General features: G+C 38.7%; 40 protein-coding genes, 6 long non-coding RNA genes and 3 pseudogenes across 157 annotated transcripts; 38 read left to right on the forward strand and 11 right to left on the reverse strand.

Annotated features, from left to right (window-relative positions):
• Positions 1–4,643: 4,643 nt before the first annotated feature.
• Positions 4,644–48,804, reverse strand: LOC122837646 (amyloid-beta A4 precursor protein-binding family B member 2). 4 transcript variants are annotated; one of them, XM_044128142.1, is made up of 15 exons: positions 48,455–48,804; positions 41,078–42,384; positions 40,243–40,448; positions 39,233–39,376; positions 39,041–39,126; positions 38,314–38,374; positions 36,523–36,669; positions 35,849–35,976; positions 15,456–15,461; positions 13,164–13,278; positions 10,097–10,172; positions 8,001–8,081; positions 7,771–7,886; positions 7,471–7,653; positions 4,644–6,416 (listed from the first exon to the last, which is right to left on the reverse strand). In XM_044128142.1, the coding sequence occupies exons 2-15, from the start codon at positions 42,351–42,353 to the stop codon at positions 6,240–6,242; spliced, it is 2,802 nt and encodes a 933-aa protein (XP_043984077.1). In that variant the 5' UTR covers positions 42,354–42,384; positions 48,455–48,804; the 3' UTR covers positions 4,644–6,239. The 4 variants fall into 4 exon arrangements, with proteins under 4 accessions (XP_043984077.1, XP_043984075.1, XP_043984076.1 ...); XM_044128140.1 differs by having other exon boundaries at positions 40,243–40,451; positions 48,455–48,803; XM_044128141.1 differs by lacking the exon at positions 48,455–48,804 and adding an exon at positions 48,281–48,363 and having other exon boundaries at positions 40,243–40,451.
• Positions 48,805–49,380: 576 nt separating this feature from the next.
• Positions 49,381–55,774, reverse strand: dele1 (DAP3 binding cell death enhancer 1). Of its 6 annotated transcripts, none has more exons than XM_044128147.1 (12): positions 55,547–55,774; positions 54,388–54,505; positions 53,850–53,946; positions 53,361–53,505; positions 53,008–53,181; positions 52,825–52,892; positions 52,630–52,720; positions 52,389–52,531; positions 51,590–51,748; positions 50,687–50,779; positions 50,220–50,346; positions 49,381–50,116 (listed from the first exon to the last, which is right to left on the reverse strand). In XM_044128147.1, exons 1-12 carry the CDS (start codon positions 55,575–55,577, stop codon positions 49,893–49,895), a joined length of 1,470 nt encoding a protein of 489 aa, XP_043984082.1. In that variant the 5' UTR covers positions 55,578–55,774; the 3' UTR covers positions 49,381–49,892. The 6 variants fall into 6 exon arrangements, with proteins under 6 accessions (XP_043984082.1, XP_043984080.1, XP_043984081.1 ...); XM_044128145.1 differs by having other exon boundaries at positions 50,220–50,376; XM_044128146.1 differs by having other exon boundaries at positions 53,008–53,184.
• A 2,886-nt stretch (positions 55,775–58,660) lies between these two features.
• Positions 58,661–73,076, forward strand: bicc2 (bicaudal C homolog 2). 3 transcript variants are annotated; one of them, XM_044128150.1, is made up of 19 exons: positions 58,679–58,959; positions 61,078–61,121; positions 61,403–61,472; positions 61,613–61,692; positions 62,586–62,747; positions 63,340–63,393; positions 63,587–63,802; positions 63,892–64,143; positions 64,266–64,397; positions 64,726–64,915; positions 65,752–65,885; positions 65,979–66,187; positions 66,861–66,966; positions 67,424–67,463; positions 69,385–69,548; positions 69,944–70,145; positions 70,214–70,377; positions 70,569–70,668; positions 70,748–73,076. In XM_044128150.1, exons 1-19 carry the CDS (start codon positions 58,719–58,721, stop codon positions 70,876–70,878), a joined length of 2,691 nt encoding a protein of 896 aa, XP_043984085.1. In that variant the 5' UTR covers positions 58,679–58,718; the 3' UTR covers positions 70,879–73,076. The 3 variants fall into 3 exon arrangements, with proteins under 3 accessions (XP_043984087.1, XP_043984085.1, XP_043984086.1); XM_044128151.1 differs by having other exon boundaries at positions 66,861–66,960; XM_044128152.1 differs by lacking the exon at positions 63,340–63,393 and having other exon boundaries at positions 58,661–58,959.
• A 2,650-nt stretch (positions 73,077–75,726) lies between these two features.
• On the reverse strand, positions 75,727–211,068 carry spock1 (SPARC (osteonectin), cwcv and kazal like domains proteoglycan 1). Of its 3 annotated transcripts, none has more exons than XM_044127140.1 (13): positions 210,758–211,068; positions 195,571–195,708; positions 130,735–130,743; positions 128,918–128,963; positions 118,072–118,146; positions 104,607–104,721; positions 100,612–100,744; positions 96,260–96,380; positions 82,161–82,280; positions 81,611–81,832; positions 80,442–80,504; positions 79,681–79,818; positions 75,727–77,121 (listed from the first exon to the last, which is right to left on the reverse strand). In XM_044127140.1, the coding sequence occupies exons 1-13, from the start codon at positions 210,860–210,862 to the stop codon at positions 76,925–76,927; spliced, it is 1,482 nt and encodes a 493-aa protein (XP_043983075.1). In that variant the 5' UTR covers positions 210,863–211,068; the 3' UTR covers positions 75,727–76,924. The 3 variants fall into 3 exon arrangements, with proteins under 3 accessions (XP_043983075.1, XP_043983076.1, XP_043983078.1); XM_044127141.1 differs by lacking the exon at positions 210,758–211,068 and adding an exon at positions 196,179–196,318; XM_044127143.1 differs by lacking the exon at positions 195,571–195,708 and having other exon boundaries at positions 210,758–211,067.
• Positions 211,069–211,779: 711 nt separating this feature from the next.
• LOC122837188 (calcium/calmodulin-dependent protein kinase type II subunit beta-like) lies at positions 211,780–218,393 on the reverse strand. The gene is made up of 10 exons (XM_044127355.1): positions 218,287–218,393; positions 216,747–216,878; positions 216,222–216,318; positions 215,232–215,335; positions 215,065–215,148; positions 214,796–214,857; positions 214,471–214,560; positions 213,917–213,971; positions 213,569–213,757; positions 211,780–213,237 (listed from the first exon to the last, which is right to left on the reverse strand). Exons 2-10 carry the CDS (start codon positions 216,867–216,869, stop codon positions 212,269–212,271), a joined length of 1,773 nt encoding a protein of 590 aa, XP_043983290.1. The 5' UTR covers positions 216,870–216,878; positions 218,287–218,393; the 3' UTR covers positions 211,780–212,268.
• Positions 218,394–307,138: 88,745 nt separating this feature from the next.
• On the forward strand, positions 307,139–310,525 carry LOC122836696 (annotated as a pseudogene).
• Positions 310,526–332,707: 22,182 nt separating this feature from the next.
• On the forward strand, positions 332,708–338,553 carry etf1a (eukaryotic translation termination factor 1a). Of its 3 annotated transcripts, none has more exons than XM_044126456.1 (11): positions 332,708–332,865; positions 333,243–333,353; positions 334,584–334,759; positions 335,747–335,886; positions 336,009–336,147; positions 336,300–336,490; positions 336,639–336,768; positions 336,867–337,040; positions 337,140–337,204; positions 337,287–337,434; positions 337,815–338,553. In XM_044126456.1, exons 2-11 carry the CDS (start codon positions 333,268–333,270, stop codon positions 337,895–337,897), a joined length of 1,332 nt encoding a protein of 443 aa, XP_043982391.1. In that variant the 5' UTR covers positions 332,708–332,865; positions 333,243–333,267; the 3' UTR covers positions 337,898–338,553. The 3 variants fall into 3 exon arrangements, with proteins under 3 accessions (XP_043982391.1, XP_043982394.1, XP_043982393.1); XM_044126459.1 differs by having other exon boundaries at positions 332,709–332,861; XM_044126458.1 differs by lacking the exon at positions 332,708–332,865 and adding an exon at positions 332,943–333,061.
• Positions 338,554–339,794: 1,241 nt separating this feature from the next.
• fbxw11a (F-box and WD repeat domain containing 11a) lies at positions 339,795–357,849 on the forward strand. Of its 3 annotated transcripts, none has more exons than XM_044126227.1 (13): positions 339,795–339,955; positions 345,217–345,285; positions 346,099–346,318; positions 346,610–346,796; positions 347,005–347,095; positions 348,075–348,212; positions 349,452–349,570; positions 353,144–353,393; positions 353,522–353,640; positions 354,543–354,653; positions 354,739–354,817; positions 355,181–355,345; positions 356,545–357,849. In XM_044126227.1, exons 1-12 carry the CDS (start codon positions 339,917–339,919, stop codon positions 355,340–355,342), a joined length of 1,584 nt encoding a protein of 527 aa, XP_043982162.1. In that variant the 5' UTR covers positions 339,795–339,916; the 3' UTR covers positions 355,343–355,345; positions 356,545–357,849. The 3 variants fall into 3 exon arrangements, with proteins under 3 accessions (XP_043982162.1, XP_043982163.1, XP_043982164.1); XM_044126228.1 differs by lacking the exon at positions 339,795–339,955 and adding an exon at positions 340,262–340,285; XM_044126229.1 differs by lacking the exon at positions 339,795–339,955 and adding an exon at positions 342,172–342,248.
• A 4,206-nt stretch (positions 357,850–362,055) lies between these two features.
• On the reverse strand, positions 362,056–397,375 carry fgf18a (fibroblast growth factor 18a). Of its 7 annotated transcripts, none has more exons than XM_044126236.1 (6): positions 397,311–397,375; positions 394,190–394,279; positions 367,423–367,462; positions 367,108–367,285; positions 363,774–363,880; positions 362,091–363,661 (listed from the first exon to the last, which is right to left on the reverse strand). In XM_044126236.1, the coding sequence occupies exons 3-6, from the start codon at positions 367,450–367,452 to the stop codon at positions 363,389–363,391; spliced, it is 588 nt and encodes a 195-aa protein (XP_043982171.1). In that variant the 5' UTR covers positions 367,453–367,462; positions 394,190–394,279; positions 397,311–397,375; the 3' UTR covers positions 362,091–363,388. The 7 variants fall into 7 exon arrangements, with proteins under 7 accessions (XP_043982166.1, XP_043982171.1, XP_043982168.1 ...); XM_044126233.1 differs by having other exon boundaries at positions 367,108–367,288; positions 397,311–397,361; XM_044126235.1 differs by lacking the exons at positions 394,190–394,279; positions 397,311–397,375 and adding exons at positions 387,516–387,605; positions 387,716–387,855.
• A 12,705-nt stretch (positions 397,376–410,080) lies between these two features.
• si:ch73-233f7.1 (uncharacterized protein LOC100537710 homolog) lies at positions 410,081–418,149 on the forward strand. 3 transcript variants are annotated; one of them, XM_044126238.1, is made up of 5 exons: positions 410,081–410,296; positions 411,668–414,259; positions 416,675–416,733; positions 416,890–417,017; positions 417,312–418,149. In XM_044126238.1, the coding sequence occupies exons 2-5, from the start codon at positions 411,737–411,739 to the stop codon at positions 417,662–417,664; spliced, it is 3,063 nt and encodes a 1,020-aa protein (XP_043982173.1). In that variant the 5' UTR covers positions 410,081–410,296; positions 411,668–411,736; the 3' UTR covers positions 417,665–418,149. The 3 variants fall into 3 exon arrangements, with proteins under 3 accessions (XP_043982173.1, XP_043982174.1, XP_043982172.1); XM_044126239.1 differs by lacking the exon at positions 410,081–410,296 and having other exon boundaries at positions 411,046–414,055; positions 414,146–414,259; XM_044126237.1 differs by lacking the exon at positions 410,081–410,296 and having other exon boundaries at positions 411,046–414,259.
• Positions 418,150–428,354: 10,205 nt separating this feature from the next.
• Positions 428,355–434,710, forward strand: LOC122836604 (protocadherin alpha-C2-like). The gene is made up of 2 exons (XM_044126242.1): positions 428,355–430,934; positions 434,696–434,710. Exons 1-2 carry the CDS (start codon positions 428,532–428,534, stop codon positions 434,708–434,710), a joined length of 2,418 nt encoding a protein of 805 aa, XP_043982177.1. The 5' UTR covers positions 428,355–428,531.
• Positions 434,711–435,862: 1,152 nt separating this feature from the next.
• On the forward strand, positions 435,863–444,575 carry LOC122836603 (protocadherin beta-16-like). The gene is made up of 2 exons (XM_044126241.1): positions 435,863–438,536; positions 441,951–444,575. The coding sequence occupies exons 1-2, from the start codon at positions 436,128–436,130 to the stop codon at positions 441,963–441,965; spliced, it is 2,424 nt and encodes an 807-aa protein (XP_043982176.1). The 5' UTR covers positions 435,863–436,127; the 3' UTR covers positions 441,966–444,575.
• On the forward strand, positions 439,215–453,559 carry LOC122836602 (protocadherin alpha-C2-like). Its single transcript, XM_044126240.1, has 3 exons — positions 439,215–441,296; positions 444,655–445,310; positions 452,747–453,559. The coding sequence occupies exons 1-3, from the start codon at positions 439,550–439,552 to the stop codon at positions 452,846–452,848; spliced, it is 2,505 nt and encodes an 834-aa protein (XP_043982175.1). The 5' UTR covers positions 439,215–439,549; the 3' UTR covers positions 452,849–453,559.
• Positions 448,420–456,964, forward strand: LOC122836605 (protocadherin alpha-C2-like). Its single transcript, XM_044126243.1, has 2 exons — positions 448,420–452,746; positions 455,363–456,964. The coding sequence occupies exons 1-2, from the start codon at positions 450,338–450,340 to the stop codon at positions 455,393–455,395; spliced, it is 2,442 nt and encodes an 813-aa protein (XP_043982178.1). The 5' UTR covers positions 448,420–450,337; the 3' UTR covers positions 455,396–456,964.
• Positions 456,965–461,104: 4,140 nt separating this feature from the next.
• Positions 461,105–650,266, forward strand: LOC122836606 (protocadherin alpha-C2-like). 31 transcript variants are annotated; one of them, XM_044126274.1, is made up of 5 exons: positions 604,755–604,937; positions 607,347–608,004; positions 637,420–637,484; positions 640,299–640,384; positions 647,175–650,266. In XM_044126274.1, exons 1-5 carry the CDS (start codon positions 604,894–604,896, stop codon positions 647,486–647,488), a joined length of 1,167 nt encoding a protein of 388 aa, XP_043982209.1. In that variant the 5' UTR covers positions 604,755–604,893; the 3' UTR covers positions 647,489–650,266. The 31 variants fall into 31 exon arrangements, with proteins under 31 accessions (XP_043982200.1, XP_043982198.1, XP_043982199.1 ...); XM_044126265.1 differs by lacking the exons at positions 604,755–604,937; positions 607,347–608,004 and adding an exon at positions 461,105–463,605; XM_044126263.1 differs by lacking the exons at positions 604,755–604,937; positions 607,347–608,004 and adding an exon at positions 477,850–480,226.
• Positions 466,213–469,745, forward strand: LOC122836623 (protocadherin beta-6-like). The gene is made up of 3 exons (XM_044126338.1): positions 466,213–466,260; positions 466,368–466,883; positions 469,521–469,745. The coding sequence occupies exons 1-3, from the start codon at positions 466,246–466,248 to the stop codon at positions 469,608–469,610; spliced, it is 621 nt and encodes a 206-aa protein (XP_043982273.1). The 5' UTR covers positions 466,213–466,245; the 3' UTR covers positions 469,611–469,745.
• Positions 470,957–473,401, forward strand: LOC122837023 (protocadherin alpha-8-like). Its single transcript, XM_044127077.1, has one exon. The coding sequence runs from the start codon at positions 470,987–470,989 to the stop codon at positions 473,399–473,401; it is 2,415 nt and encodes an 804-aa protein (XP_043983012.1). The 5' UTR covers positions 470,957–470,986.
• LOC122837416 (protocadherin gamma-A11-like) lies at positions 474,457–477,688 on the forward strand. The gene is made up of 2 exons (XM_044127771.1): positions 474,457–477,045; positions 477,666–477,688. Exons 1-2 carry the CDS (start codon positions 474,603–474,605, stop codon positions 477,686–477,688), a joined length of 2,466 nt encoding a protein of 821 aa, XP_043983706.1. The 5' UTR covers positions 474,457–474,602.
• On the forward strand, positions 495,416–504,188 carry LOC122837417 (protocadherin Fat 4-like). Its single transcript, XM_044127772.1, is given in 6 exon segments — positions 495,416–497,841; positions 499,040–499,216; positions 500,543–501,201; positions 501,874–502,775; positions 502,778–502,831; positions 502,834–504,188. Coding segments are annotated over 6 exon segments (5,496 nt in total). The 5' UTR covers positions 495,416–495,492.
• LOC122837419 (protocadherin alpha-10-like) lies at positions 569,664–572,616 on the forward strand. The gene has a single exon (XM_044127773.1). The coding sequence runs from the start codon at positions 570,190–570,192 to the stop codon at positions 572,614–572,616; it is 2,427 nt and encodes an 808-aa protein (XP_043983708.1). The 5' UTR covers positions 569,664–570,189.
• LOC122836629 lies at positions 620,533–623,454 on the reverse strand. Of its 2 annotated transcripts, XR_006371585.1 has the most exons (6): positions 622,812–623,454; positions 622,256–622,633; positions 621,936–622,117; positions 621,336–621,408; positions 621,118–621,223; positions 620,533–620,937 (listed from the first exon to the last, which is right to left on the reverse strand). It is a non-coding gene; the product is annotated as an uncharacterized LOC122836629 (long non-coding RNA). The 2 variants fall into 2 exon arrangements; XR_006371584.1 differs by lacking the exons at positions 622,256–622,633; positions 622,812–623,454 and having other exon boundaries at positions 621,336–621,531; positions 621,713–622,015.
• A 3,091-nt stretch (positions 650,267–653,357) lies between the features above and the next one.
• On the forward strand, positions 653,358–657,444 carry LOC122836630. Of its 4 annotated transcripts, none has more exons than XR_006371589.1 (6): positions 653,358–653,894; positions 654,117–654,338; positions 655,332–655,512; positions 655,907–656,025; positions 656,208–656,323; positions 656,646–657,444. It is a non-coding gene; the product is annotated as an uncharacterized LOC122836630 (long non-coding RNA). The 4 variants fall into 4 exon arrangements; XR_006371586.1 differs by having other exon boundaries at positions 654,144–654,338; positions 656,646–657,443; XR_006371588.1 differs by having other exon boundaries at positions 654,144–654,338; positions 656,234–656,323; positions 656,646–657,443.
• Positions 657,445–658,744: 1,300 nt separating this feature from the next.
• Positions 658,745–665,652, forward strand: LOC122837441 (protocadherin beta-16-like). Its single transcript, XM_044127795.1, has 3 exons — positions 658,745–661,179; positions 664,335–665,054; positions 665,524–665,652. Exons 1-3 carry the CDS (start codon positions 658,792–658,794, stop codon positions 665,650–665,652), a joined length of 3,237 nt encoding a protein of 1,078 aa, XP_043983730.1. The 5' UTR covers positions 658,745–658,791.
• An 841-nt stretch (positions 665,653–666,493) lies between these two features.
• LOC122836611 (protocadherin gamma-C5-like) lies at positions 666,494–915,994 on the forward strand. Of its 50 annotated transcripts, none has more exons than XM_044126293.1 (5): positions 666,494–668,986; positions 907,614–907,672; positions 908,579–908,632; positions 911,327–911,424; positions 913,385–915,994. In XM_044126293.1, the coding sequence occupies exons 1-5, from the start codon at positions 666,590–666,592 to the stop codon at positions 913,666–913,668; spliced, it is 2,892 nt and encodes a 963-aa protein (XP_043982228.1). In that variant the 5' UTR covers positions 666,494–666,589; the 3' UTR covers positions 913,669–915,994. The 50 variants fall into 50 exon arrangements, with proteins under 50 accessions (XP_043982228.1, XP_043982240.1, XP_043982254.1 ...); XM_044126305.1 differs by lacking the exon at positions 666,494–668,986 and adding an exon at positions 670,647–673,111; XM_044126298.1 differs by lacking the exon at positions 666,494–668,986 and adding an exon at positions 674,259–676,680.
• On the forward strand, positions 700,603–703,079 carry LOC122836622 (protocadherin gamma-A11-like). The gene is given in 3 exon segments (XM_044126337.1): positions 700,603–701,702; positions 701,704–701,736; positions 701,738–703,079. Coding segments are annotated over 3 exon segments (2,355 nt in total). The 5' UTR covers positions 700,603–700,722.
• Positions 706,020–708,482, forward strand: LOC122836621 (protocadherin gamma-A10-like). Its single transcript, XM_044126336.1, has one exon. It carries the CDS (start codon positions 706,113–706,115, stop codon positions 708,480–708,482), a length of 2,370 nt encoding a protein of 789 aa, XP_043982271.1. The 5' UTR covers positions 706,020–706,112.
• LOC122836615 (protocadherin gamma-A11-like) lies at positions 711,157–713,651 on the forward strand. Its single transcript, XM_044126329.1, has one exon. The coding sequence runs from the start codon at positions 711,171–711,173 to the stop codon at positions 713,649–713,651; it is 2,481 nt and encodes an 826-aa protein (XP_043982264.1). The 5' UTR covers positions 711,157–711,170.
• LOC122837420 lies at positions 731,379–733,741 on the forward strand (annotated as a pseudogene).
• LOC122836619 (protocadherin beta-16-like) lies at positions 735,833–738,303 on the forward strand. The gene has a single exon (XM_044126334.1). It carries the CDS (start codon positions 735,916–735,918, stop codon positions 738,301–738,303), a length of 2,388 nt encoding a protein of 795 aa, XP_043982269.1. The 5' UTR covers positions 735,833–735,915.
• LOC122836620 (protocadherin gamma-A6) lies at positions 740,085–744,501 on the forward strand. Its single transcript, XM_044126335.1, has one exon. The coding sequence runs from the start codon at positions 740,434–740,436 to the stop codon at positions 742,903–742,905; it is 2,472 nt and encodes an 823-aa protein (XP_043982270.1). The 5' UTR covers positions 740,085–740,433; the 3' UTR covers positions 742,906–744,501.
• LOC122837421 (protocadherin beta-16-like) lies at positions 751,381–755,386 on the forward strand. The gene is made up of 2 exons (XM_044127774.1): positions 751,381–753,932; positions 755,306–755,386. Exons 1-2 carry the CDS (start codon positions 751,509–751,511, stop codon positions 755,384–755,386), a joined length of 2,505 nt encoding a protein of 834 aa, XP_043983709.1. The 5' UTR covers positions 751,381–751,508.
• Positions 765,853–770,080, forward strand: LOC122836618 (protocadherin gamma-A11-like). Its single transcript, XM_044126333.1, has one exon. The coding sequence runs from the start codon at positions 765,913–765,915 to the stop codon at positions 768,364–768,366; it is 2,454 nt and encodes an 817-aa protein (XP_043982268.1). The 5' UTR covers positions 765,853–765,912; the 3' UTR covers positions 768,367–770,080.
• On the forward strand, positions 773,185–777,230 carry LOC122837422 (protocadherin beta-16-like). The gene is made up of 2 exons (XM_044127776.1): positions 773,185–775,773; positions 776,928–777,230. The coding sequence occupies exons 1-2, from the start codon at positions 773,362–773,364 to the stop codon at positions 777,228–777,230; spliced, it is 2,715 nt and encodes a 904-aa protein (XP_043983711.1). The 5' UTR covers positions 773,185–773,361.
• LOC122837423 (protocadherin gamma-A5-like) lies at positions 777,587–779,563 on the forward strand. Its single transcript, XM_044127777.1, has 2 exons — positions 777,587–779,067; positions 779,501–779,563. The coding sequence occupies exons 1-2, from the start codon at positions 777,700–777,702 to the stop codon at positions 779,561–779,563; spliced, it is 1,431 nt and encodes a 476-aa protein (XP_043983712.1). The 5' UTR covers positions 777,587–777,699.
• LOC122836626 lies at positions 783,693–786,506 on the forward strand. 3 transcript variants are annotated; one of them, XR_006371581.1, is made up of 6 exons: positions 783,694–783,765; positions 784,306–784,350; positions 784,448–784,635; positions 784,755–784,819; positions 785,314–785,498; positions 785,611–785,869. It is a non-coding gene; the product is annotated as an uncharacterized LOC122836626 (long non-coding RNA). The 3 variants fall into 3 exon arrangements; XR_006371580.1 differs by having other exon boundaries at positions 783,693–783,765; positions 784,448–784,819; XR_006371579.1 differs by lacking the exon at positions 784,755–784,819 and having other exon boundaries at positions 783,697–783,765; positions 785,611–786,506.
• Positions 789,956–790,784, reverse strand: LOC122836631. Its single transcript, XR_006371590.1, has 3 exons — positions 790,688–790,784; positions 790,100–790,144; positions 789,956–790,002 (listed from the first exon to the last, which is right to left on the reverse strand). It is a non-coding gene; the product is annotated as an uncharacterized LOC122836631 (long non-coding RNA).
• LOC122836627 lies at positions 795,929–797,726 on the forward strand. Its single transcript, XR_006371582.1, has 3 exons — positions 795,929–796,016; positions 796,566–796,610; positions 796,701–797,726. It is a non-coding gene; the product is annotated as an uncharacterized LOC122836627 (long non-coding RNA).
• Positions 800,129–802,938, reverse strand: LOC122836628. Its single transcript, XR_006371583.1, has 4 exons — positions 802,889–802,938; positions 802,291–802,335; positions 801,143–802,202; positions 800,129–801,030 (listed from the first exon to the last, which is right to left on the reverse strand). It is a non-coding gene; the product is annotated as an uncharacterized LOC122836628 (long non-coding RNA).
• Positions 803,927–807,391, forward strand: LOC122837424 (protocadherin gamma-A2-like). Its single transcript, XM_044127778.1, has 2 exons — positions 803,927–806,501; positions 807,383–807,391. Exons 1-2 carry the CDS (start codon positions 804,117–804,119, stop codon positions 807,389–807,391), a joined length of 2,394 nt encoding a protein of 797 aa, XP_043983713.1. The 5' UTR covers positions 803,927–804,116.
• LOC122837425 (protocadherin gamma-A9-like) lies at positions 830,630–832,967 on the forward strand. The gene has a single exon (XM_044127779.1). It carries the CDS (start codon positions 830,787–830,789, stop codon positions 832,965–832,967), a length of 2,181 nt encoding a protein of 726 aa, XP_043983714.1. The 5' UTR covers positions 830,630–830,786.
• On the forward strand, positions 874,196–876,953 carry pcdh1g22 (protocadherin 1 gamma 22). The gene has a single exon (XM_044126330.1). The coding sequence runs from the start codon at positions 874,476–874,478 to the stop codon at positions 876,951–876,953; it is 2,478 nt and encodes an 825-aa protein (XP_043982265.1). The 5' UTR covers positions 874,196–874,475.
• On the forward strand, positions 877,420–880,081 carry LOC122837426 (protocadherin gamma-C5-like). Its single transcript, XM_044127780.1, has one exon. The coding sequence runs from the start codon at positions 877,613–877,615 to the stop codon at positions 880,079–880,081; it is 2,469 nt and encodes an 822-aa protein (XP_043983715.1). The 5' UTR covers positions 877,420–877,612.
• On the forward strand, positions 880,803–883,450 carry LOC122836617 (protocadherin gamma-C5-like). Its single transcript, XM_044126331.1, has one exon. The coding sequence runs from the start codon at positions 880,988–880,990 to the stop codon at positions 883,448–883,450; it is 2,463 nt and encodes an 820-aa protein (XP_043982266.1). The 5' UTR covers positions 880,803–880,987.
• LOC122837427 (protocadherin gamma-C5-like) lies at positions 884,114–887,388 on the forward strand. The gene is made up of 2 exons (XM_044127781.1): positions 884,114–886,753; positions 887,321–887,388. The coding sequence occupies exons 1-2, from the start codon at positions 884,263–884,265 to the stop codon at positions 887,386–887,388; spliced, it is 2,559 nt and encodes an 852-aa protein (XP_043983716.1). The 5' UTR covers positions 884,114–884,262.
• LOC122837428 (protocadherin gamma-C5-like) lies at positions 887,419–890,060 on the forward strand. Its single transcript, XM_044127782.1, has one exon. It carries the CDS (start codon positions 887,574–887,576, stop codon positions 890,058–890,060), a length of 2,487 nt encoding a protein of 828 aa, XP_043983717.1. The 5' UTR covers positions 887,419–887,573.
• LOC122836624 lies at positions 890,710–893,163 on the forward strand (annotated as a pseudogene).
• Positions 915,995–929,674: 13,680 nt separating the features above from the next.
• LOC122836632 (protein diaphanous homolog 1) lies at positions 929,675–1,029,768 on the reverse strand. Of its 2 annotated transcripts, XM_044126340.1 has the most exons (28): positions 1,028,967–1,029,768; positions 1,009,281–1,009,307; positions 1,007,810–1,007,971; positions 1,007,230–1,007,331; positions 1,006,436–1,006,569; positions 1,005,236–1,005,319; positions 1,005,073–1,005,145; positions 1,004,368–1,004,507; positions 1,004,041–1,004,146; positions 1,003,753–1,003,863; positions 1,003,436–1,003,554; positions 1,002,200–1,002,316; positions 998,313–998,428; positions 995,913–995,977; positions 993,641–993,820; positions 990,736–991,308; positions 989,478–989,592; positions 989,335–989,343; positions 948,355–948,450; positions 948,168–948,262; positions 947,711–947,812; positions 946,896–947,135; positions 945,530–945,659; positions 945,087–945,211; positions 944,795–944,959; positions 944,309–944,441; positions 940,340–940,429; positions 929,675–931,473 (listed from the first exon to the last, which is right to left on the reverse strand). In XM_044126340.1, exons 1-28 carry the CDS (start codon positions 1,029,081–1,029,083, stop codon positions 931,289–931,291), a joined length of 3,711 nt encoding a protein of 1,236 aa, XP_043982275.1. In that variant the 5' UTR covers positions 1,029,084–1,029,768; the 3' UTR covers positions 929,675–931,288. The 2 variants fall into 2 exon arrangements, with proteins under 2 accessions (XP_043982275.1, XP_043982276.1); XM_044126341.1 differs by lacking the exon at positions 1,009,281–1,009,307.
• A 2,111-nt stretch (positions 1,029,769–1,031,879) lies between these two features.
• On the reverse strand, positions 1,031,880–1,034,023 carry LOC122836633 (small integral membrane protein 32-like). The gene is made up of 2 exons (XM_044126342.1): positions 1,033,400–1,034,023; positions 1,031,880–1,033,102 (listed from the first exon to the last, which is right to left on the reverse strand). Exon 2 carries the CDS (start codon positions 1,033,072–1,033,074, stop codon positions 1,032,727–1,032,729), a length of 348 nt encoding a protein of 115 aa, XP_043982277.1. The 5' UTR covers positions 1,033,075–1,033,102; positions 1,033,400–1,034,023; the 3' UTR covers positions 1,031,880–1,032,726.
• Positions 1,034,024–1,049,655: 15,632 nt separating this feature from the next.
• On the reverse strand, positions 1,049,656–1,111,113 carry trpc7b (transient receptor potential cation channel, subfamily C, member 7b). 2 transcript variants are annotated; one of them, XM_044126343.1, is made up of 12 exons: positions 1,110,495–1,111,113; positions 1,105,459–1,106,221; positions 1,097,018–1,097,200; positions 1,092,894–1,093,058; positions 1,085,956–1,086,172; positions 1,084,502–1,084,735; positions 1,081,851–1,082,115; positions 1,060,986–1,061,181; positions 1,060,396–1,060,617; positions 1,056,458–1,056,538; positions 1,055,478–1,055,553; positions 1,049,656–1,053,831 (listed from the first exon to the last, which is right to left on the reverse strand). In XM_044126343.1, exons 1-12 carry the CDS (start codon positions 1,110,980–1,110,982, stop codon positions 1,053,692–1,053,694), a joined length of 3,030 nt encoding a protein of 1,009 aa, XP_043982278.1. In that variant the 5' UTR covers positions 1,110,983–1,111,113; the 3' UTR covers positions 1,049,656–1,053,691. The 2 variants fall into 2 exon arrangements, with proteins under 2 accessions (XP_043982278.1, XP_043982279.1); XM_044126344.1 differs by lacking the exons at positions 1,049,656–1,053,831; positions 1,055,478–1,055,553; positions 1,056,458–1,056,538 and adding an exon at positions 1,060,714–1,060,762 and having other exon boundaries at positions 1,060,441–1,060,617.
• Positions 1,111,114–1,133,988: the final 22,875 nt, after the last annotated feature.

Below are 1,133,988 nucleotides of genomic sequence, written 5' to 3' on the forward strand. Positions count from 1 at the left end.
TGCCTGCTTCTCTTTGGCCATCCATCATGTTTTTATACCTCCGCAGATAGGAATGAAAAGATAATCAAACTGCAGCGAAGGTACCTCAAACAGGATTTTTTTTTTCCTATCCCCACCCCCAATAAACTCAGCTAATCAAAAGTTATGGTGGCACTCTGAAATGCACCATAAAAACGGCAATTAAATAAGTGTTTGAATGCCGCCCTGCTTATATCAGCTGTCAAAGCTGTGCGCAGTAAAGATCCTTATTAGCCTTCAATATAGTAACACCTGGAGGCAATGAAGTCATTCTAAATGATTTGTCTCTGGCTTCATTTTTAAGCAAGCAATAGGATTCTTTTAAATACAAAATTTGCAAAGTATTTAAAGGCCTTGAACTGTTTACACATCTTGTCCCATAAAAATCACAAACTTCAATGCGTTTTATTAACAGTTCATACAGTTAGGGTTTAAAGTGTAAAACCTAACTATGAGATGGAAGCAAATTGAAACATGGGATTCAAAATGTTCTGCAGTTAAAAATCTGAAAAGTGTGACACACTGGGATTCAAACCCAGCATCTTTTTCTTCTCTCTCAATAAGAGTATTACAAACTACTACTGTCATGAAGAGCGGTGAAGGTGGTGAGACATTTGCAGTGGACCCAGGTTGAAGTGAAGGATGAATGATAAATTTGATGATGTCAGAAATACAAAAGTCCAAAATCAAGGCAGCACAGATTGAGCAAGTAGACTAAGAGCTAAAAAACTGGTAGCAACTGGTCAACAAGAAACAGTAGACTTGACAAGACAGAATCAGACAACGAGACAGATTAGACAAGAACCCAACAAGGAACAAGGAACACAGTTGGGTTTAAATACACTGAGGGTTATCAGGGAACGAGACACAGCTGGGAACGAGACTCAATAAACCCAAAAATCTAAAATAAACACGCAGAAACAACCAAAACAACCAAGGCTCCAAAAGATTTGTGTTTGGGGTCGAGGTTCAGCTTCTAGAACAATGAGCACAAACATATAGTCAGATATTCAGTGAAAGAGATTAGATCAAATCAAATCACATTCACTGGGTAGCACGGTTCACTCAAAGTCCAGAAAAATTGGGCAAGACCTGAAAACAGATGTTCACAGATGCTCTGCAGTCAATCTCACTGAGATTAAGCTTTGTTGCAAAGAAGAATGGTGACAGATGTCAGTTTCTAGATGGGTATATCTGGTAGAGACCAAACTTAGCCAAATTAATGGCAATTGCAGCAAAAGATAATTTTGCAAAGTTACGTCTGAGGTGTCTGAATTCAGGTGCACTCATACTTTTCACTCTGCACTACTTTTCATCATCCCCTTTCCAGATCTCTCCAAAAGACAACTATGCTGCACTGCATTGATTTCCATTGCTATGCTTTATTTAGGGTGAGATTTCTAAATATAGATGCTGTTGCTCAAATGTCCTGGACCTAACCTTTCTTGACGCAGTAGTTACAAGGCGTGGGGCTCAGCTGAGGGGAGTGCAGTGGCAACCAGGTTTGGGTGACTGTGGACGGAAATAGGAAATTTAAAGGGAATGGCGTAGTTAGTTAGTGGAGATGAAGAGGAAGTGAGATTTACTGGGGCGAGGTGGATTAACGGGAGGCAAAGCTGAGTGTCTACTGAATAATTCAGCGCCCCCTGTCTGTACAAGTTAGCATCAATGAAACTCAGAGCTTCTCCACTGACGACTGCATAATAGAGCCACCTCTGAAACCAAGTCTAACTCGGTGCACAGCAACATATGTGTGGGAATATATGGATGCACTTTGTACTTCAGACAATCACCCACACACTTGTGTATACAACTTCTCCTATATCTTCTGTAAATGCTAGAAAGAAATTAGCATTAGAAAGTTTAAACAAGGACTCAAAGAGAAAAATACACACAAAACAAACTCATGCTTCATGTCCCCAAAGTGTACACTGCGCTTGTGAATAATTCAGGCAGTGAAGAGAGCAGTGGCTTGCAGTGTAAGCTGCTGCTGAGACAGCAGGTGACCCTGCATCCAGCAACAAGGACATAGTGGCTGTCTGCTCTCCTCTACAAACATTTGTAGCCTTCACATACCTACGGTTTTATAATGTCCAGAAAAATGCTGTTTATGTTTGACTCTAGAATCTTCTGGAAGTTTACTGGTGTTCTGGTTTTCCTGAATATACCACACATTTGATCTCTGTTTGCTATTTTCTTCTGAAGCACCTTGGTCACCTTGGGGAGTTAGTTACATACTATTCATATCCAATGGGTCTCAAAGGTACAGCTTATTTTTATTTTTCATTTGAACCTTACCTTGAGTAATAAATCCCTCTTCTTTTGGCCATCTTGGCTCCAATAGGGTCTCAGGATTTTCCGCATGAGGATGTTCTGAGATCTTTAGAGAGAGGAATATTCTTCACCACAAAATCAATACTGGAAGTAATACTCACACATAGGACATATTTTAGTAGAGACATTTGTTAAATATTTGGACAGTGCCAAGAAATTGCATCTTATTATTCTCTGACTGCTTCCAGCTCTCCTAAGATGTACCTTAAGTCAAGCTGGAAAGCTGACCCAGAGGTTATATTTGCTGAAAAATCTAGAAGACCGGGGGGGACTGGACACTAATTCAAATTCAGTTTTAAAACACCTGTTTGAGGTTGAACAGAAATGGATTGGTGGACAAGGCCAAGTCCTAGAACTCTCAGGGGGACGATGGTGCACGAATGCATATGCTCCAGTTATTTTAAAAACATAGAGAAGTACAATTCTCAATTGTTACTGGTACGTTTCACAACAAAGCAACATATCAGCACTACAGACATCAACTCATCCCTTTAAACTTTATTTATTTAAGTTTTTTTTATGTTAGATTATTCTTTTATTATTTACTCATCTAGTCAAGAACGTATCTTTTAAAGGAAATGCAGTCCCCCACCCTCTCATTCTCATTCTCATTCTGAGTTATTTTATGTCATTAACTTTTGGTATTACTGTCTTGATTTCAAAACAGTTCATATATTAATAATTGCATTTTATTTGTTAGTGCCTTTCAAGACACCCAAGGTCACTTTATTATATTATATTATATTATATTATATTATATTATATTATATTATATTATATTATATTATATTATATTATATTATATTATATTATATTATATTATATTATATTATATTATATTATATTATATTATACCCTTGGTTTCTGCTATGACTGCCTTCTGTTCACTCTGTACGTCTCCATGTTTGCATTTATTTTGTGATGTTTGAAAAAATAATCAAGTTAATGAAAGGTAAACATGCTTACAGGGCAGAATATTATTTCTTTCAGCAATTCTCATGAAAGAGTTTCACTGGGAATATAACAAGGTTATATTAGCTGGTTAATTAGTCAAATTTCCTCTCTGAGTAAATTCTGCAGCTGCCTGCATTACAGACACGAAGAAATGCTGCTGTGATCTTCTGCTTGGAGTGGAGTAGTGGAGTGTTTGTCTCTGTGCTTTAACAACAAAAACCTCTGGTCACTGCAACAGTAAAATACTGTGACTGAACAGTGCATGGACATTCCCATGCAGTTTATACGTGGGTATAATTGTTTGAAAAGATGAATGTGACATCTTAGTGCATCTTATCTTAATATCTTTGCAGGTTTAGTTTGTGATGGAATGATGTCACACAAGGAGAGAAGAATGTTGTGAAAAAATAGAGATGATTTCATCAGGACCCCACAAATTTCTGACCCTGTGCGCAGTCTGTGCGGGGTTGTGCTGACCCTGTGTGCGCTTTTACAAGTTTTTGTGTGTGTGTGGTTTCAGAGACTGACGGTGTGACAGGACAACCCCCAAGGCTCCCCGCTGTCTGATCGGGACATTTGCAGCGTTTCTCCTGAGCTTCGCTTTAGGATCACAGGAGGGTTAAAAAAAATCATGTTATGGATTCTTGGCTTTGACTAAACTTAGTAGTATTATTTCTCTCAACTTTCTCATACCCTCACTGTGATGCATTCTCGTCCCATGAATATTTAATAACCATTTACAGCAAAAAGGCTCACTAAGTAAGAGTATACTCTCACTGAGGGATTTTGATGTTGGGTATGGCAACTTTGAAGACTTTTCTCAATGTTTTTCTCAATGTCACTAAAGCAACAGAATTTACAACAACACCGTTTTTTCAGCCTACCCTTATGTATTGAAGTCCAGCTGATATTAGCTGTTTAATTAGCTGGGTTGTGTTTTCAGGTAGCCAGTCAGCACTTGGCTAAATTTAAGTCATCTTCCATCAAGCTGAAGGCACGAATGTTGTTTGCCAGTAACAACTTACGCAAAACTAGGACAAAACATAACACCAAATATTTAGGCAAACTCATCAGTTTTGGCAGATGTTTAAACTCTAACATCAAGATCAATTTGGAAATTATAAAGATGAATCAAAATCCCACACAGCATCAAATGTTTGCCCTCAAAAATGATTTCTGGAGTTAATAATATCAATCACTGTTTCAATTTCTTTGTGTGCCACATTCAGCATCTAGTGCTTATATTTACAAAGTGGGACATAGTGGATTTTATAATACAAACAAGGTGAAGAGCACATACAAATGACTTCACTGGTCAATCAAGACGCCGCTTGCTGTTTTCTTTTTGGAAATGCATTTATTGTCACAACAGATTACATTTACATGGTGTAGAGATGGGTGACAAACAGAAATGAAAGGGTTCACATCTCTATTGTATTTTGTGTGTTTTTTACTTAATAAAACTGCATTCACAGAGCACACACCGGGTGCAGGTGATGGCCCCTGGCCACAGGAGCACCGTATAAATTCTCTTCTTTTTTTTTTCTCTGCATATGTTTGTGGTTTTGTGGATTTGCATGTGCATTTTCATAATGAGCCTACAAGTAGAGGAACCTTTTTCTTTAGGTTTAGGAGAATAAAGGTCATTTTTTTCATGTATGGCACATATTCGATTTGTTTTTGTGCCATATAAAGAACGGCAAACACTTTGTGTGCTGTGGTGTTTTTTTGTTGTTTTTTATTTTGGACACAAATTCTTCACATCTACCAAAATAAAAGCCTGGATTTGGACTCGTACAATTTCCTGAGCAGTTTGTCAAGTTTAAACAGAAGCAGTTCAACATTCTTGAAATCTTAAAATCTTTTTTCTGTAATATATATATATAAAAAGAAATTACAATCTTAAGCCTTTAAATGCACTAAAAACTACTTTGTTTTCCTAACTCATCAATTCGAGAAGCTAAAGAAAAGAAATACAATCTTTAATTAGCATTTTTACACATGGCGGCTGTAGACTTTCAGGTGGGGGGCTGGATGCTCTGGTGCCAGTGTAAATCTATTCATGGACAATTAAGGATGTGTTATGCAGAAAGCATTTCTATTTTCTCTTTTTTGTGTGTATGTGTTCATACGTCTTCTCATCAATACTCTCACCAAACTCATATTTATCATTCCCCTTCAAGAAAACATGCAAAAAACAAACTGATCTTTAGTCCCGTCTTCTTTCACCAATCTCTCATCTCCCACTAGTATTTATCTACAAACTTTGTGCTTGAATTTCTTTCTTTCTGCATAAAGTCATTTACATCATTAATACAATCACTTCATTCTACATGAAATGCTTTTAGCTTTTTTGTCTGTTGGACACATTTTATACCATTTGGTGGGCAGCTGTGGGCTAATGAAGGGTTTGTTTGATCTTGGATCATTTTGTTGTTCTTATGTAAATCGATTGTGACAACAGCAAGACAACAACCTTTTTTTGTCCTTGAAGGCTTTACTGTTGCTCATCCAAGTCAACAAGTTCAGAATAGCACAGAGATGAAAAGAAAATTAATACCAATGAGTTCCTCCATAAGCAGTCTGAGAGTAGAAATGTGACTTTTTCTTTATTTTTTCCTCATCAGGGTCAAGTGAAAGTTTATGCAATCCATCAGGTGAAGATATCGACATCCAGGAAATTCTGCTTGACCGTCAAAGCTCGAACTGTTCAGTGACCGCTCCCGTCCCTTTACACACATAAACAGGACTAGTTTTTTTATTTTTTATTTTTTTTTTTAGAGGATCAGGCGCTTTCCTGCATCCGCCGTCGTAGTAAGTATACTGTATGTACATCATCTCTTCCAATGTCTGGTACTGATTGAGTGTTTTTGTGGTGGCTGTGAGAGTGGCATCCAGGCTCAGGTGGGGTGCAATGCAGTGAGTAGCGACGGTCATTGCTGGGGCAGTTCTGACGGCTGTTTCTTGGGTTTCAGAGTGTCTATGAGAGACTGGACGCTGCGTTTAACACTAGTGGTCACTCGGCGCGTTACTGAGTCTGAAGAGGGAGATGAGGAAGAGCCAGCACGCTGAGAGGGCGGCCGTGCCACCAGACACTTCTGGTACCGGAGCTGAGGGAGAGGAAAAAGAAGAGGAAGAGGGAGGGTGTGAGTAAGAGCATTTAATGAGTATTCAGCTGAAGACCTTATTTACTTTCTCCTCTGTGTTCTCTTAATTATTTCTCATGTGGTCTATCAGTAAAGAAGAACATTTCTGCCCCCCACGTTCAGCTTGTTTAAGGGAAAAGGCTCAGTCTTCTTCATGTTCAATTTTTCTGACTTTAAGGATCAGATTTTCTAGAAATAAGGTGTTTAAAAAAAAGCGGAGGAAATTTCAGACTGATCATGTGCACATATACTGAGGCTGAGAAAAGTGGTACCTGATTCACCACCTTAGTATTTTAAGAAACAGCACTAATTATTAAAAAAATGAGAAATTATTTCTCAAGATAATGAGATGATTCATGTGGTCACAACAAAACAGGTATGAGAACTTTACTTAATTCCAGATAACTGGATAATAAAGCTGTTAAGAATCTCACAAAAATGAGAGAAGGAAACTTAAAACAACCACAACAAAAGAAAAACAAGCTCACATTGTCACGATAGGGCGAGATAATTAAACTTGTCAAGTCAAATTTAGCTCAAGGTTGTGTTATCTCACTATACAAGAACTGAGATCCTGTTATATTAATACAAGATACCGTGTAAACTATACAAAGCAAATTTAAGGTTTTTTTTATCATGATAAAAGAAAGTTAAAAAAACTGATCTTATTAATATTATTATAACAAGGATGACAAAACTGTATTTATAATAAAACAAGCTTGAGGTCTTGCTCAAGATCGTGTTCGACATTTTGTTAACAAGCATTTTGTTTCTATTCTGCTTGTCTGTGGTTCACGTGACAAAGGGGAACTTTCATTGCTTTAAATGCTCAGAACACACTGATACTAAACTCCAAGCATTCTAAATATGCATGTAAATTAAAATTCAACATTTGTCATTTTTTTGTCAAAAATTCTGTATTAAATACAACATTTCAAAATTGGAGTCTGAAAAGGTCAGGAACTCTGACAGATGACAGAAGAATGCTGCAGGTCAAGCTTTTAGTTTCAGGACTTACCACACAAGCTGCCTGCACCGCCTCCGACACGCTGCCTGCATTTGGGTCACACCAGAAGACGTGACACTGGAAGTGCTGGTTCCCAGTGTCCATGATGAAGGCAAACGTATGCACGTCCCGTCCCACGCCCATGAAGGACAAAAACCGCACACGGCACTCCACCAACACCTCCTCCTCTTCCTCCTGTGCAGCCATCAAAGAGGAGAGTCAGAGCTCTAATCGGCCTCTCTTTTTAATTGATAAGCCTATTCTCATCTTTTATTTATTTTAAACCTCTGGTTAGTCACAAAAACCCCCTGCCTTCTCTTTGATGACAGCCACGGTGGTGTCCGCAATACTTAGTATGACAGGGATCCATTCTTCTTTGCCTGTGGATGACAGGAGGTTTTCTATGGCCCCGTTAATAATGTCCATACCTGGGGACAAAAACGCACGTTATCCTCAAAACACTAGACATCTACTAAAAACACAGTATTTTTATTTATTATTTTTTTTGATGAGAGGGGAATTCAGTGTGATTACAGCTTTACCTATTGGGCGAGACACATATGTCACACCAAGATAAAACACATGGAACTTCTGCACCAGTTCAGTCTTTGGCATGGGGAACTCTACAGAGAGAAAACACACATTCAGACATCCACAGCAAGTCTAATCAGAGGACAAGATCTGATTTTTCAAAAGAGGAGTGCACACACGATAATTGGCCTAAAGCTGAGAAATAAACAAACACTGAATATTTTAATATTTTGTTCTGCTGTTGACATGATTAGAACATAAAAAAAGATGGAGGAGCACACTGGATTTTGGAGGACTGACTGTGTGAAAGTCCTGCTGGTACCTGTTTATACTTTGGCCTGTGGGCAGAGACGACTGCATAACAAAATAAGTGATCAAAGCAACCATTTGCACTTCAATAAGCGTACAACGTTAAGATCTTTGACTCCCAGGCAGCAAATCGTGACACAATAGAGTGTTAGCTCAACAGGGCTGGGTTGATTTCTGCCACGGCAAAATGACAAACAATACGAGCACTGAAATAATCAAAAACTAACGAAAGGATGTGTAAAAAAAAATACAATCAATAAATAAAGAAGGATGTTAAAACTTAATACAAATTTTAGAATCATAAATGGCAAAGTTATTATCTGTAGAAAACAGATATTTGAACTGTTTGCTCAAAAAAAAACAAAAAAAACTTAGCGTAAACTAGCTTGGAAGATGGACTCCGTCCTAAGGAAGGTGCAAAATGGAGTTCGGAAGAATGAAATCATTTCTGGGATTTGATCATTGATATGTTTTATTGCTAGACTAACTATTGTTAGCTGCATAACCCTGGTTTTACAGCTTACAGTTTGTGGGTGACCTTGCTATTGAGATAGGGTCTTTGTTATAGCTGCTGAAAGCACTGACTTTGCTGCTGTTCTTAACCCATTTTGTAATTAATTTGGAAAAACCATTTGTGTCCAGGGTTTTATTTCCTGGCTGATTTCTTGAGCTTCAGTATTTCTGCAGAATGTTAATTTTTTATGATGACATCTACTTTAGTCTCCTCAACATGATGTTGTCGCCCTGGTACCATAACGTTACGACAGAGTACAGATTTTCAAGCTTCTTTTTCACATTATCGTCTGAGTTCACTACATTGTCTAATGGCATAATTTTCTATTCTACAATGCTATTCTGCCAAGAGGATGGAGCTCGTAAAGTTTGGTATTTACTGAGGTGTTATTTGTTAGGGTCTGAGAAAATAAGAACCAGTGCTTCAGAAGCAATAATCTGGTTCATCGGTTATGAGCTCAATATTGTTCACTGAATTTTAACAAATGGCAAATCTTTGAATTCAGGGATGTGCAGCTTTGAAGATGCAAGGGATCATTGGGTTATATTTGATCTTGGGGTCGGGGTGGGAGCTGTGGAGCACAAGGCATTTCCCTAAAGAAAGGGTTATTGGATTTTAATGAGGTTGACTGTCTCCATAAGTGAGCAGCTGATATGGTCCTTTTATATTCTGATTCGCTTTGTGGCTTGCCCTTAACACTCAGCTTACATGCACACCAGCTGAGGTTATCGCAGAGGATTAGTTGTGCTGGACCTTTTCCTCTTTTTTCCAATAATTACTTAGGACTGAGACAAACAAGCAGTGGGAATAAGCAAACAAGGTTATGAACAGAACTATCTATAGACAGCTGTCCTTTCTTTACACAATTCTTCTTTGCTACTCCTGAGACAATAGGAGCATCCTTTCCAAAAAATAAGAGCCTAGACATTTTGAAAAACTCTGTAATGGGAAAACAAAAGACTGTAGTGTGGAGATTTTCCATGGCTGACAAATGATATTTTTACACGAGAGAACTACAAAGAAAACGAAAAGAAAATTAATCTGCATGTGCTATGTTGAATTCCTTATGTTGTGGGGGTATAAATCTTTTCAAACGTTCACATTTAGGATTATCTCTTTCTTTAGGATTGATGACTATAGTTTAAAGCCTTTTGGATTGTAATAAGCAAGGGTAGACAAATAAAAGGCTATGAAACTAATTATTCTGGAAATGTTATCAAAGTATTCTCTGAAGTAATGGAAATGTGTGTGTGGGTGCGTGTGTGTGCGTGTGTGTGTGTTTACCTTGTAGGGGCACATCAGAGCCATTCTGGGAGGAGCTGCCAGCTGCAGCTTTAGCACTTTTTCTTTCAGCCATAATCTGAAAAGAAATGGATATGTGAAAAAGGCCATGAAGTGAAAACAGCAAACAAAACCAGAAGTAAACAAAAAGTGAAAGAAAGGCCAGGGGGAAATTATTAAAAATTTAAAACGGAAGAATATGATGACCAGAATATGAATTTGGGGCAAGAAAACTAAACTGGTTCCAGTAAGCTATTTAAAAGAAACATGTTCCAAGATAATAGGAACGGGGAAAACGTTCAGCAGATAACAAGAAGGCTAATGGAGAACCCCAAAGTTGCTTTGTTTCATCCTTAAGATCTACCAGGAAACCAAAAGACAGAACATGGACACACTCTTATGCCTACAGAATGTATTATGCAAGCTTTCAGTCACAGAACTCAACAAGCCAAAGTTATTTTTTTAAGACGAATCTGGCAATGAACATGCCAGGTTTAGAAAAGGTTGTCAGTCTTTCAGAAGTCTAAGAGGACATTCTCTAAAATAAACATATACACAACAATGTTGGTTTTAGAATAGAAACAGTCTTAATTTCCCACAACAGGAAAATTCTGATTTATAGTAATATTAGCCATCATAACCACTATTTGCTAATTTAAAATTCTAAAAGTGGTTTAAAACTTTTTATCATAGCTGAAGCGCGAAAATACAACAGAAATTTACATAAGGGTACTTAGATTGTTCAATTGTGCAAAAGTGCAACAAATTCAACAAATTTGACCAGAGTTTCCTATAAAGTTGGAGTTCTATTGATTACAAAGTATGTGCCTCTCTGATTTGTGTTTCATTAATCAGAAGTGTTGGTTTAAAGTTTAAGTATGGTACTTCAGTGCTTGCTGAGAATAAATGGTTTGAGTTATTTTCATGCTGACTACAAGAAAATATGTAAATATATCTGCTTCATTCATACAGATGAAATAGATACTGCCCTTTTTCAGTTTTTGAGGCCACAGATCTCTTTCTTGGAGATGTGTGCTCTTTAAAGAGAGTTGAATATTCTGCATGGCCTCTGCACCGAGCCAATGCGCTCTCTACAGACCCTTGATAAATTGCAGGCGTCATTAATCAAAGTCGACAGTCTGTCTGCAGCTCTGCTAACAGGGGAGCCTAAAAGACACACATTCACTCTAAAGCACAAAACGGAGCGCAGTTCAATGTGCTGCTCAGCCACGAAACTCAGTTCACTAAGTTTGTCCCCTGCAGTAAAGAGAAAATCACCAGTGTGTTTAAAATAGGTAGTTTGAGGCTCTGACTTGTGGTACCGTGTAATGCACAGAAATAAAGATACTTTCTTTGGTTTGGGATTAGAAATCTAAAAGCGTCTAAAAGAATGAAAAACTTTTTTGTTTCCCTAAATGGGTCATCATTTCTCTTAGGAAGAACATCTGTCATTCCACAAATTCATCCTTTACAAGGGCAGCGTTGGCCAGAGGATGGGCTAGTTTTCAGAGATACTCTTATGAAACCACACACTTTCACCCAATATAAACTACAATGTTTTCTTGGGTGAAATTTTGTCTTGGGCTAGGATGATTTGGATATCCATTGCTGGCTGTTTTCACACATAATATTGATGTGCAAGTCTTACAGAATCCCATTTCGGAGTTTGCTCATGTAAAAGGATCATCATTGCTTCACAGACTGAAGCAATGACTCGGAGAAGATTTTAATAACAGGCATTAGGATTAAGGTAGCATTCACAGCTTTCTGTTTGTGAGATGAGAAATTGGCCTTCATTCACGTGAGATTGCTCATACTGACGGCTTTTTAATAGTTGTGCATATTTGTAGGTTCTAAGCAAAAGCTGGAAAGGTTGTGGTACCATCATGGTTTGGTTGCACATTCTAAATGTTTTATGACTTACTTGTTTTTCAGATCAATGTAAAGGCAAAATGTCATTCTTGTTTCATTAAATGGAGCCGATAGCTGCTGCAGAGTCACACATGAAGGTGTCTCTAATAAGAAAGCCACATTTACTTTCTGAAGCATTTCTTTCTTTCTTTGAGAAACTGCAAAAGCAATATGCAAATTATTCACAAAATGGTTTTAGAATAAACTCGACTGCACACAATAGATCCAAGGTTATGTGGTGTTCCATACTAGAAGCAAATCTTAAGCACAAAACAGTAGTTGCAGTAAGTAAACACAGTAAGTAAACAGAGACAAGTTATCATCATGTTATTGAAGATGGTGCATTATCAAAGGTATCTTTGTGCTGGAGAACAGGAGAAAGTTTGTTTAACTCTTTCTTCTCATGAATGTATGTCCTAGAAAATTCTATTAAACTGGAATTGTGGCTTAGCTTTGCATTGGTAAGCTAAATAAACTTCTAGAGCTCTGATGTGCTGTGGATAAATCACAGAACAGATGCTTACCTATAAAGCAAAGCAAAAAAATAAATAAATCACCACAAACATTCCATGTTTGACCACATTCAAAGATGGTGGTGGAGGAGCGATTATTTGGGTTTACTTTGAACCCACAAGATCTTGGAACATTTCAGTCATGCACAACACTATTATCTGCTCTGTAGTAAAAATTAAGACAAATTTAATGCCATGTGTCCAAAAATCCAGAAAAAAATGCAACAGAAAGATGCTTTCAAGCACATCTAAACCTGAATGAGAGAAAAGAGAAGAAAGTGGTCTAATGGCTCAGATTATGCTGCAGTACAACGTTAGAAAAGCTGTGCAAAAACCAGTATGAAGATCTCAATTAAGTGAAACATAGTCTTAACATGTGGGGAAAAATTCCTCCATGACATGATAGATTCAATAAAAAGGTAATAAGTGGAAAAAGTTTTAAAGTAGCTGCACCTACAGTGCTTGTCCTGTCATTCATTTACTCTTATGTAAATGTGTAAGGTATGGCTACAGCATTTCTGAAAACCACCACCATGGAAACCTGTTCTCCCCTCAAAATAAAATGTGCTGATTCAAAAACGGATTACTCACTTCAGTGTGTGAGATAAACTAATCTCTGTGGATGCAGTCGCCGTAACGATCATTACCTTGGAGCAGATTTCGTGGAGACTTGTGGCGATGGCTGAAGCAGGAGTATCACATCGAAACACGTGGCACTTCAACACCCGTGTGTTTTTGTCTCTGGCCACATAGGCAAAATCCCTGAAGCATGGAAGACACAAGAACGATCACAGGTGAATTTTGAATGCAGATGTGACAGAAAATCATTATTGGGATCAATTTTCCAAATGCACCTTCACAGTGGGCCAGCCATTTCTTCAACAAAAGGCCAAGAAGAAAAATCTCTCTAATAAAGGTTGTTCAGTGATTAATATCAATAAGCTGGCCTTGCTTAGTAAATGACATTTAATCATGTTTTGATTAAATGTCTTGGAAGAAAATATCTGCTTTTCAATGGGCACAAAATAAACCAGCAATTTTGCTTCTCAACCAACAAATGCATTTTTCTTGCAAATGTGGCATCATTTCTGGAAACAGCTTTTTAAAAAATACAATTGTCAAGAATGATTGTTACAAAAATAATCAAATCAACCAAACCTAAATTCAATTACTTCTTGTTTATTTAATCTCTAAGGGGGGGAATAAGGATACTACATATTATTGTTTCATGCAACTTTTGTTGTAGGAAATTTGCGATTTTCGTTAGAAAATCCCTGAAAAGCTTGTTTCAGCCCTTTGAAGTAGTTTTTTTCTTTGAATTTAAGCATAAAGCAATTAAAAATAAGTTTTTTTTTTAAAAAAAAACAATTACAAAAGAAACCATGTTTCCGGATGTAGGCTTCTGGTTTACAAACCTCTTTTTCATCTATTATTCTTCCGTAGATTTCTCGATAAACTCTTATCCCCGTGATTACACGTGCATTGTTCTCATCTACGTGCTGTCATATTGCTGGCACGTTTTATTTTTTTCACCAGCAGTTCCACGCTGCGCGGTGACATTTGGTTTGACAGCGGAAGAAGGCGACTTATTCGAAAACATCAAAAGAGCTTGTCCTTGGATCGGTCTTCGGTTTTGATACAAGGACCTCCCCAAATATATCCCCCTGCATCTTTTTGGTTCATAAATACATTAGCAATAGTTTCACCCACTGACTTTAAGAAACAACAAATGCTGCTCCATTTTGCATCATAGAGAGTTTACGTCTCTTCTGGACATTTCTTGGTTGAGGTTTTGCTGTAATTGACACCACTGGTTATGGGAAAATCTTTCTTTGTTTGTGTCGTCTCATGGAGGCTTTCAAAGAAGTCAAACTTGCTTGATTTAAGACAGGCGTGATATTTAGTCTGTTTTTCTGGGATTTTCTAAACCAAAAATCACAGTTTCCATCATTCTGACAATATAAGCCCACGTGCAGGGGTGTACAAAGGTGTGAATGAGTGAGCCAAAGGAGACTGCATGCCAGGAGCATCGCAGCAGTGTCACATGGCTTAGAAAATTATTTTTTTTTAAAGTGATGAGACTTCAGGGAAGAAACTCCTCTGAGAAAGAAACTTTATGCTGAGAGTGGGTGGCAGATGAAAAACAGCAACACCTGGGAGGTGGGACACAAACATACACAGACAGAAGATGAAAGATACACACATTTCGTTCTCATTAACAGGTGAGACAAACTGCAAAACAACACAAAACAAACAACAACAACAAAAATAAAAAACCAGAAAGTGGATGTGCTGCCAGCTTCGGACGTAACTGACAATGAGTAATTAAGCAGGAGGGCATGAGGACATGAACGTGCCAACTGGATGACCGGGTCTCCAGATGCACACAAACATCTCCTTTCACACGCCAATGAAACCACGGACACAAACAGAAATATGGCAACTACAGCTGGCATTTATCACAGCAGGGCTCTTTGTGTTTATGAGTCCATTACCCAGCCTGTCTCCGCTGCTTAATTGTGTGCTCACACACTTTGGGTCGATAATGTTCTCTGCCTGTGGCCAGGAAGGAAAGTGATAGGACGCGTCCCTCCTTCAGGGACGTTTGAGGGGTGCGTTGTCGAAAGCAGTATGAGTGGCCTTGCCTCTGATGCCACAAATGATTATTTTATGACTCCTGTACCCCCTCTGAGGATTCACAAAGCAATGAAACAGCATGCAACTCTTAATATGCAGCAGACTTCTGCCAGTGTGACTTGCATGTGATTTAGCACCACCAGCAGCTTCTGTATTCCACATGACTTGGGGCAAAAGTAAAGACACTGTTTTAACTCCTAAAGTGACAAGCATAGTTCCACAGCTGGGTGGCAGCATCCATATAAAGATCATGAGAGGAGATACATAGGTCATGTCTTTAGTAAACCAATGAGAGATGTTACCTTTCTCTGTGTCCCAGGAAGCATGGGGAAGAAGCGGGGATTTGGGGCAAGAAAAGAGAAGGTAAAGAGTTAGAGAAACATTAATGCAGCATCCTGAGTCAGAAATCATCCTGTCAGTATCACTCAGCTCTAAATACTTTTTATTTCAGTGGATTGGTATTATTACTCAGACCACCTTTCCTGTGCAATGTGCCGTTATACCATACTGCTGCATAGATGCACACAAAATCAGCTTGTTTTAACTCAGCTTCCTCTCTTTTATCCACTCTGCTTTCAGTTTCTAATCGTCCCTCTGCGTTCATCCTCCCTTTGTGTCTCTCAATCCTCTGCACACCTTTTTCTTTTCAGAGCAGGAGAAGCTCCAGACAGAAAGGAGATCCAACACGAGATGATTGATATTAATGGCATAACGTGCCACAGTGCACCACGTCTTCTAGTCTGTGATAGTCTATTATCAGAAACGCAACAAAAGGTGTTATTCTACGGCAGAAACCTTTTCCAGGAACCACATAGGTTTTCTGGGGATTTTCTTTTTCAGAAAACAGCACCAGTAGTTCCTTAATACTACATAGTCACATAGTATTAAGGAACTTTCCTCAACTTTTTCCTCATGGCTGCCATTAAAACAACCTGAGGTTAACGCTGCATTAATTTCATTTCACATCCTGAACTCTGCTGTTGGGATTTCCATTAATCTGCATTCCCTAGTTATTGACACTAAAGCGGCAACTCTGCAGTGACTTATCTCACCATAAGCAGATGCAAATGAGATAAACACCATAGTTTTGCATCCCAGTGCCAAACAAAAAGCCCATGTTGCGTAGAGAAAGCAGGGCTAATTCTGACACATTCCTGCCTTTGATGATCCACTAGGTAAAGCTAATCTGTGGGTGTAGAAACAGCAGGCATGTTCTTTATAACAAGAATCCTATCTTTAGTGTCAAAAGTGCTGCATCAACAGGGAGTCCCCTGCAAACCCCCCCCCCCCCCCTCCAAAAAAAAAAAAACCTATGGAGACTACATTGGCATTTACAGCTCAAAATGTCCACACAAGTTTCTCTCTGTGAATAAACTTTGAATCAACATCGTGACAATCCATTCGGTTTAACATTCTGAGTCCATGTCTTGTTCACTCCCTGGTACTTTAGGTTAAATCGAATACAACTCTGAATACTTTAAATCCCATTTCCCATTTCCCTTAAGACATCCACATTTCTCCCTCTATAATGTGTTTGAAATTTCTTGTTCGTGAACAAACAACCACGTCAAATCCAGAGCAGCTCTCTGCCTGTCAAACAACCACAACTCAACCTTATTTGACTTTTGCAGCAAGACTGAGGCAATATAAAACTCACCTCAACATAAATCTTTTTGCACGTTTTCGCCAACACTCAGTTAGAAGTACGCTCACTTACCCTGGTCAGGCTTATTTTTACGTCCAAGTTACTAAGCCATCGTTCTGTGGCCTGAGGCCTGTGATCGCTCATTGAAAATGCCACTACAGCCAGCCAGAGTAATCCAACACAGTGAGGTGCTGATGAAGAGCAGCAGCAGGAAACAGTACTGACGTTTACAAGGTAACTGTGTGGAAATTCAGGAAAAATTGTACATGATGTCAAAAGTAACCCTGAAAGGTATTTATGTATAAAAAACAGATTTTAATTAATCTGATATATTAGATTTGAATAAATTTTTAGACCTGGTAAAGATCACTGAGACATTAAGACAGATTGAGGAACTCCACTTCCACCCACAGGAGTACGCTCTAATCCCAATGCTCTGTTTGCAAAACACTCTTTAAACTTGACACTCTGTTGCAAAACACTCTTTAAATTATATATATATATATATATATATATATATATATATATATATATATATATATATATATATATATATATATATATATATATATATATATATATATATATATATATATATATATATATATATATATATATATATATATATAAATAAAATGCATTTTAGCACCACAATACATTAAAGATCTGCTGTTGTTGTATCAACCTTCCAGACCTCTCAGGTCTTCTGGTTCTGGTTCTGCTCTGCATCCCCAGAACCAGAACCAAACGAGGAGAAGCAGCATTTAGCATCTATGCACCACAAATCTGGAACAAACTTCCAGAAAACTGTAAAACAGCTGAAACACTGACTTCCTTTAAATCTCAACTAAAAACCCATTTGTTTAGAGTTGTATTTGAAACCTAATCAATTGCAAATTTATTGACAGAATCTGACTTGATGTTGTGTTTTGATTGTTGATTCTATGTTGCATTGTGTTTTTGTGTTTGATTTGATGTAAAACACTTTGAAATGCCTTGCTGCTGAAATGTGCTATACAAATAAAATTTGATTGATTGATTTTATATATATATATATATATATATATATATATATATATATATATATATATATATATATATATATATATATATATATATATATATTATTATTATTATTACAAGTTATTTAAGTTATTTAATGGATATTCCTGAAGTTTGTGTATTTTCCCTCTAGGAACGAATGAAGGGACTGTCAGTCTCTCCGTCTGTCTGTCTGTCTAATAGTGAATCATTTTCCCCATAATAAAAATCCCTCCAGCAATGATTCGTATGCTCCTCACTGTTTCCCTCAAGTGCGCAGTCTTTGGGAACACTTAAAGGAATCATGAAGCTTGGTCTGCTTTCCTCCCTTAATTGCTTGTTTACGCTGTCTGCATAATTATTCCCCAGAACATTTCAATAAGCAAAAGGAAAGACGGAATCCCAGTTTCACAGCAATAACACAACATGATAAATGTATAACATAATATAATTACCTTTAAAACATTAAAGCAAAGAAATATTAAATCACTGCTGCTGATGAAATACCATAATATATTGAATGAACGATTGCTGAATTTAATAGAGGTTTATAGGTAAACATCCTTATTGAGCAGGATTTCATCCCAGTTTTGATTTTTGTAAACAAGGAGTCTAAAAATCTTATTTTATTTTTTTTTGCTATGGACCCATGTGCATTTTAAATGAAATAAACTAATAAAAGACAAAGAAATGACTGATTAGTTTTTTTTAATAGAAGTTAAAGGCAGAGTCCAGTGTATAATATAGTTGGCATATGGGAAAAACTGCTGGTTCAAAGTTTAGGAATACTGAAAAAAGTTCAAATTAGTAAATACCGTTCAATATATACATATGACAAATGCCAAAACATTCCTGATTCTCCTGAGGACTTGAATGATTGTGATTTGCTTTAAATATTTTTGGATATTATGAAGCTCTCTTGAAAGCTATGACCATCTTTTCAATGATCACTCCAAGGAATTGCCCATCCTTATATCTATGAGGGACCAATCTACCTCTATCCAAAAGGAAGAGAATGTTTGTTGGTTTAATTTGGCACTGTGTGGGTTTTAGAAACACAGTTCAACCCAACCTCAGCCTCAGAATGAATGACACACAGGCATCAGAGATGTCAAAGGAGATTTTGATTGGGAAAGTCTAGGGAGCTGAAACATACAATCTCAAGACAGGAGAGCGATAAAGACAGGAGGCCAGAAAACTAAAATGAAAAGGTGGGAGTGGAGGAGAGAGAAATGGAAACGAGATGCGAGACCCTCTGAGGCCTGGATGGTGTAGAAGAAGGGTGGAGAGAGAAAAACACCAGGCATGAGATGAAAGGTATGAAAGCACCAAAGCAGGGGGATGAGTTAAAGCAACACTCTCTACACACATGTGTCTATTTTTTTTTTTTTTTTCCCCTCTCTGTGCTCCACATATTTCCAGAGCTCAATAAAGGTTGACTTGACTCACTACTACCAATCTCTGTTTGATCCTGACGGCTGTGGGGCAGGCTCGCCCAGAGAGGATGCGCACGAGTCGATGATTAAATGAGGTCACGGCTGCAGATACGCGGGTTGAACAGGGCTTGTGAAAGTCGCACAGGGTTGTCAGCGCATACAGCTCTGACATCAGTCACCCACCACGATAGCACTGACAGCACCGTGTGTAGTAAAACTGTACAACTAAAGGAGAGGCTTGGCACTGCTTACTGAAACACTGAGTAGTCGTTGCTTCAGCTGTTTTAGATGGCTTAGATTCAGAGAGATTTATTTGATTTTGAATATTTGCACTGATTCAGTCAGCAGAAATTAGACTCTAAAGGTACGATACACTTAAGAAAAAAATCTAATACATATTTACAATTTCGTAGCATAAACAAACATTTTGAATAGCATGTTTAATACGTCTTTAAGTAGAATAGCCACAAGTTTTAAAATATTAGTGTAGCGATTAAAGAGGAATGTTATAACTTTTTAAACTTTTATGCTGATACATAAACTGAAACAAAATGTCGTCTGTTTCCCAGAAATATCTCTTTGAGCCTTCTCAAAATAAATTAATGTAACCTTAATAAGAGTAATATGTGGTGCTCTTTTTGACTACCCACCATAACTGTTTATATTTTGTATCCGAAAATATTTCCAAAGAACCAAGTGCTTTCTTCTTTGTGAGGATTTAGCTGGTTTCTAGCCAACTGACCAGCAGTGCTCAGCAATACTTGAAACCACCACATTATCCTGTGTGCCATCCAGTAAAGAGAAAAAAAAAATCCTGATCACTTTGGCACTTGCTTTGGTATTAAAATGGCTCTTAAAATGTAGGAATGATTTGGCAAAACTAGCAAAAATATGTATGTCAGAAATAAATTAATGTTATTGGTTAATCAAATTTTCTGTTTTTGAAGATCTGATTTTTTGCCGATGCAGTTTCTTGGTTTCCACGGTTCAAAATGATGTCAGCCCATCCAGTAACTACCATCTTGTCTGTCAAGCACTTTTTGTTTATTTTTCCCGACTTTGAGTCGCAGCAGGAATGACTGTGATAAAAGTTCTTTTTTTTAAATCTATATTTTCTTTAATTTGTAGTTTCTTTAAAAGGAAAAAAGTAAAAAAAAAAAAAGAAGAAGAAGAAAAAAACTGATTAATTAGAAATTCGACTTCATATAAAAAAGTACAAGATTTTATATTCAAGTCATATGGCCCAGCCCTAATGGTCAGTATTTAATATTGTAAGTTTGATGCTTGAATGTAAATTAATATTTGATGTGGTTTAGAGTTAAGATGAACTCTTGTGAAATTAAGTTTGGGAGCAGTGTCAGCAGCAGTAGATTTTCTGAGGTTTTTACACTTGCCTCACCCCAGTTAATAGCAGTTTTACTGTTTTCCAAATGAACTTGTTAATGATTTCAAATCATAGCCTTCAGGACTTTGGATTATCCAGAGTAGATGTTATGCGCCCATGCAGCATGTGAGAATGTTAATTTCAGTCATTGGAGACTTAACTTGGACGAGAGGCGAAAGACTTCAGACTTGACTCTCTGCTCCACTCCAAGAAAATGCTAAACCATCTCAGCCTCTAAATAATATTACCTGGTCTTTCATGTCAGCCCAAAATGTGCTCAATAATTTCAAACTTTTTTTAAAGGCAGCAGAAAAGATTATTGTGTCACTATTTGTAAAACTTTTTCTGAGGCATGGTTTTAAATATGTGGTGCTGAAATAATGCAAAAAAGCCCAAAACATAGTGGAAACAACACAAATTAATTTTTGTTTTCACTGCAGCAGCACTGGGATGCTTTGGTTTTTACTGGGGGGGAATAGTTACATGTAATTATTCTCCTTATTCCCCACCTGCTCCGACATCTTCCGTCTGCTCTGCAGCTTCCCGAATCACTCAGAAGAGACTGATGTCTCCTCCAAACCATCTGTCACTTACACACACACACACACACACACACACACCCATAGTATGTCTTTCTATCTTCACAAGGACTTTGCATCAACTTCCACTCATTTTTCATTCATTTCTAAATCCTAACCATGATCCTTACCCTAAACCTAACAATTATCAGTACATGCCTAACCCTAACCTAAACTCTATTAACACCTTATTCCTTACACATAAGCTAAAACCAGCACTACTTTTTATGGTGCCTGGGCTTTGGGCCCCATAAGGAGCAGTCGGTCCCCACAGCGCAGTATGTGTTAGGAAAATGGTCCTTACAAATGCAGCCAATACAAGGCCGCACACAAAAATGCTTCACACAGACTTTAATTATCAAGCTGCTTATCAGCTTGTCTGGGTAGCTTTGGTTAATATGCTAATGCATACACATATGCTAACTGGGCTGGCAAATGCTGATCTGAAATATCTGAGCAGGAAGCTCTGTGGTACTCTAGTCAGCAAAAAAGTAGACAGAAAAAGCAACAAGAACCAGGTGAGTGTATGTTATTGATTGTAGCTAAAGTGGCTATTACTGAGAGTATTAAGATTTTGTTGGCCTACGTCCAAACGTGGATCCAATCCAGATCCAATAGTGAAATGTGATGAACTTGCCACACTGAAACATTGGTGTTTTCCATAAATAATCTAAGAGAGAGGAAATTCCCTCTCATCATAAGGGATATTCACAATTCCATACTAATAATTTGATAATCTTCTCGATATATGAGTGCAACATATTTACGTAGTTGAGTTTCATTATCTGAATGTTTCACAAGTCATGAAACAGCACACTGGTGAATTAAAATTAACTATAAATATTGTTTGTGGTCAAACTGAAGCACAAGATTTAGAGTGTATTTTAAATGCAGGAACATTATCAGCCCTCTTTTCTCAATATTTAGTCCAATCAGTTGCCTACAGGAGTCCCCTAAATAGTGAACACACTTTTATAAATCCAGATGTTGTGTAAAAGCAATAGTGAGCAAACAGCATTATAAAGAACAATAACACAAATTTACCTGTCACCCAAACTGAACATTTTTATCGACCGGCAAAACATAATGTGTCGCAGAAAACCATCATTTTTCACAAAAGTGAAAAGTATGGTTTACAACATCTTATTGTGCGTGTATTTTTCTCCACCACGGAAAGTGGTCAGGTTAATCCTATAAGAAAATCAATTTAAGGTCAGAAAAATCAGACTAGAGCAAAGGTTCACCTCCCAATGTTACAACAACCGTAAAGACACAACCAGAGCTATAATAGATCATGGATTCAGAGCAGTGTTCACAAATTCCAGTCTTCTGGGGCTCGTGTACTGTAATGTTTGGAAGTGTCTCTGCTGAAAACACCCCAAAGAAATTATTAGGTAATTAGCAAGACTCTGTAGAATCTGATGACATGCTGAGGAGCTAATTGAGCTATTTTATTCTGCTGTATAGGACCAGTGATGCATATAAAAGTTGCAAGGCAGTCCCCCTCCAGGGCTATAGTTTGAAACCCTTGGTTTAGCCAAGGACATTCAATTTTTAGAGGAATTCAGCTAAAATCCAGACACAAATCAACTAGAGAATCTTTGGGTAGACTTCAACATCTGGCTAAGAAAGAGGTACTTTAAAAAGAAAATGTTCAAGCTCTAAATATACAAAGCTGACAGAGAAATGTGTTAATTGCAACTGAAGTACAACTGAGGAAATCATAAAAAAATCCAAATAAAATACATTGAATTTTGTTTGTAACATTAGTGATGTTGTGGAGCAAATTCAAAGGCTATAAATACATTTGAAACGAGTTCAAATAAAATTATACATACCGGACTAACCTATTTCCTAAAATGCAAACCACCCCTTTAATGGTAATAAGTCATAGTGACAAGTGGTTAAAGCTGAATCGTTCAGTTAATAAGCAATATTCAACAGCCTACTGTCCATAATGTGATAGCTGAGACCGACAAACCCTTCTGTGACCTGCTGAATTAGTCACTACCCACAACCATTAGCTCTAATGTATATTGTCTGTGCGTAATTACCTCTCTACGCCATAAATGTGTTTACAACACCAAGACGAGCAGCAAATTGAGCACCTGGGGGCCAGAGGAGGCCCCCACTATTACCCTGTGACACACATCTTCTTTCTCTCTGCTCTCACTCCAGGCGAACAGACAGACACAATCACACAAAATCACAATTATTGTCAAGAGCTGAGAGGAACCAGTATAAAAATGAAATGGATGCTTAAAACTAAAACGGTTGTTTATGGCATTTTAAACGGCACGCTGCTGTAGCTGTGTGATCTAAGCAAATAGCTGATGTTGTTTACAACAGCAGCCAGTTGGACTCAGTGTGATAGATCCTCAGCAGCTCTGCATCATTTGATTTACAAAACTGATGGGGAAAGGAGAAAAACAAAATAGTGTTTTATCGAAAGTGGGGGGGAAGAAAATAACATACACGGATACACACACACACACACAGTTTGTGACCCAATTCCAGGGATTCAATGTGGCACTAAGGCAACCAAGACAGGGAGGGGCAGCATGCAGAGGAAGCAGCCATGTGTCAACAATCCTTGCGTTTTATTACATATTTAATAGCAGGGATGGTTGGGTGGGAAAGCTGAAATGGCAGAGGAGTTTTAAAGTGAGAGATGTCGGGGGGGGCTGTGTAGGTGGGAGAAGGAGAGAGACGATGTCCTGCAGTTTTCTCTGCTCTTGATCATTTATACATCACACCACTCTGGAATATGTGATTTACGTTGTTAAGAGACTCGAATATTCTCTATTCACACAAAGCTTCAGTGAGATGTCATTTCAGATGGACGCCCCCATTCATGTTTCCTACTGATGTGTGTGTGTGTGTGTGTGGTGGGGTGTGGTGGGGTGCGTATGTGTGTGACAGCAGCAGAGAATGGAAGCATGCAAAAATCTGGAGTCAAGTTATTCCAAGCTTGGCTTATCGTGTAGTTTAGATCGTATGGTTCGCATGTAACCTAATTAGCTGTGTGTGCCATAAATCATGTTCCCTCCACATGTGAGATGCAGACGTGTTCGTGCTCTTCTGGTCCCCCGGCACGTTGAATCCCTTACCGTGTTGTTCACAGGCAGATTGCCTGGGAAATTTCTAAATGTTTTCCCTCATTGAGAGAAGTATGAAGCGAGCGTGTTTTTCAGTCAGCAGAGAGTTCTGCAGACTTTGCAGAGCAATTTGGGAAATTGTTTTAAATGTTAATATCACAACCAAATGAATTCCACTGGCCCAGATTTTCTGTGAGCAGAAATATGTCTGTATTTACTTATCATCCCTCAAATTTTACATAACAAGTGACCAGAATTGTTCGCAGATAGCTGACTGGAAGTTTTCTTATAGAAAATAGCAAATATTTAATATGCTAAATCTGCCATGAGCTGCATGTCTGAAACCTGTTCAGTGGCAAATGTACATCTGAGTAGTCATAACATTTTTCACACTGATACAAACTTCTGTTTATTTTATTGAGATTATGTCTGCTGCACCAACACAAAGTAGAGCATAATTGTTAAGAGGAGGAAAAATAACACAATATTTCTATTTTATTTTATTTATTTATTTACAGAAAAGTGTGGTTTGCATTATTATTCAGTAAACCTTACTATGATAACCTCTAAATCAGCGGTGACTCCAGGCCTCATGGGCTGGTGTCCTGCAACTTTTAGATGTATCCCTGGCACCACTCACCTGAATCAAATTGCTAAAATATCACCTCATGCATACAGATTGTCCTGATTTCTATTAACAACAGAATTATGTGACTCAGGCATGCTGAACTTTGAACAAAGCCAAAAGTTTCCGGCCACCCACCCTTGAAGACTAGAGTTTGACACACCGACTAGAAACAAAACTGTCTAACTTCAGGAGTCATCTAAACCTAAGGCAATATGTGGAGGAATGATTTGGGCCCACATGCAAAAGTTATGTGGAACTTTGCCTGAACACAGCTGTGTCTGTGGATGTTTCCAAACAGAGTGGTGGCAGGATCATGCTGTTGGGAATTTTTTTTACCTTTACAGGAACAGAGAAACTGGTCAGAGTTGCTCTGAGAGATGGAAAGTGGTTTTCTCACTTTCCATCTGAGAAAGTGAGACAACTTCCTGCTTGTGCAGACCCAAACCAATTGAGAATCTGTGACAAGTCTTGGAAATTGCTCTTCGCACAGATTCATCTTTCAGTCTGACTGAGTTCAAAAGGAGAAATGTGTTTCCACAAAATGCTTGATAGAAGGAGGAGGATTATAAATGCAAGGAACACATTTCAGATCTCTACTTATGTAAAAATTGCAATCTGTGTCATTTTCTTTCCAGTTCATAATTATGCACTACCTAATGTTGCTCTATCAAACACAATTGAGGGGAATAGATTTAGGCTGCTTATAATGTAAATAAAAAGTTGTAGAGGTTTTACAACCCCAAGGCCAAAGGTTGCATAGAATAAATTTTTAGCGAATTTTCCAAAAATGTGCATTACTTTTGTAGCAATGGAAATTTATTACAGAATTAGCCTGCACTAAGAGTCCTACTCCATTTATTTTATGTTCTATTTAAAAATAAAGTAGAAACACATACATAAAATACATGTTTAAAATAAATGTTGATTTTTACGGCACAAATTGGGCCAAGTTGATTCAGTTAATTCATAATTTTTACTTAATCAGCAGGAACAAGCAAACACCAGCACCCCCCTGCCCCCCCTCCAACTCTTCATTCTTCACCAGAAAACACAATGTACCCCCAACATATCACTAATTTATAAATATAAAAAAGAAACACATCATTCAGTCCTCCACTTTGAAATGTGATATAAAACACTACTTTTCACTGTCAAGCCAGTGAAGCATTTTGTGTGTTCTAGCCAGAATCCAGTGAATTATCAGACAAAAATCAGGGCAGTGCATGGCAGACAGGGTTAATTGACCTTCATTGGTGATTTTCATCTGAGCAACAAAAGAACCAACTCCCTAAATTTCACACTAAAAAGATGCCACTGTGAGCAGCTGCACAGGTCACAGACCTATTAAAGTGTACAAAAAACTTCCCTAACTTAAGTTATTCATGTGATAAAATATTCATTCACAGAGAGTACGTCAGTTGAATTTTAAACAGAGAAAGTGATTTTAAAAAACAACATACTTCTTTTATTATGTGTGCTGAATGTTTTCTTTTCAGTTTTAAGTTGTTGGAAAAGCAGATATTCCTGAAATGTTTACCATAAAAGAAAAACAAATGAGAATTTGACTGGCTGTTATCAAGTCAAATTCTGTCATGGACAATAAATAACAGAAAGATAAGCATGCAGCAGTAAAGTTTCTGCCTCTTTGTGTTGAAGCTCATTACTGTAAACATGCCAGATTAAGAAATGTTGAGAAGCTTTCAAACAGAAAAGCAAAATGCATGCTAACTCTATAGACGGATGTTTACAGGGAGTAACATTCACTGTGTTAATTGTGTCAATCTCGCTTAATAATGTAAAATGCTAAAGGCAGTTTAAAATCTCGACTCTGTTCTTGACATTTTTATTGTACCTTTTATGACACCACAGAAAAAATCTGTATAACAGTAAAGTTGTGCAACACCGACTGCTTTCCTCCTCTAATTAACAATTGTTCACAGCAGAAAAGTTGTCTACAGCTCCTTTATAGTCACAATATGTGAATTATTTAAAAATATAACAAATAGCGTTCAATTCTGGAGTTTTTTCCTCTCACATGAAAAAGTTGGGAACTGCTGTCATTTGGAATGCATCTTGTGATTTAGAACAAAAAAAAGCAACTTATAGTCTGTCTTGTAAATGATATGCTTTATTTCTTTTAGGTGGATTTTTCACATAATAGCAGATTATCATTGATGCAAAAGTTTACCGTGTAAATATCATCTTTAAGAACATCTTTGACTGGATACCAAACAAAAAATATATATCTCCAGCTATGCATCTTTAGTTGTATTTGACTATCTTCAAATGGGTGAATTATTCAACTGTTGAACTACATTGTAATTTTGTTACTGCATTTATAAAATAAATCAAATTTACTATCCTAAATGCATTTGTTTCTACTAGCTCCCCATAAAATGCAGTACAAGATAACTACGTAACTAAATGTTTGAAAGGATGCAACAGGGACACAATGACTGTCTACTGGTCCACCTGCATTCAGACACCAATGATCTGCAAACTGTTTCACAAATTTCTATGTGCCACAGCCACAGAGGATTTTATCAGGAAGAGATTTATTGGCGGACGGGGCTAAGGAGGGAATCTATAGGGAGAGCAGGAGGGGTAATCTTTCAGGAAGACAAGTATTACAGCAGGTGTGCCCCTAACAATGCTAATGTAAGGCAGCGAGCAGGAAGGCTGCAGAAAAACAAAGGAGTTTTGGAAGCATTTGAAATTCAGAAAGGATGTGGTGACATCTGACTCTGAGTGAGGCAGAAGGAGAGGCAGGGGACACAACCTGTACCGACCTGGTGACCGCTGATGAACATTTTGTATCTTGATAAGAGCAGCTAGGAAGCTGGAGTGATGAATTGTGGGTAAATGAAAGGAGCTGATGGGAAGGAGCGACTCAGATCGAAGCAGGAGCAGGGAGCAATGGCCATCAATCACTCTGACATCTATCAAATAGGTCTAGGTGTTGAGGCTTTGTCCCTGGGGGACCATCAGAAGGACATGTTGCATGTTAATTAGGGTTAGAAAGGCCTTGACATCAGCAAATAAAAGCTTGAGGAGCACAAACCCCCTCGCAAAAACTCACTTCATTGACATAGATATGAGGAGATTGCAAGAATGTGTTGCGATCTTAAAAATTCATAATACTGGAGGCGTGGTTGCCTCCTCTCCTCTCTTCTTTTCTCCTCTATATGCCACAGCTGTCCACCGAAGGTCAGCAGCTGTGGGGAATAAGTGAGAGCTGAAGGGAATAGGCAAGAGTCCCATTGCTGCCCGCTAATGAATATGAATGAAACGTGCAAGTAATGTGTATTTGTAGAAGTGCAGTGTTATGTGTTTGTTCACATGATTCATTAGTGGGCAGGGGCGAAGCTTAAAAAGCCAGATAGGCCAACATCAAGTCAATGCAAACAAAGAATTAATACATTTTTAAAATCCTTATAGGAGTTAAAAGCCCAGGATACAAATGGCAGCAGGTGCAGTTGTGTCTTGTAAATTACTCCAGACCAGCTATTTGTTCTTTCCATTTTTCCTATAAACTGAAGTTCTGCTAAAGCTGCAGTAGGTAACATTTACAAAAATATATTTTTAACAAATTTGCTAAAACCATCAGTATATCCTACAGTATAATATGAGACAGGTAATTTGTGAAAAATAAATTAAGCTCTTCTGGCTGCTCCCAGTGGTCCTACTGCTATTTGCAGAAATAAACCGCTCCTCCTTGCTCTGATTGGTCAGAAACAACCAATCAGAGCCAGGAGGGATGCTTTTGCACTGTCAACCAAGTTGAATAAGCATTCAGCAAAGAATTTGACAGAATGAACATCTAATATTATACTTGTATACAATTCTTCTTTTGTTTTTTTCAACAAAAATTTATGATTTTATTTGACAAGGCCAGGACTCATTTAGATTCCATCCCATGACGTTACAAGTTAATCGTCACAGAAAGTATTTAACAACACGCAAATGTATTCAGCTGTGCTGAGTAAAAAGTGTGTGTGAGATGGGGAAGTTTAGGGCAGTGTTGAGTTTAAACAACCAGAGAAGACCAAGCACTTTGAACCAGAATAATATAACGAACATTTTTAGCAGTAAACATAACATTTACCATATTTTAGTTCGTGAAGTTGAAGTTAACAACTCCTCTGAAAGTCATAAAACAACTAAGAAACCCTCGTATCAATTTCAGCAAACACTATTTTAAGAACCTTTTAGCTGCCATTTTTGTATCGGGTGGTTACTCCAATCTCAAAGACATCATGGAAACGCTATTTTATGAATCTTTAAACTGCTGTCAGATGTATATTAAGCATGTAATTACAAAGAAACGGTTTATTAATAAACTAGGACGACATAGTGTGCCACAAATATTCCCAAGTGCACACATGGAACATGTTCAGTGTTCCTTGTCAGAGATACTGTTGATGTGTAAATAAGGCAAAGTAAGAATAAAATAATGGTGTTGGTAAATGCTTTGTTAGCATGACTTTGTTATCTGTGCAAATAATCCTCAGCCTCTTTGTAAATAAACCCCCAAAAGAAACATGATGATGGTTAGAAGTTTGTTAAAATGTGTTCACGTGATGTTTTTGAGGTAGGAGTTGTTCTAAGGTGGTAGAAGTTCACTCTGGTCTTGGACCTACACAGACGAGCTGTAAGTGACAACCTCTAGGAGCGCTAAGACTAAATAATCTGGATATATATGCTTAGTAAATATAACATGAAATTGATCTACTACAGGAACATTACCGACAGCTCATTTTCAGAGACTCGCTTTCAAACATGCAGAAGCTTTCCTTTAAATAAAAAATGCATTGAAGATCCCCTGTCCAACACCACAGCAACACCATGCATGCAGGAAAATGCACACTTTCACCCACATTTTATACATCCTCACTGAAACACTATCAGGCTGCAAAATGAGATGCAAATGCCAAAAATAGTAGCACTCCCCAGCACACTAAAAAATAAGCCAAGTCTAATATCAAACAGCTCCGAAAAGCCATGACAAACACTTTGAAAAGCCCCCGCAGCAAATCCAGCCTATTTAATCTTGTCTTTTCCAATCCTGCCTCCTCTTACTTGGTCTCTCTCCCATATTTCTGACTCCCTGGGTATCTTGGTCTTGCCTCAGCAGCTGCAAACCTGCAGCTGAGCGCCAGAAATCACTGTACCTGATGGCTGAATGAACTAAGAGAATGAGTGGGATAGAGAAAACACAGCAGGAGCATCTAAGGAGCAAATGAGTAACAAACATGTCAAGCACTTCCAAATCCCATGACATCCGTGAGAAAGAGTGGATGGAATCATCAGAGAGGAGAGAAGGAGTGATGGATAAGGAGAATTGAAGGATGACTGAACTACATGGAGTACTCACACTGGCGGACATCCTTGCCCAGATAGCGACAACTACTTTCCTGTCCTCATTAGCTCCACCAGCGCTTTGACACCGCTTCAGTCCCTTTGTCGTATCTCCCCCAGGGTAAATCTCTTCCTTATGCTTCTTCTCTTTTTCTTTCCTCCTTTTCCTCCCTTTTTTTTTGGTTGGTCCTTTGGGGTTCCCTTCCTTCGTTCTCCTCCCTTCCCCCTATTACTTCCCCTCCCTTTCCCTCAGATACACCTTTCCTCCCCCTTTTCCTGCTCCTTGATCCACGACTCTTACGGTCCGAAGAGTCTCCTGCGAAGTCCTGGTATGTCCAGGTCAGTGCAAGCAGGGAATAATCCCTCTGTCTCTTCTTCTCCCCCTCTCTCTCTCTCTCTGCAATGCACACTTTCTGTTCTGTTTGCCTTGAGTATCTATTCTTCTTTCCTCCTGTTTCTCCCTCTATAGCTTCACTGAAACTAGGAGGAAAGAAGAGAGAATGTGTCTCCCTTACTAAAGTGCAACAGCGGGAGAAACAAAGAGAGGCAGATGGGAGAAGAGGCAACGCTTCACAGCCAATGGCAAAAGAGGGGATGCTGACAAGAGCGCTGGAGACAAAGAATGAAAATAGCACAAGAGCATTACAGACAGAATGATGGGATTGTGAAGTGGGGTAAAACACATAGACATACCACACACACACACACATGCAAACACACACACACACACTGAGTGCTCCAAATATAGACCTATGACTTCATCAATTCAAACTCCCTTGCAGCTACACACACATGTATGCATATGCAAACACGTGCAAGTGCAACCAGGCGTGCACCGGTGAGACTTGCTGAGTGCTACAAATATGGCTTCATGACTTCATCGAGGTGCAAACCCCTCCTCCTCATCCCCCTGGCATTGCCCCGCCCTGGTCTAGAAGCGGCGGGACTCATTCATATTGAATCGAGATGCAGGAGAAACAGAGGGAATGCACTCAGGACCACACTGGGGATATTCTTCAGAGGGATGGATACAGGAGAAGACAAGATGACAGGAGAGATGAAGGATAGAGCAAAAAGGGAAGATTGTGCTTTGTCCTTGATTTAAAGCGCATTTTGGTTTCTACAATATCTGTTGATTACATTAACATATTTTTCAGCCTAAATGTCTTTGTAATTTTTCCATAAAAATCCTAAGAAGGATTTCTTTTGGTTTTGTCTGGCATCAAATCTTCAAATCAGTCTTGTTCTGTCCAATCATGTACAAGAAATATCAGCACACAGCATAAAATGTTAAAGTCAGTTTTAAGTGTTTGGGCCCAAAATTAGCAGTTAGATAAAACCTAAACAAAATTTTTTTTAAAGTGTCTATTCTTACAAAATGTTATTTGCTTTGTTTTCCAACTAAGCTTAATATATTTTTCCAGGTATTTTTTTTTTTTAATCTAAATGCACAGACAAAGCAATCAGTATTCCTTAATCAGAAATATGAATCATTTACTTCAGCCTGTGGCTACACAACTTAGCTAAGCCTATGTTCCAACCGCATTATTGTATATGACATTTTTAGGTTTTATGCTATTCTGTGTGTGGCTGGAAAAATAACAATGTACATGGACTCCAACGTATCATTCCTACACTGGTCCATGATGGAGGCAGAATCATGCTGTGGGGATGTGTTTCATAGTGGGACCAGAAAATGAGGTCAGATTAATGGGAAGATGGACGGTGTAAAATACCACGTAATCCTAAAAGTGCTTTTCTAGTCATGCCTACCATTAAAAGAGCTTTTCTTTGAGTCTTGTACATCCAGCTGCATTCACACATTCATATAATAACATGCAGACCAGCATGCAACTTGCAGTTCTGTACCTGACCTAAGAGATTTTAATACAATTCAGGAAAAGAACTTGGAATGAAACCCACAACTTTCAGATTCCAAGACACATCCAACTGATCCACTGCCTCTCCTATTTCTCTCTCTGGAAGGACAAAGCTAGCGGAGATATGTCTTGCGGGTGGTCTACAAAGTATTGACACAAGGGTTGGAAAAAAAAGACTTTTCAAATTTTTACTTGTAAAACTAGTGTGAAAACCATGTATCATTTCTCCTCCAGGCCACACAATTTTTTCTCTATTTTATACAATCCTGGTGAATCCAGAAAGGTTTTGGGGTGAAGAAATGTGAAAAAAGCTTTTTGGAGAATAAATACTTTTGTCAGGTACTGTCAGCTTCTCAGGAAGAACAAAACTTGATGGCAATGCCCTCTAGTGGCAGGTCTAAGCAAGTGAAACCTTTACTCAGGCACTGGACACAAAACATTCCATCATCTTTCTAACATGCCATACTGAAACACAAGCACACAAATACATTTCCAAAGCATTTCACAAAAACAAGCATATTGCATTTATCAATTATTACGGCCTCCATTTTGGAAGTGTGTGATTGGAGAACAAGACCTTAAAAGACAACTTTCTTCCTCTAACTCAGCTCTAAGAGAAAGATGTTTCTTTCCATGAGAATAGCATAACACTGGAACATACATCCAAGCACATTAACTCAGCGGGGAAATATGTTAAGGAAAAATAGGTTTTCACAAAATCACCAGTGGCGCAATTGTTATCATCCACAAAAGTCAATTTAAAAATAAATACAACTGTAGCATTTTAGCAATTTCAGATTTTTAATATGTATATGATCATTTAGAAGCACTCTGTCTAAAATAACATCACAGATGCACAATGACTCCCACTCCATCCATGAAGCTTTTGGTCAACTGGAGAACTCCCTCAGTGTCAGACTGCTGCGTCATAATAGCAAAAGGGAGCGTTACAGGAGATCCTTCCTCCCAGCAGCTGTAAAACTATAAAACCATCACTGCTCCCAACAAACACAAACTCAAAACTGTTGCTTTCATGTAGGGAATTTCCCTTTATAGTATAGCACAGTATAGTATGTATATCATTCTCAGTTCTGTTTTAATATTTTTTATTTTTGTATACATCTACATGCTTCGATTCCTTGTGACTTTGCTGCTGCTACACCTGAACTTCTGCTGGTTACGTCTATTCTATTCTATTCTATTCTATTCTATTCTATTCTATTCTATTCTATTCTATTCTATTCTATTCTAAAACCCATTGTGTATTTTAAGTCTCGAGCAAAGCAGAGAGACTGTGGGTTTTAAATTCCTGGTTGGAAGGGGAGGATAAAAAGAGCATTATTGTAACTTTATTAGAGATGACAGAGATCGCAGTGAGGAATCATGTCAAAGGAGGGAGCTGTCTCGGATTGACCCTCTCCTCCTCCTCCGGCTGCTACATGCTTTATCCATTACCACTGAGAGAGAGATTTTCTAAAAGTTTCTAAGTCCTCTGAGATGTTAGATGTTGGAGGGACTTTTCTGTCTTTCTTCTTCCCTCTTTATCTCCCTCACACATGAGCAGCTGAGACTGCAACAGCGTTCAGAAAGCAGAATAAGAAGATGAAGAGGAGAGAGAGAAGGATAAATGAAAGATGAAAAGCACACCGGTGCTTTAAAGATGAAGAAAAAATGCACAAAACAGATTGAAATAAGAGTACAGGTTTCAAACAGATAATGTTTTAATCACCTGATTTCTTTAAGATCAGACACTGCAACATCCACAGATTCTCTCTTCTCTAAGACCATTGAGTGGGCGATCTTTAAAGTGGCTTTACTCTCAGCTAAAAGACTTTCATTGGAGTTCTATACGTAGACAAGGGTGGTTTACATCCACACTGATGAGAACAACATGCAGTGCTGGGAAAAACTATTGTTCCTTTACAAATTGCCTCTGTTTTGCATCACATTTACATCTTTCAGATCAATAAGTAGATTTTAACATCCGACAGCTATGGCCTGAGTAACTTCACAGTGTTTTCAAATACTAATTTCATGTATTAAACAGAAAGAAAAGTTATCAAAGCCTCCTCCTTGATTGCATAAACAGTTATTGGACTGTTTAAGGTTACAAAACATAATCTCAATAAGATTTAAGACCAGACTTTGCCCATTTCACCCAGAACATTTTTTTTTCAGCCAGTTGGGAAGGTAAGCTACTGCTCCATGTAGACGATGACTCTCACTGTGGTGCGTTGAATTCTCAAATCTTTAGAAATTAGATGAGTCACCTCAATAAGAGGTGAGTCATCTGTCATTGAATTTTGTTTGATCAAACATCCCTGTTGCTTTTTTCCAATTTTTTAGCCTAATACATGTTGTCAGACTGCTTTTGTGTAAGTGCTTGATTCTGCAGGTCCGGTGGTAATTAGGTCTAGGTGTGTCCGTTGATATTAAAAAATGAATGTGATTATTTACAGCTCATGTATGATTTAACAAGGGAAGCTGTTGGGTTTTCACATTGACCTGGTTGATTTGGAAGCATCTTTCATAAATAAAATTCTCATTTTGTGTTAATTTAGCAAACATTTGTCCAATACAAAAACAGTAAAACATAAAAGATTTGTAAAATCTATTTGTTTATTTAAATGCTTTTAAATTAGTTAAATAAGTACTACATGTAGAAATATCATGTGTTGAGACATTTACTTAGAAGCGAGACCCTCCATCTCCCATTTGCAGCAATGCTAGCCTCAGCACACTGTCAACTCAATACTAAAAAGTTAAAACCATGGGACATTTGTAAATGACTGAGAGTCCCATGGGGTTCTTGCAGGAGAGCCAAAGGCTTGAAGAATAAGAATAATTATGGAGTTTTAAATGCAGTTTGTGCAAAGAAGGCCTGAATAATAATGAGGTGAATTCTGTTCTCCTGTGATCTTTTAAAACTCCTGATTCAGTTTCCGTCAGCAGAAATATCACACGCACGCCTATTAAATTTTAAGAATGCACTTTCAGCTTTGTTTGTTCGGAGATCCTCATGTGTTTGTATCTGTTCCTATTCACACCACCTTGATATTCAAAGCATAGCAGGTATATTGGAATTTATTACATGTTGGAGAATTAATGGACCAACATAATCATAAAGCTATCTGGGTTACCAGCAACAGCTAAACTGTGGAGTTTAGCTTTTTCTGGATTTTGTTCCAACATCTACAATTCTGTGGAGATGATTTTATTTTTGTTGTTGTTGTTCATCAACATGAAAGCAAAAACCTTATTTAAGCTTGTAAATGGGAATGTGTTCCACAGAGGTTGCTCACTATATGCAAAAAGGTATTTTTGATCATAAAATATGCACTAATTTATTTATTTGCAACATATAGACTTTGTTAGTAAACTGCAAAGCAACTGCTTGTTGATCCAGCTGCAGTCTGACAAATCCCACTGAATATTAGCCATTTTACCAACCGACTGTGGCACAGTATCTTTTCTGAAGGAGCAAAGCTGCTGAATTCAATGTCTAGGGATGGTAATTATAGTTAAATTGTTTATTAATTTCCTTTTTCCAGAAAAATCATGATACTACACCATACTGTACACAGATAGGCCAACAGAATCCTGAAAACGATTCCAATTAAATAAAAATCTGTGTCGTGTTTTCCTACCTGTCGTGATCTCGCCCGACGCCCCAGACACGGATGCTGCTGATCGGCTGAGAGTGGAGCAAACTGCGATCATCTGGGTCAACCAGAGTTAACATTCGATCTTGAAGCACCAACAGCATGCCTTTACCCTGGAATAATGCACACAGGGACACTTTCAACCTGCAGCACAAAGCTGATTACAGTTTCTCATTGATTGAAAAGTCTGCAGCGGTATTTACTCTCTCCATGTTTTCTGGAATAGTAAACATCTAGTTTTAAACCTTCAACTTGTAGAGGTTTCTGTGTGGAGTGGTCCACAGCAATGTTAGCCCTGTGATTGCAGCTACTTTATGTGTAGCTTTACTACATGATATGGTTGTTTTCATCGACAATCAGGATGGAGAAAATAATGCTACTTTCTGCCATTTAATATGATAAGCTCATATTTCTGAGAGTAATAACGATGTTCATTGAACGTCCATGACACAGTGACGTTGAACATGTTAAATTATTACTATTATCACTTTGTTAAGTGATGTGATGTTTTATTATTTTATTTATTCATGCTCAAAATAAGCCATTGCCTTTCTATTCATTGCCATCATTATCTGTAACTCTCCACTTTAAACGTTCATCTCCACTGTATACATGATCAAAAACGCTCGTTTAGGACAGATATTGGCTGACACACTGACCTCTCCCCAGACTCCAGCTGAGTCTCTGATATCCCTCCTGCAGTAGGACAGCTGTCTGATGCAGTGGTGGACAGCCACACTGCTCCTCCCCTCACAGAGGTCCTGCTCTGCCATCTCCACCCAGCCCAGAGAACGCACTGGAAATGACTGAGAGGAACACAACAACTTTTGTTCAGCTGATCTGTGCTCTTCCAAGTGTGATGTTTTTATTCATCTCTGGATGTGCAACATACAGATGTATCTAGAGAAGGATATTCACGTTTGAATAGGAGACAGTAATGTTGTTACACAAACAACAACAACAAAGAAAAAATAAATAAAGATACCCAATTCACATAAACTCAGATCTGATCCAAGCTGGGATATATTCAGCACATGCACACAATCTGATGTGGACAAATCATCTTAACTGGAGGTAATTGGATGAAGAAAAAAATATGAAATATAAAAAACACTGTGTTTGGCAGGATAACTGCCTGTCCAGAATCTATTTCAACCCTCTCTCGTTTTAAACTATTTCTCTTCAACTACCTCATCAAAAAGATTAGAATTAAACAATAAAATCAAGGTTAGTAAAAATAATAAGATAAATATAAAATTGGTAAAGATACAAAAAACTCATAGTATGAATAAGTCTTAATAGTCCTATCTGTTTGTATGCTGTTTGCTGGTTAAGTTAAAGTTCTTCCACAAGGGGGCGGCTAAAACAGTCAGGAATATAAAAATCTGATCATAACTGTTTTCTTAAAACTGACCACTAAGTGGCGCTGCAACACAAATAGAGAGAAAGAAAGGAAGCAACACTGATCTGGGTAACTTAATTTCAAACACACCCTGGTGATTTTCTCTCATTAAACAATAAGAAATATATTTTATCAAGATAAACATTTAAAACTTTATCATAGTTATTTGAATTTGAAATTTCGTGTTGCTTGCTAATAATAGTGTCCTTATAGTTTCACATAATTCACTGTTTTTCAGGCATTGCACTGCTGTAACTTACAGTGGAAACCCAATGCTTTACAGTTTTGAATCAAACAGTCTGGAACCTTTAATCTTCAAGCAGGTAATTCCTATTGATTTATTAACAGCTGATATCCACAAGAAAGCAACTAGTAAATAACAAGGTTAATGTCATCTGCTTGTGTTGTTACTTGTGTCACGTTCAAGATCTTTTTTTGAAAAATTTTAATCTGATGTCAGTGACATTTTTAGGACAAACCTGGTATTTTTGAAGCATCATCAAACGTGCTTTAGAATATATAGACGTTATTCACGTCATGTCCTGTAACAAATGGCCATACGCTGTATAACAACAATATAATCCGCATTAATTTCTTAAGTAAAATCCCACACTGTTTTTCATCATGTCAGACTTCAGAATGGTTTTTAAGGTCACATCATTTCTTACTCAAATAAGCCACATCCCAGAAACAGTGCCAAACTACTAGGTTTTGCACATTAGCATTTTTCCATTCACATTATACTCATCTTTGTGCCTGGTTACCAGCTTTCTCTGTTATATTTTTTCAGTTATATTGACTCAGATTCTAAGCAATTTATCCGACAGTTTATACCAAAGTGCTGATCCACCCCAGATGTTTACTTTCAAAATATTTTTGGGGTGCTTCTTCAATACAAAGCTTGCTAATGACCAAATTCTTAAATTGGGCGACAAACCTTTCAGCTGGAACGTTCATGTTAACAATAACCAATTATTCCACCAGGTTTGATGCCTTTTTGAAACATATACATTTCAGAAGATTTCTGGTTGGTATAATGCAAGCTTACCATTGCCTCTGGATCAGAGAATGTGCTGTTAAGGTCCACTGTCTCAAGCTGAGCTGGAGGGCTGCAGAAAATTAGGAGACATAAGTGATGTTCATGAGAAGATCAAACTTCTCCAAAGAAAACTGAGAAAATGTAAAGCTTTGGCTGTGATACACACATAGAGAGATAAAAAGAAAATGTAACATGTTGGTTGTGTGCATATAATGCCTTCAGATTTATTACAACTAAAAGATAAATCACTTTATGTCTTACACTGAGCTTCAGAGATTTCTTACCATCCAGTCACTGTGGTCATTGAAAACTTTCGCATAGTTTAATGTGGGTTTTTGTGCAGCTTTATTTATGACAGGTCAAGAGGTTTTCTTTAATTACTGGTCTGATTTTGGATATGAGCAAATTTCTTTAAGCAAAGGATCTTAAGAATCTTTTCTTATCCCTTAGTCACAGGCTTAAGTTATGTGTTTCCTTGTCTTTCCCATTCAATAGTTTTTGTTTTGCACTCCTTTAAAGTTGTAGTAAGCATCTTGTGAGATTGCAAAAAGCTAAATTTTATTTTAACATAAAATTGCCACTGAATAAATGTGCTCAATTAAAGGTTGCACTTTTTTCAGTGTAAGATTATGGTATTACAAGAAAAGCTTAATTTAGCTCAAGGCAATTACCATACATGTCTCTACCAGGAGTGCCAAAATGTTTGGAGGGTGCCGGTTATCTGCCCATGACTTACTTGAGTTTAAGAGAGGCATAGCGGAGTGTAGCTCCTTCAAACGCTTTAAGACTGGGATCTGGGTATACTGGATAGTCCTTCAGGTCCTGAAGAAGAAGGAGAAAATACAGGAGTTGTTGGGGGGTAAAAGATTGAGGTCTGACAGGTTAAAATCCAGCAAAAAACTAAGTTGAAATTGAAGGTTCGGCATACTTTTGATGTGGGAGTGGTAGTGCTGAATACTGGATTGGGAGAGAAGAGGCCTTTGGAGGGTGAGGAGGAGGAAGAGGACAGGGAGGAACCAGATGGAGAAGGAACCGGCTCCACTGAGCTATCAGATATCAAACTGCTCGGGCGCTGTAAACAAGAAAGAAAGGAAAAGATATAACAAAACACAAAGAAGTAATGTCTCAAAATAAACTGACATTTATCAAACAGCACCACCATCTTGAAGCTTCAACCAAAAGCACCTTGTGATATGCTACATAAATCTTGAAATATGTTTAAGTCCTTTTCTCTACATGTATAGGTTTGGGTTTCATTAACATTTCAGAAGAAAAAATTTGAAAAGTACCAAATTAGATCAAACTCAGGTTATATAACTTAATATTTTTGATATGGCTGAATATTCCCCTTCAGAATTTCTTACTAGGGAGCAGGATTCATAGTTTCATAGTTACAGCAAGACATTAAATACCCATCAAAACACCACCAAATCCATCTGTTTAATACTGTCCATTAATATTTTTGTTTTGCTTCAGATGCTACAGAATGAGCACCTCCCAAAAGTTTTGGTGAGTTGTGGATGTTTCTTAACTCATGATTTTCAAATGTCTTTAGTACAGTTCATGATGTTTTTCTATTTCAGATATTCTATCCTACTTCACACTGTCAGACAGGTTCTGTTTGAGTGTTTATTTGATTCTGCAGATATTGTTAAATTAAATTGATCTTTCCAAAAACTGTGTGTAAGCCAAGAATTACTTTTCACAAAACATTCTCCCTTTAACTACTGAAATCATCATTTAAACATTTCAATTTGTAATTTCTATGGTTATAGTTGCCTAAAATTAACATTTGTTAATGCTCAAGAGTTTGATGCTTAAGAGTTCAGGTGTCTCAACAAAAACTTAAGAAATGCATAGGGAAGCAAATACCTATTTATAGCACTGTGAATACACAAACACCTTACAATTCACAGCATGATGTCTTGCATCTCTTACCTCATTTGGTAGCATAAGAGAGTCTTGTGTTTCTTTTTGTGGGTCATGCTCAGAGTCTGGCACATTGCTAGAAGTAGTATCTTGGTTTCCAGAGGCAACGGGTCGGTCATACTGTGTAGTGCCAGTGGGAACATGCCAGAAATAGACTTCGGATGAGTCTGAGATCTCCCGCCAGCCTGGGGGCAGATCCCCTTCAGCCCATACATCTGCTAATGGATGACATAGATATGCAGTTACATATATTACACATGAGGATATCATCGAAACACACACAAAGGAACTACGCTAATAGATAAGCTCTATAAGGCCTTGTAATACAAGTATTCAGTCAATACAAAACATCACACATAGAAATAAGAATGCAGAGGATAAATGTCAGTCTGTGTTCAGTTTCTGTTGTCATGGCAAAGCCTGGGCTCATACCCTGTGGCAAGGCCCAGTAGTCAACAATCTGTCTTGCTTTCTCTCTGTTGGCTTTATGTTACTCTGTATACCCTTATATTAGCTAGCTAATGCTTTGACATACATGCTGGAAAATCCCCTCCCCTCCAATTCTTCTCTGCTTTTTCACGCCCTTCTCTCTGCAGCATCCTGTTCTCTACATCGTATTTCCTCTCTGCACCATGATGTTGCTCAAGGGGGCCTTTAAGCCTCCAACATTATTGCTGTGGTACCTTGCTTGGTTAAAGGGTGTCTTTGTAAAATTACAGATCTGTCAAATGGAGGTAGAAGGATATAGAGCAACGATGGTGCAATTGGGGTATGATTAAAGGAAGACAAAGAAATTCAAATTCTTGAAATAAAAAAATCAGATGAAAGGATAAACATATCAAACCTGTCTCTTTTGGACTCTGTGGAGAGGGTGACTCTTGAGACAGAGTGGTCCAGCTGGAATCTTCATCCTCTGATGATGTGTCAGGAGTCAAATCCATTTTCAGGCCCACTTTAGGAAGACCTGTCTCTAGTATCGGTTCCTGCAGGGGCGGAGATACCCAATTCTTGGTAGGGGTGTTTTTTTCAGCAGCTCTGGCTTGCTTAGGGGAAAATGGAGGGTATTGTTGCAAAAACTGGTTCTCGTTGTTGGGGTGCAATTCCACTTTGATCACCCGGGGCTGGGAGGTTCGAGGTGGCTTTGCAGGACTACGTGGACTAGCTTGCACTTGGGGACACAGCTCTTCTCGAATTGGTGCTGGGGCTTGATTCTGGAGGTGGTTGAGGTTGTCTGACACCCATTCTGGGCTGTTTGCAGAAGAGGAGGAGGTGGAGGAAAGAGGTGCTTCAACCACTACTGGCAATAGGGGCTGTCTTGGTGTTGGGGTGGGCTCCTCGTCCTCCTCATCTTCCTCCACGACAGACTCCACGTTATCCTTTTCCTCGTGACTGTTTTGCTTGCCATTGGTCTTCTCTTCCTTCTGACTTTCTCTTTCTTTGGCAGGGCTGTCCTGTTCTTTTTCTGATGCAGGCAGCTGCTTCTCCTCCTCCTCTTCCTCCCTCCCCTCTTTGTTTTCCCAACTGGGGTCCAGATCCCAGCATTTTCCGTGGTACTCCAAAAAGCTTTTGGTTCTTCTACGAAACGGAGGAAGCTGAGAGTTGTCTTTCCCAAACTCTAGCCAATCTGAAGAAGGATTATTGAAGAGATCATTGTGAATTTTCTCCACAGTATTTGCCCTGCTCAGCTGTAGCTGCTGGCTCTCAGCTCGCCTCTGCATGTTAGCTCCATTCTTGGCTAGTTTGGGATTAGTTGTGTTAAAGAAGGAGGAGGACGATGAAGAAGAGGAAGAGTACAGGGCAGAACTAGATGAGGACTTGGTTGGGAGTCCTCTTCCTCTGGTTACTGGTTGGTACTTGGAGGACAGAGAAAAGTTGTCACTTATCCCCATGGCACTCCGCACAGTGGTCATTGCGTACCTCTGACGACTCTTGGGCAAAGTGGCTGAGCTCCCGGTTTCAATCGACTCCTTGATCACGTCGCGACCAAGCAGCTGGTTGTAGGATGAGCGAAGACTCAGAGAAGTGGGAGGGGTGGCTGAGGGTGTACTGCGATTTGCCAGACCCCCAGTGGAGGGGGTGGAGCCAGAACGGGAGAGGGGTGGAGTTTGTACTGACATCATGTCAGACTAGAAATACACAGCAAGGATGGAACTGTTGGGAGATGGAGAGCAACAGAAAAAAAAAACTGTCAACAAAAACTTTCATACTAGATTAAGACTGTTTTAATAAGAAAATAGATAAATAAATCAAAATGTCATAACAGCAGGTCACAGCTGTCCCAAATTGTGATTGAAAATCGGCCACAACACCTCTTATTAGAGCATGTCTGATTATTAATTCAGTGTCTGATATCACATCTCATTGGCTGCAGCTTAAACAGGCTTCAAAAAGACACATCAAGACACTGCTAAGATTCTGCAGAGAAAGACGAAGAGCTCAGAAATACAGCATCAAAGTCACAACACTGAAATAGACTTGCATGATGCCCAGAATGACTCAGACACTCCATCCATTAAATCAGGACTCACTTTCAAAGGGGAAGCTGAGGAGTAAAGCCTGCCTGTGGGGAAGAGAGGTGTTAGGCAGCCCTTGCTAACTAGCTGTCTCTTTTATCTCTGGGTGGATCAGTTCTGCGCTGCAGACTAAAGACGGCTTGACAGCAACAAAGAGAGTGGTAGAATATTATTCCAATCAAAGGCATGACGCATACAAAATATGGGTTACATCACTTACTAACCTTCCTGTAACCCCTTTGGAAAAGCAGTCAGGTAAACATGTTTATACACGGAAACCAAACGAATAAACATCCTGCCACCTAATCACAAACAAACCCGGCTCAAACATCGCTGCAGTCATCACAACCGTTTTATCTTAAAGATATGGAAAACTCGAGCACAGCAGATTTTAAAGCATGACCTTATCATGGGAAACGGCCTGGGGGAGAATTTAAACGAGAGCAGAATATGTAGACGGTGCATTATGCTGCTGCGGGGCCTCTATCTGCTCCCGTCCTCCTGGGTGGTGGCTGTGTTGTTCCCCTGAGCCACACAACAACCTGTTAGTGCTGAATTTGTGTTCATCTGTGGGTTTGTGTCTCAAACACAATCAACAGGCTCAAGCTACCTGCACCAATGTCACAACAAAACCATTATTGTCATGCTAGATTAAATACCAATTCAGCCAACAGATCAGCTCTTGACTTTAGATGAAAACACATTTTGCAGTGCCATGCAAATGTATTTATATACCTTGAACTTTTTCACATTTGGTCACTTTACAACTTCAAACTTAACTGTTTTACTGATATACTGGTTTTCAAAATGTATTACAAATACAAGTCTGTAAATGATGTCAAGTAATTGTATTCAGTTGTATTTACTTCGATTTCTCTGAATACAACCTCGTTTTCACCAATTGCCTCCAGATGTCACTTGATTAATTAGTAGGGCCAATCTCTTTTTAATCTAAACTCACTATAAATCCAGTCTGTGCACGTCTCAGAGGTTTTTTAGAGATTATTAGAAACCAGACAGTATCTGGCCCTGGACAGGTCAAGGAGAGATTTAAAGCAAGTTCAGTCACAACAAAATCACCCAAGTTTTCAGCATCCCACAGAGTCAGGGGTCTTTGAAATTTACGGTGATGCATGTTTCAGATGCATCCCTGCTCTAACACAGAGAATAAATTGATAGAACTGACAGTTCAGCATGCCATCAGATTTGGCAAACGCCTGCTAATTAATTTCATTCAGGTACTTGTAAGAACAGGGATGCATCAAAAAGCCACAGGACAGTAGATCTCGAGGGCTACAGTTGGAGATCCCTGGTTAAGCCATCACCTGAAATAGAAAGAGTATGGCTAAATTGCAAACCTAAAAGGATATGGCAATGCATCAAATCTGAAAGCCAGATAAGAGGAGCATTAAAACAAGCTATCATCCCAAACACATGTATGTTGGACTGATAAAATCACAACTCCTCAGATTTCATAGAATCTGCACACAGAAGACTTTGAGGAGGCAGATAGGATTCTGTTTTCTGCTCTTGGTAAGAGAGGATATTCCAGATCTTTCTTGATGACATGCAGGAAGAACTTCCTTGAGTCCAGACCCCCCAATTCATCTCCCATGATCCCCCTGAGAACTACATTCTCTTCCTCGGCCGGACAGTTTCTTTACAATAGCAAACACAATTTTACTAAATTCCAATCTGAAACCTCTTTGCTCCTAAACTAGATAATAATTGTGGCTTACAAAAGGAACAAGAATCTGAGGGATGGACAAACAATGGGTCAAAGGTCAGGGTGGATTTTTTTTAAACAGCTGCACTGGGTACAAAGCAAATTTGTAATGTGCCCCAAATTTGTACCCAAATTTGGGGCACAATTTTGTACCCCAAATTAGACCATTTTCTGGAAACCACAAGTCTAAAAACTGCGTTTATCTGATCACCTGCAAAATTTGTCAAATTTATTTTGTGTAAAACCTTTAGGGTTTTGACTGAAAACCCAAGAGAGCCAGAATGGCATCTGTGTGGTACACCAAGATTAAAATCCTTTAGTTCAGCGTGTGATTAAATCCAGGTTTTCTATCATTTTATTAAGAGTCAGACTTGCATCCAGTCTGTCCATCTCCGGCTCCAATTTTCCCCCATTCGTGAACAAGATCCCGATATACTTTATCTCCTCCGTTTGGGGCAGGACACCCCACACCCCTGACCTGGAAAAGGCATTTACCCTTTCCGGCTCAAAACCCTCGGATTTGTAGGCACTGAACTTCATCCCGGCCGCCTCGCACTGCAAACTGTTCCACCGCAACTCAACCTAGCGTAAAAGTCTTTAGACTTTTTGGGGCAGCCGGAGCCCCCACAGAGAAGCAGTACAACTGGTAAAGTTTACGCAACAGTTACAGAAGATGTCAGTGCTTAGTTTAATAGTAAAGCCAATGATAACACAAGAAAGGATAAACTAAACAAACATATTGAGAGAAAAGGCTAAGAATGTAATAGAAGTAATTATTTGACTACAGAAATAAAAGTTAGCTTGACATCTTCATAAAGAGTCCAAGCTTTTACATGTACTTCAAAGGGTTCAAGAACAGCAGCTGATTTCATTTGGGCACACCTTTTCAGGCGTTTGGTGATTCTGGTATGGCCAGTGAAATAAAGCGAATGATGGCACAAGAAAAGACCAATCAATCAAAATGACTGAAAGAAAAGGCTAAGGATGTAGTAGAAGTAAATAAAGGAAACAAAAACAAAACAAAACAGCCGAAATAAGAAATAAATTGTACGCAGATCTACAAGAAGGTCAAAAGTTTTTTTCCATTTTGGTGGTGAGTTTCTTGGTCCTCGCTGAATGACTCTGACTCTTCCGAATCGATACTTCTGCTACATTCTCCATTAATTTCCTGATCATGGCTGCTCATTTCATCATCTGTTGTGTCTTCATACACCAGATAATATTTTCTATAGATATCTTTATTTCTATAGTTCACTACCATTAGCACAGTTGGTTCGATTCCACAATCCACCAGCGCCTCCTCTCAACCGGCTCGTCTACCAGTTTTCTTCCAATTAACGGAGTCGAAAGGCGGCTTGAAGAGGGGACAGCTCGCCGGGATGAAATGACAGCAAGATTGGTGTCTGAGCCGGTATTTTACTTTGGTTTGCGGATTTTGGAAGGGAGGAGTTAGCTGGAAGCAAACCGGTTAGCATAGCCAGGGATGTAAGCCAGGCTATGTAAAATCCTGGCCTGGCTTACAGGAAGTAACTGATTTTTTCCAGCTGTTGTCTGACTACTTGGCCTGTTGATTTACTGCTGATGTTCTGTGATGTTTTTCAGGGTTCATTCAACTCAGAGGAGCCGGAGAACGTCGTCAAAGAGGTACAAATAATTTATTTCCGTTAGTCTGCTTAGAAACACCCTCGGAAGCTTATTTAATAATTTTATCAGCTTTTTCATGCGATTTATGAGAATTCTTGAGTTCACATGTAAAAAATAGACACAGTGTTTGCGTCATGGCATCGAGAGCGTCCTGGGGGGAGACGACTACAGCCAGACTCATGTGAACAAATGGACGGGCGCCATCATGGAGCGCTGCCTCACGCAGCTCGTCAAGCTCAACAAGCCCTACAAATACATCTGTACGCAGCGGACCAGTCAAAGCCCGCAACACCCAGCCTCTGTTCTCACTGGCCATCGCTGCTTTCACAGATTGGTACAAATTTAGCTACAAAACTATGGTTGGGAAAACCCAGCATACCTTCACTCACAAATCAATATTCTCAACAATAACCATTCTCACTTTAATTAATAAATTTATCACTTAATTAAAAAACAGCCAACCTGGAGGAGCTGCAGAGATCTACTGTCAGGACAACTATTAGTTGTGCTCTTCACAAACCTGACTTTTAAAGAAGTGTGAGAAGTGAAAAGAAAGCCATAAGAAGGAGCTTACATGAAACATCCAACATGAAACAGTTGGTCTGGTAAGACAAGGATAATACTGAACTGTTACTACCTGCAGGAAAACTGACACCAGCCCCTCCCTGAACATAGTGTCTCCACAGTAAAACACATAATGCTGTGGAGGTGCTTTCTTTAAAAGGGTTAAGGAAACTGATCAATCTTAATGGGAAAATGGATTAATCCTGAAATAAAACATATTAGAGGGCACAAAAGACTGGATGCTGGGAATGAAGGTTCACGTTTTAGCAGAACAACAACCCCAAACATAAAGCCAGAGGTATGGAATGGTTTAGATCAAAGCATATTATTCAGTGAGAATGTGGAGACAAATCTAATACAGAATATGTGGCAGGTTATGAAAGTGAGTACAACAGAAAACAAGTTATTTCACAAAGAATGGACAAACATATCAGTCACCATTTGTGTAAAGTTTGTACAATAATAATTCATTATAATTAGAGACTGCAGGTTCTATAATTGGATATGCCAGAGGGCCTGACAACAAATGCATGCAAATATTTTTAGATTTTCTTTTTCATGTAAATTTGAAAATCTAATTTTCTTTCCACTTCACACTTACACAGTATTGTGTGATGGTTGGACACTTAAAAGCTCAGTAAATTATATTTAGGTTTTTAGTAGCAGCTTGACAAATTTCTAAAAGTTCTCAAGAGTTTTGGTAAAGTGACACTGTATACAGTAAATTCCGCAAACCCGACGCAAAATGTTAGTAAAAACTATTGTAGCTTCACATTGTTAGTGATCAGGTGGACAAACTGCATCATCGACACACAAACAGCAGCCTTTTCCGCCTGAAACCCTCCCCTCTCCGATGCAAGCAGTTCTCTCGTAGTTACGGGCTAAGTGGGGCAGAGACAGGATGCAGGGAGAGGAGGAGAAAGGAGGGTTATTACAGGGAGAAAGGGAGCAGAATGACACAGCAGTTCGCAGGACAGTGGGACACAGTCAACACAAAGAGGCTGTTGTGATTCCTGCAAAGTCGTCCTCAATAAATCTGCTGTGCATCATGTCAGGGGAAGTTATTCAGGAGAAGGAAAGATGTTAGAATCTCTGAACATCATCTCAGTCTGAGTTTAAATAAACTGTAACGTACATTTGAATTTGAGTTTATAAGGAAATCCCCCCACCTTTCTCACAAATGTACTTGAAAAGACAAAATGCAATATTTTTGACATACAATTTCTACCATCGTCTCCATAACCGTGGAGAAAAACATCAGAATCTTCTGTTGATTCCTAATCAATTTGCACACGAGAGTGTTTTAACCTGAAGATTTCATTAGCTAATTTCAAAAACAGATTTTCTGGATTAATCATAACACATTTAACAGGAAACCAGCTAGTTATGACGTGTCTACTCCCTCAACTGAGCTGCTCTGCTTCTGGGAACAGAAAAAAGAAAAAAGAAGTGCAACAGATGAAAGCACAAGCTGGGGAGAAATTGAACTTGCAAAAGTCGATGATGTCATGGGTGGAGTATTCCTGCGCCTGCTTTTCTTGCAGCCTCCGTAAACTCCTTCCTTAATAAACCAGGGACAGCCTGATCGAATCTCGCGTACCTAAAATGTCAGGAATTAAAAGTAGATGTGGTGTTGTAGCAAAATCTAGGGTCTAATTTTCAGGAGAGACGCAGCAGATCTTTCGCATCTCTTTTCTCTCTTCAGCCCCGTCACCACCGCCGCACTGGGAGGGGAGTGCATCCCAGTTAAGAGCATCTATTTACATCCACTCACCGCTTCGCTCAGCTGTCCGCGCCTCCCTTCCCTTCTCACGACGACGAGACACAAAGTAGTGGGCCGGTGTCAAGCGCTGCTTTTAAGTGTCAGTCCTGCCCGTAGCGTTGAGCCGGGCCGCCCGCATCACATCATCCCTCCTCCCTCACCAACCCCGCGGCTCGCTGCGCTGCTGGCGGCCGAGCTGTGCGCTCTCTCTCTGCGCCAGATGATCCCCGGAGCTGCGCGGCGTGGCGCTGTGGAGCCCTCTCCGTCTCTCTCTCAGCGCAGCCGGCCAATAGGAAGACGCTGGGAGCACGAAGCGGAGGGACTCAGCCGTAATAATAAATCTACCGGAGTTAGTTTGCAACTCAGGTAATGAAATCACACATCATCGGGCTGTTACATCACGCAGCATACTGAACACACACGGCTGCTCTTAAAGAGCCAGGCAAGAATTAAACTCTTCTTGTTCCAAGGCTCCAACACATTTTCGTTTTTAGATTGCCATTTAGTTTCCAAAATTGTCAGTGAACATTTTACAGCGAAGAAATATTTTTTTCAATTAATTTATAGAGGAATAGATGTATGATTTGACACTATAGAAACAGTATTGTAAAATAAAAGGTAGTTTACATTAATGTCAAATTGTGAGGCCTAGTTTGTTCATCCATCCATTGTCTTCTGGTACCCAGCGCCTGTGGTCATTGGGTGAGAGGCTGGGCAGGTCACTAGTCCATCACAGGAAAAACAAGCATGTACACTCACTCATAGCAAAAATAAAATTTAGATTAACTGTTTCAATTAATTAAAAGTAAAGTCATATTTTTGGATGGGTACTTTGGTGTGGGTACCAATTACCCAAAGAGAACCCTTGCATGCACAGAGACTATTTAAGTTTAATCAAATTAGAAATCAGAGACTTTCACAGAAAGTCTGAAACTGGATTTTTTTTTATTTTTAAAAAGTTTATTTTACTTAAAAATGTGCATTTCACAGAGTAAACATCCTCCTCAAAATTAACACTGGCACAGCTAGTTAGCAAGTTTGGCTGAGGGAACAATTCTGAAAGGGTTGCTTTACAATAAGACACATTAACCACAAAGGTTACGGGTTGAAATGTGACACTGATACAACACAGCGGAGATAAGCATTATTCCTGGTAATTGTAGTTCTTTTGAAGAGATTAATCTACTTGTGCGTTAGCGGAGAAACCCAACCAAAGGCAATCTGAAGGGCACATCAGAGAACAAATAAAGACATTCACAGCCTAAAAAAACTAGAGCTTTTTCATTGTCAGGTTGTTTTCTAACCATCTTTCAGACATAAACGAAACAAAAAAAACCCCACATATTCAGACCTCACAATATATAGACACAAAACACAGACCCTTTCAGAGATGCCACATTCAAACTGAAATACATTCCTCGTACATGTAGCTTTTTTTTTCTTATGCCACCTATCCTATTCCTACTGTCCACTGGCAAACTCTCCGTTCTGTGCCGGGCGGATGGAGGTGAACAGGTGTGGAGGATAGTGGCGGAGGTGCGCAGAGGCTGCCGGTGCTCCACGAGTGAGGGAGGAGACTGGACTGGGCATGATGGACCAGAGAAGAAAGCGGCTGGCGCCAGCTGTTGGCCACAGAGAAGCAGGGAGCTGATCGGATGGAGCGCATCGCTACATCTACGTCATCAAGTGTGAGAATTAATACATAAAAACAGCCATTAACAGCAATCATACATCAACAAGTAGCAATACACGTTTCCTATTGATCAGTTGAACCTACCCCCGTATGAATTATCATGAGGCGCCAGTAAGCTCTTTGCTTGCTTGTTTCCTGCTTGTGCGGCTCGCTTGTAAAAATCCACTGCCGTCTTTAAATTCTGCTGCACCTCGATGCCGCTTTCGTAACACTGACCCAACAAGAACAGAGCAGAGTTGTCCTGAGCACAAAAACAGAGTTTAAGTTTTATAAGTTTCATTTTGGTCCAGATTTCATGAGTTATTTGCATTGCAGCCACAATTTTAAATGAACCAACACAGTGAAATCCTGCAAGAGTAGTAATAATAGCGAAAGTAAAAGTACATAAACAAAGCTGTAGAAGAAAGTTGTACAAAATCCTAATAAAGTAACATGTCTGTAGTAAACTTTTCTAATGCAGCCTGGTTCAGATAATACACCAGGTTGGGGAGGGCAATGTCTCAGTAAAAGCGATAAACATATATGGTGGAATTATCTAGAAGGGGACTCACTCCACTCTCTGCTGCCATCTTCAGGTACTGAATGGATTTGCGCACATTTTTGGCAGGATGCTGAGAGTAAAAAGAGGCCAGGCAGATCTGAGCCTAAATAACAGAAAAGGAAAACGGTTGCGTTAAAGCACAGGTGTCAAACTCCAGTCCTGGAGGGGCACTGCCCTGTAACTTTTAGATGTGCCTCTGCTGCATGAATAGAATAGAATAAGTAGGTCATTAGTAAGGAAAACTGATCTACACAAGGAGGAGGTAATTAAGCCATTTCAGTGTGCCACAGTGTTTTGTACCTGTGGCACATTTAAAAACTGCAGGACATGTGGCCCTTGAGGACTGGAGTTTCACACCCCTGTGTTAAGGAGTTCTTGTCTTATTATGTTTATAGAATAATTAAGTCCGGACAAGCTGCCATCATAAAAAAAAAAAAAAATGTTTTTATTCTGTGATCCCAACATTTTTCTTAATTATTCAAACTTATGAGCATAATATGGTTAATTGCGATGTTTATAATTCTCTTAGTCAAGTTACATAACCAAAGATTTATAAACAAACAAAAAAAGAAATTCATGAAATTTGGGCTTTTTTTTAATGCTTTTAAGTTAATCATTTTTGTTTTTCACAACCAAAAGAAAAAGCAAAAATGATCCAACCTGCCACAATGGTGTGACCGAGCACACATTAAATCAACATAGAATAAAATGAATTAATTGTCTTAGTTATATTATCTACTGCTGTGCTGCTCCAAAAAAGGCACCATTTTAATGAAAACATTCAGTAAATCTAAAGGACAAGAGTATAAAGTAGGTTATTCATTAATTATTTAACAGTATTTCAATACTGTAGTTGCAAAGACTATCACAGAAAGAGTTTGAACTTTTAAAGAATCCCTGTCTTGATTTTTACCTTTGTGAGCCCGGCTGTAGCTGCTTCTTCCAGTAACTGAATGGCTGTGTTCACCTCCTCTGTACTCTGATGCCCCCTGCTGGCTAGCAACAGCTTTGCATAACGATACTGAGCTTGTTTATGGCCACTGATGGCCGCAAGCTTGTAGTAGTGAAGAGCCTTACAGAGAAAAGACAAACACTTAAAATATTAAAATCAGGTTCAAAAGGAATAATTCAATATAAAAATAAATACATTAATACACAGACGTACGTTCAGATTATATGTAATCAAAAATATTAATGTAAATATGATCTGTGTTGGGATAAGTGTCAACTGTAAAAAGAGAAACTAAGGGCTTAAACAAATGGGGGGGAGAAAAAAAATTTGTTAATAAAACCAAAAAAGGTGCACATGTGTAAGTAACCTTATTGAATTTTTTTTTAAAACAAAACCGTTTTTAAGGAATAGAAGAATGCCTAAGCATTAACATCCTTCACATTAATGAAACAAATTCATCTAATGTGATGTATATCAGAGATAAAAACTAACATTTTACTCAGTTCTAGAATATGCATCAGCTCTGACTGGACTCTATATTATAGATAACATGCACATTGACTCTGCAATAAATAAGTTTAGGATTTGACACAGAACATCTGGTATATTAATATTTTAAGAACTGCATTTCTGGTTTTTCTTATGGTCATCTATGACATAGGCATGATTTAATTGAGATTATAAACAATTATTTTTGATTTTTCGCTAATCTTACTGTGTCAAGATTAGCAAGTATCATAAAAATGAACAACGGACTTACCTTCGCCTTGTTCTTGCTGACTCCTCTGCCCTTCTCATAGCACACCCCAGTGTTAAACTGCGCCTTGTTGTAGCCGTGTTGAGCTGAAGCTAGAAAGCAGCAGAAAGCTTCCTCATAGTTTTCTCTCTTGGCACTTTCTAGACCTGATGCATACGCAGAGAAAGAGAAACAAATGGACAAAGGTTTCGACACATAAAGGTTTGGGTGATATTCTGAGCTGAATTTCTCAGTAAATCTTTACCAATGATGTTCAGGATTACAGGTACGCTGGTGTCCCCCACATTTCTAAGGTTGAGCGCTGCTTCTGTCAGTCTCTCATTATGTGACACTTCCTAAAAACATATACAAAGATAAAGATACAACAATAAAAATAAGATTTCAACTCGATTGGGTCTGGTTATGAATACTTGAATAGACAATCTTTCCAAAGTTTCACCTGGTCTCTGTTATCTGTGCGTTTTTGGTTGATCTCAGTCTGCAGGGGAGAACTCAAATGTGGTTCCTCTGTGTGTCAGAGACATAACGTGTTAAACTCCATCCTCATCAAATATTGTACTAAAACATCAAGAGCAAGAGTGGCATTATTTCACAGAATCTGACATTAAAGCACAGAACAAACCAGGTGTCAGTGGATCCTTGCCCAAGAGCTCCTCCTGGTGGTCGGAGAGGGAACTGTCAGTAGTCCCACTGCTGTTGCTGCTTTGAGATGGGGACTGATCTTGATTCTGTCTCTCTGGCACAGCCTGGAGACACAAGACATTTCTTCCTCTGGGCAGGACGTCACGTCTTGATACTGCTGACAACAAACAACACTGCTGTGTTGGAATACTGATCACACAAGGGTATAGGAAAAAGGGGTTACGGGATGGAGACTGTTAAACGTCTCATGAATTTTGGCAGTGATTTCAATGTTATAATATCAGAGTTTAGTTGGTGTGGGCGTACTACTACAATGATGCCAGAAAGACTCACAGATTTCCAGCAGGACGCGGTATCCGCATTTCTGCAGGGATGGGGGAGCTGTCAGGGTTCCAGCGCTGGGACTGGGCTCGCTGCCTGAAGAAAACCTGGAGTGGATCCTTCTGCAGATCTGCATAAACAGCACGGCCACCGCTCCCTGTGGAGAAAGCCACCATCACGAGAACATCTCCACTGTGTCTGTGCCAGGAAACCCTGGAAGTATTCCAGAAGTGGTCAGCATTGTGGCACTAAGCTCAGGGGTTTTCACTTCCTGGTTTTACGTTGTTTAGTGCGATTAAAATTAGTCCTCCGATTACTGATTTCTGTCAAAGAGAAAGCTAGACTTTCAGTGTGTACACGTTTTACATCTTTCTGATAAATTACCACAAGCCAATTACTACAAACTCAATACTGGAACATATATATATATATTTTTAAACACAAACATATCTTTGAGTCGTTATTGATATCTAAAGATATCAATCTTTGCCAAAAACCTACCCATCCCACAGCATCCAGGGCTGTGTAATTTGGAAGTTCAGCATGAAACTGAAACGTCTTTTCTTTCTTCCTCCTCTTTCCATCATCCTCCTGGGATCTGCATATTAACAGAAGAAAAAAACATATGATATTTATTTATTATATATTATATTTATTACATATATATTTATTATATTATATCTGTTTATTTTAACACAACATCTGGAATTTTCAGTTTGAGCAGCCTCAGTTTATTTCTGCTTTCTGTTAACGCTGCTTATACTGAAACACACACGCCAATGATGCTGGCTGACGCAAGCAGCTAAAAATGAATCTGCATCGATGCAACAGGCTAAAGAAACTGTAACAGACAGAGAAAAAAGCTGTATCTGAGGTTTAAATTCATCCAAACCTCATGAATGAAATAACTGTACCAACAGCTTTGGAGACAAAATAGAAATGTTTAAAATGCTGAGTTATTATTTTAAAACCAATAATCTTGTCGTCAAAGCATGGACGAAGTGAAAAACTGAAACAGAAGCAATGAAGGGGAAGGCACCTGTTGTCGAAGGAGTGTCGAGAAGTAGAGAGAGCAGCTGAGCCACTGATGACCTCGTCCTCCACATGGTAGTTCTGGGGGAGTCGTAAGGTACCGCTGCCATGGTAACGATGGAGTGCTGCATGGCGGCAGAGTGGGGAAAAAAAACAGCAAGAGTTACTCAGTTAATCTCAAATATCCAGGTTTTCATTTTATAGATAAACAGCGTATTAAATCCCCAAAGCTACAACATGCACTTTGTAGTCCTAAATAATAAAACTACGAAAAAAGCCGTTAAAGCTACAATCATGTAACTTGTTCAAAAATATGCATTTCTGTAAAATGAGCTGCTATTGCTATGTGCAGAAATGTATCACTCCTGGTAAAAGCAACGGAGCCAGCAGGAGTTTGAAAAATACTTAGACTGCTAAAATCCTGACAGAATCATCATACACTGCCAAAATATTCCTTAAAACATCATTTAGGATTTGTAAAACCCTAATCATGTTTGTGAAAGTGAAACAGCAAAATTTGCAACACATTTCAGCACCTGAATCACTTTAACTCCTGTTCAGTCACAACAAAATATAAACTTATCTCAATTGATTTTCTTCTACACTAACTATAGGCTTAAGATCAATTTTGTGTCAGTAGGATTTTTTGTCTTTTAGACAAAACTTGCTCTCCATAGCTGGTCTTCATGCATCTTTGTACACTTAGTGAATTTCCTTAAAATCTACAATATGTATTTATTTAATTTGAACGTCTACCCCTGATGTTTATTATCATCACCATCTTTTCCTAAACAGACCTTCAAACCAATGTTCCTCACTCTCTTGTGCTTACCCTGCTCAGTAGCTTTTTATGTTTTTCTCTTGATAAAAAACATTGTCTTGTTCTTGCTCAGACTCCGCCTCTTAAACTGGATGGAATTTAGGATGAAATTAGGCTAAAGTCCTGAAATTAGGATTAGGATGAAATTAGGCTAAAGCAGAAAGTGAGCTTCACTGAACAAAAATAAACCTTCAAGAGGATAGAAAGCAAGGCATGACTTGCTTTAATGCAAAATAGTGCACGTCAACGTTAAAAATGCTACATAGAAACCGTAATTAGAACGAATTTACCTCTAACTAGCTATCAAAAACTTTAATTTCTCTAGGGTCAATGACATTTCTCTCACCTCTTCCGATAAAACCTTGAACTCTCCACATCCCGGTTCGTCCTTTGGTGTAGCTTTAGCTACTGGTTTATTACCGAAAACACATGTTTAATGATAAAGAATCGCTTCTGAAGCGCTTATAGCGCTGCAGTCGCTGTTTATCCCTCTTTGTTTAGTGGTAAATTTAAAAAAAAAAAAAAGCTGTCACGAGATGTGTCGGAAGACTAGCAAACCGGAAGTACGGCAGGTGACGCAACTGAAAGTTTGCTTAGTGGTGCAATGCAGAATCATTGCACCACCTATTGGTAAATCGGGGAATTTCAGCGGGAAGGAAAGCTCATGAAAATGCAAGAAATAAAAAATAAAATAAATAAAACTTAGACATTTTTTACACGGTGCAAATTAGTCAGCAAAATTAGTTGTCAAAAAATAAAAAATAAAAAAAACTTGGCAAGAGAAGTGCCAAGAAAGACACAATATCCCTGAAAGCCCCGTTGTACAGCAAATTAACTACATCTGAAAGGCATATTTCTTAAAAAATAAAAAAAAAGCCCTGACACAACACTTGAGAGATTATTCCTCATTCTGTTAGGGTTAGGGTTCATCTACTGTTTGATAAAGTCTCTATGACGCTAAACCTCTTTGGAAATCATCTCTTTTGAAATATATTTGCTGAATTGAAGAAATGTTTTAAATACTCCCTATTTCTTCATTTGTTTTACTTATGAGGACCAGACAAATATAAAAATAACTTGCAAAATGAATCTAATGTTTGATAAGCATTTCAATATATTGTCTTCAAGCTAGATTAGAAGTAAACAGAAAAACCCACAAAAGTTAATAAATAGCATGTTTATTCATAGTTTTCACAAAAGCTATAGTTGTATACAGAAAACTGATAACTTACAAACACAACTCAAACAATGTTTTAAACCGTAGCCCTACTCCAATCCTTACAACCTGTAAAAATATGTGACATAAAAGTTGTCATTAGTCATGTCACAATGCTTTTTCATGGAATATTTTTTTAATATTTATAACCAAAATTAGAAAACAATCCTAAAGTAGGTTTATTGACATGAAATTAAGGATATCTTAGTCTGGAGATATCTTTTTTATGGTATTTAAAAGTGCATAGGTGATGTAACCACCACTATTCGAGTTCAGTCAAAAAAATTGTCCAAAATATTAAGAAAACTTTCAATTTCTATCTTATTATTTTGAAGAATTTAGTTAGAATATTTTTTGTTGTATGATGGATATTTGCAGCCCCAAATGTCCAATCCAAACTAACATGTAGATGGGAATATGCATTTTGATTCCCTTTTTTACAATGTTCCATCGTTATTGATAAAAATAGTAAGACCAGTCATCACTATCTCTAAAAGTCTGATTATGAATAAATTCCCACTGGCTTGCCAAAAGCATTAAACTTTTCTTCTGAATCTGCTGACTCACAGACCCTCAGGATGCAACGATGCTTATTTCGGAAGATTTTCTTTGCAGATAAAAAGATCAATGAAGTGGGGTATAATTAAAAAGATTCATTTCTGGATTTATTCATTTCAGGCTTGAGGCTCACCAGTTGTTTTTCTTTGCCCATCTGGGTGATTAAAAATGTGATGCAGTCTCCAACATCTTACTGGAACCGCAGAGTCTTCCAGTCAAATGGGCCTGAACAAAACAGGATGGCACAGAGGATGAGATATGCCCTTGTGATGTCAGGTCCAACTTGGAGTGACTCACTCCTTGCCCTGTTGCCATGGTGATACAATCATCAGGTCTTACACTTCCTCCTCGGGCGAATTGCCTGCAGTAGAATGTAATGTTAGCAGGGTCTCTGCACTGCCAGAAACTGTTTACTGGTCTGCCTGAGGCTATATTTGTCAAAGCAATATGGAAAACATCGGCCTGAGCTGAAAAGGGACTCCCACCAGAGCTGACTAATTGAGCAGTTTGTTTTTGCTCCTACTTCATGTTGTGTTTGACAGTTTTACAAATTTAAAACAGCAAAGGGACTCAAAAAGCACTAAGGCATTTCTGAAATCTTGTTTTGCTCTTATGCATTCCCAGTTCATCAGCACAGTCCTAACTTTGAACTCCTCTACTGTTTTCATCAAAGAAGCAACTTGACAAAGTATAGTAGAGAGCCACAACTTTTTCTCTGACATATTTGAAAGGTGCTCCAGGTGAAAATGCAAATGTCCCTTGTATTCCCTCCTGACTTCTTGCAGAATAATTTCACAGTTACAAGCACACTACAAAACTAAATTCCGTCTCACTACAACCATGCAGTTTTAACCATTTGCAGCAACAATAATGTCACACATATTCTGGGTAGTGTCTCTACTGGTGTGGTATATCTGAAAATTTTCACTGACCTTTTCAAAATTCTTCCAGTGGATTCAGATTTGATGGAGAGAGCATCTGAGAAAATCTACTTTTAAATCTTGACATTTTCCCAAAGTTTTGTTGCATTGCATTTTATCTTGGTTGTATGAGGCTTATTTTGAGAACTTCATCACATCCCTTTGCAATTATGTGCTGTTTATTGTAACATGATCAATAAACCCAGATTACCCCTTTATATAACTTTAAAGTTTACTTTGTGTTGTGTAGGTGAAATTCCGGGTTCCTTGTACAGTACACCTCTTTGCTTCTCTTCACTCAGATTTCTGACATATCCAGTTTTCTATTAAGAAGGGGAGGGATGCAGACAACAGCAGAGGGCCAGTGGTTAGCTGGATGAATGTTTTGCTAGCTGTGTGTACTGCTGTGAAGATGATTTTCATTATGTGTGTGATTGGCTCTGTGAGCTAGCACGTCAGTATACATTCAGATCCTCTGTAGGAGTGAACTTTGGGCTACTTTGGATTTAGCAAGAACTGAATGACTCTAGATTTCAGAAAAGATGTTGCTCAAGTAATTGAAGTAAGTTATTTAAAGCATCTTTGCAGTTAAAGCTATGGCAACAAATTATTCAATGTCTTAAACAGGCTGAAAGGGGTGAGGAAGACTTCAATCTTCCTACCAAATTTAGGGAAAGGAGGCGGGTGGTCAAAGAAAAGACAGTGGGAGGAGGGCTGATTCTGGCCTCTGCCCCCCTTTTTCTCTCACTTGGGCTGTCTCCTTGGTCACACACATGCACAAACACTGACAAGGGCTAAGTCCTGCTACGACTGCCACCAACATCATGGAGAAAAGCTCCCCTGTTCCTTTGGACATCACAGGGCCTCAGCAGCCCAAACTGGAAACTAGTTCAGAACTGGACTCAACAGCAGAGATTGACCCCAGAGAGCAAAAGGAGGATGAGGAAGAGGAGAAAGAAGTACAAAGCTTGACTGGAGAGGATGCAAAAAGGCAAAGCTTGGATCCAGAGTGGGTGGAGGAGAGGTTCAGGATTGACAGGAAGAAGCTTGAAACCATGCTGTATGGTGAGTGAGATAGCTTTCTTGGTTCTCTCATAATCTTTACATCTTCATGTTCTGCCTTAGAAGCAACAGATTGTTCCTTTTGATGCCTATCGCAGTCCTCCTCTGCATCAGCACTTGTTATCTACCTGAACCAGCGTCGCCGCCTCCAGCTGCTTGTTGTTGCCATCAGTAGCTGCCATGCATTAAACTCCAGTTGCTGTAGCTTTGTGATTTATGACCTGCGTTGGCTTATGAATTCAGAAGCCCCTTTTCACTTTTTATCCTTTCTGCCTGGGAAGTGGAGGCAACTGCTCCTGTTAGTTATCGCCTCTTGGCAGCTTTCTGACAAATGCCTCCCTCATGTCATTGTGGAAACTCTTTGACTTGCTCACAGCAGCCAGAGATTATGTTTGCTCATGATGGTGAGGCTCTTAAAACAATTCGACTCCAATAACTGTAGCTTGTTTGTAACGTGTTTGCAGCTTGGATGGTGTGTGTCTGTTTGAGCACTGGCCAGGCTATAAGGGATGTTTCTCATGCTTTTCTGTCACATTGCAATTCACCTTGAATTATAGTGTCTTCTTGCCACAGTCATTTTTTGCTTTCTAAAACTGGGGGGTGTTTACATCAGGACATGCCACTAATGTGATTTGCTGTCTAAAGCCTGATTTGTAGTTGTCTTCCTGATGTGCAACTTTCTCTCTCCACCTCACTCTGTTCTCTTCCCATTCCTCAGCTCTGGCCTGTGTAACCCATAGCGATGACAAGGCGAGGGAGGGGGAGTGTTTCTAAAGCTCCCCTTGAATCCTGTAAATGTCACCAAGGAGCGATGGCCTTTTAAACTTGGATATATTTCCAGCAACCTCTTGTTCCACTTGCTTGGCAAAGTTTCAACAATGTTGACTTTGTACACGTGTTATGTTCTAAAAAGTTCCCCTGTGAACAGAACAACAAAACATGGCAACCAATTCACCTTCTCATAAACTAGTTTGCAGTGTTATGTCCTCACTTTGCTCAGTTTAAGAAGAAACTGCAGTTTAAATTTTAAGTGTTTTCATTAACTCAATTTTGGAACTCATATAATGTAACTTTATTGCAGGCAGAGTAATATGTGTATGTTTAAATTGTCAATTTGAATGGTTTACAGGTACACAAAACCCCCAAATCAGTTCCTCAAAAAAACAGTAAGGCCAATGGAAAAAAAAAAAATACAGAAATGTTAAAACCATGCTATGATATATCACTGGACATGCTGCTTACTTGACTTATGTTTAACAGACAGGTCTAAACACCCTGCACAATGAGAGAAAGCTACAAAAATTAGCTGGAATCCAAGTTCATTACTGGAAAGTTAAGTGGAAGAAAGAGGGTGGTAGAATAAAAAAAGGTGAAAGACTTTAAAGCAAAAAAAAAATCTCAAGATATGCTCTGCTCTGAATTATTGAAAGAAATCAATTTAACAAGTATTTACAACACTCATCTGCATGCTGTCTTGTTAGGTTTGTCTTTCTGACTGAAAACATATGAAAAAGTCATCAAATTTAAATCCTTCTCAAAAAACAAAGCCGTTGACATATCACTCCAACTCTTATAATCTCTGACAAGCTTTTTTGCAAATGTCAACTGGTATTGGAATGGTTTATATTTGATGAGCTTTAATTATTTGAGGTTAGAAGGCCTCCTTACAATCACCCTAATCATCACTCATCCACAGACTCAAGCCAGAACTCTGGCTTAGCCACTCCAAAATTTTTATATTTCTAGAGAGCAGTAACAAAAACTGCCAGAGGTATGAAAAATGGTAGTTAGAGCTCAGCACAAACAACACAAAAAACTCATACCCTGATCAGCAGGCATCTGGGAGTGCTTTGCCCCAGGGCACATCAACATGCAGCGGGGAAGAAGCTGGAATAGAACCCCCAAGTTTCCAATTCCAGGATAAGTACTCTTCCCACTGAGTCACAGCAACTCAAAGTCTGGAGGCAAAATACACTATCATGAAGAAGCAAAACATTTTTTCCTTTTATGTTTCATTTCATTCACTCAATAATAAATTGAGAGATTTATTATTCCCTCAATTTTGAAAAGTATTTCTTAAAGAAATCCTATAAACTAAAAATGTTATCCGTGTCTTTTCAGCTCCAGAACAAGGAGGAGAGACAGGAGAAAAGTTTTTCGAGCGAGTGAGTCAATCTTCTTTGAAAGCTCTTTTATTACTAAGCCGATAAAAACACTCACCATCTCACAGATCACTGAAAATATCTAGTTTCAATATTTGCCCCAAACTCTGCATCTACGCTTTATATTTTTTTAATAGAGGCGATAATTGCACCCTTTCAAATGCAAATGTGCCTTTGTGTTCTCGGAATGGAGCAATCTTCTGTCTGCGTGACTGTGTGTAGGTGTGCTCCCTCATTACGCATACAATGAGTGTCTGCTTTGCTTCTCGTGTAATCTCTCACAGGTAATGAGAGAAACTAGCACTCAGGTGAAATGGCCATCCAAACTAAAGATTGGAGCCAAGTCAAAGAAAGGTGCCAAAGTCTTTATGCTCTATTCAAACAAGAGATTTCTTTTTCCTGTCATGCTCTTTACTCCTCCACTCTAATCACCGTTGCACTATTTTACTGCATTACATGCAAATGTGTGAGAACAGTTTGTGATTTCCAACTAGACCCTCACGTGAAGGTGGAAGGGAAGAGAACCGACGTTATGGCAGCCAAAAGGAAGATACTAGAAGTGCTGGAAACCAAGGTAACAGCTGTCAACAATGCAGAGATGAGGCACAACATTATGACCACTTGCCTTAAAGTGCTGTTTTGCAGCAAAACAGACAGCCATCACTCTTCAGAGGATAGACTTAACTAACTGTTGAAGGCGTGCTGTGGTGATTAATGGTGAAATACAGTAAAGACCAAAAGTACAGACTCTAATTGGATTCAATTAGAAGGTGTGTCCAAACTTTTGGTCTGTACTGTATATCAGATTGATTCAACATAATTACATACCAACATTTATTAAAGCACTAATATGCCCCACATTTAGGTAAATGGTACGTATCGAAATAAAATCTGCCTGGATAGAGTGCCCCAGGTTTTCAATACCCAAAGCATCAGAGTGAATTGTTCCCATATTCCCCTCTTGGTACCACATGTTTCCCAGGTAAAAGAGGTACATGCACCCAGTCATCCATGAGATGTAAAAGAAAATTTGATTTATTAGACTTGGCAGGCTTGCTTCATTGCCCCTTGATTTATTTTTATTGCTCATTTGATAATTTTGGGATCACAGCACAGCCTCCCTGACTGGTCTGCAGCCATGCAGCTCCGTCTGCAATAAACTGTGGTGCAGTGTGTATTTTGACACCTTTCAATCAGAAGGACCATTAACTTCTTCAGTAATTTTAGCTACAGCAGGTTCTCTGTTGGATCGACCAAATGGTTTTATTCGTTTGATGCTTAATATGTCCCACTCTAACAGGTGTCACAAGAAAGAGATAATCAGTGATATTTACTTAAATTATTGGTGATCGTAATGTTATGCGGGAGTGATGGCAAATGCATTAAAGTTTCTTTGTTTCAAAAGTGAAATTTTCTATCTTTCTGCTTCAAAGTGAGTATGTAGTCCCTGGATTGTGTGAATAACAGGTGAACAAGGTGACTCTGAAGATGGACGTGGCTTTCACAGAGCACTCCCATGTCATTGGAAAAGGAGGTGGGAACATAAAGAAGGTGATGGAAGTCACATGCTGCCACATCCACTTCCCCGACTCCAATCGTCACAACGCTGCAGGAGAGAAGAGCAATCAGGTTGAAAGACAGCATCTATTGTCCTGTTCAATAAGTTGGAATATAAATGGAAAGTTCATTTATTTCAGGCAACTCACTACACACATTATACAGATTAAGTACCCACGGACTGATGCTTTCAAACCTTTCCATATTTTAGTTGTGTTGTTTTTATGCTTAACATGTTTAATATTACTCTATTATTTTATATATATTATTAATTAATTAACTTTTTTAATACAAAAAAGCAGGCTTAATGAAAAGCATGTTGCTTAAGAGTTGAAATTTTCTAAAGGTACTTTTAATCTGACAAAAGGCTCATCAGAACAGATACTTTTACTGATTTATTGACAGTGCTAAGACCCTCCTCCTGGCTCTGATTGGTAGTTTCTGACTGAGCTTGTATTACTACAGATGACAGAAGAAAAACAGAAAAAAGGCAGAGAAGCTTGATTTTTTTCACCGATTGTCAGTCTTATGTTACACTGTCACGACATAGTGATAGTCTTAACATATATGTAAAAAACATGTTTTTATAATATAGCTAAATACCGCAGCTTTAAAGGTAACTAGAAATAAATTCAGTTTTGGCTGTCGGCCTTATTTTTTCCAGGTTTCTATTGCTGGCCCCATAGAAGGGGTGGAAGAAGCCAGGAGGAGGATAAGAGTGAGTAGTCAATCTGAGCTGGGACTTTATCTCAGCACTCACTTCTTTCCTGCTGTCAGATGCGTGGATCAATACTACAATCAATGGGATGACAAGAACAAATAATTCTGCCTATTTGTCCAAATGCCAACCTTTCACTGCAGTCTGTCTTGGGTTTACACTCAATTTTTCCTTTGACTTCATCACACTGTAGGACCTTCAGCCTCTCTCTCTGACCTTTGACCTGCCAGTCAGCCTGGCACCCCAGGCTCTGCCAGATGCAGGCTCCCCACTCATCCAACAGGTGGCGCAGACTTTGGGGGTCAGTGTGGGTTTCAGGGCTGTGCTGCCACTGCCTCAAGCCCAGACAGCCTTTTATGGAAGCTCCTGCACAGTTTGGGGACTGCAAGGCAACGCAGCTGCTGTCAAGGTTACTTTCACCAAGACCGCTCAAATATTTGACGAATCTTGTGTCTGTCCATGTTATAATTTTGGTGTATATATATTGTCGCCTGACAGAAGGCGACGTGCATCATGATGGAGCTCCTGCTTGGGTCAGAGGCCTCAGGGGCGATCGTGAGCAGCCAGCTGGATGTCACTGCTCAGCAGCATCTCTTCCTGCTGGGAGAAAATGGTGCAAACTTTCTAAGTGTTATGCACAAGACCCAGACCCAGATCATCCTGCCAGACCTTAGTGCCCCTCAGAGTCCCCCTTCATTGCTCATTCAGGGCAGCCCTGACGGAGTGTGTCTCGCTCGTCAACAGCTCATGGTACACATGCCTTTTGTTGTTTCAGTCGCACGTTGCTTCCGATTCTGCCACCAGAAAAGTCACAGATGTTTTTTGTGTTTTGCTTTTTCTATTTATTGTGAAATACATGCGGACACATCTAGGATTGCCTACCAGTGTGTTTGATGTTTGACATTCGGGAAGACGGGGAGGGAGGCCCTTCCAAACTGGCTCAGATGATGCAAAACCTCGGAGTCTTCATTAGCATCAAGCCCAAAGCGAAACAGACAAGCAAGGTCTGTGTCATCCAAATGAATATGCGCTATTTTCCATGAGACACCATTAAAAATAATAAAATGAAATAGCCTAATTCAGTTTTTTCGTTGGCTCTCAGCTCCATCTGTTTAAATCTTAATTCGGTCTAGGACAAGACTGTTTATTGTGCTCATTTCATAAGGGCTGTTTGACAAAAAGATATTTATTTGAAATTTCTTTCTTTCTTTTTTTTTGTAAAATCCCATCTGTTTAAATTCAGGTGTAAATTAATTCACCACATTAGATCCATCTGCTGCAGCGGGCAGAATACTGATGAGGGAAAAATCTGTGTTGATGTATATTTATCAGTCAGTGGTGGTGAAGGGTCTGGAAAGGAACATCTCCTGCATTTATGAAGCCCGGCGTCTGCTCCTGGGACTCGATTCCTCTGAGACTGCGAAGATAACTACAGTGAACCCTGACCTCATGTCACCTGGTGGCAGACTGGCAAACTACTGGCTCGACATGTTGCTGCAGCAGCTTGCTCTCTCTGAACAGGGTATGATAATGTGGATATGAGTGGATGTCCATCCATCTAAACTTAGCTTCAACCGTAAATTATTATAACTTCAGAAACCAGTGGGTTACTTACAGGCACAAAACAGGAAAAAAAAAGAAAAAAAAAGTGATGCCTTGAAGAAGTTTCTTATTGCTTATTTGCATTCCATTTTACTATTGCCTTGTAAAATGCAGTGGAAGAAAATATTGCAGTTCACCACAGCGGTGAGCTGCTGTGGTGACTCATACTGAATCCAAAATTGAAATTGGAGCTTCAGATTAGCTCTAATTTATAGGGCAGTTTTACAATTTCTAAGAGATTTTGACTGCATTTTGGTCATTTGGTGTTTCTGGCTGTAGGTGAGTTAGTGGGAAGATACAATCTGGCTTAGCCAGGTCATAATTCATGCAAAAACCACCACTGTTCAATCAAATAGGTCTGCAGAGCTAACTTATTTGATAGAAACAAAATATAACAACATTAAAATATGATACAGATTTAATAAAGAACTGAGACAACCAGTGAAAATGTGAATGACATGGCTGTGTTATCATGAACCATGGTTTCCAAAACTTGGATGAAAAAAGTTGAAATATACGAATGCATAAAAAGATACTCCAATATGACTATTGTGGATTAATAACCATAACTAAGCGTTAGCTAATGACTGAATGAATCCCATCCCAGGAAGTCTGAGGCTGAGTTAATTGAAGTTTTGCACCTGCAAACATGTCCATCTAGAACAGAAATCCCTCACTAAGGAATTCTTTGTGCAGTGGCACAGCTTGGCCACACTGAAATAATGCAATATGCATGTTTCTCACCTTCCTGATTAGGCTCTGCACCTGTTCAAACCACAGAGGTGCTGACTGGAACTAAATCCCACCTGTCAGCTCCACCAGGCCTCACTTCTCCAACAGACGAGGGAAGGACAGGACTGAAGGGAACAGACAGTTGGCAACTGGAAAAGGTGAGTCACTGTTGTGTTAAAAAGGCTTCAAGGTTGAAAATCGACCGAAAGATCTCTACAGAATACAAAATGTATTCTTAACCTTTCCTATAGATCCTTGAAAGTGAGAATCAGTCTGACCAATCTGAGGAGGAGAGCACTGAGGTTGTGAGGATGTCATCATCTGAGGTGTGGAAAGCAGGAAACAACAATATCAGCAGGGTGGGTCTGACTGGTAGGAGGGGGAGTCTCCAAGGTCCAGAAATCAGCAAAATACACAGCCAGGGCAGACGGCATTCCACAGGGCAGGCGCTGACATACAGGTGAGCCCTCAGCAGTAGTACACCAGCATCTGTTTCATTTATCCTCAGTGTTTTCATAACCAAGATTTAAAAAGTGGAACTCTAATTAGTATTAAACAAGTAATAAATTATAGATCATCTGGTCAACCTTGTGAAAATCAAGATGTTGTTTCCAGATGGACGATGATTCATCACTGAAAGGTTATATTTTACCGAGTGCAGCATGATTAACATAGGCACACATATATTAGGTCTGCTTTTCTTTAGTACAGGGGGGAGTTGAATGTTTTGGATGGTAGAGGGAGGAAAATACCGAACAGTACAGGTGGGAGAGGTTTACTTTATAGCTGAACCTTGACCCTTGACATTCATCTAGATGATCTGTGAAGGCCATCTACTTTGGCTTCACTAGATTTCATTTAGGGATTCCATAGTGAAGGTTGAAAAAAAAAAAACAGCCCAATACTTCTGAAAATTTTCTTTGCAAATTAACGAACAACCTTGTATCATCTTCCTTCCACTTCACAACTTTGTGTTGGTCAATCAGATGCTTTCAGGTTCCATAGCACTTGAACTTTTTGACAAAGCAGTATGAATGCCTGTGCAATACACACAAATTATCAACCATCAGATGTTCCGTGAATTTTCACTCGTGTCTGTGCATGTGTGTGTGTGTGTGTCCTGAACGTGTCAGGTTGGTGAACGCAGAGACAGAGCGAGGGTGGAGTGAGCGAAGGAACATCCTGAGGAGAGATGCTCCTCGGGCTCAAAATGTTCACGCTGACTCATCTAAGGTCGGGGTGAGAAAAAGCAGAAACTGCAGCCTTTTTTCAACATCAACAACTTATGAGTAACACTCTGTGGACCAACAATCAAATCTCCCTTAGCCCTGTGGCACAGAAGATGAAAGAGAAGAGACTTTTTATGCCTACAGACGTTGATGAAATAAACTGAAAAAAGCAGGAACATCTCAGCCACACTGCTATGCCGTTTGTTGGTTTTCACATTCTTGATCAGCTTGGAATTTGATTTGAGAATTGATTTTTGTGTTTGTTTCCTTCCCCTCCTGTTTGTCATCTCTCTCAAATGTTATAGTGCAGTAAGTTAACAAGTGTACCGCCACAGCAGCAGGAAGTTTCATGCCAGTGCTTATTTCTCCAGCAAATTAGGTTCCTGCTGTCTATCCTCAGCAAGCGAAGAGGAAAAATCAATTTCATGGATTATTTACCTTTTTTATTTGCCGTTTGTGCTTTGTAGGATTATGACTATGAGAAGAAGAAACTGATGGCAACAAGAGGTTAGTGCTTTCAAACTATTTTTGCTTTAATTTCTCAGAAATATTTTTGCAGCTAGACAGTTTTAGTATTTGCCGTTCAGTTAAAAAGATTGTGCAGGCGACATATTATTGCACAGGTGAGAGGGGGATTTCTGTGGAAAAGAGTTTTCGAGATTTTAAAATAAGGCAAAATTATTTGGAAATTTATAAGCAGCTCATATTAGCGATGAGCACAATTAGCGCAGGATATTTTGTAGTTTGATAGAAGAGTTACAATTAAAAGGTAACAGCAGAAGACTTGTCCATCCAACCTTATATATTTGAACCAGAAAATGGTGCCACACATTATGAATGAACACATCTTGTAAACAAGGCCTCGACACAGATGAGTAAGCTAACGCTAGCTCAAAGAAAGTCATAAATGTATTTGGATCATGTACCTTCCCAAGACAAAAATACCAAAAACAATGGCAAACTGTTTATGTGTTAATAATATTCAAAACATCAAGTGTTTTGTCCTCCATGAGCTAAAAGCTAGCACACAGTACTAGCATACGCAGAAGATACCATGCTACTGCTATCAAAACAGTGGCTAAGACATGATGTCAACACAACACACAATAAATTTGTGTCTAAAATAATTTTTTTTAATTTTTTTATTTTAGTGTTATTTGTAGCTCACCACACGCTGTCTGTCGTTTCCAAAGACAGAATTAGCCTCTCAATCAGATTAAAATCTTTCAAGAAGTTTGTTTTGGTAGGCCCTACTGGCTAGTTGCTGAAGCACTCATCCTTGAAGTGCTTCATGCAAGAGGGCTTTTTCATCTAATGTGGGTACAACTCCAAGAAAAATCAAATTTAATCAGGCACTTTGAAGAGGTTCTAATGATGGGTAGCACTGAATTACTCTTGTCTGCACTCCTGAGACTACAAGTACACAACAAAATATATTTAATGGCTAAATATGTGAATTTTGTGACATGTCTTATAATATAAACTCATTTTATGTGGTTTGATGTACAAATGTGGTTCTGAGGATTGTTTTGAATTAGGCAAAAAAAAAAAAAAAACAGTATTAGTTCATCTGAGAACATAATGGAAGTAACATACTGATATTTTAAATAGAGGGAGTGATTTCATAGAGGAAGCTCATTTCAGAATTGCTTACTGCCAGGACAACTGATACAGAGGATTTGTTTATAGGCTGCACAGTGCCAAAGTTATAATAGAGAAGTAGTTTCACTCCCATTTAATTCCCATGAGCTGGACACACAACACAGACACCACACACATGGACCCAATCATGCTTGCATATACACAATCATATTTACCAGTAAGGAGATACATTGCCTCATCCGTCATGCCGAATGAGAGATCCAGGCTCGTTCTGCAGCCAATTGGTACCAATTCCCTCTGTGTTGTTTTATAGGAATATGAATTAGCAGTTTGAATGGGCCATCTGCCTCACAGTCATTAGGAACATCCATGCTGGTGTATGAATGGGGCATTTAGTCACACTGATATGCGTGTGCACATACAAATACTGTTCCAACAGTTATAATCATGTTCATCTTTCACTTTGTGTGAAGTGATGATGCAATTTCTGAACCAGACTCAAATGTTGAGGAAACCCATTGTTTGTCACAGGCAATTTTGGTGAAAACTAACTGGGCTGAATTTAGGTAATTTTGAAAAGAATTAATTTTTTTATAGTAGATATTTATATTTATAATATTAATTAGTACTATTTCTCTACAGGACCACAGTTTTCTGCAAATGTTGCATTCAATTCTCCTCTTAACATTGCGATATCTTAAAATTCATCCTGTGATAAGCTACATCCAGAGACAAGCAGTAAATTAGCATAGATCTGCTTTGTTTTGTCTTTGACTTAGTGATCTTAATTTTCCCTCCTGCATTTTGTGTTGTGTTGGATTAACAGCCATGCAGAGGAAACCGGTAGTCACAGAGGTTCGGACACCCACAGACACCTGGAGTGGGCTCGGATTTTCCAAGTCTATGCCAGCTGAAGCTATCAAGGATCTCCGTAGCATCAGCCGACGCAGCTACAAACCTTACCTGAGTGCCAACACCAATCAGCAGCAGGTGCAAAAAGACATAGAAGCTAATTTTAAATGAATGCAAATATATCATCAAAAAGATGTACTGGCTAATGCTTATATTTGGGGTAATGCTGGTCATCACTGGATCTTAATTTTAGACCTTATCAACTAAGTCCCCATAAGCCCATATCATAAAACTTCTATAAGATCTGTAAGGCTGTTTAATAATTCGTCCACCACAGGTTGTAGAGTAAGACTAATACATGGCAAATCCATATCTTAATACTGGCAAAATGTGGCAAAAACTATACAGGCCTATGTCATAAAAATATCACCAAATGTTGTACGTACACTAGTCATGATAGTTTAGCTCATCATTCAGCTCATCATTCAGAAACAGGAGGCATGTCCCATTAATGTCAATATTTCTTTTCATAGTCTTGGGCTACTCAGAAGGGAAAAATGTGTCTTGGTAGCGACTCTGAGAACTGGAGGGACAGACGCGGATCCACATCTCAGATTGTCTCCTCGTCTTCCCCCTCCTCATCGTCTCCGTCCTCCCCCTCCACACCTCCACCTGGCTTCCCTTCCTTTTCTGTGTTTTCATCCTCACTGAACAGAAGCAGAAATGACAAGTCATGTAAGTTACACCTGCTTTTGAAGTCTGGCAAATTTTGCTGGCTCTTAAACTCCACTTTTGACATCCAGACGAAAACTCTGTTGGCGGATGTTTCTTCGAAGATGCGTACTCTGCGAGGAGGGAGTCAACCTGCATCCAGCGAAGCCCTTCCCCCCTTGTGACAGATGACTTATCTGAGCTGCTTAGCGAACTTGGGCTAATCAAATACATTGACCTGTTTGAACAACAGGAGGTAAGGCACATGCAGAGAGTTACAACGAGAATCGCATCTCACACTGAGCTCGTTAGCACTTTCATCACAGCTCGCTGGTTGAGAGGTAGTGCAGAGAGTGACATAGATGCGCACCCTCATTATTGACCTCTGGCCTAAACCATATGAATTTTCAATAAGCATCATGATCAAAGCTTCTGTTATTCACACAGATTGACTACCAGACATTTCTCACTCTGTCTGATGAGGACCTGAAAGAAATAGGGATCTCCACTTTTGGAGCCAGACGCAAGATGATATTAGCTATCTCAGGTAGGGAACTGCTGGAGCTGTCAGTTAACAGATGCTTCTCTTTGGTTCATTTCTGAGAAAGTTTTGTTTCCTCTTCCAGAACTGAATAAGAGCAAAACGAGTCTGTCGGATGCACAACCACTGAAGCCCGGCTACCTGGAAGGTGGCGCGAGTGGTAGACTTCCACGCATCTTGGATCTGGATGTTGCAGTTCAGAGTAACCGCTGGTGAGAGGAGACGGCAAGTGGATCCGAGCTTTTAAATACATCGCAATGCAGCCAGAGGAAAAAATGCTCTCCCTGCTGTTCATTTACAAGAAACCGAGAAGTGAGACGCATCCTGTACACATTACATCCAGTGGTTTATATCAAGAACCGTATTCCAAAGCTTTTTGTGTTTTTACGCGACTCAAAACAAAGAGGAATTCCCTACAAAAGCATGGACTTCACAAAGTCTCTGCCAATTTCACTGGGAGGCTTTTGTATGTTTTGAGGTGTTATTTTTACCCATTTTTGTATGCAGCTGCAAATTGATATTTCCAAAAGGAAATGATGTTAGTGATTAAGGTAATCCTGGAGTTAAAGCATATGGGTCAATGCAATGCATGTTTTACTGAAGCATATTCATACAAAAAGCTTTGTATATGAAAGGCAAAGTTTAGCTTCATTTATTTCTTTGGCATTCAGGTTAAATAATGAACGCTTTGATGGGGCTTAGAAGTGAAAGCATGCCACTAGAGGGCAGTGGTGTCCTGCTGTCTTAATGTCTGTGCTGTGTGAAAAATTATGGATTTGTTTTTCACATTAGTATCAGCTTTACAAGCCCAGGAGGATAAGGTGTTAATTTTAAAATGTACTTCAGCAACAACAAGAACAGGAAATAGGGGGGAAAAAATCTGAAACCTCAGCTACTCCAAGTTCAGCTGATTTAATTTTAATTTATCATTAGTTATTTATCAGCATACTATTGCACCCAAGTTTGCTTTGTCAAACTAGTGTAATTTGCAAATTTGATTACTTTTTCTTGGATTTTTATGGACCCTATGCTTGCAGGCACAAGGAGGTCTTGATCTGCTCAGATGCTTCACAGGCTGGCTGGTTCAGTGGCAGCCAAGCATGAAACACAGAGAGAGACTGACAGGAAGTGTTGGGCTGTGACAGATTAGGTAGAGATGATCCCTACTTATTACAATGTCTCTGCCAATTACATAGGCAGGCTTTAAAGCACCAACCCATAAATCTGATCCTTGGGCTCCAGAGAACTGCTGGATTTTTATCCTGCCGGATAGTTAATTGTGTTCCCCTGAGGTCGCAGGTCTAAATCAGTCGCTGATCGCACGGCTAGAATGAAAACTACCAAGGAAAAAATGAGCAGCGCTTTGAACCCCGACAAGTGAGCCACTTGGACATTTCACTTGAGAAGTGGCAATCTGGGAACTTGACAAGGCTGCATGGTGGAAATGCAAAGCATCGCCCTGAGCGGAAGAGTCACAGCTTCTTTTGGGTTTTACTCAGGTCAGGTTTGTTACTCAAAAAAACCCAAACATATTTTATATATTTTTTTAGGTTATGTGATCTTAAATGTGCCATAACTTTCACACGTTTTTGTCTACGTAAAGTTTTCTTAAAAGATCTAAAAGTTTGAAACATACTGAACTGTTATTGTACACACAATAATGTGTTCTGCATAACATAAAAAAAATTATATTATAAATGAAATATGTCCAATAAAGATGTAGATGCTCATTTAGGTGAAACAATAAAAGACGGCGTCCCAAAGGACCCAAATGTAGGACAACATTGGATGAGATTCATTAAACTGAAAAGAGTGGACTTCTCCTTAGCTACTAAAACAGTATTATCTATTCAAAACACTTTCTCTCACGGGATAATTAGACAAATCTGGTGCCACTTCAAGGGAAAGAGCAAAAGGTTGCGAGTCAGAGAATACCCCTCAGTTCATGCACTGGTCTTGAGAGAAGTTTTGAGCAGACCAACATCTGTACCATTTAGACGACTGCTCTCAGACGTAAGGAATGTTTTAGAGGTCTTAATGTGATTACTATTACATTATGGAATTTATCTAATGGTAATCAAGAGAAGAAAAAAATAGATTTTTTTTAGGCAAACTTTTGCTTTTTCATATAGAAAATCTGTCAGTGTGTTTGTTGCTGTGTTCTCTGAGAGCTTTAAGGAGAATGTAAAAGCTCGTTGATTAACCCCTTAAAGCCATAGAAACCATGGATGTGTGTTATATCTTCTTGTAAATTTCTGAATGACTTGTTGCGTTTCATGTACAATAACCAAACAGCTATGAACAAGAAAATGATGGTTGTAGGTTGGAGATGACCTTTGTGAGAATTAAAGGAGTTTATAGCTTTCCTCTCATATGTAAGTGCTGATGTTCATGAAACAACCTGACTGAAACCTTATGTCTCGACTTCTTTCTCTTCAAGGGACATATTGCCAACAAAGTTATCATATGAGCTCATATTCAAACTAAAGACTTCACAATCGTTGGTTTTGTTTGTCGTGGCTGAAGGAGACTGATATCCTTTTTTAGACTTCAACTGAATGCCTGACAACCTTGTTTGGATTTTTTAAATGTTACAAATATTTGAATATCAGACAGACGTAATTATAACTGGGCTATAACTGAGCTACAAGCCCATCATGATTAAGTGGAAATGTTTAAAAAAAAAGAAAAAGAATTCTAGGCGTTGACCTCCTTAAAGTGCAAATCTACTTAATAACAATAACAGAAGAAGACCAACTCCCATTAAAACTAACAACACTGTCAAAGTATCCCCCGTCTCCATAGGTTTTGGGATTGTTTGGAGGATCCACCCAGCAAGTGGGCCATGTGTGGACAATAACGAAGGAGCTAATAGAGAAATGAAACAGAGCAACGAAGCACCCTGAGGATAAAACATAACCACATATTCCCCTTACTGTGATGAAGATGGAACTCACTCCAGGAAAGTGAGGAGAGCAGGAAGAGAAAATAGAAACTGTAATAAGAGAGTGAGAATGAATGTGAGTGTGTGAACAGGAAGTGTGTGTGTGAACAGGAAGAATATGAACACTGCAACAGATGTGTTGCTGAAAAAAATTGGATACCAAATAATCAAAGAAGGTGATTATAGGAGTTGTCATCAAATTTCTTCTTGCTGTTAGAATTGTAACTCAAAGCAGCAATATGACTTCAGAATGTAGATTCCAGCAGCTCCAGGGTTTTTAATTAAAATAAAATTGTATGTTAAAAATGTCTGGACATAGGCGTACCGTGGTGGCGTAGGGGATAGCGCGACCCATGTTTGGAGGCCTTGAGTTCTCGATGAGGCTGTCGAAGGTTACAACTCCTGGACCCAACGATATTTGCCGCATGTCTTCTCCCCCCTCCTGTTAGTCTACTTTCATATAAGGGACACTAGAGCCCACAAAAGACCCACTGGAGGGGTCAAAAAAAATGTCTGGACATAAATCTACTTTTAAATGAAAGAAGAATAAAATGCTTGTCTAGATTAGGAAGGAGAGGGGCAAACTCCTTAGCAAGTGTTTGCTGCTAAGGAAATGTCCTCAAGTGCTGACTTGAGGACATTGCAACTTAGGTCAACAGTAAATTTACACAAACAGAAACAAAGATAGCTGCATTTTTTCATAATTTGAGAAACTAACCAAAAAATATAGCTGTAGCACTGGAAAATATGAATACAGCTCGAGACACTAATCTCCATTTCTGTTCTTGCAATTGTTTACCATCTGTTTATTGATTTTGGACGTGATGCAACCATTTACTAAAGTAAGTGACTGTGTTTAGTAGTTTTCAGTATGGACAAACTGTTAGCTCATGATCTAATAGAATAAACCTTTGTGCAGCCAGGTTTATGCCTGTGGATATTTAAGAGCAAGAAAGTCCCTACTGAATCAAATTCTCAACCCAAAGTGTGTGACTTTTGTGACACCCCTTGCAGGATCTATACCCAATAAAAAAAGCAACCTATGTATTTCTATGTGCATGGATTGCAAAAAATATGTTCTATGAAAAGTCTGATAAGTGTTGGTGAAAAACAAATAAATTGGCACATTACCAATATAAAAATGGCAAATGTCTAAAGAAATGTTTAAAGTGAGTTTTTTATGTAATTAGTTGAAAGCTATAAGGTCTGAATTTTTCTGCAGCCTCAGCAGCAAAAGTATCAGTATTTGGGAAAAAGCCTGACTTTAAATCTGGATCTACTTGTGTGGACTCTGAGATTTCCCAGTGGCTGCAGTGTTGTTCTTCGCTTCCTCCCAGAATCTCAAAAATTATACATTTTAATCTTTTTTTTTTTTTTTTTACTTTTTCATCACATGGTTAGTTTCACTATTTCCTTCAAGGATATAAGGAGTTCCAGCCAAACAGTTGACGACAATCTTAATTGGAAAGTTCTACCAAGCTGAAAAACAGACGGCTATATTCACGAAGTCTGGAGCCACAAGCAGAATAGGTAAGGTCACTCAGTTGACGCACCATTTATGCATCAACTATGTGAAGCAAATTACTGATTCAGTCTGGCAGTGTCTGCGGAGGACTGCTGACTCAGCCTTTCCCAGCCAAAAGATTCAGTTGTCCTTTTAGCCTCTGATTGTGGGTATGATGTTTTTTCAAAGTGCTGAGCATGGCTGTTTCAGTGCAGCGAGGTCAGCTGTCCCATTAGCCAACGACATTACAAAAACACTCATTAAGCCTCCATGTTCTTTTTAGTCGCTGCCGACTTTGTCATCCTCCTCTCACAAAGAGGCGCGTGATAAGAGTGTTTTATTTCGCTACCATTTATCTCTGGCTCTAAAAGGGGATGCTGCTTTCTCAAGGCTAGAAAAGGTCAGAGCTGATAGAGGGCTTTGATTGTTCAACTGCACTGAAATCCAGGCAATAGAAAAAGGAAAAGGGACAAGAAAGAGGAATTTGTGTGAATGTTTTTGTGGTTTTAATGTGAGCCGAGAGACGTGTTTTTAATTCACAATTTTCTTATGACTTTGGATGTAGCATCTAAGCCAACATGTTGGGGAAAAAAAGAGACAAGTGAACATTGACACGTAAGGTTCAAAAGACACTCAAGGTGTCACTTTACTTAAATTTTAAAATAAATAAAAGTTTACGCAGTTGATTTCAATTCACTGAACATATCCAATGTTGGGAGGCAGAGCAGGCTCTTGTCTCCGCTGGATGTCATATGTCCTCCCAGCTCAGGAGCAGCTACCTCATCCGGTGTCCATGCACAGTCGAAAGGCCTCAGCAGACCTACGGACCACTTAGCAAAATACGAGTAGGCCGAGGCATACAGATTTGCACTCCAGGCCCACTATCTCTCTTGCAATACAATTTCCTACCTCCTGAGATTGGGAGAAGAACTGAAAGGACACTAGACAGCATCAACATAGCAACAGCAACATATTGTAGCAGCCAAAATAGGCATCACTTTCAGTTTGAGATGCATAGAGCTGGACCTGGCCAGGTAAATCTCTCTTTTACAGGTACAAGATGAGAAACATGCAACAACAACAACAATACATCATTAATCTCATTGTTTCCTGGGCTCTCCGAACACATAAAAAAAAAAAAAAAAAAAAAAAATTACAATCCTTCAAAAATGAACAGAGGAGTGGAGCAGGTTGGTACTGGTGGGGCGTCTCGGAGCTTTAAACTGTGGCAGCAATTTGCGGGAAACACTGGAGGGAGCCCAGCGGTGGAACACAGAACACAAAAATGAGCCGCAAACAAACAACAGGGAAACGAATCCACAATCAAGCCTTCCTGCAGGAAACATATTTACATCCAATATATCAGCTAATGTGCCTGGGCTTACAGACTTACCAGAGACACTGATACTCACATCAATAGGAGAGAAAGAGGATGGGAACAGAGCAAAAGATAAAAAGTATCTATATTTGAAGGGTTTACAAATTGGAGGGCTTTTTTAGGAGGAGTAAAAGCCAGGATGTGGACGGAAATGGGCAAATTTCTAACAGGATCTTGATAGTTTTGTTTAAAATGTTTAAAACTCTGTTTTATTTAGCTGAGAAATGAGTGGAATTTAAGGAATAAAAAGTTTGAATGAGGTTCAGTGAAGAGGAGGATTGGGTAAAATGCAGGGATTACAGGAGCAGGTTCAGAGTCAAAAGATGGGCCGCTGCCAAGGTAGCCGGAGGAGGAGATGTTGGAATGGCTTCAGATCTGTGCTGAGTTAACAGAGTTTTCTGGTCAGCTGATGGCAAAGTAAAATGACGTAGTGGAGCTACCAGATATAACCAGTTTCATCATCTTTGTCCTCATCCTCGTCCTCGTCATCCTCGATAGTTCCCCGGGGGTGGATCCGGCCCCGCCTTTTCTTCTGCCTGCTACGTTCACTGTGTGATGGCTCCTCCTCCTGGTCATCGAGGAGAATGACAGCACCGCCGCTACCAAAGTCCCCCGATGTCTCTGGGTCCTCATCTGTGAATAGATTATCAATAATCAAAGACAAGTCCAAGTCAAGAACAACTACATGGTGGATTCAAAACGTAAGCCACATTTTATTTCTTTATATTTTGCTTACAAGAAGATCAGACTTGTAATATTTTAAAATAGTCTCGATCAATGGTTCCTCAGAGTTACGTAATGTATTTAAACGCTTTTCTTTGGACTGGCTTTTCATTCATTTTCCACTACTTGGTAAGCTGTAGACTAGCCAGATTTTCTAAAGAATATTTAAAAGTTTAATTATTTCATAAAGGGTGTCATATTTCAAGTATTTATTATTTATATTCATGTACTGTGCATACACTGCTTGGAGACAGAACTCACTAAATAAACCTTTAAAGTTGATTTTCTTTTAAGGTTGTCCTAGGTTATATCAAAACTTTCTGAGAAACTGAATTTTCTCTTCATTTGCTGTAAACTTAATAATCAAATTAACAAAATACAAACCCTTGAAATATATCGCTGATACACATCACTTTCTGGATTAAATTATATCAATAAATCTACTTTTCCACAATTTTATTACATACAGCAGTAGATCTTTGAAAAAAAAAAAGAAAAAAAAAAAAAAGCCTTGAGAACCACTGATCCAGAGCACAATAAATGTCTGGCAGAAGCAAAACATTAACTGAGAGACGACCCTGTAGTTCTGCACGGTATGGTATTTCCCACTGATGATCCAAAATTAAGTTCCTCACAGGTTGGGATGTACATCCGCACTCTCATCATTTCCACCTCATCATTTCTTGTATTTAAGCCAAATGAGTGGAGAGCTGTGAGACTTGCTGTATGCATGGGGGAATGGGAGAACTCCAAGCTGCAATAGCCTGAAGCCATTCAGGCTGAGTCTGATGAGCTTGTTACACCACAGACAAAAGGAGTTGTGTTGTCTGTTTTTGTCTATGTATGCATCTGTGACTGGATAAACACCTTATCAATATTGGAAGCTGCAATTACTGGCTTAGACTAGGCTGGGATTCGACTGAGCTGTAATCTGTGCTTCTGAGTCCACCGTTTGATTGGTAATCGCTATGTCTGCCTGAATTTTTGCTTGCTAATTATTCAGTCTTTTTTGTTTTCTTTTTACACAGTAAAATCACTCTGGAACTGATTTATGCCAAAATGTCGTTTTTTTTTTTTGTTTTGTTTTTTTAAACTGTTTTCTTTGAGTCTCAGCTGCTGGCATGCAAAGAGTGGTTTTAAAATGTAAAAACATTTTTCTATTTATATTTCAGTCTCATTACTCTCCTCCACAAAGTGGGACTCCGTTGCTGTTCCTAAATCACATTTCTAAGACTTTCTTTTTCACATTGTATCCCCTGTGAGTGACAAATATTTCTATTTGTCTTGCAAGATGAAAGCGGGAAAAGATATAAGAAGTAGATGAAATGGGACATCGCAGAAACTGTGAGAGTGGCTCTAGAGGAATGGCCGATATGATAACTGATGTCTAGATAGAGGTGAGAAATAAATACAGAGTGAGAGTCTAACAGAAAAAAGCAGCAAAGCAAACCTACAGTAGCTGCTTTCTATGTATTGTTTTACTTTGAGTCACATCGCAGTCTAGTCTCTATACTATAAAATGTAAAGTGTAGCATGACCTGCCTTTCTTTAAATATAAACTTATTCAACTGCTTTCCTCCGGGTCGAACTAAATATTCCCATACAGCAACAGAACGAAACAAAACAACATCTTTTCTACATGAGCTTGCTTAGGTGAAAAGTTCCTGCAAGATTATTTTTTTTGTTTTCCATCTGTACACACTCTGCAAACTTAGTCAACTTAAACCTTAACTTATAAAGAGGAATATTACATTTTTAATACCAGCAGCCTGCTTCTTTATGAAACTTCATACATCCCAAGTCCATTACCAGGAGATACCAGCAACACCTGCCTACATCAGAGCGACATTTCAAATGGAACAGCTGCTTGTGCCAAATTGTCCACTCCAATTTTCCAATCTGTACACTTGCAGAGATCCAGTCAGGTTTGTGTTAGGTGTGGGCACCCAGCACAAATTAAAGTAAATGCCTTCACTTCCTGTTCGGTTGTGACAGTTTTGGTGCTAAAATTGAACAAAACAAAATTAGAAGAGTTTCATTTTTTCAGACTTTCTTATTTTAGATATTAGAACTGAGAATTGCATCATAAAATTATTCAGCTTTGGCTTAATTACATGTTTAGATAAAGTGAAAATTTGTGTTGATTCTTAATAAAGAGAAAAATACAGAGATGATGCTTCTTATGTAACAAAGAACATTCTCCTGGAAATTTGGGATTATTGCAGAAAAAATTTAGTTGATTTTTGATCAATTTTGAGACATATTGGTATCTAAACATTAATATAGTTCAAATTAGTTTAATAATAGTCCAAAAGGAGAAGGAAAGACCGATCTTATGTTTCCACCTGAATTTGATCATCAACACAAAAATAAACAGAGATTTGGTCAGGAAGACCACCAATTCAATTCAGAAAGATTAATAGTGTGCATATGTTAATGTAATACATAGTTTAGTAGTAATGCTTTTACCGCAGTTAGGGTTGCCCTGTTTTCTGGATCCAGCAATCTCGTTGCCATATTTGTCCACACACCAACACTGGCCGGTGCTGCCATGACACTGGGTTGGTTTGTAGTAGCCCTCCTCAGTGCAGCGAGGAACATAGAAGCCTAGAAGCATTTAAAAAAGAAGAAAACAACAAGAAAAGGTAAAGAAACAAAAAAAAAAAACCAAAAGACAAATTGAAAAGAAGATAAAGTTAAGCGAAAGAGGAAAGAAAGGATTAAGAACATTAAGTTTGTGAGGATGGAACATGCTGTGCAATTTGATTGCTGCCAGGGAGAGGGTACGCATTTTCGTCCAGAAGTATGAACTAAAGTTCTTGTGTATTCACAGGGGGAGTTTAACAATCAATTACTCCTGTGAAGGTTGCAGGACAACAACCATACATCCTGCTAAAGTGGACACAGTCACTCTCAAAAACAGAACAAAAAACGCCTTCACACTCACACATTCATCCACACACACACACACCCGTTCTCTGTTACCTTCATTTGACCCAGTTGCAGCTTATTTTTCCAAGTCCTTTCACTGTGAGCAGGAACAATATAAAATCTACCCAATTTTAACAGTGGCATTTAAACAAAATGCTTGCTGACATGCTTTTAAAATCCATCACTGAGACTTTTTGAAATTTAAAAGATAGGGCTATGTTTGTTGTTCTAGTGCGTATGTGTGTGTTTTAATGAAGGACGTCAAAAGATGAATGTAGCTATCACTTTTTAACACTTACCTATGAGGCTCTTTCTTCGACTCTGATTCTGGATCCTGGTTTTCTCAGTCTGACAAGGAAGTCCTGCAGTGAGAGAGGATACAAGATGGCTTCATTAAATCAATTCACAACAGAACTGAAAACAGACCATCAGATGCAACGCACCTTCTTTGTCACTCCTTTTATTTTGTTTCTATGATTTTCCCAAACTTCCTATCCAGTTACTTTAGTCAAAGTAAGTGGCAGAGCCAGAAAACTTTCATAAAGGTGGCCAGGCTGGGACTGTTGCTCACTTGATGGTTTTTATTAAAAGACATAAAACAAAATGTACAGCATAAATTTTTTCTGAGGGTAACATTCAGTTGCCCTACTACCCAGGAACTAGTCTTAAACCCTGGAGCTGAAATATCTTCAGAGACTTTCTTATGTTCTGTTTAGGTTTAAATAGTCACATTTTCCAAATCCTCATATACACTTTCCTGTCTTCATCAGTTCCTGGGGGTGGTATGATGATGGCCAGGTCCTGCTACAGCAAACCAAGACACTTCAAGGTCTGTGCTTCACCGCTGGTTTGATTTTATTTTTCTGGAATGCTTCATTTGCCAGAGGTCTGGTGTCCAAATGCTTCAATTCTACATTAATCTTTCCAAACAACTAAAAAAAAAGTACTGCCTTTGTCTACATTCGATCTGGCAAAACGTCAGTCTGCTCTTTTTGTTTTTGTGGAAAGGTTTTCTCCTGGCATAAATCTCATAAAAGATATACGTGTTCCGCCTGCAGCAAGAGCTTGAATAAATGTGGAGGTGTACTCATTCATTCCTCACCAGGATTTCCATTTCTCCAAGGAAACAGAAGATAATGAGGAAACGTTGTAGTGCAGATGTGACACCTGGTGGAGTGGCGTTGTGTTTGAAATGGCCAGGAAAAGGGCAAGAATATAATAAAATTGTTTGTCTATTTCCTAAAAACTAAGTCTGCAAAAGCATCACGGTTCCCTTCTCGTTATAATGAGGTTTTTCCAAGTTGGGGGCAATATATCAACATTCTGGTTTGTAGTGAGTCTTACTGGTAGGAAGTTTTTTTTCTTAATGTTCAAGTAAACCTCTTCAGAGCAACTTAAGAGTCTTTTACTTTGATTTCTTTATGTGTGCGAGCTTTCAAGTCAACATGTTATCGCTTCCCTCATTTACCTTCAGGCTTCTGGAAACAGTAGCACCACTCGTTGTTGGACAGCTTGCCATCCTTAAAGGAGTCACAGGAGTTGAAGAGAGGCTTCATGCACAGCTCATACTTGTCTAAATAGATGGCATTCAGCTCCGATTGGTCCAGCAGCAGGTCAAAGTTCATGTCAAGCTTGTTGAACATCCAGCCCAGTGAGTCCTTGCAAATGGGTAATATGCTGGTGTCAAAATCTACAGGAGGAGGAAACAGAAGAATTAACTATTGGAAGTACAAAAACATGTCTGGATTATTTCTTTTTACAGCAGCAAAGCGAGATCTGAGCGAAAGCAAGCGTTGACAGTGACGGGGCTGAGATGTGTTGAGACATGCTGACATAACAGGGAACACAGCAGGGTCACTGTCAGCATCAACGTCATCTCTCGCGTGTTGAAGGGGCCTCTGTGTGCGTGTGTGTGTGTGTGTGTGTGTGTGTGTGTGTGCTTGTCAGAAATAGACGATACATTTAGGCACAAAGAGAGAGAGAAAAAAAATATCACAGAGGGGAAGGAAAGCGCTCACGTCCGGTGGTGGAGTCAAAACTGTCAGAGGATTTGAGGTCTCTGTTGGCATCGAGGTGTAAGACTCCAAACCAGTCCTTCAGTCTGGCAGCCAGACTGTGGAGCTCTGCGTCTGAGCAGCCTGCGCACAAAACGACATAAAAGCACCAAATAATGAGAAGGAATGCAGTCACTCTTGCTGCTGTTATCACTGCAGAAAATGACTTATCGTTACTCACTTCTTATCAGAGAATCACTTCATGAATGTTTTCCTTCTTTTGTTTATTCTCCCCGAGCAAACACAGAAGGCTGATAACACATACTAAGCTTCTGCTATCTCCTGACTGTTAAGACACACAAATTCGGTAACTATTTTGTTGTTTGCTCGTCTGCTTTTATTTCCACCCATTTGGAGTTCAACCCCTGATCAAATAAAGGATTTTATGGGAAACCCAGTAGAACACAGACATAACACGGATTTATTTGAAATTCGTTTCCTCTTGGCTCCAAAAAACAAAAATAAATGGCAATCTTTCAGTGGTGGTTGCATTTTTGTAGATAAATGCGCGTCTGTACATTTATCCTAGATCTCACTCCTCCGTGCCACCATAAAGAAAACTGTGGCAGCAGGGCCATGCATGTTGATGTTTCTGTTCATCATTCTACCCACACGGAGCACCAGCAGAACCATGTATTTAATGACATCTCTGATAACAAAATATAAACAAACAGGAAAAAAAAACCTGGTTCTTTCAGTTAGACTGACAAAGTCTGCCTACAAATCAAGCAGTCTGCCTTGTTTTTCCTTCTCTGTCTTCCTTCTCCTTATCCTGCTCGTGACTGACAGATTTTTTTCCGCCTCATTCTTTTTTTTCTTTTTAGAGCTTGATAGATGACTCCAAAGGGCAGACTCATTCTCCAGCTGGAACAGAGCCTGCCAGTCTAATCTCTGAAAATTTGTCATGCAGTACAGTGCAAAGGGGAAAGAGGGTCGGGATCTGAACTTTCTATAAAAACACTTGATACACACTGAAGGTTTCTTTTCATATGGATAGTTGTTGTCACTTGTTTTACAATTTAGAACATCTCTACAAGGCCCACCCGAGTTGATACTTTCTATTTTTTTTTTTTTTTTTTTTTGCTGCAATTACAGCTGCAAGTCTGTTGTGGTGTGCCTCTTCAGCTTTTCACAATTTGGGACTGAATGCTTTGACCATTGTCTTTGCAAGCAAGCTTAATGCAAATCCAATCTGGTCCTCTTAACTTTCTATAAAAAAAAAAAAAATCGAAAAAAAAATGCATTTTTTCCTCCTACTTTACAGTCACACAGTCCCTTGTATTGGTCTATCAACTAAATTTCCAATAATATGTATTAATGTTTATGGTTGAAATGTTATAATATGGAATACTGCTAAAATGTTTAGATGTATGAACACTTTTTTGCAAGACACCCTACATATGAGGTTCATACATACTGTTCACACACACAGACCAAAAGTACAGAGTCGTCATTATCTCCATAAAGACCCGAATAACAGTTTCTTGACAGAGGAGCAAAACGTCTTCAGAAGGACATCAAAGATAACTACAGCACACAAACATACCAAGGAACCATAAAAAAAAAAAAGTTACACTAAGAATTTTACTCATTATGTAAAGTTCTCTTCTTGTTGGGTCCTACTTCTCGTCCTATTTTTAAGTCGTGTCCTGCATATACACACATGGAGACACACACTGTATTTCTCAGTAATAGTTTGAGCCTCTGCACGACAGTTTCTATAAAACAGCGAATGCCCGAGGTAACAGACAGGAGCTGCATCAGAGGACAGATAACATTTATCTCCCGGGCGCTCAGAGTGACATTACCTCTGGAATTACAAGGTGGGCTCTCTGTGCATGTGCAAGTTTGAGTATTATAATCCTTCAAGAACATCCAGATAAAATTTCCTATTTCACAGTTTATGTCTTTATGTATCAATGCATTTACTTCCACACTATAGAGCAGAGGAAAAAACAGCAAACAAGAATTCAAAAAATAATTTCTAAAACTATACACATTTAAGGGTTTTTATTATTATTACTTTTTTTTTTTTTTTTTAATCTCCACATCATTACATCAAAACCAGTTTGTATTTCTAGTTCTTCCTTTTTAAGGTCTGCTAAATTTCCTCTGGTGAATGTTCCCATTTTATTTCCTACTTTTTATTTCATCAGTTCTGCAAGTTTCATTTATCACACCTGGTGCGTAACCTTATTTTTTTTGTACCTAGAAAACCACTTTGATAATTCTCACTCTTATGTTTCTCGTACCTTTATTACTTTGAGAGGTTTATTTCCCACTTCTCTTTAGACATCCCCAACTGAAGTGGGAACTTGAGAGTTTCTCCTTTTTTCCCTTTTAGTGTTTTGAGTAAATTCTCTTGGACTTCAGACTTTGTTCTCCAAGTGTCTGAATTTATTTATTTTTTTTCAGGGAGGTTTGACACTTCAGTCTGTTTTAGAAATAAGCTTTAAAAGCTCCCCTTTATTTGACGCTAAAAATATTTTTCTGTTAAAATCACTAATGCATCAAGAAAAGTTAATACATTTAATACTTTGTGCATCTTAATTTTTTACTTAAAAAATAATATATTTTCTTTTGGCTGCTCTTTTGTTTTAATTTAAGCCATTTCTCCAAGCCATCAGAAGCTTAAGTCTTTCCATCTTGCTTAGCAGTTTTATATTTGTTTTATATTTGATTCAAAGAGATATATAGTATGGAAAATAAGTTCCACAGCATTTTTTAAATAAATATGTTTCAAATGCTACCATCACTACGTAATTTATTAAACTGATGTTTCTCACAGTTATTTCAAGAGTTTCTTGGTTTTACCCATCACAGGAGGCTTCTTGTGCAATTCCTTGGTTATGATAAACCTTTCCATGGGACTAAACTGATTGATGCAAATAATTTTACATTATTTCTACCATTATTATGATTTCATTTCACAAAGGCATTCTCTGAAACGTGACTCTGAATCTAATGTGATGCAGGAAAGCATTGATCAGCTATGAACATGGAACATAAGCTGAACTGGTGTGAATTTCTGATCAGTTCACCATGGCAACCACCAGCAGCACCAGCAATGGCTGTGCTGGGGTAGATATCCAAAGGTGATGAAACAGTTGTAAAAGATTATACCCAGGTGAAGGAAAACATAATATTTTCTGATCTATATTTGTTTTTCTTTGTCATTTCTATCAGTTTAAGTGTTAATCCTCATAAATCTGCAACAAAGTGAGCAACCGAAGTAGAAGAAGAATAAAAATGTTATGGATTTCATCTGTCTCTTTTAGCTTCTTTTAGCTGCTTACATACATACGCTGCAGCTTACATAACCATGTTTATGCGTGTCCGCTGGCAGTCATACACAAACAGACCGAAACTGATTAGACTTTAGGGAGGGTACAGATTGCAGAAAAGAATAAAAAGCTAAACATGCGCTACAATCTTTGCTTCACTTGGTTTCATACAAAGAGTTTTTCTTTTTACACAGATAAACATGCTCACACCTGTACAGAGGAGTAAGCCTGTGTCTGCTTTCAGGAGAAGAAGGCACCTCCTGTTCTATCTAGATACTACTGACCTTAATGCACACCTGGCTGCTCTCACATACAGTACATACAGTGTTTGGAACGTAGCACATGACTTCAGAGGGAGGAACCTAGGTGAGCAAAGTGTGGCCCCAGCGCTGGACGGTTAACGTAACTCTGTATCTGTTCCATTTGTACGACATGTATGACTTGTAACATTTGATCATTTTTTGGCATTGAAGCCTGCTTTTATATATAATCAAATCTCATTATTTCTCAAGGTAATTTACATTCGGGGGTTCTGGTCGGGTCCTGAAACTGGTGAACGGACCTGGTGGAGCACAGAGACAAAAATCAATAAACTCCAACAGAAAGCAGCCAGAAATCTTTGCTTAAAGCTGCAGTCGTCAATTTTTAAAGTCGATCTTTGAAATATATGTTGATAACACTAAAAGCTCAAGTCCAAAAGTGGTTAGCATTGTTATATGTGTTCTTCTTTGTCTCTGCATTGACCCTCCTCTTTTCACTCAACGACCTCTATTTAATCAAGTTTGACCCAATGAGATCAAAATATCTCTTTAGTGGCAGCATACGAAAAACACTCAGTTGCAGCACATAGTCACAATAAACATAGACAAACAATAAAATATATAGGGATACACTCAAGTAAAATATTTCTGCAATTTGAGACTGGAGGTTGTAGACTCTGTTATACAACCGGCTGTTTAAAGTTTAAAAAGATGAAGATGACATGCTGTCAAGAATAGTCCTGTAAATGAAAATATACCAAAGGCCAAGCTGCCACACATGCAAGATGGGAATTTAATTTTAGTATATAAAAGACTGTGATGAGTTATGGCTCTATAATTTATAATAAACCTCAAAGTGTCATGATACATGATGTCCAGCATGTGAAAACACTGAGCAGAGGTATTCATGCATAACACAACACTATATACAATATTCAAAAGAAAAGCTGATGCCACCAATTTCTGTTTTGAGTTGAAGCTGTCAAAGTTGTACTTGAATTGTTAAAAAATGCATTCTGCATGTATACAAACACTTCTGTGGAAGTAGGTGAAAAGCAGCTGCCTCATTCAAAAAAGATATTTTGTGGACATTGCAGCTTTAAATCAGATATATATGGACTGATCTTCTATCCTCCTCTCTTATAATCTCACGAGTGAATGCATTCTCTTTTATGTCTACAAACTGGGATCCATAAGAAATGGAATGGGTTCAAGGGTTTTGCATCTTGCCAATCCATAAAATTCTGAACTATTTTGAGATGCTGAATCGGTTCCAGTTGCTTTTTATGCTGATAAACAGGTCAGACTGACAAACTACAGCAGCCAAAATTGCATCATCCCTAGTCACATCAATCATTTAAATATTAAACTTTGTGAAAGTTTTTTTTTTGCAGTACAGTATCCAGATTCTGTATCTCTACAGATATTTGCCTGCTTCAAATACACTATTCAAAGCACCATCAGGAGAAAGGCCTTGAATTTGTCAGCTGTGTTTTTGTCATGTAACTTTGTAATCAACAAAGTTTGGAATAGAAAAGACAGGGTTGCTCTATTCCAAATAGAAAAAGTGGGCGGCAATCACCTTGAGACTTCAGTTGTCTGATAAGATCAAAATGAAAGCTAGCGAGGGAGATCAGATGATAGGACGCAGAGATACAGGATGACACTTCTTAACAAGGTAACAGAGGAAGAAAGAAAAACGAACTGCAAAAGTCAGGTAGGAGATATGAAGAGGATAGAAGGTCAGATTCATTAAAAAGATACAAGGGTACGTCTGATTTTTTTTTTTCCGTGCCCGAAGCTATCAACCTCCCAGAGCAATCCCACAGGCAGTGAGTTAAGGTTAGTCCAGATAATGATCAGTAATAGACTCTGTGCTCGGCCTCAGAGACAGGTAGAGATAAATATGATAGGGACAGAGGAAAGTCCATTGAAGTTTCAACCTTTATAAGGATCCTGTTTTTCCACCTTTTTCACATCAGAACACATTGCCCATGCTGGTTAAGGATTCGTGCGACACCAATTAAATTGTTATTACCATCTAAGATAATAGATTAGTATTTGTCAAAGAAATATAAATTTATGATGTATGATATTTAGGAAAGAGAGAAGTCTGCTAAAAAAGTCTGTTTTATTCTTTTTGGCTTAAGCCTAAATGAACAGCAAAACACAAGAGAGAATTTTCAAAAGTGGAACAAAATCAGGTTACAGTTCACAGTTATACCTATAACTATCTGATGAACCCACTATCTCAGTTTCAGCCTCTTTAGCAACATTCATACGAGTTTGAACACGTCAGCACTGACAAGAAGCAGTCAAACATTTTCCTAAATAGATCCTAAGCAGGTTAACGTTCTTCATTCGTGGTTAGGAGGTGTTGGGTACAGTAGCGCCTGGTGATTGAGGCAAACGTCAGAAGAAGCAACTTACTATAATTTTACAAGTGAGAAAGCCTTTACTGTTTTGAATGTCTGCTTTGTGCAGAAGATGGCACTTGGCTCAGAACAACCTATATAGATTTTAAAGGCATTTCAGAGTGCATTATTAAGCAAGAGATAAGTTTGATGCATCAGTTTAAATTCATAAAGTTGCACAAGGGCAAGGTAAATTTATCTGGGCAATGATTGGTTCATACAGGAACTGCTTTGATCAACATTAGCTGGTAGTTGGAACATGATGAGGGAGACATATTGTAATGTTAGAGAAAGAACCTCTATGGTGCCTTCCTCTTGGATTCAGAGTTGTTAAGTTTTCTGTGGTTATGATCACATTCACAAAGATAGAAAAAAAATGCATCGTTGAGGCAGAAAACAGAAAATTGTTATTTACAATGCAATGAATTACCATTCATTTTCTCTCTGTATTTTAATGATCTGTGGTTTATGTTGCATGAAGGTTGCATAAAAAGTGTCTCAAACATTTCAATATAAAGTATTCAGTTTCCTACATTTTTTTCCAAGACAAAAGTTTTCTTTCTAAACTAAATATTTTGATTCTTGATTTAAAGTCAAGCATCCCAAGCCCTGAAAATGGTCCCCGGGCCAAAGTTTGGACATCCATGGTATAAAGTATCAGTGGCTCACCATTTAGGGGGGAATAAAAATTGTGACTAGTTAAGGTAGGAGTTGCAACGTTTCAATGTTTGCTTAATTTATATGTGATTTCTGATGAAACATTTATTCTCATTAACATTCAGTATCAGTTTTTGATGTGGGCAATGCAGCTCAGCCTTCAGGGTGGCATGGCAAAGAGGATGCAAAAAGCCTGAGGACGAAAATAGAAAGTCATCTGTCTTTTGAACCCCACCAAGTTTTCTACTGAGGATATGTACAGAGAATTAGGAATGGATACCCCAATATGTTGGGTAGAGTGTAAGAATATATTGGTACTCCAGCATCGTAATCAACGGCTAATGATGCAAATCTGATTTGCAGGTTCTAATTCAATTAAATTATAGGGCATGTTTGAGGGAGGCTGGCTTGCATTTGATCAGCTAATTATAAACCTAACACACTAATGTTGGCCAACGCTGAACTGCAATATTCTACAATAAACAGAGATTCTGTAAAACATAACTTTAGATCTATCAAATCTTTATTATGCCAAAAACATTTCCAAAACAAACAAGGCTCAATGGAATCATACTTGGTCTTCTTCTGGGGAGTGGGTGTGTGTGGATCACTCAGGGGAAATCATGCATGTAAGATAGGCTCACCCAGGGCATCACTCACACAGAAACCTACACTGTTAGTGTGGGATTAGGTTAAATGCGTTATTAGGTTGTGTAATAAGTAAGAGAAAAACAGTTTCTTAACCCTCTGATACATGACATGTTGACTATACAGTCTTCCATGAGTGGGTCTTTTTGAATCCGTGTTTAAATCAATGTGTTTTTATGCTATTTTTGTCATTTTGATTCAAAATAATGTTTAGTATGATACTTTCTGCTGTGTTTTATTTCACACAAGTGTTACTTCATGTTTGAAATATTTTCATTTTTCACTTTTTTAAGCATTTTCAGAAGAAATCGTAGAACACTTGTGATGATTTGTAGAACATTTTTAAAACAAAATGACAACAGCAATTTTACAACAGCGGTGGTGGAACAATGTCAGTGTCCATTATGTGTGTGTGGGTGTGTGTGTGTGAGCAGGGTGGTGGTGGGGGGGTGGATAGAAAGAGCACGTTTATTGAAACTAGATAGCTAATCAATGTCAAACCTTTTTGATTGAGTGGGTTGTATGTCCTTTGTTACGGCCTGTCTGTATTCTATTGTGCTGTGTGTATCATGCGTGTGAGTGTGTGTATGCATGTATGTGCATTCTTGCATTCATTCGTTCATTCATTCATTCATCTTCTTCCGTTAGCTGGGGTCAGGCTATGTTTGCTCTCCCCAGCCACTTGTTCCAGCTCCTCCAGGGGAATCCCGAAGGCGTTCCTAGGCTAGTTGAGAAACACAGTCCCTCCAGCGTGTCCTGGGTCTTCCTCTGTGCCTCCTCCCGGTGGGGCATGCCCAGACCACCTCACCAGAGAGGCAACCAGGAGGCTTCCTAATCAGATTCCCGAGCCATCTCAACTGGCTCCTCTCGATGTGAAGGAGCAGCGGCAAATGACTGAGCTTCTCTCTCTAGGGCAGAGCCCAGACCCCCTAAAAAGCTAGCACTAATTTCGGTCGATTGTATCCGTGACCGTGACCATAGCTTTTGGTCTATGATCATGACCCAAAGCTCATGATCATAGATGAGATTAGGAACTTAAACCGCTTTTTGGCTCAGCTCTCTCATCACCTCGACAGACTGGTACAGTGCCCGCTACACTGCAGACGCTGCGCCAATCTGTCTGTCAATCTCCCGCTCCACTTGGGGCAGGACATCCTCCCCGACCCGGAGAAGGCACTCTATTCTTTTTTAGCTAATTTATTTGTGCTCTTATTTATATATTTATATAATTTTTATTTTATTTATTGAGATAATAAAATAAAGAACCTTGAACACATTGATCAACGGGTTTTTCATGCCATTCAACACATTTTCTCATCCACGGTGTCAGGCACACACGCACACAAATAATACACATACACAGTTAAGAATAGGCAGTAATGTTAGCTAGCTTGGTTAGATAACTAGTGTTAACTAGCTTCAAAGTAACAAGAAAACTTCGAAGCTAACTTCAAAGAAGGCTAATAGGTTGATTTGTGACAATAACACTGTCACAGCACTGATGATCGACACACATACACATTTGTGAGGTAAAAATAAAGATAATACTTATATGTAAGAGTACTTGTTGTGTAAAATATTATTACTCTGGGGTGACACTTTGGACTCAATGTGTATGGTTCACAAAATAAGAGAAAAAGAAACAAAATTCCCATTAAATTCCATAGGAAATCAATGCGGGTCATTTTGGACCCACTTAAGGAAGAATGAGGTGGTAATATAAAAAACATGCTAGTTCTTAAAATTTGTAAAGGGTAAATAAAAAAAAAAATATTAACTGCATGATATCAGTAACATGTTTGTTGAGGAATACCTGGAATATGAAATGATGAAAACTTTACATTACAAAGATACTGCAAAAAGATGACCTCACCGGGTCCAAAAGGACCCGCTAATGCAAAACTAACTCAGAGAGCTTGTATCCAATGCTGAATAATTCTTTAATCTATTCATTATGAATATTATCAGGGGGGCTGCAGCAATAAGGAACTTAGCTATCTTTCCTCCACCCTGATTGATTTGTTTAATGTTAAAAAAACAGGATCGTTCTTGTAATTCATACTTTATTTAGGTCAATGAGCAACAATCCCCTATTATATTTTATCAGGATAATTAAAATATTTCTGCAGTGTTTTGTACTGAGCTTATCAAAATAGCAGAGTTACTCAAGTGTCTTATGGTTTTATAATTTGTTGTCGCCTCAGCAACAGCGACTAAAGAACTTCTAGTTTTACAAATAAAACCTTAACTGAGCACTGGAAATGAGATAAGTCACAAATCTCTGGTTAGCTTGGAAGTCAATATAATTAATTAATTTTTTCATCTTGTGAAAATTAAAGCTCAAAACACATGACGTTTTCAATGGATCTTGAAATAATATAAATATATTGTTTAAACCATCCATTTATTGTTTTTTATATAAAACAAACGGACAATTTTATTGTGCGTTCACAAAGAATTAAAATTTAGGTAAAATAATAATATTTTATAAAGAGCAAGTTATGAATAGGTGGTATTTACAGTTTCTTGGAAAGTTATTAAAAACATAAGACATTCATTAATTATGATGAAGTGTGTAAAAATAACTTTAAGCGCGCAATTAACTATTATAGCAAGCTTTTCATTTATTGTCTTGAAGGTAATGTCTCAGGGTCCTGAGTGGCGGTGCATGATGGGATGGGACGCATCACCACATGCTATCTATGACATTAAGAATTAGAAGTACAAATGGGCTAGCCATAACTGAAATCATTGTCATAGCATCATACTGGTGTGATAGGAACTTCTAGAGAATCATATTTCCTTTTTTTTTTTTTTTGCTAGAAATTTAGGAGTTTCTTCAATTTCCAATTTTGTAACACACCATTGCAAAATAATGACCTGCATTTGCATAGCTCCCTATTAAATCTGAGTACTTCAAAGACTACAATCAACAATTCACCCATTTATACACTGTTAGTGATGAGCTACATTGCAGCCACAGCTGACCAGGAGCAGACTGGCAGAAGGAAGGCTGATATTTAATTGCGGACAACATATCCTCTGACAAGGATGAAGTATGAATGAATGAGACGGCCAGAGCAGGAACCGGCAACCACTGTTAAACGATAAAGAAATAAGAGCACAAAACCAGAAAACGCTGACTTTTTAAGACACACCAAAACTGATGTGCAATGTCTCTTCACACTGGTAAGAACTCAAAAAATCTCTACACATTTGGCATGTGTTGCTAGAGCACAGGAAGTGTGGAGGCAGAAAAGAAGACAGCACAGTCTGTAATCGTGTGTTCTCCCGCTGGGGCCAAGAGGCAGACATTCCAGTAAAAAAAAAAATCTAATTTAGTTAGTGGATTTATTCCGTTCAGGCTCCTACAGGTCTCTTTGATTTTTCTTGCGATGCCTTTGCTTCACAGAAGCTGACACAAAATGAAATATTTGCACTTTAAAAATCTCACTGACCATAATCAGCACTGACATGGGACTTTCACCTGCTGAATCTCTGTGTGCCAACTTGAGTCAGTGTTTTACATGGAAAAGTGTTGATGTTCGCTGTGACAGCAGTGCTGCAGCCGGGGAGATGACAGATCAAATTACATCTCAGTGCCATGGTGACAATTCACTAACCTTTGCCGACAGCCACAAAAAGAAAACAGCTGAAGTGGATTTCAAACACACACATGCATGATTCATACATACATTCAGCTTACAAATATGGTGCAATATTTGACATTCATCAAAATTTTCAGCTTCAGGCACTATTTGGATTTTTCCAGTGCAAAACGGACAGGTTATGCTCTTAAGTAAATTGTTTGTCCATTTAATTGAAGAATGAATAGCAGCTTTATCAACTAGCCACAGAATGTGTTTTAAAAACCTTCTTTCTTTCCATGTTATGTATCAAGTACAGCAGACTCAATAATCACACACAATAATGTTAATTTAACACACAACTTTAAATGAAAAATATTATTTGAGTGTTCATAAGTAAAATACTACAACTAATATAGGCCTGGGTAGTATCCAGTTTTAATGCTGTGAACCTTCCTAAAATATACTTAGGATTCAGTATCACTACCTCTCTATAGACTTGTAATGCTGCTAAAGAACTGCATGTACTCTAGGGCATTTTAAGGTTTTCTGATTTTTTTGGAAATTTGTCATTTATAAGCTTCAAATGCCTCACTTCCATTGAGTGCTATGTCAAGGCTTGTTTTAGTGTGGTTTGGTACATCAATTTGTTTCTATTGTAAAAGGGACCCATGAAACATTCCTGGCCCTCCTTTAGTTGAAGGTCCATATGACAACAATATTTTATAATTGTAACAGCAATAATGTGTCTCCACTTATAAGGTTGAACTGAAGGGAAGATTTTTTTTTAATGGTTACAGTACAAAAAAAAACAAAACGTTAGTAATTTGTGCATGTTTTTTGTATTGTCTTTAAAACTCTTAGAAGGATTTTACCCCTCCCCTCCCCCAGCCTCCAGGTTGTGGTTACGGCCCTGCGTTTGGTGTTAGAGCTCCTCCAGCGGTTCCACAATTCAAATGGCTGCTGCACAGATTTGTGACACTTATAATGACATTTGGTTGCACAACTTTATGGACTCGTTCATTCGTGGCTGTTTTCACGTTTATTGCGCTGTTCATATTAGTCTCGATGTTTCCAATGTTCTGGATAGCTCAACGTAATTGACAGGTAATATATTAACTTGACATTAACAAAGACACAGCGGGACGGATCATCCGGGAAATTATGGACAGGGAGAGCCTGACTAAAACTAATTGGAGGTCAGACACATTCTGGGGTTTATGTCTGCTTATTTCCAAGCCCAAATGAGCAACTTCACGTTCAAAAACGAGCCCAAAAAGCGCAACCCGTGACTCATTAAATTTGCTAACAACTTTAAGAAAAAAAAAAGAAAGAAAAATGCTCACAGCCGCTTATAATAATCGGACTTGGGAACAGAAACTCAAAGTAGTTCCTGTTTTTCTACCAACAAAATGCGCATCTCCCTCCTCCCTCCATTGTTTACATCTCTGTCGCTGCTGATACTGGCGCATATAAACGGCGATCACTCGACAAGACGTGTAGAGGAAATAAAATTAAATTTCAAAAGAAAAATAGTAACGCACAGAAACACAAAATGATTTTGATAAGTAACTGTAGTCTGACTATTGGATATGAAATAGCAACTCGTTACTGAAAAAAGTGGTCCGACGTCAGTAACACGTTACTAAGTGTAACACGTTACAGTGTTGTCAACATTACTGACAATACTGCTGATATTTAGTACAGCCTACTGTGCAATTAATCTAAAACACAGCACTTTACCTTTAACATATTTTTGCCTTATGGTTTTATTTTTGCAGGATATAAATGTCCAGGAATAAACAGCACTGAACGAAATATGACAGGTAAAAGGTGTTTGATTTTAAAAATAGGTTTCTGACTCTGAATGTGCAGGTTTGATATTTGAGACTCTGCTGCAAATGTTCAAATCCAGCTGCAACCTGCAACTCAGTAAACCCAGAGGATTGATTGCACATATCACACCACCACAATCATTTAACTGTTTCCATGGGAATGCAATGTGATGCATAGAGAAATTTTTCTTCACTTACTGCTATCCTCATCTATTTACCATTTTGCCTTGTTGATCTAATGTGAAACTGAAAAATTTCTGCCACCTCCAAGTGTACAAACTTTCAAACCTGCTGTCTGGTAAATAGTTTGAAGACCGTCTGCTCTGAAATGTGTAGAAAGATTTAGCAAAATAAATAAATAAATAAAGGAACAGAATTTGAAACATAAATAAGAGTGTAATCAAGGGTTAAAGAGGTAAAAAAAAAGTAATTATTTGCTACGATTTATAAATAGACTTGTTTCTCCTGACAAAAACACTGTTTACCCCAATAACCATGCTCCCAGTAAACTGAACACATAATTATAGTTTAATCTGAGCAAAGACAGGTGGGAATTAATGTGACAGAAGTCAAGCAGGTGAAACACTTTTCTATAACAGCATCAATCCTAGTTCTCTCCATCATTCAGGCTTTAACTGGATGCAAGACAAAGTCAGTACTGCCCTTAATTAGGAGACAATTTCCGTTTGCATGAAAATGTGTGTGATGAACCTTGGCACCGACATCAACACCCCTAATCTGAGGCTGATTAGAATAGATCTGCATTGGAAGGCTGGGACAGACAGACACACAGACGGATGGATGGAGGGACAAACAGATATTTACAACAAATTCAGTAACACCACCTCCCCAACCTCCCTGCTCAAGATAAAGGAAGCCTGTAAAAATAACAATCCATCCTTTTCGGCGCTACTTTCTTTTAGATTGCATTTCTCCACCACAATCCCTCCATCCATCTGCCGAAATCCCATTTTCATGACAAACAATAAGACACACACACTCACTCCATCACCAATTCCTGCAGCTGTCACATAATGGGGGGTTGCGGGGGCTAGAGATGCGAGAGGGAGAAAATAACACAAGTAAAGGGAAGGATGACAGGGGAGGGGAAAGAAAAGGAAAACACTGGGAATCACCAATGAGTTCTCACAATGGTGAGTTTTTGGTCCTCAAAGTGACTTGGAAAAAGATAAATCTTCTTCAGTCATCCCTTTGTCTCTTTACCCTGATTTCCTACAACGTCCTCAATAATCTACAGGCTATGTTCAAAGCACTCATTAAATCACACGCAGAGACAAAAGACAGATAAGGAACTGCTTAACTGACCTACTTATTTCTCCAACTAGATGAAAGTCGGCCATGGATGCTCTGTACTTACCAGCCTTCTCTGTATTATGTGATGGTTTGCTGAACTCCTGACCAGGTAAGCAAGGGCACTGTCCATCACATTTAACTGAGATCGTCTTCCCAGACAAGCAGCTTTGAAACTCCAATTTGCACTGGAAGGACAACAAAAGAGTAAACATTTCTATTAATCCCAGAAGATTAAAGCAACCTTGTGATATAAAGACATCTGACTCAGCTACTGAACAAAAGTGATGGGAGACTCTAAACAATAATGTGACAGGAAAAATCTGTCTTTCCCAAGGGAATGTTCCCTGACGGAAGAACATTCAGTTATCCACCGTCCTACATCACTTTTTAACCACTTATGTGGCAGCTTTTTGTGCAATTAACAAAATTAGGGTACATATAAATAACAGTGTCAATATTTGGAGTAGTAAGGCTTCCAAACCAAAGAAGTTATTTGTGCTATTAAATGGCAGTATTTGCCATGGCTGTGATAAACGCATATAAGTTCTTTTAATGCAAATATAATTCTACTTGCTTTGAAATTTTCAAACTCTAGCCTTGCAAGCTAAACAATACCTTAAATGTAGCTTTAAAAAAAAAAAAGAAAAATCTAAAATGCAAAAATCTGTGATAAATAGATAATTTATTGAACATTTGTGAAGCAGATTTTAACTTTTTAGCATGTGAATATTTAATAATCCACCAGCATGTGAGAAGTTCCAAAAATCAATTTGAGGAAAATACATGAATAAATCTTTGAATGATTAGAATAAAATTCTGACACTGATAAAAATAAATACAATGGATTCTGGAGAGCTCTTACCAGGGAAAATTATTCACGACCACTCAACAAATCTGACTACAAGATAGCAAACACTTAAATGTCAAACTTTTGGAGTTGTGCTGATTACGGGGAATATTTGCTACATCAGGGAAAGTCATTTATCTTCGATGAACAGATGTGTCTATTAGTCAGCCATGTAGACGCACCCGCAGTCACAGAGATGCCCAGTGACATTTTATAATTTATGGCAGTACAAATCTAATGCAAAGAAAGAGGAAAAGATTGAGCACTTCTGAATGTAATTTAACAGTACAAATCTTATTTCAGGTAAGCGGAGGGAACGAAATTGTTTGGACATGTTGAAGAAAAAAAATCCAATTACAAGACCATTCCAAAAGGAATAATGAAAAATGAAATGAGTTATGTAAATTCTGTTTGCAAGATGATGACGAGGAGATCTTTAAGTGTGAGACCATGACTGTGCATGAACCTCCATGCACATATCACTCCTTGGCGTTATCCTGCGAGCACTCTCATTTCCAATGTTCTAATTTTAGATCCATCTTTTCCTCCCTGCCACCTCTTTGATATCACTGCTAATGTTGCTTAATGAAATTTGTTGACAAAGGAGCCGTGCTCTATTCTGCTTCCAACGTATTGAATTAGCTATTGGAGGAGGGAGACCGAGAAGCAGTGAGAAAGTCCTGGAAATGGATGACCTCCTCTAATCACTGTCAGCACACAGACAAGCCCCATGAATCTTTATGTTTGTCTTTCTCCACAGGTTAATGTGGTTTTGATGAAATAGTATTTTAACACCTAATGTGGTTGGAAAGAAAAAGAGAAAGAGAGAGAAGGGGAAAAAAATGAAGGGGATAGGCTAAAAGATGATTTAGGAGGGGGGAAGTAATGGATTTAACTGAATCCTCTCAGGAGATAAGAGCACCGTCCTCTTAATAGGATATAGAGTGTGCGTGAGAGTGTGTGGTTGTGACAAAGGATGCATGTAATGTAATAATAAAACATGAATAAGCTTGAGACCAGCAGCTCAATGGTGAACAGAGTTTAAGTTGGACCACAGGGACTCATCACTCCACCAGCCAGCTGAACCCTCCACCTGAAATTGCCGCAGAGAGCAGAGGGATTTCCCAGACCTCCTGCCTTTTGTTGCTTCTCTTGTTTCTCCTTTAGCACTTCTCCTCCTTCTACTGAACACACTCTTGGCTCTCAGACAGACAGGTCATTAAGGAGGTGTACTTCCTGCCTCTTTTCAAACACAGGCTGAGTCATTCTCTGGTGGTTTATACTTCTAGAATGACAAATGTGAAAAGGAAGTCAACTGGCATAAAAAAAAAAAAGGCAAAGTCAGTGTGAAGAGGAGACATGAGTGGTGTGGATAGGACATCCAGACTCCATGATGTCACATGTGTTTCAGTTTCTCAAAGAAGTGATATCACTGGCTTACTAAAGTAGAAATTAATTACAATTCAGATTATGTTTGCTACAGTTTGAATATGCTCATCTTTGTGAAGTAGGTGCACTTTTAAAACAAAGTGTTGCAAAGTCTATTTAAACCTGTACAGAGACTGAGAGAAATAGACACAGTGGTAAATAGCCAGAATGATAATCTGGACCAGCCACAGATAAACATAAATCCCAAATGAAATCAAGAGTTGACAAAGGACATCTAAAATCCTAAACCTCTGATCTGGAGGAGGGAATGAACACTAGACTGTTTGCGTAATAAATAAGCTAGGATCGGATCTAGTATGAGGGAGAAGCAGAAACAAGAGAAAGGAAGAGGTTGTGCATCAGCATAAATCACAATGCTATTGAAAGAGTAATTTATGCGCAATGCCAAGCAAAAATTATCTTTGTAGGCAGTTGCATTTAACTGCGGTACAATGCAAACATTTGTAGAAAATCATTTGTTTCTATGTTTATTTATTTAGATGCCTGGTGTTTGAGAAACAGATTTCATTGTACATTTAGCATCTCCTAAAAGCTGGAAAAAGAAAAATAAGAAATCTGCTGCCACGTAATATAATCTTTGAAAGAACAGAAAGAAATGTCCACAAAAACAGAACTCATCATCTCTTTCTCTGAAGAGTTCCTGAACTTGTTGTAAAGTTAATAAACCATACATCTTTTTTTAAAGTAATTTATATAATCTTTTATATTCATGTTGTACATTTTTACAATATTGCAACGGTCTAAATCCAGATGTCCTGAAATATTACTCATCATTGTACACAACACAAATGGGGAACACTCCCAGATAAAGAGTACACTGTAGGGCTAGACGTCTTTTTGACCTCTCTCAGTTTCTATACCTATTACCCACAACGTGCTATTTTGTGTCTTTCATTTGCTACCATGTTATTAAACCAGTTACATATCAGTTTAATTTCATTTATAGGTGTTTTTATGATTTACACAGTTAATTGATCATGGAAGTGTTCAAATGTCTCATTTAATTTAACTCAATCACATAAAACAAACAGCAGAACAATTTGAAGCAGATGACTGTCTGAATAAAACTACTGATGTGTAAAATGATGAAGGAGCAAAACGTACTGCACACTGCTCTGTCCTGAATCAAATGTGAGATATTTGTTTTTATTTATGGATGGTTTGAGATTATTTATGGAAACTCCGAGGCTTTGCTGCATCAATAAATTATAATTGCTATTTGCTTTGTAAAATAGATGGGCCAAAAGCTGAAAGTCTTCTTAAAGGAACAGAGAAATGATGCCATGTCTGTGTTTTAAAACAAAAAGTGTGGTTTATCCTTCAACACTATTAAGCATTTAGGCAAAGTCTGTGATTAGAACTACATGAATAACTGAGTAAAACTAAGACTAACACTACTCTGGCACTTTTCAAGCTCCAGCATGACTTTGATTTAGCCGTGTACAGCACTTCAGTGAAGTCTAATACTGCTCACTTGTATGGCTTCACTCCTTCCATCCAAATGACTGAATACAAGGACAATACGGAGACATAAAAGCTGATGTCAATAAGAATTTACGGAGTGTTACATCAAGGACAAAGCTTCTCTTTTATCTATACCCTTTATATTCAGTATTGGCTATCAGTCTTCACACTAATTCTGATCTTCCTCCTTTCACTGACTTCCTGACTCATCACAAAGGTTAATCTTTGACGTTTTTCCTGGATCATGAAATTGTGTGCCTGTTATGTTGTTCGCACAAGATTATGAGCTTTGAGTTAGCACTTGGAAATTAGAGTCAGGCAGTTTCATGAACTGTTAAAATATGACTTCTAGCAGATGAAAAGACTTCTTAAAATGGTCTTTGTCCTCAGTTACAGCATTTACCAGACTCACAGAGATTTTCTGTTAAAGCCAACAAAGTATGGAGAGATCTCAGACAATTGACAATGAACAAAAACAGGAATTAGATTTTGAAGCAGGTAAAGAGAAGGAGTTGGAAACAAGATGTTACAGAAAAGTCTGATTGCATTTACTTATCAGTAGCTTGATGGATTTTATGTAATTGCTTTGTGAAGAAATAGAACAAGAGAAAAATTGAGGGTAAAGTTCAACAAAAAAATATGAATTCCAAACTCACTTTAGAGGAATAGGTGTGTCCATCAGAGCCACATACAGGAGATGACTGGGATGCTGAGCAGAGTCTACACTTTCCCGCAGGTCCAGGTTCAACCCCATGCCTGTGGCCCACGCTGCCTTTCCTGGCTTTCACACTGCGGAGGAGAGAAACAGATAACGTATTTTAGAAGTTAATGAGTCTGAAAGTTTTTTTTATTTATTTATTTTTTTTTATAAAAGGTTACCAGAATGTACATGAAACATAGGACAAAAATATTACCATGCTAAATGCCAAGCACTTCAGAAAGGATACATTAAATATATATGTGTGTGCGTGTGTGTGTGTGAAAATAATTTAACAGCCAGAATGCTACAGCCATTTAAAGTTTTCAAACAGAATCACTTCTTTACAGAGAAAGTGTCTCTGGTTGTCGGGGTCAGATGAAGCAGATCCTGATTGGTCCAATGAGGCCTCTTCAACAACCACTATAATTATGTCTGATTCAAATCTGGTCGCAATTTTCTATCTAAGTGCTCTACTGAACACCCTGGTGCCTGATCCATCGAGCACGGCTGCAATGAGAGCCAAACAGACTTTTTCACAGACATATGAAAAGTGAAGATTAACCACTGCAGGAGGTGAAGATGGCTCAGTAATAAGATTATTGTTTTGAATAATCTGTGAAAATCTGGTGTAAGTTAATGACATGAATCTGTGTTTGGTAGATATTTGTGAGAATATGCTGAAAAACTGAGATAAATAATGTACAATGCTCAGTCTAAGTATTTGTAATCCCTGAACTTATTTATGTATTTTCTCAAGCAACAACAAAAAAACACAATGTGCTTTCTGTAAATGTAAAGTGCAAGAAAGAGAATACATGGTTTTACTTTTCTCTGATACGTCTATTTGTTTTATTTCAATTCTTCCCACTCCGTGAGTCCCTGCAGAAGAAAAGCATCCCCACAGCCTGATGCTGCTACCACCATGTTTCAGAGGCATGTGCAACATTGGTTTTTAACCACATGTAATATTTGTCTTGTCTCCATTGCGCCCTAAGTGACTCGCAGAAAACTGCAAATTTGGCTTCTTGTGGCTTCTTTGACTTAAGTGGAGTGCAAGACTAATAGTTGTCTCGTCATTAGGTTCTTCCACCTGAGCTGTGGATCTTTGTAGCTCCTGAAGAGTTGACTCAAGTTTTTTGGCTTCTTCCTTGATTGCTCAGAATCAATCAGTTTAGGTCCTTTACTCTGTTTTCACATGATGGATTGAACAGAGCTCTGTGAGCTATTCAAAGCTTAGGATATGGATTTATAACCTCGTTCCACTGTAAACTTCTCTACAATTTTATCCCTGTCCCATCTGGTGTGTTCCTTGGTTCCTTGGTCTGATGCCGTTTGTTCAATAATGTTTTCTATGGGAAGCATTTGAGCCCTTCACAGAACAGCTGTGAAATCTAAAGGCAGCTGGCTTGACTTTTTGTTTTTTAGCAAACACCGAAATAGAAGCACATCACACTTATACATATTTTATTTGTACAAAAAATGTGAAAAATGTGTGCAATTTTATATGCTGATGTGTCATCTTAAATGTACAGTTTGTATTTGTTATGTAATGACATAAGAAAATACTGAAAGACTGGAATTTTTTTTGCAAGACACTAAAAACAGTCCATGATTTAATTTTCTGATCTTCCTGGTTGTTAAACCGCACCTTGCTGATAATGTAAATGACTGTGATGTTAATTTTCTGTTTCTGTTGCAAAAATACTGTAAGCAAATCTGCCTTTTATGTTTGTGTTGACAGCTCCTCAGAAAAGACGAAAATTAATCTGTGCACGGATTTGGGTAGAATTACAAAAGTAAGCAGTGTATGTATGAATGCCTTCAAGCAGTGAATAACATCTAAATAAACATTACACCCGCCACCAGGGTGCAAACCCTCTGTATTGCACAATATCTGCAAATATTTGCAGAACCCAAGTTCAGATTTGTCTTCTGGGAGGACAATAAATATGTGTTATGCTAATTACTACAACTAATTTATCTCATGGAAAAAAATAATATATTTATACATCAAGATTCAGTGAACGATACTATTGGGAAAACACCAATTCCAGATGAATAATCTAACATATTAACCGCCAAATAGGACTTGTAATGAATGTAGCAGAAAGGAAAGGAGTAAGACCAAGATTCTTGGGAACTAATGACTTGGCAAAATCAATTACATTCAATACAGAGAGGGAGAGAAAAAAAATAAATGTGCTCCAATTTCTTTTTTGAGAAAATGCTTGTTGAACTGAGAAATTGAAAATCCTTAAAAATTAACAATGGTTGAAAACGCAAACAAATTGGGTGGTGATGGAGCAAACAGATAGTGTGATTAAAATTAATTGGTACTGTAAGAAGAATATGTATGCACGCATCCGTCAGTGGACTGCATGTGACTGTCAAAAGATTTTAGCACAAAACACAGCTGGATTTCACACTTTTGTGAAAAGACTGTAACCCAGATGTGTTTAAGATAATGAGCTTCAAGTTTTTGCAATACTTCTGAGCAATTTGTCTAACTCCAACTTTTTAGAATATGATGCATCTTCTTAACTAAATTTGCCTTACTTCTACACAAATATTTAATAAAATACAATAAAGAGATTTCATTATGTATGACCCTTTATATTTGGAAAATTTGGAAAGGAGAAGTATATGATCATCATAAATTCAAGTCAACCAAATTTGCTGTTGAAATCACCAAACATGTGACTTCTAAAGTTATATGTTGCACTGTACTTTGTGCAACATAAGATCCGGGCTCAATACAAATGTATGTCACACTTTTCAGATATTTTTTGAAGGATAATTTTGCACTCAATCAAAGATGGGAATGTAATTTCAAAACCTTTTAGGTGAAAACATAATTTTTTTTATACTTACATGGAATTGAAGACAGTCCTAGTCTTAAACAGATTCCTTTTGTTTTTGAATACAGTTACCGCAATAACTTCTGCATATCTTTGACCTCGACTCTTTCCTAGACAGAGACACTAAAGAAACAAAGTATGCATAGTCTCTGTGTTTGTCTACTTACCCAGCCATTCTCTGTTTAACTATTTTTCTTTCCAAGACCTGTCCACTAATGGAGCTGCATGCACAATAAACTATATACCATAGAAACGGGTCCTAGGCCAAGTTTTTTATTTTTTTTGAGTGTTGCTTTCTGCCCGAGATGGAAAATCCCCAGTCAGTCACAATATATGGTCCCTCACTTTATGCCTAGTCCAGCAGAACGAGTCTCATGTTGGTAAATTGGCATCACTCTTTTGAACCATCGTCACAAGCTCGCTCAGTGTGTGGGATTGCTGCATAGTCAGCTTGATGGTCTGTCCACTGTTGCCATGTGCTCTCTAAGGAGAAGAGATTGCTGCAAAATCAGTGACTGTAGGGAACCTACTGAGCTTCTTTGCATTGATATCAACTAAATTTACATTCAGACTGGACTGTGTGTCACTGAATCTATTCTTGCCACAGAGTTTAATATCATTGCCATGAATTTGATTATTTGATCTGATGTATAGTGGATTTCTGTGATTCTTAAACAGTTGCTCCTGATATGAATTAGAACCTTGCAAAGTGACAAAAAATTATGATTTTTTTTAATTTTTTTGTTTTGTGAATTGAGCCTATGAATATGAGGTGATGCCCTTGCCAAAATGTTGACCCAATTTTTCCACCTTGGGGCTATAATAAAGTCATTAAAAACAAAAACAAAACGAAGGTAAAACGAAGTGAAGGTAATTATTATTGTAAATTATATTCAGAAATGTTTATTCTGAAAACACTGGAAAGAAAAAATAAATAAAAGCTCCACAAATCTTTATTGTTCATCAAATCAACATCCAAACATCCAGTGTTCAGTGTTTATAGATAAAACAATTTTTATCATTTGCAGCTAAATGTTCTTAGTATTTTTCTTATGCTGTTTTATATTCACAATGTAGTCCGACTGACTCTTACCTGTGTGAAGGTTGCTTGTTATTAGTGCAGATGGCGGTCTGGAAGTCATGGCTGATGCACACTTTGTGAGGAGGACAGCGAACTCTCAAACACGAATCCTTGGTTGCATCAGGGCCTAACAAGGAACAGCACGGACAAAACTGAACCTCTGAGCTGCAAAAGTAAGTTTGCAAAAAAAAAACAAAAAAACAAAAAACAAAAGAAAATGCAGACCAGGAGGATCAGCACATTGTGGTTCTGGAGTTAAAATTTGATGCAGCGAAACATCAAACTGTTCTCCTGATTTTACAGCTCGTAGACTCTAACCTTCGACTAACTGAAGCAGGCAGAAAAATAATGAGTCAGAGGAAATGGCAAAGAAGAAAAACGATGAAAGGTATGAGGAAAACGCTCTGCTTTCTGTGTTGTGAGCTGCTTAATGAGGGCTATTTTCTCAGAGCGTTAATCTCATTCTGCAAATCAATCTCTAGTGTGACATAAAAGCCACAGCAGGCAAGAACGACTGGCTGGTGTTAAAGATAGCTGTCAAAAGATTAAAACAACTCACTGACTCTGAGAATTGTCTCCAACAGCAAAAATTCCCATACTTTTATTTGACTAAAAATAGATAAAATAAGGCAAAGGAGATGAAAAAATCAAGAGTAAAAGAAAATAAAACAAAAGAAAGTGCCCCAACATTTGCAGGTGAAATGACCACTACTGATCACAGTGATTTTATCAGGAATGTTTAACAGACATGTGTTACAGAAGTGCAAAGGCCTGAATAAAATGTCAATGCTGGTAAAATCAGATCAAAGACAAAGTGAGTTTTAAACTCTGTCCAGGGAGGGCAATCTGAAATGGCTCAATTATATAAAACGCCCAAGTTAAATGAGACCGAGTACAGAGTTTAAAGATCAAAGACCTGTGTTATGTACGAGTCATTACCATCTGGCTCCTAACATCAAGGAATGATACCTGCCTAGACTCCATTAGGGACCTAATGGGTTGTGTTTCAGCTGCTGCTGGTGTCGGATGTGAACATCACCTGGTTTCCAACCTGATCAAACAACCTGCTTATGTTTATTAGAGTCAGACTGGCTAGAAATACAGACTTGAGAGGATTTTGTGCCAATATTTGATCCTATGCTGTAATTTCCTCTCTCACCTTACAGATGACGCCTAGGTTGTCGACATGCTACATCTGAGGCTGCTTTTTTTTTTTTTCCCAACTGTGATGAAAAGGAACCATCAACCCAGTGAAAATGGTTAAGGGGAGACTTTTTTGTGTACATTGATCATAACTGAGCAACACATTTTCTCTCTCTTTACAGTCCACACAAACACGTAAAAGCACATCTGCAAGGCTGTTTGCTCTGTCATAATTCCTTGAAGCATAGAGAAGATAAGTCTGTGGTGCAGAGTGCTTCAATTGCTTGCTGATTTGGACCTGTCCTCACCTCCATCTGTCTAGCACTGGAGAAAACCCATCTCATTTCACTTAGCTGAAAAATGGCATTACTGCTGCGAGGGAATGAGAGCTGAAGACTACTAGGGGACAAAGTGAAAGCAAAAAGATTGAGGAAAAAAGATGAGGCTTGTATGTGGTTAGAGGGGAAGTGGAGGACAAGTCAGGATTACTACTCTCTAGCAAAACTAAAAAAAGAAGCAAAATGGTGCAAGCACTAAAGCAGATTCAGAGGTTTTGAATAGATTTGTTGAGTTTCAGCCGTCTTTTTAGGAATATTATACAAATTCATATTTAATCCAGTTGTTTTTTTTAATCCTGTATCATTGCAGTACAGACAAACAAAAACATAATAAAATGATCTAAACATGGTGTTGTGTCTGCAGATAAAACAACTTAGCAAATAACCTATTTCAAAACAAGATTTTTGTTAACTTACCTGTAACATGCTGTAAATAATTTGCTCTTTGTCCCCTAGTTCAATCTATTCTTTAAGTAATATTAGATTCTTCCAGCGTCTTGAACTTGAATGAAAAAAAAATCCACACCATCAATGTGTCTTGATATTTACGGTAAAATCTAAAACATGAGCAAATTATTAAATCGCTATACAATTTATCCCATTTGTTTATCATCCACAGATCTCACCCGCGGCGCCCCGCACAGCTAACACAGACTAGCGGCAGCAGCTCTGGGACACAAAGTCAAATTTCTTTTAAGTTATGCTTTCTACGCAGCATTTTAATAACAACTGAAGATTACCTGATTAAAATGGGACTTTGTGATTGAAAACACATAACACCCTCACCCCGCTTCATGACATACAAATGCATTTTGTATTAATTCGGCAAACTTTTCTCTGATGTTAACATTTATTTGGTGTTTTGACGTATTAAAGCGGGGCAAAACATAAACAGTTTTTTATATCCATTCTTGCTGGGTCCAGGTTACAATACAGCACAGTCAAGATTAGTTGATAATGTGATTTCAAAAGTGGTCCATCTAAGGAAGCCCAGTCATTTTCATTGACAGGTTAAGTTGGCTGCATTTCCTCTTTGTGAGCTAGCATGTGGCGACAGCAGCCATAGACTGACTCCTTTGCCAGAACCAGACTAAGTATGAGAGGTTATCTGCAGTGACCATAATCGATTAATTTTTGTGTTAATAGAACTTAACTTAAAAGACTGAGCTGAAGGTGAAATGAAATGTTTGAACATCCTTTAGAAGCTATAAAGATCAGTTAAAAAATTTTTTTCATGAAAACTCAAAGTGAAAGAAAATGTAAGGATGAGGCAGAGACAGCACAAGAAAAGAAGAAAGCAGAATAAAAGCATAGATAACTGGAGTCAGTAAGAAAAATTTGCATTAAAAGGCAAAGGAGCGCCAGAAAGGAGATAAATGAAACAGGAAACAGGAGTAAACAGCAGAGCCAATAAAGAAGGAAAGAGAAGGAGAGGAGGTGAATGTGAAAGGATGAGGAAGGCATCAAGGAGGCAGGGAGGAGAAGCAACCAACAGAGAGTTTTATCCATCTATTTAAAGCTTCAGTGAGCAGCACTGGTGGTTAAAGCAGTCGATCAATTGTAATGCAGAAGCACTGCAGCACATGCTGCCACCCCTCCTTCACTCTCCTTAATACGATTCTCTCATCTGCTGTCATTCCCCTCTCATCCTTCTAATCTAAAGCATCGCGTTTTTCTCATCTGCGTGATCAATTGATATGCGCAAGAAATCCGGCTTGTCTTGCTGCATAGAAATTTGCTTTCAAGTGACAAGGACAACTTTGTCTGTAAGCCTCACCTAAATTTTTTTACATTTTCATTGATTTGTGTAAAATCTTCATCTGCTACCCATCAAATTTGATTTGATAACAAGCAACACTAAAAAAAAAAAGCTTCACCATGCTTATTCCCTTCTCACTGATCAACACATGCATGTCTGGTTGACAAAGAAATCGCAATTGAGGCTGGTGTGTCCTTTTTCTTTAATTAGCCTTATCTGATAGGTTCATTTTAAGGACGATTAAGCATATCTGCAATAACAGTCAAACCATTTTCAGATCTGTTGCGTCTTTGATGTGCAAACATAAAGTGCTGTGATTGTGTTGTTGGATCTGAGAACAAATTAATAGATTTTTATTACATACAGGGATCCAAAATAATCAACAACTGATCCATTACTTTTATGAGTACGGTTATATCCGGTACTGCAGGTAGTATTTTCTTTTCCAGTAAACACAACTGCTGGAAACCTATAACTGCCTCTTGGTTCTTAAGATACAAGCACAGGCCAAAATACAATAAAAGTTGTTTGGTAGAACCTCTGCAACAACTATTTAAGTTAAAATATTTAAGAAGCCCCTTCAAAATGCAGCTGTAATCAAAAGCTACACAACTAATAAGAGGAAATAAAAACAAACAACTCATGTTCAAAATAGACAAAAATGTGTTTTTAAAAAAAGTTAATTAAAACAGAGCAAAATACTTTTCATTGCCACCTTTAATTCTTTGGATATGCATAAAATTTTCCAGTGTATAAAGGAGCAGATGAAATGGAAAGCTTTGCAGCCCAAGCAAATGCCCATATATGGCACAAACTAATCATTTTTTTAAAAAAAGGATAAAGAAATCTTCAACTAAGCACTCAAGAATAAAGTTGAACTCTTCAGACAGCAAAAAGTAGAAAAAAAATAGGGAAGTATGGTACTTAAAATTTGAGTTGAGTTCTCAGGTATTGGAGAAAAAGGATTACAGACAAAATTGTGGTTTTACTGCAACTACTCACAAGCAGCATATCAGTGCTACTTTTATTGTATTTATTCGTTTCACCTTTATTTACCAAGAAAAATGTGAATGTCTTTTCAAGGAAAGTCTTGAATAAGTTTGACAACATTGTTAAAATGCATTAAACTAAACCAAATCAGATTTATAATGCAAGTACAAGGGCCAACTTAAGAATGGCAGTTGAACTCTTAAGTTATATAAAACTTTAACTTAAGTGAACCTTGAAGATTATTTTATGACCAAGTGCAAAATAAGGGAACTAGTTGCCAAAAGATTCTGCAGACTCAAAAAAAGAAAAAAAAGAAAAAGGAAAAAAAAAAAGACATGAGCCACTATCACATTTTCCAAGTACCAAAAGTTAAGAGGAGAATAAAATGTGGAACAGTTGGAAGAGTGATGGGAAAATGGAGCTTTTTTCTCCAATACCGGCCTGACTGCCACAGCTTAGCAGAGGAGAAACCTCCAGTTTGACTTTCAAATTAAGAAAACTACACTTTATAGCTCATATAAAATACAATCAGGGGTGAGAGAATTTATGCATGCTCTTAAGTGCTACAGAAAGTATTTGTACAGAAGAGAAATGGCCTTTTTCACACGTGCCACCATCAATGCACCTTGTGCGTGCCAGATAGAGAAACCTGGCAGAGCCTTAGCTGAAGTTAACAAGAGCCAATGACACAAGCAGGTCATTAAAAAGGGGCCGACACATTCTTTACATGAATTTAAGCCGAATGAATTTAAAGAAATGGGTTTAGTTTGCTGAGCTTTTCAGTTTTCACATCAATGAGCCATGCTGTTATGACCTCCAGCCTACTGCTGAATAAGTGTTTGTTGTGCCTCTGAGAGCAGATTGATCCTAATGCTGTTTGGTTTGACTGCAACATGTCTGTTTCACTCTGGAGGGCTCGATAAATACCTCAAGTCTTTGTGATATTTTTGGTTCTCTCCTGTGGCAGTTTATATAGAGACCCAATCCTTCAGAGTATAGGAAGAACACATGTCCACTGTCGCCCCATGCTTGCTTAAGAGGCCGTGCTGTTGTAAAGTGACAAGTTAATGAAATCAGTTTTTTTAGACATGTTTTTACCAAGAGGAATTTTATGACCATCTCACTTTGACTCTATTGTTAGTAAATCACTATTAAATTAGTCTGTGCAGAGCTGGGTCTGGATCTGACTGAAGGATTGGAGATTAACTGAATCCTTCTGAGCTCTGTGATGAAGGGGTGACCTTTTAAAAGGGCAGTATTATGTCAAATTTACTTTTTTGAGTTTGACATCATGCTATGATTTTATTCTCAGATCAAAAATATATCTGGAGTGTTGCCTTGATGCCCATTGGACCAAGCTTTTGATCTTCCACCTCACAGAGCAGTCCTGTCCCACAACGCCCTCATTCAGCTCCTTCAGACTAGCCAGCAGCATGAAGTAAACACCTGGCGGAACTGAACATGTGCTGAGCTCATTATAAGAGCTACTCTGGTAAAAAGGTTGTGAAAGTGTTAGAGAAGGCATGTTGTGATGACGTCCTGAAGGCAGAGTTTCAGAAGGATACGTTTTTAGAGACAGAGGCCCAATTTCACCGTGTTAAAGTTGGAAGTAATTTTTTAAAAGTCATACTTGGTAGAAATATAGCATTTTTACAACAACGAAAAAGTAACAGTTACTTGATTATGATACGAGAATACTGCCCCTTCAAGGGTTCGCCCCACCTATTGCCTACTGAGCTCTGGGGTTAGGCACCCACCCTCAGGCAACCCAAGGATAAGAGAATTATAGAAAATTGATGGATAGATGAATTACATTTGTTTTGAACTGAATTACATAAACAGTAATTGTACATGATCTATATCAATTTGCTCTGCAAAGTGTCTTGATGACATTTTTGAATTGGAACTATATAAATAAACTATGTCGACCCGAAACATTTCAATGACTGTAACAAGATGAGCCCTGTTATCTCTCAGTGGTCATAATGTTAGAGTCTCAAATCGTACGCTGTCAAACTGCTCCCGCACGGCCAAACTACATGACTTTTGCAATTTGACTTTAAGATTCTGTTGCCTTTGCCACGGCATGTCGGATGTACTTTTCACTGTTGTAATAATATTTGCTTTGAACACTCTGCTGTTGCTGTCAACCCAGCTGCCATCTGGCCAGATTTCTTTTTATAATGCTGTGGGGGGAGATCAATATTCGTCTTGGTTGGTAGCTCATGCTTGGAGAAAACAGGAAACGCATAAAAGAAAATACATGTGCTGCCGACATCCAATGCTCTGCTGAGAAAAATAAGATTCATCTGACTGAACAAGAAGACCAAAGATAAAGTCTTCAAGCTAAAGCCCAGTTAAAGTATATGTGTAAATATGTAAGGTTTTAAAAATTTCCAAACATTATTATGTGATGGCATTTCATGCACGTCAGGTTTTTATTCAACATAAACTCTTTTATGCATGGATTATAATTGCTTCACTCTATATCTATATATTAAAAATGTACTTTTCACATGTTACAGTAAAAGCAAATCTCTAGAATAATATGCATTTAAATATGTATGTGACAAATAAATCATGACTTAGTACACGTGAAAACTATGTCATATAAAGAGATAATGAAAATATCACTGTTAAATGAATTAAGCTACATATTTCACAATATTGTTCAGTGTAATGAAAGTATAAACAGCTTGTCCTGTCCATACTCTCTGCATGTTTCTGTCCCATCCATCCATAATTTAGCTTTTTGCTCTTCACCTGTTAGACACCGAAGAATGTGTATTTTAACAATGAACCTTTTACAAGAACAATACTGTTTAAAGCATTCAGCAAAAATGAAATCACAATCAAACTCAAAAATATATTGTACTGACAGATTTAACTCCAATCTGTCAGTACAATTACAGCACACAAAATAAATCTCTTCCACACAAACTGAGGCCCCTTTTAAACTTTCAAATATAAGGTAATTTGAATTCTTTCTTTCTTGAGCTCTGGAAGGAAATCCTCAGCAACATCAGCTAATTCAGGCTTCAGCTATTCCTGCATGTGCCTCAAATCCAAAACCTCTATAATCAGCATATTCCTGTCAATCAGAGACACTTTCACCAGCATCAAACTGATTTGATATTTCCTCCAGTCACACTGTACTTCACCTTTACAATACAAAAAGAAATGTGATAATTATCTGCAAAAATATTGTTTTTGGTACAACAAATTATAAATTACAGTCAAAAAAAATTTTTTTTACTGCAAATACATTTACTGTGGTTGAATTAAATTGAACAGCACTATACCTAAATTGGTGAAAAAGTAACTTAAAGCGTAGCCAGTGGTGCATGATGCTCACTTCAATCAGCAGATTATTATTAATTGCAGTTTCTCCACAAAAAAACAAACAAAAAAACAATACTTAAATATTTTAACAAATGCATAATTTCGTAACTGCAAGTTAATGGTTTCTGTAGTTATTTTTTTTATCTGTTAAGTTGTCATACTGTGGAAATACTTGCAAGGTATTCCTGAGGTGTTGAGGATTTATGGTTGATTTCTGACAATTTGTGTTTGAAAAAATAATTTAGAGAATTTTTCCAATAGGGAAACCAGGAGTACGTCTCCAGAGGAGACAGTTTGAGTAATCAACAGTCTGACAATACCGTACTTTACAAGGATGACAAACACATGGAAATTTTTAAATATCTGAAGAAGACGTGACAATTTAAATGTGAAGACTGCTCAAAATAGTTCTGTGAAAAACAAAGGCTCAAAATATGTCCTGCTAAAATCTTCCTCGAAAAGAGTCCAAATTTACACATACAGTTTACACAGTTTTAAAGTCTGTCACACCGTTATTTACAGCATGGAGTGGCTTCTTCATGAGCCAATGTGCACATTATAAAAAAAAAAAATAAACATTTTAATTTTTATGACGAGGACCTGTTCTGGTTGTCTAATAGCTGTTCATATGTGCAAGTATACCTTCCCACACACACCCACATGCTTAAAAGGGTTAGTTCAGTGGCTATGGCAGAGACCTAATTTGAAAACCAAAAAAAAGGTATGGTACTAAATACAAGTTAATCCTATTTCTATCATTTATCATTTAGATAAATATGAAAGAGTGAGAAAAGTTGAGTGTGCAGGGTTGCAAACAGGAATGGATCTAGTATGAATTGCAGCAAGATTAGAACCAAAAGGTTTTCTGTATGCATTGGTTTTCAATGTGAAGCACATTAAAATGTCCTCAACAAAAAAGTTCCTGGCTAATGTCACCTAGCAGAGCAAATTTGCTACTTTCTGCACAATCTAACTGGTACAAGCTTTCCACATGTGTTCCTGGCAAATGAGCACATTATACTTGTGAGAAACAATGTACTTTCACAATTACAGCCAGAAGTCAATTAGCCCCCTAATTATTGTTTTCTTCTTTTTAACTTTTCTCTAGCCATGCTATCACTTAAAAAAGTAACAATATGATGGGGAATAACGTTCTCTCTGCTCTTCTATTCTGCACAGATACCAGGATGACACAAAGTAATTTGATACCAAAGATAGTCAGAGAGGTTAAAGAGCCAACAAGCCCTGTCAGAGTAGATATTGAGCTCAAATTAGTTGATGCCAAGCTGGAAACGGGTCTTATGTTCTGTGTTGACCCCACTGAACTATTGCTCTCCACTGTTCGCCCTCTGTGCTGTTTTTCTTAATGGCAACCAAACAAGTCAGAGATTAAATAAACAAAAGCTTTGACAACCATCCCCAAAGGACAAATTCTGAACTGTTATTAGAAAAATGAACTTTGCTTTCAGGCTCTGATAAACTAATTAAAAAGGTGTTTCTTCTTTTACCTGGGGGCTACTGAGGAAGCCCAGACGGAGGACAAGGCAGGCATAAGACAAACAGATCAAGAGGAGATTAAAATCCACTTCACTCCTCGATTTGTGAGTGCTCCTCAGGGTCTGGCTGTTTGGCCCAAGAATGGCACCAAGGCGAGGGATGTCAGAGACAAATGATGGAGGGATGAAAGCACAGACAGAGCCTCTGGGAGGATGCAGTGAAGAAAGAGATTCACCATCCAGAAAATTAATTATTGAAACCATCAGCAAATCATATTATTGTGGTTGTAACTGAGGAATGGGGAAGATAAACAGGCTGTTCCATTTTGAATGTCAGGGAAGAAACCACAGTGGCTTAGGGCAGAAAAATATCTGGAGGGAGACACTATTGACTCTCGGTTATAAGCAGAATATTCATCACTGCCACACAACCAATATGCACACACAGCTGCACATCCATGGTTTATTGTGTGAATTGCTGAAAGAGGAGCCTTTGTGGATCTCCTGCTTGCAGCGGACCAATTTTAATAGGACACCATGTCAGCAATAATCAAGAGGTCTTTGAAGACAGCTTCAAAGCAAAAGAGCAAAGATGCATTTAAGGACAACACGCCTGGCAGAGGACACTCGTTTTAGGTGCTCGTCGGTAATTGTCACGGTTTAAACAAAGGTAACCTGTGTTGCCTGAAGTGGGTTGGCAATTTCTGTCATCATAGTGAAGAAGAGAGTAAGTACAAATAAAACAGGAAATGCATGAAATAGGGTTGCCTAGGTAGAAACATATACACACACAGATAACAGCGGGGTAATGCAGACGGCAAGGTGGTCACAGCGTGTATGGGCAGAAAGTAGAAAGGGTTTAATTTTGAGACACATTGCTGCCAGCCAACCTGAACACTGAATAACATTATTTCTCCAGGAATGTGTTTCCCTTTCATTTGTTTCTGATAAGTTTAAGAGCTCAAAAAGAAATTTTGTTTGAGCAAAGGTAAATGTTTAAGTCTGGTGAGACTACGTTATCGCCCTCGAGTCACAAATGAATGCAAAGAAACTTCTGGCAACCACTTTTTAATGCAGAAGGTAAACAGTAGGGATATACTGGCTTTAGGAGACATGATGGAAACAGTGTTGAATAAAAAAAATAAAATAAATTAAATAAGTATGTCTTTGTCCAACACACACAAGTTTAACATTTTTCTGCTTCTAACAAAAATAATTAATGATTGCTCACATTGGGAAGCTTACAAAAATATATTTGAAAGCTATTCTTTTATCCTGTTATCATATAATTATTGGTATAAATATTTCTCAACTTTCCCTGCTTTTTTTAGAATCTTTTTTAATCAATTTTCTTTGCTTCCATTTGTCTTCTAATTAACTTTTAAACTGACCTTATATTAAAGTAGCTGAAAGAAGAGGAATAACGGCCATGTTATTTTTAACAGCGTGTTAACAGCCACAAGTAAAAAGGGGAGCTGCTGTACAACAAATGAAGGTTTTTCTTTTTAATTACCCTGAAAAATTTTCACCCTCTTCTCACACTCTTGCACAATGTCTGTCAAAATGCCCAAGGCCTTTTACTAACCACGCTTTGTCGCTTGGCAAACAATTTGTGTCGGTTCAACCTTTAGTCAGTTTCCAGGCGGGCTGCAGGCCACAAACATGAATCTTTAAAGCTCACAGATCTTGACTTTTGCCTCATCCTCCAGTGTAAGATATAATTAAAAGTTTTTACACTTTGTGGCAGTCATTAATTACGCATGTGTCCTTATGGATGTGTCAAACCCCACACCACATTTCTCTCCAATCTAAAAGTACATTAATGCAATTTTCATCTCATTTATACATGTTAAAGCAGTATTATACTGCAGGTTAAAAACTCAAAAAATGCATATTTCAGTTACAACAGTAGTGTTTGTAAGAACACATAGGGCATATGTAATTTAATATTGTCAGACAAAAAAAACTAAATTGTCAGACAAGTTGATAGATATGCTTCTCTTCTAGCCTTGCAATTATATTAAAACAAATCTTGAAAAACACAGGGCTGTGTGTGACAAATATGTCCTATCTGAAAAAAACTTTACGTGCAACAAATTATTGTGCTGATGTCCCAGGTGTCTGTTGATTTAAATTAGTTTTAATTTAGTGCATTATATGATATCCAACATATTTAAAGGCATCAGTGCTTAAGTTAATGTTTATTTCAAAGGCTTCAGTTTAGCAGGAGTGTATCCAAGACATTTATAAAGAGGGCTAAATGGGAACTATTTAGCCCTGTTGTTTGTGGAATGAACAAGTTGATTTTGAGATCAACTTTGAGAATAAGCTTCAATTAATTCTGATTAATTGAAGCCATTTTTTTAATAAGAAAGTTACTCATCAGGGAGTAATCTGACATGTCTGTCAAAACCTTACAGTACAAAGTCTTTTTCTTTATGCGTTTGTCTTTATTTAGATAAAGAAAGGCACTTAACACAGTTTTACATTACAATTTATAATAGTGAAAATGGCTGTTGTGTTATGTGTGGCAACCTGATGTAAGATGGTATGCCCATGTTGCCTGACCTTATATTAAGGCGACGCAAACATTGGGAATTTAACATAAAGCTGATAAACTTTGTTACCAGGATGGTTTTAATATACCTTCTAAATAACTGCTGTGAGTGGGTTTAGAGTTATTACCATTTATTTAGTAATTCAGTCTCTGTGAGTACTTCCAAATATGCAAAATTGTCTCCCAGTTGGTTGCTTGATGGAATACTAATAGGCTAATTAAACTTTATTAAAGAGGAGGAGAATCATTTCATCCTAGCACACTAAGACACAGATAATAACCCCACTTCTGCACATTGGCACTTACACAGATGTGGTCTCAAGCATAGCTTTTTAAAAATATGCCCTATGATCCTGTTGTATATTGCTAAGAGCATTGTTTCTTTCTTCAAAACGGATTTTAATACCTGCTCGAACACAATGCTTGTGCATTATTCAGTTTTTATTTTTAGGAGGCTTACGTGACAGACTCTACTTTACACATGTCAATTTAAACCACTGTTAAACAGTAAACAGAGGTAGTAAATTAATCATTGGTTAAAGTATGGTAAATTAGGAAATTACTATTATGAAATTATCTGGCAACAGAAACAAAATGTACAAACTGCCTCTCCAAAAAAAGTCATGCACTAAATTTAACAAAGCTAATAGGTGAGATCATTCCATGGGATAATCATTGTATGCATGATTATGTTTTATTTCACAACATTGATGTGTTCACCAATTTAATGTTGGTGGACACATCCTGCGGACATGAAAAAAATGACATTGTAAGGATGTCTAAGGATCGAAAGAGGCTGCTACGTCTGACAAATCATCAAAAACTGATTGGATAGAGGGGAGTCATCATCTTAGAGGTGGTGATATGATTGGAAGAAAAAATTGAATCAACAGCAGAACTCATAGCTACGTTCAGTCATGAAAGTAAGAGCATTTCCATACACACAATGAGAAGAGAGGTCAAAGGTTTGTACTGAACAATTGTACAACTGTTACAAAAATCACTGATGAGTGACTATAAGAGTAAAGTCTGCTGCAATTTGCAGAAGAGTATAATAATTGCATTAAAAGAAGTTGCTGATGAGTCCAAAGCGGAGGGCAGGTGACAGAACCATCATGCATGTTATCTACTTTATAAGTCTTCGAGGCCATGTTGTAATCTGAGATCAAAGTAGTGGGTTCTGGTTTGAGTTTTGTAACATTAAGCAAGCAAAGCTTTTTTTTTTTTTTTTTCAGGAGAGTTCTAAACTCTGGGGCGTCACTGAACAGAACAGCTTATTTCCTTTTAGCTTCTTCTCAGTATGGGAAACAATCAGCAGATCCTGATCATAGGACCTCATAAACCTGCTAGGAACAACTGGGTGCAGAAGCCCCCTAATACAGTGTGGTGTTTGTTTTTGACACAAAGTCAAAGAAATAATCTTAAATTGCACTCCAAAATAAACTGCAAGCAAGAGCAGTTGCATCACGTGTGGAAACTTGGGGTATTTTTTACAGAAGTCAGGCAGCAGCATTTTGAATGACTTACAATTGCTGTAGTGAGATTTTGCTAAGACCTGTGTAAAGTGTGTTGCAATAATCCAATCATGATGGAAGAAAAACATGAGTAATTATTTCCAGTTCAATATGTCTGATAATGAACTCTAGCTTGGGAGTATTTTTTTCATATGATAAAAACAAAAACGAACCAGAGACATGACGTATATCCAAAGTAGCATCCGTAGAATGCAAAATGGCATTGTACAGATATTAAATTCACATATACAGGTATTAGGTTTTTTATGTACAAGCTTTGGACAAAACAAAATGTAGGAATCCCCACAGAAGTTGAAAGGAATGTGGCCCAAACTCACCGTTCTGTCCAGTCTTTTTGGCAGAGTGGGTTTGAATTCCTTCCTCTCTGATTCTGCCAGGTTCAGCCACTCGCTCTTTACAAAACAGTAAATACAAGCAATTAGTTTAAGTTCTCCATGCATATCTCAATGTAATGTTGCAAACAATGTTTAAAATAGAAATGAAAACTAAAACCACTGAAATATTTGCATCAGACCCATGAACTAAAACAAACAACATTTGGTGCAGTCTCTCTTTAAAGTATAATACCCCTCTGCTGTCCTAGTATGTCTCTCATAAGCAAACAGTTGTCGGATTCAACACATTTCACTGAAAGCTTTAAAACATAAACCACTAGTTAAAACGTAAATGTAACTTTTATCAGCTGACAAGTTGCATGCTGCTCACAAAACACCCTAAAAGAGCCTGTGAAAGAGGCAGAGCTGATGACAGTGATCTCAATAATGACCCACTTTCTCAGATTTTCCAACAGGTTGCATCAGTGACAGTAATATTACAGAGAAGCCCAAAGATAGGTGTCAGGCTAAGTGGCTCAGAATATATCAGTGGCTTAAACAATGGTGAAATGAGCTGTTCCATTTGTAGACTGTAAGTTGCTATGCCTGTTAATAGCTGAAGACATTGTTTGAAAGAGTTATCCCACATAAAAAGCAATTGATCTAAAATTCAGAATTTTAAGAAAGTGAAGAAAAGCATCCAAAAAAAATTTTCCCACTAGGTTTTCTGGCATGCAACAAAGATACAACATTTTGGTAATCCTAACTAATCCAAAAAAAAATGAATAAATAAATAAAAAAATAAGGGAAATTTGCTGTGATTTAACTTCAGACAGAGGGAAAAAAAACATCATGTGTCTTTATTTGCTGCAAGTAAACTTCTGGTGTCAAGTGAATGCTAGTGCTGGAAAGAGACACAATTTTATGTTTTACCAGAAGTGTCTTGATTTAAAGGTGAATGGAAAATTGAAGGCCATAGAAAAGGCATGCTTCTGAAAAAAGATATATATATATTTTTTTTAACCAATCACATCACTTCATAGTATAGATTAAGTTCTCAGAAACATTCCTTAGAGATTTTAGTCTATATTGGCATAACAGCATGACGATACACATTGGTCAGCTGCACATCCAGTACAGAAGAGTCAACTGAAGAAATATCCTAATCCTACAGTTATCCCAAACAAAATGAAGTATCACACAAAGCAATGTGATCCTGTGTCTAACATGGGGCAAAAAAAGCCAAAAACTTCGTGGATAACTAGAAAATGATAAATTATGAGAACATTAGCCAGCAAACTAAACCAAAAACTATATAAAACAAAATAATCGTAAGCAAGAGGATTGAACATGTTAGCCAAGTCTTGAATATCAGATAGAGAGATGATGCACTGTGACAGGGACTAATCCACCGTCCTCACTTTCTCACTATTTCAAAATACTGCATAGGCATTAGCTAGTAGCTAGTAGGAGTCTTAGGAAAGAAATAGTCAGTAGGCTATGACATTAAGAGCCAGAAATGATTAGCTCTCTGAACTCATCCATCTACTGGTATTTATTAGCAAGAGTAGTCCTGACAATGGACTGAATAAAAAGAGCAGAAAAAAGTGTCTGTGAAGCAAAAAGTTCATCCAACTTTTGCCAATATGGCCTCCTTTCATTACCATCCACTCTTTTTTTCTCTCCTCCTCACCAGGCAGAACTCTTTTCTCCTCATTACTGGATGACTCTCTTATCTCTGAGTTACCCTCTCTAGAGGGAATCTTTCTCAAGTGCTCTCTGTGGGCTTTGTGTCTATATATCTTTATATCTCCCTCTGCCTTCCTCCCATGGGACACTCCTCTGATGCCACTGTCGCTTTCTCAAGCCTGCATTTAGCCCACGGGTTCTTGCTAGGATCGCAAACAACCAACGTGTGCTCGCCTACCTGCGAAGTTTATTTATCCTAATGTGCCATGATCATCAGAGTTTACATTGACTATGGAGAAGAAGATAAGATTCAACACATATACTTCTCTCATTTCTGAGATCTGTTGTTGGGTGTAAATCTCACAGAAAACAGCTTGTTCAGCACTGTTCACACACTGCAGTTTATTGATTTGACAGTTTATTTTGTCGTGCGCTTGCTTCGGACCTGTCTTTGTAAATTGAAGGTGCAGGACAGTAACAATTCACTGTGCTCACCGGGGTCCTGGGAGCCAACAGTTACCCTTTCCTGTCTCTTTGTTTAGCTGATATTCCTCGGTGAAGCATTCTCCTATTTCCCATTACTGCTCCTTGGATATTTAATGCCTTTCTTGATAACCCCGTATCAGTTTATTAGATAAACTAAATCTTTGATGGGGCATTTTTTTTCCTTTCCTCTCCAGGTATTATTTACAGCCTGTTCTGCAAGGGTCTGCATGCTTGAGTGGTTAATTAACTTCTGAATGTTGGATATCACTGTAGCAAGTACGCGTAGGTTTCAGAAGATAATCCTGTTTATGTGCTCAGACTCAACGTTGTAAGTACTCACCCCTCTGAAAAAGCAAGATAAGGCTGAGCTAAGGGTCACAGATATCGAGTCACTCTTTATGATGCGGCCAACGAGCCATTAAAATCAGAGCAGCAAACAATGTTTTAAAGAACGCCTGGAGAGAGACAGAGAGTTGTGAACCCTCACCACATTACTCCGAAATGAGATATTTATTTGCACACTATTTCAAGCAGACCTGAGGTGCTCAAGGCCTTTTTGGAGTCCTCGCTGTCTCTTTTCTTATCTTGCTAATTCTCCCAACTTCTAAAGGGGAGATCAAACATAGTTTTATGAGGTCGTATTAAGGAGGCGTTGACGAAGTCGGGAGAGATTAAAGATGGACCGATGAGAAATGTGAGCAGACAGAAGGCATATCTACTGAGAGAGGAGGGCTTAGTGAGCTGGAGAAAGAGCTGACGAAATACATAGAGCGACGACAAACGCTCTGGTGGGAAAACACAATGTCGAGTCTAATCAGGCTGATTGGCAATTTGGGAGCCGCAGATTTTCAAGGCTTTGTTTGCTGCTGGTGTGGCCAAACAAGAGCGAGTTGCAACCAAGTTTGATTTCTGCTGCCAAAATGGTTCCCATACCAACCACTTATTCATTGTGTAACCTGTTAAGACAAACACTGGGGCAAAACAGGGGTCAACATAACTTTTCAATTTTTGTTTACTCCCCCTCTCTGTCTGTATTGTGCCCATCGGTGTTGTGCCCTCTGCCTGTTTCTTGATGCCAGTTAGACTCTCCTGTGTCTTCTGGACTGGCTGTGATAATGTGGTCCTTGTAATCCTCACTTTGACTTTCCTCTCTCGATAATGCATTGAAATCACAAGCTCACAATTCTGCGGGGCATGGCCATTTACAAGAAGCCAGACCCAAATAGCTTGAATACAGTTTTAGTCATTGGTCTCGCTGATGGCATAGCTTTTATCTGCTTCCCCCTCTCCGCCTTGCTCGCCCAAAAGCCCTGCTCAGCACAGCTCTCAAAGCATCACTGACAGGAGAGAGCCGAACTAAACTATAAGTACTGAATAAAAAGTTTGACTTTGGAAGAAGGCTAAGCTGACCTGCAGGACATAAGGGATTTTAGTTTCAACTTGATGGATGTTGAAATGTAAATAACAGAAGAGGAGGAAATTGTTTATGTGTTGTAAAGAATCGCCTGTAGCATAATAAGCAGAGATAATTTTTTTCATTAAAAATTAAGAAAAGTTGTTTTTAAATACATCTAAAGTACCCAATGTCAATTCCTGGCAATATTTTCTCTGCAGTACTGAAAAATATAATTGACCATAACAGACATTTATGTGTGTCTTCTTAACTTGCTCATCCAAGTCTTTCTTGAGGGATGCTTATAAAAAACATGCATAGACATGAAGTGCTGAAATCGATTCTGACTGATGAATACCTGTGACAAAAATTGCATCATTTTGTTTGCCCAGATCAAACTATTTCAAGTTTGATCTGGACATAATGTCTGATTGGTCATAATGTTGTTGCTGTGCTTTTTAGTGGAAATGCACCCAGACAGCCATGTTGATATTTCTCTTCAACTATTCCGCGTCCAAAATCAGGTTTTTGTTTCAGCATCAGACATCGATACTTTTGAGGAGCATTTGTCTGAAGCACTGAGGAATTGTGGACATCTGTACCATTCTCCAATAAAAACTCCAATAAAAATAAGACTGGTGAATGGTTAACTCCTGGATAGAAACTGCAATGTCGCTGTTTATGGAGGAGGCAGTCTCCAGAAGAGTGTGGCGCTAGTTACATGACCGTTCTGTAAAAGCAAAAAGAGGTTGAAGGAGGGTATGGCGTGATGTATACTGAAGCGGGACGGGTGTCCCCCAGGTAGTCTGCACCGTTGTAAGAAAGGGTGTGTGCAAATACGAACCGTTCGCAACAATGTTGCTGCGCATTGACTGTTCGGCTTTGGCTGAATTCTGTCTTAAACTGCTGGATGAGAAAAATAGGCTACAAAAATTACTGTCACTATTCTGTTTCCCCAATTTTCAAGAGTGCAACAATAGCACTTTGTCGCCATAACAGAGGGTATAACAAACTGTGACATTGTCATCTTTAGCTGACATGAACTCAAACTGGGGCCTGTACTTCCAGCTCAATAACGCCCGTCTCTCCGTGTCCTGCATTGTTTAAGCTTGTGTCACTGCATGGGAGTACACATGAAACGTCACTACCTCAGATCCGAGAACAAAGTAACATCTTTTTCCCTGAAGACAAATATATTAGAGTAACGTGTTCCATACACTTATATACGCTTTGAACCACATGTGTGACAACTATGGGACTCGCAAGCCAGTAATTACACCGAAGGAAAATTAGATGCAATTGAATACGTAATTTATTATTTAAAAAACTGACGGGTAAAAATAAGATTGATTTTATAGTTAAGAGCTAATATTAAATTAACTAAAAACTACCACAGCTATCTATAAATTACGCTAATCCTTCATGATAGTTGTCTTCTGATCAGGGCTCATTTCTTATTTCTTACTAAAGACTCAAGGCAATGGCTAATTTTCAATTGCAGTTTACTCCTTTTGGAACTATATGGCTATTTCTTTTTGTCAAATTGGTCTCAGTTTGTTCATTATTTTTTTCTGCAGCGTCTTATTTATTTTGAGTCACTTTTAGCAGGGCAGTATTTATTTTCTCATGTTCTTAGATTTTATACAGAAACGCAAGATTTACTTCTATTCTGTTACATGATTCGTGACAGGCATCCTAAGAGACATCCGCTCTTTCATCCAGGTTAATTAAGAATGTATTATTAAGTAACTTATCTTTATGAGTTTGTCTCGCTGAGGGGAATATCATTGTCGCAAATGAGAATAGAGCTAGATGATTGTGCAAGCAGAAAGCTGAATGTAGAGAATTTGATAGCTAATAAGCCAACAAATGGAGCATAATGTGTAAGCTTGGTACAAGAGTCATATTAGTGTGTCTGTTCTGAGTGCTGCTGCTGAAAAGAGTGGAGATTTCAGACCTTTGTTTTCTTTGCAGTTTTTCAGTGACAGTCTTTTCAAAGGTGTTTTGGCCAAATTTGACACCCCTGTTTTATGAAAAGATATATATGTTTATACTCTAGTAAAGCTTATCAGCTCGACTATCCACAGAGTTGATCGTCCTACAAACATGGTTGCACCAGGAACAAACAGTCCAAGCAGTTGTTGCCATTCTTTTAAAGCAAAGGTGCCCAAAGTCGGTCCTCAAGGGCCGGCATCCCGCATGTTAAAGTCCTCTCCCAGGTGGTAGTGACAAAACCTTTTCAGCATGTCAATGTTCTTCTCAGGCCTTCTAAGGAGCCATCATTGGATCCAGGTGCATTAAACTACTTTCTACTGCCCTGCAGCATGTAGCTACTTGAATTGCTTTGTAAATGGAAGATGTTAATAATACAGTTAGCCACATTTTGCTAACCTTTCTGTTGATGTTAACTTTGACTTCCTAAAGAGAGATTACAAAAAATACTCAGACACTTTTTTTAAAAATGGGCAATAAGGCTTTTTACAAACAGTAATATTTACTTTTTGTTTACTTTTTATGTTTAATCCAGAGATTACTTTGCATTAAGCAATGATTTACAGCATCACTCAAAATGAGGCAAACACAAACACAGTTAGAACTAAAATAAGCCAATGCTTGCTTGGATACTTCAATAAATCTACCCATCTATGCAAAAATGCCGAACATGCATATTTATAAACACCATGCAGTTTATAAAGCATGGTGTTATAACTTGACCTTGATAACTTTTTAACAATATTATTTCAAATTAACACCGGATAATCACTGGTTAAGATGGACTTTGCAAATGCACTATTATGTAAAAAGAGCAAACAATGCCTGCAAGGTTCAATTTCACAGATGGTTTCAGTCCTCTTAAGATGTTAATGAGATATGGTTGATGAATCAGAGGAGTAACTGACAAAAGCACCAACACAATCATTAGCTAGATCCCAGATAATGGATTATTTTTTTTTTTTACACTAGCAGAGAAATTCAAGGTTTCCTTTTGTTTTTTCATTATATTGAGTTCATTTTAATTTTACTACAGTCTTACAAATAAACCTGTCACTCCGATTACTGTCTGAAAAATGTCTGAAAAACTAATTTACCAGAGCAGGAATTGATTGCTAGATATCAGGAAGTTTGTAATGCCATCAAATCTGTTTATATAACTAAGGAGAACAAATTAATTGCTTAGTGATTGATCCAGTGGACTGGAGTTTCATCATCAACTTTTCTGCAGTTGCTGATTAGTCTCCAAGGGCAACCATGGATTTATTAATCGAATTGAAATCAGCAGCTACTGATTAATGTCTGCATCTGTGGGCCGGAACGGACTTCAAATCAACATGTTATTGTCACACTTATCAATACAGTTTCAACACATCAAATTAGAAGAAATGTACAGAATAATATGGTACATTATATTGAAAAAACTTCCTTAAAATGTAACAGTTGTGAAGCAAGAGTACCATCATTGCTGGAAGCTGAACTCTTGCTTTTTAATGTTGTATCCTGACTAAAATAACCCAAAAGATATTTGGAGCTTAAAGAAAGAAAAAAAAGAGAAAAAAAACAGATGGCCAATTTTGGTAAAAGTATTCTGACATTATCTACATCACGAATCACTTTACATCCAAAATCCAAATGCATGTAGATTTTAAAAAGCTGGAGTGTGACGCCTACAGTACCACTTGACTGATAATGGAAACTATTGCAAAAGCTTGTCAGGACACCAGAAAATTCTCCCAGAGGGATTGTCTGGCTGATGTCTGTAACTTTTTCAATGTCTAATTGTTTTGCCATCCATTACTCGCAGCTGTGCCGTTTGTGTGGGAAGCAGCGACTGCAGTCATTCCAGTTTTGCAGCAGTCACATCGTAGCAGTGCAGCACAAACAGCAAAGCAAATGCAGGACTTAAAAAATGATTTTAGGCCTTATGTTATCATCTATATAATTGGCTCAGAGTTACGCATGGACAGGCTCATTAGATGGATGCACAGATGTCTCTGTCTCATCTCACTACATCCTGACAAATTGTCACAGTTACTCATGTGCATGTGAAGTATTTTATGCGTTGGGCTGCTTAAGGGCTGAGATGTTGCCTGTTACAGAACTTTCAAAAATAATTTCAAACAATCTCTGGAAATCATTGGAGCATTTAGAGTGATAGATTAAACTATCTAAAATGAAATTTCTCTAAGTAAATTTTTACAGTCTCCCCCAACTGTTAAGTGAAGATTAACGGGTTTTTGTTGAACAAAACTGCCTTGTGATCTGGCTGATATAATATGACTGAATTCTCTGAAATAATTATTTGGATCTCAGAGTGCTGCAGTATTTTTAAAAATCTTCAGTAGGTTAAGAAGCAAGGCAGAACATATAAGCACTAAAATGTATCAGAAGTTTGCGCTGCGCTGCTCAGTTGGTCAAGAGACAAAAAAATGTTGCTTGAACAAATTTGACATGATGTAAAGTAGATATAGTCAGCACTTTGTGTTGTCAATGGTTTGGAGTTATGCAGCTGAGAGACTTTTTTCCTTTATTTAATTGGCACTACATAATATCTAAGATAGTTTATTATATTGGATTTTGAAATTTTTGCAAACATTTCAAACAGTGCTTGTAGTAAAAGCACGTCTCAAAATACAATGAAATTATCATCAGCCTTGTGGATGGGTGCTGTCTTTAGCCTTTCCCCATTTTTTGCACCCACTTTGTCAGAGCCATCTTCTGCACATCATTTCATACCGACCACACAACAGCTTGTACATTTTGTACCAGCTTTGACAACCAACAACTCAACAAAGTAATTTTCTACTTTCTACTTGTAAATACTGTAGGAAGAAGTGCCTACATGCCTCTAATAAATAATGTTTACAAGCAAAAATCTTATTTCTAAAAATAATACAATTAAATTAAATAAAAAAGGAGATTTGGGCTGATTATTTCCATAGGTAATATTAACTAAAATTTGACATAAGTAGAATAAATGATGTGGAACTGTTTAAGTTGAAGCATCATTTGTTTATGACTATAACACAGAAAGGTGATGCGACAAAAATGGCGTGAAGAGGTGAATTACCCAAACTCTTTACAGAAACAGCAATTGAATGTTTCATACATTAATAAATCAATAAATAAAAACAAAAGAAATTATGCCAAATAATGTATCCTAAACAAAACGTAGGAAAAATTTTAATAAATATCTAGAACATTGCCTATAAAATATTAATGTAATACAGCATATGACCTCATTGGTGTAACAGATTCTATATAAATAACTAAAATACAGAAAACTAGAGACACATCCGCTAAGTTTTAACCATGACACTTTGCCCATTTTTATTCTTGTGGCTACTGATCTGGATTTAAATTGTACATTTTCCAAGTGTAAAAATGGGATAGTTCTGGCACTGGGGTTTGAATTAAATGAGAATGTACCATTGTTTTAATCAAGGTGATCATATTGGAAGTCGTTCAAGTCTTTTGTCAGACTGATGTCAGTACAATAATAGCGAATTTACTGTCATACTTGTGCCAGATTTCTGTCTCTGCAGTTAAAACCTAAATAAAACAGGCTGTGTTTTGTCTTTGCCTTAATGAAAAACAAAATAATGCCTCCAGTCACAAATATCTGAATAAGTAAATCTTTCAGCATCTAAATCTGACTTCCCACCTCTATGACTTTGGCACAAAGGCTTTATTCTTTTTCTCAGGTGTGTTTAGACCCCAGTTAGGAGGGTACGTGTTACCTTTTCCTTTCAGTCATCTCTAAGAGCAACATCGGATTTTGACGCACCGAGGCAAGGCTGTTCTCATTAGTCTCAGTATCCGTGAGGAGCTGGCCCAGATAAACCTGCTCAGCAAGTCTTTCCCTGAAGAGTTGCAGTTAGTGTGCTAGATATGCAAAAGCAAGCCAGCAAAGAACAGAACGAGCTCAGTGGTGGGAGGTTTTAAAGTCTGGAAGGCTGTTCAGAGAGCTGCAGTTCAATTAAAGCCTCCACAAACCACCAAACAGCGAGTGTGAAGATGAGATTGAGAGTTAGGGTGTGAGGGAGTTGATGTTTGTAATCACTGAGTTTAGATGAGAGTTACTGTGTATCCAAGAACATTACACACTTGAGAGCTTGGTATTTATTCTATACTCCAGTGGTTCCCAAAGTGTGGGGCACGCCCCCTGGGGGGAGCACAGTGCCACTGCAGGGGCGGCTCGGGAAGCGGTATGGATTAATGAAAAAAAAAAAAGCTACAGAAAAGTGTTTCACTGTAAAGATGGTTTGTAGTGTGTTTTGCTGCAACCTCAAGTGTGAAATAAACTTCAATGGAGTTTGAAAACAAAATATGTGCATAGGTTTATGTCTGGTTCAATGATCTGTGTGCCCTGTTGATTTTTTTCTTCTTTGGTCTGGTCCCCCCTATAGATTTTATTATGATCTATAAGGGGGATCACCAGTCTGTCGTTGTGTCCTTGGGAAAGATACTTCACCCGATTTGCCTGCTGGTGGTGGTCAGAGCTTGGTCAGACTGCCCCAGGGCAGCTGTGGCTACTATCTAATATCTTACCATCATCAGCATATGAATGTGTGAATAAATGAGTGAAGGACTAAAAATGTGTTCTTAGGTTTTAAAACCGTACTTGGTCTCCTCCATACATACTTCTTGCCACTGAGGACAAATAGGTCAATATTTGTTCTGACTGTAATATGCAGTTGATATTTGACTTGTTCATGTGGGCATTTGCAAGTTTCAGTCAAGGCTAAAGATGCAAATTTTGTAATTTTAACTTTTTTTTTGCAAAACATAAAAGGATTTTTTTTTTTTTACTTTTTTTGTCCGACTTCATTGTGGGATGGACAACTTCTTTGTTCATCACATTAAAACTGATGAACATAAACCAGATTTTAACTGTTTTCTGTTCTGACTAGATATTTAACTACTCCTCTTATCAGAGGTGGAAGAAATAATTTATTTTTTCCTTTTATTAAAGCTACAAGCATTCTCACAACAACTAGTATTTTGGAAAAGTAAAAGCAAACTTGAGCCTCGGTGAATCCAAAGGTGTTTCTTAATATAACAAATGTCCTTTCATCTCAGAGTGACAGGCTAGATCAAGTGACAGGTCAGCCTGGACCAGCCCAGGCTGGATGTTCTTACTGGGGGAAACAGTGATAATGTAGTACTATTTTCTGATTTATTGTATTACTTTAAGTTGTCTAATTGATGTATTTCTTGTTTTTATTTGTTGCACACTTTTAGCAAACAGAGTAAATTGCACATAAAGATTAAAGATTAACTTACCTTGGTCCAGAGACTTGGCAGGAGCCCAGCTTTTAAAGTAATCATCCTAAATGAAAACACAAGAAACCAAGCTGTAAAAATATTTTCAGGAATAAAGAATGTCACTGCACAAAACCCAATAGAAACAAGCATAAAACATAAGTGATTTAGTTGTTCTTTGAGAACAGAGATAACTTCAGTTTCATTTGTATCATTGTTGCATTAGTGCACATGTAAAGACTACAAATCAAATCAACTAAGTGAAAAAGAATCAGTAACTAACTTTTTTTAGTTAAGCGCAAGTGAAGACAGATTTTAAGTGTCATATGTGATACTGTTTGAGGAATTAGTTTAAGACAACCTGCTGGTGAAACAGATGTACATTTTAACATCTTGCAGTCCAAAAAGATTACAAAGCTTTTTAAATAGCTTTGAAATGTTATTAAAAATACCCCTTTTAAAGTGTCATGGTTTTAGACTTGGCTTTAAAAGCCTCTCTTATTTTATGGTCTCCAGTGACCTAGGGTTAATAAGGTCAACCTTTCTGATAAAGAAGTTCACAAAGTGGTTTTTTTTTTGTTTTTTTTTTTTAAAAGGAGGATGAGTGCACAGACACACAGACACACTCCTAGACTTGAAGTGGTGTCTGAAGTTCAAGTATTTCCCAGAGAGAACCATATGTTTATCAGCAGGAAGTCAGCCAGTGTCAGTGACACGACGTGATGGAGGCAGAGGAGCCTGCTGGGCCTCAAAGTGGGATCTCTATCTCCTTCATTATTGAATAAGAGAGACTGCGGTGGAGGGTAAGTTGGGGGTTGGTGTGATGAAATGGATGGCTGAGTCCAAAAGTCCAAAGACTGAAATAATAAATCCTGGTAAAAGCTGAAATAGAGCAAATGCTTACTTTATAAACAACAACTCTAAACACTCAACAAAAGGTTTCAGGCAGAAAATTTAAAATGCAATGAGATCCATAGCTGGGTCTTAACCGATATGTCTTGCTGTAAAAGTATGCAGAACAAGTCAAGATCCTAGTGAGAATATTTATAAGCTTCTATATATAATTTCTTAATGCAAAATATATTAAATGTAGCCAACATCACTGAAAACTGCTTTTACATAATCATCAAAAAGGAAAAGTTCACCTAGGATATTATGGCTACACAGTCTGGGTCAGTAATGGTATGCACACTAAGAGGATTAGCCAAATTTGCTAAACTCCTCAGTTAATTCCCGACAGTCTAAACAGTTTGTCTGAACTTCAGTTGCCCTTTACCACCTACAGTGAGCTGTAGGTGAAGTAGCCTTCTAAACGTTTTCCAAGGCTTTGAACTTTGTCACATCTTATCATCTTACAATTTAGAAACTCTGTGTTGGTGGGATTTTATGCTTATCTTAATATTCTGCTGGATTGTATTTCATTAGCAGGTCTGAATGCAAATGCATATAAAATTTTCAGATTTTTCTTTGTAAAAAAAAAAAAAAGGAAAAAAAAGTAGTTCTCTCTTTTCTTTTCATTTTGTGTAACGTTTTGCTCTTCGTCACATTAAATCTCAAAACAAAATGTTGAGTTCAGAGACTGCATGCTAATACTTCAAACTGTAGAAAGAATTAAATCTATAAAACCAGTGAAGCAAGAGTTTAATGTGCTTAGCAGTGCCAAGCAACTTCATATCAGGCATTAAATTTGATTTCAAGATATCAACTCTGCCTTGTATTTTAATCGGTATCTTTTCTCCAGCTCTTTGACTTTAGGCAAGTGTCAGACAAACCCTGCAATATCTGAAATTACTAAGTAAAACAAAAACAGCATTAAATTAAACAAAGACAATACTCACCTCTGCTTCCTTTAAATAATTGAAGAAGGCAGAGTAGAACAGAAGGGAAAGAGAAAAGAAAGAAAGGTTAGTAATCATGGTTCAGTACGGTATGCATCAGATCTATTACAAGCCAGTGTTACTCATTCTGAATACCGAGCTTAACCCCAAAGATCCATTTAATGCGAATTTGATTCAGAAGGTGGTAAAATACCAGAAGACTCAGACATTCACCCTCCTTACACTGCCAGCCTTATGAGGCGACCTTATTTGATGCGGCATGTAATTTAAGACACATTCGGGGCAAATTGTGCTGGTAGAGCAGCGGCTCAGCATAACATGAAAAAGAAGGGGAACAAAAGGAAGGAGACGAATCAAACTGGTTGAAGAATTTAGGCAGGAGTTTAAATGATATGTAATTGCGTTGTCTTTTTGATGCAAGATAAAAAGATAAACATCTGCTCATCTTCAGGACTAAGAATGCAACTATCCATCCCACATAAATGTACATAGAAATAATGTTTTTTGCTTAAATGCTAGCAAAATAAGGGAACATAAAAAAAATCTTGCACTACCAAAGTCACAACTTAATGCCCTCAGTGTCTTCTAGCAATGGAACTGAGCTGCATGCTGATATGACGTGCATGCACTCTGTCGGATTTGGACTGAATGTCAGCATCTAGACATGTGCATTTCCCACCCCCCGCCCCCCCCACAGCTGGGAAAGCAAAAACACTCTAGAAGAACTTAAACTATTCTGTTGCATCAAGGAAAACTTCTGAATAATGTCATAATGCACTGATCCGATCAGGTCAGGACATGACTGTTGACAGTAGTGTTACGCTACCGTGAGCACACAGGTATAAGGTTTAAATTCCAGATACAGCTCAACATACCTTACCCGTCTTCAAAAGTCAGGCGTGTCTGACATTAAACTTTGATTTTACGCCCGGCACCAGAGCTGGCCCAAGGCAACGAGAAATTCAAGTACATCTAAGTAAATTGTTCCATTAACATCGGTTTGTCAGATAAAAAGTATCTTTCAAGCACAACCTTTGAGCACTAAAACTTGCTTTTCATTAAATCCACAATGCTGTACAATTTTCTTTTCTTTTAGTAGTCTCATGTAATATTCTAATCTTAAATGTCATGTTTTCATTGATAGTTAAGTAAAGGCTTGAAAACATCATTATTTGTGGAATTAATGTCTATAATGTATTTCACTTAATGAACTGAGTTACTGAAATAAATAATATTCCAACTTATTGAGATGCCATTAGGTCAGCAGCATACTGTTAAATTTGATTCAAAGGCAAATTGAATGAAGTTTAGAATTCATTTAAAATATTAATTTTCAATTTATTTTGGTGATTTAAAAAAAACAAACAAATGTATTTTTTTTATATATATAATTACTGTTATGTAATTTGTTATTTCACCTAAATCTAGACAGTCTTTAGTTTTAATGTAGAGTTGCTACCATGACTGCTGCTTGTGTCTGATCTGAGGTCACATTTTATGCACCATCTAACTGTAAACTAATCAATGAATGAATTACTGCCCCTTCTTTCCCAAGTCTACACTGAAATATTCACACATGATGGTCAGACCAAATGAATAAGTGGAAATAATAATAATTATTGTCTTATCTAGTGAGCAAGTGTGTTTGTTGTCCTTCTGATGCCATTAAATCTCACTTTAGATGAATGTTGTCATATAGCTTGCCATATAAAACCTAAATCTGACCAGCAAAAAGCCTTTAACTTGTTTCCATTGAATTAAATGACACTATTAGTTTCAATACTTAAATTTTTGCCCATAAGACCTGCCAGTATCATTAAATATGACACTGTTTGCCCAACATAGCGATGTCAAATTTCTGCGCTAGCGTGGAGCTGTAAAGGTTACATGTGGTTCCTCATACATTAATGATGTGCATAACTGTGTGTCAAGGGTAAATTTGAGTTGGCATGGCTGTGGAATAGCAAACCAAAGTGTAGACATCCAGTCAGAAAATGGAGTGGCTCAGCTTGCCATTTAAAATGGCACTGAACTGAAAGTGAAAAAAATGTAGTCAGGGCAAAGAAGAGTGCAATATGCCTGCTATATATTTCACAAAATCCTATAACCTCCTAAAACCATGTCAGTGTGCAAGAAAACACACCTTTTTCCTTATTGTATTATTGTGAAAAATGTACAATTTCTTTTTCTTCAGCCTTGACATTTGTTAGTAAAAATGAGAACTTCCATATGGATAGGCATATTTGACCTTCCAGTTATTGATTTCCTGTCATGTTAGGAGCATGATCTTCCGTTTGTTTTCCACATTTGACCGTAAAAATATAAGTTTGAAATTATGACATTTGTGGTTTTGATTGTTGGCTATAAGAAATAGTTTAGGATTAGTGCATTTTGAATCATTTGTCCTTCATATGGTTGCAGTTGTTTTTTTGTTTTTTTTGCTGTCTTTAAAAAATGTTTAAAATATTGTAAAATTACTGATTATTAGATTGTTTTTATATTTGACTAATAGAAATGAACTTAAAACAAAAGTGTCCAACTCTGGACTGCGAAAATCAGGATCTGTTGTGTAAAAGGACAAAATGTGTGAAAGAGTGGCTTTGTTTGTTAAAAGCATGTTTCCCTGAAGGGCCCTTGAGGGTAGTGTGCAGTACTTCAAATTCCTCTTTGGTCTTGTGGACTAAGGGAAAAGTTTAACTGTCTATTTACCTCACTTTCTATTCTGTTACTGTACAACAGTGTTATACATACTGCTACTCATTCTCAGGGTAATTTTTATGCAAATAAAATTTAATAGAGTAAGCGAGATATTAATATGAATCTACATATTTCCTTTCCTATTAAAACTGTCGTTGTTTTTGCTATTCTTTACATTTTTCTTATTCACAGCTTGGTGATTCACAGGATTTTCAGAACACAGGTAGAAAACTCTGCCTCAATGACATATCTGACTCATATTCAATAGAACGAACACTCGCGGTGTCTTGTTCATTCATTAAACATCTAGACAGTCTGTAATTTGTGGTACCAGTTGCTATGTTAATTCTGACCTGGAGCTATTACGATGTTGCATTCACTTGCAGCGTCTAACCAAAGACCTTGTACTGTATACAAGCTACTGTTACTTGGGGATCACAGGGTTGCTGGTGATCCAATTACTATTCAGCTGAAGTAACAGGAATGACCTTTCCTCACAAAAGTCGCCTATTAATATTTCAATGTGCACATCTCTGAAGCATTAATACCCTGCTTAGCTCACTGCAACATTGTCCCAATGTCATTCAAACCTTTAAAAGAGATTACAAGGAGATAAAACTGTGACGTTATTATTATATAATTCTTGATAAAAGTGGAGCTGTTACCTTCAGCAGCAAGTGTCAAACTGATCAAAGCGTATTGGTTCAAAGCTAGGAATGCTCTGCTGGAGCAAAATACGTGAATGACTTGACAGATTATTTTAAGCATTTAATTAAAAATCACTTAAAATAGATTGAATCGGTCAGTGTAAATGGGATTCCTAATTTCTAAAACTCTACACTAGTTTATTCCGCAATGCCTTGCTTTAATTGGTGTTCAGTGCAAGTATGCTTTTCAGCAGTTCTGAGTTGGCACGGAAGCATTTTTATCAGGTTTTGAGTTTTAGCAACTACAGGATTTAGATTAAACTAGGTTGCAATGTTCAATCAATGAAAGGAAAAGAAGGAAAAAGCAGATAAGGAAATGGAAGTACCACATAGTAAACCCAATTTATGGTGTTAGACTTGCTGTTAAATGCAGGGGTCTCAAACTCCAGTCCTCAAGGGCTGGAGCTTTACTATATTGTGGCATTTTTGCATAGTTTGCGATATTAACAGATTTTTCTGTGTTGTGGCTGTGAACAAGAAACTCTGAAATTTCACTAAACTCCTGGCGATGTTCTGTGACAGGGGTCTTCAAAACCAGGCAGGTGTCCTGCAACCTTCAGGTGTGTCTTTGCTTCATCACTTGAGTCAAATACTAAACTGACTACCAGGATTCTGGAGGACTCAACTGCATGCTGAAGAGGATATAATTCAGTTCATGTTCAGAAATCTGGCCGTTGACATGCTCGCTCATTCATTAAACATCATCTGGCAGAAGATACGAGCCTCTCATATCAGCCCAATTGTGTTCAGACAAAGTAATAAAGAAGCAAAGAGCTGATTTCTCAAGTAAGTGAAAAACAATAATAAGAGTAAGAATGTATCAGTAAGGAAGCGAGTCCACACCAGAAAAGCATTCATAATCTAATTCACTACTTCTGGCTCAAACTATTTATTGCACTACATTAATAGCATTCCAGACTCGATTAAATCAGGCATGCATATTTCTGTGGAGCATGGGAGTGGTAAGTGGTACATATTAAATAGAAGTGTGTAAACAGGGAAAGAATATATTGAATGTGCTCTGAATTATGTAAACCTATTAATTTTCCCTTGAAATATGTGTTTTGTGCACAGGAATCACTAACACAGCATAAAGTAGTAATTGTATGTTACCTCCATTCTAATCTCTATGAAACAGATCTTTCTTTGCCAATATTATTGTACTCTTTGATTTTGTTTACAACAAATCAATTGCTACAACCTCTGGTTTCACTTTAAAATTATTTTATAACTTCTTGTAACTGCATTACAAACTTTGAGGCTTACAGATTTTAAAGTATGTAACTTAAGAAAAGGAGGATGGTCAGTGTAAACTGACTGTTAAAGCTGTACTGATATACCATTGCTTTTCAAAACAGTGCAGAGTTTTTAAAACATATTTCATTTCTATAAACACTATGTGCATGTGGTCATCAAGCATTCTGGGTCAGTCCTTTTTTCCTCTGTTTTAATTTAATAGTTATAAAATCTACTATGATAAAAGACCCTTAAGGAAGTTTGTGACAGGAAAACGGAGAGAAGGAACATCGATCCATAGGGGAACTAAAGCGGAACTGGCTTCAATCCAAACAGCTTCTCTCAGCAAAAAATAGCATTCATTGGATGTGTGGGTGTGTGTTTGTGTGCGTGCAGGCGTGAAGGTGTGTGTGTGCTCACAAGTGGGTAATTGTGAGCCTGTGCAAATACTGACATTAACATTACAAAAGGCATATCCAAGCCTGCAGTGCTGACCGTAGATGTCATAATAAGGGGATGAGGATGCAAATCTGGCCTCTCTGAGGAAACTAAACAGCATTAAAATTTTACTGTGTACTTTATACATTTTATTCATGACTCTGGAAGATAGGCGAGTTCCTTTCCTTCCTTATCTCCCCCCATAGTCTCTTAAACTACCCCTCTCCATCTATGTCTTCCCTTTCTCTCCTCTCGAACAATCTTTATGCCTCTCCTTAGGCTACATCGTCTGATCTGATCAGCAGCTGCTGAAGCTGATATATGAGCTTTGTGAGCAGGACATACAGTGGAGGAGAGAGTGGCTTCCAGGAATACACTGCCTCAGATTACTGTACTGTTAGGCATCAGAAGAAGTGAAGCATGCTAAACAGAAATGTGTGAACGCTTCCCTCACCCAATTCGCCGTCATGGTTTGGCTTTGATATTGATGTTTGGTTTGGAGGTTTAAACTTCCCCCTGTTGGTTTTATTGTGTTTGATTTTCAGGCAAACTGTTTGGACATCTCAGTGGCACATAGTTCTTAAGATAAACTTAAGATCCTAAATTTATCTTTGTCTAATTTAATTTTGACTAGTCATGAATATGCTCGAGATAATTTAAATTGTAATTACTTATATGTAACCCGTCAAATGACAAATCCGGTGATGTCATACGAGATATCTGGAAAGGAATTTTGACTCATCAAAATATAATTGAAGATATCTTGAATTATTATTCTTACTAAAGAATGCAAAGTTCAGATATCTCAAATGACCATTCTGGATAGTCAAAATGTAGTTGGGTCTAGTCTAGTCATTTTTTAGATATCTAGAAAGTAATTACAAACAGTCAGACGAAGCAGATTTTATGTTAAAAAGGCCTCCCATAAACGTAGCGGAGTGAAACGCTCTGCGATCTGGAGGTGGGCGGCATGTGAAGAGTCTCATTTAAACGAGTTGCTCTGAGATGGACCTCATGACGGGTAAAAGACGGGCATGTGGAGCTACAACAATGAGGAATTCAAACCAAAGCGTTCCAGTTTCACATTATATTGACAGCAATTGATTGATTTAAATGTGAAAATAAAATATTTAAAAATATACATACTTTCAAACACCATCATTTTATGCTTAATCTCTAGTTATGCATTTTACTGTCTATATTTTGAGGCAAAGGTATTTTACATTTTATTTATGTCTACACAGAAAAAGGTACAAGCAAATCGTTGATCCATTTGTAATTTATTTTCTAGGTCTTCATATTTTGTATTTCACAGATGAAAAGGATGTAAAATAGAATGACTAAGGACTTTCAAAAAAAAAAAAACAGAAATCAGGAATTATTATTATTTCTGTATGTTATTATTTGTTCTGTATGTTATGTAAAGATCTGGCAAATCAATGACAACAAGAACAGTCACGGTCAAGCAAGCCTCGCTAAACAGAAACTAACAATTTTCTTTCTGCTTACTTCCCCACTCATCTCCCAATGGCTCCATTTTTAAAACCCCCTTCATTCATCATTTTCTCCCCCTTCTCTCCACCAAACACGTCTCCGAGCAGCTCCAGAAACCCAAAATGTGGCTCAAAGCCAACATCATAAAATGTGCTTCCTCTTCAATCTGTCTTTTTTTCCTTCAAGTTAATGAGAGGGAAAATCTTCACTGGACAGTCTGTTAATCAAAATATTGTCCCATCTTTCACATCGTTTTCTCTTTCCGATAGGCGCTCCAAATGGTTTTCGTTCATTTATTTCCTGTCCAATTTTCTGTCAGGATATTGAACACAAAATCAAGCAATTAGAAAGACGAAAATTGATGAAGGGAGAAAAAAAAAAGTGTTAAGAAAAAGTACTTAGAACAGAGAAGAGAGGAAAAACTGAAGCTTTTGAAGAGACAAAAGAAGGAGAAAACTGAAAGCCTCCCGTGAAATTCTGAGAAACAAAAATCTATTTGAGTACTTTGGAAATCAACAGCTTTCAGCTGCTAATAACAGAACAAACCGAGTGACAAAGAGACTGAGCAGAAATGACAGGAGCAATTAGTGCAGAGAGAAAAAGAGTCCAGATAGTAAAATGACAGTTGTATTTCTATTCAAATGTCAAGTGATTTTGTTGCTTCGGGAATTGTGCAAGCCATAAAATAGAAATGATTGGGAAAATGAATAATCAACAGTGCTGTACATGAGTTTAGAGTTGTACAAGCCGGTTTATGAGAGAAACATAGAAAGGGGGACTTTCATCTGCCCCTTTCTTTTTAAGTGCTTAAAAAAATTATACCTTTTCGGACTTGCATTTAGAAATAATATGCTCTAAAACCTGTCATACTGAGTTGCAAAACGCTTTTCTTAAGCGTCCTCAAAAAGTAAAAATGCTTTGAGATGCATTCAAGGTCTCTGTTTAAGGGTAGAGATGAACGTCTGCCATTGGAGAAAAGTGACATGCAGTGAGTAGTAGTTCTCACGTTTGTTAGATCTTTCTCACTGTGGACTTGTTGACATTTCATAGCAAATAAAAAACAAGTATATTTGATTACGTCACTACTGCCGGTGACCTCATTCCATTGCATGCTGGCTCATTGTCTTGGCTTACTGGGACCAGTTAATCGTCCATGTGAGAAGCATTTTGATTGGGTAACAAGGGCACGTTTAGCCCTCACATTTAATCAAATCTGTGCAGCAACTTTCTGACAGAGAGGTAAAGTAAAACTTAGCATAGAAATTTCACATAATTTTTTTCTTATTATTTCTAGTTAGATTTTCAAATGTATAGAAGATAATTTTGCTTCCTTTTGGGCTGACCCAATTTCTATAATATGCTATGTGTAGTATCTTGCAAACCTCTGAAGACCTCAGAAGTTATCAGTGTATTTCTCAGAGAACTAACAGCGTCTTGAAGACCAAAAAGCACAAAAAACAGGTTAGGGGTAAGGTTTTAGAGAATTTGTATTGCTGGATTAGGTTGGAAAACAATATACCAAGTTTTGGACATCAACTTTGAACATCAGCCCATCATGGAAAGAGGATGATCCACCTCCAAACATGATGCTGGGACCAGATAAAACTGATCAGTGAAGCAGGAAATGGGCCCAAGGTAACTCTGGAGGAGCTGCAGTTTATGTAGGATTGCTGTCATGTCAGCATAAAAATTACAGTATAGGCCATAAACGAAGGTGGAGAAAAAAAGGTTTTGGCCTACATGCAAAATGCTATAAGTGGAGGAAGACAAACACTGCATATCATCCTAAAAAAACCACAAAAAAAACCACCATATGGTGATAATGATGCACTAACACACAGTGATGGCAGCATCATACTGTGGGGATATTTTTTTCTCCAGCAGGAACAAGGAAGATGGTCAAAGTTGATGGAATATAAATATGAAAATACTTTAAGAAAAGCTGCTAGAGCCTTCAAAAAAACTGCAGCAGAGGCCACACCTTCTACTTGGACAACAACCCTGAACGTACAGCCAGAATGACAACTGCATGGATCGAATCTAAAGATATTTCTTTCTTAGAATGGTTATGTCAGGGGTGTTATGTGGCTCAGCTGTAAAGCAGACACTCCATGCTGAAACTACAGTCCTCGAAGCAGCTGTCGTAAGTTCGATTTCCATGCCTAGACCAATTACTGCATGTCTTCCCGATCTCTCATTGCCCTAATGCCTGCTCAACTACTAATGAATAAAAGCCACTAGTGCCAATAAAGACCTTAAAAAAAGAACAGTTCTGTCAGTGCAGACTTGAAAAGAAAGTGTTCACAGACGCTTGCCATTCAATTTGATGGAGTTTCAGCTGTTTTGTACAGTAAAATTGGCAAAAATTTCAGTCTCTAGATGTAAAAATCCAGCTTAGAAAAACATTCTAGCTGTAATTGCTGATAAAAGGAAATTTGCAATGTATTTTCTCAAAGGAAGTTGAATAAAACACTTCGATTAAATCAAATAATTTTAAGGTTTTTACTTGGATGAAATATAGAAAATATTTTTCCCTTTTCCCTACATGCCACCACTATTCATTGATCATTCACAAAAAAATACCAATAAAATACTTTAAAGTCTTTGTGACAGAATGTACAAAAGTTCAAGTGGTACAAAATATTTTTTCAAAGCACCCATTGACAGACAAACATGACAGCTATATGTTATCATGCATGTACTTCTATCCCGTTTCCATGTATGCAATGTTACATTTCAAACTTTATCACAACTTAGAGGTACAACGAATATGTCATAGCTACTTGGTTGTACTTTGGAAAATACTGCCAGACAAAGAGTAAACAACCTGCACATTTTCTACTCGTCTCTCGATGGAAACATATTTATTTGCAGCCTCTCATCATGCTAAGTGTACACTTAATTTATCTTGCTAGTAGTAACAACATTGCTTCCTCTGTGATGATGCGACCAAGAAAGAAAGCTATGATTTAATAGTCCTAACAAGGTAGAAATAAAGACTTAATGACTTTAAAATAATCCAGCAGATTCCTGCTTTCATCAGTCATCTTTCACTCATGTCGCCTAATGTTCTCCATCGTCATTTCATTTTTCCACAGTCTCCATAATTTCTTAATTTCCACTCGCCATTTTGTTCTTTGGCTGTGTGAAGTAGCAATGAGCAGTCAGAATCTTATCTGGGCTAGATGCTAGTCAGAAGGTTGCCAGCAACTAAACGTCCCTATGAGATGTAATTCCTCACAGAAACAGAGCAAACAGAAGCAGTTTAGATGCTTAATAAATGTAACGCACAGTTACACCAGACCAACTGCAGACCAACAGCATTGAGAAAGTAAAAACGGATGATTGCAAAAGCAGAACAACTTGACTTTTTTGAGGCCAAACAGTTTGGGACACACTAACCTAAAACTGGTGGTTAAATAAGATGACTAGCAATAGAAAGTTTTAACCACTGTATGGTAGATCTATAACCTACTTATACAAAACAACTTTGATCGGTTAAAATGCAAGAGCAAATGTGAATTTGACTATTGCTCAATCAGTAGTATTTAGGTTTACTTTCTAACCAAAACATTTCTCTGATTATTTAAACTGAGATTGATGTAAATGCTGATCAACTGACTCACCAAAATGCAAGCAGTTTTAATATTTGCAAGTCAGAAAATACAGTCATTGTCTGGGAATTACAGATAGCCTGTTTAATTAACCAGCTAATAGCAGTCTGTTATATTTAAGGGCTCTATAAAGGGCAGAACTGCCAAAAGGAAGTGGTGAACTGTCAGGTATTTAAATGTATTCAGAGTTGGCAAAAAGGATAAACCCGCCCCTGAATAGATAACATTTTAAAAGCACAGCTTATCTACTTTGGGAAAATTTTGCATCTTGGTCTAAAAACCTTATGGTGTTGGATGCTTCAGGTTGCTGGGAATGACATCAGAAAGATAAAAAATCCTTGCTGAGTTTATTTCATTTTTCTCCAAGAAAGATTTTACCAGAAAAATATATTTGTTTTGGGTTTCACAATTGCAATTTATGTCTAGCTATATTCAGTCCTCTGTGTTTAGTTTCTCATTTACAGGGCCTGGCATAACAATGGTAATGAACTGCCATGAAGTAGAAATCAGATAATATCTCGTTGTGAAATATCTGAAATTTTTTATCTTTCTTTAGGATACAAAGGCACCACAAACTTATGATACAAACAGAAATCTTCTGTAAGTAGGAAAGAAATATAAATACTGTACATTCAAACTATATTTCTGAGTTATTATCGTGGCGTAATAAGTTATCTGACAATTTTGATTGTGTCGCTGTTATAGAATAGAAAAAGGGAAATTGCTTATTTGTTGAAAACTACTCTATCTTAGGTTATAAATACAAAGTTTGTAAAATATATATATACCTAAGAGTGATAAGTTCAAAATAACTAGATATAAACAAATAAATAAATAACAAGCAGTCACATGCAGTAGCATATTTTTTATTGGTAGCATTTCTTGCTGGATTCTTCCATTAGGCTCTTGCTTATGTCCTGTTCTTGTCGTGCCATGAGCTGTAGGTCTTTTTGCACACCTACCCACTTAATAGAGAATAAACTGCAATGATTAAGGTGAGGAGTTAGAGTACAATGTTAGGTGCTTGGAATAATGCACAAAAAATATGTTCAAATGCTGAAAAGCCAATAGAGATGCAAAGTAGATTATTAAACTTCCTCAACATATTACTAATTTTCCCTGATCCTGCCAAAATATCAGCCTACACGTGTTGAGATCTCAGTTCTCAGCATTGTAAGACTACATTTTAAAGACATTTCGATACATATGTTCTTGTTAGCCTCGTCTGTTTGCCAAGAATTGTGCATCCCCCATTATTGACACAGTAAACAGATAAACATATGACTTACTGAAACAGTGAAGGAGTCAGAACGAGTCAGGCTAAAGGGGAAAAAGGTGAGCCCACATGTCAGCTTCACACAGAGTGACAGAAAAATTGTGGCAGATGAAATCAAGGGCAAACTGAAGAAAACTGACAAGGAAAAAAAAAAAATTGCTTTGATTCTGACATCCTCGCCACGCACCTTGCTCGTGTTAGAAACAGTTTGCTGTCAGAGCTACATTTCTTAACTACATAAGCCTTTCAGCAGCTCCCAAGCGTATTGAGATCAGCGTAGATTCAACACTTTCGGAGATAACAGAACAGAGCAGTCAGTGTAATAAATACCAGATAAGACAACATGTCACTTGCTTAGCCTGACAAAGATACAGGTCTGCTTCCCTGCAGCTGTTTGTTTTTTGTCTGCAGCGCTTGACCGCATGTCACTTAGTGTGTGTCCTTGATTTTCTTATCAGTACAGAGGGCTTCACCCATTGTGTGTTCAGCCACAAGCGAGATGATGATAAACCCAGTCTGATGCCGCTGTCCGCTAACAGCCAGTCGTGCTTCTGTAACCTTTTCTTGGTGTGAAATACAAAGCTATTTCTTTAGTCCGTCTTTCAAGACCTCGCTGTGAACATTTTCACAGTTTCCCCTCTGACAGCTGTTGCTGCCACATCACTGCAGGAAGATGTGCATCCACAGAGTGGAAATTGTAAACTGTTAATAGCCCACCTGTTTTCATTGGGTTGTTTGTACCACAGCTAAACCTCTAATCCTGAATAATTTATGAGAAAGAGATGCAGAAGGTGATATCTTCAAGGAGCTGCAGAACTAGAAAAAAAAAAAAAAAAGCTTTTCTGGTTTGTGCTAGAAAAGCTAGCACAAACCAGTACAGTACAGTACACCTGGCAAAAATATTCACACCCTTTAAACTTTTTTTTATGTGTTGTAACATTACAATCACAAACGTTGGTGTTTTGTTGGAATCGTATGTGACAGACAGACAAAAAGTAGCGCAAAATCGCAAAGCAAAAGGAAAAAAGAAGTTTAAATCAGTGCTTTGCAATAAAACAATTTCACAACTTTTGACCATTTTAAAGAACACTGTTCAACACATCATTCCACCGTGGATAGCCTATGGCACACCTGCAAACCTATCAAGACATGGTTGTCCACCCAATGTCAGAAGCCAAACAAAAAGTTCAAGAGTTCAGATTTGCACTTTAGAAAACAGCAGCAGGATTTGACTTTCTGCCAATGTGTGTCGAGAAATACCTACACTACATAACACTCCAAACACACCATGGCGTGTGTCTGTACTCATGAACAACTTTTAATACAATACTAACTAAATTACTGTACAGAAAAATAGGATTAGAAGAACGCAGAAACACTTTTAGAAAAAACAGTGATGAGAAAATAAAAAAAAGTCTAATGAACAAAGCTAATAAACCACAGTCCACAGTCAGGGTTAATACCAATCCCACTGTGAAACCTGATGGTGGCAGCATCATGCTATGAAGATCTTCAACAAGGATAGGAAAGCTTGTCAGAGTTTTTTGCAAAATGAATGGGGCTAAATGCAGGGCAATGCTGAAAGAAAACTAGTTAGACGCTGCAACACACTTCAGAGTGGGGCGGAGGTTCACATGCAAGCAGGACAATGACCTTGACCACACAGGTCAATGTCAAACCTAAGATCAAAGAAAATTCATGTGATAGAAAAGCTTGATTAAAGTCCAGTGTTAATAAGCAATTGAGATCATATGGTGCTTGAAAACTGATGTTCCACATAAGAGCTACATTCAACTTTTGCAAACAAAACTGGGCAAACATTTTAGTGCAGAGATGTGCAAAGCTGGTAAAAACATCTGACAAAAGATGAAAAAGGGCTGCAACTGCAGAAAATGGTGAGTTAACACAATGTCTCTCTGACTTTCTCATGCAGATCCCTTCAGTACAAATGCCTGCCACATTTCTAACGTTTACCATCCACATAACAAATATGTACCATTTCTGTTCTGCTGTAAAACCCAACATACAGACCTTTTATTTCTCACTTCTTAGGCTACCGAGTAAAACAAAAAACTAACAGAAAGTAACTGCATTAATAAAGTTGCAGTTTAATCGTGCGCCTAGGAAAGCTTCTAAAAAGTAAAGACAAACAGATAAGAACAGAAAAAATGAAGAAAAAGCACTTCTTTATCTTGCAGAGAGTTAATTCTGAAATATATTATATATTCAATGCTTCATAGTTTCAACAGGGCTCAAACCATAACTAATACAATATGGGGAAATTACGTGAGGGACATGTAAGAGATTGATAGGTTTGCAGCTGTGATTTTTGGAGAGTCCTTGTTTCAAGCTCAGACACAGAATTCAAATATACTGATTTAAATTCATGCAGCTGACTTGATGTACAAAACTATTCAATCTTGTCTAAATACCATTGCATTTGACAGAATCCCTCAGCACCTGTCGGTATTCCACAGCGATACAGCAGCAGTGGCAGTGAGCCAAGAGTTAAGCCAATCATGCACAGGCTCTCTCTTATCTATCTGCTCCACTGGGAAAACAAGGCAGCAGCTCCGGCTGACGGAGAGATAAATGTCCTTTCTTTACTCTAAGTGCATTACTCTGCTCCGTATAATCCTTTCCTCCTGTTCCTCTTCCACCTCATTTCCCCACAGCAAGTTTGCAGAAGTTGCTCCTCCCTCAGCATCTCACAGTTGTCCTCAATTCGATGAGTCCTGTGCTCAGCATCTTCTTACTTTTTAAGCAGCTCCACCATTTGCCTTCCCTCTGCACAAACGCTGTGTGGCCCGTTTCTTTTTGAACAACAGAAAGAATGATGCAAAGTTCAAAAAGTTAGCCTATTAAAAGAAAGACCAGAGTGTGTGTTTTTGTGTTTGAGTTTGCACACCTGTCCTTAGGATTTAGTCAGTCAATTTGAGCTAAATATAATATGCATGAAAAATTCTGCACACTAACCTCTAAAGTGCAACCTGTTAATTTTTCTGCAGTGCATTTTTGTTAAGTTTGTACAGTAAGAGCTGACATGGTTTAATACAAACCATGTAAGAATATTTTCAACCCTGCAGCCACTGTGAAAAAAGTACATTATCTTTACTTTTTTAGAAATTTCATAGGTAAAAACAATAGCTATGTTCATATGGATATAAAGCAAAGGATTGTAGCCAGATACTGCTGATTAAATACATTTCTATAATTGATAATCACTGTAAAAGTAGGAATGGCTGCTCATGTGTTACATATGTTGTCTTTTAACACAATTTCAAAAAGTAAAGACAACATAAATGACCTTGCAGATGCAATATGTATGTCCATTTTGTTTTGAAGTTCAATATTCAACAGTGAGAAAAATTACTAAAGAGATTGAAACATGTAGATCAAATATCAACCCTTCCATGAGTGCACCAGTCGGCAAGTTCACCCTAAAGGTCAGACCTTGAAATGCTCAAAGGAATAGTAAAAAACCAAAGCCAGTTAAAAGCTCCACTGGCACTTTAAATGTTCAAGACCATACAAACAGCTTGTTCATGTGCTAAGAAAAAGCCTCAGATCAAGGCTCTTGTCTCAAAGAATATGGCAGCATGACTTAGGTTGACAAATCTGAATCTGAATAGCCAAGACGTTTTTGGAACAGATGAAACCAATTTCAAGAAGCTGCAGGGTGACAACTCTGGCTTGGCTGTGGCTACCAGACCAAGTTGTACTCCCATAGTTGAGTCAACAATGAACACCTTTCAATACCAAAATATTCTAGAGTCAATGAGATGACATTTGTCCAACAGGTAAAGCCTTACCAATAGAGAATCATGCACTGCAGCAAATCTACACTAGAACTGCTGAAAAAGAAAAGAAATCAGGTGCTGCAATGGGCCGGTCAAAGTTCAAACCTCGACCTGGGAGACGTGTTCTGGTAGTACTTTTTAAGATCTATGCATAAACAAAGAATACACGACACGTTGGACCGGGTCCTGCAAAAAACAGGACATTTCCTCACTTTCTAAAAATATCCCGGGATGCCCGGGACAGGACGTGAAATACGGACATGTCCCGGGAAATATGGACGTTTGGTCACCCTAACTTATTACATCATTTTACAGCCCAAAAAAGACCAGAAAATGTTTATTTCCCGATGCATAATATCCTATAATTAAAAGAGGATGTGTTTTACTTTTTTTCCCATTACTGTTAAAAATACATTTGGTAATACCTGAAGCTTGGCACACATATAACATTTATCTCTGCAGCTCAGTGCCTATTTGTGTTCAAACAAATGATGCTGCACAACCACATCCATTGCGCATAAAGAAGACTAAACTCTTAAGTGGCAATAAACACTTTTCTCTGTACTCATCATTATGAGGTAAATGTTGTTTGCACAGTGTAATGACAACAAAATAAGGACACATCAGCATTTAGATTGGATCCCTTGAGCTAACAATGTAATTTACTACAGTATGCAATTCCATCTGCCAGAGGGTGAGAAAAATCTCCCAGGAAAATGTGGGCTTCATTTACCACAAAAGAAAGAAGTTAGTACTTCTTGTTTTGCCAGCAGCAATCACTTTCCCCCTGAAAATAGCATAAGGCAGAGCTGCTGTGACACTAACTGCTGTAGAGTAGTTAAAAAGTTGTCTTTTCACTAAGCTGAATGTTGTTGAAATAATAATGTTCTCAAGAAACAGAAAACCAAAACATATCAAAAGTTAATTGAGGAAAAAATTATACCCCTCTGCCCATATAGTTCTTGTATTAAAATTATTACTTTAAAATTGAATTTTTAATTTCATAACTTATAAATCAACTAAACAGCTAGAAACAGCTGTTTGATATTTTTGATACAATTACCTGCAGTTACTGAAAAATAATTTAATAAGTAACATCTGGTTCCTGTCCAAATTGGATTTTTTTAAGCACATTTCAGTATTGAACTGTAATGTTTACTTAACAAATGTAAGCAAAGTGTCTTTGATTCATGGCCAAATTTCTCCCCGTGGTTTCTATAGCAAAAAGTAATTTACAATAATAAAGTATTCTCAGATTATTTTCAATTTTAAAAAAAACTTTGAAGAAATGCTCTATAAATTATTCTTTTGATAAGCCCAACCCATCCTATGTCTAGTAGGGATTTCCACAACACAAAATGCTGAGAGTCAACAATCCAACCTTAAGCTGCAGCCAGAAAATCTGCACAACAATCCAATTTTTCTTTGTTTCCATAACAGGGAAAGTCCAATAAACATGAAAAGGTCACAGCTTGTAAAAGAAAACAACTGAATTAGGCAAAAGTCATGGTCTGAGCCAGTGAAGCAACACAAAAATGGAAACAAAAATCTATGAGAAATCTTTATGAGTAGTTGATAGAAATATGTAAAATAAATGCATTTCTTGATATTTTTAGGAATATGTAAAAACAGAATATCCATACTGAAGTTGCTCCTAAATAGGACAGCAATAATTGGTACGGCACATCTGTTCCATTACTTTGCAATAGTACAACAGAAACCCTAATTACTGAATATCTATTCAGAGTTTGCAGTAAAGATTATAGAGACTCACACCAACTAACACACAAACTCTCAAATCTCTATGGCCCACATGAGCCAGGAGCTAATTTCACACTGCCTCATAGGAATCTAAAAGGCTTACTCAGGAACCGAAACAAAGTCTGTAAGGGAAACAAAGGAAACAGAGGGAAAGGTGCTGATGTAGAAAAATAAAAATGAGACTCAATTGAAAAGTTAAATGCTAAATGAAAACCTACACAGAACAAGAAGAGTGTAAGAGCAGTATGAACAGAGAGAAGGCAGATGAAGGCAAATGCAGATTTGGAAAAAAATCTTTTTTCTATATCAGTAAAAGCACTAGAAAAAAAATAGTAGAGATGAAGCGACAAACTCTTCAGTGGAAGGCCTGTTATTTTGAGGGTGAATGCTGTAAGGCACTGCACAATACAAGCTGTTAAAGCTTCCTTCCACTGTGCTTTTCTATATAAATAAATCTAGACTAAGACTAAGCAAGCAAAAAGCATAAATTAATTAGACACAATTTTAGAAAAAACAGCTTCTCTGTTTTGACCGTGGTCTTACTTTGTTTGGAAATCTGATGTCAAACACATACATGACTAATCTGGAAAACAAAGCACATACTGACTTCTTTAGGTCTTCTGTAACATCAAAGGTAAGAAGGTAAACAAATGACAATTTTTGATTAGTTTGTCCAGATTGAGTAGAATCTTTTTTTCATTTTTTGAATAGCAATTATTTATCATAAAGCCGTATTTGTAGAACGTGTTGTAGGCATAGAGCAATTTGCCAGGCTAAAAGTTGCTTGTTTCTATTTTAACTAGGTTTTTTATGCATGCTTGGAGGCACAGTTTACTGGTGGAGCGGAGACAATCCTGGAAGGTGGGTTTATAGATGATACATAGAACAGGACATGAAGTAGGGGGCACCCTTGATGGGATTCGTGCTCCTTACCTTTCACTCAAACTAGATGATTTGGAAGGTGCTCCTGCAGGTTCACCTGCATCTGCATTTAAATTAACCCCGACCATCAAGGTAGGTGTCAAGCTTAAAAGCAACAAAATAATCTATAATCATGCTTTTGGAGGTGAGCAAACTGTGAAATATATATGAACAAAAAATTGTGTGCGACACTCGCCCAGTGCTGGACTCTATGTTTGAGTTGAAGTTTGATGAAGTTTATATGCTCCCCGGGCCCAGTGGGCCGGTGCATTAGTGGGCCGGTGGTTTAGCCTGCTGTTGGGCTCGCATTGTAGTCACGCAGCACCCTGTTGTGTTTACGGTGCTACAATGCCCCATATCAAAGCAGCATACTAAGTGTAAACACTGATATTTTTCTGCCAAGCACACCAAACAAAGCATTCAACAAAAAGACACCGCCATTGTGCCATCTAAAACAATATAAAAAATAAGAATAACTCCATGCTTGCTTTATTTGTCTCCACCAAGTGCCACTGAACCCAAACCCTTTGTTTACATAATGGAAGAGGCATACCCAGGTAGCGGTTTTGTTTTACTCTAACCTGCATCAATCCCAACTCACTCTCTTTCGACAAACAAACATCAGGTCCCTAACAAGCCCACAAGGGGACTGGCTTCTCCAACCACGTAATCACTGTTCTGATTGGTTGAGGGCCGACTCTCTTCCGCCGGATTAATAGAAGAATCTAGTGCAATTATTGCTGTAGATTCTATCAGACCATCAGGGCTGTGTGACTGTAAAGAGAGCATTGTGTCACTCTTCAAAATGATTAAAGTCTGAAATGACACCAAGATGTTCTGAACTTTGATTCAAAAGAACAAAATAAGATTTAATAAGCTCTCCTGAGAAAAAGTTCCATTCAAGTTATTGTCTAGTAAAAACCCTCACCTTCAGAGGTCAGCATTAAATGCAAATTACATCCTTTCACATGTTCTTTTAGCAGATTCAGAACATGCACATTCAAAAATCATAATAGAAATTACACATTATATGTAACAATACCTGTAGTCACCGTCCAGATTTATTGCTTTGGGTGTTCAGTGTCAAACACATATTTTAAAGACTGACCTTCACTTTTACGTGGAGGGACAAAACAAACGGAGCAGAGTTTGTCACTGACAACATTACTCATCTGAGTGTTATACAGAAGCGCCATGAATATATTCTGTCACCTAGAATAAATATTTTCCATGCACAATAAACTCATGAATAGGTTTTGTTTAACAGTGTTCATTCATTTGTCAAATTCATATCAAAATATATATAAATCCCACTTTTCAGACAGGACACAAAGTCTACGAATAGCACTTCATGTGAAGCAGGTATGTTAAATTCTGATTCCTTGGCGTGTGTGGGGGGGGAGCCTCAGATAAGCACAGCACATTTATGTCCATCTCTAAAAGAAACTCAGAATTTAAACTTTTTTTCAAAAAACGTTTTATGTATGAACTGCGATGTGCATGCAACAGAACATTATGTGTACTGCAAGTTGGGCCATCTTTTGTGCTACTTAAGGGAATTAGATTTATCTAGAAGTGAACAGTATACTCCAAATGCACCAGATCTGCAGGACATAGAATAGTGAAAGATGGGTTTATCTGCAATTTGCAGTCTGAGTGCCAACCATTTATAAAATAGCACTGGCAGTTTGGCATCATTTCCACTATCTGCACAGAAATAGTCGGACAAATTGCTTCTGTGAAACAAGTCCCCGGATGTTAAATCCTGTTCAGTTTTACCTTGAACCACCAGTCCCATCCACCTTTCTCTTCATCCATCTTTCAGTGCATCAAATAAATTGTCAAGATTGCTTTTCTGGAAGTGGTGTTTATGTTTACACCTTGCAGAATAACCAGCACAGCTACTCCAACTTGCAGCTTTTTGACTGTGCCTGGTTTTTTTTTGTTGCTTTTTTTTCTTGAATGAGCGTTAAACTCAACCTCATTGAAAGTCCTAAAATGTGTGTTTGGTTATAAACATAATTAACCACAGAAATACTTCAAAGTTGCTTTGAAGTATTTTGCAAAAAAATTATTGTAATAAGACAATACAAGCCGATAAACGCTTGAGATGAGACACAAAATGAGTTTTAAGGCATATAATACGATGTGAAAAAATTAATCACAATATGATTCAATATCATAAATTAATCCACTTCCAACCTAAATTATTCATGTCCCTGGCAGATGTAAGAACAAATTTTGCATTTGTTCACTCAGAGTAATATTAACAGTTCAGAGACCACACATTTTAATATATCATGTAATGCATAATCATTTCATGCAATATATTTTGGCATACAGCACAATGCAAACATAATGCGATAAGATATGATCAGCAACTTGGAGATTTTAAACCGAAGAGATACCAAATATGACACCAACATTAAATTCTTAGGAAAAAACAGCAAATCCACAGAAATACGGCTGAAATACGGTTGTGCGAAATGAATGTGGTAACGTATGTGGTTTCTGGGATATTTCTTATATTCTATTCATGTGCTATTCATATATCCAAAGAGAAGATGTTTTTCAAACAGATGGTAGATTAAGAAGTAGTCCATGTGCTTCAGTCTGAAAATCCATGTTAAAGTCTGTATGTCTTTGATAGGAAATTTTATATCACTTTATATACAAAGATTGCAGACCTCCTAAGATAAGTTCAAGCTCTTAACCTTCTTTTTTCCGACTTGCAGCCTGAATCTAGCCACCTTTCATTCAGTGCTTCTGAAATGAAGCACTAGATGCTTCATTTGATTTTACACACATCACCTTCAGCTTCTCCAGCTGCTTCCGAGAAAATCTTCTTCCGTCATCTTTAATAGTCTATTGGTAAAGTTTCAGCGTTTCTAATTAGAATCCTTGGTTCTCACATTGTAATCACCAAAGTGCGTATAATTAGACTGAAAACATGACAGCCATGCCAAAAATGCAGGGAGATAGTAAGACTTAAACAAAAGTCTTATCCTCTGAGGAGCACTCCATGAATCTTAATAGTCATCTTTGCTTAAAGCTCTTAACAAAATCTCTCTGAATTGAGTGTGTGGAGCGCATAAAGAACTCCAACAGCCCTCACACACTTCTTCCGTCATGCTGTTCAAACAGTAATTCAGTAAGGGTGATGGAGGGTCTTAATAACGTTACCAGAAACCCTGGTGTAAATGCAGATTTGTTTTGGGTGTAACTCTCCGAGCCTGCACTCTTTAGTGAGGCCTTTTTGTGATTAGTGGGCTGCTCTGAATAATAATGGAGGTCTACGTCTTTCACTGAGACAGACAGCTGGTTTGCTATTCCGTACATGGTCTGAAAACTGCTGTGTAAAGCTGACAGGTGGGCTATCTGCAGAATCTTCATCAAACAAGGTCTATAAAGAATGCATAATGAGCTGCTGTCTGCTTTTCATCATTGTCGTTTAGAAACTTACATTATTCAGCAATATAAAAAAAATTTAAACAATTACAGTTATTTTCAAAACTCAGTCATTGTTATGACTTCTCATGTTTTTTTCTATTCATTTCTCGTTTCTTGCCAAGAATCTAACATGCTGCAATGCATCTACTCATGTCATCATTTTTCCTCTTACTTCTTCCCATCTTGTCCTAAGTGGTGATAAATGAGACATAAACTTCTGAAACTGGCAGTAACATTAAGCAGCATGTTCCCCTCTTTCCTGTACTTTTTCCTCCATAAATAAACTGCTGTGATAATAGCTCTTTACCCCCGTCTGTGTTTCTTTTGCTATAAACTGCTTTTCTGAGGGCACTTGGAGTTTTTGTCACCGTTTTCACAAAAGCGTCAGATTTGAAAGAAGGTGATGTTCCCTTTCATGGGACCCTTTTATTGGTTCTCTTTTTTTTTTGGAAAAAAAAGTCTTCTGCTCAGAACAATAAACTTAATGGCTAGCTGAAGTAGGACTGAAGTGAAAGGAGGGAAAATATTCAACTTGCTCCAACTAATGGCAGCCCGACCTGCTCTCAGATGAATTTAGCTAAATTATTTGACCACAGTGGGGCGCTCATACACTGTGCATAGACTGAATTTTCATCCACAGATGGTAAGTAAGGAAAGAATGAATGACGTCAGGACTTAAGCCATCCTGACACAGCAGAACTCTGAGTGAAAAGCAGCACACATACTTAGTATACAAGACAGAACTTGATGTTACACATAATGTCTTTATATTATTCATATTTAGACGAGCATAAACATGCTTACATATACCAACATATGTGGCTAAAAAAAATTAATTGTCCGTTTAACTGAGCAGCGATTTGCACTGTATTTCTGAAAATGCACATTTTACTTGAAGGTAAGTCATGATAAAGGAACATTTCCTTTATCCTTCATTGTAATAGTACCTTCAAATGTAAATTCACCAAGCAATGTGCCCTAATTCACGCCCAACGTTCCATGCGGTCTAATAATTAGAAACATAACTTATTTTCTCTTCTGGCTTATATAATACAATGGCCAAGATTAAAAAAAATAATTTAAATAAAAATAAATATTTTTAATGATATTAGATGATGACATAAGTTGGTTGAAAACATTACTTAACTAATTTTATTCAAAACATAAAACAGATGTGTGAGTTGAACCGTCACAGATGGGCAAATCATGCAGGATTTAACAAAGCCCTATCAAATCTCTTTGTGGCCTCAGAAAGGGCAAACAGAGGCTGAACTGATTTATCTTTTAGCACAATCACCAGGATATTCAGTGTTTAGAGGGTGCTTTCAATCACAACCTGTACAGAAAGTCATTTAGTAAAGAAAATAACTGGAAGATTATCTTTATTTCTTTTCCAAATGTGAACAACTTTATTACACAGTGTTCAGCATCAACAAATCCCCACTCAGTCTTGCTTCTGAAAGTTGTTTTTATGGAATTTTTAGGGAGACTAATGTAATGCAATATAACCAAATGATAGCAGCCGGTGTAACATCTGATCAACCTTTTGTTTTTTCATTATTTTAAACTAAGTCCAGTTCAGAAAAACAAAAACAGTAGAATGCTACTTTTTCATAATTTGTTAGGGGAACAACTGAATAAGGTACAATGTGTGCTATGAATCTTTTATCTAAAGAGTGTATAAGCAGGTAAAGCTTCCATTTGAACAGTACTTAAAATGATGCACCAATGACAAAGTAACAGTCAATAATAAATCTCATCAAAGACACAGTCATCATCCACAATTAGCGTCATAGTCATAAAGTTGACAGGGTGCTAATCAAAATGCTGATAGCAGTGTTAAAGTAATTGAAATGACTGCAAGGGTATTAATCTCTTGTAAAGATTGATCCATTCTTCTCAAATTCCATCCTTGTGAAAGTGAGGGGAGCAACAGAGGTGGTTTTACATTTCTCTGCTGTTGTGACTGCATATTTGCTATGATGTTTGTAACTGGGAATATGTGTGTCAGCACAGTTCAAGTAGTTGATAAGATAGGAGGAAGAAGGGATGTGTTCTGCATACTAAAGCAGACAGGGAACGTATTATCTCAGAGGAAAGACAGGTGAAGAGTTGAAAATGCAAAGTGAGGTTAAAGGCTGAAGTATTAGTTTTGTAAAGCTGTGCTTTTAAGTACACACCAGTGATTCTGATGCATTTTTTTACTCTTTCTAAAACAAAACACCACAAATATTCCTTAAGGGCATGATCATTTGGATCCAATGTTTCACATAAATATTGTAATTTAATGTATTTTCAACCAAGCACATAGCTCATCCTATAACTTTACATTTTTATGCCTGAATATTTTCTATAAATTATGTACCTCCCTACTTAGTATATGGAAGGAAGTTCATATACTGTACATGGAAATGCATCATTGCAAACTTTCACTCATCTCTTTTGAAGTCAAAACATTGTTGTCTATGTAAAATCTCTATTCTCTGTTCTTAATGTGAGAGATTTACTTCAGATTTCAATATACAAAGTTTTTAGTCATTGTGCATTCTACCTATCTTTGGCTTCAACACATGGATTTGGTCATCACTCGTGACTCTGAATGTATGTCAGTTAATATGAATGGGGAATTTCTCCACATTAATAGTGTACAAATCTATTTTTTTTTGCCTGATGATGTTTTAGCAGAGCTGAAACGTCATAGCCTCTCCTCCAAATTAGATGCTCATCGTCACAATAATATCACTTAGGCTTCGCAAGTAAAATCGGCCGGTAAAAAGCATCAACTGATTTTCTACTCAGCCCAAACCAGAGCCTGGCCACTTAGAACCACTGACTTTTTTTCCCCAATAAACTCAGCATACCAGAGATAACAGAAAAGAAAGAATTAGACTCAAAGTTAGCCGTTTTCTGCTCCTGTGAAGTTTTTTGAAAATAAAGCTAGCTAATAAAGCTAGAGGAAGTATAAGCATGGTAGGAGTTATTTAAAAGGAAACAAAGTTTTCTGCAATGCGTGAGACATGTACATGCTGCAGTTTGTGACAGTGAATGCTACACTGGTAAGATTGGTAAGATCATACTGGCTTGAAAAAATTTTGAAAATGTTCACATTGCAAAGGTACACTCAAAGTTTTTAGTCGAGGGTTTGTACACACTATAAAACCCACGTAGAATTGCTTTTAGAACTGCTTTTTTTTACTAATAAAAATATTTAAGGATAATTTAAAATCTCGTGTTGTCTTTGAAGTAGTAAAACCCAGCATTAGCAGCTGTTCACACAAGGTGAAACATCGCCTGCGCTCCAAATTAAGATCATAAATGGACACAGCAGGAGGGTTAAACAAAAAAATTACATACCTTCTACATTATATTTCTTAAGTGACAAAAATCTGTTAAACTGTGGTTTAACAGAAAGGTTAAATCTTTCCCAAAAAAAGTAATAGCTGAAAATTGGCCAAAGGTTTTGATTAATAATTTTCTGCTCACTTTTGACATTTGACCTTTTGACAGCAACTCCACCTCTCGAGCTGTACTGCCAAAACGCTGTACATCCATCACATTCATGTCTCAAATGTACAGGAAGCTATATTGTCTTAGTCAAAGATGGAAGTGTAAAACAAGATATATCATACCAAAATTAGTTAATGCAGACAAAATTACATACATATGAGTCTCTTGTTGAAAAATCTTGAACTTTTTTTTTTTCATTATTGTGTGGGAGACATTTGTTAGTAGACGAAAGGAACTTGTAGTTTACTTGTACAAAACATCTGAAAGGATAAGGAACACACTTAACTCACTGTACGACAATACATTAGGCTAAGTGTGGCTGCAGGTTAATGAAAACATCTTTGTCTTTCTCACCACCACCCAATAACAGACCCTTATCTTCATCCAGTAAAGCTTTCTTCTGTTTCACGCAGTCGCTGCACCTTGTGTCTCAAACAACTTCAATTAACCCCAAGAGACTCTAAATGGAATACTCCATCAAACACAATCCTCTCCTAAAAGCTAGTAAAACTCAATTGCTTTCATTAAGGCTTCAATAAGCCTGGAGTGCATCCAGACAGACCCAACAGTATCATTTGGCCAAGAATGGGTAATGTCTCCTGTAGTTAGGTGTACTGGGGCCGTCTTATATAACAACATTATTTCTGCAAAATCTGCTTATAACGTTGGGTACCAGTTGGATGTTTCATGTATTTTTACTGGTATTGACTCAAACTAGTACCACTGATGATTAGCAAACATGTTCTATGGTCTCATGAACTTTCTGGTTCAATTCGCCCATTGTCAAGTTGCTACCCTGATTCCATACCTACATGTAGCCATTTTGTCCTTTCATACTAGTACTTTCATTTTGTAACCACATACGTTACAGAGTACTTCTCCAATTGTAAAGTTGATCAAGTATTTTGATGAAATGAAAAGAGAAGTAGATTATAACCTCCAAGTAAAATCTGTATTCTGTCAAACAGAAATTTGTATCTTAAAAAATCTTGATGTGTAAAATCAAGTTTCCTCCAAATCATTTAATTCTAACCGCCCACGATAACAAGCTGCCTGCACAACAATGAAAATCACAATTTTCATCAAAAGTATCATTAATCACGTTTAAAATAAGTGGTAGAAGAAAAAAGTAAAATAATGAAACAATGAAACACCTGTTTTGATATCATAAAAAGATTGAGGTACTTAAATGTTTTCTTTTTTCTGTTAAAGTGAAAATATGTCCATTGTTACTTAAAGGTAAAACATCCCAAAGTGATGTCCACTGGTGCACAGTGCATGTATAATTAAAAGTACATTTAAATATAACTTTGAAGATTTTATATTCCACATTTCCATTGAATATTGTCCTTTTTTCATGTTTCATGTCTCATAAAAATATGAGGTCATGATGCCTGATTCTAAGAGATCCAAAATAATGGATGTGCTCTAGTCCTGTATTTTTCCTGTCAAAAAAAAAAAAGTGAAAAAAAAGTGAACAAATCAAAGTGCAGCTAACAGCGCACTTCCGACAAGGTCAGAGATCAAGGTAAACTTAAAAACACTGTCGTCAAATGGCTGGAGAGATAGGAAACCAGGGATTGAACGGGAGTGGGGCTGGCGGGGGTTGCTATGCCTGATCATAATTTCAAGGCTCCCTTATTCACCGTGGGAATTTCTATTTTCCATTTTTCTGTCTATCCATTTTGAATGAATGATTGAGGAAAAACAATTCATTTTTGGAATTGAAGGACTCCAAAGGACACGCGTTCAACACGCGCAACTTGCAGGCTCCAGTGAAAGAGCATGATTAAATCATTTTTTCATCAAGACCCAGGGCTCCCTAGTGACAGTCAGCCCAAGGTGGCTTCATCGCAGCAAGCAGCAGAACATTCACATGAATAAGAGACCTTAAATTGCGGCCCGACTACCTATTTAACAAATAAATACGATGAAGAATACAAAATCAAGAATCATTCAAATATGAGCAGCTCCAGATTTTTTTGTTAAAAAGATTCAAAACATTAGGGTGAGCAGCGCGATAATTCTGCATAAAGTTGTCGTTTTGAGATAAAAAAAAGAAAAAAAAAAAAAGAATTTCAATGATAGTTTGGCTCATCTTATGCTCATTGACAGTAATTGATCATTTCTGGGTCAGTTTAGTCAGAAAAAGAGTAAATTTTTAATATTTACTTGGTGTAGACGGACACACAGGCATCCATAATGTACATTCACCCCATAGGTCAGAATAAATGGGCAAGTTGTCATTTTAAAAATAAACTCTAAACGTTTGTAAATATACTTTCTCCAGTAAATGGGACAAATAGTTTAACTGCCTAATTCTCTTTGGCGCTCACTCCTATTGGTAAATTGAGCCAAAAGCGATTATAAATTGTAATTTTCAATCTGCAGCCTGACCAAACTAAACATGCTTACCTTAATAATTAGTGAGACAAGATCTAAAAAAAAAATGTAAAAAGTACATGCCCTCTAAATGTGCTCATTCCACAAAATAAAACCATTACAAGGAGCTTATACAGAACTAGAAGTAATTTCCACAGCATTTGAGAGGTAAAATAATTGGCCACATAGAAAACTCAAGGAAAATAACTGCCACTGCATGTGTTAATCACTTAATTAAACAAGTAATACAGATGGGTTTAATAATGCAGAAGTTAATGTAATTGTGGTTTCTCTGCCTCCAGGAGAAGTTTTTCCAATGACAGCCTGACCCGATCTCCCCCCCACCACCACCACCATCTACCCAACTCATTAGAAAACTGTCTTCTGCAATTAAATGAGCCAATGTGATTGGTCCATGTACTTATACTCCGACTACGTTTTTTCAGTGTTACTTTACTGAATCTTCCAAATTCTCACTGCTGTCAGAGCCAAGAAAGCACACCTGCTTCAGTTTAATATATTTAAAGTTAATTGACTTTATGTGAGTAGCAAAATAGTAACAAGGCAGCTGGTCGCTTCAAACACAAATTCAATATGTAGTCTTCAGAGTGACCTAACAGATTGGAAGGACAGTTTTGTGCTTCTATGTGCAATTGCATTACAGCAAATGTGAAAGAAAGAAAGTAAACATGAAATCCGAAATCACAGCTACCAGTTGACCAAATATGCTCAATCTATTGCAGTGTTAGTGATTAAAGTGTGTACAATCTGTTTCATTCAAGTGCAAATCAAAATAGTTTAGATTTATTACAAATGCAGTCAGATTCATTTCTGAAGAACCAGTTTATATAATCAGAAATCCTTATATTTGGGGTTAGATAGTGTGATTAACTAATGATTGGCAGGAAATACTGAAGAATATGATGCACACTCTGTGACTAAAAACTAATAAGACCTTTTCAAATATGTGTTTGTATTTTGCGACATGAGCATTATTAAAATTGCCCAGTAGTTATTATCAATAATGTGCCAGTGAAATTCCATCTAATAACTGTCTAGCCACTGCTAAAATAATGTGAGATATTTCTTATTACAGGTGCAATGTTACCTTATTCTTATTTTTTTATATACATATGTTCACACAGACTTAGGTGAAACAATAGAATTAACAACACTAAAGGCTTTATGACATGAGGGAGGGGTTCCTTTAGTTTACATGTCATGATTATCTGATCTTTGTTTTTTTAATGACTCTAATTTTTTCTGAAATACCAAATCAGTATTTCTTGTAAGCGAGAAGGTGGTAGCCTACACTTAGCCAGTTGACTGGCAGTGGACAAAAGGTGCTTTGCCAGCTTTTAGCTTCAAAGAGCTGGAGAAACCCTGATGACTATATAAATTATAAAGAATTGTATGACTGATTTTTTTTTTTTTTTTTGTAGTTTTCAAGCTGAACTTTTTAAGACATCGGTGTACCTTGACCATAACTGGAGCTTGTCTAACGCTGTGTTAGCATATCTTTGTTTGGTGAAATAAATTTAACTCAATATAATTAGCCCCTAATACAAAGGGTGCTTGTGCTTGTGATGCAATTATTTTTCAGTGGTTTACTTTGAATTAAGAAGGGTGAAGTTTTTGCACTGAAACCCTCTGTTGCTTCTACATTGCTTGTTTAGTAACATGTCAGGTTCATTGTAGTAGAAAAAAGGAACAATACCACGGTGAGAGATATTTTTAACGTAAGCACTATACAAAAAGTTTGTTTTGACTGTGTAACAGCTCTGAAATTTGGATCTGATTCCAAAGGTAGCTTATGCACTAATTATAAGGGCTAATTTAATTTTGAAAGGTAAATTAACTGCATTTTTAACATCCAGTCAAAAATCAGAACCAATTTGGTCAAACCTGAACAAGGATATTAGAATCCTCAAAACACTGCATTAGATTTATGAAGAAATTAATTGATCTATGAATACACAAAGTATTTCCAAGAGGTTTTTCAAGAGGTTTTGAAAACTACATTAAATTAACGAATAAAACCACATTATATCGACTTATCAACTCGTACTAAATTACTGATTGATATGATTGTTTTGTGAAATGCGTACTTCACTAAAACATTGATTCTTGGTTTTCTCAAAACATTTTGTTCTCTTGCGAAATTTATCATAAAGCTCTGTCTTCTGAATGTAAAGTTTAGATTTTGTTCAGTATTTTACCTTAATTTTAAAGTATACCACAAAGAACTTGTGTACTCAGAATGATCAAGAAAACTATAGTATATTTTCATTATAGGATGAAATTGAATTTGCCATTTAAATTATACACATACATTTACCCCGGCTGCCTGCAGAATAATAACAAAAATGTTGTTTCTTCATTATACATGTCTGGAAAATCTGCAATTATATTACAAAACAATGAAGCTTCAACTCATTAACTTTCAATAAAAGAAAAAGGTAAAATGAGACTTGTGGGGTTAGGTCAAATATTGGACAAGTTATATTAAACAATAATAATGAGAAAAAGCAAAGGCATGCATACTTGAAAAGGAAAATGACAGATAATTTATGAAAGTTTTAGAAAAGGGAAACCATTAAACAAAGCCCAGACTACAATGGCTCCTTTTTTCACTCCCCATCTCATTAATAGTTTATTAAACATTCATCACAAGCATGCTTTTGACTGGCATTTGGTTTGAAGCTTTTGATCAGTGCTGCTTATTTGTCTTCATGCACCAGGACTGATTTGTTGCAGTAATGACGTAGCGTTCTCTTCAGACGATGGGAATAACGGTTGTCATTGTCCAAACTTCAAAAAAGGATTCTCTCTGCAAAAATAATCACTTCACATCTTTCTTTTCTTTTCTCTCTTTATGTTGCTTTCATTTTTTGTGTTAGCCCGTGTTCTCATTTTCTAGGATACTTCCCATTTCTGGCATCCACCAAGCTGTTACATCCCTGCCAGCTTCTCAATTGTCACAATTTCTCTCAGTGCTTTCCCTACAGAGCTTACTGCTTCTTCCCCCTGACCTCTCAACTCACTTTTCATTTCTCTTATTTATGCTAGGCTGATGACGCTCTGTATGAGAGCGGAGATTAGCAATGTGTTTGTTTGTGTCTGTGACACCTGGACTCATTTCTCACACTAATGACCTGGCGCCTCATTAATGAATGACAGAAGTAATGCAGCTGTCACTTCCCAGAGCCATACTTTTTAGTTTAGTCACTCACTTCCTTGGTCTCCTTCCATATTCTCTCATCTGTGAATGTTGTCTGCAACTGTGATTTTATTTTTTATTGCATAATTTGTGGAGCTCCTTTTATTTTTAAACAAAAATGCTTCTGGCACAGAAACTTTCTCGTGTGATTTTGCATAATCAGTTACAGAGAACCTGTGGTGGTTAGAATGGGTCCGGATGTAGTCTGCTGTGGATTTTAAAGTGTGTTTACAATCATTCCCCTGTTGTCTAAGCAATCTTTTTTTCATCGGTTTTTATTGATGCTTTGAAATATTTGCAGTGAGATTTGGCAAGCAGTTCACAGAACACATTTCTCCCTCCATCATTGACATGTTCTATGTGTCACAGAGCACCATTTGCCTGAGGCAAAATCAATCCACGCCTCTTCATGTAACAATGGAAATATGTTTTTCTGAATGTTTTTGTACATTCATACAAAACCTCTGACATGGAATTTGGTGATGAGGATCGGAAAGAGGTACTGCTCTGGTGACTTTTCCAATAAAAGGTCATATTTTAAATGTGTGGCTGCAAAATAAAAAGGGCACTGCTGCTCTAGAGCTGGCTAAATTGTACCCAAATGAAAACCCACAACCATCCCACTCTACTCTTTAGAAAATAAGTGCCTTGACCCTCTAGACCTTAATTTGACCTCTAATATCCTGTCAGTAGCTACTCCTCAATAGGCTTAGTAATGGAGGAAGCAGTTAACAGAGGCCGCGAACAGCTTGTTTTTATCCTTCAGCCATAGTGGATGCTTTAGAGAGCACCCATTTTGTAAATGTTCAGAGTACCAGGCCTCCATTGTTGTTCATAGTTAGCACAAGTTTTGGATCAAAATAATATATAATTTTTCTTCAAATGTGCATCTTCCAGCCTTAGCCAACAGTAATTGTGAACAGTCTCTGCAACAACAAAAAACAGATTGTTGTCTTTGTTGTATCTGCAATTCATTTTGCTAGAATTGGAGAACCAACCTTGCAGGGATTAAACCAGGGGTGCCCAAATGCTGCGCTCAAGAGTCACAACCCTGATACTTTTAGATGCATCCCTGCTCCAATAATAATCATCCTACATCGTCTGTCAGTCGTCATGGAAACATGTAATTTATTAAAGCAAATATATTTAGTAAATACGGGGATGTATAAACCAAACTTGTCATACTCTAGCTTACTAAGAAAAACTATATATTTACGTCCAACAATATTTATTCTTTGAATCAAAAGCAGAATAAAATGAGGCTGAATTTACATAAACTTTTACTGCCAGTGAGGAATATTTGAAAATGTGGTTTGCACGGATTTGTTTGTTTATCAGCCATAGGCTATTGATATTTTTGAAAGTTCCATGGTACTATGTAGATTTTATTAAAGACAAATATAACAAAATTAAAACAAAGCAGTGAAGCTAAATGATCCTTTGAGTAAAAAAAATATATATATTTTTGCACTAACTTAAAAAAGACAAGTTTTTTTCTGATATATCCAAATCTAACATTAAGATTTCATACAACTTTAGCAAGAGAAAAGAATATGGATAAAATGCTTTGTATTGACAAAATACACTGAAATCAGATGGTATAAAGTATAACATTTTAAAAGTAGACCAAACAGGGGGCATTGCAAACATCAGATTCTTAATATCCTAATATTATCAGGATATTAGGAAGAACACAAAACTAGCCACAAGTGTATGTGACATCCTCTAAATTCCCTTAAATGCCACTGAAAAGATGAACTCATTGTGGGAGGATTAGACTTCTACAAAGAGAATATGGTCTGAAGTGGTTTCAATCTACATGACGCCCACCTTACACAACATAAAAATAAACAGATGAAAGGAGCACAAGCAGCTGATTACACTGTTGACTCAGCAGCGGAAGAAGTTGTCGCTAACATCAAACATAGGTTAATTAAAAATTCAAAAAGTGCCTTCATCTGCATATTAATTTTATGGCAAAAATGATTGAGGAAAAAATGCAGTTTATAGAAATCTCGTAGAAAGGAAGAAAAACAATTAAACCTTCTATTTAAAAGTCAGCATCCTCTGAAGCAATTATTATGCAAAGTCTCTTGCTTTATGTGGGTTAAGCATTTAAGATTTCTACAAAGGCACAAACATGATGCTCTGCTGTTCAGCTGGCCTGAAAATAGTGAACAAACAAATCAGTAAGGGGAGAGGCAGAGCACAAATACACATAATCCAGTGCAAATATGATGGAGGCTTTTAATTCAACATTATGAGCTTTTGCTTTCGCTGCCCAACAGCTGCTCAAAGGCCCTCATTTAATCATTGGTCAGGTCAAGTCCTATAATAATGAGCTCTGTTAGGTTTAGACATCATTTACACATAATTATTGGACAATGTTGGTTGTTAGTAATAAGGGAGAAATGTAGGTTTATTGAGCTACTAAAACACACTGTTCTAGAGAAAATGCCCTGGTACTACTAACCTTCATTTACGAACAGCTGAAAATATTTAGCTGTTTAAATCTAGACTAAAAACCCACTTGTTTAGAGCTGCTTTAGGACCATGATAAATAAAACATTAATAATCATTTTTGATATGCAACAATGGCACTTGAAAATGTAATGTTTAAATTGTTGACTGTGTTCTATGACTTTGTTTGTGTTTTTATCAATCAATCAATCAAATTTTATTTGTATAGCATATTTCAGCATCAAGGCATTTCAAAGTGCTTTACATCATATCAAACACAGAAACACAATGCAACATAGAATCAATAATCAAAACATGACAATGAGTCAAGTTCCATCAGTAAATTTGTAATTGATTACGTTTCAAATACAATCCTAAACCGGTTGGTTTTTAGTCGAGTTTGCATCCATAAAAGGTTTACTTGTTACACTCCTCCTGTGTTATATGGAACAAAATACCGATTGCTATTGTTATTCCGACTCACGCTCACAATCACGCACTTTAAAACGATGTAAACAGCCTTTCAAAGGGCTTCCAGCACCTATCACAGAATTTATGAAAGAGCACAAAGTGCTTTATGATGTGAAGCATTTTGAACTGCCTTGTTGCTGAAATGTGCCATACAAATAAACTTGACTGACTAATCAGCTGCCATTTCTGGACGTGCCATGTCATGCTCTCACATTAAAATCTGTTTTGTTAAAAAAGCCTTCAAATCATGATGCTGTTTTAGGAAGGTGATTTATTAAACGTGTTACTTAAAATTGCTTTTTGAAATACGAATCCATAAATCTACCCAAAATAACTGACAACAAACAGCAACACAACTTAACTATGTTTGGCGAGTTTTAACAGAAGTGGGTGTTACTAATTTGCTTTGGCATCAGACATAATAATGTTAACATATTTTGACATATTGATCTTCTATACATGCTGAAGCAAAATGGCAAAATTATACAGACGTTTTCTCTAGGTATTCAATTTGTAAAAGCCATATTTTACAAATCAACTTGTGACATCATGAGTTAATTTGTGATGTCAAAATTTTTACCATTATAAGGTGAAGAGGTAACGTTTAACAAAAGCTAATTTAAAATCATCACTAAATTTTGTTCAACAGAATAGTTTGGGGTTTAAATGGTTGGTGGGGGAAAAAATCATAAAAACCCAGAAATAAATGACTGAAGAGGATTTTTTCCATCATTCTTTATTCAGTTTTGGCTTAATCAAAACTATTGCTTTTGAACCGTTTCTGATTTCAAGCTGATTTCATAACATCTCAGACAATTGTATATATTAAAAGATGGGGGGGAAAAAATCATCTCTAAACTTTATCTCATTCCAAAATATTTTTCAGGTTTCTCTTACTCTTAAAAGGTATTGCTTTTCTTTTCCTATACATCTACTGTAGTGCTTTTCTCAGCAAAAAAATGTGGATACCAAACTGTCTTGGGCATAGGTTGCCAAACTATGTATTAATCATAGCAAGTCAGGTTTTTGTCCTGGCTACTCAAGTGTTCATATTTCATTGGAGTTTAATTCCATCTTCTTTCATAATTACCAAATCCATAGTGTAACCTGTTTTCTTTCAGTTCTTTTCCAGAGAACAGGTGCCATCCATTAGCGTGTAGGAGACACATTTCTAACAGCAACTATTCACTCAAAGTTCTGCCCTTTGTGATAACACCCAAATAGAAAAAAAAGATTGATGTTGAATTGAATTTCTTTAGCAACAAGTCATGTTTTGACACACCCAACCATTTTTTCCCATTTACACTGCAGTGAAACTGTAGATAATTTGTTGAAATGTATTAGTAGAATCTAACGACAGCACTTCTAGTTAAAAACAACAACACTCCTGTGTCTAAGTGCTTAAATTCCCATTACACTGAATTGTAGGTTCATTTGTGGAACATTTCTTACATACTTCTACATCTGGTATCAGTCACTAAAAACAGAAATCAAATTTTTTTTGTTTTTTTTTGTTTAGATTTTACTTAAGAGAATTAAAGAATTGGATTCAGGAGTGTATTTGTCTTTAAAACACTTGTCAGAATTTAATTTTTGGAGCTTAAAACCCAAATTTTAAAATCTAATGAGTGGAAATTTTCTTCAACTCCTGTTTTTACAGGAGACACCGACAAGGTCAGCAGCCACTTGGTTCTTGCACAATTGACAGATTACTTGTACATATAATTGTTTACATTTCATCTCTTTTGTTGTTGCTGTGCAAATTATGCTGCTTTTGTGTACCTTGTATGGAAGATCTTGAAATGCACTTGAAGAGAGAGAGTTGTCAGTAGGCGGATAAACACTGTCAGTGAGATCATGGCACCCCTCTCAGGGTTATCACACTTTGTGCATTCACATGGTGTTGTGGTGTTTGTGGAGCCACATCATCACCTACGTCCTGTCAGCTTGTTTTGCCTGTTTGAACTAACACTAAAGGACAAAACAGTTTTTGCCATTTATGGTGATATTAAGCTGCACTGAAATGAAATATACAAGGAAGCTCTGGGAGAGCAAAGGAGAGGAGCTAAGTCTTTGCTGTCACACAAGAGCCCAGAGGCCTGTGTTGTGGTAACTAAGGCTGTTTCTTCCTAAGACACATGATGCACAACCGCACAAAGTCAACAAGCCATGTTGCCAACAGCATAGCGCAAATCCCTCTAGTCACAATTAATGTAACCACAAACTAGTCAACATACACAACAACACAGTTTCACAAAGGCAGTAACCTAGTATATTTTTTGCCGTCACTGGCAGACAAGACACTGGCAGTTTCCAGTCCGGTCTCTCTCCAGTTGATTGGTACAACACTAAACTATATATTAGGATGTGAGTGATGTTTTTTAATAAACAGAAGCCGGCATTTTGTCATTCTTTGGCATGTTGAGCATCTCTGTAATACGATGGGACAATGCAACTCCAAAAAAAAAAAAAAAAAGTAAAAATAAATCTTCAATCATCCAGTCAACCAGTCACTTAATATGCCAGATAGAAAAAGAAAATATTCAAAATAGGAAATCCTACAAAAGCATAGAGCTGTCACTCCAGCAAAAGAAAAAGAGAGATGCATCATTTTTTGCTCCAATAACCATTTTTTCATGTTTGTACAACATATTAGCATCTTCACACAATTTATAGTTTATGTGTGGACAATATTATATTATGTTGCTACAATATACATATTTATCATGCTATAACAATTTTTTTTTTCATTTGTAATTTGTTGACCGAATGTGTAAATGATATTGTTAGCACAAAATGTTTCATTATTCAAACATGTACAATGCTATAAAGTTTTTAGATTACAGCATTATATAGATCTATTTTTATGGTGCGCAGCTAAGGGATGACAGGGAATTTTCCTCCCTCACACACCACTAACACCACGCATACACTGCTGAAGATACAGTCTTACACACACTCCAGAGTAAATGGTTTCTGTCCTACACAGCGCCCCATATATTTTTCTTTGGCAGAGATGGCAGATCCATGCATCCATAGAATTCATCTTGTTCACCATGTGTTACAGTCACAACTAACTGCGGTCCCTAAAGAACAACCTCACATGGAGGCAATGCAGGTCTTGTTCGGTCACAAAGGAACCAAATAAAAACATGAGAACAGACAGAATTTACTAAGGCGTACAGTGTCCTAACACATACACACACTCTCACACATTCAAATCTGTCACATTCAATGACATAAAGTACTTCCAGATGAAGTGATTCACAGAAACTCTCACCCACTCAGTCAGAGAAAAAAAGTGAGTGTTTGTGTTGACTTTTTCCACCTAAATGTCAGAGCTCTCACAACGACAGGCGGCAGTATTAAAGAGTTACACCACACGCAAGTAAAGGGTCATAAACTTTCTCATTTGAGGGCGTGTATATGAGAGAGCGTGTGCGGGAGTGCACAAGCATAGAAGAAAGCTAAGCAATTTACAGTGTTCATTATTTTAAATGCACTAATAGGACAGTGGTCCCCAACCTTCTTATTACCGCGGACCGGTCAAGACTTGGCAATTTTGCTGCTGCCCGGGAGGTAAGGGGGGAGAGGAAGCCTTTTAATTTTAATTTTTTTTCATTTTTTGCTTGATCTAAAATCGGGCATATTCAACATTGTCTTGGTCCGATTATCGCAGCCTGTGGGGTTTTCCCTGACTGAGAGCGACCACGCAGCCTGTTGAATGTGACGGGTAGCCAATCAGAATCCCAAACAGTTGACAAGGCGCAACTGAGAGTCCGGTGGACATCTGAGGTGATATGTGGAAATGTTTATTACTATATGTAAAGGTCATTTTTATATATGTTTATTATATATGGTTATGTTTGTTCAGTTAAAAATGTTAACTACGAAAAACATAACTCGCCTCCAAATCATAGTGCAACAAATAGAGCGGCTGCTCCCGCCGTCTTTTATCAAACGCCTTTTCTTTTAGTTACGTCTTTTATCGCTTAAAATTAGTCCACAAACTATCACTACTGCTACTACATCGTCATCCATGTTTGATTATTCTAAATTTACATATGGTATGTTGGGGGTTTTACTGGATTTTCTTCTGGAATCGGGATGTTCGTGAGTGGAATCGGTTCCTCCTGCCGTGTGGTTGGACACACGAACCGATCGAACCTGTTGGACTTTTATCAGCTCGTGTCTTGTGTGGTCACAGAGGTTTGGAAAATCGGCCATCAATCCTTAAATCGTGCCGTAGGTCTGTGAACCAGACCTAAAACTCACAAACTCTACTCGTCTCATCTCGTCTCGACCACTGCCCTAACGCTGTCTGACTCTTGTCGCTATGGTAACATTTACATATCCCTTCAAAATAGGATACAGATGCGCCACAAAAACTAACATTTTACTTACATGAAAATTTTAACGCACGATAACGACTAATGGGAAACCTGAGCTTGTTTCTCTGCAACGAGACGGTCACATCTGGGAGCTGTGCATAAGCAACCCGAAGTGTTGCTTATGCACGGGGTGCGAAGCAGTTTGAAGGCTTCATTGACTCATTAACGAGCCAGTCGCCGCATATCATGCAGAGCGGGCTTGGAATGTGGGAATCACCTACCGGGATAAATCCATTCTCCTGTCTCTCCTCTGGGCCTTTTCCCCTTCGCAAAGAAACTTTCCAAAGATATCTGATCTGTTTCTTACTCATTTTGCTGCTTGTGGGCTCAGTGTTGGCAAGCAAGACGTAACCGATAGAATCCGGTTAAAGGATTTTCAAAATAAAAGATCCTCCAGACTCAAATAATACATAAAACATAAATATTTAATTATTTCGTGAGCGGCCCAGTCCCAATTGGTCCACGGACCGGTACCGGTCCGCAGCCCGGGGATTGGGGACCATTGCTTAAGGAACGTTAACTATACCACTGAAAGTATACTTTCTGGTAGCTTGTAAAGGCACATATCTTACAACCTAAACAAAATAGTTTTAACCATACTGGCTGCCTGCTTCTTAAATTGCGCTCTTCCTATACTACATGATAAATAAATATGTCACATGAACAAACAGAGAATATTTTGTTGCAGATATTATTTGGCCCACTCAATAAAATTCTCTATGCAGCCTGTGACAAATATAAGCTTGTTTGTTTCTTCCAATCTTTCCAATAGCAGAGACCTTATATTATGTTTCAACTACAAAACAACTCGGCATATATAATACAAATTGATACAGACAGCGGCATTAGATGCAACAAAAGTGTCAGAAAATAAGGCTTTTCGTTATACCAACAAAAGGCTGGTATAACTTTTGTTATCGCGGTAATGTTAACTAAAATGTGCATCACGTAAAAAAAGCCTCGGTCCTCGTAAAAGTCAAAAAAAAAAAAGAGCAAAACACCTGCATATTTATTGAGTATTTTTTTTTTCTTGATATTATCATATCTCTGAATTTCAAGTGTCGCCCGAGTCTAGAATTTAAAGTTGCAATGGATTCTGGAAGCAACATTCTCATATAAAATGAGACAGTCCTTTAAAAGTAGATTAGTAATGCTGATAAATCTTTCCTGTTATGAGAGACTCACACATCACACTGTAACATAAACAAACTAGACATTAAAGTAATTTTGGAGAGTAACAATCTCTACTGACTAAATTCATTTTAAATGTAATTACTATTAAAGGAACACCATCTGTATCACCACATTGCTGAAGGTTACAAATTAAATGTCTTCCTTTGGACAACTTTCATATAAGACATAATAATACTCAATAATAACTAAATTGTTAGGAGACACTAAAAATTACCTTGAAAATTGATCACCAATACAGGTATCTGAAATAATTAGTGTCTTTGTAATTATATACTTAAAACTTGTTGATACCTGAATACATATTGCTCCGTTTTACTGTGCTATTAAGCAACTTGAAGTAATTAAATGTTGAGTGCAGTTAAAGAAACATCCGTATCAAAGTTTTGAAATTATTGCTAACATAAACAGGACGTCATAAGCCATTAGTAGCTGATAAACCTAGTGCATGCAGAAGAAGTGCATGCAGCGCATTCTTGATGGAGTTGCTTGTGTGCGGCTTTGTTCTTGAGACTTGAGTTCCATACAACAAGTCTGAGTCAGATAGGTAGTATTTAGAGTACAAGTCAAGTCAGAAGTCTTTGTTTCTGCAATCCAAGTCTAAGCCTGAAACTAACCTTCATCGCTACAAAGAGCATAGTAAGTTATTATTAATTATTATTATTACCATTATTTTTTTTTTTTTTTACCCCTCCAGGGGGTCTTTTGTGGACTCTAGTGTCCCTTGTAGGCTGACAGGAATGGCGGAAGGAGAGGGGCGAAGGCATGCGGCAAATATCAAACCCACGACGGCCGCATCGAGGACTCAAGGCCTCCAGTAAGTTATTATTTTAAGTTTTTTTGTTTTTGTTTTTTTTTTATTCAAGTGTAACTCATTTGACAACTTTTGCTATGATGCCATTAGTTTGTAGGGGCAGGTAGCTCTTCTCCATCCCTCTCTATTGCATTTTGTAATAGGCAAAAGACGAGGCATTGCTAAGCAGTAGATGCAAAGAGCAAAATTAGATTCACTCATGTTTCTGCAAAGCTTTTTGGCCATATGTAATATGAGAAATTAATAACTTGGACTACGGACCCGTATCTTCTTCTAACTCATGGCATAAATAGATTACACTATCTATGACAAGCCAAGTTGAGATCATGATTTGGCTTAACGGTCTATTATTCAGCTTCTAATGCAGTCTAATTTAAGGGCTCTGAGTAAATAAATCACATAATTGAAGCAGGACAAAAAAAAAGTGCCATTCACAGTGATACCGTGTCTGCCAGTATTAGAAGGAATGGATGAGTTTCATCTGTCCCTTCCAGATAAAAGAAGCTCACAGTGTTGATCAGCAACATCCCAGCTCTTTTTATTATCAAAAATCCACGACAGGGTCGATAGGAATGAGCCGAAGGCTTTTGTTCTTCAAGGTTAGGAATACACACACTCACACACGCAAACACACATGCAAGCACAGACAGAAAAGGGAGGCCTGCTTAAAGAGACAGGGTTTATCCCAGGTGGGCTGCAGGGTTTGTGGCTTATTAAAATGAAACTGCAGCCCAGAGGCTGAGTCAGCAAAGTTTAATTAAAGGTGTCAAACAGTTCTTGTGTCACTGTCCAACATGCATTTACATGCATGCATTTTCTTCCACAAACTCTCTCTCCCACTCTCTTTTTTTTGTGTGTCATCAACTGTAGTGTGACACCCACATAATCAATCTTTCCTGACTCATCCTAACATGTGACTGGCCATTTGGCCTCATTCTCATTCTTCCCATCACTTTCTGTCGGCTCTCCATCCCTTGGACTGCTGGTGTCAACACATACAAAATGTGCATGCGTCCCTACTGTGACACAAGGATAAGAGATGAACTGAGGAGTGACAGAGTGAAAGGGAAAAAACGAAAATGTGAATCCATCACTCTTTTTGTTATTACCTGGGTGGAGCTCCAGTCATCAGAAAGCATGCTTCGCTGGACAGTGTAGCTTTCATTTCAAATAAGCGTTCGACCCTGTCAGAAATTGTTACTGCATTGGGTGAGAATTAAATCATGGTTGCTGCTTTTATGCACATTTTGGCCACTTTCTTGTAACGTGGCTTTCCGTACCGAATGAAGAAGATAGGAACATTTTAAACTTGGACCTTGAAATGTGAAAAATTGGTGAAACAAAATGTCCATACAACAAAAACCACTATCAAGTAAAAGAGGTTGTATTTATTGTGAATGTATATGAACACTCGGAAAGTCCTTTGGTCCGCTTGTTTAATCCGAACCAATTGTGGAATTATTATATTTTCCTTGCTTGAGGTGGTTTGTTACCACATGCATTAGCATTTTGGAAGGGAATATAATGTGTAAACAAAGCCAGAAAGGTGACAATCATTGGTCCCACTGGGCAGAAATGACAACAACTGGATACAGCACAGAAGTCCTCATCATTTCTGTTGTGCACAATTGTTCTGTCATTACAACAGCAATAGCATTTGAATGTCAATAGCAGCTCATTCGATTCATATGATCATCCAATTTTGGAGTGGCGTCACCAAATGTGTTCTGCAAGCTGGATGAGACGAGACGCTCTGTGTGACCTGACCCACGACATACTGGCAGCAGCATCGCTAAGCAGAAAACAGCCGATTATTTCACTTTCAGAACATAGTAGCATTAGCAACACTAAAGGGCTCGCTTTTATTATGATGCCCTGTAAAGTCCAAATATAAGTTCAATATTTACTGTAATTAGTTTGGATGGAGGTCAGTTTGTGTTCACACCTGAAGCTAAAGACACCAGGGTTCATTTGGAAGCGGACCGAATCTACTTCAAAAACTGGGCCTCAGTCTGGATGTTTGGTCTGCAACAGATTTCAATTGAGTGTTCACACCTGCACAAATGGTCTGATGCAACACGGGAAATAAACTTTGATCCGTTCAATATGGACCAATTGTCTCAGATGTGAATACACCCAGTCTTGTATATTGAAGTTGAAATTTATTTTGCCTGTATTTAACCAAGAAACTCTCCAAAATGAAAAATCTAATATACAAGATGGACCAAATATATGTGCCAATAAACTTCTGTCTGAAGGGTATTGATTTATTCCCCCACTCACACCGTTTTGTATTTAGTTTGACATTTTTTTCAAATAAAAAAAAGAAAGTGACCCATCATTGAGAATTAAAAATGTATTTTTTCTTCTACAGAAGACCTAACATATCTAAAATAATTGTAATATTTTTTATGCACTTCAGCCAGCTTAAAAACACAGTATACATTTCGCTATTTTGCAAGACACCCCACAACTACTGTCATTTAAAATTATGCACTATGGAAATGTAACACCAATTATCTAGCAGCAGTAAGCAGATGTCAAATTCAGTCAAGCATGATGCTTATTACTGTAATCATGACTAATCAGAAGCTCTATAATGTTTTAAAGCTTTTCTTTGCATGACTGTGGTCTAGTGACCATATACAATTATCATATGGTCATTATATCATTATAGTGTGTTATCACAAGAACATTATCCAAAAATAACTAATTTCTAAACATGAGCAGTGGTGGGGTTTGTTTTTTTTTGCCTTTTTAACAAATAGAAAATTTTTTATGCCAAATCTTAATGACTCCCCTGGTTGCCCACGCTGCAACTCCATAACAAGTTTAACAAAATTCAGTCTGTTAATTTATTTGCCCTTTGCTAACAGACAGAAGAGCAGGTAGATAAAAAAAATAGATGAAACATAGACCAATGGTCTTATTTATCCTCCTGATGCACATTTATGTGTTTAATGTTTAAAACTGAAGAAAAAATATATACAAACTATCCAATTTGAAATGACAGCATATATAAGTCAAATCTGATGTAGTACTTTAGTCTAACTAACTTTGACGGTGTGGTAACAAATCCATGAATGTTTGCTTTCTTTCTGCAAGACATTTTATCTGAAAAATAGCACAAAAAACTACTGTTAGTAGCTAGCATAGTTTAAATTATTTCTTTGCGCATTTGAAAATGTATAACATTTCTTTTTAGCATATTTATATCCCTTGACCTTTTCTGTCATGACAACAAACATCAATGTTTTTAATTAGATTTTTTTTCCCTCCCTTTGTGACAGACCAACATAAAGCAGGACATAATTCTGAGGTAGACAAAAATAAATTATGAAATGACACATGGTGTCATTTTCCAAATAAGAATCTGAAAAAGTACAGTGTGCAAAAGTCAGTCTTTTTTATTTTACCTTCAATAAAATCCAATCATACCCATTTCCTTCAGAAGTCATCTAATTAGAAAATACAGCTCATCTGTGTGTAATTCAAACAGTAGAAAAACCGCTGTACTATGAAGGCTTCGGAAGTTTCTTTCTGAACATTAGTGAATAAGGTTTTCTTGGTTAAAAACATTTGAATGAAATGACTGGCTTATTAGCAAAGCCTCTGGAGAAATTGATTTCTTACTGTGGCGATAATTCAGTCATTAATTCTGCTGCGTTGGAGCAAGGACACATGTAAACCATGCAGAATACTCGCTCTTTAAGAGATGCCCACCTAGGCCTTGTCAGATGAAATAAAAATTTAGCTCTGTGCCCTACACACAAATGCTACAAGTGGTAGAGATTGAATACCCTAATAACATCTCTATCATAAAATAGCCCAGCAGCTGGATTATGTCCTGGGAATGCCATTATTTATCAGGGACAAGGTTGGTGGTCAGAGCTGGTGGGAAGATTAATGGAGCTAAAGACAGGCCGATATTTTAAAGAGCCTGCAAATAGTTAGAACTGGGCCAGACATTTACGGTACCTTTCAGTAGAGCCATAAACTTGCATAAAAATGTAAGCGGTGCTAGAATGTAGTGTTTTACATCAAAATATACATGTGTAGAATGACCTAGAGCTAAATATTAGGAACTCATTATATCAGCATCTACATTGGCATCCACTGATTTTTTTTTTTTTTTTTAAACATATCAGTACGAATCTGATCAATAAAATTGGGCCGATATTAACAACCCATATTTATATGCATCTTGTTGCTCTTTGCGTATGTGTATGCATACAAATGGCATTTGACAATTCATGTGGCAGTGATGCAGTGGGGGATTATGGGGTGTTAAAAGCAGAAAAGCAAGTTACATGGAGCGGTCACTCTTACAGTGTTGAAAGTGTTACATTACCAGTAAGTATTTATCATGACCGCAATATCCGACATCAAAATTAGTACATCTGTGCATCCCTACACAGTTTATTAAGCATCTCTGGCATAACTTGAAAACTGATGCTCACAGGCACAGTCCAACTGTTCTAGAATGAATCAGTATAAATTTAAACAAAATTGGTAAAGGCATTCACCCAAAAGGTTGGACTGGGAATTATTATGCACTACTTTGTATTAGAATGAAAGGGTGTTAATATTTTTGAAAAGCAGTGTATTACAATTTTATCTAATGTTAGGGTTGTAGACCAAATTATATGCTTCAAATGAGTGGTTGTTAAGTCTACCAGCCTACTGTGGCTGTTTTATTATTCCATTTTATGTAGCCATGATCCACTGAAAAAGAAAATTTAAAAAAAATTTAAAAAATAAAAAAAGAGCAGTGTCTTTTTCTCAGCCAGCTGCCCTTCATCACAAGTACACTCTCAGCTACATTTACATCACCACATGACATTTAAATTTTGGTTTCTCCTTCAACTCTCCATTTTGATAAGAAATGTACAGTAAATAAATTAATAAAATAACATATGAGGGATAAAAAAAAAAAAAAACACCATCTGGCCTAAATCTGGTTTGTCGTGTCTCTCTTGGTTTGAAAGTCAGCCTGAAACAGAACGTCCAGCCAGCTGTTTCACTGACAACGCTCTGACGTGATTGGAGAGAGTAGTCATATAGTGCCAAGGAGAACAGAACCAGATTCAGCAAAGAAAAATGAGAACTTCACTAAAAGTACCCATGTAATGCATATCATCATCAACATCCAGCTAAAAAAAAAACATTTTTACCCACTTGAACTTTTTTTTTTCCGACACGCAGCTCGGAGCATAGAACAACTCAACACCACACTCGACACCAGAATCACGCCAACACACAGGCTGAAAACAGTGTGGTGCTGACCAGGGTGCTGAAATATAATTCCTTCATTTTAGTTGTAAGTCACATACGGCAGCTGCAAAAACTAGAAGAAAAATGTCTTATCTGCTCCCGTAGAAAAAATAAAAACATATTTCCAGTAAAGTTAGCAGAACAGCTTTATGAGTAATAGTACATTTGTATTTAATCTGACAAGCACTGGATGAGTTCAGGTGAAGTTCAGCACAAATATTGCTGGTCTGAACAAGATGCACCCAACTGGCTTCAGAAACAAAGTTTTCTTACCGTACAACTGCAATGTTTTCATTCTGTTTCATGTGTGAAATGTCCCTTAATAACATAAAACAATTTTAGTAAAATTGTTCTTCCTTTCTCATCAACCTGTATCAGATCAAAAAATGATGAGTAAATTGCTTTCACTGTAAAAACATATCTGCCATATTGGTTCTCACCATGAGGTTTAGTTTCTTCCCATTGGTGTGGTGGAGAGAAATTCATATTTTTATGTGGTATTTTCTCAGAGTTCATCAGAAAAACACTTGTGGACAGAGAGTTAGAGAACGTTGTATATGCAATTTAACAAGACCAAAGTATTAAGAATATTTCAAACTAAACATATATATTACAAGTAGACTGCAAAAATATGTTTTACTCTTGTTAATGTTGCATATTTTACTGTTGTTGAACATGTTGTGAGAATACAGAAGTCAAGAGCAAATGCTAATGTTTGGTGGTACTATGCCATTGATTGGCATTCTCTGTAAACAGTGAATGTGGTGGGATCAATATTTTATCGTTCTACGTTGATCAAGCTATAGTTTTGCCAAACTCCAAGAAATGATGGCACATGCATTTTGGCTGAAACGAGTTAGAGTGTTTTAGGGCTGCATAGCTGAGTTTAAATCCTAGCCCAGGTTTTTCTGTGTGGAGGATGCATGTTCTCTCTGTGCATAGATTCTCTCTGGGTACACCGATTTCATTCTGCAGCCCACAAATGTTCATGTGAGCCACTCTAAACTTCCTTTAGGCATGAGTGTATATATGTGAATGGCCATCCTTTGTGTAAACATTCTCTGTGACACTGCAAGGGCAAAACAGGTCCAGGAAATTCATGAGTGGATGAGTTGTTTTAAATCAGGGATCTTCAAATCCAGCCTTTAAGAGCTGGAGTCCTCCTGAAGGACACAGCAGCAGAGTGAAAAGAGGGATGGATTGGTGGCCCGAACCAGCAATCCACCACTAACCTGTAATTCACCTCCTCAGCCACTGCTGCCCTATAACTAATCCAAAACCCTTGTGAAAACTTTTTCCAGATTTTACAAACTGCACCAAAGGGCAGATTCTATATACAAGCAAGTGCCCCACATTACCCAATTTCAAGTCAGCCTATTTACCACTTCCAGGCTTCAGAAACTTTGTATTCGATGTTCTAAAAAACAGGAATACATATTAATTCATATCTGCTGGAGTGGAACATTTACTGTAAGCGTAAGCAGCTAATTTAGCTTTTTTTCCAGGTGTTGATAAAAGCCTCATCGCCTATATAAAAGGTACGTGTTGAGATAGCTGTTTAATATGTTGTGTAAAAAATGACTTTAAAAAAATAACAGGTTGTTTTTCTGCAGACTACAAAGGGCTTCAGTAAAGAATATGAAAAGGCACTAAAAGCTACAAGCTGCACTTCTACCACATTACAGTGTCACACGGTCCCTCCCATCCATGGCTCTTCCCCTCACTCTGTCTCTCACTTTCCCCCCACCCCCCCACCCCCAGCATTGCATGAGGTGTAACAGCAGAGACCTTGTGAATTATTGAAGCAGACAAGACAATTGTCAAAATTGCATACACACACTCACACACGCAGACAGTAACCCTATCTGTGCCCTCAGGGAGGAAAAATGAGATAATGACCAATTCAATCTGACATGGTTTTAGGGGCCATAAACATGATAGCTATAGAAGAGAACAAGAGTACAGTAGAGGACTGATGGTGACACTGAGGAGGTGTGAAAAAATAGAGACGGTCTGATTTATCCTACATTGTGACAGTTGAGTTGGAAAGGCAATTTTAAAATGTGATTGGTGCAGGACTGCCCACTTTGTCAACATGACCTCTCCCGTTTTATACTAAAACAGCTTGCCTCCAAAAATATGCAGCCAAACAATGTATTTTCTGACTGACTGCCTTCATTTTAACTAACTAACTAACTAATGGCCATGATTACAGGAAACAAGTTGAGCCAGACAATCAGTCTCAGTGTGCCGCTTGTATATAAATCATAAGATACTGTACAGCTCATTATGCAGTACTGGGAAGAGAAAAATGTTGGTCCAGAGGGTGGTGACAACATACTGGAGGACACGGAAGGAATTAGAAATAGGAAACCTACTTTCCACTCACACAAAGTCTTCATGTCTTGCAATATCAAGATCTAGTTCACAAGCAGTCCTGCATTACGTCAACTAACTATTACAAGTTGATTCATGCGGTACTGGTATAACAGAATAGTTTGCAAACAGCAGAAAATTTACTTAGTCCCAAAGAACGAATAATTGGACAGAGCTCTGTGACCTTTTGACTTAATGTCCTGCACTGTCAAGTTTTGGGTTCACAGTCAAACAGCATTCATATCAATGTGGGACAGAGCAAAATACAAAAACCGTGCTCATATATTGATTGTGCAAATTAGGGCTGAAATGATTCAAGTACCTCGATTATTAAAATTCCTCGAGAAAAATTTATCTGCCTCGGTGCTTCGTTACATTATGCTTCCTTATGTAGCGCACCGTGTTCTGGCCAGATTATTATTTGTGGTGGGCAGCGCTCTTACTTCTGCCTATGAGTTGTTGTGAAGTGCTAGAAGCATGGTGTTGCATTGTGCGGCGTTTTGTTAGGGTTTGGGGGACAAATATGGATTGTTGAACTTTGCGGTGCGATGGTTGGACTAGGACAGCTCTTCTGCCGTCGGAATCGGGTCGTCACGGATCTGGAGCGAACGGTAGGAATGGAGGAAAGAGAAAGAGAGAGATCCGATTCCTTGAATAATCGTAAAAATATTCTATGGAGTACTTGATTACTAAAATGTTTTATACAACAGCCCTAGTGCAAAATGAAGTTAGTTAAGGATAAACTCTGGCTGGAAGTACATTCCCCACTCTCCCATCCACTCAGCAGGGGCTAAAAGGTCGAGGAGAGAAATCCTGACATCTGTTTCCCTGGTGAACTCCTCCATCTTATTTTGGAGGATTCAAAGGTGTTCCCAGGTCAGGAGTCCTTCCTGTGGGATCTGGGTCTATCTAAAAGACTCGGATCCCTAAAGGTCCTTGGGTCGCCTCTCAGTGGGACATGCCCAGAAAACCTACGAAGGGATTCATTCTAATCAAATGCAAACAACCTCAACTGACTACAATTAGAGCAACTCTTTGCTGAGTTTCCATCAGATGAGAGAACTGTATTCCTAATCTCTAAGGCAGAGCCTTGCCACCTTACGGAGGAAGCTCATTTCAGCTGAAATTACATACACATATTAATAAGTCATTTATCCCCAAGCCTATGCCTCTGCCCAGACAAGAATTTCTTTTTCTAAAACTTAAAAGTTTTATACTGTTTTTGCCCTTCATCCACACAGAAACTGTTTTTTTAGAGGATCCAAAACTTAGTGAAGTTACAAATTAGAATGTGTGTCCCGATTGGGCTCAATTTACAAATTAGAAGTACCATTTGAAAAGAACAAGATTAACATATTTTTAAGCCCATTCTTTATTTATTCATCCAATGTAATATTATAAGTGGAAAAGAATAATTTACAAAAACAAAAGACTTCAATCTGTCTGTAGTTATTCAATATACAGTAACATGTTTTTCTTTATAAATTAATTTATTAAATAAATGGGCAGTTCAATAGTACTCTTCTTGAATAAGTTTGTAAATTACAATACAATGTAAAAGACAGTTTGTTAAGTAAATGAGACAGGATGTTGAATTTCTAAATGAAAACAATATGAATTGCTTTTATTTCAATTAACTGAAAGGACCTTTGTTTGCAAGGATGCAAGTTTAACAGCAACACAGCGAAAGGTCTCTGCATGGTTGAGCCGAACTGTCAAAATAAGTTCTCATTGTCACGTAATTTTCTTCTCGGCCTCATGTGGTCCTTTACGTCTTGTCACAACACCCCCACCAATCCCACCACCCCCTCTGTCCATGCAAACTTCATGCGTGATTGGTCTGAATTTCATGGGTGTGTTTATTTATGTGCTGCTCAACTTCCATGAGTCGGTGTTCTGACCAACTGTGCAAGGTAGGACAGATTGTCAGTCGCCATGGATAGTCAGAACACCGGTTTTTCAGTCAGAGCAGATTTTGTGGAGCAATTGTTTGAGACTGTGAGAAAATATCTACTGAAATATTAAACTCTCTCTGCTCGGTTCGGGTTCGATACAGCGGGCAAACGTTTCACAAACATCTTGCATTTTTGGTTTTGTTTTAATGTGAAAAATAATCTTCTCCTCCAAATTTGTGAACTTGCAATACCCATTCTTCTCTGCTGTTGTAAATCACACATGGGAAAAAACCATGACAGCCAAGTGTAACTAGTGAACCGTGAAAGAAACCATGTGACTGTGTGTCAACAGTTCGTCTTTGGTCCCCCTATGCTGGGCCTTTTAGACGTTTAGGACAGGTTATTCTTATTTTGTTCAGGAATGACACAAAGTCAAAGCATTCTGTGTGAGAGATTTCCATATGGCCATTATTATGAAGATGAAGCTAAAATAAATAGTTTCTTAAATACCAAGTTCAGCCTTTTGGAGGAGAATAAGTAGATGCAAAGAGTCTTCTATCAGAACGTTTTACATAAAAAAAGCGTTATTAATGACCCTAAAGTTGAACACTTTAAATCTAAGTCAAGATTTAAAGACTTAACCCTCCTATTATGTTCGTTTCTGAGGTACAGCAATAATGTTTGTAGGTCAATTTGACCCGGGGAGTGTTTACTCATGCAACAGAGTCAGAAACCAAAAAATCCTCCAAAACATTTTTGTATCCGATTATTAACTCCTATACTAACCATTTCAATCAATATTTGTGCAATGATGTTTTTTTTATTTCTCAGAAATAAATTATCAATGACAACAACCTACTCATTTACTCATCTGGACATAAAAAATGGAATTGACATTTATTATGTTCACTGATAAAAACCTAGACACAAAAAAACAATTTCCTTGAAATTGATCTTTAGTAATTTTTTTTATATTACACTTTTTTTCCAATGGATGATCTTTAAAATTGAACTTGAGACACACATACTGTTCTGGGTCAAATTGATCCGCTGATTAAAATCAAGACAAATGAGTGACGCAGAGAGTATTTATGTTTTCCTTCACTTCTGCTGAGTTCCCACTCAGCGTGGGTGGAGTTTGTCCACAGGAAAAGAAAAGATTCCCATCAAAACTTGTATGAACACCTGCTTTCTCACAGTTTCCTAGTGAAGTAAAGAGAATAGTGAGAAAGTGGGCTTGCATATTGGCGTGTGCATGTATGCGTGTGGTTGCGTGTGGTGAAATACGGTTCATAGCTGCAAAGAAAAATATAGAATTGGACATTTTTCTTATCTTTTGTTGCACTTCAACTTGTCTGCCAGTAAAAAGTAGATGCAAGGGGGTTACAAATGTGTAAAATGAATACATTTTCAATTTCTATGTAGAGTGCACCTATTAAGACAAATATAAAAACTTTCATACAAAATAATAATTCCAACTTTTTAAAAACATTTTTTGAACCTTAAATGGGTCAATTTGACCCGCAACCTAACAGATCTTGACTTGAGAAGTCTTTGATTTTGCGACTTCTTGGAGACTCAAGACTTGAAACTTGAGTCTAAAACTATTTCTGAAACCTTGCTCTTTCAAGCATTATCTGGTGGACAGCCTCATAACGTATGATGGTTCAACTCTTTTGCCACGACAGACCGGAGAAGAACCAACTTTACTCCATCCTCAGATTATGCTAAACTGACTTCCCATGAGTTGCTGAGTAACCTTTAACACTAAGAACACTTGTAAAATAAAACAAATGAAATATTATTGTTTTCTCCATGTGACAACTTGTGATTCTTGTTTAGTTTTCTTGTCAGTTGTTTTATTCAAATGATTATAAGCAAAGTTGACGTTAAATTTCTGGACACAGTACTGGAGCCCCTGTGAGCACTTTAAACTGTAGTAGACTCTTGCTGAGAAAAGCCTTCTCGCCGCATCACACTGACAGTACCAAGAACCATTACTACCGAGAACTGATCATTTTAAGATACAACATTTCAAAATCAAGTGGATGAATTTGTGGCGTAGACGAAGATGTTTGTAATTTAGCTGCATGATCTCCATGTGGTGAGCAAAGGGGAGAAGAGATGCTACTTTAGAATAGTCGTTAAATAAGAAAAACTCTCAAAAGATCGAAAACCATCAAGATGGTTTTGTACTCCTCCAGTTCCAAGCAAGAACTGGAGTAGTACAAGTTGTGATGCACATTAAACAGATATTAAGCACTCAATGAATCAAAGAAAAAAAGACTTTATGCTCTGAACAAAGCAATGCTGACACCCTGAAAACAATGCCCTTGATAGGAAACAGACAAATACGAATGTTATGGCTCATCTCTACTCATGGATTCAGCCAATAAAACACATTAGAGGAAGACGAATAACACCCTGATACAGTATACGGAGATGTAGAGGCTGCCACACCAAGACGGAAAAAACTACACCATCTAATCAAATGCTTGATCCAGCACACAGCAGGGGTGGCAGCTTCATCAATATCAATGACAAAAAAAAAAGCACTCACCAACATCCACAGATGAAAAAATATATATCAGGACATGAATCATAACATACGACTAAACCATTCATAGTCTTACAGGAAAACAAAATGATAGAGGAAAACTACGGATGGTTTATATGTGGAATTATGCATAATTTTCTTCATTTGCAGAATATGAAGAGGTGTAAATCAGCTCATTACTTTGATTCATGAACACACACACACCCTCCCCCATAAAAAACAGCATGCCGCTGAAGTGTGAAGAATGAAAATACAGCAGTTTTATAGTGCCACTGCAGTAACAAGGAGATGTCTCCCTATCATTACTATACCATAGATTTAAACCAGAAATGACATGCAGTCAAAAATATGAAGTATGGTGCAAAAACAATAAAACTAAGATTTTGAAATAAATCACTCTTCAGAGCTGAAAATGCAGACTGAATAACAAATGGATAAAAAAAAAACTGTATTAACAAATATGATTTTGACGCTTTCAATTTAGTTTGTTATTTTACTTCCCTCTTTAATTATCATACCTAAGCTGCTCTTAAATGCCCGGTTTACTGCATAATTGGCCAGCAGAGACTGTATTATTCTTTAATGCTTCTTTACTCATACTTTATATCTAGTCATCATTGTAGCCTGTGAAAGATACTTTATTACTGAAATTACTTAAGTCAATCAGTTGTCTAAAAATGCCGTACAAGTTTGGGATTTTTTTCACTGCAATATGAGCATCTACATTTCTTTGCTTAATATTTTTAAAATTCCCACTTCAATATAAATAACATTGATCATGCCCATCACCTTATAATAATGCAAGTTTCGACATAAGCAAAATAAACATCAGTATACATCAGGATTTATCTTCTAAGAATTACAAAATCTTTTGATGCTATCTAATAGCTACAATCAACAAACACAGAAATCAGCACAGCAAGACCCTGGTTTAAACAATTATAATGAAAAAAGGTCATGTTAATTATCAGTATTGATCATTTTCATCTGGCAAATTCAAAAAGATTAAAGAAGTGTCTACACGGAGGATGAAGGATAAAATGTGAACCCTGATTTATTATGAATATTAGCTCTGCGTCTGCAGAGCATAAGCAGCAGCAGTGTTTTTATTTATCTCCCTCTTTATCACTTAGCGCAAGATCTCCAAACACAAAACCCACGGTGGCTTCACTGTCTTGCTAAGCAAAATATCTGACAGCATCTCTCAGATATGTTGCTCAGCAACATATCTAAGAGATATGTTGCTAAGCAGAAGAGCTTCATATCAGCACCCAGAAGGCTGACAGAAAGGTGATTCCTTCAGAGCAAGAATAAAACTTGGAGAGGCTGTCATGACAAAGTCAAGAGAGAAAACAGACACCGTTGTGTTCTACTAATGACGGATTGCGCAATTCTCACGTCCCTTCGGCCTTGTGCCTGTACATCTGCTCTGCTCATAGTATTGATGGGTTTCATATTAAAGTTCCTCTTCCTCTTGCACAGTTCCTGTTTTGCCATCAGTGACCCTGCTGTTTCCTTTCTCTCTGTTGTAAACTCCAACTCGCATGCACACGCACTCACATATACTTTACCAGACAACCTATTTGTCTCAGTTATAAGGGGCAGCAACCTTTATCTTCCCTGTGTCCAAATTGTCCTCTGCTACTTTTCAGTAACTGGCTTCTAAAATACTAACAAATTATATTGAAAGTCCAGTCTGGGTTACCTTTCCCTGTGCTTTTAGCAATCAATCTCTCCAAGACTTTTGGAGTAAATGAAAGCCTGAGTGTGTTTATGCATCAATACACAGAGTAACAAGTCAGCAAGTGAAGATGCGAATAAATCTACACACTTTAAATCACCGCTGTAACAATGGATTTTTATATTTTTTCAGTAGAATTTTTTTGAAAAAACAAGAAAAATTTTGATCTTGGAGCAAAATATTTCATCTTGAATTAGAACAATGACAGGAGAGAAAGGGGAGATGGCACAGTGTTTTAAAAAAAGAGAGGCGAGCCAAACAGCCATAAATGATGCATTTTTGGTGGGGAGATTCGCTGAAAGGAGGCTTTAAACGGGCGTCTAATAGTTGTGGGAGTGGGGTTCTCTGAGCCACACCCTGCCCTTCCCCCTCCCTACTGGGTAACAATGACTGAACAACAAAGCCAATCTCTGCACGTAGCACACCAGGGCAAAGAAAAAGATGCACTGAGGACAGCAATTTATTTTGGATGCACAGGGGGAGGCGTGCTTCCAGGTGTGAATGTGTGCACAGAAGGCCGAAGAGAGCTAAAAAAGAACATGCGTGCTCAGCAAAACCTTTTTCCTCCATGAATGAAATGGAAAGGTGGGGGCAAGAACACACAAAATAAGCAACCAGAGCAAGTTGGAAGTAAAAATAAAATGCCAGGTGCTTCCACTGCAGAACAACACCTGCTAACACGAATTCTCCTAAATGATCAGTGAGCCAATGCTGGTGTTTTGACTGGCAGCTCTGAAGAGGCTGTCATCTCAAAGTGCTGCTGATAAACGATGACAACATTTAATTCCCACCATGAGAGAGTTGAGACAGGCCACTCTAATACTCAACACTCAAGCTATTATTTGAGCATTTTTTTTTCCTACACGTCACCAGGTTCATCAACTAATGAATTGACAATCTGGTGCTTTGCAGGCATCCCGTGTCCTGCGCAAGTATGATTTAGTGCCTTTCTGTAACCTCGGCAGCACGCAGCAGGGCAAATGGGATTTCAGTCTGAAAACAGTGAGCGTAAGAGAGAGAGGGAAAGGACAGGCAAATTCTTTGAAGTCAAAACAAACAATGGATTTAGAAGTGTTAAAACTAATTTTCCACATCTTGACAAAAACAGTGAAGCTGCCAAAATGGCGATGACAGCAGTTTGTTTTGGTAAAAGGAGATCAGTGTTTGGACAAATCTTATAAGAAAAACTAACATTCTTTGTCACTTCAATCAATAAATAAATCAAATTTTATTTGTATAGCACATTTCAGCATCAAGGCATTTCAAAGTGCTTTACATCATATCAAACACAGAAACACAATGCAGCATAGAATCAACAATCAAAACACGACAATGAGTCAAGTTCCGTCAATAACTTTGTAATTGATTACGTTTCAAATACAATCCTAAACAGGTGGGTTTTCAGTCGCGTTTCCATCCATAAAAGGTTTAGTGGTTACACTCCTACTGTGTTATATGGAACGAAATACCTATAGGTATTTTTATTCCCACTCACACTCACACTCACTCAGTTTAAAATGATGTAAACAGCCTTTCAACGGGCTTCCGGCTCTTTCACAAGATTTCGCTCTGGGACTCAGTCGTCCCTCACGGATTTTTGTGCAATTCTGTGGTACCTGTTAGTGTCTTGAATTTACAGGGTAATTTACTTCTGTTAATATAAATAAAAAAAATAGTGCTATGTCCAACCATTGAGCAATACATTTGTTGAAAAGACTACACTGCGTCCCATGCAAACAGCGTAAAAATGCTGTTAAAATATCCACATAAGATGCATACAGGAGCCTAAAGGTGGTTTAAAAGATGTGAGTAGGGATTTCTTTGTCTAGTTACAAGTATTAGATTCCCACACCAATCAATATGTCTTTTTAAATGATTGGTGTCAAAGTTTACTGTCTTTGAATGAACTATGTGGCTGAAACTTCTGCTGTCATTTTATTTATTTATTTTTTTAAATCTGCCTTTTGTACTTTTCCCTAGGTGTTTGCTCCAAACAACAACTTTCACAGTGAAACTGTGCTAGTTGCTGCAGCACCCAATGTATTTGTGCTGGCTGTGGCAACATATCCACAGACAGCTGTTGGTACAGGAGAGCTTTTTCTGTAAAGGTATTTATAAAATGTTGCAATGTTTAAAACAAAACAGTAAATTCAAATTCAAGTAGCACAATGATTTCTGTGAGTTTTGTCTGCAGACAGTTAATTTGGAACATTATTTTGCAAGTCAAATTATCAACCAATATCAAAGCAAAAGGTAGATGGCTAAACAACAGAGAGCTGTGCATGTCTTATGTGATGCATTGTCAAAATTAGTGGTTTTCTTGACCTAGTAAGCAGCATTTTGAGGCTAAATTGGGACAGTATCTCTCTTATAAGAAATACAGAGACAGCTGCATTATATTGAAATATGATTTAAATCCAGTACAATGACAAATAGGCCTCAACTAATGTAGAGCATGTAATACTGATTAAATGTTGTGTATTATTCTCCACTATTTTTCTTAACTAAAAGACAAGAACTGGTCGACATAAAATAGTCATAAAAAGTTGTTCATGGATGTATAATGTTTGGAGAGCTCTTCCAGGCAAAATGTCCAATTCTTAACCCATTTTCTTCAGATTACAAAGTTAGATTTGTACCAAATAATAGAGGGTAAGTATTTTAACGGGGATACTTCAAAACATGTTATTTAATGTACAAACCTCAGTACTTTAATCCTTTATCTTTCATTGTCTTAACTTGCCTCTTAAAAAATCAATTCGTTAAATCAATGTAGACGGCAGCTAAAATTTCTAATCTAAGCTCTAATCGGGAAGGTTTTTATTCTAGTACACTACTGACAAGTATTGTTTATGTCAAAAAGCTAGAGGAATGATATTTGTGACAGAGAAAAGCAGTATGTCTGTGTTCAGTGTGCCGGTACTGTGTATGTTACAGCCTCTACTTTATGTAAATCAGCCCGGTTATTCTTATTCTCTGTGGCCTGAACTCTGTCACTAAATTTTGATTGGCTGCTTGAGTTTTCTTCTGTTTATTTTTTGCCATTTCTTCCCCACTGCTCCAGCTGTACTGTGCCTATTCAGATATTTTCTCTCCTGACCAGAAGACTTTGATGCAGCCAAACAGCACAGAGAAGCTGCAGGCTCACAACAAAGTTGACCCTGTCTGAAACAGAAGCGCAGATGAAGTCAGCGTCGCATACAAATGTGACTGTATTCTCCGCAGCTATTCTGTATTAACATAAAAGCGCCTGGAAAATTAAAATGGTAACTATCGCCTGAGCAAAATGACATATTGTTTTCATAAACAAGAACAGGAGATTAGGCAAATGTGGAACAAAGGTGCACAATCAAATCTGCAGGGTAAGAAACAGATTCTACTTTGTAAATAGAAGAAAAGATTAGGGATGTTTGTAGCTTACTGAAACACAATTTTGTTTAAGCTTTAACTTACAGTTAAACAACTGTTATACTTTTTGTTAGCTCAGCAAGAAGCTACAAAAAATAAAAAGAACTGTACCAAGCCTTTTCTATGAATCAGAAATAGGCTGCTTTAAAAGATACAGTTTAAGTATAAAGTTGCAAATAATAATAATAATAACAAAACCAGTTAATCCTTACAAAAAATATTTTAGAAAAGGCTTTTTACAATGTTACAACTTGCTTAGACGACTCTTTTGGGACATTGGAGAACAGCACATAAACCAGATTAGTCAAAAACAGATAATAAAACCCTTAAGCTACTACAATATAATGGCAGATGAGAGTAGACATTACCTAAGAAAAGTGAAGCAAATTCAATCAAGGCTTTAAAGAAACCTGCAACAGATGTGTGGTATACGAGGGCACTTCCATCCATCCATCTTCTTCCGCTTATCCGGGGTCGGGTCGCGGGGGTAGCAGCTTCAGAAGGGAGGCCCAGACTTCCCTCTCCCCAGCCACTTCCACCAGCTCCTCCGGAGGAATCCCAAGGCGTTCCCAGGCCAGCTGAGAGACATAGTCCCTCCAGCGTGTCCTGGGTCTTCCCCGGGGCCTCCTCCCGGTGGGACGTGCCCGGAACACCTCACCAGGGAGGCATCCATGAGGCATCCTGACCAGATGCCCGAGCCACCTCAACTGGCCCCTCTCGACGTGAAGGAGCAGCGGCTCTACTCTGAGTCCCTCCCGGATGACTGAGCTTCTCACCCTATCTCTAAGGGAGAGCCCAGCCACCCTGCGGAGAAAACCCATTTCGGCCGCTTGTATCCGCGATCTCGTTCTTTCCCACCCTCATCTTCTAGATGAGGGTAGGAACGTAGATCGACCGGTAAATCGAGAGCTTCGCTTTTGGGCTCAGATCTCTCTTCACCACGACGGACCGGTACAGCGCCCGCTTGACGGCAGACGCTGCACCAATCCACCTGTCGATCTCCCGCTCCCTTCTTCCCCCATTCGTGAACAAGATCCCGAGATACTTAAACTCCTCCACTTGGGGCAGGACACCCCCCCTGACCCGGAGAAGGCACTCTACCCTTTTCCGGCTCAAGACCATGGCCTCGGATTTGGAGGCACTGATTGCCATCCCCGCCGCTTCACACTCGGCTGCGAACTGCTCCAGCGAGAGCTGCAGATCACGTCCCGATGAAGCCAAAAGGACCACATCATCCGCAAAAAGCAGAGATGCAATCCTACGGCCACCAAAACGGATCCCCTCAACACCCTGGCTGTGCCTAGAAATTCTGTCCATAAAAGTAATGAACAGAATCGGTGACAAAGGGCAGCCCTGGCGGAGTCCAACTCTCACCGGAAACGAGCCCTTACTGCTGGCACGAGGACACTTTGTTTCATTATTTTTGGTAATATAGAACATTCATACAGGAGGTTCTTCTAATTAGACTGGAGCTTGATCGCAGGGTATTCTTGCTAGATCTTTACGCAAAGTGAAATCAAATTAAAAGAGCAAATAGGAAAATTGCACTTACCTGAGAATTTATGATTAAACCCTGTATCACGGGATGGTTTGAGGAACAAACTTCTTGCTTAACCCTGAACAAAAATCTCTGCTATTCTCAAAATCAGACATGATCTATTCCAGAAAGCATGGGGTTGTTTCATTATCTACAGGAAGGACAATGATTATTCAGTGAGTGATGCGACTGAAGAGTTGTTGGTGTACCCAGCTAGTTTCCTTTCTCACCGACTTTGTGACCTGATTATTTTTACACTCGTATCTTTGTTTTTCTATGGCGTGTAATGTGCGACTCCTTTTCCAATATTGTAGGTACCTGCACATTTGGACTATTTTTGTTCTGATATTCTTTCCCCTCCCACCCCTATTTCTGAAAAACTCAGACATATTTCTGAAAAAAAGATAAAGAAAAACTGGTGTGCTGATGAGACAATTTAAAAACATCTACTACAAACCTTTCCTGGACTAAAATTAGACAAAATAAAAATAGTTTATTCCGAGTGCATCCCATCCCTCCTCCTACACTTCGTAGTCCAGTGATTAGTACTCGACAAAAGGATTAATCAAATCCTACTTTTCTTAACTGAACTCTGACTCCAAGTCTTGGACAGGCTCCTCTGCCTGAGCATGGACACTCATGCATAATGCAAGAAGTAGCAAATGGCTATTCAGTGGGGATGCCGAGTGAAACATGGCAGGCAGGGGAGGGCAGCAAAGAGGAGGAGACACAGAAGGAGGTGCTGGGAAAAAAAGGGAGAGAGACAAAGAGGGGATGGCTGAGGGAGCACAGGGTCACAGCAAGAAAAAGACCAGGAGCATAACGGTAGAATACATACAAAAATACTAAGTTTATGACTCAAATAAATAAAAAAAAATTATAATAAGTGTAATGAAGGAAGGTGGCTTACAGGAAAAAAGAAATCTAAACTTTGATTTGCATGTTAGAGATAAAATAGTGGTGGAATTTTCTGTGATGTTTGTTATACCTTTATTATCCTACATAGCATAAAAGTAATTATTCTTATTACACCAACCAAGCCATAAACTTACTGTAATATGCAAGTTTTTCAACTCTAATTCAGCAGAGCACAAACCTCTTTTTAATATCGAGAGGACAACACAACAAACTAAAACATCTAAATGCTGCACCACAGAAATCTGTTTTGTTAACTTTGGAAAGATGGTGACAGCACCAAATTATTATTTTTTTCTTCCCTTACTAGTCATATTCTTTTTATAAATGCCCAAAGAAGTCAAGAAAACATTTTTTTACTTAAAATATTCACATCTTCTCAAGATGTGTGTGCAATCACTTCTACAATGCTCTATAGGAACTACACAAAATAACAAAAGAAAGCCGAATTATCAGTAGTGATTATTTATATTGCCATTGTCAGCTAGAACTACACAATCATGACAGATCTTATCACACTCCTGTCACATAGTGTAATGGAAGATTATCAGTTATGATTGATGAAGAACAAAATCACAAATTTCTCATGAGTTCTAATTTTCATTTGGGACATATGGGAATACAAAGTGAGCTTGTGAGTACGTCATGTCACAATCACTCTTCTTCTTCATTTGTTTGTTACTTGGTTAACAAATTTCCCAGCTTGTAAACTGAGGTCAACTTTGATTGGCATTGCCTTATTCTCTAATTCCCATCTACAATTCAGTTTATGTTGGGAGAGTGGATGGGTAGATCAAAACTACATAATCTGTGCAGAAGACAATATGATTACATCCTACCGTCTCCCCCCCCGCTCAAAGGTGTCCCGGTTTTCCCAAATGAGAATATGATCACCCTACCGTATTAGAGAAAACATCTAAGAAGAAGATTTAGACACCCAGTATTTTAGAACAATTTATGAACGTCTGCTGATTTACAACTAAACTGTTTAAACAGCTGTAAACAATTTTTATTCAAATGTGGAATCACTTCAAGATATGATATAATTCCTAAACTGTCACCATAAAATAACAGCAAATTGTATGAGATATTTAGGAAGGGGGAGCTAGAGATGAACTGGACATTGCTGAATTACAAGGGTTTATGTTTAGAGTAAAAGATATTCTGAGTCACCAAACTAAAAGGATGCTGACCAAGGGAGAAGTGTCTGGATAAATGCTTTACAGTCAAACAAATGTTGAGCTAGTTGGTCACATTTATAAAGAATTGTGTTTGGAGGCATCATGGTAAGCCTTCTTTAGCTTTCTTGTACAACAAATGGTTCTGTAATAAAATCACTCAGATATGGCACTCTACATACACTGTGAATACACGTTCATAAACCTCTAATGAGTTCTATAATATCTGTCTCATTTGGGCGTTTTCAAATGTGAAGCTAGCCTGGGTTGAAACTCACAGGATTCAGAGGGAAAGGATAAAACAATACAGTGCTTCTTATTAGTTTTGGTTTCAAGCATCACTGCTACTTAAGGAACTAGTCTTGGCTGAAGTTAAGTAAACTGTTCTGTCTCTGTGTACATCAGCACATCCTGTCCACTGTTAATCAGCACCAGTTCCACTGGGGTTTTTGCATTAAATCACCCAACCAGCTGGTCACACAGACAGTCCACATCCTTCAGCTAAGATGCCAGCAAACCCTGACTTGATTCAGTCAGGATAACACTGTGACTACCTCTCTTGGCAGCTGAGAGGCAGAACAGCAGCGGGGTGACTTCAGACCCAAATGTCATGCCAATCCTTTCAGAAAGAACAAAATGGCAAAAAAAAAAAAAGTCCAAGTCCCAGGTGTTTTATATTAAAAAAGGATTTCATACTGAGCTGCACAGTGGTGCAAGTGGTAGCATTGTGCATGTGCCCATCCATGCATGGCTTCTTTGCAGGTACTCCCATAATCCAAAATTATGACTGTTAGGTTAATTGGATTTTCTAAATTGCCCTAATGTGCAAGTCTGGTTGTTTGTCTTTTAAGTCTCTGTGTTGCCCTGCAATATGTTGCCAACCTGTCTAGAGTCTATCCTCCTTCGCAGATATGGACACTGGAGATAAGCACTAGTTCCCTCGTGACCCTGCATGGACAAGCAGGCATAGACAAAACATGGATGGACTTTTGAATTATTAATATATATATATTAATTTGGTGGTAGCAGTATCATCATGCTGTGTGGCTTTACTGCCAGAGGTGTTTGTGCATTGCACAGAAATGATGTGAAAATAAAGAAAGCCTACTTCAAAATTTTTTAACTACATCATCAGCTACAGGGTTAAACCGACATAAAAAAAAAATAAAATATCTAGAAAATCTGAACCTGGGTATATTTATGTACAGTTTATTCAATTAAGTCTACCAGTTCAATTTCATCTTGTAGAACTTCTACTGACTTGTAAAGATGCATGTAGAAATATTTAGTTTGTTTTTTACCGACACTCAAATTTACAGCAATCCCCCACCACATAGCCGATTTCTAAACAGTGCCATGGTTGAATGCCGCTGTACTTTGAGGCATATTCGTGCAAATTTAATTTGGGTGACAAAGAAGAGAGAAATGAGCATCTAAGTATGGAGGTAGAAAGGAGACACAGCAGAGCGAGCCACAGTCACTGTTGCAGGAGACAAATTGCAAACAGCAGGTTCCTCCATGCGATAGGTCAGACAACACACACTCGGACACAAACACACATAATCACCACAGCAGCTCCTGCATCTGTACGGCAGCAGAGCTTGAAATATTCAACATAAATGGCACCCCTATCTATTGCCATTCCTTTCCCCTCCTATTCCTGCTGACTCCCCTCCACTGTCTCCCATCCCCCACTGACAGTTTGCCATTAACAATTTCCATTTACACAGGAGACCCTAGAGGAGCATTAAGAGAAAGCAGAGGAGAAGCACACACACTAGGTAGTCGAGCTTTGGCTGAGAGCAGGCTGTCATGAATATCTTTCACATCACAGGTCCTGTGCTGGACCAAGATGGCCACCTCTAATAAGGCCAAAGTTACCCCTAGGACTGCTGAAATGTCTGGGGAACATGTTTGCAGGGAGACAAGGACATCATAAAGTTGAGAGTGTGGAATCACTTCTGTAGCTGTCAGCAGTGAAATAACTTGAGACTGGGCAGGTTTAGTACTGAAGATACACTCTCTGAAAAAAGGTTCAGAAGAGATTTGGAGGTAAATATTTCTTACTCCGGCTAGTCAGAGGAGAATCTTGTCCCAATTCTCCGAAGACACAAGTAAAAGCTCTGAGTGCTAGGATTTGTTCTCTGTTTATAAAATATTTAATGTAGTCTAAAAAGCACCCAAGACATGGTGCTCCTCAAGGACTTAGTTGAGTTGGAGATCATGCACTATCAAGGGAAAACAGTATCACATCAAGATAACTTAACAGAAACAATATTCCTTTTTAATATTTTAAATCCAATATTTCTTCAAAAAATATGGTAGCCAAGTCTGGTTTTTGTTTATAAAATGTTTTCTGTCTAAGGAAACCCAACGGATTGCAGCAGTCCTTCTTCCTGAATGAGCATGTGGTGAAAGTGGAATAAAACTTTTTTTTTTTTTTATAGTATCTAGAATGGTATGGGTTTGGTTGTGTTATGTTTAATTTGCACACTTACAGGATTCAGATCATTTGTTACCACTGAGAAAAAGACTATTTCTACATAATTTAAAGCACTTCATCTGATAGCAATCTGATCTGTGCAGTGCATCTGTGCTTATTCAGCACACAAATCCAATGATGCAACATCGTATAACCAGATGGAAAAAACACATTCTGCACTATTAATTCTTGCAGACTAAACCAGTTATCCACTAAACAAACAATTGGAAGAAGGAAAATACATCTATTGCTCTCTCTTCCAAACAAGACAGTAAAACTTTGCCTTAAAAAAAAAACAAAAAAAACGGGGAAATATGTGCTAATTCCAATTTGTCCTTGAGTTTTCTGAAAAAGAATATAGCTTTTTAAATTCAACTTCTACTTTGTTGAATGTTTAAAAAAGTAAATCACCCCAGGTTTACCTTTTATCACTAAAAACACAAACTTGACTTAACAGATCTAGAATGCGTTGCATTGCAGTGATAAACATATCCCATGTTTGACAGGATAACTATTAATTACTGACTCTTAATTTTGCCTGGCAGAAACTCATTACTGAATGAACACGATGGCAGTTTTTCATAGGCCATATAGGGAACAGATCAACCATGTTCAAAACGGTGCTCTGCTCAAATGAGACCATAAAAACAATTTGGCACACATGCAAAATATATGTAGAGAAAAACAAAACTGCTCATCACACTAACCACACCATCTCCATGGAGACGCAAAGTTGGCAGCATCAGGATGGCGCTAAATATTGGGCAATTATGGAAGAAAACCTTTTAGAGCAAGAGGAAAAAAAATGCTCTAACAGCTGGACCATTACAACCATACAACCAGAGCTACATTGCTTCATGTTAAAATATATCCAGGTGTTCAAATGGAACAGTCAAAGTCTAGACCTAAATTTATTGTACATTTGTGGCAATAAAAGAAAAGTATCTTCACAGGTGCTCTCCATCCCATATGATCGAGGTTGAGTTGTACTGCAAAGAATAACCAAAACTGTAGTTTTCTGAAAGAGCAAAGATGCTAGAGTTTCAAAGTATGCACAACTTTGTAACGGCCTGTCACACCAAACCCCAGAACAAAACACAAAAGTTTGTGCCTTTTACCACAATACATGTTTAAGGAAAAAAAAGAAACATTTAAAAGGGGATGAATATGTTCGAAAGGCAATGCAGGTTTTCTACTTCTTGTAAAATCCTTCAGTGTTTGTAAGTTAATGTTTTGTATGAGCCAAAGAAAGAATAAACGGATAACATGTCAGAATGCCAATACTGATTATGAAAATCAGGCAGCGGGGAAACAACTCAGTCATTCAGAGCGGAAGATAATCATTCCGCCATGTGCAGCCGAGTAATGCTGTTTGTCCAAAAGTCTGACCGGCTTTCAAGCAGGGTTCCAACCTGCTGAGTTTCTACAAGGTGGATTACGTCTGCTGGCAAGAGCTCAAGTACTCACTGGGTGTATCAAGGGCAACGTGTGCACAGACACAGACACACACGCAGATCCACGCATTAAAGGTAAACCCACACGCGCACATTTACGCACAATGGATCTAACTATATGCTCATTTAGGGGGGCAAGTTCGTTTTTTTGGTTTTTTGTTGGGTTTTTTTTTTTGCAGGGCAACTCACATCTCTGAATCTGTTCCAGGATCGATCCTTGTTGTACTGAGCCACGGTGCCCGGCCATTTCTCGTGACTGATAGCGTAGACCGCCGTTTCTGTGCTCAGCAAGAGAGTCACGGCAGGTAGCAGAAAGAAGAGCATCTTCTGTAAGCAGAGAGAGAAAGGAGGCTGACAGGGAAAGCTCATGCGGAGATTGCTGCAAAGTGTAGGCTATGGAGAGAAAAGTCTCATAAAGCACTTTAGAAGATAAAGAAATGTTACCGGGAGGCTCATGAAGAATTCCACATGCAATAATTACAAAAACTTCGCAGGAAAAAAATAACCACTGTTTATATTTGGGAGTAGTGTCATAATTGCTCAAACTGCTTATCCTTTGTCTAATCGGATTATAAACACAGAGTTGTCACCGCGACAGATGGGGCAAACAATTACCCCCCAGCGTCCACCACCCCCTTCTTTATTAAGCAATTAACGGCGTTAACACAATTACCACCCCCTCGCAGCTTTGTCCTGGCTTTTTTTTTTCTGCTTTCTCCATTAGTCTCAAACTGTTACATTTCATTTCACGTTTTTGATCAATTCTACCAGGTTCCAACAGCAAATCCTTTGCCTACCCGAGATAGTTATTCGGTGTCCAGTCTGGAATGAAAATAAGTCCAAGACGGCAGCGGGAACTCCTCCTGTAGCACCCGGCTGCTTGTGGGACTGACTGAGCTAGAAAAAAATAAAAGAGCGAAGCAGGGAGGACAACTGTGGGGACCGGGAGCTTTCTCCTCCTCCTCGGTCATCAGACACCGCCCCCTTTTTCTAGCTCTCTCTTTCTTTCGCTCTCTCTCCTCAGCCCTCACTGTGTCATTGATTTTCCGCTGGGGGATCTTTTCTACGCTCACACCAAAGCGAGGGCTGAATTTTGGAGTCATGTCAAAGCACTATTCTGCGTGTGCAAACACCAACACCGGTTTGGTTACGCGCATCTGCTGTACAATCTCACCTCGTGTGCTATGCCATAATGTACATAAAACAAAATAAGAGCTTTAATTGTACTGGTGCTCATGGGGGATGGATTTATCTGATGAGAGCACATTTTAGAAACAGGGCAAAGAACGCTGTTAAAAAGCTCATATTTTTAGTTGGCCTCCAGTTACATTTAGGCCAAATTACTGATGCTCCATTGTGAAAGGCAAAATCTTTCATATTTAATCAATGCTCATCACCCACTTTTGTCTTCTTTCATAATTGCACATTTCTAGTGAAGTTATTGCTCTAATGCTTGTGTCAATGTTTGGGGCAAATAAGAATAATGGAAACCACTCCTCTGTACTATATCTGTTCTGTTCTATTGATTTGTTTTGGGGGCAGGGGAGCAGTAACTCAGTGCAGTTCTATTTCCCCAAGTCTCACATGAAAGGTTTTTCTGTTTTAGCAGTTTTGGCTGCTGTCACTATTTTCTTTGCTGAAGCACACATGCTAGAAGTGGCCAGTAGCTATGGATGAATGTGGTTGATATAAGATACCAAAAGAAAACAATAAAAAAAAAAATTTGTTTGTTTTTTAAGTGTAATTTTCAATTAAAAACACATTTTCAATTATGTTTGGTTTTTATTTTCCTCTTCTCACCATTTTGATAGATGGTATTTTTTATGTAAGGGCTCTGTCCAACTATATATTTGTCTTATTTTGAATTATTTCATCTTAAGTTATGTTTTTCTATCCATCTGCTTCCGTAATATTGTACTAATCTTGTTTCTATGTTACCAATCACACCAAATCTGAACATAAACAGCTGTTGTTTCTGTCTGGATTTGCCACATTTGGCTTCTTCTGGGGCAGAATCATGATGCACATCTCACATAAATCACCTAAAAGTCAAATAAAATTCAACACAACTGTTCAGACTGCAGATTCTTTGACAACAATCAGATAGTAGCATGAATAGTGTCCTATTCAAAGTAAAAGTTGAACACTCTATAGAGTACTCCACTTGTGCAAAGTAAGAAATGGCTTTCTTACTTTGCTTAAGTGGAGTACTTAAGCAAAAAAAGAAAATACAGCTTTTTCTGGCTGTATGACATACAACAGCCCTAACTGCATTATTTCCATAAAGAACAAGATCAGCAAGATCTAGATGTAAGTAAATTCTTCTGTCTGTTTTCTTGTACTGTGAACTACAAGAAAGGACTAGAACGATTATGTGGTGGACTAAATGGAAAAAGTAGTTAAGAAGCTCAATGTGGAGAAATTGAAGTCCTGAAAGAGTTATACAGTATCTATTCATAGAGACACATTTTAGAATAAATGACATTCAAAAATTTACAAGACATCTAGATGTAAGTTTTAAAAGCTATTTCAATTATCGGCAAAATTTTATCTAGATCTTTCACTGATCAAGACTCAACCATGTACAAAATACCAAAGGTTGCATGTTTATTCAATCACAAATACAAAACTTGCAAAAGCAGCAAATAATTTGGTGTTAAAAATATAAGGTCTCTACTTGCAAAGACATGGTAGTTCAAAAGGATCTGTCATGTATTTTAGCCTATTGATAGTGATAGTGATTCAAGCATCCAAAGAAGGCCTTAGGATTATGTGTAACTCCGGGAGCTGATGCAATTGTTATTTTTTCTTTCTAACATTTTTAGTCAAATTTTACCACTCTTTTATTCCAGTTAAGGCCCACTTCACTCAGACATTTTTCTTTTTTTTTTTCTCTCTGGGGATAAAACAGAAGAGTAGCTTTAGGGTTAACCAATTTTAAATAAGAAGATAAAAACTTATGAAACAAGTGAAGGGGAGAAACCGCATCCTAGCAGTAAGTTTACAGCTTTAGATCCTTCACTCTAAAAGGGCAGATGGCAAAAGAAAAACAACAGAGGGCTAACAAAATGATGAAACAAGATTCAAGTTGAGTGTGTGGATGTGTGTAGGTGTGCCGTAGACAAGAAAACAGGAAGATGATTCTTGAACATGTGCAGAGGTTTGTGATGGACAGTGTCTTAATGAGTTTTATGTGTGTATCTTTCATATAAGTGGCTCCATCCATCTGTCTGAGAATGAAGTTTATAGATGACGCATGTCTGGTCTCCCCTGTTCTAGAGGCTGAGAGAATTCCAGCAAAACATAACATCTCTGTCACACAAAAATTTACATTTATAGTGCTCTTCGGGGCATTCATAAATCCAATTACCAAAGACGTTACACACAAGATGAAAAGAGAAAACTCAAAGAGCATGGAACACACCAGCAAATAGGATAACATGTAGAGAGATTTTTTTATATATATATAATGCTGCAGTTCAGAACATGGTCTAAAATCAGCATTCATTCATTATCTAAATAGTAATGAGACTATGTTTAGCATGTAAACATATTAAAATCCCATAGAAGAAGATAGATTCTTTCGGCAAGATCCCATCAGTTGGATTGTATTTATTTTTTTTATTTTTTCTGTGCTATTTTGGCTGCTACTATATGTAATCTTCAAAGTAAGGAGATGGCTGGATTTTGTTGTTGCTCAGCTTTATATCTGTGTAACACACTACAGGAAAAGCCCTAAGAACAGACCAGCTTTTTTTCCTGAAGGAATTTATCCGTTTCAACAAATCAGGGGAAAACCTCTATTTCTACTTGGATCATGGAATTACCCCTCATTATCTGAGTGAATCATAAAACACCCAAATAGACCCTATTTACCATAAACCCACACAATCAGAAAGATCACATACACTTTTAAGGAAGTTGACAAATAGAAGTGCTTTAAAGCTCAGATTTGAAACTCTGCAGACTTGAGTATCATCTCAGGACTACTCTTCATTGGTCATAACTCACCATGATGTCAAAATTAAATAAATAAAGAAAAGAAAAGAAAATGAAGTAAGATTGGCCTAAATTGTTTAATGCTATTTTTGGAGCCAAGTTGTAATGAAATTATAGCGCCATCCGAAGGACTAATAAGTTGGATCAGAGACAGTATTGCAATGATCTCAACAACTAAATAAAATAGTCATTTTACAAAAACCCTGTAATGTCATTTCATAAATGGTATCACATTTTTAATGCTGGAAAATAATCAAACTGTTGTGTTTTTTTTTCTTATTGTCTTTATTAAAATTTTAGACTACCCTGTGGTAATTTCTTTTCTTTTCAGACATTTTCACATTTCTGTCTGCAAGTCAAAAACATACAATCGAGAAAAAAGGTCATTAACCAAAGCAATTTTTAAATAGAGCTTTTGGGATCTTGACTGTCTTTATGTTTTGGAATTGGGCAGCAGAAATGTCCTATTTAATGTAATACAGCACACACTAGGGCAAAACTTTTCCCAGGAGCTGTCTATGATGCTGGAATTTGCCCCACTTTTTAAATTTGTAAAAAAAAAAAATCCAGTAAATCTAGAAGTGACTGAAACGTCTGTATACTTCCTCGTATTTCCCAAGGCAACTGCAGCCAAACAAGAAGAATCAACAAATCGCACTTAAAATTGCTGGAGGACAATTTTTGTTTGCTAAGGGTAAAAGAAAGCCACCCATTTCTTTTCACCATTTCACCTTTTAGCAGTAGTATAAACTCTGTGGAAATGGATGACAGGTTTAGGTGCTCAGCAAAAACACAAACGATAGAACAGATAAAATATCTTTGTTTAGCAGATTTAAAGGAACACTGTGTGCAGAGGAAAGCCTTCGATGGCGATCACCACTGCTGGAAAGTGTGGTGAAAACTGTTATTTGAAAATAGAATATGTATTATCCAAAATAATGAACCAAAGTCAACATATTCATCAGAAAAAATACATGTAGTGCTGTTAAAACACTGGAAATCCTATGGATGGGGAAAACTGTGGAGCACCATCAATCATATTGTTAAACCACACTGAGCAAGATGCAGAATTGGGACTTCCCAAAGACGTTATGTAACATATCTCACACAAAGTTCAACTTCAACATATTCATCACTGGCCGACACTGACAGATATAGAACATTCAAACACAACCTGAATGCAAACAAGAAGATGACAAAAGTAAAACAAAACCATAACAAACAGGAAACGTCGGCAACAATAAAAGTTTGTTCAATCTCAGATTGTCATTTTCTCACAAAGATGACAAAACACACAGCAAGGCAGACTGTTAGTCAGTGGTCAAGGACATGAAAACTAAGAGTGAATTTATATTGAACATAAAGAAGAAGTTTAGCTAATGATGCAGAATATAAGTACATCAGAAAATATCTGAACCTGTATTAACATTGCCTTCTAGTGGTGTGATGGGGGTTCAAATTTCCTTGAGTATTTGAGCTGATATTCCAGCAACCCAGACGACATGAGAGGAGAAGAGTTTGGTATTATGAACCAGCAATGACACAGAGAGGTTATCTTCTTACAGCAGCCCACTGTTTGAGAGGACTTAAAAGGAACGGAGGTACACTGCAATGCAGTACTGCACCGAAAAACCGGGGCCTCCCTCCTGGGTAGCACTGAAGAGGCAACACACAAGGTCACAAAGGTTTCTTGACTCAGGTAGTCAGGAGAGTGTTTGTCAGGAGGGAGTTACTTTGCTATAAAAGCAAAGTGTTATGGTCGAGTGCTGACTAATCTTGTCCTAATTTCATTTCTTTGTATTTGAGTCTCAAATGAATCAATTTGTGACATTCATGCTCAACTTTTGCTTTTGCTCTCCAAGATATTATTTGCATATCTGAAAAACTTGTTCTCCAGATAGCGGAAATAAAGAGTTTCAAAGGTATCTAAATTAATAACTGAGAGCCAGGAAACACAACAATCTCAATTGAACTACTGTTCATTGTTTTTCAAAGCAAACCATTATTTTAAAATGCATCCTTCTGAAATGCACTACCATTTATGTTCTCTGGAACTGCACCATATGGAAAACTGTCACAAAAACCATAGAACTGATTCTCTTTTCTTGGGAATTTTCTTTTTTTAAATAGAAATGCATAAGTTGGGTAAATGTGTGGGTCCTTACTGGGTGACAAAACAGAACATAGTAAATACCGTTCTCATGCAGACACTTTTTGCCAAAAGAGAATGACTCAACTAGAATTTAGAGTTTAAGAAAAAAGACAAAACCTAAGTCTAAGGCTACGACACTAATATCTATACAGCTGAACTGTCTTTTTTCTGTGCCTGAATGAAAACAACAAAATAGAACATTTGACTGCAAACACTGTCCATATTTTTAAACTTCCTTTCCATTCACCACATGAGAGGCATTAACTTGAAGTTTTATCAGTTTTATCAGAACAAACATATTGATGTGAGAAAACTAACTGTTGATGGACCGATACAGTTTGAGCACTGTGGTAAGCTCAGAATTATGTTTTGCTACTTTTAATGTAGTTAAATCTCCTGAGTAAAATAGAGACTTATTATGTGGAGAAAAGTGAGACTTGGACAACAGCTGCATGGCTCACGAATAAAACATATTGAACAGCTGTTTTTCAAAAGCAACTGTTTGGAAAAGTTGGAACATTAGACTACCATTGGAATGAAATTGCACATGTATAACCTGAAATATTCCCAGAATGAAAGCGTTTAAAAAGACAGTATTTACTGTAGACAACTACGGTAACATACAGGCTGACTGCAGTTGCCACAGATTACTTCATAATCCTTTTGCTTGATGCCACTTTGCTAAATTTCTGAGTTACTGCCCTCACACAACAGTTCTTGTGACTTCAATCACCTCACTGGATATCACGTTTGAAACACCCAGCCTGGTGCTCCAATCGTGAAATCGTCACCACTCACGAACTTTTTCCAGCATCCTTGGCGAACTCGATGAAGGTTTCCAGTTATGGATATCGAAAAGAATACATCTATGATGATATACGAGCTTCAACAAAGTTGAAAAGAAAAAGTTCCAAATACGTTATGTTTATATACCGTTTGCCTTTCAAGGACAATGTGCAACCTGTTCTGCATTTAAATTAGAAATATACTTAAGAACACAAGACTCAAAGAGAAAAATCTATGGTTTTTGAGCTTCTCTTTCAACTCTATTATATATTTCCCTTATAACAAAGAGCATAATATGTTTCAAAGGGCTTCCTTTTATGTAAAATCATACTGAGCAGATTTATCAAGAATAAAACTAATTTAAATAAAAATTAGAATGAAAGACTTCAGCTCAGTGAAATTCCTCAACAATCACTATAACACAAACAGTCAGAGCCAATGTATTATCACCTTGTTTTGTTTTGTTTTTTGTAGGGAGGAAAGGTATATTTTGAGATTTTCTCTTTTTGAACAAGTGTAAGCACACCCCAGTTCAACACTGAACTTTAAACTTGATATAGTTTTTTTCTACCCACAAGAGTTGGTAGAAATCTAGCAGCTGACCACAGCAGTGGGTCCACGGCTGCCTCAGAGTGGGAGGAAATAGATAACCCTTATCAAGTTTTTCTCCAAGGGAACTCACAGCCGTGAAAGCTAATTACACTCAGACTCCACAGAGAACAACTATAAAACTCACTGATCCACTACATGTTTTTATGTCTGAAAAGAGATGTAGGGCCATTTTGTTTTTAATCAGAGTTTCTTTAAACACATCCTCAAAAGAAATCCCTTCAAACATATTGCAATGCATTATCTACTAAGGCATTTCCAGTTAAATAAAATCTCCAAGAAGCATTAATTGCTGAACCCGTTCTTCCATAATCTCTCCAAAGTCTCATTGAAGGTGTTGACCCAGAGTTTTCTAGTTGTTGTTTTTATTTTTATTTTTTTCGTTATACTACTGTCTGGGTTTTCCTAAAGGCAGTTCAAAAGTTGAAAAACTAATTGTCATTTAGTTCTATTAAAATATTTCCAAAGACCTTAGAAAGACAGTTTGGTTTTGTTAAAAATATCTATAGTTCCTGAACATTGTCACATTTTGTCATCCCACAAATGTCAATATATGTTATTAGAATATCATCTTGATAGTTATGGTGCACATTTGTTTTTAGCTTTTCTGTTTCTCCACATTTGCAGGCTCATTCAAAGTGAATGGGAAATCGCTGACAATATGTTTTTTCTGACATAGATTCTCAATTGGACTTAGGTCAGATCTTTAACTAGGCCAATTTAACACATGACTGTGTTTTAATCTTAACCATTCCACTGTATTTCACAGTTAGGGAGGTTTGCTCAGAGTTTCGTTTTAGCTCTATTTAGTCCTATTTCTTCTCTCACCAGAGCAACAATCCTCCACATTTGCCTTGTCCCCAGTGATTTCAAACTGAAAATGGGACTTCTTATGGTTTATCCCGGACAATGGCATTCATCTTTTCACTCCTACATAGGTCAAATTTATGGAGTGTATGACTAATAGGTGTTCCATCAAAGATTTCTCCCACTTGAGGTGTGGATTTCCACAGCTCCTCCAGGAATACTAGGGGGCTTTTGTCTGCTGCTTTGATAAATGCCTTGGTACACACCAAACAATTCAGCTTTCTTAACAACTCAAATGCTGTTAGGTTTTATCTTGGTTAGCCTGACAAAAATTTTGCTTAAAAATTATGACTCTGTAGTTGAAGTCAGCAATGTGGTGACTTTGCTTAATTCCACTTAACTATGTGATCATGGGACTTCTCCTCCACTATGAAATAAATCAGAAATAACTTAATTCTAGCTGTTTCTAAGTATTAAGGTTAATTTTGATGATTACAAATTGTAATTTAACAGAATTGTGAATGGCATTTCAACAGATAAGACCAGCAACACTTGTAACAAAGAAATCATGCATATTTCTGCATAGTGAGCTATTCTTATTCAGTGTACTGGGTTAAGGCTGTTGAACTGAAACAACCCAGGGTTTTCTCCGTCAAATGTTGACCCAACGCTGTGTGAAAATTGTTACTATTCTTCACTCAGTCTTAAATGTGCGAGTTAATTATTGAATTGATGGTTTTCAAATAACTGTATAAACTCTGCTCCACAAACATGTTCTAGATTGATTTGTATTTAGATTTTTATGAATATAAACTTGCTTTCAATTTCATCCTTGAATTGTCTTCTGTGTTCATTGGGCTACATGATGCTGTTTGTTCACTAATGTTCTCATTATGCTGAAATTAAAATACACTTTGTGTTGTCATAGTTAGTGTTATTTAAAGTGAACCCAAAAGTGAGAAGGCAGAGGCAGCAGGTGATTTTGAAGACTTAATGAAAAATAATGAGAAAAGCAAACTTACAAAAATGCAGGAAGCCAAACTTGAACAAAAATAATCCATACCAAAAAGTCGTGAGGAGAATGAGAGGAAACCAGAGAAGTAACCAGTGAGTAGTGACTGAGAAAGAAGTGCTTAAATAGAGAGAGAGAAAAAATAAGAATAAACATAATAAACTAGAATCAATAAGAAAGGACTGAACTAATAAAGAAAAGAACAAGACTGATCCAACCAAATTAAGAAACAAGCACAAAACAATAACGAAACTAGAATCAAATCAAACTACAAGATCCTAATATTTTTCATAAATGAATGATTTCTAGAGGCTATTTGTGTACAACTTCTGATTTTACTATTATTTGGAACAATTATAATTTATGACTTATGTTGAGGATGACCAAGTGCAACAGGACAGAAGCAGAGGTGATGGAAATTATTTAGTAAATATCCAAACACATACTACAACACTAGAAAATACTGGAGACACAATAGGGCAGGGCAGGGATCGACTCCAGAATCCAGCAGTGAGTAATAACGCATACACACACACACATAATGCAAACATAGATGGAACCCATTATTGCTTTTGTCAGTTTCGAGTTATTTTTAGAGGAGTGCCAACTATTTTGTCTACTTGCATATTTCAGGAGAAAAAAAAAAATCTGAACTTCCTATACAATAAAAAAAAAATGCTAATAATCATCTAATGTTTTTGCAACCACTGTATACGACTTTGTGTTGCGTGTTCAGGTATTTAAATATTGTTTGCTTGTAAACCAGCTAAATGTTACCTAATTAATATCTAGAAGCGGTTACAGGGACTCCTTCAAACCTGTCTTATATTTGCGAGAACTTTCCAAAACTGTCTCTCGCACAGCTGAACAAATCAGTCATTCCTTCTGAATCCTGACTGCCAATTAAAAAGACTTTTCTCCCCTTCCTGTCAATCAGGCCGTTGCTCAGACAGCCAGTCAAAACAGCAATGATTTGACGTAAGATTGGAAGGGCATTTAATAAAAGCAAAGCACACAGTGTGTGTTTATTAATTTTAGCAAAATAAAAGTTCAATAATTATAGATATAAATTCTCTCTGACTTCAAACTGCAAAAGAGGGAGCATACATGAATAAATATCTCAATGTTATGCACTTTTATGAGAAGCAAAAGATGACAGGTCCTATTTAAAAAATATATTAATTGGCCAAAACAAGAACTCTATATATTTTATTTATTATTATTGTTATTATTTAAAAAGGCTATTTTTAGGCACTGGTATCTTTTATTGAACAGTACGTTCTTCACATGGTGTGCATGCTCCACTGAGCCACCTAGCACCCCGTGCCTAATTATTCTTAAAAACGAAAATATTTTGAGCCCAAGATAGAACATTGTTTCTTAAAGCCAGCATCCAAGACATCAGTTTTTGTCAACACACGCCTGTGCTTGTTTTGTCACACACATCTGAGCCTCAGGTCATCCATTAAGATGACCTCAGTGATTTGTCTTGTGTTAAAAATGTGTCAACCAGTTCAGGAATAAGATCAGCACATGCTCTAAAATGTGCGGAAAATTGGATGGAGCTAATCCAGTGCTCACTTTCTGGATATGTCACGTTTTCCCCTGTGAAGTCCTTGTCATCAGGAAAACAAGCCCAGGGGGGACATCAAGTGCCATGGTGTGTTCTCTTGTCATTTGGGTACAATTAAATTTAAACGGCGTATAAATAAACAGCCAACAGGGTAAACTGAAGAACTGTCACATTTTCTCACAGAATGACTCGTGACATGACAAAACAGCCAGGAATTGAAAGACAAAGTAAATAGAAAGGTATTGTTTGTCTTTTTTTGGGTGTATGTACAATAAGCTGTAATTCCTTAGCAGAGATGGATGGAGGATAATTCCATAAAACCCTTTTTTTTTTAGGAGTTATTTATATGGCCAAACATCTATCCTCAGTCGTCAATGACATGCTTTGATCGTCAGAAATGAATAATACCAAAATAGTTAGTGAAGAAACCTATTGGCCATGCACAAGAGGACAAATGTAAAATCTGAAGGTATTAAATCAAAGTCTCCTGGTTTGACCTAAAAAAAAAAGAAAAATAGAATATGATACAATTACCAATTTGTAAAATTATTGCCTATTATTTGGAGAGCAGTTTTCAAATACAACCTTTAACCAATTTTCCCTGAAGCATTTTAATACCTTGGTAGTTCTTTTCTCCTTTTTTGCTGACTATGAATAAAACTACAGATCCTTTAATTACAGAGTTGAGTTTTATTCTCACTCTCAATAACTTGCTTAAACTGGAGCTTGATGACTGTTGTTTCTATTGATTTCTGAGGGTTGAGTAGAGTTCCTCCCTGAGGCTACTTCGCGTTGTTTAAATTATAAATGAGATTTATCACTTGATTTCTGAAACACTGATTTCAGAAGTCAATACTTTCATTGATGCTGAAAGTCCCAGGTCATGAAGCTTCACTATCAGCTATTGGACAGGCAATGATAATTATAAGAAGACAAACATTACACTGAGAGAGAGGTCTAGACAAAGGAATAGGAGGGAAGCAACAACATCATGTAAAATCACATTTCGTAGAAGTTGCATGCTATATGTATGTGCATGTTATTGCATCTGTTTCCATGCTTACATGTTGTCTGTGTAGGTGTGTTTTCATGTATGTATGTGTAGAAGTGGAGGTAATGGTATTTTATAGAAGAGTTGGATTAAGAGTACACCCACCAAGCTCCAGTATCAAAGATACTGACAAAGAAAAATGCAGCGTGGGAGAAATGCTGACTCAATAGATTTTTATAACATTGTTGACTGGCAAAAACCTCAGCTAATGTTCAAGTTATCGGGAGATATTTACAGAGATTGATCTTTCCAAACTTGAAAGAATAAACTTTTTAGGTTACGGTTTTGCACAACCAAGATAGACAATCCAAGAGAGGAGAAAAAACATCAGACTAGGCGAGAGCTTAAGAGCCGATCTGTTATGCAAGATGACTATCCTGCGTGCTGGCCAGATTTGAAGAGAGTGATAAACTCTTCAGGGGGCACTGATTTCAATCTTCTGTATTTTCTTATCACACACAGCAAAATAAGTTTCTACACGTGAACAAACAAAAGCACAAAGTGTGAAATCTAATCCCTATCTCCTGTGGCCACCTGTAAAGATGCCTTTCTGTTGTCTTTGGCACTTTCTGAGGGGAAACAAATGATTCCCGAGTGAAGAAGGATGAGAGAATAGCTGAAAGAGAGGGAAACAAATGAAACACAGCCAAGGGTGGCATGTTGGAAGCTTATCAGTAGCTAGTAGCTTCAAAACAACACAAGGGACTCTGAACATACACAGAATGGTATAATAGTGAGGGAGTGGTAGTGAGTAAAACCAATGTTAAAATAAGGAAAAACAACTCTGTAGCTGGGATGGAGAACAGATAATCTAAAAACTTTGCCTGTATAAGTTTGTTTATACATTTTGTGGTTATGTGGATTGTGTTGTGCATTTTCAAGCATCTGTCATGACATTTTGTGTTGAAAAACAAACCTGAAACTCTCAAATTTTGTCCTGATATATATACTATTTTATATATCTCTAATGCTACCTCCTTATAAGCATTTCATTGGTTGTTGTTGCAATCAAGGGAGGCAATGGTAACTTTTTTTCATAAACTATAACATATATCAAAAAGCAGGCAAGCTATCATACCTTCTTTATTTCCCCCAGTCACGCTGTACTGACACTAATCTTCTCATTTCAGCCTGATTACATATAATTAGAAGCTGTTTAACACACATTACAAACATACTGTGTTGTCTGAGAGGCTGTGTTATGAATAATGTATTCTGCATCTCCGATTGTAAATCATAGCAACTCTTCACACTCAGGCTGCACATAGATCAGGCCTATATGCTAACAATTCATTATGATTTGAGCCACATTTGACGAGTTTGTCCATCATTACTGCTGTGACAAAATAATTGTTTAGTTGTGTATTTTTACACTGAATATTTGAAAAGTCAATCATAAACATCTATCTATCTATCTATCTATCTGGAGCATATATGTACTACATGCAAAATGCATATCTCAATGAACAACTAATGAATTAATGATAAATGTATCCAATTTAAATCTAAATCAATCTCAAAGTTTATGCTGCTGATATGCATAAACCATATTGTGAACAAACTTGAATCATAAGAAAAACACTCTCGATTAAAGTGGCACCTAAAATCAGGTTTGAAATCCATCCCATCTTTTCATGGACAGTAATCCAATTATCCGTTTATTCTGCAGAGCTTTCGAACCAAAAACCACTTAATTTCCTGATGAACAAAGATGCAGTGAATTAATCAAGTTAGTAAAATACTTTTACATATAGCTTTACAAGAATTAAATGACAACAAAATTAAATGAAAAAAAAAATAGATTAGTTTATCGCCAAATTATTTTGTGTTACATTTCTTGTCAGAGGAATTAAAAATAAAACTTATAGATCAGTGTTTGATGTGAAGAGGTACTTGTGGTGAATAATACAGCCCCCTGAACTAATGAAATGGGTAAAATGTGTTTGTGTGTATCTGTCTTTGTGCTCCTTCTATCTGTGTTCACACTTTCTGGCTCCTTAACATGCACATTTGTCTTTTTAACATTTTAACACTTCAATACGCATAAATACAACACATTCAAGCACTGGCGATACACCACTAACACTGACACACATGTTCCATTGTAGTTTTTGTTCATTTTATCTTAATAAATGTCTCCATTTTGTAACTTTACTCTTGCTATGGTCTCCTGCTTTTGTTATGACCGTCAGCCATTTGTAACACTGCACTAAGTATTACTTACCTCACTACAGCATTTATAATACTTTTAGATTATAATTTATGTTCATTATTCAGTGTCTGTTCTCCTAAACAGGAATTGAAAACCACAACTGTCAGTGCATATTAATCAGCAACATTAAGTAGAACAGTTGTGATGACTCAGGGGTGTTGGTTTATTAACCCAACAGATATTAAGATTTAGCTGCTAATTAATACAAACTTGACAATTTCATAGAAGTTGAAAGTAGTTTGTTTTTCATATTCCAGTTAAACATGCGGTGGTCATTTAACTGCTTTGCTCTTTTCACTGCAGCCTTGAGCCATTTAAACATGCAGCAGAAACCCTAAGACTTCATATTTAGAAAGTATGTAATATCTTATAAAGGTGTATTATTCTATATGGACTCTTGAGGTGCATTTGAACGAATGCGCCTTTGCACACAAGTGATGGTTAAGAAAAGCCAAATATGGAAAGCTGTTCATATGCTGCCTTCACTGCTATGAAGAGACAGAATTACTCCAGTTTCTTTGTCCCTCCAGACCAGTCTGTGCAATAGATTAATTAATTTGTGAATTTATTTGGATTATTTAACATGTTTACTTATTTAAGTTTATCTTAGAGTCCTTCCTTATACATGTTGCAGAGGCATATTGTAGGACATCGCCAATATATTTCAATAGTTTAAAAAAGTGTTTTATTGAAAAACTAAACTTAAAACAACTTTATAAAATGTCATCACAATCCGGGATGAGATTGTTCTCTATATTTTCAGTTAAAAATGACTCTTAAAAAGCTTCAACCATATCAGTTCAATTCAGGAAAAGATGGAACCTCTTAGATCTATTCCTGCAGCCGTGTTTATTGACTCCGTTGCACCACAGTACAGCTGAGATCCACTACATCAGGGGTGGGCAATCCTGGTCCTCGAGGGCCGGTCTCCTGCAACCTTCAGATGTATCTCTACTTCAACACACCTGAGTCAAATAATGATGTCATTAGCAGGACTCTGGAGAACCTGACTGCACTTGGGAGGTGATTCAGCTGTGTTGGATCAGGGAGACATCTAAGAGTTGCAGGACACCGGCCCTCGAGGATCAGGAGTGCCCACCCCTGCACTACATGCAGCTCTCAGTCATCAATGGGCTCCGTTGTGTCACTACCAGTAAACAAAAACAGGTGCTGACCTGAAGCAATGTCCATAGAGCTAGCCAATCTCCTCTTCGACCTACGAGGCCAAACCCTGCAGATGTCAGTGAAAAACAGAATTCACAGACGCTTGCGAGGTTCATCTCTGCTCTGCTGTTAACATGTTGTTTTCCATTGATTGTATGTTTTTTTTCTGCTGCAGGAACAGAATGGCAGATTATGCCGATCGGTCGTCTTCACCTGGCAATCAAACAAACTGTCCCTTCGTTGCTTCCGGCTGCTATATGTTCCCTTTCTCCTGCAGACTGAGTTCTCCACCTTTCAGGTGTTCAGCCAGCTTCACTAGCAGGTTTAGGAAACAGCTTATAGGACACTTCCCGGCACACCCACAACTCCACAGGTGACCGTCATCAAGTAACGTCAAGCAATTTGTCCAGGTCCAAATAACCATGGTGGATTAAAACTATGATGTTTTATCACGCATGCAGTAAAAATAAAATTTGAGTAAAAATTATGCACATGAAATTGAAACAGTTAAACAAACACATGCATAATCACACTATCAGAATAAACACAGTTAACAACAAATTTCCACTGTGTGAATGTTGACACGTTGCATGTACTCTGTGCGACAGAAAATTAATGCCCTAAAAAACAAAAATCTCCATCATGACACAGATGGGTAATGGGATACTATTTAAAGGGAAGCTGGCCACAGTAGATGGGAAGGTGTATGATGCAAAATCTTGTAAGAGAACCTGTAAAATTGAGAATCTGTATAAAAATATGAAAATTTACAGTCTGCATGGAATCTGAGTGGGGATTAACTTCTTGGCAAATGTAAATGTCAGGTTTAAATAAGCTCCAGCATGGTGCTTTTGATGTCATACATATCAGTTCAAAAAGGATAATGAGAGAAGGCAGTTCTGTCTGTAAGAAAACCACCAGTTGTACCACAGCTTGAGAATGTAAGACCACCCTGGAGAACATGCATGTACCTCGAGCCTTATGACAAATAATTATATGAAATTCCAAAAGCAACAGCACATAATACAAGGCATTTATACAGAATTTTTAGAATATGTTTATTTTCTTCAATATCATCCAGACAATGATTGTTGAACTATTAATAATCATCCTTGCACTCAAAAAATATATTTGTATTTTTTATATGCTACATATGTGTAAATATTTGATTAGAATCACGTTAGAATATTCACATTTTCAAACAAACATGCAAACAGTGATAATATTTGAAAACATGGTTTGTTAATAAAATTAAGATATGTTCAGAATCATTGATTAGAGTTTCTTTTGAAAGCTTGGGAGAATTCCAACATAAACTAGTAATACATGTAAAAGAAAATCTAAGGCATAAATTTCAATTCTCAGTAGTTTTAAAACTCAAAGGAGGATAAAATAATACTAATTAATTACTCATTATGGCATATTTCCTCATACCCAAATTTGATGTGTTGCTGTACAATAGAACAAATGTAAATCAAAACAAAAATATAATTGGCACAACGTTTTAAAGCTGTGATTTTGCTTACATCAATTCCATATTCTGCCATTCCAGATCATTATCTTCCTGAAACAAAGGGATAGATGAAATGATAGTGGCTAACTCACCCAGGACTTGCTCCAGGTTGTGTGCTGCCTCCCTGACTGATTTGACAAATTTCATGATCTCAGATTTGGTTTTAGTTGGTGGGGAAGACGCCTCCTCTGCCACACGGTCACTTTCACCGTTGTCAGACTCTTGCATCAGTGAGTTTGACAACAGTGTTGCCTGATCAGAGACTGACATTGAGTCTCCAGTTCCAGACTCGGAGGCAGAAGGAGGTTCAATTCGCCTCTCTGCTTCCCTGGCTTCCTTAATGTGCTGAATCTCTTTTGCATCCATAGCAATGAAGAAAATATCCACAGCTACGAACAAACCAGACAGCACACCTGTTGCCACTTCTGCCACACGCACTGCCCTTGATGTTTGTGCAGCAAGCTGGCCAATGTTAGCCACTCTAACCAAGCGAACCAGTTCAACAATGCCTCCAAGCCCTTTTCCAGCCCTAAGGCCAACCCTCCTCAGGTTTTCCTCTGTAAACGTGCTATCAGTGCTAGGTGCTTCTGGACACTGGCTGCTGATGGCCTGCAGACTACTGTTAATCTCCAAGAGCCACGTCACCACTGCACTAATTTTCTGTTCTATTTCTTTGATGATACTACGAACTGCTTTACGATCAGAAGACTGGTTGATCATATTTGTGATGTTTGAGGCACCAGCAGTGACCCCACCAACAGCTCCCACCCCGACACCAACTCCAGTGACAATAAGTGAGGCTCCTAAAGTGAAGGGTGCCAGAACAAGCCCCACTATGGATGTAATTCCTCCCACGGCTCCAATCACTCCTCCTGTCAGGCTGCCGATGGTAGTGCCTTCATGAACACGCTCCAGACCATCTGCCAGAGCTCTCAGCCTCTCCAGCTTCATCTGAAGATCCTCCACAGTTGTTTGGCACTAAAACAACGAATAAAAAACAAACACAGTTTCTGAAACCACACAAAAAGAAACCTTGTAGAAGCACACCTGAGATCAGAGCAACTTGCCGATGACGCTGCCCTCTATGCACTACCTTACGCCCCAGGCGTCTCTTTTCTAACACACCTGAATCAAATGGACTGCCTGTTTCCAGGCCTCAGCAGAGCCAGCTGAGAGAATTCAGCTATTTGATTCTGGTGTATAGATGCAGAGATGTTTCTGAACATGTTTCTGCACATTACTTCTTGAAGACTTTACGTGGGCACCTCTAGACTACACTGCAATAATTGGAAAAATGGAAACATCATACCTTGGTTCTAAGACATTTGATAATGATAGGGCGCTGCAGGATCTCACTGGCTGTTGGTCTTTGTTCAGGCTTTTTTTTCAGAAGGTCACTCAAGAGATCACAAAGCTCAAATGAGAAATGGCTTGGAAGAGGCAGGTAATCATCACTAATTATCTTAGGCATGAGCTTGATTGTCGTCTCTGCAAAGAACTGAAAAGCAAAAATTCAATACCGGGCAAGGTTTTATAACTTTTAACATATAAGCAAATTTTTTTCTAATATCATTTTGACCTGGTACCAATTGTATTTTGTATATTCTATATTCTGTAGACATTATCCACAAGTAAAAATAAAATAAAACCATTATACCGCTTTCTGTTTCGTGCAGAGCTCATACAGTATGCATCCCAGCGACCAGATGTCACTAAAAAAAAATACAGGACAAACATGAGAAAAAAATCTCAAAATATTTAATATCATGAATCTACTGTTGAGGTGACTACACATCTGACTTTGATCTTATAAAACATAAGTGAAGATTGTGTAATATGTTCTGTTTTTCCTCTGATTGGTTTATTAAAACAAAAAAGATATAATTATTTAACACAGCTTATTTATGTAGTCATATTCACATGGGATGCAGCCAATTTTACATCAATTATGCTTTCAATGGTAGATGAAAAAGATTTTCTTTTATGTTTTCAAGTTAACTCAAAGCTAAAAAAACAATTAAAAGAAAAAAAGAGTTGCTTTTTTCAGCTTTTCATATATTAACACATATTACCGATATCAAATGGGATTGCTGCACGATAGCTGTGGCTACAATGTAGTAGCGTATCATCACCAAGAACATTATGTAACTATTTGCAAACACCAAAACGTAACCTTAAACGAATATAATATTACTGTAAAAAAAAAAGTACCTTTTGGCATCATAAGTTCCCCCCGTGAAGACTTCAGGAGCCAGGTAATTTATTGTTGGATTTAAGTTTGTGGCAGACTGGCCTTTTGAGCTGTGAGAAAAAACATATAAAATATATAATTCACATTTTAAATTTCTTCTTTGAAAACAAGCTGACAAACATAACAAATTCGTATTTAGCAGTATAACATGTCATTAGTATTTTGTGACTCCTTAGAGGTAGTACAAACATGAACAGTAGGATGTTCAATGAAAACATTCAATGATTGCTACAGTAAAACCAGAGGTAGGTGTTGGCAGACTATAGATTCTGAGAATGATATTACCTTTCATGAATATTTCCAAATCCACCCAAACGCACCAATCCAAATTCTGACAACAGTATGTTCTATAGAAAACGGAAATAGTTGTCTATGAGAAATAGTCAAAGAAGGGTAAACATTTTAAGTATTTCAAAATATTATGTTGAATGTCTTGCCAATCCATGACAACATCATTATATTGAGAAGATAAGATAACTTGTGAGTTATTTTTCATGTTAAAATGCAAAATTAAAATGCAGCCTTTCCACTTGCTTGTGTAATATGTGCAGTACCTTTGGAATCAGATCTTTGTGAAGCAAACACGCCTCATGAATGACTTTGAGAGCCATACAGATCTCAACAATCCAGCTTACTACCTAGGTAACAGACAGCAAATAAAAAAGGCATACATTCCCCTCAGAATCTCAATAAAAGGTGTCTTAAGATGTATTTAATATACCTCACACTCTTGTGGCAACTCTTCTGGATTCTTTCCAACAACATCAGCAAGACTCCCACCCTGGCAATCCTTCATTATTATGTAGTAGATGTTTTGATTTTCATCTTAATGACATACACACACAAGTATTTTTAGTTTAGCTATTTTTCATTGTCAAGGATGCAACTTAATAGGTTTTTGTATAGCTTCTTTCCTTAAAATCTTGCTGGCTAATAGCAAGATGGGTTAGTTAGTGTCCAATAAGTGTTAAACTATGAAAAAGTCATATTCTGTTGTATTGTGAGCTCTGATTTGTAAAATGTTTGCAAAGAACCTTCCTTATATGGCAATCTTGTGTACAAGACTGCCATGTAAGGAAGTTCAAATGTGCACAAAATACACTGTGGAATTATATATTTTTAAAGAAAATAAAGTTGAAATAGCAAGAGCCTTGAAAGTTTAACAGAAAGTGATGCCATTCGCAAAGCTTGTTTTGAGTTATAGTTTTTTTTTTTTGTTTTTTTTAATAGGTCTGAGGCAGACAAAAAGCTTACAGAGCTCATGTAAATATACATTTTTGAATTTCATAGTGTCCTCTAAGAATTTACTATATCCATCCCTCCATGTACCCTCTTGTTCTTGCCGTGTCGCTGGTGCCAATCTCTTGCAGTCAGTTGGTGAGAGATGGGGTACACGCTGGACAGTTTGACAATTCATCACAAGAAAACACAGCGGCATACAGGACAAACAACCATGCAGACACACACAGCCATACCTAAGGGCAATGTAACGAGATTAACCAACCTAACAGTCATGTGTTTTGACTGTGTGACAAACCCGACGAACCCACAGAGAATCAACTCATGCCTATCGTTGAAAATTATTTCTTATAACCTTGAACCTATTTTCATCGGTGGCTGTGTTGTTACTTTTTTATATTTCAACATTTCTAACAAAAAAAATTGATATAATATTTATTAAAACATGGTTTAAACATGTAAAGCAAGATACCTTTAAAGGAGTTTCTTATATTTATAAGATGAGGGTGGTTTGTTTGCCGAAGAACGTCAATCTCTGACATCAGTGCAGCAAGAGCTTGTCTGGGAAGCTGCAAGGCAAAGCATGATTGCAAGATAGTGATTTGATCTAACAATATTCTCCATCCATCAAATAAAAATATATAGTCATATGAATTCCAACATGCATTTTGATGAAGCTTGTTGGTCAGATTAAAAGAAACTTTTGAAAATATCAAGCTTTAAGCATTTAATAAACATATGTTGCATTAATCCAACATTTGTTCTGATGTAATATTCTGGTCTTAAATGTTGTGTATTAGCAGAAAATCATAGTTAACAGACATAACGTCAACTGTTCAACCAAAGAAGAAGTGGAGTTTATTGCATCGACCATCAAGTGGCTTCTGAATGGTAAATTATGTTTCATCTGCAGCTTTGCAACTAAAACCCAGGGCAGAACCTTCCTTCCATCGAATGATTTATAACTTAATTAGTGTACATACGGTTGAAGTCTTACCTCTGACAGATGAATCATCTTTATAAAATATGTGTCGTCATCTTTTGTAGCAGTGATGTCACCTTCAGTTTCTTTTGATAACACGTAGCCTTCCTGTGCAAGTTTACTTTGTTCCTTTCCCATCTTTGTTAACTACCGGTGACAAAAGTTGAGAAAACAAGCAAGACATTTTACTGTTAAAAGGGAAGTGTCAGGATTTGGGGTTCTTTGAGTTGGCTTTGGGTTTTGTTACATTCTGGGTCCATTAGTTAATTTTCTTTGATTACATCAGTCATGTTCCGGTTTTACTTCGGTTAAGTCCTTTCTTAGATTTTCTAGTTTAGCATGTTTATTTTTTGTATCTAATTATTTCTTGTTTCTCCAGTTTAATTATGTTTCTTATGTCTATTTATTCTTTAGTGTCAGATTAATTTCCTAGAGTCTTGTGCACGCTCTGTGCTACTCATAAGCAAACACAGAAAGCCACTGGAAGGTTTCATCAGACCATACTGTCTTTGTTGTATTCTTATTTTACAGAACTGGATAGCGACCAAGAGGAGTTGTGTAGTTGTGACATAGAGACTTTGGTGTTCACCTGATAGCTTCATTTCACAAGACTGTTTGAGAAACTCAGTATCTTGAATGCTTTGTTGGGACACTTAGACTCTAAAAACAAAGAGCTGACGAAGCTAATACTTTGCTTTCCTTCTTTGTTTTCTTTGGGAGACACTGAAGCTATTTGGCCCACTTCAACAGAGAAACAGGAAAAACTGGAATCTGAAGTACGTGTCGAGTTACAGTTTTGCAGTACCTCCATCCCTCTTCTATGCTTCTATAAAAACTAAATCAAACTTTGGATATACATTTGTGAGTTTCCCATGTTTCTACTTTAGGTAGCAGTAGGGATGACATGAGGAAAGTTCAAATCTTTAAAGCAGTGTAGGTAGCCATATCTTTATTGGAGGGAGTGTAATGGCTCTTTAAAGGAGTCTATAAAGCTAGTTCCTGTATATTATCTCTCTCGCTCTGGTTCTCTCTTTCTGAAGCCACTTGACAATATAGGTAAAGTTTTTTTTTTGCCTAGTTTTTTTTTTTTTTTTGCATCTTTATTTTTACAGCATGTTGCACATACTTTTACAATCATCCACAGATTATTTTACCACTGAAATGAACCAAAACTCAGCTTACATTTCAACTATTTGTTTTGTTTAAATAAACTATCTGAGCATGTTAAACTTTGTCTGTAGTTTAAGTTGTGAAGTTATTAAGCAACTTCACCACTGAAGTTGTGTAATATGAGCACAACCTAAGTTTGCTTTGGCAGGTTCATGAGAACAGCGAAAATGTTCTCATGAAAGTTTACACTTTGAAGTTTACACTTTAAAAGTTTCCTCCTCCAACCAACCACTAAGACTCTCATTACTTGTGTTCTTGATCAGAATTACGATCAGCTGGATTTGATCAAACAAAACAAGATACAGACGTAGACTTTGTGATGCATAATTTGTAGTCACACCACCAATTTTTACCTTTCCATCAAACAGTTTTAGTTATTTCTTACCTGACGAACGTTACCCGCTGAGACTGAAAATGACTGTTGTAAATGCTCTTGTTTTCACTTTCTCTCTCGTTCTCTCTCTTGTTTGCTCGCTCTCTTTCTCTCTCTCATTGTGTTTGCAGCAGTTTTTATAATCACTTTCACTTTCTCTTTACCTCTACATCAGGGCTTTGCATATCTTTGCATGTTGTCTGCGTCAATATGTCTCTCGTTCATAAAAATTAGAGTTAGGGTTATTTGCATTAGTACAAGATTCTCCAAAGAGTGAGGTTGCCATTTTCTACTTTTTATTCATAAACATTTTAAACAATATGGAGCATACTTGGAAATAGTTGGAGAATGTGAGACTTATAAATAGCTCAAATAAAGCCATTGACTACTTTAAGGAAGTAAATCCTTTGTTAGATTGTATAGTTTGCCAAAGGAACACCACACCTGCATTAGGCATGTGTGTTCTGGAAATATGCTAAGATAAACAAACTGTTTAACTGGCTGACAGCAGCTGTCTGCAAAAGTTTACCACAAGCCAGTGGAAGCATCCAATCTTCTGTCAAAAAAAAAATAAATACATTATGGATGTTTGTAGATAGAAAACAAAAGATATAAAAATAAAAAAGAATGCTGCTTTAATTGATTTTTCAAATTTTGTTGATTATATAAATCCATAAGTAATTCATATATATCGTCTCTCCAGCAATTAATTTAAATAAATGTCATGATTTATACAGACAGCTTGCCAGGTATAATGAGCAAATGCATGACTTTATTCGAGGGTTTCGTACAAAAGCTCAGCCTATAAACGTGAGGTTGTGGCTCAGTGCTTCTAACAACGTAATTTAGTGGGAGTTTTTTCTGTTATGCAAATGCCAGGAAGCAAATCTCAGGTTAATGACTTTTTCTCAACCACCAAAATGTCTGTAGAAGAACACTTTCTTTCTTTCTTTCCTTTTTTTTCTGTCATAACAGGAGTCATTATATCAGGGTGACAGCCATTTTGTCATTATGACAAGCATCACACCAAGTAATGGAATGAGACGTGAAGGGAGAACAGCAATATTTGGCACAAATGTTTGCAAGTCAAACAGTATCAATCACATTCTGTTTCTCCTGTCTGTCCTTGCGTTGTTCGTTTTTTTTTTTTTGTTTTTTTTTTCACATAGCTGTAGCATCTCCCAGTGATAAATCCTAGTATGACATCAAACTCACAATAAAGAATCCAGAGTGGAAGCATAGACAACATTTCACCACTTATGATCAAGCAGTGTTAGCGTAAATGAAGTGAGCATGTTGGGATTAGTCCAAAATGGTTCTTCAGAACCAGCAAGCAATATGGAAGTGGTCAAGTTTATTTGCATCGCACATTTCTTCAACAAGGCAGTTCGAAGTGCAAACCAAAAAACAATGAACAAACAAACAAACAAGAAAAACACATTACATGATAGTGGTAAAATAATGCAAAGTTGAAATCATGTCTAGAATCATTGTATGTTCACTTATAAACAAAGGGGGTTTTAGCTTTGATTCAAACGAATCACTTCAGCACTTTTTCAGTATTCAGGAAGTTTTTTTCCAGATTAGAGGAACAGAAAAACTGAACGCTCTTCTCCATGTTTGGTTATGGTTTTTAAACTAACAGAAGTATTTTAAAGTCTTTCCTACAGTGAGCCCGTGTAAGAACTTTAGGATGATGGTGATGTGCTCTACTTTTCTAGTTTTCTTGAGAACACAAGCAGCATGGCACTGCCTCTGTTTGAGTTTCTAGGCAGACATTTGAGGGAACTGTTGCAGTAATCAAATAAATTTAAGATAATTGCAGGTAGAAAGTAAGACGTTATCCAAACTCAAAGAAAGAGAAAGCAACATATCATTTTGCAAGCGATGCATTTCTAAATTAATCAATACACTACACACATATGAGTAACGATGTGTTCGAAGGACTAAATGCAGTAGCACTTTTGGCTGTCAACTTTGCCTTGCGAAAATCTATGTCTACAAGTATTTTACTACAATGGCCTGCTGCCAAAGTGACAGAGGAGTTGAGGAAAATCAAAGACCACATCAATTTGAGTTTTCAGTGTGCTCTGAGTATCGACCCACTTCACCTTAACGGTCATGGTTTTATCTGAAAGACAAGGTTGCGTCCCTGAAAAGGACAGATTGATTGCAGGACTCAGTCAGATACAAATAAGCAACTGAACCAGGAAACAAGTATTACACAATAGAATAACAAAACATGATCACCCAGTCAAAAAAGGCCCACTGAATGATTAAGTAAAAGTAATTCATTCTTCCCCTTGCTGTGGGAATTTGGTTTAATCTTACAGCAAGAATAATAAAACAGATGTTCAATCTGTGGTATTATATCAGTCTTGGGACCTATAATATCAGCACTTCTGTTTCAAAAGTCAGTATGTGAAGTTGTATTTACATAAAGTTACTGATTGATTATGAGGCATGCAACCGGTTTAAGTGCATGCCAGTGCCTAAGACTGCAAGTGTGGGCTGATCAGAAAAGATCATTTTTCACAGATGAATTAAAAATCTAGTGAAACAGAGATACATTTTTGATCAACAAACTTTTGTTTGGATGAGCTTCCTTATCAAAAATATTTTAATAAGGAAGCTAGCAAATAAGAAAACTTTACAGAAAAGTTATACTCAAACAAATGGCAAAGAACAGTATGTATTTCCACTGGCAGTGATGCTAGCAAAACTGCTGAGCTAGAAATACAAGCAACAGTTGAAACTGAAATACCGCTTTAGGTTTTATGCACATAAGTCAAGAATGAAACTGCAGCATAGATATCCTCTCCAGAACTTTAAAGTGTAGCAGTTTAAAACTCCAAATTCCTTGCAGATGTAAGACAAATAGTTTTGGTTTCTCTAGTTTATAGATTTTTACCTGTGGCCATTACTAGGCAGAAATGTTTTGCTTAGAATCTGCTTCTTCCATGTGTTTTTTTTTGTGAATATTGGGTTTTAGTCAATATTTAGCCAAATTGAGGCTATACAAACATTTCTGCAGCAAGGCATATGCTGCCAGTGTTTGCTTAATGGGCCATCTGTCAAATGGTTATCCACTTCATTAACATTTGGCAAGGGTGTGAGTAAGAACAGCATATGTAGAAGTAGTGGGAACAATAATTGCTTTAATTAAACCTTGGCTTCCAAGAACAAAAGTCATAATCCTGCTTGCCTAGACTGAAAAAACTTATTTATTTTGGCTCAAAAGCCTGAAAAGTGATATTGCTTCATGAAGCTGAACTGTTTTACTGTACTTTCTATGAATTAAAGGACATTATAAAAGATAATTCATTTGTATTAAAATTTACAAAGAGAAAAGAGCTTGTTACATCTGTGCACTTCTACATTATTTGACTGAGATCTTTATTCACAGCAAGTTTAGTAACTTCAAAAAATATTAAAACAATAGAAAAAAATGATGCACGAAGAGAGTGATCGAACCTTTAGTTACTTAAGTTACTAATTAAGTTTAATATGAAAGAAATTAAGAAAAAATATACATGAATATTAACTGAGCTGTATAAATGCAGCATTCTGATAGCTCTATCTCTATAGACCTCTTATTTGCACTCAAAGCTGTTTTACCTGTTTTCTTATTTAAAGTCACTTGTATTCTCCAGTCATGATATTTGCCATATTTGCATACAACTGTGTGATCAGTGTTTTGAAAATCTGCCCGATTTCACAGAACCTTCCTGCTCTTGTGTGCTCACGGTATGTGAACCCAAATTCCTTGCCTTTTTTTCACCTGTAATGCCTTTGCATGTCATTTGTAAGAAAATACTCATTTGCCTATTTACACATTGTCCCATGTGGATTTTTTTTCAAACTCAAAATTGGATTTGTACACAAACTGAAGATGCTATTTCCCATAGATAGAGTTTTACTCTGTCTTAATGGTTTGTGGCATGAATTTGTTGCTCCCTATGATCGTGTTTTGCATCAGCAGAGCAAAATGTTACACTTTTAATGTCTAAGTAAATACCAGATTAATAATTTGGGGATGCAAACACTAATATATGTTCTTATGATGATCAAATGCAAAGCACTGTACAATTGCCATGCATATTAATTAGTGTGCAGACAGTGAAACAATGGCAAATTCCAGTAGATATGTATAGACGCACAGCCAGAGAGATATTTGAGATACCCAAACAGTAGACACACTCAATGTCTGAGACATAGATAGTTTCTGCTTTGCAGCAAATAAATAACTTCCCTAAAAGACTGTAATCAATGCATTCTGGGTATAAATACATCACACAGCTTGAAGTATACTGTAGATAGAATCTCCATGTTCTCCTTGTACTGGTGTATTTTTTCTTCAGAAGCCAACTCCTCAAGCTAAAAATGTTGGTACAAATTATAAGATACTGGTCTAACTAATAATAATAACATTATGACCATTGACAGGTAAAGTGGACAATATTTATAATCTTTATCATAGCATCTGTTTGTTCCAGACCAATGGAAGAAGGTGGCCTGTCCTGACAAATTGTGTTTCCTTTTGCACAAAATGGGTGTCTGAATGTGTGTGCATTGTTTTCATGGAAAAGAGATGGCACCAGGAGATTTTGGAGTTTCGGGGAGACTTGATGAAGATGAAGTTTGCCAGGTGCGCTGGCTCAAACTCAAAGACAAACATGTACATCAGAACAAGAAGAAGAGGACAAAAACTGGCAGTCAGTGGAGCAATCGTTCCCTGGGTCTGCCCCAATTCCTAGCTAGAGTTTGGAAGAAATGTAATAGTTGTTGTTACTGGCCATAGTTTAAAATACTATGTTTACCATTTTATAACAGAAATCAACTTCCAACATTATAATGGCTGAAATACCAGTTCCACACTAGTCTTTGCTGCTTTACTCTTGTTTTAAATTGCTCCCTTTACACTTTATTCCACCCAGTTTTCATTTTTTTCACAGCTCTTTCATCTGCTTCCTGTCTATCTTTTTATCAGCCTGTGAGGTCTTCGTTCTATACAACTGTGTCTGCTTAAATTGGTCATAATCTTCTTTGATCCCTCAAGGGTAGGTATTATGGTTTCTTGAACTTCTATATGTGAATGAATCTATATTTGTTTGTGTGTGGCTCAATAATATTGAGAAACATTTTGTTGTTTTATTTCACAAATGAATATTGAAATACCCGCCCTAGTTGTGCTTGCTCTGAGCAGAGTGCCGACTCAACAGAGAGTGGGGATTGTCACATCTAAAAAGTGGATGTGACTTCATTTACTTTGTGTCACAAGAATGAAGAACATTGAGCTCATGTTGCTGCTTCTCGTCGTCATACAAGTTACTGAGTTATGGCAGCAACTGGAAGATAGAGGGCAGCATGCTGAACGAAGAGTACAGGGCAAGATGACATGAATGGTAAGCTAATGCACCCACTCCTGAGGCCAATGAAAGAATCAGCAGCTTACTTCAAGTCGGCCAGGTTTGAACCCAGGACAGGAAAGGATGACACAGAATGGATCCTGCGGTACAAAAAGCTTTACCTGTCTGTCTTTATGTGTGTTTTGTTTTACAGAATTGTTTATCTTCTGTACATTTGTTCTCTTTTGCTTTTATGCTGTTTATCTCTTATGGGGCCATAGAAGTAGAGCAATAAACAATCTGCTTGTGTGTGCATCTATGGGTTGCTGACTCTGCTTCCTCAGGATTCTTTGAAAGATTATCTTGGACTTTGTGTCTGTGTGTATGTGCCTCTACGCAGCACACATTGCTTTGGTCATTTGAGAATAACTGTTGAAAGAAACTCTGAGACAACTACTTTAATTTAAACTTCTGAAACATCAGATAGAGACATAGACAAACACACACATGCACACAGTCAAATAAATCCTGGTTGTGCCTGACTTTTGAATCTCTTCATTAGTGAAAATCCAAAAGAGAAATCAAGGGTTCTGATTGGATTGCTGAATATTTTATTGGAATCCCCTCACCATGCAACAGGCGTGAGCCTCTAATTAAAGCTGTAAATCAAAATGCAATTTCTATGAACCTTTCTGTCCTTTCCCCTGAGTTCTGCACTTATGTTCTCCCTGTTTGATTCACGCCTTCTCTCAAAGAGCTTCCTTCAAAAATGCAATTATTTGGCAAGTGTAGTTCCTCACAATGAACAGCACTTATCCCAACTTTTTAAATCAATAACTAAGTTATCATAAAATTTCTCACATTCTTTGTAAGATTTTTTTTTTTTACTTATTAACAGTATATTCTTCTGCCAAAGTCTTGGTCTTGGAGCAAGTCAAAAGTGGACTGGTTTCAGTTTGATGACCTGAGAGGGATTTAAATAAGACAAAAACTTACAGATAGTCACTATATGCATATTGGAAGAGTGCATCATTTCTATTGAAACTGCTAAGGCACAAAGGTGTGATGTGATCTATAATCCTAGAATTTGCCGCCCCATGATGTTGCTCTAAATCTGGCAGCTGACAGTAATGTTACTTTACCATAAATATTCTAAGAAAAACACCTTCAAAACAAATTATAATGTGAAAAGACCAACTGACTTCACATTCAGTGCTGGAGTCTCCTTTAAAAGCCAGTCTCCTGTCTGGTTTGATCCCCCTCAGCAATACCTTATCTCAAGGCACTGGATAAGGTATTGATTATCCCAAGCGATGCCTTGGGAAAGGGTATTGCTTGAATTCTACCTAAAATTCTAGATGGAATTCTGTCTAGCATTCTATGAATTCTAGATGAGAATCCTGAATCATAGGTAGTTTTCTTTAACAGCTGCAGCAAATCTCACATTAGAAGTTATTTATTAGCTATTATAATTGTCTAAGGCTAGGTAGGCAGTATATGTCAGCAGTGCTGGACAAATCGCTTCAAATTTTCATTTTAAGGCAGTCTTGCAGAGAGTAGTGGGGATTGCCTTGTTGGTGTTTTCGCAATTTTTCAAAACAAAAAGTTCATTTGTGTGTTTGGGGGGAAAAGGGTGTTTTTCCCCTCCACCAACTCCCTTAAAAAGGAGTGTGTGGTGGGAGAGATGCAAATACTTCAGCCATCTTAAAATCAACTTTTCAAATCAGTGAATGCCTCAAAATCAGTAACAGATGGATGTGCACTGCAAGACAACAGACATCCATCTGTTGTAATTTGGAAACCAGCTGTAAAAAATTTACCCCATAGAAAGATGATTTGCCCCACCATAACAGCAGACTTTTTTTTTTTTAACCCTCACAGATTTCTGAAATCTGAAAACTTGATTTACACATGCAAAGTGTGTATTTCTGAACAAATACTCAAAATGAACTAGAACCCAAGGGGAAATGACTACCACAGATCTAAGAGCATATTTCTAAATCCACAAATAACAGACAACGTAGAAACAAAGGAATGAACCGATATGGCAACATGTTTATGTCGATATTCTGCAAAGAAATTATTTGCATGTAGACAGAAATTTTGATGGCTTTTCCTAACTAAATCAAATACTATAGCAAAAGATATATTCTGTCATATTATACATACAGTGCAAACAGATTATGTTGTGATTTTCCTTCCCTTTAACATGGACAAATATGTTTATACTTTGTGCATACTGGCAAAGGACTGTACTTGTGAAAAAGGACAAAAGGTTGCTTATCCTGATCCTTTAGAGGAGCAAGCAATATTGTTGTGCACACAAAGGTCTCTTACAGTCACATCATGCCATTTTAATATAGCAAATGATTTTGTATTACTAATGATTGGTGTTTTTCTACTGTGACAAACGTTGTTTGATAATGAGCTCTGAAGCTTCTGCATTGTTCAATGGTTTGTTTATCTAATCAGCACTGCACTGCAGCATTGAGAGGAACTATCAACGCTGCATCGTGTTTAACTGACAAAACCAGCTGGGTGCTCATGTTTAATCCTCAAATACTTTTGCTAATTGCATAGCAAATAAAAAAAAAAATAAAAAAAATAAGAGCATGAAACTCTACTCATAATTTTTCCCTTTTAAATTAGCTTCCATTTCCTGTCTTCTACTTGTATTTTTTTTTTCTATCTTCCTCTCTATAAACCCTTTCTCTTTTTTTCCCTCCTCTTTTATTTCAACCACTCACTGCAAGCTGATAGAGTGGCATTTGTTTCAAGTTCAAGGAAGCCACGTGATGGGACTGGCAACCTATCCAGGCAAAGTTTGCTAAATGTGTTAAACAATAAATTTAAAAAAAGTTTAAACATCCTCAATCCATGAACATAGTTTTTTTCCCCATAGATTTGGCAGGGTTTATGCAAATAGAATAAACTTTCACAGGTTTTGTTCTTTGGGGTAAATTATGATTTATCAGCATTTTCCCCCCTTCAAATCTTTCACATGCATGGCTTTACAACTAAAAAGGATCCTTTGTGTCTCCTCAAAATTTTAGGCCATTGACTCTAATTTAAAGGGATTTTTTAAAAATACTCTGCATTGCGATTGAATTTCTACTTCTATTGTTTTTATTCCCAAGTGGGGAAACCCTTCAAATTTTTATATTTTATAGTACACTAGCTGAATAACCTTTTTCATCCACTATAGAGTCTAATAGCATATTAGATCTTGAGGCCTCAAGAGCATATTTCAAAGACAGAGCTTTACGCTGAGAGCAAGCAAAAAACATACAAGGCATGAATGTCTGAACTGCTTAAAGACAGTAGAAGGTAACACACTGAGGCTTGCCAAATATGGAAAGTGTGGGCCTGTAGAGAAAACTGTGCTTATACATAGCTGCTGGTGTATGTTTACAGGGAGGAAAAAACAAATATGTAAAACTTTGTGTGTGCTATAAATAGCACAGAGCAGTTGAGTTTCTGTAGTTGCTTGTAGATTCTTTTTGACATTTAACTTTCAGGGTCAGGTACAGATCCGTATAATTGACCAGTTTAAAATGAGCTTGTGTCATCAGAGTTTCCTTAAGATCATTCTCACACTGGCAGTTTTAAAGGTGACTAGATCCTGATTATTACACTTCGGTACCAATTAGCATATATGAGATGGCAATAAAATCTATTTGAGAACTTTTTAATGGCTGTGCAAAAAAAGATCAGTGCTTCTGCCAAATTTCCTTTAAATTCTCAGGCTTGGATAATGTGTGTTAATGCATATTATTTTAATGCAAGCTATAAAGGAACCTTTTTTGTTTCCAAGGGACACAGGTTGAGCACAAAATGAGTTTCCAATAACAAAATTTTTACTACATTTAGGAGATATCAGATCATAGGTCAGTGATCATCCTCACTCATTAATGTAAGTATTTACTCACTTATACTCTTACTCTTTTCCCTTAAGATTTTGTGTGTGTCTTTTTGTGTGCGTGGGTGTGGGTGTGTGTGTGTGTGTGTCCTCTGGGCTGGTTGACAGTGAAGTGAACTGATAAGCAGGGTAGAGCCTTTTAGCCCATTTGGCCTGTAGGCTGAATGTCACTGCGGTTTTTGTGATTCCAGTCACAAACCACGTCTACAGTTGTCCTGTGAGCCGGTGAGATGTGGGGTGAAATCTCATCATGTGTCTTTTTGTTAGTTCATTAACCTCAATCTGTGCAGTTCAACCTTCTTTCTTATTATTGTCTGTTGTCATCGTGTCCTTTTTGCTCTTGCTGTGTGTTTGTGTTCAATCCTAATAGATTGCCAAAAGGACTTTTGTCATCTGGTGGGGAAATGAAGCATTCAGTCCCTTAATATGCATTTTAAAACCAGCTGTGGGGAGATTATTGTTCTTTATATCTGTACCTACTTTTTTGTTCTCATTTCCTGTCTTTGTGTAAAACTCCCAGCAGTCACAGCTGCTATATTTGTCTCTAACAAAATGGGGATTTTTATTGTTTCTATTATATACCTTTAAAATACATCAGTTCAGTCTTGAGGTTTCCTCTGATTTAATCTATTTGATTTAAGTGTGGGCATTATGACTTATGTAGCATGAGCAATTGTCATGTTTTAACATTGAATTTAAATACTATGTTTTGTTTTGGCAACATACAGACTGAGTGAAATTTAATCTGTTAAATGGCAAATGCCCTTTAGAAAGTCAGAAAAGTGCCAAGCCTGATTAAAATCTGTTCAAAAATGTTAGGAAATTGTGACAAAGTCATGTGACTTTACTGTAAAAAGTGTCATCACTCAAGACATTTGCCATATAACCAATTGCCAATTTAAATCAGCTTTTCATTGAAATTTTCTTAGATCACATTGGTATAGGTCTCTGCACATGAAAGATTTTTTTCTAACAGTTAGTAGATACTTAAAGTACAAATTAAATTCGGTGCAGTGCACTTTTTTTTGTAAGTCTGTATAAAATAAAAAAGTTAAAAATAACTGGGAAGGTTTTGTGTTGAAAACATCCAGTAAGCACAACTGAGCCAATCTTTCTATTCAATAAGTTAATTCTCTGATAAAGGATTTGAGCTGTTAGTTTTAGAAAGTGCTTTAATTATTTGTTCTCCGATTATATTGTTTCATCATCACATGGAATGCAGCCAGGATGTTACAAATGGTTAGTCGGCATTGTAGTCAGTAAAACAACAACAGAAAAGACGAATATCCCCCCAAAAGAAGTAAAGCTGAGGAATCTGTCACACTAAATTGCCTCCTGTGTCTTCTTCATAATCAGCTGGATCATAACTGCTGTGATGATGATGGTTCCTTTGTAATTACTCTGCTTACTCATAGCACACCTCCTCTGATTCACTGAATCAGCCGGGGAGCTGGCACAACGACCCTCATTCTGTCAATGATTAACCATGGAGTCCAGAGATATGAGCTTATCAAGACTGCACCTGTCCACCAAACAGTGAGCATTTCAATGACTGTGTATGTTTGGCAAAATTCAAGTAGTGTTACTCATGGCACAAACCTAAGCTGATGGAAATTGCAAATCCACAATGGGATATTTTAATAACTTAGAACATTGAGAAACATAAAAATAAGGTTACCACAACTACGATGACCACAGGGCTGCACCGGTTTCAATACCAATAATATTTTTTTTTCCAACTAGTCTTAATCTATGTGCTACCATCTTCAAGCAATTCTAGTCAACCCAAAAATAGAAGAAAAATAATAGATTCATTTTCTTTGGTCTATTTGATATTGTTTGCCATAACTCCTGCATTCAAAGGCAGGTACAGAGTGAGATAATTGTTCTGCTGGTGATTCCCACCCTTTTGTTTTGGGAACCAGTTTACTTTTTTTAACACCTAACGTCCAAGTTAAGTCACTGATTAGAACAATTTTGGCTTGAGGTCTCAGAGAAATGAGTTGGAGGCTGTTGCTGATGGGAAGGATCTCCTCGTTTCTTTCTTGGACTGGTTAACAACAGAACCCATTCTCTGTTCTCTTTGGCTTCATACAACTGGAGTTTGTTATCTGTGCTTTTCTGTGTTTAATTTGAGGATTTTTCTACTTCCCTATTTTTTTTTCTGGGTGTTATTATTTTCTTCTTTATTTTTATGCCTGATACATGAGATCTTAGATATTTCCTGTGAAGCACTCTTATGTAGTTTTCTTCTGTGAAATGCAGTGAAAACCTGATTCATAATAGCACCTCTTTAGCTCAATTGAAGGTCAACTACAAATCAGCAGGTCAACGATATCATTGCTGCCTGCAATTAACTAAAAATTGGCTAAAACTAGTGCATAGCGAGTATTTTCTGTAACAAGCGTTCAGGACAGTGATGCACATGAGCAATGGTTAGCAAACCTCAGCCCAGAATAATCTAAATTTATACTTTAAATAAATAAAACCGACCACTTAATCGGTCTCTCTTTGACCTTTCACTCCAATCGAATTTATTTTTTACCTTAGCAAAAAAAATTATAAATTAGTCAATCTAATCTTTTTTTTATTCCAGGAGTAGTTTTTGAATGTCTTGGCAGCATCACCTGTGATTTTGAATGAAACCCACACAGGTTCTCAACGTGTCAAAAAATGTCAACTTCAATGTAACGTGTAAATCAGAACAATAAAAGTAGAAATTCAACTTTTTTGTGTTTTTAAGTGATATTGAAGTTGGTTCAAGACAAGTGTAAAGTACGGTAATCTGGTACACATAATTATGGGATGATAAAAAGATAAAACATGTATAAACATATCATAAGATAGGGGTTAAAGTTAAGTAGGAGGTGCAAGGACAGATGAGATAATTAATGTCAAATAAAATGCAGACTGTCTGAAAACAATATGTTCATAAACAAGCTGAAGATCACTAACCCGTGCTGATTTCTTCACTGTGATCCTTAATCATGCAATGCAATGGATGTATAAACCGTGAGATATAGACTGTGCCTCTCACAGCTGATCGGATTAAAAATAACCCAACTGGGACAACAGGGGTTGAAATCTCAGGAGGACTCATTAGTTTTCTTCTCATTCAATGGGGTGAGAGACATTAAGAAAAAAAAAAAAAAAGATAAAACACCGTGGGATTTGACATTCTATTCTTTTGAGTGACTCCAGAGAATTATGAAAAAGTATTTGTTTGTTTTAATAGAAAAAAAAGTTAAAATATTTTCAAACTGTAAAAACGCTTAAAGCAATATTATAAATTGTATTCCAAATTTTATTGCAAAATGGATGTAGGCTACTCTTTGTACGATACACACTATATTCAGATGAAGAAAGTGAGCTTCTTGAGGTATATAAATTGTACCAATGCTAATCTTAGCATAACTCCTAAACTTCCACTTCAGTCCCGTCACTCAAATAATGTTATCCAATAAATTTAACATTAACACAACCCGCTATAGTTTTCTGTTTGTAAACATGACGGTAGGAGTTTTGGACGCGTAGCACCGACAGATAGACCGATCCATCCGTGCTACTGTAGAAAAATCTGACGAGGTAGCACAGATAGTCAGAACACCGTCATCCTGCATGTTTTAGTTCTCTCCCAGATTTAACGCACCTGGATCCAATGATGGCTCGTTAAAAAGCCTAAAGAAGACTGACATGCTGAAAAGGTTGTTACTACCACCAGGGAGAGAAGTAAAACATGCAGGATGGGCACCCTGCAGTAAAGTCAATATATATATTTATAGTTTTCTCCTCGTAGCACAGCAATCACTTATTAATAATCGCAAAAATAAACATTAAGCCTAAAACAGTACTGCTGCAACAGGCTGAATGTTCTGCTCTTTGTGTTTGAAATACTTCAGTGTTTTGTTTTTTTAGGGGCGTTGTTGTCAGTTGCTATGGCAACGAGTCTGCGCGTACTTAGACCAGTTTTGTGCCCTGACTCTGTCATGAATTGGTGTGGTGTGAGGCGAGGTAGACGCAGCAGACCCAGAAGAGATGTAGATGATGAGTTTAATCTTGACAATAATCCAGAAACACAGTCCAAAAACCTGGCAGCACGTAGGTTTATGCTCATAACAGGTAGCAACAGGAAAAATCAATGGACAAACTGACATACACAGAACTGACGCCAAAATGAGACGAGGACCCGACAAAGACACGGAGACACAGGTGACACTAAATACACATGAGGTAATCAGGGGACGAGACACAGCTGGGAACTAATCAAGGGGATAGACAGGACAATTAACTAGGCTCAGACACACAGGAAACTAGAAATAAATACTCAGAAAAACATGGAACCTGACAGACTCTTACTACCATTTAACCAAAACTCTCTCTCTCTGGTTGACCTGAATTCTCTATTTTCTCTTGCTGCTTGACTGAAATGTGTATTGTTCACTTAGTATATTTAGACATGTCTATTTAAATCAACTTACAAGTGAGAAATGGACTTTTGTAGAGTTAGTAATTTCCGTTTCACTAATGTGAACTAATGCACCTATTAAGACAAATAGGTGCATTATAAAAATACTTCCAACTACTTTTTAAAAAAAATTTTTACTTTAAAACGGGTCAATTTGACCCGCAACATAAACGGAAGGTTAAATGTGAATTCTGACTTACAGACATTTTACAAGCAAAAGATGTTGAAAGAACGGGGTTAGAAATCCTAATTTTAAGCTTTCTTTCATTTTCATTTAAAGTAAATATAAATGTTTAAATAAGACTTGAAGTTAAATGTGAAATGTGTTCACATCTGTTGTGTGTCTCAGACTTGAGCTTGTGAATATGTCGAAAATAAATCCTTCACTCTTTGATCAGTGTTAGTGGGTCTGCTGAGCTCTTGCTAATGATGGCTTGATGTTTACACAATGTTCAGTCAACAACAAACTGCATCTTTAACATTTTCTAACCGTAAAAATACACCAAAACTTTGAAGAAAGGATCAAACAAGTAAAAAAAAACAAAAAACAAGTTTCAGTCATAATGCCTATAGTTCTTCTTCTTACCTCTGGAGTCAGGAGGGAATCTGTTAGTTTTATGGTCACGTGTAAATACTTCAAGGTGATCAATTGAAAGGTGAAACAAACAGAGGTCCCAACACCAATATTTCCTGCCAAGCTTTGATGAAACAACACTGAGAATATGGTATAAGTTGTTACTTGCTGGTGCAGCTCTGAAACATTAATGTTAAACATGTTTCACATTACTTGGATCTTCTTTTGCCTTCTGTCTCCTTCTGTGCAACGTGGCTACTCCTCCCCCCCTGGGGCACAAGAAGAACAGAATGCTTGATTTGTTTGTAGTCCTCAGGTTTAAAGCAAACAAGGCCGTTGATTTACACACACCACCAATCTTACCATGAGCTTTTTCTTATGTCTGTACTTTAATTAAATTTCACTAAGCCACACAGAGAGCATCCTTTATTTTGCCTTTTTCATCCTCACCAAGTCAAAAAAAATTTTTTATTAGAATTAGCATTTTAATTCAGTTTCGTTTCCATCTTTCCAAATTGTACTTTTCTATAAACAAAATTATATGACCAGTGGGAGAAGAACTAATGGAGGAAAGCAGCTGGGACTCTGCATCATGTGTCGCAATGGGAGTGTGTCTTCCCTATAGCAGAAAGCTAAGATAACAGTGCTCTTGTACAAAACCTAATAAAATAAAGAAATTATGAGTTAAGAGTCTGTCTTGTTTTCATTTTATTTTTCAGCTAAAGTTTTTGTCTTCCCAGGTAAACATTATCCTGCTGTAATTTTATAAGTTCAGCATGTTATCAGTGAATTACTGTAGCACAGTTTGGATTGACCCCCACTCTTACCATTTGTCCATGTTTGAGCACTTGTGAAATGTTGACTGCGACAGACTGGCGACCTGTCCAGGGTGTACCCCGCCTCTCGCCCGGGACGCAGCTGGAGATAGGCACCAGCAACCCTCCCGACCCCATTAGGGAAGAAGGGTGTTCAGATAATGGATGGATGGATGGATGAAATGTTGATTATTGTGACAGTGACACCATCCCTATGAAATGCAAAGCTATGTGTGCAAACTTGTAGGTAGCTTCACCGTCCTCTCAGCAGCACATTGAATATTTAGCTCTCAGTCTATGAATTCAGATAAATCAGACAGCACCTGCCAAAGCCATAGACATGAATACTGGATGGAATCCAGATGAGCTCTTCGGCAGGAGACCTAACTCCATCTCTTATTAACTTTCTCCCCTCCACTTCCATCTCAACATATGTTCTCTCTTCTTCTCAACATCCTCTCTTGTCTGTCAGTCTGTGTTATGTCTCTGCTGTGTATTCATTTTTCTCCTTCTCTTTCTCCTCTAAGCTGTTTTCTCCTTCTATCATTCATTGTTATTCACGTAATTCCTCCTTATGTTTCACACACATCTACACTCAAGTGTGCTTCACAAAACTCTATTTTCTGATGAATAACAACTGTTAAATGGGGTCACAAGAGGAAGATCGGTGGCCAAGTTTCATATTTTTTAAATTTGGATTTACCAAAAGTGTTGAAGGTGCAGAAACAATCATCTTGAGTTAAGAGATCTGGTGAAGTTTTCTAGTCGTGTGGAAAAAAAGTACAACCTCTTTTAAGACATCAGTTCAGACATAATAAAATGCTCAAATATAGACGTGAAATAATTTAAAGATAACCTAAGGTATATAAAAACAGCATGCACAACATGATTTATGAAGCAAAGATGTGGCCAAATGTGTTGATCCATAAAGTTCTTCCTAAAAAGTCCTACATTCTGATAATCAATTATCTGACCCTTATTAACCCACTTAAATGATACAAAAGCAGAAAAGATAGTTAGTTTTTCCACAATACTTTCCAGTTTACCTTTCAACTTATTTAAAAAAAAAATCTTAACATGAAAAATGTATTTTTAAGACTACTTAATGACTACACTACCATCACAGAAGCAGTGTTGTTATATTTGAAAGTTACTGTGATGTAAACCTAATTTTGCACAAGTTATTTAAAAGTAAAGTTGTGGTCTAAATGTTTTAATGGAAAGGTGAATATTGCCGTTGAAATTGGTTTCTCATAAGAATTCATTTTAATTTGGAAATCCCCAGTTTGTGGTTCATCTCAGCCTACTTGATTCAAGGTTTGACTCAAGGTCTATTCATCCATCCCCTGGCTCTTCATTTGCCTTGTGCAGCATTTCAATGCCTTTCAAAATATTGTAGAGCATGCATAATGTTAAAAAAGGCAAGTATTTTAGACAGACTGAAGTAATAATTGTAGGAATTATATCATTCTTAAATTGCCATTTAAGAATAATTTAAGAAGTTAAAATGTTTTTATTTTTTCCTTTTTCTAGTTTTATATACTCTGGTGGGAATTCACAAAGCACAGGGATATTGTCTGTTCCTGTAAACATTTTTTTTATTTCTTTATTTGATTTAGAAAGCTCATTGCAGTAAATACAATCAGATACAAAAATGAACCTGAAGTCAAACAGAGTCAAGCAGTTTGTATATATTTTTACAATTATTTCACCACAAATCAGCAGATTGAATGACATTTTCCAGTTATTTTATTTCTATGAGAATTCAGTGTCCTGGCTCATAAATTTTTTCTTAAAACATCTGAATAGAGGAGCAACACCTGAATGCAAAGCAAATATCAGAAACCTGATTACATGAGACGTTTGAGTCTAATTCTTGGGACATTCCTGACTCATTTTTTGGACGTAAACCACAAAGAAGGTCATTATTTTATAATTTTGTCTCCTGTGCCAATATTATAACAAACAGTATTTTTCTCCCTGCAAGCTCTAGTCTTTGGGATAGTCATGCTATTTGTTCTGACTATAACTTACATGGATCTTTATAACTATGAGCAGTATTTCTACTGAGCACATACCAAATACATAATTTAAATGTAGGAACAATGTGTCTGGAAGGAGACATGTTTGGTGAAATTTTATTCAGGAGCATTTCTAGATTTGAATTAGAAGCCCAGGTTTGCACACAAGTCACATGTGCAACAGTTTTTGTGAATGTTTCTAATCGCAGCTAAGTTGCTTAAAAAAGAAAAAGACAGTTGATAACCTCTGGCAATTTAAAAGAATTACATTAAAGTGACTCCATGACATAATACATTCCACTGACTGCATTTTAAATTACAGACAGGACACTGTTTAATGAAAGTACTGCTGAAAATTTTTGTTTTAGTCACACATAAAAATGCTCTGAGAAATAGGCATGTTGATGCTCCTCACTGTGAGAAGAAAAAAATGTGCTAGCATGTGGTGCTCACAGAACTTTAGAAAAATATCATTCAATAAACAGTTACATTTAATATTAACTTATACTATGACTGCAGCTTCTTACTAACAATTATTCAGGAACAAAAGGACAGTCAATTCTTTTGTCTCTAAGGGTTATTAATTTTGTATGAGTTAGCACGATTGTTATATTAATTCTGCAGTTAGAGAAAAACCAAAATGAAAGACAGTCTTAAACATTCAAATATCACTGGAGGTCTAGTTTATAAAGATTAGACATAAAAATTCCAAGGATTTTAACAAATCCTGATATTTACGCTGGCAACACATTGTCATCTGCGAAAAAATGACCAGTAAATTAAAATACTTAGAATAGTCAGCCTACAATTTATCCTGGAAGTTGCATTTTTTTATATCATTTCTCTGATTTTTTCCATTTGTAATAATGAAGTACGTTGTGAGGTAATATGGAAACAATAATTCAACTAGGTTATGATAATCCCTAAAGTCCAAGCCCCTTCAAATCAGATCAGATTTTATAGAATTGCAAATGTATAATCATCACTTGTATAATTCGTTTACAGAACAAAAAGTATAAATTAACATTTAAAGAAGATGGATCAAGTAAGATTTTTTTTTTTTTAGCTTTGTGCAAATTCATGTGATTATTTACCATTTATTTACAAAAGTAAACTCAAATGCAGCACCTCATATATTTCCAAAGTGGATTTCTATATAATTTTTACCCCTTAATTAAGCATCCGATTTTATCCATGGAGAAAACTGATACAGAAGCCATAAATTAATTTTTCATCTGGTCTCCTTTGTTCCTTCAATCTGTCTCTCTTTATTCTCTCAGGTCGTGCATCACTGTTATATCGTAAAGTTTTTAATACAGACCTGTCATTCTTGCCGCTGTATGGAATGCAATCATCTGAAAGGATGGCTTTTCCCGTATCTATTCCATTTCCATCAGTGTGTGTCACTCGATAGTAAATTAGCCAATAAATGCCCCAAAGGAAAAGTTTAACCTTAATCAGTCTGAATGTTCACCGCATATGCTGTTATTAAAGAATATTCTCTCTGTTCCTTCTTGTCACTTTTCTTTTATTCTTTTTTTGTTCTGAATTCTATAAAGAGATTTCACATATTTACTGGCGTTTAGTTTGTGATACATACTGAAACATCTTTATGTTGGGAGGCAAAAGGGCGAACTACAGAGTAATTGGGCAGTTTTCATTTCAGATTTTAGAATGACTGACTCAAAAAACTAAAAAGGTCTTTAGTGTGTTTCCAGAGCTAATGACTTTGCATAAATGGTAATTCTTTTGCCTCAGTCAAATTGTAGACTGAGCTCTGATTTTATCAGACTTTAATGTCTTGGTGACATTGCACACTCCTCTTTCATGAAGGTTAATTAAGTCTTACACTGTCAGAGGGGAGTTAAATGAGACAGAGAGAAGCCCTGAGAAGCTAAAAGTTTAAAGGGACAGATAAAGATACAAAGGGAAGAAAGAGATGCAAAGTAAAGTTAATTTGGTTTGCCAATTTTGTTTCTGAAGTGAAAGAGTTGAAGCTTTGCGAATGTGTTTGAGGTAGAACTTTGTCTCTTTTTCCTGGTTCATTTATTTTTGACTCTTTTTTCAGGTGCTGCTCAGTCAAGCCTGATGTCCAGGTCACCGTATTTTTCTCCTTACCAGTTTTTCTGGGTCCCACTGTCCATCACGCTGTTACTGGCTTCCTCTTTCTTCACACACAGACACAGGGAAACAGGGAAGGTGCAGACAGGAAACAGACAGCATTTTTACTGATTCCCTTGTGGTGGCTGTCTCCACTTTGAAGTTTAGGCACACTACGTCTTCTTGAAATTTAGGACAAAAAACAGTGGTGTGCAGAAGACGAAGAAACAAAGCAATGCAGAAATAATGAGGGAAAAAAATGACAACAGTGAGAAAACAAAGAAAAACTTGGATGAACTGACTGAGTGTGACATTAACGATTGCAAATTAATCGTTAATGTCACAATGGACATGTATTTTAGGGCACGAAATACAATATTAAGCTGTGATTGTCACCACATTATTACAGTGTGTAATTGCAAAACGTCAAAAGACATCCTAAGAGCAATATTTGGAAAGCTATCAAATCTAAAGTGCCATGGGGGCTTTGGATGCAATCGATATATTCGGCCATTTGTGCAGTTTGGACTGTCATCGATAACCACACCTGGTTTAGATTTTACAAACTAAGATGCTTGTTGAAAAAGAATGCCACCATATCATCATACCTCGTTATCTTGCAGCCCTGTTGACAATAATTGGTTGCCGTTTTTAAATCCTTAGCCCAAAGGCTGGAGCTCAAACAAGCCTCGTCGCAGATTCAACTGGGAACAAAGAAAGAGAATATCAGCAGAGGAAGCGTCTCAGTGCAGGAGTTTTTCCCCTAGGTCCCAAGACAAGAAAGTACTTTATAACAGCATCAAAATACTAAATGTGTGTATTCAGAGGAGAGTAGATTTTTCTGAGATTTTAATCTGTTTTCTATGGCAACAGTGAAAGATCCCATAATGTCAGCAGCAAGTACATGATGACTGCAACCTCTCTTGACTTCGTTCAAACACTGACACAATTTACTGGGGATAATTGCTGCGTTCCAGTGAAACACCTCTGTGATTGTAATGACTGTAATTCACATAATTGTCTTATCAAGTATTTTGAAATTGCCGGCTTTTGTGAATCATAGCCTGACATGAAACCGACCAAAAGCAGCTGATGATAAAACAGAAGAACGTCTAATAACTTTATAATATTATCATATACAATAATGTTAAAGTATTGATACAATTTTCATTAAAAAAATGAAATCAAAATTGATTTAAATAGAAAATGATTTGCTTTTGCTTAGATTCTGCAATTGTGATGACCTTGAACAAACAGTAAACTATTATTAATTAATTTATTCAACAGCATGAATAAATTGAGGAAACATTCTTGAAGAATTGGTCTTTGTCCTGTTTCTGTTTGCTGTTTAATTACCTTTTCGCTCTACTTGTGTTTAGTTAATGGGAAAAGCAAAGTTGCCACTGTACCATGTTTGTTTCAGGTTGGGTAATTTATTAAATAGCCATTGCCTGAGTTACAAGAGCTTGCTACAGAGAGAGGACACTGCATTTAGCTCTAGTTTGCTCCCATTTCTGTTTGTTCTCTATGTGGTCCTGCTTTCTTTGTTCTCTGTCGTCTCCAATTCATCATGCAGGCTTCTTTTCTGGTTGTATACATTTTTGTGCTTTTAGCTTTTTCCCATCTTTTTCATTTTCTCAGTCACTTTGTCTTCTTCCTCAACACAGGCCGATGTAGGGAAACTGTGCGTTGCTTCTTAATGTTCTTGTACTTTTGTAAATTTTCTCACATACCCTTATGTTTTATTCAACATTTACATTTTTTCTACTTTTCTATGTAAAATTTTTCCTTAGCCACTTCCGTTTATTGCTTTGTTCTGCAATTTCTATCTAATCTTACCGCTGCACTCTCCTTATTTCTACCGCTCATTTAAAAGCATCTTCAGCAACATTTAAATTTTTATGCCAGTCTACATTGAGCTGAAATGAAATTCATTGTTTAAGATCAGATCTGATCTAAAATCTTCCATAAAAATTTCAGGGTGTTTTTATCTCGCAACACAGTTCTGTCAGTTTTGTAAAACCAAATACCTCTTCACATAACTCATCTGAAAAATCAACATAACATGACATGTAGATGTACCGTCTTACTCTTTGTCTCTCTTTCATTCATACTCATCTGCTGAAATGCAGCCCAGAAAAAAACAATATTACTCAATGTAATCCTATGTTTGTTTTTGAATATTTGTTTTCATCGTTTTGATTCTTTTTTCCAACCCTTGCTCTTCTAATACATTGGAACAGTTTGATAAAAGCAGCATGCAAAATGTAAGTGGAGAAGCTCCCAGTTGTGTGTGCCTGTTGAAAGCGATAAGGTGACACCCAGCTCAGAGGTCATTTTGTCATATCTTGCAGACGGCTCCATTTGCCCCATGGGCAGTCTAACCCGACATCTGGTGAACTTGCATTAGATCCTGCGGGGCCTTGCATCTGACACCACTCTTGTCAGCTGACCCTAGATCAGCAGAAGGATTTACATATTTTCAAAGAAATAAGAGGTACAGCTTTCCTTCCACAAGGTGATTTTATATCAAGTCTTAAAAGTTAAGGTAAGATTGTCATATATTATTACTATTGTTATATATAATATATATGGGAGGGAGAGGGGGTGCATGTGTGTAAAATCATGTGTGACAACAAAACTACCTTTTGGATTAAAAATAAGGGGAGGTCCTTCTTCACTTAAAACATTTTTTTCTTTTCGACTGGATTTACAGAATCCTAATCCAAGCATCATCAAAAATCCACCAAAGCCTAGCACACTGAGAGAAACCAAGCTTGCAGGAATACTAGTATTGAATTTTGACATTGAGAAACAGGAACCAACCTGTCAAGGGATTGGCAAGGAGAACAAGAGAATGAAGAAACTGAAGAAAGGAACTGAAGAAAACAGGAAGTAAATATGCAGTATTCTGGGTAGAGAGGAAAATATGTGAGAGGGAGCAGGAACTAAGATGCCGAATGAACTAATTAGAGCGTAGATGCCTGTAAAGTTTAGCAACAACTCCTCAGTTTTTAAGGTGTGGGAGAACAAATTTTATTTTTTATTCCCAGAGGAAATCAGATCATTGTCTGCAGTCAGAGAGAAATGCATTAAGTCGCTCTTATTATCCTTTTTGAAGCACTATTACATCAACCCAAAACATACAGTCAAAGCTACAGTGGAATAATTTAGCTCTTTCCATGTGTTACTGTGACCAACGCTGTTATATTAGAGGGCAGATCTGTGAGGTTATTATTCCTACCTTACTTCCTCTCAACCCTTGTAGAAAACTCTAAGAACTTGAATGCACATAATATAATCAAATTTCTAATAATTATTTAACTTTGAATCGATGTACAGACACTTGAAAGAGATTATTACATATCTGTGTGCTTGTAAGATCATTGGTATGTCCTTGTAACTTGAACAACAAACTAAAGGGGGGAAATCAGGCAGAGGCAAATAATGTTCAGACACAATCTGCCCGAGTCAGTCTGTTTGCTTTCATATGTGCAGCATATACTGAGAGGAAACGTCTTATACAGAGACAGATTACTTGTGGAGCGGATATCTTGAGATAAGAGAGACCACTTCATGATGAGAAAAATGTACTTTGAGATCGGACACAGTGAGAGGGTAAAAGAAATATAGAGAACAGGCTCAGAACAAGAAAAAAAGTAGAAGGGCATCTGGAAAATGAAATTTATTGTGTTGGGTGGCTTAGCAACAAACCGTGACCCTGTCACACTGAGGCAACACTATTTTGCTACCCACTTTTATTTTCTTTCTTTTCCCTTCTTTGTAGGTTTTGCACAGCCAGCAAGTCCTGCGGGCAAAAAGAAAAAAAAAAAAAAAGAAAAGCTAGAAGGAGAGATCCATCATTTCCTGCTAAAATGCTTTGATGGCTCGTAAATAACGCAGGTGGAAGAATTAGGAAATTAAATCACTTTCAGTTGTTAATGTCACTGCCTACAGACAGACATGAAATACACTGAGTGTTCGGCCGTTCTGCTTCTCTCCTGGGGCTCTGCCAGCACTTCACCATCTGATGGCCAGTCAATGTGTTATATGTATTTAGACAAGTGAGCCATGAAAAAATGAAAAACTCTACTCCGAACTTTACAAAATGTAAGTGCTGGTACATATTATTTTCTGCCCTTTACATCATGCTGTATTTGTTCTGAAATCGTATTAACATTTTCAACCGAACACATTTATTTGCATGACCTTTATTGGAGATTGCTTTGCATTTAGTGGAGAGTTCATGATTAAGTGAGAACAAGTAACTCCTTTAAAGATTTTGCTCTATGTAATTGTAGGTATTTAGATATCTATAATAAGACCTTTTTCACCTTGGATGCAGAGCCTGGCAAATTCCTCTTAACAGAAAGAAAGGTTTAGTTTTACAATAATGTCCCCAAACATCTATTTAAATATCCACAATTATGACGGCCTATGATGGCAAGATAAAATGATGCATGGTTTACAACTTTTAGTTATTTCTTGTATGAAATTAGCTCTAAAGATGTGAAGGTGACATGTTTGATCTTAACAATCAATCATGTTCTTCCGTAAGAGCAGTTCTTATTTTCGAAATGAGCAAATGAGTAAAGTAAAATCACCAAGCCTTGAGGATTTCACCTAAAACAGATGCAGCTGTGGCTAATGCTCAGACAGATCAAAGCCATGCCCTTCAGTAACATGGAGCCATTTGCAGATTTAGCTGCAAACCGAACCTAATTGTCTGTCATTACAGGCAAACAAGAAGCTGTAGCAAGGAACATTATGCAATGCTTAAGCAATCACTAAATGATTAATAACTGTAAAAGAGCATGGAGAAATTCACATCTGCGTTCATGCATCAAGTATGACATGATTTCTGCTGTGTCATATCGTACACATTAGTAGTTTTTCCGAGTCTAACCTCCTTTACCAAACAAGACTTGGGATTATTTATTCAATCAATAATGATGTCTCAGAAAGTATTCATCTCTTTAAAAAGCATATGAACCATTTTCTACATGGACTAGGGAGCCAACGGAGTCATGTGTTTGTTGTCAAAGAACAGACCACGATCTTTCTGAATGATTGATGAGTCATTATAGCTGCAGTATGTAAGCACAAATATGTAAAAAAAAATCAACATGATTTTTTTTACATATTTGCTAAAACTGTCACCATATCCTGACAGTATAATTTGAGAGAGATAATCTGTGAAAAAAAAATTCCGCTCTGAAGTCCTATTACCTACTGCAGAAATGTATATATATATAAATATATATATATCACTCCCAGTTAGAATAAACCAATCAGAGCTAGGAAGAATGTCTCAGCGTTGTCAATCACTGTTATGTATGCACTCCTCACACCCTCCCCTTTACTGTGCTATGGCTAGTTCCCCACAACAGAGTCTGCCATGAATGTGAAGGCTAGTTAGCATGGGCAGTGTTGACACTAGATAAACAGTTTTCCTATGACAACAAGTTACCTTTTGCATATTGAGCAGCACTTACATTAAATTGACTGACAACAAAAAGACCCTCATCATGGTTCTGATTAGTTGTTTCTGACTGAGCCGCGTATTTCTGTAGATGGCAGTAGGACCACAGGTAGAAGGCAGAGCAGCGCAATCTTTGTCACAGATTATTTCTCATGTTTTAAATTTCTAACATAGTAACAGTTTTAACAAATAATATAGCTTAAAAAAAATCAAGACTTGTTTACAAACTGGGCAAGTCACACAGTTTTCCAGAAATAAAGAAAGCAGAACAGTAATCATCACGTTTGATTATATATTTTTAGTTAAAATTAAAGGATTTAAATCTATATATTTTGATACAAACAAAATATTTACATTTTGTATATATCAAGTCACATATATATTAAATGTTCATTTAAATCACCTTTTCAGACAGCCAAAGAATACAACTTTTTGTACATCAGGTAAATCAATATTGAAGTTGCTGACAGGGCTACTTCCATGCTTTTTAATTGAATTTTTGGACCGTACAATGGTAAAACAAAAATCACTCTACGGTCCACACAATGACCGTACAACTTCATTGTTGAAACTTTCTCCTGAAAGTTGTTCAACTTGAAGAACGACCTTCCTTCTTTTTTACATCAAAAGGAAGTATTCTACATGCACAAAACATAATGTCACTTTTACAGCAGGATTCATATCCGAATAACACTTACATCATCATAAATGTCACATGCTGACAGAAACTGCATAACACTTTGCATGACAGATATCACTTTGACAGGATTTTGTGCCATAACATGTGATCTATGCTTTGTGACTTCAAAAACTAAAATAACAGCCCTTTAAATAGAAATGACTGAAAATCTGACTTATAATGAAAAGACCATCTGTAGTATATTTGTTGTCAACTTCAGTCTTACCATTCAAACTGTACCCTTCATCTTTGCAAAGCTTTGTGGCCAGTTCATAAGTAAGAGTTATATAAAATGATTTTCATTTAAGGTTGACATTCCTCTTAATACGGTGGAAATGCCTGGGTTTATTTGCAGTCTGCAACTTTCTCTACTGGCCAAGATAACCATAAAAACCTGCAGAAATATCAAATTAATTATACTTCACTAGGTTCATCGGATGCTTCGTACTTATGAAAATTAATAAAAGCTACAGCCAAACAACAAACAGGGAATTCCTAAACCTATTTGGCATGCAAAAACATTTTTTAGAGAAACCTCAAAAACTCCCCAAAGGACAAAGAGGGAATTATTTGTCTATCTAATATATTGTGTTCTTTGGCACTGAGCCCAGAATGAAAAAGTTGATTAGACAACACCAGCTGCCCTCTCCTGCATGCAACTTATTTCGTTTGGCCAAATGGTCTGGAATATACTTCTATTTGTTTACCTGCAGTGCCTTTGTTTCTCTGTGGATATTATGATTCAGTGGACAGATGAGATACAAATGGGATAAATTCAGGTCACCGCTGGCATTACATTCAGGCTGTGTGTGTGTGTGTGTGTGTGTGTGTTCATAAGTGCCTCATTTATGTGCCTAGTGGGGCAGTAAATTGATGACAAATACAAGTAACAGAATTTTGTTCTAAGACAAAACATCATAATTCATGAAATGGAAAGCTTACATGACTTGACATTAACATTACTTATGTTCCCCTCATTTAATTGGGGAGATTAGTGAGATTTTGGCATTTAGAGGAGAATAAATCACAAATTGCTCGTGAAAATAGTATGTTTTTCAAAACATAATTTTCACCGGCTCTGACTCTCCATGAGCAACATCAAGAAGCATGTAAACTAAATTATTTGATGTTGCTACAGTGACTGGGAAAGAAAGCATAATGGCAAAAGTGTAGGGAGGTAATGCTGTGTATTTCATACTGTTTAATTTTCTTGCTATTATGCAGCTTCTTTGAATGGGTTGCTGAGGTCACCCTCTACAAAGGGGTCAGAGAAGGGCAGCTTTTTAGCACTGATTGCAGGTTTTAGTAATAACACCTGAAACCTTCTAGCAGCATGTGTGGGAGTCAGAGAGTGGCATCTTTAAATATCACAACAATTAAAAGAAAAATGCATTCTCTCTCCACCCAGACAAGTATTTCACTTGATCCTTCTTTACAACCTCCATTTGCTGCCAGGATTATACTTCAGTAACCTTGATAAAACTTTCTAGTAGCAGACATAATTTTAAACCAGAACTAGACTATAGAAATATTGAGAAAGAACTATATTCTTTTAAACAAACATTGCAATTAGATTGATTAATGAAATGCGTTTCCAATTTCAGCTCTTTATTAAGCTTTTTAAAGAAGCAATACAGTTCATGTCCTTTGTAAAAGACATTGCTATACTATATCTTACTTACAATTAACATGGATAAAGAGGTAAGTGTACAACAAGCACTCTTTACAGTAACACCATTCAGGCCTAACAGTGTGACTATAATGCTTTGCAATCCTTGGCAAAAGGAAATGCAACGCAATGTAAAGTAGTATAATTCAGTGGAATCCAATACAATACAATTGAATCTTATTCCATTCAACAGAATGCAACATCTAACACTATACATGTACACTACGATTTTTAGGTGAATCAGAAAGAAAAGGGATTGTAAATAACTTACATAATATTCAGTCATGACTTAACTCCATTGTTACTGCACCCCAGAAAGTTAATCAATCATCAGCAAATCCCAAGAACCTTTTCATGTATGCAAACTAGATTTATTATCTTCAGATTAATCACTACAGGACAGATGTTTAGCTGTATTTTCAGGTGTAGTAAAGAGACAAATTGATTTGATTCATTCAACCTTCCTTAGCCTCTCTGTGGATCATCTCTTCACTGCAAAGTAAAGAAGTTATGAAATACTAAGTAGATGCCAAAGACAACATGCCAGAGGGTCAAAGGATTCATGCCATAGGGGGACAGGCTTGTTTGTGAATTTCCTGTTGAGGGTTACCAAGAGATTGTGAGAGTCTGCTGTGGTCTGTTGTTAATTAATGTACAGCGGAGCAGAGTGAATGTAAACACATCCTTGCTAAAAGCTGCAGAGTCTCACTGCTGATAGACCAATTATAGCCAGCAGACCTAAAAAGTAATTACTGGAGATCATTGAAACAGTTTAAAGTGTTTTTGAGCATGTGCTTGTATTCTTCTAAATTCTGATGCACCTTACAACCTATTATGAAACCCCGAAGAGGAATTGGATAGGAATCAAAACAAAAATTTGTACCTGATCAATGTAAGCGCACACACAAATATAGACTGTTCAACCAATGAACAATCATAATTTCAGAGATGAGACAGAAAGTCTCCGTAGTTAAAGAATTTACCAATATCTATGATGATTGAAACAACATTACATTACTCATACCAGAAAATGTTTTTTTTAATAAAACAAAAAATACTTTTAATACAGAATAAAGAAACTTTCCTTCCACTTTTCTCTGAATTATCACCACAGTGTTGGAAGAAGTTTAATTTCTCATTTTTGTTCCTCTGTCCTTAAATGCAGGGTAACCTCGAGTGCTGTAGTTTTCATCATAGAAATATCTAGCCCAGAGCCAATGATAAGTTCTATGAGCTTCAAAGTCTTTGCCTTAGGCTACATGGTTGTGTGCAAAGTTGTACAGTACATTGCCTTACACACATTCTAATAATGTTTTATTGAATTCTATTCTGAAAAACCAAAAAAATTAAGAATATTTAATTTATCATCAAATGTGATTTTTAAAATTTTTTACTGTTTTCTTTGGCTGTTTTCTCCATATAGCCTATCAAAGAAAAAACTTGAAGATGGATGTATATGTAAACCCAACAGTAGGAAGTAGACTATTACTTTCAGTAAATACAACCAACACAAACATGAAATCCTCCAACTGCAACAAACTGACACCACTCCATTTTTATTTACGTTTTGTGAAGAAGGAAGTTAAGCTCAATGTCATTCAGTTGCTCTGGGTGCAGCGCCCCCCACAGGCGAGAGGGTAAACAGCTTCTTCAAAGGGTTCAGTTTTTTTCACACAGTGCAGTGTGAAAGTGAACCACACCAGCTGGAACTGTAACAAATGTTATAATTTTGTTCCCCAATCAAACCAACTCCACCACGCCATCAGGTGTGAAAATACCCTTTATTTCATTTCTATATGAGGCTCATTCACCTGTCCCTTCTCCATTAATTCCGTCGTCACTACGTCATAAAAATTGTTCGCACTTGTCTCTAGCATTTCCACTGCTCATTATGGCAGATCAGAAAGACTAAATGAGTCTCACACACAATCATTAAATACATTCTTGAGGATGTGGAACATCAGCATTTGTAGTACATGTGTAAGCAAAAGTATATTGGAAATGTAAAAAGAGACAGAAATATCAATGCTTGCTTCATTCACAGTGTGTAACACAGCACCACCAGAGGTGAGACGAAGCACTGCAATGCCTCACCCCAGACTTCTTCCATATATTTGAACTGGCAATAAACACATCATATTATATAAATTCAGTGATTTTTGTATAAATTGTGACATTAAAAAAAATCCTGAAAACAGTGAAGTGGACAAGTTGATTTTCTCTTACAATTGTTGATATCTGTTTTACTTGTCATGATGACTCCCCTGACTGCATGTCACTGCAAATCAGCTATGACTTAAATAAATGTCAAGGGCACTGCTAATGCCAAGAGGCCAATACTAAGCAGGTGGAAAAGCAATGCAAGGCAGAGAGGCAATTTGGATGGAACCACTAAAATCTCTTGAGAGGTAGACCAGAGGCAGACACATAAAGCAAGAAATTAAATCAAAAGCAGAAGAGAGTGGTGAAACTGGAATCTATGATAATCCCTGACCTAACAACATCTGGTGCAGCCAGACACCTACGTGGTCATGATGCGCACATACTCTGTCATGATGCACACACCCGGACATCGCAGACCTCTAGCTCTGACTGGAAGACTGCCAGAGGGGCCGCCAGACTGGGCTGGATGAAACTGGTCCTGACCACTGTCTGTCCAGATCTTTGTCCCAAACTACAAAAATAAATAGAAATAAATAAAAAAATAAACACAACTGGATCACAAATGATTTATTCTGGAAAAAAAAGCATCATGGTACTTTTGAAGCTATAAGTCAGGAAATGAAGAAAACCCAAAACTAGACCAGGGCAGAAACATAGTGTGCCAGAGATGGGATGAGGAAATAGTAGGAAAGATGTTACAGGAAACAAGAGGAACCTTCATGGTGGTAAAACCACAGAGTGGAAAAGAGTAGAAAAAAAATCAGATGTGCTACTCATTGGGTCAGTGGAGAGGGGAGAGCTAAAAGTTTAACAACAAAAACAAAGGAAAAGACTGAAAAAGAAATGAATGTACCAGAATAAACACATATAAAAGATTTTTCTTAGGTTTTTTTTATCTATGCTTTGAGGTTTCAGTTGTCTTATAATCAATAGGCTGGTCAATGTCAGGTTTCTCAAATTAATAGCTTAATAAAGTTTTATCCTTTTTATTTTATGTTATCACTTGTGAGGAAAATCAAACATACATAAAAAAGTCTGCATGCTTAGTAAACATTTTGCTTTGTTCCAACCAACAATATTAATGTATTTTGATAGGATTTTATGTTTTAGTCAACCTCTTACCCATCCTCTAACAGTTTCGTTTTACTGACAGTTTCCAGTTTGTTCATTTTTCTATCTGCTCTGAGCTGCTGTCATGTCCCTGAGGAAAAATCTCCCCACGTTATGATGTTGCCACCACCGACAATGCTTATTAACTATTTTGGGATAAATGCCACCAACTTCCTGGTGGGATAATAAATTGCACTTTTATGGCTTTTTAATAATTGTAAGAAAAAATGCCTGTCAGATAAAACTTTTTTGACACTTGTTGCTTTTCAGTAAGAATGTCTAAATAAATAATGTGGTAGTTTATCTAAGTGAGTTCTGTTCCCTATTAGCTCTGAAATGTATCCATTAAATGACAAGCGCTATTACTCTGTCTAATTTATTCAGGCATTGAGCAATCAAGTGTTTAATTCAATTAAAGTAGATGAGCTATAATTCAGAGAAATTATTGTCAGATGGAGGTTCATGCTTTTATCATGCTTTAATCAAATATTGCATGGCTTAAGTTAGCAGTTACACACCAAAAGTGGTACAATTCAAAGGTTTGGCAAAAATTGTGAATGACAGTCACAGACAAAAGTTTTGAGAATAGTAATCTTTTGTTTCCAACAATCTTTACAGTTTCAGATTGTATGGCTGCAATTTCCATTGAGCCTGGGTTGACATAAAGAGTCATCTGATGAAATGCAATTAATTGAAAAGCTGATAATGAACTTAATCATGAAATCCTCATTTGCATAATGTCACAAAATGAGCTGTGATCATTAAAATGATTTTATTGTTAGATTAAGGTGTTAAGGACTGGACAGCTAATGTCTCTGTCATACTGATGACAATAAAGGAGCTGCTTATTGTTTTGGTTTTTTAAGGGAATGGCTCTTCCTCCTTCTTTTTTATTAGCCAAGGTTATCTTTTTCATCATGACTTTTTTTCTAATATGCTTCAAAGGAAATGACTGCTAATTGCATTCCACCTAAATTAGCCACCGAATGTCCAGCAAGTGCCAGGACCATCTCCAAAACGTGAATCAGCTCCGGAATCAGGCTGACTGCAGTGCAGAGCTGACTCAGAGATGGCAGCAAGCACATATGATTGTTTCCCGTTTCCACGCACACACTCAAGCAGTGACTTTTAAGTGCTTTTTTTTTATATTAAAAGGGGCTGCAAAGAAGTTCCTACTGTTCAGGAAAAAAGGAAAGGACAGATCAACATTCCATAATAAAGATGAGGGTTGAACTGCGGAAGACTGGAGTAATATTGTTTCTTCTTGTGGTGCTGTGTGGTGTAAAGGTAGAGCAGGTGTCCCCATATACAAAGAATATGGTCGTCAACCCAGCCATCCTTGGAAACCTAAGAAATTTGCTGCATGCCTGGCCATTTGTGACTGTTAATAAGGGCCTCTAGTGTTACCCCCAAAAAAATCTATATTGTTTTATCAATTAAAGCCCTCCTTTACACAGTCTAGTAAAAAAAACAATAGAGAAAAAGAAAGAGAAATGCTACTATGAATCCTCTTTCATGTCATTTATGTGTGACTGAAGCATGGCTTCAGTCACTATGTTGTTTAAAGTCACTGCTATGTTCAAAGAGTTGGACCAAAATATCCTCTGAGAAAAAAACAACTAACCAGAATAATTCTGGTGCTGAACAAAGCTTTTTTCCAGCACAGAGAAGAACTCTCTCCCATCGAGGGAGTGATGACTAAGAGAATCAAGGATCAAAATATGGATCCATGGAAAAGAGAGCCCCCAGATCTGAAGTACATCAGGAACCTGCTCTCTAATTTCAAACAGCGAGTGTAAAAAGACATAAAGGCCTCCAAACAGATAAATGCAGTAATGGGTGCTACATGTCAGAATTTGGCCCTGAAGCTGATATCGACTCAAGATGAAATGCAGACGTCTTGAAAATGAAATGTCATCGCTGTAAACATTAGCACCTCACATTTCTCTATTATTCATCTGGAGCACTAAAGGTTTTGTTTTTGTGCAACTAATTTGTTGTCATCTCTTGACATTCATGTTAGTTTTACAAATCATATGAAAATTGTAGTAGTTGAATACCTTTTTTAAACATCACCCTTATTACTCTGCTTCTGTTGTGCTGCTGCCTTATCTTGAAGTCTGAGACATAACAAATAACTGTGTTAGCCAGACCTTTATGGTTAACTCAGAGAAGTGTTTTTGTGTTTTTATTTTTTATTTATTAATTACCAAACAGGTCAAAGCTAAATCTAAAAACTTCCAACAAATACATTCTAATTAGATCATTTATATCCTCTGACAATTATGTAAATTTAAAAAGTCCACCTTCTCCCAAGGTGCATCAGGAAACAAATCAACCTAAAGTAGTTAAGATATTAGCAACACGTGTTAGCAACTAAATATGAAAAATTGTCCTGGGTGTCCCAGCAGGTTTTCTGGACCTCTTGCTTCAATGCACAAAAAATTATCCTGTTCTTGAACCTTATACTGCAGGTTCACTAAATATGCATCATAAGTAAATCAAAACTAAGTCCACATTCATTTTAGTCAAACTAGTGCTCACTTGCCACTTTACAAAACATGTAGAAATATGTATTTGCTGCATGGGCCTGCCGAGAATAAAGTCCCGATATGTATAACCCCTTTCCTTTGCAGCAAAGGAATACTAACAACGTGTTGCAGACAGATATTTTGCCTGAGGCCCAATGCACAAAGGCCAAAGAGGAGCGCAATTGAGTGCAGTTTCCTTGACTCTTGTAGGTCTGCTGAGCTCTTTCCTGATCTGGTTTTAGAGAAGTAAAAGGGTTTTGGATGAGTATTATTTTTTAGATAAGGGATTAACTGTGATTGAGCACTTTGCAATTAGCTCACTGAAAACATTACAGGTTTTGAAAACATGAAGAATATTTCACGTGGATTTTTATCTTTACTGTTTGCTTATTCAGTGAAATAGACTCCATCACTGTTGCATTGTTGACCTCCTGGTCACTTGACTTCTCATAAACAAGTTTATGTCTAATAAGCAGAATTGTTGTATTAGCCTCAGTCAACCTTTTCTGTACTTTTAAAAGCCAAGCTATTGTCATTTTTCTCTCCTTACCATTTGCTAAATTTCAACATCTTCCTATTATGTCTCCTTTTTCCTTGATTTCTTTCTTGTTTCTGTCTGTTATGTATCAAATGATGGCAGTATTTACTTAAGCAACGTCTTGGTACAAGTACCGGTAGAGACGCTCCTACTATTATGACAATCTTCTCATCACTAAAGAGATTGGGGTATGGTCCATTACTCCTGATCTCTCTTAAATGATCATTTTTGCTCATCTGTCTCTTGTATTCACCCTTCAGCAAAGTGAAGCTGCTGCAGACTGAACCCCAAGAAACTGTCATCTTTTACTTGCTTCTTGCTCAATTTTCTGTTCATGTACGGTAATGCTGAAACACTAGTCAAAAGTACTTTAATGGAAAGAGACAGATCCACCATTTCCTTTAAAAAAAAAAGAGTTTGGGCTGGCTTTGCAGAAATCTTTCTTTTTATGTTTCACATTATTTACAGCTCTTTCCTTAAATTCTTGAAAACCTGGGACTAATAAAAAAAGCATTTATGAAAATGTCAGTTTTGTTCCATAAGTCCTGTAACTTTATCAATAGATCTACTGTTTTAGTGAACATAGTAGCACCAGTGTAATCACTGAAGGAGGTCAAGATGCACCACTTGTCTAAAATGAAATTAAAAATAGCCTCTTGTGTGTGATGGGGCCATAAAACTATAATGCCTTTCAGCATTGCAATTTCTGGTCTCAATCATACCTGGCATTTGGAATATTAAATAATACAACAGCGGTAGATGATTTTTGTTGGCCACTGATGCCAAACAGCAAAACAATGTTCTGTACAGCAGACATTGGCACAATGTTCCTTCTATGCTTCTGTGTGCTACTGCTACAGAATTTCATAGCCTTGCCACCGTATATGGTTGCTATGGATAGTAGTGCGCTATTTTATGTCCTCCTCTGTAGCATTACTACAGCTTGCAAAGGTTTAGTTTGCATTTCAGCTTATTAAAATATCTGCTTAAATGGTTGCTCTTTGACAAACATCAATAAATTGTTAATAAGCCATTCATCAAGTTTTAAAGGAATGCTTGTGAGTTTTCTGGTTATTCTGGTATCCTGAAGCTGTTGGCTATGTTGATGTCCTACTGCCAGCTTCTGAGTACACAAAAAAGACAATGAAACAGTTAGTAAAGGTTTAGGTACTTTCTCAGTTCATGAAGAATTAGAACATGTTGACTACCTGCCAATCAGAGAGATGATAGAGTGGAGCAGTCTATAAATCACCTTTTACGCACAGCAGTTCTATGTTGTTGCTCCGATACATCAGTTTCATCTTCTTTCTTTTCTTTTAGCATCCTTGCTAAAGTTAGTATCACTGTTTGAAATTAAAAGGAAAATAAAATTCAAAGCAAAGTTATTGTGCTATTAAAAACCCAGAGATCTTAGAATATCAATCGCAACATCTCACATTCCTCAGCGTCAGTGTGAGCAAAAAGCAGTGAAAATAAACTAGCGACATATAAACCCCTAAAGAGTAGCAACTATCACCTGAACCTAGAGCTCAATGATCACACAATAAAGGCTTCTCGGGATATTTAGTCCATATTCCTTGCAGATGGAAATGAAAAGAGCAGAACTCTTCTACAAAAGCTACCAGCTGGAAAATGATTAATGCAAAGTAAGGAAACATTTACCTGGTCTGGAATTCAGATCACACTTCAAAATTTGTTTTAACTTGCTACCAATTTTTAAGATTCGCTGGACAAACAAAACTGTATCCAGGGATCTGCTTTCAGATAGCCTGTGCTATCAGAAAAGCAACTCAAGGATTTGTGCCTCTTTTCTTTGTAGTGTCAGTAAGATAAACTTTCACAGTTAAAACTTTAGCCACATGTAAAGTGCTCTGAATTTCAAACAGCATATTTTAAGGCTACTTAAAACTGTCTGTAACCTACTCACTCAGTGCATATATTTAGTAGCACTCTGTAATTTTTCCTTGACATAAAAGTATTATTGCTACTGCTACTGCCAAATTAACCTGACTGATAACTGTTGTTATAGCTATATTATGGCAAAATTATTCAAGCTCATTAGAATCAGTTTATTAATTGGCTGTGGTCTTTAAATTCTCTATAATATTTCCTTTTCTTCAAGACCAATCATTTTATCTCTGGAAATTGTGATATAAGCAGGATTGTGATTTCACTGCAAAAGAAAAAAAAAAATCTTCATATTATTTTGTATTACTTTGCCTCCTCTAGTAGACAGTAGACTTTATTAGTATTGTTTTAAAATGGTACTCATATTAGACTTCAGTTTGGGTAATAATGTTAATTTGAAACCTTGTTAAACTGAAATGCTTTGTGGAGCATCAATAATATTGTAAAACTAGATCTATGACAATAGATCTATTAAACCTTGTCAAGCACAACTATTCTTTATTGCATCAATAGATAGGATTTTGTCAATAACAGTCATGTTGCTATTTTACAGTCGGATGCTGTACAGTCGCTGAACTGACTGATACTGTACAGAACAGATCGTCCACATTTGTGATGAGAACGGGTGAATTGTGTCTCTAAGCAACTTCACTGATTGTTGTGTGATCACTCCAGCAGCCCTGGCTGTGGCTTACTTTGATGTTCCAGGACAATGGTGTTGTGACAGCACATGCTGACCTCATATCTGGGTCCCAGTCCCATTACGTGGATAACAGAATTACAGTTCAGGTTGCTGACTGTCGAAGGAGCTGGAGTCGGAGTCGACTTTCCTTTCATGAGGTCCTTTGAGATCTGTTGGGTCCCGGGGAAATTTATGTCGTTGGCTTAAAAATGTATATTATACTGGTGATTTTAACCTTAATGAAATGCTTGACGTTTGCAACCAGTATTCTGAAACACCTGACCTTGAGATGTGTAATCAGTAAGGATAAATTTTTTAAAATGTTTAATCAGTATTTTGTGATTAATTTTGTTATGTGTAATCTGTATGTTGTAATGATTAACTTTGTTGCGTGCGACCTGTGGTTAAAGAGCTGACCTTAGAGCACAGTGTAAGAATTCAGAAGGGGTGACGCCGGCAAAGGGTCTGGGGAGAAAGGGAAGTGAGCTGAACAGAAACAAAGACTGAGCAGATATTCAGCCTAAAAAAGAAACTGAGACCAGCGTGACAATGGAAGGAGGCAAACTTTGATGTGAGCGTGACCTTTGAGCAGACTCCGGTCAGGATGCTTAAAAGTCAGTCGCACAAAGAGAAAGGTGGTTTTTCCTTTCGTAAGGATCGCTCTGTCACCGAGACGGATCAACAACATCTTGGATCTACGCAGAGGGGGTCCTCTGATCTGTGGGTCTGCTGCAGAGCACCTGTATGTGAATGAGGAAATTCCCCACTAGCCAACCGTTGTAGCTTTGGATTAAGCCCCCTCTGGCATTCTAAGGCCCACGGGTCTCAGCTCTTCCCAGTAACAGAGTCCCCCTCTCTCCACCGGGACTGATCCTAGACCAACGGACCTTGATGGAGCTTGTAGTTCAGTTTTCCATCTCACAAATTGTTGAGATGTGTGTCACCCTATAGAGTTCTCCGATAGGCGTAATTAATCATAGTGTTCACCGATATAAGGCGTACCTCAGAAGAGTTTTTTGCTCATACAGTTGCAGAGAATATACAGTACCTTCTCTGTGACTTGAAAATAAAATGCTGCATGTAAGAAGGGTGCTAACATGAGAAGCGTGTTGTGGAGTCGTGAGGGGGCAACGGGGGGCTGAGTGGAAAATTTCCTGTTCTCGAAGCAGTGCCTCAATTGTTCAAAGTGGCAGGTTTTAGTCAGGTGATCATTTTTACATTCTTTACATTTTTTCCTTTGTTCTTAGTTTGATTAGTAAAACACAGATCTGTTGATATGATGGAATTAGATTAAAGAGAAGGTTATCAATGCAATATTCACATTTGGATTTAAACTGAAATCTTTCACTTCAGACTGTCAAAGTGACAATGGTGCTTATAATACCAGGATGTCATTCTTATGACGAAACTCTGAAGAGGTTTTTACTCATACTAACAGCAAATTTCATTACTGGGATAATTTTATGTCTGTTTACCCTCTTTCTGCTGTGCCAACACTTCAGACACAAGTGTCTGTTTATATAGAAAGATGAGCTTTACAAGCAGACTTTGACTTGCTAAACTGAAAAGTCTCAGAATCCTTCCGATGACTATTTCTTTCAAAGCTTCTGTTTTTCTTTTTTGTCTTTTTACCTGTGAATAATTTATAAAATGACTAATAAATAGGCATACTGACTTCTCATTTATTCTGCTCTTAACTGAACAAACTTTAGTTTTACCTTTCTTGTTTTTCACCAACCTAGTCTGACATTTAATTATAACTTCATCCCATAATTTTTTAAATACAAATAAAGTATAGAGGTCAATATTCTGCATGTCTTTTCTTCTGTATATTAATCTTCCAACTATTTTAAATTAATCTGAGATGAATAGATTTAAGGGAAGAAAGAACGTTATTTTGCTATACAAACTTATGCTCACTTTGTCTTATGAAGAACTTTGGCTTAGACTAATTTCTTGTTTCTTCTGCCCACATTGAGACATACAGAAATATGTACATACAGAACTATAGTTAAACTCTCTTGAAACATTTCACTTGGTCAATGGCACCTACTCTGCTGCCTGGATGGAGGGAAATAGATGGACAGGCTCATGAAGGGATATACTTCTTACCAGCAAATATCTTCAGGTATTAACCTTTAACTATATTTACTTTGTGGGAAAGAAAGCTTTACAGTTTTATCCGTTAAGTGAAAATCTCAGAGTCACTTGAGAGCGTCTTTTTTTTTTCCCTTTTTTTTTTTTGCTTAATACAGCAATAAAAGGCTGTAAGCTCCTTCTGCACTGGAAAAAAACAACAACTGTTTTATAGCACAAAATTGGTTTAAGGTTTTCCAGAAATAAGTGTAATTGCTGAGCTGAAATGCCTGTTTTTCAATAACCCATCTGTCAGTAGAGCTAATATGAACTAATTATACCATGAAAGTCTTTTTCTGCTTTTAAAATTAATTAGATTTTCAAACTGAAGCTCAAAAGGTGAATGGGCTTCTTCGTCAGCATGCTGCTGCTGCAGAAAAACTCCAAATTCACAAAGCAAAGTGAGCCACAGAAAGGGGTTTAATCCCCCGACTAAATTAAATTTGTCCTTGCAACATTGTCTGACAGGCTCACAGAGCTCACAGGAGAACAGATTACTCCCCTGCTCCCCTCGTCTTCGCCTCTCAGGTTTTTCTTCTCTCCTGTAGTAGGACCTCATTGAACTTACGTAACAACCATTTCTTTAAGCTGCTGCAGTGACATGTTGACTTGCTCTGCCAAGTGACCACAACTTACGGAGACTGACATAGACTGTCCCAGACTGGAAATTGAGGTAAAATATTAATGTTAATGCTTGTTTGTCCTGTGTGTCTTTGTTGACCTGTTACTATTTGGTGACAGAGCCAGGGTGTACCCTGCCTCTCGCCCATTAGCTGCTGGAGATAGTCAATTGCTTAGAGTGGTTGGTAAGGAAAGCACTATATTAGATTAGATTATTAGATTAGAGTAGAAATACTTTATTAATGTCCATGGGGAATTTTTCAACATTACAAATCTGGCACCTGAATAAACATTAATACAGACAGGATGGTAATCATCACATTTAAAAAGACAGATAAAATCACTTCCTAACATAAATTAAATCTGCTTACTCCCATTTGGAGAGATGCAGATTGAATGAGAAGTACTGGTATTCACAAGTTCATGGACTTCAAAAATCATGTCACTTTACATTCATAGAAGAAAAAGAATTTGGTATGCAATGATATCAGGAACCAGTTATCATATATGTACCGTCTGGTACATCGTCTTCACTCCTGAATTGTCTTTTACTCTCTTCTCTCTCTCTATTCTATTGTGCTTCCTCTGTTTAATCTGCCTCTTACAGATATCCTCTTATCGCCAGCAAAATATGCAACTCATCTTCGTTCTCACAGCGACTCGCTCTTACTGCCTTGCAGTCGCTTTAAAATAATGCCAGTGGTATCACCGATCGGGTTGAGTGATACTGCAAACACCTACAGCACTCTCGGTTCTGGAAGGGATGGAAACTAAAAAAAAAATTATAATAACATACCATTTTTTATTGGAATTTTTCCGTGTTTTTTATGAAAAAATAAAAGCTATGTTTCACCAAATTAATCAAAATGCCTGCTCCTTATGCCATGAAGTAAAAGCCATAATATGTTGATTGACACTGAAGGGGCACTGCCTCCTGCTAGATGAGAAACAGAAAACAATCTAAGGAACAGGAAAGGATTAAATGAACTGAATTATGGGTCCCTGTGGTTTGTATTTTGTGCCTGTCTGTACACCCAGTCTGTACTGCATGATAGTCTCTCCACTAGCTTAACAGGAGGAGGCATTCAATGGAAGTGTGTGCGTGTGTGCGTGTGTATTTAGGTGTTTGCGCATGTTTTGTGTGCTGAAAGGGAAAGAGAACGCTGCTGGTTTTCGTCTGTTGTTCCCTTGTAGTTTGAATCGATTTGAGCCATCAGAAATAAAAGCCTTAAAGAAAGGTGGAGACAGCTGGAAACAGTGAGACAGGAAGCAGAAAGAAGGAAAAACATGATTTCCAGTATAAACCAGATTTGTTGAACCTGTCAGCAGACTTTCCTGTGGGAAGCAAGCTGCTTACTGCTCTTAAGAGACCTTTGTGTGTCAGGAGACATATTCCTCACAGCTTTCATCATGTGTCTGATGACTTACACTAGACTAATTATGGACATAAGTCTGAGTCAAGGCATGTTTATAAATATGGCACCTTCCATACACAATTCAATCCAGAGGACATTAAAGTTTTAAATGAATTCAGTCACTCAAAAATGGGCAAGAAGAAGGCTGAGGCACTGGTCAGGAGGGAGAAAACAGGCCAGGTACATGAATAGATAAAGAGATATGAACCTTCAAAGGCTGTGACAAGAAGGACGACCAGTGATCCCACAGTGAGAGACAGCAGAAAAGCAGAGATACAGATGAGAGCAATGAGCTAATTAGAAGGAGCAGAGGAGCAACATGAAACATGGCAGGATCACATAAAACAGATGCTTCATGACAACAGAACTGACCAAACAGTGTTTGGTGTGCACTGCGTAGTTTTCAAATCAATGACAATGAGTAGTAGTATGAACTTATTGAAGTTTTACCATTTTATCATTATTAAAACCTAATACTTGTTGGCATCTGAGAAGACATAGAATAATCAACATCCTTATTGAATTCAATGCAGCAGTAAATATTACCATAACATCTTTTTCTTATAGCTCCCAAAAGATGTCTTGTGGATTACAGACTTTTCCCAATCCATTAGTCAATGTGAACGTATAAAATTTCTCAACTGTAAACCTTTTTGCTGAAACAACTCACGTTGGTGGGAGCATGTTTGCATGTATTTCTGCAGAAAACCCTTTTCTATGTTTTATAAGAGACTGCAGATAATCCTATTCAGTGCCCAAGTTTATCTTCATCTCTGACTGACTGGCATTCAAGAGACTTGGAGCACATAACACGTTTTGACATTGTCTTTGCTCGCTTCTCCCTCGCTGTCTGTCCAAATCCCATTGTAAACATGTGAATGTCTCTTCTGAGAGATTTTTCGCTGAATTCACAGGCACCTGTGTGCTGTCACCATGATGATTGTTTTCTGCTGGTTTACCTCTGGCTAAGTCATTATTGCATAAAATTCGAATGATTTTATTTTTAAAATATTCTTCAGTGCTTCAAAGCTCTGATGTAATAAAAACCGAAATAAACCTCCTGCCAGGATTTTTGTTAGAATTTCTTATTGTTCATATCAGCCTAAGTCTTCAAAATTATATAGTGCACTGAATGAATTTAGCTGGATGCATACATCACAGGCATTGAAGATCAAAGTAACAGTACCATATGTGTATACAATTATTTATTTCCCACATCCACCAGTGGGATGAGAAAATATCGCACAGAGTTGGTACCAAGAAAAAGAAACGCAGTTAGTGAGAAAAAGAAATCATGTTCAGATAGTCGAAGGAAAATGATGGGGCCTCACGATGCTAATATTTGCAAAAGAGCAGCATGTTACAAATCTTGTTCTGCCTGAGGAAAACTGATATACTGCAGTGAAGACAGATAATGCCTAGCTGTTGGCATTCTGCTCTGACTTTCTCTGTGCCAGAGCTGGGGAAATGAAGAACTTTGAAATGTTATCATTCCACTCAGGCCAAAAGCATTTTTATACACACACACACACGCACACGCATGCACGCACACTGAGACTAGCTTGTGGTTTAGGAGGAAGTGTCCATGTTCATTCATGTTCATTCAATGACAAAGTTATTATTGTTATTCCCAAGCCGGTCATTGCCTGGATTTCATCCCACAGCAGTTGATGAGGCTGACAAGCTATCATCAAAGATTCAGTTCACCCTGGTAAACATTTGGTTATGTTTCTCTGAGACATTTTGAAAGCAGCATCCTGGCTTGAAAAGCACTTTTTTTTTCCAACTTCAATTGTGGTTTCTCCTGCTCACAGCATAAAGTCAGATTATAAGGTATTCATTGTGTTCATCATCGAGACAGCCTGAGGACAGGAACTGTCTCTGTGCCAGCGGTTTCTTGCAAATAGTGCTGTGTCAACCTAAAGGTAAAAGTTTAAATAGTTTATGTCCAGGATGTTTGGGGTCTGCAGAGCCGGAAGCTGTTCCTTTCCAGAAGCTAGACCTGCACAAGTCCTGGATACAGGGAAGGTCAACCGTGAAGATCATCTCTGCAGACCTAATTGTTTGCTACAGTCTAGACCTGTCCTGTTTTATGGATGCTTCCTATGACACAATAATGGATGGACACATATAGAAGATGACCAGCAACTCCTTTTGCAGGCTGTAGTTCTTTTTTAGGCCCTGCAGTAGCACGGTTCTAAGGAACCGAAAGTGAACCACAGTAGACTCTACACAATCAAATAACTTTCAGTTATTATAAAAATGTTGTATATATCAACAAACTTGACTACACAATTTGACACCACGAAATTGAGCTCTGCCTCTTTAAAAAGCTCCTGCTGTTTTGGAGACTCCACCTTCAACATGTTGTCACAAAAGTGCTTCTGATCATGAGGTTTACTCACGTTTTTAGGCGTGATGGATTGACAACTAGTTCATATTATAATCTCAGCAGATGTGCAGATGGTTTATTTGCTAATTGCTGCTGCTGCTAGTCTGTTGAAGTTTTGTGGGGAAGATGTGGGGGAGGGCAGCTCAGCAGGAAACTACTGCTGCAAGGAGGAGCTTTGTGGAGATTAGCAGCGCTTTGTGAGAGCAAGCATTTAGGCGCCCCCAAATGGCTGCGATGGGACAAACATGCATGTATCAAGGTAACAGTATTGACAGGAATGTGGGTTGTGAGAGAGTGGGCAAACATGAATAGTCCAGGACTCTAAACTGTGATGGCCAGATAGAGGCTTTACCTCTACACCACCAAATATACTATATACACATTTTAAATACTATATAAATTAAATAATTAAGTTCAAATATAAGTAAAATACTTTAAAGGATTGTATTTTCTGTAAAATTTTTATGGAAGTTAGATAGCAGGAACCAGCAGGTTGAACAGGGTAACTGTGAACTTTAGCCAGCTGTCACTCCATTCACTTACGGCTAAAATTATGGCAAGCTGTTAAACATGCGGTGCTTCTGCATCCTCAAGCCTCCGGCTATTGAAGGAAAGCACAGATCAAGGACAGAAAATTGGAAAGATGGGAGAGGTAACTAAAACCCAGACATGTGTTACCGCCTGCAGCAGTTTGCAGGGGACGGAGGGCATATATAAACATTAAGGCCGGAGGGTTGACGTGTGTATAGGTCAGACCAATGAAAATGCAAACGGCACTAAAGTTTACTGACTAATGTTATTAAAAATAGCAGCGAGGTTAAAGAGAGTAAGGATATAAGTGTGATCCTAGCGGAAGGAGACTCAAGAAGAAAAAGAGGAAATGATAACTCAGACTCATGTAGGTTTTAGGATTAATTAATAGTTCTTAGTAATAGAAAAAATAAAAACCAGGAAATTTTAAAGTTCTGTCTTACTGATTACCTTATAGTAATACCATATATTATGATTTTATGCGTGATAACTGTTGCATAGCACCTATTCATGCTTTTCATCTGTACGTCCCTTCAAACAATTGAAATGCTTCCACCTCAGTGAGCAGGTGGGGTGAAACCCAAACACCTAATGTAGGCTCATATTGTGAAAGGACAAACATTATACACTAGTATGTCTCATTGCTTTTCACAAGCAGTGACATGTACATCCAACCAATCAATGAACTGTGTTGTGTGACGCCATTGGCTCCGCCCCAGCTGTGCCATACCATTGTAATACTGACCTACACCTGAAGGGGGCCGAGGAACGTTGTGGCACGGGTCTGTTGTATGGGAAACGGACGGACCGCACTGAGCTATGTTGTACCACTTGATCCTTGCAATTAGTTCTAAATTTTAGCTGTGTGGTTGTACCCTGTAGTTTTTTATTTGTTATAATAAAATTATATAAAACGTACTCTCTGAAGACAGTCAGGGAGTTTGCAAGATTCTGGGAAGATTTTATCTATTGGGAGTTATTAGATAAAACCTTTTTTTAGTTCACAACTTCAAAACACTTTGATCTCATTCACCAGTTTTGTCTCACTGTGTGTGGAGAAACAAACAGCAATATGTAAAAGTAATTGTGTAGCATCATCTCTACATAATCCGAACAAATTATGCTCAGAATGTAAAAATTGAAGCAAGCTACAGTAAGCTTCAGCTTTTGTGTTTGTGTAGAAGCATTTATGTAGTGTTTTCAAGGTCATGAATAGTTGAGGTAATAGAAACAATCAATCCCATTGGTGAAATGATCATTCTCCGATAAGACTGTAATGCTCAAAAATATTCAAATGCATGATTTAAAAAAAAAATATTTTTCAAAGCTGTACATTTTAGAAGCGAAACACATGCATAAAGACAGGCAGCAGGAAATAATCTCATATTTTAGCTTCTGAGTAATGAGCACATGAAAGCAGCAGCAGGAGCAGCAGCTGACTGCCAGAGATGACATAAAACTTTAATGAGGGTTGTTTGTATAAGAGTTGGTATCTGTGCCCTTAGCTGCACTTAGTGACCCGTTATGTAACTTACACTTTGATTTAGGATTCTGATCCAAAGAGGTTGTTTTTTTTTTTTTTCTGTCTTACTTGGTGTGGATGCTAACCATACAGCAGAGATGCCTCATCAGTACCAAAGTTTTGGACTATACAGCTTAAAATTGAATTAATCTAGGTGTTTTTGAAAGTTGTGTACCGATTGCTCGCATAAAGCCACTGTAAAATGCTATAGAGAGACAAAATATTGTAGAGTCTGAGTGCTGCAAGGTTTGCTGAAACTAGCAACCTTCATGTCAGATATCTAAATTACCCAAAGAGCGAATAGGAAATATTTCTGTTTAAACATTTTACTGTATCATATAGAATGTAAGTAAACTACTTTGATTGTGTATTAAAAAAATATTGAGGATCAAAAATGATTTTGCACATATGTAGCCACTGCAAATTAGAACAATCTAACACAGCTTGTGTGCTTGGAAACAGATATTTACTATCAATTTTACAAACTCTTACAAACTGGAGTTATTCTATGAATAGAAAACAAAAGCTGAAGGAAATGCCAATTTGGAAAATGTAATGAAAAGTTACTGTTGAGAAATAAATGAGGAAACCCACACATTTAAAACACAGTGTAAAGAAAGGTTTGTCCTCTTTGAACCTCAAACATTCGAAGTGGTGTGCTCCTCACCCTTGGTGGGAGAGTACCATGGTGAGATCAAAAGAGCTGTCTGAGGCCATTTAGAAGATTGTCACAGTTTATGAGTCAGGCATGGGATTAAACGAGGCATAAGGCGAACATGAAATCAAACCAGCCATTTCAATATATAGAAAAACAGTCTGTAAGTGCAACACATTTAAAACAACTGCATTATCCCACGGATTGGCCGCCAAAGCAAGTTCACCCTTGGAGAAGATTATACGGTGCACAAAGAAGTACTTAAAAACCTCTAAAGATTTATCATACAAGAGGTTCTTGCTACTGTTGAATTGGTTGAAAAGATTGCTCAAATATAACTTTAATGGGAGTTGTGCAAGGAGGAAACCTTTGCTTTCTCAGAAAAACATGAAGGCCAGATAAAAATTTGCCATAGAGAACACTTTTTCAATAATAGTCATTGAACAGAGGAGTTGAAAAATGAATGGTGAGGACACCAGACCAGAGGACATGCTTGGATTAAAGAAAACATAGAATTACAGAAAAGGATCAGAATTTGCCTTTAGGTGGCAGATTTTCCTAAAGTTGTTGCCAGTTATAGTACACATTTTAGTTTATATTTTGTTAAAGGAGTGAAACAACATTCACATTTGGTGATCTTTGGATCTGTTACATGGAGAAATATATTGATAAAGATGAGGCAGTCAAATGTAAAATATCAATAGAACAGCACTAAAAATCAACCAAAGTAAAATACCACTTAATAATTGCTCTCTGCTCACGGCTTTGCTCTGCTCCTACATAGGTTGGAAGGGAAACAAAAATGTGCACAAATGGAATTACTGAGGTCCAATTTGACATACCTTTTTGGGACTTAATTAGAGTCATTAATGATCATTAATGTTACATCAAAACACTGATCATTCATTTTTTGTTTTAAAAGCCGGTAAAATACCTACATTTCCTGTACTTTTTATTTTTCTCTATGAAGAAAGTCTTACTCAAACAAAAGGTATCTTAGAAACAGAGGGAAATGAAGTCCGGTCAAAAACATTTTTCATTGTGCTATTATTATTTTTAATACAGCAGTTCCTTTGAGACTACCTCTTATTTGATGAAGAAATGAAAGATGGCCAAGAAAGCTTAGCTGTCAAATACATGGAGTTTCCTATTTAATTAAGTTTTACTTTTAGCTCATAGTTTGAAAGGAGTCAGTGAGACAAGAATCATTCAACACATTTAAATGTAACCTTCTTCTTGTTATTCTCCCCCTCCTTAAGGTTAAAACATGACATTTCTTGTGTTCAAGAAGTTTAGTATCTAATTGGAACACCTGATTCAGTCAATGTCTAACAAATAAAATCAGTCCAAACAGCCCTGTTTTTACAATTTATTTTGAAGGTTTACCACTAAATTTTAACAAGTGGCTTCAGTAACAGCTATTTTCCATGATAAGACATAAACAACAAAAAATTGTGTGAGCAAATTTAGGGATTAGCTCACTTTGTTCCTCCTAGATGCAACTGATACCCCAAAAATTTAATAAGCGACATTAACAAACGTAAACTAGTCTTAGGCAACTACAGATACTTGGGTGGAAACATCCTGCGCCGATCCTACTGACTTCTCGCCTAATGTCTCTCTTTGCCTTCCGCCATTCACTGACCCCTTGTTGTCAGGGAGGTCATTTAAAAACAATAAGAATTATGTCAGAGATTACGATGAAGGAGTTGGGGGTGGGGGGGAGTTTTCTGACAATAGGGGATGTATTCACAGAAAGCAATGAGAGAATGGAGAAAGAGAAGGAAGCAAAATATGCAGCAAAGGTCTCAAGAGCAGGAATCAAACCTTGCATTGAAGACCAGCAGCTTCTGTAGACGTCCGGCACTCGGTAAACCAACGCACCATGCACCACCTCTGGTTTTCTCCACAAAACCTTATAGTAAAAGAAAGTCTTCCCAATTTGCACAATTTGGCAAAAAGATGTTTTCTTTTGCTGCTGTCTTCGCCGCAGTAGATGAGTAATTTCCACAACAATTTAACCTCTAATTTTGTTTTGATTAAAAAAAGCTGTACATTCCTGAGAAGCTTTAATTCTCTTTATCCATTGTTCATAAGTACAACATACTGTAGGATATTACATCATAAGATTATGGGAATATTACTTCCACAATCTAAAGCTTGGTAAACTTGTTTCATTGTCACAGTAAAGAAGCAATTAATTAGTATTTTTTGTTTTTATATTTTACTTAGAATTGCAAACTAAACAGTTAATCAAAAGAATATAAATGCTAATTTGCTACGTTTAATAGATTTCTTAATGCATGGAACAGTGTTAAAACTGTGTTGCAATTTGAACTTTTAGAACTGTTTGGAGACACTATTTGTTGTTTCTGATTTCAGTCTTTTCCTTCTTCCATAACTTTAATTTCTTCCTACAAGCTGTGTTGCACTGCTCCATTAAACACAGAAGTGCAGGTAGTACATTGCACCAAATGGGATGCCTCAGTACAACTTTCATTAAATTCTATGACTTTGTGGTTTAAACAAAAAAAAAAAAAAAAAAAAAGACGGGGGAAAATCCTCTAGTCGACCTTTGTTGAAACAGGTGAGCTGAATTATGAATGTGCCGGCAGACCAGCTCTCTGGTGGTGAAATACTGAAACTATTTTAAACATGCTCTAACTGCATCTCTTGGATAATAAGAACTTCCATTCTTCTGAATAATGAAATCTAGTTCAAGTAATGTAATGAATCATCACCAAGGGGAAGCTTTTAGAGTAATTTAGTCCATAATTTGTGGTGAGTCAAAGCTGGGGTTTTTTTTTATATTACAGAACTAAAAACAAGTCTGATGCATCAGGCTGGTGAAAAAGCACAAACTGTCCTTACTTCAAGAACTTTTCTTTTCAGACAGTCACCTTTTTTCCATCTTTGTATTGATGTTCAGAACAATTACTCTGTTACCTCTATTCAAGAACTGCTTGGAGATGAAGCTGAAGTACCCAAAGAAAATCCACACATGCACGGGCAGAACATAGAAGCTCCAAGCATAAAAGACGGTGATTTGAGAACTTCTCAATTTGTGTTATGAGTTTCATGACTCAATCATGAATTTTGCTCTTAAGAGGTTCCTCTTTATGCTTTGAGGCCTGTCCTGTAAATCTGGATAAATACATGTTAATTTCCTTTCTGAAATTTCAACTCAAAATCTCCGCAATTTGTTTGAAGCCTTCTTAGGTTTCACATAATATGCAGGACCACATTAATAATGTACAATATATCAGTTTAAAGCTCAGTGGTTCGAAATGGTAATTGTTGCTTTCAGAATCTTACAGAGGACGAGTTAGTGAACTACCGAACAGGATCTCTGTTAATGCAACAGATGCTCAATTTCATCTGGTGTTTCATAAAGTTGGCTGCAAACAACTTTGCCGTCAAGTTTTCTCCTGTTATACGTTATTTTGTTTTAAGTTTCATCCTGACTCTGATTTGGTGCCTGTCGTCTCTTTGTGGAAATGAACAGAAGGGATGTTATTGCTGAATAAGTGAGCCAGGTTTGATCCTCCACAAGCCGACACGTCCAACGTGTTGTGGTTTTTTTTCTTCCACCGTTTGGTCTCAAGGTTTTTCTGAAGGGTTTTCTTTTTCTGAGTATTCTTGCTGTGCTTTTCTGTCCTGGTGGAAATGTGTTTGATTACCCACTTTGTTAGTCAAGATGTGCTGGTATAGCACTTGTAAACAAAGGGACTGTTCTGCAAAGTCTGAGCTGATGCTGAATCTCAGTATAATTTCAAAGAACCGCAGATTCCCAAGATTTATGTGACGGTCTATTTTTATTTTTTTGTTTATTCGTAGACACACTGAACATACAGCCTTCTGATTTTTCCGTATTTTTTTTTTCTTACCTTCCATCTTTTCGTATCTAAATCTGTAAAGACTTATTGGCTCAACATGTCTCACATATATTGTATTTTAGATCCTTTGTGTTATTATTTTTACATTTCCTTTGATCTCTTTACCCTTGTTTGTTTCTTTGCTTCCTGCATTCTAATGTAAAGCACCTTCACCTCAGGACACAAAAACAACCAGCTAGTTAGCTTGAGATTTCTAAGTTGAGAATATGCAGACATACATAAGTACTTTTTAAAAGTCATATTGCTTACCCCTAGACCTCAATAAAAGCCTTGATCTGGTGTTTGTTTGCGTGTGTGTGGGGGCAGCAGATGTAAGCTCTGCATTTACACACACACACACACATATGTATGTTTTGTCAGACTGCCCCAGGGCAGCTGTGACTAAAAGTGTGAACGTGTGTGTAAATGGTAATGACTGATTTCATTGCAAAGCTTTTCTGAGGGTCCTAAAAATGGCTTTATAAATCTGATATCATTTCATTTCATTTTTAAACATTGTTGTTGTATTTACAATACAATTAACAACATCTTATGATGATCTTCAAATGAACAGTCAGAGTCACATTGGTATTTTGTCTCAGTTTGTTTTCCTTTGTTAAACTATCCTTTCTTTTTTACTCTGGCAATTCAAGAGTCTGCTTTTGCTAACTTACATATATGCCTAAGCTTCAATAAACTGCTTTATACAGTTTAATAATCTTCAAGTACATTTTATGTTTTTTATACAATACGGTGGTGCGACATGTTTTGTTGATGTTCTGTAGGTTTTGCTGCTTTTCTCCTGAGATATCTTTTTACCTTCCACATCAACCAGAGTGATTAGAAGAATTGATACGTTTTAAAGCTACGATAGATAATGCGATAGGTATACTTCAACCCTCTGTAACCCATCCTGACTTCCTAATGGAACAGAATCTTTTCATCCAAGCAAACCTTTTGTGCTAACAAAATGAAAATACACTTTGTCATCTTTAAAGTAATTTCTGAATGTGTTTGCGTTTGATGTGAATGAAAAGGGTTCCATGACACTGTGACGATGACATTGAAAACACTAAAGGGTTTTGCTCTTGTAACTGCTGAATACAGAGCACTTTATGACTGGTTGATAATGATGAAGAAGTAATTTATTTAGAAGTACACTAAAACTAGTGCAATCTTCTAAATACAAGCATCATGGTTTAAGCAAAAAAAGTAAAAAATAAAATAAAATTAGGCGGCTAATGGGATTTCCCAATTTGTGCCATGTAGACGTATTTACATAAACGTCAAATGTAATTGCAGTACAGAAGATAAGAAAAACGTAAGACACCATCAATGTAGATAATAAGCTATATAGGAGCAGGAGAGAAAAAAATTCTTTTGTTTTGTGGTTTATACTAGCTTTACAATGCTGCCTGTCAGATTGCCAAGGCTGTGTGGGTGAAAGTCTAAAAGAGAAAGCATGGCTCAGACTTCAACTTTCTCATGATGTTGTTCAACCTTTTCAGAAATTGTTTCAAATTGCGAGAAATAAACACTAAAATACAGAAGGGTATTGCTGTCATGAAGGAAAATACATTTTCGAGCGCTATCACATTATAGCGTGATAGTTATATTGTACAAATCTGATAATACATACAAATACGATAATATACTGCACAAATGTGATACTTATATTGTATAAAGGTGATAGTTACCTTGTATAAACATAATCATTTCTTATCCAGAAGGTGGCGGTAGTAAGCTTTTAGTGCAGGCATAAAGAAGGCTAGCACAGTAGCTAACAGGAGTTGGTCAAGTTTTCCTTCATGTTTGGAAAAGTTGTTTTTTTTCCCACTTCTTCCTGTGAGATCAGGGTCCTCACAGGAAGAATACTCTGCGTCACGAAGAAGCACCTGAAAACAGGAAAACAACGAAGGATTACTGAGTTGGATTCTCGGGAAAAGCACAGAGAAATATCTCAGGGGCCTCTGGGTACCATTACTGGCATAACACTCAGGCTAAGGAGAACCCGCTGCCCGCTTCTCTTATGCTGGCGATGATTATGCCAATTACACACCGATCCGCGGGAACCACCCTCCAACAGACCGCAACGTCATGGCTCCTCCTGGTGGAAAAAACTGCTCCCGACAAGACCAGACTCCAGCACCCAACAATTAGTCTGTGGATTTGAATAAGTTTCCTGCTGTTATCAAATAAACATTTGGATTTATTTATGCTCACGATGGGAATTAGTCTTCCTTGTTTGACTCTGATAGTCATGATAGTGTTTCTCATTTGCTCAGTAGTCAAAGCACACAATAAAAAAAAAAAATGGTTTAATGGTTCTGGTCAGGCTATTTTATTCCCTGCTTGTCTCTACAAAACCACAAAAGGAGAAGATGCGAATTGCTTAAAGAAACATATCTGGCAAACTTTCTGGGGAAAACTTTGTAAAAGAACAAAACTATTGGTGAAAATGAAAGACTAACTTCGTGACCATAACACATATTTCCTCAACCCTCCTGCAGTCCCAGCTTGACACTCGGGAAGAGTGAGGCAGATGTCATAAGGAAATGGTGGTGGTGTCCTCTCAGCTCCCGAAATCACAAAAAAATAAAAAGTAAAACAATTAAATCAACGTCTCCTGGGACTGTGGGAAAAGTCCACAAATGGGTTAAAAATATCATTTTTTGTGAGCTAAATAAGAAAAATGACTGGTCACTCCATAAAATGCCAACTCAAATATGTTCATGGGCATCCATTATTATACTAATTACAGAATTTCAAAAAATATTTCAAATACATGTACATTTACAAATGTGTGATACGTAGTGGCATGCAAAACTATCAGTCTAACCACAGTCTGTAACAAAATTGCCCCGCTTCCTGCAGCATAACCTTGAGCAACAACTCACACTTCCTGGTTGGACAATGCAGACCAGGTCATCCCTGTTACCCTCCATCTGACTGGACAGCTGTACAGGGGCTGGATTGACAGCTAGGGTTGCTGTTGCAGATGGATGAATTATTTACTTTCATAGCTCTTTTATTATTACCTTATTCTTTTTGTCAAGGTTGCTATTTTCTGGACTCAAGTTTAAAAGCGAATATGTGAGTTTGTCAGCTTGCAGAGAAAGAACAATGCATTTTGCATCACTTGCTTAGTTGGAATTTTTTCTGTGTAGTTTTCTGGTAATGTTTAATGTTGTATACAATTTTATTCCTTGATCAGCTGAAAAGTGGAAAAACCTTTTATTTCTAACATTTCTTTACTTCAGATCTATTGTATAAGTTATTCACTGAGTGACACAAATTCATCGTGTTGAGAACAAAACCGATCTTACTGATTGACATCTATCAATTGTTCAATGTAACTGATTCAAAATGTAAGTCAATAGTGAGAATACATCCATATAATTTTTCTGATGTAGACTGATGTGACAATCAACATCTTTCCACCCTGGTATCCAGTCTGCAGACCTCCCTGACCTCCACCAGATTTTCCCAGAGGGATACAGAGACTTGTCAAAGATAGCTGTGAAATTTAATCTCTCCCACCTCTCCAGGATCTGCCCCAGGGTGTCCTCCTGGTCAGACATGTTTTTTTTTTTTTCGGACCATCACCTAAGAGCCGCCCCAGAGGCACCTGAGGCAGATACTTCGCCTACCTTACCTCAGCCAAATGCCCCTCACTAAGAGGATTTTATTCATCCCTAGTGTTGAATTTGACAGATACAATAATAAAGCATGAAAGATACAAATGGAGAGAAAAAAGAAATGGTCATTTGAGAACTTGAAGGCTCAAAATGGTTAAAGTATTTAACATCTCTGCAACTTAGAATGATTGCAAGGAGTACCTCCAGACTCAAAGATGTCAATAATTCTTTTTTCATTGATTATCAAGAAGGGTATAAATTATTTTAGGAATGCCCTTTTTGGATAAAACGTAAATGAAACCAAATTAATTCTTATTGTTTTTAAATGACACCCCTTGCAAATTCTCTTTTTATTGTTCAGGAGATACATAGCTATGTGCTTTTCTATTAAACACAATCTTCTTGGTAGAATGAAAATAATTTATTAATCTAAATCTGCCAGTGTGGTATACACGGTAGCTATCAAATGTCTAAGGCAAAAATATCAGGACCTTCAGATGTAAAAATCATAAAACTGTAAGTTTATTTCAAAATTAGATCCATGTACAATGTAAAACCCGTCTTGTATAATTTAAATGATCTGTTATGAGAATTTAAAAAAATTTTAAAAAATCAATAAATTACTGTGTTGCATAACCGTGCATGGCCTTGATCGAACAATTTGTTAAAGCATTTTTTGATTCAGTTTGAGTGTTAAGTATTTTAAATGCTACGTTGTGACTTGACAAATTATTTGCCTGCTCTTCTTAGCAAACGTTCAGCATAACTATGAAGACATCTTTCGTTACTCCTTGAGTGACTCTGCAGGTTTTCCAATTATGGACTTTCCTTTTTGATCATAAACAAATTTTTCTGTTGATTCGGATGCTTGCTTGGACTTACTGTGACACTGAAAAATAAAATCTTTCTTCCTGTTTAGTTTTGATCCGTTTTGTATGGAGCCAGAAATAAGATATAAATAAGGTATTTCTAACTATTCACTTTATTAATTTTGATTGAACTTTGACGAAAATAACCTGTAGAGTGTAGAGTCTAAGGTTTCTTCATCTTACTCAAGGGCCTGGAGCATGATGATGCCATCACCAGTGTTGATCGCAGGTTCAGGTGGTGTCAGACGTCCAGAGGACGAGAAGGTGAAGCAACAATATTTGATTAATTTCTACTCTATTTTGGATAGATTAAATTAAAGGAAGAGCAGCAGATGTCAGCCAACAGGTGACCCATCAGCTCTCCAGTTCAGGAAACATCAAAAAAGCTCCTAAACCAACAACCCACCAGAACCAACACGGTAAAAAGCACAGTACAGCTGCAGGCGCTGCTGCCCTCCGATAAAATCTTGCAGGCATCTGCGCAGTTCTGAACTTTAATGGTAGGAAAGAGTTTTACACAAAAAGCAATTTATTTTAAAAGTTTTTATCATTTCCTTTTTTCAAACTATAAGTATAAACAAATGTTACTACTTCAATGTTAAAAGATTAAATTAAATAGTTTCTTTGCTCCCTAATGACAATGGCTATTTTTAGAACTCGCTCCAACTGACAAGGTCCCCTCGGCCCACCGGGGTCACAAACGCGGGCCCCGTGTTGGTGACCCTGTTTTACAGTGCAGACAGAGCCACGCTGGGCAGTGTGTTCAGAGGGAAATGCCATATAATTCTTGGTTCACAAAGAGAAATCCTTCTCACCGCACACTCAATGCTCCTCTTCAAGCACAACTACATGTTATACCTGCAGTTCACATGGAGCTGCACAGCAGAGCAACACGGTGGGTTTAATCTGGACTCCTACCTCCATGTAGGAGGTTAGGAGGCTTATAATGCACTGGGGGAAACCCTGTATGTATGTATCAACATCAGTGACTCCTGGATCTCTGGGCTTCTCATCCTTTCTCTAAGGAGCCCAGAGACCCCGCAGAGAACCCCCCCCTCCCCCCCCCCCCAGTATAACAAGGCAGTTCCCAGGAGGGGCACTCTCCAGTACCCCCTCCAAGGACGTAAAAAGGCTGGATAGACAGTCAGAACCCAACCCAAACCCGTAGGTAGGAGTCCAGATTAAACCTCCTACATGGAGGTAGAGGGAGAGGCTCCTCTTGTTCACCCCAACATACAGGCACCAAGATGGGGTTCAACAAGTCAGCCCACTCCTGCCCAGCGCCTCTCACAAGGGGCAACTCCAGGGTGGGAGAACATCCACCCCCTTTCAAGGAGACTGGCTCCAGAACCAGAACCATGCACTGCAGTGAGTCCGACTCTTTCTAGCCAGAACCCATCGGCTCTTTTCGGGCTCTGTGGGTTAAAGCCCGGCCACCAGGGGCTCCCCAATGTTAGGGACTACTGACAATATTTATCAGTAATAATTTACCATGGCAGCTATGGTTAATTGTTTTAATGTAATCAGAAGTTCTTAGTTCAGAGTTTTAAGTTTGATTCCCTTTTGGAGATTTTCTGTCTGATTCTAAATTTCCCACAAGTGACTGAGAGTCTGGATTGTTGCAGCTGCAGCTGAACAGCTGGACGAACTGTGAGATTTTTCTTATAATAAATAAAAAAAGATAAGTTATTGTGTTTTTTATCATCCAACCCTCTTTACTATTAACAAAATTGTGGAGAAATGAAAAAGTTCTTTTGTGCCAGAACATCTTGTATGTAGCACATCTTTGTGAGTCTGTGGGGGTCAAAGGGCAGCCAAAGCCTAAATCTTATTGGTCAGTTTGCTTTTTCTGTGAGCTAAAAATGATGAGTGAAGTTTTAATCTCCCGTAGTTCTAAGATCCCACCTGAGCTTTTTACAGTGCGCGGTTCTGGGGGTTTATTAGATTTTTTTGTGGTTTCGCGAACTTAAAGCTGACGGTTCATCTGTTGGCTGACACCAGCAGATGTCGAAAAAAAATGTCAGACAGATTGGAAGGTACAAAACTATCACTGCACCTGACCTGCAAGAGCACAACCAGCATCCAATGCGCATCATGTGAGCATTACACAAAACCAGCACAAACCTACACCATTAAATCAGCGCACACTTTTTTCTTTTTCTTTTTACACAAACGATGCTAAATATTAAAGACATGGAAGTGAAGCCGACCCGGTAGATCCACGGAAAGAGGAGGATGTAGATTCCAGGTTCAGGTGGTATCAGACGTCCAAAGGAGGAGGTGAAGCAACAATGTTTGATTAATTGGGGAAAGTTTCGACTAGATTAAATTGTTTAATCCAGGAAGAGCAGCAGATGTCAGTTAACAGGTGACCCATCAGCTCTCCAGTTCAGGAAACATCAAAGAAGCTCATAAACCGACGACCCACCAGAACCGCACAGGGTAAAAAGCTCCGCCAGGATCCAAACAACGCCCTTAGAACTACGGGAGGTTCAAACTCCTGTCATTCATTTTTAGCTTACAGAAAAATGAATTTATTTTATTTTATGAATTTATTTTCTTTTTTTTACTTCAAGGTAAATCTTAAGTTAGACAGAGTGTGTGCAGCCGTCTGCGCAGTTCTGAACTTTAACCATAGAAAAGAATTTTAGCCATAAAGCAATTTATTTTAAACCTCTTAATAATTTTCAAACTTTAAATGTAAACAAATGTTATTACTACAATGTAAAAAGATTAAATTAAATAATTTCTTTGGCAGCGCTCCCTAATGACAATGGCTATTTTTAGAACTTGCTCTGCAGACAAGGGCCTGCGGGCCCTGTGTTGGTGACCCCTGCACTATTGACTACTATTTAGCGAAGCTTAGGCAGTTCGCTAGCATTAGCCTGTTAGCTTAAATAAGCTATTAGCCATATTTCTGACTTACTAGCCATGTTTAGTTTGCTGAAAGGAGTAAGTGAAGTACAGACAACATGCTAGTGATGCCCCACATGCTACCGACAGCATTTTGCATATGAGCTAAAATTTTGGCTAATTTTAGCTCATATGCTCATTTTAACACGCTGAATGGCACAAGTCCATGTCAGTCGACGTTCTCGTAATTCTCCTCATACCGTCGATCGCGCTGCAGCTTTCTGTGGCGTCGATGCTAACTTTCAGCGTAGGAACGCCGGGTCCAGACCGACGGGCGCGCTTTGGTAGGCCCCGTTTAAATTTCTTCAGAAATTTTCTAGTTGTATCATTTAAGATACATTTAGTGGGTTTCATGTTGCTAGATATCCTAGAAACAGTGTATGCCCAAACTTATTTCAATCATTACTTGTATGTCTTGGCAGTTGATGTCATTGTCTAGATTTAAAAAAAGCATTCAGAAAAAATAACAATGTAGATGACAAACAAATATAACATTTTGAGTAAGAAAAAATGTATAAAACACTACGGAAGGGAGCTCAAAATATAAAGAACTGCTGCGTCAGTCAGAGTGAGAGCAGGCTGGTGATTTTCTCTCAGATAAGAGGATAACAGCAATAAAAACAAAGCACAGTGATAAAAACCCAACTGACAACAACAAGGTGGCAGGTTCATGGAGCTGATGCGAGGACAGCTACAGTTGTAACTGAAATCTTTAAACACAGTTTTGTCAAACAGAAAAAAGTTTCAGTTTTAACTAACTTTTCTGTCACAAAAATCCACAGTAGAGACAACCCTGTGCAGCACTAGTATACTCAGTCCTTGCTGCATTACCTTCTTTTCCTTCTTCTTTTTTCCATCCAGAGGGCATTAAAATAAATATGAAACTCAGTCATGTGCACTGAGTTAGTTCAATATTAAACTCACTGACCGCACAAACTCTCTGCAACTCCTTTCAGAGTTTCCATTAACATATCCAAGGCAGTCTGCTCACACCCATATAGCTCTAAAAACACCCTTAAATGGACTGAATGTGACCAAACTTGAACCACTCTGAGAGGTAGACAAAATCACTCTTATTTGCATTAGTTAGCCGTCTGAAAAGTAACCTGTCCTCAGATCCACTAAAGCAGTGTTTTTCAACCCTGGTCCTCAAGGCACATTGCCCTGCAGGTTTTAGGCATCATTCTGCTTCAATACATATGATTTCAATGGATGGCTAATTAACAGAGTTTTGCTGAATTGCAATCATCTGAGTGGGGTGTGTTGAAGGAAGGGAACATACAGGTCAGTGTGCCTTGAGGACCAGGGTTGGGACATATTGCCCTAAAAGATCCAACTGACCTGCTATACCTCCTCTAATGCGACAGGGTTGTCCCCTTTGTTTCCTGTTATATAAATAAATTCAGTAAATTACACTAGTAGAAATCAAGTAGTGTTTTCAGTTAATTTAACAATGAGGCTGACTGTTTTTGAGCTGATTGCCATAATCTGCAACGTCTCTAATAAATCATTTAGCAACAGTCAGCCTCCCTGTGGTGTGCCAGATGTTCCCTTACATTCACTCAGCACTCATGCTAGGTGCAATGTAAAGTTAATTTGATTAGCTGATTTATTTTTTATTTTTATTTTATCAAAGTAAACTATTATATTAGGTTACCTAAATTAAAAAAAAATTCTATAATAAAGTGGTCCTCAAATAAATTAGTTTTTTATGACATTTAAATGACTTTCCAAGTCTTTTTGTCTTTTTTTTAATAAAACTTTGAGACACCACACCCGCATTTTTCACTTATCTTTGATGTCCGCATTGCCTCAGTCAAACTTTTTGAGTGATCCATGAATAACCTTGTTCTGAGTTCAAAGTGAAGAAACTCCAGATATCCAAATCCAGGAAAAATATCTATCTCCATTAGCTTTCAAACAGGCACTTTAAAGTTTTGGGCCAAAGCTGACTGGTATTTATCGCTGTTCATAATTTTCTTCTCTTTGGTAAAATCCTCAGTTCCAAATGGAAAACAATCACTAGCACGATTCTACCATCATGTTTTCAGTGTCCGAATGAAGTTCTTTTGCTGATTGGTGGTTTTGTTTTTGGGCCAAACAGACTTCTGGAATGTTGCCCAAAAGTTCAAGTTTAGTTTCATCAGATGATAACACACTCTCCCTGGTAGTTTTGGGAGATGCTGGCCAGCATTGGAGAAAGATTGTTCATACCTATTCAATAGTTTCTGCTTTTCATTTATTTTGGACAAAATCCAGTTTAATTTCACTATCATCCTATATTTTCCCCAGTTATTTTGGCCCATTTCCATTAAGCCATGTTAAATACCTGATGCAGTGGGACTTTTTGTACACCTCTCACAGCTGATACCTTTATTTAAGGCCAGGTGCACATTTATGGAGCAAGATTATTTCACCATTTTGATTTTACTGCATTTTCTTCCTTTTGCAGCAATACATTGCATTTCCCCAAAAACCTGGCATTGTTAGGGAAATACAAACCTTTGAAAGCTATTGTATTGAATTTATTGTCAATTTTACATAAATATCAGCTAAGATAATAATAGGATTGTCGACAGCCCACTGTGCCATAATTTCATTGCATGTAAAGCAAGCAATATTAATCATATTCTTCAGATCAGACTTTATTGACAGGTGGAAACTAGAATGCTTAAAGTTGTTCACTTGTATTGGAAACAGTTCGGATGCCTGTTCATGCTAGGTTGGAAAGCAGCTTCCATTTTCATGACCTTTACCTTTTTGGATTCATACTTTAAAAGTACTTCTGAAATGGAATCAGTAATCAGACCTTTATCTAATGGAGTGTTTCCAAAAATAAAAATAAAGACATAAATGGTTTGTTTTCAACATAAGCTTTTATTTAAATTATTCAAACAGAATGTCTTCATGCTCACTGTATAACTCTTTGAAAAGACAATTTTATCCCAAAGGGTTGTTTTTTTTCCAATTCCTTCTGACAGATCGGTCCAAAACAGCCCATGTTGGATAGAAAACATTCCAACCAGGTCAAAAGTTGTTTTTAATACATAACTCTTTTTAGCTCGTAGCTGTGAACTCCTCTTAGAACAGTTCTGCTGGTGTTAAAATGTAAACCTTCTTCCCCCATAGGCAGTCGAAAATGTCTGTCCACAGCAATGGACCTCTTTGAGTTGATGGAAGAGATTGGAGCGATAGAATGAGGGCTACTGTTCTCTTTAGCTTTTCAATCCTGCAGAGATGTTCTTATCCTGATATGTACCTAACACTTTCCTGCCTCGCAGATTTACTGATAATTCTTTTCACCCCGTGGCTTCGTTTTCGCTCTGACACACACCATCGTGCTTGAAACCCTATTTAGACAGATGTGCACCCTCCTGGATAGCTCCAGGAAATTCAATTTACTGGAAGGCGGATTCAAGTAAAGTATTGAAAACATTTCAGACGAGACAGAATGGAAGCAGGTCGAACTGTATACAAAATGCATGAACATTTCCGTGAACTGTCCGCAATTAAAAAGAAATAAAGGTCGTATGTCAACTTCAATAGCTCTTCAAATTCCCCATCAGGAGTGAAGATATTTGCATCTCACTGGCTCAGATACATCTCCCGTATTTGCATTTTTTTTTTTTTATTCTTCATAGTAGCTCACCCATACATTTGAGACCGCAATCAGAAAATACGGCCAAGCGTATACATTTATGAGTTAATCCTCAATTTGATTTCACTTAATCTGCAAACCTTTCCTCTCACTCCTTCATCTCCCTCATTATCAGTAGCCATATAGCACTTAACGGGTTTAAATTGTTAAGCTCTGAACTCTAAGGAGACACAGGAAGAGGCCATTTGGGACTGGAAGGAAGCAAGGAAATAGGCAGAGAAAGCTGTTAGTTGTGTGTCTGTATGTGTGTGGTGTGGAAGGGGGGAGAGTGCACTGTACTGATAAGGATGGTAAAGCCTATTAGTCGTTGGCCTATAGCCTCAGTGTTTCTGCTGAATATAACTTTTTTTTACTCCCTGGTCAGCCATTGATTTGGGGCTCACAGGAATGCACTGGATATTTACTGTTTACTGCATTTGTTTAAAAAAAAATCAGTTAAAAACTTTTAATTTAAAAAGAAAAAGTATGAGGATTCTTGGGAATGTTTAAAGTCACATTTAAACGTTCTTTTTATGTTATTTTAGAGAGGTAAAATTGCAATGCACTTGTCAGTCAATGCTTTCAAGCTGATGAATGTAGTAGAAATATGTTTTGAGAAATAAGAGAGTTTGCTATGCAGGTCAGTTAAGTGTTATTTCAACCTATAAGCAAAACATCCAGACATATTAGCGATATCACTGGTCAAATTTGCTGAACTATCATTTCAGAGTGGTTCCCATTTGTTTTATTTAATATTTCTCACAAATAAGCTGGTTAGAAAACTACAAAAATGTTCAGTTTAATAAAGTATTTAAGTCCCTCGGACATTTTTACATTTGATCATGTTATAAAAATGTTGGCCATGTGTATTCAAATCCCCTCAGGTAGTTCCTTCCAATGAAATTACAGCTACAAGTCTCTTAGAGTTTTCTGAATTTTATGTTCACGTAGCTCCAGCTCAGTCAGATTGGATTAGCCTGCTCATTCAGTGCTGAGGTTGTAATCTGCCCACAGTTTTGGCGATACCAACAAAGGAAGTGACCTGAGCCATTGGGTCCATGTTGGCAATGCTTCCAAATACTGAATTAAGATCAACAGCCATCTTTTTTGGGACTTCTCTTTTTCATAGTGGAAGGTGATATTTTACATTGCAGAAACTTTCCGGTGAGCTTCATGGTATCAAACTAACTCATTACATGCATCACAGCAATCTGTTAGCAATTGAGTAACATCAAAAACTTTAATAGAGTCCACGCCTCTGGGAAGAAGTCATTTTTCAAAGCTGATTGCTCAGGTTAGGGTTAATAGTTGTTCTTTCTCTGTACAAAGCAAAGCTAGTTTTTACCAGGCTAAGATTGCAGTGAAGGAATCAGTAAACACCGGTTTGAAGCTTCACAACTGTCTCTCTGCAGCTCTTCCAGAACTAGCAAATTAGTTGTGCCTTCTTCCTTCACTGTGCTGTAAAGCACTTCATTATGGTGGTTTATTCCACAAAACACTTAGTAATTCAACTTAGTGATTGTTCCATGTTAAGTGCAACAGGCACTGTTGCAATACTAACTTAGGTTTTGTTGTTGGCAGTGTTTCACACCAGTGCTACTACAACTCACCCGTCTGGCTGCTGAACTTCAGACAACACAATTCTTTGTGTAAGTATAGATCCCTGTAAACCTTTTGCCATAAGCTTGCTGCTTTAAACTGACTGGCACTTCAGTTGACAGTGTGCTGAAGGTGTTTCTTTTATTCTTCTTTTTATTTTACATCACTCTAGCTTTCAGGATTCAGTGTGAGGCATATTTCTGAAATGGCTCCACGCCAGTAAGAGCTAGTTTCAGTCTTTATTCATGTAGCATTGCAAGGTAAAGGACAGGTTCAAACAGAAGGCATTTAGGTAGCACAATCAAAGAGCTGTTTTATATTGAAACAAAGCCACTGTTTCTGGAAATGTGGAGATTCCAGTAATTCAAATACAATTCTATATTTTATAACAGAATTGGAGGGATGGGCAGGACTATGATTTGTGCCAAACGTCTGCGAGGCTAATAATGTTCTGATTTGAAAAATCCTCACTATAGATGGTAACATTTTTTTTAGCCTTCTTTGAATCACCATTCATTTGTTTTGAACAACCCCTCCAACAGCACTACACAAACAGTATTATGGTTTTTTTAAAGTTCACAGAAAGAGTTGCAGTTTCAACTTAGTGTTTAAATAAAGGCTTTAGTAGCTTCATGTAATTTTATGCCATTATCTTACAACATAAAACACTGACAGTGAAAGGGACAAAAGACTCAGAAAGGGAATTAGGTTGTTAATAAAGAAATGAAAGCCTAAAGAATGGAAATGGAACATCGAACAAGCAGCTGGACTTCTGTTTATCTTCAAATTCAAAGGAAATATGACCTCATGCAGTTCTTTTCTTAATATATGAATGACTGATATGCTGCCCTGGCTGGGGACATGCTTTTATAGAAATACAGTCTGCTTTGTACATGTAATAACAATGACTGTTTGGCGAACCGCAAAATTATACATTCAAGGTTTTGCAATAAGACTATCACAAACTGTATGACAGTCTCCAAAATTACAGAAATGCTTGGTTACAGTATTTCCTGAAGACTCTCAACTACATTTTAATCTTCATACAATAATGGCAGCGCTTAAATTTATGTAAACTTTATTAAATATTAAGCTGTTAAACACTTCAAATAAATCCCTTGAAACTTATCTCATACTTGTCATATTCTACAAGTTATGTATTATCTGTTATTTGGTATATAGATAACACATTATCTATCTATCAATGTTTATTCTGTTTCCAGTGTTAGATTAGTTTCCTAATCCCTTGTGTTGTCATTTTATGTCAGCTTCCTTCCAATCATTTTCCCCTCTCAGCTGCATGAATTCAGGTAATTTGACTCACAAAGTCTTTGCACAATTAACCATTGCTTCTCAGTTTTCAGTCCTGTGGTCTTTATTTACTTCTTGCTGGTTGATCCTTGTTATTAGACTGCCAGGATTTCTGGCCCCTCTACCAGTCTTCTTTGTGAGTCCATCAAATCCTGTCATTTAATTTATTTAATAAAAAATAATCTGAACATCATTGTGGCTCTATCCTGTCTTCGTATGGATACCATTAACAGTAAAACACATCAGGCGGAAGATTATCAAGCCATAGGCTGAGAAGATGAGAGTACCTTTCACAAGTGGCCCCTCCAAATCAGAGAGGCACGCATCAACAAACAACAGCATCAAGTCTTGATGTTATGATATAACCCAATAATGCAGGGTTTCCCCATGAACACTTGCTAAGCCCAGAAGGAGAGAGCTCAGCACCCACTGTGTTCTTTGTATTAAAAATGTTAAAAGTTGAAAGGAAATTGTAAAGTATGACAAAGTAAATATGTGTCACTGAAGACATTATTGACAATACTTAAAGTGTAACTAATATCCCTGTGGATGCATAACCCCACTCAAACATTTATTTTTTAATTCCACTAAAGTGGGCAAAGGGCATGTTTTTCAACTCCTGATTTGCCCCTGTGGCAGAGTGTCTGAGTGAGAAGCTTTTATATTCAAATGCAACTGCTTCGGCACTATTCACCTTAAGGAGGCCAGCACTGAGACAGTTTTAGACAAAATACTGAACAAAACAAATTTTCTTAAAAGAAGAGGTTGAATTTGCATAGAAGCACATAAATAACTCTAATTTATTAGAGTTATTATAACCGATTTAGTTTATTAGCAAAATATAATTGACGTGTACATTGATGCAGTGTTCTACTATAAGACACCTCACAGAGATGCACAGCCACACACCAGCATCCAAACAGGGTCGTACAACACACCCTGTTTGATTGTATACAATTAAGATCCACACAGTCCTACTAATGACCTAATTATTTCATTTGCAGGGGTTGAAGCAGGAACACATCTAAAGGTTTCAGGGTCACAGGTCGACAGGGACTGCAGTTTGAGTTTGATTATAAGTTCAAGTGAAGCAGCAGAATCACATCCAACCTGCAGATCTTTTATAGCGGTTACAGCCATCAAACTGATGGCAGGATAAAGATTTGTGAGCCAAAACTATTTCTGATTCATTCCAAACATCCTACAGAGAACCTTACACGACTGAAGAGTAGAAAACACATCTGCATGGTTGCCTAATAGAAGAATATGGGATAAAACAAAGAAGGTTTAAAAATGAAGGTTCTAATTTTTGTTGAGTTGTTGTTTCCATAGTAACAGTTTCTGAAGATAGTTCAGCTGCTCAACTCAAATTGTTGTTTTTTTTTCTATTCTGTAGTGAAACGAAATTTCACTCAGTTCAGACCTCCCTTTGGGAAGGTTGTATTCTAGAAGGACTCATTAGTCTGTCAACAGATTTTTTTTACAAAGTCGGCGACAAAAGGAACAGCAGAGCTGCTGGCGAAGGTGGATGAAAAGAGTTTTTATGGTCTGCTATACAGGTAGCCGCATGCATCTAATCTATTGATGTTCTATTAATTTATTTGAAGTACAGATGCAAGAACAATATTTTCTCTTGACGAGATCTTATGTAAATTATTATGTTTTCCTTGATGAGGTAATTTAGATGTCCAAAGCAAGTAAAAAAAAATATGTGCATATATTTTTTCCCTCCAGGGGATCTTTTGTGGGCTCTAGTGTCCCTTATATGACAGTAGACTGACAGGAAAGAGGGAGAAGACTTGCGGCAAATGTCGTTGGGTCCGGGAATCGAACCCGCGACGGCCACGTCGAGGACTCAAGGCCTCCAAATGTGGGTCGCGCTATCCCCTACGCCACCACAGCATGCTCAATAATAATTTTTGAACAGTCTTCAGGTAGTCTAGATAACACATAATCAGTCAATAAAATGTATTTGTATAGCAAAATTTCAGCAACAGGGCAGTTCAAAGTGCTTTACATCAGAATAGCTTGGTTATCTTAGTTTTTGATCATAATTTGGCCATAATGGATTGTTTGTGGTACAAAAGACTTGATAAGAATGACGCTACTTGAGCAAATGAAGACCAACAAAATGGAAGAAATAGTGTATACTATGAAGTCAGTCTTTGATATCCTTACCTTAATTGGCATTCTATAAGTACTGAATATCAAAGTATAGACAAATACACATGATCAGTTTTTTGTAATCATGGTGCAAATTACACTTTAGCATTCAGTTGGCCATGAGGTGCAGCAAATTTGCTCCGTTTCTTCTGTTACGTTTCCTGATTATGTGTAATGTAAATTACTATCCTCTAATAGGTTATAAATCGTCTTCCTTTTCTGCTCTCTCACACACTTTTTCTATATCCATATAATATCTCACCCAATGCATTGTAACCCTCTGGCAGTGCAGTTTTATTTTCTGTGTGGCTAATTGATGGACTGCCGGCCTTATTTGCTGCATAAAGCGCGACCTCTTTTATGGAAGCTGGTGTTCTTTGAAAGCAGCCATAAAGCTGCATGGTGTGGAACCAGAATTAAATAATGTGAATCCTGGGAATGTGGATTGTAAGATTCAGTGACTTGTTTCTTAAATATCACAAAAATGATTAGAAAATTGTAGTCACATAAGCTGCAAGTTTTACTTTTTTAGGAACTATGTTTTCTGTATTTGTTAAATGCATCCAGTGGAGTGATACTCCCACTAAAATCATTCTTTGGTTTTTTTCTTGGGGTGTAGGTGTGTGTGTGTGTGTTGCAGAGGGAAGGAGAGGAGAGAAATAACACCATGCACCTGTTCCCACATGGCGTTGTGCCCATGCGTTTTTTTACCCATGCCCATCATTATATCAATAACAGTATTTTTCACAGAACTCTCCTCCCTACATTGTAGTAAATCAAGTCAAATGTGCAAAAAAGAAACCTTTTGTAACTTGATCTTTAAAAGCTCCAACTGTAGCACAAGTATACTATTAGTGTGCTTTTATCTTTTACCATTAATCATAGTTTGTCTTCTTAGACAGTTTTTTCTTCATTCCATTAACATATAATTTCTCTTCCTGCTTATCTTTCAATCTTTCCCTTTTTTAAAAGCATCTCACATTCTGTGCATGTTCCTTTTTCTTCTGTTTTCCAAACTGAGCTGTTTTTCCTCCACACCCAAATCCATTTCCATATCTCAGTCACATTCCTTTAGCCCAATGGATGGATCTGACCCTGTCTCAGTCCCTACCAACACAGCTCAGAGACAAAGGGAAGCAAGAGGAAAGTAGATGTTGACGTGCCAGCTAGGCCATGAATAAAATACACTTCTGTTTTCCTTCACAAATGATGCAGCTGCCAGTTGAGGAATGTATGAAATATGTGAGCTGAGTTTATCATATGCTGCACAGATTCTGAGATACATCCTGCTAAACTGTCTTCCATTTTGTCATGTATGTTGGCGTACTGAAAAATTCATTTTTTCCGAGGTACAGGTGTCAGCTATGATGTGCCTCTGTTCTGCGCAGTGTGTATGTGTTGGGATAAACCATGCAATTTTCTGCTTCATAGAGATGGTATACAATTCTTTGCCATGATGTGAAGGTGTTTTTGAATTTTCAGTCAATTTTTATGGTTGTTGTACCTTGAGCCATGAAGGACTAAGCTGCAGGGAATTATACAAGCACTATTAATCCTACAATGCGCTCCACTAGTTGTAGGAACAAGAGAAGGAATCTCACCCTGTGAACATGTGACATGTGAACAAGCCATCACCAACAGTGGAGGACCCCCCACTCTTTTTCTGCCTTGGAGGGGACTTTGCAGGCAGAAAAAGATACTGATGCTACCAAATAGCACCGAATCCAAAGTGATTTTAGACAACTGTTCATGTACCCGGTGTCTGTATTCTGGCTGAAGGAGTTAACCTTGACCCTGGTTTACTTAGCCCTCCCATGGTCTTAGCACGATGCTCAGAAAGAGCGCGGCAAATATCACAGTCGGACAGCAGGAAACCGCGGGATTGTCTCATCAGACCATCAGCTTCCAAATCCACTCACAAAAAAAGTTGTAAAAGCACACACGGGGTCAGTGCGACCCCACGTGTGCTTCAGTACCTGGACTCAAAGATTAAAAAAGTCATGAGGTCCAAATGATCCCTTCTCTTATAATCGTGGATGAGTTAAAATTCCATAGAAGGAATCTCTGAACCATATATTCCCCAGAAAAAGAGACCCAATCTCCATTTTTGACCCTGAACCGACATCGCTGCCATTCTTTCTATTGTGGGAATGCTTCTTTTCATTATACCAGAGACATCACGTGATTAAAAGACCAGTTGCTGACAGTGCCCTCTGGCATATCTATGAAGCAGGCCTACTTTGAGCACGTAACAGGTAAATGCATAGGACAGTCTGCAAGTCCACAACAGGGCCAAAACAGAAACAGAGCTGGCATGCTGCTAGCTTTTCTCAGAAAACAAGCCAAAGCAGGGAGAAATGTGTCACAAAGACAGATCAATAGATATGAAAATGACCTGGAATCCCTTTAAGAGTCATCATTTATGTTGGCATTGTGGTTTTTAGACAACATGGGGAAACTTGGAACACCTATGAAAAAACCCACCCAGCGTCACACACAATTTCTAAAAAAAAAAAAAACAAGCACAGCTAAAAACACTGCCATGGCACTATTGCTACAGGGATTTGTAGATTTTATAAAAATATAAAAATATTTCTACTCTGCATAAATGTATCCCTTACTCTCAGACTACAGTGTTTATATTTGAATGTGACAGTATGATTAACAACCCCTGTCAGAGACCTGATTTATGCAGCTGCACAGCACACAGTGAGTAACCTATTTAGTGGGAGTTACAGTTTACTGCCTCTTGGCTTCCTTAAGCAGTGTTCGTATGCATATGTATGTGTGAGAGTGTTACCATCATTATGTAGCTCTGAGGCAATGGGAGCTAGCAGTCATTAAAGTTTCAACAGAGCCACATCCAAATTTCTTCTGGATGTTTGGCACAGGAACAAAAACATATCTTAAACAGGCAAAAACCAAGAACATACTGGGATTTTAATGTTTCATATGCATGTAAATAATAATAATAACAATGAAATATGACTTAAAAAAAAGAGTAAACAAACAGATGTTTTGTATTCAAATGCGTATCATCTGTTAATCAAAAGAGACAGCACAATGTAGAATATTAAGAACAGAAAGATATTCAGCATTTAGATGGAAAATGTATAACAGAAACCTTAAAATAACATCTGAGCTGTGTAACATTTTTAAAGAGCATGTCACCGTATAGTCATTACAAAAGCTGTAGACTTACACATGCCAACAGCAACTAAAGGAAATGTCCACAAACAGATAGAGCTTTACGAATTTTAGTAGGGAGCATTCTGTTTATTTTATGGTATACCAGCAGCATTTTATTGCGAAGAAATATGGGCTTATATTTTAATTGTCGTATTTGCTGGTTTTTGCGCATTCCCTTTTTTATTTGTGTCCAAGCCTGTATCTCACAATAGCCAGATTAATTTCCAAGTTGGCAGTATAAAACTGTGTAAAGTGTCATATCTCATTAGAAGGACTTGGAATAGCTCAACGGAAATTTTAGATGGTTTTGGAACTGTAACATTAAGGAAAAACCTTTGCACCGTTATCCGGTCCATGCTTTGACACGTTTTCCTTGTTTCCCTTTCTCCGAGTTTGACATGAGTATTTCAGGTTTAGTGGTCGTCTTGTGTTGCGTTAATATGACCTAGGAATATCAATAGTAGGTACTATGACATTACTTCACCATCAGGCTGAAATTTAACTGTGAATGTACAGCTGGGCCTGTCATGTTGGCGAATCTGCACAACATGGGTTCTGGTGAACTCCATCAGAACAGTGGAGACAGCTGGTTGTTTGTGCATCGTTGAACACAAGCGGACATGTCTCTACAATTCAGCAGAAGGAGCCTAAGCTCTTTTATCCATCAAATTCTCCCACTAAATTATAGTTAATATTTAGGGATATATTTGTCATCACATATTACAGCTGCTAAGACACAAACACTTCATCTTTTGTAAGAGCATGTCCAATAAAATGTAGTATCTACACACATTTACAAATATTTTTATTAAAAACTCTAATGTGAAGCTGTGTAGATTGTAGGGTTAATTAAATATTCTCTTTGCCACACATCATAAATTATTCCAAAATCTATGCAGCTGTGCAAGCCAGGCAGTGTGAAATCAATTCATCTATACGATCAAATCCATCCTGTCATATCTGCAAATCAAATCTGCCTAATAACTCTACCATGAAGGCAGCAAATGGGCTTCTACAAAATGGCTTAGCCCTGTCTATTATGTGAGAGCTGAAAAATTCCTCCCTGGTGTCCAGGAAACATCCTGTCCAGCTGATGCAGCAGCTGCCGCAAGTATATAACAAATGCATGCTACCTGTGGAAACACTTGAAGAAAGTCACTTGAACCATCTGGTTCAGACAAATCAGTGGCATAACTCAGTGATTAAAGTTGTGTCCCTATGTGAACAAACCACCATATTGCAAAACTTCCTCCCATAATGGATTTTGTGCATTCTTTATAATGCAGGGCATCCTGGTGACAATTTAATTTCCACCTTCAGGATTCAGTGAATATAATTTAGTCTAGCTGGGCCATGCTAGATTGATGACAGAATATGCAAGTTAATTGTTAGTTTTTAAGATTTAATGTATTCTCTTTTCTCTGACAGGTACATTCAGAGTTTATCATCTGTGAATTAATTTCCATAACAATTACAGCTCAGCCTGTAAAAATATTAAAAGCTGCAAATGTGTGACTCACCTTAGTGTCTAGCTTTGGACGATTATCCGGCTCCTCTCACCATTGTAAGGCAACGCCAGATGCCAAATGCATCATTCATTTTGATAGTGCTCTAAATCCTGTCTGCAAGCTTTCAAAGTAGCGAGATGAAATAGATCCTCATAACTCTGTTACTTATACGTTCTGAAAGAGGAAATAGACAGGAGCAATAAAACGATGATAAGATCACAAAAGACAGTTTAGATTCTTTAAATCTCTCAAAGGATGTAAATGACATTGAGGTAACGATAAAAGAGACCGTGTTAATGCTTTTAAAGATGAGGACATGTAAATATTAATGAGGGTCTTACTAAAGAAAGGTCGCATCTCAGACATTAATAATGAAAGGTGGCATGGCTGCTGTGATCACAGCTGAGAAACCAGCAGCATTAAACTGCAGCAGTGATGATGATAGCGTCCTGTGATCAGATATGTGCGGCAAACAGATTCTGTGTTTGAAGATTAGTTAAATATATCATGTTTAGGGTTTTTTTAATTATTATTATTGCTTTCCAATATCTGCTTAATTTCCACATTGTTTTCAATTATTCATACTAGAGCTGTTATTTACTGCAGAAAACTGGTTAATGTCTGTTACAGAAACTAAACAAGTAATGAATTATAAAACATTCATCAAGTAAAGTAAAAAGAACCAACTTTGAAGAATGTCAAGCTACAACCAAATGCATCTCATTCAGCAGGTATGCTGGTCACGTGGATTAGTTTTCTTTTTCTGGAGAATAAACATGATGTGTTTAATCTTCATCCAAATCCAATACTGTTGGAAATGCAGCCTTCTCTGAAAGAAAGAAATTTAATCTATATTTCAGTGTATTTCAGAGTGAAAACTTCTAATACATGTGAATAAGTCTTTGGGAGAAAGCTATTATCAGAGTAGTATGCGCTCATCTAATATGAGAATTGTAACAGAGCACTGGAAATTTGAAAGAACCGTGAAACGTACTCAGTTAGAATTACATCCTGAGAACCATTATTTCTTATATTTTGAGAGCGATTCATTGTTTTTGCCAAAAAAAAAAAAAGTCCTTTCTTCCATACTGTTAATAACCCCATTCAGCAGTGGATCATAACAATATTACATGACATTGTACATTACAATTTTTAAAAGGGATCATAAAGATCCTTTGAAGGCACTAGAGTAAAAACAGCTTCATAATTTAAAATAAAAGAAGTGGAGATTTCATTGAGAATTCAAGCAGGTTCAAACGGTTCACTGATCATCACGTCACACCAGAGTCTTGTATGCACTTAGTTTAGCATGCAGGACTAACATCTTTTTCAGTCTTGAACAGATCTCAATGTCAGATCAACATTACTCTGGAAGTATATTATCCTGCTCTCATGGCCAATCACTTGTGGTCTGTAAGAATTTTGCCTTGTGACATTGCTTTCTCAAACAATTACACCTTATAACCTTAATGAAAACTTTAGAAAATAGCTATATGTACTATTGATATTGGGGCACATTTTCTCCATCACCTTCCAAATGTGAAACAACTGACGGGAAAACAGTTAAGATTTTGCCCCTTCTCCTTGCTCTTAGACAAAGAATCTGTTATTGAAAATATTATGCCTGAGCAAAGCCACTCCTATGGCATAATGCATCAAGATCCTAGGAGTGCATGATTAACAGGGGCACACGATGCATAACCCAGTGAAACACATGAAGAAAGGAGTCAGTGTCTTCTTCCTTCTGAGCTGTATCTCTCCCTCTCTGCACCACCTTCTTTTAGTCCATATAATTGGCCCTCAGAGTGTCTGGAATCACGTGGCACATCAAATAAGGCTATCAGGATTCTGCAGCCACAGTGTGTGCACCTCTGTGTCTGCTTGTGTATCCAGCAGAGCAGTGCAATCACCTTATTCCTAATAAATACGTTCCTTGGTTGACTTCAGTTTTCAGAATAAAAAGCAGGGGGGCTATAAAAATTTCTCACAAACATGAAAAATATGATTATTTATAACCCTCCTTCCATTCATACTTCATAGAAATAGAAAAGGGCTTGGGTGTGTCGAGGTTTCTGTTCAGTGGTTGCTGGAAAGCATCCTTTTCCTCAACAGGTTTCCCTTAAAGCATTAGTTTTTATTCTGTGAAATTACAGCAGTGGTTAACATGTTTTAATTATTAGAGTATTGCCCTGTGTGGTTTGCAATTGCAACATATTTCATAATCATTGTTAATCTGCATTAACTGTAAGACTGAATCACAAACTGTGAGCTAATTAATGATTTGATGTTTCCCACTCAAATCATTTTCCACTCCATCCAATGGATGCATCATATTTTCATAAAGAATGAAGTAATGTTTATCAGTATAAAAGGCTTGTTTCCATAACTGAGAGCAGCATGAGAGTTAATGGTTTAAAATTCTCTTTAAAGCCTCTTTCATCTGTGGATTATTTAATTAATAGTTTTTGTGTCATTTTTCATTTTAGTCAAGAAGTAAACAGCATTCAGATTTACCAAGAATATTTCAGACAGAAAAAAATGAGATACACCAAAGAATATCCAACAATCTTCTCTAGCAAGAAGATTTCCCTCAACTTTCTTTTGCAAGCATCATCACTTAAACTGAATTAATAAGAACTACATATTTATACAATAAAGTCTAATTTTTAAAGGCATCTCAAAGAATATGACAAATGTTTTTTTCAGAAATTTGAATGCTTTCAGGGGTTTCTGTCATTTCTTGTGATCTCATTGATATCAGATCAGGACTCACTGGGCCTGGTACCACCTGCTGCACAGCTTCTTGTTCTTCTTGCAGGAGAAGACAGCACTCCTGCTGTGGGAAAGGATTCAAATAACTGCATAGTATCTTAATATAAAAATTGCAGCAGATGTAAAAAATTTGTATTTTTGAGGCATTGGTTTATGTCTAAACACATTTTTTTATAAGTATTAAGGTACTTTCTGCTCTGCAAACCAGTGGTAATTTAATAACACAACCTATCTGTGCAAACAAAGAAATAAATAGTGTGTTTTAATCAACACAAGAGCTGGTTTCTCTAAATAACTTGTATGTCTTTAAGAACCGTCAAGAAATTGAATAGAGCCAAACTTAAACTATTCTTTTAGTGTTAACCTCATACTTTATGCCCTCCCTTCCTTTTTTGGAAGAGTTCATATTTGCTTTCTGTTTTGTGACAAAAGCAAAGAAAACTACAGAAGAGGATACATAAACAGTAAATTTGTTCACCTCTTTTACCCAGAGCAATTTTACAAGAGAATGTTAAAAATGTAATTGTACCAAACAGTTACAGTGGCATGGCTCTGAATAAAATGCAAGTGGAATATAGTATAATTGACTCATAAAATGTGCTGTTACAATTAGAAATCATGTATTTGTACTTCTGGGCTTTTTGTTCAGAACTAATGTTTATCATCTATGGAAATGTAAATGATGAAACATTGACATTTTATCACTTACTTTGTTATGATGAATTGTTGATGTGAATGCATGAAATTCCCAGAGCGACATGGTTATTGCTTCTGCAGCTTGCAAAATGAACACGGATATTTTGGATGCAAACACAGATAGCGTAAATGATCAAATAGAAGCTCGGAGAGCAGAATAACTATGATGCCCTCTGTTTTCAACTCCACACAAGAGCCTCTCTAGATACTTGGAGTGTAATCTGGACCATGAGATGTGCTTACGTTTACAACAAATCCTAAGGAGCACCTTTTATCTCCGCTTTGTGCAACTTAACCGTATAATGATCTATTATCATCGGAAGAAAAGTTGGTACATTAAGGTTGTATTGCTCCCTGGTGAGACATACAAAACTTTTTCAGGTAACTTTCTTAATTAATAGTTCAGCATAACAGCTGGGGCAACATGTGCAATGTTTCCCCTTCAGATGGATTATATAGATCCAAAAAATTAGTCAGTCATTTATGAAATCATCTCGCCTAATTAGCAATGAAATTAAAAAGGCTTTTGAAGAAAAAGAATAAAAATAAAATCACACTTTTTTTGCTTTTAAAAACTACAACCTGGCATGACTTTAAAAACTCTCACTCAAAAATTGTTAGACACAGCAAGAGATAAGAAGTCTAGGACAAAGAGATACCAAGTTTCTAAACTAGTCCTTCATGAACAGTAGCATAGAAGTCAAGGTGGCTTGGCTAAGGTAAAACAGGGGGAAAATTCAAACATTTACAGAGTGAAATAGGCAAAGAAAGAAGCTGGGTGAAAAGGTAACATTAAAGCTAGAAATTTCTGATAAGGCAGAACAGGGGACCGAATGAGCCATTGTGTCATATCTCAGTGGGGGAAAAGTTTGGGTTGTTCATTTTTTTTTTTTCCACAATTTTCACAACCAGCTGAGCCACTTTGATGAATTAGGGCGCCTTTAGCTGTGGGTAATGATTTGTATCCAGTGTGGGTGATGAAGCAGTTCCTCTGCTGAAGCATGTGCCTGCCAGCGTCTTTAAGAACAAAGCTCTGGTTTTGGATTTTGACATGAGAGTCTGTCAAAGTGCCTTCTGAGCTGGAAGCAAAAAGGAAAAGCGGCTGTTGCGCAACCAGCACTAGGGCTTACTCAACAGCTGCATGTTTGCATGCGAGCATGCTGAACAACTGATCCAAAGCACACATTGTTCATGTTGACCTCTTATCTTCAACTGCACTTCAAAGAAAACCAAACATAGAAATCAAATTTCAGAACCAGAGGTTAGGCTATATATTCGACAATCACAATGTAATAATAGAGAATCTGAGTGAGAACAAGAACACATCACCTAAGTTAAAAATTGGTCCAACATTTAAATCTGACGACATCTTTAACAGAAAAAAAAAGAGAAAGAATACAGCTGAAAAGCACTGAGTTTTTGGGTAAGCCAGACAAGAAACGTAACAAAGGCTGGATGTGTCAGGATCCATGTTTCTCTGTGTATTTATTTCTAGTTTTCTTGTGTGTCTGAGTCTCTGTGTTGTCCTGTCTCCCCGTGATTAGTTCCCAGGTGTGTCTCGTTCCCTGATTACCTCATGTGTATTTAATGTCACCTGTGTCTCCGTGTGTTTGTCGGATCCTCGTCTACGTCTATGTCTCGTCCCTCCGTCGTCCTGTTCCCTGTGATCTGGTTTATCATTAAAACTCCTCATTTAACCGTATCTGGGTCTGCTGCGTTTACCTCACCACCGCTTCCACCACACCCATCATGACAGAAGGATCCGACCAACACAAACGAGGTGAGGTCGCAAAATTTTTGGCCCAGCTGGACCGGGAGGTTTTTCGGGGGACTAGACTGGTCTTGGCACCCCCCGGATTCGGTCCCCTCCGTTACCTCCGCCAGGGAGGCAGGCGACCTGAGCCGCCGGTGGACCCGGCCCCTGGTCGCTTCCCGAAGTCTGCCCGGAAGAAGCGGCGTGAGCCGCCGGTAGATCCGGCCCCTCGTCGCCTTCTGGGAACACCACCTCCGCTGTTAGCCCGGCAACAGCGACGTGAGCCGCCGGTGGACCCGGCCCCTCGTCGCCTTCCGGGAACACCGCCTCCTCTTCCTGCCCCGAGAAAGCGACTTGAGCCGCCGGTGGACCCGGCCCCTGGTCGCTTCACGGAGCCATTACTTCCCCCGCAGCCGGCCCCGAGGCGGCTCGCCGCACTTCCCCCGCAGCCGGCCCCGAGGCGGCTCGCCGCCGCACCCAGCCGGCCCGGCGGCTCGCCGCGCACTTCCCCGCAGCGGCCCGGGCGGCTTCGCCGCCACTTCCCCGCAGCCGGCCCGGCGGCTCGCCGCGCCTTCCTCCGCCTTCGGCCCGGCCCGAGTCGGCTCGCCGCCTTCCTCCGCAGCGGCCCGAGTCGGCTCGCCGCCCTTCCTCCGCAGCGGCCCGAGTCGGCTCGCCGCCTTCCTCCGCAGCGGCCCGGTCTCGCCGCCCTTCCTCCGCAGCGGCCCGAGTCGGCTCGCCGCACTTCCTCCGCCCGGCCCGGCGGCTCGCCGCACTTCCTCCAGCCGGCCCGAAGGCTCGCCGCATTTCCCGCAGCGGCCCGGCGGCTCGCCGCCTTCCCCGCAGCGGCCCGGCGGCTCGCCGCTTCCCCGCAGCGGCCCGGCTATCGCCTCCCGCAGCCGGCCCGAAGCGCTCGCCACGCCGCTTCCTCCGCAGCGGCCCGGCGGCTCGCCGCCCCCTCCGCAGCGGCCCGAGCGGCTCGCCGACTTCCTCCGCAGCCGGCCCGGTCATTTCGCCCGCCTCCTCCGCCTTCGGCCCGAGTCGGCTCGCCCGCCTCCTCCGCAGCTGCCCGGCCCGAGTCGCGGCTCGCCGCACTTCCTCCGCAGCGGCCCGAGCGGCTGCCGCTTCCTCCGCAGCGGCCCCGAGGCGGCTCGCCGCACTTCCTCCGCAGCCGGCCCGGCGGCTTGCCAGTCCAGAGTTTCCCAGTGCCAGTCCAGAGTTTCCCAGTGCCAGTCCAGAGTTTCCCAGTGCCAGTCCAGAGTTTCCCAGTGCCAGTCCAGAGTTTCCCAGTGCCAGTCCAGAGTTTCCCAGTGCCAGTCCAGAGTTTCCCAGTGCCAGTCCAGAGTTTCCCAGTGCCAGTCCAGAGCCCCCTAGTGCCAGTCCAGAGCCCCCTAGTGCCAGTCCAGAGCCCCCTAGTGCCAGTCCAGAGCCCCTCTATGCTCCTCGTCGCCGCCCCCGTGGGGCCCCAGAGAATCCTCCTCGTCGCGGACGGCCGCCGGACCGCCTCCGTGGTTCCCGCCTCCTGCGCCGCGGACGGCCGCCGGACAGCCTCCGTGGTTCCCGCCTCCTGCGCCGCGGACGGCCGCCGGACAGCCTCCGTGGTTCCCGCCTCCTGCGCCGCGGACGGCCGCCGGACAGCCTCCGTGGTTCCCGCCTCCTGCGCCGCGGACGGCCGCCGGACAGCCTCCGTGGTTCCCGCTTCCGGCGCCGAGGTCGGCCCCCTGACCTCCTCCGTGGTTCCAGCCTTTCTGTGCTCCGCCCACCCATTTGGGTTTGTTTTGTTTTGGTTTTTTGGACTCTGGACCCTTGTGTCTCCGCCCAATTATTTTTGGGTTGTTTTTCGTTGTTTATAGACTCTGTGCCCCCCGTCCAGCTCCCCTCCGCCCACCCTCGTTGTATTTTCTGTTTTGGGCGTCTGGGAGCCGCCCGTTAAGGGGGGGGTACTGTCAGGATCCATGTTTCTCTGTGTATTTATTTCTAGTTTTCTTGTGTGTCTGAGTCTCTGTGTTGTCCTGTCTCCCCGTGATTAGTTCCCAGGTGTGTCTCGTTCCCTGATTACCTCGTGTATTTAATGTCACCTGTGTCTCCGTGTGTTTGTCGGATCCGCGTCTACGTCTATGTCTCGTCCCTCCGTCGTCCTGTTCCCTGTGATCTGGTTTATCATTAAAACTCCTCATTTAACCGTATCTGGGTCTGCTGCGTTTACCTCACCACCGCTTCCACCACACCCATTATGACAGGATGAAACATTATTTCTGTTCCTGATGCTCTCAAATTCCAACATCTTATGAATTAAATTGCGGAGTTGGGAGTAAACAATTGAATTCAAATTTAATTTATTTTAGAAACTCAAGAGCTCCTTGTCAGTGTGTGGTAAATTAGCTTATTTTCAATCTGGCGGTGTTTCAAATTCAGATTTTCCTGCAGATTCTCTGATTTTGTAAAGATAAGAATCCCTTGCATACAACTGAGCATCTCCTCAGAAAATGGAGTCATTAGCAGGACTCTGGGTAACTTGACTGAATACTGGGGAGGAAATTCAGCCATTTGATTCAGATATGTTGGACCAATGTTGCGGGACACCGATCCTCGAGGCCTGTATTTGGGAACCATTACTGTAGCTAATCAAACTTGATAAACAGAAATTAGCATTTAACGGTACCAGCTTAAAGCTTGTAAAATCGTTCCACTTTTCAGACAGTAAAACTGAACTCTTCTTGTATAAACTATATTTTGCTTAGTGCAAACTGTCATGAGTTGTGGTTGTATGATGGTGAGGTAGACACGGTGGACCCAGGTTGTAGAGTAAATGATGGTTTAATGAAGAAGTGTACTAAAATCCAGGCAGCACAGGTGAGCAGAGGCAAGGAGCTCAGACACTGGTAGCAACTGCTAGCACGACTTGAGACAATGACAACACAACAAGGTTCTGACAAAGAGCAGCGAACACAGGTGGGATTAAATACACAAGGGGGTAATCAAGGAACACGAGGCACAGCTGGGAGCAATCAAGGGCAGACAGGAACTAAATTGACACACAGAAAAACCAAATCCTCACACAAAGTTCCTTGCACAAGCTAAAAAAAAATGCAAAGCTCCAAAACTATACAATTGTAATATATATATATATATATTTAGAATCCATTACAAATTTTTCACATTTTGTAAAAAATATACCCATTTCAAAAAGGCTTGTAAGGCCATTAAAAGAAATGAGGGTTGAAGTACATTTAGTTACAGTAATGCCAAGCAATCAAGTAATGGGATTCGCTACATGTGATAGTCTACGATTGGCTTTTAACTTGGATTGTTCAAGTCAACATGCAATTTAAATTGATTCCTCTGCAGTTTTACATAAATCTTTGGAACAGCACCACAATCTGCAAATCTAAGGAAAATTTATGTTTTGTTCTTTTTGCTAATCCTTACTCATTTTGATATCATCATATACATACCTTAGTCATACAACAGTATCATATTGATTCTAAAAAATAAACTGATTCAGTAGACATGGATATTGAAGACATATTAAACTGAGGCTTGAATAGAGAGTGTGAATCATTTAGCTGAGAATAGTCCTCTAATCAGTATTTAACTTGAAACATTTGCTTGTAAAGCTAATTGAGAATGACAGATGATGGTGAAGCTAGCAGGCTTGCAGAGTGTAATTGGTGGCTAATTCTCAGTGATTTGTCTCATCTCAGTGGGACAGATCAGTGGTCTGGGAGGGGAGATAATCGGTTGAACAAATCACTCTAGTCTGATTCTACATTCTTGCTGAACTGGTGGACCCGATAAGCCATGCTGATCACAGAAGAAAGTAGAACAAAACAACTGCAAGCAGCACCATTGCCTTTTTAATTATACCCTGGGAAGAGCCATACATATATTATGTGCACAGAATATTCTTGTTTGATAAATGGTGCCTTCTCTTCACAGTGTAATCTTATGTAAACTGATGTAGTGTCTTCAAACTCTTTAAGTATTTGCGTTTTTTTACAGATCATCTGTTTCCTGTTATACTGTCATGACATGGTCACAGTTTTGATAAATATTTTAAAAAATAAATTTTTATAAGTTACCTACTGCGGACTTAATACATGAGTAAAGTTTACTTGCCAGCCTGAGCAAAACTGAGGTGTGGATCGAGTTGTGACAGGTCTATTAGAATGGGTAATATTCTGGAATAACTTAAAGGAAATTGGATGCACCTTTTTCTTGCTCTGCTTGCTGTAGTAAACCCTTTCAACCTTACACCTTGATACGGCTCATTTTTTTCCCCAGGTTTTGACAATAATCATAACATCTCTTAAAATACACCTTTTCATCACTCTGACAATAATAGCAAAACCTATGGTGAGTGTGCAGTGGCAAAAGAATTTTTTAAAATCTTTTTTTAAGGTGCAGAAACTGTTAGTACCATAATTTGTCATCTGACAAATGAGCTATTTCATTATCTTTTCAAATCATTTTATTTGCAAAGTGACATTGACAGATGAATTCTGGTATCCTCTCTCTCTAATTGGCAAAATTCTTTCTACCCTCTCATAATGGGGAGTTATTACTTTGAGTGGTGGGAGTAAATGATACCCATGTCTGAAAATGTAGACTGCAGTAATAATTTTATAATCATTATTATTATCCCTTCTTTTTAAAATTCTTACATCCTAGATCCAGTTGATATTGAAAAATGTATCCCACAACCCATGTGCAAGCAAAGCAAGTATTTTACAGTCAGAAACAATTTAGCCATTAGGAAGTTCACATTGGGATCATAAACTATTCACAAATGTCTGATTGCAGCTGCATTAAGTTAGCAGTATAAACAACGAAAAAAATAAACAAATAATTCAGCAAAAAATCAGAACTGAGCAATAAAACCTGCTGTGTGAAATTAACGATTGGGCAAGGAGTCAACAGAAACCCCTTAATGAGGAGGGGGGTTTGACCCTTTTGCTAGGTGTTGCACTGTCTTTTAGGGACTGTGATTAGTTCTTTTTCTACTTCTTCTGTAATGGCAGTTGGCAAACAACTTGATGGAGCATTACCATCATCAACTGGTGAGAAGTGTTGACCAAATGTCACGAAAAAAAAACTCATATGCTGCCATACAAATGACACCGTCTTAGAATATGGCCTGGTCTGAAATTAACCAATAGGGTCTAGTTTTGACTGGTTGATAGCCTGCACCAACAAAATTAAGTTCATTTTTTCATGGCATCAACATATTTGACATTTCATGTTATTTATACTGATGCAACTGATAATGCCAGTTGCGTCTCTCATCCCTCTATTAACTATAAATGACATAATTAATAAAAATACATCTGGGATTTTTTTTAGATTTGCTTAGTCTCAGTCTATAACATTCTTGGATAATTTCGTATTAACTACAAAGCATGTTCAGCTATGTGAACTACACTTGTTGCTCATGGACACTGAGTGAATATCAATACCACAACCTCAACCTCACAGATTATTATGATTACTTGCTTTCATGGAAGAGTGCTCTTAGAGAGATCGACATCTCTGTTGCTGAACAAATTAAGACCCAGACACAAGTGCTCAACCACATCACGCCTTCATACATTTGATCAGTAAGATAAAGTCTGCAGAGAAACCCTCTGACACAATGACGAGACCAAAGACAAAAGCGCAACGGCATTGAGAACAGCGGAGGCAGACTGCTCAAGGGAGATAAAGTCAATTAAATTCTTATCAACACAAAAGGATGCTATGCATTTGAAAGGGGCATTTGTGTCTGTTCATCTGTATTGAGTGTGGTCAAGGGGCAGGGAAAGAGTAAAAGCTAATGTAAATTGTAAGTGCTGCGCACCACGCAGCTCCAAGTCAATTGATCTCTGACCCCTTTGAATAAACAATAATGGCACTTTAAGGAGTCAAAAATACAGCACACAAACATCAGATATATGAGGAAAAATATAATGCATTGTTCCCCAGACATTAATAAGTGTTAGGTCTAAATTACCTAAACACAGATACAAAGAAGAGACAAGAGTAAGAATTTAGTTTTACCTGCAGGGAGAACAGAGGTGAAACCCAGTTAGAGATTTCGGCCTATGTTCTGAAGCTTCAACTGAGTCTTACCCTCCTTTTATTAGAATTGGGAACACCCTAGTTACAGACAGCGGGCAGCCCTGAAGGAGCAGAAAACAGCTGCACACTCCCATGAACACAACTCATTTATACCATCTTCAAAAGCGTATTTCATAAGGTAAGAATATAGATTTGCAGTTCCTCTGGGCAATCAATTCCAGAATGTCTCATTCATTGTATCCTCCTTTTCACTCCTCAGCAGGCCGCTTCCAGAGTTTCTGCAAACACTTCAAAACACTCAAAGCACATATGTAAATACAAAGGTAAATGAATGGATGGTAATATGAAATAAAGGTAAAGCAAATAAATGATAATAAAATCAAAATAAAATTCTTCCAACAATAAGCATAAGACAAATAGACGATTTCTTGAGATGTAGAAGCAGACTTCTAGTTGTGAAAAATTGTTTTTTCACAAATCGGAAATAAGCCCTGAAGGTAGGCGTCGTTATTGGAGAAGAAACAAAGCCTGCAGCTAGTGTGTCTTTAAAATCTCACTGCTGTGCTTTAATTAGCGTAAGGCTGAATAAAAGAATGATGTGGAGCTGAGGTAAACTGCAGCGATAAAAGGCATTAGATCAATATTTTACCTGAATGGCTACGCTTTTTTCTTTCTTTCTCTGATTAGAATTTTGTAAATCATGACAGATTATCTTGACAAACAACCCAAGAAGAAAGCTGGCATTTATTTATTTATTTTTCATTGTGGTTCAGTGGTAGAATAGTCATCTTGCAATCAGGAGGTCACAGAGGTTATTCCAACATCCTTCTGTCAAATGGTGATGTGCCCATGGGCAACGCATTTAATCCTCAAGACGCCTAACCATTTGCATATCGGTTTATGCCTCCAGGTGAATGTCCCTGTGAGGTCTCAGTGGTGCAGAATGAAGTGTAGACCCCAATTGACTGTGTCAACGGCCAACCTGTTTGTCTGGGAAGCAAAATACTTTACAGCTTTGGAATTTGTGAAGCATTGCTCCAGTGTCTTTTTATCTCTGGTGGAAAACATTATTAGTGATGCATGACATATTGGCATTGGCATATTGGCGGTTCAATAGGTAAAACTCAGCCAAAATATTTTAAATATTATTCAAAATTTCATGTGTTCTTATCATAGCTGACTGGGTGTGTGAAAACCATTTTCAGCCAAGTAAAACCACACTTATACACAAGGTCTCAGATCCACCAATACTTTCTTGCCTCTAGCATTTTATGTTTGGTAAACATACACTGCACAGCTCTAACCTATGTCATGTCATAAATCGTTTAAATGGTCAAAGCAACAGCATAAAGCATGACCGACAAGATGTTTTATAGAAGAACCCATATGGGCTTTGGCTTTAAATGTTTCCTTTTAGAAGTGCAGTGTGATCAAATGTTTTGAAATCCATATTTTAATTTAATTAATTATTTGAAATGCATCATTTATAAAACATTTATAAAACATTGCCACTGACCAGGCCGACTTGGCTGTAGTGAATTCATGCAATGACCTTCACTAAAAGCAAGCAAAATGATCAATGCAATACTCAAACATTTTGTTTAAAAAAAGTTTATATTATTGACTGAACTTCAGTCAATAAACTCTTAAATTAGAATAGCAACATTCAGATAAAATACCTAGTAAAAAGAAAAAATAAACTCATACTAAAAACTAAAGACTAATACAATTAAAAAAGAATAAAACTGCAACACTGATAAAAAAAAGTATATTATCATAGTTCAGCATTAATGTTTATTTTTCAGAAATCAGTGTATCTTATGAGGAATAGAGAATAAGACCAACTTATCTATAGCTAACAAAGAGCAAGAATTGGCGTGTTCATCTCACTAAAACATGCCTGGACGCCTGATTCTTTATGTTGCATTATCAACCATCATGGTGACAATTTGTATGAAGCCAAGAACAAGCAAGATGGTAACACAAAAACCAACATACATCTCACAAGATGGCAGAATGGCAGAATGGTGATGTCACACCCAGACTTAGCGGGTCATCACACATCAACAAAAAGAGTGTATGCAGCACTATTTAACAACCCCTGCAAGTCCTACAGCCACCTTTAGGTACCACTAATATAAATATTAATATCATATTAATATCTGTATGAACTCAGTAGTGTAATACAGGCAATTGCAATCAGGAGAATGTGAGCTGTTTAACAAACTGACCTAATGGTCGCTACTGTGTTAACATTAGCAGAACCTTAGCAAGCTAAAAACTTTCGCTTTAGTGGCAAGGATAAACACCTCGCATGTCTGTAAGGTTTATACAGGCATTTATTTATGGATGTGAGTGAGAGAAGAGGAAAATGAAACATGGCCAAAACACAATAGGAACATGTTACAAAAGAACAGTGGCTCTTTACCAGTCCTCAACTTTCCATAGCAGTGTAAAGCAGAATGAAGTAAAACAAAACATCAAGAAGTGAACAATACTTAAATTGTTTTATCCTAATTAATTAATTAATTGATTACTCTGTACTGGCGCAGCCTCCTATTGTGACGGGGTCAGCATGGGGCCAGAGTAGCATGGTAGATGCTCTTGGCTGGAGTGAGCAATTGCCAAGTCCTGGTATGCTAAGTCAGCGCACTGGCCAGTGGGCTCAATGCTGTCTTCTTCAGGGAATAGGGAAAAATCACAGAGACCAGGCCTCTTCCTATCCAAATTCTGTAAAACGAAGCTCAGCCAGCCAGTTTCAGATGGCTAGTCTAATTTTTGGCTACATCATCAGATACAAAAACAGCAGACTGTGCTTTACTTTGGGTACCAGGATTTTCTTTCAAGATGCAATCTTTCACTAACCTATTGAGGTCAAAATGTTCATACATGTATCCCCCCAATGTAGGCAGTGGAGAGCTGCAGGCAAAAATGAATAAAGCTGTTGTTGCGTGTAGAATTTTGTAGCACTATGACATCATGTGATTTGAACCTGACAAGATCTCATGGTGCTAGTACTTGTCTGAAGCACTGCAAGTTGTAGACAGAATTTACAAATGAACCCTACAAGTTCACATCTTTCTTCTTGACTTGTCCTGCTGTGGTCTGCAGTAACTCACAAAACATCAATAGATGAACTGTGGCAAGAAAAAGCTGGCCCACGAAAAAGAAGAAATAACCCTTTGCTTAAAATATAAAAATATGATACCAATATGCACTAAGACAGCCCAGAAGCTAGATTGTGCAAAAGATTTTTTGATTAAAAAGGAATTCCACTCTGAGAGGCAAACAAAGATTGTCTTGTGAATTCCATAAAACGAGTCTCTTACAGTCCTTGGCATTGTACATCTGTATGTGAAATTTACATTTTCTTTATTTCACTTTTGCTGGAGGCAGTTTAAGAGCGTATATTTATTTCCTTCAGCAGGAAGCTCTGCATGCTTTTAATGGTTCTGTGTTTAGACTAAAGGTCGTGTTTTTTACTGTCTGTTCAAAGTTTAATTCCACGCTTGAAGGAGCCTCTTTGAAGCGCCACCTGATCCCAGCCATTGTGGAGGACATTTATTGATAAAGGCCTTGCTTTAGATTTAGTCCAGTTGCCTTTAAAGCCAAGTAATTTATTGATTAGAGAGCCTTCATCTATCCATCCATTTTCTTACACCCTTGTCCCTAGTGGGGTTGGGAGGGATGCTGGTGCCTATCTCCAGCTAATGTTCCGGGCGAGAGGCAGGGTACACCCTGGACAGGTCAGCAATCTGTCGCAGGGCTGATTAGAGAGCCTATTTCTGAAAAAGTATTTTATAAGTTTCCTTACATAAATACTATGGTACATAGCAAATACACCTTTGCTATTCATGCCCCCTTTGGTATAGCATATGTTAAAAGAGTATGCATTGTGAAGCATGGCTGATCCAGAAATAGCTCTATTGTTTTCTGTATGAATGTCTTTTTCTTTTATTACAATATTGTCAACATTCTTCTCCTCATTGCCTTATTTAATATGTCACTGTAAAGGTGTAATGAATTTATAACAATCATGATATTTACTCATGTATAAATAACATATGACTTCACACGATTCATTCTTTTGAAGAAAGGGATTACCGGTAATTTAAAGATTTTAACCCCTTTAAATGTTTGAAAGACCGGATGTGGTATTCATTCTAAAGCTGTTTGCCATCTTAGAAAGCATGTCAGCATTTTAAAAAGCATTTGAATCCAGCTTCTTGGCTGTGAAACTCATTTTGTGTGTGTTTTACCCAACATTTGCTAATCTAATGCAAACTTATCATAGTTTGCATCTCGTTATATAATTTTCCCAGAGTACTGTCCAATCTGTTAGTGTAAACATGTTACTTTATTGTTAGAACATAGAGTATTAAGAGAAATATGTAGGTTTGTTTCGTTCGGCTGATCATAAATCAACTTGCAAATCCCGGTTATTTTCAAATTGCAACTGTTACATACAGCACAAGTGTAACGTCTATTATTGATTAAAATAAGGACTCGACACACAAATTGAATACATCATGCCTTTTTGAGCTCTATGGTCAGAACACTTGAGAGATGAATTTCCTCTATCATCTCTCCCCAAATCCGATTTAGTAACACGTGACCTGGAAGGGGATAAAACTGTCATTCTAGATGAGACTGCAGAGAATTAGGTAACTGCACTAAACATGCATACACTTGTTTTGTTATTGCTATTCTTTTGTGTTCCCATCAATTCAAGAGAAATGCTGCTTTGTTTCGATCGCCTGATTCTCTGAATTTGAAAATAAAATACATTTTCTGTTTGTTTGTCTGGTTGTTTTTGGTCATTTTTATTTTTTAAATAACATTGAGAGAAGTTCAACTGAAAATTGTAGATATGGTCCTCATGCTCTGAGTCTAATTAGAATTGAACCAGATATTAATAAATCCGATAGCTTTTAGGATAAATATAATATACAGTTAATTATTGAATATAATTATTGGATATAATTATTAACACAATATGTCAAGTAAGTAAATCAGGTGTGAGTGGGAAGGTAGGCGGATCCTGTTTTCTGTACAAATGCTGCCCTTTTCAGTGAAGATTGAGCAACAATATTCAACCTACTTTAGAATAGTGCGAAACACTTGGAAGGTGCATAATTCTTTTCGATTTTTTTTAATTGTTGGATTGAGCCTTTGTGGATGCACACCGTCTCTTGGTGATTTACAGGAAATTGACAAGTAAGTGCTTTATTATGTTTGAATTATTTAAAATTGTTTTTGAAGTCAAACAGAAGACGACAATGATTTTTTTTTTTTTTTTTTTTTTCAAAAATGTTGAAGCCTTGCATCATTTGTAATCACCAAGCCTCGTCTTCCATTTATATGCACAGGGACAGAAAGACAGAAAACATTATTATAATGGATTTCAATATTTTTTTGTCTTTAAGGCATCAAATGGCAGGTAAGAAAACAGGTGTTCAATGAGAAGTTGCTGCAGCAGCAGAAAGGTGTTGGTCAGAGGGTTGATGAAAGGGAAGAGCAGTTACCAAGCTGGTTTGGAAAGTAACAGTTTTTATTGCAACAAATAGGTTTTGTAAACACAAGCTTTATTTTTATACATGTTAATAGCAATGTAACATACAGCAAGTCAGCAAAAATGATCAATTTTGCAAATGAATAACATACATTTTCAGCTTTTTATGATTCTTGAGCTCCTTCCACAGACTCCCTATCAGATCCAAGTTGGATCTCTGGCTGAGCCACTCAAAAACATTCAGATCAATTCTAGTAAGAAGAAACATGCAAATACAACCAAAAGTAGGGATGCACAAAGATAAGATTTTGGGCAGATATTTGTATGATATAATATGGATCTATCTATGTATATTTCCCAACAAGATTATGCCAAAATTAAATTGCTAGTAATATGAATAATATTGGGCTCAACGGTATACATCTCAATACCTGAATAATAAAGCAATAAGTTAATAAGTTAATTAAGTAATAAGTTAATAAGCAATAAGTTAATTAATATCTATTTCCATATTTTTTCTTATTTCTGTTACTTGTAATAATGTATTTATTTAGATTTCTACTGTCATTTGAAAACATTATGAAGTCTATTTAATAAATAACTACGTCACATTATAATTTAATTTAAATGTAATAAAAAAATATTTATATGTTAGAATATATGAAGATCCAACTACTTTTGTTCTCTGACTATGCTTTTACCTATTACATCTTTGTTCAAAACCTCTCAAATTAATGCTTTGGCCACAATGAAGAGAAAAGAAGAGGCAGAAAATATACTGTATCAAAATGTTCGTTTGCTCAATATGTTTATTTAATGGGTGTGGTTTAACAGAATATTGGCAATGTTGAGGATTATTGGGTTAGTTTGTGAGCTAGACATGCTCTGGCATGAAATTTGTTGCCACAACAGAAGATTAGATAAAGCATAAACATACTTTATACAGTTAGGCCACCTCATCAATGCTGTTGAAATTTGGTAATTCATGACCGGTTTTACCAGGGGTATAAAGATCTTATGAAACAAAGGGCCATTGTATTAGTCAATAGGTGAGAACAGACACAAGTCATTTTGCCACCACATAAAAAACCAGAGTAAGTGAGGGGTAAACTCACAATAACAGAACTGCAGAAATGAGTGTTGAGTCTTCATAACGATATTATACACAGTACAACCATTTTTATTTGGAGTTTTTCTGTTCTTCCTTCACAAATAAAAATGAGTAGTGTGTGTTAAATTCCATCGAAGTACTTTCAGTTGATTATAAATTAGGGAATACATATTTATTGAAATTGTTTTTCCAATAAAATGTAAAAACTTTTTTCAAGGCTGATACTCCTTTTTGTTTCTTTTATCACCTTCTGGGAGATGTCTTTCACTGGGAGATGTTTCTCACCAAGAAATAAACTTCTTGGCTAAACAAAAGTATTTTTGCCAGGAGTATGAATATTTTGGTAATCTACCGAGTGTGGCCGGCCAGAAATCCAAAAGTATCTGGATTTATAGAATTCATTTGTTCTCAGATACAAAACACATTACGGATTACAACATATTCTTCTCATTATTATTAATTTAAAGTAGTTTTGATCATTTTAGGTTCTTAAGTCTGATTTTTATTAAGTTTTCTTCCACTTTCTTTTCCCTCCATTTGCCCTACATTTTTTAATCTTTGATTTCAGGCATGCTTTCCTGTTTGGGTTTGGCCTTTCTCCTCCTGAGCCTCCTCACTGTTCAGCCCCAGGTTCTCTCCTGTCGGGTTGGAGACCAACACGAGTGTGACGCTGCCCCCTTTGTACCAGGTCACAACTTGGTAGGGGAGGGCTTTGATATGGTCACAATGCAAAGGAAAGGAGCGTACGTGATTGACATGGAGACATACCTCAACCCTAATCGTACCTGTACACTCTGCTCCAATCGACTTCAAGACCACCAGCTTCAGAAAGTAATTTTAACGAGTAAAAGATGGATTTTGTATATTTCTTGTACAGTATATTACTATTATTGTCAATCCTTATTTTTATATTTTATTTCAACAGTAATAAATGTTTGTGTCAAGCGATATATCCAAAGTGGAACAATAAAGGCTGTTTCTCTTCTATTCTACATTTTTTTTACCTTAAATTTTTTCTTTCTTACCTTTATTTTCAGCTGCCTGTGTCTGCGTTAGACTGGCGTGCATTCAGCCAAACAAAAACCTATTCCTATGGTGGTTTCCACACTTCTGTTAGGTAAAGCATTTGGCCATATTTTTTTCCACAGGCACAGTTTTGATTTTATTAACATGGGAAGTACACCTTCTACCACTATAAATGTCTTACATTTAAATCTGTTGAATATCGTAAAAATAGAATCACAAATACACAACAGCACATGACATTACATTATAACCTATTTAGTTTATAACCTAAAATTAAAGACAAACACTGAGGTAGCCTGTTGAAATATTTTATACCAACACACTGGTGTCAAAGGAAATACATGGTTAAGTTAATACCACAGATCAGTTGGATCTACCAAGATCAATTTGCATGTCACCTAGTAATTGTTTTAAATTTTTTCCACAGCTCACTTGTTAACAATTACGTCTCAGAAGAAAGTCAGGGCTGGAAGGTCAGACACGTCATCTATTCTATACTGATAAGAAATTTGGGTTTTAGAATAAGGTTGATGGTCAAGCAGAGGTCAGGATTGTCATCTTGCACTTGATTTTCCTGTGCAAGTGTGTGTTCTCTCCTGGTACTCTCGCTTCCTCTCATGTTCCAAAAACGTGGCTGGTATGTGTGTGCCTAGAGGGTTGTTTGTTTTGTGTGTCTTTTTGTTGTCATGTGGTGGACTGGGGACTAGTTCAAAGTGTGTCTAACATCTCAATAGTTGCTTGCTGCAGATATAGCACCTGAAGTCATGTGCACTTTCGCTTTAACAGCTGCCCTCTGAAGTTATCAGGTTGATGTTGATATATTTTTTCCATAACCTAAAAACTTACAGCATCAATGTCTTGGAAGTTTTGATCTAGCACAATTGCAAGAATGTGACACCTTTTAGTACTAATTGTCTTTGCTAACATAACCTTTGTCAACACCAGGTTTGAACAGAAGTGAAGTCTTGGACTACAGCAGGCTGTGGCACAACAACATTGATGATTGGTGCTTTTAAGATTTGTGTGTGTGTGTGTGTGTGTGTGTGTGTGGGTGTGTGTGCGTGTGTGTGCGTGTGCGTGCGTGTGTGTGTGTGTTTGTGACATCAGATGGGGCTGGATGTAAGGAAATATGCATCTGCCAGACTCGATATTGTAGGAACTCAATCCACTCTGTATAAATTTGCTTCAAATGTGATGTGAGAGGACCGCTACACATTCAGCACACAAAAGAGGACGTTCAGCCATTACAGGTCCACTGAGAACACTGCTGCGTTATTCTACTGAATTTAAATATCAATCAAGTTTTATAAGGTTTATGTACATAGTTATTTGCTGGCTGTCTCTTTGTGCATAGTTACCGAGTGTCAACTGCACCACCCTTCAGCTCTGAATTCTTGAAAGATGTAGCCAGGCTTCCAAGACACTACAACTCCTCCACCTCTTCGCATTACAAGGACTTCTTACACACCTATGGCACTCACTACATTCATCAGGTTAAAAGACACATGTGCCAAATTCAGTTTGTTTATTCATAAATAAAAAATAAAAAATTTTAACAAAAAATAACAAACTTTGTTTTAGGTTCGTCTTGGGGGTTCTGTGGCAAGAGTGACAGCTGCAAGAACTTGTTTGTCCACACTGAATGGAATGTCTTCAAATGACGTATGGAAATCACACATCCTTTGCAAAAAATAATCACTGGCTTTCTTTAAAACCTTGCATACCTTTTTGACTTACAGGTTCATTCATGTGTCTCGACGGGTATTGAAGTTGGCTTGGGAAACTTTAAACTATCAAATGTTCCAAGTGCTTGCTCCAAGTTTCTGCAGAACCATGGCTTTTCCACCGTCTTCAGCTCTTACATCCACCATCACTATACAGTCATATCTGGAGGCAATGGATAGTCAGGGGAGTTTTCACTAACCCATAATGACTCCTTGGGTTTCAAAAACTGGCAGCATACTCTCAAGGATCACCCAGATGTTGTTTTCTCTTTCCTTCGACCAATCCATTTACTCGTCCCAACTAAAACCAAAAGAGTGGGAATAAAAGTTACTGCTACAAAATACTTAGAGGATAATGCCATGGAGAGCTCACGCAGAGAACCAGAATGTAAAGGGAACACCCCTAACTTGGCCAGGAACTGCTGTCCCCAGCAGGTCTTGAAGGGGACACTGAAGGTTACCAGCATCAGAGCCTGGGGTCTGAAAGGAGATTATGCTGGCACCACGGACAGGTTGGATAGTAACTGTCTAGAGATTTTTGCAAATATGCTATATAATCTTTTAAATCACTTACTCCTATTCTTCTTACAGCTATGTGAAGATGTCATTTGGTTCCACCTACTACAGAACTGATGTTATCAATTCAGATGATCCCTATTGGAACGTTTATTATAATTTCGGCAAGGTCAGTTAACATAGTCATCAAAAATCAGCTTATATTGCCCCAAATAACAATAGCCATTCTCTTCACTTAAGGTTTACGTCCAGTGATCATGATGTAGATGATACATCATTATTTATATATCATAATTATAGCCTAGACTCTACTCCTGTAGTCTTGTTATTCTGTGTTGTGTTGTCCTAGTGTACTGTTTTCGTCATGTCTTTTGAGTGTAGAGAGGTGTTTTACTGTCTCTCATGCAAATAAAACAACAGCTGAAAACTAATGTTTTTCATAAAGATGTGTTATAAATTGGGATTTTTTTATTTCTTCTTTTAATATTCACTCGTTAACTTTGAAGGATAATGACTTCTGTTTTCCATGCAGGTTTACACACAGCAGGTTTTGGCAGTTGAAATCTGGGATGAGGATCTGAGGTATGATGACCTTCTTGGATCTTGTGTGAGGTACCTAATTCAAGGAGCCAACAGTTTCACCTGTGCAGCCGAAAGCGGAAGATTTGAGGTCAAACACACTCTGACTTGTGACCCTTATCTGACTGGACAGAGATGCGGCCAATATAAGCCATCTCCTTAGTGACAAACCTATCAGGCAAGGGAAAGCTACATGATATTAATTTCTCATGTTTTTGAGTTTCTCTGAGAAATGTTTGATTGTTAAATAAAATATGATGCTTCGTCTCTTTTGGATCGTTAAAACTTCTGTTAACTGTTTATGGATTATATATGCTGGGATTTTCTTATGTATTCTGTCTGGGATTCTCTTTTCAACATGTCATGTAAAATATATCACACAATATTGAGTCAGGAAATTAAATGGCCACGTTGTAGCAACTGTTAGCAAATTTTAATTTTATTCTATTATGGAGAAGGTGAGTGTAACCAAATTTCAAAGTAAAAGGCTATTCAAATATGAGTTGTGCTCCTTCTTATTCCTTGTAATGTCTTTCACATAAACCTAAATAGAAAAAGTTAAGGTTTTAACTCCAAATGTTCGCTTTGAGTCCCATCATGCTGGCATAAAGCAGGCAGAGGAGACTGTCAGAAAAACAAGTTAAATTTATGTAAACAAAATCTACCAGGAGGGCTGCATAAATTACTCCGTTAAACTTTTCACTAGACAAAACGTAAAAAAAATTTAAGATTTTTCCCTTATAGCACAAACCTGAAAGCGCTATAACACTTGTAAGCAGAAAAAGAATTATAAAGTCTATTAGGATTTATGTTCCATCCATTTTCTGTTCACCCTTGTCCCTACTGGGGTCAGGAGGGTTGCTGGTGCCTCTCCAGCTACGTTCTGGGCGAGAGGCGGGGTTCACCCTGGACAGGTCGCCAGTCTGTCGCAGGGCAACACAGAGACATACAGAACACACAACCATTCATACACACACTCACACCTAGGGAGAATTTAGAGAGACCAATTAACCTGACAGTCATGTTTTTGGACTGTGGGAGGAAGCCGGAGAACCCGGAGAGAACCCGGAGCATGCACAGGGAGAACATGCAAACCCCATGCAGAAAGACCCCGGACCGGGAATCGAACCCAGGACCTTCTTGCTGCAAGGCAACAGCTCTACCAACTGCGCCACTGTGCAGCCCAGGGTTTTATGTTGATTTGTTTATTTATGTTTTTATATATTTTTTTATCTTTTTCATACATGCTTTACATTTGACACCTGTTATAATAGTCTAACTGCACAATAGATAGATATATTCAGCTACCTGGACAAATTAAACTATGTTCGTCAATCTGTGTCTTATTGTTTACTTCTATTTTGTTTACAAATAGGAGGTGAGAAGGTATGTAAAGGTCTGTAATTATGCTATGAATGTATTAAGCGTACAAAATAAGTTGGGAGGTAAATGAAAACTTAAATTAAAATGAAGCAATTTAAATTTAAAAGTTTAATTTAGTAATACAGAACAACAAAATAATTTGTTTGTCCAAACTTCCTCAAAGCTTCATGGGGAACCCCTGGTTTGGTATGGTTTTACCTTTACCAATTCCATACTTGGATTTATATTTTTACTAGTCTATGTGGTCAACATTTACAGTACACAGCTTAAGTACCGTAGATCTTAAGTCGGTCGCAGGCCACTTGCATATCCGATATGTATTGGATTCAAATGCGACCAAACGTTCAGGTCATGTCACTGATACTGGACAAATCTCGCTATTCTGCACCCTGTTACGTGCAAGTGGGACGTATAACAACACTATAACGAAGACTAAGTTGCAAATATGCTACTCCAGTCAGACAACAACTTCAAATATGTAAGCGATGCTCCACTGTTAGCCTCCATGTTTACTACTCAAACACTGAGCATTTCTTTTTATGGCGGTTGGCAGAATACTGAACACTGACGCTACTGCACCCTCTACTGCGTATGCGGGACACTTTTAGGTCCTTTGCCCATTCAGACTGCAGAACACATACGGATTGCATATGTGTGGCAGTGTGAACAGCCCCAGCAAAAAAAATGCAATTTGACAAAATATTGGAATTGGGTCATTTCAGTCTGCAGTGTGAAGGCAGCCTAAGGTATAATGGCAATATACCTTAAGTGGAACAGGAACATTTTTGTGTGATGAATGATCAGTAAGTAAGACTAAATCTCTCTTTTCACCAACTATAATTCAGTTTAAAAAAAAAGAAGAAAGAAAAAGCAGTGGGGCATGCCAGAGGTATGCACATCATGACACATTATCCAAGCTGGCTTAACTGTGAGGTTGGGTGAGGTTAGTGGGAGACAAGAAGCTGCTGAAAGCACAACACACATGAAGACAAAGAACTGTCCCTGCCTATGTGCTAGGCTAAAGAAACAAACCTTTAGTCAGAATCAGTCTGAGGACTCATCTTCGAAACAAATTTTAATGAGATAACCTAAGATGAGTTAAAAAAAAGCACATCCCCCAATGCAGAGAGCTGCAGTCAAAAGGGAAGAAACTTGTTATGCGTAGAATTTTGTAGCACTATGACATCATTCGATTTGAACCTGACAAGATCTCATGGTGCTCGTACTTGTTGTGAGAGACACTGCTGCAAGTTGCAAACAGAATTTACAAATAATGTTGGGACAAAGTTCACATCTTTCATCTTGACTTGTCCTGCTGAGTTTGTGATAACTCACATAAAACATCAATGGATGAACAGTGACAAGAAGCAGCCCCCCCCCCCCCCCCCCCTAAAATATATAGCCTCTTGTTTACTATAAAAATATGATACCAAGATGCACTAAAATAACCCAGAAGATAGATTGTGCAAAAGATTTATCCACTGGATAACTAGATAAAAGGAATCCCACGCTCTAAGGTAAAGCAAACAAATCTTGCCTTCTGAAATCCATAAAGTTAGTTGGCATTGTACATCTATATGTGCAATTTACCTCTTTCTTCATTTCCCTTTTGCTGGAGGCAGTTTAACAAGGTATATTTATTCCTTTTAGTAGTGCAGGAGTCTCTGCATGCCATGGTTCTGTATTTAGACTTAAGATTGGCTGTATTTCTTACTGTCTGTTCGAAGTTTAAGTCCACGCTTGAAGGAGCCTCTTTGAAGCACCACCTGATCCCAGCCTTTGCGGAGGAGATTTTATTGATAAAGATCTTGCTTTAGATTAATCCATTTGACTTTAAAACAGAATAATTTATCAATTAGAGGACACATTTCTGTAGAGCTATTTTAGAAGTTTACTTATATCAATACTGTACACAACAAATATACTTGTGCTCTTCATGTCCCCTTTGGTATAGGTCTTGTTAATACAGTATGTATTGTGCAGCATGGTAGGTTAAGGAATGGCTATAGTGTCTTTATTTTCCCTCGTTATAATATTAACAGTCTCCTCATTATTTTTCCTCACTTAAATATATTAGATTCAAATGTGAACTATTTTTTACAAATGTGATAATCATATATATAGCTAACAAGACTGCTTCTTCATATACAGCTTGAGCACCTTTTAAAGATTCCAGAAGGGACCATTTTGGATTGAAGGAAGGGAAGGGAAGTGTGCTGCGAACTTCAGAGTTTAATATTATAGATGTACATCTGAGCATAGAAATGTGTTTTTGTAGAAGTGATACATAATGTTTCTTAGATAAAGTATTTTATTGTTTAAGCTATTTTGTATAAGTTTGGTAGTGTGCATATATTATTTAACAGCAGGAGGAAGAAGGCTTAAAACTAAAAGGCTGTCACATAGTTTGATTGCTGCTGCTGAGATCCTGAGAACCTGGGGAACAGGGTTCTCAGCCCGTTTCTGTACCTGTTCAGTGTCGGTGAATAAACACTCAGTGGGTCTTCACCTTTTCTTTGCCTCAATTCTCCTGCTTAATCCAACCAGTCTCCCAAAATGGTGCGTCTGTGTGGACCAGGGTTAACGTTGGGGTCAGATTAAACAAATATTTTCAGTCTTTAACAAATTTTTTAAATGGTAATGGAAAAAGGCCATCTGTCACTTTGAAAGATTACAATTTACACGTGTCAGTGCAGACATTTTCAATTTTATGCCCACAGTATTGCAGAGGTATCTTAATTTTTTAAAAATCTTATCAGACCATCCTGTCTCACCTGGACAATTAACTCAATGGATCTCTCTATCTAGGCTTTGAGTAGTTATAGTCACGAGGCTTTGGAGTCCGTTTGGTTCAGAGGGAGTGCATGCTGCAGCATTTCCTCTTGCAGAAACGAGGGCTTTTCAGGATCAGAAAACCGCTTGTTTGGAGAGTCTTGCTGACTTTTGACCACTTCAATTAGAGAAATGTTGCATGATTTCAAAGCTCTGGCTGAAGAGGCAATTGTAATTCCAGGCTCCAGTGTGGCAGCTTTGAAAGCAACATCAAAACCTCAAGACATTTGAGACAAACGAGTGTGGAATTCAGGTCAATTCAGACCAGGAGAAAGAGGTGAGACTGTACTTTCAGGCCACACCAGGTGAACTATTCATATTTTACGTACAATCATTTATCTTAATTGTTTATATGTAGTTACTTGAATAAAGTCAATGGCTTTTGTACTGTAGAGAAAAAGTTACATCCAAACATCAGCTTTATGTGTGATAGGACGATATGGATTCTTTGCTCAGCTTATTTGGACTGAATATTCATTTCGCCAAATGAAAATTAAATGAATGATTATGTCATTATTATAATTTCAAATTTAGCAGGGAAAAGTAGATTATGACTGGAGTTTTTTGACGCTGTCGGACAAAACGTCAGACAACGGGAAAGTTTAGCTCAGCCTGTGGTGTGGATGCACAACCTAGATGACAAAAACCCTTTGCGGATACATCTAATCTAGTCCCCGAGGGCTTTATTCATTATTAGAAGTTGGATGAATGAAGAAGCTAAAAAAATGTAAAAAGTTTTAAGAAATTCACCAAATGATAGCTTGAGAATTAAAAAGTAAAGATATTGGCAGAAATACATATAACATGAGAAATAAAAATATTTTGACTTCATGCCGAGTGAAAAAATTATAGGCCACTTTCATCACTGTGACAAGACTCATTCTATGACAGTTTATTTTTATAATCTGATTACTGCTGACCTTGGTCCAGATTAGAGGAGGAAAGAGAATTTTATCCTAACCTCAATGGCTGATCTCATTTCTTTAAGAGTGAAAATTCAGCAAGAACTTTTCACACCCCAAATCTCTAGTTTTATAATTGATTTGCATATTTTTCTTAATGATGTGAAGCACTTTGAACTGCCTTATTGTTGAATTGTGCAATGCAAATAACCTGACTTGTCTAGAAAAACGTCAGGAGTGTGACGTTTTCCTTTTCTCATAAAAGCCTCTTTTGATGTATTATTAAAACTGAAGTGACAAAATAAGGTCAATCAGAAACTGAAAGTGAGGTTGTGTTTTCAAATACTGAAAAAATATGGTAAATCAGGTGAATTTTAGCTAAAACATGGAGAGCTTCATGTTTTTCATGGAATGTGCTACCATGTATGGAAATTTCAGGTCTGGTAGATTCAATCATAACAGAATGCAAAAGGTCTGCTTTTTAATGTCAGGACAAATACACCAAAAGTAATAAAAACATGAAAAATAACAGTTACTGCATTCCTAATCTTTTTGCTTACACTTGCATTTTGTAGAGCTGCACCAGAAAATTACATTTAATGGCTTTCCCTTTTCTGCTGCCATTTATTTTTGCTTATTGTCAGACTTTTTATTATATTCCTCCTTTCTTATAAACATAACAATAATGAATTTAATTGAATTTGGCTCTACCACCTTCCAATTGAAAACTCCTACATTACTGTTAGTAACTATTGTTTGACACTCGGTATAGTTACCAACTTTAGAAACAATAAGATGTCCACTATCAACATAGAACAGCTTCCTACTTAAATCACATACATGTCAAATATGGTTGTTTTTGTCTGTTTTGGGGAGAAATATTACATATGGAGAAAAGTATTCCACCAACAATGTCACCTGCTTTTAGATGCATAGGAGTTTGGTTTTCACATATTGCACAATAAGCTAACTACACAAACGGATAAACCAGCACAAACAGTTATGTAAAAAAAAAAGAAAAAAGAAAAATACTTCCATTGATTAAAAGTCTTTACAATTAAAGACCAAACAAAATTTCTCACCCACTATAAAAGTCTAGCTACAGTTAGGATAGGGGCTTGTATGATTCTTTGGTTTTCCAAGAATGCCTTGACCTGTGGAAGAGAGGGTCAAATGATGACCTGCATGTAAGTGCTGGCAGCCTGCATGTTTTCAAAGAAGTGCAGAGTGCCGAAATCCAGCCATTTCCTTTAGTTGTACTCTCTCATCTTTCATTATTTCTTTGTCAGCTGCTTCAACCGCCACATTCAATTGCCTTCTGAATGGTTCAATAGACCACCTATCAAACTGGCAATTTTTTCATTCTTATTCTTATCTTCAACAGTCATTTCAAGAGAAGCTCTGTACAACCTTGATGGATCACAGATAAATCAGACCCAGCAAATATGACAATGATTCACATATAGTCATGTTCAATAAATTAGAATGTGAGTCTCATTCATCACTGAAGTTCAAAGACTAGCAACAGTGTTCGGCTATGTAACTATTAATTGTTGGCAATAAGATCCATGTTGTGTATGTAAAATAACATTAAGAGCAAGTTAATTTGAAATTGCATTAAGTCTGCCTCCCTAAATCTGATAAGTGGTATTGTCTATCTATCTGATAAGTGGTATTGTCTATCTATCTGATAAGTGGTATTGTCTATCTATTAAAGATTTCTGCTTATGACAGAAGATGCTCAACTCAATGCAATAGACATGAGAAGCACTGAGTGGTTATACAATTAAATATTAGTTCAGTGATTAATTTGTATGTCTTTCCTTATTACTAATTACTTTAAATAGTTAACATGGTGACCTTTAGTCTTTAAAAACAGACTCCCCAAACCATCCAATTATTTAATAGAAATATTATGAACATTTTCAAATAGTTGTTTCCTCCAGACTCCTGTTGTTATTTTATCACTTCTTTCTGCCTCTAACAGCTAGCTATCCCCCATGTTCTACAGCCTGTCACCTACAAATAATCTGTGTTTGTATTGTGTGAAATGAGATCATTCTTACAGAGAGCTGCTTTGACCTCCGTCACCTTCACCTTCAGCCAGGTGCATCGCTTTACCAGAAGAGCATCATCTCCATGGAGGCTAAAGTGGAGAAAATTGGTAATGATTCCATTTGTCCTTTAATGAGCATTTCACAAGGATTCTCCGCATGGAGTATTGTGATAGCTTGGCCCACCTTCAAGCTAACAAACATAGCTGTCCTGCTTGTTTGTCCATGAAGATGATTAAAAACAGAATCTCACCTGGTCTGTACCACTATTTTTTTTTTTTTATTTCCATTGCATTGTATGTAAAAGAGAAAATAAATCATGTAATGAAGGGCAAAGCTGTATAAAAAGTAAACATTTCAGAAGCAATCAAGAGAAAATGATTTTCATAAAAGAGAAAAGAAAAACATTCAGTATTATAAAAGCAGTGTTATTCTGTTGTGTTTTAGAAATTCAGCTTTACTGTTATTAAAAAAATGTTGAATTAAGTTATGCTAAGTAATGACTAGCTATGAAACTAAATTTCAAATATTTCATTAAAAACAAGCTCCTTCTTTTTAAAATGTTTAAAACATTGTTTTAAACATTGTTTTGGTTGTGGTTGTGCTGCCATTGGATGCTTTTATTGTGTATTTTGTAGCAATAGATCCTTCTTTCAATTCTGCTCCAAGCAGGCTAATTCTTGGCATATTTCTGCCCCCTGGTGGTTATTTGTATTGAGAAGGCGATTGTTGCTTTATCACTGTTTTTCACTCTTTTACTGTCACAGAGATGCCAAAAAAGGGACATCTTCAGCCATAAACAAGGATTAAAGGATCTGCTCATAACTTTATTGTACATTTTGACTCATACTACTAAAATTTTTTAAATAAACTCAATAAGATAATTTGATTGCTCTGTTATCTTGTCGTCTTTCTTTTAAATAAATAAGGTATGTTGAAAATAACTGGGAAAGCTAATATTTCAAATCACAACCTCTCCCCTACTGAAAACAAAATTTTTTTTAAGCAAAATCTCTATTTCAAGGTGTTAGCTGTGTGTTGTATGCCAATCTGTGTAGAATTAAGTAGGATTTAGGCAAGACAAAGTGTTGAAAATGTGCATTTCTGTTTAAGATTTAATATCAAATATCTGTGGAGAACATTTTCTTGAAGGTTTTTTTTAGTGCCACTGCATTTATGCTATGTTATCTACAATAACCTTGACATGTCACCATCTTGTTTATGGGATACTCTTGAACAGTTTTTGTCCCTAATCCTCTCAGAAGGAATGTGTAATTGTAATTTTTAAGTAATTCAAGCTATGACTTACTCTGTTTTTCCTATTAAATGAGATTTATTCAGTTAAAAGACATCGTGAAACAGCGTGTTTTGCTCTCTGTTGTGCATTGGCTTTTTCCTGTGCTGAATAATAGCATGTCGTTGAAGATCTCCGTGTCTAATGGGATGTCTATACAGCTGCCTAATGGATGCATCTGTTTGCTGAGGATAAATGATTTTCTCGACATTTCTCCCCTCCCTTGCTTGTGCAGATTCAAATGGGAAACGTGTGTACATACTTTTTACTGGCATTCTTGTGCCTCTATGAAGGACTTAATGCCATGCAAATATGAAATTCTGCATGTTTAGAATAACAAAGGTAATAGATGTTTAATTTGAACAATTGTATCTACGAAGTCCTCAATGGAAAGCTAAGGACTATGGTCAAATTTAAGCGATTTAATGTTGCAAGTAAACACTGATAAACCTTTCGTTGGAATCTTTATGTTGCTCCTTAAGATAAAGAAATGTTTACTTAAAGATAGGTACCATCTATAGCTGCTATTATGTGGATTGAACCATTGCATTCTTCTTTTACTTGCTACATCTAGAGACATCAGCATTGAGCTTATTTAAATTTTGACATTTCTTTTATTTGTTTTGCTAAAACAACAAATACTTTTCATCTTCTTGGTCTGTAGGAGAGTTAGGGTTTATCCTCTATCCTTTAAGTCAACACTGTGCTCTCTGAGGTGACTAAATCCTTTCAGTCATTCTGTTTGAGTAAGAAATATTTTGTATTTCTTTTCTTTGTTTGTTGTCACTACCTATTGATCTCATCAAATAAATGCAGCATAAACAGAAGTGTGATGGAGACAGAGAAAAGGAAGATAGAGAGAGAGTAGAAGGTTATTCCTAACTATGAGCAGTTTTTTTTAATCTGAATTGTAGCCGAGATCAATAAAGTGTGTTTGATGAGAATAACACTGGCATCCTCTCTGACCATTTACTACAGCTTCCTACTGTGTACAACTAAAGCCCAGACACACACAAAGAGAGATCTTCAGACATCCTCTCGGCTCAGTCTATATATCGACAAAGTCTTTTTCACCCCCTCTAATCCCAGTGTGTCTTTGGCTCTCAATAATCAAATAGGTGATAGTGATAGTGAAACTTAAACTGAAATTCGTGAGATGAGGCTCACATCTAATTTTTTTTCTGTAGTTACTTGAAAGTGTAGCTACAAGTGCCGCAACAGTGAGCAAAATCTCCCTGAAGTTTGTGCAGATACAGTATTTTTCAGAGTTTTAGACATTTAAAACCCTTTAGGGTGTGTATTTTAACATCCTAATATAGCAGTATGTTGAAATTTATCTTTAATCGACATTCATCCAAATTTTAAACTATAGCTCAAATTATTATGACCATGCATATAAAGGATTTGTAAATATTTTTTGCAAAAATAAATGTTTGCTTGTTGCTGTTTTAGTTTGTATCCCAATTTCTCTTTCCTTTTTCTGTCCAACTGTTATTTCTCTTTTGCCTATATTAATCCTCCATCCAGCAGCACAAATCCAAAAACTGTAAAAACATGTGGATACTTTTTATAGCACTCACCAGAAAAAATTTGCAGAGGAATTCTGTTTCATTAAACTCTTAAAAGCTCTCCTGCATAGAAAACATTCTATTTTGGCCTTTCTGTGTTATCCAAAAAGTTAAAGTCTAAATAAAGAACCAGACATTCTTAAAAAGGAAGACAAAGACTCACACTCCCTCTAATGTTCAGCATCAAGACATAATGAAGAGAATATGCTCTCATCTGAAGTTTCACAGATGACAAGCATTGTTCCAGGGACCCTGCTGAAGCTGATCACTCAGAGGTCACAGTCCGCTGGGGGGCTTTGATCACCACTGGCATCACTGTGTCCTTACATGCCAAATTTTTGCTTTTTACTCTTGGTATATAGTTCATGTATAGTACATTCGTTCATTCTAAATTTTCTGTCACTTAGCAGAGCTACAACCCTACCACTCTATAGGCATAGGTGGGCATAGGTCCCAGTTTAGATTTTTTTTGTTTTGTTTTGTTCTTTTAACAATCGGATATTCTAAGTGAACTCCACTCAACACTGTTCTGATTTTATGATAGTTTCATATCCTTTTCAATAAAGGCTATAAAGGGGATTTCAATACCCTTATCTCAGTTATGGTCTCTCACCATAACTGAGAGACTGAACTAGCTGCTGCAGCTCCCTGTCTGTGTCATGTGTTTCACAATATACTGCGCAACACATTGACTTTAACCGATGTATCGGACTTGAACTTAACTTTGTTATTCTTGTTCTTCTCCATTGCTTTGCAACTTTCCACAGATGCTCACATTAAACATTTCACATAACCTGGACTGTAATTTTGTTATAGCTTTGCTAGCTTACTGATTTGCTCCTTGATTTGCGTTGTCATCTTCAATGATTGCTCTGTTGCAACAAAGTAGTAGACTTTTTCTTAAGTACAACACTAATGTGAACTAGTCCCATTCTTTCCTCCTGCCCAGTGTACATTCTCCTGGTGTTAAATTTGGGATGAAATCTATTTATTAACAATAAGTTGAGCAGAGTTAAAAGATTTCATTCCTACTTCTGCCACCACTGAAGTACTAAACATCATGTTGCAGAAGTAGAAATGCTCTTCTATACTTTTAGTTGAGCCATTTAGGTTTTGCCGTGGCTGACAGATTTGAGCTGACCTGAGCCCGTTGTGCTGTTGAGAGACACCTAATAGAACATTTTGTTTCAACAAATCTTGCTCCATTGTGTGCCTCGCTGGGTGCAAGGGTTTTTTTTCTGCTTCAGCTTTCTGATTCACTTCACAACAAAAGGACTTCCATCACATGCTGCACTGCTGTGCCTGTCCAAAGCAATTTGGGTCACACCATGTGAAACTGGCAAAAGGGTTATATAGACATCAATTTTGGATCAAACTGGAAAGCGTAAAAAAAAAGATTAGGGCAAAGACTGAAAGAGGAACTGGATGAAGAGTTAGAGGATGAGTGACAATGTGAACTAATTGCAGTAATCAAACAAAAACAGACTGTAAAAACAATATGGCAGGAGAATTAAAGACCACAAGCCGAGTGCAATCTTCATTTTCAGACAAATGGCTTCAGGTGAGCTGTAAAAAGTTAGTTCTTTCCTTGGTATACAAATGCAAGGCTTCATAATTATATTCATTGACATCTTGTTGACAAATCTCCACCGGAAATGTTGAAACGGCTGTCATTATGTTGCTTTTTCTGATAGCTTACTATAAGAACATCACATGTAGGCTGAGCACTACAAAATCCTGATATGTTCTTTAAAGCAAAGATTAGTTTAAATCCCTCATCCTCTCTGCTAGACCTCAACCAAAGAGTCATTGTGGATGGTGATGCAGTGGGCAGAAACGATCTGTGCTTCACTCAAAAACAAAACAAATAAAAAATACATGTACATTTTTGGAAATTACATGTCCATATTTCCTTATAATATTAGAAGCAACTGCATGCAGACAAGCCATTGTGGCTCTGAAACAGTTAGTCCTGTTTTTAATAAAACTGATGTTTGTCTCTCCATGGGAAAAAATGTTCTTTTAGGAGTACGGTATTAATTTGATAACTAGGTGGTCTCCATGGAAACCACACAGAAGTCTGTCTTTATACTAAAGCATCTTTTTTTGTTGTTCTGATTTCATAAAGGACATTTTTATTAATTTCTCATCAGAAAATTGCTTTTCCTACCGAACAAAAGGGCACCTTTCTGCTTTTAAGTTTGTGAGTCATCAAAAGAAGACTGCAAGGCTTAGAGATGTTCTGTCATTACCTTTAAAGTTATAATTTATGCATTTAGTTTCCTTCCTCATATTAATACTAAACATTAATGCTGGTTAGTTAATTTAAGAGATATATTGTGCAAAATCAACTTTGTGAACTTTATATAATGTAACATCATTCCCTCATGTCTTGCAACTACGTGATTGGCCGTCCACTGTTTGACTTTGACCTGACCATGCTGGGCCCTTCAGGCCCCGTTTACACAAAGCTGATTTTCAGTGAAACCATAATCGTTGCGATCCAGCTACTTATTTACATGTGTACCAGTAAATCTTACCAGTGATTGCAGACTCTCGGCAACTTTTGAAACCAGGTCTCAGAGAGAAACATTTTGTGAACACATGCGGAGAATGCACTGCTGTAGAGTTTGTTCCTAATGATGTTGGTGAGTTGCTGCAAACTGTGGCATTCAGAGACAGAGAGGAGATTAAACATTTGATCATTTCGCTGTCACAATTCCAAACCAATTGACAGAAGAACACGTCCGCCCGTATTATTTCATTTCAGGTTAGTCTCTGTTGCTGTTACTGAAATATGTCCTGAAGAATTTGCAGTGCAGCAGAGAACAAGGAGGAGGTTGTGAGCGGTGCATACACAAGCTTGATTGACAGCTAAAAACGTCTTGATAGAAAATTTAATTCCTGAGATTAGATTTAGACGTTGAATGTGCTTATTAAAAGGAAGCTACTGAAAATACTTGTCGTTTTAAGCATAGATGTGGTGACATACATTATTAGATATTGCATGCATCTGAGTTTACTGAGTTATGAAGCAAAACAAAAAAACTGTGCAGTCAGAGTTTAACAGTGTCACAACGTTGGGCTGTCCACAAAAGGTAATTACGTTTTTACAATGAAATGTATGCCTTGAGACAAAAAAACAGTTTTTGGAAAGTCATGGTAGTCTGTTCATTTTCTTGCCTTTACATTTTCTTTCCCTATTAATATGTTGATGTGTCCTTGGATTAGATACTGAACTACACATTGCCAGTGTGCTTTATCTACTCATTAGAGTTTGATGGCAAAACCTTGCTGCACACTGTTTCTCGTTGCCTGGGTGAGTCTTTAACTGTGATTTAAAAAAAAAAAAAAAAAAAAAAAAAAAAGTGCATTTTTCTGATTTGACTTTTTCTCTTAACCAGACCACCCCCTATTAATGCATAAACATTTTTATTGTTTTGGTCTTAATGCAAAGGTATTAAAACCTTATCAGTATTTGATTTTTGGTTGTTAATATCCATGCTAACCAACATATTTTTATAATTATGTAAAACACTCAAATGGTAAGTTATGAAAAGCAAAGAGTTCAAATAATGGTGAAAATATGTATGAGCTCAACACTTTCCTAAAAAGCAGCAAACTGACATTCTGTCAATAGTTTGTGAATCCTTACAGCGGCCGCAGTCAGGAACTCTTTACCTATAGATTTCTGACTTTCTGTTTTATTCTTGTACTGAACTCTTCCCATTTGGCTTTCTTGGCTGAGTAATAGCAAAATAGTAGCAAAAAAACAGAAATAAGGAAAACATACTTTGCTAATAGCATTCCTGTAGAAGACATTCATTTTAAAAACTGATTTTTTTAACAGCACAACTCATTTTAGACAACTATTTGATTTGATAGAGGAATATAATTAAGAAACAAGATCCTGTATCAAACTCATGACCTCGTCAACTCATTTGCAGAATTATCGCCGAGTTGCAATTAAGAAAGCAAATGCTACAACAGCAACAGCTTCTGTTCTTATCTGTGTTCATATCTTTATTTTGTTGACCAATATGTGATTCTGTTGTTGGAAGCTAGAAGCTACAGGGAAATTGTTGTGGAATTTTCTGATGTCTTTATGTCATAACAGAAAATTATCTACAGTTAAAAAGAGCTTACAAAAATCCTGCATATTTTTTGTCAGCTGATAATATTCATAATGATGTTATGGGTATTTTAAGCAAATAATGGAACAGACTCATTTGTGTTTCCACATGGTACTAACTAGTGATCATTCCCCTTATCCTCGTCCTCCAAAGCATCTTTGCTTCAGTAGGCACGCCTTTGTCTTCATTTTATTCACCATATTGAATCTATTGAACAGATAATGCCCTCTCTGTTGTCAATTTGATTAATGCAGCTCAAAGAAAATCAATTTTCCACCATATTTCTCCTCTGTTTCATCCACTCCTCCAGTCTTCCCTCCCATTTCATTCTATCTGTCAGGTTGTCATGGTAGTGGCTTCAATAAAATGATTTCAGACTGATTTAAAGTTGCACTGCCTGAGTGATGGCATGGATTATGCATCTACCGATAAGGTTGAGAAAAACTTGATTTTCTTGGGGAGAACAAACTAAGACCTTCCTTTCCGTGATGGACTGAGCTGAAAGCCAGGAGGAGGCACAGGAATTAATGGAAAGATAGGGCATGTTTTAGGTACAATTGCTTGAAGAAAATAGCAAAACAAGGTTACCAGACAATTTCAATGCAAATGGTAGATATAAGATATCTACTAAGAAAACGGAAAATGAAATTAGTTTGTTGTAAAAATAACTCAAAAATTTAAACGCCAAAATCTGCAACAATATATACAATATTCAACTAAATATTGAACTGCCTTCTCACTGAACCGTGCTATGCAAATAAACTTGACTTGCAAAATTGGAAAAACACATAAATTTGCAAACCAACGCATAAAGTTGCATAAGCGGCTCAAACTACTGTCTGACCATGCATGCAGTCATCGGGCTTTCTATGATTGTAAATCAGTCTCAAATATTTTTAGAGTAGCATGCAGACATTCAGTTCTTTAGCTTGTTTGGGATCCAGAAGGGCAGAAACCAATCATAGCAAACTCTGGTTCAGTTCAGAAAGGTCAACACAGATAATCTGATTGACGGCAGTGCCATGATTCTGAGGTATTTGGGTTTAGGATACAGTCTGTGTATTTAGATTGCTTACTAGTTTCCTACATTCCTTGTGTAATCTAGGGCCATTACTCCCATTTCCTCTGTTCAACTCTAGTTTCTTTAATTCGCTCACAGTTGCACCCAATTTTCTAATCCACAATTTGCTCTTGTTCATCAGTCAGCTCTCGAGTATATATATTTTCTAGTTAATCAGCTCCTGGTCAGAAATATATTTTTTTAGATATTAAAATCCTGATTCACATTGCCTACCGGTTACCACATACCACTGGTAATGCACCATTCAATTGTCTGCAAACCGCCAATAAACAAAGTAAGTTATAATCTGACAATTAGGTCTGAGTATTTTATTCAAAGATTTGACAATATCCTTTTAGGTCACCTTTTAAGATGGTGACCTAAATTAATAAGAAAGTAGAGTTGTACGGCTTTAAACCAGATTAGAACCAGACAGAAAATTTCAGCAAAACTGTTTTTAGCTCCACCTTATGATATATAGATATTAGATCACACAGGCAGCATAGCCACAGAGCAGTCGGAATGGTTGTGCTGACCTTTGTCTCTTGTGAGAAGAGGAAATAAATGGTCAAGAGACCTTGGAGTAATAAAATAAAGTGACTTGGTTTTATAAATCATGTTTTCTTCAACAATATGGGAGCCCCATCATTTATCTGGATTGCAGAAGGAGGCATTGAAGGGAAGCAGATCTTGGGACGCTTTGGTTTTGGGCCCTGTCAATCGTACTCATGTTACTTTGAACTTGGAGACTTTTGCCATTTTTGAAAATCCTTTTAGAGCAAATAAACTTATTTCAAAGTTGTTCTGGCATGGCTGGAGGAATTTGAAAAAAAAATTTAAAAAGCAGCTGTCATTTTTTTTTCTTGTCTTGATTTGTCTCAAATCAGACAAAGATTTATGTAACTGCCTTGTAAGAACTATTCATTCCATGACATACATACACAAATGAACAGAGCTGCTTCTAATATTTTGGTTTCTTATGTCTTGTGGAATCCATACTTCTATAAGTCATGCCAGCAGTGCAAGAAGACAAGATGTATTTAGCTGGTTAGTATTTATGCTGTCGCACATTAATGTAGGGGTTTTATGTTAATATCTTTCTCTATTTCTAGGATATGGATTGCTTTGGGGCAAACCCTGGGATTAAATTGTCATGTGATGTGTTTTTCATAATCTCAATATTGGACAAAGACTTGTACCACATTGTTTGCTCAAGCTGTTCAGCTTATCCTAAAATATAAATGTGCCTACTTTACACAAGCAGAAAAATGACATTAGGACTTTTAAAGTTCAAATCAAACTGCAAAACACATTAAACCCTCTGCTCCCTGAGGAATGACAGACAATTGGTTTACGCCCCGGGTCAGTCAGTGGTGTATGTGAGCCAGCTGGTAAATATTACCTTTGGGTTTAACCCCTTTCCAATGCATCATTAAGATTGACATCATGTCCTGGCTTCTAAATTGAGGTTACTGGTCTTAATCCACTGCTCCAATAAACTTCAAATAGCCTAAACTGTGCAAACTTGATGCATGCTTCACCCTATGCCTTAAAAGAACTAATTTATATTTATGACAACCTCGGCTCTCAATTCCTGATTAATCCACTTAATATTACAGGGCAGATCCTTAAATCTCCTTCTCCCTATGTGGGGAGCAGTAAGGGAGCCTGGGATGTGACAAGAATGTCAAACTCTGAGATTTGCAAATACACAAAAATACATCCCTTCTGCTTCCTCTGCTGTTGTCTCCTAAGTAAAAATTGACAAAGGAAATATGGATAGCAGCCAGACATCAACATTTGCACATGCTTGCTTCCATGCAAAACAACCTAAGAAGATTGGATTAAGTCATCAGCATGCCATTGAAATGCTGATGACTCTGATCCTCTGTTTTTGTTGGAAAGACCAAGAATGAAAGCTTGAGAGACAAGCACAGGCTGTGTCACAGATTAGCTAGTCAGCAGAGAGTAAGAGATACTTCATCCCTCTGAAGAGTTTTCTTTGGTCTATATGTTACTAGCAGCCCTGTAAAGTGGCAGATATTTTTTAATGGAAGAAAAGGCACTGAAGTCATAGAAACACATGCTTCAAGAAGTTTCTCTTCTTTTTCATTAAACACCTGATAGAATTGTGTCACTACTTCAGGTATTTGTGGTGTATCGACTTCTGACGATGACGTGCAAGACGGTGTCCTTGAATACTCCTGTGAATCCCTCCTCCCACCTAAATTTCTTTCTTTCTCCGCTCTACTCGGCTTAAGCAGATGGCCACAAAATGGAAATGGGGCCTCAATGAACCTGGTTGCATCTGTTCTGGGTCACTCTGCAGACACAGTAATTCTCTCACTCTCAAGCACATAGACACCTCAGACACTCGCATGAGGCTCCCTTCTTCGTTATGGATTGGCTTTCATGATACACACAGATGTGACACTGACTGCTATGCGCTCTTGTTACAAGCTGGGGAATAAAGGGTTTCCTGGCTCAGAGCACAGAGTGATGAACGTCCATCTTATCTATAAACTGAAGGCCAGAACAAAAAATTACAACAGTTAAATTAGGAATTAATTTTAGTGAATAAAATAGCTCATCAGGGAAAAATAAGCAGTGATCAATTTATCTGGTTTTCTGGTATTTATTTCTTTTTTTTTTTTTTTTTTATAATAAGGCCTCTGAGTGGTATTCTGAACAAATTTATTCTAAATAAGTTAATTCAAGTTTAAGGGGCATACATTTTCTTACAGATCTCCTTGCAGAAATACTCACACCTAAAACTTTTTCCCATTTTGTCCCATTACAACAACAATAACAGGTCAAAACGGAACCACAATAACAGCATCATGTTTCACACCGCGTTTAACATATTTTATTGCTATTTTGATGAAAGATCAATGTAAATATGTTGCATAATTGTGAAGTGAAAACATTTTTAATAGTCATTAATATTCAGGGAGAAAGTTGTGGAGACACTTAAAACATGACTGGGTTATTACACAATTTCTAAAGTTGAAAACACAGACATCTCCTCAGTTCATCACCAAAAAAACAGTCGTTTTGTTTTTTTGACAGGAAAAGGATAGTATTAATTAAAGAAATATGCAAGAGGCCCGTGTGCAACTCTCTGGGAGCTGGAGAGATCCACAGCTTAAAGTCTATTGATAGACCACCTGTTAGTTATGAACTCCACAAATAAGGGAGATGACATAGAAAACATAGAACATGTCAGACAAGACTGAAACTCAAATGACCTACTTGTAAAATGCTATAGAACAAAAGATAAGTTAACACAGTTCATAAACTTGAACACACCAAGCTAAAACACAGTAGTGGCAGCATCATGCTGTAGAATGCTAGTCTCTAAAATGGATAGAGAAGCTGGTCTGAGCTGATTTGAAGACGGATCAAGTTAATAGAGGGCAATCCACTGGAAAAAACGTGTCACTGCAAAAGTTTAAAACACTCGAGCAGAAATTCTCCTCAGCAGTCCAGAAACCATAAACATAGCCAGTATGATGAGGGAATGGTTTATCAAAGCATATTCATTTGTTGGAATGGCACAGTCAAGCCCAATCCAGCCTTCAATAAATGGCGTGCTAAAAATGTTTTTTCACAAACACTATTTACCCAATCTGATGGAGTTTTAGCTATTTTGCGAAGGTAAAGATAAAGAAGGATAAAGCAAGACAGAAAGAGAAAGAGAAGAATTGTCGAGCAAAAAAGTAAAAAAAAAAAAAAAAAAAAAAAGAATTAACTCCATGTCAACTTTCTCTGCATACCTATGCTCATGCGGACAATCAGATGAAGTGAGGAATAGCCCCGCTGCTCAGGGCAGGCCCCATTCACAGCAGAGTGAACACCATCCATTTCCAGCCGACAGATTGCTCTAGCACTGATGGTCGACAGATGGTGATGAATTGGCACTGATAAAAGTGCTAGAAATTTTCAGAGGGGGTGAGTTTCACAAACCGCTTCATCACATTTTCCCTACGATATAGTCTTCCTGGCAGTGCCAGAGCAATTCCCTAGCTCTGCTGCACCTCCCTCTAACCTTTCTATTCACCAGGGATTCATAATACTGCAGGGATCTTCTATGAGCCTGTTGCCCCATACTCAAACAGCTGTTTGTTATGATTGAAACAGTTCCAATACACTAAAGATATTGACTAATATACAGCATATGGCAACCTAACAATGCCTAACAAACGGTGTGCCAAACTTAGACGTGGAAACAAAAAAAGCCCCAGCTCTAAATGTTTTATTGAGTGTCGCAAAGAGACAGAAGCATCAAGAATGTTTATTTAATGACAGACACAGACTTAGCCATTCGTTTCCCCACTAACCAATGCTGTCATCTAGTGGTGTAAATCTGCTAAGGCCTTAACTTTCAATCACTGTAAAAAATAAATAAATAAATAAATAAAAACAAGCAAAAGAAAAAAAAACTGCAGGCTGCCTCAGTGCTGATGAAGATAAAATGAACACATAACTCCTCTCAGATTAAACACTGTTTTGTGTTTAGCAAACCAGACAAAATTATATTTAAATCAACAGTTGTAAAGGAATAACTAAATATTTACAACTTATTTCATTTTCTGTTCTATTTGGTAGATAATATTTCTGCTATTATATATATATATATATATATATATATATATATATATATATATATATATATATATATATATATATATATATATATATATATATATATATATATATGAAGCTGGAGAAAAGCTGGAATTTTCACTAGCTACTGAAAACTGACACCATGACATCCATTTAAAATGATATATAACGAGAAAGGTTAAAAAATTTAAAAAGCAGCATCTTGTCCCAATCTAAAGAAATTTGTGAAATGATGAGCCATCTGTCGGCCTTGAAAGGGCTATGAAGCCATTTCTGAGCAGATTCCTTTGAACTACAGCGAGATAGTCAATGTCAAGTAGGTTTCACAAAGAGAATGTAGAAAACTGGTGAATTGTCTCAGAAGAGGGCCACCAAAAAACAATCCTCCAAGATCGAATCAAGAAATAAGTTAGGAAGCCACAAAAGAACCCAAAAATAACATATACCACTAGGCCTCAATAATTGTTACTTAAAATTAACTCCATGGGAGATATTTAAGGCAAAAACCACTGCTGAATAAAAATAACCCAACAGGCCCATTCATTTAGAAAAACATAGTCGGTTGAATGGTCTGTGGCTCCTGTACTGCTTTAACCTACATCGCTAGCGGCCCAATTTTGGGTTCCGCAGAACTTCTGCCAACAAGATTATTCCAATCCAAACACATATTGCTCCACGTAATGGGCAAAAGCTCATCTAAATGACAGAAAAATATATATATATTTTCTACCTTAACAACACCCAGCTACAACACTAAGCAGCTAAATAAAGAAAGTAAATAGACGCTAAAGAGGCATATCCGGTAAAACACACAGCAGCAATAGTGCAACACGGTCCTAACAAACTACCTATCAGATTAAAATCAAAGCTATGCTCTTTCCACTAGCTTCCCCACTATGTGCAGAACTCACTGAACCAGCAGCCAAAGAAGACGAAAAACAAGGCTCATTTCACGAAGCCAAAAACATAATTTGAGTCCTACCTTTGCTGTTTCATTGTCATAAACCATGTTTGAATGAATATTTCCACTCAGGTCTTTAAATCCATTGTCCTTTTGTCACACCGATGTGATTCCTCGCTATTTTCAACTTTTCTGTCCCCTTGGATACCGTGGAGAAAACTCAGACGAACTTTCATTCACTTTAGTGCAGGTGAGCGTTTTCCTCATTAATACAAATGCCGTTTCCCTCACTGAGGTTGGTGAATAATGTTGCTATGCGATTGTGTATACTCCCACTGATTCTATTGGCTATTGAATGTGTCAATCATCCAAAACAACTCTAATGGGTTATAGATAAACTGCCCTGCAGTGTTTGATTTTCAGACGCTAACGTTGAATACTTCAATGACCAGAGTGCACAGGAGAGTACTTTTTAACAGTACTCTTATATTGTTTCAAAAACCATTGTTATTAATTTCAAGGGAGATTTATTGCAAGATGTAAGTTGGGGAATAAATAAATAAATACATTTTAAAAAAGAGAAAATTTTGTAGTTGCACGCATGGTGCCAAACTGTCCAAAAATTGAACATTTGGAATGTTCACCTAGACTTTTAACAATTTATTTCATTTTTTGGGAGGAAATTTGATACAGTAAATGCAGAGCCTGTGCTGTGGGTTGCTAGAGGATCTGGATGTCTGCATAGTTTCAAGGAAAATCCACATCACAAAACATATTCTATTAGAATTTTTTATTTCATTTTTGCTTTTTTCGTTGTGTGCCATATTTATTTGCTCTCACTCAGTAGTAGAAATGTTGATTTTTAGACCTCTAGAGTATTCTCTTGACTGTTAAATTCATTTTTATACCAGAACCATTCAAATACACCTTCCAGTTCCTGAGATATATTGAATTAATTTTGAGGTTGTCATTTTTGAGAACTCTCCAAAAATAGGCATAGAGATCAGGGATAACTTGTAGTAATTAATGGAAAAATCAATTCTGTTCTCTATTTTAAAAAATGTGAAGGAGAAATTGTGGGCATCAGTTAATGACCTAAGATTTAAGAGCATGTGAGTCAAGCAACAAGACAATAATCCAAAGCAAGGACTCAAAAAATAAATGAAGTATGGAATTAAATGCAATTAAGATATTGTGGCATGACCTAAAATAATACATTCCTTCTTAAAAAACATCCAACACATCAGCTCTGCAAGATGGGACAATATTCTTTAACAGAAAAGTAAAAATGACTACTTTATCACAACTACTTGAATGCAGTGGATGCCATCACTGGTACAGCCAAGTATGAGGTTCAGGTAGAAATTACATGGGATGACTGCTGGGGTTGCTTTTTTCCCTTAAGAGATTAAATCATTATGTAAAAACTATATTTTGTATCTAATCCGGTTCTCTTTGTAGATAATACAATTTATTGATGATCTGAAACTATTTGTGACACAAGCATAAACTTTCATAGTAGTAAACTTTCTATTTACTGTGAACTTTATTTAACTAAAGCCAGTTGAGAAATTGACCAAACAGATCTTAAACTGGATTGCCATCTTAAACGTGTATTCATATATTTGCTGCCATAATTGAATATTTTCTAGGCAGTCGAATTTACTATGCCTTTTTTGTGTGTTATTTAACATGACAAATTATGTTCTGTTATACTGCAGCTAAGATTCTGAATTATTTACATAAGCCCCTAGGGATCCTATTGATCGTTTTTATTTATTTAAGATGTTGCACACCCGCTCGAATATTATCCGAAGTACTACAAGTCCCATGAATTTTAGTTGAAGGTCTCCACCCATTTAGGGGGACGTCCTTAAATTGTATCCAATCGTATTTCAGTTTGGTTTAACTGACAGATCATTTAAGATATCTCATTGGTTTCTATGCGGTTTCCAGGAAGTGAACGCCATGATTCTAACCACCTCCCACATGTGAGCTCCTGTCGAAAGTACCACGCGCAGAGAAACCGGTTAGGAACGCAACGTCATTCTTCACACCACCGACTCGACGTAACGCAGCAGAACGAGAGCGGAGTGGAGCGGCGTTGTCCGAGGCAGGTAATATACCGGCATTTTTTCTATTCATAGTATCGATATATTAAAAGCGACCATATGGTCTCCATACGGTTTCCAGGGGAACGCGAAGAAAGTAGGTCGTATTAGATAAGAACGCTAGGGCCTGGTTAACTTTAGGCCTCGTATTCTCCGCGCACTGTGCTAACAGCGGCAGACCAAGCGGAGCCCTTCCCTCACGGTCAGCTCAACTGCCAATAGTGGTCATGTGATATAACGGTGAAAGACTAGCAGTTTGGTGCGGCACCCGGTGCAGTTAGTTATAGCAGACATATTCCCCTAACAAGGTCTTGTGTACTAGACAGATAGCTTACCGGATGACTCACTGCATATGTTTTCCTGTTATTTCAACGTCTTTTCAGGTGCTGAAGCTATTACAGCAGAAAGATGGCGGACGACCCCAGCGCGGCGGACAGAAACGTGGAGATATGGAAAATCAAGAAGCTGATCAAAAGTTTGGAAGCTGCCCGCGGGTAAGCGATTAATTTACCCTATGTGTCAATGTGATGCCCGCGGTCGTTGCGCCTCAGTTTTATGGCAACGAGTAACGGTGTGAATGTGTACTGCAGCAACAGCTGGACATCGAGTAAATGAGGCCGAATTTGGGAGTGGTTAGCATTGCTACGTTAGCTGCTATTTTGTTAGCTGGTTGCTAAGCGCTAACTACCGTCGCTATCAATGTGTCAAAGAGTTATAAACTTTGTGTTACAACGCGAGGATGTTTTCGCTTAAGCTGTATTTTGTCAGACTATTATTCTGATTTTTTTTATGTTTTCTGAAGGTAAAGTGTAGCAATGTGGAAGCAGCGATACTAGCTTTTTTTGCTAACACAGTCCGCTAGCAGACGTCATCTCTGGAAAGAGGCCGCTATGGGTGGCTTTAAATAAAAACGCAGTTTAATAGAAAGAAGGAATGCGTACCGAACAGTTTGGCTTCCAAGTGCACCCCAAGACACATTTTACAGCTTGAGACCCGGTTTGCTACACATGGCTCATATGACAGAGTTAAAAAAAAAATCCCCTAAAGATTCATTATGTTGGTCACCTCATGGCCAGCAGTCAGCTGAGTGTTACGCTGAAGAGTGACCTGCTTAGGACAGAAAGGTGAAAAACAATCTGCTCTGTACTTTTATTAAAGGACATGAGCGTTTTAAGTGTCTCTACTAATCAGGATTCACATCTGAAACGTGTGTCCTGTTACACTGTCTGTTCTGTGACAGCTTGTCATTTAGTGCTGTGCTCTGAGGCCCTCCATATCACACACAGTTGACCATTTGCCTACATTCATCCCGCCCTTGCTACCTGCCGCTGAGTGTTTGTGTCCGGTGTCAGGCTCTACCAGTGTGCTTTGTCTTCACAACAGGTCGTGAAAGGATACACATGCCATGCACAGTCGTTGCTTTCAAGGGCAGTGATTTAGTTGTGTGCAGATGAAAGACCATCTTTGTTGACCCATCACTTTAAAACCTTTTTTATTTGTGACGTTTAGTAAGGAACACTGTGTGTTTACACAATAATAAAGAAATAAAAATGGAGTTATGGGAGTAACAGAAGGTCATATAGAAGTTAATTAAATAAAATCTGGTATTAATTTACTATATTCATTATATTAGTATCACCAACAGTTGACCAGTAGATAATTGCATATTATATCATCTCTGACTTTTCTTAGGCACTAACTGTAAATCCTCATCTCTTATATAGCAATGGCACCAGCATGATCTCACTGATCATTCCCCCAAAGGACCAGATTTCCAGAGTAGCCAAGATGTTGGCTGATGAGTTTGGCACTGCTTCCAACATCAAGAGTCGAGTTAACAGACTCTCCGTACTCGGGGCCATCACCTCTGTACAGCAAAGACTAAAACTCTACAACAAGGGTACGTGTTAAAATAAATAAGTGTATTGGTGTGTTCAATATTAATATAGCAAAGGACTGTTTGGAGTGCAATAATTGTTACCTAACAATTGCCTTCTAAATGTTATTAACTGACAGTATACACCTTACTGTAATATTTAGCTGGTTGGGCAGAGTATCATGGCAGCAAATGCTCACATCACATACAGAGTATGTGAACTGCTAAAGGTCACAGAGAGATGTAAAGGCAAATGGGGAATGAAGGGAAGAAGACAATAGGCACATGTCATACCTAATATAGTGATCAAAATATTTATAGTTTTAAGAGTCACAAGATTTTTAAATATTGTACAGCCATTGTACTTTGATAAGAATAAGTGACAATGAAAAGTAATTTATAGTAACTCGACAGTCTGTTCCGCTGTAAATCTATCACTGCATGGAGTAAGAGTCTCACAAAAATAAATACTGCTTTAAAAATAAACTTTACCCATTAAGAAAAACTACTAGGCTACCACAGTTTTAGTAAACTGCTAAACAGTACACCTTTATTACATATGATCCTATTTTACAGTTTTAAAATGGCATTATTGCTGAGCTCATGAAACCAGAAATGGAAATGGTTCACATGCCAAAAGTAATAATCCCAGTCATACTCAGTCTTTGAGAATTACAAACACCATTAGTTTATCCTAATCAGTACACAAGGACAAATTCAGAAAAGTAATTTTCAAATGATAATACAAAGCATGCTTATGCCCACAAACTGTACATTACAAAAACATTAGATTGGAACTATATTTACACTAGTTGTGGAAAAACTATTTAACTGAAGTCATTTTCCAACTGAAAACGTTTTATTTTAGTAGTTTATTCTCTTTAAATACTGTATTATACAATAGTCAACTTCTAGCTACTCCCCCCTCTCCCCTTCCAAAAAAAAAAACATTGTGTATCATTATTGAAGCCTAACATGTATCTAACCTGTATGTCTGCCTTCTTTCGTCAGTGCCACCAAATGGTTTAGTTGTGTATTGTGGCACAATTGTGACAGAAGAAGGCAAGGAGAAGAAAGTCAATATCGACTTTGAGCCTTTTAAACCAATCAACACCTCTTTGTACCTCTGTGATAACAAATTCCACACCGAGGTGAGAGATTTCACTCAAATTCTTTCTTTCATATTCCTTCTGGAAATCATTTTTCATGTGTGAACGTGTTTATCTTTCACTTGTTCAACATTGTTACACATTTGTTACTTTGCTGTTCCCAGGCATTGACAGCCCTGCTCTCTGATGATAGCAAATTTGGCTTTATTGTGATCGACGGTAGCGGGGCACTGTTTGGCACACTGCAGGGCAACACCCGGGAGGTGTTGCACAAGTTCACTGTGGACCTACCCAAGAAACACGGTGCGGGAGCTCAATGATAACATGTTCTTTTTTTTCCCTCTCTCTTTTTAAAGGCAGGGTGGATCATTAAATAATAGCCTGTTCTGGTTTAATGTTGTTACTTTTGCTTTTACAGAGTTTCAAAATCTATATTTTTTATCACCCTCTTTCAGGTAGAGGAGGACAGTCTGCTCTGCGTTTTGCTCGTCTAAGAATGGAAAAGAGACATAACTACGTGAGGAAAGTTGCTGAGACTGCTGTCCAGCTCTTTGTGTCCAACGACAAAGTTAATGTGGCGGGAATGGTCTTGGCTGGCTCTGCAGATTTTAAGACTGAACTAAGTCAGTCTGACATGTTTGACCCTGTAAGTGTGTTTTTCTTCACACTTGTACAACTTATTACATTAAAAACTTAAAAGCCATATTTGTTTTTGTAGTTAAAAACAATCAGATTTCAATTCAGTCCAGAAAATAATTTAGATATTCAACACATTTCTATATATTTTACCACAGAGGTTACAGGCTAAGGTTTTGAAGCTGGTTGACATCTCATATGGAGGAGAAAACGGTTTCAACCAAGCTATCGAGCTGTCGGCAGAAGTCTTGTCTAATGTTAAGTTCATCCAGGAGAAGAAACTCATAGGTAGGATTTCTTTATTGTTTTGTTCTCATTTAGAGAAATAGGTAGCCATAATTTGTTTGATGGGGTTTTTTTTGTTTGTTTTTTTCTTCTTTCTGCAGGGCGGTACTTTGATGAGATCAGTCAGGATACAGGGAAGTACTGCTTTGGAGTGGAGGACACGCTGAAAGCCCTGGAAATGGGAGCAGTGGAGATCCTTATAGTGTATGAGAATTTGGACACTATGCGTTATGTTCTACGTGTGCATGGGGCAGAGAGCAACGGGGCAGAGAATGGTACATGAAATGTTATCCTTTAATGTACCTTTTAACTCCAGTGTAGCCATGTGATTTTTATTTCAATATAATTCTGATATTTATGTTGTCATTCATTAGATGAGAAGATTTTGTACTTGACACCTGAGCAAGAGAAAGACAAGTCACACTTTACAGACAAGGAGGTGAGCACTACATACATCTGGATTAAGTAAAACCTATTACACATGATGAAGCGTTTCCCTAACTCCTCTTTTTTTTTTTAAGACGGGGCAGGAACACGAGCTGATTGAGAGCATGCCACTGCTGGAGTGGTTTGCAAACAACTACAAGAAGTTTGGAGCAACGCTGGAAATTGTAACAGACAAAAGTCAGGAAGGGTCCCAATTTGTCAAGGGCTTTGGAGGCATCGGGGGTCAGTGTGCTGTTGTTTTTAGTAAAACTAAAGAAACTGGAATAGTACATTTGTGGCAAATAAACTTCACTTAAAAGGTCAAGAGATTGAGAAATACACAAAGCATCTTTGCAGCTGTAATAGTTTCCATATTTGATCAAATAAGATGGATGTTTTTTGGTATTTAGAAGAGCAATGCTTCAATACTGAGCACGAATACAAAAGCTCATGAAAATTAGACAACCAGGTATGCTACAAATTATAGGATAATATCTGGTTTTCTATGAATGGCTTTAGATACTAATTTGTTGAGTTATAGAAATCCTTCTTTATGGCGCAGTAATTCTGCCAAAAGTAATAAAGTTTTCTGAAAGTCACTCATTCACGTTTGTGTCATACAGGTATCTTGCGGTACAGGGTGGATTTCCAGGGCATGGAGTACCAAGGAGAGGACGACGAGTTCTTTGATTTGGATGACTACTAGGTAGTCTTGGACTGATATTGGGAGAAAAAAAAAAGAAAGGAATGAATGAAGAAATAAGGAAAGAAAAATGCCACCTCTCTTGCAGCAAGTGAGAGGGGCAACTGTGTTGACCATATATATGACAGACACACCTTCCGATTTACCTGTTGCATACACAAACTTGCAAAATACATCTGTACACGACAAAATGCATCACAGAGGCTGAAGAGGAGTGAGAGTTTCTTTCATCCAGAGAGGGAGAGAGCCCTTCCTGAAATAAATCCCTGCCTTAGAGTGCTGGTTCCTTCCCCTAGTTGGATTGGACTTGACTCACTTTGATTCTTTTTTTTTTTCTTTTTTTTGGCCCCATCTGCCCTCAGTTTTGAACAAACACAACAGCAAGTTCCCAGATTCCTTCTTGCTCCCTTAAATGGTCTGATGATGGACTTTGGACTCGCTCCTCAGATATAGAAAATATATATTTTCCTTTTTTGCCTACTCATCTTCCTATTCTCTTTCTCCCTCCCCTCTTTGCTTTCTCTCTCTCTCTTTTTTTGCATTTCATTTTTTTACTGGTAACTGCTGCTGTTGTATTTTATGAGAGTGGGGGATTTTTTTTACCTGGGTTTCTGTAGAGAAAGGGGGACAAAGTATTAAATTTGAACTGCTGAAAACCACTTCGACCTCCTTGTGCTCTGGTCTTGATCCTACGCCGTGTATGAATTGTTTTTGAAGATGCCACAACCCCTATTTTATTTCCCATGTGGTCTAAATGAAATGAAATGTACAAGACAGTTCTGTGTCAGTAAAATTTAAAAGATGCATGCTGAGTTTAACCTTGTGATCAGATGCAAGCTGGCTTTATACATTCAAACTTGCCTAAAAAAGTAACCTCAAATCTCTTCAACACGTTTCAATATCTATTTGGTATAAGTTGTTGAGATGCAAATTTACTTCACAAGTGTCCTTATCGGGTTCCATGGATTATGAAAATATGTACTGTTCTTGACTAAATTGACAATCTAAATATATCGATGTAATCATACAGATAAATGTTTAAATAGAGCTAAGTTTTGTGAAAAGACTGTAAGCTCCTTTTATTTGCTAAATAAGTGGCTATCAATAATTGGTTGTGAATACGTGGAGAGGTTAGTTGTTAAATTTTTTGTTATATATATATATGTATATAAACCTTAAGTTTTTAATACTCAGTGCATTTTGCATTTTGTCTAGGAAAAAAACTAATTACTTTCATTATCCCTGTGCATTGTTTTTTCCATTGGCTGAAATAACATATCTTAAAATATTACATTCAAAATTCTGAGACAATATCCCTAGAAAACGTTTAAGTGTGTTTAACATTTTGTTACATAATTTTTAGTGACTGCATTCTATCCAAGAGTATTATTAAATAATTAAGTACATTTTAAAAGAAAGCTGTTACATTTTCAAACTTTGTGCATTTTTAGTCCCATTTTCTTATATTTAGTGTTATCCGAATATAAGGAAATGCTTCATGCTGTCTTAAGTTACAACTTGAGGCATGCTGTAACTTAATGGAAAAGCAAAGAAACTTAAAACCTTTCCAAGTATTTGCAAACAATACTGAACACTGTGTATTATGTAAATTCTGACACAGCCCTCTAGTCACAACTGGTTTCAATGGCCAACATTCTGCATCATTTCATAGCAACGCTATGCGGATGATTGATTTTGCCTTGGTGTATCCCTCTTCAGGATAGCAACAGCATCTTCATCCATTTGCCTTTTTGTTTGGGGGAGTCACCGGGGAAAGCCTTAGTAGCGCAGTAAGCCAATCAATAAAAGCCGAAGCAGATAGGCCACACCTCCTTAGTCAAAATCCATCCAATCAGCGTGCTTCTTTATTAGATGGGCGTTCCCATCCCCCACCCACCCTTTTAACGCTGCCTTACTGAAGCTGTGTGGTTGCGCGAAGTGAATGACGTCTCTGAATTTGCGGGCCGCCGACGCAGGGCTGGGTTTCCATTTTCACAGCGACTTTCGGGGGGGTTCATCAACATGGAGCCGGAGATGGAAGACAAAACGGTGGAACTGATGGTAAGATCAAATCCAGTGTTAGCACACCATACATCCGACGAGGTAGCTGTCAGGCTTTTGTTTGGTAAAGGCGCCGAAGCTCGATTCGACGATAGGAGTGAACTGAAGCGGCTTGTCGAGAGAGGTGGAGGAGAAAGGAGGGGGACCAGAAATCAGAGAGGGAGGGCCTGAACATATCGGTACATTTCGCTACGAATGTTTAACACAGCGATGGTCAAACAAGAGCTTCGGACGGTCATTTAAAACATATTAAATGTGTGTTGTTTTGAGACGAGGTTATAACTAATGACGAAGTAGTAGGGCTTATAACTGGTCGTCGCCGGAAGACTGGTGAGAATTCTTGGTGTAGTGTTCACTGCGGTGACGCTGCGCCACTTTAACAGGGCCCTGTCTGATACTTATCTAGCTACCCGGCTAACACTGGCTAAGAGGCGACGAACCACGTCAATATACGCCTAACCCCTTTATACTATGTTGTTTATGGTCAGACTTCACACATTGTAGCATTTTTGGCGATCAACCAGATATACAAAAACACAACTACAGGTAGCGACTATCGTAACAAAATGCTCATCGTCTGTTTATATTTCTAAAGTGCGTAGAAGGAAGTGTACTGCCTTTTCATTCACATAGCTATCCCACTGTCAGCGAGCATTAGCACCTAGCTTCGGAGCTAGCGGGCTAAATATACCTCACGTTCTTCACATACATCTCCGTACTAAAAAGCGAATGTTTGTACCTATGGCAAGTATTAATTTAAACTATTGCCTTAATATCAGTTTTATTCGAAAAATATGATATTTAGGTAACCGTTAACGCATTTTTTATTAGCCTTCTCTGTGAGCTAGGTAGCTAGCCCATATTAGCTTAACAAATCTTAGCTAAGATTAACATTATAGCGGCAGTAGTTGGAGAAAACTGCATCAGCTTTTTTTATAATTCAAAAACACTTTTATTTTCTTAAACGTAAACATAAAATAATTAATATACAGTTATTTGGATAGATATTACACATTAGAAATACCGAACGACTCTCGGTTCCTCTTGTAATAAAATACAAACCTACCGCACATAGCCTAATATGTCAAGTTACATTGTTTTTTAATATATTCGAGAGCTGTTTTGTTACCTTATCCCAAAACAAAGAAGCTTTCCCGAGTTCAGAGAAGTATGATTTAGAAAATTACGTGTGAACTTGATTAATAGAAGTATTGTGTTCTTAATAGAAGTTTCTGTGGTCTCTTCACGTAATTGTGAAATTTCAAGAACACTGTGACAAGGTCTAATGCATAAAACTACAAATGGATTCAGGAACAAACTTACTAAACCTGCAGATGTAGTTGAAATTGCTTGTTTAAGTTCTTATTCACATCTGTTGTTTATAGACTTTGATTTTCCACTTCCTTATTTTCTTAAATGAGATATCAAGAAATTTACACATGGAACTGAAAAACTCTTTAGGTCAAGTGGACAGAAGATTTTAAGGCATGTCAGCAATTTTGAATCCTGCTTAGTTTGTGTCTTTGTGATTGGTTTGATTATTTTTATTTATTTATTTATTTGTCCTGGTGTTATCCACTAACCATTCATGAGTGGGGATGGCAGAACAGAGGGTTGGGTTTCTGTCACCATAAAAATGAAAATATTCTACAAATTAATCCCGTTGCCCCTCCCTCTCCTCTACCTATCTCCACTTTATTCATGTCTATTATTGCTTTGGTGTGTGTGTGCGTTTACCAGTCTGTACCTTTTGTGTGAATGAGTGTGTGTTCCTACGCTCACTGTGCCAAATGTGTGTGTAGCTCTAATACTGGTTTTTCCCTTCACTATCCCCCCACCTCTTCCCCTTTTTCTCTCCTCACCTTTGATGGTTAAACACTCGCCCTCTCTCAATTTCAAACCAAACCCTATTAATTTACCCATTAATTTTGTACTCTTGCACTGAAACCATAATTCACTTGTCCTGTTGTTCACCAACTCCACCACTTCACCCATCTGTCCACCCATTGACTTATCCATTCACTAAAATTATTTGGCTTCCTTCAATCAACTCTCCTCGTCATCCTTCCTCTTCTGTTTTCTTTACGACCCATCTCTGGTTTCCTGCTCTTTCTTTTCTCTTCCTCCCTCACCCTTTCCACTTCGTTCTCCTCTTCCCTTCCTCCCTTCCTCTCTCTCTTTCACACAGTGCTCTGTGCCTCGCTCTCTCTGGCTGGGCTGCTCCTCGGTGGCTGAGAGTTTGTGTGCACTCAGGTGCCTGCAGAGCATCCCCTCCACCCGGGCTCACAACCAGGTTCTGCCTCTCTCCTCTTAATTCTGCTACTCCCCCCTTTCTCCCTTCCTCCCTTGCCATCTCTTCATCCTTTCTGTTTTTACTTTGACCTCTCCACATGACTGCTCATGCCACCCTGGTCCAGACAGACAGCACCCACTCACAGTCCACATTACCATCCAACCTTCTCTTCTCCTTTTCCCCTGCTCAGCTTTTGGGTTCTTCTCTGGTCCCGTTCTCTTGCGCCTGCTAGTAGCCCAATTTTTGCCAAGAAACAAAGCTGCTTGTTATAAAACTAGATATTAGACAAGCTGAATATTCTCAAAATATTGAAGTACTTCAAAGGAAATCGAGAAAGTACTCCCATGGCTACCAGAGAATAACCTTGCATTGAGGAGTAATACTTTCTCTCCTACCTGGAGGTGTGAGGGTCAGGGGGTGGGGGGGGCTCCTTAAAGCTCTTAACAGGCTACATGCTTGCTTGCCTGCCTGGCGTAACCTGGTCAGTTTTTGATTTGTTCTTCCTCATCTTCTTCTGCTCTGCATGAACACCAACAAGACCATCCCAGCTGTGTCTCCTGTCTGCTTTGGTAAATGTTGAAGGGTTGCCGATTTTACAAAAAAAAAAAAAAATACCAGTTCAGGTTTTAAAACTTTATTTTTTATTTTTTATTTTTTATTTTTTTTTTTTAACACCAAGTTATAAAGATGCACCGAACAGAATTGTGACCAATTTCCAATATTTGGTTTTGTAAATATTTGTCAATATATTTTGGGTTCTCTATAAATAGGTATTAAAAACTGCTTTCACAACTTTATTTTCCTCTGCTTTCTGCTGTGAGCATTATTCGTATAGGGAATGTCACAATTTTTGAGTTTTAAAATCTTGTATTATCAGCTAGCTAAATATTTACCATACATTTAGGATTTTTTTTCCTCCCCTCCAGGGGGTCTTTTTGTGGGCTCTAGTGTCCCTTATATGAAAGTAGGCTGACAGGAAAGGGGGGAAGAGGAGGGGGGGAAGATATGCGGTAAATGTCGCTGGGTCCGGGAATTGAACCCGCATCGACGACGCAAGGCCTCCAAACGTGGGTCGCGCTATCCCCTACGCCACCACAGCACGCCCCATACTTTTAGAATTTATAAAAACAAACTAAGAGCACAAAAAGCTCAAAACCTTTGTTTCGTCCTGCTATAAGTTTCACTTTCCTGCATCTTGAATAAACCACAAGCATCTAGACGTCATCAAAGTGCAGTTTCCTTTTAAATGGCTTCTTACACCTTGTGTCCTTCCTCTCACTTCATTCTTTAGCACCTCTTCCCTCAGTACGTCATGTTCTGTATCAGTAGACGTAGAGTGTTTGCATCAGCATGACCCAGTTTTGTGATTTTATTAATCATTTTCAGTTTCTTATCTGCTGGTCTCTGGACAGGACCAATCAATCCAAAATTGCCCAGTTTTGCATAACAGACTGTTCTTGGGCCACAGAAGGGCCACATTATTTAACTGTTCCAGTGCTTATAAATCAGAATACTGATGATAACTTCTGTTTTGCCACAGTAGCACTAACTGTCATTTTATTACCACCTCATTGTTTTTTGCTTACTTTCCCCCCGCCCCAATCAAAGTCATTTTTGTGGTGTGGCTCTGACTCACCACAAGAATAGTAAATACAAAGAATAGTAATGATTCATTTGAAGGTAAAGCGTTTGTGTGTGTGTGTCATTTTTATTCCGATAAGAATGTGGCTGTTGAGCTGTATGTCATTTAGTTTTCGGTTCACTCTGTTCTGTTCAATGTTCTGCTAATTTCAAAGAACCAGCACGATCACGCCAGCGTTCGTTGAACATTTTACTACTACAGATGCAATTTTGACTGTTTTAGAAGGATAACCTAACCCAACATCAAGAGTTGGGAGCTTTGGACATACGCAAACCTGTAAGAAGCAATCTGTGACATGCTGCAAACACAAAGTTGATCAGTATTGTTTAAAAGTATGTCTTAATATCACAAAAGTTTGACTTTTTAATGTTTTTGTTTTCCCCCGCTGGTAGTTCCATAATATTCCATATAACCATCTTTCAAAAATATGTTTCAATGCCATTATTTGTAGTCACACTACTAAATGTCACTCTTTACATGCATTACCCATTTTAATAGTGGTTTCAGTTTTTAAGCTGTTTTTGCTTTGACAGTATGCACAATCAAATTTATGCCATAAAGGTTGGGATGAATTTGTCTGTACTTTTATATCGTCACTTCAACGTCATTGCTATAAATACTAATTATTGTAATAAAAGTTGAAGTGCCTAACGCCCATCCTTGCTCAGAATGCAGCTGGACCTTGTCATCATATAATTTATGATGAAAACAATTTTCTAAATTTGTGACTGTTGCTTAACAATCTGTGAAGTCCATGTGAGCTAAAACAATCTTGCATAATAAATATATATCTGAAAGGAGTTTCTCACTCTTCTGTCAGCAATGATTTGGTAAATAAACCATTTCCCATTGTAATTGATATAAGTGAATAATAACAATAATACATTTTGGCCAGAATCCCTGCTAGAAATTGTTAGAATCTTTCCTTTGTCCTACTTTCTTCTTTCTCTGCTGCCATGCCTGAGTTGGTGCCAATGAAATGCCCATAATTTTGCGATTTAATTTCCTGTCCAGACTACTTAGCCCACGTCACAGACAAGCAAACAGATTCCTTTTGTTTTAGACTCTTCGTTTGTTTCAGTATGTGTGTGTGTGTGTGTGTGTGTGTGTGTGTGTAGGCACGGCTGTTTGTTGCGTTCACTTATCTGAAATCTCAGCGGTAACCTGTCTGTCCTTGGCTGCATTTGTGACTCTACTTTTGCAAAACTCTGTCCACACTGCTGCCTTCCTAAACGCCTAAAGTTGCTTTTACATTCTATAATAAAGAGCTTCACTAAGCTTTGCCTTCTTTGTGTTTTTTGTCTCTCTTTTTTTTTTTTTCTACAGACCACGTCAGGGATGGAGTCACAGACCTTAGTGGACGACCTGTCGCCAAAGAAGACTACAATGGTGAAGGTGTGTCTGGAAATGACCTAATATGAATACTCAATTTTGGATGAAACATATCCTTTTTGTAAAACCCCAATATAAAAATTAATGTGTGGCACATATAGTTTTTTTGCTTTTTTTTATATAGTATGTTGATACTGTCAGGAATCATTAGCTTCTGTGGCAATTGCTTTTGAATTTAAGGAAAACACCAGCATTGGTGTCAAACACTTTGTGAGATTTTAGTTAAAGTTAACAGAAATGTTGTACTGTTGAAGAGTTTCAGACAAAAATTGCCGAAATATAATGCTCATAATGTTCTGCACAAGTACATCTCAAAGCCTCGGGGGTGATAGAAAAGTGCTATTCCTACCTGGGCCTAAAATTTGACCCCATTAATGCGTTTTTACTCTGCATGTTGTTTGACCTCCAGGGGTTAAAAGTTGGCCACAGGAAATGACTTGGAAAAGGTTCCTTTAGTCGAAACATTCCTTAGGTTAATTTTTGTAATTCTTGCAGGTGTTGAAATAAACTTCTAATTTTAAAAAGCAACTACACTTCCTAAATAAAGTTTATTGAGACTTGAAGAAACCTTGTGTCAACAGATGCAATGAAAATGGCATCAGGATCTTGGTATCATTAGATGGATAGGATTTACTCTGTTCCACTGATAACATCAAACTGTTTGAAACTGAAAACCAAAACCCAAGTTATCACTTATACCAGATTTATCTCCGTTTACATAAATTGTATCTAGTTGAACTCTTATGAAAATGCTATAAAGCTAAGCAGAACAAGCAGGGGACATTTCACTAATCAGCTTTTCCTATTGCTTTTCAGCTTACTAACGGTCCTTTAATAGGGTCTCGCAAGCGTCCATCAGAAGGGAACTATGAGAAGGAGAAGGAACACTGCATCGCCTTGTTTGACCAGTGGTCAGAGGCCGACCAAGTGGAGTTTGTCGAGCGGCTGATATCCCGTATGTGCCACTACCAGCACGGCCACATCAACTCCTACCTCAAACCCATGCTGCAGAGGGATTTCATCACTGCATTGCCAGGTACAAATGTGCAGTAATGTAACACGGTTACAACTTTTAATAAGCACGGTGTTCGCTGCCCTGTAAATTGAGTTTTAAATCATAGGAATTGAAAACTTTTGAAAGCTGTTTAACAGAAAATAACATTGTAAGTTTGTGCTGCAAAATTGCTCAATGCGTTTGCAGAACTGCTGGAAAAAAAAAAAGAAAGAAACAAAAACGCACCCATTGGCAAACGAAAATTGACTTGACAGAATTGTGTTAATTTGCTGCCTTGGCTTGTTCACGCTCACCTCTGTTCCCTCTCTCCAGCCCAAGGCTTGGATCACATTGCAGAGAACATCCTGTCTTTTCTGGATGCACGTTCGCTTTGTGCTGCAGAGCTGGTATGTAAAGAGTGGCAGAGGGTAATCTCTGAGGGTATGCTGTGGAAGAAGCTCATTGAGCGAATGGTCCGGACCGATCCGCTTTGGAAAGGCCTGTCTGAAAGACACCAGTGGTGAGGATAAAAGCAAAACCAGTTTTTATAGCAAAAAAGGTTGCTAGTTGTTAGTCTTGTATCTTCAGAGAAGTTGGATAAAATAAACATCAAGATTACTGTAATAGATTATTTATTCTTGTCTTCAGGTTGTTAAAGGTAAAATAAATTCTGCTAAAAACTGTATTTGCCTTTCTTATGTTGTATATTTTTTTTTGTCATACCCCAGGGAGAAATATTTGTTCAAGAACCGCACATCAGAAATCCCACCTAACTCCTACTATCACTCTCTTTATCCTAAGATCATTCAAGACATAGAGGTAAGGCATAGTTTAATTTATTATTTTAAAAGATTATTTATTAGTTTAGTTTTAATTTAAAATGGCAAAATGCCATTTCTTTTTGTGCTTATGACATCTTATCCACCCTCATTTAAAAAAAAAATGGCTGTTTTATATAAATGGTGTCCAGAGAAATAAAAAAAAAAAAAAAAATACACATTTAATTGTTAGTTTGAAATGTGCATAATTTACTTGCATTCATTTTTTTAATTTCTGTTTGGGGAGTTTATTGGAGTTATTTATTGTAATATCCCCATATCTTTGATTTAGGGTATTTAGATATAACCCTTTTTGTAACCATCTATGAGACTCTGTAGTAAGATCGCTCTGGCTCCTGATCTGTACTCGCTGCTCAGTTGAGTAATGGAGGCTCCCTACAAATATTTTTGTGGAGCTTGTGCAACTGTTATCTACAAGAAGTAAATTTTGTCTTGTAAGACTCCACCTTGGCTGGTGTGCGCGATGTGTTAAGAGCAATTCATGTTTCTTGCTCGTTTCACTTTGCTGGCAGAGCTTGGAGCCAAGAAAGACCAAATGTTCCAAGTTAAGTGCAGCGTAAATCAGAGGATCAAAAGTTGCGCACAACAGAATAAGTTATTAGTGTCAGAGAGGGCTTATTATTGAGCATAAATATTTTTTGCTCTCGTCAATTAGCAAAAAGTGGTTCTACTTATTTTTATTATCTGCCTTTCCTGTGATTGCTTATTCTGTGCGACTTTATCCACATATTTTAATATTGACGCTAAACTAAAATGAAGTGTGTTGCTATGATGGATTAACAAAATATTTACTTTTCCGCTGGTGGTATTGTTAAAAGCAACAGCAAGTTTCACATTTCAGGAATTCACTTTCTTGATACTTTAGTGATGGTACCTGTTTTTTTGTTTGTTTTTTTTTTGTTTTATTTTATGAATGCTTGTTTATTTTGTTATTCTTATCTTTGCTTTCCTCTTTGCAGACAATTGAGGCTAATTGGCGATGTGGCAGACACAACTTGCAAAGGATTCAGTGTCGCTCAGAAAACAGTAAAGGTGTTTACTGTCTCCAGTACGATGATGAGAAGATCATCAGTGGCCTTAGGGACAACTCCATCAAGGTATGTCAATTTGCAAAACTATCCCCTCACCTTTTTTTTTTTTTTTTAAACACATATTGATATGAATGCCACATAATTCAGATCACAAATTGAACCACAATTAAGTTGCTTAAGAGAAAAAAAAAAGGATTGTCCGCATATGCTTTTTCAAAGATGACATTAAGTTTAATACTTTGACTAATATTCATGTAGCCAAAATGTACAATACATTTTGTTTATTCTCCAATTTGCAGATTTTTCCTTGGAATGTAAGTTAATATTATTTGTACTCCCTGTTCAGTTGAGTAGTGAGTACAGTGGTCCCTAATCTCTAATTTCATTCATCTTTCTAATATATGGGAATTCTTTTAGAACTTTTTAAAAGAAAATCTAGTTCTATAATTGCTTTTAGAGGGGGTCTCAAGTATTCACAGCTTTTAACCATTCACAGGCAGCTGTGGTCTCTAATCTCTAATCTCATTCATCTTTCCAATATAAAGCCAATTGGTCAAAAATAGAGTAAATGTTTGTCCCTCAGTTGGGAAATTAAAGTGCATCAGCAGCTAAAGTTCAGCACCACACTTAACTTGTATAGTTTTACAGAGTAATTGTAGACTTCCCAACCTGTTTTCTTGAACCGAGACAGTTAAACACATTGTTGACCTGTTTCTGTCTGCCTCTCTGGTCCACATGGACACATTGAAGTAATTAACATTGATCCCAATGGCTTTGTTTGGTACCACCAGCAAAGGAGAACCAAATGCGTTGCCCGAAGCAGTGCAGCATTCTCAGCACAGTTGATTTAGTCAAGCCAGTGTTTATGTATTTAGAAATGAAATGTTGTTCTGGCGCAGACTAGCTTACATCCTTCTTCTTTGTGGTGCCTAGCTGAAACACCAGGTACTTAGACCAGGCACCAGTGAATTATGGGATAAAAGGATTCGGCTCTGGTGTGTTGTCCTGAGTCAAGAGACAGCAAGGGGTTAATGGTGGGAGGCGAGAAGCGACTCTTAAATTTTATGGAGGAGGCTGACACATGGCCATTGAAGACCCTGATGGCTCTGATTTGCATGCAGAGCAGCAGAGAAATGGAGCATAAACGGTGAAAGGACATGGCTGCAAGAACAGGCCATTCTTGGCGTGACCCAAATCTGCACTGTTTGCAAAACCACATATTCTTTCTCTTTCACAGTGTCCTTCCCTGCCAGGATCTCCCCTTCACACACTCATCTTCTTCATTCCCTTCCTTTTCTTTCGCAGATCTGGGATAAACAAACACTGGAATGTCTGAAGGTACTGACCGGCCACACAGGCTCAGTATTGTGTCTCCAGTATGATGAGAGAGTCATCGTCACTGGGTCTTCTGACTCGACTGTCAGGTATGACAAACTTATTACTGCAGCAAGAACAGCATGTGTTTTTGATTCTGATTAGAGAGTAAGCATTGGACTGAATGGCGTTGTCGCACTAAAACACACAGACTACGAACTGTAATATGAGCGGATAATGTAACTGAAGTACAATATCATTCATATATCGATACACAGATACACTTGCTTATGGTAAGTGAGAAAACACAGGTGAGTGTGTTGACAGTTGCTGCTTGAAGAATCGGTCGCTTTTCTTGTAGTCATGACAATCATTTTGAAAACGGCTTCTTTCATCTACAGGCAGTAACTCCACTGCAGCCACAACAAGGGAATTTAAGATAAATCAGTGGGAGTCTTTAAAATGTTTTCTTATTTCCTCAAATGCCAGTTAAATTTTGTTGCAGTTCATAAAAACTGTCCTTATTGCGCAGAATATTTTTGCCCTTTGTAGATATGTTCTTGTGCGAGTCGGTTGGTCAGGTTATCAGCTCAGGTAGCCAGCCTACATTCTGTTGCTTTCCAAAAACGCCACTTTTCAAACATTTAATTTCAAAAAAATGTTGCCGTAATAAAAAGATGTCTGACACTTATTTAGTTTGAATGACGCAAAGTTTCAAACACCAGAATTTGTCCTTTTGGAAAGACAAATAAGTGACAAAGGGTAAGAATAATTAGGAGTAAGCAGAAATGTGTGAGGAGGGAAATGCAGCAACTTTGCTCCAAAAAGCTGGAAACAAATTCTCTTTTCTCTAGAGGTTTTTTTTTTTTTTGGCATCTTATTGAGAGAACCTTTAGCGGCTTCAATTTGTAGATTTTCTTGGTGCTGTATAAAATGCTTTAAATACTGAAAACAAAACTTTGTCTGCTAGTTATTTGTATGTAGGTGAAGGTCTGTAAGAATTATGTATTTATGGTCATTTGGATTTTTATCTTTCTACTTTTCTTTGTGTTACAAATTTATAACTCATTTGCCTGAAAACTATTTAGTTTTTATTTCTCTAGGGTGTGTCTATTAACTTCGTGGACACACCCTATCACTTTTCTACACACTGATCCATCCTAATATTAGGACAATTGATTATCTAAAAATAACATCAACCTGGTGTTGCCACTAAGATTAGACATTTGTCACTGAACTGAACTTTTTGCTGAGTAATTATCCTCGCATGGCAGCAAGACTACAGATCCTCCATCTGCAAAAACCCCCACTGGTGCTTGGGAACTACAGAAGCCTGTTTGGTGTTCACTTTGCCTCCAAACTCAATAAATGCAACATCCTAATAGGATGAGACAGTGTCTGACACACTCGTCATAAAATGCTTTATACCTTTTTCCACAAAATTATTTTTAATTAGTCTCTTAACAGTGGAAGGTAACAAAAAAAATAAAGAAATAAGATTTGGGATCAATTACATTTAATAGGTATTTGTTTTTATATAGGTATTTAAACGTTACCTGCCAGTTTTGTTTTAAATTTATTTATTTTTGTAATTTTGCAATTAGATCATTTAGTTGACAAATCAGCTTTAAAATGTTTATTTTGGCAGTCCTTTATTTGCAAACCTATTTACTTTTTATGTTTCTTGTTTCCTGCTTCATAAACTTGTTGTGCTGCTTTAAACGACGTAATAGTTGATGACTAATGCTACAGCAGCGCACATCGCTGAGCTCAGGACTCTCCCACATGGCTGAATGAAGAGCATCCCGTCAGACATCAGGGAGCCCCCAGTGGCTGATGGGGTCAGGCTTTCACTGCATTAATGCAAAGCTGAAAAATATATTTTTTTCTAAACCCCATAGTGGTTAGACCTTATTCAACATTATTGCTTCTTATGCTTTGAATTCCTTTTAAATTGACTGATTTGCTCCCATCTTCTGGATCAAGAAAAACATATGATCATGGTCACTAAGCAACCCGTTCTGTCAAATACGCAATACCTCAGTGAATACTCAAACGTTTTTCATGCCCACTTTTGACGCCTGTTCTTGCAGCAAAGCTCAATATATAAATCAGATAAAGTAAGGTCAAAGTTCTGAACCCGCATTTTTTGCATTTCACTTGTTTCTCACCCGTTTTTATGACGACTTTTAACAATTGTATAGATGTACATCTGGGTACAATCCAAACCTATCTTCCAGGAAAATTATTAACAGACTGAAAGTCCACAGTGTGCCGAATGGTAAGCTGTTAGCTGTTTAGATGACTAGATGTTTGTGGTTGCTGGGAGTATGACAACATGACTAGATTTAAAGAGCAAATGCTGTTGAAAAGCCACAAATGGGAAATTTTTCTGCTGCGCTAGCAGAGGTGTCTTGCATGACAAATTTGCATAAAAATGATTCACTGAAGTCTTTCTACGGAGTCAAATGGAAAGTGTACTTAAATAAAAAAAATTAAAAAAAAAGCATTAACGTATAGCTTTTTTATGATGGTATAATTTTCCCCAAAAATTGGATGTATTAGGAAGCTGTTCATTTACTCCTAATTGTTAACACACAGCTTGGCAATAACCACATTTAGAAGGAACAGGATATGAATATTAAAGTTTACTCATTCAAAGCTGTTGCTAAAGATTTTTTGCATACGTTTCACTGCAGGTACTCAAAGGCTTGGTGTGGGTTTTTATGTTGACATATGCTTGGCTACTGCACACAGAAGCTCAATTTTAATTCTTGTTATTTCACACTTCAGCCGTGCCTGCTGGATAATATCCAAGGAAAATATGACCTCACTTCCTTAGCAACAGCTTGACGGCACTTTGTTTGGAGGTTTAGTTGTCAGGTTTTCCAATGTGTTTTGCATTTGATTCTCAGTGCCCAGCGGTGCAGTTTAGCAATAAGCAGCTGTGGGTTCACACATGCAAACTCTTTGCAGTTGTTTGGTATCGGCGCTTCTCTGCTTGGTAGGAACAGTAAACGGGTTTCTTTCACACACGCCTCCGTTTTTGTTTTTCTGTTTCATGTCTTCCCGTTTCATCGTTTCTTATCTTTTTTCCCAACCATCTTTCCTGCTGTCTCATTTTATTTTTCTTTCCTTCTCAGTCCTGCTCCCATTATTCTTATTTCTTCCCTCTTAAACTTTTTTGCATCTTTTCACTCTCATCTTCTTGCTTTCTGTCTTATCCTATTCCATTTAATCCTGTCATTTAGAGGTGCCCACTCATTTTCAGATTTTCAAATAAAATTAATAGGTCTTTAAAGGTATTTGGTTGTAATGTATTGCTGCTAACATTAGGTGGCAGTAATGTCGTTACCTCTTTTCTCTTGTGAAATAGGTCTGATTATAACCCCTGATTAATCTTACCAGTCGCCGTCACAGTGTCATTGTGTGTAATATAATCATTCAGTTTATTGTGTAAATGCAATATTTTTCAGGTTTTATTTCATGTACTGTGCAGTAAAGCTTTACATTCAGTAATAATGGACCAATGATGTGGCCTGATATTGATCTTACTTTTTTAATTTCTCCAGCTCAGGGAGAGTGGTGGGGTTTTCCATACTGTTAGAAAGATACAGATGTAGAAAATGTGGATTCTCTGTCTATTTACCATCTTCTGCCTGTCTCTCTGTACGTCTCTGCAGGGTTTGGGAAGTCACGACGGGTGAGGTACTGAACACGCTGATCCATCACAACGAGGCTGTTCTTCACCTGCGATTCGCAAACGGTCTCATGGTCACCTGCTCCAAGGACCGCTCGATTGCAGTGTGGGACATGGCCTCGCCTACTGACATCAGCCTGCGGCGCGTCCTTGTGGGACACCGTGCTGCTGTCAATGTCGTTGACTTCGATGATAAATATATTGTGTCCGCCTCAGGGGACCGCACCATCAAGGTGGGCTAATAAAATTAGTTATTTTGTCGTCTTAAAATCTTAAGTTTTGTTGACGCTTTCATTCAGTTTCAGTGCTTCCACGCTTTCATTACTGCTCATAAATGCAAAATGCTTTTTGTGCAACGTAGGTGTGGAGCACCAGCACCTGTGAGTTTGTGCGCACTCTAAATGGTCACAAGCGGGGTATTGCCTGTTTACAGTATAGAGATCGTCTGGTAGTCAGCGGCTCATCTGACAACACAATCCGGTATGTCTGGCGTTCCAGCACTGCTGTCTGAAATTGACTTATTTTGTTTGCAGGAGTTGTCAAATAGGGTAATGTGAGAAATCCTTTTGATCTGATTTACGGTATATAAAAAAAATATATATAAAAATCCTCAGAATTATGCCTTTTATAAGATTGTGACATACTTGATAATTTAAAATATTAGAGTACATTCACAAATGCACACTCGTTCATAAATTGGAAAAGGGCCATTTCACAGCTTTTTTTCTTCACCCTGTAGGCCTTGTTTAGTTTGTATTTTAAATAGCTGATTCAAAGGTAGCTTTTCTTAAAAATAATAGTAAAAACAGTTAATATCACAAACTGTGCTTTAAATAAACGATTTGTAGTTTTTGTAGAAAATACTGGTCCAGTTTTGAGTCAAAATTTATCAAATTGAAATGTAGCTGTCCTTTGTTGATCCAGCAGCCATTTACCACAATGCCGAACTGGAGACCAACTTTGGTGTTTTCACGTTTCCCAAATTTGTTGAATTTGAGGGAAATTTGATTCTGGAGAAGTATGAAGTTTGAAACAAGTTTCGGGGAATCCTGTAAAGATCATATGTAGGGAGCGATTAAAAAGACAAATGATCTAAATCAGAAAACGTCTTTTTAGAAAGTCCTAACATTTTAAATACAATGACAACTGAAGTGATTTAAGATCATATTTTTACTTCTACAGTTTGGGTATTGTTCTAATAAAGTTTGTATTAGTAGCAGATTGCCTGAGCATTCCAACCTGAAAACAGACAACATCAGAAGAGCAGCATAAAGCTATTATTTATTATTTTAATGATGAGCTGTGTTTTTATCTGTCATTCTTTCATGTCTGAGCCGTTTAATGGAAGCTGTTAAAGTTAATATCGGCTTCTCTTTCTGCAGGTTATGGGACATCGAGTGCGGGGCATGTTTGCGAGTGCTGGAAGGTCACGAGGAGTTGGTGCGCTGCATTCGCTTCGACAACAAAAGGATCGTCAGCGGAGCCTACGATGGGTGAGGTTTTATTGAGACTTTTTTTTTTTTTTTTTAGCTAAAACTAGAATTGTTTGCTGACATTTCTGACTTATTGTTTCTCCAGCAAAATAAAAGTGTGGGACCTGCAGGCAGCACTTGACCCACGAGCCCCTGCTAGCACATTATGTCTGCGCACTCTAGTGGTGAGCTGTTCCAATCAGTGTTTTTTGTTTTTCCTTAAGTTACTTTCTAAACTAATAACCTACTAAATGGAGCCAAAAGGCAAGTCTTTAAATGCATCTTTAACATAAGTTAAGTTTTATTTATTTATTTGGCATTGCTTTCTAAATGGTAGTTTGCACATGCCACCAAGCTAGGTTGTAATATCCCACTTTTAAGGACTTGTTTAAAATGATTTCATTTATTATGGTCACCCAGAAAAATGACTTTATGGTCTAATGTAAAACTTGTTTATATAAAAGTTGTAGAAGTAGAGAGAAAAAAACCAGAAATGTCCTCTCTGCTAGCTGTCACTCTAACGGTTCTTGCACCTTGTTTTTCTGCAGGAGCACTCTGGCCGTGTTTTCCGCCTGCAGTTCGATGAGTTTCAGATCATCAGCAGTTCTCACGACGACACCATTCTGATCTGGGATTTCCTGAACGTCTCACCTAATGGCCAGTCAGAGGGGCGATCTCCGTCCCGCACCTACACGTACATTTCTAGATAGCAGGTATCCTAAAAGCATCACTGTTCAATGTCCCGTCTCATGTCATTAGCTTACTGTGTCAATAAATTCGGTCATCATCAAAATCTGTTTCAGTTTTAAGAAAATCAAATGTTTTTCCTATATCCTTATTGCACACAAAGTGACAAATTAAACTAACTTAAATTAGTCAGTTTTGATATTGTTGCCAAAAATTTGACAAAAAAAAAATAAAAAATCCGTCGCCTTCCAGAAGGAGGATAAGCCAGAAAAAGTAATCACTAAAGAAGCTGACTATTCAGAGCAATATATTGTAAGAAAAGCAATGGGAATTTGATAGGAATGAATGACTGTGAAGGAATTGAAGCAACCTTTAGAGGATTGTGAAGCAAAGTCCATTCAAAAAGACTCCACCTACACCCAGATGTGTCCAGAACATGGGCTACGACTTGTACAAGCTTTGCGATAGGCCCATCTGGTCTGTTCACAGTGGTGTCACTATGGTTGACTAGATCACTGGTTTGAACGCTGGTGGCTTTAAGAGGAACATCAGATCCAGAAATGGAAATGAAATTACAGCCACTTTTAAAGCAACCTGGGTTTCACATAGCATTGACGCTGCAACCTTTTTCGCAAAACATTTCCGTCATAAACCCATGAAAACGAGCCGTCTCTGAGCTCCCTATAGCCATGCATTAATCACAAATGGATACATTCTTATTCCGCACATCTGTTATTTTTAAAATGCAAGCCAGCGTGACGGGATGCGTTGTTCAGCATTGAAGTCGACACTGAGCATAAAATCTGGGTTGAGAGTCTCTGCATCTCGGGGGGATGAACTCAGTGTAGTAATCCTGTTGTTGGCTGACCAGCGCTCCAAATTTAAATGTTATGTCTTACCTCCTTACTCTTGTCAGAAAGGATTTCTGCATCTTGTTGATGGTTGTAAATTTTGCTTTTGGCTGGTTTTACAAATCATACATCATCACCTCATCAGTCCATTGACCCGAGAAGGCAGCTTGCCCCTATAGAAGTCAACCAACTCCAGTTAAATTTTTTAAAAAACTGCATTTTTTGGGTTTTCAGTTGCTAAAAGCCTTATCGTCCCAATTAACGTTTAAATAAAGTTGTGTCTTTAATTTACTGACATTTTCAATGATATTCTCATTTCTCCTGATGCACTTCTGTGTTCACAAGCATCCCTTTATTTGTGCTTCTTCCCCTAGGTGGCGCAATGCATCTCACCCTTTATAGGAGGAAATCCAGGGCTGATTGGCTGATGGGTGCATCTGTTGCGAAAAGAAGCGCATCTTTTTTCTTTTTTTTTTTTCCTTCCTCCTTGTCATCTCTCTGTCCATCTCCCACTCAGCCCCCTCCTGCCCGTTCTGACAGACTCTTAAGCTTGTGCTCATTGCCTGCCAGTTCAGCAACGTACATACAGGCCAACACCAATGAGGATTCCCTACCGCAGAACCAACGCAACTCTCCCAAGAAGTTCATCTTCCGCTACTAATTTATGTTTTGTAAAGTACACTAATGACAGTATTAACGTCAACCTGGCAAAACCCCACAAGCTCTTTTTTTTTTTTCTTTTTTTCTTTTTTTTTTTTTTTTCTTTTTCTTTTTTGGGTCCCCTTGAAGCAAACTTAAAGCAGCTTCTGCTCCTCAGATTTTAACCCCTGCCAAAAACAGGTCTCCACAGATATGGAATTGCTTATAGATATATATTTATATATTACACAGACAAAAGCAGACACAGTGGCACAGTTGGACAGAAGATGACTGGAGCTGTGATACGGGAGACAGAGACTCTTTACTCGGCTCTTAAGCAAGAAGGGAAGGATGGGAGATCGAGGGACTGAAAGAGGGAGAAATGTTGGAGAAGGTTTCCCTGCGCCTTCTCACAGAATTATGCTCCTCCTCCTCGTCTCTCTCTCTCTCTTTCTCTCTGCGCCCCACTCTCCCCGTACCCCACCACTTAGCCTCCCTTTCACAGCCCCTCCCACGAGGTGCACGTTCGTTTGGAATAAGGGGGGGCACACGCACACTCTGAACGTGTGTGTTTTTGTGTATTTGGACTTGTGAAAATGGCAGAACAGAGCAGAAGCGTCAGACATGCATGTGAGGTTGCCTTGGATACAGCATCCTGGTACACCTCTGCTTTTTTTCCTCTTTAATTCTTACTTTCTTACTGTTTTTTATAACTGTTATTTTCTAACTTTATTTGAGTATTTTGGTTCTTAGTACAAAGAAAATCATACTAAGCATAGTTCTTTCTCCTGCCACTCTCTCCCTGCCCTTCTCCTCATTCTTTCTACCTACTCCCCCTCCCCACTGTTTTTCTGTCCTTCTCACGCCATCTTTCTCTCTCCCATCATCCTAAGTGCTTGCTTTGGTAACGAGAGAAGCTGGAATTCAAGAGCTCAAAATTTAGCTGTAAACGGAGTTGTCTTGTCAAAAATTGTGTTGTATATTAAAATGATTTTTTAAAGAAGAAAATGACCTTATTGTGAATAAAGTACTTGACAGTGGTGGAGTGTTGAGCCAACTGTAACCCTGAATGTCTGCGTGTTCTCACCTGTGTGCAAGTGTGTGTGCAAAGTGTGTGTTTGTGTTATGAGTGGATTTCACAGTCGTCCTTTCTCTCCATGTGACCTACTCAGAATTGTACCCAGTCAGGAATAGGCATTGGGAAAGACTTAACCTTAGTTAAAGTGTTGACATGGTGAAAACTGCTTCACAGTCCTTAACCTGCTGGTGGTTTTCATCGACTAGATTTCAAGGTTTAAGCGTAAACCTTGAAATCTTGTTTGGGAACCTCTGAGACTTTGCTTTTTGTGGATTACAATGTCCTGTTGTCTTCAAGCCATAACTTTTAATGTGCATTAGAGTGTACAACAGCCATTTTGAGCTTTAGCTCCGAAAAATCAGTATCTAAGGTTCTCAAACAGAAAAAGGTGCATTCCCTTTCCAGGTTGTTGGTTGGTCTTTGTCTCAATGGGGGAATTCAAGTGTCTTGACGTCTTGTCCATGGATAACGGTGGGATGGAGCCAAAGACTAATGGTGGTCTCGTCAACAGCAACACAGGCCAGACTGTTGTGGTCAAGAAAGCGGTACAGCAAAAAGCAAAACTACCAGTCTGTCGTCGTTCCAAACTTCACTTACGATCACATGGATTATGACTGGAAAGCTAAAGTCCCATACAAGTGACTGAAAGGAGCTGCATTCTAAAGGAGGCTGGACTTGACCTTTGAAGGAAGCTGTTTGAAGTCCTACACATCAAAGAAAAGACAGTTTGTGGAGGTAAATTTGTGTATCTGATCAGGATTGGTCCTGGACGCTTCCTTCTAAAGGTCTTCCAGGCACATTCCACTGGGAGCTTTGAAATTGTCCAGTATGAGCAGGGCAGGGCCACTGGGCAGAGGGATGTTTGCTTTTCCCTACTTGGATTAGTAACAGCAGCACAACCAGATCTCTGAAAGGCAGAAGTTGGATGGATGGAAGTTTTGCTTGAAAAACCCAAACAATCATGCATTTATAATAACTTTGTTCTGTTTCAGGCATTTTACCAAGTGGGAAACCTGGTTGCATCAGTTTGGTCTCAATTGAAACAAAATGTAATCTACAGCCCGGTTAGACTCACGAATGAATGGGAATCGTTTGTGTGCGTTTGCAAATCCTACGGCAAATGTTTTGTTTTTTTTCCACGTAAAAGAATATTTTCTGACTTTTACCACCAGATGGGAGTATTTACTCATTTTCCTGCTAGAGCACAACCTGTTTTTAAGGCTTTAACTCTGACAGTTGGGTGGCCAAGTTTGGACTCTAAACAACCTGTTACAGAGGATCACATACCACATCTTGTAAATGCTGTCAGTTTGAGAGATATATTTGAAATGCGGTACATTTTATGGCCGTCTGCATGTGCTTTAGCTTTTCTTCTTTCACAATACGTTAGCCCACTCGTTCAACGTGTCTTCTCCAGTCTAAAGAAGTGGCCTGCTGTGAGGGGATGGTCTCTACTGCTCCGCTTCGGTCAGTATAACTGAATGTTTAAGATTCAGAGTACAAGTTATGTGGGACACATTTGCACTTGGTGGAGCACTGTTAATATATGATGTGTGTATGTGTTGGATATGGGTGTGTGTGCTTCCTCTGGGTCTGTGGGATTTTGGCCCATAATTCCTGCAGCTCTCAGGTCACAGCTCCGTTCTCACGCACATATTTGGCATTCCTTCCCCGACATGATTACCATACACCTTCCACTCTGGGTTTGGCTACGCGGAATATTTCCATCATTCCCGAGTGGAACTGAAGCAACGTTCCAGAAATGAACAACTTACACCAGCAACACCTCCCCCCGGTCCCCCCCTTCTTTACTCCTTTACTCGCTCTTCTTTATTCCACACCCATTTTCTCTTCCACCTCACTGTCTCCTCCTTATACCAACCCCCCCTTCGGTGCAAGATTCCTGTTGCCTTGCAATAGGAATCCTCTGGTGCAACCTTTTTTCCCCCTGAGTCAGCTGTTTGTGTCTGCCGAAGTGATTGGGTCATTTGGCAGTGACATCTCCTCTGTGACCTCCTGCTAAGATCAGGAAGGAAGGGATGGAGGACAAGAGCAGGAGAGATGAGAGGGAAGAAAACGGCTAGAAAACTTCCACTACTCTTCATGGTCTTCTTTTTTGATAAATAAAGGTGAATTTTGGCAAACTCTGGCTGCTCTGAGAGTTTGATAAATGTTGGCATAATATTTTCAACAGCATTAAAAGTCCTAGCTGCTGTGCTTACTGGCAGAAACCATATCTTATGCTGTAGCTTTCAGCCGTTTGGACTTAATTTCCATTTAAAGGCAGCTTTAAGGACATGGTCGCTGTCAAATTTCTCAAAAGTGCTCCTTTTCAAGAAAAAAAGAATATTCCTGCTTCTTGGGTTTTGTCTACTACTGGCATTAAGAACTTTCATGAATCTATTGTGCAGTGATTCTCATTAGCAGGAACGAAGTAGAAAAATCAGGGTATATAAGACTTACTGCCATAACCACCATAATGTGGTTCTCCTCATAGATTCACTACCTTTATCACATGGATCTAATTGAAACAGAGAAAATCAAGATCAATATATTATTGGGTGGACTGTAGAAAATTTATATACTTGTAGTCAGATGTTCACATGCCCTCATTGACATAAATGTCCTATTTCTACTGGGATTTGATTTATACATTTAAATAGTGCTAATATATATTTTACATTATTCAATACAATGTATAGCCTTATATATATATTTAAATGTTTATACTGATTTTTTTCTTTCACACAAGCTCAAATATATACATTTACCCCAATAACATTTGGGTCCCTTGGCAAAGGTCTTGGGATAATTCTGGCCGAATATTTGACCATTCATCTTATAGGAAATGGCAGATGACCCGGCTTTTAAAAACAGTCCATAAATGTGTTCAAGTCCAATTCCAGAAGATTAATGCGAACATGCATAATCCATTCTGTGACGAGTTGTGTTGTTTGGTATCATTGTCCTACTGGAACACAAAGTTGTGTCTAATTTTCAGCTGTTTAGCTGTCGATCGGAGGTGATGTTGATGAATTTGGTGGTGATCGTTTTTAGTTACTCAACCTGCTTCATGTCACGCACAAGTACCCACAGAAGGGAAACAGATGATTTCCATGATACTACCACCACCATGCTTGACACTGGCTACATTGTTGTTGGGGGTTGGAAGCCTTGCATTGATTCCTCTAAACATACAGTGTCATCATCATGACCAAACAGCTCGATTTTCAACTTTTCTCCAGAAGGCAATTCACTGTAACTATGTGGGCAGCTGTTGATTTCAGTCATATTTGATTGTTTTGAATTTGGAGCAAGTACTTCTTTCTTGGCAGACCCGCTCAAAGTCTATGATGATGTAGAACTCTCTGTGGACAGTCAACTTGAGTTTCAGGACATTAAATTTCATTATAGCCCTGGTGGTTCCTGGGTTGTTTTGAATGGCCCAAGCAACTTCATCGAAACTCGGGGCAATGTTTGAGTTCAACTGCTTGGAAAACTGGACACAGCTGTCCAGACGATGAACCTAAACACTTCACAATTCCAGAATATTATGATTTTGGAATGGATAGAGTAGGAAGACCTTAGGCTTCTTGAACGGGCCTTCCCTCAACCATAAGAGGGCAATCAGCCAGCCAAAGTTGAGGCTACAAAAAGCATATTAGACATTTAACCATATTTTAGATTGGATATGTAAGTTCAATTGAGCCTGGGTGCAACTCTTGTTTTTAAAAATCACTAAAATTTCATCATTTTTACAACCTGGGAAAAAAACAAGTCAAATACATCACAAAAACCTCAAAATATACCATGAAGCCCACGATGAGAGAATTTAAACCAACAAGAATGGTAAAAATGAATGATGTTTACTATATTTTGCATTACACAACCATTTTTTTTTTGTGCCATTTTATATGTTTAATTTTAGAAGTTATGACTGGGAGGCTAGAAGAGGAAGAATTGTTTGGGTCAACGTCACCTCGCCCCCTTGCCCCTTCCTTAAAAAAAAAACAAAACTAGAAAAGCGACCACACCAACAATAAATTAATAAATGAAGCTAGACGATGGATGGCAACTTGGTTTAAAAAAAATGCTTGCAAATTATTTGTGTTGGCATGAAAAGATAAAGTGATAAAGCTGCTTGAAAGAAACTGGGAGACATTTGAAATGTTTCTGAAAGGTTTACTGAGTCAAGAAAGACTGCTGCACACAGAGCTGAAATAAATAAATGAAATAATTTTATCGTAATAATTATAGTAACCATCATAGTAAGATTGCTTATTTACGTTTCTGTCTTTCTTTAATATATAATATATATATTTATACTTTCAATAAATTGTTCCCTTTAATTTTTCTTCCCTTGTGTGTATGCATGAGACTTTGGATATCCCACTGAATGTCCTGGTAGCAGCACTCTGTATCCACGGTATCTCACAGGAGCATCATCCCCTGGGTCGTTTCTATAGCGATGCTATTAGAGAAGGCACACTCCCCACTGGGCTTAGCCAAGCACTCATCACCTTCTGCACCTTAAAGCTGTGGATGTAGTGTCCTCGGGGGGGAAAGCAAAGAAAGAGGAGGAATCATAAAGAAAGTCTCCAGTTCTCTTTGGTTGCAGTTGGTTTGGTCTGCAGTGAGTTGTTGGCAGAATTTGGTGCAGCTTGGTTTATTAAGTACGTTCCAGTTCTTAAAGCTTCGGTCCCTGCATCGAGATGTCCTGGGACAGCACGGTCCATTTCCAGAACCTCTTGTGATTTTTTATCTCCAAGCACTCATGCAATACACGTTTCCTCGTCAGCCTCTCAAGAACATGCATATATTCAGTGTCATTCACTCTAATATTTCTTCATTCATCCTTTATTTCCTGCTTTTCGCCCAACAGTCCCACAGGTTCCCACCAGTTTAGTAGTGAAACAGATAAGTGTGCCACATGTCAACAGTTCATTAAATGTCCTCTGGATCTGTGCGGATCACTATCTCTGTATCCTTTAGAACATTTTCATGTTCCAATTTTCCCTTTGTCATAGGCTAAGCACTCATTGTCTTGTTCAGCTAGACTTTCCCCAGCTAATCTTTCTCTGTATGGTCCAGTTACAATCCCACGCTTGACATAGTCCACCTGGACTCCAGACAAGATTATGGTTGGGATGTGGTTTATGTGGTTCTGGATTCAAGGCCTTTGTTGTGCCTTGGACTTCAACTGACCTTAAGGCTCTCTGTCACTCTTTCTGAGTTTCCAGCGTTACTGGAGATACAGTCCAGTCGGTCCAAGGGAACAAAAGGTTAGCGAAATTGTGACTAACCAGGTGCTATGAGTGTTGATTTAGGATTCTTAAAGCTGAACCCCATTAATGATTCATTGGGTTTCTGGTCAATATTTGCCCCATCAAAGGGATAGACGATCAGTCGAGTGCAACAGAAGAGATGACTGGGTTAGCCATTTGGAGGCTCAGGGTGAGGCTTGTGCTCCTCAAAACTGTGGGTGCTAGCGTCAGCCACTACTAGCGTGTCCCAGTGGTGCGGACCCTTTTGACCCGCTTGCTGATGGTAGTAAAGCGGAAGGGTGTGGTGAGGTCAGGCTGTTCCCCTGGCGGAAAGCGTTTCATAAAGTGTACGTCCTGCTGGTTGGGGAGCGTGTGGGGTCCCCGGCGAGGACGCCCTCTTTTTGTGAAGCCGACATACCAGCCCGTGTAGCGCGCAGACATCAGAGCTGTGTAATGGTTTTCCAGGACCTTTTCCACAAAGACGCAGTCAGCACTTCGGTTACTGGCCTTCTGAGAAAGAGCAGAAAAACCACAGGTATATACACAATGGCATAAAGTGAGACCTGTGAGGAAGTTTGGAGACATTGTTTTATGAACACATCTGAATAAGAAAACTCCTCACCTTTCCCACCAGCTTCCCGCGTCGATTCATGCAAAGGTAGAAGTTGGTTTCTTTGCCTCGGATTCTCACCTGGCTACCAAAGGTGTCTGCCTCCACTACAAGCTGGGCTTATTAAGGGACAAACAGAGAAACAGACAAACATTAGAGATGAATGTGTGTGGGGAAAAATACTGCATGAACCCCTTTGTTAATAAGTTATAGATTTCCAAAGTTTGTTCATTTTATCTGACAAATATGAGAAATCCAAAACTTTTGATCTCCTTTTGTTCAGGGCTTCCTGTCATCTATCACAATAGCAAAAATCTGAACTTAACTGACATCCAAAGTTAAAAAAGGTTCACACCCTAAAACAGAGTCTTATAACTGGAACATTTGTCTCATTACAACCGCAGACTGGAATGGTGTGTTAAGGGTGACATGTAGTGTTAATTTTCCGCCACCGATTAGGTTTTCCACATAGGTCAAATCTTTATCATGGGTTCATCTGGCCAGAGTACCCCCTTCGGTGTGTTTGCTGTATCCTCTTAAAATGAAAAACATTAATTAGGACTTCTAATGGCCTTTCAACAATGGCTTTCTTCTTGCCATTAATCCATAAGGACCAGATTGGTGGAGTTCACAACTAATAGTTGTCCTAACAACAGATTTTCTCACCTGAGCTGTGGATCTCTGCAGATTCTCAAGAGTCACTATGGACCTCATGGGCTTTTCTGATTAATGCTCTCATTATCTGGACTGTGATTTTAACATACATTCAGGTGAACTCTGTAAATGGTTTAGGTGACTTCTGACGTCCAGCACTTACCAGTACCCCTGATTTCAACTGGCATGTCCCTTTATAAATATTAATTTGCAAAACTTATGAAAATCCTTTATGCTTTTATTTACAAATATATGCTACTTTGCACTGCTCTATCTCGTAAAATCTCGCTGAAATATAAATTTTGTCTTCATGTAAAGACAGTCAAATGATCCAATCCAATTTTATTCATAAAGCACTTTGAAAACCACAGTATACCAAAGTGCTGTACAGAAAAACAAACCCAGAATAAAATACCAACAACGATCAAAAATACATAAAGCAGCCATGTGAGTAAAAGAATTAAGAATAATAAAAGATAACAGAATAAATAACAATACGTTCAACATCTCACATGGCGTCAATAGCCTGGACAAAAGATGAGTTTTAATCGGCTAACATTAAATTTAAACCAGTCAAAGCATTTTCTCTGGGTCACAGTAAGGAGATTCACAGCTCCTGTTACCTGTACAATAAATCTCAGGCAGATGTGAACGTCTCTGGCAGGACAGATGGCTATTAGAGCAGGTTGATCACACATACGGATGTGAGAACTCTGACTGCACATGAGCCTTGAGAAAAATAAAAAGATAACAGCCGGGAAAAAAGGCAGCCAAGGGGAGCCGAAGAACACTCAGTCTGAGATCCTGTTGTTTTAAGGCGTGTGCGTGTGCTCCGGTGCCCTTTGTGTTTTTGTGTGCAGGTGCACAATGTGTGTTCAACCTTCCAGGCAGCAGGCTGCTGCTTCCCTGACTACACACCTTTAGAGAGTGTTTGTGCCTGTTTAAAAATAAATCCTAAAATGCTTCCTACATGACCTTAGTCAACAAAGGGGTCAGCAGAAATCAATACCTCCCTCCCTCTTGCCCCCCCCCCCCCACCCCCATGTCTCTTCCCCCAACTGTCTTCTCATCTCCCTTCTGCTCTTACTCTTCATCTTTGTACTGTCATATACCTTTTTTCAGATTTATTCTCTGTGCCTGTAGCTCGGACGCAGAAATTACTGGTCTAATTGTTGGTTGGTTTTTAGTCATGTCATAATTTAAATGTTCATATAAAAACAGGTGCATCTCTGAATGTGTTGCGCCTGGGGCTAAACGGACAAATATCTGACCCGGAACTAATAGAAAGGATGTGCCAACATACAGAATTACGAAGCTTTATGGAAAGGCTTAATTGATTCTCTGCTGTTTAAGAATGGTTTAGCCATGATTACACATCTAGCAGGAGGGATGAAGGATGTTGGGGGATGGACGGAGAAAGTGTCAGACGATAGATGGAGGGAGGGAAAAGAAGCCTGCTGTTTAAAATCCAGAGGAGACAACAGGAAGGATGAAAAATCAATGGCTGGATCAATGAAAGAGATGAGTTTCTAACACTCGGTCCGATGCTCTATCTGAGCATCGATGCTAGGCTTCCTCCTTTATCTCAGACTTTTTTTCTTTCGTGACACCTTTTCTCTCTGTGTCTTCTCTCTTGTGAATCACTGAGTCTGCAGCCAGTCAATGTGGTCTTTGTGCTCCCAAGACAAGCTTCACTGCCCCTTTGTCAAAGCCGCGGAAGGCCTGTATGTGTGCTTTTATGTGCATCTCCAATGATGCGTGGGTCTGGTCAACTTTTAAGTCTTTGTTCTTCTTACAGTGACTCACTAAAGTGTGCACAGCCCTTGAACTTTTTCACTTTTTGTCACATTACAAACCAAACCCTCAATGTATTTTTATGAGATTTTATGTGGCAGATTAACACAAAGTAGTGCATGTTTGGAAAGTATCAGGAAAATTAAAATTTGGTAATATAAATCTGAATTATGTGTGGCATACATGTGCATTCACCCTCTTTCTTGAGTCGATACTTTGTAAAATCACCTTTTATTTAATATCAAATCTTTTGGGGAATGTCTCTGCCAGCTTGCACATCTGAAGAGTGATATTTTTGCAAGATAGATTGCATATGTTACATAAATAGGTTCTACTGCAATTTCCAAGCCTTTAGTATGACTGGACTAATCTGACATATGCTTTAATCTGAACCAGCTCTGGCTATTGTGGGAGATTCAATCTCTACCCTTGTCTATCTAAAGTCTCCTACAGCCTCCAACAAGTTTTTTGTTCGAAGGTTGTCTTGCGTTTAGCTTCCGGTTTTGAATGATGGACTCAACAGTGTTCTGTGAGTCGCTTAAATGTGATAACATTGTTTTATATTTGTAACTCTGCTTTAAAATTATATGTAGCCTGTCTGTCTTTATGTTGCTGTTTGTTCATTGTTCTACTATGGACCTCAGGATGAGGAAAAGAAAAGGAAACGGCAAGTCCACTTGTTTTTACATCAAAACTGATTTTTACTTGGTGGTGTTCTGTCAGTAAAAATGTGTAAAAAAAAAAAAAAAAGTAGGTTTCAACATAGCAAAATCTTCAAAAGGTGTGAATACTTTGCAAGGCAGTCTGCATGTGCAAATAGGACAAGAGCACATTTAGTAGTGAAGTAGTGAAGTACTACTACTCTGCTTTTCATTGTACGTTTGTGCTTGTGTCTTACCATATTTGTCTCCATCTTCTCCCTTGGCACTGATCCTGCGTCCCAACACCTGGACGTGCTTGCCGCTCGTACGGCTGTAGAGCTGGTAGACTCTGTGGTGTCTCCGACTCATGGTGTCTCGCACCTGCGTCTGGTTCTCCACATGCACACTGAAGTTGACTCCATCCACGCCAAGTACCTGCTGGAACACCCACAAGCACATCCGCAGTTTGGCAGAGGATTGTGAAGATGTTTGAAGAACTATGCATAAAATCAATATACAAAACGTCTTTCACGCTACACAATCGCTCCTTTGTGATGCATGCTGTCTCTCACCTGCAATGGATTGCACATCACCAGTAACATCTGGATACATCTGGAAAAAGTAGAAACAGTGAGTTAAGAAATGTAAAATCTTGGAAGATTAGGGCATTACACCATCATTTCCATTTCTTTCTTCCTCTGTTCTCTCTGTTCAACATCTCATTTCCTTCTCGGGTGATTACTCACACTCCTGGGCGTGAGACTGGCACGACGACTTGACATACGGACCGGCAGATGTCCAGGAATCGAAAGACAGACAACACCCACAGCAGTGTTTACGGTAACGCTACCAGCCTCCTGTCCGAGCCCACTTTCTGACCCATCTGTGACTTTTGCCCTTCCAAAAATCTGGCCTGCAAATGACCCGACTGGACCAACAACGACATGGCAAACATGCCGAGACGAGTAGAACACGTTTTTGGTTCGGACATCTAAGGAAACGGGTTGGCTCATTTGGCTGCTTGTGTATGTAGACAGCTGTGCTGGACTACAGGTGTTCATTCAGCTGTGATGTGGCTTTCGGGAGCGGTGGATTGTGGTTACATTTGGAGATGCTTGGAATATGTGCGAACAAGAGCTAAGACGTGGAAAAATGATTTATGGTGGCATGGTGCGAAAATTTTTTGTTTTGTCTACCTGAAGCCCATTAGTTATCCAACTAGTTAAAAGTTTTTTTAATTATTACAGGAGAAACAGCTGGTTATGCTTATAATTAAATTCTTCTCACTTTCTTGCCTAATTGACATGCAGACCTTGACCTTGAATGTATCGCATGTTATTTACAGCTTTTGTAAGGGAGTGATTGTGTTGCAAAATCTTCTTTGGCAGTCCTTGAGCAGCTCTGAATTAGTGGCTGAACACTTGATGGAGTTCAAAACTGAGTGTGTGGGCTGAAAAGCAATTCTATGAATTTTGTCTTTCCCCACCTCATCTTTTGCTATCTCTCTGCATGCTTCTTCTCTCTCTTTCTCTCTGGCTCGCAGTCCTCCCTGTTGCTCGCCGAGTTTATCTCTCCCTCTCCGTCATTTCTCTCCGCTCTACCTTTCTCCTATCATCCCCCCTGCCTCCAATCTTTCTTTATGTTTAGGGTTAGCAAGGGTGACTCCTCCACACTGTCATGGGTACGCGCACAGATGTGCAGATGTGTGCAGGGTGAATATGTGTATACAGGAGGGGCAGACAGCTGACAGCTGGGCCTAAGCAAAGACATGCTGAGAGAGGCAGATAGCAAAGAGAAGAGGAAAGGTAGGCCAAGAGGTACGCAGCGGCCCAGGCTGAGAGAAGGGCTGTGGAAGATAATGTGAGCGTAAATAGAGGAGAGATGAAGCTGAAAAGGGCTGATGGGAGAGTGGAGATAACATCTGAAAGAACAGGCAGATGTACTAACGTGAAGCTGGGGAGACGGGGTCAAAAAACACAGAGGTTACACATCTCAAAGCAAAGAGGAGAAAACCAAGCAAATTAACGGCGGAGGTGAAACCGCAAAGTGCAAGGCGAGACGAGAAGACAAAAGGGCAAATAGTGGAAGTGGAAGGGGTTCAACATGTGCTTAGTGTTGCGTAACATGTCTCTGTGTCCTGCCTCGTACAAATATACCATCATAGCCATCTTGATTCCCTCTATTTTTCTCTCTTCTGTCTCATAAGACTCCATAGCCGGTGTTGTTGGCTCACTCCAGGTCGTCCTAATAGACGCAGACATCCTGGGAAATGCAGCGGAGCATTGGCCCTCACTTTTTGCCTGTGCAGCCGAAAAAACCAGAGCGCCTGTGCATTGTGAGGACTCTCAGCTGTTAAAACACCACGGCTGCACCACTGCCGAGGACGCTGTAGGAAAAGTGCCTCTGCACTGGATTCCCCCGCTCCCACAAAAACCACAGACACTCCATATTATGCCAGCTACAGAGAGAAGGAGAAGGAGAGAGGAAAGAGAGAGATGGGATCAGCCGGCAGTGGGGGGAGGGATGAGAAAAATGAGAAAATAAGAGAGTGCAGAGTAAAAAATTCAAGAGGAATAAGGACAGAAAGAGGTAGGGGAGAAAGAGGGAAAGCCCAATGTGCCCGGGCCCACTGCCAAAACAAGCAGCCATCTGACATCATAAACCTACATCCCAGCAGATCAACCATATGGAGGCTGCGGTTAGGAGAGTAGGCCTCAGCACTGTAGACTGGGCACTAGCGTGGAGAAGAGTGGTTGACCTGTGGGACTCGGCACAGAGTGGCGGTTTCAGCCGTGTGTAGCAGTGGTTTACGTGGTACGCCAAAGTTGGAGCAGTGGGCTTCGGCAAAGTTCAAAAGTTTCAAATGTGCTGCAAGCAGACCCCGTTTTAGAGTTTTGCTTAGACCTGTGGGGAAATGAGTAGCACTCCAGGCTGATGACGCAGCAGAAGTTTGAGCAAGTCACAGAAATTAACAGGTTGTTCAAACCAAACTTAAAACTTGTGATCAAAACAGCATCTGGAGGATGAAAAGTGGCTGTGGTAATACCGGTAAGTGAGATGGAAATTAATAAAAAGATGATTGGGAGAGCAGCAGACTAAACACAGAGAGTGTCTCTTCGGATGCCGCCAGGGGCACCGTCATTCATCAGTTATTAATTTATACTTCTTTTAATCTTAGAAGGTATCAGTGGAAAAAAAAAAAAAAAAAGAAATTGTATGGGCAAGAAAAGAAGACAGATGTAGCCAGTTAGGTGAGAGGAAGGCACGGAGACACAAACAGCAGCACACACCCTGTCCAGGTTGTGTAAGGAATGAGAAGTATCTAAAGATGACTGCCATCTGGGAGACGAACAGCCGACACAAAGGAAGAAAAATAAACCCCCTGACTTTTGAGAAGGAACATCTCAAATGTGCACCCCTCCGCACTCTCCCTGGTTCTGCATCCTCCTTCCATATATTTGCTCTTGGCTCTATAATTTAGCTGTCCCACAAATAAAGCCAGTGTTTTTTTTTTTTTTTGTTTTTGTTTTTTTTTAATATAACTTTTAAAATATTCCAAACCGGGGGGAAAGCACACCTGTTGAACAAAAAGGAAAATTGATCCATTGTGAGCTTGGCCATCCCCAAAGTGAGGGCAGATGGTGATGAAGATGTTTATGGCAGGTTTTATGAGCAACAAGGCCCTGACTCTGACCCAATGGCCCTGAACTGTCAGCCAATCAAAACAGACCCTTGCACTCCTATGTCTTCTGTGGAGTAATGTAACCCCTTAGACATTACAGCCCTCATCTTCATCATCTTCATCTGTTGCCCTGACCCTCCCAAGACTTTTAACCAGAGCAATGGAATCCGAGCAAAGAAAATAGATGAAATGTGACTTACAAGACGGTCAACGTGGAAAGAAGGGACCACATTGCTTCCCCCCTCCACTATGGAACTTGGCCCAGAGACGGTCTCCTCGCTCGGTCTGAGCCAGTCCGACAGTCCGGAGATTCTCCCTTCACACTGTGAACCTGATGGATGCTGTCCAGAGTCAAAGAGTCAGTTGTCACTCTTGTTGGCATCGGCGGCAGCGGCGTGCTCCGGTCCTCCCGGTGTGGATGGCACAGACGAGACGGCGTGAGTGATGACCGCCGGGCAACCTTTAACAGCCGTCCTGACCGGTGGTGGGACAGATGGGCGGGGGCAGCAAATGGGCTGCGCGTTCCCGACAGAAAGCGGAACAGGTGAAAGCGCGTTCACGTGCTACAAATTGCCTGCACCGATCGACCTAGCTGACCCCCAGAAGCAGATGCGTAATCCAGTGCGTAAAAGTTTTCGGCGCTACAGGGGAAAAAAAAAAGCAAAAAAAAAAAAAAAAGCGGAAAAACCGAACTCGCTGAGATCCACAGACGGGAGTAGAGGCAGGTTTAATCCAAGCTGTGCGGGTTCTGGAGCTCTTGCAGGCGGGTTTCCTGGGCTGGCGGCTGGAGCAAACTGCGACCTGGATGATGGGGCTCTGCGGGCGCAGGATAATTCAACGCGATCTCGGTCATCTCTGCGCCTCCACGCAGCGGGTCTGGAGCTCAGGTAACACCCGCAAACGCTGTTCCAGGGAGACGTTGATAAGGTCCCGGAGCGGTCCAGCTCAGATGGAAGAATATGGGCAGTCCTGAATTAGGGGGGGTAATAGAAGGGAAAGAAAGATGATGGAGGAAGGAGGTGACTGGAGATGATGGGAGCAGCTGCGACTGGGTGGCAGAGTCAGCCACCCGCGACACGGCGAGGAAATGACATGCCGCACTTTGCACCTGATTTTTCCGGACTCTTCCCCCCCAACCCCCGCAGCTCTACTCAGCCGCTGGTTACCACTTGGCTGCAGCAGTCCCCTCTGCGCCCTCTCAACACAATACCTGCCAAAACACAGCACGATGACATCACCTTCAAAATGTTTGAAGAGGGGTGCAATACGATATTCTTATTTATTTATCTAAAAAAAAAAAAACGCAGAAAAGTTTAGGGCAGTTTCCCTGACAGTGTGTTGGGGGGGCGAAACACCAAAGTCTCTGCAGCGTTCCAAGAGAAAAGGGAACTCTGGGCTGCAAAAAGAAGCGGTGGAGTGAAACTCACCAGCTTGTGAAGAATAAAAGTTAAAGGCAGAAGGTGTTTACTCAGTCATGCTGACAGACCGACACCCCCAGAACAGAGCAAAACCTTACACTCCGCTGCTCTCCCATGTCTCTGCCTCCCTGTTTCATTCAGACACCAGAGGGGAAAAACGCGAGAGAACGCAAAAAGAATCCAGCCGTGCGCTTTTATCCACTTCACTGGTATTATGCAGATCCTTCTTCTTTTCAAAAATAAAAAGGTTTCTTTCCTTTCTCTCCCTCTCTGTTTTTTTTAATAGCTCTTCTTGAAGGGGGGCTGCACAGGAGAGGCGCGTCGGCAGGCACAGACCTCACTCCAAGAAAAACCAGAACAAGATTTTAACAGACGCTGATCAATCCTCCCTCCTTCCCGCCTCTCCTCCCTCCCTTCTCCCTCTCTATCTCTCCTTCTCTCTCACTCACATGCACACAAGCGCACACTTATTGGATCAAAATGGGATTAGTTGGTCGCTATGCGATGCTGACCAAACTTCCAATGCAAAAATATCAGTTTTAAGAAGAGTTGGCCTCAGCACGAAACGCATCTGCTAATAAAGGAGAGAAAGATTCACCATTTAGATGCAAACGAACTTTAAGATTTTGCTTTACTTCTGTGTCTGTGTGCTCGAGGTGATTTCTCAAACAAGCAAAATGCACTGGAAACAATGAGGATGATGTCATGGCTCTGAGAGTAATTCACGGCCCGAGAAAACAAAACAAAACAAACAAACAAAAACAATCAAATTGTGTTTCGGTATAAATCGATTCTGGAGTGAATTCAGCCACAGAGAAGCTATGGAAATGTTTCCCGGAAAAAAAATAAAAAAGATGTTCAGTCAGGTGAACATTTGCAATGAAACCTAGCGAAGTTCTTGGTTATCTCCTCTAAAGATAACCTCGCCCTCGCACCCTCGGTTTGGCCCCGGAATCAGGACTGAAAATGGAAAGTGCAGAGGCAGTGCGCCCCCCTTTCTCTCCTCTCTTTCTTTCTCTCTCTCTCACACAGACTCACGCACGCACGAACACACACCCACACACCCTTCAAGTGATGTATTTTGACTCCCCGTTTCATAACTTTTAAGTTAAACCTTAAGAGGATAAAATGAAAAGGAGAATGAAAGACAGTCGGGAGGGCGGTATGTAAGCACGGACACCGATCCAAAACGAACATTTCTCAGGGATTTCGGCAGCAACGCCCGCTCTGCGCTCCCAAAACTCCCTCTCACCGCCACACAACCGCAGACGGTCAGCCAAGCCAACACAGCACTCCTGCCATACCTTTCATTCACACACGCACACACTCACACACTTTTGCTCTCTATTATTTCCCTATGTGTTTGCGTTGTGAGTGAGTGTGAATGATAGAGGTGGGAGGATGTTGTCCCCCTGTATTAGCGACAGCTGTATCAGTACCAAGTCAAGGCTTTTTAACAATGTATTTTCAGTCAAATCGCACAACCATAACACAAACGCAGAAAGAGAGAGAGAGAGAGAGAGAAAGAGAGAGAGAGAGAGAGAGAGAGAGAGAGACTTCTGCAACTGGACAAAGTTGAGCAGGGCTCTGGGTAGGGGTGCTGTGGTTGAAAGCCTTTCCAGTCATGCATTATAGACAAGGCATTGGCCTTCTTTCATACTACTGGCTTTCTTCATCGTTGCACCTGTGTCCGAGTGCTGTTTTCTCTCTGTCTGCTCACCACAATGCTGCAAAGGGACATGAGTGTAAATGTTGTGGAGAGGGTTTTGAACCGCATTCTGGTGATGAGGTATGGGCCTGTCTGGTATTCCTAAGATGAAAAGGTTCATCACACTGGTTTATGGCATTGGTTTGACCAATATTCACTGGAAACTCTTTAGTTGCAAAACTGCTAGAAATATGTGGATTGTTTATTGTTTCTAAAAAAAACCCAAAAAACTGTGTTTAGTGATGATGAACATTTACACACGCACACCTTCACCTATTAATACCCACACATTGCCACTTTGTATGTTACATTGACTCTTTCTTGCATAATTGAAGAAACCTTGACTGCCCCTTGGCAGCCATTCGGGGGGTGCCTAAATGCTTGCTCTCACAAAGCGCCGCCTTTTTTCACAAAGTTCCTCCCTGGAGCAGCGGTTTCCACCTTTCCCACTCAGCTCCATTAGACTAGTGGTGGCAGCAGTTGCCAAACACCTGGTGGAAATGCACATCAGTAAACATCATAATGGAGGAGCATTCCTTTTAAGTCATGATTTTATCTACAGCATTTTTTAATAACAACTGAAGTTAGCATAGTCACTTGATTGTGCAATGATATTGCTCTATGTGCCTCTCCCCTCCCCGTTATTTTGTAGTGCACCCCATTTTCTACTTTCTATGCATCACTAGACGTCTTAGAACATACACATTGCTAAGATTGGACTGGACAACTCTCCATCCCCCCCTCATTGCAGAATGAGATTTGATGCTGATTTTACAGGGTGTCCATGCATAATGCAGATCTTCTGTTCCACCACATCCCAAAGGTGGCCTTTTGGATTGATTTTTGGTGATTGTGGAAGCCATTGGAGTACTGAGAACTCACAATGTCCATACGCCAGTCTGAAAGGGTTTGATTCTTGTGACATGGTACATTCTGCTGTTGAAAGTCGCTACTAGTAGTCGCAAAGCAGTTGACACAGACAGCAGCAGCAGCAGCACTGAGGTAGGTTGTGGTGTTAAGGCTCACCCAAGAAAATTGCCATTGCACCATTATACCACCCCCAGACTGAAATGTTAATAGAATAACCATGCCACATCAGTTTGAACTTCAGAAAATTATCTTCAACACTTGTAGATAATTGAATGCATTAAGTTGCTGCCATGTGATTGGCTGAATTGCTAGTTATGTTATGACTAGCAACATAACTGAGCAACAGAAGTACCCAATCAGTGTTGTTCTAATCCCAATTTACTTTTATAAAATCTGACAGATTTTTACCCCTAAATCAACAAACCTCTATATGACCTGCTGCCGGTGTAGACTATAGTGGAAACCACATGACAGACTAGAAAGGTACAAAATAGAGTGAACAAAATGAACATCACCTAATTACATTAAGGTACTTCTAGATGCTTTCCTTTTTAAATGCAGATTTGCTTCTAACCTATATAAAACTATCAATGCCTCTTGTTCTCTCTGTTTTTGCCAACACATCTCCCTCTCTTTCATTTATTTTCTGTCTGCTCTTTTGTCTTGTTAATCTGTCTTTCTTTCCAGATCTGCCCCCTCCCACACTCACACCCGTTCAGATTGAGCATATCGATTGCTCATGTCTTTTGCTCTGCAGCTCTTCCCTATTGATCCTCAGCAATAAGGCACACACCCACACATACCAGGCACAAACCTCCTTGCATTCACTGATCTACTCATTTCCATTTCTCCCAACACAGCCTTTCTTTCAAGTACCCTAACTTTGCCACACAATTAAATCATAAATTGTCTTACCTTGTGACCTCACATAAAGTGACAGGATACTGTAGATTATTTAGCATATGCCCCTAGTGTGTAGATCTATCTTGGCAGTGACAGACATCATGCCTTTGTGTTTCTTGCTAGAGTCATTGAAGTGAAAGAGACCCGTGTGTGTCTGTAGCAGTTAGCATCTCTCGTAGGCCTTTGCTGGGTTCTCTTTTTCTCTTTCTTCGTACTTCTTTCTGTTTGACTTAGCCTGCAGCCTTCTTCATCCTGGAAGCTGGGTCAATATTACCATTCTGTTTAGCAATTAACATCGATCAGTTCTTGTCAATATCGTCAGCACCCAGACAAAGACCCAGGGTGCACTGCGTGTTCGCACTCTTTCTCTATTAGAGCTCAACAAATCCCCAAACAGCACTCTCATTAAATGAGGGCATCATGGCCTGACCCAAAGGTCACCATGCGTGACTCTCTGTTCTGGGTGACTGGAGTACAACCTAATGCAGAGCCCGGAGTGTTCTGAACTGCGGGCCAGTTGTTGATTCGTTAATGCAGTTGTGCATGCAAGTGTGGAGGTGTGCGTAAGATGTCAAGTGCAGAAACAGCTTGGCTTGGATTTTTTTTCCATACACAAGCTGGCCAACAGATAACAATACACCCCTGCTGTTAACTCTGTGTTTCAAATGCTGAAAACTTTAAACAGTCTGAATGCAATCCATCATCCCGGGAACACACTGTTCAGATTTGGAGCTTTCAGATGTGTCAAGTGCAGTTGATTGTGTCCAATTAGGTTTGTGTATGAGGCGTGAGCCGTTTATGCTTGAATGGGCGGGTTGGCCTGTGGATATGCAAGATCTGTGGAGGGAAAATGAATCTTGTGGCTTTGATTAATACCTGCAGACATGGGCCCTAAACTTCTCATCAGATGTTGAGATGTCAGCCTAACATTGGTATCTGGAATAGATATCCACACTCCGTTAATCATGGGCCAAGTTTAAACTGTTTCCCAATGTGTAAATGTATGAGACACTTAATAAAGGCCCTTTGATGACAGAGGGGCCCATGCAAAGTTAAGGAATGTGTACAGTGTGCTTGGCTTTGAAATAAGAACCTGTTTGCCACTTGTTCGCGTCTGCAAGATGAGAGAATCGACAGCTGCAGTCAAGTGAGACCAGGAATTAATTAGCAGAGAGCAACAGTGAGCCTCGGCTGAGATGAATAGAAAAGCAAAATATTGTTTTTATTAGCGACAATGTTGGTGGTGCACAGCCTGCTCCCTTCTCTCTCCCTTTGCAAGATTAATCCAGCAAATATGAACGTTTGCTCGGCTTCATCCTGGAATCCGTTGCAGCTGTTGTCTCTATACATAGCCCAACTAAAGCACTGGAATAACTTTACTTTGACACTTTTAGGTTAGAGGATTTGATGCAGCTTTGGAAACAAGTCAGGGTAATTATTCAAGCAATCTCACTTGTGCCAAACTTTGGTCAATTGGAGAAGATAATGCCTACACAGTTGATCCCCTCAATCTACACCTGCCTTTTTAGCAGCAAACATTTCAAAACTGTTATTTATTTTGTGATTTAAGCCACTTATTGTCACTGTTGTGGGTGAGGTCTAATAAAATGCTCAATAATACCAAACATCTGCTCCTTTCATATAAACCAATGCTTAGAAAACATCCAATAATACATTAAATCCAGCGGCAACACTGTCTCATCCTTGCCTCTGGGCCATCTGGCAGGACTTGTTTGTTGGAAGCCTGGACATTTTGCATCGATGAAGCGGTATGCTAAAATCATAAAGACATCAACCTTGGAAGGCACCATCTTTGTGCACCTGGTTCATAAATTATTCTCTTCAAGAACTCATGACAGGACCTTGTGACCAGAGCCAACTATTCAAGAACATCCCTGCAGAGTTAAAGCAGACACAGACATGAATTTCATAAACAACAGGGACAGTCTGAGTAATATATTTGACATTTAGCTGTACAAAACTGAAGACAGATGCAACAACACTATGGCGCAAACACAGCTAAACCTGCATGATGTAGATTAAAAGCAGGCATGACGCTGCATGCTGCTTGACACTGATTGGTGGGAACCATTTGTGGAGCTCTGAGAGTGTGTATAAGTTAATTGCTTTTGACCAATGAGGTTGTACATAAATATGCAATGTTCGGCAAGTGGATGGATGTTTGTTTAATTATGGTCCTTGTGGTTGTGTGTGTTTGGTTGAGTGTGTGTCATGACCCTCAGTGACAGACTGTGTACAGCTGAGTGTGGGATTTGTGGCTCCAGCGTGAATGGTTGCTGCCTGGGTATATGCAGAGGCTTTGTCAACAGGGGTGTCTACCCAGTTAGGTTTTGTGTTTTGTGTGTATGTGAGACTGTTATCCTGTCACGTTCAATGGACTGTGATGTGAATTGCAGCTGTGGTTTGTGTTGGACGCTGGTCTGGCATGTTTGTTTTTTTTTTTTTCTTCTTGTTTCATGTTCAAGTGCTCCGCAATGGAATCCATGCGCATGGTAGCTTTCACTACTGTCATCCCCTCTGTTCATCTCTTCCACACTCCTGCCTTTTCACCTCCTCCTCCTTCTCCTCCTCCTCTCTACTGACTGCCCTCTCCTCTTCCATCTTCCTTTCTGCTCCACTTGGTGTTGCTTCTGCGCCCTCTCGCTGTGTCCGGTTCTCCCATTCACTTTTTTTTCCCTCTTCCTGCCCCTTTAGCCTTGCCACCGAGCAGAGGAGGAACTGTAATGTTTATGAAACCCTTTAATGTGCTATGTAATTACCCTGGCAACACCTCCCATCATTACTCATGCCAATAAAGCACCACAGAATTGACATGTCAGTGAAAAAGAGAGAAAAAGAAGAACGAAAGAGAGGAGCACTGCTTGGACTTTTCCATAGCTCTTCTCCTTTCTTTATTCATCTTTTTTCCCAGTTCTTCCGTCCAGATTTGTTCATGTATTTTGTTTTCCTCTTGTTATTTTACTTTTACACCTACCTTGTTTCACTTCATTTCCCTTTCTTTTGAGCTAAATAACTTCTGCCAGACTTCCAGGTGGTGATCAATTACTGAAAAGCTCTTTGGAATAGCCAAAGCATTCTTAAAAGTGCAGCTTTTTGGCTATTTTTGGAAGATTTCTCTGTTGGGAAAGAAGTAAATGAGCAAAAGGTACTGCAAATAATCAACAGAGACATAAATAACAATACAATGAACAAGCAAGCAGCTGCGAGCATTATTGCTCAATGGAGTTTCAGAAACAGAATTGTTTCTTCATAACATTCAACAGAAAGGTATATTGTAAATGCGACTTACAACAACTTAGATATTAGGCCTCTTGCTTTTTTCGTGTTGGCAATTATGCTCAAACCCCCAGCTTTGCGTGACTTACACAGTGATTGCAATGGCCTTGACTTAAGGCTTCGTCTCCTAATGCCCACCCTTATACACTCACAACTCCTTATTCTGTCTGTTCTGGCAACATCCTTATTTATAAGACAGATATTACAACAAATTAAACAGCAAAACAATGGGTGGGTGCCTGCCTGACGTCAGCCTGCATTTCATTAGCAATTGCTAGGCTAACGCGTTCCATATGGAGGAGCCTGCAGGGTAGCCCCCTGCTGCCCAGTCGCAGCCCAGCCCAGCCTAGCGTGGCCCATCTCGACTTCGTTGTCATGGCCTGCCCCCACCCTCGCTCTAAGTCAAGCCCCAGTTTGGTCCCCATCCAGGCCCCCACCATTATGTCATCTTTAATTTGGACTTGTCACACATCACCTGACACCTACCCCGTCATGCTGTAACCTTTTGTCCTGTTGAAGCAACAGAAAAAAACGCTGTACGGATGATTTTGGCCTCTTCTTTTCTCTCCCACTTTGCCTTTTGCTTCATTTTTTTTTCTCATTCTTCCTCTTTTCTTTTTCAATCTTCCCCCTCACCAATACAAACTTTTTTGGCTTCTCCTGCTCTCTCTCAGTTCAACCTGTGTAATCCCACCTGCCTTTCCCCTTCTGTCATTTAGAGTTAAATTTGATGTGCTTGGGGTCATGAAACAATGAAGACTAAAAGAAGATTCTGATGACACCTCTGCGCACTTAGCCAGAAATGATTTTTTTATTTTTTTTTCTGACAAATGACCTGAATGAGTTGAATGATAGTGAAAAATTGGATGTGACAGTGAGATGGGAAGCAACTCATTCTGGAGAGAGCTAAATTATGGTACATGACAGGACTCCGGAGTGAGACTAGTAAATTGGTCTGAGCAGTGGACCTCTGGATAGCAGCAGGTTGTGGCAATGTCTGTTGTGATCGAGACATAAAACGTGAGGGGCGAAGAAGAGGGGCACAGATGTAGAAAGAAATCCAAGGAGAAAGATTAGAGGAGACATACAGATAAGAAAAGATGAATGATTACTAGCAGGAGCATACGCTCAATATGTACTGAAACCAAGACATTTTTCAGGTGTCCGCTCTAATTTCAGACAAGTGCAGGTACTCGTGAGGCCTTGGTTTGTGTGCTTCAACTCTTCCAGTTTGTGTATTTGTATGGCCATGTATCTGAGGGTTGCTGTGCACACCCATATGACTCTCTGGGTTTCTGGTTGCCATCCCTCATCACTGCTTAGATCCCATGGGTTCCTGCTGTTGGCTCAGTCTCCTGGCCTGCTGTAAGCTTTGCATTTAGATCTATTCTATTCTTTTCTTTTGTTCAAACTATCAAAAAGACGTGTAAAATGCTTGCTATGTAATTGACCGCCCTGTTCATAACTGTTCTCCTTGATTTTAACTGAAAGGTTGAGTGTTCTACAAATGATTTGTGATGAATTGATTTGTAAAGCTATATCTCTTAAATCAAGTCACCGGAGTCATAGGTCCATATTGCTTAAGTAATCAAAACATTGAATGAATCACATCTAGACAGCTTCCAGAGAACCACTTATTTAAATTATTCTCTTTGGATCAATTTCTATATTTAGTTTGGTTGGTGACAAGTGACTTATTACGAAGAAATTATTTTAAATGACAACCAAAGCTGGCTGCTATTGGATAAAAGAGTGACAATGGGAAATAAAAAATGCTAATGAGCTTGGAGCTCAGACGAGATCCAGTCACAGGATTAGGAATGTATTGTTGCATATTTTGCTAATATGGGTCTGCAAACGATATATTCAACTCGAAAAAAAATTTGCCCGTCATTCGGACAGTAACTGCAGACAAAGATTTCAAGAAGAGTAGTAAAGGTGAGAGTGATGAATTGCATTCTTGTCATCCACAGATTGTGTAATCAGAACATGCTACTGGGAAATATTGTCTTTGTAGCCCAGATGTGGAACAGTTAACTTTTTTTGGTTTCGTCCCCGTAACCTAATAAATAACTCCACCATTGCTTGCTGGTACCCACTCTGCATGTGATGTAATAGACTTACCTGTTGTTAAGCAACAGACACAACAACCCAATGCATTTGTGCTAATATCTAAAGTTTTTAACTACAACCATATTTTTTTCCACTTCTAGCATTTTAACAGTTTGTCAACTGCTTCGTCAGAGAAAATTAAACATACTATTTGTTTTATACAAATGTTAGGGATCAGTGCAGGCATTATGCCCAACTGATTCTTGGCAGGGAAGCTCATGTTCTCGCTGTTCTGTGTGTAAACCTTTCGTCTGCGACTAACTGTGACCAAAAGAACTGTGAGAACGAATACACAGGCAGCGATGCTTAATGAATCTAAGCTTTCCAAGGATGGTTTGCAGCAACAGACTGGAGAGTACTTGCAAAGCATGTGAAGATAACATCAGGCCAATAGCTGAGTATGTGACAAGCTGTTTAAACTTTTGTGTGGACAGCCCAATCTTCACCAGAACATTTACTTCACCCAATACAAACTTTAGGTCATTAGTAAAATGAAAGAACTTGTGAACAAGTAAAACAAGCAATCAGGGAGGAAGACAGGGAATTAATGAGGATTGTGCAGAAATAACTTAAACTCAAGATAAGAAAACTCCAAAGAGAGCTTCAGCAAAACAATTTTAGACTTTTGTGGTCAAGGGTAAAATATTTCACAGGGTTCAAGTGAATGGACATTCAGATAGATGGAGGTCCAGACAGAGCCAATGTACTGAACACATTCTTCAGTAGGTTCATTTTAGGTGCAAGATCTGCATCCTCTGTTCCTCACCCCAGCCACACAAGTCTTCCACGCTCCCTGAATCTAAAGGGTCCGTGTCACATCTTCGGTTTCTTATTTTCATCTTAGTTATGTATCTTGGTGATGATCCACTGTTGGACACAACCATTACCTCCACCTTCTTCCTTCTGTGTCCCTTCAACCTCGTTATGTTCCACTGGAGAAGATCCCAGTGGTATGAAATCTAACATACCTTGTACCATCTGTCCTGACTACAGACTGTTGTTCTAACACCTGAGATTACTTATCGTCACAGACTGCATGCATTTGATTCAACAAATTCACTTTTGAAAGAGCAAAGCAGGCAGGACTAGAATGGCGCTTTATCAAGTCCAAGCCAGGCGGGTGAAGTGTCTTGGCCAAGGATGCAACAACTAAGACAGACGAGGCGAGGATGCGAATTGGCACCCACTACTGGGTGAAGTTCCACCACTGTCCAAGATCATGTTCGTTGAATTCTCAAGGAAGCCTGATCTACTATGTCAGAAACTCCAGAACACACTACAATGCCTACCTGTAAAACAGACACTAGTTTATGAGACTGAAGTTGTCTGTCTGACCAAGTAAATCAGCTGTACAGAAAAACCAGTGTGCTGTACTCCCAACATTTTCTATGATTATGTACACTTCAGATTTGATATGTGTGGGAAGTGTTTAATCCTAATCATTCTTCGTCATGTATAATGCTTTATGAGTACGTGTAGAAACTCTCATCTTTTCCAGTCTGAAGATTTTCCAAAACAATCAATTTCTCATTGCTAAAATTTTTTTCTTGTAAACAAGGTGTCTTCACTAGAAGTATCTACACGAAAACACTGAAAACATTGAAAAGAACAAACGTTCCTACAAATTCTAGCTATTAAACTGAACCTTATCAGTTTTGCATTAGCTATGGAAAACTGCAACCTAATGCAACCTAAACCCCATCTTTATTCACATAAATACCTGTAACCACATAAAGAAAGGGTTTAAGTTGACTGTTATGCTAGAGGGGCAGCTATGTGATAATCAGTGACATAAAATTGCCTATTAGTTACATATGGAAACCCAATTATGCCATTTTGAGGTATTTTCTGATTTGAACCTATTTCAGAAAAAAATATTTTCTAGGGGTACTTAAAACAATATTTCTGTTCAAATTCAAAATCAAGAAAGTACTACTAATGAAACATGTGTTTACTTACAAAATATTGCTTCCATGTGCACGGCATTGTCTATCCAGAGATAATCCAGTTTTTTCAACAGAACTATTTGAAGTGCAAATCTCAAATTTGCGAGGGCTTCTTGAATAAGATCAATCTGTCCTGTGGTTTCTCTATGTTTTGCAGATGAGTTCTTCCTCTGGCAGTTCTCTAACCGTATTAGTTTTACATGTTTTTCCTATCTGGTTCTCAATGTGTACAAAAAAGGTTTCTGTGTTCAAGAAGAGACGATGAAGTCTTTCGCCATCTCAGCTGAGCAGTGAAAGAGAAACAGAAACAGAACTACAGCTCTGTTTTTTCAACCAATAACTGTCACATTATACAAGCTATATTTTTACCAATCAGCTAAACAAATTACAAAGCTCCCACATCCAAAGTTGTGAGACTGGCTTATAAAATGACTGGTGCTGTGGTAAATGCCAAAGTGACAGGATAAGACACTTGTTTGGTGTGTAGTTGAAAAGTGAGCACAGTAACTACTTCTCATGGGTTTTTATTCTGTATGTGTATATTACGTACCTGCCTACAGGTCCTTGCTTCAAAATCAAGTTATTTGCTTGCCTTCTTTATTGAAATGGGCATAAATATGTGTTTTCAATGTGTAATTGTGTGCTCTTTGTGGGGTTGTTGGTGTTTTATGCTGGTTAGAAGTTTATGATCAGTATTTTCCGGCTTGCATGACTTAGCGTGTGAAAATCCATTCACACCCAAGATAAACACACACATACACACACGCACTCCTGTTAATGGTGTGGCTCTTGATGATATTCCATGTTGTGTCTTTTACTGTATGGTAGTCTTGGTAGCAATGTCGTGTGGGGAGAGTCAAGGCGGGTGTGTGTGTGTGTGTGTGTGTGTGTTACTGTCTGCATTTGTGAGTGCAGCTGCATGTCGGTGTGCATGGAATGAGTGTAAAAGACATCAGACACCACCGTTAATGGGCTTAATCAATGACAGATGAAATTCCTGTTGTTTTTCTCACCGCAGCACTGTCTGCTCCAATAGAAACACGGCACAGAATGTGCACTGAAACTCATGGGGATGACTGAGGTTGGAAATCTCACTTATGCTCTCAGCTACCATATACCTACACACTCACACACACCCACATGTGTATATATTCACAAACTCTGCGAGGTAAGGCTCCACAATGCTCTGAACCTGCTAGCATTTTGCTCTGCTGCAGAGTTTACGGCTTTCGTGAAATATGCATATCACAAATAAACTGTGCAAATGCTGTTAACCCACATGTCCCTATATTCACATACACACACATACACTTGCCAAAGTCCTCTCTGTGCTCCAGCTGGGGACCCAGCTGCAGTGATGTCATTGCTTGCTGCCACTTTGCTGATTGTGACTTTTATTGAAAGCAGAACACTTTGATTCAGCTTCAAGAGTAGTCACTCTGCACAAGCTCTAAAATAGATTGGATTCTGCGTGCCCCTATACACACAAGCACCATTGCTCATATCATCTGTGTATATATGTGCACAACAGGCATCGGGGTTGGACTGTAGGGGCCAAACCGCAGAAAGGCTGCATCCCTGCAGACTTGATTCTGTCAAAGTGAGGGATGAAAAAAAAGAAGTAGAGTGGAAGAGGTGGGAACACAGATTAACAGTTTGCTCTTAGAGATAAGAGAGACAAAGTTACGCAATGAGGAGACGTCTCCTTTTCCGCTCCAAGCGATCACCGAACACATTTTTTTGTCCCTTAAAAATGTAAGTTTATGGCAATAAGCATCCACACCAACCAGACTGAAAACCTATTTCACCTGTATATTCACAGCTTAAAGCCATTTAGTCTGAACATCCCCTCAAATATTAATATTTGATAAAAAAAACAAAAACAAAAAACATATTTTTTCAGTAAGAAGGTTCTGTAAATCTCCACAAGACCTGCAAAGATATGAGATGAGGCCTTAACAGCCACATTACGTTCCATCTGGAGTCGCCTTAGAGCGCCTCTTTTCTCCTGCTCACGTCTTTACTTCATGTCCTTACTGCCAGTGGCACAAAATTTAAGTTCTCAGCCCTCCATCAACTCCTCTACAAGGTATTTCTGCCCATTCATGTCCCCAGACCCCATTCGTTTTGCCTTTCTCTAAACCTTTTCACTGTGTCCCTTTCACCGTCCCCTTTTCTCTGCCCCCCAGCCTCAACCCTCCTCCTCCTCCTCTCCTCTGTCTTGTATATACTCGTCTGTTGGCATGTCCTCTGTCTTTCCAGCCTTTGAAGGCTTTTCAGGCTGCTAATAAAAGACAGGTCCCTACCACAACAAAAGGGCTCAGCGCTGCCTTTGAATAAACAGTTTATTTCGCTTTTATTTTTTTTTTCTCTCTCTCTCTCTCTCTCATCACACACCCAGACCCCCGTGCCTCACCCCTCTCCGCCCCCGTGTATGTTTTTTTCGCTCTTGGCTAAGGGGGAAATATGTGCACTTGCTATGTTTTTTTTCCATGCGATCACAATGCTCTGGAACAGATTAACAGAAGGCAGGGTAGGGATTGAGAGGGATGAAAAAGAGCAGGAGAGGCAGAAGTAGAAGAAAGCAGGTAACTGTGGCAACCTTGGCCCCGTCCGTCAGTTCGTCACTCAATCTGGCCGATTGTATCCTTGTGCTGACCCACGGCATGTTGCATTTCGGGACACACATGCTCACCTCCCATCTCAGCACCTTATCGCTCGTGTGCTGCTGTACACTCCTAAAAGCACCTGTAGTCTGTACGCTGAAGCAAACTCCCTAAACCACATTAGTCGCTGTGTACACTGGCAACACCTGGCTTTTCCCAGTAGGGTTCAAATAAACATCTTGTTGAAGAGAGACCTGTTTTGTTGGATAAACTGGAACAACCCAGCTTTGAATCCGAGCATAATCCACCACATCCAGAGAAATCACGTCAAAGCAAAGTTGACAATTTGTTCTGTTTACAAGTGTAGGAATATTTCTCTGGCTAGAAAGCACTTGTTAGGCCCATTTGAAAAGGCGTATTTTTCCCCCAGAATGTAAATAAGTTCTCAGTTTGTTGGATCTGGACCCGCTGTGGTCCCGCAAGCTGGAAAGACACTCCACTACTGAATGAAGCCCCGACAGCTGGGCCAGGAGCAGGCTGTGCAGGGCAGCATGATCGCTCCAGCAGACCTAGACAAACATAAATATGCTTCAAAATACTTGAAATTCTTAAGGTGAGCCTAAATTTGTCTTATCAGACACGGCTAAACATGGACGAAAATCAGCTGATAGATAATGCGAGCGAAGCATTTGAATTATGTGTTTTCAGGAGCTCGAGGTGAATTCCATCTCTCCCCTGCCTGCGTTTGTTTCCCTGCTTGTTCCAAGTCCAGAAATGGAGGCCCAAGTGAGACTGTAGCAAAACTGAACTCTGATCTGGACAAAACTACAACCCCGCTACTTCACACCCCTTTCACAGTGCCAGCTTGTTGCCTGTTTCAGGCTCGTCCTCTTGGCCTCCTCTGTTTATCACCTACCTTTGCCTTCCTACTCCCTGCTCTTTTTCACCCTCGGACTCCTTCTGTCTTATTTTTCACGGAACAGGCAGGCTGTGGTGCTGTAGCTCCAAAGCTCAAAGTAAACAAATTTTTCGGCCATTTTTCGGCCTCTTTCTCTTGGAAGAAGGATAACAGCTCGATGAGAATGTGTGTAAAGGTTTGTGTCAAGCATGTGTGTGAGCACATTTGTGTGCCAATGTGTACATAACTGTGTACGTATGTGTGTACAAAGCAGCAAACCACAGGCTTATTGGAGCTATTAAGAGAGCTGGCTGAGCGGCTCAGCATAGCAGCACCAGATGGGCAACTAGGAGTAGACTCCGAAAACACACACTTTATACATACATGTGCACTTTTACGCAGACACATGGTGCGTATTAATGCTGACAGAATGACAGAAGGAATATTAATACCTACAATGCACACATGTGCATAAACAGACTTTGAAATGTATGCAAACAAATTGATTGCACAAGCATGCACTTGCGCACAGCTGGCACGCTGTGCCTGCCACGCGCTCTGCCGCGAAGCTCCAAGTGAATGATGGACGGCGTGAGGGTGTGGAAGAACGACACAAAAGAGCATCCCTTCATCTCTGTCGTTCAGCTAATCCTTCTCTTCTGTCACCCATTACGTCACTCTATCTCTCGCCAACACCCTCCAAACCCTCATCCTGCTCTGTGCGTCAGTCTCTTAACCTTTGCCGTTAAAGCTTTTTTCCACAGAAATTCATCTTGGTTTCTCTTTCCCCTCCTTTGATTCTCAATTTTGAAACAAGAACATTTGGTTTATGTAACAAGCACGGCCACTGTGACTTGCAAACGTATTCATATCCCCATTGAACCAGCATGTGGTCCTTTTTGCATTTAATGAAGTGCAACCGCAAACCTTTTATTATATTTTACGAGGATTTTAAGTTGTGGTTCAATAAAGGAAAATGTTGCGGTCATTTACAACAGAAAAAAAAAAAAAACATCTGAAAGAATGGCAGATTCCTATATATTCACACAGTGGCAACATTATGCTATGGAGATGCATCCTTCAACAGGTACTTCTGTTAATCTTTACAGCTGTGTCCATCTTCACATAAACTAACATGTTTCTCTGTCCATACTAAAAAATAGAAATCACTCACTTGTTTCACATGATGGTGTGTTTAACCCCTAACCAGAATTGTGACATGTACCTGGGTCTCTGCGAAATAGTCAAGAAGCTGAGTGCAGAGACTTGTTGGACCGCTTTGTGGCATAGTGTGGAAACAATCCTCTCATCTTGACTGTAAACAAAACAAAGAAGATTATTGCATATTTCAGGAGAAACAAGGTTATGTCAAACACTATTTCCATCGTGGACGAAGAAGTGGAGGTGATATAGAAAAATAAATACCTCAGTATTCATCTGGACAAGAGACTGGACTGGAGACGCGACAGTAAAGATGTCCACGAGAAAGATCAGAGCAGACTGTACTTCTTAAAGAAGCGTAGGTCCTTCAAGGTTTGGAGCAAGACGATGCGTGTTTTCTACAAGTCTATCAAGAGTGATATCTCTTCTGCCGTCATCTGGAGGGGGTCAGTAGCATCAGAGCCAGAGACCTAAAAAGGTTCAAGAAGCTGATAAAGAAGGTTGGTTCTGTTCTAGGTTGTATTCGGTCATAAATGGTTTTCAACGTGGAACTCTCCCATGTAAGCTAATTTTGTGATTTACTGCTGACATTTTTAAGTACTACATCTTTTTAGCTCAAAGTCATATTTGTGGATTAACAAAAAAAAATGTCCACTAATTTCCAAACATTAAGCTGATTATTGTTAAACTGTCTGTCTGTGGTATTTTTTATTTCAATAAGAAATACTGTGTAGGATAACTAAACCTCTGCTGCAACAACAATAATAACTTTCTGATACCTAGCATGTGATCTCTTCCACTATGTATTCCTGCTGTGGTAATTTGTGCAGACTGTGGTTTGGCATTATGTTGATTAAATAAGCATGGCCTCACGTGGAAAAGATGGTGACATATGTTCCAACAAATTCTGTCTATATTGTTCAGTGTTCACAAATGTGCAGCTTAGTGAGCTGCCTTCTTACTTATTCTCTACGCACTAATCAATGCATCCTCATACCAACATAGACTCCTGCTTTTAAACTACTTGCAGGTGGTCCGTCTTTGTGCCAGACTATAGGATGATGTGTCCATGATGTAAGAATGCAGTTTTCAATTCTGATCCATGAAATCATTTTAAATTCAGCTCATCTGAAATGAATAACAAGTCCTGAGAACGTTGTAATTCTTGGACAATTTTATCATAGTCACATACTGTTGACTTGGTTTTGCTAATGCAATAAATAACTGCAATAACACATCAATCACTGATGTGAGAAAGTCAGATGAATGTATTGTTGATATTTACCTTTATTTTTTAAGAAATACTGAAAGAGAAAGAAGGCGTTCTCTTCCTGTGACTGAGAACACCATTTCAATCCTTTGAACATTTTCACATTGTGTTGCAGCTACAAACTTCAATGTATTTTATTGGAATTTTACGAGGTTTCCAAAGTGTTTTACAAATCAAAAGCAGAAAAGTGTGGTGTACAATTGTTCACAGCGACCCCCCCTCCCAGCTCCACTCTGAGTCAGTAATGTGCAGAGTGTGCAAACTCCACTTCTTCAGTGTTGTTGTGGGGAGATTCCAGGTGTGTCTCTGGTTTTACAGAACGTAATCAAGCAACTGAATTACATCCTCCTCATGCAATTATGACCGACAGAGGCTGGGACAGTCTGACAGAGGTGAGGCTACCATCTACCACCAGCAGACAAGGCGAGTGAAGAGTCTTGCCCAAGGACGCAACAACTGAGACAGACTGAGAGAACTCTTACCACCGTCGCTGTTATTTTAAAAACAATACTTCCGTAAGCCCTATGAAATCTGAGTTAATTTAATTCTATAGTCATGTTCAATAAACTGATATGTCCCAATGAATGCAGTTAGTCATATTGAAAGTATTATTTCAAAATAAAAAAACCTTTAAGCAGGCATAAAACATACTTTTCATTAAACCCACATTTTTGTTTTTAAAAGTTGTTGTTTTATTAGTCTGATGAAATTCCATCTTTTTAAATGTCGTTTCATTGCCTTTAAGTGGAAAATCAACATAATTAACAGAAATAAAGGTTTACAAACATCATACTGTGTGTAATATGATGTGTTTTGCTTAGTGATAAAATTCCTGTAACAAATGAACTTTTCAATGATATTTTAATTTCTTGAATGAGTCTGTAACAGCTTTTAATTTTTTCCCCCCAGAAATCACAACGCCCTGTGTTGAGTTTCTCATTTTCCTTGAAATGTTCCCTTTTCTCTCTCTCCCTGTTAGCCAGCAGGAATTTACTACTAACTGGAGTGTTACCCCAGCAGCTCTGCCATTTGTCATCCATCAGGCGCAGCAAAGTTATTGGAACGTTGCAGTTGTGCTTCTCGTGGCGTGGATGCGGCCGGCGGGCACGTTCTTGGGGTTGCAGTAAAACAAGCGTCTAATGACACCCCCTGTAACCACAGTAAAAGGGGGGCAGGGGTGCATGCATCACCAGTGCTAACCCAGGAAATGCCTTGGTTGGCCACAGGGTAATTGGGACTGTCCCATATAATTTGGGCAGTGAAGCAAGCAGGTTTGGCCAGAACTTCTGCACTTGTCTCTCCCTGGATGTTGGTCAACCGCACTGCACCATATAAATGATAAAAGGAACGGAAAGGCAAACTTTGAGATAAGCTTTGAGTTTGGAAATTTGGAAAAAAAAAAGTAGACAAAGAGTCTGATTTGAAATTAAAACTATGACTTGAAAGCAGAGGGAAATGTGGGATAGTGTACAGATTAGTAGTTTGTTCTCTTAGATTTGTACATATGTTCAAATGCCACAGCAAGAGTTGAGAAAGTGAAGACTGGCGCATATATGGTGGGCATTATTTTTCCCTCGGCAGGTTCTCCTATGCTGAGGCAGATGGAAAATAGGAAAGGGGAGCAGGGGGAAATTCAGCTTAGTCAGGTCTTCTGGTGTGGCAGTGTACTCATCACGGAGCGTGTGGATGTGTGTGTTTTCTCTTTCTGTCAGGTCCTCTTCACAAGCACCGCTCACTCTAAGTGAGGCAGACAGCTTGAAGACTAAAGAGTTCTTGTGATCGGGCCTGAAACCACAGGTGTGCGTTTGTGTGCAGACGTTTGTATCTGCTTTGGCCGTGCACAGTTTTGGTCTGTTTCTGCTTCGTTATAGGCAGCAGTTGGTCGAGCATCTTTGTGTTTTAATGGACGAGTACGAGGCAGGTTATGTGTTTCAGTGTGTGTGGGGAGCTGTTGCAGAGTGTGTTTCAGCTAAATCTCACTAAATACGTAACTCTGCACTGAAGTGTTTTTAATGTCTCTGTTCTGTGTTTTTGATGGCTGCTGTGTTATACCTGTCTGCCCCTACAGACTTTACTCGCATTAGTGGCATTAGACGGGCTTGTTCCGCATGTTGTCTGTCTGTGTGTGCTCTGTCTGCATCTGCTTTACGTGTGTTTGTGAGCTCGAGGAGGAAAAAAAAAAGTGTCTGCTTACAGCATAGGCTTGTGTGTGAGCATGCATATAGAAACGTGCAAGAATGTATGTGCGTATTTCAAGCTTTAGGGGTCATGGGCAGGTCTTCATCTCCTGCGACCAGACCAGACAACAAGGAGGGAAGTGCCTTGCTGTGGAGCAGACGGCAGCAGTGTGCTGTGTGGCTGTCTCTGATCTGGGACATGGCCTTGGGCGGCAACTAAATGAAAAACGAGACCGCATGGCGGTGGGGTGAAATGTTTGTAAATCGGACAACTGACTAAATCATGCTAAATACAAAAACACGCAGAGAGAATGCTTCTCAGCAGATCCCCAGCAGAAGAACAACCCCCTGAACTGCTTTTCCCTGCCTGGTTCTGGTCCCAGTCCAAAACTACTCTGCTCCGCACAAAAGCAAATCCTCCACCATTGGCCTCCCTTTATTTACCTTCGCTTTGTTTTTGCGATTTATCAGAATTAAGGGTTTTCAAGCTGAGTTTATGGTCACAATTGGATGCAGTTTTAATGTCAATAAACAACATATTTAGCAAGTGTTGTTGTTCTTCATCCTAGATTCTTGCGTAACGGTGATATGTCTAACAAAGCACAGATGCCGCATTCGCCTGAAAACATCTGCGTTACAGAGGGAGAAAGACGTGGAGACGGACGTTTTAAGAATGTCCCTAACGTTTGTTAGGCCATAAAAACACACAATTTCAGGCTCATTGAGCCATGGAAACACACTGACCTTTGCCTGAACAAAGCTGTCATGTAATGTGTGTCTTTGGGAAGTCGGGTGCTGTCTTCCTGACGTGTGACTCATAAGAGTAAAGAGAACAAACCCCCCCCCCAAAAAAACTACAAGAATAGGCTTTAGTGAAAACAAAAGGAGAACAAGGGTACAAGGTGTAAACTGTGATGAAACAGGAGATGAGGACAAAGAAAACGGAGAGGCAAGTCAAAATGGGGCGAGTCGGAAAGAGAATGTGAACGTTAACAGAGAGAATATGAGACGAACAAGACCCCAAATGGATTTTTAACCTTTTGTGCAGCAGCTGAAGTTAGGAGTTGTATAATTCAGGAAGGACTGTCTTTTGACTGTTTCCAGTACTTCTGCACCAGCAGCAGACAGTCCCACAACCTCTGCACTGCTTGGAAAGTCCAATCTGACTCATTAGCAAATGATGCTTGCAATGACTGGGAAAACTCTGCTTCTGTTTAAACACAACTGGAATGATGAAATGCAGTCTTTACTCAAATTGGCAGTGTGACTGAAAATCGCCAGTCGCGCATTTACTTTTATATTAGCACTGTGAAAGACTGGATATTTGTCCAGTATTTATTTTGCAATCTAGCAGGTGTCAGGTGGGATAAGTCAACATACCTCTACCCTGCATAGGGTCAAGTGGTTGTATATGGTCTATCCCAAGTAAGCATTGGGTGAGTGGCACGGTGCACCCTGGACAGCAAAGTAAAATGAAATGGTTTTGATCTGGTCTTCAAGGGCTACTGGGTGTGTCCCTGCTGCAACATAACTAATTCAAATGTTTACATTACCTCCTTAGTATGCCATCAAGTGCTATAGAAGCCTATCAATCACCCATTTATTTAAATGAGCCTTGTGGCAGAGCAGAAATACTTAAAATATTCAGCGAATCCTGCCTGAGAATCAAAGTTGGGGATTGTTAGAATGGTCTAGTCAAAGTCAAGCCATTAGCCCAACAGATGACCTGTGTCGCAAGAAAACTGATGTACATAAAAGACTGACAAGAAGATAGCCATTCCTGAAAGAAAACCGAAATATGTCCTGGTTTTGATTTGACATAACAAATGTGGAAGAATGTGCTCTGGTCCGATAAAGTAAAATTAAACTTGTTGGTGAGGAGGGAAACTGACATTGCATATCCTCCTGTGCACCATCACCAGGGTGTTTTAACATCGTGCTGGCGGGATGCTTTTCTTCAGCACAGACAGGGAAGCGAGCCAGAGTGTAAGGGAAGATGGATGGAGGTGGATTCAGGGTAAAACTGGAAGAAAACATGTCGAAAGCTGTAAAAGACTTACAGAAGGGGGCTAAAACAGAAAAAAAGGGAAAGTAACACTTAGCAAGACCTACAATGGGCTATTTTAGATCAAAGCATACAGTGCATTTACACTTCAGGAATCAGTTGGTTTTAGGTGTAGTTTCCACTGCTGGAACCAGGGCCAAATCAGACAAAAACAAGTAGAAACCTATCCAAAAATGAGCCAAGGCAGGGACTTTTCACATTCTGAACAAAAGGTTTTCTTGGTGCGGGGAGGATGCGTTACATTTCTCAATAGTTGAATTTTAATTTTAAACTTTAATGTTCAAACAGTAAGGTTTGAACATTTTACAGCGTTTTATTTTCTGCGATTCAGATTAAAGCGATTACCAATATCAGGATTTTTGATCATCCGCCAGTTTAAAGTCTGAATGGAGCAGCAGTGCTGCTGTAGAGAAGCATGTGTGTGTGTGTGTCCTGTAAGGCATGTATCATTCTGACTTTTCTGAGATGAATATGGTTTCAACTCAGGTTAGCAGTTAAACTATAATATTTAACTAGTTATCTGTTTTCCAGCCTTTTCAAGTTGCAGAATCAGGACAGTTAATTTAAGACCTATTGAACACACGGTGCCATAGTTTCACTTAGAACTTAGATTTTCACTTCTCTTTCTTGTTGCATTCCTTCATTCATTTACTTTCTCATTTGTATTTTTAAGAAAACTATAAGGTATAATAACAATGGGGAAAAGATGAAAAGGTTGTAAAGAAAGAATACATGAAATTCATCCACCCATCAATTCACCTCCTCTACTCATCTCCTTGTACTATTGTTCCTTCCTCCTGCTTCCTCGTTTTCTGTCCTTTCTTCTTCTTTCATCTCAAGCCAGACGAGACCAACTGTAGCCAATTAGCATTTTTCTCCCTCTCCTTTTCTCTTTCTTCCCCTTCCTTCCTCTGTTTTTGCCCTCTTTCCTCTCTGTTTGTTGTGTAAAATTGATTTAAGGGCGCTAGACAGATTTTGCACTGTTTAACTTCTCTCTCTTTTTCTCTTTCTTTTCTTCCTGAGCTCCCTCTTTTAGCTTAACATGAATAAACCTGCTGGCAATTAAACATTTATGGAACTGGCATGCCCCCATTTATCCCATCTCACTCCTGACTTTTTTTTTTTTCCTCTCCCCCGCCCTCTCTCCCTATCCATTCACCTCTAACCTGCTTTTATCTCGCGCTGTCACTCAGTCTTTCTTCTTCTACTTTCGGTCCAACACTCACATTGTCTCCGGTCTCCTCGCTTCCCAACACCTGCTGCGCAGGTCGCACAGTCCTCTGCTCCTCCTTGTCCCACCTCATCTCTCTCTGTCTCTGGGTGGAATGGAGGACTGATTAGTAAGAACACATTCAGATTTTCCTTCCACATGCTGTGCCAGTGAAACAGCCGTGTGCCTGCTGCATTCAAGACAGCTGTGCCAGGGAAGAAGTGGTGTTTGAGTTTCTGTGCGCATTTGGTGTGTTTATGTGGCAACAGCACGACAATATGATGCGGGGTTAAAAAGCAGCAGACCATGGTACAGTAAACCTTTGCTCACACGGCTTAAATGACAAGCTGTGCGACTCGTTGTGCAGCGTGTGTGGCAGCTGACTGGGTCTGTACGCATGTTTCGTGTTGCAGGGATGTTTACGGTGAAGAGGGTTTCCGTGATGCCTGCAAATAAATCACAGATCCTTGAGTACCACCAGTGGTTCATCAAGGTGCATGTACACGTATGTAATTTTGTTTAGGCTATGTCTTCTTAGTCGTGGGAACGGTAATTCTGTTCTTGCGGCCCAGATGTGTTGCACGGTGCTATGAAACCTGACCCACCCCCCCTCAACACCAACTAAAGCAGCCCCCTCTTCTCCCTTGTCCGCCAAACCCGCCCAGAACTCTGTGTTAAGACACATGTGGAAACAATTCAGTCAATGCCCTGAGCAGGGTAGCCCTCACACACACTCTCACACACACCCAGACGTATGCACACACTCCACTCCCATGCACACATAACATACACACTCATTCCTTGCTCGCCCTTTCACATATACCATGCGCAGCCACGCAAACGCCCCGACTCAACGACTCGAGCACATTGCTCTCCTCTGTCCTGCTGCTGAGGTGCTCATTGCTTAGTGTTTGACAGTCTGTTAACGCTGCTGTGATCCTAAACCCCTATCAGGTTTTCTACACTCAATCAATAGGTCGTGTGGATCCCCTGGATTTCACAGGGTTTAAGAAGGAAGAATGTGGGGGGCTAGGCCTTCAGCACAATATGTGCAGACTGTGAATTTAAGGATGTTGTAACATTGTAATGGTTCGCTTCCGACACAATGCCATTAAAAGGCTGTTGCTTGCCTTTTACCTAAATCCTTGATGCCGTTTAGGTTTCTCATTGAGACAACTCCTGAGTGTATTCACAAACACGTGTGATGTTAAAATGCAGATTTCGCATCTATACTCATAATAATGCACCTTAAAAATACAAAAGTGGATTTGTTTTTACTAGGGCTTTAACAAGCTCTTGATGGGAGTGATGTGATATTGAAACTTAAGTCTGTCTCCCAATGTGATAACTATTAGCTGTCGGCACGTAATTTGGCGAAGAAAGTACAAGCTCAAATTAGTTACAAAAGAAAACGCTGCTTTCAATACAATGCTGCAGATTTAACTGCTTGTATTTCCAACTTAACAAGTTAGATGGCTAACTAGAGGCACATGTTGTTAATTTAAGCTCCCATCTTCACTAAAAGGCAACACATGGATTGAGCTATGTGTGTGCTTAATGTTTGACACTCGATATTACCGCTGTAGACTTTTATTTTGAAGAAAAGAAGGAAGTTGCCGTTATTAAGTTGCCCTGTTGTGTTGACTGCAGTTACAAAAGCCCTGAAGATGCTTCCTCCTCTTAAATTGTTTATGTAGCAGCATTTTAGATTCTCTCTAGAGAAAAAAACCCCCGCAACAAATAAATTACAAACAATCTGTACGTTCTGTGAGAATAGGGCTCCTGCTCTTAATCATTTACTGGTTAAAAAATTACGTGCGGCTCTGCTTCATATTTGTGCTACACTAAATGACTCTTCTGAAGTTTTTTCGTGATTTTTCATCTGAACATAATATCAAATCAAACCTAAACTGGGTCATTTTACATAAATTTCACAAGTTGCTTTTAAATGCTTTGATTAGGATTTATACTAGGATATGACCAAGAGTGAGGAGAACAAATAAGAAGGTAGACAACTGGAAGGGAGCTGGGAAGAACATAGAAATTTATTTGTAAAACTTATGAAAATCATTCTACCATTTTCCTTACACTTCACAATTATGTGTGTTGGTTTATCACAAAGAATTTCAAAAAAAAAAAAAAGAATTACAGAGATATAAGCGGTTTAAATGTGGCAAAACACGAAGTTAAAAAGTTTAAATATCATGAGTCCTTTTTCAAGGCATTGCACATCCACTGTAATACACCATAAATCAATGTGTATTCACGTCAGACTGTTTCAGGGCAGCTGTGGCTACATTCCAGTAGCTTGCCACCATCAGTGTGGGAGTGTGTGTGAATGGGTGAATGACTTATAGTGTTAAGTACTTTAGGGTCCTCTGAACTTGATAAAGCTATGCAAGTATAGGTCATTTGCCATTTACCATATAGAACTGGCCTAGTAATAAAATTCAGCATGTAATCTGTTTGTGAATATGAGGCAATATATCACATAAGATGTGCAGATGCTCTCCAAACAGCCTGGCTGAGCTTCAGTCTTCATGTGTGAAACTAGGAAAGGCAAACCCCAAAAAGCTTGGAGTTATGATTGCTGTACGATGTAGTTTTTAAACAATACTGACTCAGAGGCTGAATACATTAGTAACCCACACTTTTCTAATTTAGATCTGAAAAGGGACACTAACACTATTTTAAAAAAATCAGTTTTTCCTCCTGAGCCACATAAAATTCTAGTAACATTGAGTGATGTGAGAAAATGTGGAAAAGATTGGTCCTGTTTTTCATTTAATAAAGGACAAAATGTTGTCTGGTTTCATTTAGAGCAAAATGAGCAATTCATTAGTATGCTATTAAATTGTTATTGCAAGGTCACAATTTATTTGGTTTATACTACTAGCTTAAAATGTTACGTTTTCTATTGGACTATTAGCCTTCACTAAAATGCTAATCAAGTGGCGTGAAAACAATTGTTTTAATGTTGAATGTAAAGAGTTTAAGGAATTAAAATAGAGTTCCAGAAGTTTCAGAAATAAGCATTGCAAAAAGAACTGTGGTCTTGGGCCTTATATTAAAAAGTCAGCAAAGAAAAGATGAACCAAAACATGGCAATGAAAAGTACATTTAGTGGCTTCACTTACCGCTGATCAGTATCCATAGCAACCCAGTCGCACCCTATAACCCAGTTCTTTCACCACAACTTCGGAATGTTCAGGGGGGAAAAAAGCAAGTAAGACAAACAAACAAAAGCACAAATAACATACGACCAACTTTGCCCAGCAAACATTTCATATTGCTGCACATATTCCTGACACTGCCACCAAGTGGCAGACCAAGCAACAACATGTGCATAAAGCCCAGTAACTCATGGGGATCTAATGGGCCTGGAGAATGCCTTAACAGTTTGAAAAATAAAAAAATATATATATAGCACAACTGAAAGCACCAACTCCAAGCAAAGTCAGTAATGACCAGGGAACAATGATTAATTTGTCCATTTTCCTTTAGCAAATGATCAAGCACACTTTAAAATATTATCAGAAAGTGTGAATGTGCTTGAGTGTGTGTGCAAGGTCAGGAAAGAGCACGGGCTGGGTTGTTTTTGATGTAGCCAAAGTGCAGAAACAAGCCCATTTTGGTAATTTAATATTTCACTCCCTTCACATCTGGAGCTCCATGTAAAAATGGAAAATAGAGGGGTGGGATATGAGACTGACATGGAGCGAGGGAGGAAGAAAGAGGAGAGAAAAAATACACCCTCTTCTCCACACATCCCGAGCTGTTCCTCCCTCCCCGTGCCTGCTCTATGACCACATAGCTTGTCCGCGCACATGCTTTTTTCACACTAATATCGAATGCATTCTTGCTGCATGGACATGTACTTCTTGTCTTTTTATTTTTTCTTCTTTCTTTCACTCCACCAGAGCTCTCTTGCACACACACACACGCACACACGCCCACACACACACACACACACACACACACACACGCCCACCACTCTGGAGTGACTGGTGTTGTAAGTTGGCGTGAGCGTTTAGGTGATCTGGGTGTGATTACTGCTTGGCTCTCCGACAGCTCTGATGATGACATTCAGCGCTTTGAGCTCCTCTGGCTTGGGCCTGCTCCAAACACAACCAGGGAGTACACACTCTACCTCTCAACCATCCATTTATGCAGCCCAGATAAACTGTAACACAAATGTTTTACTGAACCCGAAGCATGTTCGATTTTTATTAGGAAAAAAATATGACTTTTATTTTCTGTGCCTTCAAAGATTCTACTGTTTTCTTCCCCCCCTTTTTTTGAAACCTTTAAAGCTCGTGTTTAAGAGCAACCTGCTTCTCTATTCTTTAAACCTTTCCAATACCTCCGCCTCAGTCTGCGTCCCATTTATTCCAACTGTCTGCTTGCCTCATTTAAATGCCAAGCTCAGAGAGCAGCTGTGTGTTGGATCGTTGCTATCAAGACCAGAGTCAACATATGCACACACACCATTTCTCTCAGTGACGGGGCCGTGTGCCCAGATTGTGTTAATCCTTACTGTCCTCCACACATTTCTCTACACCCATCAACGTCAGCGCCGCTTTGATGAAGACACACACACACACACATATGTTTGATTCTCCATCATTATCATTGTTTCAGCTGGAGAGGAGTCAGCGCTTTGTTTGTAATTACAGGGGTTTGAAGTGAGAGGGAAGAATTTTCAAGAAGAGAGGAGTGGATGGAAAAGAGAAAGAGCAGGTCAGAAAAAACACACACACGCACACATACAGCAGTGTGTCTGCGACATATTAGTCACATTTTACCGTAATTGTTGTTAGACCCCATCCCACACTTGTAAAAAGAAGAAAAAAGAAGTACTCTGGGAATGTGCTCTGCAGTGGATGCCTTCCAAGGTTTTGTCTGGTGTGCTCAGCACAAAGGGCGAACGGAGCGCTGCGGCTGGCTGGTATGGCTTTGAAAACACTGGGGCTTTGGGAAAAAGCCTGTTGCGCTTCCTAAACCCAGAGCTTCAGATAGGATTGACCCCATCAAAGCAGAACTGACTGTATCATTTGTAGACGTACTAAACAGCTTTCAGCTAAAGTCTTTCAGTTTCCTTAAAATCTAAACGAATCCCTGAAAGCCAAACACAAAGACAATCTGAAACCAAGTCGACTTCCTCCCATCTGGAAATGTGTTGATAAGGCAACCTGAGGATCTAACAAAGAAAACCTAAATGATTTACGGTCCTAACCTTCTGAATTACCAACAGAACGAATAAAAGGATGAAAAACAGAACATTTTCTCAGAAGTATGGAGTAGAGATGTGTTCAAAAACAGCAGTGCGGAACGATGACAGGCACGTGGCACGCTGCAGCATCCACACAGCTTGCTGGGATCCCTCAGGGTTCATAAAACATAAGCCTCGTTAAAGCCAGCGCCCCCTCTGTGACAGGCAAGCCAAGTTCACAGTTCAGGGATAAGGGACATTTGAGTAAATCACAGAACAAGTGAAACTTACTGAAGTAAACAAAACTTCTTCTCACCAGCGACTCTGCAAGGACTTTTTCTACACTTCCTGAGCCGATCTACCTTCCTATCCTCTTTGATTCACTGTCTCTTGAAAGTTTTACACCTCGTCTGCCACCATTACAGCAAATCTTTCACTCATCTCTATCATCCGGCCAGGAAATGGATCGTGAGAAAACATTGCCCCTTATAGAAAAAGAATATGGCTGCCCAACATATGCAGAGCCCACTTGCACACATCCACAAATGCAGTTGGTCTCAAACTCTCAGGGCTTTGGGGAGGTGTGCGACCCATGTGCGTCCTCTCCTAACTCCCAGTGTTGCCCAACAGGGAGTGTTTGTGTGGTATCCCGGGGTAACTGGTAGAGAGGGTGGGGGGAGGCTGATGTTCGGAGGCAGGGCTACAGCCGCACGTTGAACTTGGGGTTTGTTTGCACTTTCATTGCTAAAATTGAGCATGCATGTGTCTGCAGAGGACGCAGGTGGGCTCATGCACAATGTCACTGAGCAAGCTATGTTTGCATATGGCTCTACGTGCATATGCGTATTTGAGCGTGCATGTGTGTGTCGTTTGTCTACAGACTAACTGTTACTGACATGCACAGACTGACTACCGGAGTCAAAAAGTTAAATGCACTCCATGCTCCTTTCTCTCCTCAGAGACTCTCTCTTTCTGCCTCCCTAACGTTCTCTCCTCCCATTTTTTATTTTCTATATTTTTCACCCTAACATACTTTTTTCTCTCTCCCTGACAATTTCTTTCTTTTGCTCCCTCCTCCTTCCATCTCTGATGATTTTAGCAGAGGTGTGACTCATTGGGCATTGAGCCACAATGTCAGGTAGTGAGGGGAGGGCGGGAATGAGGTTGAGAGAAAGAAAGAAAATGGGGAGAGATCTAGAAATGGGGGGAAGGCGAGTTGTTTTAGAAGCTGTGAGGTTCGCTGTGTGTGTCTGGAGGTATGATAGTCTGGAGATATGCAAAAAGAAATGAAATGTGCAAAAGGAACTAAGTGAGAGAGAATGAGGGAAACAAGGGAGTGGGAGGGGTATACAGTGAGCATAGGGAAAATAAAAAAGGAAGGGAAATGAATAATTTCTGCAAACAGTTTTCATCATTTTTTTTCTCTCCCTGCATGTTGTGTTGTTCATGTTTTGCCCATGTAGCACGGTTTACGAGCTGACCAATGTGTTTATGTGCAAATATTTTCCTCCATTCATGAGTTTTATGTTGCTAAATGCCAGAGTGTCATAACACAAGCCCACCTCCCAGTATTTGCTGGAGAAGTAGAAAGGTGGGTGAAGGAGGGATGTAGTTGGGAGAAGGTTGCAGACAATGAAACAAACTAGTAAGGGAAGAATGAGAGGATAAACGATTTTTCTTAAAAAGTTATTAATAAGATGCGCTTTGAAAAAGATTTCTGCAGGCACGATCATGTTCCTGCAGCTTGTCAGTCAGCTGTTGCTCCGTCCCCTAAGGCAGGGGCTCTCCACACTCATCTCACCCTGGCACTCGCCCACACACGCACGGACACACACACACACACAAACAACCACAAGCACACATACATGGTGTTGGCTGACATAATGGTCGGTCTGTGCACTTTCATGTGATGAGGCATTTACTTGGTGATATTGTTTAATTTTCCTCAAAGGTCAGATCACCCTGAGAACATGCTCACACGCTCACATACCCACAAACAAGATCTTTTGACCGCTGACTTCTGTTCTCAGTAGACACTGGCTTGGTTCCATCCATCACATCTCTGTTTCCCATTCCCTTCCTTCCTCGTGTTTTTCTCGACTACCTCCAATCTCAGATCATCTTGCTGACAATCAAGAGACCAATAATCGTCCGTGCAGGATCCAGTGTGAAAGCATTATCGCTGCTGGTTCGCGTCAGTGAATAACCAAACACTCTCATCATGTTTTTTTGTCAGGTTTCAGGTATGACCCGGTTCAACTCCCTGTGTCTGGTCTCAACACCGCCCTCTGCAGGTCATTTTTATTATTGAACAAATTCACTCACTGGTCCTTTTATTAGATACACTTTGCTATTATTATTAGAGTACCTTTTTGTTAATTTTGAACTGTCGCGGATCTTCCAACAAAGTGCAGCAGGAACTATTCCTAATAAATTTGGTCTGAAATGACATGAATCTTCCACTCCAACACATCCCAAAATGGATTTGGGTTCAGTTCTGGTGACTGTGGAGGCCACTGGAAAACAGTGAACTCATTTATCATATTCAAGGAAAAAGTTTGTAACTATATAATGGATAGTGTCTATTTGTGACACTGTCCAAATAGAAATAGCCATCATAATATCAGTGTTTTACAGAGGTTGATTGCACTTAGGTTGGTTACAGTGACTAGATGAGGCTCTGTTGGGACTAAAGGAATCAATCAATCAATCAATCAATCAATCAATCAATCAATCAATCAATCAATCAATCAATCAATCAATCAATCAATCAATCAATCAATCAATCAATCAATCAATCAATCAATCAATCAATCAATCAATCAATCAATCAATCAATCAAGTTCATTTATATTGCACATTTCACCAACAAGGCAGTTCAAAGTGCTTTACATCATAAAAACACAAAAATACAGAGCCATAGCAACACCAGACATTCCACTATTGAGAAAACCAGTCAACAGACGTTACACTTTCATGTGTGGCATCATCAAAATCATTGATACACATTAAATAAGTTGAGGAGCAGTTTGAAATTCAGCAAATTCTTTTGACCACTTCTAGATGCATAAATGGAATAGGTTGCTGGCTTGCAATTTGTTGATTTTCTATTTGTGAAAACAAGCAATTAAACCAGTATACCTAATAAAGTAGCCAGTGAGAGACTGTGAGCCCCCTGCCCCCAGAAAATAGGCATAAATAGAAAAGAGATGAATGTTTTTCTGTCTTAAGGGCAAATTGACAGATGGCATACAATCCAGAATTATGAATCTCTATGCAATAATAGTGAGCACATTTTTTTTTAAATCTTAGTTGATTAACCATTGTTTTCAAGTTAAAAGTACTTCCATTGGGTGGTGACATTTTAGTGTGGACACACACATTATGATTGATTGGAGGCTGTCCTGATTCATTGGGAGTTTTTCAGCGGCAGTGACAGAGGCATGGAGGAGATCAAAGTCATCCTGATAGATTGCTATCGCCACTCCCACCTGTTCCCTCTGGAATTTCCTCTCTTCCCAGCATGCATGCATGCGCGTGCACTACTGTTATGTCTACCATACTGTTTGTGTTTCTGCATGTGTGCCTGGGTTTGCATCTGCTACCATGTGGCTGTAGACCTAAATGCCAATGTGTCTGTATGTGTGTGTGTGTATAGTCTGAACACGTTTGCCACTTGCGGGAATTTTATAATCTGGAAGTGGAATATGTGCTCATGTCTGTTTCTGCCTAGCTCTGCTCCATCTCGCTCCTTTCTTTCTTTGTCTTTTTTTTCCATCTTTCATTCTTTGACAGCTCTAATAGGTTTTGGTGTACCACTGGTTGATACATGCCAGCCTTTCCCACTGCTTCTGTTTTCTCTAATTTGTATCTCTTCTCTCTTTGTTAGAAAAACAACGTCTCACCAACAGGCGGGTTCTCAGGAACGCGAGGAGACTCACACTGAGACAAGTGGGACACGGTCTATAGTCTCGGTAGGCATCTCAGGTTGCTGACATTTTTCCATTTTTGTGAATATAAGGTAATAATGATAATATTAGTGGGTGTGACAGAGCAAGGGCCCATTCACTGCCTCTGCCAGCTTCCTATAAATATCCCCCTTCTTCTGGGGAATCCGAGACTCAGCAGAGACCTTCAGTTTACACAGCTGAGGAGCATGTGGACAAAAACCTTCTTTCTGCCTCTTATTTTCCTCCCTCTTCTTCCCCCCATCCCAAACTATTCTTTTTTTTTTCCAATCACCTCACTGCTCGCTGTGCTAGTATCATCAACATTTATCTGCTGCCTTTCTTTGTCGTCCGTGTCTTATCTCCTCTCACCTGCCTTCCTCCCTCATGATTTCTTGCTCATATCTCTTTGTCTTGCATGACCTTGAAAACTCACCTCTTACTCCCTCATCTCTTCTTTTTTGAGTGTATCTCCTCTGATAGATTTTGTGGTGACACACACCGGACAAAGTTCAGCAGGTTATTATGGAAACTGAGGAGTGATGAGGTGAAGCTAATTGCAGGTGGAAGTCACCCTGCTTTTCATCACGTCTCTGTGTTTTGTTGTGTCCGCTCATTTCCCTTTGGCTTCTGTTCACCCCATCCTTCAGCCTATGTCTGTCTATCCATCGCTCTGTTTTTACTCTCTGAAAGACTCTCATGGATGCGCACAGGCTTAGCAAGAATGCTAAGATCATAGTATACAAACCTAAAAAGCTAAATTGCCTTGTAAAGTTATTTCTTTGAGGTTTTCTGCATTTGTGACGTGTCAACCATAAACATGGGTGCATTCTATTTTTTTTATCTGATAAAACTACACAATATAGTGAATAATTTTGAATTTGGGGGATAAAGATGAATTAGTTTCCAAACAAAAAAGCCAGTTATCCTCCGAACTCCCCTTGTTAGCACATATATACCTGTATGTGTTTTAATATCAATATAGAAGGAGCTGCTTTGCCAAATCTTTGTTAAACAATATTAGTGAACAAATAGCATCATGACCCACCAGGCAGGTCGGGAAAAGTTCAAAGAAGAATTAGGTTAGACAACAATACCCCAAGCTTTGAACATCTCATGAAGAACTGTTGGGTCCATCATTCAAAAACGTTGACAAGCCTGGCAAGAAGAGCATTAATCAGAAAAAAACAGCTGAAAGGCCCCTAGTAACTACAGAGCAACTGCAGTTAAGGTGGTAGACTCTATTCAGTGAATAATTTTCAGTCTTGTCCTCCATAAATATGCCAATTATGAATATGTGACAAGTAGAAAGCTTATGTGGATTATCATAAGCTGTCCAAGCTACAAGCCATGTGAGGGCTAAAGAAACCGAAGACCAAGGCCAAGACTAAACTCTGTGGCCTACATGCAAAGCACCATGTGTGGCAAACAAATACAGTCTAGTCAGAGTCTAGAACAAAATCCAACAAAAAGCTCTTCACATACTATCCATTTAATCTAACTGAACGTCTGCAGACAACAATTTTAGTTTATAGATATGGAGATCTGGTAGAAACATACTCCAAAAGCCTGACAGCTGCAACTGCACTGAAAGTTATATGGTTCTACAAAAATATTAGGTGGAGAATATTGTGAAGTGGATTTTTCTCTCCACAAATATGCACCACTATTTAAAAGCGCAACAAAGTCCGTGACTTTTTTGTTAAAATCAAGGTTTTTTCTTTTCTGGATAGTGTATACAAGTCTTAGTGTGTGAGAGAAGACAAGTTTGAAATCAATATTTTGTTACGCGTTTTGTTTGACTTTGGCTCCCCCTTGCGAATTTTCTTTGTCAGCATGAACATTTCTGAAATAATCCCCACACTGAACTGCAATCCCACCGCCTTTTTCACTTTTGAACTACTTTGTTGCTGAGATGTGCTATACAAATAAACATGACTTCACATAATATTTAGTCTTATGCAATATGTGTATAAAAATGCATTCATGGTATAATTAATTGACATAAAAAAAGCAAAACTATGAAAATAAAATTATTAAACTAAATGTTGCTACATAAAGATAAACAAAATGTCAACAAAAGCAATAAAAAAAAAGATGATTACAACACCCGTTGAAAGATATTATATTGAAATTTCTTTTCTGTGGACCTATAGTGTCCTGGAATGGTTGGGATGAAAGCTGAATTTTGCACTTATGATTTGATTTTCCATCCTTTGGACATTACACAGCATAATCGCCACTTATAGGATGAACCTATAAATCGGCCAGCAAATAAATTGGCTAGCAGAAACACTGGCCAGAAGATGAGTCGCCGATTTCCTTAATTCTGGGAGATTGCTGCTCAACTAATAATTAGCTACACATGATGCCGATCTTATCCACATATGTTATTTCGGCAAAAATCTAAAAATCAGCCACTGTCCTCTTTTGTTCTGGCGTGAGAGAGAGATTTGACTATGATGATGTCTGTGAAACGATAAAAGCTGATTCCTTTAATTCATAAGACCACTTCTAATATAGCGGGTGTATTGCAGCAACGGCCCAGGCTTTGTCAGGCTGTTTCTCTAAACTGCTCAAGTATCAATAGTGAATGTATCTGATTTCTTTACGTAACCAACGTTTATCTTATTACCGGTGCCCGCAATAGAAGAGGGGTCAATGGTAGCTGTGGGTTGGTAGCGGTGGTCTGGCGGCTCTTCCGCTAAACTGACACTTTAAGATTATGTAATACAACATTATAATTAACTTTAACTTGTCGCAACGAATATTTACAAGCCACCGTCTTCTTAATTCAGAGTCACTTGGAAATCCATGAAAACTTAAAAGCCTATTATATTTGGAAGACAACATTGCTCGTGGTATTGCTTTACTTGCTTCTGAAATAGACTGTCTTTCCTAGATGTCATGGTAACTCAAAGCGCAAGCAAGCAGGCCGCATTTCGCGCATGCGGATGTGACGTCACCGCTGCGGGCACAAAGAACCCATAAAGCATAGTGTGTTTTTTGTGTGTTTTTGTGTTTTTTGCAAATTTTAATCCTTTGTGAACCTATATAGCTTGATGCTTTGGTTGCAACCGAATTCTCCACGTTGGGACAATTAAAGATTTCATTTCTGTTCTAAGTGCTGTTGTGTGGTTATTATGTTATATTTTATATTTTTGGCATTGCTGATTTATTTTTTCTCAGTGATCACAGCTGTTAGTACTTGTGCATTTGATACATAGAAAATTTGTTTGGTTTAAACGTTTGTGTCTCTTTTGAATATAAAATCTATTCTCCAACGCCTTGTGTAATGGGATTGCCACTCACAAAATGGCGGAAACGTTGTCGTAACCAATCGCGTATTTATGGGGCAAAAATAAATCACTGCGGCAGTTATTCTTCTGCGTTTCACCAAGAAAGTGAGAGGAATTAAACAAATGCCCAGAAACAACACCAATAGCACTTCATAATATTTCCATTGATGTTGTACTTTATTATCATGTTGTGCGGGTTTAGTTTCCGGCGTCGGCGTAGCTCAGTGGTTACATCAAACATGAGGTTGTTCAAGTTTCTAACCAGCGGCCTAACAGCCGCGGGTTCGACCACGGGCGCTGTCCGATGTCTTTTTTTTATTTTTATTTTTTATATTGTTTATCTTAAGAGAAACGATAAACGATGGAAAAACGACATAATAATCCAGTTGTAAATGCAGGATTCCCCAAAACTATCTGGGTTCTTTCGCCGAAAAAAAAAAAAAAAAGACAAAAAAAAAAAGAAAAAGAAAAATGTGCTGAAAGAAACGGAAAAAAAAGCTTTAACTTTCTATGTTGTGAAAATTATTAAAATAGTCACCCACGATACTGAAAAGGACAAAGATATAAATGAAATTTATGAAAAAAAATGGAAAAGTACAATCTATAATCTCTGTTTGGGTTCCATGTGGGCTAGCCTGTAAATGACAAGGAAAAGTAAAAACTTCTCAAATTACAAACTAACTATTTAGAAGACATTTCTTTCTTTCTAGAATTACGATCTACAAGTCTTTTTAATAAGTAAATTCTCCATAAATAGCCGTTACACTGCGTAATGTCCAACAGGTGGCGCCATAAGTAAATGTAATGCTAAAGGCCTTAAAGTCACCAAACATGATCAGGTTAAATTTGACTCAATACCGTTTTAAATGTGATCAGTAAACATACTCATGCATTAATTTTGATTTCATTCAGCTGAATCAACTAATTTACCTGGGAGATGATTAATTAATATTTTAAGATGGGTAAATGAGCTGACCACATTCTTCATCAGATTTAGTTCAGGAACAATCTCAACATCCTCCTTTCCTGACCCCAGTCTAACAGACGTCCACCTCCTTTGACCCACAGCTGTCCTGTCAAACCTCAGATGTTTTGTCCTTGAATTATGGCAGAAAAATATAAATTCTCCCACAGCCAAGAGAAGAGGCAGCTGAAGAGACTCAGCAGAGCAAGCTGCTGCAGGTCCAGATGGTGTCAGCTCCAGAGTCCTTAAGGCCTGTGCAGAGCAGCTCTGTGGGATTCTGCAGCAACTCTTCAACCTTAGCTTGATTGAAGTGAAGGGTCTGTTGTGGAAGAATATCCTGTCTGGTTCTGCTACCAAAAAAACTCGCCCATCAGTCATCAATGACTCTAGACCTGTTGCCCTGACATCCCACACCATGAAGGTCCTGGAGAGACTCTTGTTGGCCCGCCAAACAAGCACACATCAGGACACTCTGGAAGTGTGGAGTTGAAGTTGAAGATGTCGTCATACACCTGCTTCAACAAACCCACTGGACGGTATTATACTGATAAATGTCCATTAGATGGCGCCATAGGATCGCGGATTAATAAAGGATTCGGGGTTTGTCATTGTTAAATATATTTTTTTATCTAGTCTAAACTGTTACACTGTTCAAAGTGTAACAAACAGGTAAGAAAACAATGGATGGATGGATGATGGAGATGTTAGGACAGAGGAAGTTTGTTAAACGCGGCAGTCACATTAACTAGAATTTTTGGTAGGATGAAGATAAAATTAAGCATTTGTTTTACAGAAGCCACTCCTGGTACGTCTGGTGTAAAAAATGGTGAGTATTTGTTAAAAAAAATAAAAAAAAATAAAAATAAATAAATAAATAAATAAATAAATAAATCTCATTCTCTTTGCTGAGTAGAGGTCTGGTATGCTGTGGAGCTGTACCCCATTAAAAGAAGCCAGCAATAACCCTGTTGAAGTGCTTTGCATCAAGGACTCGTTGAAATAACGTCACTCTTTATATTAAAAATCTGGTATATTCTAAACTGATGAATTGGTTGTTGGGCTGCACAGTGGCACAGTGGGTAGAACTGTTGCCTTGCAGCTAGGAAATCGAGATGCCTGGTTCTCTCACGGTTAGGTTAATCGAACTCTCTATATTCCCTTATAAGTGTGAGTTTGAACATGCATGGTTGTTCGTTACGTTTGTCCCCTCGGTGTCATGTGACCTGTGATAAGCACTAGCACCTTTCATGACCCTACAACAATAAACGTGTTAGATTATAGATGTATTAAACTTTACTAAGTATTATTATTATTATTATTATTATTATTATTATTATTATTATTATTATTATTATTATTATTATTATTATTATTATTATTATTATTATTATTATTATTATTATTATTATTATTATTACGTTAGAAAAATTCAACTTCATACACGTCTCCATTTCTGCACAGTCCCCAGTTGATGGCGCCATCGGATCACGAATGATTGTAATAAATCCGCTTGAATCGTCTATACGTCGTGGGCCGATGCAACACCACCAGCGATAAGTTGAAAACATTTTCTAAAATCCCAAACTTCTAGAGTATAAAAAAAATACAATTAAATCAAGCTTCTTGACACCATCTATTACCTTTCTTGATGCGTTGTTTCATCCTGTGACTCTCTACCGAGGCAGAAGTAACGGGTCACGGTCAGGTGGCTGTTGCGCATCAGCTCAGAGAAAGTAATGGGTCTCCTTTTGTCGGACAATGAGGTGAACCGGGCGATAGGGGCGGATGAGACCGGCTTAATGCTCCGTGTAATGCATGTTAATATCAGGCACCGAGGGGAGCACCGGACGAAGAGCTTTGGGATTATTTATCACAAAACATTTGTATTCTTCCGTTGGAGGACGCTTGATCCCGGATAGCTGTACACTAATCCTTCACTCCGTTAATTAAAAAGAAGTGGAAAGCAATGGAACTGGTGGTGGTGATTTTTCTCTCTCTCTCTCTCTTTTTTTTTCCAGAAATGTAATCATTTCTGGAGAAGCTTAACCATCTGTTTGAGGTTAAGTCTCCAAGCAGATTGTGTTTTCTGCTTATTTAAACCCAGGGATTTTTTTTTTTATTTCCTGAAGAGTGGGGGGTGTTGTATATCTGTGATTGTTGTTTGGGGAAGTGGGAGTAGCACTTTCTGCAACATTCTCTAAAGTAAGGACAGCACATGCGAGCAATGGTGAAAAGAAGTCAGACATCGATGATCTATTTATATTCCCGTAATTGTCCTGGTTGCTATTACGTAAAGCTCCGCAACAGATCTCAATTTGCTCTTGTGAAAGTAGAAATTTGGTTCGCTTAAGACGAAAAGAGCCCATCACTTCCTCCAATCGGGTCAAAGTGTAACAGGTGCATTTGATCAAATTCGACTAGGAAGGACAAAATGACAGTTTCCTGTTCTTTATTGACACAAATTTTCACTCACTAACAAGTGACTCGTCGTCCACAGTGCTGCTGTGGGGTCAAGGTAGTGCCGCAAGTCCCAGAAAGACACTTCCACATTTCACGCCACAGTTTTGCATTAGGATGCTACTCGTGTCTGTCTGGAGACGAACTTGGACTCACAAAGGCGTCATTTAATTCCTCCTCCCTCTCTATGTCGCCCTCTTTCTCTGCCGTTCAGCGGTTTTCTTGCAGGCCGGGATTAACACGGGTAAGATTAGATCCAAGCAAACATGTGCCTCGCTTCAGAGAGACTTTCTTGCTGACATAAACGATATGACGGTGCTTTCTTCCACCGGCGTTATTTATAATCTGATTTTAAGATTCCTCTGTTGGATTAGTCTGCATGTGAGCGTTTTGTCTCCCTCTTCAGAGGCTGTAAACCTTTGGGATATTTACTTGATCCTGGCTATAATACCTGATTAGAGACAAGTATGATTATGGCTTCATACCATAGCTTTTATGTTGATTGTGTTGATACATGTTCAGGTCTACTTAAGTGAATTAAAGTCGCGTAATTCGCATTTGCGTGGCTGTGCTGTCCAGTCAGGACCGTCCGTGTAATCATTTTAAGCCCAGGCACACTCATTTGAATGTTGATTAAAAATGAATATCCTGACCCATCAAAGATTCCTTTTGTAAAAGCCCATTTCGTGTGTGATGATTAATGAATGGGACTGTTTTGCAGTGTGGGCATTCATCTTCAAAGGCCTCTAATTAAAAAGCATTATGGAGTCCCGGGAGTCTGCTGGTAGCGACTAGTGGGCCTTTCGAGCAACGCAAAAGAAGGATGAAACACCTGTTATCTAAACAATACACTCAGTGAGTTTATTCTTTTTAAAAAAGCTACAACACTATCATGAGAAAACACTATTAAGTCATGTTGCCCATCACTGTCATCTTGCAGGACTCCCTGGACATCATTACAAATCCTGATCCGGTAAATGCAGCCTAGAAAGCGACCACTATCCGTTTCCTAATCCAAATCTGGCTTTGACGTCTGGACTCAAACATGCCCCCTTTCGTCTCTTTAATGGGTCAAAAAGGAGGATGTGAAAGGGTTAAACGTCTACCATAATTAGAGTCGCACTTATCGTCGACGTCCTCCAATACAGAGCAGCGCGGAGCAACGTCCACCCCCTCCATCTAGCTTTCTCTCCCTCCTTTTCTCTCTCAGTGTCATACGCACCGTCTCTCTCCCTCTCACTCTCTTCTCTCTCTGTCTTCTCTTTCTCTCTCTCTTTCTCTCTCTCTCCACACACACACACATATGAACACACACACGCCTGGAGACCCGCACACACGCGCGCGCCTTACCACCAGCTCCCCCGAGTGTCTAATACACTGGAAAATCAAAGCGCAAGCCTCCCCCCGTTCACACACCAGTGCTGCGCGTGGTGCACAGCACAGAGAGAGCCACCGTCTTTCTCCTTTCGCTTGCTGTTCTTTCATCTGCAGTTTCCCCACAAAGTTTTATACACTGATAGATGTTAGAAACTTTTCATCTTGCGACATACATATGTATTTTTTGTATCTGGACAAACTCTTTTAGGTTTATCTAATTTGATTTTAAACTTCGCAGCTTTAATGGTGACAGGCTTTAAGAGGTAAAGCATGTCTGGATAAGCTCATCTTTACGCACGCCGCGGACATGGAGCGTACACTCTGCAGAGGCTGCTGGGTTCCGGTGACTGGTCTGGTCATATGTCTGCTGCTGTGTGCGTGTGTGGTGGACCTGGTACTTGCACAGATTCGGTACTCCATCCCCGAGGAGCTGGATCACGGGGCATTTGTGGGCAACATCGCAGAAGACCTGGGTCTGGATGTGGCCAGGCTCTCAGCGCGAAGGTTTCGCATCGTCTCCGGCGCCAAGAAACAGTATTTAGAAGTGAACTTGGAGAATGGAATCCTCTTTGTTAACGAAAAGATAGACAGAGAGGAGCTGTGTGAAAGAAGCCCAAGCTGTTTTCTACACCTACAAGTTGTCATTGAAAACCCGTTAGAACTGTACAGAGTGGAAGTGGAGATTTTAGATGTCAACGACAACTCCCCCAGCTTCCCGTGGACTGAGTTCAATCTCGACATCACAGAGTCTGCTGCGCCCGGCTCACGCTTCCCTTTAGAGAGCGCACAGGACCAGGACGTGGGCACCAACTCTCTGCGCTCCTACCAGCTGAGCGCAAACCAGCACTTTGTGCTCAACATCCAGACGCGCAATGACGGCAGCAAGTTTGCCGAGCTGGTGCTGGATACGCCGCTTGACAGGGAGCAGCAAAAAAGGCACGAAATGGTTCTTACTGCTTTTGATGGAGGTTCACCTGAACGCTCTGGGACAGCGCTAATAACGATCACTGTGTTAGATGCCAACGATAACGTGCCTGTCTTTGACCGCTCGGTTTATAGGGCGAGCTTGGTGGAAAACGCACCCAGGGGAACGCTGGTGCTGAAGTTAAACGCCACAGACTTGGACGAAGGCTCGAATGGGGAAGTCACATACGCGTTTAGCGGGCACGCACCTCTTAAGGTGCGTGAATTGTTCAGCGTGGACCCCTATATGGGGGAGATACGTGTGAAGGGCGTTGTGGACTACGAGAAAGCCAGTGTGTATGAACTGTACGTTCAAGCAAAAGACAGAGGACCGTCGGCTGTGGCAGTACACAGTAAGGTACTGGTGGACATCCTGGATGTGAATGACAACGCCCCCGAAGTTATCCTCACATCAGTGTCCACACCTGTCCAGGAGGACGCGTCGCCTGGCACAGTAATAGCTGTGATCAGCGTCATGGACCGAGATTCGGGAGAGAACGGGAACGTGGACTGTCAGATTCCGAATAATGTCCCCTTTCAGCTCCACTCATCTTTTAAAAACTATTACACGCTGGTGACAAGCGAGCCGCTGGACAGAGAGACTGTGTCTGAGTTCAACATCACACTTACAGCCAGAGACTTGGGCTCCCCTTCACTCTCTACCAGGAGAACAATTCTAGTTCAAGTGTCTGACATAAACGACAACCCCCCGCGGTTCTCTCAACCTTCATACACAGTTTATGTGACCGAGAATAACGCCCCCGGCGCTTCCATTTGCTCTGTCTCTGCATTCGACCCAGATTCTAACCAGAACGCATATCTGTCTTATTCCATTCTGGAGGGTCAAATTCAGGGCATGCCCGTGTCCACTTATGTCTCCATCAACTCCGACAACGGCAACATATACGCACTGCGCTCTTTCGATTATGAGCAACTTCGAAACTTTCAGATTCTGGTACAGGCGCAGGACGCTGGCTTCCCCCCTCTCGCCAGCAATGTCACGGTCAACGTGTTTGTTCTGGACCAGAATGACAACGCGCCTGTCATTGTGTCCCCGCTGCCCAAGAACGGCTCTGTTGCCACGGAGGTGGTTCCGCGCTCTGTGGACGCGGGGTATTTGGTTACCAAAATCACAGCGTTAGACGCAGACGCAGGGCAAAACTCCCGGCTGTCTTACCAGGTTATTCAGGCGACTGATCCGGGCTTATTCAGCGTGGCTCTATATACGGGCGAAATCAGGACCATTCGCCGATTAGTGGAGGAAGACGCAACAAGACAAAGATTAGTAATATTGATCAAGGACAACGGACAGCCGCCGCTCTCTGCCACAGCCTCTATTGTCCTCACAGTTGTAGACAGCGTGCCTGAGTCGCTGTCAGATTTCGGAGATCTAACACTCAGCCCGAAACCCCCCTCAAACCTTGCCTTGTATCTCATCGTGTCACTCAGCACAATATCTTTAATATTCCTGGTGGCCATCATCGTGCTGGCTGCTGTTAAGTGCTACAAGGACCGGGAGACCCACAGCGGTTACAACCTGCCCCCCTTAGCCTGCTGCTGCTGCGGGGGGTTTCAGCCAGAGCCGCCCCCGGAGGTGTTCAAAAAATCAAACCTCAACTTGCAGATTTCATCCTCGTCCAAAGTACCCACGAACTGCATGGAGGTGAATGGAAATAGCAGTTTTTCTCAGTCATATTGTTATAAAGCCTGTCTGACCCCCGAATCAGCCAAAAGTGACTTTATGTTTCTGAAGCCGTGCAGCCCGAGCAGCACGCCGAGGAACAACGAGGCGAAGAACGCGGACAACTCGTGGAACGCGCACAGCCGGAGCGCATCTGTGAACAACGGAGCTACAACTCCGAACGAGGTGAGCACGACATCGGAGAAATAATACAGGAGTTTAAACTGTGCTTTGTTACTTCATTTTACTTCCTTCTCTGTAACAACGCGCCAGAGTGACATTTCATCTCTTGAAGGTCACATTACGCGTGCCACACAGGTGTGAAGTCAAACCTAAAAACCCCCAAAACAAAACAAAACCCAACAACAAAATGAAATGAAATAAAAATATTTTAAGTGATTTTGTTTTCACTGTGTCTTAGGATTTTTTTTTATTTTTATTTTATATTTTTAAGACGAGAGGCTAATTTATCTCAATTTTGAAATCCGTGGTAATGTTTCCCCTTCGCGGAATGAAATGACATGACGCGAAATTACATTTTAATTGACAAGTTAATGAAAGTGTGAAGCACCGTCTTGCGTGGAGCGTAAGCTGCGCACGGACCGTGACTTAGAATGAAGTGAGATGTCACTTACAGTACAGGAGAGGTGGGAGGGAAGGGGGCTCCGCTTTCAGTCTTAATAATAATAATTGTAGTGTTTTCTTATAATACATGAACTAAAAGGGAATCGATGTTACTTGTGCGAATAATCACTGGGTGTCTCTGCCAATAATTGTCAGGGAATGAGGCTGCACGCGCACCTGCTTCCAGCACCTGAATGTGAGCACAAATTCAAGGTTAAAGGCATTAGTTTGGTTACATGCAGTTATTGTTGGCTTTCCCTGATGCCTTCTCGCTCTCATGCTAACAATATGGGACATATAACCCCACTAACTATGCCTCAAGGGCAAAAGCAACAACCGGGCTGCACTATCAACAATGTAGCGTATTCGCAGAGGGGCGGGGGTGTCAATTATTGATGAGAAATGGCAAACAGGCGGTTTCGGAAAGACAGAGTAGGACATCGCAGAAGGGAAGGTGGGGGGGGTGGGGGGGGGGGGATGCAAGGAGAAGGGGATGGGAGGTGGAGGGGGTGGGGGAAGAAAGGGGTGCAAGGACATGGCCGGACTGAGACGTGGACTGCCTGTAGATCTGTCCGGTGTTGTCCTTTGTATGAGAGGGGGTGAGGAGGGAGGGAGATACGCCGATCGAGGGTGGGAGGAGAGAGAGGGGAAGGGTGTAATCGAAGAAGAGGGAGTGAAGGAGACAAGGAGAGAGGGCATTTACGGCAAAAGGATGTGTAGACCGGTGTTTTCTAATCCTAACAGACGGGGCATCAGAGCATAAACGTGTGCGTAATGCTGATTTTTGTCACCCTGATTTCCTGAAAAAAATAAATCCTTGAGGCACAAAGAGTCAGAGTGCTCGCACTAAACTCCACCAGGCAGAAGAGGGGAGGGGAGAAATGTCACTGGCACAAACACCTCTGGCCACGAGAGGGATTTTGAGGTCACGCTGATTGTTCCGCCCGCAGCTATGGACCTTCTGGAGAAAGTGCCCTTCCTCTCGCTAATTGGTTCCAGTAATTCACCCAGAGTCCCTGCTCGTGCGCTCAGACGAGTCCTACGTAAGGTCGTCGATGACAAAGGAATAAAAAAAAAAGAAAGAAAAAGACAACTCACAAAGAAACTACTTGAGCGTTGCATAAAGCGAATGCACAGGCGTACCTGAGTTGATGGATTGGAGGTGAAAAGGAAGATTAAATACACGTCCAAGCGTGGTAAGCAAACAGGACAGGTGGGGTGAGTGAACGTGCGCTCCAAACTGCGCCGTACGCGTGCAGAGTCGTGCACTTGATTCAGCGAGGGCGGCAAACTTTTCCAAGGCTCTCTGAGAGACTTTTAATTAAAAACCTTGCTCGAGGAGCATCAGAAAAATATTAATGAAAAACGATGCATAAAGTCCACAAAACAATGACGTGTGTAATTTTCTTAATTTTTTTTTTCCCGGGTACGCGTTCCTTTGAAGATTAAAATCATGTTTCGTTTCATCCCTGTAGGGTTCTAATTGGTTTTTATGCGTAGTTGGCGAGGAGACTATTTTGAATGCCGATTTTAATAATACGCTTACGTCGCACTCCCTCTGTTAACAACTTTAGATGGACTAATCAAGCGTTGAATGCATAATGTGAGCTCCAAGTCCGAAAAAGTCCCGAGGTTGCTTTCCGTTAGCTTCCAGTTTTCCGCTCCACAATAGAGGATAAAAGTGAAAGTTGGCCATTGCCGAGAGCGCCTAGGAAAAAAAAAAGGTGCGCTTTTCCATAGATCCACAAGGCGGCAGTCAGATTCCATGTGGAATAATCCACCATTTCAAGACAGACACAATAGAATGCTCCAGTCCTTTTTCAATGACCTCTATGATCTATGAGGGTGAAGTGGACGGAAGGCCTTCTTTTAGACGGGTTCTGATAAGGCTTGTGAAAATAGATGTTCTTCATGAAGCTGCAGAAATATATTTCAGTCAAATTTTGATGAAGTGCTGACATATCTTTGTCCTTGCAGCTGAAGCAGCCAAACACAGACTGGACTCTCACGAAGACCCAGAACTCTTCCATCAAAAGGTATCATTGTGACTTAAGTAGCTGGTATGCTAAACAATGTTGCATTTCCTTACATTCATTAAGTACATTTTCTGAATTGTAAATGTTTATAAAAAGAAAAAAAAACACCTTTTAAACCATTTTTAAAACTGTTGAATGAATGTGACTTTTTCATAGTTACAACTCTATCAATATGGATGGCACACTTATGCGTAAGGCAATGCATGCAGACCCAGAGAACTATGTCACTTCAATGGCACCTGGACAATACTGGACTTGGGGAACTCAAATGAAGGGCATGAAAGGTAAGATTTCAGATATGTTGGGAGTGAAGTGGCCTTTAATGAAACTGTATACTCTGCCAATTAAAGTTAATGACAGATTTCCCTGCTTTCTTGTCAAAGACACCATGTTGAGCATCATTTATGTTTAGTTTTATCGTGTAATAAAACTTTTTTCTCTTATATTGAGTTGTTTTTTTGGTAGAACTACGAAACCCAGATTTGCATGAGATTGGTATAAATGAATATAGTTGTGTCATAATAATGATAGTTTTTGCATAATAAGCAGTTGTTTCTTCTTGCTTGGTCTTTCTGCAGACTACAAAATGTCTCCATCAGCTAGTGGGATTCCTTCTCGGCCCTGGACTCCTCGATGCACGCCTCCTCCACAACAGCAGCAGCAGCAGCAGCAGCCATCGATTCCCTCACATCCGCACCCACATCCACATCCACATCCACATCCACATCCACACCCACACCCACCACCTGACTATCACCACAATGTGTACATTCCCGGAACTCCGTCAGGCTTCTGCACCCTGCGGCCAACAGCGCAGCGAAGTGAACTGGACGTCCACAATTCTTTCTCCACGTTTGGCAAGAAACGGCGTCTTCAGATGTCTCCGCAAGGGGAAGCCGCGGTGATAAATAATGATCTGTACAATGACTGACACTCCAACTGTTGACCTAATTGGCGAAGAAACTGAGAAAAATAAGTGCAACAATATTTTGCCGTTTTTAAATGGTATGAAAGCTAAGATGACGAGAAAACCACAGGTGAATATTAATATTTAATGGACATTCTCTTTTGGAGAAATCTCATGGCTCTTAATCTAACTTACCACTGCAACACTGTCAATGTGTCTACCTGTTATTATATTATCTTTACTACAGTTATTTTGATCGTAATTATTATTTAGACAATCAAAGTGCAGCTCAATTCCATTCAAAAAGCAAACGTAGATCACTATTTTGCACATCTATTTTTTTTCTTTTTTGTATCTTTATTTGCTAGCAAAGCTTGTGTAAATATGACAAATATTATGTAAATGTATATGCAAGCTGCACTAAGATGCAAGCTACTCTAACAAGGGGCTATTTCCCCCCACCCCACACATGTACTGTACACATTTATGAAATTAAAGTATTTTTTTCACTTTGTCTTTCCTCATTTTTAGGAAGCAAAAGTTCAACTCAAAACAAAACTTGCACAGATAAATCACTTAAGCGCAGGTCCCACAGATCGAATTTAATTAGCCTCAGTCAATTATTTTTGGGGTGAAAAAGTTCTGCAGCCGCTCCTACAAGGCTGGGAAGCTTTTCGCCCTGGTAAGCTGTTTTCTGCAGTGAGGAATAAACATGGTAAAATGCTAACATATGCTAATTGGAGCACTTGCATTTCCATTTGCCCGCAGAGAATACTGGGGTTCATTAACTGAACAAACAGAACCTTCTCCCTCGAAATATCACTTTAATTAAGACCACGAACACGAATACAAGTGTCAGGGGAAGCACAAGGATCAACTCCAAATGCCACACCTGAATAAAAAAAGCCACAGGGGCCTGTGGCTTCTTTTTCTCTCTCTCTGCCCTTTTGCGTTGTACTTGTCAGGGTATTAGCTCCCACCAGCAACAGATGAGAGTGGGCCAGTGGCCAGAAATGAGCAGTGAAATTAGGTCGCCCTGTGGCTCGGATTGAAAATAATTTTGTTAATAAGGAAACCAGTGTCCATAGAGAGCATGGGGGGAGCCTGCTAACCTTCTCTGCTGTAAGGTGATCCACTGGGACGTCTAAAGGGGAAGCCATATTTAGGTCAGCTCTATTTATTTTCAGAGGAGCAATGAGCGGTGCTGCACTTTTTTTAAACAGCAATTTGGGAGAGTTTTTCTTTTAACTTGTTGCAACTTTAAAGTTAGAAATGCATTGGAAAACATATTTTCTTGACTGAAATGGATGATTTCAGTCAAGAGTCTCAAATACCAAGATAAAAAATGATTACACACTCTTTGGTTATAAAGTTGTAATTAAGTGCAATACTCGAAGTAATAGTTATAAAGCATATCAAAGCATATACAGATCAAACAGAGGAAGCCTGTCGCACTTCTGAACAATCCTGGTCACTTGACCTGGGAGCTGTCCTTCTGCAGGTGCTGAAACGTCAGTGACATTTGTCCTCTCCTATCCAACTGCAATTTATGCATTCCTCCACCAGAGGGCGGATGAACACTGTGCTTAATGCCCACTCATATGGAGACATCCATTCTAAGAATTACATACAATTCATATTATATAAACTTAAAAATAAATTTATCCAAAACGCTCGGAAAACGTCTACATCTTAAATGTATGCGACTTATATCTTTTAGCTAAATATGTATAAAGTAACACATTTTAAAATGTAAATAGTATAAATGAAACTAAACTTAATTGGGCTTCATGGGGCTCACGTAGTTTCTCTCTTAGCTCAAAGGTAAGGACAATTGTTAATTTTTTTCCCATATCAGTATGACCTTTAAAATAAAATCAAGTTACATTTCTATATTTGTCACCTAAAGTAATGATGATAACAACAACCACAAAATCAATACAAAGCAAAGAATAATTACTGATACTGGCTGTTGTGGTGGCAGAGTTCATATTTTGGCTACTTTGTCAAGTTAAGTACTATTGGTTATCTCAGTGTAAAGGTGATTTATTCCACTATTGAGAAACATTGTGTGGTTTTAAAGTTTACAATTCAAATCAAATCATATTCAGATTAAAAATTAATACCATAGAATTATGTTTCTGAATGAAACAGATGATATTGTGAAAATGTAAACTCTACTTTTCAGCTGTTTTAGATTAAAGCAAAAATGTTTTCTAATCTTTAAGGACTTTCAGTTCATACAATTGTCTCTATGAACCTTAGTTATTTGCAACTACAAACCGCCTTGATTTATTATCATGACCTGATTCATTGTCATGACATTAAATGTAGTAAATATAGACTCTGTGAAAGAATTGTTTTGAGCTACAATGGAATCGTGTTATTCCAGCAGATGGCATCATTGAGTAAGAATCTTTTAGGAAAAGCCAGTGATGCAACATCAAAGAAGTGTAAAATCATGGCTCTGTTTTATAAAAGATACAGACCAATGATGTGCCAGGAAAGAGCAGGATTAAAACAAGATGAATTTGGATGCTAATCTAAAACTCTCATCTGTTTTACCATCACTTGTCATCACAATTGTTCTTTAGTCATTCCTACAGTTTGCATTCAAATCTAATAAACTTTGTCAAACAAGTAACAATAAAATCTTGGAAAAAAAAAAAAAAACTACAAACATTTGCTTCAGAAAGGAACCAAAATTAACGTGGCTATTTAATTGCAACCGTTAATATTAATCCGTATTAAGTCTCAAATACCAAGATTGTATTATATTCTTGAAGTAATATCAGCAGTCTACTGTCTGGTGCTAGTAGGGTATCACTTATTACAGAAAATTAAGCCTTAAAAGCCTGGAACTGATTAAAGTTGTTTAGGAAGGAAATACTGTGAGCAGTTTTGTACTTTACGGACCACTATGATGTGATTCATATACTTCATAAACAAATTATTACAGTGTTATGTGTTACTTAAAATCACATTTAGTAAGTAAATATTAAATGGGAATTCTAGAGACCTTATGGCAACCTGAAGGTGAACCCAAATAACCTGCTGTGAAGTAATTTTAGGGATTTAGTGGATTGTGTCTACAAGGAAAATGTTAATTACAGTTTGACTTTAGTAAAGCATTCTATTTTATGTGCTATGTGTCATTAAAAAAAAAAGTGTTGTAAATATATAATTAATGTTCAGGAACAGATTGGGCCAACAAAACTGGGTGATGAAACTTCAAGTTTAAAATATTTTTGATTCACAGCACAAGATGATTTAGCCCTACAGAAGAAAAAAAAAAAAAAATAGAAACACATTCATCACGTGGAAATGTTTCTGTTGTTTCGTCACCAAAACATTGGTGATAATATGGAAATAATTTGACCATCAAGGATTAACTGTATTGTGTTTGCACAATTTCAAGAATGCAAAACAAACAAATCAAAACATTTTACTTCAAGGCCAGGGTGATGGATGTAAGCTACAAATATAATTAATATGCAAGGATATTGTTAATACCCATTTATGTTTTCTTGTTATATTTTCATAGGAAGATGCGTTCCAAAAACCTTTTATAATCTTTTAAAGAGTGTTATAAACAATTTATAAACATCCCTGTACCTCTGTCAGCAATTTGGAAACTGAGGAATACTACATAAGCTCATTGTACACAAGTTATAACAAAATCCATTCATTTTTAGAATTCAAAATCAAAACATTTTAAACTAAATTCACATTCACTATGCTATCTTTTGTAAAGTTTAAGGAGAACCGTTCAAAACGCCACGTTCAAATTAACATATTGTCATGTCATATAATAACGTAATGCTTGCAGCCTGAAGGTTGATGTCCTTTTGTCCATCTCTTTGGTGAAATGAACTGCAATTAGGCTGGATTTTCTCTAAACCTACTGTCATTTGCCAAAATAAAATAAAATAAAATAAAATAAAATAAAATAAAATAAAATAAAATAAAATAAAATAAAATAAAATAAAATAAAATTGAGAGATGGATGAAGGAACAGACTTACAAGTGCTCCCCATTTTTTTTAAGTATTTCAAAGCGTAGTCATTTAGCGCAACAAACCGGGTACCTGCTGTATGCTAATAACAGTTCCCTTGTTCATTTTATACCACAGGAGTCATGGAGAATGGTGCATCAGGGGAAGATCACACACAAAACCACAAATGAGTCATTCTTCTAAAAACATACAGAAGATTTGGAAAATGATCCCTACAGTTTGAGGGGCGTTGGGCACATGGTGTCACTGTTGAACACTACAGCAAAAAAGCCGTCTTCTTTCTTGAAATCACGACACACCTTTTTGCACTGGATGTATCGAACACAGTGCTCTCTGGATGCTTTCATGATTTAACTAAGTCCGCATGCCCATTTTATCTTTTCCCCTTGTGTTTATGTGGAGATTTCTGCAAAACTTTAAAATCAACAAAGGAACAATAATTGATTTATTTTTTACGCCCTTTTGAAGGAAAGATGGCATATTGGGCCTCTGTCTTTGTCTTGGCTGCACTGTGGCCCGGCGCTTTGTCTGTGACACGGTACTCTATTGCCGAGGAGATGGAGAGGGGTTCCGTTGTGGCTAATCTTGCTGCGGATTTGGGACTTGAGCTTGGAGGTTTGGCACAACGAGAGGTAAAACTCGATATCTTCACAAACAAAAAATATCTAGACTTTAACAAAAAGACTGGGGAGCTTTACATCGTTGAAAGAATAGACAGAGAATATCTTTGCCCAGCGAAGCCAACATCTTGCTTTTTAAAGCTTGATTTCATCATCGAGACCCCACTACGCATCTTCAACATTGAGCTCGGAATAACAGATATAAATGATAACGCCCCACATTTTCGAAGAGACAGAGTAGAGCTAGACGTTTCAGAATCCGCCACGCCGGGGGAGAGATTCTCACTGCCCAACGCTGTAGATCCAGATGTTGGCATAAATACGATTAAAACATACAAACTTAGCACCAGTGACCATTTTACCATAGAAATTCAGACTGGCAGTGACGGAACTCAGTACGTAGATTTGGTATTAACGAAATCTTTAGACAGAGAGGAGAAAGCTGTGCATAAATTAATCCTGACCGCTGTGGACGGAGGAGTCCCTGTGCGTTCGGGTACTGCCAACATTATAGTAAGAGTACAAGACACAAACGATAACGCTCCTCAGTTTGACAAGCAGACGTACACAGTAAACATGGCAGAAAATACTCCGATTGGAACTCTGGTCGTTGATCTTAACGCTACTGATCTCGACGAGGGGAGTAATTCAGAGATTGTGTACGCATTCACTCTTTACACGTCGGAAAAAACGCAAGACGTCTTCACGCTGAATCCCAACACAGGAGAGATAACAGTTAAAGGAACCATAGATTATGAAGATATGAAATTTTACGAGATGCACATTGAAGCAAAAGATAAAGGAGCACAACCCCTGCTGGGGCAGTGTAAAATAGTGGTTCACGTGACAGATATGAACGATAATTTTCCTGAAATTACTGTGCAGTCTGTGAAAAACACAGTACCTGAAAATGTACCTGTAGGAACTGTTATCGCGCTGGTAGGCATAAGTGACCGAGATACAGGTGATAACGGAAAAATAAACATCTTCATACACGAGGCCATACCGTTTATTCTTAACAAATCATTAGACAGACCCACACATTATAACCTGATAGTATCTGAGCCATTAGATCGGGAAAAGGTATCTGAATACGACATAACACTAATTGCTAGAGATACAGGTACACCTCCCCTATCAGACAATGAAACAATAACCGTGCACCTGCTTGATGTTAATGATAACGCGCCACAATTTCCCCAGTCATTTTATACCATACGTGTCATGGAGAATAACGCACCTAGCTCCTTGCTCAGCTCACTCACTGCATTTGATCCTGACCTCCATGAAAACCAGTATCTAGTTTATTTCATCATAGAGAAGGAGATTGCCAACACCTCCATGTCTATGCTGTTCTCCATCAATCCAGAGAATGGGAATCTTTATGCACTAAAGACTTTTGACTATGAGATTGAGAAGGAGTTTCTTTTCCACATTGAGGCCAGAGACTCTGGTTCTCCTCCTCTCAGCAGTAATGTGACCGTCCACATCATCGTTGTTGACCAAAATGACAACGCTCCAGTTATTGTCTCTCCTTGGCGAGCTCATGGCTCAGTGGTGGAGGAGAAGATCCCCAGATCTACTGATAAAGGATCCCTGGTGGCTAAAGTGATCGCCTTAGACACAGACTCTGTGCACAACTCTCGGATTACCTACCAGTTTCTCCAGGTGACTGATGCTTCCTTGTTCAGCTTGGACCAATACAACGGAGAGATCAGGACTATGAGGATGTTCAGTTACAAAGACTCGCGCCACCACAGACTGGTTGTTGTTGCCAAGGACAACGGGGAGCCAGCTCTCTCTGCTACAGTCACCATCAAGCTGCTGACAGTGGAGACTGATGTTAAGGCGTACTCTGACATGACTGAGATGCCTCTGGAATACGACATCTTTTCAGACATCAACCTGTATCTGGTCATCGGTCTGGCCTCGGTGTCATTTCTCCTGCTCATCACCATCCTGGTCACCATCGTGCTGAAGTGTCAGAAACCCAAACCCAGCAAAAGTGCTCCTCCCAGCAGGAACAGTGTGATCAGTGAGAGGAACTCCACCATCGCAGACTCCACTCTGGTCTCCAACGATGCCTACTGGTACAGTCTGTTTCTAGCAGAGACCAGGAAAGGAAAGCTGGTGGTCAGACAGCCTGTGCCAAAGGGCTCCAGATACATCGTGTCCAGCATCCCGAGAGGGACGGGACTGTCAGAGACTAGTGACTCAGCTGCTTCTACTCTACAAGTGAGTATTGATATCACTTTTTCTTTAATGTGTATATCATTTCTGTACAGTTTAAATGTATTTTGTGAAATATTTTAGATATAATATATAGGTTACATTAAACCGTGATTTATACCGCATTCGTTTCTTTGGATCATCCAATTTATATTTTAAAACAGTAAACATCCATGGTTGAAAATTTACTTAAGAATCTTAGTGGCGCTGTTTGCCGGAAAATAATCCATTCCACATATGGTATGAGAGTGAGGCTCTGGCAGTGGGATGACGTACAAAGGAAGAAACGAGAGCTTCAAGCTGCTAAAACCCAACTCTATTTCAAAAACAGACTGCAGTTTACGGATCGTAATCAAAGAAAGATTAATTGAGCAATAATTGAGGAAGAATCTCAGCTCACTTTTTAACGTCATCATTTAAAACCCACGGAGGCGCATTTATTTCTTTAATCGCTCGCAATAAGGGAGGTGTCGTAACAATGGGACTACAGAAGAGGTACGTGCTTCTTGCCGTTCTTTGTTTTTTTGTTCATCATTCGTTGACTTCGGTCAGTCATTATTCTGTACCAGAAGAAATGAAAGCAGGATCGGTTATTGCCAACCTTGCAACAGACCTCAGCCTGGACGTCAAAACACTGAAGCAAAGGAAAATGCGAGTCGACATCATTGCAAATAAAAAATACCTAGATGTGAACAAAGAGACTGGCGAGCTGTACATCGTTGAGAAGATTGACAGGGAACAATTATGCAACACAAAATCGTCTTGTTTCCTCAAGCTCGAAGTGATATTGGATAATCCAGTAAGGATATTTAACATTGAAGTTGAAATCCTGGACATTAACGACAACGCCCCACGATTTCGAAGAGATGTCATACATTTGGACATATCGGAGGCAGCTCCAAAGGGAGAAAGGTTTTCTCTCAGTAATGCCGTAGATCCTGACGTCGGCTTGAATTCTGTTAAGACGTATCATTTAAGTAAAAGTGAATACTTCAACATAGAAGTTCAGCCGGGAAGAGACGGTTCAAAATTTGCAGACTTAATATTAAAAAAGACTTTAGACCGGGAGAAGCAGGCTGTTCATAATTTAATCCTCACAGCAGTAGATGACGGAACACCTACTCGATCAGGTACTGCCAGTGTTATCGTTCGGGTATTAGACACAAATGATAATGCACCTACATTCGAAAAGGCAATATACGATATAAAAATAACAGAAAATTCTCCAATTGGAAGTCTTGTTATTCGTCTAAATGCAACAGATTTAGACGAAGGATCAAATTCTGATATTTCATACTCATATAGTTTATACACATCAGAAAAAACACAAGAAACATTTAATCTGAATCCAACCACAGGCGAAATTACTGTGAAAGGTATGCTGAATTATGAAGATTTTAATATTTATGACATGGAAATCATAGCAACAGATAAAGGAGTTAACAGTTTATCAGGACAATGTACCATAAAAATCTTAGTTGAAGACATGAATGATAACCATCCTGAAATTTCGATTAAATCCTTTCAGAGTCCAGTCAGTGAGAACATAGAGTTAGACACAGTGATAGCTGTAGTTAGTGTCAGTGATAAAGACTCAGGTGATAATGGACAGGTTGATCTTCATATTCCAGAGAACATGCCTTTCAAACTGAGGGAGTCCTCTGATAACTATTATGAGTTAGTGGTGTCAGAGCCATTAGACAGAGAGAAGGTCCCAGAATATGAAATCACATTCACTGTCACAGACAGAGGGTCTCCTCCACTATCTGACAATGAAACTATGACTTTGGAGCTGCTGGATGTTAATGACAATGTTCCTCAGTTCTCCCAGTCATTTTATACCATACGTGTCATGGAGAATAACGCACCTAGCTCCTTGCTCAGCTCACTCACTGCATTTGATCCTGACCTCCATGAAAATCAGTATCTAGTTTATTTCATTATAGAGAAGGAGATTGCCAACACCTCCATGTCTATGCTGTTCTCCATCAATCCAGAGAACGGGAATCTTTACGCACTGAAAACGTTTGACTATGAGATTGAGAAGGAGTTTCTTTTCCACATTGAGGCCAGAGACTCTGGTTCTCCTCCTCTCAGCAGTAATGTGACCGTCCACATCATCGTTGTTGACCAAAATGACAACGCTCCAGTTATTGTCTCTCCTTGGCGAGCTCATGGCTCAGTGGTGGAGGAAAAGATCCCCAGATCTACTGATAAAGGATCCCTGGTGGCTAAAGTAATCGCCTTAGACACAGACTCTGTGCACAACTCTCGGATTACCTACCAGTTTCTCCAGGTGACTGATGCTTCCTTGTTCAGCTTGGACCAATACAACGGAGAGATCAGGACTATGAGGATGTTCAGTTACAAAGACTCACGCCACCACAGACTGGTTGTTGTTGCCAAGGACAACGGGGAGCCTGCTCTCTCTGCTACAGTCACCATCAAGCTGCTGACAGTGGAGACTGATGTTAAGGCCTACTCTGACATGACTGAGATGCCTCTGGAATACGACATCTTTTCAGACATCAACCTGTATCTGGTCATCGGTCTGGCCTCGGTGTCATTTCTCCTGCTCATCACCATCCTGGTCACCATCGTGCTGAAGTGTCAGAAACCCAAGCCCAGCAAAAGTGCTCCTCCCAGCAGGAACAGTGTGATCAGTGAGAGGAACTCCACCATCGCAGACTCCACTCTGGTCTCCAACGATGCCTACTGGTACAGTCTGTTTCTAGCAGAGACCAGGAAAGGAAAGCTGGTGGTCAGACAGCCTGTGCCAAAGGGCTCCAGATACATCGTGTCCAGCATCCCGAGAGGGACGGGACTGTCAGAGACTAGTGACTCAGCTGCTTCTACTCTACAGGTAGGATTGCAGACAATAATAATTCACTTTTATGTTCAGTTCATGGCATCCAGTGTATTTTTTCTGACATCATATATATTTTTTGACATTTACATAGTCATTCTACATAGCTATGAAAAGTTATTATTATTATATTGGTTTTGTAAATTATTAAACCGTCTCAGAACATATTAAAAAAACACATGACCACAAGCAAGTTAATGAAAGTGCGTTGAATACTCTAACTCAAAAGCATATTCTCACCTATTTAGTTTAAAATTTTATAAATATATTTAAGCTTTCCATTTATATGTAACAATTAATCTTTTTCAGGGATTTTTGAATTTAATCAGAAAATAAACATTAGTGGGACAACTTAGCTTGACTATTCTCCCTACATTTAAATTTGTTTTAAACACACTTTAAAAAATCCATTTAATTCAATATCCACACACACTGAATTTATTTATAGTTTCACAATCAGTCTGCAAAAATACGCTAAAAACTTTTCTGATGTGTGAGAGGAAAAACTTTAAGATGTCATAAAAAAAATGAATTTGTTTAATTTGTTAAAAACGTTCTGCTCTTGATTTAATTTAACGTTTGTCTGAACAACAACAACAACAACAACAACAACAACAACAACAACAACAACAACAACAATAATAATAATAATAATAATAATAATAATAATAATAATAATAATAATAATAATAATAATAATAATAATAATAATAATAATATTTTGTACAGAGAATACAACATTTCCTGTTTTTCGAATATCATACCACTGAAAATTAATAGAAATGATTTTTACATGAGAAAAGTAAAATATTTAGGACATTTTACTTTTCCAGTATGCAATGACATTATTTTAAGAAATAGTACAATTTTCACAAGTTTGGGTTTGATTACACCAGAATGGAGGCGCTGTTTTGTTTTTTTGAAATCCGGGTGCAAAACGTCATTATAAGAGGTCGCTGTTACCGGAACGTTTTCCTACAGACTGGACTGCTCCATGGTGCTGAAACACCATTACGTGAATGGCGTTCATATTAATTTTACTTACTTCCTTTTGGAATATCCATAAGACTTTTTGAATCGAAGCGTTGCGAAAATAAATCAAGCATCGCAGAAAAACGACAGCGACTTCATCATTTCAATGTTGATATTCTGAAGGTGACAATGGATCCCGCTTTAACAAAGAAATCATTGGAGAGGTCGGTGCTACTCGTGATTCTTTTTGCCGTGTTTTGTGAAATATCAAGCTCAGTGACTCATTATTCCATACCAGAGGAAATGAAAGAAGGATCAGTAGTCGCCAACCTCGCTACTGATCTTGGTCTGGACGTTAAAACATTGACAAAGAGAAAGATGCGCCTGGACATCATCACTAACAAGAAATATCTGGATGTGAACAAAGAGACTGGTGAGTTGTACATTGTCGAGAAGATCGACAGGGAGCACATTTGCTATACAAAATCTTCTTGTTATTTAAAACTGGAAATAACGCTGGAAAACCCATTGCGGATATTTAACATAGAGCTGGAAGTGTTAGATATGAATGACAACGCCCCGCAATTTCGAAGAGACGCCATTCATTTAGATATATCTGAAGCAACGCCGAAGGGAGAAAGGTTTTCTCTCAGTAATGCGGTTGATCAAGACGTTGGAACAAATTCACTCAAAACATATCATTTGAGTGAAAGTGAATATTTTAATATTGAGGTGCAAACAGGAAGAGACGGATCAAAATTCGCTGATTTGATCCTGAAAAAGACATTAGATCGTGAGAGGCAAGCACTTCATAACCTGATATTAACGGCGGTGGATGGAGGAACACCGGCTCGATCTGGTACTGTTAGCATTGTTGTTCATGTTTTAGATACAAACGACAATGCACCTGCATTTGATAAAGCAGCCTACAATGTCCACGTAATGGAAAATTCTCCAATTGGAAGTGTAATTATTCACCTCAATGCAACAGATTTGGATGAAGGATCAAATTCTGACATTTCATACTCATACAGTTTATACACATCAGAGAAAACACAAGAAACATTTAATCTGAATCCAACCACAGGTGAAATTACTGTAAAAGGAATGTTGAATTATGAAGATTTTAGGATTTATGACATGGAAGTCATAGCAACAGATAAAGGAGCAAATAGTTTATCAGGACAATGTACCATTAAGATTCTAGTCGACGACATGAATGATAACCACCCAGAAATATCAATTAAATCCTTTCAGAGTCCAGTCAGTGAGAACATAGAGTTAAACACAGTGATAGCTGTAGTTAGTGTCAGTGATAAAGACTCAGGTGATAATGGACAGGTTGATCTTCATATTCCAGAGAACATGCCTTTCAAACTGAGGGAGTCCTCTGATAACTATTATGAGTTAGTGGTGTCAGAGCCATTAGACAGAGAGAAGGTCCCAGAATATGAAATCACCTTCACTGTCACAGACAGAGGGTCTCCTCCTCTATCTGACAATGAAACTATGACTTTGGAGCTGCTGGATGTTAATGACAATGTTCCTCAGTTCTCCCAGTCATTTTATACCATACGTGTCATGGAGAATAACGCACCTAGCTCCTTGCTCAGCTCACTCACTGCATTTGATCCTGACCTCCATGAAAACCAGTATCTAGTTTATTTCATCATAGAGAAGGAGATTGCCAACACCTCCATGTCTATGCTGTTTTCCATCAATCCAGAGAACGGGAATCTTTATGCACTGAAAACTTTTGACTATGAGATTGAGAAGGAGTTTCTTTTCCACATTGAGGCCAGAGACTCTGGTTCTCCTCCTCTCAGCAGTAATGTGACCGTCCACATCATCGTTGTTGACCAAAATGACAACGCTCCAGTTATTGTCTCTCCTTGGCGAGCTCATGGCTCAGTGGTGGAGGAGAAGATCCCCAGATCTACTGATAAAGGATCCCTGGTGGCTAAAGTGATCGCCTTAGACACAGACTCTGTGCACAACTCTCGGATTACCTACCAGTTTCTCCAGGTGACTGATGCTTCCTTGTTCAGCTTGGACCAATACAACGGAGAGATCAGGACTATGAGGATGTTCAGTTACAAAGACTCACGCCACCACAGACTGGTTGTTGTTGCCAAGGACAACGGGGAGCCAGCTCTCTCTGCTACAGTCACCATCAAGCTGCTGACAGTGGAGACTGATGTTAAGGCCTACTCTGACATGACTGAGATGCCTCTGGAATACGACATCTTTTCAGACATCAACCTGTATCTGGTCATCGGTCTGGCCTCGGTGTCCTTTCTCCTGCTCATCACCATCCTGGTCACCATCGTGCTGAAGTGTCAGAAACCCAAACCCAGCAAAAGTGCTCCTCCCAGCAGGAACAGTGTGATCAGTGAGAGGAACTCCACCATCGCAGACTCCACTCTGGTCTCCAACGATGCCTACTGGTACAGTCTGTTTCTAGCAGAGACCAGGAAAGGAAAGCTGGTGGTCAGACAGCCTGTGCCAAAGGGCTCCAGATACATCGTGTCCAGCATCCCGAGAGGGACGGGACTGTCAGAGACTAGTGACTCAGCTGCTTCTACTCTGCAGGTAGGAACATAAGTGATATATATGCTTTCGGTTTTAAATCTACAACTGAACTATCATTCAGGTGTGGATTTTTTCTTAATAGTCATACAAACCATTTTTTCTGCTTGCCTACTAAAAACAGGAACTCACTTCTTCTAAAAAAATATTCAGTTGCTCCAAGATTTTACTTACTTTACAAACAATGCCATATGATTTATTTTTACACTAATATTTAAGTTTGTCGTATTTGATTTTGTTAATGTGCTTTTTCTTTGACAAAAAATTATAATTAAAACATAGTTCTGACATTATCCTCCCACATTTTCAGTGTTATTATATCTTTGACTTTTCCTCAATGATCTAACTGCTCAGCATAAATGTGCAACTTCTCTGAAAAAAATTACAGCTTTAGAAAATTAATAGTTTCATTTCTAGAAGATTTTGTTTATATTGTATCTAAAATATTCCTACCTAGGTTTTTTTGCTATGATTTAATTTTTTGAAAACGAGCATTTATTTTCTGAAGGTTAATATTGTGCTACTTTCTCTTTTTACGTGTTTTATAAAATAATATGCCACTTTAGCAAGACATAAAAGTGATTGTTTACCGCAAGACCGTAATGCCGTAATTCTTACTTTTATATCATTTCATTAATCAATATAATTATTGAACTATTGTGTTATCGACGAGTCACTTGCTGCTTAGCCCTTCGTTCCGTCAGCTCTTAAGCAAAAGAAATGTGTTTTGCAGTTATTAACTAATACATTTTATTTATGTACAACAAATATTTAAACCTCTATTTCCATAATCTAAATACAGCATATACATTTTGAACCGTTGCTTAACACTTTTTATTTTCATTTCAGATAATAGCAATTCGGAGCTTCTGAAACAAGGATATGAGACATGTCTAGTCGAAACAATTAAAAGTGGATATAAAATGACAAAATTCTGAAAATGAACAATATTAATTTCTCAAACACAATAGTTTAACGTATTATATTTTACTAACTTGCGTCTATATTTCTTAATTGATTAAGAAATAATCAATAAACCTAATTTATCTTATCTTATTGGGCTCGTAAATCACACATTTTATTTCTTATCTTAATGGTGGCGCTATTTTGCAGTTAAAATCAAAGCCTATAAACGTCATCGGGGGTGGTCCTTTATGAGTTCATCGTCATTGTGCAACGACTGTGGAACTCTGTGGTGCCAGAACGCTACTCTGAAAATGTAGTCACATTTGTTTGTGCATTTTGACGCAATCAAAATTTTACGGAAATATTCAGTTTATGGCTGTGTGGAACACCTTCATGATCACCGGAAACTTTTGTTTTATCATCTGAAGTGTGATAAATATAAAGCAAAAATGGCTCCTGTTGTAACAAAGACGTCATTGCGGAGGTACGTGGCGCTTTTTCTTCTTTTTTCCTCCGTTCGCAACGCATCAACCTCGGTAACTCATTATTCTATTTCCGAAGAGATGAAAGAAGGATCAGTTGTCGCTAACCTCGCTACAGATCTCGGACTGGACATTACAACGCTAACAAAGAGAATGATGCGAGTTGACATAATCGCGAACAAGAAATATCTGGATGTGAACAAAGAGACTGGTGAACTGTATGTTCTGGAAAAGATTGACAGAGAACATATTTGTACCACTAAGTCATCTTCCTCCTGTTACCTGCGACTGGAAGTCATATTGGACAACCCAGTGCGTATTTTTAACATCGAAGTAGAAATTTTGGACATGAATGACAACGCCCCACAATTTAGAAGAGACGTCATACATTTGGATATATCAGAAGCGACACAAAAAGGGGAGAGATTTTCTTTAAGCAATGCCGTTGATCGTGATGTTGGTACGAATTCACTGAAAACGTATCATCTGAGCGAAAGTGAATATTTCAGCATCGAGGTTCAGAGTGGAAGAGAAGGGTCAAAATTTGCAGATTTAATTTTGAAAAAAAACTTGGATCGTGAGAAGCAAGCTGTTCATAATCTAATACTTACAGCTGTAGATGGAGGAACACCTCCCAGATCTGGCACTGCTAGTGTTATTGTCCGTGTTTTGGACACCAATGACAATGCTCCCATGTTTGACAAGGCCAGTCTAACCGTTTCAATGCTAGAAAATTCTCCAATTGGAAGCCTTGTTATAAATCTTAATGCAACTGATTTAGATGAAGGATCAAATTCTGACATTTCATACTCATATAGTTTATACACATCAGAGAAAACACAAGAAACATTTAATTTGAATCCAATCACAGGGGAAATTACTATTAAAGGAATGTTGAATTATGAGGATTTTAATATTTATGACATGGAAGTCATAGCAACAGACAAAGGAGTCAACAGTTTATCAGGACAATGTACCATTAAGATCTTAGTCAAAGACATGAATGATAACCACCCAGAAATTTCTATTAAATCCTTTCAGAGTCCAGTCAGTGAGAACATAGAGTTAGACACAGTGATAGCTGTAGTTAGTGTCAGTGATAAAGACTCAGGTGATAATGGACAGGTTGATCTTCATATTCCAGAGAACATGCCTTTCAAACTGAGGGAGTCCTCTGATAACTATTATGAGTTAGTGGTGTCAGAGCCATTAGACAGAGAGAAGGTCCCAGAATATGAAATCACCTTCACTGTCACAGACAGAGGGTCTCCTCCTCTATCTGACAATGAAACTATGACTTTGGAGCTGCTGGATGTTAATGACAATGTTCCTCAGTTCTCCCAGTCATTTTATACCATACGTGTCATGGAGAATAACGCACTTAGCTTCTTGCTCAGCTCACTCACTGCATTTGATCCTGACCTCCATGAAAACCAGTATCTAGTTTATTTCATCATAGAGAAGGAGATTGCCAACACCTCCATGTCTATGCTGTTCTCCATCAATCCAGAGAACGGGAATCTTTATGCACTGAAAACTTTTGACTATGAGATTGAGAAGGAGTTTCTTTTCCACATTGAGGCCAGAGACTCTGGTTCTCCTCCTCTCAGCAGTAATGTGACCGTCCACATCATCGTTGTTGACCAAAATGACAACGCTCCAATTATTGTCTCTCCTTGGCGAGCTCATGGCTCAATGGTGGAGGAGAAGATCCCCAGATCTACTGATAAAGGATCCCTGGTTGCTAAAGTGATCGCCTTAGACACAGACTCTGTGCACAACTCTCGGATTACCTACCAGTTTCTCCAGGTGACTGATGCTTCCTTGTTCAGCTTGGACCAATACAACGGAGAGATCAGGACTATGAGGATGTTCAGTTACAAAGACTCGCGCCACCACAGACTGGTTGTTGTTGCCAAGGACAACGGGGAGCCAGCTCTCTCTGCTACAGTCACCATCAAGCTGCTGACAGTGGAGACTGATGTTAAGGCCTACTCTGACATGACTGAGATGCCTCTGGAATACGACATCTTTTCAGACATCAACCTGTATCTGGTCATCGGTCTGGCCTCGGTGTCATTTCTCCTGCTCATCACCATCCTGGTCACCATCGTGCTGAAGTGTCAGAAACCCAAACCCAGCAAAAGTGCTCCTCCCAGCAGGAACAGTGTGATCAGTGAGAGGAACTCCACCATCGCAGACTCCACTCTGGTCTCCAACGATGCCTACTGGTACAGTCTGTTTCTAGCAGAGACCAGGAAAGGAAAGCTGGTGGTCAGACAGCCTGTGCCAAAGGGCTCCAGATACATCGTGTCCAGCATCCCGAGAGGGACGGGACTGTCAGAGACTAGTGACTCAGCTGCTTCTACTCTGCAGGTAGGAATTTCATAATTTCTCAGGAAAATAAATTTATTTATATTGTTTGCCTTTCATGTTGAATTTGACTGCTTTATGGTTTTGTCCAAGATTAAATTGTTACACTGTATTCTATTATAACTTAGAAATCTATCCCTTCATAATCATACTTTTTTTTCATATAATAAAAATTGTAAAACACCATCTGTAAAAAAAAAAAAAAGTTTAGTCCCTATTATTCGGTCTCATTCACATTGTATTCTTTTTGTCTTGCAACTGTACCTTACATTTTGATTCACCATATGCCTTTCAAGAATTTAAAAGCATAAATAGAAAATCAGGAATTATTATTAATGGACTGTCACATCTTTAATGCAGCATTTTATAAAATATTTGAGAAATAAACCCATACTTGCATCCAAACCATATTTGATTCTCTTAATAATTATCACTTTGATTTTTGTCTCTACTTAGATAAAATGTTTTGCAAATTTTATTTACAAATTTCATCAGATGCATTGTTGCATTAACATATATATTTTTTTCTTTAGATGTTTACCAAGGATAAATAAAATTATCTTGATAAAATGGTATGGTACGTTAAATAAACAAACATTTTCAAATTATAATATAGCTCAATTTAAGTGATAATTTGGCATTATTAATATCATCAGCAAAAAAATTATATTACCCCTACTAGCAATAACAACATAGCAGGAGCTGAAATAATTTATGATTTTGTGTCTATCTAATATTAGTATTTCTTTTGGTGGGAAAACAATTAATATTTCACCAGGTAATGCTGTATGAATTTCATTTACACGTCTATGAAAGATTATCAGGATTCAATTGAAAGTTGTCCTAGAACTACCCAGCAACTTGACTAATGACTGGGAGACAAGTCCTTGCACTCATATACGTGAAATCAAAGTGGAATGTAAGATGGATGGATGGATGGAAGGTTGGATGAAAGCTATATGTAACATTATTTGACATAGCAGTTGAAAATGTCATTTAGATTTAACTTTTATGCAAGTAAAGTTGAGGATCTACGATATAAAGGAAATATAATCACAACATTTAAAGGATATTTTGAGGTAGACTTTGCCTCCGTTATGTTTTTATTAGATGAATAGTCATATTATCCTTTTCAACTTTCAATTTCAGTACATACTTTGGATCACTAAATGGTGGCGCTGTTTTCTTTCTTAAAGTTGGGCTTATGGACGTCATGCAGGAGGTCTCTTTTTGTCGGAGCGTGTTCATGTTCATGCTGAGACTGGACAGCTCCCTGGTGCTGAAACGTCGTTCAGTGAATTATGTTGCCTTTTTCCTGTATTTTGCCTGGATTTAAAACCTTTTAAAGGTTTCGGATTGATGGCAGAGGAGTATTTTCAGTGCCGCTGACAGCTTGACTTTCTCTTTTTGATTTCCCGTCATCCTGAATTTTACAATGAGTCCCGTTTTAACAAAGGGCTATATGCACAGGTACGTGCTGCTCTTTATTGTTTTCCTAATCGTTCGCAAAATATCAAGCGCAGTTACGCATTATACCTTGCCTGAAGAGATGAAAGAAGGAACAGTTGTGGCAAACCTCGCTACCGATCTCGGCCTCGACGTGACAACTCTGACAAAGAGAAAGATGCGCCTTGACATTATTGCTAACAAAAAATATTTGGATGTGAACAAAGAAACTGGCGAGCTGTATATTGTTGAGAAGATTGACAGGGAGCATATTTGCACAACTAAGTGGTCTTCCTCGTGTTATCTTAAACTTGAAATAACGCTGGAAAACCCATTACGGATATTCAACATAGAGATAGAAGTGTTAGATATGAACGACAACGCCCCGCATTTTCGAAGAGACGCCATTCATCTAGATATATCCGAAGCAACGCCGAAGGGAGAAAGGTTTTCACTCAGTAATGCGGTGGATCCTGATGTTGGAACAAATTCCGTGAAAACGTATTATTTAAGTGAAAGTGAATATTTTAACATCGAAATTCAAACAGGAAGAGATGGGTCAAAATTCGCTGATTTGATTCTAATAAAGACCTTAGATCGTGAAAAGAAGGAACATCATAATTTAATACTCACAGCCGTAGATGGAGGAACACCTGCGCGATCTGGGACGGTCAACATTTTCGTTCATGTTTTAGATACAAATGACAATGCACCTACATTTGACGAAGCAGCCTACAATGTCAAAGTAATGGAAAATTCTCCCATTGGAAGTCTTGTTATTGATTTAAATGCTTCGGATTTAGATGACGGATCAAATTCTGATATTTCATATTCGTATAGTTTGTACACGTCAGAGAAAACACAAGAAACATTTAATTTGAATCCAACCACAGGCGAAATTACTGTAAAAGGAATGTTGAATTATGAAGATTTTAGAATTTATGACATGGAAGTCATAGCAACAGATAAAGGAGCAAACAGTTTATCAGGACAATGTACCATAAAGATCTTAGTTGAAGACATGAATGATAACCATCCTGAAATTTCTATTAAATCCTTTCAGAGTCCAGTCAGTGAGAACATAGAGTTAGAGACAGTGATAGCTGTAGTTAGTGTCAGTGATAAAGACTCAGGCGATAATGGACAGGTTGATCTTCATATTCCAGAGAACATGCCTTTCAAACTGAGGGAGTCCTCTGATAACTATTATGAGTTAGTGGTGTCAGAGCCATTAGACAGAGAGAAGGTCCCCGAATATGAAATCACATTCACTGTCACAGACAGAGGGTCTCCTCCTCTATCTGACAATGAAACTATGACTTTGGAGCTGCTGGATGTTAATGACAATGTCCCTCAGTTCTCTCAGTCATTTTATACCATACGTGTCATGGAGAATAACGCACCTAGCTCCTTGCTCAGCTCACTCACTGCATTTGATCCTGACCTCCATGAAAACCAGTATCTAGTTTATTTCATCATAGAGAAGGAGATTGCCAACACCTCCATGTCTATGCTGTTCTCCATCAATCCAGAGAACGGGAATCTTTATGCACTGAAAACCTTTGACTATGAGATTGAGAAGGAGTTTCTTTTCCACATTGAGGCCAGAGACTCTGGTTCTCCTCCTCTCAGCAGTAATGTGACCGTCCACATCATTGTTGTTGACCAAAATGACAACGCTCCAGTTATTGTTTCTCCTTGGCGAGCTCATGGCTCAATGGTGGAGGAAAAGATCCCCAGATCTACTGATAAAGGATCCCTGGTGGCTAAAGTGATCGCCTTAGACACAGACTCTGTGCACAACTCTCGGATTACCTACCAGTTTCTCCAGGTGACTGATGCTTCCTTGTTCAGCTTGGACCAATACAACGGAGAGATCAGGACTATGAGGATGTTCAGTTACAAAGACTCGCGCCACCACAGACTGGTTGTTGTTGCCAAGGACAACGGGGAGCCTGCTCTCTCTGCTACAGTCACCATCAAGCTGCTGACAGTGGAGACTGATGTTAAGGCGTACTCTGACATGACTGAGATGCCTCTGGAATACGACATCTTTTCAGACATCAACCTGTATCTGGTCATCGGTCTGGCCTCGGTGTCATTTCTCCTGCTCATCACCATCCTGGTCACCATCGTGCTGAAGTGTCAGAAACCCAAACCCAGCAAAAGTGCTCCTCCCAGCAGGAACAGTGTGATCAGTGAGAGGAACTCCACCATCGCAGACTCCACTCTGGTCTCCAACGATGCCTACTGGTACAGTCTGTTTCTAGCAGAGACCAGGAAAGGAAAGCTGGTGGTCAGACAGCCTGTGCCAAAGGGCTCCAGATACATCGTGTCCAGCATCCCGAGAGGGACGGGACTGTCAGAGACTAGTGACTCAGCTGCTTCTACTCTGCAGGTAGGAATCCAGTAGATACGCGTCATTTTTTTTTTTTTTTGATACGTCTTGAACATTTATTTTTGCAACTTTTTCTATTTTGGTCGATTAAACTTTTTAATGCGTAGTAACTATCTGCATAGCGGAAAATTTAGCGAATGCCACAAATACTGAAATTATGCTCTTCTATCACTATATTCAATGAGTCTTCATGTGTATTTTTCGCTCATTAAGTAACATGTGTAATTCTATCCCTCTACCAGCACAGGTGAATGACGTCAATGAAATGATTTTTCACTCGTGTTATTGTCTCTTCCTCCCCCCAACAAACTGCTCTATGTCTATTTCTCCAGACGACATAGCGCGCAAACCGCTTGCCGTGAGATGGAAACGTTTTAATGACGTATGCTTACAAATAAAACAATTTTCTTCTTATTTATTTTTTATGATAAAATTTTTTTATGTAATATGAGCATAAATGCTCTCAAAATATTTTTTTATCAACCACTGTTGACGTACACCTCATAAGATTTTGCCTGTCAAGATTGGAGATAGGGTCTCATAATTTATCAAACGTTTTGTCTGTGAATATTTTGAAATGGTACAAATCTTAATGAGCAGTATTAGACCAAAGTCTATATGTTTGCGCGATGTACGAAAATAAAAAGAAGACAAAAACATTTTCCTCTACTGGAATACTCTACTGAAGATTGCACAACTTGGTCGTTGTTTTCTTTACTAAATTAAGTCACTTTTACTCATAACTTAAACATCGATGGAATTACGGAATCTTTCACAGCGAGGCGCTGTTTTCCAAGCTTGGTTACGTAAATTTGTGACATCACGATCGCCATCACTGTTTGCAATGAAGTGGTGAGAACAGAATAGACCAGCAGCCGCACATTTCCCAGATTTGATTACATTTGGATTTGAAGGTTCGCCAGTTTAAATACTTAACGGGGGATTCCAGTGTTTGTCAAAACTCCTTTTCAAGAAAATCAGTCCTCGAAAGAAAACAAAGATCAGTGGCAACCATGGAAGGTTTTATTTGCTGTCTAGATTGGAGAAGGTATGTTCTGACAATTTTTGTCTGCTTCGCTGCCTTTAAATCCGCGTTTGCAGTAACGCACTATTCTGTTCCGGAAGAACTGGAAGAAGGCTCCGTAGTCGCAAATCTCGCCGGAGATTTAGGACTAGATGTAAAGAAATTGATCGATCGAAAAATGCGCCTGGACACCATAGGAAGTCGGAAATATTTGGACGTGAACAAAGAAACAGGGGAGCTGTTCATTGTCGAGCGAATTGATAGAGAATCTCTTTGCCCCGCCAAGACGTCGTGTTATCTGAAAATGGAGGCTATAATTGAAAACCCCAAACGGATATTTTATATCGAGTTGGAGATAATGGACATTAATGATAACGCACCTCATTTCAGAAGAGACACAATAGATCTAGATATTTCAGAGGCAACACAGGCTGGTGAGCGGTTTTCTGTGAGCAACGCAGTTGATCCTGATGTGGGTTCTAATGCTCTCAAAACATATCATCTGAGCGAAAGTGATTTTTTTACGATAGAAATTCAGACTGGGAGAGATGGATCAAAATTTCCTGACTTGATTTTGAAAAAAAATATTGATCGAGAAGAGCAAGCGGTTCATAATTTAATACTCACAGCTGTAGACGGTGGCTTACCCTCTCGTTCTGGAACAGCCAGCATTATTGTCCATGTTTTAGATACAAATGACAACGCCCCAAAATTCAAACCAGAAAACTATGAAGTCAGCGTTTTAGAAAATTCTCCCATTGGAAGTAGGGTAATTCATCTTAATGCGACTGATGAGGACGACGGATTAAATTCAGAATTAATATATTCATATAGTTTGTACACATCAGAGAAAACGCAGGAAACATTTAAATTAAACCCAACAACAGGTGAAATAACAGTGAAAGGTGTATTGAATTATGAAGATCTTAGGATTTATGACATGGAAGTTATTGCAACTGATAAAGGAGTTAGTGCACTATCAGGACAATGTAAAATTAAAATTCTTGTGGAGGACATGAATGATAACCATCCACATATTTCAATTAAATCCTTTCAGAGTCCAGTCAGTGAGAACATAGAGTTAGACACAGTGATAGCTGTAGTTAGTGTCAGTGATAAAGACTCAGGTGATAATGGACAGGTTGATCTTCATATTCCAGAGAACATGCCTTTCAAACTGAGGGAGTCCTCTGATAACTATTATGAGTTAGTGGTGTCAGAGCCATTAGACAGAGAGAAGGTCCCAGAATATGAAATCACCTTCACTGTCACAGACAGAGGGTCTCCTCCTCTATCTGACAATGAAACTATGACTTTGGAGCTGCTGGATGTTAATGACAATGTTCCTCAGTTCTCCCAGTCATTTTATACCATACGTGTCATGGAGAATAACGCACCTAGCTCCTTGCTCAGCTCACTCACTGCATTTGACCCTGACCTCCATGAAAACCAGTATCTAGTTTATTTCATCATAGAGAAGGAGATTGCCAACACCTCCATGTCTATGCTGTTCTCCATCAATCCAGAGAATGGGAATCTTTATGCCCTGAAAACCTTTGACTATGAGATTGAGAAGGAGTTTCTTTTCCACATTGAGGCCAGAGACTCTGGTTCTCCTCCTCTCAGCAGTAATGTGACCGTCCACATCATTGTTGTTGACCAAAATGACAACGCTCCAGTTATTGTCTCTCCTTGGCGAGCTCATGGCTCAGTGGTGGAGGAGAAGATCCCCAGATCTACTGATAAAGGATCCCTGGTGGCTAAAGTGATCGCCTTAGACACAGACTCTGTGCACAACTCTCGGATTACCTACCAGTTTCTCCAGGTGACTGATGCTTCCTTGTTCAGCTTGGACCAATACAACGGAGAGATCAGGACTATGAGGATGTTCAGTTACAAAGACTCACGCCACCACAGACTGGTTGTTGTTGCCAAGGACAACGGGGAGCCTGCTCTCTCTGCTACAGTCACCATCAAGCTGCTGACAGTGGAGACTGATGTTACTCTGACATTACATGACTGAGATGCCTCTGGAATACGACATCTTTTCAGACATCAACCTGTATCTGGTCATCGGTCTGGCCTCGGTGTCATTTCTCCTGCTCATCACCATCCTGGTCACCATCGTGCTGAAGTGTCAGAAACCCAAACCCAGCAAAAGTGCTCCTCCCAGCAGGAACAGTGTGATCAGTGAGAGGAACTCCACCATCGCAGACTCCACTCTGGTCTCCAACGATGCCTACTGGTACAGTCTGTTTCTAGCAGAGACCAGGAAAGGAAAGCTGGTGGTCAGACAGCCTGTGCCAAAGGGCTCCAGATACATCGTGTCCAGCATCCCGAGAGGGACGGGACTGTCAGAGACTAGTGACTCAGCTGCTTCTACTCTGCAGGTAGGACAAATATAAGTGAAAATATTAAACTCAGATTGTTTTCAAAAACTTCAAAAATGTATTTCTAATTTCACATAGAAAGGAATTACCTTATAAGTAATTTTATAATAAAAACAAAATTGCATGAATAAATGCCCTATTAAAATAAAAATAAAAAAAATTACCAAGTTCAACATAGATATTACCTCGTTTATTATCAGATAACTATTAAATAACCCGTATCACTTACTTTGCACATCGTAGATCTTTATATACTGTGAAGGCTTTGTGTTTCTGTCCTGTGAGGTTCTCTTGTACATCTATAAATTATGCGTAAAACATTTTCTCTGATCATTTCTGTCGTCAATAAATTTAATGTTCTGTACAATGTCTTGAACTCCTGTTACACTACAAACGGACTCGGTCATAAAATAATAGAAAAACAAATAAAGAAAAAAAATCGAACCTACTTAAAAACCTAATTTGCGTCCTTGCAGCACCTCTTATTTACTTTATTTTTTGGGGGTTGTGTATTAAGCGAAAAATCGCCTAAATGTACAAACAAGACAGAAAAGAAAACGAATCACCCAAGGATGGATTTGTACGTCCATGAAAAAGTAACACGTCAGAATATAATAAAGGAAATATGAAAACTATAAATGAATCCTTGAACAGGTTGTAAAACATTTCGAAACATAATCGAAACTGAAAAAAATTTAAATCCATTTTAAAATGTTTTTCTTTCCGTCTCCTCCGTAACAACACAATTTTAAAATAAGCCGTTCATGTCGCTGCTCTCCAAGAAAAGAAAGCATTGGTGAAGTCATCGTTTTCACGACAGTTCGTTGGATGCCGTGAAGAATCATTCCTTTCTCGACTCTGCTATGAAAAGGAGTCGTTTATATAAAATCTCGCTTATATTTGGTACAAATACACCACCAAATATCAAGTATAGGGCTTTGAAGACGGATTAATGATAATGGCTCGCCAACATGTTTGTTTTGCGTGGAAGAGGTTTGTCGCAGCGTTCCTCTGTTTTTCTTCCATCCTGGACACGGTAAGCACGGTAACTCATTATTCCGTTCCGGAGGAAATGGATGAAGGGTCCGTTGTTGCGAATTTGGCAGCTGATTTGGGATTAGATATAAGAAGTCTGAGCAAAAGAAAAATGCGGGTGGACGTGGTGGGCAACAAGAAATATCTTGATATTAACAAAGACACCGGAGAGCTTTTTATTTTGGAAAGGATTGACAGGGAGTTTCTTTGTCCTCTCAAGACAACCACGTCCTGCTTCCTAAGAATAGACGCAACAATTGAAAACCCCGTGCGCATGTTTAATATAGAGGTTGAAATACTGGACATAAATGATAACGCTCCTCATTTTAGAAGAGGAACGATGCATTTGGACATCTCAGAGTCGAGCCCTGTTGGAGAGAGATTCTCCCTGAACAACGCTGCTGACCCGGATGTCGGAACGAATTCTGTAAAAAACTACCATCTGAGCGCCAGTGAAAATTTTGCTATTGAAATTCAGACCGGGAGGGACGGAACGAAGTTTGCTGATTTGGTTCTGAAAAAGGCTCTGGACAGAGAACAGCGGGCTGTTCATAATCTGATTCTGACCGCTGTGGACGGTGGGGTGCCCACGCGCACAGGTACAGCCAGCATTATTGTTCGCGTGCTTGATGTGAACGACAACGCCCCTTCATTTGACAAAGACCAGTATGTTGTGGATGTGATGGAGAACTCGCCCATTGGAAGCTTAGTGATCAAACTGAATGCTACTGATTTAGATGAAGGCTCCAACTCTGACATGACTTACGCATACAGTTTATACACATCAGAGAGAACCCAGATGATGTTTAACCTGAATCCAGAAAATGGTGAGATCAGAGTAAAGGAAATGATAAATTATGAAGATTTGAAAATGTATGAAATGGAGGTGATAGCCAGTGATAAAGGACCAACCTCCTTATCTGGACAGTGCAGAGTTACAATCCAGGTGACTGACATGAATGACAACCATCCTGAAATTTCCATAAAATCCTTTCAGAGTCCAGTAAAAGAGAATGTGGCCACAGACACAGTGATAGCTGTAGTTAGTGTCAGTGATAAAGACTCAGGTGATAATGGACAGGTTGATCTTAATATTCCAGAGAACATGCCTTTCAAACTGAGGGAGTCCTCTGATAACTATTATGAGTTAGTGGTGTCAGAGCCATTAGACAGAGAGAAGGTCCCAGAATATGAAATCACCTTCACTGTCACAGACAGAGGGTCTCCTCCTCTATCTGACAATGAAACTATGACTTTGGAGCTGCTGGATGTTAATGACAATGTTCCTCAGTTCTCCCAGTCATTTTATACCATACGTGTCATGGAGAATAACGCACCTAGCTCCTTGCTCAGCTCACTCACTGCATTTGATCCTGACCTCCATGAAAACCAGTATCTAGTTTATTTCATCATAGAGAAGGAGATTGCCAACACCTCCATGTCTATGCTGTTCTCCATCAATCCAGAGAACGGGAATCTTTATGCACTGAAAACGTTTGACTATGAGATTGAGAAGGAGTTTCTTTTCCACATTGAGGCCAGAGACTCTGGTTCTCCTCCTCTGAGCAGTAATGTGACCGTCCACATCATCGTTGTTGACCAAAACGCCCAGTTATTGTCTCTCCTTGGCGAGCTCATGGCTCAATGGTGGAGGAAAAGATCCCCAGATCTACTGATAAAGGATCCCTGGTGGCTAAAGTGATCGCCTTAGACACAGACTCTGTGCACAACTCTCGGATTACCTACCAGTTTCTCCAGGTGACTGATGCTTCCTTGTTCAGCTTGGACCAATACAACGGAGAGATCAGGACTATGAGGATGTTCAGTTACAAAGACTCGCGCCACCACAGACTGGTTGTTGTTGCCAAGGACAACGGGGAGCCTGCTCTCTCTGCTACAGTCACCATCAAGCTGCTGACAGTGGAGACTGATGTTAAGGCGTACTCTGACATGACTGAAATGCCTCTGGAATACGACATCTTTTCAGACATCAACCTGTATCTGGTCATCGGTCTGGCCTCGGTGTCATTTCTCCTACTCATCACCATCCTGGTCACCATCGTGCTGAAGTGTCAGAAACCCAAACCCAGCAAAAGTGCTCCTCCCAGCAGGAACAGTGTGATCAGTGAGAGGAACTCCACCATCGCAGACTCCACTCTGGTCTCCAACGATGCCTACTGGTACAGTCTGTTTCTAGCAGAGACCAGGAAAGGAAAGCTGGTGGTCAGACAGCCTGTGCCAAAGGGCTCCAGATACATCGTGTCCAGCATCCCGAGAGGGACGGGACTGTCAGAGACTAGTGACTCAGCTGCTTCTACTCTGCAGGTAGGGCGATCTTAAAGAAGACTTACAAACAGATTTTTATGTAATTTTTTAAAGGTCTTTATAATTTGATTGAATATATGAGATTATGCCTCATTTTTGATGCCAACAGTGAAGCATCAACATAAATTTTACATGATGAAAAGATTATATATCTTTTTTTATCTTCACAGAAAGATTGAAATAAAGTCAATTATAATTTAGGCAATGACCATTTTATTATGATTTCCAACATTAAATCTATATAAGGGCAATAAATCCAAATACCCAATGTTATTTTAAAACTTTATTGAGTTTATATTCTGATGAACAAAGTGAAATGTAATAATTTACAATTTATTCTAAAGGATGTTAAATATTTTGGTATGAATTAGAGGTAGCATTCCAAAATGTATAAAACCAACAAAAAAAAAAACAGTTTCAACAGTATAATTTCATTTATTTATTTATCTAAAAAAAGACATAAGACTTTATATAAAACATGCATCATGATGTTTCTTTCACATAAAGAAATGTAAATTTCTTTAAATATGCATTTTATTTCAAGCTTGGTGTAAAATTCTGAAAAATGTTCTTCAAGTTACAATTTAATATTTTTTCCATACAAAATGCTGTGAATATTGTTGTGATTATTATTTCATCTGCTGTTTAGCATGGACACTTCCACAGAAATATTTTTAACATCTATGCGTTTGTTTATCTTTTATACAGTCCTTTTGATAATAACATCTAAATATCCAAACTGGCCTAATCCGATCAAATGATAATTAACAATATTCTTTTTTTAAATTAATTTTCATGTAATGTGAAGTTTCATCTGTTTAATGGACTTCTCGTTAAATCACCTAGCGACATTAATATTCCTTCTTGTCATTTTATCTTGAGAAAATGTCTGTTTCTGTTGGTACCAAAATCTATTCTTTGTTCTATAAGTAATTTAGTTATTTTTTTTCCTACTGTGACTTAAAGCATAAGTTTCCACATGTTAATTCTGTCTTTTTCTTTTTCTTTTTTTTTTCTTTTTTTTTTTTTTTTTACATATAATTACAGAGTTTGTTTTGCAATTTTATTTAACAAGAAGTAGTTTTAAGGTAAAAATGAACTTTGATAATTAGATATTTTTAATGTCATATGTCAAATTAAAATTTAATAACTAAACTTGGTATATTAAATGGCAGTTAGGATAGTCTTTCTGAAAAAGATGGATGGATAGAAAGACTAGAGACCTCTCCCCTCTTGACATTTGTTGGATAATGGATGGATAAATTTGAACTATGCAGTATTCGTTTGTGTTTAATTAATGTTAATAAGAATCTGTTAAGTTCAGGAAAAAAATATTTATTACTTATGCCAGGTGACAACTAAATGGTTTATCATTCTAAAATTTTAGTATGAAAAATAAAATAAAATATTATCATTATAATACTCAGTGAAAGGGCAGAACTTTGTTCACATGTATAATTATGGGTGGTTCTAGACAGTGGTTAACGGGGGGCAGCACACCTGGTATAGCCCCTTTATTGAAGACTTAATATTAAACAAATGTCGGTAACACTTTAAAATTTATGTAGCTTTATGTTATTAAAGCTAAAGTTTATCAGTAATACTTTTATGACAAATTTATGTCAGATCAAGATTTCTTAGTTAATGACAAGTTGTCAAAACAAAGACATTTTGAATAATGTCAACTTTGTATTAAGTGTCATGATTTACTGAATGACACTTTATGACAACAGTCATAAATATTCATGAAGACGTACTCATGTTCATGACAGGTGTTATGTCATGTTTATGACAGTGTCATGACAGTCTTATTCACAACCCATCAAATAGAATGTTACCCAAATGTCTTAGGATAACATGAACTGGCACAGAAACTGTAACTAATTGAATCCTTTGAACAATTTAATTTTTACCTTCAAAGTTTTACTTCAACAATGATTTAAAAATTAAGGTTTTGCCCTTTTAGGATGTATTCACACCTGACACATTTGATCCACTTTAAACAGACAATAGTGTGTGTCTCTAATTGGAACTTTTGTGCAGGTGTGAAGACACTCAAGCGAACTCCGGTGCTGACCAAAATATTGGACTGATACTAAATTTTTGAGGTGGTGTCAGTCCACTTTCAAGACTCCGCTGGTGCATTTTGCTTGGTGAATGCAGATCAGCCTCGATCTGAACCAATTACAGGAAGTGGACGTCTTTTCAAACTTCATGAGCAACCGTTGCTGGGCACTATGGCAAAGATGAACTCTTCTGTGTTGCTAACGCTACTGCATGTACTAGTGGCACTGAAATTGTGCCTTTTTTGTTGTTTTCTTAGTGCTGTTGCTGCTGCCAACGTGTTGAGGGTAGGCCATGCAAAGCATCTCAGCTGGCAGCCCCCATTTGTTGACACAGTTCCAAAATTACAAACATCCCATTGCGAAACCTGCATTGAATGAGCTGCTTTGACACTGAAGATGATATTGCAGTTATAATAGCACAAATGTGCACTACAGGAATGTAGCAATCAGGACTTCCAAAGTTCTGTATTCTGTCCCGCCTCCATAATTTCTATCTAATGGGAGCAAAGATCTTTACCTGCTTTCCTTTGTTTACAAATTATAGTCTGCTTGGAAAAAAAGCACAATGTGAAAGCAGATAATAAAGTTCACTTTTGTTCCAGCCCAAACAAGCGGACCCAATGACTTTTCTGTGGATGTGCGGCATAATTTATTTGAATACACCCTTAGGTTCAGCCGTATTGAGATAGGATCACAGTTTTCACCTGCTGTATCTCCAGTCTGCAACCTGCAGCTCCAGAGCTACAAGTGGCTCTTTGACTGTGTGGCTCATTTCATATAGTAAACAATTAAATACTTTCCTGTTGCTTCTTTTATTCTCTTGTTTTATGCCTCAGGGGAGGACTCTCCTTATCCCTCTGGTATATTTGATTGAGAATATTCACCTCATACTCCAAAACTCTGAATCAAAATTTTATTGGAATCTGCAGATTGTACAGTATGTGATACCAGCTTAAGCGAGCAAGATACAAATGTTATCCACCATGATGCCAAAAAAACCGCTCCCCTGTCTTTACATGGCCTTATCTGGCTAAACCATAAAGTCTGTGTTGGTACAAATATCTGCTGCACTGACTGTAAATTGTAGTACAGAAACATATACAAGTCACAGATCTATGTGAACAAAGTTTCTGTTGCAATTCAGAATGCAAATAATTAAACTGTTTAAAAGCACAAATTTCCACTTCTAATAAGCTCAATTTGTCAGATGAGAACATAATGTAAGTTTTATTTCTGCTCAAATAAATAAAGTCCAGTATGTTTTTTCAACATATGAAAAATCTTATGGACATGTTTCTCTGACCATCAACTACATAATTAATTGTGAAGTGCCTTGTGACTGCAAAATAGCAAAAGTGATGGATTGTAATACATTTAATCGTATGTAGTTGGGAAATTAATCAACACCCTGGCAAGAATATAGGAAAAAAAACACAATAAGCTTAACAGAGAAGGAACACTGCCATATGGGACTTATTTAAAACAATTGACTAAAATCATATAAAGATTGCCAAATGCTCACTTAGTTTCAACACCCAGCTGATGCTGTTTACAGTCACAATAGAGCTAAGTTTATCCAAGAAGCGGGGGCCAACATGAATAACTTGATAAAGCATCACAAGATGAAAAAGAAGCATGAGCACAATAAACACTGTTTCACAAGTTTTGACCTGCTTTTGAAGTTTATAAATATTTTGAAAGAAAACTGGCTTCAAATAAATTTGTGCGCCGTATACCTTTAACATTCAGTGTCTTTAGTGCACAGCATCTACATTTCAAAGTTACGTCTAACTTTGAGATCATGTAGTTACATCACAATATTGCGTATTGACAATTTGGACTTTTACGTGGTAGGGTATGTTCTAACTTTTGTAATACTTTCTCTGTTTGATAGTTAGAACATGTGTACTAGTGAGCTGAATTATCAAAGCAGCTTTGGTATTCTTTTGGTTTTCTCAACTCTAAGTTAAACATACCTCATAGCTTGATTTCTTCAAACTATTTCTTATTTAATAAAATAGTATTTTTTCTTTGTGGCCTTAAACAAACTAGGCATCTTAAATGATGAGCTCTATCCTGCCAACAGCCATCACCATTTTCAATAACTCTTTGAAGAATCTAATTATGAGTTACGACTACATTTAATTTCCCTTTGGGATTAACAAAGTATTTTTGAATTTGAAATCAACCAAACCTTTACATTAAATTCAAGACATTTCAATTTAGGAATGCATAAAGGAGCTAAAGTAATACTTTTTTTGTGCTTAATCAAAAGTATTTTTTCATTTTTCTACACAAAAACATTTTTAGTTTAGTTTAATCATCATGCTTTGTTTTTCTCAGTTTTTTTTCAGTTTTGCTAGATGAGTTGATGAGTAGAAAGTTTGCTCTTTCCAACTGGTTTGGAAAGAGCAAACTTGACAACAGCCCTTCTTAAAGAAATTCCCTGTAACTACATAATTTTTTAAAAATATGTGATGCTGTTTTTTGCTTCTTTTGAGCAAGCCCATAAGAATTCATGAGTTTTTTTTTTTCCTTTCTAAACAACCACGTCTTCCAGAAGTGATGGAAAAAAAACTTTTATGAGGAATAATACGCATATAATGACCAATTAATGATGTATATTAGTATTATAAAAGTAGCATCCAAATAATTAGATAAAAGCATATTTGTTCCGCTTTATCAACTTTCGTTCGGTCCAGTTACTTCTAAATGAATATTAAAATGTTTGGAAATCTATTTTTTATTTTAATGAAGACTGTCTATGGTTTTTATTTCTCAGTACCAGATAACGAATTTTTGATGAAGTCACGTTATCGCGATATGTTGTTTGCGGAGGGGATGAGAGACGTTGTGCACAATCAGTGCGTCATTCCTGGGAGAGAACGCCTTTTGTAACGATTTGCGTTGTGTTTTGCGTTTTTAAGTAAAAGACCTGACCATCCGAACCGGCTCTTCACAATGGCAGAGCCTGTCAAACGGCTTTGCAGGACGGGGTATGTGTTCCTGTTTCTCTGTCTTTTTGCCACATGGAGTGTGGTGTTGTCAGTTACTCCTTATTCTGTACCTGAAGAAATGGAGGAGGGATCTGTCGTTGCTAATTTGGCAGCTGATTTGGGATTAGAAGTGAAGACGCTGAAGACGAGGAGGATGCGTGTGGATGTTGTAGCCAATAAAAAATATCTGGATATTAACAAAGACACGGGGGAGCTTTATATTTTGGAAAGGATTGATAGGGAGTTTTTGTGCCCATCGAAAACATCCTCGCACTGTATGCTTAAATTAGACGCAACAATTGAAAACCCTGTGCGCATGTTTAACATAGAGGTTGAAATAACAGATATAAATGATAACGCTCCTCATTTTAGAAGAGGAACGATGCATTTAGACATCTCAGAGTCGAGCCCTGTTGGAGAGAGATTCTCCCTGAACAACGCTGTTGACCCGGATGTGGGAACGAATTCTGTAAAAAACTACCATCTGAGCGCCAGTGAAAATTTTGCTATTGAAATTCAAACTGGAAGAGATGGATCGAAATTCGCTGATCTGATTTTGAAAAAGGCTCTGGACAGAGAACAGCGGGCTGTTCATAATCTGATTCTGACCGCTGTGGACGGTGGGGTGCCCACGCGCACAGGTACAGCCAGCATTATTGTTCGCGTGCTTGATGTGAACGACAACGCCCCTTCATTTGACAAAGACCAGTATGTTGTGGATGTGATGGAGAACTCGCCCATTGGAAGCTTAGTGATCAAACTGAATGCTACTGATTTAGATGAAGGCTCCAACTCTGACATGACTTACGCATACAGTTTATACACATCAGAGAGAACCCAGATGATGTTTAAACTGAATCCAGAAAATGGTGAGATCAGAGTAAAGGAAATGATAAATTATGAAGATTTGAAAATGTATGAAATGGAGGTGATAGTCAGTGATAAAGGACCAACCTCCTTATCTGGACAGTGTAGAGTTACAATCCAGGTGACTGACATGAATGACAACCATCCTGAAATTTCTATTAAATCCTTTCAGAGTCCAGTAAAAGAGAATGTGGCCACAGACACAGTGATAGCTGTAGTTAGTGTCAGTGATAAAGACTCAGGTGATAATGGACAGGTTGATCTTCATATTCCAGAGAACATGCCTTTCAAACTGAGGGAGTCCTCTGATAACTATTATGAGTTAGTGGTGTCAGAGCCATTAGACAGAGAGAAGGTCCCAGAATATGAAATCACCTTCACTGTCACAGACAGAGGGTCTCCTCCTCTATCTGACAATGAAACTATGACTTTGGAGCTGCTGGATGTTAATGACAATGTTCCTCAGTTCTCCCAGTCATTTTATACCATACGTGTCATGGAGAATAACGCACCTAGCTCCTTGCTCAGCTCACTCACTGCATTTGACCCTGACCTCCATGAAAACCAGTATCTAGTTTATTTCATCATAGAGAAGGAGATTGCCAACACCTCCATGTCTATGCTGTTCTCCATCAATCCAGAGAACGGGAATCTTTACGCACTGAAAACTTTTGACTATGAGATTGAGAAGGAGTTTCTTTTCCACATTGAGGCCAGAGACTCTGGTTCTCCTCCTCTGAGCAGTAATGTGACCGTCCACATCATCGTTGTTGACCAAAATGACAACGCTCCAGTTATTGTCTCTCCTTGGCGAGCTCATGGCTCAGTGGTGGAGGAAAAGATCCCCAGATCTACTGATAAAGGATCCCTGGTGGCTAAAGTGATCGCCTTAGACACAGACTCTGTGCACAACTCTCGGATTACCTACCAGTTTCTCCAGGTGACTGATGCTTCCTTGTTCAGCTTGGACCAATATAACGGAGAGATCAGGACTATGAGGATGTTCAGTTACAAAGACTCGCGCCACCACAGACTGGTTGTTGTTGCCAAGGACAACGGGGAGCCTGCTCTCTCTGCTACAGTCACCATCAAGCTGCTGACAGTGGAGACTGATGTTAAGGCGTACTCTGACATGACTGAGATGCCTCTGGAATACGACATCTTTTCAGACATCAACCTGTATCTGGTCATCGGTCTGGCCTCGGTGTCATTTCTCCTGCTCATCACCATCCTGGTCACCATCGTGCTGAAGTGTCAGAAACCCAAACCCAGCAAAAGTGCTCCTCCCAGCAGGAACAGTGTGATCAGTGAGAGGAACTCCACCATCGCAGACTCCACTCTGGTCTCCAACGATGCCTACTGGTACAGTCTGTTTCTAGCAGAGACCAGGAAAGGAAAGCTGGTGGTCAGACAGCCTGTGCCAAAGGGCTCCAGATACATCGTGTCCAGCATCCCGAGAGGAACGGGACTGTCAGAAACTAGTGACTCAGCTGCTTCTACTCTGCAGGTACAACTGACGGTTACAGTAAATTATTTTCCCTGGTGCATACTTTGGAACTTCTTTTCACTCTTTACTTTAGAACAGGTTTTAGTTCATGTTGTAAAATAATCCCTTGTACATATACAATTTCAGCAAATATATAAAAACACAATTTGTTCCTTCTTTACACTCTGCTGGTAGGATAATAGTAAAAAAGGTTCATATTATTGGATTGTAATGAGTCATATGAAATAATGATACCATGGATTGTTTTACCTTTTTCATTTTTAACAAACATATTTCTGCCAGATGAAATGCCACTGTTTAAATTTTATATTAAAACTGTGAATATCTGTCTGTCATGTTTGTCAACTTTAAAGATAGGCCTAAACTTCTAAAAGATTTAAATTTATAGCTATTTACTTTGTTAATGAAAAAGAAGACAAAACCTAATGCTTTAGTTTATTGAATGGATTCAGATTTTAAGAAACAACTATCTATATCCTTTATTAAGAATGGAAAATGCAAACACTAGCCTCTGTTGGAGAAGTTTTCATAAAACTTTTTTCCTAATAAACTGCTAAAAAATCAAAAAAAATCAAATGCTCATCATTTTAAAAAGAAATTATTGAAAATGTGATCCATATTTTTTATTTTTAAGATTTGTATCTGTATGGTAAGTATGTATTCATGTAGAAAGTGTCACTTTTACAACACTCTTTCCTGTAAGGCTCACAATTTTCTTTCCTCATTTCAAAAGAAACATTTTATTGATAAAACGTTTGCAATATTATTCATGCCAGACCTGATGATTGAATCCCTTTTTTTCTTTTCTCTCTGCTCTAAAGTACCCTAAATGAGGAAGGTCCACTCAGCAGCTGGAGGTACGCAGAGTTCAAGACCCGGAAATTGTTTTCATGGCTAAGTTAAAGTAGTTTTAGTGTTTTAACTGTTCCTTGTTTTTCCTTTTTTCAGTGGTTATGTTTTTCTTTATTGTGCCTTTTTAATTTCCTTTTACAATAATGTGCTTAAACTTTTCTATTACATATATGAAATAGCATGCAGTTTATCAGGTTCTCCCATGTCTTCAGACGTCTGGCTGATTAATTGTTCCTGATTTTTCAGGCTCATCTTTAAACAGTAAAATGCCAGCCATGCAGTTTACCTAGCATAGTTAAAATAACTTCCTCAACTTCTTTTCTGTTATTGAATATTTTTCTTAGATTTGGCAGCATGAGCCTGATTTACACTAACTGATTTGTTTTTGTGCTTTTGAAAAATCAAATATGGTGATTCAGGTAAAGAGTTTTGAAACCATTTCAATTTCCATGATTTTACTGTACATACATTGTTGATAATTAGTTTTCTATTTCAGTGAAATCAAACTTTCTTTTAATCTACTAAAATCATTTGTGAGTAATAGCTCTCCAGGATTTGCTGGGATGGTTCAGATTTACTCTTTGGAGCATCTGATTCAAAATAAAGACGTGACAAATTGGAAGACAACAGAAGGCACGACTGACGTAAATTCAACACAAATATCTACAGCAAAAATCAATTTTCTGAAAGTCATGTTTCAACAGGAAACTGGCGCCGTCAGTATTGTCTTCTTGGTGCTAAAATCCCATTTTATCTGTCAAACTGTTATTTTGTTATTTTTCTGTAGGTTCAGTTCAGAAAATGTGAGTAAAATTTGCCTTTGCAACAGATTGACAATGAACAAGTGCCCCAAAAAAATTAAAAATTTTTTTTGTTTTGTTTTGTTAAGTGACATGTATACAGTTGTTTCAGGCCTTCAATTTATGATTTTTATTTTTTATTTTTGGCCTATTTATTTCACAATTCAGATTCAGAAAGTTTAACACACAGGAAAATTTAACCCTCTAAAATTTCTTAGAAACAGGCAAAAGTGACAACACAGGAAATGAGCTGGTGCTCAAACAAAATCTTATACAGTTTTCCAGAAAGTCTATAAAACTTGGATTAAAACAGTTTCAAAGATTACAAGAAAGTCTTGCTATTTAAATACAAGGATTATTGAGACGACCGGCGTTTTGCCCATAGTTTCAATTGGTCAAAACATTGATCTGATTTTCAGACACTATCTCAAGTTTAATGTCATTTTTTTAAGTTTCTGCATCTTTAATCGAATCACCATGTTTTCAAATTGATGCTGTGCATGCGAATATTAATCTGTGTTCATGCCCCTTTCTGACCCATCACTAATATATTACAATTGTAACTTTTTATTTCACGTATTTGTACGGGGAATAGGACTTTACTCTTTCTGTCCTTTTCACAGGATGGCACGTCAAAGCATGACTGACACTGTCTCCTGTCTTAAATGTGACCTAATTCTTTGTGCAGCAGAGGTGCAAAGAGAAATCAGGCACTCGGTTCCCTAGCAACCGCTCTCCTTCATGTAATTTTTGAGCATGGTGTTCAGTGACAAATCTTTCACATGCACAATACACATTCAAAGATCCACCAACTTCTCTCCCGCTCACTCTGTCCTCTGCCTGAAGCCCCTGTCTTGAGCGAAGGAAGTCGGCTGCATGACATATTTCAGTCTGGCCAACCACAAGGCTTTTAGTGCTGTGGGTCCTTTTCCACAAACGTCTAATTCTGTTGTCTCGTTGGCAGGCCTCCACTACAAGCAGCAACAGCTCCAAGTAATCCCACTCCTTCAGCTGTGGATAGGATGTTCACCAACAGCAAAAGCCTGGTGGAAGAAAAGAGGAACTCCGTTTAGAGATTCACCCCCACGGATACGCCCTCCTTTTGTCTCGTTTCTGTTCCTTCCTCTGTGCAGTCGTCATGCAACTCAAATGAATCAGACCAGAAAACATGCCCTGCACTCTCCCGTCCTTTGAACACATAAAACGCCGGTCAACAACGCCATGGTGTCCATACCTATATGCATGAATAGGCTGCATGGCTTTAACTTATATTTAAAGTATTGTAAAGATGAGGTACTGAGAAATGTGCACTCTAAGTTTGTACAGAAGGCACAGCAAGTATTTCAAGAGAAGACATGGGAAGGTTGGAATGTCCTTAGAGACTTTTTACGTTTAGTAGAAAGAAGCACATGTTGGAATCTACAGTTGAATCCTTCATGCCCTGCCTTGCGCCATACAAACACTGATGTATAATATCAGAGGTAAAATACAGCACAACTAACTAAATGTTCAAAAAGCATAGAATAAAATTTTAAGTAATTAAATAGAATCAGCATTTTTGTAAATGTGTTTACTGTTAGCTAATTCATGTTTACTTGTGTTTTATAAGTTAGCCAGGCCTAAATATGTGAAAGTGCCAAGTCCATCATAAGCACAAATGAATAGAACTGAGGCCTTTCTTCAGCCATCATGCCTTTCAGTTGTTTTCTGCAAGAAACAATAGAGTAACGAGTATCAAATATGTTATTTTCTGCAATTACGACAGACATTCTTTTGTTGTTGTTGTTGTTTTAACAGAGATGGAACAATTATAATTCATGGGACCAGAGTCATGCGGTGCGATGTTTTGTTTTGTTACCTCAGTTTAGGATGAAGCAGTACAGTTGATTCACAAATGTAACATTTCTCATAACATACAGCTTACATGTCACCATGTTTGAAGGTTTTGGCTACTTGAACATTGTTAAATAAGTCTTGGGGTTTCAGTGAGTGAGCGACCTTGAGAAAACAGATTGATTTGTTATATAAACTGTATTTATACCAGGATTTACTTATTTGAGTTTGCAAGCAAAACTCTTTGAGTTAGCTTCATTTCAGTATATTCAGTGATGCAGCCCTTAACGTTGACTTTACAAAACTGGAACAGCAAATTGTACCTGTGGTTTTATTTTCACTCAATGAAAGCTGTGTTTATGTACTTTACAAAACTGTATGTGTCTCCTTAAGGAATTCAAACAAACATGCAACTAACATGAGAAAATAATCACATGCCTCTTTATTAATATGCCTTTTTTTATCATCAGTAAAGGATTTTTAAGCCTCTTTAATGTGAACAGAGTTATGTGCCATCATATTTAAGTCTGTGTATGCAGGAACACAACCATGTTGTCAAACTCTTTAGTACAGCTTGTGTTTCTATTTGGGTGTAATGTGTTGAATCAAAACATATATGGTAAATGCTTTTGTACAGTGTTACTTTCACGGTGCAACATGTAGACAGTGTGAGTTAATTGTGTACTGTAGTCTGTATGAATTACTAAAAATAAAATATAACAATGAAATTTCAGTCTCTTAAATATCACATTAAATGTAAAATATCTGAAAATTTCCATTGTTTTGAAATGTTTTCCTTAAGGTTACTCCACATTAAATGAGTGGAATTATGCTAGTAATTTTTAAATGTCAAATGAAAAAGATTTCATTGCTGAGTGCTTATTTCAGACTCTCCTGACAACTAGTTTACATAAATTCACTGCATAACCTTTTTTTTAATTTAACTTCAGTATTTATTGCTACTTAAAACAATCATGCCATAGAAATAGTAGCAGTCTTAAAGCAACAAGACAGTCCAAAGTATTTTACATGGCAAAAAAATATAATAAATAAAAAAAACATTAGAGGCAAAATATAGTAAGATGAAATCCACAACTAGAAATATTTAGAATTACTCTCTCACAATAAATCTGGCATTTTGTATTTGTAAAAATGTTGGCAACACATTCCTGTACTAAGGTATTTTTATGGCAATGTCTTTATTCGAAATATATTGTTTTGACTATTATGACATAATTATGATAAATAATATAAAATTCAATGCAAAACTAGATTACAAGCTGTGTTCAGTGTTCCACAATGATTGCTCTCACTTCATTTACTGACAGCCTCTCTGGAGATATGCTGTTTTATTAAAATAAAAATAAAAACTTGTTAGCTGTTTGTCAACAGACATGATGCTCTTAAAATGGCAAAATGACAATATTTTTCCTGAGTGAACTTGTCATTGCAAATTTTACTACGATGCTTTGCTAATTAGAGGCAGTGAATCTCAATATTTACCCACAGGTCAAAGGTAAAAGAAGTGAACCAAACATCAGTAACATGTCAAGGTTTTTCCAGTTTAAATATTTCTAATGAAGCCAGTGACAATTGAGCACGAGGGACAGGATGTGCAAAAAAGGACAGAAACCAAAGGAGCCAGCTGAAATATATTAATATGTAAATAGCAATGCTGCTGCTTTTATCAAGTTCAGCTGGTTTAACATTCACTGATGTATTCTAAAAATGTTTTTATTACGTACCAAACAGAGCAGAACGATTGGTTATAGTCCTATTTATTTTTATAAGACCATTGAAGCTGTAATCAAGAAGAGAAAAGAACACCAGCCACTGCCAGCTCCAGCTGCCTCTCATCAGACTTCTGACAAAGGACTCAGCATAATAATCAACAGAGTTGTCCAGAAAGCCAAGCAGGACTTACACAGAGCTGCAAAGGTCCTGGAGACAGCAGGTAAAGTTTTCACGTTAAAATAAAATGTGGAAACATTTTGTGTGTGGCCCTACTCCTCTTCTGTACCCCAACCCCAAGATTATAAAACTTTACAGTTTAAATATCTTATAAGAATTCACAGGTAAATATTTGAAATACATTTGGGGGATTAGAAATGTATCTCTTATGACTCTTTACGGTATTTCCTTTTGTTTCTTTAGTATTTAGAAATGGTGATAATCATCTGAAGAATAAATACATCGACGTTTGTTTGAATAAGAAAACCTCATTCAAGTTTTGTTAACAGACGCTTACAATACATAATTGTGTATCTATTTGATTAACAAAAGAGATAAGTACTTCTTAAGCATCACGAGTCATGTAAAAATATTTACCACCGTTTCTTTTTCTTAACTATACGGTACAATGAGCAAGTGTTTTTATTGTGTGCTCTCACATGACCTCACCTCCAAAGAGAGATGACATCATGCCAGAAGACACTTGAAACAGACACACTGAGTGAGACACAGACATTTACACAAACATACTGCTTTCAGGTCAGCTGAGGTCACTTACAGTCACTGCAGCAGAACTGATAACATTTCTTGCAGCATTTTAAGCACCTGTGAACTCCTAACTAAACCTTGGTAGGTTCGATTCAGCAATATTTGCAGAAAACCCTAACGAAGGTAAACTACATGTATTTATTAGCTTTAGTTTACAATTTATGATCAAGAGAGGTTAATTTAACAGTTCATAGCGTATGCATCTCTGCTCCATAGACAGATCAGCACATACAGCAATTCAGCAATGTGTAACAAAGCAGCGGAACAACCACCAGCTGGCACTAGTAGGCTAACACACTTACATTTCCACCACGTGTCTGTAAATGCTAAATTAGGCGTGTCATTTCAAAGGCAGGCAACCTTTTGTAGTATAGAGAAGAGAGAAAACTAATTTAAAAAAAAAAGTGTGAAAAAATTGTCTGCTTGTCTTTTTCTGTCTATGCAGAAACATACAAAATTTAACACTTTTTTCCTCCCCCTTTTTGCATATGTTTGTCCATACTGTAGAGTCTTTCATTCTTATTTTTTCAGTTTGTTTATTTATGTTTCAATTTACCTTTAACTTTCTGATGGTACACCTGAATTTCTCCACCGTGGTGGAATAAAAGACATCGTAATAATTATGTTTGTGTAAAAACCTGCTTGGATTTAGACGCCAGCAGAAATAACAGCGCCAGCATCCCTCCCCCTCCTTCTCTTTTCCCCTGCGTCAGCTTGTCTTTAGCACCACGGTCAGCGACCTGTCTAGAGGAGCTGCGTTGCCGTGGTAACGTGCCCCGTTTAGCTCCCTTTCTACATGCAATTTAGTATTCCTACATGTGCCCCACCCTCATTTGCACAGCGTCTATGCTGTTCTTTGACTTCAGATGAACAAAGGGTCTTCAACCACCGTTGTTGTCCTTTGAGTGTTAACTAAAATGGTGTGCTTTGATTCGAGCTGCTATCACTGCTGCAGCAAGAGTGAACAAAAATGGCGGCAGGAATGTGAGGACGTGGTGCAGAATGCTGCAGAGCCTGTGCGTGCGCACGCACTCTCGTGGTCCACATTCAGAATCATTAAGTAGCAAAAGGAGGTGGGAGGCATGCGAACAAAAAAAGAAATAAAAAAAAAAATATGGAGGTCACCTTGATCACTCTGCTGTAAGGACCAAGGTTGTGGTTTTCTCATCTGTCGGTATACATTATGTATTGTATATGCGCCAGAGAAGCTAAAAAAAGAAAAGAAAAAAAAAAGAGAGGAGAAAATTACAACAGGGCGGTGTTCACCATAGCTGCATTTCAAGTTTTAAACCACACGATGTCGTTGCTCACCTCAACAAAACATTGAGGATGGTGGGAGTGTGCGGAGCTAACTCCACTACAGACGGATAAATTGAGAATGCAAATATATTTCAAAAGATGTCAGTTAGATACGACATGGTATACATGTTTATATTATGTATAAACAGTTGCTGGAAGAAAAATAGGTATAGAATAGAGTATACACCTAAACTATTCGCAACTGAATTACTGGGTTCCGGAAATTTGGGCTAATTATCTATTAAAGTTATGAACTTTACCTCCTGACTTTTTTTAAAATTATTATTATTATTATTAAAGTTATTTTAAATTAGTTTTTAACTATGTGGATTATTTGTGGATTTTGTCTGCTTTGATTTACACTGGGTGGATTGTTCAACTAGTTTTCTGGCTCTTTTGAACCTAACGGGACCTGGCATGTAATTAGTCAAATCTACGACGGGAAAAAAGCCATCAGCAGGATTTCAGATGTTTGTTTGATGTACTAACGAAACAAATATTTGTGCATTGCATAATGCACAAATATTTGTGCATTATGAGATACGTTTATGTTTTATTTCTTTTTTTTTATTTTTATTTTTTATTGCGAGCCCAGTTTCTATCTTAATGTTTGTATATATTATTTGGTTCTCAGGGTGGTTGTACTGATTCAGGTGGAAGATTTAATAAATAACTGAAATAGCAGTTATTTATTACAGCAGGACGGCAATTTCAAGACCGTGCAAAAGGCAACAAGATAAAGACAAGAACCCGGAATATGTGTTTTTAACTTTATGTCAAAGTGGCACAAAACACTGAAAGTTCAGTTTAAAACAATTAATGTTCCAACACATTAAACATTTAAGTTAAAAAAAAGTGCATTTTTCTTTTTTTTTTTTTTTTTTTTTTTTGGCTCTCCTAATTTTGTTGGAATATACTATATTCTCAGCAAAATGTCAGGCTAAGCTGGAAGGAACCATCCCGCCTTCATGGACAGTAGGTGGAGCTGATGCACTTAATTTGAATGAGGTAGAAAATGGGCATCTTTCTTTTCATGTGTGCTCAGCAACAACCTTAAGAGACGGTTTGAAAGGACGGAATAAAGCACCTTCCCTCTTCTGCTAAAATAATTGTTTACTTGGGATTTATTGCTTTTTCTTTATTCAAAAGAAATTTATCACCAAGAAGGAATTTTGTTGAAGGATTTAGGGACATTCACTGAAAGACACATTTTCAGAAACAATGGAATTGACGGACATGAAAAAACAATGGATGGATGTATGGACTTCGTTTTGTCTGGCGCTGATCATTATGAAATTTGAAGGAATTTCATCTCAACTCCGATATTCTGTCCAGGAGGAATTAAAATCCGGGACCCCAGTAGGAAATGTAGCCAAAGATCTTGGTTTAGATCTAGGAAAACTGGCGGACAGAAACCTTCGCGTCGTATCAGCAACAAAGCAGGATCTATTTAAGGTAAATCCGAGAGATGGCGTTTTATTAATAAACCACAGAGTAGACAGAGAAGAGCTTTGTGCAAAAACCGTTCCGTGCGTAACAAATCTTAAAGCTGTTGTCGAAAATCCTCTTGAAATGCATCAGATCATGGTTGAGATTCTCGATGTAAATGACAACTCACCCAAATTTCCAGAGGAAAACTACACACTGGAAGTGTTGGAGTCCGCTATTGTTGGTTCTCGATTTCAGGTGGAAGGAGCACACGACTTGGATGTCGGGTTGAACTCCATAAATTCATATAAGCTGAACAATAATCAGTATTTTCGGCTGGATATGGACGCCTTTGGTGAGGAAGGAAAGGTTCCTTTTCTAGTACTTCAACGCTCTTTGGACAGAGAACATACTCCTCAACACTGGCTGCTATTAACAGCGACCGATGGAGGAAAACCAGCAAAATCAGGAACTATGAATATCACAGTCATATTATCGGATATTAATGATAACGCGCCGGTTTGTGATCAACAAAAATACACCGCGACAATAAAAGAGAACGCCCCTGTCGGGACGTTCCTCTTAACTATAAGTGCATCTGACTCAGATGAAGGTGAGAACGGTGAGGTCGAATATTCTCTGAGGAGTAAACATCGTGGGCCATCGTCCGAGCAGTTTGAGTTGAACAGCAAAACTGGAAAATTAACAGTGAAAGGACAACTGGATTACGAAGAAAAACAAATGTACGAGCTTAAAGTTCTGGCATCCGATAAAGGTTCTGTTTCTCTCTCCACGCAATGCAACGTGGTTATAAGAGTAGAAGACGTAAATGACAACCAACCAGAAATAGACATTACGTCCCTTTCCAGTCGTATCCCAGAGGATGCAGCACCTGGAACCGTGGTGGCGTTGATGGACGTGACAGATCGTGACTCAGGTGTGAACGGACAGGTGGTGTGCAGCTTGTCAGATTCTTTACCGTTTGATCTAAAGCCATCACCTGATGGGCAGTCGTACTCTTTAATTACAAAGGACTACTTAGATAAGGAAACTAGTCATATGTATAACATTACAATAACAGCGAAGGATTTAGGCAGCCCTTCTTTGGCATCGACTAAGCTGATACAGGTAGACGTGCTAGATGTAAATGATAACAGCCCTTTGTTCACTGACAGTCCTTATACTTTTTATGTGCCTGAAAATAACAAGGCTGGACTGTCTATTTTTTCTGTGACAGCCACTGATGCTGATGGAGGTGAAAATGCGGTAGTTACATATTTCCTTAACCGTAAGAGTACGGGTTCCTCTGTAACCTCCTTTTTAAATATAAATGAAGCCGATGGCACAATATCAGCTCTGAAAAGTTTTGACTTTGAAACTCTGAAAACCTTCCAGTTCCAAGTTGTCGCCACTGATTCTGGGACTCCGTCACTCAGCAGCAACGTCACAGTGAACGTGTTTATTCTGGATCAGAACGACAACGCTCCAGTCATCCTGTATCCACTCAGCTCCAATGGTTCTGCTGAAGGTGTGGAGGAGATTCCCCGTAATGTGAACGCAGGACACTTGGTGACTAAAGTCAGAGCCTATGACGCTGATATAGGATATAATGGCTGGTTGCTGTTTTCACTGCAGGAAGTTACTGACCACAGTCTGTTTGGTTTGGACCGCTACACTGGACAGATCAGAACACTTCGCTCATTCACAGAGACAGACGAGGCTGAACATAAACTGGTCATACTGGTCAAGGATAATGGCAACGTTTCACTCTCAGCAACAGCTACTGTGATTGTTAAACTGGTGGAACCAAAAGAGGCTTTTGCAGCTTCTGATGTTAAAAGTGCAGCGATGGATGATGACGATGATCATGTGACTTTTTACCTAATGATCACTTTGGGTGCAGTTTCAGTTTTATTTATCATCAGTATCATCGTGCTGATTGCAATGCAGTGCTCCAAATCCACAGAATATACTTCTAAATATCTCCAAGAGACTAATTATGATGGGACACTTTGTCACAGCATCCAGTACAGATCTGGAGACAAACGGTACATGTTGGTTGGACCCCGGATGAGTATTGGATCTACTATAGTACCTGGAAGTCATGCAAACACACTAGTGCTACCTGACAGGAGGAAGGCGTGTGAGGTAAGACATGATTTCTGTTTATGTTTTTCAGTCATTGAAGTAGAGAACAGTTTAAACCTGCTTCTGCCAATAGAATTAGAAGAGGTCGTCAACATTATTTTTGTTAATATTTCATTTTTTTCTGATGTTTAATTGAATGTTGTTTTCTTAAGTGTACTTTTAATTTCAGGTTATATTTTGCTGACTTGTTCTTGCGCTGTCCATGGTCCTCAAATTTCTGGTTTCGAAAAACTTGATTCGACATTTTCTTTGTCTCGGAAAGCAACACTCCACCGCATTTTCCTTACATATATAGTACAAAGGGGTATATGGAAGTACCATTGTTGGTATTTTGCGTGTAAATGAAGATTTTTTTTTCTCGTTCGGAGGGATGTGAAGCATGTAGTTTCAAAATTGATTCTGCCTTAGCTAAATTAATTTGATCAGAACATTTTAATATTTGCAATATGTTTAAATTTATCTTCTAAAATGCGAATGAATGAATGAGTTTAAAGTTTTTCGTAACATTGTTGCAAATCTCACTTGTTGAGTTATTGTTATTCCTTTCCACAAAGAGACCCGGGAGCTTTTGGTTTGGATTTAGATTGAATGTCCTTTGCGGATGCGAGTGGAAAAGTAAAAGAACAACCTGGTTTCATGTATTGTTTTTTCTTTGCCACTTGGTGTCAGTGTGGCCTTGACCATTCTTGTGCGCCTTGTTTTTAAAAAGCCTCTTCCTCGTTTGTGTCGATGTATTAAACAGAAGTGGTGTGCGGACGAAATGTTCATCGCAGGAGGGTTTCTGTTTAAAAACTGAAGATAGCAAGTCCTTTTCACGCAGAAATCTTTAAAACGACATTTAGAATGCTTTTGTAACAAGAAAGCCTCAATGGACATCGGATATCTGTGTTCATTCCTAAAGAAATATGTCACATATTCGTGTCGCAATGAGAGAAGGAAAACAAAGGCGCCGGCTGAGCTGTTGGTGGTGTGCTGGGATTTTTCTGCTGTGCTCTGTGGATGTGATCTTGGGTCAACTGAAGTACTCCGTTTCTGAGCATGTCAGTGTCGGATCCACGGTTGGGAATGTTGGGAAGGATTTGGGATTGGACCTCGGCACTTTGGCGAGCAGACGATTTCGCATTGTTTCTAACTCAAATCGCTCCCTGTTTGAATTAAATCAGAATAATGGAGTGTTGCACGTTGCGCAAAATCTGGATCGGGAAGAGCTCTGTGACGGAACAAAGGTTTGTTTGATAAACCTTAAAATTGTTGTCGAAAGCCCACTGGAAATACATTACGTTAGTGTAGAAATAATTGATATCAATGACCATTCACCGTCTTTTCCTGAACCCGAGCAGCGACTGGAGATAGCAGAGAACACTCCTCCAGGCACTCATTTCCAGATTCATGCAGCTAGAGATCCTGATTTTGGCTTACAATCAGTTCGACTGTATAGATTGGGTCAAAACGATTACTTCGATATTCAAGTTAAAGAAAGCGAGGAAGACAAAATACCATTTTTAGTGCTTAAAAAGCCTTTAGACCGAGAAGGCAAATCAGAGCATCATTTAGTATTAACGGCTCTGGACGGGGGCACACCATCACGATCTGGAAAACTTAATTTAACTATAACTGTATTAGATGCAAATGATAATCGTCCTGTGTTCAGTAACGATATTTACACTGTCTCTTTAAATGAAAACGCTCCACTAGGAACAATCGTAATCAAAGTAAATGCAACAGATTCAGACGAAGGCCTGAATGGTGAAATTGAGTACACCTTTGGAAAAACACAAAAGAAAAAGGTGTATGATATATTTGAGTTACATAGTATCACTGGTGAAATTCGAGTAAAAGGAAAAGTTGACTTTGAGGAAACAGAGATATACAGATTAGATTTGCAAGCTTCAGATAAAGGCCAACCGCCCTGGACAGGCGAAAGTCGAGTTGTGATAAAATTAAAAGACTTTAACGATAATAAACCTGAAATTGAAATAACATCATTGTCCAGCGAAATACCAGAGGATTCAAAACCTGGCACTGTTGTGTCGCTTATCAGTGTCCGAGACAGAGATTCGGGCATGAATGGAAAAGTTATTTGTAAAATATCGGATAATGTGCCATTTGATTTGACACCATCTGTTGAAGAGAACATGTACTCTCTAGTTACAAAGGGGCGTTTAGATCGTGAGGCTGAATCTTATTATGACATCACCATAACCGCTACTGACTGTGGGGAACCCAGACTTTCAGCAGCAAAGACTTTGCAAATTCATGTGTCAGATATTAATGACAACAGGCCAGTCTTCAGTCAGAATCCACTTGAAATCTATCTAGTAGAAAACAATGCACCAGGTGTGTCGGTCATTTCTATAACTGCATCAGATAAAGATGTGAACGAAAATGCAGCAATAACATACAACATTAGGAAAAGCGATGGGATTCGTGGTGATGTGGTTCATTTTTTTAACATCCATTCCGAAAACGGACAAATATCTGCATTGAAAAGTTTCGATTTTGAAAGTAGAAAAACTTTCCAGTTCCAAGTTGTCGCCACTGATTCTGGGACTCCGTCACTCAGCAGCAACGTCACAGTGAACGTGTTTATTCTGGATCAGAACGACAACGCTCCAGTCATCCTGTATCCACTCAGCTCCAATGGTTCTGCTGAAGGTGTGGAGGAGATTCCCCGTAATGTGAACGCAGGACACTTGGTGACTAAAGTCAGAGCCTATGACGCTGACATAGGATATAATGGCTGGTTACTGTTTTCACTACAGGAAGTTACTGACCACAGTCTGTTTGGTTTGGACCGCTACACTGGACAGATCAGAACACTTCGCTCATTCACAGAGACAGACGAGGCTGAACATAAACTGGTCATACTGGTTAAGGATAATGGCAACGTTTCACTCTCAGCAACAGCTACTGTGATTGTTAAACTGGTGGAACCAAAAGAGGCTTTTGCAGCTTCTGATGTTAAAAGTGCAGCAACGGAGAATGAGGATGATCATGTGACTTTTTACCTGATGATCACTTTGGGTGCAGTTTCAGTTCTATTTATCATCAGTATCATCGTGCTGATTGCAATGCAGTGCTCCAAATCTACAGACTATACTTCTAAATATCTGCAAGAGACTAATTATGATGGGACACTTTGTCACAGCATCCAGTACAGATCTGGAGACAAACGCTACATGTTAGTCGGACCCCGGATGAGTATTGGATCTACTATAGTACCTGGAAGTCATGCAAACACACTAGTACTGCCTGACAGGAGGAGAACATCTGAAGAGGTAAGGCAATTATTTTATTTTAACCTTTTTTATTTTATTTTTTAATTTTTAACGGATGTTTGCTTTTTGTCATCGTTGTAGCCAAGGTTTTCATATTTCCCTCCCGCACCAAATTCTTTTAGCTTGTACATTTGAAAGACCGTAGGATTTTCGAGAAATTGTTAGAATTTTTTCTATTATTTTTTTCTATTACTTTTAATGAACATCTTTTCCTCCTCTCTTAGAACTAATGTACAATAACCCATGTTTTGGTCTTTTTGAATGGGTTGAATGGAAAACAAATTTTTGTTGCGCTTTGTAGTGATTAACGAGTCTATTATCTTATTTTAGCGCGTGACCAAAAATATTTATATCACATCTCTTTATAACTTTGCTGATAGTTATAAACGTTAGCATAGATTATTATTATTGTTATTATTATTGGCAGTATTATTCTCATGTATTCAGAATGATTGCCTATCATTCTGAGTATATGAAAAGTATCACAAAGTTTTGCTCATTTTTTACTCATTAACTGTATAGTTTTATGAGATTATGTAGTTGACTTTAAAAAAAAAAACATTCCGTGCCAACGATTAGGACACGTAACCTAATAAATGTGCAATAAACAATAAAAACGTCTGAAACATATGGGCATAGACATACAATTGAATTAAATGAATGTCTGTAAACGATAAAAAAACATGCTTAGTGAAAACGATTAAATAAAGTTATATGTCACAAGCTTTCGTGATAAAGTGTCTTGTTATCGGTCCACAAGGTGTCAGTATCATATCAGCATAAATTGTGGTGTTATAGTGTTAGCCCTGCCCATCGCATAAAGGCTCTCTTTCAAGTGGACGCTTTCTTTAAATACATATATTTGCCATCTTAACCACTGCGTGGATCGGTCAGAATGGAGTCTATGCCAGCGTGATACTTGAACACCAAGGCATTTTTTCGTGTGTAATGAACTGTGATTGGATATTTTTCTTTTTTAATCGTGAAAGGTACGATGGGAGCAGGAGGACAAAGCCGGGGAATATGGTCTTGGTGGGTGGCTCTCGGTTTTTCTGTAATCCTCGGCTGCATGCAGCTAATTTCAGCACAGATAAAATACTCAATTCCAGAGCAAGCGAATGTGGGATCTGTTGTCGGGAATATTGCAAAGGATCTTGGTGTGGACATCTCTACGTTGGAGGAGAGACAGTTCCGTATTGTTTCAGGAGCCGATGATGTTCAGTTTAAAGTAAATCCAAACAATGGCGCTCTGTATGTGCATGAAACAATCGACAGAGAGAGACTCTGTGAGAGCATTTCCCCATGTATGATTAACCTGAAGATAGTAGCAGAAAATCCGATGGAAATACACTATGTTGGAGTTGAAATCACTGACGTAAATGACAATTCACCGATCTTTCAGGAGAAAGAAAAAATATTCGAAATTTATGAGTCAACTCCGCCAGGAAAACGTTTCCAGTTACCCACTGCTCAGGATCCTGATGTTGCGCTAAATACGGTGCGTGTTTACAAACTGACCCAAAACGAACATTTCAGTCTACAAATCAGAGAAAGAGGAGAGGATAAAATCCCATTTTTGGTTTTGCAAAAGTCTCTTGACCGAGAGAAAAACAACGAGCACAAACTGATTCTGACAGCGTTAGATGGTGGAAATCCTCCAAAATCCGGAAGCCTAAATGTTACAATAACTGTCCTCGATTCAAATGATAACCATCCAACATTCAGTCAAGAAGTTTACTCGGTGACAATTTCAGAAAATGTAAAAGTTGGTATGGGTGTCATTGCAGTTAATGCGACTGATCTGGATGAAGGTGTAAACGGAGAAATTGAATATATATTTGGTGGTGAACTTGACCCCAAAATATATGAAACCTTTAGTTTAGATAAAGTCACAGGTGAAATTAGCGTAAAAGGAGCAATTGACTTTGAAGAAGTTGATGTGTTTAAGTTAGATGTTCAGGCATCAGACAAAGGACATCCTCCAATGAGCAGTGACTGTCGGGTGATCATCAAACTCCTTGATGAAAATGACAACAGACCGGAAATTGAGGTCACATCTCTTTCCAAGCAGGTCCCTGAGAATTTAAAACCTGGTACCGTAGTTTCTTTAATCAGTGTTACAGACCAGGATTCAGGTTTAAACGGTAAAGTCATATGTAGCCTTTCTGACAACCTGCCGTTTGATCTAAAACCATCGTTTCAGGATAATATGTACTCTTTAGTTTTGAAACAACATTTGGATCGAGAGTCCGTTTCTCATTATGACATCACCATGACAGCTACGGACAGTGGTCAGCCTCCTCTGTCTACATTTAAAACTCTGAGTATTGATGTGTCAGATATAAATGATAATGCACCGGAGTTTTTATATAACCCTGTTGAACTGTATTTATCAGAAAACAACGTGCCGGGAAACGTAATATTTTCTGTTTCTGCTTCTGATAAAGATGAGGCTGAAAATGCGGCTATAAGTTATCATTTAGTCCGAGATGTGGGAACCCAGTCTAAAATTATTGCGTTTCTAAACGTTAATTCAGAAAATGGAGAAATAGCCGCACTTAAAAGTTTTGACTTTGAAACTCTAAAAACTTTCCAGTTCCAAGTTATCGCCACCGATTCTGGGACTCCGTCACTGAGCAGCAACGTCACAGTGAACGTGTTCATTCTGGATCAGAACGACAACGCTCCAGTCATCCTGTATCCACTCAGCTCCAATGGTTCTGCTGAAGGTGTGGAGGAGATTCCCCGTAATGTGAACGCAGGACACTTGGTGACTAAAGTCAGAGCCTATGACGCTGATATAGGATATAATGGCTGGTTGCTGTTTTCACTGCAGGAAGTTACTGACCACAGTCTGTTTGGTTTGGACCGCTACACTGGACAGATCAGAACACTTCGCTCATTCACAGAGACAGACGAGGCTGAACATAAACTGGTCATACTGGTCAAGGATAATGGCAACGTTTCACTCTCAGCAACAGCTACTGTGATTGTTAAAGTGGTGGAACCAAAAGAGGCTTTTGCAGCTTCTGATGTTAAAAGTCCAGCAAAGGATGATGACGATGATCATGTGACCTTTTACCTAATGATCACGTTGGGAGCTGTTTCAGTTCTATTTATCATCAGTATCATCGTGCTGATTGCAATGCAGTGCTCCAAATCTACAGACTATACTTCTAAATATCTGCAAGAGACTAATTATGATGGGACACTTTGTCACAGCATCCAGTACAGATCTGGAGACAAACGATACATGTTAGTTGGACCCAGAATGAGTATTGGATCTACTATAGTACCTGGAAGTCATGCAAACACACTAGTGCTGCCTGACAGAAGGAAAACATCTGAAGAGGTAGGCAATTTAAACCTGTTACTATTTAGATAAATATTTCATCTTGCTGCACAACCCCTACTTCCTATTTTATGCATGTAAAAATGATCTCTGAAAAGTTGGGGTATCTTCCAGGGTGCTGAAATCAAAGTACTTACTTTTCTATATCTAGATCTGATAACTGTCTCCTAACAATCCCTCTCCATATGTTTCCCTTATCAAAAGAAATCTATAAATAGTTTTTCTTTGTTTCGGCCCAAAACAAACTTTCTAAATTCACCTTTGCTTTTGAAAAATGCATTTCTACTATCATACCCTTGTACTAATGGGTGATGTGGTTTTAAGCATTTTGTTTGGCTATGTTCAGATTAGTGATCTGTTTAAATACGTTTTTATATGAATCATGAATTACACCTGGGACAAAACTGCTAGTTTGAAAAAAAAAAAAAATCCTACATATATACATTGTGATGGTAGTCCAGTGTGTTTTGTCATGTGAAGTAGTCCTACTTTTTTTTTTTTTATAAGACATAATACTACACTACATCCAACACACAATGAAATAACATTTTTGGTCAATGCATTTAAAATGATGCACTGGATAAACTCAGGGTGTCACTGCAGCATTGTGAAACACTGGCGTTCCTTCCTCTTGAAAGCTTTTGTTTAGCACGTAAAAGTCACACATCGGGTTCGTGGTTTGCTTTGTGCCTCTTTAACATGTTCAGTGGAGACATGAAGGTCTTATTTTTGCCATTTTATTATTGATGATATGTCTACAATTTGCGATAGGACGATGGGGATCTACAGACGTAGCCAAAGACGGAATTGTGGTTCGCTTTTGCTTCAAATATTTTTTTTGTTTTTTCTCGGAAAGCGGGCATTTGCTCAGATTCGATACGCAGTTCCAGAAGAGGTGAAAGAAGGATCAATTGTTGGAAATGTCGCCAAGGATCTTGGTCTTGATGTTTTATTGTTATCCAGCCGACGTTTTCGTGTCGTCACCGGATCAAATGAAGCATTGTTTGAGGTGAACCAGGACACCGGGGATCTTCTTGTTCATAAGAAAATCGACAGAGAGGATCTGTGTCAAGGGAGTGGTGCGTGCTTAATTGACCTAAAGATTTTAGTCGAAAACCCTTTGGAAATGCACTATGTGGTTGTGGAAATCGCTGATGTAAATGATCACTCGCCTAGCTTCCCTGAAAAAGAGCAAGAGTTTGAAATATTTGAGCAAACATTACCAGGGGCCAGATTTCAGCTGCACGCTGCTCGTGATCCTGATGCAGGATCCAACTCTGTTCGCAATTATGTGTTAACACCAAACGATCACTTTGAATTAGATATTCGTCAGAGTGATGATGATAAAATACCATTTTTGGTGCTGAAAAAATCCCTCGATAGAGAACAAAGAACGAGTCATTTGTTACATCTAACAGCGGTCGATGGTGGTAAACCTCGCAGATCAGGGAGTCTGAATATTTCTATAATTGTTCTTGACAGTAATGATAATCGTCCAAAATTTAGTCAGGAGACATACGAAATTGAAATACAGGAAAATGTTCCAATTGGCACGTTGTTGTATAAACTAAATGCGACGGATCCAGATGAAGGCGTAAACGGTGAAATTGAATACAGTCTCGGAAAAACACTTAAGAAAAACGTTTACGAAATTTTTGAACTTGATAAGAAAACAGGAGAAATAAAAATCAAGGGAATGCTGAACTACGAAGAGAATGACGTTTATAAACTGGATGTTGAGGCAACAGACAAAGGAACGCCTCCGTTAAAGGCTGTGTGTCGAGTAAATGTAAAGATAAAAGATATGAATGACAATCCGCCTGACATTGAAATCACCTCCGTGTCAAACACTGTGTCTGAGGACGCAAAGCCTGGTAGTGTGATAGCACTACTTAGTGTTACAGATAAAGATTCTGGTCAAAATGGAAAAACAACACTAAGCATATCCTCAGATGTGCCTTTCGAACTAAAGCCATCTTTTAAGGAAAACATTTATTCAGTGGTGACGAAAGGCATTTTAGATCGGGAAGAGGTGTCTGAATATGATATTATAATAATAGCGACGGACTGCGGCGACCCCCCACTGTCGCATATGAAAACAATAACAATACGGATATCTGATGTAAATGACAACAGTCCCATTTTCCTCCAAAATCCATTGCTATTTTATATTCCAGAAAATAAACCCGCTGGCATGTCAATATTTTCTGTCAGTGCCACAGACAAAGATGAGGATGGAAACGCGGATATTTCGTATAAAATAGCGAAAGAAGGAAGTAAAAAAGACATTTTGTCATTTATAAACATAAACGCTGAAAACGGACAAATATCGGCGCTAAAAAGTTTCGACTTTGAAACGCTAAAAACTTTCCAGTTCCAAGTTGTCGCCACTGATTCTGGGACTCCGTCACTCAGCAGCAACGTCACAGTGAACGTGTTCATTCTGGATCAGAACGACAACGCTCCAGTCATCCTGTATCCACTCAGCTCCAATGGTTCTGCTGAAGGAGTGGAGGAGATTCCCCGTAATGTGAACGCAGGACACTTGGTGACTAAAGTCAGAGCCTATGACTCTGATATAGGATATAATGGCTGGTTGCTATTTTCACTGCAGGAAGTTACTGACCACAGTCTGTTTGGTTTGGACCGCTACACTGGACAGATCAGAACACTTCGCTCATTCACAGAGACAGACGAGGCTGAACATAAACTGGTCATACTGGTCAAGGATAATGGCAACGTTTCACTCTCAGCAACAGCTACTGTGATTGTTAAACTGGTGGAACCAAAAGAGGCTTTTGCAGCTTCTGATGTTAAAAGTGCAGCGATAGATGATGACGATGATCATGTGACTTTTTACCTGATGATCACCTTGGGCGCAGTTTCAGTTTTATTTATCATCAGTATCATCGTGCTGATTGCAATGCAGTGCTCCAAATCTGCAGACTATACTTCTAAATATCTCCAAGAGACTAATTATGATGGGACACTTTGTCACAGCATCCAGTACAGATCTGGAGACAAACGCTACATGTTAGTTGGACCCAGAATGAGTATTGGATCTACTATAGTACCTGGAAGTCATGCAAACACGTTGGTGCTACCTGACAGGAGGAGAACATCTGAAGAGGTATTGTTTGTTTTAACTTCTAATATAAGATTGTGACAAAATCCAATCTAAACCATTATATTTAGAAATGTAAATGTGTCCACTGCTCTACATGCCCCAGTAGTTTCACATTGTTTTGATTTGAAAAATTGAAAACTCTTACTCTTGACAAATATTTTCAATTTTATTCAAATGAGATATATTATACCAAGATATGAGTATTTATTTTCCATAATACAATTTATCTACTTAACTAAACCATAGTGCGACCTAGAAAAATAAATGAACGGCAGTTCAAACTGTAAGTGGCTGTTTGATCATTCTTGACTGAAAAAAGATTAATTTATTTCAGCTACCAGGCATATGGTGTGGCTGGATTTCATTATGAATTTCATTTTCACTTTTAGTATGATATTAAGTCCCTCGGATGTCATTTAATTAATTTTTTTTATTTTACTTTTTGCTTTGCTTAATTTACATATTAGGTGTGTTTATTAAACAACTAAGATTATCTTAAGAGCCATTATATAATTCTTCACTTTAATGTTTTATTTTTGTTTATATTAATTTCGTTGCGTTTTGCTGTAGCAAAAAGTATTTCAAGTGTAGATTTCGATATTTAAAAATAGTGAGGAATAACTTCGAGGATATATGATACAAGATCTGTGTTTAGATCAGGTTAATATAATAAATTTATAACAAATTTCACTTTTCACCGAAATTCAGATATATTTTTTTTATTGTCATGAAATATGTATCCCGTGAACAATTTTTGCACACATTAGGATCACCAAATTAAACAAACCGCAAAACGTTTGCAGTTATTCAATTCAACTGAACTTCAAGCAGTTACAAACTGATAAGGCTTTCTGTGATTTCAAAAATGTTATTGTTATGGCTGTTCAGAATTCTGTTTCGTAAAACCTTGTTTATTTAAAGTGGAAACAGCGGTATGCGTCTATTTTATTTATTTTTTGTAGAAATATTGTAGTGTGCTTAGTCCACTAGGTGTCAGTGTCATCTCAGGATAAATTGATGAGTTATAGTTGGCCCTGCCCTTCACAAAGGTTTTCTCTTCACCAGAAAGGAGAGCTTACTGAAGGAGAAAACGTTGCTGCGTTGTATAAAATTGATATGACGTAAAGGCTTGTTACATTATAGTTCCAAAAAAATTGCGAACGTACAATGTGCTTGGAGAACCTGTGAGAAGAGTTTTTCTTTTTAAATTATTATTACTTACCATCCCTGAACTGGAAAGATGAGACAAAAAGGACAAAGCCGAGGATTACAGGGTTGTTGGGTTGCCGTCTGCGTATCTTTGATGCTGGGCTGCTTTCCGGGGGTTTCAGCCCAGATAAAATATTCAATTCCAGAGGAAGTAAAAGTGGGATCTGTCGTTGGAAATATCGCAAAGGATCTCGGGCTGGACATCAACACCCTGGGAGAAAGACGATTTCGAATTGTTTCGGGAATAAGAGACGGTCAGTTCGAAGTCAACCAGAACAATGGCGTATTGTATGTGCACCAGAATATTGACAGAGAAACTCTTTGTGAAAACATTTCGCCTTGTTTGATGAATTTAAAATTGGTAGCTGAGAATCCCATGGAAATACATTATGTTGCAATCGAGATTTCGGACATAAACGATAATACACCATCTTTTCAAGAGAATGAAAAGAAAATTGAAATTTCTGAGTCCACTCAGCCAGGCAGACGTTTCCAGTTACCAACTGCTCGCGATCCAGATGTTGCTGTTAACACTATACGTGTGTACAAATTAAGCCAGAATGAACACTTCGGTTTACAAATTCGAGACAGAGGAAATGACAAAGTACCACATTTAGTTTTGCAAAAACCTCTCGATAGAGAAAAACATAATGAACACAAATTGATTCTGACAGCATTAGATGGAGGGAATCCTCCAAGATCAGGAACTCTAAATGTCACAGTAACAGTCCTCGATTCTAACGATAATCATCCCGTCTTCACGCAGGAGGTATACTCAGTAATATTACCAGAAAACGTAAAACTGGACACGAGGGTAATTACTGTTAATGCTACTGATCAGGATATTGGTTTAAATGCAGAAGTTGAATATTTTCTCGGTGGTGAACATGACTCTCAAATACATGACATGTTTAGCTTAGACAAGGTCAGTGGTGAAATCAGAGTAAAAGGAGTCATAGATTTTGAAAAATATGAAGTTTATAAATTAGAAATACATGTAAATGACAAAGGAACACCTCCTTTGGGTGCGGATTGTACCGTCCTCATCAAAGTGCTGGACGAAAATGATAACAAACCTGAAATCGAGGTCACATCTCTTTCTAAGCAGGTTTCAGAAAGCTCCAGACCGGGCGCTGTGGTTTCCTTAATCAGTGTCACAGACCAGGATTCAGGTTTAAACGGTAAAGTCATATGTAGTCTTTCTGACAACCTGCCTTTTGATTTAAAACCATCGTTTCAGGATAATATGTACTCTTTAGTTTTAAAACAACATTTAGATCGAGAGTCAGTTTCTCACTATGACATCACCATAACAGCTACTGACAGTGGTCAGCCTCCTCTATCTACATTTAAAACTCTGAGCATTGACGTGTCAGATACAAATGATAACGCACCACAATTTTTATATAATCCAATTGAACTTTATCTGACAGAAAACAACGTTCCTGGGAACCCAATATATTCCGTCTCTGCTTCTGATAAAGATCTGGACGAAAATTCAGCTGTAAGTTATCATTTAGTTAGAGAAGAAGGAAGCCAATCAAAAATTATTGCATTTTTAAACGTTAACTCGGAAAATGGAGAAATATATGCGCTCAAAAGTTTCGACTTTGAAACTCTGAAAACTTTCCAGTTCCAAGTTGTCGCCACTGATTCTGGGACTCCGTCACTCAGCAGCAACGTCACAGTGAACGTGTTCATTCTGGATCAGAACGACAACGCTCCAGTCATCCTGTATCCACTCAGCTCCAATGGTTCTGCTGAAGGTGTGGAGGAGATTCCCCGTAATGTGAACGCAGGACACTTGGTGACTAAAGTCAGAGCCTATGACGCTGATATAGGATATAATGGCTGGTTGCTGTTTTCACTGCAGGAAGTTACTGACCACAGTCTGTTTGGTTTGGACCGCTACACTGGACAGATCAGAACACTTCGCTCATTCACAGAGACAGACGAGGCTGAACATAAACTGGTCATACTGGTGAAGGATAATGGCAACGTTTCACTCTCAGCAACAGCTACTGTGATTGTTAAACTGGTGGAACCAAAAGAGGCTTTTGCAGCTTCTGATGTTAAAAGTGCAGCAAAGGATGATGAGGGAAATGATGTGACTTTTTATTTGATGATCACTTTGGGCGGAGTTTCCATTCTATTTATCATCAGTATCATCGTGCTGATTGCAATGCAGTGCTCCAAATCTACAGAATATACTTCTAAATATCTGCAAGAGACTAATTATGATGGGACACTTTGTCACAGCATCCAGTACAGATCTGGAGACAAACGCTACATGTTAGTTGGACCCAGAATGAGTATTGGATCTACTATAGTACCTGGAAGTCATGCAAACACACTCATGCTGCCTGACAGAAGGAGAACATCTGAAGAGGTAAGAGTTAGAAAAGACGACTTTACATGCATGTCTCGCAAGTGTTTTACACTCTCCATATGTTTAAACCTTAACTCCAGTATGGGTGCTTACTTATGTTATGATAGTTGTTTTGTGTGTGATTTTACGAATTGCTTCAGAAAAAAAAATGTAGATTTTTTTTTGTCTCAATTCCTCAAGTTAAACCAATTTATTATTTATTTTATTCCTAATGTTCCTGACACGATAATAAGCACTGAGTCCCAATCGAACGGTCTTTTCAGCACTTCCGCCTGGTTTGCATTTTTCGTGCTTTTTTTTTTTTTACCAGCTTGTTCTTACGTGATATGCACAAATGAACAATAAAAAAGGTAATTAGTCCGAGTCCGACCGGTTTTAAAGCGTATTTTTAATTAAATAAATATAGAAAATTTCCACCTTATGAACGCTTGCCAATGTCTCTTGTCTAGCTAACGATGGTTTCGTTTCTTTTTCACTTTTAATTTGTTACATGCTGCTTGTCATCCTTCCCTTCGATAATTGCTTAACCCAATTAACTTTCCTGCTAAGGTTTTTTCTTTCTTTCTGGCCTGTTTGCGTGTGCGCGTGCGTGCGTGCGTGTGTGTGTGTTTATTTTAAAGAAGCTTTTTACAGCTTCGCTGGATTAATTTTTGCTTCCCGATTTGTGTAACAAGATATTGCATTTATTATTTCACCATTCCAAAGTACCCTCTAGGTGTCAGCAGTAGGCCTATTCTAAGAAACCAGACAAAGCTCGCTCCAGAGGTCTTTTGTTTCACCCGAAAGGAGGAGGGAAGGTATCAGATCTGGGTTTGCCTCTCGATTCCACTAGGCTTTGTATTTAACCATAAGAAGCTGTTGTGGTCAACTATATGTAATGCTGTAGCATATTGTTGTCTTGCTGGTGGATAATGGGAACCGGAACGCCGAATCAAATGAGGAATTACGTCTGGTGTGCTTTTCGTTTGACCATATTGCTGTTTGTTGGAAAGCGGGTTTTGGCAGAAACAAGATACTCTGTTGCAGAAGAAGTGAGGGATGGTACCGTTGTGGGTAATGTCGCAAAGGATCTCGGCCTCGAAATGTCCTCTCTGAAGTACCGTCGGCTCCGTGTGGTGTCTGAAAACGATCATGCATTTTTTGACGTAAACCAGGACAACGGGGACCTTTCTGTTGTACGGAAAATCGACCGAGAGGAGCTCTGTCGGGGAAGCGGCGCATGCTTACTGGAACTGAAGATCATCATAGAAAACCCTTTGGAAATACATTACGTTGTAGTCGAAATTAAGGATGTAAATGATCACTCCCCGGTCTTTCCAGAAAAGGAACAGATGTTTGAGATTGGTGAACAAACACTGCCCGGAAGACGATTTCAATTGCACTCTGCCCGTGATCCCGATTCTGGGTCTAACTCCATACGTACGTACATACTGACCTCAAATGAACATTTTGAAATAGACACTCGTGTGAGTGACGACGATAAAATACCGTTTCTGGTGCTAAAAAAGTCCCTAGACAGGGAGCAAAAAAGTCGTCATTTGCTGCATCTAACAGGAGTTGATGGAGGTAAACCTCCACGATCAGGGACGTTAAATATTTCAATTATTGTCCTCGACAGTAATGATAATCGTCCAAAATTTAGTATGGAAACCTATGAAGTTGAAATACAAGAAAACATTCCAGTTGGCACGTCAGTGTTAAGAATAAATGCAACCGATGCAGATGAAGGAGCTAATAGTCAAATTGAATACAATCTTGTAAAAACACTAAAGAAAAATGTCTATGATATTTTTGAACTGGACAAAATAACTGGACATATCAGCGTTAAAGGTGCTGTTGACTATGAAAACAATGACGTTTATAAACTGGATATTGAGGCATCAGATAAAGGAACGCCTCCATTAACAGGTGAGTGCAGAGTTATTGTAAAAATAAAAGATATGAACGATAATCCACCAGAAATTGATATTACATCTCTCTCAAACACGGTGTCTGAAGACTCAAAGCCTGGCACTGTGATTTCTCTGATTAGTGTGAAAGACAAAGATTCAGGTCTCAATGGAAAAATAATGACAAGTATTATATCAGACGTTCCCTTTGAACTGAAGCCTTCTTATAAGGAGAACACATATTCAATTGTAACAAAAGATTATTTGGATCGAGAAGAGATTAATCATTATAATATTACTATAAAAGCAACGGACTATGGTGACCCTCCATTATCAACTGTAAAAACACTCAGCCTACAAGTAACCGACGTAAATGACAACAATCCTCAATTCTCCCTAAATCCAATAAACATTTACCTGCCAGAAAACAATGTCCCTGGAGCTCTCATATTTGGTGTGAGCGCATCTGACAAAGACTTAAGTGATAATGCAGCTATTTCTTATCGCATTGCAAGAGACGGTCACCAGAACGGTGTTATATCCTTCCTAAGTATAAATTCAGAAAATGGAGAAATATCAGCACTTAAAAGTTTTGACTTTGAAACTCTAAAAACTTTCCAGTTCCAAGTTGTCGCCACTGATTCTGGGACTCCGTCACTCAGCAGCAACGTCACAGTGAACGTGTTCATTCTGGATCAGAACGACAACGCTCCAGTCATCCTGTATCCACTCAGCTCCAACGGTTCTGCTGAAGGTGTGGAGGAGATTCCCCGTAATGTGAACACAGGACACTTGGTGACTAAAGTCAGAGCCTATGACGCTGATATAGGATATAATGGCTGGTTGCTGTTTTCACTGCAGGAAGTTACTGACCACAGTCTGTTTGGTTTGGACCGCTACACTGGACAGATCAGAACACTTCGCTCATTCACAGAGACAGACGAGGCTGGACATAAACTGGTCATACTGGTCAAGGATAATGGCAACGTTTCACTCTCAGCAACAGCTACTGTGATTGTTAAACTGGTGGAACCAAAAGAGGCTTTTGCAGCTTCTGATGTTAAAAGTGCAGCAAAGGATGATGAGGGAAATGATGTGACTTTTTATTTGATGATCACGTTGGGCGCCGTTTCTGTTTTATTTATCATCAGTATCATCGTACTGATTGCAATGCAGTGCTCCAAATCTACAGACTATACTTCTAAATATCTCCAAGAGACTAATTATGATGGGACACTTTGTCACAGCATCCAGTACAGATCTGGAGACAAACGGTACATGTTGGTTGGACCCAGAATGAGTATTGGATCTACTATAGTACCTGGAAGTCATGCAAACACACTAGTGCTGCCTGACAGGAGGAGAACATCAGATGAGGTGAGACTAATTTAAAGTCTGAAATAATGTTGGCATGCTGTAATTTGCTTTTTGTAGATATTTAATAGCAAGAAAACATTGCTTTTTTTCTCTCTCTCTTTACATTTTTCATGTGTTTAGAAGAGATCACTTGCAATTTAAATTTTGTTGTGTTTTTTCAGTAGATGTATTAGGTTTTGACACAGTATAATTATTTCTTTTAGGATTTTTGTTTTATAGTGACATTGTAAGATCCAGATTAATTCCTTAAACTCAGAGTTCATCAACACTGGTCCTATGAGCCCACTGTTCTATGTGATTCAAATGTTTTCCTTCTCTTGCACTGCTAATTAAAATTATTGCATTACATAGCATGCCTTGAACTGCTCCACAATCTTGTTGATCACACTTTCATTTAAACCAGATGTGTAGCAACAGTGTAACACCAAACACATGCTGGACTTTGGACACTGGGGAGCAGGGTATCAAGCTCATTTCGCTGTCCATGGTCCTTCCTTGATGTGAAGCTTTTATGAAATACCAGTTCAAAGCAAACACATCACTTCTACCTAGTGATGCTTCTGTGAGGATAAGTTACTTTTGGTTTGAGATTTGCGCTGTTTGAGGTAAACCCGAACAACGGGATTTTATATGTTCACCAGAATATCGACCGAGAGCAGCTGTGTGACAGAAATATTGCATGCATAACTGATCTGAAAATTGTTGTCGAAAATCCACTTGAGGTCCACTATGTCTCTGTCGAAATAATAGATGCAAACGACCATGCGCCGACTTTTGCAGAAAAAGAAAAGATAATAGAAATAGCGGAACAGACAGCTACGGGAACCCGATTTCAATTGCCAGGCGCCCACGATCCAGATGTGGGAACAAATTCCATCCAGCGCTACAAACTGAGTCAAAATGACAATTTCCATTTGGAAATTCGAGACAGAGGTGAGGATAAAATCCCCTTCCTGGTTTTACAGAGGCAACTCGACAGAGAGCAGCGAACAAACCACAGCTTAATTTTAACCGCTATGGATGGAGGGACACCATCACAATCAGCACAACTCAACGTTACGGTGAAAGTTCTTGACACAAACGATAACAGACCTGTTTTTTCAAAAGAGGTTTATTCTTCTGTTTTGCAGGAAAATGTTGTTGTTGATACGGTTGTAATAAAAGTCGAAGCGACTGATCTAGACGAGGGACCTAACGCTGACATAGAGTATGCCTTTGGAACTGATATTAATTCAGACTTGCTAAAACTATTTAGTTTAAACACAAATACAGGAGAAATTCGAGTTAGCGGATTAATTGATTACGAGACGACTAATGTTTACAAATTAGACGTGCAAGCTTCTGACAAAGGCCAGCCACCAATGACCACTGACTGTAGAGTGATAATCAAGATCCAAGATGTTAATGACAATAAGCCTGAGATAGAAATTACATCTTTGTCCAGCCTGGTCCCTGAAGATTCAAAGCATGGCACCGTGATTGCTCTTATTAGTTTTACTGACAGGGATTCTGGTCCTAATGGCAAAGTCCTTTGTCGTCTGACAGATAACGTGCCTTTTGAATTAAAACCATCATATAAAGAAAATATGTACTCATTGGTCACCAAGGCCAATTTGGACAGAGAAACGTTATCATATTATAATATTTCAATAACAGCTACTGACTGCGGCGAACCATCTCTCTCCACAGTGAAAACGTTAATCATTCAGGTGTCGGATGTAAATGACAACGCTCCTGTGTTTTTACAAAACCCTCTTGAGATGTATTTAATGGAAAATAATGCTCCCGGTGAATCTATATTTTCCGTAAGCGCGCTAGATAATGACTTGAACGAAAATGCTGTCCTGTCCTATCGGTTGCTCAAAAGTGAAGGGGGTCACAGGGAAATAACATCATTTTTGAACATACATGCTGATACCGGGCAAATATCAGCAACGAAAAGTTTCGATTTTGAAACTCTGAAAACTTTCCAGTTCCAAGTTGTCGCCACTGATTCTGGGACTCCGTCACTCAGCAGCAACGTCACAGTGAACGTGTTCATTCTGGATCAGAACGACAACGCTCCAGTCATCCTGTATCCACTCAGCTCCAATGGTTCTGCTGAAGGTGTGGAGGAGATTCCCCGTAATGTGAACGCAGGACACTTGGTGACTAAAGTCAGAGCCTATGACGCTGATATAGGATATAATGGCTGGTTGCTGTTTTCACTGCAGGAAGTTACTGACCACAGTCTGTTTGGTTTGGACCGCTACACTGGACAGATCAGAACACTTCGCTCATTCACAGAGACAGACGAGGCTGAACATAAACTGGTCATACTGGTCAAGGATAATGGCAACGTTTCACTCTCAGCAACAGCTACTGTGATTATTAAACTGGTGGAACCAAAAGAGGCGTTTGCAGCTTCTGATGTTAAAAGTGCAGCAACGGAGAATGAGGAGGATAATGTGACTTTTTACCTGATGATCACTTTGGGCGCAGTTTCAGTTTTATTTATCATCAGTATCATCGTGCTGATTGCAATGCAGTGCTCCAAATCTGCAGACTATACTTCTAAATATCTCCAAGAACCTAATTATGATGGGACACTTTGTCACAGCATCCAGTACAGATCTGGAGACAAACGATACATGTTAGTTGGACCCAGAATGAGTATTGGATCTACTATAGTACCTGGAAGTCATGCAAACACACTCATGCTGCCTGACAGAAGGAGAACATCTGAAGAGGTAAGATTAGTAACTGCTTTTATCATTTTGCTATATTTTGTTATGGTTTTAAAAAAGAGAAACTGTTTTCCTTTGACACCGAATTTCTGATGAAAACCAAATATTTTCCTCCATAATTTCCTATTGTTGAAGGTTAGAAAGGTTTTTTAGTTTGCCAGTTTTTGTTTTGTTTTGTTTTGTTTTGTTTTGTTTTCAGCAAAATCCAAACAGGTAATTTCACGTGGTTGTCACCATGTTCTTTGTCGGTGCGGTCTTTGCTGTCCATGGTGCTGAAATCAAGCTGCTCTATAATGAGTGTTTTAAACAGCTTTCACCAGCTTTGCAATGCTACAAAAGTAGAGTGAACATACAGACAGTAACTGAATGCGTTTCGTGACTCAAGACACCCAAAGTCAGTTCTTTTAATACGACTTTATATGTACATAATAATTATACAAGACATGCTTGTTCTCACTGAAGTCCTCTGGGTGTCACTATCCGTTTGGAAAATCCTTAAGCAATCCTTCCCACCCCTTTAGAGCCTTTTCTCTTTTTTGTCTCAGTGTATCGCATCAGGACAATAAGCCACACCAGTCTGTAAAATGGGCTTTTGATTCTGAAAGTATGCTAAGCTTGATTTATTGCTACAGTCGTTTAATGAAGAGTCAACTGGGATTACACGTATTGCTGTATTAAAATGGACTTCTACAGGAAATCTCGGAGAAGGGATGGCTTCTGGCTCGCTTTTTATTTCGCTTTGCTCCTTTTATCAGAGAAAGAAGCTTCTGCTCAGATACGGTACTCGGTCCCAGAGGAGGTAAAAGACGGAACTGTTGTTGGCAATGTGGCGAAGGACCTCGGACTGGATATCAGCTTTTTAACTGAACGCCGATTTCGTGTTGTACCAGAACGTAAGGATCCTATTTTTGATGTAAACCAGAATAATGGGGCGCTGTACGTCATTAGCCATATTGACCGGGAGGAGCTCTGTAAAGACAGCGGTTCATGTATTGTAGAGCAAAAAATCCTGGTTGAGAATCCCTTGGAAATGCACTATGTCACTGTAGAAATTACTGATGTTAATGACCATTTTCCTAGTTTTCCTGAAAAACAGCAAACAATAGAAATAGCGGAACATACGCTTCCCGGAAGGAGATTTCAGCTACACAACGCTCACGATCCAGACGCCGGAATAAACTCAGTTCGTACATACACTTTAACAACAAATGAATATTTTGACATAAACATACGTCAAAGCGATACAGGAATGATTCCATTTTTGATCCTAAAGAAATCGTTAGACAGGGAACAAAAAAACAAACACGAATTAATGGTGACAGCTGTCGATGGAGGTAAACCTCCGAAGTCCGGGAAATTAAATATCAACATTGTTGTTTTGGACAACAATGATAACCGTCCAATATTCAGTCAGGAGATTTATCAATTGTCAATACAAGAAAATATTCCTCTCGGTACAACAGTGTTAAAAATGAATGCGACTGATGTCGATGAAGGAGTCAACGGGGAAATTGAGTACAACCTTGGAAAAACATTATTACGCAAAGTGTTTGATATTTTTGAATTGGACAAAGAAAAAGGAGAAATAGTCGTAAAGGGTTTAGTGGATTATGAAGAAAAAAATGTGTATGAACTGGATGTTGAGGCATCAGACAAGGGGACACCGCCATTAACGGGTGAGTGTCGATTGATATTGAAGATTTTAGACGTAAATGATAATCCACCCGAAATTCAAATCACTTCTCTGTCAAATACTGTATCTGAAGATGCAAAACGGGGTACAGTTATATCATTACTTAGTTTTTCCGATAAAGATTCCGGTATGAATGGAAAAATAATAGCAAATATAATGAATGATGTACCTTTTGAATTAAAGCCGTCTTATAAAGAAAACATATATTCAGTTGTTGTCAAAGATAATTTGGACAGAGAGGAAGTGTCAGATTATGACATCCAAATAAAAATCACTGACTGTGGTGACCCTCCATTATCTACTATTAAAAGCATAAAAATTCAAGTTTCGGACATAAATGACAACACTCCTCAGTTTTCCTATAACATATTACAAATTTACATAGCGGAAAATAACGTTGCAGGAAGTTCAATATATTCCGTTAGCGCAACAGACAATGATTTGAATGAAAACGCAGCCATTTCATACAGTATCCGTAGAGAAATAAATGAAAATAGTGCAGCATCCTTTTTAAACATCAACTCGGAAAATGGAGAAATAACAGCCCTAAAGAGTTTTGACTTTGAAACTCTGAAAACTTTCCAGTTCCAAGTTGTCGCCACCGATTCTGGGACTCCGTCACTGTGCAGCAACGTCACAGTGAACGTGTTCATTCTGGATCAGAACGACAACGCTCCAGTTATCCTGTATCCACTCAGCTCCAATGGTTCTGCTGAAGGTGTGGAGGAGATTCCCCGTAATGTGAACGCAGGACACTTGGTGACTAAAGTCAGAGCCTATGACGCTGATATAGGATATAATGGCTGGTTGCTGTTTTCACTGCAGGAAGTTACTGACCACAGTCTGTTTGGTTTGGACCGCTACACTGGACAGATCAGAACACTTCGCTCATTCACAGAGACAGACGAGGCTGAACATAAACTGGTCATACTGGTCAAGGATAATGGCAACGTTTCACTCTCAGCAACAGCTACTGTGATTGTTAAACTGGTGGAACCAAAAGAGGCTTTTGCAGCTTCTGATGTTAAAAGTGCAGCAACGGAGAATGAGGATGATCATGTGACTTTTTACCTAATGATCACTTTGGGTGCAGTTTCAGTTCTGTTTATCATCAGTATCATTGTGCTGATTGCAATGCAGTGCTCCAAATCTACAGACTATACTTCTAAATATCTGCAAGAGACTAATTATGATGGGACACTTTGTCACAGCATCCAGTACAGATCTGGAGACAAACGCTACATGTTAGTTGGACCCAGAATGAGTATTGGATCTACTATAGTACCTGGAAGTCATGCAAACACACTAGTGCTACCTGACAGGAGGAGAACATCTGAGGAGGTAAGTAATTTATTCTCTTTTCATTTGGATGCGTTTGGTGCATCCTATCGGACAGATTACCTACACTTGTAGAGATTTGTTAATCTGCCATAAAGATATATTGATATTTTCTTTGTGTGTGTGTGTGTGTGATTTGTTTTGTCACCAAGTACGGGAGTGGGAACTATTCTGTGTCAGCACAACCTGTCAAACAATTTCAAGTTGGATATCTTTGGGAATTTTTACTGAAACTGAAGGAGCAGCTAAACTTTAGTCTTGTGTTGTTTCATGTAGTCCTATTGATGTCCTTTAAACATTGGTAATATGCACAAATTACTGATTTAACGAATTTATAACTAACCTCGTAACCTTCATTTTTCCAGCATCTAAGCAATTTTTTTTTAATCGCTCACCTTTTCTGGCATAATCATGTCGCTCGTTTTTTTCTTCGTTCTTAACCGCACGTCGTTTACTATTATGTGCAACTAATAAGGGATTAGGATATACACTGTTAAATTTGCATGATTGTATTTATAGCGGACTAAATTAAATAGTATTCAATGCTTCCCTCTTGGTGTCACTACAACACAGCAAACCGCTAAGATTCAGGGTTCCTCCCACTAGTAAAATCTTTTGTTAGGTAGCTGTTAGCCGGAGATGTAGGCAACATAAGCGGAAGGGACGGGGGATATCATATCTGCATCGGATTTGGAAACTGGAACTGACACAGAAAAAAGAACAAAAGTGGACGCGTGAGGCTGGAAACAATGGCGAGAGTGTTTAGATCACCTAATCGTGGCTGGTTTGGTTTTTATTTCGCCGTACTGCTGATTGTCGCGGAACAAGTTCTGGCTGAACTGAGGTACTCCATCCCAGAGGAGGTAAACGAAGGAACCGCTGTGGGATATATTGCCAAAGATCTTGGTTTGGATAAAGCCTCATTGGTTGATCGTCGGTTTCGTGTTGTGCCTGGATCCAAGGAGGCATATTTCGAGGTGAATTCAGACAACGGCGCTTTACAGGTTCGTAGAAAAATTGACAGAGAGGAAATTTGTCACGGCAGTGGCGCATGCCTAATGGAGCTGAAGATTCTCGTTGAAAACCCCTTGGAGATGCACCATGTTGTTGTCGATATAGCAGATGTAAATGATCATTATCCCAGCTTTTCTGAAAGCGAACAAACGTTTGAAATAGGAGAACAGTCATCACTAGGAACAAGATTTCAGCTGGATGCGGCCCGTGATCCGGATGCTGGAATAAACTCCATCCGCACGTACACATTAACATCAAATGAGCATTTTGATATTGAGGTAATCCAGAGCGAGGAGGAGAAAGTGCCATATTTAGTATTAAAAAAATCCTTAGACAGAGAGCAAAAGAAAAAGCACGTGTTTGTTTTAACAGCGGCCGACGGAGGCAAACCTCCAAAATCGGCGACACTTAATATTTCTATTATTGTCCTTGATAGTAATGACAACCGCCCAGCATTCAATAAAGAGATTTATCAAATTGAAATTCAAGAAAATGCATTACTTGGCACAACTCTTACAACATTAAATGCAACAGATCCGGATGAAGGAACAAATGGGGAGATAGAGTACAGCCTTAGCAAAACACTGCCGCGTAAATCATATGAAGTATTCCGGTTAGATAGCGTGAGTGGAGAAATAACACTGGAAAATGCTCTAGATTTTGAGGATTCTGACACTTTTAAGCTAGATGTTCAAGCATCTGACAAAGGACAGCCTCCACTTATAGGGCGATGCAGAGTTATTATAAAGATAAAAGACGTGAATGATAACGCTCCGGAAATAGAGGTCACGTCACTTTCAGACACTGTCTCTGAAGACTCAAAGCCTGGTACAGTGATTTCACTTATTAGTGTAACGGATAAAGATTCAAGTGTCAACGGAAAGGTGATAGTGCAGATAGCCGGCAATGTGCCCTTTGAGCTAAAGCCTTCCTACAAGGAGAACATTTATTCGGTTGTCACCAAAGATGTTCTGGACAGAGAAAAGGAGCAACAATACGAAATAACAATAAGAGGAACGGATTGCGGCGAACCTCCATTATCTGCGGTTAAAGTTCTCAGAATTCAAATATCAGATGTGAATGATAACAGTCCACAATTCTCACAAAACCCGTTACAATTTTACCTGAAAGAGAACAACGTTGCTGGCGCTTCAATTTTCTCAGTAAGTGCAACAGATAACGATGTCAATAAAAACGCAGCTGTGGTATATAATATAGTCAGACAAAATGACGTAACGAGCTTCTTGAATGTCAATTCTGATACCGGGCAAATATCAGCTCTTAAAAGTTTCGACTTTGAAACTCTGAAAACCTTCCAGTTCCAAGTTGTCGCCACTGATTCTGGGACTCCGTCACTCAGCAGCAACGTCACAGTGAACGTGTTCATTCTGGATCAGAACGACAACGCTCCAGTCATCCTGTATCCACTCAGCTCCAACGGTTCTGCTGAAGGTGTGGAGGAGATTCCCCGTAATGTGAACGCAGGACACTTGGTGACTAAAGTCAGAGCCTATGACGCTGATATAGGATATAATGGCTGGTTGCTGTTTTCACTGCAGGAAGTTACTGACCACAGTCTGTTTGGTTTGGACCGCTACACTGGACAGATCAGAACACTTCGCTCATTCACAGAGACAGACGAGGCTGAACATAAACTGGTCATACTGGTCAAGGATAATGGCAACGTTTCACTCTCAGCAACAGCTACTGTGATTGTTAAACTGGTGGAACCAAAAGAGGCTTTTGCAGCTTCTGATGTTAAAAGTGCAACAACGGAGAATGAGGATGATCATGTGACTTTTTATTTGATGATCACTTTGGGTGCAGTTTCAGTTTTATTTATCATCAGTATCATCGTGCTGATTGCAATGCAGTGCTCCAAATCCACAGAATATACTTCTAAATATCTGCAAGAGACAAATTATGATGGGACACTTTGTCACAGCATCCAGTACAGATCTGGAGACAAACGGTACATGTTGGTTGGACCCAGAATGAGTATTGGATCTACTATAGTACCTGGAAGTCATGCAAACACACTAGTGCTGCCGGATAGGAGGAGAACATCTGAAGAGGTAGGCAATGTACTTTAATTTATTTACTTATTCGGGTTCCTGTTTTTTTTTTTTTTTTTTTTTTTTTTTTAACATAGTTATTGCTATTATATAGTTGATAATTAAATTTTTAGACAAAATATACTGTTTTATTTTTTTTTATTAATTTCGTCACAGTTTTTCTGCACAGGTTTAAACTGCCAAATATACCTTACGTTGCTAACAGAGCAAAACTGTCATAAGAAAATTTTTGAAGCAAGCAGTTTTAAAGCATATTTCAGGACATGACATTTGCCTGAATTTTTTTAATTATTATTATTTTAATCAACATTCAGTTTCATAATTTTTTTTAAACAGTCACGCCACATTGCACTTTCGTTGTGCATCGATGAAGGCAACGTAATCCACCAAAACTCCAATAACTTGTAAACGCAGATTTTTACCGTACTTTATTAATTTTTCACAGCCACACACGTTCTTCATAAGTTAGCATGCACGTTGCAAAAACAACTTAACATAAATTTCTTTCGTTCAGCGAATTGTCAAAATAGCGTCAGACTCTGTTCCTGGTACTGACGTAAACTGCTTCGTCAGAGAAAGAGGAACAAGATAAAATCTGAGAGACAGATCAGACAGAACATCAACGGATCGAACTAATTCAAGGCAATGGTAACGCTCACTCTGTAAAAGCTGCTATAATTATGAACCTGGTTTTGTTTGGTCTGCAGCAAAGGATGACGAGGTTAAATATGTAATTTTTTGTGACTGATGATCACTTAAATGTAAAATTGTTCTATAATCATTTTCTTCATCCTGTTTACAATGCATTTCCATATCTGCAGACTTCATTTGATTTTTCATCTTAAAGACTTTTCACTTTGCACCATACAGTATCTGACTTGGTTGTAATTGTTTTTTCACTTTAAAGTTTTATCAGATTGGATTTCTGATATTCACGGCCACGTAAAACGCGATTGACGTTTATTTTCCAATGGCAAGTTTCACTGTGTCTGGTTCGGCTGGAGCGTCACGTGACGCTCTGCTACTTTGTGTAATGGTTGTGAATATGGGCAGGAACTCGGGAGGGATGCGAGTTCGCAAAAGCTGTAGTCGATTCTCCGAGGATGTTTGCAGCTACATTCAGCAATGGAGAAAGTTGTAGTTTTGAAGAGCTCAAACGAACTAATTTTTATTATTATTATTTTTGTTTTATGGGAATGCCCTGCTGACCCAAACATAAAGAAAACAGTTCAGATTAGCCTATTATTTTGCTCCATATTAAATTCATAAGTACGCTCCGTCACACTGAGCAGTTCTGTGATATCAGACGGTATGTCCGGTGGTCCATTGTGGTGGTTGAGAAGTTGTTGTTTGGATTCTTCCGTGACCTGTATCACTGGTCAATCAATGAGTTGATTGAGTCAAGCAATATGTGGCTTGACCCGGCTTGTATTACCCCGGAGGTGAGAAGAAAACGGGCACGAGCGAAGCAGGATGTGCTAATAGCGCTTTAATCTGGCCGGGTGGACTGGATCAGAACACAGTTAAAGTCATGCCTTTTATTGATTGCTGACAGGTTCAGAAGTTTCATTTTTCATGTTTTCCACGTCCTTGAACTGTAGATATTCACAAGTAAATACAATCTGTGCGAGACATTTCAATGAGCAGTTGTAATTAATTTATTTTACATGTGTTAAGGACACTGCAATGCATCAAGGTGCATTTTCAAACAGAATCTAAAAATACGTTTTATGATTTTTTGCGATTTTGACTTTAACAATTGAAACAATCGTTAAAGTAAGCAAGTAGTGCACTGGTTGAGAAACGCAACTGTGTAATAAGAGACATTAGCTGTCTCTGGTGCTGAAATACATATTTGCAATGAGGTTAAAATGAAAGACGGTTTGCACTTCACAGATCTATTTTTTCCCCCTCATCGTTTTCTGAGAGATCGAAACTTAACTGCAATGCGTGCGTCGCTGGTATTGCAAGCTGAAGACATATTCCAAGTTATGCATTAAAAAAGGAAAACGAAAAAACATTTATCTTAAGGTAATGGGAAACTAATACATTATTGTCTTTATGCATTTACTAGATTAATTAGAATGTTTAATAGTTGTATTCATGCCTTGACTTTTGGAACTACATAACGCATGTCTTTCAGCAGCGTGTTACAGGAAACAAAGCTTCTTCAAATACTGGTCTGTAATGTCCACTTGGTGTCGTTGCTATACAACATTCCTGATTTAGACTGTCCCTAGACTGTCTTTCATCAAATCTTTTGTTTGTTGCTGCACAGCGGATGGTAGATCGGATGGAAGAAGCTAGCAAACCTAGCCCACAATCTGAATTAGAAAATTAATCCATGGACAAAAAGAGGAAAACGTAATATGCTGAGAAATAATGGCGACCTGGAGACGATCGAATGACCACAGTTGGCCTGTTTTTCTTTTACACCTTCTTCTGATTTTCGCGAAGCAAGCTGCGGCTGAACTGAGGTACTCCGTTCCAGAGGAGGTGAAGGAGGGAACCGTCGTTGGAAATATTGCCAAGGATCTTGGTCTGGAGAAAGCACATTTAACTGATCGGCGCCTGCGTCTTGTTTCGGGATCTGAAAATGTGCTTTTCAGTGTTAACACGAATAACGGCGCCTTACAGGTTCGTAGAAAAATTGACAGAGAGGAGATATGTCACGGTGGTGGTGTATGCTTAATGGAGCTAAAGATCATTGTTGAAAGCCCGCTAGAAATGCACCATGTTGTTGTGGAAGTTACAGATGTCAATGACCACTCCCCAAGGTTCCTAGATAAAGAGCAGCATTTTGAAATTGCCGAACATACTGCTGTCGAAACACGATTTCAGCTGCAAGCGGCCACTGACCCCGATATAGGCGGGAATTCAATCCGCACGTACACGTTATCATCAAATGATTATTTTGATATAGATGTAAGTCAAAGCGACGAAGACAAAATACCATTTTTAGTTCTAAAGAAACCTCTAGACAGGGAAAAAAGAAAGAAACTTCTGCTATCAGTTACAGCAATTGATGGAGGAAAACCTCCGAGATCAGCGACACTTAATGTTTCAGTCTCTGTGCTTGATAGCAACGATAACCGCCCGTCCTTCAGCCAGGATGTTTACCAAGTACAGATATATGAAAATGTATCAGTTGGCACTGTTGTTACAAGAGTTAATGCAACAGATCCAGACGAGGGAAATAACGGAGAAATTCAATACAGTTTTGCTAAGGCGTTACAACCAAAAATACATGAAACATTTGAAATAAACTCATTAACAGGGGAAATTAAATTAAAAGCACTTCTTGATTTTGAGGAATTTGAAATTTACAAAATTGACATTGAAGCATCAGACAAGGGAACGCCTCCTTTAACAGGGAGATGTAGAGTAGTTGTGAAGATAAAGGATGTAAACGATAACTCACCACGGATAGATGTCACATCTCTGTCAAATACTATATCAGAAGATTCAAAACCGGGAACAACGATTTCTCTTATCAGTGTAACAGATAAAGACTCTGATGTTAATGGAAAGATTATCTCACGTATACTTAATGATGTACCTTTTGAATTGAAGCCATCCTATAAGGAAAACATGTATTCACTTGTTACAAAAGAACATTTAGATAGAGAGAAGGTTTCTCTTTACGAAATATTAATACAAGCCAGTGATTGCGGTAATCCACCTTTAATTACGGTGAAAACACTCAGTATTCAGGTTTCTGATGTGAATGACAACAGTCCTCGTTTTGAGAAAAGCACATTGCAGTTTTATTTATCAGAAAATAATGCTGCTGGGGCAACAGTGTTTTCTGTAAGCGCGACAGACATTGATATGAACGAAAATTCCGCTATTTCTTATCATATTGTGAGAGAAGGGAGTCGAGATGATGTGACGGCATTTTTGAATATCAACTCAGAAAATGGACAAATAGCAGCGCTAAAGAGTTTTGACTTTGAGACTCTAAAATCTTTCCAGTTCCAAGTTGTCGCCACTGATTCTGGGACTCCGTCACTGAGCAGTAACGTCACAGTGAACGTGTTCATTCTGGATCAGAACGACAACGCTCCAGTCATCCTGTATCCACTCAGCTCCAATGGTTCTGCTGAAGGTGTGGAGGAGATTCCCCGTAATGTGAACGCAGGACACTTGGTGACTAAGGTCAGAGCCTATGACGCTGATATAGGATATAATGGCTGGTTGCTGTTTTCACTGCAGGAAGTTACTGACCACAGTCTGTTTGGTTTGGACCGCTACACTGGACAGATCAGAACACTTCGCTCATTCACAGAGACAGACGAGGCTGAACATAAACTGGTCATACTGGTCAAGGATAATGGCAACGTTTCACTCTCAGCAACAGCTACTGTGATTGTTAAACTGGTGGAACCAAAAGAGGCTTTTGCAGCTTCTGATGTTAAAAGTGCAGCAACGGAGAATGAGGAGGATAATATGACTTTTTACCTAATGATCACGTTGGGAGCTGTTTCTATTCTGTTTATCATCAGTATCATCGTACTGATTGCAATGCAGTGCTCCAAATCTACAGACTATACTTCTAAATATCTCCAAGAGACTAATTATGATGGGACACTTTGTCACAGCATCCAGTACAGATCTGGAGACAAACGATATATGTTGGTTGGACCCAGAATGAGTATTGGATCTACTATAGTACCTGGAAGTCATGCAAACACGTTGGTGCTGCCTGACAGGAGGAGAACATCTGAAGAGGTAAGAACATATCTACTCAGACATTGCAAGTTTGGAATGAAATGCTGTGTTTTTCTTTTTCTTCTTTTTTAATGATCTTTTCGGATGAGATCTAGAATATTTGAGAAGTTATCTCATTTTTGTTTCAATGCAATATAAAGCATTATGGGTCTGTTGCTGTTCCTTGGTATGGATTAAAAAAAAACCCTATTTGATTAAAGATCGAAAAAGTTATTTACATATCTGGAATACTTTCAATAGATCATTTTGTTTGTTCCTCACAAGGTCTCAGTATACTGATAGTAAAATGCTTTATACATTTTACTCTGGCTGTTTGGGATGCAGAAACCATCTTCTTCATTCAAGCTACGCATTTTGTTGATGATATCTGGAGAACTGAAAAGGGACCAGTTGATTTAGCTGATTCACTAAGATTGTTGTGTTGTTGATCATTGTGTTACAGCATACAGTTTAGATTTGCAGGCAAACTACATGTTAGTTGAACCCCAGATGAGCATGTAATGTACTATAGTATTGAAAAATCATGCAAATATACTGGTGCTACCTGAAAGGAAGTACAGCTGAAGTGGCAGCCTGTGCAATTAGAAACTTCAGCTTATTTCAGTTTTGACTCCTTTCACTTACCAACTTTTCCTGTTACTAATTCCCTCTGTATATTCATTGCAATAATAGATTGGGAAAAATAAAGTTTTAGACTTGGAATTTTTGCTCTTTATCTGAAGAGTCATTCATTTCCTTGTTCATTTCCTTTTTTACGCAGACCTCTGAACTCAGGCTTCTTTTTGCAATTATCATAATACTTGAGTGCTTTTTAAAACAATATTATTTAGCTTAAAGCATTTAAAAGACAGTTTATTTTTTAACATTTCCTAGAAATGTATTTAGATCTGAACATTGTTCAGTTATTTCTGGGTTGTGTTCTAAATACATACTCGTCACCTTACTTACATCTTGCTTGATGAAATCTGTCTAATTCCCCACAAAACGATTAAGTTAGTACAGTATTTATTTATTTATTTAGAAATGTGTAAACTTACATTTTGACGTACAGTCATATTTCCTTTCAGTTTCTAAATAATATAGCTAGTTTCAAGAAGGTTTAAACATTGTAATGCTTGAACAGAACATAATTAGGTTCACCCGGTAGAGTGTGGAAGTAGCATGATTAGCTGTCCGTGGTTCTGAATTCGATTGCCTTTCTGGAAAACAGTGTTGGAGAGCGAAAGAGTAGTGTACATAGATGTGGTTTGAGTAAAATATTTTACATAACACAATGAGTCCTCCATGTTTTTTGTGTTACCACTTCTTTAAAGTGCATAAGAAAGCTTTAAAGGTCACCTCTACACAAAAAAAATCACCCGCTATGATGTATGTTTGATGACTGATGTATTTCAGTCGTCACTTATTACTTCATTGTGTTTATTTAATGAAAGGAAAGAAAACAAAGCTGTTTTCGTTTGAAATCTCCATAGATACAATAAACCATGTTTGTCCACAAGGTGTCGTTGCAAAATAACCATATCAATGCAGAGATTCCCTTATTAGACCTAGTCTTTTGTTTGCTCTTCCATCACGCAGGGCACTTTTGATGAAAGAACGGGAGATTTAAGAATCCATTTCGGGATTTGATATAGAACATAGTAATTGTCACAAATGATACACCGGGAGCGCATGTGAGGCTAAATAACGATGGAAAACGGGAAACGATCGAGCGACTGCCGTTGGCATGTTTTTCTTTTACATCTTCTGCTGATTTCCACGAAGCAGGCTGCGGCTCAACTGAGGTACTCTGTTCCAGAAGAAGTGAAAGAGGGAACCGTAATTGGAAATATTGCGAAGGATCTTGGTCTGGAGAAATCACACTTAACTGATCGACGGCTACGGGTTGTTTCCGGATCCGAAAACACATTGTTTGATGTTAATTTGGATAACGGAGGATTACAGGTTCGTAGAAAATTTGACAGAGAGGAGCTCTGTCATGGTGAAGGCGCCTGCCTCGTGGAGCTCAAAATTATTGTGGAAAATCCCTTGGAGATGCACCACGTCGCTGTTGAAATTACGGATATCAATGATCACTCCCCAAATTTTACAAAAACAGAACAACAATTTCAAATTGCCGAACATACGGCCGTAGGCACACGATTTCAGCTGCCAATGGCTCGTGATCCCGATGCAGGAGTGAATTCAATACGATCATACTCGTTATCATCAAATGAATATTTTGATATAGATCTAAGTCAGAGCGATGAGGACAAAATACCATTTTTAGTGCTAAAGAAGCCTCTAGACAGAGAACAACATAAGAAACTTGTATTGTTTGTTACGGCAAAAGATGGAGGAAAACCTTCGAGATCAGCGACACTTAATGTTTCAGTCACTGTGCTTGATATCAATGATAACCGTCCATCATTCAGCCAGGACGTTTACCAAGTAGAGATATATGAAAATGCTACAGTAGGAACTATTGTTACAAGAGTTCATGCAACAGATCCAGATGAGGGAACAAACGGAGAAATTGAGTACAGCATAGCTAACACACTAGCACCGAAAATTTACAGCGTATTTGAATTGGAAAAGTTAACAGGTCAACTCAAATTAAAAGCACCTTTGGACTTTGAGGAATCTGAAATCTACAAAATTGACATTGAAGCATCAGACAATGGAACGCCTCCTTTAACAGGAAGGTGTAGAGTGGTTGTGAAGATAAAAGATGTAAACGATAACTCACCAAGGATAGATGTCACATCTCTGTCAAATACTATATCAGAAGATTCAAAACCGGGAACAACAATTTTTCTTATCAGTGTAACAGATAAAGACTCTGATGTTAATGGAAAGATTATCTCACGTATACTTAATGATGTACCTTTTGAATTGAAGACATCCTATAAGGAAAACATGTATTCACTTGTTACAAAAGAAAATTTAGATAGAGAGAAGGTTTCTCTTTACAAAATATTAATACAAGCCAGTGATTGCGGTAATCCACCTTTAATTACGGTGAAAACACTCAATATTCATGTTTCTGATGTGAATGACAACAGTCCTCGTTTTACGAAAAGTCCATTGCAGTTTTATTTATCAGAAAATAATGCTGCTGGGGCAAAAGTGTTTTCTGTAAGCGCGACAGACATTGATATGAACGAAAATTCAGCTATTTCTTATCATATTGTGAGAGAAGGGAGTCGAGATGATATGTCGGCATTTTTAAATATCAACTCAGAAAATGGACAAATAGCAGCGCTAAAGAGTTTTGACTTTGAAACTCTGAAAACTTTCGGGTTCAAAGTTGTCGCCACTGATTCTGGGACTCCGTCACTCAGCAGCAACGTCACAGTGAACGTGTTCATTCTGGATCAGAACGACAACGCTCCAGTCATCCTGTATCCACTCAGCTCCAATGGTTCTGCTGAAGGTGTGGAGGAGATTCCCCGTAATGTGAACGCAGGACACTTGGTGACTAAAGTCAGAGCCTATGACGCTGATATAGGATATAATGGCTGGTTACTGTTTTCACTGCAGGAAGTTACTGACCACAGTCTGTTTGGTTTGGATCGCTACACTGGACAGATCAGAACACTTCGCTCATTCACAGAGACAGACGAGGCTGAACATAAACTGGTCATACTGGTCAAGGATAATGGCAACGTTTCACTCTCAGCAACAGCTACTGTGATTGTTAAACTGGTGGAACCAAAAGAGGCTTTTGCAGCTTCTGACGTTAAAAGTGCAACAACGGAGAATCAGGAGGATAATGTGACTTTTTACCTGATGATCACTTTGGGCGCCGTTTCTGTTTTATTTATCATCAGTATCATCGTGCTGATTGCAATGCAGTGCTCCAAATCGACAGACTATACTTCTAAATATCTCCAAGAGACTAATTATGATGGGACACTTTGTCACAGCATCCAGTACAGATCTGGAGACAAACGATACATGTTGGTTGGACCCAGAATGAGTGTTGGATCTACTATAGTACCTGGAAGTCATGCAAACACACTAGTGCTGCCTGACAGGAGGAGAACATCTGAACAGGTAAGTGTTTTACTAGAAATCGTTGGTTCATGTCACTCTTCCCGCTCATGAAATATTCCCGCTGATATGTTCTTTCCCATTTCATTGCTGTTGTTTCTGTTGGTATCAGATAGCGTCAGACTTTGTGTTTTTTCGTCTTAATTGATCATTTGTAATAGCCCATTTGTTATTTTCTATATGCGTGGGTATCATAATTTGATTTCTTCCAGTCTTACCAACAGAACTTAGTCTGAGAGCTTTAGTGGGATGTCTTCAATTGCAGTCCTTGAAAAGGTTTTTTCTGTTTTTTTGTAAATAATTTCTTGCTTCCTTACATTTTTTAATTTTTTTAATTGATTCCTTTTCATTCGCCAGAATAAATCATTGTCTCCAAGATAACTTTCAACGTTTTTGTTGTTGTTTGTTTTTGGTTGCTGTTGTTGTTGTCACTGTTGTGTAAAAGCAACCTTTGGGGTACGTTCACATTTTCTTGTAGTTTCCACATAATCTGGTTTGCTTGCAGTAAGTTTGTAAACTGAAATAATTTTAAATGCTATGAACGCATTTGGGTGTAGTGAGCTGACTGCGGGATTTGGATAATTTGCTGTCCATGGTGCTGAATTCAATAGGCTCGCTGGAACAAAGACTGGCAGATAGGAGGCACATAGACATGGATGAGAGGAATATTTTACAGAACAAGCATTGAGTGAGCGATCTTTCATTATGTTATCAAGGAGCTAATTATATGCTTATCTGTGGTTAATGTAAAAGAACGATATTTGTGTCACAGCTATGCAAAGAGCTTGCCCGACATGATTTCTGTTTACTGACTGAACTAATGAAGAGTTGACTCATTGTCTAGAAATGCTGATTTTCTGAACGCACAGAAGACAGAGATTTGTCACTGAGCAATTTTCATAAAATAAAATAAACTATAGTGTCCACAAGGTGTCGTTGTAATACATCCAAACCGGCAGAGACGGTCCATTCTCAGACCAAGTCTTTTGTTTGCTGTTCCACCACACAGAGCATCTTTGATGAAAGAACGAGAGATGTAGTGTTTCATCTGGGAGTTTGATCAAGAAAAAAAAAATCATCGCCACAAATATTACACCTAGAGTGAATGTGAGGCTGAATGAGGATGGCAAACTGGAAACGATCGCGTGGCTATTTTTGGCGTGTTTTTCTTTTACACCTTCTCCTGATTTTCGTGAAGCAGACTGCGGCTGAACTGAGGTACTCTGTTCCGGAGGAGGTGAAAGAGGGAACCGTCATTGGAAATATTGCGAAGGATCTTGGTCTGGAGAAATCACATTTAACTGATCGGCGGCTACGAGTTGTTTCCGGGTCGGAAAACAGACTGTTCGACGTAAACATGGATAACGGTGCCTTGGAGGTTCGTAGAAAATTTGACAGAGAGGAGCTCTGTCACGGGGAAGGCCTATGCGTTACGGAGCTAAAAATTATTGTGGAAAATCCCTTGGAGATGCATTACGTCGCTATTGAAATTAAAGATGTGAATGATCACTCCCCAAATTTTACAAAAACGGAGCAACATATTGAAATAGCTGAGCATACTTCACTCGGAACACGATTTCAGCTTCAAGCGGCCCGTGATCCCGATGCAGGAGTGAATTCAATCCGCACATACAGCTTGTCATCAAATGATCATTTTGACATAGATCTAAGTCAGAGCGATGAGGACCAAATACCATTTTTAGTGCTAAAGAAGCCTCTAGACCGAGAACAAACTAAGAAACTTGTGTTGTTTGTTACAGCAATTGATGGAGGAAAACCTCCGAGATCAGCGACACTTAATGTTTCAGTAACTGTGCTTGATAGTAACGATAACCGTCCATCCTTCAACCAGGATGTTTACCAAGTACAGATATATGAAAATGCTTCAGTAGGAACTATTGTTACAAGAGTTCATGCAACAGATCCAGATGAGGGAAATAACGGAGAAATTGAGTACAATATTGCCAAAACATTGGCACCTAAAATTTACAGCATATTTGAATTGGAAAAGTTAACAGGTCAAATCAAATTAAAAGCAGCTTTGGACTTTGAGGAATCTGAAATCTACAAAATTGACATTGAAGCATCAGACAAGGGAACGCCTCCTTTAACAGGGAGGTGTAGAGTGGTTGTGAAGATAAAAGATGTGAACGATAACTCACCAAGGATAGATGTGACATCTCTGTCAAATACAATATCAGAAGATTCAAAACCGGGAACAACAATTTCTCTTATCAGTGTAGCAGATAAAGACTCTGGAGTTAATGGAAAGATTATCTCACGTATATTTAATGATGTATCTTTTGAATTGAAGCCATCCTATAAGGAAAACATGTATTCACTTGTTACAAAAGAACATTTAGATAGAGAGAAGGTTTCTCTTTACGAAATATTAATACAAGCCAGTGATTGTGGAAATCCACCTTTAATTACGTTGAAAACACTCAGTATTCATGTTTCTGATGTGAATGACAACAGTCCTCGTTTTGAGAAAAGCACATTGCAGTTTTATTTATCAGAAAATAATCCAGGGGAACAGTGTTTTCTGTAAGCGAGCGCGATGATGAACGAAAATGCAATATTTCTTATCAAATTGTGAGAGATAGAGCAGATCAAATACGGCATACATTTAAACATTAACTCAGAAAATGGACAAATAGCAGCGCTAAAGAGTTTTGACTTTGAAACGCTAAAAACTTTCCAGTTCCAAGTTGTCGCCACTGATTCTGGGACTCCGTCACTCAGCAGCAACGTCACAGTGAACGTGTTCATTCTGGATCAGAACGACAACGCTCCAGTCATCCTGTATCCACTCAGCTCCAATGGTTCTGCTGAAGGTGTGGAAGAGATTCCCCGTAATGTGAACGCAGGACACTTGGTGACTAAAGTCAGAGCATATGACGCTGATGTAGGATATAATGGCTGGTTACTGTTTTCACTGCAGGAAGTTACTGACCACAGTCTGTTTGGTTTGGACCGCTACACTGGACAGATCAGAACACTTCGCTCATTCACAGAGACAGACGAGGCTGAACATAAACTGGTCATACTGGTCAAGGATAATGGCAACGTTTCACTCTCAGCAACAGCTACTGTGATTGTTAAACTGGTGGAACCAAAAGAGGCTTTTGCAGCTGCTGATGTTAAAAGTGCAGCAACGGATGATGAAGGAAATGATGTGACTTTTTACCTGATGATCACTTTGGGCGCAGTTTCTGTTCTATTCATCATCAGTATCATCGTGCTGATTGCAATGCAGTGCTCCAAATCTACAGACTATACTTCTAAATATCTCCAAGAGACAAATTATGATGGGACACTTTGTCACAGCATCCAGTACAGATCTGGAGACAAACGATACATGTTAGTTGGACCCAGAATGAGTGTTGGATCTACTATAGTACCTGGGAGTCATGCAAACACACTAGTGCTGCCTGACAGGAGGAGAACATCTGAAGAGGTAAGAACATATCTGTTCATGCATTTCAAGTCTGAAAATATTTTTTTTCTTTTTTCCCCCTGTCATAAATTCTTTTAAGAACTTACAAACTGAAAATTATTTCAATTGTTCTTTTAATATAAATTTAATTTCAATTTAATGTAAAGCAGCATTCATCCGTTGCTTCCCTGGGTATTTATGCAACAAAATTATTAAAAATAAAGCAAATATTCTCTCATCAGCATATCCTTTAAGCAATTGATGATTTCATGTGCTTTTCACAAGGTGGCGGTATATTAACAATATAACGCCTGATACCGTCTCAGCGTCCTCCCTTGGATGTAGAAATTATTCTTTTCATTCGGGCAAGACATTTTGCTGAAGGTGTCCGGAGAACTGAAACGGGACCATTTTAGTTGTTTTGTGTCAAACATTACACATTCTACACTTATAAACATTCATTTTACGTGTGGTTTACATCATTTCAAGTAACGGCCTTTTTGTCCAATTCATGTTTTTCGTTATGGAACAAAGAAACAAATGCACGGCGGGCGACCGATAAATGGTTTGCTCTAATATATTTGCTTTCGATTCAGCAGCTCTTCGGCGCAGCTGAGATATACGATATCAGAGGAGCTCAAAGAGGGAAGTCTTGTTGGAAATCTAGCAAAGGATTTGGGAATAGACGCGACTGTGATGAAAAGAAGGGGATTCCGAATTATGTCCGGCTTGAATGAACCTCTTTTTACGGTAAATGAGAACGACGGGATCATGTATACAAGGCAGCAAATAGATCGGGAGCAAGTATGTAAAGATAATAATGCATGTTTGATCAATATCAAAACAGTTCTGGAAAATCCGCTGGAAATACATTATGTAACAGTTGAGATAGCAGATTTAAACGACCACTCTCCCAAATTTCCCGAGAACATACAGCGACTGGAGATCTCAGAATCCGCACTACCGGGAGCGCAGTACCAGTTACAGATGGCCCATGATCCAGATGGTGGTATTAACGCGGTCCAGCAGTACACAATCAGTCAGAATGATCATTTTCGGCTAGAAATTAAAGATCGCGGCAGAGATGGCAAAACACCAATATTGCAGTTACAGAAGCAGCTGGACAGAGAGGCCAAAGATTGTCATAAATTTGTGCTTAGAGCTATTGATGGCGGGACTCCACCAAAGACAGGCACAGCTGAAATATACATAGATGTCATTGATGTAAATGACAACATGCCAATATTCACCAAAGAGAAATATTCGGTGTCGTTGCAGGAAAACGCTCCAGTGGGCACAACAGTGATCCAAGTTAATGCAACAGATATGGATGCAGGACTTAATGGGGAAGTAGTTTATTCATTTGGCAGTGACGTTAAAGATCAAATTAAAGAGATATTTAGTATCGACTCAATCACAGGGGAGATCACTGTTAGAGGACATGTGGACTTCGAAGAGAAAGACAACTATGATATTGATATACAGGCCTCTGATAAAGGAAGCCATTAAAACGTGATAAAAAGTGTTATTATTAATTACAGAGATTAAATGACAACCTCCTGAGATTGAAGTGACGTCATTTTCAAGTGCAGTTTCAGAAGATTCCAGACCAGGAACGACAGTGGCACTTATTAGTATCACAGATTTAGATTCCGGTGTTAATGGAAAAATAACAAGCTACGTAGCTGATGACGAGCCATTTAAAATAACTCCATCGTTTCAAGATAACATGTTTGCCGTAGTCACAAAATCTGAGCTGGACAGAGAAAAAAAATGCGTCTACGATCTCATTATAATAGCTAAGGACGCAGGAACACCTGCATTAAAATCACAAAGGACAATACGTCTAAATATTTTAGACGCAAATGACAACAGTCCCGAGTTTTTGCAGAGCCCTTATGCGTGTTACGTGACAGAAAATAACTCACCAGGAGCCTCTGTGTTTTCGGTGCGAGCAGTAGACCGGGATGAAGGAGAAAATTCTCAAATTGCATATAGCTTTATGAGAACGACAGGTAACGAACACACTGTGACATCATTCCTAAACGTTAATTCTGAAACTGGGGACATAGTGGCGCTGAAAAGTTTCGACTTTGAAACTCTGAAAACTTTCCAGTTCCAAGTTGTCGCCACTGATTCTGGGACTCCGTCACTCAGCAGCAACGTCACAGTGAACGTGTTTATTCTGGATCAGAACGACAACGCTCCAGTCATCCTGTATCCACTCAGCTCCAATGGTTCTGCTGAAAGTGTGGAGGAGATTCCCCGTAATGTGAACGCAGGACACTTGGTGACTAAAGTCAGAGCCTATGACGCTGATATAGGATATAATGGCTGGTTGCTGTTTTCACTGCAGGAAGTTACTGACCACAGTCTGTTTGGTTTGGACCGCTACACTGGACAGATCAGAACACTTCGCTCATTCACAGAGACAGACGAGGCTGGACATAAACTGGTCATACTGGTCAAGGATAATGGCAACGTTTCACTCTCAGCAACAGCTACTGTGATTGTTAAACTGGTGGAACCAAAAGAGGCTTTTGCAGCTTCCGATGTTAAAAGTGCAGCAACGGAGAATGAGGAGGATAATGTGACTTTTTACCTAATGATCACTTTGGGCGCAGTTTCAGTTTTATTTATCATCAGTATCATCGTGCTGATTGCAATGCAGTGCTCCAAATCCACAGACTATACTTCTAAATATCTGCAAGAGCCTAATTATGATGGGACCCTTTGTCATAGCATCCAGTACAGATCTGGAGACAAACGATATATGTTGGTTGGACCAAGAATGAGTATTGGATCTACTATAGTACCTGGAAGTCATGCAAATACACTAGTGCTACCTGACAGGAGGAGAACATCTGAAGAGGTGAGATTACATTGTTGTGCAGGCGTTTTCCTTGGTTGAAACAATGTATCATTTGGTTTAATCCGTTACTCTTTAAATCACCTTCGTGTTTATTGTGATTCTATTTTGTGTCAGTGCGAGCTGTTTTGCTGATTTTTTTATGGGTTTCCTTTTTATGATGGAAAAATTAATTATCTGCTTTGCTGATATAGAATGACTGAAAATAATATATTAAAATGGAAAGTTTTAAAACGATCATGTTTTCTTAAGACTACGTCACAACAAATACAAATAAATTCTACTCTAGCCATTTGGACAAAAATAATTTGTGCTACTTTTCGTTGAACTGCAATTTTTTAGGCAATTATATGTTTGCGTTTTGGTGAATACATGTTTAGGTTGCTCATTTATAAACATTCATGGACATTCATTTGCAATTATGGTGTAAACAATGCAAGTTACTCTATAGCTTCCTTTATATTTTTATTTCCATTTATTTACTCTTTTGTGGTTCAGATTTCTTTTGCAAAGCCATGAAAATTGCTGTCCGTGGTGATGATGTATTTGTACAGCGAACTCCTTCACTGTTCTTTCAAAAGTTGTGCGGATGCCATGACGGTTGTTTAAAGACGTGCTGAAATTTTGGGATTCATTTCACTTTTCAGGCCAACAACATTTTAGCTCGTTTCATCAAATGTTTAGCATTTGGATACATTTCCCATTATTTCCCTGTAATTGAGTCACTGTAGTTTTGCTGAGGATCACTTGGTGTCAGTATAAGGACAAGTAACATGTTCTGCTTTTGTCATGATTTCCACTTGATCCATCCTCTTTCTCTCCTGAAGATAAGCATTTGCTTTATATGCGGGTTCGTATTTTGCATGAAAACTCTCTACCAGAGAACAGCTGCTTTTTCATCGTGTTGCGGGAATTGCATATTATTATATGAAAGTCGATGTTCGTAAAGGATTTCATAATATTTTAATTTTAGCAAATTTTCAACATGGAACAAAGGCGGCCTATAACACGGAGCGAGTGGATAAAATGGATCACATTCATGATGACTTTGTTTTCATTCTGGAGCAGCTCTGTAGCACAGTTTCGATATTCTATCTTCGAGGAAGTTAAGGAGGGAACAGTTGTTGGAAATATCACGAAGGATTTAGGTCTTGACAAGAGTACAATGAAACAGAGGGGCATCCGTATTGTTTACGGAGCGACAGAGCCTCTCTTTGGAGTAAATCAAAATGATGGCGTCTTGTATGTGGACCGAAAATTTGATCGAGAGGACATTTGCGATCGAAGCAAGGTTTGTGTGCTTGATTTAAAAACAGTGCTCCAAAACCCGCTGGAAATCCATCACGTCGCTGTGGAGATATTGGACGTAAATGATCATGCGCCAGTTTTCGCACATAATGAAAGCATGTTGGAAATTTCTGAATCTGCGCTGCCAGGCTCGAGATTTCAGTTGCAAGAGGCACGTGATGCTGATAGTGGCTTATTTTCTGTTCAGCAATATAAGCTGAGTCAGAATGGACATTTCCGTTTAGAGGTGAAAGATCGGGGTGAAGACCGTAAAACACCTAGTTTAGTTCTTGAAAAGCCTCTTGACAGAGAATCAGCTAGAAGTCATGTGTTACTTCTGACAGCATTAGATGGAGGTAAACCTCCAAAATCTGGTAATATGACAATAGTTGTTAATGTTTCAGATGTTAATGATAACCCGCCAGTTTTCAGTCAGGAAGCATACACTGTGTCAATTAAAGAAAACTCCCCTGTTGGGACGACCGTGATCCAAGTTAGCGCAACAGATTTAGATGAAGGTTCAAACGGAGAGGTTATGTATTCATTCGGAAATCACGTGGATGCACGGGTACGTGAACGTTTTAGCTTAAACCCAATAACTGGTGTCATTGTTGTGACTGGAGTGTTAGATTTTGAAGAATGTCGCAAATATGAAATTGATGTTCAAGCATCTGACAACGGCGCAGCCACACTAAAGACAGATAAAACAGTTGTAATTAATGTGGTTGACGTGAATGACAATGAACCAAAAATTGAAGTTACGTCATTTTCTCATGCGATACCAGAAGATTCAAAGCCAGGGACAACAGTGGCGCTCATTAGTGTAAAAGATGCTGATTCTGGTCTGAATGGAAAAGTTCTGTGTTACATAAACCAAGACCTTCCGTTTTTGCTAACTCCATCTTTACAAAACAACGTTTATTCTCTAGTAACTAAAACTATTTTGGACAGAGAAAAGGAAGCTCGATATAATGTTAGAATCATCGCGAAAGATGCAGGGGAAAAATCTTTATCATCAGAAAAGATTATACCAGTTCTTGTGTCTGACATAAATGACAACAAGCCCGAATTCCAAAAAGATCCGTATATTTTTTATATAACAGAAAATAACGCTCCAGGAGAGAAAATATTGTCAGTCTCAGCGCTTGATGATGACGAAGGTAGTAATGCACTTGTTTCATATTTAATCTTAAGAAATAAAGAAGGAACCAATATACCGACATCTTTTCTGAATGTTAATTCTGAAACTGGGGACATCGCGGCGCTGAAAAGTTTTGACTTTGAAACTCTAAAAACTTTCCAGTTCCAAGTTGTCGCCACTGATTCTGGGACTCCGTCACTCAGCAGCAACGTCACAGTGAACGTGTTCATTCTGGATCAGAACGACAACGCTCCAGTCATCCTGTATCCACTCAGCTCCAATGGTTCTGCTGAAGGTGTGGAGGAGATTCCCCGTAATGTGAACGCAGGACACTTGGTGACTAAAGTCAGAGCCTATGACTCTGATATAGGATATAATGGCTGGTTACTGTTTTCACTGCAGGAAGTTACTGACCACAGTCTGTTTGGTTTGGACCGCTACACTGGACAGATCAGAACACTTCGCTCATTCACAGAGACAGACGAGGCTGAACACAAACTGGTCATACTGGTCAAGGATAATGGCAACGTTTCACTCTCAGCAACAGCTACTGTGATTGTTAAACTGGTGGAGCCAAAAGAGGCTTTTGCAGCTTCTGATGTTAAAAGTGCAGCAAAGGATGATGATGATGATCATGTGACTTTTTACCTGATGATCACGTTGGGAGCTGTTTCAGTTTTATTTATCATCAGTATAATCGTGCTGATTGCTATGCAGTGCTCCAAATCCACTGACTATACTTCTAAATATCTCCAAGAGACTAATTATGATGGGACACTTTGTCACAGCATCCAGTACAGATCTGGAGACAAACGATACATGTTAGTTGGACCCAGAATGAGTATTGGATCTACTATAGTACCTGGAAGTCATGCAAACACACTAGTGCTGCCTGACAGGAGGAGAACATCTGAAGTGGTAAGTGTATGTGTACGTTCTTCCTGATGGCATTCATTTGATATCGGTGTTGTGGTTGAAATTCGATTAATCGGTATGCTATATGTATTTTAATACGTTTACTAACTTTGTCGCGGGTATTAAAGCTCCATGCTTAAAGGATCAACAGAATTTGAGTTATTTGTGGTCATTGCACATGTAGACAAGCACCTGATCCCAGATACTCAATATTGTTAAACAGTTTATTGTTTCCATAAAAGAGTTTTGGAATGTTATTCAGGTTTCTTTATCTGAGTGTCCTTATTCCTACATGTTTGGCAGCGACTATTAATTTCTGAGTTTATGGATACTGGTTCAGGAAGTTATAAACATTTTGTTTTTGTCATCTTGACATTTTACTATTTGCCGTCTGCTTCAAGCGATTTAAGGGAATCAATATAAAGATTCATTAATTCTATTAATACATGATGAAAATTGTGGTAATAAGTTTTAAGTGAGGTTGCTGGTGTGTCAAATTGTCTCTGTGATAATTTTCAGTTTCTATCCTGTTATGTGAAATATACATTTTTAATAAATGTTTTCCTATTATTTGTTATGGGGTTGCTATGGTCACTGTTGTCGCTTGGTGCTCTCTGTCACATTAAAAGGTTTTGTGGTGTGTTCCTCGGTTATCTTATAATAAAACAAGTCTCTTTTGAAAGGTTGGAATTGACACCGAATTTCAAACCTTTGTTGAATCTTTTAGGGAAGATGTCCTAAAGGTAATTTGTTTTGAATTGGAAAAATTTATGCTTTCTTCATTATTTATGTAGCAACTTTCGTGTTTCAAGTGTTTTTTCTCTCTCCATGTTTGGATTGTTATTTTGCAGGGTTTCGTCCAAGACGCTTGGTGTCAGTATAACAATCTATATCTCTGCGTGCTTGTATGGTTTAGACTACACCCATCCCTTTCCTATCCAGCTATTGCAGCCAGATCGTTATTTTGAATGCCGATGAATTTCACATTTTATCTGGCAGATATCTTTCAGAGTGGTGCTATTCTGAAAACGAATGCTTGGGAATAATTTAGTTTTAGCAAGTGAAGAGTTGGTTTTTTCCGGGGAGTTTATTTTTTTTTTTTTTTTTCCAATTATTTGTTCCCTTTCCCGTCATGGAACAAAGACGATCATCAACACGGAGAGGGCAGACAAAATGGACTTCAATAATAATGTTTTTTATGTCGTTTTGGAGCAGCTCTTCAGCGCAATTCCGTTATTCTGTCCTCGAAGAAGCTCCAGAGGATACAATTGTTGGAAACATAGGAAAGGATTTAGGTCTTGATAACAACATGCGGAAAGAAAGGGACATGCGTATCGTTTACGGATCGAAGGAGCCTCCTTTTATAGTCAAGCAAGACGATGGTGTCTTGTACGTGAACGGAAAAATTGACCGGGAGGAAATCTGCGAACGAAGAAAGGACTGCCTTGTTGACTTAAAACTGGTGCTTCAAAACCCGCTGGAAATTAATCATGTCATTGTGGAGATTCTGGATATTAATGACCATTCACCAATATTCCAGCAAAAAGAAAACATGTTGGAGGTTTCTGAATCTGCGATGCCAGGAGCAAAATTCCAGTTGCAAGCTGCGCGGGATGCTGATAGTGGCTTATTATCTGTTCAGCAATACAGGTTAAGTCAAAATAGACACTTTCGATTAGATGTGAAAGATCGGGGTGAAGACCGCAAAACGCCTAGTTTAGTTCTCGAAAAGCCTCTTGACAGAGAAACAGTTAAAAGTCACGTGTTACTTTTGACAGCATTAGATGGAGGCAAACCTCCACGATCTGGTAACATGACGATAGTTGTTAATGTTTCTGATGTTAATGATAATCCGCCAGTTTTTAGTCTGGAATCATACACTGTGTCTCTAAAAGAAAACTCCCCTGTTGGGATGACCGTGATCCAAGTTAGCGCCACAGATTTAGATGAGGGAACAAACGGTCGGGTTGAATATTCATTTGGAAACGACGTGGATGCACAGGTACGTGAACGTTTTAATATTAATCACGAGAATGGAGTCATTGTTGTATCAGGAAATATAGATTTCGAAGAATGTAGCAGATATGAAATTGATGTTCAGGCATCCGATAAAGGCACAGCAACGCTGAACACAGAAACAAGTGTGATAATCAATATTGTTGATTTAAATGACAACAAACCAGAGATTGAAGTGACGTCATTTTCTCAAGCACTCCCGGAAGACTCAAAGCCAGGGACAACAGTGGCGCTCATTAGTGTAAAAGATGCGGATTCTGGTCTGAACGGAAAAGTTCTGTGTTACATAAACTCAGGTTTTCCTTTCCTCTTAAGTCCTTCCTTAAAGAATAATATATATTCTTTAGTAACTAAAACTAGTCTAGACAGAGAACAGACATTTCAATACAACGTACTAATAGTTGCTAAGGATGCAGGAGAACCAAGCTTACATTCAGAAATAAATATTATAGTAGATATATCTGATGCAAATGACAATTTCCCCGAATTTTCTAAAAATCCATACGCATTTTATATTCTTGAGAATAACACTCCAGGGGAGAAAATTATTTCTGTAACAGCCTGCGATAAAGACAAAGGTAGTAATGCAATAATTTCATATCAAATTATGAAAGATAGAGAAGTATCAAATACGCAACTACATTCTTTAAATATTAATTCTGAAACAGGAGAGATCGTGGCACTGAAAAGTTTCGACTTTGAAACCCTGAAAACTTTCCAGTTCCAAGTTATCGCCACTGATTCTGGGACTCCGTCACTCAGCAGCAACGTCACAGTGAACGTGTTCATTCTGGATCAGAACGACAACGCTCCAGTCATCCTGTATCCACTCAGCTCCAACGGTTCTGCTGAAGGTGTGGAGGAGATTCCCCGTAATGTGAACGCAGGACACTTGGTGACTAAAGTCAGAGCCTATGACGCTGATATAGGATATAATGGCTGGTTGCTGTTTTCACTGCAGGAAGTTACTGACCACAGTCTGTTTGGTTTGGACCGCTACACTGGACAGATCAGAACACTTCGCTCATTCACAGAGACAGACGAGGCTGAACATAAACTGGTCATACTGGTCAAGGATAATGGCAACGTTTCACTCTCAGCAACAGCTACTGTGATTGTTAAACTGGTGGAACCAAAAGAGGCTTTTGCAGCTTCTGACGTTAAAAGTGCAGCAAAGGATGATGACGATGATCATGTGACTTTTTACCTGATGATCACTTTGGGTGCAGTTTCAGTTTTATTTATCATCAGTATCATCGTGCTGATTGCTATGCAGTGCTCCAAATCTACAGAATATACTTCTAAATATATCCAAGAGACAAATTATGATGGGACACTTTGTCACAGCATCCAGTACAGATCTGGAGACAAACGCTACATGTTAGTTGGACCGAGGATGAGTATTGGATCTACAATCGTACCTGGAAGTCATGCAAACACGTTAGTACTACCTGACAGAAGACGCACTTCTGAAGAGGTAAGATCAACAATTTAGCCTTGAAATCTTTTAAGTTGATATAACTTGCTCAGCATATATGGCTCATTTCTTTTTTTATTCTTCTCATATCGCTTTTTGTTGAATATAAAAAAAATAGGAAATGCATGCGCAAATAACTTTTGCACCCATCGACAGCTGGGATCCTACAATTTGATATTTTCTTAACTCACTATATTTTTAGTTTCATCAAAGGTAAAATGTCAATACCATGTTCAAAGTGTGTTTGCAATACTGATTTCTTATTACCAATAGCTACAAATTATAATTGCTTTGCCTTGAAGAAAACGTCCACGAATATCAAGAAATACATTATATATGTTTAGACGCTTGGTGTCAGTGATGGTCAGGGTATCTGCAGAGCTTGTATGACGTAACATCCAGAAACACATCCCTCATATTCAGCCGAAAGGAAACCTCTGCGTAAGATCGCGGCTTACAGCAAAGGTTGCTAAATATTTGGTAAACTTACACATTCTATACACTTATAAACATTCATTTATACGTTACAGCTTTCGGGACTCTTTTTGGATTTCAAGATACGGCCTTTTTTGTCCACACCTTCATCGTTTTTGTTATGGAACAAAGAATACGAAATGCACGGCGGGCGCGACATTGTTGGTTTGCTCTTATATTTGCTTTAACCGAATTATGGAGCGTGGCGTTTGCGCAGCTCAAATACTCTATTTTCGAGGAGGTTCAGAGTGGAACTTTTGTTGGGAACATTGCAAAGGATTTGGGACTGGATAAGGATGTACTGAAAAACAGAGGATATCGAATCGTGGCAGGTTCAACCGAAACCCCGTTTGAGGTAAATGAAAACGATGGTATCCTTTATCTCAAAAGCAAAATAGACAGAGAAGAGGTGTGCGAACGTATCAGCCCATGTCTAATCAACCTAAAAACCGTGCTGGAAAACCCACTCGAGATCCACTACGTGTCAGTGGAAATCCTGGATGTGAACGATCACTCGCCAGTTTTTCCGGAGAAAGAGAAGAAGCTTGAGATTTCAGAGTCGGCCCTTCCGGGGGCGAGGTTTCAGTTGCAGGCAGCGCGCGACCCCGATGTAGGCCAGTTCTCCATTCAGCAGTACAAACTCAGCCACAACGAACATTTCAGGATAGAAGTCAAAGATCGAGGCGAGGATCGTAAGGTGCCGTTTTTGGTTCTGCAGAAGCAGTTGGATAGAGAAATAGCTGCAAAACACAGACTGCGTCTGACAGCGATGGATGGAGGGAAACCAGCAAAGTCTGGAGATATAGACATTACTGTGGATGTTCTTGATGTTAATGACAATTCCCCGCTGTTCATAAAAGAAACTTATTCTGTTACCGTTGATGAAAATATCCCGATTGGAACTGTAATAATTCAAGTAAATGCAACAGATTTGGATCAGGGTGCCAACAGTGAGATTATATATTCTTTCGGTAATGAAATTGATTCCAAGTTAACGGAGCTTTTTAGTATAGATGATAACACGGGTGAAGTTAAAGTGACAGGTCAGCTGGATTTTGAGGAAAGCAAGTCTTATGAAATTGACATCCAGGCTTCTGATAAGGGACAAGTTCCACTTACAAGTGATAAAAGTGTTATGATAAGTGTTAGAGATGTAAATGACAATCCACCTGAGATAGAAGTGACGTCATTTTCGAGTTTGATCAGGGAAGATGCAAAGATAGGAACTACTGTAGCTCTTATTAGTGTAAATGATTTGGACTCTGGGATAAATGGTAAAGTGATTTGCACGATCAAAGAAGATGTCCCGTTTTCTTTGTCTCAGTCCTTGCAAGAAAACATGTATGCAGTTGTGACCAAGTCACGTTTGGATAGAGAAATGATGTCTCAGTATGACGTCACAATCAGTGCAAAGGACGCAGGTGAACCACCGTTTTTAAGTGAAAAGACGATGAAAGTCATCGTGTCTGATGTGAACGACAACTTACCTGAGTTTGTATTAAGCCCTTACACATTTTACATCACAGAGAATAACAACCCCGGGGCCTCCGTTTTTTCAGTAAAAGCGTATGACCAAGATGATGGTGATAATGCGCTTCTTTCGTACAATATTTTAAGAGAAAAAGGCAGTCATGACAGACTGACTTCTTTTCTGAACATAAACGCTGAAACTGGAAGCATTGTGGCGCTAAAGAGTTTCGACTTCGAAACTCTAAAAACTTTCCACTTCCAAGTTGTCGCCACTGATTCTGGGACTCCGTCACTGAGCAGCAACGTCACAGTGAACGTGTTCATTCTGGATCAGAACGACAACGCTCCAGTCATCCTGTATCCACTCAGCTCCAATGGTTCTGCTGAAGGTGTGGAGGAGATTCCCCGTAATGTGAACGCAGGACACTTGGTGACTAAAGTCAGAGCCTATGACGCTGATATAGGATATAATGGCTGGTTGCTGTTTTCACTGCAGGAAGTTACTGACCACAGTCTGTTTGGTTTGGACCGCTACACTGGACAGATCAGAACACTTCGCTCATTCACAGAGACAGACGAGGCTGAACATAAACTGGTCATACTGGTCAAGGATAATGGCAACGTTTCACTCTCAGCAACAGCTACTGTGATTGTTAAACTGGTGGAACCAAAAGAGGCTTTTGCAGCTTCTGATGTTAAAAGTGCAGCAAAGGATGATGATGATGAAAATTATGTGACCTTTTACCTCATGATCACTTTGGGTGCCGTTTCAGTTTTATTTATTATCAGTATCATCGTGCTGATTGCAATGCAGTGCTCCAAACCTACAGAATATACTTCTAAATATCTCCAAGAGACTAATTATGATGGGACACTTTGTCACAGCATCCAGTACAGATCTGGAGACAAACGGTACATGTTGGTTGGACCCAGAATGAGTGTTGGATCTACTATAGTACCTGGAAGTCATGCAAACACATTGGTGCTACCTGATAGGAGGAGAACATCTGAAGAGGTAAGGAACTTTCTCAAAGCCCTAATTGTGTCTGTGGAAATGTTTGCTAAATTAGTAAATCAAGTTATCAGACTCTGGTTAAACATTATGATTCCATTCTATATTTTATAGATTTTTTGAAGATTTTTTTGCCAAAATCTAGAAAACTATGGTTCCCTCATTTTTCAAATGCTTAATAAAAAATGCAACACGTTACTCAAATTAATTTTAGAGAAAGTGAATTGTCAGCTCTAAAGACTAACCTTTCCTCAAATGCAAAGAACCTGACACTTGCTATTTATGGCGCTGACACTGCTATATAACATTGATGCTGAAACATTAAATCCTAAGAATTCCTCCAGAATAAGCCTTGCTTATAATCTCACAGTTGTACTCAGGGAGCTAAGAAAACTTTTAAAAATACTACTTATTTTGTTGAGATACCAATAGCTTGACTGGATTTTTTTTTATGCTGCAAATAAAAATCCACAGGGAATATTAAGAGGAATCAGAATGAAAGTAAGATTTATCAGCTTATTAATCGCAGCCCTACAGTGTAATGTCAGAAACGGTTAACAGAAAACTAAATTAGTAAATTAGTCTGAACCACAAACTAAGACAAGACACAATGTACTGAATCTTTACCAAACTAGACAACATTATCTAAATTCCTATGGTGGTATATATATTCTTAGAGAATCTTAGAGTCTCTATCCTTGGTACTGAACTTTCTTGTCTAAGACCGTGGAATTAATAAGGTAGTTATTTATTGTTGTATTTGCCCGCAATAATATTAATAATAATAATAATAATAATAATAATAATAATAATAATAATAATAATAATAATAATAATAATAATAATAATAATAATAAAAACAATTATGGCCAATTATGTTGTTCAGACTGGACTTAGAATTATTCATCTTCAAGTGTCTCTCTGGAATTTCTCTGAACATGTTCTGGACTTGAACGTCTTTAAAATATTGTTTTAAAGGAACTGCAGTAAGTTTAAAGAACGCGTGGTGTCAGTGCGATGTAAAAAGTATACAACAGACGACTGGCTCTTCTTTCTCTTATGGTTCCACCTTTTATAGCATATCCCTCAGTTTGGCTGCTGCTTGGTTTTCGCTCCACAAAGGATCGTAAAATGATCGGATGTGTACGACTTTTACACGTAAAAGGCCACTGTCTTCCTGAACTCTAAGCGGTGCATTTTGTTGCAGCGGAAGAGTTTTGATCGTGTGGTTGTTGTGGATTACGACCTTTTGGTTGACCATGGGACAAAGGAAATGTGCGACAGGAAGAGCGCGGGGATATTTATTTGGAGGCTTCTGTGCAGTGCTTTTGTGGAAGTTAGCTGCAGCACAATTAAGATATTCGATCTCCGAGGGAATGAATGAAGGAACTGTGGTCGGAAATGTCGCAAAAGATCTGGGATTGGATAAAAGCACACTCGGTGACAGAAAGTATCGGGTTGTGTCTAGTGATGCTGATCCACTCTTTCGTGTAAATCAAGTCGATGGAAACCTTTATGTCAGCCGAATGATCGACAGAGAGATGGTGTGCTCAGACAGCGGTACGTGTTTAATAAATCTGAAAACGGTGCTTGAAAACCCGCTGGAAGTGCATTACGTCAGGGTTGAAGTGTTGGATATAAATGATCATTCTCCCAGCTTCCAAGACAACCAGACCACTATGGAGATTTACGAATCGGTGTTGCCCGGAACAAGATTTCAGCTCACAGCCGCAAAAGATCCAGACAGCGGCCAGTTCTCTGTGCAGCAGTATAGACTTAGCCAAAACGAACATTTTCGACTCGAAGTTAAGGATAAAAGAAACGACATTAAACTACCGATTTTGATTGTGCAAAAACCTCTAGACAGAGAAACAGCAAGGAACCATTCCCTGACACTCACGGCCGTGGATGGAGGTAAACCTCCTAAATCCGGTAATATGAATATTTTAATAAACGTTTTGGATGTAAACGACAATGTGCCCGTTTTCACAAAAGATGCTTATTCAGTGATGCTCAGTGAAAATTCACCAATAAAAACAACGGTTGTGCAGGTTAAAGCGACGGATTTAGACGAAGGTCCGAATGGAGAAGTAATTTACTCCTTTAGCAACAGTGTGAGCAAGAATATCTTAAATCTTTTTAATATCAATTCATTAACCGGTGAGATAACAGTGAAAGGTTTAATAGATTTTGAGGAAAAAGAGGAATATGACATAGAAGTTCGAGCATCTGATAAAGGCCTCCCCCCACTCACAGCTGAAAAAACTGTCGTCATAAAAATGATCGATATTAATGATAACGCTCCGGAGATTGAAGTTACTTCATTTTCAAGCTCAATTCCTGAAGATTCTCGACCAGGGACCACCGTTGCGCTCATCAGTGTGACTGATTTGGACTCGGCTCTTAATGGAAACGTTATTTGCACGATAAGTGAGGATATTGTTTTTGCTTTGTCAGCAACATTGCAAGATAATATGTTTTCAGTAGTAACCAAATCAAATCTGGACCGAGAGAAAACGTCGCGATACGACCTGACAATAACTGCAAAAGACGAAGGGAATCCTTCACTGTCATCTGAAAAAACAATCAGCGTTGTAGTGTCAGATGTGAATGACAACAGTCCAGAATTTTCACAAAATCCGTATTATTTTTATACGACTGAGGGAAACAAACCAGGTTCCTTGGTGTTTTCTGTAAAAGCTTTTGACAAAGATGAAAACGAGAATGCGCGTATATCGTACCACGTTAGTGTAGAGGGAAGCAAGGATAGCACATTAATTTCATTTTTAAGCATTAATTCTGAGACTGGAGAAATGGTGGCACTGAAAAGTTTCGACTTTGAAATTCTGAAAACTTTCCAGTTCCAAGTTGTCGCCACTGATTCTGGGACTCCGTCACTCAGCAGCAACGTCACAGTGAACGTGTTCATTCTGGATCAGAACGACAACGCTCCAGTCATCCTGTATCCACTCAGCTCCAATGGTTCTGCTGAAGGTGTGGAGGAGATTCCCCGTAATGTGAACGCAGGACACTTGGTGACTAAAGTCAGAGCCTATGACGCTGATATAGGATATAATGGCTGGTTGCTGTTTTCACTGCAGGAAGTTACTGACCACAGTCTGTTTGGTTTGGACCGCTACACTGGACAGATCAGAACACTTCGCTCATTCACAGAGACAGACGAGGCTGAACATAAACTGGTCATACTGGTCAAGGATAATGGCAACGTTTCACTCTCAGCAACAGCTACTGTGATTGTTAAACTGGTGGAACCAAAAGAGGCTTTTGCAGCTGCCGATGTTAAAAGTGCAGCAAAGGATGATGACGATGATCATGTGACTTTTTACCTGATGATCACTTTGGGTGCAGTTTCAGTTTTATTTATCATCAGTATCATCGTACTGATTGCAATGCAGTGCTCCAAATCCACAGAATATACTTCTAAATATCTCCAAGAGACTAATTATGATGGGACACTTTGTCACAGCATCCAGTACAGATCTGGAGACAAACGATACATGTTAGTTGGACCGAGGATGAGTATTGGATCTACTATAGTACCTGGAAGTCATGCAAACACACTAGTGCTGCCTGACAGGAGGAGAACATCTGAAGAGGTGAGATAAACATTGTTGTGCAAGTGTTTTCCTTGGTTAAAACAATGTATCATTTGGTTTAATCCGTTACTCTTTAAATCACCATTGTGTTTATTGTCATTCTATTATGTGTCAGTGCGTGCTGTTGTGTTGACTTTTTAGGGGATTCCTTTTTATGATGGAAAAAATTAATTATCTGCTTTGCTTATATAGAATGACTGAAAATAATATTTTAAAATTAAAATTTTTAAAACGATCATGTTTTCTTGAGACTACGTCACAACAAATTCAAATAAATTATATTCTAGCTATTTGGACACAAATAAGTTGTTTGAGCTACTTTTCGTTGTACTGCAATTTATTAAGCTATTATAGGTTTGCGTTTTAGTGAAAACATGTTTAGGTTGCTCATTTGTAAACATTAATGGGCATTCATTTGCAGTTATGGTGTAAACACAGCAAGTTACTATATTGCTTCATTTTTTATTTTTATTTCCATTGATTTACTTTTTTGTGGTTCAGATAAAATGATTTTATCTAAGAATTTCTATATGTGTTGTTACCGTCCTTGACTCAAATACATAGATTAGTCCACAATTAGTTGTTTTGTAGGCTTGATAAAAGACACCGGGAGAGGTTGGGGGAAATAATATTTACAGAATTGGAATAAAATTAAACTTAAACGGTAACAAAACCATCATACATATTTCTGCAGTAAAAAAAATGCGACGCGTGGTGTCAGTGCAACGCAACGCAAACCATCGAGTATCTTGTCCTTTTTTTTTTTTTCCTTTTTTTTGTTCAAATTCTTTATTAGTGTACGCCGTTCAGATGCCGCGGGATTTACCCTGCGCTTTGCTTTTTAAATGGGTTGAATTTTTGTAATGTTGGCATACATGGAGATACTGTATTGTCGGCTGCCAAGTCTCTGACTTTCAAATCAAGAAGATTTTTGTCCCTGTAAGGATATTACATTAATGCTCGAGTTTACTATGGAACAAAGGAGTCGCGTACCAAGAAGGCCGGGCCAGTATTTGGCTGGATGCATCGCTGCTATGCTTTTATTTAGTGGAGTTTCAGCCCAATTAAAATATTCAATCTCCGAGGAAGTAAATGAAGGAACTGTGGTCGGAAATATCGCAAAGGATCTGGAGTTGGATAAGAGCATCCTCAAAGACAGAAAGTATCGGATTGTTTCAAATGATGCGGAACCCTTCTTTCGTGTAAATCAAGACGACGGAGTCCTTTATGTCAGCCAAAAGATCGACAGAGAGAAGGTGTGCTCGCAAAGTAGCACGTGTTTATTAAACGTGAAAACGGTGCTGGAAAACCCACTGGAAGTGCATTACGTTGTGGTAGAGGTGCTGGATATAAATGACCACACTCCAGTCTTCCAAGAGAATGAGCTCAGGCTGGAAATTTCTGAATCCGTGTTTTCTGGAGCACGGTTTCAACTGAAAGCTGCTAAAGATCCAGATAGTGGTCGTTTCTCCGTGCAGCAGTATAAACTTAACCAAAACGATCAGTTTCGATTGGAAGTTAAGGATAAAGGCGATGATGGGAAAATACCCGTTTTGATCGTACAAAAACCTTTAGACAGAGAGACAGCAAAAAAACACTCCCTAGTACTCACAGCTATGGATGGAGATAAACCCCCAAAAACAGGTAGTATGAATATCCAAATACATATTTTGGATGTAAACGATAATGTTCCGGTTTTCTCCAGCGATGCTTATTCTGTGACGTTAAGAGAAAATTCCCCATTGGGAACAACAGTCGTCCAGGTCAACGCAACCGATTTAGATGACGGAACAAACGGAGAGGTGATTTATTCACTAGGCAAGAGCATGAATCAGCAAGCTTTAAATATTTTTGATATTAACCCGATAACTGGAGATATAACTGTAAAAGGTTTAATAGATTACGAAGAAAGAGATAAATATGAAATAGAAATTGAGGCATCTGATAAAGGAATTGCTCCACTTACTACTGAAAAAAGTGTTAATATAAAAATTATTGATCTGAATGATAACGCTCCTGAGATTGAGGTTACTTCATTTTCCAGCTCAATTCCAGAAGACACTCGACCTGGAACTACAGTCGCGCTGATCAGTGTAAATGATTTGGACTCTGGTGTTAATGGGAAAGTGATCTGCTCAATGAGCGAGGACATTCCATTTACTTTAGCACCAACTATTCAAGACACTATATTCTCCTTAGTTACCAAATACCCTCTGGACAGAGAGAAGCAATCGCATTATGACCTGACGATATTTGCAAAAGATGCAGGACAACCTCCGCTGTCATCTGAGAAAACAATCAGCGTTGTGGTGTCGGATGTGAATGATAACCGCCCAGAGTTTGTTTTGAGTCCATATACTTTTTATCTTAGTGAGGCTAATGAACCTGGGACGTCAGTATTTTCGGTTAAAGCTTTTGACCGTGATGAAAATGATAACGCAATTATTTCATACCAAGTAGGTAGAGGCGGAAAAGAGAATGACAAATTGACCTCATTTCTCAACATCAACTCTGAAACAGGCGAGATTGTGGCACTGAAAAGTTTCGATTTTGAAACTCTGAAAACTTTCCAGTTCCAAGTTGTCGCCACTGATTCTGGGACTCCGTCACTCAGCAGCAACGTCACAGTGAACGTGTTCATTCTGGATCAGAACGACAACGCTCCAGTCATTTTGCATCCACTCAGCTCCAACGGTTCTGCTGAAGGTGTGGAGGAGATTCCCCGTAATGTGAATGCAGGACACTTGGTGACTAAAGTCAGAGCCTATGACGCTGATATAGGATATAATGGCTGGTTGCTGTTTTCACTGCAGGAAGTTACTGACCACAGTCTGTTTGGTTTGGACCGCTACACTGGACAGATCAGAACACTTCGCTCATTCACAGAGACAGACGAGGCTGAACATAAACTGGTCATACTGGTCAAGGATAATGGCAACGTTTCACTCTCAGCAACAGCTACTGTGATTGTTAAACTGGTGGAACCAAAAGAAGCTTTTGCAGCTTCTGATGTTAAAAGTGCAGCAAAGGATGATGAGGGAAATGATGTGACTTTTTACCTCATGATTACTTTGGGAGGAGTTTCTATTCTGTTTATCATAAGTATAATCGTGCTGATTGCAATGCAGTGCTCCAAATCCACAGAATATACTTCTAAATATCTCCAAGAGACCAATTATGATGGGACGCTTTGTCACAGCATTCAGTACAGATCTGGAGACAAACGCTACATGTTAGTTGGACCCAGAATGAGTATTGGATCTACTATAGTACCTGGAAGTCATGCAAACACACTAGTGCTACCTGACAGGAGGAGAACATCTGAAGAGGTAAGGCAACAACCCAGATTTTTTAGAAGTTTTTTTTAAACCACTGGACAATATTTAACTTATTTTCTACATGTATGAATTCTCTCTACATCCAGCGTTTTTTAGCATTACATTATACAGTCACATGATTATTTTTGGCTTTATTATGAGTATTTAATAATATTTTCATATTTCTCTTTCTTTGCAAAAACAAACATAGAACTAGAAAAGCCCACATTTGCTTTACAAGAGGGATTTTAACCAAAACCTACAACAATAACAAATGTTTATAATAAACAATTAAAAAATAACTCTATTAAATGATAAATATACTATCTATGTGTCAAGTCATGTTGTATTTAAGCTTTGAACATAACTTTCTTTAGCAATTAGCTTTCTAAACATAAGAACAGTAACTATATGTTTACCAGCTTTACTGAACTCTGCTTTCTCAGTCTTTCACGTCTTAAAATCAAAGCAACCCGTGTGTTGCTGTCCATAGTGCTGAAAATTAGTTTCTGTCTCTTTCTTACTGTTTTGCTTAACATAATTAGCATTCAACACATTTCCTACTACTTGTATCACATTGTAAGGTGTTAGTCAAAAGAAGGATCTACAATGATTCGATATTTGATGGGAATATTGTGGCATATATTTATCTCAAGTACACGCTATGCAGCAAGGAACTGCTTCATTGTTATAGAGTTTCTGCAGCCTTGGAAACAAGACAGTCTTAGAGTGGGAGGAAAAAAATTAAATAGTTTCTTTTAATTTAAATAAATTTAATTTTCTCCCATGCAGCACCTGGCGCAACTCGAACAGCAAGTTAAAGGACAGTAAGAATAACAAGTCATTAGAATATGCAATATCTGCTGAGCGACTACAAAACCAAGAGAACAGACACATCCCACGGAGCAATGCATGCTGGTAAAAAATATGTGTAGTATCATACAATATGTTACAGTAACTGTTGATCAAGATCTTGGACATACCGACCAACAGTTCACATGATTATTATGTTCACAACAACTAAATAGGATGAGCTTTCAAATATGTATAAAACCATAATGAAGGATGCCATTTTCTCGATCTAAGATTTGCAGTGAGGCCAAATACAACAAATATTTTATCCAACTGATGAACTGTATTCAGGTTTTGTGCATCAAAATATTTGGTCGCATGGCGTCAGTACGGTATAGAAAATAACATGACGCTGTGGCCATTTCGTTGTGATCCCACCCCTTCAGATCATTCTCTCGTCGGTGTTCTGTCTTTTTGTTCTTGAACGTTTAGTGGGCAGACTCAGAGCAAAGTGTTTGCAAACAGAAAATAAACGGCACGTGTGCATCTAAAAAAAGTCGGAATTGTTTCCAAAAACAACGATTTTGCGTTTGTAATGGACTACTGATTACTTCTGAAATGGGGAAGGAACCAAAAATAATCGAGCGGCGGAAGGAGCAGGAATATTTTGTTGTACTGGTGCTTGCTCCGCTTTTTTGGAGCGTGGCCTCAGCGCAATTGCGTTATTCAATCTCCGAGGAGGTAAAAGGAGGAACTGTGGTCGGAAACATAGCAAAAGACCTGGGGATTGATAAAAACATACTGAAAGACAGAAAGTATCGGATTGTATCAAGTGACGTTGATCCGCTCTTTAACGTGAATCAAAACGATGGAATGCTTTACGTGAGCCGGACAATTGACAGAGAAGAGGTGTGTGCCCAGAGTAGCCGATGTGTAATGAATGTTAAGACTGTTCTAGAGAACCCGTTGGAGGTCCATTACGTGGAAGTGGAAATCCTGGATATAAATGATCATTCGCCTGTTTTTTTGGACAAAAACATTACATTGGAGATATCAGAGTCGGCTTTGCCCGGAGCTCGATTTCAGCTTAAACCGGCCCAAGATCCAGACAGCGGTCAGTTATCTGTGCAGCATTATAAACTGAGCCAAAACGATCATTTTAGATTAGAAATTAAGGACAAACGAAACGATATTAAAATACCAATATTGGTTGTTCAAAAACCTTTGGATAGAGAAACTGCACCGAGCCACAAGTTGATACTAACAGCTTTAGATGAAGGAAAACCTCCGAAATTCGGTAATATGAATATACTAATGCATGTGATTGATTTTAATGACAACGCACCTGTTTTCTCAGAGAAAGAGTATACTGCTGCACTGAATGAAAATGCTCCACTAGGGACAACTGTCATGAAGGTAAACGCAACTGATTTAGATCAGGGATCAAACGGAGAAGTATTTTATTCATTTAGCAACAGTGTGAGCCAAAAAATATTGAATCAATTTAATATTGATTCATTAACAGGTGCTATAACGGTTAAAGGTGTGATCGACTACGAGGATAAAGACGAATATGAAATAGAAATACAGGCATCTGATAAAGGTTTTGCTCCTCTAACAACAGAAAAAAGCGTGATCATCAAGATCATCGACATGAACGATAACGCACCTGAAATTGAAGTTACTTCGTTTTCGAGTTCACTTCCTGAAGATTCACAACCAGGGACAACTGTGGCTCTTATCAGTGTAAATGACTTAGACTCTGACCATAATGGAAAAATAATCTGCAGTCTACAGGAAGGTGTTCCCTTTAATTTATCGCCAGCATTAAAAGATAAGATGTTTTCTCTGGTTACTAGATCTTCTCTGGACAGAGAGGAAAAATCACATTATAATCTCATCATAACTGCAAAAGATGCAGGACAGCCTCCACTGTCATCGGTAAAGACGGTCAGTGTTGTGGTGTCAGATGTGAATGACAACAAACCAGAGTTTTTATTGAATCCATATACTTTCTATATAAATGAGAATAACAACGCAGGTTCTATGATGTTTTCTGTTAAAGCGGCGGACCGTGATGAAAATGAAAACGCGCGCATTTCTTATCACGTCGTCAGACATGAAATTGACGACAGCAAATTAACTTCGTTTCTTAATATAAATTCTGAAAATGGAGATATTACGGGGCTAAAAAGTTTCGATTTTGAAACGCTAAAAACTTTCCAGTTCCAAGTTGTCGCCACTGATTCTGGGACTCCGTCACTGAGCAGCAACGTCACAGTGAACGTGTTCATTCTGGATCAGAACGACAACGCTCCAGTCATCCTGTATCCACTCAGCTCCAATGGTTCTGCTGAAGGTGTGGAGGAGATTCCCCGAAATGTGAACGCAGGACACTTGGTGACTAAAGTCAGAGCCTATGACGCTGATATAGGATATAATGGCTGGTTGCTGTTTTCACTGCAGGAAGTTACTGACCACAGTCTGTTTGGTTTGGACCGCTACACTGGACAGATCAGAACACTTCGCTCATTCACAGAGACAGACGAGGCTGAACATAAACTGGTCATACTGGTCAAGGATAATGGCAACGTTTCACTCTCAGCAACAGCTACTGTGATTGTTAAACTGGTGGAACCAAAAGAGGCTTTTGCAGCTTCTGATGTTAAAAGTGCAGCAAAGGATGATGAGGAGGATAATGTGACCTTTTACCTGATGATCACTTTGGGTGCAGTTTCAGTTTTGTTTATCATCAGTATCATCGTGCTGATTGCAATGCAGTGCTCCAAATCTACAGACTATACTTCTAAATATCTCCAAGAGACTAATTATGATGGGACACTTTGTCACAGCATCCAGTACAGATCTGGAGACAAACGGTACATGTTGGTTGGACCCAGAATGAGCATAGGATCTACTATAGTACCTGGGAGTCATGCAAACACACTAGTGCTACCAGACAGGAGGAGAACATTGGATGAGGTAAGCCATGCACTTGTATACTTTGGCATATTTCGACTCTCACTGCTGCCTCTATTGTGATATCAACTGATTTAGTATCTATAGTCACCCCTATAATTATTTGATATCAAACAGTCTCATATATATTGCAGTGACTTTACGTTGTTTAATTTTTAAGGTTTCTTAGTGTGTTTTTGTTGTGTATGTTTGTTTTGAATAGGATCATTTATTGAGTTTCTAACAAAAGAATAATATTTAAATAAGAAAATTTTATAAGTTGCTTCAATATCAGCTGAACTGAAAAGTTTTTTGTATATTTTGCCGATTGTGGACATAGCATCAACTACTGTCCATAGTGCTGAACGAAAATTGCTTTGCTTGAAAAGAGCAAAGAGGACAAAGAGGATGGTAAATTAACAGCGACAAAAATAACATAAAGTGGTCATACTGGTAAAACACAATGGTAATGTTTCACTCCAGTTATGGTGCTGACACTTTGCTTTCTTCATTTTAATAACATTCCAGTTCATTTAATATCACTGCAGATTACATGTGCTGCCTTATTAAAATAATTGTTTAAATAAATTGCATACATTTTCAGAAATGCATTGGTGAAATTATTTTAAATGTCCTCAGAAGTTTTATATTTTATTAACTAGAATGGCGAAATGATGCACATTTCTTTAAACTAAAGCAATGGTGTATAAAAAAATTAACATTTGAACAAGCGAGCTTAAAGATTGTAGGGGGGAAAAATCCTGCGTTATTACAGAGGCCGCATGATGTCAGTATAACAGAACCAAAAAGCTTCGCGTTTTCTTTCACTGATTTTGTTTCAGCCCGTCAATCCCCCCATCATTCGGATATTACGACTACCGTTGTTCCCGGGCTTACTGCTGCCTTTTGTGGATTTTTCTTTACGCTTCATGTGAGAATATATGGATCTTGTCTTACCGACCACACCAAGGTCACTTCACTTATTTGAGTGATTTGCAGTGCTTTCTGGATTAACAATGGAACGAGGAAAATTCCTGGCGCAACTGGGGAAAGGACGCATAACCCGATTTGCGGTTGCTATGCTTTTACTAAGCGTAACATCTGCACAACTGAGGTATTCTATCTCTGAGGAAGTTGACGATGGGACTGCGGTTGGGAATTTAGTAAAAGATTTGGGGTTAGATAAAAGCACTCTGAAGAGCAGAAAGTATCGTGTTGTTTCCGGAGGCGCGGATCCCCTTTTCTACGTAAACGAAAGCGATGGCGTCCTTTATGTAACCCGAAGGATTGATAGAGAAGAGGTGTGCGCTCAGAGTAGCGCGTGTCTAATAAATGTTAAAACTGTGTTAGAGACCCCTCTTGAGGTACACAACATTGCGGTGGAGGTGCTGGACATAAATGACCACTCGCCCAATTTCTCTGAAGCAGAAAAAATCCTGGAGATTTCAGAGTCTGTGTTGCCTGGAGCACGATTTCAGCTTAAACCTGCGCGGGATCTAGATAGCGGTCAGTTTTCGATTCAGCAATATAAACTTAGCCAAGACGATCACTTTCGATTAGAAGTGAGAGATAAAGAAGATGATGGCAAAATACCAATATTGGTTTTGAAAAAGTCATTGGATAGAGAAACAGCGAGAAGCCACTCCTTACTGCTGACCGCGTTAGACGGGGGAAAGCCTCCAAAATCTGGGGATATGAAAATTAGAGTAAATGTTTTGGATGTAAATGATAACTCACCAATTTTCTCAATGGATGTTTACTCTGCTACTCTTATGGAAAATACTCCATTGGGAAGCACCGTTGTACAGGTAAATGCAACTGATTTGGATGACGGTCAGAATGGAGAGATAGTTTTTTCCTTTGGAAACAGTGTGAGTAGCAAAATATTCAGCATTTTTGATATAAACGAATCTACAGGGCAGATAACTGTGAAGGGACTTGTAGATTACGAACAAAAAGAAAAATATGAAATTGAAATTCAAGCATCTGATAAAGGTTTAGCTCCGCTAACTGCGGAAAAAAACGTGATAATTAAAATAATTGACGTAAACGATAATGCACCTCAAATTGAGATAACTTCATTTTCCAGTTCGATCCCTGAAGATGCTCGACCGGGAACAACAGTAGCTCTTATCAGTGTTAATGACTTGGACGCTGGTTTAAATGGAAAAGTGATCTGCTCAATCGGCGAGGATGCTCCATTTTCGTTATTGCCATCCATGCAACATAATATGTTTTCACTTGTAACTAAATCCCCTTTAGACAGAGAGAATACGTCACATTATGAGCTGACAATAACTGCAAAAGATTCGGGTCAGCCTTCATTATCATCGGTAAAGACAATCGACGTTGATGTGTCAGATGTGAATGACAACAAGCCAGAGTTTTTGCAGAGCCCGTACACATTCTATATCACTGAAGGTAACGAACCAGGAGCTAATTTCATTTCTATCAAAGCTTTTGACAGGGATGAAAGTAACAACGCGATTATTTCTTATCATATTTTGAGAGAGGCACACGAAGATAATAAGGTGGTATCTTTTCTCAACATAAATACTGAAACTGGAAGCATTGTGGCGCTGAGAAGTTTCGACTTCGAAACTTTTAAGACTTTCCAGTTCCAAGTTGTTGCAATGGATTCTGGGACTCCGTCACTGAGCAGCAACGTCACAGTGAACGTGTTCATTCTGGATCAGAACGACAACGCTCCAGTCATCCTGTATCCACTCAGCTCCAATGGTTCTGCTGAAGGTGTGGAGGAGATTCTCCGTAATGTGAACGCAGGACACTTGGTGACTAAAGTCAGAGCCTATGACGCTGATATAGGATATAATGGCTGGTTGCTGTTTTCACTGCAGGAAGTTACTGACCACAGTCTGTTTGGTTTGGACCGCTACACTGGACAGATCAGAACACTTCGCTCATTCACAGAGACAGACGAGGCTGAACATAAACTGGTCATACTGGTCAAGGATAATGGCAACGTTTCACTCTCAGCAACAGCTACTGTGATTGTTAAACTGGTGGAACCAAAAGAGGCTTTTGCAGCTTCTGATGTTAAAAGTGCTGCAAAGGATGACGAGGATGATCATGTGACCTTTTACTTGATGATCACTTTGGGTGCAGTTTCAGTTCTATTTATCATCAGTATCATCGTACTGATTGCAATGCAGTGCTCCAAATCCACAGACTATACTTCTAAATATCTCCAAGAGACTAATTATGATGGGACACTTTGTCACAGCATCCAGTACAGATCTGGAGACAAACGGTACATGTTGGTTGGACCCCGGATGAGCATAGGATCAACTATAGTGCCTGGAAGTCATGCAAACACACTAGTGCTACCTGACAGGAGGAGAACATCTGAAGAGGTAAGATTACATTTAGATACGTTTTGAAAAAACCCGTTAAGATGTCATTAATATTTGATTTTAAACGGGAGAAAATATAATTAAGTAAAATGTCAGGGTGGAAACGATAAGTTTACATCTTCACAGGTTGCTGATCTTGACATAACTACACATAAAACCAAAATGGTGAAACTTTATACCTTTCCGCTGGAACCCCTCTGTCCAGCTTAGCTTTTGATAAAGGAAACAATATCTCCATTACTTTCCGTTTTTTTTTAATTAATTTTTTTTTAGGTGGTGACAAAAACTTACTAAAGTGCAATTTTGCATATTTTCAAGAGACTGCCTATAATGACACTGTGTCGCAGCTCCGCGGCAAATTTATTTTTTATCGCTCTCCATGGTGCTGGTAGATTTCGCGGTTTTCCCCCGGGCATTGAAAACGGTCCAATTATCACTAGATTGTTCACAAATGAGTCATTGTAAACCATTTGTTGTTGTTGTTATTATTATTATTATTGTTCGTGTCTTTGTTATTGTTAAGGTGAATAAATAAACAAATCTGTATAGTCTGTAAAATGTTTTAAACTTGCAGTTATTGTAGTTAGCCACTGCATCGCTTGGTGTCAGTGTGCTTGTGTAATAACTGCTATATCTTTCGTCACTGCTTTGTAGTTCCACCTCTTTTACCTTCCCATCGCACTTACTACATGGACATAATCGCTTGGCTGTCTTTGTAAATATTACGTATGTTATTTGAGGGAGTGTGGACATTTTGGAACCTGGATTTTGTGTGTTACTTTCTGAGGACAAGATTGTTTCTTATGCGGACTGATATTGTTTGATTCCTGTTTTTTTCATGATGGAACAAAGAAGATTCCACGCAGCATGGACGAGGCGGCGTCTGATCGCGAGCGCGACCGCTTTGCTTTTCTTGAGTGTCACCTCTGCGCAAATGAGATATTCTATTTCTGAGGAGGTGAAGGAGGGAACTGTGATCGGAAACATAGCGAACGACCTTGGGTTGGATCAAACCACGCTAAAAGACAGGAAGTATCGGATTGCTACCAGCACGGTTGATCACCTCTTCCATCTTGATCCGAACGATGGCATCCTTTATTTGAGCCGAAAAATAGACAGAGAAGAGGTTTGTGAACATACCACTGCGTGTGAAATCAATCTAAAAACTGTCCTGGAAAATCCATTGGAGGTCCACTATGTTGGTGTTGAGGTGTTGGATGTTAATGACAATTCTCCCACTTTCCCGGAGAATGAGACGGTGGTGGAAATCTATGAGTCGGTTTTGCCTGGAGTGCGTATTCCATTGCAGCCTGCCCGCGATCCAGATGCCGGTATATTCTCTATTCAGCGTTATAAACTAAGCGCGAATGACTACTTTCGTTTAGAAGTTAAAGATACAGGAGACGATGGTAAAATCCCCGTCTTGATTGTTCAAAAGGCATTAGATAGAGAAACATCAGCAAGCCATACTTTGGTACTTACTGCTCTAGACGGAGGTAAACCTCCAAAATCTAGCGAATCTGATATTATAGTAAATGTTTTGGATGCAAATGACAACGTGCCGGTCTTTTCCAAAGATGTTTATTCGGTAATGCTTGAGGAAAATTGTCCACTGGGCACAACAGTTATTAAGATAAATGCGACAGATTTAGACAGCGAAAGGAACGGGGAAGTAGTATATACTTTCAGCAACAGTGTGAATCGTAAATTCTTTAAGCTTTTTGAAATTAATCCATCAACAGGTGAGATAACTGTTAGAGGTTTAATAGATTACGAGGAAAGGGATAGATATCAACTTGAAATTGAGGCATCAGATAAAGGTCTCCCTCCTCTTTCAGCTCAAAAAAGTATAACTATTAAAATAATGGACATGAACGATCATGCTCCTGAGATTGAGATTACTTCATTTTCCAGATCGATCCCCGAAAATTCCCCAGCAGGAACCACAGTCGCTCTGATCAGTGTAAATGACTTAGACTCGGGTCTTAATGGAAAGACTATCAGCACACTAAATGATGATATCCCTTTTATTTTATCGCCATCTTTACAAGATAAAATGTTTTCACTGGTAACCAAATCCCCCCTTGACAGAGAGAAACAATCACACTACGTGATAATAATAACATCGAAGGATGCGGGTCAACCACCACGTTCATGTGAAAAAGCAATAAGTGTTGCGGTATCAGATGTAAATGACAACTATCCAGAATTCTCAATGAGTCCATACAATTTTTATGTAACTGAAGGGAATAATCCGGGAGCCTATTTGTTTTCTGTAAACGCTTTTGACCGTGATGAAAATACTAATTCAATAGTGTCCTATGAAATTTTAAGAAAGGCAGGCCGAGATAGTACAGTTTCCTTTATAAATGTTAACTCAGAAACTGGGGACATTATGGCGATGAAAAGCTTAGACTTTGAAGCTCTGAAAACCTTCCAGTTCCAAGTTGTCGCCACTGATTCTGGGACTCCGTCACTCAGCAGCAACGTCACAGTGAATGTGTTCATTCTGGATCAGAACGACAACGCTCCAGTCATTTTGTATCCACTCAGCTCCAATGGTTCTGCTGAAGGTGTGGAGGAGATTCCCCGTAATGTGAACGCAGGACACTTGGTGACTAAAGTCAGAGCCTATGACGCTGATATAGGATATAATGGCTGGTTGCTGTTTTCACTGCAGGAAGTTACTGACCACAGTCTGTTTGGTTTGGACCGCTACACTGGACAGATCAGAACACTTCGCTCATTCACAGAGACAGACGAGGCTGAACACAAACTGGTCATACTGGTCAAGGATAATGGCAACGTTTCACTCTCAGCAACAGCTACTGTGATTGTTAAACTAGTGGAGCCAAAAGAGGCTTTTGCAGCTTCTGATGTTAAAAGTGCAGCGATGGATGATGACGATGATCATGTGACTTTTTACCTGATGATCACTTTGGGTGCAGTTTCTGTTTTATTTATCATCAGTATCATAGTGCTGATTGCAATGCAGTGCTCCAAATCCACAGACTATACTTCTAAATATCTCCAAGAGACTAATTATGATGGGACACTTTGTCACAGCATCCAGTACAGATCTGGAGACAAACGATACATGTTGGTTGGACCCAGAATGAGTATTGGATCTACTATAGTACCTGGAAGTCATGCAAACACACTAGTGCTACCTGACAGGAGGAGAACATCTGAAGAGGTAAGATTACATTGTGGTGGTGGTCACAGTGCACAGTAGTGTCTGTGCAGGGCAGCTGTGGCAAGAATGTTGTAACTCTCCAGCAGCAGCATGTGAGCGTGTACCTGAATTGGTGAATGACTGAATGTAGTTTAAAGTGTTTTGTAGTCTTTTGGGCAAGATAAAGTGCTGTAGAAGTACATTCCATTTACAGGCCATTTATATTTAGATATTGTCTGAAGATACCTTTATGATGTCATTAATGTTTGATTTTAAATCAGAGTTAAAAGAATTAAGTAATATGTCGAGGTGGAAGTGGTAGGTGAACATGTTTATATGACCAGCGCAGGTTACTGATATTGTTTTGACCACACACAAGACAAAAATGATGTGATACCATCCTGCTCTTGCAGCTCTATTTCGGCTTAGATTTTAGTAAAGTCAACAATATTTTCCTTACTCTCCAGATTTTCTTTGTTGTTGTGGTGATGACTAAAAAAAATGTCTGTGCATTTTGGGTTAGGCCTTTTCCTTTGTACATCTTGGTTGTTTTGTCTTTTTTTTAACCATTACTTTAAAATAACTTGCTTTTTTTATCGTCTGTGCAAGAAGCTAACCATTAATTTTCAAGCTTTCAGGTATAACAGATTATCTCATTGATTTCATACGCAGCGTACTTTTCTAATTTTCTGATATGTTTTTTCTACCTTTTAATTGTGATGTCGTTAATCTGAAAATTCTGATGTGGAGCCTTTTGATGCCCATGATGTTGAAATGTGGTGCACTCGTTGCTTCTCTCTGATAGAATGCAATTCATCCATCCATCCATTATCTGAACACCCTTCTTCCCTAATGGGGTCGGGAGGGTTGCTGGTGCCTATCTCCAGCTGCAACATCCGGCGAGATGTGTTCCACATCCCTGGACAGGTCGCCAGTCTACAACATGGTTCTAAATATTTGTAAGGCACTAACTTTAATGTGACACTGTGTCAAAACCTCCATTGCAAATCTGGAGAAAAACTTTGTTATTTAAAGAAAATATGGCATGTAAAATAGCACCTGGAAGTCATGCAAACAAACTAATACTATTAGAACACCTAAAGTTGAAAAAAGTTGCACAAAAATGAAACTATTGTTACATATAGTTGTAAATATTGATTTATAACTTAGTCTGTGTTGGATTGTTGGATAGATAATTGAATACATTAGTGACTTATTTTGAAATTTACCTTGCAACTTTTTGTTCTCCATCACCATTAAGAGTTTTGCATGTTTAACGACTGGAAATGTAAACTAAAATTGATATACCAGAATTATAACAGTTGCTCGCTTGGGGGCGCTGCTTGTGAAATTTCAACGCTCAGTGGAACGTCCATATTTTGGAGCTTTTGCCAGAGCTTCGGATTGAGCATTATGGCAATGATTGCTGATCCGCCAGCATCGGTTTCTTGATTACTATTATTTTGTTTCTCAAAATATATACATTACTCGTTTTTTTGTTTTGTTTTGTTTTTTTGTGTGTGTGTCTTCAAATGATTTTTATTATCTCATTCTAAAATTCGTGATGGCACGAAGATGCATTGCAGCGTTGGAGCACCTGCTCATTTTCATTGTTTCTCTGGATTTCACTTTTAATTTCACTTCGGCGCAGCTGCGATACTCACTACCAGAGGAACTGACGACGGGTGCTGTTGTTGGAAACATTGCGAAAGATTTGGGATTGGAGTCAACTGTTTTAATTGACAGAGGATTTCGCATCGTATCCGGATCAAAGGATTCACTTTTCCACCTCAGTGATAACGGAGTCCTTCACATCAGCCGAAAAATAGACCGAGAGGAGGTGTGCGACCAGACCGCTAGCTGTATTGTCAACATTAAGACAGTTCTGGAGAATCCATTAGAGGTACATTATGTCACCATCGAGGTTTTAGACGTGAACGATCACTCTCCCACCTTCCCAGAAAACGAGACGCATTTAGAAATATCGGAATCTGCTCTATCCGGGGCTCGGTTTCAATTGCAAGATGCACGGGATCTAGACAGCGGCTTGTTCTCTGTTCAACAGTACAAGCTCAGTCAAAATGATCATTTTCGTTTGGAGATTAAAGATAGAGGGCAAGACGGTAAAATTCCTGTTTTGTTCCTGCATAAACCACTGGACAGAGAAGTTGCCAAAAGTCATAGATTACTACTAACAGCTGTTGATGGAGGAAAGCCACCTAAATCAGGAACAATGGGAATTGTTATTAATGTTTTAGATGTAAATGACAACATGCCTGTATTTACCAGAGAGTCATATACTGTGGAGCTTAATGAAAATTCACCTGTAGGGACAACAGTCATACATGTAAATGCCACTGATAAAGATGAGGGTCTAAATGGGGAGGTAGTGTATTCATTTGGGAATAATGTAAACAACAAATTGCGTAAACTTTTTGAAATTGATGCCATTACAGGAGCCATTACTGTCAAAGGACTCTTAGATTTTGAAGTAAAGGATAGATATGAAATAGACATCAAAGCTTCTGATAAAGGACCAGCCCCCCTGTCAACAGAAAAAAGTGTCATCATAGCTGTTGTAGACTTAAATGATAATGCACCTGAAATAGAAGTGACATCCTTATCAAGTGCAATACCTGAAGACTCCAAACCCGGAAGAACAGTTGCATTGATCAGTGTGAGTGATAAGGATTCAGGTGTAAATGGGAAGGTCATATGTTCCATAATTGACAATGTACCATTCACATTAACACCTTCCTTACAAGAAAACATGTTTTCTATTGTTACCAAATCTCAACTCGACAGGGAACATAAGTCAAAATATGAAGTAACAATAATAGCAAAAGATGCTGGTGAACCAGCTTTGTCAGTTCAGAAGACAATAAGTGTAACAGTATCAGATGTAAATGACAACAGCCCCGAATTTTCAACAAGTCCATATAATTTTTATGTGACTGAGAACAATGTTGCTGGAGCCTCTTTGTTTTCCCTGGATGCTTTTGATTATGATGAGGGGGACAATGCTCATATATCATATAAAATACCAAGAAGTGGTGCTGCACATAAAACAGCAACAACCTTTCTCAACATAAACTCTGAAACTGGAACAATTGTGGCATTGAAAAGTTTTGACTTTGAAACTCTGAAAACCTTCCAATTCCAAGTTGTTGCCACTGATTCTGGGACTCCATCACTCAGCAGCAACGTCACAGTGAACGTGTTCATTCTGGATCAGAACGACAACGCTCCAGTCATCCTGTATCCACTCAGCTCCAATGGTTCTGCTGAAGGTGTGGAGGAGATTCCCCGTAATGTGAACGCAGGACACTTGGTGGCTAAAGTCAGAGCCTATGACGCTGATATAGGATATAATGGCTGGTTGCTGTTTTCACTGCAGGAAGTTACTGACCACAGTCTGTTTGGTTTGGACCGCTACACTGGACAGATCAGAACACTTCGCTCATTCACAGAGACAGACGAGGCTGAACATAAATTGGTCATACTGGTCAAGGATAATGGCAATGTTTCACTCTCAGCAACAGCTACTGTGATTGTTAAACTGGTGGAACCAAAAGAGGCTTTTGCAGCTTCTGATGTTAAAAGTGCAGCACAGGATGATGAGGGAAATGATGTGACTTTTTACCTGATGATCACTTTGGGTGCAGTTTCAGTTTTGTTTATCATCAGTATCATCATACTGATTGCAATGCAGTGCTCCAAATCCACAGACTATACTTCTAAATATCTCCAAGAGACTAATTATGATGGGACACTTTGTCACAGCATCCAGTACAGATCTGGAGACAAACGCTACATGTTAGTTGGACCCAGAATGAGTATTGGATCTACTATAGTACCTGGAAGTCATGCAAACACACTAGTGCTACCTGACAGAAGGAGAACAGAAGAGGTAAGAATTAATTATTATTGAAAACTATATCAATCTTGAAAAATGTGTTAATTTAACAGACTTAACCTATTAATACAGAATAGTTGGATAGAAATATTCAACACATAGAGGAACAAGAAGGTCTTGCGTTGATAAAGTAACTGCGATATGCGTTGTTTATATGTAAATTAATGACTTTGTCTCATTGTTTAAAGCAAATCCAAGTGGTGATGCTTTAAGGACCTCAACGCTTAATGCTTTGACCTGTGCATTCTTATTGCTTAAATTTTACTTTGAATGTCATTTGAGAAAATATATTCTTTCGCTAGTTACATGTCTTGCGCTGATATGTTGCTTGTGTTTTTTCCCAGTTGTACACCTATTTAAAAACAACACACAAAATACCAGTTTTATTTTGACTGTATGTTGAGTGCAAACAGTTGTTAAGTCTTCATGTTTTATCAGCCATATATTTTCTTAGTCTTCCTTTAATCTTCACCTATAAAATAATAAAATCAAAACATTGTTCAATTGATTATAGGATACAGGAATATATCACAATTTAACTTTACATTTAAATGAAGATCAATGTTGTTTTTGTTTGTTTTTTTTACACTTCTTTAAATCTTTTATCACTTTTCCTATATATCTTGGGATAAGACGGCTCTGACTGCCTAAGAGCAGCACTGGAAGTCAGGGATTTCTGATGCAGTCTCATGGATTCGGTGTGCAATGAATGGCTGAGACACAGAGGAGGTCAAAGCGAGCCTGAGGCGCGTGTGCAGTGAATCACAATGTGCAGCCAGTCAGGTGGGGTAGGCTTACTACGCCTCATCATGGGTCTTATAATGGTGCATGACTGAAAATGAAGTAATACATTCTAATGCCATATTTTATTTACTAAAAAATACAAAGAAGTCAAAGAGATGCATGTAAATGTATTTTTAAGGACACCAAACATAAAGTTCAGAATATACAATCCCTTTTGACTAATTAAAAACTAGGTCACTTGTGTAAATACTAGAATTTCAGGCTGCTTGCCTTATGAAGACTGAGCGTTGCCCATAGCAACACACTGGGAGATCCACCTCTTAGACTCTACTGGTTTCCACAAACTAGCCTGCACTCCTCGGTCTTAGCAACAGCAGCGGAAGAGGATGAATGAGGGAGGGAGATGCAGGGAGAGCCACTGCGTAGGGGGAGGGGAAATATGTAATGTATCTATTGACAAGAGACATTATTTAATAAACACACTGAAAAAAATTATTCTTTTATAAAACTGCCCTTGCAAAACAGGCAGCAGATGGTCCAGATTCTACAGCTAACATGAAGGCAGGAACAGATAAGCTTCTAATTAGTTATTGCATTATATGGAGATAATCCATTTTCTCCAAAAATTAGGTCAATATTTGATTTTATTCAATGCAACTGACAGAACAGTATGTATTTTGTGATATTTAATTTGCCTGCCATTAAAAGTGACAATTTTAAACTAACGATGTGCATGTGAGATGTCTTTGTGCTGGAGTACATGTAGAAGAAAACAAAGGATTAGTTCAGATTCAGAGTGAACCACGGTTTCATGAAGCAGAGAGCTTGAACGGACTTTCTGAGCAGTTCTTCTGCTCCTTTTCCCTGTCTGCTTAACAGCAGTAATTGCCCGTGTGCTTTTATGCATTTTTAATGCATCTCTGTGTCTGTGTGTGAAATGAAAAACTGTATCGTGTGTTCAAGTGCAGCCGGACTGCCAAGGTGTGCCTGAACAGCAGATGGCAAGGAAATATGTGAATGAATAAAAATACATAGTTTAAATCTTATGCACTGACATTATCAGACTAACTATGAGGTGACTGCATACCCCAAACCAGTTCTTAGCTGCTGCTGTGGTAGTTTGCTTGAATAATTGTGAGGGAGGAAAAAAAGACAATAAGTGGATGAATTAAAAATAGGTATTTCCTAATGAAAAATGAATGCCATAAAACAGTAAACAGGGTGCAGTATGTATGAGATTACTATACAGTTAGTTCTAAACATATTTTGATATGGCATGCCCCTTTCAGTGAGGGTGTGCCTGCTTGCACCAGTGCCTTTGTCTCTGTGCTTGGCTGGCTCAGCAGATCAGTGCAGCTGTGCTTGTTTGCTGTTAGACTGTTTTTTTTTTTGTTTTTTTTTCACAGAGTTGAGAGTCTTCATTTAGACGTTAGTCTTGCGTGAAAAGGTGAAACAGATTCAATACAAAAATAAAAAATAAAAAATGGGAAAAGAAGGAAGAAAAGCAGCATGATTAACAAACATGAGTGCAGCAGTGGCCTTAATTATAATTTGACCAAAAACCAATTTTAAGGCTAATTTTGTGGTCAAATTATCTATCAAAATTGCAACCTTGACATGATACACTGAGATACACCTTTCAGTTCTTGAGACTTGAGCAGTGGCGGCTCGTCCAGGACTCGCTGTCCTAACAGATGCGAGAGAGGGACAAAAAAATTAATCAAAATAAAAAAAAGATCTGCAAGAGTTGTTTAAGAATTGTATTATCAAAGCCAGTTTTCCTTAATATCATGTGTCAAAATGTCATTTGTATTGTATAGCAACAGAACATTTACACCTCAGTAAATTTCCCCCGACGGACTCCTGTCATTTCTCTTCTGCAGCTAAATAGCCAATGGTGTGGTTGCTAGTGAACTTTATATTCGTATAAATTAAAATGCAAACATTACCCGATCAGCATGGCCGAATTTAATATCTTTGTCTCCTCTGGACTTCGCCTCACCCGGACTATTTTGCGTTGCTATGTTGATGAAGGCGAACGCGGAAGTTGAGGGGAAGTTTAGACTATTCCCAACCTGCCATGACTATACACGGGATTTTAGATATCCGGTAAGTTACAGCGTCTGGTCTCTCAGCGTGTTTTATAAGTCACAGCAACACTGCTGCTCTGCTCTTTGCTGTTTTCTTCTTCTGCTCAGCTGCGGTCAGTTGTTCTGATAATCAGTTCTGAACATTGCTGTGATGGTTCTGTTGCTCTTGTTAGCGTAATGTAAATGCCGCCATGGATAAACGCTGCTAATATGTATGTTTGTTTGTGGGTTTTTTTTGAAAAATTGTTACCAATGATGAAGCTCCTGTTGCCACTTTTGAATTTATGCTCCTGTTGTCCATAATTATCTTAATTTTATGTTAAATCCTTCTTTGGGGCGGGAGGCTTTCAATGGAGTAGCTACTTGTTTTCAGAGCAGAGTTTGAGTTTGGTAAACATGTGCGTACAGGTGGAAGCACATTATAAATCTGACTTTTGACAACAAAATCCAGCTGTTGACTAAGAATGACGGGATAATTAACTTACAAAAGCAAGCTCTATGACTTATTAAGCAGCGAGCTGGTAAATGTGTCTGTTTTGCTGAGTCTGTCAACTATGTGAATTCATCCTGAAGCAAATAGCATCGTTGACCTATAAATTAAGCCTCCCTACACCTGTCATTATTTTGAGCTTGAAACAATAAAGGTTTACTAAAACTAAATCAAAGAAGAGTAAACATTTTATACTCAAATTTCTAGTGAAGAGTAAAGGAAGAAGGGAGATTGAGGAAAAATTAAAAGAAAAGAAACTACAAAAAATAGTGGGTTAAAAATATCCAATTTGCTCAATGTCTTTTTCTGTTCTGTAAGTATCAGCAGGAGATCCTTAATTCGCTCATAGTAAATAGGAGAAAAATATAAGAAGCATCACCAGGCTGCTAATCATGAGGGAGAGACAACAAAAAGAAACTTACCTGAAATACAGTTACGGTAGTTAGAGGTATGCGTCCAGGCAGTGATGATGTGAAATATAGTGTATTAAATCGTACCTGTCAAGCCAGTTTAAAAGTAACTGAGCATAAAAAAGTTTCATTGAGAAGAGGAGCACATTGCATCATTTTGCTGCAGCCAGTTCATGTACTGTTACTGAATAATATATGGCAATGAGAATAAAATGGGGGCAAGTTTAGTTATTTTAACCAAAAGTTTGAAGAAAATCAATTGTTTCTCCCTCTGTCTTTCATATTTCTGTGGTCGGCTTTATATAAAGAATACATACACCTGGATTTTTAGGAGTGCAGCATTATAAAGAAAATTATGTTTACTGTAAATTAGTCAATTATTTTATTTCGCCTCATGCGGGATATTTTGCGTCGCTATGTTGATTTCTCCAATGATTTCTCACATGTGCTCAGAAGGTTTTATTAAGAACCTCAAAATGTTTATTGTGATCTATGCAGATATTAGGGCAAGTTTATTTGTGGCTATATGTATGTGTTTGGAAAGTGGGCCTATCCAGGTAAATTTCCACAGCTGATATTTAGTCCCAGTCCTCGCCCGTGTAGAGATATTAAAGATTGTGTATTCTGACAAACTTTGCAAGTATAAAAGAACTAGTAGATAAAAACTACGTCCTTATCACTTTGAACAGTATTTTACCATTTAGACGATTAATGCATTTCACTTTAGAATTTCAGAATTTAAATTCTGAAATTGAATTTTGACATTCTTTCATTTACTTATTGCTTCATCTTGCTGCCTATAATTTAGATTTTACAGTTAGTATTTGTTTTTGAAAACCTTATGATGTTTATTACTATATCATGTATTTTTATACTTAGGTTTCTCTCCATTAGTAGTTCATCTTTTCTTAGCAGAAAAGATTACCCCTCCCTCCTCTTACTCTCAGTATACTTTTCTCCTATATTCATGCATAATCGTTAACTCATTCATCTACTTTCCTGTTGAACTTTGTCCATCTTTCTTCATTTTGTCCGCTTTCTCAATCTGTCGTATGTTTTTAGCATGATGCCTCATGCCTGTGGGGTTGCGGCTGTGAATGCAGATTGTGCTGTTGTGTGTCAGTAGGACAGCTTCTTTATTCTTTGCTGCAGCTTTGTATGAAGATGCTTGCCTCTCATATTGGGGTCAGCAGAAACGATGCTAATCTAATTTACACACACACAAATTGCTGTTGAAGCAAAAACAGTCAGGTTTACTCATCACACATGAAGAGTATTCTCGTAGACAAACATTTGTGATGTACAGCAGCTCATGGGACATACTCACAATCGTCTAATCCTCTGTAGTCAAAGTCACTTTTACAGAAGAAAAGTGACTAAAAACATACACAAAGGAGGCGACCAAGAGACGCAGCATGAACATCCTTGATGAAATGGCCTGTCATAAATTAATATAAAGGCACTGCAACTGAAGTCTACAAATGCTTAACATTATAGTACAGAAAAATTATATTAGCACTGCTGCAGCAAACCGACAGTCTTTGCAACAGTCTGAGCAATTCGTATACAATCGTGATACACACAGCTAAAACATTGGCCCTGGCTCTGATTGTTTTTTCTGACCAGGAGCAATGTACTTCTGTAGATGGAAGTAGGACCGTCAGAAGGATGCACAGGCTTGATTTATTTATTTTTTATTTTTCCCCACAGATTTTCTGTCTTGGATTGTACTGTCACAACATCCATCCATCCATTTTCTAACACCCTTGTCCCTAGTGAGGTCAGGAGGGGTGCTGGTGCCTATTTCCAGCTAATGTTCCGGGTGAGAGGCGGGGTTCACCCTGGACGGGTCTTGTCACAACAGAGTTTTAACAAATACGTCAAACATTTACTTTGTAAAAGTTTCCCATTGCAGCTTTAAGTCAGTTAAAATAGAGATCAGAGGTATATGTGTAAAAGAATGAGTCAATTTGCTCTTTTGTTTAATCGTTTAACTTCAGCCTAGCTATGCCTCAATTGGACAGCTTATTTTAGTCATCTTTCTGACAGTCTGCCCAAATATTATTTCCACCATAAAACACAAATCCTCTTCTTAACCACAGAGATAGGCAATTCTTTTCTGTCAGTGTAATTTGCAGAGGCCTTCTCTTTGAGTGAAACAGTCTGTTGTGATGTTGTTACCTTCTCTGTCTTTTTTGGGGAATTTTCTGTGGTTTTCTGTGACTGACAAGACACAGAACACTTGCAATATCTGTTACAAGTTTCCTTTATCTTAAATCAGGTTGTTGTATGATTAACATTATATCACCACACAGCAGTGAAGCTACTAAAATTCTTATAGGTACCAATGACTCTTCAGACAGCTGAAGTGCATCAAGATGACAGAAAATTTGAAAGAAAAAAAAACAAGTATTTATTAGAACCTGTCAAAGTAGGGCCGATTATTTTGTTTTGGGAAGACTGGGCCTTTAATCAATTTGGATCTACAACGAGTTCAGCTTTAGGCAGCTCAAAAGACAGAAGCACAAACAATAATATTAATAATAGTAGTAAGGCATAGGTGATTATAAAATTGAATCCTGCATCTGTATCTTTGCACTGATCCCAGGACAGCCTGCACTGTATTTCTGTCAGCTACTGTTGCTTCATACGCGCTTTAATCCGTTACCATCTGAGCAGCATGTCCTCGTCATTCACTTCCTCCCACTCAGGAAGACGTAGTCTCATGGATAACCTGCCCACTGTGTGCCCCACTTTTCCCTCACTTACTGAAATAGGACTGGCTCTGTTGTGACTGTGCATGGAAACGTGGTCATAGACACTAAGCGGGTGGATGGAGGAATTTTATTTTCCTCCAATGATTTTGTCTCAATTTCAATGGCTGACAGAAATGTAATGTAGTCATGAGCCTCATCGTTTTAATTTTGTTTCATAAAGGTTTTGTACATAACAAACGTATTATATTACTTTTCTTCAACTTATGTACAAAAACTTATTTAGTGAATTAAATTAACACTGATTACAAAGATGGATATTTTGATCTTTAAGGACTAGTCTTGTCTATTTTTATTCATCCTTTATCTGTTGTCATACTTTGTGATAACCATGAGAGTGTTTTCATATCTCCATAACAATTTCATCCTCTTTTGCTCACTAATCACTTATGATCAAATTGCAGCATTGTGTTTTGCCACATTTATGTCTCCAGAAAATGTAAGATGATCATCACTAACTTTGAATATTAATTTTACACTGTGTTGTCCCCATCCCAGACATTTATAAAGTGTTTTTGTATCTGTTAACCCTGAGCTATTTTCATATGTTTTTCTGTTAATGATTGCTCATGTTTTTATTAGCCTTATCACATTCCAGTGATTTGTTAGTGGTGAATTAGGAGGCAGCATTTTCCTTGTTGTCAGCACAAATACTGCTGCTGTGCAGCTGATGGGGAGTTTAGCACAGAAAGTGTGTATATTTTGTACACTTTTGATATAGAGTGGAAAGACACAATATAGACTTAAAACTTTCTTTACTTTAACATTATTTCACTCTAAATAGCCATTTTTTTACACCTCTTTTTCTAAGATTGTATTTTACAGACTGTAATCTTTTACTAGTTTCATGCAATATTTTTTTTTTTCTTCTGTTGCTTCATATTTAATAGGGTAGAAAAGAAGTGAGTGGGCCAGAATTTCATTGCAAGGAGCATTCACAGCTGTAGGGTTAGCTTCCTTGGCACAGCATGTTTTGATCTTGCTATTTGTCCTAGTACATGACGAAGAGCAGTTTGGAGCCATGTGTGGCCTTAAGATGAATTGGGCAAAGCCAGTAAACAGTATTTGGGTCATATCTAGTAATATACCTATATAAATAATTGTTATTTTGTGTGACTTTTTCTTCTCCCCTGGTTGGGTTAAATACGCTCAGTTTCCTTCCCGCTGTAATTGAGGAAATCCCTTTTTTAATATCGCCTTTCTTATTTTATGATCAGCTGACCTGGTGGCCTGAACTCTGTCCCTTTTCTGCTAGCAGCTTCTTCCTCTGTAAACAATAACCATGTAAAAGGCATTAGTAAATGCTGTGTTGGATTGTCATTTTAAATCTTTGCTGGATGATCAAAGCTTAAATTGGAAATCATAATGATGTTTTATCAATTTTTCTTTAAGAAATTATTATAGTAAAAATAGGATTTTGATTATCAAAATGCTTCACTGGTTTAGCTACTATATATATATATATATATCAGTCTCTCTGGTGTCTGATGTAATAACCAGTGCTTGATGGCTTATTTTTAATGCTAGTCACGGCAAGTTTTTTTTTTTTTTTTTTTTTTTTAAAGATGTATATTTTTTTTCTGAATCTACTGAGATTAGGACAGATGTGGGTCTGCAGAGCTGTTGTTTGGCATCAGAGCCCACACAGCCACAACATCTGCTGCTGTGCGCGGGACATCATGGCATGCCTGCGGGAATGAACTGACTTATGGGTCAAGGCAAGGCTACATACATGTCAGCCACATCCATTAAGGGCAAAGGCATAGGATCTCTGATTGATTGATGTTGAAAACCTAAATCCAGGTCCTCAAATCTAGATGGATGGAGTAAGGTATTGGTGTTTGATTGAAAAAGGGCTAAACGGGTGTGGGAAATCCAAAGTCGTGGGGTCAGACATTGGACGTAGCTCTGATAAGAGGATTGGCCTCTTCTAGCTCTGTCTACATACTGTTTGCTAAGGGGGGTAGGGAGGTGAGGGAAGGTAAATGGGCTAAACGGCTATAAATTCTGTCTGATTAGAACTGAATCTTATGTTTATTTCTGACTATAACTGGATGGGATCAGATGTTTACTGAGGAAGAGGACCAGTCTCAAGCTGCAGGGTTCTTCATCACCCTGTGGCTATTTCCCTCATCTGCTACTCCCACTATGCATCTTGGGTAATTGCTAAGTCTTGTGTTCAGCAAGTGCAGTCCTCTTTGCTATTCTTTTTTGACTTTCTCCGGTTGTGCTCGACTTGTGTTCTCAGAAACATAAAGCTGTTTAGCATAAGTTTATGTGTGGCTGCATATTATTTTAGAGCAGCTAAGACAGCATTTCTGTCACGCTGTTCAACATAAATTACCAACGAGTTCATGAAAAGTCTTGCTGATAGTTGTAAAATACTTTCCTTCAAAATTGTTCCTTTCTTTTATGTATACACAAAAACATTCCAGAGTATTCTTAGTCTAAACAAAATTATTATTATTTTTTATTTCAATGATTTATGTCTAATGACTAAGACATTTTCAGCCAACAGTTAGCAAAGAGTTGCTTTATTTGTCAACTCATAATCTTTAACTATGCATCAGGAATCTTATATATGTGTGTATACATATATATATATATATATATATATATATATATATATATATATATATATATATATATATGTGTGTGTGTGTGTGTATTAAAGTGTTTCTTCTGCCTGATTTTAGTCTTTAAAATATGAAAATTACATCATTTTTATAATTTTGTCTGATTAAATCTTTTTAAAATATTAATTCAGGTGTCATCATCAGTTACTCAGTACTTGGGTAGCTTTATCTCAAAATAACTTTCTTCTCTTACACAAATAATTTCTTGGATGTCTGATTTTTACTTTTACTTGAGTAAAAATATATGGAAGTAATAATACTCATAACAGGTTTTGTGTACTCTACCCACCTTTGAATATCTCATCGTACGTTTCACCTTGTGCATGTATAAAATTCAAGGACATGTTGTCTTGCGAGGGCATGTAGAGGCGGTGGTTGATCAGATGACATTGACAGATTGACAGAAGTAGAAATAAACAGATGAATTCATTAATGAATAAATCTACAGCATGATTTGCCTTCCTTTGATATTGAAATGAATAGATATTCATTTGAGTCTTTCTGGTCATCATTGTGAAGTCTGAACCTGTCGGTTGTCCTTTACAGTCCGTGAGTCATGCCATCCCACATGCAGCTTTGCCTTTTGTAAACTTGTTCTGCTGTATTTATTTTGAGCTGAGCCGTCTGTCCGAAAGATGAATCAGAAATGTGGGCATTTAGAGCTGGTTCTGTTATTGTGACATTGTTGTGGAGATTAGAGCCTACATTATGTCACATAGCTCTCATTTGTGACTTAATGTAAATGTAAATTCCTCTTCAGTGTTTCCCGTCATTTTATCCTGTAGGCTGAATGTATGAAGAAAACAGAGAGATGGGTGTGGAAGATGAGTGTTAATGCTGTCAGCTTGATTCAGATCCTGCTTTCTCCTCCTGCCATGTTTCTCTTTTTGCCTGTCTTTATTCTCATCACTACTCCAATTTCTCTACCACATCTGATTCTCTGCTTCACCTCTTGCTGGTCTCTCCTTTTAATTTGATACTTTCCTCAGTTTCTATCTTTGTCTCTGTTCTCCTTGTTCTCGTTTTTAAACAAAGAACCCTTATCTCAGATTTTTGCTATCCCTCCCCCCTCCTACACATGCTGACGTCCTTTGCTGTTTTTCTTTTACTTATGCCCCCTCCTGTTGCTTTTTGCAACTGCAGTTTTCATGGGAAATAGGGAATGATTCTACTTTGTCCTTTTTCCTCTCCTGTCCTTTTCTTGTTTTAAGTATTTTATTTATTTCTATTTTATTGCTAACCATTATTGAACTACCAAGCATTTCCTGCCTATAGTGTATTAGTGATTTACCATAATTGTTGTGCTTTGTAACACAAAAATTGTTCACTACTTAAAGATGTTTTTACTGAGGTAAAGATCAAAAGCAGGTATCCTAGAAATTAGTAAGAATAAAAGAGTATTTGGTGAAACAGTTACTGAGCTACTGAGTAACTGATCATAACATCCAAATTAATACTGTAAAGATTATGCAATCAAGAAAACTAAATTCAAAGATGTGTGCAAATTGTGCTGTTTTAAAGACTAAAGTGGAATAACTAAATACAACATTTTAAGCAGAAAAAGACTGTTTCAAATATTATTTCTCTTTGTTTAAAACTCATGAAACAAATGGCACAACAGATTCAACAAATTAAAAAGAGCATGAGAACAATAAACCGTAAAGCTCACTTTACCATAAACTGTTGGTCTGTGTCTACTTGCTTTGATTTGTGGTTCAAACTTGTTTGTTCTTCATTCAGTGAAGTTACTTGCAGTGAGTAGTGCACTAATTAAGAGTAGCGATACTTCGTAATAATATTGTTCTACTAAAAATAAAAATTATGGTGTAGTAAAACTTCTCCTCAAAGTATATTGTTTAAGCTCAAGTAAATGTAAATGTGTAAATGTAACCAGCTAGAGGAACAGACTATTCTCCATCTACCACTTCAAATGTCTTAGAAAATATATAGTTTATTAAATGTTTTATTGGAATTATGAATGAATTGTGAAATATGAAATTAATTATCTTTTTCATGGGTCAAGCTTGAGCCTCCTATTGTAATTAAAAAGAGCAGTCCAAAATATGTTTTGCATATGTCATAAAGCATCAGAGTCCTGTCTAAATGTGATACAAGTTATGAAAACAAGTGACAATAAAGGAGATTATTTTTGTCTGACTAAAGAATTTCAATGACTTACTTCAAGTAAAATTAAAACCTCTATTTTCAGTAAGATAGTTGCACTTTATAAAATTATTCGTCTGATTTGATGTAAGGACAGAAATGTGTGATTTTTTTTAAATTTATTTCTTACACATCAGTTTTTAATACTTAAAGTCCAAAAATCTTCATACCACTGGCAGATTTAGCAATTCAGCATTTGAATAGCAATGTTTTTAAGCATGTGGGATAAAACTAAATATTTATATTTCCTCTAAAAAAAATAAAAATACAATCTCATACAAACTGATTAAAATACATACAATTATGGTATATCACTAATACATAAAATAGATGTTTTTAGCAAAGCTTCACTGAGGCTGTTGCAGATAATTACCTCAGGTCATTTGTTTTTCTTCTATGTTCAAAACAGTATTTTACATTAATTCATCACTTCACACTGCCTTGTATCTTATACATCGTTTTAGTCATTGAAGTGCAGGCTGTAGTGGAGTAATTATTCCTTTCCTTAAGAGCATCTTGTACTTGTAGGGAATTTTAAATGCTTGATTTAGTTTGTTGCAGTGCCTGCAGTCGTTGCAACGTATCAATAACTCTCCCATCTACTGCCTAATGTCACTGGCTCAGTGCAAGAGGGTCACCTTTACTTTTCTTCTCTGACTATATGACTCCAATTTTTGATGTACTGAAAATATGAACAAAGTTTCTCAGCAAATCTAATTAACTCAAAAGATGTGCTGTGATGGATAATACATGGGGCAGAGCACAGTGTAAGGGACTGAACGTGGGTAAGATGGCTCAAGTTGACCCAGAAAGAAAAAAAAAAAAACTGGTAGGAAAGTAATTTGGAGTTTGATATGTTCATCAAAAGGTTTCTTAATTTCAATATTTTTCATAATTGCTCCTGAAACAGTTGTTTACAATAAGCAAGTTTGAATTCTGACTCAGCTTGTGTTTTATTGTTACTGAGAGTGTGTGAAAAAAGTTGTTACATTTGATTGAACACTATAATGTGCAGTAATGCAGTGTGGAACAGAAATAGCCATTCACACACAAATATATTTCTTCGGACCAAAATCCCAAACAGCAATAATTCAAGTTTAAGCTAGGCTGCACTTTCCTTTATGAAACTTGAGGCTGATGAAGCTGAGGTTAGTCTCGCATATATGTTTAGTTTTGAGGGTGATGAGAGTGGAAGGCGTTTACTATTTTTGGAAAGTGCCATCCAGAGCTCACACGATTGGTTGGCAAGTCATTATTTTATAAATAGTCGTCGTCATATCCTGTAGAAAGTAGAGCAACCTCACAAAATCATCCCAGCAGTTTCTAACATGAGACTCTCTGCAGACCAGCACACTCTTCTATTATTCATTCACTTCTTTTTTTCTCTAAGAAACAGGCCAGGGCCCTGGCCTGCACATGCAATGCTTTTCACATCTAGTACTGCCTAATGCATCTTCTGCTGCTTGATGAATGAGAATGTAAAAATATAACCTGCACGTTCTGCATGAATAATGCTTGTGCAGGAAACAAAAGTGCAGATAGAGGGTGTTTTGTAGTTTTACTGAAAAGACTTATACTGTATACTCAATAATCGCCCCACAATTTTTGCATGATCTGCAGTTAAAGATAAGATGTTCTCAATGTCGCTTCTTTTTTTATTTTGTTATTTCAACCAGAGGACGATTCTATTAAACAAGATGCATCCACATCTCCATTCGCCATCTAAAAGAGCTGACATTTAAATATCCGGAGCCACAGAAACGGCATTTCACTCTCAGGCTGCTGGTGAAGCTGTGATGCTGATGCCATTTATGAAGTGCATAAGAGTGCTAATCTGATAGAGCGTTTTATATTCACCCCTCTACTCTGCCATCAGGATGTCTGCACATGTGGAATCTCCTACGGAGGACAAAGAAGCGGGTGAAAAGGCTCCCCCTTGTGGCAAAAGGCACACATTTCTGTCACTTTTGTTTGTTTGCCTTCAATTATTTAGCGTGTCGCCGCTGTGAATGTTCCACTGTCATGACTGGAACTATTATTGACTATCTGTGTGACTATTGATCCATAAATAGCAAGTTCTGTCCCATTTTCCCAGAGTGTCTGACTCAAATACAAACATCCCCACTGAATGGTGAGCATTTTATTTATCAAATCTGGGATGTGCTTTACCAAAAGATTGATTTTTTTTTTCCTAATCCCACCAAATACAGCCTGTTGGCTTCAGGCACCATCTGAGAGATCAAGTAATAAAAACTGAAATACCCAATGGAAAAAATCGGGTATTTGTAAATTGTTAAATATCCATATTATGCAAAACTCTTTAATTACATAAGAGAAATGTATTAATTATAAGTCACTTGTGAGGACCAGGGATCAGCCAATAAATGTTTTGTTTTTGGTGTTGCTGCTCAGTGACATAAGGCAGGGTGTGGCAGAGGAGGATGCAGGGGGGGCTTGAACGAGACTGCATCTGCGTCACCATGAAAACAGGAGGGAGGATAGTGAATCAATTATGTGAGCGCACAGGGAGGGGTTGTTTCAGATGGACTCTGCCTTTAATGCTAGGCAGAGATTTTTGTCCAAGTAAAAGAGTCTATGAGAGTCACAATAATTCTGGATTTCCAATCAAATTTCCTGATATTTACACCTTATTTTTGCCCAATTTTTATTAGATTTGACTTCCGATGTGTGTTTTGTTGTTCATCTAATCCTGAGTTTGCCCTCTATCTTGTCCTTTATGTTGTTACTTCTGCCATCATTTTGTCTCCTGCAATCACACAAACAACTGTAGTTCAAAAAAATCATAATGAACACTAAGTGAATCTTGATAGTCTGATGCAAATCCTAATAATTAAACTCACTATGGCAATATATACTGACTTTTAACGGAAATTATAAATAGATTACTGTGTGCATTTCTGATCATTAACATACAGATGCGTTGTAACATTTTTTATTTTTTATTTTTTCCGTTCTCAAACGAAAACAGTGGGTAGTATTAAAATAGCACAGTGCTGGCTATTTAAAGCATCAGGTTTTCTATCTTTTTTTTAAAATACAAATGTTAGTGATGTGTAAAGGGCATCAAAATAATCATGTAGCAGGTGTCGCATATGTGTTGTTTTACAGTAGAGTAACTAATTAAATGATTTTCTTTTTAGGCAACGTTCCATTACTTTCCGATAGAGTGAACAATGTGCCCCACTGTGGCCCTCAGTGTGTGCGTGTGTGTATATGTGTAACTGGATTTTGGGCATGCTCCATATTGCCTTGTCCTGATTTTTCATTTTGTTCCGGCACATGTTTCCATAGACACGCCTCTGCCCTACTTACTCCAGAAATGAGAGGAGACGAGCACAGATTTGGAAATGAATGATTAAGTAGTAGTAGGATAAAACAGTATGGATGACTCAAATTTTAGATTTCTCTTAAACTCTTTCAGAAAATATATTGAAGACAAAAGAGGATAAAGCAAATATATAACTAGCCACATGGATTTTAACACTGTGTATGTTTGGTTAATAAAAAGTACATATACATGTCTCCCAATTCTTGCTTTATCTTTAATTTTCTATTACCTGCAATGTCTGCAAATTAATTTCTTCAGATCCTTCTTTATTCAGTAATAAAATGCTTTTCTTCTCATCACTTGAAACCTCCCCTGATTGCATTTTTAATGATAGAACTGTAAGGATAAACACTGCTGTGAAAAAAGTTCTTGTCACCTTGCAGATTTCTTCTGTTTTTGCTTTTATGTAAATTTACTTTAATGCTACAGATTATCAAACACATTTAAATAATAGACAAAGAAACCCCTCCTAATTGAACAATTCCCTTTTGAAATTATGATTTAATTTATTATGAAAAATAATGCTATCCAAACCAACCTGAGCCTATTTCGAAGAAACATCTGCCCCCTTATTAAATCATGACTAAATTGGCTTAACTTTTTGAAGAGCTCAGATTATTTTGACAGACGTACAGAATGAAGAAATAATTTAAACAGAACATGTCTGTCTGTCAGGCCAGAGGTTATGAATCTCAAAGTGTTTGATCTTAAGAAATTTAAGAACAGATGAGAAATGAGATCATAGCAGTCTGGACAGGAGTGCAAACCCATTTCTAAGTCTCTGGGTTTTCAGTTCACCACAGTGAGCAGAACCAACAACATGGAACAGGTGTGAGGAATTTAAGAAATTCAAGGAATTTAAATAAATAAATCAAGGCTATTTTATTAGCCTTTTATTAGAAGAAGATGTCTAAAAATAACTAACTGTGACTTAGACGGAAATAGTAGTAGGTAAAGCAGCACATTTAAACAGAAATTGTGATGCCCCCTTCTGTTGTAATGAGCCGTAACTGAAAATCACGTGATTGCTGGACAACTTCTGCAAGGCAACGCGGTGGTGCAGTGGGTGGGGGATGGCAGGATGCAAAGGTCAGGCTCTCTCAGGGTCTGCAGGGATGGGAACAAACCTATTTTTGCCACAGGGCTGTCACAGTAAATATGCTGCAGTAGTGTTACATTACCAATGTATTTTGCAACCCAGGGCTTATCTGCTTGTGAAAGTATACATATATATATATATATATATATATATATATATATATATATATATATATATATATATATATATATATATATATATATATATATATATATATATCTTTCTTCCATAAGTGTTACTATGATGCTATAAGATTTATTAATTGAAATAAAAGTTGTATTAAAGTACACAACAGAAAAAGTGTAAGTAGCTTCACAATCTTGTATGATGTTTTTTTCTTGTATCCTTATTGCTGTGAAAGATAAACTAACAGCTTTCTGCGTGAGTGTGGGTGTGTGAAAGTGTTCGGAGAAAAAAAAAACAAAACACACATCCAGGATGGAGTTGCTATGGAGATGAGAGAGCAGTGCACAAGAAGAGAGGAAGCAGAAAAGAGGGAGGACTGGCCTCAGAGCACATTCAGATGGCACCCTTCCCCCCCATCTACAGACGTCAGTGTGAACGATACAGTAGAGACGCCTGTGAAGTCCAGATTCACTCCCAATTGTGCACACAGCTGACAGATTTGCAAACAGCCATTGAGAAATCATCAGACAGAGGTGACTGAACACATTTAGCTACTAAATATGGTGGAAGCTGATCAATAATGCAGGGAAACGCCTGAACTGACTGACTGCCTTCGCCCCTGCAGCCCCCGCCCCTCTGTTACCACGCATCGCCCTCTTCCATCACATCCCTCCTGATGCTTCCGGAAGAGTGAAACATGTTTAAAGGAGCAGGCACAGACAATTATCATGCATAACTACCATGAATGAATTATTGAATATTTGTTTCTAAAATACAACTTATTCACTATTACTTATTAATTGTAGGATGTGAAGTATCAACAATGAATTAAATGAATTAGTAAATAAGCTATTAGGGAAAAATTACGTTCTTAAATGTGTATTTAAGAATAAAGTAAATCCATACAGTTTATTATAGTAAAGCATTTTATGTTGATTACTTTTCCATCCGGTGGATGTTTTCCCAGACGAGCTTTAACTAAGGAGGAAAAGGATCTGAAGGTTGAACAGGCACAAACCCCGTTTGATCTTGTATAAAGTAACTAATTTAAATGAAGTTGCATTAATAAATGTTCATTTTTTTTCAAGGTAGATTGTGCTGTAAGTTGTCTCCGAAAAAAAAGAGTTTAAAAGTTGTCAGACAAGCAAGCAAAAATGTTTTGTCAGTCACATTTTTAAATTACGCCTTGTCCTAACAGTGCTGAATATGTCTGGGTGTTCTTGTGTTGTGTTATTTTTATTAGAAAGGTAATCCAGGGACAAACTCTGTGAGAACCGTGCAGTGTAGTTGTTGTGACCTACAAACGCATGACTGACTGAAGTTCAAGAACAAGATGGACTTTTACATTTAACTTTGTGTTTGTTCAAACTTATCTAAATATTCAACCTATGTCTCTAACTCGAGTTTGTTACTTACAAATAATTGTCATGACACCTTTGGAAATTAAGCACATAAATCATAAAAGACTATTGTTTAAACTTGTTTTGAATGCATGACTTTGGCTGTAAGATGATTAGAAATTATTTCAAATCAAATAATATTTCCTTAGGAATGGAAATGGGACACGAGTTACTGAATCGGGCATCTAATCCCAGGATTACATACTGGAGAATCTGCATAAGCGCTTGACTGCTGTCTCTGTGGAGATGCGGGGAAAATGTGAAACATCCCAAAAATAATCCGAGCAAACTGTGGAGATAATTCACTAAAGCAATTAAGCGCCTAGTAAAAGATAATTGTTGCTGTGAATAGATTAAGAGAAGAAAAAAATAAATGTCTGTCTGAGGCAAAATGGGAAGAAGGTATGTTTCTTCATTTAAATGCCTTATTGAAAAACAAAATATAGTGATGATTAATGTGTAAAAAGGAAAACAATTGACCCATGACAGGACTCACTAGCGTAATAATAATAATAATAATAATAATAATAATAATAGTAAATACAAAAAGATGACTTTTCTAAGGTGAAATTGTACAAACAAACGAACAAAAAAAACTGTAAAAAAACACATTACTTCTTTACCATATAGTTACTTGAGCTGAACCTTGTGGTCGTAACACTGTTGTCAGATAGAGTAATAATAATAGAGTAATAATAGAGTAATAATAGATTACTCTATTATTGAAGAGTAATCAAATATTACTCTTCAATAATATTTGATTGAAGAGTAAACATTGTGTTGCCTGTAGTTCTACTATTTCTCCACCTGGCGTCGCTGATGATCCATCAAAGGCAGCTGTTAATTTTTGTATAGATTCAAGCCCCTCCTGTTTTCAGATGATCATGTTCTCATTCTTTGTTACACAGACATTGAAGAGACACTGGACATTTCTAACATTAAGCTCAATGCGGTTACTATCATCTATTATGTGTTAAACATCCGTTTTGATTTTGAATTCCTTCGCATCCTTCATTCATATTGGACAGAAATGGATTTTTCTTGTGGATGGAGCAATTTTGGGATCTATTTCTACCTCTTTTTACTCGGCTGCTGGCAAACGGTGACTGGGCAGCTCTCCTATTCCGTTCCAGAGGAGGTAATCCCAGGGACGCCGATTGGAAATATCGCCAAGGATTTAAACCTCAGCACACAACAGCTGGAAACTCGCATGTTTCAGATTGTTGCTGGATCGAAGAAAAAATTATTTGAGGTAAACCTCAAGACAGGTTTTCTTTATGTTAGTGAGAGGGTAGACAGAGAAGAGCTTTGCTCTGAGGAGCGCAGATGCTCACTTAAAGTAGAAGCTGTGATAAATAATCCGTTAAAGATTTATCATATTGACGTGGAAATTTTAGATGTAAATGACAATTCCCCGTCCTTTGACACCACTCTGCAGAATTTGTACATTGCAGAGAGCACATTACCGGGAGTCAAATTTGCATTATCTGAAGCGACAGATGCAGACATAGGAAAAAACGGGGTCAATACTTACAAATTAAGCCTGAATGGACATTTTTCTTTGGCTGTGCACAAAACAGGTGATAGTGTGTCTGCAGAGTTGGTGCTGCAGAAGGCATTAGACCGCGAAAAACAAGCTGTAATCTCCATGACGCTGACTGCATTAGACGGTGGGACTCCTCCTAAATCTGGCGCCTCGCAAATTGTCGTTAATGTGCTGGATATCAACGATAACATTCCCGTATTCAGCCAAGAACTGTATAAAACAAACATGACCGAAAATACACAGGTAGGAACAACGGTGATCGCGGTGAGCGCCACCGATGCTGACGACAGCCTGAACGGTGAGATTGTGTATTCGTTGAGAAGCAAAGATCAGAAACACATATTGGATATGTTTGTAATTGAACCACAAACTGGCATTATTAAGGTAAAGGGTAATATAGATTTTGAGGATAGAAAAGCATTTGAAATAAGAGTAGAGGCCAGTGATAAAGGACAGCCACCCATGTCTGCTCACAGCAAGGTGCTGGTAGAAGTGTTGGACCTAAATGACAACGCTCCTGAAATCACCGTCACTTCTTTGCATCGCTCTGTGAAAGAGGACGCAGCTGCGGGCGTCGTGGTTGCACTTGTTTCAGTTCTTGATAAAGATAGTGGAAAAAATGGTGACGTAGAGGTAGAAATTAAAAATTATGTACCATTTAAACTGGAAACAAACTACAAAAATTATTATTCGTTGTTAGTTGACGGGACACTCGATAGGGAGAAGGTCTCTAATTACAACATTACTGTAGTTGCTACCGATAAAGGTAAGCCGCAACTTTCAAGTACAACTATAGTTTCTATAATTGTTTCTGACGTAAATGATAACGCGCCTCTGTTTTCAGAGGATGTCATTAATGTGTCCCTGAGGGAAAACAGCGCAGTGGGAACCATACTCAAGAGAGTTACTGCGACTGATGCTGACTATGAGCAAAACAGTAAGATGACATATTCATTTTTACAAAGTGTCGGTAATATATTACCATTATCCACACTGGTCAATATTAATTCTGAGACAGGGGATATAATTAGCCTTCAGTCTTTTAACCATGAAGAGTTGAAAACATTTCAGTTTAAAGTTCAGGCTACAGATGCTGGTGTTCCTCCGCTCAGCAGTAACGTGACTGTTAATGTTTTAATCCTCGACGAAAATGATAATAATCCAACTATTTTAGCTCCTTATTCTGAGCTCGGCTCTGTTAACAGTGAGACCATCCCTTATTCTGCTGAAGCGGGATACTTTGTAGCAAAGATCAGGGCTGTGGACGCAGATTCTGGATACAACGCGCTACTTTCTTATCACCTGTCGGAGCCCAAAGGAAACAACCTGTTCAGGATCGGAACCAGCACCGGAGAAATCAGGACTAAAAGGAGAATGAGCGACAATGACCTGAAAACTCACCACTTGTTGGTGTTAGTTTCTGATAATGGAGAACCTTCTCTGTCAGCCACTGTTTCTATTGATGTGATGGTGGTTGAAAGCACAGCTGATGTCCAGACTCAGTTCAGACATGTTCCTATAAAGGAGGACAACTTCTCTGATTTGAACTTGTATCTACTGATCTCCATCGTGTCAGTGTCTGTGATCTTTCTGCTGAGTCTCATCAGTTTAATAGCTGTCAGATGCCACAGGACAGACAGTGATTTCAGCAGGTACAGCGCCCCCATGATCACCACCCACCCTGACGGGAGCTGGTCTTACTCTAAAGCTACTCAGCAGTATGACGTGTGTTTCAGCTCAGACACACTGAAGAGTGACGTAGTGGTTTTCCCCGCCCCGTTTCCACCTGTAGATGCTGAACTGATCAGTATTGACGGAGGAGACACTTTTACCAGAACTCAGACTTTACCAAACAAAGACAAGGTAAGATGTTTAAATTACTTAAAGTTCTTGCAAATGTAACTTCCAAAACTGAAAAGGAAACATGAAATTTAGAAAACAGTTATCTGTTCTTTTTTCTTTTTTTTTTTTCTTTTTTTTTTCTTTTTTTTTGTACGAGACAAGAAAAATACATTTGACTTTGAATATTTTGTTAAAACATTGCTGCGTGGGTCAAAATAACTATGTTGCTTTTAGATAGGATCCGATAGTTATTGAGACTTGTGTCATTGTCCATGGTGCTGAATTTATATGATAAGCGGAAAAAACAACGTACTTTGTCGTAAAGATCTACCAAAAATATTGGTTCATTTACTGTCATTGCGGATCATAAAGGATGGAAATAAGTTTTAATGGCATTTAGTGTGGGTTCTTATTACAGTTTATCCGGACCTTTTTATTCACAAAAGGGAAACTATTCTTAAACCTTCAAGTAGCTGGCTTATCTTTTTTTTTTCCTGTCATGAATGCAGTTATTTCAAACAGCCACATGGGGACATCCTAGACCGTCACATGATGTCTGTTGTTTGCTTTCTGGCCCCTCCCAAATTCATAGGAGGATATTTTCCTCAGTGCTTTGTTACAAAGAGTCGCAAAACAGGAGTAGACGGACACCCTTTTGCTCATTTCCCTTCCCAAAGCAGTTACTTTCTGTTTTGATACATCACGACGAACGTGAACTATCCAAAATATTAAATGGAGATTACAGTCCATACGGTCATTTACAGCTCTGGATAGCAATATGCCGATGGGACGGATATGCGGACCTAGTAGGATCTGTTTGCTCTTTGTCATTTTGGAATGCTGCTGGAAATTGGGATGTGGACAGCTGTCTTATTCTGTATCTGAGGAGGTAAATCCGGGTACTTCTGTGGGAAATCTCGCAAAAGATTTAAATCTTAACGTATTTGACTTGGAGGCACGCATGTTTCAGATTGTAAGCGGGTCGAAGAGAAAATATTTCGACATAAATCTGAAAACGGGCAGCCTTTACGTCACGGAAAGAATCGACCGAGAGGAGCTTTGTGTAAAAGCTGAGAAATGTGTCGTTAATGTAGAGGCTGTTGTCAACAGTCCGCTAAAACTGTATCGATTGGCGGTAAACATTATTGATATAAATGATAATGCGCCATATTTTTCTGAAACGCTGCAGTCTCTCAATATAGCAGAGAGTACAGCACCAGGAGGGAAATTTGGATTTGTGGGCGCATCAGACCTTGATGTCGGAAAGAACAGCGTTAGCACATACAAGCTCAGTCGAAATGATTATTTCTCCTTAGAGATCCACAAAGGCGAAGACGCTGTGTCGGCCGAGCTTGTGCTTCTGAAAGCTCTTGACCGAGAACAACAGCCGACCATCAAACTTACTGTGACTGCTGTGGATGGCGGAAATCCACCAAAGTCAGGAACAGCGAACATCGTTGTCACTGTTATAGATAGCAATGACAACTCTCCAGTTTTCAGTAGTTCTTTGTATAAGACAAGAGTATCTGAGAACGTATCAGTAGGTAGCACTGTTATAGTTTTGACTGCAGTAGATGTGGATGATGGGATAAATGCCGAAATAGAATATTCCTTAAGAACTAAAGGTCAAGATCGGGTTTTAGATCTTTTCCAGATTGACGCTAAAACAGGTGCACTTCTAGTCAAAGGAAATATTGACTACGAAGAAAGCCCTGCTTTTGAAATTCATGCCGAGGCAAGTGACAAAGGTTCCCCTCCATTGTCTGCTCATTGTAAAGTGCTGGTAGAAGTGGTGGACTTGAATGATAACGCTCCTGAAATCAGTGTGACGTCGCTGTTAAACACAGTGAAAGAGGACGCACAAGTAGGGACAGCTATTGCTCTTGTGTCCGTGGTGGATAAAGATAGAGGAAAGAACGGGGAAGTAAAAGCTGTTATTCTGAATGAAACACCATTTAAATTGGAAACAAACTACAAAAATTCTTACTCGTTAGTTGTGAATAGGCCCCTTGATAGAGAGATTGTTGCCGAATACAATATAACTATGGTGGCAACTGATGGGGGGACCCCATCGCTCTCCAGCACAAACACTGTTAATATTAAAGTATTTGATGTTAACGATAATCCACCACGATTCTCTGAACCACTAATAAATATTTACGTGAGAGAGAATAACCCAGTGGGGACAGTTATTAAAACTGTATCGGCAATTGATGCTGATCTTGATAATAATGGTAAGGTGAGCTACTCTCTTTTACAAACCAGCACTGATCCACTGAGTTCATCTAAACTTGTTAATATTAATTCAGAGACCGGATATATAATCAGTATGCAGTCTTTTAACTTTGAGGAGTTGAAAACGTTTCAATTTAAAGTTCAGGCTACAGATGCTGGTGTTCCTCCACTAAGCGGCAATGTGACTGTTAATGTTTTAATCCTGGATGAAAATGATAATAATCCAACTATTTTAGCTCCTTATTCTGAGCTCGGCTCTGTTAACAGTGAGACCATCCCTTATTCTGCTGAAGCGGGATACTTTGTAGCAAAGATCAGGGCTGTGGACGCAGATTCTGGATACAACGCGCTGCTTTCTTATCACCTGTCGGAGCCCAAAGGAAACAACCTGTTCAGGATCGGAACCAGCACCGGAGAAATCAGGACTAAGAGGAGAATGAGCGACAATGACCTGAAAACTCACCACTTGTTGGTGTTAGTTTCTGATAATGGAGAACCTTCTCTGTCAGCCACTGTTTCTATTGATGTGATGGTGGTTGAAAGCACAGCTGATGTCCAGACTCAGTTCAGACATGTTCCTATAAAGGAGGACAACTTCTCTGATTTGAACTTGTATCTACTGATCTCCATCGTGTCAGTGTCTGTGATCTTTCTGCTGAGTCTCATCAGTTTAATAGCTGTCAGATGCCACAGGACAGACAGTGATTTCAGCAGGTACAGCGCCCCCATGATCACCACCCACCCTGACGGGAGCTGGTCTTACTCTAAAGCTACTCAGCAGTATGACGTGTGTTTCAGCTCAGACACACTGAAGAGTGACGTAGTGGTTTTCCCCGCCCCGTTTCCACCTGTAGATGCTGAACTGATCAGTATTAACGGGAATGATACTTTTACCAGAACTCAGACTTTACCTACCAAAGAAAAGGTAAGAAGCTATTGATATTTTTTCACTGTTGGAAACAGAGATTTGTGTTTTAGGATTTTCCTTTTTTTGTTTTCTTTCATAAAGGGATTTAATCTGCTGATGCTGTTAACGTTGTAGGAGAACTGTGGTTTTCCTCACATTGGATGTTTGCTGATATTTAACATGAAGATTACGACTTTGTGTGTACTAAAATACCCGCAGTGTTTATTGTTTTATCCACAACTCACCGATGTTGAAAATTTGTGTCGTTGTCCATGGTGCTGAAATAAGATGTCCCCGTTTGTTGTGTTTCATTATGAGTGAGGGGATTGTTTTGCAATCACAGGATGAAGTTTATTTTTCCCTGCCAAATACAATTCAGGCAACCTATTAATTATTTATTGTTGGATTTGATCATTTTTAGGATGATAATTTTTGTGATATATTTTTTAAATTATTTTTTTATTGGTTTGCTTTCAGCCATGATTAATACATACTTTTAAGGTATTGATTGTCTTTTGATTTGTTTGATTTTAACCACAGACAGTTTGAAAATAAACGACTATAAATGATCCTCCTGAAATAATTTTGTCCTTTTAGTTAACAACTTTGTGTTATTACAATTTAATAGTGGGTCAAAATATTCAGGATTTTGTTGAATTTCTTACATAAAAACAATAACAATACTAACAGTAATAATTTTATTAGTAGTAACAGTAGCAGCAGTGGTTTTAGTTGTAGTTTGATATTTTGAGGTGAAATTAAACAAAAAATATATCTGTTTCTCGGAAGACGTGGTTTTAAAAGATGGTCAGTTTCATTTCGATGCATGCCCACGTGGTGGCACTGAAGACCACGGCATGTAGGGAGTTGCATTCATACGCGGTGTAAGACTCCTCCCAATCACAAGGGCTTATGATTTTTTTTTCTGTTCTTTGTTAGAGAGAGAAGCAGACCGTGAGCGAAGGAGAACATTAAGCCGACTGGAAACATGGTCAAGACTGGTTTTTGCTCCGTGTTTTTACGCCTACTGAAAGGTTTGCACTGGATTTGAATTTGTGCATGTCACGCTGGATCTAATCATGTATTTCTCAAGAAGAGCAAGCTCTCTTTGGAGTGGCGTTTCCGTCGTGCTGCTGTGTTGCAGCTGGGAAGTTGCGACCGCACAACTCTCGTATTCCATCTCAGAGGAGGTAAACCCCGGGACGTCAGTGGGAAATATCGCAAAAGATCTGAACATTAACGTGGCGGATTTAGAGGCTCGCATGTTCCAAATCGTTGATTCAGCAAAAAGGAAATATTTCGAACTCGATTTGAAAACAGGGATTCTGTTTGTGAATAAAAGGATAGACCGAGAGGAGCTTTGTGCAAAATCCGCAAAATGCACCGTGAGCATAGAAGCTGTGATAAGCAACCCGATGAAGCTTTACCGTGTAGAGGTAGCAATAAAAGATATTAATGACAACGCACCTGTTTTTTCTGAGCATTTTCAGTTGATTGATGTTCCTGAAAGCACTTTGCCTGGAGTCAGATTTAGTCTAATTGAAGCGTCAGACTTGGATGTAGGAAAAAACAGCGTTAACACGTACAAACTAGGAAGCAACGATTATTTTACGTTAGAAATTCACAAAGGAGCAGAAAGCGTGTCTGCTGAGCTGGTGCTGGATAAAACACTAGACCGCGAACGAGACTCCGTTTTAAAACTCATTCTGACTGCAGTAGATGGAGGAAACCCACCAAAGTCAGGAACCTCGGAAATTGTCGTCACGGTTTTAGATACCAATGACAACCACCCTATTTTTAGTAAGTCTCTGTATAAGATTCAAATTCCAGAAAATGCATCAACAGGAACAACAGTCGCCAATCTAAACGCAACAGATGCAGACGAGGGTTTAAATGGTGAGATAGAATACTCTTTGAGAAAGAAAGGACAGGATCGTGTTTTGGATTTATTTGATATTAACCGTAAAACAGGCGCGCTTCATGTGAAAGGTAATATCGACTATGAAGAAAACCCTGCCTTTGAGATTCACGCTCAGGCAAGTGACAAAGGTCAACCTCCGATGTCTGCTCACTGTAAAGTGCTGGTGGAAGTAGTAGACGTAAATGATAACGCTCCCGAGATCACCGTGACATCGTTGCAAAGCCAAGTGAAAGAGGACGCACAAGTAGGTACAGCTGTTGCTCTTGTGTCCGTGGTGGACAGAGACGGTGGAGAGAACGGGAAAGTAAAAGCTCTTATTGTAAATGAAACCCCGTTTAAATTGGAAACCAATTACAAAAATTATTACTCATTAGTAGTTAATGAAGCACTAAATAGAGAGACTCATGCTGAATACAACATAACTATAGTCGCAATCGATGGAGGATCTCCATCGCTCTCCAGCACAAACACTGTTAATGTCCAAGTATCTGATGTCAATGATAATCCACCACGATTCTCTGAACCACTGATAAATATTTACGTGAGAGAGAATAACCCAGTGGGGACAGTTATTAAAATTGTATCGGCACTTGATGCTGATCTTGATAACAATGGTAAGGTGAGCTACTCTCTTTTACAAACCAGCACTGATCCACTGAGTTCATCTAAACTTGTTAATATTAATTCAGAGACCGGAGATATAATCAGTATGCAGTCTTTTAACTTTGAGGAGTTAAAAACGTTTCAGTTTAAAGTTCAGGCTACAGATGCTGGTGTTCCTCCACTCAGCAGCAACGTGACTGTAAATGTTTTAATTTTGGATGAAAATGATAATAATCCAACTATTTTAGCTCCTTATTCTGAGCTCGGCTCTGTTAATAGTGAGACCATCCCTTATTCTGCTGAAGCGGGATACTTTGTAGCAAAGATCAGGGCTGTGGACGCAGATTCTGGATACAACGCGCTGCTTTCTTATCACCTGTCGGAGCCCAAAGGAAACAACCTGTTCAGGATCGGAACCAGCACCGGAGAAATCAGGACTAAGAGGAGAATGAGCGACAATGACCTGAAAACTCACCACTTGTTGGTGTTAGTTTCTGATAATGGAGAACCTTCTCTGTCAGCCACTGTTTCTATTGATGTGATGGTGGTTGAAAGCACAGTTGATGTCCAGACTCAGTTCAGACATGTTCCTATAAAGGAGGACAACTTCTCTGATTTGAACTTGTATCTACTGATCTCCATCGTGTCAGTGTCTGTGATCTTTCTGCTGAGTCTCATCAGTTTAATAGCTGTCAGATGCCACAGGACAGACAGTGATTTCAGCAGGTACAGCGCCCCCATGATCACCACCCACCCTGACGGGAGCTGGTCTTACTCTAAAGCTACTCAGCAGTATGACGTGTGTTTCAGCTCAGACACACTGAAGAGTGACGTAGTGGTTTTCCCCGCCCCCTTTCCCCCTGTAGATGCTGAACTGATCAGTATTAATGGATGTGATACTTTTACCAGAACTCAGACTTTACCAAACAAGGACAAGGTAAGACCTTTCTGATTTTTTACAGTTTTTGTGACATTTCACGTTCGTTATTGTTTACTCTGGAACATATCTATTTATAATTATTTTTTTCAGTACTTTGTCAGGAGCGTAATTCAAATCTTATTGACTACTAATATGTAACTATAACGCATTTTTCTAAGGTTTCAGAAGCATCTTGAGTATAAAAAACGTTTTGTGCTTAAGTGCAGAATATCAATACTTTTCCACATTTTTAAAAAACAAATAAGAGCTTTTTATGTATCCATTTATTTATAGGATGTATCCAAAACCAAGACCGAAATTTCAAATCTGGAAGGAGATTGTATAAGAAGTGCTATGGCTCGAAATTTGTCTTGTGGAATCACAACATTAGTCAGTAAATATATATCTGGTATGAATGTGATATCTTAGTAGTCATACTAAGGTTTTGGAAGGTAGATGCATTCATTCATTCATTGAAACATTTATTTAGTCAATTCTTTGAAGCAGAAGAGCTGGGTTTTGTGTTTACTACGACTTTTATAGTTGAAGTAATGCCAGTTTCTCTTGTAATTTTTTCTCGCTGTCCGTGGTGCTGAATGTGATTGTAGTGATACATGTATAAAGAAGACGTATCCTCATTAGCACCGTGTTGAATGAAAGACTTTGAATTCATTGAAGCTATTTATAATGAAGTCATATTGAAATTCATGTGCTTTCCTGAGACTTATTATTATTATGATATCAGTAATAATAATAAAAATTAATTTAATACGGAATTAGTAAACCAAATATAGATTACCTCGTCACATTTATTATGAAGCAACTTTCTTCCACCCGGGGGAAAAAAATTGTTATAATAATGATAATATAACTCCTAATAATATTAATAATAAAACAAAATAATATAAAATAAATATTAAAATATTTTTTAACTGCTCACAGAAATGGTATGAGACTAAAACATTGATATTTTTCAGTGTGAATAATTTAGGAAAAACACAAAATTCAGTTGTTGCCTCACTTTATGAACTATTTTCTGTTACTTCGGAAACGGTTAATCAGCGCGGAATCATTTCTGTTATTGGACAGAACGTGGTGATGCTCTGTATGTTTTGTAGTCAATACACTTCCTGCATGTGTCCACATGGGGACATTGTAGACCATCACATTTCGGACGGCTGTACTATATCTCGGGCTCCTCCCTTATCAGTACGTGTTTAAAAAAAACAAAACACAGAGACAAAGGAATACAGAGGAGAACGAGGAGCGGTGCTGCGACGTTTTTTCTTTCTATTGAAGATACGCCTCTGTAGTAACGACTATTTTTTTTGTAATTAATTACAAGTTTAATGTAAATATGCATAGACCAGATAAATCTGCGTGGATATATGTCGCCATCGTGCTGGTGGATTGTTACTTGGAAGCAGTTTTCGGTTTTCTCTCTTACTCCGTTTTCGAGGAAGTGGACCGTGGAAGCTTTGTTGGAAATATTGCCAAAGATCTTAGCATAAATGTACCGGAGCTGGAATCACGCATGTTTCAGATCGTGGCGGGATCGAAGAGGAAATATTTTGAGGTAAACCGAAGGACTGGCGTCCTGTACGTCAACGAGAGAATAGATCGGGAGGAACTCTGCGGCAGTGAAGATAAATGTTCACTTAATGTCGAAGGAGTTATTAATAACCCACTTAAAATCTACCGCTTTGAAATTACAGTCCTGGATGTGAATGATAATTCCCCGTCGTTTCCAAACACGCTGCTCTCAATGAATGTCAGTGAAAACACGGCGACGGGGGCAAAATTCCCAATGAATCCTGCTGAAGATTTAGACGTTGGTAAAAACGCTGTTAACGCATACAAGCTCAGTCAAAATAACTATTTTTCTCTGGTTACACAGAAAGGAGAAAGTGTCACTCCTGAAATCGTGTTACAGAAAGCCTTAGATAGAGAAAAACAAGCTGTGATTCAGCTAATATTAATTGCCTTTGACGGAGGAACACCAGCTAAGTCAGGCAGCATGATCATAACAGTGAATGTTTTGGACAACAATGACAACGCGCCAGTATTCGCGCAAAGTCTGTACAAAGCCAGAGTGTACGAAAACGCTGAAATAGGCACGTCGATAATAACCGTGAACGCAACTGATTTGGATGCGGGACTAAATGGAGAAGTTGTTTATTCTTTCAGTGGAATGGGTCGTGGGAAACAAACGAACGTGTTTGAAATAGATCAAATAACAGGAACAGTGACAAACAAAAAGAATGTGGACTTTGAAGAGAACAATGCCTTCGAGATTCGAGTGCAGGCCAGTGACAGCGGCACGTCACCTCTCACGTCACATGCTAAGTTACTGATTGAAGTTATAGATGTGAACGACAACGCTCCTGAAATTACAGTTACCTCCTTGTTAAATACAGTGAAAGAGGATGCAACCATCGGCACCGCAATTGCTCTTGTCTCGGTATTTGACAGAGACAGTGGTAAAAATGCTGTGGTTAATTGTGAAATTTCTAATGACGTCCCTTTCAAATTAGAGTCAAATTATAAGAATTATTATTCTTTAGTTGTGGGAGGACGTCTAGACAGAGAAAACGTGCCTAATTACAATATCAGCATCACTGCAAGAGATGAGGGCAGCCCACCACTCTGCAGCAACAGCCTGATTCTTGTACACGTGTCTGATGTAAATGATAACAAACCTATTTTTGCAGAAAACACAATTAACATATTTATGAAAGAAAACAATCCAACAGGAGAGGTTATTAAAAAAGTTTCCGCAGTTGATGCAGACACTGATGAAAATGGCCAGGTAAGCTACTCACTTTTAATTGACAATAGTAACCCGCTGCCACTCAGATCAATGATAAACATAAATTTAGAGACAGGAGAGATAATCTGTTTGCAGTCCTTCAATTATGAGGAATTAAAAATATTTCAGTTTAAAGTTCAGGCTGCAGACTCTGGTGTTCCTCCACTAAGCAGCAATTTAACTGTTAATGTTTTAATTCTGGATGAAAATGATAATAATCCAACTATTTTAGCTCCTTATTCTGAGCTCGGTTCTGTTAACAGTGAGACCATCCCTTATTCTGCTGAAGCGGGATACTTTGTAGCAAAGATCAGGGCTGTGGACGCAGATTCTGGATACAACGCGCTGCTTTCTTATCACCTGTCGGAGCCCAAAGGAAACAACCTGTTCAGGATCGGAACCAGCACCGGAGAAATCAGGACTAAGAGGAGAATGAGCGACAATGACCTGAAAACTCACCACTTGTTGGTGTTAGTTTCTGATAATGGAGAACCTTCTCTGTCAGCCACTGTTTCTATTGATGTGATGGTGGTTGAAAGCACAGCTGATGTCCAGACTCAGTTCAGACATGTTCCTATAAAGGAGGACAACTTCTCTGATTTGAACTTGTATCTACTGATCTCCATCGTGTCAGTGTCTGTGATCTTTCTGCTGAGTCTCATCAGTTTAATAGCTGTCAGATGCCACAGGACAGACAGTGATTTCAGCAGGTACAGCGCCCCCATGATCACCACCCACCCTGACGGGAGCTGGTCTTACTCTAAAGCTACTCAGCAGTATGACGTGTGTTTCAGCTCCGACACACTGAAGAGTGATGTAGTGGTTTTCCCCGCCCCGTTTCCACCTGTAGATGCTGAACTGATCAGTATTAACGGAAGTGATACTTTTACCAGAACTCAGACTTTACCAAGCAAAGAGAAGGTAAGATTTCAGCCATGTTGTCTTTTGGCGCTCTATGACCATGTTGTGTTGTTGATTGCTCTCAACTACACTTTAGTTGTATTCGACTTTTTTCAAGTTTTTTAGTATCAGTTTTCCCTTTTTTTGCTTAAGTGCTTCTTAAGTAAACTTTCTTAAATCGAATATGCACAGAGAAGTGTGAGGATTTCTTAAAAAACTTAAATAATAAAACAAAAATTATTATTCTTCAAACATTTTTTTTTTTCTTTTATGGTTCAAGATTTCTTTGTGCCAAAGTTTACTTTCTGAATGTGCTCATGCCAATAAGGTTCTAGTGTTGCTGATTGAGAGTTGTGTTCTGCTGCTGACCTCTGAAGCAAAACTGTGATTGGAGCTTTTCACTGCTGTTGTTCCAATTTACATATAGAACCATCCATGAAATCATATCTTTCTTAGTAGCCTATATATATATATATATATATATGTATATATATATATATATATATATATATATATATATATATAATGATATACTTTAATGATTTGTTTTTCTTTTTGCTTTATTGTGTAAAGAAGACAAAACGACAACAGGGGGCGCTGTCGATCTTTACATATTGAATACTGAAGTTCGTCCCGTTTAATACGTGATGATGTTTTCTTGGGCTTTGGCACAAAGCGACGAAGAAGCACAGAGGGGAGACTACGGCATATGAGCTACGCTGAGGACTGATTGAAAAGAAAGGGACACAGCTTTCGTTTTTGCTGGATCTGCAGTGAAGGATATATTCATTTTTATTTTTTTCTCCCGGTCGGATTATGAATTCAGTTCAAGAGATTCCCGTGTTGGCATTCACAATATTTATTCTCCTTGGCTGCGGGTGGATTTCGGTGTCCGGGCAGTTCTCTTACTCCATATCGGAAGAGGTAAATCCGGGAACCTCAGTGGGAAATATCGCCAAAGATCTAAACCTCGGTCTGCACGAGTTGGAAGCTCGTATGTTTCAAATTGTTAATGGAGCAAAGAAAAAACACTTCGAGGTAAATCTAAAGACGGGTGTTCTCTTTGTCAACGACAGAATCGACAGAGAGGAGCTCTGTGCAAAAGCAAAGAAGTGCACAGTGAGCGTCGAAGCTGTGATTAATTCTCCTTTGAAGCTTTATCGTTTGGAAATAAATATTATAGACGTTAATGACAATTTTCCATCTTTTACTAGTACTTCTCAAAATATTGAAATAGCAGAAAGCACACTGCCTGGGACTAAATTTCTAGTTTTGTCAGCTTATGATGCAGATGTAGGACAAAATGATATCAGTGCATATCAGCTGAGTACAAATGATCATTTCTCCTTATCAGTGAACAAAGGAGAGAAAGTGTCTGCTGAACTCATCCTACAAAAACCTTTAGACCGAGAGAAGCAGTCTGTTATTAGTCTGACGCTGACTGCTGTAGATGGAGGAACACCGGTAAAATCCGGAACATCACAGTTAGTAATACATGTCTTGGACAATAATGATAACGTACCAATGTTTGCTCAACCTTTATACAAATCAAGTATTACCGAAAATTCGCCACTTGGCACGTCGGTGATAACAGTCATAGCGACAGACAAAGATGAAGGGCCGAACGGAGCGATTTCCTACTCACTTGGCAGCGAAGACCAAGACCACATTTTAGACATCTTTGAAATTGATGAACGTTCAGGTTTAATAACTGTCAAAGGAAACATTGACTTTGAAGAGCACCCGGTTTTTGAAATACGCGTTCAGGCCAGTGACAGAGGGTCTCCTCCGATGACCTCACAGTGCAAGGTGCTGATGGAAGTAATCGATTTAAATGATAATGCTCCAGAAATATCTGTAACCACTCTCATTGACACCGTCAAAGAAGACACAAAACTGGGAACAGCTATTGCGCTTGTCTCGGTCGTAGATAAAGATGGGGGTAAGAACGGAGTAATTCACTGTAACGTTAAAAATAAAACTCCATTCAAGTTAGAAACAAATTATAAAAATTATTACTCTTTAGTGGTGGACAGCCAGCTGGACCGAGAGATTCATTCATATTACAATGTGACCATCATTGCTTCAGATGACGGAAAACCCATTATGACGAGCACAAAGGATTTTACCGTTTTTCTTTCCGATGTGAATGACAACTACCCACAATTTTCAGACTCTGTGTTCAATGTTTATTTAAAAGAGAACGCTCCGGTAGGAACTGTTTTGAAAAAAGTATCTGCATTAGACGCGGACATTGATCAGAATGCTCAAGTGAGTTTTTCAGTTGCTGAAAGTAATGGCAACATGCAGCTTTCGTCGATGGTAAATATTAATTCAGAGACTGGAGATATTATAAGCTTACAGTCGTTTAACTTCGAGGAGTTAAAAACGTTTCAGTTTAAAGTTCAGGCTACAGACTCTGGAGTTCCTCCGCTTAGCAGCAACGTGACTGTTAATGTTTTTATCTTGGATGAAAATGATAATAATCCAACTATTTTAGCTCCTTATTCTGAGCTCGGCTCTGTTAACAGTGAGACCATCCCTTATTCTGCTGAAGCGGGATACTTTGTAGCAAAGATCAGGGCTGTGGACGCAGATTCTGGATACAACGCGCTGCTTTCGTATCACCTGTCGGAGCCCAAAGGAAACAACCTGTTCAGGATCGGAACCAGCACCGGAGAAATCAGGACTAAGAGGAGAATGAGCGACAATGACCTGAAAACTCACCACTTGTTGGTGTTAGTTTCTGATAATGGAGAACCTTCTCTGTCAGCCAGTGTTTCTATTGATGTGATGGTGGTTGAAAGCACAGCTGATGTCCAGACTCAGTTCAGACATGTTCCTATAAAGGAGGACAACTTCTCTGATTTGAACTTGTATCTACTGATCTCCATCGTGTCAGTGTCTGTGATCTTTCTGCTGAGTCTCATCAGTTTAATAGCTGTCAGATGCCACAGGACAGACAGTGATTTCAGCAGGTACAGCGCCCCCATGATCACCACCCACCCTGACGGGAGCTGGTCTTACTCTAAAGCTACTCAGCAGTATGACGTGTGTTTCAGCTCAGACACACTGAAGAGTGACGTAGTGGTTTTCCCCGCCCCGTTTCCACCTGTAGATGCTGAACTGATCAGTATTAACGGGAGTGATACTTTTACCAGAACTCAGACTTTACCAAACAAGGACAAGGTAAGATCCGAGCTTAACTTTTATCTCAGCAGTTGTTTTTTTTTTTTGCTCACGATTGTGCGTGTTTTCCTCATTTCGACAAAATGTTGAATTTTGCTTAATACAAAAATGATCAGAGCTGCCATTTGAAATGCTATTTTTAATTAAAATTGCTTGTTCCGTAAAATGTATGGTTTAAACGTCCACACTCAGTCACTATTGCAAGTGTGTTCGGGGAACTGGCCAAGGTGCTGAATATCGGGATAGTCATTTGTCTCCGCACTGTACGTATTTGTATATGTACTCATACTATTGATATGAGTATATATTACTTAATTCCATGCTAAAAAAGAAGAAAAAAAAACAAAGTGTAGAACTCTCTAATATAATTTATAAAGAATTGCAAAAAATAAAAGTAAACAAATATAAATATAAAAAAATTGTATAATATGGATTTTCTTTCAGTTTGAGAATTTGAAAATCATATCTAACACTTTCTTTGCTTATTAGAGGCCCCCTTTGACAGAATCTCTTCCAAACATATACGATCGAAGAGAGAAGAAACATATCAAAGAACTCTTATGGATTCAGAAAAAAAGTTCTTCAGTAGGTTTGGAAAGACACATTATTTAAATAAATAATAATTTGTACCGCATGGTGTAAGGTTGAAATTAGACGTTTGCCACTGGGAGCAGGTTCGGCACTTGACCACACGGGGACATTGTAGACCGTCACATCTGAAATGCATTTCTGATTTTACGGAACTCCTCCCAGACTCGGATGACGTTTCTTCTACGTTTGAAACAAAGGGAAGAGAAGCTTAAAACAGACCAACGCTGCCGCAATCATTGGGTTTTTGTGAAGGTGTTTACATTATTTGTATTATTTATTTCTCGAAGAGGATTGCCTCAGTTACTCTGTATTTTCACAGAAGGATTTTGAATCTATGTTTTCCATGCATTTATGGCAACATGATTTTTCCGGGCAGGACCAGCTCTGTGTGGATATACTTCGTCTTTGTGCTGCTGCTTTGCTGCTGGGAAGCGGCTCTTGGACAGCTCTCTTACTCCGTATCAGAGGAGGTAAACCAAGGGACCGTGATCGGAAATATTGCCAAAGATCTCAACCTAAATGTTAAGGATCTGGACACTCGTATGTTCCAGATCGTTGCAGGATCGAAGAAAAAATATTTTGAGGTAAATCTAAAGACTGGTGCTCTTTGTGTCAATGAGAGAATAGATCGAGAGGAACTGTGCGGTGATGAAGCAAAATGCTCGATAAGTGTAGAAGCAGTTCTTAACAATCCTCTAAAATTGCACCGCATTGAAATTCTAATTTTAGACGTAAATGATAATTCTCCTAGTTTCCTTATTGGTCGTCAAATGATTAACATTAGTGAAAACACGGCAGCAGGAACTAAATTTCTGCTGCATCCCGCCCATGATGCGGACATTGGCAAAAATACAGTACAAACCTACAGACTTAGTCAGAATGAACACTTTTCTCTAGCAATGCAGAAAGGAGAGAGTGCGACGCCCGAACTGGTGATTCAGAAAGTGTTAGACAGAGAAAAGCTGTCTGCGATTCGGCTCATATTGACGGCTTTGGATGGAGGAACGCCTGCAAAATCAGGCTCCATGGTGGTCATCGTAAATGTGTTGGATATTAACGATAACGCCCCTGTTTTCAGTCAAACTCTGTACAAAGCCAGAGTGTATGAAAACGTAAAGCTCGGCACGCCAATTATACGTTTAAATGCGACCGATTTGGATGCAGGAAAAAATGGACACGTGACATATTCATTCAGTGAAGTAGGTCGTGGTAAACAGACTGAGCTCTTTGAAATTAATGAAGATACGGGAACAGTGACAAACAAAAAGAACATAGACTATGAAGAGACTAATGCTTTTGAGATTCGAGTTCAGGCCAGTGACGGTGCTTCCTCACCAATGACTTCAAATGCTAAATTACTTATTGAAGTACTAGATGTGAACGACAACGCTCCTGAAATTACAGTTACTTCCCTATTAAATACGGTGAAAGAAGATTCAGCCATTGGCACCGCGATTGCTCTTGTTTCTGCATTCGATAAAGACAGCAGTAAAAATGGAATGGTGAACTGTAAAATCTCAGACAACATCCCTTTTAAACTAGAGTCAAACTATAAGAATTACTATTCTTTAGTTGTGGATGGACCTCTGGACAGAGAACGAGAACCTTACTATAATATTTGCATCACAGCCACAGACGAAGGGCGCCCGCCTCTGTCAAGCACCAGCGTCATTATTGTCCACGTCTCTGATGTAAATGATAACAAACCTCATTTCACAGAAGACATTATAAACATCTTCATAAAAGAAAACAGTGCTACAGGAAAAGTTATTAAAAAAGTGTCGGCAGTGGATGCAGACATTGAACAAAATGGTCAAATTAGTTATTCAATTTTACATGATAACAGTATCTCGCTGCCCCTTAGTTCCTTGCTAAGTATTAACTCACAGACTGGAGATATAATCAGTCTGCAGTCTTTTAATTATGAGGAGCTGAAAACGTTTCGGTTTAGAGTTCAGGCTGCTGACGCCGGTGTTCCTCCACTCAGCAGCAACGTGACTGTTAATGTTTTAATCCTGGATGAAAATGATAATAATCCAACTATTTTAGCTCCTTATTCTGAGCTCGGCTCTGTTAACAGTGAGACCATCCCTTATTCTGCTGAAGCGGGATACTTTGTAGCAAAGATCAGGGCTGTGGACGCAGATTCTGGATACAACGCGCTGCTTTCTTATCACCTGTCGGAGCCCAAAGGAAATAACCTGTTCAGGATCGGAACCAGCACCGGAGAAATCAGGACTAAGAGGAGAATGAGCGACAACGACCTGAAAACTCACCACTTGTTGGTGTTAGTTTCTGATAATGGAGAACCTTCTCTGTCAGCCACTGTTTCTATTGATGTGATGGTGGTTGAAAGCACAGCTGATGTCCAGACTCAGTTCAGACATGTTCCTATAAAGGAGGACAACTTCTCTGATTTGAACTTGTATCTACTGATCTCCATCGTGTCAGTGTCTGTGATCTTTCTGCTGAGTCTCATCAGTTTAATAGCTGTCAGATGCCACAGGACAGACAGTGATTTCAGCAGGTACAGCGCCCCCATGATCACCACCCACCCTGACGGGAGCTGGTCTTACTCTAAAGCTACTCAGCAGTATGACGTGTGTTTCAGCTCAGACACACTGAAGAGTGACGTAGTGGTTTTTCCCGCCCCGTTTCCACCTGTAGACGCTGAACTGATCAGTATTAATGGATGTGATACTTTTACCAGAACTCAGACTTTACCAAACAAAGGCAAGATTAACATGATTATAGATTTCGCATATTTGAATGTTTGCACTTTGTAGGGTTTTTTGGAGTTGATTGTAATTTTCGCGGGTGTCCGCGTGGGGACATTGTAGACCATTACATCAGAATTTCCTCTCTATTTCCTCGGACTCCTCCCAGAGTTAGGTGGTGATGATAATGTTTCTCTGACGTTTGAAACAAAGAGAAGAGGGGCTGAATCACAACGACGAAAGGAGGATTTTTTTGGAGCTGATTCCTTTGAACAGATGATCTTTCTATTTTTTATGTATCAAAATCTTTTTTTATTTGTGTGTCCTTTCTTTTGTGGAAACATGATTTTTCCGGGGAGAACAACGTCTGTGTGGATATACTTCGTCTTTGTGCTGCTGCTCTGCTGCTGGGAAGCGACGTTAGGACAGCTCTCTTACTCCGTGTCAGAGGAGGTAAACCAAGGGACCGTGATCGCGAATATTGCCAAAGATCTCAACCTAAATGTCAAGGATTTAGAAACCCGTTTGTTCCAGATCGTTGCAGGATCGAACAAAAAATATTTTGAGGTAAATCTAAAGACCGGTTCCCTTTATGTCAATGAGAGAATAGATCGAGAGGAACTGTGCGGTGACGGAGAAAAATGTGCAACGAGTGTCGAAGCAGTTATTAACCATCCTCTGAAATTGTACCGCATGGACATTGCAATTTTAGACGTAAATGATAATTCACCCACGTTCACCAGCACGTCTCAGATGATCAACATTAGCGAAAGTACAGCAGCGGGCACTAAATTCCCGTTGCATTCGGCTCATGATGCAGATGTAGGAAAAAATTCATTGAGTTCCTACAGACTGAGTCAGAATGAACACTTCACTCTACTAACACAAAAAGGAGAAAGAATAACACCAGAACTCGTGCTTCAGAAAATATTAGATAGAGAAAAACGGTCTTTAATTCGGTTAATAGTGACGGCTGTTGATGGAGGAACACCAGCTAAATCAGGTAGTATGACAATAATCATAAATGTTTTGGACAGCAATGACAACCCTCCAGCTTTTAGTCAAACCCTATACAAAGCAAAGGTGTACGAGAATGTAAAATTAGGGACATTAATAATAAGACTAAATGCTACAGATTTAGATGCAGGACAAAATGCACAACTAATTTATTCATTCAGTGAAGTAAGTGGGAAAGAGACAGATCTCTTTGCTATAGATGAAAATACAGGGTACGTGTCAAATAAAAAGAATATAGACTTTGAAGAGGCTAATGCATTTGAACTTAGAGTACAGGTCAGTGATCAAGGTTCCTCACCTCTGACCTCGCATGCTAAATTGCTAATTGAAGTTTTAGATGTGAATGACAACGCTCCTGAAATTACGGTTACCTCCTTGTTAAATACAGTGAAAGAGGATGCAACCATCGGCACAGCAATTGCTCTTGTTTCAGTGCTTGATAAAGATAGCAGTAAAAATGCTATAGTGAATGTCAAAATTTCCAATAATGTTCCTTATAAACTAGAGTCAAACTATAGGAATTACTATTCTTTAGTTGTGGATGGACTGCTGGACAGAGAAAAGGTGCCACAATATGATATTAGCATCATAGCAGAAGATGAGGGCAGCCCACCTCTCTCCAGCACAACTGTGGTTCTTGTTCACGTCTCTGATGTAAATGATAACAGACCGAATTTCACACAAGACAATATAAACATCTTCATAAAAGAAAACAGTCCAACAGGAACAGTTATTAAAAAAGTGTCTGCAGTGGATGCAGACATTGATGAGAATGGCCAGGTTAGTTATTCCCTTTTACATGATAATAGTAACCAGCTGTCTATAAGATCAATGATAAACATCAACTCAGAGACAGGAGAAATAATCAACCTGCAGTCTTTTAACTATGAGGAGTTCAAAACATTTCAGTTTAAAGTTCAGGCCACAGATTCTGGTGTTCCTCCACTCAGCAATAATTTAACTGTTAATGTTTTAATCCTGGATGAAAATGATAATAATCCAACTATTTTAGCTCCTTATTCTGAGCTCGGCTCTGTTAACAGTGAGACCATCCCTTATTCTGCTGAAGCGGGATACTTTGTAGCAAAGATCAGGGCTGTGGACGCAGATTCTGGATACAATGCGTTACTTTCTTATCACCTGTCGGAGCCCAAAGGAAACAACCTGTTCAGGATCGGAACCAGCACCGGAGAAATCAGGACTAAGAGGAGAATGAGCGACAATGACCTGAAAACTCACCACTTGTTGGTGTTAGTTTCTGATAATGGAGAACCTTCTCTGTCAGCCACTGTTTCTATTGATGTGATGGTGGTTGAAAGCACAGCTGATGTCCAGACTCAGTTCAGACATGTTCCTATAAAGGAGGACAACTTCTCTGATTTGAACTTGTATCTACTGATCTCCATCGTGTCAGTGTCTGTGATCTTTCTGCTGAGTCTCATCAGTTTAATAGCTGTCAGATGCCACAGGACAGACAGTGATTTCAGCAGGTACAGCGCCCCCATGATCACCACCCACCCTGACGGGAGCTGGTCTTACTCTAAAGCTACTCAGCAGTATGACGTGTGTTTCAGCTCAGACACACTGAAGAGTGACGTAGTGGTTTTCCCCGCCCCGTTTCCACCTGTAGACGCTGAACTGATCAGTATTAATGGAGGAACACTTTTACCAGAACTCAGACTTTACCAAAACAGATAACGTGATAGACCGCCATTCTCTCCCTATCTTGGGTTTTTTCTTTATTTCAATACCTTGTTTTGTCTCTACGCTGATTCCGATCACGTTACATAGTGCCGATTGGACATCTGTTTTAACGTAAATTTAATTAAGATATTTTCTTCTCTATCTTCTTCTATTATTATATTTCTTTTTTTTGTCTGTTTGTTTGTGTTTTTGGGGGGTTGAGGGGGATGGGGATTATATTAGATGATATTAGGTAAATTATATATTTTTGACTTTATTATATCTATATCTGATGTATGCGGAAAATATTACATTATCTTTCTAAGTACATAAAATATTATATTAAATTAAAAAAAAATGTTGCTGGTAAAGAAGATTCCTCTATCAACGCATTTGAAAATAATCTCTAGTTTTGGTTTAAGCAGAGCAAAACCTGATCTTCCTTTGTTGGAGCTCTGCAACTTTTATTCAAAGTCCAAGTCAATATATATTTTTTTTATTAATATAAGGACTGACAATTTATTCCAGAAAAAAAAAATCGTAATGCAAGCTATGAGTTGCGGAGAATAAATTAAAATTCACTTTCTTTTTGTAAATAACGTACGTAACAGGTGATGGTGTTTAAATGTTAGTGCTGGCTGTAATTGTTGCTTTTGTCCAGGAGGGGACATTATAGACCGTCACATCTACATTTCCACTACGGCTTCTCAACTCCTCCCAGTTAAGCTCAAAGCTTGATGATATTCTATCGTTTTGAAACAAAGAGAGGAACAGGGTGAAGAATCAAGACGCATGAGCGATTTCTTCTTGAAAATACCACTATTTTTTTCTGTGGAACGGATCTTTCCGATGATGTTGTGACATAATCAAGAAAATTTTCGCGGTGGGGCTTTTCTTTTTCTATGAACTGGGGAAATGTATTTTAAGGCCAGATCGACATCTGTATGGATACTCCTCGTCTTTGTGCTGCTGGACTGTTATTGCGAAGCGGTTTCAGGACAGCTTTCATACTCTGTTTTTGAGGAGGTAAATCCGGGGACAGCTGTCGGAAATATTGCCAAAGATCTCAACCTCAATGTTCAGGACCTGGAATCTCGTATGTTCCAGATCGTTGCTGGAGCAAAGAGGAAATATTTTGAGGTAAATCTGAAGACGGGAGTCTTGTTTGTTAATGAGAGGATAGATCGGGAAAAGCTCTGCGGCGACGAGGCCAAATGTGCTGTTAATGTTGAAGTCATTATTAATAATCCATTGAAACTGTATCGCCTAGAGATAGCCATATTAGATGTCAATGATAATTCCCCGGATTTTGTTAGCAAGACGGTGGAGCTAAACGTCACTGAGAACACAGCAGTGGGCACGAAATTTCCTCTGCATCCAGCTCACGATGCAGACGTGGGCAAAAACACCATACACTCCTACAGGCTCAGTCAAAATGAGCATTTCTCTTTGGAAACACAGAAGGGAGAAAGTGAAACACCCGAACTGGTACTTCAGAAAGTTTTAGACCGAGAAAAGAAACATGTTATACGGCTCAGCCTAACTGCTGTCGACGGGGGAACACCAGCTAGATCTGGAACAATGGAATTGATAATAAATGTTTTAGATATTAATGATAACGCCCCAGAATTTAGTAAGACTCTGTATAAAGCCAGCGTGTATGAAAATGTCACTGTAGGTACGTCAATAATTACAATAACTGCTACAGATTTAGATGCGGGCGTGAATGGGCAGGTGTTGTACACTCTAAGTGCTATCGGAAGAGGAAAACTGAATGAGCTTTTTGCAATAGAAGGAAAATCTGGAACAGTCCGAAATATAAAAAATATTGATTTTGAAGAGAATAATGCTTTTGAGATTAGAGTGCAAGCTAGTGATAGGGCAATATTTCCTATGACCTCACATGCAAAGTTACTGATAGAAGTACTGGACGTAAATGACAATTCTCCTGAAATTACAGTGACATCCCTGTTAAATAGAGTGAGAGAGGATGCCTCCATTGGCACCGCAATAGCTTTTGTTTCAGTATTTGACAGGGACAGCGGTAAAAATGGCGTTGTTAATTGTAAAATTTCAAACACCGTCCCTTTTAAGTTAGAGTTAAATTATAAGAATTATTATTCACTAGTTGTTGATGGAGCTCTTGACAGAGAAAGAGCAGCTCACTATAATATCAGCATCAGAGCTACAGACGAAGGCAACCCATCTCTTTCCAGCATCAGCTTCATCCTTGTAAATGTCTCTGATGTAAATGATAATAACCCTTATTTCACAGAAAATGCCATACATGTCTTCATAAAAGAAAACAGTCCAACAGGGGCAGTTATTAAAAGAGTGTCAGCAATTGATGAAGACTCTGATCAAAATGGTCAAATAAGCTACTCACTTTTAGTTGACAATAATAACGCGTTGCCACTCAGATCAATGATCAACATCAACTCAGAAACAGGTGATATAATCAGTCTGCAGTCCTTTAATTATGAGGAGTTGAAAACATTTCAGTTTAAAATTCAAGCCACAGATTCTGGTGTTCCTCCACTCAGCAGCAACGTGACAGTTAACATTTTAATCCTGGATGAAAATGATAATAATCCAACTATTTTAGCTCCATATTCTGAGCTTGGCTCTGTTAACAGTGAGACCATCCCTTATTCTGCTGAAGCGGGATACTTTGTAGCAAAGATCAGGGCAGTGGACGCAGATTCTGGATACAATGCGCTGCTTTCTTATCACCTGTCAGAGCCCAAAGGAAACAACCTGTTTAGGATCGGAACCAGCACCGGAGAAATCAGGACTAAGAGGAGAATGAGCGACAACGACCTGAAAACTCACCACTTGTTGGTGTTAGTTTCTGATAATGGAGAACCTTCTCTGTCAGCCACTGTTTCTATTGATGTGATGGTGGTTGAAAGCACAGCTGATGTCCAGACTCAGTTCAGACATGTTCCTATAAAGGAGGACAACTTCTCTGATTTGAACTTGTATCTACTGATCTCCATCGTGTCAGTGTCTGTGATCTTTCTGCTGAGTCTCGTCAGTTTAATAGCTGTCAGATGCCACAGGACAGACAGTGATTTCAGCAGGTACAGCGCCCCCATGATCACCACCCACCCTGACGGGAGCTGGTCTTACTCTAAAGCTACTCAGCAGTATGACGTGTGTTTTAGCTCAGACACACTGAAGAGTGACGTAGTGGTTTTCCCCGCCCCTTTTCCACCTGTAGATGCTGAACTGATCAGTATTAATGGAGGAGACACTTTTACCAGAACTCAGACTTTACCAACCAAAGAAAAGGTAAGTATATTGTTAAATTATTTGTCACCCTCTAATTCAACATGTTTAATGTGCGTTCTGGCGTATGCATTTTTGCTATATAGCTGCAATCAATCCAACTGCATCACATTTGTCAGACCAGCTGATGCCATTTTTTCATTCTCAAAAAACATTTATGAAATAAGGGTTGTGAAGAAGTAAGATTTTTGTTTGTGTGTGTGAGTGTCTGTGTATAACATTAATTGACGAATGCATTTTACGCTCTCCATGGTTCTGAAACTACATTCATCAGCGGTCTCTTTTCCACGTCACCTAAAAAAGCATAAAACATATTTATTTTTGCATTGTTTTTTTATAGTATGTATAGAAATGTTGACTAGCAAAGTACACAAAGTGTATTTTTTTCAGTTTGTGTTATCCATCTGAGATGTCTAATCATTTAATTATGTCTTAATATTTGGTTTTTTGAATTTTCCAAATAGATTTGTATCCGAAATTTTAAATAAATAAATAAATAAATAAATAAATAAATAAATAAATAAATAAATAAATAAATAAATAAATAAATAAATAAATAAACTGTTGCATAGGTAAATACCGTTTCATGCTATTTGTTCTACAAATTTTGAAAGGTAGGTTTTTCCAGTAACGCTCCAGCAGAGGACAGTGCAGACCGTAGCATTTCTTTGGACTGATTCAGGACTCCTCCCAGATTCAGTGAACGATTCCTCTTTGCTCTATTACAAAGAGGTCTCGAGACAAAGGACGGTCGTCGTGTGTTGCGAACATGGTGACATTTCCATACGGAACAGTTGCTTTCTGATTCCTATCTTGTGCTTTTTTAAATACCATACTACAAGATGTTGTCCTGATTTGTCCGTACGCTTTGTCATATGTCTAGAATTATGCATCTATTGGATGGACCGAGCTCGATATGGATTTATTTCTTGCTCACGCTGCTGAGCTGTTATTCGGACGCTGTTTCTGGGCAGCTCACTTACACCGTCGCAGAGGAGTCAAGCATCGGGACTGTTTTGGGAAACATAGCCAAAGATCTGAATATTAATACCCACGAGTTGGAAACGCGGATGTTTCAGATTGTTGCTGGATCTAAGAAAAAATACTTCGAGGTAAATGTGAAGACTGGTGCTCTATATGTAAATGAAAGAATCGACCGAGAGCAGCTCTGTGGTGATGAGTCAAAATGTTCACTCAGAGTAGAAGCAGTCATAAATAACCCTTTGAAACTGCACCGTATTGAAGTTGTTGTTTTAGATGTTAATGATAACTCGCCATCATTTCCGAGCCCGTCGCAGACGATTAATATTACAGAAAGCACAGCAGCAGGAGCTAAATTCCTGCTAAAACGGGCTCACGATGCAGATGTAGGGAAGAACTCTGTCAATATATACAAGCTCAGTCAAAATGAGTATTTTTCTCTGAATACACATAAGGGGCAGAATATGATTGTCGAACTAGTCTTACAGAAAGTGCTAGATAGAGAAAAGCAGTCTGTAATACGACTCACGCTGACTGCCATTGATGGAGGAACGCCAGCTAAATCAGGAAGTATGACTATTGTAGTAAATGTGCTGGATGTTAATGATAATCACCCAGTTTTTAGTCAAACACTTTACAAAGCCAGTGTGTATGAGAACGTTAAGATCGGAACACCAATAATTACTTTGAATGCTACGGACTTGGATGCGGGACAGAATGGCCGAATATTGTATTCGCTGATTGAAATAGACCAAGGTAAACAAACGAGCTTATTTACTATTAACGAACAAAATGGCACAATAACGAACAAGAACAACATAGACTTTGAGGAGAACAACGCTTTTGAGATTCAAGTGCAAGCCAGTGATGGCGCAAACTCTCCACTCACTTCAAATGCAAAATTACTGATTGAAATTTTAGACGTGAATGACAACGCGCCTGAAATTACAGTGACCTCGCTTTTAAATACAGTGAGAGAAGATGCGTCCGTTGGTACCGCGATAGCTCTTGTTTCTGTTTATGATAAAGACAGCGGGAGAAATGGAATGGTTAACTGTAAAATATCCAATAATGTTCCTTTCAAATTAGAACCAAATTATAAGAATTACTACTCCTTAGTTGTCGATGGAGCGCTGGACAGAGAAACAACGGCTCATTATAATATTTGTATCAGTGTTAGAGATGAGGGGAGTCCACCTCTCTCCAGCACCAGTGTCATTCTTGTGCACGTATCTGATGTAAATGATAACAAACCCAGTTTCCCAGATGCCACTATTAATGTCTTCATAAAAGAAAACAGTCAAATAGGGGCAGTTATTAAAAGAGTGTCAGCAGTTGATGCAGACTCCGATCAAAATGGTCAAATAAGCTACTCACTTTTAATTGTCGATAGTAACTCGCTGCCACTCAGGTCAATGATCAACATCAACTCAGAAACAGGTGATATAATCAGTCTGCAGTCTTTTAATTACGAGGAGTTGAAAACATTTCAGTTTAAAGTTCAGGCTACAGATGCTGGTGTTCCTCCGCTCAGCAGTAACGTGACTGTTAACATTTTAATCCTCGACGAAAATGATAATAATCCAACTATTTTAATTCCTTATTCTGAGCTCGGCTCTGTTAACAGTGAGACCATCCCTTATTCTGCTGAAGCGGGATACTTTGTAGCAAAGATCAGGGCTGTGGACGCAGATTCTGGATACAACGCGCTGCTTTCTTATCACCTGTCGGAGCCCAAAGGAAACAACCTGTTTAGGATCGGAACCAGCACCGGAGAAATCAGGACTAAGAGGAGAATGAGCGACAACGACCTGAAAACTCACCACTTGTTGGTGTTAGTTTCTGATAATGGAGAACCTTCTCTGTCAGCCACTGTTTCTATTGATGTGATGGTGGTTGAAAGCACAGCTGATGTCCAGACTCAGTTCAGACATGTTCCTATAAAGGAGGACAACTTCTCTGATTTGAACTTGTATCTACTGATCTCCATCGTGTCAGTGTCTGTGATCTTTCTGCTGAGTCTCATCAGTTTAATAGCTGTCAGATGCCACAGGACAGACAGTGATTTCAGCAGGTACAGCGCCCCCATGATCACCACCCACCCTGACGGGAGCTGGTCTTACTCTAAAGCTACTCAGCAGTATGACGTGTGTTTCAGCTCAGACACAATGAAGAGTGACGTAGTGGTTTTTCCCGCCCCGTTCCCACCCGTGGACGCTGAACTGATCAGTATTAACGGGAATGATACTTTTACAAGAACTCAGACTTTACCTAATAAGGAAAAGGTAAGAATATAACATCGCCTTCCCCCACCCTTATGTACGTAACATCAATTCACATCTTCCCGTTTTTATTGCATGCTCTTTGGTTGTTCTTTTAAATTTATTTATTTAACGTAGCTGTATTTGGAAATTTCAGTTATTACAACTTTAGTGTTTGTATTCAAATCTCTTCAGGCGTGCGATGTTTCGTATTTAATACGTTTTACGAGCAAATGAAAATGTTGCTGTATAATTATATTTAGGATGGAAAACATTAGTTAGCAGCCTATTTATTGAATATATTTTTCTCGGTCAGGCTGATGAAAAGTTAAATATGAATTGTCAATAAACACTTCAAATCGTTGTTTTCTTTTATATTGTGGCTCAATTTACTGATGCATAATTACATTTGTATGATTTGAAGCATATTGGAATATGCTTATCTCTTTGCGCCATGCCAATGAATGTCATCTTGCGCCTAGCTAATTGCTGTGTTCACAATGGTGAATTATTGCTTGCGTACTCCTACGTTGTAAAACAAAATGTCACATTATAAACCCGGAAAATATTCATTTCGATTCATATACCTATATGAGTAAATGCATTTATAAACAAGTATTTCAACAGAGTTTTGTTGGTTTGATGCAGTTCCCCCAAACGTCCATGAGGCGACAGTCAAGACCGTAACACGGGGGTCGTTGATTTGAAAAGGAACCTCCCATGTTGAGAGCATCCATTTTTATCGGTACATTGTGAGGCTTAGACGCAGTGAAAGAGAGCAACATTTTCTGTTCGCGTCTGTAAAAATATTTTCTCTCCATATGAATCAAGGGTTTTGCTGTACGGATCTATGTTTTGTTATCGCTGGTCGGAACTATGGATCCTCTGAGAGGAGTGATCTCCTTTGGAATATGTCTGTTGTTTGTTTCCGTGGAGTATAACAGCGGAGCCGTTTCTGGGCAGCTTTCTTACTCTGTTCAGGAAGAGGTAAACCCCGGGACTTCAGTTGGCAATTTGGCGAAGGATCTCAACCTCAATGTGCAGGATTTGGAGTCGCGTATGTTCCAGACAGTTGCCGGATCAAAAACAAAGTATTTTGATGTCAATTTAAAGTCAGGATTTCTTTACGTCAGTGAGAGAATCGACAGAGAACTGCTTTGTGCGAAGGCGACAACATGCACCTTAAATGTAGAAGCTGTGATTAACAATCCACTCAAACTTTATCAGATTGAAGTCATTGTTCTAGATGTAAATGATAACGCGCCTGTTTTTAGTACGAAATCCCAAACTATCAACATAGCAGAGAACATTTTGCCAGGAACAACATTTCCTCTGTTGTCCGCATATGATGCTGATGTCGGGAAAAACGGTATAAGCACCTATAAACTAAAGCCTAGCGAGTATTTTTCTTTAAAACTACACAAAGGGGAGAGTGTGTCAGCTGAGTTAGTCCTTCAGAAATCCTTAGATCGTGAGAAACAGGAATTAATTAAACTTACGCTGACAGCAATAGACGGAGGGACACCAGTGAAATCAGGTACATCAGAAATTATTATTCGTGTCCTTGATATAAACGATAATATTCCCACTTTTATCAAAACACTGTATAAAACAAGCATTACAGAAAATGCACTCCTCGGAATGACCTTACTCGAGGTAGCTGCGACTGATGCCGACCAGGGATTGAACAAAGAAATTGTATATTCATTGAATTCAAACGATCAGGACCACGTTTTAGAAATATTTGAAATTGATAGCGAAACGGGGGAAATAGCAGTTAAAGGGAATATAGACTTTGAATTGAATCCATCTTTTGAGATACGTGTGCAGGCTGCGGACAAAGGCAATCCTCCGCTAACAGCTCAGTGTAAAGTCCTGGTGGAGGTGGTGGACGTAAATGACAATGAGCCTGACATCACTGTCACGTCACTGCTCCATAGTGTTAGAGAAGACGCTGAAATAGGCACTGCAGTTGCACTTGTCTCAGTTCTCGATAGAGACGGCGGCAAAAATGGTGAAGTAAAATGTGAGATTTCGAACAGCGTTCCCTTTAAATTAGAGACAAATTACAAAAATTATTATACTCTGGTTTTAAGTCACGCTCTAGATAGAGAATTAATTTCTCAGTATAACATTACAATTAAAGCTACAGATGAAGGGAGCCCTCCGCTGTCTAATACAAGTGTTGTTTCGATTCAAGTTTCCGATGTAAATGATAACGCGCCTCAGTTTCCCGAGGCTGTAATTAATATGTATGTGCAGGAAAATAGTCCAGTTGGGACGGTTTTAAAAGCAGTATATGCAGCTGATGCTGATGCTAGTGAAAACAACAAGGTGAGCTACTCCATAATCAGTAACAATAACTTTGTACCGCTGTCAACAATGATTGACGTCAACTCAGAAACAGGAAAAATAATAAGTCTGCAGACTTTTAATTATGAAGAGATGAAAGCATTTCAGTTTAAAGTTCAGGCTACAGACTCTGGTGTTCCTCCGCTCAGCAGCAACGTGACAGTTAATGTTTTTGTCCTGGATGAAAATGATAACAATCCAACTATTTTAGCTCCTTATTCTGAGCTCGGCTCTGTTAACAGTGAGACCATCCCTTATTCTGCTGAAGCGGGATACTTTGTAGCAAAGATCAGGGCTGTGGACGCAGATTCTGGATACAATGCGCTGCTTTCTTATCACCTTTCGGAGCCTAAAGGAAACAACCTGTTCAGGATCGGAACCAGCACCGGAGAAATCAGGACTAAGAGGAGAATGAGCGACAATGACCTGAAAACTCACCACTTGTTGGTGTTAGTTTCTGATAATGGAGAACCTTCTCTGTCAGCCACTGTTTCTATTGATGTGATGGTGGTTGAAAGCACAGCTGATGTCCAGACTCAGTTCAGACATGTTCCTATAAAGGAGGACAACTTCTCTGATTTGAACTTGTATCTACTGATCTCCATCGTGTCAGTGTCTGTGATCTTTCTGCTGAGTCTCATCAGTTTAATAGCTGTCAGATGCCACAGGACAGAAAGTGATTTCAGCAGGTACAGCGCCCCCGTGATCACCACCCACCCTGACGGGAGCTGGTCTTACTCTAAAGCTACTCAGCAGTATGACGTGTGTTTTAGCTCAGACACACTGAAGAGTGACGTAGTGGTTTTCCCCGCCCCGTTTCCACCTGTAGACGCTGAACTGATCAGTATTAACGGAGGAGACACTTTTACCAGAACTCAGACTTTACCAAACACAGAAAAGGTAAGATTTCGTTTAGAATTCAAGTTTTGTTGTTGTTACCAAAGTTGGTTGGATAATACTTAGTTCGATGAGGATCATGCAAGTCTTGCAAAAACAAAAACAGAAACGTCATGCCTGTGCGTTGTTACTGCTATTATTCCACTTTCCAAGACGCTGAATTTTTATTTTCAAATGTATGTGTTATTTGTGCTTATACATATTGTGTGTCAAATCAGCGGATGATGAAATGATAATTGTTCAGTTGTGCTTACCATATAATATTGTAAAGTAGGCCTACACACATAATTGTTATTAAAAAAATAATACAAACAAATCTTCAAGCGCATAATCCATACGAATGTGTTTACTCTGACACGGTTTCTCGTTGGCGAAAATTTGCTTGAAATTAAATTCTGACATCTTCTTATTTTTTGCATATAAAGTAAAAAAACAAAATTTGTGTTGTGTTTTGCCGTTAAATATTTATTTAACGGCATGTATTAAAATCGTCATGTAGTCACAATTTTAATAACTCTTTATAAAGATTGTTACACGCGTTCCGTCCCCTCTTCCTTTCTTTCTGTGTAAAGAGTAAAATAATTTAAGTAATTATGAACACATTTCGAAAACCTTTCCTGCATCGGAATGTAACATGTGACCTTTAGTAAAATATTTCGTTATTTTTATTCGAGTTAGTCTTTATTATTATTATTATTATTATTATTATTATTATTATTATTATTATTATTATTATTATTATTATTATTATTATTATTATTATTTCTGATGAGTGTGGTTTTGCGAGATCGCCACAAAGCGACGCTATAGACCGTAACACTGAAGTGGTAACGCTCCTCCTAGAGTAATAAGAGACTGGCTGCGATTTTCAGCACAAAGAGATTTGGGAACAGACGGGACAACAATATGGAATACATTTCAACAAAGCTTCAACAGGATTTCGCCTTGAATTTTGACTTTCTTTGAGGCAAATGAAATATACGCGAACCATCCCTTGATCTCTTTAAACGGAATTATGTTATCGACAAATTTCTGGAGATCTGCTTTTACATATTTTCTGCTGGGACTGCTGGGTTGTTACCAGAAAGCGGCGACGACACAGCTGTTTTATTCTGTTTCAGAGGAGGTAAAGCCAGGCACTAACATAGCAAATATTGCGAAGGACCTTAACTTGAATGTGCAGGATTTGGACTCCCGCTTATTTCAAATTGTTGCATCTAAAAGGAAATACTTCGAGGTAAATTTAAAGACCGGATTTTTGATCACTAATGAGAGGATAGACCGAGAGGAGCTGTGTGCAGATGAGTCCAAATGCATTGTTAGCTTGGAGGCTGTAATAAACAACCCACTGAAGTTGTACCGCGTGGAGATAGAAATTAAAGATATCAACGATCATTCCCCTACTTTTAATGCGAAATCACAACTATTGGATGTCGCAGAAAATACCTCGCCTGGGTTTAAATTAGCCTTGTCGGAAGCAAGCGACGCCGATGGAGGTAAAAATGGCGTTAGCGGCTACAAGCTCAGTCCAAATGAATACTTCAGTCTTGTCACACACAAAAGAGCAGAGAGCATATCTCCAGAGCTAGTGCTGCAAAAAATCTTAGATAGAGAGACAAAATCAAATATAAAACTCCTGTTAACTGCATTCGACGGGGGCTCTCCGGCAAATTCAGGTACATCAGAAATTGAAATAAATGTCTTGGATATAAACGATAACGCACCTATTTTTAGCAGTAGTCTTTACAAGATTAACGTGCTAGAAAACGTTGCATTTGGCACTGCAATCCTGACTTTAAATGCCACAGACGCCGATGACGGATCAAACAGTGAGATAGTGTTCTCTCTTCGCAATAAAGATCAAGATCATGTTCTTGATATTTTCGAAATAGACTCTGTAACGGGAGTCATTTCAGTGAAAGGTGAAATCGACTATGAAGAAAAGAAAGCTTTTGAGATCCGGGTGGAGGCAAGAGACAAAGGCCAGCCTCCCATGTCTGCTCACAGTAAAGTGCTGGTTGAAGTCATAGACGTTAATGATAATGCTCCTGAAATCACTGTGACGTCACTTACGAGTAGTGTCAAGGAAGACTCTGCCGTCGGTACGGCTATTGCTCTTGTTTCGATACAAGACAGAGATAGTGGTAAAAATGGCGAAGTTACCTGTAAGATTGTAAACACAGTTCCTTTCAAACTTGAGAAAAACTATAAAAACTATTACTCGTTGGTTGTTGATGGACATTTAGACAGAGAGGTGATTTCTCAGTACAATGTAATAATATTAGCTTCAGATGAGGGGCAGCCTTCTCTCTCAAACACCAGCGTTATTGCTGTTTTTGTCTCTGATGTAAATGACAATGCACCAGACTTCCGGGAACCTGTTATAAACATATATGTGAAGGAAAACAGTAAAGTTGGTACAATAATAAAAACAGTGACAGCAGTCGATGTTGACATCAACAAAAACGGTCAGGTGAGCTATTCGGTTCTGGAAACTAACAGTAAAGGACAGCTTTTCAGCCCAATGATTAGTATTAATTCTGAATCTGGGGATATAATGAGCCTACAGTCTTTTAATTATGAGGAAGTAAAAACATTTCAGTTTAAGGTTAAGGCCACAGATTCTGGTAATCCTCCACTTAGCAGCAATGTTACAGTAAACGTTTTAATCCTGGACGAGAATGATAATAATCCAACTATTTTAGCTCCTTATTCTGAGCTCGGCTCTGTTAACAGTGAGACCATCCCTTATTCTGCTGAAGCGGGATACTTTGTAGCAAAGATCAGGGCTGTGGACGCAGATTCTGGATATAACGCGCTGCTTTCTTATCACCTTTCGGAGCCTAAAGGAAACAACCTGTTCAGGATCGGAACCAGCACCGGAGAAATCAGGACTAAGAGGAGAATGAGCGACAATGACCTGAAAACTCACCACTTGTTGGTGTTAGTTTCTGATAATGGAGAACCTTCTCTGTCAGCCACTGTTTCTATTGATGTGATGGTGGTTGAAACCACCGCTGATGTCCAGACTCAGTTCAGACATGTTCCTATAAAGGAGGACAACTTCTCTGATTTGAACTTGTATCTACTGATCTCCATCGTGTCAGTGTCTGTGATCTTTCTGCTGAGTCTCGTCAGTTTAATAGCTGTCAGATGCCACAGGACAGACAGTGATTTCAGCAGGTACAGCGCCCCCATGATCACCACCCACCCTGACGGGAGCTGGTCTTACTCTAAAGCTACTCAGCAGTATGACGTGTGTTTCAGCTCAGACACACTGAAGAGTGACGTAGTGGTTTTCCCCGCCCCGTTTCCACCTGTAGATGCTGAACTGATCAGTATTAATGGAGGAGACACTTTCACCAGAACTCAGACTTTACCAAACAAAGATAAGGTAAGAAATGTACATGTGTTGAGTCAATAAAATTTTTTCTGAAAGGTAATGTGTTCAAAAAAAATAATAATAATAACATCGGCTACAAGATAAAACTGTACAGAATATTTTGGAGCTGTGGTTTGAGTATATCCTTTGATAAGGCAGTAGTGTAGATTTGCTCAACAAATCAATCATATTTCAATGATAATCACCGTTTCACCATAATGAAGACATTTTAAAGTCCTCCAAACCTGCACATTTACCCATTCTGCTTAGTTCTGTATATTTTTATTAATGTTTAAATTAGATGTTGGAGAAGTTTCAGGAAGCCTTTATTTAGCCTGAGTTTAAGAAACTCTTTAACAAAAGAAAATATAAACAACAAATATTTTTTATTTCCTTTTTTCTGTTATAAATCAAAGTAAATAATTGGCAGAAAGTCACTGGAATTCTGTCCATGCGCTGTCCGTGGTTCTGACCAATGTTTGCCACTTCGCTGTAGTCTGTGTTGAGAGTCAAGAGCTGTTCTTGGTGCTGATGCTGTAGTTCAACTTAATTCTCTATGTACCATTTGAACAGATATGTTTTTCTTTTTTGGTTTTGTTTTATCAGGAATATGTTTGCTTTTTAGCTTTTAAAATACCTAACACATCTTTATAAAAGGATTTCTATTCCAACAGAACATACTTTGCTGCGCACTTGCCCACTCAGATTTTTTTAATATATAACTTTGTTTTTCAAAATCTAATAATATTAGTTTGTTGCACAATTAAGTGATCACAAGATGTCGCAAGAGACCGCGCAAACAACAGCTGTTTAATATGCTGGAAACTCCTCCCTCTTTCAAGACAAAGCTGAAACGTCATCATCAGGGGCTGCTTTGTGATAACACCTCGCAGATGAGCGAGGCCCGTATCGAGTGAGGATCTTTTGCAAGAATGGATATATGGAAGGAAAAACATGCTTTTTAAGCACTAAAGTAGGTCGTGCAGGGCTTCTTCTGAAAAAGCGATGGCGGCTCGGACACGATGGGATAACTTGCGGAGCCTGATTTTTACCCTTTTTTGTCTCTTTGATCGGTCCGTGGCTCAGCTATCATATACCATTTCCGAAGAGGTGGACAAAGGCAGAGTGGTTGGAAACGTTGCGAAGGACTTAAACCTCAGTGTGCAACAACTCCAGAACACGGACCTCCAAATGACATCTGGGTATGGAAAACGGTATTTTGACATAAATCGCGAATCTGGAGTAATTTTCGTCTGCGAAAGGATAGACCGGGAGGAGCTTTGTCCGAATGTGGCGAAATGTATTTTAAACATCGAGGCCATATTGAGCAACCCTCGCAGCCTCCATCGAATTGAGGTATTGATCAATGATATTAATGACAACGCTCCCTTTTTTCTCGAGGAAGCGATTACAGTAGATATATCTGAAGCTTCTCATGTTGGGGAGAGACATCCACTCCCTGTGGCCCACGATGCGGATGTGGGAACTAATTCGGTGAAGACGTACAAGTTAAACACAAATGAATATTTCTCATTAGATATACAAAGCGCTGGTGACCAGAGTGTCTCTGCTGAATTAATATTGCAAAAAGCGTTAGATCGAGAAAAAGAGCCTGTGATCGAGCTGATTCTGACTGCAGTGGACGGCGGCAAACCCCCTAAAGCAGGAACTTTACAGATAAAAGTGAATGTTTTGGACGTAAACGACAATTCGCCCGTATTTAGTAAGAATCTTTACAAAATACAAGTGACTGAAAATGCAAATATGGGCTCAACTTTATTAACACTGAGTGCCACGGATTTAGATGAAGGTCTCAATGGTCAGATCGTTTATTCGTTTACAGAGGGGGCGCGTTTGAATCCTGAAGAAATATTTTCCCTTAATAACAATAGCGGAGAGATTATAGTTAAAGGCAACATTGATTATGAGGAACACCAGGCATTTGAAATTCGTGTTCAAGCACGAGATAAAGGAAGTCCGCGGCGTACTGCACACAGTAAAGTTTTAGTCGAATTGATTGATGTCAATGACAATGCTCCAGAAATATTGGTGTCATCTCTGATGAGCCCAATAAAGGAGGACGCTGAAATAGCCACGGCTGTTGCGATGGTAACGGTCACCGACAGAGATAGAGGCAAAAATGGTCAAATAAATTGTAAGATAAAAGGTTCTGTTCCATTTAAATTAAAATCTAATTATAAAAATTACTATTCTTTGTTGGTCGATGGACCACTCGACAGAGAAAATATTTCTAAATACAACATATCAATTGAAGCAACAGATGACGGATCACCTGAGCTTTCGACAACAGCTATAATTACGCTTGAGGTTTCTGATGTAAACGACAATCCTCCTCGATTCCCTGATTCTCTAATTAACGTGTTTGTAAAAGAGAACATCCAAACTGGAACAACAATTCATAGGCTATCTACATTTGATTCCGATTCAGATGAAAATGCTAAATCAACGTACAGTTTACTTAATCCTCCCAAAAATACGCAGATTAGTTCGATGATAACAGTTAACTCAAAAACAGGAGATATTGTAAATCTACAATCGTTTAACTACGAGGAGTTAAAATCGTTTCAGTTTAAAGTTAAGGCTACAGACTCTGGTGTTCCTCCACTCAGCAGCAACGTGACTGTTAATGTTTTAATCCTCGATGAAAATGATAATAATCCAACTATTTTAGCTCCTTATTCTGAGCTCGGCTCTGTTAACAGTGAGACCATCCCTTATTCTGCTGAAGCGGGATACTTTGTAGCAAAGATCAGGGCTGTGGACGCAGATTCTGGATACAACGCGCTGCTTTCTTATCACCTGTCGGAGCCCAAAGGAAACAACCTGTTCAGGATCGGAACCAGCACCGGAGAAATCAGGACTAAGAGGAGAATGAGCGACAATGACCTGAAAACTCACCACTTGTTGGTGTTAGTTTCTGATAATGGAGAACCTTCTCTGTCAGCCACTGTTTCTATTGATGTGATGGTGGTTGAAACCACAGCTGATGTCCAGACTCAGTTCAGACATGTTCCTATGAAGGAGGACAACTTCTCTGATTTGAACTTGTATCTACTGATCTCCATCGTGTCAGTGTCTGTGATCTTTCTGCTGAGTCTCATCAGTTTAATAGCTGTCAGATGCCACAGGACAGACAGTGATTTCAGCAGGTACAGCGCCCCCATGATCACCACCCACCCTGACGGGAGCTGGTCTTACTCTAAAGCTACTCAGCAGTATGACGTGTGTTTCAGCTCAGACACACTGAAGAGTGACGTAGTGGTTTTCCCCGCCCCGTTTCCACCTGTAGATGCTGAACTGATCAGTATTAATGGAGGAGACACTTTTACCAGAACTCAGACTTTACCAAGCAAAGAGAAGGTGAGTTATCTTCAAAACTATATTTCTTAAAAATGTTAAAAATCGATTTCCTTGCCGCAACATCCGTTGGAAGTCATATTTTTATGTGTCTGAACCCATGAAACGTATACTGGTTTTCTATTTGTGTTGTTAAGTTGACAAACATCGATGACAGATGTTCATCATCAGTCAATTTCCAATAAATTCGCTTTTAAATAAAAGTAAAATTTGACATAGTTTAAGTTTACCAGTGTTACTGGTTCGTTCGTGGTCCACCATCCATCCATCCATCCATCCATTATCTGAACACCCTTCTTCCCTAATGGGGTCGGGAGGGTTGCTGGTGCCTATCTCCAGCTGTGTCCCGGGCGAGAGGCGGGGTACACCCTGGACAGGTCGCCAGTCTGTCACAGGGCAACACAAAGACATACAAGACAAACAACACACTCACACACACACCTAGGGAGAATTTAGAGAAACCAATTAGGTTTCATGTTTTTGGACTGTGGGAGGAAGCCGGAGAACCCGGAGAGAACCCACGCATGCACAGGGAGAACATGCAAACCCCATGCAGAAAGATCCCCGGCCGGGAATCGAACCCAGGACCTTCTTGCTGCAAGGCAATAGCTCTACCAACTGCGCCACTGTGCAGCCCCCGTGGTCCACCAATCCCCTCAAATGGCGCTAGCCATGGTGCTGTAATACAATGTCGATGTGACTACTGGTTAAATTATACATAAATATAACTAGAAAGAGCCGTCTTAAATATTTATTATTATTATTATTATTATTATTATTATTATTATTATTATTATTATTATTATTATTATTATTATTATTATTATTATTATTGTTGTTATTTATACAAGTAGTCGTAGTATTTCTCGTTCGCCAGCTCGTCTATTGGCGCTTTTCTTTTAAAGCCGTCACTTTGTTTAAGACTTTTCACACTGTGTGGTTAAAGGTTATAATTATCATCTGATGTCAATATTACTTGGCTGACCGGAAGCTATATTTTCTTGATGTTTCTTCAGTAAAGAAAAAAAACAAACAAAAAAAACAACAATACCACTGAATGATTTTATCAGGGTTTTTTTTTATTTGTTTTGTTTCTTTTTATTTCATTATTTTCAATCTAGGAAAGTCTGTGTATCGGACACAAGATGTCACCCGAGACCATAGATTCCCTGATGCTCGCCTAATGGTTTGAAACTCCTCCTTTTACTTGCTGAAGTATGAGCCACTCAGTGGTTGGTGTTTGTTTGCACGTCGTCGCGGGGCAAGATGGTTTCGAGACTCGAAGATGTTGGACGTATTTTTTACTTTTTTGCCGTTTTATAGCTAAAGGAGCTTTGTTTGGATTGACCGCTTTGTACAATAATGAATCGGAAACTTAAAAAAGAATCCGAATGGATGCTGCTCGCCATTACTCTTTGTTTATTTGATTGGTCCTCCGCTCAGATTTCCTACTCGGTCTCCGAGGAGGCGGACAAAGGGACAGTGGTCGGGAATATTGCTAAGGATTTACACGTCAGCGCCCAGCAACTGGAGGAGCGAGGATTTCGAATTGTGTCTGGACACAGTAAGACGTATTTTGAAGCCAATTTAAAAACAGGAGTGTTATTTGTAAGCGACAGGATCGACCGCGAAGAGCTTTGTCCTAATACACCCAAGTGCCCCTTAAACATACAGGGAATCCTGAGCAATCCCATGAACATATATCGCATTGAAGTGAACATCCTGGATATTAATGATAACGCACCGGCATTCTCAGAGAAAATTCATGTGTTCAATATCTCTGAATCATCCTCGACGGGGGAAAGATATCCTCTCCCAGCAGCTCACGACGCAGATACTGACATAAATTCAGTCAAAACATTTAAACTGAGTCCAAACGAGTATTTTTCGATTGATGTCAGCAGCAGTCGCGACAGCGTGTCTGCTGAGTTGGTTCTGCAGAAAGCTTTAGACAGAGAGAAGCAACCCACAATGAAACTGACCCTGACTGCTGTGGACGGAGGAAAACCTTTGAAGTCTGGCAGCATGCAAATTCTCGTAAACGTGATAGACGCTAATGATAATTCACCTTTGTTCAGTAAATCGCTTTATAAAGTAAGTGTCAGCGAAAACACACCGGTGGGTACAACAATATTAAAATTAAATGCAACCGATTTAGACGAGGGTCCGCATGCACACATCACCTATTTTTTAATGGGAGGGGGGACGGTAGACTCTTCTAGAAAATTCAGTGTTATTCCGGAGAGCGGTGAGCTGATTGTCAAAGCTGATTTGGATTACGAGGAAAGTAATGTATATGAATTAAGAGTGCGCGCAACAGATCAAGGCGCATCCCCAAGGAGTGGGTACGCAAAGGTGTTGCTCGAGGTTGTTGATATTAATGACAATGCACCTGAAATCTCGATAACATCCATGATGAGTACTGTGCAGGAAGATGCAGCAATTGGAACAGTCGTTGCTTTGGTAACAGTGAGCGATAAAGACGGAGGATCAAATGGCCTCACTAGTTGTAAAATCCAAGACGCAGTCCCATTTAAATTAACGTCAAACTACAAAAACTATTATTCGTTGATAATTGACAGTCCTCTTGACAGAGAGACTGTATCCGTTCATAATTTGACTATTACTGCTGTAGATGAAGGTAGCCCAGCGCTCACTGGTACTGCTGTGGTCAGCGTGTGTATTTCTGACGTGAATGACAATGCACCTAGATTTCCAGAAGGTGATATCAACGTGTATCTGAAAGAAAACAGTAAAGTTGGAGAAATAATCACAAAGGTAACAGCACAGGATGCGGACGCCAGCGAAAATGCTAAAATTACGTATTCTTTAATTGATAAAAATCCTGCTAAAACACAACTTTCAACTATTTTACATATAAACAGAGAAACAGGTGAAATTAGTGCGCTGCAGTCTTTCAACTATGAGGAGTTGAACACATTGCAGTTTAAAATTCAGGCCACAGATTCTGGTAATCCTCCGCTCAGTAGCAACGTGACTGTTAATGTTTTAATCCTGGATGAAAATGATAATAATCCAACTATTTTAGCTCCTTATTCTGAGCTCGGCTCTGTTAACAGTGAGACCATCCCTTATTCTGCTGAAGCGGGATACTTTGTAGCAAAGATCAGGGCTGTGGACGCAGATTCTGGATACAACGCGCTGCTTTCGTATCACCTGTCGGAGCCCAAAGGAAACAACCTGTTCAGGATCGGAACCAGCACCGGAGAAATCAGGACTAAGAGGAGAATGAGCGACAATGACCTGAAAACTCACCACTTGTTGGTGTTAGTTTCTGATAATGGAGAACCTTCTCTGTCAGCCACTGTTTCTATTGATGTGATGGTGGTTGAAAGCACAGCTGATGTCCAGACTCAGTTCAGACATGTTCCTATAAAGGAGGACAACTTCTCTGATTTGAACTTGTATCTACTGATCTCCATCGTGTCAGTGTCTGTGATCTTTCTGCTGAGTCTCATCAGTTTAATAGCTGTCAGATGCCACAGGACAGACAGTGATTTCAGCAGGTACAGCGCCCCCATGATCACCACCCACCCTGACGGGAGCTGGTCTTACTCTAAAGCTACTCAGCAGTATGACGTGTGTTTCAGCTCAGACACACTGAAGAGTGACGTAGTGGTTTTCCCCGCCCCTTTTCCTCCCGTGGATGGTGAACTGATCAGTATTAATGGAGGAGACACTTTTACCAGAACTCAGACTTTACCAAGCAAAGATAAGGTATGTCATCAATGAGACTTCATGTTATGGTTTAGAACTAAATTATAGTAATTTTAAGAAGTGCTTGTTAATTTGCTGGGATCAAAAAGGAGAGCAAGTCTTTATGAATGTTATCAATTATACAGAAGATGTCATATTTATATATATTTTTTTACAAGCCTTTACAAAGAGTTCTTGTCATTGCTGAAGTCAAGCTGCCTGGTTGAACTTTATTTCTACAAACACATAAGAACATGTTTAAACTTTTGTGTGATTAGTTCAAGGAATATTATATATCTTCCTTGAGACACTACAGCATAATGTAGTGCATGCAGTTTGAAATTCAAATACTCTAGCTAATCTTAGGTACTTACTTGATCTAAAAATACAAACATTTACTGCTGCGAGATATAAACACTATAAAATGTAACAAAAATGTACTCAATTATTTACTTGTCTTACGTGCCACTATTATAACATTTTGTAATATTGTCCTAATGACTCATAATTAAACATTAGACATAAGCAACAATGACCATAAAATGATTGTACTCTCAATATGTTTTCTTTATTTAACAAGACTGCTCAGTTGAAAATTAAGAAAAACAAAATGCTAAGTCATGTCGGCGCTATCCATGGTACTGATGTCAGAGATACAGCATCTGAATACCTCCGGACTCCACTCCAGTTATCTTTGTTTCTTTAATGTATGTAAGAATACTAGATTAGATGGGTTATCACACTACTGTGCAACATGATCAAGATTATAACTTCATACATTTTATTTGGTCATCTCAAATAAAATGTCATGTTATAACATTTGTTTTGAAATTATCATTGTACTCTTCAAATTATTTTCATATTTGCATTTTTTATTGACATTTCTAAACTTCTGCATGAAGATTTTTTATATGTATATAGTTTTATTAATGCAATAAAACCACGAGTACGTGATATGTATTTCAGTTACAACGACTGTCTAGTTTGCTATTCTGATAAGTGTCTATATATTTTCTACCACATGATGTCACTCGAGACCATTAGTATGACTCAGATTATACGTCTATAACCCCTCCTTGGTTCATCCCGAAAAGAATAACCCGTCATCAGCTTTTGTAGCTTCCCATCATTCGGTCGTACGGCTTGGAAAGGAACACACTGTGTCCTGTAAATAGGATCTGCATATTTTTTATGAATATAAATGGTATAACCGTGTCTCCTTTGTTACCACATTAAGGATGTTTTGGGCAACACAACACGGACATCTTTGGATTTATTCTGCTGCGCTGCTTTCTCTTTGTGAGCTGTCCATATCCCAGCTATCGTATTCCGTTTCCGAGGAGTTGAACAAAGGGACTGTTGTGGGAAATGTCGCTAAGGATTTAAACCTGAACGTGCACGAGCTGAACACCAGGGATCTACGTGTTGTTTCTGGCTTCAGCAAGACATATTTTGACGTGAATTTAAAGACCGGGAACCTCTTTGTCACTGAGAGGATAGACAGAGAGGAGCTTTGTCCACACGCGGTAAAATGCTCTATGAAAATACAAGCTGCTTTAAGCAATCCAATGAATGTGCACCGTATCGAGATAAACATTCTTGACGTAAATGATAACTCACCTTTGTTTATCGAAAAAACACATGTATTAAATATCTCGGAGTCGTTATCACCAGGAGAGAGATATCCTCTCCCTGTAGCGGTGGATCCGGATATAGGAAGCAACGCGGTAAAAAGCTACAAGCTGAGTCAGAATGAACATTTCTCGCTTGATGTGCAGAGTGGTGGAGAGCATGGCGTTCTGGCCGAGTTGGTGCTGCAGAAAGCTTTGGACAGAGAAAAAGAATCAGCGATTAAACTTGTTTTTACTGCTGTAGATGGAGGCGTGCCACCCAGATCAGGGACATTGCAGCTGACAGTAAACGTCATAGATGTGAATGACAACAGTCCTGTGTTCAGTAAAACTCTGTACAAGGTGCAGATCAGAGAAAATGTTAGTCCCGGAACGTTTGTTCTCCAGTTAAATGCGACGGATTTGGACGAAGGTGTGAACAGCGACATTCAGTATTTCTTCATAAAAACGGGAAGTATTGATCCGTCTGGCCTGTTTGATTTAAACGCAGAAACAGGGAAAGTAACAGTGAAAGAAGGCCTAGATTATGAAGAAACACGTGCTTATGAAATCAGAGTTCAGGCAAAGGATCAAGGAGTCCCTCCTCGCAGTGCGCATGCCAAGTTATTAATAGAGGTTATTGATGTTAATGACAATTCTCCAGAAATATCTGTCACGTCCTTGATGACACCCGTAAGAGAGGATGCAGAGCAGGGGACGGTCGTTGCTTTCATTACGGTGAGTGACAAAGATGGCGGGAAAAATGGAATAACTAGATGCAGCGTAGCTGGATCGCTTCCCTTTAAGCTGAAGTCCAACTACAAAAATGACTATTCATTAGTAGTTGATGGACCGCTCGACAGAGAAAATATCTCTACATATGAAATCACCGTTACAGCTTCAGATGACGGAAGTCCATGTCTGTCTAGCATCAAAGTAATTTCTGTACAAGTTGCTGATGTTAATGATAACGCACCTCGTTTTACCGAACCCGTGATTCACGTTTTTGTCAAAGAAAACAGCCCAGTCGGTTCAAAACTTTGCACAATAAGTGCAATTGATACGGATGCGGATGACAATGCAAGAGTTACCTACAGACTTTCGAATGATTTTCAAAAGAGTATGCCAGTTTCTTCAGTATTAAGCATCAAATCAAACACTGGTGACGTAATAAGTCTGCAGTCTTTTAACTACGAGGAACTGAAAACGTTTAAGTTTCAAGTTCAGGCCACAGACTCTGGTGTTCCTCCGCTCAGCAGCAACGTTACTGTTAACATTTTAATTCTGGATGAAAATGATAACAATCCAACTATTTTAGCTCCTTATTCTGAGCTCGGATCTGTTAACAGTGAGACCATCCCTTATTCTGCTGAAGCGGGATACTTTGTAGCAAAGATCAGGGCTGTGGACGCAGATTCTGGATACAACGCGCTGCTTTCTTATCACCTGTCAGAGCCCAAAGGAAACAACCTGTTCAGGATCGGAACCAGCACCGGAGAAATCAGGACTAAGAGGAGAATGAGCGACAATGACCTGAAAACTCACCACTTGTTGGTGTTAGTTTCTGATAATGGAGAACCTTCTCTGTCAGCCACTGTTTCTATTGACGTGATGGTGGTTGAAAGCACAGCTGATGTCCAGACTCAGTTCAGACATGTTTCTAAAAAGGAGGACAACTTCTCTGATTTGAACTTGTATCTACTGATCTCCATCGTGTCAGTGTCTGTGATCTTTCTGCTGAGTCTCATCAGTTTAATAGCTGTCAGATGCCACAGGACAGACAGTGATTTCAGCAGGTACAGCGCCCCCATGATCACCACCCACCCTGACGGGAGCTGGTCTTACTCTAAAGCTACCCAGCAGTATGACGTGTGTTTCAGCTCAAACACACTGAAGAGTGACGTAGTGGTTTTCCCCGCCCCGTTTCCTCCTGTAGACGCTGAACTGATCAGTATTAATGGATGTGATACTTTTACCAGAACTCAGACTTTACCAAACACAGAAAAGGTAAGTTAATATTGGTCTGTAAGTACTTTGTGTAAAAGGAACTTACAGATAAATGTTGTATTTTATGGCTTACAGCACTATATATCAATAATCTATGAAACCTACGTGTAGTTTATTTGTCATTGTGAAAGTAAAGATATATATTTTTAGTGTTCAACGAAACGTATACATGATATTTACCTTGTCAAACACGCGCCCATCTAAGACTCTTTCCTCGTGCTGTAAATTCTTTTTTTGCTTTTTGATTGAAATAGTTCACTTCTTGCGTTTTTCTGTCCTTTAAGGATGAATTGTTGCTCAAATTGATATCATTAAATATTCTATCTTTGTTTGTTGCATTTACTATTAGTATGTTCACGCTACATTTTTTTTATTCATCTTGCTTGAATAACAGTAGACTGACATGAAAAAACTTCCGCTTGTCGCAAATAATTTAAGTGATTTTGCATAATGAAAGTGTCATTATTTTGTATGCTTAAAATTTTCTGCTCGTTTTTCATATTATATGGTCACAGCGCGTGGGGTCGCTGATGACCGTGTGTTTGGTGAGCTTGCTGGTTTTAGTCTCCTCCTTTCTTTTTATGCGTCACAGCAGACTATCTGTGCTTTGTTTGATCAGCAGAAACGATGGCTGAACACCCGGGAGTGGAATCACTTGCTTTGAACATATTTGCCGAACGAGTGGTGTCAGTGTAGAAACATTAAGGATATCGTGCATTTCTCTCGAATCAGCGATGAGCAGAAGAAGGAATAATGGGATCTTATTTTTCCTGGTCATGTTGTTTGCATCCGACTGGTCTGCTGCTCAGATATCCTACTCTATCACCGAGGAGGCGGACAAAGGAACTGTTGTCGGGAACCTCGCAAAGGATTTAAACGTCAACGTGCGAGACCTGCAAACCAGGAATCTAAATATTGTGTCGGGACACAGTAAGAAATACTTGGAAGCTAATTTTAAAACAGGAGAGCTTTATGTCAATGACAGGATAGATCGTGAAGAGCTTTGTCTGAACACTATTAAATGCACGTTAAATCTAGAGGCCATACTGAGTGATCCTGTAGTGCATAAACGCATCGAGGTGTTGATTAATGACGTGAACGACAACGCCCCTACTTTTGTGGAGAAATATTTCTCTGTCAATATTTCTGAATCTTCACCAGCGGGCGAGCGCTTCTTGCTGCCTTTGGCAGTCGATGCAGATTCAGGCAGCAATTCTGTAAAGACGTACAAGCTCAGTGTAAATGAATACTTTTCCCTCGACGTACAGAGCGGCGGAGAACACAGCGCATCTGCTGAATTAGTGCTGCTGAAAGCTTTAGACCGAGAGAAACAAGCAACTATTACACTGACACTCACTGCTATTGATGGCGGCAGAGCTCCAAAATCGGGAACTGTTCAAATAATTATTAATGTTTTAGATGTCAACGACAACACGCCCTATTTTATCAAAACACTTTATAAAGCTCGCGTTAATGAAAATGCCAAAGTGGGCACTAAAGTTATTCAGCTCAATGCCACTGATTTAGATGAAGGAAGCAATGGCAAAGTAGTTTACTCTTTTGTCAAACGTGCAAATTTTAATCCATCTGATATATTTTTGATAAATGATGAAACCGGAGATATCAGCCTTAAAGGTAAATTAGACCATGAAACACAGTCAGCCTACGAAATTCATGTTCAAGTCACAGACAAAGGTGCGTCACCTCGGAGATCCAATGGGAAGCTTTTGATTGAAGTAGTGGATGTAAACGATAATACCCCAGGAATTGTTGTAACATCACTGATGAACCCAGTTAAAGAAGATGCTAAAATAGGAAGCGTTGTCGCTTTGGTTACAGTAACGGATAAAGATGGAGGTAAAAACGGTCAAGCTCGATGTAAGCTTGTTGGTTCAACTCCTTTCAAGTTAAATGCTAATTATAAGAGTTATTACTCTTTAGTTGTAGATGGACCCCTTGATCGAGAAGCACATCCTTCTTACAATCTCACAATTATAGCTAATGATGACGGGGTTCCATCTCTGTCCAGCAGCACCGTTATCAATGTACAAATCTCTGATGTTAATGATAACGCGCCTCATTTCCTTGATTCTGTGATCAATATTTATGTGAAAGAAAACAGCCCAGTTGGAGCCAGTATTTTTAAAATAAGCGCAGTCGATCCTGATATAAATGAAAACGCGAAAGTAACTTATTCCGTAGATGCTGATAATAAAAATTTCCCCGTGACTTCGTTTATAAACATCAACTCAGATACTGGAGAAATTATTACTCTGCAGTCTTTTAATTCTGAACAATTGAAGACATTTCAGTTTAAAGTTAAGGCAATTGACTCGGGTGTTCCTCCACTAAGCAGAAATGTGACTGTGAATGTGTGCATTCTAGATGAAAATGATAACAATCCAACTATTTTAGCTCCTTATTCTGAGCTCGGCTCTGTTAACAGTGAGACCATCCCTTATTCTGCTGAAACGGGATACTTTGTAGCAAAGATCAGGGCTGTGGACGCAGATTCTGGATACAACGCGCTGCTTTCTTATCACCTGTCGGAGCCCAAAGGAAACAACCTGTTCAGGATCGGAACCAGCACCGGAGAAATCAGGACTAAGAGGAGAATGAGCGACAATGACCTGAAAACTCACCACTTGTTGGTGTTAGTTTCTGATAATGGAGAACCTTCTCTGTCAGCCACTGTTTCTATTGATGTGATGGTGGTTGAAACCACCGCTGATGTCCAGACTCAGTTCAGACATGTTCCTATAAAGGAGGACAACTTCTCTGATTTGAACTTGTATCTACTGATCTCCATCGTGTCAGTGTCTGTGATCTTTCTGCTGAGTCTCGTCAGTTTAATAGCTGTCAGATGCCACAGGACAGACAGTGATTTCGATGGGTTATCACACTACTGTGCAACATGATGATTTTCAGCTCAGACTTCATACATTTTATTTGGTCATCCACCTGTAAAATGTCAGTATTAACATTTGTTTTAAATGGTCATTTACTCACAAAATTAATTTGGTCATATTTGCAATTTTTTGTTGCATTTACAATTAGCATGTTCACGTTACATTTTTTTTTATTCATCTTGCTTGAATAACAGTAGGCTGACATGAAAAAAACGTCCACTTGTCGCAAATAATTTAAGTGATTTTGCATAATGAAAGTGTCATTATTTTGTATGCTTAAAATTATCTGCTCGTTTTTCATATTATATGGTCACAGCGCGTGGGGTCGCTGATGACCGTGTGTTTGGTGAGCTTGCTGGTTTTAGTCTCCTCCTTTATCTTTATGCGTCACAGCAGACTATGTGTGCTTTGTTTGATGAGCAGAAACGATGGCTAAACACCCGGGAGTGGAATCACTTGCTTTGAACATATTTGCCGAACGAGTGGTGTCAGTTCAGAAACATTAAGGATATCGTGCATTTCTCTCGAATCAGCGATGAGCAGAAGAAGGAATAATGGGATCTTATTTTTCCTGGTCATGTTGTTTGCATCCGACTGGTCTGCTGCTCAGATATCCTATTCTATCACCGAGGAGGCGGACAAAGGAACTGTTGTCGGGAACCTCGCAAAGGATTTGAACGTCAACGTCCGAGACCTGCAAACCAGGAATCTAAATATTGTGTCGGGACACAGTAAGAAATACTTGGAAGCTAATTTTAAAACAGGAGAGCTTCATGTAAATGACAGGATAGATCGTGAAGAGCTTTGTCTGAACACTATTAAATGCACGTTAAATTTAGAGGCCATACTGAGTGATCCTGTAGTGCATAAACGCATCGAGGTGTTGATTAATGACGTGAACGACAACGCGCCTGTCTTTGCGGAGGAATTATTTTCTCTCAATATTTATGAATCTTCACCAGCGGGTGAGCGCTTCCTGCTGCCTTTGGCAGTCGATGCAGATTCAGGCAGCAATTCTGTAAAGACGTACAAGCTAAGTGTAAATGAATACTTTTCCCTCGACGTACAGAGCGGCGGAGAACACAGCGTTTCTGCTGAATTACTGCTGCTGAAAGCTTTAGATCGAGAGAAACAAGCAACTATTAACCTAAAACTTACTGCTTTAGATGGAGGAAGGCCTCCACTATCTGGATCTGTTCAGATTATTATCCATATCATAGATGCCAATGATAACACGCCGTCTTTTAGCAGGACACTTTATAAAGCTCGCGTAACTGAGAATGCCCCGGTAGGATTTCAAATTATTCAACTCAATGCCACTGACTTAGATGAAGGGGAAAACGCAAAGAGAGTTTACTCTTTTGTCAAACGTGCAAACTTTAATCCATCTGATATATTTTTTATTAATGAAGAAACCGGGGATATCAGCGTGAAAAGTGAGTTAGATTATGAAGCACAGTCAAAATTTGAAATTCATGTTCAAGTCACAGACAAAGGTGCGTCACCTCGGAGATCCAATGGGAAGCTTTTGATCGAAGTAGTGGATGTAAACGATAATACCCCAGAAATTGTTGTAACGGCACTGATGAACCCAGTTAAAGAAGATGCTGAAATAGGAAGCGTTGTCGCTTTGGTTACAGTGACGGATAAAGATGGAGGTAAAAACGGTCAAGCTCGATGTAAGCTTGTTGGTTCAACTCCTTTTAAACTAAATTCTAATTATAAGAGTTATTACTCTTTAGTTGTAGATGGACCCCTTGATCGAGAAGCACATGCTACTTACAATCTCACAATTATAGCTAATGATGACGGAGTTCCATCTCTGTCCAGCACTACCGTTATCAATGTACAAATCTCTGATGTTAATGATAACGCGCCTCATTTCCTTGATTCTGTGATCAATATTTATGTGAAAGAAAACAGCCCAGTTGGAGCCAGTATTTTTACTATAAGCGCAGTCGATGCTGATAAGATTGAAAACGCGAGAGTAACTTATTATATAGAAGATGATAATAAAAATATCCCCGTGACTTCGTTTATAAACATCAACTCAGATAATGGAGAAATTATTACTCTGCAGTCTTTTAATTATGAAGAATTGAAAACATTCCAGTTTAAAGTTAAGGCTACAGATTGTGGTGTTCCTCCACTCAGCAGCAACGTGACTGTTAATGTGTGCATTCTGGATGAAAATGATAATAATCCAACTATTTTAGCTCCTTATTCTGAGCTCGGCTCTGTTAACAGTGAGACCATCCCTTATTCTGCTGAAGCGGGATACTTTGTAGCAAAGATCAGGGCTGTGGACGCAGATTCTGGATACAACGCGCTGCTTTCTTATCACCTGTCGGAGCCCAAAGGAAACAACCTGTTCAGGATCGGAACCAGCACCGGAGAAATCAGGACTAAGAGAAGAATGAGCGACAATGACCTGAAAACTCACCACTTGTTGGTGTTAGTTTCTGATAATGGAGAACCTTCTCTGTCAGCCACTGTTTCTATTGACGTGATGGTGGTTGAAAGCACAGCTGATGTCCAGACTCAGTTCAGACATGTTTCTAAAAAGGAGGACAACTTCTCTGATTTGAACTTGTATCTACTGATCTCCATCGTGTCAGTGTCTGTGATCTTTCTGCTGAGTCTCATCAGTTTAATAGCTGTCAGATGCCACAGGACAGACAGTGATTTCAGCAGGTACAGCGCCCCCATGATCACCACCCACCCTGACGGGAGCTGGTCTTACTCTAAAGCTACTCAGCAGTATGACGTGTGTTTCAGCTCAGACACACTGAAGAGTGACGTAGTGGTTTTCCCCGCCCCGTTTCCACCTGTAGATGCTGAACTGATCAGTATTAACGGAAATGATACTTTTACCAGAACTCAGACTTTACCAAACACAGAAAAGGTGAGTTAATATTGGTCACTGAGTCCCTTGTACAAAATTAATTTCTAGATAAATCGTGTATTTTATTGCGAATTCCTCTGTTTGTCTTACTCTATTAATTGTATTTTTTACAACTATTTGAAAAACAAGGAATGAATATTTCTATTATTACAATTAAACCGATAAATGTTTTGCCTTACAAAGCAGCGTTTAAAGCCGTTTCATACTGTGCTGGCCTTTTATCTATTTTTTATGTTTTAAAGTTGTTTGGGAATGATAGATCGTTTTCAAGGATGTCATTTAATTTATATGTTCATTAGCTGCATCTTTTCTGCAGTTTTTTGTTTTTTTCACCTTTTTGTCATGATGTAATATCCGTAACAATAAGCTTAATTGATTTGAGCTGTGTTAAAATTTCATACATTCATGCTTTGCACAAAATCTACTCCACTATGTTTTTTTTATCATTTTTTTATGTTTCTCAGAGTTTAGAGTTAAGGCGCGAGGGGTCGCTGACGACCACGAGATTTTGAAAGCACTTTATGTTTTGTCTCCTCCTTTATTTAATGCGTCACAGAAGACTTGGTGTGCTTTGTTTGAAGAGAAGGAATCATGGTTGAGAGTCGGGGAGTGGAATCATTTGTTTTGACAATTGTTCCGATCGAGTGGTGTCACTTCAGAAACGGTTAAGATATCGTGCATTTCTCTCGAATCAGCGATGAGCAGAAGAAGGAATAATGGGATCTTATTTTTCCTGGTCATGTTGTTTGCATCTGACTGGTCTGCTGCTCAGATATCCTACTCTATCACCGAGGAGGCGGACAAAGGAACTGTTGTCGGGAACCTCGCAAAGGATTTAAACGTCAACGTGCGAGACCTGCAAACCAGGAATCTAAATATTGTGTCGGGACACAGTAAGAAATACTTGGAAGCTAATTTTAAAACAGGAGAGCTTTATGTCAATGACAGGATAGATCGTGAAGAGCTTTGTCTGAACACTATTAAATGCACGTTAAATCTAGAGGCCATACTGAGTGATCCTGTAGTGCATAAACGCATCGAGGTGTTGATTAATGATGTGAACGACAACGCGCCTGCTTTTGCAGAAAAATCATTTTCTCTCAATATTTCTGAATCTTCACCAGCGGGCGAGCGCTTCTTGCTGCCTTTGGCAGTCGATGCAGATTCAGGCAGCAATTCTGTAAAGACGTACAAGCTCAGTGTAAATGAATACTTTTCCCTCGACGTACAGAGCGGCGGAGAACACAGCGCATCTGCTGAATTAGTGCTGCTGAAAGCTTTAGACCGAGAGAAACAAGCAACTATTACACTGACACTCACTGCTATAGATGGAGGCAGGCCTCCAAAAACTGGAACTCTGCAAATTATCGTTAATATTCTCGATGTGAACGATAACACGCCGTCTTTCAGCAAATCACTTTACAAAGCTAGCGTTTACGAAAATGCTCGAATCGCATCTAAAGTTATTCAGCTCAATGCCACTGATTTAGATGAAGGGGAAAACGGAAAAGTAGTTTACTCCTTCTTCAAACGTCCAAACTTTAACCCATCTGATATGTTTTTCATTAATGAAGATACCGGAGATATCAGCGTGAAAAGGGAACTCGATTATGAAACACAGTCAGCCTATGAAATACATGTGCAAGCAACAGACAGAAGTGCCTTACCTCGGAGATCAAATGCAAAACTTTTGATCGAAGTTGTTGATGTAAACGATAATACCCCAGAAATTGTTGTAACATCATTGATGAACCCAGTTAAAGAAGATGCAGAAATAGGAAGCGTTGTCGCTTTGGTTACAGTAACGGATAAAGATGGAGGTAAAAACGGTCAAACTCGATGTAAGCTTGTTGATTCAACTCCTTTTAAACTAAATTCTAATTATAAGAGTTATTACTCTTTAGTTGTAGATGGACCCCTTGATCGAGAAGCAGATGCTACTTACAATCTCACAATTGTAGCTAATGATGACGGAGTTCCATCTCTGTCCAGCACCACCGTTATTAACGTACAAATCTCTGATGTTAATGATAACGCGCCTCATTTCCTGGAATCTGTGATCAATATTTATGTGAAAGAAAACAGCCCAGTTGGAGCCAGTATTTTTACTATAAGCGCAGTCGATCCTGATATAAATGAAAACGCGAAAGTAACTTATTCTGTAGATGCTGACACTAAAAATTTCCCCGTGACTTCGTTTATAGACATCAACTCAGATAATGGAGAAATTATTACTCTGCAGTCTTTTAATTATGAAGAATTGAAAACATTCCAGTTTAAAGTTAAGGCTACAGATTCTGGTGTTCCTCCACTAAGCAGCAACGTGACTGTTAATGTGTGCATTCTGGATGAAAATGACAATAATCCAACTATTTTAGCTCCTTATTCTGAGCTTGGCTCTGTTAATAGTGAGACCATCCCTTATTCTGCTGAAGCGGGATACTTTGTAGCAAAGATCAGGGCTGTGGACGCAGATTCTGGATACAATGCACTGCTTTCTTATCACCTGTCGGAGCCCAAAGGAAACAACCTGTTCAGGATCGGAACCAGCACCGGAGAAATCAGGACTAAGAGGAGAATGAGCGACAATGACCTGAAAACTCATCACTTGTTGGTGTTAGTTTCTGATAATGGAGAACCTTCTCTGTCAGCCACTGTTTCTATTGATGTGATGGTGGTTGAAAGCACAGCTGATGTCCAGACTCAGTTCAGACATGTTCCTATGAAGGAGGACAACTTCTCTGATTTGAACTTGTATCTATTGATCTCCATCGTGTCAGTGTCTGTGATCTTTCTGCTGAGTCTCATCAGTTTAATAGCTGTCAGATGCCACAGGACAGACAGTGATTTCAGCAGGTACAGCGCCCCCATGATCACCACCCACCCTGACGGGAGCTGGTCTTACTCTAAAGCTACTCAGCAGTATGACGTGTGTTTCAGCTCAGACACACTGAAGAGTGACGTAGTGGTTTTCCCCGCCCCGTTTCCACCTGTAGATGCTGAACTGATCAGTATCAACGGGTGTGATACTTTTACCAGAACTCAGACTTTACCAAATACAGATAAGGTAAGGAAGGCTGAAATAGCATTTGTTTAAAACTCGTAAAAATGTCTATATGATAGTTTTTTTTTTGTTTGTTTGTTTTTAAATGTTGTGGTATTCACTCTTTTTGGCCAAACCTCCTTAAAATATTATATCATTATTTAACCGTTATTTTTTTCATATCCCAAATATATTTTGGCAGTACTGCTGATCATAGCTTGTCTGTTTTTGTACTTGTTTTTTTCCGTGGATGTCTTTATTTGCGAGATTATGTCAACCTTTATTTTTGCTGACTATATTTTTCGATTGCTATATAGTCTTTTAGATGGCTAAGCTAATGAATCTTGGATGTTATTTTATCTGTTGTAACCTAAAAGTAGTTGCTAATTGTCAATTTTGTATCTAAGGACTGCAAACAAGATCAGATTGAAGTTGTCTAGCAGCGGACTCTGTCCACGGTCCTGATTTGTGGATCTTGTTTTTCGGAGTTGTGGTGACTGGTGTGGTCATTATATTTCTGAAGATGTCAGCGCAATCTCTGTTTTGTGTCTTTAAAGTGGGTTACCTTAAAATAATAATTCTATTTCTGCCTTCATTAGTGCAATAATCAGCGTATATTTTTTGTTTGTTTGTTTGTTTTTTCAATATCTAATGTTCCGCTAAAAATCTTGCCATTATTTAGCTAAACTGCAATGATTTATTTATATATTATAAACAGCACTTGGTGTCGCTGGAGACCACAAATTTACGGATGGTTCCAGCTCCAGACTCCTCCTTTCCATGTGTAGACATAGTGAACCGCTGCTTTGTGAGAAAACGCATTCGGTCGCTCTGCAGAGAGGATTCCGTCTGACATTTACCACAAAATGGACGTGTTCTAAAATTATATCGGGTTTTTTTTCGTGGTTTGGCAGCCATGGGACGTGGAGGACATTCATGCGCAATCTGGATAAACATCTGGGTTCTGCTTTATTTCTGTGGCGCGTGTACAGCGCTGCTCTCGTTCTCCATTCCCGAGGAGGTTGACAAAGGAACAGTGGTGGGAAATCTCGCTAAGCATTTACAAGTCAGCGTGAGTGAATTGGAAAGACGGGATTTACGAATTGTGTCTGGGCTCTTTAAGAAGTATTTTGACTTGGATTTGAAAGCTGGTACGCTGTATGTTTGCGACAGGATTGATCGCGAAGAGCTATGTCCAAACTCGGAGAAATGTTTCCTAAATATTGAAGCCATGTTGAGCAATCCTTTGCATCTGCATCGCATAGAGGTTCAGATAACGGATATCAATGATAATGCACCATATTTTCTTGACAAGGAAATCAACTTGAATATTTCAGAATCATCCTCTCCCGGAGAGAGGTATTTGCTCCCGATGGCAAACGACGCGGATTCGGGGAATAACGGGGTAAAAAGCTACAAGCTGAGTTCCAATGAATTTTTCTTGCTTGACATACAAAGCGGAGGACAGCACAGCGAATCTGCCGAACTAGTGCTGCAAAAGTCGTTAGACAGAGAGAAAAATGCTGCAAGTAACCTAATATTAATTGCTCTCGACGGAGGTAAGCCTGCCAAAACGGGGACATTAAAGATCACTGTACATATAATGGACACCAATGACAATGTTCCAGTTTTTAGTCAGTCGTTGTATAAAGTCAAGGTTCTTGAAAACACCCCTTTGCAAACCTCCATTCTTACTGTCAGTGCTGAAGATTCAGATGAGGGAATAAACAGTGAAATATTATATTCGTTTATTAGAAGAGGAAATATCAATCCTGATGCTTTATTCTCAATAAACCCAGACACAGGGGAAATAAACGTGATAGGACAGATCGACTATGAGGAAACTGCAGCGTATGATATCCGCTTGCAAGCCAGAGATAAAGGTACGCCTTCAAGGAGTGTTCACGGTAAAATGTTAGTGGAAGTGATTGACGTTAATGACAACATACCCGAGATTGTGGTCACATCCTTGATGAGTCCAGTTAAAGAAGATGCTGGGACAGGAACTGTTGTTGCTCTGGTTACTGTGACTGACAAAGATGGGGGTAAAAATGGTATTACCAGAGCTCAGGTCATTGGGTCGGTTCCTTTTAAGCTTAAGCTAAATTATAAAAATTATTATTCATTAACAGTGGATGGACCTCTTGATAGAGAGAGTGTTTCTCACTATAATGTCACAATTTATGCTATAGATGAGGGCAATCCACCCCTTTCCAGCACTAATGTTATCCCTGTTCACATTTCAGATGTTAACGATAACGCCCCTAAGTTTTCAGATTCTGTAATAAATGTTTATGTCAAAGAAAATAGTGCAGTTGGAACCAATATTGGAATAATAATGGCACAGGACCCTGACGAGGCAGAAAATGCTAAAATAAAGTATTCATTATTAGGTACCTTTTCAAAAAATATTCCAATAACTTCAGTTTTAAACATAAACGCTCAAACTGGAGATATTTTTTGTCTGGAGTCTTTTAACTATGAGGAGTTAAAAACATTTCAGTTTAAAGTTCAAGCAAATGATTCTGGTGTTCCTCAGCTGAGTAGTAACGTGACTGTTAATATTTTAATTCTCGATGAAAATGATAATAATCCTACTATTTTAGCTCCTTATTCTGAGCTCGGCTCTGTTAACAGCGAGACCATCCCTTATTCTGCTGAAGCGGGATACTTTGTAGCAAAGATCAGGGCTGTGGACGCAGATTCTGGATACAACGCGCTGCTTTCTTATCACCTGTCGGAGCCCAAAGGAAACAACCTGTTCAGGATCGGAACCAGCACCGGAGAAATCAGGACTAAGAGGAGAATGAGCGACAATGACCTGAAAACTCACCACTTGTTGGTGTTAGTTTCTGATAATGGAGAACCTTCTCTGTCAGCCACTGTTTCTATTGATGTGATGGTGGTTGAAAGCACAGCTGATGTCCAGACTCAGTTCAGACATGTTCCTATAAAGGAGGACAACTTCTCTGATTTGAACTTGTATCTACTGATCTCCATTGTGTCAGTGTCTGTGATCTTTCTGCTGAGTCTCATCAGTTTAATAGCTGTCAGATGCCACAGGACAGACAGTGATTTCAGCAGGTACAGCGCCCCCATGATCACCACCCACCCTGACGGGAGCTGGTCTTACTCTAAAGCTACTCAGCAGTATGACGTGTGTTTCAGCTCAGACACACTGAAGAGTGACGTAGTGGTTTTCCCCGCCCCGTTTCCACCTGTAGACGCTGAACTGATCAGTATTAATGGAGGAGACACTTTTACCAGAACTCAGACTTTACCAAACAAAGATAAGGTAAGAAATTCAGAAACACTATTTCAATCCCCTATGCCCCACATAGCAATTATGGAATTATTGTCATACCGAGTTTAAAACTTTTCATTTTTCTATTGTTTGTTTTAGTCAGTCAAATACACAGTTATTCTTTCATGTTTCCTTCTTGAAAGTGTTTTTGATCTACAATGAATGAGTAATTAATTCATTATGATGTGACTCTTATCACCCGTCTTAAATAACACCCAAAGTGGGGGTTTTATTCCAATCATATTTTGGCAAACAAAAAAAAAAAAGAAAAGAAAAGAAAATCACCACCATTTTGCTAGGGATAATTTAGGCAAACAAAAACGAACACTTTTGATAACCTTTGAATTCTTAACTTTGGCACTCAGAGACTTTAGCGCCTCTTGTTTACCTCCTTCTCTTAAGAAATTTGAAGAATTCAATCAATTTCGTCTGGGATGACTTAAAGCCATAATAATAATAATTAAATTAACTTTTTTACACGTTATTTCAGTTCTAATCGCCACTAGATGTCACTGCGAACTGTTGGCATTTTAACACATTTTATTCATGTGCAATGCTCCTCCTTTATGAGAGGGCTTCAAGCTCTTTGTTTCGGAAGCCGTGAGTAACGTCCTCACCGCACTATGCTGTGATCTGACTCTACAGTCATGGAAATAGGTTAACCCCGGAATGATTTATAACTATTTATTTCGTGTGTTTTGTCGGATCCGGACATAATGGGTCGAGGAAAGACGGCCCCGACGTGGATTTATAATTTGTTTTTTGTATTGCACATCCTGATGGTCGCAGAGGCACAGATTGTATATTCGATTACGGAGGAGTCGAGTCCGGGTACGGTTGTTGGAAATCTGGCGAAGGATTTACAGCTAGATATACAAGAACTGGGAAAAAGACATTTTCAGATTTCGGGACCTAATGAGAAGTATTTTGATGTGAACATTAAGACTGGGGCTCTTCTGGTGAAAGACAGGATAGACCGAGAGGAGCTCTGTGCTCGCAAAGCCAAATGCTCCCTGGAAGTGGAAGCCATTGTGAAGTCTCCGCTAAATCTTTATCGGTTTGAGGTTAAAATTGTGGATATAAACGACAACACGCCGTCCTTCAGGATCCCAGAGATTGATCTGAACGTGTCTGAATCGGCTTTTTCGGGTGAAAAAATTGCTCTTCCGAAGGCATTTGACGCAGATGTTGGTGTTTATTCAGTAAAGGCTTACAAATTAAGCCATAATGAACACTTTGCGTTGGATGTACAAAACGCAGGCGATCCAACTGTGTCTGTTGAAATGACTCTGCAGAAACCTTTAGATCGAGAAAAACAGTCTCTTATAAAATTAATCTTAACAGCTACAGATGGAGGTAAACCTGCTAAATCAGGGACATTACTCATCAATGTTAACGTAGAAGACGTTAATGATAATATTCCAGTATTTGACAAACCTCTGTACAAAGTCAGAGTGCCTGAAAATACCCCGTTAGGCGCAGCTGTCATTTCTGTGCATGCAAGAGACTTAGACGAAGGGGTAAATGGAGAAATTCTGTATTCTTTTTTAAACCAGGATAATGATAACAACGTCAATAAATTTTACATTAATCCAAATACGGGAGAGATTACTATAAAAGATGAGCTGGACCATGAAAAGAACAATGTGGTTGAACTTCGGGTCCAAGCAAAAGATAAAGGAACAAGTACAAGAACGTCTCATTGTAAAGTACTCATTGAAATAACAGACATAAACGACAATCCACCAAAAATATCTGTAACATCGTTAGACAGTGTTCTGAGGGAGGATGCACCTCTCGATACAATGGTCGGACTTTTAACAGTGAAAGATCCGGATGCAGATAAAAACGGTGTCATTCAGGTGAAAATAGTTAATTCCGTTCCCTTTAAAATTAAGAACACATATAAAAATCATTACTCGTTAGTGGTGGATGGAGCGCTTGACAGAGAAAAGGTTTCTGAATATAATGTAACAATAACCGCGATGGACGAAGGACTGCCTCCTCTATCCAGCACCAGCGTAATTACGGTTCATGTATCAGATGTCAATGACAACGCGCCACATTTTAAGGAACGAGTGATTAATATTTTTGTGAAAGAAAACGGACCAGTTGGCGAAGTGGTTTATACCTTAACAGCGGATGATCCTGATGTAGACGAAAATGGAAAGGTGACGTTTTCGGTAATTAATAATAAGAATAATCAAAGACATAATGATATCGGATCAATGGTCAACGTGAAAGCAGACACTGGGGAAATAATCAGTCTGCAGTCTTTTAACTATGAAGAGTTGAAAACATTTCAGCTCATCGTTCAGGCTACAGACTCTGGTGTTCCTCCACTCAGAAGCAACGTGACTGTTAACATTTTAATTCTGGATGAAAATGATAATAATCCAACTATTTTAGCTCCTTATTCTGAGCTCGGCTCTGTTAACAGTGAGACCATCCCTTATTTTGCTGAAGCGGGGTATTTTGTAGCAAAGATCAGGGCTGTGGACGCAGATTCTGGATACAACGCGCTGCTTTCTTATCACCTGTCGGAGCCCAAAGGAAACAACCTGTTCAAGATCGGAACCAGCACCGGAGAAATCAGGACTAAGAGGAGAATGAGCGACAATGACCTGAAAACTCACCACTTGTTGGTGTTAGTTTCTGATAATGGAGAACCTTCTCTGTCAGCCACTGCTTCTATTGATGTGATGGTGGTTGAAAGCACAACTGATGTCCAGACTCAGTTCAGACATGTTCCTATAAAGGAGGACAACTTCTCTGATTTGAACTTGTATCTATTGATCTCCATCGTGTCAGTGTCTGTGATCTTTCTGCTGAGTCTCATCAGTTTAATAGCTGTCAGATGCCACAGGACAGACAGTGATTTCAGCAGGTACAGCGCCCCCATGATCACCACCCACCCTGACGGGAGCTGGTCTTACTCTAAAGCTACTCAGCAGTATGACGTGTGTTTCAGCTCAGACACACTGAAGAGTGACGTAGTGGTTTTCCCCGCCCCGTTTCCACCTGTAGATGCTGAACTGATCAGTATTAATGGAGCAGACACTTTTACCAGAACTCAGACTTTACCAAACAAAGACAAGGTAAGATTTGACCCGCGTTAAAATCGTCCTCTCCTGTTTCATTCCATCTACTATGACCAGCCTGTTTACCAAGGACAGCGTTAGGCTTGAGCACTGTCCTTGGTGCTGAAACCATTCCGCTTCACACTTCTCAGTTTTGAAATAACTGATTTCTTCAACAAATTAAAGCTCAAAACTTAAATGTATGCTCCCGAAAATATTGTTGTATATAATTTAACATCCCAAACAAAATAAGCTGTAGAAAAAATCAAATCAAAAATATATCTGAAAATCACTTTTATGCAGTCATATTCAATAAATTTGAATATATATCCTGATGAGTCCCGTGAGTCAGATTAAAAATTTGAAAATAGCAACCTCTAAGCAGGAATTAAACATACAAGAGGAATTGTAAAACTTTATATTAGTTAATGATTCAGAAAAGTTGTGTTGACCTACAAAGCCACCATTTTTATGCAGAGGGTTGCCTTTTCTAATTGTTGTTTTTTTTATAGGCCCTCTGTGTATTTCTTGCTAAGCTCTGTTCTCCTATTGCATCACAAGTAGCTGTTAAGTTTGGATCTGAGCTGATCTAAGTAGTACTGAACTCAGGTATATCTATGTTTTCAATACCTCACAGGGGTATTCATGCCTCTTTAACATTTGCTGTTTTTTCACATAGGGAAACAAACTTGTGTATATTTTATGACAGGCCAATCCACGTTTAAGCACAACTGTAAAATAAAAGTAAAACTATACTTGGCTCCATTGTTTGAAATGTAAAAAATGTTGCATATTGATACTGAGTCATTACTTGTCAAACTACCTTTGGCTACAATTATATCTGATGGCTTTTGGGAGTTGTCTCTGTCCCTGTTTGTATTTTGGAAATATTTCCAAAGTCGTCTTCCTCAACAATGGCTCAAGCTTTGTCATACTGCATGGAGAGCAAGTGTGAAAAGCAGTTGGATAGTTGTGCCACACATTTTTATTTGGTTCAGGTCTGGCCCTCAAGATGATTTCATGTAAACTACTGTGGCTCTTCCTGTATGTTTGGAGTTGCACCACACAAATGTGAACCTCTGTCATAGTCTGAAGTCTTCCCATTTTCTTTAGCTCAATTCATCATCACTGGTGCTACCTCAGGTGATCAAGATGCCCTGACCACCATCTTCCATGCTGTTTCTGTATCCTTAACATAACTTATGGCATAGTAGTTTTCTTCTAGCAATGACTTTCTTCTTGTCACTCTTCCATGAAGGCCAGACATGTTTAGTGTGGCCTAAAGTGGTAATAATGCTCCACTTTCTTGGCTTGTCAATTTAGATGTAGAGGCATGTCTTAGTCAGTTCGCAGTCATGCCATTCTTATTCTTTCTATTTATTGATGATGAATTCAACAGTACTCAGTGAGATGTTCAAAGCTTTAAAACTCTCAACAACAATTTATTCTTAGTTTTAGATTCTTCATCATTATCACAATCATAATCATCATTTATTTTTGAAGCACCTAATACTAATACTACTACTACTACTAATAATAATAATAATAATAATAATAATAATAATAATAATAATAATAATAATAATAATAATAATAATAATAATAATGACACAAAACATTATGCAAAATTCAAGGTTGACAGAATAGGCAATGAAGTTAGAAAACAAATGCTTGCTCTCTGCAATGAAAAGCTTGTTTTTAAGGTCGAGTTTTTAAGAGAGACTTAGAATCATTTAGCGATCCAGCAGACCTCACAGAAAAACATTTAGACTTTTCCAGACCCTCAGGCCTGCAATTGAGAAAGTAGTGTCCTCTGGTCTCAAGCCATGTCCTGGGAAATCCTAAAAGCTCTTCTAAAAATGAAATCTCAATTCTCAGCAACATTTGTGCAGACCTCACTGCAGTGCAGTATAGGGACACATAATGTAACTGTCAACGCTTTTAGCCTGACGTGTGTGTTTTTCTGCTTAGACAAGTTGTGATATCTACTATGAAAAAACAGGCACCCTGACATGAAAGCTGGCATATGTCATATTTCAAAAATAATTTATTTTACACTTGCGCTTTTCAAGTACACTGAACCAAGTTTTATTTATTACATCCAATTTCTGAGTGAGATTTAAACCAATTCATAACATTTTTAGATACAAATGCTTTCCATAGAGAGAACATTAAATGTGTCTCTAATGTTATGATTGTCTCGTTTTACAATGTGCTAACATTTGTTCTCATTGTTCTTTTTTTGTTGTAGATTTGTACATCCTTTCTTTTGCTGTAATAAGTTTTTCTTTAATTCTGCTTGAATCTAAACTCTGTTTTGATCATAGCATGACCTATGATGTTCTCTACTATGCTACATAACACATTGATACAAATTCTAGCCTATTAAGGGAAATGTTCATACATTTTTACTCTTGTTGCACATTTTTTGCGTTCTTAGAAACTGCGAAGACTTGCTTGGAGGTTGTCTGTGTAATGAGCCTGGTCTTCTGTTTGATCCCCTATTGCTCCCATTCTGGTGTATTGCTTTTATTTACAGTTCTTTAGCATACTTTGTCAGAAAACCTCATATTCTTCATTCCAAGGAAAGGCTGAATCATGACATCCATTGCTCAGGCGTCTCTTTTCTCTTGCGTGTCCTGATGAATTCCTCCCCTCCCCCCACTTGCACACTCCCTCCTGGTGAAGGGGAGCAGCTGAAGGAGCTAACAGGAAATTAACTCCATTTCTTCAGACATGCATGCTCTCAGCTGTGGAGCGCTGTAAACCTGATTTAATATATTTTCATTACTATCCTAAATGTGTTTACAAAACCCAGTTCCGTGTCGAGTCAAGTGGGCTTTAGTCCCGAAGCGGGTCGTCCTATTCGTAGGATATATAATTCTGCGTATTGCCGGTGGTTTGGGTTCAGGTAATCTCAGTGAGGTTTGGTGGCTCAGTTTTTTTTTTTTGTTTTTTGTTTTGTTTGTTGTTGTTTTGGGGGCGGGGGGGTTCAATGGCTCAGACGCTATGACCTCATTTCAGGGAGTGGTTCAAGACACACAGTCATGCAATCATCTGTCAAAGCTTCATTTATTTATTTATTTTTTGATTCGTTCTTGGCTGGGGAGAAGAGTGTCACTCAGCTCCGTCCCCTCTCACACACGCGGAATATTGCGAGGCTCGTCTATCAGGTTATGAGCGTTGCTTAAGTGGGTCAGCGAGTGATTTAAGCACGGCAGCACGCCACAGGCGCCATCAGACTGAACTTGTGTTTGCTGCGCGGCTCCATGTCCGACACAGTCGATGCGCAATGTAGGTTGCGCGCACGCTCCCAATCCACTGGTTCCCGAAACAATGTCAGCTTCTGCAGCTGTGTGAAGCTGACACCCCACCCACGTCAAAAAAATCAGCAAATAGTCTGAATGGTTAGTGCTCCGTTTGTGCAGGTTTGTGCCGTTAAAATTTTCGTTTGTGCAGTTTTGGTTTCTGAGATATTAAAAATTATTTTTTAGGTCATCTAGAGTTCACCATCCCCCCATATCGCTCCAAAACAAACCAAAGTGGGCTAGATCGTTAGTGCTCCGTTTGTGCAGGTTTGTGCCGTTGAAATTTTCGTTTGTGCAGCTTTCGTTTTCGAGATATTAAAAGTTATAATTTTGGCCGATGACGTCACCATCCCCCCATATCGCTCCAAAACAAACCAAAGTGGGCTAGATCGTTAGTGCTCCGTTTGTGCAGGTTTGTGCCGTTGAAATTTTCGTTTGTGCAGTTTTCGTTTTTGAGTTATTAAAAGTTATAATTTTGGCCGATGACGTCACCATCCCCCCATATCGCTCCAAAACAAACCAAAGTGGGCTAGTTCGTTAGTGCTCCGTTTGTGCAGGTTTGTGCAGTTGAAATTTTCGTTTGTGCAGTTTTGGTTTCTGAGATATTAAAAATTATTTGCTAGGTCATCTAGAGTTCACCATCCCCCCATATCGCTCCAAAACAAACCAAAGTGGGCTAGATCGTTAGTGCTCCGTTTGTGCAGGTTTGTGCAGTTGAAATTTTCGTTTGTGCAGTTTTCAGAGTTATTAAAAGTTATAATTTTGGCCGATGACGTCACCATCCCCCCATATGCTCCAAAACAAACCAAAGTGGGCTAGATCGTTAGTGCTCCGTTTGTGCAGGTTTGTGCAGTTGAAATTTTCGTTTGTGCAGCTTTCGTTTTTGAGTTATTAAAAGTTATAATTTTGGCCGATGACGTCACCATCCCCCCATATGCTCCAAAACAAACCAAAGTGGGCTAGATCGTTAGTGCTCCGTTTGTGCAGGTTTGTGCCGTTGAAATTTTCGTTTGTGCAGCTTTCGTCTTTGAGATATTAAAAGTTATAATTTTGGCGATGACGTCACCATCCCCCCATATCCGTCCAAAACAAACCAAAGTGGGCTAGTTCGTTAGTGCTCCGCAGGTTTGTGCAGTTGAAATTTTCGTTTGTGCAGCTTTCGTTTTTGAGTTATTAAAAGTTATAATTTTGGCCGATGACGTCAACCGCCCCCATCTTGCGCCAAAACAAACCAAAGTGGGCTAGTTCTTTTAATTCTTCAGATTTTCAGCTGTTGTACAATGTGTATCTTTTGTTTTGAACTTCAATAAAGACTTAGAACAAGAAAAAATGTGTCTCATTTAAAGTGATGTTTCAAGATACCAATGTTTTCTCCACAATAATTGAATCCTGCTAATAAAGGACATGCAGCCCTGACCCTAACGTAATGTGTATAACCTGTTCAACTGTGCTTTGATTTCGGAGGTGGTCTGAACAATTATATTTACATTGTTGACGTACTGTCTGCTGATTATGCAGCAAACGTGTAAAAAATATACATTAGCCTATAACGGTTCAAAAAATAGAAGAAAAAAAAATCCACAGCCAATTTGCTAGTTGCTTGAGCAAAGTTTTTGCAGAGTAAAACGGAAATGTGTCATTGGTTCAAAGTTCATCCAAGTAATGTACTTAATATTTAGTAAATATATTTTCAATGCAACGACTTTCATTTCATCCAATTTCTTACATTAAATGTGTATGGGCTTCAAGGATTTTGAAAAGCTCCACGTTTTGCGAACTTTGACATAGTTCTCACGCAACTGGGATTGGCTCCATCCACACTGTAGTGAGCCCCCTCCCCCACCACCACCACCCCGATCTTGTTTTGGCGACAGAGCAAGTGTAATTTCAACCTCTCGTTAATATCTAGCGGTCTCAAATCGTTTTGAATAAGTCATTTTTGGAATTTTTTCAACCCCGATTTTGATTTTTGAACAAGGTAAGTAAATTAATGCTCAGGTTTCACATAAAATATTGACTCAATGCAATCTATCCCCATAAAAGCAGAGAGGATGTATGCAGGGCTAGCTTATATATGCATTTATTTAAATTCAAACTTGTAATAAGTCGATATTTCAAACCTTTTGAAACATAGTGAGGCATCATCTTGCAGCCTTTACATTTATATTGAATCATTAAGCATATGCACAAAGGGCACATCTTCTGAATTCAATTGAAAAATTTATTCCAAAGGAAAATTAAAATTTAACAGGTACTTACATTTTCAAGTAACAATGCATTATTGAAATATATATTTTTTAATTAGCTTAAATGTTAGAAATTAAACAGGGAAAACCAAATTGATTTTTTTAAAGTCAAGACTATTTTAAGTGTGCAGACACTGCTAGAATACAATTTGTGGCTTCTTTGAAATCATGTAGGCACTAATTATTTTAAGCAATGCTAATCAAAGCCTTTTTATTTTTTAACTAGATGCCTCGACAGCCAGCGGTAGACAGAGAGTCTCTTTTCGCAGTTCTCTGCAACTCAAAAGAGGCCATTCTAGAAAACGGCCATATAGCCACTCCAGCTGCCGCTGTCTGGACAGAGATAAGTCAGCAGTTGGGAAATAAAATGTCTGCAAAAAGTCTGTACACATTTGTAAAGCTGAACAGACACAACATCTGGTCATGCTTGGAAGTTAATCAAGGAAGTGATCCTGAAAGCCCTGTGGACACAGAGTTTGACTCAGACACCACTTCTCCTGGTCAATGTTCAGATTTTCAGCTCGACGTTCCATTTGAAGAATGGATTAAATTTATACCACAAAAAGTTGAATATAATGACAAGTTTTCATCATCTGGTAAAAGGAATTACACAATTTTAAAACCTGGCACATGGAGTCATATAATTAATGATCTGGTTTGGAAAAAGTTGAAAAGCACTTGTACATTTGTATTCCAAAGAGCAAAAGTTTATCCAACTGTCGCTAGCAAGTACATTGACATCACAGGTTTCTGTAAAGAGTGTCAAAGTCGTGTTAAAATGACATGTGACAGAGAGCCAACGGTCAACAGCCCAATGGTGCTCCAGTGTTCCATTGAAGGCGCCGACATCTCCCTGCACACTGGCCAGTCCAAAGATTCATGTCAGGAACCCTTCGTGCACAGATTTCAGAAGAGTTGTGTGAAGGCAGGATGGAACCATCTGTATGGAGGTCAGCAAAGGCATCAGAGTTGATGGATATTGGAGATCCCGAGCCAAGTCACCTTCCAAACCTGGCAACCTTACGAAAAGCCAAGCAGGAGAGAAAAGATTTGGAGTTAGGCGACAAAGACCCTGTTCTATCTTTGCAGTTATTAAAGTATAGCACACCCAACAGTGGCAGTATAAGAGATATTGGTCTGGATAAATTCTTTTGTCACTATTGGAGTCAAACTCAGATACATGTTTATAAGGCACTGACCAAAAAATGTCCCTCAGTAGTTTGCTTTGATGCAACTGGTTCAGTTGTCAGAAAACTGGCAAGACCAAATGGTACATCTGGCCACATCTTCTTATACCAAGGTGTTCTGAAGGGAGACAACTGTTCAGTCCCAGTTGTACAAATGCTATCAGAAAGGCATGACATCAACGCTATTGCAACATGGCTGACAGAATGGCTTCGTGCAGGCGCAGCTGTACCAAAAGAAGCTGTGAGTGACTTTTCCTGGCTATTCTTGGTGCTCTGGTGAAGGCCTTCACTCCTTGTCCTAACCTGAAATCATACATTGATGAATGCTTCCATGTGCTACTTGGGAACCAGTCTGCAAAACTTCCTCCCTGTTATATCAGGGTTGATGTTGCCCACTGCATAAAGATGGTCTGCCAGTGGGACTGCCTGAAAAACAAGTCACACCGTGTCAAAGACTTCTTTGTCAGGGAATAGCAAAGCTTCTTCAGGCACAAAGCTTGGACCATGCAAAGCAGCTAATACATGCCATCACTGTCGTGGCTCTCAGTGAGGCAGAAGGTGATGACAGTTCTGGAACCCCTCTTGAATCAGAGAGGTGCAAAAATACCTGAAAACCCAGATTGCAGAAGACTCCATCATAATTCCAGATGAAGACACAAAGGAAGTTCATCAAGTGGATCCATGTAATGACATCCAGACTGACCTACGAGACTGGGTGTCAAACATTTGTGAGGAGAGCAGGACACATGCTGCAGCCAATGGGGATAGGGATAACATTCATTTCCTCCCTGAGATTGTGCCACACATTATAAGACTTGCAAGTTACTTACCACTGTGGACAGGAATAATGGTTCCCCTCTTCAAAAGCACCAGTCTCACAGCAAGCTCAGCCAATGTTGAAGCCGAATTCAAAAATAAAACATGGCCTGTTCAAACATGAGAACTTGCCCATTCAGTGGATCGCTTCATTTTCGGCACCTTTCCTTCATCGAAGGAAATATGCGGATTTGCTCTGCCAAAGCAAAAAGAGAGGAACAAGTTACATCAGCAGACGTTGCAGAAGCTAATCCTGCGTCAGTAATTACACACAATGCTGAAGAAAAACAAAATGGATTCTAGCAATTTAATGGAATCTGATCCCGCCAGAAACCTTTCCACAGCAGATGAAAACGTGGTTGAAAACTGGAGAGGACAAATTCTTCCACCCAAAAAGAGGAAGAGGACTTCATACTTGAGTTCCTGCACTGAATGGCTCCATGCAGATTCATCATCTGGGGCCAAAAGAGTGAAAGTGGGACTATTAAAAAATGGAAACATGCATCAGCCTGTTAAAGTTGGTAAACTGTCAATCTCTGTGTTAAACACCTGCGCCTTCGATGCCTTTTGTCAGTGCTTATGCTGTACTTTCTGTGACAGCTCTGCATTTCAAAATGTTGTCATGAATAACAGTGACAACCCTCTCCTGCAGCTGGTGAAGTCCATTACTACAGATGGTGTGACCCCAAGGACATACTTCCAGAGGGCAGATCTGCTTAGTTCAATGTTTGCAAAAACACAGTTAAGGTCTGGCACTCACCAAATCGATGCTCAGTGCAATATCGCCACTGTTATTGGGAAGACAATGAGAAATGTGTCAAGTGTTTACCTCTCAAAACACTGCTCTTCACAATACTGCCACCTAAACAAAGGAATGACCAGGGAAGTACCATTTGTTTCACCAGACATTTCTGTCCTGAAGAATTCTGGTATGGCTCAGCTTCACACTTCCATAGAAAAAGGACTCTTCCTTCCACAGTCTCCCTGCCTCAGACCACTGCAGAATGAATCAGAATGTCCAGCAGAATTAAAAACAGGAGCCAGCACTTCAGGAAATGCTCTCTGTGCAGGAACCGTTACTCACAACTACAGTATCGGAGAAATAGCATGGATTGACACAGACCTTCCAAATTCAACTGAATTTGCTTTGAGTGAATTTCCCTCCACTATGGTTCTGCAAGGAAAAAAATTTACTTTGAGAGCAGTCGTCGCTTTCAGGGGAAGCTTGACCAAAGATGGCCTGGGACATTACACTGCATACTGCCGGAGAGCTCCATTTGTGTGGGAGCTTTTTGATGACCTGGCAAATGTTGTGAAGACAGTGTCTGAAAAGAAGAAAATACTGCCACATGCAGTGTTATACACAGCAGATCTGTGAGGGGGGAAAAAAAGGACGAGAAAGTTTGAAGACCAGACCAAAGGCAAAAAGTTTCATGCCATGTTTACATACTCCTGACCAGAATTAATTTTTTTCCTTTTTGCAAGTTATTATGGAAGCCCATTTCCACCATGAAGGAAAAAATAAAAGACCAACAGGAAGTCATGACTTTAAAAGTTGAAATTATGACTTCAAGTTGGTCTTATTTTTTCTTTAATGGCGGAAATGGGCTTCCATATTATGACAAATGTTCCATATTTTGACTTTCAACAGTTTTGAGCTCTGCCTAAATCTCAAATGAAAGAAGTTTTCTACTCAAGACAGGAGAAATTTCAGATTATGAAGGCACTGTTTGTTGTTGTTTAAATTGTTAAAGTTCATTGTTCAAATCAACAGTTTCTGAGTTTCTTCTTCGACTGTATAATTAAATTGCATTTTCAAAACAGTTACTTTCATGGTTCATTACTTCTCAATTAGGATAGAAACCCTTTGCCTCACACTACAGATATTTGGGTGTGTCAATAGCAAACCAAGAGGCACATGCAACTTCATAAAAAAACAAAAAGACAATTACCAGAAATATTGTCTTACTCTAACTGTATACACGATTTCTAATACCTTCTCTACCAAAACATAGCAACATCAATTGCATAAAAACGACACAGAAAACAAGACTTACATGACAGGAATGTGCTGGAAGACGAAGAACTAAAACAGAAAGTACAGCTTACAGCAGGTGAAATTAATTGTCCCCTAATTGGGTATAATTAGGACATAATTATACCCAGTCACATTCAGCTGAATCTTAAACTCTGAAAGCGCCAAATAAAGTAAAATCAAATCTAGTCATTTGTATAATATAATCCTTGGGTGACATTGTGGTCCATCTTACATACCAGTTGGTGGTGGCGACATATTAGCGGTAAAGCAAAAAATTTCTTGTTTGGAGCAAAATGGGGGCGGATGACGTCATCGGCCAAAATTGTAACTTTTAATATCTCAAAGACGAAAGCTGCACAAACGTAAATTTCAACTGCACAAACCTGCACAAACGGAGCACTAACGAACTAGCCCACTTTGGTTTGTTTTGGACGGATATGGGGGGATGGTGACGTCATCGGCCAAAATTATAACTTTTAATATCTCAAAGACGAAAGCTGCACAAACGAAAATTTCAACGGCACAAACCTGCACAAACGGAGCACTAACGATCTAGCCCACTTTGGTTTGTTTTGGAGCATATGGGGGGATGGTGACGTCATCGGCCAAAATTATAACTTTTAATAACTCAAAAACGAAAACTGCACAAACGAAAATTTCAACGGCACAAACCTGCACAAACGGAGCACTAACGATCTAGCCCACTTTGGTTTGTTTTGGAGCGATATGGGGGGATGGTGACGTCATCGGCCAAAATTATAACTTTTAATATCTCGAAAACGAAAGCTGCACAAACGAAAATTTCAACGGCACAAACCTGCACAAACGGAGCACTAACGATCTAGCCCACTTTGGTTTGTTTTGGAGCGATATGGGGGGATGGTGAACTCTAGATGACCTAAAAAATAATTTTTAATATCTCAGAAACCAAAACTGCACAAACGAAAATTTTAACGGCACAAACCTGCACAAACGGAGCACTAACCATTCAGACTATTTGCTGATTTTTTTGACGTGGGTGGGGTGTCAGCTTCACACAGCTTGGATCTGCCTCTGCGTAAATGCCTCAGCTCGTGCACTGTATGCTGCGGCTCTCTGTGTCTGAGGTAGAAAGTGGGGGGAGGGGCAGGTAATTTTCCGCTACCCTTTGCAGTAGCAGTAGTGGGGAGCTTCCGTTCCGATCGAGCTATCAGCTCAGTTCGCCTCAGCTCTGCCTCCTGTTTGGCTCTGCGGCTGGGCGGCGCCCGGACATAACCCAATGTCCATCACAGCTGAACCTGTGTTTTAAAGGGCAGTAGGAGGGGGAAGGCTTTTTTATCCATGCAGTATTCTAGCTATGAGCCACTGCACGGTCTGATTTGCAATTCAGTGTCTCACTTGCACACACACTATTGAAAATCAAAGCCATGAAAGCTCTAGAATGTATATAGGATAAAAGCTTCTAACTGTGCCTCCCTTGATGCTGCAACATACATTGAATTATTTATTCTACGGTACATTATGGTCGCACGAGCTCTCGGCTTAGAGCTTCGCAGTGTGTGGACCGGTCTCCTGCAGCAGAGGCTTTAACTGCAAGTCATTTGCCCAGATGGGTTCAACAGCGGGGCTCAAAGCGTCTTATAAATGTCTCCTCATCCCAAGTCTACACACGTAGGGATCACAGGAGATCAGCAAACTAGCTTTGAGATTCATTTTGCCGTTCTGCCGCGCACATCCCATGGACCACTTCCTGTTTTTCTCATTGACAAGGGTGTGTCCTTTGTGTGAGAGTGAAGTTAGGTTGCCATGGAGACTGTGATGATGAGCCCGTCTGTTTCCAGGGAGCTGCTGCTGGTACACCCACCCCCACTCTCACTCTCGCTTCCATCCCAGCATGTTTCACATGAATGCAAGCAGGAAGGAAACCGCATGGTTACGACGAGATGCATAAGGAATAAATAAGGAGAGAGGGGAAGAGAGAGGTGCATGGTACAGATTTGCAGCAACCTTGGCAAGATTGTTGTTGATTTTTTTTTCTTTATTTGGTGTGTAAACAGGAGAAAGCAAATCAAACAAGGGGTGGAAGAGAGTGAGATTAGTACCATTCCAGAATGGAAAAGGTTTCACAGAAAGACTCGAATACAGCAGCACAGATTTTAGCCTTGAGCATGAAATAGTGAGAAAACCAGGGTTTGCAAGAATAAGATGGATAAAAATAAATAAATAAATAAATAAATAAATAAAAACATCAAATGCATGCCCTAAAGCTGAGTGAAAAAATTACAAGCTTACAATTGGTCACACATTTAAAAAAGGCACTCATCATACATCCCCTACTTCCACCAAGCCTTCTTTCTCACTGGCACTAGAATATTTTTGCTCTCATTAAATTATCTTTGTCATGCTCTGCACCACGGGGCCCATCCTAACCAATCCAACAGAGATACAAAGCCAGGCCATCCTGAGAGGAAAGTATCCAAAGCCTGCCTGCATTTCCTGATAGCTTTCTTTGGTGCAGCACAGAGGATTTGTTTGATTCATGCCGGAATCAGGACATGCAAGAAGTTGTTTAGCCAGTGCTTGCTCCCATGGGGAGGGATTTAGGCAGCTTTTTGTTCTCATGACCTTTATTTTTGAAGGAAAGGTACATGTGGGATCAGAACAAACATCCCTATTGAACATCTCCAATGCGTGCTCGCTTTACAAACCATGCTGAACAAGATTGTGGTTATAATTAGGCTTTAAATGAGCCAATTCTTCAAAAGGTGTGAGAACACCACTCTGTCCTCAAACATATGAGTACGGTATATTCTTTTTGTTTTTGTAATGCTTAGTTTGATCCTTTTCATTATTCACTCTAGATTTTTTATAATTTTGCTCAACTAAATAATTTTAATTGTGCAATATTTATCTGATGAATGCAGAGTGTGGTGTGTGTTATCACTTTTTGAACTGGAGACAGACATACGTTTAACCGTCCCCTTACTTTCACCTCCACACATTGCCCTGGTTTTTTTATTTTTTATTATCCAGCTTTGTCAGTATGGCGCTTGCCCTAGAACAGATAAAGAACTTGACCGGCTGGGGCAGAATGACGTATTTGCCTCCCTCCAACCGCCTCTCGCTCTCAAACACACACTGCCATAGATGAGATTATGCTTTAGTACTTTGGCTTAATGCAAAAAGCCTGGGTGGATGAGCAGAGGGAGAGAATCACGTGGTAAATCTTTGCACTACTGATTTCTTCCAACAGAGGGACCAATTTCACCGTCTCTCCCACCTCTTCCTCAGGCTCTGACTGACAGGGATTAACTTTTCAGAGCTGGTCTCATTGACCTTTTCTTTTTACTGACTCATACCTCCTGATACACAGCTGGATTTAGACTTCCTGTGATGATGTGTTTTTTTTTTTGTTTTTTTTTTGCTGCTGCAGTTATTTCATTGCAATAAAGCAATGGCAAAACAAAAGTAACGCTTTTAAGGGGAATTATCAATTTGACTTTCTATTTTTAATATTTATTCTATTATTTGGCTTGATCCTATTCATTGTACCTATTTATTTTGCAAGTATTTTTGTTTGGCTCTTTTGGGGAATTTACTTCCTACCTTGTCATTTATATTGTACTGCACATTTCATAATTTCATTGATGCATTTCGGTTCTGCTGCACAACTTGTAAGGTGCATCCTTAACCTGGCTTTTACAATGCCACTGCAGTCCCACTTGCCCTGTAGGCTAGATTTTGACTGTAACAGGATCAGACTCAAGTCTCGGAGACAGCACATTTCAATGAGGGGACAAGAAAATAAGAAATCCACCTAATTCTGCCATTCTCTTTAGACAGTCTAAAAAAAGGAAATGCATGCTTCACTTCTCTGTTCCCATCTGCTCATCAAACTCTTGGCAGAAGAAGACGGCTCCCTGGCATTTCAAATTCACAGCGAGAGCTGTAAGCTATCTTCCAACATTTACTCAGACAGAATCATTTTGTCCTCAGATACCATTCTACACTGTTGTGTGAGAGCACCCAGACCTACAGGCACAAATGCCCTTTATGTTTGCATGGCTGCTTCTGTTTGCATGTGGTGGCTGAGGGAATGACGTAATGAGTGAAGCTTCATAACAGCCCACTCATGACCAGTTTCTTTGTAGATTACTTTTGAACTCTGACTCACTAAAATGGGGGATTCCTTGGAAAAGTCTCCTAGGGGAACTAATATAAATTGTTTTTAGAGTGTCTGCTTACAGTATTAATGAGGTTGGAGAGAATGTTATTAATCTAGTGGACATACTACATAATTGATGAAATTAGGGTTTTTTCCTACTGGGGTAGATACAGTGAACAAGGAGGAAGCTTCAACTTTAATCTTGGCTTTAATCCATAAAATGATTTTGTTTTTCAAAGCTGTTGGTTGTATTTCACCCACTTTTTCAGTCTGAAAATATTCAAATGACATTAGAGACCTTTCCCCCTCAGCTGGAACAGCAGTTGGCTCGCAGTGCTGCAGCCAGGCAAAGTCTAGATCTGGGAAAGTGACAAAAAAGGAAAGCAAGTGGAAAATGGACAGAATTTATCAATTTTTCTGGTCATATCAATTTAAATCACCTTAAAGCGCTTTACACCACATCCACATAAATTACATTCATAGATGCGCACACAATAATACACTGACATGCATATCGGTAGACAACAAATGCCTTGCCTAATGGCACAGAAGGCTTTGATAATTAAGAAAAGGATCAATTTAAAAAAAAAAGAGAGAGAGAGACAAAATGAGCCAATTATCTTCTATAAGATTAGCATCTGTTGAACCGAGACAGGCAGCTGTCTGCACCTAGAACAGTTTTGATGGCATTATCTGCAGCACCCTTGAGTCAAAAAATGAAATCTACAGCTGAGAGGCATTCAATTAATGCTGGGACAGATGGATGCTTGTGACGCAGGCACAAGCACTAGGGAGATGTTCAAAAGTCTGTGACGTGCATAAATTAGAAAAGAGTTGGAAGTCATGAAAAGTGAGACACATGAAAAGGTCAGGTATAATAGACCTCCGTGTTTATTGTTTGCCAAATAAATGTCACTGGTGCTCTTTTTTAAAAATCAGATCAAAACACGGAGGTTTAACTTCCCCACTGGAAAAATCTGTTAAATGTCATGGCTATAACTGTAGATCTACATGTGGAGCCATCTGAGATATCCTTCTGCAATTAAAAAGAAGGGGAAAATAATCCCTTACCTTGTAGGTGTATGATTACAACATGACAAATACAGATAAACATTGCTAAGCCTTCAACTTTTAAATAGTAATTTGCAGAATAGTAACCTGGTAAAAACCAGCTCCTTGTTCTACACTTTGTTTCATACAGAGGGTCTGGGCTCTCCGCTAATGTGAAACAATTGCTTCTTGGATGCATGGACTAGGTTCAGGTTTTAAATTTTACTCAATAGCTAACTTTTGCCCTTGATGTATGTAATGCACTGGTTTAATGGTATGAAACTTACTAGAAATTTCCTGCACTGTAAACAGTCATCCTTGACTGCGAAGAAAGAAGTGTGGAGCTGTTAATGTTAATTCAGTATTTGGAAGTGTGACAGACTGAACAGCTTCATTCATTTCCTCGGCTGCAATTGCTAAAGCTAGAGGCAGACTACAATTCTAAAACAGCGCAGAAAATCTATGTTGTCATCCACAACTTCTCCTTGGCCTGTTTGGAATTTTACTGGGGGAATCCAAGTCAATGGGAGAAAGTCCAGACTAACAGTGAAGCAAGATTTGAATCCACCAGAAGAGCAGAGGAAGGCAATGGCCAGGCTAAGTGAACAGAGTCATTGTCATCTAAACTATAATAGTTTTGATTAAATAATGTTGACATATGTAACTGGATGCAGGGCCATTGCTAGGTATTTGGGTGTCCTGAGCACAGATGCTCTTCAGTCCCAACTTTTGATGCCTTTTAAAGGCCGTGTTCAAACACATGTTTCTGCCAAACTTGAAATTGAGGCACAATAGAATGGATCACTGGGAGGTGGGGAGTGTCACCACAGAGGAGACTGGAAAATTTCATTTTCTTTTGCTGGACCACATTTGTTATATTTTATATCTATCAACATGCTTCATATTCAAGTATTTCATTTTTTTTATTTTAGCGAAATGTATTGTCATCATGATTAATTATAGCAACCGAGCATAATTCTTTTGCACATGGGTGGAGCTACGGCACTGACTGGATGTATTTTGTAATTTTAATAAGTAGCTCGTGCATGACATGAAATTTTTCTATAGAACATTTGGATTCCTGTTTTAATTATGAATATTCCCACCCAGAATTTAAGGCATTTGAGTTAAAGTAGCCATCAGCCAATCCTTTTGGCTGCATCCAAGTGAGTCACTGTTCCCTCCGTCTCTGGGTGCCAAGCGTTGTCATCGCTGTGGGCAAATTTAGCGTGGGTGAGAGTGGCAAAACACCATGGAAAAGGAATAATGTGGGCGGATAGATTCTCATCTTAGCCCAGTGGCTGTGGCGAACCAAAAGGATTGATGATTACACAAAGAGAAGGACAAGGCATTTCTGTAGAGCAAAAAGTCCTCAACTTTGGTACATTCTATGCAAACCTTTAATTGCGTAGCACAGATGCAAAACAAATAATCGTCTTTACTAAGAAACTTCTTTAAATGCAGCTAAACTTTGATGTCAGCAACAGACTTAAAGTATGTTAAAGCATAAAATTGCAAAAAATTTTTTTTCCTTTTTTTCAGTTTCACTCAACACATGCTGTGGGAAGTATTGTCTGAGGGCAATGGTTCGTAATTTTATCATAGTGTTTTTACTTGGTGAACAAGTAAATACCAAGTTTTAAAAGTACAAACATTTTAATACAAATGTATAGCAAATGGGTTATTACATTTTGTAATGTGTTTTGTAATAATAAAAAAAAATACTCCTATTGGGTCTGCATGAATACATTATGCAGACCCATCAGTGTGCTAAAAAGATCCCCTCTTCTAGTTTTAGTGCTTATAAGCTCTGAATTGCAAATATTTCATACTTGTTTGACATATAGTGCATTGTAAGAAAAAAAAACATACTAAAAAGTACTAAAAACATACATTAGTGTATGTTTGCAGACTTTAGCATGTGAGCAAACAGAATGTGTGTAAATGTTGTCTCTCAGGACAGTTGTGGTGTTTTTGCCAGATGTGCAATCGGGGTCACATCTGGAGTACATTGTCTGTGACTTGGTTAAGGACACAAACATTTGTTTCACTCTAAACTATTATTAGATAGTTTTCTGCTTTCTGGTAGCATGTGAAAAAAAAGAAGTACATGTTATTGAACAGATTTTGCTTGCTGAGAGAATAAAATACATTAACTAATTAGACATATGGTTCTGTTAGGAAAATATGACCTGCTATGACGTGTTCTTCCAAAGATCTAGAGCTGTATAACGATGGCATCATAGAGACTCCGACTAAAACTGCATTGTCAAGGTACTCAGGTTCCTATGTTTTATTTATTTATTTATTACCTGTTTTTAAAAGGATTTGTTGCTCCGTTTGCCTTGCTCCTGAGTAATTGTTAATTTGCCTCAGCAAGGGAGTCTGATGATGGCTGCACATAAATCAGTTTTCCTCGGCTCAAAAAAAGGGCGGTGGCGCTGACAAGAGGAGAGAAAAAAAAAACGTTCTTTATTTTTGCCTTAAAAATATTTTACATTATGGTGGTGTCAACTGCGGTTCTATTTACATTCTTATTCATATAAACTGAGGCGAAGAATTAAAAAAAAATTAAACATTTATCTTGTTATATGCTGTTTGATCGGAGGTGCTGAGATGCAGCCAGTTGCATTTAAACGAGTGGCGCTCCCTCCCTCTTTGCCCACGGACAGCATCACCACCACATCCAGGCAGAGAGAAACATAAGGAGAGAGAGAGAAAAAAAGGCAGAGAGGGAGGGAGAGAGAGACCAATAGCGATATCTGAGGAAAGGAGACAACCTTCCAGGAGAGATAGAGCAATTCAAAACATTAACCAGACCGACGAGGAAAACATGGACGCAGTGGAAAATCTTTCCTTCATGCATGCATCACAGAGGATACGGTGTTTATCCCGCACTGTCGGAGTTATGCACGGACTCTGTTTTTGATGAGGCGGGTGGGGACCCGCAGCAACCTGAAAAGGCGGAAAGATTTCTCCGAACCGTCTGCAAATTCTGCCCGCCTGCGATGGCTGGGTCGGTACGATGCTGTTACAGAGTAATGGAGAATATATTTAGCTATTTCTGTGTGGTGACGTTCATGTTAAGTGGCCTTATAAACGCACAAATCCGATACTCCATTCCAGAGGAGCTGGAGAACGGGGCATCAGTCGGTGACATTGTCCAGGATTTGGGTCTGGATCTGAGAAAAGTTTCCACTCGACGCATCAAAATCACGTCGGACAGTGGGCGGAAATATTTCACAATAAACCACAAAACCGGAAAGCTGGTGGTGAGTGACCGAATTGACCGGGAAACAGTTTGTGAATTCAGTGGTACCTGTTCACGTAACCTGGAGGTGGTGTTGGAGAACCCGCTGGAAGTGCACAACGTGGAGGTGGAGATATTGGACGTAAACGACAACGAACCTCAGTTCCCTCGAGATGAATACCAGCTTGAGGTGTCAGAGTCTGCTCTCACCGGGTCGCGGTTTCACATCGAGGGAGCTCAAGATGCAGATGAGGGGTCCAACTCCGTGAAACATTACCGACTTATTCCAAACGACCACCTCACTTTGGACTCCATTAAACCTTCCTCCAACAATAATCAAATTGAGCTAATCCTCAAAAAGCCCTTTGACCGGGAGCAGATGCCCTCTCATCAACTTATTCTGACAGCAATAGATGGAGGCACTCCACAGCGAACTGGCTCGGCCAAAATCAATGTCCGTATCCTTGATGCCAATGACAATGTGCCTAAGTTTAACAGTTCAGTGTATAAAGTCAAAGTGCCTGAGAACTCTCCAAATGGGACACTTTTGATTAAGTTAAATGCAACAGACCCAGATGAGGGCTCAAACGGAGAAGTGTTTTATTCTTTTAGTAGCTACACACCTGAAAGAGTCAGACAGGTGTTTTCTATGGACACAAACACAGGGGAGATCAGGGTAAGAAATAATATAGATTATGAGGAGACTAAAACGTATGAAATGTACATACAAGCAATGGACAAAGGCCCAGCTCCTGTTGCAGCACACTGTAAAGTAGTCGTAGAAGTGTTGGATGTCAATGATAACATTCCTGAGATTGTACTGTCTTCACTATCCAGCCCTGTGCGTGAGGATGCACGGGCAGACACAGTGGTGGCTTTGATTAGTGTTAATGATGCAGATTCTGGACAAAACAAACAGGTATCCCTAGAGATCATGCCCAACTTGCCTTTTAAGATTAAATCCTTCAGAAACCACTACACTGTGGTCACATCTGCTTTCCTGGACAGGGAAACTATCTCATCATACAATGTTACAGTCAATGCTGTGGATGAGGGCACTCCACCACTATCATCTCAAATGAGCTTCAGGGTAGATGTTGCAGATGTTAATGATAACCCACCTCGTTTTGAGCAGACATCATATACTGTCTATATTACAGAGAACAATGCTCCTGGGGCATCTCTTTGTGTTGTTAAGGCCATGGATGCTGATGATGCAGAAAATGCACGCATTATTTATACTGTCCTTAATGACAACAATCATGGGATTCCTGTAGCCAGCTATGTTAGCATCAAACCTGACACAGGTGAGGCCTATGCCCTGCAAGCCTTTGACTTTGAAAAGCTTAGAGAGTTTCACTTTCAGATTAAAGCCCAGGACAACGGCGTGCCTCCCCTTAGCCGTGTGGCCACAGTATATGTTTACATTATGGATCAGAATGATCATGTTCCTAGGATTGTCTATCCACCTGCAAATGGAACGCTCATGAAAAATGCTGAAGCCGGCCTCTTAGTCAGCAAGGTGACTGCATGGGATGGTGATGCAGGACAGAATGCCTGGCTGTTTTATACCTTGTACCAGACCAACAAAGACCTAGACCTTTTTAAAGTTCATGAGTACACAGGTGAGATCCGCACCACCAGGCGAGTCATGGAAGACAACTCTACTACCTTTGTTCTGACTGTCCTGGTTCGAGACCACGGCATACCACCGCTTTCCTCAACCACCACCATCCATGTGCACGTGATGGACCTTCCTCCGAAGTTCACCCCTGATCCAAAACAGATTGTTAGGCCTGACAGCCCGCTAATGTTTTCACCCGTCACTCTCTACCTCATCATAGCCCTGTGTGCCACGACCTTTGTATTTCTGGTCACTGTCTTTGTTCTTGCCATTGTGCGATGTCATGCCTACTGTAGCCAGACTGGTTCCTGCTCCCCGTGTTGTGTATCCCAGAAGAACATGCCGGAGGGTGGCACCTCAGCAGGTGGAGGTGGAGCAAGGGCTGCAGGTGGTGGTGGTGGAGGAGCTGGAGGAGTGCAACAAAACATCAATGTGGCTCTGCGCCGGGACCTCAAAGTGGAGCCGCATTATATTGAAGTGAGAGGAAATGGGTCTTTGACCAAAACGTACTGTTATAAGACGTGCTTGACCGCCACATCAGGAAGTGACACTTTTATGTTCTACAACACGGGAAGGCCGCACAGTGGCACCTGGGGCTCAGGCTATGTCACCAGCCACAGCGGACAGAGCCAGATATTTGTGCGGCGCCTCAGTATGCCAGATGCAACTGCCATACAGGTGTGTTGTCTGGTGTGATGTTTTAGATGTGGTTATGTATGACTTTGCATTTATTCTTGAAGTTTTAAGATGTTAATTTCTTCTATTTAAGTTTTATTTGTTTTATTCCTTGTGTTTTCCCAAACTAATTCATAGTGCTCACCAAAATGGCAGAGGGCACATAATTTTATTGCAAATATGTGACCATATAAATTAGTTATGATTCTTGACGTCTTATATATGGGATCATTAATGCTGGACATATTTTAGGGATTAAGTGGATGCTTTTCTGGGAAGCTGGAAAGTAGACCTGTTAAAACATACTTTGTGTTTTTTCACACATACCACAATATTAAACTGAATTTAGATGGTGCTGGATATTATCTCTCTGTAAAGAATGGAAAATAGTACAGTGATGGCTGCAACCGGTTCACCCAGTTCACAGTAGCAAATCTTCTCTTCCTGTCATACAGCTCTCTGCTACTGAAAAGTCAAAATGTTTGAGAAATTGATAAAAAATGCAAAGATATAGTGTGAGGTCTTGTTTCATTGCACTTTTCAGCATGTACATTTCATTGATGAATCAAAATGCTCCATTATGTCGTTTATTTATTTATTTATTTATTTATTTATTTTGCAAAACACATTATAAAACAATATTTCTACCAGTGGAGGAAGAGATATATGTGAAGAAGAAATATCTTAAAACCAGTAAAGAAAGCATAAAGGTTATTGTGCTGCTATACTCTGACCTGCTCCTCATTAAATGCCAGTCATGTTTGCACTTGCTGTGTAATTAAATAGCTGCAATGTTTTTTGTTGGCTCTGTGAGAGGATTGGCTGTTTCGAAGCCGATGAGGTGGGGGATAAAAGGTGATTGGACACAGTGCTGAAAGCAGAGGTGTGAGCTCTGTATCCATGGAAGGAACTTTCACTCAGAGAGGCGAGAATTGAAGAGATGGCAAGAAAAAGGCTAGCAAAACTCAAAGTTTTTGATCACCCAATTCATAGAAGACAGTGCAAGGATAGGAATATTCCAAAGCCCATGGGAATCTATTTAAATATTTATGTGGACAGCATATTTTTATTTAGTTTTCCCTCAGATCTTTCTGTTTTTTGGTAGTAATTCCTGTTTGGCTTTCCTGTGTGAAGAGTTAATTTTCCAGTTTTCCCCTGGGTGCACAGTAAACTGCAGACATGTTTATGTTCCAGATGTTTGTGCTTTATTGTTTGTGCAATTCTGTTTACCCCCATAAACACCATACGGCCAAACAGACTAATCTCCCTTTGGCCACTTCAGTGCAACAAAAGAGCAAACAAAGCCGTTTAGTCCCATTTTGCGAACAATCTGGTCCTATTTTGAACTGGTTGTTTGTTGTTGCTTGCTGTGATTGGAGGGAAATGTAAAAGGTTTCCTCTGACTGTGTGAATATTGTCCACACTAATATCTTGGTCCCTCGTCTAAACCATTGATCCTTGCACTGATTGCTTGAAGATCAGTGGCTGTTTTCATCTAATCACGTAGTGCCTTCAGTTCCTGGCATCTAGACATCCTGCAGTGTCCTGTGTCTCTGTCAACCTGCTCCTTTGAATTGCCACAGGAGATGAAAAACAGGTCTTTCTCATTAAACCAAATATTGAATTCAGAGTGTGATGAATGTGGACTGCGGACTCATGGGGGTCAATGCGGCTGTAGCAGAAAGTGAACATCTGTCAAATTTGAAAGGAAATGAGATTGCAAATGGGTCTCCCATGAACTGCATGACCAAACTGGGGAAATATGGCATCATTTTATCTTTCTGAAGGTTAAGAAGGGAGAAAATGCAATCTCATCTTTGTGATATGGTTGGATTAGCATCCTCTTTTGCTTCCCTTCAAGCATAATATTTCATCATGATTAAGCAATTTTTGTTAGAGTTTTCTTTTACAATTCTTAGATGTAAGGGATAGATTTTAGAATGCTTCAAACCAATTTTTTCCCAAGCTGTCCTTCATAGAACTGTCTGAATATGATGCCAAAAATATGTTCCTCTTGCTCCCTCCCCCTCACCTTCCTTTTCCCTGTGACCTTCACTAAATTAAGATGGCAGGAGAATGGTGGGCAGGAAGTAAAATATAGACATGGTTCTGTATAGTTTCCATGGAGACATTTACTACATTTTCCGGTGAACTGTGTGAGAGTGAAATTTAAGGTTTTGTTCAGCATAGATGTGAAAGCAAATACCAGAGTAAAGGTGGTGAGGAATATGCAGCAAAATAATCAAAGAATAGAAAGAGAAGTCTGGATAAGAGAGGCATTAATAAGCAGATATGAATAAATATCAATGTCAAATATGTTTGGATTTCATACATTTTTAGCCAGATTTTTGCATTTCTGTATTTGTGTAGTTCTGTTGGCCTAACTTCAAATGATTTCCAGGGAAGATTTGCAGTAATGCTGTTTTTGAAGGGTTGTGCCATGCTGAAAGGATTCATACTGGATGAATATATTTTATTTGCATTTTCCTGTGACCCAACACCTGGTTGGTTTGAGTGCTGAAGTAAAATTTTTCAAAGTCATTTTTTTTTCCTTTCTTTTCAAAGGCTGAAGAAAGCTGCCACTGCTTGATTGTGTGTGTGTGTGTGTGTGTGTGTGTGGCACACATTCATCAGCAGCTCTCACCATGATTTATTAATGAGATGGTATTGGCTTTTGCCTGTACTTAAGACTCAATTCCTTCCATTCTCTCTTGCAGCCCAAGGCACCTAATTCGGACTGGAGATACTCAGCCTCCCTGAGAGCAGGTGGTGTAATGCAGAGGTAAGCATCATATTTTCTGTTTCTTTCCTCTAAGTATTTCACATTCACCCCGTTCATTATAGTCCCAGTCTAATTTCATAATTGATGTAAAAACATTGTTGTTTAATTCAGACTTTGAGTTAAAAATTTGCATTTTCACCCTTAGTAAGTGACCATCGAGTCTCTGTTAAATAATCTTCAAAATAATCTTCAAAAATTCATCCATCCATCCATCCATCCATTTTCTGTTCACCCTTGTCCCTAATGGGGTCGGGAATCTTCAAAAATTATTTTACTAATATCCTATCCAGATTATGCAAAGTTCATTTATAGAACTATAGATGAGTTGTTTCATCCTGCAAGCAAAAATAACAACAACCAAAAAAAGAAAAGCACAAATGATAATTTTATGGTGACAAATCTCTTTTTATAAACAGTCTCAGGAAACTTTTGTTCATAAGCAAACGTGTGCTCAGACAGTCTTGACCTGAGTTCAACATCCTACTTTAGGTAAAACCAAGAATTTAATTTAAAATAGTAAGACCACTGCCAATTTTTGGCACCCTGTTGTGGTTTGTTTTCGATGGCATAAATGTGCAATTCATTTAATAATAATAGTATATGTGTTTTCTTTTCTTACATCTTGATAAATTCTGACCACTGAAGATTAATCTTTCACTTAAGAAAAATGTAAAATGACATGCCAGTTCCAATTTTTGCACCTAAAAGGCAAAATAATGAAATGCCTTCAAAGAATGTAGCCAGCTCTCTCTTAATGTCTCATGTGGTTGCAGGCAAAGCATGTTTATTCACTGAAATAAACATATATATATTTTATTTTTGATTTAATTACATATCTGTATTGTTGCTCTTGTTCAGCTATGATAACTACTTTAAGAGAAAAGGGGGGGCTTTGCTTTTGCCATTTAGGTTATAAAACAGCTAAATTTAAATATTTATGCAGATTTTTGTTTCTGAAAAACAGGGAATATTAGTAAAAAAAAATATCTGAAGTGATTTCTTTTTCTGTAAGTCAACAATTTTAACCCTGAGACCTAATTTATATATATATATATATATATATATATATATATATATATATATATATATATATATATATATATATATAAAATTACATAAATAACTTGAAATTTATTTCTTGAACATAAAATATAAATTCATTTTGGAATGGCAGACTATATGTTTCTTACACAGATGGAGGAGAGACAGGAGGGAAGAGCAAACAGAGAGATGATCAGTGATGCATGAAGGACAGGTTGTTAGGTGGAAATATCACCTAGAACTCTGGAAACCAAATGAAGGGTCATTCTGACATCATGGCACAATAATTACAAACAATGTTATTATCAAAACTCATAATAGTTAAATCAATCACTTTTAAATATATTCATTTATTTATGGATATCTTAAAGATACCCTAAATAATAAAATTCTTCCTCCCACCCATATAATAAGTAAAGCACATGTAAGTGTTTAAAATACATTGTGGTAGTTGGGTGCAAACAAATTACTGTAGTGTTTACTGTAGTGCTTAAATCACATACATATAAAGCATTTACTCAGAAATATGGATGTTCAGATAATCCTCACATTTTCAGGTTGTTGTGCTTTGATTATGATGTGTTAACAGTGTGGTACAGTCTGAAAATCTGAACATCTTATGGGATGATTCTGTGTGTGAAATGAAGAAGAGTTCAAATAAATCGTTTATCTATTTGCATCTAATTCAGGAAATTTTTATATGTGCCCTCTGATGTGTTTGGGAGGATATTGTAAGTTTATATGTTGGCATCAAAGTTGTTGAAATTCCTTTACGATTACTGATGACACTCATGAGACTTAGTGTATTTGAGTAAAACCGTATTAAATTTATCAAATTTATTTATAGGGTAATTTAACACTACTCTGACAAAAAGTAAGATTCACATGATCAGTGATTAAAACTGATGAAAGTGGGATTAGCAAATAGGAAAAATGGTACAACGTGTTATATAAATATTCGCTCACCAGACACTTTCTCACATTTGGTTATGTTATAACCAGAAATGTCAATGTATCTTTGTAATCAACCAAGAGTAGTAAATATTTGTGAAGAGGAAGAAAGTTATCCTTGTTTTTAATTTTACTTGGGAAATACATAAATCTAAAAGGCATCATCTGCAAGTAGTCAGCCCCCTTTGCTTTGAGATCAATCTGTCTGTCTTTCTGTCTGTCTGTCTGTCTGTCTGTCCGTCTGTCCGAATTCACTGCACCTCATCTAACCAGGAGTCTGTCATAGAAGTGCAGCCTCCATCATTGGAAAATTATAATGCACCATATACGTTTTACATTAATATGAAATGTATTTCTACACTTTTTTTTTTTTATTATTATAGTGATCAGGTGAAAAAGCAGGAAGCGATATTATCTAAAACTCTTATTATCTTAGCCAAACAACATGATCATTGTCAAGATAAAGATAGCTTTAGTTTGCAGCAGCCCTCTTTTTTATGCCTGTGTGTTCAGTAGAAGGAGGGTGCAAAATTACTCAGACTGGGTGTGAAAATGCAAAAATGACCATCTGTACCCATAATTCCCAGAGTTAAAGGAAAAGTACCATCAAGACTTTACAATTTCGTCAGCATGGATTATTTATTTAGTTACGGGGAAAGCTTTTTATTTGCAAAGTTTTGTTTTGTTCACGTAATTCAGTGTTACGTTTGGGATAGCTGTCTCTTTATTGATCCCCTTTAATTTTGAGGAGCATAAAGCATAGTTTATGTATCGCAATACCTTTCTAATTTTTAATATGTTAATGTGCCGTTTGTCTTTTAGTTCAGTCCACATGGAAGAGTCTGCAGTCATGCAGGGAGCTCAGGGAGTCCTGGTACAAAACTGGCCCACTGCATCGAGTGCTGCTGGTAAGAATCTGTTAAGTTATTTTCACCTTAGAGTGTAAACCACTGAAGAACTGTTTGGTGGAGTTAAAAAATACAACACACATAGACCTACTCTAGTCTTCATGTTGGCAGCACTGATTAGTTTAAATATTTTTTGTTTGACGAGTCCAAAATCTCATAGCAACAATTTAAGATAATTATTTATTCATACCTGCAGATTATCCAATAACTTAGCAAACTAAAAATAATAATTAAATTACTATGACACTGCATTTGAGATTCCCTCAACTTGCCCTTGCCTTGTCTCACTCCTGCAGGACGTGCACTGTCCTTTCTCCACACTGCTTTAGAAAAAGTAGTTTTTTCTTCAATCCTTTTTCATAAATAGTTCATTGGCAGGACTGATTATTGTGCAGACAGAACCTAAAGCATCTGCTCTCCGTTTTAATGATTGGTTATTTCCAGAAAAAAATTACATATTTTTAGAATTTGCTCTGGAAAACAAAATAGATTGTCATTTACATTCAGATAAAGATAGAATATTTAAATGTTATCATAATTTGGCTAGAAAAGGGCTTAATAAAGATAAATAATTATTTTAAAATAATGCCAGGAACAATTTTGAAAACACAGGGAGTTCATATTCATTTGTCACCCAGCTGTGAATACCCTTGCACATGTAACTTAGTCTAAAAACCTTGACACATCCAGTTCTCCTTACCAATATTTGTGATGAAAAATAGGCTGTGTTGTTATATGCATTAACTCTCTTACAGAGAACTTAGTTTTTATCTTTGCTAATACAGACATAAAAGTGTGATGAAGAAGGATTAAAACTTAAATAATAAAAAAAGATTAGTGTTGGAGAAAAAAATTAAAATAATGCAAATGGAAAAAAAAGTCATAAATTTGTCAGGATGCCAACATTTGGTATTGATTGGGAGATTATTGGACATAATTAGGAAGCTGGCCTAACCTGATCTCCATTTTAGATAGGAGGCTGTGAACTACGTACGCAGACATATCAGACAAGCTAGCGATTGTCTCCTCCCATCCACACTTGCGTACAAACAGCCTCCTCTGCTAAGCCATTGATTTCTTGCCTTAGCTGAGAACTTACAGCTTGCAGGCACTTCAAAATGTGAGGGACAAAATGGAGAGCAAAAACAGACAAGAAAGAGGGAGAGGACACAACAGACAGCAGTGACGTCCTTAGGGCAGATCAGTGGCTATGAGATCAGCTTGCACGGACTTTAGGTGGTCTCATCTGGCTGTCGCAGTTAGAGACGACATCCTGTGCCATTTTAACCATTTGAACCCAAGGGCTGCCTGCCCCCTCTTTATCTTGTTGTTGGCCATGCTATGAATAGAAATAACTGAAGGTTACCTTAGCTTTAATATAAATTTTAGGGTGTGACAAACAAAGGCTCCAGGGTTCGTAGTGATAGTAATAAGAAATAGAAAATTCTAGCTCTGCTCTTCTGATGATCAAAAGATTGACTTATCTACTGGAGTTCATCTCAATTCTCTTTCATCATATCTGGAAAATGGATGGGTTGAGTTAATCTGAACTTTCATAGTTAAAGTGCTATTTACAGCTAAATCCCGCTGTTTATCAGGTAGCCTCTTGTCTTTAAGGTTTTGTTTCTTTGAAGCCATTGTTTCAGGATGGGTGCAGTGCCGGCGGTGTGGTGTCTCTTCACTGTGAGACTTCGACAGCCGACAACGCCCATGTTTTCGCTCTTCTGACTTTGAATCAGATCATTGAATTTGCACTCAATGCCTTGTATTTCACATGTATGTCCCTATATTTGACCGCCTGTGAGTCCAAGTGTTTTGTCTGCTTGCTTTGTGCTGCTCCTGTTGTGACAGATGGTGCACAGCCCACGCCCAGATTAACACAGCCACATTAGGAAAACCAGGGCTAGGCTTGTGTTCAAGTCACCCTTCCTAGCTGTTCATCACTCCTTGTGTGTCATCACCTTGTCTGCCCCTCTAATTCACAAATCTGCTGCTGAAACAAACTGATGTGGGTTTTTTGTGTAGAACTGAAATAAAAATAGAAAGACTTCTATTGTGAGATTGGAAGAGGCAAGAAAGATGGGGTGTTAAATGGATGACTTGCAAGGCAAATGATTTGAAATAAAGAACACTTTAAGCAATATTGAATTAGTAATGAGGGTTTGAGAAGGAGTGACAATGACTAAATCACACTGATTGACTGAGACATAGTCGGCAATAAAGAGGGGAGGCTGAATGAGGCTGCTGTTGCTAGGGGAGTGTGGTTGGACCAGACAGTGGTGAGAGGGAGTGAGAGAGCTTCGAGCATTATTCTCCATCAGCATAAGCACTGTCACCATGGCTCCTACCAATGTCCTACTGCTTCACAGGAAGACATTGTTTCCATGGCAACCATTCATGGCCCCTGATATTGACAGGAGTGGGAGGAAATAGCGGTGGGTGTGTATAAGATGGGGGTGCAAACATATGGCACGGTGCAAAAGAAGATCTCCAAGAAGGGGAATTGTGAGGAATAACAAACAAGCACTACATGAAAGACAAGACTGAATAAGCAAACGGACGAGAAAGAGTAGAGATAAAAAAGCTCAAAACATTGCCTCTTTCATTTGAGGTGAAAGTTGTTGAAAGAGGGAGAGGAGTTGGTAGAAGTAGAGTGACCTACTTTCATTGGGGTGGTGGTGTACTGCAGATATGGATGCAGGTTCACTGTTTCCCGTATCATCCTCGAGCATTACACACACATAGTGACACATTCACCATAACCACTGGTGCAGAGACAGGCAGTTTTTATTGGTGTTGACAGCAAAAACTGTCCAAATGACGAGCGGAAACTGAGACAAAAATCGTGCTGTATTTTGCACTTTGAGAGGCTTGAAGCTATGCTATCTGAGCCATTAAATTTATGGACTATCCATTATTGCAGTATGTTACATTTAGTTTCTTAAACTCATCATGAATGTTTTGTGAATAAAAAGGAGGAGTAAATTTAAATTTAATTGTGGATACTTCTGGGCTGCAGTACTCTCTCAGTCATTGTCGATATAAGGGGAAACCTTTTGGCTCATTCAGAAAGGTGAGGTAGAGAAGAGAAACAATCTGGGATATTTAACTATTTTGAATACTTTCAGCCCATCTGCTTCCTATTTTTAGCTGGGTCATTTCCTTTTTGCTGTTAGCTTTGTTTGGTTCTCTGCTGCCATTGCCTTTAAAATTCTTGCCAGTTCTCACCTCCTTTGTGTCACTAAGTTATAAAAGCTTTTTTCACTCTGCTTTTTGTCACTGCAACAATGTTGAGATGTACAAAGACACACACTTTCAAATCTGCATGAAGATGCAGAATGTCAGAGCAGTATCTATACTTTTAAAGTTTGTATCAACCATCTGCTATATGGGCTATCTGGGCAATATAATGTTGATATGATGAAACTAACAAGAAACCTAACCAGGAACACACCTAATATTCTACACACATGTTTAGCCTTAGCACCAGACACTATCATGAAGATGTTTGCCATCAGTCACATCTCTCTTTTTTTCTGTTCAGATTTGAGAATACATGTTAATTCACACAGACACTGCGCCATAAAGTAAAATGTAACAACGTGTGATTGAGATGATAGCAACGTCCTATTTTTGTTCTTTGAATACAGTCATTCGCTGCACAGCAGGTTAAAATATACCCTCTAAAAATAGGCGTGGTCCCTCTGCAGGATTGATATGTGAAGAATCGCATCCAGGAGATCTTCCTTTTTCTTCTCTTCTCTTCTATGCTTTAGTTTTGTGTTAGGCATCACCATTTTTATCTGCATCTACGCTCCTCATGGCCCCTCTTCCTCCTCCTCCTTAGGATGTTATGTAACACTGCGCTGCAGTCCTTTGTGCAACTGTCCAACTGGCTGATGGTAGGGCAAGACAAGCCGATGAATAAAGTAGATGTGGCAAAATGGAGCTTGGGTGATTTGAGTGGCTGTGAAAACCCACTGGAGGCACAAAAAGAATAAAGGGACATTGACACAAGAAGAAGCTTGACTGATGACTTCAGAAGTAAAAATGCAGAGAGTGAACATGCAGAAAATATCACAAGCAGTAATGTAATGGGGCTTTACAGCTCTTTAGGCAGCAGGGTTAAAATGTTCAGACAGCACATGTACAGAGAGAAGTAACCCTTATAACCATGAAATACGTTACTGTCAGTGTCTCTAATGTACTTGATGGTTATGGCTGATGGGCAAGCAGTTTAATCCGAGATCATATTAACGTTATCACTAACACTGATAGATATAATTAAGAGCTGCATCAATTACTCAAAGGAATGGGTGTTGGTTTACAATGTTTTTCACGCTAGATTAGATAAAAGGTCAAGGAAAAGAAGAGGTAGAAGGAAAGGGAGGGATTCTGCAAAACATCAGTCCAGGATAAAGGAAGGTGCTTTGCTTTGGAACAATGCTGGACGAGCGGATTTTATTACCTTCAGGAGAGCTAGAAATAAATTGAATAAACCTGAAAGGAAGGCAATCTTTATGTCAGTATTTGTTGATAAAACATAAACAACAATACATATCACTATATTCAGAATGTTGTACAGATTTCATATTTTTCCTTATTTACTTAAATGAGAATAAAACAATGCAGTGTTACTCTTGTCTGCCTTACCTGTTCCATCTGTCTGCTTTCATCGTGACTCATCACTCTCTGGGCTGTAATTAAGTTTATTAGTGCGAGGTTGCACATAGGCACCACTGTCTCATCAAGTTTTCACTCTGAGTTAGACAGGTATTATTTTAGAACCAACAAAATGGAGGCTTTAGAGAAACAACTCACCAGTATTTTTTTATTAGGCGCTCTCATTTATTCCTTTTGGGCTTGATCTGTTTGGTCTTTGCTTTTATTTGCTTATTTTTAAAGTTTTTTTTCAATTTCAGAAGCTGCCTAGTGAGGAAGTCAAATGGGAAATTTTTCTCTGCCAAAAGGAAAAAGAAACAATGTGACTGTTTCTGTCACAGTATATAAATGTTAAGAATCTGTTTTTTTCTGTTTTGTTTTTGATAAATATTCCATCAGTGCACCGTATGCACTCTTAGTTGTTGGAATATTAAAATCAATGCACAAAGTTTATCGCCAGTTCCTAAAGAAATGCCCCTTTCAAATGTTTATTTCACTTATACAACAAATCTTCAGTTGTATTATTATGTTCTGTGGCTAAGGATAATGGAAAAATAAAATTCAGACGCTCATATACTCTGAGTAGGCTAGTTGTCTTTTACCAGACATGATTTCTTTTCAGCTTGACTGGATCTGTCCTCAGTTAATCTCCCCTTTGGTAACAGCTCAGGAAAGGAATCAGAGAAGCAAAGAGTGTATGTGAGGAAACGATGGCAAGTAGGTCATTGCTTTGCAGAGTAAAGCAAAATGGCTGCAACATTCTGTTTGCTGAAGCACACTGCGTTTTGGTTATGGTATTTTCACTCTAAATACTGATAAGATTCTTATATGACTAAAAATTATGTATCTCTTTGCACATTAGACTTTTCAGATTTTTTCTATTTTTTTATACGTACAAATTTAGGTTTTGTGAGTGGTTTTTTGGGGGTATTTTCTTAAAGAGAAAAGACATATTCCTCATGTGGCCCATCAGTTAAGTTTGTAAATAAACAAGATGCATTCACCAGAAATAGAATGCTGAAAAAATAATTTAACAAGATAAATTATAGGCAATATTTGTTTGCTAAAAAGAATAACCAAAACAGAAATCAGAAGAGTTGCAGGATTTCTTTGAGTCTTTCATTTACCAACAAGGAGAACTTTGATGAGCTGCACAAACCCAGAACATCATCACAATTCTAACACATAGTTTAAAACATTCTGGTTTTTATTCATGTCTGCATCTGTGACACGTTGAGCATAGGGTGTCTTGCTGGTAATTACTGCAATGCAAAAGATGGACAGATTAAATAATGAAAACTGAACATTGTTAAACATTTGTGAGATCCAACAGTACAACGTAAACCAAAACTGGTTTGTGAATGGATAAAGCAGGCTAACATTAAGCTTCTTAAATGGCCATGACTGTAGGCATGCTGAAAATCTACAGTTTTAACTGCTAAATTGTTGTTGTTGTTTTTTTTTCCCAGTGTGTGTAATTTTCTTGATAAGGGACATTGATGCAAGTCTAAAAATAAATCAGACTTCAACATCCACTTAAGTTTTGTTTATTTTTAGTTCATCCTGACAAAAAACAATTCAAACTATTAAAATGTGAAAGTTAATGTCATTCATGATGGGTGTGTGTAAAGAGTTGATTGGAATAGTAGCTTTTGACTCGAGTCTTTCATCCATTCATTTAATCTCTTCCCTCCTCAAACAGTACACATTGTTAGTGCTAAAGTCTACAGATTGTGAAAATCTGTGAATTTTAATTAGAGTTGGACTGAGTTGACTTTGATTTTATGAATGTGTCATGCCTTTTTCTTCTTTGACTTTCATTTAACTTGTAGCATATGATTAAGTGATGACCCACTGAGATTGTCTCTTACAAGCATATGTAGCAAGGCACTGAGATTTAACTTGTGTTCAGTTCAAGGAGGAAATAAAAAATGTAGTAATATGAGACGCTTGTTACTTATTTAAAATAGCAAGAGGCTGTACTGAATTTGTAAAACACATAAATGAGATGCTTGATAATATCAAGCATCTCATTCAGTCATAAAATTTAGAAGAATTTATGTACGTCAAATCTTTGATTTCATTAGATTTGAAGCTAATCTTTAATCTCTCTGTGTTTCTCTTTTAGATGGTGAAGGAGGAGAGGTTTCCCCACCTATGGGTGCCGGCGTAGACAGCAACAGCTGGCACTTTCGTTATGGCCCCGGTGGTCCCGGAGCGCCCCCACAGCACCTGAAGCCTGGAGACGTTCCTCCAGAAGCATTCATTATTCCTGGCTCCCCAGCCATAATTTCCATCAGACAGAACCAGGGAGGAGAGGACGACAAGAGCGACTTCATCACTTTCGGGAAAAAGGAGGAGGCCAAGAAAAAGAAGAAGAAGAAGAAGGAAAAGGAGAAGAAAGATAAGAAGGATAAAGGCAAGGATGATGGTGATGAGTAAAACAGGGAGCAGAAAATGCAGAAAATGGCTAAGAAGAAAAGGGTTCTGTTAAAACAGAGGTACCAACCAAAGTTCACTGGGTAAAAAGAGAATATTTTATACCATTATTCATTATTGCTGATAAAGTTTCAAAGCTTTTTCTGTTATGATTTTGGCCTTACCAAGATATAGTTTATCTTCAGTTAAATACTGATGTAAATTATTTATCTTGCCTTTATAGAATTAATGATTTAAAAAAAAAAAGAAAATGATTGTTTCTTCCTCTCCATACCCCAATGTGCCTATGCACCCTGAGTCTACTTTTATTATCTTTTTGGATAATGTAAGTACAATTCTTTTCCTTGTGTTGTTCTTCTTTTCTCCTTTAACCCACTGGGCACGTTGGCACCTCTGTCTTATCCCCTCCCCAACGACAATGTGTAAAGAATTCTCTAATCGAAGAGACCAGTACATTGAACAAAAACAACATAAAGCTGTGCCAGCCAAGGAAAAAAAAGAGGAAAGTGTGAAAAGATTGACACAGATGCATGCAGTCTGGAGCTGGACACACTCTACTTGTAAATAGCACAAACAAGAGTCACTGAAACTAAAGGCTAAACTGGCACTGCTGCAGATTCACTGGTAATTACCAACAGTGTTCCCTTAAATCTCAATGAAACCACATGCGCGCACACTAACACATCCAAACGTGCAAACAGCAACTTATTACCCATGAGACAATTGACACAGGAAGCACCTGAGGCCTGGGAAGAACGAGTGAGAGAAAACATAAGAGAAAAGACTGGCTGAAAACTGGACACTGCAAATTCTTTGCCCTGCACACTCACTTCTGAGAGTGCAGCTGTACTTCAACTCTCTCAGGATGGAAGAAGAACCATTTGCAATAGCTCTATCTTTGCTTGGAGAGTGCACAAAGAGCTTTATCTTCTGCAAGAATCCCAACTGAGGAGGACAGAGACCACTGGAAGATATGGAGAGAAAATGGGGAGATGCTTCACATTCTCCTGAGCATCACAGAGGGTTGAGTGCAGCTGAGGTGGCTTTATATGGTGGACTCTGACGATACCTTACAGAGTATTTGGAGAAATTTTGATATCACTTTTTCTCCTCCTTTTTGCAGCAACGGCTAAACGCTTTCTGCTTTGAATGTTTGGTAGCAACCAATCCTTACCTGACACCTTGAGTTTACAGATGATCGCCTGCTTGTATTTGTTCCCAGCCGCCACAAAACCAAATTTTACTGAAAATCACTTTTTATTTTGCTCATTGCCCATCATGTTGACTGCTTCTCCTGTATAATGTGTGAAATGTCTTTTTTTGTTCTTTAAAGAGATTCAATAATACCCGTGTTTATTTTTCTTCATAGCTTTAACTGCTTTATGCTTTATACGCCCACCTCACTGTTGTCCTCAGACACCCACTCGACCCCTTGCTCTGGTGGCCTGCTCTGAACATTGTGGTGTGCTGAGAACAGCCTGGAGTAATGCGGACGAGGCCCAGGGAGAACCAAACAGGGCTTTGCACCCTGAACCCGTGGCAGGTGCCTCTGAAGTGCAAAATGGTTCAGTGCTTTTTACTTGTGTAAACTACGGTATGTGGTTCATTTCCTGTTTGTAGATAATCTCAAGAGGAGGTATGGTGGGATAAGGGCTGATTACAGCGACTGTTAAGAAATGTGATGAAATAAGGACCGATTAAGAAAAAAAAGAATAAATTCACCAAGTTGATTGTTTAGGAACATTAAGTCACATACTAGCTTCTATGTACGCTGTAAATGTATCGTAGACTGAACATAGATTGAACAGTAGCTCTTGAAACTTGAGAAATATTGGGCACACAGGGGTTTTTTCCCTGAGCTTTATCCCACCAACCTTCTCACAGACAGTTTTTGAAAAGGGGCACTGATGTGCCTCAAGACCTGCTTCTGTTGGTTACCCTCCCGTTGCCTGTAACTTGTTGCCACGTCCCAAAAGTTTTTGCGGCTCAGTATGACGTCACTCCATTAAGTGGCTGCTGCATGTACTGCTCTACGGAAACAAACACTATATAGAGAAATATATATATAGATAGATAGATTGCTCTGATTTTATTCTTTTGTATTATTATTTTATTTTCTTCATTAATCGCACAGGAAATATCTGTATGTACTGCTGTCGCTCCCAAGCATCCACAACGTTCACACTCCACAGACGTTTTACGGCATCCACTAACCCTCTTTAGGTATTTGTAAATGATATAGTGTGATACCTTTCAACTGCAAGTTCATTTTCTCTCTTTTTCCAACAGTGGTTTTGCGTTTCAAGACAAGCAAAGCAAAAAAACAAAACAAAAAAAGCTTAAAAAAGCGAACAAAAAAAAAAAATCACTCTGTCTCTGGCTTTGACATGACGATTTAACTCTGTATTATTGTAACTGAAATATGTATGATTCTATGAAGAGCTATCACTTCCCTTTCACTCTCATTATTAAAAAAAATGGAAGAAAAAAATCCTGTGAAAAAAAAGACTATATGTTAGTATATTCTTGTGTTTAGTGAGTGTTCATGCTGTCATTCTTTCCCAATGTATGGTGGTGAACTATGGTGGCAGTGTGCTGTCCTGAGTGGACTAGCAGAGATATGTTGTGAAACTTTTTTTGTACACCTTCTCATCAATTGTAACAGTGAAAAGTAGTGAATTTCATTTCTTTCATTTATTTTTCAGACTTTTTATTTTACCTAAATGGATACAGTGGTAATGTGTTTGGTTTAAAAATCACAAATAAAATTTTCTTTCTTAAGCGTACATTCGGATTTGTTGTTTTGGGGATGTTTATGGAAGACTGTTTTGTCCTACTGTGTGCATGGTTCTGTGGTTTTTCCAAGTGCAGTTTATGGGAACGTTGGGCCGAGATTTTATCATATTGAAAAACATAATTAAATATTCAAAATACTTTCAGAAGGAATGCTTTTTGTTTTTAGATTTAGGTCCAGGTTAGTGGAGGAAAGAAATGGATGAGTAAAACAGAGAAAGAGTTCATTTTATTTTGATGAGCAAGGCTGACAAGCTGTCAAAACTGTCTTCGGGCTGCACTCTTCTATCACACACTTTCATGTCACACTTCCTTTTGTGGACTAACAAGCAGCCAGAAAGGATATCACCCTGCAGAGATGAAACACACACGCACACAATGATCTACACAGCTCAGCCTGTCCTTTCTGAGAGCCTTGTCGCAGATGGTCCAAACAGTCCCGCATGAAAACGAAGCTTCCAGACATACAATAATTTAATAGAGTGGCTAAATAGATTTATAGTGTCTCAGTGGGTAGGTTTGAAGGAAATAGTTAATCAAATGAGAGAGGCATTACTCATGAAGGTCTCGAGAGAAATGAAAGCTTGATAATCAATATTTTTTAATTAGTCACTCTAGCATACAGCTTAAAAGCTTCTTGTAGGTAAGTTGAATCCGTGGCACCTAGCAGATTTATTTGCTTTCTACAAGTGAAAAAATAGGTAGTAATCATTCTTTAGGCTTTTCTTTAGCCTGACGCTTCATCCAATATGTAATACTCCTTCTGCTCTTAAATCCTATTAAGACAGATAAGTCTCCCTTACAGTTTTGACTTTCATTTTTCATCCAGAGAGTGGAGAGCATGATAAAGAAGGTTCAAGAGTTCATGTTAACAGAACTGCTGAAAAAAAAGGCTGCATTTTCTATTTGTACCCTGATGGAGACAGGAAAGGTGTTTCCATGGCTACAGCTATTTGGGGAATGGTTTCTATAGTAACAGCCATGTATATGTGCCAAACATGGGCATACTGAGTTTGTGAGACTCCCTGATGGGGTCAAGGGTGTGGCTTTGACAAATGGCAGAGAAAGCACTTCACTGATTACGTTCACTTCTAATCTCCTACTAAACATTCACACTCGTAGCTTGATGTTTTGGCTGTAAGAGCAGCAAATCCACAGAAGTGAAACACTTAAATAAATCAATAAATAAATAAATAAATAACACCCACACATTCAAAATGCCTCCAGTTACTTACTCCCAAGAGCACTAACAAAATGAGTGCTGGTCCTTCTGAATTTTCTATGTACTATGAAAATAAGCTAAGAAACAAACATTATGAAAGCAGCCTCCAGTGCTTTGTTTTCATAGCAATTTTTTTTTTTTTATATATCTCAGATTACTGAATAAGCACACTAATGCTGCAAAGCAATTGACACTTCTTTAAAGATTTTATATGTTGGGAATTCATAGACAAAACAAAGGTTAATTCAAAACAATATGTAGCTCATATGTATGTTACAGGAGTCCATTCTTTACTCCTACAATAGGGAGTCAACTAGAAGACCATGAATCATTAAGGCAGCAGTCATTTTAAATTAAATGTAACTAAAATGTATTAAAAACAGATAAATATATCTATGGCTGGTTTCTCCAGTCATTTCACACTGAAACACACGTGGTAAATAGTTTTTGTCTTAGGGCTTGAGTTGACTGGGGATGTTGCCAGCTGCAGTGAGTCAGCAAAACCATCATCTTGGAGGACAGAAGCAAAATCAAGTGACTCGGCTAAATATGGTAAGATTAATGTGTACAATCATACGAGCTTGTGGGAAACACATGCAACACATTCGACTTGAGATAGCGCCCCTAATGGCGAGACATTCGGTTCACAAGACTAAAAAATATGACTCAATAGCTGAGTTACTTTGGCAAATTTAGCTGTGCTTGAGTTTTATGGAGAGCAGTTATTATTATTTATTTTTTATTATTATTAGATGTTTGTTGAATTACAACATTTGTGACTTTTTTATTATTATTGTTATTATTATTATTATTATTATTATTATTATTATTATTATTATTATTATTATTATTAGTAGTAGTAGTAGTAGTAGTAGTAGTAGTAGTAGTAGTAGTAGTAGTAGTATTAGTAGTATTATTAGTATTATTAAACAAAATAAACATTCTAATAAAATATAAAATAAAAATCATTTGAGCTTTTCTTGTTGCTGTCTGCAAAAACAGAAATGGGGTTGGAACAGAGTCGATGGCTTGCCAGCCGAATTTGTTACTGTGGGCTCTAGATACACTGGTTTGATCTCTTATTTAGAGATTTCAGCTGCTGAGTTTAACAAGGACAAGAGGTCAGTAAGACGGGGCTTGAGGGGCATTTAGCCCTGATCGTCTATTTGCTGCTATGTTTATAGCATTTGCTGTAAATGCAGAAGAGACGAAAGAGTCAGGAGTAAAGGCGCCATCTCCTGGTTAAAACCTCATAGCACATCGGTTTTAAAAGCAAGAAGCCCGTTCAAAAACCTATTCAGTGTTTTCATATTTTTGTTTTGCAAATTTACTTCGACATAGAATATCGGATTTTGACCTTTTGCTAAGCGATGGCAATCATTGCCTCACTTGTTTTTAACTAATTTGACAGAAAATCTGTCAAAATGAAGAACATGCAGTAAGTTGATGGCACATATTTTGATAATCTATAATATCAACTGTCTGCAATGTCACAATCCATAGACACCCCACACCCCTCAGTTCAGCTAAATAATACGTGTTTTGAGGTTTACCTGTTGGGGAAGTAAAGGGAAGGGAGGGGGATGGGGGCAGCTGAAAATTTAAGAATCTTCCATGGATCATTTTTGTAAGTTGTACAGGGACGTCATGTTTTTACATAACACTGATAAAGTGTCTAAAAAGGTTATTCAAGGGTTCTATCTTTAGGTTTCTTTGCAAATTCGGGGATTTTAACGTATATCTGTTTCGCTCTGCATTATTTTGACCGAATGCGTCACTGCTGGCTCCTTTGGTCAAACTAAGCAGTTGTTGAAATTCCCTTTTTGCTTAAAACAGTAAGGCTTTACGTCACTCAACCCCGCCTTCATGTATGAAATCATGTCACTCAGCAGCCGTCAGGTGGCGAGTCAGAAGTTGGAATATCGAAGATCACTGCCAAGCACTGATCAATAGTGTTACTCAGCTTTACAAAAGTGTGATGTATTTGCAATGTGGACATGAAGTGAAATAGGTCTCTCCTCTGCTGTGACTATTGGCAACGGTTTACTGCAGGACTGACGGCTGTCAAACTGACTTGGGAAGCGGGAAATGCTCAGAAATGCTGATTAAGCTCTCGACGCAGCTGAAGAGTGTTGTCGCCATCAAAATCTCTTGACAACCCAGAAGTCCTTAGATTTATCACCTTTTTAAAAGTTTGGATAAAAGTGACAAAGTTATCAAATAAAGCATTACTTCTTCCATTTTGCCCCCCTGCCAAAGTGGATACCGGAAAGTTTTTCTTGCTATGATGATGATGATAAAGTCGATCACCGCACAACAGTCAAGAGGGGAAGCTACTAGCTAGACCTGGTTCTTCATCTGGCCTGACAATGCAGAGGATTTTACAGATAGCCGGTAAGCTACCTCTTCTGTTTTATTAGTTCTTGCTGCCACAATGCACTGCTCGTTTCTTGTTGACTTTTTCTGTTCATCTTCTGCTCAGTTGTTCTTCAGTCATTTTTTTAACGTTGCTGTGGTTTTTTAGATGCTTGTCTATTTCCAGTTAGCATAATGCTAATGGTGTTCCAATATGGTAAATGTTGCTGACATTTCTGTTTTTAAATTAAAACTGAGAAGAATCAACTAATGAATAACACCTGACAGCAGAGGCCTTGGAGATGTACAATAGGATGACGTGATCACAGGAACAAACAAAAAAATTAACCCAGAAGGCCTAACCAGGTTCTTCTGGAACCACAACACCAAGAAGTTCCCCTGGATTTATCTGACAATTGGGAGCTCAGCAAAAATCTAACACAAATGTTCATGGAACCGAGTCAGCAAACAGGACTTACAACAGTAAGTCAACAGTACGACACCACATTAAAATATCACCTGACCCAGCAAACATCATGATATCAACCAAACATTCACACTATAACAGAAGAAGACACTCAAAACTCAAAATTAATTCAGCCGGTTGTTTGTTCAGAGTTAAACTTGTAGATGATCAAAAATTTGTTTTTTGCTTTTCAAAGTTTTGAGTCCAATTAAGAGGTGATTTGATCATGATTTCATACTATATATTTTGCAACCTATTGGAAAAAAAAGCTTTTATTGTAGTTCATTTGATATAGTACAGTTGTGGTAATTTTCCTACCATTCATTTGGATCCTTATACTGGACTAGGAAGGGAAATATACGGGCACTTTAGCCTCGCCAGGATTTTTCTTTTTGCCTGTGTGTCACAGCTGTTTGCTTGCTCTATTTTTTTCATACCTGCCTTTAAACACTCACACAGACCTGTGATTGTTTCTTGATTGTGGAATGTGATTGTTTCATCACATTCCACTTTATTTAAAGTAATAATCCCATAAAGGTATTACTTTATCATATCAGTGATAACATAGCCTACAGTAGTTCACGTTTAGGATACAGAGCACAATACAACATAACTTTTAACCAATTTTGAGCCTACCTTTTAACACAAACTTGGTTCTGATATTCAAATTAACTTTTTTATGTCACAGTTTTATGTTCAGCCTATGGGAATAGTCAGCACAACAACAACTTCCCATTTTTGGTGTCATTGCTTGTGTACGTTGCACCTCCAAGCTGTGGACTTTCACAAATATTCACAAATGCAAAGAATGATTCACAAATGCATAGGAGGATTCACACAAGATTCACATCTGTAATTCTGATGTAAACACAAATATGTCTTGATTTTTTTTAACTGCTTCTATTCTGTGGACTTAACTCCATTTGTGTATGAATTTTGAGACTCTCCTGACTTGGCTCAAGCCACACATGTCTTTTTTTTAAGCTACATATGTCTTTTATTTTTAACAGGGAATGATCTGCAGGGAATCAGATATCTTCCTTGTTACAGCCAATCATAACAACATACCTGTGGGGCTGTAACTTATGCCTAAGCCAATCATATTAACCCATTTCAACATTGTTGTATCCATATCGAAGTTCAGACAGTTTGGACCTCAACATGGCTTCTGGCAACGACAGCGGAGTGGTAGTAAGTAAAATATCTAACTTAACATTTAGATGTTTATCCCCATGTTACGAGTAGTTTTTTAATTTTTTTTTTAATTATTATTGTTAATTTGTTTATATGTGCAACTATTGACACAATCTACACATCTACACTAGCGCTTCTTCATGCTGTTTTACGTCAGGCTGGTGCCTTTCCATGTAGTTGAATTTCTTGTGAATAAGGTAACTGTTTGACAGAGTCTGTCTCCACAAGCCTTTGTAATAACATTCTTTGTATATTATTAGTTATAAATTTGTGGTCATTAAATGCTAAATTATTATAGCAATGTATTACATCAATTAAATCACATGTCTAGTATACACAAAGGGATTTTACATTACTGACATGAAATATGTTTCTATTTCATCCCCTGTAGATGGTGATCCATAGCCACAACCGAACTGTGACAGCAGCAAGGAGGAAGAAATCAATACATTGGAAAATAAAATTGCCCTTCACTGGATTTTTGAGAACATTCATAAAAGGCAATAAACGGTCTTTATATTTTATTCTTGTTTTAAATCGTACCTGCAATTATCTTCTCATAAAAGGCCTAGTTACTACAGTAACAGGATATTTTTATATTTAGCACGTTGATGTGTCTTCGTTTCATGTCATGTCAGTGTGAGCTGGACTTTACTGTTTTGTCAACTGGTCATGTTTCTCTCCCTCCTCAGTTCTCTCCTCTGTTTTTCAAAACCAGCACAGGGAAAGGAGATGAAAGTGAATGTTTGAAATTAACAGGAAAGCCCAGCTCGGACTAAGAGAAGAAAATCACAAATACGGAAACTCGGTAAGAGATAATTCATACATTGTTTACATTTCACAGTATATAAAGAAATCTTCTTAACATTCTAAACTACGAGAGGAAAAGACTACATGGATTTTACTTTTGTTACAAGACCCTTTAAGTCCAGCAACTGCATCTGTTTTATATTTGTCACCTGTAAGCATTGCTCATGTAATCATTACTTGATTATCTATGAGCTCTAAACAGAATTTGTTAATAAAATAAAATTAAGAATCTTATGAGAAAATTGTTACTTCCTATTTTTTTGAAAAATCTACTCCAATATAATTTTTTGTGGGTTGACTGGTATATTTTTCTTCCACAGTGACTCCAGATGTGCTGAGTGACCTGATGAAGTTTTGGATCGGGTGGAAACTACCAACAAGAAACCTCAGTGTGGAGGTTGTAACTTCAGCTTCTCCAGTGGCTCTCACCTTCTACAGGACGTTTCACCAGGACTTGGTGATGCTCTCGAGTTCCATAAGTTCTTGCTTTGGACTTGTGTAGAGGCAGATGACATCAACTTCTTGCTGTCACTCCCTCTTGTACCAATGATATCCCTTTAATAAAAAAAGAGCAATTATTTCTGAAGCTTGTTGATTCTCAAGGAACCTCCACATCTGTCGAGAAATTTCTCTTTTTTCAGAATGACTTCCTGTTTTTGAAGTTTTTTTTATATAAACACTTTATAGTCAATAGTAGCTTTTTTATTATTATTTCTCATCTAGCTCAGATAAAATATTCCAGGCCTATATGAGTCAGTACACGTGACTCATTTAGTTATTCAGTGTTTTGGAAGGAGACATATATGTTGCCAGATGGCATGTTCAGCCATGTAGGATATGTAAAATTATCTCTCCGTGTTCATAAAATGTCTGTTCGAATGAATTCTTATATAAGTATAATAATTCATCATTTTAAGACCAGGGCTTTTGTAACTATTTAAAATGTACAATCGCTATCTTGGGGCTAATGACAACTCCCAGGACTCATTAAGAACAAAGACAAAACACAGAACATAACCAAGTGTATTCTCCAGGCTGCATTCTCACCATTGGTTGAAACAGTGAAAATTGGTTGCAGATCTTTCCCTGTTTAAAAAAGAAAACAAAAACAACAAAAAAACAACAGTAGTTGTTTGATCCATGTCAGAGGAGTCTCAAAATTCACATACAAATGCATCGAAGTCCACAGACCAGAGGCATCAAAAATAGATGTGCAAATCTTCTGCTCATATGAGAATCCTTCTGTGCATTTGTAAACATTAGAACTGTTTTAGTTTGTTATCCTATATCTATAATATTACATTGTCAAACAGGACTGGCATTTGGATGAGCCTTTCTGATGGATAAGTGCTTTTGGCCAACTTTGTGGTGAAGTGGCTTGCCACGACTCATCCATTATAATTTACAGCAGGGTTGGAACTGAAAAGAAACTGGCACAATGTGGGATCGGTGACTTCTTAGTGAACATATCTCTTTTTTGCAAGTGGAGTGTTGCTCATTGCTTCTTTTGGTTAAGCTAGAATTTCACCACGTTGTGCCAAGCCCCTAGATTTCAGTGTTTACAGCTGCTATCTGAACACATACATGCGAACTTCAAAAACTGCTGCCTCCCTCTTTCCTTGCTGTACTTGTGCCTTCCTTTACATTAACAGTGTGTGTGATAGATGTAAATGGTGGACATTGTTGATAGATGTCTGATTTTGTTCTTAAGCGCATCTGGATTTATGAGCACTTTTCTCAATTTCAGCTTATGTTCAGTAGCTAGTTTCTCCAAGTCTTTGTAAATGAGGCTGTTGTTGACCATTGGTTCAGTTTATCCTAGAGTCTATTTTGACATTGAGACGCAGAACACTCATTTGCATGTTTGCTAAATATTTTATATTTAACGCAGCCACATTTGAGTTTGTATATTTTTGGTAAATTGATGGTTCATTTATTGTTAATTTATAAAGTTTTGTTATTTAGGCTTTGATTGGATGTCTTTCTAAGACGTGAACATTAACTGTCTCTGTCCGTGGTACTGAAACCACCACTTTTAAGCCTGAAAGTGTCGCGCTTGCTTAAGCGTGGGGATATTAAACATCACTTTTACACTGTTGGCTCTTCGGTCTCACTTAAAACTTTGAAAATATTTTTAAGACATTTAGCTGACCTTATGCATACGGAAAAAGAGTTTTTTTTTCTCCATTCTGTGTTTTATTGTTTTTGCTTTGTTCATTATATTTATATTTGTCTTGAGGATAGAGTTTTCGACATTGAGCTGAAAATATCAAGGTGTAGATGATGAAAACCGACTCACGGTGCCGCTGTGGGCTAACGTACAAGTGGAGCACATTTCTCCACCTACTGCCGTAGCTTTATGAAGATGACGAAGATTGTGACTTTCATTGTGTTCTCCTGCTGAGCGATAATTTAGTCAATTTCTAAACCATTTCTGCAAACGCCTGTAAACGCATTGTTTTTACGATGATGGGACACGAACGGTTTCTGGTGCTTGTTCTGATCCACTGCTTTGTTACCCTTACTGGGACAAGACATCTCGTTCAAGGAGACCTGAGCTATTCTTTTCCAGAAGAGATGAAACTGGGATTCATTATTGGAAATATTGCCAAAGATCTAGGAGTTGATCTCAATACATTATCTTCTCGAAAGGCCCGTGTGGATATTGAAGGGAGTCGGAAACGCTGCTGTGACATTAATCTGAACACCGGGGATTTAATCACGTCGGACAGAATTGACAGAGAAAGCCTTTGTGGTAAGAAACCCTCTTGTGTCGTGAAAATCGACCTGGTGTTAGAAAATCCTCTGGAGCTTCATCGAGTCAGTCTTCATATACAAGATGTGAATGATAATCTGCCTAAATTCAAAAAGAGTTTAATCGAAATGGAAATTAGTGAGTCTGCAGACAAAGGGAGCCGCTTCTCTATCGAGGAGGCTCATGATGCGGACATGGGTCAAAACGACGTTCAGAGATACGTACTTGAAAAGAATGATCATTTTATACTTTCAGCGGATAGTAAAAGGTTTCAGCTACAATTGGAAAATAATCTTGATCGAGAGAAACAAAAGGAAATTAATTTGCTTCTGACAGCTATAGATGGCGGATCTCCCCAAAAATCGGGAACTGTAGTCATACATGTTACAGTGCTGGATGCTAATGATAACGCCCCTGTGTTTACTCAGGTTGTTTATAAAGCAAGTGTACACGAAAACGCACTACCAGAAACATTGGTGATTACTGTTAGTGCTACTGATGCCGATGAAGGAGTGAACGGAGACGTGATTTATGACTTTGGACATGTGTCTGAAGAAAATCTAGATATATTTTCGCTTGATCCAAAAACCGGAGAAATTAAAGTAACGGGTGTGATTGACTTTGAAGAAACAATTTCATTTGATATTAGCGTTGAGGCCAAAGATGGCTTAGGACTGACCTCCTATGCTAAAGTGTTAATAGACGTTATCGATGTGAATGATAATGCACCAGCTATTTATATGAACTCCATGTCCAGCAGCACACCTGAAAACCTACCATCTGGTACAGAGGTGGGAATCATTAATGTACAGGACAGAGACTCTGAGAATAATGGACAGGTCCGCTGCTCCATCCAGCAAAATGTCCCTTTTAAGTTGGTTCCTTCTATTAAAAACTATTATTCTCTAGTGACCACAGGACAACTGGACCGAGAGCTAGTATCCGATTACAACATTACAGTCATTGCCACTGATCAGGGCTCTCCACCTCTATCCTCCTCTAAAGCTATTCACTTATCTGTAGCTGACATCAATGACAACCCACCTGTGTTTGAGGAACAGTCCTACAGCGCATATGTGAGTGAAAATAACAAACCTGGCTCCTCTTTATGTACTGTTTCTGCTCGAGATCCTGACTGGAGACAAAACGGTACAGTGATTTATTCTCTGTTACCTGGTGAGGTGAACGGTGCCTCGGTGTCCTCCTATCTATCTGTTAATGGAGACACAGGAGTGATCCACGCTGTGAGGTCATTTGATTATGAACAGTTCAGGAGTTTTAAAGTCCAAGTGATGGCCAGAGACAATGGTTCTCCTCCTCTCAGCAGCAACGTGACAGTCAATGTATTCATATCTGATGTGAATGACAACTCTCCTCAGATACTGTATCCAGCACCAGAGGGCAGCTCCTTCATGACTGAGTTGGTCCCCAAAGCTGCACATGGAGGGTCTCTGGTGTCCAAAGTGATAGCAGTGGACGCAGACTCTGGACAGAACGCCTGGCTGTCCTATCATATAGTCAAAGCCACAGATCCTGGACTTTTCAGTATTGATCTACACAGTGGCGAGATCAGGACACAGCGGGACATTTCAGAATCTGACAGCATGAAACAGAACCTGATTGTTGCAGTGAAAGATAATGGACAGCCCTCTCTGTCTGCCACCTGTTCAATGTATTTACTGATTTCTGATAACTTGGCAGAAGTACCAGAACTAAAAGACATTTCTTATGATGAGAAGAACTCCAAGCTGACCTCTTATTTGATCATTGCGCTGGTTTCTGTATCGACTTTTTTTCTGACCTTCATCATCATCATCCTGGGTGTGAGATTTTGTCGTAGGAGAAAGCCCAGACTGTTGTTTGATGGCGCAGTGGCCATCCCCGGAGCTTATATTCCTCCTAATTATGCAGATGTGGATGGCACTGGAACTTTACGCAGCACCTACAATTATGATGCCTACCTGACAACAGGATCCAGAACCAGTGACTTTAAGTTTGTATCATCTTACAATGACAACACGCTGCCTGCTGATCAGACTCCCGAGAAAATCCCGGCAGAATTTGCTGATCCCTTTGAAGGACTGGCGACACCTGAAGAGGTAAGAAACCAACATTTTTTTGGGAGGATTCTTTTTGCAGTTTTTCCTTTTCACATAATTTTTTCAAATTTCCGACATTTCTTTTTAATTTTACGCCAATAAATTTGGCGTAAAATTAAATAAATTTCTGGTGCAGTAGTTTGTAGTTATTTAGACACGTTCCAGTAATTAACCTATTTTTTATTTTTATTCATTTATTTATTTATTTATTTTTTTACGAATAATAGGCGTTTTTGTAACATGCTTTAGGAGCTATTCAAAGTTTTCAGTATTATTAATATCCTTGCGGTGCTTTGTTCAACAATGTTCCCCAATTGAATTGATATTTGATTCAACACATTCTCACACCCGACTCGTCATATATTGACAGTTGGGACGCCGTCTGACCATGCGTCACATATGTGACGACTTGGGCAGGTTCCTTCACCGTAAAATTTTGACGATTTTGACGATTTTGGAAGGTCGCATGTTTTACATGGATTATTTACGCGAATGGTCCTCGCAAACACTGCCGAGACTTCAAAACCCAAAAATTGGTTAGGTTTAGGGCAAAAATTACGGTAAGGCATCAGGTAAAACCCTTCGTGTCACATATTGACGCGAAAGGGGTACCCCTCGCGTCAATATGTGACGAGGACGGAAGTTCCATGCGTCAATATATGACGAGTTGGGAGTGAGAGTCGGTTGTTTGATTACCTGTCAACATGCGGTGGTAGTTGAATTTTAAGAAGTTTGTTTTGTCATATTATGAGATTTATTCAACTGATTTTTCTGATTTGAATTAAGGTGGCACATAATAGTTGATATGTTTCTTCAGTATTGTCTTTTCTTAAAGTATCTGTCCTTTGCGCAGTATCTGGGTTTTCCGCTTAACAGTTACTAACGTCGTTTTCAGGTGCTTTAATCATTTATGTTATAAAAATAGTTTAATCTATCATGGGTTGTTTGTTGTCGAAAAGCGGCAAATAACATATTGAAATAAAATGCTTCCAATTATCAAGTGTCACTTGCGTTAGGCATTTATAATCCAAAAATTTACGCAACTCATATTTCACCATTGAGTCATATTCATGGAAACTCAAAGCACTGTTGAAAAATTCTGCTTTTTAATTATCTTCTTCCCCTTGTTACGAACATTTGTTAATGTTTTGCTTTTTTCGTAATTCTTCCAGTGTGAAATGTATTTAAAATGTTTAATGTGGATCATATCAAAAAATACTGAAATATGTTCATTCGGAGAACTTGGAATACAATGTTCTAACATTCAAAAACAACTCACGGTGTCGCTGTTGGTTTACCCAATACATATCCTTACCACTCCACTTATTAATTCACAGAGAGCAGCTACTGCCTTGTCGCAGAAGCTGTTCAGCGCTTGAACATTTAAAATATTAGACTCTGTACTTGGATTCTTATGCAACATCTTGTTAATAGTGTTATCACACTGTGGAATTGTTTTCGTTTTAGTCTGGGGACCATTTGCACGGAAGATGGGAGACAGAGGAGTTTCTGTGCTTTTTCCAATCGTCCTCTTTGCTGCCATTTTTGTGATACCTCCTCTCGTTCGAGGAGATCTGAGCTATTCTTTTCCAGAGGAGATGAAACGAGGATCAGTTATTGGAAATGTTGCCAAGGATCTTGGAGTTGATCTCAATACATTTTCTTTCCGGAAGGCCCGAGTGGATATCGAAGGGGCTCGTAAGCATTACTTTGACATTAGAATAAGCACCGGGGATTTAATCACATCGGACAGAATTGACAGAGAAAGCCTTTGTGAGAAGAAACCTTCGTGTATCATGAAAATCGACCTGGTGTTAGAAAATCCTTTAGAGCTTCATCGTATCAGTCTTCGTGTACAAGATGTGAATGATAATTCGCCTAAATTTAGACAAAATGTGATCGAAATGGAAATACAAGAGTCTGCAGACAAAGGCAACCGCTTTTCTATCGAGGAAGCCCACGACGCAGATATAGGTCAAAACGATGTACAAAGATACGTCTTACAGAACAATGATAATTTTGCTCTTGCTGTGGACAGCAATAATGTTGAATTAGTCCTTGAGAAAAATCTTGATCGCGAGAAACAAAGGGACGTTAGTTTGCTTCTAACAGCTATAGATGGTGGATCTCCCCAGAAATCAGGTACTGTAGTCATACATGTTACAGTGCTGGATACTAATGATAACGCCCCAGTGTTTACTCGGGCTGTTTATAAAGCAACTGTGCCTGAAAATTCGCCACCGGAAACACTGGTGATTACTGTTAGTGCTACTGATGCCGATGAAGGAGTGAACGGTGATGTAACATATCAGTTTGGACACGTATCTGATTATGATATAAGTATATTTTTTATTGACTCAAAGACTGGACAAATTAAAGTAACTGGAGAGATAGACTTTGAAGATAAAAACACTTTTGAAATCAGGGTACAAGCAAAAGATGGCTTAGGACTGACCTCATATGCTAAAGTTGCAATAGAAGTTAAAGACGTAAATGATAATGCACCTGCTATTTATATCAAATCCCTTTCCAATTCCATACCGGAGAATGTATCACCTGGTACAGAGGTGGGCATCATTAATGTGCAGGACAGAGACTCCGAAAATAATGGGCTGGTCCGCTGCTCCATCCAGCATAATGTTCCTTTTAATCTCGTTCCTTCGATTAAAAACTATTATTCAGTGGTGACCACAAGACAATTGGACCGTGAACTAGTATCTGATTACAACATTACAATCATTGCTATAGATGAGGGCTCTCCACCTCTGTCCTCCTTTAAAGCTGTTCAGTTATCTGTAGCTGACATCAATGACAACCCACCTGTGTTTGAGGAACAGTCCTACAGCGCATATGTGAGTGAAAATAACAAACCTGGCTCCTCTTTATGTACTGTTTCTGCTCGAGATCCTGACTGGAGACAAAATGGTACAGTGATTTATTCTCTGTTACCTGGTGAGGTGAACGGTGCCTCGGTGTCCTCCTATCTATCTGTTAATGGAGACACAGGAGTGATCCACGCTGTGAGGTCATTTGATTATGAACAGTTCAGGAGTTTTAAAGTCCAAGTGATGGCCAGAGACAATGGTTCTCCTCCACTCAGCAGCAACGTGACTGTCAGTGTTTTCATATCTGATCTGAATGACAACTCTCCTCAGATACTGTATCCAGCACCAGAGGGCAGCTCCTTCATGACTGAGTTGGTCCCCAAAGCTGCACATGGAGGGTCTCTGGTGTCCAAAGTGATAGCAGTGGACGCAGACTCTGGACAGAACGCGTGGCTGTCCTATCATATAGTCAAAGCCACAGATCCTGGACTTTTCAGTATTGATCTACACAGTGGCGAGATCAGGACACAGCGGGACATTTCAGAATCTGACAGCATGAAACAGAACCTGATTGTTGCAGTAAAAGATAATGGACAGCCCTCGCTGTCTGCTACTTGTTCTATGTATTTACTGATTTCTGATAACTTGGCTGAAGTGCCAGAACTGAAAGACATTTCTTATGATGAGAAGAACTCCAAACTAACCTCTTATCTGATCATTGCGCTGGTTTCTGTGTCCACCTTCTTTCTGACCTTCATCATCATCATCCTTGGTGTGAGATTTTGTCGCAGAAGAAAACCCAGACTGTTGTTTGATGGAGCAGTGGCAATTCCCGGAGCTTATCTACCTCCTAATTATGCAGATGTTGACGGTACAGGAACTTTACGCAGCACCTACAATTATGATGCCTACCTGACAACAGGATCCAGAACCAGCGACTTTAAGTTTGTATCATCTTACGATGACAACACGCTGCCTGCTGACCAGACTCTGAAGAAAAGTTCGACAATATTTACTGATCCTTTTGAAGGATTAGAGACACCTGAAGAGGTAGGAAACTAATGTGTATTTTTGGATTTTTTTTTTGTCATGTTTTTATATCTGTCATAATATGTATATTTTTAAATTCAAATTATATATTAATAGGTGCGATGTAACTTGCGTATTTTTTTCAGAAGTGCCGCTTGTGTTTTAATTAGCGTTGTCGACTAACATAATATTGGTTCATTATTTTATGAACTTACTCAGTCACACTCCTGTATGCTATATATACCAACGGCTTTATTGTAAAACATCTTAAATTTATTTAACACTTTTTTGGTGCCTCTGAGAGTTGTGTTTTATGTTTCTATTCAGTTCGCACATTCTTTCTCAAATTAAGATAATATAATATTTCAATCCAGAGAGACTTGGACGGAGAAAAGAAGACAATTAGAAGAGTATATTGACATACAGAATTTAAAATCTTTGTCCCTCGGGCCCCTGCTGTGATATCGATCTTCACAACGTTTGCGATAAGCTTCAGATGAGCGTTCCCGATGCTGATAGGAATGACATCCCCCAGGGCCCGGCACTGGTGGTGGAGGTTGGAGAAGGATGCGGGCCTAAGGACCGAGCGAGTGGAGGAGTAGGGGTGGTGATGGGTTGAGCTCGGCTGGAGAGCGAAGGACGCCATGGATGGAGGTCCTTATCAGCTGGGACTTGGTCGGTGATTGGACGTGACGTGGCTTGGTCCAGCGTGATAGGTCATGGACGGTAGGCGGGACAGTCCAATTAGAGGGTGCCGGTGGGGATAGAAAGAGTATTCCAGTTAGAATGTGTGCATAGGCTTCATAATATAATATAATATAATATAATATAATATAATATAATATAATATAATATAATATAATATAATATAATATAATATAATATAATATAATATAATATTTAAAAAAATCCAATTGGCAATTTCTTCAAGATGATTTCGATATTACCTCTTTTAAGTTCCCTTTTCGTAAATTTTCCAGTGTGACACACGAAACATTAATGGGGTTCAGCGAAAGCAGCGCTGGCGCGCCTCTCTGAATCTCATCATGATGAATTAGCAACTCGGCACAAGGGTGAAGCAAAGGAAAAAAAAAATGTAAGGAACGAAAGACATTTATGTGATGTGAAGAGGTGAAGTAACTGTCAGATAACATGTTTATCTAAATTGGTGTTTATAACACAAGTTCATGTAATCCCAACGAAAGCTTCATCGTGCTCTTAGGGGGAACAAAATCCTCGGTGGGAGAGAGACAATGTACTGAAATTTGTTTAAAATTTGCAGTACAAACCAGAGCATTAAATGCCGCATTATTTTTTGATTGATAAAACTTCTAATATCTAAAAAATTAACTCACGGTGTCGCTGTTGGCTCATGCAAAACAACATATTCGTTGGCACTCCACCCATTAATGCATAAAAGGCAGACAAAGCCTTGATGCAGAAGCTGATAACACTTGGACATTTTGAGTACTGTCTACTTTAAGTGTTTTCCGCATCTTATAGCCATTACAGTGTTCTTTTTCGCACGGGTTGTTTCTGTTGTGACCTGGGGATCAATGATGCGGAGGATGGGAGACAAAAGATTTTCTGCGCTTTTTCTGATCATCTGCTTTGTTGCCATAATTGTGACAATGCCGCTTGTTCGAGGAGATCTGAGCTATTCTTTTCCAGAGGAGATGAAACGTGGATCTGTTATTGGAAATGTTGCTAAAGACCTCGGACTTAATCTTGGAACATTTTCTTCTCGAAACGCTCGTGTAGATATTGAAGGGGCTCGTAAACGTTACTGTGACATTAATATGAACACCGGGGATTTAGTCACGTCGGACAGAATTGACAGAGAAAGCCTTTGCGGTAAGAAACCCTCTTGTGTCGTGACGATCGACCTGGTGTTAGAAAATCCTTTAGAGCTTCATCGAGTCAGTCTTCATTTAGTTGATGTAAATGATAACTCGCCACAATTTAGAGAAAATTTAATCGAAATGGAAATTCAAGAGTCGGCTGAAAGAGGTAATCACTTCTCTATCGAAGAGGCCCATGACGCAGATGTAGGGCAAAATACTGTACAAAGATACATCTTACAAAAGAACGATCATTTTGTTCTCGCGGTTGATAGCAATAAGGTGGAATTAGTCCTCGAGAATAAACTTGATCGCGAGAAAGAAAGAGAGATCAGTTTGCTTCTAACAGCTATAGATGGCGGATCTCCCCAAAAATCGGGAACTGTAGTCATACATGTTACAGTGCTGGATGCTAATGATAACGCCCCAGTGTTTACTCAGGCTGTTTATAAAGCAACTCTGCCTGAAAACTCTCCACCAGAAACACTGGTTATTACTGTTAGTGCTACTGATGCCGATGAAGGAGTGAACGGAGATGTAACATATCAGTTTGGACACGTGTCTGGGGAAGATGCCAGTTTATTTTCTATTGATCCAAAGATGGGACAAATTAAAGTAACTGGAGAGATAGACTTTGAAGACAAAAATTCTTTTGAAATAAGGATACAAGCTAAAGATGGATTAGGACTAACTTCGTACGCTAAAGTGTTAATTGACGTTATCGATGTGAATGATAATGCACCTGCTATTTATATCAAAACCCTTTCCAATCCCACACCAGAAAACGTGTCACCTGGTACAGAGGTGGGTGTTATTAATGTACAGGATAGAGATTCTGAGAATAATGGACAGGTCCGCTGCTCCATTCAGCAAAACGTCCCTTTAAAATTAGTTCCTTCTATTAAAAACTATTATTCTTTGGTTGTCACAGGGCAACTGGACCGTGAACTAGTATCTGATTACAACATTACAATCACTGCTATAGATGAGGGGTCTCCACCTCTGTCCTCCTCTAAAACTATTCAGTTATCTGTAGCTGACATCAATGACAACCCACCCGTGTTTGAGGAACAGTCCTACAGTGCATATGTGAGTGAAAATAACAAACCTGGGTCCTCTTTATGTACTGTTTCTGCTCGAGATCCTGACTGGAGACAAAACGGTACAGTGATTTATTCTCTGTTAACTGGTGAGGTGAACGGTGCCTCGGTGTCCTCCTATCTATCTGTTAATGGAGACACAGGAGTGATCCATGCTGTGAGGTCATTTGATTATGAACAGTTCAGGAGTTTTAAAGTCCAAGTGATGGCCAGAGACAATGGTTCTCCTCCACTCAGCAGCAATGTGACTGTCAGTGTGTTCATTTCTGATGTGAATGACAACTCTCCTCAGATACTGTATCCAGCACCAGAGGGCAGCTCCTTCATGACTGAGCTGGTGCCTAAAGCTGCACATGGAGGTTCTCTGGTGTCCAAAGTGATAGCAGTGGACGCAGACTCTGGACAGAACGCCTGGCTGTCCTATCATATAGTCAAAGCCACAGATCCTGGACTTTTCAGTATTGATCTACACAGTGGAGAGATCAGGACACAGCGAGACATTTCAGAATCTGACAGCATGAAACAGAACCTGATTGTTACAGTGAAAGATAATGGACAGCCCTCTCTGTCTGCCACCTGTTCAATGTATTTACTGATTTCTGATAACTTGGCTGAAGTGCCGGAACTGAAAGACATTTCTTATGATGAGAAGAACTCTAAGCTGACCTCTTATCTGATCATTGCGCTGGTTTCTGTGTCCACCTTCTTTCTGACCTTCATCATAATCATCCTGGGTGTGAGGTTTTGTCGTAGGAGAAAGCCGAGGTTGATGTTTGATGGAGCAGTAGCCATCCCAGGAGCTTATCTTCCTCCAAATTACTCAGATGTTGACGGTACAGGAACTTTACGCAGCACTTACAATTACGACGCTTACCTGACAACAGGATCCAGAACCAGTGACTTTAAATTTGTATCTTCTTACAATGACAACACGCTGCCTGCTGACAACACTCTAAAGAAAAGTCCAACAGATTTTGAGGATCCCCTCTTGACTCTGGAGACATCCATTGAGGTAGGACTGTCATCTTCTCCCCAAATGAGCAACTACTTTGAGTGTTTTTTTTGTTTTTTTTCTTACTCAGTTATTAGTTTTTTTCTTCTATGATTTACTGTGTTCATTTGGTAAATAAGTTGCTCAGCATCTTCCCCCACATCTTCTATTAACCTTGCGGCAATGACTAACTGCCAGTCAGTTATTTGCATTTGCATTTTTCCCCAGTAGTTAGATGAACCCTTTTGTCATATCTTCCTATTATTGTTTTTGTATTAATCTTTAGAAATCTATTGAACCCTACAATTTGTGTTCATGTCCTCAAAAATCCTAAAATTGGTTATTCCTGTATTTTAGTTTTAAAACACAATTAACTGAGGCCTCAAGGGCATCAAGTGGAAAGTATAACATGTTCCTTAAGGCTTTTGGCAACCATTAGAAAAAAAGAGTTTAATTTCAGTCCGTTTGACATCAACAAACTTAATAGTGAGGCAACATGTGTGTGATCAGGCCTCGCTTACCTTAATTGCCAGGAAGATTAAGTTTATTGGTTTTCGTGTGAGAAGGATTTGCACTACTGTGACTCTGACCTTTTACAATGGTCAATTTTTCCAGAAACTTCTCTTTCTAAATTAATTAGTTTACATTAGTTTTTTATACATTTCTCAGTCACTTTCATTTCCCAGAACAGAATTAAAATTCCCAAAACGACTTGTTCAACCTTCAATTGATTATGTCGCTAGTGCACATTAAAAAATACTTCTTTCAACACGTTGCAAATGTTTTTGTACATAAATATTGGTATTTATTGACAGTTTTATGTATCTACATTTTCAATTGCTTTTGTCATGTTGATCAAAATTCATTGTTTGGCTTTCTGTTGAAATGTCTCCACTTCTTCTCCATTTAAGTATTAGTTTGATTATGTTAAGAGTTAAGAGCACATTTTGTTGCATTCAGGGAATGAACTCATTGTTCTCTTATATGCTGAAAGTTACAAGTAAATTATCTTTTCTTTTTTTATTTAATAAAATACTACATAACAAATAAGTTGCTTTTATTGATGTGAATGAACATAAATGATGGGCAGGTCTCTCTTTCTGTCTCTCTCTCTTTACCCCTTTCTCTCTTTGTCAACATGTCAGCTCATATCTATGGTACCCTTTTGCATGTGTCTTTGAGGGCAAAATTACATGGTCTATTTTGAATTCAGCAGTTGCCGTCAACCTAAATATTTCAGATTTATTTTACATTTTTATGGATAACCCAGTCTGAAAACAATCTTATTTTTCTGAGAAATCAAAAATTTTCTATTAATTTGACCACAGATGAAACCTGTAATGCATCTGGAGGGAAACTTTAAGTAATTGAAGTTTAAAGACATCCGTTGTATCCGTTGTTTGGCTCCTTCGAAGGTGTGCTGTGCGTATTTAGTTTCAATATTAAAAAAGAAAATAGATCAAGGTATTTTTCTTAAATAAATCATATGTATTTGTTTGTGGTTATGCTAAGAGACATGGTGTGAAAATAAAAGATGACTGGAGATGTCGCTCTTGGCCGTCAGAAAATTATCTTTGACCACTCCACCCACTGCTGACTGGGTGTTCAGTTTGCATTTTACAAAGGGAATGTTAGAATATAGTGGCCGTGTTGAACTGTTATTCGTGGCTTTATGCGTTTTATTACTTTGTGTTTTAATGGTGTTTTGAAACATTCGGTATAGTGTCCTTCAAAAACGATCAAAACGCATTCTTAGTCACGATGGGAGACAAAGGATTCGCAAGACTTGGCCTGATTTTGTGCGTCGCTTTATTTTTTGAAGCGCCGCATGAGGTACGTGGGGATCTGAGCTATTCTATTCCAGAAGAAATGAAACGAGGATCCGTTGTTGGGAATGTAGCAAAGGATCTGGGCGTTGATGTGCGGATTTTAGCGTCTCGACAAGCCCGTGTTGACTTTGAAGGCACTCGGAGGCGCTACTATGATATTGCAATGAACACCGGAGATTTGATTTTGTCGGAAAGGATAGACAGAGAAAGCCTTTGCGGGAAAAAAGCTGCGTGTGTACTTAAAGCGGGTCTGGTGTTGGAAAACCCGCTGGAGCTTCATCGTGTAAGCCTTAACATACAAGATGTGAACGACAATTCGCCACACTTCAATGAAAAATTGATCGAAATGGAAATAAGCGAATCGGCAGAGAAAGGATACAGTTTCTCTATTGAGGAGGCCCATGATGCTGATATAGGTTCAAATGGAGTGCAAAGATACATACTTCAAACAAATGAGAATTTTATTCTTGCTGCAGAAGGCAGCAAGGTTGAACTGAAGCTGGAGAATAAACTTGATCGGGAGAAACAAAAAGAAATCAATTTACTTCTCACAGCTTTAGATGGCGGATCTCCTCAGAAATCAGGTACTGTGATCATACATGTAACAGTGCTGGATGCTAATGATAACGCCCCAGTGTTTACTCAGACAGTTTATAAGGCGAATGTGCCTGAAAACGCGCCATTAAAAGGAATAGTGGTTTCTGTTAGCGCTAGTGATGCAGATGAAGGCGTCAATGGAGATGTCACCTATCAGTTTGGCCACATGACTGAAGACGTGGCAAATTTGTTTTCGATTGATTCCATAACGGGAGAAATAACTGTGATGGGAGCAATTGACTATGAAGAAAGACATTCCTTTGAAATAAGAGTTAAAGCTAAAGATGGATTGGGACTGAACTCGCAGGCTGAAGTGTTAATTGATGTTAATGATGTAAACGATAATGCGCCAGAAATTTACCTGAAATCCCTTTTAAACCGTATTCCTGAGAATGTCTCACCTGGTACAGAGGTGGGCATTATCAACGTTCAGGATAGAGACTCTGATAAAAATGGACAGGTCCACTGCTCCATCCAACAAAAAGTTCCTTTTAAGTTGGTGACTTCAATTGAAAACTATTATTCTCTGGTGACCACAGGAACACTGGACCGTGAACTAGTATCTGATTACAACATTACAATCACTGCCACTGATGAGGGCTCTCCACCTCTGTCCTCCTCTAAAACTATTCAGTTATCTGTAGCTGACATCAATGACAACCCACCTGTGTTTGAGGAACAGTCCTACAGCGCATATGTGAGTGAAAATAACAAACCTGGCTCCTCTTTATGTACTGTTTCTGCTCGAGATCCTGACTGGAGACAAAACGGTACAGTGATTTATTCTCTGTTATCTGGTGAGGTGAACGGTGCCTCGGTGTCCTCCTATCTATCTGTTAATGGAGACACAGGAGTGATCCACGCTGTGAGGTCATTTGATTATGAACAGTTCAGGAGTTTTAAAGTCCAAGTGATGGCCAGAGACAATGGTTCTCCTCCTCTCAGCAGCAATGTGACTGTCAGTGTGTTCATATCTGATGTGAATGACAACTCTCCTCAGATACTGTATCCAGCACCAGAGGGCAGCTCTTTCATGACTGAGTTGGTCCCCAAAGGTGCACATGGAGGGTCTCTGGTGTCCAAAGTGATAGCAGTGGACGCAGACTCTGGACAGAACGCCTGGCTGTCCTATCATATAGTCAAAGCCACAGATCCTGGACTTTTCAGTATTGATCTACACAGTGGAGAGATCAGGACACAGCGGGACATTTCAGAATCTGACAGCATGAAACAGAACCTGATTGTTGCAGTCAAAGATAATGGACAGCCCTCTCTGTCTGCCACCTGTTCCATTTTTTTGCTTATTTCTGATAACTTGGCAGAAGTGCCGGAACTGAAAGACATTTCTTATGATGAGAAGAACTCCAAGTTGACCTCTTATCTGATCATCGCGCTGGTTTCTGTGTCCACCTTCTTTCTGACCTTCATCATCATCATCCTGGGTGTGAGGTTTTGTCGCAGGAGAAAACCCAGACTGTTGTTTGATGGAGCAGTAGCCATCCCAGGAGCTTATCTACCTCCAAATTACTCAGATGTTGACGGTACAGGAACTTTACGCAGCACCTATAATTACGAAGCCTACCTAACAACAGGATCCAGAACCAGTGACTTTAAGTTTGTATCATCTTACAATGACAACACACTGCCTGCTGACCAGACTCTGAAGAAAAGTCCAACAGATTTCCTCCATTCTTTGACTGATAGTGATGATTCTCCCCAGGTAAGAATCAAAATGTCAGAATAACATAATTCTATATAATTTTAAGGCTTTTTTGTCATGTCTGGGTTGTTCTTGTATATATATTATCCGATTGTTTATTGCAATAAAAAAAAATCTCCACACCCACAGATTTTACTTTCAAACGGAAATTCTGCCTGTTTATAGCAATTTATTTTTTGGTTTTTAGACGCATGATAGACAGTATCCGATGTGGAAACGCCGATCGAAATAACACTAAAGCCCACTTCTCGCCTCTTAGTGAACTACTCACGCTTTACCTGCGATGTGTTGCTGTGAGAAACAGACTAAATGTTTCAATTATCTTATGGAATATCACAAAATTTTTTAAACATTTCATCAAGGTGAATTGGGACCTATTTATTTTACAATTCTCCATTCCCCTTCTAAGACTTTTTTTTTTAAAGTTTTTAGCCAAATAATAAATCTCCTTTAAGTAATTTTGTATTAACCATTTTATGCCAACGTAAAATTAACTTAAAATGCCTCTAAGTTTTTAGTAAAAAGTAATTATTTGTGATTATGGACTTTTAATAAACGTAAAGATCTCTTGAACTTGATTGTGTTTCTTATTCAAGACTCAGGATGAAAAATAAAGAAGATATCCTTCAATCTGACTATGGGTTCTCCTTACGTAATTTATTATTAAGCATTTTAAGCTAATGTCAAAAAGTAAAATAAAATAAATAATTTCTTGCTAGGTTCAAGTGAAAACTTTGGAGAATTATTTATTTATTTATTTATTCCCCTTTTTGTTGAGAGAGGCGTGAGAGAGTGTGTGGGGTTGTGGGGGGTATAGAACTTGCTTTCCGTGGTGCTGAATTACATGTTTATGTCTCCTATATTAGATGGAAAATATCTGAGGAATTATTTAAATCGTGATTTAAAGTAGAGGTTTTTTGATGCAGTCTTTCTAGTGGAATTGTGAATTTCAGACTTATTTTTTGCTTTCTCCTGTTTGTAATGTTAAATCTCTACTCATGGAGTCGCTATTGGCTTGCAGATAGTCTCTGTTCTCCACCCATACCAATATCGCAAACGTGATGTAAAACCAAAACCTCCATTGTTCCAAGAGCTTCCTTTACCTACCTGCATTTTACAAATATCCTGGTTTTTCGAAGACAGGCGGCTTTTGTTCGTTTCAAAGTTGAATTGAAACCATGGGCTTTAGTGGACATTTGTTCTTGAGTACCATGTGCGGTTTTGCTTTTTACATAAAAATCTCTGCTGCAGACCTGAGCTATTCCGTTCCAGAGGAGATGAGGCCTGGTTCCATTGTCGGAAATATTGCTAAAGACCTCGGACTGGAAGTGGTTAAAATGTCCACTCGAAAAGCTCGGATTGACACTGGGGACGCCAACCAGCATTTCTGTGATCTTGATCTAAGAACTGGAAATTTTATCATAAAGCAAAGGATTGACAGAGAGGAGCTGTGCGGCGAGAAGACTTCATGCTTACTGAAATATGAATTGGTTTTAGAAAGCCCCTTGGAGCTGCATCGGATTTCTCTGCACGTTCAAGACGTGAACGATAATTTCCCAGTTTTTCCTAAAGATGCAGTTAAACTAGAAATAAGAGAATCAGCTGTTAAGGGAGCGCGGTTTCGTGTTAATGAAGCCCATGACGCGGACATCGGACAGAATACGGTAAAGCAGTACAGTTTGCAAACAAATGGACATTTTGTTTTATCAGTTAGAGAAGATACTGATGGATCCAGAACCATCGAGCTAGTTTTAGACAAAGAGTTAGATCGTGAAAAGGAGCGTGAGATGAATTTCACCATAATTGCTGTTGATGATGGAAACCCACGGAGGTCAGGGACCGTAAATATACACGTCACTGTTCTTGATGCTAATGATAACGCACCCGTTTTTGATCAGGCAGTTTACAGAGCAAGTCTCCCTGAAAATGCTCCCCACGATTCTGTCGCAGTAACTGTTAAAGCTACCGATGCAGATGAGGGTGTAAATGGGGAAGTTACGTACGAATTTAGCCGCATCCCAGAAAGAGCTAAAAGGGTTTTTACACTAAATAACAAAACAGGGGAAGTTAAAGTCATTGGGAGTCTTGATTTCGAGAGTAATTCTGAATATGAAATGCGCATTAATGCTAAAGATGGATATGGACTTTCATCTGATTCTAAAGTTATTATTGAGATTACCGATGTGAATGACAACTGCCCTGTCATTTATGTGAAATCTCTGACGAATCCCGTGACGGAAAGTGTGTCACCTGGAACAGAGGTGGGAATCATTAATGTACAGGACAGAGATTCTGATATTAATGGACAGGTCCGCTGCTCCGTCGATCAAAAAGTCCCTTTTAAATTGGTTCCATCGATTAAAAACTATTATTCATTGGTGACCACAGAGTCACTGGACCGTGAACTAGTGTCTGATTACAACATTACGATCACTGCCATTGACCAGGGTTCTCCACCTCTGTCTTCCTATAAAACTGTTCTTTTAACAGTAGCTGACATCAACGACAACCCACCTGTGTTTGAGGAACAGTACTACAGCGCATATGTGAGTGAAAATAACAAACCTGGGTCCTCTTTATGTACTGTTTCTGCTCGAGATCCTGACTGGAGACAAAACGGTACAGTGATTTATTCTCTGTTACCTGGTGAGGTGAACGGTGCCTCGGTGTCCTCCTATCTATCTGTTAATGGAGACACAGGAGTGATCCACGCTGTGAGGTCATTTGATTATGAACAGTTCAGGAGTTTTAAAGTCCAAGTGATGGCCAGAGACAATGGTTCTCCTCCTCTCAGCAGCAACGTGACTGTCGGTGTGTTCATATCTGATGTGAATGACAACTCTCCTCAGATACTGTATCCAGCACCAGAGGGCAGCTCCTTCATGACTGAATTGGTCCCCAAAGCTGCACATGGAGGGTCTCTGGTGTCCAAAGTGATAGCAGTGGACGCAGACTCTGGACAGAACGCCTGGCTGTCCTATCATATAGTCAAAGCCACAGATCCTGGACTTTTCAGTATTGATCTACACAGTGGAGAAATCAGGACACAGCGGGACATTTCAGAATCTGACAGTATGAAACAGAACCTGATTGTTGTAGTGAAAGACAATGGACAGCCCTCTCTGTCTGCCACCTGTTCCATTTTTTTACTTATTTCTGACAACTTGGCTGAAGTGCCAGAACTGAAAGACATTTCTTATGATGAGAAGAACTCCAAGTTGACCTCTTATCTGATCATCGCACTGGTTTCTGTGTCCACCTTCTTTCTGACCTTCATCATCATCATCCTGGGTGTGAGATTTTGTCGTAGGAGAAAGCCCAGATTGTTGTTTGATGGAGCAGTAGCCATCCCAGGAGCTTATCTTCCTCCAAATTACTCAGATGTTGACGGTACAGGAACTTTACGCAGCACCTACAATTATGATGCCTACCTGACAACAGGATCCAGAACCAGTGACTTTAAGTTTGTATCATCTTACAATGACAACACGCTTCCTGCTGACCAGACTCTGAAGAAAAGTCCAACAGATTTCCTCCATTCTTTGACTGATATTGATGATTCTCCCCAGGTAAGAATTGAAATATCAGAATAACATTATTCTATATAATTTTAAGGGTTTTTTGTTATGTCTGGGTTGTTCTTTACAAATATATGTTAATTGATCATTGCTAGGTTATATCTTGAGTGTCGTTTGGAGTTCTGTTTATGATAACAAGAACTATAAACTGACATCTTTTCTGATCACATTCTATATCCCTTTCAATTCTGACCTTTTACATCATCATGTTGGCTGTGGTGTTATGTCGCAAGGGAAAGCCGAGACTGTTGTTTTATGGAGCTCTAGCTTTACACTTTGCTTTCCTCCTCTTCAATTGTGCAGTTGTAGATGGCACAAGGACTTTACGCAGCATTATTGTTTACTTGACAAAAAATAAAAAGCTGAAAACCCAGATTTTTTTCTTTGGGTGTGTCAACCCCCGCGATTCTTCTCCCCCCAATTACAAAGATGTTAACGGTGGCTTTACTCAGCTCTTACATATATGACGTCTTTCTGACAACGGTTGTGAGATCATTCAATGTTTTAGCTTTTGTTTTATTTAGTGGAACCATTCTAAATAACTTCTCGTCAGTCATTAAGCAGACAAAATGGAGTAGATATCTGGTTGAATATTCAGACTGTAAGCTGAAAGACATTGTTTTTGTCTGTATGTTTATGAAATTACATTTTCAGTACTGACAAATAGTGCCTTTGCCTCTGTCCGCGGTGCTGAAACCAACCCAGTTCAGACATTCCTCTCTCACATTAAGGCTGCAGTGAAATCTAGACATTTGTGACTGCAATGAATACATGCCTTGTCAGATTCTTAGTCTGTATGAGACCTGCTATTACGTTGCATTTCCAGGAAATAATACATTTCGTGTGGTTCTAGAATTTTACACACGGTGTCGCTCTCCATCAGATTTACTTGCTAAACCCTTCCTATATCGCTGTACAACCTTTCATTTCAAACTGACTGCAGACTTCCCTCTGACTAAACCACAAAATATCCCATTTAAGAAAGGTCCCCACACATTTCGACAAATCCTCTTCTGCTTTGTTGTTTTTTTGTACTTCCAACCTTTGCTTCTCGGATTAATAGGTGAATGAATGGACGATGGAGAACAAAGCATCCTTAGCCTTTTGCCTGATCTTCTTTCTTGGGATATTTTTTCATATGCCGCAAACCGCCTTCGGAGATGGGTCCTACTCTTTTCCCGAGGAGATGGAGCGAGGCTCAGTTATTGGAAATTTAGCGAAAGAAATGGGTCTTGAAGTGAACAAACTGGCTGCGCGAAAGGCTCGCATAGAAGCTGACGGAAACGGCAAACGGTATTGTGACGTTAATCTGAGCACCGGAGACATTATTGTTGCAGACAGGATTGACAGAGAAGGGCTTTGTGGAAAGAAGACGTTGTGTGTTTTGACACAAGAGCTCGTTTTAGAAGAGCCATTAGAGCTCCGTCGTGTTATGCTTAACATCCAAGATATTAATGACAATTCACCACAATTTAAAAAGAAAGATATCCATTTTGAAATTAGTGAATCCGCAGCGAAGGGAAGTCGTTATCGCTTGGAAGAGGCCCATGATGCTGATATCGGAATTAACGCCGTTCAGGAATACAGTATTGGGAAGAACGAACACTTCAGACTCAATGTTATTTCTAAAAGTGGTGGAGGAAAATACAGTGAGTTAGTTTTAGAAAAAGAGCTGGACAGAGAACAAACGCAGACGCTAACAATTGTGCTTGTAGGAACAGACGGGGGCGCTCCTCGGAGATCAGGTACTGCTGTTGTTCATGTTACTGTGCTTGACGCTAATGATAACGCCCCGGTGTTCACCGAGACCGTTTATAGGGCTAGTCTGCCTGAAAACTCTCCATTAGATACTGTGGTTGTTAAAGTAACCGCAAAAGATGCCGATGATGGAGTAAATGGAGAAGTGACATATGATTTTGATCACATTTCTGACGACAATAACGTATTTTCTCTTGATCCAATAACTGGCGATGTCAAGCTTACTGGAATATTAGATTATGAAGCAAAACCAACCTATGAAATGCAAATTACTGCCAAGGATGGTCCTGGTTTAGTTTCTTCGTCCACATTAATAATTGACGTCACGGATGTCAATGACAACATTCCACTAACGTTAATAAAATCGCTTAAAAACCCCGTCCCAGAAAATACATTACCGGGAACAGAGGTTGGCATCATTAACGTTCAGGACAGAGACTCTAATAAGAATGGACAGATCCACTGCTCCATTCAAGAAGACATCCCTTTTAAATTAGTTCCTTCTATTAAAAACTATTATTCTCTGGTGACAACAGGACAGCTAGACCGAGAACTAGTATCTGATTACAACATTACAATAATTGCCACTGATCAGGGCACTCCACCTCTATCCTCCTCTAAAACTATTCAGTTATCTGTAGCTGACATCAATGACAATCCACCTGTGTTTGAGGAACAGTCCTACAGCGCATATGTGAGTGAAAATAACAAACCTGGCTCCTCTTTATGTACTGTTTCTGCTCGAGATCCTGACTGGAGACAAAACGGTACAGTGATTTATTCTCTGTTACCTGGTGAGGTGAACGGTGCCTCTGTGTCCTCCTATCTATCTGTTAATGGAGACACAGGAGTGATCCATGCTGTGAGGTCATTTGATTATGAACAGTTCAGGAATTTTAAAGTCCAAGTGATGGCCAGAGACAATGGTTCTCCTCCACTCAGCAGCAACGTGACTGTCAGTGTGTTTATATCTGATGTGAATGACAACTCTCCTCAGATACTGTATCCAGCACCAGAGGGCAGCTCCTTCATGACTGAGTTGGTCCCCAAAGCTGCACATGGAGGGTCTCTGGTGTCCAAAGTGATAGCAGTGGACGCAGACTCTGGACAGAACGCCTGGCTGTCCTATCATATAGTCAAAGCCACAGATCCTGGACTTTTCAGTATTGATCTACACAGTGGAGAGATCAGGACACAGCGGGACATTTCAGAATCTGACAGCATGAAACAGAACCTGATTGTTGCAGTGAAAGATAATGGACAGCCCTCTCTGACTGCCACCTGTTCAATGTATTTACTTATTTCTGATAACTTGGCTGAAGTGCCGGAACTGAAAGACATTTCTTATGATGAGAAGAACTCCAAGTTGACCTCTTATCTGATCATTGCTCTGGTTTCTGTGTCCACTTTCTTTCTGACCTTCATCATCATCATCCTGGGTGTGAGATTTTGTCGTAGGAGAAAGCCCAGACTGTTGTTTGATGGAGCAGTAGCCATCCCAGGAGCTTATCTACCTCCAAATTATTCAGATGTTGATGGTACAGGAACTTTACGCAGCACCTACAATTATGATGCCTACCTGACAACAGGATCCAGGACCAGTGACTTTAAGTTTGTATCATCTTACAATGACAACACGCTGCCTGCTGACCAGACTCTGAAGAAAAGTCCAACTGAATTTGCAGATATTTTTGGTCAATCAGAGGAATCTCCAGAGGTAGGCCTAAATATTCTGTTGTTATCCAAGTGATAGGATTACATTTTAATCAGATTTTTCCATGGGTATTATTCGTTGTTTTCTGTAATCATTTTTGATGTAATCTTCTCAGAAAACTCTTTTACTATTGTTTTTTGAAACGCTTAAGTGTTATTATTTGGATATTAATTTTGTTTCCATTTTCCAAAGCTGGAAGGTCTGTGTGAAATATTTGACATGTTGGTTATATTTGTCTACCATTTAGCCTGCCTTTTCAACAGCTTGTGGGTTTGTTTCTATAAAATGTGTCCCTTTACGTAAGCTAGTGATCTGAACCACACGCTTCTGCTTTTCTTAAAGTAATAGATATGCTTTTTCAGCTTTGCATCTCATTATATAGGTTTTTTGTTTTTCAAGAGGTTTACATCATATTGCATCTTAGCGTGGCTCGCTGAAGAAGCCCTAAGACGCTTATCTTACAATAGATTCTTTAACCCAGGGACTTTAAATTTGTATTGTCCTACAATGACAACAGATAGCCTGCTGACCAAACACTGAAAAGAGTTCAACTGAGTTTTCTGATATGCTTGGAAATAATGATTCCTCTCTGGTGTTAATGACATGTTCACTTAAATGTTTTATCACCATAAAGAGATCTTAGTCTTACATCTCTCTCACATTGTATTCAAGGTTTAAGCAAAATTTTCCTTTCTTTTTCAATGGTCACATTGGAAAAGGACATTGTTCATCGCTTGATGAATGTTCCTTATTAGTTATTTGTGGAGAAACAAACTGTAGGAAAGACATCCAATTCTTTGTTGCTGTAGAAACTTTGATTATCTCCATGAGCCTAATATAAAATTATGTCTTTATTGGTTAGTGTTCCCAGTTAGTTTTTATTTAGTATTGTTTTTAAGGAGGATTAATTCATTGTTTGTTGAATTTTTTAAAATTAATATTGGTGTTTTGATGTCTTAATAACATGGAAGTGAAATAATTATCACAATCCTATTCTTAAGTAAAACTTATTCTATTCTGGTAATAACAAGCCCTGTCTCTTGAAGAAATATATATTCTTTCTGAATGATCACCAGTGTTGGGACTATTTCAATTGAGACGGTTCTGTTATTTGTCACATCTGGTTTAGCAGATTAAGTTCTTTGTATCCACTTTCCTCAGACACTAATTTCTGCTCCCTCTGCTGTAGTTTTAACTTCAGAACATTTAATGCATTAATTATTTCCAATGTAGTTATTTGTGTTTGGTGGAGGATTTTGGATATGTCTTTGTGTCTGTTGAAAGTAGATCAGTTTGATATTAGTGAGACTTTTTTCTTTTAAGTGACACCTTATTAAATTTTTCTAAAGCAGTCAAACAAAAACTGAATTTTTTTTTGTTAAAAATTATATGTTATAAATTTATTTTCTTGTGTATATAATTTATAGTGAATATTGGACATCTAAAACTTTCCATTTGTTATATTGTTTTTCATCATGTCAGAAGGACGTTTCTCACAAAACATGTTATAATGGTTACAGTTATTTAGGAAGCATATGCGTTTTTATTTTTATTTTTTGTTTGTTTTTTTGACAGAAGATGTTGCAACACCATCATGTTCACACGTTGCAGTTAAGTTGAAGTTCCGTGGCAAGCATTTAAACATAGGTTGTGCTCAGGTTAGCATGCATGAGAGAGGGACCTCTTCAGTCAGGATCACTTTTAGATATTTCAAACTTCGTATTGGCTGGCAAAATTAAATGTTGGTTTTAGTATGGTGGAACCGCAAGTAGCAATTTATCGTGCTTACTCAAGAGGTCACTGTGTGCCAACACTATACGCTTCGCTGTCAGTATTGTCACAGCATTATGACAGAGACCGTGAGGCAGGGCTTTTGTAGCTGACCAGAAAAGAGAGAAATGCGATTTTGGACTGCGAGGATTTCAGCATAAATTCGTTTTTTTTTCCCTTTGAACTTTTTCCGTTTTGACAAGGATTGGACAACGAGGATGGCTATCACGAGCTCTGCAGTCCAATGTCTTGTCTGTGGCGTGCTTTTTCTTTCTGTACATTTGGCAGAGGGAAATTTGAGGTATTCCTTTCCAGAAGAGATGCGACGAGGATCAGTGGTCGGAAATATCGCCAAAGACCTGAGTCTGGAGGTCAGCAAACTGTCCGCTCGAAAAGCTCGTATTGATACGGAAGAAAGTGACAAACATTTTTTGACATCAACGTCCGTAACGGAGACTTAGTTATCTCTGACAGGCTCGACAGAGAAGGCCTTTGTGGAGACAAAGCATCCTGCATTTTGACACAAGAGCTTATGCTGGAGAATCCGTTAGAGCTGCATCGGCTAAATCTACATGTTCAGGATATAAACGATAACGCTCCGCAATTTAATAAAGAATTGATCCAAATTGACATAAGGGAATCTGCAGCAAAAGATGCGCGATTTCCAATAGAGGAAGCTCATGATGCAGATGTCGGCCAAAATTCAGTGCAGACGTACAACCTGCAGAACAATGAACATTTCATTCTCGGTGTTGGGGCAAATTCTGTGGAGCTTGTCTTGAGCAGAGAACTTGATTGTGAAAAATTAAAAGAAATTAGTCTTCTTTTGATGGCTTTAGATGGTGGATCTCCACAAAGGACAGGTAGCGTGATGATTCACATAAATGTCTTGGATGCAAATGATAACGTTCCTGTGTTCAAGCAGCCAATTTACAAAACCAGTGTGCCGGAAAACTCTCCAATTGATACTGTTGTTCTGACAGTTGGAGCAACTGATGCAGATGTGGGAATAAATGGCGAGGTTACATATGATTTTGGACACATTTCTGATGAGGTCAAGGCAATATTTGATATAGATAGTAAAACAGGTGAAATTAAATTGATGAGAACAGTTGATTTTGAAACGGTGTCATTGTTTGAACTTAGGGTGACAGCAAAAGATGGGTTAGGACTCACCTCCTATTCTAAGGTGATAATTGAAATCAATGATGTAAATGATAATGTTCCAGTGATTTAAACAAAATCACTCTCCAGCCCCATACTTGAGAATGTGTCACCTGGTACAGAGGTGGCCATTTTTAACGTGCAGGACAGACATTCTCTGAATAATGGACAAGTCCGCTGCTCTATCAAGCAAAATGTCCCTTTTAAGTTGGTTCCTTCTATTAAAAACTATTATTCTCTGGTGACCACAGGACAACTGGACCGTGAACTAGTATCTGATTACAACATTACTATCATTGCCACTGATGAGGGCTCTCCACCTCTGTCCTCCTCTAAAACTATTCAGTTATCTGTAGCTGACATCAATGATAACCCACCTGTGTTTGAGGAACAGTCCTACAGCGCATATGTGAGTGAAGATAACAAACCTGGCTCCTCTTTATGTACCGTTTCTGCTCGAGATCCTGACTGGAGACAAAACGGTACAGTGATGTATTCGCTGTTACCTGGTGAGGTGAACGGTGCCTCGCTGTCCTCCTATATATCTGTTAATGGAGACACAGGAGTGATCCATGCTGTGAGGTCATTTGATTATGAACAGTTCAGGAGTTTTAAAGTCCAAGTGATGGCCAGAGACAATGGTTCTCCTCCTCTCAGCAGCAATGTGACTGTCGGTGTGTTCATATCTGATGTGAATGACAACTCTCCTCAGATACTGTATCCAGCACCAGAGGGCAGCTCCTTCATGACTGAGCTGGTCCCCAAAGCTGCACATGGAGGGTCTCTGGTGTCCAAAGTGATAGCAGTGGACGCAGACTCTGGACAGAACGCCTGGCTGTCCTATCATATAGTCAAAGCCACAGATCCTGGACTTTTCAGTATTGATTTACACAGTGGAGAGATCAAGACACAGCGGGACATTTCAGAATCTGACAGCATAAAACAGAACTTGATTGTTGCAGTGAAAGATAATGGACTGCCCTCTCTGTCTGCCACCTGTTCAATGTATTTACTTATTTCGGATAATTTGGCTGAAGTACCAGAATTGAAAGACATTTCTTATGATGAGAAGAACTCCAAGTTGACCTCTTATCTGATTATTGCGCTGGTTTCTGTTTCCACTTTCTTTCTGATCTTCATCATCATCATCATCATCCCTGGTGTGAGGTTTTGTCGTAGGAGAAAACCCAAACTGTTGTTTGATGGAGCAGTAGCCATCCCAGGAGCTTATCTTCCTCCAAATTATGCAGATGTTGACGGTACAGGAACTTTACGCAGCACCTATAATTATGATGCCTGCCTGACAACAGGATCCAGAACCAGTGACTTTAAGTTTCTATCATCTTACAATGACAACACGCTGCCTGCTGACCAGACTCTGAAGAAAAGTCCATCTGATTTTGCTGATGTCTTTGGAGATATCAATACTTTGTCTGAGGTAGGAATAGTTTTATCTTATGAGTAAAGACATTTTGGATAATAAACATATAAAATTTTCACTTCTCACTTTTTAAAATGTATTTTTCACAATTCATGATTCAGTAAAGCTCAGCTTCTTCTGAATTCCATTTGTGTCACAACATGGCTCTCATATTTTTTATGTGTATCTTGGTCCTTTTTTGGTGTATATCGGCATGTGTCTGTGTGCGTTTCAGTTTTTGTAACTGTCCGTGGTGCTGAAATAAATTGTGATGCTCTCAAGCCTGACAGCTTTTTCAGCTAATTTTGATGAATTTGCTAAGAATTGTGGAAATAATAGCATCTCTTGGTAAAACCTTAGTTTTCCACCGTTTTCTGTACAATTCGAATAAATTAAGCAGATGAATCATATTTAGTATATTTTCGAGTAAACTTTATGGAATTGTACAAAAAAATATAGTAAAGAAATTATGAGAATAGATTCAATGATTCATTTAATCTACAATTATGTCAGAATTACGTATTTCTGCTAGAAATACATTACGTTGATATGTTAATATTCCATTAGGAATTAAAATTATAGATTTTTTTTCGTCTGAATTGTGCTGTCTGTTTTATGTTCGCATACATTTCATAGTTTCAATTAGATAAAAAAAAATGTTTTTGGACTTTCAATTGGTAATTGGTGAGTGGTGTGTGAAAATTTTTCCACGGAAAAGCATTTTTCTGGTAAAAATCTTCAACAAAAATATAAGTTTTTTGTATTTATTTAGTGGTTTTAAGTATGTCAGATGTGCAATAAGTTATTGCGGTAGCGAGGTTTGATTAGGATTTCATTTGGAAACTTCTGTGCCATGTAACTCGCATCAAGGTGATAAATCTATTTTTTTACTTGTAATATTAAAATAAACAATTTAAACATGATGTATGGAAAGCATTTTATTGCAAGAAGATTTGATACCAAAATAGGCTCAGATTAAAAAAAAAATCTCTGATGTGCTGTAATATCATTTAAACTCACGGTGTCACTATAGACTTTATTTGGATTTAAATGTCGCTACATTGCTTTGCACACCACCCGCAACTGGGTTTCACCTCTGTTCTTTAGAAAATCCGAACCTTTTTTTGCAAGTGCGGTAAAAGCGCGTTGTTATTACATTTTTAACCTTCACTGATAAATGCTGTGGCTTTTGGAGAGCAGCGTTGAAATGATGAATAAACGCCGCCTTCAAAGCCAACACGGTATATTTTTTTTCCTTTTTCTGATGCATTTCGCTCACGCAGATCTGACCTATTCCATCCAAGAGGAGCTTAAACGTGGCTCTCTTATCGGAAATATCGCCCAAGATCTGGGACTGGACGTGGGGAAACTAGCGACACGTAAAGCTCGTGTTGAAATGGAAGGAAGCGAAAAGCAGTATGTCGGAATTAACCTGAAAAACGGAAATTTATTTGTCACGGGAAGAATAGATAGAGAGGAGCTTTGTGGAGAAAAGCCAGCCTGCGTTCTTGTATACGAGCTTCTTTTGGAAAATCCTCTGGAGCTACATCGTTTGTCTCTGCAAGTACAAGACATAAATGACAATGAGCCGATCTTTCAAAAGGACATTATTAAGCTGGAAATCAGGGAGTCAACCGACAAAGGAGCTAGGTATCGCATTAATGCTGCGCACGATGCTGACATAGGCCAGAACACTGTACAAAACTACATCCTGCAGCAAAACCCCAATTTTGTGCTTAATGTTCAGACGAGCCCTGGGAGAACATATGGTGAACTGGTTTTAGATAAAGAGTTAGATCGAGAAGAGCAGCAAGAACTAAGAATTATATTGACAGCAGTAGATGGCGGATCTCCTCCGAGATCAGGGACTGTAGTCATACACGTTACTGTTCTCGACGCTAATGACAATGCTCCAGTATTTACCGAGGCTGTGTACACAGCCAGGTTACCTGAAAACTCTCCTTTAAAAACACCAGTTATCACAGTAAGTGCAGCGGATGCCGATGAGGGAATCAATGGCGAGATTACATATGAATTTAGTCGACTTTCTGATAAATCTCAGTCTTTATTTTCTCTTGACTCGAAAACAGGAGAGATGATTATTACAGGCAACATAGATTATGAAGACAGAACAAGATATGAGATTTTTGTGGAGGCCAAAGATGGTTACGGTCTTTCATCGGAGACAAAGGTTATCATTGATATTGTAGATGTAAATGACAACGCCCCAGTTATATATGTGAAATCATTGTCTAACCCCATACCTGAGAACATATCACCTAATACAGAGGTAGGTATCATTAATGTACAGGACAGAGACTCGGGGAGTAATCGACAGATTGGCTGCTCCATTCAGCAGAATGTCCCTTTTAAGTTGGTTCCCTCGATTAAAAACTATTATTCTATAGTTACCACAGGACAATTGGACCGTGAACTAGTATCTGATTACAACATTACAATCATTGCCACTGATGAGGGCTCTCCACCTCTGTCCTCCTCTAAAACTATTCAGTTATCTGTAGCTGACATCAATGACAACCCACCTGTGTTTGAGGAACAGTCCTACAGCGCATATGTGAGTGAAAATAACAAACCTGGCTCATCTTTATGTACTGTTTCTGCTGGAGATCCTGACTGGAGACAAAATGGTACAGTGATTTATTCTCTGTTACCTGGAGAGCTGAACGGTGCCTCGGTGTCCTCCTATCTATCTGTTAATGGAGACACAGGAGTGATCCACGCTGTGAGGTCATTTGATTATGAACAGTTCAGGAGTTTTAAAGTCCAAGTGATGGCCAGAGACAATGGTTCTCCTCCTCTCAGCAGCAACGTGACTGTCAGTGTGTTCATATCTGATGTGAATGACAACTCTCCTCAGATACTGTATCCAGCACCAGAGGGCAGCTCCTTCATGACTGAGCTGGTCCCCAAAGCTGCACATGGAGGGTCTCTGGTGTCCAAAGTGATAGCAGTGGACGCAGACTCTGGACAGAACGCCTGGCTGTCCTATCATATAGTCAAAGCCACAGATCCTGGACTTTTCAGTATTGATCTACACAGTGGAGAGGTCAGGACACAGCGGGACATTTCAGAATCTGACAGCATGAAACAGAACCTGATTGTTGCAGTCAAAGATAATGGACAGCCCTCTCTGTCTGCCACCTGTTCAATGTATTTACTTATTTCTGATAACTTGGCTGAAGTGCCAGAACTGAAAGACATTTCTTATGATGAAAACTCCAAGTTGACCTCTTATCTGATCATCGCGCTGGTTTCTGTGTCCACCTTCTTTCTGACCTTCATCATCATCATCCTTGGTGTGAGATTTTGTCGCAGAAGAAAGCCCAGACTGTTGTTTGATGGAGCAGTAGCCATCCCAGGAGCTTATCTTCCTCCAAGTTACGCAGATGTTGACGGAACAGGAACTTTACGCAGCACCTACAATTATGATGCCTACTTGACAACAGGATCTAGAACCAGTGACTTTAAGTTTGTATCATCTTACAATGACAACACGCTGCCTGCTGACCAGACTCTGAAGAAAAGTCCAACAGAATTATCAGATGTATTCGGAGTTAATGATTCCTCTCCTCAGGTAGGAATACTTTCCGCTATGGTTTTGAGATTGCGGTTTGAAATCAACGTGATATTGATAAATATTTCTTTCTTTCTTCCCATATTAAGACGTATCACAATTGTTTTAAAGCTGTTCATTGCGTTAAGTTTGATATTACATCGAATATATAATTTTTCTTTAACTTTTAACTTAAAAAAATAAATGCGTTATTTTGTTCTTTTTTTTCGTTTCTTTGGTGTTTCGTTTTTTTCATGTTTTGTAGCATCTGCGTTTGTCCAGTTTTCTACTTGAAATAGTTTAGCATTTATGTTCCGACTGACGTATGTTCACTTGTTGCTGATTTACGGTTTCGCTTTATCATCGTCTGGTCAAAAACTTTGGCCTTTAATTGTACTTTTGGCTTTTTTTTCTGAGCATATTCAAGTGTAGTTAGTCTTAACTCGATTTTGAGAGGAACTCTCTCCATTACTATAATATATATATATATTTTTAAATGCATTTCATTCACGAATTTCCATCACACATAGTATTGACTTACTTTGTTCTTAACGGTCTAACAATGAAGTTATTAAATATACTGCATGATTTGTAGAATATGTATTTGGCATACCGGCTTTCTGGCGAACAATTTAAAATAACTACGCAGATGGAATCGGAAAATACACCACAGTTGTATTACATTGAGTACTTAAAGATCCTTCTTTCATGTTGCTAATTAAAACTGCGCTTTGCTCTTTGGTACCCAGAGACATGTTTTATTCTGCTTTTTTTTTTTTGGAAGTGGACGCTTGTGCCAGCTTTTCATTTTTGTAGTAGAATAAAAGCTTTTGGATATGTTTCTCTGTCCTTGGTTCTGAAGAAAAAGAAAAACGCTCTCTCTGCTTTTTACATTTGTTCTGTCGCACATACACGTGATTCTACGGTAGAAACATTTCCTAACATTTTGCGTTCCGGGGAATAATGTTGCATGTTCAGCAATGTCTGCTTTTCCCAAACTGCTGACCAATATGAAACATTACATTCGTCATGGTAATTTTTTTCGCATCTCTTTGGCTTTAGTTTCGAAATGACTTGCATATTTTTGTTACCTACATGGGCACAAACTTTAAAAGTGTTAGTACACCATTTTTATTTTTGTTGTGCTTTTCTTAAATTTTTTTGATTTAGACTTTCCTGAATATATAGAATGCTGAACATGAAATTAGTTTTGGCGTCACGTGGAATAAAACAAACAAACAAACAAAAAAAGAAATATGATCGGTAATTAGAAAATGAGTCTGGGATGGGAAGAATCGGATTTGCTAGTGCCAACGCGGAGTTTTTGATAAATAAATAAATAAAATACTGATAAATATTTTAGGCTAAAAAATAATATTTTCTACTACGTTACGAGATTTAAAATAAGACTTTTCGGATAGTTTGTTTATAACGAAAACAAATAATTACAATTATTTTCTCAATACAATTATAACATTTTTGCAACACGGAATGAATTTTACTGTTTGAAATTATTTTGTTGGAATATGTGATAGCTCTGCAAAATAATATTCACCGTTTCTGATGAGACGTTATAATATCATTTAAACTCACGGTGTCACTATAGACCCGTTTTGGATTTAAATGTTCTTCAACTGCTTTTTGCACACCACACATTTTCGGGCTGGACCTGCCTTTTATAATATGTGAATCCGTGGACAAGCGCGGTAGAGAACGTTATTAGGAAATACAATAACCCTCATTAAAAGAAGACTTTGTAGATCATCTTGAAGATGATGCATAAACGACGGGATCTAGAATGGCACGGCGTTATGTTTTTCTTTGTTCTGATGCAATACTCCCATTGCGATCTGACATATTCCGTCCAAGAGGAACTGAAACGCGGATCTGTAATTGGAAATATCGCACAAGATCTGAAACTGGACCTGGGAAGACTATCTGCTCGTAAAATCCGGGTTAAGGTGGAAGGAAGCGAAAAAGAGATGGTCGGAATTAATCTGAGAAACGGAGATTTATTTGTCACGGGAAGAATAGACAGAGAGGAGCAGTGTGGAGAAAACCCAACCTGTATACTCAAATACGACATCCTTATGGAAAATCCTCTGGAGCTACATCGCTTGTCTCTGCAAGTACAAGACATAAATGACAATGAGCCGATCTTTCCAAAGGATATAATTAAGCTGGAGATCAGGGAGTCAACCGACAAAGGAGCTAGGTATCGCATTAATGCTGCGCACGATGCTGACATAGGCCAGAACACTGTACAAAACTACATCCTGCAGCAAAACCCCAATTTTGTTCTTAACGTTCAGACGAGCCCTGGGAGAAAATATGGTGAACTGGTTTTAGATAAAGAGTTAGATCGAGAAGAGCAGCAAGAATTAAGAATTATATTAACAGCGGTAGATGGCGGATCTCCTCCGAGATCAGGGACTGTAGTCATACACGTTACTGTTCTTGACGCTAATGACAATGCTCCAGTATTTACCGAGGCTGTGTACACAGCCAGGTTACCTGAAAACTCTCCTTTAAAAACTTCAGTTATCACAGTAAGTGCAGCGGATGCCGATGAGGGAATCAATGGCGAGGTTACATATGAATTTAGTCGACTCTCTGATAAATCTCAGTCTTTATTTTCTCTTGATTCGAAAACAGGCGAAATGATTGTTACAGGCAACATAGATTATGAAGACAGAACAAGATATGAGATTTTTGTGGAGGCCAAAGATGGTTACGGTCTTTCATCAGAGACAAAGGTTATCATTGATATTATAGATGTAAATGACAACAGACCAGATATAGACATAACAACCTTATCCAACCCCATACCTGAGAATGTATTACCTGGTACAGAGGTTGGCATAATTAATGTACAGGACAGAGATTCTCTGAATAATGGACAGGTCCGCTGCTCCATCCAGCAAAATGTCCCTTTTAAGTTGGTTCCTTCGATTAAAAACTATTATTCTATAGTTACCACAGGACAGTTGGACCGTGAACTAGTATCTGATTACAACATTACAATCACTGCAATAGATGAGGGCTCTCCACCTCTGTCCTCCTCTAAAACTATTCAGTTATCTGTAGCTGACATCAATGACAACCCACCTGTGTTTGAGGAACAGTCCTACAGCGCATATGTGAGTGAAAATAACAAACCTGGCTCCTCTTTATGTACTGTTTCTGCTCAAGATCCTGACTGGAGACAAAACGGTACAGTGATTTATTCTCTGTTACCTGGTGAGGTGAACGGTGCCTCGGTGTCCTCCTATCTATCTGTTAATGGAGACACAGGAGTGATCCACGCTGTGAGGTCATTTGATTATGAACAGTTCAGGAGTTTTAAAGTCCAAGTGATGGCCAGAGACAATGGTTCTCCTCCACTCAGCAGCAACGTGACTGTCAGTGTGTTCATATCTGATGTGAATGACAACTCTCCTCAGATACTGTATCCAGCACCAGAGGGCAGCTCCTTCATGACTGAGCTGGTCCCCAAAGCTGCACATGGAGGGTCTCTGGTGTCCAAAGTGATAGCAGTGGACGCAGACTCTGGACAGAACGCTTGGCTGTCCTATCATATAGTCAAAGCCACAGATCCTGGACTTTTCAGTATTGATCTACACAGTGGAGAAATCAGGACACAGCGGGACATTTCAGAATCTGACAGCATGAAACAGAACCTGATTGTTGCAGTGAAAGATAATGGACAGCCCTCTCTGTCTGCCACCTGTTCAATGTATTTACTTATTTCTGACAACTTGGCTGAGGTGCCAGAACTGAAAGACATTTCTTATGATGAGAAGAACTCCAAGTTGACCTCTTATCTGATCATTGCCCTGGTTTCTGTGTCCACCTTCTTTCTGACCTTCATCATCATCATCCTGGGTGTGAGATTTTGTCGGAGGAGAAAACCCAGACTGTTGTTTGATGGAGCAGTAGCCATCCCCGGAGCTTATCTTCCTCCAAATTATGCAGATGTTGACGGAACAGGAACTTTACGCAGCGCTTATAATTATGATGCCTACCTGACAACAGGATCCAGAACCAGTGACTTTAAGTTTGTATCATCTTACAATGACAACACGCTGCCTGCTGACCAGACTCTGAAGAAAAGTCCATCAGATTTTGCTGATGTGTTTGGGGAGCTTGACTCCACGCCAGAGGTATGAATTATTTTATTGTTAGGTGAATTCTATAGAACTACCTTAAAAAATAGAACGTTCTATCATCCTTATTTGCATTGAGAGTGCCTGAGTTATTTATTTATTTTTAGTTGTAATCTTTGTATAAGTTTTTATAGTTCCTGTTTTGTAATTGCCTTTTTTTTCTTGCTTCCTGGGTTGTACCTAATTTGCACTATATTCATTAATTTGATATTACTTTTAAAGTTTTGACGAGTTTTGCAGAAATACAAAAAATATGGGTTTTTCTTTTCAGCTTGCTCTTGAAAACAGAGTAATATGACTTATTTTCGATTTTGACACATTTCTTATTATTACTATATATATTTTTTTATTGTTGTCCTAAAAATCATCTTCGCAATATGAGGGGTTTTAGTTTGTTTGGGTAGTGAAAAATAGCGCATTAACATATTTCTAATTAATTTAAATCTGTGTTAAAACCTGTGTCATTGCTAAAGCAGGATACATGAAAATACAGACATGTCATACCGCAGCAAATACTCATGGTGTCAGTATGCACTAGTGAACGAAATGTCAGAATCTTTCTCCTCCCTGAACTGCCAGCGCAAACCCAGAATTTGCTTTTGGAGAACAGATAACAAATCACGCATGCTTTACAATTGAATGTTTTATTTTTGAACGCAGGATAGACGGAGTACAATTTTTTGTTCATAGTTTCATTCAACAGTAGCGTTTCTGAAGAAAAAAAATGAATATCTTTGGGGATTTCGTGCGCCGAGGCCTTGCTTTTATTGTTCTTTACATCCACCTTGTTTTTGGAGACGTGAGCTACTCCATTCCAGAAGAGATGAAGCGAGGATCCGTGGTCGGAAATATTGCTAAGGATTTAGGACTGGATCTGGGCACGCTGTCTGTTCGAAAGGCTCGTATTGAGACAGAGGATAACGGCGTTAAATACTGCAGCTTGAATGTCAAGACAGGAAATCTAATTGTCGAAGAACGAATGGACAGGGAAGGACTTTGTGAGAAGCGGGCATCGTGCGTCGTAAAACAGGAGGTAGTGCTTGAAAATCCCTTAGAACTGCACCGTATTAACATTCACATTCAAGACATTAATGATAATTCTCCCCAGTTTAAAGAGGAATCAATTAAATTAGAAATTCAAGAATCTGCGTTGAGAGGGGCGACGTTTCTCCTTGATGAAGCGCATGATGCAGACATTGGCGACAATGCTGTGCAGGGCTACTCACTGCAGGAAAATGATTATTTTAAGTTAAATGTAAAGTCAAAAGGAATTGGACGGAAATATGGCGAGTTAGTCTTAGACAAAGAGCTAGACAGAGAGGACAAAAGCACGATTACATTTTTACTGACTGCATTCGATGGCGGATCTCCTCAGAAATCAGGCACAGTTGTGATACACGTCACTGTTCTGGATGCAAACGATAACGCCCCAATGTTCAGCCAGGTGGTTTATAAAGCTAGTCTCCCTGAAAATTCACCGATGGATTCTGTTGTTCTAACCGTGTCTGCTACGGATGCAGATGAGGGAGTGAATGGCGAAATCACTTACGGATTTGATCATGTGTCGGATGAAAACCAAATTTTTATATTAAATCCACAAACCGGTGAAGTAAGAGTAGGTGGAACTATTGATTATGAAAGGAAATCGTTGTACGAAATGCAGATCAGCGCTAAAGATGGTTTAGGATTGGCCTCATATGCAACATTAATTATTGAAATAACTGATATAAATGATAACGCCCCGTTTATTCATTTAAAGTCCTTGTCCAATCCCATACCAGAGAATGTGTCACATGGTACAGAGGTGGGCATTATTAATGTACAGGACAGAGATTCTGAACATAATCGTCAGGTACGCTGCACAATCGAGCAAAATGTCCCCTTTAAATTGGTTCCCTCCATTAAAAACTATTATTCTCTGGTGACCACAGGACAACTGGACCGTGAACTAGTATCTGATTACAACATTACAATCACTGCCACTGATGAGGGCTCTCCACCTCTGTCCTCCTCTAAAACTATTCAGTTATCTGTAGCTGACATCAATGACAACCCACCTGTGTTTGAGGAACAGTCCTACAGTGCATATGTGAGTGAAAATAACAAACCTGGCTCCTCTTTATGTACTGTTTCTGCTCGAGATCCTGACTGGAGACAAAATGGTACAGTGATTTATTCACTGTTACCTGGTGAGGTGAACGGTGCCTCTGTGTCCTCCTATCTATCTGTTAATGGAGACACAGGAGTGATCCACGCTGTGAGGTCATTTGATTATGAACAGTTCAGGAGTTTTAAAGTCCAAGTGATGGCCAGAGACAATGGTTCTCCTCCTCTCAGCAGCAACGTGACTGTCAGTGTGTTCATATCTGATGTGAATGACAACTCTCCTCAGATACTGTATCCAGCACCAGAGGGCAGCTCCTTCATGACTGAGTTGGTCCCCAAAGCTGCACATGGAGGGTCTCTGGTGTCCAAAGTGATAGCAGTGGACGCAGACTCTGGACAGAACGCCTGGCTGTCCTATCATATAGTCAAAGCCACAGATCCTGGACTTTTCAGTATTGATCTACACAGTGGAGAAATCAGGACACAGCGGGACATTTCAGAATCTGACAGCATGAAACAGAACCTGATTGTTGCAGTGAAAGATAATGGACAGCCCTCTCTGTCTGCCACTTGTTCAATGTATTTACTGATTTCTGATAACTTGGCTGAAGTACCAGAACTGAAAGACATTTCTTATGATGAGAAGAACTCCAAGTTGACCTCTTATCTGATCATTGCTCTGGTTTCTGTGTCCACTTTCTTTCTGACCTTCATCATCATCATCCTGGGTGTGAGATTTTGTCGTAGGAGAAAGCCCAGACTGTTGTTTGATGGAGCAGTAGCCATCCCCGGAGCTTATCTTCCTCCAAATTATTCAGATGTTGACGGTACAGGAACTTTACGCAGCACGTACAATTATGATGCCTACCTGACAACAGGATCCAGAACCAGTGACTTTAAGTTTGTATCATCTTACAATGACAACACGCTGCCTGCTGACCAGACTCTGAAGAAAAGTCCATCAGATTTTGCTGATGTGTTTGGAGACATCGAGAACTTTCCACAGGTAAAACAATGTTTTGTTTGACCTGCCTAATAACTGCAAGTTCTTGTTGCCTTTTTTCTTATTTATTTACTCGTTTTTCATACCACCTCTCATAGAAGGGTTCTTAAACATTTTACCCTTTTCAGAGATATTTTCACCAAAATTTATATAATAACGTCCTCCTCTTTTTTTTTTCCTTTTAATTTTACGCTCCTCTTCATTTTGTTGTCCCTCTGAATAATTTGCAATTTCTGTCATAGCTGATGTCCTAGAATGTTCATATTTGGATACTCTATTCCTTTTTAGTAATTTTTATCCCCACACTTTTCTCATGTTGATTACATATTTGTCTCTCTTCTCTATCTGAACCGTTTTATTATGCGTAATTCAATGTCCTCTTATTGTTTGATTTTGCCTGATCATAAGCTATTGTTTTTTACTTCAACCTGTTGTATTTTTCTAAGCTATAACCAGTGTAGGGATATTTTTCACTCTTTCAAACAGGGTAACTTTTCATTAGTTTTCTAAAACCTATTTGAAATCTTGAGGTAGTTTTGAGCACTTTATTTACTTGTTCATTAGCAATGACTTGTTTGTGATATTTTGTTCAACATCCATAATCTGAAAATGTCATATAATATAAACCATCGTTTCATTTGTTGGTGCGTGTGGCAAGATGATTCAGGAATTATTTTAAACTTCTACGGTTTGCTCGTTGGTCAGTTCTGTGTTTTTACACTCAATTGCGTGGTTTTTATTGTTGTAATTTCACCGACTTCATTGTGAGCGCTCGCTTTCCATGATTACTACTGAAAGCACAAAATGAACTGAAGACATAAAATGACTGCTCTGTATTACAACTACGTAACTTCCTGTTCCCCACTTCTGCTCAAGAGTTTCCGTGATTTCTCCAAATAAGATACCGGCTTTGTTTATGTCTCTGTCCCGGGTGCTGAAATTGACTGCTACACTAGTCGTTGAAATTTATGGATAACCCACTTATTTAACAGGCCGGAAGACATTTAAATCAAAGTTTTGTCAATACCTCCTTATTAGATCATAGAATTTGAGGTCACGATGTCCGATTTATAAAAAAGAAAGGAAGAAAGAAATAAGAAGTTTATAATAATAATAATAATAATAATAATAATAATAATAATAATAATAATAATAATAATAATAATAATAAGGTTGAATGGTTGGATTTTTGAATTCTTCAAAAGCGTTTATCAAGTTATTGGTGTTTTCACTTTCTCCTCACACACACAAAAGAAAACCTCAACAAAAAAAAAAAAAAAAACAAAGTATGTTGTCTTGCATGATAATCGTGAAAAGATTTGTGAGATGGAATTAGAATTTAATTTATTGAAATACGGAGCCGACTATGTAATGACCACTGACGATTCTTTGTTTACTCATTCAGTGTTTCCACGTTTTCTCTTTACTGAAAAAAAAGTGTATGATCGTGTTCACTTGAAAGGTGTTTGCATTTATATTTTCACAGAGCGATATTACAATTATTAACTACGAACAAAACACATGAAATTTCAGATTCTATTTTGGAAAACTCAAAACGCTTCTTGCGTTTTAACGACACGGGAATTATACACTTTTTAACATTTTAAAATTTAGATGACCCTTTGCTGTAATGACAAAAATAAAAGTCCTATTTTACTTCAGTAAGAATGCATTTATTTGACTGATTTCATATTTTAATGGAGTCGTTTTCTTTTCAAAATACAGATCGTGATTTTGATAGCTTTTGCTGAGTTGTCATTTTTTAGCTATACTCAAGGTGTCACTAAAGACCAGCAACGCGTTTAACCCCGAAGATGTTTTGCACACGATCCACCATGAGGACTGGGAAGTATCTCGTCTTTTTCCTCTAAAGCTGGAGCAAAACCCAAGGAATGCTGAAATCGTAATCGAAAATACTTCGTTACCGAAAACTCATCTGGATTATTTAAGTGTCTGATGATGGCGCATAAAATACGTTTTCCCGGGATCTATGGATTCCTCTTTGTCCTTTTTGTTGAACACTGCGCACATGGAGAACTAACCTACTCCGTTCAAGAGGAGCTGAAGCACGGATCTGTCATCGCAAATGTTGCCAGGGATTTAGGACTGCAATCGCAGGGAATCGATGCTCGTAAAGTCCGTGTTGAAATGGAACGAAGCGAGAAGGAGTATATCAGAGTTGACCCGAGAACCAGAGATTTATTGGTCGCCGGAAGAATAGACAGAGAGGAGCACTGTGGACAAAAACCGACCTGTGTTCTTAAATTTGACCTGCTTTTAGAAAATCCCCTGGAACTGCATAGGTTGTCCCTTCAGGTTGAGGATATAAACGATAATTCTCCAGTGTTTCAAAAAGATACAGTGAAGCTGGAAATCAGCGAGTCTGCTGCCAAAGGAGCCAGGTATCGCATTAATGCAGCGCACGATGCAGATATAGGCCAGAACGCCATTCAAAGCTACACCCTAGAACAAAACCCCCACTTTGTGTTTAGCTTTCAAACGACCAGTGGAGGCAGTAAATATGGAGAGCTAGTTTTAGATAAAGAATTAGATCGAGAAGAGCAGCAAGAATTGAAATTATTGCTAACAGCTGTAGATGGTGGATCGCCGCAGAGATCAGGAACTGTAGTCATACATGTTACTGTGCTCGACGCTAATGATAACGCTCCTGTGTTTACCGAGGCTGTGTACACAGCGAGTTTTCCGGAAAATGCTCCTTTAAATACCCCAGTCATCACAGTAAGTGCAAAAGATGTAGATGAAGGTGTTAACGGAGAGGTGACTTATGAGTTTGGCCGACTGTCTGATAAATCAAGGAAGCTATTTTCACTAAATGAAAAAACTGGAGAAATAATTGTAGCAGGTGAATTAGATTATGAAGAGGGATCGAAGTATGAACTGATGGTTGAAGCAAAAGATGGTTACGGCCTGTCTTCAGAAGCAAAAGTGATTATTGATATCACTGATGTGAATGACAACGCCCCATTAATAAATATAAAATCCTTGTCCAACCCCATACCAGAGAATGAGTCACATGGTACAGAGGTTGGCATAATTAATGTTCAGGACAGAGATTCTGAGAATAACAGACAGGTCCGCTGCACCATCGAGCAAAATGTTCCTTTCAAGTTGGTTCCTTCAATTAAAAACTATTATTCTTTGGTTATCACAGGACAATTGGACCGTGAACTAGTATCTGATTACAACATTACAATCTTTGCCACTGATGAGGGCTCTCCACCTCTGTCCTCCTCTAAAACTATTCAGTTATCTGTAGCTGACATCAATGACAACCCACCTGTGTTTGAGGAACAGTCCTACAGCGCATATGTGAGTGAAAATAACAAACCTGGCTCCTCTTTATGTACTGTTTCTGCTCGAGATCCTGACTGGAGACAAAACGGTACAGTGATTTATTCTCTGTTACCTGGTGAGGTGAACGGTGCCTCGGTGTCCTCCTATCTATCTGTTAATGGAGACACAGGAGTGATCCACGCTGTGAGGTCATTTGATTATGAACAGTTCAGGAGTTTTAAAGTCCAAGTGATGGCCAGAGACAATGGTTCTCCTCCTCTCAGCAGCAACGTGACTGTCGGTGTGTTCATATCAGATGTGAATGACAACTCTCCTCAGATACTGTATCCAGCACCAGAGGGCAGCTCCTTCATGACTGAGTTGGTCCCCAAAGCTGCACATGGAGGGTCACTGGTGTCCAAAGTGATAGCAGTGGACGCAGACTCTGGACAGAACGCCTGGCTGTCCTATCATATAGTCAAAGCCACAGATCCTGGACTTTTCAGTATTGATCTACACAGTGGAGAAATCAGGACACAGCGGGACATTTCAGAATCTGACAGCATGAAACAGAACCTGATTGTGTCTGCCACCTGTTCAATGTATTTACTTATTTCTGATAACTTGGCTGAAGTACCTGAACAAGTTGACCTCTTATCTGATCATTACCTTCATCATCATCATCCTGGGTGTGAGATTTTGTCGTAGGAGAAAGCCCAGACTGTTGTTTGATGGAGCAGTAGCCATCCCAGGAGCTTATCTTCCTCCAAATTATGCAGATGTGCACCTATAATTATGATGCCTACCTGACAACAGGATCCAGGACCAGTGACTTTAAGTTTGTATCATCTTACAATGACAACACGCTGCCTGCTGACCAGACTCTGAAGAAAAGTACAACAGATTTTGCTGATGTGTTTGGCAGCTGTGACATTTCTCCTGAGGTAGGCACCTGTCTGACGTAGTAATAGTTCTTCAGTCTTGGGAATAGTCCTTGCAATATCTCATTTTTTACTAATACGATTTCATATCCAATTATTTGCAGTTGTCTAATGTTTTCTTTTAAAGATTTTAAATCTTCAAGCATAGCAGTTAAAGAATGACAAAGGTATGACAAATGATTGGACTTAGTTTGCAGCTTCTCACAGCACTTACACTAATTTGAAAAGTCCAACAAAACTATTCGCTTTGCTTTTGTCTTTAAATACATGCATAATACCAGGTTTTGTAGTATATTGTGGTCAAAAATTATTATGGAACTCTCATGTACAGTTTTTATCTATTTAATTTGTAAAGGAATTACAGCGGTAATACCATACTACTCTTCCTTTAAACGGAGTCTATTTAAGTTGTACTTAATGAAGTATGTTTTCAAAATAAAACTTCTGTTTTTTAGCATGGTTTTATTAGCTATTAAATTAAGGAAGGATTATTACTCTATCTTTTTTTGTTGTTGTTCAAGTGATGAACAAAACACACGTACTTACATGACTGCTTTAATAATTATTCTTAGAGACACTTTATAGTTTACTAAGAGACAAAAGCTTTTAATATGGAACTTTTTTAATGACGGATCAGGATGAGCATCATCCGTCAAAACTCCATGCATTTTGTCAGTTTCATTTTCCGTAAACATAAACCGTACAGATTTCTTTTTAGCACTCACCATACTTATGAAGAGAATATCCGAAATTATTCGTAGTTCTTATTGCTTTCAAGTAAGGTTTCTGCAGCATTGTTTTGCCTTTAAGAACTCTTACAGGACGAATTATACTAAAGAAGAAAATATTATTTCAAAGGCACACTTTTATTCTGAGAACAGTGCTGTTTCTTTCTTTTTCTCAAGGTGTCACTATTTGCCTTTCTATGAGAAGGCTCTTCTTCCCTCCCCGCTCTGTTTAAGATGTAAGAAAGCCTCACAATTCATTCTGCGCATCCAGACAGATTGAGAAGCTCTCGAATTACTTCAGTATTTTTTGCGTTGTTGTTTCTACCGATGTTTTTTTTGTGGAATATAACCAAGGGTCCCTAGTTGTGTTTTAAACACATTTCCTATCTACGACAATGGAGCATCGAATTTTGTATCTCCTCTTTTTGTTCTGGCTCGGAGTGAATGGAGACGTGAGCTACTCAGTGCAGGAGGAAGTGAAACGTGGATATTCTATTGGAAACGTAGCGAAGGATTTGAACTTGGACGTGGGTAAATTGTCACTTAGGAATGCTCGTGTGGATGCTGCAGGGAATCGGAAGCGATATTGTGATATCAATAGAAACACGGGGGGTTTGATTATTTCCGACAGGATTGACCGAGAGGAGCTATGTGGAGAACGATTGTCTTGCGTAATAAAACGCGAAATCGTGCTGGAGAACCCTCTCGAATTGCATCCTTTCAGTCTGCATATTCAAGATATTAATGATAATATACCGCAGTTTAACGAAGCGTCTTTTACGTTTGAAATTCAGGAATCGGCAGACAGAGGAGCTCGCTTTGTGATCGAGGAGGCTCACGATGCGGATGTAGGACAAAACTCAGTTCAGCAGTATAGCCTTGAAAAGAACGAAAATTTCATTCTAGCTGCTAATGGAAACACAGTGGAGCTTGTTTTGGATAAAGAACTTGATCGAGAAAAACAAAAGGAAATTAATTTACTCCTCACAGCTTTAGATGGCGGATCTCCTCAGAGATCAGGTACAGTGGTCATACATGTAACTGTACTGGATGCTAATGATAACGCCCCAGTGTTTAGCCAGGCCGTTTATGAAGCCAGTCTGCCTGAAAACTCTCCTGTAGGTACAGTAGTGATAACAGTGAGCGCAACTGATGCAGACGAGGGAGTGAATGGAGATGTGAGTTATGATTTTGGACATGTTTCAGAGAATGTAAAGAAAGTTTTTGGCCTCGATCATAAGACAGGAGAATTAAAACTCATTAGCGAGATAGATTTTGAAACGGTTGCAACTTATGACCTACGCATTAAAGCGAAAGATGGCTTGGGTTTGTCATCTTACAGGGTCATCATTTCTATCACTGATGTGAATGACAACGCCTGTAGTTAGTCTGAAATCACTGACCAATCCCACCAGAAGACACTCCAGCTGGCACCGAGGTGGGCATCATTAATGTACAGGATGTAGATTCGGATAATAGCCAAAATGTTCGCTGCTACATTCAACAAAATGTCCCTTTTAAGTTGGTTCCTTCTATTAAAAACTATTATTCTCTGGTGACCACAGGACAACTGGACCGTGAACTAGTATCTGATTACAACATTACAATCACTGCCACTGATGAAGGCTCTCCACCTCTATCCTCCTCTAAAACTATTCAGTTATCTGTAGCTGACATCAATGACAACCCACCTGTGTTTGAGGAACAGTCCTACAACGCATATGTGAGTGAAAATAACAAACCTGGTTCCTCTTTATGTACTGTTTCTGCTCGAGATCCTGACTGGAGACAAAACGGTACAGTGATTTATTCACTGTTACCTGGTGAGGTGAACGGTGCCTCGGTGTCCTCCTATCTATCTGTTAATGGAAACACAGGAGTGATCCACGCTGTGAGGTCATTTGATTATGAACAGTTCAGGAGTTTTAAAGTCCAAGTGATGGCCAGAGACAATGGTTCTCCTCCTCTCAGCAGCAACGTGACTGTCGGTGTGTTCATATCTGATGTGAATGACAACTCTCCTCAGATACTGTATCCAGCACCAGAGGGCAGCTCCTTCATGACTGAGTTGGTCCCCAAAGCTGCACATGGAGGGTCTCTGGTGTCCAAAGTGATAGCAGTGGACGCAGACTCTGGACAGAATGCCTGGCTGTCCTATCATATAGTCAAAGCCACAGATCCTGGACTTTTCAGTATAGATCTACACAGTGGAGAGATCAGGACACAACGGGACATTTCAGAATCTGACAGCATGAAACAGAACCTGATTGTTGCAGTGAAAGATAATGGACAGCCCTCTCTGTCTGCCACCTGTTCAATGTATTTACTGATTTCTGATAACTTGGCTGAAGTACCAGAACTGAAAGACATTTCTTATGATGAGAAAAACTCCAAGTTGACCTCTTATCTGATCATTGCGCTGGTTTCTGTGTCTACTTTCTTTCTGACCTTCATCATCATCATCCTTGGTGTGAGATTTTGTCAGAGGAGAAAACCCAGACTGTTGTTTGATGGAGCAGTAGCCATACCCGGAGCTTATCTTCCTCCAAATTACTCAGATGTTGACGGTACAGGAACTTTACGCAGCACCTACAATTATGATGCCTACCTGACAACAGGATCCAGAACCAGCGACTTTAAGTTTGTATCATCTTACAATGACAACACGCTGCCTGCTGACCAGACACTGAAGAAAAGTCCAACAGATTTTGCTGATGTGTTTGGCGTCTGCGATGATTCTCCAGAGGTATGAATCTATAGATTTTTTCCAGTTTGAGTCAGTAACCTTTTTATTTCTCTAAATTCTTTTATCTCTTCTTTATGTTTTCTTTTTTGTTTTTGAAGGTATTTCAGGATAAATCTACTCTTCTTCAAGTCAACATTCAAAATGCAGATTTTACAAGTTTTTTTTGTTTTTTTTTTTAATTGAGTTAATTATTGCTTTTGGGATCTGACTTCTGAACAATACACATCATTTAGATTTTTTCAAAGTCTTCTTTCAAATATTCGCCTATAGTGACGACAGTATAAAATGCACATTTAAATATTTCTTGGCAAGAGATTCAAAGGTATTGTATCTTTGTCTGCATTGTGTTACCATCTTATTGTAATGATTAATAACAAGCTCCATGATGGCATATATGTGAGAAATAGATTGCTTCTTTTTTGGTGGTCAATTGTTTGTCTCTTTGTTGCACTTCATCAGAGCAGATGAAACATCCTCTCCTTTAAAGCTTTTTAGAATGAGTCTAAGGTGCTATTTTGTCTTTTTTCTGATTAGATGTTTTTACATACTCTGGAAGCTCAAGCTTGGAATCATCACTAACAAATGATCTTTACTGTAAAATGTTGTCTCCTTTTAAGCCAGACTTTCTCTCATTGTTTCTTTTGATACATTTTCAACGTAGGGTTTGAGGACATTTCTTTTATACCTATGATTTTTCACACAAATTTTACAAATTTCTTTATATTTTTCTGTCTTTTTTTCTAAATACCGCCTTGCATTTTGATGAAAGGAACCAGAGTTTCTGTTTCTTCCTCTATCCTTGGTCCTGAAATCCACTTCATAAAATCTTCTGCATTGGTGTGTTTTAAAGTAAATCGTTCTCAGGATAATATTTGCTGTTTACCATATAGATCTACTTGCTCATTGATGCCTGTGTTTGTAATACATAAGGTTTTAATATAAGTATTTCAATGTTTATGATGCATAGGACTCTTATTTTTCATTTGTTTTAGGAGGGTTGGTTAAAGTTGCCTTGTGACCCTTTCCTTTTGGTCATTGTCTTGACTTATTGCTGAGTCATGAATAACAAAATGTGAATGCTGTCGCATATAGTCAGGAACAGATTGTGTTTCTTCTGTAGTCAGGCACATGTCTAGTTGGCCTAAATCCATTTTCCCAGAGTATATCCAACTCCCACAATTGTTTTGAACAGTTGTTTCTCTGGTTATTGTGTGTACACTTAACTTGGGATTGATAATTTCCCGAAGATCCACCACCACTCCACGTTTTTTTAATTTATCTTTTTATAATTTACGCTAGTCTGGATCTCATTTCTTTTTTTGAATACAGGCTATATGTGGCTTGCTCTTTTTTGTAAGTAATGCGAGTGATGATTGAAGTATTATTCTTTTTCTAATAAATCTCTTTGAGGATCTTTATGAGGAAACTAGATTTTTTATTTTTTATTTTTTTGTTAACGAACAAATCATTTGAATTTATCTCACGGGAGCTCACTTATTTTTCTGAAAGTCAGTTATATTCTCAGACCAAGTGGGAAAATTGTGAATATATTGTGCTACATTCATAGAAAGTTTAGGAAGAGTGTTTTTATTTATTTATTTTTTTTTTTATGTTTGACATTCCATTTCATTAGTTCAATGTGAACAAACTCTTTTTTCCGTCAGCCACATCAGAAAAAACATTTAACCTTTTGCAAGAATTGTCTGTCTAAAAGACTAATCCAGAATGAGTGACTTATTAATAATTGTTAAGAATAAATAAATAAAAATCCTGACTGGATTACTTTTACAGTAGAGTTTCATCTTTTTTGCTGGGTAATATTTTATGGTTTACTTGGAGATAATGAAGTGTTTTAGGATTGGAAGTTTATGAAATGGTTAATTGAAAATTATATACAATACAATGTGATTTACACTATAATATCTGTTTAAAATCAGAGAAAACACCTCTTGCTTCATACTACATTTTCCCTATACCTTTTGAATATTTCGTTGTGATTTACTTCGCATAACTGGTGCTACCTTAGGAACAGGATAAATAGAAACATACAATTCTACTTGAGTTACATGATATTTGTTTACAATTTACAAAATAAGAGATTTTTTTTTCAAAGTACATTTTCCCTCAACTAACTAGGCATTATGTTAGCTTTTACTCCAAAACTACAAAAAACGTTTTTTGATTCCAGTTTATGAACAGGACAAAATGAAAACTGTACAACACTGCATAAGTTATGTGGTAATAACGTTTAACAATCTCAGACGTTAAAATTTCGCCTTGCTTGAATTTAATAGCAGCACTTAACTGGTAAGATATGGCTATCTGAACAAAATTATATTGAGTCGTGTGCAAAAGTCTTAGTTTTGTACTGGGCTGGTAGTACACACATTTAAGGATCCATAAAACCTAAAATAATCTTTGTGTACATCTTTGGGAGTCTGACTTAGAAAATGATTTTTTTTTCTAGTCAGGCTATTTAGACTGTTCTAATAAAACTATTATTATTATTATTATTATTATTATTATTATTATTATTATTATTATTATTATTATTATTATTATTATTATTATTATTATTATTATGCTAATAATGTTCTTGTTACTGTAATATGTTACTTTGCGACATGGTCACTTGCAGAGTAAAGGGAGAAGGAAGTGCATTTGGATGGTGTGCGTTCGTGTTTCTGGAATAAGCTTGATAGGCTTTTGATGTTTTTAAACCCAATTGTCTGATTCGAATACATTTTAGACAATCTGAAAGGAAAACGGTTAAAAAATTTTGAACTACTTGATTTTTTTGCATTGTTTAAAGGCGACTAATGTTGCTCAACTGAGCTCAAGATGTCGCTCTATACCAGCCTAAAATAACATCATCCCTCCTTCCTTTGTTAACTTCCCGGATTTGCGCCTAGGAACTGTTCTACATTTATAAGCAGGATCGCTGAATTGACGCATTTCGTCGTTTCATGTCATCCGGTGAGATTACGGGAACTACTACATAAACCCTTCCAGAACTAACGTTTGGAAACGGATTAAACAATGGTAATCGTTCCGTCGCTGGTTTGCTTCTCTTTTTTTCTTCTGCACGTCGCGCATGGAGAACAGAGTTATTCCTTTCCAGAGGAGATGAAACGAGGATCAGTTATTGGGAATATAGCGAAGGATCTCGGGCTGCAGACAGGAGCGCTGTCCACCAGAAGAGCCCGAATTGACACCGAGGAGAGTGATAAACGTTACTGTGACATAAACGTGAGAAACGGAGCGCTGATGGTGACCGAGAGGATTGATCGTGAAGGCCTTTGTGGCAAAAAGGCTTCATGTATCCTAAAACAGGAGCTGGTTTTGGAGGATCCTCTTGAGCTGCATCGAATTAGCCTTCATATTCAAGATATTAATGATAACTCACCAGTATTTAAGGATGTAAAAATAGACTTAGAAATAAGAGAATCGGCAGACAGGGGAGCTCGCTTTTTAATAGAGGAGGCTCACGATGCGGATGTAGGACAAAATTCAGTTCAGCAGTATAGCCTTGAAAAGAACGAAAATTTCATTCTAGCTGCTAAAGGAAACACAGTGGAGCTTGTTTTGGATAAAGAACTTGATCGAGAAAAACAAAAGGAAATTAATTTACTCCTCACAGCTTTAGATGGCGGATCTCCTCAGAGATCAGGTACAGTGGTCATACATGTAACTGTACTGGATGCTAATGATAACGCCCCAGTGTTTAGCAAGGCCGCTTATAAAGCCAGTCTGCCTGAAAACTCTCCTATAGGTACAGTAGTGATAACAGTGAGCGCAACTGATGCAGATGAGGGAATGAATGGAGATGTGAGTTATGATTTTGGACATGTTACTGATGAAGTGATGAAAATATTCAGCATTGATAGCAAAACAGGGGAAATAAGTGTAATGGATACTGTAGACTATGAAGTTACAACATCATACGAAATACGCGTTAAAGCAAAAGATGGTTTGGGTTTGTCATCTTATTCTGAGGTCATTATTTCTATCACTGATGTGAATGACAACACCCCTGTAGTTAGTCTGAAATCACTGACCAATCCCATACCAGAAGACACTCCAGCTGGTACAGAGGTTGGTATCATTAATGTACAGGACAGAGACTCTGAGAATAATAGACTTGTTCGCTGCTCCATCCAGAAAAACGTACCTTTTAAGTTGGTTCCTTCTATTAAAAACTATTATTCTCTGGTGACCACAGGACAACTGGACCGTGAACTAGTATCTGATTACAACATTACAATCACTGCCACTGATGAGGGCTCTCCAGCTCTGTCCTCCTCTAAAACTATTCAGTTATCTGTAGCTGACATCAATGACAACCCACCTGTGTTTGAGGAACAGTCCTACAGCGCATATGTGAGTGAAAATAACAAACCTGGCTCCTCTTTATGTACTGTTTCTGCTCGAGATCCTGACTGGAGACAAAACGGTACAGTGATTTATTCTCTGTTACCTGGTGAGCTGAACGGTGCCTCTGTGTCCTCCTATCTATCTGTTAATGGAGACACAGGAGTGATCCACGCTGTGAGGTCATTTGATTATGAACAGTTCAGGAGTTTTAAAGTCCAAGTGATAGCCAGAGACAATGGTTCTCCTCCTCTCAGCAGCAACGTGACTGTCGGTGTCTTCATATCTGATGTGAATGACAACTCTCCTCAGATACTGTATCCAGCACCAGAGGGCAGCTCCTTCATGACTGAGCTGGTCCCCAAAGGTGCACATGGAGGGTCTCTGGTGTCCAAAGTGATAGCAGTGGACGCAGACTCTGGACAGAACGCCTGGCTGTCCTATCATATAGTCAAAGCCACAGATCCTGGACTTTTCAGTATTGATCTACACAGTGGAGAGATCAGGACACAGCGGGACATTTCAGAATCTGACAGCATGAAACAGAACCTGATTGTTGCAGTCAAAGATAATGGACTGCCCTCTCTGTCTGCCACCTGTTCACTGTATTTACTTATTTCTGATAACTTGGCTGAAGTGCCAGAACTGAAAGACATTTCTTATGATGAGAAGAACTCCAAGTTGACCTCTTATCTGATCATTGCGCTGGTTTCTGTGTCCACCTTCTTTCTAACTTTCATCATCATCATCCTTGGTGTGAGATTTTGTCGTAAGAGAAAACCCAGACTGTTGTTTGATGGAGCAGTAGCCATCCCAGGAGCTTATCTTCCTCCAAATTATGCAGATGTCGATGGCAGTGGAACTTTACGCAGCACCTACAATTATGATGCCTACCTGACAACAGGATCCAGAACCAGTGACTTTAAGTTTGTATCATCTTACAATGACAACACGCTGCCTGCTGACCAGACTCTGAAGAAAAGTCCATCTGATTTTGCTGATGTGTTTGGAGTCTGTGATGCTTCCCCAGAGGTATGAATCTTTAGATCTTTTTCGATTCATTCACTACTTTTTTTTATTTCATGAAACTCATTTTGTATTTGTTATAAATTGCTAAGAATGTTTTTATGTTTATGAAGGTATTTCATTGTCCATATTCTATTCTTTAAATCTCCATACCTGAAGCAATTTACTCATGTCCGTGTTTATTATTGAGTTCATGACTGAGCTGAATATTGACTTTTTGATCTTACTTCTAAACTATACCTATCATTTTATCAATCTAAAGTTCTTTTGCAAATTGGTCCATAGCAACCTGTAGATTTCGTGTCTGAAAATTAATTTTTAGTCTATCGCCGCAGAGCATTCCAAGAGCATTGTATTTTGTTCTTCTCATGTCACTGATGTGAAGAATCAGAAGTTATATGATCCTTTATCTATGAGAGCTTTTACACATATGGTTTTTTTTTTCATTCAGTTTGTTGTCTCTTTTTTGTAATCCATACGATCAGAGGATATGCTCACCTTTCAATCATTAATTAGAACTAAGACTTTGGTGCAATTTTCTCTTTTTATTGTTGTCATTTATATGTTCTGAATAATGTTTCAAAACTTGAGCTTTCAGTCATTAGTTATAAAGAAAGATCTCTGTAAAATGCTTTTTCTTTTCAAGCCAGACCTTTTCTCATGCTTGCTTTTAATTTACTTCCGGTGTAGGTTTTTCTGTGCTTTCGTCTTCTATATCTATATTTTTTGACACAAATTTAATCATTTTTATTTATATTTCTTGCTTATTTTCTACTTCTCTTGCTTTTTATGAAAGGAAGAATAGCTTCTGTTTCTTTCTCTATCCTTGGTCCTGAAGTCCACTTCCTGAAGATCTCTGAAATAGTGTGTTATAAAGTAATTTGTTTTCAGGATAATATTTGCTGTTTTGTTTGGCTTTATTAGCTTTATAATGTTTGTTTGTTATACATGAGGTTTTAATTTAAGTATTTCAGTGTTCATGATGCATAGGGCCCATATTTTCTTTTGCTTTTAGGAGAGGTGGTTAAAGTTGCCTTGTGACCCGTTCCTTTAGGTCATGGTCTTGACTTCTTGCTGCGATATGGATAACAGGAAGCCACATGCTGCAGTGAAGCATGGATTGTGTTTCCTCTGTGGTCAGGCTGATGTCTAGCTTGCATAAATCCATTTTCTCAGAGTACGTCCAACTCCCACAGTTGTATTTTAACAGTTGTTTCTCTGGTTATTGTGCTTACGTTCTGCAATTACTGCTTGAATTTTAAGCTTTTCATTCACCACTTTCAAAGATTGGCCAGTGTGTTTTTTTTTTTTTTTAGTTTACCTTAGTCTTGGTCTCATGTCCTGTTTATATGCAGATTTGGCTTGCTTTATTTTGAAAGTAATGCTTGTGGTGAATAAAGAATTATTTGTTTTACTAATGAATATATGTCAGTGAAAACTAATTTGTATTTGGCTTATGACAGAACTGTTATTTTTCTTAAATCCATATATATGTATTCGTCGACCAAATGGGAAGTTCTATTGCTCTACATTCTTGGAAAGTTCAGGTACAGATATTTTTTTAATGGTTGACATTCACTTTTATAAGTTCCACCTGAACAAACTCTTTTTCCGTCAGCCACATCAGAAAAATATTCGACAATTGCAAGAATTTTCTGTCCAAAAGACTCATCCAGAATGAGTTATGTGGTAATAAGTATTAATAATAATAATAAAATAAATAAGTAAATAAGCACATGACTGGTTTTCTGTTACACTAGAATTTTGCCCATCTTACGGGTAATATTGTGTGGCTTAACTGGTGATAATGCAGCGTTCTAGTATTGGTAGTTTATGAACTGGTTAGATAAAAAATTATAAATAATTTAATGTCAGTTACACTATGATATCAGTTTAATATCTGAGGGAAAAAAAACTCTTATTTTACAGAATGGTTTCTGATTTACTTTGCAATAATGCAGCAATTTATTGGTGCTACATTAGGAAAAGGATAACTACAAACATACAATGGTACTTGAGTTACATGTAATATCTGTTTACAACTCCAGAAGTTAAAACTTATCTTTGTCTACTTCAATTTAATAGTAGTACTTAACTGACATTTTGTACATAAAATCGTTAGGTGTCTGATTTTTTTTTAAAAAAAGAAGAAAAAAACTTGTTTGTTTTTACTTCTCTTGTAAAGTGAATTAGAATGCCTTAAGACTTGCAAAATAGGTTTTCAGTTATTATTATTATTATTATTATTATTATTATTATTATTATTATTATTATTATTATTATTATTATTATTATTATTATTATTATTATTATTATTATTATTATTATTATGCTGTCCACACCTAAAACCATGTTGTCATGACCGTAAGAAATTACTTTGCGACATGGTCACTTGCAGAGTAAAGAAAGAAGGAAGTGCATTGCGATGCAGTGTTGATGTTCCTGGTTTCAGCTTGAAAGACTTGTCATATTTATTAAACTGCAGTATCTGATTTAAATCCATTTTCGATTACCTAAAATGAAAATTGTTCAAAAATTTTAAAAGTCTCTATTTTTCAGTTCGATTTATTTGCATTTTTTAAAGGCGACTAATGTTGCAGAACTGAGCTCAAGATGTCGCTCTATACCAGCCTAAAATAACATCATCCCTCCTTCCTTTGTTAACTTCCCGGATTTGCGCCTTAGAGCTGTTCTACATTAATGAGCAGGATCGCTGAATTGAAACATTTCGTCGTTTCATGTCATTCGGTCAGATTTAAGGAACTACAACCTAAACCATTTCAGAACTATCATTTGGAAACGGGTTTAACAATGGTAATCTTTCCGTCGCTGGTTAGCTTCTCTTTTTTTCTTCTGCACGTCGCGCATGGAGAACAGAGTTATTCCTTTCCAGAGGAGATGAAACGAGGATCAGTTATTGGGAATATTGCGAAGGATTTCGGGCTGCAGACAGGAGCGCTGTCCACCAGAAGAGCCCGAATTGACACCGAGGAGAGTGATAAACGTTACTGTGACATAAACGTGAGAAACGGAGCGCTGATGGTGACCGAGAGGATTGATCGTGAAGGCCTTTGTGACAAAAAGGCTTCATGTATCCTAAAACAGGAGCTCGTCTTGGAGGATCCTCTGGAGCTGCATCGGATTAGCCTTCATATTCAAGATATTAATGATAACTCACCAGTATTTAAGGATGTAAAAATAGACTTAGAAATAAGAGAATCGGCAGTAAGAGGAGCTCGCTTTTTAATAGAGGAGGCTCACGATGCGGATGTAGGACAAAATTCAGTTCAGCAGTATAGCCTAGAAAAGAACGAAAATTTCATTCTAGCTGCTAATGGAAACACAGTGGAACTTGTTTTGGATAAAGAACTTGATCGAGAAAAACAAAAGGAAATTAATTTACTCCTCACAGCTTTAGATGGCGGATCTCCTCAGAGATCAGGTACAGTGGTCATACATGTAACTGTACTGGATGCTAATGATAACGCCCCAGTGTTTAGCCAGGCCGTTTATAAAGCCAGTCTGCCTGAAAACTCTCCTATAGGTACAGTAGTGATAACAGTGAGCGCAACTGATGCAGATGAAGGAGTGAATGGAGATGTGACCTATGATTTTGGACATGTTACTGATGAAGTGATGAAAATATTCAGCATAGATAGCAAAACAGGGGAAATAAGTGTAATGGATATTGTAGACTATGAAGTAAAAAGATTATATGAAATACGTGTTAAAGCGAAAGACGGTTTGGGTTTGTCATCTTATTCTCAGGTCATCATTTCTATAACTGATGTGAATGACAACGCCCCTGTAGTTAGTCTGAAATCAGTGACCAATCCCATACCAGAAGACACTCCAGCTGGTACAGAGGTTGGCATCATTAATGTACAGGACAGAGACTCTGAGAATAACCGACAGGTTCGCTGCTCCATCCAGGAAAATGTCCCTTTTAAGTTGGTTCCTTCTATCAAAAACTATTATTCTCTGGTGACCACAGGACAACTGGACCGTGAACTAGTATATGATTACAACATTACAATCACTGCCACTGATGAGGGCTCTCCACCTCTGTCCTCCTCTAAAACTATTCAGTTATCTGTAGCTGACATCAATGACAACCCACCTGTGTTTGAGGAACAGTCCTACAGCGCATATGTGAGTGAAAATAACAAACCTGGCTCCTCTTTATGTACTGTTTCTGCTCGAGATCCTGACTGGAGACAAAACGGTACAGTGATTTATTCTCTGTTATCTGGTGAGGTGAACGGTGCCTCGGTGTCCTCCTATCTATCTGTTAATGGAGACACAGGAGTGATCCATGCTGTGAGGTCATTTGATTATGAACAGTTCAGGAGCTTTAAAGTCCAAGTGATGGCCAGAGACAATGGTTCTCCTCCACTCAGCAGCAATGTGACTGTCAGTGTATTCATATCTGATGTGAATGACAACTCTCCTCAGATACTATATCCAGCACCAGAGGGCAGCTCCTTCATGACTGAGTTGGTCCCCAAAGCTGCACATGGAGGGTCTCTGGTGTCCAAAGTGATAGCAGTGGACGCAGACTCTGGACAGAACGCCTGGCTGTCCTATCATATAGTCAAATCCACAGATCCTGGACTTTTCAGTATTGATCTACACAGTGGAGAGATCAGGACACAGCGAGACATTTCAGAATCTGACAGCATGAAACAGAACCTGATTGTTGCAGTGAAAGATAATGGACAGCCCTCTCTGTCTGCCACCTGTTCAATGTTTTTACTTATTTCTGACAACTTGGCTGAAGTGCCAGAACTGAAAGACATTTCTTATGATGAGAAAAACTCCAAGTTGACCTCTTATCTGATCATTGCGCTGGTTTCTGTTTCCACCTTCTTTCTGACCTTCATCATCATCATCCTTGGTGTGAGATTTTGTCGTAGGAGAAAGCCCAGACTGTTGTTTGATGGAGCAGTAGCCATCCCCGGAGCTTATCTTCCTCCAAATTATTCAGATGTTGACGGTACAGGAACTTTACGCAGCACCTATAATTATGATGCCTACCTGACAACAGGATCCAGAACCAGTGACTTTAAGTTTGTATCATCTTACAATGACAACACGCTGCCTGCTGACCAGACTCTGAAGAAAAGTCCAACAGATTTTGCTGATGTGTTTGGAGTCTGTGATGATTCCCCAGAGGTATGAATCTATACATCTTTTATGATTCTGTCACTACTCGTTTTATTTCATGAATCTCATTTTGGTTTTATCATAAATTATTTTTAGTGGGTTTACTGACTTGAAGTTTTTTCAGAACCCACTTTCTTCTCTTAATGTCCACGTACAAAGCATATTAGACAACTTCATGGTCATGATTCATGATTTAATATTGAATTTTGTATCTGACTTCGGAACGTCTTTTTTTTTTTCCTTGTGGTTTCTTCTTCTTTGCTAGCTGTGATTTTGAACTACAGTCTTACACATGCCCTTTTTGTTCGTTCCTATTTTCCATCTTTATTCTTATGCTGTTTTTCAGAAATGTCTCCACTGCTTGTGTTTCTTTGGCTCCTTTGTTTCTCTGTCCTTGGTCCTGAAATCCACTTCAGAAAGAGTTTGCCTTGGTGTGGTCTAAAGTAGATTGTTTTCATTGCATAATTTGTTTAATTCTAATTGGATTTATTGGCTCATTAATGCATATGTTTATTAAATAGGAGATTTTGATTTAAGTATTTGAGTTTTTGTAAATTCCTGTATTGTTTGTGTCTTCAAAGGAATTCTAAGGTCCTTTTTTCTATTATTATTATTATTATTATTTCTTTTCAGTTTCTGTTCTCCTTTAACATCCCCTCATCTCCTACGTCTCCTATTTTTTAGCATTTGCTTTTGCTGCACTTGGCATTTTGTAAAAATCTGAATACCATGTTATTTATTATAATCATGGTTTTCTTATTGAATTATTTGTGTGTTTTTTGTCACATGTTTCTGTTTCTACCAGGAAATTTTGAGTTCTGCTTCAGGCCTTTGAATCTTAATCTTGTCTTTAGAAAGTCAACAAGCGGATTACTTCACTCATATTCTACAGAAATCATTATTGTGGTCACAGACAACTACTTTAACAAGTTTCTAAAACTTTTAAATCCCAGATAATATTGTTGTCTAAAAAACATAATATTACAGAGCACCCTTAAAATCAGCTGCAGAAGACTCCTGTTATTTATTTACTTTTATGTGAAGCGGCTAAAGTTGGTTTGTGGCTCTAACTTTTGGTTGTTCTCCTGTCTTCTTGCTGTATCATGGATAAACAAGTTGCTCTTGGTTATCATGAGGAACGGATTGTGTTTTTTTTCTGTAGTCTGGCTGATGTGCATCTTGCATAAGTCAATTTCCCCAGAGTTCATCAAACTCCCACATATGTCACTTTGGTTGTTGTGCATATATCTGCAAATACTGCTAGAAAATTTAAGCCTGGATTCATAATTTACAAAGATCCCTCACTGTAGATTTTATGTTTTCCCCATTATTGTTATTGTAACCCAATCTCAGTCTCATGTCTCATGGTGTTTATGGCTTGCTCTGCTTTGGAACCATTGCTTTTGATGATTGTAGTGTTATTTTTACTGATTTTACTTATGTGTAAGCTAGTTATGTTTTCTGTCAGTAAACAATTCATTTGTATTAGGCTTATAATAACACACTTTTTTTCTTACATTCATATATACTTATTTTTCAGCCAAAATAGAAAAGTTATATTGCTCTACCTTCTCAGAAAGTTGTGGTAAAGTTTTTAAAAGGTAGACATTTACTTTTATAAAGTTTACTTAACCAAGGCGTTGCCTAATAACATGCATTACACAGGCATGTCTCCCTTAACCCTATCCTGTTTGTGTTTAACTGGAAGACATGCATCTTAAAAAAGCTAAGATTTGTAAGTTTTCTGCCCAACACACTTCAGTGTGAGTTACATAATAAAAACTGTTAAAAATATATATAGCTGTCTTTCCTTTACATAGAGTTTTGCCTTCTTTACTGGTTAATATTTTGTGTTTTACTTGGTAAAAATGTAGATTTTTATTATTTTTAGTTTATGAACTGGATTACTGAAAACACTATACAAAGCTCTGTAAGTTACATGCAATGTTTTTTTTTTTTTTTTTTTTTTTTTTTTTTTAAGTTTGAGATAATACTCTCTTATGTTGCCGTTTCCCTGTACTGACTGGATAATTTCTTGTCTTTTACTTTGTAATACAGCAGTATTTTACTGGCGCTACTTTATGAACAGGGTAAATACAAATGTGCAATCCTGCATGAGTTACATGATAATATTTCTGTTTAAACTCTCTTTACAGTTTCCCTTTACTAACTGGGTAACATGTTAGATTTTACTTTGTAATTATGCAGTACATTATTGTTACTAGTTGTATGCACAGGTTGAACAAAACTGTAAAATCTTTCATGAATTTTATGGCAACAACTACTTACAAAGTAAGACGTTAAAACTTGTTCACTTCAACAGTAAAGGGAGATGTAAGTGCATTAAGATGCAGGGCATTCCTAGACCAAGCTTATGTCATGTTTATTAAAAGGAAAATTTTTAAAGTTTTGAAAAAATGCATATATATTTTGTCAGTTCGATTATTTTGCATTGTTTAAAAGCGACTAATGTTGCTCAACTGAGCTCAAGATGTCGCTCTATACCAGCCTAAAATAACATCATCCCTCCTTCCTTAGAGCTGTTCTACATTAATGAGCAGAAACGCTGAATTGACGCATTTCGTCGTTTCATGTCATTCGGTCAGATTTAAGGAACTACAACCTAAACCCTTTCAGAACTAACATTTGAAAACGGATTTAACAATGGTAATCTTTCCGTCGCTGGTTAGCTTCTCTTTTTTTCTTCTGCACGTCGCGCATGGAGAACAGAGTTATTCCTTTCCAGAGGAGATGAAACGAGGATCAGTTATTGGGAATATCGCGAAGGATCTCGGGTTGCAGACAGGAGCGCTGTCCACCAGAAGAGCCCGAATTGACACCGAGGAGAGTGATAAACGTTACTGTGACATAAACGTGAGAAACGGAGCGCTGATGGTGACCGAGAGGATTGATCGTGAAGGCCTTTGTGGCAAAAAGGCTTCATGTATCCTAAAGCAGGAGCTGGTTTTGGAGGATCCTCTGGAGCTGCATCGGGTTAGCCTTCATATTCAAGATATTAATGATAACTCACCAGTATTTAAGGAAGTAAAAATAGACTTAGAAATAAGAGAATCGGCAGTAAGAGGAGCTCGCTTTTTAATAGAGGAGGCTCACGATGCGGATGTAGGACAAAATTCAGTTCAGCAGTATAGCCTTGAAAAGAACGAAAATTTCATTCTTGCTGCGAATGGAAACACAGTGGAGCTTGTTTTGGATAAAGAACTTGATCGAGAAAAACAAAAGGAAATTAATTTACTCCTCACAGCTTTAGATGGCGGATCTCCTCAGAGATCAGGTACAGTGGACATACATGTAACTGTACTGGATGCTAATGATAACGCCCCAGTGTTTAGCCAGGCCGTTTATAAAGCCAGTCTGCCTGAAAACTCTCCTATAGGTACAGTAGTGATAACAGTGAGCGCAACTGATGCAGATGAGGGAGTGAATGGAGATGTGAGTTATGAATTTGGACATGTTACTGATGTAGTGATGAAAATATTCACTATTGATAGTAAGAACGGAGAAATACGTATAATGGATGCGGTAGATTATGAAGTTACAACATCATATGAAATACGCGTTAAAGCAAAAGATGGTTTGGGTTTGTCATCTTATTCTGAGGTCATTATTTCTGTCACTGATGTGAATGACAACGCCCCTGTAGTTAGTCTGAAATCACTGACCAATCCCATACCTGAAGACACTCCAGCTGGTACAGAGGTTGGCATCATTAATGTACAGGACAGAGACTCTGAGAATAATAGACTTGTCCGCTGCTCCATCCAGGAAAATGTCCCTTTTAAGTTGGTTCCTTCTATTAAAAACTATTATTCGCTGGTGACAACAGGACATCTGGACCGTGAACTAGTATCTGATTACAACATTACAATCATTGCCACTGATGAGGGCTCTCCACCTCTGTCCTCCTCTAAAACTATTCAGTTATCTGTAGCGGACATCAATGACAACCCACCTGTGTTTGAGGAACAGTCCTACAGCGCATATGTGAGTGAAAATAACAAACCTGGCTCCTCTTTATGTACTGTTTCTGCTAGAGATCCTGACTGGAGACAAAACGGTACAGTGATTTATTCTCTGTTACCTGGTGAGGTGAACGGTGCCTCGGTGTCCTCCTATCTATCTGTAAATGGAGACACAGGAGTGATCCACGCTGTGAGGTCATTTGATTATGAACAGTTCAGGAGTTTTAAAGTCCAAGTGATGGCCAGAGACAATGGTTCTCCTCCACTCAGCAGCAACGTGACTGTCGGTGTGTTCATATCTGATGTGAATGACAACTCTCCTCAGATACTGTATCCAGCACCAGAGGGCAGCTCCTTCATGACTGAGTTGGTCCCCAAAGCTGCACATGGAGGGTCTCTGGTGTCCAAAGTGATAGCAGTGGACGCAGACTCTGGACAGAACGCCTGGCTGTCCTATCATATAGTCAAAGCCACAGATCCTGGACTTTTCAGTATTGATCTGCACAGTGGAGAGATCAGGACACAGCGGGACATTTCAGAATCTGACAGCATGAAACAGAACCTGATTGTTGCAGTTAAAGATAATGGACAGCCCTCTCTGTCTGCCACCTGTTCAATGTATTTACTTATTTCTGATAACTTGGCTGAAGTGCCAGAACTGAAAGACATTTCTTATGATGAGAAGAACTCCAAGTTGACCTCTTATCTTATCATTGCGCTGGTTTCTGTTTCCACTTTCTTTCTGACCTTCATCATCATCATCCTTGGTGTGAGATTTTGTCGTAGGAGAAAACCCAGACTGTTGTTTGATGGAGCAGTAGCCATCCCAGGAGCTTATCTTCCTCCAAATTATGCTGATGTTGACGGTACAGGAACTTTACGTAGCACCTACAATTATGATGCCTACCTGACAACAGGATCCAGAACCAGTGACTTTAAGTTTGTATCGTCTTACAATGACAACACGCTGCCTGCTGACCAGACTCTGAAGAAAAGTCCATCAGACTTTGCTGATGTGTTTGGCGTCTGCGATGATTCTCCAGAGGTATGAATCTTTAGTATGTTTTCAGCCACAATTTAACTTTTGGTTTTAAAATAACGTTTTCCATATCTATGTGTGAAAGCATTATTTTTGTTGTAATTTAAAAATAATTACCCTCCTCTTCATGTACAAATGAATAAAATACCGCTGCTGAATTATTTCATAGAAGAAATCAAATTGTTCTTATTTTCTTTGTATTCTATTAGTTAATTTTATTCCATATGTTTTTTTTTTTTTTTGTCATTTATAGATATTATTTTAAATCTGTTATGTTTGTGAAGGTATGTTATGACCAACCTTCTTTTCTCATAGTCATTTGAAATGCGGATTGTGCCCATTCATCTTTACGATTGAGTTTGTGATTGAATTTTAAAACAATTTATGCCTAAAATCAACATTAGGCTTTTTAATTATATTATCTCCATTACCTTTATAATTCTAAAATTCTTTTGCAAACCACTCTGTCCACAACTGAGTGATGCTAAAAATATCAAATTAATTCACATGACTCAAAGATCAATGTCAATCTTCTGCTAGGACTTTGTCTTTCCTTTTTGTATGGATAACAAGTAAGAAGATGCTGCATCTGTGGGAAAAGGGTTGTTAATTCGTCAGATACACTTTTTGTTTGGTGTATTCTCTAAGAGCAGATCAAACTGGCTCACATCTAAGTCATTTTTTTCAAGGAAACTAACACACTATTTTTTCTTATTTTTGTTTTCATCTTACATGTAAATTTCACTTAGAGTTCAAAAGCTCATTCCTTAACTCACTGCTCTCATAGAAACTCAGAATTTTAGTTTAGGTTTGGCTTTCCCTCTTCTTTGGTAGCAGTGATTTTTCTTATCGTTGTGTCAGAGTCAGACTGAGTCATTCTATATTTTATGTCTTTCAGTGGTCATATCAGATTCTTGTTTTTATGATATTATAGTTGTTCTTATTTTATACCTGTAGAGAAATGTACTATATTCTAAGCAAAATGGTTACCTGTTGCTCTTCACAATCTTTCAACTGTATGGTACAGCCATGTTTCAAAGATATACATTTCATTTAAAGTGATTAGCCAGATAAAGAAGTTGCATTGGGAGTAATGAATATGTCTTTCAATAATTTGTGAATGCGTTAAGTTTTTGTGGTTTTAGTGATTGCTAACATACGCTACTTTTTCATTGAATAGAAGGATGTTAAAAACCGGGTTTCCTGTCTTTCGGTTTGTGATCTCTAAAATAAAATGTTAGTCACAGATTATAACAAAAGTTAAGACAAAATGCTTTAACAGAGCTAATAAAAAACATTGACAGAGCTTTTGTGTCTACAGAACAGATTTTTTTTTTTTACTAATGCCTTTTTCACTGATGTGGTAAGCCAGTTTTATTCATGATGGAATTCTAAAACTCTGCAGTAATTTGTAGATGAAACCTTATTTTTGCACCAAACCCAGAGTAGAATTATTTATTAATTCACAGCAGTGCTTTAAGATTTTTAGTATCTCGTGGAAAAAATTAGAAATTTACATAAACTTCTAACTGGGAATTTCATAAAATTATTGAGCTGCTGAGGACAAATCGTACTTTTGGACTGAGTTGCTTTTTGCTTTGTTGATGCCACGTTACTCTGGCATTTGTGGATCTTTAAGGAGACTGAAAATGACAAAAATTGTCAGAGATGTTCTGAAGATTGACTAATTCTATTTGAGATTAGACACTGTTGCAATTAAGAACGAATCAAGAACAACAAAATGCATTTTGTCTTTTAATATTCAAAAGGCTGTAACAGCGATTTGAAGTCTCTCATAACAGCTGAGAGCAAAAACTAGTACAAGCAAAGTTCTTATAGACAGCAGTTTCCACTTACACTTTATACATCAGTAATCTATTCTGAGAGGAAAAAACACTCTGCAGGTATCTGTTTCACAATTCTTCTTTTCACGAAACACAAATTTCAGTTTGTTTATAGATAATAATAGCAATTTACTAAGTTACATTTTTCTGTGTCAAACAGAAAGTATTAATTCAAGCTTAAAGTTCATGATTTAGTTTTCCATCCACAGAGATTATCAACCCAGCTGACAAATATATTGTAATAACTGGTGTGAATCAGGCCTGCTGTCTTCTCCGCTGCTGAAGATAGATTCTTCTGCAGAGCAATCTTGTGAAGTGCTATATGATGGATAAGGAGATTGTAGATGCCATTAGGTGCTTCAATGTAGTGTCTTGATATATAGTGGCCATCTGTTTCCTGGTGTGTCCAATAGTTTTTCTTGGCCTCAAATTTCTTTTTCTCAGGATTTAGAGCAGTTGACTGGGAGAAAGATCTGATTTAATCTGAGTGTGATTGGAAGTGGAAAACATTTTCTGTAAGGCAACTTACAAAATTTAAGACGAAAATTGTGTAAGGTTTGGACGTGTAGATTCTGAAGATTAATAGAAAATATTTCGGTTACATTTTCTGTATGAACTCAAGATGTCGCTACATACCAGTCTTAAATGTTAACTCCTCTCTCTTTTGTCGACTCGCAGTCTATGCGCCTTTGAGCTGTTAACAATGACAGTGCAGTGGGGCTAAGCTGTGGTGTAGATTTTGTTTTTATATTTTAAGAGAAAGTGACTGATCTGAAACCTTGCCCGATTTACACCTGATATTTTAAAATGGATTTGCACAAAAATGTTTTTTTGTCGTGGATCTGCTGCGCAATTTTTCTGCTGAACGTCGCGCATGGAGACATGAGCTATTCTTTCCCGGAGGAGATGAAACGAGGATCAGTTATTGGGAATATCGCCAAGGATCTCGGGCTACAGACAGGAGCGCTGTCCACCAGAAGAGCCCGCATTGACACCGACGAGAGTGATAAACGTTACTGTGACATAAACCTGAAGAGCGGCGAGCTGATTGTGACAGAGAGGATTGACCGAGAGGAGCTTTGTGGCGAAAAGGCTTCGTGCATCTTAAAACAAGAGCTCGTTCTGGAAAATCCTCTGGAGCTACATCGAATTAGCCTTAATGTTCAAGATATAAATGATAACTCGCCACAGTTTAAGGATGACTTTATAACGTCTGAAATTCATGAATCGGCAGTGAGGGGAGCTCGCTTTGTGATCGAGGAGGCGCAAGATGCGGATGTAGGACAAAATTCCGTTCAGCAGTATAGCCTTGAAAAGAACGAAAATTTCATTCTAGCTGCTAATGGAAACACAGTGGAGCTTGTTTTGGATAAAGAACTTGATCGAGAAAAACAGAAAGAAATTAAATTGCTCCTTTCAGCTTTAGATGGCGGATCTCCTCAGAGATCAGGTACAGTGGTCATACATGTAACTGTACTGGATGCTAATGATAACGCCCCAGTGTTTAGCCAGGCCGTTTATAAAGCCAGTCTGCCTGAAAACTCTCCTGTAGGTACAGTAGTGATAACAGTGAGCGCAACTGATGCAGATGAAGGAGTGAATGGAGATGTGAGTTATGATTTTGGACATGTTACCAATGAAGTAATGAAAGTATTTAACATTGATAGTAAAAAAGGTGAAATTTGCTTAAGTGCTTCCGTTGACCATGAAGTTTCAACATCTTATGAGATACGTATTAAAGCAAAAGATGGTTTTGGACTTTCATCCTATGCTAAGGTTATCATTTCTATCACTGATGTGAATGACAACGCCCCTGTAGTTAGTCTGAAATCAGTGACCAATCCTATACCAGAAGACACTCCAGCTGGTACAGAGATTGGCATAATTAATGTACAGGACAGAGACTCTGAGAATAACAAACTTGTCCGCTGCTCCATCCAGGAAAATGTCCCTTTTAAGTTGGTTCCTTCTATTAAAAACTATTATTCTCTGATGACCACAGGACAACTGGACCGTGAACTAGTATCTGATTACAACATTACAATCACTGCCACTGATGAGGGCTCTCCACCTCTGTCCTCCTCTAAAACTATTCAGTTATCTGTAGCTGACATCAATGACAACCCACCTGTGTTTGAGGAACAGTCCTACAGCGCATATGTGAGTGAAAATAACAAACCTGGTTCCTCTTTATGTACTGTTTCTGCTCGAGATCCGGACTGGAGACAAAACGGTACAGTGATTTATTCTCTGTTATCTGGTGAGGTGAACGGTGCCTCGGTGTCCTCCTATCTATCTGTTAATGGAGACACAGGAGTGATCCACGCTGTGAGGTCATTTGATTATGAACAGTTCAGGAGTTTCAAAGTCCAAGTGATGGCCAGAGACAATGGTTCTCCTCCTCTCAGTAGCAACGTGACTGTCAGTGTGTCCATATCTGATGTGAATGACAACTCTCCTCAGATACTGTATCCAGCACCAGAGGGCAGCTCCTTCATGACTGAGCTGGTCCCCAAAGCTGCACATGGAGGGTCTCTGGTGTCCAAAGTGATAGCAGTGGACGCAGACTCTGGACAGAACGCCTGGCTGTCCTATCATATAGTCAAAGCCACAGATCCTGGACTTTTCAGTATTGATCTACACAGTGGAGAAATCAGGACACAGCGGGACATTTCAGAATCTGACAGCATGAAACAGAACCTGATTGTTGCAGTGAAAGATAATGGACAGCCCTCTCTGTCTGCCACCTGTTCAATGTATTTACTGATTTCTGATAACTTGGCTGAAGTGCCAGAACTGAAAGACATTTCTTATGATGAGAAGAACTCCAAGTTGACCTCTTATCTGATCATTGCGCTGGCTTCTGTATCCACCTTCTTTCTGACCTTCATCATCATCATCCTGGGTGTGAGGTTTTGTCGTAGGAGAAAGCCCAGACTGTTGTTTGATGGAGCAGTAACCATCCCAGGAGCTTATCTTCCTCCTAATTATGCTGATGTGGATGGCACTGGAACTTTACGCAGCACCTACAATTATGATGCCTACCTGACAACAGGATCCAGAACCAGTGACTTTAAGTTTTTATCATCTTACAATGACAACACGCTGCCTGCTGACCAGACTCTGAAGAAGAGCCCAACAGAGTTTGCCATTGTTTTTGGAGATAGTGACGATTCTCTAGAGGTATGAACCTGTTTTATTTGAAATTTTTTAACAATTACTTTTATTGCTCTTGTATTCAGCCATTCACTTTTTTCTGTTGCTTCTGTTTTACATTTCAAGCTGCATGCAATTTTGTATTTGTCCTGTTCTTCTCTGTCCTTGGTGCTGAAACACAACTCTTAAATATAAAGGATTTTTCATTGGTATATATTTTTTTAACTTATTTGGAGGTGTTTGGCATGGAATAATTCAAAAACCGTTTCTTGTTTTATTTATTTGTGTCATATTTGATCGCAATTAACCACATTGTAACATATAGGTTTTTATAATAACAATATTTTTCTATTGCGTATTCAATGACTCAGCATTATTATTACTTTTTTCAAATTCTATGTAGTGCATCCACTTCTTTAGCTTAGATATATACAATGCTTTTGTGATACAATATGTTATTTATGGCAATCTTAAAGTTTCAATATTCTTCTTTTAAGCTTTTAATATCGGAATATTTTAATTCTGAGTCTTTTTAACTTTAGGCCCATGCTGATATTACTTTGTAGCAGGTGCAGTTTTATAAAAAAAACTTCTTGATTGGTGTTCAAACATCTTTTCCTTTTAGGTTTTTTATATATTTAACTATGGTCAGATTCATTGTATGAAAGACTTTCAATGCAATTGCAACAGTGTTTTTAGAAATATCCAATAAGGAAATAATTGCTTTTAATGGCAAAGGAATTCTAAACGTTCTGCTCTGGATTTTGTTCTGAGTCTGCTTTAATCTTAAATAATAGTTTGTTGTTGCTGTTGTGGTCCATTTTGATGCATTGGAAAGAAAAAGATATAAAGTGTCATATGTAAGGACTGGTTTAGGTTTTTATCCTTGGTGGGTATATAGTCTTTTGTGTACATTTACATCCTTCCAGCACATATGGTACCCATGAATTTTTATTTAGTTTTAAATAGAGAGGCACTCAGTTTTTCTTTAATTTTATTTTCATTTATTCGGCATAAATAATTTTAATTACGACTGTGGAGCTGAAACTTCTTATTATCACAAAAAAAACTATATCCTTCACTGAAAAATCCCAGAATCTATTGGTATGCCACAGGGTCGGTATTTTTCCTGCATTTGAAAGCAAGTTTTGAGTTGGATTACTGTTCTTCGAGAGAATGCATCTTGTTGATTATGATTTCTTTCTGTTTGCAACTGAAATTTCTTTATTTGAAATATGTTTTTTAAAATTTTTTATTTTATTTCTGTCACTGAGCACATGTCATTTGTTTGTCCTGGTGAGTGCAAAGCTCCTTTTTTGTCCATCTGCTGTAAGCCATTAAATAGAAAGATGTTTCCTGACAAAAATTATAAAAGATCATAATCGTATATTTTTTGTGATGTGCAGTCACAATTAAAACTGAGATGTAACTTTTATTAAGCTTAATGTGTAAAAGTCCATAATTGGTGAGGCAAATCCATCCAAACATCCCCTAAGCACGGGCTCAGTGAAGGAAACACAAAGTTGTTTATTTGTTTTTCTAAAACTTATGTCAAGTTTAGTACTACTCATTTGTGGTAATCTGTTAATCGGTCTAAATTTTAAAGTTTACTTAAACATGCTGTTGTGAATGCATGTCTTACCCATGAGTTGCAAACACCTTTATAAGCTACTCTTTCATATCCATTATTTATGAAGTTTGAGTTTGTATGAAGTTTATAATTTAAGCAGGTTATCTGTGATTTCTGTTGAATCTAAATGTATCCATACATCTCAGTGCTGTGTATTTGAACTTTATTTTAGTAGAAGTTGCTAATTTGAAATATGCTCACTTAATGTGCTAATTTAGTGGTTATTCAGAAAATTGGAACTGAGTAGAAATCTCCCTCTTGAAACCATGATAAAAGCACCAGAAAAGTAGGAGAGACTCTTCATTTTTATTAAATGTTATGCACCTGAAGAGTTAGTTAGACAGGGTTTGGCAATGGATCCTATAGAAATGTGATCCAATGCAAACATTTTTCTCCAAACACATGGTTGTTGTCCTTATCTATATTGCTATCTTGCTAGAAACAAAACATACCAGTAATTATTTTGACCCTCCTGAAAGACACAAATAAAACTCATAAGTCACTTTAAACAAAATAGAGTGTGGGTTTCTAAATGCTTGACATAATTTTAACATGTTAAAAAGGTTTCAAAAGATCTTAAAAACTTAAAAATCTGCAGCAGGAGTTGGACAAAACAATATAGATCAAAACTCCTCATTACTTTTCAAGTTCCTGTTCATATGCTAAGCTTGCATTTTTGGATCTAACTGAGGACTGCAGGATTAAAGAAAGTCAAAGGGAGTGTCAAATACCTTTATTGCAACATGCAGAACCATGAAACACCAAAGTTTCTCTAGGTGAATAAATGTTTTCAGCAAGTAAAACAAACAAAACATGATGAGTTGAGTGTGGGGACTCTAGCATGTCTGCTCTTGACATTTCTTGTATTGCTACAAACGTATGTTTTTATATAATTAGCTTCTTATAGACTTGATGTCTGCGCCACAGTGTGTCTGGACTTTAAGTCTTGTTTCTAAGAAGATAAATCAGTTGACTGTCAGTTAAATACCAATTAGATAAAGTGCTGAGTAATAACCATTTATTTATGTGTTCAAAAGCATGACAAAAGCCCATGACAGTGAAATGGTGTTTTGTACAGCTAAGCAATTTGAGATAAAATGTTCTTATAAAATTGTTAAAGATGGGACTGAGGCGACAGAGAAACTGAAATATGCTAAATAAATTGATTTTGTTACACATTGTAGAAAATGCTTCATTTCAATTGCTTTTTTAGAAAGGAATTTTTTCACTTATTCACAACTATAAATAACAATAATAATTAATAAAACTGAAATAATTAGAAGATGTAAATTTCCCGTGCACCTAGTTCTAATCAGATCTCAATGTATCAATTTTACATGTTATCAACTCTCTGTGATAACAAACGGCTGATGATTAGATAAAGTTTAGAACAAATTTATCCTTTACTCAAAAGAATTTGCTTAGTGCTCTGATGCCAAACTGCCTTAAACAAAACTCTCTGATAGATTTCAGTGATTTATCTGATAGGTTACAGAATAATTAAAATGTAATAGTGTAATTTAAAGTATATCTGGAAAGAAATACATTACATAACACCCATACATTTAAATTGTACGCAGTTGACGTTAAATTATTGCTGAAAACATTTCTAAAATCGACGATAAGCCTACGTTCCGAATCCAAATTACGATAAAATATGATTTTTATACCGTTTATGCCGTTCAGCTGAACTCAAGATGTCGCTGTGCACCAGCCTTAAATATGTGTCTGTTCTTTTGTTGACTTTTTTCATGCGCCGTTGAGCTGTTGCAGATAAAGACAGTGCGGATAATTTGCGGCGCGCTTTTGTTCCATATCTTGTCACTACTAGCTTACGTCTACTGATGTAATACCTGTGCATATTTTACACCAATTTTAAGAAAATGGATTTGAACATATTTGTCCTTCTGTCGTGGAGCTGCTCGTTTTTTCTGCTGCAAATTGCGCATGGAGACATGAGCTATTCTTTCCCGGAGGAGATGAAAAGAGGATCAGTTATTGGAAATATCGCCAAGGATCTCGGGCTGCAGACAGGAGCGCTGTCCACCAGAAGAGCCCGAATTGACACCGAGGAGAGTGATAAACGTTACTGTGACATAAAACTGAAGAGCGGCGAGCTGATTGTGGCGGAGAGGATTGACCGAGAGGAGCTTTGTGGCGAAAAGGCTTCGTGCATCTTAAAACAAGAGCTCGTTTTGGAAAATCCTCTGGAGCTCCATCAGATCAGCCTCCATGTTCAAGACATTAATGATAACTCTCCGCTGTTTGATGAAGAATTAACCAAGCTAGAAATTCATGAGATAGCAGTGAGAGGAACTCGCTTTGTGATCGAGGAGGCTCACGATGCGGATGTAGGGCAAAATTCACTTCAGCAGTATAGCCTTGAAAAGAACGAAAATTTTATTCTAGCTGCTAATGGAAACACAGTAGAGCTTGTTTTGGATAAAGAACTTGATCGAGAAAAACAGAAAGAAATTAATTTACTCCTCACAGCTTTAGATGGCGGATCTCCTCAGAGATCAGGTACAGTGGTCATACATGTAACTGTACTGGATGCTAATGATAACGCCCCAGTGTTTAGCCAGGCCGTTTATAAAGCCAGTCTGCCTGAAAACTCTCCTGTAGGTACAGTAGTGATAACAGTGAGCGCAACTGATGCAGATGAAGGAGTGAATGGAGATGTGAGTTATGATTTTGCACACATTAACGAGGATGTTAAAAAGAAATTCACAATTGATCGCAAAGTAGGGGAAATACGTGTAACTGAGCCTGTAGACTATGAAGTTACAACATCATATGAAATACGTATAAAAGCAAAGGATGGTCTGGGGAAGTCATCCTATGCTAAGGTTATCATTTCTGTCACTGATGTGAATGACAACGCCCCTGTAGTTAGTCTGAAATCACTGACCAATCCCATACCTGAAGACACTCCAGCTGGTACAGAGGTTGGCATCATTAATGTACAGGACAGAGACTCTGAGAATAACAGACTTGTCCGCTGCTCCATCCAGGAAAATGTTCCTTTTAAGTTGGTTCCTTCTATTAAAAACTATTATTCGCTGGTGACAACAGGACAACTGGACCGTGAACTAGTATCCGATTACAACATTACAATCACTGCCACTGATGAGGGCTCTCCACCTCTGTCCTCCTCTAAAACTATTCAGTTATCTGTAGCTGACATCAATGACAACCCACCTGTGTTTGAGGAACAGTCCTACAGCGCATATGTGAGTGAAAATAACAAACCTGGCTCCGCTTTATGTACTGTTTCTGCTCGAGATCCGGACTGGAGACAAAACGGTACAGTGATTTATTCTCTGTTACCTGGTGAGCTGAACGGTGCCTCGGTGTCCTCCTATCTATCTGTAAATGGAGACACAGGAGTGATCCACGCTGTGAGGTCATTTGATTATGAACAGTTCAGGAGTTTTAAAGTCCAAGTGATGGCCAGAGACAATGGTTCTCCTCCTCTCAGCAGCAACGTGACTGTCAGTGTGTTCATATCTGATGTGAATGACAACTCTCCTCAGATACTGTATCCAGCACCAGAGGGCAGCTCCTTCATGACTGAGTTGGTCCCCAAAGCTGCAAATGGAGGTTCTCTGGTGTCCAAAGTGATAGCAGTGGACGCAGACTCTGGACAGAACGCCTGGCTGTCCTATCATATAGTCAAAGCCACAGATCCTGGACTTTTCAGTATTGATCTACACAGTGGAGAGATCAGGACACAGCGAGACATTTCAGAATCTGACAGCATGAAACAGAACCTGATTGTTGCAGTGAAAGATAATGGACAGCCCTCTCTCTCTGCCACCTGTTCAATGTATTTACTTATTTCTGATAACTTGGCTGAAGTGCCAGAACTGAAAGACATTTCTTATGATGAGAAGAACTCCAAGTTGACCTCTTATCTGATCATCGCGCTGGTTTCGGTGTCCACCTTCTTTCTAACTTTCATCATCATCATCCTTGGTGTGAGGTTTTGTCAGAGGAGAAAACCCAGACTGTTGTTTGATGGAGCAGTAGCCATCCCAGGAGCTTATCTTCCCCCAAATTACTCAGATGTTGATGGTACAGGAACTTTACGCAGCACGTACAATTATGATGCCTACCTGACAACAGGATCCAGAACCAGTGACTTTAAGTTTGTATCATCTTACAATGACAACACGCTGCCTGCTGACCAGACTCTGAAGAAAAGTTTGAGTGATTTTACTGAGGTATTTGGAGAACTGGAAGGATTCTCAGAGGTATGATGACACTCTTCAGCCAGTTATGTATTTACCCTTTCCTCCATACTCTCACAATTATTTACATATTTTTATATTTGCTTTGTAAACTGAAATGGTTCTTAAAATAATTTTCTTGAACCAAAACTGTCCTGGATTTAATTATTCGCTTTTTCTGCCCTACTGTGTCTTATTTCTGTTTCTCCATATTTATAAATTGCACTCTGTCTGTGCAAAGTGGTTTTTACAGTTCGACTTTGTGTTGCCTTGTGAAGTGCAAAAAATGTTTTTAAAGTTATACTCCTCTAACGTTGTTGACAGGCTTAACATACCACAGGCCCTGCAAAGATAAGCTGATAATGCTAACTTGATTAATTGACATGTATTTAATAATTTATTTTCTATCTCATTCCATATATTTTTTGATTGTTGAATTAAAATTTGCTCCTAACTTTCTAAAAAAAGTATTTTATTTTTATTTTCAGTTTTAATATTACCGGTAATGATTTTTCCTTTTTTCACTTTTTATTCCATTTTATCTTTCATTTTAAAGTATCAACATCAGTTTATTTTATGCTGTACTTTTTACCTTTGCCATTACCTTACTGAGCTCTTTCTTGTTGACAATATTCTAAATTCGAATATCATCCATGTACATCTAGCTTACATATTTTTTTCATCTTAATATGTTTTTGATGGACCTACATATCAACTGTAAAATATAACTTTAAATGCTCTTCCCTTAAATATTGTCTTATAAAATGTGCCTCTTTTGACTTTTAATAATAATAATGCATTTTATTTAAAAGACACCTTTCAGATCACAGAAGTTTACCTTATAAAAAAGTAAAGTAGTATAAGAAGATCTTTAGAAAAAAACAAAAATGAAATTTTAGCAAGCAAAATGAGGGAACACTTTTGATCAATTAAAGTGAAATTTCTTGTTTGAACAAATGAATTTTCAGCTTGAATTTAAAAGGAGCGTTCCAGTGTTTCTCAGTCCTGAAGGGAGGGAATTTCAGAGATGAGGGGAAAATCATTTTGAGGCCTTGATTATCATCGTGTCAGATGAGCAGGAGTCATATTGATGCTTACAGAGGAGGCTGAACTAAAAGACTGAGAGGGAGAGTTCATGTGGAGGAGGACAGACAAATACATTATGAAGGAGTAAGGTGATGGATGGCCTTAAAATTTAAAGCAGGACTTAAAATTCAGGGCAGAATCTGATTGAGATTCTGTGGAGTTGCTAAAGATAGGTGAAATGATGAAATGGTGGATGGATTTGTGGATATCACAAAGATAGCAGCATTTGGAACCAAATGCAGTTTCTGAGTCAATGTATGAGGGGAAGTGAAGATAAGATAACTCCAGTTGTCCAGACGAAATGTGATTAAACTGTTGACCAGTCTAATTTTCATCTACAAAAGTTTAATGTGAACTTTCTAACAAAAAAAATCGCATTGAAAATATTCACGGGTAAGAAATAGATTTAGTGCATGCTTTAAAAAAATCAATTTTGCATTAAATTGAAATTTTTAATACCACAGCCGCTTCAAAAGTACAATGTTGAGAAAATATGTTGTTTTTATCAATCCATCCATTGTGCAGAATAGTGAAGATGAACGATACATTTTCTATATTCTTGGAAACACTGAACATGTTTGACGTTTTGGAAGATTTTTTCTTAAACATGACCCCAGGGTGGCGCTATAAAACAGGGCTAGCATATTTAGAGCGAGGTCTCTCGTTTTGCTTGTCTTCATCATACTGCTCCAGTCTTGTATTGGAGGAATGTCGCAGATTTGTGAGGTTGCTGGAATTTTGTGCTTGTACTGAATAGTATTTTCTTCATTATCTACTGATTCTTCATATTGACTGAAGTTACTCAAAGATGAATTCCATATTCGCCATTGTTCTGCCGTGGGGATATTTTTTATCCGTTCTTTGGATCAACGACGCGCATGGAGACATGAGCTATTCTTTCCCGGAGGAGATGAAACGAGGATCAGTTATTGGGAATATCGCCAAGGATCTCGGGCTGCAGACAGGAGCGCTGTCCACCAGAAGAGCCCGAATTGACACCGAGGAAAGTGATAAACGTTACTGTGACATAAACCTGAAGAGCGGCGAGCTGATTGTGGCGGAGAGGATTGATCGTGAAGGCCTTTGTGGCAAAAAGGCTTCATGTATCCTAAAACAGGAGCTGGTTTTGGAGGATCCTCTTGAGCTGCATCGAATTAGCCTTCATATTCAAGATATTAATGATAACTCACCAGTATTTAAGGATGTAAAAATAGACTTAGAAATAAGAGAATCGGCAGACAGGGGAGCTCGCTTTTTAATAGAGGAGGCTCACGATGCGGATGTAGGACAAAATTCAGTTCAGCAGTATAGCCTTGAAAAGAACGAAAATTTCATTCTAGCTGCTAAAGGAAACACAGTGGAGCTTGTTTTGGATAAAGAACTTGATCGAGAAAAACAAAAGGAAATTAATTTACTCCTCACAGCTTTAGATGGCGGATCTCCTCAGAGATCAGGTACAGTGGTCATACATGTAACTGTACTGGATGCTAATGATAACGCCCCAGTGTTTAGCAAGGCCGCTTATAAAGCCAGTCTGCCTGAAAACTCTCCTATAGGTACAGTAGTGATAACAGTGAGCGCAACTGATGCAGATGAGGGAATGAATGGAGATGTGAGTTATGATTTTGGACATGTTACTGATGAAGTGATGAAAATATTCAGCATCGATAGCAAAACAGGGGAAATAAGTGTAATGGATACTGTAGACTATGAAGTTACAACATCATACGAAATACGCGTTAAAGCAAAAGATGGTTTGGGTTTGTCATCTTATTCTGAGGTCATTATTTCTATCACTGATGTGAATGACAACACCCCTGTAGTTAGTCTGAAATCACTGACCAATCCCATACCAGAAGACACTCCAGCTGGTACAGAGGTTGGTATCATTAATGTACAGGACAGAGACTCTGAGAATAATAGACTTGTTCGCTGCTCCATCCAGAAAAACGTACCTTTTAAGTTGGTTCCTTCTATTAAAAACTATTATTCTCTGGTGACCACAGGACAACTGGACCGTGAACTAGTATCTGATTACAACATTACAATCACTGCCACTGATGAGGGCTCTCCAGCTCTGTCCTCCTCTAAAACTATTCAGTTATCTGTAGCTGACATCAATGACAACCCACCTGTGTTTGAGGAACAGTCCTACAGCGCATATGTGAGTGAAAATAACAAACCTGGCTCCTCTTTATGTACTGTTTCTGCTCGAGATCCTGACTGGAGACAAAACGGTACAGTGATTTATTCTCTGTTACCTGGTGAGCTGAACGGTGCCTCTGTGTCCTCCTATCTATCTGTTAATGGAGACACAGGAGTGATCCACGCTGTGAGGTCATTTGATTATGAACAGTTCAGGAGTTTTAAAGTCCAAGTGATGGCCAGAGACAATGGTTCTCCTCCTCTCAGCAGCAACGTGACTGTCAGTGTGTTCATATCTGATGTGAATGACAACTCTCCTCAGATACTGTATCCAGCACCAGAGGGCAGCTCTTTCATGACTGAGTTGGTCCCCAAAGGTGCACATGGAGGGTCTCTGGTGTCCAAAGTGATAGCAGTGGACGAGACTCTGGACAGAACGCCTGGCTGTCCTATCATATAGTCAAAGCCACAGATCCTGGACTTTTCAGTATTGATCACAGTGGAGAGATCAGGACACAGCGGACATTTCAGAATCTGACAGCATGAAACAGAACCTGATTGTTGCAGTGAAAGATAATGGACAGCCTCTCTGTCTGCCACCTGTTCAATGTATTTACTTATTTCTGATAACTTGGCTGAAGTGCCAGAACTGAAAGACATTTCTTATGATGAGAAGAACTCCAAGTTGACCTCTTATCTGATCATCGCTGGTTTCTGTGTCCACCTTCTTTCTTCATCATCATCATCCTTGGTGTGAGATTTTGTCGAGAAAGCCCAGACTGTTGTTTGATGGAGCAGTAGCCATCCCAGGAGCTTATCTTCCTCCAAATTATCTCAGATGTTGATGGTACAGGAACTTTACGACAGCACCTACAATTATGATGCCTACCTGACAACAGGATCCAGAACCAGTGACTTTAAGTTTGTATCATCTACAATGACAACACGCTGCCTGCTGACCAGACTGCAAATTGGTCCATAGCAACCTAATCTGCATTTTAATAAAATTAATTTTAGTCTTATTTGTCTGTGCATTCAAGAGCATTGTATTTGTTCTTCTGTTGTCACTGATGTTAAGAATCAAGTTATATGATCCTTTATCTATTTGTTTACACATATGGTTTTTTTTCATTCAGTTTTTTGTCTCTTTTTTTTAATCCATACGATCAGAGATATGTCACCAATCATTAATTAGAACTAAACTTTCAATTTTCTTTTTATTTTGTCATTTTATAATATGTTCTGAATAATGTTTCAAAACTTGAGCTTTCAGTCATTAGTTATAAAGAAAGATCTATTGTAAAATGCTTTTGCTTTTCAAGCCAGACCTTTTCTAGAATGCTTGCTTTTAATTTCTTCCTCTGTAGGTTTTTCCTGTGCTTTAGTCTTCTATATCTCACAGGCCATGTGATGAAAACAAAGAGCATTTAGAATGCTCTGTGTGCTCATCTTTTGTTGCATTTTATTTATTCTGCAATTAAATAAGTATCATTTTAAATTAAATAGAAAAATAATAGCTACTGCAGTGTGTGCAGAGCATTGTTAGAAAGCGAAATTGCGACAAACAAAGGATGGCTTTCACTAACTGACACTCCAGTGTTTTGGTAAAGAGTCGTTCAGAAGAATCAGGTTTTTTGTCACTTCATTAATTATTATTCTCTTGAAATATTCACTTGGCTTTCTGGTGGAGAGTAGAAATATATGTTTCTCAAAGGGAATGAGTTGAAAGTTTCAGACTTCTTTATTACACTTTGTGATGTTGCTGAAGAATGCAAGAGTTTTCAAAGAGACATTGCTGGATTTTTTGTTTTTTAAGCTGTAGTGCTTTTCCCTCCTTCTTTCTTGGCTTTTTTCTTATATATTTATTGTAAAATCTTGGATTCTCTCAGCAGAGAACACATTCTTATATGATTCATCAAGGTTTTGTGCTAACTTAATATTAATATCTTAATTGATTTTGTTCCAATAGTTTACTGTTAACTGTGTCATGCACGAGGGTTTATTTATTTTGCAATTTTGTTGATAATGTGGAGATTATGTTACATCTATACACAATCATTTTAATAAGAAATCAATTTATATTTGGAATGCATCAAATCCATTTAATGTACAATACAGACCAAAAGTTTGGACACACCTTCTGACTGAATTCAATTAGAAGGTGTACAAATTATGATTTTTATAGAAACAAAACTACATTATAAACAGTTTTGTTTAAAGTTTTTGAGCTGAATGTTGAGGTGTTTTGATAGTTCGGAAAGTTAGTGCATATTCAAGTCTTCTACTTACTTTTTGTGGTAGAAATAAACATACTTTATGTTGAATATATACGTCCCTGCTTTTTGTCTGAATATTTATTTTAGGGTATTTTGTTGACTTTGGAGCTTAATGCATGACTGCAATTAAATCCTATGCAATTATCTCAGTTGTAAGTAAGACCAGCGAGGAAAATATTGCATGATTGCAATAACAGTTGAAATGTTTCAGGAATGTAAACTAGCTGTTTTCTTTGCTGCATTTCTTTCAGGTTGGGGTACTCTAGAGCAGTGTAATCAAATGAAATGCTTAATGTAGATGTAGGTGAACAGAAAAATCAACATGTCTGAAAAACAAGCAGCTAAGACTTAAATTGTAAGTTTAATGTTCCATGGGAGTAAATCTAATCTAACGAATGGACAAACATTAGAAATAACTATTTTTGCAGCTATATAAATCCAAAATGAAACAGTTTACAAAAAAATATAAACATTGAAAATGATGAAGCTATTCACCGTTGAGAAAGAAGGACTTTGTAGATGCATGACAAAGTTAAGTATACATTGAATACAGTTCTTCATACTGGCTGATTAAAAAGTAGAATGTTTTGAGATTTTTTAAGCCATAGATTGTTCATTATAGTTAAAAACTGACTATATATTTTGTATATTCTTGGACACACTGAATATGTTTGAAGTTTTGGAAGATTTTTTTTCTTAAACTTGAACCCACGGTGGCGCTATAAAACAGGATAAGGATATTTCTGTCCTCACTCGTTTTGCGCGTCTTCATCATACTCCTGTGGTCTTGTCGAGGAGGAAAATAACAGATTTGTGTCGATGTTGGAGTTTTATGATTAAGCTGTTTATTTTGTCGTCCACTTTCATGCTGACTGAAATTGATCATTAATGATGAATTCTGTATTCGCCATTGTTCTGTCGTGGGGATATTTTTTATTCTTTTTTTGGATCAACGTCGCGCATGGAGACATGAGCTATTCTTTCCCGGAGGAGATGAAACGAGGATCAGTTATAGGAAATATCGCCAAGGATCTCGGGCTGCAGACAGGAGCGCTGTCCACCAGAAGAGCCCGAATTGACACCGAGGAGAGTGATAAACGTTACTGTGACATAAACTTGAAGAGCGGCGAGCTGATTGTGGCGGAGAGAATTGACCGAGAGGAGCTTTGTGGTGAAAAGGCTTCGTGCATCTTAAAACAAGAGCTCGTTTTGGAAAATCCTCTAGAGCTGCATCGGATAAGCCTTAATGTTCAAGATGTTAATGATAACTCTCCGCAGTTCAACGAAAAATTGATCAGTCTTGAAATTCAGGAATCTGCAGACAGGGGAGCCCGCTTTGTTATCGAGGAGGCGAGCGATGCGGATGTAGGACAAAATTCAGTTCAGCAGTATAGCCTAGAAAAGAACGAAAATTTCATTCTAGCTGCTAATGGAAACACGGTGGAGCTTGTTTTGGATAAGGAACTTGATCGAGAAAAACAGAAAGAAATTAATATTCTCCTTTCAGCTGTAGATGGCGGATCTCCTCAGAGATCAGGTACAGTGGTCATACATGTAACTGTACTGGATGCTAATGATAACGCCCCAGTGTTTAGCCAGGCCGTTTATAAAGCCAGTCTGCCTGAAAACTCTCCTGTAGGTACAGTAGTGATAACAGTGAGCGCAACTGATGCAGATGAAGGAGTGAATGGAGATGTGAGTTATGATTTTGGCAATGTTAATGAAGACGTGAGAAAGAAATTCACGATTGACCGCAAAGTAGGGGAAATACGTTTAATTGATGCTGTGGACTATGAAATTTCCGCATCATATGAAATACGTATAAAAGCAAAAGATGGTCTGGGATTGTCATCCTATGCTAAGGTTATCATTTCTATCACTGATGTGAATGACAACGCCCCTGTAGTTAGTCTGAAATCACTGACCAATCCCATACCAGAAGACACTCCAGCTGGTACAGAGGTTGGCATCATTAATGTACAGGACAGAGACTCTAAGAATAATAGACTTGTCCAATGCTACATCCAGCAAAACGTCCCTTTTAAGTTGGTTTCTTCTATTAAAAACTATTATTCTCTGATGACCACAGGACAATTGGACCGTGAACTAGTATCTGATTACAACATTACAATCACTGCCACTGATGAGGGCTCTCCACCTCTGTCCTCCTCTAAAACTATTCAGTTATCTGTAGCTGACATCAATGACAACCCACCTTTGTTTCAGGAACAGTCCTACAGCGCATATGTGAGTGAAAATAACAAACCTGGCTCCTCTTTATGTACTGTTTCTGCTCAAGATCCTGACTGGAGACAAAACGGTACAGTGATTTATTCTCTGTTACCTGGTGAGCTGAACGGTGCCTCGGTGTCCTCCTATCTATCTGTTAATGGAGAGACAGGAGTGATCCACGCTGTGAGGTCATTTGATTATGAACAATTCAGGAGTTTTAAAGTCCAAGTGATGGCCAGAGACAATGGTTCTCCTCCTCTCAGCAGCAACGTGACTGTCGGTGTGTTGATATCTGATGTGAATGACAACTCTCCTCAGATACTGTATCCAGCACCAGAGGGCAGCTCCTTCATGACTGAGTTGGTCCCTAAAGCTGCACATGGAGGGTCTCTGGTGTCCAAAGTGATAGCAGTGGACGCGGACTCTGGACAGAACGCCTGGCTGTCCTATCATATAGTCAAAGCCACAGATCCTGGACTTTTCAGTATTGATCTACACAGTGGAGAAATCAGGACACAGCGGGACATTTCAGAATCTGACAGCGTGAAACAGAACCTGATTGTTGCAGTGAAAGATAATGGACAGCCCTCTCTGTCTGCCACCTGTTCAATGTATTTACTTATTTCTGATAACTTGGCTGAAGTGCCAGAATTGAAAGACATTTCTTATGATGAGAAGAACTCCAAGTTGACCTCTTATCTGATCATTGCGCTGGTTTCTGTGTCCACCTTCTTTCTGACCTTCATCATAATCATCCTGGGTATGAGGTTTTGTCGTAGTAGAAAGCCCAGACTGTTGTTTGATGGAGCAGTAGCCATCCCAGGAGCTTATCTTCCTCCAAATTACTCAGATGTTGACGGTACAGGAACTTTACGCAGCACCTACAATTATGATGCCTACCTGACAACAGGATCCAGAACCAGTGACTTTAAGTTTGTATCATCTTACAATGACAACACGCTGCCTGCTGACCTGACTCTGAAGAAAAGTTTGAGTGATTTTGCTGATGCATTTGGTGACATCAATGACTCCCCTGAGGTATGAACATTTCTCTTAAATATATTGTAAAACCTGACTCCACCGAGTATGTTTTACATATGATATTGCATTTTCTATTTAAAATAATGTCTGCATTCACTTCACAATATTTATGCCTTCAAAAGAATTCTATGTGAAAGGCCATTTACTGCCAATGTGATCCTGACCACCCCTTCACTTATTTTCTTGTTTTTATTTATTTTTCTTTGTTGTTGTTGTTTCATCACCAACAAAGACAAAACTGAGTTGAGAAAGAGGGCTCATCTGTCTAAGCAAACATAATTAAGTTATCACTCTGATATAAATATAGATAGTGTGCTTTTATTTTTTTCCTTTTTCAGAGACTTGGAGCACTAATTGTTAATTTGTGTGGGCATAGTTTTTGTCTACATAATTTTCAAGATCTTCTTGTTCTGTTTATCAACAGAGCCTTTGTCTTCCGTTCCAATGCTAATCCAAGTTCTCTTAACGGCCCCTGTTCAGCATGGGGCCCCAAGCAACCTCCAAAATGTTTTTATTTTTTATTTTATTTTATTTGTTCTCTAATTTCTACATCATTAATGATGGAATACACATTGCTAATGTTAATTGTGGTATTCTCCTTCTGAAATGCTGTTTTTTTTTTTTTTTTTTAAATGACAGAATTGTTACCTTAGTATATTTTTATGCCTAGTAAATACTGAACTGTTATGGTTGATCTAAAATGCTTTAGGTGTTTGTGAATTTATCATTTTGATTTAAGAAATATTTAGTTGCCCTCATCCTTTTGATAAAAGAATTAGTACCAAGGTCCATTTAGCTTTTTGATGAAATAAGACAACCAGAATTCATGTGATACTAATTCTTGAGAAAATGTTTTCTTTCTCTGTCAGTTTGCTTACCAACTCACATAATGGAGGAAATGTTGAAGAAAATGACATTTTTATGGTCATTGTCATATTAGCTTTTCAGCAGTTTTCCCATATAGAAAGTATGACAAATAAATTGTTTTGTTTTGTTCCTGGTAACACTTAACTCAAGAAACTAAATTTTATTCACTGTTTTTTAAAATAATTTCTTTACAAATAAAATATAGGTTGAAAATGTTGATAACTTACATTACACTTTCTAAATTTACACAATTTTCAAAATACAATGATTGTCTTGTCGACGTTTTTGGAAAATTAAGCTTTTCATTTTTATCATCTTTTATTTTACAATACGTACAGAAGGTGGTGAACAGCAGTTTCACTTTATTGTTTCACAGTTTTATTGTGTGTTTCACTCTGTGGAGAATCACTTAATATTCATTAAGTCATTTGCCTATACAGTTGAAAGGTGATGCAAATTTTAAAGAAATTCTTACATGGTTCGTGGAAAATAACTGTTTTTCTGAAAGAAAGTTTTTGAGTTAATTTCTAGATTTTAAGGATAGAGTTTTATCATGTTTAACATGCAGGGATAAAGTCAAGGATTGTAGCACTTTGGAGAAGAGGGACGTTTGAAGTTCAGTGAAATTGTAATAATATGAAGTTCTCTTCATCAGTGTTTGGGATATTTAATTTGACCCAAACACTAGTGATGTTACAAACATAAGTCTTGTGGTTTGAAATATGTCATATTAAAGTGTGATAGGGTCACATACTGCGTTATCCTTCCAGGGGTCTAAGTTGTTTTTGTCCATACATGCTGGTTTCATTTATTTCATCAGCAACTGCTTATTTAATGTTATATGGAAAACCTGGAACCCTATGATATTGAAAAATAGAAGAAGAAAAAAAGAGACACATGCAACAATCGTTTCCCTCTCTTGATGGCGCTCTTCTATAATGCCTGAGTCCATGAGCTGTTTGCGTCTCTTCCAATCTGTGTCAGTGGAACTAGAGCAATGGGTTGAGGGGTGCTGTGCATGGATGCGCATTTGTGCCTGTGTGCTTGATGGAGAAGAGGAGAGCGCGGCTCTGTGCCAGTGGGACTGAATGAGTCAGAGAGAGAGAGAGAGATGGAGAGAAAGAAGTAGAGGAACGGGAACAGAGAGGGCGGAACACAAGCCGACAGCATCCCTAATAGAGCATGATTAAGTCGGCAAGAGAAATCCAGAGCTGCTGGATTACAGCAGCGTTTGCAGCTCTATGACATTTAGAGGATTTTAATAAAATGTCGACTGCGCATCCTTTTGCTAAGGCATGGTGTATGATGGATCTTAACATCAGCTTTAAATGGCGGATTTATTTTTTCGTCTGCGCTCTCATGTTCGGTGTTTCATGTGGAGAAATCCGCTACGTCCTCCCAGAGGAGATGAAGAGGGGTTCGGTAATCGGAAACGTTGCGTTGGATCTCGGGCTGCAGGCGTCGGAGCTTCAAGCACGTCGAGCTCGCGTTGTTGCTGAACGAACCAGCCAGCTCTGTGAACTGGACGCCGCCTCCGGCAATCTTTTGATCAGCCAACGAATAGATCGAGAGGAGTTGTGTGCACAAGCCAACAGCTGCATTCTACAGTTTCAGCTTTTACTGGAAGATCCCCTTCAAGCATTCAGCTTAGTCTTGGACATCGCTGACATAAATGACAACAGTCCAGTGTTTGCCACAGGGAACGTAAAACTAGACTTGGTCGAATCTACAGTTCTGGGGAGGCGCTTTCCTCTGGAGAGCGCGCATGACCCCGATTTGGGCACGAACTCGATCCGTGAATATAAGCTGAGCCACAACGATCACTTCGCTCTAGAAATGAGCACCCAGATAAATGGTAACACCTATCCGGAATTAGTCCTTAAAAGGCAGCTGGATCGGGAAGCCAAAGCCGAACATGTACTGGAGATCAATGGAATTGACGGGGGGAAACCAGTCAGATCAGGAACGGCTTTCATCCATATTCATGTTTTGGACGCCAATGACAATGTCCCAGTGTTTAGCCAAACAGTTTACAAAGCATCTGTGCCAGAGAACTCCGTCATAGGGACTCTGATAACAACTTTGAATGCCACGGACTTAGATGAGGGCGTCTATGGAGAAATAACTTACTCCCTCAGTCACCTGTCCGACAAGACGGGAGGGCTTGTTGAAGTCAGCCCTTTGACTGGAGAAGTTCGGGTGGCAGGTGTTATTGACTATGAGGAAGAGAGCTCGCATGAGCTGGGAGTCCAAGCCAAAGATGGCGGCGGTCAGGCCTCGCACTGTAAACTTGTAATTGATGTAATTGATTTGAATGACAATGAACCGGTGATAGAAATAAAGTCAGCGTCTGCTAACGTAGCCGAGGACGCAAAAGTAGGAACGATGGTTGCCCTGATTAATATTTATGACATGGACACTGGCAGCAGTGGGCGCGTCACTTGTTCAATTCCAGACAATGTTCCATTTAAAATATTTTCTGAGGTCAAAAACTATTATATGCTAGTGACTGACGAAGTGCTGGACAGAGAACTCCAGTCAGAGTACAACATCACAGTCACCGCCACCGATTCTGGTTCACCCTCTCTCTCGAGCGCAAAAGTTATAACTATATTGGTAAATGATGTCAATGATAATCCTCCCACATTTACGCACTCCCAATACAATGTCAACATTTTAGAAAACCAGCCAATGGGCACGCTTGTGATGAAACTTGAAGCGCAGGACAGCGATGACGGAACAAACGCTAAAATACTTTACCACATATCAAAAGACGCAAATTCGGAAGTGTCGTCTTTTCTCACCATTAACCCAGATACAGGGGAGCTCTTCACATCCCGTTTATTTGATTATGAACAGTCTGCCCACTTCCAAATGAAGGTGGCAGCTCGAGATGGAGGTGACCCTGCGTTTTCCACCACATGCACTGTAAATGTTTTTATTCAAGACCAAAATGACAACGCACCTGTTATCCTGTACCCCGTCCAAACCTCAGGGTTCATTGCTGAAGATGTGGTTCCAATTGAAGCGCCTAAAGGCTACCTGATTACTAAGGTGGTGGCTGTTGACCCGGATAGCGGCCACAACGCGTGGCTCTCTTACAGAATAATCAAAGCAACGCGGTCCAATCTGTTTATGGCAGACCTGCACACAGGCGAAATCAGAACTCTTCGGACCTTTACGGACGAAGACGAAACCAAACACACCATTGTGGTTTTGGTAACTGATAATGGGCGCGAATCACTTTCCGCCACTGCGACAGTCAGCATAAGGCTGAGCGACGGGCTTCCTGTCTTGAGCGAACTTTATGAGTTTGTTGAAGAGACAAAGGACAATGCTGACGACAACTTAACACTCTATTTAATAATCGCTTTATCGACCGTTTCATTTCTTTTCATCTTGTTGATCACTGGTGTGTTTTATTTTAATCTTTGTCGGCGCAGCTACGTGTATCGTTCAAATACAAGCAATCTCCCCGTTTTCCCCACGACATACTGCACCTCTACCCTAAATGATTTTAGCCGATACGGAACCTTACTGAGAGATGACAGATACGACCCTTTTATGACCACGGGCTCGTGGAGAGGTGATTTTCGTTTCGGATCAAATACAGATACTGATACGCTTAAGAAAAGAAGCGCGGCATATCAAAAGAACACACTGAGGCGCCTGAGCGCAGAGAGGCCCAGTTTGAAGGTCAGAGCAGGACCAACGCATCCGTGTTACGTCATAAAATAAGAATCAATCAGTAGATCAGAGGGGTAAATGTTGCCGCATCTTCTGACACATGTATTCGTTCTACTAGAGGCGGATTTAATCTTTATGGGGCCCAATTCAAATTACAACCACGCGACTCCCCACTTTGCTTTGATTTTATTTTTTTAACACGTACAATTAAGCTTTACTTGTTTCCTCATTGTCCTAAGTTACTATAGATAATACAATATATAATGTTCATCCTGAGAATTTTTTATGCTTTTCTCGTTCAAAAACAGTTAATCTGTTTAAAAGGTGCAGTTGTTTCTGGGAAGTGGTGCCACTCAATGATACGAGTAATTTACATTCGTATTGATTTTGGTTAAAGGTGGATATTAGCAACCAATGATGTAATAACATCTGTCAATGTCATAACTTGCAAAAAAAAATTAAAATGGGAAAAAAGCCTATAAAACCAAGAGCTTGCCAATAATGTTAAAAGCTATGTTACTGTTACTGACTGGTTATCAGATTAATGCATATTAAAATAGGGCGGCTTTTTTGGATATATATTTTAATTTCAGTATGGTAGGCAGTCAGTATTTGTATTTTCAGTACATGTGTTGCCACCAGCAACAAGGAGCTTATAACCACTTTTAGCAATGGTAACAGAAGTCTCATAGCTTATGAGTTGTCTGTCACTGTAATGAAAAAAAGGCTTTTTTACCGTTTATGCATTCCCACCCAATATTATATAACAGTTCAATGTTTTTACGGGTCATGGTGTGAATCAGTTTACGAGTATAGTATTCTTCAGGCAATTTTGGAGCATGCCATTCATACAATTTATTTAAATGAATAAACAGGCAAAGAAATAAATAAGTGAATAAACAATGTGAGCCTGTTGATACTGCATCCCTGAATGCATTTGAATATATTGTTCTCTGGATTTCATTTGTGATTACTTAACATATGTGTAAAACATTTTTGTTTGTTTTGTATTTTTCTTTCATAAATTTGCATGAACATGTTCACCAATTTTCTACACAATTTTACAACAACCTGGGTTTAAACACTGACAATGATTTAAAGTTTGGTAGACCAAAAAAATCTATATTTTTATTTGCTTTCTGTGTGACCGCTTTAAGCAGGCGGTTAAATGTTACATCAAGTTTTCTTTGTCAAAGTATAAAAAAAATAAATGAGATTATTTATATAAGTCCTTTTCAGAGCATCAACTTCTATAAATTTAAATTATACTCAGGGGTAATGTTGCTTAATTTCGCAACCTTTCCTTTTTTGTTTTATTTTTGCTTTATACAGAGGGCATGATTTATGTTTAAGTATGATGTAGTTGACTTAATGTCCAGGAAATAGTAACTATTCTGGTTTGTTTTTAAAACCTTCACTGTGCAGTAGCTCTTCCACATGTTTACATTTGTGACTTGGTAGACACTGTAGGTTAAATAATGTCATGTGATATTTTGGTTAAAAGAGTATAATGTGACTTCTTGTGTGACACAGAAGACTTTGCATAATTTCATAAATTAGTTTCCTGAATGAAAAAAAAAAAACAAAAACACATGGAATGGAAATAAAGTCTGTACACACACAAAGAAAAATAAACTTATATAGAGTATTGTATTTCTTTTTTTTTCATTTTTTCCCCAGTGTGCTTCTTACAAAACATTGTCGAACTTTCACTTGTCATTTTTTTAATCAATATGATAGAGATGAACAAACATAAACACATTTTACTTTATATCAGGTTATATGTATTACTGGCTGACAATTAATTACACTAAAAAATGCATAAAAAAGTATTTCTAAATCAATAAATAATCAACATTAAAATAAACATATTTTTAAGTGGTATATAATTATTCATAATATTTATTTCACTCTTCCCTACATTATTTTTATTTAATTAACATAAAGTGCAAACTATGAACATCTTTAGATTCAGATCTTTATTCATATCTAAAGCGGAAAGTAATTTTAATTAATTAAATATGAAACATTAATCAGCCTGCAGGTCACATCAACAACAAACAGCAGTCTAAATTTGTGTGAGCTTCACTCAAACGTGTGCTAACCGTTTTCTAAAACAAATCTGTTGTTTTATTTCTCTGTCATATAAAGAGGAATTGCTTGCCTATTTGAGCATTTTGCTGACTGGTTCACTGTGGTGAAGTAGGTCATATTTGTCATGAAAAGACTCTCATTTTAAATTTATATGAATTTCTGAATTTGTTATTGCTGCAGGCGTATCCATGTTTCTAATTTTAGCCACAGTAGGAGGAGGAAAAGCGGTGCTTCAATTTTATTTACTCATATCTAGGTCGCAGGAAAGCTGTACTGATCTGTACTGATGGTCTGTGGTGAGATGGGAAGGAAAAAAAAAAAAATAAACATTTTGTCTACTTCCATGACATACATTTTAAGATGTGGTGTAACAGAAAAAAAAAGAAAAAGCAGTTTTTAAATGTTTATGAGAAGATGAGGCCTTAAAAGGTCCATGCTAATCATGACTGCCAGTGGTTATTATGATGATACTTGCAATGATGCAACATGATAAAGATTGTACTGGCCCAAACCGGGAAGAGCTCAGAAGAACAATACAAATCATAAATATAGGTTCAATTGTTTTTTTGTTTGTTTTTTGTTCTATTTTCCTTCCAGGTTTAGCCAGGATAATCTTTATAGATACAAATTTTGAAATCATTGTCCACTTCAATGAGTTATAAAAGTCATAAAAATATCTGCTCTTCTTAGATGAAAACTATTTACTGTAATGGAATGTTGACTCTTTCAGTATTTTTATATGACAATTAAGTAAAATGTCTGACTCTTTAAGATCTTTTCCACTATCATCTCAGTCCAGAACTAATGTCATTTCAATGTTTACTTGTCTTGGACTTTCCCTTTGAAATGAAAGAAGAAAATGTCTTTTAACTCATTTTTTTTTAAACAATTTTTTTTTTTTCCAGAGTCATGTTTAAGATTTTCTACAGGATTTATAGCAACTAATCATTGTGTTTTCTCTTTCCCTTTCTTGGTGATCCTCATGGATGAAATATCTGTTCCATTCCCTAAAGGTAAGAACATTTTACTTTTTCTTAAATATTTCTCTCTCTCACTCACTCATGCCCACACCCTCCCACACTCTCACACACACACACACACACACACACACACACACACACACACACACACACGCACGCACACACAAACAGAGATTGGAGCAAGCACCTCTATATTGCATTCTCAACATCACCATAAACAATACTCACAAATCAGAGACAAATTAAGCATGTCTTCCTTTCTTGTTGTCCTTCTTCTTATTTGCATTAACTTTTATAACATCACACCAATACCAGCACTCTTGCAATGTCATTGTACTTTCCACGAGCAAAATGGGTAAAATTAAAAGGTATATAAAGAAACCTCCTGAAATGGTAGCTTAGTTTTGTAACACAGGCTAAATCATTAGTGTTTTTTCCGTGTGGAGAGTTGTTTTGTTTTTTTGTACCCCAGAATTTGCACCACCACTTGAATATTTATTATCCAAGTTTCCTCTAGCTAGTAGTCTATATCTGAGTTATGCACCATAATGAGACATATATGGTTCTGTTTCTAACATATTTTCAAGAAAGCTATTAAAAGATTCAAGGCAAATGTGTGACCTTTTAAAACTTAACTAAAAATATAACTCCAGAGACTGGGAAGAATTGTGCTGTTTAAATTATTGCACAACGATTTCTGCATGTGAAAGAGTGTTGTGCAGTGTAGATGTTGATTCTACTGTTCAAATGTAGGTCACTGCACTCATCAAGGAGAGTACATGGGGGTGGAGGGAGAGTATAAATCTCCTTATTTATATGTCTTCCTACTTTTCTTTAACTGTTACTCTTCCCAGTCCATTGTCTTAGTAGGTTCAATCATTTCAACAATCTTTTTTTTTTTTTTTCCTCATTAAATGGTTATTTCAGTTACTCTCCTTTTTTGTGTGATTTGTTATTACAATTTAAAGGGAAGGTTTAGTGGTTGCTGCCTTTTTTGTTCTACTCAGTCTGGCAATTTTTATGTGTATTTAAAAATGGTCCAATCTATATTCTGACAAGTTTGTTAGTGTTACAAACTCAGATAATTATAAAATTAGTCCAGGAATCTTTGTTCAGATATTTTATTTATATTTTTTTCTCTTTTCCACATCTTCCTTCATTTTAAACAGTTTTATTGATGTCCTGTAACACGGAAGGTTAGAAAAGAGGGATGTATGAAGTCTGGATGAACTGAACAGCAGAAATAGTGGAAGAGTTTTGCACACACAGAGATTACGTCGTTCTGTTCAATGACTTTAGATGGTGCTGTTGCCTAAGCACACTGCTGGTGTGTTTAATGAATCTGTCTCCACCCGACTCAGACAGAAAACAAGACAAGGATTGGATTTCTACTCACTCCATTTGGATTGAGTGGTGGCGTTGCTTGAGTCTGAAGCCTTTATATAAATAATAATAATAATAATAAAAAAAAAAGGTATAATTTTTCATCACTGTATGGATAACTGAATTGTTCAGATTTCTTGGGACGAAATGGGAAATCTGAGACACAGAGGCCGTATGCTCGTATGGAAAATCTCCATTTTGCTTTTCTGCCTCCATGCTGCGGTGAACGGGCAAATTCGCTATTCTATACCAGAGGAAATGAGGAAAGGACTGTTTGTTGGAGACGTTGCAAAGGACCTAGGATTGGACATTAGGAGGTTGGTGTCCGGTCGGGCTCGACTTGTAATAGATGATGAGCATCAATATGTCACGCTAAACCAGAACAAAGGACACATCGTGGTCAATGAAAGGATAGACAGAGAAATCCTTTGCGCAAAAAAGTTGCCCTGCAGCTTTACTCTAGAAATTGTTCTGGAAGATCCACTCGAGTTGTTTGCTATTACAATTGAGATACAAGACGTGAATGATCACGCTCCCGTTTTCCCGAAAAATAAAATTAATTTAGAAATTAGCGAATCGACGTCCGCAGGCACGGTATTTCTGCTTGATAGCGCAGTTGATCCCGACGTGGGAATAAACTCACTGCAGACATATTCGTTGAAAGGAAATGAACATTTTGTTCTTAAGCAGCATACTAGAGCCGACGGCAGTAAATATCCTGAAATGATGCTTCAAAGTAATCTGGACCGTGAAAAACAAAGCCAGCATACGTTGATTTTAACAGCGGCTGACGGTGGAGAACCGCAAAAATCAGGAACCGTAAAGATTCATGTGTCTGTTTTAGATGCGAACGACAACGCGCCTATTTTCACGCAGTCATCATATAAGGCATCTGTTTTGGAAAACGTTTCACCGGGTGCGGTTATAGCGAAAGTCAGTGCGGAAGATGCGGATGAAGGCTACAACGGCAACATCGCATATTCTTTCACCCACCAAAAAGATGATTCCTCGTGTCCTTTTGAGATCAACCCAGTCAGTGGAGAGGTTAAACTGACTGGTGAGCTAGATTTCGAAATGTATCCAAGTTATGAAATAAATCTTCAGGCTAAAGATCCGTGGGGGTTAGCAGGTGCCAGCAAGTTAATGATTGAGGTAGCAGATGTAAACGACAACAGCCCCGTCATCACTATGACCTCATACTCAGGGAAGATTTCTGAAGATTCTCCCTTTGGTACGGTGGTAGCTTTGATTAGTGTCCAAGATAAGGATTCGGGGAGAAACGGTCAAGTGCACTTAACTATAGAAGAAAATTTACCATTTAAAATTAAATCGTCTTTAAGAAACTATTATACACTGGCGACGGAACAAATCCTCGACCGGGAGAGACACTCGAAATACAACATTACTCTCACTGCCACTGATGAAGGCGTTCCTGCCTTGTCAAGCACGAAGATTTTAGGTCTAGAAGTTACTGATGTTAATGACAATGCTCCAGCATTTATCAAGGATAATTATATCACTCAGGTTATGGAAAATAACCCTCCTGGTGTTTCCTTGCTGCAGGTCCACGCAAGGGACCCAGACCTTGGTCAGAACGCACGTATTTCGTATTATCTTATTGACAGCGAAATAAATGGAAATCCAGCGTCTGCGTATTTCTCAGTTAAAACAGAAAGTGGAGACATCCAGTCGTTGCGTTCATTTGATTATGAACAAGTCAAAGAATATAAAATACGTGTACAAGCACAAGATGGAGGTTCTCCTTCACTCCGCAGTAACACAACAGTTATAATACGCGTCCAGGACCAGAACGATAATCCTCCTCAGGTTTTGTACCCAGTCCAGACTGGTGGCTCCATGGTGGCTGAAATGGTTCCTCGTTCAGCAGATGTGGGCTACCTGGTGACTAAAGTGGTGGCTGTGGATGTGGACTCTGGACAGAATGCCTGGCTCTCCTATAAACTCCAGAAAGCCACAGACAGAGCGCTGTTTGAAGTGGGCTTACAGAATGGAGAAATAAGAACTATCCGTCAGGTGACTGATAAAGATGCTGTGAAACAAAGACTGACTGTCATAGTGGAGGACAACGGGCAGCCCTCTCGTTCAGCTACAGTCATTGTTAACGTGGCGGTGGCGGACAGCTTCCCTGAAGTGTTGTCGGAGTTCACTGACTTTCCACACGATAAGGAATACAATGACAACCTGACTTTTTACTTAGTGTTGGCTCTGGCTGTGGTTTCCTTCCTCTTCATCACGTGTTTAGTGGTTATTATATCAGTGAAGATCTACAGATGGAGACAGTCTCGCATCCTGTATCACTCCAGCCTCCCTGTGATTCCATATTATCCACCTCGTTACTCAGACACTTTGGGAACAGGAACTCTGCCACACAATTATAATTACGAGGTGTGCAGGACGACTGACTCCAGAAAGAGTGACATTAAGTTCGGCCAAGCAAACAGTCAAAACGTGTTGCTAATGGACCCCAGTTCTTTTGGGACGATGCAGCGGATACAGAGTGAGAAGAGCATCTTGGATGAAACTGATTCTCCAGTAGAGGTTAGCTAAGCTTCCGTTTTTCATTCATATATTTTGTTGAAATGTTAGTCACTGACGTCACAGTATATTCACAAAATTGCAGCATCTCTTTCTTATAAAAAATAACATCAACAAAATAAGTGGTTCTCAGCTTTTACAGAATAAGTGTCTGCAGAGACTCGGTGCTTTTTGATAATGTCCTGTAAGTTGGATCTAGATTATCGTTTAAATGCGTTTTACTTTGTCAATTGAGTAGCAGAAATTAATTAACTTTCCCAATAACGTTGAAATTTATTAAACATTAGTGTTAATTATATTAAGGGTTTGTTTGAGTGTAATATGAAGATAAAACATGTCAATAACTTATGTATTCATTATTCCTTTGAGGTTACTGTTTTTCTTAACTCACTAGCTCATATAATGGGGTTTCCGCGACTGACCATTGACTGCAGCTAATTCGCTCTCCATGGTCCTGAACTGCCTGTCTAGTTTTTTCTTTTCAGATTAATTAAGAAAGATGTTTTCTAAAGGGATATTTAACATAAAATTTAAAACACTTCCATAATAATCCACTGTATTACTAAATACTTAAGAACAATTTTACAGTGTGTGCAATAATAGATAGATAGCATGTAAAGGACAGCATTGTAGTTCATGATATGCATTTATGACTCAAATAGTATGTCCCATTTTAATTGTGTTTTATAAAACAGTATTTAGACTAAGGTGAATGTACTTACTAGCTTTCCCGTTGTCTGCTGATTATATCTCGCTATGGATATTTAATATTCCAGTGTATAAAAAAATCATCAATCATTAAACGTCATTCCACATTTTTTATTTTGTTTTTCTTTTACAGTGTATATTTTACTTAAGATTAGTTTCTATATTAGGCCATATATAACATGACAATTTAAATCTTAAACTTGAAATTGCTATGAAATGTTCCTAATTTAAATTTGGGCTATTACACTCACACAATTACACTGTTTGTTTATTGAATTCAAGTTGCTTTGCCCAGCTCAGGATATCATCAGTAAATAATGAATATTTTCTTTTACTTGCATGTTTTTCATATATGCACCCTGTAACCATAGAAGCCCTATATATTTACATTGATACTTTTATTATTATTTATTTATTATCAATGGAGCCTTGCAACACAATTTCGTTCAATTTGTATGTTTTTAAACGTACAATTTAACGATAATAAACTCTGTCTGTGTCTATGTCTATATATGTATTTATTTAGATACATGAATGCTTCACCTGGTGATTTTGAAACAGCAAATAGTTGTTTTTTTATGTCGAACATGATAGTAGTATAAAATTATGCATGAGAACAAGAGTTCTTTTGAAAGTTATACTAGACATTTTCTACCCAACACTAATTAACGAGACAGAGTTTAAGTTAGGAGTTCTTCATTTTCTCCTCTAAGTGACGCTGTTGTCTGGTGAATGCGGGAGACTTTGGAGCATATTAAGGCAGAGCTGTTTTATTCCTTCGTCACTGCATTTTACATCAGCAGACTGTAGACGTCAATCCACAACACGACTTTATTTTTGACTACAGAAATAATTTCAAAGAAAATGTGCCCGTCGCTGAGCTAACCCATTTCTTTTGATCGTCGCTTTGTTTGCTCGAAGACTAGATTTTTCATGGAGTTCAAAGACCTGCAACAAGAAGGTGGCGTAAGATGGCGATTGGGGCTTGTGTGTGTTGGTCTGCTGTCCTTTCTTCATCCTGCAAACGCGCAGGTCCGGTACTCGATCCCAGAGGAGCTGAAAATCGGTTCTCTTGTTGGCAACATAGCGCAGGATCTTGGTTTGGATCTGACGAGGCTCCGTTCGGGTCGGGCCCGCATCGTGACCGGAGAAAACATCCAGTACACCGAGCTGAAAGCGGACAAAGGGACTTTAATCGTGAAGGAGAGAATCGACCGAGAGCTTCTCTGTGGAGATGCCACACCGTGCAGCTTTACTTTTGAGATTTTATTGGAAAATCCAATGGAGCTACACCCTGTAACCATAGAAGTCCTGGACGTGAACGACAACGCTCCCACCTTTCAGACCAATCACTTGGAATTTGAAATTAGCGAGTCCGCAGCACTCGGCTCGCGTTTTGGCTTAGAGAGCGCGGATGACAAAGATGTTGGCCAGAACGGCCTGCAGAACTACATTTTAACTCCAAACGATAATTTCGTTTTGAAACAGCATGTTAATCCGGATGGAAGTAAATATGCTGAAATGGTGCTTCAGAAATCTTTAGATAGAGAGGAAAAACCACAACTTTCTCTGAAATTGCTTGCTGTGGATGGTGGAAACCCCCAGAAATCTGGTACAGTATTAATAGATATCAAAATTCTAGATGTTAATGATAATGCACCAGCGTTTAATCAAACAATATATAGGGCCGTGGTGACCGAAAATGCTCCAAAAGGCACTTTTGTTATCACTGTCAATGCAAGTGATATAGACAGCGGATTAAATGCTCAAATAACATATCATTTCTCAAAATCAAAAGCAGGGAAAACTGATCTATTTGATATAGATGAAACCACAGGAAAAATATATGTGACTAAAGAAATTGACTTTGAGAAGGACAAAAAAATTGAGTTCAGAGTCGAAGCCAAAGATCAGGGAGGATTTACAGATTCAAGCAAAGTTGAAATAGAGGTTCTCGATGTCAACGATAATGCTCCAGTCATTACCGTTATGTCTTTTGATAGTCCAGTCTCAGAAAACTCACCTATTGATAAAACAATTGGTATCATTAATGTTAAAGACGCCGATTCGGGAGAAAACGGACAAACGAGATGCAGAATTGAAGGGAATGTTCCTTTTAAAATAAAATCCAATGTCAGAAATTATTACGCTTTAACAATTGATGCTGAATTAGATCGAGAAACTGTTTCAGAATACAACATAACTCTTGTTTGCTCAGATCATGGCTCTCCAATTCTTCAAAGTAAAAAATTGTTTAATCTCCTGATCTCGGACATCAATGACAATCCCCCTGTGTTTTTAAAAAACACTTTCAGTGCTGAAGTTAAAGAAAATAATTCTCCTGGCGTCTCCATTTTAACTCTGCGTGCTAAAGATTCGGATGAAAATCAAAATGCTCGGGTTTCCTACATTTTAGAAGAGAAACAGATTGGTGGGTCCCCGATTTCTGAATATATTTCAGTAAATTCAGAAAGTGGTGTCGTTCATGCCGTTAGATCGTTTGATTTTGAACAGATCAAAGAATTTGTATTCGTAACCAGAGCGCAGGATGGAGGCTCTCCTCCTCTCAGCAGCAACGTGACTGTGAAAATCTTGATCCAGGACCAGAACGATAATCCTCCTCAGGTTTTGTACCCAGTCCAGACTGGTGGCTCCATGGTGGCTGAAATGGTGCCTCGGTCAGCAGATGTGGGCTACCTGGTGACTAAAGTGGTGGCTGTGGATGTGGACTCTGGACAGAATGCCTGGCTCTCCTATAAACTCCAGAAAGCCACAGACAGAGCGCTGTTTGAAGTGGGCTTACAGAATGGAGAAATAAGAACTATCCGTCAGGTGACTGATAAAGATGCTGTGAAACAAAGACTGACTGTCATAGTGGAGGACAACGGGCAGCCCTCTCGTTCAGCTACAGTCATTGTTAACGTGGCGGTGGCGGACAGCTTCCCTGAAGTGTTGTCGGAGTTCACTGACTTTCCACACGATAAGGAATACAATGACAACCTGACTTTTTACTTAGTATTGGCTCTGGCTGTGGTTTCCTTCCTCTTCATCACGTGTTTAGTGGTTATTATATCAGTGAAGATCTACAGATGGAGACAGTCTCGCATCCTGTATCACTCCAGCCTCCCTGTAATTCCATATTATCCACCTCGTTACTCAGACACTCTGGGAACAGGAACTCTGCCACACGTGTATAATTACGAGGTTTGCAGGACGACTGACTCCAGAAAGAGTGACTGTAAGCTCGACAGAGGTGGTAGTCAAAACGTGTTGCTAATGGATCCCAGTTCTACAGGGACGATGCAACGGATTCAGAATGAGAAGAGCATCCTGGATGACCTCGACTCTCCTCCAGAGGTTAGTTCAGGGATTCTATCTTTCCTATTTGCTGTACGTTATCAACCCACTCTCACTCCCAACTCGTCATATATTGACGCATGGGACTTCCGTCCTCGTCGCATATTGACGCGAGGGGTACCCCTTTCGCGTCAATATGTGACGCGAAGGGTTTTACCTGATGCCTTACCGTAATTTTTGCCCTAAACCTAACCAATTTTTGGGTTTTGAAGTGTCGGCAGTGTTTGCGAGGACCATTCGCGTAAATAATCCATGTAAAACATGCGACCTTCCAAAATCGTCAAAATCGTCAAAATTTTACGGTGAAGGAACCTGCATCACATATTGACGCGAAGGGTATACCCTTCGCGTCAATATGTGACGCATGGTCAGACGGCGTCCCAACTCGTCAATATATGACGAGTCGGGTGTGAGAATGTGTTGACGTTATCTGTCATTTTACAAAACATCTGAAAAGAAGAGTTAAAACACGTCTGAAAATAATAGTCCTCTGCATTAGATGACTTTACCGCTACACAGCATAAAATGGACAAAATATGTCGGGGAGAGTGGGTTGGAATGTGAGGTGCTGTGAACTCATTTATTTTTTTAGTCCGGAAAATACTACGTCAGATGCGTAAATATACTTTGATTTGTATGCAGACAAATTGTAGGCGCTAACGTGCACAGGTTTGAATACAACATTGCCGTTGTATTTTTACGAAATGGTGGAATTTCTGAGAGAAAAGAAAGGCCAAAATTATTTTCGCCATTAATATAAAATATACAATTTTTAATTGGTATTCTGAAAATGTCCAGAAGCCCTTGAAGCCGAAAAAGTGCTGGCCTGATGTGATTGCGTCTGGATATGTTGGTTAAAAGAGAACAGGCATCAATTATTATAAATCATCACGTAGTCACTTTTTTAATTCCCCCAAAATAACGGTCTAACCAAGATGACATGTCATCGCTATTTCACTTCCTGACGCTGTCAGGAAGTAATTTATGTGATTACATGCTTCTGTCTTGATGTTAGCAATTGGTCTTTAGTTGTACATTCATTCATTTTACCCTAGTTTTATTTTTTTTATCTGTTTTATCTCCTTCTATTTAAATACGATATTAAATCTTAAACTGAAGGGATATATATAAATACATATATATATATATATATATATATATATATATATATATATATATATATATATATATATATATATATATATATATATATATATATATATATATATATATATATATAAATACATATATAGCCTATATGACAGGTTCATGAAGAGTAGTACAGTCTTTAGCTCTCGTTTGACATATATATTTTTTAACTCTAAGCGACGCTGTTGGTCTGTAAAAAAAATTCTGTGCGTCTCGTCACTAAGGCTGTCCTCAAGCAGAATGTGCAGAGGAGGCGCTTCATTTTAGTTGGTTACAAATTCAAGGTGGTAGTTGTACTGCATTGACAAAAGAAGACTTGGAAGATCAAAATATTCTGGAGAACAACATCAAACAGCATTTTAAGCCGCGACAGAGTAAAGAATCCTTTGGACAGTCATCTTTTATACCTTTAAATGGCGGGGAATATTGCATACGTGTCTTTCGCATGGATTAAATGGCGACTATTTTCCGGGACGCAACGGCAAATGGGGCTGCTTGTTTTTCTGCTTTACTTCATTTACACGGTAGATGGACAGATTCGCTATTCTGTACCAGAGGAGCTGAAGAAGGGCTCCGTCATCGGTAATGTGGCGCAAGATCTTGGCTTGGATGTAAAGCGGCTCCGATCTGGACGCGCCCGTATTGTGACCGGAGAAAACGTTCAGTACACGGAGCTGAATGCAGACAAAGGGATCCTCCTTGTGAACGAAAGAATAGACCGAGAACAGCTTTGTGGAGATGTTACGCCTTGCAGCTTCAGCTTTGAGATGATTTTGGAAAACCCGATGGAGCTGCATAGAATTACCGTGGAGGTTTTGGACATAAATGATCATGCTCCCGTATTTCCAAGCAAAGATAAACCAATCAGGTTTGAAGTCAGCGAATCAGCTGCTATCGGGGTGCAGTTTCCGCTGCAGACCGCGGAGGATTTAGATGTAGGCCAAAACGCGTTGAAAGATTATGTTTTATCACCAAATGACAATTTTATACTGAAGCAACATGTAAATACAGACGGAAGTAAAAATGTGGAAATGGTGCTGCAGAAGGCTTTAGACAGAGAACAACGTCCCGATCTGCATTTGAAACTGATCGCAGTTGATGGAGGGACTCCGCAGAGATCTGGATCAGTGAATATAGATGTGACTGTGTTAGATGCCAATGACAATATTCCAGTATTTAATCAGTCGGTTTATAAAGCGTCAGTGGTAGAAAACACTGTTAAAGGTACAAGTGTTATAACCGTGAACGCCACAGACGCTGACAGTGGATCAAATGGGCTCATTACTTTTAGTTTGTCAAAAATGAAAGGGAGTGCGGCAGATATTTTTAGCATCGATGATAGCACGGGCACGATTTATGTTTTTGGCGAAATAGACTTTGAGAAACAGAGAAGATATGAAGTGCGAGTTGAGGCAAAAGATCAGGGTGGCTTGATCGGCACAAGTAAAGTTATAGTTGATGTAATTGACATTAATGACAATGCCCCAGTAATAAGTGTGATGTCTTTTTCCAGTCCAATAGAGGAGAATGCATCTACCGGTACAACAGTCGCTATTTTAAACATTAAAGATGCTGACTCTGACAAAAATGGTCAAATTAAATGTTCCGTAGTTGGAAAACTTCCTTTTAGAATTGAATCATCTTTAACAAACTACTACAATTTGGTCTTAGATCAAGATTTAGATAGAGAATCTGTCCCAGAGTATAACATAACAGTTACAGCTACTGATTTCGGTAATCCTCCTCTGTCATCGTCAACACAATTACGTCTTACAATATCGGATGTTAATGACAACGCTCCATTGTTTGACAAAAGCAGCTATTCTGCATACGTCATGGAAAACAATCCAATCGGTAATTCTATATTTTCTGTCAGTGCGCGGGACTCAGACTGGAACCAAAACTCCAGAATCTCATATATTTTAGAAGACACACAGGTTGGTGGAAATCCGGTCTCTGGTTATGTGTCTTTAAACGTTGAAACCGGAGTTCTAAGCGCGGTTCGGTCATTTGATTACGAGCAAATAAAAGAGTTTCAGCTTGTGGTCAAAGCACAAGATGGAGGCTCTCCTCCTCTGAGCAGCAACGTGACTGTGAAAATCCTCATCCAGGACCAGAACGATAACCCACCCCAGGTTTTGTATCCAGTCCAGACTGGTGGCTCCATGGTGGCTGAAATGGTTCCTCGTTCAGCGGATGTGGGCTACCTGGTGACTAAAGTGGTGGCTGTGGATGTGGACTCTGGACAGAATGCCTGGCTCTCCTATAAACTCCAGAAAGCCACAGACAGAGCGCTGTTTGAAGTGGGCTTACAGAATGGAGAAATAAGAACTATCCGTCAGGTGACTGATAAAGATGCTGTGAAACAAAGACTGACTGTCATAGTGGAGGACAACGGGCAGCCCTCTCGTTCAGCTACAGTCATTGTTAACGTGGCGGTGGCGGACAGCTTCCCTGAAGTGTTGTCGGAGTTCACTGACTTTCCACACGATAAAGAATACAATGACAACCTGACTTTTTACTTAGTGTTGGCTCTGGCTGTGGTTTCCTTCCTCTTCGTCACGTGTTTAGCGGTTATTATATCAGTGAAGATCTACAGATGGAGACAGTCTCGCATCCTGTATCACTCCAGCCTCCCTGTGATTCCATATTATCCACCTCGTTACTCAGACACTTTGGGAACAGGAACTCTGCCACAAGTGTACAATTACGAGGTGTGCAGGACGACTGACTCCAGAAAGAGTGACTGTAAGCTCGGCAGAGGTGGAAGTCAGAACGTGTTGATAATGGATCCCAGTGCAACAGGGACGATGCAACGGATACAAAGTGAGAAGAACATCCTGGATGAACCTGACTCTCCTTTAGAGGTGAGTTATAAAGTGAATCCTCTCTTTCTGGTCCTAGTATATAAAAACGTGTCATTGTCGTTGAAGGGTAGCGTCATTTCTAGCACCACGGACAGCTACTAAATCTGAATCCATCAGACTTTGCTTTTCCTGTCACCGCTTCGAGAAAGTGAATTGCATGATAGACTTAAGTATTTATTTTGTTGTTAGTCTATATCTGAGTTAAGTGATTTTAATTTCAAATGAGAAATCTACACAGCTTTTCAGCAATTCTTTGCGCAAGATGGTCATGTTTCAGACTTGACTATATGACTGCTGGTAGTTGTGAGGAATAAAGCCCTGTGAACATTTTTTGACTTTAAGCTGCATAAGTTGAAGTTTCTGCTGTGGTTTGTGTGTAATAAATACTTCAGACATTCCGTAATCTTTAAATATATTTTTTTATTAGACAGAAAGGGAGAGAAATAGAGAGAATGTGGTCCCTTTGTTTTTGTTATATATTTTAGCTAAATACATATATTAGAGAAGTAAAACTGTAGGCACCCTCTTCATGCAATCGCAGTCTCTGAAGACGCTTATTGAAAACATGTAAGACTCATATCAGAAAAGGGAAATTAACGTTTGGTTATCCGAAGATTTTAATCCTCCTATGAAATGCTCCGACTGACACTGATTTGATTCCTATGATACAGATGCTTTAATTTCACGATACTAACGAATTGATTTCAGTAAATACAAGCTTTTGATTATATTCTGATGAGCGGTTATTGTATCAAAGAGAGCACGTATCTTACTCCTTTCTCATTGCAAACCTCCATTTGTATAACCTAGTTTGTACTCTAAGCGACGCTGTTGATCAACATAACATAAGCCGTTTCATTTCCAGACATCTCCTCCCTTCACTGTGTGGCCTGGAGAGAGGAGACGCTTTACTTCATCAGAGCTGTTGTGAGGGAGAAAGGATATTACTAGTTAGACATACGAAGGGAATTCAAATAGGATTATGTCTTGCTCGCCGTAGTACTTTTTTTCTCTGAAGAATAGTGTTTGGATTACTACAAAACCCAAATTTTTCGCCTCTGATTTGTTTTTCTAACTATGGATCGTAGAATACCACTCAGTGCCGGATGGATAAAATGGCGTTACAGCGTCGGACAGAATTTCTTGAATTTTATTTTTCTTTGCTATATTTGCCATTTTGTTACTGGACACATCAGATATTCTATTCCAGAAGAGATGAAGAAAGGCTCACTGATCGGTAATATCGCACAGGACCTTAGTTTGGATCTGAAAAGACTCCGTTCTGGTCGGGCCCGCATTGTCAGCGGAGAGAGCATCCAGTACGTGGAGCTGAAGCCAGACAAAGGGATTTTAGCAGTAAAAGAGAGAATCGACCGGGAGCAGCTTTGTGGTGACACAACACCGTGTAGTTTCACGTTTGAGATGATTTTAGAAAATCCCCTGGAGCTGCATCAAATTACGGTAGAGATTACGGATATCAATGATAATTCTCCGACGTTCAAGAGAGATAGCATGCATTTTGAAATAAGTGAATCTGCTGCCACCGGAGCTCGATTTTCTTTAATAAGTGCAGAGGACCTGGATGTTGGTGTGAACGGAATAAGAGATTATATCTTGAGCGATAACGATAATTTCATTCTTAAGCAACATTCAAATGCAGAGGGAAAGAAATACGCAGAGATGGTTCTTCAAAAAGCTTTAGACAGAGAAGCAAACCCAAATCTGTCGCTGAAACTGATCGCTGTGGACGGAGGAACACCTCAGAGATCTGGCACCGTAAATATTAATGTTGCTGTTCTTGATGTTAACGACAATGCGCCGGTTTTCAATCAGTCTGTGTATAAAGCTGTTGTGACGGAAATGTCTCCTAAAAACACTTACGTCACAACTGTTAATGCTAGCGACGCAGATTTTGGTTCAAACGCAGTTGTAACTTATTATTTTTCAGACCTCGACAGCGCTCTTGGTGATTTGTTTTCGGTTGATGAAAAAACAGGGGTAATTTCCGTAAAAGGTGATATAGATTATGAAAAGGATAAAAAGTATGAACTTAGAATTGATGCTAAGGATCAAGGAGGGTTGACAGACTCCAGTAAAGTAATAATTGATATATCAGATATAAACGACAACGCCCCTGTCTTGAGCGTGATGTCATTCACCAGTCACATATCAGAGGATTCTCGTCCTGGAACAACAATTGGCATAATAAATGTGAAAGACCTGGATTCAGGAGACAACGGACAGGTGAGCTGTAGAATTGAAGGGAATGGTCCTTTTAAGATCAAGTCTAATCTGAGAAACTATTATACTTTGACAACAGATTCAGTCTTAGACCGTGAGACCATATCAGAATATAATATCACTGTTGTCGCAACGGACAGTGGAGCACCTCCACTTTCTGCTCAAAGAATATTTAATATTAAAGTGTCTGATGTGAATGACAACGCTCCACTGTTTTCAAAGAGTGTTTACAGCGCATTTATTATAGAGAATAACTCCCCAGGTGTTTCTGTCCTCACTCTGAAAGCGAATGATCCTGATGAGAATCAGAATGCTCGCATTTCCTATATTTTAGAAGGCAAAAATATTGCTGGATCGTCAGTTTCTGAATATGTTTCTGTAAATGTAGAAACTGGAGTTGTATTGGCGGCGCGTTCATTTGACTATGAACAAATTAAAGAGCTAGTTTTTGTCGTTAAAGCACAAGATGGAGGCTCTCCTCCTCTCAGCAGCAACGTGACTGTGAATATGATCATCCAGGACCAGAATGATAATCCACCCCAGGTTTTGTATCCAGTCCAGACTGGTGGCTCCATGGTGGCTGAAATGGTTCCTCGTTCAGCGGATGTGGGCTACCTGGTGACTAAAGTGGTGGCTGTGGATGTGGACTCTGGACAGAATGCCTGGCTCTCCTATAAACTCCAGAAAGCCACAGACAGAGCGCTGTTTGAAGTGGGCTTACAGAATGGAGAAATAAGAACTATCCGTCAGGTGACTGATAAAGATGCTGTGAAACAAAGACTGACTGTCATAGTGGAGGACAACGGGCAGCCCTCTCGTTCAGCTACAGTCATTGTTAACGTGGCGGTGGCGGACAGCTTCCCTGAAGTGTTGTCGGAGTTCACTGACTTTCCACACGATAAGGAATACAATGACAACCTGACTTTTTACTTAGTGTTGGCTCTGGCTGTGGTTTCCTTCCTCTTCATCACGTGTTTAGTGGTTATTATATCAGTGAAGATCTACAGATGGAGACAGTCTCGCATCCTGTATCACTCCAGCCTCCCTGTGATTCCATATTATCCACCTCGTTACTCAGACACTTTAGGAACAGGAACTCTGCCACACGTGTACAATTACGAGGTGTGCAGGACAACTGACTCCAGAAAGAGTGACAATAAGTTCGACCAAGTAAGCAGTCAGAACGTGTTGATAATGGATCCCTTTTCATCTGGCACGATGCAACGGATACAGAGTGAGAAGAACATCTTGGATGAAGCCGACTCTCCTTTAGAGGTGAGTTTGGAATCGAATATTCTCTTTCTATTGTTTCTGTATGACAAAAGCGTAATTGTTGTTGAAGTGTAGCGTCATTTCTAGCACCACGGACAGCTACTAAATCGGATTCCCTTAAATACTTTGCGTTTACTTTCACTGCTTCGACAACGTGAATTTCAATTTAGGCTTAAGTATTTATTCCTTCTTTAGTTCAGTTCTATTTAAATGTTTTGAATTTGAAATGAGAACTCAATTTAAATTTAAGCAGTTTTTTGGAAGTTAGTCATATTTGAGGCTTTTCTTTTTAGTTGCTGGCAGTTATAAGGAATAAAGCCCTGTGAAAAAGTCTTAATTTACGCAGCAGAAGGTTAATGTTTCTATTGTGGCTTGTGTGTAATAGTTTACACAGTCTGTAGTGCCTAGAGATTTTCTTAGACTTCGATCAACTAACTATTATTCATGATAATGCTATTACCTTCAGTAATTTGATCATTTTATTTACTGTTTTAAAAAGAGACACAGACAGAGAGGTCCTCTGAGATTCTTTGTTTTGTTGTTGTTGTAGTTTTGCCGCTTGAGTTGAATAAAGATATTACTGAGAAGTACACGATTTTATGCAATCAGAGTATATGAAGACGCTAATCGACAAACTGTAAAGCTCATATTAGCAAAAGATTGTAGTCTTTTACCGAAAATGTTAATCCTCCGATGAAACACTCCACTGACACGCTGATCAGTTTCCTGTGAGACAGACGTTTTCATTTCACGCTACTAACGAATTGATTTCAGTAAATACATGCTTTTGATTATAAATTTATGACCGGTTATTATATCAAAGAGAGCACGTATCTCATTCCTTTCTCATTGCAAACCTCCATTTGTATCACCTAGTTTGTACTCTAAGCGACGCTGTTGATCAACATAACATAAGGCATTTCATTTCCAGACATCTCCTCCCTTCATTGTGTGGCCTATATGGAGAGAGGAGACGCTTTACTTCATCAGAGCTGTTGTGAGGAGAAAAAGATATTGCTAGTTAGACATACGAAGGGAATTTAAATAGGATTAGGTCTTACTCGCCTACTTTTTTTTTCTCTCTGAAGAATAGTGTTTGGATTACTACACAACACATAATTCCTGCCTATGTTTTTTTTTTTTTTTTTTTTTTTTTTTTTTTTTTTCTAACCATGGTTCGTAGAATACCACGCAGTAGCGGACGGATAAAATGGCGTTATGGCGTCGGACAGAATTTCTTGAATTTTATTTTTCTTTGTTATATTTGCCATTTTGTGGCTGGACACATCAGATATTCTATTCCAGAAGAGATGAAGAAAGGCTCACTGATCGGTAATATCGCACAGGACCTTAGTTTGGATCTGAAAAGACTCCGTTCTGGTCGGGCCCGCATTGTCAGCGGAGAGAGCATCCAGTACGTGGAGCTGAAACCAGACAAAGGGATTTTAGCAGTAAAAGAGAGAATCGACCGGGAGCAGCTTTGTGGTGACACAACACCGTGTAGTTTCACGTTTGAGATGATTTTAGAGAATCCTATGGAGCTGCATCAAATTACGGTAGAGATTACGGATATCAATGATAACTCTCCGACGTTCAAGAGAGATAGCATGCATTTTGAAATAAGTGAAATTGCTGCCACGGGAGCTCGTTTCTCTTTGATAAGTGCAGAAGACCTGGATGTTGGTGTGAACGGACTAAGAGATTATATCTTGAGCGATAACGATAATTTCATTCTTAAGCAACATTCAAATGCAGAGGGAAAGAAATACGCAGAGATGGTTCTTCAGAAAGCTTTAGACAGAGAAGCAAACCCAAATCTGTCGCTGAAACTGATCGCTGTGGACGGAGGAACACCTCAGAGATCTGGCACCGTAAATATTAATGTTGCTGTTCTTGATGCTAACGACAATGCGCCGGTTTTCAATCAGTCTGTGTATAAAGCTGTTGTGACGGAAATGTCTCCTAAAAACACTTACGTCACAACTGTTAATGCTAGCGACGCAGATTTTGGTTCAAACGCAGTTGTAACTTATTATTTTTCAGACCTCGACAGCGCTCTTGGTGATTTGTTTTCGGTTGATGAAAAAACAGGGGTAATTTCCGTAAAAGGTGATATAGATTATGAAAAGGATAAAAAGTATGAACTTAGAATTGATGCTAAGGATCAAGGAGGGTTGACAGACTCCAGTAAAGTAATAATTGATATATCAGATATAAACGACAACGCCCCTGTCTTGAGCGTGATGTCATTCACCAGTCACATATCAGAGGATTCTCGTCCTGGAACAACAATTGGCATAATAAATGTGAAAGACCTGGATTCAGGAGACAACGGACAGGTGAGCTGTAGAATTGAAGGGAATGGTCCTTTTAAGATCAAGTCTAATCTGAGAAACTATTATACTTTGACAACAGATTCAGTCTTAGACCGTGAGACCATATCAGAATATAATATCACTGTTGTGGCAACGGATAACGGAACACCTCCACTTTCGGCTCATAGAATATTTAATATTAAAATGTCCGATGTGAATGACAACGCTCCATTGTTTTCAAAGAGTGTTTACAGCGCATTTATTACAGAGAATAACTCCCCAGGTGTTTCTGTCCTCACTCTGAAAGCCAACGATCCTGATGAGAATCAGAATGCTCGCATTTCCTATATTTTAGAAGGCAAAAATATTGCTGGATCGTCAGTTTCTGAATATGTTTCTGTAAATGTAGAAACTGGAGTCGTACTGGCGGCGCGTTCATTTGACTATGAACAAATTAAAGAGCTAGTTTTTGTCGTCAAAGCACAAGATGGAGGCTCTCCTCCTCTCAGCAGCAACGTGACTGTGAAACTGATCATCCAGGACCAGAACGATAATCCACCTCAGGTTTTGTATCCAGTCCAGACTGGTGGCTCCATGGTGGCTGAAATGTTGCCTCGTTCAGCAGATGTGGGCTACCTGGTGACTAAAGTGGTGGCTGTGGATGTGGACTCTGGACAGAATGCCTGGCTCTCCTATAAACTCCAAAAAGCCACAGATAGAGCGCTGTTTGAAGTGGGCTTACAGAATGGAGAAATAAGAACTATCCGTCAGGTGACTGATAAAGATGCTGTGAAACAAAGACTGACTGTCATAGTGGAGGACAACGGGCAGCCCTCTCGTTCAGCTACAGTCATTGTTAACGTGGCGGTGGCGGACAGCTTCCCTGAAGTGTTGTCGGAGTTCACTGACTTTCCACACGATAAGGAATACAATGACAACCTGACTTTTTACTTAGTGTTGGCTCTGGCTGTGGTTTCCTTCCTCTTCATCACGTGTTTAGTGGTTATTATATCAGTGAAGATCTACAGATGGAGACAGTCTCGCATCCTGTATCACTCCAGCCTCCCTGTGATTCCATATTATCCACCTCGTTACTCAGACACTTTGGGAACAGGAACTCTGCCACATGTGTACAATTACGAGGTGTGCAGGACGACTGACTCCAGAAAAAGCGACATAAAGTTCGACCGAGGTGGAAGTCAGAATGTGTTGATAATGGATCCCAGTTGTACAGGAACGATGCAGCGAATGCAGAATGAGAAGAACATCCTGGATGAACCCGACTCTCCTTTAGAGGTGAGACTTATAATGTAATGTTATTCATAACTTTTCTATTTCACTTCTCCGACTTCCTGTCAACGTAATAACACAAATGCAGTAATAGCCTATTTCAGCACCTTGGAGAGAAACATTAGCTCCTCAACAACTTGTTGGGAATTGAAATCACTCCAAGTGGTTCTGTCTTTTGTTAGTGGTTCTTGGTTTGGAGGTGTTTTAAATTATTGATGTTCAAATTATTTTTGGATATTTTTTTTCTCTTTCTAATCAAACCTTTTATTCAACTCTTATATATTTAGCGTTTTTCTTTTTGAGGTGTTTTTCTCTTTTCTCCTTTCTTATTTGAAATACATAGCAGTAGATACATATATTTCCCAACTACTGATCTGACAAATTGTTCTACGGGTATCAAAACTAATATCTTATATTCTTTTACATGTGTTAATATATTTCAAAACGAAACTGATTTATTGCATTAAATGCCACTGTATACGTATCATCGTCGTATCATTTTCTATTGAATCATTTATAGTATTAAATTGTCATTGGTTTTATTATTATCCAACTAAGTTTAATCAGTCATTTTAAAGCAATTTTAAAGCTGTCTTTGTGTTTCCTGACTCTGAACTCTTAGCGACGCTGTTGTTCAATGAAACATATCCCCTCATTTATGACCACGCATTTCCCTGCCATCCTCTCGTTGTGTGCAGGAGAGAAAGGGGGCACTAGATTTCTCTATAAATTCAGGCGAAGATACAAGAACTGAAACCTAAAAGAAACTCGTTTTTCTGTTGTACCTTTGGATATTTTAAGTGTGTGGACAACAGCCTAAGAAACATTTTGGTTTTCTTTCTCGCCATGTCGTTTGGAATCAAACAGCACCCTGAATCGCTAAAATGGCGTTTTTGCTGCGGACAAATATTGCTGCACCTCATTTTCTTTTGTTACATTTGCAATTTTGTTACCGGACATATGAGATATTCGATCCCAGAAGAGATGAAGAAAGGCTCACTGATCGGTAATGTCGCACAGGACCTCGGCTTGGATCTGAAAAGACTCCGTTCTGGTCGGGCCCGCATTGTCAGCGGAGAGAGCATCCAGTACGTGGAGCTGAAGCCAGACAAAGGGATTTTAGCAGTAAAAGGGAGAATCGACCGGGAGCAGCTTTGTGGTGACACAACACCGTGTAGTTTCACGTTTGAGATGATTTTAGAGAATCCCATGGAGCTGCATCAAATTACGGTAGAGATTACAGATATCAATGATAACTCTCCGACGTTCAAGAGAGATAGCATGCATTTTGAAATAAGCGAAACTGCTTCTGTTGGTGCGCGTTTTCCATTAGCAACTGCAGAAGACCTGGATGTCGGTGTGAATGGAATGAAAGAATATATCTTGAATGATAATGATAATTTCGTCCTGAAGCAACATTCAAACGCAGAGGGAAAGAAATACGCAGAGATTGTGCTTCAGAAGCCTTTAGACAGGGAGACAAACCCCAGGCTCTCTCTAAAGCTGGTCGCTGTGGACGGTGGGACCCCTCAGAGATCTGGTACCGTAAATATTGACGTTGTTGTTCTTGATGTTAACGATAACGCACCTGTATTTAATCAGACTTTGTATAAAGCTACAGTGACAGAAAATGCCCTAAAAAACACTTACGTTACGACTGTCAATGCTAGTGACGCCGATGTTGGATCAAATAGTGTTGTGACATATTATTTTTCAGACCTGTCTAACTATCTTGGAGATTTATTTAAAATTGATGAGAAAAGTGGTGTCGTTGTAACTACGGGGTTTATTGATTTTGAAAAGGATAAGAAGTTTGAGCTTCAGATCCATGCAAAAGATCAAGGAGGTCTTACAGATACTAGCGAGGTGATAATTGAAGTAGTTGATGTAAATGATAATGTTCCTGCTATAAGTGTGATGTCATTTACTAGTCCTGTATTAGAGGATTCTCCTCCTGGAACAACAATTGGCATTATAAATGTGAAAGACTTGGATTCAGGTGATAACGGACAAGTGAGCTGTAGAATTGAAGGGAATGTTCCTTTTAAGATCAGGACCAATCTAAAACATTATTATTCTTTAATAACAGATTCCGTCTTGGACCGTGAAATGGTTTCACAATACAATATAACTGTTGTCGCAACGGACAGTGGAGCACCTCCTCTTTCTGCTCAAAGAATATTTAATATTAAAGTGTCTGATGTGAATGACAACGCTCCATTGTTTTCAAATACTGTTTACAGCGCATTTATTACAGAAAATAACTCCCCAGGTCTTTCTGTCCTCACTCTGAAAGCCAACGATCCTGATGAGAATCAGAATGCTCGCATTTCCTATATTTTAGAGGGTAAAAATATTGCTGGATCGTCAGTTTCTGAATATGTTTCTGTAAATGTAGAAACTGGAGTCGTACTGGCGGCGCGTTCATTTGACTATGAACAAATTAAAGAGCTAATTTTTGTCGTTAAAGCACAAGATGGAGGCTCTCCCCCTCTCAGCAGCAATGTAACTGTGAAACTGATCATCCAGGACCAGAACGATAATCCACCCCAGGTTTTGTACCCAGTCCAGACTGGCGGCTCCATGGTGGCTGAAATGGTTCCTCGTTCAGCAGATGTGGGCTACCTGGTGACTAAAGTGGTGGCTGTGGATGTGGACTCTGGACAGAATGCCTGGCTCTCCTATAAACTCCAGAAAGCCACAGACAGAGCGCTGTTTGAAGTGGGCTTACAGAATGGAGAAATAAGAACTATCCGTCAGGTGACTGATAAAGATGCTGTGAAACAAAGACTGACTGTCATAGTGGAGGACAACGGGCAGCCCTCTCGTTCAGCTACAGTCATTGTTAACGTGGCGGTGGCGGACAACTTCCCTGAAGTGTTGTCGGAGTTCACTGACTTTCCTCACGATAAGGAATACAATGACAACCTGACTTTTTACTTAGTGTTGGCTCTGGCTGTGGTTTCCTTCCTCTTCATCACGTGTTTAGTGGTTATTATATCAGTGAAGATCTACAGATGGAGACAGTCTCGTATTCTGTATCACTCCAGCCTCCCTGTGATTCCATATTATCCACCTCGTTACTCAGACACTTTGGGAACAGGAACCCTGCCACACGTGTATAATTACGAGGTGTGCAGAACGACTGACTCCAGAAAGAGTGACATTAAGTTCGGCCCAACTAGCAGTCAGAACGTTTTGCTAATGGACTCCACTTCTATTGGGACGATGCAACGGATACAGAATGAGAAGAACATCCTGGATGAACCCGACTCTCCTCTAGAGGTTAGTGACATTTAGCTGGTTCTGTCCTTAGTTTTTCTTCATCAACCTTTCCTGCCAAAATGGCATCCATGTAATTACACCCATCCACTTTGATGATTTATATTTTGTCCATCATAACAGTGACATTTCTACAGACGGATTCATATTGTATAACACATTGAGATCCTTTTGATGCAATTTTGTTTCTGACACTTACATGACGGAGGCCTCTGCATATATCACGGATATATATGAGTAGAAAACATGATATGGAATCTTGTGTAATTGTTATCGTATTGAAGGTTTAATATCATTCCTTTAACTCTGATGCACCGTTCTGTCTTTTTTTTTAATTAAACCAATTTATAGCTGTTATAGAGAAGATGCATTTGTTAAGTTTGTGTAGGTTCATCTCATTATTCCTTGTGTCAAAGGCTTCTTTTCACATCTAGAAAGACGTCTCCAACTACCTTGATATAATCTAAAGATATTTATGTGTTGTTGGTAGAGTAGGAAGTAACCAGTCCTGCTATCCCAGATGAATAAGGTTTTTTTTTTTTTTTGCTGTAGGAGCCTTTATTTGAGTGTTCAGACATGAACACTGTCTGGTGTAATAATTCACTATTGATGCAGGGCTGTGAAGGTTTTCTTGGATTACTTTTAGCAGCCTTTGAGATTCATTTTGTCTGAATATCAGAAGAGATTCTGTGAGAATATTACAGCAGGTTTTGTGGTGATGTACTTTAATGCCAAGTCCTTTTCCATATTCTCATGTGATTGCAAAATTGCATAAACCCACTCCTTCTGATCCCAGTGTGCTAAATATCAGGGTTGGAGCTGAAACTAATATTTTTGTAGTCATTTTATTTGTCAATTTCCTGATAATTAAGGTCAAATTGTGGTTTAATAGTGTCAACACAAGATTACAGGTTTTTGTCATGCTCTAAGGTTTACTAGAGATAATTAAAATGATGAGTTCACTTCGTTTTTGCATTTATCTTGTCGGAGTTTTGGTCACTTGGTGTAAAATATATTTGGATGCAGTCGTTTTTATTTTATTTTATTTTTTTAGCTATTCAGTTTATGCTAAAATTTCCAACATTAGTGATTTTGTTTTATTTAAGAAATTCATCTTGATAAAATGACTCATTAAAACGTGGAACAACAAAAGAAAAGTTTGTCTTTAGCAACAAAACAATATTCACAGCCAAATAATCCAATCAATTTGTGTGTGAAGTACTTGAGGATGCCTCTACTGTAAATGAGAACTCTCATTCTTTTCCTCATTGTTTGTATTGTCTAAGGCAGGCATGACTTGGAATATTATTTCAACAATATACTAAAGGGTTTTAAATATTGTGGAGTTCCTCGGCATATCAATGATCCAAGTAGAATGAAAACTTAAGGGATTTTTTTGTGCATTTGTTCATTTTAAAAGTGGAACTTTTTATTCTAAGATCAAATTAAAGGATACGTGTTTACCAGTATCATTTTAAGTTAATCTAAAGCTCTTTTGAAGGTGATTGTCTTTGTCTTTATTTTTAATAAAGAAGTTATAGGCCTTTAAGAATTTCTACATTAATCGGCATGATGCTCATTCTGGACTCTACGTGACGCTGTTGGTCAATGCATGTCCTCTGAAATGTTACATCACATTCTCCTCCCTTCTTACTGTGGCCAATGAGAGGAGAGCTTATAGTTTTCCTCATCTATGCGGACATCACAGCATTAAAGACACTTCAACGACGAAATAGGAAAGGATATTACAAATCCATATACACTTTTCCTTCAACTATATATTTTTACTTATTGATTTTTCTCACAAAAGCTCCCGTTTTATCGTTTTACAGCATTTTTTATTATTATTTGCTTGTTTCGGCTTTTGCCATGGCTCGTGGAATACGAACACACAGAGGATGGGTGAAATGGCGTGATGGATTCAGACAGAAATTATTTCATTTTTTTCTCCTTTGTCACCTCAGCTCTGTTGTTAGCGGCCATATCAGATATTCGATACCGGAGGAAATGAAGAAAGGCTCACTGATCGGTAATGTAGCACAGGACCTCGGTTTGGATCTGAAAAGACTGCGTTCCGGTCATGCCCGTATCGTGAGTGGAGAGAGCATCCAGTACACCGAGCTGAACGCAGACAAAGGGATTTTAGTAGTAAACGAGAGAATCGACCGGGAGCAGCTTTGTGGTGACACAACGCCGTGTAGTTTCAGTTTTGAGATGATTTTAGAGAATCCCATGGAGCTGCATCAAATTACGGTCGAGATTACAGATATAAATGATCACTCGCCCATTTTTGAAACCGATCAAATCAATTTTGACATTAGTGAGTCTGCTGCAACTGGAGCGCGTTTTTCATTAACTCGTTCAGAAGACCCCGATGTGGGTGTGAACGGTTTGCGAGAATATTTCCTGAGTGAAAATGATCACTTTGTTCTCAAGCAACATTCAAATGCAGACGGAAAGAAATACGCAGAGATGGTTCTTCAGAAGCCTTTAGACAGAGAAGCAAACCCAAATCTGTCGCTGAAACTGATCGCTGTGGACGGAGGAACACCTCAGAGATCTGGCACCGTAAATATTAATGTTGCTGTTCTTGATGTTAATGATAATGCACCTGTTTTCAATCAGTCTGTGTATAAAGCTGTTGTGACGGAAATGTCTCCTAAAAACACTTACGTCACCACTGTTAATGCTAGTGACGCAGATTTCGGGTCCAACAGTATTATTACGTATCATTTTTCAGATCACAGAAGTGGCCTAAATAATTTATTTCGGATGGATGAAATTACTGGAAAGATTTACATAAATGGTGACATTGATTATGAAAAAGAAAAAAAGTTCGAACTAAGAATTGATGCAAAAGATCAGGGCGGATTGACAGATTCAAGTAAAGTGATTATTGAAGTGATTGATGTAAATGATAACGCCCCTGTCATAAGCGTGATGTCATTCACTAATACTGTGTCTGAGGATTCTCCTCCTGGAACAACTATTGGTATTATTAATGTAAAAGACCTGGATTCAGGTGATAATGGACAAGTGAGCTGTAAAATTGACGGGAATGCTCCTTTTAAAATGAAATCAAATCTAAGAAAATATTACACTCTAATAACAGATTCTGTATTAGACCGAGAAACGGTTTCAGAATATAACGTCAGTGTTATTGCTACAGATGGTGGGATACCTCCTCTCTCAGCCCAAATTACATTTAATTTAAAAGTTTCTGATGTGAATGACCACGCTCCAGTTTTTTCACAAAGTGTTTACAGCGCCTTTATAAAAGAAAATAACTCCCCTGGTTTGCCTTTTATTACGCTGAAAGCCAAAGATCCTGATGAGAACCAAAATTCTCGTATATCCTACATTTTAGAGGACACAAATGTTGGCGGATCTCCAGTGTCTAGATATGTTTCCGTACATGTAGAAACTGGAGTCGTACAGGCAGTTGGCACATTTGATTATGAACAGATTAAAAAGATCGTTTTTGTTGTCAAAGCGCAGGATGGAGGCTCTCCACCACTCAGCAGCAACGCGACTGTAACATTATTTATCCAGGACCAGAACGATAATCCCCCTCAGGTTTTGTACCCAGTCCAGACTGGTGGCTCCATGGTGGCGGAAATGGTTCCTCGTTCAGCAGATGTGGGCTACCTGGTGACTAAAGTGGTGGCTGTGGATGTGGACTCTGGACAGAATGCCTGGCTCTCCTATAAACTCCAGAAAGCCACAGACAGAGCGCTGTTTGAAGTGGGCTTACAGAATGGAGAAATAAGAACTATCCGTCAGGTGACTGATAAAGATGCTGTGAAACAAAGACTGACTGTCATAGTGGAGGACAACGGGCAGCCCTCTCGATCAGCTACAGTCATTGTTAACGTGGCGGTGGCGGACAGCTTCCCTGAAGTGTTGTCGGAGTTCACTGACTTTCCTCACGATAAGGAATACAATGACAACCTGACTTTTTACTTAGTGTTGGCTCTGGCTGTGGTTTCCTTCCTCTTCATCACGTGTTTAGTGGTTATTATATCAGTGAAGATCTACAGATGGAGACAGTCTCGCATCCTGTATCACTCCAGCCTCCCTGTGATTCCATATTATCCACCTCGTTACTCAGACACTATGGGAACTGGGACTTTGCCACATGTGTACAATTACGAAGTGTGCAGGACAAGTGACTCCAGAAACAGTGACATTAAGTACGGCGGAGCTGCTAATCAGAACATGTTGATAATGGATCCCAGTTCTACCGGGACTATACAAAGGATACAGAGTGAGAAGAACATCCTGGATGAGCCCGACTCTCCTCTAGAGGTGAGAAGCTGAGATTATTATTAATGAACGAATTCTTGTTGTCTCGATGAATAAATGTTGCATATAGTTAATTGCATTTGAGTAAAATGCACATGTTTTCAGCACCACAGTAAGGACAGCTCCTCTTTCACTCAGTGATGTTTTCTGAGTGTGCAGTACCGGGTTTTTTATATTTTGTTTTTAAATACCTTATACGTAAAAGCTATAAGGTATCTATATGCGCTGTAGTACACTGTATAATAATAATAATAATAATAATAATAATAATAATAATAATAATAATAATAATAATAATAATAATAATAATAATAATAAATAATAATACCGTCACTAATCCTTTTCATTATTTATTTTATTTAATTTTTTTCATTTTTCTTTTTTTATCGCTCATCCTAAGTCAAATCATTAGTGTTTACATTTTGTCTGTAGGTGACGCTGTTTAACAAGATAAAATACAACAGTTTCTTGTGTCTTCATCTGTTGTGGGTGTTGTTGAGTGAGATCCTGTAAGGGTTGTTTACTGCTAGCGCTGCAGTCGTCAGAAAACGGAAATTTATGGGAAATAATACACTACGTCTTTGTTTTTCTTGTTTACTAAGAAAATAGATTTGATGTGAAGGAGCGAAAACTGGAAAAGGATTTAAAAATCTTTCTTTGACGATTTTTTTTTTCCTTCGTCTGTTCTCAGAATTTAATCTTACAATAATGGCGTTCCTGCAGCCCTCTCGGAAATGGCGTTTTCTTTTCTGCTTTCAGTGGATACAGGCTGTTTTGCTGTTTTTTTCATCCCTTACGGTTTCTGGACATATACGCTACTCTATTCCAGAGGAGATGAAGAAGGACTCTCTTATCGGTCATATAGCACAGGATTTAGGTTTGGACCTGAAAAGACTCCGTTCTGGTCGAGCCCGCATCGTGACCGGAGAGAGCGTCCAGTACACCGAGCTGAAGGTAGACAAAGGGACTCTCGTAGTGAGTGAAAGGATAGACCGAGAGCAGCTTTGCGGAGAGGTAGCCTCGTGCAGTTTCAGCTTTGAAGTGATATTGGAAAACCCGATGGAGCTGCATCCTGTGACAATAGAAGTGCTGGATGTGAATGATCATAGCCCCGTGTTTAAGAAAACGCATATTATGTTAGAGATCAGTGAGTCCGCTAATCTCGGAGCTCGGTTTGTGTTGGACAGTGCGGAGGATCCTGATGTGGGCGTCAATGGCTTGCAAAATTATATCTTAACCCCGAACGAGAATTTCGTTTTAAAGCAGCATGTCAGTCCGGAAGGGAGTAAATATGCAGAGATGGTTCTGCAGAAGCAACTTGACCGAGAAGTGGCACCGCGTTTATCTTTAAGACTTATGGCGCTCGACGGTGGCAATCCACAAAGATCTGGTACGGTGAATATAGATATAAAGGTTTTAGATGTAAATGATAATGCTCCCGTTTTTAACCAATCTGTGTATAAGGCAACTGTCACGGAAAATGCGGCAGCTGGCACTCATGTTGTTACTGTAAATGCTACAGACGCAGACAGCGGAACGAACGGTCACATCACATATTCCGTTTCAAACGCAAAGAGCAACATCGCTGAATTGTTGTCCATTAATCCGCATTCTGGGGTGTTATCTGTCGCTGGAAATATAGATTTCGAAAAGGATAAGAAGTATGAAATTCGAATTGATGCAAAGGATCAAGGCGGTCTCACCGATTCCAGTAAAGTGATTATTGAAGTTGTCGACGTAAATGATAACGCCCCTGTCATAAACGTGATGTCCTTTACTAGTCCCGTGTCAGAGGATTCTCCTCCTGGAACAACTGTTGGTATCATTAATGTCAAAGACCTGGATTCGAGCGATAACGGACAAGTGAGCTGCAAGATCGAAGGGAATGCTCCTTTTAGGATAAATTCTAATTTAAGAAATTACTACACTTTGACAACAGATTCTGTATTAGACCGTGAAAGTGTTTTAGAATATAATATCACCGTCATTGCCACTGACAGCGGAAAACCCCCGCTTTCAGCTAAAAGAATCTTTAATTTAAAAGTCTCTGATGTAAACGATAATGCACCAGTTTTTTCACAAACTGCTTACAACGCTTTTATAGGAGAGAATAATTCGCCAGGTGTCTCGGTTCTTGCACTGTCAGCTAAAGACCCTGATGAGAATCAAAACGCTCGTATATCCTACACTTTGGATCACATAACGTTTGCTGGGTCACCAATAACTGAATATGTTTCTGTAAATGTGGAAAGTGGAGTCATACAGGCGGTACGCTCATTTGATTATGAACAAATTAAAGAGTTAGCTTTTATTGTGACAGCACAAGATGGAGGCTCTCCTCCACTGAGCAGCAACGTGACTGTGAAAATCCGGATTCAGGACCAGAATGATAATCCACCCCAGATTCTGTATCCAGTCCAGACTGGGAGCTCGATGGTGGCTGAAATGGTGCCTCGTTCAGCGGATGTGGGCTACCTGGTGACTAAAGTGGTGGCTGTGGATGTGGACTCTGGACAGAATGCCTGGCTCTCCTACAAACTCCAGAAAGCCACAGACAGAGCGCTGTTTGAAGTGGGCTTACAGAATGGAGAAATAAGAACTATCCGTCAGGTGACTGATAAAGATGCTGTGAAACAAAGACTGACTGTCATAGTGGAGGACAACGGGCAGCCCTCTCGTTCAGCTACAGTCATTGTTAACGTGGCGGTGGCGGACAGCTTCCCTGAAGTGTTGTCGGAGTTCACTGACTTTCCTCACGATAAGGAATACAATGACAACCTGACTTTTTACTTAGTGTTGGCTCTGGCTGTGGTTTCCTTCCTCTTCATCACGTGTTTAGTGGTTATTATATCAGTGAAGATCTACAGATGGAGACAGTCTCGCATCCTGTATCACTCCAGCCTCCCTGTGATTCCATATTATCCACCTCGTTACTCAGACACTTTGGGAACAGGATCTCTGCCACACGTGTATAATTACGAGGTTTGCAGAACGACTGACTCCAGAAAGAGTGACATGCAACCAAGGAATCAAAGCTTAGTGAGTGTCGATGGACTTGAAACGGATACACCGCAAGTGGAAGAGCATCTTACAAAACATAGCTTGCAGACGCTGACTTTGGTGAGTGTTAAGTCTTTTTACACCATTTCTTTGTAGGAATATCCCAATTTACATTGTTTTTTATCCTATGTCGCTCTCCATGGTGCTGCAGGAATCAGTTGGTAATTTCAGAACATTTTTTCCCGAACTACTTTTTTTTATTGTAGATTTATTTTAGATCATTCACAGGAAACTATGCTTTTTTTAAAATTAGCACTAAATCAGGTGTTAGTATTACTAAAAAATGCTTAGACGGCTATAATTTTTTTTTTTAATCTACCACAATATTTCACATTTCCTACTGTAACAGAGTAAAGGTTGAACTCGCACCAAATTAAAACAAAATCACATTTTCTCAAGGATTATTCCTGAAATAGGCTTTTTTAATTTATCACTGTTTCACTTAATATTTGATATATTAAAAATGAAACACAAGATAATAAAAACTAAGAAATCAAGTTGTATTATTTAGAGGATAACCTTGTATCTAAAGGAAACTGTTGAGTGTACTGATGCATGAACTAATAAATAAATAAATGTGTAAATAAATAAGTAAGTAAGTAAGTAAATAAATGCACAAGAGCTTGAACTGTATCTCCACACTATTACTGGTTTAAATTCTGCATTATTTCCTTTTATAACTGTGGTATCTTTATTATTGTTGTTGTTATTACTATTATCTTGTTGCAATTATTCATTAAATAATTGTACAGTATAAATAAATTTAAGGTTTATGGCTAATATGTAACACTCCAGCAAAATATTATGTTTCTTCGGTCTCTCTTGTAATCTTAAAGCTTTCTTATTTTCTGATGAGCAAATGCTGCTCTTCCTTCTATTCAGTATAAATTATTACACTGACTGGACTCGGAGTGCCGCTGTTGATACGTCACTGACACTCTGTGCAAATTGAGATTGCAGCAGTCCACCTCCTTTCTCTGACATTCAGTGTTTCACAAGTCGACGCACAGACCTCCATATTTCCATCGTCTAATCTCTACTGAATGCTCCTTCCTGAAAACATCGCCCATGTTAAATTACTGGATTTTCTATTCACCATTTAACCCTGAAGAGATTGCTGCTTGTGCGCATTTGGATTCGTGATGTTTTGTGCGTGGATACCCGCTGCCAGAGACCGAATGCAAGCGCTGGTTGCTATTCTTTGTCTTTTAAAGATGAGCTCGGTAACGGCTCAGGCTCGGTATTCCGTACCGGAGGAACAATCAGAGGGGTCTTTTGTTGGAAACATTGCCAGGGATTTGGGCTTGGATTTGCAGAGGCTTGTGGGAGGTAATGCTCGTATTATTACTAAAGACAGCCAACAGTATGTGGATTTAAACCGAGAGAAAGGTATTCTTGTTATTAAAGAGCGAATTGACCGAGAAGAGCTGTGCGGAAAGACGACGCCCTGTAGCTTCAGCTTCGAGGTGATTTTAGAAAACCCTATAAAACCAACCCGACGGAGGCACGTTCATTGAAATTGTTTTACAAAACGCTCTGGATCGAGAGAAGGAAGACGCGCACACGCTCGTGCTGACGGCCTCTGATGGGGGCGAACCGCGCAGATCAGGAACAGTCAGCATCCATATTACTGTGCTAGATGCTAATGACAATGCTCCAGTGTGCCGTCAGTCAGTGTATAAAGCCGAGGTGAGGGAGAACTCACCTGAAGGGACAGTGGTCACAACAGTGGAAGCAGATGACGCAGATAAAGGAGTTAATGGCGAGGTGACGTTCTCCATCCCTCATGTCGGAAAAGAGGCGAAGCAGCTCTTCGATGTAAATGTTGCAACAGGTGAGATTAAGGTTGTAGGTAAGGTGGACTTCGAAAAGTCTAAAACATATCAACTAAACGTTCAGGCGAGTGACCACGGGGGATACTCGGATACGTGTAAGGTTATCATTCAAGTAATTGATGAAAATGACAACGCACCTACAATACAACTCATGTCATTTTCAAATTTAATTTCAGAAGACTCTCCCCCAGGCACAACTATAGCCGTCGTTAACGTGGATGATGAAGACTCTGAAAGAAATGGTCTTGTCAGGTGTTCCATTAACTCTGACATACCTTTTAAAATTGAGTCCTCCCTGACGGGATATTACACTATAGTGACCGAAAGTACCTTAGACAGAGAAACTAACCCTGAGTATAATATAACCATGACGGTTTCTGACCAAGGTTTCCCACCTCTTTCTAGTACCAAAAACATGAATGTAAAAGTTTCAGATGTGAATGACAACCCACCTCAGTTTAGTCAATCAGAATACACTATGAGCATAGCAGAAAACAATTCACCTGGATGTTCTGTGTTTACAGTCAGCGCTACTGATGCAGATTGGGGTCAAAGTGCGAGGTTGTCTTACTTTTTAGAGGAAAGAGAGATAAATGGGATAATGGTCACAAACTTAATATCAGTGAACTCAGATAGTGGTGTCATACATGCTGTGAAATCGTTTGATTATGAGCAGATAAAGAGTTTTGAGTTTAACATTACTGCTCGGGATGCTGGATCCCCTCCTCTGAGCTCAGTTGCTACGCTTAAAATAGTAGTTCAGGACAAGAACGATAATCCACCCCAGGTTTTGTACCCAGTCCAGACTAGTGGCTCCATGGTGGCTGAAATGGTGCCTCGTTCAGCAGATGTGGGCTACCTGGTGACTAAAGTGGTGGCTGTGGATGTGGACTCTGGACAGAATGCCTGGCTCTCCTATAAACTCCAGAAAGCCACAGACAGAGCGCTGTTTGAAGTGGGCTTACAGAATGGAGAAATAAGAACTATCCGTCAGGTGACTGATAAAGATGCTGTGAAACAAAGACTGACTGTCATAGTGGAGGACAACGGGCAGCCCTCTCGTTCAGCTACAGTCATTGTTAACGTGGCGGTGGCGGACAGCTTCCCTGAAGTGTTGTCGGAGTTCACTGACTTTCCTCACGATAAGGAATACAATGACAACCTGACATTTTACTTAGTGTTGGCTCTGGCTGTGGTTTCCTTCCTCTTCATCACGTGTTTGGTGGTTATTATATCAGTGAAGATCTACAGATGGAGACAGTCTCGGATTCTGTATCACTCCAGCCTCCCTGTGATTCCATATTATCCACCTCGTTACTCAGACACTTTGGGAACAGGAACTTTGCCACATGTGTACAATTACGAGGTGTGCAGGACGACTGACTCCAGAAAGAGTGACATTAAGTTTGGTAGAGCTGGCAGTCAGAATGTGTTGATAATGGATCCCAGTTCTACAGACACTCTGCAGAGGATACAGAGCGAGAAGAGCATCCTGGATGATCCTGACTCTCCTCTGGAGGTTAGTTATTCTCATCAACTGATACAGTTTGCTTTTGAGCATTTTATTGTTCAGATATATGTTTTTTTGTTTTTTTATTTAAGTTTATTTAAAGTGCCAGTGAAGTTTATTTATGTAAATAAGGTGTATTTAATGCACATTAAGTTCATTTAAAAGTATTTTTGATGTATCCATTTGCTTCAATGAAATTTCAGACTAATAATTTAACAATATTGAATGATACTCTCTTCCACCTTTTGATTTCCTGTTTATTTGCTACATCCAAATTAATACTTCAAAATTTCAAACATTTGACATATTTTTTTTTCAAAACGGATTTTGTGCATACCTGGTTTGATGAGAATGTGATTTCAAATCGTTTTTTGTGCTTAAGATTTTATTGATTTTTTTTGTTTGTTTGTTTTGTTTTCCTCTCTTCTTACTCCTTCTGTAGTTACTGGGAAAAAAAGAAAACTTTACTACTGTATCATCGCATAGGCCTGCAAACATTGAATAATACTGATGCGCAGATTAATGTTTTTTTTTTAAAACCTTTTTACCATTTTGTTTTTATGTTGACACACTTAGTATTTTCATTTTAGACTCTGGGGGCCGCTGTAAGTCTTTGTAGCAAATATAAAGCTTGTTAAAAGGAGCTACACCTCCGAAGCCTGACTTAGTGTTCAGCGGAGGGCAAGACGTTCGCTTTTTATTTTCATCAGCGGTTTCTACACTTAAGCGTGCGGTGCATCCCGACTGGATCAAAGGCTATACTGTCTGACAATTAGGACTTTGGGCGGAGATTTCCTCATATTTGGACGTATTCTTTCGGGAACATGCATTTTATCAGCACGGGACACGCAGTTATATGGCAAGTACAGGCCTTCCTCCTTGCTTTTTTCATTGCATCCACCGTTTGCCAGATCCGCTACTCCGTCCCGGAGGAAATGAGAAAGGGCTCATATGTGGGAAACGTAGCTGAGGACTTGGGTGTCGACGCTAAAAGATTAAAATTAGGTGGTGCCCGCATTGTTAGCGGTGATAGCAGCGAGTACATTAAGCTTGATGTAGACAAAGGGAATCTAGTCGTGGGAAACAGGATAGACAGAGAGCAGCTCTGTGGGCAGACGTCGCCCTGTAGCCTGAATTTTGAAATGGTTCTGACAAATCCGATGCAGCTGCATAGCGTTGTGGTCGAAGTACTGGACATTAATGACAATGCGCCAACATTTCATGAAAAGGAAATGCATGTAGAAGTACATGAATCGGCTCTTCCAGGAACAGAAATACTACAAGTCAGCGCCACAGATCAAGATGTCGGCATCAACGCTTTACACGGTTATGCATTACAGCCAACGACTCATTTTAACATTAAAGTTCTCTCCAGCCCGAATGGCCACAAATATGCACAGCTGTATCTTTCTGATGCTCTCGATCGAGAAAAGGACGGAAAGCTGCTTTTAACACTCTCTGCTGTTGATGGGGGCGAACCGCAACGATCAGGGAGCCTAAAAATACACGTTACTGTTCTAGACACAAATGACAACGCTCCCGTTTTTATGCAACATAATTTTAAGGCTTCTGTAAAAGAAAATATTCCAGAAGGATCTTTAGTGTTGAGCTTGAGCGCAACGGACGCAGATGAAGGGAAGAACGGACACGTTACGTATCATTTTAATCACATGTCCAGTAAGATTGCCGAGATCTTCCATCTGGATGAAAACAGCGGAGATTTAACTGTTAAGGGAAATATTGACTATGAAGAAAATAAATTGTACGAAATTGGCGTTCAAGCAAAGGATCAAGGCGGACAAAGCACGTCCACGAACGTAATAATAGAGGTAATAGATGTGAATGACAATGCGCCTTTAATAACGCTTACCTCGTTTTCTAATACGATCCCCGAAAACTCTCCTAGTGGAACCACAGTTGCTATAATAAACGTTAAAGATTTAGATTCAGGCAAAAATGGTAAAGTGGACTGCTCAGTTAATGGCAATATTCCGTTCGCAATACAGTCATCGCTTAAGAACTATTACACTCTTGTCACAAACGGTGTTCTTGACAGAGAGCAAAAACCTGAATATAACATCACATTTATGGCTGTGGATGAAGGAACTCCGGCGCTTTCTACGAACAAGACTATAACTCTTAGAATATCAGACATAAATGATAACGCTCCTCTATTTGAAAAGGATTTTTATGAAGCAAGTATCGTGGAAAACAACTCCCCGGGTTTGTCAGTGTTTTCTTTAAAAGCGCATGACTCTGATTCAGGACAAAATGCCAGAGTATCTTATCTGCTTATCGATACTGAGCTACATGGTAGCCCCTTATCCACCTATGTATCAGTGAACGCAGAAACTGGTGATATACAAGCAGTTCGATCATTTGACTACGAGCAAATTAAAAAAATTAATATTCAGCTAAAAGGTCAGGATGGAGGTTCACCACCATTAAGCAGCAACACAACTGTTATATTAAATATTCTCGATCAGAACGATAATCCCCCTCAGGTTTTGTACCCAGTCCAGACTGGTGGCTCCATGGTGGCTGAAATGGTTCCTCGTTCAGCAGATGTGGGCTACCTGGTGACTAAAGTGGTGGCTGTGGATGTGGACTCTGGACAGAATGCCTGGCTCTCCTATAAACTCCAGAAAGCCACAGACAGAGCGCTGTTTGAAGTGGGCTTACAGAATGGAGAAATAAGAACTATCCGTCAGGTGACTGATAAAGATGCTGTGAAACAAAGACTGACTGTCATAGTGGAGGACAACGGGCAGCCCTCTCGTTCAGCTACAGTCATTGTTAACGTGGCGGTGGCGGACAGCTTCCCTGAAGTGTTGTCAGAGTTCACTGACTTTCCTCACGATAAGGAATACAATGACAACCTGACTTTTTACTTAGTGTTGGCTCTGGCTGTGGTTTCCTTCCTCTTCATCACGTGTTTAGTGGTTATTATATCAGTGAAGATCTACAGATGGAGACAGTCTCGCATCCTGTATCACTCCAGCCTCCCTGTGATTCCATATTATCCACCTCGTTACTCAGACACTTTGGGGACAGGAACTCTGCCACACGTGTACAATTACGAGGTGTGCAGGACGACTGACTCCAGAAAGAGTGACATTAAATTTGGTGGAGCTGGTAGTCAGAATGTGTTGATAATGGATCCCAGTTCTACAGGGACGATGCAACGGATTCAGAGTGAGAAGAGCATCCTGGATGAACCTGACTCTCCTTTAGAGGTTAGTTTTTCTCCCTTTTTGTTCGTATATGGAGTAATTAGTGGAAAAACTGTTCATCAGTTTCACTTTCAGAACCAGAGACAGCGATTCATTTTGCTTTTGGTGGAGAATCTGAAACCTTTTCTTCTCAAAAAGCAACTTGCTGTCAATTTACGTACCACAAGTACGTAAATACACTCTGTGTATTTATGCATATTTATTGCAAAATGGTTAATTTTTGGAAAAATACATTTGTGATTTTTTTTTTTGTTTGTGTGGGTGATGCAGATGGTTGAGCTCGCCTGAAAAAATAGTGGGCTTATTACATTCCTGTACTTTCTAAGATTTTGTAATTTTTATATTAACATTTATAGTCATTCTCTTCAACTCAATGCCTTTTTTCTTATTGTTTATTAATAAATATGTGTTTTCCTAAATCTTGGCCTATATCAGTCGTTTATTTTAATAAGTTAACATATAATAAGATTTTTATTTTTTTTTTTTTTTTTTTTTTTGCTGTCATCTGACAGATTGTTTTCTTCGGATATTATAGAAGCACTGGACTTTTTTTTATTTTTTATTGCCTTTGACTACATATAGTGTGATACAGTGTGAAGCTTGTGCTTTCTGTGAACATTTTTCACTCCAACACAGTCTCACTCCCGACTCGTCATATATTGACGCATGGGCAGGTTCCCTTAGCGTCACATGTTGACGCGTCGGGTACCCCCTTCGCGTCAATAATTGACGAGAAGGGTTCTCTCTTTGAATGCTGTACCGCTCCCTAAGCGTCCAGAACCGACGATCTAGGAACAAATAAGATAACACAATTCGTGCATAGCTGATGTATTTGTAGGTTCTTAACAATTTAGTTAATTTTACTTCTGTTTTAAAAGATCCTCCGGTTCTCTGAAGCCGCGATTTTAGCACCCGCTTCGGATGTTATCATCCCATAGAATGGCGATTATCAGTGGTTATCAGCCCCATTGAATGGCCTCAGTTGGTATATATATATATATATATATATATATATATATATATATATATATATATATATATATATATATATATATATATATATATATATATATATATATATATATATATATATATATATATATATATATATATATATATAAGCATATAATGAAATTAAAAGGTATATTCTAGAGTTATGTAGTGTTATGAGTTGTCCAACCTCATAGCCTTCCACTAGGTGGCTGTATGTACATCTGTAGTTGCTTGCAATCTTATCAATAATGATAAGAAGAAGTTATCTTATAATTTTATTTTTAATTAAAAAAGTTAAAAATAAAAATACGGATGGATTTGCTCATATGATTATATGAAAATCTGTGTTTGTACCATATGAAAATGTTTAATATTTGTATTAGTAGTAATAATAATAAATTACGGATTGCACCCGACAAAACATTAGAGAAGAAGAAGAAGCTTACGTCATTCGACGCGACACTTTCCACGGTCGGAGCTGGTGAGTAGCCCCTGAATCTGTCAAATAAAAATGTAGTAAAGACCGAAAGTCTACATTTATAAATCTGCTGACGGTAGTTCTATGAGTTAATGTTAGCAGTATGTGGCACAGCATGTGTTTGTACAGATTTAGACACGTTTATAACCCTACTTGGTAGCAAAAAAAGGCTACTTTAGCTCGCTAAAGTAGCCTTTTAAAAGCCAGTCAGGTTCAATAGCTGTCCTTCATACCTTTAATAACAATGTGCTAAAATTTTGTTTCATATATCTTAAAAAACCGTATACTTTTCAGTATACTAGTTTATATCAGTATATTGATTTAATGTTAGGATTCTGTCATACAGTTCATTACATTTCATCGTTTCCCACAGTGTATTATAAACCCTGAGGCCATCATTCTTTATTTGTTGCCCCACCAGGCTAAGCATTGTTTATTTATTTAAGTCTTTGTAAAACGTTTGCATTTTCTGTGACTTTATAGTTATTGTTCATGCTAATTATACAAGCTATGCCAATATAAAGTCTTTGTTTTCATTTTTAGATCCGGATCACATACACAGGAGTCACTCATTGAAGATGAATCACAGTAAGTGACAGAAATTTGTACTCTTCTATATTTGAACAACAGTTCTCGCCTCAAGTAAAGAAACTGTGCGTTGTTTTCTTGTTGTTGTTGTGGTTAGGCTGGACAGGGATCTTCGAATAATTGAGAGACACCATGGTGTAAAACGAAGGTGGCTCCCTTCGGATGGCATTTTCCAGAGAACACTGAGAGATGTTGACCAGGAACTTAGAGGTCAGCTGATACGACGAGCACAAAATGAAGCAAGGGAGAGGGCCACTCTTCTCAACCTGAAAAGAAGATGTAATGGTAACACTACTTCTTCTCTTGACTGTATGGTCATTAGCAAAATTGAAGCTCAAAGGTCTTGTGGTAAACCTAAATTTAATCTTTATGTTATCCCTGCACCATGCATATGTTCACTCTAGGTACTTAAGCGTCTTTATGCAGTGTAAGAAGTGACTGGTTTATTCCAACTTGTCCTTTGTCATGGGTATGTGCTTTTGATGTGTATGGTTATTTATCTTTGGTGTATGAATATGTTTCTTGGGTGTATCCTGTCTTTCACCAATGCCCGTTGTAAATAGGCACAGATAAGTGAGTATTGTAATACATCCATTTTCTAATGGACATTCAATGATCTTATACATTACGGCAGATATTGAGTCACTGTAAGAACTATCAGTCTTTATATTCTGAGGATAACTTTTTTAAGAGTACAATTAAAATATCATTCAATTATTGGCAGTAATAGATTTTGACCTACAAACTGAGATTTCCTTATAACTTTAGTGTCATGTTGAATATCTTGTGTAGAATTGGCTGCCACTACTTGTGTTCACAACATCCAAATTGAGATAAACACTATTTCAGATGTCAACCTTTTATTATGTTTAACATACTTCCATATATGACTATTGTATCATGTTTTCATATTGTGTTGATTGTATTATTTTACTAGTATTTATATTTCTTCTTTCTTTACAGATGGACAGGGAGTTGTTATAAGGCTGTCCAAGCAAGTGAATGCCTGTAACAGGAAACTGAAGAAGATTGTTACAGAGTACAATAATCTGCAGTGGCCTCCACAAACTGGCATCTTTCCATCACATTTAGAATTTTGAGAATTGTGTGATGCCTCCTCCCAGCTGTACACATTGTTTGATGAAGAAGTGAGTAGAATTGATCTAAAGGTTTTATTCAACTTTCTACATGCTGTTATTCACTTTATGTTGCTACTACATTTAACAAGGTTCCACTTGCAATTGTTCTCTTATTTTAAAGATTGAAGATCATGGTGTTGTTCCAAAGAACCTAAAAAGTCGAGCAATAGAAGCCCTGCATTTGAAGACTAGAGCAACTGAAGAAAAGCTTCTACTTAAGAGAGAGATGAACACTGTCATTCTTCACCTTCATCAACAACATGGACATTTAAGTTCAGCTATAAATGATACTGCAGATCCTGGTTCAAAAGCTGTACTTCATCAAAACATTATCATGTTAGAAAAGAAAATGTACAGTGCAATGAACATGTTCAAGAGGTTTATCGGTTAGTGCCCCTCCTCCAAATCATCACCTACCAGAGTTTAACTCTTATTCTCAAGCACTTATGTCTCCAGATCTACATTACATAGACTATGATGAAAGCATTGACGATGGAGAGGATGAAGCAGATGATGACGACAATGTTGACGAAGGAGAGAACAGCATAGATTGTGAATCATCTTCATGATTTATGGCCACTTACTGTTCTATGTGAAGAGCACATATTCCAGTATAAAAAGTTCATTGATGATTTTCATATAAGCTTTTTGTTCTAACATCTCAGTTTATTGTTTTTGATATTGTTGAGACATATCTGTTTTTAAGTCAAGCTATATATAATCAAGGGCAATTTAATTTTACTCATTACAGCTTTGTAGTCTTTTTCACATTTATTAATGTTCTTGTTCAGTATGACATTGTTAATGACTAAACTTTATTTACAGTTTGAATTTAACTCTTAATCTTGAGATGCTGCATAATCTGCTTTACATAATATCTTTAAATTTGAGCACAACAACGAAATAACTAAAACGTAGTGGACAAAAATTTTGTGATGTTGATATTTGAGAAATATTTGACTGTTATCCAAGAATTACATTATTTTGAAGGGCACTACTCTGTATTAAAAATTCATTAAGAGCTATGTCAGTGTTTCTGTGATATTTCAGACAGATTTCAAAACTTACAATATGGACTATTTGTAGCCTGTGTAGGGACTTACAAACTGGATGATTTGATTTACCTTCCTGGTTTTAGTAAGAATGCCAGCAGCACCATAATGTATCATCTGCAGTTGGATGATTGACTACTTTTTTAGGAGACCCCTCACACCAGCATCCAGGTTGAGTGTTTGCTGTCTAAGCGCTCCTTCCACTGCTCCACCACTCATATGGCTGCACAGACTAGTGAGAATTATCTTACTGTTAGATTTGCATTTAGTTTTGCAACTGTAAGGACATGTACATTCCTGGTTGTTTAAAATGTTATAGAGCAGTTAATATTAGTGTTGATGTTTGCGTTTTTCTGGAGGGCAACACAAATATTGACATCCTTCACACCAGATATTACATTAAAATTTAAGCACACAGCAGGACGGATCAGGCAGGAATATAAAGACAGAGAGTCTGAATAACACCAACTGTATGTCAGAAAATTCTGACATGTAGTCTTATGTGATTTGTCTCTGCTTACATAAAAAAAATATATGGGCCACTATGGAAAATGGTGACAAACCATTTTGGGACCAAAATGTCTGCCCTCTTTTTTCCCTTATGGGGCCCACCTAGGTATGCCGGCTGGGGCATCATGACATAACTGTTTGTAACCTACCTGAGAAAGCGGCAACATACAGTCATATGAAAAAGTTTGGGCACCCCTATTAATCTTAATCGTTTTTATGTATAAATATTTGGGTGTTTGCAAAAGCTACTTCAGTTTGATATATCTAATGGACACAGTAATATTTCAGTATTGAAATGAGGTTTATTGGACTAACAGAAAATGTACAGTATGCATTAACAGAAAATTTGACAGGTGCAAAAATATGGGCACCTCAACAGAAAAGTGACATTAATATTTATTAGATCAGCCTTTTGCAAAAATAACAGCCTGTAGTAACTTCCTGTAGCTTTTAATAAGTTCTTTGATCCTGTATGAAGGTATTTTGACCATTCCTCTTTACAAAACAATTCCAGTTGAGTTAAGTGTGATGGTTTCCGAGCATGGACAGCCCGCTTCAAATTATCCCAGATGTTCAATGATATTCAGGTCTGGACTGGGATGGCCATCCAGAACATTGCAATTGTTCCTCTGCATGAATGCCTGAGTAGATTTGGAGCGGTGTTTTGGATCATTGTCTTGCTGAAATATCCATCCCCGGCATAACTTAAACTTTGTATCAGCTTCTTGAACATTATTCTCAAGAATCTGTTGATATTGAGTGGAATCCATGTGACCCTCAACTTTAACAAGATTCCCAGTACCAGCATTGGCCACACAACCCCAAAGCATGATGGAACCTCCACCAAATTTTACAGTGGGTAGCAAGTGTTTTCTTGGAATGCTGTTTTTTGTTTGTTTTTTCCCCGCCATGCATAATGCCTTTTTTATGACCAAACAACTCAATCTTTGTTTCTTCAGTCCACAGGACCTTATTCCAAAATGAAGCTGGCTCGTCCAAATGTGCTTTTGCAGACCTCAAGCGGCTCTGTTTGAGGCGTAATTGCTGAAAAGGCTTCTTTTGCATCACTCTCCCATACAGCGTCTCCTTGTTAACACATACTATCTGTAATAGTGCAGCTAAACTAAATATGAGAAAAAAGTGAAGCCCTGATCATAGTTTAATACACTACAATTACACTCTCAATGACCATATACATTACTTTATAACATCCTCGCACTTACAACTCACAAGGTCTTATTGTCGCGGCAAACGTTCAATGTTTGAAATGGAATGCGCCCCATCATTGACACACGGGGTCTTATTGTCGCGGCAAACGTTCAATGTTTGAAATGGAATGCGCCCCATCATTGACACACGGGGCCTTATTGTCGCGGCAAACGTTCAATGTTTGAAATGGAATGCGCCCCATCATTGACACACGGGGCGATGTCATGATTAAACTCACCAGTCTGAGTGGGTAGCAAATTCTGTTAAAGTAAGTAAATCACATTTTCCAGTCATAAACTGAACTTATCAGACAGAATGAAATCCTAATGTCAAATCGTATTAATAGTTTTCATTAAGCGGCAAAAGTGTGTAACTGGTCACGTGGCGTGTCACCCATTGATAACCAATAGTAACATGTGACGTTGTGGAACTACTGCATCCCACAATGGAATCTTCTCCAGCTGTGTCCTATCAACATGCCTGTCCCAACGATTTCGCGAAGGGAGAAAGTGCCTTTACCTGAACGTGTCGTCTTCTAACCTGGTCAATTTGTTTATTTAAAAGGAAAGATCTTACTCATTTTTTTGCTAAAGGGTATTATTTGTGCTATCATGTGGAAATTTTTGAAGTGCAACAGTAATTAGTTCAGCTAACATGCTTACTGATGTGTTCGTTTGATACCCAAATATTTGTTACTATGTAAAGCACTCACATTTGACAGAATATCTTTTCAATACAAAAGCTTTTATTGATGCATTATACATTTATCAATTGTTTAAGACAAACTACAGGAAATGCTAACATTGACAGCTTTCGGATAAACAAATGTCACAACTGTGACCAAATTAGAAGTGTCTTTTTTGCAGTCCCAGTGATACATAATACATTTTGAAAAAAACATGTTTAATGACAGATAGCACAACACAAAAATACATCTCCAATAAAAGCTTGTTTTACAATTTTGCTGAAAACAGAAGTGAATGATTTCACAGACCTGAAGATGTTGCACAATGGAGATCCATGGCTATAAAAACCAAAACTACTTATATCATATGTTAGACACTATCTTCGAACATACAGATTTGAACATTTTGGACAGTGAGACACCATGTCATTATTCCAGCAAAGAACCAAGTAGTACTATAAGACAATTTTTCAACGTTAAACATGTTAATGTTTCACCTTCGCTCTGAAAGACTTAATATCTGCCGTAATGTATAAGATCATTGAATGTCCATTAGAAAATGGATGTATTACAATACTCACTTATCTGTGCCTATTTACAACGGGCATTGGTGAAAGACAGGATACACCCAAGAAACATATTCATACACCAAAGATAAATAACCATACACATCAAAAGCACATACCCATGACAAAGGACAAGTTGGAATAAACCAGTCACTTCTTACACTGCATAAATACGCTTAAGTACCTAGAGTGAACATATGCATGGTGCAGGGATAACATAAAGATTAAATTTAGGTTTACCACAAGACCTTTGAGCTTCAATTTTGCTAATGACCATACAGTCAAGAGAAGAAGTAGTGTTACCATTACATCTTCTTTTCAGGTTGAGAAGAGTGGCCCTCTCCCTTGCTTCATTTTGTGCTCGTCGTATCAGCTGACCTCTAAGTTCCTGGTCAACATCTCTCAGTGTTCTCTGGAAAATGCCATCCGAAGGAGCCACCTTCGCTTTTACACCATGGTGTCTCTCAATTATTCGAAGATCCCTGTCCAGCCTAACCACAACAACAACAAGAAAACAACGCACAGTTTCTTTACTTGAGGCGAGAACTGTTGTTCAAATATAGAAGAGTACAAATTTCTGTCACTTACTGTGATTCATCTTCAATGAGTGACTCCTGTGTATGTGATCCGGATCTAAAAATGAAAACAAAGACTTTATATTGGCATAGCTTGTATAATTAGCATGAACAATAACTATAAAGTCACAGAAAATGCAAACGTTTTACAAAGACTTAAATAAATAAACAATGCTTAGCCTGGTGGGGCAACAAATAAAGAATGATGGCCTCAGGGTTTATAATACACTGTGGGAAACGATGAAATGTAATGAACTGTATGACAGAATCCTAACATTAAATCAATATACTGATATAAACTAGTATACTGAAAAGTATACGGTTTTTTAAGATATATGAAACAAAATTTTAGCACATTGTTATTAAAGGTATGAAGGACAGCTATTGAACCTGACTGGCTTTTAAAAGGCTACTTTAGCGAGCTAAAGTAGCCTTTTTTTGCTACCAAGTAGGGTTAAAAACGTGTCTAAATCTGTACAAACACATGCTGTGCCACATACTCGCTAACATTAACTCATAGAACTACCGTCAGCAGATTTATAAATGTAGACTTTCGGTCTTTTTACTACATTTTTATTTGACAGATTCAGGGGCTACTCACCAGCTCCGACCGTGGAAAGTGTCGCGTCGAATGACGTAAGCTTCTTCTTCTTCTCTAATGTTTTGTCGGGTGCAATCCGTAATTTATTATTATTACTACTAATACAAATATTAAACATTTTCATATGGTACAAACACAGATTTTCATATAATCATATGAGCAAATCCATCCGTATTTTTATTTTTAACTTTTTTAATTAAAAATAAAATTATAAGATAACTTCTTCTTATCATTATTGATAAGATTGCAAGCAACTACAGATGTACATACAGCCACCTAGTGGAAGGCTATGAGGTTGGACAACTCATAACACTACATAACTCTAGAATATACCTTTTAATTTCATTATATGCTTATATATATATATATATATATATATATATATATATATATATATATATATATATATATATATATATATATATATATATATATATATATATATATATATATATATATATATATATATATATATATATATATATATATATATATATATATATATATATATATATATATAAACTGAGGCCATTCAATGGGGCTGATAACCACTGATAATCGCCATTCTATGGGATGATAACATCCGAAGCGGGTGCTAAAATCGCGGCTTCAGAGAACCGGAGGATCTTTTAAAACAGAAGTAAAATTAACTAAATTGTTAAGAACCTACAAATACATCAGCTATGCACGAATTGTGTTATCTTATTTGTTCCTAGATCGTCGGTTCTGGACGCTTAGGGAGCGGTACAGCATTCAAAGAGAGAACCCTTCTCGTCAATTATTGACGCGAGTAGATGACGCGTCAACATGTGACGCTAAGGGAACCTGCCCATGCGTCAATATATGACGAGTCGGGAGTGAGACTGTGTTGTTCACTCACATGATAAAATTGTAGCGCCTGTGTGGCTTTTGCTTTGATTTTAGGACATGTATCTGATACACTTTTATTTCAGATTTTGGTTAAACGTTTTTTGTTTTTGTTTTTTTGTTATTTTTATTTTTTATTTTTTCAAAATTGCTTTACGTTGTTAAAACTCTAAGGGACGCTGTTGGCCAGGAAAACATTTTGCATCTGAGGAAGAGGAGAGAAAGGAGAAGGAGAAAAGCCTCCTCATATTGAATAAGCTTATACGGAGCAATACGTTAGACAAGAAGTGATCGTTTTTGTCCGACTTAGATGAAGAGGATTTTGAATTTTGTTCAGCTTGTTCATACCTGACTAACTTAAGTGGATCTAAATTCGGTATTGTCATATTTCCTGATGGAGACCCACCAGCAACGATGTGGAAAATGGCTTCTGCGGCTCAGGACGCCTCTGTGGCAACTGTTTCTTGTTCTCTTGATGGCTTTCTCCATTGACGGCCAAATCCGTTATTCTATTCCAGAGGAAATGAAGAAAGGTTCTCTCATCGGTAACGTTGCACAAGATCTTGGTTTGGATTTGACTAGGCTGCGTTCTGGCCGTGCCCGTATCGTGAGCGGGGAGAGCAATCAGTACACCGAGCTGAAGGCGGACAAAGGGATTTTAGTCGTGAATGAGAAAATCGACAGAGAGCAGCTCTGTGGAGAGGTGACGCCGTGCAGTTTCAGCTTTGAAATTATTTTGGAAAATCCAATTGAACTGCATCGAGTCACTGTGGAAATACTAGACGTGAATGATCATGCTCCAACCTTCAAAAATAAAGCGATCAATTTAGAAATTAGCGAATCCGCAACGATAGGATCCCACTTCGATTTAGAAAGCGCACATGACCCTGATGCGGGTATTTATAGTTTGCAAAATTATGTCCTTTCACCGAATGATAATTTTGCTTTGAAGCAGCATTCTAACGCAGACGGAGTCAAATTTCCTGTCATGATTTTGCAGAAGTCATTAGACCGAGAACTGAACCCGCACGTCTCTTTAAAGCTGATAGCTGTAGATGGAGGAACTCCCCAGCGCTCCGGAACAGTAAATATTGAGATCAATATTCTCGATGTTAACGATAATCCTCCTAAATTTAGTCAGTTAGTGTACAAAGCTGTTGTGATGGAAAACGCCCCCATAGGCACATACATAACAACGGTAAATGCCTCAGATGCAGACAGCGGTTCTGATGGCTTGGTTACGTATTCGTTTTCCAATGTGAAAAGAAATTTTGCTTTTGAAATTGACAGCTTGTCTGGCAGAATAACTGTGGTTGATAGTATTGATTATGAGAAATACAAGAAATATGAATTAAGAGTAATCGCAAAAGATCAGGGAAGTCTCACTGACGCAACAAAAGTGACAATTGACGTTTTGGACGCTAATGATAACGCACCAGTTATTAGTATAATGTCCTTCTCAAACACTGTTTCAGAGGACGCACCTCCAGGTACGACTGTGGCTGTTTTTAATGTAAAAGATGCTGATTCTGACAGAAACGGGCAAATAAAATGCTCAATTGAATCCAACGTTCCCTTTAAGATACAGTCCTCCCTCACGGATTATTATAATTTACTATTAGATGCGTCTCTTGACCGAGAAACTACTCCTGAATATAATATAACAATTACCGCGATGGATCATGGGTCTCCATCGCTTTATTCGTCTGCAGTTTTATATTTAAAAGTCTCTGATGTAAACGACAATCCGCCAATCTTTGAAAATCCAAATTATTCCGCAGTAATAATTGAAAATAACACCCCGGGGGTTTCAGTATTCAGGATGAGTGCAAGAGATTCAGACTGGAATCAAAACGCAAAAATATCATACTTTCTGGAGGACACTGTGGTTAGTGGTAGTCCGGTTTCTTCTTATGTGTCAATAAATTCCGAAAGCGGAGTAATACAAGCAGTACGCTCATTTGATTATGAACAAATAAAACAGCTTGTGTTTACAGTAAAAGCGCAGGATGGAGGCTCTCCTCCCCTGAGCAGCAACGTGACTGTGAAAATCCTGATCCAGGACCAGAATGATAATCCACCCCAGGTTCTGTACCCAGTCCAGACTGGTGGCTCCATGGTGGCTGAAATGGTTCCTCGTTCAGCAGATGTGGGCTACCTGGTGACTAAAGTGGTGGCTGTGGATGTGGACTCTGGACAGAATGCCTGGCTCTCCTATAAACTCCAGAAAGCCACAGACAGAGCGCTGTTTGAAGTGGGCTTACAGAATGGAGAAATAAGAACTATCCGTCAGGTGACTGATAAAGATGCTGTGAAACAAAGACTGACTGTCATAGTGGAGGACAACGGACAGCCCTCCCGTTCAGCTACAGTCATTGTTAACGTGGCGGTGGCGGACAGCTTCCCTGAAGTGTTGTCGGAGTTCACTGACTTTCCTCACGATAAGGAATACAATGACAACCTGACTTTTTACTTAGTGTTGGCTCTGGCTGTGGTTTCCTTCCTCTTCATCACGTGTTTAGTGGTTATTATATCAGTGAAGATCTACAGATGGAGACAGTCTCGCATCCTGTATCACTCCAGCCTCCCTGTGATTCCATATTATCCACCTCGTTACTCAGACACTTTGGGAACAGGAACTCTGCCACATGTGTACAATTACGAGGTTTGCAGAACAACTGACTCCAGAAAGAGTGACATTAAATTTGGTGGACCTGGTAGTCAGAATGTGTTGATAATGGATCCCAGTACTACAGGAACGATGCAGCGGATACAAAATGAGAAGAGCATCCTGGATGAACCCGACTCTCCTTTGGAGGTTAGTTATTAACAGTCAATATATTATCACTTTTTATTACCTGGATAGTTTATTTGTATTGTGTATCTTCAAATGAGAGAATCAAATAATCCACCGTAATACTTTTGTTATTGTTTTCTAACTTTTTTTCTGGAAGATTTTGCAATTATTTTACTCAAAACTGCCTTTTCGTTGTTGCCATGATTATTGGATTCCACAAAGTATAATTGGAGACAAACGCCTGCTTCTCTGATTACGTCTTTTTAAAATAGCTTTTTAGAAGCGCTATTTGATTTTAAAGTCAGCACCATGGATAGCTCCTTTTGACGTTTCATGTGCCGTATTTAAGAGTTGTATCTTTAATTTTCTGTTTCTGTGATATCTAAATTTAATAACTTTTAATCATCAACCTTGTCCTTATGATGGATATAAATATTCTCATTTACATCATTTTAATTTTGCCATCTCATTTTTGTCATAGATTATTATTACTAATGTAGCAGGCTGAGTCTGAGAGAGTTGTACATAATTTTAACAATAAAATGAACAATTTGCATCGTTTGCATGGCATTTTAGCAACTCAGAACCACATTTGTCTATAATATTTGTAAATATCAATTTTGAAGGATTTAGTTAATTTGTGGGATTGGATTTAGAACACATTTTAATGCACTGATTAATCTTGAATTTACCATGAAGCTCATTTTGTAAATTATACTTCGAGAATATCAGAGACATGTTTGGTTTCGTTTGAGTAATTCAATTCAATTCAGTTTGAAGTGCCAATTCACCACAAAGTACAAAGATATTAAAACAATTTCATTGTTCACTTCAAACTTTATTTTCCTTTTTTTTCTTTAAAGAAAATAGCAACTTCACTGCCAACACAGTCTCACTCCCGACTCGTCATATATTGACGCATGGGCAGGTTCCCTTAGCGTCACATGTTGACGCGTCGGGTACCCCCTTCGCGTCAATAATTGACGAGAAGGGTTCTCTCTTTGAATGCTGTACCGCTCCCTAAGCGTCCAGAACCGACGATCTAGGAACAAATAAGATAACACAATTCGTGCATAGCTGATGTATTTGTAGGTTCTTAACAATTTAGTTAATTTTACTTCTGTTTTAAAAGATCCTCCGGTTCTCTGAAGCCGCGATTTTAGCACCCGCTTCGGATGTTATCATCCCATAGAATGGCGATTATCAGTGGTTATCAGCCCCATTGAATGGCCTCCGTTGGTATATATATATATATATATATATATATATATATATATATATATATATATATATATATATATATATATATATATATATATATATATGAAATTAAAAGGTATATTCTAGAGTTATGTAGTGTTATGAGTTGTCCAACCTCATAGCCTTCCACTAGGTGGCTGTATGTACATCTGTAGTTGCTTGCAATCTTATCAATAATGATAAGAAGAAGTTATCTTATAATTTTATTTTTAATTAAAAAAGTTAAAAATAAAAATACGGATGGATTTGCTCATATGATTATATGAAAATCTGTGTTTGTACCATATGAAAATGTTTAATATTTGTATTAGTAGTAATAATAATAAATTACGGATTGCACCCGACAAAACATTAGAGAGAAGAAGAAGCTTACGTCATTCGCGACACTTTCCACGGTCGGAGCTGGTGAGTAGCCCTGAATCTGTCAAATAAAAATGTAGTAAAAAACCCTCAAAAGACCGAAAGTCTACATTTATAAATCTGCTGACGGTAGTTCTATGAGTTAATGTTAGCGAGTATGTGGCACAGCATGTGTTTGTACAGATTTAGACACGTTTTAACCCTACTTGGTAGCAAAAAAGGCTACTTTAGCTCGCTAAAGTAGCCTTTTAAAGCCAGTCAGGTTCAATAGCTGTCCTTCATACCTTTAATAACAATGTGCTAAAATTTTGTTTCATATATCTTAAAAAACCGTATACTTTTCAGTATACTAGTTTATATCAGTATATTGATTTAATGTTAGGATTCTGTCATACAGTTCATTACATTTCATCGTTTCCCACAGTGTATTATAAACCCTGAGGCCATCATTCTTTATTTGTTGCCCCACCAGGCTAAGCATTGTTTATTTATTTAAGTCTTTGTAAAACGTTTGCATTTTCTGTGACTTTATTGTTAATGTTCATGCTAATTATACAAGCTATGCCAATATAAAGTCTTTGTTTTCATTTTTAGATCCGGATCACATACACAGGAGTCACTCATTGAAGATGAATCACAGTAAGTGACAGAAATTTGTACTCTTCTATATTTGAACAACAGTTCTCGCCTCAAGTAAAGAAACTGTGCGTTGTTTTCTTGTTGTTGTAGTGGTTAGGCTGGACAGGGATCTTCGAATAATTGAGAGACACCATGGTGTAAAACGAAGGTGGCTCCCTTCGGATGGCATTTTCCAGAGAACACTGAGAGATGTTGACCAGGAACTTAGAGGTCAGCTGATACGACGAGCACAAAATGAAGCAAGGGAGAGGGCCACTCTTCTCAACCTGAAAAGAAGATGTAATGGTAACACTACTTCTTCTCTTGACTGTATGGTCATTAGCAAAATTGAAGCTCAAAGGTCTTGTGGTAAACCTAAATTTAATCTTTATGTTATCCCTGCACCATGCATATGTTCACTCTAGGTACTTAAGCGTCTTTATGCAGTGTAAGAAGTGACTGGTTTATTCCAACTTGTCCTTTGTCATGGGTATGTGCTTTTGATGTGTATGGTTATTTATCTTTGGTGTATGAATATGTTTCTTGGGTGTATCCTGTCTTTCACCAATGCCCGTTGTAAATAGGCACAGATAAGTGAGTATTGTAATACATCCATTTTCTAATGGACATTCAATGATCTTATACATTACGGCAGATATTAAGTCTTTCAGAGCGAAGGTGAAACATTAACATGTTTAACGTTGAAAAATTGTCTTATAGTACTACTTGGTTCTTTGCTGGAATAATGACATGGTGTCTCACTGTCCAAAATGTTCAAATCTGTATGTTCGAAGATAGTGTCTAACATATGATATAAGTAGTTTTTGGTTTTTTATAGCCATGGATCTCCATTGTGCAACATCTTCAGGTCTGTGAAATCATTCACTTCTGTTTTCAGCAAAATTGTAAAACAAGCTTTTATTGGAGATGTATTTTTGTGTTGTGCTATCTGTCATTAAACATGTTTTTTTCAAAATGTATTATGTATCACTGGGACTGCAAAAAAGACACTTCTAATTTGGTCACAGTTGTGACATTTGTTTATCCGAAAGCTGTCAATGTTAGCATTTCCTGTAGTTTGTCTTAAACAATTGATAAATGTATAATGCATCAATAAAAGCTTTTGTATTGAAAAGATATTCTGTCAAATGTGAGTGCTTTACATAGTAACAAATATTTGGGTATCAAACGAACACATCAGTAAGCATGTTAGCTGAACTAATTACTGTTGCACTTCAAAAATTTCCACATGGTAGCACAAATAATACCCTTTAGCAAAAAAATGAGTAAGATCTTTCCTTTTAAATAAACAAATTGACCAGGTTAGAAGACGACACGTTCAGGTAAAGGCACTTTCTCCTTCAGAAATCGTTGGGACAGGCATGTTGATAGGACACAGCTGGAGAAGATTCCATTGTGGGATGCAGTAGTTCCACAACGTCACATGTTACTATTGGTTATCAATGGGTGACACGCCACGTGACCAGTTACACACTTTTTGCCGCTTAATGAAAACTATTAATACGATTTGACATTAGGATTTCATTCTGTCTGATAAGTTCAGTTTATGACTGGAAAATGTGATTTACTTACTTTAACAGAATTTGCTACCCACTCAGACTGGTGAGTTTAATCATGACATCGCCCCGTGTGTCAATGATGGGGCGCATTCCATTTCAAACATTGAACGTTTGCCGCGACAATAAGGCCCCGTGTGTCAATGATGGGGCGCATTCCATTTCAAACATTGAACGTTTGCCGCGACAATAAGACCTTGTGAGTTGTAAGTGCGAGGATGTTATAAAGTAATGTATATGGTCATTGAGAGTGTAATTGTAGTGTATTAAACTATGATCAGGGCTTCACTTTTTTCTCATATTTAGTTTAGCTGCACTATTACAGATAGTATGTGTTAACAAGGAGACGCTGTATGGGAGAGTGATGCAAAAGAAGCCTTTTCAGCAATTACGCCTCAAACAGAGCCGCTTGAGGTCTGCAAAAGCACATTTGGACGAGCCAGCTTCATTTTGGAATAAGGTCCTGTGGACTGAAGAAACAAAGATTGAGTTGTTTGGTCATAAAAAAGGCATTATGCATGGCGGGGGAAAAACAAACAAAAACAGCATTCCAAGAAAACACTTGCTACCCACTGTAAAATTTGGTGGAGGTTCCATCATGCTTTGGGGTTGTGTGGCCAATGCTGGTACTGGGAATCTTGTTAAAGTTGAGGGTCACATGGATTCCACTCAATATCAACAGATTCTTGAGAATAATGTTCAAGAAGCTGATACAAAGTTTAAGTTATGCCGGGGATGGATATTTCAGCAAGACAATGATCCAAAACACCGCTCCAAATCTACTCAGGCATTCATGCAGAGGAACAATTGCAATGTTCTGGATGGCCATCCCAGTCCAGACCTGAATATCATTGAACATCTGGGATAATTTGAAGCGGGCTGTCCATGCTCGAAACCATCACACTTAACTCAACTGGAATTGTTTTGTAAAGAGGAATGGTCAAAAATACCTTCATACAGGATCAAAGAACTTATTAAAAGCTACAGGAAGTTACTACAGGCTGTTATTTTTGCAAAAGGCTGATCTAATAAATATTAATGTCACTTTTCTGTTGAGGTGCCCATATTTTTGCACCTGTCAAATTTTCTGTTAATGCATACTGTACATTTTCTGTTAGTCCAATAAACCTCATTTCAATACTGAAATATTACTGTGTCCATTAGATATATCAAACTGAAGTAGCTTTTGCAAACACCCAAATATTTATACATAAAAACGATTAAGATTAATAGGGGTGCCCAAACTTTTTCATATGACTGTATGTTGCCGCTTTCTCAGGTAGGTTACAAACAGTTATGTCATGATGCCCCAGCCGGCATACCTAGGTGGGCCCCATAAGGGAAAAAAGAGGGCAGACATTTTGGTCCCAAAATGGTTTGTCACCATTTTCCATAGTGGCCCATATATTTTTTTGTAAGCAGAGACAAATCACATAAGACTACATGTCAGAATTTTCTGACATACAGTTGGTGTTATTCAGACTCTCTGTCTTTATATTCCTGCCTGATCCGTCCTGCTGTGTGCTTAAATTTTAATGTAATATCTGGTGTGAAGGATGTCAATATTCGTGTTGCCCTCCAGAAAAGCATAAACATCACCACTAATATTAACTGCTCTATAACATTTTAAACAACCAGGAATGTACATGTCCTTACAGTTGCAAAACTAAATGCAAATCTAACAGTAAGATAATTCTCACTAGTCTGTGCAGCCATCTGAGTGGTGGAGCAGTGGAAGGAGCGCTTAGACAGCAAACACTCAACCTGGATGCTGGTGTGAGGGGTCTCCTAAAAAAGTAGCCAATCATCCAACTGCAGATGATACATTATGGTGCTGCTGGCATTCTTACTAAAACCAGGAAGGTAAATCAAATCATCCAGTTTGTAAGTCCCTACACAGGCTACAAATAGTCCATATTGTAAGTTTTGAAATCTGTCTGAAATATCACAGAAACACTGACATAGCTCTTAATGAATTTTTTACAGAGTAGTGCCCTTCAAAATAATGTAATTCTTGGATAACAGTCAAATATTTCTCAAATATCAACATCACAAAATTTTTGTCCACTACGTTTTAGTTATTTCATTGTTGTGCTCAAATTTAAAGATATTATGTAAAGCAGATTATGCAGCATCTCAAGATTAAGAGTTAAATTCAAACTGTAAATAAAGTTTAGTCATTAACAATGTCATACTGAACAAGAACATTAATAAATGTGAAAAAGACTACAAAGCTGTAATGAGTAAAATTAAAATGCCCTTGATTATATATAGCTTGACTTAAAAACAGATATGTCTCAACAATATCAAAACAATAAACTGAGATGTTAGAACAAAAAGCTTATATGAAAATCATCAATGAACTTTTTATACTGGAATATGTGCTCTTCACATAGAACAGTAAGTGGCCATAAATCATGAAGATGATTCACAATCTATGCTGTTCTCTCCTTCGTCAACATTGTCGTCATCATCTGCTTCATCCTCTCCATCGTCAATGCTTTCATCATAGTCTATGTAATATAGATCTGGAGACATAAGTGCTTGAGAATAAGAGTTAAACTCTGGTAGGTGATGATTTGGAGGAGGGGCACCAACCCGATAAACCTCTTGAACATGTTCATTGCACTGTACATTTTCTTTTCTAACATGATAATGTTTTGATGAAGTACAGCTTTTGAACCAGGATCTGCAGTATCATTTATAGCTGAACTTAAATGTCCATGTTGTTGATGAAGGTGAAGAATGACAGTGTTCATCTCTCTCTTAAGTAGAAGCTTTTCTTCAGTTGCTCTAGTCTTCAAATGCAGGGCTTCTATTGCTCGACTTTTTAGGTTCTTTGGAACAACACCATGATCTTCAATCTTTAAAATAAGAGAACAATTGCAAGTGGAACCTTGTTAAATGTAGTAGCAACATAAAGTGAATAACAGCATGTAGAAAGTTGAATAAAACCTTTAGATCAATTCTACTCACTTCTTCATCAAACAATGTGTACAGCTGGGAGGAGGCATCACACAATTCTCAAAATTCTAAATGTGATGGAAAGATGCCAGTTTGTGGAGGCCACTGCAGATTATTGTACTCTGTAACAATCTTCTTCAGTTTCCTGTTACAGGCATTCACTTGCTTGGACAGCCTTATACCAACTCCTGTCCATCTGTAAAGAAAGAAGAAATATAAATACTAGTAAAAATAATACAATCAGCACAATATGAAAACATGATACAGTAGTCATTTATGGAAGTATGTTAAACATAATAAAAGGTTGACATCTGAAATAGTGTTTATCTCAATTTGGATGTTGTGAACACAAGTAGTGGCAGCCAATTCTACACAAGATATTCAACATGACACTAAAGTTCGCATAAGGAAATCTCAGTTTGTAGGTCAAAATCTATTACTGCCAATAATTGAATGATATTTTAATTGTACTCTTAAAAAAGTTATCCTCAGAATATAAAGACTGATAGTTCTTACAGTGACTCAATATCTGCCGTAATGTATAAGATCATTGAATGTCCATTAGAAAATGGATGTATTACAATACTCACTTATCTGTGCCTATTTACAACGGGCATTGGTGAAAGACAGGATACACCCAAGAAACATATTCATACACCAAAGATAAATAACCATACACATCAAAAGCACATACCCATGACAAAGGACAAGTTGGAATAAACCAGTCACTTCTTACACTGCATAAAAGGCGGCTTAAGTACCTAGAGTGAACATATGCATGGTGCAGGGATAACATAAAGATTAAATTTAGGTTTACCACAAGACCTTTGAGCTTCAATTTTGCTAATGACCATACAGTCAAGAGAAGAAGTAGTGTTACCATTACATCTTCTTTTCAGGTTGAGAAGAGTGGCCCTCTCCCTTGCTTCATTTTGTGCTCGTCGTATCAGCTGACCTCTAAGTTCCTGGTCAACATCTCTCAGTGTTCTCTGGAAAATGCCATCCGAAGGAGCCACCTTGGTTTACACCATGGTGTCTCTCAATTATTCAAGATCCCTGTCCAGCCTAACCACTACAACAACAAGAAAACAACACAGTTTCTTTACTTGAGGCGAGAACTGTTGTTCAAATATAGAAGAGTACAAATTTCTGTCACTTACTGTGATTCATCTTCAATGAGTGACTCCTGTGTATGTGATCCGGATCTAAAATGAAAACAAAGACTTTATATTGGCATAGCTTGTATAATTAGCATGAACAATAACTATAAAGTCACAGAAAATGCAAACGTTTTACAAAGACTTAAATAAATAAACAATGCTTAGCCTGGTGGGGCAACAAATAAAGAATGATGGCCTCAGGGTTTATAATACACTGTGGGAAACGATGAAATGTAATGAACTGTATGACAGAATCCTAACATTAAATCAATATACTGATATAAACTAGTATACTGAAAAGTATACGGTTTTTTAAGATATATGAAACAAAATTTTAGCACATTGTTATTAAAGGTATGAAGGACAGCTATTGAACCTGACTGGCTTTTAAAAGGCTACTTTAGCGAGCTAAAGTAGCCTTTTTTTGCTACCAAGTAGGGTTAAAAACGTGTCTAAATCTGTACAAACACATGCTGTGCCACATACTCGCTAACATTAACTCATAGAACTACCGTCAGCAGATTTATAAATGTAGACTTTCGGTCTTTTGAGGGTTTTTTTACTACATTTTTATTTGACAGATTCAGGGGCTACTCACCAGCTCCGACCGTGGAAAGTGTCGCGTCGAATGACGTAAGCTTCTTCTTCTTTAATGTTTTGTCGGGTGCAATCCGTAATTTATTATTATTACTACTAATACAAATATTAAACATTTTCATATGGTACAAACACAGATTTTCATATAATCATATGAGCAAATCCATCCGTATTTTTATTTTTAACTTTTTTAATTAAAAATAAAATTATAAGATAACTTCTTCTTATCATTATTGATAAGATTGCAAGCAACTACAGATGTACATACAGCCACCTAGTGGAAGGCTATGAGGTTGGACAACTCATAACACTACATAATATATATATATATATATATATATATATATATATATATATATATATACCAACTGAGGCCATTCAATGGGGCTGATAACCACTGATAATCGCCATTCTATGGGATGATAACATCCGAAGCGGGTGCTAAAATCGCGGCTTCAGAGAACCGGAGGATCTTTTAAAACAGAAGTAAAATTAACTAAATTGTTAAGAACCTACAAATACATCAGCTATGCACGAATTGTGTTATCTTATTTGTTCCTAGATCGTCGGTTCTGGACGCTTAGGGAGCGGTACAGCATTCAAAGAGAGAACCCTTCTCGTCAATTATTGACGCGAAGGGGGTACCCGACGCGTCAACATGTGACGCTAAGGGAACCTGCCCATGCGTCAATATATGACGAGTCGGGAGTGAGACTGTGTTGTCACTGCATGTCATGTGTCATATTCAGTTCTTTTCCTTCACCCTGACCATTTAGAGGTTTGTTTTATATATTTCTGATACGTAATATGACTTCTCTTTTTAAAATTGACTCAATATTGTTGAAATAGGCTCCTTTTGACATCAAGAATCAATTTTATTTCCATCTTTGTAATATTCTGCAGTTCAGCTTGTTGAACTCCTAGGGCCGCTGTTGGCTAGTCTGTGTTTGAAAGGGGATGCAATATTCAGCAACTCCCTTCTCATCTCAGAGAGAGAGAGAGAGAGAACGGTAGATAGAGAACAAACAGCTCAGGAGGTTGACGCAATTTAAAGGTTTTGAATTATTTTTTGCTTCGTTGGATGATTCTCTTTCTGGATTTGCAGCTCACCGTGTGATTGCCGATTACATTAGACCACGTGACCAAATGTTTATTTATATCTTAACGGAAATATAATTAGAGTCGGCTTTTGAGAAGACTGGATTGACAGGATTGCGACGATCAGAACAATGGGAGTACTGGGTCTGATTTTCATCACGCTCCCGTGTTTCGTTTTCGTGAGTGGACAGGTCAGCTACTCTATTCCCGAGGAGATGCCCGTGGGATCTTTTGTCGGAGATATTGCACAAGATTTAGGTTTCGATGTGAAAAGACTGAAATCGGGAAAGGCCCGCATTTATACAGGAGACGGTGCGGAGTACATCGTGCTGGATAAAGAAAAGGGAGTCCTCCTCATTAAAAACAGAGTCGACAGAGAAGCTATCTGTGCAGAGACGGTGCCCTGCGCTCTAAATTTCCAGGTTATTTTAGAAAATCCCATGGAATTTTACAGCATCAACGTGGAAATTACCGATGTTAATGACAACGCACCGATGTTTAAAAGAGGGGAAATGAAATTTAAACTTTCTGAGTCGACAGTTACAGGAACAGCTTTTGTTCTAGAGCAAGCGATTGATCTGGATGTAGGTAAGAACGGTCTGCAGAGTTATTTGTTATATCCTACAGATAACTTTATGTTGAAACTGCAAAATCAAGTAGACGGAGGCAAGATAGTGGAAATGGTATTAGACAAGCCACTAGATCGTGAAAAAAAAGATCGTCTCTCGCTTGTATTGACGGCAGTAGACGGTGGTGAGCCGCAGCTTTCCGGGTCAGTTCAAATACATGTAAATGTCCTCGACAGCAATGATAATGCTCCGGTTTTTACACAGAAAGTCTATAAATCATCAATAAGAGAAGATTCGCCAACAGGTACCGTTGTTATTAAAGTTAGTGCCATGGACGCTGACGAGGGATCTAACGCAAAAATATCATATGAAATATTAAATTCCGTTGATGACGCATCTGAAATATTTAAAATAAACAGAGAGACTGGTGAAATCAGGCTGGCCGGAAGCACTGATTATGAGAGGAAACGGCAATATCAATTACATGTTCAGGCAGGTGATACTGGAGGTTTGATTGATTCTTGTAAGGTTACTATAGAAATAATTGATACAAATGACAACACACCAGCCATAAATATTATGTCAAAATCAACTGTAGTTACAGAAGACGTTCAACCAGGTACAGTTGTGACAATTATAAACACACTGGATTCAGATTCCGCTGAAAACGGGAAAGTACAATGTACAATTCAAAGAGACATCCCGTTTTCTATTTCTACAACATCAAATAACTTTTTCAGTATTGTAACAGACAGTCAGTTAGACAGAGAGACAGAATCAGCGTATAATATAACAGTGACCTGCTCTGATGAAGGAGTACCCTCCCTCTCCAGCAGCGTCACTCTCACCTTGCAGATTTCTGACGTGAATGACAATGCACCTGTATTTGAGAGGAGCTCTTATGAGGCCTACTTCGTAGAAAACAACACACCAGGTGTCTCTATCTTCACAGTAAAAGCAACAGATGCTGACTGGAACCAGAATTCTCGCGTTTCTTACATACTGGAGGAATCCTTTATCAACGGAGTGCAAGTCTCCTCTTATGTATCTGTTAGTGCTGATAGTGGAGTCATTCATGCAGTTCGCTCTTTTGATTACGAGCAGATCAAAGATTTCAAGTTCTTTGTTAAAGCACAAGATGGAGGCTCTCCTCCTCTGAGTAGCAACATGACTGTGAAAATCATAATCCAAGACCAGAACGATAATCCACCCCAGGTTCTGTACCCAGTCCAGACTAGTGGCTCCATGGTGGCTGAAATGGTTCCTCGGTCAGCAGATGTGGGCTACCTGGTGACTAAAGTGGTGGCTGTGGATGTGGACTCTGGACAGAATGCCTGGCTCTCCTACAAACTCCAGAAAGCCACAGACAGAGCGCTGTTTGAAGTGGGCTTACAGAATGGAGAAATAAGAACTATCCGTCAGGTGACTGATAAAGATGCTGTGAAACAAAGACTGACTGTCATAGTGGAGGACAACGGGCAGCCCTCTCGTTCAGCTACAGTCATTGTTAACGTGGCGGTGGCGGACAGCTTCCCTGAAGTGTTGTCAGAGTTCACTGACTTTCCACACGATAAGGAATACAATGACAACCTGACTTTTTACTTAGTGTTGGCTCTGGCTGTGGTTTCCTTCCTCTTCATCACGTGTTTAGTGGTTATTATATCAGTGAAGATCTACAGATGGAGACAGTCTCGCATCCTGTATCACTCCAGCCTCCCTGTGATTCCATATTATCCACCTCGGTACTCAGACACTTTGGGAACAGGAACTCTGCCACGTGTGTATAATTACGAGGTGTGCAGGACGTCTGACTCCAGAAAAAGTGACTGTAAATTCGGAGGAGCTGGTAATCAGAACATGTTGATAATGGATCCCAGTTCTACAGGAACAATTCAACGGATACAGAATGAGAAAAGCATCTTGGATGAACCCGACTCTCCTGTTGAGGTTGGTAGTATTGTCAAGCACATCTATTTATATTACTTATTTTTCTTATAGATTCAAAGTCTTTTCTCATGTGGAATGTGGTTGGCAAATGTTTAAAGAGAACACAAATTCCTAATAATCCCTTTTAGCAATTTTTTCCCTTCTTTTATTACCGTATTTGTGATTTATTGGAGACACATATAATTTAACATGTAGCAGGATATCTTTTTTTTCTTTCTGTCTCCACCTCTGGCTTTTTTAACCCATTGAGCTCAAACGTTGATATAAACGTAATATATGTGTTGTCTATTAAATATATCAGCAAACAGATCAGGACTTCTCACAGAAAATTCATGAATTAATCTCATTGGGATTGAATACGGATTGAATTGTAGCCTCAAAAATAAGGATTTTGACACATCTCTTAAACTAGGGAAAGCTTCTTTGAAAGTTCAGAAAACTACATTTTGAAATGAACACAAACTGAATGCAGAGCAGTTCTCAGTATAAATTATGTAATCTTTTCATGCAAGCCATGGGCGTCTAAACCTCAGACTTTAAAAATGTTTTAACATTTCTAATAACATATTTCTTAGCTGCAGAATTTATAAATAAAAGCTGCAGTTTTTTTCAAAGCTTTGCTCCTCCACAATAAACCAATAATATATTTTTATAATTATAATTGCATTTCATCAGTTTGTCCTAACTAATCTTGCATTAAGCCTAAGTGCTAAGCCTAACTTTTATATATACAATAAATAGCATTTTCATTAGCATCTTCCTTAGGATACTGTGTCAACTACTTATCTTGTTAATCAGTCAACAACTTCTCTCTACAATTGTCTCCAGCACAAAGAACTAAATTTGTTCCCTGGTCTTCTGTCATTCTTCTTACTTTGCAGAATCTATAGAGTGTAACATAGCAAAAAATTTTGCCACAGTTCTGACAGAGATTTCCTGGATTTTTACATCTATTGATATTTTTCTGGGAATATTTAGAAGCACACCGCGGTCAGTGTCTGTCATTTCAGGCCTGAGGATGCTGAAATAAAATGTATTTTATTTATACCTGTACCAAATTAGTTTTTTAGTTTATTTATAACTTACTCCCAGCATTTTTTATTATAATTACCACATTGCTGATGAACTAGTGATGAAATAGTTTGTCTTGCAATCAACAGCTAAAACATTAGGATAAATAATTTACTTTAACAATAAGTGAACACCAACAGAATCGACACTAATGAGGTTTAACAAGTTCAACTGTAAAGTAGGAAATACCATCAGAAATTATTTACTCCCCAAAAAAATACTTTTTTTTAACCTCGATATAATGTTCACCTTCATTCTTTTTTAAATGTTTGTCACAAGTTGCTAGTTCCTCTTACATGAACTACGAACTAAACTGAGAATCTGCAGTCAGTCAGATGTTTTCCAACCTCCTTCTGACTGGAGCAATTATAAGTGTTACATCTGATCCATTTTACAACTATGTGTGATCTGTCTAACATCTTGCTTGGATTCACAAGCTAGAAATCACAACGCTTAAATGTGAATTTGATATCTTCTGGGACTTATTTATTCTGGTAATTGAATGCACCTGCATGTGTTTATTCAATTACCTGAACTGAATGTTAGTGGGGTTGTTTTGCCTTTCAGTTTAAACAGGATAACATATTTGAAATGTGTTCACTGGGTGTTAGTGAAACGACGCTGTGATCGTGTGATCTCTTTCAAATGAACTATTAAAATGCTGTGACATAAATTGTTTGACGTAGTGCAGTTCATTTTGTTGAACAGTGAAGGACGCTGTTTGCCATCAAGTTGCTGAGGAGGTTTTCATATTGCTCTCTCCTATACGTCAGCACATCGCATTGGGAGGCAGAGAGTGGTCGAGTTAACAACCAGGATCTCCGTAAAAAGCAGGAGGGAGGACTGCACAAATAGATCCCTTTGTTTTACCGTTTAATTTAATTCGCGTTTTTGGGACCTCGCCATTATTTGTACTATTCAAAACTGAATAGCAGAGATAAGAAGAGGACGAAGGATTTCTATTTTTCAGCATTTTTTTTTTATGTCAGTTGGAATGATGAGATGGCAAATGGTGCTGCTCTTCTCTCTGCTCCGTCTCGGTGTTTTGCGCGGTCAGGTCAGTTACTCCGTTCCCGAGGAAATGAAAAGTGGGTCTGTGATTGGTAAAATAGCTCACGATCTGGGTTTAGGGGTGGACCGATTGAAATCTGGCAAAGCTAGAGTTTACACTGGTAATACTGAGGAGTACGTGGAGCTGAATCGGGAAAGAGGGGTGCTAAATGTTAAACAGAGAATAGACAGAGAAACGCTGTGCGGTCAAACAATGCCCTGCGCGCTGCATTTTCAAATAATCCTGGAAAACCCAATGGAATTTTACACGGTGACCGTGGAGATCACTGATATAAATGACAATCCTCCTACATTTGAGAGAGGGGAGATGAAATACGAGATCCCTGAATCGGCTCTCATTGGAGCTCGGTTTGTTCTAGAAAAAGCAATTGATGATGATGTCGGTGTGAATGGCTTAAGCAGCTACACCCTTAAACCGAACGACAATTTCGTTCTGAAGACGACTAGCCGAGTTGATGGCACTAAACACGCAGAGATGGTTTTACAGAAACCTCTAGACCGAGAAAAAAATGAACATTTGTCCCTAACATTAACCGCTCTGGATGGGGGCGAACCTCAGCTCACCGGAACAATGCAGATTATCATAACTGTGTTAGATGTAAATGACAATCCACCGGTTTGTTCTAAACCAGAGTATAAAGTAAGTGTTGCAGAAAATGCTCCTGCTGGCACTATTATAACCACAGTAAAGGCTAGTGACAAAGATAAAGGCAACAACGGAAAGATAATGTACACAATTCCAAAATCAGCAGCTGCAAGTCTCTTCCAAATTAATTCTGAAGATGGAGTTTTGATGCTGAACGGAAACATAGACTACGAAAAAAGAAGAATTTATGAGTTAGACATTCAGGTCTCGGATCAAGGAGGATTGTCCGACGCTTGCAAAGTGATAGTAGATGTTACAGACATAAATGATAACCCTCCGTCCATTAACGTGATGTCTAAATCGACCGCACTACCTGAAAATGCAAAACCCGAAACGGTGGTAACAATGTTGAATATACAAGATCCAGATTCTAATGAAAATGGCAGAGTAATGTGTGCTTTAAGTGAAAACTCTGCGTTTAGTATTAAAACATCCACGAATAATTTTTTTACTGTCGTTACAGAGGGGGAATTAGACAGAGAAAAAGCTTCTGAATATAACGTAACAGTGACATGTTCTGATGAAGGAGTACCCTCGCTCTCCAGCAGCGTTACTCTCACTTTGCAAATCTCTGACGTGAATGATAACGCACCTGTCTTTAAGCGAAGCTCATATGAGGCCTACATTGTAGAAAACAACACACCAGGTCTTTCTATATTTACAATAACAGCTACAGATGCTGACTGGAATCAGAATGCTCGAGTTTCCTACATTTTGATGGACTCTGCTGTTAACGGAGTGCCAGTCTCTTCATATGTATCTGTCAGTGCTGATAGTGGAGTCATCCATGCAGTTCGCTCTTTTGATTATGAGCAAATCAAAGATTTCCAGTTTCGTGTCAAAGCACAAGATGGAGGCTCTCCTCCACTGAGCAGCAACGTCACCATAAAAATCCTGATCCAGGATCAGAACGATAACCCTCCTCAGGTTCTGTATCCAGTCCAGACTGGTGGCTCCATGGTGGCTGAAATGGTTCCTCGTTCAGCAGATGTGGGCTACCTGGTGACTAAAGTGGTGGCTGTGGATGTGGACTCTGGACAGAATGCCTGGCTCTCCTATAAACTCCAGAAAACCACAGACAGAGCGCTGTTTGAAGTGGGCTTACAGAATGGAGAAATAAGAACTATCCGTCAGGTGACTGATAAAGACGCTGTGAAACAAAGACTGACTGTCATAGTGGAGGACAACGGGCAGCCCTCTCGTTCAGCTACAGTCATTGTTAATGTGGCGGTGGCGGACAGCTTCCCTGAAGTGTTGTCGGAGTTCACTGACTTTCCTCACGATAAGGAATACAATGACAACCTGACTTTTTACTTAGTGTTGGCTCTGGCTGTGGTTTCCTTCCTCTTCATCACGTGTTTAGTGGTTATTATATCAGTGAAGATCTACAGATGGAGACAGTCTCGCATCCTGTATCACTCCAGCCTCCCTGTGATTCCATATTATCCACCTCGTTACTCAGACACTTTGGGAACAGGAACTCTGCCACACGTGTACAATTACGAGGTGTGCAGAACAACTGACTCTAGAAAAAGTGACAATAAGTTTGGGGGAGGTGGAATTCAAAACGTGTTGATAATGGATCCCAGTTCCTCCGGAACTATGCAGCGGATACAAAGTGAGAAGAGTATCCTGGATGAACCCGACTCTCCTATAGAGGTGAGGATGTTTTCATCTTAAAATAATTACTCAATATGGCGATTTATATTTTTTGGGAATTTTGTTCAAAGTTGTTGCTTTTGGAAGTCTCACGACACTTGCAATGTGTGTGACAATGTTAGTACCGAGCATTTGAATAGCTCCACATATTTCAGGTTGAACATGGTTCGTACGTATCCAGACATAAGCTCTTGCTTTGGAAAATATGTGATTATTGTGCATGATGTCAGCTGATTTCAACTAACCCTTCGCTATAAATTTATTTCAATTGTATTCATGAATGTTTAGATGTATTTTCTCCTTAACCTTTTTTAATCACCTTTCTTTTTTATTGTACATAAATCAGGCAATGTTCTTTATTTTATCATTTTTTTTACTTGTTTATTTGTCTTACGTTGTTGTAGTACACTATATTAAGCTCTAAGGGCCGCTATCGGCCAGTGAGTGTAAGCATTGAAGCGGCTCTCCTCCGTTTCTTCCCCGTGATCCATTTTCTCTTTAAATCAGAGGACATCAAACACGCATTGCGAATGTCTGGACCCTTCACTGTCCGATAAATGCAACTGATGGGCAACTTAAATGTGATGTGATCACCATGGGAAGGATTTCCTTTTAGCCACGGATTGAAAAAAAAAACAACAAAAAAACAACTTAACTGGGATTTGTCTTTTTTCTTTTTGTTCTGGATGGAAAATAAGGTGGGAACAATGGGGCGGCTAGCGCTGTTGTTTTTCTTGCTGCTCTCCCTCTCTCTGGTGACTGCCCAGGTCAGCTACTCCATTCCCGAGGAAAGTCCAAAAGGATCATTAATCGGTAACATCGCTCGGGATTTGGGTTTGGACGGCAAAAGGTTGCTTTCGGGAAACGCTCGAATTTTTACTGGAGACAACACGGATTACATTGATCTGAAGAGAGAACGGGGAGTCCTCATTGTCAAAGACAAAATAGACAGGGAGCTGCTTTGTGGGCAGACGACGCCTTGTGCCCTTCATTTTCAAGTTATTCTGGAAAATCCCATGGAGTTTTACACCGTTGCTGTAGAAATTGTCGACATAAATGACAACGCTCCGTTATTTGAAAAATCGGACATGACATTTAAGATAAGTGAGTCGGCGGTGATAGGAGCAAAATTCTTGTTGGAGAGAGCTATAGATCCTGATGTTGGCATGAACGGTCTTCAGAGTTATTTTCTTTCCAAAACAGAACATTTTGCTTTGAAGTTGAAAGATCAACCAGACGGAGAAAAGATTGTTGAAATGGTTTTGCAAAAGCCTCTTGACAGAGAAAAACAGGAGGAGCTATTTTTAGTGTTAACTGCAGTGGACGGAGGAGAACCGCAACTGACCGGCACAGTAAAAATCCACGTCACGGTACTTGATGCTAATGACAATGCGCCAGTTTTTACTAAACCACTTTATAAAGCTACTATTCCAGAAAATGCCCCTAAGGGTACAGTTGTAATCAGAGTTAGTGCAACTGATGCGGATAAAGGTTTAAACTCCAAAATACTTTATTCTATCTCCAACACAGTAGCAGACATACGAGATTTGTTTAAGATGAATGAATCAAATGGCGATCTAATATTAGCTGACAGTATAGATTACGAGAAGGCGCGTTACTATCAGATACATGTACAAGCAAGTGATGAAGGAGGATTAACAGATTCCTGTAAAGTAACTGTTGATGTTACTGACATTAATGATAATAAACCTGTTATTAATATAATATCACAGATTAACGTAATTCCAGAAGACTCTAAACCGGAGACAATAGTGACCATGGTAAATGTTCAGGACTTAGATTCAGGAGAAAACGGTAAAGTTCACTGTGCAATTAATGAACAGATTCCTTTTACATTAAAATTAGCAACAGATGGTTTCTTTAATCTTGTGACAGAAAGTAAGTTGGACAGAGAAATAGGATCAGGGTATAATATTACTGTTATCTGCTCTGATGAAGGAGTTCCTTCACTCTCCAGCAGCGTCACTCTGGCATTGCAAGTCTCCGATGTAAATGATAACGCACCTGTATTTGAGAGGAGCTCTTATGAGGCCTACATCGTAGAAAACAACACACCAGGTGTGTCTATATTCACAGTGAAAGCCATAGACGCTGATTGGAATCAAAATGCCCGTGTTTCTTACATTTTGGAGGAATCCTCAGTTAATGGAGTGCCAGTTTCCTCTTATGTTTCCGTAAGTGCTGATAGTGGAGTCATTCATGCAGTTCGCGCTTTTGACTACGAGCAGATCAAAGATTTCAAGTTCTGCGTAAAAGCGCAGGATGGAGGCTCTCCTCCGTTGAGCAGCAACGTGACTGTGAAAATCCTGATCCAGGACCAGAACGACAATCCACCCCAGGTTTTGTACCCAGTCCAGACTGGTGGCTCCATGGTGGCGGAAATGGTTCCTCGTTCAGCAGATGTGGGCTACCTGGTGACTAAAGTGGTGGCTGTGGATGTGGACTCTGGACAGAATGCCTGGCTCTCCTATAAACTCCAGAAAGCCACAGACAGAGCGCTGTTTGAAGTGGGCTTACAGAATGGAGAAATAAGAACTATCCGTCAGGTGACTGATAAAGATGCTGTGAAACAAAGACTGACTGTCATAGTGGAGGACAACGGGCAGCCCTCTCGTTCAGCTACAGTCATTGTTAACGTGGCGGTGGCGGACAGCTTCCCTGAAGTGTTGTCGGAGTTCATTGACTTTCCTCATGATAAGGAATATAATGACAACCTGACTTTTTACTTAGTGTTGGCTCTGGCTGTGGTTTCCTTCCTCTTCATCACGTGTTTAGTGGTTATTATATCAGTGAAGATCTACAGATGGAGACAGTCTCGCATCCTGTATCACTCCAGCCTCCCTGTGATTCCATATTATCCACCTCGTTACTCAGACACTTTGGGAACAGGAACTCTGCCACATGTGTATAATTACGAGGTGTGCAGGACGACTGACTCTAGAAAGAGTGACATAAAGTTCGACCGAGGGGGAAGTCAGAACGTGTTGATAATGGACTCCAGTTCTACAGGGACGATGCAACGGATACAGAATGAAAAGAACATCCTGGATGAACCTGACTCTCCACTAGAGGTTAGAATGGTTTTTGAATTGTAATCTTTATCATTTCTTACCCTGTTAAAGAGGTAGCTTGCAGTACATATATTTTCTTATAGTTTATATTGCGTACCTCAACAATATTTTGTGTTCCTGTTACAAACATCTGACTGTAATAATCCGCAACATTCATGCTTACTGAGTTCTCCAATATGAAGCAAAAAGTTTTGTATTAGTGACACGTGCTGCGGTAGGTAGAATGAATAATCCTCTGACCAATGCATTCTCTTAACTTCAGCACCATGGACAGAAACAGTAGCACGGCCCATGGTTGAATTTTTGCCTTGAGTTTTTAACAATCTGTTCTATTTAATGTTTTCTTCTCTACGGTCTTTTTTCATAAAAAATATGTTTAAAATTGGCATTTTGAAATGATTTGTGCTACACGCTGAGAGCTTTAATCCAAGATTTTTTTTTCCCTTCTGGATTTTTTTCCTCTTCTGCTTGTTCTTAGATGTATGTTAGAGACACATGCTTGATCAAATTAAAATAACATAACTCCTCGAGAAAATACAGTTTTCTACTCACACAGGTCAACAGTCCATTCCTCTCGGTTTGCATTGAGCCAATTGAGAGAAAGTAAAGCGCTGAGGTCACTTTACAGCGTTCTCTTAAAGTGACAGTACAAGCATTTATGTTAAACACAAAAAAAACCATTAAACATAACCAAGATCAACATTCTTGAGCTTTTTTTTCAGGAGTTAATAAAGTGCCAAACATATTTTCACCAGAAATTAAAGCATTATTATTATTATTATTATTATTATTATTATTATTATTATTATTATTATTATTATTATTATTATTATTATTACTTTATTATTATTATTATTATTACTTTATTATTATTATTATTATTATTATTATTAGTAGTAGTAGTAGTAGTAGTAGTAGTAGTAGTAGTAGTAGTAGTAGTATTACCGTTTTACGTTTCCTAGATCTGATCAATTTAGTTTTGGTTATATTTTGATACATCTTAATTATATAGAAAATATATATATATATATATATATATATATATATATATATATATTTTTTTTCTTTCTTTTTTTTTTTTTTTTTTTTTTTTATTAGGTTTTAACATCAAAATACAAAATGTGCAAAAATTTTTTTGTTGTTGTTCATATGTTGTCTACATATGAACAACATATGTAGACTTTTTTCTATAACAGAACCGAACATAAGTCGTACAGAACACATGGATAAGCCTTCCCAAATAAAATCCAGAGGAATAAGAAAAAAACAAGAAAAAACAAAAAACAAAAAGTAGATATGTTATATTATCCTTCTAAAATATTTAAAATAAATATTTTAGAAGGATGTTCCCAAACAGCTGTGGGTAATATTAAGAAAATATATTTTATTAATATTACCCACAGCTGTTTGGGAACATCCTTCTAAAATATTTATTTTAAATTTTATGCATGTGTTCTCAAACTTTCGAACCTGACATGGAGATTATGTGTGACGTTCTGCAGTTTTATGGTTTCGACTCTTAGGGCCGCTGTTGGCCAATTGCTGACGGATCAGGGCGTCTTTGTGGTTCCACCATCCTCACAATTTGCACAGTTGTTCATTTGACAGTTACACTGCGGAAGGACTGCTGAAAAAGGATAAACATTCGACCATTTTTTTTTTTCATTCAGCAAATGACTGAACTCTTAACCGGAGGCTGGAAATCGATTTCAGTGATTGTTTGTTTTTTTATTTATTTATTTTATTTTATTTTTTACAAAAGACTGGAAGCTCTAACGGGGAAAACAGAACAATGAATCGGGCGGTACTGTTTGTCATCGCTCTCTTTTCTCTGGACTCGGTGGTCGGGCAGGCCAGCTACTCTATTCCAGAAGAATTGCCAAAGGGATCCTTGATTGGAAATGTCGTTCATGATTTAGGATTGGACACTAAACGTTTGGTATCCGGTAAAGCAACGATTTTTAACAGAAACACCGCGGAGTACGTAGAGCTCAACAGAGAACGAGGAGTCCTGCTCGTCAAAGAGAGAATCGACAGAGAGGCGCTGTGTACAGACACCACGGTTTGTGCTTTAGATTTTCAGGTTATTTTGGAGAATCCGATGGAGTTTTACACAGTTACCATCCAGGTAACAGACATTAATGACAATTCTCCGACGTTTGAAAAGAGCGAGATGAAATTTAAAATTAGCGAGACCGCAATGAAAGGTGCCAAATTTGTGTTAGAAAGGGCGGTGGATCATGATGTCGGAATCAATGATCTGCAGGATTACATGCTAAAACCATCAGACCATTTTGCATTGAATCTGCACAGTGACGCTAATGGCCGACAAAATGTCGAGATGGTTTTGGAAAAGCCCTTAGACAGAGAGAAAGAGCAGCAGATAAATCTAGTGTTAACAGCTGTTGATGGGGGAGAGCCGCAGAGATCAGGAACGATGCTAATAGATGTTACAGTCTTAGACGTTAATGATAATGCTCCAGTTTTTACACAAAAAACATACAGAGCCACTGTTACTGAAAATTCCCCGAAAGGAACAGTTGTTGCTATAGTTACGGCGTCCGATCATGATGAAGGTCCTAACAGTAAAATAACATATTCAATGACAAACACGTTAGATAACGTGAGAAAAGTGTTTCAGATAAACGAGGAAAACGGACAAATTGTATTAATTGAAAAAATTGACTACGAAAATTCAAAGCACTTTCAAATAAATCTTCTTGCTAGCGACAATGGTGGACTGACTGATTCTTCTAAATTAATTGTCGATGTGCAAGACATAAACGATAACAGACCTGAAATAAGGATAATGTCAAGGTCAAATGTGATAGCTGAGGATTCAAAACCTGACACTGTTGTTACAATTATAAACATAGAAGATTTAGACTCTGAAAAAAACGGAGAGGTAAAATGCTTTGTTAAAGGAAGTGTGCCTTTCATTTTAAAATCATCAAGAAATAATTTCTACAGTTTAGTAACAGACAGTGATTTGGATAGAGAGAGCGAATCTGCATATAACATAACAGTGACATGCTCTGATGAAGGAGTACCCTCCCTCTCCAGCAGCGTTACTCTCACTTTGCAAATCTCTGATGTGAATGATAACGCACCTGTATTTGAGCAGAGCTCTTATCAGGCCTATATTGTAGAAAACAACACACCAGGTGTCTCTATATTCACAGTAAAAGCAACAGATGCTGACTGGAACCAGAATGCGCGTGTATCTTACATACTGGAGGAATCATCTATTAACGGAGTGCCAGTGTCCTCTTATGTATCTGTTAGTGCTGATAGTGGAGTCATTCATGCAGTTCGCTCTTTTGACTACGAGCAGATCAAAGATTTCAAGTTCTGCGTAAAAGCGCAAGATGGAGGCTCTCCTCCGCTGAGCAGCAACGTGACTGTAAAAATCCTGATCCAGGATCAGAACGACAATCCACCCCAGGTTTTGTACCCAGTCCAGACTGGTGGCTCCATGGTGGCTGAAATGGTTCCTCGTTCAGCAGATGTGGGCTACCTGGTAACTAAAGTGGTGGCTGTGGATGTGGACTCTGGACAGAATGCCTGGCTCTCCTATAAACTCCAGAAAGCCATAGACAGAGCGCTGTTTGAAGTGGGCTTACAGAATGGAGAAATAAGAACTATCCGTCAGGTGACTGATAAAGATGCTGTGAAACAAAGACTGACTGTCATAGTGGAGGACAACGGGCAGCCCTCTCGTTCAGCTACAGTCATTGTTAACGTGGCGGTGGCGGACAGCTTCCCTGAAGTGTTGTCGGAGTTCACTGACTTTCCACACGATAAGGAATACAATGACAACCTGACTTTTTACTTAGTGTTGGCTCTGGCTGTGGTTTCCTTCCTCTTCATCACGTGTGTAGTGGTTATTATATCAGTGAAGATCTACAGATGGAGACAGTCTCGCATCCTGTATCACTCCAGCCTCCCTGTGATTCCATATTATCCACCTCGTTACTCAGACACTTTGGGAACAGGAACTCTGCCACACGTGTATAATTACGAGGTGTGCAGGACGACTGACTCCAGAAAGAGTGACATTAAGTTCGGAGGAGCTGCTAATCAGAACATGTTGATAATGGATCCCAGTTCTAGAGGGACGATGCAGCGGATACAAAGTGAGAAAAGCATCTTGGATGAACCTGACTCTCCTCTAGAGGTTAGAAAGTTGTTTTGTTGTTTTTTTCCCCTTTTTCTGTCATCAAGAGTTTAAAATGCAATTACCGCAAGTTTCATGAAAAAAATTTACAAGTTCTGCATTGTGATGTCTTGATGGATGTACAGTGCTTTTGTGAGTTCACAGTGTGAATTTGAAAAAAGAAATAGATAAAAAACAGACTGAGATGTTGCATAATTGAAACAGAGATTATCGGTTTTGCACCCTTTCGAAGTAGATTGTTCTCTAAAAATTTCCTCAGTTGTCAAATTCATTTGAGAAAATTATCTCACACTTTCACCAATCAGAATATTTTATTTCTGTGTTGGCTCTGGCTGTGGTCCATGGTGCTGACGCAATTTAACGTCAGCACCATGGACAGTGATTTTTTTTTTTTTTTTTTTATCTCCATCTCCACTTTCCAACAACTTTCTCGTTCATAATTCTATATCTGTCCTTAAAAATCGCCCCAGTAATTTCATTCATTAATGGTCTCCGTCCTGTTTCAGTTCACTAACTTCCTTGCCCCGCTCTTGAATTCCTACTTCTGTTTGAAACATGTGGATACAAAATGATTTCGACTTTAAAGTGTGAAGGATTTTGATTTAAAAATATTTCTAGACTTTTACGTCTGAATATTTTGTACCTGTCAAGTGAGGTCAGTAAAGCTTCACTGCGTATATATGTTTTTTTTTTTTTTTTTTTTTTTTCTATGCAGAAACATTAAAAGCAGAACATCCTAATTCTGCTCTGCAGTTTTATTCTGTGGACTCTTAGCGCCGCTGTTGACTTCAAATTTGTTGACCCAGTACATGCGTGAGGCTGCTGCAACTCCTTTGTAACATCGCCATAATGCAACGGGAGCTCGAAAAGAAAGCCTCCGAAAATTGCTGACGGACGATGGTTGTTTGAAAAAAGCTTTCCGTTTACACGTTTTCATTTTGGATTTTTCCGCCATAAGTATTTCGTGAAGACACGCTCGGATTTGATGTTGGACGATAAATACCAGTTTATGTGGAAATAGTGGCTGGGCTCCATTTGGGAGTGAATCAGATCAAACAATGAAACGGCAAGTACTACTGGCGTTTTTCTCCCTCTTTCTCATCAACTCGACGATCGGACAAATAAGCTACTCTATTCCAGAGGAAATGCCAAAGGGCTCCCTGGTGGGAAACATCGCACATGACTTAGGTTTGAATACGAAACGTTTTATATCGGGTAAAGCAAAGATTCATACCAGGAACAGTTTGGAGTACGTGGAGCTGAACAGAGAAAGAGGATTGCTCCTTGTGAAGGAAAAAATCGACAGAGAAGCGCTGTGCACAGAGGTTACGGTCTGTAGTCTAGACTTTCAGATTATTTTGGAGAATCCTATAGAATTTTACACCGTTACTGTCCAGATTACAGATATTAATGATAATGCACCGACATTTGAAAAAAGCGAGATGCATTTTAAATTAAGTGAATCAGCAACACCAGGAGTAAAATTTGTGTTAGAGAGGGCTGAGGATCACGATGTTGGAATCAACGGAGTTCAAAAATACGAATTAAAACCAAGCGATAATTTTGCTTTGAAGCTGCACAATAATCCACACGATAGCAAAAATGTGGAGATGGTGTTACAGAAGCCTTTAGACAGAGAGACAGAGGAGCATATAAATCTAGTACTGACCGCTATAGATGGAGGAGATCCGCAGATGTCCGGAACGATGGTTATTGTAGTAACAGTTTTAGACGCAAATGATAACGCTCCACGTTTTACACAGCAAACATACAAGGCAACGCTTACTGAAAACTCACCGATAGGGACTGTTGTTGCTTCTGTTACAGCGTCAGATGCAGATCAAGGTTCTAACGGAAAAATAACATATTCAATCACAAGTACGCAAGCAAATGTAAGAAAAATATTTGAGATTAACGGGGAAAATGGAGAGGTGTCTCTAATTGGAAATATTGACTTCGAAAAAAATAAGTTATTTGAGATTCTTGTGGGAGCTACAGATGATGGAGGACTTACTGATTCCTGTAAGCTAATTGTTGAAGTGCAAGATATAAATGACAATAAGCCTGAAATTAGTATAATGTCAAAATCAAATGTTATATCGGAGGACGTGGAAGTTAACACCGTTGTAACAGTGATAAATATTGAAGATATTGACTCTGGAGAAAATGGGAAAGTTAAATGCTTTATCACAGAAAATATGCCATTTGTTCTGAAAATGTCAACGAATAACATCTACAGTTTAGTGACAGATAGTGAATTAGATAGAGAAACATATTCTGACTATAATATCACAGTAATTTGCTCTGATGAAGGCGTTCCATCGCTCTCTAGCAGCATCACTTTCACCTTACAGATCTCTGATGTAAATGATAACGCACCTGTCTTTGAGAGGAGCTCATATGAGGCCTACATAGTGGAAAACAACACGCCAGGTGTCTCTGTATTTACACTGAAAGCCAAAGACGCTGATTGGAATCAAAATGCCCGTGTTTCTTATATATTGGAGGAGTCCTCTGTTAATGGAGTGCCAGTCTCCTCCTATGTGTCTGTTAGTGCTGATAGTGGAGTCATCTATGCAGTTCGTTCTTTTGACTACGAGCAGGTCAAAGATTTCCAGTTCCGCATCAGAGCTCAGGATGGAGGCTCTCCTCCGCTAAGCAGCAACGTGACTGTGAAAATCCTGATCCAGGACCAGAATGATAATCCACCCCAGGTTTTGTACCCAGTCCAGACTGGTGGCTCCATGGTGGCTGAAATGGTTCCTCGTTCAGCAGATGTTGGCTACCTGGTGACTAAAGTGGTGGCAGTGGATGTGGACTCTGGACAGAATGCCTGGCTCTCCTATAAACTCCAGAAAGCCACAGACAGAGCGCTGTTTGAAGTGGGCTTACAGAATGGAGAAATAAGAACTATCCGTCAGGTGACTGATAAAGATGCTGTGAAACAAAGACTGACTGTCATAGTGGAGGACAACGGGCAGCCCTCTCGTTCAGCTACAGTCATTGTTAACGTGGCGGTGGCGGACAGCTTCCCTGAAGTGTTGTCGGAGTTCACTGACTTTCCTCACGATAAGGAATACAATGACAACCTGACTTTTTACTTAGTGTTGGCTCTGGCTGTGGTTTCCTTCCTCTTCATCACGTGTTTAGTGGTTATTATATCAGTGAAGATCTACAGATGGAGACAGTCTCGCATCCTATATCACTCCAGCCTCCCTGTGATTCCATATTATCCACCTCGTTACTCAGACACTTTGGGAACAGGAACTCTGCCACATGTGTACAATTACGAGGTTTGCAGAACGACTGACTCCAGAAAGAGTGACTGTAAGTTCGGAGGAGCTGGTAATCAGAACTTGTTGATAATGGATCCCAGTTCTACAGGGACAATGCAGCGGATACAAAATGAGAAGAACATCCTGGATGAACCCGACTCTCCTCTAGAGGTTAGAATGCTTTGATTTATACAATACCCCTACAATATGTTTAAATCATAAATGCCCTGTACTCGTGTACACTTTATCTAGTCCAGAGGACCCCAAAATCTATTATTCATTGGAGTTTAGTTTTTAATAACAGTCACTTACATTATGTGGTGTATGGTCCCTCATATTTTGTTTCATTGCAGTACAATTCTCTTTTAGTTTGACGAATATTTTTGTAACATTATTTTTAACTACACCTATATCGACCCATTTATGCCTGGAAAAGGCAGCAGGCAGCCAGGTAGGCCGAGAAACAGACAGACAGGTTGGATTTGATTATGTCTTATAATTGTAGTCAATTGTTCAGTCTTTTTATTCATTCAAACTTGTTTGTACGAGAATCACAGACAGCAACAGTTGAAGTAAACACCACCATAACCCCATTACTTAATTTGTTTAGAATTTCCCATAATATTGAGCTGTTTTTTTTTTTTATTATTATTTGCTTGGATTTTTATTTTTCGTTTATTTTGATTCTATTTATTCCTTTGTGAAAATGTTTTGCCCTTCTCAAGAACAGGTTCTTTTAAAATTCCTACATCTTCATCTTTTATTGCCATCTCAGATAAATTGTTGAATTATCATCTTGAAGAAACTTTTTATTTCTTTTATTTAGTAAACCATTTTGTTGTGTATGTTATCAGTTTTTCTATTTTCAGAGGTTTATTTGATTTTCTGCAACATGTTAAATATCTTTATTTGTCTGATGAACACTTTTACAGATATACTGGGATTAAAAAACAGTATTTCTAATTCATGACTGAACTAAAAGTCATAATAATGGTGACTGTTGAGGACGATTGGTTTCAGAACCACGGTCAGTTCTTTATCCGTCTCAGCTTAGATAGTATGTACTTCCTGGCTTTCTTTTGATATTTGTTTTGTTTTATTCTCATACTGTCAGTTGTCATCATTTTACAAGACGTTCATGATGATGTTTTGAGTGACAGAATCCTTCTACCTGCGTAGCCTTGCATTAAATTAGGAACAAAGATGATATACTGTTAATGCCTTTTTTCAAACTCTTACCACTTATCTTCAAGGCTTGTAAACAAATATGATGACTGATGAAAGACTTTATATTAAAAATTTTATTCATAATAACTATAGAAGCTTTCAATAATCATCGGTTTTTTTACACTTTGAACCCATTAAAAATTGCTTTTTGTATTCTGCAGTTTTCATATACTGACTCTTAGGGCCGCTGTTGACCAGAGAGTAGAAAACTGACAACACGTCTGTTTCTGCACCTCCTCTGTTCCGTCCGCATGATAAAGAAAGGACTGAACAGAGGAGAAAGAGGCGCTCCGTTTCTGTACACCGTCTTGGAAAGAACCGTGGAATTTTGAACTCATTTTTCGCGTGGACTTCCACCCCGTAGGGACAATTCACATTGGATTTGATAACCGTTTTACTGATTGCAAAAATATCGAATTTTAGTCAAGAATTTTCGCAGGACAATGGCAAGGCAAGTAACGCTGATTCTGTTTACGTTCTCTCTCAGTTCGGTTATCGGGCAGGTCAGCTACACTATTTCTGAAGAATTGCCGAAAGGATCTTTGATTGGTAGTATAGCTCACGATTTAGGCTTGGAGGCGCAGCGTTTTATTTCTGGCAAAGCTCGGATTTATACCCGAGACAACAGTGAGTACGTGGAGCTCAGCAGAGAAAGAGGACTCCTCCTCGTCAGGGAGAGAATCGACAGAGAGACACTCTGCAAACAGACGACGCCATGTGCGTTGCATTTTCAAATAATACTCGAAAACCCGATGGAATTTTTTACAATAACAATCCAGATTGCAGATATTAATGACAACGCTCCAATGTTCAAGAAAAATGAGGTCATTTTCAAAATAAGCGAGTCAGCTGCAATTGGAGCAACATTCGTTCTGGAAAAAGCTGTAGATCTTGACGTTGGAGTTAACAGTGTTCGTGGATACGAACTGCAGCCGACGAATAATTTTGCTCTGAAGCTTTATAATAATCAGCCAGATAAAAATGTGGAGATGGTGTTACAGAGGCCTTTAGACAGAGAGAAAGAGGAGCAGATAAATTTGGTCTTGACGGCTGTCGACGGAGGAGAACCGCAGATGTCAGGTACGATGCTCATTGCGATTACAGTTATAGACGTGAATGATAATGCTCCAGTTTTTACGCAAAAAACATATAAGGCTACTGTTACCGAACACTCACCCAGAGGGACAGTTGTTGTAACTGTTACGGCAGCAGATGCAGATCAAGGTTCTAACAGTAAAATAACATACTCCATCACTTCTAGAAATGACGACGAAAACAGAATATTCGACATTAATAAAGAAAACGGGGAGGTTATGTTAACTGGTAATCTTGATTTTGAAGAGTCGAGAAATTATCAACTTAATCTTGTAGCTAGTGACGATGGTGGACTCACTGATTCGTCAAAATTAATTGTTGACGTTCAAGACACAAATGACAACAGTCCGGAAATTAACATAATGTCAAAGTCGAACGTAATTCCAGAGAACGCTGATCTAAATACCGTTGTTACCATGATAAATATCGAGGACAGAGACGCAGGAGAAAATGGGAAGGTGCATTGTTACACTAGTCAAAACATACCATTTATGCTGAAGTCATCAACGAGTAATTTCTATAGTTTAGTGACAGACAGTGAATTAGACAGAGAGAGCGCCTCAGAGTATAATATCACAGTGACCTGCTCTGATGAAGGAGTTCCCTCCCTCTCCAGCAGCGTCACTCTCACCTTGCAGATCTCTGATGTAAATGATAACGCACCTGTGTTTGACAGGAGCTCTTATCAGGCCTACGTTGTAGAAAACAACACACCAGGTGTCTCTGTATTTACAGTAAAAGCTACAGACGCTGATTGGAATCAAAATGCCCGTGTTTCTTACATACTGGAGGAATCCTCCATTAACGGAGTGCCAGTTTCTTCATATGTATCTGTCAGTGCTGATAGTGGAGTCATCCATGCAGTTCGCTCTTTTGACTACGAGCAGATCAAAGATTTCAAGTTCTGCGTGAAAGCACAAGATGGAGGCTCTCCTCCGCTGAGCAGCAACGTGACTGTTAAAATCCTGATCCAGGATCAGAACGACAATCCCCCTCAGGTTCTGTATCCAGTCCAGACTGGTGGCTCCATGGTGGCTGAAATGGTTCCTCGTTCAGCAGATGTGGGCTACCTGGTGACTAAAGTGGTGGCTGTGGATGTGGACTCTGGACAGAATGCCTGGCTCTCCTATAAACTCCAGAAAGCCACAGACAGAGCGCTGTTTGAAGCGGGCTTAGAGAATGGAGAAATAAGAACTATCCGTCAGGTGACTGATAAAGATGCTGTGAAACAAAGACTGACTGTCATAGTGGAGGACAACGGGCAGCCCTCTCGTTCAGCTACAGTCATTGTTAACGTGGCGGTGGCGGACAGCTTCCCTGAAGTGTTGTCGGAGTTCACTGACTTTCCTCACGATAAGGAATACAATGACAACCTGACTTTTTACTTAGTGTTGGCTCTGGCTGTGGTTTCCTTCCTCTTCATCACGTGTTTAGTGGTTATTATATCAGTGAAGATCTATAGATGGAGACAGTCTCGCATCCTGTATCACTCCAGCCTCCCTGTGATTCCATATTATCCACCTCGTTACTCAGACACTTTGGGAACAGGAACTCTGCCACACGTGTACAATTACGAGGTGTGCAGGACGACTGACTCCAGAAAGAGTGACTGTAAGTTTGGAAGAGCTGGTAGTCAAAACGTGTTAATAATGGATCCAGGTTCTACAGGAACAATGCAACGGATACAAAACGAGAGGAGCATTCTGGATGAGCCCGACTCTCCACTAGAGGTTAGTTATAATAATCAGCTACAGTTTCTTGAACTTCTGCACCTTTGTTTACGTTTAAAAAATTATTTTTGTCTTTTTTCTTTTGCGTAGTTCCAATGCAATAACGATTTATCGATCATTTACCAAGGCTTATTCTGTTATCTCTTTCTGGTTTTCGAGTGTTTCATGGTTATTTATTGTACTTTTTAATTTTTTATTTAGTTTAAGTTAATTTAATTTGTAGTCATTATAAGACTTGGTAAAGAAAGGCTTAGTGTCGTGTTCTGTGTTTTTCTGTGTGTTTATTTTGAAGTTTCCTGTGTGTCTGAGTCTCCGTGTTGTCCTGTCTTCCCTTGATTAGTTCCCAGGTGTGTCTCGTTCCCTGATTACCCTCTTGTGTATTTAGCGTCACCTGTGTGTGTCTGTGGTCGTCGGGTCCTCAGTCTGTGTACGTCAGTGAACGTCTAGCTACGTCCGTGTTCGTCTTGTCACGTCTGAGTTTTGTTCATTTGAGAGTGGACTGTTACTGTTTATTTTTCATCATTAAAACTCCTCCTCACCTCATCTGGGTCTACTGCGTGCTGCCTCACCTCCACCACACCGCAAATCATGACACTTAGAGACGTGCTAAATTTCAGCACCCTGGACAGAAGCGCTAATAATCAGCGAAACTCCTGCAGTTTCTCTCTCTCTCTCTCTCTCTCTCTCTCTCTCTCTCTTTCTCTCTCTCTCTCTCTCCCTTGTGTCTTAATACTCTATTACGTTAGTTTATTTACTTTGGGGATGTTTATTTTATTTTATTTTGGGGTTTTTTTCAGTAATCATGTATTGTTGGCGGCTCCTTTTGGCTAATTGTTTTACCCGTTATTCTTTTTGAATTACATTTATTTTATTGCGGTATTGTGATATCTTTACAGAAGTCATTTTTATATTTACCTAACAACTCTTGCAGTTTTGCTCTGTCAACTCTGTGGGCCGCTGTTGGTCAATTTGTTGCAGTTGTCGAAAAGGTTTAAAGCAAACCTCCCGTGCCATGTCAGTAGTTCAGAGAGGAAATTGAGAGAAGAGCGCTGCTTCGTAAAACTGTCAGATCGTTTGTTGACTGTTTGCTACTTCCTCCTCTCAGATGGATTTGAATGGGTTTTAATTTATTGATTAATCCTCGTTCTATTGGCTCTATTTCTTTGTGTAAATTGAGATCGAATCTATTTTTTTGAACGGGAGTGCAAAACATCGGACAGAACAATGGAACGGCAAGTACTGTTTTCCATCTTGCTTTGCTGCGTCTGTTCAGCTCTCGGTCAGATCAGCTACTCTGTTCCCGAAGAAATGCCAAAGGGATCTGTGGTGGGAAACATAGCAATAGATTTGGGTTTGGATGTGAAAAGATTACAATCGGGTAAAGCTCGCATCTTTACGGGCGAAAGTGCAGAATACGTCGAGCTGAGCAGAGAAAGAGGAGTCCTTCTGGTGAAAGAAAAGATCGACAGAGAGTTGCTCTGCAGACAGACGACGCCTTGTGCTTTGCATTTGCAGATCATTTTAGAAAACCCCATGGAGCTTTTTCGGATAACAGTCGAGATTACCGACATTAACGACAACAGTCCCAGCTTTAAAAATGGCGAGAAGCGTTTTGAAATCAGCGAATCTGCGGTTACGGGCTCTAAATTTGTCTTAGAAAAAGCAGTTGATTTAGATATTGGCAGAAATGGTGTAAAGAATTACAGCTTAAAACCTACAGATAACTTTGTATTGAAGGTAGAAAATGAGGCGGATGGAAATAAAAAGGTTGAGATGATTTTGCATAAGCCTTTAGACAGAGAGAAAGAGGAAGATATTTCATTATTGCTAAAAGCTGTAGATGGGGGAGAACCCCAAATGTCTGGTACAGTGAAAATTTATGTGACTGTTCTCGATGTAAATGACAATCCTCCTGTTTTTACACAGTCGGTGTACAAAGCAACTATAGCAGAAAATTCTCAGAAAGGAGCCACACTGACGACAGTCAGTGCTTCTGATGCAGATAAGGGAATCAATGGAAAAATTTCGTATGCATTATCGACTTCCATTGATAGTTTGTCTGATACTTTTCAAATAAAAGAAAATGGTGAAGTAATTTTAGTGGGGGAGATTGACTTTGAAAGTGCGAAAAATTACCAAATTGACATTGTAGCTACAGACAGCGGTGGTCTTTCTGATTCGAGTAAAATTATAGTTGATGTTATTGACGTAAATGACAACGACCCTGTTATAAGTATCATGTCAAAATCTGACTTTATTCAAGAAGATTCTCCTTATAATACTGTCATTGTTATGTTTAGCGTCACTGACCCAGATTCAGGTAACAATGGCCGTGTAAATTGCAGAATAAATGAAAATATACCATTTGCTATTAAAACTTCATCAAATGACTTTTATACCCTCGTTACAGACAGTGAGTTAGACAGAGAGACAGCCTCTGAGTATAATATCACAGTAACATGCTCTGATGGAGGAATCCCCTCCCTCTCCAGCAGCGTCACTCTCACCTCGAAGATCTCTGATGTGAATGACAACATGCCTGTCTTTGAAAGGAGCTCATATGAGGCCTATATTGTAGAAAACAACAAGCCAGGTGTGTCTATATTTACTGTAAAAGCTACAGATGCTGATTGGAACCAGAATGCCCGTGTTTCATACATCCTGGAGGATACTTCTTTAAATGGAGTACCAATATCATCATATGTGTCTGTCAGTGCTGATAGTGGAGTCATCCATGCAGTTCGCTCTCTTGATTATGAGCAGATCAAAGATTTCTACTTTCACATAAAAGCGCAGGATGGAGGCTCTCCTCCTCTCAGTAGCAATGTGACTGTAAAAATCCTGATCCAGGACCAGAACGATAATCCTCCTCAGGTTTTGTACCCAGTCCAGACTGGTGGCTCCATGGTGGCTGAAATGGTTCCTCGTTCAGCAGATGTGGGCTACCTGGTGACTAAAGTGGTGGCTGTGGATGTGGACTCTGGACAGAATGCCTGGCTCTCCTATAAACTCCAGAAAGCCATAGACAGAGCGCTGTTTGAAGTGGGCTTACAGAATGGAGAAATAAGAACTATCCGTCAGGTGACTGATAAAGATGCTGTGAAACAAAGACTGACTGTCATAGTGGAGGACAACGGGCAGCCCTCTCGTTCAGCTACAGTCATTGTTAACGTGGCGGTGGCGGACAGCTTCCCTGAAGTGTTGTCGGAGTTCACTGACTTTCCACACGATAAGGAATACAATGACAACCTGACTTTTTACTTAGTGTTGGCTCTGGCTGTGGTTTCCTTCCTCTTCATCATGTGTTTAGTGGTTATTATATCAGTGAAGATCTACAGATGGAGACAGTCTCGCATCCTGTATCACTCCAGCCTCCCTGTGATTCCATATTATCCACCTCGTTACTCAGACACTTTGGGAACAGGAACTCTTCCACACGTGTACAATTACGAGATTTGCAGAACGACTGACTCCAGAAAGAGTGAAAGTAAATTTGGCGGAGCTGGTAATCAGAACTTGTTGATAATGGACTCCAGTACTGCAGGGACGATGCAGCGGATACAGAGTGAGAAGATCATCTTGGATGAACCCGACTCTCCTCTAGAGGTTAGAGCATTATTACATTACTTGGAAATGTTATTATCAAAATCAAGTTGCCTTCTGCATGTAATAGTTTTACAACCACTTTTAGTCAATGTTTCCATTAAAATAAATTATTTTGTAACAGTAACATGCCCCCCCCCTCCCCTCCCCCCCCTGAATTACTTTGTTAGTAGCTCATTCTCAGCAGTGTAATGGTGTTTTTATCCTAAGTGCAATTTTGGATAAGTTTTATTGGGGCGAACGGTTGTCTAAACATGTTTATGGTGTAAATCACTGTACCAATTTTAATTATCACTATCCCCTACAATGTGTTGATACCTTATTTTTCATAAGAATATTGTATTTACTAACACATTATTTAATATTTACTGTTCACTATATGAAAATAGTTTTTAAGCCTATACCTCCAAGTAAAATTCTCACCACGTTTGGTTGGAAAAATAAGCTATAGTAAGTATGTAAATGTAAGATGTAAAGATGACAAAATTTTTCCATAAAAGCATCCAAGGCCTAACAATATGTGGTCTAATCATTTCTGGGAGCTCAACCTGCTGTGTTGATATCATTAAATATTTGACAAGTTGTTAAAAATATTCAGATTTGTATCCAAAGCATATGCTTGAATTGTATGCCTTTTTGTCATATTTTTATGCTTACATACATACTGTATGAGCATTAAGCATTTCATTTTTTATGCTGACTTCTTATTTGGACTTCTTGTTTAAACAGCGTTCTTTTTAAAAAATAATTTATTTACCAAATAATCAATTTGGTGTTTATGTCCACACCTATTTTACCTATCTAAATAGTTTAGTTATTTCAAACAGTAAAAACAGCTTGTATTAACTTGCAGTGACTGAATGATTGGATAATTTTTGATACATGACGTGTCTGTATACTATCTAAAAATTACCAGAATGAACTAAATAATTGTACTTTTCACTATTTCTAATTTATATGCAATATAAACTCTTAACTGTATCAACTACCTCAAGATCTCCTTTTCTTTTTAATTAATTTTGCACAAGGTATTATTTTTCTACAACGTATTTAATGTACCTCAACCTCTTATACATAGTGTTAAATGGTAAACGGAGATATATAATAATATATATATATATATATATATATATATATATATATATATATATATATATATATATATATATATATATATATATATATATATATATATATATATATATATATATAGTATGAAGTTAACCGTTTTAAAAGTGGGATTTGATGAAATCCCCTTTTATTAATATGATGCCCGGCATTACTAAGTGCGTGCAGTATTTTCATCTTAACAGTTTAAGGTGAATTGTAGTTTCATATCCGGTCTGCTCCTGCAAAATCTGATTTTCTGCAGTGCACGAGTTTGTACTCTCAGCGCCGCTGTTGGCTCATGCAGAGATTTCTTTCCTCGTTTTGATGCCCTAAACAGAGAAAGATTTATTCAGACAGCCCACAACCGTTCAACAAAAGGGACAGCAATCATCTCGCTGCACTTTCTGCATATATTTGGGAACGAAAAACATAAAAAAGACAACATTATCTGCTGGACTATCTTACATTTGGGAAAACTTGACGTTTTGGAATTAAGAAACATTATTTTTTAGGATTTAACGAGGATACCATGTTGGACAGAACAATGAGATGGCAAGTACTGTTGTTTGTCGTGATTTTTGAGCTCGATTGTGTAGCAGGGCAGGCAACGTACTCTGTTCCAGAGGAAATGTCAAAAGGCTCCCTTGTTGGTAACATAGCTCATGATTTGGGGTTGGACGTGAAGAGACTGAAGTCCGGTAGAGCCAGAATATATACAGAAGATAAAGCAGAATACATCGAGCTAAACACAGACAGAGGACTCCTGGTAGTCAAAGAAAGGATCGACAGAGAGACGCTGTGCGGACAGACAACGCCTTGTGCTTTACATCTGCAAATTACACTCGAAGACCCGATTGAATTTTATTCTGTTAATGTCGAAATTAACGACATAAACGACAATGTGCCCACCTTTAAGAAGGAAGAGATGAAATTTAGGATCAGCGAGTCGGCTGTGATAGGAGCAAAATTTGTATTGGAGAGAGCGATGGATCTAGATGTGGGGATGAATGGGCTGCAGAGTTATTCTCTTAAACCAACGGATAATTTCATTTTAAAGCTCAACAGTCAACAAGATGGCAGCAAAAAGGTGGAGATGGTTTTGCAAAAGCCGCTGGATAGAGAGGCGCATGATCACATCGCATTAACTCTTACTGCCAGTGATGGCGGAGAGCCTCAGCTGTCAGGAACAATGCGGGTGGAAATTGTCGTGTTAGATGTAAATGACAATGCTCCGGTTTTTACGCAAGAAACCTATAAGGTTACTGTTATGGAAACTGCTCCAAGAGGAACTATTCTGAGTACAGTTCGTGCAGTAGATGCAGATAAAGGTTCAAATGGAAAAGTGGCGTATTCGATAACAAACACCCTAGATGATGTGCCAAATTTATTCCAAGTAGCGGAAGAAAGCGGTGTTGTATCTTTAATTGGAAGCTTAGATTACGAAAAGACACAGCGCTATGAAATACACGTACAAGCTGGTGATGACGGAGGGCTGACAGATTCGTGCAAGATTATTGTTGAAGTTACCGATACAAACGATAATGAACCTTCTATAAATGTTATGTCTAAAACAAAATCGGTAACGGAAAATTCCAAACCAGGTACGGTGGTTACAATAATTAATGTTCAAGACGCTGACTCTGGGGAAAACGGTAATGTTGAGTGTAGCATAGAGGAAAACATGCCGTTTTTGATAAAAGCAACTTCGAAGAAATTTTACAGTTTAGTGACAGACAGTGAGTTAGACAGAGAGATAGCTTCTAGTTATAACATCACAGTGACGTGCTCTGATAAAGGAGTACCCTCCCTCTCCAGTGGCATCACTCTAACCTTGGAGATCTCTGATGTAAATGACAACACTCCTGTCTTTGAGAGGAGCTCATATGAGGCCTACATGGTAGAAAACAACACACCAAGTGTGTCTATATTTACTGTGAAAGCCACAGACGCTGATTGGAACCAGAATGCCCGTGTTTCTTATATATTGGAGGAATCCTCTATTAACGGAGTGCCAGTCTCTTCATATGTATCTGTAAGTGCTGATAGTGGAGTCATCCATGCAGTTCGCTCTTTTGACTACGAGCAGATCAAAGATTTTCAGTTTATCGTTAAAGCGCAAGATGGAGGCTCTCCTCCACTCAGCAGCAACGTCACTGTGAAAATCCTGATCCAGGACCAGAACGATAATCCTCCTCAGGTTTTGTATCCAGTCCAGACTGGTGGCTCCATGGTGGCGGAAATGGTTCCTCGTTCAGCAGATGTGGGCTACCTGGTGACTAAAGTGGTGGCTGTGGATGTGGACTCTGGACAGAATGCCTGGCTCTCCTATAAACTCCAGAAGGCCACAGACAGAGCGCTGTTTGAAGTGGGCTTACAGAATGGAGAAATAAGAACTATCCGTCAGGTGACTGATAAAGATGCTGTGAAACAAAGATTGACTGTCATAGTGGAGGACAACGGGCAGCCCTCTCGTTCAGCTACAGTCATTGTTAACGTGGCGGTGGCGGACAGCTTCCCTGAAGTGTTGTCGGAGTTCACTGATTTTCCACATGATAAGGAATACAATGACAACCTGACTTTTTACTTAGTGTTGGCTCTGGCTGTGGTTTCCTTCCTCTTCATCACGTGTTTAGTGGTTATTATATCAGTGAAGATCTACAGATGTTATTCTGTTATCTCTGAATGTTTGCGGTTATTTATTTGGTACTAGCTTATTTGGATTGTTGTAGTATTGTGGACCCAGGTTTGTAGTACATTATAAGGACATCTTGGATGAACCCGACTCTCCTCTAGAGGTTGGAATGCTTTGATTTATTTGGTCCTTCTGAATTATTTATATCTTCATGTATTTAAATGCCTTGTAGTTGCCTTTATTGGAGTAAAAAGGGAAACATTATTTGTTCTTACTTTGTATTATAGCACATTGTTAAATGCGGGGTTTTTTTTGTCAAATGCAAATGTCCTCACTTTCGTTTCTTCTCTTACGTGTTTTAGTCATTATTATTTCCATGTTAGTCAACATCAATGTCCTCACTTTCGTTTCTTCTCTTACGTGTTTTAGTCATTATTATTTCCATGTTAGTCAACATCAAGTTTCTATTTTGTTATTTTTTATGTGGTGCCTTTATCTTTTATTTTTTGTTTCTTTATTAATAGTTTGGCAAAGCACAGGGTGAGGTATTTTAGTAAGACTTGTGCTTACCTGTCAACGTGAATAGCGTTGACTTGCTCTGCCATACGTCAGTCTTACTTCATGTTGATGAAAAGACATTTTTGATTTCAAACTGAATGCATCTGAGTACAATCAACCCGAGATCAACGATTAGGGAGGATGGGAATGAAGGCATTTTCTCAATTTCAGGACTAAGGACAGCGGCGTTTTCTACAGCATTCTTATAAACTTTTTATGGTGCTTTCCCATTAAAACTAGATCCATTTGATCATAAAATCTAACAGATACGAGTTATTTATAAATTGTGAGCTTATAAAATAAAAAAATTCTTAAAAACATTTGCCGGTTTACAGCTATAACAATTAAGAAGAGCTTCTTTTGCGAGGCTCTTTTGTGCATATTTTTTGTTAAACATTATATGATTGCTATTATTTTTTTTTTCTTATATTATTTTATTTATTTAATTTTACAGATAAATCTCAGTTTAATCTGCAGTTTTTCATTTTGAACTCACAGGGCCGCTGTTGACCATAGTGTGTATTGAACAGTAGATTTGTAGCAGGACCTCCTTTCTGTCGTTCACATAATGAAGAAGGAGCACGACGGGAAAGGACCGCAGCAGATATTTTTTTTAAAAAGAAAAAATCAAGCCCCGCCTTTTGTGACGGTGGTTTGTTTGGAAAGATGTTTGGTTTGAAAGATTGACTGCGGTTGGAACTGAGACAAAATACTCGATTTTTAACCAAAGAATTTTTCAGTGGAAAAAGACACGGATAGAACAATGATGAGGCAAGTAACGGTGACTTTCTTTATCCTCTCCTTCGGCTTTGTGTTCGGGCAAGTTTCTTACTCTATCCCGGAGGAAATGGCCAAAGGATCTTTAATAGGAAACATAGCTCACGATTTAGGATTGCAAATCAAACGCCTGATATCAGGCAAAGCGCGAATCTTCACCCGGGACAGTGACGAGTATGTAGAGCTGAACAGAGAAACGGGAGCCATCCTTGTGAAGGAGAGAATCGACAGAGAAACCCTTTGCAAAAAGACGACGCCTTGCTCTTTACATTTTCAGATCATTTTAGAAAACCCAATTGAATTTTATAGCGTTACGATTCAGATCACAGATATTAACGACAATGCGCCATCTTTTGAGAAACGAGAAAAGAAATTCAAGATTAGTGAATCGGCAGTGATCGGAGCTAAATTTGTTTTGGAAAGAGCGGTCGATCTTGATGTCGGAATTAATGACCTCAAAAGCTACACCTTAAAACCGACAGAGAATTTTGAGTTAAAACTACACAACAACCCCGATGGGAATAAAAATGTGGAGATGGTGCTGCAGAAGCCATTAGATAGAGAAAAACAGCAAAATATGAATCTGGTGTTAACAGCTGTTGACGGGGGAGAGATGCAGATGTCAGGAACAATGCAGATTGTTATTACAGTGCTAGATGTCAACGATAATGCTCCGGTTTTCACACAACAGATATACAAAGCTACTGTTACTGAAAATTCAGCAAAGGGAACAGTTGTTGCAACAGTTAAAGCTTCAGACGCGGACGAGGGCTCTAACAGTAAGATAACGTATACAATTACGAACACCTTCGATGACGTCAAAAATATATTTGAAGTCAACCAGGAAAGCGGTGAAGTGATTTTAATTGGAAATACGGATTTTGAAGAGTCAAGAAGTTATCAGATACATTTACTTGCCAGTGATGAAGGAGGACTCACAGATTCTTGCAAATTATTTGTCGATATACAAGACACAAATGATAACAACCCACAAATTAAAATCATGTCAAAGTCCACTCTTATTTCAGAGGACGTGAAACTAAATACAGTAGTAACAGTGATTAGCATCGAGGACAAAGACTCAGGGCAAAATGGAAGAGTGAAATGCTTCGTAAATGAGGACACACCATTCATTTTAAAATCATCAGCGAATGATTTCTATAGTTTAGTGACAGACAGTGAATTAGACAGAGAAACAACAGCGGAGTATAACATCACAGTGACCTGCTCTGATGAAGGAGTACCCTCCCTCTCCAGCGGCGTCACTCTTACATTACAGATCTCTGATGTGAATGACAACGCACCTGTCTTTGATAGGAGCTCTTATGAGGCCTACATTGTGGAAAACAACACACCAGGTGTGTCTATATTTAAAGTAAAAACTACAGACGCTGATTGGAACCAGAATGCTCGTGTTTCTTACATACTGGAGGAATCGTCTGTTAACGGAGTGCCAGTCTCCTCTTATGTGTCCGTAAGTGCTGATAGTGGAGTCATCAATGCAGTTCGCTCTTTTGACTACGAGCAAATCAAAGATTTGAAGTTCTGCGTGAAAGCACAAGATGGAGGCTCTCCTCCGCTCAGCAGCAACGTGACTGTTAAAATCCTGATCCAGGACCAGAACGATAATCCACCTCAGGTTTTGTATCCAGTCCAGACTGGTGGCTCCATGGTGGCTGAAATGGTTCCTCGTTCAGCAGATGTGGGCTACCTGGTGACTAAAGTGGTGGCTGTGGATGTGGACTCTGGACAGAATGCCTGGCTCTCCTATAAACTCCAGAAAGCCACAGATAGAGCGCTGTTTGAAGTGGGCTTACAGAATGGAGAAATAAGAACTATCCGTCAGGTGACTGATAAAGATGCTGTGAAACAAAGACTGACTGTCATAGTGGAGGACAACGGGCAGCCCTCTCGTTCAGCTACAGTCATTGTTAACGTGGCGGTGGCGGACAGCTTCCCTGAAGTGTTGTCGGAGTTCAGTGACTTTCCTCACGATAAGGAATACAATGACAACCTGACTTTCTACTTAGTGTTGGCTCTGGCTGTGGTTTCCTTCCTCTTCATCACGTGTTTAGTGGTTATTATATCAGTGAAGATCTACAGATGGAGACAGTCTCGCATCCTGTATCACTCCAGCCTCCCTGTGATTCCATATTATCCACCTCGTTACTCAGACACTTTGGGAACAGGAACTCTGCCACATGTGTATAATTACGAGGTGTGCAGGACAACTGACTCAAGAAAAAGCGACACTAAGTTTGGTGCATCTGGTAGCCAGAATGTGTTACTAATGGATCCCAGTTCTACAGGAACGATGCAGCGGATACAAAATGAGAAGAGCATCCTGGATGAACCCGACTCGCCTTTAGAGGTTAGAAGGCTCTAACTCTTTCTATTTTGTTTTACCCATTTTGAATTCTAGCATAGAGACTTTTTGTGCATTTGTAAGAGAACCAGGAAACTTCTTAGCTGCTTTATTCATTGCACCTGCTTTTTTTAAAGTTGAAATATTTAAATTTAAAATTGTCTGTTTTAATTTTTTTAATTTTTTTTTTTTTTTTTAGCATTTCTTGGTTCCTATGACTGAATCTTGTGTGAAGCACTTATGTGTTTTATGTGTTTGTTAAAGCACCAAATCATTTAAGGCTAGTTATTATTTTTCTACATAGTTTTGGTTTTCACTTGTATGCGTAAAGCTGTGTGGTATTTGACAAAAGTGTCATTATATTTTGTAGCACATAAATCCAGTTAAAAATATGTCTTGATTAATATATTTCAGAACCCATTACCTTTAAGGAAAAAGTAGTCTTGTCATATCTTTAATTTGTTTAAATATGATTGATTAGTCTTGAAAAGTAAAATTTTTTCCCTCAAAATGGTGATCTTTTGTTTTGGTTTGCTAGTGGCTATGCATGGTGCTTGACTGCATTATCTCTTAGTATTGTGGACTCGGTCATTTCAGCACAATGGACAGCGAAACCATCCTCCAAGGTTGGTGTCCTGCAACATTTAGATGTGTCCCCGATTCAACACACGTAAATTATATGAGTCAGCTACTACGGAAGCAGGCAGACAATTTTTCATTCTGGTTTAAGACCTAATAACTGCATTCTGGTATGTTGATGTAGATAAAAGTTGCAGTATATCACCTCTTGAGGACTGGGGCTTGATCTCATGCCTCATTAAACCACATACACGTGTTTACTATAATTTTGAGTGATCAAATCCATTAATGTACAGTTCCTTTTAAGTTCGTTTTTTTCTTTATAAAACCTGCTCTTTTGTCTAAGGATATTGTTGTATTAACGACTTAAAGCATTTTGCGACATAAAATGCATAAGTTTGGATTATTTTAAGGCTTTGCTGCTGTTATAATAATAATAATAATAATAATAATAATAATAATAATAATAATAATAATAATAATAATTATTATTATTATTATTATTATTATTATTATTATTATTATTTATTTTATTATAAATGTTATATAATAATAATAATGATAATAATAATAATATTATATAATTTTATAATTATTATTATTATTATTATTATTATTATTATTATTATTATTATTATTATTATTATTATTATTATTATTATTATTGCTTCATCTTTGCCAGACGTACATCCATTGTATATCTGTGTAGTTTTTCCATTTGAACTCTTAGGGCCGCTGTCGACCACAGTGTCTAACAAACAGTGGGTTTGTGGCAGCCTTTTCTCTGCTCCGTCATCATAATGAAGCAGGAACACGACGTGAACGGATCGCTAAAGCCTTTTTGAGTTTTTGAAACCGTTTTCGGATCGTCGTTTCTGCCTGAATGTTGCTGATTTTGAAACGATGGTTATGAGCTGAATTTCCATCAACATCATCGCCAAGAGTATTGCTATCAGGATTTCTCAATGGAATATTACTCGGACAGAACAATGAGGAGGCAAGTAACGCTGTTCATATTCGTCCTCTCCCTCGGCTTTGTGCTCGGGCAGGTGTCCTACACTGTACCGGAGGAAATGGCCAAAGGATCTTTGATCGGGAACTTGGCTCACGATTTAGGTCTGGAAATTAAACGTCTAACTTCAGGGAAAGCACGGATTTTTACTCGAGACAGCGACGAGTATTTCGAGCTCAACAGAGAAACAGGGGTCCTCCTTGTTAAAGAAAAAATTGACAGAGAGGCGCTCTGTAAAAAGACGACGCCATGCGCTCTGCAATTCCAGATTATTTTGGAAAATCCGATGGAATTTTATAGAGTCACCGTCCAAATAACAGATATTAATGATAATGCGCCGAAATTCGAAAAGGATCAAATTGATTTCAGGATAAGTGAATCGGCTGTTACTGGAGCTACATTCGCTCTAGAGAGAGCTGTCGATCTTGATGTTGGAATTAATGACCTCAAGAGCTACACTTTAAAGCCAACACAGAATTTTGCTTTGAAGCTTCACAATAATCCTGATGGCAATAAAAACTTGGAGATGGTGTTACAGAAGCCTCTGGACAGAGAAAAACAGGAAACGATAAATCTGGTGCTAACAGCTGTAGATGGAGGAGAGCCACAGATGTCAGGAACGATGCTGGTTGTTATTACAGTGCTAGACGCTAATGATAATGCTCCAGTTTTTACACAACAGATATATAAAGCTAGCGTTATTGAAAATTCGCCTCAGGGAACAATTGTCACTACAGTGACAGCTTCAGATGCAGACGAGGGTTCTAATAGTAAAATAAGATATTCAATTAGAAACACATTAGATGACGTTAGAAAAACGTTTAAGGTGAACCAGGAAAACGGCGAAGTAACTTTAATTGGAAATACAGATTTTGAAGAGTCGAGAAGTTATGAAATCGATTTACTTGCTACGGATGAAGGAGGACTCACGGATTCTTGCAAAATTATTATTGACATACAAGACACAAATGATAATGTACCAGAAATACATATAATGTCGAAGTCCACCATTATTTCAGAGGACGCGAAACTAAATACAGTTGTCACAATGATAAACATCGAAGACAAAGACTCGGAACAAAACGGAAATGTTAAGTGCTGCATTGAGGAGCATATGCCTTTCAGTTTGAAATCATTAGCAGATCATTTCTATAGTTTGGTGACAGACAGCGAATTAGACAGAGAAAATCACTCAGAGTTTGTTATTACAGTGACCTGCTCTGATGAAGGAGTTCCCTCCCTCTCCAGCAGCGTCACTCTTACGTTACAGATCTCTGATGTGAATGACAACACGCCTGTATTTGATAGGAGCTCTTATGAGGCCTTTATTGTAGAAAACAACACACCTGGTGTGTCTATATTTACAGTAAAAGCTACAGATGTTGATTGGAACCAGAATGCTCGTGTTTCTTATATATTGGAGGAATCCTCTGTTAACGGAGTGCCAGTCTCCTCTTATGTATCTGTTAGTGCTGATAGTGGAGTCATTCATGCAGTTCGCTCTTTTGACTACGAGCAGATCAAAGATTTCCAGTTCTGCGTAAAAGCGCAGGATGGAGGCTCTCCTCCGCTGAGCAGCAACGTGACTGTAAAAATCCTGATCCAGGATCAGAATGATAATCCTCCTCAGGTTTTGTATCCAGTCCAGACTGGTGGCTCCATGGTGGCTGAAATGGTGCCTCGTTCAGCAGATGTGGGCTACCTGGTGACTAAAGTGGTGGCTGTGGATGTGGATTCTGGACAGAATGCCTGGCTCTCCTACAAACTCCAGAAATCCACAGACAGAGCACTGTTTGAAGTGGGCTTACAGAATGGAGAAATAAGAACTATCCGTCAGGTGACTGATAAAGATGCTGTGAAACAAAGACTGACTGTCATAGTGGAGGACAACGGGCAGCCCTCTCGTTCAGCTACAGTCATTGTTAAGGTGGCGGTGGCGGACAGCTTCCCTGAAGTGTTGTCGGAGTTCACTGACTTTCCTCACGATAAGGAATACAATGACAACCTGACTTTTTACTTAGTGTTGGCTCTGGCTGTGGTTTCCTTCCTCTTCATCACGTGTTTAGTGGTTATTATATCAGTGAAGATCTACAGATGGAGACAGTCTCGCATCCTGTATCACTCCAGCCTTCCTGTGATTCCATATTATCCACCTCGTTACTCAGACACTTTGGGAACAGGAACTCTGCCACATGTGTACAATTACGAGGTGTGCAGGACGACTGACTCCAGAAAGAGTGATAGTAAATTTGGCGGAGCTATTAGCCAGAATGTGTTGCTAATGGATCCCAGTTCTACAGGGACGATGCAGCGGATACAAAGTGAGAAGAACATCCTGGATGAACCCGACTCTCCTGTAGAGGTTAGAAACTTTTAAGTGACTTGTTATTCATAATGTATTTCATTATCTACAGCTTTGATTGCGGACCTTTAAGCCGCGACATTTTGTTTGACTATTCTCCTTTTCGAATGTAACACGTTTTGTTGTTCAGCACCCTGGATAGAGGAATGATGCTTCATTGCGTAATTTTTTTAATACATTGATCTACAACTGCAGATGCTTTCTGTAGCGGCATAGTTTGCAGTGCGGGTTGTCTCTGCAACAAAATATAAAACAATTATTGAAATTTTGAATATGATTCAGTCAAGTTGATTTTGAGTATCATTTTGTTTAATCGGACCCTGAAAAAGAAAGTTGTCTGACTCTAATTTCTGCAATTAATATTTTCAACTCTAAGGGTCGCTGTTTGAAAGGTTGTATTTTTATAGTGTCTTTCTCTCTCTCCTCCTCCTCCTCTCCTTGTGTTGCGTTACGCCTTCATTTCCTAGCGTTTTAGTAGACGACACGAGCAGTTCATGTTCGCTATAATCACTGGGAAGGAGAGAGTTTTGCTCATGAATGCGCATTTTCTGTTTAATTTGCAGAGTGGAACGACTATTACGCTTTCTTTGCATGGACTCTTTTAGACACATCGGTGTTTTTTGTGTGTGTTTTTAGAAAGGATCCAGATTGGACAGAACAATGAAACGGCAAGTACTTTCTTTTCTTTCCGTGCTCTGCGTGAGCTACGCGCTTGGACAGGTCAGTTTCATCATTCCCGAGGAAATGCCCAAAGGCTCGGTGTTAGGAAATATAGCTCATGATTTGGATTTGGACTTAAAAAGACTGAAATCGGGTAATGCTCGTGTTTATACAGGGGGTAGTATGGAATATATTCGTCTAAATAAAGAGCGGGGAGTCCTTGTTGTTCAAGAGCAGATAGACAGAGAGTCTTTGTGCGGGGAGACGACGCCTTGTGCTTTGCATTTTCAGCTTATTTTAGAAAATCCTATGGAATTGTTTCGTGTCACAGTCGAGATTACCGACATAAATGACAACTCACCTAGTTTCACACGCGCGGAGAAGCGCTTTGAAATAAGCGAGTCTGTAGCCATAGGCTCGAAATTCATATTAGAGAAAGCAATGGATCCTGACATTGGGATGAATGGACTGCAAGAATATACCCTTTCTCCGACTGATCACTTCGTTTTAAAGCTACAAAATCAAGCAGATGGAAGCAAAAAGGTTGAGATGGTTTTACAGACACCGCTAGACAGAGAAAAGCAGGAATCCATGACACTGCTGCTGACGGCTACAGATGGCGGAGAGCCGCAGATGTCAGGGACAATGCAGATATTCGTCACTGTTCTAGATGCAAATGACAATGCTCCAGTATTTGACAAACCATTGTACAGAGCTAAAATATCAGAAAATTCCCCAAAGGGAGTCAGTGTAACCACTGTCAAAGCGTCCGATAAAGATATTGGTTCAAATCAGGAATTAACGTATCTCATATCTCCAAGCAAACATCATTTGACTGAAGTGTTTAATATTAACCCTAAAACTGGTGAAATTACTCTGACTGGGGAAATAGATTATGAAAAGTCAGCCATTTATCAAATGGATATTGAGGTGGTTGATAGTGGTGGTTTGTCGGATTCCACAAAAGTAATAGTTGATGTCATCGATGAAAATGACAATTTTCCCCAAATAAATATAGCCTCCAAGTCAGATAATCTAATGGAGGACGCACCAAAAAATACTGTAATTGCAATGTTAAGTATAAATGATCCAGACTCAGAGAGTAGCGGAAAAGTCGGGTGTTATATACAGGATAACGTTCCCTTTAAAATAGAGACGACTTTAAATGGGTTTTATAGATTAGTTACGGAAGAAGCTTTAGATAGAGAAGTTTCTCCCAATTATGACATCACAGTGACCTGCTCTGATGAGGGAGTTCCCTCACTTTCCAGTAGCGTCACTCTCACCCTACAGATCTCTGATGTAAATGACAACGCACCCATCTTTGAGAAGAGCTCATATGAGACCTACGTTGTAGAAAACAACACACCAGGTGTCTCTGTATTTACAGTAAAAGCTACAGATGCTGACTGGAACCAGAATGCTCGTGTTTCTTACATTCTAATGGAATCCACTGTTAACGGAGTGCAAGTCTCCTCTTATGTGTCCATCAGTGCTGATAGTGGAGTCATCCATGCAGTTCGCTCTTTTGACTACGAGCAGATCAAAGATTTCCAGTTCTGTGTTAAAGCGCAGGATGGAGGCTCTCCTCCACTGAGCAGCAACGTGACGGTAAAAATCCTGATCCAGGATCAGAACGATCATCCTCCTCAGGTTTTGTATCCAGTCCAGACTGGTGGCTCCATGGTGGCTGAAATGGTTCCTCGTTCAGCAGATGTGGGCTACCTGGTGACTAAAGTGGTGGCTGTGGATGTGGACTCTGGACAGAATGCCTGGCTCTCCTATAAATTCCAGAAAGCCACAGATAGAGCGCTGTTTGAAGTGGGCTTACAGAATGGAGAAATAAGAACTATCCGTCAGGTGACTGATAAAGATGCTGTGAAACAAAGACTGACTGTCATAGTGGAGGACAACGGGCAGCCCTCTCGTTCAGCTACAGTCATTGTTAACGTGGCGGTGGCGGACAGCTTCCCTGAAGTGTTGTCGGAGTTCACTGACTTTCCACACAATAAGGAATACAATGACAACCTGACTTTTTACTTAGTGTTGGCTCTGGCTGTGGTTTCCTTCCTCTTCATCACGTGTTTAGTGGTTATTATATCAGTGAAGATCTACAGATGGAGACAGTCTCGTATTCTGTATCACTCCAGCCTCCCTGTGATTCCATATTATCCACCTCGTTACTCAGAGACAATGGGAACAGGAACTCTGCCACATGTGTACAATTACGAGGTTTGCAGAACGACTGACTCCAGAAAGAGTGACTGTAAGTTTGGAGGAGCTGCTAATCAGAACCTGTTGATAATGGACCCCAGTTCTACAGGGACAATGGAACGGATCCACAGTGACACGAGCATCCTGGATGAACCCGACTCTCCACTAGAGGTTAGACATCAATTTAGATAATGAATACTCTCTTTTTTTTATATACTCAATGTATTATTCTTTTGTATATAATGTTTTTTAACCACTCTAAATTGGGTTTTGTGTTATTTTTTGAAAATTCTGCCTCTGCTTCTCTATATTGTACAATGTTTTTTTTCTCTCGGGTTCAGTGTAATTGTTATTTATTTTAACAATAAAAGCAAAGATTATTAATGCTCCTGGTTAATGGAAAAATATTATGGACTTATCCTTGTATCATATCAGTAATACAATTTTGGCATTTATTGGAATCAGTAAAAAGTGATAACAGTAAATCAATAATAATGACTGTAAATTGTATATCACAATAAAGGTCAGATGACACTAGTTATTATGAAGAGATGTAATATATATAGTGAAATAATAATAATAATAATAATAATAATAATAATAATAATAATAATAATAATAATAATAATAATAATAATAATATATTTTTTATCATTATAATTTTATGATCATTTATAATTTTAATTAATTTATTAATTTATTTATTTCAATGCTTATTAAGCAATTTTAGTTATTCTGCTCGTCTTGCGTATCTTTTCTTTTTCAAAGCATATAACAGAATCGCCGCTATTGGCCAGTATGTGGCAGTCTTAGATAGGACTTGTAAATATCCCTCCCCTTTACATGTGATCTCTTAGACAATAAAAAGACCCGAAACGGCTGCAGTTTGTTGAGCGAATCTATTCCCCCTCATGCTTAAAACTCCTCATCTTTTTTGGACGGATATTTAAAACATTTTTCACGTTTTCCGTCTTTTTCATCTGGATTTCGATTCGGAATATCCCCGTTACGCAATGAGAGGAGAAGTGCTGCTATTCTTCTGCGTTTTCTGCGTGGACATGGTTTCAGGGCAGGTCAGCTATTCTATTCCTGAGGAAATGGTGAAAGGTTCATTAGTCTGTAACATTGCTCAGGATTTAGGTTTAGAATTAAAAAGGCTGAAGTCGGGCAATGCTCACCTTTATTCGGGGGACAGTGGAGAATACATCGAGCTAAGCAGAGAAAGGGGTGTCCTCCTTATCAAAGAGAGAATCGACAGAGAGGCATTGTGCGGAGACGTGACTCCCTGTGCTTTGCATTTACAGATGATACTGGAAAAGCCCATGGAGCTATTTCGAATAACTGTAGAGATTACTGACATTAACGATAATGTGCCCAGTTTTGCGTCGACCATGAAACGTTTTGAAATCAGCGAGTCGGCCTTTATTGGGTCTAAATTTGTCTTGGAAAAAGCTTTGGATGCCGACATTGGCGTGAACGGACTTCAAAGCTATTTGCTTGAACCAACTACCAATTTTGCTCTGAAACTAGAGAATCAAGCGGATGGGAGTAAAAAGGTAGAAATGATTCTACAGAAGCCTCTAGATCGAGAGAAAGAGAGAGAAATATCTTTATTACTGACTGCTGTGGATGGCGGAGAGCCGCGAATGTCAGGTACTATGCAGATAACTGTTAATGTGTTAGACGCAAACGACAATGCACCAGTTTTCACTAAATCCGTCTACAAGACGACATTAGTGGAGAATTCTCCGCGTGGGACAAACGTTATAGCTGTTAGAGCTTCAGACAAAGATGAAGGGTTAAATGGGGAGGTTTCGTACACAATTACAAATAGCAAGCAACGATTATCCGAGCTCTTTCAAATCGATAGAACATCCGGGGAGGTTATTTTGACAGGTGAAATAGATTATGAAAAGGCGAAGCTCTTACAAATAGACGTCGAGGCTACAGATAACGGAGGGCTTTCTGATTCCAGTAAAATTATAATTGATGTGATTGACATTAATGACAACAGTCCACAGTTAAAAATACTCTCCAAATCAGCATCTGTTTTAGAAAACGCGCCTGAGAATACTGTGATTGCAATGCTCAGCGTAAATGATCCTGATTCTGAAAGAAATGGCGAAGTTAACTGTAAAATCAATGATGAAATTCCTTTGAAAATAAACGACGCAGAGAACGGATTTTATAGCTTAGAAACAGGCGTAGATTTAGATAGAGAAGAAACCCCCCAATTTAACATCACAGTGACCTGCTCTGATGAAGGAGTTCCCTCCCTCTCCAGCAGCGTCACTCTCACCTTACAGATCTCTGATGTGAATGACAACGCACCTGTGTTTGAGAGGAGCTCTTATGAAGCCTACATTGTAGAAAACAACACACCAGGTGTCTCTATATTCACAGTTAAATCTACAGATGCTGACTGGAAACAGAATGCTCGTGTATCTTACATACTGGAGGAATCCTCAGTTAACGGAGTGCCAGTCTCCTCTTATGTATCTGTTAGTGCTGATAGTGGAGTCATCCATGCAGTTCGCTCTTTTGACTACGAGCAGATCAAAGATTTCAAGTTCTGTGTTAAAGCGCAGGATGGAGGCTCTCCTCCTCTGAGTAGCAACGTCACTATAAAAATCCTGATCCAGGACCAGAACGATAATCCTCCTCAGGTTTTGTACCCAGTCCAGACTGGTGGTTCCATGGTGGCGGAAATGGTGCCTCGTTCAGCAGATGTGGGCTACCTGGTGACTAAAGTGGTGGCTGTGGATGTGGACTCTGGACAGAATGCCTGGCTCTCCTATAAACTCCAGAAAGCCACAGACAGAGCGCTGTTTGAAGTGGGCTTACAGAATGGAGAAATAAGAACTATCCGTCAGGTGACTGATAAAGATGCTGTGAAACAAAGACTGACTGTCATAGTCGAGGACAACGGACAGCCCTCTCGTTCAGCTACAGTCATTCTTAACGTGGCGGTGGCGGACAGCTTCCCTGAAGTGTTGTCGGAGTTCACTGACTTTCCACACGACAAGGAATACAATGACAACCTGACTTTTTACTTAGTGTTGGCTCTGGCTGTGGTTTCTTTCCTCTTCATCACGTGTTTGGTGGTTATTATATCAGTCAAGATCTACAGATGGAGACAGTCTCGCATCCTGTATCACTCCAGCCTCCCTGTGATTCCATATTATCCACCTCGTTACTCAGACACTTTGGGAACAGGAACTCTGCCACACGTGTATAATTACGAGGTGTGCAGGACGACTGACTCCAGAAAGAGTGACATTAAGTTAGGAAGAGCTGGTAGTCAGAACATGTTGATAATGGATCCCAGTTCTACAGGGACGATGCAGCGGATACAGAATGAGAAGAACATCCTGGATGAACCTGACTCTCCACTAGAGGTTAGACCGCAATCCTGATGTTTAATCAATGTATTGATTGTGGCCATAATTATTTCGTGTCATATATACATAAATTAAAAAAATACTTTTCCGTGCTTTTCATGTGTAATTTTGATTTCACATTATGCCTCCAATTATCATATTAATCAAAAATTTGCTTTTGCTGAGCATATTTATTAACGACGTTTGACTTCTTTGATTTGAAGTGTGTCTGGTTATGGTCAATCGAATAACTGAGTGTGCTTCAGCACCCCGGACAGTGGCAAATGGACTCTGGCTTTGGACAGTGCCCGTGTCCTGCGCTAATCTTTCTTCCTTGCTTTTCCTATACCTCATCTCTTCTTAATTAATTAATTTATTTAAATTTTTGTTTTATGATCAATTTGTATGCCTTCCAATTTTAAATATAAGATTTAAATTGGTTTTAGTTGAAATAATTGTAATGTTTTTCTCAGTCTTTCTCTTAACCGTATGTGTGTGGGTTTTTTTTTGTTTTGTTTTTTTTTTGACGCACTCTTACGGTCTTCTCTGTACTTTCACCATTTGTACTCATCGGGCCGCTGTTGCCCAATGTGTTGAGGTTTAGAGTAGCTTTCATAACACATTCACCAAGACATCGTTCTCACCATATTACTGTGGAGCCGTCAGAAACACATCGCACATGCTGGGCTTCACGTTTTTCAGTGGAGATTTTAAAGTGGAATTGCCTTACGACGGCTTGGATTATATTAAATACTTTTTTAATACTCTGTGTATCTGACCGGATTTACATTTTTAACGACCAGATTTCGGCAGCTCTCCCGTGACAGCGGAGACAAAAAGAACAATGATACGGCAAGTACTGGTGATCTCTGTCCTCTGCTTCGACTATGTGATCGGTCATGTCAGCTACTCAATTCCCGAGGAAATGGCAAAAGGCTCGTTGGTCGGAAACATTGTACAGGACTTAGGTTTAGATCTGAAACGTGTGAAGTCCGGAAAAGCTCGCCTTTACACCGGAGACAGTGCTCAGTTCATCGAGCTGAACAAAGAAAGAGGAGTTCTCCTCATAAAGGAAAAAATAGACCGCGAAGCCCTTTGCAGACAGACGACACCCTGCGCTTTACATTTTCAAATCACTTTGGAGAATCCACTGGAGTTATTCCCTGTAACAGTTGAAATTACTGACATTAATGATAATGCTCCAGTTTTCCAAAAAGAGGAGAGGATTTTTGAAATAAGTGAATCGGCAGCTGTCGGCTCAAAGTTTATGCTAGAGAAAGCGATAGATCCTGATATTAGAACAAATGGTTTGCAGAGATACACTCTTAAGCCTATTGATAATTTTGTTCTTAAATCGCATCTTCAGTCTGACGGAAGCAAAAAGGTAGAGATGATTTTACAGAAGCCTCTAGATCGTGAGAAACAAGAGCATATATATTTAATTCTGACAGCGGAGGATGGAGGAGAACCGCAAATGACGGGGACGATGCAGATTCACGTTACAGTCCTAGACGCTAACGACAACGCACCTGTTTTTAGTCAAGCTATCTACAAAGCAACCATCACAGAAAACTCAGAAAAGGGAACGCTCGTTATTAAGGTGACTGCCTCTGATGCGGACAGTGGGCAAAATGGAAACGTGACGTATGTTGTTGGAAATAGCATGGACCCAGTCTCAAAATTGTTTCGCATTACTCGTAATGGTGAAGTCATACTGGACGGACCAGTCGACTATGAAAAAGAAAAAATATTTAACCTCGACATAGAAGCGATCGATCAAGGTGGACTCTCTGATTCGAGTAAAATAATAATTGATGTAAGTGATGTGAACGACAATAGTCCAACCATAAATATGATATCCTCTTCAGACTCAGTACCTGAAAGTTCAGCACCGAACACAGTAATAGCTTTAATGAGTGTAAATGACCCAGACTCCGAAAATAACGGTAAGGTTAACTGTGTTATAAATGAAAACGTGCCTTTTAATATTAAATTTACATCAAATAATTTCTACTGTTTAGTGACAGACGGTGAATTAGACCGAGAAAGGGATTCTAGGTATAATATCAGAGTGACCTGCTCTGATGAAGGAGTACCCTCCCTCTCCAGTAGCGACACTTTTACATTACAGATCTCTGATGTAAATGACAACGCACCAATATTTGAGAAAATGTCATATGAGGCATACATTGTAGAAAACAACACACCAGGTGTCTCTATTTTCACAGTAAAGGCTACAGATGCTGACTGGAACCAGAATGCTCGTGTTTCTTACATTCTAGAGGAATCCTCTATTAACGGAGTGCCAGTCTCCTCATATGTATCTGTTAGTGCTGATAGTGGAGTCATCCATGCAATCCGCTCTTTTGATTACGAGCAGATCAAAGATTTCAAGTTCAGTGTCAAAGCACAAGATGGAGGCTCTCCTCCGCTGAGCAGCAACGTGACAGTAAAAATCCTGATCCAGGATCAGAACGATAATCCCCCTCAGGTTTTGTATCCAGTCCAGACTGGTGGCTCCATGGTGGCTGAAATGGTTCCTCGTTCAGCAGATGTGGGCTACCTGGTGACTAAAGTGGTGGCTGTGGATGTGGACTCTGGACAGAATGCCTGGCTCTCCTATAAACTCCAGAAAGCCACAGATAGAGCGCTGTTTGAAGTGGGCTTACAGAATGGAGAAATAAGAACTATCCGTCAGGTGACTGATAAAGATGCTGTGAAACAAAGACTGACTGTCATAGTGGAGGACAACGGGCAGCCCTCTCGTTCAGCTACAGTCATTGTTAACGTGGCGGTGGCGGACAGCTTCCCTGAAGTGTTGTCGGAGTTCACTGACTTTCCTCACGATAAGGAATACAATGACAACATGACGTTTTACTTAGTGTTGGCTCTGGCTGTGGTTTCCTTCCTCTTCATCACGTGTTTAGTGGTTATTATATCAGTGAAGATCTACAGATGGAGACAGTCTCGCATCCTGTATCACTCCAGCCTCCCTGTGATTCCATATTATCCACCTCGTTACTCAGACACTTTGGGAACAGGAACTCTGCCACACGTGTATAATTACGAGGTGTGCAGGACGACTGACTCTAGAAAGAGTGACATTAAGGTTGGCAGAACTGGTAGTCAGAACATGTTGATAATGGATCCAAGTTCTACAGGAACGATGCAGCGGATACAAAGTGAGAAGAACATCCTGGATGAACCTGACTCTCCACTAGAGGTTAGAATGCTCTGTGCATCTTATATTTGAACATAAATCTTGTATTTACTAAACAATAACTGTTTTTTTATTATTATTGTAATCGAGGTGGTTTCAGGACCATGGTTAGCAACATATTTATTTCATATATTTCATTAAAACCCCTCTATTTCTTAACACAATCAATAATTTTTGAATGTTTTAATCTTTTTCCACATTTCTTGTTCATTTTTTATTTAATTATTGTCGTGTTAGAAGTCTACTATGACTGTTTAGTACTTATGTTCCTCATTAACCATATTGGGAGTTGCAAAGACTTTTTTTATTATTCCTCTAGTGCAATTGCGTGATATGAACTCTCTGGGCCGCTGTTGATCAACGTAATGCTGTTTAAATAGCGTCTATAGAAAAGGAAAACTCCATGTTTCTTGTCAGTTAGACCGGGCTTTTCAGTGGAGCACACCGAAAGAAAAAATCGTCAAGGAATATATCAATCTGGAACATGTTTTTTTCGTCCTTCGTTCAAAACAATCCATCTTATTCTTCTTCAGAAAATCTGTCTGACATAAGCGGATGTATTTTTGCTGGACCGATGCTCCCGATATAACAATGAAACGGCAAGTACTGTTGGTCTTTTCTGCCGTCGCTTTACATTTGGTGCTCGGCCAGGTCAGCTATTCCATTCCTGAGGAAATGAGCAAAGGGTCGTTGGTCGGTAACATAGCTCAGGATTTAGGACTGGATATTAAGCGTCTGAACGCTGGTAAAGCTCGCATCCATATGGGAGACAATGCAGAGTACATTCAGCTTAACAAGGAGAGGGGGCTCCTTACGATCAGAGAAAAAATAGACCGCGAAGCTCTCTGTGCTCAGACAACGCCTTGCGCTTTGCATTTGCAGATCGCGTTAGAGAACCCGATGGAAATATTTTCCGTTACCGTAGAAATCACTGATAAAAATGACAATGCTCCTGTATTTGAGAAGGAAGAAAGAAGGTTTGAAATTAGCGAATCTGCAGTCGTGGGCTCCAAATTTATGCTGGAGAAAGCAATAGACCCGGATATCGGGTTAAACGGTCTCCAAAGCTATTCCCTGAAGCCTAGTGATAATTTTATTCTTAAAGTGCACAGTCAGTCCGACGGTGGAAAAAGAGCTGAAATGATTTTACAGCAACCCCTCGACAGGGAAAATGAGGAATTTATTTCATTGTTGCTAACAGCAGTAGATGGCGGAGAGCCGCAGCGGTCTGGCACAATGCAGATTCATATTACAGTGTTAGACGTCAACGATAATGCTCCTGTTTTCACACAACCCATTTACAAAGCTACAGTCCTGGAGAACTCAGTCAAAGGGACACTAATCACCAAAGTCAGTGCCTCCGATGCAGACAAAGGATCGAATGGAGAAGTAAGCTACGTAATAGGAAATAGCGTGAGATCTATTTTAGAAATATTCCACATTACTGAAGATGGTGAGCTAATTTTAAATGGGCCTATAAATTATGAGAAAACCAAAAAATATGAAATTGATGTAGAGGCGGTGGACAGAGGAGGTCTTTCTGACTCATGTAAGGTAATTATTGATGTAGGTGATATTAATGACAACAGTCCAATTATCAACGTTATTTCGTCATCTATTTCCATAGGAGAAGATTTGAAGTCAAACACAGTGGTAGCTATACTGAGCGTTAGTGATCCTGATTCTGAAGAAAACGGTAAAGTCCGATGTGCCATAAATAAAAATACTCCGTTTACGATTATGTCAACATCTAGTAATCTGTATAGTTTAGTGACAGACAGTGAGTTAGACAGAGAGACGACCTCTGAGTTTAACATCACAGTAACCTGCTCTGATGAAGGAGTTCCCTCCCTCTCCAGCAGAGTCACTCTTACATTACAGATCTCTGACGTGAATGACAACGCACCTGTCTTTGAGAAAATGTCATATGAAGCCTACATTGTAGAAAACAACACACCAGGTGTCTCTATCTTCACAGTAAAAGCAACAGACGCTGACTGGATGCAGAATGCTCGTGTTTCTTACATACTGCAAGACTCCCCTGTTAACGGAGTGCCTGTCTCTTCATACGTATCTGTTAGTGCTGATAGTGGAGTCATCCATGCAGTGAAATCTTTTGACTACGAACAGATCAAAGATTTCAAGTTCAGCGTGAAAGCGCAGGATGGAGGCTCTCCTCCACTGAGCAGCAACGTCACCGTGAAAATCCTGATCCAGGACCAGAACGACAACCCACCTCAGGTTTTGTACCCAGTCCAGACTGGTGGCTCCATGGTGGCGGAAATGGTTCCTCGTTCAGCAGATGTGGGCTACCTGGTGACTAAAGTGGTGGCTGTGGATGTGGACTCTGGACAGAATGCCTGGCTCTCCTATAAACTCCAGAAAGCCACAGACAGAGCGCTGTTTGAAGTGGGCTTACAGAATGGAGAAATAAGAACTATCCGTCAGGTGACTGATAAAGATGCTGTGAAACAAAGACTGACTGTCATAGTGGAGGACAACGGGCAGCCCTCTCGTTCAGCTACAGTCATTCTTAACGTGGCGGTGGCGGACAGCTTCCCTGAAGTGTTGTCGGAGTTCACTGACTTTTCACACGATAAGGAATACAATGACAACCTGACTTTTTATTTAGTGTTGGCTCTGGCTGTGGTTTCCTTCCTCTTCATCACGTGTTTAGTGGTTATTATATCAGTGAAGATCTACAGATGGAGACAGTCTCGCATCCTGTATCACTCCAGCCTCCCTGTGATTCCATATTATCCACCTCGTTACTCAGACACTTTGGGAACAGGAACTCTGCCACACGTGTATAATTACGAGGTGTGCAGGACGACTGACTCCAGAAAGAGTGACTGTAAGTTTGGTAAAGTTGGTAGTCAGAACATGTTGATAATGGACCCCAGTTCTACAGGGACGATGCAGCGGATACAAAGTGAGAAGAACATCCTGGACGAGCCCGACTCTCCTCTAGAGGTTAGCATTCAGTAACCTAAAAATAAATAAATAAATAAAACATATTTTTAAATCTACATGTTCTTAGACATTTTTCTCCCCTTTCATTTATTTTTTTTTAAAACAAAATTGTGATCATTCCGAAACCTTTCGCACAAATGATTTTCTTCAGCACCTTGGAGAGCAACATTATCTTATTTTTATTAGCCATACAATGTGATAAAGACTCTTTTCTTCGTGTTGATTCTTACATATGTACTTTATATAAACTAATGTCTGCAGTGGATGATTTAATCGTAGATCTTCGTTTCTCCGTATTTGTTTCTTTCTCTTTATTTTCTGCTTTCCCTAACACATTTCATGCAGTTTTCTTGTATTGACTCAGTGGGCCGCTGTTGTCTGCTCCGTCGCAGTTACAGGATTTAAAAAGCAGCACCTCCTCTCCGCTTAGATGTTTAACATTGAAGGGGACGGCGTTTACCGCTTTGTCTTCATTTGGGATTTTTTGAACACAACGACGGAAGTATATCTATTTCCCACATAAATCTGAGGATTGTTCATCTCTACGTTTTTTTTTTTCTTCTGTCGTTGAAGCGGACAATCAGGAGGGTGCAGTGTTCTCTTACCGATATTTTCCTTACACAATGAGACGGCAAGTGTTTGTAACCATTCTCCTTTTTAGAGCAGTATTCAGTCAAGTCAGCTATTCTATTGCGGAAGAAATGGCGAAAGGGTCGTTGGTTGGTAACGTAGCTCAAGATTTAGGCTTAGATGTTAAACGACTGAGGTTAGGAAACGGTCGTGTTTATTCCGGTGATAGTAGCGATTACGTCGAGCTGAATGCTGAGAGAGGAGTTCTCCTCGTCAAAGAGAGAATAGACAGAGAGGCGCTATGCGGTGACACAACGCCATGCGCTCTGCATTTTCAGATTGTGCTGGAAAATCCCATGGAATTTTACAGCGTAACTGTTGAAATTACAGATATCAACGACAACGCTCCGACTTTTGAAAAAGCTGAAATCAAATTCTTAATTAGCGAGATTGCAGCTGTTGGAGCAAAATTTGACTTAGAGAGAGCAGTGGATTTGGATGTTGGCATTAATACTCTCCAAAGCTACGTTCTAAAACCCAGTGGTCATTTTTTATTAAAGCTACAGAATCATGCTGACGGCACAAAGAATGTGGAAATGGTATTACAGAAACCTCTAGACAGGGAAAAAAATGAGTTCATTTCATTGGTATTAACAGCTGTTGATGGAGGAGAGCCGCAAATGTCTGGAACAATGCAGATTCTCATTACAGTGTTAGACGCGAATGATAATGCGCCTGTTTTTACGCAGCAAATATACAAGGCCACTGTTAGTGAAAATTCTGCAAAGGGCACGGTTGTGACCACTGTTAGTGCCTCAGATGCTGATCAGGGTTTGAATGGTAAGATCACATATTCTATTACAAGCACTATGGATGAAGTAAGGCAGATTTTTGAAGTAAACGAAAAAAACGGTGAAGTTACATTAATAGGGGGCGTGGATTATGAAAAGAAAAAACTTTTTCAGATCAATGTTCGTGCAAGAGATAATGGAGGTTTAACTGATTCATGCAAAGTGATGGTTGATGTTGTAGACATAAATGATAATGAGCCAGTAATTAAAATTATGTCCAAATCTACTGTAATATCTGAGAGTGCAAATCCCAATACAGTTGTTACAATGATTAATGTCCAGGATCCAGATGCTGGTAAAAATGGAAATGTTCAGTGTTTTTTAAATGAGGACATTCCCTTTCTTCTTAAATTGACCACAAATAATTTCTACAGTTTGGTGACAGAAGGTGAATTAGATAGAGAGCGAGACTCTGAGCATAACATCACAGTGACCTGCTCTGATGAAGGAGTACCCTCCCTCTCTAGCAGCGTCACTCTCACCCTACAGATCTCTGATGTAAATGACAACGCACCTGTGTTTGAGAAGAGCTCATATGAGGCTTTTATTGTAGAAAACAACACACCGGGTGTCTCTGTATTTACAGTTAAAGCTACTGACACTGACAGGAACCAGAATTCTCGTGTATCTTACATTTTGGAGGAATCCTCTATTAATGGAGTGCCAGTCTCCACGTATGTATCTGTTAGTGCTGATAGTGGAGTCATCCATGCAGTAAAATCTTTTGACTACGAGCAGATCAAAAATTTCCAGTTCACCGTTAAAGCGCAGGATGGAGGCTCTCCACCACTCAACAGCAACGTTACTGTAAAAATCCTGATCCAGGACCAGAATGATAATCCACCTCAGGTTTTGTACCCAGTCCAGACTGGTGGCTCCATGGTGGCTGAAATGGTTCCTCGTTCAGCAGATGTGGGCTACCTGGTGACTAAAGTGGTGGCTGTGGATGTGGACTCTGGACAGAATGCCTGGCTCTCCTATAAACTCCAGAAAGCCACAGACAGAGCGCTGTTTGAAGTGGGCTTACAGAATGGAGAAATAAGAACTATCCGTCAGGTGACTGATAAAGATGCTGTGAAACAAAGACTGACTGTCATAGTGGAGGACAACGGGCAGCCCTCTCGTTCAGCTACAGTCATTGTTAACGTGGCGGTGGCGGACAGCTTCCCTGAAGTGTTGTCGGAGTTCACTGACTTTCCTCACGATAAGGAATACAATGACAACCTGACTTTTTACTTAGTGTTGGCTCTGGCTGTGGTTTCCTTCCTCTTCATCACGTGTTTAGTGGTTATTATATCAGTGAAGATCTACAGATGGAGACAGTCTCGCATCCTGTATCACTCCAGCCTCCCTGTGATTCCATATTATCCACCTCGTTACTCAGACACTTTGGGAACAGGAACTCTGCCACATGTGTACAATTACGAGGTTTGCAGGACGACTGACTCCAGAAAGAGTGAAAGTAAAATTGGTGGAGCTGGTAGTCAGAACATGTTAATAATGGATCCCAGTTCTACAGGGACGATGCAACAAATACAAAATGGGAAGAACATTCTGGATGAACCAGATTCTCCTCTAGAGGTTAGTTATTTCAGACATGTTTTGGAATCCAATTTTCACATATATATATATGTGTGTGTGTGTGTGTGTGTATGTGTAATGTGATCACTCAATGGTGCCTCATCATTATTATACACTTGCATTCAGCACCATGGATAGAGTCAAACCTTGCCTTCTTCTAGAGATTGCATTTGACATGATTTTGTCTTTTCTCTTTTCTTTTATGTTTTATTTTCAACATTTCATCTTAAATAATATTTTATATTAGTAAAATGTTTGTCTTTCTTAATAAGACATCCCAAACCTTCCATACAACATATCTCTTTCCTCTTTGTATTCTTCAACGTAATTCAAAGAAATAACTTTTCCCATGAGAAAATGTTTGCCTTTTCCATTCTCCACAGTTTGCTGCACTGATTCATCCTTCTTGTTTTTATACTGTCATGCTCAAAAGTTCCTGTTTTACAAATCTCATCACAGCTCAGTGATCAGAATTTCAGTGGGAGCATGTGCATTGCAGTTTTGTTTTTTAGCTCCAAGCGACGCTGTTGACCAGTCTGTGCTCGTTTTACACTAGATAAGCGACTGGTACCTCCCTTCGTCTCTACATTTTAGAGAGACGTAAGACTTGGATATGGTAGTAAATGATAAATGCACGGATGTGTATTAGATTCAGCAATATCGTGTCGGAATTTTGATCTCGTTTTGAGGAATACCTACATGTTTATCACGTTTTGGATTAGTGGAAAAACGTGACACTGGACAACGGGTTTCCATTGTGGATCTAAAGACGTTATCCGACATGACTACGAGACGGCAAGTTCTATTGTTTCTCTCGCTCATCTCGTTCAGCACAGCGGCTGCTCAAGTCAGCTACTCTGTTCCCGAGGAAATGACAAAGGGCTCTCTTGTTGGTAACGTTGCCCAGGATTTAGGCTTGGATGTGAAGCGACTGAAAAGTGGAAAAGCTCGTGTTTTCACTCGCGATAGCACAGCATACGTCGAGCTAAACAGAGATAGAGGGATTCTGCTGCTGAAAGAAAGGATAGACAGGGAGGCGCTTTGTGAACAAATAATACCCTGCGCGTTGCATTTTCAGATATTACTGGAAGATCCAATGGAATTTTACAGTGTCACTGTGGAAGTAACAGATATAAACGACAATCCTCCGACCTTTAGGACAAGCCAGGCTCATTTTAACATCAGTGAGTCTGCGCTTATTGGCACAACATTCACACTAGACCGAGCGACAGATCTCGATGTGGGAGAGAATAGTTTGAAAGCATATGCTTTGAACCCCTCTGATATGTTTTCTCTGAAATCTATTAATCAAATAGAAGGCCGTAAAAATATTGAAATGGTTTTGAATGCGCATCTTGATAGGGAGAAAAATGAACTGCTTTCATTGGTTCTGACGGCGGTGGATGGGGGAGAGCCGCAGATGACCGGAACAATGCAAATAATAATCAATGTTTTAGACGCAAATGACAACGCTCCAGTTTTTACACAACCTATTTATAAAGCATTTATAAAAGAAGATCAACCGACAGGAACAGTAATAATTAGAATTGCTGCAACAGATGCGGACGAAGGAGCTAATGGTCGAATTTCGTATTCAATTTCAGCCATGACAGAGCAGGGCCATGGGCTGTTTAAAATAAATAAAGAAAGCGGCGAAGTCACCTTAAATGGAAAAATAGATTATGAAAAAGCAAAAAATTACGAGGTAAATCTTCGAGCATCGGATGATGGTGGACTGACTGGATCTTCTAAACTGATCGTTGATATAATAGACGTGAATGACAACCTCCCAGACATACATATCATGTCTAAATCAAATATGATTTCAGAAGACGCGAAACCCAACACCGTCGTGACCATTATAAATGTGGAGGATGCAGATTCGAATGATAATGGCAACGTGCATTGCGTGATAAATAACAACGATTATTTTGTTTTAAAGTCCACCTCAGAAAAGTTTTACACTTTAATGACAGATAGGGAATTAGATAGGGAGAGAGTCACTGCATATAATATAACAGTGACCTGCTCTGATGATGGAGTTCCCTCCCTCTCCAGCAGCGTCACTCTCAACTTACAGATCTCTGATGTAAATGACAACGCACCTGTATTTGAGCAGAGCTCTTATCAGGCCTACATTGTAGAAAACAACACACCTGGTGTCTCTGTATTCACAGTTAAAGCTACAGATGCTGACTGGAATCAGAATTCTCGCATTTCTTACATACTGGAGGAATCCTCTGTTAACGGAGTACCAGTCTCTTCATATGTGTCAATCAGTGCTGATAGTGGAGTCATCCATGCAGTTCGCTCTTTTGACTACGAGCAGATGAAGGATTTCCAGTTCACCATTAAAGCACAAGATGGAGGCTCTCCTCCACTCAGCAGCAACGTTACTATGAAAATCCTGATCCAGGACCAGAACGATAATCCCCCTCAGGTTTTGTACCCAGTCCAGACTGGTGGCTCCATGGTGGCTGAAATGGTTCCTCGGTCAGCAGATGTGGGCTACCTGGTGACTAAAGTGGTGGCTGTGGATGTGGACTCTGGACAGAATGCCTGGCTCTCCTATAAACTCCAGAAAGCCACAGACAGAGCGCTGTTTGAAGTGGGCTTACAGAATGGAGAAATAAGAACTATCCGTCAGGTGACTGATAAAGATGCTGTGAAACAAAGACTGACTGTCATAGTGGAGGACAACGGGCAGCCCTCTCGTTCAGCTACAGTCATTGTTAACGTGGCGGTGGCGGACAGCTTCCCTGAAGTGTTGTCGGAGTTCACTGACTTTCCTCACGATAAGGAATACAATGACAACCTGACTTTTTACTTAGTGTTGGCTCTGGCTGTGGTTTCCTTCCTCTTCATCACGTGTTTAGTGGTTATTATATCAGTGAAGATCTACAGATGGAGACAGTCTCGCATCCTGTATCACTCCAGCCTCCCTGTGATTCCATATTATCCACCTCGTTACTCAGACACTTTGGGAACAGGAACTCTGCCACATGTGTATAATTACGAGGTGTGCAGGACGACTGACTCCAGAAAGAGTGACATTAAGTTTGGTAAAGTTGGTAGTCAGAACCTGTTGATAATGGATCCAAGTTCTACAGGGACGATGCAACGGATACAGAATGAGAAGAACATCCTGGATGAACCTGACTCTCCTCTAGAGGTTAGCATTTTCCTGCTGTGATTTTCATTGGTTGAGAAACATTTAAATAATTTGTCTTGTTTTCAGTACCCTGGCCAGTGATCAGATTTTATATTTATAAGTCCCTCGCCCTATTTTTCCCTTGTTTTTAATCTAAAAAAGTCCACAATGGAATGCAAAAATTAATTTATCAATTTATACTTTATATTTGCCATTGCAAATATAAAATGAATATTTCATAAAATCTAAAAAAAAAAAAGTCTTGTTTTCAGTACCCTGGCCAGTGACCCGCTTTTGTATTCGTAAGTCCCTCCCGCCCATTCACATGCCCTTCTTTTTGTATATAATAATCCCTTATGAAATGCAAAGACTAAAGATTCCTTTCATTTAAACATTAGCGTTTTTAGTCGGTTGATGACGTATGCTTATTATTTAATATATTTGATTGGTTGTAAGAACTTTGGGATTTGATTCTAAATTCTAAAACATAGAATTCTTAATTCTTTGTTAGTTGTTGATTTCTCGGTGCACTGCTTCGTTTTGAGCTCGAAGTGCCGCTGTTGGCTAGTTTGTATCAAATACACTGCAGACTCGTTTTGCCTCCCATCACGTCTTTATTTTAGACAGAGGAAGAGAGAGAAGCGAAATGCAACGTCCTGGATATCTACACAATTTTCTTTCTTTGGTCAATTCATAATATTGGTGGAATCTTTTTTATACTTTATTTTATGGAATACAAGACATTTTGGTTCTTAGTACTTTGCCTGTGGACCACGTCGGACAAACAATGAGAAGGGAAGTGCTGTTGTTTTTTTCGGCCCATTTCGTCTGCTCGGTGCTCGGTCAGGTCAGCTACTCCATTCCCGAGGAAATGCCGAAAGGTTCTCTAGTCGGTAATGTTGCTGAAGATTTTGGGTTGGATATTAAAAGACTGAAAACAGGAAAAGCTCGAATATTTAGTCGAGACGGTGATAAATATGTTGAGCTGCATAATGAAAGAGGCGTCCTTCTCATCAAAAACAGAATAGACAGAGAGACGCTGTGTGGACAAACGACGCCCTGTTCGCTGCATTTCCAGATTATATTAGAAAATCCCATGGAATTTTACGGCGTTACTCTTGAGATTACAGATATTAATGACAATCCTCCTTCGTTTCAAAAGAGCGATGTGGAATTTAAAATAAGCGAATCGGCTGTCCGTGGGGCTAAATTCATTTTAGATCGTGCTTTTGATCTTGATGTGGGCGAAAACGGACTAAAGACTTATACACTTGAACCAAAGGAGCATTTTGTGGTCAAGTTACATGACCAGGCAGACGGTTCCAAGAATGTTGAGATGATTTTGGAGAAACCGCTTGACAGGGAAAAACAGGAACACATTTCTTTGGTTTTGACTGCGCTGGATGGGGGAGAGCCACAGAGGACGGGAACAATGCACATCCTCATCACTGTTTTAGACGCCAATGATAACGCTCCTGTTTTTACACAGTCGGCTTATAAAGCTTCAGTCAGAGAAGATTCCCCGGTAGGAACAGTTGTAATGGCAGTCACAGCGACAGACGCAGACGAAGGCTCCAATGGTAGAATAACTTATTCAATATCTAGTATAATTGAAAATACGGGTGATGTATTTGAAGTAAATGCTGAAAGTGGTGAAATTACACTGAAAAGAGAAGTTGATTATGAAAAAGCTCATTCATTTCAGATGAATATTCGTGCAAGTGATGATGGTGGCCTCGGAGATTCTTGCAAAGTGACGATTGACGTCATAGACGTAAATGACAATCAACCCAATATCCAAATTATATCCAAATCAAACGTTATATCAGAAGGTGCCACACTCGGCACAGTTGTGACGATGATAAACATAGAAGACGTTGATTCAGGAGACAATGGAAAAGTTCACTGCTACATAAATGAAAATATTCCGTTTCTGATGAAATATTCATCTGGAGAATTTTATAACTTATTAACAGAGAATGACCTAGATAGAGAAATAGCATCCGAGTATAACATCACAGTGACCTGCTCTGATGAAGGAGTACCCTCCCTCTCCAGTAGCGTCACTCTCAACTTACAGATATCTGATGTAAATGACAACGCACCTGTATTTGAGCATAGCTCTTATCAGGCCTACATTGTAGAAAACAACACACCTGGTGTCTCTGTATTCACAGTTAAAGCTACAGATGCTGACTGGAATCAGAATTCTCGCATTTCTTACATACTGGAGGAATCATCTATTAACGGAGTGCCAGTCTCTTCATATGTGTCAATCAGTGCTGATAGTGGAGTCATCCATGCAGTTCGCTCTTTTGACTACGAGCAGATGAAGGATTTCCAGTTCACCATTAAAGCACAAGATGGAGGCTCTCCTCCACTCAGCAGCAACGTTACTATAAAAATCCTGATCCAGGATCAGAACGATAATCCTCCTCAGGTTTTGTATCCAGTCCAGACTGGTGGCTCCATGGTGGCTGAAATGGTTCCTCGTTCAGCAGATGTGGGCTACCTGGTGACTAAAGTGGTGGCTGTGGATGTGGACTCTGGACAGAATGCCTGGCTCTCCTATAAACTCCAGAAAGCCACAGACAGAGCGTTGTTTGAAGTGGGATTACAGAATGGAGAAATAAGAACTTTCCGTCAGGTGACTGATAAAGATGCTGTGAAACAAAGACTGACTGTCATAGTGGAGGACAACGGGCAGCCCTCTCGTTCAGCTACAGTCATTGTTAACGTGGCGGTGGCGGACAGCTTCCCTGAAGTGTTGTCGGAGTTCACTGACTTTCCACACGATAAGGAATACAATGACAACCTGACTTTTTACTTAGTGTTGGCTCTGGCTGTGGTTTCCTTCCTCTTCATCACGTGTTTAGTGGTTATTATATCAGTGAAGATCTACAGATGGAGACAGTCTCGCATCCTGTATCACTCCAGCCTCCCTGTGATTCCATATTATCCACCTCGTTACTCAGACACTTTGGGAACAGGAACTCTGCCACATGTGTACAATTACGAGGTTTGCAGAACGACTGACTCCAGAAAGAGTGACATTAAATTTGGTGGAGCTGGTAGTCAAAATGTGTTGATAATGGATCCCAGTTCTTCAGAGACACTGCAGCGGATACAGAGTAAAAAGAACATCCTGGATGAGCCCGATTCTCCTCTAGAGGTTGGTTATTTGGGTTTCAAGCCTCCACTATTTTATTCTTTTATTTATTTTTCGTTTTTTTAGTTATAGTTTTAGATGGCACCAATTGATCAGCACCTTGGACAGAGCAAGATGTTCGTATTTTCCTAATATCTATCAGTGTCTGTCTGTCTTTCTGTCTTTCTTTCTGTCTGTAAGTTGTCTGTCTGAATGTTCGTTTGTCTGTCTATCTTATTTTATTGATCCATATTTTACTTAGCGCTTTGACTGTGTAAAAAATTATGTAGTTTCCTCTCATATCTCAAGGGGTCGCTGTTGGTTAATGTGAGGAAATTTAAACCTTCTCTTCGACAGAAACGCTCCATCCTCTGTTTTATTCGCAGATAGCCTGACAAAGAGACTCGCTCTGGACTCAACCTGCGCTCATAGTGTAATATTCGTCTGTATTGAGCATCTATTTTTTTGTCCATTCGGTTCTTTCAGTGGCTCTTCAAGATGGCTGCTTTGTGGCGTTTAAACAAGGAGGGAATTTTTCCGATGTGGCTGCTGCTCCTCAGCGTCTGTGTCGCAGAGATTGCCGTCGGTCAGGTCCGTTATTCAATACCCGAAGAGATGTCGACTGGCTCGGTCGTCGGGAATATTGTCCAGGATCTAGGCTTGGATATTAAACGACTGAAGTCTGGGCGTGCCAGGATTTTTACCGAAGATGGCAGTGAGTACATCGGGCTGAATACAGAGAAAGGAACCTTGGTCGTGACTAAAAGGATTGATAGAGAAGAATTGTGCATGCAGGTGTCTCCCTGCTCTCTGCATTTCCAAATTATTTTAGAAAATCCAATGGAGCTGCAAAGGGTAGACGTGGAGATTACAGATGTTAACGATAATTCTCCGTTTTTTTCTAAAAAAGAATACAATTTCCAGGTTAGCGAATCTGCCTCTTCAGGGTCTCGTTATTTGCTGGAGAGTGCCAAAGATCCAGACGTAGCTCAAAACACCATACAAACATATAAACTAAACCCTACAGACCATTTCAAATTGAACACCGTGTCTCGGTCTGACGGAACGAAGTACATTGAAATGGTTCTTCACACGCTGCTAGACAGAGAAAAACAAGACGAGCACAAACTGACCCTGACTGCGCTAGATGGGGGTAATCCTCAGAAATCCGGATCTGTTAAAATAAATGTGATTGTCTTGGATGCTAATGATAATGCGCCAGTTTTTAGTCAGTCTGTTTACAGAGTCATCGTTCCTGAAAACGCACCTCGAGGTACAGCTATTGTCAGAGTTAGTGCTACTGATAGTGATAAGGGGGAAAACCAAGAGGTGACGTATTCTTTTTCACAGCATACTAACACTGTATCATCCCTGTTTAATATTGATCATCAAACTGGAGAAATTACATTAATTGCTGTGTTAGATTATGAAAAGGTTAAGCATTATGAAATCGATATTGAAGCTACAGACAACGGAGGGTTAACAGATGCCTGTAAGGTTCTGATTGAGGTGACTGACATAAATGACAATCCTCCTATAATCAGCATAATTTCACTTTCCAACCCCATTCCTGAAGATTCTGAGATAAATACAGTTATTGCGATGATCAATATTAAAGATTTAGACTCAGGAAAGAATGGCCAAGTTCACTGTTTTATAAACCCAGAACTGCCTTTCAAAATCAAATCATCAACACCTAATTTTTATAGCCTTGTGTCTGATGATGCTCTGGATCGTGAAACTAATCCAGTTTATAATATTACCATAACAGCAGTGGATAAGGGTTCGCCCGCTTTTTCCGCAAACAAAACAATTAATTTGAAAATATCAGATGTAAATGATAATGCCCCGGTGTTCCCACAGCATTCTTTCACAGCTTTTGTGTCTGAAAACAATTCTCCGGGTATGAGTCTTCTGTCTGTTAAAGCCAGGGACAAAGATGATGGAAACAACGCGCGCATTTCTTACTTTCTAGAGGACATCCAGCTGAATGGGATGTCTGCTTCAGCTTATTTTTCGGTAAATGCAGAGAGCGGAGAGATTCTGGCAGTGCGCTCCTTTGACTACGAGCAACTTAAAGAGTTCAAAATTCGTATTAAAGCGCAGGATGGAGGCTCTCCTCCGCTCAGCAGCAACGTGACTGTGAAACTGATCATCCAGGATCAGAACGATAATCCTCCTCAGGTTTTGTACCCAGTCCAGACTGGTGGCTCCATGGTGGCTGAAATGGTTCCTCGTTCAGCAGATGTGGGCTACCTGGTGACTAAAGTGGTGGCTGTGGATGTGGACTCTGGACAGAATGCCTGGCTCTCCTATAAACTCCAGAAAGCCACAGACAGAGCGCTGTTTGAAGTGGGCTTACAGAATGGAGAAATAAGAACTATCCGTCAGGTGACTGATAAAGATGCTGTGAAACAAAGACTGACTGTCATAGTGGAGGACAACGGGCAGCCCTCTCGTTCAGCTACAGTCATTGTTAACGTGGCGGTGGCAGACAGCTTCCCTGAAGTGTTGTCGGAGTTCACTGACTTTCCTCACGATAAGGAATACAATGACAACCTGACTTTTTACTTAGTGTTGGCTCTGGCTGTGGTTTCCTTCCTCTTCATCACGTGTTTAGTGGTTATTATATCAGTGAAGATCTACAGATGGAGACAGGAGCGAGTATTTTACAAATCTAGTGGGAATCTCCCAGTCATTCCATATTACCCGCCTCTTTACGCAGACGCAGGGGGTACAGGCAATTTAAAGCAGGGTTTTGGCTACGAGGTGTACGGCACTACTGACTCTAGGAGGAGTGATGTCAAAGACTTGAGGCCCTTCGGTGAAAGCACTCTGAGTGTTGACCGCAGCGCTTGCAGGACAATGCCAAGACTTAAAACAGAGTCGGAGAATTTACTAACAGAGGTGAGATCACCGCAGTTTCCCTGACATGATGGGTGTCATGCATATTTTTCTTTCTTTGTAGCTAAATCTTAACAAATTTATTACTTTTAGTTGTCAATAAAACATTTTCTCTACGTCTAACACAGTAGAGGTTGTGTTTATCTTTTTTAGATTACGTAAAATATTTTTGCCTGCATCCATCCATCCATCCATCCATCCATCCATCCATCACATCAATCCTTGACAATAGCTCTCTTAACACCAAATCATATTGTTGCTTTGGATTTGTAAAGTGATCATTTTGGCCGTTGAAAGCACCATAATAAGCTTGACATCACGTGATACTTGTCAGTGTTTAGACAAACTTGTACCTCATCTGTGCATTGATTTATCACTAAGTCTTTAATGTGTATCATAAAGCCTGACAGAGATGGCATATACTTTTCTGATAGCAATAATGTTTTTTTTTTTCTTTTTTAAATCAACACTTCATTTGTGCCAAAGTTTTATTAAAGGTTGTTTCCACAGAGAGATACCGAACTGTGCACTGCACTAGATTTTCAGTGACCTACTTCTCTTCATAACACCATCTAATCATGAGCACTCATTTGAGCATACAAAGAATTGGAGGAAAGATGGAGACCACTTATGTTTTCTTTCAACAGGAGAAATTTATTTTGGCCACAAAAACATTTAAAAAAGTGACAAGATCTTTGTGATCAGGCGTTCAAATTGTGGTGGAGAAAACGAGGGCACACTCATGACCACAGAGAGACTGACAACAAGGGAGGAAAACTGTGATGGTGAGATGTGGAGAGGCAGCGGGGGAGGGGAGGAGGCAGCACAGCTTCAGCAACACTGTGCAGCAGTGCTAGTGATGCACAGCAGCCATTTTGATCTGGCGCTTGCTTTGTCTGCTGAAATGAGCTGAAAACAAGAAAGTCTTACATGTTTCAAAACATATTTGAATGCAGTTTCTTCCTACTGTGTGGAGGATACAGGCACATAGAAATTTGTATTGAAAAAGTATGAAAGGTTTGACATGAGATACAGTGAGACAGGGAGCGTGAAGTTGCTTACATAACAATAAATAAGAGAAGGTCAGTAATCAGGACAGAGGCAGTTTGAAAGGAATGTGTAGACAAAGGAATTCACCTGGAATATTTTTAAATTGTTTGAAAAAAATAGCAAGGTCATGAAAATACAAAGAGAGAGATTGATTAAAATGCACAGCTTTGCATTTTAATGTAATATTTATTTTTGACTTATTGTGGCAGAATAAAACAGTTATTTTTTTTTAATATACCTTAAGTTTTTTTTTTTTTTCTTTTTAATAATTCACTAAAGATCAGATAACCCTGGCATAGTTTGAGAATAACTTTTCTGTTATGAAATGGACTCAGAGTTCATTGAGGGTATTAAATAGTCTGCATGAGACAGTTCTGGGTTCTGTTGTAAGTGTATTTTAAAGTGTGGATGTAAAAAGTGAATATGACAAGTATAAGTGAAAAGTTGTGTTATTTTCCCCTGGAAGACTCTATTGTTATTTTTTAGATCACATCAACGCTTCTGTTTCAGATTTATCCGAACAGTTTAGCCTCTTTTCCCAGGTTTAAAGTTGTGATGGGGGCTTCTTGTCCGTGTTATAATTCCCTTTGATCTCAGTTACCCCACAGGGGTTAAAGCTCTCTGAAACATTTTAGCAATCAAGTAAACACTTCAGGCTGTCTGTCAAGCTGCACTAGTTGAATGCCTTATTTTATGATTCTCCTGTAGGAAAACCACCTTTGAAGTTTTAATTACCAGCTATTTTCTGTGCTCCACAACCTCCATGAATCAGTTTAGTTAACTTTCCTTGGACTAATCAGATGCAGATGCTCCTGTTTCTCACAGACCCAAGCAGTTCTTTAATAGTCCGGTTCTCCCCAGTAAAAAGTGTGTTGAGCAGCTGTGAGCCCGTATTTATGCCGACGGGTCTGTTTAGCCCTTTCTGCTTTGCTTCTGAGGATGTGGTTCGTGTTAATGCTGTGAGCCGTTATTTATGTGTTTACATGTTAGATCACACATTGTGCACAGAGTACCTTTGAAAAGTATCCATATATTTTAACTTTTTTCTTGTTTTTGTCACTTTGCAACTATATGAATTAATTTCATTCAATTTTTGGTTATGGAACAACACAAAGTAGTGTATAGAATGGTAGTGGAAAGAAAAGGACACAAGTTTTCTATTTATTTAAAATCTAACCTTTTGAAATGTAATAAATCCCCCCAATTCAGTTTTTTTGCTTAACTGATTTCAAAGCCGTTACAGTTACAAGAGTTTAGGAGGTTTTCAGTAGCTTTGAACATCGAAAATCTGAACATTTTTGCCATTCAGTTTTGTAAAACAGCCTAAGCTCAATCACATTGAGTGAACAGCAGTGTTACAGTCCTGCAGCAGATTCTCAACTGAATTTGGGTCTGGAAAAGATTCTTCTATTACATGAAAATGCTTGAAAGTGCATCCTTTCATTTTAGCTTTGGCTGAATGTTTAGGTTCACTTTAAACCTTTTGCTCAACCTTCAGTCTGTTTTGAATTATAAAATGTTAACTTCTGTGACTGGCTTGTAATTGATTCCACCTTTACACTAGTTCTTACTAACTCCCCTTACCTCCCTAAAGAATATCACCAACACAGCATGGCACTGCCACACCCACGTTTCACTGTGGGAATTTACATGTAGGCCAACAAGTCCTCATCTGACCAGAGAGTGTTGTTCCACATTTGCCACAGTTCACTAGTGTTCTCTAGCAAACATCTAAAACCTTTACAGAGTCACTAAATTTATACTACAGCTAAAATACAAAAAGACACACTGTAAAGAAAAAAATGTTTAAAACCATGGAACCCTTTATTTTCATTTAATGATATGCTTCTTTGTGTCGTTCCATCAAATAAAATATTTGAAAAACACATCGACATTTGTGCTTGTAACAATATGAAAACTTCAAGAGGTATGGATACTTTAGCAAAATATTGCACTGTAGGGACTTGAGAGTGTAATATTATGTACTTACATGTGACATACCTTTCTTAAATATTGTGAATTGACAGTATTCACATCAAAATAGAGTTGTGAATACTGTACTTACTGTTTGTAAGTGGAGACTGTTTTTCTATGTTCACTTTAGTGTTTGCTTAGTTGATGTAAACAAAGATGTTCACCTAAACTCATGGCAAACAAGTTACAAAATGTCTATTTGAATTTAACTTTCAATCTATTTTAGTAGATTTTCTCGTCTTCTGCTTCTCTTTCTAGTTTTTCTTCTGCTGTGCTGTTTTTCTTTTTGGATTTTTCTGCTTCAAATGTATTTACTGTTATGGGTGAATAAGATGACAGTGAGAGGAAAATCTAACTTTGATGAACTCATTTTCCTCTGGAACTTATAAATTAGGTTTAAAACAGAATTGACTGCTGTCCAAGATGTGAAAGTGACAATAACATAATTCTGTTTGAAAGATAACACCACTTATCAGTTGTAACATGTTTAATCATAAGAAGTGCATCTTTATGGTATGTAAAATATTGCTTAGTTTTCAGCCTTTATGTATTAGCGTGATTTAGAGTCACCTTTGTGCTCAAATAAAACACTAACTTCATAATAGCAAATAAGGTTTGCAAGATGGAAGTAAGATAACCTCTACACTTGTTTAGATTTAATTCTTTTTTCATTTTGTACCAATGCAAACAAGTTACTTCACTGGCTATTTATAAAATCATCATTTAATCAGATGGTTTGTTTTAAACATATTCAATTTGACAAAACTGGATAGCCACTGTTCATCTGCCTGTCTTAGTTTCCAACAGTGCTCCTCTTTCCTCCTGATCTCATTTTCTGCATCCCTCCCCTCCCCCTCTCCAGCTGCACCACTTTGCTGCAGAGAAAGAAAGGCACACAGAGAAAAAGGGAGAGGAAAATTGTTCATGTAGGACGTTTTTATCATGTCTATAAAAAGATTTGTGGCTTCTGGTTGCTTCTTTCTTGATGCTTTGACAAAAAAAATGGTGTCCTTTGTTCTGTTTTTACATCTAATCAAGAGGTTTGAGTGTGCTCTGTTTTGATATTATGTATGTTCTGGTTTAACCGATATACACATATATTTGTCAGAAAGCCTCATTTCTTGTCTATGGTCCATCTGGTGCCATATTTCATCTCCATGTTGTTGTTTCCTTCTTTTTTTTTTAGTTCTTTTTTTGCCAACCCAGTTGCTTGCAGTGAGCAGGGTAGATTGCAAGCAGGGGAGGTGGGATGTGGTACCATAGCAACAAGCTGACTCACTGGCAAGACTGTACCATTTTCTGTATCTATGGGGGTCAGCAGCCGATGGAGCCCCACACTGTATGATAAGTACATGTGTGTATTGAATCTGAGAGGCCAGGAATCACCCCTGTTTTGCTTCAGTGTTGTCTGACCTTGGGTGTGTGATGATGAAGAGGGCTTTGAGGGGAAGTTATAATGGCTTCTGGTGATATTTTATTTTTCAATCTTTGTAGGATGCCCTTTTGTCAAGACCTAAAGCTCATAATATGTAATGACTACAACCCATATATTATTATTAAATCTCTTTGTTTGTCTCAAAGTTGCATAACAGTAACATTTTGGTTTTGGTTTTATTTTCATATTAGATTGCAGTAAAGTCTAATTAATACAGATGGTGCATTTTTTTGTCCCAAAAGCTTTGATTTGACATCATAAAAGCAGTCATACCTGTGTCAGCTGTGACAAACAGGAGGATAATAATCTCATTAATATGCCATGGAGCTGTTTCAGGCCATCGCCTTGAGGCCCTCTGCTGTTGGTATTAAGGTAGTGATTCTGTGCATTAGTGCAGCATTTTTGATACATTCATAGATTGATCATGTAATATGGTTCTTGTATTTGTCTCACTTTGATAATTGTTACTTTTTTTAGATGCTATTGGATGATCTTTTTACATATTTGATTTGTCAGAAGGTTGGTGTAAGTGTTTCAGAATACTAAGGATACATTTTGATTTATACATTACATGTTCTGCAATGCATTATACTTATATTTTTATTTTCCTTATTCTTCTAAGCAAATTCATACCTCTATTCTATCAGGGTTCACTCTTGATTTCTGTTGTTTATTTTGTTTGTGTATCATTCCTCTCTGTCTCTTTCAACCCCATAAATCTGACATTTACACACATTTTCTTAGGATTATAAGCTCACATCAAGACTTCAACACTGCATTTTTACATACGTGTATGTTTTAGTAGTTTTTTGAAAATACATGCCAAAACTATTCCATAAGCACATTCCACAGTTATTTACATATATATTTCTATGAGCTCTCTACTTTCAATCTAAATGTTTCAAGTGTATTCTTAGCAGCACTCATTATAGTCTGCACAGCATAAGTACAAATATGTAAAGTAGCAATTTTAGCATTCTCTTTAACACCAAACAACTTGCAACTTTATTTGTTGCTTTCCTCATGGTAAGTATGATGCATTCCCCACAGGCTGTGTATGCCCACCGCCAGTCTAACAGATTTCCTTTCTTCTGTTTTTTTTTTCTTTTTCATGTCCTTCTTTCTCCATGATGGCTGCCCTGCTTCCTCCCCAACTTGTGTCGAATCCTGACTCACCTAATAAGGTAAGAAATAGTTACTATCTATATAAGTCATAGCACATCCAACAAAGCACACACGGTTGCACACAACCATTACAGGCATCCTGACAGTCAGTCATGTTTGTTTCACCTTCCATCAACATAGTTAAAACACAAACCGTTTTTTAGCTGTGCTCAAACAGCCAATATTCACTCTGACAGAAGCCAAATGTGTGATTTGTTCATAAGGTACAAATCTAATGACATACACACGTTACATATGTGACATTGCGAAAGTTTGATTTCACCCCATCATATTGGTGTCTTGCCTCCATGGATTCAAAGTTTCTATTAATCTGTTAAAGGGATCTTCATCAGTAGTTCTCTAGAATTTCTTAAAGTCTTTTGAAATCGATCTTAGCACTTTGGTTACTATATTGTACTGATTATTGTCAAGGTTTTTATGTGACCAAGGTAGCCTATCATATTGTGAAGCGTGTGTTTAGAAAATGGAATATTGACATGTTAAAAATATCTTGACCAGATAAACAGTCTATGAAAATTATGTCTTTATGAAACAGGGAAATGACGCAGCAAAGCCCTGACACAGGATCTAAAGAATGCATTGTTCTTTAGCTGATTATCATAACTATGTTAAATTCTCTTTAGTTGTTTCTAACGTAGTATGTCATGTGTGCAAATCTGCTGTCTTTAGTGTTTTATTGCAGTTGAATTGACTAAAGGAAGCACAATTTGGGAACCAACTGTATTTTTGTAATAGAATGATAATAATGTGTTAAGACTAGACTGCTAGCTTTGAGAAGTGAAGTAGCACATATGATCTGAGGACATTCAGATTTAGAAAACATTTTTTGAATTGATTAATTGATCACATAATTTAGTGGTCTAATAAACAAACGACTGTGAAATTTGTCAAGCGTTGGACCGAAAATATGTTAAAAAGCTGGTTCTAGTGGAATAGAAATGATTAAAATGGAATTAAAAACGCAGAATATCAAGAGGAAGGAATGTTTCAAGGCTTTTTCAAAGTTTTCATGGCAACTGAAGCTGTTATATCTCAGGTAGTCACTAATGTACTGTCAACAACACTGATGTAAAATGTTTTGTGTGTCTTGCTGCTCACAGCACAACATAATCACTAGAGGGTCTCTTAAGCTTCACTGAAACTTCACTTGTCATCATTTGAAGAATATTTGTAACTCCTTCTGCAAATTAGACACAGTCAGGTTACCTAGAGATGCGCAAGATTTAAGGATACCAAAAAGTTTCAAACTGGACTGTGTGTTGTAAGACAGCTTTACTTACTAAGAGGCTTATGTGGTTTAAGAAAAGTATTAGCAGTAAAGACTCTGGAACTTTGAGCTCAACTGAAGTGCCAGAAATTTTGCCCTAAGTGAAGTATATAGTTTAAGTAAAAAGGAAAGTAAAACAATAAATATGTTTTCCTGTACAATAACAATATAACAAATATAATAACAAGCACACAAACATCAGTGAATATAAAACACTTTGATCTAAAATTGAAACTTAGACCCAGACTCAGTCATGATTGAAATGAGGTAAATATGTTTTGTTTTCCTTCTGTGAGTCCAGGTAAGTGTACTTGAAGAAATAGTAGTTGCATGATTATGTTGGCTTGCGATGGTTTTGGTTCTTTGGTTCTTTATTTGTTTACTTAGCTTTGACCTAATTATTTGCACACACCTACAGCACAAAGATCACTTAAGTACAAGCACACATCAGCAATAAACATGTTGTTAAAAATAAACCACAGTAAAACTTCTAAGTTTATCTAACGTTTATGTTGATTATTTGAAAGGAGTATTCATTTAGAGTTTTTTTATTATTATTATTTTAGTTAAATTTTTATTGTGGACAAAAAAGCTTTAAATAGTTGAAAAAGACTTTCAGGGAAAACAGTAGAAAATAGTTTTGCAAAACTAAATAATCTCCATAACAAGAAAAGAAAGATAAATTAACTTTAACAAATAATGCCTTGTAGTTCTTTTTGTACCTTTTTTATGTTCACATTTCTAAATCCATTGAGAAAATGTTGTTTTTAGGTTTTAGTACAGGGCTGCTGTATTGTACCAGGCATCCAAACTTGTCATGGCAACGCTCAATCAGGCTAGTCCATATCAGAACATATAAATTTTACAATACACAAGTATTGAAAGTATAAGGCTGTATGTTTTTTTTTTTTTTTCCTTTTGAGGTCAGAAAGTACACTTACAAGCATGTTAACATCTATTTTTGATAATTAAACTTCTGTATGTGTATGTGTTCAAGTAAATAAATATAAGTTAATAATAAATAAATAAATAAATAAATAAATAAATAAATAAATAAATAAATAAATAAATAAATAAATAAGCTTCTGGTTTTGCTGTCGTCCACTGGAAAAAAAGAGAAGGAAATAAAGGAAAAGGGAGCAAAAGACAAGAAAAGGATAAAAAGAAAGGGAAAAGAGGAATCTGTGATAGGTGAGCTGTGTTGTTCTGCCTCCCTGCAGAGACAGACTGTGAGGGCTGTTGCGTCTGCAGCATCTTGCAGCTGCATCACTTCGCCGCCTGTGTGGCGCTGTCCGCACAGCCGGTGGTGCTGAAATACTCTCCGGCGCACCCCTCCCTTCGTCTCCTTTCCTCTCACACTCGGCTCTCTACGTTTCCGTCTGTGCTGCTCTGCTCTTTCTACATAGTCTGAACAGAACAAACAGCAAAATATTATTCTGATCCTTATTATTTTTTTTTTTCATCTATTCCGAAATTAAACAATCTTCTTCTTTTGTATTTATTGATTAATTTAGGGTCTTCGCTCTTGGAATATATGTTGCTTTTTTATAGAACAGATTAAACAGCCTCCATGTCTGTCAGTGTGTGTGGGAGAGAAAGAGAGAGAAAGAAAAAGAGAGAGATAGAGAGAGAGCTGCAGTGAGTCCCTTTCTGCGTTGTGTGCTCTACCCCTCCCTTTTCATTTGCTCTACAAACCTCCATACGGGTGTTTTACGTCAGTCGCTGTCAGAGATCCTTTTTTTTTTTTTTGTCTAAGCTGTGCAGAGAGCTGCGAGGACGTCGTGGCGTATGCAGGCTGCACTGACTTTGTGTCACCACGGGAAGGCAACAAAGAGCCTTCCACAGATGCAGGTGCAAGCTTGCAGATGAACACAATAAAAAGGACTTATTGATTAGTAAAAACGATGTTGATTAATAATGCAACTGAGCAACTTGTACACGTATTACTCTATCTGTTCAGCTACTCTCATGAAGTTTTAATAATAGTGAAATACATTCTTGTGTGTATATATCCATAGTACATAAATATTACAAAAGAGATTTAAGTAATACTTGCGTCTAATACGGAGTATTATTCCATCTAATAAATTAATTAAATACAGGGCTTTTTTCCGTGTTAATACGTCACATTTGCGTGGACCTGATTGGTGGAAATCCCTCTCCTCTGTAAACCAATGGCATTAAGAGCTGTACAAAGAGATCTACTCTGTCTTAGTGAGAAGCGTCAGCTCGGAAGCCCTACAATGTCCTGCGCAAGGAGAGACGGATGCAGACACGAAGCATGAATTTTACTGTTCATTTCCAAGCCTCGTCTGCGTTGGATTACAAACAATATCTTCAGTTCAGAGGTTGGGACTGGGGTGAGACGATATGGAGCGGACGGGACGTGGAATGATGTGGAACAAATTGTCAACATGGCAGGTGCTTCTGTGGTGGCATAATTTCTTTATCTTGTGGAGTACAATAGACTCACAGACTCGCTACAGCGTTCCTGAGGAGCTGAAACAGGGATCCATGGTGGGAAATATAGCCAAAGATTTGGGTTTGCTCGTACCTGAACTGCTTCGGCGTAAAATGCGGATAACCTCGGAGGCTGGTAAGCAGTATTTTAAAGTAGACTTGGGAAAGGGAGAGCTGCTGGTGACCGACAGGATAGACAGGGAGGAACTGTGTGGACAAAGACCGTCCTGTTTGCTGCCTTTGGAACTGGTTATAGATGACCCGCTGCAGGTGCACAGAGTTGAAATTGAAATACAGGATACGAATGATCATTCCCCTAGTTTTCCCACTAAAGAGAAAGTGGTGAAAATCGCAGAGTTAGTAAATCCAGGTGCGCGGTTTCCTTTAGAAAGCGCCACTGATCCTGATGTCGGTGCTAATTCTGTACGCACGTATCTCATTAGCAAAAATGAGCATTTTAAATTAACAGTTAAAAATCTTAAAGATGGGAGAAAGATTCCTGAACTGGTGCTTGAAAAGCCCCTTGATCGAGAGACGCAGGCTGTACACAACCTCGTCATTACAGCTGTTGATGGAGGAGATCCGGTGCGTTCAGGGACGTCGGAAATTACAGTCATAGTGCTCGATAACAATGATAATGCGCCGCAATTTGAAAAACAAGTATATGAAGCTAATGTCAGCGAAAGGTCTGAAATTGGAACCGAAATCCTGCAGGTTAAAGCTTCAGATGCAGATGAAGGACTGAATGGAGAAATAGAATATGTGTTTGCGGAGCAAACGTCAGATATAATTTTATCCTTGTTTGACATCAACCCGTCCACTGGGGTTATTACTGTCAAAGGGGTTTTAGACCATGAATCAAATCCTTTACACAGATTCGATATAACTGCAAAAGACAAAGGAAATCCGGAAATGGACGGGCATTGTGGAGTGGAAATCAAAATAAATGACATCAATGACAATAATCCAGAAATAGTTGTTACCTCTTTAACAACGCCCGTTCCCGAAGACTCTGCAATCGGAACAGTCATTGCAATCATAAGCACAAGAGACGCAGATTCAGGTGACAATGGGAAAGTGACATTAACGTTGTCAAACAAATCCCAGTTCAAATTAAACCCATCGATCTCAAAACATTTTTCACTAGTCACAAATGGTCCACTTGACCGTGAAACAAACAGCCAGTATAGTGTTCAGATAACCGCCTCTGATTCTGGAAAACCGCCATTAACAAGTGAAAAAACAATAATAGTTCAACTTTTAGATGTGAATGACAATCCTCCAGTTTTCTCTCAAAGTTTGTACACAGTTTATGTTAAAGAAAACAATGCTCCAGGGATGATTTTGTGCTCAGTATTAGCATCTGATCTGGATTCTGGTGAAAACGCAAAGATCTCTTACTCCATACTGGACTCTAAAGTGCAGGACGTCTCTGTCTCGTCTTATGTTTACATTAACTCAGATAACGGGAGCATCTACAGCATGCACTCGTTTGACTATGAGAAGCTGAAAGTGTTTCAGATTCAGGTTCAGGCAAAGGACCAGGGCTCTCCCTCTCTCAGCAGCAACGCCACTGTCCATGTTTTCATCCTGGACCAGAACGATAATACCCCCGCTGTTATTTACCCCTCCTCCGCTGCCCTGGGCTCCCTCTCTCATCAGAGGATGCCCCGCTCCGCTAAAGCGGGTCACCTGGTTACCAAGGTAACAGCAGTGGACGCTGATTCGGGTCATAATGCCTGGATCTCATACAGACTGGCGGAGGCCACAGACGCCTCTCTGTTCACCGTCAATCAGTACACAGGAGAGGTGAGGACTAAACGCGCTGTGTACGAGCAGGACGACTCCTCTCAGAGGCTGCTGATAGAGATCAAGGACGACGGGCAACCGGTTCAGTCCGCCACCGCCACGGTGTCCATCCTACTGGAGGACGGTCTCCATGAACCCATTTTAGACCTCCGACACAAAATGTCCGAGCCCAGCAAGAAAACTGGCAGAATCACCCTTTATTTGATTCTGTCTCTGGCCTCAGTGTCCGTGCTGTCTCTGGTGACTTTTCTCGTCCTGGCGGTGAAATGTATCAGGGGCAGCAGAAGCAGCGGGAGCTGCTGCATGAGAAGGAGCGACTGTGATGATTACAAGAACCCCAACAGGAACCTGCAGATTCAGCTCAACACTGATGGACCTATAAAATACGTGGAGGTCCTGGGAGGAGACATGATGTCTCAGAGTCAGTCGTTCAGGTCCTGCATGTCTCCCATGTCAGAGTACAGTGATTTCACATTGATCAAACCCAGCAGCACCACAGACTTTAAAGAAGTCATCAGTGTTCTGGACGCGTCTTTACCCGACAGCACCTGGACCTTTGAGAGCCAACAGGTGAGCTAATTCAACGTTGGCCAGGTTGTGTCAAAAATATGAAATGTTTGAATCTTTAATCAACTGTTAATTGTTCTATGTTAATCAAAACTCAAAAGCTTTTGCTTTAATGAGACATGCATAAAATTTCTGTGTCTGCAGAGATTCTGTGGTCTGTTATTATTCATTGAATTGAAGTTTAGTGTTTCCCTATTTTTCTTAGCTTCTTTTTTTAGTTCTTTTTTTCTATCTATTTTTTTTCTTTCTTTCCTCTAGTTATTTTATTTTCATTCAATGAGGTCTGACAAGTAATATATTTATCACATTAGTAAGAAAAACGAATATGAGCATTTATAGTCTTGACGCTGTGGCGCAGTAGTGTGGATTAGATTCCTTCCTATTGGATTATATGTTTTGAGGCGCTGAACCAATGGGATTCAGAACTGTACAAAGCAATCTAGTCCCTCCCCCCTTTCAGCTTCTGTGGTCCTACACTCACAATGCAGAGTGCCAGAGGAGAGAAGGGGACGAGATTTATTTTGCAATATGAAGATTTTATGTTTGGACTTAAATCCATATACAGTAACTTGTAATCAGATATTAGTAGAGAATGATAGGTGAGATGATTTATCTAGCATTGCTTCTGACCACAACATCGACTGGATTGGATATGTTATAACGGACCAAGGATGACAAAGAGAAATGGATACCGAGACTGGAGATGGCTGGTGCTTTGGTGGCAGCATTTCTTTATCTTGTGGAGTACGACAGACGGACAGACTCGTTACAACATCCAGGAGGAGCTGAAACGGGGCTCTGTGGTCGGAAATCTTGCAAAAGATTTGGGTCTGTCGTTAGCTGAGATTTTTGATCGCAAATTAACCGTCGCCTCTGAGGCTGGTAAGCAATATTTTACCGTAGATGCTGGGAAGGGTGAGCTGGTGGTGAATGACAGAATAGACAGGGAGGCTTTATGTGGACAAAGCGCCAGCTGTGTGTTGCCTCTGCAGGTCGTCATTGAAGACCCACTGCAGCTGTTTCGAGTAGAAATTCAAATTCAAGATATCAATGATAATTCCCCCAGATTCCCGTCAAGTGATGTGCTATTGGACGTTTCGGAATCCACAGTTATCGGAGCTCATTTTCCGCTAGAAAGTGCGGTAGATCTAGATGTTGGCATTAATTCACTGAAGTCATATACTCTGAGTAAAGACGAGTGCTTTAGTATAAGACTTAAGGAGGTGGCTGGAGGAAGAAAAGTCCCCGAATTAATTCTGTCAAAACTGATAGACAGAGAGAAAAAAGCTGTTCACAAGCTTCTGTTGACAGCTCTAGATGGAGGTAACCCGGTAAGATCAGGGACGGCGCAGATAACTGTTAATGTCCTTGACATAAACGATAATATTCCTGCTTTTGAAAAAACCTTGTATAAAGTGTCCGTTGCAGAAAATGCTGCGGAGGGTGCATTAATAGTACAGACGAAAGCAACAGACTCCGACGAGAATCAAAATGGAGAGATAGAATATTCATTTGGCGCTCACACATCAGAGAGTGTGCTCTCTGTTTTTTCCATCGATCCCACATCAGGAAAAATATTCCTTAAAGGAAAACTAGATTTTGAAACTGATGCTAATTTTGAATTGGACGTCAGTGCAAAAGATAAAGGGAGCCCAAGAATGGAGGGACATTGTATTGTTCATGTTGAAGTTTTAGATGTCAATGATAATGCTCCAGAAATAATACTAACGTCTCGACCAAAGCCTGTGAGCGAAGACTCGCCTAATGGCACTGTAGTCGCTCTGATCAGTGCTCGGGACCATGACTCCGGTGATAACGGAAAAGTACAGTTACAGCTAGCTAAAAACAATAACTTTGCGCTGAAACCCTCGTTTTCACAAAACTACGCACTTGTTACAAATGGTGTTTTAGATCGAGAAAAAGATTCTGAATATAATATTGAGATAACAGCCACAGACATGGGCTCCAATCCACTATCCAGCAAGAAAACCATTCATATCAGCGTCACTGATGTAAATGATAACCCACCAATTTTTAATCAGCCCTCCTATAATGTATATGTAAAAGAGAACAAATTACCGGGATCTATACTTTGCTCAGTATCAGCAACTGATCTGGATTCAGGTGAAAACGCAAAGATCTCTTACTCCATACTGGACTCTAAAGTGCAGGACGTCTCTGTCTCGTCTTATGTTTACATTAACTCAGATAACGGGAGCATCTACAGCATGCACTCGTTTGACTATGAGAAGCTGAAAGTGTTTCAGATTCAGGTACAGGCAAAGGACCAGGGCTCTCCCTCTCTCAGCAGCAACGCCACTGTCCATGTTTTCATCCTGGACCAGAACGATAATACCCCGGCTGTTATTTACCCCTCCTCCGCTGCCCTGGGCTCCCTCTCTCATCAGAGGATGCCCCGCTCCGCTAAAGCGGGTCACCTGGTTACCAAGGTAACGGCCGTGGACGCTGATTCGGGCCATAATGCTTGGATCTCGTACAGACTGGCAGAGGCCACAGACGCCTCTCTGTTCACCGTCAATCAGTACACAGGAGAGGTGAGGACTAAACGCGCTGTGTACGAGCAGGACGACTCCTCTCAGAGGCTGCTGATAGAGATCAAGGACGACGGGCAACCGGTTCAGTCCGCCACCGCCACGGTGTCCATCCTACTGGAGGACGGTCTCCATGAACCCATTTTAGACCTCCGACACAAAATGTCCGAGCCCAGCAAGAAAACTGGCAGAATCACCCTTTATTTGATTCTGTCTCTGGCCTCAGTGTCCGTGCTGTCTCTGGTGACTTTTCTCGTCCTGGCGGTGAAATGCATCAGGGGCAGCAGAAGCAGCGGGAGCTGCTGCATGAGAAGGAGCGACTGTGATGATTACAAGAACCCCAACAGGAACCTGCAGATTCAGCTCAACACTGATGGACCTATAAAATACGTGGAGGTCCTGGGAGGAGACATGATGTCTCAGAGTCAGTCGTTCAGGTCCTGCATGTCTCCGATGTCAGAGTACAGTGATTTCACATTGATCAAACCCAGCAGCACCACAGACTTTAAAGAAGTCATCAGTGTTCTGGACGCGTCTTTACCCGACAGCACCTGGACCTTTGAGAGCCAACAGGTGAGCATAGCATGACATCAAAAATAACTTACTCATGTTCATAACTACATGACTGAAAACGTAGTCAAACGGATCTTTGCTCCTGTTTGGAAATTCAGAAAGGACATGTCAGTTTAATACAACATATTTGAAAATTGAAATCAAAAATCTTGAAACTAACTGAATATTTTTGCTAAACATAAATCTTTTCGGGGTGCTACCTGCTGACATAATTTATTCTTGACAATACCTGCATGAAAATGGGGGAAATGGTGAGGGCTACTTTATATTTCAGCACCAGCGTGTGGACAGCGACACACTGGAGGACACATTGTTGAAAATAACCCTTTTAGGAGTGAGTCTGTTTGTCTGTCTCTCTTTCTATCTGTCTGTGCCCTAATCAATGATACAGTGTTCCGCCCTATGTTACCTATATTTGTTCATAAGAGATGCCGTGATTACTTTCATTATTGAAATGATTGTATTCACTCAAAAATGACAATATAGTGTGATTTCTCTAGCAGAATATTTGATGCTGCTTTGTGTGTGTGTTTTATTTATCGGTTTAATGCTGGTTCCGCTCTGTTTGGTTTAAATGAAGCTTCAGGTGGAAGCTCAGTTAAGCACTGCATGCTGTCCCTTTAAGAGCGTTGATCTGACAGCTTCTCATTGGATGTTGGAGAGGGATTTCGTGGACCAATAAGATTTTGAACTGTACAAAGCAATCCACTCCCTGCCCCCATAGCACCGTAACAGAGTGAACTGAGCTCAACAAGAGAGAAATAAGCAGCTATTTCATTCAGCTAAACATGAGATTCATCTTAAAGGCACGATCAGAAGGTGTATCGTTTTGCAAAGGGAGACATATTTTCTTCAAACATTGGGGCAGTATTTCTCTAAACCGGACTCTGATGGAAATGTACGTCATATAGCGGATCAAGGATGACAAAGAGAAAAGGAAATCGGGACTGGAGATGGCTGGCTCTTTGGTGGCACCATTTTTCCCTTTTCTGGAGTACAATAGATGCACAGAATCGTTACAGCATCCCGGAGGAACTAAAGCAGGGATCGGTGGTTGGAGGTCTTGCCAGAGATTTAGGGTTGGGATTATCGGACATTTTTGACCGTAAGATGCGCCTTGCCTCTGATGCTGGTGAGCAATATTTCAGCGTGGATGTGGGGAAGGGCGAGCTGATCGTGAAAGACAGAATAGACAGAGAGGCTTTATGCGGTCAAAGCGCCAGCTGCGTTCTACCCCTGCAGATAGTTGTTGAAAATCCTTTGCAGTCTCACCGGATTGAAGTTGAAATAACAGACATTAATGACAATTCTCCGAGTTTTCCTATGCAGGAAATTAACCTTAAAATACCTGAGTCCGTGGTTGTCGGAAAACGCTTCCCTTTAGAAAGCGCTAAGGACTCTGACGTTGGAAGTAATTCTTTAAAATCATACTCCCTGAGCAAAAATGATTATTTTTCTTTAAAGTTTAAACAAACAAAAAATGGACAAGCTGTCCCGGAATTGATGTTAGAGAAACCATTAGACCGAGAAAAGAATGCGGTACTTCAGTTGTTACTGTCGGCATTAGATGGAGGGAATCCTGCCAGATCAGGAACCTGTCAAATTTCAATTACAGTTCTTGACAATAACGATAATTTTCCAGTTTTTAGCGAAAATGAGTACAAGATTTCTTTAAAGGAGAACAGCACTAAAGATACATTTGTTATCAAATTGACAGCCACTGATGCTGATGATGGTCTTAATGGTGAAGTGACTTATTTATTTGGGTCTCGTACTCCACAGTCTGTCCTATCGACATTTGAAATCAACGATGAAAGCGGGGAAATGTTGTTAAAAGGTCCTCTAGATTATGAGACAAGTAAATCATACCTTATCGATATAACTGCTAAAGACAAAGGAACTCCGGAGATGGAGGGACACTGTCGTGTCCAGGTTGATGTCGAGGATATAAATGATAATGCTCCAGAGATTGTGCTCACGTCTAAACCCAGTACCGTCCGTGAGGACGCTCCCCGTGGAACAGTCGTAGCTTTGATAAGCACACGAGACAATGACTCGGGTGATAACGGAAAAGTGGTGTTACATCTTTCAAAAAGTTTTCCTTTCACCCTAAAACCTTCATTTTCTAATAACTATGAGCTGCTCACCAACGGTCCGCTAGACCGTGAAAAAAATTCACAGTTTGATATCGAATTAAAAGCTTTTGATTCAGGTTTTCCTCGTCTATCCAGTAGTATAATTATAGCTGTCAGCATCACTGATGTGAATGATAACCCACCTGTTTTTACCCAGTCCTTTTATAATGTGTATTTAAAAGAGAACGGAGTCCCAGGATCTATACTTTATTCAGTATCAGCATCTGATCTGGATTCTGGTGAAAACGCAAAGATCTCTTACTCCATACTGGACTCTAAAGTGCAGGACGTCTCTGTCTCATCTTATGTTTACATTAACTCAGATAACGGGAGCATCTACAGCATGCACTCGTTTGACTATGAGAAGCTGAAAGTGTTTCAGATTCAGGTTCAGGCAAAGGACCAGGGCTCTCCCTCTCTCAGCAGCAACGCCACTGTCCATGTTTTCATCCTGGACCAGAACGATAATACCCCCGCTGTTATTTACCCCTCCTCCGCTGCCCTGGGCTCCCTCTCTCATCAGAGGATGCCCCGCTCCGCTAAAGCGGGTCACCTGGTTACCAAGGTAACAGCAGTGGACGCTGATTCGGGCCATAATGCCTGGATCTCATACAGACTGGCGGAGGCCACAGACGCCTCTCTGTTCACCGTCAATCAGTACACAGGAGAGGTGAGGACTAAACGCGCTGTGTACGAGCAGGACGACTCCTCTCAGAGGCTGCTGATAGAGATCAAGGACGACGGGCAACCGGTTCAGTCCGCCACCGCCACGGTGTCCATCCTACTGGAGGACGGTCTCCATGAACCCATTTTAGACCTCCGACACAAAATGTCCGAGCCCAGCAAGAAAACTGGCAGAATCACCCTTTATTTGATTCTGTCTCTGGCCTCAGTGTCCGTGCTGTCTCTGGTGACTTTTCTCGTCCTGGCGGTGAAATGTATCAGGGGCAGCAGAAGCAGCGGGAGCTGCTGCATGAGAAGGAGCGACTGTGATGATTACAAGAACCCCAACAGGAACCTGCAGATTCAGCTCAACACTGATGGACCTATAAAATACGTGGAGGTCCTGGGAGGAGACATGATGTCTCAGAGTCAGTCGTTCAGGTCCTGCATGTCTCCGATGTCAGAGTACAGTGATTTCACATTGATCAAACCCAGCAGCACCACAGACTTTAAAGAAGTCATCAGTGTTCTGGACGCGTCTTTACCCGACAGCACCTGGACCTTTGAGAGCCAACAGGTGAGCTAGAAGCATTGCATCATCACATTAGTTGAATAATTCATTGAAAGAAATGAATGGCGGTCATTCTTGCCTGCTAGTTTCTGTTGCCAGTTGTTTATGTTTTAATTAACTTTTTTGCAGCATCATGTGGAAGACAGTTCTCAGTTCTCCACTTGGTCCGTTATTAAAAGCAGATTTTGTCAAACAGGTTAATATGATAGCTAAACATGTTCGCAAATATTGTATTCATAAAATAAAATATTTTTTCATAAGCAAAATATTTTAATTCTCGTGAAAGTTTTCATTCTATAATTAATTGTATATTCAAGTTAATTGAATATATGTGTGTATGTCTGTAAAATCATAATCGAAAATTATTTTAATTTTCTTAATTTCTTTATTTCTTTCTTTCTTTATTTATTTACTGTTATTTTTAATCCATTAGTAAGTTAAAGTACATGTAAAACAACTTTAACACAATTGTATAGCGTGCCGAGCTGCTTTCATAAGCGCTGCTGTATCTTTAAATGCTCTGCTCAGAGCGCTTCCCGTTGGATAACGGAGAAACGCTCTGTGCTCCAATAGCAGGCAAGGAAAGTACAAAGAGATCTACCCCCTCCTCCATCAGCTTCAGCACCACAAAACGTTCATAATGCATTGAATTAGATAGCAGTGTGAGGCGCTTATGGCTCAGACCTTAGAATAAAATAATTGACTTTCATTTGAAGGCATGAATGAAAATGATTTTGGATTGTTTAAGATTCTATTTGAATCTTCCTGGAACTGGACGAGTGCCATAATTTTCATGATGGGAAATATTACGAGCTAACGGATCGGGGATGACAAAGAAAATGGTGTACCGAGACTGGAGATGGCAGGCGATCTGGTGGCATCAGCTCTTTATCCTGTGGACTACAATTGAAGCACAGACTCGCTACGGCATCCCAGAGGAACTGAAACCGGGTTCTGTGGTTGGAAATCTCGCCAAAGATTTGGGTTTGTCATTATCTGAGATTTTTGACCGTAAGCTGCGGGTCGCCTCTGAGGCTGGCGAGCAGTATTTCAGCGTGGATGCGGGGAAGGGCGAGCTGGTGGTGAACGACAGAATAGACAGAGAGGCTCTGTGTGGACAAAGCTCCAGCTGTGTTTTACCTTTACAACTTGTTATTGAAAACCCCTTACATTTACACCGACTTGATGTAGAAATTAAAGATATCAATGATAATTCTCCAAGGTTTCAAGCAAAAGAACTGTCTATAAAAATCGCAGAATCAGCAGCGGTGGGAACTCGCTTTGCATTGGAGAATGCAGAGGATCTGGATGTAGGAAGTAATTCAGTAAAATCGTACAGTTTGTCAAGAAACGAATGTTTTGCGCTAAAAATGAAGGAGGTAGATGATGGTAGAGCAGTCCCCGAACTAGTGTTAGAAAAAACTCTTGATAGAGAGAAGAAAGCTGTTCATGAACTAAAATTGACAGCAGTCGATGGGGGAAATCCGGCCCTGTCCGGCACAGCGATAATCACAATTACTGTGCTTGATAATAATGATAATTTTCCTGTGTTTGAAAAAAATACGTATAAAATTTCTTTACCAGAAAATACTGAGAAGGGCACCTCTGTGATTAAAATTACTGCTACTGATGCAGATGAGGGACCGAACGGAGAAATAGAGTTCTTTTTTGGTCCGAGGACCCCAGAGTCCGTCTTATCCATTTTTGAAATAAAATCATTAACTGGAGATATTTATTTGACGGGAAATTTGGATTATGAAAAATCCACCTCCTATAAAATAGAAATATGTGCGAAAGACAAAGGAGTTCCAGAAATGGAGAGCCACTGTCGACTACAGGTTGATGTTTTAGATATTAATGACAACATACCAGAAATTGTTCTGACATCTGAACCTCAGCCTGTGCGGGAAGACGCACCGAGCGGTACCGTAGTTGCTTTGCTTAATGCACGTGATGCTGACTCTGGTAATAATAGCAAAGTTACGCTGCAGTCAAATAAAGGTTCTCCTTTTGCTCTTAAACCTTCATTTTCTAATAATTATGCGCTGGTTACAAGCGGCCCTTTGGATAGAGAAAAATTCTCACAGTATAATATCGAGATAACAGCCAGTGATTCTGGTTCTCCTCCACTTTCTAGTAAAAAAGTGATACCAGTAATTATCATTGATGTGAATGACAATCCTCCAATATTCAATCAGTCCTCCTATAATGTGTATTTAAAAGAAAATGGATTACCGGGATCTATACTTTATTCAGTATCAGCATCTGATCTGGATTCTGGTGAAAACGCAAAGATCTCTTACTCCATACTGGACTCTAAAGTGCAGGACGTCTCTGTCTCGTCTTATGTTTACATTAACTCAGATAACGGGAGCATCTATAGCATGCACTCGTTTGATTATGAGAAGCTGAAAGTGTTTCAGATTCAGGTTCAGGCAAAGGACCAGGGCTCTCCCTCTCTCAGCAGAAACGCCACTGTCCATGTTTTCATCCTGGACCAGAACGATAATACCCCCGCTGTTATTTACCCATCCTCCGCTGCCCTGGGCTCCCTCTCTCATCAGAGGATGCCCCGCTCCGCTAAAGCGGGTCACCTGGTTACTAAGGTAACGGCCGTGGACGCTGACTCGGGCCATAATGCCTGGATCTCATATAGACTGGCGGAGGCCACAGACGCCTCTCTGTTCACCGTCAATCAGTACACAGGAGAGGTGAGGACTAAACGCGCTGTGTACGAGCAGGACGACTCCTCTCAGAGGCTGCTGATAGAGATCAAGGACGACGGGCAACCGGTTCAGTCCGCCACCGCCACGGTGTCCATCCTTCTGGAGGACGGTCTCCATGAACCCATTTTAGACCACCGACACAAAATGTCCGAGCCCAGCAAGAAAACAGGCAGAATCACCCTTTATTTGATTCTGTCTCTGGCCTCAGTGTCCGTGCTGTCTCTGGTGACTTTTCTCGTCCTGGCGGTGAAATGCATCAGGGGCAGCAGAAGCAGCGGGAGCTGCTGCATGAGAAGGAGCGACTGTGATGATTACAAGAACCCCAACAGGAACCTGCAGATTCAGCTCAACACTGATGGACCTATAAAATACGTGGAGGTCCTGGGAGGAGACATGATGTCTCAGAGTCAGTCGTTCAGGTCCTGCATGTCTCCGATGTCAGAGTACAGTGATTTCACATTGATCAAACCCAGCAGCACCACAGACTTTAAAGAAGTCATCAGTGTTCTGGACGCGTCTTTACCCGACAGCACCTGGACCTTTGAGAGCCAACAGGTGAGCTCAAAGGAGCATCACATTATACATAAAATCAGTGATTTAATATCCATATGTTCTATATATAAGTTGCATTGTTTATGTTTTAATCTAACTTTTTGCAGCATCATGTGGAAGACAGTTCTTTTCTTGAGTTGTCAAACAGTTTATGATATTGTAACATGGGGCAAATTGATGTGTCTAGATGATTTTCTTGAAGGCGTATTCAGTATATGATATTCGTTTTCACCTCGAAATATTCTTGTATGATCAAAACTTCCCTTTACATATCATGTCTTTCACGAAATACATGATTTTTTCAGCACCACATGCTGGACAGCGACAACTATATATATATATATATATATATATATATATATATATATATATATATATATATATATATATATATATATATATATATATATATATATATATATATATATATATATATATAATTTAATTTTTTTTATTGTTATTTTTAATCCATTAGTAAGTTAAAGTACATGTAACACAACTGTATAACAGCGTGCCGAGCTGCTTTCAGAAGCGCTGCTGTATCTTTAAATGCTCTGCTCAAAGCGCTTCTCGTTGGATGACGGGGAAACGCTCTGTGCTCCAATAGCAGACGAGGAAAGTACAAAGAGATCTACCCCCTCCTCCGTCAGCTTCAGCACCACAAAACATTCATAATGCATTTGAATTAGATAGCAGTGAGGCGCTTGTAGCTCGGACCTTAGAATAAAATAATTGATTTTCATTTGAAGGAATGAATGTAAATGATTTTGCATTGTTTAAGATTCTATTTGAATCTTCTTGGAACTGGACGAGTGCCATAATTTTCATGATGGGAAATATTACGAGCTAACGGATCGGGGATGACAAAGAAAATGGTGTACCGAGACTGGAGATGGCAGGCGATCTGGTGGCATCAGCTCTTTATCCTGTGGACTACAATAGAAGCTCAAACGCGTTACACCATTCCGGAGGAACTGAAACCGGGTTCTGTGGTCGGGAATCTCGCCAAAGATTTGGGTTTGTCATTATCTGACATTTTTGACCGTAAGCTGCGGGTCGCCTCTGAGGCAGACGAGCAATATTTCAGCGTGGATCCGGGGAAGGGCGAGCTCGTGGTGAACGACAGAATAGACAGAGAGGCTTTATGTGGACAAAGCGCCAGCTGTGTTTTACCTTTGCAACTTGTTATTGAAAACCCCTTACATTTACACCGACTGGAGGTTGAAATTAAAGATATTAATGATAATTCTCCCGTGTTTCAAGCAAAAGAATTGCCTTTGAAAATTGCAGAATCGGCAGCAGTAGGAACTCGCTTTCTCTTGGAAACCGCGGAGGATTTAGACGTTGGGGTTAATTCTGTCAAGTCTTACACTTTGACAAGAAACGAATGCTTCACACTAAAAATGAAGGATGTTAATGGTGGCAGAGCGGTTCCCGAGTTGGTGTTAGAAAAGGCTCTTGATCGAGAGAAAAAAGCTGTTCATAAGCTAAAATTGACAGCAGTAGATGGAGGAAATCCAGCGCTTTCCGGTTCCTCAGAAATTGTAATTACTGTTCTTGATATTAATGACAATTTTCCCGTATTTGAAAAAAATACCTACACTGTCTCTCTGGAGGAGAGTGCTGCCAAGGACACGTCTATAATTAAAATTACTGCTACGGATGCAGATGAGGGATCTAATGGAGAAATTGAATTTTCATTTGGTTCGAGGACCCCAGAGTCCGTCTTATCCATATTTGAAATTAGACCATCAACAGGAGAAATATATTTAAAAGGACATTTGGATTATGAGAAAGACGCATCATATAAAATAGAAATATCTGCGAAAGACAAAGGAGTTCCTGAAATGGAAAGTTACTGTCATTTACAGATAGATGTTTTAGATATTAATGACAATATACCAGAAATTGTTCTGACATCTGAACCTCAGCCTGTGCGGGAAGACGCACCGAGCGGTACCGTAGTTGCTTTGCTTAATGCACGTGATGCTGACTCTGGTAATAATAGCAAAGTTACGCTGCAGTCAAATAAAGGTTCTCCTTTTGCTCTTAAACCTTCGTTTTCTAATAATTATGCGCTGGTTACAAGCGGCCCTTTGGATAGAGAAAAATTCTCACAGTATAATATCGAGATAACAGCCAGTGATTCTGGTTCTCCTCCACTTTCTAGTAAAAAAGTTATACCAGTAACTATCATTGATGTGAATGACAATCCTCCAAATTTCAATCAGCCCTCCTATAATGTGTATTTAAAAGAGAATGGAGTCCCAGGATCTATACTTTACTCAGTATCAGCGTCTGATTTGGATTCTGGTGAAAACGCAAAGATCTCTTACTCCATACTGGACTCTAAAGTGCAGGACGTCTCTGTCTCGTCTTATGTTTACATTAACTCAGATAACGGGAGCATCTACAGCATGCACTCGTTTGATTATGAGAAGCTGAAAGTGTTTCAGATTCAGGTTCAGGCAAAGGACCAGGGATCTCCCTCTCTCAGCAGCAACGCCACTGTCCATGTTTTCATCCTGGACCAGAACGATAATACCCCCGCTGTTATTTACCCCTCTTCCGCCGCTCTAGGCTCCGTCTCTCATCAGAGGATGCCCCGCTCCGCTAAAGCGGGTCACCTGGTTACCAAGGTAACGGCCGTGGACGCTGACTCGGGTCATAATGCCTGGATCTCATATAGACTGGCGGAGGCCACAGACGCCTCTCTGTTCACCGTCAATCAGTACACAGGAGAGGTGAGGACTAAACGCGCTGTGTACGAGCAGGACGACTCCTCTCAGAGGCTGCTGATAGAGATCAAGGACGACGGGCAACCGGTTCAGTCCGCCACCGCCACGGTGTCCATCCTACTGGAGGACGGTCTCCATGAACCCATTTTAGACCTCCGACACAAAATGTCCGAGCCCAGCAAGAAAACTGGCAGAATCACCCTTTATTTGATTCTGTCTCTGGCCTCAGTGTCCGTGCTGTCTCTGGTGACTTTTCTCGTCCTGGCGGTGAAATGCATCAGGGGCAGCAGAAGCAGCGGGAGCTGCTGCATGAGAAGGAGCGACTGTGATGATTACAAGAACCCCAACAGGAACCTGCAGATTCAGCTCAACACTGATGGACCTATAAAATACGTGGAGGTCCTGGGAGGAGACATGATGTCTCAGAGTCAGTCGTTCAGGTCCTGCATGTCTCCGATGTCAGAGTACAGTGATTTCACATTGATCAAACCCAGCAGCACCACAGACTTTAAAGAAGTCATCAGTGTTCTGGACGCGTCTTTACCCGACAGCACCTGGACCTTTGAGAGCCAACAGGTGAGTCAAAGGAGCAGCAATCTTTATACATAAAATCAGTGATTTAATATCCATATGTTCTTTATATAACTTGCATTGCGGAGTGAAAGCGATCTTTTAGCGGTTTTTTTCTTGAGTTTTTTTATGTCTGTTATTGTTACTTGTGGCAAATTGATGTGTCAATTAGCTTATTTTCTTGAAGGCGTATTCAGTATATGATATTCGTTTTCACCTCGAAATATTCTTGTATGATCAAAACTTCCTTTATCTTGTATCAATGTCTTTCAGTTCAATGATTTTTTCCAGCACCTCAACCCTGAACAGCTACAACTTCAACAATATTTCTGATACGAAACATAAACTACTGAAAATGCTTTTGTTAGTAAAGCTTTGTTTCGCAGTTTGTTTCAAATTTATGTAAAGCACAGCATCTATATTGTTTTTTTGTTTGTTTGTTTGTTTTTTTAGTCATCACATTTTAAAATCAGCCGTGCTTCGTCTTTATTTATGAGTTCGGTGGAGATTTGTTTCTCCTTCCTCCGTTGCACTGATGCTGAGCTTTTCAGCACACTCGTCTTTAAATAAAATCCTCACCACTTTTCTTACTGGATGATAGAAGTGTGTAGTGAGCACCAATGAAACGCAAAGCTGTACAAAGAGATCTAGTCCCTCCCCCATCCAGACACACAGTCACAATCTCTACCTCTACAAGCAGATGGATGAAACGGAGCGATGTTACAAATAGACCTAAAGCAAACAAATGAGATGGAAATATTTATTAACCTTAACTTTGGAATCTTACATTGGATTGATATTTTACTACCATGAATGATACAGGCCACATTTTGATCACCTCACTGGAAAATAATTCTTGAGAGACCGGGATGACAAAGACAATAGGATACCGAGGCTGGAGATGGAAAGCAGTTTGGTGGCAGCGATTCTTTCTCCTGTGGACTACAATAGAAGCTCAAACGCGTTACACCATTCCGGAGGAACTGAAACCGGGTTCTGTGGTCGGGAATCTCGCCAAAGATTTGGGTTTGTCATTATCTGACATTTTTGACCGTAAGCTGCGGGTCGCCTCTGAGGCAGACGAGCAATATTTCAGCGTGGATCCGGGGAAGGGCGAGCTCGTGGTGAACGACAGAATAGACAGAGAGGCTTTATGTGGACAAAGCGCCAGCTGTGTTTTACCTTTGCAACTTGTTATTGAAAACCCCTTACAGATGTTAATGGTGGCAGAGCGGTTCCCGAGTTGGTGTTAGAAAAGGCTCTTGATCGAGAGAAAAAAGCTGTTCATAAGCTAAAATTGACAGCAGTAGATGGAGGCAATCCAGCGCTTTCCGGTTCCTCAGAAATTGTAGTTACTGTTCTTGATAATAATGACAATTTTCCTGTATTTGAAAAAAATACCTACACTGTCTCTCTGGAGGAGAGTGCTGCCAAGGACACGTCTATAATTAAAATTACTGCTAATGATGCAGATGAGGGAAATAACGGAGACATTGAATTTTCATTTGGTTCGAGGACCCCAGAGTCCGTCTTATCCATTTTTGAAATTATACCATCAACAGGAGAAATATATTTGAGAGGACATTTAGATTATGAGAAAGAGGCATCATATAAAATAGAAATATCTGCGAAAGACAAAGGAGTTCCAGAAATGGAAAGTTACTGTCATTTACAGATAGATGTTTTAGATATTAATGACAATATACCAGAAATTGTTTTGACCTCAGACCCTCAACCTGTGCGGGAAGACGCACCGAGCGGTACCGTAGTTGCTTTGCTTAATGCACGTGATGCTGACTCTGGTAATAATAGCAAAGTTACGCTGCAGTCAAATAAAGGTTCTCCTTTTGCTCTTAAACCTTCATTTTCTAATAATTATGCGCTGGTTACAAGCGGCCCTTTGGATAGAGAAAAATTCTCACAGTATAATATCGAGATAACAGCCAGCGATTCTGGTTCTCCTCCACTTTCTAGTAAAAAAGTTATACCAGTAACTATCATTGATGTGAATGACAATCCTCCAATATTCAATCAGCCCTCCTATAATGTGTATTTAAAAGAGAATGGATTACCGGGATCTATACTTTATTCAGTATCAGCATCTGATCTGGATTCTGGTGAAAACGCAAAGATCTCTTACTCCATACTGGACTCTAAAGTGCAGGACGTCTCTGTCTCGTCTTATGTTTACATTAACTCAGATAACGGGAGCATCTACAGCATGCACTCGTTTGACTATGAGAAGCTGAAAGTGTTTCAGATTCAGGTTAAGGCAAAGGACCAGGGCTCTCCCTCTCTCAGCAGCAACGCCACTGTCCATGTTTTCATCCTGGACCAGAACGATAATACCCCGGCTGTTATTTACCCCTCCTCCGCTGCCCTGGGCTCCCTCTCTCATCAGAGGATGCCCCGCTCCGCTAAAGCGGGTCACCTGGTTACCAAGGTAACGGCCGTGGACGCTGACTCGGGCCATAATGCCTGGATCTCATACAGACTGGCGGAGGCCACAGACGCCTCTCTGTTCACCGTCAATCAGTACACAGGAGAAGTGAGGACTAAACGCGCTGTGTACGAGCAGGACGACTCCTCTCAGAGGCTGCTGATAGAGATCAAGGACGACGGGCAACCCGTTCAGTCCGCCACCACCACGGTGTCCATCCTACTGGAGGACGGTCTCCATGAACCCATTTTAGACCTCCGACACAAAATGTCCGAGCCCAGCAAGAAAACAGGCAGAATCACCCTTTATCTGATTCTGTCTCTGGCCTCAGTGTCCGTGCTGTCTCTGGTGACTTTTCTCGTCCTGGCGGTGAAATGTATCAGGGGCAGCAGAAGCAGCGGGAGCTGCTGCATGAGAAGGAGCGACTGTGATGATTACAAGAACCCCAACAGGAACCTGCAGATTCAGCTCAACACTGATGGACCTATAAAATACGTGGAGGTCCTGGGAGGAGACATGATGTCTCAGAGTCAGTCGTTCAGGTCCTGCATGTCTCCGATGTCAGAGTACAGTGATTTCACATTGATCAAACCCAGCAGCACCACAGACTTTAAAGAAGTCATCAGTGTTCTGGACGCGTCTTTACCCGACAGCACCTGGACCTTTGAGAGCCAACAGGTGAGCTAAAAATCAATCAAATTTCAATAAACAATTCCACTATATTTTTACTACATGTTTAACGAGCATAAAAATCAATTGGCGATTCGTCCATTTGTTCCCTGAAAACTAAAGCATTTCATATCTTCTTCCTTATTTTTTTATTTATTTCTTTTAATCTTAAACTTATAAGGTTTAAGATTTCTTAATTTTCTCTATTGGACAATTCGTCTCATTGCAGGCATTAAAATATACTATGTTGCAAAATTATATTAATCACTTATTTATTCTTTCTGTTTCTTGCCATCTGTCGCAGCCAAACGTTAAGTTCTGACTGCGTTTCAGTGTTTCAGCACTGCTGGCCTGGACAGCGACATTAGTTCACAAAGACGGCTGGAGCACGGGGATTGGTATTGTTTGGGGGCCTCTACTCAAGAAACAATGAATGAATGAATGAACATTTAAAATGTTTAAATAACAGTAATTTATTTTCACTTAAGCCAAAATCGGTTGTTTGTTTCAATATGTTTAAGGACTTTTTATAAAAAAAATTTTAAAAAGGTTCATTAGGACCTGCAAAGTTTTGCAGTGCTAAAAGTTACACTTACCTCAATCAGCCCTTCAATTTAAAGCCTAAAACCCATCAACATGAACCAAAATCCATAAAACTAGGTGGATCAAAGGCACACACACACACTTATATTTACAACATATAACTGTCAAACGTTTGGATAATAATCTGTTGATATTTTTATTTAATTTTTAATGTCTCTCCTGGGCTTTATTAAGCTATTTTATTGTTCCTGTACATTTCATTTTTGTTGATTTTTTTTTTATTTTTTATTTTTTTTTGCAGTACAATATGTATTTGTAAAACAAAAATGAAAGGAAGAAAAGACCGTAATAGAAAAGAAAAACATTCTTTGAATCAAAACCTTTAAAGTGAAACTAGCTTTTATTAAGGTGTAGATCCAGAATTCATTTATTTATCACTTTATTTATTTATTTATTTATTTATTTATTTATTTATTTATTTATTTATTTATTTATTTATTTATTTATTTATTTATTTATTTATTTATTTATTTATTTATTTACGTGATGTTGCGCCTGCTGTGATTCCTGCTGTAGCTTCGTAGGCATTTTCGGCTTCTTGTGATTGGACTGATGGGCTGGAAGATGGAGACCAATAGTTCACAGAATTGTACAAAGAGATCTAGTCCTTCCCCCACTCGCTCTCCTCACAGCAACCCTCACTGCGCTCAGAGCCGGAGAGGAGATGCATTTAGTACGTCACGTCTTTATCATGCGTTCTGTTAGTCATACTTGACCTTATTGTCGAAGAATTTCCGTATTACTGAGGACTTCAAAGTCAGGATTACGTGGATGAATATCTTCATGGGAAATACAACATTGTAGCGGACCGGGCAACCGCCGTGGATGACAAAGAGAATGAGATATCGAGGGTGGAAATGGCTTGGGCTTTGGTGGTACCATTTCGTTCTGTTGAGGATTACAATAGAAGGACAGACTCGTTACAGCATCCCGGAGGAAGTGAAACGGGGTTCCGTGGTTGGAAATCTAGCAAAAGACCTCGGTTTGGGATTATCGGACGTTTTGGACCGTAAACTGCGTGTCGCCTCTGAGGCTGGCGAGCAGTATTTCAGCGTGGATGCGGGGAAGGGCGAGCTGGTGGTGAACGATAGAATAGACAGAGAGGCTCTGTGTGGACAAAGCGCCAGCTGTGTTCTATCACTGCAAGTTGTGACAGAGAATCCACTACAGCTGCACCGGATAGAAGTAGAAATAAGAGACGTAAATGACAACTCTCCGGTTTTTATGAAAGAAGAGCGGCATCTAAAGATAGCCGAATCTACCGCTGCTGGTGTACGCTTTCCTTTGGACACCGCGCAGGATCAGGATTTTGGCAGTAATTCGGTAAAGTCGTATACATTAAGTAAAAGCGAATGCTTTAGCTTGAAAATGAAGGAACTGTCTGGTGACCGACATGTTCCTGAGCTCGTGCTGGAGAAACCGCTAGACCGAGAGAAACAGAGCGAACATCAGTTGCTACTGACGGCGTTAGACGGAGGCAGCCCAGTGAAAACTGGAACCACAAATATCCTTGTGACCGTGTTGGACAATAACGACAACGTCCCGGTGTTTAAAAGGACGTTGTATAATGTTTCTGTGCCTGAAAATAGTGCCGTCGGTTCTGTGCTTGTTCAAGTTGAAGCCACAGATGAAGACGAGGGAGTCAATGCAGAGATTGAATACAGATTTGCTGACAGCACACCCCAGTCGCTGCTGTCCATTTTTAAGATGAATTCAGATACAGGCGAAATTATCTTATTGAACGCGTTAGATTATGAGAGCAGTAGTAAGATTGAAATAAGTATCACTGCAAAGGACAAAGGAATTCCAGAAATGGAGGGTCACTGTCGCGTACAAATAGTTGTAATTGACGTCAATGATAACGTGCCAGAAATAATGTTAACTTCCAAACCCAGTCCAGTACGAGAGGACGCAGCTAAAGGTACAGTGGTAGCTTTAATAAGTGCACGTGATCTCGATACAGGCAATAATGGCAATGTGGCATTAAAACTTGCCCAAGGATCTCCTTTCAGTTTGAAAGCTTCTTTTTCAAACAATTATGCTCTGATTACTGCTGGTGTTTTAGACCGAGAAAAAACTGCAGAATATAATGTTGAGATAACAGCGACTGATTCAGGTTCCCCGCCTCTGTTAAGTAAGAAAACAATTCATGTCAGCATCACTGATGTGAATGACAACACACCTGTTTTTACCCAGTCCTTTTATAATGTGTATCTGAAAGAGAACGGAGTCCCAGGATCTATACTTTATTCAGTATCAGCATCTGATCTGGATTCTGGTGAAAACGCAAAGATCTCTTACTCCATACTGGACTCTAAAGTGCAGGACGTCTCTGTCTCGTCTTATGTTTACATTAACTCAGATAACGGGAGCATCTACAGCATGCACTCGTTTGACTATGAGAAGCTGAAAGTGTTTCAGATTCAGGTTCAGGCAAAGGACCAGGGCTCTCCCTCTCTCAGCAGCAACGCCACTGTCCATGTTTTCATCCTGGACCAGAACGATAATACCCCCGCTGTTATTTACCCCTCCTCCGCTGCCCTGGGCTCCCTCTCTCATCAGAGGATGCCCCGCTCCGCTAAAGCGGGTCACCTGGTTACCAAGGTAACAGCAGTTGATGCTGACTCGGGTCATAATGCCTGGATCTCATATAGACTGGCGGAGGCCACAGACGCCTCTCTGTTCACCGTCAATCAGTACACAGGAGAGGTGAGGACTAAACGCGCTGTGTACGAGCAGGACGACTCCTCTCAGAGGCTGCTGATAGAGATCAAGGACGACGGGCAACCGGTTCAGTCCGTCACCGCCACGGTGTCCATCCTACTGGAGGACGGTCTCCATGAACCCATTTTAGACCTCCGACACAAAATGTCCGAGCCCAGCAAGAAAACTGGCAGAATCACCCTTTATTTGATTCTGTCTCTGGCTTCAGTGTCCGTGCTGTCTCTGGTGACTTTTCTCGTCCTGGCGGTGAAATGTATCAGGGGCAGCAGAAGCAGCGGGAGCTGCTGCATGAGAAGGAGCGACTGTGATGATTACAAGAACCCCAACAGGAACCTGCAGATTCAGCTCAACACTGATGGACCTATAAAATACGTTGAGGTCCTGGGAGGAGACATGATGTCTCAGAGTCAGTCGTTCAGGTCCTGCATGTCTCCGATGTCAGAGTACAGTGATTTCACATTGATCAAACCCAGCAGCACCACAGACTTTAAAGAAGTCATCAGTGTTCTGGACGCGTCTTTACCCGACAGCACCTGGACCTTTGAGAGCCAACAGGTGAGCATAGAGTCGCTTTAATGGTCGTTTACATAGATTTACGTCCACATTAAACACATTTTGTGAAAGTTAAATGTATCCTAACGAAAAAAACACTTTCTGCTGATGTCCGTTCCTGCACTCTGCTGAGTATTATTTTTTAAACCTGTGGGGGGAAAAGCGTCAAATATTCAGTGCATTTTAGAGCAAAGCATTTCAGCACTGCACTGCTGGACAGCGACCGTAATCCCAAGAAGGGTAGAGGATTCACCGAATGTTGACACAGAATTAATGAAAGAAATGGTTAATTTTATCATCAAAGTACAGCATAGTTGTACAAAATATATTTACAATCCTGAGTAATACTGAGTAATATTTATGGCTTTTTTTTCATATTCTCTGATGTACATTAAAATATCTCACTTTGCTGTTTCTTTGTCTTATCATGCATCAAAAATGAGGTAGATGTGTCTTTACTAGTGTTTCTCTGACTGGAAATCAGTGGTGGATGCTGTGAACCAATAGAATTCATCACTGTAGAAAGAGATCTAGTCCCTCCCCCCTGCAGCTTCAGCCACCACAACGCTCAGAGTGGGCGAACAGTCAGCAAATAATTCATACATTTAGAGCTCAACATCATGTCTTTATTTAATGTTTGACCAGAAATAGCTCCCATTACAACTGGATATGTTGCGCTCGCCGGATATTCCTTTTTTTCTCTCTCTTGTCTGCGCTTCTATGGAATGGAAACGGGTTCGTTTGTAGAATGAGGATGACAAAGAGGAAAGAACACCGAGACTGGAGATGGCAGGCGCTTTGGTGGCATCATTTCTTCCTCCTGTGGAATACAATACACGGACAAACTCGTTACAGCATACAAGAGGAGCTGAAACGGGGTTCTGTGGTTGGAAGTCTCGCAAAAGATCTGGGTTTGGGATTATCGGACATTTTGGAGCGTAAACTACGTGTCCCCTCCGAGGCTGGTGGGCAGCATTTCAGCGTGGATGTGGGGAAGGGCGAGTTAGTGGTGAATGACAGAATAGACAGAGAGGCTTTATGTGGACAAAGCACCAGCTGCATATTGCCTCTGCAGGTTGTAATCGAGGATCCGCTACAGCTGCATCGAATCGAAGTTGAAATAAGAGATATTAATGACAATTCTCCAAATTTCCTTTCAAACGAGATTTCTTTATATATAGCCGAATCGGCGGCTGTTGGTACGCGCTTTCCTTTAGAGAGCGCAGGGGACCCAGATGTTGGGAGCAATTCACTTAAATCTTATACACTCAGTAAAAACGACTGCTTCTCCCTGAAGATAAAAGAAATTGAGGGTGGCAAGGCTGCCCCGGAGCTCTTTTTGGAAAAAACTCTTGACCGAGAGAAAACGTCTGTTCACAAAATATTGCTGACAGCGTTAGACGGAGGAAATCCCGTAAGGTCTGGAACTACACAAATAACTATAACTGTTCTTGATAATAATGATAATTTTCCGGTGTTTGACAAAAACTTGTACAAAATATCTTTGGGTGAAAAAAGTTTGAAAGGAATAGTTATTATTAAACCCAAAGCGACAGATGCAGACGAAGGCTCAAACGGTGAAGTTGAATTTTCATTTGGGCCTCGTGCACCTCCTTCTGTACTGTCAGCCTTTGATATTCACCCTTTAACGGGTGAAATAACTCTGAAAGGGGATTTAGACTATGAGACTGTTAAGTCATATGACATTGATGTCATCGCAAAGGACAAAGGCAGTCCTCAAATGGAAGGCCACTGTCGTGTTCAGGTAGACATCACAGATTTTAATGATAACGCCCCTGAAATTGTTTTTACTTCTCAGCCGAAACCTGTGCGCGAAGACGCGCAAAGTGGTACTGTAGTTGCTTTGATAAGCGCAAAAGACCTTGACTCCGGTGATAACGGTAAGGTAACTCTACATCTCGCCAAAGGTCCCCCTTTTAATCTGAAGCCTTCATTTTCTAATAATTATGCGCTGGTTACCAGCGGAACTTTAGACAGAGAGAGCGCTTCTGAGTATAATATTGAGATAACCGCCACTGATTCAGGTACTCCACAACTGTCCAGTACGAAAACTATTCATGTCAGCATCACTGATGTAAATGACAACCCTCCTAATTTTTCTCAGTCGTCCTATAATGTGTATTTAAAAGAAAATGGATTACCAGGATCTATACTTTATTCAGTATCAGCATCTGATCTGGATTCAGGTGAAAATGCAAAGATATCTTACTCCATACTGGACTCTAAAGTGCAGGACGTCTCTGTCTCGTCTTATGTTTACATTAACTCAGATAACGGGAGTATCTACAGCATGCACTCGTTTGACTATGAGAAGCTGAAAGTGTTTCAGATTCAGGTTCAGGCAAAGGACCAGGGCTCTCCCTCTCTCAGCAGCAACGCCACTGTCCATGTTTTCATCCTGGACCAGAACGATAATACCCCCGCTGTTATTTACCCCTCCTCCGCTGCCCTGGGCTCCCTCTCTCATCAGAGGATGCCCCGCTCCGCTAAAGCGGGTCACCTGGTTACCAAGGTAACGGCCGTGGACGCTGACTCGGGCCATAATGCCTGGATCTCGTACAGACTGGCGGAGGCCACAGACACCTCTCTGTTCACCGTCAATCAGTACACAGGAGAGGTGAGGACTAAACGCGCTGTGTACGAGCAGGACGACTCCTCTCAGAGGCTGCTGATAGAGATCAAGGACGACGGGCAACCGGTTCAGTCCGCCACCGCCACGGTGTCCATCCTACTGGAGGACGGTCTCCACGAACCCATTTTAGACCTCCGACACAAAATGTCCGAGCCCAGCAAGAAAACTGGCAGAATCACCCTTTATTTGATTCTGTCTCTGGCCTCAGTGTCCGTGCTTTCTCTGGTGACTTTTCTCGTCCTGGCGGTGAAATGCATCAGGGGCAGCAGAAGCAGCGGGAGCTGCTGCATGAGAAGGAGCGACTGTGATGATTACAAGAACCCCAACAGGAACCTGCAGATTCAGCTCAACACTGATGGACCTATAAAATACGTGGAGGTCCTGGGAGGAGACATGATGTCTCAGAGTCAGTCGTTCAGGTCCTGCATGTCTCCGATGTCAGAGTACAGTGATTTCACATTGATCAAACCCAGCAGCACCACAGACTTTAAAGAAGTCATCAGTGTTCTGGACGCGTCTTTACCCGACAGCACCTGGACCTTTGAGAGCCAACAGGTGAGCTAAAAAAAAAAACAGCAACTATAGTGTACACACATTCGTTTACCGGCTCGCTTCTGCTTAAATTTTTAGATTTATTCTGTCCCTTAGTGCGTATTTTGAGGTTACGCGTCATGGATTTTATTTTGCGTTCTGTTTAGTCTATTTCTGAGGACATGGCTTAAATTGAAAAATAAGTTAAAAACTTTTTAGCTAGAGTGAGATTGAAAATAATCCCCACAACAAATAAATAAAAAAGGATTAACACCACAGAATGCATTCTGCATCTTTAAAGCAAATGTATTTTTAAGAAACATATTCCTTCATTGGAGGTTCTTTTTCCATATTTATAATTTTGTCTAGATTGATTTTTAATGCATTAATCCAAATAGTTGTATATTTTAGTTTGTCTTTTCTTTTCCTTATTTAAAGTAATCGAATTCTATGAGATACAATTGCTAAATACTTTTTACATAATTTGTACTTTCTTTTTCAGTTGTCATCCTCACAAACTTAAACTGGCCTTTTAAAATAATAATTTTAAGAATGAGCATTACTACTTTTTTTACGTGATCCTTATTAAGTCCAGATAAAAAGTAAAGTTACTGTAAGTCAAAAGGTTTTTTGGAAACTACGCCCTCACGCGGCAGTAGAGCACACAGGTCTCTGTGTTATTTGTTTAACATTAGTTTTCACGGTGCGGAGACAAATCTGACAGGAGGCAAATGTCTCATTTACTTAAACGCCCACTGTTGTGCAAAGAGTACCTTTTCATATTCTTTCTCTTCCATTTGCCCTTTCAAACTTCCTAAAACTTTAAAGTTTTGTTCTTTACTCGCCTCTGAAAGAGAAGTCACTGAAAAGTTTGGTGTGGGTGTTGGAAGTGTGACAGCGCTGCTCCAGCTTTGTCTTCCAATGAGAGGGCAGGCTTCTGTGGTCTCTCCCCGCCCATGGAGAGAGTGAGGCGGAGGAGACAGAGCAGAGTTTTGGTGGAGCCAAGGACAACTTTGACTTTTCTCCGTGATTTTCTTTTTTTTTTTTTCTCTTTAATGTCGGCCGCCATGACCATATTAAAGCTTTCCATCGCTTTGCTTTTAGAGTGGAAATGTTTACAACGAGCCGTGTAGGCTCGTTTTAACACTTAGTTATGGATACGTGACGGTGAAAGAAGTTAGAAACTTTCCCGATCCTGGGAGCGCAGCACAATGGACTCCAGGCAGAGGAAGCGCTCCGGAGGAGGGACGCTGTGGAGGATTTACCTCTATCTAGCCTGCGTGGGCTCAGCGTCCGCTGAGCTCAGATACTCCGTGTCAGAAGAACTAAATCCAGGCTCTGTGGTTGGAAACATCGCGAAAGATCTGAGCTACACGGCTGAGAGAATCGTCCAGAGGAAGTTACGGGTGGTCTCCGAGTCAGCGGTGGAGTATTTCGAGGTGAAACAGGCAACTGGTGATTTAATTATTAAACAAAAAATTGACAGGGAACAACTGTGCGAACTGAATCCAACGTGTTCGCAACAAATACAAATTATGCTGGAGGACCCACTGGAGATTCATCGCGTCATGGTGGACATCCTGGACGTGAACGATAACGCGCCGCAGTTTTCAACCAGCAATATTTCTCTGGAGGTGTCGGAGGCGGCCGCGCCGGGCACACGGTTCCGCCTGGAAAGCGCACACGATCCAGACGTGGGCACCAACTCCTTACGCACTTACCATGTGGCTACGAATGACTTTTTTACACTGAATGTGCAGACTAAGAGTGACGGCAGCAAGTTTCCAGAACTTGTCGTGGATAAACCTCTGGACAGAGAAACACAGGCTTCATTTCGCCTGTTGCTCACTGCCGTGGATGGGGGTCAGCCGGAGAAGTCTGGCTCAACACTTTTGCTCATTGGAATTCTGGATGTAAATGACAATGCTCCGGTTTTTGCCGAGACGGTGACGAAGGTGACGCTGTCGGAAAACGTTGCACAGGGCACTTTAGTTACAAAATTAAATGCGACTGACGCTGATTCTGGCAGCAACGGTGAAATATCATTCCTGTTTAGTAAATACACACCAGAACGTGTTCTCCAGCTTTTCACTGTGGACTCCAAGAGCGGGGAGATCCGTGTGAAGGGGGATGTAGACTATGAGAAGGCCGCATCTTATCACATCACGGTGCAGGCCAGAGATGGGGGATACCCTGCCATGGAGGGTTCCTGTAACGTCATAGTGGACATCATTGATGTGAATGACAACGCCCCGGAGGTGACACTGATGTCACCGACCAGCTCCATCAGAGAAGACTCGCCTCCAGAGAAAATGATTGCTGTCATAACCGCTAAAGACCTGGACTCTGGAGACAATGGAAAGGTTACATTAACCATCCCACCAGGTTTACCATTTAAACTTATTTTAGCCTTTGATGGCCATTATAGTTTGAAAACTGCTGGCAGCCTGGACCGAGAAACTGTCCCAGAGTACACAGTGGTTATCAAGGCGACTGATGCTGGCTCCCCACCCCTCTCTTCTCAGAAAAGTTTTGTAGTGAAGCTCTTGGATGTAAATGACAATGCTCCATCTTTCTCCCAGCCTTCATACTCTGTGGACATCCCTGAGAACAATTCCCCCAGCTCCCCGATCGCTGCTGTTTCTGCCACAGACTCCGATCTGGGTGAGAATGCTCGGGTCTCCTATGCCATCCTTCCCAGCATGGTCCAGGATTCGCCTATCTCTTCTTATGTGTACATTAACCCAGAAACTGGACACATATACAGCATGCGCTCCCTTGACCATGAGAAGCTCAATGCTTTCCGCATTCAGGTGCAGGCCCGGGACGCAGGGGAACCCCCACTGGCAACAAATGTCACTGTACATGTCTTTGTTGTGGATATGAATGACAACTCACCAGTGATTGTTCATCCCTCCTACCCAAAAGACAAAAGACTGCAGCTCACTGTGCCCCCATCTGCTGGCCCAGGCCACATCATAAATAAACTGGTGGCGGTGGATGCAGACAGTGGGCACAATGCGTGGTTGTTTTACTCGATCGCTCCTGGACCAAATGTTGGCATGTTCCGTATCGGGGCCCACACCGGGGAGCTCCGCACAGCCCGCAAATGGGCCGAAGAGGAAGAGGGCTATACTTATGACCTAACAGTCATCATCCAGGACAATGGTGACCCACCAAGGTCCAGCTCGGTGAACATCACTGTCACTGTGGATGAGAAAGCCACAGCCATCGATGTTCCAGTGAACACTCGCCACAACCACTTCTACCACCACAACGGAATGTCTAACATCACTTTATATCTCATCATCTCTCTTGCATGTGTGTCGGGTGTAGCTTTCATCACATTTATGGTTCTCATGGTGCGCTGCCTTAGGCACCGCGACTCAGGGCTGGGAGACTCTGAATGCTGCTGCTATGGCCGCCACAGGTCCAGCCGCTACCATCAGAGGCCCAGCAAAGACCTGCACCTGCAGCTCAACACCGACGGACCCATACGATATATGGAGGTGGTGGGAGGGCCCCAGGAGCCACACACACGCACCTATCGACCCTGCTACTCCACTATATCTAGTCGTAGTGACTTTGTATTTATGAAGACACCCATGCTGAGTCAAAACAACACACTCAACATGACGCTCAGCAGGAAGAACCTCATGAACTCAACCATTGAGGTGAGAGGAAGCCCTCCACAGTTGGGATTAGAGCATTACTGAGTTTTATTGTAGATCATTCTATTTTAGATGCCTTTTAAACATCTCCAAAAGCAGTTTTCATTCAGTTTGTTAATTTTGAATTATGGCAGTATAGCAAAATTGTGTCTTTGCTGGATTTTATGTGAGTGTCACTTTAGTTTAAAGATTAGTTTCTTCATGTTGTGAGAGGATTTTTGAGGTTCCCCTAATCTACACGGCTACTTCGTTTGAAGTAGAGCTTTCTGCAAAGACAAAAAGGAGAAGGATAAGACAAATGAAGATGAAAGAAGCTTGTTTAGCAAACGTCAAATAGAAAAGTAAAGGGGAAAACATTAGTGCTTCTAACAGATGGGGAGGAGGAGACATCCAGATGAAATGGGTCCTGCAGAGTCCACTCAGTGGAGTGGAGCCAGAGAGGAACAGGATGACAGAAGGAGGGATGGTGGGGGTGAAGAGGAAAATGGCCAGATAGGTAGAAGTATAGGCCAGAGAATAAAGCAGTCACTGAAAAACAGGAATGTGTGGGGTCATCGGCCCGACCCTGACTTCCTGTTGTCCTCTGAACTTCTGCTGATTGGTTCCAGGAATCAGCAGCACATGTGAAGCGGATCGTGCTCCGTCTGTCCTGTACAGTCATTACTATTGCTAGAGCTTTTTGTCTTTCTTTTTTAAAAACCTTTTTGACATTTTTTCTCCAGCTTGCATGTATAATATTCTTCCTTTTCATGCGAGTTTGTTTAGTCTAATCTGAGTTGTGTTGTACCCGCGGTCAGGAGGACGCCATCTGTCTCCCTGCTCCAGTGACACGTGTGGAATGAGGACAGCAGTGGAAAAGAGATGAAGGGACAGAAAACTGAAAAGCAAGCTTGGCTTTATGCACGTGTGCCACAGTGACAGAAGGCGCAGGCCTTAATGGCTTTAGAGCATTTGCCCTCACTAGGGGTGTTTATGTGCATGAGATTGTGCGTACAAAGCCTCAATAACAAGTAGTCCTGGTTGTGTGTAATTTTAGCAGGACCCTGGGGGCCGTAGTGCCTTCCCACTGCTCCTCTTTGTGTCCTTTATTGATCCACAGTGTGTTGTTTTGGCACAGCTTGTTTAATAATGTGTGAGTTTTAAGGGGTCAGAGACCTATGTTAGCAGTGACTAATGTTGTATTGCATAAAGCTGCTTTAGTTAATTTTCTGCAGTTTAGTTTACTCATCTTTCTCACAACCTAAACTTTCTCATGGCTGAGTTTTACTGTTTTTTCAGTGTAAGTGAGTTTGACCCTCAGAGTCGACCAAGATCATTTCCAAACTTTGATTTGTTTTTCATTCTTTATATATATATATATATATATATATATATATATATATATATATATATATATATATATATATATATATATATATATATATATATATATATATATATATATATATTACTGTACAAAAGCTGTCCTCTTATAAAACTTCACAAGCTATTTGATGTTGAAATGATAGTAGAACAATACCGGTAGAGTTATTGCAATTGGCATGATTATGTTTGCATTTGGTAAACATAATCACAAACCCCAACATGGATCTAATAAATCTCACCTTTATGTTGTGCTTGCACCAACACAATGGCTTCACGTCTGGAAAGGGAGTGTGTTGTACATGCACATGTTTCTCTTTCCAGATGTTGAACAAAATGAATTGGGCTGTTTGTATGTCGGTTCACACAAACAGAACAACTGGCCAGAGAAGTTTTTAGCCTGTATATGGGATTATTGTGCATGGCTCACACTCACATGCTCACACACTCGCTGGACGGCATTCAGGTATGTCGTGTCCTCGTGCATTTAACTTAAACCCACTGCTAAATCCAGCTCTACACATGGTAGTCCTCAAATGACATTAAGGTGTAACACGGTCAGGTTGTAATTAACCTAGAGATGCCTCAGAGCTCTTTGACTCTTGTACTTCTCCAATCTGTCTTTTGGAGAAGTACAGAAAAACACTGATGGATTCAAGGTTAGTGTGAATGTTAAGTGAGATTCTCGTTCCACAGAGCTCCATTAGTCTTGCTCTGAACGGAGTGATTGTGTCCTATTTGTCTAACCTTTATACACAAACCTTTATGCAAATGAATGTGTTTTTCTTTCAGACTAGATAAGAAGTAGATTTCACAGATAATCCTTTGAAGCCTTGAAATCTGCGCTACCGCACAGATTGCTTGTTAAAAAAAAAATAGTGCAACTAATAAAAGTTTTCAAGTTACTAATGGAAACGTACTGAAATAATCTTTTATGTGCCAAATAGAAATGTGTCGTTTTGAATTCACCACACCTACATGCAAAAACATAGAAAAGCATAATGCATGGAGAAACGTAAAGCTGCAACAGAGTGTAGTATCCCAGTATGGTATACATTTGGTATGATCAAAGCTATTTAGATATTTAGATATTTTTCTGAGTGAGTGTGCTTTCAGTCCCACTGGTCTGTGCTCATCTTTTATTCTTCCTACAACTCAGACAGACTCTCACACCCACGTATATTTGCACATTTATTGAGTTTGTTTTTAGCTTCTTTGCATGGACCCAGTCCTGTTATGGCTTTTCTATCTGTAATATTAACAATTGCTTGAGGATAGTGCCACATAGGGCCTTTACCATTTTTACCATTCCTCGAAATACATGAAATCATTTCAAAAGAAAGTTGAAATGAACTTGGTTCACTTTATTCTATATGCATTTCAAGGCACTTTTTAATTGAACGACCATTGATTCCATGACTCATTTTCTATCCACTTGCACATTTATTTACTATTATCCTCTTCTTGGTCATGATGTTCAAAAGTTTTATATTGTTTCTCTTCTGTGTAGGAATGTTTTGCTGGATTCCGTGTTTGTTTTTCCTCTGCTCCCTTGTTTCTTTCCGTCATTCCCTCGGGTAGGACAGTTCTTTTAATAATGCAGCACATTGGACTGCTGGAGCTCTCGTGTCGATTAGGCGGCAGAGTCTGGAGCTGAGCCAGGGTGTTTTATTCACCGCATCACTGCACAATGAGAGGAGCTGAGAGAGAGGGAGAGTGCAGGAGAGATGGGAAAGACATGGCGACACGGGTAGCGATGGACAGGAGTGCAGTGGGCTTGAAGATATTAATAAAGAATAGCAGAGATGCATAAAGAGAGTCCTTTATCTAGGTTTAGTAAGGAGCATGGACTGTTTTGATTTCAGAACACAAAGTAAATGAATGTCCAAGGACTTCCTGTGTCCTTTCACATCGACTAGAAATCCTTTTGTGAGATCTTAGCTATCTTCTGTTTTATCTTCTGGCTGCATTGATGCTTTTTAGAGTTTTACATCTCTGTTTTTTTTTTGGTTCACTGATCATGTACATTTCTTCTTGAACTACCTGTTTATTCCTAGTCTGTATAAACCTTGTACTGCAGTGTAAATGTGCTCCTGTGCTGCACTTTGTGCCTCACAGCCTTCAGAACAGCATGGCCGCCTGAACGTCAACACATTTGTAGCCATCTGTAGCTCTATGTTGAGCCTCATGTTTTCTGAATCACACAAAAGGGAACTCTTCCACAAACACACACACACACACACACACACACACACAGAGAGAGATTTTATTACATGCAGATGTCTCAGTTACAAAGCACACACACACACACACAAACCTGACAAACATTTTTGCCAATTCTGCAATGAAACATCCATTTCATGTTGCATCTTCTCTTCTCTCTGCAGCAAAAGCCCCCCAACAATGACTGGCGCTTCACACAAGGACAGAGACCAGGACCTAGTGGGTAAGTTAACTGAGACACACACACACACTTGTGCGCACACACGCAGGCATTTAAAGTGGTAATTAATATCAGCCCCAGGGTGGTCGTACAACATGAAGATAAAAGGATAAAAACGGATGAGGAAAGTCGCCTGCAGGGGGTTGATTTTGAAGTCACGACGGCGTGAACGTCTTAGTCTGACTTGGAGCTGCACGTTAGCATCAACTTTGGTCAAATATCCACTGAAAGATTCTGCTAGATGTCTCCAGACTCCTGAATGAGAATCTCTGCTTGTTTCCAGGCTGCCTTATAAAATGGCTGCCACAGCTTGCGCTCCCCTCCCCCTCCCCTGCTGTGTCTCTCCTCCCTGCTCTCCCTGAGCCTGTGCGCCATCACTCAGTACTGCTGATGAGCGACACTGACCAGAGCTGGGGGAGTGGGGGTTGGATACTGTGTTTATACATTTTCTCTATCTTCATTTTCCACTGACACATAGCCAAATATACCTTTTTTTATTTATTTTTTTTAGCCTTCCTGTTAAAATGCAGCAGATCAGGTGTGAGGTTTTTCTGTTTCGGATGTATAGTTGGGGTTTTTTTTAAGCACGAGTGTTGGTTTTAGCCCATCTTGTGTGGGCTAAAACTGTTTTCCTAGCAGTGATTGCGCATAAGTTGAATAAGTCAAATCATTTCCCTGACACACACCAGCTGAGGCAAAATTTGTAAAGCTAGAAAAGCACAAGACAGAAGAGTGTTAGATTTTGGCTGCACAGTCCAAAAATGAACATAAACTGAAAGAAACTTAAAGTTTATGCAACACAGTCAGATCTACAGCAGATTGTTTCAGAAATGTCCTTTTAAATCAACCCCAGCTTTCAGCTTAATACACAGTGGTTCTTTCAGTTTGTATAACTTGTTGTGTTCTTAGTCCCCACATGCCGTACGGTACACACATACGATGGACGCCGAAGAATGGGACAAGGTACCAGCTTAGACTTAGACTCTGTGCGGTCGCTTTCTGTCCTTAGCAGCTGATCAGGGTTCAGCTAAACCCTCTAATCCATCAATGGAAAAAGAATTGGATCCTCTCCTAAGGGCAGAGAGTGACTGAAAAAACCTTAGGTAGTGCACTGCAGTCGAGTGCTGTGCTGTGTGTAGTTGTACCTAACCCATAGCTTCTGATAGCCTCCCTGAAAGTTTGATGGGGTTTGTTGTTGGTCGATGTGCAAATAGGCCACAATGCCTGCTGTGGCATAGAACAAGGACTGTGACATATTTCTGTGCAGTGTTTTTTTTATTTTTTTGTAGATTTGCTGTGCCTTGTATGTGTGCTATACATTTGGTCATTTAAGTCCAAGAGCTCCTTTTTTCCTCTCCTTCTTTGCTGCCTTTGATGTGTGTCTGTGATGTTGTAGCCCAACACCACCACATGCAGCTTTTCTCTGTGACTTATGATGAAGCAGAGGATAATAAAAATGGATGTTTCCTAACATTGGAGAAGTCCTCTTCCGGAGGAAACGAAAACCTGCATTAAATTGCTACACTCAAAATTTTAGTGATGAAAAAGATTAGCTGGCCAGAGGAGGTAAAAACGTGTCATGCAAAGTTGTGGAGGGAAATTGATGGTCCTTTCTGGCCCACTTAGGACAATTCTCTGGTCAGGAAGTGATAATCCCAACAACAGGAAATGCTCAACAAACCACAGGATGTGATAAGTCTAACTAGATGTTAATTTAGCTTGAACCAAGTCTTCCTTTATTATCTCAAAATGTGTGAAGAGGCACAAAATGGTCGCCTTCACTGTGTTTTTTTCTCTGTCTGTTTTGCATTGTCTGCCTGGCACAGGACATAGATGTTTCTCTCCCTCTCTCTGTTTCTGGCATCAAACTGAGAACCACTTTCTTTTGCAGTACAAACTGGTTACCTATTCTCTGAGAAGCCCTTAAGTTTTGTGTTGGAATTTCTTTTTTTTTTATTTTGGCCATTTACTTTTTCTGAATATCCTGGAGAAGACTAATTTATCTCAGCACATAAGGGTATTTTAGGTGGTTTGGAGAAGGACAAACATGTTCCTGTGAACATCCCTTGTGTTTATCTCTCCAAGGTTTGAGGCACTTCAGATCATTTGAGGACTTTAGAAACGAGGCTTGCAATTCTTTAAATTGCAAGCCTCGTTAAATGTGTCATCCATCACATTTTTTTTATGTGATGGATGACATAAAAAAAAAATTAGACCAACTACAACCCTGCTTAAAATAGTCTAAAACACCTCAGTAGTTGCGGTACCGACCTCACCTCAGTTGTCTTGATTTAATCTCTGATAACATCTTCATGTGAGCATAAAACAACTCAAAATTCAGACTGCATGTAGTTTGAACCATATTTACAGGATCTTTTGCTCAGTTTGCCCATCCTCAATTTATATTTCCATTTCATATCCACATATTGCTATTTTGTCTCTTCCCACTTCCATTTTCATAACTGTAGATGTGATTTTGTAAAAATGGACTTAAAACTATTGTCCATCAATATATTATTTTTATTTGTAAACACAAATTGTCGTGGAAACGCCCAACTCCCATGTATAAATTCACATAATTTTGTCTCAATTTCTCAAAAAATTATATTGCATCTAATTTTAATTTATTACTGGCCTGATACCAAATTAGGGTATGAAATGACGATGGGGCAAAATGACCAGATGAAGGAATGTCTTTAGATAGCGCAGGTTGTCTGATTATGCTCAAAAACATGCTCCATGTAGCTTCCTAATAATATATATGGATATCTCAGGTGCCTAAAGCCTTCTCAATGTGCTGTGTATACATTTCTCCTTTAGCTGTTTATTATGAACCCTTTTTTCAACACATGGTCCTCGGCTAAGAGTTCTTAAGTGAAAAGTAAAATAAAAATAAAAAATCAATGTTCCACGTAGATTGATAGTTATTTTTGTTGCCAACAAGGAAGTCCCTTTGCTGTTCTGAGTTATTTGTCCAGCACTTCTAAAGCCGGGGTTATACAAATTGTATGCAAATAACAGAACGTCATCTGCATAGAATTATATAATGTATGCTACCTTTAAAAATAAGCCAAACATGAATACTTTATTTGCTGTTTAGCAGCAGTAGTCCAAGCAGGATTAGGGTATTGTGATCTAGTTGGTCTGCTGCACATCTGGGGAGTAGTTTGGTGAATGTCTGCTTTCTCCTTTGTTTGCCTCACATGCAAATTCTAGACTGTAAATAAACCAGGCTTTGAAGACAAAGTTTGCCCAGATGGAAATGTTCAGCGCTCAATGGGCGCCGCGTGTGTCACCATGTAGACTGCTATTTCCTTCATTAAAGAAGGAATCATTAAATATTTAGCCGGATTTACTAGAGGGCTCAGTGCTCACTGGTATACCAGTGAGTGTGGTACCATGAATGCACCAACACACTGCTGGCTGCTGTGTGCGTATGCATTTGTTCGTGCCTCCACAACTGTTTGAGATTCGCCCTGTTCTGTAAACTTATACATCCTTCTTGTTATTCTTGCTGAGTCCACCATCAGCTGCTTTGCTTTTACATGATAAAGCGCCAACTGTGAAGGCATTGTGCTAAACACACAAACTGCTGAGGGTCATCTACCTCTTACTTAGGTGTTCTCTGTTTTTTGTTATTTTTCTTTTTACCTCTAGGGCAACTGGAGGACCCGAGGTAGCCATGGGAACTGGCCCCTGGCCCCAGCCCCCCACCGAAGCCGAGCAGCTTCAGGCACTGATGGCAGCAGCCAACGGTGAGTCTGACATCTTGTCACCAGCTGTGTTTCCATTACTAATGTGCACAAGTATTTTGTCAATATTCTGCTAATGTGAAAAAAGAAACACACAATTTCGTAATTGCAGTGTTTCTGTTAAATAAGAAATTGAATTAAAATCACACATGAATAAGCTTGTTCACACAATAAGACATTAAAACACTGATGTAAACAGTTACATGAGATGCACTCATAACTCAGAAATGGCGATGGCGCTCGTCATCTATCAGTCATCAGAGGACATTGTTGGCGTCTTATTCAGGCGTTGGAGCGAAAAGGGAAAAGGGAGCAGCTACGTACTCTGCGTTTTGGGAAAATTGTAGACGGCAATTTTAAAATCGAGGTATGGATTCAACACATTTGAATAATACAAATTCTTATAAACTGTGCGATGCCGTGAGAGCAAACAAAAGCAAACCATCCTCCTCCAACTACTTCCTGTCGCCTTCTTTGTCGTTTTTGCCAGTCAACATCTGACTGTTGATCACGTGAGTCGTGTGATGCGAAAAAAGTGTTTCCATTGCAGGTTTGCAAAATACATTCATTCTGATAGCGCAGAAAATTTTTATGAAAAACGTTTTTGTCAAAATCGTTCAGTTTCCATTAAGCAGATTTATTTTTGTAATTTCAATTGGCACATTTCTATGGCTAATGGGAACGCAGCTATTACCTTTCTCTTTTCTATCCCTTTCCTGCTAGCCTTTGTTTCTCTTCTTGTGCACATGGATGTGTGGGAAGTGCTTGTTTGTGTACCTTCCTGTTTGCTCGGACAGCGTCCAGCCAGGCTCATTCATTAATAAAACCCTCTCTGTCCACGTTGGAAAAAATTCCGTTTTGAGGTCGTGTGGTAATAAGTACCCAAAGTCAGAGAGCGGACATGAGTACCTGTAGTTGTTTTCCTTCCTGCACTACAGTGTTGAATTTAAAAACACAACCAAGATGTGTTTCCACTCTACACATCCGTAAAGTGTTTTAACATAAGCAGAGCTCCAGTGACACTCAGAAACTATTGTCATTCTATTTCTTGTTCCTATTGTGCAAATGAACAAGAACACATGTAGAGAGTCATTATTATGACCTGGCAAGTATTTGATACCTCATGGAAAATATTGATCATATTCGCAGAAAGCAGAGTAAGAAAACCAATCAGGAAACGTACTAAAGTTATTGTTTCCAGTGTTATTTTAACAGATCATATTTCCTTCCCTTGAGTAACTCACACTCCAATCTTGGACATCACAGAGGATTCTGTGTGGATTTTATTTTCCACTGAAAGAAAAATCCAAGCTGAAGGAGAAAAGTCTGGTTAGATGAATATCAGCACAAGGTTGGACAGATTGAATAGTTGCAATGATCAGGGAGGAAAGGCTAAACAGCGACTGGTCATAAACACTGAAGGTCACTTTTCCTCTCGTTGCTTAACCTTATTGTTCCGTGCATCGACTGGAGCTAATTTTGTTCTCAGCATTAGTTTTGCTCTTTGAAAAGGATTTTACTAAAAATCTGAGAATTGTTTTGTCTCTGTATATGGTGTAAGAGGAGCTTCAGGATGGGGGAGGGAGCATTTGTGTTTCTGGCTCTGCAATGCAGGGGCTCTGGGAGAATTATGAGCAGAGCAGCTACGTCATGCAGTTAAAGACACAGAGCATGCCCAGTACAGACCCGTTGACACAACCAAGCATGCTTCTGCTCTTGTTGCACCGTTTCTCCTTTTATTCAGTGGTCAGCTTTTACTTCCATTCACATCACATCCATTTAGCTTAGGTATTACTCTTTTTTTCTGCCATGTTTTTTGGGGTTTTTTTTACTCACTGCTTCTTTTAACACTGTCGCCGTAAAACTTTCCAGCACTTTTAACACGTTCCACCCTTCTTCTCCTCCTCCTCCTCTGTCTTTGCCCCCCCATCATCCCCCAAACTCTTATCTCTGTTCTCCCCAGAAGTAAGTGAGGCGACGGCCACCCTCGGGCCCGGCACCATGGGCTTGAGCACCCGCTACAGCCCCCAGTTCACCCTGCAGCACGTCCCCGACTACCGCCAGAACGTGTACATCCCCGGGAGCACGGCCACCCTCACCTCCAACCCTCAGCAGCAGCAGGCTACGGCCCAGCAGGCCACGCAGCAGGCGCTGCCTCCGCCTCAGGCCTCGGCGCAGGCTGAGCCTCCGAAGGCCGCCCAGACCCCCGCCTCCAAGAAGAAGTCCACCAAGAAGGAGAAGAAGTAGATGCTGGTGGAGAGGAGGTGGAGGCATGATGAAGTGATGAGGAAACCCAACCCCCCCACACCCCACCATTAGGTATCTGCTGTCACATGGACGCTGTTGGTGGTTCTTTGAAGATTTTCTCCAAGAATCCAAATGTGCTGGAGGTTTTAGTGTTACTAACCCATGTTGTGCTTAAAGGTCTAGTATTGTTCATGTAATCTTTGTGGGTAGATATTTTTTGGCTGGGTATGGGGGGTTGCTGTTCTTTCCTCTCCCACCCCACCCCCCAATTATTTTCTTTAAATGAAAAAAATAAAATAAAATTAATGGACAAAGAGATTCAGTGTAGAAAACCTTGCTGGAATGACAAGGCTACACACAGCGATGTATTCAGAGATGAAAAGTTAATGTCTTTCATGTTGGATTTATTGTGCACTTTCCGAAAGTGGAAAGCCGGCTATTGTAAAGTTCGCTAGTTGCCATTCATTATATTCCTCTGTAGGGTCAGCCGTAAAGCAGGTATTACAGACTCTTCTGCATGCTCATTAAGGTTCAAACCACATTATGCTAGTTTAGAGTTGCAAACTATGCATTGCAAAAGCAAAGAGAGGAAGATTTTGAATCCTTGTTCCTCCCTCCAATCGCAGGTCAACGTAATGCACATGTAGTGTTTACTTGACAGAAAACGAGAATAACTTTTGTAATCATAGTTTTAAGGGAAAAAAAGAAAAAAGATATAAGAATTTAATCTTCTGATATTTTCTATGATCTGAGCATGCACCCGCAGTTGAAGGGAGGGGTTGGCAGAGGACTGTGGTGAAGACATGGCGCGTACTCAGATTTGTCCTGGTTACCTGTATCAAACCTCAGGACGAGTACAGACATGTCCTGCTGCCCTCCCCTCCCCCTTGCACCCAGCTAGTGTCCTTCCCTCACCCCCAATTTGAGCCAAACTATGAGAAATGCACTGTTCATATGCTGAAGAAGAGACTGAGTTGGGGTTGTAATCACTTCAATCTTTAGGGAAACATGTAGATGTGGTAAACTTAAGTGCTTAGGAGTTTCTAGACACTTTGTAAGCCTCTAGGGCACTTTCTTGAGGTGCTGAAAAGAAATTTCTTGATGTGTTTTCTTTCCTTTTTTTTTCCTTTTGGGAGATATTGACTCAATAGCATAAAAGGGGTTTGTTTTAAGATACGTTGCCATATATCTGTCTGTCAGGATAAAACTGCATGAAAAAGAGGGCAGCTCGCAGTCTGGGTCAAAGGGGAGCAAAAGGGGATCAGTGAGAGCTAAACCGATTGAGGTGGGGTCCAACCTACAACCTTTGGCTCTACCCACTGAATGTACAGAGGAACCAATGCTGGCCTGCCCGCCCTTTTTAATTTTCTCCAATGCACTGACCCTGATAGAGGTCAACAGAGCCAAGCACAGTCAAACTTGTTGGTGAAGAGCCGCTCCTTTGGGGCATCTTCTCCCTTTTTGAAATCAGTGGCAAACACGACCCTCTCCGCCTCTCACCTGTCTGCGTCCACTCCCCCCTCGTTCTGCGAGGCTCCCCCACCACCCCACTCCACCCCGCTGTAAATAAACACGAGTCCGGTTGATGGTATGAGCCAAGTATTTGTACAGCAGGGACCTTCTCCAACTGTCCCCTCTCAACAAGGCGCGGCTTACTACTGGAATGTGTTTGCATTTTGTTTTTCAAGAAAAATAAAAACCACAGCTTAAAAAAATTAAAAACCAACAAACAAAAAAAAAACACATAAAAAATTTATCAACAATAATCAAAACGTTTGACATGTTCTTCAACAGTTTGTGTTGCAATGTAGTAACTGAGCACCATTGAAGCCAACTAACTCTTCAGTGTAAATAAATGACTTAAAGATAACTTTAGATGAGTAAAAAACAAAGTGACACACGTAGGCTAGTTAACTTGTGGTATGTGTTGCGCATATTTTTGTGTTTATTTTTCTCTTTACTACCCTTTATCACCCTGTAAAGAAATGAAACAAAAAAAAAATATGGAAGTCTTTCTATCCTTCTGTAACCTCTTAATGTTACTTTGCGGTGATTTTTCTCTTGTGCATTTGTGAAATAATGCCTCTCATTCTCTTTCTGTCCATATGAACAAATGATTATAAATATTATATATGTGTAAGTCCGTCCGCTGCTGAATTAATACTACTCTATCCTGCTGTATTATCTTTCTTATAAAATGCTTTGCCCTCTCCCCACGCTACACCCCTGTGTTACTCTCTTATTTTTATGCTAATATTTATATTTCTGTTTTATTTTCTCTTGGACACTGACATTTCAAATAAAAGAAATCATTTGAAAAACCTTACATGTACGTTGCTTGTTTTACTTCTGTTTACAGTAAACGTAGATGAACAAATTCAAAGTAGGATTTGTTAATGCTTCTGTGACATTTAACAGCTTTAACATGCAACAGTGCAGGCAAGTAACTCTTATAAATTTGTTTTTAGGCTTTTATGAAAGATAAATGGAACAAAACCAAAATTAGAGGGTTTAATGCAACTTAACCAAGCTTGTGTGAAACATTTACTAACTAAAAACTAACAGCCTCTAAATGTTGAGGTGATTTCAGGTTCTTGTAAAGAAACTGAATATGAACCACTAAATCCAAACAGAAACTGTAGAAACACAGAACAAAGTGTCTGGATGTCTTATAACAGCTGTAATTATGAAAGTGTAGTGTTCTTGGATTGCCTTTTGGGCTTCTAAATGTTAATTTATCATTATTCCATTTTATCTGTTGCTTTCCTTCTGTGACCCAGAGTGTCTCACATAAAGACAAATAATAATTTTTGACTATCTTTAAGTGATACCGTAGTGCTGTGGGCACCACCAAAGATTTCTCCACCACATTCTAAGTCCCATTTTTTATATACATATGTATGCTTGTGTAATGCAGTTTCTTTTCCCTATTTTTGGTAAATTAGTGACATGTTATTTTTATTCATGTAAAAATCTGAAGCCCTAGCAGAGATCATAGCAGTCAGCACTCAGGCTCTTTGTGTCCTTCACAACAACCTATAAATAGCCAAAGATACATCGCTGAGTATAACAAAAGGAGCAGCCCGCAACATGCTGCTGCAGATGTTGGGGCGATAAAAGAAAAGAGCAAGCAGCTGGAGGGACGGCGTTGACCTGTATTGTTCATTAAAAAGGCATGGCACCCAATTCAGTGGTGAATAATACATTTTTTCTAGTCTGAGATTCATGAACACTTGTAAAAGCACAGCTGTGAAACATCTGCCTGCCTTAAGAAATAAAATCGTCAGTTTTCAAAGTTAAATCATTCTTCATTTGAATGTAGATCATCTACAGACTCACAAACCCAAAATGGCTGACTCCGTTTACCCCCCATCCCTACATGTGTTATAGGGTTGCCATGGCAACTGTCAGCCCCAGCAACTCTATGCTCTTCACCACACGTCTTCATTGCTGATCCCAGAAGTGGCCATCATTGGCCGCCACTCCAGGCCACAAAAAGGCAAAACATGTTCGCCCATTAGTCAAACCTGGCAACCCAGGGAGACGTGTGCAGGAAACATGGAGGAGAACTTCCCCACACACAGGCACAAGTCGGATGAGTCAGAGGCAGTAAAGCAGCGTGGGCTTGTCTCATTTTCATTCACTGGAGATCTGTAGTACGGGAGCTGATCTAAATCTGGGCAACAATCGAAGGAAACCAAAGAAGTATTCTCACAGGGGAATAATGCGTGGACTATTAGCAGATAGAGTTACTATGTCAGCTGATGTTTGTCATCCTGTGACTCACAGAGGCTCCCGGTGTCCCCGTGGGTCACCCACTTCCCCTGGAGGAGACGGCAGAATGAGGAGATTGTTCTGGTGTTGCCCTCTTTTGTGCCCCGCCACCATAGCTCATTCAATTAAGCACATTCTTGTTCATTAGACACAGACCAATATACTGTAAAGGCCTCTGAAAGCAGTGAAGTTATAGCAGAGTATAGCAAAGAAGAGGAGACAATGACCTGTCTGTGTTTTACAATATCAGTCAGAGAGGACGGACACAAAGCAGAACGGTGGAGATCTTCCCTTCCTTTATAATGGAAAGGAAGCTGAAAAACATGCTTTGTAGTAATACGAGTCACAAATAGTCAACACGCACAGAAAAAAAAAATAAGGATGAAACTAACTGAATTGAATTTATAACAATTTGTCTTACAATAGTTACACAAGAAGAGTTTACAATTTTCACTGTGAAATAAGAAAACATCGACTCACATGATGATTGTTTGCTAGATGTCGACCATAAACTTAGTCAGAAATTCTGGAAAACAGCTAAGTAAGCATTTATACTTTCTTAAACAGGAACTTGCTCACATTCTGCAAACATGAGTCACAAAAAGTTGGAAGCACCTTAAATAAAAAAAAGAAAAAGAGGAGCAGATTTGACAAAAAGCAGTTTTCCTTCTGATGCTTTTTTTTCCATAGTTCTAAAGCAAAACTAAAAGTTTCAGTATCTGAGCTTGGAATAACAAAACCTTATGTAATGCGAGGAGGTCATATTGGTTCCGCTGAAAGGAAAGAAATCAGGATGTGACGCTTTTGGCTGCCAGTGGCGGGAGAGGAAGCGAGTTTCCCGCGTGTTTTTTTTTTTTAACCCTTCAGAGGTGAGGCGAAAGGAAGGAGTGCTCCCGCATTCCCCATCCTCCACCACTGGTTTCCTCTCTCCTTCCTTCCCTGATCACTTCCCCCCACCCCACCTCCCTCCAATCTCCTCCTTTCTCCCATCCTGCAGCTGTCTCTGTGTCACCACATGTTGGAGGACAGAGCACTGCTCTGTGAATATGCACTGGTGGAAACACAAAGACCAGTTTACCCCTGGACTTCAGCACTGAAACTGAATGACACCCTCTTAAAAGATTTATTTTGTCAAAAGAATGTGATTTTTGCCAGTGCAGAGTCGGAAAATATGTTGTTCATTTGATAGATGTCACAATAAAAAGTAATTAAGGGTATGGGGGAGGAATAAAAACCTCGGCCAACTCTAAAAATACTCCCTGACGGTCCTCCGCAGAATCCAGCATCAAATATCCTGCTCTGATTAAGAATGAACACATGCTCTCCTCATGCTTGTATCCTTTCCAGGACTCTTCAGATCTTACCAAACACTCTGAAGTTACCAAACTTCCAGCCCTGTTTCCATAAAGTCTGTTTTCGTTTATCATTTTAGCTGAGAGGAATGCACCCATCAGGCTCAGATAATAAGGAGGCCAGACAGGCAGAGGAGCGAGGAAGAGCATCGAAGCCTAAACGTTGCTACGGCTAACGCTACCCTGATTTAAAGAGACACAGTAATGTGCTGGCTGCTGGCTCAGTTGAATCGCAGAGATGGAGCTGTAGCAATGTGGACCAAGAGCACAATGTGTCCTTTGAATGCTGAAAACTCTTTTTTAGTCTCTTGATCTGAAAAGACCCTTCTCTCTTCTGTCTCTCCCTGCGTCTCCTTTGCCAAGTGCTCTCTGGGGTTGTTTTCTCAGCTGGGAGGATGGAAGTCAGACAGGGGGAAGAAAAAGGGGGTTTTGGGGAGACAGGAATGAAGCAAGGAATGATAAGCTGAGGAATGAAGAAAGGGGCGAATTTAGACAGCTAAATAGACAGGGTTAACTGCTTCATTGACAAGTAGCAAGAGTACATCCAGAGCAACAATTAGTGGCAATAAAATCATGTGAACTATTCAAGGAATCATGAATAAATCTGAGTTGTACCATAAATATTTGTGTTTTCAGGAGATTCAGAACCCTCCATCTGGTGTAAAGTGGGTTGAGGGCGTCCCTCACCCCCACCTTGCATCCAACACATATAAAACAACAACATGCCAGCATAACCCCAAACCCACCACACACATCATACACCCCCCATTTAAGCAGCCCACAGCTCTCACACAATTGCAGCTGCCACACCCCCCCACAGCAGCACGTACCATCTAATCCACTGCCTCCACCGCTGCTGTTGTCATAGTTACGAAAAATTCCAGATTTCAGATGCGGAAATTAGCAGGAAGCTGCGAGGAAGCTGTCAACCAAAATGTGTGACAAAGAAGCCTTAAAGCACGGGGGAGGAGGAGGTTGTGTTCATGTGAAGGATTTGGCATCAAAGATTAGATGTTCTGCAAACATGTACTAGATGCTGCACATGCCAGGGCTTTAGCTGAGAAAGCAACTGTGTGTTAAAGTGTTGGCGTGTGCATGCTACCAAAGGTCTGTGAACACCAGGCCCCTCAGACATGGAGGCACTGACACAGACTGGCGCATGTCGACAGTTCCACGCCACGCTGACAGGTGTTGCTGCGGAAATGGTGCAGCTGTTGCCTGGATATTTCGAGCTAATAACCCCAGACTATCAAACAGCTCTCCATTTCCCCTCCCCGTCCCTCAGCTCTGAGCCAACACACCCCAGACTGGAATCAGAAAGAAAAAGTGTAAACTCATACTGTTTGTTTAAAAACAAACCAAAAAATCTTCTCCCATTGCTGTTATAAAAAATGACTGCTTTGCCTTAAAAAAAGACGTTTCACTCCATAAAGTATTAAAAACTGACACATCGGTCCATCACAAAGGACAAAGGGATCGGTAGATCCGATCGTGACTATTCTTGTAATTATACAACATTCCTGCAGCATGGAATAATACAAAAGGAATGACTAATATAAAAGTCACTTTTTGAAAATATTTGATGTCATTTGTAGTGTCTTTCTTAGAAAAGAAAGCAAGACAAAATGTTTTAAAGCCTGGTATGAAAAAAAGCAATTTTATTCTTAAGCCATATCACTCTGCCTTACTCAGGCCCTATCCATAATACTGCAACTATATTTCACCTGATGGTTAATTATATGGATAGTGGATGCTACTTACACCCATTGCCATTGCACTGAATTAAAATGAAGACATACACCTTTTTTCCAGGGTCAGTTTTGCCTTTGTGCCAGCAGACAGAAATGTCAAACATCTGTGGAATGAACAGATTTCCAGCCACATCGTAAATCCTCAGTGAAGATGACTAGTAGCAGTCAGACACACAACAGGAAGTCATGAGAAAGTTGCATATTTGTGAAACACTGGGGGATAATAATCTGGATTTTAAGACATGAACTTAACCGAGGGGAACGTGGGAATATTTCAGGGGCTGCAGCTCATGTTCTGACAGTGATTTGAAAATCAGCAGTGTGGATGAGACTCGAGGGATTCTGCTGAATGCTGAGAGCTCGGGGACAGGTGTTAAAGCCATCAGCAGGAGCTGAGCATTTGAGTTCATTTCAGTCTGCGGGAAATGAACTCAAATGCAAGAATGCATATAAAAATGCAAATGCTGATAAAAAGAGGGACTCTATAAACCCAGATCAGAGATGCCTTTTGATCCAGTACAGTCAAATCTGTTCACTGTTATTTGGAAACCTGCTTGGATCGTCAATCTCTTGTTTCCATCAGCGTGTTTATCTTGTAGGGAGAACAGCCCTTTAAGATGATTAATTCTAAATACTGAAGAATGGTTTAAGGGAAATTGAGAGATTTGAGTGGAAAAAGCAGCTCCAGTGCCCTAGTTTACTGTTCTCATGGTACACCGCCTCTCCCTCCCTCCACCTCTCTCTCTCTCTTTGTTCTCTCCCTCCCGTCTTGCTTACTTTACTCTGCATTTTTGTCAGTGCACAAATCTAATTTGCTTCATAAAATCCTTTTATTTTATCCCCTCTTATTATGTTTTCCTGCTTCCACTCCCCTGCCTGTCTGTTGTTAAGCCACATAACAGCGACTCCTGCTCCAGATAGCAGTGTGGTCTGGCAGTCGGTCTTGCTGACCCCACCGTCCATTCCTCCCTCCCTCTTTTCCTACTCTTCCAGTGACCTCTCTGCATTTGCATCCGAGGAGCCAGTGGACATCGCAGTGTGTCGCACTCGTCTGTCTGTGTCCATAAAGATCAAATATTCATGTGCCCGCTTCTTGCCGCGGCGCCTCGCCATGCAACAGCAGATGAAGTCGGCTGGCGAAAGACTCAGTTTCCATGGCAACCCCCACCATCCGTTCCCATCCCTCCTCTCTCGCCTTTGTTGGGCAGCACAGGGAGGGGCGACAGATACCTCCCTGGAAACAGGTCGCGAGCAGACGAGGGATCTTGGCATCACAGAGAGTAGATCACCAGGAGATGATGAGACTGCATGTCTTCTGGTTGTTGTTTTTTTCCTTCCTCCTCTTCGTCGCCTCTTTGTCTCCCCTCTGCTCCCCCGTCTCACCCACCCAGCACGTATAAAGCAGCAGCTCTGCAGCGAGACTGTAAGCTGCTTACTATAATGCAGCTAAACAAAGACTTGTAGCATGTCTCGTCCCCCCCCCACCTCCACCTCCCTCTCTGAGTGTCTGAACAAATTGGACCAGAATGCAGCATTCATCCTCTTCTTTGTGCTGAGGTGTAACTTCCTTAAAAAACGAGAAAAAAAATCAAATGGAGCTCTTGACCCATCTCCCCTTTATGTTACCAGCACAAAGCTGTGATTCAGAGTGAAAGCACCTCCAGCTGGAGCTGCCTGCAAATCTCACTTTAGCTGTTGGTCTCTTACCTGATCTTTTCTTCTCATCCCTTCCAATTTGTCATATATTCTGCCTGACTGAGCATCACTGCCCAGTTTTTATTGCCCTTTGTTAGAGGCCACCAGCCCTTTTGAGCTGCAGTGATATTATCACATCTATGCGTGTGTTTTTTTTTAATGTGGGTCACTTCCAGTTGTGTCTATACACACTCGTCTTTGTTTTTACTCACTCCTCTGCCACCACCTGAGCCTCCATTTTACCAGGTAGTCAAACAGAACCTCTTAGCCATTAAATAAATTCATATATGAAAAAAGACAGCTAAAGGAAGACAAAAGTTAAATCCACTAGAACAAAGGCGAAGGGAAATAAAACTACTGGAAACCCAAACACACAGAAAAAGGTGTGAGAACAGAGGAGGCAAAGAAAAATACTGATGTTTGACAGTGAGTGTAACCATGGCAACAAAGCAAAGGAGTGACATCATTTTTGTTCACCAGGTGCTTTGGTATTGTCTTTGTCTTTTTTATGGAGTCTTACTTTACTGTCAGCACTTCAGTTGATGTCAGAAGGAGAGGAAATTTATTTATCTTCATTTTTCTTAGAAATTTTTAATTTTGAGCCGTAACCCTAGCATCAATTGGACTTAAATTATTATTATTTCTTTATATAAACTGCCTTGAGATTACATTTTTATATTAATAAGCTGGAATGAACAGTATTTCTCAGACATAAACAAAAGTACAGAAACTAATATTTCTCCTCCCAGGGTCTCTTTTTTAGATCTAAATCTTGGGTCAAGAGACCTGTGTATATAGAATACAGAGTTATTGTTCTGGCCTGTGGTCTCCTTCCTGCTGGACGGTCCTGGAAGCCTGCCTGCAGATGAAGCCCAAATCAGACCATTCATCTCCTGCTGGATCCTACTGCTACCTATTAGTTACTATTTTAATTAGCCGCAGATTATCAGATCATTTATTTTAAGTTTGCTTTAATAGACAATACCACCTGATAACAGGTTAAAATTCAGCACAAAGTTAACAGACTCTGACGTTTTGACAAAACTGCGTTCACTTTACCCGAAGAACATTTATCTGTGAGCATTTAATCTCCCAATAATAAAAATAAGATATTTAAAGATTGAGAAATTATCTTGTAATTACGTGGTCAAAGTTTAAAGAGACAGCATAAAAAAATGGTTCAAGAAAATAATCCATGTTCATCTTTGGGATTGTGAACACGAATGTGTCATTTAAGGCTTTTCAGTTTTTCCCTTTTAAACCTTGAAATGTCACTGTGGATACAGTCCTCTTCAGATGCAGACATTCCTACAAGTTGTGTGTCTGCACCACAGATACACCACACCCAGAAACTCACTGCACCCCGAGGAAATCAGACTGTCGCAGACTCTGCTGATGTAGGTCAATTGACTGACATCTTCCTAACCTCCATTGATGTGTGTGGACGTAAATGGTGCAAGAGGGCGAGGCAGGCATATAATCACACGGATACAAATATTGTAAATGATTTCAAAAGCTCTTTAATTTTATGATCTCTACCACAGTCTAATCAAAATTTAACCCTTTATGGCACAGTGTACCATGTGACCGGGCCCGCAAGCACAAACATGCAGCAAATGAAAGAAAGATCTCTTCATATGGGTCAAAGAGTCTGACTCTTGTGACTTCAGCCTGACTGCTGGAGGAGACACAATAGCTTCAGGGGGATTTCCACAGAACTTTAGCATCATTTCAACTTTGTCCCATCATGCTTTTCTCTCAGTTGCTGTCACCTTCTCTGCCCTAAAACTACATGTGCTTAAAACGAGGACAGACGAGTGTTGTGATTGTTTCCCCTGAAGGCAAAAACTTATCTACTACAAAATCTACAACTATTATTATTGTCTCTGCTTAAACCGCAAATATTTTCATCTGCACGGTGTCTGCACACTTTCTGTCTGAGAGTTTCTATTCAGACACTTGCTGCTAAATATAAAATAATAAGAAGTCGGTGGATTGTTTGGGAGTTGAGTTTAAAGAATCACATCATGCATAGCACTCCCCCCTTTACCACACCACCAGAATGATTCACAACTCAATCAGAATGGTCCAAGGTCGTTGCTTGCTTAGGAAAAGTTGTATGTCAGGTTTGTTGCATCTACAATGCTACTGAGTTTAGTAGTAAACAAGATGCTTGTGCCCACACTATTTGTTTGCTACACATGTAAAGGCTTTATATGGATCACTGACAGCCTGTGTGATTGTGAGAAAATCAAAGGACAGCAAAAAGTAACACTATGTGGATAAACATGGCTCCGTAACCTCTGGTGCGTATTGATGGGTGCTGCCCTATTCTCGGTTCTTGCTCTTGTGATGATTTAAACCTACAGTGAGAAGGTTTTCCTTTAATATGTGGCACTATATCTGAAGATGCTTTAAAAAAAATTAGGTGATGGTTATTTTGAAGGAACACAGCAAAAATCGAGACATGGGGGAGGTGAAATAAACATTGCATGTGACATTTCCCAAAGTTTCATCATGTCAGTGAACAGTGATGGCATAGTTACTTTGAAAAAGTAACTTTAATCAGACTACTGATTACTCCTTGAAAAAGTAACTTAGTTAGATTACTGACTACTTGATTTGGAAAGTAACTAAGTTACATTAAAAGTAACTTTTTAGTTACTTTCAGCAGCTGCTGACAACAGCGCTCTGCCTCCTGTGAAAATCTCATTGAGCTTTGCCAATTCTTAATTGTCAGATAATGGTAACATCAACAATGTGTCCCCACTGATAAGGTTGAAATGAAGAGGCGATTGTACAAAAAAACAGTACAAAAATAAAATAAAAAACGTGAGTAATTTGTGTGGTCCACTGTTGTCTGGAAAACTCTAAGAAGGATTTTAGTGATCAAAGGCCTCTTCCCAGCATGATGTCAGTTGCAGATGTTTGTGCTGACATGCAGGACGAGCTGAATGTTTTCTCAGCAGAAATATTTTAGTTTCAGGGAAGGAGCCGTGTGAGCAATGAGGAAACAAAGGACAAAGACATGGAAATTAAATGACAAGCAGAAGGCTTTTAAAAGGGCCACACAATTAAAGAAAATGTTAATATTTATAGGAATAGTTGAAGCAGTTCAACAACCGTAAATAAACTGAAATGGACAGATTCCTACATGAGTCAGAGAGAAGATTTCTGGGTTTGAATCCTGTTGCTTCAGGGTGACAACCGGTCGCCATGAGACGATGGAGATGTCACTCACAGGTGCAGCGGCACAGCCAATCGGTTGACACTGCTGGCTCCATTTTAATTAATTGTTAATCGTGTGTCACATGCAGGATGTTTTACAAACAACCGAGTAATCTGATCATGTTGAAATCATAAAGATATAACGGTTGATGCAGGAGGACTAAATGAGATTAAGATGCAGTGGCTGGAGTTTAGTCACTCACTTGAAGGCAAATTCAATGCAACAACAAATCTACTCATTCAAATTCATATAATTCAGTTTATATGAATTGAATTATATGAGGCTATGTGGTGTGTGGACATTCAGTCAGTTATATTCCAATCTGAGTCAATGCAATTAATTTATAATCAGAGAGCACTTGGCAAAAAATCAGCAATCAAAAGTAAAATTTCTTTTGATTGGGGCAGGGTCTCCAACATGCAAGTCAGAGGTTTGGAACAAGTTAATATTTTTGATAAATGAGTCAAGGCAGTCCAAACAAATATCAGGTGCTGTGGTTTCATTTTGTTCTGCCTCACTTAGTGGGGATGAAATAATCACGTCAAGAAGAATCCCTGTGATTCTACAGTGAAAACAATCAGATTTATTCATGAAAATTCCATGAAATCCTTATTGCCGAGAGCTGAGGATGCGGGTAGCTCAACAGATCTATTACTCCAAGTTTGGCAACTGTACAAAGAAAAAAAAAAAAAAAAAACTTGAATTACTCTAATTTTGCTCTATTAATAATGAAAAAATCCTGTTACAGCTTGGTGAAACATTTTTATGCAATAAGAGACATTTATTCCAGATGTGTGAAGAACTGGGATGAGGATAGACATACACTGATGCATGCAAACGATGTACTAAGAACAAACCTTTTTAGCTTCATTAGTAGTCAGTAAAAGTCCGTTTTGTTGGAGTTTAAATGCCACTCTGGTGTATATTTCTTCCCCCAAGCAGCAGGAATGCTGAACGATGTCCAGCTTAAACTACACAGTTCTTAGAAACAGACCGAGAGAGAAAGAACCGCTGAGGGCTTTACAACCAAGTTAAACTAAACATTTATTTCAGAGCCCCTGGCATGGTGACACTAATGGCAGCCAAAGAAATCAAAAGTGGTTGAAGAGAAATCTGACTGATGGGAGTTTGGTCTAGTAGGAAAGAGGAACTAGGAGAAGAGATGACGCAGAGCATAAAACGTCACATGTTCTGTTTATGTAAATTCATTGTTTTCCCCACAGCTGAGGTCACAGCTCTTCCAGCGCTCCCTCCGTGCCTCCTCCAGGAAGGGTGGCAGATTCACTTTGCTACCTGGAGACCGACAGCCTCGCTGCTTGGCCAATCAGAGGCTGTGAAAAACAGCCTCCTGCTCCTCCATTGGTCCCCTGCTCCCTGGAGTTCATTCCTCTATCAATGCCTTGTCATTGTGTCGTCTGGCACTGCCAAAGCCAATTATACTGCCCTCTTTTCTTCTATTCGGAGCTCTTTTCTCTCGTAGACCCCCTTCACACGTTTAACACCATGAACACACACAAACACTCACCCACACACGCACACAGACTGACACATGCATACCAATCTCCTCTAGCTCCTCAGAATGTCATGATGGAGTCTGGGAATCAGGAGGACCTGAAACTCATAGTAATGAGACTTCTATACAGATCACTGTTAACCCTCGTATCTGAAAACTATTAGAATAAAATGATAAATAATAATGGAGCTAGAAGATAAATGCTTGAAGTATTTTAAGTTTTTCTCCCTAAATAGTTTTTTTTCCCCTCAGTACCATCTTACACCTGTTGCCTATATTTGTGTTGACATATGAATATTAATAATTTTGACAAAGCTAATAACTAAATCATAAAATCTTAACCCCCCCCCCCCCCCCCCCGAAAAAAAAATTACTACTTATAAAAATTACTCCCCTTTGGTCTTAATTAGAACGTGAAAATACAGTTCAGGCTTTCAAATTTGTAGCAATTAAGACTTTTTATAGACTTTATTGTAAGACAGGGCTGTAAAACAAAGCCATGGATCAGCTGTATGTTTCGGGGAGATGTCTAAAAGTGGCACTGTGTGTAAGTTTAAATGGCATGAAGGTTTGGTGCCACACCCTTTACTCTCCAACATGCTGGGAAAACCGTGACAGGAAAACGCTCTTAAAAGGGTTGTGTTAGGCTTAACTGTTGTAGAAATTGGCTGATGCTGCCGAGAAAGGACTCATGTCAAGTCAAGGAGGCACACATTCAACAAAAAACTTTATTAACTTACAGAAATTCTGTTAAATGCGCAGTCAGATTCATGAGTCATTTCTGTTCAGAGTAAAAAATAAAACAGCAAACTGTTTTAAAGATTGATTTTATAACTTTGCACGCTACTTTCAGCATCAATGCTTCCAACCTAAGCTCACATATCTGACTTTATCCAAGTCAGATAAAAACCTTCATAAAATACATAATGGGTACAATCCTTATATTAAAAATCAAAAGCATAATATTTCTACCAAAAACTGTCCACGTTAGCTTAAAATGAGGATTAAGTTTAAAATATTCATCTATATGTATGTCCTAAAAATCAGCAAGCATGACCAAGAAACCCTAAAACTAAGGAATTTATTAAATATCATCTTAAAATGGTCTTTACGGTTGGGCCAGAACGATTTCTACCCTGTGGCACAAACACGTTTGTGAGCCAAACGGGAGGTCATAAAGGATTAAAGGAAGCTGTGGTTTTTCTGGTGGTGTTAACTGGTCCTGCTAATTGGGTGAAAGGAAGCTTTGGGTCCCTGAAGAATGCATGAGAGAGATATGAGAGCGCGAGTCAACGTCTCCAGGATGTTTACTGTAACGGCTTTGAAATGCACAATTTCAGACCAAAGACCAGCACAGCAATTTGCAAAAACTGCATGAAAACGTGCTATTGGAGAATGCTTCTAAAATTATTACTGGCGTGAGCATAAAACGGGTCATTCCTAAAACGACAATTTCTAAGTTTGACGATTTTAAGACCCTCTCACTCGACTCGCATCTATCCATAAATGTGGAGCTCTGCTCAGCTTTCTCTGTAAATTTACAGCCTAGTAAACATCAGTGAGAGAGCTGGGCTTCGCTAAGGCGGCAGAATTTACAGTCTGCTCTGAAAAAGCCTCTCAAAGAATGTAACAACACTGAATTCAGTTTTTCTGCATCTATGAGAACTAGACAGGATTTATGTGTAACCCTATCTAGAATAGAAAGCACATGTATAAGAATCTGCAACCTCCAGAAATAGGTTAATAAATTATTTTAACCCATAAGGTGATTTTTGAGTCCACTTCTTCCAGAACAGAAAAAAAATATGCACAATCCTCCACTAGCAGAATCTCCCAAGAAATAGTTTTATTTCTAGACATTCTCACTAAAGAATTAGGATATTGTTTTCCCAAATTTGGAGATTCTTTAATTCTTATAAATAGGCAAAATAATTTTTAAAGAGCTGCAGAGTGCGACTCTAGTCTGAAACCGTCTAAAATTCTGCAGTTGACAGGAAACTTTGGGATGTTGTGTTGCAGAGTCTAAAGTTGCCCCACTCAGGCTTTGCTGGATTCCCTTGTTTATTATTATTTTTTTTTAAAAAAAAGGAATTCAAGCAAGAAACTGATTTACAGGGTCTTTACTTCAAAACTCACGTCTTACCAAAAGAAAATGGAGTTACAAGATTATCCATGTATTACGGCAAATGACTAAACTTTATCTTTCTGTTCGGATTGACGTATATTATACTAAACTGGTGGAAGTTCTTAAGTTTTGATGCACTTATTGAAAATGGAGAAAGTGTGAAAAATGTTTTTTTTTTTTTTCCCGTTTTTGCCCCTCGACTCTTCATTCACAGCCAAAGTAAGGTTACCCACAATGAGAGCTGCGTCTAGAAATAAAAGCCAGCTAAACCTGTGAAACCTGCTGGTCTGAACAAAGTTTTGCTCTACTGAGCCACATAAGTATTTTGACTTTCAAGAATACTGTGTCAGTAAAAATAAAAAAAATAAAAACAGTTAGAAATGTCTATGAATTAAGAAAAAAAAAATCATGTATCAATGACACTGCAGAGTAATTTTCCATATCTCTCACTGCACACACACACACTCACAAAGAGAAGGCTTTCCTGTTGGATACTGGCAATCAATGTTGGAAAAATCTCTCTGGAAACACTGGAGCCGTGGAAAATCCTTGGATTTATCTGATCACTTTAATTTAAGACATTTTAATTCAAAATTACAGAAGGGATGTGCATTTTCTTATTGTGTAAAGCAATTGCTGAAAAAAAATCATTAAAATTATTGTAAAAGTTTATTTAGAACAATGTTATTGAAGGACCAAAAAAAAAAGTACAGCAAAAAAAAAAAAAAAAAAAAACTCAGGCAGAATATTCCAGTGGTGTTCTGAGCAATGAGATGTTTTGTGCAGGTGGATAATTCCTGTGTTTCAAGATTAAAATAAAGCACTAGATCCAGGCTCAGACATAACCACACCTCTAGTGCTTCACTGGAATCCATTCATGACCTTTAAGTGCCACTTTCTCTCAAAGTAAACAAAGAAAAAAAGTAATAAACATTCACTTTTACAGAACATACCATATCAGTGCTGTGCTTACTGACTTATAAGGAGCTGGGCTGCAGGTTACACTGAAGGATTTGCATAGGAGGAGACGCTGCATTGAGCAGCCGACATCACCTGGCGTGCTTCCTGTCAGGTCTTACACCAAACCATCATGGCAACATGTCTGCCGAAGGCTGCAGAAGACAAACAGGAGCGAGGCCAGACATCCGGAGACGACGGCTGCAGTTCAGTGGGAGAACAGACAGACTAACAAGTGAACACAGATACTTGTCTCAGCAGTTTCTGGGCTGTTTTCCAGTGTGCTATACTCTCAGCAGAAAGACCACAACATCATCATTCATGACAGCCCAGTTGGTATTGAACAGTAATTACAGATGGCAACACACATGTGCACGCCAACACTGAAACTTGCAAGCAAACACACACACACACACACACACACGCACACACAAAACTAAATATAAGTGGATAATTTCGCACTCAAGTTTTTCTTGTATACAAAAAAAAAAAAAACAGAGGAATGCAAACTACTGAGGCTACACTGTATGAAACCACACTGAAAAATATTTTTGGTTTCTATGTATATTCACTCCCCATTACAGTTTAGGTTATGGTCTACATTTTTATTTGTACAAAATAACCATTTATTTGATGCACACCATTGAGATAAATCTACAAGATAAACTCAGGTGAAGCGTAATGATCTGGTCCACATGCTCTCTGCAGTGGGAACTACACCGACTACACTTGCAAGTGAAATTATGAGACTCGTTGGCACTTCAATAAAACACGTGGATAAAGTATTACAGACGCAGAGTATCACAAAATGTTACAAAGACGTATGTTTTACCTTGTTGCGGAAAAAATGAGAAAGTTTCTATTGTACAGAGATCCTGGAAATAAGCCGTAATTTCTGACAGGAAATTGCTGACGAAATAAAAGGAGGTGATTCAGTCTTGAGGAAGTCTTTGGGAAATGCCCTTTGATCAAAACTTTAAGCTTTAGGGTGCATGCTGATGAAAGAAACTGGCAAACATTCAGAAGCTGAGGCGAGAGGCTGGCCCTCTGGTTCTGCCTCTCTCTAACCCAGAACAGGAAAGAAATCCTGAAAATAATCCATGCAAACAAAGGGATCCGGAAAACAATACCATGTTGCTGTTGGCCCCTGGATTGGATAAAAATCTGTTTTCAATACCGTTATACATGTAAAAAAAAAAAAAATCAACTTCTGTACTTGGAGGCCTAACTAGACCGAGAGGAAATAGGGTCCAGTAGGTCCTCCAAGGATTCTGCTTGTTCTAGATTTGGCTCCTCCTTTTCAGACTTTGCCTTCTTTTTGGGGATTTTACTGGATGAAGTCGTCTCTTCCTGCATCAGCTCTTTGGCCAGGATGTTGGTCACTGCTTGACCAGCTCGCCGGTGGTTGGCTGAGAAAGGAAAACGACAAAGTGAGATTAAGAAAAAAACAAAAAAAAACACAAACCTCAATGAATCTGCATGAATATGCATTGTGCTGATGCACAATTACATGTTGAAGATGAATTGAGATACACAAAACTAAAGAAATTAGGATTTTGGGTGTTCTCACTGATGTACATTTGTTAAGGACATTTTGTATAAATCATATCCAAAACTATTGGTATTTTAAATAAGGCAATGGAATTACTAAATAAACGGGCCTTGAATATTTTTGCATTACTCACAGACTGTTCCATATCTGACATATTGTATTGAAACTTGAGGTTGTATTTATAAAACAGATACAAGTTTTATCTTACAGAAGAGAGCTCCTGGAGCCATAAGTTGATACAAAGACCACACAAACCTAATATTTATGCAGTTAAACTTAATGAATTTTTAGAGTACAATATTTTAAAATCTATACACACAGTACAAACCTTGAAAAGAGAAAATAAATACAACGTAAAAAGAACAGCTTAAAAAAATGGATCCAGATTTAATTTCAATTAAATCTGTCAGTTTATGCAACAGTCTTGACAGTGAGGAAAAAAAAAAAAAAACAACCTAAATCTCTAACTATACTTAAGAAATGTGAAAATCCTAATGGATGATGTTTTATTGTGATTTTTTTTTTGTCTAAATTCAATAGCTAATTTTCTCTTGATGTGAATAGGTGGGGCAGATAAAAGTTTACACTTCTTGCTGCTGCTTTGCATTCATTCATTCTTTTAGTTGTTGCGTGAACTATTCATATTTATTGAATGAATGAAACAAAAAATGAAATGGAAAGAAAGAAAAGCATTAAAGCGCGTTAGCCGCGGTTTCTAAACATTTTTCAGATTGTGTAGGATCTGAAGTCACCACTGTATTCAGAGATGACTTGAAAGAGAAAGTCAAAAAGAAATTTCACAACTTAACTTGATCAAAACAGACGGAAGCCCAATATGGTTTTTGTATGAGAAGCACATCAATGTAATATCTGGAACAACTTAGTGCTATTGTTAGATCAAAGTCCATCTGTTCTTGATACAGTGCAGCAAAATAGGGGAATAAAATGGAATAAGAGAGAAGTGGGTGAAGACAAGGTGGAGTTGTTGGGAGGAACAAACAGAAATGATGTATGCAAAATCCATGAGGTAAGGCAGCGGGTTAAACAGCAGGATGATTCATGCTGTGGGAAGATTAAAGACAGAGGGATGAATGAAAATGAGACGGAAATGGCCACAGAGGCTTGAGTCAGAGAGGGAATAAGCTGACAGAAATAAGAGAGAAACTTCATGAAGAGAAGGAGTCTGACGGATCAGACCCTGAGGATGTTGTCTTTTTATTCATCTACCTGCTTACAGCTATCTCCTTACATAGCAGCAGCCGTCTTATCGCTCCTATTCTTTACCGCTCTTTACTCTTCTGCGTAGGAGTACAGCTGTACAGCAGCAGCCATTTTGAGCTATATAGGTCAGTGGAAGATTGCTCTTGTGTGTTTGCTGTCATTTTACACCAGGTGAATGTTTAGAGGTCTTGACTCCTCACGCAAACAATGCAAAAACCAAAAAGCAAACATCAGTCCTGTAAGTAAAAATAGGCATGCAAATGAACCGTGGTTTAACAAGCAACACGAGATGCAAGACACACGCACACACAAAAAAACTCCACACAGATTTACCGAGCACGTTTCCAGAACTAGCTGCGACAGAGACAAAACTGAGTCTACAGAAAGAGAGGAGAAACATGTATGAATCCAGAGCTGCAAGCTTTTGGCCTGTAATCCTTTTTTTTTTAAAAATAAACAGCACAACAGCTAATGTAGCAACAATCACCTTCCACTGTTTCCTGTGGGAAACCAATCTCTCCCCATCATAAACACTCCCTCTTCTCTCGCTATTTTTAGCCAACTCAACCCCTTCCTACTCATAAATGTGCTAATTAGAAATTATGCAAATGACCCAAAAACCATGAGAAACGGCACATGTCGGTGTGGCTGACTTCATGTGTGACGAACTTGTCCTACATGTTGAAACCCGTTGAGAAAAAGTTCTTCAAAGGCTGTCAGCGCAGCTTCTCTTCTTTCATCCTCCTTCTCTTCCTCTCGAGAGCCGAGGAGGAGAGGAAGAGGAAGCAGCATGGGAAGCAGACACATTCAGACAAAAAAAAAATCCTGAAGTTTAAATAGAAGAAGAGAAATATGATGATCTGAAATACGTTGAAAGTATTTTGGCGTTTCTCTCATGTGCATTGAGGCTCTGAACTTTAAGAGAATATTGTAATAAGACATATAGTCGTAACCTAATTTAAGTTAAGTGGCTCATACTTACATCGAGGTTGTAAGTATGAAGATAAAGGTTTGTACTCTCAGACTACAGCTAGCATTTTGACTGGTGTTCAGTTTCAGACATTTCCCAATCTGGACAAAAGAAATCTGGTGAAAACTTAAATCTGTCCTTAAAACTAGAAGCAACTATGTGTTGTTGTCAGGACTGAGACGATTTCAAAAAGCAGCAAAAGGAAAATAATGCTAAATTAAAAAAGGGAAATGAACTGGTTCGTTTAAAAAGAAAATAATGTTTTTGCTACATTTTCCTGTGGTTTTACAGCTAAAACTACTAAGAACTGACTACAGTCATGTTCTGAATATCAAGATTATGTTTTAACTACATCAATTATAATCCAGTGACCACATAAATTCAGGTTAGGTTATTAATCAGCCTGTAAAAAGAACTATTATAGTAAAACCCATCTAAATCGAGAAGATAAACTACGTCTTGACAAATGTCAAACTTTATTCAATTAAGAAACCATTTATTGGTCTTTCACTATTATAGAGCTGTAATACCAAACTCACTGCAGTATTTCTTCACGCATTACTAAACAAGGTGCATGCACTTTGAACATGGTGACCAGCTCGGACGTGGACTAAATGTTTCATGTGGCTGGCATGAAGCTTCGTGGCTGCAGCATATTTGCAGGATCTGTTGGGCTGAAAAAGGCTGTTGATGGTCTGTTTACTGATGAATGTTTGCACACTGTAGGGGGCTTTGTGGCACCAAAAGCCGAGTGAAAGAAGTCTGCAACACATTACACTGCAGGAGACGATGTAATGAGCACCTGATGAGAGATAATGTTCTGCTGTACAATGTGTTGTGATTCTTGCGTTAACCAATAAGGGTCTGGATGAGAGATGCTCTGCAGCTTTGTGCAGGTAGGCAATAGCGCTCAAAGTTATCTTTTTGTCCTTCACTTTTAAATGATGCTTCCAGATCTCTCACTCTTTTTAGAGCAACATTTCCTCAGCCTTTCTTAAAACGCTCCTTTTTCACTCAAATTCATTTCAGTTAGTTTCAGAAAGATTTGTTTTGTTTGCTGAACCGGTTAAATTTGATAGCGGAGTCAGGCAGAAAAAAAAAATAAAAAATAAAAAAAATAGAACTTGTGGGATAAATTGGTGTTGTGTTTATCTAGCCAACTTACTAAAAGGAAAGAGCTTTAAACTGGATCTGTATAAGTAGCAGCCTATTTTCCACTTTAGTTGAGTCAATCTTAAACAACATTTAACACTGCTTTATAAATTTGTATTTTAGCTTCAACTAGGTAACTCCAAAGGAGCTAGAAGCTGAAAACATTTTAAAAACCAAACAAAAAGATCAGAATCTTTAAAGGCTTTTTAAATGTCTTACTTCCCCACTTTTCAGCCTTTCAGATACATTTCTGTGTTGAAGGTATTTATAAGTAAACTTTTCAGACATCTTTGTAATTCAAGAACAAAAAACACTAATAGTTTACAGGAAAGTCAGACTTCTCGGAGGTACGAGGGAATAAGATGTGGCTGAAACCTCCGTTCTGTATTGTGCATATTGTTTATGGCCCAGAAAGACACAGGACAACATAATGATGTTGATGTAGCTAAGATAATGGTGTATCTGCAGATATAAGTAAAGCTTGGTTTTCATTTTACCAGGGACACATACCTCCCTCCTCAGGCTGCTGTGGGTAATACACTGCTGCTCTATGGCTGAGGATTGTGGGAAATAGTGACATCATCTAGCATCACTGCAAGCTGTTGAGGAAACTATTGATGCTAAAACATGAAGCATTTTCTGCCTCTGGGCCACATTGTTGCATTTCATTGTGTTTGTGAGTATTGACACATGTGATGTCACTGCTTCTTCAGTCATAGCTTGACTCATAGCTAGACCTTTGTCTAGTTGGACCGATCCTTCTTTACACGTCTATATGGTAGCTGGTGTTTGGGAGCATCTGTGAAAGCATTCCTTCAGATGTTGGATTTTCAGACTACTCAGACAGCGTGTGCCTCTCTGTATTGTTGCTATGCTCTTTATCTCCTCCTCTCTGTTGTGATTGGTACTTTGTCAGGAAGTCGCCTCCATCATTGGATGCTGCACTCCGGGTCATGACCCAGCAGATGGGTCTATAGTGCGTTTAGACACAACATTTATCCATACAGGATTCAGGATTCTTACTTATTCTCATGAAACGCATACAAGCTTTTCCAGACTCAAATAGAAAAGGTTGAGACTTCTTTGTGTTTACTTTGTCATAAATTCTTAGTTAACTTTAGCATGTATATTCTAAAGACTTCTAGAGTACACACGCTTATAAAAATATTAAAAATAAAGGGAAAGAAGACACAAGAAAGAAAGTAAGGGTTAGACATAAGAAAGGAATGAAGGTAGGACAAGGATGAGACACAAATAGTGAAGGAGTAGTAAACACCAGAAAAACATAAAAGGAAGACACAGAGGCAAATATAGTAAATAGAGGCAGGGCATCAGGAAGGAAGGACAAAGGAAACAGGGAACGGCACAAGGTAGAACAAAAAGACGGAAGGGCTTTAGGGAGGAGAAAAAGAAAAGATATAAGAAAGAAAAGGAGGATGACATTTAGATAATAGAACGTAGAATCTAAATACAAGTATTAATCCATATACTTGTCAACTTTTCCCACACTCATCTAGACTTAAATAATGCTGAAAAAGCATAGAAATCCTGTATGAACACAAATCAACTGATTTTTCAGAGCTGCTTTAGTGTGAATTCATATAAAAATATCAGAAACATTTCAAAACTAAAGATTTGAAGTTGACAGCTTAGACGTTTTGCATACAAAAACGTCCATCCTCTAACGTGCGTTTAGCTTCAGTCATTTGCATGTGTTTGTATCGGCATGCGGGCATCTGGCGTGTGTGTTTTGTCTTTTTGTGCTTTAGGAAGGAGGGGTGGCAGACAGACGGAGGGTAGGCAGCTGAGGATCCCACATGCACACAAACACAGATCAGAGGTACAGGTCAAAGGTGAGTGGGCAGATTGGCTCCCCAGCCTCGTGGCACACCATTCAGTAAAACCGAAGCGACACAATGAGCATGACGACACACTCAATAGGCCCTCGGTGGTCTTTTATTGCTCAGCGGTGTCGTTTGCAGTCACTGCAGCTGTGAGTGGTGGATACAAAGGGGAGAGGAACTCTTCGCATACCGACAGACATTAGGAACAAAATCAGAATGAAAAATATCAGAGTCCAGATTCAGAAATTTAGAGGAACAATATGTTGCCATTGACAGAAAGATGCAAGCCCTCCAACCAATCCAAATGAGGCACAAGAGTCAGTCAATATGTTTGAAAAACAATTGCATGTTTTTGACAAAATGGTTACTTTTATTGGATTAATTGATAGAAGCTATAAACTGCAATCAGCTCCTTTAAAATACATTTTCCAAATACTTAAAAAAAACAAAAAACAATTGTTGTTTTAATAGTTGTGGGTCAGGACATGTACTTCTTTACGGTGATTAAAATAATCAGGATTTAATCAGGGGAAAGACAACTCTGCCTGGAAATGACAGTAGTAGATGGTCAAATATTTATATTAGTCTAATGTTATTATGTGAAGACGTCTGCCTACTTCTTAGAAAAGCTTAAACATTCATTTCTGTAACAGAAACAAAGAAACGCGTTGTAAATCCTGAAGCCAATCAGTGATGTCACTTTAGTCCAGGCTACAGAGCTTTGACATTAACTAGTTTGCCTCAGTTTTGGAAATGTTATTATTTGAAATGTAAAATGTGACTAGAAACAATTTTTAAAATATCTGAAACACTCAACTTCACTTCAGGACATCTTAAATAAATACTTATTGAGTCTTTGGAAACAGTTTGTGTCACATCTGATGATGCCAAACTCTTCACCATCAAGGATTAAACTAATAGTGTTTTGCTCTCTTTTAGCTGCAGGGACAAGCAATTAGATTGCAGTAAAGCCATTATCTGGTTATGTTGGCCCAGGGGAGAGATGCATATTATGTGTCACAATAGCAGGCGTTGGAACGGATGAGTAATAGCCTCAAATGAAAATTATTTTCTTATGAGCTGTCAAAGCAGAGGATGTCCCAACTTCACAATCATTTCCTAAATGATTTTAAGTAAACAATCCAGAGTAATCCTGTGACAGAGTTTTTATATTAAGTTGAAACTTACAAAATCCACTCACATTCTGGAGAGGAGGCAGCCAAGGCTATAAAAAAAAAAAAAAAAAAAAAACGCCAGATATGCGTCAACAGAGAGAGAATCAAGATAAATCTCCTCCAGCTTCACTAAATAAAGAACTCTGACTCAACTCATCCAGTAAAACTTGTGCGCACACACAAAAACAAAATACCATCCTCTAGTGTTGGTGAAGCGGTTTTCTGGCCTCATGCCTTCCAAACACAACATGGGAAACTAAAGAAATGACCTTTAAACATGGCTGTGGATAATATAAACTTCTCACAAAGACCGTAAATAAACCACAGCCCAGCTTCAAAAGAGTCAGAAAACTCTAGACTTGGGAAGAGTAAGAAAAAAAAGGGACAGTGTAGAAAAGGAGACATTCAGCTTTGCACTGCACAAACTTTCCAGATCATCCTCTTGTAATAAGGGAGGAAAACACATTTCTTTCTCTCACAGAAATGATCAAGGTTTCCCTGTAAAGGAGTGTTAGGTGCCCAAACAGTGTTATGGATGACTGAGTGAACCCCAGACTGGGCCCCAGTTTCTTTTTTTTTCTTCCCGTAACCCCAGACTGGGCCCCAGTTTCTTTTTTTTCCTTCCCGTAACCCCAGACTGGGCCCCCGTTTCTTTTTTTTCTTCCCGTTCTCTTTTCCCTCCAGTTCGCCCCACACTTTTGTCTCAGTGAATTTGGAACAAATGCAACAGTGCTGTTTATTACGGCAGAGCTTTCTGCACTCAAATATTTCCTCACTGAGGTCAACTCAGGACCACAGCATGAGTGTTACAACTGCTAGAGCAAGTCAACAACAAAATGTAAACACATTTACTGATTAAAATGAAAGCATAAGTAAGATTGAAGTTTTAAAAAATTCAGATCTAAAGAAAAAAGCAACGCAGTCTACCCCTCTGACTTTGAGCTACCTACCCTGCGCTGTAACAAAGCTGCACATCTGGCTTCTATTGAGGGACAGATTGGGTTGCACAGACTCCTCTACAATTTGAAAACATACACTAAACTGCATGTGAATGAACACACACACCATCTCCCTTGCTTACTGTTAATGGCCACTGGACATTATCTAACTCGTATGGTAACGCATAACTTTCCTGAAACAACAATCAGGTTAAGTTGTTGTCCAAAGTGTGTTCATTGTTGATTTCACTGAGGTGGTGTGACCAGAAGGCCAAATTTGTGGATAATTGCTCAGAGTAAACAGCCAATTTGGCAGAGTAAATCAGCTCTATGCCGAGTCTATTTGGGCCTTTTCAGAATTAATTTAACTCTTTCAGGGTTATTTCAACAAGAGATTAAAGTAGTTTTCACTTTTTCAAGTGTTAAAATGACCCAATCTCTTGTTGAAATAACTGAAAGAGTTAAATTACCTGAGAAGGACCAAATAGACTCTGCAGAGTGCTGACTCAGCTCTGCAAAATTAACATAAATCTGCCTTAGTTGAATGACATGTTTTCCTGGATTTCTCATTTTTAAACAGTGGCTAGGACAAGTTGGTCTCTATCTCATATTTCTACACAAACACACACAAATATTTCAAGTACATTAATATTTGAGATGTCAATAAATATAATGCTCACAAAAATATATTTAAAAAATTTTGAAATCCCCTTCACTGAATGATTACTTTTAATTAAAAGATGGATTTTCAAAGACATTTTACTAATGTAGGAGAGGATTAATTTGACCTATTGTAAGAAAGCAAGTCTGACTGAAAATAATTTTGCAAATGGCCACTAATCTCCAAAAGATTAACAAAAAAAACACCTTAACTTCAGAACAGTCAGTAAAGTTTCACAAAATAAAGAAACAATTACTTTCCAAACTGGCATTCTAAGCATAACACTTTTTAAAAGAAAAAAAAAAAACATGTATAACATCTGTATCTCATTTCTTATGCCCTGATGTCCTTTTATTTAAGTTTCCACTCGCATTTTGCTTGGTTCTTTCCCTAGATTTAAATCTCTATTTTCCTATTCTATGACCACACCTTTATCATTTGCCGCACTAAATTTTTTTGCTGCCCACAACCACTCGTGGCACCCTCGCTTTACTTTGTTGTTGTGCCAGCATCTGATGCCACTGGCTTTGTTCTCTGCTACTACATCCCAAGAATTAAACCAACCCGTGCCACCTCTGAGGCATGCAACAGAGATGGGGACGATAAACAAATCTGTTGCAGAGCGTTGACACAGACACACACAGTGAAATGAGGGCAAATAAGTCACAGATGCAGGATGTGTTTCTGCCCAGTAGGTCTAAAACACATCTGTCTGGGAGGAAAGGAAGCTGAAAGACCACCATGTTTAGAGAGAATGGGTACCTGCTTGTCGAGGTCCTCGCTTCCTTCTGAAAGCAGCACCTGACTGCAGCGCCTCCAACAGGCCATCCATGATACCAGTTTCATCACCCTCTGTAAAGAAAAACAAAAAAAAACAACACAATGTCAGAAATGCATCAACAAATGTTAATTTATCTTAAGTGGATTTACATGGAAATATCTATCTATTCTAATTAAAAAAAATAACTACCTAAATCAGAGGGTCAGTATAAATCAGCACCAGTTTCTGATCACTCATTTTCTTTCCTGATCATAAAAGATTGCTTTTGCTAAATTATCTGGGTGGTCATTTTTCTTAATTGCAAACATACATACATAGAAAATGGATAGATGTTCCCGACATGTGGTTGTTTTCATTAACCCAGATGGGCAGTGACCTAGTTAAGCCATCACTGCTAAAAGCTGCATGGTTCAGTCTGAGGAAGCCATCTTCTGAAAATATATAAACCCCCAACTAAAAAGACACACCCCATAAAGCCACAAATTCTCCAAAATGCATGAGTAATTGAGGCCTACATTTTAAATTTGTACTGACTGAATATAAATCTGGAGTTTGTGGCTGTTTGCCTGTGTCATCTGTGATGGTGGGCTCTGTCTGTTTGTTTACATCCTGATCCTCGGCACAGTCTCTGTGTCTGAGGACCATTACCAGACAAAAGTGCTTCATACCTTTGTCTGGTTATGGGGTGCCCACTGTGTGCATGCATGTGTGTGTGTGTTCTTCATGGGCAGAAGTCGGGGGCAGAGTTTAGCACACAGACAGATGCTTTTAATTATGTCTCTCTGACTCTGAAAAGGGACGAAGGGTTCTGGAAGAGGGGCAGTAGGCCTTAGGGTTAAAGGTTTATTCCATCACCTTCCCAACCCCCAAACATAGAGCACATGCCAAGCTCACACCAACACACAGGGTTTAATCCTGCAGTAAGCCATGCACCAGATGGTCTGTGGTGTCGCCTGTCATGTCTGAGAAAGTCTCTCTGCAAGGATCACTCTCTGAGTCTTACGTGGTTCACATACACCCCTCAATGTCCAAGAGCTGGAACTGCACCGAAAGAGCAGAAAAAGAAAACAGACTGCAGTTTTCCTCTTCAGGGTGAACACATCTGGCATATTTCCACTTACGCTAATCACATGGTTGGCTTAAAGCAGTCATGGAGGCACAGAAACACACAGACCTACTTGTGAAAATAAACTGGAGGCACTTCTGAGGTCAAACAGTAAACTGGCTGTTTACTAGATATGCTTTTCTTGGTCTCAGGAAACACCCAAAGAAAACAAAAAAAATTTATAGTGAGCCCATGCTCTCTTGCACTTTGTTTTTCCAGTTATAGCTGACAACATGTAGTATTGGATCTTTTAAACTGAAAAAACCCCCCACTTTAACAAAGTTCAACTTGTTAATAATAAAGGTGAAAAGTGTGAAAACTTTCCAGGATTCAGCCACTTTGGAGAGATCATGGTAAGTTAGTCAGGATTAATGTAGATAATTATATATGTTTGTTTTGTGATTAGATGCTGAAAAATGCTTCTGAAATCAATGTGGCCAAAGCTAAAGCATCAAAAACAAGGTGGCTTCTCGTACATAAACAGCAGAGTGCATGAAACGGAGTAGCAGCACTTAGAGCAACTAAGATGGTAAGACGGATTAATTAGTGCAATAGGATTAGAGTGTAAGTTTTTAAAGCTGTCTATCTGGATCAGATCTGCTGAAACCCACACACACACACACACCCACACGCAGGCGTGTTCCTGTGCAACAAATACACCCACCCACGTTTCCCTCCTCTTCACTCACACACACATTGCACAGTGTCTTTTGTGAAGCAACAACACCTCTAGTGGATGTTCACACAGTTGCTAATGAGAATATTAATGACATAATTTACTAAATGAAGTAGACTGTAAACAAAGAATATAACATATTGTGAAAAACACCACAGCTGAGATATGGAGACAGGAATTTTATTTTTCTAATGTGCTAAAGCAGAATCCCTCTTTCACAGCATCGCAGTGTGAGGCAAGCCAGGCTTATCCCATTTCATCCTCTCATATCTCCTGCTTTTCTCCTACCTTCATCTTACCCTCTTTTCAAAGCGACGACAACACAGCCTAATCTGCAGCAAACCATCTGCTGCTGCCCTGCTCTCCTCCGCCCCCTCCCCCACACACCTCATCGCTGCTCTGCTCACTCTATGTGTGGAGTGTGAGCACTCCCAGTGGCAGTTCCCATACCAGCACTTGAATTTGTTCAAACCACATCAGCACACACCCTTTCTGAGAACACGCAGCCTCCGACAGCCTTTTGCGGACACCACTGACATCTAGTTGTAAATATACGGTACAGCAGCCGTCAGATCTAATGAGTGCAAACGTCACATTTGAAGTCCAGATGGAGAATGTGGACCTTTGGGTGTGGCATCAAACTCCTGACCCTGTTCACCATCCTGACCCCCAGGGCATTCAGATATAGTCAAAACACATGATTAGATAATTTAAGTATGTGAGGAGCTATAGCCTTCACAGACTCCCTGAAGAATGAGCCATTCACAGCAGTTCATAGTTACTATCATCATGTGTTTAAACACGTGCATACTGAGTCACATAGGAATGAGAAGGCCACAAACTGCAAACACACACTGACCTTTCCAAGTTTTTTTTTTTACAAGCATTTGGGATTTACACACAGAGACCAAAAAAAAAAAAAAGACAGAAGCATTAAGTGAAATCATGAGATAGTGACAGCATGTGAGATAGCAAACCAGAGGAGCAAATAAAAACAGAAATATCAGCGTGTTAAAGACCAGCTACTGAAAGGACACTTTGTTCAACTAAATTGTAGTATGAGGGTAATAAACAAATGCAAAACAAAGAGCAGGTGTGCAAATATCAGACTGATTTGTGTATGGTTGAATTCAAATAGGGGGGGTTGAATGACTCCTGGCTGCAGGCGCAGTCAAAAGTGCCACCTGTATGTAAATGATCCCCCACTCACACAGACATGTGCTTATCTTTCAAGTTCTATGAAGTTACTATAGTGTGTGCTCCCAGAGGATGACCATGAAATTTAATCACCATCAGCAACAAATGTTTCAAGTTTTTCAACATGGATGAAACAATATCCAGCGTAGGGCTTCTTTTAAAGTTTACATGAATGGCAGAAAAATAAATAGGAGTCAGGAAAAAAAAGATGACATGCCAGATGGCACATCCATAAAAAAACTTTTGTTAAGCTGCAAACACAAAAAGAAACTACTCCTATTAGCCACAAGAGTTCTTTTTAGCACATGAGCAAAGCAAAACAGAATCAGTCCCTAGATGAAATGCACTGAGGCTGTAAAAAGTTTGACCCTGGAAGAGCAGAGTCTCTGGAGAACCCAAATGGAGCCAGAAAGAGGAGGAATGTACTAAAAGTAGGTCACAGCCTGAAAGAGGGGGAAAAGTCTCTGTGCATAAATGTGTGTCTGCAAGGCAGGATTTGAGTGCTAACTGTGCATGCAGGGATGAGAGTGGTGGGTTGTATTACATGGGGCAATACGCTAAGAGCATTTTTAGCATCAAATAGAAGGCTGGAAATCTGCAATTGCTGATAAAAAGATTTAAGTTGCTTTTTTTAAACCACTTTTGTGTCATGAAAGAAAATCACCCAAAACTTTAGAGGCATGAAAAAGGGTCAAGCCGTTACTTGGATCCATCTCCGTGACTTCACTTTATCTGAAGCTTCATTGTTCATTGCTTCAAAACAAGTCATAAACATCAGATTAACTCTGGTCTAAAAATATGGAAGGCTTCATCATCTACACTCACACACTGACACACAAACATATTAAGCAGAAGTGTGGACTCTGACTGCCCCCAACTGGAATGTGAGAGAAATACAAATGAAGAAATCTGGATTGTATGAGTCTGCTTCAGTCACACACAGGTAAAGACAAAAGACTCTGAAATCATGACCTGCATTGATGTCGGGAAGCTGGCTTCTTTTTAGTTTCTCCTCCTTCTCCTTCTCTGCTTTTTCTCTAGCCAGCTTGGCCTTCCTGATCTTCTCTTCAGCTTCCTTCCTCTTCTGGTTCTCTTTCACCGCTTGCTGTAAGAGGAAGAAAAAAAAAAACAACAACACAGCAATTATGACTAAGTCAGTGCAAGAATAGAAAGGAGTATTTCAAGTCTATGCATCATCAGTAAAGAGGCATCTGAAGAAGGTGTGAAATGTAAACAAAACTTCAAAAGCAGAGACTGATGGTTACAACCTGAAACCGATAAAACAAGTAAAACATTCCCGAGGCAAATTTACTGTTAAAACACAGAATAAACTGACATGATTGAAGTCTAGTTTTAATTGCCTCTCATCTATGGCATAATTCAAACTCCATTTCTTTACACCATCTGTAAAGATTTCTGTATTTAAACTAAAACAACCATTTTTTTCCAAGCACACACCTGGAACATGTTTATGAAGTTGTGGATGTCTCCAAAGAACTCCTCCACTGAGATCTTTCTTGGATCAAAGACGAAGTAGTCTCCAAGTTCAGTATATTGCTTCTCCATATTTTTATGCATCCCATCCAGTTTCTCAAACTGTTCTTGAGCGTAGCTTACAAAGCTGTGAAATCATACAGTTAAGGTACATAAAACTCACATCACAGTCAGCTAGTTGTTGAAGCAATACAAAATTTGTTGTGTTTTTTTTCTTATAAGAATACTGGTATTATATCAGCTAGACAATGGATATAGACATCTTTTCCACAAAATGGTCATTTTCATTTTGTGCAGGAGGGAAAGTTTCCAGATCTTTCTGCAGGCTTTTGATCTGACGCCCCATTTGCTCCAAATTCTTCTGAATCGTCTCTGCAGAAACTGCATGACAAAAAAAAATGAAATGTTAAGACTGTAATATAACCATGTCAGATTGCATTAGAATTAATATATACTAATAATAATAAGCTTTAAGTATTGAAATCAGTCTCACAAATTTTTTGATTATGGATCTATAGCTGAATCATTATTTATAAGGTATATGGCATTTAAAATCTCAAAATATTTCATTTATTACATACAGATTACAGTAAGAAAATGTGCAACTATCTTAACTACATGTCTTGTAGGTAAAACCAGGTGAAGTGGATAGTTAATTGCTTAAACTGGATTAGATTAAAGGCTGAGTGTCCTATATACCTCTGCTGGCCTTTTCCACATGAATAAGCTCTTCAGGAAATTTCATAACATCAGGATACTGCTCATTGCAAACATCAGCAAGAAAGTGGAGCAGCGTCTGCTTCAGATCAGCTGACTTGGTGTCGCGCAGCTAATGGAAAACAGAATAGATTTTAAATAGGATCACATGGAAAAATCTATCAAACATCAAATGTCTGCATGTTTTCTGTTTTCCTAAGTCTGACTTTGAGTGTTAAAGTTAACAGGATGTAGGCACTGAAACCAGATAAATTACTTAACACACTCCATTAAAATTTTAAATATCTACTATCACTATCAATAAACTGTGTAAAATTAGTTGGCAGATGAAATTAGTGCCAAATTAGTGTTAGAGATATGACTAACACTATTCATCTCTCCAGAACTTTAGTGTATTGCATCTTATGCAATTATCTGAGAAGTGTAGTATGCATTTATATTATGCTTCCTTCATTATCAAATCTAGAGCTAAACCTAGCTCTGGATTTAGCTCCAGTCCATGTTTCTTTGGATGGACTTTGCTGAAAAATAAATAAGAGTCAAAAAAAAGATGACATGCCAAATTCAGGTGCAGTTAGACGTGAATTTCCTCACTTAGGGAGAAAAAAGGTTATTTCTATTTTATTAATTTCTATTCTAGATGCAAATGCTTGAGTTAGAATGGCCTAGTCCAAGCCCAGACCTATCCAAATGAGAATTTGTGGCAAGAACTTGAAAATTATGTTCATGCATTTGGGAGACACCTGTTGTTTAAAGCATCTTACAAATGAACATATAACAATTCAGCTAAAGTTAAAGGTAACAATAAGCAAAGTAGAAGAAAACTAGTTAGGCTTGGTTAGAGGTAGCAGGGTGATGGTGCAGGAAGAAAGAAAAGGTATATGTGGAAGTGCAGAAAGAAATGTACAGTGCATACGGTAAGGAAGTACGGGATACGTGTTAGGGGGGAGATGCTTCCCAGTTTGAATTCTCAGTAGGTCATTTTATGTGGAAATGTGGCAGAGAAAGCCAAAGCTGTGAGGCTATAATTGCAGTAAAAGTGGGTTCTGCAAAGCAGTGATACAAGTAGCTGAATATAAACTGATTCCACACTTTTCAGATCTTTTGTTGCTAAAAAAAAAATATATATATATTACAGTTGGTTTGTGTTGGTTTATGACATCAAAAAGAAAATGCACTGAGGCTAGTGTGTGTAACATAACATGACAAAAAGAAGTATCAATAGTTTTGCAAAGAAAGAACTATGTATAACAGTCCATTATTCAAGTCATTGTTCAATGTTTCCACATCAAAGTCCTCTTGAGAATAGTATCCATTTCCCCCCTAAAAAAACATATCTATTCTTCACCTTGCACAAATAGGATATGGAGAAGCCGAATGCGGCTCCATTTCGAGAGCCGGAATTCATGTAGTTCCCAACTAGAAGGATGATCTGCAGCAACTTGGCAAATGTGTTGCTATTCCTTAGCTCTTCGCAGGCAGCTGTCACAGCCACCAGATCTGGCTTGATGTTGTTCTGCTGCTCCTCAAACTGCAGCTTGAACTGGATGGCCTGAAGCCGTGGCATCAGTCGCTTCACACTGGACATCTGGAGAAACCAGAGTATGGAGGATTAGAGGGCCCTTCTTGGTGCAGTGGTTGCCAGTATGTGAGTGTGTGTGTATTAACACAGATGTGCATTAGTAACAGCCAATCTAAGACAGCTGAACTTTGTGGGCATGAGAATATTTTGTGTCCCGTACACTGGCAGCGCTCAGTGTCAACATTTTAAATGTGATGATGTCAAACCAAAGTCCCTGGCATGTTTGGCCTCAGTCATCACACACACACATATATATATATATATATATATATATATATACACATACATATAAATTACATTAGTAAGTCCAGAACATTCGGATACTTAAACCAGTTGCCATTTAAGCTGTTCACAAAAACAAAACGGCTATGTATAATTCATGAGACTCCAGTATTCGCGGGGTAAGAGATGACAGCCACTTTGTATAGCTAAAACCCAGAATTACATGAGACTCTGAAAACATTAATATCTGCTTATTTTAAGAGTTCAAACATCAAATATACCTTAATATGCACATATCTTGTGTTTCATTCATTGTGTTTTATCTTTATTTGCATTTGTGTGTGATGATAGTTTCCTACCACTACTCCAAACTGTTCAGACTCGGCCAGATCGTCGTATTCATCCTTCATCTCCCCAAGAACACCTAGCTGCTCAGGACCCGGAAGCTGTTTTAGCAGGTTCTATGTGATACAGAGACCAAAATAGAAAATTATATTCATGTGTGCCTGAAGTTACCACTTTACCAATACATGTCAGACTATTTATAAAATAGACTGAGACATGGAGAAAATATAAAGTTAATTAAACAAATAAACATGTAGAGACTCCTATACAATTACATCCTATTATATGTAATTTTTAAAAGACAAGGCAACTTTTTTAATGGGTGCAAATATAAAATAAAATGGCACGTAACTGAAGAACGTAAAACTAGATGTAGCTTCCCCCTCTTTGTATTGACTAACAGGGAAAGTTCCATAAAAAATGGAAACCTAAACATAACCTTTGACCTCTTTGGTAGACTGATTTTGGTACCTGAACCAGGGACTCTGTGAGAATATTCTCATTGACTTGTAAGATTGCATTCTTGATCTCCTCGTAAGGAAGACGGAATGATCCCAGAAAAATTGCTACATGAAGAAGGCACAAAGAAAAACATTGTCTCATGAACAAAAACAAAAGAAAGTACTTCTAAATTTTTTTTTCTGTATAAGCGACTTACAGAGATTTTGTGAAGATTTCGAGTCAAGAACCTTTAGCTCCTTCACCTTCTTCTTCTGTGTCTGCTTTTCCTGTCCACCATCCTGGTCTTTTTTAACTGGAGACAATAAAAGAAAAGAAGAGGTCATTCAAACCTTCTCATTCATATAAGGTGACTGTGGAGCTTAAATAGGTGTATGATAAGCATTGCTAAAGGGTAAAAACAGATAGATTAATATGCATCACAATGCCTGTGTGAGGCATATTAAAAGTGACAGCGTTGGTACGGCCTTTGCCGTTTTCACTCTCGTCCAACTGTATGATGTCACTGAGGTGTTGGATTTTTGTTTGAGCTGCCCCAGGTAATCCCAAACTAACACGAAATGGCTTAAAAATGTGGGTAACGTCTTTGTTGAGCTTGGGCTTTTTAAACGTGGCCAGACATCTCTTTACTGCGGGGCATTCAGAGATTGCATTAAACTTATGCATCTGCACACACACAAACACTGAGAGAAGACACTTGACATTAACTGGTTCCGACAAGGTCAGAGTTGTGACTGTAAGGATGTGTCAGTGTGGGGGTGGATATGAACTGGATGAGAATTAGGAGTGAAAGATGAACAGTCACGTGGGCTTTGGTCACATAACTTTCTGTTTCCAGGCAGATTGGGTCTAAGGTCAGGAGAGCTCTGGATGCCACAGCTGTCCTGCTGTTCCCGTCAGGAAATATCTAATCAATCACTGCTTATTAATTTACGATCACAGGACTGACAATGCCTCAAATGTTTAAGGACTCGAAGTAAAAACTATTAAGCGAGCATCTTTTTCTGTATCAATTTTGATTTCTGTAATGATGAAAAAATGGCTGATCTCGTATCTAAGTTTTGTTTGATCCTTAAGTAAGTAGATAAGAGCAGCTTTATGGGGAATTCTGCCACCACACACTACATTTAGATGAACAATAGGAATAAATAGACATTTTTGAGTGTGAAGGCCAGAATGTAAATGCTAGATGAGAACACAATTTAGATACAAATTGAATATTGATGTCATGATCTAAAACCATCTCATTCAGGCCAGAATGTTTAGGTGGTTAAATGTGATCATGTACTAGATCTGTTTTAAGCTCTTTAAACTGACCTTAGAACTAGTTCTTGTTAAATGAGAACTTCTACAGCACTGCTGGTCAGGATGACCCTGTAGCTCTCTTGTTTGGTGCTTCTACACCATAATGTAAAGTACTACTAAAGCAAAGTATTGCAACTTGTACAAAAAAAGACCAGAAATCAAACAGACAGCATCAGACCTAACCTGCTTCTTGCACAGCCTATATGCATTAATTACTTTATTATTATGGTGCACAGCTTATTGAAGAGGCCTGATTCAAACAGTGGAAGTGTCAGCAGTCACCACAAAGTCACATAATTGCCACAGGATAACAACTCTATTCATCCACTGATCCATCCACAAGTCTGGTCAAAGAGTCCTCTGTCTGAATGAGAGACGGCAGTCAGTTCAACAGTCTGTGAACTGCCAATAGTCCTAATGAGGACACCATGTCCTCATTTAGACACACACAAAGAGAAGAGTATGTCACTGGGTTTAAGATCATTTGCCTCAGCAGTAGCTTCCACTTTATGAAACGTATCTCACAGAGATAAGAACTTTTCAACAACAAACAATTTTCATTGTTTTAGTATATTTGGGATTATGAAAACAGCCACCTGTGTGCATGGTTACCATATAAAGCACTATTGTGTATCCAATACTCCTCACAATCCCTGCAGGAAACTAAGACAGGAAGGTAGCCAATATAGACACAGGATAGGAAAATCCACACATCAATGAGGAAATAACATCTTTGCACAAACACGTAACCACAGCAAGCCACAGCTGAACATATTACAGGAAGAGGAGAGATGAGATTTTAAAAAGTCTATATCTCTAAACCAATATTCACTTCGCAAAAACACAAAATTGGAGAAAAAGTATTTCTACAAACATTAGTAGAAAAATGTACAACATTCAACAGTAACCATGTTTCAGCGAATCTGTAAGAAAAGTAAAAACTACAGCTACCCCTTTCACAGCAAGCAATAAGTCGCATGATGTAGTAAAACAAGCTCAACAATTTCTAATTCCACGACTTAACTGTTTTCTCCCTCTTTCTACCAAAATTGGATGACAAAAGTTTTCAATTTGGTGCACTGTTTTTGAAGGACAATTTTGTTTACAAACACTTCATAATTTATTTTATTTTTTCCTGTTTTACTTATTTTGAATATTTAAAAATTGTCTTTCAGTTCCAGTGTTAAATGTTCACCCGAATTTAACGTTTATTAATCTTTGAGAATGTGTTCTTACATTATTATGCCGTTATATTGCTTGAAAATGCTCTCAGATCATCAATATTATACTCCATCGCAATAACCTCTGGGACAATTTATCATCCAGCAAAATGTATTATTGTGACAGGCCTAACTACAGCACAGACCTAGGATAGTACAAAATCCGTCTGAGCAGGGCTGGTGACCCAGTGGAAGCATCATGTCAGTGGGTCAGTGTGTGTGTCTCAGAGAGAGGCAGACCCAGAACTGAAGCATATGTGTGGATGTACAGAGCCGAAGCTCAGGCTGCGCTTTAGCCAATAGAATCAGCCTGAGCTGTGTTGACATCATAGCTGATTCATAAAATGGGGTCTGGTGTGTAGACTGTAAAATGGCTGCTCCGTGGTTTCTACATGTACAAGGGCTTTTCATTTATGAGCTGATGGCACCTCTGGCGGCGACTACAGAGCACTGCATCCTGTTACACTTAGTCATAGTGGGGGAGGAAAGAAAGATGATGGAGGCAGAACACATGTCTGACCACGCACACACACACACACATAAACATTTCCAGTACAAAACAATTGTAGAGTGCTGAAAACACATGACAGGAATGTTTTTATGGTCTGTTTTGTTTGTCAACAAAAGACAGGTTTTATTGCAAAAATAAACCAACTTTGCTTTAACACAGGCGGACACACAATCCTCTTTTCCTGGAACACCCCCACCTTCTCCCCTCGACAGCTGCTTGGCACCATGTGTGTCTGCGCGTGCGTCTGTGTGTGTGAACGCACACTGGCAGGGGCTGCGTGTGTGTGTGTGCGTGGGGGGGAGGGTGTGTGTGTGTGTGTCATGGTAGAAATTCTTCCATTGCTGACATCTGCTTTTGATTATGTGGAGAGACCAAAAAAATGCAGAAAGTTGGAGGGGGGAAAAGGAAAAGGAGGGGTGTTCAGCAGAATCACGAGGAGCCAAGTCATGATGGGGATTTTGTCAATAAGTAACAAACTGTGTGTCAGTGTTTGTGTGTCCATCTGCACAAAGAGGAGTCTGTTTATCAGTTAGTGAGCTCAGAGAGTGTGTCCTTCACCCCATTTCAGCTAGCTTTCCATTCTCATTCCCTCACTCCTTAAAAGGACAAAAATGTGGAGTGGAGAGAGTGTTGTGTAGCCAGGCTTAGTTCAGACATAAAAGAAAAAGAAATATAGAAAGAAAAGGAGGGGTAGAAAGAGAGACGAACAAAGGAATTAAAAACATAAAACTCTTTTATATCTGGCCAAGCTGAACCTAAAGCATGCACTCAAAAGAAGTTTCATCCCTCTTTCATAAAGCAAAACCTTTTCTCTTCACTATGGCTTTTTCAGCCTTTTCATGTAGCCTTTTCATCCTCTCATCACCACTCCCTGTTTGTAGATCCCAGTGGTTTATTTTTAACCCACTAAAAGCTTACAGATGATGTGTTTCATTGTATATTTGTAGCATCAAGAGTTTTTCATGGGCCCCCTTGTGGCACGATGGAAGAAAACCCTCATATTAACTTTATATAATACCAACGTAACTTTTTCCATTCTGCATTCCAGGTCTGGAAGCTGTCTAAACAGAAACTGAGAAGAGGGAGTTGAGTTTAAACATCAATACTCCTGAGCTGAAAAGTTTTTAGGACAAAAAAAAAAAAGCTTCTGAATGTGATCCAGAGAAAGAAAAACACACATGCATACACAGATCCTGTGCCAAATTTTTGGTATTTCATGGAAACTTATAAAGAACTTCACATGGTTTTGGTTTAGAACTTCAGAAGTATAAAACTATTAAAACTGAGAAGAAAGACAAGAAAAAATGAAGGGAAAAGCTGCTCTTTGTGTCAACTATGGCAGACAGAGAGACAGCTGTTGCTCTGGTCCCTTTAAACTTTAAACTTCCATTCTGTCACTCTATATAGAAGTGTTGGTGTTGCGATGTAAGAGTTTGACAGGAGAAGAATAAAGGAGTTTCCAGGGTAACCTCAAGGCTGAAAGAGCCCCTTCATCCTGTTTTTCCACTGTGAAAGGAAATGAGGAGAAAAGATTCCCGACAGTGTGTGCGTACGTGCATGTGTCCACGGGCACGCCATTGTGTGAAAAGCACCAGATGGCAGGGTGGGGCAGTGGGGAGGGGGACTGGGCAGGATGTGGGAGGGCCAGGACACAGGGGGACGGCATATGGGAGGGGCTAGGACCTTGCTCCCTTGCGCTCCCCTGGTGCATGAAAAGTGCAACTGCAGGTGAAATTTTAACAAATTTTATTTATGGTTTTATTTATTATAAATCAAACTGAGAAAAAAAAATTGTGTCCTGAGAAAAACAAGTTTCCTTCTAATTGATCGATGTGAGCTGCTGGATGAAACAAAAACTTTTACTGTAAACAAAGAAAAAAATAAATAAATAAAATTGCCAAAACAATTTTACCCCAATCCTTTACAGTGTTTTACTAGGTAGAAGATAATTACACACACACAGATATATATATATATATATATATATATATATATATATATATATATATATATATATAACACATTATATCATTATAGAAAACTAAAATTAGAGATGTAAACTGATTTAATATATTAATAATTATAGTTGGCCAATGATAGTACTACTAAAACTGCAACAAAGATTATAAATTTATTGTTGGTTAAAAAAAATAAAATTAATTGGTAAAAAAAAGAAAGAAAGAAAAATAACAAAAAAATACATATATAAAAATGTGTACAAAACAGTACAAATCTGCAAAAAAAATCCTAAAGACCTTCATTTTGTCTTCATTACATTTGACCTCTTCTTTATCAATGTCAACCGGTAAAAAATAATGTTTCAAGTTTTTTTTAAAATCATTTTTCTAACAGAAATGATAGAATAAGGAGGAAGAATGTGTGGGCTTTGCAATGAGCCCGCATTTCATGTGTGGAGTCACAGTGCCCTCTAGTGGTCATACTGCTAAACTGCTGCTCTACAACAAAAAAACAGACAAACCCCTACACATACCATTTACTACAAAAAAAAAGGAAGAAAAAGTTCAAACAACAGTGCTTGTGCAAAGGTGATTCTAGAGGCTGTCGAAAGGCCCACGATTCGGTCAGTTGGTTTGTGTTTGTATGGATGTGAGGCTGTTAGTGTTGTTCTCCCAGGACCAATATGACCTCTCTGTGCTCTTTTGGCCATGAAGGTCTTCGGTGATGACGCACACATGGCACGTAGCAGCATCACTGATGAGACACACAAACTTGCACACCCGAGTATGCCACCCGCATAACTGATAAGGCACACTATGGTTGACACATCGACACAGCACTACCTTGAACTTGAATTTGCACTTGCTGAAACCACACAAACAGCCAATAAATCCCCAAAGCAAATAACAGAAGATACAGAGCTCCCCCCCAGTGTATGTGTGCACTTACATACACACACAACACAGAGGGAGAGGTGAGCCGCTATGGTGTGCTTATTAAATCAGTCCTATATCAGCCAGTCTCCTTGGGACATCAGAAAAGATTTACTACAGCAATTACACTAGCTAATTACAAGGAGGAGAAAGGGAGGGAATGTGGGAGAACTACAGAGTGTAGAAGAAAATCAAATCACAAGGAGCGAGTGCAAATAAAGGTGTGAAAACAGACCACGAGAAAGCAAATAAAAGGGGAAAGAAGTTTAAAGGACAAATAAGATGAGGAAGTGACCTTGAAGCCACCTGCAACAACAGAGGCTTTTTATGCAGTCCACAGAAACAACAAAAACACAACGACTCATTGTTCAGAAGCCCAAACCAGCTGTGTGTGTGTGAGTGAGTGAGTGAGCGACTCAGACTGTGTCCTTCTGTGGTGCGATGGTGTTTGTTATTCAAAGTGTGAATGCCCTTGATGCTTCTCTGGCCTTCACAGCACAGTGCTCCCTCTATGGAGAACAGAGTGAATTACACTATAAACCAGGCTCTGGTAACCTAGGTATCAATCAGGTCTGATCCTCGTTTCTTGCTATGGAGTGACATTTACAGGCACTGTACACGTTGTGTGCATTTCACTGGCCAATGAGACTTCATACAGAGAGTTATGTAAGGAGGTCAGAATGACTCAAGAATAATGGTTTTAAACGAAGGACAGAACATCATTCTTTTTGTGTAGGAGGCTCTTAGATCCTCCAATTCATTGAGGTCAGGCTTAGGAAGCGCCGCTAAATGCTGCTCAATGCCTAGGTCAGTTACCTTGTAGCATATCCCCACTGGCAACATTTACTATCTTTGCTGACAGCTGGCATGATACGTGCACAACCATGCAGTCTCATTTACATGAGTAGAGAAGTAGAAATGAAAACTTAAAAATTGGATTTCCATCTCAATTAAAAAGTTAGATGAACTCCAACAGTAGTGTACCCCATGAGGCACATTTGCCCTGGGCAAAGGGGATTAGGTACAGCACTCCTGTCAGCTCTCAAATATTCATTATTACCTTATGGAAAGATAGCAAAATGAGTGGGAACTAGATGGATGATGGAACTAGAGGGATGAATACATGATAGAGAGCTCTATGAATACAAGCAGCACTGACTTATAGAAAAGCAATATAGATGAAAGGAGGACAGAGAAAAATGGAGGTCTACACAGTGTCATGCCATGGAGGACGGTTAAAAGCGTGTCAGAGTGCTGGTGCACACTCTCATCCTGTTAATCCCTCAGTTTCCATCCTCTCGTCTGCAACCATCCATCCTTTCTCGTATTTATCTCTGCTTCAGTGATGAGGACAAAGGAAAGCACTCAATCATTTGCCCACCCTTCCTCCTTCTTCCTTTCCTCTTGGTCCCTCCAGGCAAAGCTCAGAGGCCTGATTAGCAATTGTGACTTGACCGCATGGTGAAAAAGACTGTGCGCACAAGCACAAATTTGTCCACCGACACACAATTGTGACAAGGAGGAGGACAAGGGCCAGTTTTGCCAGGTCTGATTATCCCTGGAGCAAGAAGCACAGAGGAAAAGGGGATGGGGGCGAGGAAGTGGGGAAATTTGCCATTTTTAATGTCAGTCATCACCCGCAGGACTTGCACATACAGAGACTTAAGTGTCTGTCTAGAGGCAAAAAGATTGAGCTGTTTCTGGTGCTTGCCGTTAAGTTTTTTTTTTCTTTCTTTTTTTTTGTTCTCTGGGAACATATTAATATAATGAGGCAAAGGAAATGAGAGGAGTGGGAAAAAAGGAAAAAGACAAAAAAGATGTGAATTAATGATAAGTATCCATGTCGAGAAATTGCAGAAGAGGCAGAGCTGAAGGAGATACGGACAAAAAGGAAGAGAATAAAGATTAGGTTATTCAGTCAATTTAATAACAATAAAGAAAAAAGAAATTAGAGCCTAGTTTAAGGAGGACTGCAACAATTGCTTTGATTAACAGAGAGAAATGACTCTAAAAACATGCAGCCGACATAATTTTTAGACCTTTCAAATGAGTTTTACACTGATATTTAAATAGATTTATTTTAATTATGAGCAAGATTCGCCTTTCAATAATGCTACGGTGGTTTCGTTAAAGAGCTTTAATTTACGATCAATTATCAAACATTGTTCAGATTTTAACAAAGAGTAATTTTAAAATGCACTTCAGCTAAGTTACAATTAATTTTAGTCCCTACAAGTTGTTTAAATTTGGATTTGGCCACTTCAAAAAATTCTCTTTGGCTCCTTCTGACTGGTTGGGAAGAGCAATCTTCACGTCTCTCCACAGATGTTCTCCCAGGGATTCATGTTTGGGCTTTTGGCAGCCCACTCAAGGACAGTCAAGTCCTGAACCCACTCCAGTTCTGTCTTGGCCATCTGGTGATTGCAAAAGGTCATCCCAGTTTCATTTTGCACACTCTGATGCAGGTTTTCCTTGGAGAACATGTGTATCTGAATGCTTACTCCATCCTTTGACAAGCCCCTCATAGCATGACAGTACCAAAATGACTCTTTAGCGCAGAGATATTAGCCAGCCGATGAGCAGCGCCTAGGGTTTGCCAGATACCGTCCTTGAAACAGTTAAAGATTTGTCTCTTCAGACCAGAACAGCTTTTCCTTCATGCTCTCAGAATCCTTTTAAATATCACTCGGCAAACTTCAAGCATCATTTAAGCCTTTTCTCCCCCACACAAGTGGTTTCTATCATGCCACTAAAAGCCTAAATGTTGAAGTGCTGCCAAGATGGCAAACTTTCTGGCAGAGGACGCCTTAGGTGCTTTTAAAGAGACTGTCAAGTTATTGGTCACCTCCTTGACAAAGCCCCAAGGCTCTGCTACTCAGCTTGGCTTAAAGGCCGATGTTATTAAGAGTCTTGGTGGTTTCAGACATACTCACTTCACAGTTCACGTAGTACTTCACAGTTACTACAACCACTATGCTTTGGGTCACGCACCATAGATATTATTTCAGTGACGTGCAGTGAGGTTCGTAGCTGGTGAGGCACTGACTTAATCATAATTATATTTACAAATATAGACGCCCTGCATGTTATTGTTTACATAAAGAAATTTCAGACATGCAGGACAACGCTGGAGGGCAAAAAGGCTATTCTTTAACATGTCATGCATAGCCGTGCTGCCGCCGTAGAATAATTCTGTAAACTCAATCAAATTTGGACATGCACATATTATTTTCATGCTGTGCTCCCCTGCAAAGGGAAAAGCCGATAAAGTACAACTCGAAACCACTTCTTTCTCGCTCTCTGTACAAGCGCAGCTACGCGCAGACTCGTTGCCAGAGCAACTGACACCACTTAAAAAAACAACTCTTAAATATTTCCCACACAAAGAACAGAACATTCAGTCTGTTGCAGTAGTATGGTTTTAAGCTTAATGTTTATTTTTTGATTATTAATAAGTGATTGATGTGGTAAGAAGGGAGAAAACTATAAATATAATTGTTGCACTTGACTTTATTGTATGACTAGCTCGCTGTTCCTGTGTCTTACTCTGCAGTTGTGGAGTCACAATGTTTAGGATCGCATATATATATATATATATATATATATATATGAAAAACCCCTGGACTAATCCATTTGCAGCCAAAAACTGCAACTGAAATCCAGATAGTTTCTGGACTTGGTTTTCATTTTTAAATGTGTGTGTGCCAGTTTCAACAATAATGTGTTAAAGGTGTTTTTTCTAGATTTTTTTTTTTTTCAAGAAAATATCAAGGATTTATAAAGCAAAAGGGTTGCACTTGATTAGTTATGTAGTTTTTTGTACTTTTCTTCTAAATACACCTGAAGAATTTTGTGTTGAAACTGTGACTTTTCCAAATACTCAACATGATTTATTATGTTTTGAAAATGCCAACCTTGTTTATCAAAAATAAACTTCCTGATTAGTGTAGGGATTTATTATGTTTTGAAAATGCCAACCTTGTTTATCAAAAATAAACTTCCTGATTGAGTGAAAATAAGTTGAAATTTACATTTTCCAGAGGTAATAAAATGACTCATTAAATACCCATCAAATAGGCCACTTCTCCAAAGTCACTGTCAAGACCAAAATTATCATCACTTTTACTGTCATGGAAATAAATTCCACAAGATAATTCAGTTTTAACTTCATTGCCCTGCCTCAGTCAGAATCTCCCTTTTTTGCTATATAGTTCTAAGGCTCCAGGTAGTTTTATAATTGAAACTAAGAAGTTGGAAGCAAGGAGAGCCACAAGCTGGCACCTGTACCTCTACTCCAGAACTTCAAAAAGTTTACTTCCTAATCTACTGGGATGCTGTACCACTCCAAGTTTGTGAAATTAGATTTAACCTCTTTGGAAAAGAAGCAGCAGCTCACAAAAATAAACTACACAAGAGAAAATGATATTTAAACTGGGAGATAGATATGTGAATTCTGTCCTCGAACATCTGTCTGCTGCCCTCTCCCAGGAATTGGCTGCTGTTGGGGCAAGATGAAAAAAAAAAAAAAAAAAAGACAGACAAAAACACAAACAATCACAAAGGATTCACAAAAACACACACCTAATCCCTCCATGTGCTTAGTGAGCCATCAGGGGACATGTTGCCAATCAGACAGCTATGTGATGTTGGCCGAATGAAAACAATCAAGAAACAATACACAATACGGCTCAGAGAATGTGCTTATGAGCACAAGTGTTTGCTCGACTGAGTTCAGACTGGCTGCTGTGGTCACCTAATGCATTCCTAGTGTGCAAGTATGCAGAGGTTTTTAAAGTTTTCTATAAATGACAAAATACTGAAGGGAAGTGCAACGTAACGTTCAGAAAAAAAACGAGCCATTGTTTTAGGGCTCACAGCAGATCTAAGGTCTCAGAAAAATTATGTCAGGATTATCTTCTTTAAAGTTAAACCTACTGGAGGACAAGTGATTTATTTCATTTATTCAAAGCATGACTGCACATTCTCTACAATTGACTGTGATGATTTAAAACAGTACCTAAAAAGGTCATAGCAGGGCTGAAATTCTAAAGTACTAGACTCTGGTTGGCAGGAAACCAACCTGACCCAGCCCAAAATACAGTGAAACAGAATCAGGTTTTTATTATTTACCTGCTGTTTATACAGGGCCCCACATGAATGTGTGTGTGTCTACCCAGATATCGTCCCTATCTCCGTCTTGTCTCTGCTTACGGCTCAGTGAGTGTGTCAGTCTGCATTGGCCCCCTTTAGAAGCTACTCAGAGATGGCAGCACCATTAAAATTTAACCCACTATCTCAACACTCGCCACACGCTGACAGGAGAGGGTGAGAGAACAGCAGAGATGCTCAGCCAGGATACACAGGGATGTGTTCTCTAACCAAAGATAGGAGCGCGCACAACCCCACATGCACTCATTCCACAGGAATCAGTCAGATGTGATAGCGAAAGATTGGAAGCGATGGAGTGAAAGATCCTATACAGATGGAAAATAAAGAATAAGACGGAGCAGATTACCACTTGAAAACCACATGAAAGCTTGCATAACGTTCAGGCGGCTATGGAAATGAATGGCATCAATTCACCAGAGGAAATAGAAAATGTGTATAGACCTTACATCCTCATCAGTCTGCACTATTCCATTGCTTTCTTCCTCATCAGCTCGAGCCGCTTATTCCAACTCCTGTAATTCCTCTTTGGTTTTTCTTCCTCTTTAGTCTATTACTCTTTTTGGTTGAACATTTCTGGCACTTGCCTTCCTTATTTTCTACACGTATAGCTGTTCCAACTTGATCCCTCCCTTGTTCAGGTCTGTTCTTTGTTTTTCTCACTAGACAGTGGGATAGCAGGCAGTGTTAGGAGGTCTATTGTCTCTTAATTAAATGGCAAGAGAAAAGGAGGATACTGCTAACAAGGGAACACACATATGGTCGCTCTGTTTGCTGATGAGGTCCCACGCTGTCTGCAACAGTACAGTGCTTACATCTAGTCATGTTACTTTCAAAGACTTCAATATATTTTATCAGGATTTATGTAAAGGACCAGCACAAAGTTGGGCATAAATGATGGTTTGAAGGATTATTCCTTTACGAAACATTAGAAAAATTAAACAAGTTTTATGTGTACATTTACACCTGCAAGTCAATTTATTCAGAGAATGAAATGTTCACTCATTGTTCTTCGCTTAACTTCAATCAGATTAGACAGAGTACATCTGAGCAACTTTTCATGTTTTAACAAGGATTCTCAGTTGGATTTTGGTCAAGACGTTGACTAGGCCACTTGAGTTCATGAATATACTTTCACCTGAAACACTTAATTAGTTTACCAATCCCTGCAAAAGAACAGCTTCCCTACTGCAAAATGCTACCACCACCATGTTTGAAAGTGAAGATTGAGTGCTCTGGGGGATGTAAGGTTTCCACATATTTGTTTCCAGCCTCAAAAGAATGAAGAATTTAGTCAAGGAATAAACGGATAGGAGGAAGGAAAAAGGGCAGAGGTAGGAAAGAAAGGAAGGAAAACTGATGAAGAAAATAAGGAAATAAGTACAAGAAGGAGGGCACAAATAAGTATATGAGGAAGGAAGGGAGGACATGAAGAAGGAAAAGGCAAAAAGAAAGAAGGAAGGAAAACATAAAAGTACATAAGGGAAGCAATGACATAAGAGTAAAGGCAGAAGGAAGTCGACAAGAAAGGAAGGACAAAAGGTTAACAGGAAGAACGAAGGAATGGTGGAAGAAGGGACAACATTCAACCAATGGAAAAAAGCTTAAAATCTGGAACCTCAATATTTCTCCTAGAAATTGTTGAAATATACTCCCATACTTCCTCAGACAGCATGTGAATTCCAGGGATGTGCACTATTAGTTTTCAAACACAAGGGACTCTGCTTATAGGCCTAAAAGTTCATTTCAGTCTCTTCAAAGCACCTTTATGTTTGCTTTAGCAACCTGTAAAGAGCACTTCTTAAGCCTCAGAAATTGGTTTTCAGTTTTCTACTCGTCCTTAAAAGTGACCTGTGACTGTTCTATGACCTCGGCCCACTTTAAACCTTGCTGAAACTTTCGCCCTGCTCTGTCTGTTGTGTTCCTTGCTCTTCATGAGGATGTTTGTTACTGTTTTACTTTGGAGGTAGAGCAATAAAGGGGGCTAAACATACATCTTTTTCTTCAAAAACACTCACTTCAAATCCCAATAAAATACATTAATATTTGTAGCTGCAAGAAGTTTAGGTGGCATGTATGGCCACAAACAATAACAAGAGAAGCAAAAGACATTACACTTTGCTAAAAACTTTTTCATAAGGCAAACAAGTCAAATTTATTTTCATGCAAGAATTCACCCAAACAAAAGACTGAGAACCTGCTTACTAAGAACCAGAGCAAAAGGCTCTGGTGAACACCACTGCCCTCAGGTTTCTCCTTCTTACTCTTTTCAACTAACACACAAGATTTCTTCCTCTTTCAGACATTGCAACACCTAATCAGAGGATGAGGACCTGAAAACTGCAGGGCCAGGACTCAATCAGCTAGCGCAATCAGACACAGGACACACACAATCACCCACATTCTTCCACACCCACACACACACAGGATGACACACTCATAATAAGCCTTGTGCTGTCGGACGGGAGGAAGGCCATGATATTATTCAGTCTGCCTCATCACCACTGTAACAAACACACATGCATGCGCGCACAGAGGAGGCAGGATGGAAGCAGCTATTTTGAGAGTGCGTGCGTCCATTCTCTGCGAAGGTGACTTTGGCTGGCTGGAGTGGTAATTGGGTACACATACCAATGTTTTTTTTTTTTCCTTCCTTTTTCTCTTCCTCTTTCCAGCATTCGCTCCAAACTCTCTCTTGGCCCCCCTCTCCTTCCCATCAACCTCCCCGTCTCTGGCTCAGTTCAGCCCCTGAACGTGATTACACTTCCGACATGACTGAGAGGTGAAGAGGGAAGAAGTGAGAGACTGATAATTGACTTGGAAAAACAACAAGGGCAGAAAACCACATTGAACACTGATGGAAAACAAAAACCAACAACAACAAATGTGTAGACACATAGCATAGATATACAACCCTTCGGCCACTGTAGAATAATTTACACATTTATATTATACATCTCGTTTACTTAGCAGAACGATGAGGTGAAGCAGAGGAAAACACACAATGTCACCCAGACTGTCACCCTGATCTTTCAGTGGAGACGCATGCAGACACACACACCCCCCCACACACACACACGAACAGAGTGCAATGGCCATCTCATTTCCTCAGACAAGTGACATTTTCCTCTCTCTCTCCTTTTTCAGTTTCTCCTTCTCTACTCCGTCACTGTGGTGACAAAATTAGCATTCCTTTCCTTCCTCTGCTTCTCTCCTCCCTCGATGCCCGGACAAGAGGTGAGGACCACAGGGACAGAAGAACGAAAACAGAAAGAGGAAAAAGAAGAAAGATGGGAATAAAAGAAGACATTAAGAGAGAGAGAAAAAAGAAAACGCCTGAGAGATGTGGAGACAACAAACAAACAGGAGAGCTGAGAGTGATACACAGAGGAAGACCAGAAGAAGCAAGAAAACCTAAAAGAAAAAAAAAATCATGTTGTGGACAAGATGCAGACTTGGGGAGAGAGTAAATGAGGGGGAGAAATATCCCCTCAAGGGATTCATATCACCATGACAACCCTCTTCTTTCTCCTTTGCTGTCCGGTTGCACAGTGAACTCCTGGATACTTTGGCAAACCAGCTAATAGTCTTGGTGAATTAACTTGCAATAAGAAGTTCCAACATCCTTTAAATTTGATTATCTTTATTCAAGATCCATAAGTTAACATCTAGAAATTAATTGCGATGGTATTTACCTTGTCTGAGTGCGTCGTGTGTATGTACGGAAGTGCATAAAACAGGCATCGTGAGGATATCGCAGTATTATTAAAAACCAGAGACAAAGCCTTGGTTGTAACTACAGCAATAACTTTATATTGAGCAAAAAAAAAAAGTGGATATGAGACAGAAAAATAAAAATGACCTTAAAAATACCTGAGATGGGAAAGATATAATCAGAGATAGGATGGAGGGAGATGGAATGAATTCGATTATACCAAACTAAACGTAGCGATGAAAAGAATGGGGGGGAAAAGTGAGAGAAAAAGCAATAGGGAAACAATATTGGACAGAGCTGATTGTGGGGGTGGGCCGGAGGGACAGAGACAAAGCAAAGGAGAGGGATGAAGAGGGAAAGAGAGGGAACAGAAGATTTCTAATCAGAAATCTGAAGAACAAAAATAATAAGGCTGCCTGACAGCAAACGTCAGCTCAGGGAGGGGAGACGATTGAGAGGAACAGAGGACGACAGAGGGGTTAAAAAAAAGTCATGGAGAGAAAGGTAAGCGAAAGAATAAAGAACAAACGAAAGAAAATCTATGCAAAAGCTTGAGTTGCACTGATGGAGACACTTCCCCGTTGGTGCTCCCCCCACTAAGAGGTAATACAATCTTTGAGATGCTAAGAAGCAACACACCACCAGGAACGGGAAAAAAATATTCCCCATCTCCCACTGCAGGGAAAAGGATCTGCCAGGTCAGGCAGGTGAATCCTCATATGAGCGTGTTATACGTGTGTGAGTATACTTGTGTGTAGCTGCACTAGCATCAACTGGCTGGCTGTGAAATGTTGCCCTTGAGTCAACCTTGGCTGCTGTTTCACTCAGTTCCAGTAAAAAGGGGATTCATTTCTAATCAAAAACTAATTCCTTTTCTTTGATGTTACTTTAAAAAAAAAAAAAAAAAAGAGATAAGAATCTTAATGTCTTTCTGATTTCTTGTACGCCTTTTAACTTAAGCGTTTGAGTTCATCCTTTGTTATCCAAAAAAGGTACCAAAAATAGGAAAACCCACCCACATAACTATAGTGAATGAAAGAGCCAACCCTTTCTAGAAGGATTTCTTTTATAATCGTATACCAACTAATAATGTTGAAATGATCAAATTATTCACATCATCTCAAAACAAAAGGGAAAAACTAAATACAACACAGTACAATCATGTAAATGAGCAGAATAATGCTTTTAACAGTGAATAACATTTTACATCTATTTCAAAATCAAGAGCTGGGACAGAAGGATGTACAGCTACAAAAATGGCAGTCTAACCTTGCTGAGTGAAACTAAAAAAGTCCAATGTAACATTTAAGAGAGTGATTTATTTTCTCTCTTGTATGAAAGGCATTGAAGTTAGTCATTACTTCAAATTACTACATACATGGAAATGGACAAAAGAGATTAAGCTTGGCATTTCTGTTCAGATATTAATCCACATGGTGACTACTCCATTGCAAGCAGAGAAGTTGCAAAACTCATTCAAATTCATCATCTGATTTAACTCAATGCTACAATCATCCTGGTCTAATAAATGGGCACAGTGTCTGCCCTGCTTTCAAGGGTAACTCTGCCGCCGTATTATAGCTGATAGACAGCAATTGCAGAACTGCCGAAATGTTCCAGGTGGATTTTTCACTCTACAATTTTCCTTTCAGAAGCACAAGTAAGTCGATATTTAAATAACCCTCTGATGATAATTGTTTGATTCAGAGTGTACTGCACTGAGAAAAATTTACGGGACCCACTGCTGCATACAGAGCAGCAGAGAGTGAGCAGGGTCAGAGCGCACCTTTAGATTCCCTACTGGAAATATCGCTCAGATTACAACAGATATACTGAATCAGAAGTATCTCAACTTTGAAACCCATTTCAAGCCCTCCATGGTGTCAAAAAGCCAGGCCAAAGTCAGCAGTGAATTAAATAATATATGCAGGATGTCAAGAAGAACATAAGCGAGGTGAATATTAAAAAGAAATCTAACTTTAATGAGTTAAACAGTTCTTCCCAGATAACCTTAGGTCAATGGGAAAAACCTAAGGTCATGCAACGGTAAAAACTCCATATATTTACTAAAGTGAGATGCTATAGTGCATCACATCCGCTGAGGCAGTACCACTCATTATAAACATATTTATTGTTATGAATATTATAATCCAGAATAGTCTTGTGTAAACTGCTGTGCCAGCTCTTGGAGCTGCACTTCATCTGCTTAAACAAATTAATCAAATTGTTTGAGTCACTAGCCATTGGCTAGTTACTGTTTTCAAGGTTTTCAAAAGTTAAATGCGTCAGTACAGTTTAAAGGCTGTTTACTGAGGAAGTGCCAGACTGATTTGTTTTCTCTAACAGGAAGGAGCAGAGAGTAACATAGCGCTGCCATTCAGCTGGCTGAAAAAAAGGCCCCTCCACTTTCTGTTTAATTACACAAAAAAAATACGGTGAGGGTGTATTATAAGAATTTAATATCCTTGCCAAATTATACAGTTAACTAAATATTTTACAAAAATATGCACAGTAAGTCGAAAGTGCTCGATCAATTGAAGAGCTGAACTGAAAAAAAGTATATATATATACATACACACACACGCGTATATACATATACACGCACATAATTATTTCATCCAGCACAATTCTGCAGAGTTTCAGACTACCAAACTGGAGCAGCTAACCCGAGAAATCATAGCTGTATAACAATGAGTTGCTGCTGCCAGTTAAAAAAAGTCTTCTGTTACATGACAAAGAAAGTATAATGCAAAATTCCTAGAAAGACTGAAACTGAACACGTCTACTGTGCGACACATTTGCAGGTCCTTGTTTACACTGTTTAGAAACGAATACTTGCCCAATTGAATCTCAAGCCTACACTTTCAGCACTACAAGCACATTTAGTTCACTGGGTTGCAATAAATTAAATACTTTTATTGTATTTAAATGGCAGCTGACCGGAATCCACCTGAATATATTTATAAGTTTCGGACAAATTAAGACAAACATTACTATAGTGTTTCTAATCTTCATTAGAAAGAACCCTTTGTCTTCAAAAAAAAAATTTTCCACAGAAAATAAATTTATGTTTTAATATGGACGTTTACAAAATTTGAGAATTAATACTGCCCTATTTTGGTATTATGAAAACATGCATTTAGAAAATATCATATTAAAATTCTATACTCTAAGAATTAAGAAACTGCATTGCTGTTTCATGAATCTTAGTTAAGTTATCTGAAAAACTGAGAAACCAAAAACATACTGTATAACCAAAATTGGAAAAGACCATGGACAGATTTCAAAACTAAAGAGAAAATCTTTTTCCACAGGGACAATCAGGATTAGGAAATGCACAAAATTTCCTAATTTTGTCAGATATTAGAAGTCAAATATTAGAAGCAATTCCTGGATACAAATTTACCAGATGGCATTATATGATCAACTGGTTGTATTGCATGTAACAAGAATTTAATTGAAATGCATGTAACTTGATTTTAATGTGAATACGTGATTGAGTTATATTGGACTTAAATGGACTAATCTGAAATTAATTTGAACTCAACGGGATTCTATGCAATCATAGCTGATTTGGCTCCGTTTGTAAAGTGGCATGAGATTTTTATTATTTATTTTTTGTAGTTTGGTGCGATACAAGCACAAATCGGATCACCTATACATCCTTTAGGTCCTTTTCAACTGATACAGAAAGATGCTCTTAACTGGAAAAACTTCCACATGTAACGCCATAAACTCCAGTTTTGTCACCACTCTTAAAATATGTTCCCCAATAAGGACATCTTCCCAGTCACCTGGTCTCCCCCTCACTACACCTTGTGAGTAATGACAGGAGCAAAGGACAGTGGCAGAGAGCCATAAAAGTGTAATTTGCTCCATTTTCCCGAGGAAACCAAATTCACTTTCTGTCTCGAATTACAATCTGTTAACATTCAGATGGCCAGCATTGTAGAAGGGGCATTACCCGCCTACACTCTCTGCTAATGACCCTCAAATGGACCGCACACACACACGGAGACGAGTGACGAGCAAGGACACGTAGTCATGAGCGCACAAAGAAGCGTACACATCAACATTTCCACAAGCACACGCAAACACACCGGTTCTCAAATTTGTGCCTTAATGGACAGAAAAAGGGCAAAAAGGGGAAGAAACTGCAGAGAAAAGTATGTTTCTCGGAATTAAACATAATGACTTCATAACTCAATTCTTTCTTCTGAAAAAAGGCCAATCTCAACTGCCCCATAAACCTCTCTGCTCCTCTAAACGATTTATCCTCTAATGCTTGTGCTCTTTTTTTCCCCCTCTCCATTCTTTCACGTCTTTTTGTGAATTTCCCAAATTCTGTTCCCTTATCCATCTCCTTTCTGTCCTTGCGCACTTCCTTCGTATCCGTTTCTCTCCTTCCCTCACTTGTTTGTCGGTTCTCCCTCTCCTCCCCACGCTCATCATCCCACCCTCACAGCAATCCTCTTTCTCTTTCCCTCCATCCCTTTCCTCCATTTCCACCACTCCTCTCTCAGGGAGCTAATAGCCTCCTCCTTTGTTCTTGGAGAACAGCGGGGAACAATGGCGGAGTGGGGCTTGTCGTTGTGGCAACAGGCAGGAGACAAGAGGAAGGAGGGAGGGAGAGAGACAAAGAAGAAAGGCAGGGAGAGAAAGAGCAGGCACAGAGGGGATGCTGGTTGTTAGCTGGGCGGCAGGGAAGCGAGCGCTGGCTAATTACACTCGTTTCTATGCACACCGTAATTAAACTCTGATGCACACACATACATGGCCCAAGCTCAGAATATCCTCCGCCAACCACACAGACACACACTTTCTCAGCAACATCAGAGAGAAAGTGCAAGAGAAAGGAGGAGGTGGCAGAGAGGCTGGAAGGGGGAGAAAAAAAATTACAAGACTAAGGCTGTTTTAATTCGCTGCTACTGTTCTTTCATGCAACAAAGAAAAACTTCATTAAACTTCGTCAATCTTTATCAACTCTATTCAAACCATAAAAGTTGACATTAGAAGGTACGAGAAGGCTCAGTGGGCTCACCACACCCACCGTCTCCATCTTAATCTTACTCATCACACAGCAACTCATTTCTCCTTTCTCAGTTGCGCTTCTACCGCTCTGCATCTGCCATCAGTTCATCTTCATCCATTTAATCAGCTCATATGGAGTCAACTCTCCACAGGATGATCTTCCTCTCTCCAGAGATGAGGAGCGTTAACTCCACGTAAATTAACAAAGTGGGGATAGGGAGGAGGGCGTTGGAGAGATTATTATGGGAAAGAGGAAAAAGTAAGAGAGGCAAGAAATAGAGTGGGGTGGAGAGGGAGGGGGGCTTGCATCCAGGTCACACCAGCCTGTAGGGTAAAACTTATCCCGAGTCTGTGGTACAACTCTACACCCCTCCATCCATGGCCTAACATGCTTTTCCATTAACACACAACTCAGAGAAACATGTGTTCCACGCCGTCTGCCCATTCGTTTTATTATTAATGCAGTTTAATGTTCGCCCTAAGTGTGTGCAAGCTTTAGTGTTGGAGGTTCATGTTAGCAAGAAAAAGCCACTGCATGACTTAAAAAAAAAACAAAACAAAAAAAGAAAAAAAAAACAAAAACACAGCAGTAGCATTAGACACATTCAGCCTTCAGTCTTTAAAAGGAGGGGTGCAGGAGGCTTCATGTGTGCCCAAAGCGCTATCAAAAGCGCACATAGAAAGCAAAGCTTCACGCCACACACAAATTCATACTGCCAATGAGGCAGATGAGGAGTGAAAGGAGTCACATTAAACAGGCAAACTTGTTCTGTTTCGCTTTCTTAGCCTGAATCCATTTTCATAATGCATTAAACCCACCGCTGAGAAGACAGGGAGAAGGAGGGAGGGAGGAAACTACACGAGGGGAAGCAGAGGGTTGGAGGCGCAGAGAAATGGCAAGAAACATTTGCAAAGTAATCCAAAGCTGGTGAACGTATAGCTGTGCGCAGAAGATACGGAAGAGAGAAAAGAGCTCGTCTCATAGGGAAAATATGAGGAGTAGAAGTGTGTGATAGACACCCAGACAGATTGGGGTGGTGGATGAAAGAAGACAGGAAGTACTGATAAAACAAGTAAAGATGACAGCGGGAGATGGGGGAGATGATATTGTCGCAAACTCTGATTGTATGCGTCCTGAATGCATGCAGGTTCTCATTACGCGTGCTCGTGTTTGTGTGGTTACAAACTGGCAAGGGGCAGAAGGTTTTCCGTTTCAGCACCAGCAGGCTGATGAGAGTTTGGGGCCAAACAGCCTTGAGGCAGAGCTGGCCTTGTTACTCAGTATTTTTTATTCCTCCCCCCCCCACACTTTTTGGTAGACTCCCACTCTCACACACATAAAATCTGAAATTTACTCCAATAGAGCTTCAGTAACCCCAACAAGCTGCATAACATAAAAAAATGGTTTACTTAAAATATTTAAAATGAACATGCACTTATTTCATTAATTATTTATGGCAATTAAAATTTAAATATATCTTGATGTCCAACAGTAAAATGCTTTACTGGCTAACATTTGCTATTTAAAAAAAAATTACATCTCGATTACATTAAATGTCACATTTTATTTCAGAACCTTACAACCTATATACATTGCAAAATTATTTCACCAGGTTGTGATCCTACAAACTCAAAGACTAATAGATTCCTTCTTGAAATATGATCCGATTCCATGTATATCAGGTGCCCACTGGGATTATGACCCAAATTTAATTCCCATGTTATTACAGTCAAAGCCTTTGGTAACACCAGTGTAACAAGAACCTTTTGATTAAGTACAGAATTTGTTTTAACTGTGTAAGATTTTAAACTTCCATGAACTTTGCCGTTCATCACAGATAACACTACGTATGCCGTTTGACTGCTGAAATAAAGAATGAAACAAGAATATTAATAGTCTCTGCTTCTATGATGTAGCGAGAGGCTCAGTTGTGCGTCAGTAATGGTCTGTTTTCTCTCTCCATGGTGGGATATCAGACAAGCGCTGATATGCAATGAATATCATGGGGTGTTGCAGCCAGCTCACTATTATACAAAGACGACTTACAAAAGGAAAACAAATGTGACAAAAACAAGTAGGGCTCTTGTAGAGGATGACAAATGTGGCACATTCGATGCGATCAAATAAATATCAAAAACCCCTGAATCAAATCTAATGGGATCAGTTTCAACAAGTGATCTTGTTCTTCATGGCTGGGCGACTGAGAGTTAAGGAAGCAGTTATATTGAGGATGAGACATCAAAAAGCCCATCTCCTCAAAGTCATTGGTGTGAAGGCTATCTCACACTCACCTGACAGTGACAGTGCTGCCAATAGTGCCAGAGGGAACAAGTGAGATGGAAGGTGGCAGACAGCAAGGAGATGACAAAAAAAAAAGGAATTATGGTTCAAGAATAGACACAAAGAGCGTGCAAAACCCGAGGCATGAAAATACAGGTGTAATAGAGAACAGTGGCAACAGGATGACTGACGTCTAGTCAGTTACTGAATTTGTGTGCTTGAATGTTTGTTCTCGGGGAAATTTGGAGATGCAGCGTTCAACTTTCGTAATTAAAAATGACTAATGACTGACAGCGGCACAGTGTGTGCTAAAAAATTAAACAGGCATTAATAAAGCAACATCATTACCGTCTGCCTCAGGAAACACAAACCTCATGAGTACTTGCAGGGAGGCGCACAGAAAATTACAGTCCAGGAAACACTCAGGCAGATATAACTAATCCTAATCACTCATATTGCACTTTTCCTATTTTTACGCTCTTTATTTGCTCCCTTCCGCTGCCTCTTATTACCTTTCATCAAAGAAATCTATATTTACAATTACTGACTAAAATCACTCCAGCACAGTGTGATAAAACAGTTTAAAAAGTATTTAAAACCCATAAACATTTTTACTCTATGTACAACTATTTTACATTACTGAAAATTCACATTTTTAGACCAACATAAAGGCAGACATAATTCAGACATGGAAGGAAAAGGATGTGTGGTTTTTCAAAATCTACATCATACACTTAATTTCTCTCTGCAAAATGGGTCAAGCTCAGACGAATTTGACCAAGAGGACGTATGATTAGCAATGTAAGTTCTCAATCCAATGTAGATTTGGACTTGAAATAGGCCAAACTAGTTCATGTCCATGTAAAACGCATTTGGTAATATTTAATGTCCTGCTAAAAAAGTCCACCTTTGCTGCAGTCTTAAGTATTTTGCAGAACAAAAGGTTTTATTCTAGAATTGTCCCGTATTTAGCTCCGCTGTTCTCCCATCTCTGACGAACTTCCCTGTGTCTATTGAAGAAAAGCATCTCCACACCCCAATGCTACCACCACGTTTCCTTGAATGTTCAGGGTGATGTGTATTTAGTTTTCACCCATTCAATGTTTTGCACAAAAGCAACAGTTGAATTGTGTCTCATCCGACACCTGAACACTGTCAAGATGTTTGCTCAGCTCCCCACTATATTTACAATGAACTGCATACAGAACTTGTTATGGATTTCTTTTAACAAACTGTTCCATCTTCCAACATTTTCATAAAGCTGAAATATATTGGATACACAAGTAATATTTGTCCTTTAAACAGACCACCTTCGTTGTGGATGTCTGCAACTTCCTTAGAGTTTGTTTTGAACTCTTTGATGCCTCTCTGATTAATGTTCGCCTTACTTAAGAGTATTGATTATGTTCAATGCCCATTTCATGGTAGGTTTGTAGGTATGCCACATCCTTTGTTGGATGACAGATGGAAAGGTCCTCAGATTTTTACATCTTAGTAAGTTTAATAATCTAACCGTATCCTATCTGGTGTGTTCCTTGGTCTTCCCGATGCATTTTGTGCACTAATGTCCAGCAACAACCCCCTGAGGTCTTCACAGTACAGCTAGGTTTAGATTAAACTACAAACAGTGAACTCTGTTTACTTCTGAAGCCAACTGTTTGCACTGCATTTTATTCACAGGCAACAAAGTGAATGAGGCCGCTTTTCTTTTCAGACACCATGTATTGTTTTCCTTCCACTCGACAATTATGTACCAGCTTGCTGTATGCACATTAAATCCCAACAAAACAAAGTCGGATTTGTGGTTGCAACATGAAAACCTTTCATCAAGTTCAAGAAACATGAATCTTTTTATAAGGTACATCTGAAAGGCTGGAGAAGGTAAAATGAAAATGAAGTATAAAAGCATTGTCTCAAAAACAAAGGTCAGCTACTCAACTCCGAGCTACTTCATACAGCAAAGAGATGGAGACTTGAGTAAAGCCACTGTAAGTACCGCACCTCCCCAGTCGCACTTCCTCACCATTGAAAAAGAAAATGGGATGCCAGACATAAAATGGACATCCAGAGAGGCAACACCTGAATGCTGCAGCCTTCTTGAAAGAGAAGCAAAGCTACAGAAATCTCTCTCATCTTTTTCTCTTTGACAAAGCCAGGCTGGAAGGATGAAAGGCCTGAATAAAAGCCTACACAGGACCTTTAAAGACCAGATAATGGTGCGGCAGAACACAGAAAGATGTAGCAGGAAACAGAGGTGAGTAAAAAAAAAGAAAGTGAAAATGTATTTCATGGATATTCAAAGAACATAAGATAAAAAAAAGTACTGCTCATTTTGAGGAAAGGAATATGAGCAACAAGAAGTAGGGAGAGTGGAAAGACAGTAAGAGAAAAAAGTAAAATAAAAAAAGTTTCTATTTTTGCTCGAAATAATACGTGGTCTACATACACATTCAGTGTGTAGGGGTGTGTGTATGTATGTGAATGGATCACGCACCGATAACATTACACTCCTTAATTCCTAATTAATCCTCCTAAACTGGATTATTGCACAGAGCATGACAAGACCAGGATTCAACTCTTTGCCCTGATGACTGTGTGCATGTGTGTGTGTGTGTGATGGGGAGGGACGTCATTTTGCCGTTTTTCAGTTTGAGGTCTCATAAGGCCTGCATGTCCTCAGTTACATGATGTTAGGAAATGAAGCTGACAGTGTATGTGGTCCCCTATGACACAACTGCAGACATACCCAGCTTTTCACGCACATACAAGTGGTGTATTTTGTGCACACACGAATACACAAATGAAGGTCCCTAGACCATAGGTCTAGAAATGCTTCTGAATCGCTGCTGAATGTGGCAAGGACTTCCAGCTTCAGTTTACAGACTTAAAGTAAGGAGTCAATGGGGAATACAGGGCGTATTTATGACAGTGCTCCCCTGTCACATTTAGTCTGAAAGCTGCTGCACAAACTGTTCCACGCGGCGCCGTTTTACACTGTCTGAAATACCAGAGCACTCTAATGACACTAATACTAATGGAATTCATTTTAAGTCAAATTCTTTGTAAAATGAGTTTAGAAAAACGACTTTCACAGACAAACAAGTTCAATTTGCCTTCACTCCTTTTTTCTTTCTCGTTTCCGGGACAGAACTACCCAAAGAAGAATATTAAAAGCAGAAGTTGAAAACAAGAGAAAACAGTTTCATGCCTGTCAGGGATATCTTGATCTAATTAGATCTCAAATAATCCATCATTTTGCTTTGAATGAACTATTTCAAGGGGTCACGAATCCATCTAAAAGTTGCAGAACACTAGTCCTTAAGATCTGCATTTGAAGACCGCTGACCTATATTGTCTTACCAGACTCCTCTCAAATTCCCAAACTTGTTGTTGCCCAACAACAAGTTTATACAACAAAATTGTTGGGCAACAACACACTTTGGTTTTGAAGCCCAATAGTTAACAAAAACTTGACAGTAGGGTTGCTAAAAAGCCATCCCGTCTGTAGCTCAGAACCATTTTAAAACACAAAATTAAACACAAGCCAGTGGACTTTACAAACTTAGAAGTTAAGTTAGTTAAGCTAACTCTCAGGAAGCAAAGAAAGAGCTAAAAAGAAATGGAACCAGTTCACCAAGGCAATAACTGAGCAAGGTGAAGTAACCCCTTAGAGGAAACCAAGTAGATGAAAAGCTTCCAAGGGACAATGACAAAACCAAAAGCATTACAGAACAGATGAAAGAATTCATCACTTTGGATGATCAACCTATTGCTGCACTCAGCAATCTTGGCTGTCAGAGGTTGTTGCAGCAGCTGGAGCCACAGTATGTTCTACCCTCAACACAGATGAGTGCTCAGTGCTGTCTCAGCTGGGTGAAAAACTGCATCATCGTTGCAGTATGTTAACAGATGTGGCTGCTTATAGCTTTACTACAAACACTTGAGAGTTTAGGGGTTCAGCCAATGTCATTGCTCAGCCTCATGGCACATCGCATTGATCCTTCATTGATCAAAAACAGTACACCATTTTTCCAGCAGTTTTGTGAATCTCATACTGCAGAGGATATGCACAAGACATAAAACTGATAGCAAAAATGAACAAAGAGTGTGTTCACACCATTTTGAGTGATAATACAACAAATTAACACAAAAAAAAGCAATGGATGAAACAGGGATCTCAATCGTGGGCAGCTTGCTGAACATAATATAGTCGATGGTGAACAAGGGATTCATCACTGCTTAGCTACACAGAAACAGTAAATACTGTAAAGAAGACTGTCACTGTAAGCTATTCAAATGACTTTCGAGTTGCTGAAGTATTCATCATATAAAAGGGATTTATTCTAAGAACATTATTGAATTTAGTATGCAAGTCTTTGCTGTAAAACATTGTATTAAATTGACACTAATTCTCAAACTCCCAAAAACCAATAAATTAGTACGGCTTGCACAGGACATTACCATTTTTCCGGACTACAAGTCGCATTTTTTTCTGAGCTGGTACTGCAACTTATAATCAGGTGTGTCTTATATATGTTTTTTGATGCATTTTTGACTGATATAAATTACTCAACAGTGACAGTCTGGAAAATACATTAATTGTTTAAAACAACTTGAATTTCGATACACTAGTAAGGGAAACTGTCACAAAAGCCGTACTGTGACCATTATAAAACAAAAATCAATAAGTTCTTAATTATGGTAATTTGAAATGTTGGCCAGTTCTTTCCAGCATTCGGATTCACATCTAAGCGTTCTCTGATTAAATTTCCTGATGTAATTAATCAACAAAAATATTCTCAATGAATTAGAAAACAATTATGTTAGGGTGGTTTTTAATTATGGAAAACAATTGTTTTAAGTCTTTTAAGTAATAGAATGGTGGAGAAAGAATATTTACAATTTCTTGAATACATAATTTGGTGATAGATCCTAAGTATTTTGAATAACGAGCAACATGACTGACAGAATAAATGAATGCTACTTATTAACTTTTGTTTGTTGCAGTGAGTGCACTGTTGCATTTTCTCTGCTCACTAATGATAGTGGATACAGAGACTATTTGGATGGACAGAAAGTCAAAGTAGTTTGACGGAAAGGAGAGGTCACAAAGGGAATGAGATTTTGTGGTTGTGGTGGGGGATTAACATGCTTTCATGCGTTCTCCGCTTCACTGGAACACCACAAGGCTTGTTGATGCCTCTAAGTGCTATGAAGTATTAACCAGATAACCTCCAAGGAGACCCAGAGGCATAGAGTGTGTGTGTCGTTTGCTTGTTGACCGTTAACCATGTACAGTTAAGTACAGAGCCCTAAATAACCTACCAGGAAAAAAGAAAGAATGGATAAAGTCTGGAGAGATTCAGTGGAAAGTCAAACACTGCTGAACGACGAGGCATTGAAATCTTTACAAGAATAGGAAACAAAGACTGTTACAGACTGTAGCTGTACTGACAGAAAGGGCATAAGGGACACACACACTGATGTATACTCATGCTTCAAGAAGGAAAGAGACATATTTTTAGGAGAGAATTGCAATCAACTATTGTAACAACCAGTGAGCAATGTGGCCACCCTGAACACTCAACCTATGGATGCATTTCACCTTTTACCTTATTCACTCCCAGTCAGCTTAACTGGCTTCCCTCATTTTACCTCACCTTCATATCCGTCTGCTCAATCACTGTGTTTGCGTCAAGTCTGCTCACCTTTTCATCGTTTGTCATTTCCTCCCTCGTTGCTCTTTTCAATCGTATACACATCAATCCTGCCTCTACTCGTCCTTCTCTTGACTTCATTCATTTTGGGCTTCTCTCTCCTTCACTTCATCCTAAATAACGTCATCCGTCTTGTCTATTGAACCAGGATGGGTGTCAAATCCCCTGTGTCTTTGACAAAAATCTCACTTTTATTAGTCTATACTTACAGGCATTGGTATTTGCTAAATTTTACCATAATCATATTCTAGATAATATAGAATAATACAAAATAGGCAACTAAAATAAAGCTCAGAATTTAATCTAGAAATACATGATTTAGCCCTTTCCCTGCTGCCACACACACACACAACTTAAAATAGTGGCTGATTAACAGGGTTCTGCAGCATTTGCTCAAAGCAAATCCTTGCGTTGAGATCTTAACGTTAAGAATTTTTTGCAAGAATTGGATATTTCAGATCAGACCCTTTCCATCGGATCTGTTTACAGTTCAGTTATTGTGCAGTGAAGAATAAGCAAAAATGAATCCTTTATGAATGTAAAGCTGGTAGAGATTAACAACACACTCACAGGCAAAGGATGGTTCTGGAAAGTATTTGTAGGTGCAACTAGGCAAAATGTAAAAATGTTCAAAACAAATAAATACTTCTTTATAAAGACTATTACTGACATGCAGAATGTGAATGAATGCGGCTTGAAATCTAATAGCCTATCTAATAAGGCATCTAAGCAATCATCTACAACAGTAGAGTTGCTTCAATTTTGATTCATACCTTCAATAAATGCAAATCATTTGACTTCTGCCAGATTTGATTCTCAGTATGTAGGTGTGAAGCCTTACCAGGAGCTTTTCCACTTTATGTTTTTGTTCTGTATTCATCCTTGCCTCGGGACAAACAGTTCATGTTTGGTTCTTTTAAGTGGCTTCATCTAAGAATTAAACTTTTTATCCAACTGCTGCTTAAAAACTTCCACAGGCAATGACGCTTTTCAGTCTGTAATTAGCCGACTGGCCTGTGAGAAAACAACTTCATAAACTTTTCTAACAAAAGGTTTAGTTTTTGCATACTGGAAATTAAATGCCAGACAATTGTAGATAACTAGAGTTCAAGACTGAATTTTAATGTAGCATCACAAAGAATGTGATCTTGCTTTCCATTCTTAGTTAAAGGAAAGAAACTGTTTTGCAAACAGACTTTATGCAACTCTTTAAAGAATTATTTAACATCCTATAATACCTCTTTGGCATACAGTCTAAATATGCATTTTATGATGCTCTTGCAATGTTACTGCACAATTTTTTTTAAAACAACAACAACAACAACAAAAAAAAACAGCGAAGGAGGGGGAAAAAAACTGTAAAACCAAAATGACAAACATGGAAAGATTTTGAAGCACAAACTCAGCAAACAGTTAAGAAACTTGGAAAACTTGCAGAAATCTTAAGATGTCTTTTTTGCGCTGCTCCATTCATCCAAACAGAGACGGGCTGCTTGCTGATGCCATATGCATGCACAATAAGCCCTGAATGTCTCAGTCTACTAAAGCAAAAAAGTTTGAGCACATAATATAATTCAAGTCAGAAATGTGTGAATTATAGTTTGAAACTTAATCTAAAATTAAATGTCACTTTTGAAGCCTCTTCAGTGTTTTTTTTATTTTATTTTTGGGAGTAGATACTGATGGGTCTGTCACTGTGAGTGAAAGCAAGCTTAGAACAAACTAGGAAATGAATGTGGTTTTAGACTTCGCTGCATTGTTCAAGTTGAGATAATATATTGGTGGTTTCGGTTCAACTTAAATTTAAATTCTTAAGGCCAGTCAAGCTTTACTGTCCAACTAAAATGGCAAAACTTCAAAGCACACACTCTAATCACTGCTTTAACTCCTTTCAAAGTGTGACAAGTGACTCATCTGCTTTCTTTCCTACTCTCTGTTGTACCGTTAGCCCCTCATGGCCAGCTCCCAACACCCTGATTTGCCATTCTCAGTTTCTCCCTGTAGTTAATCTGCTCGGTGGAGTGATGAGAGCTTTGGGAACCAGCGAGAAGAAGATGAAGGAAGAGGGAAATGAGAGGAAAGGGATGGGAACAGGGAATGAGGAATGGCCATGCATTATTGAGCATACAGAGTAGAGTTTTTAGGGGATAAATGTGAAAGTGTGTTTAGGGAAAACCTCTTCCCTTTTGGCTCCCCTGCCTTCTCCCTTCCTTCCTACTCTGCCCTCCCTCCGACTCTCCTGTTCCCATGAGGCCAGCCGCATCTCTTATTCAGTGGGGAGGTTAAAAATTCAAAGCTAGGGAAGAGGAGGTGGACATGGAGAAGGGAAGAGGGTACCTGAAATGGTAAAAAGTGAACGAATGTCTTGAGGGAGTTCTCTCAAGTGCTAATCTGGGGAGCTCCTCATGTTGATTAGCTGAGCACATGTGTGGTAATGGGCGAGCAGGTGGGGTGCCGGCTGTCACAGGGGAGTACAAAAACAGGGGAGGTAGATGAATACGGAGGGAGAGGATGTAGATGTACAGTTTTGTGTTGCACAATGTAGCAAGCAGAATGGTGAAAAATTAAGGTGCCTCGAAGGCAAAGCAGAACCCGCGTCTCACAGAACTTGACAAATGGAGAGACTGAGTGATGGAGCAACACACAAACACAAAGCTGAGAACGTCACAGCAACTAAGCCACATATACCTACACATAATGTAGTTACACACAGAAATATGCATAGGTCAAACAACTTGGCCTAAACAGTTGCTCTACACATAGTCACATGGAGGCTGGCAGGAAATTAAGGTCAGAAAGTGGAGCGTCGCCTAGCCTACAGAGCCTTGTAAATACCACTGGTGTCTGGTGTAAATGCCACTGGGTTATCCATTTTGAACACCGCTTCAGCAGCAACAGACACGTTGCACCAGCAGATGTGGCAATAAAAGCTTCTAGCACACCCAAAGCTCACATAGAACCCGGCAGGGCATGAAGCACACGCACGGCTATGTGGAAGTAAACAAGAAAATGTGAACCTTAAGAGTGTGTGCAATGTGAATGGAATTGATAGTTTTAATAAGTCTGGGTGTATTAGAACCCTGTGGACATGGTCGGAGCCATTAGCACAATAGCCTAATGGCCTTGTAGCACCTAATAACTCACTATGTAGCTAACATCGAGTCACTCGCAGCCTTAAGGCTACTGTGAAACAATTTCACTGAGCTGGGAGAATTAGACATCTTAATGACATTTTCGCATGCCTCCACTGCTGTCGTATATCATTCTCTGTTTTACAACTTTCTTTTCGTTTTGTTCAGAAAAGTATTTTCTGATCCAGACCTCACTCATTGTCTCATTTCATATGGGCTTCTTTACCCAGAAGTGATAGGAGAGCTGAGGAAAGCAGGAGAGAGAAGATGAGAGATGCAAGTTAATGCCGATATCTTGTCAGCTCCATCTTTGAAGATGTTGCTCTTTACCAGTGCTTTTTTTTCTTTCTTACGCTATCAGTGACATCAAAGTGGGCCAAGTCTGAAGCATGTGTGCCTGCGTTAGTTTTTCTCTGCCTGCAGGGATAGGTAGCTTATATTGCAAATAAAGTAAACAGAGTGCAAGTTCTTCCCGTTTGTGAGAGAGGACAAACTTAATCTACTTTTTGACTCTAATCCCCCGCTTTTCCTTTTCCTCCTGATAACCGTGCTTTCTAATCATAGTCACAGCATCATAATGACTTCTGCTGCTCCTCAGCTCATCAGTATCAAAAGTGAACCACTTCTGTTCTCACTTTGACACTTTCAATACATCTACAGATGTGTGCATAAAGACTAAAGCATCTATGAAAGAAGCACACATGTAGAGTAAAGAGTATGTGACTGTGACCAAGAGCAGAGTGGGTGGATAGATTGTAGGTGTGCATAGATATTTGCTTTCATCCCTCATTCCTTCTGTTTGGTCTAGCTGCGGGTGTAAGCAGACAGAATTGCAAGCATTGATAATACATTAGCATCTCTAACAGGCTTTCGGACTTATCAACCAGTACCTTAAACATGCACTCAGTATAAACATACTAAAAGCGCATCCACATTAAAACACACAAATTCCATCATTCTATCTTCAGCTGTCACATCAAAAGGAACATTTACATGGTACTGGAAGTGGAATGAGAAATTGGGTCCTTGGCAGGCTAGCTGCCTGGCTAACTGACCGGCTGGCTGGTTGTGAAGAGGACTTATTCCGTCTAAAAACAGGATAATCTTTAGGAAAGAGAATAGGTTGCAAGGAGATTAGGGACACACAGTGGTAATGCGCCGGCATGAACACACTTAGCTCATTTGCATGTAAAACAGTGGAGAGAGACGCAGCAAGGGAGGAATGGAAAGAAGAGAAGGTGTGGGACTGTGTGCATGTTTATGAAGATGCTTACATGTGTATGTGCAAACGTACGCTGCTCTCTGAGCATACGAGCGCTGCTGCGGCTGGCAGCGAGAACCAATGTGAACACGCTCAGATGTGTTTGAACCTGATAAGGCCTGATGAATAAACAGTGCTTTGCGGCTGTTCTGTAAGCATGAAGAGATGGTGAATGAGGGAACGCAAGCTACTGCCGTACTGAGGATACATGCTGAGGCTTATGGAGCAAGCAAAGCCAAGCTAATGCCCCGCCACTGCTGGGGCTTCAAGAGGTATAGCTAGGATTCAAACTTAAGCGGTGGCAAAACATAAACACTGAAATATATACACAAATACACAGCAGGCCAGGCCTGAAAATACCAAATCTAATTTGCATGTCATAAAAACATAGCCGGTCTACATTTAGTCTTTATATGGGATGTAAGGGCTGTTTAGAATGCTAGGCACAGGATTTTCATGGATAGGTTTTTGAGCTGCAGCACAGGAAGGAAAAGCAATCCTGAGCTTTCCAAACGGTTCTTGAGCATGCACTGGACAGTTTGCAGTTTACTGGAGCGGTAATAATGAAAGCCTCTACCACCAAGTTCCAGGCCATGATTCTCTGACAGAAGATAGTGGCACATTCCCTCATGCTCAGGCATACTCTATGTGTATCTGGGTTGTCTGGAAATGGGTGCCAGAAAAAAAATGAGCAAAATCTTTCATTTGAAGTAAAAGCAAAGTGCTTGGATGTGATCACAATTATCTCAACTTAATATAAACAGGACTAATCTCACGTTTAAACAATGTGAATTTTAGTTTCAGACATCCAAACACATCAATTCCCGTCAACTAATGAATCCAATAACATTCCCCTGAGAACCTTAAGAGAAGCAATAAAACCATCTGTGCTCCTTTATCGTAACATTCAGGCTCCTGGTCAAGATGCTAGGGAAACTCTATTAGAAATATTTGATAGTAAAAGAAATAAACTGCCACAGTAAATTCATTTTTCTAATATACAGGAGGCACCAGAGCCTCCTGTGAGACGGAACAGCTATTTTACATTCATGCTTGGGACCAACAGATATTAAATGTTCACTAATCTCTCCTTCTGGAGTTCTCAGATATTTCTTCAGAAAGCCCTGAGCCACATTTCAAAAATGGATGAAGAATATAGTCTCTTTATCACCTAGTCTCCCAGATTTCTGGTGGACTACATTTTCTGTCATGGTAATCTTATGTGCCTGAATAAACTTGACATCTCAAAGCTGCCTTCATACTTATTGGCAGTCGTGGATAAGACATTTCAAAAGCCACATCACTTTTATTGAAGTAGCGTAATCTCACTCTGAAATTTTCAAAACAACCCAATGTTTAGGGCATTTATTTGGTTGAGGAATTAGAAATAAAAATAAATCACATAAGGAAAAACAGTACCATTCTACTTGGCAAAGCTATGAATCCATTTACAACAAATGTGTCTTATTTATGTATAATTTCCTTTAAAAAAAAAAAAGAAAAAAGTTGATCAGATTCATTTAGGAAATTTTAATTACCATATAAAAACTTTTATTGCCAAGAGATAAATGATGATGCTCAGACACTAATTTCCCTTGGGTAATATTCACAATTTAGTCTACACTAAAGTAGAAGAAGAAATTAAATTCAAGGTGTGTTTTAAAGGTGTTTGTTAAATAATACTAACCAAGCTGCATGCTTCTCAGTAAACAAAAATACGTGGAAAAGCACCTTGTGCCTTATTAAGTATGGTGGAAAATCAGTGATCCTGTAGGTTTATTTCTCTTCCAAAAGCCCTTTAAATGTTAGAATTCATGTCATCATGAATACTACAAAACACCAGGACACTAAAAATAATAATTTGGTGGCCTCTGCCAGAAAATTGAAATCTGCACTGGGTCTTTCTACTGTGAAATAATTCAAAATAAAAAATGGGTTCTCCCAATAAAACTGACATTCTTCCAAGGCAATCTCATTACCCAGACTTGAACCCTGTGGGGAGTTTTAAAGACAAGAAAACACAAAAGAGGGCCTGGGGACTAAGGACAATCAAGAGAGCGATTATACAGAGAGATTCCTCGATATATAACGTCCTACTGGCAAAAGGGGTTGTAAAAGGAATTGGCACAAGAAGTCCTACATACTGTAGGTCAGTCGTCATTTTGTAAAAAACAAATATTTCTGAATGTGGGGTTTTTCTTATGGGAGCAATAAGTAAATTTCAGCTTAAAGTTTATTCACATTTTTTGGCATGAACTTGTACTTCGACTATTTTACCAAAGGTGCCAACAGGTGTGGAGGGTACTGTACATAGAGTATAGCTTCCATAAGTGCATTGTGTCCTCAGGTATTTTGATAAACAGTTTCTATGATTTTCTTCTGAATCAAAAATCCACACAGAAGTTGAGATTTCAAAAAAATGTTAAAATTTTAAGTGGTTTTCAACCTGGAAATGGAAAACAAAGGGTTTACGGTGTGTATGTAGGAGTGGGTTATCAGGGATTGTTAAAAATAATAACAGAGGACCACTTTATACATGCTCACTCTGGCTTTCTGTGTTAGAAAAGACTACTATTCAACCACATTTGCCAAACAGTTATTTGGCATTTTTAAATGCCAATTAGTTAAAAATCATCAAAATAAACTGACAGCCGTGCTGACAAGAAGGTAAAGAGACACCATTTCACAGTCCTAGCGCTGACATTTTGTAACAGTCCAGCAATCAGACTGCAGTAAACAACAGTGATAGAAAAGCAGGGGAGTGCCTCAGCTATTTGATTAAAATGGAAATTTTTCAAAAACAAGTGTACTCTGCAAAAGAACCAAATGACCTAATCAACACGACACTGTAGTTCTCCATGTCTAGGTCTTTTACTTTTAATATATTCCATCTTTGATCCTAATAACTGATTGGCTTGCAAACTTGTGCAAATACACACATACACAGCAAGTACTTTCATGCTGACTGGTACCTCATTAAAGTGAGGAGGCAACGGAGGAGGTACGGGGGCGTGGGGGGAAGACGCACTAAATAGGTCTATGTGTTCATACAGACCCAAACACGCCTAGAGAGAACACAATCACACCTACAGAGAGGGAAAATTGATTTCGTCAGAACACAGGGAGATCAAAAAGCTTATTATAATTGGTCTCTAAATGTGGCAGAGCTCACCAACCCACTCTCACAAGCACAAACACCAGAATACAGACATCGCACCAGCAAACCTGGATGAATTCTCAATAAATTTGTTTGTTATTCACGGGAGGGGAATGCAACACAGAAAGCTGTGGTAACAAGTGTAAATGTGTTGCATGGCGTTGACAGCAGAAAAAGAAATAAGGACAACATGCTATAACACAGCAACACAAAGAAAACGGGAATTGCTCTAAAGGCTGGAGAATTGGGATGCGGAGATGAGCCTCCCATTATAAGGATTAATAACTATACAGTATATGCTTCTGGCTCTTTTCTCTCCTGAATCAAATTAATCATCACTGCTCCCACTAGCATATCCTTTTCCCTCTGCTCAGTCTGCTTTTATTTCACCCACCACCTCCTCCGTCACTTGCTCTTTCTCCCATTCTTTTGCTAATTGGGCTATTCGAGGTGCCGACTTCAAAAGGCACCTGCCACAAAACACAAAGTCTCAAAAAAAGTTTTAAAAAAGGACAGCAGTTTGGGATGAATATGTAAATGCTGGAAAACAGTGTATGAATTCTAATGGCGCCACTGATCTCTTGTACTTTTGAGAACAGACCTTTAAATCCTGATCAGCCAGTGTTATTCCTTCTTATGAAGCAAACAAACACTGAAAGGTAATAAATAAACAAACCACTTCAAAGTGGGGAATTTTTTAAAAAGTAGCTTAAGGGGAAATACAGAGCTAAGCTTGCTGCCTAAAATCTTTTCTGCTGCACTAATCGCTTTATAGAGTCAGAGCAAATCCAAAACAAGGCTGTTTACAGTTACAATTAGACTAATGAGAAACAGCACATGTCTGACAATATAAAAGAACGATTGATGATCATCTATTAATATGCCACTAGAATTGAAAATCTGATTTTATTTAATAAATGGCTACTCAAAAGGAACGGTAAAACAAATCTAGTCTGTAAAAAAAAAAAAAAAAAAAAAAAAAAATTAACTAAGCTTTTTTATTAATCAGATTTCCAAACATTACATATAAACCTCAATATGCAGTCTTAGGAATATATATATATATATATATATATATATACACACACACACACACACACACACACGTACATATATATTCAACAACTCCACTCATCCATGTTATGCGGAGCCCTTTCACATTCTACCTTTAACAGGCATAAGTGTGTCTCTTTGACTACATAGAGGTAAAGTTAAGAGATGTTGGTACAAAAAAAATTCTGTATCACTTTTTATCTTCTGTCTATTTTCATTGCTGTCATTTTTCCTCTCTGCTTGCTCAATTTGGAAGTAAAATTACTTGCAGAAAACTCCTGTGTCTTTAGTCCTTACATATTTTTGCATTAAGTGACTCTATTGGATATAGGTAAACAACAGGTAGAGAAATACAATATTAACGCTGAAGACAGAACAACTTGTTCATTCCAAGCTCCTATGCCATAATTTCCAGACCACAATCCACTACCTTTTCAGACATTTTGCACACATTTTGCAAAGCAGTTTCTAAAGGATGGACTCTAGTGTGATGAGGACAGCAAAGCTCAAGAGTGAAACAAGTGACATTAGCAGCAAAAACAAAAGCGGATGAGAAGAAAAGGAAGGTGTGATCAATGACTTTTCCTGGTAAACTACTGTATTTTTATTTTTGGAAAAATAATTTACATATTTCCTGATAAGTAAAGAGAAAAAAAATGTATGTTATGCCTGTGGCTTTAGGACAAGTGCAGGCTATATATGTATAAAAAAAATTTAAAGTTATTGGGTGTGGCTCGTATAAAAAAATTTAAAGTTATTGGGTGTGGCTCACATTGAAGTGCAATTCGTTCTGGAAATTTGGACAGTTGCTCAATCTTGGATTTCTACTATGCATCTCCAAGAAACCTGATTAAAAAAGCAGGAAGTTTTAATATTTAAAAAAGGTAGAGATGGGTGTAATGACAAAAAGTTTCTAAATAAATCTGCTAGATGTATATAAATAATAAATTATCGCTTTGTGAAAAAGATCATTCTCACCCCTGGTAAATACAGCAACAACTTACAGGACTTTATACCCAGCTGAACGACTCCAATAATTGCTAAGGGTGCAGAACAGAACCGAATCAATGAAAAAACTTGACACTGATAAGGTCAGATGAAATTAAAAGAAAAAAAAAAAAACCAGGAAGACCTGGGGTGAGGGATTTGCAGAAACAGCAGAAGAAGGCAGACCGGAGCAATTAAAATGGAGCAGACTGTATGAGATTCACTAACTGAAGAAGCAGAAGGTGAACAGCTCATCATTATGGTGATGAAGGCTGGCGATGGAATAAGTTCAAGTGTAGGAGGATCCTTACCATGGACACCGATACTACAGCTATAAATTGCTAATAGTTTTAGAAAAATTCTGCCACATGCAATTGTTATATGTGAAACTGTTAAGATGCGACTACAGGAGCTCTGTGCAGCCAGAGGATGAGTGTCTCCCTCCATCAGTTGTCTGGTCTTCAACTAAGTAGCAGAGGTCGACACTTCTGACCGTGCCCTGAGCATATTACCCATGCTGCATATCTATTTTTTGCGTGGCTGTATGCGCTTGCTCGTCCAGCTGCCGGGCAACTGATGAAGAGGAGGAGGAAGGGTCAGCGTGGGTCAGCAAAGACTTTGTGTGATCTCAGTTTTCTTTTCAAGGAGACTGGGGAATGAGCAGCACAAAAGGAGCAGAAAAAAACCACAAGCACAATGGAAAGAGTGAAAGAGAGCTTCTGGAAGTGAGAGGGAGCTCAGGGGGAATATAACAGGCCTTCAGCTGTTTTTAACAGAATGATGGGCAAAGGAACACGGTTTGAGCAGAGTGGGAGCTTAGTGGCATCTGTGCTTCAAATACTTTATACAACAGCAAGTAATACAGACATATTCACAAAAAATACTTTGGAGATTTGGACACAATCAGCCTTGCAAAAACAAACGATCTTGCACATTTAATCAAAACTACTCAGTTTCAGCATGCTAAAAATATGCGAGGAAAATCAATGACGCCTACCTGTGCACCCCCTACTACCATTAACCACCCCATTCTCATCCCCACCAGCAGACAGGTGTGAGACGATGAAAAGGCCATGGTGTCTTTATATACAGCGCTTGGAAAAGGTTATTAGACATCATACGGAACAGGCGGCTGTCTCAGCCAATAAAAAAAGGATTCATGGAAGCATGGGCCAAATGGAGTGTAGAGGAGGTCATATTATGGAGTGGCAGGTGGACGTAAGGATTTGATATACAGATGGATGCAGATGGGACAGCTGCCAGCTCTGACATTTAACTGACATCAAAAGCTAGCATAAGCTGTCTTGTGCATGCACACTACTGTTTATGTATATGACTTGAGTGTGTGTGTGATGAGTATTGAGACTGAAGGCGAGATAAAATTGCATACACACTGTCTCGGAGCTCCTGATGTCCAGGATATAATTTGAATATGGAGGAGCTGGAGCAGAAGGCTCAGTGACACCGGGACAAGGTGAGAGGAGTGGACAGGTGTGTGTGTGTGTGTGTGTCAGCGTTTTGTGCCAGGACAGCTGGTGAGTCGTCAAAGGACATCAGTGACCTTCTTCTTATCCCTTCCTATACTGGCGTCCCATTGTCTGTGTCTACCTGCATTGGTGTGCTTTAAATGTGCCCAAGTAGTGATTGTCCCAGCTCAATTCATGTGTGCAATGAGAAAATGGTCCTCAGTGCATAAGGGTATGTACTGGTAATCAAGTCGAGGTTAACATCGTTTTGATTTGCCCTTCCCAAATAACAACCCTGTAAAGGCAAGTAAAAAGTCTGTGAAGTGCAAATTATTTTCTTTTGTTGCACTAGTATGACTAGAAAGTTGTCCTGTACAAAGAAACTGAAGTTATATCCCCAGCCTCCACTTCCTCTGTCTGCTGCTAAAGCTAGGTTAGTCAACACTGAGCTCATGCAAACACCATACAGGAACACCCCAGACTGGTGCCTTCTTGCTGCAAATCAACATAGCTACAAACTGCACACATGTTTTTTGTCAAAATTACATTTTAAAACACAAATTTTCAGAAAGAAAAAAAAGACCAAATTTAGAATTAAAGTTTATCTCCAATTTATCTAACTTTTATCAGCATGTTGGATTTATTCTAGTGTTAATACCAATTGGCAAAAAACTAAATAAGAGACCTGTGAAACAAACAAAGTGACAAACAAGATATTCAGCATGTTTTAGGGAGAGGCAATATGTAAAATTACATTTAAAAAATTGCTGAAATGTATTCTCAACATATTTTTCACAAAGCTGTAATAGTGCTGTTCATTTTGAAATTCTATAATGATAAAGCATTTTCCTCACCTTGCAAAACAATAACAAAAAAAGCAAGAAACAAAATGCATGGATACTAAGGTGTAAGTAAAAAACTATTCAGTGTAGGTCAAATTTTTTGACCTTTTGCTAGGAAGCGGGCCGGAAGATTGTATTAAAATTATAGATTATGATCAACTAAGATGCTGCCGGTTTATTACGATCATCTGGCTCAGGTTTTAGGTTCTTTGAAACTGCTTTAGTTGGTGCAGTTACTGCTTGAAGACAAATACACAAGCATTGTTACTCTTAAGCATGACTGAAGTGCTAACTTGACTCTGGCTAAAAGTGGGGCCACTGTGGTTCTGTGGGTAGAGCAGTCTGGTGATCGAAACGATGTAGGTTCGATTTCAGCTTGCTCTTGTCACGTGTTGATGTGTCCCTGGGTACTTAACCACAAGTTGCCCACCAATCTGCGTATCGGTGTAAAAATGGGTGTGCGTTTGTGAGTGCAAATGGGTGAATGTGACTCCAGTGTAAAGCGCTTTGAGTGGTCAAAATGATTGAAAAAGTGCTGTATAAGTTCAGTCCATTTACCAGGATGGTTTCCATGACAACAGACAGTGATGCCAACATTGTCAGATTAACAACTATGGATGATTATGTCCATATGAGAAAGTATGCAGCTGTCATTTGCACTCCTTTCTTGGCTGTTTATGCTGCTGGCTATATCTTCTCCTTCTCTGTTGAGGTTTGTAGTTTTGATAACTTTTATTGATAATGTCAAGAAAACACACACAGAAAAATAGATTATTTTTCTATACCTCAGAGCGCCATAGACCAGGCATATTGCCGATGATTTCATGTTTCTGACAAAACAAAGTTTCTATCAAAGTAGAAACTAAATATCCCAGAATTTCTGTTTTGCTCTTATTAACGGTAACCTTTCACAGTAATAAATATAATTTTTTATCTAAATGAAAAGACTGTCATTTGTCCTTCAACTGCCACGTATTCAAAGACAGGTAGTTGTTGTCCAAATGACAGACAGACACACAAAAACATTTTCATCAAGCTAATTTTAGTAAATTTGGTTAACATTAGTAGCTCTGCTTTAAAAACTGTTAAAAAGTAATCACTTTTTGTGATTTGGGGACGAAAGAAATACTAAAATGTGAATAAAAGTCAAATATGTTTTCTCAATATTGAATACATAAAGGATGACTTTGTATCATGATACAAAATCTTCATGTTGTTAAATTCCTATTTTCATTGCTGTCAAGCTGCATGGGAAAGTTTCAAAGACATATCATGGTACTAAGAAAGGAGATGTGACCGTCTGGCTGCACCTTTTTGAGAAGGTTAGACACACTAGTGCAACCAGTTGAAAAAGTTAGTGTGGAGTCCTGCTATGTCATCGGCTTATAAGAGAAAGAGAGAAACGCAAGAGAAAATGTGTGAAAATCAGTGTGCAATACACTTACCACCCTTGGCTGATGAAAGAAGAAGAAAAGGCATCAAGGATTGTGGAAATTACATGGAAAAAGACCAAAAAAAGAGCATTCCTTAATATTTTGAAATGCAATGTAACAAGCAATGAGATATTACACACCAGATAAAAACTTACGCTTTGTTTGTGATGAGAAAGCTAATGTGAGTTTGGCAAACAGTTCACTGCTCTGAAATTGTTCCTCATTGGACTTGACCCAGAAACTGTGCTCACTCAGGTCATCAGCTCCAATCTAAAAAGCACAAAGGTCAGAATGTACAGGAGAGGGAAGACAGAGAAACATGACATGAATAGGAGGGAAAGGAATTATAGCCGTTATATAATCTTTCCAACTGGCTCAACAGCCCAAAATTGGTTATCTGCACACTTGGCAAACAATGAGACGCGCAGATGAAGAAGTCAATTAAAAAAAAGGAAATTTGTAGAAATATGACGGTAGAGAGGATGAAGAGGAAAGAGAGAAGAAGACGCATGCAGTCATGTTCTCTAAATATTGTACATACTATGGCGTAAAACAACTTCAGCTTAAGTTTCAAATAATCAACTTCTTTTTACTTCAAAATCCCCTTCTCCCTTAGTTTTATCTGCATGTTTTTACACAAGTCAAAGTTAACCATGCTTTTTTTTTTCCTTTCCTCCACTTTCTCAAAATTCTTATCAAGAGAATAAAAAGCCCATAACGAAAGAGAAAGCAGGGGTAGTAAATTTAGAGATATCAGGCCTTTCATTATGGACAAAGCCTCAGGGATGGGTGTAGGACAGAAAAGACAGCGAGTGAGGCAAAAGAAATGTGATATGGCAATGAGTCGAAGGCGCAAGAAAGAACGCAAGAGAGCATGCACAGGAGGCGAAAAAAAACGATCACACCCAAGCCAGAAAAAAAAAGTCAATTTAAATTACAAAAGAATACCATCCTTTCTAGCCACAATTTAATTATCTTGCAGTGGTGCAGTTAAAAGAAGGAGGCTTATTAAAACGCAATTTCTTTGACATCCTTGTCAAACCCTCGTACCACCCCAACAAAGGAGAAGGGAGAAAGAGAGAGAGAGTAAATGCTGATGAAGTCTGCTTTAGCCATTAAACAGTAGCTTTAGGCTAAAGAAAGAAAGAAAGACGTTTTGATGTTTTAACCATCATAGAGGAGAGGGCGTTGAAGAACATGAAGCACATAGTCATGAGATACACGTATGCATGGAAGCTACTTTTGGTGAATATTTCACTGGAAAAGCTCCAGCTCACATTTTACTTGTACAGAGGCACCCATAAGAATAAATGTTGTGCTCTACAAGTCTCTGAGGCTTAAATACATGTCAATCAACCTACAGGTTGCTAAATGTTCAAAATTTTATTTTTAACCATTTTTGTCAGCACTAACCTTACTCCAGTTGGCCTTCTTCAACTGGACCTCTGGCTTGTATTCCTTTTTAGGCTGGAGCCCAAAGGGTAGTGGAGGTGGTGCAGGAGCACTCCAGTTTGCCAGCGGAGGTGGAGGCATACCTAGTCCTGGTGGTGGAGGAGGAATACCAGGACCACCTGGTAAGGGCGGAGGAGGTGGTGGTCCTCCCATGCCAGGAAGAGGCGGAGGAGGTGGTGGTCCTCCCATGCCGGGAAGAGGCGGAGGAGGTGGTGGTCCTCCCATGCCGGGAAGAGGCGGAGGAGGTGGTGGTCCTGGCATGCCTGGAAGAGGCGGAGGAGGTGGTGGTCCTGGCATGCCTGGAAGAGGCGGAGGGGGTGGTGGTCCTGGCATCCCAGGTAAAGGTGGTGGGGGTGGAGGGGGAGGAACTGGACCAGGTATAGATGCGTGGCTTGGTACAGGCGTAGTTTGAGGTGTAACACCAGCCTGTCCTGGAAGGGGTGGAGGAGGTGGCACACCTGGTGTTGGCACAGGAACAGTAACCGTAACCACCTTTGTTTTGGCTTCTTCCAGATCCTTTGACAGCTTTTCAATCTGCAGGTGAATCATTATGAAAAAAAAAAACAGGAAAAGAACATTTAGTCACACTCAAGTTTAGATCCAGTCCAAACACATCAAAAGAAATATCAAAACTAAGTCTGAGCTGGCAGGCAGAGTCAGACGCCCATTGGACCCAACTTTAATTTTTAGGTCCAAGCCTTAAGGAAACCCAACATATTTGCTTTAGACTGTTATTTGGGTAAACAGTGCAACTTCCGCTGGTTTCAGCTTTGGTGTAGGATGTTCAAGATCCATTTTGTCCATTTTTTTTTTACAATATTTAACATAACAGAAAGACTGATGTTAGAGAAGGTCTCAATCAGAGATCAGGCCTGAACCCAATTTAAAATTTGCGCACAGCAGATGCCCTCACAATCTGACAGATCTGGAAGACTTTTGAAAAAAGCCAAGTCAAGATGTGCCATAGTGCAACCCAAAAGGTGCATCAATTCATAATGGTCTCACTTCATAAAAAATAAAAAAAACTGGAACCTGTCAAGAGTTCAGATTTTCTAAGTCTGCTGTCTTGAACGCATGCAACAAAAAAATACCTATAAAAAATTTTTTACACTCCTGTTATGAAATGTGTTCAAAGGCAAAGTGCCACATGAAGATGGGGTTTAAATTAATATTTTTTTAAAATGCATCCATAACAGTCATGACCTCACATTTCTAGATATATTTTGAGTCTTTTTTGTAGAACTGGAAGAGGTCGACGCTCGCGCTGAAATCCCTTGAATCATCATTTTCAATTTCGCCCATGCCAAATTGTGTTTCCAAGGAAAACAAAAGCCAACTGAAAGAAAATAACTAAAGAAGTGAGCTAGTAATTACGGTTTAAAAAAGATTTAGTTTTGGAAGAAATGAGAAGAGAATACAGGGCAAATTAAAGTACACAGAAAATGATAGCAGAAGGGAATTAAGCCCACAGAGGAATTCAAAGAAAAAAAGTTTTGAATGACGAGGATAAAGTTCTAAATGAGAAGTGAGAGTGTAATGAATTTTTCATTTCCATACTGAAGTACTGATTACAGTATTTACATCAGTTGGTGCCAAATATTTAAAGACTGTCCAAGTCATTAAAGTCAGTCAGCTAATAAAAGCAGACTAGCTTTTGAATATTGATACACCACATGCAATTTAGAGTTAGCACGCACCAAAAAGTTCATTTCCTCTCTGTGTTCTTCTGTATTTGTAGCGAAAACACTGTGTATGCGTGCACGTACGTGTATCCCTGTCTGCATGCACCAGTGTAACAAATTGTCTGTGTCGTTTCCTCGGACTTTGAAAAGAAGACAGTAACAGACGCAGGGAGCCTCGGAGGCAGGCTTTCTTAGTGCAGCAGCAGATGAAGAACTGGGCACAGCATCATACGAGGGAACACCGAGAGATCTCTACATGTGAAGAAATCTTCCATCGGCAGCGCCTCAAACACAGAACGTGAGCCATCTTAGTATGAGAAGCTTGTTTGATGCCTGGCTCGTGGTGCTGGTGACGCTTTGGACAACTGTCTGTGTGTGTGTGTTTGTTTAGAGCCTTTGTTTGATGAGAAGTTGACTCTGCTGGCATCAGCCTCTGTGGATGAAGCTCATTTTGGAATTTGGGTGGTTGTCCAAGACAGACAGACACACACAAAACATCTTCATAAAGTTAACGAGCACACGTGCTCAGAGGCAGACGGTTCTGGGTCACTTGATGTGTTTGTGAGTTTGTTTGTCACTATGAGGCAGAGTCCAGCTGGTGTGGCAGCAGGACACTGACAGCTAAACAATCCTCATCTTTGCCTCTCCATGAGTGAATACACAAATACACACAAACTGCATGTGTATCTTGGCCTTAGAAAATATGCTTGTCCCGACTCCATCCTGTTTTTTTCCTTCTCTTTTAAGTCCCTCCGAATGTCCCGCTTTTTTATTATTTATAGAGTTCCCTAATCCCTGCAGAATTTGGCGCACTCACAATATCCTTTTATTTCTCTTCCATTAATCAGTGGCATTTCCTAAAATCAAGAAGCATGAGGGGCTTCAGTCTTAATGTTGGCTTTCATTATTTTAGGCAACGTTTCAACATAGGGAATTGAAAGATTGCATTTTTGCCTGAACCTTGAAATATTTTGCTTCACGCAGTTTTCTGTGCATGTTTCCAGAGCATGTGGTAGCTGGTCGAACTATATAACTGGAATGATTAACAAAATACAGAAGTACAGCTTAATATATGAACTGCAGGCATGAATGCATCGGGAGCTTAATGATCCACACAATAAAATTGAAAACAGTGATTGAAGTGACAATGGAAAATACAACCATGATTATCTGTTTGTGTATACCTGGTTTTGCAAAGAGCCTAGTTGTTCTTGCAGACCCTGGTTCTCCTTTTCTCGTTCCAGTTTGGCGCAGGCCAGCTGTTCCTTTTCTTGTCTCAGGTCCTGCAGCTTTTGGTCATAATCACTCTCCAGTTTATTCTTCTCCACCTGCAGCTCGTGGCGCGCTGTCAGCTCTGAATCCAGCTGATTTATTTTTAAGTCATGATTAGAGAGACACCAAATAATTAGTGTACTTAAAAAGAGGAGGAAAAAGCTTAAACTTAGCAGTATTTTGTTTGTATCTGTTGTGGTGAGGTGTTGGCTGGAAGGCCGCGAGCTGTCGATTCTCCTAAATTTCACAAGGACACTCAGAAAAGGTCACAGAGGTCCCCAAGCTGCACAGAAATCCTGACTGTTGTAAGTGTTAATCATAATGTGTTTGCTACTTGAAAACACCATTGAAAAAGGGTAATTAATTAATGAATTAAATAATGTTTGTAATTATGCTTGTGTATAAAAACATTGGACTCCAATAGAAAGAAGCATTCCACTACAAACTACACTATAAAAGTGTTTTTCTAAAGTACACCTACCTCTTTTTACCTTTGTTGGGTAACAACAACAAACCTTAATCTATTTTCTAAGGACTTTGTGTTGTAGATCAGCAAAGTAATGTAAATTGAGGAAACTGAATAGTTTAATAGTTGTTTTTTTTATTTTATTTTATTTTTTATGAAATTGACATCTCAGTAGGAAAATTAATGGTTTAGCTAAAACCATGGTAATAGAATGTCCAAGTCAAAGTCCAGAACAAAACAGTCGGTGGCAAGACCCGAGGTATTTTGCAAAGGAGGAGGAGCAAAATTCTCAGCCTAAACCTGGTGGAGGTATTCCCCCCCAAACACATGCAGCACTAATTGCAGAACAAATGGGTTCTGCAAACTCACTCAGAGGGGGGCTGAAAATAAAGGATTCAGATTTTTATTCATATTTTTTTTTTAAATAATAATAATACATGCATCATTTTCTTTCCATTTTACCTCTCTGTTCTTCTTGGTGTTGATCTACCACAAGAAATACCAACAAAATAAACAGAAGTTTGTCGTTGCGACTTGTTATGTGAAAAGCAAAAAGAGTTGAAGAACCTTTGCAAAACAAAGGTTGATACAAAATAAATAAGAGTTTAGAGTTAACTTTAATAACAATTAATTTAAAAGATGGCTGAGAAGTGTTATTTTTTGGTGTCGTTTTTAATTTAATTCTTTTTACAAATAAGAGCCATGTGGGCTCCCATGCAAAAGGTTTAAGGATTTTGGTTGAAGAGGCAGCTATTCTTACATATTTCAGACCTGTTGTGAGAATTTCTGTTGAGCCTGTGAGAACATTTCTTACAGTCTAGTGCTTTTCTGTTTTATTGTATAATTTACTCTGAAAATTGCAGTCAATTATAAAGTGAGGAGGCTTCAATGTTTTTAAATGAGAGCCCTTCTCAGTGTTTTTTCAACGTCTTCTCTCTCCTAAGTGAAACTTCTTACAGCATTTTTAATTTTCTCACTTTAACATAATTTTCAAATCACTTTCCCTCAGACACCTGACAAAGAGGATGATATTTTTTATTTTTTTTAAAAAAAAGACAAATACATAAAGACACAGGCACAAACACAGCTGTTTAATTTGCAGAAAGCGGATCCGTTACTCTGGCTGTCAGCAGCCTGACAGCCTTATCCCTAATTCCTGCCAAAAGGGACTGCTCGCAATTACCCCATCATGCTCAACCACCAATATGATGTGTGGTCCATGACAATTAGACGTCACGGCGTGCCTGCTAGTGTGGATGTGTCTCGTCGATTGATATGATCCCACATAAAACTGCGTATTATGAATGAAGACTAGGCTTTAGCTTCCTCTTTGCAATTATCCTGTCACTAGGACAGAAACATCAGGCTGGCAACGAGCCACAATCAAGGCATTTACCCCCCCTGTGTGTCGGCGTGAGCACGTGCGTGCGCTTGTCTGTCGGGTGGCTTTCAAGAGAGTGGATGCTCATTTTCAATCAACCTCTCTTTCTCACTTTTTGTAATTTGTCATCTCGTGTCAGCCTGACGATAGCCAACCTAGAATCATTATAATTCAAACACGTCTGAGTCAGACTGAAGAACACTTTCACAGTGTTTATTTTTTTATTTACCGTCTTTTAGGTTATAGGTCGCTTGATTCTCAGTTGATTAGTTTGTTCTTGAATTGTTTGTGTCGTGTCTGCAAGGCTTATTTCACTATTAAGTAGATTTGTGTGTACCTTCTTCTCCAGATCTGTTGCTTTGGCCTCACTGACTTCCACTTTGGTCTTGTCCACCATGTTGTCTTTGGACAAAAGCAGAGGAAACAAAAGGGGAGAGGAGAGAAACCAGAAGAGTGGTCACTGAATTAAATAAGGGTTTTGACAACACACTCGCACACATCGCGCCTCGAAGCCATGGTACCTTTCAGTGTGGTACGTGGTTTCTGCACGCACATAAATTCACAGAAGGATACAAGCCATCTGTCTTCCTATTTTTTCCATTATCACAACACTCGCAGTCAAGATCCATGAGGCGATTGTAGAGGCATCTCATTACAATAGGATGCTTTGTGTCGCTTGCTGCTTTTACATATCATTACCTTTTAAGCCTTCAGCACACACACCTTTGTTTTCCCTTCATGCAAAATAAATCTCTGCGATGGGAGTTATGTATTATCAGATATGCTTCTTGGCAGAGGACAGGGTGAGAAGGACACTGAATGGCCAACAGGATGCCTTTACTGCATAATTGCGGGTTCAACAGGTGGCTCAGAGCTGGTGATGGAGCTAATTAATATGAAGATAAATGCCACTATGTCACCAGATCAAAGGCAGCTTATGGTGCCCGGGGTGGGGAGCAGGGGTGTGGGGTGGTCGAACTGGGGGGGAATCGATGCAGATAAGTACAAACAGAAAGCTGTGTGAAGCTCAGAAAATTACAAAAATCTGTGCATGCTAAAGTAGAAAGTGAACCATAACGATAGAGATGAGATAAAAGAAAAACACTATCGGAATAGATAAAATGGGAAAGAATGATTTTCTATAATAAGATAAACTGAATGAAAAACTTGAGATCAAGACCTTCCCCGATTAAAAAGAAATGTATAATATACCAACCTCCATGCAATTTCAGGGTGTATTTGTGTACGAGTTTATGTGGTTATTGGATGTGAAATGGATTTATTGGAGGGGGCGAGTCTCTTATGGTGGCTAGGCTAAATGGGACAAACTTTGAATAGAGAGCACAGAGAGAGACAGAATGTGGAGGGGGGAAAAAAAAAACTGTGCTGAATTTCAGAGTTCAAAGAAAAACACTAAATAATGCATGCAGGGCAGAATTGGGCTGCTTTCCACCAATAATAACTCTGACAGGCTTAAAAGAGGCCAGCCAGCCTGCGCGTGTGTCAGGACGCATTTAGAAGCAGCGCAATTAGAGTCTCCTGCAGTGAGCAACGGAGACCTGCTATAAAGAGCATTGAACTCATGAGACATGGCCTGCACCTGCATTTTGCTTTGTTTTTCCCATCTGCAGCCAGTGATCTTTAACAAATGCCACTCAAGCGGAAGAAAAAAAAAATGAAATTCTGTATTTAGACAAGTGTTCACGGCTTCTCCCAGGAATGATTATTTTACAGGGGAGACATCCACATCCATCTTATATTTGTATTCAATGGAGAGTGACATGAAACGGATCTCACGGATCAGTGACAATCACAAAGTCGACTTTAATCCCCTCCCCCGACACCTTTCTGATGGCGGATTAAGGACTCTGTCCAACCATTTCGGTCTCAAAAAAAAACAAAAAAAAAACTGACAGTCATTTCTTCTTACTTCATATTGTGACTGACCAGGTTGTCAGTCATAAGAAACTGGTTAAAACCTTAAGGGTTTTGTTTTCAGTTGCTCAACTATTTGTGGAGCTTTTCAATCAGTAGATCATGTCGGAGAGCATACATTTCACCCTGAAGACACTTAATGCCCCCACTTTAATGATAAAGCATCACCTTCATCGCTGGAAACGCTTTTCCGTTTATCTTTCAGAATAGCTATTTGGATCTGGTAAAAACATCCAAGGTAGCGAGTTCTACAAAGTGGTTTTGACACACCATAAATCAGTCCTAATACTTTGATTCCCAGAAAATAAGTGTGTGTCATGCCTGCAGCTGGAAGAGATGGTGTGCCCTGCAGACAAATGAAGATGGGCACTGCTGGCTTGTTTGATTTATGCATTCACCAGCAGAGTATTCAAGCTACCATCCAGAAGCAAGCTGATTTTAGAGTAGTATGGAATAAAAGAGGCAGGTTTTAATCTTTTGTTTCATAAAAACGTGTTTTATACAACTTATTTGTGCTGTTAAAACCTGTAGCGCCATTCTGACTACATCAGTACTTCCTCTCTGGCTCCACCTTGTGGTTTTACTGATGCCATATTCAACTTCATATGCAAACCTGCTATGACTCAAGTCAAATACGGCCAACAGTTTGTACCGATTTTTCTTTTCATCTACTGGCATTCTGTGTTCGTGTTCAAAGAGTGAAGGTGCATTCAAGTACAGAAGTAGGAGGAAAAGCTTGAAGGTAGCATTTAAAAGGATGAAAAATCCTTGAAGGCTGACATGTTCGGATCCAATAACTCACCTATCAAACCTTCGATGTCAACATGGAGCTTGCGGCACTTGAAGTCAGGGTCTGACCCATTCTTGTGCAGCACAATCTGAGCAATACACTCATCTATCAGCTTGTAGTACTGAGGCCTATTAGAAGCAAGAAGAAATGTATTTATCATTAGAAACATTTTCAAAAACTCTCTTGGAGCATCACTTTCTTTTTTTTTTTTCCAAACCTGACGTGCAAAATAAAGCAAATGGGACCGATTTTCAACTCGTCAATAACAGAGCCTCTGACTTTGCGCAAGACAAATGATGTTACCCTGCTCAGGGAAAAAATAAAAATGTGTGAGCACACATCCTCTGCTACTCTGTCTTTGAAACTGAGATTGGATGTCTGTGCGAGCGGGGCAGTTTGAGTTTCTTGTCACAAAGATTGATTGTGTGCAACTGCTCGTGCGAGCGCTTGCTGGTTTGTGTCCAGCGTCAAACGTCTGATCAAACCAGCTTCACACAGACACTCAATTTCAGAGGTGCCTTATTCTTCGACCCCATTAGATGCTGCCAGATTCAAAAACTCAACACTATTTATTCCATCTCTGTACTCTGCTCTCTCACTTTGCTTTTGTCTTAAGCTTATTTCAGTACTTCACTATATTTTAGGGGTGTTTTTTTTTTTTTCCTCTCCAAAGTTGAGATTTATCCGTGGAGCGAGAGAGACATCTAGTGTAAGAAAAAAAACAAAAAACCTTCATCCAAAAAATTTGATATTCTTAATAATCTTGAGGACATTAATTTCAACTACAAATGACAAGTAGGAGATGGTAGTGGGTCAGGGGTTTATTTATTTTACTACATAAAGAGCATATACAGAACAAATTGAATTCTATAAGTACATCTACTAAAGCTTTAAAAGACTACAAATATGCATTATGTGAATAAAACTAAATAAAACATATGTTGTGCAATTATCCACTAAACTCTCCCCTCTGCGCCACTTGAGCCTGAAACCAACCATAACTGAAGAAAAGAGCAAATCAGCAGGTACTCCATGTACCAATTTACCACTGCTCTCAATTTTCTCTGTTATTGTCTCACAGTCTCCACCTTCATTTTCCTTTCATCTCTGTATTAACAAAGCTGTACTTTGTGCCCTGTGAAGCTCTTTCTCCTCCTCTTACTTTCAATATCTCTTTGGAGTCCATTACAGACCACCTCCATTGTGTGTCAGCTTGATGGAAAAAAAAGTTGTTACACACATAAAAAAAAACAAAAAAAAACACATCAGCTGTTGAGGTGTTTTCCAAAATGTGCTTGGTAAAGAGATAAAAACTAGACCACGATGTCTGCATTATTGCATCAGTCAAGACACTGGGCAAACATCCATTTAAGCAGGCAGACTTATAATTTTTAATGCCAAGAATGCAGCTGCCAATATTTTTTTTAATTAATAAGAGACACACAAATACACAACGCTAAGTAAATATTAATATTATTCTGCAATGGTTTTGTCATTCAATCATTCTCTCCCCTTTCTTTCCTTTAAATCACACTCCAAGGGGTTTTGGAGGACACCAGGCAAGACATTAGCATATTTCTTCTGATAAGCGTGGATGGTGCTCAATTCCATTAAAATGAAACTGGACTTCTTTGCATTTATTAATTTCACTGTCTTGATAAGGCTCTCTAGAAAACAAACAGCAAATGGGGAAAACTGCTGAAATAAGGAAGATGCGAGGAGAATCAAAATAAGATTAATAAATATTTTTTAAATGACTTCTATTTTGGCTATGCTGACATCATCGGATTATTTCTGTTGACAACAGCCTCACTTAGTCTATTAAAACATGCTGTTTATTACCTATATGATGAGTTATTTTTCCAAGCTTTATGTGCCAACATGCTAATCAAACAGTTAATCATTTGATTTAAAGGTAATGACAAACTAGGCTCCAGGTGGGTTATAAATTATTTCACCAAATGTAATTTATTTTACTAATTCACTTTAAGAAATTGAACTTGATAGTTTACTTCAAGAGCTTCTTTCAGTTTATTTTGATAGTTTACTGCTTAAAAACAAACCAAAACTCAATTTCTCTAAAAAAAAAAAAAAAAAAAAAATTCTATTTCGAGACGTTGACCCTCTGAATAACCTGTCAAAATATTGTACAGTGCATGAATGCAACACTTCCTCAGGGTTCCTTATGTATGTAGAAAGCATAATGATCAACCTGTCCTATACTGAGGAGATGAGGAAGCCCAGGTTGCTTTAATAGTCCTGCTGATGTTTGTACTGTTCAGTATCATCACCTTCCTTTGACAATATTCCATTGTTTCTCCATAGCAGGTGTATGCAACCTACAGCTCTGGAGCCACAAGAAGCACTTTGGTTCTTAGAAACGTTGGTTAAAAATTAGATTTTTTTAAATTCTTATTTCATTGGCTGTGAAACATTTAGCAAATGTTCTAGATTTTATCAAATTACCAATAAACAGGCCTGTTATCTGCTGCAAAAACTGCCTTTGATCAGATTTTAATGCATTAGCAATAGTGTTCTCCAAGTTTTACTTTCATGTTAACATGAACCCCTTACCAACCAACTAAAATGTCGCATTTGCTCTTACTTTGTTCTCATTATCTAATGGCATAAAACAATGAGTTTTTCTGCTATGTTTATTTTTGCCGATAAGCAAACCAGTGATGTGAAAGATTTACTAGAGACTCCTGATTATTATGGTCCAAGGCCATAATAATCAGGCCCATGTATTTGTTACACGGGGACAACAATATTACCATTTTTCATTGGTGCTCAGTGTAGTGTTATGATTTTATTTTATTTATTTGTAAATTGCTCACATTAAAAGCAGAGGACTGCAGTCTCTGGTATGCTTGATTTATTTTAAAACCGTACACCCGTCATTATCTTTTAAGCTTTTGAACTGTGTGTTCTTATTATCTCTACAGAGTTTTTCTGCTCCAATTATAGAGATAGAGTAGTTCATCATCCAGAGATTAAAAATGGGCAATTTTTCCTTGATCAGCTTTGATCTACAATTGTCAAAAATCTTAGTTACTCCCTTTGAGTAATAAATTAACAAAAAGTGGTACATACTTGTGAAGTGGGGAAAAATGATATTAACCAAATAATCTAAGATGTGGTGTCCATATTTATTCTGTTCTGGACCTGCTTATACCCCTAAAATCCAACCAATTGTCTTGAACTCTCAGTCAGTACACCTGTGGATGATTTCATCTCAGAACAAATACAGTAGTTCTATAAAAGCCTCAGACATTTGTTTGAACAAATAGCTTCAGAAAGACTAAGGAGGCTTTCAGTCGTAGGCTGAAAAATACTTGAGACAGAAGCAGAGCTACACCTCCCAGAAGATGACACCAAACACACAGCCACAGATAATGTAATGGCATAAGTTTAAGAATATTTGTGTGTCAAAACTGCCCAACACCATGTCTGAACCTGGTTGAGAATCTGTGTCAATATTTGAAAGTTGATGTTGACACAGGTACACCTCACCCGATCTGACAACATTCTGTTAATGCTAGGAACCAAGCTTGCTCTACACACAATACTGTCACAACAGGGCTGAATATAAGTTTTTTTGCTGTTTATTTACCTCATCTTCAAAACTATGCAATAGTGGGTGATGATTTATCACATAAAAAATCATTGACAATTTATAAGAAAATAAATCCAATGTTTTCCATAATGGTGGTTTTCTCTTTCATCAGTTTACAGCGACAAAATGTCTGCAAAGGAAAGAGTTGAGTGTTCCAATTCAGTCCCAAACGCAGACACAATAAATGACAAAATGTCAAACGTAACACATGAATATGCAAGCAGCAGCTACCTTTGACAGAATAAATGTGTATCAGTGTGTTTTGTATACTAGTGTGGAATACCTGGCCAAGTAATCGTTACGGATCAGGAGCAGGTGTTGCATCAGGGACAGGAAGTGATTTTCAGCCTTGGAATCCTTCACTGTGTTGACCAGGATGTCAAACACTTCCCTCACATCATTGAAGCAAGTCAAGGCTCAATGAATACGTCAGACAGAGGATCATGTAAAAAAATAAAAATAAAATGTATACCTAGACTATATCATTAAACAATCTACCGGAAATATTTGTACAGTAAAAACAAATAATTGCTGGAAACTGAACAATACTGAGGCTGGATGATTAGAGACAAACGGTAATATTAAATTAAAAAATTACATCAGATAAGTAACTATCTATATACGCAATTATAAAAGTCATTTGAAAAGCTGTTCTAATGAATTTGAAACGTGTTCAGGCACCAGCAGTGCTGCTTTATGCAAAGCGGACAGCATTGCAGTAACACCTGGGAGACACCTGGTGTTGAAAATCCGCTACTGCAAGTCAAAAGCAGTGAAATACATTTAGTCTAATCCTTTGTAATAATTTATCTCACAACTGTCCCATTTATTTAATACAGGGAAAAAACATAATGGTGATAAAAAAAAAAAATTGTCATCCAGTCAGAATAACTAATTGTGCACTATATAACAGGAACCATAAACACTCCATTTGATGTAATGCATTTGTTATTGTGTACTGTAGGCAGTGCACTAATTTACCCAGCGCTGTGAAAGAGAATTTAAAATTAGGCAGGTTTTAAAAATAATTGTGCTTGTGGGGTGCTAGACTGTACGACTAATACAGAGGTAATTTAGAGCTATTTTAAGAAAACTCCAGTGGTTGGGTTATTTGCTTACTGTGACATTACCACAGCTAATTTGATTATGTTCACAAAATTGCATTGCCAGAAATAAACAAAAACAAACAGAGGGAGTAACGGGAATGTGTTTGTCGTGTATGAAAAATATTCATTTTATAACTGGTAGTCAAATGAGGAAATCAAATAAGGCAAATAGCAAAGAATCCAAATTTATATTTAAAAGAATAAGCTAATATGCAGTCGGTCATACTATGGGCATGTCTTTCAAAAAGTGTTCATAATATAGATATATTTTGCTAATCACACTTTCAGGTTTGTTTGAACAGAAAAATTCAAAGAATGCATCATAATACTATAGGGGAAAAAATGCTCAACTTTTCTTTCTTTTGTAAAGTAATGCGAGTGGTGTGTTCAACAAAGGCCTATTGAAAGGATATTCCATTTCTATGCGGATGTCTTCAAGACGTCCTCTAAGGTCATCTGAGTCATCTTCGGCCTGCTCATCAAACACATTGAGTTGCACATGTAGCTCCTCATTTTCTATCCCCCGGATCTCCTGCAGGGAACAGGATGGGATGGAAGTAGAGAGATGAAAGCACTTGGAGGAGAAAGGCAGGAGGTGTGTCACAGTGAAACATCTTTCAGCTTAGACAGCTGAGATTTTTTTCTTTAACCAGAAGAATCCATCAGTGACAAAAGTAACAATATGAACAGGTATATATAATGCACTCTGATAGATTTCCTAATGACTTACACTCAGGACTCCTCTAAGTCCCAGTCTTAAGAGTTCAGAACGAATATGGATTCTAAAGTCCAGTTCCTCTGCCTGGCTGATTAGGGCATTGATCAGCTGCATACATCCACTCTGCAAAAGAAACTTCAAGTTAGCTTTATATTTAGAAAACCGTTTAATGTAAAAACATTTGCCCTTTACATGACAGGCTATATCAAGTACTGTTAATGAAGAAGACCACATTTTATCAAACAGAAGTATAGAGAACTTTCTTAGTTCTCTTTCTTAGTTCTAAAACAGACAGCATACCTTAAGAGCAATGTGGTTACTCCGCATCCCATCTATAAGAGGCTGAAATCTCTCAGCGTCCCGTTTCTCAGCTTCCTCTGTAATGGCCTCCAAAACACGATCATGACTTGGAAAAGAGAAAGATTTATTTTCATTATCTAATAACAAATAATATACACAGAAATAAAAAATAAAAAAAACCCATGTTGTTGCATGATTTAATGACTGTCAAGCTAGGCTACTAATTATTGTAGAAGGAACATTTAAATCAGGACTAAAATAATAACTATCACTTCACTAAGCTCAGCTCATCAACACCATGTTAGAACTTAATTTATTTATCCTCACAGGTTGTCAGGATGATGGAAAATACAGATGGCAGAAAGTAGCTTGGCAGCATCCACCATCATGTTGGGCACCTTGTAGTTCATGGCTCTGACCAGGAGACGAATCCCGTCCTCCGTCCCCAACATGGATTTTATACCATACTACAGAAAGATCAAAAACAAAACATATATTTCAGAATGGATTTATGGGGCTTTCAGGCTATAACACTCATATCAAGCATTATTTACTTCGATATAGAGGAATAAAAACATTCTTATAAAAAAATGGAACACTCACAAATTTCTAATAATCCAAGGATATTTTCCATTAGACAATATAAGTTATACAAGAAATTAACTACACTAAAAAGAACATACATTATTAGAAATACTACTTTATCTTGAATATACAGTAGAACTTAAAAAGGGCTGCACAATAATTCCAGCCCTTAAATATACTTTAATATATTTAGAGTGCATACGTTTATTGTACAACAATCTTAGATGTTCTGCTTCTATTCAGGTCATTAGAAATAAGGTTTACTTTAAAAGTCAAAAAAATAATCAGTGAAACCTAAAATAGTGGTCATTTTGCCCTCTAGTGGTATGAATTGTATACTACATACGTTTTAAATAAAAAACATTACTCATGTCAAATAAAGCAAATGTCCTCTGGTTTTAAAGAACAACATCTCTAATCTACTGATGAACTTCGCAGTTTTCTTACCATGTTATTCATGAAGGCCTTCAGACAGCGAATGATCTCATGTTGACATTTGTATCCCATATTTCTAGCTTGGCTAAAACAGAATATAGACAGAAATGTATTACAAAATACAGTTGATTCCGTAAAAAGGCCCAACTTTTCTCAACTGATTTCTGTGACTTACGAGTTATCGTCTTTCTCGTCTTGAAGTCGTTTCAGTAGAGACAAAAGCAGCATGAGGCCTTCATCTCCAAAGTTCTGCACCCAACTTGAAGTGAAAAGGTAAATAAAAGTTAGATTTTTATTTTCAGTACATACCATTTGAAGTTTTCAGATGTATCAAGACTGAGACATTTCTGAAACCCGATCTGCAGATAAAAAATTTATCCAAAAAAAAAAAAAAACCGTCTAATGAGTTGGATTGACTCAGAAGTACCAGAAAGCAATAGACCTTTGAAACAAAATACATTTATTTTTTCGATTGGCTATTAATATTACTTTTACTACTTTTAACTTACTAATAACAAAAAGGTTACTTTAAGCTAATAGATCATCTGAAAAAATGATTTGATTCTGTCATATAATAAAAATCCATGATTAGAAGTGTCTTCACTGACCTACTTCAGCGTTCCAAGAACAAATTAGAACGTCTTGGATTTGATGAAAGCTAAACTTTTCAAAAACAGCAGCAGGAAGACGTTTACCATTTTGTTCAGCCGACATTTCACAAATTACTTTATGCTTTCCAAAGATTTTATAAAAAATCTGCATCTACTGTTGACTAATAAAAATATTTCAAACGTCTTTATGATATGATCTTCAATATCACTTTCTACTGGATAAAGTTTGGCACAAATGTGACTGAAAATCTCAGTCTTTGGTGACTTCATAATGGTTATTTTCCCCATTGGGAATTCTCAGAAACTGTAACCAAATGCTTGCATTATTTCATAACAATGAAACATGCGTGTCCACTGAACATTTTTAACTGTAAAAGGCTGAATGAAATAGCAGCTTTTAATGGAATGAGAAAGGCCAGTTTGTAAGTTAATGCAACAGTCACATTTATCATAATGCTTCCAATTAAGAGAAAGAAAGGAACAGAACATAAAACTTGTGCCAGCTACAGCAAAACACAAGGGACATGATCAGAGAAGACACAAAGTGTCCAGGAAAACCTACAAAGGACTTCAGGCTATCACTGCATTCAAAGAGTGTTTGACACCACAAAATCTTCACCACTTCAGATCCTTTTATCACACAAGTTGAAGATGAGATTCCCAACACATGTAGGATAGGTCAACTTATTTGAAAATTTAATTTAAGGAAGCCTCTGGTTTGAAGATAAAAAAAGGCCAAATTTCTTTTGTCTTGTATGCATTACCTGACAGGGTTGTTATTGAGTGAGACTCTCAAAGACTCCAGACAGGTAAGCAGCTGCTGTTGGTCTCTGTACTCCATCTTTAGCTCCTGGATGTACATTACTGCTGACTTGGACCTCTCCCTTTGGTCTTGTCCCTGAAAAACACATCAAACAATACATTTTAAAGTATTTGTCATTTAAAATGTATTAGTAGTTATGCTAGAGTTAACCCTATTCTTATTTATGTCATTTTATTCCTTTACCTGCAATTTACTGGTTTGTGTTGCTTTAACATCTGAATTTTCCACACCAGGATCAAAGTCCAAATTTATTTATATAGAGTCATTCATTCACAATGAAATCCCACTAGCTTCAATAGTTTTGATTTGATTTTGTGTAAACAAAAACCTTTCAGCTTTGAAAAGCATTCCATGCCAAATTAGTTGCTCTTTAAAGTATTAAAAGGTCAAGTGCAGGAGATTTTTTTTCTTAAACTGTAGCTGCAAAGCGTAAGTATTCTGTTGAATCAAAATGCAATATAAACGGAATAGCAACTAGAAGATCTTGCATCTTACCCACCCCAATCAAAATGGGTAAGAGAAGGGTGGCCATTTTTTTGAAACTAAACCTCCTGCACAGTGTAAAAGTTACAATATGAAAAACTGAAATAATTTTTCTTATTGTAAATTTTTTGATGCGGCTGTAAATTAAATCAAATTAATTTCTATTACAATAGTTTCTATTCATGCGTTTTAATGTTTTATCTGCACAATGATTTTGGCATTGTCCGCTAGGCATTTAATTTGGGTACTTACAGCTTTAGAGGTGTGGAGGTATTGGGAGACCATCTCACGTTTAATCGATATGTGTTTTTCCCTCAGCGGTCGCTGCTTTTCCTCATTCAGGTTCATGTCCACCTTTAGGAGAAATAGGAAGAGCAAAGAAATGAAAAAAAAAAAAGAAATGACGTGAAGGGCAAACCATTTTGAGAATAAATAAATTAAATTCACAAAGAAAAAAAAACGATTGACAGAAAAAAAAAAACACAAAATAGGTGCATTGTTACATTTTTGTATAGCTTAATGTATTTTGAGGTCCTAGCTTTTGAAATCACAGTTGGTCTTTATTAAACATTAAAACATACATGTTTGTGCTGAAATCTGTTGTAGGATGTGACCATATGAAAATAGGAGAGCATTATGACCTTATATCTGTTTTAAAAAAAAAAATTATTTTGAAGCCATTAAGGTAATCCCACACGAAGGCTCTTTAAATATTGAGGGGTTCAGCAGTTCTGAGTATTACAAGTTTACTAAGCTGCACATTCAAGATAATGAATTTTATTTGACAGCTTAGTGGGTGAATTTTCCACAGAAACCTCTTTTTTCCCCTCACCAGCATCTTTTCAAAGAGCGCCAGGATATCTTCATCACTTTGTTCATGGAGCATAGCACTTTGAGGTGAGAGCTCATAGTTGGCAGCTGAAGATTGTCGCTGATTTGGAGGGAGAGGCTTTTCCTTGTCCTTTTTTGTTCTCATACTGGTGAGACGCTCCAACTGGGAGGGTGAACAAGATAAGATGAGTTTAGAGGAAACACACACATCAAAGAGAGGGCATATCTAACAACATGTAACATGCAAGCCCCACTCTCCTTAGAAACACATCGACAATGTCATCAGGTTTTTAATGCCAAAAAGTTGTTTTAGTTTGCAGATAAGACATTAGCCGTTTTCAGACTTTAGACTCTTTGCAGAAAATTTGAAGGGAGCTAAATTGCCAACATTATTTATGGTTAGATAAATAACCATAAATAGGATTCTAGCTATGCAAGCTAGATGTTTGAAAGACATATAGAAATCACCGAAATAAAAAGGTGTGTCTTCAACCACAAATGTGACCTACATCACATCTCAATCTTCCAACCTCACACACACCTGTTCACTGAACTACACCTAACCTGAAGAGGGACATTTTATGAATTGCTTATGTATTACGAACACTTATTCAAGCCAATTTCCTAGATGAATACATTGCAGCATATTTTAGACATTGGTCTGCTTTTTAAAGGCCCAGGGTTCCAACGCACATTGTACTACAATCAACCATTCACTCATAATGCATTAGTGAACTGGTGGTGGTAAACTGAACTGCAGCCACAGCAGCCCTAAGGCAGACTGACAGAACCAAGGCTGCCATTCAGATGTCATCGTCTTTAAATAGGCAACGCCAGGACAAATCTGTACCTCCTGAGCCAATGGCGCCTTCTTTCCAAAAGATGGTTGGTAGCAGTTCTAACCTTTAGGTGCTGCATACATTAACTGCATCAATTTATTTTTAAATATGAATTAAAATTGAACAGCTTTTGTTATCAAAGTTTAGATTTCACTGAGAAGTATTAAAACTAAAAACACTCCAAATTAAGAGTCTGAAAAGGGCTAAAATCTTCAAAAGGAACACTTTTAGCAAAATGAGGTTATTGATTTGTTTTTGGCACAAAACAATGCCCACGCAAAGTACGGTAAACAACATGGGTGGGCAATGTCTAACCCTCAGGGTTTAAGTGTTTGTGCTAACATTGTGAGTATTGCCAAGACATACACTGTGTATTAAAATAACTGAAAACACACAAGAACATGAGCTCAGTAGTGCACAAGGTCTTGGCACAAAGATGTGATATAATAATTCACTAATCTTTGTGCCAACCATTAAAGCTTTCAATAAATTTCTCTAAATTATGCACATCAAGCTCATGTTCAACGCAAAACAAAACACACCCTCAGTGCTGGTTACATTTAAGTGGGACTCTGACAGACAACAGCTGGTGAGTCGAGCATAGGTGATTGTAACACACATTAGCAAACCTACCTCATCTGGAATCAGCCGTTTGAGATTCTGCAGATTGTATAAAAGATTACAAGGGGGGATATGGAGAGAGAGGGTAGGAAATATCAGCCAAGATGACAGAAAAGAGGCGACAAGGAGGAGGAGGAGAGGGAGAAAAATAAAGAATCCATTAGACAGAAATGATGACAGGCAACAGCTCCAGGAAATTATGTAGAATTCATAATCAATTCAGAGAGAAATCTAAAAAAATTGCTATAGAAACTTTACCCAGTTATTAACTGAGGATAATTATGTTCTATATTAGTGCAAACACATTCTATGTTAAGGTACCAAATACAGTTTTGATTAACAAATGGGAAGGAAGGAAAGATTTGACTAATATAATTTCAAAAACAAGATGGCACATGTGAGCCACTAGATGTCAGTATGTACCAAATAATGTTTCTGATGGAAGCTCAAAGCAATGAAAGAATGAATTACACACATCAATTTAACCTTCTCCAGTTAAATTATAAAAGGAATTATAGCACCACAAAGGAAAATGCACAAGAACACACAAAGAATGAAAAACACATTTTGAAAAGTGAGGCGTATTTGAAAAATAAATAAATAATAAAGTAGGCATTTTCCAACTTTTGGGTTTTGAAGGTAATACTTTAGATATCAAGGCAGGTTAGAAACAAATATGTCAGGCTGGAATAATCGGCTAGGAGAAAGCATCACACTTCTGTTTAATATTCTTACAACCAATGGGAAACTAACAGCAAAATATTACTTTTCCTTTGCAAGGTTCAAATATTTCAAGGTTTTTAAATTTTTTAGCTTAATTTTGTTTCATTGTTTGATATCAGTCATGCAAGACATGAGGTTTTATGAAAGCTGGAACCAAAAAAGAAAAAAAAAAATTCTCCAGGCATTTTTTATTGGTCTTCATGGAAATAAAAAGTTGAATAACTGGTGGGAGAAACGTTAAAAAAAAAAAAAAAAAAAAAAAAAAAGCTCTTAAATTTCATACATTTCAAAAGAAAGTGTTGGTTGAAACCACACAGAATAATTTCAGTCAGGCGGCAGGTATTGCACATAATTTCAGCGACTCCCACAACTTACTCCATTTAATATTAAACAATACCTCAACAAACTAAATTATGTCAGGCTGTTGAAGCTGAGGCAGTGGTGAAGAAAGAGCAGACAGATCCATTGTCTTTAACATTTCTAAGAATTTCACACAAACAGGGGCGTGCTGTGGTGGCGTAGGGGATACCGCGACCCACATTTGGAGGCCTTGAGTCCTCGACGATTCGATTCCCGGACCCGGCGACATTTGCCGCATGTCTTTCCCCCAACCCCTTTCCTGTCAGCCTATTGTCATATAAGGGACACTAGAGCCCACAAAAAGACCCCCTGGTGGGGAGAGAAAAAAGAAAAAGAATTTCACACAAACATAAAGTGTATTTATATAAAGAACAGAAAAATTGTCACGATAATTAATAATGAAATTAAGCAGAATTTAACAAAATGTTTCAAATTAAAATATTTTCACCAGCCAATTGCAGAGTAATAATTCAAGATGTGCGCATCAGACAAGTGTGTCTGTTAGTGTGATTGGGCTCTTCCTGCAGAGCCACAGTCAGGCAGGTGCATCCTCAAAGTTTTGTTTTTGATTTCAGCTTGCCACTTGTTGATGCGCCCTTGGGCAAGGCACTGAGTGGCTATTTCCCTACAAATCTTTTTATCACTGTATGATGCTTGTTTGAGTGTTGTCTGAGGTTCTGGTATAAGAAACACAATATAAACTCACCCTATTTACATGTGAGGAAGTCTGATGTTAAGGTCATATTAAATATAATAATCCCAAAACAAATTATGTTATTCATGTCTAGGCATGTTTTAGGTCTGCATGGGGGTTTAACAACTTCAAATTTAGGTTTCAGGCTGGCTAACGTTAAGTATTAGTCATCCTTACATTTAGTACTAAGCACTAAGGAGATTAATGTAAGTCCCGCATAAGCAGGAAATCGAAAAGAGAAAGTAGGGACATTGTGTTTATAGGAAAAGGCCTCAAAAGAAAGATGTTTCTCCTCCAGCAGCTGTCATTAGATAAACCCACACCATAAACGTGTGCAGAATGTGAGAAAAATCCCATGCAGGTGAAAACCAGAGCTGTGGTAGCATTGTGCCCACACAACGGAAATGCACTTTCTGAACGCACTCTGTTCTTACCCTGAACAGAGCGTGTTCAGGGTAGGAACAAGATTCAAAACTACTTAGAAAAATAAACTATGAAGTTCTGCTTTTTAAGCCACAACTTAATTTATGCAGAATTGAAATCATGTTTGAGACAAGACATCTCTTGCTGTAAAATCTGGTAACATAGCTTACTAGAAAAGAAGCCTTAGGATTGACAGCTATGAATCGCTTAATATTTCTAACTAAATGCTTAATTTCTTTTTTTTTTTAAACTGATAATATATCTGATTTGTACACTTTTAACTTTGCTGCCAAACCTATTGTTTACTGACCAAATAAAGCAAAAAAATTTTTTTTACATGCCCTGATGATATTGTACAAGTGCAAAAGTGACATTCACTCACAGGATAACACCTCAACTGCACTATATATGCTAAATATATTCTGCTTGCATAAAACAGACCAAGAGATGCACTATCACTGTTCTGAAGGTGTAATTTCAACTCATTAGTAAAATGAAAACACCCAAAACAAGGATAGTTCGTTTTACTTGTAAAACCAGCAACCTGAGAATAAAGTGAGCTATAAACTTTTCTCTATAGAGATAACTTCACAGAGTCTTAAATAGCCTCCTAGACTTGCACAAACATTACATAAGAAACAAAGATTACAAAGAAAGTGAAAACAAATACAACCTAAAGTTATTGGCCCCATTATATTTCACATATAATTTCCTGCAGATAGTGTGGAATAACGCCGCCATCCTCTCACTCCAGCACTATTGCTGCTTTCACTAACTGATAGTGGCACAGAATGACTTCCTCTCTGTATCTTTATCACTCTGTTCTTGGACAGGGCTGTCACTCTCCCTCTTTCCAGTGGTGTTCTTCCCACTGCTTCCTCCAAAGCAGACTGGCTAGTCCTGGAAGAGATAATAGCCTTTGTCCTAAAAAAAAAAACAACAAAAAAAAAACTGGGCAATGACGACAGTCGCCTCACTGAGCGTGTTCACAGTCGAGTATGTTTTGAACGATATTAAGAAAACATGTGATGTGTGAAAATATTGGGAGCTGCTCCATGGCTTCCAAACAATTAGAAAATAATATTTTTTCTGCTATAGGTTGCATCACGAGAAATTGACTTTCATTTGTCAGCTTTTTGTATAATTTCATGTACAATGTGTTTTACACATACTTGAGGAGTTGCTTTGATTCATTCATGAATGTTTGAGAAATCATGGCAACCATTAGAGGCTGCATAAAAGCCTATACGTACAGTGCAAAGCCTATTTACTAAAGGTGCAGCACAACTCCTCCACTCAGCTCCACAAGACTAGCGGCAGCAGCAATTAGCAAACACCTGGTGGGACTGCGCATCCACAGCTTATTATGCTAACTAAAAGCCTCTTTTACACTTGGAAATGGTGTCAATGGAACAAATGGAGAAGCATTGTTATGGTGACATGCAGAATGGAGCGTTTCAAAAAGGGAAGGATTTACTTATAAAAGGACGATTTCAAGGCATCAGATATGGCTATGATGCATAGTTGACCTCCAGATGAACAATTTTTTTGGTAAACATTGAAAGCAACTCTTAGTCCTTTAAAAATAACCTGATGATCCAAGAGCTTTCAGCTACAGATGTAGAATATACTGAATTGCCATTGTCATTACAAATATGTGCAAAGAAAACTACTTTCTAAGGGCTGCTGTTATCACATTTCAACACAATAACATTAATATTTAATTTTTCACATACTTAATGCCAAAATCTCAAAGATTTTCTTGCCTAAAAGTCTGAAGTCCACAGAGTGTGAAGGAAAGTAGAGATGGAAAATAAACAGAAGTGTAAAAAAAAAGTGACTTAATTGGAACAACCTGCACCTGATTGCACCTGAAATATGTCACCCATTACAAACACAAAAAGTGGCAAAATATTTTTTAATAATGTTAATTGATACATTTTTGCTGCAAATTATATACATGAATAGACTAAATAATTTCTCCTCTGTGTAACAATAAAAAGTACTTAAAACATGAAGTAAAATTGGGGGTGACAAGTGTACGATGTTCTCTATGTAATTGTTCAACATGGGGTGCCATGGTTGCAAACTTGGTGTGCATAGGGAAGTAGCAATGTGACAGGCACACCCAGACACTACAGCCTCATACACATCATACCAAAGCAGGAAATGTAAAATTCTGATGCATTTAACAAACTGAAAGCAAACATAACTTACTATACAATCAGTAAAGAAAAACGATTTATCATCTCTACAGAACCCACACAAAGTGCAAACCAATACATAAAAAAACCTTTTAAAACTAAACCACTAAAGAAATGGTACCAAAATAGAGTAAATGTGCTACCCTTACGAGGCCAAGATTACACTGATAAGTTGCACAGCAATCCTTTAAAATCCCAACCTTTCACAGCTACATTCTGGTATTGTCCCTAAATGCCTTACAGAACACAGATCCAGTGCTTTTCAGTAGACTCACTGTGTGAGAGACATTATGTCTGAATGCAATAACAAGTAGGGCATTTTTGCTGCATGACTGCCCCTTCACTCGGGCATATTGCTACCAAAAAAACTAAGCAAAACAAAAAAACCAAAACAACCGTTTCTAAACCACCTACTAGAAAGTTATGAGTTTTATATGTAAAAAAATAAAAAATAAAAATAAAAAAAATCAGCTCTCCTGTAAGCTTTCTTCTACACACAACAATCCCAAACTGTTCATTTGTGTTAACCGTGAAGAGTTTTTTTTTATTTGTTTTGGGGGATTTTCTGACATCCTGGCCAAAAGAGATTGGTATGAAGTGTAACTAATATGCAGCCATTGCCAAGATGAACTTTCATTAGTTCTGGAAAATCCCAAGAGTGAAAAACAAAACAATAAGCACTAAACAATTAAACAAATTACCATTGTACACCCAGACACTAAGGTTGAAGCAGTTAGTTGTCAGAAAAAAGGTTTTGCAATACCTGTCTGGGGTTTCCAGCTTAAAGCCAAAGTCCAAAAGCATGACTTTTATGTTAATGAGTGTTGCCCATAGGAGCAAGCATGCATTTTGTCCTGTGTGTTATCCTGTGAGGGGTTTCAACCAGTAAAGGGTGCTCCCCGCCCCTTGCCCGATGACTAGAGGTGCACTGACTGCAGTTTTCTGACCAATCGCCGATTACCAACATGTAAAACACCTGCTCTGCCAACTTTGATTTTGGCCAATATCTTTTTTTTTTTTTGTCTGGAATGTTGCTAAATGTAACAAGAAAGTTGCTGAGTCGGCAACAGTGCTGACTATTGTTAACTGAAAATGTGGAGACATGGCCTGGTGGGCCAGTCTGTCAATCAAATCTCTCTGATGGGAGAGCAGAAGAGGACAGTGATCGACTTTAAACATTTGCCAATGTAGATAAGATCAGTTGATAAGATCGCCTTCACATTCAAGTGTCAGCTGATCTCAGGAAATTAAGAAAATCAGTACCAATAAATCTGCTGGCCAATAAATCTGTGCACTCAGACAATTGGCCACTAGAGATTTTTCCAGCACCCAACACAAACTACCAGCCAAGAAACTGGAATCAGGATTCTGCTATTCTACAAATGACCAGAGGATTTGGCTGAGATCATTCTGACCGACACTAGTTTAATATTAGTAAAATAGTGTTTGGTTAAAAAATGGTTATTTAAAATAAAGACTGAAGTTCAAATAGAAACTTGCGATCTACACTGTAATGTATTAATGTATGCTAAAAACAACACAAGACAACTTGGCCTAAAATGCAGCTTCTTTCCTAAATGCTGCTAATTGTTTTGTTGTCACAAGCTCACATTTATAATCCCTGCTTTAAAAGAAATCTGCATTGTATTTCCTTCAGCACATATTTACCAGAAGTAGAGCTGTACAATAGATCCAGTTTTATGTCTGCATTTATAGGGTGGAATAGAAAGAAGAGTAGGGGAAAATGCAGGTTAATCACAATGGATGTTCTCATTGCACTTGGCAACAATAACACTGCAGTTTCTCAGTTTACTTTTATCCTACTTTTAGCACAAAACATTGCTGATAACTGCTGAGGGGACAGCAGCTCCCTGCACTGTGGCTACAGAATGCTAAATCCTCCCTGCTCAGGTTTTAAAGACAGAACCAAACCTGTAATAGGTATTTAAAATGATGCAAATATTTTGGCTCTTTGTTGTCTTTCTGGCCCCATGAAGAAACAAAGATGTTTTTAGAGGGTTCTACAGTCAAATCTGGTACAACCTGATGGTTCAAACCCCAACAGAAGAGGAAGGAACTGATATTTATTTATCCTCTTTCTATGGTGATGGAGGACAAACGGCACATTTTAAAAACTCTAAGACATGCCACCATCAGATATCGACTTCTGAAAGACAATCAAAGATGGTAAAAAAACAAAGCACCCTTCATTTCCGTGAAATGTTTTTAATAGTCTTTCTTACCAAGCACATAAAATGGGTTCCCCTGTGTAGCTTCATAAATCCCTCGTTAGTCTCTCTTAATGGTGCCATTATTATTTTTCAATCCAAAGCTACAGCAAAAGGCAGCAGTGGTGTAAAAAATGGCTGTGTTGCTGAGAAATTATGCATTACAGAAAAGTCCCTAGATCAAAAATGAATCATAAAAAGTCTTAAACCAAACCTGTTGAGGATTTTTTCCTATTCTAATGACTACCTTTGAACATGACATTGTTGGGTGTGCACTTCTTGGCCGATAATTCTATAAGAGAAATATTCCAGATGGGCTAAATAACTTTTTTTTCTTATTTGGGCATTGTGTAGCAATAGGTGTGGAGGAGTCGATACATTGCAGATGCAAATATGAACGATTGAGAATTGAACATCAAAAGTTGACTATTTTAAACTTATGACTTAATTTTGAGGACGTCAGGTGGTGAAACTTGGAAGCAGATAATTATAGTATGAGGACATGAGTGAAAGCAGTTTTCATTTTGCAAATTCCTGACTGGAGAGCAATTAAGGGTTGGCTAATTTGTTCCAAGTTTTATGGATTTTACAGGCCTATGTTAATTTAGTCCAACTGAACAGAGTCTCATTACAGCAGATACTCATACCGGACACAGATGACATTGTGACCTGTAGCATTTTGGCCAGTGTTAGAATCACACGAGGAAGTAATGAAAGAAGAATAATGGCATATATTGTAACTAACATTGTCATTGCAATATTTACCAATATTATGTCTGTGCAAGATTTTATAAAATAGTGCCACCAAACCCAGAGTCAGCAAAAATGAAACAGTTGATTAATCCTACCACCGTAAACAAGAAAACTATAAAATTAGTGATGTCAACACTTACCCCCAACAGAAGCTAAGAAGGGTTAAATTAAATTCATGTTATATTAATAATATATTTAGAAACCCATCCCAGCCTTTTGAATTGAAAGAGAATCGAATTGTGAAGTTCTTAAAGATTCCGACACCTAGCTAGTATGCAATGAAGCCTTTTCACTGGCTTAAGGTAATTCCAGGACCAGCTAAAGCTGTGAAAACAATTAAGCCAAACCCCCTGAGGCTGACTTGTTCCCTGACTGCATTGCTGAGCTAAGGCTAATCTAAACTTGTCCCAACATTTAACTGCGATAATACTGGTGGGTTTCCAGACCTGTACTGTTTTCAAAACAAGACTTGGGCAGATAGTATCCGTCTATTCAGCAAACATTCAAATCTTCTGTTGACAGTCCTAATCAAAGACTAATTAGCAGATAGTTACTTTTTAAGTAGTAGCGCACAATTAGTTTAAGATGCTCTTTAAACTATTTAGACTATTGATCATTTTAAAAAGCCGATGACATTTCTTTTCTAGTTACTGAGGGTTTTACTGCCTATAATTTACTTTATTGTTTTATTGGTTTTATGCTCTTAAACTACATCTTATGTAGTGTTCCATGTTTCACTGAAAAGCACTTTCTCATTTTCTTCAGCAAACAGTGCTTTCTAAAGAAAATTTACTTGCTTAAATTCATGTACTTGTCCAAATGTCAAACTTCCATCATGACCTTATCCCAACAACCTGGAGCTACACAATGTAAGTTTAGGAAACCAATGCACTAGTTCACAGTATTACTCTATCAAATCACAATTACAATTTTGCTGCAACTGAATCATGCTTTTCTTTTTTCCTTTTCTTGAAACAGTGCTGTTGGTACACAAAGCTGACAAAAGATTATCTGTAATCACTAAAGGAAAGACAGAGACAGACACAAGGTCTGACACCGTAATCCCAACTAAGCTCCTCCTTTACGGCACGGGTAAGACACAGGAGTGAGGCCAGTCATATCTGTGAGGATCAGGAGCTGTTCTGTCTAACCAGCTCTCCGCTGACTGTTCAAAATAATAGGGAGATTAAAAGTGCTTATGTTTGGGGACAGTCCTCAAACTAAGTTCCTTTAGAAAACAGCTATTTGAGTAGCGCAGAAAGGTTGGGAAAAAAAAGAAAAGAAAAAAAAAAAGAATTTATTCTAGGTACTTAGAATTGCCATTATAATCAATTTTATTACATAACAATTTACTGCTAGTTACCTGGCTCGTTATTAGAAAGTCACAATCATGAAAGATGAAAGCCTAAGCCTTGAAAACTATTACTTGCTAATTATTAGTACCCACTTACTAGAAAGCCATTAAAGAGTCCAACAAGCACTTCTGAGAACACAGCAAGCCTAAGCTACAGCTTACAAAAACTAATCAATTCGGCAATTTTCAGTAATGGGTACTTAAAACATCAGCATTCATTAATTCATGTACATAAAAACAGTGAGATTCTGTGTAATAGCATATGAGAGAGACACACACTAGTTCTATATAAAGCTCAGAAATACAAAAACCATTTGATCTTTTTAAAAAAAAAAAAAAAAAAAACTAACCTGCTATCAGACATGACATAAAACCACATACATTTAGTAGCAGATTAGACTCATCGTTCAACTTAAATCGCCAAGCCGGGTTACTGAGACAGAATAAAGATCAGCAAAACTGCATTATGACAAGATTATGGTTACAAAGAAAATTTAGGCTCGGAGACTGCAACCTAGTGACCTTATGTGATTGGGTGAGTTCAGAGAGGAAAAGTTACTGCAGAGCATTTGGTAAAAACATGTGTAAATAGGTCAAATTAAAACATTTTATAATTTCTTATCTAAGGATGCAACATAACATGCCAATTATTTTAACTCTTGAGTTGCTAAAACTAGACAAAATAAAGCAACTTTCACAAGTGGAAGCAAACGAAGCTGAACAATAAATTATTTAGAATGGAAGTTAATTAAAAGCTTTGCAAGCTCAACCACAAGAAAATGAACACTTAATTGTAAAATGTGCAACTAGCAGTGCAACAAATATATGTGAAACTGAGATCACTACAGTAACAAAGACCCTGATATAGATTCAACCATCAGAGACCTTTAAAGCTTCCTGGCCTTCAGAATAGAAAGTCATAGAAGGGTCATTATAATTAATGGCCTTCTGGTACTTATTTACACAATTGATGGAAAAGAAGAATGAGAAAGATAAAAGTGAGAAATAATGAGTACAAATAAGGAAGCATCGTGTTTGCTATTTTTGCACAACTTCCTGTCGCACACCCCAGAATTTGAGAAATACAACTGTTCGACAGGGACCCATCAGTATATGCAAATACGACATGTGGAAAAACAAACAGTTTTTTTTTAAAAAGTCAAAAGTACTTGGCACCAAATCTGCATGATTGTTGGCTCAAACAACTCTCCGTTTGCATGACAAAGTGTCAGACAGCAAGAGAAACTTCTGTTTTCCCCAGAGCCTCACTGCACGAGAAAGCACGTGTAAGCACAGCAACGAGCTACAAGCAGCAGACTTGGACCGGAAGATGTGAAAATAAGGGTGACACAGCTGCACTTAGTGACAAGAGCAAGGGAAAGAAGTGATTGGGCATCAAATGAGCACCTGTATTATAGTAGCTTGTTGTGCAAAGGATGAGTTAACATGCGAGAATGACCCACTTTGAGATTTTTAATCTTAACACCCAAGCGTTAACAGGTTGAATTAGCACTGAGGCAACAAAAGGCGCTTTTCCACTAGAGCGCCTGTAAGCGCTTTGGTCCCAGTCCACACCGGCCAGATTCATTTTCCATAAGCAGATCCGCTGTTTGCAGAATTTTTACCTGCTTTGGCAGTATGGAGCCGAGTACTGTACAGAAGCAATTTGATTGACAGCTGACTATTCATGATTAGCTTGTGATTACCACTGGGCGAACGCCAAAACAAAATTATAGCTTAGCTGTGAAGTCTTCATCGTTATATTTGACCTCGCAATGAATTTCTATAACACAACATGAACTATCTGGGTTTATTTGAATCCGTCAGAACCAGCGTCGCTGCAAACATCAGCAGAGAGTTGACCACAGCTGATGCATGCTAATGGCCGGCCAACAATAGTGAGGAACAGACTGTATAATAGAGAAGCTCACTACCTGGGGTAGAACCAAACCACACATTAACCTGTTATTTTGTGTATTCCCAGTGGAAAAGTGCCTAAAGCTAACTGCACCTACTGTCAATTTGGAGGAGCAACAAAACATGTAAGCAAAAACTTCCTGTTACTAAGGAAAGCTTAGACAAAGCACACAAACAAATCAAATGTAGATAGATTCACAAACGTACAGGCCATTTACTTCTTGTTAGTACCAGATGGATGAAGACAGTTTAGCTATTTGCAATAACTGCAGATTTCCAGCAATTATTTTTCTTTGAGAATTCCGTTTATTTTAAATTTGGATACTTGGCTTTGATTGCTGGTTCCTGGTAATATATATATATATTTATTTTTTTTTATCTCACTAGTGAGACAGAATTACTAATGACAAATGGCAAGCTATCATTAAACGTCTAGGGCTAATTTATGGCAACGCATAATGAAAAATGTTGGATTTGCCTTTAGAACTGTTTCTAATTGACTGGTTAATCATTTATTGTGCATTCAGCAACATCTACTAGGGCTTTCTGAAGCGTGGCCACAGTGAAATGGCTTGTACTTTTATAGCACTTTGTCTAGTCCAGAGGACCCCAAAGTGCTTCGCACTACATTCAGTCTTTCACCCACACATTCACACGCTGTAGCCACCAACTTGTCATTGGGGCAACCTGACAGAGGCGAGCAGGCAAGGCGGGTGAAAGGAATATGAGTTGTTGACCAGGAATGTCAACAATTGTTTGCTCCAACAATGTGAAATATCTTAATGTGTGATAAAGCTTACTATAGCACAGGGGGCAGGTCAGTTACACGGTGTAATGTTTGACCTTCACAGTGATAAAATGCAGACTAACCCAAACTTTTGAACGCTCACTGGGGTGAACTTAATCTATTCTTAGTAAGGTATTTAAAAGGTGTAGTGGCTCCACATTCCAACTTCCACCTGCCTGCAAAAAGATCTTTCTTATAAACACACAGAATGGCAGTTCAGAGAAACCAGTCATCTGAGGTATGTAGATAAAACAGCAAATATTTGACTTTAGCAGAATCATTGCATCAATCCATTGTTCAGCTAAGCTAAGGTGTCTCTTATGCAGTTACTGGAGTTCAGATGAGCCATTAGCATAACTATGTGACATGTAACACAAAACTCCCATCCCTAATCCACCCATAAAACTGTAGTGTAATTTTAAAACAAAAAAGAAACTCTCCCTTTCTTCAGGGCAGGTTTAACCAAGATATTTTACCTTTGCATAGTATTGACATTCTCCAAGTTGACGAGTTTTCCTAAATTTACCACTGATCCTCTTTACAGGGATGCTGTTAATGCGAAGAAGTGGATAGTAAGTTTTTATTCCAAATTAGATCTTTTATTAAAGTTAGAAATCATTGTTGAAATAAGATTGAGATTTTAATTTGAGCTTTGCAAAGTTTTATAATTTCTAACAAGACAAGTGTAGCAGCTAATGATTATTTTAGGAATCATAATTAATATATTGCATGTTAATTTTTAATGTCCACACTGGGTAGTGTTCACTCATGAATAATGAATGACTGTTCATAGTATAAAAGCTTGTTAGGTTATAAAATCAACATTAACTCTGATGTTGATTGTAGCTTGTGAGACCTTTTTAACACCTTTTTTAACACCTTTTTAACACCAGGACCCAAAACACCACTAAATGTTTTGGCAGAAAGAAAAATTCAGATGAGGAAATGAAAACTAAACGCTCAAAGAATCTATGACATATAGTCTGCATCTCAGGTTGTGATGAATATGCTTCAATCTTGGCCAGAAAGGCATTGCTGTCAAAATGAGCTCATCGGTGATTCTTTTTTTTCTTATTCAACCCAGTAATTATAGTTTAAAAATTAGCTCTGATCATAATCTCTTTAGTGCAGCTCTCCTAGAACTGTTTTAGTCTAGTTTTGCTCTTTAGAGAACCACCACAGTCTAACCCAAGCAGCCCCTTCTATTAACAGTCTACTCAACACTCTAGTTTCATATTGGTAAGATATCTATTCACTGTAGAGCATGCTCCTGTTACACCAAGATGCACCAAACAGTTGCAGGTCTGTTGCAGCATGTGGGTTTTTGTTGTTCAAAAGGAGTGGCTACGTTTAAAAAAAAGATGCCAAGGAGAATCAGAGAACAAGTGCATATTTACCTATTCCACTTGACTCTGAGCACTCGAGGCAGATTTAAGAGGCACTGAGAAGTCGTGACCTGGCCTGCTTATTTGTGCCACTACAGAAGGATAAGCATTTGCTGAGGTGGTTCCCCCAGGAAGTAATCACACTGATGCATAAGGTCACAGTCAGGGAGAAGATGTCACGTTCGAAAGATGATGCACTTTGCAATAATGCTGATGCTTACTGATTAAAAGCACTTCAAACTCATATCGAGCTACGGCTATTTGTATACTCTAGGAAAAATACATTTGGAAACATTTGCAAAAGGGTGCAGCATCCCATTATTTTGAAGATGTGTGGTTTTAGAGAGCAACAGTCCTTGAGTGGAAAAATGCTCATAGATTGCATCTTATCAACTCCAGCCAGAGATTAGTGGAAAAACTCCCATTATTATGTCGAAAGATGAATATAAAACATCTAAAGCCATGGACATAAACACAGAAAACAGCCACAACAGACCCATAATTTCCTATATTTAGACTACGCTTCATGTTTTTACAGCATATAGTACGGTGCAGTATAACCCCTTGCCTGGTTTACCACACAACTGATACTAACTTCTCTACATGCATTGTGTAGTGAAACTCCAACTAGCCAAACAGGCACAGACAGTGATGCATAAACAATAGGTGATTAAATTTATATCCTGTGAGAGTGTAAAATGTATCTGTAGCCACACACAGTACACATGAACTTCCTCACAGAGTAAGTTAAAATTTATAACATCAGTTAAAAACATCTGATTAATTTGTGGAGACAGCAGATTGCATGTATGACTTTTGATCACAACAGCATGTTGTTCAGTTTTGAATTGGTTTTCTACATTACACAACATTTGGTTCTGTAACTTAGCGTTTGATTGCTTTAAAAAAAAAAAAAAGTGCTTTTCAATTTCTGTCCTTATGGACCACTGCCCTGCATGATTTAGGTGTTTCCCTTCTTCCACAGACCTGGTTTGAATAAGTGGGTGATTAGCAGGGTTTATGCAGCACTTGATGGCTGTAGAGGATATCATGCAATCATTTAAATTAGTAGACATTTAAAATATGCAGAGCAGTGGTCCCTGAGGACTGTAACTGAGACACACTGCTTTAGAACATAAAACATCCTCACAGTTATGGAAACCTGTCTCTGTTAAATCTATAAAATCTGACAAGTGCTCTGCCATACAATGGTTTCTCCAACCCTGCAACATAGTTGATCCCCTTCATGTTCTGCCATCTGCTGTGGAAAAAGTCAGCTCCCTGCTGTCTTAAACAGTTCGTTGGACAGTTCCTTTTGCTCATTAGCATCAGATGAATATCTCAACTTCACGTTTACTTGGAAACTACTTAGCACATTTTAATAATTCAGAACTTTTTCTAAATTATTATGCAACTACTTCTATTACTCTTAAAATGATCATCTGCAGATATTGCTGCTATTAACTGCATGTTCTTCTCACAGACATTACAGCTGGACCAGTGTTTTTGTGCTGCATTCTCTACAGAATTGAACAATTGGAGTTACTTTTAAAAAGACCAGGATAAAAAGTATGGCTAAATTTGTAAAAAGTACTTTAAACTGATGAACATTTTAAAACCAGCAGTAAGTCACAGTTCAGGTATATTGCAAATCCCACTTGATATAATACGAAGTTGCTGAATGGTAACAAATGACCAAAATTATTTACAGCCCAACACACACACACACACACACACACACACACACACACACACACACACACACACACACACACACACACACACACACACACACACACACACACAAAAAACACCCAATGATTATAGCTGACACTATCAGAGCGCCCACATAAATAAGCCAGTCATCACAACATCACAACCATGTTCAGTGACAAGTTTTTAGAACAAGTTATTTAAAGCACATCATGTTTTCTTGCAGAAAACAAGCATAACAGGTTACATTTTTAGGCATAAATACACCCAACACAATATGACAGGTGTCCATTAAACAAATGGTTTTTACAGTATTTTGAGAAATAAATAGTTTATCAGCTAATTAAAAATTAAGAGTCATCTGTATTAAACAGTGTAAGGGAACCATAAATTTATGGACAAATAAAACATACAATTTCTAAGTGTCATTTATTTAAAGAAATGAGTAAATGTTTGTTGCCATTCCAAGAACCAAAACCTTCCTATAATTGCAGCACAGCTTTTTGCAAGTTTTCTCTGCTATTTGATCATTTTGGTGATGAGCTCCAAATCTCTGAGGTTGGAAATCCTCCATCACCCTTATCTGCAGATTTTTGATAAGAAATATGGGCGCGGCAGTGGCATAGGGGTAAATTGCAACCCAGGTATAGAGGCCTTACTACTTAACTTGGCAGTCACGAGCTTTAGTCCTGACTGAATGACTTTTGCCGCCTGTCTTCCCTCTCTCTTGTAACCCACTTTCCTGTCTGGCAACTGTCAAATAAAGGTCACCAGAGCCAATTAAACCTTAGAAATGAAAAAATTTAAAATAAAAATAAGGACCAACTTTGCCACCCTTAAATGGAATCTTAATGAACCCTAATGGACTTGATACACAGAGCAAAAGTGACAGTTTTCCGCTATTCTGGGTGAACCCAATAAACAGGACGTAACAGAAGCAAAAATTTAACAAAAGCGATAAAAGTTGAACAGAAGTTGAACATTTTGAAACTTTTCCCAACAAAACAGAAAGCAACAGCAGTGATAAAAGTTGAAAATTTTGATACTCTCTTTTGTTGTATCGCTTGCCTGCGTGTGCACGTGTGTGAGCTCAAAATTTCACAGGCACAAATTTCGCTGGTCGCTTGGCTGGAGGAGGGAAGGCAACCGTCACCTCATCACACAAGTTCCATACAAACTGAATGGAGAGAAAGCAATGTTGCTCCCTGTGTGTAAAGCACACAACTATTACAAATCTGCAATGAAAATGGACAGAGACTGGAGCAGCAGCGTTAATTACAACAGGAAAAAGAAAAGTTGTCTGACTTAAAGTAACTCTATGCAGTTGTTAAACAACTCTTTCATCTGCAAACACGTAGAAATTCAGCCAAGGTATGTTCAGAAATAATCAGGCTGTCTTTATTTCACCGTCACTTTGAAGAATGCTGACTACTTTAAATACATTCTGCACGTTACCAATCCCTAAGAAAAGCCAGATTGTCAAATGTAAACACTTCTGCTATTTTGTTGCTTTACATTTGTGTAAAACAACAAAAGTGATGCACTTACACCTCATTATGTGGCACAAGACACTAAATCTGCAGGGAAAACTATGCTGAACACTGAAAAACAGAAACTCCAGGCCAAAATCTGGGATCTAGAATTCACCTTGTATCCCAAACAACTGTCCAAGGCAGTGATCCCTGGCTAATCCCCACTTTGTCTGCCTGCTGGCTTGATCCAGAAGGTATGTTTACATCAACAGCATTTATGTGTGCTGACCTTCTGCCTCTCTGGACCTGATATATATGGGACTTCAGGAAGCTTCGCTTTTGGTTTCGAACCAAATACCTGATACATGTAGATATAGAGGAAGATGCACATCACTCCTGTCAAACACATCTTAAAGTTCCAGAGAAGAATTCAGTTGTTTTTTGTTTTTTTCTGTCAGCTTCAGTTATTATCTTTAAAGGTCAGATATGGGTTGATGAGCTCTGCTGTACTTGAGCTAATGAGCACCAAGCTGTCATAAAATAATGTAACTGATTATTTGTGACATTTTTGGCTAAAATTGACTAGCGAGTGACAGACTGATTAAGTGACTAAACATCTTAGTTATCTGAGATCATTTTGATTAGGTTTCCATGCAACCAGCTGTATAAACAAAACGCACACATAGGTGTGACATAGTTCTCTTCCATTTACTGGTATCAACTGAATGAGGTGAAGAATTCTGATAAAATCAGAGCAGTCAGTAGAACAGGAAAAACCGCTGAGTGTTGATGTCACACTGTAAAACAAGATCATCTCCAGTTTATGCAACTACACGGTGCAATAAAAAAAACTACTTAATTGGGTTTAACATTTTGGAGCCAACGTACAAACATGCATAGTCAAGCTAAGGAACAGATCTGCTGTCTTTCTTGGGAAGAGAATTTATTTACTCATCAAGAAATGCTGACTTGAAAGAATCAGCTCATTAGTGTGACCTACATTATCAAGGGTCAGGACAAAGCGCCATACTTTCAACACCCATATTAAAAAATTGGTCCTTTTGCCCAAATACTCTCAATATTATATTTGATATTTGTTGAGAGGCGTTGTCTTTTAGCATGAGATGATAATTTTACTAGTAAATTTTAAAAAATAATAATGGATATTTAAATATTTTATTAAATTATAGCTAAAAAAAAGATGTGGACACACCACCAAAAATATCTACATTTTATTTAGTTTCCCCAATACTTTTATTTTAAACCCCCTTATTTTGCAGTTTTTTAAATCAGATTTTGACCCCTACACAAACGAGGTGAATTGATTGACAAACATCAAAACATGATTTTCCTAATGTAATTCATGACCTAATTACGGTATGTGGAATGCAGAAGGTTTAACTCAAAAGCACATGTGTGCAGCAGCCCAGACAGTGGAGTTCCACAGCCACCATTTTGATACAAATGATGCACTAGAATGTCTAAATATCAAAAGAACTTCAGAGATCTAAGGTAGTTTTATTCTGCTCACACTTGGTGAATAAAACTGATTCTGAGTCTTAAATATGATCACAATCTTTAAAAAAGTCTAAGCATTAAGATAGAACATTTACAAGTGGGTATATTGTTACCCAAGCATTGGCTGTACCTACTGATGAGAGTTTAAAGCATAATGAAATCTAATTTTCACAAATTGAAAAGAATAATTTGTCACACAACAAAAAGGAAAAGTGATGCTGATTGGCTAATGGAGGCAGCCTGTGACACATAGAGATGAAATGCATCAATGCCTGCTTTGCTTTTCTTCAGTGTGCTCATCCTGGAGCATGAGTTTATAGCCATGTAGAAAAAAAAAAGAGAGACACAGCAGAAGTTAGGTCCTGGCTGGAAATTTAAGTGTGGACTATCTATCTAAAAATTTAAGTATAGCAGATTTCTACAGTAAAAAGAAACTTGGGTAGCACAGCTGTCAGTAACAGAATGGGAGATTTTTTTTTAAAAGTGCTGACTGGTTATTATGGTAATTCTGAGAATCCAAAAGCTAATGGAAATATAATACAATTTCCATGAAATGCAAGCACACCTTTGGATCAAATCCTTAGCTGTAAAGAACGCTGCCTGCTGCGCACCCCATTTAGATGCGATGACCCCATTACGTTAATAGGCTAATATATATATAAGAAAAAAAACAATTATGTCTTGATTTTATTAACTTTGTATTAAAGATTACTTTGTACCACGTTGCATTGTCTGTGGAAAAATAAGTTGTTCTTTTTTTTTAAATTGAAGTATATGCGACAACTCAATTAGAAAACCTGAAACAACCCTTTAATGATTTTATAACACTACAACTCTGTTCAGACACAAGATAATAGCTTAACATTGTATTTATTTTTTAAACAGTATGAAGAAATGGATGCAGGTAATCACTAAATTATATATGCATATACTGAACCTCTTGAGTTTCAGTAATATGTTATTTGTGAGGTATTCAATCTACTAACAAGTTTATTATTTGAAATGTCTTGTAAAGCTACTAAATGACAGAGCAACCAGGTGTTATTTTAGCTAGATAAATACATAACTATTTTGTATATTAAATGTTTATTTATACTACAGCTAAATTATGAAGGTATACAATAAGTAATACATTTGTATATTATTATTTAGATGCATTAAACGTCTAATTATGTAGAACGCTGATTTAAAACTCTACTTACCTACAAAATATTTTTAATCTCATAATATGAGCAGTGCAACACATACAAAAGCTGACCATTCATGTAGCATTATGAAATTGTGAAAAACTGAGCTAACATACCAACTCTGGACATGCAAACCAATCATGTTAAACGTCAAGAATTTTATCTGGATCAGCTGCCTGGTATTTAGGCTGCTGTAGAAGCCCTGATGATAAGAGACAATTTACTTTTTTCAACATGTGCATTCAGTCCTGACAGAAAAGTTGAGTTGGTCTGCGTATACTCTATGGTTACGGTGTGTGATCAATATCAGCTTTCACCTGCTGCTAGAGGTCACCAGAGGATAAAGTTGCACAAGAGTTTGCCCAGGCCGATGACAAATTTTATCACTGTGTTGACTCTTACTTCAGTGCTGCCATCCAGTCAGCACCCTGAGTCATACAAGCTGACACAGCCAGGGAAAAATCCATACCAAGTAATCTGCAGACATTGTTAGCCACACCTATAAACTGGAAGTTAAGATAATTCATTTAAAAACATTCTTCTGCATGGACTGTCTTATTTAGAGACGGGAATACACTGCCTCTGTAGAAAAGAATACAACCATAAAGGGGTGTGTGTTGTGCTCAGACAAATGTTTAAGTCCTGTGTTGGCATGTTGCAAATCAGTCAGGTATGTATAAGCCTCAGATGCAGAAATGAGTTGAACTTCTTAAAAAAAAGTGAAGAGTCAATAACTTCCTCATATGCAGCCAGAACTATGACCTCAGCTATGTATACATAGAGGGTAATATTTGAAGCTCGTAACAGCCGGTGACTAGCCTGGAGGGGTTACCGTAATTACAGGTTGGGTGTCGGTGTGAAACTTGAGAAGAAAACCTGACCAGCAGTGTGTGTAGAGTTTGGTGCAACACCTGGGCCCAACTCTGCAGATGGCTAAGGAAGATAGAAATGCGTTAAGTTCAGTCAAGTGAGATACTCACAAATTTCTTTTTCCCATCTCCATCCTCGTCCTTGTCCTTGTCCTTCTTCTTTGATTTCCTATCCTTCTCTTTCTTGGATCCAGCAAATGAAGCTGAACTTCCCGTGTTTTGATCCATATTGGTAAATTAATCCGTTTCCTAGAATTTGACGTACAGATTGACACATGTAGCGGGGGTTCTCCCCAGCAATGTTGTCTAACTTGGGTGAGAAAGTGTATTCCCAAAGGTCCAGTGGTAGTATCTCAGCTAGCTAGCCACAATAAGCACAGGTCTGCTAGTAATTTGGTACACAGCCAAGCGACCCCCTCGCAAAGCCGCCCGTGTGTATTACCAAAGGAGGGAAATTCAAAGCACAAGCCGAAGTACTCGAGTCAAGAAGTACGAAAACAACTTGTTGCGCCTGTGGAATACCAACGAGCACCCAACTCTGTTATTTCCTATAGGTTACACCAGCCACAGAGTTAACAAACAACATCAAACCCCGTAAATATGCGGTACAAAAAAAAGCTAACGTTAGCTTTAGCCCGGGCTAGCCTGCGGGCTCCAGTAATTAGTTAGTTAAAGCGGAACAAAAAGCCTGCGCGTCCACTTCCACCCGTTGTTTTTCGGTAACAACAACGCGGAGTCGGCGTTAAAGATGACCAGAGTCGATGGTATGTCTAATATTGGTTTCCATGGCTGCTCAATAAAGTTTAGGTAACTTTTTAACCCCTGTGTGACAACGGAGAAGCGAGTAGTTTCAACGGTAGACTACTTCTTCCTGTTCTTTGACAGTCCTGGTGAGTGGGCGGAGCATGCGCCCTGGAGCTTCACCTGAGCCGATTTATCTGACAGATCACTGCACAGGGCAAAAGAACACTGATCATCACATCTTATCAAGCTTAAGCAGCATCACCAAACAACAACAAGGGGAACGACAAGAGGAATTCTCTTTTACTTTGTGTCATAATCTAGATTTTAAAATATCAAAGAAATCAATTAGCATCTACAATTAAAAAAGAATCAGCTCAAACGTTAAAAGAGTAAGGTGTGCAGTTGCAGCGCCTGACTAAAAGTTTGTTTGTTGTTTTGTTTTTTGTTTTTGTTTTTTTTCTTTCATTCTGTCACACTAGAAGCAAGAATGTTACATTATTAGGGTTTTATGAAACATACCAACATTTCGCATTTGTGAAATGGAAGAAAAATAACGCAAATTAAAAAATTAAACAATAAAATTATTTTAATTTTATTCATCCCCTTTTTAATCAGGCACCTCAGAATAACTTCCATTGCATTAAAGTTGAGAACTGACCTAATTACTAAATAGAGCTCACTTGTTTGTAGTTTAATCCCAGGATCGTCTGCTGGACTTCCTTAGATATAAGCTTTTTAAACTACTTTGAACAATTAATTGAGCATACTGTATTGTTTGATAACTAGAATTAATTAGAATGTATGTGTGATTGAATTAAATTTGTTTTCTTTTTTGTCTAGAGACTATTTGTTAATAGGAAATATAAACAGAATTGAATTGACATAACTCCTGTTCTGTGAAGAGGTTTTTGAGAGACCTTTGAACGAATTGCATCATGAAATCCAACAGACAGGTTTATTTTGTCTGTGCTTCCTCCATGGTTACAGTTGATATGCAAACATCTTTAAAAGAGAAATTTAAAGCATAGTTCCTACAACTGTGTCCCAAGCTTTAAACATCCCTATGGCATGGCATAATCTGAAAATGTAAAGAGTATGGGAGAACTACAAGCATTCTGAAACCAGGCATCCACTTAATGTGACAGGCATGGCAAGAAGAGCATAAATCAACAAAGAAGAAAATAGGTCCTTGTAAATTTGAAGGACCGGTAGATCCACAGATGTGGTGGGAGAATAGACTGAAGAACTGATATTTGTGCACCACACAGATTTGGTCTTTGTGGAGGAGTAGCAAAAAGAAAGTGCAATGTTGAAAGAAAGCCCTGTTTAAAGCTGGCTTGTTTAAAGTTTGCTACAAGCCACGTCGGTGAAACAGCAAGGACGTGGAAGAACTGATCACAGGAGGATGGAAGAGGCTAAATACAGGCTAAATGCTAAAAAAAAAAACCACAACTCTTAAGTCTCCTAGAGTCCCAACCTCCTTGATAATACAAAGGCAACTTAGTTTACTTTGTATGTCTTAAAAAGGGAATACACAACTATCAAGCTCTTAAGTGTGTACATGTTGAAATGATCAAAGGCATATTGTATCGCCCTGTGAAATGGCCCACCTTTCAGTTTCCATCCTTTCCATTCTGTAAGCATATATGTTTCAATGCCTGAACATTTTTTTTTTTTTTTATGAAGCAATGTGGGAGTCCTCCCTTCCTGCAGTGGTTGCAGCCCTTTAGCATTTTGCTCTGCAGCCACGCTGTGCATACAAATAATAGGACCTGGGGCTCCACCGTGTGGTCAAAATGTAAACGCCAGTTATTTCAAGGTGAGAAGGGAGTGGATTCACGCTGGTGTTACATGCTAAATTGAAGGTCTGGATCTCGATTCTGAATTTAGAAAGCATACAACCGCAAGTACATTTTTAAACATACATTTTCAAAGAAGTTGCAATTCAACTTAGGTACAAAGTAAGCAAAAATTCTATGTGTCGACTTTCATATCAGTTAAAAATATCCAGATGGAACTTTGACAGAATGAGTGTTTGGTATTATTTTTGCCGCATGTTTTACGGATATAACAAGGTATGGTTCATCGCATAACTTTGACTCAGACAGACACAAACTTGTAAGCGCGCATAATCTCCCTCTCTCCATCACGCACACAGTAAGAGAGACGGCATCACAAAGACAAGCTTATCTTATCTGTCGTGGTATGTGAGTGATGTTTCCCAATAACAAGACTGGAGAGGATTTGCATATCACCAGTGGCACTGAAAAAGACAACACTTTGGTCTGCTTTATCGCACAGGACTCCACCACAAGTCTTCCTCCCCTACGATGGTTATGAAGCTAAAAAATTGTCTATGAGAAGTTAATTACAAAAGTGATAAGGCTTGCAGTCTTGCGGCACTGTGTGTAAATGCCTCTGTGGGTGTAATAAATGATAAACAGTTGGCCTGTCACGTCAGCAGTTTGTAACATCTTCTCCTGTATTATTCGGTCACAGGTGCACAACCAAAAAAACTACAGAAGACATTTCAGTATCTTTATACAACAATATATTGCCACTATAATCTGTCATTTGATCATTTTACATTTGAAAACTTTTCAGATTGTATCCTAATTGTTTTACAAGACAAGACAGTCCAGTTACAGTATAACAAAATACTTTTGTACAGACTAGAACAGCAGTTCCTATGTTGACACATTGCGAGCCATGTTTTCATGAAGGAAAACAGGCCCATGGCTCAGTTCTGTGATGCAAAGTGCAGGCGCCATGTCTGCATTTGTAAGCAGTTGGATGAGTTAATGCTGGAACGACTAACTGGAATGAGGATCCTGGAAAAAATTGGCTTCCGTTTTGTGGAGAGCTGCCGGTGAATCATGGCAGAGGATTGTTTCACGTTTCGTTATTTAGATTAGCAGAAAGTACAGGCCTATGATTAATGAATCATTTCTGAGGTCCCCATTTAATTTTTCCACTTGTCACAACACTGAAGTGTTTTTATATGTCAGTTTCAGGCCTGCAGGCAGCATCTATCGTAACTGATAACATTCCAGGTAAGAGATCCAGCAAATGTGCATCAGAAGTTCACTAAACAACATGAATGCCAGAGCTTTGTCCCTGTGGAGAGCTATTTGTAGGAGGTCCGGGCCTCTCTCATTGACCTGTCATATGGCATGGAGGCGAAGAAGGAGTTCCGCAGCTGGCAGTTGATGAAGAACACAATCAGCAGGACCAGCAGGAAAAGCAGCAGGCACATGACGATGTAGGTGATCAGGTCCGGTTTGTGCAGCTCGCCCTCCCGGAGGCCCCCTCCGCCGCCGCCCCTTCCAGTGGTGGGTCTTAGAAGGGCGGCCACGCTCACCGAGCCGGTATTGGAGGCATTTAGGGACGAAGGGGCTTGCGTCGTGGACTGGGCCATTAGCACCAGGTCGAAGTCCGGGGAGTCGGTGGAGTTCAGGAGTATTTGTCTCAACATGACGCCCTGTGGGTTCACCGAAGGTCGGCTACAGGAAACCAAACAAACAAACAAATTATACAACTGACTGACAGCTCAATTATTTACACAGCGCATCTAGTGTTTGATTCAAGGCAGATGGAAAAAAGAAGCAGCTTCCGAGTAGAAATGTTTTTTTTATTATTATTATTTTAAGAAAATATATATATCCCGTCAAAACACGTGCATTCAGAAAGATAATTATGATATTAGCAAAATAAAACATAAAGTAGTCAAGTAGGTCCTAACAGGAAATAATGGCCTTATAACATTGATTATTCCACAGGGGGGGAAAAAACTAATTTACTTTGGTGTGAGCTGCGAAGAGTTCCGCAGGTGATCTGAAGAAGTCAAAATCAAGGTTCCACATTCCTTAGTGTCCCCGACTCTGATCCAGCGCCGCCAAGGACGAGTCGGCCCCTCCGTCGCTCGTCGACAGTTTCTTATCGGCGTCCACGGGTGCTGAGTGGGTCCTGGTGGCTGCTGAAACGCCGTCTCCCGTCACAGTAAGAGGATGCAACCAAATCCACGTGTGGAGACGGTACGAAACCAAAACATTGTCTCACCAGCAATCGTCCCGTTTCACAGCCCACTCTTTCTACTAGAACATTATCCAGATGAATTGGGAATTTGAAGTTGAGCGACGAGCGCCGGTGCGCACACATGTAGCCAGGCTTGTGCGTCGCGGACCGCCTGGATGCGCGCACAGGACTCAGCATGCGATCTCCGTCGCCCGCCCTCCTGGTTGCCCTTTTTATCCTGTAAAGAATCGATGCGTGTTGATTTGATACTATTCCGACGGCCTGCCCTTACGAGTTCATCGACTCAGTGTCACTAAAACGAGGTGAAAGGCGAGAATTAATGGATAGCAAAACACACCAGCGCGCCAGGTCATGAACAGCTTTCTATCCTCTCCCTGGGCTGCATGTTAGTCACACAGAGAGGGGGGAGAGAGAGGAAAAGAGAGAGAGAATTGCAGATCAGGAGGCACGCGCATCCCCGGACACCACGTCTCTATCTATTCCATCTGTTTTCCCTGTCCATCTTTTTTCGGTTCATAAAGGCTCGTTTTCAGAGGGGTGATAGGAAGTCCATTCCCAACTCTGGTCCATTTCTGGGCCGGCATGGGGAATGTCTCACACTGGGGTGATGAGAGAGCAGTGGAAAGGTGTGACTGGAGGGTGCATGTATTACCTCAAAATGGACGATTAACCTACAGAATAGACCAACCTTCGTTTGTGATGTGTTCCTTCAAAACATAACCTTCAAAGTGGTTAAGATTATAAGAAAAACACAATAAAATGCGAGACAATAAGATAAGGCAAATATGATGCAAAGCAGAATCAAACGTGAGTCAAACAGAAAACACACAAGAGATGAATCTCCAGGTGTGTCCAAAAAATTTGTAAAAGGTAGTTTTCTCGATTTTTCAGAGGAATATTGTTGCACAGCACAAAGCCCCCAGAGAAAAAGCACAGACTACTTTTTCAGTCTATATTGAGGAACAAACAAAAGATCTTGATCAGAAGACTTTAGAGGTCTAATGGGAGTGCATGATGTTATCAGATTGTTGATGTAAGTTGGAGCCAAGTGATGGATTGTTTTGTGGATGAGGAGAAGGAGTGCCACTGGTAGCCAGAGAAGGGACATGAGACCTGTAATCATGTGAGCATGGATGGAGTGTTGGTAAGAAGTTCTGCAGATGAGTTTTAGAGCATCTGCAAGCAGGAAGCTGACTCATTATTTAAGCAGGAATAGACAGAGTTGCAGCAATGTTGGAGTAATGAAATGCAAGAATTACTGTTTCCATAAGGCAGGAGGCTACTTATTTAATCACTTAGAGGAAAATAGCTACAATAAATAACAGATCTAAATTGTCATGTGTTTTATATTATACACTTGGCTCTAATGGATCAGACAAAATTATTGGGAATGTTCTTTAGTGCAAAAAAAGAAAGAAAGAATGAAACTAGAACATTTGTTTGTAATTTTGGTGGAGGAAATTAAGAGTTATCTTGTTAATAATAACTGAAAAGCATTGCTGTTAAGTTGCGATCTTTTTATGATGAACTAAATCTTTGAAGGAGGTGACCCAAGGAAAATAAATACAAAGAAAAAGGTCCAAGCATCAATACCTGCGGGATGCCACGGGTGAATACCAGGGAAGAGTCCAACTCATCAGTTGTCACATAAGATAACTTGATCCCTGACGGAATCAACAGAACTGTACGAGAAATGTTATGATCTTATCATAATTCAATTTGTAAAGGACCCACGCGTAAAGATCTTCAGGGGGATGAGTATTTAATTAAATGAAAATAAAGGATAATAAACATAAGTAGATAAGCAGTTAAGGAAGACTGATTGAAATGAAAACATGTTTGATAGAAACAGAAATAATTAATAACTATGGTTTAGCACCAATAAACAAGAATAAATAGTCTTTGTCTTTCACAAAGAATATTTTACTTTGTTTTTTTGAGACAATAAAGAACTGTTTTATTCGATTTGAATTCAAGAGATACTTTAACTTTTTTCCCTTCAGATTTTAGATAAAATGTGAATCTGAGACGTAGGTCAGTAATTTATTAGCGACTGTAGGTTCAAATGAGGATTCTCATAAATGGATTTAACTGAAACTATTTTAAGTAATCCATGTACAACACCAGTGCTAAGAGTGTTCATGACCAGCAGACGTGGCCCAAAGACAGAGCAGGATTTTACAAGGACCCTTGGGGTCATAACAATATCAAGGGCCAACATATTTCATAGTCCCTCATTAAAACAGAAATATTATCAAAGCAGAATGACTTAGCAGAGAATGGTGCAGAGCTGTGGTTGAAAAGATTAGGGAGAATGAAGAATGTTCTCATCTTTAATCGCTTAGTCAATGAAAAAGTTCTCCTAGGAAACTCAATTGCTACCTCAATGATCAAACTTCTCCTAAGTTAAGTTTTGACCAAAATCCCAATTGTTGTGAGTACTTGACCCACTGATTTGTTTGCTTTCTCTGTGAAAGGCGTCTGATATCATCAGATGCTTAAGTGAAGGTGCTGAAGGTGCAGTGTGTATACAAGGCACTGACCTGTTTCATATTCATCTGCATCTGCTCTCTTTCAACTGAATTAAACCGGTAAGCCTAAAACACAAGAACAGAGGAGCAAATACACAAACAAACGTACATACAACACGTCTCAATCAACAACCAACATTAATGACATATTGACACAAGCAAAATGATTTACAAAAACAAAGAAAATCAGCAAATAATCCATGCTACTTTGCGAGGTCCTGCTGTCCTGCTGTCCTGCTGTCCTGCTGTCCTGCGCCTGCATTACGGCACACCAGGAAGAAGATTACAACAATCCAGTATCTGGGAGAATGTGTGTCGCCTGGGAAATCTGAAAACAGCCCGAAGGGTTGTTGGAACAGTAGTTATTGTGATTTATAAGGAGATTACAGTTTAATACGGCATCTCTTTATTATTCTTTAATATTCTTCATCGCGGTTTTTCTCATTTTCTTTGACTCACTTTATTTTAAGAGGATTACTTTTGTTTCAAACAGTATGCTCTCAGTTCTCTATTTTTCAAAGAAGATTAGGATTTCACATTAAGCCAAGTAAATTGCACATGTTTTGCCACATAATGCAAAAGGAGGATTTTTTTTTTTTGCAGTAGATATAGAGAAGTAGTAGTGAGAAGTAGACTTATTCGCCACAAATATTTCCTAAAATGATAAATGTTATTAGGTTAAATAGCTTGTGATACCTGCTAAGTTATTAAATCACACTTTAACAAATTTTTAGACAAAATTTTCAGAAAAACAGACATAGACTAAATGTTCTTGGTGAATATTGTTGTCCAGACTAAAGGAGAGTGTGAGTTTTAATTTCTACTGCTTTAATCATATTATATCGTTTTATATCTATTTTCTTCAAGCCTTTTTAAAATGACTTTACAGAGAGCTCATCGCAGAACAAGAAGGAGGCTTAGGTGGACCAGATTTAATTAGTAGAAGCATTCATCGGGTGGGATAATATCAACCTCCACTAAACCAAGGTCAAGTCTGCTGTATGGTGAATTCCTTCCACTATACTCACCATTACTGAAGCTGTCTTGTGATGACACAAGAGGAGATGTTGACAAAAACTGCTTTTCACATGAACATTTTGCAACCAAAGTGATCAAGTGAATGTTATGGGATAATTAGACATTTTCTGTAAAGAGGGGCTACAGGCTCTGAAAGCATTATAAGTAAACTGCAAAAATCAAAGATTATTTCTTAGATCAACTACCGAAGAGAAGCCAAACAGGTTTCTCTTTGGTGTACCTGAAAGTACCCTGGTGGTTGCATTTTGGAGGAACTGTAGTGTGTTTATTGATTTGCTTTTGACCTAACAAAATGGTACTGCACTGAATCTATCTAATAGCAAAGAAAAGATGAAATAACCTGTATGTTTTATGTTGCAAAAGCATAGTCATCATCTTTGAAAAGTTTTTTCTCTCCTGAATATGTAGAGAAAACAAATCCTGAGTTTTTAAGTGCAATATTGATACTTTTTCATTTTTTTCTTCCCTTTTAACAGATTTGCTGTACATTTGAGTTGTGCAGGATGAATATAGTCCTACATGTGGAAACTTTTTGAAATGATTTCAGGTGCTGTTTGTTATTTTACTCACAAACACACCAGTATACTAACTGTGGCTTTTGAGAGGAATCGTTTTTTTCATGAGTCATTATAGTCAACTGTCAAGAGAATTACTCTACTATGAAATGATAATGGAGGTAGAGAAGGGGCGACCTGACATGGACCCATCCATGCCTATACTCATAGTTTGTGTAGTTTATCAGGGCTGGGTTTTGTGTTGAAGGCTGCAACAACCGTGGTTCAGTGAGCACTTACCTCAAACAACAGCACAAAAGTTACTCTGTTAGAAAACTCCTTTTGTCTTTTGTTTTCCTTCTTGATTTCTAGTCATTATTTATTATTTCTTAATCTCTTTAATCCCATAAAAGGATGAAAGCAACTCAAAGTAAGATTTAATAATAATAATAATATGAATGTTTAGGTGCTTCAGTCATTCAGTTTTGTAGAAGCTAAATGTTTAAAATAGTCTTCATGCTCCCAGTGATGTGACACACAGAAAGCAAGTGACAGACCTGAATGGTCGGCAGTGATTTTGTTTGTAACCTCTCTATCTCTGTCAACTAGCTGGACAATTTGGCTATTCTAATTTGTTATCAGTCAGTTTTTTTTTTCCAAGAGTGACAGGACAAAAATACACAAAATATCTCCTCAAGCAGCTCTACTGTTTTCCATCACTACATTTCAGTCACCTAGAATTATCAGTAAAGTGAGGGCACCGTTAATAGCGGCAACAAAAGAGGAGGTAATCTCCACTCGCAGCAGTGCTTTACTCAGCCGTCACGGCTTATTCCTGCGAGGCAAATTGCTTTAGTCTGCTGAGTTTTGTTTATTTTTTTTTGCGCCATTAAATTATTTTCTTGCTTTCCTCAGCATGAACCTCACAGAGCAGAGGAGTCAGCCGACGCACCAGCAGGATGCCAACAGCCACCCAAATATAGTGTCTATAGGGTCTATCCATCTCTGCTTTATGCTGCCTCTGTGGCAGATGGGCTCATAAAAACAGCTCTGCCAAAGTCCCCAAATCACTAATGATCGATATTTCGAAACAATAAGATCCTCTATGTTCGCATGCCAAGACACTACAATTGGCCTCAGAAAATAGTAGTTTGACAGACAGACTTTTCAGTGACACAAGAGACTGAATACAAGCACTCTGCTGTACATGGTCCTGCGTATGCGCATGGAAACACATGGATGGGAGTCATCTGGCCTTCTTAAACCTCAATCTTGAATCACACACTGCTTACACTTACATAAACACAGACAGAGAGACGGATTGAGAGAGAAAACAGGCAACCACATGAAACGCAACATGATGACTAATGTCTATATGGGCAGCGAGCGCTCTTTTGTCTTTTATGTCAATAAACTCCAATTATCACCCAGACTGATTCAGTAGGACTGAATCTTAGACAAACAAAGCAGATGTCTCCTCTCTCTCATTTTCTGTAATTGCATTCAATCTCTTCAACACATCATCTTCATCTGGCAAATCACAACTTTCTTCTGCCAGTGCTTAAAATGCCCCCGATGGCAGAACTCAGATGCTGCACAATTAGTCACTTGATTATCTCACAACACGCCAAATGCTTAGACTATTTTTTAGAGAGGGCTAAAAGGAGAGGCGCTTATTGTTTCCCACAGTCTAATGTATAAATACGGGCTTGCTGTTTTACAGCGGGTGAGACAACAGAGCTGTTTGATACCCTCCAAGATGCTATAATTGAAAGCACTGCAAAGCGATGACCGTAAACCATCGGTTTGGAAGGCCATTAAAGCGCTTTCGATCATAAACCTCTTGGGATCCTTCAAAGTTGTGGAAACAAGTAATAAACTTTGTGACAGAAGTCTGTGAAGGATGTTTGTGGAAACAACAGCGATTCTAGTGTTACTGGCGCCCTGGGCAAGCCCATCCATCTGCCATCCCACACACCCTTCAAACACGCACACACACACACACGCATACACACACACACACACACACGCTCCGCCCCATAAAGCCTATTAAAAAAAAAAAAAAAAAAAAGAAAGAAAGAAAAATTCTTTCTGTCGTGTAACTAATCAGAAGCATTAAGAATCAACACAATTCAGACAGAAATGTTGCAAAAAAGATTTTAATATTTCTACGGTTAAGTGAAGGAAATCTGAATCTCTCAGCAAACACTTAATTACTTACTTAATTAGCATATAATTTCTTTCTCTGATGCACCACATTTCCTCAGCTAAATTTAAAATATCTTATCATTGCAGGACAACTATAGAAATAAAGCTCACTCTGCATAAGCAGGAGGGATCGTATGTGTAATCAATCTTTAGAACTACAGTATCTTTGCTTAGATGCTGTTTGTTCTTAGCATCTAAGCAAAGCTGCTGAAAATCATCGATCCTTTTTAGCCTTGCTTGATCTGACTTTCAAATGTGACTGATTCAGTGGAGTTTGCGTTCGGGATCAGTGAAGAAGTTCTGTAAAGTGAAAGGTGGGTCTCCTCCGGGTGAGTAGAGTGTGTGGAGGTCCTCGGTTCAGTTGCCGCATGATGGAGCAAAACATTCTCCAAAAAGCCTGAGATCTAAGGGGGGTGGAAAAGAAGCAAATGACTGAAGAAGAAAGAGTGGGGAAAGAAGGAGATGTTGAGCAGCAAAAGGGTGGAACAGAGGATATCAGACCAGCGAAACAAACAGATGGGAAATGACAGAAGTAGCACTACATATAGAACGTAGCCTCTGATCCCACCAGAAGTATGCATGTATGTTTCGCCTGAGCCGAAGAGACACGTGAAACGTGACAAGAACTAGAATGAAAGCAGACCGAAACAAACAGCAGGTGACAGATAGATGAAAAAAATGTCATATGCAAGGAGAAATAAAAAAACACACAAAGGAACTAAAGTGGAAAAAAGAAAACAAAGAAGTAGGATAAGTTTGAAAAAGTAGAACAAAATTGACAACAACCAAACGGGGACGAAAAGGGAACAAGTGATCCAGAAGATGAATGTCGGCCAAAAGAACTGCAGCAAGCCCATAAAAGGGAAACTATGTTGCAGATACATAAAGAACCGAGAGGAAATTTAGCTGTATTTACGAGCCGAGTTGCTGCGACTGTGAACATAACTTTCTTTGTAATTCCCTCCTGGTTTCTTTCAGTTATTTCTCTTACAGAGAAGGAAAATTTGAGTAAAAATCTGCAGTTCAGGAAATGGCATGGAACAGCATCTCCTATCTGCCGATCGCAGCTGCCAATATGGCTGATGCATTTCATAAGAGGATGAATTATTGGAACATGGTGGTCAATTATGGCTGATGCTGACTTTAGTGGCTCAGATTTTATTAGCTGTGCTCTGATTACAGTGGATTCATTTTAACACTCAAACAACATGTGGGACTGCCTGTGACACAGAGTACATAGTAAAGTTAAAATGACATTATATTATATTAATGTCTACACTAAATAATTTCGCTCATATTCAAAATATTTTTGTTTTGTTAATGTAAAAATTATGCTATAGTCTCAAAAGAAATGTGCAAATTTGTCACAATAAAACTTCAAACCAAATGAGATAGTTTCCTGAACTCTGAGCATTTATTAAAAATAGAAGTTCAAATAAAACCATTCCCCATCTGTCTGCAACTGATAAAAGTAGTTATCCTCATTTTAAAAGGTTATATTTTCACATATTATTTAAAGCGGATTTCCAGATACTGAGCAGCTCTGTCCCTACTTTGCTTTAGACATTTTATGAAACAACGTATGAAAAGTAAACAAAACACATTTGTCAACTGAAAGTTTGAATCTACAATTTGGGCAATTTAGAAACCCTGCACTTCAGTTCAGTTTGTCTACATAGCACCAATTCACAACAAATCATGTCTAGGCACTTTACAAAAATAGGAGAAAGAAAGACACTCAATTGAGTCATGCATGCATTCTAATTGATCCTTGTTATCAAGCAAAAAAGTCAAGTTCAGTTCATTATTCACATTAGTTTAAAAAGTTTCTATTTACCGAAACCCAGTAGATTGTTTCAAGTCATTGACTTGGAGCGTTCATTCCTCCTAGTATCATTTGAATTGTGTTATTGACTTTGCAGCAGTCCCTCATACTGAACATGCATGTGGCGACAGTAGAGAGGAAAGACTGGTCTTTAACAGAACCATGGTGGCTCAGTATGAGCAGAAAGTTAATAGCAGTAGAGGAACAACTGCAGGAGGGCAGCATTATCTCAGGTGATGCTCCCGCCAGGAACGTATCACAGCCAAAACAAAATCAAGACAACAAATCGGAATAACGATTAAGGATTAAAATACGGCAAAATCCTAAATGCAATGTAACTATTCTGAGCTTAAAAATTGAGGGAAAGAAATGAAAGATTCCTGCCAAACACATGCAGAAAACGCTTCCACACTTATTGACACCCTTCAAAGAGATTGTAAATAAACTTCAAATAAATTAATCAGCAGCACATTCTTGCACCAAAAAATGCAGAAAAAAAATAAAAAATCAACTTATATCTAAACGCATTTCACTGCAGTAAAGAAAGAAATGTTACCTCCATATATGAAAAAAGCATTTTCACTCAAACTACACTTCGGTTGATCAGATTATGTACGGACATTTCATCAGTAATTCATTACTTCCTGTTTTTCCGGGTTGTAAATATAAACACAGAAGCTCGTTTCTTTTAGCCACCTTTCAAAATGTTAAAAAGATCATTTTATTTTTTAAGATCATGATAGATGTGTGATCTTCAAAAGTCAGGAAATGACTGAAAAGAAAATAGTTTTCCATCTAAACCAGCAGATATCTAGAGTCAGATCAAGAATTAAAAAGGTTACAACAGCTGGAGCTTTGATAATCCAAGCTGAACAAGGAGCCCACCTTATTTTGTCACTTCACACGAAACGGTGAAGAGAGAACTGATTATTCAAAAGATAAATCTATTTTAAACAAACATCACCTGTGGAGTGCTCTCTAAATGAAACAATACAATAAAGGAACTGAGGTAGAGTTTGTTGGCTGAATTCAGATTGATAGTCATACAGAAATTTGTTCAATTGTTCTTCATGAATGATTAATCAAGAGGTCAAAGACTGAAGCATAGAGAATTATTTAGTTTCACTCATCCAGTTTCTACAAACTACTTTAAAGTGTCTTCTATTTATCCATTTTCTCATATTAAGGGGTTTTATTACACATTTATGCTTTACACATGGAGCACTTTTTATTCTCACTTGAACCCCGACAACAAGCAGAGGACACTGGGAGGAGCGGTTTCTTGCCTAAAGGAGTCTCTGGCACGCTGCAGCGCCAGCAGTCAGAAGGTTGTCCCTGTGATGATTAATTAGATTCACGTCCAAAAGACTTTCAGACCACAGCTGCACAAATTACAACTCTGTTTTGAGCCTCGGAGGGCCTGAGCGGACATAATTCTCAAAACTACAATAAAGTATTTTGCGACAATGGAGGATGAATATTTCTCTGAGGGGGCAAAAAGAAAACGCAACCAATTACAAAGACGCTCTCGTGACACATTTATCTCGAGTCAAGGCTGCCTCCACTCCTCTCCCTCAGTGCAGCGGTTCATGCCCCTGGCGGCTCTGCGGAGCCACCTGGAGAGCCAGTAGGAGCTGTCCCATCAGGCTCTTCATCCATCCTGAACCGGTGCAGGGCGGCTCTGAGGAGAAGGTAAATACTCAGCAAATCTTTTCATCTTGATGCCCCCGCCCCTCCCCGTGGCCCTGTCCTCTGCCACTCCATCACCTCCCTGACTGCTCCAGAAATGAGATATTGGCGTTTCGCCCTTGGTCGGACTTCGCAGCAGAAGTCAGACAGTCATGAACTTCGGATTCATTTTGCCAGCCATCATGCCGGAGAAGCAAAACCGAGATAGAGCAGGTTAGAAATGATTCCTACGTCTCTAATGGCACGTCTTTTCTGTTGAAAAACTTGAATACAACTGGAGGCTCCTGACAGCTTTCAGCTCCATGGCTGTTCTTTAGCTTGTTTAGCAGGAATTTGATGATAAAGTCGCCTCCAGAAGGCGTTCTTCTTACGAAGTACTGAGATGACAGGCTGAAACAGCTTACGGGTGTGATTAATCTCCTGGATATAAGCTGTATATGTGTGTTAAAAACGAAGTGCAGCACATGCGTCACTTTAGGAGCCAGAGATGCATTTGAATTTAAACCTGCTTCCTGGCAAAATCCCTCAGAGTGTTTTTGCAATTTTTCTGTTTGTCGACCAGAAGGTATGTTGATTGCAAAAATATACACACCGTTTAGCTTTTCAAAATTACAACCAGTATATCTTATTGGAACTTAATGTGACAGACCAGCTCAAAGTAATGTAAGAGGAAAAGCATAGATGGATTCCAAAATATTTACAAATAAGAACCTGAAAAATTAGACATTTGTTCCTCAGTATTTAGTTAAATCCCATTTTGCAGTTACAGCTGGAGGACTGCGCTGTATCTTTACCTACTTAGTCAGACTCAACCCTAACCCTTGAATTTAGGTCTAGACTTTGACTAGGCCATTTTGGAGCATGACTGTGCAGTGATTTAAATCAATCCATTGTATCTCTGGTTGCACATTTAGGGCTGTTGACCAGATTGAAGGTGAACCCCCGGCCCAGTCTCGGGTCTTTTGAAGCCACTCACTCGTTTTCTTCCATGTATCTTCTAATAATCCCTGACTAGTTTTCCTGTCCTTTGTAGAAAAAAAAGCATCCCACAGTATGAAGCAGCAACCGCCTTGTTGGATTGCGGGCATGGTGTCTTCAGCGGTCTGTACAGCTTTAGTTTCCTGCCAAATGCTTTGGTCTCATCTGACCGGGGCAGCCGCTATGACCCCTACAAGGTGTGACATCTGTTCCTGCTGTCATACATCAGATAAGAGGCTGAATGTTACCTTGGAGCTGCTGCTGGAGAGCCACAAAGAAGAGAGTCCCATCTGCTTCAGTTCTCCTTAAATGGCACAACCTCATAAATGGATCACACCATTTGATTTCAGGGAGGAGGGAAATTTGTTATTTGTTTGGTTTTTCTAATATTTTGGGCAACTTATTGTGACCAAATAGCATTGGATTTATTTACAGGTTGCTTATTAATAATGCTACAGCCAGTATCTGAATGTTAGTTTGTTGGTCATTTATAGCAGCAGTCTGATCAGTCGCTATTTAAGTTCCCCTCCATGTCTTGTTTGTCAGGTCAGTTTGTGCTCGTGTTCTTTGTGTTACTACCTGAGTTGAAGTCTGTCATTTTGGCCTGAAGTTTGGGTCCATCTTCTCATTTTGAAAGACCTTTTTTGTTGTCGACATTTTTATTTAATTAAGAACTATTTTTGAAAACTTCCAGTGTCTATCGGGCTGGTCCTCTGACACATGTTGTGGCAAACTGTAAACGAAGACTTCGTTACCACTTTCCAATTATTAATATAATTGCAAACCACACTTTTTGGAATATTTGCAAAAGGTCAAAACGACACACTCCAATGTCATTTGATGTTTAAGTTTGGTCAATGAAATATACTCCAATTAACATACAGTACAATTTACAAATGTTCAAGAGAAATTCACACTTTTGCATGACTCTTGTTTCTATGCTAGAAGTCGTATGGTGTGCAGATCTGCATGGGTTTCTGTGCGTTAATGCTCCAGTGACTGTGAAATGCCTGCAGGTTGCATCTGGGACCACTATAGAAGGTTTTGTGAAGACGATTGCCATATTTTAGACCCGTGAATGCAGCAGAAGTTCATCTCCCAGTGAGAGCGTAGGAGACTCTTCCCCAAATCCATGGATTCCCTGTCTCTCAGTGGCTGGAGGTCACAAAGCTCCATGCTCTCAGGAGAGAGCGAGAGGAAGACAGAGAAAGACGGATGGAGACACTAAGAGGAGAGAAGATGAAAACTCTTCCTCACCTCGGGCCACAGGGACAAATTCCACCAGAAAAGCAGTGTCACTTCACACCATGCAGCTCAAAGTAACAATCAAGACACAAACTAACCTCTGTGGAATTGCTGTCTTTTTTTTTTTTTTTTTTTGCAATCTATTGTCAGATTGCATTTCACACATATCAAGCATCGATACATTTAACTAACTACATCATTTTCTTTTATTAAAACAGAAAACTATGCTCACCGATGCACAAACAGCCACTGAGTGAATTGGTGAGTAATGCCCCTAAAGCTCAAACTCATATCAGAAATGTAAGGGGGAGCAGTGAAGAAAGTGAGATAATAAGATCTCCTGTGGACCTCCGGGATCCCGTGTTCCTCAGACTAAATTTATTACAGCAAAGGAGCTTGGTTGTTTGTTCCTGCAGGCAGTGCGGCATTTTTAAGCTAACACGTTTTTCTTTTTTTTCCCCCTGCTTCTGCGTTATTTTACTCAATAGTCTATACACAAAATGCAAACTGATCCCTGTGTGAAAATGACGTCTCATGCTCCCTGAACCACTCTTTCACGATTTGAGCCCGATCTTTGTCATCTTGGATTATGCCCACGCCATCAGAAGAGAGAAAAAACTAATAATAATTGATGGATTAATCTGGTCATTCAGCATTTGAGTACTCAGCTGATCTCATAATGTTGCTGAACCTGAACCTGACTGACTGCAGTCATAGTGCTGCCTCACAGACTGCTACAGTAGATTGGATGCATCACTTCTTCTGCCTCTGTTCTGCATCCATCACTCTGGAAGAGGGTAAATCTGGACGCATCAGACCACATAACCTTCTTACATCATGCTAGAGTCCAATCTTTATGCTCCCTAGTAAATTAAAGCCTTTTTTCCATGTAGCCTCACTAATCAGTGGTTGTCTTATGGCTACACATTTTCCCCTTCACACTGTGCATGTGAAAATGCTCTTACATTTACCATTACACACAGCATTGAGTTCTGTTGTTTATCGTTCTAACTTTTTAAAAATTTGATGTAATTTAAGTGATCACCTATTATCACCACTCAGGATTTTTGTTAGACCACATCAAAGACGATGATCCTCCTTTTGTCTTCCAGTTTTGAATAAAGTGTTAGACACTTCGTAACCAAATTTAAGTCACCTCTGCAGTCTTTTAGACATTTTCTCGGCATGCCAATGATTTCGTGGTTCCTAAACAGACAAATAACTTTTCCACAACACCTGAATGTGTCTTTTTACATGGTTGTTCATGAAATGAGGGGCTTCTACTGGGGTGATATAACTTGTTGCCAGCATCAACTATCCAACATTGGAATGTTTTGTTTTTTTTTCCTGAAGGTTTTCTGCAAAATAAATAAGGTTGTCAGAGATATGCAAAGAAAAAGGAAGACGTGGCAGACCTGACAGGATTTTACAAGATGCCTATTTAAGGGAAGTTTCTTTTTTTCCTTTTTTTTTTTTAATGACAGCTTCACTCTGGCTATAAGCAGACCCGGGTAATAAAACTGAGTCGTTCAGAAACAGCTTAAAACAATGCAGAGAACGCTTTGAGTGAAAGGTATGGATGAGTTTGACTTCTCATAAACATCTGGATGTAAGTAGGACCACAGTGTTTACAGTGTGGCTTTACGGGGGACTGTTTCAGGATGCGTCTGTTTCACGCCGAGTGTGTTTGGTGGGGTCAACTCAGGTGCAGGACCAGGCACCCAACACACTCACACTTACAGGCAAATAAGGTTTCAAATTCCACATCAGCTCTTCGACTTTTAGACCTTCTAAAAGTTACTTTACATCACATAAGTGAGGTGGGAGTAAGGACAATTAGTGCAGTTTGAAATAACATAGAGTTATGTTAAGTACAATTGTGTGTCAGTTACATATTTTTTGTTCACTGTATATAAGAAGGGTATCTAGAGGAAAACTTTGACAAGCACACCAGTCCTCTCCATGATTCCAAATGAGTCAATGGAAGCTGATCAAATGGTGTTATAAGTATGACTTTATACGTCACATTGCTAATTCTTTTCTGTTTCTGTCCTTATTAAAGTTAAAAAAAGTGCAATATGCCATTTGACATGCCACATGGTTTGTTAGAATATCTCACAAATGGTGATTTAAAATGCTATTTCGGTAAGTCAACCAACTGTGATGCCTTTCCGTTGAGTTGCTGCGGCTTCAGGCACATGGAGCGCTCAGTGTTTAAACAGGAACAGAGTAAAGCGACATCTGTGTTTGGATCTGCGAAAAGGACAGCGCTCACTGGGGTTGCTGTCTGTGTCGCGTATTTGCAGAAGAGGATTCTTGGACTACAGAGCAAAAGTCTAATGTTATTAAAAAGTATGTTTCAAACTTAAGGCTCTGGAGCCAAATCTGGACCGCCATGGCGCCTTATGTGGCCCTCTAGACTCCAGAGAGACACAAAAACAGAACCTTCAAGATATCAGTTTTGTGTTTAAATATTTCATCAGTCAAGTCAAAGGAGTTTTTTTATCTGTATGCTGCCAGATTACATCAAAATTAATTATTTAATTCTTAGAAGAACTCATATGCAGAGAGCTATTTATCTAAATTTTAACAGTTTGTTATTATAGAAGATTTTATCAATACATTAACAATATTAATAAGGCTGAAAATGCCATGTGAACTCATTGGCCATCAGTTATGAAATTACAATAAAAACATACTAATCAATAAGTAAGAAAATCTTACATTTTTCTTATGTTGTAGTCAGTTTTTGTTAGCAAGGTTGAATGTTGTCTCCCTCATCAGATTAAAGATGGCATAAGTGGAACACCAAAGACAAAAAGATCAGTTTTGTTCTTCTTGTATTGCAGAGATTGATATATTTTTTTCCTAGGTACATATAAGCAGTGCTGGTTGCAGGTTTGGGCCCCAAAACCTTACTTACTTACTAAGCCATTACTCTTTTTCTCTTACTCCTCGCATGTCTGCGAGTCATTTCATGTGACGTGTGTCACTGATCTGAAAACGCTGCTGAAGGAGATGATTTGCATATTAAATGGAACCTCCTAGCATGTAAATGAAGAACTCCCTACAGAGCAATCCAGTAAAAAGCCTTCAGTTTAACCCAACCGCAGCAGAGCGTTCTGATAAGCATTAAATGAAAAGATCATGTTTCTACAGTTTCAGCTTCTCTTCACGCAAGACGGCAACCATTTGTTCTGTCATGTATAAAGCTCTTAATGACCACGCTCCATCTTTTCTTAAAGAACTAATGATTAACATTTTTACAACAGTGCGTCTTACTCATAAACTACAGGTTTATGGTTGAAAATGTGCATTTTTGATAATACTTATAGTTAGAACTGACTCCAATTATCAATGTGGGTTATGCTGCCATTGGCATAGAATGGTGAACAATAACAAGCACTATACCTTTGCTTCTTTTCTTTTTGCCTACTATTGCCTTCAGTATTTATGTTTCTTCTCTGTGTGAATAGCTGCTTTTACACATTTCATAAAATGGAATTGACTAAAAGTTAAGATAAGGTAAAAGTCTGCTGGTTTAAATTATTATTTTCTCAACAATGGGTTCTACTGAACATTACAAGTATCTGAATATAATTACAATTTTATATTATCCTGAATATGACAGTATCAGATTAAATATCAGAAACTGCTTTGTAATGGTCCTTCAGCTTAGTTTTGCAAGCTAGCATAATATGAATAAAACTGAACTAAATTATTGAGTTGAACAGAAGAAAAATGCTACATATAATAAATAATACATCTCAGTATGTTTGAGTACCGGTGTGTACAGTTTCCTCAAGGTGGGATCCACATGCTGCTAAAATTTCTATTTCGAGAGCATCTGTGGGCTTTGTTCCTTCTGAGTGTGTTAATGTGCCTTTGTGGAAGTGTGGAGCAACTCTGCAGCCACCTGTCTGGTTTCGCTCCAGTAGCCGTCATCCAGGCAGGGAAAAGCACAATCAGACTGCACCAGCGTAGACACACAAAGTGCATTAATTCCAAACCAGCCAGTTTAGAGCATATTTATTTCAAGGATCAAAAATATGACAATATAAAGAACCAGATTTTGGTCAGTATGTCTCGGGTACAAGTCAAAAATACAGTATTTCAGATACTTTATTTGTATAGGAATGATAAAACTTTCTCTTGGCCAAATCTTATAGTTTGTCTGATTTCATAAATCCAGCAAAAAAAAAAAAAAAAAAACAGACAAACAATAAGAGCAATCAGCAGCTCTCACACATAACATCACTACACGAAGAGACTTTTGAGTTTTACTTTCTTGTCTAAAATAAAGGACATTTGTGTATGTGAAAAATGAATTTACTGCAGGTTGAAAATAAATGTTGCAATAACTATCAGATAGATCAGATAAAAAATAAAAAAAAATCTCAGATATTGGCAAAAGCAACCCTCTGGTTCTGCTCATGGGACTAAAGGTTTAAACTCTGCAGAGGAGGAAGAAAAGCCCCTGGAGCTCGTTCATACACAGTCAGTGTTAATCAGAATAGAAAACATTTACATTTTCCCAATTAAAAACAACTCACTGCAGATGTAAGTTGTTAGAATTTAAGACTCTTCACTGCTCAGGTTGTTACTAAAACGGCATGAAACAGCATGGGAAGCGTTTCATCCGAACTCTTAAAAAGTTGCAGCAGAGTGCACAAAAAAAGTGAGCTATGACTGAGCTGCACTGAAAAGATTGGAATAATGGCGCCCAGGTTCAAAATGATGTTAAGAAAGTGCTGAACCTCAGTTTCCACCGCTCTGTTAGACTACTTTGGATTTTGGGGCGCCTGAAAATGCAAATCAGGCAGAAGATGAAGGTGAAAATCAGGGAGACTTCTGCTTTTTGTAAACAGCACACAACCTGCGTCACGGCATAAATAACGCAGGCGCTGAAAGAGAGGAGACGACGGAGACTGGACTGAGGAGTGAGACATAAACAGAAAAAGTTTATTTCTGTAGAGATTCTTTCCATAATGCAGTCAGACTCTTTAAGCAGCTGACACAGGGAACAATAACGGCTTCCTCACTTTGCAGAAGTGACTTATTGTAAATGTTGCAATGTCTTCATTTGGAGATAAAGTTATAAAATAAAATAAAAACACAGGATACCTAACGGACTGTGTGTTTTCCGATCATATTTGGACAAACAGATATTTAATATAGTGATACGCTGTAACAAATCAGGCGGAAATGTTTAAAACATTTTAAGGTCCGGCCATCTTGAACCAAGTTTTTTGTTTTCTCCAGATTGTTGAAGAGCAAAGGGTATAAGTGAAGGAGATTCAAAGTAATATCCAACATACTACGGTCTGGTTATCTAAGCATGTTCATCCTGACAGCAGATGGTAAATCTTCAAAAACCCTAAAATGTCAGCCTGGGACCTGCAGCAAGACTTTGCTGCTGTTTATATGAAACTGTATGCCTCTAAAATCAGAAAGAAACTTTGATGGGATATGTGCGAGGAAGAAAGCTTTGCTCTCTAAGAAAACACGTCAGCAAAACTAAAGTTAGTAATAACATTTTCCTAAGCTAGAAAACATATTTTTGATATTTTATTTCATAAGTAAAACAGGTAATTGTACTCGGGTAATTATTGCAAAGGGTAATGTTAGGTGTTCACCAGGAATAATCTAAGTTACTTTCTTACATGATTAAACATAAATATGCGGGCATAAAAAAAATAACAATTGCACAATTATTAGGATGTGCACTCATGTAGATGTAAGCAGCTGAAATTATTTACTTTTATTTGCTCAGTCTATTGAAAAAAAAAAAAAGTCTGATTTGCTTCTCATGAACGATTTGATGAAAGTATGTGAAATCAAGAAAGATGTTTTCCATTGTCATAAACTGTAGGAAACGCTGCAAGAAGGGTAAAGAAGTATGATTGGAAAAAGGTTGAAACTTGTGTTAGATGAATATTATTACATCTGACCCTCAGAGATTAATGTCTCATTTTGATTTACCCGAAGCAGCAGGGAGCTCATTCATGACGTTTCCATGTTCAGTCACCCTCAGATTATTAGAAAAGTGGTGCAAGTCTGTTAGGGTTTTTCATTTAATGACAATCTGAGCGCATCAGATGCAAATATGACAAATATTGTTTTTCTTTGCATGAACGCCTCGTGCGATAACAGTGCAGATTTTAGTTGCCAAATCGTCAAATCGTTCCCTCTACACAAAGGTTTATCAATACAAAAATGTATACTGTTAGCAATTAGTATAATATAGTCAATGACTTTTTTTTTTTAAATTGAGAACAGACCATAAATCAGAAAATATGATAATTTCTTCAAGCTGCCTAGGCACAACATGTCAATATTTATTATGGTAAAGTCTAAGTTATTACTCTGCAAAACTAAACAACTACTTGGAATCAAAAAAGCTAAAATTCAGTTGTTGCCTACAGACCGTTGCTGCTCATGTCTCAACGCTGTGCAGCAGAGTCTCAGGGGACAGGAAAAAAATAGACCAGAAAATGACTCCATGCAGCTTCTGTAAAAGAATCTCACCTTTATAGCCAAATCAATGCATGTGAAAATAAATTCCCACATTGCAAGGTTTTCTCATCTCCCAAATGCACTGCTTCACCTTAAAAAACAACAACAAAAAAAAAAATCGACTCCTGGATTTTACAGCGGCAAACACAACTCTGTCAGCGTGTTTTGACATTTTGGAAAATGGGTCATGTGAATTTCACATAGCAGAGAAAAGTAAGTATTGAACACGTTAACATTTTTCTCAGTAACTATATTTTCAAGTGGTTTGCTTATATTAAATTAATATCAGATGTTGGTAACAACCCAAGCAATCTCTACATAGTTTGAAACCAAACCAATTTAGAAAGGAAAGAAAACTGAATCAACAAGCAAAGAAAGTGTTTGTGTTTAGAAAGTAATCAATCATATCGCCTGTCAGTGCTAATTGATATTAGCTGTTCTAAAGCTCTGAAGAGATCTGAAGACAGTTTGTTTTCTTTTTAATATGTGGATTACTTTGGTTGCTATGAACAAAGTAAACTTCAGGCTAAAAGTAGAAAAACATCTAGTGTCAAAAATGTTGATGTTCAATTCCTATTTTCCAGGATGTATAAGCGATACACATTTTCTTTTTGTCTCCGTTTATATTTGCAAAATGTCTGCAGCTGAGTTGAAATAACCATACTGTCTTTTCATGCTGACTTAGTGCATTTATCCATTAATTAACTGGTTGTGTTGAGGACGTTCCATTCATTTCTGAGACACAAACACATCATCTTACCCTTCAAACCATTTCTGTAAAGAGTTGAACATCAGTGCAATGAATACATTTTCCTGCCTTGGATTTGTATCATAGGTTGTGCATTGTGAATTAGAACTGCGTTAATTAGACAGCCTTGTGTATAAAGGTGTGTGCATTATCTCAACCAGCATCAGCACTTCATCTGACCAATTACAAATGTGGTATGTAGCAGGCATCTCTGCTGTGAGTAGCACTAGCAGTTTCTCCTCATCCTCTTGCTGTTCCAGTGTCTTCCCTTCACTGGGTTTCCCCCTCTCTCCTCTAAATTGGTGATAAGCTGATACACTGATATCTTCTGGCAGTGGGTGTGGGGCCCTCGTTGCTGCACTGCATCGCTGTTGATCCCCATGGTGTCTCTTCGTATCTCCTCACACTTGTCTTCTCCTTCTTACTTGTCTCTATCTTTCCCATTAATTAGAATTGAGCCGTCAGCAGAAAGTCCTTCCATGTGTGAGTTTATTTTCCTAACCTCACTGTCAGTCGCAGTTACAATAGCCTTCTACTGGTCTTCTCTAATTGGTCATTTTGTGTCCAAAGCACTTGGGTTTTATCTAAAGCTAGCTCATTTTAACTCGGCACAGTTTCCACATTTTAAGCTGCTAACTACTCTCCGTTCATCTTGTCCATTCGCATAAACATCCTGCCTCTCCATTGTCTCTCGTCTTCCCACTGAGGTCGTGAACTACCTGGCCTGAATCTGCTTTCTACGCCGACCTTCTCCGCCTTCCTCCCTCCCTGTCGTGCAAGGCCTGTCAGTGTCTCATGGTGTTTTTGCCAAACTTGTCGCCGAGTTGCTGGATGAGCAGAGCCAGCTCCCCAGCGGCCTGGGACTTCTCCTCCAGCAGCTCATAGCGGAGGCTGGAAATGTCTTGCTTGATCTCCTTCAGCTCGCCTGCAACACACACACACACACACACACAGAAAAGAAAGAACGAAGTGAACAAACACCAATCAGGACGGGACCAAATCCAGGCATGAACTGGGGGTCAGCGTGTAAAGTCTAAATGGACACCGACCCTTTGAGGTTTTTTGTGCACTTATTTTTGACGATTAGTTTAAATCTCTGCGATGATGCAGTATGAAAGGAGGAGGATAATTTTGTAAGAAATATTCTATTTACAGATTTACACATTCATTGGCCCCATTAAGAAATATGTGTAAAAAGCCTTGAAATAACTTTTTTGTTTAATGCAGTATCATCATTTTAGAAAAAAAAGGGATCAATTTGAATACCTTTAGTCTCAGGGGGAAAAAAATATTAATTTATTTTTCAAAATCCCACATCCACTTTTTGCCAACATTTGCCTAGTTTTATCCTACATCCACCTGAATGTTAGTATAGCACCACTCTCAGATATCAGGCTGCCCTCACGAGGCACATTGAGAAATTGATAAATAATCCTGAAGCCAGTCCTGCATTGCTTGGACAGATAACGTTCAGCCTGCTGATTCACTGAAACCTAAATTCTCTGAAATTGTGAAGTTATTGGAGAAGCTTTTTTTTTCCCTCTAAGATTTTGAATATATTTCTCGCAACTCCGTCTTGACAACACTGTCTTAAGAATGCTTTTGTTATCCCCAGGTTTCACTGAGGAAACATAAATTGGCAATCATCCAGTACTGTAGAAATGGTAGCGAGGAATTTTTATCGTGCCAGATTGGTAGATTATGTTCTTTATGGTCTTTGAATCATTCAAATGCTTTTTACTAAATTACCAAAAGCTTGTCAGGTACTTTTAACCATCTTTTATTCCAACCAGTCTTGAAATGCCTTGTTTGATAAAACACTGATGGTGGTTCATCCGTTAGATTGGTACATCTGACCAACTCATGCTTTGTTTCTGCTTGTATCAGCAAAAATCAGCATCAGGTCTGCTGATACATTAAGACTAACTCAAGTTTAGAAGTAGGACGGTGTTAAATAAACTTTTTTGTAACATAGAATTGCATTCAGATGCTTTAGTAGAGTATTACTGGTTTCACTTTCAGCTTGTCTTTTTACACATAAAACAATCATTCCTCAAGAAGAAGAACCAAAAGAGCAGTGTTAGTAAAGACAAATGAATGTGAACTCCCATCATAAAGATTTCTATTAAGAGTTTTTTTCTATAAAGAGAAGGATGTGAGAACATTTTATAACTCTCATTGTACTAAAATATAGTTTTTTATGTTATTGTTATTAGCTTACATGTTTTATACCGCAAAAATATGATGACGTGTTTCTTATGGCTTTCCAACAAGTTCAAATAAACCTGTGTAAATGTCAAACACAAGGAGAAAAGTGATTGGATGTCATTGAGTTATGAAAGTCAGTTTGTTGTGTTAAATGGATTAGCTAACTACTCCAATAAACATTTTTATTTATGATTACTTGCAGCCTGCTACACACACACAAAAAAAACCCCACATTAAACTCAAGGATGTGCAGATGTACATAGAAACTCACTGATCAATTCCTGAACACATTTCTACACTCATACCATCATGAGCTGATAATGGTGCCACTGAAGTGCGCTGAATTGAAAAAGCGATTCTTACCCTCATTCACTTCATCGCTTTCTTTGTCCACTTGAGCTTTCAGCACATAACGTTTAATGAGCCGCTTCATGATATTCTGCAGTGAGGAGAGGGAGAAAGGTGAGGATTAAAGACAAAAGGACGCAGCAGCAGCGGGAGGTGACAACTCATTCTGTATTTATGAAGACAGAAAACTCATTGCATTCTCCAGACAAAAAGAAAACTATGCTAATTGTGGTACAGAGTTTCACTCGGTCTCTCAGACAGCATGTAGAATATTGAGTATTGATTTGTGACCAGTTGCTGCTGCTGAGCCTGCGGCAGTCAGTTTCTGAATGTAGGCACTCTGGATACGGGTCGATAGCCGCCACCGTCCAAGCAGAGCGCTTACATATGTCTAATCAGGTGACAAGTCACTGCTGTGTGTGTTTAGCTGTTGGTGTGTGTGCAATGCATATCCTTAAAAATGTACAAAACTAGAATATTTTCAGAAAAAAATGAAAAAAAATCCACGTGACCTCTGAGGATTTTCCTCACAGCAGAGTAAAAATGAGTTTTGACTTTTACTTTGTGAAATAATGTAGTTTGAGTTGATTGAGTTGAGTGTCTTGGTCTCAATTACTCTCAAAGATCTTATTAGAGGAATTTTCAGCCAAGTTCATCATTATTCTCTCTCTCTCTCTTTGTACGAGTTCCCTTTTAATTTCAATCTTGTTACATTCCTTTATTACTGTCGTTTGGTTTTGTCTCACTTACACCTCCTCACCTCTACCACACCTTTTCTTTCCTTCCTTCCTCTGATCCTGTCATCAGCGTTCATCCAACCAGCCTCAATCTGTGCAGCTGCAGTTCTTTGATTTCTCTCTGCTACATATTCCTCTGCCTGTTGGTCTCACATTTCATTCTTCCTCCAGATTCAATCTAATTTCCAATTCCCTTCCGTCTCATCTTCACTCCACCCTAAACTTTGGCATCTGCTTTCAGTTCTGTCAATCTCTCACCTGGTATCTGGTCGGGTGTTTTCGAGCTTTTCTCTGGATGAACTCCTCTCCTGATCGTGCGTTCGACCTAAACCGTTCATCCTGCAGCAGCAAGAAAAAGAGACACTTCAGAATAATTGAAGTACTTGAGAAGGATGTTGAAGAAGGCCGCAAAAACCTATTTGTAGCTTCACAAATAGGTTCAAAAGAGAGCAGAATACAATCTTTAAGGATTTAAATGGGGTGTTATATAAATATTTTCAATATTTAGTCCTTAAACTACAATGAGAAAGACAATATGACAGATGAATGAAGCACTATGTCTGTATGTCTGAAAACATTTAAACAAATGAACCACTTGGGTTCTGGTCACAGATTTCTATGCATTCATCATCGGCTGCGTATTATTAATTCTGACCTTCTTAAATGAATTAATCAACCATTTCAAGGGGAAGACAGATCATATAACATAATCTCATTCATTTTGGATAATTTTTTTCTGTTCCACACAGCTTACAAATTCTACGTTAATTGGGTTAAATGTGACTTTTCAAGTTGTAGAGCAGACAAAGTTTTGTAGCCACCAACAAGGTCCTGGCATATTTCCAAAGGTTTTTAAAAAAAATGTTTTTCTTCTTCAATCATACGTTCTCTCATCCTGCCACCTAATTTTTATTTATGGCTGCAGAAATCCAACCCTCTTGTATTTCCAGGTTTGCCTTGCCTGTCACTAACCTTTGGAAAGCCCTGGCACTGTCTTTGAGTTCCCGCCTGTGTGATCTCAGCACTCTATGGTCTCAAACCAGACATCACCATTACATGCCTACCCACCTTGAGCTTAACTTTATGAGAAGAACTGCTGGACTAACTTATCTGCATCTGTCACCCATCTCACTGCTGAGCTGCCAAAAAACAAGTGAGAGAGAAAACAGTCCACAGCTATCTGTCCACCCTCAGTCTGCCACGCCACTCACCATACCTCCAAGCCACAAAAGAAACAATGACAACTGTACCGACCACCTACTCTGTTTTATTGTCTCTGCTGCCATCCGGAGATCTCTTGTCAACTCTCCAACGGTAAGAAAGTAAGATCAATAAATAAATACATTTATAAAAAGTCTCACTTGAATGTCACAAATTTATTTGTTTGTTTTTTTCCCAGAGTTCATTCATTTTTACAATAACTGGTTAAACTTTAATTGTACGTCCTTGTGATTTTCTGTCTGGATCAAAATTCGGGGACAAAACATGAGATTTAAAGCCTCACCCTGACTCATTCATTCTTTACCTCCTCTGATAAGAATGTTTTTCCAACAGTAATTCGGCTGGCCCATGTAGGCAGCAACACATTTCAGAAGGTGCTGATTTAGTAGAAAGTTTTCTTTCTTGGCCCAGTGCCCATTCACTCCCTGTTTATGTTAAACAGGAGCTGAGAGGTGCAGTGACACAGGTTTAGTTCACTGGGACAAATAAAACAATCCAGTTAAATGAGCTCGACCTTTTCTGCCAACAGTAGCCAAAATGTCAGTAATAGCATTTGGTTTCTCTGCAACTTTATCCACACATCATCAGAACTTGTGGATTAGTGAAACTCCCATGAGATTACACGTTGCTAAAAATCAAAGAAGTTGACCGTTTCATGACTATTCCACCCTGGAAAAAGTACAGTTTAAATAAATAATTACAATCCATTTTGATAATTTCATCAGCCTAAAAAAACAAAGTCTCTGAAATTCAGACAGAAACAGAAAAAGGTTTTGTGCTACTTTATAAAATGCTTATAAAGAGTTTATTATTTATTAACTGCAAGAACTTTAAAAAAAATTATTTTTAAGAGAAGTATTTCAGCAGAGGAACAGAAGCCAGTGACTCAGATATCCATTTTATTTATCTATTCGCCACATTACTGCAGCTACACCCAGATGAGACCGAGATTTCCAGTTTTATGGGAAGGCATCTTCTATGCAGAAGTCTCCCCAAAGCCAACTAGCAACGTTAAAATACATTTCCTGTAGCTCTTAGTCAACATTAGAAGCTCGATATGCTGGGCTCTCCTGACTCTGTTAAACTAAGATTCACATAAAGTCCAGGCTGGCAGTTACCACCCAAATACCAGCACAATATAATTACATCAAATCATTGACTTCCATTTTAATTTCACACATAGTTTTAAAGCAATCAGTTGGCACAGCTGCTTTTGCTAAAACATTTATTTTTTTAAGTTTAATGCCCATATGCATCCTTATATCATAACTAAAGCACTGAAAGAGAGAAGAAATGAATCAGTGGTTCAGACAGACCACAACATCACTCCTAAATCTCGCTTGACATCCTCAACGCTCTCCTGTGGGCTAATGTGGGCTTATCCATTGATCGCCTCCTGCACCTTCCTGCCTCTGCCTCAGTTAAACTGTCAGGTCTGCGGAAGGTTTTAGACACTCACAGAGGCAGCAGGGTGAAGCCTATCTTGTCCCCATCCAAAATCTGCCCGGGTATTTCAGCAAACGCGGGCAGAAGCAATGGGCTGACTAATAGCTCCGGTGAGGTGAGCAATTCCAGCCGAGCAGGCCGGCGGAGGAAATGCCTGCGGATGATGGCTAGCGCTACGTTTAATGCCATGTTAAATGTTCTCTGCTGTTTCCAATTGAAAATCAAAACTTTCTTTTTATTATTGAGATCTGTTATAGAGCGATGCTCCACTTAAATCTGCATGTTTCCTAAATATACAGATTATACCTTCAGAGACAACCCACCAACACAGACAGATGTCTAATTATAGAAGGAAAACAATCTTTTTTTTGTTTTGTTGTTTGAGCAACTATCATTCTTCCTCCGTGTAATTATGGCAGTTATATAGAGCTATGTTGGAAATCAGAAATGTTAATTTGACAGAAGTATTTAGTACAGTAAATGCACAAATTAGTCTATAATTAGAGAGTCACTGCAGCAGGTTTTGCTTAACTAGAGAATAAAACGGAGAATAAACTGATGATATGATATTGAAAGAGAAGGTAAAAGAATAAGCTGCTTTTAAATTAATAATCTCCTGCAACATTAATTCAAGAGGTAGAAATTAAATTACTTTAGATTAAAGATGCAGAGGAAAACATTGCTGGAGGGATTACAAACCTCATTTTATTTGAAAAACCTATTAAAAAAGACTTTGAACTTTTTATATATATTTCAAGCAACAACCATAAATTTAAATGAGTCATTTTTAAAACTTGTAATATGAGATAGATAAACTCCAAGAAACACAAGGATGGGAACTGATAAAAGGCTTCTGAAAATAAACAAGATATATACAGCAATATAAAGGACATCTCAATAAATAAAACAAATACAGATCTGGAGAATGTGGCATGTATGATCTAGAAAGCTGTTAAAAGTAAATGGAAAGATAAACTATGATAAATCCTAGGACAAAACCTATCAGAAGCTGGAAAAAGGCTTTTCCTTCAGCAGCAAAATGGCATTAAACATGCAGCCAGCCCTACAATGGAATGATTTAAATAAAAGGACTTTCAAGCAGTCAAAGTTCAGAGCTAAATTCTACAGGGAATCTGTATTATGGTTTGAAAGGAAAAAAAAAAAATCTCTGCATCCAATCTGATGGAGCAGGAGCTACTTTGCCAACAACGGGCACAGACTTTCAGTCTAGATGTGCAAAGCTGGTACACACAAAGCCCAATGAAATGAGGCTTTGTGTGCAGCTGGAGCTTCTGCAAAACGCACCTCTACTTCTAAGTGTTGATTCAGCTTACACACGAACACACACCACATTTTTCAAATATTCATTTGTAGAAATATAGCAAAGAAAACCACGTATAATTTATTTCTGCTCAAGTAATATGTCATACCATGTAAAGGTTAATTCTGTAAAATCCTGATACAAAATACATTGAAGTCTCTGGTCTAATGTGACAAGACACTGTACGTAGAAAATGCTAAATTTTGACCTTGGCCTGTGAGTGGAGCATGCCCATCTCCACCTCATTGTTGCGGCGGCGGCCATTGGCCTTGCACAGGTGTATCAGGCACGACTTGATGCGAAGGAACAGGTAGTAGAAGGATTTGGGGCTGGGAACCAAATTAAACGGGGCAGGCAGGGTCCGACCCTCGTCAAAGTAGGACAGCCACAGCTTGGCGCGGGCAAACTTCCACTCCATGTCTGCATCCTCCTACGGGAACAAGCAAACACAGACGCAGGGTGAATCTGCTGATGGATGACGACAGGAGAGACAGGAATAACAAATAGCTATGACTTGCTTGAGCACCTTGACTTCTAGAGGACAGTGCTACGACGACAGACAGCCCAACATCTGCCTGTTGACAACAAGTCTGTGTTTTATACCTTTGAGAAAAAAAAAATCTTTGAATTTTTTTCTATTTTTGGGGGTGTCTGATGTTTGATTGATTCTCAATAGCTGATGGCATTTTTTTTAAGTCCCAGTCTAATCCTCTTGTAGACACATCACTGATACCACAGATGATCCTTATTGACTTGTTGACAACATCCTGCCCTTTTTTCTACTGAACCGCTACCTACCTCTATCTCCTGGTACGAGCTGTTGATCATGGCGATGAGCATGTTGAGGAGAACCACCACCATGGTGACGTTATAGACTCCGTAAAGCACGTAGCCGATGTTCTCTATGAACTTATGGTCGTATTTCAGCACCACAGAGATCACTTCAGACAGCCCAAAGATAGACCAGAACAGAGTCTTGAAGCTCTCCTCCACCCTGGGGGAAAAGAGAGACGGGGTGAAATCAGTACATAAGAGGGTGCAGGTGTGGGTAAACACTGTTAGTTGCTAGTTGGTGAGTCACACACATGAAGACAGACAATATGTGATCTAATGCTGTTTGATTTGTGAGGCAGGAGTGATGAGCTGTCCAATTTGAACACACAGCCCCGTTTCTGCCTCTGCTGCACACAAAGTGCTGCAAACGCAGACAATGACTCAGCTGCAGCATTTAGGAGATAATTAACTTCTCAAACTAAGTTTATTAAGTTTTAACCCTTTGTCAAACTTTATGCAAAGCAGACACCTTACGTCAATGGAGACATTAAAAGTTTGTCCAGAACAAAAATTTGTAAAAAGCTTACATACAATACAGTTGGAAATACATATATTTTCAATTTAGGACTTTTAATATTTTAATTAGACCATTTTTTTCTGGATGGAATAATTATGCCACAAACAACCTTCATAAATTTTAGCCAAAAAGAATCGGATGCACATCTGGTAGATAATTATCTCTACTCCACAAATACTCCAAATTATACACGCAGGCTCAAATATATAGATAATTAATACATGTGGCTCAGGACCATTTTGCACCTGAACCACAAGCTATTTGTAGTTGTCAATACATTTGTGACACTGTTCTGGTGCAGAATCACATCACATTGTGAGTCAACCATCTGACTCACGTAGTTACTCAAACGATTGCAAGAGTTTTAATGGATCAGAAACAGTCCAGAAATCAGCATGGCTCAAGTCCATCATACACAGGGCTCTGCTGGAACACCAACGGTGGTTCTGTCTGCAGATAAATGAGCTCTCCATTTAAAGAAGCATCCATTTCAAATTAGACACATTAAAGTTCAACTGAGAAAAGCTTTATGTTTGGGTGAAACAGAGAGACTTAGCTTAGCCACTTAACTACTGGATGGTTCCTGCTTTGTAAGCAAAAGGTAATTTGATGCACAATTTTATCATTGGCTCTTTATTTCACAAAGGTTCTTGGTCAAAAACATATTTTTCATCAAAGAGAATTCAAAGTGAGGATTGCAAACTTAAGAAGTTTGAGACAACTGTGAAGTCTGGTGATGGCAGCATCTTCATGTGGCGCCGAGTTGCTACCAGTGATACTGGTATGTTTTACAAAATGGATAGATTGATAAAGACGTAGGACATCCTGTACATTTTTTACCTTCAAATAAAATCAACAGTTAGATATTTGAGAATTTTGTCAAGACTTTTACGACAAACATGGATCAAAACTGGTTTTGAAATCAAGTTGGCTAACTTTAAATATTTTGAAAGCTTTGACCTCAACTATAGTGAAAATTTGAGGACTATGCTGAAAACCAGATCAGTATATAGACATGAATTAAAATGTATGAATCTACTTGTTTTTGTTTAATTCATTGAAGATGTACCTTATATCATCATTTCTCCCTGATAAAGAACAGGTCAAATCCACAACTAAAGACTGAAAACATAACATTCATGGCACCCTTCTCATTTTAACAAATATGTGACAAACTGACCCAATTTGTGTCCTATTTTCACAAAATCTGTGGGCTATTTTCAAAAAAATCTTCTTTGTCAAAATTACTATTTCCAGTTGAATGAATTTTGACTGAATTGTCTATCCCTGTGGATGAAATACAGGCGGTCCTTAACCTCTATTTGGCTTTTCCTCTGTTATTGTTGCTGTGCTAAATCAAGAGTTTAATAAATAAAAGGACATATCTAAAGTTTCTGAGTTCCACAGTTAATAGTCCAGTTGTGTTTCTGAGCCTGAACGTTGAAAAGAGAAAAACCAGCAACAAGACATAACAGCAAAAGGCTGGATGACCTGTGAGCACCAGTTTCATGTACATCTGCGTATATTAAAATATTCCATGAGAGGCAAGCATGGGGCTTGAGATGACAGTGGGAGGAATGAGCGGGCAGGTAGAACTGCTTGAGGGCTGTTCTACCTGCCCCCAGGAGAGCACTCTGGAAAGGAAAGATGTGTAGGTTGTGGAACTGCGAGCGTCTTCCAAAAAAACTTCATCCACTGGCACATAAAAAAAGGCAAGGTTTTGGCACAAAGGATAAACCAACATCTCGCATGTATGAAAGGAGTCTGTCAGACAGGAACATCGTCAACTTCCCCCACGTTTCTCTTTCTCACTCTTGACAACAGAAAATCCTCTGGGTGTTTCACCTTTTACACCATAGAAGAAGACGGGGAAAACATCCTTTATTCTTCTATGCAGCTAGAGTAACCTTGTTACTCGCATATCTTCCAAAACATTGTGATTTTGGGCAAAGTATTTATAATTAGCCTGTTCAGCAGAAATTAATTTCTATAATGTTCTCTAAACATTGGCATGCCGTCATTGTTCTTTGTGAATGTCATGAGATGGTTGAAAAAGTATAATTGATGATTAATGTGCATAGAGAGCTTTGAGATAATAACCATGCTACATGTCTACAAAAGAAATGTTTTCATTTTCACTCAAACCTCTGAGTATGGAGGCTTCTGCTGGGCAATAAAAAAATTGTGTTGGATGCAAGGAAGGTTGACAGAGGAATATTTTCATTGTGCCATTGCACTCCCCTCAAATTGCCAGTTTTTTGCAGACTGCTGCTGTTGCTGTTGGAGACGGACTATGACCGTGATTATGGCTATTTCCACGAGATGCCATTGCTGTAATTGAGGCCATGGCTGTGCTTTAGTTGTAATGACTGCTCTGTCATGTCAGTGGCACATTAGTTGTAATGGCTGCAACACGGATGACATGTAGGGGTAATATGTGTGCCAGTGAGTTGACATCAAGAACGCGTTAAAGAGTAATTGCAGAAGAGAAATGACAAATGAAACAGAAATAAATGTTAAATAAAAGTTGAATCATTACCTGCAGTCTGATTTTCACTGAATGGCAGAACAAATCTGGAATATTATCTATTTGCTATTGGAGAGAGTGTGGAGTGGTCATTTTTAGCTAGCAGAGTTCAGCTCAAACAAATGATGTATGACTTCAGCAGAACACTTAACTAAAATTACAGCTAATGACGTGGGAGATTTTAATGTGCCTCACAACCCTTTTTACAAAAAAACAAAACAAAACTTTTCTATGTCACAGCATTACATCCACAACATAGAGATATTCTGTTTTAATTTTACCAACAAAATGCAACACAATATTAAAGCCAATGAAAGTAATACATGGTTTTCAAACTTATTTACAACTAAAGAAAAAAACTGAAAATGAGTGCCCTGTTTTTGTGTTCTACACCCCTAAATTCAGAGCAACCAGTTGCCTTCAGGAGACACTTGAGAAGTGAATAGAGTCCACCTTTGTGTACCTGAATCCTTGAGGACATTAGTGAACAAACAGCATGAAGAATAAAAAAAGAAATCAGACAGTTACAGAGTGTAGCTGTGAAAATGTTAGAATACAAAACAACTCCCCAAGCTTTCAAGATCTCAGAGGACACTTATATAAAAATAGTGTGGCACAAGAATACCAAGACATGGACGGCCACTTGAAAACAGATTCTCTGGAGGAGCTGCTAAGCACCACTGCTCAGGTGGTAAAACTGCAGGACATGCGGTCCACATCTTAATGGAAGAGTGGCAAAAAGCCAAGACAAGCTTAACCGAAACTATCTTTAAAGCAAAACAAAGTTTTTTTTATTTGTTAATGAAAAGCTAATTAATTCATTATTGGATAAAAAACATGCATCAATGTGATAAAAAATTTAAACCCTATACTGTGAAAAGGTGAGCATGTCTAACAAGGGACTAATTCATTGTTGCCAGATAAATGTTCAATGGTAACATTTATCTGTGAAAACACGTCCAGTCAGTCTCTTCTTTAAACTATTTCCTGTTATTTTCTTGGCATATTTAGCTGACACAGAACATTTACAATGTACTTCAGTACAGGCTGAGTCAAGTAGACCTCAGTAAATGACTGGTTCTTTAAAGACTTTGACCACTGGTACGAATGCTCCACCAGTAGTGATTCTTTGATCAAGAACTACACCCTCAGCATAAAACACAGTGAGATCTTGTTGCAAAAGCAGAAAGAGAAGACATCTCTAGTAGTCTTCCTCATACAGAAATTTATGTAGTTATGGCATTCTAGCTTGTAGGGAACAAATACAATTTTGCAGTTCATACAATGATTAATTATAAACTCTTTTTAATAGAAACAAAAGCCATAATGGTTTTGGTTTGCATCAGATTAGTGCAGTTAAAAGGGAAGGACTCCTACAAAGAGATTACCCAAACATTTATTGGTTCTATGTAATATTCATAAAAACATAACTTAATAAGGGATTAAATAGTTGCCATCTCCACATCAGATTGCTGTACAATCATCTAATTAAATCTCATGTACTGTGAAAGTGTCCAACAACAAAGAACTTTCACAAACCACCGTGTTGGGCTTTAAGTGGCTTACTGTCAGCGACTAGGGAGGAAGGCTGTTTCCATCAGTACTTCCCCTCCAGCACTATTAAAATAATGAAATCCAGAAGGCTTTGGTGCAATCAGAGGAGCTAAAGAAGGTGATTTTGGAGGGCATGCTGTGAAGATCAGTGACTGAGACTCTCTTACAAGATAAAAAAAAATTGACTTTTGAATCAACCCCAAAAAGGGGGACACTTTTCTGCTCTTGATTATGTTATATCCCATTTTATCTTTCTAATCTAATGATTTTTTTTTTTTTTTAATCAGTCTCAAGGTCCTACTTCCCAACCTGTGAAACGCTTGAGGAGTTTTTCTAAACTGTAAGAGGAGATAATTATAGACAACTTTCTTTCAGCCAACGTTAAAGTGTTGTTAAGCAGACATTTGCAGGAACAAACACAATTAAAATTCCACACTCACCAAAAGGCAAGTCTATTAATAGTCATTGCTCATCTGCTGGGGCAGATTGTTAGTTTGATAGGAGGAGACTTGTAAAAATGTGACATTCATGCGTTGGCAGAGTGGCTCAGAGGGTGTTATCATTTAATAAATGTGGACAGAAACTGGAGTTTTCACTTTATATAGATCTGGATTTTGTGACAGTTAAGATGTTTCTGCTCTTTCACACATATAAGCATATTTTATAAGCATTCATATCTTATCTTTTGCAGGTCTGCTAATGAGCAACAAATATTATTTTATGCTGTTAAGGCAGATCTTAACATGTTTTTGTTTGTTTTATCTTTAAACATAAAGATGAAATATATCCCAACCACCCGACCAGGTGGTTGGGATATACTGGGCAATACCACAGCGGGACTTCCATGATACAGCACAGACATCTTCATATTTACAGCAACCCATGCAAAATGCACAAATGACAAATAGTGATGTTTGTCAAGAGAGAACAGGTAGCTTGGCCATTCTTCCACATGTAGTTTCTTCATTAGCCAGGATGCTTGAAAATCAGTGAAGAATGTCTAATCAACTTTATGTGTGTGTTTCTGAAGTGCTGGAAAAAACCGGAGTACTGAATTTCAGAATTGTTGTGTCTTTCATTGTTTCACTTTTCCTATAGATGGCTATGTTTTTTAGCGAAGTATATCCTCCTTCTCCTGCTTTAAAGGCAACTTAAGCAACAGCTTAAAAGTTCCCCGTTCTTTAATCAAATGCAGCCATTTGTCTTGTTTGAGTGATCAAAAGATAATGGCAACAAAGCCAGCAACTGATTAAACTGATTTATTTATTTCAATTTGAAGAGCCGTAAACCATGCAGCATTTTATTAATTGAATCTGAGTAGTTGTTTTTTCTCAAATTTCATATTTGTACTAATAGTTCATATCTGTAACTCCTAGGAGGGAAATCTAACAAACTAAAATGTGTCTGAACCTCAGTACAACTGGGAAAGTCTCCACGCATCACCTCTCTCTGCACCAACCTGAGACATTGCAGATGGAATATGGATGCAGGTATAAACTGAGGAAAGAGCTTCTGCTTTCGTTCTGGCATATATTGATGCATGAGCAGGGAGCGTTGCTGAGTATCATCATTTGTTTTGCTTATCTTGTTTTCAGGTTATTTAATTTACTGAAATCTATGCGAGGTGCCTCTCGGGGAGGAAGTCCAATTATGGGAAATCTAAAATGTATCCCTGGAGATCAACAGCCCTTATAAATTCAAATTTGCCCAATGTCAGCCATTTATGAGAGTATTTTACAAGAAGAGATGGATGATATACTTGATCCCTCAGATTATGGAGGATTAATGTTTCTGACAAGCTAAGATTCTGATTCATTCGTTTTAAAATTGCATGTGTCTGTATTTTATGGGACTCGTCCTGAAGCCGTAATAGATGGTCTGTTGTTTGTTTTCACAGCTGCCAGGTAACAAAAGGCTGCATAAGGCATGAAGGCTTCATACATAAACACAGGCACAGTCATGAATGTGAAATCTGACTATTTTAAATAATTTTCCTTGAGGTCTGGGACCAAAGCAACGGCCATCCCCCATATTTGCTTTTGGAGAGTTGGTTTTTGTCCCTTCAAAGAAGCCAGCCTCCCAGATTTCTGTCCCACGGTGTGAATAATACAAACCCTTACACGCAGCCCTGCAGGACTCTAACAGTAAAAAAAAACCTGATGCTGCTTCTCATTCTCTTTCTACCAAAATCATGTCACATGCAGCATGGCGTGCGTCTGTGAGTGGGAGACTGGTGACTCACCCCAGCTCTGCGGGAGAAGACCAAACTTAATCACCAACGGGCCCAAATCAACCTCATCGCCTCGGAGACAAGCCCTTATTTTCTTTCTCCATGCTTTATGTTTCTCTGCCTCTCTCTTTGGGGCCATGTCCCACTCCCAATTTCTTATTATATTTTCACTGCTTTTACAGCATTCTCCCCATTTCATATCAGTCTCTCCATCATTTTCACCAAACAGCTTTTACCTATTTCTGTCACGTCCTCTTCTTTTAATTTATTTTCTAATTTTTGTGTAATCCACAGCAAATCTTCCTTATGGGTTTAACACAACATAGAGCGAATGTAAACATACCCTCAGAGAATGGCTGCAGATGGCACACTGCTCATTATCTTACTGCACTTCTGTCATTAGCAAGACATTTAAGTCGTAGTCAGGCAGGCAAATATAGACAAAAATATTAAATTGAGTGATAACTACCTGTTATGGGGGGGAAAAAAGAGAGAGAGAGATGTCACCATGGTAACCAGACGGGTGGGGTCATATCCACTTCTCAATTTAATCAACAAATGAATTTGGCTCCCAAGAGATGTGCATCTGTGTGTATGTCTGATAGTGAGCCAATCAACTAAGAGGGAAGAACAACATAAGCTGATGTGTTTGCCTCTTATACGCACTCGTGCACGCGTGTGCATGTGTGATAGACGGCGGAAATACAAAATGAGGCTAAAAGAGAGGAAAAGCAAAGGGAGGCTGTTGTGGTGAGTCTTCAGGCAAGATGTAAGAGGAACCATATTTAGCAGAGAATAGGATTTAATGCCAAAAGAGGAGCAATTGCAGAATCAAGCATGTCTTAAGGTTCCTTTTTTATGTGCCTGACTGGTTTCTGGCTCTAGCTGCCCTGTTCTGTTTCCTCACAAGATGTGGAGCAATTTTAAAGACTAATGATAGCTTAGATATTTTTTGCTTTGTGTTTCCGAGCATATGTAGTTGAAATTACGCTCATGAGATATGGTTTAGGACAAGATGTTGAAGTAAGTCACAGAATTAAAATGTGAAATGTACAAAATAAACACATCTAGAAAAAAATAACAGGGAAAAGAATGGACAACCAGGCTGTCTGCTTCCCTACGGAAAAAATATAATTTTTTTTCGGTTCAGGCAGCAATTATTCTTTAAAATGAACAAAAAATATTATTTTTGTTAATTATAACATTGCAAATCATTGCAATCGTTCCATGTGCCATTCCAACATTTCACCCAAAGCTATTTGTCGACTGATTTGCATTGACTTCTTTTGTAGCTTTTTGCTAATTTGCTTTAATCTCCAAAAATAATTTGTGAGAATGTGTTCTAATCAGCTTAAACCAAAGCTGAACTTTTTCTTTTTGTTCTAAAATCTGGTTCTAAAAACTGCAATGACTTTACTTGTATGACGTTTGGGTTGGTAATATTACTTCTTTATTGACAACATAAATCACTCATGGAAATTTTCTTGTGAAATCAGTCAGTTTTTTCCACTTCATTTGATTTGAGATTACTCAGTGCTGAATGGGCGTACAGCTAAAATTACCATCAGATCTAATCAGATTAACAAAAGCCACTGTTGTTACACTGAAAACTCTTGCTTTGGGCCCTGCCTAACTCATCAACCCATTAATCTGTTTCAGTGCACCCCTTAAATCATTATGTGAACTAAAAATATTCCACCAAAAAATTACAATCATTCTCATTTATTTTGTCTAATAACACATTTAAATCTTGTATTTGCATCCCTGGGCCATGCAGTTTGCGTCTCGGTTATTAGGTACAATGTCATGTATGTAATGAGGAAACAAACAACAGCTGTGTCAGGAACCAGGAAGCCACCAGTGCATGAACACACAGAAACAGTGGCAGATGATACAACAACCAGAAACTTGGGGAAAGAAAAAATAATGACAAAGTTGAGAGATAAATCTTTATACATGACAGGAGGGTGACCACATTGTTTCCCAGGATGATGACGTTGAAAGGCCCAAATTAGAGAGTTATAACGTATTCAGAGGGGATTGAATTTAAGCTACAAAGTACTGGTAGCCCTGCCTCCAATGAATTATATCAATGGCCTGGTTGGGTGGCAGGAGTAAAGGTAAAAACTCAGAAGCAACTGATCTGAGTTGACAGACATAAAAGTAAGAATAAACTTTCACACTGTGAGGCAGCTCCATGTTTACAAAAGAAGGTGTCTAAAGCTTTTTCAACCATGTTGGTAAGTTCAATGAGAGACCGAGGCCTGACAGGCAGAACCACAGGGCAAAGAGGGTCTTTGAGCTAAATCAACACAGGAGTTGTTTTTTTATGACTGATTCAAACACAATGAGGAGTTTATTCCCTCAATTCGATGTCAGCCATTCATTTATGAACAGTTTTCCAGTTTGTCATGAAGTAGCTTGAACCTCACCATGCGATCTGTCTATAACCTCTCTGTTCCAGCTACTGATAGCAGAGCTTTTTTGAACTTTATGATTCACAGAAAGGCAGTTTATAGATGGAGAGATGAGTTAAGGCTGCTATTAAACATTTATAGATGGGAAATTAGTATTTAGTTTGGATCAATACAGGGAAGGAGATGTCTTGCTTTACTAGGCAATAGAGAGGCAAGCAGTGCCACAGAGAAGAAGAGGCCGATAAGGCTATGCCTGCTGCTAAAAATCCAATAATGTACTCTTTCATGACTTGATTGCCTGCTGGATAAATACAGTAAAAATGGCTTGTGGGTGTAAAGAGGTGCAGAAAAAGTCATCTAGGTCAAGATACACCTAGCAGAGAGGTCAGCTGGATGTCTGGGCTTTTCTGTAGTAACAGGATTTTCTCTGACAGTGACAGACAACATACAGCGAGGACTCAAACTAAAGCTCCAACTTGTTTTTATGGGATGATGAGCTTTTACCAATAAATAACATCGTATCGGAGGCAATTTAAGGTAACAGTCAAGGTTAATGACAGTCAAGAGCATTTAGCAGTGGGAGCAGATTAAAAGTGACCAAGTTCAGATGACTGACTTTGAATTCAGAGGCTTCCTTGTTCAGATGAATTGTGATAGAATCATTTAAATGATTAATAACATTTTGTAAAACATATTACAAAGGCAGAAAAAAAGAAAGGCAGGGTGACTAGAATCATTTGATCCACTGATTCATGGCAGAGCTTTGCTACTGCTTCTTCTGGGTCACTCAGAGATTATTTCACCTTAAGGATATGAAAAAGATTTGACTCAAACGTAAAATAGAGAATATCGATTCCTCCCGGAAAGACTAAAAGAGCAGCTGAAGAGATGGTGGCTGATTGGCCATTGGGTGTGCTGGAAGAGTACTGGAAGCTGACTTCAGCTCCCAGTGGCGTGCCTAACGTTATGGTGAAAAGTGAAAAAAGCCCACCGAGGATAAACAGAGCAGTAATGAGGAGATGAACAACAGCTGCACCAGGTAAGCCATCGGGGACCAGGAAGCCACATGGGTGAGCACACACACAGACAGAGAGACAGATAAGAGACTAACGGACATATAATGAAGAGGGAGGAGAAATGACAAGAGGAGAGGCAGACCCTCCTGTCAACTAGAATCATCACAGACATCAAATATGTAATCTAAAACATTGGTCCACTTTTGAGTGCAAGTCAGTCAGGATTTCTTTGTTAGTTGGTATCTTATTCATCATCATGAAGAAACTAAACTTTCATTTTAAGGCATGTAAAGAGAAGTGGATTGATTGCAAAAACATCCATCCAACCAAAAATAAGAAATTCGTATTCCTAAGAATAATCTTATTTTAATTACATTTCCTCAAAAAAGTCCACATTACACTTGGGTTGTGAGGACACTGCTTTGTAACGTCAAACTGTATTTATCCTTCTTTGAAAAAATAGGAGAAATCTGTTTACGTCTGTCAACGTTGTTCAAAGTAAATTCAGTTAGCTACTACTTTTTTCATGTTATTTTCTTTAGCGGTCCATCAGCTTGACAGCTCCGTCCTCCCTTTTATAAATACTGACAAAGCATCTAGACAAAGACACACAACAAAAACCGTAGAGGTTTATGTACCTCATGTGCATGGAGCGGTGTGGCCCCCGTTTTCATTCTGTGCTTCACTGAGATGAAACCAATGTTTTCAAGGGCAACAGCTGACGTCAAAGTACGAATCAAAATGTTAGGCTTGCAGAATACATGGTCTACTAGGAAAACTCCAAGATAGGAATTTACTGAGAAAGGTTTTTCCCAACAGACACATTGCCATCCATCTTTGGTGGGATTATTATTTAGATAATTGAATTGTGTACATGGTGCTTTGCAATAGCACTTGCAATGCAACGATCTCAAACTTTCATGTATTTTAATGGAAATTAAAGTGACAGATAAACAAAGAGCAGAAAGCAATTGTCAAGTGGGAGGACAAGGTTTCAAGGTTTTCATAGATATTTGCAGATAAAAACGTTAAGGAGTGTTGTGTAGTTGTGTTTAATCCCATTTATTCTGTTAACCCTAAATAAAACTTAGTACGACCATATTCCTTGGGAGTCACTTATCTAGTCAGTGCTGTATCCTCCCCCTGGTTGTAATTATTCCAATAAAAACACAGCTTTTCTATCAATTTATCTGACATTTGCAGGAGAACCAAAGTAAACAAACACCATGAAACCTAAGCTACCTAGTGAGGTCAGGTGAAAATACTGTTGAATTATGAATCATAAAAGGAACCAAGTAGGCCATTAAATCTAGAGAAGCTGCAGTGATCTAAAGCTCAGAGTACAACTATTAGTTGAAGATTCCTCATATCTTGCCATAGATAAGCAAAACAAAGTAACCCATAGCTGAAAGAAGTACCCTTGTAAATGTAAAGGAGACAACATAATAAGGCTGGTACTCAGTGACACCAAAACTCAGCTTTCCTTTACCTAATTACAAGACGGTATGTGAAGCAGAAAACTAAGATTGCACTTCGTCCTGAACCCACCGCTCCCCAGCACCTTGTTGCCGTGAAGCTTTTCTTCTAAAGATCTGAGACTGAGATGGAAGTTCACCTTCAAGTAGAACAATAACCCAAAACATATAGCAGATCTACAAAGGAAAAGCTAAATCCATAACTTATTTATGTGATCTATCACAATAGTCTGTCAAGCAGGTGGTAAACATTATAAGACTAAAGTGCTTAACAAGGTTAGAGAGCAAAAATCTTTTTGCCATGAATTAAATCTTGTCTGCTTTAATCAATATCTACAGGGTGTTTTTAAAATTGTTTCACTAAAACGAAAACAAAATTCAAATAGCAGCTTGTGTCACATAAAATGTTACAGAATAAAATGAACACCGAGAGCCAGCTGGCAATAAACATACTCAAAGCTTACGTCCTGATTTCTTCCCACCTTTCCAAATGCTTACGCTTAAATCTGTGCTAATCCTGTGAGGATGTATGGCTGTTGCTCAGTCTGCATGACCTTCTCTCATCCCCTCTTTGCTGTTCTTCTTCCTTTGTCTACATATTCTGGCAGGTCTCCTGCATTTTGCCTGAACAAAGAGCCAATCCACCTCTGCATCGCTCCCTGTGGTTCTCCTCTCATCTGTCATTCCCTCCTTTTCCCTCCATCTTTCTCCTCCGTTTCCTAATTAACTTTGTCGCCTTACATTTTTGCACCCAGAGGTATTTCTGTATTTATTCTCATATTTCTTCTGTTTAACTTAAAGAGAGGATTATCCATTTTTTCATATTGTCACATGTCTTCTGTTTAGTCCATCTTTCTTTTGTGTGTCATGTAGTCACGCACAGCTGACCAGAGTGTAAAAGATCTGCCTAAATCAATTTCTTTGTCAGTGTTTGTCAGTAAACATCAGAAGATTATTTTGCACATATGCAGCTACTTCAGCAACACAAACTCTGAAGAACAGCAAGAACAAGTATGCACCGACTAGTGTATGGGCTCTTAACAGAGCATAATAAGATACAGATAACAGCATCTTATCTGGACATTTTGAATTCTGTGATCGGAAGCGTCTTCAAGCTATTCCCAGTTTCTGTGTAAGGGTGGTTCAGTCTTCATTAAGCTCTATCAAGCTGTGCGTTCATGTGCGAGTTTTTATTAGTGTGAGCCTATTTGAGTGAAATCTGCGTGTCGGCCTCACTTTTTTATGCTAATCTTCCCTTCTTCCATCTCACCTCCTTCACTGCAACATCCAGCCCGAGTTGTCCCTCCTGGGGTATCATTACCTCCTACACCTGGCGCCCCCCTTCTATGAATGAGAGCTATCAGACTGGGCTGTTCTTCATCCCTCCATCAAACGTGCCCTTTCAGATATCTGACGTCACACACACACACGCACGCGCACACACACGCCTACAAAACAGGACACTGCGACATGTTTCTTTGCAAGAGAATAAAGGACAAAAGGGACAGATTTGACACTGTTACACTACTATTATCAACACTCAGCTGCTATTCTACCTCTTCTAATTAGTGAATATTATGCTAAAAAAAATCAAAAAGCCCCTCTGAAATCTTCCAGTTAGATGTACAACACAAAAATGTATATATTGTCTTACATATGCAGATATGCATATGAAAAAATATATTTCTTTCTCTGCATGCCTGCCTCCAGATACTTTGTTCTGACATGCCACTGGATAAGATTTAATACCAGACTGACCCCTAGTGGTAAAACAGACAATATCAATTTCTTCAAAAGTGAAAATCTCCTTGACACTGGTGTACAGGTAGACCGAGCAATCCATTGAATATCATCAACCTTATTACACAGGAGAAATATAGACACTCACAAAGGTCAGTAATGTATTAACACGGTCTTATTTGAGCAAAATTCACAACCTTCTTTGAGGAAGAAACTCTAAAACAGAGAAGAGACCGGATTCTACACTTCTTTCTGTCTAAAGCTGCACATCTGTGCTGTGCTTGTTCTTTGCTTTGTGAGAAGTCTTCATTAATGTCAGATGGTCGGTCTGTGGCCACGATCTCTTTGACACTCAATTCCAACTCCATTAGACCTTGTTTCTGCCTGTCTGTGTGCGCTGCTGTCAGTTAACTCTCTGCTCTTTCTGTCTGCTCGTCACATTGTCTGGATATTTGGCTCCATGCAGGTAGCCAAGCAGAACACAAAGCCACTCGGTGTAGAGACTCTGCAGACGAGATACTGTACATGCACCCACTCAGCACAGCTATGGCTGTAAGTTAGAACAAGAAAGTACAATTTCTCTTATGCCCCCTGTTATAACAAGTGATTATAAAGATTAGTGAGGTCATATACTTATTTATTTTATTTTATTTTTTTTGCATTGTATACATAACTGATAGGTGAAGGATATGAGAATAATGATATTTGAAATCAGATTTTGAATTTTGACCCAATGTACATCCGAATTGACAATTTAAACAAATGGTTTTAACAATAACTGTTTAAAATAGTTCAAGCTACTATAAGCTACTATAAAGTAGCTTAAACTTTATAGCAGCTTGACATAGTGCATAAAGTAAAGAGTATTAGTGAACATGCAAAGCTAGGTTGTTGTTTTATATGAATCAGATAAAAAAGTTAAAGAAATCAGCAACTCAACTAAAAACACAGGTATACACCCTGTTTTGCTGATCTAGCTGACAAAGAGAAAGAGAAAGTAAAAAGGTGGCAAGTTAAAATTTGATATTAAACATTATAGTAGTACAATGATATGACTTTTGCCAATCAGTAGGAAGATTCACTTTTTGCATAACTATGAAGATCATATTTGCAAAGTGAACATAGAAATAGAAATAAGGTCAAATGTGTTGGCAGCCTGGATATATGAAAAGTCTCAGACCTTAATGCCTGAATTTATGCCCAACTAAACTTGTGTTTTTGTTGTTAACCAGTTGTTAAACTAATTTGAGATTACTCATTTTGAACAATAAATCTACTGTTAGTGTAAATTTAGGTGCTAAATTTAAATTTTAGGTGCTTCAATTATGGAAGTAAATATGTGCCATCAGAATTTGAATAAAAAATACCTCTGAAATTTGAATGTTGTATATTAGTGCTTACTTTTTCAGTATTAAAATAAATTCAGAATATATTTTTAACCTAAAAAAAAATTCAATGTCATTATTTTTGCAGTAAAAAAAAATTCGGTGTAATTTTTTTACATGAATTTTCAGTTATTAAAAAAATTCACATTCCTATTTCAAAGTGATCAAATTTTCAATATACATATTTTTCACAGTTTAAATTTTCAGTGTTAAAAAATTCAGCATATAAAAAATTCAACTTTTCAAAATTCAAATGCAATATTTTCGTTGTCCTCCAATTCAACTTGCTCAAATTCGCCGTCTCAAATTCAGCGTCTAAAAATTCGCTGTCTCAAATTCAGCGTCTAAAAATTCGCTGTAAAAATGGCCAAGGTTACTTCAGGTCACAGACATTAGCAATGGATGTCCGATTCCAACATCCACCTAATCACGTGACACAACCGTCATATTGAAGAAATACCAGCATCACCCAGGCTGGCGACCATGGAAACGCATAAACCCAACGGTGAGTTTAATGCTTTCATATTTCTATAGTATATTTTATTTTGTGCATGAAGTTTGATACATTATCTTAAAGCCTGATTTAAAACACGGGTTGGGCCGTTGTTAATCTTACACCGTGTAGTGCCGGCATATTACATCTCGCTACCTCCTAGCACCCCTAGCCCCTCCCGCTGTCCCACGTCCAATTTCCCCAGTTTTATTTCAAAAGAAATACCACTTGGGTCAAGTCTAGAATCTTTAAAGAGAACTGATGGGTGGCGACATTCTGGGTTGTTTGTATGTTGTCTTAGGTGAGACTGAGACAGGCAGTCTTAGTAAAGTCGTAATTTTTCAGGAGATGCTACCGCTAATATGGCTGCCTTGTGTGCTTCAAAGAGGGCTGTGAACACTTTCCGACATTAATTATAACAACAACCCCATTCTGATCAGCTACCGTATTGTTCAGGAGACTTCATTACAACATCATCCAAAATACTGCTTCTCTTATCTGACAATTGTTGATATACAATATTAATTTACATTATTTTACTTTGCCTAAAACCTCGTTCTGTTACCTAGCAACACTATAAACAACCGCCTTTGTTTTTTCAGTTGATTTTAACTAATTTTCAAGAAAATATATGCTTGTAAGTACATCTGTTAACTTATTTTAGATTAAATATCATAATTTAATTTAGATTACTGTGACTTCTCAATGCTGACCTACTGATGTCAAAATACTTTTTTATTTTACTGACAATTTTTAAATGTTTTTTTTTTTTTCTTTTCAAGGAACTTTTGCTGAATCATATTTTTGATAGACTCAGTGATCGTTTGGAGCAGGAAGAAGCAGTTTTATATCTGGGAAGAGTGTGCACAATCAAAGGTTTGTACAAATGACAAGTTTCAATATGTGATGCTTTTGAATGTCTATAGTAACATTAGCTTTGTGTGGTCTTCAATATGATGAGATTTGAAGGGCAGTTTTAATCGTTTATTACTCCATAATTGAAGGACTGAGCGACTGTGGAGAGATCTGTGGACGGCTGTAACATGCATCTATTATGACGCATACACTACCTTAAAGAAGAGGGATACCTGGACATTTCAAATGAAGCACTCTTCTGTTGCCATTATGTCTTCCTGCCATGTCTGCAGGATGATCTGGATACTTTCTGCAGTGGCTGGGACAATCACCCACTTCGAACTGAAGCAACATGACTCCTAACCTGCTCTGGGTTCTTGGTCACACATCATCCAATTCCTGAACCCCACGGTGCCTTGACAGAGGTTATTAAGATTATAACGGAGGCTCAGATGTATTTGCTGAACATTTTATGTTCAGATTTTTATTTAATAACAATAGCTGAATAACGGCAAACGGCTGTTTGTAACCAAGCAACCAAAATCACCAGAAGGCAATCATGTTTTAACAAGATAACTATCACATTTTAATAAGATACATATGACGTTATAACGTGATAGCGCTCAATTTTTTTTCCTGTGACAGCAATACGCTTCCGTGCCAGTTTAAAAATTCACCATTTATGAAATGTAAAGCAAAATGCTGATCATGTTACCACAGAGGTGAATTTTAGTGCTTTTATGGTAGACATGTCAGAGAACAAAAATGTTCTAAATTTGTAATTTGTTTGTTTTTTTTTCTTTACTCAAAAGGAACCCATTAGGTACATTTGTACATTGTTGTATTGCTTTACATTACTTGAATTATAAGAATCTGAAAATGTTTTGTCTTATGTTGTTTATTTTCTAATACCTAAAGCATATATGAACTCATCTAAGTACATTCAATAAAATTTTGCATAAAAAAACAATTTCAGTTTCATATTTAAAACTGCCTGTACAAACAGTACTGACTCAGAGAAATGAAATATCTACTCTGAACATTGTGTTATTCTAGTTCCTCTAGTTTTGAATTTGACAAAACTAGAGAAATTAGAGTAACAGCAATGTTGTCGCTCTAATGAGTAATACATATGATCACATTTAAACATATGTATTGAACTTGTGATCTGACAAAATCAGAAAATTGAATTGATTCTACATTTCAACAAAACCGTTTTGTTTTAACAAACTGATTCACAAACAAAGAACTGCTACAGCTTAAATGTAGATTATTTTAATTTTTTAACAGGTCGATCACTCAAAGCAAGCCAAAGCCAGACTGCGTAGAGGAAATGCATGCTACAAAATCCTCACTGAAAGAGTTGTAATTCCAGTAGTGACAAGGAATTCTTAGTGTTTTGTAGTTTCCACCAACAATCTCCACAGACAGACTTGCTGGCAGATTTTCCCATCCAGTCCAGAATTTCATCATGTCTCCTCTTCCTCCACTCCGTGGTCTTTCAGTTAGTAAATTAAGTAAGTGGCTTGCAGATTCAACAATAGCATCCTGACTACCCTGTAGTCACAAAATATATAAAAGACAAAGTAGCAGTTGAAAAAGGATTAGTTAAAAAGAAATTTACACTTCATGAGAATGATCACTTTTACTCAGGAAAGCTCTGTGCTGTAGGGTTCCCACCTTTCAGAAATTAAAATAAGGATCTAGCAGATGGAAAGTGTCATTCTATTTCACTAGAGAAACTAAAACTGCAGTACCATAAGTTTTAAAGAATAAAGAGACAGTATAATTTCTTCAGTTTCCCTCTTAATTTTTTTTAAAAAATTGCTAGCATTCATCCTCACTGACACTGTTCAGCCTGGCATGTGTGTCTTCCCTCTCCTGTATCTTTGCTAGGACATGGTAGAGTATCGGTTGAGGACGAAAAAGACGCAGGTTGAGAGCGGCTCACCACGACTGCTAACCCTCTTTTGCACCCTAGTGTTTCTAGGCAACCGTGACATCATCAATGGTCCAAAGCGTTCTGGGGTCCTTACTAGCTCCGCCACATTAGCTGAGCTTAACATGTCTTGTGTTTTATTTTTGTAATTATTGTTACACTAAATGTTTATATGCATGTGATAGGCGTTACTGTCGGACATACAGAAATACCGAAAAAATCGCGTCTCGTTACGGGACGATTCCGTATTCTGAAAGGGATGGCAATCCTACTGTGCTCTTCTCTCATTAAAATTATAGAAACTATATAAAACACAAATAAATCTACAATTTGTAAGATTAACAACGGCCCAACCCGTGTTTTAAATCAGGCTTTAAGATAATGTATCAAACTTCATGCACAAAATAAAATATACTATAGAAATATGAAAGCATTAAACTCACCGTTGGGTTTGCGTTCGCCTCCATGGTCGCCAGCCTGGGTGATGCTGGTATTTCTTCAATATGACGGTTGTGTCACGTGATTAGGTGGATGTTGGAATCGGACATCCATTGCTAATGTCTGTGACCTGAAGTAACCTTGGCCATTTTTACAGCGAATTTTTAGACGCTGAATTTGAGACAGCGAATTTTTAGACGCTGAATTTGAGACGGCGAATTTGAGCAAGTTGAATTGGAGGACAACGAAAATATTGTATTTGAATTTTGAAAAGTTGAATTTTTTATATGCTGAATTTTTTAACACTGAAAATTTAAACTGTGAAAAATATGTATATTGAAAATTTGATCACTTTGAAATAGGAATGTGAATTTTTTTAATAACTGAAAATTGCAACCATGTAAAAAAAATTACACCGAATTTTTTTTTACTGCAAAAATAATGACATTGAATTTTTTTTTAGGTTAAAAATATATTCTGAATTTATTTTAATACTGAAAAAGTAAGCACTAATATACAACATTCAAATTTCAGAGGTATTTTTTATTCAAATTCTGATGGCACATATTTACTTCCATATTCAATCCATTGAAGGAATGCAGCTAATTTTTCAATCTCAATTCTTTCAATATTGTACAATGTACTATTTTTTATTTTTTATTTTAATCAGTTTTTTAATGTAATTTTTAATACTTTCAGAAGTATCCAGAGTAAATATAGTATCAAAAAAAAGATTATGATAGAAGGTATTTCTATTTTTTCTTTATACAGTTTAAAGTTCTGCAACTGTGATAAGATACATGTTTATTTTAACGCTTTCTGCACATTTTCATTAGAAGTGTCAATAAATTTGTCTGGGTGTATCTCCTCTTCCTTGGAGAAAATAAAGCATGATACGTAGCGGGGAAAAATATAAAGGGTATTTTCTGTCAAATCTGAGTGATAATAATCAGAAACATTATGTTAGCAGCCAAACACTGATATCTTAAAACAAATATCCGATATCGACAATGTCGGATATTTGGGAAACACAAAAAGCTACGCAGAGGTAAGAGGCAGAATAACTGATGTTATAGGAGATGTTGGAATATCTGATTCTTGTAAAAGTTAAATTTTTTGCAGAACATCTTTTCTATCGGAAAACTCTCTCCCTTATAAATGTTGGCTTTGTAGACGATGTCCGAAAAATGCAAACATAAATGGCTTTACGCTTTGCTGCCTTTAAAGAGTAAACACTTTAACAGTTTGAAATGGCAGACAATAATCAGAAGAGGAATAGACACTTAAACAAATTAATGCCTTTACAGTTCACTATGAGTGTTGCTGAAAGCTTCTTTGCAATTTAAAATTCTCAAATAAACAACCTGCCTCACTTCAGCTTTCCCACAAATTGTTTAAAACACATCATAGACCTGCTGGAGGAAAGTGACATTGTGCAGAATGTAAAATATGATAGTATTAATCAATACGGTCCAAAGATGCCAAACCAAATACATTGATGATGGAGGACCAAGCTGTTTTAACCAAAAAGACACCTAAAACATCTCTGGTTCATACCATCACATGTTCAAATATAGGCTGATGTAAAGTGATATTAACCTTTTTAAATTTCTAGTTCACTTGGAAATTTCTTACATATTTCAATTTTTTTAAATTCTGATTCATTTCACAGAGGTCAATTCCAATCAGCCAATTTTGTTTTTCACTTTAAGATAAAGCAGAACCTTGAAGACCAGAAAGTAATGACTAAATGGCAATTATCTTTGTTGCAGCTAAAGCAGTGACACAAAGCCAAGATCCAAGCTGCCTGTATATATATCATTAGATATATTATTGCGGAACTTTAGGTCTTATATGATGCGACCAGGTGGTCTGGTTTTAATGCATAAGGAATAAAAACTGACCTTTCCTCTGTAAGAGCACCATAACTTTAAGATTTCAGTTTATTTTTTACCTTGTGCAGTAATAACACAGTTTGAGCACAAATTGAATACTTCTGGAACACAACGATGTCAAAAAGTATTTAAAAAATTACAAATCTTTCTTGGTTGGACATTCTCTGATCATCAGTGACAGGAAGTCACAATTTAAAAATGTAATGACCTGACATGTTTAAGTGTGAAAAGCTCTAAAGAAAACCAGAAGAAATCTGTAAGGGGCAATACTTTCTCAAAGTACAGTAACAATAAAGGCAATTAAACCTCCAACATGTCAAACTAGTCTCACTGCCAGGCTTAACTCACGTGGTGAAAGCTGGATTGTATTTGGCCCCAAGGTAGTATGAGTAGAGGTTGAACATCCCAATCATGAAGGCCACAAACACCATGATGAAGATGACCATGAACTTGAAGATGTCTTTGACCGTCCGACCCAAAGAGATCTGCAGCGGGCCGAAGCTCTCGTTGGCTGGCAAGATGTAGGCGATGCGCGAGAAGCTCAGCACCACGGCAATGGCGTATAAACCCTCTGAGATGATCTGAGGGTCAGAGGGGCGCCACTTGATCCTGGCTGAAGAAGAAAGGCAGAAATTTATTTGTGTAAAAAACTTCAAGGATTGTAGACTAACCTTTAGTATCTTTAGATATTTCGTCAAGAATAAAACCGTCTTGTTGTCTTCTAAATTGATGTTTTTGAGTAGTTTTCAATTGCTTTGTGGACTTTTTATACTTTTTTTTTTTTGCTCCTTCTTCTTGACCATGACTGTATTCAGTAGTGCACTTAAAAATTAGGAAGGTAGAAAAGTTAATAATAGAGGAGGAACTGTCAGGGATAAAAAGAAAACTATGACACATAAATAAAATTAAAATGTAATGTCAAGACATGATACTGAACTAGTTTTCAACTCAGATCAACTAAAGCTTTCATACATATATAAGGGTAGGCACACAAAATAGATCAAAATAGATCAAACCCTAACCCTAACCCTAAAAACAGAAAACAATATATTAACAAAATTATTTATATAAAAAATGTTAAATAAAATTATTTAAACTTTTTTCAGCTTGAATATTTTGTAGGTCAAATCAGGTGGGCAAATAGACAAAAACTGAGGAGAAAGAAGTGTCCTGAAAATGATCTGGACAAGAAGAGTGAAGTGTTAGAAATTACTGCAAAAAGCAAAAAAAAGTTAATTATAATCACTTCAAAAGATCACAAGACATATATGTTTCTTAAAAACACATTGAAAAGCAACAGGGAGTGACTGTAGAGTATTTTTAATTTGCTAGCAATGTTTTTTCCATCAATTTATCCCCTTGTTCCTGAATTAATACACATGTGCAATGGCTCTGTGTCCTGTAGGACTGCTGGCTGCAAAATGATAAAGGGTTAAAATTGAATCAAACTTGCTGTACATTTTACCATTGTCCTTATGTGCATATTGATTGCTTTTACGGTTCTCATGCATCTGATTGCAGAGCAGGCAAATATTCAGTAAAAGGGTGTGAATGAAAATGAATGCTTGGAAACGTTGTTAAAAAGCAAATAAAGGGAGAGGGGGGGGGGGGAAAGAATTGATTAAACAAAAATGTAAAAGTAATTTTTTTAATTGGACAAAAGGAGAACAGCAAGACAGAAGGCAATGAAGATAAGCTGAGAGTCAAAGGGAAGTGTGTTGAATAGAAATGTTAACCTTCAACTTATAAATGCTGAATATAATAAATCTATAGTTTTGTTGTATCTGTCAGTATCAATTTAGAGAAATCGAGTCTTTTGTCATGACAAAGTCCGGCCAGCAGGGGGAAGCACTAGTGAAGTTTCCTCGTGCAGATAAGCACATTACTTGCAGCCTGCAGGCCTTTTGCTACATAAATATGTTGGGGACCATCAATGAATTAATTACTTGGTAAATGTTCACACAGATATTTGGTTGTAGTCATAAATTTAAGTAACACTAAATATACTTTCTAATCATTGTTCACATTATAGAATAATATACAGCTTTGAATGTGATCACTTGGTTGATAGAATCACAAGCAGGCCACACCTGGCACGTCATGCTCTGCATATCAATTAATAAGCAACATCCATATCATTTTGCTTTGCAAAAGAGCAATTATAAAGCTCTTCTAATGCACATCTAGCAGAATCTCAAAAGTAGATTGTAACTCGTCACTCTGTGACACATTCATTGTGTGCCAAATTTTTACACAAAAATAAATGTTGCAGCTAAGGTGTGCTCATTATGCTGCTGTTGCTCCACTCTGCCTATTTACAGTGATCAACCAGAAGTCCTGGTCTGTGCTTAAAGCCTGGTGGAGAGAAAGGAAAATCTGAGTCACCGTAGCATATCCAACATTTTAAGGCAAAGTGATTACCTCTAGGGCCAATTCAGGGGTGAAGCAACTTCAATGCCTAGTTCCTTTGTAGTATATATTGAGAATGGCGAGGCGTAATGAAGATGCAACAATATCATTAAGAACAGGTAGTGCTTGAGAGGCTATAAGCTGAATTGACTCTATCTTTAAAATGCTTCATGTTCATTCAATCAATGCTAAGACAAAATCAAATTCCTGTAACTGTAGTAACATTTGCATTGCCTTTCACTGTGAAAGGAGTTTACTTACTTTGCTAGATGCTCTTTTACTTAAACCCTGGACCTATTTTTTTTTTTTATTATTAAAAAAATCACCTTAAAAATAGGTCAGAAGTCTGCAGAAAGCTGTCTACAAGCTATCCGAGCCATAGATATGCATGGTAATACCAGGTGCAAATGTTTCTGGTCAAAAGCTGAGATATTTCTGCATTTGTGACATTTACATATCTGATTTGAACCTTTGTATTAGCAATGCATGTATCACAGTAAATAACCAACTCAGAAAGTTCAGCAAACGGTTGAAATAAACATTGCTTATACTATTGCCATTTTTTTTCCCACAGTGTGTCAACTGTTTACCGTAAGTGAAGTAAGCCACTTCATCAGGCAGTGAGGCATTGCTGAGGTCTTCATCTGGCACATGCATGTCTACATACTGCTGGGCTTTTGATGCCTTCAGGAACGCCATGAGACGTGCTGTGAAGGACGCCACAAAGATGGACAGCATGCCAAAGTCCAGAACGTTCCACAGGTGCATGATGTACTCCCTGGGCCCATCGCTCCAAATCTCCTTACATTCTGACCAAATCATACCTAAAGGAGAAGAAATGTGCTATAGTCAACATCAGTATCTCATTTAATGAGGGTGATAAGGCTTTTGATGGTAGCTGTAGTAAAATCTATCAATTTAGGGATGAACATGTATGAAAAAGCACAAAATTAGAAATCTAAATAAACTGCTAACAAAGGTTTTCCATTCACACAAAACCACTTAAGAGATGCTATTTGATGCTCAGGTGTATACACGCAGACATGTGCATCTGAAAGCCAAATTCTTTGCTGCGAACCCATTATGTGTCTCTCCAGACGGAGCCAAACAAGGGGAAAATTGCCTAGTGAAAAGGAAACCCTGATCGGCACCATCTCTTTCACAATTACTGGATGACAAAAGCATGGCTGCGAATGAAATTATGCAGCAACTAAGCCACGGGCCTCTGTGCCAATGCACACATGCATACACATTTGGGGTAACACACAATTGTACAAACAGCTGCTGCCAAAGATGAGCATGTAAGAGGGACGAATGATGCTATTACACATAAGCAAATAAAAGCAGGACCATATGAGAACCAACATGGACAAACCACACTTGTAATGTTGTTTTGTGTGAATGAACGGGAGGAAGAATATCAGCAGATGGGAAGCAGCTGAGGTCTGACAGATATCGCCATGGGCTATTTATCCTTTGAGTTTGTCTTTGTCATTCGCCTCTATTTTCTTCTTTCCTCATGCCTGTCTTTTGGTGAGCCACACGCTTCATTCTTGTGCACTCCTTTTTTTATCTTTCTCTTTCAGCCACTTCAAACTTTTCCCCTCATTTCTGCTTCTCTCCAGCTCTCTGTATTTTTCCTCAGCACAACATCTCGGGTGAACCTGAAACTTTCCCTCCAGGCTCATCATTAAGACTCAGGATGAATACTGCTTCAGCAAGTCAGAATGGGACTGAATCCATGCTGGCAGTAACCTCTGTTTGATCTTTGGAAGATGAAAGAGTATAATTGGTTGTACAACTATAACCTTGTCTTTTATCCACTTGGTTGGTGTGTGGTTGTAAAAAATTTTAATTATGCAATATCTGAAAGTCGGGCAAAACGTTTCTGACCCTGAAGAGAACCTGTACTCATTTACAAAGGACATGTTTTAAACAAACCTTTGTTTGGTATCTACACTCTCTTACTTTGCATACATCTAGTGTATATATATATATATATATATTTGTGCATCTCAGTATATTTGTGCATTATTCGACTCACCCAACACCCACTTCATGATCAACATCTCTGTCCACGAGAACTGTGTGGTTTTGACCCTGAAAACCTGTCGCGGGTGGTCTGTGATGGTCTCGTTGGGCAGGTTCTTCACACCCTCAAAGCGGTCTGAAGCATTGACGACCAGCAGGCCGAGGAAGAGGGTGAAGGAGACGGCGTGAGCCACAAACTTCATGAAGGGACTGCGAAGGATCTGACCGAGCTGGAGGCAAAAATAACAGGATTTAGTTTGTTCAGTTGTGTTTGGATTTGTGGTTGGTTGAATAAAATGTCTTAAAAACGCAATAGGAATGTTTTAAAATTTTTGAGTTACCTAGGAGTCAACCTTTCAAACATTTTTTTCCAACTATTAAAATTGAAGCCAAACACAAGATCTGTTTATCTTTCCTCAGGTAACTCAGCCTTTCTGAGGAGTTATACATTCTGGTCCTCAGAGATGAATAGATGGAAAGCATCACTACAAACCCATCTTAGCAGGAAAACAGCAGCTGTTCTGATTCAATGATCTGTTTTCCAAGCAACAATGCCAGAGTAACTCACTGCCAAACAATCAACAGTTAACAGAAAAGCACCATATGGACAGGAGGAAAGGCTGGAAGGTACTGAGCAAAAAGTGTTAAAAAATACCACAAGGGTTGCAGTATGTTAGTGGTTATAAATACACACATGCTCACACTCGCAGCCACATATAGACCTCTGGGATCTCAGCATTTGCCAGTCTCATAACCTGCTGTGTTCAATATTAACTACCTACGGGACACCTCTACCCGCTCTATGCAGAGTAACACATGAAGGTGAATGGATGCAACACACACTGCTACATCAAGCAGGTAAAGGTTGCCTGATAATTTTTAACCCTGTAAAACTTTATCTAAAGATCTGGCCTCCTTCATTTCACTTTGCTGATGCATTAAAGAAACAGGTCCAACTTCACCGTCAGCCTCATAAGACGGCCAACCCTGACGAGGCTTTTATTCTTTTGATGCATGAGAACCGCAAAGTATGTGGGTTTATGAATTGAGGAATCATAGACCCATAATGAAGCTTTAGGGCTCTCTGACATATCAAGTGGCACTAAAACCTGCACTGACTGTAACAGAAATAGCATTATTGGTAAATGTACATGTGTGAGCACTGTGTGTAAAACAAATTTACTCTCAGGGACATGAAGGTTTTAACCTTTAAGTTGTTTATGCACACTGCACAGACCTCAGCACTTTATAACTTCCAGTATTTGTAAAATCAACAAATATAAACCTTTATGTTTAGGTTTTAAACATAAAGATTAAGACCTTTATGTTTTAACCTTTGTGTTAAAACATAAAGGTCTTAACCTTTAAGTTGTTTATGCACACTGCACAAAGCTCAGCACTTTATAAACTTAAGAATTTGTAAAATCAACAGATATTTTCTAATTTCTGATGTGCATTGAGGAGTCATAAATGTTTGTTAGCAAAATGTGTGCTGTTCTTGCATCATTTTAAGATCAGGCCATGAAGTGTTACTTTATATGCTGTATATGTACATATGTTTCATTTACATGGTGGAGAATGGTGGGGAAAAAAAGTATCTTTTGCTGGAATAATTAAAAAAAAAAACCATTTGCAATGTATTTATAGTCAAACGCACCTGATTAAAATTGTGCTATAAGAAAAGGATTTTTATAACAATGTCAATAAAAAAATTTAAGCTAGCAATCTATATTATCTTCATAATCTTGTATGTTCCAGCTGGTAATATGAATATAAAACACGTGATAGAAAACACAATGAAATGGGGGTAATTACCTTTGTTTTTATTTCAGTTCCTTCCTTCTGTTTCAGTAATTTTCAACAACGAGACTTCATAATGTATTTTTCCTTTTCTGTCTGAAAATAATCAAGTTACCTAGGAGCACAGATCTGGAGTTAACACATGCTGTTGGAAATTTGATTTAGTTTTGATCCCAGAACATGGCGCCATCAGCTACCACCTACATTATGCTTTGGAAGGTCCTGCCTTTGTCCCTGCACCTGCACCAAATAAGAGGTGTACTGTTATAGAAAACTGTATGTGATTTAAATTCTTCAGACAAAACTGAAAGGTTAAGAACATTCACTTTGCAAACTTAAACTTAAACTTTTTGTGTTTTAAATCAATTGGATGAATGTTCACAAATGTTAAACTGTTTGCAAATGTTAGCATATCATTGATTTTTGTTTGCTTTCATAATCACCATCAACAGAGAGTCTTTCTGTAATTACTGTGTTGCAATTATTTTCCAAGGACAGCAAATCCGCCATAATTCCAGCAGAACCTATTTTTATTTAGTCCATGTTCCTCACACACACCCAGCCTGTCTTAATTAGCCAAACAGAGACCGAGTTAATCCTTGACAAAACACCTAAGACTCATCTCTGGAGGCTTCAACCAGTTCACATAAGAGTCACTCTTTTTCTCTTTACTTAGCTGCTCTCTATGTGGAATTTCTTACTTCATTCAATAGAAATGTAAATAAAAGGAAAATTACATCTTAAATGTTAAATAATATTTGTGCTGAATTTCCATAAAATCAGTATCGTTAGCTGTTTTTGATGAGGCGTTACAAAAACGTAATATAAAAACTTCAAAGCTTCTCTGCAGATTTAAAATGAGCTATCTCATTTTAAAATTCAACTACCATACAGATAAAAAAAATACTGTGCAAATCAGTTTTCCCGTACAAAAACAGTATTCTATGTTAATAATAACTACAGTAATCCACACACACAAAGAAATCAAAAAGATTACTTCAATAAATTATGAATGTGTGATCCAGTGCATTGACACAGAGGAATAATTACAGAACATATGAAGAAGAGAGCAGCTACAGGCGCAGGAAATCAAGAAGCCAGCACAGTAACCCAGTTCCCTATGAATGTGAGCTAATCTTAACTACTTTGTCTAAACTGAGAGAAAATACAATGCTATTGTTATCACAAAAATTATTATTTTATAGGGTAAGATCTATAAAAGTGGATTCAAAAGAATAATCAACAGAATTGTCCATGAGCAAAAGAATATTAAGCATTTCTCCGTTAAGACTTGGAATTAGCAGGTACAATTTTCAATAACAAGTAACTTACAGCACAAGACTCCACTGCTGAAGGGAAAACAAGTTAAAACTTGTTTAAAGTTTGCTGTACAGCTTTTGAACGAGTTGAAATAATTGAACAACATAGTCTTGTCAGAAGCGACCAAAATTGGACTTTGGATGTCACTGCACACCCAATAAATGGAGGACAAAAGGCACCAAATATCATCCTAAAAATAAAAGACGAGCAGTGAATTTGATAGTGAGAACATGATGGTAGCGGATGAATGGAGAAATGTACTGAAACAATAAGAATCTCAGAATGAACAAAGGTACATTTTTCAACAAGACAACAATCCTGAAGTCAGCCAAGAAAATGATTTCAAAGAAAGAAAATAAAACTGAGGGAATGGCCAAATCAACCAACTCGAATTTAAAAATCTATGTAAAAACCTGAGGATCAAAGTGCATACAAGAATCCATCTAGCTTTTTCAGATTGTTGTTTTGCAGTAGTTGTCCTTCTGCCCTTAAGGTAGTTTTGTCTTTACAAAACTACTGATAAATCTAGCTACCAGAATGATATAATTAATACTAATAAACAACAGCCTCTACATCCCTAAATCAACACTTCATTTTAGTGCACTGCTTCTTGTGCACATTCCAGCGTCACAAATTACAGACTGTCAGATCCAGCCTCATCGGTTGGCTGATTCATAATTAAAAGTAATCATACACACGCGCACACACACGTACACAAATATTTTTGTGACACAGTGAGCTCAAATGCAGACAGTCCGTCATGATTGAATATCCTGTCTCAGTGGTGAGGAATCTCTCAGCTGTATAGCACTCGCCATCCTCTCACTCAAACACTCGACATCAGCTGCTCTCACTGCCTGCAAAATGACACACTGATCAGTAAAAGACCAGGCATGAACCGGTGGTCCACAACACGGTCTGTGAATCTTACACACAGGCTTGCACGCACACATGCATGCATGCATTCCCCACTTGATGATGAGGTGGTAGAGGATTATCCAGCATGATGAGCAGATTTGCATAACTGCTTGCAGAGTTCCTGCATGGCCTTTGCAATATTGTCACTCCACAAATTATAATTTCCTTGATGGAAAATTAAGAACGTGTGATAAAATGCCTTTGGCACTGTAATGAAAAAAGAAAGAAGTCAGTCATTTTTAAACCTCAAGGGAAACATCTTAATCTGTTAAAAGCTGGTTTTCCAGACTTCGTGAGGACACTCATGTTCTCACCTCAGTTGCTCCACTTCAACAAACACATCCACAAGTTTCAATAATTAGTGTCCTGATCAGAGAACAACAGTGTGTGCAGTCTCCGCCAGGGCTGCCCTTGGTCACAGATTCTGTTCATTACTTTCATGGACAGAATTTCTAGGCGCAGCCAAGGTGTTGAGGGGATTTGTTTTTGTGGCCTTAGGATCGCATCTCTGATTTTTGCGGATGATGTGGTCCTATTGGCTTCATCAGGACGTAATCTACAGCTTTCACTGCAGCAGTTCGCAGCCGAGTTTGAAATGGCCAGGATGAGGAACAGTGCCTCCAACTCTGAGACCACTGGCTTGAGCCGGAAAAGGGTAGAGTGCCTTTTCTGGGTCGGGGAGGATGTCCTGCCCCAAGTGGAGAAGTTTAAGTATCTGGGGTTCTTGTTCACGAATGAGGGAAAAATGGACCGGATTGGCACAGCATCTGCAGGGAAGCGGGGGCTCTACCAGTCTGTCGTGGTGAAGAGAGAGTCGAGTCAAATATCGAAACTCTCAGTTTGCTGGTTGAGGTACGTTCTATCTGTGGTTGGGAGCTTTGGGTCATGACCGAGAGAACAAGGTCACGGATATAAGCAGTCGAAATGAATTGTCTCCATAGAGTGTCTGGGCTCTCCCTTAGAGATAAGGTGAGAAAAGGGACTCAGAGAAGAGCTGCTGCTGCTTCTTGTCTAGAGGAGCCAGTTGAAGTGGCTCGGGCATCTGGTCAGGATGCCTCCTGGACGCCTCCTTGGTGAGGTGTTTCAGGCACGTCCCACCGGGAGGAGGACCTTTGGAAGACCCAGGACACGCAGGAGACACTATGTCTCTCAGCTGGCCTGGGAACGCCTTGGGATTCCCCCGGAGGAGCTGGAACAAGTGGCTGGGGAGAGGGAAGTCTGGGCCTCCCGCTTCCATGACCTGACCTCGGATAAGTGGAAGACGATGGATGGATGGATAAATACCAGGTTTCAAATTATATTTTTGTTTAGAATGAGAAAAATGCTATGCAAACCACCCGGGTCCATTAAGAAAAAGTGACTATTCCCCTTGTTTAGTTACATACCAAATGTTATTTACAGATTTTTTTAAAGCAATTTTACTAGCCTAATTACTGTCAGACTTGTAGAATCAAGAAGTCACTTCAATAAAAGCTGTTTGGCAACATGAAGGAGGATAACAGATTTTAAAAACCAAAATCCATCATGTCTTCATCACAGCACCGTACACCTTGGATGAAGATTTGTTCTAGTACACAAACTGGGAATCCATGAACCATATCAAAAGTTAAATGTGTACAAGAGGAAAATCTTCTCAAAAAATAAGATGATTGAATGAACCATTAGTCCATCACTATCTTTGAGCTTAGCTTCAACCAACCAGACCAGTAGAAGTGTGCCAGCTGTTAAATTACTTTAAAAACACATAAACACACATGCACATGCACACACCCCCATGCACGCCCCCACACATTTATTTTGCTGTTTGTAGAACAAAATAAAAACAACTCTGCCACCAACAAAGCCCTCACTAATTGCCTTTTCTATATATATTGCTTTTCTTCTTCTCTTATTGGTTGCTGGTGACATTTCATACCAACAATTAAAGGTAAAATTAAGAATGTCCCATGATGATATACCATGTAGTAACATCTATAGTAGCAACAACTTGAAGTAGCAATTTTCTGTTTGACTTTCTCCGTCTCTCACTCTGTTCAGAATAAAGGTGCTTTTTTTTTCTTTATATCAAAGCTCCAGCTAATTAAGGTTTTCACAAATTGCATTAGTTTCTGCAGAGCTTTTCTGTTAAAATCCCAGCAAGGCATTTCAATTAATTTGAGATAAGAGCTTTGAATGAGCCACTGCAACACCTTGGGTCTCAGCACTTTCACCTATTCTGTTTCAATTTGCTGTGTTTAAATCCACAGTCTGGTTGCATGATCCGGTTTCACCCAAACTCCACCTGTCAAACAAACTCACATTTGACTCTGAAATACTTTGGTATACAAAGGAGTTCATGTTGAATCAGTGACTGCAAGGTGCACAGATCCTAAGTATGTTGATTTCTTAAATATAATACTGTATATTACAGCTGTGGCTCTCTATTTCAGACTCATATATCTAACAGACATTGCTTCAAAAGTCTTTGAATTCAGAATAGACTTTCTCATTGCAATCCTTTCAAAAAGCCACACTTGCTTGAACTGTTTTTCCAACCTCTACTGTCAAACGTTTGGACATTTAACATACTAACTACAGTTTCCTAAGGCAGCAGATTATACAAGCAGAACAATAATGCTAGATCTTTAAAATATCACAATGCAAAATTGTTGGTACTGATAATGTCTACATGCAATCTATTTCTAATTCTGTTTTTGTCAGAACTAGACTGTCTAATGACAAACAGCTGTGATAACCTTAATGTTAACCTTTAGTCCACAATCCCATATTTCCTTACTACAGGTGCACCAACATGATAAAACACCAAGACAAATGTTTCTAGTAGATGTTACTTTGCATATAGGAACAACAATATTTCCAAAAGTGTTCCACACTTTTTTTTACATTGATGTTGCTGTTGCTGTCAGATCCTACCTTGCTACATGGCATTATCCAGTAGGCAATAGCCAGGAAGGGGAGACCTACGGTTACCCCCAGGACTGTCCAGCACTTCACGCCGACGGACTGCTGCCTCAGGCCTGGTAGGTTCTCGTACCAAATAGTCAGCAGCTGCTGCTGGCAGTTGGGATGTGCAACAAACTGAAGACAAAAAAAAACAAAAAGAAAATTTAAAAAATGTGGAAATAATAGACATAAGGATGTGGAAAACAAGATGAAAGGCAATTAAGGTAGAAACAAATGTGCCTTTGGTAATATGTTCCTGGAAATAACACTTTTTCAATATGATTAAGGCTGTAATTGAGGTAGAATGATGCAAAAACTTCACACTTGATACTGATACCAAGAAAAATACTGAATGCTGTTTCCATTATATTTATGTACTATATTTGCTTAATTGTGCCACAGAGTGTTTCCATTTGTCAATTTGATGTTGATACTAACACATTTTATTACAAAGGACAATAAAGGATCATTCTATACTAAAATAAATTGTATTAAAAAAATAATGAAAACAAGAATCTAATTCATACAAATGCCTTCAGAAACAGGCCTGTCCAATTTCTGTCTTTCTGGTAATTTTGCATACTGTTTTCTTTACTACAACAGAAGAAGAGATTACAAAGGTTTCTGTTTTCTTTACTACAACAGAAGAAGAGATTACAAAGGTTTCTGTTTTCTTTACTACAACAGAAGAAGAGATTACAAAGGTTTCTGTTTTCTTTACTACAACAGAAGAAGAGATTACAAAGGTTTCTGTTTTCTTTACTACAACAGAAGAAGAGATTACAATGGTTTGTGTCATAGTTTGACTGTTTAGTAGCTGATTTAATCGTCAGCTGATGAACAATTTCTTGCATTAATTTGTACCGCAGTAAAACAGGGGGATTGCAATGAGGCGTTGAGCTGCATTATTATTTGATTCAAAAACTCTATGAGTAGTAAGAAACTACAATTTATAGTTTTAAAGTTAAATTGTTTAGCCTTGGGAAGGTTAGTTATATTTCATTGTAACTGAATGTGCCTAAACTGCAGAGTTTAGGCACATTCAGGAAGTTGATTTCTGGTCTGGACTTCAGGAAGTTGATTTCTGATCTGGACTTCAGGAAGTTGATTTCTGATCTGGACTTCAGGAAGTTGATTTCTGATCGGTGCTCTTATGCTGCCATTCAGTGTGTGCAACAGCTGGAGTAATGTTGCCTTCTTTGACATCAGTCAAAAGAAAGCACTGAACAAAAAGCAGTAAAAAGTAAATTTCAAACTGTGTCTACATGCAGTTTGACCTTAAACAAAAAGTGCAAGATAACCAAAATGATGGATGTAAAGAATGAACATGTTTCCTCTATTCATTGAGTAAATTAAGTAGAAAATCTGTTCTATTTGAATAAATATTTAATGATAAAGATCTAGGTCTATAACTCAGTTATTTGTGCTGTAAATATTCCATAAATATTGACAACACGTCCATGAGCAGGCTTTGAAATCACTTTAATGAAGGATTTGCAAAGGAAAGCATGAAAGCGGGCAGCAAGTAGCAATGACTGAGTGCACACATTAATTAATGACATTACTCAGGGAGATAAATGAAAGGTAGCAAAGGTATTATGGGGACAAATAGAGCACATGCTTCTCTTTTAGCTGGAGGAAGGATGTGGGATGGAAAGGAATCAATGCTCAGTCAATGGCTAAACCTAACAATCAAATTCCATGTGGAAGTGTTATGTTCATGTTTAATGTTGCAAGGAGCTGATTTTCTGTCGGTTAAAATGTGCTTTCTCTCCATCTTTGTTGTAGATGAAGAGAAAGCACCAGTAACAACTAAAAGTTTTCATCCCAGTCGTTTTCACCTCCATCCCAGTGGGGTTGAATTCATCTGATCAAATCTGACAATAGCAACACACATGGATATGGTGTATTTGTGCAGCAGTTCAGTTAAAAAAACAAAGATAACATTGTTTCCAGTCAGTTTCTAGTTAGTCCTTTAAGCCACTGACCCATACCCTTAATTCTGCCTGTGTCCAGAAATGTGAGCTCAACACAGTCGTGCTCCACCTTGCTCCTATGGCACTGTGTCTCATCCCTGCGACTTCAGTAATTAGCAGCTTGCTACTGGAGATGCTTTTGTTTACTGGTTAAAAACAAAAGGCGCATCAAAGAGTTTTCTTGCTGCCCAACACACACACATAACAAAGATGCAGGAAAACGATTTCTAACATAAACATACACGTGGGTAGCTATGGTTCAGAAAAACATACAGCACTGTTGCCAAATGGAAGTATGTGCCAACGGGACTTTTGTGAAGTGAAATGGGGGAAAGGGATTTGATTTGACATTTTAAAGCCACCTCTGCTCAACGCGGATTAGTTCTCCCACTGGGGCCTGTCAGTTGCTTACTTTAGGTCTTCTAAAGGCACAACAACACAAAAGTAAAAAAAAAAAAAAAATTGTTCAAACACTTCATGCTTACCCACATAGTTATTAAATGATCTAGGCTCTAATGCTGAGTTCATTAAATGTTAATGCAAGACCCAATTACCACGAATGGTTGGAAGCATTTTTACAGATACAGCACATAAAACATGAATCTGTAACTCCGTTTATGTCTTTTAGTAAGATTTCTTGCTGCAATACGGTTAAAATTTATGCATTTTTAAATTTGGTACAAAATGTAGTTTGATCCAACTGATGTTAAGTACCCCCCAATAAAACAAACAAACAAAAAAAAAAAAACAATGTTACCTTGATAAATCCTTTCTGACATTTATTCTATAATTTTAATTTAGGAAGGAGGATAAACAATTGTTCTTTTTACTATACACACTCATTATATGTTTATATTATGCAACTTGGAAAAAAAATCTGAATGATCTTCATGCTCTCCATCTCCAAAGACAGCTTGAGATCTATTTTACAATCATGTTCAGAGCTGGATATGAATTTCTACTCAGAACATTATCATTGTTCTGGGTATAATTGTTATATATATCTATATACATGTATACATGGGAGACATGTATTCCATGTATCCCTCAAAGTCAAACCTTGGTTTGTTGGTTTGGCTTTTCTAGGACGAAGTGGGTTGAAAGGAATAGAAGTGATTGCTCAGCCAACATGTCATAGGTAGGGAAAAAGCTTTGAACTATATATTTATTTTTGTAAACAACATGCTACAGTTTTTTACTTTCATTATTTGTAGAGCAACTGAGTGCTACACAAAATATAGTCTGCAGAATGAGCTGGATTCTTATTTTGTTTATTTATTATATATACAGTATCTTTTACAAATAGGCTGTCTGTAGACAGCCTATTTGATAGCATTTATCAAATAGCATTTGAATGAGATAGCATTTGAATGAATTATGTTTACTGGTGAAATTTATATTTTTAAAGATTTTTTTTGTATTCTGCATAGATGTTGTTCACTAATAAAATCTTGTTTTTGGAACAATTGTATGCTTGTTTGGCTTTTCCTCTCTGTGTAGTTTGTGATAGGCAGCAGTATTTATCCATTCATAACACATTCATTTTAAGCTCTTTATAGAACACTTTGTTGAACTGTAACATGTCCTCAATAAACCCTATTATGACTGGGTTATGTCAGGTGGCTTTTCTAAGCTTAGAAAGTATTATTTTAGATTGGATTTCTACCTTTGGCTTTTAAAGATCCATTACAATCTCAAATATACTATGTTGCAGTGAAGGCAACTTGATCTCATAACTCTGCTGGTTAGTTTAGAAACATGTAACTTCCAAATAAAATGGGATGAGTGGAAATCCTTTTAAGTGGAAAAACATTTTCATTTGTCCCTTTATGAAAAACAGCATATCGAAAGTTTAAAATCGCATAACAAGGGTAGAGAGAAAAATTCAAGAACGTAAATTGATCTAACACAATATGAAGAGTTTTGATATTTTTCTAATCAGTGATTTAATATACAACATTGTGTAATATCAAACATATTAATTAATCTGTTTTGAGTGCCATGTTACCAAGAATAGAGCTAAACTTCATTTGTTCTTTGTTTTAATCTTGGTTATATTTCACTCTATATTTCTGGTTCAGCAATTTCCCGTTTGTAACATTTTGACTTTATTCGTACCTTTTTGACTTCATATTTGATGGCCAGCTTGACGCGACTGAGGCAGGGCCGGTTGTAGGGACTTGGTGGGCATTGGTCCACATCTCCATTCAAAATGGCCTCAACTTCTTCTGTGTCTCGACAAAGGTCCAGTACACCCACCACAAAGTCTTTGCACTGCATGGACAACTTACGATAGTCATTCTGCAGAAGAGAGGGAGGCATTAATAATATCAGAATTACAAACAATGTCAAAAACTACTGCAAGCAGTTTAACAGGTATTTAGCAGTGTTTTTAGTACCCCTCATTTTGAGAAACAGATTTTGTGTTCCACCATCTAGCAGGGTCTGTGTTGGTGACTTTTTTCTTACATTGCATGTTGGTCATAGAAACCTGCATCAACTGTTTCCAAATAGACAAAAGATGAACCGTCATGTTAATTTTTCAGTTCTGTAAACCCTCTAAGTGGAATGCTTAAGAGGAGTGTAGCAAATGCAGTAAGGAAGCTGGAGTTTTTCCGTCAGACTGTCAGTTTCAGAAACTACACACACAAAAATAAACTTGTAAAAGCGCACCCACAAAGCATAAACTTGTGGGGTCTAAATGACTGTGGGTTGGTTAAACATCTTCAGTCCTTTCATGTACATACTCTATGCTGAATAAGATTAGTTAATTCAATTATTTTGTTATAAATTAAAATGTGGATTAATTACAACGCTGTGAAAATTCTGTACATTTCTTATATGTCACACAGGATTTTAACTGATAATTTCACAGCTTAATGCATTGATGTAGCATAAATGTATCAGAATATGTTTATTATGAATTTGTCCTAACAACTTATATGCGATCAATAGTTATTTTACCTATTAAATTGGTGAAACTTTATCTTCAGTGACAAAAGCAAACTTTCTAAAATTAGCTTGTTCTGTCACAGTTGCTGACCAGGCACTTCTACAATTTGCAGATGATGTCAACACAAACTCATACAATGTCAAAAATGTATATAAGGGGAAAAAAAAATGTCACATGACTGTGATTTTTAGATTATCTTGGGTTAAAAGTCACACTGGTACGTGATGAGTGATTACACACATCACTGAATGTGTGTGAGACTGTGATCCACACACACACAGCATGCTGTGTGCGGGTGTGTGTGTGTGTGTGTTTATGTCGCCTCAGACAAATTTCTGGTTTTTATTCTCTCAACTGACATTCATACTTCACACTGTTTTAAAGTTCGTGAACCTTTTTCCACTAATACTTGAAAAAGCTTCCCTGACTTTTGACATGATAAATGACAACCCCGCTATTTGCAATTATAATATGACTCATGTGTTAAATAATTAAAAGGGTTCATCTGCCATTTCTTGACCTTTATGAATTATTTCAAGATTACCTTTTTCAGAAAACGAAGAAAAAAAAAGACTAACGGTGTCTTCTTCAGCAAAAGTCTGATTTAGAAAGAAAAACTCCCAAATAACTTAAAAACAACAATGTTTGATGTTCTATATTTGAGTTTATGTACATTTTTAGACACCATATTAGAAAGAAAAATAAAAAAAGACTTAAAATCTCCACCAACATCGCAATATGAAGAGCTACATTTCAGAAAATTAGAAAATGTTTTCTGATTAGTGTTGCTGGTCAGGTTAAAAATACCTTTTAAACTACCAGCCTCAATAAGTCTACATTTCTATAGTAAAAAAGATTTTCCTTCTTTTGTCTGATGTAATACACTAATAGTAAATGCTCAGTCTTCATTAACTGGAAGCGATAAATCATTAACAGAAATTAAGGATTGAAATCATAATTCTGTGTGTAATTAATCTATATAGTGTGTTTCCCTTAGTGCAGAAATAAATTAGCTTTTTAGTGATATTCAAATTTATTGGATATGCCCGTCTAACTCTGTCTGCCTTTCCATTTGTCCATCCTTTCGTCTGTCTATTACTTTTAAAGAATCAAAGAAAGTACAAAGGTCAGATTGAACTTTTGTATGCTGTTGAACTTCCTGCAAAGCTTTACAAGAGCAAAGGATTCATGAAATTTCAGTAAAAGTTTTAAAAAAAAAATGCATATTCTATTGAAAGGTCAAAAAGTGTGTAAAATTTTATTTCTCTAGACCAATTTTTTCCACAGCCAGGTTTTTAAAAATCTAAACTGCATGGTGCTCACCTACTGATCATGAACTTCATTTGCATTCCTTCAGTGTGTGACCCCTGTGAAGACTGTGTTCTTCCAAGCATAACTTGTATCATTTGTGCTGAATATAAAACAGTGATGTTAGCTCCTGGAGCAGTGTGCACTTTCCTTGGATTCATTAATAAAACTAGACAGAAGTGTGTTTGATAACGCCGGTTAGATGACTCATCAATGTCTGTCAATTAAAGGAAAATAATCTAGACTATCTGTTAGTAACCACTGTTTGGTCTGTGTTTCTTTCAGAAAGCTTGCTGAAAAAAATCCATTTTAATCTCAAGACAAGACAGCAGGGTGCTACATGTAGCAACAATATATTGATAAGCAACAACATTTACATGGCAAGGTGGGAAAATCTAGTCTAACAGATGATACGCGTATAAAAATTCAATATCAATGTCAGACGCATGTCTTTTTTTAACAGGATATGAGATTACAGAAGATTCATGAGATTAAAATTGAATGATGTGGTGTGAAACAGACAAAATGGGGAGGAACCCAAGAGAGATAAACAAGACAAAACTGGATATGAACACCAAACATCTAATTTTACTGAGAATTAAACTCATTCAATAATTAGCTTTGTGTTTCATCTTGGTTCTTTTAACATTAAAATCAGCTAAATGAATTAAAACAGAAAATCAAAACTGCTTAAATGAAATAACTCCCTCCCCACTGCACTTTCTTAAAAAGTGTGGGTACCTTTGTCTGGAGGCTGAAATGCAAAATTGATAGCCTGTCTTGAAAAGCAAGATGTTTGATGATAAATGTCAAATCCCTGTGGCAGGTTCTGGTGCCGGTAGCTGTACTCACAGCTCCATTTAATGTGTAATTTAAGAACAAAAAAATTCAGCATTTTTTTTATGTCAGATATTTTGCCAAAGGAAAAATAGTTGGTAATTTCTCTCGCAGTTGTGTTCTTTTTTTCATTACTGAGATTTTTGACACACACTTATTCTATCTTATCCCAATATTTAGGATATTAACTCAGAGCTTCCAGTCATCAGAGAAGACTGTTGAGAGGTATACAGAGGCTTGTTATTTCTTGAAGCTCAGCCATATTGAAATCTGCAAAGCACACAATGGATCAAGTCTATAAAAATATCTGAGTTTTAGACTTTTTTAAGATGGACCTCACAGGATACAGTAACTAAAATTAGGTTTATTTTCTACAAGATAACTAATAACATGCTACTACCGAAAGGTCGAACCACAAGAGTAAGGAGACAATTATTACAGCAAACCCCACAATGCCAAAATTCCAGTTCTGCTCTCACAAATTAGTGAAAGACGGCCATTTACTTTGTGTTGCAAATCAGACATCTGATGCAAAAGACATTTTGTCTTCAAAGAATAGGTGCCGACTTTCATTTAAAATTAAGTTCTTTTATTTTTTTTGAACAAATTCAACCGACAACAACCATTCACACACGAATTAAAACAGATCTACTGCCAATTACTACAAGCTTGCTTCAGATCAACATGTCTGCTTGGAAATAGGCCAGTGAATGCTTTCAGTATTTATGAACTAGAGAAAAGCTCTGATTTCTCAAACTGAAGCAAAGTTTCACCCACCCAAGAAACAAACAAAGGGGAATGAATATTGTTGGGTTGTGATGATGTAAATTTGGAGGATTTGCAAATCATAAAAGGCTGCTGTTCACAAGCTGTCCTTCAAATCTCAGATATGACAGCTGGTTATGTGTATGCTGTGATTATGATTATGCATCTGTGTGGCTCTGAGATGACACTGGAGCTGATGGCATAGCTTGATTGCTACACCCAAAGAGATTTGGAGCACCTGGTACCACATCTTTTTTAGATGTGCAATTACCAGCTTCCAACATGGAAAGAGTATATCTTTTTCTGATCTCTGCTCATTTTAGGGACTTATTTTATTTATTTAGATAATTTCCGATCACATTTTTAATATAAAATCTAAACATTAGCATAAGGCTAACAACCAAAATTTATATTTTTTCTTAGTTATTTTCAGAGAACCAGTTCAGTTTAAAGCTGAATGATGTAGCAGTTGTTGCCATGCAACCAGACGCCCTGGGTTTGAATCCCGGCCTCACATCTTCCTGTATGGAGTTCAAATAATTTCCTCATATATGTGTGGGTTCTCTCTGAGTACTCTGGCTTCCTCCCACAGTCCAAAAACATGACTGTTATTTTAATTCATTATTCTACATTTCCCCACATGTGTTTGTTAAATCTGCCTATCGCCCAAAGATTGCTGGAGACAGCCACAAGCCCCACAGCGACCCTTTAAGAAAAAGCAACAGCAGACAATGGAAGGATGTTCAGTTTACTAGCTTTTGTTATATTTCCTATTTCTGCCTAAAACTCTTAGCTAATTTGTTGACCAAGAGGAATACTAAATACTCAAAAGAGAACAAACTTTTGTCCCTAAACCTCAACAAAGCATTGGCCAGCAGATTCAACGTATTTTTAAAATACCAGCCAATAAAAAAAAAAAACATACAAACAAACACAAAAAACAACATTTACAATCAGAAAATGGAGAGGTTAAGTTGAGACTTATTTGAAAGAATGTTAGAAGCTCCATAAAATAAATGGCCAAAAGACTTCAAACGAGCATACTTGTTTCAAGGGAACAGGTAAAACAAAAACTTTACCTCTATTTTCATTTTAATAAAATAACATAAGAACATATTTTTAGAGATACTTTGCAGATACTGCTATGTTTAAATGCATAGCAGTATTTAAATAAAATACTGTTATGTTGAAGATATTAAGAGACCAAAGAAATGTGTCACTTCCTCCTACTGCAATTCTAAGCCTAAATGTACAAAATCATTCATAACACTGGCTGAATTGGGTTATGATAACTTTCATTTAACCAAGAAGATTTTTTTTTATAAGAAAATATGTAGATCTCTCAAAATATCTTAAAACAGTCCTGTATACTTTTTTGTTTTTATTGATGTTTTAATGAAAATCACATAGCCCTGTTTAAGTATACCTTTCTCAATAAAGGTTTTATTGGAATTGCAGCAATTAAATACTTCTCATAAGAGCTGACAATGTTTTTTCATGTTAATGAAACATGAAATATATTTGGTATGTTTGGTGATTCATATTTTTGCAGTGTGGGAGGTCTCCTTTTCATTATCCTAATCTTTAGCTCCCATCTCAGATTCTCAGTTGGATTCAAATCATCACTTTGGCTGGGAGTGGGACACTCAAAAATGTAAGTATTACTTCCAGGAAAGAAACACGATCATCAGACTTAAACATTACTTTCTACTTTAAATCTGTGAGGGGATTGAATATGTTTATATTTGTCACAATGTCAGGGAGAAGCTTTGCCCTGCAACCTCTTTTGATTCCAGAAACCTAATAATAGTAAGTGGAAATTTTGGTTGCAAAAACTTTGTATTTTTATAAACTGATATTAATCTGGTTTAAAGGGGGATTTAGGATGACATAAACATTTCTCTGTTAGCAGTCCCATTAAAAGATGCACATTCAGTTTAATCTGTTTCTCATTAGACTATTTATGAATGTTTATTTGTCACATGTAATTTGCCCATGTAAAGTTGATTGACTAATGCCATTAGCAAAACGAGTAGACATTATTTGATGCTTTAAAGCAATGAGGAGATAATGTGAAGGGAGACAGGGAGATAAATAAAGAGAGAAGACATGGGGATGGTAATGAGATGGTAATGAGACAGATAAGTCCTAACACAACCCTGGTCCCTCAGGTGAGCCCCTCTCATTAATTTGTTGGGAGATGGGAAACGGAATGACAAGCAGAAAGGCAGCATATCAAACACAAATGTGGTCAGAAAGTGGTGAGAACTGACAGGTAGGCACATCCATAAATTAATAGACTTCAGGAAAAAAAAAAAAAAAGAAATAGGTGAACTAAACTTCACACAAGTAGAGATTGAAAAAAAAATCACAATAATAAACTGTTAAAATCCAATCTGATTGAATGAGCATAACACATATTTGTATATTGATTTCAGCTAAGATATGGGTGCAACACAAAGAGTGCTTTTAATTACATGAGTCTTAATATTGGTCTAACTATTTGTAATTTAGATGATTGCTGTTCATGTTTTCTAAAACCTATTTGTGGACTGAGGCCAATCAATCAAGTCCACCTTTTTGCAACTTATCAGTGTCTTGAAATTGTGACTGTGATATAAGCTTGGAAAATAACACATTTATTAGCAAAAATTATGTCTGTAATAACAAGGTTAGGAATGGTAAACCTTATAGAAAGGAAGCTTACATAAGCAATGATTTCACTAAAAATGCACAAAATAGCATTTTTGACTGATGAAAATTTCTGTTTTTGCCTTTCTCAAAGTCATTGTAGTAGAATAACAATCAAAACAATTGCAATCACCATAGTGGTTATATGTAATTATCTAGAAGGTATTTTTTTAGAAAGTATATACCTAGCTTTTATCCAGGAGTATATTTCATTTGCCAGGTGGCTTTTATGTCAATGCTTGCTTATCTGGGTCAGGTAAAAATATGTGTCAAAGTATCAGGCTCAGGATGGATTCAGGCACCTCTGTAACTCAAGCTCTGGCTTAAAATGGGCCCAGCTGCTTTATAGCTTACATGTTCTGCCCCCAGCTTAGACCGATGAGCTTTCTCCTGGAGAGATGAAAGCAGAAAATGGTTTTAGAATTTATTTCGTTTTCTTTAAAATCCTATTTATTTTTGAGATGCTACTGAAACATTTTCAAAAACTTGAGCAGTTTGGCTCTAGCACACAAGCAATGATGGTAAAAATATAACACACACATCGAGACAATTTTTAATGTTTAAAGTTTTACAAAGAGTTAACATTCCAATATACGAGTTTTGTTTCACCCGAGAAAAGATACTGAATTGGAAATAAGTAGTTCTACAAAGAAAGAAGGGCCTTAAAAATTGTTTGAAGATGAGAGACTGATGATTGCAGGAGGTTGAATAAGAGACTGAGACTGAGTGTGGTGTAGAGATCTTTGCTTCAGCACTACATAGTTCCTCAACTAAAACTGTAATTTATGTACAGTATATAATGCTACAAAAATACAGAGAAACATGCCATTCTGATTTCTAGTGTTTTCCCTATTTCATTTGTGCAATTATGAAATTCAAGTGTTTGCCAGTATGAGTATTAAAACATTTATAAAAGCAATGAAAGAATAGAATAATCTTTATTATACCCAGAGGTGCAGCGAAATTGAGAGCTCCCACTGAGCCAACCCTGCACTGCCAAAATAAGAGCTCATTAAAAAAAACAAAAAAATGACATAAAGCAAGAAGATAAAGGAATGACAGATTTAAAATAAATTTGTTACTTCCCTAAAAATGGTTAAAATGTCTGAGAGGAGATGGGATGAAGTCGATTTTTGGGTATTGCTTAGGCGTGTTATGCAAGTCTGTTTGTATGCGACTGTGAGTGTAAGCAGTTCTGACGGCCCAAAGTATGAAGCTGTTGATCAGTCTGGATGAAAGTGACTTGAAAACTGGTTTATGTCCATAACCTACAGTAAGCAAAGCACTCTGAATATCCATTTAAAATTAAAATCTGTTTAGACAGACCTCAAAATTCTGTCAAGTGGGCCATGCATTTGCATTCAGCTCTTTTTTACAGTAAAATGAGATCCGGCACATTCTCCTACATGAAAGCCACAACTCTGATAAGGGAGTATGTGTCAGTGTCAATTTCTACAAGGATGAGGTACAAATGTCAATCTGCAGTTTGAAACAAGCCAGATAAGGGGCACAGCAAGCAGGTTAAAGAAGATCCTCTGATCAGATCAGAATAAAATTTAACTTTTTAGAGGCTTGCCAGTGGGACAATAACCCTAATCATGCAGCTACAGTGGGATGGTTAAAATCAAAGCATATTCATGTGTTAAAAAGGTCTAAATCTAATTGTTAATCTGAGGAGATACTTGAAAAGTGATGTTCACAAGTGCCCTGCATGTATTCTGACCAAGCTTAAGGGATATTGTAAAAAAAAATGGATAGAAAAAAAATGTAAAAAATTAGATGCTATTTTTGCAGTCGGAAGTCAAACCCTACAATACAATAACATGCAATCGTACTGAAAGTTTTTCTGTGATTACATACAATTTTTTTCAAATAATTCCCATGTTGTGGTTGCAACCTGAAAATATGTGCAAAAGTTTTAGGTACTGTATGTTCTAAAGAGAAGCTTCATATCTTTGCAAAGTAGTTAAAATAAGGAAGGATATAAACACATTAGCCGCCTCACCTTAAACTCCGTTTCAATGTTGGCGAGCCTTGCTAGTTCGTTGCTGAGCTCAAGGGCTGTGAGCACAGGGTCCTCGCTGCTGAGCGACAGGTAGGCTGCACTGGCCAGGCCCTTGTACGCATTCATCCTTGAGCGTGAGTGACTGAATGAGTCCTTCTTCTGCTTCTCCACACATTCGGAACATTTACAAAAGTAGTCGTGAGGCCTTTCTATACGGGCCCCCTTCGTCAAAAGGATGTGAACAATCTCATACTCCTGGCAATGAGCTGCCAGAATGATGGGTGTGATGTCATGGGAAAAACGTGTTCCGTCCTCGTCGTATGCATAAAAGTCATCATCTCGCATCTCTTGCTCCAGAGGGCTCAAAGCCAGACGGAGACCTCCACCAAAAGCGGGGTGACCGAGAATGGCCTCGACTATTCTGACATAGCCTTTGGAGATGGCCAGAAGCAGGCCGTCCCCAATCCGAGCCAGGCCATCTTTTTTCAGCAGCAGCTCCGTCACTTCCAGGTGTTCATTGCCCACTGCCAGTTGTAGAGCATTCTGGCCCATATAGTCCACAGAGTTAAAGTTCAGTGTTTTGGACTCTTCTAGCATTTTGCGCACCACAGGAATGTTGCCATACTCTGCAGCATCCAGAAAACGTTCCTCTTCTGCAGTGAGAGCAGAGCCGCGCTCATTAAACATGTAGGCAGGACCCCGCACAGCCTGGCGACGCCCCTTTTCCCTCAGTGTGGTGTGCCGGCGATGCATGGCTTCCACTCTGGGAGCAAGAAAAAGACAGAAAACAGAAATCAGTAAAAGTAATACTTAGTGTAATGAAGGAAGAGAGGATGTGTTTAACATATCAGAAAATTTTGTGATTTAGCTGTAAGAGTCAGGGAAGTATAATCAGTTACGTTGAACTGATACATCAACACAAAATTGAGTATTTTTTTTGTGTGTGGATTATGATGATAGCCGTGTTTAACACAGATTTCTATCCAGATCTCAGAGAAAAGTCCAATCCCGACTAAAGCAACAAACTGTTACCAAATCTAAAAAGGTCGAAGCCCCCAGTTAAAACTCTGAGCTTTAACTGGCATGACAAGAACAATTTTTGTTGCTCAATATCTTTTGACATGGCAAAATACCTGCGTGATCCAGTGATATTTCAAACACACTGTTCACTGAACTGGGATTTAACCATCATCAAAGAGTGAAAAAAAACAAAAAACTTCTTTCCTACAATGTCTTGCTTTGTCATTCAGCCATTAACAGAAGAAATCAAAACAATTAGACAGTAAAAGCAAAATAACCCACAGAACTTATGAACATGAATGATTATAAAGCTACACTTTTAAAGTTTATTGTTTCCCCACAAACGCTTGTGACATAATTCCAATATTATTGATATTAATATTTACACAACTTCCTAAAGGTCCAGTTTGAAAACAAGTGTTGCTGCTAAATTACAAGCTTGTAATTTCAGTTAGTTTTAATTCCCTTTTGACTGTCTGTGCGTGTGTGTGCGTGTGTGTGGGTGAGCAGAAAGCAGAAGGCGAAAATGGAAACCCGTTCATGCTAGATGTATTCACCTGGGGGTTTTGTGGATGTGGAGCTGAGAAAATGAAGACAGCTCCCTATGCCAACTCCCATGCACATGGTTTAGAGAGGGTGTGTATGCGTGTGCTCGAATGTGTGTGACTAAACCATATTAAAGGTCAGCAATGTTTTAATTTTTCATTTACACCATCAACATCTCGGGACGCCAATCACTATAAGAAGGAAATCTTTATTCTTCATTCCTCATACAGTTAAGGTGTCAGACTATCCATGCATAATGTCAACACAGCATGCATTATCTGCAACATGCAATGTAAGTTATTAGCCCTATGGCAATCAGCATTTGTGTATTGCTTTTGAGTTACACTCTATAGTTGATGTTAGCAGCTTCACACCATCTCCAAAACCTCATGCATTTCAAAGCATTTAGAAGATTTCTGAAAAACAGAAGAACAGTCTGCCTTCCAGCCCATTTGGATAACCTTATAGTCAAGTAATAAATTGCCTTTTCCCATCTCTTTTAATCTCTTTCTCCATCCATCTTTGATTGCCTGTGATTTGGTCTAGAAATAGAATGTTTTTGCATCATTGCAGAGTTGAATTACAGCAATGTGGACAAGAGGAAACTCACACAATAGAGAGATTCTGTCTGTGTGCCTTGGGGACAAAAAAACAAATTGCCATAGAAGGAAAAGATTGCTTACATTACTTACTTATGATAAGGTATGAGTACATGCACACTTTGCACGAGGATGCATTTAAAATTGGATCATTTTTATCATTCTGGAAAAAAGTGGACAGATTATCTGGCACAGGAAAAAGGAGCCCCAAGTGATTTTTATAATAAAGCACATAACACCACACATTATCAAATTATTCTAAAATTTATTTTATGCCTAACTGTTGACAAGATGCATAACATTCATGCACCATTCTATGATTATTCTTGTACACCAGTTTAAAACAAGTGAGTTTATGTGAAAGAGGATCATATTGAACTAAACAAACCAGAGAACCAGTGGTGTGCAGAAGTTGATCTAGAATGCTGGCTTAAAGCAACTTTTAAAGTTTTATTAAATTTTGTACAAAATGTACAAATATAAGTATAACATAAAAACAAGACACTGCTCTCATTTGGCTTGATTTATTCTGGGGGGATTAGGATAAATTGGACATATTATTCAACAATTACTGCACTCTAAACAGACTTGCAGTCTGAATATTGCATATACTGTTATTGTATGCGATAACAATGCACAATATACTGTTCAGCCTTACATGTAATGCAAAACTTTGACAAAAGGGATACTGGACACTTACAAACCACAATATTAGACAATTACCCATGCCATTATTTACTTAGCTGAGGTAATTTCCAAATCATTAAGCAAATTAGTTCATTGTTTGAGAATTGAAAATGGATTTACCAATCAGGTTCATTTAAATTTCCTATATTTGCCTGACTGGGCATAAAACAAATTTTAATGATACTCACATAATCCCATTTCCTTCAGGTAGGATTTGGTGATCATGCTAAATGACTGTTTCTGACAGTTTGTCCAAAATCACAGACAGGTTGTATGGAAATGCAGAGGAAATTTTACATATATTGAAAATAAATGTAACACTCGACAAATTGAAGAAAAACTCCAAGCTATTGAGTCCTGCACTGAAAACATCCATCCTTTTCATTACACTCCTCTGCTGAAGATAAATAATGACTCTTAAATTCGACAGAACATTGTTCTGGGGATGATTCTCCCTCTAAAAAGCAACATTTATGCAAAAGTATGAGAGCACCATTTAAAAACAGCCTTTGGTCTTCACTACTTCTACAAATTAGGCCCCTAAAACTTTAGATGAAAAACCAACGACGTGAGTTCATGTCAATGTTTAATCCAAAACATAAAACCAGTGAGCAACTAAGCCCACTTGCCCTGTCACCACAAGTAATAAAATGAACATCAGACATTACTATAATATGTCATATAATTGTTTAGTTCAAAATGTAGCAGAGGCCTTCAGCAAATTGCTAGAAGAAACACATTGCCAAGAGGGACAGATATTAGCAATAATCTTAGAAAACCAATGCCCATCACTCAGGAAACTGGGGCCATTTTAAAAAAAACTTAAGTTTATGATTCAGAAACTATACAAGAAAGTATAATTAAACTGAAACTATTTGTTGAGGTTAAAGGAATCCCATTGTCTTTTATGTTCCAATATAAAGGAAAAATCTCTATTGACTATCTTTTGCCTTAATATTCTTATTCATGCATGACTTCCACTACACCTTTTTTCACCTGTTTAATTATATCTACCAAACAAAACTCTACAATCTGATCTTAATTGCTCAGAGTGTGCTTCTTTTCAAAGCTGATCTCTCTAAGGTGTGAGCGCTGGGTCATTTATTATCAGTGCATGCAATCATTTATACCAGATCATTTACATTTTAACAGGACATAAAAAAGAGAAGAGATGAATTTGGTTTCGAGTCGAATGCAAGGAGACCACTGAAAAAGTGTGAAAATTAATTTTTCAACTCAGATGAGCATAGCGATTAAGCACAGCTATCAATTTGTCTAATTTACATATGCATGTAAATACAGACTTTCTAAGGCAGTTTTCACTATATTGTAATGCTGACAAAGACATGCAGACATGCAGTTTTGGAGAACACTAACATTCTGGTGACAGGCATTAGTAAAACTCAACATGCTTCTTTCCCCATAACAGACCTTTAAAGCTGAACACTGGAGTATCAAAGAGACAGACCAGGGAGGATCAAAGAGCCAATATTAGAGGCCTGCCATTGCCAACTTCTGATAGTCATGGATATAAGCTGCTAAATTTTCATTACGTGCCATTGTGCATGTTCCTATCTCTGTGGAGCACTTCCACACTGGAGCAGTGGCTGTAAGCTGAAAATGTTGAGCCTTTATCTCATAGTTAAGCAGTGAAAATGGATTGTAAAAGTAGAAACTCTTGGTTTGATTGCAGGACAGTAATAATAGTCACTGGTTAAAAAAAAAACACGTATCTGACTGCATTGCATTGTAGTCTCTTCAGGTATAACACAGGCGAAACACTGTTAATAAACTGTGAGTCTGAAAGAGCAAAGAGACACAAAAAGAGGCTGGCAATTACAGTATTTATCTCAAGCTATTGCTAGTCAACCAGGTTGATGCTTCTACAGAAAAAAAGCCTCTCTTCCCCCACTTGATGTGAGGCACATTAAAAGGTAGAAGTGAGTTTAAAGCATTTCTTCTCACATGCTTCATGCAACTGGGTCAGCGGAGATCCTAAACACACCAAACCTGACCTGTACCTGTTGAGAAGAGGGATTTGACGCCGGTGATTAAATTCCCACAATGCAGAGTTTGCCTTGAAATTGCAATTGTCCAATATACACAAAGTTCATTACTGCATACTTTACGCAAGGCCTCGAAAATACTACATTAAAACTGAGAAATAAAACTGTCAGGACTCACGATTGCCGGCTGTCTGAGCTGAACTCGGTCTCTATGTGCTCAGCAGAGAAGTGGTTCCCGTACTCAGAGAGCTCCGGAGCCCTGTAGAGCCTCTGTCCACGGTGCTGAAGCCGCTCAGTGCTCTCCGCGCCGCGTCCCTTCCATATGGGAAGCGGGTCATCGTGCTGTTCATGTCCGACATCTATCCGCACATCCGGCCGCGAGCGAGAGGTACACCCGGAGTCCACGGCACGCTGGCGGAACTTTGGCGGGGTGAAATGCAGGGAGCCCCCGAGTTCCCGGGTCCCTGGAGACGGGTGCAGACACTCTGAGGAGGTGAGAAAAGGCGGGTCCGATTCCCTAAGCAATGGAGAGGCTGAGGAGAAGAAGTCCAAGGGCCGCGAAGTGGAAGGAGATCCTCGGGGAAGACTGACAGAGAGAGGCGGCGAGGGAGACTCCGACAGATGTGCTCTCCCGACGCCGTCGCTTTCCTCCCCCCTGTCAGACATCGAGAGAGTTCGGCAGCACCATTTACTCTAAAGTATTTTTGCAAAGTGGCACATATTTCCCGTGTTTTTCAAAGTTTCCATTGAACAAGTTGCCGCTGAGACGCGCGGCAGCGAGGGGCGAAAACCTCCACCTTCACTCAGAGGTCCGCGCGCACTAATTAGAGAGAGCGCGCGCGCAGGAAGCCCGACCTTTTACAAAATGGAAGATGAGGAGCAAGTGAAACGCAAACAAATATTACCAAACAAGTGGAGACAGCCAACACATACAACTATAATTAAACTACAGAGTAAAATAGAACTTACCGACATTGGTTATCTATAATGAAACACAGCTAACTGATCAACTATGACAGAATGAGACGAGAGACAAGAAATAATTATAATAATCTAACAGCGACCTTTTCTTTGGACGATGTGCTTTAAAAAAACAACTTCAAATCAGATTTTTATATAAGCTTCAACTCAATCTAGATATAGTTAGTCACTGATTGGACATGTAATGCGCAGGTTTCTGCTTTTTTTTATTCTACATTATTTAATCAACTTTCCAAAACAATCTTCTATGCACAGATCCACCCAAAAGAACATTGGGGCCATGGGCAGAATTACCTTTGGGAGTGGAATTGCATACAGGACCATTATCCATTAGCTACAACAGTATAAGCTTACTGTCTGGATGTTGTGGATTTAAAGAATGAGGATGCATCAAATTTCACGTTGAGATTTTTCACTCTTCTGGCAAAATATTTCTTAATGCTGTGACATGTGCCAAATTATTGTGCAACATGTGATGTCATCAACTCAAATGCACATAAAATAGATTTAGCAGGGTATTGTTTTTCTTCAGTCCACTTTTTAAAAATGTTTTGTATAATTCTGACAATCCCTACCTCACTATGTATCTTTCTTTCTATAGTCTATATACTTTTTAGACGTGATAAAAATATATATATTCTAAAATGTGTCTTTAAATGTTAAGAGTAAAAGGTGTGCTCTGTTTACCAGGACTGCAGCCCACTTGTTTTGGTGGATGCAATAAGACAAAAATATCTTCTTCTGACCACACTCTCAATCTGACAACTGTTTAACTCACTAGCTCCAGTCAAAACACTGAAGTCAGCCATTTAAAAAAAAAAAAAATCCCTTTATATTTAACATGAGTGTTGCACTTCACAAAGCAGTACTTCTTAAAGGTGCAGGCAAAACTAAACACCTTTTAAAGTTGTTCCTATTAGAATTAAACACCAAGATAATCCCTAGCTTGAATATCATCCATTTTATGTGTGTGTGTCTGTGCATGTTAGTGTGCACGTATGGTCCTCTAATTAGAGACACAGACCCATTAGTCATGATGGAGACTTCCTGCACCCACACACAGACAATAACCAGTCCTGACCCAGCTCTTTGATCCGCTATTATGTTTATGCACCGGACGCAGCCACTCGCAACACCTGTTTTCATTTGTGATTACATATGGGAAGAAAATCATTCACAAAACTCCCTGAAGTCTGAGCACTATTCTGCAAAAGAGAGCTTCCTACATGTATTAAAATAAATGCTACACTTACTGAGTAATTTAGCTTACAAGCCAAATATGTATTCTTCTGTAAGAAGGAAAACAAACTGTTTAGATGTAAATTTATTGTCTAATCACTGCTTTTCCACATTCCATAATTTTCAACGCTCAAATGGGAGGTCTGAAACTGCTCAACCAAACGGCACAGTTCTTTACACAAATTCTTCTCTAACAGATGATAGATTATGAGTATCATTTATTATGTTTGTGTTTTTGCATTAAGAACCTATAAAAATTAAAAAGCAATGAAGCAGCTAGACCGAATGAAATTAGAAAGATTAAAACAAGTATTTTATTCATACTGATCTACTTTTAACTTCTTAATTCTTTATGTTGTAAAGAAAACAATCTGATTTTACAACATAAAAATACCAAGCAATCAGTAAAATAAGATAAAAAATTTATTGTTCACATGCGTGATTTAAGATTTCTTTGGCTGATGCTGAACACAAGTATGTTTCTAGTGGATACTGCACAAGTATGCGTTTTGAATTAGGGATAGGCTCAATATTTAAAGCATTTGCATTTTACATAATTGATCAAAAGTCAAGAACTCACAGTTTGCCACTCAGTCACTCACATTAGAACAAAGTGCTTTGCAAAAGTTGAAAATAAAGTGGCAAGATCTAAAACAACAGTCCACACTAACACTAGAAAATGGCAAACTACACTATCCATAATTATGAAACACAAAATGTTGAACTGAGGAAAAGCTATTGCAATCCTAGAGCAATATATAAACAATGTAAAAACATTAAAATTCTTAAATCAATTAAACACAACACTCAAACCACAGTTGGGAGAAAAACCTCACACTCTATAAATAGATGCCTTTTTTTAATTTTGTGAAACAGTGATGAGTAAAGATAGAAACACAAGTCGTGGTTACCTGCATCAAACTGTGATTCTGGCTTTCACATCCAAAGTAAATGTCTAAAACTAGACAGTGTCAACATCTCAGGTTAAGAAAAAATGTAATGTTCTTTTCTGGTTAACTGTATACTCTAAGTGAAAACATGCTGCTGCATTACATTGCAACACAAAACTATAGCCCCCAGTCAGCTCTCTTACTCACTTCCAGCACTAACGATTGTTTTTACACTACACTGTGAAACTGGAGTAGTCTGAGAAAACTGTAACATCCACAGAAAATAAATGAAAACATCTTATTACTGATGTCAAAGTGCTAATAATTACGCCTCAGATTTTCATTTCACAATATAGCTTCCTTTAATTGTAAATCAATGCAGTGGAGAATTTGTCAATGCAGGATTTAACATTTGATAGAATATTTTAAAGACTTGGACTTTCTTTAAGCAGGAAAACATATTCACAGTACGAAAACTACGACTCCAAGTTCACACAAACAGAAGTACCATACCTGCCAATTAAAACATTCAATATAAAAAAAGCAGAACCAGTGCACATCAGGCCTGATTTAGGCACACTCCACTAACCCCTCAAGTGTGTGCATGAAATTTTAATTCTGCAGACAATATTTTGATCTTACTTCCGAACAGGGATTAGTCTAATGATTTTCAACTGCTATATTAAAAAGGTGCTCTTTAATGAAGTATTTTAAGGATCTCTAAGGAAAACTGCTTTGTGAAAATTATCCACTGTGCTGTTGATTTTCATAAATCTGAACACTCTTTGTGACCTCTTTTCAGTTGTTGCTGCAGGTATCAGTAGTTTGTGGAAAAGAAGGTCCCTTTATATTTTAATTTCACATGAGACATTGAAACACAATTTGAAACTATCTGAAAACCCTAAATGTAGACATGTTTGGACCAACTACCCTCCAGAGTAAATTTATAATGAAGTAAATATTTATTTTCTCAATGCTGTTTTAAAATCTATGAATCAAAACACCGAGCAGATTGTTAATAAATGTAACTGAACCTGAGCAGCTCAGGCCCTTTGGGAAGAGCCAGACTCCATGGAAGGAGTGAGGCGAGTTAGATTCACTTCTGCCAGGGAAGAGAACAAAGTTATAATTAGGCTTTTGGAAAGGCTGGTGATTTTTCAACAGTCAAAAAAAACTAAAATAAAAAATAAACAAAATAAGAACAAACATTAAAAATAAGCTTCAGTTCAAGGAGTGAATTTTTAAAGTTCTTTTGATGATGAACTGAAACATTTAATACTGGAGAGATTTAGAATACTACTGAAGAAAAACATCAGTAAGCTTTACATCAGAGGTCTAAACTTATTGGAGTTTTGCTGTTCTCTTGGTCATGCAGAAAACGAATAAAGATTTTGCAACTGAGAAGCATAGTTTGTTCATTTCAGATTGAAAGTATGATTTGCACATATGGATTATATCCGTACTAAATCTTTTGCTTTTCTAAGTTCAGCAAAAGAAGCAACTTTGGTCATAACAAGCCTAACATAAATTAGACCTTTTACAGCAAAAGGCAGCAGTAAAGTCAGCATGTGAGTCAATGTGCACCTCATATATATCAGAGGAGATAAACTGAATATTGCAGAACTACTCTGCAGAAACCAAAAGTTAACACTTGGTAGCAGCATTAAAGTAACATAACATAGCTTCAAGCCAAAATACCCTCTTACTGCTGCCACTGCAAGACATCAGGCAAAGAACTGAGGATCATGCACGACTTCTTTCACTCAGCAGACCTGATAAGCAGATGAGCAACAGGTGAGTCGATTCCTCTGCAGGAGATCGGCTCCAGGCATGGGGATAGATCAGCAGCAGCAGTAACAGCAGCAGCAACAGCAGAAGAAGCTGGAATAACAAGATGAAAAACGAAGCTGTAGCTAATCTATCCCAAGGATATTTATATGAAGTACTTAGTAAGTGTTGTGATATGGAGATTCATGCCATAAACTAATTAAAATACCCCATAAATTCTTCATGTATTAACATCAAAACCGCAAAGCTCTGAGTATTTTATTGTTATTTTGGGTAAAAAAAAGTTGTCTATGATTAAGCTGCGTTTTAATTTTAAATTTTTTGCCGGTTTTCAACCTTTAAGTGATGGGGAGGCAAGTCTGTAGTACATCAGTCTCTGAAAACCATTTCAGGGACTTTTTACTATAACTGCAATTAAAGCATTATGTTACAAATTTCAAAACATATAACACACTGACTACTTTACTAACCAGATATCTTATTCTCTGAACATTAAAAACACTTCATTTTCACAAGATGAAGCTGAGAAGAAGACTGCAGTGAGTTTTTAGCTGGACACTTTATTGATTAGTTACCATCATGATCTGTGTGATCTGGTCTTTCATCACGTTATTTTTGTGCTGGGCTTCTTTGATTTGTAAACGGTTTTTTAGTTGCTGTGTTTTTGTGCATTGGTTTAAGTTCATATCCTATTGTTAGTCATTAGTTATTTTGTTAGAATCTTTGTGTGTCCAGTTACATCTCTGTGTTATATTCTAATCCACTGATTAGCCTTCCTTGGTCCTCGTCTCATTCTATCACCTCCCATGCAGTTAAAAGCTAGTCAGCTTCTCCCTCTGCCGGTTTCCTGGGATATAGTTTACTTGTTCTCCTGTTGTTATTTGTTTACTACAGCTTTTAAGTTCTCCTCGTGTCTCATCTACAGGTATAAGTACTGCTGTTTAGCAAAAATGGTGGAGGGCCCCCCTTGAACTTTTCCCCATGCCACATTACAAAAACAATGCAGTTTGAGATTTTATGTAACATACCAGTGAAAATTTGTTTAAACTCGTCAAGTGGAAGAAAAATGTTCACATTTTTTTACATTTAAAAGTCTGAATAGTGTGGTGTCCATTTGTATTTCCTCATTATCTTTGCTACCCTTAAATGACACCCAGCAAAATCAACTGGATTCATAAGTCAGCTATTACTAAAGAAAGGCCATTTGTGTTTAATTGAATTTCAGTATAAATCCTGCTGTTTTGTGAAGGCCTTAGTGTTCCGGAGAACAAACAGAGGAGTTTCATAGCCTTATTGTCATCCAATGGGAACATCGGATGACAATAAAACTATTAGCTGTGGTCTCTACAAGGCTGGTTTTTAAGGAAAGAAGGCCGTTATGGAAAGAAGTTCATAAAATGTAATGTTTAAGTTTGCTAAAGTTTACAGGACAAGGTGCAAAGTAAACACGTGGAAGGACGAAAACTGAACTTTGTGGCCGTCATGTTTTGTGTGGCAGAAAATCAAAGCTGCACATTACTCTGAAAACGCTATCTTCATGATTTAGTGTGTGGTATGTCACAATGCGATGCGCAATGAAAAGCGATGCGCAATGAAAGCATTATGCTGCGATGATGCTTTTCATCACCAAAGCAGACTAGAGCGATGAAATTCAGTTGAAGACAAAAACTCATTAGAGGCTGCACTTTCGTTTACACTTGTGCATTTTACATCTTGACATTGTCCCCCTCTCCCTCAGAGAGGGGGACAATGTCAAGGTTGTTTTGTTTTTTTGGAAGGCATGATAACATTTGACGGAAATAATCACTGCTCTGCTCTTAGAAATTTGCTTATATTAGTCTAGTGAAATGTTGAAAATAATTATTCCTCATTTCATCATTCAAAGGGGTGATCGGGTTTTAGATAATGTGAAGACTCTGTGTGGGTCTGAAATTTGGCCTCAGTCCAATGACTTCGTCACAGTAGGGGGGATTTACTGTCTGTCACAAGTATAGTTCCTGCTGTGAAATCACTGATTGGGTGATAATAAAAAAGCAACAAGCTTGTGCAGAACATTCTTCTGCGCAGTGTGATTTGGCGTGAAATTGCCATTATAAAAACATTTTTAGATGAAAACTCTCACTTGCAAGGATCCATTACTCATCAAAGTCGACATTACATGTTATTGGAGCTCTAAATTCCCATTAGTTTGTTTCTAAACAAATCACAAGACACATTCAAATAACCTCAAACACAGCATCTTTTTCTTTTTTCTTGGCATGATAAAAACTAATCATTTAATATAGACTCCAGGACTTTCTCTAAAATTCTTAATCTTACAGAAAACAGTTTAACAATAATAACCATCATATGTGCAGTAAGGGCACTGCTTTCAGTCGATTCCATCTGTGTTATCAGCTAGTTGCCTGCAGCACCTGGTGGAAAACCAAGCAGATGTACCCCTCACACAGTTAAGTCAGTTCAGTCTGTTGGATAGGTTGTCAGGGGGGTTTCCTTTCCCTTCTGTCACTGAACAGCAGAATTGCCAGAGTGTTGATGCGAGCGATCACTTACTCTGGAATAAACCTTCCAAGCTCTGGCTCCACATTTGACAGTTGCTTTGCCTCTACAATGGTTTGGCATCTTGACAGAAAGTCCACCAGAAACCACTGACAGATCATTAAGACTGGACTTGTTTGTGGTTTTGGCTGAACAAAGAAAGCTGCAATCCCACGGCTTCAGCACAATCGTCAAGCTCTGTTCTTTTCGTTTAAGTTTGTTAAGAGGCTCCAGGGCATAACGTTGTTCTACTTCACCGGAAATACATTTTTGAAGTTATTTGGCGAGGCAGAAGTGTCAAAATCATCCAAAAAGTTCTTGTTTAGAATTTACTCACCATTACGGACCTACATTAATTCACCTGCTGTTCTTCTCTGAGCCCATCTGCTGAGAAAAGCAATTATTAATGAACAAAACTATGAATCAGCTCAAAATAGTAAAGCAAACTTTGGTATTGGCTCTTACTAATCATTGTTTCCTGTTCAGTTGTTGCTTGTTGGTCAAGAAATTAACGTCAAACATGAAACACTCTGCGGTGTGGTAAGTTAACTTAAACTGTCTGAAAAATGTGGTGCATGATATTCAGATTTTATTTTTAATAAACATTTTTAACATGCTGCATTTATTTTATGAACTTTCACATTTTAATTATTTTTACATTATGCTTTCCATTTCCTCTCAGAAAATTGACCATTGTACTACATATGAACTTTTTGTTCCTGAATGCTATTTTAATTTGTGTTGATAGTCTCTGTTTTTCATATTTTTGGGTAATGCACAATTGCAGAAAAATGAGCTCAACACTGCTCTGCCTCATTTCTGTTTCACAAAATGTTAACAGTGAAGGTACCTAACGCCTATAGGCCGTGTGACTTCACTGTTATTTTATTGATCTCTTGATCTTTTATTTATTACATCTGTAGGAACCAGATTTCTCTAAGGGCTACAAATTTGGTGCTATACTCATGGGTTTATAGTTTCATTTTCACAGATGGGATTTTATAGCAGGCAAAAACCAGTATTAGGACATTTTTATATTTTAGTAGCAGAAAGCAATAGAGACCCTGAAATATATTGGATGTTCACAGTGTCTGCTTGGTAGATTTCGATGAATGACTTTTGACGGAGGTTACGACAAGATTTTCTGCCAACTTGTTTTCATTAAATGCACAGGTGCCTGTGCCACTTACAAAACACAGTTTCATGTCACGCAGAAAATAATGAAAGTTTATGCAAATAAACTCTGTGGGGGAAAATATTCTCTTGGTCCACTTTGTTTGTTATTACAGAGCTAGAGGTGATGCAGGAAAATGTTTTGAGATAATTAAAAAGTTAAAATCCATGATAGACTAATTAATCATTGCTAGTTATTATCTATAAGCACTAAAACACACAGGGATCTAGGGCTTTTGAAGCATTCAAGTTAGCCTGCAGACACAATATCCAGGGCATTAAACTATCTACAGGGAGTAGAAAAACGTGATCATCCATCCATCCATCCATTTTCTGAACACCCTTCGGGAGGGTTGCTGGTGCCAATCTCCAGCTGCGGTCCGGGCGAGAGGCGGGGTTCACCCTGGACAGGTCGCCAGTCTGTCGCAGGGCAACACAGAGACAAACAAGACAAACAACCATTCACACACACACTCACACCTAGGGAGAATTTGGAGAAACCAATTAACCTGACAGTCATGTTTTTGGACTGTGGGAGGAAGCCGGAGAACCCGGAGAGAACCCACGCATGCACTGGGAGAACATGCAAACTCCATGCAGAAAGACCCCGGGCCGGGAATCCAGGACCTTCTTGCTGCAAGGCAACAGCTCTACCAAATGCGCCACTGTGCAGCCCTGTAAAACGTGATCAGTAATATGCTAAGAATGAAGGATATTGAGTTACTGATTTTTTAAGTCTGTTTATTCATTCACTTCAAACACAGAGGGATTTTGAGGAGAAGTAATTTTGGTAAAAGACAAACAAATTAAAGGAAAAGATGGAAATTTCTCCATCTCCATTCAAATTTCTCTAAAGGGAGAGCAAAAAAGGGCAATTGTCAACTTTTAAACCTTCTTGAGATACATAAAACTGGAGGATAAGATTGGCTATCCATGTAAGTATTGTCTGACCACTGATCTCCCAAAATTAAGGAAATTGGCACTGATAAACCAGTACACCCTAATCTGTAGAGTTATATTCCTCTACAGCCATGGACACTACTGCTGAGTTATAAAAACTTTGGTGAGTTGTCGATTTGATGTCAGATATTAAATCAATAAACTTCAAGTTCTACTATAGTAATATAATTAAAGAAAACATTTTTGGTTATTATCCATCCCAACACCATTATTATTATTGCTATTATCATTAGCCCCACCTGCTAACCCTCTCAAAATGTTTTAGTAGGTACACAGTATATTATTGGTGACAAACTCTCAGTAACCAAAATCCTTTGAAATATGCTGATAATTCTTCTTATTATTAAAATTTTGTATTTGTATCTTTAATGTTACCAAATTACAAACTTTATTTGGAAGGCAGAAGTTTTGCAGAGATATTGTTATTGAAAAAAGTTATAATTGGATTCATACTTTCACCTCTGTGCTTACAATTTAAAAGTGTAGCTTGGGACTTGTGACAAACTTGCAACTACCAGCCCGTGTAAAGTGGAGGAATGCAGCTTCATTGCCACATGTGAAGCAGAACATTGAAACCTGCCATCAATTATCCCCACCAGTGGCCTTTACTGGGAGGATCAACACTGGCTGTGGGTCCCAGCCTGCTTCCTCAGCTGGAGGACTGGATGCCAACACTCTGTGGTCCAAAGAAGACAGCTCTACCACTAACAATCACAAATCATTTTGAAAAACATTCAGCGTGTGGCTCTTTGGTAAATGCCAGCAGACATACAGTAAGCAACGGACGTGATGATGTTCAAATCCCTCGGGAAACCCAGATAAAATCCCTCGCAGACATACACAGAACTGTTGAAACTGATACCTAATAGTTGCATTTTGAATATCAGCAGAGATCCTAATCTACTGCGCTCAGTGAAATTTACCACCTGTTGTTTTTCATATTAACAGAACAAAGTACCATCATTACAGCACTCACAGGAGACTGAACAGAGTTATTTGGGTGTTTTGAGGGCCCTCTGTCTTGTTGTGTCCCCTCATACTCAACCTACAGCCACACGCTGCCTCCCTCTGAACTGTGAATGACTCCACACTTTCAGCACCGTGCTGAACCCACAATAGCCTCACATGTGGCTTGTTACACATCCGATTTCTCTGCCAAACCCCTTCATCTCAGTCTCAACCACTTTTGACAGCCATGGGAAATCCATGCTGCAAATTGAAAGAGGTCCAGAGAGAATAAAGTGGTGGGCTATAGATTTCTGTTTTCACAGAGCCAACTATAGATGCGACGACGACGCAAGGCTTTGGTAGATGTGAGAGCATTGCCATGACAGCTGGACAGCAAGCTGCAAAAGGGTTTTAATCGAGAAATAAATTCCACAAATGACAGGCAAATCAAACCAACAAAAGCTCAAGTCTGATGTTTGACGTTTCAAATTTTGTTTGTTTGAAAAGTGAAACATGGCTATTCTTTAAATTCGTATAGTCAATGTTTTATTCTAAGGTTTTCAAAAGCAATGTCTGGATTAAAACCTGATTAGTCAGCAACTGATAAAGAGATTGTATATTTAAATAGATTATTCTTATTCAATGGAAATGTGCTTTATTTAATTTAATTAGTTTCTACAGTCAGGTCTTAGTCAATGTATACTTCTGCTTTTTGTGCAACCAATTTTCTCAACAAAAGATGGGCATCACAACTCCATGTATCTATGCTGCCATGTAGTTTGAAAGATTTCATTTTAACAAGTGATTCTGAACTAACAAAAAAGCTAATAAATAATAAATGTGTCAACTGTACGGTCCTTTATTTAAAACTTAAAAAACTATTTATATACACATTTAAGTTCTACTGCCATCGGCCAAAATGCTGCACAAAAAAACTTCAACTTCACTCATGAATTCATATCAACCTGAACGCAGCCTTTCTTCACTTCTGAATACGTTTACTCTGACATACTTTTAGTAATCCAGAGCAATTAAATAACTTGAAAATACATTACATCCCATCTAACACCATCATTTTATTTTTCATCAGGCCATCGTCTGGAAAATGTATCAAAGTGCAAAGTTAGATTGCTAAAATGATTTTAGTTCTTACAGTAAGTTTGATTTTAAATATGAATCCAATTTAGATCATATCAAATATCTGAAGAAAAAACCTCCTGCAGTCTGACATGGGCTCATGGTTGTTATTATTGAAGAATAACCGGGTGCCTGTGACTGCTAAAGTTAAAAAGAGATTCCTCCCTAGCATTTCAGTTTGATAAAGTGCAATCATAAAGAAATGTAATTTAAAAAGCCTCTGATGATATATGTGTTTTGATTAGATAACAAAGAGGTTCTTCTCTCTGCTGAAGGTTTTATTTAATATAAAGTATCCAAACTCATTTCTCTATCCGGACGCCTCATGAATGACATAGTTGGCTTTTTGAGTTTCCGTGTGACATCATCCGCCTTGGGTTTGCTGGCATCAGTTAAGTGTATGCAACATCAGCAAGTGCTGTTATCAAATAAATGTGTGATGATGATAAAATTGTGCATGCATCAGTAGATTTAGATCAGTCACATCAGTCCTGAAAATTCTAGCAGCATCAAACATTTATGTAAAGGTCTATTCAGTGTGTAAATGCACTTGTTTAATGAATAGGTAGTGTTTCAAATCAGAACCAAATGATCAGATGTCTTTAAAGAACACATTTAAGTACTACTGCCGTCGGCCAAAGTGCTGCACAAAAAAACTTCAACTTCACTCTTGATGCTTATCCTGGTTATCCTGGATAAAGTTTTGAGTATTCTTGCACAAAATGTGATCCCAGTGTGAAGGCACCAACACTCCCAATTCAACATGAGCTGAGTTTTTTTTCTCAATTTAACGTTAAATTAAACTCATAAGGGAAAAGTCAAAATCCTTTGGCCATGATAGCATATTCTCTTTAGCGATTACGTAGTTCAATTATCAAAATGTCCAGATAGGGATCTTTTGGTCATGGTATGGAATCAGACATTTGTTTCTCTGAAAGGCACACAGAGAGGAAGAGAGGCAAAGAGAAAGAGAGAGAAAAAAAAGCAAAGAAAGAAACAAAGAAACAAGAAATGGAAGATAGATTTGAGACTCAGATTGCTAAACACTATGGTGGCCCAGAAGGGTCAACAAAATGCAAAAACCAAAACAACAAAAGCTAGTATATGATAGCAAAAAACAACAATGAAACAACAACAATACTTAAAGCACAAGTCGTGCTTGATAAAGAAACAGAAAAACAAAGAAGCTGGAAGACAAACATGAAATGTGACGCAGCCAATACCTGGCTGAGGCCCTTTTATGAAGTAAGCATCTAAAAAAAAAACAACATATGTGCTGTGTATGCTGCTGACTTGCAAGTCAGGTTAGAACTCACTCAAAATGATTTTGTTGTTTAATTGGTACAGTGAATCACTAATGGGGAACATAAAGGATCTGAACTGAAGTGGCCAAATTCTATGGTGATTCAGACACTCAATAAAAAGGAAAATGTTGAAGTTAAGTCACATGCACTAAGGAGACGATTGAAATATGGATTAGGATAGATTTAGCATGATTTATTGGCCATAAAGTGTCTGAAAGGTATCAGTCTGAGATCATTTAATTACAACTACTATTTGAGAAACAAATAGTTTTCACACCTATCCATTGTTTACACTTCCTCATAGAAAGTCCAGCTGTTTCTATCAGGTAGCTGGATATCTGCTGTTCCAGCAAAAAAAGAGATTGAACAGCAAATATTGTATTTTAGAGAGGGAAAAACTGAACAGTTTGAAAGTATGTGTGAAGTATAAATAAATCACAATCAACCTTTCCACTGTATTCCAAGGCATATAAATATTTTAAAACACACTTTTGACCTGCACCCTTCAAAACAAAAAGCACTTTCATTTCTGGAGGTCAGACGTCTGGTCGATGTTATGAAGAGTTTTGCCTCAAAGATTACCTGAGTAATGAATGACGGTTAGCTCTGGGGAAACAGGTGAGGAGAAAAGATTTCTCTCCTCACCATCCCAAAACAGTGTCTGTTCAAAACATTTTTGCTCCAGTATTTAACAACTGGGATCTTGGGTTTAAGGATAGGAACAACCAACAGCTGAGGGGAAACAACATGATACAGTGTATGCCATGACTATTACACCCAGCTTGAGCTGGAAATCAACAGACAAATCTCGAAGGCTGCACCTGGGGGCTCAGCATATGGATAGTAAGGTAAGAAAATGAGTCCCTCTACCATGGCTTTTATGTTTTACATGTCTGTTGCTACAAGGTATCTGCTGGTGGCCTCTTTGTTGAGTACCTATAACTGCTCCCCATATGTTCCTCCTGGATGTTTACCCATGATAGCTAGCTCTAGGAACAACTTGTTCATTGGCTGAGAAAACTGCAGAACAGAGCAAGTCTTTTGAGTATTGTTTTTTTTTTGTTTTTTGTTTTTTTACTGCAGTGAGACCCTCATGTGGAAAAAATAAAGCTTGTGTAATCACTGGATGGCTTAGATATAAGGTATTCAGTGATGCAGCTGCTAGAAGAAGTTGGAGGAATGATGCCCACAAGCTTCAAAGAAATAATGCCAGTCAGAATTGGAGCAGTTCCTGATTGTAGCCAGAATTTTATTTGTTATAAGACTGTGCTTGTTTGATGAGGTGAGTAACAAGCAGATTGGGCTCAATACAGAGTATTTTTAGATCCTTTATTAGACAGCATTTTTCCTTTGTCCTCCTCGCCTAACACATGGCAGTGTAAATTTTCACTTTACAAGCCCAAATGAATACTGTAATACTATTGTTTTGAATGATCATTGCTTTATATATCAGTGTCTGAGAGCAGCGCTCTTCCATCTGCGTGTGCATGAATGAATGAATGACTGTAGTGTGAAGCACTTTGGGGTCCTCTGGACTTGATAAGGTGCTATACAAGTACAAAGCCATTTACCATTTACTCTCACTCTCCTGCAAGCTGCAGAAGAGTGATGGCTGGCTTTTGCTCACTTTTTACATCCACACTTTTCTACATATTTCTTGATTTTGGACAAGAAATTGCATATAAGTAGTGTCTGCAACAACACAGAACAGAACAAAAAGGAACAAGGTATCGAAATCAGGATATACATCCTTTAAAATCACCCACAAAACACACGTGATTTACATAATGCAAAATACCTAAATTACATTTGGTGGCTTCACCCATTTTTCAATTCTCTTTCTTTATTAAAAAATGAGGAGTTTGGATTCCATCACTGCTGCCAAACAGGAAATGGCTTGTGCAAGTAATTAGGCGCAGGTCCTAATCCATAAACTAGCCAAACCTCTCCCAATGCCGTTATCCATAAGAAGTTTTGACACAGTTTTGCTCACAGGCAGGATGTTTTGTTATACGTGATTGAAATTCCCCTGCAAAGGTCTTGCTTGCTAGATATCAGACATAGCACAGGCCTATAAAGCTTGTGTGGGAGAGGAAGAAAGTGAAAATAACAACCTAAGAATGTGAGGCTAATTTGTTGAAAAAGAAAACACACACTGTGATCTGGAGGAGTTTTCTGTTGGAGAACTTGTAGGATAAGAAGGGCTACAGGATGGCAGAAAGAATACAGAACATGAATTAAGCTAAATGTAAGAGCTAGTGGGTAAAGATATCAAAGCAACAAGTCAAGCGAAAGGTCAGATAAAAGAGTGACACATTCTATTAATTAAATAATGCTGATAAAAATAAATTTCTTAAAATCGCAATGCCCAACAACAGTTTTTGAGTGGTGCTGATCTACAGCTTTGGGTAGGTCAGGGCATTTAAATATTGCCCTGATCAATTAAAGCATGAAAACTGGAGGGAGGGAAGGTATGTTAAGATTTTCTTACAGCTTACAGTTATTAAAATAATAAAGTATGGATATATAACAGGTTAGCAAAGGTCTGGCTTACCTATAATGGCGCAGTGCTCTATGTTGTCTTAAACTGAGGTTAGTTTATGTTCAAGTCTCATTTGTCTTTGGTTTGATGTTTCTCCTTATTTTAAAATAGAAATGCGGAGTAATGTGTAGTATTTCTGGTTGATAACACAATTCAGGAATATTTATAGCTATTGCTGTTGAAAAAGAAAATAATGCTACAAACAGCACTTTCAAATATGGTTGTATATTGTTCAATTAATCATCGAATTGAGGCAAGAAGTATTAAAATTAACAAAATAAGAATCATCTAAAGATATCTATACATTCTGAAACTCAATGACTCTGCCTAATAGCTCTTTGGTAGCATTATTTTCATTTTGTGTACTGACTTCTTAATAAACTTTAGTTTTTTCTTTGTGCAAAACAACTTGTCAGTATTTTAGCTTCTTACTCTATAGTTTTCTTTACTACAGTTTCTCTTTATCCTAAGACGATCTCATCGGCAGATGGAGCTAAACCAATGGGAAACAATGGTCGTGCAATAACTGGTGATCCAGTACATAATCTGTTGTAACTTGAACAAATAACTACATTGCGACAATTGATTACTGCATCAACACAATCCACTACAAGAGGGCAGTGGGTTCTTAACATCAATAACTAAAAACAATTTTAATATCAATTCTTATAGCTTTTTGAGGCTAGTTTATTTACCTTTTAAAAATGAAAGGGAAGACTGATTGGGGTTATGTCAGCAACAGCAAACAGTCTTCAAAAAGCTGCTCAAAGAATAAACAGTAAGTGACGCACGCTGCTGTCCTTGGTGTTTGCCTGAGATCGTACAGATTGTGGGCACCTTTTGTTCAAGTAAACAGATGTAAGGGGCAAGTCCTGGTTCATTATATCCTCTTGAGATTTTGGATTACCTGCTGGACAAATTTACAGTAGCTTACACTGCTTATTGAAAAAGCTCCAACAAGCAAATGAGGTTGTCACTTTGCTTGTTGGATGATTATTGCTCTGACTGAGCAATAAAGATAACAATCGGGTTTGTTCTGCAAAAATTAGGCTTTTAATCTTCCTTGCCATTTTTTCTGCCATGTTTTGTGATGGTAGGGGAAGTGGATGCAAATTGAGATGCAGTTTATTAGTCGTAGGCACTCATTTTCCCATTTGATAAAACCAGAACATTATATAAAAGTGTGGGCTGGATTGGGAGAAGACAAAAGAAGACGGGAGCTAAAGTGGGAGCAAATCAAGTTAATTAAAGTTTGAATCTTGTCTATTACTGTTTAAATTATTTATTGAGGGTATGGTAATAGGAGAAGAGCATAGCATTACATATTCTCCTTTATTTTCCCATCAGGAATCATTTGTGCACTTTTTCCAATGAATCATTGGACAATGTGTCAAGTCATTGGTGGTCAGTATATGGACTGACACTTTGCAGCGTTGCCTTTTACGTGGTTAGAATGAATTACTGTAGAAGTCATTAAAAACACTTCAAAGTTTTAAATTAAAATCATTTCATTATACCATAAATATATAGATTATTTAAGTAGAGGGTTGTGTGCAAAGGCTTGTTGTTTAGTTATTATGGATATATTTTGAACTTAGTTTCAGATGAAGGACAGTTCATGCTCTGTGCTTCCTCGGAGAAAGCTTTTCTTGTTTTAAATGTTAGAAGTTTGATGTCCTACAGTGTCAGTGTCTGGTGTTATTATTGCTTGGCTGCTGCTTTCAGTATAAATCAATATAGAGTGCAAACAACAGTTTGTGTGTACATGTAAGTTACTGTCACTGCCAGGAGAGAGGCGAGTCAAACGTGACTCCAGTTTTCTTACTTTACTCCCCAAATCATCCCTTGTAAAAGTAAAAATAAGAAAAAGTTTTAATTTTGACAAATAAGATGCCACAGATAATGCAATTTATACAAGCTCTTCTACTCCTTTAGCTCATTGGCATGTAATTCTTGCAAGCTGATAATATCTTAGGTCTTGTTTGAGGCATTTTTTCCCATTTCTCATGTAGATTTTATTTTCTTTTCATTTAGTTTCAGCACACACGCATGTGAGATAGTGTGTTTTTAATTTTAATCCCATTTCTTCCAGTTCCCATATCAACACTGGTAAAGCATCCTCAGCTCTAGCACAGGACCTCCTAAGTATACAGTTAAAAGCAGATCTTTATACACACTATAAAAATACATTCGTAGATTTGTTTTATCAGTGTTTGACAAGCAATCTGATTAAGTTTTGTCTCTTAGGATTACCCAATTTTTTCTACTCATTAAATTTGAATTTGATTGATGAGAGAATCTTTTAATTTGAAATCTATCTACAGTACATACACTACGATTTCTAACACCAATTTGGGAAAGCACAGATTATGATGTCTTGACATTTTAAGCTTATGATAGGACAACTTGCAATGTTTGAGTTAATGAATTCACACCTGCTTCCTTGTGTGACATCACTGGTAAATCTAAAGAAGTCAGATAAGGTATCAGAAGAAAACTGAGGACCTGCACCAGCGTGGCTCATCCTTAGATGAAACTTTCTGACATGAGAGAGTGACAGAGAGAGAAAAAACTCCTTTCAATTTGCAAAATTAAAAATCACCTTTCTTTATGTCTTCTTATGATTACTTCCTGGTAATCAATGATGGGTCTTCTGAAACCTCTGGCTGCCAGAAAGGAGTGATGAGGTTAAAGACTGTTTTAAAAAACAAATATGAAAAAAGTAAAAATTGTTGCAAAAGTATACCGTTTTTTTGTATTTGAATCAGGTTTTTAAATCTCTGTAGTCGGCTGTTTCTTTACAAAGGATTGAGTTTTCTCCAAAAATAAGTGCCTTTCTTAAATGCCTTTTTACCAAGCAATATCATTTTTTCTAATATTTCTTGCTGCCTATCACTATTAATTTATGAAAGAAGGCAGATGGCTGACAAAGTGTTTTAGAAAGAACAAAAGAAGTAGGTAATGGTAGGCCCCAATAAATTTTCATAAGTAATTTGCACTGAAGGCTCTGTTCTCACGGCTAATGAAATTGTTTTAAGGATGAGCTCTAAAACTTATAAATAACTCAAAGGTGGATATTATTAAACCTCCCATCATTGTTGCCCCCTACTTGCCTCAATATCCGCTTCTGGTCTTCAAAGAAAAATACAGAGAGAAAATGACAGAAAGTGAAAGACCGAATGATAATGCTTTGAAGCAAGTGAGAACAGAATGAGGGAGGAATGACAATTGAGGCAGGCGTTTGCAGTTTCTTGTCTCCTGTCAAATCTTATTTTCAGCACGAATTGTTTTTCATTAGCCTTCACCACAGATGTCTGATATGTAACCACACACATACAAAACCTCTGCCGTACCTTTCCTCAATCGGTCAGCATGCTTTTGTTTCGGTATTACAGCCGGTCAAAGAAAGGGGGTTTCTTCTTTATCTTAATTAACATTTAGAAATGTACCGGCCCTCTTATGGGAGACAGAAATCTGCCAGGTGACAGTTTTATGTCCAACATAAATACAACACTCAATACCAACTGAGGTGAAAATCGACAAAAAGTCAGCTGGCACTGGTTTATATATAGCATCATCCCGCTGAGGAGAAGCAGTTGGGAAACCACCTAAACAAGCGAGACAGAATAAAACTATTTAAAGTATAAGAAAGAGTCCAAATGTCCTGCTCTCTTTGGTGATAAATATTGATCTGTTGGAGAGAAAATATGGGCTATTATACTTCATAACAAAACCTGTCACTGCAAATCTACTTGACCTTCAAGTTAAGACTCAACGTGTGTGTTTATAGCTGACATTTTTTAACCTGCCACTGATTTACCTCTGCCAATGCAGAGTTTTGTGGCAAAAACAGAAAACTTGAAAACCCAATAATGATCAGAAAGAAGAAATGAAAGTTAAAGCTTTATGTTGCAAACAAATCAAACATGTTGACTTTAGAGAATTAGGAATTCTGTTCTTTTACCTCTCATTTTTCTTGGAATAATCCATTTCATTCCTCTGAATTTATGAGTTAAATCAGTTTTGTGAATAAGGTTTTTATAGTGTTTCTTTTTTAGTATTCCTATATGCTGCAAAAAGACAAAAGCAAATTGGTACAAAAACCAAGTCAGGGGAAGCCGGGCGAGCATTCGTACACGAGGGTGATTGACAGTCCTAAGACCCTGACTGATTGTTTGTGACCAAGCTGCGTATTTCTGCAGATGGCAGTAGAACAAGTGAGAGGAGGAAGAGGAGCTAGATTTCCTTCATAGATTATCGGTGACAGTTTTAACAAAGGTGAGTGTGTGGGTTCTCTCCTGGTACTGGTACTGGTCACTGTTCGGTCAATTGAATATGGCGACTAATTTCTCGCTCAAATGACTGTAGGATATAGGCACAAAACCCCTAAATACTCTGCAAGGATTGGTGTACCTGTAGAGGAATATATGCCATGCAGTCTTGCACAAAGCATGCTACCTAGCCTCCAAATTCCAACTACTTAACACACAGTCCTAAGTCCTATTTGATTACAGATACAAAAAAACATTAGATAAGCTATATCTTATTAACTTGTGCTGATGAACCCACTTTCTGCTGCCCTACGAAATTGCTAACATGCCATATACTAAAAAAACAGACACTTGTTGTCCTTTTACTCAGGGTATAGCACAGCAAGAGCACGGTGTAGTAATACCACAGCAAATAAAGGACATCTGTTGAACTATTGTAAAATTCATTTATGACCATATTAGCCTACGCATTACATTTCCAATCAAGCGTTACATAATGAAACACCTCCCATGGTGGACAGAGCAAACACTGTTGACAGGATGCAGTTCAAGCCTGCTTTTGTCTTACTGTAGTGGAGTAAAAGCTGCAAGCTGCTCCAGTTGTTCTGCTGAATTAAAGCCAAAGCTTGCTGGCAGCCACAATTACCTTTAGCATGAAAAGTCAAACATAAATGGGAACTATGGCTCCACTGTACAAACAAAGCAAAAGTAGGTTCTTGCTGTTCACAAATGGCAAAGCAATGTGGTGAAAGAAGACGACAAATTGTGACATTACCACAAGAAGAAATGACTAAGTGCTAGGACAGTCTTTCTAAAAGCATGCTGAGATTATTTTTATTTGTAACTTTGCCAGGTCGTTAAAAAGTTTATGGTTTGCTTAGCATTTCCTTTGAAACACAATGTCTTCACTAATTAAAACCATCACAATGTAATTATCAGTGGTACCATTTTCTATTATATAAATTTCTGAGTTTACTCCACCATCTAAAATAAATAAATAAATGTAATCAAGCATTGTGAGAAAGAAACTTATCCAAAAATAAAGGGGGAAAAAAGGAAAAGGAAATCCCAGAGCTAAAAGTTGGGCTTCACTGAAACTTCATAATTACCAGTTGCCATGTTAAGAAAATCATTCACACTCTGTTGCTTCTTTGTCTGAGCATCTCTCGGTTTCTGCCCTTGGTTGTTGTTTGAAAATAAGATGTTTTCCCCTTCACTGGCTCCGTGTGAAACATTTAGAATTGGTATAAAAAGTTGACACACACCCACGTCAACAAGTTAGGATTTTGTGATGTAAAAGAGAAGAATGATGGACAACGCCAAAACCTTGCAATTTTAGAACAGATTTTTATTTTTTTTTTAAAGGCAACCAAGTTGTTCCCTATTCCTTAATTATGTGGTCACGGCCTTAAAAACACATTGCTACTGTACTAATATTTAAATTATAACTATCACACCTGCTCTACGCAAACAATACAAACCCATACTTTTCTGCTACAACTGTCTGCAGTATCTCCAAACCAGCAGATGCTTCCCAAGATAAATGGGCCTCCCACAAATCTCTCAGTAAATCTAAAAGCTGCTGTTTATCTGATCTGATGTCAGCTTCAATCGCTTTAATTTGATTTGTGTATTACTTAGACATGAGACACAAGAAGCAGATATGATTTAGAATAGAAGATGAAAGGAGTAAATGTCCTGATTTGAAGGAGACAAAGTGAACGACATCAGAGAACAGCAGCAGTTCAACCAATAACACCCCCAGGCCTCATTTCCTAATCACTGCTCTAATAAAGATTAATCTGTAGTCTGCGTGTCCTCAGCCGCGCAGTTTTATTTTAGTAGGAGTATTTTTAAATTTGCTCCTTGATTTGTGACTGAAAAAGAAATTTGTCATTATCCATTTGCGCTACTGTTTGTTGTTGCAACCTGAAATAGATTTAAAAGTCATCCCAGTGTCTTCATGAATTGTATAAAAAATATAGCGTTGATTGTTTTCCACATCAACAGAACTGAACTGCTGGGAAAAAAAACAAACAAACAAAACATTGTCAATTAAAAGCTACACAACACCTTGCATGTTCACATTAGGATTCCATTTCTGAGATGAAAACTAAATAAAAGTAAAAGTAAAATCAGCTGATCGGGCACGTCGACAGCAGCTAGCTGAGCTGTGTTGTTGGAAGACTTTTAGATTCACAGCTCATTAGCTCACTGCAGAGGCACAAGAACTAACAGCAGAATTATCACTGTGTTCAAAGTGCAGGTTGAATTTTAGAAACACTGAATGGTTTCTGCTCTCTGTTTGTAATGTGACCCATGAGTATTCAGAGTCAAATACCAAGTGGAACAGGCACTGTGTGTATCTTTCCATTTCTAGGAGCTCAGCCAAACACACAATACTGGTCCCACTGCCAGACCTAGGATTTATTCATATCATCATCACTGGATTCGACAGGGAGTTTTACACACTATGAAAAAAAAAAGTGGTCTCAGGTCATTAGCATTCCAACTTTTTCATGGCCTGATTCAGATCTTTTTAGACCCTCCATGGCCGATCGCCCCTCATAAAAATCCAGAAGTAGGGAATCCAGATGTAAACAATGTCTGCGAATTATAATTCTGAAAACTATGAAACAAGATTGCGTCAGTAAAGTGAATCCCATCTGAATCTAAGCATTCCTGGTTCCAACAACAACATCCAAACAGACCTTTCTACAAAAGTTACATCAACGCTCCACATAAGACTATTGCTATTTGTTGTGCTTTCTTTTTTTAAAGCTTCTTTCATGATCTTGTGACAATACTGTCAGTTTCCACTTTTTTGCACAAAATGTTCTCAATGTCTCAACTAATTTTTATACAATTTGCTTTTTACCTTTTATGAACATCACTATAAATTTTTCACAAGGACGACTTCCAAATAGTTTAGAAATATATCACAAGTACTTACTTGAAGATTTGGCATTCGGCGGACTGGAAATCAAAACTAGGAATTGAAATGCAAAAATCTGAACGACTGGAGGAGAATTGAAATGTTAAATCCAGTTCCAATAAATTGTTGAGACTTGATGCCCAACCCTACTGAAGAATCCCATATCTAATTGAAGCTGCAGAATAATTAAATGAGATTTTCAAAAGTTTACACGTCTTTACTGGAGATGATCAGTACAACTGCGCTGCTTCAGAAATGCTTGAAGAATGATTTAAGGAGACCATCTTTTGCTCTGACAAAAATCAGGAAAGCCACAGTGCGAAAATACATCAGAGAACAATTTAAACCTAGGGCAAGTGACTGAAACGTCTCACAATGCTAAAAATAAATAAATTAAAAAAAAAAAACAGGTACATACTGTGAAACATGTTGCAGGTATTAAAAGGCATCAAAGGCATGTTACATTTTTTTTTTACAAACACAAAGGTACATAAAGAGGTCCACACCTTACTGAAATAATCATATCTAAGTGCTCACAGGCCCCCTGAAGGAGCATAACAGCTGATTAACCAGCTATCAGGCTCTGCAGGGACCCTCCTGGTAATTTATGAACACTATTATCACTGTCAGGTTTCCAATATGAACAATCACTAACATGCACACCCAGACACACTCTTAACACACTCTTAATAAAAAGAGCACAAACAAAAGAGTACTTGGAAATATTAGGGTCTGTTACTGTCAAAAAAGGAAGAGCAAAAGACTTATTTTAAACAAAATTCAAGCAGATATTTCTCAGCGATTTTCAAAACAAATCTGAATTTTAAAACAATTCACAACAACATAATGCATACTATTATTGTGATACTCAAACGTTCCTATTTTCATGGTCTGTCTGTCAAGACATTTAATCTGAAGTGGAGTAACAGGAACTGAGGCCCCGCTTTAATATGCAGAGTTGTGTGA

The sequence above is a fragment of the Gambusia affinis genome, linkage group LG09, assembly GCF_019740435.1.
Source record: "Gambusia affinis linkage group LG09, SWU_Gaff_1.0, whole genome shotgun sequence".
Classification (NCBI taxonomy): domain Eukaryota; kingdom Metazoa; phylum Chordata; class Actinopteri; order Cyprinodontiformes; family Poeciliidae; genus Gambusia; species Gambusia affinis.

Bases quoted from the DNA above. Each gene is read 5' to 3' on its own strand.
- LOC122837441 (XM_044127795.1), top strand. From the start codon at position 658,792: ATGATGGGACACGAACGGTTTCTGGTGCTTGTTCTGATCCACTGCTTT. The intron at 661,180-664,334 runs GTAAGAAACCAA...AACTCTCCTCAG, and splicing joins GACTGGCGACACCTGAAGAG to ATACTGTATCCAGCACCAGA. The intron at 665,055-665,523 runs GTAGGAAACTAA...GTTTGCGATAAG, and splicing joins GATTAGAGACACCTGAAGAG to CTTCAGATGAGCGTTCCCGA.
- LOC122837419 (XM_044127773.1), top strand. From the start codon at position 570,190: ATGATTTTTCCGGGCAGGACCAGCTCTGTGTGGATATACTTCGTCTTT.
- LOC122836633 (XM_044126342.1), bottom strand. From the start codon at position 1,033,074: ATGTTGAGACAAATACTCCTGAACTCCACCGACTCCCCGGACTTCGAC.
- LOC122836617 (XM_044126331.1), top strand. From the start codon at position 880,988: ATGACAAAGAGAAAAGGAAATCGGGACTGGAGATGGCTGGCTCTTTGG.
- LOC122837421 (XM_044127774.1), top strand. From the start codon at position 751,509: ATGGAGTTCAAAGACCTGCAACAAGAAGGTGGCGTAAGATGGCGATTG. The intron at 753,933-755,305 runs GTTAGTTCAGGG...CTCGTCACTAAG, and splicing joins ACCTCGACTCTCCTCCAGAG to GCTGTCCTCAAGCAGAATGT.
- etf1a (XM_044126456.1), top strand. From the start codon at position 333,268: ATGGCGGACGACCCCAGCGCGGCGGACAGAAACGTGGAGATATGGAAA. The intron at 335,887-336,008 runs GTGAGAGATTTC...TGCTGTTCCCAG, and splicing joins ATAACAAATTCCACACCGAG to GCATTGACAGCCCTGCTCTC. The intron at 336,769-336,866 runs GTAGGATTTCTT...TTCTTTCTGCAG, and splicing joins CCAGGAGAAGAAACTCATAG to GGCGGTACTTTGATGAGATC.
- LOC122837424 (XM_044127778.1), top strand. From the start codon at position 804,117: ATGGGAGTACTGGGTCTGATTTTCATCACGCTCCCGTGTTTCGTTTTC.
- LOC122837416 (XM_044127771.1), top strand. From the start codon at position 474,603: ATGAGACAAAAAGGACAAAGCCGAGGATTACAGGGTTGTTGGGTTGCC. The intron at 477,046-477,665 runs GTGCTTACTTAT...ACCATTCCAAAG, and splicing joins AAACCTTAACTCCAGTATGG to TACCCTCTAGGTGTCAGCAG.
- LOC122836620 (XM_044126335.1), top strand. From the start codon at position 740,434: ATGTCGACTGCGCATCCTTTTGCTAAGGCATGGTGTATGATGGATCTT.
- si:ch73-233f7.1 (XM_044126238.1), top strand. From the start codon at position 411,737: ATGGAGCGTACACTCTGCAGAGGCTGCTGGGTTCCGGTGACTGGTCTG. The intron at 414,260-416,674 runs GTGAGCACGACA...TTGTCCTTGCAG, and splicing joins GAGCTACAACTCCGAACGAG to CTGAAGCAGCCAAACACAGA. The intron at 416,734-416,889 runs GTATCATTGTGA...ACTTTTTCATAG, and splicing joins CAGAACTCTTCCATCAAAAG to TTACAACTCTATCAATATGG.
- LOC122837423 (XM_044127777.1), top strand. From the start codon at position 777,700: ATGTCATTTTCAAATTTAATTTCAGAAGACTCTCCCCCAGGCACAACT. The intron at 779,068-779,500 runs GTTAGTTATTCT...CTCCTTCTGTAG, and splicing joins ATCCTGACTCTCCTCTGGAG to TTACTGGGAAAAAAAGAAAA.
- LOC122836619 (XM_044126334.1), top strand. From the start codon at position 735,916: ATGATGAATTCTGTATTCGCCATTGTTCTGTCGTGGGGATATTTTTTA.
- LOC122836606 (XM_044126244.1), top strand. From the start codon at position 632,018: ATGCATCACAGAGGATACGGTGTTTATCCCGCACTGTCGGAGTTATGC. The intron at 637,485-640,298 runs GTAAGCATCATA...TTTGTCTTTTAG, and splicing joins GCAGGTGGTGTAATGCAGAG to TTCAGTCCACATGGAAGAGT. The intron at 640,385-647,174 runs GTAAGAATCTGT...TTTCTCTTTTAG, and splicing joins CACTGCATCGAGTGCTGCTG to ATGGTGAAGGAGGAGAGGTT.
- LOC122836618 (XM_044126333.1), top strand. From the start codon at position 765,913: ATGTCGTTTGGAATCAAACAGCACCCTGAATCGCTAAAATGGCGTTTT.
- dele1 (XM_044128144.1), bottom strand. From the start codon at position 55,577: ATGTGGAGAGTTCAAGGTTTTATCGGAAGAG. The intron at 52,532-52,629 runs GTAAAGATTTAC...CGTATGCATCAG, and splicing joins TGTAATCCTGAACATCATTG to GTCTAGAAAGTGCCAAGAGA. The intron at 50,377-50,686 runs GTGAGTCCCCTT...TTTTGTGCTCAG, and splicing joins AGATGGCAGCAGAGAGTGGA to GACAACTCTGCTCTGTTCTT.
- LOC122837188 (XM_044127355.1), bottom strand. From the start codon at position 216,869: ATGGGAAAGGAACAAAGTAAACTTGCACAGGAAGGCTACGTGTTATCA. The intron at 215,336-216,221 runs GTATCTTGCTTT...TATGTCATTAAG, and splicing joins TATAAGAAACTCCTTTAAAG to ATGAAAATCAAAACATCTAC. The intron at 213,758-213,916 runs GTATAATGGTTT...TTTGCTTTTCAG, and splicing joins TCTGCACGAAACAGAAAGCG to TTCTTTGCAGAGACGACAAT.
- fbxw11a (XM_044126227.1), top strand. From the start codon at position 339,917: ATGGAGCCGGAGATGGAAGACAAAACGGTGGAACTGATG. The intron at 346,319-346,609 runs GTACAAATGTGC...CCCTCTCTCCAG, and splicing joins TTTCATCACTGCATTGCCAG to CCCAAGGCTTGGATCACATT. The intron at 346,797-347,004 runs GTGAGGATAAAA...GTCATACCCCAG, and splicing joins CTGTCTGAAAGACACCAGTG to GGAGAAATATTTGTTCAAGA.
- LOC122837422 (XM_044127776.1), top strand. From the start codon at position 773,362: ATGGCGTTCCTGCAGCCCTCTCGGAAATGGCGTTTTCTTTTCTGCTTT. The intron at 775,774-776,927 runs GTGAGTGTTAAG...TGTCTTTTAAAG, and splicing joins GCTTGCAGACGCTGACTTTG to ATGAGCTCGGTAACGGCTCA.
- LOC122836615 (XM_044126329.1), top strand. From the start codon at position 711,171: ATGAGCAGGATCGCTGAATTGAAACATTTCGTCGTTTCATGTCATTCG.
- LOC122836632 (XM_044126340.1), bottom strand. From the start codon at position 1,029,083: ATGGATCAAAACACGGGAAGTTCAGCTTCATTTGCTGGATCCAAGAAA. The intron at 1,002,317-1,003,435 runs ATATCCTTTCAA...GACTTGCTTCAA, and splicing joins GACATCCGCATAGAAATGGA to TGATGTGAGGGAAGTGTTTG. The intron at 944,960-945,086 runs ATATCCATTGTC...GTATGATTTCAC, and splicing joins ATTTTGTGGAAAAGATGTCT to AGCTTTGTAAGCTACGCTCA.
- LOC122836605 (XM_044126243.1), top strand. From the start codon at position 450,338: ATGGCAGAGCCTGTCAAACGGCTTTGCAGGACGGGGTATGTGTTCCTG. The intron at 452,747-455,362 runs GTACAACTGACG...TCTCGTTGGCAG, and splicing joins CAGCTGCTTCTACTCTGCAG to GCCTCCACTACAAGCAGCAA.
- LOC122837426 (XM_044127780.1), top strand. From the start codon at position 877,613: ATGACAAAGAGAAATGGATACCGAGACTGGAGATGGCTGGTGCTTTGG.
- bicc2 (XM_044128150.1), top strand. From the start codon at position 58,719: ATGGAGAAAAGCTCCCCTGTTCCTTTGGACATCACAGGGCCTCAGCAG. The intron at 61,122-61,402 runs GTGAGTCAATCT...AATCTCTCACAG, and splicing joins GAGAAAAGTTTTTCGAGCGA to GTAATGAGAGAAACTAGCAC. The intron at 66,967-67,423 runs GTGAGAAAAAGC...TGTGCTTTGTAG, and splicing joins CTGACTCATCTAAGGTCGGG to GATTATGACTATGAGAAGAA.
- fgf18a (XM_044126230.1), bottom strand. From the start codon at position 370,764: ATGTGGTCCCTTCTTTCCACGTTGACCGTCTT. The intron at 367,463-370,732 runs GTAAGTCACATT...TACTTTTTCCAG, and splicing joins CTTTCCACGTTGACCGTCTT to ATGTATCCAGATGTTACTGG. The intron at 363,662-363,773 runs GTGAGGAGTTTT...GCTCTTTCTCAG, and splicing joins GCGGGAAGCTGGTGGGAAAG to AAGGCCAGTAACCGAAGTGC.
- LOC122837425 (XM_044127779.1), top strand. From the start codon at position 830,787: ATGTTGGACAGAACAATGAGATGGCAAGTACTGTTGTTTGTCGTGATT.
- pcdh1g22 (XM_044126330.1), top strand. From the start codon at position 874,476: ATGGAGCGGACGGGACGTGGAATGATGTGGAACAAATTGTCAACATGG.
- LOC122836611 (XM_044126276.1), top strand. From the start codon at position 897,758: ATGAGGATGACAAAGAGGAAAGAACACCGAGACTGGAGATGGCAGGCG. The intron at 900,218-907,613 runs GTGAGCTAAAAA...TTCTCTCTGCAG, and splicing joins GGACCTTTGAGAGCCAACAG to CAAAAGCCCCCCAACAATGA. The intron at 911,425-913,384 runs GTGAGTCTGACA...TGTTCTCCCCAG, and splicing joins ACTGATGGCAGCAGCCAACG to AAGTAAGTGAGGCGACGGCC.
- LOC122837428 (XM_044127782.1), top strand. From the start codon at position 887,574: ATGACAAAGAAAATGGTGTACCGAGACTGGAGATGGCAGGCGATCTGG.
- trpc7b (XM_044126343.1), bottom strand. From the start codon at position 1,110,982: ATGTCTGACAGGGGGGAGGAAAGCGACGGCGTCGGGAGAGCACATCTG. The intron at 1,106,222-1,110,494 runs GTGAGTCCTGAC...TCTTGCTCCCAG, and splicing joins AGCTCAGACAGCCGGCAATC to AGTGGAAGCCATGCATCGCC. The intron at 1,097,201-1,105,458 runs GTGAGGCGGCTA...TCTCTTCTGCAG, and splicing joins ACATTGAAACGGAGTTTAAG to AATGACTATCGTAAGTTGTC.
- LOC122837023 (XM_044127077.1), top strand. From the start codon at position 470,987: ATGTCTACAATTTGCGATAGGACGATGGGGATCTACAGACGTAGCCAA.
- LOC122837646 (XM_044128140.1), bottom strand. From the start codon at position 42,353: ATGATGTCAGTACAAACTCCACCCCTCTCCCGTTCTGGCTCCACCCCC. The intron at 40,452-41,077 runs GTTTGATATGTT...GTCATCCATTAG, and splicing joins ACAGAGTCCAAAAGAGACAG to CAGATGTATGGGCTGAAGGG. The intron at 7,887-8,000 runs GTAAAGCTGTAA...TTTTGTCCCCAG, and splicing joins ATATGTGTCTCGCCCAATAG to GTATGGACATTATTAACGGG.
- LOC122836603 (XM_044126241.1), top strand. From the start codon at position 436,128: ATGAGTCCCGTTTTAACAAAGGGCTATATGCACAGGTACGTGCTGCTC.
- LOC122836623 (XM_044126338.1), top strand. The intron at 466,884-469,520 runs GTAAGGCAATTA...TCCGTCACTGAG, and splicing joins GGAGGAGAACATCTGAAGAG to CAGCAACGTCACAGTGAACG.
- LOC122836621 (XM_044126336.1), top strand. From the start codon at position 706,113: ATGGTAATCGTTCCGTCGCTGGTTTGCTTCTCTTTTTTTCTTCTGCAC.
- LOC122836604 (XM_044126242.1), top strand. From the start codon at position 428,532: ATGGATCCCGCTTTAACAAAGAAATCATTGGAGAGGTCGGTGCTACTC.
- LOC122837427 (XM_044127781.1), top strand. From the start codon at position 884,263: ATGACAAAGAAAATGGTGTACCGAGACTGGAGATGGCAGGCGATCTGG. The intron at 886,754-887,320 runs GTGATTTAATAT...GTGCTCCAATAG, and splicing joins TCACATTATACATAAAATCA to CAGACGAGGAAAGTACAAAG.
- spock1 (XM_044127140.1), bottom strand. From the start codon at position 210,862: ATGAACCTCGCAAGCGTCTGTGAATTCTGTTTTTCACTGACATCTGCA. The intron at 195,709-210,757 runs GTCAGCACCTGT...CTCTGCTTACAG, and splicing joins CTCTATGGACATTGCTTCAG to AAGATGCTCTTCTTTCTGCT. The intron at 82,281-96,259 runs GTAAGTACAGAG...TTTTGTGCGCAG, and splicing joins ACATAATACAGAGAAGGCTG to GCTGCTCAGACGCAGAGCTC.
- LOC122836602 (XM_044126240.1), top strand. From the start codon at position 439,550: ATGGAAGGTTTTATTTGCTGTCTAGATTGGAGAAGGTATGTTCTGACA. The intron at 441,297-444,654 runs CTACTGATAAAG...AGATCCCCAGAT, and splicing joins GGAGGAGAAGATCCCCAGAT to CTACTGATAAAGGATCCCTG. The intron at 445,311-452,746 runs GTAGGGCGATCT...TCTACTCTGCAG, and splicing joins CAGCTGCTTCTACTCTGCAG to GTACAACTGACGGTTACAGT.